Here is a 1075896-nt window from a genome sequence, read left to right on the forward strand (position 1 = left end):
CAATGCTATCGATCCACAATAATTTGGGCGAAACGGGGTCGCGGAGATACGGTAGGGCTTCCGCAAGGTTTTTGGTAATATCGATGCTTTGATCGCTAGACGACGAAACTCGAAGCCGGCGGGGTGATCCGGTCGGACCCCATGTGTATGAGAGCGCTTCATACGGTGGCACATCTTCCTTTGTGAGCCGAACGATGTTGAGGTCGCAGATCACTTCGCTCTCGCGATCCGCCGCGGGTAGTAGAGTTATCAGCCGAATCTCATCGTTGCTTTCGTCCAGTGGCTGGTAGACATATTGGGCCATTTCTGCTACCGCTGCAACAGCTATTGAGCTGCCGTGTTCGAGTGCAACGAGTGGCGAGCGGGTATCGCGAGGAGAAGGATGGAAGTATACGACGAGCGAAACAACGTATACTGTACTTCATTTGATGATCGGCAGTTGGGGGACCAGACGCAAATCTGCACGAAGAGGATACTCAACCTACTTATACAGTTATTCATGATCTTATCTGCACAATAGTACATGACTCGGTACATCACAGCTAGTAATGTCAGTATGCAGCCTTGCGCATGGTACCTAGGTACCCAACATATTGGATTGGCTACTGCCCCAGTGATTCGCGGGAGAAGGGTGCGGCACAGCACGTCGGACCTGGATCCTTCCTCTATTGCCAGCAGCAGCAGCAGCACGCCATGCGCGGAGCAAAGAAGACCACATCCATCAAACAGATGTGTTCATTGCGACAACGGAAAGCGCAATAGAAGTGAATAACGATCTCGATGAAAAGGGAAGATCGTGAATGCCCGCGCACGTGGCGAAGAAGCCCCGAATCGCGGCTTCCATTTTCCACGTTCTGGCCCTTGCCCCAATTGGCCAGCGGAAACAAACAACGCGCTATTTTTATCAGAACTTCCGCCGCGCTGACTACCCAAACCTCTAATTCCTCGACGCGCCCTCAAGAAATATCCTAATCCGCAACAGCCTGCACGCCGGCACAGAAAGCCACCAAGACTGCCTTGGACAATTTCTGGTCGATATACTAGTACGAAGACAACGAAATGGCGCGTGGCAACCAGCGCGACAAGGCTAGGGAGAAGAACCTCAAGGAGCAGGCTGGAAAGGTATGTTTGAGCCCCGTTTCTGGCACCACGGACAACGGTTATACCAGTCGTTGATCTCTCAAAGAAATATCGCGCTAACTTAATAAACAGAAAGGCAAGAACACTGTATGCGTATCCAAGAGAGACTGGCGATAAAGGCCTCGAGGGGTGTTGGCTAACCACAGGCTGCAGCAATCCGGTACCGAATTCGCGCGCACCAAAGAGAACGTAGCAGAGATCATGCGCGCTAAACAAGCTGCTGGTACGTCGTATTTCTCTTATCTTGGTCACCCAGACTTCAGAAAGGCCATGCGATACTCTCGAGACGGCGACGCTGACTGCCTGTGTAGCTGAGGCAAAGAGGGCCGCTGAGGGCGCTAAGAAATGAGCGGTCAGACAAGATGCGCAACGCGACAAACGACAACATCTTGACGCCACCACCGCCGTCACAGTCGAGCTGTTTAGAAGCCTATCATCATGAAGCGGAGTTTCCTGGGTTTGGATTAGAAGGCGAAGGAGTGTGCTTGGATTGGATTGATTTTGGATACACCGAATACACCGATTTCTGATTTTGAACGCCGTGAGGAGCCCATCGCGCCCTTTTCCCATGCCACACACTCAAGTCTTCATCACGATTCAAACCAAAACACCAAGCACTAATGGCAGTTTTGAAGATAGCAAAGATTGTGAAAGTGCGATCTCTTGGATCTAGCTCTAATACTAAAGTTTTTTTACAACGTTACAATCAAGTCTTTAACTCAAACAGCACCACCGCGCGGCTACCATCGCAGCATGTGGATTACGGTATAATGCGAAACGCCCCAGCAAATGATAAAAATGGTATAAGGATCCGGGGGGAACAAATGCTAAACCAGAAGCTTTCTTGCCCGAACCCGTCGTAAGAATGTTTGTTTCTCGACCAACCACCTCTCCTCCAAGACCAACCAAGCGCATACACCTAGTTGATCCATTCCCCAGCTCCTTCTCATTACACCGTTTCTCCCAAGTTTCTATTCGTGAAGGCGTCTATGCGATCATGCCGGGGAAACCGCCGAAGTTGTTGATGGCGGCGGTCTCGGGGAAGGAGGCCATGCCGCAGAGGCATTGGCAGGAGCAGGTCTGGCCGGCACCGTCGGTTCCTTGTCCAGCGACGACGGTGGCGGAGGCGAGAGCACCCGTGCCAGTACCGGTGCCAGTTGCGGCGGCACCTCCAGCCTCGACGGTGACGGTGGTAGGGGCGGCCGCGGCGCCGGGGTCGACGGACTGGAGGTCGCCGGCAACGAGACCTGTGCCGTTGGTCTTGATGGCTAGGCCCTTGAAGTCGGCCATGGTCTTGTCGCCAGTCTCGGCGGCGTTGATGCTGAAGACCATGCCCTTTCCGCAGTGGATGCCGTTTTGTTGCTTGCAGTAGAACCCTTGATGATGTTAGCTGTCGTTCGTGTTATCACCAAATGTAGAAAACTTACAGAGCGGCTCTGTCGTCTCGACGGTCATGTTCCATGTGACACCCGCCTTGCCCTCGGGGTTGGGCATGAAGCCAGAGTCCATGCCTCCCTCCATCTTTTTGCAGGGCTCGGCGAAAGTTGATTGAGTGGCAGTGTGGTTCTTCTGCATGAATTCGAAGACGACCATGTCGCCGACGGCGGCCTTGATGGACTCGGGGTTGTATCCTAGTACGGGTGCCATACCAGTCTCGACGGGCTTGACTCCACCAACAACGACCTGCTGTATGTTAGATAGAGTTCAATAGTAAGTAGTATGAGTGAACTTACAGTGTGCGTCATCGCGCCCATTGCGACCTCGGGGGCAAGGCTCATAACCTGCATCTCGGCGGAGGCAAGTACGGCCGCTAGGGGTAGTGCTGTGAAGTACTTCATTATGACTAGATTGCGTATCGTGTAAAAGTGTCGTAAAAGTGAACGTAAGCCTGCGCTGCAAGCACTAGAATGTACGATAGAAGGTTTGAAGGATTGAAAGGGCACTACGAGGGCCGGCTCGGACAGTAAGAAGCAGATGAAGTAAGAGAAAGAGACAGTGAAGCACTGGTATTATGAGGCAAGAGCGATGAGATGAGGAGAAAGTTTATGCCTGGGGATTGTCTATTCCTTAAATCCACGCATGAAATTGTTGGATTTGGAAGGCGTGCAGGCCGTTGCGCACATGGCGAAACACCAGCCCCTTGCGCTCGGCATGGCATGGGGGAAACGTTGATCGGCTGCAAGAATGGCGAGATTTTGGTGATGCGCACTTGCTTGGGCGCAACGGCGGGGGGTGTTTGGGACTTGAACCGTTGGAGGTGGGTTCGAGACTGTCGCGGTGGTGTCGCAGATCCGTCTCGCTTCTCGCCAGACAAGCCCAATGCGGTAATCTAAGAACCACCAAGGCTATAGGCGCAGGGACAGAACTAATCAGGATGCCTGGACTATGGGGCTGGGAACTCGTGAGCCGCATGGAAAACTGCAGAGCTTTCATCTCGCAGCCTGCGTTCCCGAGGAGTTGAGGCACGAACTGTGTAGGTCGTCAGTCGCGTGCAGGGACTAGACCATGGCATTCCTCACCCCATTGGTTCAAAACAACAACTTTCAAGCCTCAATATGTCTGCTTCGTCTTCTAAACTCGCTCGGCAGCCACAGTGTGATGCGCACTGCCTCCAAAATGCGTCATTCTCTGGATCCGCTACTGAGTCGCTGGGGGCTCTTTGCGAGCCTGCTGCTGGCCAGCATGCAAACCAGTGTAGTAACCGGCATAGTACCAGGACATCATAATGTTCTTCATATTCTCATCTTGCACTATTGAGAGTTAGCAGCATGTCACCAACTGTCAAACTTCCACACCATCCGGAAGTAACGGCTGTCAAAATCACGACTTACCGGTTCCAAGGATGGCCTGCGGCATGGCATCTGCAAGAGTGCCGGCAGCATGTGGCACCGGAGGAGCCTCAGCACTTGGCGATTGGATCTGCGGTTCTTGCTTCCCGGAGAGATCTGGTTCCTGGTTCTCGTAAGACAGGGTTCGGTACTGGGCTGTTTCATATGTACACGTACCTGCTGCGGCGACGGACCGCTTTGAGCAATGCCATTGGTTTCTGACAGCGGCGTGTCTACATCTTCATGATCCGCGACACCGCTGGTCTCTGCTGTTGCCGATACAGCCTCCGCTTCATCCATCAGGTCCCCATATTCCCTAGAAACGTTAGTATCGTGATGTAAAGGCTTGGAGAGCTGCTTACCCCCGTGCTTCCTTTAGCTCTTCCTCCGTCAGGACGTCTTCAAGTTTCTTGCCTGATTGGTGGATACTGTGGTATTTCTGTTCTGTTTAGTCGATATTCTCGCGGAAACTACGAAAACGACGCGTGTAGAAACGTACTTTGTACTCATTCACCGCCTCATCCCAGGAATCGATCAGCAGAGAATCATCCCACGCGTTCTTGTCGCTCATGTCTACAACGGGTGCCATGTTGAACTTTGGATCTTCGGCGGTGTACAGAGCAAGTTGAGTTGCTAGCCTGGTAAAATGCTGTGAGAGCGCTCACTTTTTTCTTTTCGGTTTCAAGTATTTCGCTTGGTGTGAGGTGAGTATCTGGAGTTGTAGGTTAATGGTGAGGGCTGGGGACTATCTTGGCAAGTGTCCATTAGCGCGACTGCCACGAAAAAAGTTCCCGCGTCTGAGCTCTCCTCCGAACTTTTGCGCGTAACAACATTCGCGACCACACAGACCCCACGCCATTACACCAAATCACAATGGCTGCCCAAGACACCACAGGAAAGAAGCGCAAGGGTGAGCAATTGAGATATTAATAATTCCCGATCGCGGTCGCTAACTTGTCTCAGGCGCATCAGAGGCGGCGCCCAAAGCGAAGAAGCCGAGAAAGTCGGACGATGTCGCGCCCGTCGAAGCCAAGCCAACGCGGAAATCTGCGCGCAAGCAAGCCGCCGACTTCATGGACATTGAAGAGGAAGCTGCGCCCGTCGCCGTTGCCGAGCCTGTCAAGCCGAAGAAGGGCAAGAAGAGCAAGGCCGCTGCCGACGTCGATACCGAGATGGCCGAGCCCGTCGCGGAGGTAGTCGAGGTTGCTGAAGTACAGGAGAAGCCTAAGAAGCAAGCAAAGAAGGGCAAGACCGCCGCCAAGGCCAACACAGAGGTCACTGAGCCTGTCGCTTCCGTCGTAGAGGTCACTGAAGTGCAAGAAAAGCCCAAGAAGGGTGGCAAGAAGGGCAAGACTGTAGTCGCAGAGGAGACTGTCGTAGCAGAGGCCCCTAAGGAGAAGGCCAAGAAGTCCAAGAAGAGCAAAGCTGCTGAGGCCGAGCCAGTTGAGGACGCTGTCGCCGTAGTAGAGGAGACTACTGCAGTCGCAAAGCCAGCGAAGGCAAAGGGAGGAAAGAAGCAGAAGGCGACTGAACCCGAGGTTGAGGTCACCGAGGTCACAGCGGTGGAAGACGACGCGGACGATGCCGCCGAGGACGACCAGACGGCAGCTCTCCTCGCTGGCTTCAGCGACTCAGACTCAGACGACGCCGATGAGGACGTCAACTTTGACGAAGAAGCAAAGGTTCCCAAGCTCAGCGCCAAACAGCGGAAAGCGATCAAGCAGGCGGAGGCCGCACCCAAGTCCAACCAGCCTGGTGTCCTCTACGTTGGGTATGTGAACCAGTCCATTATATACTACATATTGCTAACAATGCGTTTAGTCGTGTGCCCCGCGGTTTCTTCGAGCCCCAGATGAAGCAGTACTTCTCGCAATTCGGCAAGGTCAACCGGTTACGCTTGTCGCGCAACAAGAAGACTGGTGCTTCCAAGCACTTCGCTTTCGTCGAGTTCCAATCCGAAGAAGTCGCTGACATCGTCGCACGAACAATGAACAACTACCTACTGTTCGGTCACATTCTCAAGGTCCACCTTATTCCTGCTGAGCAGGTACACCCCGACCTCTTCAAGGGTGCCAATGAGCGGTTCAAGGTCGACCCTCGCAACAAGAAAGCCGGTCTCGAGATGGAGCGCGGTGTTGAGCGTGCGCAATGGGAGAAACGCGTGGAGAACGAGAACAAGAGGAGGACAAGCAAGGCTAAGCAGCTCAAGGAAGTCTTTGATTACGAGTTCGAAGCACCGGCGCTCAAGACTGTCGACAGCGTCCCTAAGCACACCAGCATCACTACGCTCGAGGCCGCGAAGCCCCAAGAGCTTCTTACTCAGGCGGCTACTGAGGAGACCACAGCTGCTGAGCTCCCCAAGGCAAAGAAGGGCAAGAAGGGCGCCAAGGCTCAAGCAGCACCACCACCTGCAGAGGTCGCTGAGGTCACAGAGGTAGTCGAGGCTGTCTCACCTGCACCAGCAAAGAAGGGCAAGAAGGGTGCAAAGGCCAAGCCTGTTGAGGCAGCTAAGGTCGTGGTGGAGGAGGTCGCCGCGCCTGCCCCAGAGAAGAAGACCAGGAAGCGCAAGTCGGATGTCACGGTCGAGACTACTACCGTCACCGAGGAGGCCGTCCCAGAAGTAACGCCCAGGAGCAAGCGAACCAAGAAGGAGAAGGTCGTCGTCGAGCCCATCGTCGAGGAGGTCGAGGAGAAGAAGACCGCTGCCAAGCCGAAGAAGGCCAAGAAGGCGAAGGCCTAAACGCGCTGATATCAGCTTTGACAGCTGTCAGCTTCGTTGTACATGTTTAATGGCCGTGGCAGTTTACGACTTTCTGCATTCGACCACCTGCACCATTCTTCATCGATGAGCCGGCGTTACGTAGACAAAACGTGGTTTTAGCGTATCCATACCAATGCAGCATTCAACCATCCAGTTTCGTTTCCCACTGCGCGTTATGCGTGTTTTTCACATGCCATCCACCTGATTTGACGTGGGACTTCTCAAGTGGGCACTTCCCCCCTGGTCTTTTACTCCACATTTAAACCTCATGCAGAAGGAGCACAAAATATATTCGCGCTTACACGAGCTACCTGTCCAGACGTGGAAATGTTCCGTAGAGTGGATCTTGCCTCGAGTAGGCACGGGAGATGGTTCTCGTATAAGATGACAGTGCTTCCTACGCCAAGATCTCCATTACCTCTACATTGCTGATACTCTGTCTATAACATCTGTGCATTTACCGCTCATCGTTTCCATCTTCACATATTCATTCATATTCGTTACTTCGGAATGGCGGAGAACGACGCACGCCTCTCGGCATCGCAAATGTACGAGTCCGTTACATCCTTACCCCCAGCAAAACGCCACATCATCACACACAACGCAGAGGGCAAAAGCACTGTCCATTCGAGCCCAACGTTACAGTACTACGGATACCCAGGTATCGGTGGAACATCTCGATCATGTACGTCTTAGCCATACCACCCACCCACTGGAGAAAGTAAAACAACACTACACACCACCAACATGTCCATCAAGTAGACAGACATACTAACCCCACCCCCTCCTCCAACTAGACGCCACATCCTCCATCCCAGCCTCCCTCCAAAACGACCAGGACATCTCTGTCTACACCTCCCCAGAAGGTGAATCTAGCTACACAGGCCGCAGCATCGTAGCCAATGGCTCTGGCTCCCACCTCATCGTCTGCGATCTCGCCCCTGGTCAAGCTAGTCAGATGCATCGTACTGTATCTATTGACTACGTAATCTGCACCCATGGCGATGTTCGTATGGAGACTGCGACTGGGGAGATGGTAGATTTGAAACCTGGTGTACGTATTCCCTTTCTTCCTCCTTGGTTTCCCCGTTCCCGGTTTGTTTTGGGAGTAGATAAAAAGGACGCGTGATTTTGTTGTAAAATTGCTGATGGAGTGGGAATAGGATCATGTTATCCAGCGAGGCACGATGCACAAGTGGCATAACGCATCCGAGACTGAGCCCGCGAGGTTTATTGCTATCACGTTGCCTGCGGAGCCGTTTCAGGTTCCGGGTACGGGGGAGATGTTAGCGGAGGAACATGTACAGGGGAGTGAGGCTAAAGACTGGGATGTCAGTAAGATGTGAATGAGTCGATCGGAGATTTGGGGAAGGATGGAGCGTAGTTAGATCATAGAAGAGGGTATAGGAGCGGCACGAGGTGTTGAAGCATACGGCTATAAACCTGAAGAGATCACCACAAGTCACAACCAAAGTTATATAGACGTTCAAGGATTTCATTTCGCTAATGATGTAACACAAAGACCACACATACAACCCTTATTTTGCCTCGCCGCTGCATTATCGATGACAACTAAGCTTACAAGGTACAACGAATCTAGCCTGTGCCCGATACTGCGAGCTTCATAAGATGGTCCATGAAAGTCTGCAGACTGACGTCGTCGGTGAAGATGGTCTGAGCTGTCGCAGCACCGCCATAGCTGTTAGTTTGATGTGTGGTCGAAGGGTTGAGCTTGCTGAGCAGGAAACGAGCTTGTGAACCGCCGGCATCACAGACGATGAATCGAGGCAATGGGAAACGGTCCTGGATGAGCTCCTTGGCATCCTCCTTCGGTGCCTCCAGAAGCTCCCTGAAGTTCTCATAACCTTCTTGCTCTTGGTATCCAGCCTTCCGCCATTCGGCCATTGTTTCGCCGTGGAAGATGAGAATGTGGAAGAATGTGTCGAGCAATAGCACCGTCTCGTTCTGGATGGAGCTAGAGTCAAGCAGGACAGGCTGGCCACCTTCGTGGTCGAAACCGTAGCTGTCTAGTGTTGGCTGAATCATGATGAGGGAGTTGCTAACGTCCTCGTGATTCAAGACGTGACGGTAGAAGGCGGTTTCGTCAGGCGAGTTGTTGAAGACTTGCAAGAACTGCGATCGACGAAGATGGAACATGAATTGCGGGTATAGTGTGAAGTTCTTCTCAAGCCTGGTCTAGTAGTTAGTATCTGGTATCGAAGCGAGAACTATATGTCCCAGAGTGATGAAGGCCTTACCTGAACGACGACGGGTCATCTTTCCTGTACTCGGCGAAGCGAGCGCATAGTCGGATAAGCATACGATCGACCCATCGAAGAACGTCAGGGCCATCGTCAACCTCAGCCTTGAAGACTGCTATCCTCGACATGAGGACAGCAGCAGCTTCTTGATCGAAGGACTGGGCGATGGCAGGGTCGCCAGATGGACCGCTCATGGGTCGGGCCACGGTGGTAACTGTGAATGTTTAGCATGCGTGCTTAGCTTAAACACATTCCAGAGAACTCATACCTCTCAAATGATACTGGCCAGCGGAGTGTTGATAGTATGTGAGGAACTGAATGAGAGCCTGTTGCTGCGAAGAGGTCACGTTGGACCCGCCTTGGTTGGCAATCTCGAAATAGATCGAGTATGAGGCTTCGGGGTCAATACCGCACATTTTCCAGGCGCATGTGTTTCCGATACCGCATTCCGTCTCACCAACAGAGACGGACTTCTTGTTCTGCGACACAGCGTGTCCAATAAGACCAGTGATCTTCAACTCTCTGGTTGTCAGCACCTCAAACTCGGCATTGAATCCCATAAGGAGGTTGTCGTCCGCATCCTTGTTGAAAACGCGCACGAAGGATTGCTTGTACATGGACGAGGTGAAGCTATCCGTCAGAATCATGTGTCCACCAGTGTTGTTTGCAAGACCCCTCATCTCAAGAAGACCGACCTGATCCAGACATCCGGCAAAGATGTCAACAATATGGCCGTTGTGGGAAATGCGCTTCGCAAGGCCCTCGTAGAACTTCAGTGCCTTCTTGTAGTACTTGATGTTGTCGCGGTCGATGTCGTGGTGCGATCGGATGGGCTCGCGCAGCTCCGGGCCAACAACCATACCAGGTCCCTCGGTGGCTGGACCACCGCTAAACAACATGATGCGGGCGGCACTGTTCATGAAGCTCGTCTCCAGGAGTCCAGCAGCGACGCTGAGCGCTACACCGGTGCACCTCAAGGGACGCTTATCGTTCGCGACTGGCCAGGGGTCCCGTTGGATTGATTCGAGAGCGTTGGTCAACTGCAATTCGCACTGCGATACGGGTAGGATGAAGCGCGTGCCAACGCCACCTGGAGCGCCCATAGGTGGACGTCCAGGCTGCTGTGGGACACCAGGTCGAGGAGCCATCTGGCTGAGGCCTAGCATCTCGTGCACTTGCTTGGTGGAGTAGTCCTTGCTTCCGCGGAAGACGTACGACTTGGCGCATTCGGTGTAGCCCAGTTCGTGTACTTGTGTCTATGGCTGTCAGCTTATAACACTCATTCTAGCTTCCTGTACCTACCATTGTACCGTATGTGACCAAACCAACCAGCGCGTATGCTGGGAGCAGGCTCAAAGCCATGATGATCGAGTCCTTCAGCGCCTTCAAGCTGTCTTCCTCTTGGCATGTGTCTACAACAAAAATGAAAATAGGTGGGCTCGGTATGGGTCGGGGAAGGCGGTATTCGATCGTGGTACTGTTCGGGTGCATCTCTGGGGGCATCTGCTGGTTGGAGATGTCCTTGTAGTGCGGGGGCAGGTGATTGCGGTTCAAGCAGAAGGGGCATATCCACTGGTTGGCGCGCATATCAATTTGGCTGTCTCAATGTCAGCTTGAGATATGTTACAAGAAACTATGCCAGGCATACCAGTAGGGGTTGAGGATAGCTTTGCATGGCGCCCTGCAGCTGACAGGCTCATACTGGAGGAGCGGAGTGTCCGTCTTCTCCTTGAGAGGCGTGTAGTGTGCACCAATGGGAACGACTAGGCGGGAAGCTTCCTGTATACCGCATCAGTACGTTGCGTCCCTCGCGCCGACGTTGTCTATCGTACCATGCGCGTGCTGGGAAACGTGTTCCAGCTGAGACGGACGCCATCCCTGTCTTCAATGTCGCTCCACTGGTCCTTGAGCGCCTCGAAATCGGCCATGCTGGGCGGTTGCAGCTATCTGGGCTGCGCGAGGAGGTCTGGGGTGGGTGAGGGTTGTCGAAGGTTGGTGGTGGAGGGACCGAGGACGCCCACGATGGGAGATTTGGCGGGGCGGTGTGAATGTAGCAGGCGCGAGACGGGGAGCTGTAGTTATATGCAGCAAAATGTACCGAGACGTGTCAAGTGTTCCTCCCTCAAGGCAACAACTGCACAGGATAATGCAACGTCGTAGGAAGCTCACGCACTTGAACTTGCGTGGATACCTCAGTTGGCGATGCGGCCAGATGTTCTTGCCCTAGCGCTCCCAATCCGGCCTAGCACCACCGAAGCTCCGCTCCGCCCCAGCCTCAAAACCGCGATTTTCCTCGCCGTCGCTCTTTTTCTCTTCATCACCGCCAGCAACAAATACACTACGTAACGGCAGGCTCCCATTTCTTTGATGAATGAGCCTGTTTTCGCGCTGCGCGAAGAAGAGATTTAGACCCATGGCTGGGCGCCCGATCTGGAAAACTCATTCTGAGTATACTGATAGGTTGGGAATCAGCAGAGGTCACATTCCATCATCGTGCAGTCTTCGTCATTAGAATCTCGTGGACCTTTCATCTGAACTAGAAGGAAGCCTTCAAGGCAGGCATTTTCAATCCGCATCGTCAAGCAACGTGTTCTTCGTACCGTACTCATTGTTGACCATGGTTCATAGTCTTGCTGAAGATAACGTCCACCTCCTCGATCATTGTAGCCTTTAGGCAATCGTACACGTCACTTCTGATGTTCAGACCTATCCCGCTCTTTGGAGAGCCTACGCTTGTCAGCAGCTACAAGATGTGATGACATCCAAAGGCTTCCCCTCTTGACGACGCGTTTGTACAACGAATTCACGTCCTTACGTGGGGGCAAAAGCCCCAATCATTACATTCCTGTTCAAGCGGTTCGTTGCGAGGCGAGCGTGGCCGTCTTGATCGTGTCAGAAGCGTCTGATGAATATGGAGCATTTGGACTTCATGTAACTTATACAACAACACCCACGTCGGCCGCCATCATCCAACGCCTTCTACGGCACCAATTACACATTGACGGAGACACGTCCGATGTTCCCGCTGGAGCCTCCAGATCTGCAGCTGTGTTTGGACGTTACCAAACTCCTGATATATTAACAATCTGAATCCGATCGGGTAAATGCATCGTAATACACTAGCCTCATCACCTGCCAGCGTACTGTGCGATGCATCAGAACTTGGGTATATATGTATTTATGATGTGTGTAGTATCTCTTGTTGCGTTCTGTATTCTCCAAGTCTAGTCAATCTTACAGTCCATGATCATGGCTCGCACCTCTGCACTTCTTATCTCGCTTCTTGCAGGTCAGGCCTGCGCCCACACTTTCATCTGGGTATTCTCAGCCATTCCCAACTCCCCAGTCTCTATACTAACACCCCCAGGGCGTCTTCGTCAACGGCATAGACCAAGGAACCTTCAAAGGCGTCCGCATCCCCGCCTACAACGGCCAAAACGGCAAAGGCGGCTACAACAACTCGCCCGTCAAAGACCTCGACTCCATCGACATGCGCTGCAACGTCATGGGCGACATCCAAGCCCACGACACCATCAAAGTACAGCCTGGCGACAACCTGACCTTCGACTGGCACCACGAGAACCGCAACAACAAAGACGAAGTCATCGCCAACTCGCACCATGGCCCCTCGCTCATCTACATCTCACCTGACCCACCGACGGAGAACTCTTTCGTTAAGATATGGCATGAGGGCAAGTTCGAAAGTAATCCGTTTCCGCAGGCGGGCAAGTGGAGTACCACCGGGGATATCGCGATGAACTTTGGGCATATGAATGTTAGGGTGCCGGAGGGGCTGAAGGCAGGACATTACATCATTCGTGCGGAGATGGTTGGTCTGCATGAGGGCGATGTGAGCTATCTCGCGAACCCGAAGAGAGGCGCACAGTTTTACCCCGATTGTGTTCAGATCGAGGTTGAAGGCGATGGCGAGGTGGAATTGCCTGAAGGTGTGAGCTTCCCTGGAGCGTACTCTTATGAGGATCCGGGTGTTGTGCACAATGTGAGTCTCCTCTACCCAAGTCATAACCCATGGTTCGTTCGCTGACGTGAGACAGGTATACTGCTCCACTGAAACAAGGAAACCGAAGACTTCCACCACCCCCTGCGTCACCGACTACATTATCCCAGGTCCTACCGTATGGTCTGGTGCCTGGGCTGAGACTACCGCAGTTCCAGTCGGACCTGTCGATGGTGTTACAACTGCGACGGCATGGAGCACATGGATTGGTACCGATAGTGTTGTTACGAGCGCGACGTTTGCGGATGTGAAGAGTCAGACGATCGTGGGGAGCTCAAAGTATACTGCGAGTTGGAGCGACACGTATGCTACGCCTACTGCGACGGCTGCGCGTTGGTAGAAAGTGGTCGAGAGGACGTGTGCAATAGTTCGACGCAAATCAGAACGCATTCATTTCTCTGACAGTCATTCGCAATCCATTTTCTGGAAGCTTTTCATCGCATGGGCCTCCGGAGGAGACGTTGGGCCCATTCCCTTCCAAATGCTTTTCCAATACCACGTCGTTTTCAAAAGCCAGATCGCAAAGCAAAACATTTTCACTGCATTAACCACGGAGAATCATACCCTCAGCTTCCTCGTCTAGTCGCCGTCCATGCTACTCAGTCATCCAGGACTATAACTTCAGCCTTGCGCTTCTTTCCCTGTCCGCGCGCGGCGCCATCATCAGCGTGCTCGCGCTTGATCTGCGCCTGCGATTCATTCGAGATGGGCTCTTGCTTGATTTGTACGCTATCGGCGTCTTCTCCCTGCATAATGGTTAGTGGCTTCGAGGTCCCGAATTTGTAAATCCTTACCTCGTAATGCTTGAGCAGTAGCAGTAGACGCTTCCGGCTTTGACCCGCCAGTCCCTTGGTGTCGCCGCGGTAGTGCTTGATGAGAGCAATGATTTCTGAATCTCTGAGTCCGTCGTGTTCGGTGGAAGTAGGTTGGCCAGAACCCTGTTGGAACGGAGTGGGTGTGCTGCTGACGATATTTGGTTGTAGAGTGGCAGCAGTTGACATGACGTTTGGGACAATGATTGGTGTGGGCTCAGGTAACTCTTCCTTCTTGACCAGCTCTAGTTTAGGAGCTGGAGGTGGACTTGGTGAGCGGGGTATCATGCCGAGAGCTTTCAGTGCGGCTGTTGCTTGTGAGTATTTTGATCATGCGCTTACACGAACGACTTACCGCTAGAGCGATACTTGAACTGGAATGCTACCAGAGGTTCTTTCGCCTTTTTAGATATGTATTTAGTAGCTGGCTCTATGACATGTGCTGGTGCCAACCTATTCATCGTTTAGCATCTTCTGAACGGCATCTACAATACGGACATACCTTATCATGTGAGAGCGCACATCGCCCTTAACAGATTCTTCAGAGACTTCTCCAACCTCTCTTAACTCTGTCTTTTTGCCTTTTGGATGTATCCTTTTCCGATAGCTTAGGATTGGTGTAAGTTTGACAGATATAGTGCCCACAGAGCTCAGAGCCTCTAGGGTTTCTCTAAAGGTCGTTGCACTCTTCTCTTCGACTAGAATGTCTCAGTATGTACGCGATCGTATTTTCGGCTCCATTTGGAGCTTACATACCCACACTGAGGTCTGAGAAGAGAAAATTAGATGCCCTCCACGTCCCGTTATCGTTCCAGCGCGTGTTCGATTGATCGTAAGGTCTCATGAACATTTCCGTTTTGAGCACGATGAACTTGCTCATGATTACTCCGTCTAGACGAACGCACAAGTCTGTATCCATCGGGGTAAAAGGTGCCTTGAAGTTCGTATGTATCGCGAATTCCGCACCCGACCGGCATTCAACGTATCGCGTGGTTGTCTTAGGCACATCTTCCTCTTCCGAGTCCTCGTATTCCTCAAGTGGTTTGCCGTCGACGTATATCTCCACTGTCAGGCCAGGATAGTCGGTATGGATCGCCATGCTGATGTCGTAAACCGATTTGGGTGACGGTGAGAAAAGTGGAAGGTAGATGGAACGAGAGGAAGATGGTGTATATAGGTATGGATCCAATTGTACGCTAGCGTGTGACGACAGCCAGGTAAAGGCAGTATGGCATGCTGGTTGGGTTTGATGTGAGTGCGTATCCCGAGAGTAAGAGGTATTACGCATGAATTGTGACTAAAGGTACACCAAGTTGGATTTAGGGACAAGTGATGACAGGAGATTGATATAATGCTCTTACCATCTACAGTAGAGAGTCGCTATTGCGAAGGACATAGCGCTCAATCAGTTTTGAAGGTGAGTATAAGCGCATCTGTATCCTTCACCAGGTCTCGTCATATCCCTATCCCGTCAGCTTCCACTCAAGGAAACCATAATAGAAAAACTTTTGCACGACCAACACACAGTTCTAGTCTAGTACGATGAACTTGTCATCCGCACCACGGTGACGCTTCCGGTTTTCAGTCCAAAGAACCATTACCCCCTCTTCATCGCTCACCTCGATAGCTTCATCGACTCGCTTGCGCTTGACACCGGCTTCTTTCTTGATCTTGACCGAAGCTGCGTTGCGATCCTGCCATAGTGAGTACGTGATAGTATAATACTTTGCTGACAATGTACCTTGAGCTGCTTGACGAGTTGGCGTAGTTCATGCGGAGTGAGCTCATCTTCGGGTCGCTCTTCCAGAGGCGGAGGGGTCGGCTCGTGTGGGACAAGACCCAGGATGCGGAGAGCATCTACACAGATCAGCTGGTGGCACGACGTCGCAAAACTATTTTGACTTACTCAAGGAACGGTATTTGAAATTAAAGGTAGCAAACGGAGACTTCGTGACGCGATCGTAGTCCCACCAAGTTTGGTATGTGCGGGCGACAGGTTTAGATACACTGTGAAATTAGCATTGTCTTCATAAAGTGTGATTAAACGTACCCAGCTCGATGTGTGTGAGTGTAGCCTTTCATCGCCTTCTCGGAAATTTGAATCGATGCTGGGGTACTCTCGACGATGTGATTCGGCACGCTGCACCGGAGATTCCGTATATACCTCAAGCTGACAGATATGGCACCAGTCGAAGTCAAGTCAGAGAATGGTGTATTTCCTTCAACTTCCGATCGTCAGCTCAGCTTTCACATATTCAACATCTGTTTGCGCATCGTAAACTTCCCATCCACTGTGAACTTACCAATTTCCAGCTCTGCGAAGAAGAACTTCTGTGTCTTTGCGTATTGACCAACTTGAGAGTGACGTCCCTCCATCAAATGGTCGTTGAAGAATTGATCTTCTCTGATAAGCTCACACATGAACACTCGCCCATCGAGACTGATCTCGGCTTCTAGATGACCCTTTGGGAAAGGAAACTCCTCCATGAGCAAGACTTCGATCGTAAAGTTAGCCCCAGAGGTCGCCTCGACATATTTGGTGACCATCGTCGGCGAAGCGGGAGTGTCGCTATTGTCATCGTACTCAGGCAGTGAAGCGCCGTTGACGACGATCTCGACGGCAAGACCGGGCAGGAAGGGAAGAACAGCCATGGTGCAAGAGGACCTTTGGAAGCAAGCCGTGTTACTGGTGGGAAAAAAGAAGGAAGCGAGGTCTCAAGATTAGAATGCTGGAAATCGTTAGATACCGCCCACTAACTAGGCGTAGTGATAGAAGCGAACTAGGCGTGAATGAAGTTAGTATATGGTGTTGAAGGAGGTGAAGGCAGCTATTCTATTAACAGGTCCTAGCGTGTTGTGAACATATGAGCTGCGACTAAACTTCCCGAGTGGCTATCTCTAACTATTACTAGACGTGTGGAAAGACATGTTCTCTCATGGCTAATTGTACATACATGCCTCTAAAGGTGGTTACATGCATCAACACTTCGGCAGTATACTTCCATGCGTAAACTTGGAGTTGGCCCAGGGTTTGAAGTTCGCTCCCACTTCGGTGTAGACGATCTTTCGGCGTTTTGACACCATCTCAGGCTCAGCGCCGTCAAGACCGAATAGATATCCTCTCAGTCTATCACAATAATTTCTTGCTCCACATGCGGACGTTTGCGTTGGCGCGTCTCGACATAGGTCACCTCATCACCGTCGTTGGTGGTCCTCTCGCGCTTGACTCTGATAGTAGCTTCGGGTTCTTGCTTGATAGAAGCGCTTTCTGATTCTCGCTGCAGATATTTGTAAGTTTCAACATCAGTGAGTTAACGCGCATGCATACTCTCCGTACGCGCCGTAGCAGCTCTCTCAGCTCGGCAGGTGTAAGGTCTTCTTCGGGCCTTTCTTCCAGAGGAACAGGGGCAGGGTCGTTGACTGTAACAAGCCGAAGTGCTCTTAAGCTCGCTGGAAAGACCTTCGTATCAGTGATTGTCACAGCGTGAACGTAGTTTTCGACTCACCAAGTGATCGGTATTTGAAGTGGAACGTTGCGAATGGCTCTTTGTCTAGGTAATCGTAGTCTCCGTAGCGAGGTGTTGAGTACCTCGAGCACTTTTCAGGTTTTGACAGACTTCAAATGGGTTAGTTCTTTCCTTTCTGACAGTTCCACTCGCTCTTGACGTACACTATCTGGTGCGATAGCGCGTCACCCTTGAGCGCCTTCTCGGGGATTTCCTCCAGAGCTGCAAGCTGGACCTGCGCAGAGAAAGATTTCTCTTCAATTTCTCGGTAACTCTTGATGAGCTGGAAGGATAAAGTGATACACCCTGTAGTACTGAGGCTTTGCTTCAGCGCAGCAACATCAGGGACAGATCCACGAGCCTCTTCGACTATGTGAATGCATCAGCTCACGACAGGACACGACGTTCATAGTACTTACCAATGTTCAGCTTAGCAAAAGAGAACTTTTGCTTGACCGGTTGTCCACCTTCTTGCCAACGAATAGAGGTCCTCTCGAACGGTTTTCTAAGAAGGTCCTCTCGTAGCCAGAACCATGAGGCCATCTTGACTCCGTCAATCGATAGCCGCCCCCTAACATGGTACTGAGTCGAAAAAGAGGCACTGAATCTAGTTACGATCGAGAAGTTGCTATCTGAGCGCGCCTCGATGTACTTTGTGGTCGCCTTCGGTGCCGGATCCTCATCGTCGTCGTCATACTCATGCAACGGCTGACCATCAACGTTGATCGTGACTTCCAAGCCGGGATACCCAGGAGCGATGGCCATTTTACTCCGCTTTTGGGTAGGTTAGCTAGATGCGGTGTCGGACCCGCGGCGACCTAGAGCGCCAGAACGAAGGTGCGCTAAGCGTAGAGCATGCGAGGAAGCGTCGCTTTGAGATGTAAGACCACCACCTCGCCTTCGAGTGTAGTGGGTGAATGCGATTGATCTGCAACAGCGGGGTTGTAGTAGGGTGGAAGGAGGTGCCCAAGGCTCGATGCTCAATGTTTGCTCTATGCCAAATATGGCAAGGCGCTCATGCTAGCGCGCCCTTGCGGAACTGATGATGCACAACAGCAGGAGCAGGAGCGTCCGCTTAAGCACCCTTTTCTATACTCAAAAGACGTAATTTACTTACAGACACTAGAGTGTTGTGAGAGGTACTGAATTTACTGCCCATTCAGGCGCCATCCTGCGCATTCGCTGAGGCGGACGCCCGAACTCACCGCGCGTCCAGGATGCCATTGATGCAAGTCCAGAGAAGCCAAATGCGAAGAGGCACTACTTGCAAAGCTGTCGGGATCAAACCACTTAGCTCTCATCCCACACGACGCGTCGCATCTCCTCTGTGATGAAGATGGCGAAAACATCAACCAAGAATGACGCATCGTGGCACAGATCGCACACAGAGAGAGCCGCCTCGAACAACAAGCATGCGATTCGTAAACTGGGGATCTACCTTGAGTCAGCTGCTTAATCATATTAGATTTGGAATGCATCAAGCTCATAGGTGTAGCTAGCAAAGCGGTGACTGACCACGTAGCATTTGGGTTTTGGAATACCTACCTAGGCTGGTAACAGACTGCGTGAAGCACCAGGAAATGATGTTGCTAGAGACGAAGCGAATGCGTACGATGGTCAGCTCATAGGTAAGGCTACTGGTAAAGACCCCGCTCTCTATGTATTTGGTAGATTCGAGTAACTACTGAGGTAGATCCTCAGCGCGAAGCTAGTCGTTTACAATCAGTGCTGATATCCACCGAAAAATTTGTAGCTTTGCAAGAGATACGTCTGCTTCCCACTCGCAGAAAAAGGTGTTCATGTGGCCTTGGAAGATCCAGGTCGTACCTATAGAGTTGGCAATATGTTTGATCAGGGAGAAGGAGTATAGAGTGCGGGGTCATTAAAGCAGCCGCACTAGAAGAATGATATGCACCATAGACCATTCGACTCTAAACATCACATGTATACAAAAGCTCTCTATACCTCACAACTCTCCACATGCTTGCGAAGACCAAGATCGCTGCTAAGGCATCAACAACATTAACGCTAATGCCCATGTACACGTGGAATCCAGTTCCACGGTACATTTTCGCCGACAGACGTCCAGCATACCTAGGCAACCTTACATACAGCCCAAAAGCTTACACCTACATCAAGGATCAAGGCTTGCGAGGCTGACATGCAGGTGGCCAAAGCCTACGCGGCCCCAAACGAGCAGCGCTGACAGTGTCGCCATGTGGAGACACACTACTGATCGCAGATTAGCGAGAGAACAAGATCTGAGAAAGCGCAACCCACAGACAGAGGGCTTAGCGCACGAACACCCGCAGCCCGTATTGAGACCCGCGTTGAGCGTACCGTTGCCTGAACCATCGTAAGCTAGCTTGCTTACCATCATCAGCCTCGCAAGAGGCTCGTAACGTGGACTAGCTGCCTGCACCCGGTTATTCTGCGCCGATGGTGTATAGGATTCTCGTATGCAGTGCGTATGGGTTTACTTCGGAGCAACGACGGACCTTCAACCGACTGCGACAAAGATTCATGATCTGTCAGCGCTGAGTAACGCATGAATAATTTGCAAAGGGTCGCGTGGAATCCGGAGATAACGCAACTCCGCGCGTATTCGCGCTTAAAGTGTGTCTCGGCGTAAAGTCGCTCTATGGTGCGGCCGAGGTGATGCCACCGGTTAACGAAAGAGGAAGCAGGAATGCTTTTGCAGTGTTGAGGGCCAACAGATTGCGGAGAATGCAGTCAGCGTAGAGGGTGTGGTGAGATTTGACTCGGCAGATCTCCGAACTCGACCGACCGAACGACCGGATGAACTCCGCATCGCGGTATTGGTGTCGCAGGATCCGCTAGTTCAGGTCGCATCTCCAGTGACAAAGAAGCAATTATCTTGGTGATGCATCAGTCAGGAGAGCGGTTGTGACTGAGCGCATGACGGATGACGTTGCGAACCAGGTCCCGAATGCCATGAGGCACAAAACCGGAAACGGTCGACGCCCTGTTACATTTCCAAGCCTCACGAACCCCAAAAGAACCGTTGGGTGGAAGAACGTCGGAAGGCGCTTGCCCTGCATATGCGAGCAGGACTTGTAAAAATCTTATCGCGGCAGATGGAGAACAGATAAAAGCGTAGGAATAGAAATCCTTGGGCGAGCATTGCCATGCTATCCATACATACTTGAAGATGTATAGTGACCGGTGCATCGAATATGTCACAGCTGCGTTGTGAGTGGAGAAGTCACAAACACGCGACTATCAGGCCTCAGGCGTCATGATCGGCAGTCATGCTTCCTGTCATAGCAGGTGGACCGGCAGAAACTTTGTCGAAAACAAGCAGACGCAGGGTCTCATCATCCCGCGCTCGCGGATTGGCGGGCACAAGGGCTAGGGATGATGCCCGCTCAGCCGTTGGCGATCGATGACCACATCGGGCGAGCTTCGAGAAGTGATGGGCAGTTTCAATGACCAGCAGGTTGTCGACTAAGACGTCAGGGAAAGGATATTCATTGGGGACATATTGCTTCGCAAAAATAGAAGCGCAAAGCAGGAGTTCTGCACGGCAGTCGTTTGGGATGGATGGTGAGGGAAGGGATGGTGAGGAGACTTCGGAGAGATGATGTCATGGACCCTCATAAGCGATGAGATAGCATTCGTTCGGTCCGACGGAGATGGACGCAATACGAATGCGACTGCAAGGACACAGTATTCCCCATGGCATGAGAATGCAAAATATGAAAGAAGAACTCGGGTTGTGGCATCGAAGGATACAGAAGGCTCGGGTGGCAGGGCGCCGGCTTAGAAATGTGGCTAGTAACTTCGACGCGCGAATGAACGGTCCAGATCACCTCGCGGCCGCCGGAACAGTTACATTGTCCGTGCATACGATAGGGCTGCACTGCCACATGGTGATGCGATGGACCCTGCATTTGTGTCCTTCTCCACCGATCTTACCCGTTCGAGGCCGTCGATGCGATGCCACGTTGGTTTTAGGGCTGCATTGCAACTCCACAGGATGCTTGCAGCACGTTGCATATGCCGTTTATTCAGCAGGGAGAGTCTCAGTGAAGAGTTTTCCTTGTGCAACCTTGGCTGTACTCGACCTGTGGCTGTCGGGATGTTGCACGGCAGTGCCGTTGTTGAGTAGAGGATGCTGCCAGTGCCGAAGCGGAAGTGGAGGTTCCACCTGCAGGATAGACGGTATCTGAGCTGACCTCGGATGCATATGCTAGTAGTATCGCAGCTGGTAGGTGCACATCCCAGTTTATTGGTTCATGGATCGATCTCCAGTTTCAGCATCTCTTGAAGAGATGTGCATTGTGCTAGCCAGCAGAGTGGTCCTCGGGAGCCGTTTGGCCACCAGATCCAGCTATCAATAGTACAGAGTATGGGGTAGGCTATTGACGGTTATCTCCAAACGATACCGCGTGGCCTCGCGTCCAATACACGCGAGCTGAAAGCAGTATCATATCACGGTCTTGGGCCCAGTAACTCAAATGCCACAGGGCAGCTGTGAGTCACGCGTGAGGACATGTGACCACTGTAGACGCTGGCCGAGGTGTGGCTGGTGCCCGTCGCGTACTCCATCTGGTATTCGTAATGCACATGCGCTGTCGAGTAGGTTGTGCATGGAACGATGCTGCTCAGCCCGTCTTGGAGCATCGTAGTCCCAGCGAGCCTAAACGGCCATCTGTTAGACCAGATACGGGCGTGTCACCATGGACAGACCTTTGGAATTGGTCCGTCGCACGATGCCCTACAAGCTACATGCCGACTGCACACTAGAGCGACTGGCACAGCGATGAGTAACGGTTCGGTTCGTAGGGCTCCGTTTCACGTGGAGAGCATGCCTGCAGAGATCGCCTAGATGGGCACAAGCGATTGCACAGTATTTTGGGAGCAAGTCATGGACGCTGGGGGAAGGCCTCTCGGCTGGTATCCGAAGGCATGTGGAAAATTCTGTATGGTAGACAGTCGTCTGCCGGGTTCTGCACAGCCTTCGGTCGGACAGGGCCCGCGGCGGCCGTATGCAGGGTGCGTGAGGGTGGTGTCGATCGCGCCGCTTTTGCGCGTTGGCGTAATGTTAGCGTAGACACCCCTGCAACGCCCAACATGGGTTGCGTCATAGGATGAGGTATGAAAGGAAACCGATTCCGCGTACTCAGCAGCCCAAGCCGTTTAAACTGTCGCTCAGCAATTTGCAATCTCTTACGACACACACACACACCTTAATCCCGACACTCCGAGCACAGCCGACGCAGACTCTGAATTCTTCCAACGTCTTCGACCGCGTGCTGCCCAGATCACCTCATCAAGTGGTCTTTCACTCAAATCGGCGAAGACTAACCGAGTCATCGGCCGGTAGCCCACTAGTATAAAGCAACTTGCCACCCGCGCTGGTCCCTTACTTTTCCTCCCGACCATTATGTTAGCGCTACCCACACAACGTCACCACCTTTCAACCATACCGTCACCACCGTCTTCACACTCCTCCTATCAACACCTGCCCCAGCAGTTTGCCGCACAACATCTCTACGACCAGAAGCTCCTCAACGACTACCTCGAGTCCCAGCAGCAGTCTTACGGCACTTCATCCAGCAGTGCACCCAACTCGTACATGACGAGCGCATACACCGATTTCGCGAACCCGGCCATCCGAATCCAGCAGTCGACACCCACACCGCAGCTTCCCCAGGGCTTCGCACAACCGCCTATGCTCTCGACCAGCAACACCAGCACGGGACTTGAGTCCTGGAACTATGGTAACGTGCAGGGCCAATCGCTCCAGACACCACACCAGAACCAGAACCGCGGCCACCAGCGCACATCATCATCGTCTTCCGTAGGCTCAAGCGCCTCGCAATATCAGGCCGTTGGACCTTCCGCGGGCTACCAGTACGTCTCTCCCCCCGAATCCCCGCCTTCGCACGAAGCTGCGTTGGCTTACTCATCGAACGTGGCTGACATATATCCAAGGTCGTTCCAGAACCATCTCCCTACACCCACACATACACCTACCCAGGACTCGTTCATGAGCGGAAACAACTTCAGCAGCAACTACACACCAAACTCGGTCAACATGGACCACACCATGTCCGCACACATGTCGATGAAGCAAGCGCTCATGGAGCAGAGTGATGACGTACCAGACTACGCACACTCGGCCGGTCAATCAGTATCAAGCTACGGCCACGACTCTCCTGCCACGCCACACACTGCACAGGACGACATCGACTTCAAGATGCCTGCCAATGGTGAGAACCTCTGCAGGATAGACTCCTGGCTTTTCAATCAGTTCTGTACTTACGATGACCCAGACGCCCGCCCTATCCCCAAGTTCGAAAGGACCTACACCGACATTGCTGCCGACACTGGCTTCTATGAACCCAGTGCCTCCGCCCAGGCGGTGTCTTCCAAGCCAGCTCAGTCGTCGCTGCTCTCGCCATACCGCAGCAGCGCCAACGAGAACGTACAGCGTGCGCTCCAGGCAGCACAGTACGCTCGCTCACAGTCGCCAAGCAGCACTGCCTCAAGAAGTGATTCACCCTTCCGCAAGAGCTCACCCTACCGTCAGCCTAGCAACACGTTCAACTCGGCTATGAACACTGCTGTTGCGGCACGTGAGCAGAACCGCCAGGCTGATGCGGCTTATGCAATGAAGTCTCAGATGCAGCCCAGCGACGATGACCCAAAGACCATCTCGCCCAAGGACGCTCTGTTAGACTACCGGGAATCCGATGAAGAATCCAAAGTTCCATTGTTTCCGGACAGTGGCGCTAGCGAGTACGACAGCCAATACACCGGTGGCGACCAATATAGGACTGCCACCCAATCCAGCTTCGACACTCCATCATCACAGTCTTACCGTCGCGACAGCTGGGTACCGCAACAGTTCTCACCAAATTTCACCACTGCCTCCGCGCCATCATTACCACAGTCATCGAGCTTCACCTTCGCCACTCCATCAATACAGAACATGCACAGCATGCCTATGAACGCGCCATCTCAATATCGATCAACACCCAACACTATGTCGTCGGGCGTCGACCAGACACCTGAGTTCCCTGCCCACCTGACTTCAATGGAGTCAAGTGCGAGCGAAGCTGAGCCACCGAGCGGCAGCCAGAACAGCGTCCTTTCAGACCGCTACATTACGAAGCCAACATCGACGGGCGCCGAGTCTGGCACCTACTCATGCACGTATCATGGCTGCTCCCAGCGTTTCGAGACCCCACAAAAGCTTCAGAAGCATAAGCGTGAGGGTCATCGAAGTGCCAATCTCAGCCAGGCTATGACGTCGGCGGCTATTTTGGAGCGCAATTCGCAGGCGGGACCCCACAAGTGTGAGCGCATCAACCCCACGACCGGCAAGCCTTGCAACACCGTATTTTCGCGTCCCTATGACCTCACCCGTCACGAGGACACGATACACAATGCGCGCAAGCAAAAGGTACGCTGCGCACTCTGTGTCGAGGAGAAAACTTTTTCGCGCAACGACGCATTGACACGCCACATGCGTGTCGTGCATCCTGAGGTCGACTTCCCCGGAAAGCACCGCAGGCGCGGAGGTAACCACGACTGAGCATGACCCGATGGCATGCGCGGTCGTCTTCCGCGGAGGCCGTGCCTCTGCCGCGCTGTCGCGCACATTCCAGAACAGCCGCGACCGTTCCATGACATGCACCTGATCATCTCACGGATCAAATGCGACGCACCAAGGCTCTGTCTGAGACCGGGCGATGTTGATACCCATGCCTCTTGCATTCGCGGTCACACGGTCACATTGCATTCAGTTGTCGCTGGTCCGAACTGAATCACCCGGCGTTCTGGTCACTTTTCTTCGACTGTATAGTATTCTGCTTTGATTTTCCAGCACATTCCTACGGATATGACTTTGAGCGACGAACCAGCGGGCGCATGGTACGATGATTTGACGAAAGAGATGGCTTCTGTATGTGCAACAAAAAAGCGATGATTTCCATAGACGACATCGCTGGCTCCAGTGGGCTTTGGTTTCGCCTGCGATTAGATTTCCTTGCCTATTTTTCGATACACCCGGCTCCATTGGGAGCATTATTAATTTGTACAACACTTCACTATTCCTCAAATTGCGAAAGCCAGTTCTTCGTCCTTCCATCGTACTTAGCAAAGTTTTGACCGCAAGAGGATGGAAAACACAAGCGGATGTACTATATGCATTGTAGCTAGCAATGATACCCTAGAGTAATATCAGCATCAAGCAATGTTCTATCTCAGCACCCAATATCTCTCTAGTGAACCCTCGTTCCTCCGTGACAGTTCTCCAGTGGTCGCCACGGCGTGCATGTCCAGCTACCACCTGTTCGACATGCTCTACCCAGCAACGGCGACGCCGGTCTCAACCAGAATGCCTCCCTGTACCATCGCCCTACTGCAAGCATCGTACGTCTCCTCACACCACAGCATGGACAACACAAGCTGACACCACATCAAGGTCTCACACTCTAGATTCAGCCTCTCAACCCATGTGCAACCTCATCGGCTCTGCATACCATAAACAAAAGCACAAACGTCTGCACGGGCAGCAAGTAGTTCCCACACCCAGCACCTGTCAGCACCTTAATCCCCTGCCACCACCACCACTTCAACCAAGCATACATCCGACTTTGTTCCCGCGGAGACGACTCTCCGACGCATAAATGCGGGCTGAAAAGCACATAAGCGGCAGAAAGGGAGCGCCGTGAGATCTGGACCCAGCAGATGCCGGTGCCGCCCGCGTCGGCCACGCTAGCAATGTGCAGCAACACAGCCCTCAGCCTCTTCTTTTTTTTTGCTTTCCGCAGTATGCATCTCCTATCAAACCCCGAGGAAGAATTTTCGGGGCATTCTAGAAGCCATTTTTTTTCCCTTAGGAGATGCGTTACACAGGGTTTGGCATTTCAAAGCAAAAGAACAGTGGGAAATCGGACCGAGGCTCGGGGATAGCGATGAATGCGTCTGTCTATAATGTATTATGTGCGCGTGCCCAGAAAGAACATCTGGTATGGTGTAGAAAATACTGCAGCAAATGCATCTATGATTCCATGGTTGCGTGACATACACCACCTGGCACTGTCGAAAGAAGAAACGAATGTGGATAGAGCAAGTATCACAATGGTATCATAGCCCACAACCAACCATTTTACCCCCCGGGACCAGATTCATCAGCTTGCATATACAGACCACATGGTTTGTGTTGTTTTGACAAGCTGTTTTACTGTCAAACCTCATAACAAAGAGAAGTAGGAGGGTTATAAGGAGTACTTCCTACATCGTTACAACATCATCTTAATATAACAAGTTTTCAACAGTTTGACATGAATGGCGTGGTTCCCATTCCGCTCGGTACACTTTCACCGAGCAGACGTGACCCAACGCATGTGGGCTCCACCGAAAAACGTCGGATCTGGGCCTTGCCTACCACGAACGACGCGGTGCAGTGCGTCCGGGCCCTGGCTTGTGGGTGCGTGTGTACCACAGTAATTTGACCTATCGGAATTGCGCTGGAGAGTAATGTGGGACGCACGTTAGGTGGGTTTTTGGCGTGCTGGGGGAACCGGCCGATGCGGTTGGACTGCAGGACGTCATGTAGGGCTGAGAAGAGCGCTGGGGATCGCGCGAAGCGATTTGGTAGTAGTATCGATAGTAACGGCTTTGACGGCAGGAACGACTTCACACATTTCGCTGGTGCGGCTGTAGAGTTCGCATGGCTTGTTTCAGAAAACCAAGGTCGCGTCGTTGTTGGCGCTGGCGTTGGCGCTGGCTGGTCCTGACAAGATCACGGCTGTTGACGTCGTTTGTGGGTGTTAGAGTTCTGGGGAAATCCGGTTCGGGACCTGTCGACGTCAGAGTGTCAGATAGCGAGGAACATCTTTGACGGAAATGGTTCATGCGTCCAAGACGTGTGCCGCGGAAGGTTTTACTCGCCCTGGAAAGAAGGTGTCATTGTTCTTACGCTAGAAGATCGTCATGTCCATGGGTTAAGCGGTGACCCTTTCAAGGTTTGTCGGCTCCACGCGCATGACGCCCGTTATCCACTGTTTGAGTTCGACTACATCCGATGTTCCGCGGAGCGTGCTGCATGTTGTTTTGGGTAAATATCTCGTTGCGAGTTTATGCGCGAGGGTTATATTATGTGAAGTCATCAGAAGGGCATTGTCGCGTCAGTGTTTACTGATCATGATGCGCTGCTTGTTCATGGTCGTGAAACGATTGGTTCGAGTTGTTACTATGGATGCGCGCGTGCATGATTATTCCGCGGTGCAAATATATTGCGCGCATGTATTTTGATGAAAGATGTTCGGATATCTGGGATGCAGAGTGATCGGTCGCGATAGTGCGTCTTCTCAGCTATGGTTGATTTGAGCGCTGTTCGACAGCACGTATGTCTTTGATACTGACGGAGACATCGACAATTCAGACCATACAGAAAGAACACAGCATACGGTTAGTTTCTGTCAGGCATATTGATATGTTACGGTTTGAATATGATCATTGCTATAGCATTACGCAGTTCAGTCTCTCTTTCCGACATTGGTGTCCATACACCACATACAATATGGTTCAATCAAGACTATGCATCGCCAACATATGCAAAGGCTGAATACCTGTGAAAGACAATCCCTTGCCGGGCAATTGTCTGTGATTTATACATCGGGACCTTGTTTTCAGTAACAGTGGTATATATATTTTCTATGGATGGTATCATACCCAGATATGTCGAAACTCCATGGTAGTCGTCACCATCATAGTCGCATGAGGTATTCTATCTCTGCCTTCACTATATATGAGGCAACAGGTCCGACCATTCCACACTACGGAAGCTACTCGCAGGAAGGGCTCTAAGACCAGCGAAACCTTCTACAATGATAAAAGTCCGCGCGATACCATATGACCCCATATGCGTCACGTTGAGAGCGTACTGGAAGAACGGATGTATCTCATCGATGAATTCTGTAACGGTATTGACTTGCGCAATACCTGCCAATCGACAAAGATTGGGGAGTTGCCAGTTCATCAAGATCCAAAGGTTACCGAAAGAGAATCCACATCCGATAAGTAGTAGGCAGGCGCCTCGCGAGAGATCTCGTTCTAACTGCGTTGGATAGTTGAAGTCCCACGCAACAAAGTGAATTAAGATGAAAGTGAGTGATATGATCGTAGAAACCCCAATCTCGGATGGGGTCACCTTCCCCGGATTTGCACGCGAGGTGTCTTTAAATCGAGTTATCGGGACATTTTTTGAATGGTTACCAACTGGAATTAAATGCTCGAAGCCCCACATTATAGGATCGAGGATTTGGTAAGGATCTGGAGGCGGATTGATGAAGTCGAGTGGAGTGAGATTGGAAGGCTGCTTGGCTGCGTCCCCTGCTAAAGCCAGTACATCTCTTAGTCGGAGTGATCCTACGAGATGTAATGTCTCCGTCGTGTCAACGTCGAGGGGCTTATGGAACCAGAAGTAGAATGTCGGAAAGGTACACAGTACGATGGCTACGACATCGAGCTCGAGCATCGAGACAGCCAAGTGCTGAATAGCACGACCGATGCATTGAAGTGCATACCAGAAGATCTGAACGGATGTAAGGATACGTACGAAAGCGTCTGCTTTGTTCTTGTCCTGGAGAGTTTCGCGTTTGATCGTGGGGAAGTCGAGGAAGCCATTCTTTACAAGGTAGTGAACCTGGTGGGCGTTGATGGGAAAGCGTGGATAGTCTGGGGCATCAAGCACAAAGCCACCCATGTCGGCGAAGAAGGCGTGCGTCATGGACCATTCGGGATACCCGAGTTTACGAAACGCGGCCACAGAGTGTCGGGCAGAGAGGTATTGGACCTGGGCGAACGATGCAAGGATCTCTGGAAAGAAGATGGTGAAGGCGACCCATGACAGCTTCGTCGACAGATACGATCGGAAGTCGTGCTTTTCGGGTATATTCAGGAAAACGACAGACCAACTGCACAAAAAGACAGTGACGACGCAGCTCCAGATGATATCGATTGTGCCGCGTTCATTTGGCGAGGCAACCCAGCCATGTACCAGGGTGGTGTTCATCCAGTTGAATTGTGCTCGTAAATATCTAGACTTGTGTTGTGATATATTGAGTCATTTCTCGCGCGGTAAGCCGCTTTATGGGACCTCACCGTTCATGAACATTAGGCCAAGTTGTAAAGATGGCGCTTTCTTGAGCCGCATTTCAGGTTGAGGGGCGTCTTATTGTTGCACACATCGGTCAGATAGCAGTAAGTTTGCATCATGAACCATCTGATATGGGTAAGTGAACTGATGTGAGCCTGGGATTGACAGCCACACGATAAGTACCATGTTGTTCCATTGGTTTGGACGAGGCTGACCCAAGGCTGGGCTGCGCGAGGCTGCGTGGGGGCGGAAACAGCGGGAACTTGCAGCGGACGAAGAGCGGGAACATGAGCTAGGGAACGGTCGCTCTACCCGTGCCTTGGAGGCTAGATCGCTGGCAGTGGTTGTCTTTAGTATTGGCGATGAGATGGGGTTAAATCAGATGATCCGTATGCTAATACCTCACCGCGGAGGATATGCCAGTGCTGGATCTGGGGATAGTTTAAACATATCTGTCTTGTGTATGTTGGTACTGAACAATTTGCAGTGCGTGAATCATATGCCGGTGCTGAATGGGTTGCCGATATGGTAAACATGCCGGTGGTGGAAAGTGACGGAGCTGATACATTTGACGGGCGTGGATGTTTGACGGAGCTGAATGGTCTGCCGCGCGTGAATGGTCTACCGGGGTTGAATAGTTTGACGTGGTTGAATAGTTTGCCGGTATGATAAACATGCCGGTGCTGAATCATGTGTCGGTATGATAAACATGCCGCGCGTGAATATGTCGGTATAATAAGTTGCCGCGCGTGATCAGTCTGCCGGTGCTGAATGGTTTGCCGGTCTGGTAAAGATGCCGGGCGTGAATCACTTATCGATATGGGAAGATCTGTCGGTATGGTAAACTGCCGTGCGTGATTCCTTTGCCGATATGGTAAACATGCCGGTGCTGGATACTTTGCCGGGCGTGAAGTTTGTCGGGCGTGAGTGGTCTGCCGCGCGTGAATCACTATCGATAGCGAGCAATTTTGTCGGTATGGAAAGAACTGTCGGGCGTGAATCATTCGCCGGTATGGTAATCTCTCAGTGCTAAATCAACTTAGCACTTCCAACTGCAAATGCTTGTATCAAGCATCCGCTCAGATACACGACCAGAATACAGGACGCAATGAATCGCACATCCCTGGAGACACTCTCAGCGTGATGCCATGCTTCATTCAAATACACAAACGCTAACCCCACCATCCGTTATTGCAACGCCATATCCTACAGCTCACATACAAGAGCGTTTCGCCGAACCAGGTAAAGTATGCCTTTTGTTCCCTATCTCCTGTCATATCATCGCGCCCGCCGGAAACGAAACAAGTTGTGTGTAATCGACGGCGATTCTAGGTAAGCTTCTGCTTGATGAAGAAAGCTCGCAAGTGCGATAGTTGCCAGACGCATGTCACGCCCAGAATAACGAGTTGGATGAGGGTCCAACGGACGACGCGGGAGTTGGTGTGTTCGGACTGGTCGCGGAATTCGGCCTCGCGTTCCTAGAATAGATGTTAGCCGGTGTCTTCCTGTTATCTTCCCCAAGCGATGGGTGGACGCCAAACATACTCTCTGGAAGACCTGTTCCCTCCTCACGTCCTGCAACCTCGAGTTCAGGTCCTTGACTTTCTGCACCAGCGTCTGGACCTTGTCCTTGTCCGTGCTCTCGATCCTGCTTGTCTCGCCAATCGCCATGTCCAGCGTGAACTTGACGGTGCCGTGTACGCCTGAGCTCAACCAGCCACCGCCGCTGCTCGGTACGTTCTGGGGTGTCACGCAGATCCTATGTTGACCGCTGTCGGCAGCGCTGAAGGTGAAGCGTCCGTTCGAGCTACCCCGTTGGGCAACGATACGGTGGTTGTTGTCGAATGTCTCCTCTACTGTAACGAAGACGCCGACGTCGGGCTTGGTTTGGTAGGTCTTGGTTGCGTCGTCCCATGCTTCGGCGTGGTAGTGGCCTGGAATTTGTTAGCCGTAGGTTCTCCCGCTGACTCTGCGACATCTCCAGGCCAGGAGAATCATAAGTAAGAAATTGTCGTACCAACTACCAGCGTGTCCTTTGGCAATTCCTCGTAGAAGCACTTCTGGACCGCTCCGTCCATGAAGAAGTGCAGCGCTTGTGACGGCACCGCCAGCGCGGCTGCGAGCAGTAGTGTTGGTCTCCACATGTCTGCGATTCTGGTTCCCCGCGGAGGACTGACTGTAGCGCGGAGTTTGAGTGTTGGGTGAGCTGGTCACTTGGGAATCTTGAAGCTCGTATGCTCGAGATCGCGAAACTCCAGGTGTACGTTCCGAAAGCGGTTAGACCTCCGACACGTGCGCCGCTCCCTCTTTCGCGCCGGGGCGTGTTGAGCCTACACCACCGCAACTTTCCTCGTAGGTATCTCCTATCTTCCCTTTCGATTATCAATTTTTCAAGAGAGACCTCAAGTTATGATGGTACCTACAATCCGAAAATTTCACACAACAACTGTCAAGGGCTGTTGCAGTCGCTGATGGCAAACCAAAAGTACTAGAGTCGTAGCGTGAAGGCAATATAGTACACTACTACATACAGCTGGATAGATGCGAGCTCACGTAAGACTATCTTCATTCATCCAGTCGAGTCAGCGGCGACTCTACCAGGAGTCGACTCAATCCAGACACCTCCGAGGCCAACCCCGCAACTACAACATATAACCTAGGTAAACAGATTGTGTGCATATTTCCAGCCGCATCGACCAAACTCTTCTCTTTTCATAGTCTTTCAGTCTCCCTTAATTCAAAGATACATAATCTGATCGCCTTGAGACTGCTATCTTCACAAACTTGCATCCATCATCAAGCACACCAACAACCCTCTATCAAGCCGTGGACCAGCCAAACCCACATCAACCCGACAATGACACTCTTCACGCCCTCCCCATCCGACCTAAAAACCCTCTCCAGCACCCCCAAAACCATCCTCATAACCGGCGGCTCCTCCGGCATCGGCCTCGCAACAGCAACCCTCCTCTCATCTCTAAACCCGTCCCACAACCTCATCCTGCTCGATCTCCAACCCCCACCTCCAACCTTCACCCACTCGCCATCCAACCTGCTCACCCACACCTGCGACATAACCTCCTGGCCCTTCCAACGCGCTGGATTCGCAGCAGGCCACGCGCGCTTCGGCCGTATAGACTGTGTATTCGTCAACGCAGGAATAGCCGAACACGGCGACCAATTCTTCAACGATGCATTGGATAGCGAGGGAGAACTAGCGGAACCAGATCACCGAACGCTGACGCTGGATATGAATGCCGCGGCTTCGACAACCAAACTCGCCATCTACTACCTGCGGAAAAACGGGCCAGAGGGCGGTTCTATTGTGTTGACGGCGAGTTTAGCGGGGTATCTGGCTTCAGCGGGTGCGCCGTTGTATTCTGCGGCGAAACATGGGGTGGTGGGCTTGATGAGGGCGTTGAAGCAGGAATGTGCGAAACTGGGGATTAGTATTTCGGTTGTTGCGCCTGCGATTACGGTTACGCCTATTCTGACGGCGAATAACACTAAGTTGGCTATGCAGCCTGATGCGTATGCGAAGCAGATGGCGGAGGCGGGTGTGCCGATCAATCGACCTGAAGCCGTGGCGCTGGCGGTGTGTTGGTTGTTCAATGAGGGCAGCAAGGCGAATGGTGCGGGCATATTCATCCAAGCGGATCGATTTGCGGATTTGGAGACAGGTTTGGCGAAGAGCAGGCAGGCGTGGATGGGTAAGGAGATGTTGGATCTGTTTCGTGGGGGAAGAAACGCGCCGTTGTTTGCAAGGCTGGAACAGGATGAGGTCAAGGCGAAAATATAAGTAGTTGCATGAGGTAGGATGATGTTGTACATTCCTGCGTTATGCAGTGGATAGTGATGCATCGTATAACAATACCAATAGGGCTATTCCAGTCCCCTATCCATATCCATATCCATATCCGTATCATTTTCCCAATGACGAATATTTTCCCTTCTTGCCAATCCAATCCCAACGCCATCGCTATGCTATCAAAAGCAGAAGTCCAAAGTAGAAACCACGCTCCCAGTCAAAGCCAAACCCGTCATTTCCTCGCCCGTTTGCTACTGACTTCACTGCCTTGGGAGAACACACTGGCGCTCCTCTTATGGCTTTGTCCCGTCGCGCCTTGACTGGTCGCTCGAGACTGCTGTTTACTACTCTCATCTTCGCCTTCTGCATCCACGTCGCCATCGTCGTCTTCGCCGTTGAATCCACCCTCGTCTTCTTCGCCTTCGGCGTCATCATCGGGGTTGTCAGCGTCGTTGTTATCTTCGCGGTCGTCTCTATCGGCTTCGGCATCATCGCCGTAGTTTTTGTTGACGTCGTCTTCGTCTTCCTCGTCGTCGTTCTCCCCGTCGGCGTCGTCGTCCCCACCGGGTGTTTGTTGTTGTGATTCAGGGACTTCTTGTTTTGGTTGTCCTTCGCCTCCTTCACCGCCGCCGTCTCGTCGAGCCTTCATGGCTAGCAAGACCTTGCACTCTCCCTCCTCCTTCTCTCGGACCTTACGTACGTCGAGTAGTTTGCTGACTTTCGAGACGAGATTCTCAAAGACTTCGCCGACCTTGCTCGTTGGTATGCTGACAATGTCACTAACGCCCAACGCCGCGAGCATTTGGCCGATCTTTTGAGTCTGGACGTTGCTCTTTGCTTGTCGCATCTTAAGCAGCTTGTCCGAGCCAAATGTGACACCCGAGGTAAGTCTCTCGTGTGTTGAGACGTTGAAGCGGTGTTCTTGGTGTGGAGAGAGGTGCTTGACAGGCGTCTGGGCGGTAGGTTGTTGGTTCTGTGCCATGCTTTGCCGCCGATTTGCTGCCGAGAGCTGTTGTTGTGCTGAACCAGGAGTGTGTACCATGTCGTTGGCGGAGAGGCTGAGTCTACCAGGTCCTGTTCCACCGCCAGATGCGCGTTTCTTACTACGATCCTGCTGGAACAGCTGCTGGAAGAGGGCCTGGAGGGCTTGTGATGATGTAAAGGCTTGTAGTCCTGCGGAAACGGCCTGGTTCTGCGGCGGTGCGTCCAGTCGTGCCCGGAGTTCTTCGCGCTCGGCATCGAGCCGGTTGGCTGCCATGTTGATGCGCTGGAGCTCGGTGAGCAAGAACTCCTCCTCTTTGACCTCGTCCATTGTGCGGTTGATGAGCGCCGTGGCCAACATCTTTCGATTCCGCTCCATAACCGGGTCGAACTTCGTGAGCATCTCGTACAGGCTGTACTGGTCGGCGTCCATGGAGACTTCTGGTATGCGCTGCTTCATGAGCTTGGCTGAGATATCGTAGAAGCGTGCTTTCAGGTCCTCTAGGGACCGCTTCTTCGACGGCGCAAAGGGCATGGTGGCTAGCGCTTGGTCCTCACTGTTTGCTGGCTCTGACGGGCGTGGTTGCGTCGGCTTGTAGTCGTAGCGATCCCATATCACAGGCCAGCGATACGAGTAGTCTTTTACTACTTCGAATAGGTAGTCTGTCTCCTCGCGACTCCAGTCATCGCTCCGCAGGTACTGGTTGTATTCCTCGTCTGTGAAGCCTGGCATGTCTACTTTGATGTCGTATTTGGCGTAGTCGGCGCACGTCTCGATGTAGTTGTCGGCGGTGTCGCTTTCCTGCATCGGCGCGTCGTCGGCTTCCTGCACGGGTGGTGCGGTCGTGGGCTTGCGCCGCCAGTGCTTGAGGACGAGGCCATCGTTGCGCGCCGGGTTCATAAACGGCTGTTGTACCCTAGAAGCGCGAATTAGCCAATCCTCCGCAGTGCGTCGCGCGTACATACCATCTCTTTGCAGGGCCAGTGCTCTGTCTCTTCGCCCGGTACGCCTTCTTCTCCTCGTAGACGGCGACAGGCGGCGGCCGTTCGCCATATAGCGCAGCAACCTCGCGCGCAACGCCCTCTGGTCGAATGAGAGTCAGTCTCGACCTTTTGACGATTTCCCAAGGAAAGACGTAAGGACTGCCAAACGTACGTATCTTCCTGCTCCCTCCTGCAGGCTTTGAGCGCTTCTGAGTCTGCGCTGCCACGGCTGCTGGACCTACTGCCTTTGGCGCATCACCGCCGGCAGCAGGCAGCCCGAGCATATCGCGCACATCGCGTCCCGACGCCATCGCAACTTTCGCAAGGCGCCGCTGATCGATGAGCCGGTAGTAGGAGAGGGTGCGGGTGATGGAATCGCAGGGCCCCGGGGTGGACGAGCTTAATTTCGTTGTTGGGAAGTCGCGTTGGACCCTGCGCGGGTACCTCACGTGTGGGAATATTGGAATGGCGAAGGAAAAAGTCAAAATGGGCGGATACCTAAATCCAAAAGAATGCGCAAGGGTTTTCGAAGAGATTCAAGTGCAAATCAAGCTACAGGTCAAGTTCTTGCGCTATAGGCACGCACAGCTATGGAGTCATGGATTGCCGCTGTTACGGCACCTTCCAATCGCATACGCAAAGAGGCCATAGCTCCCTGGTGCCCTCCCATGACCGACCCCTCAGATCGCCGCTACCAAGAATGCCAGACAGACATCCATGGATCATCAATGATGTTGACCATGGCAAACGTCACTACTGGACAAAGATGAAATTTGGTGTAGTAAGTGCGTCTATTCGCCCGACTACTCTACCTGAACTAGAACGAGATCCGTCTGTCGCCCTGTACACGCGATGGGCCGTCAGAAGAGACTCCTTTACATGCTATATTTTCCTCGTGCCAAAATGAATAATGAAAATGAGATGCCACAAGTGCGAGCCTCCCCAAGCACACCGCAACGCCGCAAGCGCCCAATGGAAAATCGCTCCCACACTACTGCCAGCTGATGTAGTCTCGCAACGCGGGAGCGCAGAGGTGAAGGAGAGGGTGGTGATGATGTTTTTCGGCGCTGATGAGGAATCCAGGCTGGTGTGGGAGGCGGTTCGGTCGCTCGGTCGTAACTATTACCGTGGAAGGAGATTTTCGATCCCGTCTATCAATCATTACAAGATACCTATACAGGAAGAAAACGTGACCGGGAACACTATCGCTCAAAGAACGGACTCCAGGATGCAACGCAAAGGGAAGGAAACCAAGCTTGGCGACCGCGATTACTACTTGCTGGCGCCGCAGCACAGGGCATTCGCCAGTTTTTGCATGAAGCTAGGCTTCTCGGCACTCTGTCGCGTCGGTTGCGGGTTCGGACTGCTGGCAGGCGCAGCACGGTTGTTTTGTGCCAGGTTGGGCTGGCTGTGTTGGAATTGGGCCTGCGTCGAGGCACCCTCGGGCGGCGCAAGCTCGCCCATGCTCTTCCGCTTGATTTGCGAATCACGGTTCATAGTCTCGCGTGGGCTCCTTCCGGGCTGGGCGCGGGTCGCGCCAGGCTTTGGCAGAGGCTCGTTGAGACGGTGGTGGTCGATAGGCAGATGCGTCTTTTGTTGCCTGTGTTGCTGGCCTTGCATGTTCACAGCCATGGATGAGTTGGGGTTGGCGTTGGAGTGGTGCATCGCCTGGGCAGCCGATGGGTGCGACTTGAGGACCTCCCAGCCCTTGCCGTTGTTCAGCTTCATCCAGTCGTACTCGCCGTCCTCGACCTCTCCGGTGCTCTTGAGAGCCTGAGTGAACAGCTCCCGTAGGTAGTCGTAGTCGGGTGTGTCCTCGAAGCCGAGGTTGCGCACGTAGCTGAGGTACTTGTTGAATTCCTCTGCGCATTGTTAGTAGTGATAGAATTAGTGGATGCAGCCAACGTACCAGGGAAGCCATCACACAGATCCTTGATGGGGGTGGTCTGCTTCTTCTCGCCAATCTTCTCGTACTTCTGCTTGTTGGTGGCAGCCTTGAGACCTTGCCATGGCAATCCACCGCGCAGGAAGTACATGAAGACGTGACCGAGCGCCTCGAGGTCGTCGCGACGGGATTGTTCGCGCCCGAGATGGGTGTTGATGCTCATGTATCGAGCGGTACCGGAGAGAGACTTGCGTTCCCTGTACGGGATGTGCTGCTTCGTCTTGGGGTCACGGTACTGCTTCGCCATACCGAAGTCGACGACGTGGATGACATTGGCGCTCTTTGAGCCAGGGCGGCCGATGAGGAAGTTGTCGGGCTTGATGTCGCGGTAGATGAGGTTCTTCTCGTGGATGGTCTGAACCCGTGACAGCTAGATGAGGTGTGAGCAGAGGAGAGTGCAATGATGCTGTCGGAACGTACCATCTGCTTGGCTACCATGACGACCGTCTTGATGGAGAACTTCCTGTTGCAGTGGTCGAACAGGTCCTCCAAGCTCGGGCCGAGGAGGTCGATGACCAGAATGTTGTGTAGGCCCTCCTGGCCGAAATAATAGACATTAGGGATCCCGGCTGCAGATGGTTAGCCACATAATCGAGGTGCATACATGCGTTGATATACAGGGTGGTGTTGATCACGAGCATCAAAACAAGCGGTAAAGGGGAAGCGAGGTCGGTACTTACGGCAGCCCACGAGGATCTTGTATGTGCGGTACTCGTCGCGCAATTGAGGAGCGTCGCTCTTGCGCGGCTCGAATTTGATGGCGACCTGCTGCTGGTTGAGCAGGTTGGTGCCCTCGAAGATGACGCCGAAGCTGCCCTCGCCAATCTTCTTGCCGACGCGGTAGTGCACGCCGACGACGTTGGAGCTCGTGCTGCCGCTCGCCATGGTGTCGATGGAGCCCGGATAACGGAGGGGAGGAGGAAGGGAGGTGGACGGGAGTGGCAGAGAGGTGCGTGGCTTGGTGGTTGTGACAGCAGCGAGACAGGGCCGCAGCCGTAGGCCGGGAACGAGGCTATGCAACCGGCGAACGCGACTCGGCGTTGCTGAGACGGCGGGTCGAGGGCGAGGCGGGAGCGACCTGTGGTGCTGCAACGAGCAGCGTGCGAGGGGACGGGGAGGTCAGAGGAAGGCACGTAGGACAGGCACGTATAGTGAAGAAAGAGCGACCGACTCTCGACGCGGAAAAGACGTGGAGAAGGGGAAGGAGCGACTGGGCATGGGGCGTGCACTAGCAACCTATCAACCGACCCTTCGCTAGACTCTTAGTAGCACCCAATTCACTGAGAGCACGGGACTGCCACCGTGAGCTATTTACACCCGCCTGCATAGAGACGGAAGTGCACGCTGGCCGTCGTCGTGGGCGCAGGCGTGGGCAGCCCGATGCAGCGGCTCAATTCTGGCTTTCATGCATTCCGCAGCCCATCCCAGGTCGCTCGCGGCGCAGCCGTCCTTTCCCCACTGAGCTGTCACTTTGTTGTTGTACCTGCAGCACAGTCCACACCAGAACTAGCATCCTCCGAGCAAAAGCAGCCCTGGGACGCCCTCGGAAATTCGACGCATCCTTTCCCAGCCAACAAGCGCGCCCGCGCGAAGGGAAGCCTGGTCAGCGGATTCGCGACGGCAATCAGCAGGGTGAAGACTCTGTCCTCCGTCATCGCCATCGACATCGACATCTCCATCGCCATCGCCGTCGCAGCTCGACGATCTTTCCTGCTGTAGAGCCGCAACAGTACCGGCACGGCTAGCACGTATTGGCCGGTCGTGTGTCCTGTCCAGCCTCACCGCTGCTGTGCCTCATGCTGTTCATGCATGCCGCCTACGTCAAGTCGGTGGCTTCGCCTCACGGCATGGCCAACGGTTTTGGTGCGACAAGAAAGAAGCAAAGGTAGTCCTCTTGACATGTACTCCATCGACATCTTCCGCCTCTCATCTCAACGCGCAGCACCACTTTTTCACAACCCGGCCTCAAGTCACCCAACGGCCGTTGCCGAGTCAGGTCATTGGTGCGCGTCGGCTTCCGCGCCCTCTCGCTCGCGCCACACTCGGTTCCCTGACACGGCTGGGTACCCACCGCGCAAATGAACGCTTGTCGTCGCTTGACTCCACAGAACAGAGTCGAGACCCTTGCCGATAGGCGGTTATGCATGTCACTATTCATGGCTCTCCCCTAGCACTTCATGCATTACCCAGATAGTCACTTTTATACATTGGGTTCCAACTCTAATCATCCTCTTTCTCGTCTCTAGTCAGGTACTGACATGGGACGAGATAGGACGCCTGTCGTCTGCAAAACCATCGCTAGAAATACACTTGATGACAAAAAAGAAAATGAACGCTGTCCGCGTCTGCAGAGTACACGTTTCAAACGCCGTGCCCAATGCTTGATACGCGCCTGTCCTGAATGCACTGCGCCCGATGAAACCCCGAATACGGTCACGACTTCTCATGAATCCTGCATCACCACGTCTTCCTGCTGTGCGCTCTCGTCGTCTCCGTCAAACGTCTCCGACCCAGCAGCGTCCTGCTCCGCCTCGTCCTCTACTTCTTCCTCCGCCATTTGAGGGGCTGCTGGCATAGACTGAGGAGGAACCTTGCCCTGCAGTGCCAGCTCGCGGGCGTACATGGTCTTGCCCGTGTTCCAGGCTGCCTTGAACCAATCGGTGAGCCTGTTTTTGCTGACCTGCTCGCGAAGGATATCGTCATCTAAGAGGTTGTCCTTGATGATCGGGTTGCGAAGGTCTTCGGCAGCAAAGCGAACACAAAGCTCTCCATGCGTTCCTCCAGCACCTAGAAGGTCCCGAAGGTTCTTAGGCCATAGGGTCCGGATGAAAGAATTGCCGACTGCAACTTGTTAGTGGTGAACAAACATATGGTACTAGACATCAACTTACTGCACATGGCGGACAAGGCGCGGAATGTCCATGCCATCACTGTGCCTTGCAACACGTCGTGGATTTTGGCATCAGGCACCTCCTTTTCATTATTGATCAAAGCCCAATTGTCCTTGATGCACAATCGCTTCCAGAAAAGCTTTAGCAAGCCATCGCGAGTTGTCCGGTGGATATTGTTCCAGTTGACTGTCAAGACTTTGAAAGCGTAGATGAACTCGTCATTCCCAAGCAAAGTAACACCTTCCTCGCTGTCGTCTGCATTCATGAGCGTGAGAATGTCAACCATGAGCGCAGGGTCGATAACCCTGTGGTGAACCAGAGCCTCGAAACCCTCTTTGAGGATGGTCTGGTGTGCTGGTCGATCCTTCAAACGACCTTGCCCAAACTCGGCCATAAGGAGTTCAACAGCAGAGTCTTCATCCAGAGCTCCGGTGATGATGGGTAGCAAGCGCTCATAAACCTCCTCTTGGATCTTGGTGTACTCCAGTTGTTGCTCGATGCTTTGGTACATGGCTGCGCGGACCTTCAGCGCCTTAGGGTTTTCCCTGCGTGGGTCGACTACTGCTTGGTTGTCGCCATGCTTTGCCTCCTTCTTGCAGAGCAGGGCAAGCTTGGCCATGGAGAGCTCAACGCGCTGGCACCACGCGTTTGTCTCCTGCTTCGAGCCAGCCTCAAAGAGAACTTCAGCAGCAGTTTCGTAGTCTTTCTCGCCGCAGACTTCATTGATCCATGCTAGCCTGGCGCGCGACGGCTCGGCTCGCAGGAACTTTGTGAGTGCCGGCTGGTTGAGATACTCCTTCATGAAGAGTTGTCCAGCTTGGTTTTCGTTGATGTACTTGGAGTAGAATGCTCCAGCCCAGTCATCACCATAGACCTCGAAGTAGCGCGCAATGCGCTCTTTTATCCGGTTGAGCTTGACTGTGCTCTCCGCCTGCTCCATCTTGCTGCGGGTGTTCGCCTTCTCCGTCTCGAGCCAGTTGGACTCTTCCCAGATCAAGTTGACGAGAGTCGACATATCGTGATACTGCTCGGCCAGTTCCATTCCTTCTGTAGGGAGTCCAATCTCCATCAAGCCCATGATGTGCGATGGTCGGACGTTGTTGTTCCACTCATCCTTGAGGCTGCGGCCCATGGCTCGTGTCTTCTCATCGCTCTGGGCGAGAGCCCACTCAAATCGTTCAATGTGAGTCTGACATCCAAGCTTCACCAAGCGAGGGTTGTCCTTGCCGATCTTTTGTGCCAGGAGTTCTTGGTAGCCTTCCTCGTAGTTGTCCACTGCTAGGTTGCGGCCAACGTCAATGAGGCTTCGAATTGAGCTGACGATGTTGTGAGACGACGTCCAGAACGGAGGTAGCATATCGTAGCCATAGTCCGGTTTGAGGATGCTGTCGTCCAGGCAATCAGGGTCGAGACCGTATACTTCTACGTTTGCTTGACGGAACTCGAAAGCTGTTTCCAAAGCGACAAGCATGACATCGGTACCTTCACTAAGCCTCTGCATGATGGACGGTGTTTGCTTTAGTCCCTCTTTCATATAGAAGGTCCTCAGGTAGAACCAGCCCCAAGGTATCAGCGTGTGAAGGCTGTCAACGTCCTTAACGAAGAATTGTCGAATAGTGTCGTTCTCGCCTAGCTCAGAATCGAGGCCGCTCTTGTAGCGCTCATTCAAGGCTCTGATAATGTCGCTCATCAGAATCTTCTCTGGGTAGGTATCCGGGTGTGCTTGTTGGTCCTGCAGCTTGTCTTGGTACCAGAGCCAGAGCTTGTGTGCAGCCGCGAGCTTCTCGGCATGCCACAATAGCCGCCACCTTGTCTGGAAAGATACGGGGGGATAATCGGTTTGTAGTTGAGTGATCAGGGTACGGAGGGCGAAGGAGCGCTGCTGGAATTGGTCGTCCAAGTTCGAAACTCCCTTCTCCAAGTAGTCGTACGAGGAGCTCAAGATGCCGGCACTGATAGCAAGTGCAGCTTCCGCAGTCTCCTCCTCTGCGAACGAAAAGCGTGATTTGACAGAGAAGTCTATGATGTTGGAGGGAATGGTACTGAAGAAGGTGGCCTGCTCGAGTTTGCTGCGTGCGGTCACTTTCACGCGCTCTCTATCCTGATCGTCTGTGGTAGGAGGCAACGCGCTGATCTGTAAAAGGCCGAATTGCTGGACGAAGACGAGAGCAGTCGATTTCTTGTCCTTCCGTATCGCGGTCTCCAGGGCAGTGCCTGCAAGAGTCACTTCTGGGCGGAAATATACGGTGTCCTGGAAGGGTAAATTAGAACGGCCTGAGTCTGCGAGCAGTTGTGCCTCTGGGCTCTCCTCTGGTTGAGCGAGGGATGCGACGAAGACTGCTCCTGGAAACTGGACGTAGGCTGTGTGTCCAGGCTGTGGCAGGAGAAGCGTTCCGGTCGGCTCCTTGGTAAGCTGCGGCTGATGAAAGTTGCGGACTGGTATCGCCCTGCTAATGGTACCGGCTGTCCTCGACAGATCCACCTCCACGAGGAAGTAGTCCATTGAGTCCCGGCCAGACAGTGCCACCAAAACCAGAAGATTGACAGCATCCTGACCCTGTTGTTGTTCCATAATGGCAAAATCCAGCACGTGGACATCCTGCTGGTTGCGTACTTCTGGAACGGTGTCTGTTTGAACTGCCGACAGGATCGCATCGTATACGTCTACGTCTCGTTGGTGGCTGTTTTGTCCTGACCAGCTCAAGTCCCAGGTCTGAAAGAGGCCGTTTCGCGTCGCCGAGATGACTTCCATGTGGCCCTTGGATTGCGATGTCCGGGCCTTGACGGAGGCGATGGTCTTCCGGATGGATCCTCCGAGAAGGCCTTTGAAGCTGAAGAAGCTACCTCCCGAGCCGTTTGGTGCGCTCAAGACTGTTGTCGCAACGCTTGGTCGACCCTGAGAATCGCGCAGAGTCAGCTGAGCGAGTCTGCCGCTGCTGAAGACCAGGACGTAGCCCGCGTGCTCGACATCGACCAGGCCGGTTATGGTTTCCCCAGAGTACAGCTTCACAAAGCCATCCACCTCTTGCTGGCGCTGGGGGTATAGGCTTCGAGTGTCTGCGCTGTCGATGTTCTCCCAGAAGCTGATCTTGCCTGTCGAAGGCGCGAGCGCGACGATGCCGTAGTCGTTGGTGGGGCCGTTGCGGACGATGGCGCCGAGCGGTAGAGGTTCAGTTGGTCTTAGGCCGAAGTTCAGGTTTAGAGAGACGACCTTTGAAGGGCCGTTCGGGGCGCTGTAGTCCCAGACGAGGGCTCGATCTGATGTCAGGGCAAGCGCGAGGCCGGCGGAGGGAAGGGCGGTGGCATATATCGGAGCTAGAGATGAGTGTCAGCAGGCGCGCATTGCGGTGGGTGACGATGTGTAGGCCGTACTCGATGGGCGGAGGAGCGCTGACGGGAAGCCAGGCAGTTTCTTGACACTGTAGTTTGCGTTCTTGGTCTTCAGTCTCATGTTAGCAGTGCCGTCTCGCGTAGATGCGCATCTACTCACAAGATACGTGCCCGTGTCCTCCTTGGGCGCGCGCTTCGGTGCCGTCTTCTTCTCCCGAATGCTCAAGGGCATGTCAACCACAACAACTGAGTGGTCGACACTCTGTACCGCGTGACCATTTGTCGAGGCACTTCCGTTTCCGTTGATGTGAGCGTCGGCAGGGTCCTTGAAGGTCGCGTCGTTGAGTTTACTGCGCTTTCTGCTTCGTAGGCTCTCAGATTCCGGCCGCGGTCTGCGTCGGGGGTTGCGCAAAGAGCTGCGCGCGCTCGCGATGGACGCCTCGGGCGAAAACATGATGCGAGAGTTTGGAGATGGCGGTTGAAAACGCGAAGGAGCGCGCCGGTGATGATGTTGCTCGCTGAGTTGTTCTGTTTTGGCAGGGATCCAACCAACGCTAGCGCCCGGAGTTTGGAGCCAGCTCCAGGGCTGCTAGTGAGTCGCCAGGCACGCACCATCATCTAACAATTCACTACACTACGCCCGTACTTCACTAACAACAGACCTGATGTATACGAGGGAATTAGTGCAACCGCTTGGTCGTTCATTGAATCTGCTATTCATTACACGATTCTGCTCGCAATCTACCATGCTGTCTATTCAGATGAGAGCGCCATCTTTCTCGAGTCACATATAGCAAAAGAGTCAAGTGCGTTGTGTTTGTGTTTCATTTATCATTTATCATACTCGTTACAGTTGTCAGAAAACGCCATTGTGGTCAACTTCCGACCATGCATGCCCGTGTGAACTTGCATGGCCGTACTAGAGAACGTAATACTTCCTCCCAGAGAAACATGGTACATGTGTGAGCATATCAGCCTGGAAAGACGACGATATCTGCTCGGTCAAATTGTTCGCGGCAAGCGATGGCTTCCCACATGCCGACTAGCCAGTCGACACGCAGCCATGCCATTATCCGTAGGCTCCACACTCAGCCTTTACATCTTCTTGTCGTGTTCCTCCTCAGCGATACTGTTCTCCGTCGAGGTGGTGCTCTGTTTCTCGAGTTCTTCGCCAAGAGGGCCGTGAATCTCTTCTTCGAAGACGGGCTCGGTCTCGATGGTCTCGAACTTGGTCTTGAAGTCCTTCATGTTGTGGGTGGACGAATTGCTTCGACGGCGGGCGTAAGCCATATTGGGCCTGATATCTTCGACCTCGTCACCAGCGGCGCCCCTGGAACGATATTGTCAGTCATGGGTTCTATGATACAACCACTCATGAAGGAAGAGCTGTCTCGCGAGTTGCGACTGTCTCTCGAGCGGATAGTAAGGAAGCAGATAGACTGTACTCACCAATTGCCCTTGCCGCTGCCACCCTTCTTTGTCTTGGTCGGGTCGGTGTCGGCATGGCCGGATTTGGCGAAGTATTTGGGAAGTCGCGTCTCACGCTCGGCAGTGCCATCAGCAATGCCGGCGTGGTCGCGATCAGTGAACTTGTGAGAGCGAGTCACTTCAGATGTCAGTACGATGTATGAACAACCTTGGTTTTCTCCAGAGCCTCCTGCCGTCTTACGCCGATGAGCCATTGAGGTCATATCGACCTCAGAGACTCAATGCGAAGAAGGCAAGAGCGCCGGTAGACAAGATGAAAGGCAACACTTACTGTTTGATGTCTTGAGTCGATGGATTGACTAGAGGTTGTCTGTGATGTGATGGAAGAAAGTCAGAATGGATTGAAGTATCCTGCAACGGCGGGCTCGGAGCTACTGTGACTGTAAGAAGCTCAAGCGGGTCAGTACATGGTCTCGTGATGGGAGCTTTGACCCGATGGCGTCGTCTTGCGTGAAGCAACGCGGCCAGATGCGTACCTTGCAGATCTGTGGACAAGTGGCAGCAATGTGTTAGTGAAGACGAGGTTAGCAGAGACGATGGTGGCTGGTTTGATAAAGGAAGGCGCAATGCATCTCACGCGACTGGCGTTGGAAGGCGGGGAAGCTGGGAGGAGCTCCTGCCTTTATATCGCGACCAAGATGGGCCCTGGAACGACGCGCCTCTAGAAGATTCGCCCTCAGCTGCCCAGCTCCGGCTACTGCAGTTGTGCTCATAGCTTCCACCTGTATACAGTAACTGGACACACATTGTTGTCGGTCGGATCTCGGTGACCCTGAGCTTTTGAGGAAGCAACGAGGGGAAGGGTACGTCACTGGTACCTGAATCCCCCCGGCGGTGTCGCGTGGGCGACGATTCATTGAGACACAGCACCACAGCCATGCGCAAACTTGGTCTATGAGTCAATTGCAGGTCAACGATGCTATCGAGGAAGAACAATCTCCAAGATTTGTCTACAATGGCCTCCTGCGTGCCATGGCTTCAGCGCAACGGTGATTACCCCAGATTCTAGATGTTTGTTCCTCGCACGCTAATGCGCTGGATCCACTCGCACACACATGCCGCCATCCCACTTGATCCGGAATCACGTGTTCCGGTGAGCTCGTAATCAGCCCAGGGTGGTATGACCAATCGCCGCGGATTTCTCAGTGATTGCATCAGCAGCGCTTTCTCCGCCTCCGAGGCCGCAGACCAGAAAAGTTTCCCGGGACGCGCCTTTCGTTGAAACACGCCTTTCTTCTCTCACGCTTCTGCACACTGTTCGCAGAGTTCATACCTCGACACACTTTGGTTTTGCAACACCCATCTACCCCTCCATCGACACACAGCGCCACGATACCCCACCATGGCCCCGCGATGCCTTCTGATCGGCACGCCGTCGATTGCGGCGCACCCAGAGCGACTTGACCAAGTTTACGAGATCCACGATCGCAATTCGACCGACTTGCAGATGCTTGACCGTATCGCCGCTGGTCTGGTCAATCTCCCCACGTCCACATACGATGTTGTTCTCCTCCTCGCCGACGCCGACGGTACCACGCGCGAAAGTCACAAGTTGCTGGCACGCGATGTCATGAACAAGGTAGTCAGCGCATTGAAGGTTGGGGGTGTTCTTAAGAGCCAGGCAGGCCCCTTCCAAGGCGCAGAGAAGACAGAGGCTATCCTGGCAGGACTGACGGAGACGGCCGATGGCATGACCAAGCCCGAACAAGAGGAGCCGGTGTCGATACCGCTGAAGTTCGGCAAGAAGGCAAATGGCGCGAATGGAACGAACGGAACAAATGGCGCAAATGGCACTGTCAACCCGGATGGTTCAGTCCCGCTCAACCTTCGCAAGCGCAACCAGCCTGAGCCAGTCAAGCCAGCAGCAGGCGTGGGCTTCGTCGATTTCAGTGATGATCTCGACGATCCAATCATCACAGGCGAAGATGACGATCTAATTGACGAGGACGACCTCATAACAGAGGCAGATATGGCTCGTCCAGTTCTTCAACGTACGTCTACTCTTCTTGTTACCACGAATGACTATGCTAACATGATTCAGCACTCGAATGCCAACCCAAGCCCGGCAAGCGACGACGCGCATGTAAAGACTGCACCTGCGGTATGAAGGAGAAACTCGAAGCCGAAGACGCCGCCAAACGCACCTCCGCCGATAAAGCATTGAACTCGCTCAAGTTGGATGCCGACGACCTCGACGAGGTAGACTTTACAGTACAAGGAAAGGTCGGCAGCTGCGGAAACTGCGCACTGGGCGATGCGTTCAGATGTGACGGATGCCCGTACATTGGCCTGCCGGCGTTCAAGCCCGGTGAGGAAGTACGGTTGCTGAACAACGATATTCAGTTGTAGGAGCCGGCGACAGAACGATTATTGCATGGTATGGCGTATGGTGTAGGGGCTTCAACAGTCTGGGATAGATAACGTTGCTACATAGCTTTTTGTGGAGTTTTGGATGATACATGACGAAATAGATGAAAGGACCGTGATGTCCTACTCTCGAATGAATATCCAGTTACACATCCCACCCTGATACCAGTATTCACCTTCGCTGGAACTGAACTACGGAAAGCCTCTTCAACTCCACTTCCAGGTTTTTTGATTGTGTTCAGTCGTCGAGTGACAACTCAAGCTTCAAGGCCGTTCGTCCAGGTCCATAGTAATCAGGACGGCATTCCGCCTGCTGAAAGCCACACGACGCATACAGTGCTCTAGCAGGAGAACGGCTCTCGTCTACCAATAGAAAGATTGTACTACAGCCCCCTTTCTCCATTTGATGACGAAAGCAATGTATCAGAGCTCTACCAAGCCCTCTCCCTCTTTCTTGCTCGATGACACAGAGTTTATGTAGCCAAGCCAATCTCTTCATTCGCTGGTAGACGAGGTATCCGATCAGCTTGTCTGCATCGTCTTCTTTGAAAACCAGGAGTAGTCCCGTGTTCTTTTTCTTGAGTTCTACATCGTAGTTGAAATGCTCGATTGCTGGGAAGACTTTTCTTTCGAGCTTGGCTACTTTGTCGGCGATGGAGAGGCGCGTCTTTGGTGGGAAGGTTGAGTAGTCTTTGATTACGAAACCAGGTGGAAGTTGCGCTTGTGAGTTTGGCTCAGACATGATGCTGCCGGTGAGAGCATTGGGATGTGGGGAGGAGGGTTTGCGACGCGCCAGTGGTGGCCGGGTTATACAGACATCTTGTCCATTTCGCGAAACGGCTACCTTGGCATTCGCAGCAAGAGGTTCTACAGATGAAAAATGGTGGAGGAGGTAGTCGCTGGAGTCAATGGAATCTTTCTGTGCCCAGGTGGGGCCTCACGTGCTAGCGCGATTGACCACGTGCGCGACCTCGCGTCGCTCTTGCAGCCCGTAGACTTAGCACGACTTCTTAGGTTTCTTATACTCTGATCTGGCCGAACCAACATGGGCCTTCGCCTTCCCGTAAAGCCACTGCTACAACCACACGGGCGGTGAAAAGTCTGGATCTAATCCTTCGACCCTTCCATCCGTTTATTTCACCGTTCTTCACATCGCGAGTCATGCCTGCCAAAAGGAAACGACCGTACTCGAATCTCGATTTTACGCTGAGGAAGGTGTTCAAGAAAGCAAGCTTCCGGTATGCCATTCTCCTCGTTATGTTTTGCATCTACTGATGTCCTTCACAGGCCACTACAACGAGAGGTCGTCACAGCTACGTTGGAGGGTGAAGATGTCTTCCTACAGGCAGCAACCTCTTTTGGAAAGAGTCTGTGCTATCAGCTTCCCGCGGTGGTCGATTTCGGCAGTATGTTCAAGTCAACATAGAGCCGCCATCGCCGCTAATCTTGCTAGTCACTATTGTGATATCTCCCTTGCTGGCACTGATGGTACGTCTTCACGCTATCTCTCCAGAATCAGTGCTCATTAGTCACCAGAACAACCAAGTTGCCTCTCTGCGCAATGCCAACATCAGAGTCGAGACGATCAACAGTACTACGCCACAGGTAGACAAAAAGAGGATCATAGCTGACCTTCAATGCGGTCATCCCCTAACTCGCCTGCTTTACGTAACACCAGAGTTCTGTCAGGGCGACAACTTTCGCAAGATCCTTCGAGTCATCCACTCTCAAGGAGAACTGGCTCGCATCGCTGTCGATGAAGCCCATTGTGTCAGCGAATGGGGACACGACTTCCGCCCTTCATTCCAGCAACTGTCATTCTTCAAGAAGGAGTTTCCTGACGTACCGGTCATATGTCTGACAGCCACTGCAACAGCGCGTGTAAGAGACGACATCATCACCACGCTCGCCTTGGACCCGAAGAAGCTGAAGATGTTCCGCATGAGCACCAGCAGACCCAACCTCCACTACGAAGTGCGTTTTAAATCGGACGCAGAAGACCACTACGACGACTTCATCAAGTTTCTCAAATCCATCCACGCCCGCCGTGCCGCAAATCCCGAGCGCGCCTCTCAACTAGCATCCCAGAACCAGCGCTCAGACAACGTCCCAGGTATCATCTACACGCTGTTCCGCAAAGACTGTGAGTCCCTCGCCGCACGCCTCCGCTCAGACGGCATAGGTGCAAAACCCTACCACGCAGGCCTCTCCGTCTCAGACCGTGCAGACGCGCTATCAGGCTGGGTAGCCAACAAAGCCGGGTACGACGTCGTTGTCGCAACAACAGCCTTCGGCATGGGCATCGACAAAGAAAACGTACGTTTTGTAGTACATTGGCAGATCCCCAAATCCTTCGAAGGGTTCTACCAAGAAGCCGGCCGCGCAGGTCGAGACGGCAAAGCATCGATTTGCATCTTATACTACGGCCGCGAAGACCGCGATCGAGCTGCGCATTCACTGTCGAGGGATATTGCTCGTCAGCCTAAAGCAGGAGCGGGATTACAGGCTCAACAGCAGCAGATGACGCATCGAGCGAAGAGTTTAGAGGCACTAGTGGGTTACTGTGAGACCACGAGTAAATGTCGGCATAGGCTCATTGCTAAATATTTTGCGGATGAGGAAACGCCAGAGTGTGACTTTGCGTGTGATTGGTGTAAGGATGCGGAGGCGTTGGTGAGGAGGAAGGAGGGTGGGTTGGCGAGTGAGGAGTGGTGTAGTACGCAGAGGGAGGCGGGGAGGTATGATATTGATGAATATGATTGAGCTGTTGTATACACGGGTAACGAGTATGGGGTTTGGACGAGCATTAGTAGGCGTTGGAACATATCAATATATTTGCATCTGTAGTTCGTATATCTCATGGTTCATTCATCGTGACTTCGTCTACGGTCTGGCTTACTGCCGCCGACATACATCAACGCTACCATATGCATCCCTCTGTGGGTATCTACCACGTGCACCACCTCAACGCCGCCCTATGCATCCTCAGAAGCATCTACACAATACGTCTTCGAAGCCTCGTCTTCTATCCGACAATCAAAGCCGCGCTGGGCACCATACCCGCCTCCTTGAGCGTCATGCCAAAGTCACTCCGATCGTATATCTTCTTGGGGAAGTTGGTCGTGAAAGTCGACACAGTCATGCCATCCTGCTCCAACGCATGCGCAACCTCGAACAGCGTAGTCTCAACTGGGAAGTTCTTCATGACTCTTCCACTGGGTGTCTGCAGCGCCAGACGCGCCTCGGTGTAAGCGCTCGCAGGCTTGCTGGTAGTAGGACCGGAGGACGTAGCGAGGGGCGCCTGTACAGGGGCCGGAGGAGGAGCCTGACCGGCGCGCTTCGCCTTCTCGATCTCAGCTTTACGCTTGCGCTCCTGCTTGTCGGCTTCGAGCTTGGCTAGGACGCGTTTCCTTGCGTCTTCGTCTGCCTTCTTCTCAGCGCGCTTGGCGGCGGCTTCCTTTAAGCGCTCCTTCTTTTGTAGCTCTTCGCGGAGATCTTGCGACTCCTTTGTTGCCTTCATGCGGATCTGCTCGTTCCTCTTGTGGTCTTCTTTATCTTGTTCGGACTGCGTTGCGCGCTTGGCGGCGAGCTTCTCGCGTAGTTCTTGGAGACGCTGTGCCTTCTGTTCCTCTGTGAGGGGCGCGATCTCCTCGGTGGACTCTGAGAACTGTTCGTGGCCGGTCTTCTCGCCGTGGAACTGGGCTTGGTTGACGGAGCGGAATCTCTTGCCGCACTCATCGCAGACGAGTGACTTGGCCTCTTCGCCGGGCTGGAGGGCAGGTGGCTCGTCTGAGGCGTTGGCGGCGGCGGTGGCTTGCTCTTGCTTGATCTCGTCGACAGACTTGTCCTGGTTGGTCTCGAGCCAATCGATGGCAGACTGGAGGCCGCCGGTGGCTTTGACGGCGAGCTCTGCGCGTTCGCGGGGGAAGCCCATGTCGATGAGGGTATCTAGATCTCCGGCCATGGTGAATGTGGCGGTGGTGACGGTTGTGTATGTGGGAAGTTGTGGGTTATTTGGTGATGGATCTGGGCGTTTGGATCGCGCAGGTTGTAGTTTAGTAGTGGATCAAAGTGATAAGTGAGTGTAGTGGAGGAGTCTAGCTTTATACGTGGGATGTGGGTGTAAGGCGGTAGCGGTGGAACCACAGAGAAGGTGGACCGTGGATGAGGCGCGTGAGATCCTCGGATGGTTGTCTTGGTACAGTGATCTTCACTATGAATATGTTTGTGGAATACGTCTGTCACTGCAGCCTATTTCAGCGAGAGGAGTGATGGTTGTCGTCGCCTTGGAGTGTCTACGTGGGTGGGCACTAGAGGCAGCTCGCGATCGAGAATCAAGAGGCGTCGCTGCACGTCATAGCAACTTGTCCTTAGCATCTGCCTTCCTCTCCCTACTATCCGCACCCACCCCAATCCACACCCGCTGCGATACCCACACCGTTTGCGCACCCCATCTCCGGATTACTCAGCTTCTCAATACATTATACGCGCCCGTCTCTCTTCCCCTGGTTCCCGAGGTTCGTCGCGACCCTGCCTAGGTACCCCGTAACCGCGGATCCGATTACCAACCCTGGAAGACACGACCACCACCCCATACCCGCAACCCACACGCGCCCGCCATGTCCGTCGAGCTCGACCCCGTAGAGCTTGGTTTCAAGCGTAAGCTTCGTTCACGGCATTGAGCCCGCAAACATACTGAGATGGCTAGGACCCTTCCAGCACGAGGTGTCGCAGACCCTCCGCTTGAAGAACCCGCACTCTGACCCCATTGCTTTCAAGGTAAGCACGCTTCTCTGGGAGTCCTGTGAGGTCCCGTGGAATTTGGACATGCAGCTGACACGATCAAGGTGAAAACAACGGCTCCCAAGCAGTACGACGCCCGCGATACCTCTCCCCACAACCACTGATGACGGGTTTAGATACTGTGTGAGGCCGAACAGCGGACGCATCGAGCCTGGGAAAGATGTCGAAGTTCAGAGTATGCATGCCCTCTATGCGCCTCACGGAAGTCTGCAGCAAACTAACGTATGCGCCCAGTTCTCCTCCAAGCCATGAAGGAAGACCCACCGCCAGATGCGAAGTGCCGCGACAAGTTCCTCGTGCAATCTGTCCTCGTCACCGCTGACAAGGAGTTCACCAACGTCGGGTCTTTGGTACGTCATGGCATTGGCGAATACATCCGAATGCGTGCTAATAGTTACTTGTAGTGGTCGCACATCGAGCAGACCGCCAAGTCTTCCATCCAAGAGAAGAAGATCAGAGTCCTCTTCCTCGCACCCGACGATGCCTCCAGCGCAACTCCTGCGAGAACCAACGGTGTTAGCCGCGATTCGATGCTTTCCTCTCCATCCCCCGAGGCCGTGACTCCTCAGCGCGGCGTATCGGACGCTTCTGGGCCTGTCTCCGTTCCCTCGGAGCGCCCATCGGGAAGCAAAGACTTGGGCGAGATCAGGAATGAGACCTACAACCCCGCATCAAGTGGTAATATGGGGTCGAGCTTCAGCTCTGCTGCTGGAACTGTCGCTAGTGCCATGCCATCTTCAAGCGACGTCGAGGCCCAGCTTGCTGAAGCCAAGGCCCAGATTGCGCGATTGACACAGCAGGTCAGCGAGGCCACTGGTCTTCGCCAGCGAAAGACAGGATCCGCCCAGGACTCGAAGCAGGGAGTTTCGACCTCCATGGACACACGGCAAGCTCCCGCAGGCGGCGTATCTGTCCAGATCACCGCCCTTCTATGCCTCATCAGCTTCCTGATTGCTTATTTCCTCTTCTGAGCGTCCTCCCACCATACCTGGCACCGGAAGGCCAGTGAAGCACCGTGCGCCAACCGCGACCCCGGATCTACATTGTGCGGAGACGGCGCGAAGTTGGGCGACATCTTTCAACACACGGAGATGAGGAGACAGGGCGGTGGTATGGCGCTAGACGACAGGTTGGACAGGTGCTTTTCTCTTTCATGTGGGTATTTCTTACTTGGATGGAACTGGAGCTGTTTGTTGGTTACACATACGAAGTGGCAGCTGCTAGGGAGGCATGACCACATTTGTGTGCAAGCGTCCATGTATCAACAGCTACATAATTCGGAGTTGCAAAGTTGCGAAATTGTTTAGCAAAAATAATGTCTACGTATATCTATATTAGCTTGTGCCTTGACCGTGTCGCGTGAGAGGTGGGTGTCTAGTCGCGGCGATGTTCGCAAGCGCACGAGCCAATAGCAAGATGCGACATCTCCGTCATCGCAGTTGTGGGGTTGGGATTTGAGCAGCACAAAGTGCGAGCAAACTTGTGGAGTGACGGTTCCCAACGTCACATGCCTGCAGTTGCGAGACGGTAGATAGTGCCAATCCCGTGGTCAGAACGCACAGTCAAAAGCGGGTCGGAGCATGCCCGAAGTCGCCGCGGGCGAGCGATAGCTGCGAGTGATGACTGGTAAATTTCAAGGCCAAGACAAGATAAAACACGCGCCTTCTCTTTGACTCCGACAAAGCCCTATAATCTCACCCCAAATCACCTCCAGCAGACAAGATGTGTGGCATATTCGCGTGCCATAAGTAAGTCACACCTCTTGCGCGCTCGATAATGTCGAATTGGCTCTCGTTCAGACGTGTTGCGATTATGTTGATTAAATACTGACCCTCCAAAAAGGCACCCCGATGTGCAGACCTTTAAACCAACAGCCCTGAAGGTAAGTTTCGACTGTATCCACTGCGTATGAGCATACACTAACGAATTGTAGATGGGAAAGGCCGTTCGGTGCGTGATTCCTCGAAACCCCTCCATTCAGCGACTACACCACGAGAACCTCCATACTGACTAATAGATCAGCCATAGAGGTCCAGATTGGTGTAAGCATATTTTATGACGCTTTATGCGCCAACAGTTACGATAATTGACACTGTCCAGCTGGTAACCATGTTGCGAACAACACCAGTGAGTAACTCTGAGAGCACTCAGTCTCACACAGTACTAAAGACAGACAGTCCTGGTTCACGAGCGCTTGAGTATTGTCGGTGTCGGTAAGAAATCACAAGCCATATATTACTTTTGGCGGAAGCTTACGTGTGTCAGAGTCTGGCGCTCAGCCGCTCGTCAACGATGAGGGAACCGTATCCCTGGCCGTCAACGGCGAGATCTACAACCACCGAATCCTCCGCAAGTCCCTCAAGAACCCGTACAACTTCAAGACACACTCAGATTGCGAGGTTATCATTCCTCTGGTAACATTGGGCACACTTCTTGTATGGGATAGAGGCTGACGCATGGCAGTATCTCGAACATGACATCGATGCTCCCCGGAAACTCGACGGCATGTTCTCTTGGGTCCTTCACGATAAGGCTCAAGATCGTGTCATCGCAGCACGCGACCCGATCGGTATCACCACCTTCTACATGGGCCGATCCAGCACAGCACCAGGCGCGGTATTCTTCGCCTCTGAGCTGAAGTGCTTACATCCCGTCTGCGACAACATCATCTCCTTCCCCCCCGGGCACGTCTACGACTCGAAGACGGATTCGCTCACGCGATACTACGACCCCAAGTGGCTGGTCGAGCCCGAGAACATCCCTACACAACCCGTAAACTACAAGGAATTGAGGGCATCGTTTGAGCGATCAGTGCGGAAACGCATGATGGCGGAGGTTCCTTTTGGTGTACTTCTCTCTGGTGGTCTTGACTCGAGTCTGGTCGCTTCAATTGCGCAGCGGGAAACTTTGCGCTTGAACGAGCTCACAAGGAAGAAGGCTGCAGCGTCTTCGGGCAACGCCAGCGAGCAGCAGAACCAACTTGTTGGTATCGACGACTCCAACGAGCTTCAGACAGATCTCCTTCTGGGACAGCTCAACTCCTTCTCAATTGGTCTGCCCAACGCACCCGATGCCATCGCTGCGCAGGAGGTAGCCAACTTCCTCGGAACCAAGCACCACACCTTTACCTTCACCATTGAGGACGGCCTCAACGCACTCACAGATGTCATCTTCCACCTCGAGACCTTCGACGTAACGACCATCCGCGCCTCAACACCCATGTTCTTGTTGAGCAGAAAGATCAAGGCTATGGGAGTCAAGATGGTGCTTTCAGGAGAAGGAAGTGACGAGATCTTCGGCGGATACCTCTACTTCCACAACGCGCCTGACAAGGCCGCTTTCCACCAAGAATGCATTCGCCGTGTTAAGAACCTCCACCTTGCCGACTGCCTCCGCGCCAACAAGTCAACATCCGCATGGGGTGTCGAGGCACGTGTGCCTTTCCTAGACAAGGACTTCCTCAACACCGCCATGAACATCGATCCTGCCGACAAGCTCATCGACCGTGAAGCCGGCCGCATCGAGAAGTACATTCTGCGCAAGGCTTTCGATACCACCGACGAGCCAGAGACCCAACCCTACCTTCCCGAGAAGATTCTCTGGAGACAGAAGGAGCAATTCTCTGACGGTGTAGGCTACGGGTGGATTGACGCGCTCAAGGACACCGCTGAGCTACACGTTACCGATGAGATGATGAAGAACCCAAAACCGGAGTGGGGTAATGACATCCCGGATACCAAGGAGGCGTACTGGTACAGGTGTATGTTCGACGAGCACTTCCCCAGCTACTGCGCCGACACCGTCATGCGATGGACGCCTACTTGGAGCAACCAGACGGATCCTTCTGGACGGTAAGTCTTCCCTTTTGAGTTATCATTCAGACAAAAAGCTAATTCTGTATAGTGCCATCGGCGTTCACGAGCAGAAGTACGCTCATGCTAAGTAGACTGTTCTTTCGGTATGAGTGGGCAAGGCTGGTACGGTAGAAACTACGGATCTCATTCTCAGGTCTCTTATGGCGCTTATAGACTGCTTAAGGGGAGATATACCCCACGGGAAATCTGTCAAAGGGTTCGGTCTTTAGCACACTAATGCACCATGTTGCGTGAAATTGATGATCTCAGAGCACGATGCATATGTTGACGTTAAGAAGAAGTAGCTATGTCTCACGGTGTAGAACAAGTAGACGCCAAACAGGTGGGTTATCAATACTTCTGTCATGCATGCAACTCTTTCTATCGAGCCATGGGTTTCAATAGAGGCTGCGCCAGCATTACTTCGGCCATCTCAAGGTATTGAGTGAGTCCTGCGACATCCTTATTCGGGTCTATTCGAAGAGTTTCCTTGGACATCTCATCGTAAAGATCCCGCGCGCGCTGCGCATGTTCAACGTAACCTTGAATCAAGTTAGAACAAAGTGTAATCAAGGTAAAGGTGTGTACATACAATCGTCTGAGTTGCCAAGGAGAAGATGGAAGCCATCTTGGTGCCATTTGCCAACGGCTGGGTCAGCAAGAAGATCCCTACAATGATGTAGGCCTCGTCGCGAGAGCTAGACTTCCAGATGTTGACTGCCCGCAAATACTCGTTCCTGTACATTTGGCCGATAGGGCTGAGGGAACGATTGGACTCAGATGGGGACATGGCGCTTGCGATTTGGCTGCGTAGATAATTTCTGCGAATCTTTGAGTCGTATCGTACTGCGCTTCTTACGCAAATGAGTTGTAGGCTGATCATAAGTAAACGACGTGTATCTCCAGGTGCTTCACAGATACAAGTCGCTTTCGAGGACCACGAACAGGGTGGGTGCGCACTAGGGCAGCTTGATGTCAAGTTTCAAGATTGATATGCCAAATCTATTCTCATAATACAACATTACCTCGCCGCCGGCGCCCAAACATAGGTTCATCTTTTTTTCGACTGGGTATCGTAGACCAGTGATACAAATACATACACACAAACTTTTGGAGCAGATCATACCGTCGCTCTGCGGTAGATATCAAAACGCCAGACGTATCCAATACAGATCATTTTTATAAACACAGCTGAGCGCATCACGCCTCGAGGGCAGAAGATGCCTCGCCGTTGCCGAACACGCGGAATTGGATGAAGATGGTTATGTCTTCGACCATTGTGCCGAGGGAGCCGATGAGCCAGGGGAGGTTGGTGAGTATGTACTCCTTCTCCTGGGAGTGGAAGATGATCTAGCAGATGTTAGACCCGCGATTCCATTTAGGATGTTGACAAAGATCTTAGACTTACTCCTGCGCCATACGTAGCATTGCCCAAAAGACTCAACATGAAGAAGAGCAGCGACAAGCCTTCGCAGGACTTCTCCCTCTGATTCTTAATGATCTGAGGAATGCGCGCTCCAAGATAAGCCACCGCGCTTGCATATCCCAAGATCATGGCACCAACAGGGTTATCCGTGGTGTCCTCCGTATTATGCTGAGGCTGCGGAACCCATACACCAGTCTTCCACGCGATAGCCCAGCCCGCGGCACCAACAACACAGACACCCACGATGCTCAGCGCATTCTTAACCCACTCGCTCGCGCCATCGCCCACATCCGGAATCGTAGGCAGCGAACTCGCGCGCCGTCTGCGACTAGCCGCAGAATCACGCCTGTGGCTTCCCGGAAGACCGACGTTGCTGCTATCGCGTCTGCCCAGCAGGGGCGCCTCAACGCTGTTTGTAGACTGCACGGAGGTCTTGCGCTCGCCGCGGCGCGAGTTCTTCATGTTGTAGTATACGCATTGCGAGATGAGGACGAGGTCGGCGAAGCAGAAGTAGATTGCGAGGGCGATGACGGTGGGGACGAGACCTGCCCAGAGGGCGCCGGCAAGGTTGGTTATGTCGCCGACGAACCAGACGACGAGGAAGGCGAGGGAGATGCCATCAGCGGAGGATGATTTGTAGTTTTCGATTAGTTGCGGGACCTGCGCGGTGTGTTAGGATGCGATTTGGTGATGTATGCCCAGGTGATGTCGCGTGCTGCAGCTCCAGTCGCGGTTCTATGAATAGCGCAGGTGGTATCAGAGATACATGAACATTGCAGGACGACGTGTCAAGGTCCCTGTACGTCCGCGAAAGCATAGGAAATGAAGAACAACAACGTCGTCGTATCAAGTTGTTTACTCACCAACAGAAAGATCCACGAAGCCAGCGAGATTGAGCCGAAGACACCGGAAAGCGCCTCGTGAGTTGTCAGCGACACGCTGTGCGACATGACAGCTGCGAGCATGGTTGCGTTGCGTGATGACGGACAACGGGGGTTGGACGGGTAAGGGTGCAGCCCACACAGCGCGTGCGCGGCTACAGGTAATAATGATTTCTTGCTTCTGGTACTCCGTACAAGGGCATGCAAAGAAATCGCAGGGCTTGATGACGCACGTCCAAGACGGAGAGAATGCCGTAACTAGCCTGTCCAGCCGAGGGGGCCGCGAAATGGGGCCGCTGCAGAAACGGATTTAGAAGCAGCAAAAGTTGTAAAGATTGGCGGGTTGGACGAATGGGAAGGGAGGTTTTGCTAAGGTACGATGCGCGTCGAGCAATGCAGCGGGATGTCGGACTAAAAAAGCAGAGGTGGGCTAGTAGGGCAGTAAAAGACTACTAGTCTCTCGGGTCATCTGTGTGCAAATCTCCCTGGTGTTTCTGTTGAGGGACAGAATTTTTGTTCGAGCTGTCAAGCCTTTGGGGCGCATATGCAGGGCAGTGAAAGGTCCCGGGCGCTTTTTATAAACAACGTCTGTACTTCAACAACTGATGCAGTGCGTTTGGGGGCGCGTTGAAGTACCGTGGTACAGTATACGATGGCCAGATACGGAACGAGGACAGAAAACCTTCGTTATCCGTACCTAGGTACAGCCACGCGACACACCACAATAGAACGAATGCTGTTGGTTGGTTATGCAAAACCTTCGAAGCAAGATTGACTCAATGACTGTGACTGACCACCGTTTTGTATGGCCAGTGCTGGTGAGCCCCTGTGGATGGGTCTGGACTGCCCTGGCGGCTGATGTGTAAAATTAGGTATCACGTGACCATGTGTCGCAGCCTTGGAAGAGTGAAGCCGACCCTAAACTCTCCTGGGCTTTCTCCTCTTGATCACCTGTCATTCAACTCGGCACCTTCACTGGCTTCCGGCTAACATTCGCTACACTATTCTCTTGCCTCTACCCGTTCACTCGTTTGATCCATCCACATAGCTCATAGGCGACGAGATTCACCTCTATCGCCCTTAATATAACCTTGGCTGTTCGTGAAACGCGCGTCAGTCAGCTCCATCGTAAAAACGCTACCAGTCCTCCTGCTACCAACAACAACCGCCCACCATGTTGCCCAAGGCCTGGCTCTCCGTTTTTGTCTTGACTGTCGCATCGTCGGCCTTTACCCTCGAGGATCTACACATGGACGGTATCAACCAGTACCTCCATCAGGGCAAGAGGCAAGACGCCGAAGGCACTGGCGGCTCATCACCATCCGCCACGCCCGCGCCATCCTCAGCAGCACCACCAGCGTCCTCCGCCGCACCACCTGCCACATCGTCGGCCGCACCTCCAGCAACATCCGCGACTCCCGACCCAGAACCCTCAACCACCAACAACCCACCGCCGTCGGACAATCCCACATCCGACGCTCCCGCACCTTCGACTACCGCTGCCGCACCCACTTCTGATGGCGGCAACAATAACAATAATAACAACAGCAACAACAACAACGACGCTTCAACAACCGCGGCGGGCACGAGTCGCACTGGTGGAGGTGGTGGCGGCGCCGCTAACTCACCAACGGCCACCGAAGATGGCAGCTCTTCCGTAAGAACGACCGCGATTGTCAGGACTTCCGCTCTCTTCGCCACCTCGGTGTTCGAGTATACCACGACTCTCGACACAACCCTGAGCGATGGCAGAGTAACCAAAGCGACTTCGACAGGCACCAGCACTTCCGTCTCCTCCACCGGTGAAGCCGTCGTCACCGACCCGCCCACCGCACAAGCAGGTGACAGCGACAACGGCGGTGGCATTAGTGACTCCAACAAGAAAGTTATCGGAGGTGTAGTTGGTGGCGTTGGTGGAGCCCTACTCCTCGGTGGCATCGCCCTCGTCTTCTGGCGCATGAAGAAGCGCCAAGCACGTGTCCACGAAGACGACGACGACCTCATGGCCGGCACTGGCTCAGCCCTCGGCGACAAGCCTCAGAACGGCACCGGTTCATCGCCCTTCCAGTCGAACCTGGAGCAGTACCACAACCCAGGAGGACGCCCCAACGCAGCTGCCAACTTCTAGGCGAAGCGCAGCCCGACCAAAGTACATAGGCCCATGAGGGCCCATTACGATACCAACGACTATCTGCGGAATTTGTCTGAGTTAGAAGCGATTTTGAGAGACGACAGCACGGCGGAGGATGTATATATTTGCAATCGCGGCTATAATGCACGAATGGCCTCTCTGTGAGTTTGCATTCCAGGCGCTGATTCCGCGATGTTAGATTCGTGTATACCGTCACCATCGTGGTCAGTCAGTCCCACAAGGACTGCGCACAATGTAGATTTAGACGTATACCATCACGTTGAAGAAGAGGCACCACAACCACTTTCGTCCGATCACTCCCCATCATCCTGTCTGTGTACGTTGCGCTTTGCATCGTTACACCTGTTTTACGTCAGTTGTAATAGAGCGTCATTGCCTTTCTTGTTTGTTTTAGCATAGTCATACCCCAATCCATAGCGCGAAATATCGAAATCAGCATAGCCAAAAAGTGTCTACTGTCCGATTCCTTCTATTACATCACCATCTTCATGCTCTCCTTTTCTCCCTCACACTCGAACAAGGCCGTTCTTCTGCCCGCCTCGTCCTTCTTACGTGTGCAGCGTGCACATGTTTATGCGTTGCCAGGGGTCGAGTCAAGGATCGTGTTTCAGCACCGTCGCAAGCAACCAACGTGTCGACTTGCCCAAACAAGCTTTGTGACCGCTGGGCCCCAAACTCGTTTGGCGTGAGATAATGCATGTTCGGCGCTTCCACGCCATGTGGAGGCGTTTGGCGTTGGGGCAGTAGGTTATACTTAGATGCGGTTGGCCCCGGGTGGGTGTTTGGAACGGGGATTTGCGTCTTTTGCTCTCTGGAGAGATTGCGATATTTACATTCGTTTGGTACGATTGAATCGTTTATTTTCAAAGGCTGTGCCTACATACGTTCGGAGGATATTGGCGATTGAGGTGTTGAGGTTTTACGCACGAGGTTGATTCACGCACGGCACTTTTCGTCTTTCACGCACGGCATATATTCAGCACCGGCAACGATTCACGCCCGTCAGATCTTACTACACCGGCATCTTTCACGCACGGCAAAATCTTACTATACCGGCATCTTTCAGCACGGGCAAGATTCACGCCCGGCATCGTCTTCCACGCACGGCAGGAGCTTTCACGCACGGCAATAGCTTTCACGCACGACAGTAACTTTCACGCGCGGCAAATCTTTACATACCGGCACTTTTCACGCCTGACACATCTTTCTATATCGGCACCTTTCACGCGCGGCAAAGTCATTTCATACCGGTATCGATTCACGCCCGGCATCCCTCAGCACCGGCAAACGTCTCTGTCTACCTCACTCACACGTGCCAACAACTACCAAAAACTACCAGCCACTCAATAGCCATGTTCCTTCCCACAGCCCTCCTAGCTCTAATCCATCTTGCCCTCCCCGCCCTATCACATGCCTCTCCACAACCCGCCCTAGTCTCCTCGGATTGGGAGATGTCACTAGTGCCTCGCCACACACTCTTCCTACGGCAAGTATCCGATCTGCAGACCTTTGACGGCAACCTCGGCGGAACACGTGCATCACCCATTACAAACTCAGGCGACAAAGAGCGACCGTTCCAGGTCGATGGGGACACATTCACCAGTTTCGATTCTGCGGCGCAGAGGAGTTGCGATAATCAGTTTCAAGGGTGCAGCAACACTGCGAATAGTAATGGAGGAGGTGGAGGTAGGGGGAAGAAGGGGAAGAAGAGGCAGGATGGGGGTTTGAGTGTTAATGACTGTGATGAGCAGAAGAGTAAGTCATCCTTCTTCCCTTACTTTCTACAATTTGGGATGGATCGCTAACAGACTTGATAGATAAGTGCAACGATGCGCAGAAGAACGCACAGGTCAAGGACTTCAATAGTGCGGTTGCGAGTACGAACATTGGCCCTGATCCCGATTTTCCTGATTTCGATCTTATTTGTGAAGGGTAGTCGAGGGAGAGAAGTATATGGTGACTTCCAAGTTTGGTATGGACGTGAAGAGACGTCGAGAGGCCTTGGGATGGAGATTAACGCAGCGTCTATAGCATGCGTGCAAAGAACATGATAATGATACATTACTTAAGTACGTCTGAGATTTCATCTTTTGACATGAATCATCTATTTGAACTCGAGGGTTGTGATGTCAATGACCGCATCACGTGCGTGCTCCACGCTAAGTCGGGACGTGTCTACCTTGACTTTTCGTCAACTCTCAACCCCAAAAACTTTATCCGCCACCACGTCTTCGCACACCAAAGCTGAGGTTTGATAAGATGACTACAATCCATTGAGTTGCCACTGCTCTTCTTACATGGTCCCTTCAACGTGCCGCGATTCACAATGCCTCCGGCGCTTCTCTCCGCTCGGGCTAGGTCAATAGCACTTCTTTTCGTCGATCAATCTGCATCTTAGACTACTATAAACCCGACAAAACAGCGCCGATAGCTTCAATGGCACCCAAACCTCGCGCCGTGACAGCCAAGGCGTTGCAAACTCTACTTGTACACATCGGCGCACCATCCTCAGGAACAAAAGCAGTACTACAGGAACGGTTCCGACGTGATATCGGAATATCTCATCTTTCCAAGAGTCAACCGACATGGCCAAAATCTGGAGCTGCAAACAAGAAGCTCCGCATTATGAGCATCGACATGGGAATCAAGAACCTGGCGTTTTGCGAGGCGGAGGTATCTTACCCATTGAAAGATAGCCTAGATGCGGACATGAAGGTTTTGAGATGGGAGAAGATTAACCTTACGGAAGCCCCAGGGGACGAGATACAGAGCGAAAAGAAATCTCCACGAAAGGGCAAGACCACAAAGCAACGTACTGAGGGTGCTGACGAAGCATCGGACATGTATTCTGCGGATGCTTTGTCCAAGACAGCGTATGGCTTGATCAAGAACACGATTCTAGCCGGCTCGCCAGACATCATCTTGATCGAAAAGCAAAGGTGGAGATCTGGCGGTGGAAGCGCGGTGCAACAGTGGACTTTGCGGGTCAACACTCTAGAAGGCATGCTATGGGCTGTACTTCAAACCATATACGCACAACGACTGGAAAAGGGAGCGTCAGCATCGACTACAGCAAAGCTCTACGTAGTCTTCAGTGCAGATCCCAAACGCGTGGGTCAATATTGGCTCACCCGAGCTGCCGGACGCCTCGCAGAAGGCGACGAAGAAGTCGTCAAACTAAACGAGGGCGACGAAGCCGAAGTGGCCACTCCGAAAAAGACGCTCAGTCGATCCAAAGCAGAAAAGAAGGTCAAAATCGCTCTCCTCCGCTCTTGGCTCACCGCAACACCCGCGTCCACGGCGTCGGTAACACAAGACACGGTACCGGGCATAACCTTCAATTTCGCGCCAGATGCAGAGAGTACCCGTCAAGCGCTCCTATCGCAGTCAACATCCAAACGGCGTAAGAAAGCCAAGGAGGAAACAGACGACGTGCTTCCAGCTGCAGCAGTCGCAGGCTCTGCGCTCAAGAAGCTGGACGACGTCACAGATTGCTTCCTCCAGGCTGCTGCGTGGGTTAGTTGGGAGTCGAATCGTCTGCAGCTGCGGCAAGTGTGTGAGCGGAATAAGAGCGGTGATGGAATAGTGGCTGAACTGACGGATGAGGTTATGTTGGAGATGATTGAGAAGATCGAGGGGATTTGATGTGGACTTTCCCGCTCGTAGCTCTAGCCGTGGACGTATGATGAATGGGGTGAATACAACAGTATATCTAACGCGCGCGCGACCTTGGCTGCTGATGAGTCGTTAGCATGGGCACGCCTCGTTGAGGTAGCACAGCTTCGTACGACCGCATATGGAGCAGTACCCTTTGAGATTTAGGCACAAAATCTCGCCATAACTCATCCAAACAATAACATCGGTGTCCTCCTTGTTCACCCCAGTCTGGTGTTGCTCAGCCCACCACACCCCGTGTCAAACAAAGGAGCGAACCATGTCTGCACACCCCCACTTCGCGCCCGTGACGTGGCACCCTTCAAGTTTTCACATGCAAACCTCAATCAGTCATTCCCTCATGTAGCAAACATCCTCCCCGACCATCACGTCCACAAAAAATTTAGGGTATATTAACGTATGGTTTCTGAAAATTGCCAGAAGTCTCTATTTCCGCTTGACGGTCTCGGTGGCGCAATGGTAGCGCGTTGGACTTCTACTAACTGTATCCATGGTTAATCCAAAGGCTGCGGGTTCGAGCCCCGCCCGAGATGCTTTTTGCTTCCCTTTTGCTGCTATATATTCACTCATCTGTGTTGTGCATGTTGAGATGACGTTGTGCGGATGATGTTTGCCAGGCAGCATTTTTTTGGGGCTTTGGTGGGGGAGGGCCGAACATCAAAATCACGCTGTCACTCTTTACATCGGTTTGGTTATAGGTAATTCATTGCGTATTCGTTTGACTGGAAATAGTCTATTGCTAGGATACTTTATGCGCCGTGACACCAATAGCGCCGTAGATGCTCACTTTTGCCTACTTATACAAAATTGACTCAATCACTCAGCTCCGCACTCCGGGTAACCTCCTCCTTCATCTCCCTGCCTTTCGCAGCTAGAAGGTTGAGCGCACTGCCAGCCATCACAAATCCACATTGATCGTGCGAGAGTGTGTGTTTGGTCTTGACGACCTTCTCGCTACCGTCCTTCTTCTTGAGGACAAGTTCGACTTCACCCTTGCCGCCGCTCTTTAGCACGTCCAACAGTCCCCGTGTAGCAACCTGGTCGCAAGCTTCGAAGGCGTCGTAGTCGGCTTCGTTGGCGAAGGTGAGAGGGACGATACCTTGCTTCTTGAGGTTGGTCTCGTGAATGCGGGCGAATGACTTGGCTAGGATGATGCGGCCACCGAGGTATCGGGGTTGTAGGGCGGCGTGTTCACGGGCAGAACCCTCGCCGTAGTTGTGCTCTGCTACAACTAGCCACTCGATGCCCTGGTCGCGCCACCTCTTTGCTAGTTCTGGGATACCGGACGTCTTACCGTCGAAGTCGTAGGCAACGTTGACTTCATCGGTCTGTGCGTTGACTGCACCGATGAGTGTGTTCTCAGAGATGTTGGGGAGATGGCCCTTGTACTTGAGCCATGGACCGGCAGCCGAGATGGTGTCTGTTGTGCATTGTCCCTTGACCTTGTAGAGTACTCGCAGGCCTGTAAATTCCGAGCCAGGGAATGCTGGGAAAGGATCAAGGAGTGCCAGACGGGTGGATGTAGGCGAGACAATGACATCCACGCTGGCGTCGGGGACACCTGGCGTAGGCATGAAGTCTGGGTTACCGTCTGCGAAACCAGCGGTAGGGAGGTCAGAGCCCTTTGGCGGCGCGAACTTGAAAGGCTTGCCGTCGGGTGTCGGGATGCTGTCGGTCATTGGGTTGAAGGTCGTAGAGCCAGAGTATGACATGGCGGTGATGAGTTCGGGAGAAGCGAGGAAGTTCATGGTAGCTCGGTTACCATCGTTGCGGCCGGGGAAGTTGCGGTTGTAGGACGTGAGGATAGCGTTGGATTCACCCTTCTTTACGTCGTCGGTACGCTTCCATTGCCCAATGCAGGGACGTCGAGGTTGTCAGTACTTGGAATCAATCAGGATAATTTGAAAACTCACCCGCAAGCGTTTGCCAGTACAGTGCCACCAGCAGCAGTAAACGTTTGAAGGGTTTCATCCCGTTCTAACGTTGCTCGGATCTGTTCACTTCCTGGGGTAATGAAGAAGTCCGCCTTGGGCTTGAGACCCGCTGCTAGTGCCTGCTTCACAATCTCTTCTGACCGAGTCATGTCCTGGTATGAGCTGTTTGTGCAGCTACCAATTAGGCCCGCACCGAATGTTTGTGGCCATCCCTTCTCTTCAACTACAGACTTGAACTTGGATAGAGGTGTTGACAGGTCAGGGGTGAATGGTCCGTTGATGTGAGGCTCGAGTTCCGAAAGGTTGATCTCGATGACTTTATCATAGGCGGCATCCGGGTCAGGTCGTAGCAGGTTCTGCTGCATTGGTGAACCGGCGATCTTGGCAGCGGCTTCAGCGATCGGTCCGCGATGTGTGGCTTGGAGGTAGGGGATATGCGCAGGAGAGAAGGGGAAGAGCGAGGTAGTTGCGCCGACTTCAGCGCCCATGTTGCTATATCGTATTAGTACTTGTCCACGAGTTGAACTATGTAAGGGTCTCACCAGATAGTCGCCATGCCTGTGCAGCTTAGAGATTGCACACCAGGGCCAAAGTACTCAATGATGAAGCCAGTGCCACCCTGCACATGCGTTAGCCAGGAGTACTTCGCCATGTTCACAATGACATACCCGGACGGTCAGCTCGCCAGCCAATTTCAGGATCACATCCTTTGGCGATGCCCATCCGCTGAGTTCTCCGGTAAGCTTCACACCCAAGATCTTGGGTGCCTTCAACTCCCATGGCGCATCCACAAGAGCGTCGACCGCATCGGCACCACCAACACCAATTGTAATCGATCCCAGACCTCCAGCATTCGGTGAGTGACTGTCGGTGCCCAAGATCATGAGCCCAGGAGCACTGTAGTTTTCCAGGACAGACTGATGGATGATGCCAGCACCCGGTGGCCAGAACTCGATTCCGTACTTCTTCGCCGCCGACTCGAGGAAATCGAAAACCTCCTTGTTACCCGCTATCGATTGTGGAAGGTCGGTGTCGGCGCCTTTTTCTCCCTAGACGTTCAAATCAGCGAAATCCTCACAGTGGGACCAGGACGGCCTCCAGGGTACTACTGACTACTATCATGTGGTCGCCTTAAGGTTGTAGTCAGCACATGCCTTGATCGCAGTTCATCCATGACTGTCACTCACAGTGAATACTAGCAGGCACAGCCGTACTCGGCAACCCACAGCTCATAAACTGCAACAGCGCCATCTGCGCACTCGCATCCTGCATCGCCACGCGATCCGGCTTCAACTTGAGATTCGCCTGGCCCCGAATATCCCTTCCTCCATTGGTGTTGCTCAACAAAGACTCCTCAGGACTCTCAAGATGCGAATAGAGGATCTTCTCTGCCAAAGTCAATTGGCGAGACGAGCCCAGTACGCGCCGGACTTGTTCGAGCCGCGAGAGGAGTTTGGCGTACGGTGGGGTGCGCGAGCCGAGGTCGACGTTGCGCGCGGAGGGCGGCGAGTGCGATGTGGCTAGGCATCTGAGCGGTTGGCGGAGGGAGGAGAGATGAGGCTGTAGAAGGGGTGTCAGCGTCTTTGTGCCACTTAGAGGTGTAGTAGAGAAGCGCGATGACGATGACTATTGCGGAAGTCGCATGGGGTTTGGAGAGATGTTGGGCGGCCAATGGTATGTGTAGACTCACCCTGCAGTTGGCTGCTTGACCAGCACGAAGTATTTGCGACCGCATCTTTTCGTAGGTTGTCCGTGGCGGCGACGCGGTGCGAGCACGTCAAAAATGGTGCCTTCAGAATATACCGAGCCGACTGCGGAGATGCACGCGAGTCATATGTACCGCGGAGAAGGAAACTCTCTGACCCAATCACAGCACGCGTCAAAGTAATCTGAGAGATGACGCGATGGGCAATACCATTCTTAAATTTAAGCTATAGCAATGGCACTGGTATCCTAACTAAAATGACAACTCCAGATTGGCAGACTATTACCGTGACTGAGACGATGCTCCGTACCTGTAACTAAACGTGCCGAAGCGTAGAGAAACCCTCAAACCAATCCACCACACCCGCCGTCAGTCAATATGCAAAGGCAAATCGGACTAGTTTCGATCAATCAAGTCAAGTTGAATGGCTGTCGTAAGCGCGAAATCATAGTCGTTGCTTCGGACTTACAAACCGGGAGGTGGAGGGACGGCGCCATAGTTGGAAGGCGATGCAGCCGGTGGAGGCGGCGGTGGAGCAGCGTAGCCGGATGGCTCTGAAGGCGGCGGCGGTGGTGGTGCAGCCGCGCCAGCGCCGGGAGCAGGCGACTGCGTCTGGCCATAACCGTTCTGAGCATAGTACGCCGCGTACTGCTGTTGCTGGAGTGCGAGATACGCTGCATACCCACCGTAGGCCGCATAAGGATCAGCCTCTGGGTTCTGCTGGTAGTAGGCAATCCATGCTTGTGCCGCATTCGCATCGTAGGCTTGGTTGTTAGCATCAGCAGTCGGCGTTGCAGCAGCAGGAGACATGATTGTGTCCTGGCCGCCGTAACCGTTCTGACCCTGAGCGCCGTAGCCACCGTAGCCGCCGCCTCCTCCGTTTCCTCCACCGTATCCGTAGCTCTGGCTGCGATCACGGTCACCGCGATCTCCACGGTCGCCACGATCGCCGTATCCCGGTCGTCCACCGCCATAGCCATCTCGGTCGCCGTAACGGTTCGGTGGAGGGCGTTCCTTGTAAGCGTGGTAATCCGACTTTACCTTGTCGAGGAGCTCGTCGCAGAGTTGCTTGGCTTGGGCTACACCTTCGGGACGGGGTCCACTACGATCTGTCAGTAATTGGAGGGTAGGAATGGCGGGGTATACGAACGCGATGTGGAGGTACATGGGCTCGTCGCTCTCTTGTCCGCTGTTTGGCTCCATGAAGCCGGAACCGCGGCCTTTGATCTGGACTTTGCAGCCTGTCTCCTGTTGAATGAACTTGACGTTGTCGCCACCGCGACCGACAACCTGTGCGCGCAAGTTAAAGCCGCTGATAGGCTCGAGACCTACGGAAATCTTCTCTTCGGGCCACTTGCGCTGGGAAGAGTTAGCAACATGTTGGATGACAGAGAGGGCGACATACTCTGCCAAATTCGTCGCGCTCGAAGTTCTCTGGCTCTCTACGGCGGAAACGACGTTCGTCTACAAGGTTAGGAAGGTCCTCCTTCATCATCTCTTCGATCATCTCGACAGCCTTGTCCAGGCCTTCTTTGGAGGTGCTAGTGATGCGGAGGTACAGCGGCGGGTTCTGTTCCCGTTAGCTCTGTCGACGAGACTCTGCGTGTTCACCTACAGTAGCAGTTGCCATGTTCTTGTCTGGGTAGTATTCTCCGCGAGTAGTGACATCTTGCATGTATAAGCAGGTATTCTAAAGGTTAATAGTTGTAATCGGGGATGCGTACCGGCGCCAGTCTCGTCTTTGATCTAGATGGCACATGGAGGTTAGCATTTGATAAATGGGGTGGGGTGCTAGATCAAGTAAGCTCTGACTCTCATAGAGAGATGCGCAAACAGAGACCAACTCCAGCCCCGCAGCACACGCACCAGGTGCAGCGCAGCAGAGCATGGAGAAGGCATGATCCTACATGATCAGTGGACAGCAAAAACAGTTATTTACCCTCTTTTGTGTAGCTCCTTTAGTCAGTGTATAGCGATTACGGAGATCATTGATCTCAATGTCTTTGATGTAGTCACCATCCTGCTGGTACGTCTCGTTGTTTATGGCCGCGGCGGAGTTTGAGGCGGGCGACTTGGCGACTGGAGGAGTAGCGGCCTGGGCTGTTAGTCTTGTCATGCTCGAAAAGATATGGATGAACTTACAGAGCGAATCGGAGGCACGTCGACATGCTGGATGCCCTTCTTCGCCTGAATCTGCGCGTTGATCCTCGCAGCCGCAGCCGCCGCCTTTGCTGCCGCCTCGTTCTTGAAGTTGGACGATGCAGGGCTGTCTGTGCCTTCACGGGCGACAGGGCTACGGGCGCGATGCGACTCGGATTCCCTCCGCGACGGCGACCTGGAGCGACGATCTGAGTCGAAGCGCGAGCGGACAGGGCGCTCGGCATCGTCGCTGTCAAAGCGCGATCGGGGGCGGCGTTCCTCAGACATGATGCGGGTGGCCGTAGCGATAGTTGTCGTGGTGTTGCGGGTGAGGCTCGGGTTGGTTGGTGTTTGTCGATGAATCTTAGGCTCTGGCAGGAGCGACTCGCTTATTAGCGTGCCGCGGCTGAACCTGCCTGTTCGTGGCCTGGTGGCTCCTCCGACAATCGGCCGGGGATTCTATTTCACTTTCTGGGGCAGTTTGACGTGAAGCCCATCCACATCCGCAGTCACTCCCCGCCTACTCGCCTTCACCGCGACCACTGCCCGCCATGGCTTCCCGGAGAGCAATTCTGCCGCTGCGCAGTCTGCTCAACAGGCAATGCGCCGCCTCCCTCCGCCAGCAGCAAAGAGCATCCAGCTCCTCGTCGACTCAGGCGCTGGCTTACAAGGCCCTTCACCGTCGCATTGCGCCCCTCCCCACCGAAGACCGTCCTCCGGCGTGGTCGGCGCCCGCTGCCGTCAGCAACATCCTCTACGAAACACCGCTCCCATCCCAAGCTCCGCCCAAGAGCCACATCCTCAACTGTTTGGTACAGAACGAGCCCGGTGTGCTGTCCCGCGTATCCGGTATCCTGGCTGCCCGCGGCTTCAACATCGACAGTCTAGTCGTCTGCAACACCGAGGTAGACGACCTCTCCCGCATGACAATTGTGCTGCAAGGGCAGGATGGTGTCATAGAACAAGCCCGCCGCCAGCTCGAGGACCTGGTCCCAGTATGGGCTGTGCTTGACTACACCCAGTCGCCCCTCGTCCAGCGCGAACTGCTCCTCGCCAAGGTCTCGATTCTCGGCCCGGAGTACTTTGAGGAGCTGCTTGCGCACCACCGAGAGATGGCCCAAACGCCGGAGATGGAGGAGCAATACGAACCAGACATGACCGACGAAGAGCGCAACGCAATGGCACAGGAGGCTGCTCGCGAGTCGTTGCGGAAAGACTACCACCCGACAAACCTACCCGTCAGCCAGGCGCTCCGACACAAGCACGAACATCTTCGCGCGATTACCTTCATGACTCATCAATTCGGTGGAAAGGTGCTCGACATCAGCACCAACAACTGCATAGTAGAGGTTTCCGCGAAGCCTACCAGGATTGACTCCTTCATGAAGCTAATTGCTCCATTCGGTATCCTGGAGTCCGCAAGAACTGGTAAGCACCGTGGGTTGTTCAGGCATGGCCGATTTGCTAACACTACACAGGCCTCATGGCTCTACCGCGCTCCCCGCTACACAACAGTGCCGACGTGGAGGAAATGGAGGCGCAGGATGTTGTCGACAACAGTCTGCTCCCTCCAGGTTAAACGTCTTGAAATGCGGGCGGTACCAAGTTTGTTCAGTGTCAACATATGCGGGCGTTTAATCTACGTGTATAGTATGGCGTTCAATCAAGGCAGAAGACGACATTCCAAGTCGGAGCGCTTCATTGATTTGAGACCAAACACCTCTTCTTCGACACAACGTGAGACGTACTACGCGTGATGTATACATGTCATGCACGGCCTACCCCAGGTCCTGCCCCACAACAGAATCCAGTCGTTCAAGTATGTTACAGCGTATGGCAGGTGAACAGGTACCGCTGCGGGGCCCGCGGAAGCCTCGTACGAGCGAGCAACCGGTCGGATGAAGCTAGCGACGTCTAATACCTACCGTAATACACGTTGCCCAGCCGGCTCATAATGTAGAGAACTTCGGACCGGAGCATTGAAAATTCGGACCGACCCCATCAACTACTAGTATACTGCCAAAAGTCCATGTACCTCCATTTGCATCAACACCCACAATCTTTTCCTGAAGCCTACTTTCAACTCCTGATAATTCCTCAGTAACAGCATCATGTCGCAAATCCCCGTCCCCGCTGGTCTCATAGAAGACACGCTAGACCACACGATCGAAATTCTCGCCAAGCAATTCGAACCCGATGCTTTTCAACGCTATATCCTCCTGGATGAAATGCAGGGTTCTGGAAAGACGGATATCGGAGAGGAGATGAACAAGGAGGTTTTTGCGTTCATCGTGCCGGATTTTATCAAGGCGGGAGCCAGGTGTATGACGGTTCCTGGGAGTGGGGTGGCTAGTGTTTGGTAAGTACATGACCTATCATCATGAGATATTTATCCTTCAAGAAATGTAGCATTTGAGTAGAATGCTATTGGCAGGGGTTTGAGGTTGGAACATACTAACGATGTGTTATGCAGGACACTAGAAGAAGTAACAGAAAACTACACCGAAGAACCACACAACCCACCCGCCGTAACAGAACTAAACTCCCTCGCTCATCACGTGCGGAAACGCTTTATCCCTCCCCAGACAACTCACATGCTACATCTGGTCCTTTTAGCAAACGACCGCACTCACCCTTCTACTTCCAACCCGGCTAAAGTTAGTGACCTCATTCGCCCTGTTCTTGATATGGCGAGGGAGAAGGGGTGGCCTGTGGTTTTGGAATCTACGTCTCCGAGGAGTAGGGATGTGTATACACATTTGGGGTTCCAGATGCTGGAGGAGATTATTGTGGGAAAGGGGAAGGTTGATGGTGAAGGGAGGGGCCAAGAGGGGGGTGAAGGTGTGAAGCTTTGGGCGATGATGAAGTGCTGAGATTCTTCAGTGTGCATGTCGTTCCACGAAGTGCGCTGGAATGATATTGTGCGTACATTGCGTACTGTTTGGAGACAGCTCACGTGTTCTGACAAGTACGTAGGGACCGTTGCACCAAGGATATTCTCCAACGCAATGAACCATCGCGTTCATGTCTGTTGACGCATAGACTATTATATCATCATTGGCAGTTTCAGCGATCGCCAAGTTATCTACCTGTGATCCACCATCAAGGCCAATCGTACATGTAACCGATATCTAAGCAACTCGTCCTTCACATGAAGCTACAAGAAGCAAGTAAGCAAGCGAAGCGCCCCACAAACCTCAATTCTGAGTCGATTTCGACCCCTACCACCGGCAGTATTACACCTCGAATCCTCACAATTACTCGAACCGACATACCACGTTGAAGCCATGAGAACCACACCGATCACCCACGTGGGCAACACACGCGTCGCAAGTGGCAGAAACGTTCCAAACGTCTGGGTCTGGATCATGCAAGCGCGATGTCATATACGGCGTTCTAGCGATCCTACATATGCAGCACCCCTGTCCGTCATAGCGGAGCCGGTATAGGCAGGTGAGCACGCGACCTTTCAAGACGCAGGACTAACAGCATGAAATGGAGACGCGCAGACGTGCATGCAGATGTTGATACAAGCATCGCCAATGTGGCGGACAAGTGCCGTAGCTCCGTGGAACTCGGGTATGCATATCGATCCTTGGAGAGAATATGTATTGGTTTGGCGGATTTCTTTGCAGAAACCTCCTCTCGATGGTCAAATTCGTGTACTTGGGTATGTGGGATTGCCACTCGTTTCCTTCAGTACTTGTGATTTGAAAAAAGGTAGACTTAGTGGCGAAACTAACGGCTGCCTTCATCCTTCGTTCTCGTATATCAAGTTCACAATGTTTGGTCTGACTCACTTCGTCTCCATCGTCTAGCACGACGAGAGTCGTGTAGCTCCTCGGAGGCGCTCAATTCAGCCAGCACTACCGCGGCTCCACGGGATGGGCATGATGAAGCTCCACTTCGGCAATGGGTCCAGGTCCCTGCGACGGGTGGCCGGCGGCCGCAAGTACTATCGTGTGGGGACGGTTGATGAGTATTCATCACTGTTGTCTCTCATTGACCAGATAGATGCGGGGACATGTTGTTATCGTACTGAAGAGAAGGTTGTGTGCAAGGAATAATCATGCGACAAATTTCTTCCGCGGCTCCAATTATGTAGACATGTCTTGTGTGGTGTAGAGAAGATCCCTGGTTCGTCTCGCAACAGGCAAGTGGAGGTTCGTTAAGCTGCACGTCTATCCTTGTCTAGATGCAAGCTTTTCTTCTCCAATTTTCTCCAGATACTTGCATTGGCCAATCGCATTGGTGTAGTGACATTCTGTCGTCTTTCCTGGCAATACCTCCTGCTGCTTGACGATCTAGATTGACTGTGATGGCAGCCACAGCTGAGGCTTCGTCTCGATGTTCAACGTGCCGGCATTGCGCGGTACATGCCGATTGCCGCCCTGAACTGTGGATCGTGATGCTTCTCTGCAACACGGCAGACGGCTAATGTCGTTTGCTCAATTCGAATCGATTATGGCGTGCGGGAAGCAACAAGCTCTCTAACGGAGACATCGACCTTGAAGATGCTAGGTTATCAGGAGTGGTTGGTCACACGTTGAGGCTGTACTGTAGACACTCTGGGCTGACCCTTGAAGAATGATAAGCTTACCTCACCAACCGAGGTTGAACACCAGGGAACACGTTCAGCAGTTCCCTCCCCGTCATACGATAACATTGGGTGTTGAGTGGAGATGATATCCCGGCTGCATGGGATGTGGGCCCTTGCGCACGTACAAGGATGCCTGCGTAGCACCGGAGAAGGGTTCCAAGGTTCCATCATAGCGTGGATCGAAGCTATCGAGGAACACCTGCGCTCGATCGATAAGTACATACACCCTTCACAGCGCCATGTTGCTCTGGCACTTTCTCTCTAGGTTTCCGCACTCGTCTCACATTTAAAATTCACATACTCGGCTAGCAGCGCGTCATAAGCCGGATATCTTGGCATGACGACGGCGGAGGTGTTATCTTGATTCACCCAGTTGAAACCAACGGTACGTAGTCCGGCTGGCGCCCTGTCTCGGCGGTTCAACGGTCCAACGGCTCAATTGCTGTCTGACTGTGTGAACGTGCAACGCTCGCACGTATATTGCACGACCGTGCAATCATGAACCCTCGAGGGCTTATCTGACGGTGCCAGTTTATCGCTTTCATAATTCATAACAAACCCGTGCGACGCAACCAATTGGGCCCATTTCCACCACCCCACTTATCAATCTGTTGGTATGAAGTACGGCGACACTCTCAGACAGAGGTCCATACCAGAATGGGGCCATTGTGAGTACCACGCCCGTACGCTACGGCGCGACACGGAGAGCGTTCCGCTGACAGACACGCGCCTACAGATAACATCGACTACGACTATCTCAAAGACCTTATCAAGCACCAGACGACGCCCGGCACGAACAAGGCCGTATCCATCCCAGGCCAGGGCGAGAGCACCGAGCGCGCATTCGGCGACACCTTCTTCAATGTTTTGGCACAACAACATGACCGCATCAACCTCTTCGTGCGCAGCAAGAGCGGCGAGATCGAGCGTAGGCTGGAGCATATCAGCAAGACGCTAGACCAGCTGCGCGCGCGACGCAATCCGGCGAGCGGGCGTCTCCCCGCGCGGATCGTGGAGAGATATGCGAAGATAGATGCAGACGTCGCAAGGTACGCGGGATGCGCCGGAACACGCGTAGAGAGAACGCCCGCTGACACAACCGCAGAACCGGAGAGGAGATCAGGTCGCTCTCGCGCTTCCAAGTCACGCAACGGACGGGCTTCATCAAGATCCTCAAGAAGTACAAGCGCTGGACAAAGGACAGGGAACTCAGTCATGTGTTTAAGCAGGAGATCAGTAGCCGGCCGGATAGCCTGTTCCAGCTGGATCTGGGCTATCTTCTGGACCAATACATCGACGTGCTCGACGCGCTCCGCTCCGCTTTTGATGCCGATGGCACGTCTACGTCGCATGCCGAGAACACCAACGGCCAGTCGTCCGCGGCACACATTTCTAGAAGCATTGAGAAGGGCGGGGATCTCGACTTTGACTTGGTGATGAACACGGTGCCTTTGGGGTCCAAGGGCAACAAAGCGACGTACTGGATACATCCAGACCATATCGTCGAGGCACAGGTCCTGCTGCTCCAACATACGCGCCTGTACGTCAGCAAGGCCAGACGGCACGCATCGGGCAAAGGAACGCCTCTCCGCCGCCATTCCTCCACAACCAACCTCGACCCGTACCTTGGCAGCGAAGACACCACTGGGGTAGTTGTCTTGGACCACCCTGAAGCTTTCGCCTTCAAGCAAAACGCAAGTACGATTGGAGCTACTGAAGAACTACAGGGAAGCATCGGCATAAAGGCCACTGGTCAAGTGCGGTGTTGCGCATCTGGCGAAGCCGCGGTTGTTGTATGCACAGAGGCGGATGCGCAGGGGCAGTCGCCGGTAGCCGTCAAGACAGTCAAGATGGAGCGCAAGCGTCTGCAAAGCTTTCTCGACATTTCCGTAAGAGAGGACAACATGAAGCATTCTGAGAACGGATCGGCTAAAGACAATGCACCGGCGGTCCGACAGTGGCTTGCTGAGCACCAATCTACCAAGCCTATCGCTGGTGCGGTTTCCAAACGCACACGATTCACTGGACTCCACAATAACTCAACAGGAGGCATATGGGCGACACTGGATAAAGACATCTGTCTGAAAGATACACTGTACAAAGATTTAGCAGATGACGACTGGGCTTCGGCTGCTCGAGCAGAATCAGCAAAGAAGTTCCCTCATGCTGTTCTAGAGATTCGGCGTGAAGGCAACCAAGCAATGGCGCTCATCCAGACCCTTGACCGCAGTCATTTGGTACGTCGATGTCCAAAGTTATACACAATCAGTATACTAACAATTGCAGGTTGAACGCGTTCGAGGTTTCTCATTAGAAGCACATGCTGTCTGGACTTGCTGCAAACCCAGCGCCATGTCCGCCCCCTTCTGGATCTCCCTCCTCGAGAAGGATATCCGCAAACTACCAGAACCGGTGACAAAACGGAGTCGCAGAGCTCGAGAGAGCGCAACTGGCTCACAAGTTCAACTATCGCCTCCAGCAACTTCGACATCCAACACCTCATATGATGGACAATCCAGCCCACTGGCCTCTCGTTATGAGGAGTCCTCTGCAACATCAGTACACGAATTTGTCGACCCGCCACCACTACAAGCTTTCCGGAAGAAGAGCCGGAAGCCCTACTCAGATTATCCTCCACCAATGAGCCGGACCGAGCCAGAGCCGGAAGTGCAGCAGAGATACTGGAACGAGTACGATCACCCCGAAGACGAGGAGACTGGCTACTACATCTACGTCGACCCTGACGCGCCCATCAAATACCCCGGCCAAGATTTCGTCGAAGCACTAGCAAGAAAGACAAAGAAACTCTTTGGCAGGAACGACAAGGCTGATGAGGCGTCACTCTCCGCTGCCGAAGACTCAGATGACGATACGATCGACTCATCCCCCATACTACACGCCGCAAACTACGGAACAACAGATAACCACGCGCAGTCATCGAACCGCGATGGCTACTTCAGCACGCTCTTCCGCTCTCTCCGCGACCCACGCCACGATGCCGACCTCTTCAATGAGCGTCGCGCACTGCTCGGCCAGGTAGAAACGCATCAACATAAGATCGAAATGACTAAACTGCGCTTCTACTCTACCGCACTGGGTGCAGCTGTTGTCATGGACCTCATCTTGGGTCTCATGACGATGACGAGTCGGAAGAAGGAAAGAGGTGTTGTTGATGCGGCTGTCCTGTTAGGCACTATTAGTACATTGGTGCTTTGCGTTGTCGCGGTCATCAGCATGCGGACAAGGCAGGAGCGTCTGGGTGCGGTGCATCAGGGTGCTGTGCTGAGTATTGCTGCTGCGGTTGTGGCGTTGGATGTTTTGTTGTTGTTGTGGGTGTTGAGGATATGATGTGATGGGGTGGAGTAATGGTTTGGATGCGTCTTTGCATTAAGGGTGTTTTGTTTGGGTAGCTAGGCGTTTTGGTGTTTGAGATGGGGCGCTGCCGTCTACCGCGGTGCTGTGGGCTTTCAAGTGTAGGTGATGGAGCTGCTGGCGCTTAATCAGTTGTACGTAGGTTCGAGATATACCCTGTTGTTACACATTGGTGTTGCTGTGCTGTGGTATGGTGATGTGTCTCGTTCTGGTGTCTGGGCTCGCGCTCCAGTAATCGATAAGCTGGCCCTAAACGACAACGCCCGGCATGCCCAACATGGTCTACCGTTTCCAACGGCCCACAACACGCCCGACTCTCGAACAATCAGCCAAGTATACCCGCGCCAGGTCATTGGATGGATTACTCGGAATTCCAACCTGCGTATTCCGCCGGAAGCAATGCATGCGGCCTCTCCAAGCGGAATCCGCCATGGCGGTGGGATGATGCTGCCCGAATACAATGCTTCTGATGAGCCGGTTCTCCTTCGGTCTCTCTTCCTTGATGATTGTCGAGCGACCTTCGGGGTATCACAGATCGCTCCAGGGATCATGCGGACGTTGGGTATGGATCTCGACCAGGCGGTCACCTTTCGAGAAGCGCACTCTTCACGTCAACGATCTGGTACCTTATAAAAGCTCGAGGATAATTTTGGAACTCAGGAGCAATACTCTGGTGCCAATCTTGCGTTAGAGGACTTGGAGCTGCGTCTCAGACGACCGCCATTATTTGATGGAAATGCGTCGCGAGTCTACCTGAAGCGGATAGCACCGCAACACAGGACACACCGACAAGTTCATAGGGCTGTCATACCTCGTGTAGCCATACCTGAGTGTACGGTGAAAGGGGTGAGGCGTCCAAGAGAAGACGGGATCGTCGCCAACATGCTCAACAAAAGTCAATGCTTCCGACACATGTCAAGCTTGTCCCCACATGGCATGAGATCATCATGAGGCTCTGCTCTTGGCAAACCGGGGGCTGGGGCGTTGGGGGTGTGCCGCACCCGCCGAATCTGTGATGGGAGCGGAAGCCCTCTTCCTAGTGGCAGCTAGCTGCATGTCGACTCTGTGCATTTATCTTGTCTACATGAGCGGCCTTGAGGTTTGGAAGATGCGCGGCCGCGAGGAAAAGTTGTCATGCCACGCGCTGCTTTGGTAGGACATCAAGGCACGACCCCGCCGCATTATCTCGGCGTGATGATGCACAGACGCGTGGAAATCGGCTGGAGATGAGCCGCCAGAGTTTATGGAGGAGAAAGTGGACCGCAGTCGCCGCGAACTCCACCTGTCGTCATCCGAAGCGTATGATAATCAGATTTTGCAGCTCCCAATTGCCCATTTGTCCTACATCCTAAACCTACGGAATAATTTATACACAGCGCCATGGTCGCCATGCCATTGTAAACCATTTTTGAGGTGAGTTGAACTCCTGTGCCTATACCTCGTGTTATCTCCGATGCGCGGGCGCGCTGACAGTCGATGAAGCCTCCCAGGCTCAGCAGATCTTTATAGCATTTTCCATCGACGCATTTGTACATTAGACCAACACCGCCTGGAGCGACTGCATCTCCAGATCTTATACCCCACCCATAAAGCATCATGGCTGCCCGACGAGGAAGCCGCTTCATCAAGCCGCTGCTTTACACAGCTGGTGCTGGAGCAGTCGGTGCATCCGCCCTCTACGTTACCCTACGACCTCGCGATATCCCCGGCTCAGAAGCCGCCGCAGTCCCACCACCCACATATGGCGAGGGAGGTGTCTTCCGACCACCGTCATTCCCCTCTGCCAAGAGCCGCGATGAGCAGATTGCGCAATTGAAGCGCAGCGCAGGTGTCGTCTCGCAGGTCGCCGAGAAGGCAAAGAAGTGGCTTGGTGGAAGTGGCTCTACAGCGGCAGCAGCTGAGAAGGCTGAGGAAGAGCCATATGACCTGTTGGTCATTGGTGGTGGCGCGACCGGAGCCGGTATTGCGCTTGACGCTGTTACAAGAGGTCTGAAGGTTGCGCTCGTCGAGCGCGACGACTTCAGCAGTGGTACTAGCAGTAAGAGTACAAAGCTGGTACACGGTGGTGTACGATACCTAGAGAAGGCTGTCTGGAACCTCGACTACAACCAGTAAGTTGCCCCAGAATGTTATCCATGCGATTTCTGACTTCGTTTAGATATGCTCTCGTCGTTGAAGCTCTCCGTGAGCGCCGTTACTTCTTGGACACCGCGCCTCATCTTTCACAATGGCTCCCGATCATGATTCCGATCCAGAAGTGGTGGCAAGCTCCCTACTTCTGGGCTGGTACCAAGTTCTACGATTTCCTCGCTGGTTCAGAGAACATTGAGAGCTCGTACTACATGACAAAGAGCAAGGCTCTGGATGCGTTCCCCATGTTGAAGAAGGAAGGCCTTGTCGGAGCCCTTGTTTACTACGGTACGTTCAACGGTCACTCCTTTTGCAGCAGGAACTGACGTCACCAGATGGTGCCCACAACGACTCCCGCATGAACGTTTCGATCGCCATGACCGCTGCGCTGTACGGCGCAACTGTTGTCAACCATCTCGAAGTCACTGAGCTTGAGAAGGATGCTAATGGTCGTCTGTGCGGAGCAAAGGCCAAGGACTGCATTGCTGAGCGCGATGGCAAGAAGGCTGAACAGTTCTCCATCAAGGCCAAGGGTATCATCAACGCTACCGGTCCCTTCACCGACTCCATCCGTAAGATGGACGACCAAGAGGTTCAGGAAATCGTCGCCCCTAGTTCCGGTGTTCACGTCATTCTCCCTGGTTACTACAGCCCTTCAAACATGGGTCTTATTGACCCTAACACTTCCGACGGCCGTGTCATCTTCTTCTTGCCATGGCAGGGCAACACCATCGCTGGTACAACGGACACTGCTTGTGATATCAAGCAAGATCCTGTCGCTGGCGAGGAAGAGATCGACTGGATTCTCAAGGAGGTTAAGCGCTATCTGCAGCCTGAGATCAACGTTCGCCGCGGCGACGTCCTCGCTGCCTGGTCCGGTATCCGTCCTCTCGTCCGTGACCCCAACGCGAGCGCGACTGAGGGTCTTGTCCGCAACCACTTGGTGACCACCTCTCCTTCCGGCCTGATGACTTGCTCCGGTGGCAAGTGGACTACCTACCGCCAGATGGCCGAAGAGACTGTCGACGAGGCGATCAAGGAGTACGGCCTGAAGACTCAGCCGCTTGTGAACCCCACTCTCGTTAGCGGAACTGAGGTCAAGGACGAGGCTCCTCTTGACGGCACCTGCCAGACCCACCGTGTTCGACTTGTTGGTGCTCACGGCTTCTCCAAGACCCTGTTCATCAACCTCATCCAGCATTACGGCATTGAGACTGACGTAGCCAAATACCTCTGCCAGGCTTACGGTGACCGTGCATGGACCGTCGCAGCTCTTGCGTCGCCCACGGAGCAGCGATTCCCTGTCCGCGGCGTCAAGATGGCTGAGCTCTACCCATACATCGATGGTGAGGTCCGCTACTGCGTCCGTCACGAGTACGCTCAGACGGCCACCGACGTAATCGCGCGCCGCATGCGCCTGGCTTTCTTGAACGCCCAGGCTGCTCTGGAAGCTCTCCCCAAGGTTATTGACATCATGGCCGAGGAGCTAAAGTGGGACAACAAGCGTAAGGACGTTGAGTGGAAGAACTCAGTCACTTACCTCGGCTCCATGGGTCTGCCCAAGAACAAGCTCTCACTCACCCGAAAGGATGTCGAGAGCGGCCACGTCGGCAAGTACACAGATGAGGACTACCACCTCTACGCTCGTCACGGTACGTCAAACTCCGACGAGGAAGCTTGTGCAAACCTCTTTGCATTTGGAATTCGGCTAAATGAAGTATTTGCAGATAAACCCGACGAGCTGCTTCAGTCCGACAGCAAGTTCGCAAGCGGTCAGAACCCCGTTATCGGCCGCGAGTCCAAGGTCAACAAATAAGCGTACAGCTACGCACTCACAAATCTGACATTAGGGCGGAGGACCTGTCACATCCTCTCCCCCCATACACATCACTCGCATACTGTACCATCCTACTCGGCGCGGAGGCGTATTCGAGTCGACTTGCATCACGTTGGCGCTCGATACCATCCGCATGACTGGCGTCCTTGTCTCCATATCGCGATATGTATATAATCGTCTACTCTTAGCGTTACCTGAAAGAATTGAGTTGACTTTGTTGCGCTCTCGATATGCTACAGTTCTGTCGTCGCTATCTGTCTTTTTGCCGAGGCTTGCTGCCCTCACCGCTCGCTAGTTTCTTCTGTCTCCACTGATACCCACATTCTGCTGCTCTACTACAATATCTTCCAAGATCAGAGTGGACTATCTTTACAAACAATCTTGAGTGGGGTTGATTGTCTGTGTTCTTATAGGTTTCAATTTTGAGGTTTGCCATCACTGGTATCAGCGATACCAACTCTTCTTCAGTAGTATAGTGGTCAGTATTTCCGCTTGTCACCAGTATTGGCAACTCGCGGGAGACCGGGGTTCAATTCCCCGCTGGAGAGTACTGTCGCTCGTTTTTTTTTTGGCCTTCTTTTGACCAGTGGTGGTGATGATGATGGTGTGATGTAGGGCTCCAATTTGGTTGAGTCTTTTTTGTCTGCTATTGCCAACCCATTTTGGTCAGGCAAAGCGCGCGTTTTACGGTCTGGAAGCGCCTTGTTCTTTCTTGATTTTTCAGTACTGTTAGTGGAAGAGTAAGTTGCCTGCTGGGAAGGCCGCTTAGCAGGTGCGCCTTCGACTCGGACTGCGGCTTGTTCTTGGTTGGAACTGACCATCGAGATGACTGATCAGTGAAGCCCGATGTGCTTCTTCCAACCTACTGTTGCTCATTACCCAGCTATCCTAGGCTCTCCATTCCAAGTCTGGAAGGTGCAAATGTTTTCTTAGTTGTTGTTGACGGGGCTAGAGGTAAGTGAGCAATTCTTACTCGAGCGATACTCAGCCTGGACTAATAGCATGTAAGCTACATCGAAGACCAGGGGTCATACCTGACGCCTCGCCATGATCTGGTGAAGAACTTGGAACCTACTTCGTGCCTGGTATCACAGGTATGCGGAACAGGCATCAGGACACAAGTAAAAATGTGTGTATGCCTTTTGCCTGACTCAATCTCGTCTGGATCTCTAGGATGATGTCTCGTTCAAGGATCTTCGCCCACGTGGTGTCAGCCCCAGGTTTCCCGTTTTACGTAGCGTCAGACTCGACGCGAGTCAGATTATGCTTTACTGGGAAGAGAAGAATTCTGGCAGTCTGCACGGTGAAATTCCGCGTTCCCGTCGTGGCCTGCGGCTCCTCATGGTTACCCTGGTAGAGCCGTAGTATTCTCTACATGGCCATGACAGGGCTGTGCATGGATTATCATACTCTGGATCGCTCAGTCTACTCCAAATCGTAAAGTGGACTGAGTATGACGACGGACTTGCACGCCGAGCAAGTAGCATGCACCATCAAGCAGAACTCCATCGAGATCTCAAGGTTCATGCGTTGTAGTGCGACACCATGGTCTTGTAGCCCATGCTGCACTCGTTCATTCCATCGAGCCGGTTCTTGACGGCGTCGACCTACGCAACTGTTCAGCATGACCTGATACGCTCTTCGTCACGCTCTCTCCAGCGTGGGGGCAACTCTCGCAAACAGCTGGAACTTACCTCGGCAGGCTTCAAGTTCTAAGACAGGTCGTCATTTCAAGCGTGCAGCAGACGGAATGGACCGTGATGAGAGTTTGGTGATCGGTTGGAAAGGCTTGGAATTTCTTGGATCCGGGATCAATTCCACAGCATTGAGTTGAGGGAAATTGCAGCCTGTGAGTTGATCGATATTCCTCTTCGGAGATTTATGAACACTGCGGGAGCAGGCATTCCAAAAAAGGAATCTATCGGTGTCTTTCGCTGCGCAACAGAACTTACCAGGTTTTGGGCTATTATCCTACCACTCAATCCTCGAACCAGGTCTGAATACCCCTTGGTCAGATCTTGGGCCTCAAAGCATCGTCACGCATGGCTTCTCGGCGACTTGATTCGCACTTGCCGGCAACCTCCACGTACCGACGCACACGAGAAGCGACGTTGAGCCAATGTAGCCTCTGATATGACAACGCCCGCCAGTTCCCACGTCAATTACGTCTTTGCAACTTCTACTTCAGCCTATAGATCTTGCGGCATTGAGACAGCTGCCTCGGTATTATTTCAATCATAGTAGTTCTTGTCGATCTTTTCTTGAACGTATGCAACATGACCACAGTCTGGCGGAAATAGGCCATGCGTCATTGGATACTTGCTTTCCCCGCAATCCATCCGCATGGGACCTTGTGAGCGCAAACAGCTTCTTTGGGGAAATGATCGACGCACCAAGCTAGTTCGGGCAAGAGACGTGAACTAGTCCGTGCGGAGCGTAAACCTTCCGTCCAGGTGCAACGCCACTGCCATATGAAGAGCTACCAAGCAGGTACGCATCAATAGTCCCGTAGCAAATGCGAACTCGCTTTCGGACATGGCTCCTAACTACCTATCTTGCCCCGCCTAGACCTCAGAACATCGCCGCCGATCGACTCCGGGGTATGTCGATCATCGACTACACACTGCGAAGTCAGGGGTGGAAGCAATGTCTCAGCCAATCGAGGTGCGCGGATATCGAAGACTTGCTGGCGGAGGTGTAGGGTTTTGACAGCGTGTAAGGAAGTTGCCTCGGTCCCGATCTACGTCTCTCGATCTAGGAACAGAAGTTGGATAGGAGATGATGGCAAAAGATTATAAGTAGAAGACTCAGACGACAGAAAGAAGATCATCCTCTCAGGTCATCTCGAGTAAACCACAACAGTACACTTCGGGATTACTATTCATCATGCATACTCTTTCTCTTCTCCTCCTCCAGGCCTCAGGTGCCATGAGCTACGGCTGGGTCGCTGGCCAACCTGGTGTCAACTCCAGGTTGTTCGCACGCAACGCCGAAGTCAAGCGCCAGGCCAACTGCCCTTTCAACCCTGTTCACAAGGGCGCTGCTCCATACGTTGCTCCTTACACTTACTCTGGAGCTAAGAACGGTGTTCCCGGTAGCCAGAAGGGTGGTATCAAGGTGCCAGCAGACGGCGACAAGGCTCACGCCTACACTGCTCCTGGATCCAACGACATCCGTGGACCCTGCCCAGGATTGAACGCCGCAGCCAACGTAAGTAGCATCCACTGCGAGTACTATACATTTGCTAATTGAAGGCAGCACAACTTCCTTTCACACGATGGTATTACCAACTTCCAGGAGTTGGTCGACGCCCAGCAGAATGTCTACAACGTAGGATACGACCTTTCCGTCCTCCTCGCTGTCCTCGGTATTGAAGCTGGTGGTGATGTGCTCTCCGGACGTCTCAGTATCGGATGCGATGCTACGTCTCGCACTGCCACACTCCCTCTTCTGGGCAGCCAGCCCGGTCTTGATGGCCACAACAAGTTCGAGGCCGATTCTTCGCTCACACGCAACGACTTCTTCCTTGCCAACGGAGACAACTACAGCTTCAACGGCACTTTGTTCGCGCAGATGAAAGCGGTCGCCGACACCACTTCCGGTGGAAAGTTCGATCGTGAGGCCCTCGCCAAGTACCGCAGCAACCGGTACGACGACTCTGTCGCAGAGAACCCCAACTTCTACTTCGGTCCCCTCTCGCTTCTCCTTTACGGAGCTGCGTCCTTCCTTTACGAGCTCTTCCCCAGCTACGGCGACAAGGGTGTCCCAGATCTCGCAACCATGAAGTCCTTCTTCGGTGCCGTTGAGGACTCTTCTGCCCCAGGTGGCTGGCGTCACGTCCCCGAGCGCATTCCCGAGAACTGGTTCTCGCGTGTCGAGCCCTACAAGAACATGGATGTCACCAACGAGATTCTTGCTCAGTACGTCAAGTACCCCAAGCTATTCGGTGGCAACGTTGGCAAGGGCAACTTCGACGCTCTCTCTACTCCATTCGATATCATCGTCGACGGAAAGCTGCCCAGCGATGCTACCGCTGCTCAGCTTACTTGCCTGCTTTACCAGCTGGCTGTCAACCTCATTCCCAGCACCGTCAGCAGCGTTACCGACCTCACAGATGCGTTGATCGACTTCTCCGCCGGAAAGTTGAACCCCATCTTCAAGGATGCTGGATGCCCCTTGATGGTCAGCAAGTAAATCACGGTTCACTGTTGAGCATGCCAGCAGCTGTTACAGCGCAGGCTGAGCTCCAGTTGAGGAACAGTTCTTAGTGAAACATGATGTTTGAGAGCGAGGCTTAACCTCATGCCACTAAGGACATGAAGTCCTTGGGTGTAGTAAATAGTAAAACTAATTGCAATCCATCACATCTCATCAATTATCTAAAATGACCCGAGTGATGCAGCATCGATGTAAACTAACCCCTAAAGTTTACGAATTCCAAATGAAAAGTGTCTCGGGTTTACTTCCGTGGTCAAGCGCGTAAAATAACGGACTACCTATCTAGGTAGGTAGCTTAGCGGTCTTGACGTCATGGACCTTCAAAGACCAGCCTCAAATCTCGAGTCTATGCATCATGCTTCGCAATACAATTCCTATCGGGTGCGTACAGCAATTTGCTCGCATACAACGCGTGCGATGTGATGAGCGCGGTGATCTATTGTTGTGAGTTTTGCTGAGCTTTCCATGGATACACTTGAGAACATAGCTTTCGGATCCAGAGAATGGGTACATCGAAAGAGCAACTTTGCAGTAATTCCACGGAGCACCTTTTTACCCATCGCGCATGTAACCCCGGTTCCAAATAGTGAAAGAACATATTGGTAGTGCACTTTGATCAAAAGATGAAGTGTGGGAGTCTGATAATTTACACGAAGGCGGAAAGACGTACTGGATTAATACCGAGGGTGCTTTGGCAGTCACCAGAAAGAATAAGAATAAAGTGCGCCTTTGGCTCAGACTGCGGTATGGTTCTAGATTGGGCTTGGTCTTTGAGATTGTACTTTGGTATACGGTATGATTGCAATAGCTTTGATGTTAGAATGCTTCACGAAAAACCAATCCTGTACCTATAGCCCGAAAACAAATCACCGCTGCATATTAATATGGTCTTTCAATTCTGCTTCCCCGTCTTACACGCCTCGCCCCGTCGTCATTGCATGTTTGGTAATAATTTCGCCGTCCATATAGAGGATGAGAAGGTTACACGGAGCAAACTGTCGAGACCAGTTAGAAGATTGACACAAAAGATGCAAGATACTGGAATCCTGCTCGGCTACGTGATCAAGACACTGGAATCCTGCTCGGCTACGTGATCAAGACATCCACGTGGGCACTGCATCAGACCAAACGACAAAGCGCCACATCAAGTATAAGAGACAGTCACTGATCTCATCTCATTCTGTCATCCTTCATACGTACACCAGAAGCATGGCCCTTCAACTGTTGCCCACAGATACGCACGAGCAACAGCTCGCAAAGTATGTCCACGCCATTGACAATCTCACGCGAAGATGCACATTCGACGGTGTAGAGTTATCCTACCTCCCACACAGCGCTGTGGACACCCTCACAAGTCGTCAAGACATCACCGTATTCATAACCAAGAGCACTTACCCACGGGAAGAAGTGTCCTCTGTTCATGATGCTATCGCTCTTATAGATCTAATCGAATGGAAGAGTAAGAAACTCTTCCTCCTCGCCATCAAGCTAGGACTCAGTCTGGAATTCCTCTCTACACTCTTAGATGAGATGGATGATGATGATCTTCCTGTTGCGCAGGAAAAACACTACAAGATAAGTGAAAATTATCGGATCAGCATGTTCAAATTTCTTCGAAACCAAGCACTGGTATGTGCGCCAGTGCTTGATACAGAGAAATTTGATCAAGTGGTTCCATACCTATCTTGCATCCCGTTTTCAGCGGTGCACGTCGTCCGGGAACGAAGTGTTTATGATGTGTCATTCGATCTGCAGCATCTCAGGCAGGGGGATGAGAAAGTGTGGAGAATGGAAGTCTTTGGGAGTACAGAAGAGCCAGATGTGCAGAAGCCTCGATTCCAGTGGGGCTTTATATGTGAGGGAAGGTGGTATTTCTTTCGTGAAAAGCCGAACGGAGATGTTGATGAAGATTACGAAGATGATCGTGAAGTGGGCGAGGGCGACATACCCGAGGTTATGGATGTGCCGGACGTAAAGAATTTGCCAGGATATGTTTCTCACTGGCAGTAAATAAGCACGCAAATCTGCTGACGGCTTGAGCGTGATCAGTTTGTGTAATAACAATCATGAGCTCTAATTACCTAATCTTCTCACCGGAGTTTAAATAACTCTGGACGGCACCAGTCTAGTCACTCAAGCTCTCATCCGCCAATCTCACGAGAGCAATGGCATCATCAATAAACACACCTACAACCATACCTTATACCTCTAAATACATCCTCATCCAGCACTTCATACAGCAAAATACCATAAAGTGCACCATCTTTAGCGTAGAAAACTTCTTCCTTCCCCCAGCCGCCATAAATGCTCTTGCCACGCACGAAAACATCAGAGAAGTAGTGGATTGCGATTCCGATCTTAGAAAGATACACTTCCCCGATCACAGCCGCTCATTTCTCGCCCATCGAATTTATAAGCATGCACAGAAGCTATTTGTAGTCGCCGTCGCAGAGGACTTAGTCATGCTTTTCCTTCGCGATCTACTACGAGGAAAGCGTGCAGTAGACGAGTATTTACCTCTCAAAATGAAAACTCGTGTCCGAGACGAAAACGACGTTTCCTGGCCCGACGTTGATACGCGGGGATTTCTAAATAGGCAGAAACTCGTTTGCGCACCAATCTTTAATATGGGCTCGTACAAGCAGATGGTTGGTCGTCAGTTCGGTCTACCAATAGTAGAGGCGAGAAGGGTAGCTGGGAGGGAGGACGAGGAGAGAGAGATATACGAGGTGAAGTTCCATGACGAGTATTTGAAGCCTTCGGAATCTGCAGAGCCCGGTGAAGAATTGTTGCTGGGGAGGATGTTCTTGATGAGACGTTTTGCGAACAGAGGTGAGGCGACGAGAGACAATAGCTTTGACAATGCTGTGTTTGGATTCAGCTACAAGGGAATGTACCATTTAGTAGGCAACCCTTAATCTTCACCGTCATAGGAGCGAAAGAACCAAACCGCGCTGATCAAGGGGTACACTGGCTTGGTAATGATGACACATGCACGCGAGCTGACTTGGTATTGTGTAACCATAAGCTAACATGCGTAAGAGATACGAAATATACCAACTTTCAGTACGACCTCGTGTGACATGAAGCTGAACGCCTTAGCTCCTGTTTCAAACTCTTACAAATCTATTGCCAATAATTTTGTGGCCAGCAGAAAGAGAAAGATTCCCTGCTTGAATGGCCTTTAGATATAGCGCATTTGTAGCCAACAATCGGGAATGATGCAGTACGAAGACGAGCAAGACGCTACGGGAAGCCAACGACAAATAGCCATCTTGTCAGATAGACTCGTGAAAGCAATACTACATGGGTCTGGGAAGATAAGACCAAGACGAAAGCCGCAACAGAGACGTTCATGCGTCCCTAGACTGCGATTATGATCGAAGACCCACACGTACAGTGCTCAATACACAGTCTAGAGTCAGCTACCAGCCGATGACGTATTCATCATCGGTACATCTTCTGTTTCGCACACCTGCACGCTGCACAGATTTCTGCCGTTACTCAACGCCTACAATCTCTTCTCATCATCGGTAAGCTGGAGAAGTTTTCTCGGCTAGTTGTCCAGATGCTAATGTCGCACAACCACACCTCAGCTAGCGTAGTCTGTTAGCATACAGCGTCTATCCGAGTAGTCCGATGTGTGTGTAGGAGCAATGCAAAATTGATCGAGATCGCGTGCATACAAGCAACGAAGATCACTTGTTGAATTGTCGATCGGACCAAGATCGGCCGGGGCAACGTTGTGATCTGTTGCCGGGGGTTTGATCCTTCACACATACGTTCTTGGTACGCATACCGTTGGCGAGAAACTTGCCGCTGCCTTTGAACGATGACGATGTGTTGCAGACTGGGCGGACGGCAAAAGCATCTCGACGTCTTCTAGTGTACCATAAGCAAGCTTGACATCGGATACGCACAGAGGTCAACGCATGAGCCTTCTACCGAGCATGTAATCCCAGATGCCGATACAGGTCTGTTGGCACGTAAGAGCGAAGGATTCTGCAATCTAGAACAATGCGGTAACCCTCGGTCCTGGGCGATCCACCATGTTTGGTAGACTTGCTCAAGCCAAACCCGGCGAACCATAGGAACTGAAAGAGCAGTGCATCAGAAGTGCCGTAGCGCCAACTCCTGTTCTGCGGCTTTCCCCGTTGAACCGGAATCTCTCTCCAAGTGATCATGAGAAGCAAGCCATTTAGTGGTGACGAAATCAAGGTTCTCATATTGCGCACGAGAAACACCCCAGACCTTGTGTGAAGACGCGCGGTCGGGCAGGACGGGTGAACGTCAGTCGTTCGATGAGCGTGCTGCCGAGAAGCGAACGATGAAAACTCTTTTGCTACCCAAGAGCGAGACTGAGTTACTCACCACACACATGTGATAGGCCGCGATGGGATGGGTGTGGAGATGGATAGGTATCGCAATCGATAAGTGGATAAGGTAGGGCGCAAATTCTCGCACATGGCTGCCGCGCGGAACCAGTGCCGCCCAGTAGGACAACGCCGAAGGTGCAGCAGCCCCACAATTCATTTCCAGCGCATGCTGACGGCTTGTGAATGCCATCATCACAAAGTCCAGAAGCTGTGGAGTTGGCAGCGTGCAGAACAAAGCGAGCGAACGACAGCTTTCGTTGAGACGGTCCGGCAGAAGAACCGCAGGAGGATATGTCACCTTGACGCTGTGACGGCTCGCCAACCGGTCCCACGTTGCGAATCGGCGCACAGCAAGTTGGAGCTGGCTGGCAGGCAGTGGAGCGTACGCAGCCAATGGTGAGTACGGAGAGGCAAAGTCTGAATAACGAGAGCGTGTCCACATAGCCACGCGCCGTCGTCGCCATACCGCTTCTGCGTTCTAGCCCATCTGCTGTTAGTCCAGGGAGACATGGCGCGACTCCTTGCGATACACGTGTGTAGCATTTCCCCAAGACAGGTTCAGTCAAAGCGGTCGGTGCCTCATCTGCGATGATGACATGTGCCCGAACGAGGCGCAGACACGCTGTGCCTGGGATGTTTCGTTTACCGGCTTCAGCTCCAGCCATGCCCCTGGCGGAAGAGGGCGCGAAGAGCTCCGCGATGCAGTGATCGTCAGGCACGGCGTTGTGATTGGCTGACTGTGTCCGTCGCCATGCCACTTGCGGAAGCATGAAACCCGTCAGCTTGCGATATTTTGAGCTTGGCCATATTTAGCTGGAAACCAGCGCACTGTCAGTGTAAGGAAAAAGAAGGCAATCGATAGAGGTGGGAGGGCCCTTGGCAAGCGCATGCACATGAACACAAGGAAAAGGAAGTCTGGAGTTCGTTGCGGTGGAGATGAGCGCCGACAATTTCGAACGAGCGACGGCCATGGGCGAATGAGCGTGGTAGTGGGTCGACGACTCGAGCTTGTTTGCGGTGTTGTTGAGGCCGCCATGGCACGCCGTTCCACCAGCAGCCGGCCCGGAGTGGCAGGCCCCCCGATGACAGAAGCAGGCTAGATGCGTCGTGGTGAGCGGAGGATGCGATGCACAAGCGATGGCACCAGGCACGTTGCCAGGGGCCGGCCTAGTGCCGGCCCTAGCGTAAAAGCTGATGGGAATCCACTCTGCCCACCTTTCCTTCACTCACTAACCCACACCATCACCCACACACTCTTTCTATATTTCAACCTGCTCCCTCCCTCCTGTAACACTCATTCTACAGGCTCGAGGTCTTCTTGTTCATTCATTCACTCCCTAAAGACATTCTGTCTTCAACACTGTCATTCCTGACACAATACATTGTCAACGCGACAACTCACAATACCACTCATTCGAACTGCTAGTCGGTTCTGTCACTCCTGCAAATCCCCAACAAACACCTATAGCACCATTCCTTCAGCTATCCAACACTACCAACCGTCAAAATGAAGACATCCGCTGTCCTCGCTTCTATCCTTTTCGGCTCCTACGCCGTGGCTGCGCCTTTCGACAGACGCGCCCTTGTCTACAAGACCGAGGTCGTCACTGAGACCGTCGTTGTCTACACCACTATCTGGGACGACGAGACGACCGCTCAGCCCACTACCACCAGCGCTGGCGAATTCTACGAGCAGCCCAGCAAGCCTTCCACCACCAGCACTGTAGTCGTTCCCTCGTCTTCTGCTGTGGTCACTCCCCAGGCTGCTCCTACCAAGGCCGCCCCCACCTCCTCCAAGGCTGCCCCCCCAGCCTACACTCCAGTTGTTCCCGAGAAGCCCTCCAGCGTCTACACCCCTCCTGTGGAGACCCCTACTTCCGTCTACACTCCTCCTGCTCCCACCACTCCTGCTCCTGCCCCAGTCTCCTCGTACGTCGCGCCTCCTCCTGCGCCTGAGCCAACCACTACCGCAGCCCCCGAGCCAGTCTACTCTCAAGCTCCTGCTCCTGCTCCCTCAAGCGCTGCCCCTAGCTACGGCTCTGGTGGCGTAACTTCTGGTGAATCTTTCGACGATGTCGAGATTACCGTCTACGACATGAACGTTGGCGACCTTGGTGCTTGCGGTGAGCTCCAGACCGATGATTCCAAGGTCGTCGCCATCAGCATCGGTGCCTGGAACGCCATGGGCGGAAGCATCCACGATGTCATGACCGGCGAGTCTTCCAACCCATGGTGCGGAAAGCAAATCGAGATTGAGTACCAAGGCAAGACTGCCACAGCCAAGATCATGGACATGTGCCCTGGCTGCGTCAACAAGTACGACATCGATCTCTCCCGCTCTGTCTGGTCTGAGCTTGGCCTGTCTGAGACTACCCGCTACCACGGCGTCAACTGGAAGATCATCTAAACGTCTTCCTCAGCCACGCCACGATCCATATACCCAAGATTCTGATATCTCGCTAGCGCAGGCAGGGTCAGCGCTTTGCACGACCAAGTTACGACTCATTCTTTCACGCATCAGTCAGGGACCGGTGACCGGAGTACACGGAAAGGGAACCGTCAGATACCGCGGTTCTTGTTCAGCTTTGCTCTTCTAGATTTCGCCTTGCCATCTTGTTGCATAGCAGATCCCATGATGTATATGGGGATACTTTGCGCATTGGAGGGCTCATTCTCACATTTCTTGTCGCTCTTTGACTACAGCGGGCTTGCCCTGCTTTTCTTCACTTCCTTGTATAAGACTTTAGGGCTGGTGTATGGGAGAACATCTTAGATACCCATACAAGTTGGACATCGGAGGTTCACATCTACCAAAAGAAAATACATGACGCATTGCGCAACTTCAAAATCATCCTCTTACTGCATTAACGTGAATGATTATGATAGTCGCATTGTCTGTGCTAACCTCCTTCTACGGCATCGGCAAAACGCTTCACAGTGGCTAATACGACATCCCCTGATAATACGAGCTGAGCTATTAACGAACGCGCAAGCACTCGACTCATGCCGATGCGACGATGTGGCTGCGCCTCACGCCTAGCCACCGTGCGTACTTTGCCAAAAGGAAGCGCCGATGCCTCCGAAAATACAACGCTGGGCCGCAATGCATGCTACCTTCATCCCTCCATCACACTCTCCTAAGCAAGGCTATTCAGCCACAGATCCCAGATGCAGACCGACCTTGTGAAATTTCGATCCGCAAAAGAAATGAGACTTCTGGCCATTTGCGAAGACTATGTCGCGACAAGCACACAAAGAAAACACTGAACGCCTGACGTCTAAACAACGCTTGCGGCTCGTTTCAGAAGGAACCAAGTTGCGATGTGCGAGGTGTTTGCCCCTTGATAATTTCATAATGCGCCGGGGAAGGGTCTAGCACGGAGTGTTGGTGCTTTGCTGGGCTCCACATGTTGGCTGTTTCAATCGTGAACACTAGTTTGGTTTTTTCAGTCGGGAGTTTTGTGCGTGTTGAAGTTTGTTGTAGACCGACGTTATTCCGGCTGGGAATATGACTAAAGGACAAACGCTGTGTTGATCATGTTTTGTTCGCGGTTGATGGACAACGCAACTGCCCCCTTGAGAGTGCCAGCAAGGATGACGTCATCGTGACCGTGGACCAACACAACAATAACCAACAGTAAGGAATGAACGGAGAGATGTTTGTAATGCGCATTCAACACAAGTCAATTACGTACCAACTTTTCTGAAAGCTGAACCTACAACCGCAACAATTTATCCAGAATGGCGAACCGCCTCTCTCACTCTCTCGATGAGATTGAAGCGCACACTCCTGCGATCAAGTCCCAAGATGCGGACACCAATGTCACCTCCAAGAACGGCGAGCAGGTAAAAGAAGGCGATCATGTACACACGCGGATAAGAGGTGGAAGGCACGAGGGCGATGTACGCTATCCACGTCTGCATCTGCAGCACGTAAGCCTTCCAGGCTAGAGCTGACACAACGAGAAGGTAGACAAGATGGTGGCCAACCAAGAAGAAGCTGATGCAGAGGGCGTAAAGCACCCACCAAAGGTACGTCTCCAGAGAATCTGCTAAAGGAGAAGTAGCGACAACAAGACACTGATTTGATTGACTAGGTGTTATTCACAGACCAGAAGGGGAAAGCTGTAGCGCACAATCCAGGTACACTCGATGTGACGGATAAAGCCTAACGAAACGGTTCTTTTCAAAGTCCCAGACTATATCCGCAGGCAATATAGGACAAAGGTCTTGTCTCCAGATGTTCCTCACCGCAGCGAAACTTGGGATCAGAAAGAGAAGCGACTCTATAGTAAAGCAGAGCGCAGCGATTTCCATATATGATACCTACATTCCATATCCTAAATCTCCAGCATCCGTCTCCAATCCATACCCCCAAAATACCTCCCTGTCCATCTGCACAACGTTTACCCGCCTCCCCAAACCTAACCCTCAGCGCACCCACGCAAAACACCCATCTTTTAACCGCCGGGAGACGCAGCATTCCACAGCTCGCTTCTTTCCTACCGAAACCGGTAGCTGAGCTGATGCACCCGGGTGTGAGTTTTACCAGCACTCATCCGGTGGTCAAAAGAAAGTTTCTTTGTGCGCGCGCTGGTTCGCGTGGGAAAAAGCGAGGCGCGTGGTGCCATGCGTTGTCTTATCGAGCGCTATCTCACGTGCGCGCCTTGTGCCAACGTTGTTAGGCACGTGGAGGGCTGCTGTTGGCGAGCCGAGGCTGTGGGTTGCCAGCTGTCGAAGGCGTGGTGGGCTGCGCCCCGAGATTCCTCCGTTGGAGCCCGCGTTGGCAGCGAGGAATAAGCAAATATCTTCCACGCTGAATACGAGAATTTTTGGTAGTGTTAGAGGAAGTAGCTGGGTTGTGACGTATTGGCGGGGTGTTGGTGGGTTTGTTGAGCATGCAGGGTAAGTAGTAATGGACGGCTGCGATGCCAAAAGTAAAGTAAAAGCTGAAAGACTACTGCATGTTGTTCGTTGAACACGTCTTGGAGTGATGAAGGTAATCGCTTCAAGAAGCTCCAGACACTTGAATGCGTTCGTGAAGAGCGTCTATTTTGAAGGGTTTGCAGGCTTCAGCCACGCCTGCATTGAACTGCGCGTCATGGACACTTGCTTTGCGGCAGGATAATGTAGTTGTCCCTCAGAATATAGCTGTGTTATCAATTGTTTGTGAATTTTTCTCGAATTACAAACGTAGTAGTCCGTATCGCCATACAGTAACTTCATACAGTGCCAGCCGATGGCAGTCTCCCAAATCTTCATCTCGTCCCGAGCATCGATCTTGATGGGTATAAAATGAAAGTAATACCAGTACTTGTCGCTTTTGTCCCCAAACCTAGTAGTGTCTCAATCTCATAAAGCAAATCATCGCAGTCCGCATGCAATGCGCCTCCCGGCGCGTGTGGGTATATATGTACACCAGCTCATCCGGCGTATCCGGGTCCGAGCCTTCTTTTATCGTCGCTTCATCGTGCCTGCTTGATCTATGCGAATGCGCTGGCACCACCAGACTCGAGCAGTTCGATCTCGGCCATGGTCATGGACGGGCTCTGGAAGCGTGCAGGCAGCTCGGAGCGGTCGAAGTATAGGCCCTTGCCTGCCTCAATGGGGCCCAGGTTCCTGCCGGCTGCGCCGCCAATGTGACCACCAACAAAGGCGCTGGGGATGTGGTTGAGTGGGCCGTGCTGCTGCGCCTTCTTGCGGTAGGACGCGAAGGATGAGGGAAGCTCGCTCATGGGAGAGGCAGGGTGGACGTGCGGGGTGTGGTCAACCTCTGAAACGCAACGTTAGCTATCTATCATGACGCCGTGTGATGGTAATGCGTACTCTGAGGAGTGCTGCGCTTGCCCAGGAAGCGGATCATGGGCTGGCGAGCGAGGGCGCGTGTAGCGTTCATTGTGAAAGAGATGAGGTGGGGTTGTTGGTGGTGGTGTGATGTGCAGGTTGCGATTGGTGTTGGAATTGCTGAAAAGCTTGCGCAGAAGACTTCAGATGATGTTTTGTATTAGAGAAGCGAAGTAAGGCGATCTCGGGACAGATGCTGGCGGACGGACGATTTGTTGAGTTATTGAGGAGCAGTTAGGTTGAGGGGAGCCGCATAAATGTTGTTCGCGTTCGCGGAAGGAAGACTAGGTTGCGCCGAAGGCCGCTCCATGATTGCAAACCAACAACCCTCCCACTCACACGTGAGCGGCATCTCCCCACACTCGAATGAGCAAATGTCAGAGCAATGGGTATTTCTAAGCCAATTCCAGCGCAAGCCTCGGCGTTTGTGGGCTTACGCGCAACACTTGGAGTCGTTCTTGAACGTTCGCGGTCATAGCTCCCATGCCGCCCCGGTTGTCTTTTCCAAACTTTTACAAGTGCATCGCTCGCCGCCAATGACAACGCTGCACACGCCCGCTCGCCTTATCACCCCGCCGCCTTCTCCAGATCCTGACCAGCGGGAATTGCATATTGATATTCGCTTCTCCGACTGCGGTGCGGACGTGCGGACCCGACCTGCTCACCATGCACGAGTTGAGCCTCTACGGCCAGGTCACCTTTGCGCGCTATGAGCAGGTGCTGAACATCCTGGCGGGGGTTGCCATGATGCAGCCCCAGCGCGTCTTTGAGCGCCATGTCGTCTACAAGCCCACGCGCGAGCCTGAAGAGCCGGGCTCCAATCTTGGCCGTCGCGGCGGGACCCAGACTGTCGCGCAGAAGCAGGCCAAACAAGCTGCTCCCGTCGTCCTCTACCACACCCGGCTGGTCCAGAAGCTGTCGGAAGACGACTTTGCTGCTGAAGATGGCGTGCCGGAAGAGAGCGCAAAGGTCCTGTCCGCTGATGTAGACGATGGGGAAGAGCCAACATGGTCCTTCGTGTTCAGGGATGTACCGGATACTGGTGATAGAGGTGTCTCCATCCGCTTCACCAACACCACTGATTTGCTGTCTGGCGATCCACATGCCTTCATGATCGCCTCGGGACCCAACCAGTGAGATCTTCTCCCCGTCACTGCCTTCACCCCTAACCCCAGCGCAGGTTTGTGACCGAGTTCTACGTCGAGGGCTACCGTTTCGTGCTCGGCAACGTCGTCATATTCCTCCACCGCATCCTCCACGAGCCCGGCATCCGCAACGTGCAGAAGAGCCCCAAGGCCACACTACCGACATGGAAAGGCCTAAAGCTTCTCGATCCAAGTGGTGTATACACACTTCAAGCTACGGTCCGTATTGAAGACTTCAACAACGCAGCCGTACTCGAGGAGGGGGTGAACGAGTTGAAGAAGTTCCAGGCGCAAATGAAGGGTTGCGTGAACTTGGACTTGCCAGATCGGCTCGCACTAGACCCCCGTGTCAAGTACAAGGCTCCTGCAGCTCCTGCCACTCAGGTACGGCCTAGATAATAGACCTTCTCTTGCTGAGAGAGCAAATGGATATGGACTGGATGTTATCAGGGTAGTAGTCACCATACTAATACTGAGGGTACTTTACATGCAATGTGTCTGGTCCCGCACCATGGAATGATTGGCGAAAAACATCAACGCCGGGGCTTCACACCAGCCTAGTGCCAAAGGCATCGCGATGAGATTGCGCGTCGGATCAGAAAGCTGTGCAGGTTCGATCTTCTGCTGTGTATCTGGTCTCAGACGAGTAAGTATGTTTGTAGATACAAATCTCCAGTCTTGGCTCGGCGGAGGTAGCTCCTGTATAAACATGCATGGTATATTGTAATAGACGGAGCATTGTAATGTTTGTGGCGCGATCGCTCCGGAAGAAGCGTGTATGCTACTGTCGTGACAGCGAGTTCAGTCCAGGCACGTGCTCGCGCGATTTCGTGTTTCGCGCCGAAGGAAAGCGCAAGCGAGCAACCTCACCGACGTTGCTTTGTCAACAGAGATCAACCTTCATCGCCATGCACCCACCTTGGCAATAACATAAACTGCAAAATGTCCACTCGACCTGGTCTCAGCAAGCGACCGAGCTCTACCGGAAAAGACGTGTCGCCACCTCCATCGAAGCGGCGGCAACAGTCGACTACAACAAGTTCGTCAGTCATCGCTCGATGTGCGTCTTTGCTGACATGACACAGGCAAGGCAGTCGCCAATTTCTTTACACCTGCCTCGAAGAAAGAGCCAGAAAAGATGACTTGGCGGATAGTCAAAGACAGCTTGCTAGTCGGACGTTTTGGCGTGACGGCGCAGTCGGCAACGAAGGGCAGGCGCAGAATAGCAGCCTTTGACTTTGACTCCACACTTGTCACATCTGCATCAGGGAAAACATTCGCTCGTGATGCAAATGACTGGAAGTGGTGGGATAGTAGCGTTCCAGGACGGCTGAAAGAGCTGCACGCAGAAGGCTTCCTTGTCGCTATCGTCAGCAATCAAGGTGGAATCAGTCTAAAGCCGGATCCCAAGACCGTGAAGTCAGATCAGAAGCGACTAGCGGACTTCAAGACCAAGGTGACAGCAGTCTTCAACCATCTCGACTTCCCGATATCGATATACGCTGCGACGAGTCGTGACCGGTACAGGAAGCCCAGGACCGGGATGTGGGACGAGCTACTGGAGGACTATGATCTTGAGAATGCAGATTCAATCGATCTAGAGAACTCTGTATTCGTTGGGGATGCTGGTGGTCGCGAGGCGGTGGCTGGCGGTGTAAAGGACCACTCGTGTGTCGACAGGTTCGTGAAGATCCCGAAACGTGCATTCATGATTACCAGGATACTAACTCTGTGTAGAGACTTTGCTGCTAATGTCGGTATACCATTTCATACCCCAGAAGAGTACTTCCACCATGAAGATCCCCGACCATTCGTCAGGGCTTTTGACCCGACCGCTTACACGGGAGTGCGTGCTGAAGGCTCAACACCTGCACGTAAGTCTGATACGCAACTTCTCAGCCGTCTCCCCGTCGTCCGTGTGCTAACTCTATCTGCAGCAAACGCTTTTACACAAGCGGAAAGCCCCGAGATCGTCATGTTCTGCGGCAGTCCGGGCTCAGGTAAATCATCGTTCTATTGGAAACATCTGCAGCCACTCGGATACGGGCGTGTCAATCAAGACATTCTGAAGACTGTACGTTGCTGACTGAGTCATCCTGCCGCACGTGTCGTGCGACCCTTCTATACTGCGAGTAACACTCTGAAACAGCGCGAGAAGTGCGTAAAGGCTGCTACTGCACTCATCGAAGAAGGCACGAGCGCGGTTATCGGTATGTTCATGTTGATCTGGGGCCCCAATACATTCCGCATACTGAGCTAACCTGTTCAGACAATACCAATGCCGATCCAGAAACACGCGCTGTGTGGGTTATGTTGGCGCAGAAGCTGAAAGTTCCCATACGCTGCGTACTTTTTACTGCGACACCAAAGCTGTGCGAGCACAACGATACGTTCCGCGCATTGAACCTTGGTCCAGAAGTAAGTTTAGCTACTGAGCCTCTTCCCGTGCGTGAGTGCCGGAAGATAGACTTTGCGGTCGCTTCAAACCTACAATCACACTATCCGATGTGGAAATTGGTTGTGCGGAACATCCGGAATCCTCGAAATCCCATTACCACACGGAGAAACTCCCATGCTAACATCGGATCTCCACCCACAGACGAACCGCGAATCTCGTACTATCCTGCCGCACGTTGCGTTCAGTGGCTTCGCTTCCAGATACCGTGAGCCTAAGCTTTCGGAAGGTTTCGCAGACATAATCAAGAATGATTTCGAGGTACGCGTAACCCAAGACTTTCCACGCAGGCTGGGCTGCAGGAATGTAACATGGACTAACCAAAGTATGCATTGCGTAGTTTGAAGGCTCCGAGGAGCAGAAAGTACTATGGAGCAGATACTGGATCTGACATCATAATCGAGAACGCGAATGCGAGCGAAAGCGAATCATGTGACTAAGAAATGTCCCCAATCGCAACAATTATTGGCAGCTAAGTAGCCTCGAACGCGTCTTCATCGACCACTGCTGTGTGGACAGAAAGTCCGAAATGCTGTGATTGGGTGAAAAGAGAATGTTGCTGAGGGGCCGTCCCCCGAGCGCAGGTTCGCAGCTCTAGTCTACGCCTTCTTCCTTTTCTACGCCGTTGAGCGCGTGGCTCCCGTGCTAATCGAAAAACGGCAGTTCACACGCACAGATTCTTGATTTCCAGTGCGAAATTGCTTACTTTTCTTCCAAGTTTCTGCAGGTATACCACGATTGTACATGGACATCGCTGTAATGATACTCCGTACTGCCGACAAGAAGAAAAGCGCGCAACAGCATTGACATGGAGGATTATTACATCATCGTTTCCACAAAGTCGTGTGCTGATTCATCTCGTGCGTCTAGCTAAAAATGATCCCCGTAGATGGACTTCCACGTTCGTCGTTACCCCCATGTCCCATGTCCAGGCCGCGGCATTGTACTGTCGGTGGAGTGCCACGTTAGTCTAGGGAATCATCCGGTGAAATTGAGAGATCAGCAACACCAGACCGGTCTCGCCCAAATCCTGCGACGAACCGTCGGAATGATTGCGCGCACCTCGATAGCAAAGCATTTCAATATGGGAAAATGCAGTCTTTGGATGCGAGCAAAGTGCGCGCGCGCATGTCAATATGAGCCCGCCACGTGTTTGTCCAGAACACGCAAAATTTTCAGGTACAGGAATTTCTTCTTCCGTGTGCAGTCAGCTTTAAGACTGAACTGGCTGTTCTTTCATGCACGTTGAGCGTTGCCGGCCGGTGTGGATGGGTGGACTGGCAACGGTATTCTCCCGCTTCTGCATGTCCGTGCCGTCCGGTCGTCTGGTCAAGGAGAGAGACGAGCGAAGAAGGCGGGGCGCCTGCCGACCTGAGACCGGAACCAGCTGCTTTTTCTCCCTGTCGTCATGCTGCGAGGTCCCGAGAGCCTGGAACAGAATAGTCCTGCTCCGGATTTTCTTCTGCTGGGCTCGATCGTGAGGTACAGCACGGCGATCAAACCGCGCGATTCTCTTCGAATTGAAACACCCTGATTACATAGCATCGTGAGTCGCGAAGTACATGTCGGCAAGGTTGCCGGCCGCTACGAGAAACGCCATACGGGCGGACGTTCAGCTAGACAATGCGCTGGCGGTGTGAGGCTTGCTCAGCGTGCGAACAGGGAGTCGAGCCAAGCGACAGCAAGGCACCGGGGAGAAGGAATGGAAGATAGTGCGTCAGGGGCTTGAACGCCAATGAGCAACGGCCCAACGGTCTAGCGCTTCCATCATGTTCCCCGATTTGTCTGGAGGATTTTCATTGGGCTGAGAGGCTGTCCCAACCTCCTCTGGGAAAGTTCCGGGAATCCTGTCAGGTACCGCCCACACCAAGTTGTGTTGTCGCGCCTTGTTTTGTCGCAGAACGTTGTGATCGACCGCTTGACTCGTCAATGTGGCATCGTGTTTGAGACACGGACTGAGTTGGATCAGTCAGTGTTTTGAAGATCGTGAGGCTTTGTTTGTTTGTTTTCACGGTTACATGCCACAGCCTCCTTGGCCCATTTTGACGATTCAGAGTGGGCCAATCGGTGGATGGGCGTGACACGGGATAGAGGCGGGAGAAACGACATGGAATGGACTCTACTAGAAGATGCCTGTCGATGTCACTGCTGCAAGACGGCAAAGGGCCAGAAGAACGGCGCAAGAAGAACGGCGGGAGAGCAGAAGGGCCTGGCGAACCACGCCGGTTCCTTTGCACCGCCCGATAAACGAGTCTGTCAAGTGGCAGCCACGGTTGCGCTCAGAGTAGTTGAGTGGTAGACAGCGGATGACAACCACAGCGCTGGTGGTACGGCACTTTGCAATACAGACGAGGCACCGTTCAACACCACGAGTCGTCGATCGGTCAAGGCTGGAGAGGACGATGTGACTGAGCGTTTGTTCCTGCATAGTTTGCTCAGAGGCTTTTCCCACGACGACAAAGTTTAAAGTGCGTGAGTGGGAACGGCCAGGGATGATTTGTTGCGCCTCCACCAACGACATATCGCATAATTAGGTTGGGCAGGTGAAAATTCAACACCGAGGCAGGCCCCGTACTGTTGAGTAGGGTTTGATTCAAGCCACCTGCTGTGGTCAGGCTGTAGCGACACGGACGCGGTGGTCTAAACGGCGGATTGAAGGCTGGGGGACCTTGAAGCGACGGCGCCCTGGCGTGCTGGCTGCGCGGAGACAGTCCAGGGCTGGTGTGAGTGTCACGGCCTCGTGTACCGGGCTATCTGAGTCGCGCGGAAGCAGTCGACATGCCGGGCGGCCAGGCCCAATCGAGACAGGCGCAAGGTCAGGCATGAGTTGCACCGTAGCAGTGGAACCCGTGCGGTCGCTGTCCACACAGAAATGCTCGACTATCCCACACCCCGTCCACCGCCCGTTTCTCTTGCTTGCCCACGTCACACTCTCTCGCCATTCAAGTCGACGCCTTATCGCTGCGCTGTCTCTCGCTTGCACTCGCAAATCCGGTTGCAGTCTGATCATCTCGCGCGCCTCGGTGAGTTGTGCCAATCCGAGCCCACCGCGCTCACGTGCCGTCCGCATTAGGCGCTGACTTTGCATCCAGCCCCAGAGACGTCTCTGCTGCAGCATAAACAGGCCGAAGAGTACATAGCGACATACGTGGTCGGCTATCGTGGCATCCTCTCAAACATTGCCCGACCGCCTCTCCGTCCCAAAGCAGCGCGCCGCGACTCCGACGTGCTGGCGTACTGTCGCGCCCGCGCATAGCTGCTTGAGAAAGCTGGTGATGTGATCCTGGTCGCTCGCGCCCATTCACGTCACGTCCCGACCGCCAAAAGAACCAACAACCACCATGCACGACCTTAAACCTCTCCAGCTTCCCCAGCTTATCGCTGCCCGCAAGTCTTCCAAAAGCTCACTCAACATGTACGACGACCCGACTGCGTCCATCTACTCCAATGCCGACTCTGGTTTCTACTCGGCATCGGAGTGCTCGACACCGCCCACGCCAAGTCAGTACACCCGGGGCCACTTTCGCTTTCCCAGCTCGGCTTCGTCATTGTCGTCGAGCCCGCCAACCTACGAGCCCACCGAAGCCCCCAACAGCTCAGGCAAGCTGCCCAAGCTCACCGAGGAGCCTCTTGAGCGTGAATACGACTATGGCAGTGAGGATCCGTACCGCTGCTCTTGTAAGTACTACGCGCGATTCGTCCGTGTTCGCCATACTAATCCACGTCTAGGTGACGTCGGAGGCACCTACAGCCACGCGCAAGACTGCAGGATATCCCAAGCCTACGAGCCCCAGGACGAGTACTTCACCACTTGCGACTCGGAACTGCGACTGGCCAAGCGCCGACGATCCTTGGAGGCTTCCGCGCACAGCATCGCCGGCAAGCTCGAGAGGCGCTTTCCCTCGTTGTCGCGCAGAGTACGCGACCGCAGCTCGACCCTCAGCAGAGTCTCACGCAGCGCAACCCCCTCAAGGGTTCCCTCTACGCGATCCTCGTCGCTCGCTGGTTCTATCCACCATGTCTCGACCGTTGATCTTCCAGAAGACTACGCGTCGCCAACTTCTACGCCTGCGCTGGCAAGCAAGGAACAACTGAGCGATGATGCGCCTACGCCAATGGCCATCGACGTCAACAAGGCCAATGCCATGGAAATCGACCCTGAGGAGGTGGAACGGGAGCGCTATGCCACGACGCCACTATTACCGCCGCTGCTTGTGAACTGCCGGAACGATGACCTACCAGCGTCGTCGCCACTGCAGTCGCCAGCAGTCGCAGACGCAGCCCAATCTGTGGGCCCTACCCCGGCCGGCACCCCGCCAATGCGCACTTACCCTACGCCCCCTCTGTCCTCAAAGACATCCTTTGCCTCAATCCGAGGACCGAATGCCGGGTACATGGTTCCCTCGTCCGACATACCCCGTCTCATGCTCGCCGACCCAAAGGACAAGTGGGCCATCGAATTGGGTCATGCGAACTTCACCATCCTACCCGAGCCCTACGTCCCTGAGGTGTGCACTGCCGCGTCCATCGAAGAGCACCTTGCCGAATGGGCGCAAGCACGGCGCAACTACGCGAAGCACCAAGTGCGCACCGCGGAACACTATGGAGTGACATCCAGGCACTACCTTCTTACCGAGCAAAAGTGGGCTGAAATCGACGCCGAATGGAAGAAGAACCACGATCTGGCCAAGTCGCATGCGGCTGCCACCGGCCAGGAGCTCGCTCCATATTCGCCCACGGAGCCAGGGCCTCTAAGCAAGATGCCAACGCTACACGACCCCAAGAGCGAGGGAAAATTCCCCCAACTCGGCGATGAAGACATTGTCGGTCCCATGCAACAGGCGGCCGCATTACTCCCGAAAACGCCTTCGCGCAAGCGTGCCTTTTTCAAATTCCTTAGCGACCTACGGTTCCCTGGTACCCTTCTCGGTCGTTCGTCGGGTGGCGTCCGGGGCCACTAAACCCCAACCTCCAACAAAACGGGCAACCCTTTTCCTTTCTCCCCCTGTCGATAATTGCGTGCGGGTAATGTCTTTCTATCCTGCGCACAAACCTGTACCCTTACTATCCCTCCCCTTGCGCTTGTCGGGCCCAAGGGGCATGTTCTACGAAAGTGTACGACTGTATGACAACCAGATCTCGGCCCTTCATTGGAGCCACGACCACTACGACTCTCATCACAGAGTCACGAATTTCCTATGTTGATACAATAATTATTAGAGAGGCTTTTCTTGTCTTGCGCAGTACAGTGGTCTGTCTGTACTGCGCTTTCCCTTCACTGGGATTACTTGTTTGGTGTTTGGGCGGTTCCAAAAAAGGTCTGCGGCGATAAAAGCGAGCGTCATCATCACATCATGATTCACGCAGCGGTGGCTCTTCAGCCAAATCTCTTTTCACAATCTCTGCACTCTTTTCCTTGCGTTCAAAACCAACTCTTTGGTTTCGGCGGCTATACCTTTACTCGTCCTTGTCTGGGACTCGAGGGGGCAAGCGCAGTCGTGGGTCTTTGTTACCCTTTTGGTAGTAGTATTAGAAGGAAGGATTAAGCTTCTTCGGACATGTTTCAGTATTGATACTTTGTAATTGGTCTACGGAGGTGGTACGGATGGGGGGTTAATGGTGTGTTGTACCAACAGCCTTAGTTTAGCGTGTCCTCGAGAGAAGATGCAACAAGCGCTCAACATCAATTCAAACACCTAGCCAAGCACACATACTTTGTTCAAACTTGATTGCAGTGTCCTCTTTCTTCTTCGTCGTCGTCTGTGATAGTAGCCACCGCGCGCCTGCCGGCGGGAAGCAACCCGCAGCAAACTGCGCGCAAACAACCTCTCCTCCCGGTCAAGCCATTACACCGCCCAGCCCGGCACATGACGACGCCTTTTCCTTCCTGCAAAGTCCCCGACGCACAATGATGCACAGCTCTGCACCTCATACCCCGTTCCAGCACGCCATTGCATCTGCACAAACAAGCCTCTTTCACTCAACGCGCAACATCCTCTTTCCCAAGTTTCCCTCACTGTCTCATTACTAACCCATCCCACACATCGACCACAAAACAGCATCTAGTACCCCACCATGTTCCGCATTCCTAGCGCGGCAGATGACCCTCGAGGCCGTACCTAATGGCGGTGGCTGGCTGTACCAGGCGGCCGTCTGTACAACATCTGCATGGTGCGGGCAACGTAGGGCTATCCGTCTTTCGCTGCGCAGCCCGCGCTTACTCGTATCCGGCTTCTGGAACGGCAGGACGTTGTGTCACCACGGGAGCTTTTGCAAGCGAAAGATGGGCGGGACCGGTTGTACCACACACACACTTTCTCTCCTTTGCGTCACAGTGGGGATCTTTGCTGGCTGCGGTTGTGCGATGGGGGGAAGCGAGTGTTACTCAGATTGGGGGAAGCGAAATGCTAGAGATGGTGGGACGGGGGAGGGTGTGCAAGGTTACTGGCGAGTCTAAAGTGTCATCTGTCAGTCAGTGTTGGAATGCGGTTTGGTGTGGTATGGCATTTGGGAGGGCTGTGCATTTGGGCGTTTCCACATGTTAGATGCTAGTCATCGCCCATACTTCCCCTCCCTCTCGTTATGCGCCTATGTCAGCTGTAGGCTGCGTGACTGTACATGCACGTTAGAAGGCATATGTTGCGGAAGAATCTCCCTTCGGTTCAGGCAGTTCCGAGGACGATCTTCCCATCGGAGAATGCGCAACGCAGGTCTGATGACGAACAGTGATTGTTTACATGAGACATTGCATATGCGGCGAAGATGAATCTCGGAAGATCGTGCATACGAGAGGGCAGGCGTGTATGTAGGTCATTCTATCTTGGGTGCATGACGGCTCTCCCGGCCGGCAGCTGATACGTGGCGTCCGCGGAGGGCGGTGATGGATGTTGGTGTTTCGAGTTGACGACGGTTTCTGTCACTTGACACCTTCGCTTGAAGTTCTAGATCGTTTTCGAGAAGAGATGTTGGTATGATGATGTCTGTCTTTCCCCACACACAATCTGACATCTTCCCAAGCTCATAGCATGGTGCCGCAACGCCATGACTACTGCAGTGCCAACAAGCTACGGCTCGTGCCGCATCGCATTACAACCCACGACATTCCTCACCGCAGTAGTTCTACCTCTGACAACAGCGGCAGCAGTGTGAGTTCTCTAGTCACATCCCCAAACTCTATTCATCTGACACGTCGCCAAACACATGCCTTTCCGACCCTCCTTCACCACTCGCTCTCAATATTCAATACCTGCACATGCTGCATCGCCTTCGTGATAGCGGTTAGGAATACGATCATGTGTCAGCACCGTCTTTTCATCGCCCCCACTGAATGTCGTGGTACGGCATATGGCTCGGCCTTCCTCCACCACATGTCGAGACACGGCGGTTGTGTAAAACGCCAGCGATGTCGGTTCCGAGACCCCGGATTCAGTGGAATTTGGTCGTTGATTCAGGCGTAGGCGAAGCAGCGTGGCTCTGCAGGTGCTCTTAATCGATCGATCCTGGTGCTTATCTCACGCTTCCCCGCTCGCCGCTCGACGCCTGGTCATGTTGGGGGATATGTTGTGTGACAGGGCTGAAACTTGTTGATGTCTTGGGCGCGGGGTTGGAATGGCTGGGTGGACTTGGAGTGAAGGATGTGTATTGTATGTATGTAGCCCTCGTAGGCACTGAATCGATGTATATCCCGACGAAGCGTTCCCTACTGCGGAACAGTTAAGGTTCGCTCATGTACCAGATCTGGACTTCGCGGTATTATCGCTCTTCATACAAAATACGACCCCTGCACCTCATGATTCTCTAATTCTGTGTGGAGGCTACGTGCTCTTTCCAGCTCTTCAAGTGCTTTATCTGCTACTTCGTATTCAGCAGACAAGAGGTTTACTACGTCTTGACTTTTATTCTCTCTTGCATAGTACAATGCAGTCCTGCCCACGCAGTCCTTGGCTTGAATGTCAAATCTCGTCTTATGCGCCAGTAATTGCTCGCAGATGTTGATCGAGCCCTTCGCAGCTGCGTAGTGTAAGGGAAGGCTGCCATATATGTTCGTGAGCCCAGGGTCTGCTTCCTCGTCCAGCAACCATTCGACTGTATATCTCCATTCTTTTTGACATGCTATAAGCAAAGCCGTTCTTCCGAGGATGTCCTGTCTATCTTTCAAGATGGAGACATCAAGACTGGATCCGAAAAAGCCTCCAGGGTCCCGATGATCCACATCGTCCATACGCATATGTAACCAAGATCTCTCTAGGCAATCGAAGAAAATCTCAGTAGGACCAATTAGATCTTAATGAAGTTGATCGGGATGATAGACGCCGAGGCTCTTTGCCTGCTTCGCGCTGCCGTAAAATCCGTGGGACTCGAACAACTCACTTGCCCGCTTTTGTACTTCATGTGATATACGTACATGTGCGTCCCAATATCCACTGGAGTGATCTTCGTGACGGATGACGCGATGTTGAAGTAACAACAGTTCACCACATGTATCTTGAGGACTTCCCAATCCACTAGGGCTTGATCGTGCAAGTTCAGTGGAGCACTCGGAGCAGGCGAAAATGTCGTCTTCTAAAAGGGAATATTGATCGAGATGAGCGATGAGAAACCAGCCTGGAAAATCCTGTGACGTTGATTTCTGAGTGAGGAGCTTATTCGAATGCCAGTAGAAGATTTTGGCAAGGTCATACTTTGCAAACCGCAAAAACTCACAATACGAGCTTGATCCAGTATCTTGGGTAGTAAGGCTTAGTGACGGGAAGAGAGAAGTCATATCATACTCCAGCTCTTGAAGCCGATCCTTAGCCGCCAGCATCATCTTGCGATAACTCAAGAGAAAGCTCCTGCGGAAAGCAAATTAACTTTTTGTTCTCTCAATCTTAAGTTATATTTCCTACCCAAAGATAAACTTACCATTCCTTGAGATGCTCCTCAAAAGAACTGGAAGTGATTGATGGAGCTGTGTTCATTGGTGATGGTGTTGTGGCGGGTGCATGCTTAGTCAAGCGAACTACTCTCTTGCTTTCTGAACAAGAAAAGCCCTTCTTGATGCAGAGATCACACTTTGTCGGCCAGACTCGATCCACGGGAAGACACTGTTTGTCAGTCGTTAGTATTTGTTTGGAGATATTTAGGTGAGATATAGTAAGAGCTGTACGTCTTTGTTGTCTTCAAAAGCTGCATTGGTGTACATTGTGATAAGGATAGGAAGACAACACACCTTCTTCTTATCCAACCTACATCGCTCACATTTGTTCATGTTCAAACCGCGCTTGCTCTGTACGCCTGTTTCCACTTGTCGTTGCTTCCCGGTCGGCTGTGGTCGTGGTTGTAACTGTAGCTCTTGCTGATGCTCCTCCTCCTCGGCGTTGTGGCTCATCTCATGTTCTTGATCTCTCCCGAATGTGGCTAGCACCATTCCCAGATTCCCATTCCCATCCTCTCTGTTCATGTCTTCATATCGCTGTTGGATAAGCCCCGGGTGAGGAAACAGAAGGAGCGGATCGTCTACAGGGCATCTTGTACATATAGTGTGGTCGCACTCAGTGCAAGAGAGCAAGGTGTGGGGTGTCGAGTATATCTTAGCACAATTGCAGCAACGTTGGACACGAATTTGATGGTGATCATTTGGGCTTCGCGCTCGAGCTTGAAGTCTGTTCCCAACTAATTCCTGGGCCCTTCGTTTCACGTATGTAACCTCAGAGGGGCTAGCTTGTCGTTTACGGTGGGAAGCCGACATCTCAGTACCTGACGTGGATATAGGCGTGCGAGAGATATTGTGAGAGGCAAGTTGCAGGCGAGAGTGGAGAGATTATCGTACGTACTGAATCGCTTTCGCCTGGTCAAAAGACCATGCTTCAGTAAGAGTCTCTGCCGAATCGATAGTTTAGAAAGCGCGATAAAGTGCGAACAGGCCAACGTAAATGTTCTGCGACGAAGTGCGACGGCGGGAGCGACTCGTAGCCATGCTGCGCTGGTGGTGCGAGCTTATGCAGCTCGCTTCGTGGCTGACGATTTGGTGGAACAGCGGCATAAGCAGCTATTGGCTATCGCACTTTGTCGCACGTCTGATGACGGGCTGTGTAGCAGAAATGTGTATTCAGGCGCGGTTTGCAGCGCGCCCGGCCCCACTTGGCTCAGAAAGCAATTCACTTCTTGCTGCCTGCCGCTAACGTTCACACTTCCCATTGGTAATCGCACTTTGTCGCAGTTGCGGAGCCTCGCAAGGTGTGAGCCGAGTACCTCCATCCCTGGCGGATTCCGTGGCTTCCGACTCTATCTGGCTGTAAACGTCAAAAATGTCGGTGCTCTTGGGGGGTACATCGCACTTGGTCGCAGTTCTCACACGCGCGAAAACATCTGCGCCTGCGCCGTACTGACAAGGCTGATCGTGGTGCCATCTTGTCATTCGCAGTCGCAGTTCATCGCACACCGTGTCTTGTTAAATTGACGTCTACAACCAGGGGAAGCCACACCGGTTGACAGCTGTCGCACCTTTCCGCACGGCTTTTGTGCGGGTATGAGTGCTTTCTGGCAATATGATCGCACTTGATCGCATCTTCAAGGGTGTAATACCCAAGGTGGCGTACGCGACGTCCTTCTCGCCATGAGTATAAGAGAACATGGAGTCCACTCACACTTCACGTCCCCCATACTCAAGCCCTCTTGCTCCCTACATCCAGTCATATACACCCACCAGATAAATCTTCACTGCGACGTATCCTCCCGGACCCACTCAAGATCATCCGGTTACTGTTCCGATAGCAGTAGTCGTCGGCAGATATGTTCATCGTAAACACGACTTCCCCAGGTTCGACGTTGTCGGCGCCAACACTACCCGCCTTCGAACTTTCCAATACGAGACCTTCAGCAGGCGCAGTTTCTCATACCGAGGAGGACTCGCTCAGTCTGACAATAGTCTTCGGCGTACTTGGGCTACTGGTCGCAGGCGTTGGCATATCGATCGCCGTTCTTCAACTTCGGCATATGCTACGTCGGACGAAGACGGTGGAGATATATGAGCTCCCTTGTAAGACCAAGGCGTGCCCCGTCGTAGAGCAATAGACTGACCCGTCCACAGAACGATTGAGATCGAAACGGAACGTCTCGAGAAGCGCCCTAAGGCAAGGCCGACAGGACAAATTGTCTGGATGACGGATCCACGAACGATTTACGGCGCGCGGGGCTCTGGGTAGGAGAGAATTCAGATTCCTCGAAGCGTTCAAGCGACAGGCATCGCGGAGAGGTATACACGAGTACCTACCTAGGCAGGTACCGATGGATCAATATCACGTGACGTTCGATATGGAGGTCGCAGTGATGCATAGGACCTCGCAGTATTTCTGAAATATAGTGTTAGTATAGCGCGTGTACCATTTTCCAGCCTGCCTTTTCTTTTCAGAGTTTTCCAAAGGTCAGCGACCAAGCAAGACGCGAGTTTAGACATCACCTAGGTAGTATTTCGAGGTCTGATGTGACGTGGACATCCTGCCAATGGGTATACAGGCTGGAGAGAACCGCAGACGATGGTCTCTAGCGCAGAAAAAGGCCGACTGGACGACGAACGAGGCGGACACTGTCGGTAAGGCTGAGAGTGGAGACGTGGATTGCATCGAGGATCTTCGCGGTTCGATTAACTTCGGCAGCTCAGCCGCTACCAGGTCTTGGCAGCATGCGGCCTCACTTCGTCATATGCTGTATTCCGGTCAGGCAGGTGATTCATGGACCCTTCCCCAGCCACCAAACTCACCTTCTTCTGCATGCGACAGAGGCCGTTGCGCGCAACTACTCTGCTACAATAACGACCGTGTATACATTGCAGTGCGCACGGTGCCCACCTTCAGGCGTTCTCGGGGCACTACAGCTTATCAATCATCCATCAATACAACTCGTCCGGTGACCACGCTCCCCACGGACATCTGCACCTTTCGTTCCCGTTCCCATCTTTGACTCTTGCGCGAAGATACTCGCTATTACTTACTGCGTCCGCCTGTGGCTTGTTACACTAAAAAGCATCACCGAGACCGTGCTTTGTTTCACATCTTAGGGAACACCCTCCACGGCACACTGCCCAAGAGACCCGACACACTCGCGCGACTCCTGAGCTAGAGAGGGCCGTCGCATTCATACACCATGTCCCTCACCGACTCCGAACTGGAGCTGGTCAGCTCGCAGCTGCAGCGGGAGAACGACGACATCCCCGAGGAGCCCGACATGATCCTCTCATCAGACGCCGAGAACGGCCAGTCGTTTGCTCCACCACCACGCATCGCCGCCCGCTTCTATCGCCATGCTAGCAATCGTCGCAAGTCATCGGCCACCTCGTCCCGCCGAAACTCGCTGTCGTCGACACACTCGCACACGTCCAATCGATCGTTTCGCAACAGCTGCCAGAGCCACCATGTTGCCCAGCACCTCCGCCGTGCTTCTATACTCGAGGATCGCAAAGCGCGACTAGCAGACCGCGCCGCGCATGCTGAGCAGGTCAGGCTGCGCGCGGCGTTGGCCAAGGCGACCCCACGTGGCTCGAACAGTGAAGAGAGGGCGTTGGCAGCGCAGCAGGCCCGCGAGAAGCACCTGGCACAGGTCGCGGCTTCCTGTGCTGAGGAAGTGAGGAGAGCCAAGAAGATTGCGGAAGATATGAAGGAGCGCAAGGCCGCTGAGGAGCGACGATACCGCACCGAGATGGAGGAGAAGCTTGCAGAGGCCGAGAAACGCAGGCTGGAGTACAAGCGCAACCCCAGACGGCCACGGACTGCTAGTTCACCCCCAGCCGACGTCAAGATACGAACCGAGCGCCCTATCGTGTCGACGGAAGATGCTGCGAAGAGGATCCAGGCTGCCTGGAGGGGTAAAGTTAGGCACAACATCGTCGCAGCATGGCTACAACTTGGCTTGTCAATTGAGATGGTCCAGGAGACCAGCTTCGAAGTCATCACCGGCATGCTCGCAGACGAGAAGTTACTCAAGACCACAGATAGAATCATGACACTGTTTGTGCTCCTCCCCGACGCAGACCCAGCCTCCCGCAGCGCAGCCGTCCGAACCTTCCTCTCCTCATACCTCATCCTGGGACACCCCACACACGTCTTTAGTCGAGATGGAGACCAGGAACAGGATCTCATCACCAAAGCCAAGGACCTTGTCATCAGCTTCGAGTCTGCTTTGGCCAAGCTGACGAAGCTCAACTCATACACTCCCTCTCCCACGCGTACCGAGACCGTACTTCTAGCCCATAGCGCATTCGTTACCGCTTTCAACGACTGGAAAGCTCGCGACTCCTCTGCGCTCGTCGAGACAATGGTGGCTTCATTCGTCAGCCTGGACGAGATCTGGCAGAGCGTCAAGGATGCGACGGTGGATGAGGTCGCAAATGAGTACAGGAATGGTATCAGGGACAACCAGGCTATTCTACTTAGTAGAATTAAGAAGTTGGCGGGGCCTGACAAGGCTCTTACCTTGATCAGGAAGGCCATACGCGAGAGTCGGAGATCAAGGCCGAAGAAGAGGCTCGCTGGAGACACTGTTCGACCGCGCGTTGCGAGCGAGTCAACACCGGAGTCCCCACTCTCAGTTGACAGTGCGGCCAAGCAGGCTGAGGCTGCTTCAGAGCTTGCAGCTTCTGGACAAGCTGAGATTCAAGACTCTACCGCTCAGGGTCATCAGGCACAGTCGCTCTCCAAGGTCTTTACCGTCGTGCCCGATAACCGCATTCTCGTCCACGAGCTTTCCATCGACAAGGACTACCGTATCGATCCTTCGCCAACGGCTGACCTCCGCGATGCTCTCAACCGTGAGCTTTGCGACGCGATGAGACGCGGATTCGAAGAGGGCGACAGTACAAACTGGACCGCCGCCATGGCAGAGAACATCCGGGGCAAGCTGCTGCGACTTCTCAAACCTGGCAACTCGATGCATACACTCATTTCCGAGACCTTAGACCCTGAGCATGTCGGCAGGCAGTGCAGTCAAGGTGTTTTCTCTTACGGGAAATTTTTCGACTTCATTGCTAGCATTCTTCCCAAGCTTTGCGCTCCCTTCCGAGACACTGAGGTTCAATTGCTTGCTGAGGAGCTACAAGAAGAGGGTGAGCTTTCAAGCATGATCGAGAAGCTCTTCAAGATCCTGCACGTCATCGACCTCTTGTCGTTAGACTACTCCAACTTCCTATTAATGAACGCCGCCCCGACCCTCATCAAGGAGGCTGTTGGTTACGAACAGCGCATGTTCACCCAGGATCTAGAAGAGCATAACCTTACTCTCGACCGCACACGCCGATGGTGGCGCAGCGCAGCAGTGAACATGCACACCGAAGCCGACCGCCGCGATCCCTGGAGTCAGGCCAACCCCATCAACCGCCCTACAGCGCACAAGATCTACGCTCGTGGTCTCGTGGACCTCGCAATCGCTACACCACCACTACGAAAGTCCGAGCTACCAGAGACTCTCGAACTAGACCGCGCACGCATCTCGCGCATCCGCGAAGACGCACTCCGCATCACAACAATCGGCGGTATCCTGCTCACAGCAAAGAACCTCCTCAAGCGTGACGTACGCGCACAATGGAAGTCCGAAGCCAACAAGATGTGGCTCGTACTGAAGGAGAACGGCTACATGTCCGACCCCACTACCCCCTCCAAGATCTCCTCTCTCCTCGAGTCATCTCGCAACATGCCGCCTTCCACACGCTCCCAGCTCTCCTCCACTATCACCCGTCTCCTCACCCAAGCCGAAGCGGGCAAGCTCTCCGACCCCGTAATGAAAGTCCTCTTCCAGCGTCTGAAGACCCACATCTTCAACCGCGTCAGCGCTAGCAGTTCTGGTGAGCGCGTTAAAGCTGCCAGTACGGCTACGGAGGGCCTTGCTACTACGGGTCTACCTGAGTTCGTTTCCCAGGTTGCGGATATCTGTGAGCAGCTTAGCAAGGTTGGTGAGGTTGACCGCAAATGCCACGGCAAGTGGTATGAAGAGATTGCCGAAGAGATGGAGAGGCTGGGTCTCGAGGGCGGCGAGGGCGGCGAAGAGCTTACAAGGAGTTCTAGTGCGGAGAGTGAGGCTGTTGCTTCGACGAGCTCCGAGGGCTCTGTGTAAGATAAGAAGATGAAAGACTGCGCAGTTATTCTTGTGTTTACATGGGAGTGATAACCGGCGTTATCCTTCCTTTGTATTCTTTTGGGCGCGGATACCAGTCTGTTCATATTTCTTCTTTTCCTATTTGGTGTTCATGTTGTTCTACTGTCGTTTACTGCATGGCGCTGGGGTGTTTTATAATTTTTTGGTGTTGGGTCTGGTACAAGCCTACGGGTTATGAGCACATACGAAGCAGAAAGCTTCTTCATTATTTGGGGCTGGGGGGATTATATCAGGCGTTTTGATCAATACACTTCACTTCTTCTATACTTGCCTTGGTTCTACTCGTTGCCCATTTCAAAGACACTTGTGCTGTGACGTATGCCGTGTAGTGTTGTCGCGAAAGTCACGTATAGGTCTTGCACGCTACACTACTGCTGGATGACTGTGGTCTCAATAACGCAACAGTGCGATATCGATTCGATTATCCCTTAGTGGTAGTTTAGTTGTCTATCTTGTATGCTGCGAGCTACCATGATAGTGAGCCTATACAGAACGAATGATATAGGAGTCGAACGAGCACGTGTCCCTGAAGCAGCACTCAAGCACAGTCTTCATGCTTGAGATGAGTATCATTCGGGCCGGCCTTTGTCACAAGAGGGGTCTGCCAAGCAAGAGATTGTTTATGGGGACGTTATTACTTTGGGGGCGTGTCATGCCATCAAGAATGATTATTCAGGTGTCACAGTGACGGAGTTTGAAAACACTGATAGGCGAAATGATCCGGGTACAAGCACCTTTGGCTCATAGCTATCAGGAGATGTGGAGTGAAGGACATTGATGACATAGTATCACTAATTCATTCGCTATGAATCATAGCACTTTGATACCCTTCGGGCTGCGGACCCGTGCTCTGGTCGTGGGTTTCGTGACGGCGGAAGAGGGTTGAATCGATTGGTAGCGATCCACCGATCAATCATGCTTACTGCTCGTTGCCTGTCGCTGCCCGACTTGTGTTATTTCCGATCGGATGAGCCCTTCACCATCGACGTCGTGGTGGTGAGTGGATCGGAGGTGTATCCATCTTGAGTATATGATCAAGGCACAGGCCGCCGGTGAAGACGCTAAGTACGAGCCGCATTCTCATCTCGCCGAACAGAACGTGGCAACCTCGTCCAACCAGCTCATAGGTTCTCCTTTGCCTGACCTGCCCCCAGCGGAGGCGCACCTGATGCTCCCGGTGGCCGACGGATGCCAAAGTTTGCTTTCCGTGCTTCGTCGATTCGACCCTTCGCCAGGCTGATACCGGGGACGACCCACTCTGAACAACTACATTGCATGCCCTGCCATGCGTACTTGCCTACGTTGGTGTGACACTTTGGGCACTCGAGTCGGCCTTCCAACTTGCCTTGTTCGAGCTCGGGGCGCATCCAGGACAGGGGATCTAGGAAGTAGTGGGAGCAATTTTGCGAAGAGGCTTTCTTAGCTTCTGGTGTCTCATCGCTGACGGAGGAAGCTGACCCATGCGATAGTAGATACGTTGACGTTGCTAATGCTCGTCTGAAATTTTGTAAGCGCTGAGCAAGACGGGCGGCAACAGGCAGTAGGGTGACATTAGTTTGCTCTCGCACAGCTCCACTTACCTGCATTTACGACATCTCAATTCGAAGCCGGAAGTTTCATCGGTGACATGTTCGTCTTCGAAGCGGATCTTGTCCGCCTCTGGAGCTTGGCCACACGCGCGGCTCAGCTCGATCTCGCGTTGGTAGACCCAGCGCTGATAGGCCGGGGTGTCTTCGACGTTCTCTGGTGTCTGCATCTCACCGTATAGCTCGAGCTGTTTCATGAAGCCCTCGTTTGGTTCGCAGATGGATCGCGCTTGCCGAACGTGCGACAGAGCTTCCGATGGGCTGATGTTGTGCTCTTGCATCAAATACGCAATGACGACGGTAGCCGATCGTGACTTGCCCATAGCACTAGAACAGAGGTTGTGGTTGGCATATTGATACGAGTGGCTGAGGGCAAATAGAGTGGCGACAGGGCGGTGTAGTTCGGAGAAAAAAACGCGGAAAACGGAAGGCGAGAAAAGATGAAAAAGAGGATGCAGGACGCGCGGAAAGCAAAATCAGGCTGCATGACTTGCATGCTGGTGACGACGCCTTGGGGCAGTCGTTTTTTGTGAAGATGGCAAAATTGCCAAGCAGGGCAGTCGTCGGCGGCGATCCAGAGTTGTTGGAATATGCAAGTGCAAGGCTTCATTCAGCTCGACCAGGATGTTGACTTACCAATGCACCAAGACTCCGCCACCTCCCTGGAGCCCCTCCCGGATGAAGCGGTTTGTAGCAGGGAAATGCTCCAATAGATTCTCGTCGTCGACATCGTCGACCTCGACAATCATGTGCTTGAAGGGGCCAAACAAGTCTTGATCTAGTGGTGTACGCAACACCGACAAGACGTGCGTGATATTGGCTTGCTGGAGGGCTTCGCGCCGTCGCAGCGTGAACATGCTACGCAACACTGGTTAGACAGTAGTCTGGTGACCCCAGACCTGGGCCATGGGGTAGATGCGAAACGATGGTCGACCGTCGACATTACGTACCCACCAATGTACAGGTTCAGGTCCCCGGGCACTCTGTCGATGAGCGCCATGATAGGCAAAGGAAGGGCTCCGAGAACAATCGGACGCCGGAGATGAGGGTATGACGATCAATAAACTTGGAAGAGGCGCGAGTTGTTGGAGGTGTGCGAGAAGAGGGTCTAATTTTGGCCGAGGGTCCTGGGTTTCTGATCGCGCGTGCCCGCCAAAATTGCGGACCACCCGTAATTGCATCAGATAAGTGGTTTGTTAAATTTGGAGATGCTGCAACACGCTCGATTGACTGCTACATAGTGTGCTCACTTTCAAAATCCTTGCATCGACGTATGAGTTTCCAAAGTTGCATGCCAGAGGGCACGGCCAAGCATCGCAGTGAAGACACCACCAGCTTCAATTACGTTGCCGAGCTAGTAGTTCGTAGCCTTATAGGTGCATGGACTATGTTCCACGCCTTGCCCGTACTGACCCGTAGTTCATAGTCTTTAGTGAAGCCCTTTGCAATAATAACTGTCATGGAGAGAGTCATGCGTCGTTGCAGTCAGCGGTATTTTCCGCAAGACCGCGGGGCTACACACAGTGGATCAGGGACTGCATACCATTAACATGGATGAGGCTATAGCTCGAATCGAGAAATTCCAGTTCTATGATGGGCTAAGACCGTTGTTGCTGCGCCCCCAGCGCATTTGAGTTGCCCGAGCAGCCGGAATCCTGGACAGCGGTCAATGAATGCCATGTTTTGTCTTGTGTCGGTGGTGTGGTGTTGCTGGCATCGTGAGACAGGCAATATTGCAGCCGCTACCGAGAGACAGAAATAGCGAATTGCTTGTACTCCCCGGCTGCTCGCAAGGCTGGCGGTGCCGCCTCGTCCCGCATCTCGGCGAATCGCATCAGACTCCTCTGGCAAACGGGTAGAGGAGCGGTAGTTGCGAATTTGATATTCCATGTCGCCGACGAGGGTTGCAAAGTCGCTGACATCACGCACGCGTTGCTGGTTCGCGCTGTCTCAAAGCAGCTGGAGCGCCGCTTACCTGACCACAGGGCAGTACCCACTCGCCGGTGAATGCTACGAGGTACCACTGTGGCCCTCCGACTGCAATAGTAGGTTCGGCTTGGGGCCGATACCCCGGAGTAATACGCGTGACAGCACGAGGTACCCTGGATGCATCGAGATAGGGCCCCAGATAGAGGGTGCCGTTCTCGGCCTGTATGTACGACGAGTGCAGGTACCAAAAATACCATGGTGCACCAGACAGAGTGCATAGTGTGTACGCCCCGCAGTGATGAAGGAGACGGATCAGCAGATCAGCGTGCGGTGGGTGACAGCCGTCTCAGCCTGACTGATGCCCAGAGGGTCGAGTGTAAGGCTGCTCTGGGCTTACGCTGTTGGAACTGCTCAGCATCCGTGCACTGGCCTCCCGCTACCCGCCGTCGAGTCTAACCCACACGGTTGAATCTGACGCTGTGCCGTCTGCACCGCAGTCCCCCATGCCCATCGAGGCGAAGCGCAACGTCTGCATGTTGGACAGTCTGGTCAGATTCGAGGCATGCAGCCCTCGTCAGCCAGCGGGCCTGCGCCGTCGGCAGCCTCTGCGCCTGCCCTACCAGCCCTCTCACCGTTGCACCGGCCTGACTGACGTCTACGCACGGCGGCTCTACTTGGTCTGCGTAATGATGCTGGACGAGCGGGCGCCAATCCTCGATTGAAGGTTCCGCCCGCCCACGCTGCTGGGAGTCGTCGCCCGTCACTGCAATCTACGAGGCGACGTCGAGGCGCTAAGGGCAAGCCCTATGCACGAGACGAGCGTCGCGGCGTGGACCTTGAAGCTTCTCGAAAGCGAGAGCCCTCCTCCGACCGCCTAAGGGTTGCATCTCACCCCTGCTGGAGCTCCACTGCGCTCCGTGCCAGGAGCAACCAGACAGGGCCAATCACCGACATTCGAGCGTATGCTTTATGCTAACCGCACTCCCCGGTGGAGGGCGTTTCTTCTGCTCCGTCTGCCAACTGCTGCTGTTGCTGTCCAGCGGCGCCTCTGTTCTGCACAACCATCGACGCGACGGAACAGACGACGCCGGCGGCCGAGCACGCTTCCTTTTCCATTCTACTCCACTCGCCTCGACGCTAGGGACCCTACCGCATTCCCGCGCCATCTTGTTCGCTGCCGTGTAGCAGGAACTGTGCGCTTCCGGGGCCCTGACGACTCTTTGCTGCATTGCTCGCACCAGACTGGTCATATGACGACTGCTTTCGGGTGAAAAGAAGCAATATCACTGTGTGGCGGCGCTGGCCAGAACCCTCCCGTTCAGCTGAAGGACCCTCCTCCCTCGTAGGGCTGAACTTTCAACAGCCGCAAGCGCTAGCGCCCCCGCTTTCGCTTTTGTAAGCCTCGCCGTCGAGAAGCCATCCCAACGACGCGTACGTCCCCTCGACCGACCGCACAGGTACGTTGCATCTTAGTACGCAATCGCGCGACCTCAGCTGCCTCTGCCCGCCCTCCTGCTCCCATTCCCTGCCTGTTTCGGCCAGTCCGTGTACTTTCCGGCTAACCATTCTACTCCAGGGTCCGTGCTTGCATACACTATCCAGTAGCGAGCATACTCACTCTTGCTCGTCGCGCTCGCCACATTTGCGCTGCTCGCGTGCTGCGTCAGTACGCTTCAGCTGCACCTTAGTGGCGGGCTCCCGGCGACCTCATCTTCCACGCGAGCCATGTCCTCCACACCGAGTATTCGCGTATATGATTCTCAGCGTGAATCCCACCACTACCAACTACCACACCACCGCCGACCGTCGATACCAACCCCGGCTGTCGCAATGGCCATCCCGAGAGTATGTCAGCGTGTGCTCCAGCTATTGGATACAACGGAGAGGTCTAGAGCACTTTGTGGCTTCATCACGCCAGAAATAGCTCCTGGTTGAGTCGCAAAGCACTTCAGCCTCATCCGAGACACAATACGTCATATGAATCCCTCACTGACTGTACCGTTTTTACAGGCACGCGAACAGCCACCACCTCCCTTGCCTCCTCCACGTCACATCGAAGTCAGAGGTGGTCAAGACCCTGGTTGGCAATGGGGTAACACAAACAGCCCAAGGGATACCGGCTTTGGCGGAAATCGGCTCGCGACAGTTAAACCTGGCTCGAGCTTATACGGTGGAGCCACAGGCGGCCACCCGCGGGAGCCTTCGCTCGATATGTTTAACCACGGCCGCGAACCGTCCCTCTCAAGATCCATCGACGGTATGAGCGAACACAGCACCAGCGAAGACGACCGTAGTAGCAAAGCTCGGCCCTCTCTCGGGAACCACAGGTACGGAACACGCTATTACATCTCCCCTCATATCATAGAGCAAGTACTATCAGGGCTCTTGCAAGGCCCTGCAGCACTTGAGTGTCTTTGGTTAAGATGCGGTGTTGTCATTTCTCTGGCAGATCCCGGTCTTTTGGAGGATTCACACGCTTTTCGATTGGTCCAGAACTTTTCAAGGGTTGCTTGTATCCCTTGTGCATACAAATGGCTGGCTTTCTCATTTCAGTCGTCTTGCGTGCCCGTTGAGTAACTAACAATGAGCGACAGATTTACGAGTGAGCGACAACTCGGTCAGAAAGCCCTCCAGAACTCATCGCAAGCCTACGACAAACAACTGCTTTCGAAAATTGGCGGCCCGAATACACCCACACGGACGACTGCACCACCACTCCCCTCTGGCAACTCCCAAGACCCCGCCGCCGATACACACGCTTCTTCACATAAGCTCAACGGCCAACTGAAGCCACTGACTGTACCGGCTACATCACCTGGCTACAGCGGCTGGCGAAGTCCCGGCTTCGACTCAGCGGATTCATACATATCACGTTACGGCAGCATCTCAACGCCAGGTCCTTTGGACGAAACTTCTTCACAACATCGTGGTAGCTACGATCATAGCATATTCTCGGACCCTGAGTTTGTTGGCATGGAAGAGAATGGAATGCGCGATTTGAACATCAACGAGCGCAGCCCTGCCGAGTCAGAGGACTATCAGTTAGGCCCAAAGGGTGGCCTGAAACGGCGGGCCTCGTCCCCGCCCTCTGAAGCCGCGCGCGATGACCGTCCCATTCCGACTGGCCATAACGACCTCTACCACCGTCGCTCCCAGCAAATGCTCGTCAATCGGAACTGCACAGCTTCGCGTTTTCAGTCAACCCAAAACTCACTGTCCTCCGCCGGGTCCGCAAGTCAACGTAGTGGCTCGATTGGCTCCTCATTTGGCTTTTCAACCGCTCCAAGTAGCATGGCAAGTTATTGCGGAGATCAGCGCCTATCGCCCAGTGCGTTGTCGCCTTTGGGCGAAACAGAGTTAGGCGCAGTCTCGCCATATGCAGCTAATAGGTCGTTGGACCCTAGTCCCCGCGGGTCGTTGTCGCGACCTCCGCATCAACGGGGTTTCTCAGAGGCCGAGCATCCGCAGATACGAAGAATGTCTACGGAGAGCATGCTACACTCGCGTCAGAATTCAATCGCAAGCCGCATACCGGGGGCTTATATTTGCGAATGCTGCCCTAAGAAACCCAAGAAATTCGACAGTGAAGATGAGTTACGGTAAGTGCATGGATCCTCGCTTGCCCACCGCCATTTGGTCTGCCCACCCTTGAATAACCACGCTGACCCTGGCAATAGAGCACACGAACTAGAGAAGCAGTACACTTGCCTGTATTGTCCCAATCGCTTCAAGAATAAGAACGAGGCGGAGCGCCATCAGAATTCCCTTCATCTACGCCGTCATTCTTGGTCGTGCGCCACTCTCACCAAGATCGAGGCAGCTTTCCATCCCTCACCTACTCGTCCAGCCGTGGCAGATATCTGTGGGTATTGCGGTGAAGAGTTTTCCAACCCCGCCGACTGGGAAGCGCGAACTGAGCATCTTAATCACGTGCACAAGTTTGGTGAATGCAACCAAGCCAAGAAATTCTTCCGCGCAGACCATTTCAGACAGCACTTGAAGCATAGCCATGCTGGAACTAGTGGAAAATGGACCAACATGCTAGAGAACGCCTGCATGAGAGACGAGCCCCCACCACAAGAGCGTGTTGGCTCGATGGGCTCTATATCCGGCCCCTCGAGCCTGGCATCCAAGCCAGGTGTTATTAACGAAGCACACGACGAGGCATGATTTCGAAAAACTTGATACTACTGGCCTGGAGCCATGTACAGCGCTGCCGGATGTTGGATATTATTCAAGATCCGTAGCAACGAACCCTGTGGCTTATCCGAGCAGCTTTTACCTGTCGAACCGGACCCTTCAGCAACACCCCCCGGTCGAGCCGACACTAGCACTATCTTCACATTAGTATTCGTGCCATAGAGCGGCACCCAGACATTGCCTCATTTTTACGAAAAGTTTTCACGCCCGCAGACTGCTTCGCAATTTCTTTTGCCTCGGCGGCGAAACCGGGGCACTTTGGTATAACGACACTGATGACGGCATTCGGTCTTACACATTAGAGATATATCTACGCGGCCCATGACATCTCTGGTGCCACTCAGAGCGGCAAATCTGTTGCATTTCAAGGATGTTTTATCGATTCAGCGGGCGTTGATAGGACAGGAAGTCCAGGATTATTGTTTCAAGCGAAGACGTCCAAACAGTCTTTTTACCTACTATACAGCATGTGTGTCAAGCCAATGCATGAAGAAAATCTTTCCGACGTCTCATTGACCTGAAGCCTCGCCGGCGAGGCCGAATGCAACACTAGAACCATAGTCTTGGCAAGCGGGATCGTTATTCCCGGCTTTTGATACCCACTTGAGCCGCGAGTCCGTACCAGTACAGCGGACTCAGTTCATCTGACATCATCAATAATTCAAAAGAATTTTCCTGCTGGCGCATAGCCAAGGCGCAAAGCAAGTTCAGCTGTCTGTCGGCGTTCAGCACTTGGCCTTGGCACGCCACCACCATCAGCCAACACTCGTTGCCCCCTTTTCACAGTACATCAGCTACGCCGACACTGACTCCTTTTGTCGACAGGATTTTACATGATTTCATATCAGTTGTATGTGGCGGATCGATACTTGCCAAGATCTGAAGCACGTACACAAAAATCAGAATATGTGGGTAGAGGAGTGCGCGTCCTGTCAGCGAGGAGATGCTCGCGTGATACCACATTGAGAGAGCGAGTATGCCTCCTAGATAATGGCACCCCATCGCCAATGTAAAGGGAGTGTACAGCAAGCTGAACATATGCTATCATCTGCTCGCGTATGCATGCTCGTCCAAGGAGCTTGTGCATAGCAACTTGGAAGAGCAAATGACCCTGCATTTGCGTTTTAAAAGATGCTCTCTCTCTAATTGTACGCTGAAATCGAAGGCCAAGATAGCGAAGAAATATCCGTGGTAGCTTCATGAACTCCGCCCAAGCGATTACCCGAGTTATCTTGCTTCGATCCATGCCATCATCAAGAGCAAGAACTCCTCAGTTTCTTCACATAAATCTCCTGAACCACCACAATACCTTTCAACGCCTACCACACTCTCACCCAACCCATCACAAAAACCCATCATCGACCCAAACACGCGTATTTCTCCCTCTACAGAGTCTACACGGACCAAAACACACGCGTTCAGACGGAACCTGACACGTGCGGCTCGTTAGTGCTTACGCTGTCCCCATCTGTGGCTCGGTTCCCCTCTCGCATCATCCCACGCTTCGTTGTTAATTTCTCCGAAAAGGAGCACGGATCATGGCTTGTTTCGGATGTCGGTTTTCTCTGACAGGACGGGATTGAGCGGGACGGGTTATGCAGAGGGTGGGGGGAGGGTGTTTCGGGGGAGATGAGGTTAAGTGTTGGGTGGTTTGGAGGAGGAAGTGCTAGGGGAGTGAGGGAGTAAGGGAAGGAGTGCTGGGGTGGTGTGGGTGGTGGGTGAAGATGAATAGCAAACGTTGTAGAGGATTTGCTGTCTCAGAGGGGTTGCTTTTATTTTTGCGAGGTGCGGATTAGCAAATTCGACGTCGCTTCTTACTTCTTACTTGCTCTTACAATATAGGTTCCAAGGGGATGGATTGTGCATGTAAGGTATAACATTAGTAGCATTAACTCAAGGAATGGCTACATCTTGATTGAGGTTTCCGTCAGGTTGTTAAGTCATGATGCTTGTGTAAGTTTCGATGTGTCCTACATCTAGGTCTAACATTCGCCATAGCTACTTTGGAGACGGACTCACCTTGTGGGCAAGGTATGAGTTTCGGAATTTTGAGTGGCTCGTCTTTGTGTCATCGCTGTATCAAGGGATAGAGTGGGCTTGACTAAGGTATCACATCACGCTTGAACTATGAACCAGAGGGGAGGACGAATATGAAAGGGTCGCATCGCTGTGCTTTTCGTGTGTCCTCTCCCTACTACATTTCTTCAGGTAATGAAAAGCCTTAATAATCTATTAGCAACTAAATCTTATTGATGACACTCTACAGTGCTCACCACACATAGTCGCGTCGACAGCTATAACTGGGTCTTAAAGTCAAGACACCAACCACCTGGGCAAGTACAAGCAGCGACCTCAGAATCTCAGCCTTAACGACAGTCAGCGCCAACCACCGCCCCTCGGAGCCGGAATATCGCTTAAAGACGGATCACTACCTCGGGATATTCTGATCTACGCATATATTCAAGTTGAGTTCCTGGGCTCTCGAATAGGGCTTGTGGAAAGGTGTATGGCACAGTTTGAGGATAGTGTGAAGAAGGACAACGGGAAGATGAGTAATCCGTTTCAGTGTCTTCGTCCGCCAGATGAGATGTGCTTTTTCTGGTCTCCAATCAGCGCTACAGCTTTACTGTATAGTATGCCAGATGAGACGCCCTGATTCGAGTCCTTGTTGCCAGTGCTACTGCTGTTGAAAGGCATACTGTTAAGTTTCGTCCATTGCGAATCCGTAGTTGCGTGACGTGCGACGCTAACACCAGCATTCTTTAAGTGTTATCTCACACGTAACTGTCCATTTTCACTCGTCACCGAAATTCACATCTCGGTCTCGCATGCACGTCTTGATCTCCGATGCTAGACCTCACAAGATATGCAACCGCATAACACGGCGACCTACGTACTTCAATATCAATCAAGACCAGCAGGGAAATGTTTTAACATCACCGGGAACTGATTTCGCGAAACACTGCACTCAGTCAAGTGCTTACGCTGGCATTGATCCCATGTCGCAGGATCGGTCCACTCTCGCAAAAGCTTTTCCCTTGGACGCCTGAACAGACTAAAGCAGCGGAGACACCATGAGCTAGCAGCATTGTGGCTGCAGGATCGTGAGATTGCCCTATTGCAAGGCTAGAGGTGAACAGGTGTCACAAGATGCGTGTCGACATTACGCCCTACGCACCCAACAGACTATGCTGCAAAGGGCTTCTGCGCCGTCATGGACTCCACCTTATGGGAAGATATAAGCGATTTCAATAAACAAAGGAAAAGACAAATCGAACGGAAAATTAAGCTGCTAGCATGCATGTGATGCAGTACGTGATGTGTCGCTGAGTAGATGCGCGGGACGATGCTGACGCGCGCAGATCGGAAGCGAGGCTTACTGTTACCGTTTAGTCCGCTGCTTGAGGCAGGGTTCGAGATTTGTTCGCGTGATTACCCGTTCGTGCTCACTCATTGGCATCTTAAAGAAGAGGCTGGCTGGAGGGCGCGTTTAGTGGCGGCAGTTGGACGGCCTGTACCGTAGTATTAGCGGATATCTGAATATGCAGTAAAAAGCTAAGACATGAACGGGTGAGCGTTTGAGGAGATAATGTAGGGCTGGGATAGACTGCATTGCGAAACGGCGGAGCGTAGATGGCATGCAGTGCCAAGCGGTGGATAGCATCAGCGCTTCCGGGAGTTGGAGAAGTTGGAGACAACGTATCAATCTTGACTGCTGTATAGTATCATACGCGAAACGGCGTACTAATGAGCAATGTTCCTCATTGCATATACACCCAAGTGCCCAAGCCGTTGCGATGCTTGGCACAGCGGGTGTCGTTGAGAAGGGCATCCTTCCTGAGATAGCACATCGCCAAGACTCCTATCGTGTCACCACCCGCGCAGATATGAGATGAGTCAGTAGACACGATGTGGTGACACATGGTATAAGCGAAAGGGTGAACAGGCGGGGTGCGCCATTGCGTGGTAACAACGAGCTGTGTGCCCTTGTCACTTCCTCTCTGCCCCATAGAGATCGGTCACAGTGCCATTACTGTCAGATTGCCTGCAAATCGTTCGATCACAGTATAGCTTGTCCTTGTTTAGGCTTGCGTAGCGAGGATTTGTACCTGTCACGACGCGTGCCGGTCTCGGAAGTGATTGGATACACAGCGTTGGTTGTTATACCAAGATCTCGGGGTACCACGACTTGCTGAACATACTGATAAGCAACTTTGGCGTAGATGAAGGGTCATGACACAGCATGTGGGTTGGTGTACGGCTGAAATGGGCCAACTGAGTGAGTTGATCATTGCCTCTTCATCATGGGCGCACCAAATTCGAGAGCCATGAGTTATTATCTGGCCCCGAACCTTTGACGATGGATGCAGCGAACTAGAACCCCACTTCAATTGGGAGTAGCCAAGACCAGATATACAAACTTGCATGAAGACAGCTTAGATCGGTATAGGAGTTACTGCCGTCTTACAAGCTCCAAGCCACTTCCGCACGATGTCTGCACAAGCGAAGTGTGACTGGCTGAATCCTGCGAGTACATCTGCAGTGTGTGAGCGTTGTTGACTGAAAGTAGCATCTGTCGAACGGATGAATGTATCCGACTATCCCCGTCACACTGGTAGCGATTAACGTCCCTAGGCGAAAGACCCGAAGGGCGAAAGATCTGGTTTGACCGTAACTATAAACAGATGATATGCGTGACACGTATGACATTCGGTAAGCATGGCCTTTGAACCGGCCGCTAAAAGCTGACTGCATCGTCTTCGAAGGATCTAAGGCCGGCGGCCGTGGGGTCCGTCGCTGTTCGCATAAGCCGATCCTGCCTGCTGCCGGGCGAAATGCGGGTATGAGTTTCTCCAAGGTGACGGGAGCAACGACTGGTCTGTGACATTGACCATTGTCGATATTAGGACGCGCTCTGCGTCTAAGGATTTCCGCTAGGCACGGACGGAAAGTTTGCAGGGTTGTTCAGTCTTTCGCGATTCCGTTTGGCAATCTCAGCATTCCGCAGCTTGTCTAGACGCATTTGATAGAAGTTCCTGTGCAGGGTCAGTATGTAGCTGGAGCAAGGAGTCTGTAAATGCGGCCCCACTTGTTGAGTTGGTATATGCGCGGGCCAAGTTCAGCCTGGGCTTGGTCCTTGGTTTTGGAGAGCTCCTTGATCTGCATAAGGAGTTAGTACAGTGATGAAGTGAAGGTGCATATCACATGCTTTGTCGTCTTTGACTTGCTCATCCTGCTTGTCCTCTTCTGCTTCTTTGCCTTTGGCCTCCTTCTCTTTCTCCTTGTCTTTTTCCTTATCTTTCCCCTTCCGCTTTTCCCGCTTAAGCTTCTGCTTCTCCTCGTACTCTTTCTTCACAGCTTCGATCTCACGATCCAGCTCTTCTTGCTTCTTCTGGTCTGCGACTCGTTTGGCTTCATCCGCTTCCGGTTGACAGAATCCACGGTCGACCAAGTGTCCAGGACATGTATAAAAGAAGTCCTTCAGATAAGTTAGCATGGTTGAAGTACAGCCTACCATTCGTCGTTTCGCACCTTGTTGGTAGGAGTAATCAAAACACTGGTAGATGGCTTGTAGCAGATCCAGCAAGCCTTCGCGGCGTTGTCCGCCACACGGCGAAGATGCCACAGGTTCTCCATCGAGAAGCCAACTTGTGTTCGCGTTTGTTGTGCACGTCGGTAACAGAAGCGCGCGAGTGCGCAAAGTACCTAGTTATCTAAGATGACGCAGAACGCAGTAAAACAGCAACAGACTAGTCTCCTGGTTACTCTAAGGTCTATGCTACTCCCAAAATCAACCAAGTGATATGAATGCTTGATGCAGTCTGGGTTTGTAGTGACGAAAAAGGGCGTAGAGGTCAGTAGTTGTGATGAAGGGTGGCTGTGCGAGAGATGCCAGCATTGAAACTAGGCTCGAAGCGGCTTAGTCAGAGTCACTTTGAGGCAACCACGATCAATCCAACGAATAGATTCCCACCATCAGTGTCATCGATGTTTCTGAGGTCCGCTCGAACTCTGAGGCTCTGCAATTCCAGCCCCAAAATCTATCCGGCTCTTAATCTGCGCCCTTTCAGCCCCATCGGAGCTCTGTCTAGCAATTTTGCAAGTGCGTCATCACATTTTCCGTCTTGAAAGAGAACATCTCGACTTATGTAGTCCGTACTAATACACGTCCTAGCCATAAGATCGTTCAGCGAGAATCCAAAATTAAGTATCTCCAACATGGCCGCAGAAACACCCCAGCTCAAATACATCGATGTCGGTCCGCATCCCACCACCTTACCCCATCCACCACTAATCATTCCAGATCGGCATCAACTTCACAGACCCCATCTACCGAGGAGAATACCACGGCACCAAACGGCACGAAGATGACTTTGAAGACGTGATCCAACGTGCCGTGGACGCCGGCTGCAAGAAATTCATGGTAACAGGCTCCGACCTCTCAGAATCCAAACACGCCGTTGAAATCGCCAAAGCGCACCCAGGACAATGCTACGCAACCGTCGGTGTACATCCCTGCTCAGCAAAACACTTCGATACGCATCCTGGAGGCCCATTGGAACTGCTATCTGCGTTGAAGAGTCTGGCGCTTGAGGCTAAAGAAGCGGGTCATGCGGTGGCGTTTGGCGAGATAGGACTGGATTATGATCGACTGTTCTTGACGGCGAAGGAGCCGCAGTTGAAGTACTTTGAGGCACAGTTGGACATCGCGATTGATGTACAGCTACCACTCTTCCTCCATTCGCGGGCTGCGAGCGAGGACTTTGAGAAGATTCTCACGGCGAAATTGAAGCAGTTGCCGAAACGGGGGCTGGTGCATAGTTTTACTGGAACGGCAGAGGAGATGAAACGGCTTGTTGATCTAGGATTCGATATCGGGGTTAACGGGTGTAGCATGAAGAGTGAGTCTTTTCGAGCCTGTCGCGACTGCTTATTCGGCTGACTTGGTTTTCTAGCCGATGAGAACATCGAAGTCGTCAAGCAAATACCACTTGAGCGTCTGCAGATCGAGACGGACGGCCCGTGGTGCGAGATGCGACCTAGTCATGCATCAGCCAAGTATCTGCAAGACGCACCGCCACTACCCAAGGCGGTCAAGAAGGAAAAGTTCGCCAAGGGTATGATGGTCAAGGGTCGGAATGAGCCAGCCACGATACCACATGTGGCACATGCGATTGCAAAGATCAAGGAGATCACTGTAGAGGAGGTTTGCGACGCGTAAGTTTATCCTATCCCTTCTGATATGTACAACAGGAAGATGCTAATCATTACCTAGAGCATGGAGGAACTCGATCAAGATGTTTGGACTTGGTGAGACAGCGTAACCCCATCACACCTTACTTGGTATAGACTATGCATATAGAAGATCGATTTGTACAAGAGGAATCTGCTCCCTCAAAACTCGCAGATAAAACGACCAATGACTAGACCGCACATCCCAAAACACACTCTACTTCCTGTACCACATCCTGGTGATCTTGGTATGCCTCATCTTCTTCTGCAGTTGGAAGATTCCGTACATGAGCGCCTCGGCAGTAGGCGGGCAGCCCGGTACGTAGATGTCTACTGGCACGATTCTGTCGCAACCTCTTGTGACCGAGTAGCTGTAGTGGTAGTATCCTCCTCCGTTAGCGCAGCTGCCCATGGAAATAACCCATCGTGGGTCGGGCATCTGGTCGTAGACCTGTCGCAGCGCTGGCGCCATCTTGTTTGTGAGGGTTCCGGCTACGATCATGACGTCGGATTGTCGGGGCGAGGCACGGAAAATAATACCGAGACGATCCTGATCGTATCGTGGGGTGGACAAGTGCATCATCTCGACGGCGCAGCATGCGAGACCGAAAGTCATGGGCCATAGGGAGCTCTGGCGGGCCCAGTTGGCTACTTGGTCGAGTGTGGTCCTGTTGCCGCATGTTAGCCTGTGCCTTTGTACATCCCATCCTGTCGCCCTGTCCCATGCTCCGGGGCCTTTTCAAGGTATCACATACAATGCGTATTGCATAGCACCCTTCTTTCCCTCCTGACTCGGCAATGGCACCTCAACTCGCGCGGACTTCATCGGTGGTGGCGCTCCTGGGTTGCCGGGGATGGTCGCGGGCGTCTTCATGGTCGTGGCCCTATCCGAAGAGCTCGAGGAGAGGAAAGCAGCGCTTCCGGCGCGGAAGGGCATGAGCGCCGTCGCGGGTTTGGCTGTCCACACTGTCAGTCCCGGTCGGCGGCGAGCTTTCGGGGTGGCGGGAACAAACCTCGCAGAGCCATTGAGGCCGCAGACCGTGTTGTCGAGAACATGATTGCGACAGACACAAGGGAAGGTCGGGAGGGAAGGAGTGGAGAGGCGAGATGTGGGGTGGCGGTCGAGGAGTCGCGAAGTTGTGTCGATGAGGTAGGTGCAGCAAAGTGCTTGGCGGAAATCGATTAGTCGTCGATTTTGGTGGCGTCTGATAGGTTAGCCGGCGATCGCTCCTCCCTCCATCACCCTTTCGGTCTACGTCGGCCAGCCTACTCCGCATACTCCCAGATCCACCAAACCCATCCAAGCTTGTGATATCGTTTCAACATGTCAGGCCGGGTAAGAGTGAAAGTTCCAAGGACTTGGGGTCTGCGCTGATGACTGTCCCAGGTCCCGTCCATTGCGTGCATCGGCGTAATTGGGAAACATGTTAGTACACGTGGTATACATCTCCAACCTAGATAGAATTAACCCTTTTGATAGAACAACCCCCTCCATATATCACTTTTCCCAGCAGAAGAGAGGGCGCCACTGGAATTCCAGTTCCTCCTTTCGTCATGTCTAGACATCTTCGAAGCCCGCCTACCACACAAAACAGCAGATCAAGACTTTGGTCTTCTCCAGGCCGTCGATGAGAGGTTAGCAATGTATGGATGGCTCACCAATACCGGGGTCAAGTTTGTCATCGTCGTCGACATGGAAGGAAGGCCAGCTACTGCGCTTGATAGCAAGACTTCGACTGCCGTTGGGCTGCGAGATGCAGATATGAAACCCGTAAGCTTGAAGCTGTCAAGATAAGCGTCATTTTCTAACATCCATTAGGCGTTTAGGGCGTTGCAGACAGCTTACATCAAGCTGTTAAGAAACCCGTAAGACTCCAGGACGATGCTCCGTTGAGACGCATACTGACTTCGGTGCCATTATGTAGGTTCTACGACCCAGATGAGCACTCTCCCGTCACAGCAAATGCCGAGCAAAGGATCGGCTCGACTCAAATCACAAGTCGCAAGTTCATCCAAGAAGTCAAGAAGATAGCCGACGCATGGTCTCCAGGCGTTACCAGCATTTGATTCAACCATATACCAAGCACGATACCATGTCGCATCAGGCCGGCGTTTATAGCAAATATTCGATTTCCACGTTCTGATTGCCAACCTCCCTTCGTTCGATGCCGCGTACCACGTCGATAAAATATCGGGACTTCCCAAAAGCGCTAGCGCCGATTGCAGTCTAGTCCAATGTCATGGCAGATCACCTCGGCCATATCGAACACTCAAACATCATGCCACATAGACTTTGACTCTTGCAACCAATGACTACCAATGCCTTCCACCGGTGTTACCATCACCAACCCCTTGGTGCTCTATCGCAGTCTCATTGCTACACAGAAGATCCGACCTGATCCTGCGCAGCATCGCCTGGGTATGACGTCTACCATTTAGACGAAACTAGTGTGAGGATGTACTAACATGAATTACAGCGTTACATTTACAGAAGCTCTACGATCGTTTGATTGACTATGAACCGAGTGTAGAGTATTCCAAGAGACTCCAACAACTCACCAGAGCTGTCGATGCGGGTCAAGATGCATCATCTTCAACGGATACCCATGTCAACCGCTTCGGTAGAAGGGGCGTGTGGACTTCTCTCCTTGCGCAAAAAGACAAAAGAGACTCCGTAGCACTGACGCGCGTCCTAACCAGCCACGATGAAGCCATGCAATTGCAAAGTCCAAAGGGCCTCATGCTCCACGGCGAGGTCGGAACGGGAAAATCCATGCTCATAGACTTGTTCCAAGACTGTCTACCAAACCGCAAGAAGCGACGCTGGCACTTTAACACCTTCATGCTCGACACCATCTCGCGTCTCGAGCAACTCCGTATGTCAAGATCGCTAGTCGCCGGCCCGGGAGCTACTCACGACGAATATTCCCTACTCCTCGTGGCACGCGACCTCATCGAGAAGTCTCCCATCCTCTTCCTGGACGAATTCCAACTCCCAGATCGTGCGGCTAGTAAGATATTGTCTAATCTTATGACGTCTTTCTTCCAGCTTGGAGGCGTCCTTATTGCGACTAGCAACCGTATGCCGGAGGAGCTAGCCAAAGCCGCGGGGATGGAGTTCTCGCGCCCAGTAAACCGACTCAGTCGCCTGGGATGGAGCATGAGTAAGAGTACTTATACGCGCAGAGACGATGGAGCGGGCCAGATGGGAGAGTTCGCCGCGTTCTTGGAGGTACTCAGGGCTCGGTGTGAGGTTTGGGAGATGGAAGGAAAGAAGGATTACAGAAAGATCGAGAGGGAGGAAGAAGAGGAGAGGAGGGATAGTGTTCAGATGCCTGCAACCGATGTTCTCACCAACGCTACCTCGACGTCAACTCCAGCAGATGGGGCGACTGGTACTCCAGAAGTTTCCGACGCACCAACAGACTCCAACCCATCAACCTACCTCCCGAAGAACTACCTCATCCAACCCACCACGGCCGAAAACATGATCGAATTCGGAGAATCTTTCAACACAGTTGTCGAGTCCGCAACCAACCACTCCTACCCCATCCCCTGGGAACCCGCAACACTAACCGTGTACAACCGGCCCTTAGAGATCCCCGCGCAATACAACGGCGTAGCATTCTTCACCTTCGCGGAACTATGCGGCGCAGTTCTCGGCCCCGCAGACTACATCACACTGGCATCAACATACCACACATTCATCGTAACCGACGTACCCATCATGGGCCTCTTAATGAAGAGCGAAGCACGACGCTTCATCACCCTCCTCGACGCCATGTACGAAGCCCGCTGCAGACTAATAATCACCGCAGCCGCCGGCCCAGACGGAATCTTCTTCCCCGCCAAAATCCCCTCCGCATCCAGCGAACCAGGCCAAGAAACCCTAGACTCCGACGCCGTGTACCCAGAAACCTATTCGGAAATCTACCAAGACCTCAACTCGCCCTTCCGACCAAATATTTCTTCTTACTCTTCCGACACGCTGGCTGAAGACGCACTCGAAGACGACCCGCCGAACCGGTCTCGCCAGGCGGGCACGTCCTTCACGGACGAACGCAAGTTTGGGCCTGGCAGCCCTGACTTTGCGAATATAGGGGGCTTGACGGGTGAGGATGAGAAGTTTGCGGTTAAGAGGGCCGAGAGTCGGATTTGGGAAATGTGTTCGAGGAAGTGGTGGGAGAGGTTTGCTGCTGCTGCTTCGTCTGCATCGGCGACGGGTATGGAAAGTGGAGACGGGACCGGTTGGTGGAGGCCGTTGCCGGTGGAGTCGAGACATTGGGAGAAACCTTTTTCTGCTATTACATCTCGTCCTGCTCCTGCTGCTACTCCTGCGCCGGCCCCAGATTCGCTACCGCCGAATACGAAGATCCTGTCTAGAGAGGAGTTGGAAAAAGATCGACAGAGGGAAATGGAGGATATGTTCAAGCATGGGGCGAGTCCGTTCCGGACGCATCCTGATGCGCCGCCGAAGTTTAGCTGGACGCATGCTTGGGGTATGATGACGTGGGGGAAGAAGGCTGGGGCTTGGGGAAAGGGTGTTGAGGGATTGAAGGAGAGGAAGGATGGAGATGAAGTGGATAGTGAAGGAGGGAAAGAGGCTGGCGAGGTAGAGGAGAAGAAGAGGGAGTGAGGTGGACATGTAGTTGAATAGTCGTTTGGGTAGCTTGGTATATATTCATCGTAGATGTGAAGATCAAAGTTCGTATAATTTTCTCTCATTCGAACCACGGATCTAGTCACTGGATATCTCCCTTGTTTACTACAAACGCTTCCAGCGCGGAGATGGCAGCCCATAACCTGTTCTCCGCCTCCTTGAACACAACACTCCTGGGTCCGTAAAAGACCTCATCGGCAACCTCCTCAGGATGTCTAGGCAAGCAGTGCATGAAGCTCCAGTTGTCCTTGGCACCGCCCCGTTTCGCCAGCTCAGATGTGATCTGGAAGCCTGAGAAGGCTTTTAGGCGTTTGGCGGTTTCCTCTTCCTGGCCCATGGACACCCAGGTATCTGTTACGAGGATATCAGCGTTCTTGATGGCTTCTTCGGGTGTGTTTGTCTCGAGCAGTTTTCCCGGGTGGGGAGAGGTTTGCGCAGCGTGGGAGATGACTTCGCGCATTGCTTGGGGGATCTCGTAGCCAGCGGGGGTTGCGACGGCGATGTCGATGCCGAGTTTTGTTGCGCCGATGGCTAGGTCGAAGAGGACGTTGTTGGCGTCTCCTATCCATGCAATCTTCAGGCCTTCGAGACCGAGAGAGGTGGAGGATGTGGAGGGGTAGATCTCGGCCATGGTGAGCAGGTCGGCGATGATCTGGAGGGGGTGGTACAGGTCAGATAGGGCGTTTATGACGGGCACGCTCGAGTGCTTTGCGAGGTCGGCTACGTCGGAGTGAGGGCCTACGCGGGCTACGATGGCGGCGGTCATGCTGGAGAGGACGAGCGAGGTGTCGTAGAGAGACTCGTTGACCTGGGATGCCATGTCAGCGGGCAGTCGGGATGTGAAAGGAACGACCGTACACCAAGTTGAATATCGTCCTTGCCGAGAAACATGGGAGAGCCACCAAATGCCGCGATGGCGCCTTCTGTCGATACCCTCGTGCGCGTGCTCCGCTTGCTGAAGGTCATTGCGACGGTCCTGCCTGCCAATGCCCCGCGCATCGAATGCGGCACCTCGCCTGTCTGCTTGATGGTCGTCTTATGTTGGTGTGCATTTTGGACGAGCGTGGTCAGCTCCGCAGGCGTGAGGTCTGCTATGGAGAGGAGATGTCGAGGTGCGAATGGCGATGTCTGCGGTGTCGCTGGTGAAGTAGAGTAGCAGCGGCGCAAGCTCCGCAGAGCAGCGGGCGAGGGTCGGAAAGCGGGCATGTTGCTTCAATGGCGTATCTGAAGCTAGACTGAGTGAACCCAAAATATTTATGTCGTCCCAACAGCAGGCAATTGAGTCACACACACCAACCTGTCAGCAGTGAATTATTGTGAAAGCGCACTAAGGTGACGCATGTTTGTGGAGACGCTGGGGTCGGGGCTAGCGGCCGCGGCAGGCACGAGCACACGTCGCTCCTGGGCGTCTTATCCGGCCCAGGCAGTGGCTGAGTTCATGACGAGACGATGAACAAGACCCTCCACCACCCGTCAACCGCCCTGTTTCCTTTCTTCCCTTCACCTCGACCCCTCCATCTCTCCGCATGTCATGTCCCTCGCCTGGACGCCCCTCCGTCTGAAGATGGACAACCCCGAAGAGGAGCAGTGGGGCTCCGCCGCCAACACCCGCAACTCTAGTTCGCGCCCGGCCTCGCACAAGTCCGCCCGCTCGTCGCGCTCAGCACACTCGCAGCAGTCGAGTCGCACCACCGAACAGACGCCGCTCCTGTCGCAGGAAGACCGCGATGAGCACCACAGACCAGACGACGCCGAAGCCACGCCCGCGACACGCTCCTTGCTGCGCTCGCTCAGTGGCTCCTCAGATAAGAGCGGCAGTGGCAAAGTCCCGCTGTGGAAGAAGCGATGGCCGAGCATACTGGCTCTCATCCTGCTATGTCTGCTCGTCGTCTTCATCATGCTCGGCTTCCTCGCCAAGGAGAGCATCGAGGAGTACTCGATGCAGGCCGCCGACTTCAAGCCCACCAAGCTTTCCATGGACGGCCTGACGGACCACGGCGCGAAGGTGCACATAGAAGGCGACTTTACAATGGACGCGAACAAAGTGAAGAAGCAGAGCGTGCGCAACCTCGGCCGCTTCGGCACCTGGATTGCGCACGAGGCTGAGACGGGGCCCTTCGATGCCGACGTCTACCTGCCCGAGTACGGCAACGTCTTGATTGGCACGGCCAAGATACCTGGCCTGAAGGTAAACATCAGGAATGGCCACACGACTCATGTCTCGTTTACTGCAACCGTCCAGCCTGGTTCGCCCGACGGTATCCGCAGCGTCGCCAACGACTGGATCGATGGTCGACTGGGGCAGATAAGGCTCAAGGGCAAGGCTTCCGTCCCTCTCAAGTCTGGACTGATCAACATTGGCGAGCAGCTCGTCGAGCAGTCCATGGTCTTCCAGAGCGGCGACATTCCTACTCTTCCCCACTACAACATCACGAAACTCAACCTCGGCGAGGCCAAGCATGGGCAAAAGGGACTCGGTGCCGACGCCTCTATCGTCGTGCAGAACGACTTCCCTGTCCAGATCACGCTGCCTCCAGTAGCTGTCGACGTGGGCATTGAGGGCTGCTCGGCGTCCGACAAGCACATCATGCTTGGAACCGCTCAGACTGGGCAACTCGAAATAAAGCCCAACTCAGACGTCAAGGTCGATGTCACTGGCAACGTCGACAAGCTCTCAGATCGCATGACTGAAGTCTGCCCCAACTCGGCCAAGTCTCCACTCGACGCCTTCTTAGGCGACTACATGAAGGGCCAAGACGCGACCATCTACATCAACTGCTGCAAGTTCCCTGACCCAGCTACACCCGATTGGGCCCGTGAGCTGCTCAAGGACATTACCGTCCCGGTTCCATTTGCCGGAAAGTCAATGGGAAGTCTTATCAAGAACTTCTCTCTTGCCGACATGCATTTCAGTCTGCCCAATCCTTTCGCTGAGCCTGGCACACCTGAAGCTCGTCCCAAGATCTCTGGTATCGTCAATGTCGATATCGGACTGCCCCACGAGATGAACTTTCCCGTTGATGTCACCCAAGTCAAAGCTGATGCAGATATCTACTACCACAAGAAGAAGCTCGGAAAGATGAACCTTGAAAAGTGGCAAAAGGCAAACTCCACCCGCATTGAAGGCCATGGCTCCGAAGGACCTTCCCTCCTTGTTCAATCTGTTATCAAGAACGCACCCATCGAGATTCTCGACGATGACCTCTTCAGTGAGGTTGTGCAAGCTCTGCTCTTCGGCGGCAAATCAATCCTGATGGACCTCAAGGCTGCGGTCAGCGTTGGCGTGGATACGCCCATGGGCAAACTCGCAGTGCGAGGCATTCCGGCGCAAGGTGTCGTACCAGTCAAACGTTCGTAACCAGTTCGTGATCCAAGTTTGGCCGCAATTCCTGCAATTAGCTAACTTTTGGCGTTCAGCGATTCGTGGCGGCAAAGACGCTCAGCCCGGTGACGGCAAAGACGAGGCGAGCAAGATCAACGTACAGGTTGGTAATCTAGCTATTGTGGAAACTTCGCCCACTTCCCTTACCATCACGGCCCTCGTCAACTTTACGAATCCTTCGAAATACTCTGCTACGGTCCCTTACTTTAACATCAACATTCTAGCCAATGGCTCTCACATTGGCAGTGCGACGGTTAAGGATATGGAGGTTTCTCCTGGTAACAACACGAACAAGCTTGCCTCTGTCCTCTGGGATCCCTACACATACGGTGGCGACGAGGGCAAGAAGATTGGAGCAGAACTACTCTCCCAGTACATCTCAGGTACGTCCATAACTGCCAACACCACTCATCCATTCACTAACGTAGCTACCAGGCTACAACACCACGATAACCGTGCAAGCTCACGAAAAGTCCGTCCCAGCCGTTCCCTTCATCGGCCGTTTCCTCTCGCAATTCCCCATCGAACGCCCCATGCCGCACATGTCCACCCCCAAGAAACCCGACGACGGCTCCAACCCCGACCCAGACGATGATGGCAGATCTCACTTTATCCGCGGCACCACCATGCACCTCATAACCAGCACCGCCGTCTTCACCCTCGCCTCCCCCTTCCGCTCCACCACCATGTACATCACCAGCATGGACGCAACCGCCTACTACGAAGGCCACACTGCGGGCAAAATCGTCTACGACTCGCCTTTTGCTGTTCCGCCTGGCCTGTCGGAATCCCCTCGTCTGCCCGTGGACTGGTCGTTTGGTAGTCTTGGTTACGAAGCTATCAAGAGGGCGCTGGGTGGGCAGTTGAAACTCAGTGCTTTTGCGTATGTGGGTGTGAGGATTGGAGAGTGGAGGGAAGATATTTGGTTCAAGGGTGGGAAGATTGGTGCGAATGTTAGGCTCTGAGTGGTTGTTGAGAATGTTGTATTCGTGTGTATACTTGGATGGGTTGGACTGTACACGCCTGGTCGCGTTGGTTGGGTTACATCTACAAAGGCAGGAACGGCGTTGAGGTTCTCGAAATTGGCTACTATAACGCTCTTGACGTATCAATAAGACATATTTCCATTTTATGAATATCCGTGTTCCGGTTTCTGGGTGTTCTTCACTCCACGAGTACACCTCGTGATGTCTTTCGCATTGGGCACGTTGTCTGCATGAACAATCGCTTCTCATTCTCAGCGTCATGGCAGTTAGCGCCATATATTTCGTTACGCCTTCTGCCAGCGAACTGGAAACCTATCTCTTGCCACGGACCAGGCAGCCAGCCCTCATTGTAGACATTAAGACTCGTGTCGTATGTGCGCCGTATCATTCCGACCTAACCAGAGGTTCGACCAATCCATCATCCAGCCGACCATTCGATCAAGCAACCTTCCATCCAGCTCCAATCAAGACCAAAGACAAGAAAACGCCCAGTATGCAATAGCAAAAAAGATTGATCCCGACCTATCTCAAACACCATGTCCGATATGCAAGCCCGAATATGCCCGTCCGTTGCCAAAGGAAAAAAGAGTGAAATCCGGACAAACGCCGTCGCTAATAGTATGCAATACAAAACAGAAAGATCATTCTGGCAAGTACAAGTATAGAAAGCGGTAGAGGTAAAGGGGAGAATACGTACTTACGTTGCTGTGCATCAGCATGACTTGTATAGGCGAAGTCAGAGGTACGTTACGGTCGATGCGTCGTGGGTAAATTACACACGTCGACTGGTCTGGCTGAGCAAGCGATCAGCCCGCTCGAAGACGTTGAGCGTGTTGGAAGGCTGAGAGACGCGAGGCGTGTTTGGGACAGTCGCTTGAGCAGCTGCTCCTAAGGCGGCGCTGAGGGGTGTCGCCGGAACGGGTGTGCCGTACCCACCCGAGCCTTGCGACCCGAAGCTTGCATTAGAGTATGGCTGCGCGGAGAAGACCGAAGCCATCGCCGGAATAGACGTGTTGATGGGGCCCGGGAACGAAGGTCCGCCGCTCGAAGACATAGTCCCATTGGGCTGTTTCATGAACCTAGGTGGTTGGACGCGTGATGTGATGGACGACAAGCTCGGTGGACCCATCAACCCAGTATTGCTGCTAGTGAGATGCGACCACGGGCTGTCGTTAATGGCCAGAGTGGCTTCTTTGACCATCTTGTGCAATGGCCGCATGAGCTGTTTGATCTCACCAGAGAGCAGCTTGTGCTCTCTGCCCTGCTGGGTATACGCCGCGGCAAGTTCTTGCCAAGCCTGAAACGAACGTAAGTCAACATCCAGTTCGCGAAACTTCGATTCGAAACAAAACATGGATCAACGTACCCTGATGAAACCCATGCATTGCTGCCAGAACTCGGGTTGGTTCCTAGTGTAGCTGTCTTTGAGCTGCATCTGTGACAAGCGGGCGGCAAGAGGATTTGTCATCTGCTGGACATCATTGCTCTTATCAATGAGGTTCGCTAGCGCCTTTATTCGGGGATCCTCGTTGTCAAGATCGCGTCGCAGACCGTCGAACTGTTCTCGCATCATACGTGTAATCTGTGGCATGGATTGCCTGCAGCTGTCGGATGCATTCCTGAGTTTCGAATAGACTCGGTCGAATTGAGCGTCTTCATCTGCTTCGTCGAAACTGCTGGTCAGTGTGTTCGATCGGGTCATGGACGGCGCTAGTGTTGAGAACGACTCTCCGGAACGCGGCGTGGCGGCGCTGATGCTCGTCAAAGTATTTGATCGACTGTTGTCATTGCTGTGCAGTATAACTGGCGGAGGCATCTGATAGCCGCCGTTGCGCTGGGGCGGTGATGCCTGGAATCGACGATTCACCCTCGATGGGCGTGCGCGCACTGTAGCTACTGGGTCAGGATTGCTGGGCTTGCGCAAAGTTACCGAAGTGTCCTTGAATTGGGCACCCAGGATCGAACAGGCGTTCCTCATCTCGATCATGCTTGCTTGCTGGAGAAACAAGAAAGTCCGCATAATGTGCACGTTGGCATTCTGGGTGATCTCGACGCGGTTCTCGGCGATTGAGAGGCTGATGGACATGAAAGATTCGAGGCACCTTAGCGCATACATGTACACGCTTCGGGAGAGCTTCTGGGCATCTTCTTCGTCCTCTTCGACTAGCCTGTCAAACTTGTGCAGAACCTCGTTGAGCGCTCGGATGTTCAGGTATGTAGTAGAGTACCTGCGGTAAAAGTCTTCCTTGCGACGCAGGCTTTCTTTCGTCTTGGCCGTCAGCTTGATTGAGCGTACCATGTGTGAGACGCAATCGTGCAGCTGGGAAATAGCATAGAGAAAGTTCTTGGCAGCTTCGACGACAATGTCCGGCGCACGCGAGTTCCGCCTGTGTTCTCGTACGTCGGATAGTGGACGGTTCGCGAGGGATCTGACGGTACCGGTATCTCCATAAACACCAGCGGTCGCAGGACCTGACAGACCATTCGCTGCGGAGTGTGCAGGAACAACAATTCCCTGGCTGAAGCCGCGGAAGTGACTTGTCCGCCGCAGCTCGTCGACGGAACCCAGCTCAGACGTCTTGTTGGTGTATATGCCCATTCGCTTCTGGCGGTGCGACGAAGGCCCCGAACCCTCACTCTGGCTTCGATTGCGCTCGTTATTCCCGTTTGTCAAGACCAGCGGCGAAACCGGAGGCTTCTTCGAAACGACGATGCCCGCGCCATTGCCGTTGCTCGTTGTAGAACCGACGCGGTAATGAGATCGAACCGGAATAGGCGGGACAGGCAGGCCGGGAGAGTCTGCCTTGGCGTCGGAGAAGCCATCGATGTTGCCTACACTGGGCCTGACTGGGAAGCGCCCCCCGTTGGCTCGCTTCGACGGACGCGGTGTCTCCGGATTGCTTTCGGTCCAGCTCTCGTCCCCAGAAGACTCGACACGCAGTCTTTCCAGATCGGACCGCTGACGCTCCTTTGCAATGTGTTGTCGCATGAAGCGTTTGACTTGTGTGGCTATGACGGCATCGCGCTCGTTCTCGTTTGCGGGTGAGGGGGCGTTGTCCTTGATGGTGCACACGTCGGGCGGGGGGAAGACCAGCTGGTTGCCGTCTAGCTTAAGGACCTGCAAGCTGTTGATCTCGCCCAGACACACGGGCAGTTCCTCAATCTTGTTCTTTGCGATTGCCAGCACCTTCAAAGACGTCAAGTTTGCAATTTTGGGCGGGATGATCCTGATCTTGTTCCTGCTCACGTCGAGGATTTCCAGCGAGGTCATCTCGAGGATCTGGGGCGGTGTCAGCGGGTCTTGCCGGCGGAGGGTACTGCGGGGGCCAACATACGGCATTGGGAATCTCGCGCATGGCATTGTAGCGCACGTTGAGGTAGCGGAGGCGCCTGCATTCGATGAGGCGCGAGGGGAGGGTCGAGAGGAGGTTGTGGGAAAGAGCGAGCCTAACAGGTCAACAAGTCTTCTCTACCGCCAACTACAGGCATAGCAGGCGCGGGCAGCAAGGCCGTGTACCTTTCAATCTCGGCCCGGATGACATCGATGACCTCGTCAGGCAGGCGGGCGATGTTCTTGTGGCCCAGGTCAATCGTAATGCCGGGCTGCTGCTGCTGCAGTTCCCGGGGCGTCTCGGCGGCGGCGCGGTGGTTGATGTCCTGGCGGGAGTGCTCAAAGGCCGCCTTGGTCAGGGCCACAACCTCGTCGTCCGAGATGGGCGTGGGCGCGTCGTTGCTCATGGCGAGCGGGCACTTGTCGTGCGCGGCGGGGGTGCTAGAGTCGTGGTGGTGGCATACATGCTGTTCGCGTGCACAGCGACAGTGAAGCTCAAGTAAGTAAGGAGCCACCTGCGGTTGGTTGGTCGTCGCCTAGCCCCTTTCGGCCGTAGCGGCCTGGGCCTGTCAGGTCCCGCTCAAGTCGAAACATCACTGATCAGCTCGGAGCCAGCACAGCGCCCCATCCATGTCCCAGCCCGCTGCTGACACGTCTTGGGCGCTTGAAACGCGTTTTGACTTTGCGCCTGCTTCGAGTGACGCCGAACACCTTCCCCAGCAGAGGCAGGAACGCCGCCTGCCCACGTGACTGGCGAGACCGTTGGCACGGCTGGCCAGTCTCCAACGGCCAAAACGGCCGAAAACCTTAGCCACCCGCGTAATCGACAGGATTCCTGCCGTCCGTCTCCGCATCCCATTCGGCCTTTCTGAGAGTGAGAAGACTGTCTACACATTCCTAGACACTCGTATATAGAAGCTGACGAGCTGCAATCAGCGTGCGTCTCTACATCTGCGCTAATGCTCAACACCAGATCTGATCTGACATGTCGACGGATCCCATCGTGAACGCTATGCAAGGTACAGGCATCCTCCGATCACGCTAACCCACGCCATGGGATTCTGGCAGCCCGTTCTGCGTCATGATTGAACCTTTGGCTGGTTGGGCGGGGACGTGAAGGCTGGGTATCGGGGCATTTTCACATCTGATTTTCCTTTTTCCAGATGCCATGATCCAACTTCACACAACCTGCCATGGACGTTGACGACGCCCTACCGCCTGCCATCCGTCGTTCGCCGAGAGCTGCCCTCGAGGCGCAGAAGCAGTACAGGGACCACCGAACTTTTGATTTTGACGAGTCCGACGAAGACCTGGACGAAGCAGCCCCACCCCCAATAGCGCGCAGTCGATCTACTTCAATTGACGGCCAAGCGACTTCTCGTCCTGCCTCAGCAGGTCTCAATCCACTCCGAGCGCATCCAGTCGATGCGCCGCCGCCAAAGAATCCAGCCCGCCAGTTTTCTCGTCCGTTTCGAAATGAAGAACCTCAACATGTGCGGTCAGCCGAACCGGATCCCCAACTTGAGCCGCAATCCACGCGACGACATCCACGCGGGCTCATATCGTATCGCAACAACAAGAGGGAAATTAGTAACATCAAGCGCTTTCCTCCCCATCTGCGACGCCAGACCTCGCTCGAAACTATCAACTCGGTAAACACGACAGCATCTGATGATCAGAGCATCTATGGCCATGATCCGCCTGAGGTTGAGGCTCCTTCGCCGGATTGGTTTACCTTGGAAGATGATCCGCCGACCAACCCTCCACCCAGTATCATGTCTAAACCGTCTTCAATGAATTCATCAAGCGGAAGCTCGAGGCGAACGTCGACACCCGTAGAAACACCCCTAGAGTACGGGAGTCTTGATCACCACACACCGCAGTCACTATTCCGGAAAATGATGCCTCGGCGGTTGACAGACAAGTCGCAAGATCCTCCTCCTAGCCCTACTCGCCTGGTCATAGCAAAATCAACTTCGGTTGATCGGACGTCCGCCCACATCTCCAGCTTTTCAAGATCAACGACATCCATATCAGAAGAGCAACGGTCTATACCCGAGGAACGTTCCCTTCAGTCTATACTAGACAACGTGGAGCGAAGTCGATCTGGCTCAAAGTCAAGTGGAAGCAGTAAATGGAGTGCTAGCGACTTCGACACAAGTACTCTGTCCGAAGCTGAACTCAAGAGGTGTAAGAAGAAAGGCATCAACCCAGCCCTGTACGCTGAGATGCGGGCGGCGAAGAAGGGAAAGTGGACTAGTCCCATTGCTGGCAATACCTTCCTTTAGTGTTCATGGCTCGGAGTTACGATACACCTCCGCTGATGCGCCCGACCCTCTGGGAGGTAGGATCCCCCTTACGTACCGGCAACCGACACGACTTTCATACACTTGCTGCTTTTACGAGTTCCGAGACCATGGCGCGTGGCTTGAGCCCAGCAGCGAGTACACCGTACAAGTCCTCCTTCGGTTGGAAACCTTATCCTCGTGTCAATGCTTGGCGATCCAATCCCAGACATGTGACGTCCTTCATTCCACCGCCCACGCCTCCCTCAGACACCAACCGCGCGCATCGTGCCGTTCCACGGACCTTCTCGGACGGCGACTATCGGTGAAAGGGGTGGCATCTCGCCGTCCTCGGGTATAGCCCTCCACATCGGCGAGAAGGTGTACGGCGAGGTGGTGTACGCAAATTGCTACCAATGCATTTTGATATTTGGGTGCATCGTCAACGTGTTGGTTTACGGGTTATCGTGTTCTAGACACGTTGACCTGGATATTGTGTGCAAGCTCATACAGATGTCCTTGCTCTTTTTCTGTCGCCGCTGCATTGTGAGCGCATCGTCTGAGTTCCGTCCTTCTCATATGTCATCGGATGGTTTTGAGCGTATGGTGTATTATATATCTCTTTCATATGTCCAAGGGGCGTATAACGGAAACTGGTAATGGTATTAAGCGATGGAGTCTCGGTTCGTTTCACCATCTACAGATACCAATAGTAATACATCTTATCAAGATCGACTATCGCGAGGTCTACCCTGAACGTGAGAGACATTCCATCAACATCTGCTCACTCGAGCAGAAGTAGCCATGTGGATGTACATAACTTGGACTACATTAACACTTAACTAATATCTACCTCGATTGCTTAAGAAATGTTCCGTGCCCGTCAAGTCCATGACAACTCGCATTCTCCTTCTCATTTGTTGCGACTATTATAGTCACAAGCCACAAACAGGATATGATCGAGAACGCAACTCTGATCGCCGAGGAGATGGTCAGCAACAGCTTAGACGAAAGTAAAGATGAAGGGGTGCTGACAATGACAACGGGAGTGACAGCGAGAGCGCAATCGAATACGAAGTAAGGGCGACACCAAGCGGAGACTTCGAGCACCTACACTGGTTAATCCTCAAAGACACATCTCGTATCCAAGTACACTCCGATGCATCCACAAGGCCTACCTCTATACACACACACCCTTCCCAAAATGACGGTGCACGAAGTCAGTGTATGTCTCACACGCAGTTCGTACATGGGAGATTTTACCCCAGACCAGACCATCACCAAACAGTCCGCTAGTCCACTACCCTGCCGCAAGATCGCCTTCGACCTCCCTGTGGTGGTCTACATCGAAACGACCAGCTGCAAGCGACTGCGTCGCTTAATCATAACCATACCCGATGCTCGCGTGACAACCATTGCCGATGTAGTTTATAAGCTCTCATCTCAAATCAAGGACAATAGGAACGACATATTGCAAGCCGTAGGGTTCAGCATGGAATTTTATCCTCTCGTCACTGACATAGACGACACATCGGTGAACACCAAACTCTTCTTCGTAGAGGCCTCGTACAGTGTTATTGACGAGACATATTACGCTATAGGCGTAGAGATAAATGATAGGATTGGTGTAAACACTGAATACCAAAGAATGACAATCCCCAACGGTCTGTTCAAGACCAGGGGAAGCGACATAGGGCACTCCCGCATCATGCAAGAACCATATCACTCTAATGGAAACCACACCCAGACGTACTCTCACCTTCTAGAACCCGCGACATAGATTGCGCGAGCGTGTGTTGAGCTCAGCCAAATCTGACACATCGTCGTTGTCGTCTGTTGACGTCCATGTGGTTTGCCGGGGAACAAGGGAAAGTAGTAAGCAAAATAGATTAAAGCCCTACTATATGGAAATAACTCGACACACGCGCCCAGACGGCACCATGGCAGTCCACGGCCGGCCCGGATCGGTCAGTCAGTGGAGTTTTGGCTCTAACCTTCTGCGATAAACCGAACTCTGACAGGGACGTGGATGTCGAATAACTTTCTGCCATGGACGCGGCGAGCAAGGCGCGAGTGCGGATTAAATGACGTGCTTTCACGTGCCTCTTCATGCTGATGTTATGTAAAGTGCATGTGGTATCGTGAGAAACCTACAGGACCGATAGCCCATGGTGTTGGTATTTTGTTCATCAATTTTCGTCAGCCTCATCGTCGATCGCAGGGAAGAATGTATCGTGGGAACCTTCCTATTGCAGAGAGCCGTGAGAGCAGGCCCGAAGGTGGAGGGCGCGGCGCAACTTGATTAATCTGCTCGGTTTGGAAGGTCTAGAATATTGTTGGGGGTAGGAAGTAGGGGTGATGCCTCATCTGTATGATGTTGTGCTGGTGCTCCACGCGAAAAGCGCGATCACGATCCACGATCACTGCTGCTCGATCACGATGCGGCATGGGGGTGACGCGGTGTAACGTGCCGCCTTGTCTAGGCTTTTGACATGGTATACACAGATTGTACATGTTTGAATGCACTAGCGACCCGTGTGTGCAGTAGTACGGGCGGAACTTCGAGTTTACATCATGCCGTTTTTGCTGAACATGGTGAGGTTAGTGCAGACACACTTCCCCTACCGATCGTGAGTTTAAGCGGGGCTGAAAAGTGTAAGCAGAGGCATAAGCTATCCGGAATACATCCCATATACATACTCCCACACCGATATACGTACCGAGTAAGAGAGACCCAAAGTATTGGCCAAGCACCGACCAGAGCGAATCGCTTAGTCGGTTATTGTGATGCTATTCATACCAATATCGCCATCATCGATTACTTGCAAGCATGCAAGGCACCATCACAACCTGTTCCTTCTCCATTCCGACATGTGCTCCGATGAATCCCACCACACGCACACCAAGATCAACAAACTGCAGTGGCTGTGAGAGCCCACTATCCTAACGGCAGTTACTGCTTAGCGCCGCTCGTCACACACGATCATGTCTCATGGCGCATGCGATCAGCGGCGTGCTGCTTTTGGCCCTGCTTCCTGCCCCTCACTAGTGTCTTGATCCGCTGACACAGCTGTCTATCTTGACCTCAACGGGAAGGCGACGATCAGTATGCGCTGCTTTTGCTACGTCCTTCGCGCTAACGGGATAAGGAGAGCTGGCGGGAAAGGTAGAATGCTGCACGCGGGTTGGACGACCACTTTGCATGCTTGGGCCATATTGCGTCGATTGGTTTGCTTGAAGATTTGTGTCATTACAAACTCGCGATTTCGATGTTCGACATGCAATGGCGTCGGCGGTTCAGCTGCGCCCCCTTTAACGTTCGTGCGGGGTCGGGAATGCTAAGACAAACTCCTTTGCCTTCCGCCAGTTCCCCATCTTCCTATTCGCGAGGACGCGCAGGGAGATTGGACATGCTCCGACCATGTCTTACGTGAAAATAGATGGGTAGCATCTCCACTGGGTAACGAGCGAAAGATCAGCGGGCTTTTGGTACTCCACAACGCTGCTGTTGTATCTCTAGGTGATCGTCGAGACTAGGTGACGATTAAACCTTCGACGTCACATCGTGTGGCTTATCTCCAGCGAACAAGATATGCTTTCTAGAAGGCTTCGAGAAGTTTTGCCACTCTCGTGTTTGCTTTTGTGCGAAACCCCTCTCTTGGCCCAGGTCCATGTGTTCCACGCTGGTGGGTGCGATGATGGAAGAGAGATGAGGGGTAAATCGCACAAAGCGGCCAGGGTAAACAGGTCTATTACGTTGCGCAGACTTCGTCATCGTGCCTGCGCGAATTTCGACGTCGTTGGTAATAGCTATGCAATTGAGAGACTGGTTGTACGTTTAGCTGGTAAGATCCAGTTAGCCCGGTGGAGTGATTTTTCGCAGTTTACAAGTCCGTCGATAACGATGTTACCTGCACATTGACGAATCACGGCTTTACCTCCCCTTTCTGCTCCGCGGAGGGCATCTTGCATCGGCGAACGGGTGTTGCCGTCAAGTGGTTAGTCGGTCGGTCTTGGTATTTTGTAGTCCGGCTTGGAACGTAATGATTACTGGTAGGTTTGGACGGCGTGCTGCGCTGCTGGCAAGTCTGTCTGCAATGCAATGGCCGCGCGGGAGGCTGTGCGCTGGGTACAAGTGCCGGGCAGGCTTGGGTGGATGGGGAAGGAGACAGGACAATCTCAGTGTGCGCGCGGGAATAAAGCGATAGAGTTGCGGGAATGGGAGATTGCGATACTGTGAATAGATTCTTAAATTGATTGAGGCTGAAGAACTGCAGACGAATACTTGCAGCGCTCATTTTCTTGGTTGGTGTGTGCGCGATACCTGACGAGAGGGCAGCCGTTGAAAGCGATAAAATCTAGTCATGTAGCGTACCTCATACCTAGGTATCTTTCCATTGTGACCTGATGAACCTTCAACTCGGATATACATATACGCAGCGACGTCGCTAGCTTGTACAGTTGATCAGCAACGCGAAAAGCTCCATGACTCTGCGCTGTCGAGATCTTCCGCCCCAAGCGTCAAGGTCCTGAAGTTGAGGTCGTGCTTCAGCACAAGCCATCACAATATCAAATACCTCCACGAACAACACCTTTCAACAAGACAAGGCATCCCAGAGGCCGTCGAGTCATATCTTCCACCAGTGTCCAAGTGAAACATGTCACGCCTGAACATCGATTCAACGTCCCATCTTTGAAACGAGTTTACCCGCATGGTACCTCGAGCCGCCGTAAGCGCTGAACGACAACAATATCAAGGAAGTTATGGTATAGCACATTACGGATATCGTTGATGCCGTAGATACTACCTGGCCCGGGCACATTGTATAGGAGATTTGTAGATGCTGGCCGTATACCGTATACATTCAGCAATGTAACTCCCCTTAGACATCACATCGTCGTCCCAGGAGAGCGATTACCTCATCCACCCCAGCACAACGGGGTCCCGAAACCACGTTCGCGGCAATGCAAATGCACGCCAACTCCACGTGCTGCCTCGCTCAAGGGCCCACCTAAAAAGAGAATAGAACAAAACCAAACGTTCGTGCACGAGGGAGGAACCAGGAATTGTGCATAGCGTTTTGTGATGTACACTTTCCCTTTACGCCACCACCAACATTACTCGCTCTCGCATCCTTTGGCGTGCGGCACAGTTGCAGGAAAGGAGGACTTCGGGCTTGGCAACGACATGTGAACGGCGTTCTGGACACGAAGGGCGGATTCCGCGAGCATGGGATTGGTAATGTGCCATGTTCCTGAAGTTTGGGGTCGGCGAGCGGGCTGGCGCGCTCGGTTACACGTCGTTGGTGCTGCGTGGTTGAGCTGGAGCGCGAGGCTGATCGGTGTGCCCATGTATGTGATATAGGGATAGAGTTTGGGTTCATTGGGATGATGTGAGAAAGAGATCCGCGGAGGCGGCCTATCGTTACGCCTTGGTTGGTGTGCTCGTATGGTGTGTGGTTCGGATCCGAATAGGAAGGGGAGAGGCGTGTGAGAAAATAGCAATAGCCATCTGAATAGTATCGTGCACGCCTGAAATGTGACAACTATCGACCGACTCACAGCACGTGGCCTAAGACGCCACCCCGTGATGGGACAACTGCCATGACAAAGTCTCCGCCTACTCATCCTTCCACCCCAACTTCAAGTTCACCACCCAACACATTGGTCTACGCTTCACAAGTCACGCATCTTCCTTCGGCGATTGCCCTCGCACCGGGCACCTCGGGCACCGCATCCCTTACCCAACCCGTGGCCATGGGTAGCACATCAATGGCGTAGCTGAATGTACACGATGGAAAGAAGGGCTTTCCCAATCCAGCAGCTCATTCGCCCGGGTCCTCGGCGACCGTCTCCAGCCCAGCGGAGAGAAGTAGGGGCGGAAAGGATCCAAGGGATACCGCGGAGTCGGTGTTCAAGGAGTGGAAAGGAGACTGCTATTATCGGTCTGTCCCATATGACCACCGATGGGCGTCCCGGTTATACGGCGAAAGGGATTGATTGAGGATATCCCTTTGCTTTGCGTTCGGCGATTCCTTGCGTAGCCTATGCGCACGAGAAGATCTACATGCTGTCCCGGACGAAAGAGCGCCCGATGCAAGGTATCAGGTTGGTGGGCGCTGTGTAAGATGCGATTTGTTGATGTGGAGGCAGTGGAGTTCCGACATGTTGGCACAGAAAGGGAGTCGGAGTTACCACGGCGATGGCGTAGACGACGACCTGTATCCGACATTGCCTAATTGAGTAAGAACGTCACAGCAAGGGAACGGCATTGAAACAGTTTTTGTGTGTGGTTGACCAACAATGGTAAACAGTCGTGATTCTAGCGCTTCATGCGCTTTGGTATCTACTCCAATCCGAACCCCATCCATGCCTATGAACAGTCAATGCGCCTCGGAAACAAATCCGAAGCACGCCCGCTTGGGGCAAAGTGAAAAGTAGCCGTAATGATACAGAAAAAAATGTTCAAAACCGTCCGCCCAGTAGGTCATTCGTGATATGCTCTTGATAGATGGAAACGTCAAATGTAACGCCTGGGCCTAGCCACTACAAGTGGATATAGGAAGTGTGGCCGCCAAGTTTCGCAACGCCGTTTCGCAAAATGTCTAGTAGTTTGAAGTTGAGAAGGAAGTGGAAATGCCGAAAACAACCTCGCCGGGTCGTGTGAGCCAGTTGCGCCTTCGCATGCCCGTGGACTCGGGGTGGGGAAATCAGTTACGCCGGTGTTTATGCAACCCAGTATGCAAGGTCAAGGTGATGCAAATCGCTCTGATTGCATCTTCGTAATCGTGTCGCTTTTGAATGACGGAATGTCGGTGTGATGGTGAAAAATGTAAGAGGTGAGTGGTAGCTTAGAACAGACCACCCTCGACAACGCCTGGTTCGTCGTCTCGGAGCTGGCCGCCACTCTTCTTCTTGGGCCAGAGCTTGCTGCTGACTCGCTTCCAGCTATCCCGGGTAGCGCTGGCGAGGCCATTGTGCTCTCCTCGGCTGTTGCGAGGGCTGGGTGTGCCGCTATTTGAGCCAGTGTCGTAGTAGGCTTGGTGGAAGTCGGCCATGGGGTAATCGCTCATGGGCGGTGTGCCGGGGGGTGTAAGCGGATCGCTCATGCCCGATGGGCTACTGGCGCTGCCAGAGTCATCGGTCAATGCATCGCTGCCACTAGTGTAGCCAGATGTAACACGGGTGTGTGCTTGACCGGAAGAGGTGGGCTGGGAATGGAACCGAGAGTGTGAGAAGGGTCTCGAGGCCATGAAGCCAGACGTCAGTGACGACGGTGCCGATGCTCGTTGGTGGGCAGGCACGGGCGGCTGTGACGAGCGGGAGAGCATACTCCGCTCCTCGTAGCTGCGGGTCGATGAGCGCGAGATGTTGCTACCGGCGTAGCTCTCGTGGCTGGCGGGGTGAGCGCTCTGTGGGCTGACTGAGTTGAGGAACGAGACCAGTACGCTCTCCTCCATGAGCTCGTTGATCTTGGCCACGGCACTGTCTAATGCCGATGGGTGGGGTGGGACGTATGAGTCGGAGAGGCCTAGTAGAGTGTCGCGGACTTCGGCGGGAAGGTTGACCTGCGGCTGTTAGTGGAGGTTGGGTGGATAGGATTGAACGAACGTACTTCTCGTGGGCCGGACTCGCGGATGTAGGCGTCAATCAACCGACGCCAGAGCATCAGCACGTAGCCGCACTCTTCAGACAATGGCGAGATGGGGCTCCCCGGATGGCGGTTGACCATCTTGGAGTAGTGCTTGCGGTAGCGAGAGGCGTCCATGGTGAATTCGAGGTTCTCGAGGCAGTGATTCTGTGACAGGAAGGCCATGAAGGAAGTGAGGGTGTAGGGCGGCGGGGCGGTGTTGCTCAGGATCTCCTGCAGGTTTGGTTTCCGGCATTGCGGGCTGGGGATGTTCTTGGGTATCGAGACGGTCAGCGGGGCGGGCTGGCAGTCGGACAGGGCCATCTTGACGTCGCGGGCATCAAAGTCGGCCAGCGAGGGCGTGGGCGAGGACGAGGCGGTCGAGTCGGTGCGGATGGATAGGGCGTGGCTTCCGGACTTGCGTGTGACCATGACGCTGCGCCAGAACTGCTTGTAAACACGGCGGGCGTCCTTCCTGCTCTGCTCGTCGAAGCCTTCACAGGAACAGAGTTGCAGTTGTTGCGCCAGCTTGGCGTTGGCGGCACGAGGTTCGGGCGAACCTAGTGTCTTGGGCGGTGGTGGGAAGTTATCGCTCCGGCGGCGGCAGCATCGGGGGGTGGGTGGGTATATACGTTGGTGTGGGTAGGCGTGTGGTGAGACCGAAGTGCGTCAGGACGTGGCTATGGACAGCAGGCTATGGACAGGTGCGGCTCAGCGTGGTTTTGAGCAAGCGGCAGTGGAGAGTCAGGGAGTCTTGGGTCAATGCTTGGGCGGAAAGCTCAGTCAGGACGCACACGCCAGGGCCCACCAGCGGTTTGGCCATCATGAAGGATCGAGGGCCCATGGCTGAGGGCTCGCTGCCGTAAAAGCGGCGGCACGCGCTACCTGGGCATTGGCCGCCCATGTCTTCTGGAAGACGCACGCCCGCATCATCATCCTGGCCGAAACCGCCCCCTGCCGCTCAGTGTTGCCACGCCGATGGGTGCTGATGGGCGCGCTGCCCTGCCCGACCTGGCCGCCTGCTGTGACAGACTGCGACACTGCACACTGCGACATCAGCGCCGCCGACGAACGACGCGTCGCTTTCCGAGGGCGTGGGAGGTCGCACCGCAGACAGCCAGCACGGTCGCTCGATATCTCACCAGCCATGCCCGTCTGGTTGCGACGCCCGGCACTAGCTGCGTGCATAGATTACCTTGGCCCCCCAGCCTTGTGCGTCGCCGCAGCCCTCTCTAGCAGCCGACTGGGCGTAGCCTGCCCCAAACGGCCCTTTTAGACGATAAAGACCACCCTTCTCCAGTTTCCGTCGCCTTTCCTTACCAGTCCGTACGAGTTGCGAGACGGATGGCAATCGAGTGCACAGTGGAGGTCCCAGGGACGTGGAATGCGCAGCCTGAGCACCTCCCAGCACGCCGCAAACGACGCCGGAGCCCACTAATCCACCCTATGACTCTGCCTACACAACAAAGGAAAGTAGATCGATCGCACCAAAGCCCATGTCTCTTGCTTGCTTTGTCACAGCATGTACAGCCCACATTGAACTACACCATGCCCAGTGTCACCTGCTGCCGCGTGATGTGCACGCGCAACGGTACTTGATCAAGTCGTCCTCGCCAATCACGCTCCTCATGTCTTACACCACGCCCGCCCGCACGGCCACACGCTTGGCCCTCGCCCTACGCCTGGGGTCAGACTCGTCCTCCAAGTGCTCCCCAATCTCGCCCATTACTGACGCAAACCCGCCCTCAGCCAACCGCCCTCCACTTGGGATGCGCCGGCGCCTCTCTAGCCTGACAGCACCCTTCTCTAGCAAACACTCCCACACCGTGCATGAGTACACCGTGCCAACGACTGTAGGTGTATACTCACGCATGCTCTTTCTTTTGTGCCCGCTGCTCTATCCACCCGGCTACACAATCCTGCCCTGCTATCCCGCCAGCTATCCCGCCAGCGTCTCGCTGTCTCAAACGAGGGAATGCTGACGTTCCACCAGCGCTACCATCAGGCCACCCACCCCCAATCCCTGCCCCATCGCACTTTCTTTCACCGTGCCACCGAAGAAATCTTCTAGAACGATTTCATCCTTCTAGAAATTTACCCGAACCTGCCTAGTGCTTCCACACCTGCCCTGCGCGTCGATCCAGGATCTCCGTCAACCTCCTGCATGTCCAGCGAAACGCCTGTAACACTCCGCCCTCGAAGCCTTCACCTCGGAAATCGCTCACCCATTCGATGTAGCGCTGCCACCTGTTGAGGGCGCCTTCGGGCTTTCTCCAAGCGCCGACCCTGCCGTGCTTCGTGAAGATGCAAATGTGGCGCTTCTAGAAGGACTGCTGTGTCGTTGCAGCACCGCCAGTAGCCGGCTAACGACTCAGCTCGCGCCGACGCGCACCCAAATTCATTCCGCACCGAAAATTTTGAGCCGCCAACAAAAAAAGCTCGGAGCCTCAGGAACACAGCATGACGCAGCCAGTGGGCCATTTTCCTTCGCGTAGTCGTGATTCACCCGCTTCACCGCTTCGTGGGGTTTCGTTTTTTAGCCGCATCCCACGCTCCGTCGGAGCACCGCGATCGCTGAAACCACACGCTGACCTTGGCGGAGTCTCTGCTGTTCGAGCCTCAGTCATGTCGGAACGACATGTCCTCTCCTTGCATGGTGGCGTCCATAATGTGCGCCTTTTTGCTTGTTAGAGCCCCAACGACCACGCCCTCGGTACCAGCTTCCCGACGTTGAGTTGAAGAAATCCTCACTACCAAGGCCATGTTGGCCCTGTGTCATGATTTGGAGCAATCACGAGATTCATGGCATTTAGCCTTAGTTTCCATTCTTTGCACAGCATTGCCTGTCCACACTCCACATTGTGGTGTTGAGCTTGGACTCAAGCATTGATTGCTTCGGAACCGGCGACCGCCCGCCGAAGAGACGCCAGGTGTACATGAAACCGGACCGATGTGGACCGTAACCACTGTTTGAGCGATGCACTGATGCGTCTGCGCTGGCACACACAGTGAGCAGAAAAAGGAAAGAGGTAAAAGACATGCTGGTGGTTATCAAACTGCTTCAAACATAGGGCCAGCCGTACATGCTGGTGCCGATCCTATGCCGTTGCCGATGAGTCAATCGGCTGACGTCGTTACCAAGCGACGTTGGTTACGTTTGCCCTGGATCCCACGACAGCCTGCAACACGCGAGTGCTTCGATCGGGTTACCTGTCTCCCCAACAAGACGCCCGTCTAGGTATCTCCTTGGTGTTTTTCACGTCGTTCGTTTCACGGCTCTTGACAAGGCAGTTGAGGTCCATGCTACCTCGTCATCCCACTTTCTGTATGTCCATCTGCAACCGTGTCCCGGCTTGCGTCTCAAGCGCAGCGACATTTAGATCCCATCCCTTCCCCCTCATCTCGTCCCCATATTTTCCAAACGTCGCCCGGACGTCCTCCAACGTCTGCCTCAACTCAGCCTTCAGGCGATCCTTGGTCGGAGGTAGTGCTTCATTGGGCTGATCACCCGAGTGCCCATTCCCATCTCGGGCCCTCTTCGCAAGCAACAGTGCGTGAGCCCATGCTTTGAGATGATCCGTCGGTCCACACTCTGCTTTCAGTGCAATGGAGATATAAGATGCGGATGCAGCGGGACACATGATGTATGCCTCGCTGGCGAAGACGGTTAGTAGTTCGGAGATTTGTATAGTCCGCAAAGCGAGCGAGCCCGTTTGCCTATTTTCTTTCCCAATTCGACCTAGCATATCCTGGAGAGATACGCCAATCTTACACTGGCCGAGCACTTCGTCGTCGGACCAGCGCAATACGTCACCTCTGTGGAAGATGCGCTCGCGCTTAGACACTTCGGTCGGACTCAGCACGACGCCGTGCGAGAATATGTTGCTGAACAGGATGTTGGCGCGCTGCCTATTGAGGGATGCGATGCTGACGGCCCTCACAGCGACATAGTTGGTTGCTAAATGTATTCCTAGCAGGAAGATGAGTGTGCTCCATGTCGCAAATGGTGAGGTGATGTAGGATACTACCAGGCTGCCTGCCTAGCCGGCGTATTAGTCATCACATCCGCAGTGTGTAAGCTCGGCGGTACTTACGAGCATACCCATGAGAGAGATGACTGTCTCTTGGCTCGAGTCTTTCTAAGCATTAGTCAGTAACGGTCATGTGTACCCAACCTACACTGTGCCCCACAGCATAAGTCGTAAGCTATCTATGCAGATCTGTGTATTGGGCATGATAGCACATGGTCTTAACACCCATTGTAAGACACGTGCTTGTAGACATCCGATTGTTTTTCTGCTCACTGTTTCACAGTGAAGAAGAAAAGAAAACAGCAAACTCACAGCGTTCACCTCCCCCAAATTCCCCTTCTTCGCAAAATGCGCACTCAAACTCGCTTTCGCACTTCCCGCACAAACCCCACATAAGGCCCTCAGACAGCTCGAGAAGCTCAACACAGCCACGCGAATGGGTTTGGGGAATGCAGGCGATAAGCAATCAAGCACCATCGCTGTGTCGTTGAAGACATCGGCGGCTAGTCGGTACATCTTGCATTCAGGCTCGAGGGCTGTGCCGAGACGGTGCGCGAAGAGGATCGTAGCGATGCGGCCGGTAGACTCTTGGAGTACGGAGAGGAGGAGGGCGGAGGTGGGGGAGGCGGTTGAGTCGCCGACGCCGACGCCTGGGTGGGTGGTTAGATGGGTGGTGGTGGGATTTGCTGTTGAGTGTAATCGTGATGGAGTGTCTCCATGCTAGGTGCTTGTGATGTACAGTCCTTTCTCTTGAGAGCCTTGTTGACGATGCAGAATCTCTGGTTTACCCAAGGACGGGGGAAACACGCTGAGTATACTCCATGCCGCACATGGAAACATACCTTCCAGAACAGCTCTCGAAGCCAACATCCCCGCAATTGATGATGAGAATGCTTGAAGCGAGTCCTACATCAACACATCTCCATCAGCTTTCCTTTGTTTCTGATATTCCAACCATCGTGCATCAGAAGAGGAAGGGTCTCACTGAAACATACATAGATCTGATAATGGATATAATCCTCCGTCACACTCTGCGGATATCCCGCTGGCAGGAAAACGTCAAGAAGGCGTTGCGCATAGCTCTTTGCTTCTTTGGGGTACTAAAATGGTGGAGATGTTATGTCAGTGACCGTACACACATCTTCCACCAACGCGTCTCTGTAGTCAGACTTGCAGTACAAACACCGAGATATCAAACGCAAGTAAACCAAATAACTCATATCGAAGTAAGACGAGACGTGCATACAACGTACAATCACATCAACCCTCTTGCCTTCCGCAGAAGTAACATACTGCGCCACCAAGTTCCCCGCCTCGTCTCTCTCGGCTATCTCCAGCGCCATCGATACGCATGCAGACAGTCGAGTGATGTGAGAATGGTATGACTGGTGCCGAGTAAAAAGGCCCAAGGTCGGAGCAGGTGGCTTCGAAATATCGCGCTAGTGTCTAGTCTCCGTAAACGGTTTGGTGGATTGGTGGAGTGGAAGTACGCGGGGAGGGGGAGGATCGATGGGGGAAGAGGGGCTGGAACGAACGGAACCCGTGTGTAGATCCATCCGCTTACCTACCTTCTATGGTCGTCCATTTTGTACATCAAACACATTTCTCCACGATTTGACGGACATCTCACTCCACTTTCTGTAGTATACTTTCCACGACGCTCGTTCTTTTGCGACGGTGTGGAAGGTGATGCGCCGCTTTACCATTTCCCTCCTGTCGGCCATGGAAGCGTGGGACTGTGATCTGTGCACCCCAGCTGTATGGAGCTAGCTTCAGCTCTTCATCTATCGCGGAGTATCCTCGTTTGATTGCCTTGTATAGCTATCCCAACAAAACCCCTTTGCTGCACTGTATTTCACGTTCCCACAAACGGCTTCCCTGCAATGAGGTGAGCCGTCCGTGTTGGGTCTTGTTGTTGAGACCGGAGAGTGCTATACGGATACGACACAAGATGGCTGCGTGAGCCGCTGTCTACATGCACTATAAAATGATGTGAGATTTCGGAGGTATTGTTCTGGGCATGCGTGTCTTGGGGTGGGTGCTGTGTGTTGGAGGGATCTTGGAGGCTTTTAGGGAAGGAGACCGATTGGTACACGTACTGGCGCAGGGAGGAATGGGTGAAGCGGGATGAGGCGGAGGAGATGTATGTGTTATCTTTGCTTATGTGCATGGTGACTGATCGGTCAGCCGTATTATCGTTAGTCTCTCTCAAGGTTGTAGCTAACGTATTTTCCCTCAAACACTTACTCATCGCACTGGAAGGTTTAGTGTTTCGTGGTGTGTGAATACCAGAAGACATGCTCATCTCACGGCAAGTACGATCAGAACGCGGCCTGTGTTTTTGTATCTAGCAGTACACGATGAGTTCTCAAGGCATATTTGGTGTGGAATACAATAGTCGTCGTGACAAAGATGCACTACATACATTCCAACGGACCTACTACCTAGGTAATATCACGTGTTGCGACATTCCCCCTGCAGGATAGCGGACCTCGTCCATCTTCATATCAGCGCAAGCAAGTAGCCTTTTGGAGAGACTGTGCGTGATATAGCCTACCATGGGCGATCATCTCCAGAGTCGTGAGAAGTGTGATGATGGCTAAAAGTAAATATCCAGGCCTCAGCATTCTCGACTTCTGTGACTTGTTTCGGCGAATTCTGGTAGACAGATATTGTTATTCAATCAGATACAGCAGGTTGCTCTCTTTGCTTTACACTTACGATTGATGCTGCGACAGAGGAGATATACACTGCATGCTAGCAGTATCTATCGTCCAACACTACGTAAACTCTACGGCTTGTGGTTAGAGTAACATGGGATTGAGTGCCTGCCGTCTGAATCCGTCTCTTTGCACCCATGAGCATACATGTTTGCAGCTAGAGAATAAACAATTGAAGTATACATTACATTGAACTGTCTTCTGGCAGTGTATCACTGCCGTCTACCCGCAACCCTGCGCAATAAGAGCGCAACCCCCTAGACTAACAATGACCTGGGTATCTAATCGTGTATCCGAATATTAAGTGGCGGTACGCATTTCCGCTGCATCGTGCCCAAGATATTGTGTACCATGCAGCGTGTACCAGCCACGCTCTGCAACCCTCCCTCCACACCTTGTAAAATACCGTGAACTCCAAAAATTATGTATATCCAAAGTATGAGACTGAGCTCATATGCAAAGGCCGTAATCCGAAGAAAGACGTGAGAAGCCAGAGTCGACCTTTGAGAGTCATGGTCGCCCATCGTGCGATCCCCAGTGCCTGTCATGACGCCGTTATGACCACCCGGCGTTACTACAACAATATCACGCCACCGCTCAAGCATCCCCATCCTCCCTTTTCCTAACCCCCGCCCTTCCAAACCTCATCTTGCCTCCTAGTCGCTCTACCTCTTCGACGGCTGCATCTCGTTGCCTCTCCAACTCTTTAATGTAGTCGATGGCCACTGCCAGCACCATGCTCTTACTAGGCTTCACTGCGCCCGTATCCGTGGCATCACTTTGCGGTAACATGGGCACAGCCCGACGTAGTCGCTCTAGCTCTGCATTGAGCTTTTCGCGGTACTTGCGCTCGACTTCTGTGTGGGGCATGCATTGTGTCCGGGCGATTTTGGCGGTAGTAGTCGCGGTCGGCTCAGAGGCGGGGCGGTGGATGCGAGGTCGGCCTCGTTTGCGTGGAGCAGGTGGCTTGAGTGAGGTGTCCTCGGGAGAGATGCCGTGGAGTGCGGTGGGCGATAGGGATATTGGGCTGCCGTGGCCAGTGGACGGCGTCGGTAAGGGAGAGGGGTTGGACGGATAGCCGTTGGGGAAGTCGGTTGCAGTGTAGGTGTGTTGGAAATCGGCTGGGCAGCTCAAGGGCGTTGAGCTGTAATTCGGCCATGCGTTCAGAGGAGCTTCACCGCCTGCGCTCGTTGCACTGACAAGTGATGGTGTGCTGACGTAGCTGTTGGGTACCGGTGCACTCCAATTAACATCTCGGGCCCCTGGCGTGATGGATCGGTTGAAGCACTGGCCGCTCCTGCTATCGTAGGTATTGAAACCATAGTCGGAAAGTGCGGGATATGACTCCGTGAGGTAAGCGTCGATTTCGTCCGGTGATGGGAAGGCATCGCTGTTGGGAGAGTACATTGGGTTATTCGCGGCCACCGGGAAGGCAGGCAGATTGGAAAAGTCCATCTTGGTGTCTGGCTGCCGCGGAGTTGTGTGGGAGGGCGGTTATTCCTAGTCACTCAGGTTCGGCGAAGTCTCATGGCAGTATATATTCAAGGGCTATTCGTCCTGTCGTCACTCTGTCATCAGCCCTACCTTGGTATCCTGGCTAGTGATGGTGCCGGTGATCGGGTTGAAGCAGAATATCGAACGATCAACAGGAAACACACCGGCTTTTGCCAGCTCCCAGAGACTGCGGTAGGCTTGATTGCGCTGCGCCTAGAAGATTCCGAGCTCGGGCGCGCAGCGAAGACGGCGGAGAAGCAACCCGCTGGACCACTTGTCACACCAAAACTCAGCTCCAACCAGATCCCGGTGACAAGACTTTTTCATGGCCTTCTTGCAGCCATGATAACCGCCACTTGAATGGCCAAACTGCTGGTAATCTCGCAGCGCCCAGTTTTATCATACGATCTGCGCCAGGGTTGCGAGTCTAGAATGGTCTATCCAGTACAGTTGTAGTACGCGATGCCCGCCTCCTCACGGTGTGAGACGCAGCTGTCGTTCCCATGTTGCAGAGTGCCGTGACGTCGATGCAGGTGCTCTGCGAAGTTCGACGCGGGGAAGAAATTCTAGCCGGACAACCCTCCCACATCGAATCACAGCCAGCGAGCTGATACATTATACCCAATCAATTCCAGGCGGTGACATCCGGTAATACTTCCCTCAGCACCTGGATCTATTCAGCATATGGTCATCGCCGTCTGCTTTGTCCTTCCAGCAGCTTCCACTTCGCTTACCATGGGCATGCGACTTGGCAACGAGCGGGCTCGGTATGTTCCGGTTAGTAACCCTGGAGGACGTTCACGTGGCTCGATTCAGATCGAGATCAAACTGGCAGTGAATTCCAGAACAGTCGACTCTCGGGAGGGGGCGTATGTTGGTCCTCTGGACCACTTCTGAACATCTGCAGCAGTGATGCCGTTATTATGTTCTACGGTGAACATCATGTCATCTCGAAACACCTGAGGCCCAAGTCACGACCAACAGGTACAGGTGCATCACCAACGCTCCTGCATTCCTATCACTTATCAGCTGGCGCATCATACGATGGATGCTTTGAGGGTTTTACGACCTCAGCTCGTCTTGGAGTGAGCAGATATATCTTAGATCCTTGGCCCCTGTGCCAGGTCATACTAAACCGCTAGCGCATTTTCGAGATGTTGAAGAGCAGTTAGCTGAACACCCCCTTGATCATTTGCACTGCGGAATTCATGACTGCGCAAAGCTTGATTTCTTGGCTTTTGGTTGAAACAATGTACTCCCAAACAATTTGCAGGATTCTGTTACGGCGTGACAAACAGATGCGACACGGCGCCTTCCTGCGTATTGTCTGATTCGAATCATGCAAAACCACAAACTTTTCTGTACATAGGCCATCCCCCACTTAGGGTGGTCGCAGAGTTCTAGGTGATCACTATACGCACAACCCCTCAATCTAGCGTACAATCATGCCCCAGTATGCCGAAGTATGCCGATATGCTCAATATCGTACTCACATCAAATGAACTCACGTAGATGCCGAGACCAAGACTGGCGAATTTGTTGTTGAGTAGAAACCGGGGGTTGAGACTTGTTCAGATACAGCCTGGGTGTTTGTTCTGGCGTTCATAGATCGGTTGGTTTGTGTTTTGTCGTGTCTCCGAGTTAGGTAGGAAAAGCTGTGTTCCATCTCGACAACTATGATGCTGACCTTCCATTTCTCAGAGGCAGTAAGCTGTCGGTCAAAGACCGGGACCTACAGGCAGTCTACTCCGTAAAGAGGATACTGCGAGCATCTGTGGTGAGAAGCCGTATACCCGGACCTGCTGATAGTGACCACAGCCTCCAAGACACACTGAAAAGGTCGAGGCAACAAGATGCGAGTGGCTCCATTGTAAGCTACTACTTCAGACGTTTCCTGCGCCGCCTGTCTTCTCACGCAGATGCTCTCTCAAGATTCACCTGTGGCAGTGAAGTGTTTCGATGGTAGTTCAAGGCTCATGGCAGTGTACAACACTGGTGAGACCTCACACTTTCCGCCCTTTCGAAACAGGTGGTGGTGGCATGATAAGCGGCCTCTTACACGCCGTGAATCCTCGTGGCGCTGGGTACTTTCTGTCCAGCCAGAGATTCCATAGCATGACAGAGGCTGTACTCGACGACCAGTACAGCATCAGTGCGGCAGGCAGATGCTGACACATGGGGCCGATCAACAGAGCCACCCAGAGTAAAGTCCTTCGAAGTATACCGGGCCACCTCCGGTTTTTACTGCTTTCGACACTATTCTTCGAGGTGTAGATGTTTGCGAACATGATGGCTGATGCAATGAATGGGAGGGCACCTGTAGGATCTGGAACAAGTAGATCCTGGAACCAGAGTATCCCCTCTGTTGCCAGCGAAGGCTCAAAATATGCAGAAGGTGTTACACGCGCAACGGTTTCCCCAAGTTCGTTCGTCATCGTTGTGCCTTCGCCTTTGACGGCTGCGATCACCATGCCTACCAGACCATCATGAGCGCCGCATTTCTGTCGTATGACCTCGGCCATGGCGATGAATATAGGTAGTTGCCCAACCGTCCACATGATTTGGCCACTCAAACTGACGTTCCATCTCTTATCAATCGCCGACGTGACTTCCTTTATCTCTCTACTCGCAGTTACGACGCCCTGTTTTACTGTTCTGAAACCGCCGCGCTTCAATACCTCGTCACGTTTCTTGTAAGCAAGTGCTTCTCGGAGCGGTTGGAGACCAATGTATCGGGCCGCAAGAGCGCGCGACCGAGTTCCGAATGTCGTGACAAGAAGACCGCGAGTGATGAAGGCGGTGATTGGTATGGCGGCATACCATGGTACGGCGGTGTGGACGAGCGACATCAGCTCGTGGGGAAGGTACAGGATGGCATCGACGAGGGGATCCTGTCGCGGGGTCGAAGCGTGGAAGGCGCGAGCCGATGGGCGGCATATCGAAGATGTAGACGTGGTGGAGATTCTCGGAAGCAATTGGCATGCTGGCTGCCGCAGGAGGTGCGACAACAGCATCTTGCCGTAATTTTGGTGTTGCAGCTGGATATCAAAATGTCCGATTCCCGGGAGGAAGAGGCTCCCACTAGCGCGTCAGGGTCCCACGCTCTCGGGCCGGCGCCAGGAACGAACCGATGTCATCCCACCTGAACAGCTGTCGCTTTGCCCAAACATTTGCCCATGGCTGAGTGAGTCTTCGCTGTCTGCCTCCTCCACTGTGTCCCCGCCCGGCGTTGTTCCACGATGGGTCTCTTACCCATCTTCCTCTCGCTACTGCTACCCGCACTCTTGGCTACCATCTTTCTTCCCAAGACCCTGCGCTTCGCTGCGGAAATAGTGGGACAACATCTCCGACGATCCTCCCGTACACGACGAGAGTTACTACTGGCTAGGGTAGCAAGCGAGACCAAGACATTCGAGGCGCAGCAAAAGAACAAGAAGAAAGAGGACGATGACTGGGAACAGGTCGGGAATACACCTCCTGGCAGTGCAGTGAAGGATGGACCGGCGGATAGCGAATGGGACGGCATAGTGGGCTTCTTCCACCCTTTCTGGTATGGACGGCATGCTCTGGAGGATTGGGATATCTTCGCTGACAGGTTGTTCTCATAGCAATGCAGGAGGCGGCGGCGAACGAGTCCTTTGGGCTGCGATCCGAGCAAACCAGAAGCGCTGGCCAAAAGCTACTTGCATAGTTTACACGGGCGACCACGACGTCGACAAAGCCGCCATATTGAGGCGTGTCAAAGACCGCTTCAACATCCAGCTATATCCCCCGACCGTCCACTTCCTCTACCTCACAACCCGCGACTGGGTACTCGCGAGCACATGGCCGCGATTCACACTACTGGGCCAATCTCTCGGCTCTCTCATTCTCGCCTATGATGCCTTCAGTCTTCTCGTGCCCGACATATTCATCGACACCATGGGTTACGCCTTCGCCCTCGGCCTATCGTCCTTCCTCTTCCCGACCGTGCCGACCGGCGCATACGTACACTATCCGACTATTTCCACCGACATGCTAGATTCGCTACAGGTTGGAGGCCAGGGCATAAATGCAGGAACAGGCGCAGGATATCGAGGCATAGCAAAGAAGAAGTACTGGCAACTCTTTGCGAAGTTATACAGCAAAGTCGGCAGCACCATTGACGTAGTAATGACCAACTCTACATGGACGCAAAGTCACATCAAGTCTCTCTGGGAACCATACCGTATCAAACGAAGCAAGGCAATCGACATCGACGTCGTCTTCCCGCCCGTCGCAGTCGAAGAAGTCATAGAAGCCGTTCCAGTCTCCGAGTCTAGCGAGAAGGACCGCGGCCCTTACCTGCTCTACATCGCGCAGTTCCGACCAGAAAAGAACCACCGACTGATCCTCGAGGCCTTTGCATCCTTCCTGCACTCCAAACCCGACCTCCCAGCGTACCCCAACGATACCCCGAAGCTCGTTCTGATAGGTTCAGTACGAAACTCGCACGACGATGCAAAGCGCGTCTACGAACTGAGGCTTCTAGCACACGAGCTGCACATCAAGGACAACGTCGAGTTTATTTGCGACGCGCCGTGGCCGCAGATGCTCGAGTGGATGCGCAAAGCCAGTGTGGGAGTGAACGCCATGTGGAACGAGCATTTCGGAATTGGTGTGGTGGAATACCAGGCCGCTGGCATGATCTCTGTAGTCAACAACTCCGGTGGACCCAAGCTAGATATTGTGATTGAGGTCGACGGAAAACCTACTGGTAAGTCTAAGCACTTCGCAATACCACATCTAGAACGCTACTAACCTTTCACCAGGCTTCCATGCTACAACCGCAGAACAGTACGCCGACGGTTTCCGCAAAGCCCTCACACTCTCTCCCGAAGACACGCTGGACATGCGACAGCGGGCTCGCCGGTCAGCGGAGCGCTTTACCGATCAAGTATTCGCAGAAAGGTGGCTGAAGAACACCGAAAAGCTCGTTGCCCTGCAAATCGAGCGCACAGCAAAATAGGGAGCGATTCACAAGACTGGGAGCATGGCGTTATACTGGGAATTTTCGATACCACACGTGAGCGTTGGGACGGTTGCATACCACTTAGGAGTCTAGCATCCGATATGAATTCAACTTCTTGCAATATGTACATCACGGAGCACGTGGGTAGAAGTGATGAGTGATTTGCGTATGTGCTGGCTGAGCTTTTTTGTATTCTGTCCCTTCTTCGGGGGATGTTAACTAGCTATGTAAAGATACAAATATCTCTATCCAGGAGTCGTTGACGTAAGCTCGATCTAATCGATCTAAACAGGTCGTCGTCCTTACTACCATAACTTTTCGTAAGACGAGCATTAAGCGGCTAAAAGCCAATCGGTGAATGAATACAGCGCAAACAGCATGATAGCAGCAGAAGAGAAACAACCAAAGTGGCGGGACCAGCCAAGCCAACCTAAGGATAAAGAAGCAACAAGCCAGATCAAAATCGCTCAAGTTCCTGGAAGCGCTCGACGGGGTCAGCAAAAGATCGCGTCAAGCCAACCGATGCCCAAAAGTCGTCACTGACATCTTCCCTGCGCGCGAGACGCTCCAGCAACGACCGCGCATCACGGAGCTCCTGATCGAGTGGTGGCGGTTGCGGCGACTCCGCGGGTATGAGTGGAGGCATACCCTCGTAGTCATTGGCGCTCACGGATTCCTCTGCTGGTCCATCGAGCTGGGGGATTTGCGGTCTCTGCGGCGCTTCCGTCTCGGCGTCCCGCCAGATGCCGGAGTTGTAGAAGCTGTGAACGACCTCGCTGGCGTCGCGGGATCGGTCGATTACGCGGAGTCCGTAGCGTTCGGTATCGCGCGCAGGAGGTTCGCTGGAGAAGTACGATGGGCGCATTCTTCGGCGAGGGGCGGTCGAGTCTGAAATGTTCAAGCGGTTCCTGCGGGCCTCTGTGCCGGTACGACGGCGTATGCTGCCGCGTACGTCCATCTCTTCTTCTTCGGTGTCGGAGGCTGAGTCGTCCTCCGAGGTATCGCATGCCCGCATGAATTGCTCGTTTTGTGGAGGGGAAGGACGTCGTGATGGCACTGTAAGGTGGGTATGCGACGATGCGGCCGAGTTGGCACTTCCTGCTCGTGAGCTGGGATGCGAATTTGTGAATGAGGCTGCGGCTGCGGCTGATGCGAATGATGACCCCGCACTTGGTGCGACGGGGTCGTCCACGACGGTGGTGAGGAAGCTGTCCCATTGCAACTGATCTTCAAAGGGACTGACGCTGCGATTCCGGTCGCCTAAGCCATCCAGCGCACCAGCTGGACTCCAGGACTCGCGCAGAGAGCTGGCAGGTAGCGGTCCGTCAGCAATGGTGCGGCGACCCATTCTACGCAGCGGAGGAAATGCTACAGCGTGATTCTCGCCTGTCTCGTGGCTCTCCTCGGGCGCATTCACACTATCGCCTCGCGTCGATCGGTCAGCACGGGGGCTCTGAGAACGCGTTGATCGTCTGGTAGTGCGACGGTATGATCTGTATTCGCGCAGGCGTGAAAATGGGTCTTGCGCATCGCGTTGTGCTTCCGTTTCGGGCGTTCGCGACGCTGCCGCTGGCGCAAATCCCGGGGTGAAAGCGGGCAAGGGGCGGTCATGGTCGGGAGTCGCGCGCGTCTCATACGCGCGCATGTAGCCATCGAGGCGATTGCGCGATCGGCGCACGCTGCTCTCGTCGCGTTGTAGAGTAGGTGGGTGTCTCGAAGGCTCGTTGCTGCGGTATTCGGTCCTCGACACTTCGGGGACGGGTGGCGGTGCCAGACGCGCGCGATGCGACGAGCGAGGAATCCATTCAATATGCGGACCGGAGATGAGGAAATCCGTGTCGAGGGCGCTGTGAGGGCGCGGTGACCTGTTGGGCCTGACGCGGCGGCGGATGGGTGAGCGTGAGCCGGCAATGTCAGCCCTCAGTGCATCTTTCTTCGCGTCTTCTTCGCGATTTATGTTCCATCCGATCGGGATACCCATTGCGCCAAATGTGTGATCTGCTTCGTTCCAAAAAAGATGGGTGAGGTGCGGTGTTGATGGTGACGCGCCGGATGATGCTAATGTGATGGGTCGGAGAAGGAACTAGGGCGGCAGAGCGGCGCACGTCGCAGCCGCCTAAACCAGGACAGTGAGGCTGAAGGGTCCGGGGGAGGCGCAGAACTTCAAGTGGGATGACAGCGCTGACACTTGTCTCCCAACGTTCATATAGCAAACATCTTTAGTCTAGATTATCACCTCTGGCTAGCTTGTCTTAGCCTCACTTTACTGTGTATCGCAGTTCGATGTTCCCACAGCAAACGACCCTTCGTCTTCGCCAGGCGCGACCGTGACCGCCAAGCCTTAGTTACCCAATGCAGCAAGGTCGCACCTGTCCGCAGCTTTTGGTCCACTCGCCCCAATGAGTCAACTTAACCTGCAGGTACATCGTTTCAGAACATTCCGCGTCTGCCTGGACCCATAGTTGCCTATGCTACTGTAAGCTACTCGTCTCGTGGTCATGATCCAGCCTGGCTTGGAACGGATCAGTCTGCTTCTGAAGAATGTCCACTTTCCGTGGAAATCGATACATGTCGCTGGCACCAACGGCAAAGGATCCATTTGCCACTATGCCTCGAGGCTCCTTTCCAAGCGACTCACAATTGGCAAATTCACATCTCCACATCTCATAGACAGGTACGCACGCTGTCACGTGAGCTAGTTCTCATCTAACTTTTCCAGATGGGACTGTATAAGCATCAACCATAAGCCCGTGGAAGAGGCCCTCTTTCGCAAGATCGAGAAGCACTACCTGGACCTGAGTATAAGAGATGGCATCAGTGCTTCAAATTTCGAAATATTGACCGCCACTGCTTTCCACATCTTCAACGAAGCCAAAATAGACATTGGCATCGTTGAAGTGGGCATGGGCGGAAAGCTCGACGCTACCAATATATTGAACAACCAAGCGGTTTCAGTCATTGCAAAGATAGCGCGAGACCACGAAGGCTTTTTAGGTGATACCCTAGAAGAGATCGCACTCCACAAAGCTGGCATCCTCAGGCCGGATGTGCCCTACCTTGTCAATCCTAAAAATGAGGGAAACGTCAAAGAGGTCATTGAGGAACATGCTCGCAGCATTGGGGCAGGACCTTGTTTGGAATATGACCCCCCGGGCTTTTCGAAGATGCTGTTTGCGAACGAAGACCGGCCACCAAAACCGACCGATCAAAGAGAAAATATTGTCCTCGCAGCGAGGGCCACGATGGCAGCAATGGAGAGTCTCGGCAAAGAGATGAAACCGTTTGTGATGCAACAAACCTTGCACGGCGCAAGGAACATTCCATACCCAGGACGACTAGAGCCGGTTCGAGTACCGCCTATCTTTGGTGTGCCAAGCCCGGATGGCGCGACTGGAGTTAGTCAAAAAGGAGAGTTCATCCTGGTAGATGGAGCTCATAACGCCGACGCTGCCACACTGCTGAGTGGCCACGTCGGACGGAATTTGCGGGTAAGGAAGAAGGTTCCTGGTGTTCAAAGGCCACGCAGGGGATGGCCTATCACATGGGTACTTGCAATGACCGATGGGAAAGATGCACATAAATTCCTGCGAAACATACTACACCGAGGAGACAATGTCGTCACGACATCCTTTGGTCCGGTGGATGGTATGCCTTGGGTGAAACCAATGCATCCAAAACGACTCCTCGCCATAGCAAAATCGATCGAGCCCACCATCACAGGGCTAGCTGTGGAAGAAGGCGGGCCGCTCCGAGCGCTTTGTACAGCAAAATACCTTCGAGAACCCGAAGGACCGATCGTCCTGACAGGCAGTCTGTACCTTGTGGGTGACCTTCATCGCGATTTGCGGGCAAATTATGGAAAGGACTACTGGAACAGACCACATTTTGAGGAGACCAGGAAGAAGTTTGCAGCGATGCTAGAGGAGGAGAAGCACAGAGCCAACCGGCTGCTCGGCGGACCCATCGACCCCTTTGATCAACCTCTCGATTTCAATGTCAGAAAAGGCGAAGAAAGCGACGAGTGGAAAAGACAGCAAGCAAACCGCGAAAAGCGGAGGGCCATGCAAGAAGAGATCGAGGCTCTTGACCGAGAGATGGAGCTTCTCACCGCCGAAGAGCAGCGTCTCACAAAAGGGCGCACGCCGGCTACAGATAAGGGATCAAATCCACCCCGTATCCACAACCCAGCGATCACTTTGTTAGAGGAAGGCGCACCCCTCCCCAGCAAATACAAGACGAAGAGCCTTGAAAGCGGGGCGAAGATCAGATATCACAAAACAGTGTCGTCGTCACTGGATGAGGAAAAACGGGTGGAGCCTTCTCCTCCTATATATAGGGCACCCCTCAAGGCCGACTCATACAGCCCAACTACCTTGGATAATGGCGGAAAGATAAGATTTCACAAAGTAGAGTAAGTGGCTCAGCCGACAGTAGCGAATGGCGTACCGAAACTGACCAGTGAATAGGAGCAGGAGTGGCACGCTGGTGGTCAACTTGGGTCACCGTCGGGAGTAGACATTTGATCGGCGCTTGGAGGTCGAAATCCTAACCTGTACGATATGCTTGTGTATGAATGTTCCGGTAGCAGTGGATTGCAGTCTGATTGTGACGTGGGATGTACAGAAAGACACCACTGTGCAAATGTCATTGTATCTTCTAGATTCTTCGTGTGTAAATCATTACCGAACTTATCCTAGGGGTGTATAGTACATTACACAAGTGAAGGCGCTTCAGTCCCTATCGTACGCTCTTGACTCCGAGCCCTGTCCCAAAGAGCACAAGAGCGCACGTGCAGAAGCAAGCAGCCGCTCTCCGGCGATACAGCATCTAGCGGTCACAGATCTAATCAGCTCCCAAAACCCACTTTTTACTAGTGAAACTACCGCATGCGGTATCTTTGGGAGCAAAGCCGTGGATTATGGCGATCTCTTGGCACAGCGAAACGTCGCGATCAGTTCTGAGGGCTGCCCCCGCGGCGGTGGCACCGGCAAGGCTAGCGGGCAGCACAGACCACCCCACACAATATTCGATTTCGACGGTCGAGCATCGTGACCCCGACAAGCCTACGCACGCCCGATTCAACACCGCCGACAACAAGTCAATACTGTCAGTAGCCCTTTTTGAAGCCGTCGCAGAGGCTTTCGTAAATGTACAATTTCAACTGACTTGGAAATAGCAAGCGACAATCCCCCGTCCAAAACCCTCCAACCACACATCATGTCTCACGAGTCGGTCTGGTATTCGCGCCCTAGGACTTACGGCAAGGGCTCCCGCGAGTGGTACGTTTGAATCCAAAATGTCGATACCCTAGATGGAGGAGGGGGAAGAGGCGCCGATTATATATGCGGCTGGGGCCAGGGCGAGCGCACCGTGTTGGTCTGCGCGAGGGGAGGGATTGGATGCACCTGATGCAACGGGCCAGGATACCAGTACGCGATGGCTAACACAGTACTCACAGCCGCGTCTGCACCCACCCCGCTGGTCTGATCCGCAAGTACGGCCTCAACATCTGCCGTCAGTGCTTCCGCGAGAAGAGCTCCGACATTGGCTTCGTCAAGGTACGTCTTCTGTACCTTACTTCTACAATGTACGCAAACTCACATTGCAACAGCACCGATAGATTTTTTCTCTACCGTACGCTTCGAGGGCTGGAGTAGAAGGCGCATGTGACGACGATGATTACCTGACGATACGATACAACAATGTTACCTCGACCCGACCGCCCCACACGATCAAGCAAGAGGACGGATATGGGTCTGAGATAAAAGGAAAAGCAAGCTGAGAGAGTGGGCTTTGTAGTCGGGTGGGGAATGGTTCTGCATGGCGTATTTCCTCATACTGTGTTTACGGGCAATGGGGGATACCCGACCTTGCATGCAATGAGAAATCAATCCTGAATTCACAATACGGCTCTCACCTGTGTGAAGACATGGATTATTGGTGCACTGATGTCACAGAGCGGCGTCTTTCGAGGTCAGGACACATGATGCAGGCTATCATCGACAACTGAGACCTGGTGCACGTTACACGATATCTCATCATCGACAGCCTGGTCTTCTTAGTCCTACTATACTACAGTCATGTGTAGGGCGAGCGCTCATCTTCCTCGTCATCTCACAGAACTCGTCAAGCGGGGGATGATACAGTATCGACAGGACAAGCAAACAGCAGATATACATCGAGGACAAGGCAGAAGCATCCAATCTCATTCATACACAGGTATATACGTCGACCTCTTGATATCAAATGCGCGCAAACGAAAGCAACAAAACAAGACGTAAGAGACATGTACAAATTACAACCTTGGCTCATGACGAACCCGACGACCAACTGTTCGAAAAGACGAGAGCACGAGCATCCGTCATCCACCCATCCATCACCGCCATGCCATTTCATTCATCGCCCTTGAATGCCATGAACGAACGGGCAAGGAGACATTATCATCCCTTCTCTTAATTCCACAAACACACGTGTTGCTTACTCCGCCTGGGGCATACTCTCCACCTCTTCACTCAACGCCCGCCAGTTATCCGCCTGCAGCTCCGCATACTTGACACGCTCTTGTGCCCACTCCTGGTGCAGTCTACTAACGTGGTATTGCGACTTTTGGAAGAAGAGCAGTTCGTCGCGGATGCATTCCTGGATGAAGACGCCGCGGGCGTGTTGTTGGACGATGGATTCCTTGTCCTAGCATCACGCGTTAGAAGATGATCTCATTGAATAACGGGGATTGAAAACTAACCTTGAAAATGGCATCCTCCACCTTCTCCGCCTCACCGGGCTTAATCTGCTCGGCGGGTTTCTGGCGGATGTTGTGGAGTTTGGTTTCGTTGTTTGCGATGCGCTTTTCCAGTTGGGGGATGTTGTCGCGGGCGTACTTGTCTCGGCGGTCGAACATGTCGCGTACGCTGACTAGAGTGTCTCTCTGTCTCTTCAGGTCTTCGAGAACACCTTCTTCCCATCCTCTTGATTCGTCTTCTAGCAATTGTCTGCTGGAGTCGAGGTGTCGCGCTGTAGCATTCATGCCCTCGTTCAACAATGGCACGTCGTTTGTGTCGACGGCGTATGTTTCTTGACTTGACTCTGTGAGTCCGCTGAGAGCAGAGGAGAAACGTGCGTATTCCGCTGCCATTCCTTCGTTTCGGCGGGAGAGGCGCTCCATCATGCTGCAGAGGGTGATGTAGGTTTCTGCGCTGCGTCGGACGCCAGATCGGACGGTATCAAAGAGCTCAGGGAGGGTCTTCGGGAGGGAGTCTTCGAGATCCGGTGGTAGGGGTTTGCCGGTAAATTCTTCCTGAACGGATAGGTTGGCTTGTTTGCGCCATACTGCGAGTTCCTGTTCCCATTAGTACATGCTAGGCAGTCTCCAAACATATTAAACCCACCGTAGGTACTGTCAGGAACATGACTACCAGCTGCTCCTGGTTCAGAACTGGATGCCGTACGAGCGCGTTGGTGAAGCGCGCAAGACCCTTTCTTCGCTTCTCGAGGAAAGTGGCATCCGCAGCTATTGGGTTGCCGTTGACTAAGAAATCTCAATACGTATCAAGGCCACAGCAGGATGAGTACTTACTACCGACCCTCTTCGGGGGCAACAATGGCAATTGTCTGAAGGGATACCGCTTGTGCAGACAGTCCAGCAGCCAGACGAAATCACTGTATCGGCGCACGACCTTTGTGGTGCGTTTCGAGCTGGCAACTTCGTAGTTGCGGTGCTGGAACATGAACATGCCCTCTTTCTCTGAGAGCGCAGTAATGGTAATGACCTCTTCGTTTCCACTGCCGCCTGGATTCAGTCGCCCAATGGATCTGCCCAACTCTGGTGTCGCATTGGAGCCACCCTCTCCTCCTGCGGGTGCGCCAAAGTCTTCTTCACCCAAGCCAGGGGCAGCGAATGGCTGGCTCGCTCCGCCATTGTATCCGCCCCAGCCACCTTCACTGCTCAAGGAACTTGGCTGGACGGGCTGCGGGATGTTGGAGGAAGCGGCGGTCGATTGTGTTGTAAATTGACTCGTCGTTCGTGCGGTTGGGGGTAAGCTCGAGCCGTTGGTGTGCGGTTGCGAGCTTGTGTAGCTCGCGTGGCTGTGGCCTCTGTGCAGGTCGGGGCTGCCCCAAGGATCCGCCTCTGGGTCACCGAAGGATTGCTTGCGCATAGGCGCGCTCGACTTGCTTGCAGGAGACGGTTGCTGCGCAGACGGCTGGCGTTGCGGCGCGGGAGGGGTCGGAGGCTGGGCTTGTTGGGGAGGAGGTGATGGTTCGCGGGCCTTGGTGGACTGCGGCAGCGTCACCGTTGGGACGGGAAGATCTGGCGGGGCGTCAATGTCGTTCTTTCGCGGCACGCGCGACAATGCTAACACTCACTCCTTTTCCTCTCGTCGACGCTGTCTAGGGTGATGTCCTCATGCTCTTGCGCCAACCCAATCAGGGCGAAGACAACATTGAACTCGTTCCTGCCCAGTTCGGCGCTGCCACCAGACGGTAGCACAATCTCGAGGATCTTGGACTGCGCGTGGCCGGGGATGTCGCTCTCGGCCAGCAGCTTCTTGACACCCTCGACGCTGACCCCATTGCCTTCGCGGTCGCCAGCATCTAACAGTGCGTCGAAAGCGTCAATGTACGAGTCGGGCACGTCCGAGGCAGGCAGCAGCGACTTGACGAGAGCTTCGCGTCCGGCTTTCTTGGGCGTGGGGAAGCCCCAGGGCGAGTCGTTGGCGTCGAGGTCGTCTGCGAACAAGCTGTTGCCCGTCTTGCCCGCGGGCTTGGGATCGTCATCGAAGAGCGACGACGACTGCTTCGCGTGCTGCGGCGGGTCATCGTCACCGAATAAAGACATTGTCGCCTGGAGAAGATGCGCAGCCGACTAATTATTTCTAAGCTGCACGTCGTCGATGGACAGAATGCAGGGCCACAGCTTAGACTGGAGGTGCTACACGCGATGATAACATGGAGCTATGATGCGGCGGTGCAAGGAACCGGGCTCCACTAACGCCCGTCCCATGCCCTACCAGATCGTCACAGCCTTATCAATGCCTTGGCACACTTGATTGACTTTTGACAACTGTAAACGTAGGAGTTACTGACAAGTGCAAACGTAAGATTTACTGATTTATTGATATTTTGCTGTACATGCTATAGCGCTTAATAGATCGCAGTATCCACTGCTCCCCCTGTCGTTGCAGGCTTGCGCCATTCCACCTAAATCAAAGAGCCTGACCGTGTGGCCGGCGGGTATCCATCCCTCATACAAACACCAAAGATTTTTTAAGTTCCAATTGCGCCATTCCATGCCGATGCAGTGTGGAGTTTCCACTGTCCTCAATCCATGCCATCAATGCGCCGTTCAATGTGGGGGTATATACGTGCTATCAACGTTCGAAATATAAACAGAAACATGCGAGAGAAGATGGTGCGTCGACAAGCTACCTGTCGTGATCTGTCCGAGTGTGGTTTTCGGGCCTGCTAAAGTCGATGGTTGATGTCGACTCGTCTTGTGGCAACGGTGAAGTCGGTGCAGACGGCGGTTGTCGCATCTCTGTCCCAAGACCACCAGTGTTGTGTTGGCGACCAAGCGGGGCTGCCGGCGAGAACCGGATACGGGGAGTGCGTGTGGAGTTTGGCGAGGCCGACAGGTTGACGACCTCGCTTGAATTAGTCCCTCCATGAGATTGATCTTGTTCGCTCGGAGTTGGCGCACTCGCTTGCTGCGTACCCGCACTGGCAGAGGACTCGTCCTGTTGCGCTTGTTGCTGTTGGCGGATGATGTCTGGAGACCAGGTTTGGCCCCGAGGTTGAGCTGGAATGATCGTGACAGGCAGAGTCGTTTCGTGCTGTGACCCAGGCTTCTTCTTCGACCTGAGCTTCTCGCCTTGCTGTGCAGCAAAGGTGCCCAGCCGATCGGCTAGAGCTAGCCCGTTGTAGTTGCGAGGGGGTATGTTGGCTGCGACGTCGTCTACTGCGAGTGGTTCGATGACCTGCCCCCTCTGGAGTTCCTTTGGCGGGGTCCGTCCTTTTCGTCGGAATGGGTTTCCTAAAGCTTGCCATTGGAATCTACTCCGGCTGGTGACAGGTTCCAGTTCTCCTCCCTTTTCAGGATCCTCAGGATCAGCTGGTTGAGCTTGAGGTTCCTGTGATGAATCTTGTGTTTGTGGTTGTGCTTCACGATTTCCTGGTCGATCGTCTGCCGGTGCGTGCCGGGGATTCACAGGTGTATCGCTGATGGGATGATAGCGGACTGTGTATACAGTCGAGTCAGCACTGGTGGTGTCTGTCCTGCTGACCGGTGATGCGATGACTGGTACCGGAGGCGGGGTCTGCACTCGTACATAGGCCCGCGAGTTGCGGTCTCCACGTGCAGCAGATGCGGACCTTCGCACAACCGGGGGTGGTGCAGGAATGTGGATGGTGCGCTTCTTTCGTGCTTCTGCTCTTGGCGATTCGGTCATCTTGCGTCCAAACCTCTGAGCAAGGTCGTTGAAGCGGCCGGCATGTGCTGATGTGAATGCGCCGACGCCGAAGCCGCCTGAGCTTCCCCCACTCTTCTTCTCATCTTTTTCTGATAGCTGGCCCTTGCGTTTCGAAGGCCATTTGGAGTCGGACGGGGTGTTGTCGAGCATATCATCTCCATCGTATATTTCTCTCCCCAAGATTCCGTCTTTTCTCTCTTCTCTTTCCAGCGCTTCAATGCGCTCCACCCACTCCCAAACGATGACACTGGCAGCGGCAGCCCCTACCCAGCGGAAGTAGTCTCCCCATCCGGCAATGGTGTAGTTGGCGATATCGGTAATGAAAAATACGACGGGCGTGAGGATAGCGATGATAGATAGCAGGGCAACGACGCTCATGTTCCACATCATGGAGTGGTAGAAGGCGTATCGTCTCTTGGTGATAGCGTAGTACATAACCCAGGCGGCGTAGAGCATGCTGAGTGATAGTTGGAACAGGTAGCTAAGGGCGGGGATCGCGGTGTCGAAGTGTGCGGGGCGGCGTTGGTTCTCATAGGGACCGAAGCTGTTCAGACAGCTGAATGCAATGTCGAGCAGGATGAGAGCGAATCCGACCCATTTGATAATGACCTTCTCTTTGTGGCGCGGGAATAGGCGTATCAGGGTCTGTACTTGTGCGAGCCATAGGAAGATGTCGGAAACAACGCGCGAAACCTTGATTTCCATGCCAGCCACGACCTGGTCGCGCAGCTCCATGGCGTCGATGAAGCCCTCCTCGTACTGGCGTTCGGCGATCTTGAACGTGTCGGCGGTGGCAAGCGTCAGGGAAATGGCGACGGTCAGGGCCGCGGCCTTCTGCAGCCATGGACGGCTTCCAACTCCAATGATGGATCCGCTCCCGGTTGCGCCGCTGATCATGCCGCGTCGTCCCATGAGCCCTGAGCGTCCCGAAGCGTTGCCGACGAAGAAAGTGCGTGGTGTGATGATGAGCATGATGACGAGCATCCAGGCGATGACGGTCGCGGCGCCTGTCGCGTAGGCCTGGGGCGTGATGGAGGCGTGGAAGGGGTCGCGCATGTCGGCGACGCTGGTGATGCCCCCCGTGCCGTCGTCGATGTTGCCCTGCTGGGTGGCCGTGTTGGTGCAGAGCGGGCGGAAGACGGCATTCTGGTCGAGCGTGATGGTGTTGCCGGGCGAAATTTCGATGGTACCGTGGGCAGGCAGCTTGTACGAGGGACAGTGCTGGTAGCGGTCGTCAGTCGCGTGCGTGGAGGGCGTCGCGGTCGTGATACTCACGTAGGGTCGGGTGGCATCGGGCGCGCGACGGTCCAGGAGAGGCGCTCCATGCCGCCAGGACTCGGCCTCCCACATGCTCGGTCGGCGGTTATACTGGTCCAGCAGCAGTTCGTGTCCGGTAGAAGAAGCCCATGGAGATTCAGACGAGCGTCATGGCCTGTGTGTGGTGTTGAGGTCGAGGGTCGCCGTCGTGGGTTAAGCGTCAAGGCCAAGTGGGAGGTGTCTGGGCGAAGCTTGAGGGAATGCAGGCGGTCCCGGTGGCACCTGCCGTTCCAGACTGCCACTGCCCGCCGCTGATTGGCGCGTCTTTCGGCCCTTCCAAACAGAAAGTCAGAAACTACCACCAGCCGCGGAGCCCCCAGTCACTCCGCAGCCCGAAACGTCGCAGACTGAAGCCAGCAGAGTGGGCCGCGTGTGCAACTCCAAACTGCTTCACGCGCGCTCTGGGCTTTCTCGCCCGTATCAATCGCGAACACTGTGCAGCCTCCTCAGGGTGAGTGAGTCTCGTCCGCGCATGAACCAATCTCGTCTGCACAGGGTGGCAGGGCGCGCGCAGCCTCGGATCATATCGGGGAGACATGGGGGACCCTCTTTTCGCGACTGGGGAAGCTGGATGCCTTCCCCAGCACTGACAGCAAAATCTAACCACCTGGCCGCTACTGCACCCACCAGATCAATGTGTTCATGCGACGATGAACTGCAGAAAATATGGTTTGGCCGTTCCCTGCTCACGCTTCAAACGACAGCTCGGGGCTAAGATTCACTACTGCTACTGCGTCTATCCCAGCCCAGGCCTGAGGCTCACAGATGGCGTGATCTCGGTGACAGCTGCACCATGACTGAAGCCCAGTCCGCACAACAACATCGATATTCTTAGTTCAACGTCGACTTCATCCCAAAACCGGATTCTGCGTCCTCGTAATGCACCAGCGAACACATCATCGCGAGTGGTCTGTATACCAGCCGTTGTAGCCGGGCATCGTCCGAAAAACACTTCGAGTCGACCACGTGCATGCGCTTCGCTTAATTGAAGAGAGCGCATTCAGTTCATTCGACACACGAATCGAGCTGTCTCGATCTGTTCAACCTTGAGAACACCAACCTCAAGAGGCAATCGGGACAAGCTGCTTCGTGCGGGCGAACATCCGGGAAAGCTTGAACACGCCCACGTTCTGGCCATGCGCATCTAGAACCACCAACATAGTTCAGCCTGGTCTGACGCGCTTGATCCTTCCGTGAACACTTCTGCAGCTGTTCGCCAAGGGACACTACATGCTGCCGACTTCCGATCCTGACGCCTGCAGTCAGTGTCGCGCAACATGACGAACCTGTGGAACGTGCTGTCAGCCGAACTCTGTTGACAGCTCTCACCGCTTGCGATAACTTGGGGCTATGTATACAGCGAACAGGTATCACCAAAACCATCACCTCCACCTTTGTCCGCTGGAGTTCGACACAAAGATACTCGCGTCTCAAGTCGAGCGTAGACTTCCGAACACCGCATGCAACTAATTTGTATGTCTGCGTGACATGTCGGTCCAAACTGCCCTTCCAACACGCGCGCTCTTCTATTTTACAATTCCCTTCCAGTATCTTACACTTTGCTCTCTGTACATCGGCGCAGCGTAGCTTTTCTAAGGATTAGAAATGCTCATATGTAAGTGTGGGATCTAAAACCTTCTAGGTGCACAGAGGTATCAAATTCGGGTAGCTTGGTGCCCTGAAGCTCGTCGAACGAGGGTATCGTCGCCTTTGAGGATATCAAGCGGGTTTGTAGCATTGACTTATGAGATGTCTTATGGAAACCCGGGAACGTGAGTCCGTACGTACAGGTTAGAACTGTTTGTCATGCACACTCCATTACCGGACATGTATGTGAAGCCACATTCAATGTAACGAACATGTTTTCACATAGGAGCATGTGAACATAGTTGATGTGCTAGGTATAAGTCTCCCTCGACATAGCCATCCTTGCGTTGCCTCTTTAGAACACGCATCATACTATCGACAACTACATATACCTTCCAACTTACTCATCACTTCAATCAGTATTCGCCTGGAGCGAACATCAGAATATCAACCAACCACGTTTACTGCAGTCGCACACAACTGCAAAAAGACTATTTCAACGTCACCTAGCTATATTACGCCCGATATCCCATCGATAACCCCACTTCTTGAAACAGCATCCGTCCGTCCACACAGGAAGTGATATCTTCAAGCTCTTTAGAACACGATGAAAGACCTAGTATTAGCACCAAAGAGTAAGATCGAGATAAATACATACCGCCAAGATCTCAAAGCTTTGGAAGCGCTGCGGGCCGGGAAACCAGAACCTAATTTCAACAAAAAGAAGCGCCTTCCGCCCCCAGATGAGGGAAAGGGCCTGTATGACCCAGTGTTGGCACCAAAGAGCAAGATCGAAATGAAGAACTATCGCCAACAGGTCAAAGCCTTGGAAGCTCTGCGTGCCAGAGAGCCAGAACCCAAATTCAAGAAGAAGTGGGTTCCACCCCCAGACGATGGAAAGGGCCTACCACCTGCAGTTATAAGAAAGGGTACCGTGGAGAAGAGAAAAAATAGCTACTGGGGGAACGGCTGGGACGAGCAGATAAAAGCTGAGCGTCTTGAACACAAACAAACGCAGGCGGAAAAGTTTCACTCCAAGAATAAGGAGAAACAGTTGAAATCTAATATGATTCAGAACAAAAGGAGGAAAGATATACTTGATGAGAGCAGAAACAGGCATCATGAAATGTTCATGCTCACCCCGCATGTGGACCATAAGGAGGTATACAAACGGAGCGAACAAGAGGAATACGATCAGGCCCGTGACCTCAAAACGTTCAAAGTACCAGAAAGGAAGACGGTATCAAAATGGGGTGCAGAGTACGACAAGATGGAGGGCCCCCTAGTTTCAAATCACACGCAGCAGAGTGCGATAGCTATTCCTCTAGCCGCTGGCGCACGAGCTCGTAGATTGAGCTTCCACGACAAGACCGAGCTGGGCAAAGCAGTGCAAAAGAGACCGATCGACGACAAGAAGCACTTGGTTATTGACAAGAAACCAGTAAACCAGCACCCACACAGCAAGATCTCACCGGCCCCTTCGGCTCAGCCTTTAGCTCGTAGGGGTAGTTGGCACGGACGTGTAGAAGATGATGGATCCGGGGTACTGCAACGAACGCGAGATCCCGCAAAGAAGAAGGATGACAGCGCATATTACGAACGGTTGATTCACGGACTTGCAATTGATTTGAATTATGGATCTTTCGATGAAGCTTACCTTGATATAGAGAGATCGATGAAAACTGGGGAAACGATCGATGTCAAACAGCGATCTGATGACATGTGGGCGAAGCGCTGGCGGGATCTCGATCGAGATATGATCAGAGAGGGCGTCGACCCTGCATATTTCAAGTCAAGTTTCTAACTAGAGAGATTCGCTATGTAGCATTGAAAGAATATGGAGTTTTGAGACGAGTAGGATTTACGTAGGAGAGCTTCAAGAACATGTGTACCATGGGATGTATCGCCTTAGAATATAATCGACCGTGACACCGCTAGCGGCGCTGTGTCTATATCTTCCCTTGAATAGAGTGAAGTGCATCTTTAACTCAAATCAGGGCATGGCCTTGGTTTGGCCCGGTCATTGAGATGGTACTTTGGTATATAGTCAGACTCCCGAGGTTATCCATTGGTAGTATCAAAAGAGTCTGAAGACCAAGCTTTTACAACGGAAAGAAAACGTAGAGTGACAACCTGTGAAAAGGACTGATATGTGTAAACGTTGTTTGAAGATCTGGATTATGCATTCGGTATGTGCAGTTGCCACCTGGGCAGTTGGAGCTCGCGTAGACGCATGACGCTAGCACACGTGCTCGCGCGCCTGCCTGAATCGCCGGGTCCTTGCAGATGCGCACTCTTTCTGCCGCCCCACCGTCATCGAAAGGAAGACGCATTGTTGCCGTCTTGGAGCACTCTCTACAAACTTTTGAATAATATCATAGTCGCGCATTCATCCTCGGGAGTTTGCGACACTCGCACATCTACAGCGACGTTTTCGCAACGCGATTGTCCGACGCGACGGCGCTGCGCAAGATAGAATCTGGGCCGACACTTCAGTGAGAGACATCCATAGTGAAGCAGACTCCAAGACTGGACACGCCAAGATGGCACCCAAGAAGGCGCGCGATCGCAAACGGCAGACCAAAATCAACTTTTCACCTGCCTCCCAATCCTCACCTGCGACTAAATCGACTGCCGCCACAACCATGGGAACCTCGCCGTCGCGGCCGAACCTCACGGCTACGACGCCGACAAGACGAGCGCCTAGCAGAGTTTCCAACAAGAGCAACAACAACAACAAGCATGATTCTTCGAGCGAGGCCGAGTTGGTAGTGGGAACAAACAAGGCGATGCGGTTAGGGATGCCAGTCGGGGGCACAGCGCGTGGTATGTTCGATGGATCCAACAATGGCTCTGCGAGCTCCAATACGTCAGAAGAGGAGGACGAAGTACAAGTGGAGCAACCGAAGTCGCGAAAGCGGAGACGCGCAGCGACACCCAGCGAATCTGAAGACGAGGAACCGACAGTCACAGTCATCCCGCGCAAACGACAACGCCGTGTTATCGAGATCGGATCTGATACATCGGAGAAACCGAAGAGCAAGAATAAGGAAGAGAAAAGGAAGACTAAGTCTTCGAAGGCCAGCAAACGGCGAGAGAGGAAGGAGAGTACACCAGAGGAGGAAGAGTTGCGGCCTGCGCCTCGCAGCAGCCGAAGAAAGACTGCGGAGAAGGCCCCGACACCAGACGAAGACGAGGATGAGGACGAACCCCTTACCCCAGCACCGAGCTCGAGGCGGAAGATCGTCCGCAGGCGTTCTCCATCCGCTGAAGAAGAAGAGCAGAGCCCACCTCGAAGCACGAGGCGCAGACTGAAAAGACGAAAGTCGCTATCAGAAGATGAGGAAGAGCCGTCAGCCACGCCTCAACTTACAAATCGTGGGGATTCTGCGTCTGGCAATGAAGATGAGGAAGAGGGCGAGGGAAGCGCAAACAATGACGAGAACGACGAGGAGCAAGACGAACTGAAAGAGGAACTTGCGTTTCTGCGATCCTCACCATTACCGGATCGCGGTAGACTGAGAAGCACGCAAGGCAAGCCCAAAAACAGACGCCAGGAAGCTCTAGAGGCATTGAAAAGGCGACGTGCCGGTACCAATGAACCGCCCTCTTCTGCGACACCTGGGCGCAAAAGAGCGCTTGTGGTGGAAACAGACTCCGAGTCTGAACTCGAGGTTATTAAGGAAGAACCAGACAGTGATCTTGAGATCTTGGAACAAGATGACATTGAAGACGACGAACAAGAGTCAGACCGCGATGCCAACGCCCTTGACATGTTCCAAGAAGATCAAGAAGATGAGCATTTCATTGACGACGATCCGGATAATGTGATCGGAGAACCGTCTGTCAATGACGATCTCGATGAAATGCGTCTGGCGTTCAGTCTGTCGCGTGCGAAAACACGGGATTTGTTCAAGCACGCTGTTGAGTGGATGGTCATGAAGAAGATTCATCCAGCGTTCGATGCGGAGAAGAACGTCTACGTGCTGACTTTCCGCAAACTGGACGATGAAGTGAAGGGTCTCGCAGGTTCCAAGTACACATCCTCAGCCTGGACAGCAGACTTTACTAGAGCCATTCGCGCAAGACCGTTGCTATTGATGAACGAACTCAGCGCTGCCGAAAGGGCGGTGATGTCACCACATTGCGAAGCATGCAACCGAACCAACCACACAGCTAGCTTCGAGGTCCTCTTCCAAGGCCAGCCCTACCACCCGGAGACACTGGAACCTCTTGCCAATGCCTCAGATGACAGCGATAGCGACAGTGACTCCGCCTTATCCGCCGACTCTGAAACCCACCTCAACGGCGAAAAGCCAACCTTCAACTACCAAGGGGACCGAATACCACCAGAGTCCCACCGCTTCCCACTGGGTTCGACTTGCAAAGCTAATGCCCAAGTTGCGCATACATTGTATCACTGGCGCTACAATCTCTACCAGTGGGTCAAAGACTACCTCAAAGACGAGGGATATCTCACGGCGGAGAAGTTAGTCAAGCGAGATGGACGAAGCGATCGCAAGAGGGAAAAAGAGGCACGAAAGATTGTGGATACTATGGAGGAGAACGGGCGCATCAGGCAGCTCTACCACTCGTACAAGGATCAGCTTAGGGCAGCGGTGGAGGCAGATAATGACTATGCGAACGGGTGGGGAAGGAGAGGTTGATGAGTTGTGCGTCTGCTTCGAGGGACAGAGCGGCACTGGTAGCCTGGGTTACTTTGTTATTGACGACGGAGCTGGCTTGTATATCAGCACATCATCTCGATCGATAACGAGCGTGGACGTTGAAATGACGATGAAGAGAAGTCCAACGTATCAATTCGTAACTTTTGGGTATCATATGCTTCGTGACTATGGTGTTCGAACCCTTCTTTCTTGCCTATTCCAACTCAAAGCATCTCGTCTTCTTCCACAGGCGCCGGAGCGCTCTGCGCAATCTCCACATCTACCTCCTTGCCGTCGCCCTTGACCTCGCCATCTTTGACCTCAGCACCTTCCTCGTCCATATCCTCATCACTAACCCACTCCCTCTCCTTCCGCTTCTCCTCCGCCTCCAACTGCTCAAGCGCAACTTGCTTCTTCGTCTTCTTCGTGCCATCGCCATTGACGTCCTCCCATTGCTTGGCCCTATCCTTGATCTTCTGTTCTTTGCCCACACTCTTCATCCGCTTCTTCTCGAGCTTCTCCATGTTTTCCTCCGCACGGTCGAGGCCCTTTTCGTAGCGTAACCGTTGTGCGCGGGTCATGTTTGTGCCTTTCTTACGCTTCTTCTGGATGCCGGCATCTTTTGCGGCGAGGGCGTGGGGGTTTACTTTGGAGGGCCGCGATGGCGAGGCGGAGTCGCGGGTTGTGTGGGCGGGTTTTTGGGCGGCTTTGTCGAGGTTGAGGGAGGGGGAGACGGCGCGACGGGCGGTGCGGGAGTGAATGCTCACCGCTGTGTGGTTGTTAGGAGTTGTTCATGAGGATGGTGTATTCGTGGTACATACGGCGCTTCTTGACCTTTGCTGTCTTTGCCATTGTGTTGGCTTATGGCTGTCGCTACAGAGTTCCGGTGGTGTGAAGGGATTGAGCAAAGACGCGCGATTCAGTATTCGAATCGCGGTACGTGGTATAGTCTCTAGTGAAATCTCGTATGCAGTCGAAAGAAGTCTCAACTGGAGCCAAAATCATCTCCAAAAGTCCCCACTAGCTCGTGCCCGGGGGATCCACTTGAGCCGCTAGCGCGCTCCCGCACCTTCCCCGATGACCCTTCAGAATCGCGTGCCTCGCCCTTGGCCTAGATATTCACGCCGTTCCGCCACCACCGCCGTCTCGCCCCGACTGTCGCACTCAGTCTCTCGCCCATGTCGCAGACAAACACACCGCCGCGTTTGCTCTGTCTGACTACATCCATGCGCTGGCCCGAAGGTTGAAAGACCCACCATTTGCGCCTGCAACCGCTACCCATACTCCTAGTTCAACCTGGAAAAGCCTTTCGCTACCGCCGCTCCCACAGCCTGCCTGTAGCAGCCTAGCGTTTCAAATTTATTCCTACCTTGCACCCAGCTATGAGCTACGCAGAGTACCCCGAATTCGAGGCCTATCAACAACGCTGGAACACAACCCAGTCGCATACCACCATCACGTCCGCTCTGCTCGGCGCTATCATCGGCCTATACGTCCTCTTCAAAGCCTTGGACGTACTCGGATTTCCCGTCTGGGATTTTACACAGCGCTTTCTCGAGATGGCGACCGACGTCCTGCGTATGCGCAGCGCCTCCTTCAGCTCAACAACCTCCAACACCAGCGACGACGACACCATACAACAGGGCGGCATGTTCGGTAGCCTCTTTGGCATGAGTCCGGGAAATCTACTACAGAAAGGGGTACGAGGGTAAAGTAGCCGCCACGAATAGCTGTCAAGATATTTTGCTAACTTATTACTAGTATGTAGCCCCCTTGCTATACTTTGCTAACGCGGTTCTAAGACATCTTACTATTCGTGCTGACAGCTTGATAGGTGTCGCGAACGCCTTCTCGCATGGCCCCAGCGACGTGCCACCAGGCCTGGGCAATATCAGCAATTCTTGTTACCAGAACAGCGTTATCCAAGGCCTCGCCTCCCTTCCATCGCTACGCGACCACCTTTCCAAGACGACCTCCGCACACCCCACGCTTACCTCGGAGAGCACAAATGGCGCGCTATTCGATATCATCACTAAGCTCAACGACCCTGCGAATACGGGTCAGCATTTCTGGATCCGTGGCAAGTTGAAGTCGATGAGCACTTTCGAGCAGCAGGATGCGCAGGAATATTATAGCAAGATATTGGATGCGCTCGACGAGGAGGTCAAGAAGACTGCGAGCAGTAAGAGGCGATCGTCAGTCTCGTGGCTTGAAGTCACAAAGAGCCTCAGTGACTCTAAGGACCTGGATGAGAAAGCGCACGACGGAACAGAAAAAGGATCGGACGCGACGGAAACATCACCTCAGATTCCATCGAACCCGCTCGAGGGACGCCTCGCCCAGCGCGTTGGCTGCACATCTTGCGGCTACTCTGAAGGCCTCACGCTCATTCCGTTCAACTGCATCACCGTATCCCTTGGCAGGAACTACAATTACGACGTCCGTGAATGTTTAGATGAGTATACCACCCTAGAATTCATCGATGGCGTCGAATGCGCAAAGTGCACGCTGCTTAAGCTGGAGAAAACACTCGCGCCCCTAGTTGCTGGCAAGCCGGAATCGCCGCTGAAGGCAAGACTAGACGCTGTACAGGAAGCACTCGAAAAGGAGGATTTCGAAGACAAGACTCTGCTGAAGACTCTGAACGTGCCAAAGAAGAACTGGGTGCAGAGCACAAAGTCGAAACAGGCAGTCGTTGCGCGAGCGCCCCAATCGTTAGTCCTTCACGTCAACCGAAGCAGCTTTAACGAGTATACCGGTATGCCGTTCAAGAACACCGCAGGCGTCGCATATCCCTCAGTGTTGGATCTTGGGAACTGGTGCTTGGGTGGCATTCCTCATGGTTCACAAAAGCCCGCTGCATCGGAAGAAGAGTGGCCAAAGGATCCCAGACAGTCGATGCTAGCAAGGGATGAGCCCATGACAGACTCGCCCTTCCAATACCGACTGCGCGCCGCTGTCACGCACTATGGTTCGCATGGTAACGGTCACTACGTCTGCTACCGCTCGCACCCTAAACCTGCGCCTAAGCCCAAGAGCGATGAAGATGCTGAAGGGTCATCAACCAAAGAAGGGGAGGGCGAAGACGTTGCGATGGAAGACTCACAAGAAGACTCATCGGCACCACAGCAAGAACAATGGTGGCGCTTCAGCGATGACAGCGTATATCCCGTATCCGAGGAAGAAGCGCACCAAGGCAATGTCTTCATGCTCTTCTATGAGCGCATCGACGAAAGCACTCCTTTATCGCCAGACGCCAGAGTAGAGTCTACGTCCGCAGCAGAAGAGGCGCCTTTGCCACCAGCTGATCTTCCCGTCGACGCATCAATGGTTGTGGACGATGAAGCCGTCAAGGTCGCCCTGCCTGAAGACTCCGACGACGACCTCCTCGACACCCTCCCCACCCCAACACAACCACCTCCCACTCTCGACCCAGCATCACCAGCACCTCCAGCCCCAGAACCCGCCTCCCCCTCCCTCACAATCAGCACCCCCACCGAGCCCACCCACCCGATCATCCAACACGACCCCGAAACCGAAGCCAGCGACGCAGAATCCGAAGACGCGCCTTCTACCCAACTCACCTCGGATTACGAGTCTGAAACCGATGTTTCGACGCCGCCGAAATCTACGCCTACTTTGCCAAAGGTCAGTCCGCATCTTATGCGCACGGCGGGGAATGCGTCGAGTAGAGGGGATAGTGGGAGGCAGAGTTTGCCGTTGGTGTCGGCTACGTAGTTTGGCAGCGGCGCGAAACGGATTAAGCTGGAGGGTGCGTGGTGTGGTGTTTTGTAGACCAGGGAGGATAGTGGAGAGTTGAGGATAGTGCTGGCGCGTGGATGAAAATGAGGGTGTTGAATGTTTTACATGGGACTTGGCGTTGAGGTTACCTGTTTGCCCGACAGGGTCAGGTTGGCGTTTTTGACTCATCTTTTCCGTGTGGGTATCGTATAGCTAGTTTTCTGAGGTCATTGCTATTCTTGACTGCTATGCTATCAATTCTTCAAACACAGTACTTTTAGTCTTCTTCAAACGTATTGTGAGGTAGTCATATTCTTAGTCGGGCTTTCTATGTACTCATCTATGCTAATATCCCGTACTTCGCTCCCAAAAATGCAATGCCAAACGCTCCTATACATCATGCATCTATATACATTATACATCAACCAGATCTTGATCTCACGCCTGAGAACCCTGCATCACAACATCCCCATCCCCATCATCAACTCCCTCCTGCGTCCCCGCCAGACTCGCCGTGCCCTCCTCCCCACTCTCCTCAGTCCAATTCTCGCCTCTCCAGCCTAGGCCCGCCCACTCCCTACCCGCGGTGCGCATGACAGCGTCGAAATCTACATCGGCATCGAACCACCTATCCTTCCTCTTGGTTTCCCTGACACCACCTTCGAGTGCTACACGGCTTGCGCGCGTGGTTCTACCTCTTTTGCCTCCTATTCCACCAGCACTAGTCAGTAAGCTTGACATGCGGACGCGTTGTTCTTCGAGGATCTGCTCGTGCGCTACGATGCTGCGGACGTAAGGTGCTAGGTCGAGCGTGATGATGCTGAATGTGCGGTCGAATGAGGATGGTGTGAGAGTGAATGAAGTGCGCTCGGGGAGGAGTTGGTCTGGTGGCGCGGCGAGAGGGTCGAGGGCTCCTGCAAAGTCAAGACGTGTGAGGGTGGTGTCTGCGTTTCGGTTTCTGCGATGCTGGAGTATAGCCTTTGCGTAGTCGGTTTCTGTGCGTAGATAGGAGGTTGCTGATAGGCTGTGGCTTTGGGAGAGGTCCGGGTATGTACGCTGGATGAGAAGATGTGTTTGTGTGGAGAAGGCGGTGTCGAGGTTCAAGAAGTCTGAGCTATGATCGACTTGGAGTAGAGGTGCGGCAAGCGTATAGCTAAGGCGTGCTTTGTCGGTAATTAGTGGCTGGGTGGAGTCGGTAGGCTGGTCAGAGCTGGACTCATATGTGGGCAGGTCGACGCGACAGAACACGTCGGCGGCACTGAGCGAGTCGGTGTAATCCTCCAGACGCGCGAGCTCTTTCAGTTGGTCAGCCCGGTCCCTGTTGGGTGTTCCGGATGACTGTGCACCGATTGCTTCAGAGACTCCCCACGCCGACGGGCTGATACCCCAATCAGCCCAGACTTCCTGCAAAAGCTCTTCTTCCTTATCAAATGCCGGATTGCCCTGCGTTTCGAAGACGTTGTGTGATAGCCAACCCATGCCAGATGTGTATGTGCCTCCACTGGCAACTCTCAATGTTTGACCGTGTTCGTCCAAGTCTTTACCAGGTGGCCAACGCTGGTACATCCACTCGAGGCCTCCCTTCCTATCGCCTACAGACATCTGGCACCAGAAGTCAAGTTCCATGATACTAGCTCGTAGGTCGTGGTCCTTCGATTCATACATTTCTTTCACAGTCTGCCGCTCCAAGATGTGGCCTTCCCTGCCAGCAAGAACAAGCAAGTAATCTGTAGCCAAGTCCACGGGAGGGGGTGCTAGCCGAAGGACAGCTGCAAGGGGCAAGTCCTGCATGGGTATCTGCCGCTCATCGTTGCAAGTGATGACGATGGGACGCTTGGACAAAGAGGCAATTTTTGTAATCTGCGCCCAGAACTGCTGGTCTTCCTCGAAGAGTATATCAGCCTCTTCGATGAGGATCAGCGATTGCTTCTGCGAGTTGCGCGAGGCTTGTGCCATGGGCAGTGTAGCCTGGGCTACGGGTGCTGGGCCTTTTCCGACTTCTGGTATCTTCGTCTTGACTTTCGGTTTGACCGTTCCGGCTCCGGGCTTGACTTGGAAAAAGGAGGTCATTGTCCCTTGTCGGCCACTGCTGATGTCCTCTTCTAGAGCAGTGTCTCTGTCGGCACCATTCGCGTCGTCGGCAGCTTGAGCGGTCTCTTGCACAGACGGTGCGTTGCGTTTGTGATTTACGAGGTGGTTCCCGGTCATATCACCGACCTTGTCTTGTATGTCCTTCCCTGAACGGCGCATACCGGCGTGAATCTCGAATACTTCGAATCCCATTTCCTTTGCGACGGCATGCACAGTTGCGCTTTTTCCGCAGCCGTGAGGACCGCTGATAAGTACGACGTTCTTATTACGCGTCCACTGCGGTTGCCTGTAAGATCTCGGCTGTGTGAAGCTGGTCCCTTCCGCAGCTGGGAGCATGACCATGTCCTCCTCATCCTCTTCATCGTCTGCTACAATGAAATCGTCTAGAGCTTTCTTCCGCTTCTTCCGCGGCGGCTGCTTGACATCCAGCGTTGTAGCGACTTTGGCTGCGCCGCTTACAGCCATGACGGTCAGACTCTGTAGCCAGTCTTTGAGAACCACTGCGTCCATGCCAGTTTGCAAAACGTGCGATGTACTCTTCGGGCAGTACTTTAGAGTCCATGGTTGGGACTCGCATTTGGCCTCGTCAAATGGCGTGAGACAATGCTCGATTTCTCGGAACAGATCTTTGACAGCGGGGTGAGACGGCTTCTCTGGGAGCTCTGAAGAAGGTAACTGGGCCAGTAGTTGTCCACGTACCAGGCGCTGGATCTCCGACCCAGTGGTAAGTAGCCTTTTGGGCAGACGAACATCTTCAGGAGGCTCAAACTCGGAAACTGATCGAGTCTCGCTCCTACTGCAACCCTGAAGGCCTCGCGCCAGCCTCGCGACCACGTTCTCGTGTTCCGGTAGTATCACCACAGCTTGCTTCAGCTTGCGAGGTCTGAGTGGCAATTGCATACATGTGGCATTGTCTAGACGCGGCGATGGGGATTCCAGGTTGCGGACATGCGCGTTCTCACGAGTGGGCCAGCAGACTTCGTTGAGACCAGATTGTTTTCCCGTATTACTTGTCTGCAATCCTCGCCTAAAAACCGGTGGGCCCTCAGGCGATGGATCTCGTCGAGTCTCGGCGCGCAGCTTTCCCGGAGTCACAGCGCTCTTCCTTGGGGTTGGAGGTGGCAGTTGTGCGACGACTTTCGCTGGGAGAGCGTCATCCGGGGCTTTGCCGAGAAAGAAGGGATGTGTGCTCTTGGCCGGCCCAGCTGGTTTCGATGTCGCCTTCTTTTGGGCCGCTGGACGCGCTGCCAGCTTCTTCTTTGCGTTCAGAATCTCCTCAATTTTCTGGCCCAAAGCAGATCGGCTTGCTGCATCAGTTCCGTATCGTATGACTGTCACGGTGGGAAGTATCTTTGGCTTCGCGCGCGGGCGACCTCTTCTTTTCTTCGGTGACGCTACGGTATCGAAAGCTGGTTTCGGTGGGCTGGACACTAGTCTGCCGCTCTTGGTAACTCTTATCTGCTTCTTCGGGGTTGTTTGCTGAGGTTCGTCTGCGACAGGACCGGATGGAAAGGCGGCTGCATCCAAGTCTGGCAGAGGCTGTGTGCTAGGCGTAACAGCTTCTTCCGGTATCGCATCCACCACCATGTCGCCTATATGAGGAGCTGGTTCTTGTAGCCCTTGTACCTCAAGGGGCCTCGCAGCTTCCACCTGCAGTTGTTGGTGCCAATTGTAAGCATTGGGTTCCGATTGCGCTGAAGTCGGTGGAATGGAAGGCTCTGGCGACGCGGTCTTCTGCCTCTTCCTCCGCTCGTGGTTTGGGTCGACCTCTAGTGAAGCCTCTACGGGTATGTTCGCGTTGCCTGAGTTGGCTCGATCGTTGTTTTGTATCGTCGGAGGGCGAGTGAATTGGTCTAGAGAGGCTTGGTTCTTCGCGTGAGAAGCTACCTTTTTGCTCTTTGAGGGATCGGCCTTTCGTGGCCTCTTCTTCTGTCCTTGGGTGGAATTGGCATCGGCCTCAAGGGTTTCTGGATCGTCGAGTGCATGATCGATGGGGGTTGCGTTTGCGTTTGCGATTGGCGCTGGGTCTGGTACGTGACCGTCTAGGGATTAGGTAAGCGCGGGATTTGCGAGTTGTGTGGTGGCATACTGGAAGTTTTGGTAAAGAATGGATGCACGTTCTTGCCCTCTAGATTCATTGCAGATTGTACTGCTGTGAGGGCCATTTACAGATTGTGAGATTATGCGAGTGGTCCAGACATGAGTGAGAAGCAGATGTAGTAGTGACAGGGTGTGGCAGGTGATTGCAATAGCCGGAGTCGCAGGGTGAAGGCGTGTGGTCGCCGTCGCCGTCAACGATGATCGAAGACACTTCCGGGGACACGCGACGTGACGCGCCGACGCGCTAAGGGCGCCACTAAGAGCCACACTTTAGCCTCCGCCAAGATTTCGCACCGCCTGCCTTTCTGCCGGAGCTCCAATCTTTTTTTCGACAGAGACTCGACCGCGCAACCACAGCACGCGCCTCACCCTACGGTTCACGCAGACCTCAGCTTATCCGACACCCGGGTCTGGCAAACATCATGCCGTTCGACCAACCGATTGGCGCTCCATTCACATTGGCCTCGCTGTCCAGGCCCATCGGCTCCACCAACGGCCATGTTCACGCTGCTGGAGTATGCAGCATTAGCGGCATAAAGAAGAGGAAGCGCACCGAGATCGCAGTCGGCGTCGATGGAGAGGGTGTGTCCATATACAGCGTAGGTACTTTTTTTATTGCGACATGGGATATGCGCTCAACTCTTTCCCAGCTCCAAAATCCTCAACTCGTCACTTCCTATGCGCTACCGCCGAGCGCAACCTTCGCGGCCGCCCCGTACTCGATCTATCGCAAAGGCTCTTCGAAGACTTCGACACAGCGCTTTACCTACGTTTCCCTAGCCGCGTCGTCACCGGCCGAGAAGCCCTCACTCGTGTGCTTCCACGATAAATCGTCTGGCGACCACACCGAGACCACCAAGACGTTGTATACGCCCCCCGATGTTGCGCGCGTCTCGACACTTGAATCGCTCCCTGTCGCACCTGGCGGCTCAGCTAATGATGCGACGCACGATATACTGGCGACTTTCGACAACGGAGATGTCATGTCTCTGTCAGCCGATCTCCAGGATGTCAAGTGGGCCGTAAACTTGAAGGTCCTCCTACCGTCCAGAGGCACCGACGTGGATATCGAGCACGTTACCCTCGCCAGTGCCAGGTCGGTTATACGAGGGCTCCTGCGCAGCCGACAAGACATCGCTACCATCTTGGATCCCACTCCAGACGAAACCTCGGATCTTCTCGACCTTGTTCAGGTTCTCTGCATCGTCGAACGTAAAGCAGAAAAAACGAGGACACTCACCCTTGTTCAAGTACAGCCAAGATCCGTCGATCTTACTACGGACCAGCTCTCGCCGCTGAAACACCTAGTATCGTTGGACCTACCGCAATCAAAGGCCTCAACCGCACGGGCTCCTACATCTCAGATCGCTCTATACCCTTCCAGTGGTGCCCTTCACATCTTCGCAGGCGGGAACCTGCTATCTTACGACTTGTCTGGAACTGTACCAAAGCTCCAGTCGGAATTTGCGCTTCCCGGGTCGGCTGTCGACTCTTTCCTCAGAACTTCACAAGATGTCATCTTCACCACGTCGCAAAATACATGCCGAGTGTTCGATGTCAAGTACAACTCTTTGCAAGCTGTGCAATCCATGAACCCTAGTCCGTCCACATCCGAGTCTCTTAGCCCATCGAAGAAGAGGAAGCATACGCAGCCCGAGAGCGACGAGCAGAAGGTTTCACCATGCAGCCTCGTGGCGTACTACGCCGACACCGGACTGATTGTTGCTGCTCGAGAGGACGAGATATTTGGTATGCAGTTTGGTGGAGCAGGATCGCGCAAACGGACCAAGACCGAAGGTACTCTTCTTATCGACGCTCTTGGCAAGGGAATCGCACCAGAATCGACTCTCAGCACAGGCGACGCTCAGAAATGGCAGGAGCGAAAATGGAAGCTCAACAAGTACGCCACAAGGGGCAAGATTGCAAAATTCGAGCGATCCTTTGCGACAGACCTGGGCATCGAAGTTGAGTCTGCCGATGCAGCTCAGAAGCACGAGAATGAGATAGATGGCGGACCCTTGACGAACGGAGGGGGTCCAAGTCTTCCTGACGATGATGCCATGGTCGTTGACAAACTCGACGATGAAACTTCCAAGGACGACCTGCCCAGATGGACAATTCCCAAAACCATTCCTGGCCACCAACGACAGCAATACCGTCAGTATGCACTATACGCATTGAGTAAGATTTTCTATCTGGTAGATGCCACCGAAGAGGAATCACAGGGACAGTTGAGGGTCGGCTTCTTCCCACCCAACGTTTTCCAGTGGCTCCTACAGATTGGACATCTTACCAAGGAGTCCATCCGCAGATCCCTCTTTGATGGAACAAACGAGCAAATGCAGTCAGCTTCCGCTATCGTGGATGGGGATATCGTCAAGGCTTTGGTCGAATACGATCCCGATCTGCACATCCTCTCGGCAGTACTCAATCACACTCAGTTCCTCCCAGTGGGCGAGGTCGTTCAAGCTATCAAGCTTCTTATCCAAAGTATAGATGACGAGCCAAAGGATAATGAAGCAACAAAGCTTTTGACGAATGGCACCAATCCATCAGACGACGACATGGACCTGGACTTTGCTACCGAGCTCGAAGCAGCCTCGCACGAAATCGATCATGCCTTGTCAGTGCTTGACCATGGTCTGTTGACGCGCAGCCACACACTGCGACCCGCTCTGATTCGGCTCCATACCTTCTCAGCACCAATAGTCAGTGCAACTCTTCGCTCAATGTTGCCGCGGCGAGACCTCGAATCGCTGATTCGCCTTTTGCATCTGGAGTTGAAGAACGGTGGGTGGTCTTCGCCACTGGGCTTTGTAGAGACAGAGTTGCCTCATGCTGAGAACTCAGGCGATGACCCTGACGACCATGCAGTCGCCATCATTGCTTCTCTTCTCTCTACCACTCTCGACGCCATTGGCGCAGGAGCTTGGTTGGCTTCTGTCGGCACAGTCTCCGCCTCAGAAACCGGAGAAGACATGCTCAAATCGTTGAACCGGGATGCATCTGTAGCACTGAGTGGTTTCTTCGAAGCTCACTTCATACGTGGTCTACTTTCAGAGTTCCTACGCTACGCTTCCACTGTACCGACATCGAAGAAGCCCTCTAACAAGACTTTGGAGGTACAAGGCAAACCATTCGGTGTCGCGAGCAAGCTTAGTGGAGAGGAAGATTTGCCTATGCTGCCGCTTGGAGCCAAGGCAGACCAGGGCGTGGAGAAGATGAAGAGCGGCAAGGGAGGAAAGAAGGAGCCGCGAAGCAAAAGAGAGATGGGTATGCTGATCAGCAAACGCGTGCCGAAGTACAGCTTCGAGCGCATTGTTGTATAGGGCATTGCTTTTGAAGTTTGTATATAGCAGCATATACCACAGATCGTACGAACTACCAAGCATCTTCTTTTCGGCGTTACCAATACAGATAGCCCGGACGAATCTGATGAACCTTCGCGTGCCCATGCCGTATGCCGACTTTGCGACATTGCGACATTGCAATTACAAGCGGATGATAACCCAGACCGAAGGCCCGAATGGCTGGGAAGTCCCTGTGACTAACCTTTAGATCTGTCTTAGCGCGCGGCTTGGCCACTCACATCACGGACCATGACGTCGACCGCGCGCGTGAAAAATGCCGAACGCGGCGCGACTCTCGGGTGCGGAGGATCGGTGGCCCCTATGGGGATTCGTTGGGCGATCTAGCCTTGAAGGACTCTCAATAATGTCTTAACTGTTGCTGGATTCATCTCTCGCTACCTGCTCATCTACCTGGGTAGTCGATTGAACTCACAGCGCCACAATGGCGTCTACCGCGACGGGCCGGAATGTTGCGGATAAGGAAGAGGTGGATTCCACGAACACAGCAGGGGAATCACCACGCGGCGAGCAGGGGCAGTCGGACGATTACCACCAAGATGCGACACTCACGGAGGACAGAGCAGATGGAGAGAAGAAAGAGAAGAAGCTGTCAAAACTCAAAGCAGCGTGGACTAAACTCGGTCTCGATCCGGGCACGCTCATGATGATGGGCAAGGCGGCACTGCCTCCGACAATTTGCCTTGCGATGTATCAGGCGACGCCCGTTGCGCAATACTTCACTACGTTGGGCTACCTGACTGCTATTATCAGTATCCTAGGGTTCTGCATCATGCCGCGCGCAAAGTTCATTCAGACGATGACGATGAACATATTGGCGACGTGTGTTGGTTCGGCTCTCGCTATGCTCATGGTTTGGTCGGGAGTCAAAGCCCGACAACATACGACTGTACCTGGAGCACCACCACAACGTTACAACTCTTCGCAGTCGGCAGTCCTTGGAGTGTGGCTTTTCTTCCAAATCTATGTTATCAATGCTATGAAGGCGAAGTTTCCCCAACTGGCTTTTCCGGCAATCATTTACGCAATTCAGGTCAATGTTGCAGCGACTAATGGCTTCTTGTTTCAAACAGTACCGCAATGCGAGTCCTTCATCAGAAGACTGCTAGTGGCATTCTTGACTGGTTTCGCGATCGCAACCGGAGTGGCCCTATTCATCTTCCCTGTTACATCGCGCAAGGTGGTGATGAAGGAAGCAGCAGGATACATTGGCTTGTTGCGAGGGACTCTGGGCGCGCACAAGAACTACATCCACAGCCTGGAAACAAGCGACATGTTCGGCGAGAAGTACGTGCCAGAGGACGGAGATGGGAAGAAGAAGGCGAAACCCAGGCCGGAAGTAGCGGCTATCAAGAAGATGACTGGTTCACTGCAGGCGTTGCACGGCAAGCTTACTGCGGACTTACCGTTTGCAAAGCGCGAGATCGCATATGGAAAATTAACGCCAGACGACCTCGAGGGCATGTTCAAGAACCTGAGGGCGATCATGCTGCCAATCTTGGGTCTCGGCTCGGTTATGGATCTTTTTGAGCGGGCGGCTGAAATCAACCACTGGGATGGACAAGAAGACGAACATGACGAGGAGATCAGAAGGCAAACCGTTCAGGAATGGAACAACATGTTTCAATTTGTTCATGAGCCGTTCAACAACATCTTCCAGGCTCTCGATGATGGACTTGCACACGTTATGTTTAAGTTGCAGCTGGCCAAGCCGCCGAAAAAGAAGAAGGGCCAGAACCAGGACGACGCTGAGGCGAAGGGTGACGCTATCAAACCAGGAGAACCGGGCTTCGCAGAGTACATGCAGAAGCAAGCCGACGCTTTCTTCAGCAGGAAGGAACCTACTTTGCGCCATTGGGTCGAAACCAAGGGCATCAAGCTTCGCGACGATTACTTCTCGTCTCCGTCAGCACTTGACGAAGAAACCCTGAAGCTCATGCCCAGCATCACCACACGAAACCGGGATCAACGACAGCTCTTCATGGTACTCTATGTCATGTTCCTACTCAACTCCATAAGTCGGTCCGTGATCGAATTCGTCAAATTCGCAGATGAGCGCGATCAAGCGACTTTGAAAAGCAAGTTCATCTGGCCTGGTGGACGGCGTTTCAAGAAATGGGCGAAGAGCATCTTCGCGAGCCAGGACTCCACCTCCGACGACGAGACGACAGTTGCCGGTTTCGACAGGAGCAACACGACAGTTTATATGGGTGAAGCGTACAAAGAAAAGAAAGACCCCGAGCATCTACCGCCTACAAACGCGTGGCAGAAGTTTGGCAATGGTGTACGTGGCATCTCACGTTTCCTGCGGAGTGATGAGTCGGCTTTTGGTTTCCGTGCTGCGTGTGCGACGATGAGTATAGCCGTCGTCGCTTTCCTCCGTCCAACGCAACAGTTCTTCGTCGAACAACGCTTGGTCTGGGCTCTGATCATGGTGGCCATCTCTATGACCCCGACAGCTGGCCAATCAATTTTCCAGTTCATACTCAGGATCGCAGGTACAGCCGTCGCAATGATAGTAGCCTGGCTCATTTGGTACATCCCTGGGCAACAGACTGCGGGTATCCTGGTTTTCCTTTGGTTCTTCGTCGCAATCGGCTTCTACATCCCATTAAAACGCATGGATCTCGTCATCGTCGGAATGATCAGTGTGGTCACTGCTACTATGATCGTCGGTTATGAACTCCAAGTTCGTAAGATCGGAGAGCAGGCCGCAACAGCAACGACGGGTCAACCGGCATATCCTATCTACACACTCGGCCCCTACCGTCTTGCCACTGTGGTCGGTGGTCTAGCTGTCGCCTTCTTCTGGACAATATTTCCCTACCCCATCACCGAGCACTCTGCGCTCCGACAGAAACTTGGCGGCGCGCTATACCTTTCGGCAAATATGTACAGCATCATGCACGAACAGGTCATGGGCCGCATCCGCGGTGAGCTAGGCGGCGACGAAGAGACTGACAAAGAGAGTCCAGGCTACCAGCTCGTCAAGGCTCGGAATAAGGTCTTCGCCAAACAGATGCTCACCCTGCAAGGACTGAAGATGCATGCCGGATTTGTCAAGTGGGAGTTCCCACTTGGAGGCAAGTTTCCCAAAGAAGAGTACGAGAAAATCATTGGTTACGTCGAGAAGTACGTATTACCCGCAACAATGCAGCACGGTAATGGATTGAGCATGACTAACAACACACATCAGCATCGTAAACTACACGGCCCTCCTAGGCTACGCCTCCCAAGCCTTCACCCACCCCTCCCTTAACCACCAATCCGCCGACCCCACATCCCCCGAAACAGAAGAAGCCGCCTTCCCCGACCACCATTCCGCGCAATGGTTCAATGACTTCCGCCGCGTCATCCTCTCCGCAAAAGTAACTTCGCATGAGATCACATCGCTACTCGCAATGCTCTCTTCCAGCGTCACAAACGCACAGCCCTTGCCTCCTTATCTACACGCCCCACCAGGTGGGCAGCTCAGCCGGAAACTAGAAATGGTGGACCCCGAGATCTTGAGCTTGAGACACATCGCCGAGCCAGGATACGCCGCGTTCGCGGTCATGAGTATAAGTACGAGGTGCATACACATGGATATTGAACGGTTGTTGAAGGCCGTCAAGGGGCTGGTGGGAGAGTTGGACTTCTCGTTCCACGTCGTTAGTACGAAGGATGCTGCTAGTTCGGATGAGACGCTTGTCAAGAGGAGTTCGAGGAAGCAGGATTAGACATGTTATGGATTGTACAGCTTTTGTAATGTTTGGTAATGGGAAAGAGATTCACACGGTTGTGTATAAGGTTGGGCAACGTTGGTTATGACAAAAGTGTAATAGTAAGAGGGGGCGTCCCCATCCATACGAAGAATCTAGCTAACGAGTGACGAGAAGATTTCATCGCCAACCGTGTTACACCACATCACCTCTCTCTCTCGTCAGCGCGCGCTGGAGTGTTGGACCCGGCGCCGCTGACTCAAGATATCCGAACATCCATCAGAGCGCACTAAACCATTCTCGCAGAAACGCTTGCCATATCATCCTCAAGTTTGAGCAAGAATTTACTGGCAAGTACCAACAGCCCTCGCGGAGAAGATGGGCTTGTTAGGACCGAAAGTACCGCAACGACCAGTGACGTCGTAGACGATGCTGTTGACGCTCGAGCAAGTGTTGTCAGAGTAGGCAACGACTAACACGATCAGATTAGTTCTCATCATCCCGAAACCAATTGCTTCATTCAAGGTAACTCACGAGTGCAACCAGCGGGCAGCGCCGGCAAGTCGGTAGGGAGGATCAACGCGGAGTCTGTGTTTCCGCTGAAGATGGGCGAGGTGGGGAAGCAGCTGCCATCGGCGGGGATGTAAGCGGTCGTGACGGCGATGCCGCTGTTGCAGCCTGGGCCAGAGTAGAACTTGAGAGGGATGGTGTTGAGGCGCTTGCTCATCTCCGTTGGGGCAGCGTTGATGCTGACGGCAGCGATGAGGAGGGCGATGGTGGTTGTGAACTGCATTTTGAAGGGTTTGTGGGGTTGGTCTGCTTGAGCGAAGTGTAGTGGAAGGTGTTAATGATATTGCTGTGATGGAGACTATATGATGGGTGATGCTGTAATATTTATACTTTGTCGTGAGGCTCATTTCCTGGGCAAGGTATGCCTAGCTGTTCACAAAGTTTCGTTAGCCTACCTCTGCTGACACGAAGGATGCCTCTTCGCACGGACGTCTCAACGAAGTTTGCATGGCCTATGGATCTCTTGAAGATGTTGGTGTGAATAGATACGAGGGCTGACGTCTGGACGATGTCGGCCTACGGCGCAGGTATAATGGTGCATCAAGCTCCCATATCCGACCCTGCGAGAGATCATTGGTCGTCCACTGGATAGGATTCTGGGAGGTCTGGCTCCAGGCCAAAAGAGGCGTTATTTCCAACACCTATGAGACTAGGCTGATGCTTTCGCGATGCTGTTGAGAGCTTGGGATGCACACTATCGCCTCACCGCCAGTAGTCGATAGTGTTGGTGGTGAGCCGAACTTGTCCATCCTTCTCTTCTAGAAGGCTGATTCACCCTCGTGGGTAGGCCATATCCTTCTTAGCGCATCTTACTGTGCAATAGTTGTGTGACCTATAGGTACATGCTACTGCTCGGCTCACTCAGAAAGCGCAACACCGATTGCGAACACGTAACAGCATCCGGGATAAGGCCGCGATGAGTCGAACGGATCGTCGGGTCGACTGGTACCTGTTGGAGGTAATACAACAGTATGCAGATGGGAGCCGCCAAGGTTGAGGAGGATGAAAGGGTATGCATCGTCTGCATGATCCTGCTGCACCGCATCGTCGGATATGTGGACCTTGTATTCCTTGATGCCATTACAGTCTTCGCAGCGAGATGCTTTGTGAGCAACGTATGAGTACGTAGATAAGGTGACAGACGCTGGTTTTGCGGAAACCGACGTTCTCATTGCTAAGAAAAGGCTGTGAGCTCTCCGATCCGATGTGTTGCTCGATCTCCCGTAAGCATAACCCAACCTGTCACTGGATGTGGCGCATTCCGAGTGAAGCTGACATGCAAGTGATGTGACCAACCTGCATTTCCAAGCAGAAGTTCTGACGTTCGTTTGCCTGACACCAGCTATCGAATCGATGATATGTTTCTTTTCTCGTATGAACCTGGTCTGCTACCCTGGTAGGCGATCCTGCGAGGCTGGACGTCCCGTGCCGCTGACAAGGTCTAGGCTTTCCGAAGGGGCCGCATGGTAGCGGAAGCGCTAGGTTCCTTGGTGAGCCATACGGAAGCGATGTTGGTGAGATGGGCTAAGCGCGAACGATGGCCTGCAGGAGGTGGTGCAGGTAGGTGTAGATGAACTGTACTAGGGAGGCCACGATGCGGATTGAGACTGATCATTGAGACACGATCTCATCTGCACCTCTTTCGTAAATCAACATGGTCGCTTTAATGGCGTGCGTTCGTATCCGAGCACCAGGCGTAGCAAGTGCCATTGTAGTATTTCACCACTCAGATCAGATGTTGCCACCCCGTAACTATAGGCTAAATGCGATGCGATGCAGGACTGGCCCACGGACTTCCTCGCTTCGAAACTGCAGCTCGGAGATGCTAACGCGAACCGATGACTTCGTACCACGTACTTTTGTTGGTCGAGAGGTGAGCATCATGCCCGGTGACGCCAGAAGAACAGATGGTGGCTTCAAACCATCTTTCCATTGGCAGTTTCTATCCACATTGCTCCAGGGTCGAGCGAGGTGGAAAGCAACAGCAGAAGGCTTGCGAGACGCCAACACCCTACTGTCTGGTTGATTTGAAAACAAGGTTGACTTTGCGCGATGAAGTGGGAGATGAAGGTCCAAGTGGCAGATGTGGAAACGAGGCAATCTCGCTGCTTAGTCATGTTTCAGCGGCGGGGCTGCGCCTGCCGTTAAGGTTCGCTTTCGACTACGCACCTGACTCCTAACACCAGCCTGTAACATCGTCATAACGAGATACTTGACACCTTTCTAGCACTTCTATTTGCTCCCAATCTGCATGAACACCATAAGCACCGCCGCGTACGCCGCAGTCGCTGCCACCACCTCGAAAGGTTTATTGATGGTCGCGCCTGTCCCTAGTAAAGTGAAAAGGATCACGAACCCCGTAATAATCCCCAGCCGATCGTTGTTATCAGAAACATTCTGCATCCACCATAAAGGCGCAAGTAGCATAGAAAGTCCTAAGGCTATTATACTGAGTGTGGTGAAGCTCTCGAAGGCATGGTCGCTAGAGTAGGATGTAGCGTCCGATTGGACATGCAGGTCCTCTACAAACTTCGCCTTGAAGATTCGCCATGTGTGTAGGGAACGACACGCCTCTAGCCAGCGGCCTAGTGGTGGACGAACTCTCTCATTGATCGATATCAAATCGCTCTTGTGTTTGACGAAACGTGTTTCTGACGCGGTGATGGCACCACGCTTCAGCCAGTTTTCGGCATAGTCCACTTGACGGGATTCTGTTCGTGGGCGTTTACGTATCTTGGAGAATGCGTCGATAAATTGATCTGTCGCGGTTAGTATTGTCGCGTTGTAGAACCTTTCGGTACTTACTGTAATGTAGGAGTAGACATGAGAGTTCGTTCATGATTTGGAAGCGGTCCGGTTGATATTTCTCATCCCATTTGAAGCTGGAGTTTTTCCCCTTTTCGTCCTTCTCATTCGCCTCATGAATCTCCTCCAATGTTCGTTCGAGCTCAGAGATCCGGTACTGCAAATACGCTATTGTTGTCGCATTTAGACTCTCAAAGCGCCGAAACACGAAAAAGTCGTCGTCTGAAGCCATCCACTTTCCAAACTCTTTGTAGCCCTCATACTTCCAGGCTTTCACAAACTTTTCCTTATCGGTTACCGATGCGTTACTAAGGGTACTTGCCGCTGGAGCGAGGTTCTGCATAGGAACCTGAGTAAACGTAGTGGGTATGCGTGCACCAGGACCTGGCAGTATAGGATCGCGAGTGCGAAATATATTTGCCATGGTGCCCGTCTGTCGCTGTGATCGAATGCCCGGGCCAGCACATTACTTATTTGTTTGATGACGGTGACACAAGGCCGGGCTGAGCTGCACACCCCGCCCGTCCAGGCAGTGCCATGTTACATACTACAGTTCTCATTGGCCGCCATCTAAGTCAAAATATGCACAGCCGCAAACGGAAAGCTGAAGAGGAGCCCACATCAAATATGCAGCGCATGCATACACTGTTCGTGTCATTCGTCTTATGCTTGACCGGAACACAACGCCACTGGTTCGCGCGTGCCGTCTCTGCGCCACATGTCTCCAGCACCGGGAAAGCTCACTTTCCAGAGCCTCACTGGAAGCGACCTCTTAATTTAATATGCATCTGACTTGCTGCCTCGCGGGGCAGATAAGAGTCCTCCTCCAGCATCGCTCAGCCCTGCTTGAAACACTTCGTCACGATTTACCTGACCGGAAATTATCACGATCGCATCGACTCAGACTTTATTGATCGCCCTGATAAGCTCAGCTGGTCTCAATCACATAGCCCGCTCACACGGCCCGCTCCGTGGGCAAATAACAAGTCATGAACCCGTGGAAGTCTAGCAAGGCCAAACTCGAAGCTGTCCAGGCATTTCGGCATGCCGACCAGAGGCATGATAGTAGATACGCCCCACAAGCGGAACCAGAAGATCCACTCGACCGAGCTTTTGCTCCTGTTCGACCTGGTGAAGGGCAGAACTCGTCTTATTACGGTGGCTGGCAACCTCAACCACCGATGTCAGCACAGGGCTATTACGCAAACCCTACGCCAGCCCTTCCATATCCAGGCTACCATCAATCACCACAGGCCCCAACACAGAGTCTTGGTACACAACAGCAGTATGGGTCACCGCAGCAGGGTTATGAAAGCCAACAGCAAGGCTACAGCAGCCCTCAGCAGCCATCCTCACCCCCACAAGGTCAGGCCTCCTTCGCGCCCTTAAATGCAGACGGGGGTTCGTACCAGAGCAACCAAAGCTATCATCATAACAGTAATTACGGGCCGCCGCCTGCACTGAACGCCTCACCGGAGGCAGGTTTTCAATCGTCGCCACCAACGCACAGTAGTCCAGAGCCACCCCAACAAGCTCACACTCGCCTACCACAACGTAGCTTAACATACGACAACCGCTACGAGCAGCCATTCGCACCGCCCCAGCGCATACAGACTGAGCCTCCTCAAATAGCCCCACATGACTGTAATGACTATGGTCTCGCGTGAGTAGAGAGTTCACTATGCTGATCCTCAGTGCTAATATGCGGCATGCAGGATCCTTGGAAAGTGTACACGTTGTGGATATAGGCTATAGCAATTTACTGTGTTGTTACGAGAGAAAAGACCTGTACTACAACCATACCACATGCTAAATGTTATGCTTAATTGTCAGCGAGATCACTTAAGGGATTATCAACGGTTTCGAGGGTCTCCGAGCAGGCCGTGTGCTATATTGAAATTTTCGGAGGGAAGATTTCCATCGGCATGAACAATTCATGAAGGGCAAGCCCAAGAAATGTGTTACGAGAGCGGGAATTCATTGTTGCTAAGACGCGTCCCAGAACAGGCACCAAACTGCAGCCGCCCGATGTGTGACCATAGCAAAGTATGCTCCCGTCTGATCACGGAACTTCGGCAATCGTGCTTGCGACATCAGCCTGAGTTTGCAAAACCATCAAGCGATCGATGCGCCAGCTGTCGTATGTGCTGATCCGTTGATTGCTGAGTGTTGGGTGTATACTTCTCTGAATTCCCCGATAATGGAAGGCGAGACAATGCGCAAGTTCTTCTCGAACCGCAAATCAGCTACAGGCCGTGTAGATCTCCGCGGCGGTAAGCGAAACATTTCGGCGGTGTCAGCACCCACTGAGCAAGCATTGGTGTTATCGTCAGCAATAGAGACAAGGTGAGTGACACTGATGTTCATTCGACCTAACTCTGACAATACAGTATGCCAACCGAAGCAGCCAAAGCCTACGGGCCACTGGTACTGAACGACCCCGATAAGGCTGCAGTGGAGTAAGTGCTGAAGGCGTCGCTACTGCCAGAAACCCTGCTGATCTCTAGCAGTATCGTCCTTATTCACGGCCTTGGTGGAGATCGAACAGGAACCTGGACAGAGCGTACGGCGGATGCCGAACGAATACCCTGCTTCTGGCCCAAGGACCTGCTTCCCATCGATCTGCCCGACGCGCGCATCATCACATGGGGCTATGCCGCAGCAACGATCAAGGCGCTGAATGTTGTATCGATTGCAAACCCAACGCAACACGCGGAGAAACTCTGCTCAGAGCTAGCAAGCCTCCGAGTTGGTGTCGTTGATCGCCCGATCCTCTTTGTCGCTCACAGTATGGGAGGTATAGTAGTCAAGAAAGCTCTTCTCAACTCGCAAGACTCCAACATCGACAGCATCGCGCCATTGGTAGACGATACACGTGGTATCGTTTTCATGGGTACGCCTCATTGTGGCTCGAAGTCGGCTGATATAGCCTCTTTCCTCGCCAAAATCGTTCGCGCCTGCATCTTTCAACAAGCCAACACTTCGATGATCAACGAGTTGCAGAGCCAGAACCCGCAGCTCAATGAACTTCAGGACCACTTCCATCGGTTGCTTGTCAAGCGCATGAAAGAAGATAGCGCCATAGAGGTGCGCTGCTTTTACGAGACACTACCTTTGGCCAGACTCGGAGATGTCGTCGTTCCAGGTTACTCGGCTGCTCCGCCCGTTTTCGAGGGTTCAGTGGCGGTGGATGCGAACCATATCGACATGACCAAGTTCTCGAAAGAGGGAGATCAGACGTACAAGAATGTACTGGCGGAGCTGCGGCGAATGATCGAGTTGACGAAGGACAAGCGTAGAGACGAGAATGACCTCAGCATGCAAAAAGGCGAAGTTACCCACGTCGGCAACAACGATCGAGGTGCCTTGGCCAACTACGGAAGTCAGACCATCGGTACGGGTAATGGAGGCTCAACCCATTACGGTAAGTGATTCTTGTGCCATGATTGGTTGTTGTGCTGATGATACCAGGAAATATTAACGACTTCCGGGGTTCCTGAGCCGGGTTTTGGTTTCCGTTGGTGGGAAGTAAAGCATGTGTTTCGGCGTGTCGTAAGGCGTTGGTGTGTAGTCGTATAGCGCATTCGAAATGATCACACCAGCTCGATATCCACAAGCTGATCTTTGACATCTTTCCACACCTCTCCTTGCATAGCCCCATGTACATATGCATCGCCCATTACCTCCCATACTCTTCTCGCATCTCCATCGGAAATGTGCCGGTTTGATTCCCGTAAGACATAAGGAACATTGGCACCCTGCAGTAGCCACACTGCGTCCCCGGCTTCACAGCTAGTCGGCACCAGACCTAATAAGCCATTTCTAGTCCTAGCCAAGCGGCGAAATTGACCATTTCTGTTGATTGCACCACCAAATTTGTGGTCTTGCCAGTCACGCTCAATTTCTGCCTCGCTAGCTGTGGGCCCGAGGCGGGCTATGCGATCGCTGATGGAAGATAGAGAGGTATCTGGGCGATGGAAATCGGCGATGTAAGGACATTTGGGATTGAATGGAGGACGACGCAGATATGTGCGGCTGGTGTCCATTTGTGTTAGGTTCGCTCCGCAAGTGCAGCTTTGCTGCTCCGTATGTCGGACATCAGCCCGAGCTATTGCGAAGCCAGAACTATCGCCTTCGGAGAGCATGTCTATGTCGCGGAGGATTGGAGAAGCTATACTTTCGTAACCCGTTGTCGTCTCTTCATTATTAGGGTAGTAGAGCAAGCGATGGAGATAGCGTACAACCGAAGCGCACGTTAGTCGCTTCACCACGTGTTTGAAACGGTCCATGTCGGGTTGGTGGTCAAGAGGCAGATGACCAATGTCGTTGGCGACCAGTGTGGTGGTTAATGCCTCGCATCGTGTTTGTCCTGTAGACCGATAAAATTTCGGAAGGTTTAGTGTAAGCGCGCTCCACCGAGGATCGAATTGCAAGCGCTTTCCGTGCCATGCCCATGATCCGGCAAGCTCCACAATACAGTCAATTTTGAACCCACGAACTCCGAGCACGCGGTTATCCGTAGGCACAATCGTCAAGGCGTCCAATTTCGACCCTGAAGTGGCATTGTAGCCCACGCTTGCGGAGGCGAGCTCTGATTGATAGGCCTTGTCTTCAAACTCTCCGACCCAAGTTGGAAATCCTGGAAACTTGCGTACCGATAGGTCAGTAACCCAACTCAGGCAGTTGAGGTTCTTCGTCTCATCAATGAGACAACGCAGCGCTTCGATATAGACCTGCTCTGGGCTCTTACCGTAATCGGCAGTTAGCCCAAAAGCCCCGCGAGGTACTATGCCTAACAATGCAAAGACCTTGTCTTGGGGATTTTCGCACCCGGTCATGCGGGCCAAAGCCAGGAGTTGCGCAAAAGTAAAAGGCAATGTCTTCTCTTGCGTTGTAGGCGGGTTTAGCAATCGCCACCGATTGTGGAATAGCTCCAGAATGGCCTTTTCATGGTGGTAGTGACGATTGTTTTTGATGGGGAGAGTCAGTGCTTGCCCAACTGTTTCGTGAAACCGATGCTCCTTGATCCATGCAACCAATAGCGCGACTCTTCGAAGTTCTGAAAAGTCCAAGATGTCCGTACCGCACAACATACGGATGTGTCGAGCAAGCATGACTTCCTGAAGTACCCAGCAGCGAAAGAAATACTTTCTTGCGAGAAAACGCGTCAAGCTTTCAAAGTCTTTGGCAGAGATCGAGTCGACTTTTGCTTTGTCGTCATCTTCCAACGCCTTCTTCATGAAGTCTGTGTAAATTGAGCATTGCTGATCCTCTTCCATATCGTCGAAACATTGCAGTTTGTTGAGGCGCCGCATGATTGGTATAGCTTGCTCACTATCCTCATCCGCAGGGCCCAGCCACGATATGACCAATGAAGCTTGGCTATAGATCTGAGCCATCAAGCCAACCTGCGTATTTCGCTCTTGAACATCGTCTTGATTGACACATAATTTGTCCTAGCGATCAGCGTCTACAGTTAGTCGGGATACCATATTTGCTTCGCACGGGGGGTTACGAACAATCCAGAGGAATTGCCCTTGGCAGTCGACTTCCTGACACTTTACGCTCACCTTGCAGATAGCCCTGAGCGCGCACTCCAAGTTGGCCGTAACATTGACGCGCAGTCCATTGCAGATGATGATCACTTCCTGCACCCATGTTATGGACTTTCCTTCGTCGAACCAGTACCGATACAGTGGGTCGCCCCAAGTGTAAGACAACGCGTGGAACTTCGGGGTATTGTGCTCAAGATCAGTCAGGTGGAGTGTGCATGTGATAGGTTGGTCGTCGTTCTGTACTGGGTGAAGCTCGATGACGCGGATCGATGTCGCTGTCGGCAAGGGAGTGTACAGGTCTGGATGTCGCGACAGTGGCGCGTCCATGGTGCACATGTGGGGCTGCGAACTAGCTCTAGTTTCGCTGGAGCACAATCGGCCCGACAGCACTATATAGCATCAGTAGTAACCTTGGCACAAAACAGCAGTAGAATACCTTGAAGAGGACTTATGGATCTCGTTCCATCGTTGTCGTGTCATTTGGAGCAAAGTTGAATTTGTAATTGAACCTTGGAAAGATCCAAAGTGAGGCAACGCATTATCGTGCTGACCAAGACGCTAACCACATTGGATCGGTTGGGCAGCCGTGGAAACGAAGAACTGCACTCTGCGAGAAGCACCGCGACATGGCACGACTGAGTGAATATCAACGAAGAAATAGATTATATCGTCCAACGTAATGCTACAGACATTTCATCAGACTGCGCCAGAAACACCCATCGATGCAATGCGAGTTTTTCCCTCTTATCTACGCACCTACGCATCATCACCCTTCTCCGCCTTCTTCTCCCTCCACTGCTCCTCAAGTGCCTTGACCTTCTCTACACCCTTCTTGTTACCAACACTGCTCTCCCACTCAGCCCACTTCTTGAACACACTCCGTATCCTCGAGGCCTTTCCGACCTTGGTCATACGCTCGAACAGATCCCGGACGTTCTCTGCGCTGCCGTGGCTCTGCTCCAACATGAGGTACATGTCCCAGACATCGCCCTTCTTGGAGAAGGTGTCGACAAGGCCCTCAAAGATGGTGCGGCCGCGTTCGGCGTCGCCGTTGGGGCTCTTGAACTCGAGAGCGGCAAACTTTTGTGTCAGGTAGCGGTGCTGCGTTGATGCAACGGATTGGGTGGCGCGTTGAAGGAGAGCGCGAGCTCGTGTGGGGGAGGGTGGCTGTACGACGTCCATCAGGAAGGCTGCGTATGAGAGCCAGAATTGAGGGTCGGGTGTGAAAGACTTGTTCTTCATCATGGATTGGTAGAGGTTGTCCGCTTTCTGTTCTGGTATTAGCACACTTCGCAAGGGTATGGGGACACAGCGGTACTTACGTCAATCTTGCCTGATGAGATGTAGATCTTGATCATGCGCTCATGCACTTCGCGGGCATCGTTATTCTGGCACGCCTCTTTGAAGACTGTGTCCATAGCATCGTCGCTAGCGAAGTCGTTCTCAAGATGGAGAAGAGCGGTCCACACGTCAAGCTTCTCTTTCTCTTCCCTGGGGTTGATGGTCGCCAGTGCGCGACGGGCGACCTGGCGTGCCTTCTCGATCTCGTTGAGTTCGCGTTGGAAAACCATGTATCTAACCCACATTTCCGCGCTGTTGGGCTGTCCCAGGAGCAAGCGCTCGTAGTCGGCAATGGATTGCGGTCCATAGGCATCGAGATCACCAGTGCGGTCCTCTTTGATGGTAGCCTTCTTGCTCTTCTTCTTCTTCTTGGGGGCCTCGTCGTCGGAATCAGGCTCTGCGCCACCCTTTTGCTCATCGAAGTCAAGAGTAGCACCTGTCCAGTCGAAGCCAGAAGTGCTAAGTCCTTGTGTTGCCGCTTTTGGCGCATCATCGTCAGACTCGTCGTCTGATACTCCTGCGTCTGCAAGCTCGATATCATCGTCGCTATCAGCACTCTTGACGCTCCTCATGTCTACGCCATCGAGCTCGATACCGCCATCTGAGTCACTTCCTTCTAAAGCCTCAACATCCGAGGCATCCTCCATGTCTTCATCCTCGTCTTCGTCGTCACCCTTGACTTCAGAGTATTTCAAGCTGAAGCTGATCTTTCGTGTCTTTGGATCGACCTTCAAAACCTTGGCTTTCACGGCGTCGTCTTTCTTGTACATTTCCTTGACCTTGTCCTTGTCGACAGTAGTGTCGGCTAATTGAGAGATGTGGCAAAGACCGCTGACGTTGTTCGAGTCGTCAACCACCAGGAAGACACCGAAGTCTTCTACATGCCGGACCTTAGCAGCAACAACCTGACCAGCCTTCAGATCGCTGAACTCGACCGGCTCGGTGTAGGTGCCTTGTACGTGAGAGGCCTTCAAGCTCAGCTGTGGATTGCGTTGGTCCTGCTTGTTCGAAATGACCTTGCCAGTGACGAGTTGGTCGACATGGAAAGCAGACTTCCAATCCTTGATGTACTCGTCTGAGAGGTGGCTGACACGAACGTAGGCTTCGACATGCGGCCCTAGACGGACGTAGATACCATTGTTGGCAACGTGCTTGATGAATCCACGGACAACCTGATGCACTTTGAGCTGATCCCTGTCCTTAATCTCGGGGTCTTTGATCGGTAGTGAAGAGCTCAATACCCTAGAAGGCCGAATAGACAATCCCAGCTTCTTGTTTGGAAGGTCGATGTCGATTACACACACGCGCAAGACGTCGCCGACTTTGAACTCGCTAGGCTTGGCCTTGTCGTAGTCGTCTGCCAACTGCTCTTGGAATATGGGTGCAGCAATGTTGTCGTTTATCTGGACGACGATGGATGTGTCGTGTAGCTTCGTGACACGGGCAGGCAAGATGTGACCTATCTTCAAGTCTTGAAGGGTCAATGACTTACCAGTCACATTGGTCGCAGCTGTTAGATCCAGCTTTCCGGCTGCAACGTCGACCGCCTTGACGCGAACCTTGAGAGCAGAGCCAACGGGGAAATTCTCTGCAACGTCAGAAAGCTTCTCCAGGTCGTCAGTCAGATCAAAGTAATCGATGCGACCGCGAACGTTGGCGGAAATGTTCACCCAGACGTAACGCTCGGCAATGTTGTTGATGAAGGCGACGTGAGATGATCCGGGGGTGATTTTGTCAAGGCTCAACACGTCGGCTTCAGTCTTAACTTTATCGGTGTTTGCGGTCATCTCGAAAGTGGGCGTTTTGTTGTTTGATCGGGAAGTGATGGGGAGGAAACGGAAGTTGCGGGCATCGTGCCTTCCGAGAACCCTGGCTTGGATCTTGTCGTTCATCTTGAAATGTGCTGTTGGGTGCTTCTTGTCTGGGATGCTATCCCAACCATCGAACAATTCCGAAACCGAAATACGTCCTGGAACATTTGCCGCAAGCTCAACGTTGAGCTGTGTGTCTTTGACTGATCGAATGCGAACTGTTGCTAGAGCGCCAAATTTGATGTCGTCGGTAGATGTGATCTTGGGGTCGACAGGTTCCACTAAGGCCTCCCCTTTCGAAGCTGGAGCATCAATGACGTTGGCCGCTTCCGGATCAGATTCACTCTTCATCGACAGCCAAAAGAATCCTTTCCCAGCGTCCACGTGTGTGACACGAGCAGTGACAGACTGATCCTTACGAAGTCCAAAGTTTGGCGCTGAAAGCATGTCTTCCGGTAATTGCGACTTGAACAGAACACCACTTATGCCGTTGCCAAGCTCGATGAAGATCTTGTCGGGAAGAATGCCGCGCACAAAGCCGTGTACCGTCTCGCCAGCTTGGAGATCTTCAATGCTGATTGCCAGCTTTGAAGCCTGAGCGTCCTTTCGAAGACTAGGCTTGTTCGAGACTGTTGCTGTCCTAGACTTGCCATGCTTTGTCAAGACCACAAGGTCCTCGAGAGTTCCACCTACCCGAATCTTCTTCATGGTGGAAATGTCTTTCTTCTCCGATCCATCGGTTAGGTGACCTATGCGGAGGGTAGCCTTGACACCATGGCCAATGTCCAGAGTAGCGGTTTCATCGGACTTCTCGATGACAGTACCCTTGACAATGCCACCAGGGTTCAGTGCGTTGAAAGCAGCCTCTTTGTTGATATCAACGGCAGCGGGATCCTTGCAGGATACCAAGAGCTGGTTCTCCTTTGCGTCTACAGAGACAATACGGACGTTGACGACCTGACCGGCGGAGAAGTGTCGCGTGGCATCCTCGATGTATGCTTCGCTCATCTCCGCAGCTGGAAGCCATGCCTTGACGTCGCCGTAGAAGCGTACGGTGGCACCATTCTTGCGAACGCTGACCAAGATACCAGGGCCAGTAGCACCTTTGGAAAGCATGGAGTAATTTGTCCATGGCTTAACATCTGAGTTGACGAGAGACTTCTTTAAGGTGAGTTGGATCTGATGCCTGGCGGGTTCGGTGTAAAGCACACGGGCTGTGACAGGCAAACCTTCCCTAAACTTGCGCTCCGGATGTTGTAGACGGACGTCGGCCAGATGCATCTCTGGAACTAAACCGGTGATGCCCTCGGCAAGGTGAACAAGAACGGCGGTAGCTCCCTTCTTGTCAGCAATGAGCTTGTGCACCTTACCCTTGACAACTTCACCAGCCTTAATATCCTCAATACGAAGGAAGGGCTGGTCAAGGATCTTCTGCTCGAGCGAAAGCTGGAAGAGTCCGTCCAAAGCATTGTAGCCTACGATACGTGCTTTGTGCTTTGAGTCAAGCTTGTATGCGCCAGCCTCTTCGGAGAGAACGTCGACCTTGTCGTCAGAAAGTCTCGAAACGTGCGCGAAACCGACAACATCTTTGATCCCGAGGTCAAAGAAAGCACCGTGGCTTGGCGCTACTTTGATAACTTTCGCGCTGTCGACGATGGTGGATATGGGGAGGAGGTCGATCGGAGGCTTGCGCTCCTTGGGTTTGCCAGACATGCGGGTGGACAGACTAACCACATGGTCTAGCAATGACACACCGACTTTCCTGGGCTCGGAGTCTGGACATGTGAACAGGACACGAGCCTTGACTTTGGAGCCGATCTTGTGCTTGGTGGAGATGTCGGCAGCCTTCTCAGTCGCTCCAGAATGGTATGCGTCGGCGGTTGCGTCTATGAGACCGAGGATCTTGCCGGTCAGCGTGCTGGCTGTGGTGTCGGTAACAAGTACATCGATGGCAGTGCCTGGGAGGAAAATGTCGACAGTGGGCGCTTCAGTCAGCGTGTTGCCCTTGGTCAAATTGCCTGCTTTGGTGTGGTCTGCGGAGAGCTTGACAATGCGCCCATCCGAGTTAAGGCCGGTAACCAGGCACATGAAGACAGCGCCCTCTTGTACCTTGGCATGCTGCACCTTGGGACCTAATTCGCCCTTTGGCAGGAAGCCCTTCAGGCTGCTATCGTCGAGGCCGAGGTCCATGACCAAGCCGTGGTCCTCATTGCTGACTACGGAAGCCTGCACCATGCTGTTTACGGGTATCTTGCGCTTGCTGAGGCCCTTGTTGACCAGCTTGGGATCGATGGACAGCTCCAGCCTCTTTCGTGCTCTTGCACTGGCGTCGCTTGTCGCTGTGATGCATGCGCGGACATACTGTCCTACCGAGAACATGTCCTCTAGGTGCACATCTTCGAAGTCTTCATCGTCGCTTCCTTCTTGCTTATCCGCCTCTTCCTCTTTGAGAAGTTTCTCTAGCCTCTCGTTGAGCTTGTCGGACACGGCGGTGAGCGGGACGTAACCAACGAGGTTGTTCGGGAGCGCGAGGACGATGTCTTGGTGAGAAATGTCGGTGATTTGGCCGAGAATGATGGTTCCAGGCGACAATTTCTGCGATCGTTAGCATGACACTCGCATTGCGCAGAGACTGGCGTACCTTGTAGCTCAGACCCTCTGCCCTCACAGTGTCGTCCTTCTCTCCACTGTCATGCGACTTCTTGCTCTTCTTGAGCAGCGGCTTCTTCTTAGACTTGGCGGCGGATCTCTCCTCGTCCTCAGATCCCATGTCGCTGAATCCATCGTCGCCGCCGCTGGGTCGCTTCTCGCCAGACTGCTCAAAAAGAACATCCTGGTTCGCCTTGATCGAAATCTGCTTGTGCTCAAGCGGCGTCAAGACACTGGCGCCTCCTCTGGGAAACGACTTCTCCTCGTCTTTGAAGACACTGGGTTTGGGTGCGGCGCTCTCAGGCTTCGACTTGGCGGGTGATGGCTGCTCGGCATCGGATTTCCGTCGCTTCGCTGATCGGTCGGTGGATGCGCCCTTTGCCTTTTTCGATGGCGCGGCGCCCTGCTCTGCTTTTCGTTTGATTGCGCCCATGGTGCGCAAGTTCTCCGGTTGTGGAGAGGGTGGTGGTACTCAGGTTTGCGCCAAGAGTTCGAGAGTCGCATATGCTCTTCGACTTTTTTGGTGGGTCCATGCGCGCAGATTCTCCGACCCCCGACACAGGGAAGCCGCGGCTGGCACGTGAGCTAGAGTGGCAGGGCAACGCGCGCGAAAGAGAGCGACTCCTCAATGCAACAGCTTTCACGAGTTGTAGGAAATCTTTAGATCACAAAATGAAGTGACATTTGCATCCACGGTGTTTTCTGTGGCAATTCCGGAATTTTTAGCTATGTTGTACGGCGAACGGAAGGATATCTCGAGGGAAGGCCATGGCCATTAACGCCCAAAACGGCATAGTGCAGCACGTCGGTCGCGCCAGGTCTTCGCGACGTGCTTTGGCCGTGCGCCTTCCTCTCCAACCTCGCCGTCATTTATGGGCATTCGTCTTCTATTCCTATCGACATCTTCAATTGCTCGCGTGTCTTCGCTTGATCGTTTATTGGTGTTGCTCGTGTATGTGTACTGCTAAAAAGGAACATGTCTTCTCCATGCGCCCCTCGAAGTCTGCTGCTCCAAGAGCCCACGCCTGAGCTCTTTTCATCACCACCTCCACCCTCCTCCGCGACTGTTTGCTCTCGCAAACCCAAACGGCCACCGCCCATCACGCCCAAGCGCTTTACACGCTTCTTCACCCCGCGAAACTCCAAAGATGTCTCATCACGCACCACCCTCACGAGGTCGGGTCGCCAACTACAAGACATCACACGATCTGCTCTCAATCGCAGCCGGGAGACGCGGAGCACCCCACGCAAGACAGTCAACTTCGTCGACATCGAGAACCCAATGCGAACCCCCCAGAGCAGCGCGCGGAAGCGGAAGATACCCTACCTGTCGCCCGCTAGCTCCCCAGCCCAGTCGTCACCGTCGAAGCGATCGCGTTACGTCACTCCGCCCGAAATCGATATACTTCAAGACGAGCTTGACTTGGATGAAGAGGAGCCTGCCCTGTACCCTGCGCCCATCCGGAGGTTAACAACATTGGGTCGGCCGTCAAGAACACTGCAGCGGTCGTTCGGTGGAATACTGGGTGTAGGAAGAGGGTTTCGACGAGACCATGGCGCCTCATGGCAAGACCAGGCAGCCAATTTCTACAGTGGCGCAGACGACCTACATCAGTTGTCGCAGGGCGCGCCGCCCTTCTGCACGGCCAGTTGCAACAGTATGTCATTCACTCATTACCCTACGTCATCACGATACTGACAACCCCTAGCCAACTCTATGCTCGCAATAGGCGATGAAGACGGATACATCCACCTACAAGACTCCGAAGGTGACTTCTCCAAACCCCATGTGTCATGGAAAGCCCACTCCAACGCCATCATGGACGTGCAGTTCTCCTCAGACGACCTACACCTCGCCGCCGGTTCTGGAGATCAGACTGCACAGATTGTCGATGTTCGCACGCAACAGACTCTTGCTGTGCTGGCGAAACATAAGTCATCAGTAAAGCAAGTTCGCTTCCAGCCCGGCGACGACAAGATGGTAGCGACTTCAAGTCGAGACGGTGCGGTACAGATTTGGGATCTCCGGTGCAAGGGCAACCAAGGCTCAATACACTCAGCTTGGGGCTCCGATGCGCCGTATGCAAGTGTTGTACGCACGCTGGCCTCAGCGCACGCGGATATTACTCTCCCGACATCCACATCGTCGGCCACCCGATCACTCTCCAACAGCAAAACCGAAAACATTAGCCGACGGAACGACATTTCGGTGACAGCGCTCTCGTTCATGCCCGCAGGCCGCGAACACCTACTCCTGACCGCGTCAGACGCATCGACATGCGTTAAACTCTGGGACATCAGAGGCCGATACTCCCTGCGAGGGCCAGCCATCCCCATCGCAACCACCCGCCATCCCGAATCCCACAACCGCCACCGACACTTTGCTATCAACTCCTTGACTCTTAGCGGCGATGCATCACGACTATACGCCCTCAGCAAAGACAACACTGTCTACGCCTACTCGACAAGCCACCTCATCCTCGGCGTAGCACCAGAGCTATCCACAACTTCCTCCTCAAAACAAAAATACTGCGGTGTGGGCCAAGAAGGCCTAGGACCCATCTACGGTTTCCGGCACCAGAACTTCCATGCCGGCTCCTTCTACGTCAAGGCATCCTTACGCAAAGCATGCGAAGACCGCACCGAGATGCTCGCAGTAGGCAGCACAGACGGCTGCCCCGTGTTGTTCCCCACCGACGAAAACTTCCTCAAACGCGAAACAAGACACGACGACGACGCAGACGACCTACCTGATATTACTGGCATTGCCGCGAAATCCGCACGACCCACGCTTTCCCGCACATCAACAAACAGCCGTTGCCCAGACACCATCCCCATCTACGAACACGGCACAGCTCTCATACGAGGACACGATGCGGAAGTCACGAGCGTATCATGGGCGCGTAACGGCAGCTTGATCAGTGTGAGCGACGACTTCCGCGTCCGACGATGGAAAGAAGGGAGCCAAGCTAGAGACCTCCGTATGGGTGGTGAAAGTGAGGGAAGGAGATGGCAGTGCGGATGGGCCGCTGTAGGAGATGGATACGACGATGACGAGTAGGATCGTCCGCGAGTTTTTGTACGACGTTGTTTATTATACCCCAGCTATTGATTGTGTAGGAATATGAAAGAAGAGAGGATGATGATCGTGGAATTCGACTTGCTTGCCGGTGCCTATCATATGTCTCTTCAACCCATTTGACTATGTATCTTGCTGCTGTGGAACGACAACACAAGGCCTGTGACACAACACTTGGAGCCAGCCACTCTTGTACCTTTCCCGTCTTGCCTATCACACTAGACATCGACCCACCTACCCCTTCCTCAGCCAAGGTCTTCCTTCCACTTTGTCATGCTTCGCATCTCGATCTTCTTCTCCATCATCGACATTCTGCTTCTCGCCAGCCTCACAGAAGCTTCCTGGTAACAGCCTATACCTCCGCTCATCAAATCGGTCCGCCTGTGTACTTTCGAAATTACCAAAAGACCCTGATATCACCCTGCGAGCCCCGCCTAGCATGCTGCCGAGAAAGCTTGTTGGCGTAGAGGGCGGAGGAGTGACGGGTTGTACCTGGGAGTTTGATAGATCTGACCGCGGTGATGTGGACGTATTGTCCGTCGTCTGAACCGTCTCCATCTGGTGTACACGTGCTGGTAACGGCTTGATGGGCCGATCGAAGCTGCCAGGCATACTTGCACCCGTACCTCTAGGCCCTGACATCGTCTTCGACAGAGACTTATACTCCAAGGGTGCAGCAGGGAAATCCGCTTCTTGAGACGGCCGCACCTGAAAGTTCTCCCATTGCGACGCTGTAGGTGTAGATGGAAGTGAGGTATCGTATCTGGCTGGCAGTGAAGGGTATGAAATCGTACTGTCGGAGTACGTACTCTGCGGTAGGTCTCGTGTTGGCGTAGAAGCAGCAGTAGAGGTAGAACTAGAAGAAGACGTCGAGTTCCGCAGGGAATCAAATCGCTGTTCCAACACTTTCCCCTGCCCGTCCGCGCCACCACGCTTCCTCTTCTTACCCCACACCTCTTCGTCTCGCTGTTTCCTCTTGACCTTGTCGTTTACATCGGCGTAGATAGTGCCGTTAAACGATTTCCATACTTCGACGCCTTTGCCGAATACGGTTTCGACTTCTCGATTTGTGTCGTCGGTCATCTTGTTGAGATACTCTTGTGCTTCGTCCTCGTTGTCTTCTTCGTCGGTTTCAGAGCCGTGCGTTGTGTCCATTATGCCGGTGTTGGAAGTGGTTATGAAGGAGGTGTAACTTCCACCATTTCGCCCGCGGAAGGTGTCGAAGAGTGACATTTTCCGTCGCTTTTGCGCTAGGGCGGAGGGTGGAGAGTTGGGTACATTGTTCATGTTGTTCGATGGTGTGTTTGTGGCGCAATTCAGGGAATAATGGACGGGGTGGAATGCACTCGTGACAAGCGGGCTGTGCTATTGAGTTGGTAGATGCGTTCGTGAGTTAAGAATTGGTCGGTTTAGTGGATGTTCACACGAAGTTGGAGCCTAGATCTGGGTTTTTTGTGAGCTATGATGATTGCTTTCACTTTGGTATCGAGTCGAATTCAGAGACATTGATCAGATGACACCTCCAGGGCTGTATCGCTTACCATAATGTCTTATGTGTCCTGCAATGTTCACAGATCGTGCCTATGCGCCCTAATGTCGCCATTTTGGCGTGTTCATCTAATGTCTTTGCCCAAATTAAACGCCATTTGATACCTACGACGTTCCGAAGTCGTCTTCGACAGAGACTTGTACTCCAATGGTGTAGCAGGGAAATCGGCTTCTCAAGACGGCCGCACGGGAAAGATCTCCCATTTGTAGAACACGAAGAGAGATATATGTAACTGTTCTGTATAAGAGGGAGGAAGCTCTGTACATAGAGTAGAGCAAAGTCCTAACAATAATACAATAGATGCTATTTCTAGCTATTGGCTTAAAAGCATCTGTCCACCATCTACAGCTATTTCAGTGCCTGTCACAAAGCGATCCTTCATAATCCAGCCATACGCTTCAGCAATGTCCTCTGGCTGACCAAAAGTACCTAGTAGATTGAGTTGCTTCTTCATGCCTTCCTTTGCCTCTATCGGCATCGGGGCTAACAATCCTTGCAGCATTTCTGTCTCGATTGCGCCAGGTTTAACGATGTTCACCCGAAGCGGCGCAAGATCGACTGCAAGCCCACGCGATAATCCTTCTGCAGATGCTCCCCAGACTGCCAGAATTAGCCATCCAGGCAGAGGTTTTGTAGTTCCGATTCCTCCCGTAAGCGTGAAGGATGAATTTGATGTAAGATGCATGTACGCTCCAGTGCTGATGAGTTTAGCGATAAACAAGGGCGCGATAAGTCGGATTTTAGAACCAAGCATGGCTTGCTCAAGGGTGATGTCTGAGAGCTTGGGTATCGAATGGTGGTCTCCTGCCGTGAATGCGATATGATCCAACTTTTTGCTGCCGTTCAATGTAACTGTCTCAAACATCGTTCCTAGATTTGAATCGAGGTTTTCGGAATCTTTTAAGTCGATCGCGTAGCTAATGACATTTTCTGAAGGAAGAGATGGATACAGAGATCGAAGAAGATGGACCTTGTCTTCGATCTTTGCTTGCTAGGATCTAGAGATGATAACAGTAGCTCTGTTTAACAGTGCCATGCTGGCAATTGCAAACCTAATGCTAGAAGATCCGCCGAATACGAGGACGTGTGTGCCAGAGAGACGATTCATATGGGGCACAGCTCTCTGCGATAAAGGAGCATGATCTTGGACAGACATTTTGGCAGTGTTGATGTCAAATCATGAAATGAATTCCGCCACAATTGCTGCTTCGGTGCTCCTTATAATCTCGTAGCTTGTTGGTGTCGGCGTTACTGTGCCGGACGGTCATGTGCCTCGAACGGCTACCGGTACATGGCCGATCCGCCCCGCCAACCACTGACACTACAAACAGCAGGTTACTTGGCGGTTGCAGCGTAGTTTCTGTTCAAGAAAGGCCGAGCTGGACGAGCTAGTACTCGGGACGGCAAAATGACATTCCCGACGGGCTGACAGGCTTGTGCCCTGCGTAACTTCAAGACGCGTCCCATCAGGTGTCGCAATATTTCGAGAGACTCTTGGCATTTTGTCACGTGTATGCTATCCCTATTAAAGTAGGAGCTTTACTTAACATGGCAACTTTTGTCATAATAGAAAATGCCAAGAGTCTCTCGAAATATTGCGACACCTGATGGTCCTAATAACGTGTTGAATAAGCGAACGGCGACCAAGCCGTCAGGAAGCGGTCCTGACGCGCGCGCCAGAATGATGGCACCCTTGCCTGGATAATTCCTTCGATCGATCCGATGTATGCGAGTGGCACAGTCGATCGCAGCTTACTCGCCATCACTCATCCTGCAGCGCAAGCACCATCCTCTTACCCCAAGTAGGCTCGGCATGCACTGATCGCCACTAAAAAAGCCTTCGGGACGGAGCCGTCACACGTCAATCCTTTTAGTGGCTGTCAGAACATCCAACGAGGATGCTTTCAATCGCGAACGGCAACTTGCCCTTACAGATCTTCTGCAAGCCATCATTGCGACAATGCATAAGGCTATAGCATCGCCGACTTGCACCCGCTTAAGATGTCTGCAGATCATGGGACTGTGTCATACCTAGTGAAGTACGGTCTTACAGTATAAAAGATGGATGGCGATATATGCTTTCGCAATGTTAGAGGTACCTCGTTAAGCACCACATCCCGACGAGATGCGCGTATCCGCAACGACAGTCAGTCTGCTGGCCTCTTTGGCCTCAGCCGACCTTGACAGCCCCAGCTTACTACAGCAATTCTATGCTCCTAGGCGGTTACTTGGTAACTCCTTTGGAAACCCTGGCGTTAACGCGACGTACGACTATGTCGTCGTTGGAGCTGGCTTGGCCGGCGCTCTCACAGCATCCCGAATCGCAGACGCGTTGCCAAACATGACCGTCGCAGTCATCGAAGCAGGCTCTTTTTACGAGATATCGAATGGTAACTACAGTCAGATGTCAGTTGAATTCGAAATGGTATAGCGAGCGCACATGCTGATCGTGGAGACAGTCCGTACTATTCGACAAAGTATGTTGGTCCAAATCCTGAAGATTACCAGCCCTTGATCGATTGGGGTATCTTCACCGAGCCTATCCCTGGTGCCAACGGAAGACGCTTTCACTATGCGCAGGGGAAGACACTTGGGGTATGTGCCAATCTTGAACAAGTGAAGCTGTTCAAGAAACTGACTTTGGGCAAATGTGTAGGGTAGTTCGGCACGAAACCAAGAGATTTATCACAGGTAAATATCTCCCATACGTACTTGTACTGCACGGTCTGACTGAGCTCCACAGAGCGACTAAAGGCTGGTATGAGTCGTTCGCAAACCTCACTGGAGATCCCGCCTACCTGTGGGAAAACATATTTCCCTTCATGAAGAAAAGCTTCTCGTTCACACCTCCAGATGCTCGTTTCCGCGCGAAGAACGCAAGCAACGTCAACTACACGCTTTCTGCTTTCGACGTCCCGGGAGGCCCTGTTCATTTAAGTTTGCCCAAGTACGCGCAGCCCATATCTTCGTACGGTGCAGAAGGATACGCAGCCGCTGGAATGAATGCGGCGAATGGCTTCCTAGATGGGAATCTCTTAGGGTATGGCTACTGGCCGTTTACCCTGAGGCCCGAGGACAGTACGAGAAGTAGTACCGAGTCTGCTTTCCTTTCTCCGACAGCTGCAAAGACATCCTTGAAGATCTACCAGTCCTGCATGGTGCGTAAGCTCCTCTTCGATGAGTCCAAGCGCGCCATAGGCGTGAACGTCACCGTCGCTGGGATGAAGCCGTTCATCGTCCATGCCCGGAAAGAGGTCATCGTCTCGAGTGGTTTTATCCATACTCCCCAACTACTCATGGTTTCTGGAATCGGGCCGCGCGAGGTGCTCGAGCGATACAACATAAACGTTCTGTCAGAACTCAGCGGCGTGGGCCAGAATCTCCGAGACACACCCGCTATTGATGGCGTCGTCCATCGCACGAACGTTCCTGGGAGAAGTGCCTGGGAGCGCCAGTCATCATCTTTCGAAGCTGTTGTTGAGCAATACTTGACGAACGGATCTGGCCCGCTCAGTAGTCCTGCGAGCGATTTCGCCGCCTGGGAAAGGTTCCCCGAGCGCTTTACGACGAATATGAGCCAATCAACTCTCGACTTTTTGCGGAATCTACCAAGCGATTGGCCGAACGTGGAATACGTTTTGCAAGCTTCAGAACGCATTCTGTCATCGGCCCAGACTGCTAGCGACACGGGTGTCATAGGCACAATCTTAACTTCCACCACGAGCCAGGGAAATGTTACTATCCAGTCCGCTGACAATGACGTTGCACCCGTCGTATACGTAGGCTGGCTCGATTCGCTCGAAGACCAAGAACTTGCTGTAGCGGCATACAGACGCGCGCGCACGATTGCAGCCAGCATATCCGCGTTTGGAGAAGAGATAGCGCCGGGGGCGAACATCACGACCGATGCGCAGATCTTACAGTATATCAGGACGAAGGGCATGGGCGCTATTCATCACGGCGCGGCGACGTGTGCAATGGGGAAAGATGCGTCGAGCGGGGCGGTCGTAGACTCGAAAGCTAGGGTGTTTGGCGTGAGTGGCCTGAGGGTTGTGGATGCGAGTTCTTTGCCGTTCTCGGCACCAGGACACACGCAAGGTGTCACTTATGCGCATGCGGAGAAGCTCGCGCAGGATATCATTGATGCAGTCAATGATATCTAGACTAACATAACGTGAGAAACAACACCAACGCACTCGCAGCATGCGATCACACACGAGTCTGCGATAACATCAGCGTCATGAAATCTTGCGTTGTAGAGTATCTTACAATGAATATGACGGTCCAGAATAGCGTCAAATAGAAAAAGTACCACTCCAGACAGTGACGAAGGTGGCCACACCATGACATGGGTTCGCGCTTGCCCGACAGTTTGTCGAGCAGGGGCATTGTGAAGAAGGCGTGTAGCGGGGCAACAATAAACATGAAAGCCTGCAGGTGGAGTTCGTACGGCTCTGCTCCAGCCGTGAAGAAACGTAGGAGCGGCGGAACGCGGAGGGTCTCAGCTTCAAAGCGTGACAGTACAACTGCCAGGTGGTACATCGTAAGTTGGAACCTGGCCACGGCCACTTCAAAACACGACATTTGAGATGACGGCTGGTGGTATCAAGAAAGTAAGAACGAGAATAGTGCAGAGCGATGGTCAGGAATCGCGGACTAAAGTTTGCATGTTGAAATACCGTCTCGCAGCGTTAGCGACACGCCATTTAGTGGTTACCATCCACTGGGTCTCGGAACCTAGGTAGCGAGCTGCGAGCCACTCATATTATCGGCCATACCGATGATGGCCATAGTAAAGAATGTTGCACGAGTTGTGTCGCGAAAAGAACGCTTGCCTAATTTAGCACGGAGGGGATTACTGGTGAGGTTTTATGCACAACGTGGAAGATATATAGCTCATATGCCTCCATATCGCGTTCACATTGGACCGGTGAGGATCTAGGTGTATGTGACGATAATAGATACTTTTGATGTTGAGACTTACATACTCTTCAAGTAGTAGTCCGAGGTAATGCCGGCGGGTTCCTTGCGCCCTGAACAGTCTGAACTCTTCACATCGTAATCCTTCGTAACCGTGATAGCGCCAATGTCGCCCTCTTGTGCCAAGTGCCCTGTCTGTGATGTCGCTCCGCCCTTCCGACACAGCTCTTCTTCCGACTCAGTAGCTGTGACGCCTTGTTCCAACCGTGTGATGCTCCCTCTGCGAGCCTTCTTCCCCCATCTCGATCCCCGCGGTCCTTTTGCTTCAGAACCGATAGTCACGATCTGGCCAAGCGATGAGAGCTTGTAGCCTTTTTGGGTTGAGCTGCCTCCGCCAGGCCCCGATCCAGATGAACTTCCACCCCCGAATTTTGTCCACAGTGCCTTGAGGCTCGGCAGGTTGACCGCGATGATCGCAAATTGTATTTCGAGTGCCGCGACAATGACCATCTTTCCCAGCACCCATGACGTGTCCGGTGAGTCGTTGAGCTCGAGGAGGGGCATAAGTCGGAAACATGCGATGATGACGGAACTGCTGCCAAAGACCATGACGCCCAATACTGCAGCTTTGCGTCGAAGCGACATTTGGAGATTCATGACGGTATATATAGGGAGGATGAGGATGTAAAAGTCTTCCAAGATGTTCTGCAACATGATCAGTAGTTCCTTCTTTAAAAAGGCAGCCCTGGGCTTACGAGGATGGAAGGCCCTATGAGGAGGACGAGTTTGCTGATGCAGACAGCATCTGGATGCGTGCCTGGGTGGAGGATCTCGTCAAAGGGAACGCATTGGAAGCATGCCAATAGACTGCGGTGAGGGTCAGAACGGACTGCGCAGCGGTATTCAGAACAGCTTTTCGTGCTGATGGTGGAGGTATTACACACATGTTGATAATTAGGATGGCACCGTTCAAAGCGCCGCCAATGTATACCGCTAGTCGAAAAGTAGGGCTTGGCGAGAGACGCAGGTAGAAAAGGAGGAAAGCTGATTTGATCACCCAGTGAACTGAGTAGTAAACCACTTCTTCAATGAACAGCCACTTGATACTAGTCAGAACGGTCCGGAGGGAGTGTCAAGCTTGGGTCATACTTTGAGGATCTCCAGCTGCTGAACACCGCTGAGGGTATCCATGTGTCTGCGCCAATGGTAAGTGAAAGATTGTTAGGAAGTGATCGAAGCGGTCGTACAGTCCGCATCCCCAATATATGAACATGTGCAGGACGACTTGTTGTCCAACACTGAAGAGCTACAAGCTTGTTAGTCATACGAATATGGATGTATCGAGATCTGGGACACCTACGAGAATCAAGACCGCGAAATTGTCATCCCATCCTCTAGTGCGCAGCACAAAGTGCCGGCAGTAAAAACGAAGGAATATCGAAACCGTTCCAAAGAAGAAAGAAACGTATGCCACAGCATAAGCCAGTGGCTGGAGAGTCGTCAGTCCCATGGCCACGACAGTATTCTCTCGAATACGTCAACTCTCAACCTGAGCGGAAGCTCGACGATTCAAGAAGTACCTGTAGGAGATGAACGCTCACAAAAAGAAGTCCTCGTTACGCCCCGTTTACGAACGGTTTCAAGGCCTGGCACCAACACCCTGCCCTTCCCACCCCCACGGGCTCGAGATGAATATCCCCGATGCATCAAACCGAATGCGATGCATGCATTGCTACGATCGGTAAGTGATGTCCATATTTGAGCTTTGTTTTTAAAGCATTCCTGTCGGATCCTCCGCATCCTCCAGGATAAGTTGTGCTTCCAGGCCGCTATGCATGACTAGAATTGTGCTTCATAGCGTCAAGCCGGCGCCTAGGGAGCGGGCAGGTTGGCCGCGTGGGTTCGCGGCTCGACCCTCAACCTAACCTAGCGCGAGGGCTGCCCCGAGCCGGCAACAAGCACAAGTTAGGGATGCGTTTAGAGCAAGTGAACATAAAGAGCTGCTTGAAATCTCTACGAAGATACCAGCATGCTTCCGCAAAGCCATGCGCACAAGATACGAAAGGCAGAGCACGACAGGATCTCCAACCCGGAGACTCTCCCTGGGCAGCTGAAGGAGGCCCGATTGTTGGGAGAGATGTGCGTATATGGGTGGCCTGGCATGAATCGCGAAAGGCGAAGGATCCTTCGTGCTGCGCATTTGCCGCAACAAGACGTGGTTCCCGTTGGTCGAGTCGCCCGGCGTCAACGCGTGGTCCCCAGGGGAGCGGGTGAAGACAACAGCCGTGGCTGCAGGCGAGCCGCTTCCGCGCCCCGCTAGCAGAGCCGTGCTGCCAGGTGGCACGTCCACGACAACAGCCGTTAGCTTCACTGCAACATGAGCCCAAGTGGGACACCCGACACTCCTGAATAGTACTCCGGAGTATGTAGACGTATACAAGCACCCACTGAAAGACCATATTGGCCGCTCCAGTCCATGTGCTGTTCAGCTGCGTTATCGTTGCGAGAATCGAGCCCCAGGGTCAACACGCAGACGATGCAGTCACTGGCAAAGAGACGAAAATTTCGAGACGTGGGCTGTACAGGGCATGCTGCAGCTAGCAAGGCTCGCCTGGAGTATCTTGGGCCTATCAGAGGTCGCTCAATGGCGTTGAACCGTTCGGAGTTTAGGTAAATCAAACCCCCTCGAAGGATGCGCGCTACTCCTGCATCTTCATCATGGGGATTTTCGGACCGTGGAGAAGATACCTGCCGTCTTCAAAAATCGCGGAGGTTTACTGGAAACGATCAAGTGGACGAATAGCGCGTGTTGGCTGGGACGCCTATATTCGAAGCCATGCGCCTTGGATTCTGTCTCCGAGCCGAAGCCCTGCCCGTTTCCTCGACATCTTGAATCCCACTGGAGAGCTCTGCTAAACTATCGGAGCTTCCACGATGACGATGGAACTCTTTCGAGATGCCGCTCAGCGCAGCGTGTCGCAAGGTGTCGCAGCTGCTGTTCTGTGTGGCATCGTTTTCCACTTCTCAATTCGACCATTCGAGTTTGAGCTGGTCATGTTCCACTTCATGGCAGCTTTCATTTTGAGCTTCTTCGGGATGTTCTACGTCTTTGGGTTGGGCAAAGCTTTACTCTTTGCGACCAGTTTCAGTACCGGACTGCTCGCCAGCATTGCCATGTACCGAGTATTCTTCCACCGGTGTCGAAAATTCCCAGGGCCGTTCGCAGCAAAAGTCTCCAAGTTCCACGCTGCAAGTCTCGCGGCGAAGGATGTCAAATACTTCAGAGAGCTGGAAAAGATGCACGACCAGTACGGTGACTTCGTGCGCACAGGTGAGCGAACACCCAACTGAGGCTTTGCACGAGCAGATGTTAATAGTCTTCAAAGGTCCCCGAGAGATCAGTGTTCTACGCAAGTCAGCTGTTCCGATTCTTTATGGGCCCAACTCGGAATGTTTGAAGTCAACATGGTACGGCCAAACCGGGAACGACCCAAAGAAATGTTCCATCCACATGACGCGTGACTTCAACGGCCACCGCCTTCGTCGCCGTGCATGGGATCGCGGGTTTTCCATCAAAGGTGTGTATAGGCTCACGAGCTACACGAGTACCTCTAACTTTACAAAGCGCTCAACACCTACGAACCACGCATCAAGGCAAAGGCGGACTTGTTCAAGTCCCAACTGGCAACCAAAGGAGCAACGTCAATGGATGTGTCCACCTGGTCAATGTTCTTCAGCTTCGACGTCATGGGTGAGGTCGGCTTCGGCAAAGACTTTAACAATCTTACGAGCGGTGTCGAGCACCCTGCTATCAAGGGAGTGCATGCCCACATGACCATGCTGGGAATTATGAGCACGGTTCCGTGGCTCTTGAACGTTCTGGGCTCTATTCCTGGAGCGGCGGCGGGCTATTCGGACTTCTTCTCCTTCTGCGCAGGCCAGATTCGCGAAAAGCACAAGGTATGTGTTGTGATCGTACTACCGGTGACAGATAATTAACGAAATATAGACCTGGGACGGCGAGAAGTATCCGCAAGACGTCGTATCCTGGTTACTCAAGGCTGTCAAAGAGAACGACGTCTCCGCCTCGCCAAGCCCAGAAGCCTTGGAGGACGATTCGAGAGTGATGATCATTGCCGGAAGGTAGGCAATTCTGATGTAGCAACCCAAAGACACTACTGACGGGATGTAGTGAAACTACAGCCACCACGCTCGCAGGAGCCCTTTACTACCTCGCCAAATGCCCCGACAAGCAGAAAAGGCTCCAGCAATTCCTCGACCAAGCAATGCCGGACGGATACAGCCAGTGGTCGTACGAAAAGGTCAAGTCGATCTCTTATCTGGATGATTTCCTCAGCGAGACACTGCGACTTCGTCCCGCCCTCTTGACCGGTGGAGCGCGCGAAACACCAGCAAAGGGCATCCAAATCGACGACACGTACATTCCCGGCAACACGAACGTCGTGATTCCAGTCTCGCTCATCCAAAGAGACCCTCGATGGTGGCAGCAGGCTGAAGACTTCGTCCCAGAGCGCTTTGGTGAAAAGAGGCTAGAGATGGAGACTGATCAGGCTCCATACCTGCCTTTCTCTCTGGGTAAGTCCTTCATACGGTCGTCGTTCTAGACTCGCAGTCAGCAGCTAACATTCCCGTAGGCGCATACAGCTGCCCCGGCAAGAACCTGGCCCAAATGAGCTTACGTATCTCGCTTTCGATGATCGCGCAGAATTTCGACGTCTCCTTCGCGCCTGGAGAGAATGGAGAGGCATTTGAGAAGGAGATAATGGACACATTCACCGTAACGCTTCCGGCTCTTCAGCTACGATTCACCCCGCGCAATAGTGCTTGAGTATCGGGTGAAGGGTGCTGTTGAGCATGCATCTTGAACGTGCCTCAAGTTGGGCCTGTGATGGATGAAAGTTTGCGCATATCCGTATTCCAACGATGGGAGTTGGCAGCAAGAGGCTGAGGGTGTGTGGTAGTACCGAATTTAATGGGAGGGATTGTGAATCCTCCAGCTGTCCTACGCAGCTATCCAAACTGGTTTCCTAATCGCTAGTGGGGGTGTTCCATGATGATGGTGCGCACAGACGTCGTACTAGTAGGTCTTTCGCGCAACCCGTTTTCCAAGCGGCCCCGGGGCTTGGTGTTGTCTAGATCTCAAAAGTATTCTGGTAACGCGACGCGCGAAGCATTGGGGAGAGGGCAGAACAACAGCCCGCTCCTCAGCACAAGATGAAATTCGGGGAAAAGGCTCTACAGGCATACAACGTTGTTGGCCCGGTTTTGATGTTCCGTGCGTGCACTTCTTCGGAAAGATCTCGTCATGGTCGACCACGACATTTTGTATCGGAGTAGAATGTTCGCCAAAGCCTATGCTCAAGGAAGCATCGCATCGCTCTGCCAAGTCAGCGTTCATGAGATCACAAGGTACAGATGCGTACATCGTCATCAAGCCTCCAATACTTAAAACAAAAACTCGGCTAAAGTTCCAGCTCAAACGTCCATTAGCGCTCAGGCCCAGAGACCAAAAGACGGCACGGATTCTATAGCGCACGCAGGCGGTACTTAAATTCGGCTCCAAACGGCTGTCTCCAGGGATAGGGGCTCGATACGCACTCACACCCAAGTAATCATAGGGAAGCTTGCCAATTTGGCCTCGGCTCTTCGGGACATCTGAAGCCTCCAAATAAAGTATAATTTGTGGCTTCGAGCTTCGACCACCTGAAAAGCATCTCACGCTCGCTGAGTGTCCGTATAATAGAAGCCAATGTTTCGTAGGCAGACGCAGCCGAGCGAGCAGCCTGGGTTAAAAAGCTTGTCGGGTGATCTTCCGTTCAAAGTAGCTAGGTACCCTTACTCTAGACCTAATTGAGCTCAGCCTTTTATCGTGCCATGCTCTCCAGACCAGGTCTGGGGGTGTTGTAGTTTGCGACTGCTCCAACTTAACGTGGTTTCCAAGATCGCGGAAAAGTCATAGTTTGTGGTTCAGTCCTACATTCGGACCTCACTAGCATTGCCCAGGACTTGGAAGGAGCGAAAGCGCGTATATAGTAAAGATGATCGCCAGGTTTAATATGGTATCATCAGGACACTGCGTCTTCTTGATCTTCCAGCCCCCGTCATCATGCGCACTTCATTTTCACTCGTTACTTTGTTAATTTCTCTGGTCTCTGCTGTACCAGTTGCAGACCACGAGAAGAGACAGAATGCTGAATTCGATTATGTTATTATCGGTGTAAGTTGTGGCTATTCCAGCTTGCGCCAGCCTGTAAAGAATTGGTTGCGCTAACACGTAGTAAAGGGTGGTACCGCGGGCCTTACACTTGCGAATCGGTTGTCTGAAGACAGCACCATGAAGGTCGCTGTCATTGAGGCCGGTGCTCTCTATCAGATCGCGAATCCGCTTTTGTCGTCGACTCCAGCTGGAGATGTTCTGTGGTCGGGCTCCAGCCCATTAGATCAGAACCTTCTCGTGGACTGGAACTTCATTACCGCCCCTCAAGCCGGCGCGAATGGTAGACGAATCAAGTACGCGCGAGGAAAGTGCCTGGGTGGAAGCTCGGCTCGAAACTTCATGATCTACCAGCGGGGCGATCGCGGCTCGTACCAACGCTGGGCAGACGAAGTCGGAGACGACTCGTACACTTTCGACAACCTGATGCCGTATTTCAAGAAGTCCGTCAAGTTTACACCACCCAACACCAAGCTTCGTGCAAGCAATGGCTCGGCCGAATACGTCGCGAGTGCCTTCGATGCCAGCGGCGGGCCTCTGGATGTCTCCTACGCGAACTACGCTGGACCTTTCTCAAGCTACATGGAAGGAGGTATGAACGGCATTGGAATCCAGACTAGGCCTGACTTCAACTCTGGAGAACTCATGGGAGCTCAGTACTGTAGCTCGACGATCACGCCCGGCACCCAGAAGCGCGCGTCGAGCCAAACAACCTTTCTCGAGGCTGCGAAGAGTCGTCCTAACCTCAAAGTGTACACACTGACTCGCGCCGAGAAGATCATCTTCAATAGCGAGAAGCGTGCCACTGGTGTCCAGTTACCCCTTGGAATCGTCCTTACCGCAAAGCGTGAAGTGATCCTTTCGGCCGGTGCTTTCCATTCTCCTCAGCTGCTTATGGTCTCTGGAGTTGGGCCTGCTGCACAGCTCAAGAAGTTCAACATTCCCGTCCTTGCTGACCGCCGGGGTGTTGGTCAGAATATGCAAGATCACATTTTCTTCGGTCCAACCTACCGCTATAAAGTCCAGACGCTCACGAAACTCGCCAATGATCTTCTTTATGTCGGCGCTCAATTTGCATTCGATTATGGCCTGCTCAAGAAGGGTCCCCTCACCAACCCCGTCTGCGACTTCCTAGCCTGGGAAAAGGCTCCTCGAAACCTTGTCTCTTCAGAAGCTGCCGCAGCACTGGACCAGTTCCCTGCTTCCTGGCCCGAGATCGAATACCTCTCTGCACCCGGCTATATTGGTGATTTCTCCAATCTCTTCGCAAGTCAGCCCAAGGACGGCTACCAATACGCGTCCATTCTCGGCGCTCTTGTTGCGCCCCTCTCCCGTGGTTCAGTGACTATCACAAGCTCTAGCACAGCTCAGCTTCCTTCGATCGACCCGGGCTGGTTGACTGACCCCACTGATCAAGCCCTCGCAGTTGCAGCCTACAAGCGCATGCGTCAAGCCTTTGCTACAGACGCCATGAAGGCTGGTCTTGCGGATACGAAAGAATACTTCCCTGGACCTAAGGTGGAGACCGATGAGCAAATCCTCAACACCGTTCGCGACACTGTAAGTCTGCCAAGTCTACCGAACCTGCAGGTACTAACGATAGCAGTTGATGACTGTGTGGCACGCTTCTTGCACGTGCAAGATGGGAAAGATTGACGATCCAGATGCAGTCGTGGATAGCAAGGCGAAGGTTATTGGTGTGACCGGTTTGAGGGTTGTCGATGCTAGTTCATTCGCACTATTGCCTCCCGGGCACCCACAGGTATGTCATCTTATTCCACCTCATTCGTGCATCACTGACTTTCCACCAGAGTACGATATACGCGTTGGCAGAGAAGATTGCCGACGACATCAAGCGTGGCCGGTAGGTCGCGCGCGCAGAAGCCGCACTAGACAGCTCCATCGTGTTAATTGAGAGATTCATACACAAATGCAACATATCGTCGGCTATCATTACTTCTTACTGTGAAGTCACCTTTTCTGCAAGTTCGGGCAAAGTTGCAGCAACAACGTCCATCTTGCCAAACACATCGTCTAATGCCTCCTTTTCCAACACAAGGCAATACGCTGTCTTGAACCCTGCCCTGCCCGCTGCGCTTACATCCCAACCGTGTGCAGCCGCAAACCAAAGATCACCAGCTTTGCTGTCAACACCAATCTTTTCTTTCAGCTTCTCATACGCCTTGAGATCCGGTTTTCCCGCACCAACGTCGTCACACGTCACAATATGCTCGTTGTTGATGTCAATGTTGCCTCTTTCGAAGTAGCCCATAACTCTTGGACGATCTCCACTAGTGAACGCCCAGACTGTCCAGCCAGCCTTCTTCATTATGTCCACACATTCCTTTGCGCCCGGTCGGACTTCACACTTCCTATACTTTTGTATGAAATACTTTACATCTTCCTCGGTCGCTACGCTGCGCGGCTCTGCTACGCCAGCAAAATGCAGGATGCGGAAGAAGATGGATTCGAAGACCTTCGCGAAAGGTACGTAGGAGCCCGAAATCGAGAGGTAGGTGTACTCACGCTCCGCACTTTCTAACCAAGCGAAACCAAGGAGACGTGCGGAGATGTTGTTGGCCTGAAGTTTGGGGCCCAGGCGTTCGTCAATGACGGCATAGAAATGCTCGTGCGACACAAGCGTGCCAACTATATCGAAAACGATGTGCTTCGCTCCGGACATGGTACCAGACTTGGCTGATGCGGATACTTCGATCGTGGTGCTTCGCTGAGATGTCAAGTCTTCGTCGTGATAAGGCTCTACATACATGCAAGCCACGTCAAGCACGCCCCCGCGCCATCAGGGTGTGTTTTGCTCACTGATTACGTCATCGCATAACGTGACTTTCGCCATGCTTGCGATCGCACACATGGCATTTAGCGTAATACGACCAAGACGATGGTGATATCTCATCATTTCTCCATAATGACCACATGTAATTGTGTGACGCCGGGAAGAGCTCCACAGAGATGGGTGCATCGTAGTGGTTGACTCCGTCCCGTGAAATGGAGCTCTCGTCATAGAATATCGGTGCCTTCATCTTTAGTCAAAGAACCGTCACCATACTAATCACTCAACTTCCTCATGCGCCATCATCATCTCATCTGAACCATCATTGTTATCGCATTGTTCGCAGCCCAAGCGGCTATCTCATGTAGCACCAATGCATCCGATTGGTCGACGCACAATCTTTCCCAAATAGGACCGAAACACCGTGCGATATCAAACGTCCGTTAACGGCGATGCAGATCTGGTATGCGACGCGCGAGTGCGTTCATGTGGGGAAGAGGATGGATAGAGATACTGATACGTCATGCTAAAGGAAGAGGCAGACAGGGTCAAAGCCATACCCGCAAATGCGTGTCACCAAAAAGAGCCAAAGACGGTGTGTTGCAAAGGCATAAAGATGGATTCTGTATAGAGAAAGGGAGGGAATAAATGCGCTATGAAAATCATCGCTAAGAGACATTACAAAGAATGCTGTCAAACAACAAACCCCAAAGTACGAGTTCAAAGCCTCAAGTACTCATAACACCCAAACACCAAGGCCATGCATCGTGAATCGTGATAGTCAAGACTTTGCTTACCAAGCAAGGTCGCTCTTCTCGTTGTCGTTGCCGCAAGCAAGACCCTCGCAGAAGTCCTCCATCTCTTTGCTGATGGCCGAGGCACCAGTGGGCTCGAGTTGCTGCTTAGCAGGCCAGATCTTCTGACCGGCCTTCTTCTCCTTCGCGCCGTGCTCCATGACGATCTCGCGACATCGCTTCTGGAAGAAGAGGGGGCCCTTCTCCATGTGTGGGTGCAGCTCACCGTTGACAAAGATGCCAGCCTCGATGTTCTTCTGCGCACGCTCACATAGAACCTTGTCCTCGCCCATGACGCGCTTGTAGGTGTCGCTAATAAGGTTGAAGTCCTCGTCGTTCGAGTGCTTGTTGCGCCAGACCTCGTAGTACATGACTGACTCGGTAGGTGACTTGGGCATGAACTTCTGCATGAAGAGGAAGTGTTTTGTGACGGTGAAGGAGGCGTTGGGGAAGCAGTACGTGGAGCAGATTTCTTGGCCGAGGTCCTTGCGGTCTTGAGGGGTCTTGGGGTCGTGCTGGATGTGGTCGGCCGAGCAGTAGACGTCGTAGCTCTCGAGGTCGATCAAACCTGTTGTGAGATCGGGGTGTGTGCTCTTGCAGTGGTAGCACTCGTTGAAGTTGTCGGCGAGAATCTTCCAGTTGAATGGACCGTCGAGGTTCCAGGTGTGGTCAAACTCGTAGTCGTCAAAGTTGAACTGACCGAAGCGCGCCTGTTCGTCGACGTGGTCGAACTGTGACTCCCATGATACCTCGGGCTCCTTCTTCGCATCCATGTTGATCCAGACAAAGCCGTTGCGGTCGATGCGTGTGTGAATGGGGAAGAGACCGTTCTTGGCCTTCTCGAAGTTCTGGAGCTCTTGGTATCCCGGCGCCTTCGCAAGCTTGCCGTTGAGGCCATACGACCAGCCGTGGTACTTGCAGGAGAAGATCTTGGCATTGCCACCATCCTTCTCGACTACGGGATACGCGCGGTGTCTGCATACGTTGTGGAAAGCGTTGATCTCGCCGGACCGGTCCTTGGAGACGACGATGTCGTAGTTGGCGACGTTGTAGCGAAGGAAGTCGCCAGGGTTGGCGAGTCGCGACTTGTGGGTAAGAATGAGCCACCTTCGGGTGAAGATAGCGCGTCGCTCGAGTTGGTACATCTCTTCAGAGGTATACCAGTTGGCGGGGAGGGCCCGTACGGGCTGGTTCTCTGGTGGAGCCTGGGCGGCGGCTGAGCCGCCAAAGCCAAGGTAGCTCAGGAGTGACCCGACCATTGTGAAGAATGTGTGTTGAAATGTGATGTTATGCTTGTTGTAGGATAGTGGCGTGCTAAAGGTAATTGGAAGCGACCACGATTGTGTGTTGGGAAGGTCTGATAGAGATGATGGACGTCAGGTTGAGGATGTCGCAGGCGTTATTATACCCTCTTCTCGAGGTTCTTAACTCCTCACTCTTATCAAGTAAGACAAACAACTAAGTCCCCATGGGGTTATGGCTTCCATTCGCGCCCGAGGAGCGATAACCAGTGGGACGTGGGAACGTAATTCGGCTGCAGGTGACCGTCAAGCGCCACACAACCTGACTATTTTTGACGTCTCTCCGTTACCGCACGTTCTGCCATCGTGATCATTTCAACATTCTAGAATGCTGTGCTAGAGCTCAACGGCGTCATATGACTGGGCAGCGTCGTATTACCCCAGAGTAGTTTCATTGACTGTGCATACAATGCAGGAGAAAATCATGGTGACTGAACGTATAGACCGTTCTCGTCATTGCCCCTCATGTTGGCACGGACTTGAATGGATCTGATTTCCAAATGCGGACAACGGACGCCAGCCCAAGGCGCGATCAGACTGCGACCACCAAGTTCTGGCGGGACTATTACGGTCGCATTATCCAAGTGCTATCGCGCTCTTATCGAAAATCTTCACTGAAGATGTTGATCGCAGCTGTTATCGTCGAGATATCGAGATAGCGATGCTATCTTGATGAGCTGTCGGGCTTGGATGTAGTACCGCAGCTGATAACGTCTGCTGGACTATAGCCCATGATACTCTGATCGAGGGTATAGAGCGAACGTCGGAGCACACGCACCGTTGAGCGCGTTGTCATTGAGTGCGAATGACGCCACACGAGTCGCGCAACGCATACGACAGCAAAGCGTCACTGGTCTCGATGGAAACGCCCTTGTTCGTGGATGGTTGCCGCAGCAGCTCGCGTGTCACTACCCCTCCTGACGATATGGAGAGTAATCGGGAGGGTTTGGGTGCTTTTGGCAATCGCAGTCGTGAATTTGCCGGCTGGTGCTGACAGCGCAGCAAGGTGTTACGTTGGGCCTGCCCTAACACTGTAGGCGTCTGGGGTAATTTGGCGATATAAGCTGTCGTTTGTCTCGCAGCATCGACTCATCGATGAACGCAACCAGAGACAACTTCAAGGTGAGTCCATTGCGAAGACTGCTCAGGGCGCGACTCAGTGATCGAGGGCATGCGATGTGGGTGACACCACACGGGTCGGCATCATGGTCCAGATGGGTCAGCCTTTCTGCACGTGGTGCTGTGCAGTTGCCGATTAAAAGGGGTTTGTGCTCTGCAGAAGCCCCGTGGGATCGAGGCTGGGTCCGGGAGGGTTGTTGTCGCATGGCTTTTGTTGCCACGCTTTCAAGGCCTAGTGTCTTTCACACCGGCTTTGTGGGTCGCGATGGGTTGGCGCAAGGTTTGATGGCGGAAAGTCACCCTCAATGTTGAAGCAACGCTTATCCTTGTTACAATGATATATTGTAGCGAGCAAGATCGGTGAATCTTTGCGGCACGACAGCCGCATTAGGTTCGATTGACGGGAAAAGCATGCTAAGCTCTCCATACTATGCATACTTACCTGGAATCCAGGTCTGATATCAGACGAGACGAATTTTGAGTTGGAGTAAAGATCGTGAGAAAGACGGGATGGTGTTGCGCACACGCGAGGCGGGGTTGTTGCAGGCTATTGTAGTCCCGAGACGATTCGCCTCCATGCGTCCGCACCATAATCACTAATCCCAAAATGGACATCAGGACCCTACATCCACGACTGGCATCTTCCCCACCAATGTCGTAAGTATCGCATGCGGGGCGGTGGGCTGCTTCCGTGCATCACGCTGCCGTTGGCCACTCCATGGGAATTATTTTGCCAATTGAAGTTTGCGCTGCGCTTAGTTTCGGCTCCTATGATGGCAGAGCGTGGTGAAATGGTCCGTTATCGCGAGTGCAAGCAGCTTTAAGAGGAGTTCGTCCTACAGCCTTGGAAACCATCTGTCCAATTCCATACTTTTCAACTCTTTTGCAATGGCGACCTCCCAGCGCGTTGTCATTATCGGCGCCGGCGTTGTCGGCACTAACCTCGCGGACGAGCTGGTTTCTCGAGGATGGAACAACATCACCGTCGTTGAGCAGGGTCCATTGAGCATGCCCGGTGGCTCAACATCGCATGCGCCCGGTCTAGTCTTCCAGACCAATCCCTCCAAAACGATGACCTTACTCGCGAAGTACACAGTCGAGAAGCTGCAAGCGCTCGAGAAAGACGGACAAAACTGCTTCAACCAATTGGGTGGCTTGGAAGTTGCGACGACTCCAGAACGACTGGAGGAGCTCAAGCGCAAACACGGATATGCGCAATCATGGGGTATCGAGGCAAACTTGATCAGTCCCGATGAATGTCTCGAGAGGTACCCTCTCCTTAACAAGGACATGGTGCTAGGTGGTCTTCACATTCCAAGCGATGGCCTAGCGCTAGCAGCTCGTGCGACACAGATCCTCATCGAAAACACGCGCAACGCCGGCGTCAAGTACCTCGAGCACACCGTCGTTACCGGAATCGAACAAGCGGACGGCCGTGTCACCGGTGTGACGACCAACAACGGTTCTGTACCCGCGGATATAGTTGTATCGTGTGCTGGCTTCTGGGGCGTAGAGATTGGAGCTATGATTGGGCTGAAGGTTCCTCTCCTTCCTCTAGGGCACCAGTACGCGAAGACTACAGCTGTCCCCGGTCTCGAGAACCGCGAAGTCAACAAGAAGATCAACGCCATGAACGCCGAGCTGCCGATCCTACGACACCAGGACCAAGACCTATACTACCGAGAACATGGCGAACAGTTTGGTATTGGGTACTATGGCCACCGTCCGATGCCCGTCAAGGCTTCAGACTTGGGCGTGACACCCAAACATGTCGATGAGAAGCACATGCCTTCTCGTTTGGACTTCACACCCGAAGACTTTGAGCCTGCCTGGAAGGCCACCAAAGAGCTGCTTCCGGTACTGCGCAACACTGAGATCGTAGACGGTTTCAACGGTATCTTCTCTTTCACGCCAGACGGTGGATCCGTCGTTGGACAAGCTCCCAATCTCGACAACTTCTGGGTCGCCGAAGCCGTGTGGGTGACACACTCGGCCGGTGTGGCTCGGGCTGTAGCAGAGACCCTTACAGAGGGCCGTTCAACTATCGACATTGCTGAGTGTGAGTTGACACGATTCGAGGAAGTCCAGCTGAGCCCGGAATACGTCAGCGAAACCTCGCAACAGAACTTCGTTGAAATTTACGACATCATCCATCCTCTCGCGCCGAAAGAGAACCCTCGCAACCTTCGTGTCAGCCCATTCTACGCACGACAACAGGAACAAGGCGCCTTCTTCTTGGAGGTAGGAGGCTGGGAGCGTCCACACTGGTACGAAGCGAACGCAGGCTTGGTCGACACCCTCCCGGAAGAGTGGAAGCCTGTTGATCGGGACGCCTGGTCGTCCAAGTTCTACTCACCGATTGCCGCGGCGGAGGCCTGGAAGACACGGAATGCAGTAGCGTTGTACGACATGACAACCTTCCACAGGTTCGAGGTGTCAGGTCCTGGTGCCGTCCACTTGCTCCAGAGGTTGACGACCAGTGACGTTTCTAAGCAACCCGGCGCCATCACCCATACACTACTCGTCAACGGCCATGGTGGCGTACTGAGCGACATTTTCGTTTCGAGAATCGAGAAGGACCTCTTCCAAGTAGGTGCGAACACAGCGACCGATCTTGCCTACCTCACGCGCGAAGCTCGCCGTCAACACAAGCACACGTCTGGTCAGTGGGCTCAGGTGCGAGACATCACTGGAAGCACATGTTGCCTTGGTCTTTGGGGTCCCCGCGCACGCGACGTCATTCGCACGGTGAGCTCCGATGACTACAGCAACAAAGGCTTGCCGTACATGGGTGTGAAGAAGACAAGCATAGCTGGAGTTCCCGTCACCATGTTCCGAAAGTCGTTCGTCGGAGAGTTTGGTTGGGAGATTCAGACCACACCTGAGTATGGCCAGCGACTTTGGGACATATTGTGGGAGTCCGGCAAGCCCCACGGTCTAGTCGCTGCTGGCCGCGCTGCCTTCAACGGACTGCGAATCGAGAAGGGCATCCGAGCCTCGGGTTCCGACATGACCTCCGAGCACAACCCTTGGGAGGCCGGCGTGACGTACGCGATCCAGATGGACAAGAAGGCGGACTACGTTGGCAAGGCTGCGCTGGAGCAGCTTTCGAGGAAGGCAGCGTCTAAGCGACTTCGATGCTTGACGGTCGACGACGGTCGTTCGGTGGTTCTGGGCAAGGAGCCTGTCTTCGTGGAAGGTCAAAGAGCCGGCTATGTTACCAGCGCCGCTTTCGGCTACACGGTACGCAAGCCTGTCGCGTACGCATGGCTACCCAGCACTGTGAGTGAAGGGAAGACCGTGGAGATTGAGTACTTTGGCAAGAAGATCAAGGCCACCGTGACTCGCGATCCATTGCACGATCCCCAGGAGCAGCGCTTGAGGGGTGAAGGATCACCGGATAAGCCGGAGCTGCAGAAGAGGTTGAAGGCGCTGCTGTAGTTGGGACGTTGTGATGTTGGACGATTGTTACGACTGTACATGAGCATCGAAATGGCGTGGCTGGGTTTGATTTAGGTGTTTGTCAGGCGTATGGGTACCATTAGTTCCATGGTAGATACTGTAGAAAAAGATCTCCTCGTTAAAACGCGTCGTGCCTGATCCCTTGTTGTGATAAAGAAGATGTGCCGCATGCCGCGCCATTTAGGATGCATCGCGTCTTTGAGGCGAACGCGTCCGGCACAGCTCGACGCGTTTGGAAGTGGGCCGCTTCTCACGTGACGGTGTCTTATCGATAACGAGCGATAACGTCATCATCACCTCGGCCTTCACGGAGCTCCATGGCCTCCTCAACTCTCCGCCAATTTCTGTTCGGTGTCTTCCTCATGAGCGTGTTTACTGCAACCGTCAAACGATACTCGCTAGCATCAATCTCTCGCACTTTTACCAAGGTAAGCGCGAGCAATTGCTACCACAATCTCGAATCGGAAGTTGACGCCAAGCAGCCATCGTCTCCATCAGCACGCGCCATGCATATCCAATCAATCCCCATGTGTACGAGCACCCTGATGGAGCATCTCAAGCCATCAGACACACTCTAACTAACTAATCAGGGGAGGGTTCGGGCAACAACTATGCCTACCTAGTCTCAGACGACAAGACTAAAGAAGCCGTTATCATTGACCCTGCCAACCCTCCAGAGTACGTCGGAGACATATGGAAGGAGGTGCCTAGCTGACTCGACTGTAGAGTTCTACCCGTGTTGCGGGAACAGACTACCACCGGAGGTCTCAAGCTGACCAAGATCATAAACACTCACCAGTAGGGCAACCGCGCTACACAATGCGACTTCGCTGACGTATCGGATAGCCATGGAGACCATGCAGGAGGCAACGTGGATACAGTAAGTTTAGGAAGAAGCAAGCAGGATGAAAGTTCATCAGCTAACCGTCCACTCAGATCAAGGCATTCGGCTTGCCTGTAATTGGCGGTCGTGATTGCGACAAGGTCTCCGAAACCCCCGGCCACAACAGTACCTTCAAGATCGGTTCCATCAACGTCAAAGCGCTCCACACACCATGCCATACACAGGACAGCATATGCTTCTACTTCGAAGACGGCAACGATCGCGCCGTTTTTACCGGAGACACACTGTTCATCGGCGGTTGCGGGCGATTCTTCGAAGGTACTCCAGAACAGATGCACAAGGCTCTGAATGAGACCCTAGCGGCTCTTCCAGATGATACAAAGGTCTACCCTGGACATGAGTACACGAAGGGCAATGTCAAGTTTGCCAAGAGTGTGCTGAACAACGATGCCATCAAGAAGCTCGACACATTTTCACAAGAGAACAAGCAGACGCAGGGTAAGTTTACGATTGGGGACGAGAAGAAGCACAACGTCTTCATGCGCGTCGACGATCCCGAACTCCAGAAGGTTACTGGCAAGACTCAGCCAATCGATGTCATGGGAGCGCTGCGAGCCATGAAGGACAAGTCGTAAGACGGAAATACTGCACGAATGATATGACATCAGAGCATTACATTACCTTGACGGAGCTATAGTCCTCTTTTGCACAATACCTCGGTGAATGATACACGTAGCTAATCTTCGCTCGTTCTGGTGAGAAGCTAACAGCACCAGTAGCCAAAGAAGTATAACTGCGGGGAAATCATGTTAACAAAGTGTGCGTGCATGTTCAACCCCGTATCCTGAGGGTTGATGCGGCCATTGATAGGGTGTCTGAAGGTGGACATTCTCGAAGGATGTAATATCTGACTCACAGGCGATGACTGGACTCGCGGTTCGTAACATTTAAGAACATCGTCACGTCCGAAAGCACGAGACAACTTCAAATCATCTTCTTCGGCCATTAACCATACTTTCTTTTCGTCCTACGAACAATCAATTTCTGAGGACATAGACATTTGTCGTCATGGCTGCCAACGACGTCACCACGAAGGCGCTCAAGCAACGTACGAGATCGAACCAGCAGGAGACGCTACCACCGCACAAGTACTACAAGAACCGCTATACGTTAGTACAGAGTCTGCGCCAGAACCCATGTGAGAATGGCATTTACTCTTCCTTCGTCCCCAATCTCCTGGACCTTGGCGCTTTCCGCGCTCGACACGAATCTATCGCGACTAGCCATCAGCTCGAAGACGTAGAGTACACCATACGTGGCCGCATCGTCACTATTCGTAGTGCAGGAGAGCGTCTGCGCTTCTATGAAGTTCAGGTGGGCGAAGACAAGATACAGGTCGTGTGTCAGGTGACTGAACGAGATGACATCGAAGCATACAAGCAGCAACACGAACACCTCGCGAGAGGCGACCAAATCGGTGTGATCGGTCGCCCAGGGCGAACAGCACCACGAAACCGACCCGTAGGCGAGCTCTCGCTCTTCGCGCACAAGGTCATCTTGCTGGCACCCAGCCTGCACATGCTGCCCAAGACGCTCACTGACGCCGAAACGCGACACCGCGACCGACCCCTCGATTTCATTACGAATCGACGCAGTCGCGACATGTTGCGTACCTGGGACGCAATGGAAGCCTATATCACCACGTTCTTGCGCAGCCGCGGATACATCTCAGTCGTAACACCAATCCTCTGCCAGCAAGCCGGCGGTGCAGCAGCCAAGCCCTTCATCACCCACCACAACGATCTCAAGCGAGACATGTACCTCCGGACGGCTACTGAACTCCATCTCAAGCCCTTAGTCGTTGGTGGCATTGATCGCGTGTTCGAAATCGGACGTGTGTTTCGCAATGAAGATATGGATCTGACTCACAATCCTGAGTTTACAAGCTGCGAGTTCTATCAGGCTGATGCTGATTATGAGGTGATGATGCAGTTGACGCAGGAGATGATTTCTGGTTTGGTGAAGAATGTGACTGGGTCTTATGTGACCAGGTTCAAGAGTCAGACTGGTGACGAGTACGAGATCAACTGGGAGGGGCCATGGGAGCGCATCGATATGATTCCAGCTCTTGAAGCTGCCTGTGCTGTCAGCTTTCCTCCTCTATCTGAACTTCACACTGAAGAAAGTCGGCAATTTCTACTCGGCATCTTGAGCGATCGCGACATAGCTTGCTCGCCCCCGCATACGAATGCCCGACTGCTCGACAAGCTCGTCGTCGTCTACATCGAATCGCGCATCACAAACCCCACATACATCATCCACCATCCGAAGCTCATGTCTCCACTAGCAAAGACGCATCGCGCAATCCCTGGCCTCACAGAACGCGCTGAAGCCTTTGTCTGCGGCCAGGAAATCTGCAACCTGTATTCCGAACTCAACGATCCGTTCGAGCAGCGCGAGCGCTTCTTAGAGCAAGCGCGGCAGAAGGCTCAAGGTGACGACGAAGCGCAGGGCATTGATGAGGGATTCATCAAGGCGTTGGAGTATGGGATGCCGCCCACGGCTGGGTGCGGGCCTGGACTTGATCGCATCATGATGTTCTTGACGAACAATTACTCAATCAAGGAAGTTTTGGCGTTTCCCATGATGAGGGAGGAGATGAAGAGGAGTGGAGGTGGGCCTGCGAACACTCAGATTGATCAGGCGGTTGAGAAGGCCGAGCGGGTGAGGGCGCTGAGGGCGCAAATGGCAGCGCTTGAAGCTGAGATCGCGGGCTGTCCATCAAGAGTTTAGAATGAAGCTGTGTGGTTAGGTAGTAAGGTTTAACATTCCCTCCTTTGGGGTCGATTAGATATGGCTGAAAATGCGCAAAATTATTGGCGTAAGATGTTGATTCCTTCGTAATACCACACCTCGTATGCTATCTTACTCGTAGAGATTCCAAGAGTACCGGCACTGTGAATACCTCCGAAATCGCGAATCCCCTGACACCCATCTCAATGAAATCCTACCAGCCCGAAGCTTGACGAACGCCCCTCTTAGTAGGCATCGTCTCCTGCTCTTCAGTTCCTGAAAGTCCAATGTTAGCACTTGCTATAGGACGTACTCTGAATACAAAAAGAAAACGCTGGACAGGATTATATGTTCGTACTCAGTCGGTGGACCACGGGGACCGAGCTTGGTGGCAAGCTGCCGTATTCGGTGATGACCATGTTGATGTACTGCGCTGGCGTGACGTCGTAGAGCACTTGGAGATGATGCAGGTTCTTTGCGTCGTCGATCCATTTCAGAACATCTGTGGTGTCGGCAGGCGCCTCTTCCGATGACGACTTGTCGTCGCTCTTCGAAGCCGTAAATCGTGACTTGAGAGGAAGAAGCTCGCGGCGCTCAGCTTCGGAGAGGATTTCCTCGGCAGGGGCGACTTCATTTCCGACGATGGAGTCCAGCGCTACCTTCTCGGTGAACTTCACTGATTGGCAGAGTACGATAACGGGCAATGAGTGGGAGTAGGCAAGCATGGAAACCAGAGCTGTGCCAACGCGCGAGTAGAGGCGACCGTTCGACATCATCGCGTGGGCACCCAGGAAGACCTTCGTCGCGTCCTTAACAGCATGCGAAGCTCCTGTGATGAGATAGTAGCGTACTGAGATGCCGTGGTTTGCGAGTTTCCGAGCTAGCTGCTTGCCCTCGAATAATGGCTTTGAGTCCACGACGATGACTGAGAAGGGTTTACCAGACTGGTGAGCATGTATGATGGTCTGTTCGACTATCGAAGATGCCGCGTAGATCAGAATGACATCGCCAGCTTGGATCTTGGTAGCTGCCAGGTCACGGATGAGTCGGTCAGCAGCCGTAACACGTTCGCGGATAAATATGTCGATTTCCTCGATGAGGTCTCGCTTCGCCTCATTCTCCGGAGTTGAAGGATCTATCTTGATGATGACTGGAAGATGTCAGCATCTCTTCAGACGTTCTCTAGAAACCACGTTGATCAATCAAGTCATGTCCGCTCTATCAGGTCAATGTGAAACTCCAACTTACTGTCCTTGAGCCATCGGATGGCGTTTCCCATACTGATGCTGAGCGGTCGACAGCTCTTCAGGAATTCGATCTGAGGACCAAGGTGATGGCTGGTCAAATGTCGGGCCAAACTGTTTCCTGGGGGTGTTTGATAGGCCTCGATCACTGTCTTGAACACCAAGAGCATGGCCACCATGCGTGCCGTACTACCACAGATGGCGTAGCTGCTATACTGTAGGCCCAGCGCAAGAACCGCAGGATGTACATCTTTGGACGCGCCGACAAGAGATTGTTGCTTTGGCTGGCTGTAAAGATGACCAAAGAACAGACCAGTCTGTTTTGGTTCTTTCCCCTTCTTCGTCTTTCTCTCTGAGTCTTTCACGACTGGTGCGTTGGCTTGCGATGATTGCCGCCATGGTGGCTGTGGTCTTGACTTGTCGTCTTTTGGTGTCTGCTTCGATTCTTTTTGCTGTTTCTGGCTGTCCTTTGGAGGTCCTTGCTGTTGGTTTGGTGCGCCAGACGCAGCCTTGGCTTGGGCTCGCTTTGCTTGCTTCTCGGCCGCCTTTTGCTTTTTCAACTCCGCTGGTGAGAGCTTTTTGGGCCCGTCTGTGGCATCGCCGTTTGGTGTTGCAGGTGCGCCTTCTTGAGGTGGTACTACTGCCGCAGCGGATGCAGGCGTAGCATCTGCAGCGGGTGTCTCAGACATGGTGGTGCGACTCTTCTGTTCTTGTCGTCCCTTTAGAATTGGAATGTGGCCAGTCAGGTGTGGAACGATCAGGCGTGGTGGGGCAAAATCAAGTGTCGTGACGTGAACTTGGTCCCAAATCCAGTATCTCCAAGCCTGCAGATTTTCTTGGGTCGGTTTTATTAGGTGGAGTAGTGCTGTGCGTGTATGGTCCAGTGTCGCTGGGCAGGCGGAAATTTGATAGAGACGCGTGAATTGAGTCAGAAGTTTGGTCGCCGCTTCTGGTTAGCGCAAAAACGGAAATGTCCCGCAATGATCCCCGCGCTCCCTGCGTCATTGGGCAGGCATCCATCGCGCCTTCTCCAACAGCACAAACATCTTGTTTACTCACACGTCGTCATCGCCACATGGAGCAGGCTCCATTCCATTACTTTAACCTTGAACAGCGACACCACCTTCAAGATACTCCTACTTCATATTCGACCCGCCGAAAAAGGGGTCCAGACGCAACGCCAAAATGGCCGATACCATCAGCTCCATCACGGACCTCCCCCTCGACATCCTCGTACTCGTATTCCCATACCTCGATGCCAAGAGCTTCCTCGCCCTCTGCAGCACGTGCAAAGCCTTCCAGCAACCGTCGATTCGATTAGACCCAGCGTACTGGAGTTATCTCGCTCGAACGACCTTCCGCGTACCGAACCAGCCAGTCGTACAACATGACGGCGACCGCTGGCAGAAGATGTATCGCCGCATGCTCACCCAGAGCCGCGTATACACATGGGGTCATAACTCGCACAACCGCTTGGGGCATGCTTCAGACCCGGAGGACCACGCACATGGTCGGACGCCTCGAATGAGAGGAATGAGAGCTGGGATGATGCGGCCAGGCAGGCGCATGTACAACGCCCATCAAGCCTTCCCGACGGAGATGGACAAGACACGAGAACTAGGAGTCATTGCCGACATGCAATGTGGTGGCTGGTCCACGACTTTGCTCACCTCCAAAGGTACCCTCTACACTGCTGGCGCCCTTGATGGCCAGAGGATACTCATTGCTAGCGGGCCTCTGCAACCACTCCGCTTCCCAGAAGGCTATCCCCCAAATACCTCCGAGGCCCAATACGAAGAGCCGTCTGTCGCCATCCGGCAGTTCTCCTCCGGCCGTGCACACATACTTGGACTCTCCGACAGCGGCCGAATCTGGTCGTGGTACGATGTCAAGAAGCCTGCGCTCCAAGTCAAGTTCGCTACTCTGCAGCTGAACGAACTCTCCTTGAACGACAAGTCGAACGCGACCTCCAACTTCGGACAAGTAAAACAAGTGGTAGCAGGATGGAGCCGCAGCTCGGCCTATGTTCATGGCGTTGGCATTGTCGTCTGGGACCCTGTTGAGCGAGATCATGGCGATGAAGGCACAGACACTATGCTTGTCCTGGAACATGCCGAAGTTCCCAAGACCGGCTACCAGCATGTCAAGGGCAACCGCGATTCAGATGAGCAGAGAGTTCTGCGTCAAGAGGTTGGAGCAGTACTGAACTACGTTATACTGGAGCACTTTGTGCTGTTCAGCACAGATCTGGGTAAGGTCTTCTGTGGCAGATTCGAGGAAAAGAACCGTGTCGAGGATATTGTTGAGCTCCAAACTCTGCGTCACGAGCAGGGAGCTTCTCTTGACGTTCAGGGCTCTTTCCGCAACTTTGCCATCTTCAGGGACAATGAAGTAATCACCGGCGACCAGAACTACCTCGAATCATGTTGGAGCAATCGTCATAGTCCAGGGGATGTGCAGGGACTGAAGAAAATTCCAGCCTTGCAGAACAGTAACGTCATCTCGATTGCTTTCGGTGACTATCACTACCTGGCACTCCACTCGGATGGCAAGATAACTTCATACGGTACCGAGAACTCCGCCTGTGGCGCACTGGGGTTAGGCTCGAACGGTGACAACCTAGTCGGGAACGCACGAGGTATCGTGTATGACCGGTTCAATGGCAACGGACAGCTTGTCCCTCACGCCTACACACGCGGTCGTCAGATCTGGTTCGATGCGAGGAAAAACGAATGGCTCAAGCAAGCGGTTCATGACGAAGCACACGCAGAAGAGAGCCAAGAGCGCAGGGAGATGTTCAGGACCGACCCCAACGTCCAAGGCGAGGTCAGTGAGTGGTTCGAGCAGGAAGGAAGAGCCTGGGATCAGGACCGTGGTGAAGACGGCCTTGGTGCCTATTTTGCTCTTCGGGTGAGTGCTGCAGGATGGCACTCGGGCGCTTTGGTTCTGGTCAACGAAGAGTTGGCCCAGAAGGAGCCTACATACAACCGCGAGGATGTACATTTTCCCAGACTCAAGCTCTCTGATGGCAGAGAGATGCCCGGTCAGAAGGACTTTGACGAGTGGAGAGAGGGCCGGCCCACGCCAACCTAGAAAAAAACTGGACAGCCTGGAGCCTACGTTGACGTTAGGTCACCTACTTTGCAAGGTTTTAGCTTAATGTAGCCTGCAGACCTATTCGATTTTTTTTCTTATGGCTACTTGCCCATTGTGGAAATTTAAGTGTAGCACTTAGTCACGTGCTCACGTGGCGACGGCATCGCCGTGATGAGTAGTCTAGGGCAGCTGGACGTTGCGTAAGATCGACGGGACCATCAACATGCCACTACCATCGATGCATCCCCATCGTTACATTCAGGGGTTTGCGCACGCTTTCGCGCGTTTGATGATGACCCGGTCATGCCAGTGTTCCTGCTTCGCAGCCGCTGGAGTTAATTTCGGATTCGCTAGACGTAGATCTTCTCGCATCAACGGCGTCTCCGAAATCGAGGCAACTGTTCGCGAGAGGCGTGCTCGATCTACGCAAGGATTACAAGATCACTAGAATGTGGATACTGGTGCAGCTGCTGGAAACTTGCATTCGTCAGGACAGTCGAGGCCTGGGGGAGGTAATATTGCACGCGGCCAGTCAAAGCCACCGATCTGTCGATAGAGAATTGGCTTCTGTGTATCAGGTTCAAGCTCATGGATGCAAGTGCGTCTCGGTAGTTCCTGCGCCGTACTTCATACATTCGGTATCTTCCAGGTTCTTTCCACAACCTCCAGCTGAGAGATAGCCAACCTCGCCGTTGTTCGATGCGCGCTCGCTACCGAGAACCTGTTTTCGAGGTTTGCCCAGCTTCTACAATATCGCGTGGTGTTGTGGGGATCGCACGAGGTACTCCAGATCGTGGACATTCCACGAATGGCGGTCGGAGACGCGACGGATTGACTCATGTTCCGACAGCCACATACAACGGTTGAGTTTGGTAAAGATCGAGACGTGTTAACAGCCCACTGCGCCAGCATCGCGTACCAGCCGCCTCTCACGCGATGTGGTTCTTTGGGGTTGAAAAAGGGTACCGCCCCGCAAAAAAGCACATGTGTGGCGGTTGTTTCCCTGCTATCCTGCTTCAACTGCGAGTCTTTGTTTAGCCGCCTCTCTTACATATTGCTTAAGTTGTTTCCCGACGTATCATGAGCGCCTGCCCTTCGGTTGGCGTTCCTGCAGAAGCTGAAACCGATCCGTCACGGGACGCCTTACTCACCCACCACACCTCGCTCTAACGCCCGTAATGGCGCAACTGCATCGTTCCAACTGGCGGCCCCTACATCCGCGCAAAGGTCTCGCCAGACGTGTCAAGCCAGCTCGCCGTTGTTCTTGCGCGCAGGATCAGATCTCGGGTCACCCCTGCCGATTAGGCCAGTGAACCAGTGGCGTTAGCCACAACAAACGCCACCATCGCGAACTCAGCTGAGATACCACCAGCCAAGACACGAGGACACTGGTCGTCCTGCTGAGGCCACGCACCAAACCATGCCTACCCCAGCAGCATCCGTGATGTATGCCTTCCACGGGCGCTATTCGTCACAGCTGAACACGATCAGTCTGTTGCCTTTTGCTTGATTTGCGCATCGTGGGCTTACGCTTCACTTTGCCCACCAGCTTTCGTCACCAGGACTACGCCGCGCTAGCTCGCCGATATCTCGATGTTTCAACCACATCTGGGCGCGCTGATGTCGCCGTCGAAGCATATACGTAGACCAGGATGGCGCGTTCCGCAGAGATTGATGCCCCAGGAACAAACCTGACTCTCACATGCGATATCCTTATTTATACGTCGACCCCGGTGCCAATCCTACAGGAACGAGACAATAACCGTACCCGAGTATTATTAGCTGTCTACTATACAACGGAGGATTCCGATCCTAGTGCTTATGCTAACAGTCATTCCCGTTCTTACTCGAAGTAAGTTGTATGAAAGCGGTTGCTTCCCCGTCTTCTTGACTGACGCAGCGGCTAGTTCATCTAGGACCTGCATCATCCCACGCTTCTCATAGTCTGAGTGGATCCCACCAAGCCTCGCCTGTCTTCCGTCGGCGTCATTTTGTACCTATGCCTCCACTTCTAAACCCAACGAATTCGCTCCGTACAGAAAGGCAGCTCCCGCTCGTCAGTCTACGGCATCTTTTTGAAGTGTTCTTATTATTGGCGCTCTTGTCCACAGCTTTGAGATCGGCTTTCCTTGCACGGAGACGAAGAACGATGACTAGTTCGGGTACGGGTCAAGGTGACTTGCCCATCAACCAAGAAAAGAAGTTGGCCATTCACCAAAGAAAAGATTCGTATCAAGAGGAAGTGCATCTTAAAGGAGAAAATGTAGATACTTTCGGCACTACTTTAAAAAAGAAGTCAAGCACCGAACGACAGAACGATGTCTTTCTTCGTCGGCCATCGCTCGACCGGGAACCGAACCAGTACCTCCATTCGCTCCAACAAGAGACACTCCAGCCAGTACTGTCTCCGATCTATCCCTGGATATCACCGCCGCAGAACCTACCAGGACCATACGACGCGCCCTACTACCCGGTGCCATTACCGACCATTAAGACCGAAGAGTCACTTCACGACAGAACTCAGTCGACTATTATCAAGGCTGAGCCACCCTCGGAAGACGTACCCGAAGAACTATCAACTATCTCATACACCCGCCGCGTCTCGCCAAACAGTATTCCAGACCAACAGTCACTCCTCGAGGGTACAGTCACGGTCTCTACCAAAGGCTGGCGACGCACTCAATGGACCGTCACCGCAGGTTGAGCCTCCTCTGCCACCTCTTCACCGCATGATCAAACCAAGCTAGGAGAATGTCGGAAAGAAAGTGCGATCGCACGCTCGCACAACATGCCTTCTTCCGTACAGCGACACCTTACCTCCCACGACAACGCACACTGCCTGGACACAAGCCACCATCGCTCGATCGTGGTCGCATGACCTCAGCAGAAGTGGATACTGAGGCTCAATGTTAAAGTGCTGAAGCGGACCAGTTTGAGCATGGAGTGTTGTGGCTTGCGTAGTTTCCACGCTTACTAGCTGAGGAAAGTGGAGTGAAAGTGGGGCGGGTAGACGAAACTTGTCGACACGATGTATTGTTACTGTTTGTGAGGCTTAAGCCACAGCCGGCATGGGTATATCCGGCTGCGTATCATGTTTTTCTTGCTTTTGTTGGTTCCGTGGTGGGTATTTGTTATGTTGGTATTTTGAGTTGAAGGGCTCGGGGGATGTACCCGATCTTCTTCATGTTTCGGTGTACTTTAGCATTTGTTTTGTAATCCAGACAACCGTAATTTCCTGGACTTTCTTCGAGTAATCGATCTGAATCAAGCTGCAACCTACGCTCCAAGTATGAATCGGTACTGCTTCTACTTCACATGCCGAGCGCATACCGAAGTCCCCGAGCGCCTAGACGACGCATTATTAGTTCCCGCTACCCAAACTTAGTAGCCGTACTTTCGTATCGGAAGTCCCTGGGGATCGAATGACGTGATCTCGACAGCTTTACCACGGTCCGTTCTAAGCGCCAGACAAACGTGTCCATCTGAGTTTTGCTTAACAACTCATAAGCTAAGCGCCAAAAGCACTTTCTACACATCTCACTGCAGGTCTCGTAACGACGATCTTTTGAACTGCGTAAAGAGTACGTACCGCATGCAACACAGTCAGCAGGAAGTCGCATGGAGAGGTCAAGTTAGCGGTCGATCCAGGTCGCTTGTGTGAACTGTACTCGGACAAGAGGGAACATCGTCGATCTTTCTCGTTTATGACTGCTCAGTCTGAGATGCTGCATTGACGATCAGTGGAGTGCGTAATCGAGAAGTGTTGTGGGGAGCTGAAGTTGAAACACAGCCGTGGACCCACGTGCGTGTGGCGGGCTGTGTCGGGCTTGCTGACGTTGTCGGTAACTATATCGATCTTGGACAGTCAAGTTGGAGAGGTTTAGATGATGTGTCGGTAGTGTACTCCATTGCGAATACATGATGCGTTCGCGCTCTCCAATGCAGGTATCTCGTCCCAAATCAAACCAAACGCCCGGATAGACCCTCCGACATTTCCTTCTTACGCCAATGTACAACAAGCCACATCTGTTCCAACCCAAATCACGCTATACAGTCTATCTCTTCCCCTTCCAATCATACTTCTCGCTAACAGTATAAAACCTGATCAAACTCCTGGCCCCAACATCGTCGTTTGTCCTGAACAGCTGCGCAACATCCACATTCAGCGGACTGTCTGGCTCAGCGCTAGTGAGCAATTGGTGTATACTCGTCAGAGTCGACGATATAGTATACGCGGGTGTCCAAGCAGTCTTGAGTAGGTCGAGGCAGATCTCGCCAGTCTTGAAATCAACGTTGGGGTGGCAGATAGGCGTTACGAAGCGGATGGTGGGTGGGGTGAGAGGGTAGGTTGAAGGGATCGCGATGGAGAGGAGCCAGCAGCCGTCTGTGAGGTGTTAGTAGGTGAACGTGGTGATGCTGAAGGCGGTGTAGGGAAGTATGCGCCGGGTTCTGTGTACCTTCATATGCCGTTCCCTCTACACCCTTCATAACCGCTCTCCATTGCATCACATCGTCGTCTGTAGGTCCGAGTTCGTACAGCGCGTCGTTGGAGTCGTGTTGGTATGTTTGCAGTTCGGTCATGAGGCGCTTGATGGGCGATGCGTTGCGCGACGAGCCTGCCATGGTGTCTATATATGTCTGAGATGGGTCTTGATATCGACAGTGAAGTTATAATGGGTGGAGACGATGCGCTGTATGTCTATGGCGGTGAAAGTGCGAGTGGAGGCTGGCAGACAGCTCAATTGTCGCATTGGCAAGGATATCGGATGGCTGAGCTGGCCGCGGTGATGCGCCGAGGTCTGAAGCTTGAGCCACAGGCTGGGCTGAGCGCCATCCCTACCAAAACTTTTGGAGATGGCATATCGTCACTGAGGTGCAGAGGCGCACCTTAGAACACGCACCCCTTCGTCCAATTTCTGCGCATTAAAGGTCTTTAACTCGACGTATCTACTGGCTTACTCAGCATCCTGATCCTATCGCACACCTCCTCCCACCACCCACACAGTTGACAGTACGGAGAGTCGAACTCTTCATTCACGACGCGCGCATACGAATCGGGTCACAAAATCATGGTCGCACCCGCAGTTACCCTCACGCATTTGAACCGCGCCGACGGTTCTGCGACATATACCCACAATGGCTACTCCATCATTGGCGCCGTTAATGGTCCAATCGAAGTACAGCGACGCGATGAACTACCCGAGGAAGCAGCGATCGAGGTGAACGTCAGACCCGCTATGGGAGTTGGCAGTATGGTCTTCTTCATAATGGGTTGATTATTGGTGTACTGACGGAGTTGCAGGCCCAAGAGAACGACATCTCGAAACACTGGTACACAACACACTGCGCAATATAATTCTGACCCGAGCGATACCACGAACACTTGTACAAATCACGCTCCAAGTCAGGAGTTTACCGGAGGAAGATAGCACAGCAGGCGTCAACACTGTATGTCCAGTTGCGATACCGTCTCCGTGAACATCAATCGCTGACAGCCCTAGTCTCTGACCCTCCTCCCACACCTTCTTCACACTGCGCTCCTCGCGCTCCTTTCCGCATCGATACCCCTCCGCACAGTCCTCACTTCCGTAATGATCGCACAACCCGCCTCGCCGTCTACGAACTCCTTCCCACCCCTACTCTCGCCCACCGCAAACGAATTACTACGCGCAAAGCCCATACGATCGGTACACGTCTTCGCATTCTCTGGCGACAGGAAGATGCTGCTGAGCGAAAGCGAGGGAAACTTCAGCTACGAGGAGTGGAACGAGGCATGCCAGATGGCAGAAGATGCATGCTGTGGAGACGAAGACGAAGAAGAGGAGGGTGGTGTGAGACTGGAGGCGGAAGGCGATGCCATGGACGTCGATGCGCAGGTCGAGGGAGAGAATCTGGAGAAATGGTTGAGAAGTGTAGTCAGAAGGAAGGTGGAATATGAGCAGCGGTGGAAGAGCGCTACCTGAAGTCTGGTCGCGCATATACAATTATGACTGCAAGACACAGGCTGAGGCTCTCGCTGTTGGATTCTTCGTCAGCCAGGAGGGGTGACACATAACCAGTGACTCGAGAGGATGGTCTTAGATCGGGGAGAGCCCATTACTGGGATCGTCGGTCTCCCCGGCTCTGTACTCGTCGTTCCCATTCCACGAGGTTACTCGGAGTTGCCAAGCCGCTGTGAGTCTGGAGCTGAGCACGGTGTGTCCAGGTGTCATACCACGAACATGAGTCTGCGTTATTTAGACGCAGCGTTGCGCCGGCTATATATGACTGCGTAGAATTCAAGGCTATTCAACGCCGGAAACACCGATTTTGACAAGCATTGATCGCGTTGTGGTGATGTCTGCGTGATGAGACAGATATGACGAGTTGCGTTGGTGAGAAGTGGTGATTGGTGCAAATGGCGAGCTTTGTATAAATACTGCTGTGTGTATTTTTCTGCTATGTCAAAAATGCTATAGATACAAGAACGCTCAAAGCGCTAACGATGCGAGACGTATAAATGAAAGCTCAATGTAGGTTTCCAGTGTTGTAGGATGGTACAAGATGATTGCAACGATGGCGTCGCGGTGAAGCCGTCGTTCTCAGTCGTAAATCGTAAGTCGTTAAATGATCGATCGTCCTAGAAGTAGTTTTGTTGTATAATAATTCGTTCGTTGTATGAGGATCCGAAAGGTCGTGTCCCAGCGCTATGCATAACCCCCAAATGAATGTTCATGAAGCCCAATGAAACTGGTCAAACTGACTCGACCTTCTGTCTGATGAGTTTTTTCTGGCGTCCCGCGTGCTCAGCCAGCAGTCTCCCCAGAGAACCCTGTGCGTCCCATTCGGGGACCTCCCACATTGTTTTGCCTCTCGACTTCGCCTGGTCTTCAACCGTTTGGAAGTCTTCACTACATGCCTTTGCCTCTAGGAGCCATTCGTGCCAGGCCTCGGTATCAGGACAAGCATCGCTCATTTTAACCCATGCAATGCCTTTGCTGACACAAATGGCCCTCCAGAGAGCTTGTGTGAACGTCTCGTTTTCCGAAGGGTATCCTTTCTTGTCCATATCGGAGTCAGAGAGGCACTCGTTTTCAACTTCATAACACGAGGTGTCCCAGTGCAACTTGCTGTGCAAGGCAGCGACAACCCAGTACGAAGCGCCCAGTAGCATGTAGGAACCGGCCCAGGCGATCTGAACCTGAATCTGAGCATTGGCGAGACAGATGACGCCTCCCATAAGCATCATAGTGCCCACCAAACTCAGAATTCGGTATGCCGGACCGTGCGTCAAGAGGTAGTTGATGTTCTCTGGTGCGAAGTAGAGTTCTCGGGCCACGTCCTCCTCACAACGCACGATCAGGAAAGACCCCTTTGGATATCGAATGACAACATCTCCCCCCGGTACGGGTGTCTTTTTGTATTTCCGCGAGGGTAGTTCCAGCTCCCACTTGTTACCCAGTCCGATCAGACTGGAAAGAAGCGAGAGGAGTACCGTCGCTACCACCGACATGCCATCGTCCTGCCATATCGATAGCGCAAGGAGGAGAGCAGAGAGGGCGAAGCCGATGAAGTTTACGATTGTGAGTGGGCCAAAGGTCTTGGCCTTGAGCGGTCGGTCGTGGACGCGTTTGATTTTGACAACCCGTACGGAGAAGGGGTTTAGGTTATTCGCGTCACTGATACTTTGTTAGTATGGCAGGGTTATGCTATGGTTGTAGATTGGTACGTGTGATGGCTAGTGCATTGTTGACTCCGGTCCACGGTAGACGTGTGGGGAAGTACCTCGTGGCAGCTGGCGACTACCGAGTTTGACCGAGAAGATGCACTTACCAGACGATGTTTCCAATATGATTGATGTGATCCCTGTGGTTCCCCGAGACGATGCCGGTTACGTGACCCCGGGATGGCTCTAGTTGAAAGGGTCTCGTCGGCCTCATCAGGGCTTGAGGTGCCGGGATCAACCGTGGTAGAAATATCCATTTCGAAAGCGTCGAAACCTGAGCATTGGCGAGCACGGAACCCTCGCCCAAGATGGCGAGGAAACCAACGATATCTAGTTGTAGTTCATTGAGTGATATCTTCCCGTTCTCATCTGCGGGCAGCCAATACATGTCGCTAAGATACAGGCGATCTTCAAAACTCAGTGCAAACTGATGGCCGAAGCTGAATGTGATGGGAACGATGCATAAATCCGAATCGACGCGCTATGATGCAGTGACAAAAGGGCCGCAAGCGTATATACAACAGAGCCAGGATTGAGGCGAAAAAAAAAAGGCATGTATGATGAAGACGAAGCCCCAGCGTGGAGCAGGAAAAGGCGCGCGTACAGCGTAGACGCTGGGGGCCAAAACATGCGTGCAGCGCCCACCGGATCTGCGTGTGGCACCTCATTCCACTCCGGTCAGGGAGGCACAGTCGCTGTCTCGAGGACACGGGAGTTTGTGCAATCCCACAGCCCCCATGGATTGGGGCTTGTGCAGCTATTGGGTGCCTCAGGCTGAAGAAGTGAGGGGCAACATGGCTGACAGGGCCAGTGGCTAGGCTCCAGGGTTATCCGGCGTATGGCAGAATGCATGAGGCTTTTGCATAGCCTCCTTCATCGTGTGAGCGATGGGCTGTCCTGCCCAGCTTCAGCTTGACTTCCAACTTCTTTCTAGTAACTGATCCGCTTGTCGCAACGACATCGCGAAAGTTTGGATCGCTGCGCCCCGACTGCGAGTGGAGCTTGAACTCGTCTGTGATCGCCATCTTCGCCTGCTGCTCGCAACACCAGAACAGGCGCACGCACCAGGCTGACATCCCCGTGACACAATCCGATAGCGACAACTGTACGAAACGTCGAGGTTTGCGCTGAAAAGACGTTAAAAGTGGTGTCGCATTCACTCGAGCTGTCAAGAGAAGGAAGAATTGAACGCAAAAAAGCGTGCGCTGATGTATGTGGTTGCTCCTTCCTTCTGTCTTGCGTGTCCTCAGGCACGCGATAGTGCTGGTGGCATCGCTCCTTCCCAGTCATCAGAATTTATGAGCGCAAGAAACGTCATCGTCTAGTTAGGGCAAACGTCGCCGTTTTCTTCTTCTCCTCACGCTTTCTTTCGATCCTGCCGCTACGACACATGTACTTGGTCGTGGCCATCGCTCCAGGCATCACTCGTCTCCCAGCCTCGCGCATTTCCTTAGCCGCGGGGTATGAGGCGCAGCGAACAAACCACAGCCGCGACTACCTTGTGATTTCCAATACTAACCCAGTTCGCTACGTGCAATAGGCCGACAAGCGGGACAGCGGTACTTGAAATTGGTACACCATATCAATCGCCTGGTTAGAGCACTATCTAGTCACGGGGTGTGCCTTGAACCAACCTCGTTTCACGGGATCTAAGGATTGTGTTGGATATCCCGAATCATACACAGCCCAAACCGGTCAATCGAGAAAGGTCACCGAGAGCGGCGTGAACCAGTCGTGTCGCTTCATATCATTGTACCTGCAGTCTTATCGCAGGTGGCATGAGCAGCCGGTGATAGACGCTTCTTCATTCCATCGTCATCGGCATGCCCACTGACGCCGAACCCAAAACTTCGAGTGAGTCCCACAGAACCCGTCCGGGGTTGTTGGCAACGTGTGGTATTGTCATCCCCACATTGTGAGTCTCCAAGTGAAGGCTCATGTTTATCGCGGCTGTGTTGACTTTTGGATGCAGCTTTGTACGTGACAGGCACAACTCTCCAGGAGACTCAAACCGACCAGTTATGACTGTAGCTGACTCACCAAAGAAGAGAAAGAGGGCCCTCAGCCCGCAACCTACCAGGAAGATACCACTACATTCAGGAGAACCAAAGACCGTCGAGATGTCTTCCCCAAACGCTGAGGACCTGACCGAGTTTCAGAAGAGGGCGGAGATCCAGTTCAAAGCCGTTCTGGAAGGTATTGATCAAGTAGCCACTGCTCACGAGAAAAAGACACAGAATCTCGTGAAAGCAGAGAACGACAGTGCTTGGGATCGACCAGCGAGACCCAAGGATAAATCCAGATCCAAAGACGACAAAGTTGAGGAAAGGGCTGCTGCCATCATCCGAGCGATTCGGGAGTATGAGCGGGTTGTTACTTTCGGTAACCGACCGTCAGAAGCGCTGCCTTTAGAAAATGATCGCGACATGGGCGGTCAATATCTTACCAACAAGGACCGCATAGACAACGAAAGCAAGCTATACCAAATCGCCAGGAATGTTCCAAAGGGCGCTTTGTTACATCTTCACTTCAATGCCGAACTGCATCCTGAGATACTTCTTGTACGAGCGCGCAAGATGAAGAACATGTACATCCGCAGTATCATACCAATCACAAAGAAGGAGCATCTGGGGGAGACTGAGATGATTTTCAATATCTGCGACCCAACAACCGTCGACCCTGGTGTCAACATCTTCTCGGACTCTTACCCCAAACTAATGGATCAGGAAAACCCGAAGGCTGAAAGCTATCTGAAGACTACCTGGATGCCATGGTCAGACTTCCAGGAGGAATTTGAAAGAAAGTTCCCAGGTGAATACCAAGACGAAGAACCTGAGACTTTTCAAGCTGGACAGCCACAACACTGTGGACAGACAAAGCCTACCAAGCTTCGTCCCGCTGAGAACTGGTTAAGATCGAAGATGGTTCTTAGCCTTGACGAAGCCTATGGGCCTACACAGACTGTGAATGGGTATGTGTTGCTCCTGCATCATCGCAGTACTCACTAACGTATACACAGAGTATGGGCTCGCTTCAACCAAGCTACCAGGGCTTTCAAAGGCTTACTAAACTATGAGAGCGTCTACAAAGAATACATAGGCGATGCTATTGACCGCATGATCGAGGAGAACGTCATGTACGCCGAATTACGACCAATGCTTTTGGACAAGTTCATTCCTGCCGACAGCGGCATTCACGAGAAGCGTATCAAGAACCACGAACAGATGCGACTCATTGTAGATGGAATGAAGGAAAAGAGGAAAATGCTTGCAGAGCAGCATGGCAACGATGACAAGTTCCCGTTTGGACTCAAGATCATATATTGCACACCACGGTCTATTCCCATACCGCTTATGCAAAAGGAGATGAGAGATTGCATAGCGCTCAAGATGGAATTCCCGGATCTTATTTGTGGTAAGCAGCACCTGACACTCAAAGCGCAACCGTTTCTAACACCCCTAGGTTTCGATCTCGTGGGCGCGGAGGACCGGCCCAACCACATTGGGTTTTATAGGAAAGAGCTCGTTACATTCCAGGAAACGTGTAAGAAACTCAAATTGGACATACCTTTCATGTTCCACGCCGGTGAGACACTGCTCGACACCGGGGGCTCCTCCGATCCGGAGAACTCCAACCTCTACGACGCAGTGGCGCTGGAATCGAAGCGCATTGGCCACGGATACGCGCTCATGAAGCATACCCATCTCATTGAGAAATTCAAGAAGACGAAGACCAGCAAAGGTATCTGCATTGAGCTTTGTCCTATCTCGAATGAGCTTTTGCATCTTTGCAGAAACGTCAAAGAACACCCATACCCAGAACTGCTGGCTGCGGGCATACCTTGCACAGTCAACTCAGACAACCCATCACTCTTCAGGTAAGAGATACCGCCCATGCAAACCTTTTGCGTACCGAACGAGTTCGGTACTAACAATGCGCACAGCAACTCAATGTCACACGAATTCTACCAAATCATGGTCGGCGACCCCACCATGTCCCTTTGGAGCTGGAAGCAACTGGCAAAATGGAGTATTGAATACAGCTGCCTCAACACCAAGGAACAGGAACGGGGGCTAGAAATCTTGAATAGAGGTTGGAAGGAGTTCTGCCAGACCGTGGTTCGAGACTATGGTCCTCTCATGGAAGACGAAGCTTCAGTCAACATCAATCCCTATAGGGCAGAGGCATCATATTCGGTGCGCGACGACAAGACTCATCCCGTTATCGAGAAGGCCATATCGGACAAGAAGATGGCAGAGAAGAAGTCTTCAGGGCAGGAGCATCCAGACGTGATCAAGATAGAGAGGGAGAAAGCAAGGCTGTGGATGGAGTCTTTGGCTAGCAGCAACGTCCTCAAGCGAAAACCTTGATATTGCGACACACGAACCGTCAAGGGGCAATCTTCTCTCATCTAACGCGACAGGGGAGGAGAGTCGAATTCCAACATGGGGCTGGCTGACTGGCTCGCGTCTGCTTTCGGGATACAACTGCAATATGCAACGCAACCATTACATGATGACTTATTTGGACTAGATTACGGCCGTCACGTAGATTCCCAAGGCTACGGCCAACCCAATACAATATTTCTGACTCTCAATGCTCTTCACTAAGTCGCGTCCCCGACAGCACCTAGCACCCTCTTATCACTACCTGTGACCGTCTGCCCTTTCGCCTGCGCGAAATTCGCGCTTCGCTCATGCGCCGGGTTGGGACTGTAAAACTCATCGACGATGGGATGAATCATGACCGTCTGCTTCGATATAGTAAGCGTACTATTCGTGGGGACCGTAACCCAGTTATCTGTTCTTGTTAGCACACGATGCACCAGAAGGGACGTGAAGAATAACATACCCCTCTCAAACGTCAACGGCTCACTAGCCACAAGCACGATATCACTCCCCTTGTCCCTACGTTCCATAACGTAATCCCTCTCCCTCTCCTCGTCATCGACAGAAACACCAGCATCAGAGTCCTGAGACTGAGCGTTGAGTTCGCGCCAGCTCGTTCCACTGCTGAAGAAGAGGCTGGCTGCTTCATCCGTCTTACTACTCACGTACCGCGAGCAAACCACGCTAACACCATCCGTAACAGCGAAGTTGAGCAAACTCCTGCTATCCTCCTCGCCGACACCTTGTTCGCCCACGACGTCTTTGATGAAGCCATTGAGCCGCTCAATCGTCTTCAGTATCGCTTTACGCAGTACCGTATGTCCGAAGCCTACACCTGGCTCAACATCCTTATCGGGTGAAATACCAGCTTTATCGAGACAATCGAGAAAGGTAGCGAACGCCCACTCGCTATCCGTACTCCCACCTACAACGTTGAACCATTTCTCGTCCAGACTCATAGCCAGTCTCCGCTTGATCTGTTTCCAGCATCCTATGCCGCCGTTGTGCATGAACATGAGGCTCTTGTAGCTGAAGGGGTGGCAGTTGCTGTCGCTGAGGTTACCCTCGGTTGTAGCGCGGACGTGGGCGAAGATGAGGCTCGATGTGGTTTTGGACGCGATGCGCGAGAGGTTTATGCAGTTCCATGCTGGGATCGTCGAGGTGAAGACGCAGGGCGTGGGACCGAGGGATGGGCAGGTGTAGTAGCCGATGCCGAAACCGTCGCCGTTGTGTGGGCGCCGTCTGTCCTGGTGGTGGTTAGTGGAAGGGGTGATGTGGGTGGTGGATGGTAACGTACTAGGCGGAGGCGCGAGTCGAAGGATTGTGTAAGGATAGAATGCGAAGGGTTTAGAATGAGCTCGGAGAGGAGTATCTCATCCTTGCCTTTGTAGACCTGTGGGTGTTAGCTGCGTACTGCGCGGGTCTGTGGTGCTCTGCTTACCATAAACCTACACATGTTGGGTATCTGTTGTTGTGTAGTCAAACTTCAGCGTCTCAAATCACGCAGAAGTAGTGACCCTGGTGCTGAATGTGTGGAATGGCAGTTGTGTCAAGATGGTGGTGCGCTGGCTGCGAGTTCGGGGCGGCGGTGTGTTCGCGATGATTGCGCCATCGGTCCAGGGCGTTGCTTGGGATATCATTGGATTCTGCACAGATTGCAGAGACGTCGCGTAGGCGCGCACGCGATATTACGGATTTCATCCTGAGACACGCGACATGCTATCACGAAGCGAGCCAGCAAAGACAGCTAACCCCACGCGTGGTTCGCGGAGGCATGCCGGGGCGGGGTGATCAGGGTTCCGCGGATGACGCACGTGTTACTTTCCCAGCTAGCGGCACTGTTAGTTCAACAATCACATGCAACTTCATTCATGTCGACCAGGCTATGTTGTAAGCCGATTACTCGGCGATTTATTCAGCTATCTGGCTGGCGCGGCTGGACTGCGAGCGCATGTTGCCCTTGCACCCAATTGTGTAGAGCGCCATTCCAGAGCAGACCGCCCAGTCCAACCATTCCGATCTTCAGACAAGCTAGACAAACACGCAACGCCGGGGATATGATGCGGTTATTGAACATGGGTGGGGTACAAGACGGTGTATCTTTAAGGCTTCATTGAAATCATGGCGAAGTGATAGCTGGAAAGGATGGGGGTATTGCTAAGGAAACACAAAGGTCCTCGCAATCATAGCACTTCCGTGGATCATGTATCATATCGTGTATGATCTCCGTGTTCGTCCAGGATACTGCAAACACTACTAGTCGTGCTCTCGTGGCTGGCTAGCGTGGTGGAAGGGCTGCACTGAAATGCAACGTTTCAACTTCGGACTCGTCGCGGACCTAGACCCGCTTACATGTCCATGGAGTCACCTCCGTTGGCGAAGTTGAAGTTTTGTTGTTGCTGCTGACCAGCGGCGCCGAAGCCGAACTGACCGTCCTGGTTGACCTGGGGTCCGGCCTCGCCCATGTTCTCCGCCTCACCCTCCTCGTCGGCGAAGTACTTCTCGATGATGTTGTAGGCCTTCATGTAGATCTCCTCGTTGGCGTTGTTCTGGCACTCGTGGATCTTCTCCATGCCGCCGACCTCTTCGATGAAGAGAGCGTAGCGGTTGATGGGCTCGCCGCCAGCACCACCCTCGCTGGCCTCCTTGTCCATCTCTCCGACCTTGAGAATGTTCTCAAGACCATCGAGGGCAACCTGGATGATCTTGTTGTCGGGGCAGGCGAGGAGATCGCAGAGGGGCTTGATGCAGCCGCTCTGCACGAGGTAGCGGATCTGAGCAGGCTTCTGCAGACCACCGCTGGTGGCGTTGGAGATGGCCCAGCAGGCCTCCTTGCGCGTCTTGAAGTCGCCGTTCTGGAGGAGGTGGATCAGAGGGGGGATGATGTTAGCATCGATGACGGCCTGGATCTGGGTCGAGTTGCCGGCGGTGATGTTGGAGATGGTCCAGCAGGCCTCCTTGCGGATTCCGTCCTTGGTGGAGCTGAGGAGGGACAGCAGCGCGGGGAGCGAGCCGCAGTTGATGATGACCTGGGTCTGGACGTCGTCGCCAGTCACGATGTTGCCGACGGAGCGCAGGGCGGGGGTCTGGACGGAGGTCGAGGCGTGCATGAGCAGCTCCACGAGGCGGCGGGGGATGCCGGCCTCGATGACGGCCTGGATCTTGTCGTTGGAGCCATCGGAGAGGTACGAGATGGCCCAGCAGGCGTCGATGAGGACCTCGTCGTCGAGCGAGTATACGAGCTTGGCGAGCACGGGCAGGGCAGGCTGGATCTGCTGGACAATTAGTACCTCGAGTTAAGTGGGGCAGCGAGCAGAACTCACAGTTTGCCAGTCGGGCTGAGGGGTCTTGCCGCGGCAGAAGTTGCTCAGGGTCCAGGTGGCATTGCGCAGCATGCTGAGCTTGCGGCTGTCGCCCAGCAGGGCCAGCAGCGGGCGGAGAGCACCGGCCTGCAGGACAAAGTCGCGGCAGGCGGGGCTGTCACCGGCGATGTTGCCCAGGGCCCAGACGGCCTGCTCGCGCACGTCTGGCTCGTGGCTGCTGAGCAGCTCGACGAAGATGGGCACGGCGCCCGCCTCGATGACGACCTGTGTCTGTTGCGCCGAGCCCGACGCGATGTTGGTGAGGGCCCAGGCGGCCTCGAACTGCACCAGCGTGTGCGGGGAGCGCAGGAACTCGACGAAGCGGCTCACGACGCCGGTCTCGATAACGCGCTCGATCGGGGGGTTGCGCTCCTTGGACAGCAGCTTGCGGAACTTGGTCGTCGCCTGGATCTGCTCGTCGATCTGTTCCGAGAAGACGCCCTTTACCATCTGGGGGAGCTCCTCGTTGAGCTACATCGCGTTATGTCAGCCTGCTGCTCTCTCACTCTCTGTGCTCGCTGAGGCACGGGATGGTGGGGTATACACGCACCTGGCTCTCGATGTTGCCGCCCTCATCGTCGCTGTCGGGGGCAGCGCCGAGCGAGGCGCCCGGCTGGTCCCGTCCAGCGATACCGCGGCGCTTTGCGAGGTTCTCCTCACGCTTCGCCCGGCGGATCTCGACCTGTTGCTCTTCACGGCGGCGGCGGAGTTCGTCTGGCTTGAAGGCGCTCTTCGCCTTGAACGTCGTGCGACGGTGCTCGGGGATGTACTTGTCGGCCATGCTAGCGACTCTGGTGGGCGTGCAGTGTGGGAGTCGGACAAGATTTGGGTGCGGCTGTTTGTTTGTAAAGGGGAGTAAACTTTCCTACCAGAGGGGTGATTTTGAAAGCGGAAGCGGCGAAGCGGGTATTGGCGCTAGTAGCTTGGCTCGAGCGCTCTACCCAAGCAACCACCACGACGCGTCGCGACTGTCGCAGTGATATGCCCCCGCCACCCTGCAGCTGTTTGTCACACCTGCACGCCCGTATTGCGAGACCACTACGACAGACAAAGGCCTAGTCTCAGCCACTTCGCCTCTCCTGCAATTGCTTCTCCTTTGACGGCCTCGCAGTCCACGCTAACCGCTTTCGGCCATCTCCAGCTGCAATGCCGCTGCAGCTGCCCAACGGCTTCACGGCTATCAAAGATGCCACCGAGGCGAAGTCCACGGTCAGTCTAATCGGCGTGCTGGTCAGTCTTGATCTTCCCAAAACAACGCGAAGACAGGACATGGCCCTAAACTTCACTATTCAAGATGACTTCACGTCTGGTGAGGTTGGAGGTGAATCAAGCATCACCTGCCGATTGTTCAGACCAACCGAAGACAAGTTTCCCAAGACCGTTGGCGATGTCGTCATACTCCGAAGGTGGCAGCTGCAAGAGTACCAGTTTCGCATGGACGCCATTGGTTCTAGGACCTGCCACATCGTCGTCTTCCCAAGCCACAGGATTCCCGTTCCGGGGCTGAGCGAGGCGTTTCAGGCCGGCAGTCAAAAGCTGCCTCACGAAAGGACTGGGGGCCCTCCCCCGACGATTTCAGAGCAGATGGCTGTCATACATCTAAAGCATGCATCCAAGGGCGCAGCACCACAAGTGAAGCAGCATGCGGCCATTAGTGCTTCCAAAGCCAAGACAGCAAGGAAGAAGTCTTTAATCAAGGATCTGCAACTTGATACCTTCTACGATGTTTGTGCACAGGTTGTCGACTTCTACTATACTCAGTTAGGTGACCGAGTCGACTTGAAAGTGACCGACTATACTCCGAATGAACAAATGCTCTACTACCCAGATCCAGACTCGGAAAAAGATTTCCCGGTCAGAGAAAGGCGCTGGAGTAGTCCATTTGGTCACATGGTCCTCAACATCACCGTGTATGGAGCAAATGCGGCTTGGATACAGGAAAACCTTGGCCAGGGTGACTTCGTCTTTGTAAGAAACATGCGAGCCAAGCTGGCTACCAATGGCAAGTTGGAGGGTGCTCTACATGAGGACAAAATGAACGATTCAAAAGTCGATATTATGCTCCTGAAGAGCGAGGGCGAGATCGAAGCAATTAACAAACGGCGGGAAGAGTACGAAAAGGAACGCGAGACCAAAACAGCTTTTCAGGCGTTGCAGAATGAACCGAAGCAGCATTCTGCCAAATCTGCAAAAGAGAAAAGAGAGGCCAAGAAACTGAAGGCGCGAGCAGACAAGGAGGCCGAACTGGAAGAGCTCCAGCGAGCAGAACGAGAATGGGAAAAAGGTCGTGGTGGCATTAACACAAACGGTAAGACTGCCCGGCCTCTTTCTTCTCCACACTGACTCTCCTCAGTCACCGCCGCTTTTCCCCACATGAAACTATCCACAATTTCCGAAATCATACACAACCCTCACCGGACGGTGACGACAACAGAAAAGTACACCACATTTGAACTTCCATTCATCAACTGCAGACATCGATCTCGCGTGCGGATAGTAGATGTTTATCCTCCTGAAATCAAGCTCTTCGCGCATAGTACAAGAGACAGGAAGTGGAACAAGCATCCCAAGCGCCAGAGCTCGAGTGGTGCCCATGCGAACGAGAAGTGGGAATGGGGATTCGTTCTCCTACTCGAAGATGCCAACGTTCCTCGCGATACAGTGGCCGAGAAACTGCGCGTGGTCGTCAACAACGAAGCTGCGCAGTTTCTGCTAAAGATGAACGCTGTTGAGTGAGCAAGCCTGTTCCTTCACGATTACTACCTTACTAATACTTTCGCAGTCTCACGAATCAGCCCAAGGTTCTCAAGAAACTCGAGGAGAAGCTCTTCATCTTGTGGGGTAACCTGATGGAGCTCAAGACCGAGTTGCGAGATCGAGGAAACGATCTGCCGCTACCGCCGGGAGACAACCGCTTACAGAACAAGCCCTTTGACGCTTGCATTGAAGAGTATGGCTGCGAGGTACCCCCAACAAAAGACCAGCATGAATTTGGCTATCAACGCATGTATAGGCTCGCGCAGACGGCGATTGTGGAATAAGCCCTTTCTTTACGACAGTCAGGTTGACCTGCATACCTTGTATGCCTCTCATTTTACTTGATACCCTCTGTGTAATTGTACTCAGTCTCTCTGTTAGCAAGGCGTAAGGGATGCGCAAGGATTGGATATCCACGTAGCGATTACAAAGGATGACCGAGACGGGAAACCTAGCAGGCGAGACACGTCCACTTTCCTCGGTCTTCCGCAACGTGCGATAATCGATATGGAAAGACGGAAAGCCTGACTTTCAAAATTTGGACCTGGCTTTCATCTGCGCTCTTTTCCGAATGTCGCTAAGATCATGGCTCACTGCAGATGCAGCCAGGGTATACATGGAATTGTACGTAACCGGCCAACGAACCAATCAGCCCCATCTTTCTCCACGTGTTAGAGCGTACAGTCGCTCCTACCCTTCAACAGATCGACCTTGTTGCGTGTGCTGATCTTGGAGGGCCTAGTATCGTATTCGTCAGATTGCGTGATCAAACGTGCTTGTAGCGAAAGGTCACTCATCAGTCACCGCGCCTTCATAGCGCCGAGCTCGGCCTCCTACTACTGCCTATTCGAATCCGCGACACAACTACATCCGTCTTGTATTCCACCAATTAATGTCAAATTTTAGGCTGTCATCGTTACAGTACTCACCAAGATCGATGCTGTGCAAGAGCTAGGAGTAGTACGCAGTGGAAGATACTTCGTGCAACATCTCGGTACCGGACATCTACATACAACAGATCCCCCAAATCGTGCCCACAAGTGCAATTTGCATTATGGCTCTGGAGGTCACTTCGATGATGATACAGACTCCTGGCGCCAACATCGCTGTCACAACTCCCTTGTCACCACACGAGGTTTCCATGAAGCTACCAGCGGTACTGCCCATTCTGGACGCCACGCAAATCCATGGCCTGCTCGACCCAACATCTATATCCACCGACTTCGATAAACTGCGTTTCGAGGCCGCGGCACATGAGCAACTCACACTTTGCAACGAGCAGTCCAACAAGACCGCCTTACGAGCTGAACAGCCACCCTCCACTCTCCTGATCTCCTCCCCGTACAACATCCCAGGCCATTACCTTGATCTTTCCTCTCCGCACCTGACCACCTCTTCCAGGCTGCTCGCACTAGCTCTTACAGTCTTGAAACCAGCAACACCCACATACACAACCGCCTCCTACACCCAGGCCCTGAACTTCGACTCTGTCCTGACCGCTCTGCGCGATCTGATCGCAAGGGAAAACTTCACCTGGAGAGAAACCAGTTTCTACGTTGTGGTCTTCCGCTCACAGCTCAAGGAAGGAATCGACGAGGAGTATCTGTATCGACTCGACGCAGAATCTCATCGGGAGGCGTGTGATAGTGGGGGGCTGTTGAAGTATTGGTTCGGAAAGGCAGATGGAGAGAGGAGAAATCTTGCTACTTGTACGTTGTTGTTCCCTTCTTCCCCATACCCAAAGTGAAGTGGTTTAGGATGGGCTCCGCTGACCATGGTGGTAGGCTTCTGGCACAGCAGGGAAGATGCGTACAAAGGAGGGCTGGGGCCGTGGCATAGAAAGGCGAGGGCTGCTGGACGCGAGCTGTATGAGAGTATCGTGTTCAGTACCTACAGGTTCACAGTGGCGGATGGAGCGGAGGAGTACAAGTTTGAGGAGTGGGTCAAGTGAGGTGGGGGTGGACATGGGCAAGATTTGCCATAACCTTAAGATACGCAAGAAGGAGAAGAAATGGTAGGACCTGAGAAGATGACGAAGGCAGTATCAATAGCAGGGAGGGAGTATATGATATGATAGAGAAAGTGTAGGTGGGTGTAGCTGGAAGAAATCATGCAGCGGTTGTGGAAAAGTACAGCGTTCAATTGCTCAAAATGATCTATACCATGCCCTACTGTACAGCGCATCGTCCGCATGCAAAGTTCGAATTACATAGAATAGTTCCGATCCATCTCGTTCGTGGAGAATAGTTGGCTTATGGTCGGATAATGCGGAGGCCGTCTTTCGGGGGTGATGCTGCGCGCTTGAAGGACTGTTCCTCTGTCAGTATTCGGTCTCTTATGCCAGTTCCAAGACTAATTGTATCTTACGTTGTCGCACTCTTCCCAGGCCCTTCCGGCACCGAAACCGAGACCGGTGAATGCGGGCCATGCGCGGCGCTTGAAGAGAAGTACGGAGAAGACGACGCCGAATGACAGGCCGAGGCCGGAGCGGATGAGCATTGAAGAGAGGCAGCGGTCCCACTGGGATCATGTTAGCATGACTGTCCGATAGCGTTCCAACATTCTTGTCTCGGCGTATGATCGAACGGAAGTTGGCAGTAGTCGCGTGAGGCGGGCCAAGACTGCCATTATTTGACTACCCCGCTTCTGGTATATTTTGATACCTCTTTCAAAGATGTGCAGATGTTTTTGCCATGCCTCAGAGGCCTCTTTCCCGGGGATTGTACCTTTTCGTTGAGGAGAGCTTCGCTCATGGGACGTGTGGTGCGCGAGATGGGAGCGACGGGCTGGGGGGTGTTGTCGGCCATGGCGGGCGTGTTTGCGAGTGCAATTGGGCGGTTCAAGGGCGCACTCGGTGTGCTGGGGGTGATGGACAGCGGTTCGACGTGGTGTTGATGGGCGCTGGGCGGAGCTCCAAGCGGAACTTTGACGTCGCCGGCACTTGGCAGGCACGACTAGGATGGCTGGTCCGTGCCCAAACTTTTTCCGCATACCAGGCCTTTGCGATCTTCCCCAGTTCTTGCAATCACAACGGGTACCGAGGTGACAAGATGGCACCAATCAAGCCAGTAGGATTTCTTCATACTCATAGGTATATACATAGCTGACAACATAGCAGGCCTCCAAGAACGACCCTGCGTCGACCCGACCGCGGCTGCAAGCCATCAACCAAGACTTCTCCGACCTCGACGAACAGATCCGCCAAGCTGCGCATATTATAGGCCTTCCCGAAGACTGGAGTACCATACAGGACCACGACACAAGATCAGAAATCATACGACGACTTGTGCGCGCAAGAGCGGAATGGGTTCTGCGATGGATCCTCGACAAGTTGAAAGACGAGACGGAAACCGGGCGGACAGCGCGAACAAATGCCAGCGCGTGGCAGCTTCTCGACTGGATGATACATGTCTTGCCCGTCTCAAGAAGCGCACCGCATCTACGCGATGCCGCCTTCCCCAGTATCTTGGAGAGAACCCTCATTGAGAACTTCAACACAGACGCAGTCCTACAGTCGACGGCCACTTCAGAAGACGTTCACATGAAAGATGACTCCGAGTCGAGCGCGACCGTCCGCGAAGGAACCAAACCATCCAAGAAGCGCAAACGAGGAACCGCTGAGGCATCATCGGCAGCATCGACAGCAGCCGGCCCTGTAAACCTGGACCGTCTTTTCGGCGTGGTCAGGACTGTAGTAAACTCTATCGCTCACCTGGCCGGAAGCGACCAAAGCGACGATACTACCCAGGCTGAGCTGATGAAGATGGTTTTGAGGACAGACAGCGCAGAAGCCTCGCGCATTCTAAGGTTCTGGCTTACTGCTGTCCGGATACTGTGCGCGACGCCTTCTTCCACTTCCGAGGTTACTACTTTGGAAGACTACCTGAACCTGTCGCTTGCGCTTGAAATGTGGGACCTGCGAGCCGCTGAAGTCAAAGACGAGACTGGGGCATCCGCTGAGGAGTTCAACACCGAGTGCCTCGTGCCTATTTTGACATTGCTGGAAGTTCTCAAAAAGATGCGTAACGATGGTACACCAAGATCCTCTCAGAGAACCCTTGATCGCGCAATCGCAGCGCTCGACAAGCTTTTGGCCAGACACCTGCTCGCACCATCAAGAGCAGCTTTCTTTGCAGATGTCAGTGTCGCTACAGGCTCAAACGATGTTGGCCCGAACGCCCGAGATACCACAGTCCTTGCAAGTAATCTGGAACCGCTTCGCGCAAAGCTCCTCCAGGCTGCGCAGATCGAGGATGGTGGCGACGCGCTACCTACAGAGCTCGCATCTCTTTTCAACACAGTCCCTCATGTGCTCGATCTAGCAATCCGCGCCTCTCCATCACGGACGCCCAGGAGCAGAGCCATGGAGAAGCCTTGGATACAGGCTGTCTTTTCGGCGCTTGCTGAGTGTGCTGGGTGCTCGCTAACCACACCTCCGAAGTTCATCACACGGCCGACGGCCGTTACTGCGCTTAGCGGTGCTATTCACGTTCTGCAAGCGCATGAAGTAAGCCTTTCTGCAGACCTTGTAAAAAAAACCTTCTGGTATCACTGTGGTGTAAAGTACCCCGAACGTCAGGAGAAGCAGGTGCATTGGTCCCTCATCGCATCTCTCATTCAACTCGACTCATCAGTCTTTGTGGAGTCGAAGTTGGGAGCCAAAGTTATGCAAGAGCGCCAGACTGACCTTACTGAGTTCTTGTTTGAGAAGATAACGGCTTCAGAGTTGGAGGGTACAGGCTTTATCCAAGAGCAGACAGCCATCGGCTCTAAACTGCAACATTCTGCGTCCAACAACGAGGCCGGTGCTCCCTTAGGACGCGCTGAAATTCTGGAGAGGATCATCAAGCCACTGATGCTGGCGTTTGTGCGCCACAGGAATCTACTTGGCTTCATCCGGAGATGGGATGAGCAGTTGGTCAAGAGCTACAGGCACGGCAAGCGCAATTCTCTCAAGGACGGACAGGAAATCATTTGGGAAGATCGCGCCCTGCACAGTGCTCTGGCAGAGTCTCTCGAACCATCCCTGACCCAAAACCAGATAACAACACTGATTCAGGAGCATGCGGAGCGCCTGGCGCAACTTGCTGTGGCAATCGAGACCTCCGCCGAAGAGAACGTCAAGGTTAGGAAACTCGCCGCTTACAAGAATGCAGCAAGCAGCGCTGTCCTAATGCCGGCTCTTCTTCAATCAATCCAGTCCGAGAACACGATCGAAGCACTTAAATCTGAGCTTCATGCTTTGTTCCTCACATACAAGGCATGGGTTCAGGAACTCAAGTACAGCCGTTACACCTATGCCCATCTCTCCTGGTTCACACTGTGCCAACTACTAGAGAAGTTATGGCCCATCGAGCTTCACGCGTCATCTCCGCTGCAACATGAGCTACTCTATCCGCTGCTCGAACAAGCTTTGAAAGTCAAGTCAGCAGGGCGCCGAGACGCCGGCGAAGGCGCAGATGCATCTGCAAGAGCTGCTGCAACATTGTTCTGGCTTAATACCTGTGATCGTCTCCAGACCCTGTCCAGTTCGGAGGAGATCATTCGCAGTGGTTTAGGCAAGGCAATCAGCTCATTAACTTCCAGTGAGCTAGAACCCGACGCACAGCAGAATATGATCCAGGTTTTCTGCGCATACTCTATCAGTCTCCTCGAGCACGCAGATAAGGATACATGCCGCCAATCTCTGCATGCCTTACTATCGAAGCTACCTCAATTCGATGGCGTTACCAGGGATCTCATCTGTCAATCTCTTTCTCAGTCCATCCTCGAGCATGGAAACTCCGTCATACAAGACGCATACTGTGCAGCTCTTGTGGAGGCTCTCGGTCAGGGAGCCGGAAACAAGATGCCTGCTGTGGTCGGCGAAGCAATACTTCATATTCAACCTTCGGCTTTGTCCCGCGAGCAAAGACAAGCCATACTGGACCGCACGACCGAACTCCTCGACCTCGGACAGAGCGACACAGTAGTACCCTTAAGCGTCATGGCACATCTCCAATATGTTCCAAATGCAAAAGCCAAAATTTCTACCGACGCAGACGTCATATTCGACATCGCGGAACAGCTGCATCGCCAAAATCTCGAAACAGATGCAGCATTGCAGCTCCTGCGAGAGCTCGTCCAAAGAACCCTTGGCCATATCATTCCGAATCAGGCTCAAGCCCAAAACAAAGAGTTCTTCATCGCCTACGCAGGACGGCTGCTATCCATTGCAAAAGCCACCAATAAGTGCACGCTAGCAAGGCTCTCGGTCTTGCGAGCGACGTCGGTTTCCCAAAAGCAAAACTCATTGCTTCACATCGAGCGCTATGTCGACCTGCTCAAGCAATGTCTTGGTAGTGAGGATATTGCACTGCTTCAAGGGTCGTTGGACGCTTTCAACGAGCTGTCTATAGACGCCTTGAAAGAAGTGAAACAGCTTGGCCGTGTCCAGGCATGGCTCCGCACATGGCTCAAGGACGCCATTGATCTCGAGCAATATATCGATCCATCGGTTCTCATCCCGAGCGAAGTTGTAGATTACTTCGCACGAGTCTACACATTGATCGCCAAATATGAGCTCTACCCAGACGTCAAGTGGCTGGTCAGCCTGGCGCTTACCGTCCTCAGAAGTAGCCCAGTTCGCATACAAGATAACGTGTATACGACACTGCGCAATACGCTCGGCCCGCTTGTCTTTCACGAAAAGCTAGACTTGGTCACAACACTGACTGTTGATCAAAAGCAGCCAAACCTTGCCGCGTCCTACCGCATTCTCGACGATCTTATTAAGACCGTGGACGACCAGCTGGAATCCAACGCCGAGCTCAAGCAGAGGCAGCTTGCACTGCTACCAAGGATATGCGTTCTGCTTGCCGAGAGTCCCGACTATGATTCTTTCAACGCTCTGCTCGGCTGCATTGACACAATTCTGAACGACAAACCCTCGCTTGCTTCACAACACAGTATTGAATGCGTATTCAGCGTACTCGTAAAGCTCACATCCCGAAGCAGCCCCGTACTGTCATCTCAGTATGCTCCTGAGATCTTTTCAAGGCTCTGCCATACGAGTCGCCTCACCCTACTCGTACACCGTGGCCGCCTAGGCGGACGCTTCCATCTCCTCTTACCGCTTCTGCAAGGCCTGCTGTTCTGCCTGTTCATTCCGAATGCTAGTCGCAGTGGCGCTCTACCTTCGTGGCTACGTACCGTCACAGCTACGGAGCCAGTGCGTCTCACACCCGCAAATGCAGCGCAATTCACGCGTCTTCTCTCGACTCTGTGCAACCCACCGCAATCTTCTATAACCAAGGCACACCAGCATCATCAGTCACGTAACTCCAAAGACCTCAACGACCCCATCAAGGCAGCCCGCGACAAGGCTAGCAAATTCCTGTACCCTCTCCTCGCATCGTTCTGCCGCTTCCAGCTCAACGGACGATTAGATCAGGAGGTGAGGGAGAAGTTGATGCCAGGCATCTGGGAAGTTATCGGCACGGCGAGCTTGCACAGGGATGGACTAGACGCTATGTTCGCTGGTCTAGGCAGGAGTGAGAGAGACATTTGGAAGGGGCTTTGGGAGCAGTGGGAGGGTGTACATGGGAGGAGGCAGATCGTTGGTCACGGAGAGTAGGATAATATGTACTGTGAGAGCGCAGGAAGGATTGTTTGCGACTATTGCAAATGCTCCGCCTATTGTTCGTTACATGTAGTTTGCGATTTCGTCTCTCACATCAGTGCCAAGAATTCCACCTTCACTTCACTCTCATTGCCGCGCTATTGTCGTCGCAGTATTCTCACCTCGCTATTGTTATCACAGGAACAATAGACCAGCATTGCAGTACGGCCCTGGGCATCCTTATATCAAGTAGTTCTGGCCTCTCCTACTTTCTCCCAGCAACCTCTACTCCCATCTCCACTTACCAGTCCCAATTTCAAGCCACTTCTTTATACCATCTTCAAATCACTCCTCACAACAGCCATCATGACTTCTACCATCACCGAGCAAGCCACTTCTGGAAGCGCTGGCGCTTCCCCTCCAATTTCCGGCATCTGCACCTGCAACACCCCAAACACCTACCTCACACCCATAATTGGGTGCGTCAACCGCCGGTGCCGCCCCCGGTACTACCATCTCAGCTGTGTAGGGCTGCAAGATCGCCCTGTACATTGGTCTTGTCCGTCCTGCGCGCCTCCCTCCAACAAGCGCAAGTCAGATGACTCTGACGACGACATGCCGCGCAAGAGGCGCAAGATGGCTGAGCTCGTAGCCTTTGCCGCCGACGTTCCCCTCGCTGTTGTCGAGCAGCTGCTCGCTGAGGAGCCTGGCGCCGACAACGACACAGAGAGTGAGGAGATTGAGGACGGTGGTGACGATGTAGTCGCCGGGCTTCCTGCTGTTGGTGCCAGTGGAGACACACCAATCCTGTTTGCCGACGACGATGATGATTCTGCCTTTGCTTCTGAGCACGGTTTCGAGGATGGCGGCGACGATGAGCCGGAGCCGGAGTCAAGCCACTACTGCTTCCGAGCATGTCGGCGTGAAACTGGTGATATGGTGGCGTGTGATGGAGAGAATTGCGCGGGCGAGTGGTTCCACTTTGCATGCATTGGGATGACGTCGAAGACAGTTCCGGAGGGAGAGTGGTTTTGCGATGATTGTGCTGGGGAGTAAGAAGGGGTGTTAAATTGCATCACTAGAAAGTAACAAAGTTGTTTTACGGGTTGTTATCATTAGCTAGTTATGTCTACAGCGCAAGCAGTCAAGACACCATCAGCCCGCACAGTCAAAATCCAATTCTCTTGTTAACGCCAGACTCCGCGCTAAGTCCAGCGAATTTCCAAAGCACAAGAAAGTCAGATGCACCCCTACTACTCACTCTAGTGGTCTGGGTAGATAGTATAGGTCTTCATAGGCACATCCGTAGGACCAGTGTACACGTAGTTCTCGTCAATCGTGATGGTGAGCATTGGCTCAGCCGTGACAGCAGGGCCCAGGCTGCGCTTGTCAGCGTAGGTAGGTGTCTCAGCGTCATCAACGGTGATGGTCGTGGTCTCTGCGGATAGGGTGTTGGGGATAGTGGTAGTTACGGTCACTACGCCAGACGTGTTGATGATGGTCGTGGTCGTAGTGTCAACGTATGTAGGTTCTCCTTCCACAGTGACGGTGACGTATTCGGCAGGCGCAGTGTACGGCTCGGCGCGCTTGTCGTAGTAGGATGTGACGGTTGTGTAGATGACAGACTGGAACGGGGAGGGCGTTGCGCCTGCGCTCTGGGACCTGGTCCGAGTAACAGTTGTAGTACCAGCATATGCAGTGGGGTTTGCCGAACGGGTAACAGTGACCGTACCAACGTGGGACGCAGGGTTTGCCGACCGAGTGACAGTGACAACACCAGCCGGGGTTCCAGCAGCCACAGACTTGGACTTTGCAGAACGAGTGTGTGTGACAGTAGTAGTCATGTTGATTGTTCGATCACCATTGTCAATAGTAGTGGCGATGTCTCTCCGTGAGATATCACTCCTTGAGACAAGCCTGGTGAAGGTCGTGTGCATGTGGTGGGTAGTGGTGACAGTCACGGTGACTTCCTTGACAGCGATCTTGTTGTATGCTGCGTACACTGATTAGTTTTGAGCTGGTACGTAGATGTATAGGAGAAGAACGTACCATTGGAGCTACGCATAGCCGTTTTGAAGGCCTCACCGTTGGCATCGGCGGGGCCAATGTGCTGACCGAAGTTTGTGCAAGAAGATGCGTCCTCCGGCAGGGAGTAGAGGGCACATTGGGCGACGGCAATGGGATTAGGGTTGGGGCAAGCAGGTCCGGGAATCTGGGACGGACTGCGCTGGATGTAGATGTTGACTACATAGAGGAAGATGATTAGCTTTGCTGTATGATAATATCATGCCAAAGGGTACAACTTACAGGAGTCGCAGCCTTCATGGTTGTTGCAGAGTTCGGCGCAAGCCTCCGGGTCGTATGAGTCCAGTTGAACGTACAGCATGTACCTGTTGGACGAGAAGGCACAGTTTGCGTTTTTCATGGTGGCAGTGTAGCCGGCAGGGATCGGGGCCGTCAAGGCCAACTCGTCGTACTTCTCGTCATCTGTGAAAGCTGAGAGAGCGTTGGAGGATGGCTCCGGGGCAGTGCTGTCACCGAGAGGCGCACAGAGAGGTTCGGAACGGGGGCCAGGTGTGGCAAAGATTTCGGATGCGGCAGAGGTGACGAAAGGGGGGACGACAGCGGCGAAGACCGCACCGAAGGAGAAGAAGAACATGGTGATGATGGAAGAGGACTTCATCATCTTGTATGTTGCTTGACCCTTAGGTCAGAATGAAGGATGAGAAAAAGATGTTAGAGAAGAAACTCTGAATCTTGAGGATGTAAAGATGTTGGTTGCTGCTATGTTAGAATGGGGAAGTCACCTTCTTATACTGACGGATGAGCTCTCACATCAAGCAGGAAGCATTGATGATATCGCATGAAGGGAACATAGTGCCACAGACTACGTCTTGATCATGATGAGATATATTCGATGTATTGAGCCCAGAATGAGGGTTTGCATTACATGGTGATACTTTACCCGCTCGATACATCCACTAAGATGCTTTGAAGCTCTGTTGTCGACCGCATTCTTCTCTCGACATGCGGAACTGGTGGTTCGTATGGTTTACCATTGTCATCGCGGGCGATGATCGACGCCCATAACGGGCTAGACCGGAGCATATAACATGGGTATACGGGCAAGAATGCGCAATTGAACCCTTTGACTCTGTTGAGAAGGGCCTCGCGAACTTATGAATGGCGCGGATGGTCGAATAACACACGATTATCGAAGGGCTGTATGAAGAAGGGTCGATGTGTGTTGAGGCGTACGCGTCCAGAGCCGCCGGCTGTCCGGCGTCGGAGAGCGCTAGCGTGCCGAATGGGCAGGAGCCGCCCTTCCACGTGAGGGACCCTTTCACACTCAGGCACGCTTTCTGAATCGTTATCCCATAGGTTTCCTTGCACTCCCTTAGCTCAAAGGGGCTGTGTACCCCGCTTCTCAACGAAACAACCTCAGCTCAGCTCGGCTCAGCTCACTTGGTATAAGGCCGCGACCAACAGCATCCACAATCATCGCTCCTACATCACTCTGGCCTGCCTTGTAGCTGTGATGGTCACCATGATGCCTGCGCTAAATCTACCTCCCGAATCCAAGGTTCCGCCACGTCTAGGCTCTGATCCCTTGCCGCAAGATGGACAATTCCGCGTCCCTACTTTGCGACCATGGGACCGCGGGTCTCACCACCCCACCTACACCATGGACCTTGCCATCCGATCCATGAACATCACTACCCTAGCCGATCTTCATGGTCTGACTGTCATCCCGCAAATATACCAAATGCTCTTCTATCGTACTCGCGAATTTGCCGCGACCGTGCACAAGCTGGTGGACGTCGCGCCAGCATCGTGGGCAGAGGCGGCATGTTTACTGGTGGATTGGGGTGTTAATGTTCTGCGACACAACGACGTTGGACTGGAGCGGTTCCTACACAGTCAACGCGAGAGTCTGTATTGGATTCTGGATGATGCGCTGTTGACGATTTGTGTGGATCAGTGGGATCCACCATCCTCGCATTCTACCCAACCGCGCACATCTTCATCATCAACCCCCAAACTCATTGCTTGGGACAAAGCTACGGCACCGGTAACGCTAGCGTTGTCAAGGGCCAGTGATCTACTCCCCATATGGGCCGCGCAAGATCTGCAAGATTGGGAGAGGTGGGGATTTGCCCGCTCGTACACTGTGGCTCAGCACATGACCGCTGGCTGGTTCCGTCGATCCACAAAGTTCCTGCACGAAAGCAGCAGGATATACGAGATTTGGAGGACTATGAGGCGATGGGGCGTTGGCCAGCTTCCTACTGAGCTGGCGACTGTCATTATGGAAGATGTAGCAAAGTCTGAGAAGCTTCCGATGGGTGACTTGCGGTTGCATTATTTCCCCAAGGGCAAGTCGAGAGCGCAGCTGGTATAAGCGAGTATTACGATTGTTCTACTTAGATCGTGTTCTACATCGGTGCGCCTCCTTCCAGCCCTCCATCCTCGGTGCCTTGGGCTTTTGCTGAAGCCAAGATAGCCAGCACATCCTCCTTCCCGCCGATACCTTCCATCGCTCCGAACACGTCAGTCATGGTGCGCTCCGCTACTTTCTCAATGTCCTCTTGCTCCGTAACACCCACTTCATTCAGCGTACTCGGCAAGACGTGACGCCGTGCACAACGTCGCATACGCTTCCCAGCTGATGTCCAATGGCGTGCGAAAGTCCCATCGGAATGCTCCACAGGATGAGACCCATCATCGCGTTCCTGGACCCTATCTGACAATTTCCGATTCCATCGAGCAGCTCGGATCGGATGCTGTCACTTTCGCCGGTTTTGTAGTTTCTCAGCCCTTTCAGTAGGACTGCAAGCGCATCTTCCATATAGTGGAAAACTTCTCTGGTGCACTCATCCCATCCCATCCCATGGTACCGCGATGACCCATCAACGACGAGCCACTCACGACTCCCGCAACACACACGAGATACACGATGACTGAATCCGCCCATTAAATATGGAAGGGATGAGAAAGAGGTCTCTGGTGCACTCATCGTTGAGCATCTGTTGATGACACAGTGTCAATACAGTCTCTACCTAGCGAAACTCCAAGGGTAGTACATACCGTTTCGACGCAATTATCTATCGCGCGCATCCCGCTCGACACCCACAACTTCCGAGGCGATGTGGACGCTACTTCAGGATCCAGAAGGATGAGGTCTGGTGCTGCACGCTCACTTGCGAAATGCTGCTTCTTTTTTGTTTTGGGGTTCGTTGCAGATGAGTTGTTGTTCCACTCGCTTGCGGATAGACTCGTCGGTACGAGGATGAGTTTTGTCGTTGGGTCCTTCAGATCAACTGCACTTCCCTTCTCTTGGTCTACCAAGGATTCCATGGCCTCTACCGTGAGGTAATCTGGAGCGAGATTCGCAAGCATCAAGCGAGCGATCTTGCTTGCATCCGAGTAGCTGCTACTTCCTATACTGATCAGACAGTCCGCGTTCTTTTCGTGGAATAGTCTTGCGATCTCCAGTACGTCTTCGTATGGAGAGTGATCACCCACCCCCGACTTTGTCCCTACAACAAACGAGCCCAATTTTTCTTTCAGCATCTCGACGATATCCGTGTTCTCATGAAGCGCCTTCGAGTGCACTATGAGAATGCGCTGGCAGCTCCAAGTACCAATCGCATCAACGATATCGTCTAGGTAGTTGGAGTTGAGTATGGCATTGTGACCCCTCCGAGCGGGGACTGGGAGTTGTTGAATCGTTCGCCTTTTGCAACAATAATCGCTGTAGTCGGACATGTTGTTAAAAATGATGAGAACGCCGTTTCTTCTGTTGTATCAAGCAGTTCAAGCAGCGAATAGATGTCGTTCGAGCTGAAAGCCCTTGAGGCGTCGCACGTTCTTCCCTGACAAGCGTCTTACCTCATACCTGCTCAACCCCGCCGTCATAATGTGCAACCCCACTTGTTACTACGATGCTCACGAAGCATGTATACTGCATTGGATGCAGATTGCGTGCTTCAATGCCTCTATCTTTCTGGATTGGTCGGTGGCCTTCAATCGAGATTCATTGCTTGCTAGGCCTGCGGCGTATTGCTCCGCCAATGGTACCCAGGTGGACTGACCTTCCGGTATGAGGAGACTCGCTTTCAGGAACCATTTGCAGAGCAAATGAGAAATACCTTTAAGCTGTATACGGAGCGAAACAGCGAATGCTCATGGTACCTGGGGTTGCTCGTACTCGCAGGACCCCGTTGTGGTGGTCATAGCTCCATCCGGCGATGAAGGTTCGCGACAGGGGGCAGTGCCGCTGTCGGGATCGCAAATCCATCGGTGGAGGGGCGTATCGCATCGCATTGGCATCATTGAGATCAAGCAAGTTGCGAGCGGCACAACCTTGATAGATGCTCTGACAGAGGTCACCACAGAGCGTTGGTGATAATGTCCTGGTTGGGGATCAGAGGTGTCGAGGAGGGAAGCCGCGACCACGACACGCTAAGGCGAGGTGGGTTTTACGCGCATCAGTTGCAACGCCACGTCGGTCTCGACAATGAACATGAACAGTCTTTATATCCTTCTTCATAAGATCCTCAAATCTTGCATCATCAGCGCGAGACGTACATGTCGAACCGGGCTCCGCGGATCGGGCTTGTACAGCTCGCGCGATTTGAAATCCCTCCAGTCGTCGCAAGTCGCGAGTCGGAAACAACATTACGCTCTGCTTTTCTAGTCTCACCAACCTCTTATTGACCTACAGCATTGGATATCGAGTCATATTTGAGTAGCACAAATCTAGCATCACATGTTTGTCGCTGCTGTAAGTCCTCTAGAAGGCACTAATGAGGCGAAGAGCCCTTTTGAGCAGGTTATGATGTACACACATCTGTACTACGACTATAAGATGTTTCTGGCCCCTCGCGTCGCCAAACAGGCAACCTAGAACACAAAGCTCATCAAGCCCGGCTCACGAGCTCTGGAGTCTTTGTGCGTCTGAGATAGTTGCTCATTGCCGCTGACAATCGTGCTCCAAGAGGGCCGCATTCCCAACGAACTCCACGATCATCTCTATTCGTCACTAACTTTCATAACCAGTTTCGGATTGCTTGCAGTATACTTCGTCTGAAGTATTGCTCCATTCTGCTCCCAGAATGATGAGGTAGCAGGTTATCGTTAATGAATCTCCAGGAAGGCGCGATCGTGTTATCCCAGAAGTGTCGTGTCCAATCAGCCGGATATCATCGAACAAGCCACCGACAGCTTGCATTTCTCCTCAAATACACGGTATACACTCGAAGTAAGGTACCCGTTGCGCCGCTTCTCCATGCTAAGTCGCAGGCCGCACGCCCTGACATGCCGCTGCGACACGGCCAACAAACCAAGGAAGCAGGCACACCTCATCTCGCCAAAACGTCTAATTGCCCTTTCTTCTACATCTACGCGTCACCTCCATTCTAGTCACCGCGGAGCGACAGTATTGACTCCTAGCGCGCGGCGTTGTCATACTTCGCTTAGCACCCCGCATCCATCGAGTCTTGACATCACGCTCGACGACCCGCCATCTCGGACCAAGACGACCATCTCTGCCAGTCTCTCCACATGCTGATGTCAGGCACGGTCCTGCAATGCACCCCAGACAGCGCTAATGCGGACCGGGCGAATTTCCGAACGTTCGCTGGCCTGTAAAAGGCTTGTTTGCAAGGTTTCGCTGCAGACTCCGCTGCGTTTCAAGCTTTCGCCAATCTCATGACTGGCAATAGCTGCGTATTCCCGCGAGGCAAGCGACGAGCAGCTAACGGCACGATTTATCCGTTGGCACAGCACAGATGGGGCTTGTTGGATGCATCGAGGCGGCTGGAATGCGCACGCGAGGGCATGATGGCTCTGTTGTTGCGGCGGAGGAATGAGCCGTGTTAGCTCGGCTGGAGGCGTCCATGAGATGGGTGTTGTTGGTGGAGGAAGCGAAGGATATGACAGTTACTGATGTCACCTTGGTGACAAGCTCAGGGGCGTCTATTGGGAGGAGGGCTAACGTATTGTTTGCATGCCTGACGAGGCGTGTGTTGATCATTGAATTGGTATAAGAGACGAAAGGGTAGTCTCTGTCACCTGCAGTCAAGCACCTGCATCTTCAACACCTTCGCTCCTCAGACACCAATCGCCAAACTACAAGATGCTGTCCAAGTCTTTCTCCCTTCTCGCCTTTGGCGCTCTGGCATACGCCCAGGAGCAGGTCCAAGAGGGTGCTCCTGCACCTGTCGTCCTCGCAACCGCAAAGTCTGGTGTCATTCCCGCCACTCCAACCGCCACTCCATTCACTGGCGTCGACACAATCCAGGGAGCCATCGTCTCTCCCCTCCCGCCTGCGCCTGGCTACCTCCCAGGAGAGACCGGTGGTCTCGAGGGTACTGCGACAGCGTCTTCCAACCAACCTTCTGCGACCTACCGCGCCACCATGCCAGAGGTGCAATACAACCCCTTCGTTGGCAGCACTATCTCTGGTTCCATTCAAGCTGTGGGTGGTGCAGGTGGTGTCAACTTCACCGTGGACCTGACCAACCTGCCCGACCAAGCGCAATTCGGCCCATTTGCATGGCACATCCACGCCATGCCCGTCCCCTCCGACGGAAACTGCACAGCAACTATGGGTCATTTGGACCCCACGAATCGCGGTGAGCTCGTCATGTGCGACTCCGCGCAGCCTGAGACGTGCCAGGTTGGTGACTTGGCTGGCAAGCACGGCGGCAAGATCATGACGGAAGGAAGCTTCTCTACTAGCTTTGTCGACCCGTACCTCAGTGTTGAGCAGGGCAGTGCTGGATTCTTCGGTGGATTGGCGTTTGTCTTGCACACTGGCAACACCACGAGGATTACTTGCGCGAACTTTGAGATTGTTGGTGGCAACGGTACTTCTCCCAATGGCACCATGGGCATGCCCAGCCCCACTAGCAGCGACCCAGCTGAGTACACTGGTGCTGCTATCAAGCTTGGTAGAGGTGCTGCTGCTCTTGCAGCCGGTGTCTTTGCCGCGATGATGCTGTAGATAGTGGTACTATTTGATTGTCCAGTCATAGAACTATACCAATAATGTAATACATGTCCCACACAAATGAATGCCTAGTATTGTGACATGTATCCTGTTTTGAACGAGGTTAGAGAGCATTGCGCCATGTTGTACAAAAACTTCGACAGATAATTGACGGAAGTATATAGTGATGCATAACCGTAGGTATATCCATTAGGCAATGGCCTCTCCAGTAACGCCGGCATCTGTCTTGCTGCCCCATGCTGGGTGAATAGTACTTTTGCACTCTTTGCCGCAATTGTAGTGCTTACATACCCAGTATCTGGGACCACTCCCAAGGCTTCTACCACATCCCAAGACTGCGCACGTTTTCCACCTTCCTCCATCGCTTTTCAATCCCTTCTTCAGCAACCTCATCGCGCTTTCTGCCTTGCGCACGGCGAGCTCTGTACTGTCCAACTGACTGCAAATACGACAGAGTCGCGTAGTAGTCTGAGATAGACTCATCTCCGTGTAGTACGCGTGTCTGTTGAAAACTCTCCAAAACGCTCTTGGTTGTCGAATAGAATTGCGCTTTACGCAGTCGCAGGTCGGGTTTCCGTATGCTCGACTTCTACGATTGCGAGAATTGCGAACGATGTGTGTATGGTAGCACGATGCGCAGTATGGGACGCAATTCTCGAGATGGTGAAGTGCAGGCGCATGTGGCATAAAAGAATACTCTTCACACCCGTCACATATCTGATTCGTGCAGGTCCAACAAGTGTTCTTCTCGCCAGGGCCGCACGTGTAGCGCCTGAAGATACCAATTCGGCTTGAGACATCGTTCGAAGGTAGGACTGATTCGCGGACTGATTTTGAGACGGATGATAGGCTGGCGATATCGGTGTAGTGCAGATCTTTGGCGACCATGATCAACATGTCGTAGACAGCCAGAAATCGCGAAAGCTCGTTTTGAGTACCACCACTACCTTGACACGGTAGAACAGTATCACCGCTGTTACTCGCGTGCTTTATGCGCTCCGTCAACATCATTTCGATCTTTTGCTCCGCCCCTATCGTAGCCTTCGTGACGTACCGACGGACTGATCGCACCGGGGCTTTGAAGTCCATCGGTAGATAACGGAAGAACAAAATCGGGGTGTAGACCAAAACGCCATAGACCAAGAGCGCTGGCCACTTGAACATGCAAGCGAAGCAGCCCCGGTGCATTTTAAGGATTTCTTTTACCATGTCGAGAATGGAATCGTCGTTCTTTCTAATCTCTAAAATAGCACCGGGGAACGCAAGGACACCGATGAACGACACGAGGGCGTAGAAAAAGCTGTGGTAGTCAGCAAGACCCATCTATCCACGAATATACGGCTTACGTTAGCGCAACACCATATTGTGCCTCTTTCACAAATTCCAAGCACATGGCAGTCGAACTCGCCGTTGTCTCGTTGAGTCTTCCGGCAGCAGCAAAAAAGCTCTCATTCGTGCCAGCGGGTCGCTGCAATTCGAGGCCCGCTTTGTCATGACAAGCTTTCAGATTAAGAGGTATGTATCCAACCTGGTAGTTTGTAGCCATCGCCAGAAAGACGGTGATCGTAGTGTCGACAATCGTGAAAGGTAAGTTCAGTGGAGGGAAGCATACCAGCGCAGGCCACCAACAGGCCAGGTTCCAGATCCATAAGATTATGCCCCATTTGTCCGCAAGCCTTTCGCCAGCTAGCATGGACGTGCCGTAGATACCGTCGTGAAGTTCGGGATTAATCCTGATCAACTCGTGGTGGTCTGCCGCGGCGACCCAGTAAATTATCGCGGGTGAGAACAGGGCAAAACGAATAACGGCAATGAACATGTTCGCGTTTGTCCAAAAGTATGAGTTTACTGCCATAATGGGGAAACGAAAAGTTGATGTTAAGGGTGGCTTGGTGGGTGTAATCGCGAATCCGTAGTCGGAAGTTCACCACAATTCAATCATTGGAGCCATCGCGAGTTATAAGGTAGATGGTGCCTGGCGCACAAGGCTGAGCGGCTGAGTCTCTGACAGACTTCGGGACGCAAGCCACCACGGCAGTTTCTTGCGGAGGTGTGCATGAAACTGCGGGAAAGAGTTTTGGCGTCGGAGGCTTGTACTGCGAAGCTCTGATCTTCGCGATGAAGTGGCCGCGGTCAGCCATAAGGGCATAGTTGGGGTGCTGCCAAGATCCGGTGAACAGAAACATCGTGACAAGCAAGGCTGTGATTCGGTCATTTCACGCATGCTCGTATTCGTCACCCCTTGCGAGCGACATGGCAACAGCCTTACTCTCATTCAGATGTGCGAGGCATTCCACGCATGGCGAGTAGTGGCCTTGGGAATGCGAGTCGCGAATGACGTAGTTGCACCTGCGGGACCAAGCCGGTGCAGAGTTCTCAGTGGCTTTGACCGCACGTTGCCCGTCACGATGCCGCTGTCATTTTGCTAGCAGAAACTATGGGCATATTCAAGGGTGTAGTAAACGGTTGTCGACAAGGTAAGGGTGTCGCGCAAGATGAGGTGTTGAGTTGTGGTAGTGCTTCCCTGGCCAGGCTAGTAGTGCACGGCTCGAACCGCCGCCGGTGGGTCGCGATTTCCATGGCAACGGCGGGTGTTTATCGATGCCACCAGGCTCTCCCACGCCAACTGTCGGCCAGCTCAAGAAGGTCCAAGCCTGAATCTTGCGGCCCACACAGGCGTAGAATATTGCTTACTCCGCACTTTAGACCTCTTAGCTGCATGTATGTAACCCCCCCTCCCGCCTTCCCCTACCGCCTTCTGCACCTCCAACGCTTGATCTCAACAACATCTGGACTGCATCCTTAGTCGCAGCATATATTAACTCTGGTTGATAGAGCCGTCGCTACTGTTTTTGCACCGGTAAATTCAGATCAATTTCACAATGGAGGCTCTACTCTCCCTCGCATTCGACAACATAGCGTCCAAGGATACGCAGAAGATTCGCAAAGGGTTGCGCCAGATCGAGGGCATGTTGGCGCAAATATGTCTTTCAAGCGGCAAGCCACGAAACTCACCACCGGGTCACCGACGGAACGCCTCTGCGCTCAATTTGGGAGATCAACAACAACCAACGCCGAAGAAGCTGGGGCAGTTATCAGACGATCTTGCCTTTCGCGAGTTCTTTCGGCTGCAAGAGGGATTCGAGTGGAATGGTGAGTTGGGTACTTCCAACAATGCGAGTATATACTAACAATTATAGTTGTAACACGGGTAGCCGACTGTCTGGATCGACTGCTGGGCATGGGAAGCAGTAAGGGTAAGAGGCCCGACTAGAAAATGCCGAACACCAGCTAACCAACTACCGATAGATGGCCAAAACGACATCCTCATCCTCTCCTCGTTATCGAACATCCAGGGTCTTCTCCTGCTGCACCCGCCATCGCGCATCATCTTCGGTCGCGAAGTTTACATGAACGTTCTGCTCGACCTGCTCGACCCCTACAACTGCCCCGCCATCCAATCCCAAGCCCTCCTCGTCCTAGTCACCGCGCTTCTTGCGACACCACAGAACACCCGAGTGTTTGAGCATATGGACGGCCTGCTCACCGTGACCAGCCTGTTCAAGGACGAAGAGACTACACAAAACGTCAAAGTCAAGCTGCTGGAATTCCTATACTTCTACCTCATGCCCGAGATCCCAGGTTCTGGCCCGCATCGGAGTCCTAGCAAGCTGACCAATGCTTTCGAGCGGCGGGGAAGCACTGCGACTGGCGACGATGGCGGAGGTGCGACCAGAAAGCACTATCGGTCGCAAGAGGAGAAGCAGAACATGCTGGGACGTTACCTCCCCAACGTGGATGACCTTGTCGAGGACCTCCAAGAGACCGCACCGTTCAACAGCGTCGCGTGCTGAGAGTCCCATCAGCGCCACCAGTTATCACCGTTGATGACTACACACATTTCCTTTGTCCGCCAATTTGGCCTGTCCATATACTGTTACCACTATACCTTCCCTTACTATTTTGTTCTGTTCAGCGAGGCGTCAAGGAAACTCGGGATTATTGTAACCATGCGTCTCCTACCCACAGCTAACGCTGGTCTCTTTTTGTGTTTGGCATTTTTGCAAATTGGAAAGACTCGTCGCTTCATTGCGTATCGCAGCCGATACATTCGCTGTACATCATGTTCGCCATGCATTGCATGGTACTCGGGCGTCTCTGGTGGGCCAGCGTTCGTCTCAGAGTGGTGGTCAAGACGGACTACACCCTAGTCCGGCTCTCATTAAATTAAATAATATCAGAATGTCACATCTGACACCGTATGTTCGACGTTGAGCGCTGTGTTGAGCCATTGCGGGTTGAGATCAGCGAGGCGAGCGAAGGCGATGGGACGCGCCGCTCGCTTACGTGCAGTTCAATACGATATGCTAACGTAGAATGTTTCCTATCTTGCGCACTGTGTGCAACATGAAGACAGGAGCAGTAAATGCTAATGTCATGCTTAATATACAGGTCTACGCCTGATTGGTGTATCTACACGCAACGTTGACCGCGAATGACTAACTACGTCAACCAGTAAGCCTGCTACGACGAGCTAGGAAGCTGACCAAGAAAGCAGTTTTTATCAGTTCCTGCAGTTCATTACCTGTACACCCCATTTCCCCCAAACGAGGTATCCAGCAACAAGCAACCGATACCATCATCCTCAAACAGGAAGACCTACGTCTGGATAGAGCTGACCTAAGGAGAGCATCCGTATTCAGATCGCTGCTATGAGTAAGTTGTACGACGCGAAACAGATTACTTTGACGACTTTAGAAAGTTACACCGCATCGGTCCTTGAAGATGCACAATGTCCTCAGCTTCCAGCTACCACGAACAAGGTAATCATCAGATGGTGTCGTATTGCTAACGCATGCTGCTGCACTGTGAGAAGAACCATGAAGATCCCGACTTGGATCTGAAAACAGCACTCAGGTATAAAACCTCATCTTCCTCCCCTCCAACACCAAGCATCAAGCTACCCAGCCTCAACACAACCACCCTTCACACCAGCACCAATAAGTAGAATGCAGTTCCTCTACGCCCTTCTTCCCCTCCTTCCCCTCGCAGCCGCCAATGGCCGAATCCGCTTCAACTCCTTCGACCATCCCGGCTGCCAAGGTTTCGAAGAGAACTACGACCTCAACCCCGCTGTGGTGAAGGGAAACTTCCCAGGTAAGCTCCGGACATCATTGACGTGGCATCATGCTCTAACAATGCGCAAAGGACCCCGCGGGTCCATCCAGATGTTGGTCACGTCTCCTGGGTGCCATCTTACGCTTTACACCGGCCCCAACCAGTCGCAGACCAACGGCGGCAACCTTAGGATCGACACTGGCGTGGCGGCTTGCTTCTCGAACCCCAATGGATTTGAGGATTATCTCAGCTTCGGCTACTACTGCGATTAGATGATGGTGGAACGGAGAGATCAGGAGACCGATGAGTGGACGTTGCCCGATTGCTGAGCCGCTCTTTTCTTAGTAGATCGGGCCGTGGAAAAGGAAGAGTAAAGAGTAGTGGAAGCTGAGAGTGAGACAATGAAATTCTGTCAGCACTTGAACTGATTTGCTTTTGACTTGAGAACCCACATTGACTGTTCAAAAGTACTCCCCCGTGGCCTGATCAAACTGGGCTGGGAGTGTACCTAGGCCTCTCTAGTAGGCCGGTGTTGTTGCTGAAATGTCGAGGGGCTAGTAGACACTATTCTCCGGTTCTCGTTGATATGTAAGGATGGTACATTTTACGAAGGGTGTTGGGTGCCTATGTTCTCTGTGCGGGTCTTTTCATGCGCTCATGTTTTCCAATATGGTTTCCGCAAACTCCTGGTCAATGCTGACGCAAGGTGAGTCGCAAGGAGACCTGGGTGATGCCCAGGTCTAATTCACTGCTATAGTTTGGGAGAACCCTATAAGAACGATGCAGGTGTGCTGAGCGAGGCCGTGCAGCATGATGGCGGTAGAGTTCTATACGTGAACGCTATACAAAGAAACTGTTTCAACAGTGTACGGAGCATCCGGGGGCAGATGGAGGCGGCAGGATGCTTAGGTGTGGATGATTCGTCGAGACCGTGGACTATACACCACGCAGCTGCGGTGAAGATTGTGCAGTTTAGAAACGATGAGTGCCAATGCATTCTCGTACCTCGTACTCGCGCGTAAGCGTATCGGCACCGGCAAGACGCGAGACTCCGTACCCACTACGGGAGATTATCTTGATCGAAATCGAAGATTATGCGCATCTACCAAAGCGGCTTAGTGCCGGTACTGGGCGGAAGCTAAGCCTATGGACGACAGTCGCGTGTTCATGTGAGACCGACCACGATATTTCGCAACCAACAGGACTCCGCCGCGCGAAGGCGTCAATCCTCACCCATGATGCGCGCATTACCACTGGGACGGAATCTTGCTGTTGGACGCATTCTTGACGTCCGCGGGCGCGATAAGTACTTGGGACCGAGCATTGCTGTCAAAACTCTGAAATGTCAATGACGCAACATGTAGCAAATGATGTGCGAGCACGCGACACTAAGCAAGCAGTCACATCGGAAGGCCGGCTCCTTCTGCACCCAGCAGGGCCACGCCGCACCAAATGCCATGGCAGCGCAGCTTCGTCCGAACGTCCGCTGCCCTGTCCGTGGCTGCTGTGGCTGTTTAGTCACTCTGCGCATGCCGTGCGTTCCGCTGACTTCACTACGCGCCATGCGCCCTGCCTCTAGTGTAGGATGTAGTCCTCGGCATCGGCCAGTCTTCTTGCCTGTTCCTTGATGCGAAGACTTCTGGGCTTGTCATAGCTAACATTTTTGTTCTTGAAACACCCACGAGTTCCTCACCTCTACCTTTCGCAAGCCAAAGCAGAAGGTACGATACAGTGCTGCGTCAGGACCTCCGCGCATAGATTCCCGGATCGACCGGCTAGCCAAACACTACCGCCATCCCTACAAATATACCCAGTTCCTCTGGGTTATCGTATTGGAGTTGAACCCCCGGGAAGCATACTATTGCTCAAACATCGCCCGACCGCCTATACCACCTATATACCGCCGCCTCGCGCGTAGTCCCCCACCATGGGCGCAGGAGCCTTCATAGAACCACTCGTGGTAGTCACCCTGCTCTTCGGAGGTACCTGGGTAAATCGAAACACCGAATACCGCCTTATTGGTCGGCGGAGAGTATACCAAAACTCGCCACGGTCAAGTTCCCCAGATTCCGGTCGATCTAGTCCGTCGTCGAGCGCGTCGCTTCTCGCCAATGTCGACGAGGAACCCAAATGGAGGAAACGAGAGGTGGTAGTCCTGGGTATGAAGAAGGAGGTCATGAGCCCGAATACCAAGAGGTTCCAGGATTACTTCCTCAGTCGCTTGCTGAAGAAGTTTCCCTTCCTTGTGGAGGCCTGGTATTGGGCGCTTATCTACTGGGTAAGCGAACGCGCGAGTACTATACATCTTCTCTGCAGAGATGCTGACTCTCTTCAGGTGTACCAACTAGGTCGCGCATTCTCCGCAGTAACCATGGTCGAAGGCACTGTTAACGTCGCTCGCCGCCACGCCCTCCAAATCATCCACCTCGAACAGAAACTGCACATCTTCCTTGAACTCGACGTTCAAGCGTGGTTCCTGAAGCACCCCTTCCTCCTCCACTGGACGAACCGTACATACTCCTTCATCCATATTCCAGGCACAATCCTGTTCCTGGTATGGCTCTTCTACTACACCACAACGCGCAACCGAATCGATCTTCCCCTCCACAACAAGCCGATGGGCGAGGCAGATGGCAGCCCTGCAGGACCAATGCTGTATGCTGCCAGGCGCAGAACGATGGCCACTTGCAATCTGATTGCATTCATCGTTTTCACCCTCTGGCCATGCATGCCGCCGCGTCTGCTCTCAGACCCCGAGGTTCCCGGCTCCGTAGGCAAGGAGGCGCGTAGCTTCGGTTTCGTCGATACTGTTCACGGCGCCGAGGGCGAAAGCAGCGTGTGGACGCAAAACAAATTCTGCAACCAATACGCTGCCATGCCTTCCCTCCATTTCGGGTACTCGCTTCTCATCGGCCTGACCATCATGTCGATTCCTCTTGCTCCTCAGCACAACCGATCCCGCACCGTTGCTCTCACCATGGGTCTGCGTATGCGTCTTCCATCGGCCCGCCGCATGCTCTGCATCTTCTTGGGTGTCGCATACCCTGCTATCATCCTGGTCGCCATTGTTGCTACCGCGAACCACTTCATTCTCGATGCCGTAGCTGGCGCCATGGTCTGTGGACTTGCATGGACTGGCAACAGGGTGCTCTTGAATTTGCTACCGCTAGAGGACTACTTCCTGTGGTGCGTGCGCATTCACAAACCTGCGCGCAAGGCCGTCCACTGGGACGGTGACGAAGATGAGAATGACTACGGCCATAAGAGGTTTGGCGCTAAGGGCGTTATCGTCGATTAAAGGCTGCGGACGTGAGAGTGTGGAGGCAATGCATCAGTAATGTCAAGCATTGGGCATCGGCGTCTGACCTGGGTCGGGTACTTGGGTAATGAGGGCGGCATGTCCATTACGACTCTCCATTTTTTGGGTAAACAGAATAGTTTGATACCCTTGGCTAATAAATATGTTGTAATTCGATATCTGTTTGTTGGAAACCAGTGTCATGAACGAAGCGTGATTCCTCATGTCACTGATTGTTTTTGGTCCTTTCCGCCACCTTCGTACCGTCACATGTGACGAAGTGCTCTAGCAAACCTCTGCCGCGTCCCTTCCTGCAATCTCCAGAACCCAGCTGTCATGCTCTCTGCCCGGTTCGAAAGAACGATAAACTCAGGCCGCCCCCTCAGGAGGAGTGATGGGATGTCCCGTGAGCTTACTTCTCCACCCCATGATGAACGAGCAATTCATAATCTTCTTCTACAATCACGCCACAATTAGCAAAACCAAGTTCCAAGACGCGGCACATCCAAGAAAAAGGGACCACTTACCCTAGTCTTCTCTCCGCCTCCATTACAATCAAGCTTCGGTGCACTCCACAAACCCGTCCTGCACTCGCCACAACGCTTCCACGACTCGCTGTCGTTCCAATCGCAGTGGAAATCATCGCCGTTGTCGTACGTGAAGTGTAGGATACTATTTTTGTAATCGAACGGTTCGATCAGGAACGTAAAAGGGTATCCCCCGATGCCGTGGTCAACCTGGACAGTACGGCCCTTGGCTAGAGTGTAGGCCCACACGTAATCCATGTTCTTGTATACACCGCGGGCCTGGATGCTGTTGTCCGGGAGGCAGTTCTCAATGACTTGGAAGTAAAAGGGGAGGATGACGATGGGTTCGGGATCGCCGGGGCGCGAGGTTCTGTGAGAAAAGGGGCGGAGTTAGCAAATGTCTTACATTAGTTTGTACGTGGATGTGACGTGCTCGGTTACTAAGGGGATTTTGTCGCGGGCGTTTTGGTAGTTGTCTTCAGTAGTTGCAGTTGATTCTGAGATAGTGACAGTGGGTACTGGATCGGCGTCTGAGTAGAGGGGTATGTCGGAATTGTCAATGCCGAGGGCGACGATATGGGATGGCGATGTGGGCTGCCGAGGTGCAACGACGGCGGCGGCTATGGCGCTGAGGGCGAGCGACAAGACGATGAAGAGCTTCATAATGGGAAGAGAGGCCGCTATGCCGAGATAATTTGAGGGCTCTGAAGCACTTGCAGTAGGTATACTGCAACTGTTGCTGGGAGTTGAAAGCGAGCGCAGATGAGCATGTAAATTGAGTGAAAATCACTAGAATTTATATGGCGAGCATATGCCAGACACTCACGCGAGGAGTTTGTGTGAAAACGGATAGAAGGAAGCACACGGACCTTGGACGAGCAAGCAGTCGTGGTCGTGGATTAGGTAGTATAATTGCGGGTGCAACATGGAGGAAGAATTCCATTGGTGCCCATCAGATCCAGGCACACGCTGTTGCAGGGACGAAGCGTCCTGGGTCCACACGTGAACGTGATAGAGCCTAATAAACAAACGAAAAGAGGATTGGAATCCGGGTCTTACATCAGAGATATTACAAAGAGTACATAATATTGTTGTGTACATGCAACAGCACTTAGGGTATAGTTTTAAAGAGAGTACGAGCGACCACCAACGCCAAATGCGCAATGCACAATGCATGAAATGCAGCAGTGGTCTAGCAACAGGACTGGCATGCTGTAATAGGAAAGGACGCTATGAAAAGAGACATAAGGAAATACTAATCAACGTCTGCTGCTCCTAGTGTTGTTGCGACTAGGCCTGTCGTCCCGGCGCGATCTTTGGGGTTGATTGTCGTACCGTCCACCCATTTCTTCGTCGTGAACACGCCCTCCACCGTAGGAACGTTGAGGGTGGCGAACATCGTCATGGTCATCCTCAAAGGTGTTGCGTCGCTCATCAATCTCATCGTCAAAGTCGACGTAGACAGAAGCAGGGCGCGGTCGTCGTTCTCTGGGGAGCTTGGAATCTCTGTCTGCGAGCTCCTTGGGCTTATAGAGCTTGTCGAGATGCTCTTCGAGAAGGCGCACGTTCTTGCCGTTGGCTTTGACAGCCGCGTCGGCAAGATCGCCGATGAAGGGAACAAGACCGATGAGGAAGTCAAAGGCGACATTGAACAGCATCATGATAAGAACGCTGGCTGGCAGTCCGCCTTCCACTTTGCACATGTTGCGAACCAGGTTCAAGGCCAAGGCGGAACCTGCGGCGTCACCCACTGCTGGGGCGAGGCCAATGACAGAAGACCAGCCAAATCGGATTCCCATAAAGGTAAAGAGAGCGTAGTCGAGCCTGTATGCGGACTTGCGGGCTTTGGCTAGGACAACGCAATCATTCTCGGGAATGTAGCTGGGAATGTCCTTTTTGACTTTCTTCATCTTGTGGGGCCTCTTTGGGTCTGGCTGCAATGCGTAGTAGGGGTCCTGGGGTACAATGAGTTTGCGCACGTCGAAATGATAGAAGGTTCGCTTACGTAGGGTCCAGATACGTCTTTGGACTTGTACTTTTCCATCTCCTTGCCCAACGCCTTCTTCATGGCGTACTTAGCGACCATGCCTGCCATGTTGGGTGGTGTTGCTGAGGTTGTTCGTGATGTAAGGGGAGTTGTATGAATACAGGTATATGAGACCGTCCAAGAGGCCTTATAAGTTTGTGTTGTTCGAACGGTGTCGCTTTACAGTGCGCGGTGGTGCGGCTGTCTCAAAGCGCGCGTGTTGTGTGGTTGGCCAACGGCGCTTCTCCTGGGAAAATGTGAAACGGGCGCGTCGCTGCCCTATGTATAGCTGGCGGGCGACTGGCAACGAACAGAGTATGATTGAGCTGTGAAGAACAAGAAGGAGCGGCAGGGCGAAGACGACGGGCCTACTTATCGCATCGAGGTGCGCTGGCGGTGAGTCGCTGTAGCTGCCCAGGTCCAGGTGCCCTGATTCTGTGACGCGATCCCAGACAGGAACGTCATGGCCTGGGTCGGCCGCTCCTTCTTTCGCCTGCGCGCACAGCCACAGCCGCCACACCTGTGTCGATCGCTCCTGCCGACAGCCACAGCCCAACTCTCCGATAGGCCTTTGACAACACATCAACAACACGTCCACCCGCTCCCCCCACATTCTTCGCCATTCTTTGCGGCTGTGCAGCCTCGCAGCAAACAACCTCTCCCTCATCTAGACCCTCTCGCTACTGCCCGCCGCCCGCGACGCGCGATAGCTGGCTGACTGGCGCCCGAGCGCTCCCCACCACTCTCTGCGACGCAAGCTCAACGCGGCATGCTCGACACGGGCCAGACACACACCCACCATGACAAACACAAACAGATCACTAGTTGACTGGCTGGACGACCTCTGCGTGCGCTTCATCGTCAACCTGCCCAATGAAGAACTCCAGTCGGTGGAGCGAATATGCTTCCAGATCGAGGAAGCCCAGTGGTTCTACGAAGACTTCATCCGTCCGCTCGACCCCAACAACCTGCCCTCGATGCACCTGCGCAAGTTCTCCCAGCTCATGTTCCAGCACTGCCCGCTCTTCTCCGCCTACTCGGAGGAGCTGCACCAGCAGGCCTACGAGCAGTTCCTCGCCTACAAGACCCGCGTCCCGGTGCGCGGCGCCATCATGCTCAACGAGGACATGACCCACGCCGTGCTGGTCAAGGGATGGAAGAAGGGCGCCAAATGGAGTTTCCCGCGCGGAAAGATCAACAAGGAAGAGACGGATCTCGACTGCGCCGTGCGCGAAGTCTGGGAAGAGACCGGCTACGATCTGCGCGAGGCTGATTTGGTCGAGCCCGACGAGCACATGAAGAAGATTACCGTCACGATGCGCGAACAGAGTATGATGCTGTACGTCTTCCGCGGCGTGCCCATGGACACATACTTCGAGCCACGGACCAGGAAGGAAATCTCCAAGATCGACTGGTACAAGCTCACCGATCTGCCTACTCTGAGGCGGAAAAACCAGGTGCAGCAACAACAGGGAAACGGGAATGACCTGATCAAGGAGAGCAACTTCTACATGGTCGCGCCGTTCTTGGGGCCTCTGAGGCAATGGATAAAGCAACAGCACAGGCTTGGGAGGCAGAGGCAACGGAACAGCGCGCACGTTGCTCCGGCACCTGTGGCAGTAACTGATGACGAAGACATTCAGAACACGCTCTACGAGGCTACGGTCAATCAGGCAGCGCCCGTCGCCGATGCCCAGGTGGCCGACAACTTTGCGGAGATGGTGGCCCGGTTAGGTCGCGGACACCGCCCGAGCGACTCGTTACCAGAGTTATCAAACGAGCATCAGGCACCACAACAGAGTCAAGACCCAGCGGAGGCACTCAAGCGTCTCCTTAGTGTGGGCATGCAGTCACCGCCGGTGGAGGCCCCCAGCCAACCACCACCCCAAGGAAACCCGCTCCTGGCTCTATTCAAGCAGGGCAACGACCAGCATGCAGGAAACCAACAACCTCGGACGCCCTTTGAACAGATGATGCCCCCGCCCATGCAGCCGTCAAGTCCCCATGGCCAGCATGGACCACGACCACCGCAGATGGGCAACATGGGGCCTCCGCCTCCTTTCTTCTCACCACACCAAGGTATGCCTTTCCGAGGGCATCCAGGTCACATGAACGGAATGCAGCCACCACCGCCACATATGTCGCCTCATTTCATGCACCAACAGCCGCAGCCGCAGCAGCAGCAGCAGTCCATGTTTCCACCTCAGCCTCCAAACATGCAGCAAGCGTTTGATCAGCACAATCTGCGGCCCCAATTCCAGGAGATGGGGGATTCACAGTTCGCAGGCGGAAACGGAAGACCAGCGATACCATCGGCGTCCAATTTGCCCGCACCAAATCTGAATGCGCATGCACTCGGATTGCTGAATTCATTCAAGAACGAGAATCAGCAACCCACTTTCCCACCGTCGCCTCAGACCACAATCGCCGCTCCATTGCACCGAAGCTCGCAAACAACGCCCAGGATACAGCACCCGCTACCGCAACACAGGCCGCATGGTCTCGTATCGCCACAAGCACAATTCGCTCCGAGTCCGCCGCAGTTTCAGTCACCTCCCATCAGCTCGAACTTCGAACCTGAACAGCCAAAGCCGAGGAACGCTCATCAAGATTCATTACTGAATTTGTTTCGACCTACCCCGCCGCTGGCAAGTCCGGATCCCGCACCTGCAGAGCTGTCTGCGCTCCCCACAACACCAGGCTATGTGTCTGCGCAACCTGTCGCAGACCCGTCTAGACAGCCCAATGCTGCTCTTCTTGCCGTCTTCAATGCTCCGCCTAGTAAGGCCAATATGACTTCCGCTACTGTGAGCGGGCCAGTGAACGCGCCAGACTTCGACACCATGAAGAAAAACAGGCAGCCGACGAACAGCAGTTCACGCGGACCCTCGCCAGCAACGAATATGCCTTTCATGCCTCAGCAGATACTCAAACGTGCGCCGCAAGCTTCGCCTCAACCTGCACCACCGGCCGAGGTCTCTGGATCACCGCGAATTGCTTTCCAGCCTCAGATTTTGAAGAGGCCTCAACAACAGTCAAAAGCGCCAGGACCAGCAAGTACGTCTATCCCTTCGCGCTTGCTTATTTCTGGCCTCATAGCCGAACCTGTAGATGAGACTAACGATTGCTCAGGTACAGGAGAGAAGACGACACCGCATGCACAGGGCTTGCTGGACATGTTCAAGGGGTCCTCACCGAAGCCTCCGCCAACCCTACCAGCAGTTTTGCCGTCTCGCTCACCCGTCCCTCCGCCCATTTCAGGCATGGACCGTCGAGACTCCGTTCCCTCGGAGCAGAAGAACGCATTGCTCTCGCTCTTCGGCAATAAACCATCTCCATCTCCGAAACCCCAAACGCAGAGCCCAATACCACCGGCCCGATCACCTCTCCCGCCGACTCCAAAGACGTCCATGTCCGGCCTCGTCAGCCCTGTCAGTCCACTACCAGCGAACGGCAGTGTGAGTGCAACCAGTCCAGAAGGAATGGCGAACAGAAGTCGCATCAGCAGCATCGGAGACGGAAAGGCGCCTAGCATTGTAATACCGCCAATTAGTCACCCAGCCGATGCAGGCATCAGTCTAGAGCAGAACGATGGTGTCAGTCTAGCCGGGCTGGGTGCCGGTCAAGCCAGAGCGGGAAGCGCAAGCGGAGGCAAGAGTCCCGTTGATAAGAGTTTCTTGCTGGGCTTCTTGGAAGATGTGGCTAGACGTGGGCGCTAAACGGTGTCCTCTGTCTCATTATTGCATTGTTCTGGGCGTTTTTGCATTTCGAGGCGGATTATGAGTTATTCAGGGTTAGCTGACCGGACAGCAATTGGGATTATGCGTCAAGATCAATCGGGTTATGATCTTTTGAGATGGCTTGGACATTATTTGCTTAGTAAAAGTATGTATGGCTAGCAAAACACAAGTACGAATCCTAAGGACGCTCTCAAAACTGTCGGAATAATGTCCGAACAGATCTATCCCTTGTTCCCAGTCTCGTGGTTTCCGTCAAATGCATCTGCCACCCGCACTTCTCCTCACACCCCCAACGCAACCGCCCAACCTTCCCGTCCGCGGCCTTGTCGTCCGCACAGTAGTAACAGCCCGCGGACTCCATTTCCGCTTTCCACGGCAATGATCTTATGAACCCCAGACACACCTGAAACGCGTCCCGCTTTGTCAACCTACCGACTGGATGTCATGCTATTCCATGCTAACGCCCTCCATGTCAGCACAAAGCGTCTCAGCTAGTCAAATACCCTCGGCATATCGGTAAACCGGTTATCTGATCGGCGTGACGTCCCTACCACTACCCTGGTCGTCGGCTTGGTAAATGCGAGATCGTGCCAAGTCGGAGGTTATGAGCTTATTTTTCGGGAGGTGGAGGTGGGAGTGAAAGGGCACGGGTGTCTTCTTGACCTGGTACAGTGATATACGAGCCTGGTATGCTGTCAGCGTGCTATTTGTGACGATGGTGAGGATTTAGTTGGGATGGGCTACGTCACGCATACACGAATGCACTCGAGCACAGACACGGGAACGAAACATGGCAATGGGTTCTTCAGATGAAGAAGAAACCCGGAATTTGTTGGTTATTACTAAGTAGATGGCGAGAGGAAGATGACTCTACGGGATATTTCGATAGCTCAAGCTAAAAAGGCGGACAAAGTTGCAATGTACAAAAGGATAGACAGATGGGTGAATAGCGCAGAAGACCTTGGCTGGGAACAAAGTTGAGTGGAAACAAGAAGTCTGTTATAGTTGGATGGTTCCTGGTTTCCGGTGGTGAACTGCTTGTTTGTTTGTTTTCCATCCCGTTTTTGTCCCGAACCCCCAAGTCCCCATGATGCCGCGCTCGGAAATGCAAGAAAACATGCTGATGCTGGAGAAGTGACGACGCTGACGGGGTACTGGTAAGGAGATATGACTTGATTGTACAGGTTAGACACGAAGTGGTTGACAACAGTGGCTCAGTGGTGCTCATAGGGCGACATTATCCCGTCCCCTATCCAAGATCTCAGAAGGAACAGCGCTGCGTGTGCTGAAGCGCACTTCCGTGCCTGGGTGTGCCTTGAAGATTGGGGCCGTCGTCTGGGTATCGTGTCTCTGGTGCTTGATGTCTCTTCCTACTAGACCGCTCTTGCTGCCATTGCGGCTTAGACCCGCAGCACTCGGTTGCCTGGTTATGCCGCTTGCGTTCTTGGGAACGGAGGACGGTAGAGCTGGCATCTCGGGAACCTCGTCTTCAGAGTATGTGGTAGACTGTGTCATGCGGAACTGTTGCTTGAGCTTTTGTTCCTCGACGCGGTTGGATTGCTGGTTCACCCAGGAGTCGACAGTGCGGAAACGAGGAACGGAAGATCGCGTTGTCATGAAGCTATCACGGCCAAGAGGCTGGGTAGCAGTGTCGCGAGAGGGGTCATGCGGGGTTTGAGGAGCTTGGGAGTTTGTCCAGCTGAATCTGCTGGCCATGCCACCACCGGCGGCTGCGGCTGCTGCGGATGCACCGCCGAAACCGGGTCGTTGAGAGATTGAAGGACGGTTCGACAAGAACTGACGGAAAGATGGAGGAGGAGGCAGGTTTCTAGTCTGCTCCTGAGGTTCAGGGTATCGCAGCGACTCTTCGTCACCATCCAAAGATCTGGTGTTGCGAGTCGAGTTACTCTGCCGTCGCCCCTCTATGGGCAAAAGCGGTGATGAGGGTGTTGCACTGTCATTTCGACGATGCGAGTTTGCACGCGACGGTGTGTCATCGTAGAAGCTCATGTTTCCATCCCGAGTCGGAGGCTGGTTGAAGCTGTCGCTTCGCTCGAGGTCTCGCAATCGTTTCTGCGAAGACAGCGAACTAGATCGTACAGGTGCGACTGTCGGTTGAGGCGCGCGGAAAGAGTCGTTCATGCCATACGCGTATCCATCATCGAACTGCTTCTTATCCTGACCGTATCTCGATGGTGGTGGAGGTGGGGGTCCGCGACGGAGCTGCTGCTTGCCTTGCTGAATTACGTCCTTGAATGTAAGACCTCGTTTCTTCATGGTGTACATGGCGAGAACGACCATGACAATGATGATAGTCGCACCTGGAGTATGTCAGTATACATTTCAAGAAGCACCATGACTTCAACGTACCGATTGAACCAGCAGCTATGAGCAGGTGCTCAGTCGTCTGGGAGATGGGACGGTCATGATGGGGTCTGGGCGGTGGCATGGCAATCACGATGGTCTCCGTGGGGTCGCTCTCAGCCAAGGCAGGTGTCGTAGCCTCTGGCTCCAGACCACTGAGAGTCATTGTGACCAACATCTGCGCTTGTTAGCCAAGTCCATATTTTGGCGCGACGCTGCTTACTGCTGCACTTCCGGACGGTATCATAAGCGAAGGTGTTGTCATAGGCGTCATGGTCGGGTTCTCGGGGTAGTCATCGTCGTCAGAGTCGCTGTCGTAGTCTCCATCTGTAGGGCTTGGCTCCTGACGTCTTGCTCGTGATAGTCGGTTCAGCGTGGGCGTAGGCTCGTCTTCCACCAACTCAATCTCGTTCTCAACACCGTCTCTTTCCACTACAACATAATCCACCTTGTCGTAAACTCCACGGCGCCATGGAGCGGGCATTGCGTTCGGTATGCGATGGCGTCAAATAGGGAAAGCCCCTCTCAATCTTCCAGCGTCTCGATTTCTCCACCAGACATAATCCGCAAACTCGTCCAGCGATGTAAGGTTGTCGTGATCGAAGGTAGTGTTTGAGTCGAAAGCCTGTAGGACCGCGACCAGCGTAGTCGATAGGAAAGGGTGTTGAGCGAATGTATGTAAGTGATTAGCAACAAGCCGGCCTGCGGAACGAAGGACAGAAGGGAAAGCAAAGTCAGCAAAGGTGCAACGAAAGGCTGGGCGAACGCTCAAGACGAGACACGTTCATGCGAATAGCGGGAGGGGTGGGATATGAGCGCGCATGAATGACACTAGCAGTGAGTCGCTGCTGGTCCCATGTCAGTTTGGGGAGACGCGAAGATGTGGATGCGCCGCTATGATCATTACGGAGCGTTTAGCAGCAATTGCGATGCCGGCAGTGATCCAAATGGCGAGATTCCATAGCCCTGAATGCGCTTAATTACCCTCAATGGGGTAAGATGTGCCATGATCGAGAACAAAATGCTCGTGCAAGGTTTGGGGGGCTGTCTTAAAGTCGTCTCAGGGCGCCATGGTCAGGTTTCAGCTCCCGTTTCCGGGGACGATCAAACGCCACAGGGGTTGAGTCGTGAGACCGACGACCGACGTACAGATATTGGATGTCGAAAGCCCAATGTGAGGTTTAGTAGAGCTTAATCCCTTTGATAATTCCCCGCATATTACAAGATGCTCTGGGATTCGGCGAAATGCGCGATGTCGTACAGCCTGCATACGACGACGCCACACTTAGTCCGCGGACTGCAGAGACTGCTGCGCCTCGGATGGCGTGGATTGCTCTTGGGCTCCACAATGTGCCTTTTCCGGTAGCGCGATGCGGCGGTGCTGGGGACCAGGCTCTCGCGAGAATCCGGCCGAGGCCAATTTCTTGGGTGGACAAGAGGCACACAGTGTTTCGCAAGAAGGTTTGGTGGGCTTGCGGAAGAGAGTGTTTCCTGAGGCTGGCCAAGCCTGCCTTGCCGCGATCGCTCTCTAGGATGGTCAGTACATCTCGATTGGAAACAATAAAAGGCAAGTCGCATTACGTCAACATGCGCAGCGCTCGAATTGCGCACCGCTAGGAATTGCACGACGGATGATGCGGCGTTGAGTCGTGGGCGGTTCGCTCGCGCCGAACTGGCCGTGGCTGCCGGACGAGCTTGACCTCTGGGTGGCTGAGGCTGAGTGCAGCCCGAGTTCGCTGCGTGTGCGGTGCTCCGCCCCCAAAGACGCGATGAATTGTTCAGTCATCGGATCTGGTAGTCAGCAGATCTTGTTGGGTGCTGCGGCAATAGGCCTGGTGGGCAGTATAAGACTCTGATGTTCCTGTTGTGACGCTCTTGCCTCATTCACACATCAACCCGTATCCCGTATTCCGTACTCGCCCCCAATCTTACGTCAACCACCCCTCAATCGACCCCTCATCAGCGCAACACCAGCTTCTACTCACCTTTCCTGTCCTACAAACACATACACAAGCAACATGTCTGGCCCTTACGATCAATACAACCAGGGCTACCAGCAATACCCGCCCCAAGGCCAATACCCTCCCCAACAACAAGGCTACGGACAGCAGGGTGGCTACCAGCAACAAGGCTACCCACCTCAGCAAGGCCAGGGCTACTACGACCAACAACAGCAGGGCTACCAACAGCAAGGCTATAACCAGCAGTATGGTGCGCCTGCTCACGGCGGCTTCCAGCATGGCCAGCAAGTAGCGCCGTACGACCAGCAACAGCAAGGGTAAGAGAGGATGCTTTACAATGCAGCCGTCTGTGTACTAATTCGATCATAGATACGGCCAGCAACAACAATACCCTCCACAAGGTCAATACCCTGGTCAAGCACCATCAGGACAGTTCCCGCAGCAGGGCGCATACGCTGCAGACCAGTACCCACAGGGCCACAATGCGTACGGCCAGCCGCAGCAAGGACAGCAATACGGCGCCACAGACCCCAATATGCAGGCTGAAGGCGACCGAGGCCTCATGGGTGCTCTAGGTGGCGGTGCAGCTGGCTACTTCGGAGGTAACAAGATGGGCGGTCACGGCATTATTGGAGCCATAGCGGGCTCCATCCTTGGTTCAAAGCTCGAGGACAAGCACAAGAAGCCGAAGCACGGCAACGGCTACCACTAGAAGGGGAAGACAAGAACGAAGTCTTTGGGTTAATGCCTTTTGTTTTGGTTCCGCAATGGGTGGGTTGCTCTTTCACGGCGTTTTGGATGACCGTCACGACTTTGGGTATTGGGTATGATAATCATCTCTAGAATGAACGGTAGTCACGAATCAATACGTTTCTAATAGACGCCACGATGTCTCCACTTGCACATTAAAGCGAAACAATCTTGGACGCTCCAGTGAACGTCATGTCTAGAACTGTGATCTTGTGGACGGGAAATTACATCGAGCGGGCGTTGAAACACGCCAACGTGCGAAACAACCTCACTCAGCCAGGCTGCATATTTGGGGCATTTTCCAACGGCCCGATAGACAAACAGCCCTAGCCGGCGTATAATGTTTGATGGACGCGCAACAATCTCGACATGGTGTATCGACTTCAGCCATTGTTCGGTGGATGTTTCCGATCTGCGCGTTCATCGTGAGATGGTGGTTGTAAACACGCAAGGCATAGAACATCTTGGCCTCTGTTCGGGATTGGAAACAGCGGAGATTTCGATGGGATCTGAGATGCTGGATGTCCGAATGTCCGAGGGGGTTGAAGGGTACCTAGGTAGGATCGTGTTGTTCTTCAGCCACGTGATGGTCTTTGGGAAAACCTCGGGACTCGACACGCCTAGGAAGGTGCTATGGGTTATCAACTTCCAAGGTTGGTAGCGACTGCCACTTGACCACGTGCCTTCTATTAACGAAAGTCGGCTCTTTTGACGCATTGCTTGAGCATATACCTCAGTATCGGTTAGTGCATCCTACTGCTACTGCACGCTACTCCAAGTGCACGCGATCAGTCCGTAGCTTGTGCCATACGAAAGTCCTAAGCATGTAGAACGATATTGACGTGGGCAAAATGTACTACCATGCGACTCCCATACTCATCACGGCGTCGCCGAAACCGCCTAGGCTGATGCGAGCCATCGAAAAGCTCGAAGAGGTATACGAGTCCGGAAAAAAATCGAGGCTGGCGAAGTCGGCTGGCGCGATGCCTTCAGCGCGCAAGAGGCATGTACAAGCGCATGACCATGCAAGTCGTTGCCAACGGTAGTGGGATTGGCAAGCCGAAGCTCACAGCTGAGCTTTGAGGCAGGGAAGCTGGCGGTTGAGGTATGTTATAAGCAGCCCGACGGTTTACTCGATGACATCGAGTAAACTGGACATGGCGGCCAGTCAGCGGCCGGGGCGGCGCCCCGTTATACCCCACATTGCCTTTATCTCCCTACCGCAGAACCGCTATCCCTTCCCTGCCATAGCACCCCAGCTAACCATCCCAAGCGAACGCAGAGACGCAACCTCGAACCATCATGGCGTCGGGTGCTGCGAGATAGAGAGTTTCTCCGGGCCCAGGGACGTGGTGACATGTTTCTATCGAGTCAAAGAGTAGCGAAATTTCTGTCTGCAGGGCTCCTATCGCGGAGATAGCTGTGCAGATGTGCATGGTCCCCAAGACATCGTACACACCCTGGATGGGCACGCGATACCGTTGTTACGATGGCGCTGCGTCATCCGCGGAAATCCACCCACTTGTCTTGCCATCCTTCACACGCCCAGAACCCAAATTCTGCAAAGTCTGCATCTTCATCCTCGGAGACTATGCAGGGTGCAGATGCGAATCACACGGGGCTGGTCGTCGGGACTTTTCGTGGCGCAATTGCAGCGAGCATCTTGGTGGAGCTCACCGCGTGGGCTATCGCAACTCGAAGATAAGGCTACCGGAACGGGCCTACCAGTCAACCACCACAACCATGAAGCGTTCCGATGCGGAGGCACTTTAGCACCTAGGCGTGGAGTGGACCCAGGGTAGATCTTGAGGTGCGCGAAGTCGTTCCTGATATTTAAGATGGGGCGTGCCCCAGATGGGAGCCTCAGCATCGTCAACATTCGCTCATGCAGTAGTGCGCCTATCTAAATACCTCTTTCATAATTCACAACTACTCTCAGACGCCACCCATCGTGGATCCTGAACGTCAGCCACTCCTCCACCAACAACCTTCACCAAGACTAGGCGTACCAAGACCTTCACTCGCTTCTGAGAGCACCCCACGTCATCCGAGCGGGGATCTTGAATCCTACCAAGCAGCGGCTTCGAGCAGCCGAAGCTTTCGCTTCATAAGGCCTGTTGCAACCTCGACTCTTCACCATTCCAGCGACGAAGGTTTCTTCTCCTATAGCCTGATCATGGAGAAAGTCAAGAACTCAAAGGTTGCATACTGGGCCGACAAGCTCGCCGTGGAGAGCGAACCCAACCTCACCACTGCGCAGCTTATGCTCTTCAACCACGATTTGAAGCCTGTCGAGCCGGAGCGTCGTCAATGGGGTGCTTGGAATTTCGTAGGCTTTTGGGTTGGTACGTCGAACATTTTCCCAAGCAACGACAGACTTAGGCTAATACTGTGCAGCCGACTCCTTCAACATCAACACCTGGATGATCTCGTCCGCGAACATTGTTGACGGTCTTTCATGGTGGCAATCTTGGATATGTGTCTGGGTATGGCAATCGATATTAATTAGACCGACACTCGCTGATTTGACTGATAGCTTGGCTACTCCATCGCTGCCTGCTTTGTCTGCATGACTGGCCGTATCGGCGCAACATACCACATCTCTTTCCCCGTTGTCAACCGTTCATCTTTCGGTATCTGGGGAGCATTATGGCCCGTTTTCAACCGTGCAGCCATGGCCAGTATCTGGTACGGCGTACAAGCATGGATTGGCGGTACTTGTGTTCGCCTCATGATTCGCGCCATCTGGAACAACTGGAGAGACTCTGAGGGCCCCGGTACAGGTGGCATCACCAACGGCATCCCCAGCTCCGGCACGACCACCGTCGCCTTTGTGTCCTTTTTCCTCTTCTGGGCTGGATCGCTACCCTTCATCTACCCACCAGTACACAAGATTCGCCACCTGTTTACCGTAAAGGCCTATGTTGTTCCGACTGCTGGCGTCGCCTTCTTCATCTGGGCCGTCGTTCGTGCGAAGGGATTGGGCCCGATTGTTCACCAACAAGGTACACTCAGCGGATCTGCGCTTGGCTGGATGATGGTCCGCGGAATCATGAGTGCCATTGCGAACTTCGCTACCTTGATCGTCAATGACCCAGATTTCGCCCGTTTTGCGAAGAAGCCATCGAACGCCTTCCTTCCGCAACTGCTCACTATCCCCATTGGATTTGCCATCACCTCGTTCATCGGTATCATCGTCTCATCGTCGTCCACTGTGATTTTCGGCGAGGCTATCTGGGATCCTTTGAAGTTGCTCGAGTCTTTCCTGGATGAGGGGGGCTCAGCGCAACGTTTCGGTGTCTTCTGCATCGCCGCAGCCTTCGCGCTCGCCCAACTCGGAACCAACATCGCAGCGAACTCCATCAGTGCCGGAACTGACATGACAGCACTTGCACCCCGATGGATCAGTATCAGACGTGGTGGATACATCTGTGCGCTCGTCGGCCTCGTCATGTGCCCATGGAACCTCCTCTCCGACACCAACAATTTCACAACCTACCTCTCTGCCTACTCCGTCTTCCTTTCCTCCATTGCGGGTGTCATGATCTGCGACTACTACATCGTCCGAAAAGGCTACCTCCAGATCAAGGACCTATACTCTGGAAAGAAGACTGGTCCTTACTACTACACCCTTGGATTCCACTGGCGCGGCTACGCAGCTTACATTGCTGGTATCCTCATCAACGTCGTCGGGTTTGCAGGAGCTATCGGTCGCGACGTACCCATTGGTGCGAAGCGCATCTATGACCTCAACTTCTTTGCTGGCTTCTTGGTCGCAAGCATTACATACTGGGCGCTGTGCAAGATCAGCCCTATCCCGGCGACCAGCGACGTCTGGATGGAAGTCGGCGACGAGATCACGGACATCAGTGTCGCCTACACCGATAGCGATGCTGATCGTTACGATGAAGAAATCATGCACGGAGCAGACGGAAAGGGGCTTGAAGCGTCGAAGAACTTTTAGATCATCTGTTGTTAGTACGCTGGAGGCGCTTATGTTTTTCCTTGCAAAATTTGGACAGGGTGAGAGATACCAGACCACGCCTTGGGTCACAGTCGTTTTCGCAATGAATTCCCACTTTATGATCTTGCTCTTTGCACTCTCTGTGTCATGTGGAGTTGATGAAACTCGCGTAGTGCTAAGAAAGGCCCAGTGGCAGGTGCGCCCAGCTAGCGTGAAGGCTAGCGCCTCCGCCTGGTGCTTGTGCTGACACCTGCAGTGCTCTTTCATGACTTCCATCACTTTTAACATCGCTTCCATGATGTCATCGGGGGTCCTTGCTAGGTACTCCACAGATGGCAGGTCGCATTCAACCACGCCTCGCTGTTACGAAGTGCACCCAGACGCATCCTGCACGTGGCATTCACACCTCAGGCAGGTGCCGGTCCTTAGCACGATTGCGCAGCCAACATCAACCTCGCCATCTAAGGTGACTAGGAAGATGCTTCTCATCTTATAGTGTGAGGCTCACCCGACAAAAATTTCTTACAAACAAAGCCAATACGCCATTGTACGAGTACTGGCTGGGTGCTTAGATCATTCGTCGCTGCACTCATTCGCAGCGAGCACCTGAAGCGACATCCCTATTAAAACTTCTCTACACTGCCACTGACGCCTCTTCCGCTTCTCATGTGGCTTGCTTCTGCATATTCCAGAACATCGTCGCTTACACGACAAAACATTCGCCATTCACCTTGTGCCTCATCACGCCGTACATCCCCACCTTCGCGTGCAAATTAAACATCCGGGGTACCGCTCGCGGTCCCATCATCTTCCCGATCTGGCTCGGGACCCAAGAGCCGACATGGAGGCTCGCTCGCTAGCGAAGCACGTATAGTGTTGTGCAGCCAATGGTGTTTAACCGGTCCGGGCACAGCATCTTTGTATATTACGTGGATATTGAGGTAGTACTATCGCGTTTATGTGAAGTGGGCGCGACAAGGCTTGTCAGGAAGAGGTGAGTGGTGGGCTGTGGTAATGTGATCATGAGGGATATTGGAGAGTAGTGGTGGGCGTTGAGGCAGGGCAATGCTGCAACGATGCGAGTATATAAGGCTGGGGTGCAGACGGGATGGAGATCATATCACACCTCAAAGCATACATTTATTCGCCTTCAATATGCTGTTCTCAAACGTCTTCTTACCCACAGCGCTCCTCGCAGCCCAAGCCGCAGCCCACGGCGCTGTCACCAGCTATGTCATCGACGGAGTGACATACCCCGGGTAAGCCATCCCTCAACTTCAGCAGTACCATCAAGACAAGGTTCTAACTTCCATCTCAGCTACGAAGGCTTCTCACCTTCCTCCTCACCCAAGACCATTCAACGCCAATGGCCCGACTACAACCCCACCCTGAGCGTCAACGACAAGAAAGTCATGTGCAATGGCGGCACCTCAGCCGACCTCTCCGCCAAGGTAGCAGCCGGCGGGAAGATACGCGCAAACTGGAAGCAATGGACACACGAGCAAGGGCCTGTTATGGTCTGGATGTACAAGTGCTCTGGCGACTTCAAAAGCTGCGACGGTTCTGGAAAGAAGTGGTTCAAGGTACACACATCATCAAGTCTGACACATTCAAATCTCCTACTAACGACGCTGGCTAGATCGACCAAGAAGGCATGACCGCACCTCCCCTCTCGGGCCGCAGCTGGGGCACCGCCAAGGTCCTCAAGAACTTGTACTGGGAGTCAAAGGTCCCCGCGTCCCTCGCACCGGGCAACTATCTCGTTCGTCACGAGCTTCTTGCTCTTCATCAGGCCAACTCACCTCAGTTCTATGCTGAATGCGCACAAATTGAAGTCACGGGTTCTGGCAGTGCTTCCCCGAGTGGTGACTACTTGGCAAACATTCCCGGATACGCGGCGCAGAGTGACCCAGGAATCATGGTTGATACGTATGGTAGCAAGGCTACTACGTATACTTGCCCTGGACCCAATGTGTGGACTGGATAGATTTTTGGTAGAACGTGTGAGGTGTAAGGAAGGGAAATGTGGACGGCGGAGGATGAAATCCAACTGGTGGTTTGGTATGTATATAGCTATAAGTCTTCAATGCACACTATATCCAACACCAACATCTCAGTCCTCTCTACAAACCCCCTTGTTCTCTCACGGGCCGACCCATCTCTCGCCCATCTCTTTCCTCTCCTTAATAACCCTCCCAACTTCCATCGCAATGGACTTGAACAAGCCCTTGGCCATTTTCCCATGTTCGCCAGCTTGTCCTTCGACCAACACCTTATTCTCGTGCACTAGGAGCATGGCATACTGATCATGACCCCGCAGAGAGGTCAACACGTCGATCTTTGCATAGTCCTTCAGCGAAAGGCTGGGAGGGAAGCGATTGTTTACGGCGAGAAAAGATAGGTTCTCTGGCTTTCGTGTTAGCTGGTCGTGTTGAGGGAAGTACACAGTGCCACGGCATAGCGGGATGTGAGTCGGAATGGGGCGGGAGTTTGCGCACCTATGCTCTTTTCCAGCCACACATCACCATCATCTTCGTCATCATCATCGTCGTCGTCGTAGATGATAAAATAACGTGAGAATGCCGATTTGAGTTCGACTGCGACTTGCGATTGTGCGAAAGTGGGCTTCGGGCGGGAATCTATCACTCCCAGCAGCACTCTCAATTCTGATACCAAGGACCTTGGAGATGATGGTCGATTGGGATCTGCAGTTGGGCCTGTAGTGAGGGCGCTTTCGCCGGGTGTTATGGCTTTGCCGTTCGTCATGTTGGAGTTTTGATGAGATTTCGGGATCAGCTTTGAGCCTCAGGAACGTGTGCGGCGGTGCGGCTTGCAGATCTTTAGCTGGATTATCGAGGTGTTGGTGCGGGCGGGTGTTTTTAGATGCTTTTTTCGAAGGGTTAGAAGCGTAATGTGACTGAGGTACGTGAACCTTGGGACACTGGGAAGAAGTTTGTAGAGTTCCCATACTTATCATTCGAGACCATATAATTGTTCATGGGTCGTATGAATTGCGGAAGGTGTGGTTGGCCCGTCGTCTCTGGGGCGTGGAAGACATAACCTGGCTACTCTCGCTTCCTGAACATCTCTCCCAAGGTTCGCATAGCGACAGCCAGACATCAAGCGCTGGATGTTATATATAAGCGAAGTGTGCACTCACCATCAGCCCTCGCTTTTTCGAAACCAACAAGCCTTCTGGTGCATCAATCTACAACACCAAGCTATGATTTTAACTACGATATGCGTCTTGTGTATGCTCCCTCCCACGACCATGCTGGGATACGTCGCCCTCTCCATGGGTATTGGAAAAGAAGAGAAACCCTCGGAATCCATGAAAAGCCCACTGAAGTCGCCATCTGCTTCAACCGAGTCAGCGGAGGAAGTCGCAGAGCGCGAAGATACTAGGCTATGGCATGCCAACGGTACGTTGGTTCCAACTCCACTTTAATGAGAGCGAAATCAACTAACAAGATACAGATCGCAAATATCTGTCGCTACAAGACATCTCCATTGGATTCAACGAGCTCTTGCTTCGGGTCTCCAAGTCCGATGTTAGCTTGACCAGTGAGTATTTCCCTCCTTACCATGACCCGCGCATTCAATTCCCTCGCTTTTCGCTTGATCGGCCGTATTCAAATATTGTGTATGTTTACTGACCTCTTGAGGAGCGAATATGGCCTGGCTATATAAGCAAGGCTACTTCCCTCAGCTGGATATCAGATCGGACGTGTATTTTCGTGTGCGGAAGATGGGTAGTCGCCCTGCGCGCGACAGCACATACGTCATGTATCTTGTCGTTGATGATAAGATCATACTTGAGGGCAGGGGTAGAGGGAAGGAGGAAGCTTTTCGTGATCTGTATTTGGAGGTTTCGGAGATGGTGACTGAAGCTGTGGACAGGATTGGGGAGTCGGAAACAGCATGGGAAGAGGAGGATCGTTTGGAGTAGAAATATACGAAATTCCTGGGATGTTAATGCGATCCTATTTGCTGTCAATTCTCTGCAGTCATCATCGCAAGTACGACGATCTCGATGGCCGGTACGCGCAGAGTGAAGTTCTGACTGAAGTTTCGCATTTCATGTTGAAGTATGCGCCTAGGTGCCTGTATCCCATGCATCCTTCCTTCCCTCAAACTCCTTCCCGCACGTTTACTCTTCAGTAAACTCGGCGTACTCCTCCTTGGTCATGGTCTTGCCGCTTGGCTCTCCAGACACGGTGATCTTGGCGATCCACGCCTCGCCCTCGGGGTCCTTGTTGACATTGCCTGGAGTCTGCTCCAGCGCTGAGTTGACTTCCGCGACGGTACCAGAGATAGGTGTGAGGATGTCTGAGGCAGACTTGACGGACTCGACAGCACCGATGGCGTCGCCTTCGCTAACGTCCATTTCGATCTGGGGTAGCTCGATGTAGACGACGTCGCCGAGGGCCTTAGCCGCGTATTCGGAGATACCTAGGGTGCCTGCGCGATGTGTCAGTCACAGAGCGCTTGGACAGTAAGGGCGTATGGGGATGTGGGGATGTGGGGGAGGGTGCGCATACATGTCTTGCCGTCTGCAGACATCTCAATCCACTCATGGTCCTCGGTGTACTTCTTCTCCTTCACTGCGCTCAGTCAGGACTCATGCTCGCTTCTCAATTGCTTCTCAGAGCTTCAGATGTGCGTACGTGCGGCAGATACCGAGAATAACCGTGGCTTCTGAGTCGCCTGCTGCCACCTCTGGCAGACGAATGGTGATGGCCTCTTCGCGGCGGCGGAGGTGAATTGGCGCGCAGCGCGTGCGATTGAAGTCCGGGCAACCATTGTAGCAGAATGTGTGTGGGTGTGAAGCTTCAAGTTGCGGGCGCTGGAGAGGTGATAACACGCGCCAAGACATTGGTGGAGCTCCTCCGCGATTACGGAAAGGTTGGCCGCATTCGAACACTTTTCGCGACGGAAGGCACGACGGCAGCAACACCACGGCGCAAACGAGGCAAGATGCTGTACGAGATGATCGGAGTGGTAGGAGGAGCGTCGCATTGATCACAAGAGTACATGCTAACAGGTGCAGGTACGGCCCGGCCGCCTCTCTGAAGTTAAAGAGTAAATTCGCCCTCCAACACCCCCAGCCAAACGCTGACCCGATATGTTCCAGAATCGCCAAAACCGCCGGAAAGATTGTCCTCGACCAACAAGGCGTAGTCCGTGGCGTCTCCAACTGGGGCACCTTCCTCCTCCCCAAGCCAGCGAAGAAGCTGCAAACCACACACCACTACGGCCACCACTTCATCATGCGCTTCGATGCGAGCGCCCGCGCACAGCACGCTTTACGGCGAACCATGAGCTTGGACCCGCGGTTGATAAGATACAGCGTCGTGAAGATGGGCACCAAGTTTGAGGAGATCAAGGACGTGCCAGGAACCGCCAACTTCAGGTGATGGCATCATGAGCGGGTTAACAGAAGAGACGGATGGGTTACAATGACGGAATGTATCATATGGTGTACATGGGTCTCTATCCTTATACAGGCTGCATTGTTACGGCGTTTGGGCTATCTACGATACACTAGAGACGTCATGCCGGTTGAGGTGTGTTGGCACGCGAATCAATTCTTCAACCGACACTGTCTCGGTCAATCTTCGTGCATTTTGCACTTGCACGCATTGCCACAGAGACAACGCAGTGCTCTCCAGGGCTATGCATCGGTCTTGTTTGGCACAGCGATGTCGCTAGTCTCACTTCGTTCAGCGCAGCTCATGGTTGAGCGCTCTCGCTACCGCTTCCTCTTGGCGACATGTGTGGGGTCCATGGCTCGCTCCTTCGTTAGTTGTCCATCATCACTCACCCATTTCATCAGAACACTCAACCTATCCCGCAACCCGTCACCACTTACAACATTGCCATGCTGGGGTTTTTCGATCTGCCTCGAGAGTTACGGGATGAGATTTATACCTACTATGCCGCCCAGGATGGCGGCTATCTCTATAATCAGCGCACGCGCAGGCTACGCACAGCCAACGGCGACCCGATCGATCTCTCATTCATGCAAACCTGCAGTCAAGTAGCCCACGAGTTAAGACCCGTCATCTTTGAAAAGAATACCGTCACTTTTCGGACGGGCTGGGTCGACCGTGAGACGAGCGATAGAGCCGCGTCCTTTGCAATCGCTCTCAAATGGATTCATATAAAGACCGCCTACCAACTCTACAAGGTTCGTAAAGCCATCACCGAAGATATGATTGAGCATGCCGGAGTCGACTTTCCCCAATGTCTCTCGCTGCTTCACCGCCTTCGCGGAGGTCATGAAACGATTGCACCGACCCCCCTGCAAATGGTGGTTGACTGGAGACTTTGGCGTCATCCACCTTCCACTCATCGTGGATTCGTCAAGTTCATGCTGTCCCGGGGAAAGGGGACAAGAAGGTGGTGGGAGTTTTGGAAAGATGACGAAGTCCTTGGGCAGCGGCCTGAACAGCCAAATGTAGCATCACTGCTCGCTGGGACCCCTGACCCTTGGATGATACCCAACCCAGCAGAAATCGCCTCGCTGAAAGAACAATGCATCTCCTGGAGTTCATCAAAGAGTGATAGCCCCATATATGAGGACGGTCCCATTAAGCGCTACTTCTCCGCAGCTGCGCTTGCCATACAATTTCTCAACGGTCTAGACCCGAGCGTTCTATCCGCTGTTCGCAAGATTGTACTCGATGAAGCCCACGCCAGCATAGCATATTCGGAGTGCCATGGCCTGGGTCTGGTCAGCATTTTGCAACAGTATCCCCGCATCAGTATTCGTCGCCAAGTGGATACAAAGACTATGGCCATCACGAGTAAGATCGGTCAGCCCTATTTCGAGCAACTCGTAGATCAATACCACGATGGTCAAGTCTGGGACATCGACGGAGAGATAGAACGAGTGCGCGTATCTCAGGCCTTCATGCGGTGGTTTGAGGAAGCCGTGGCTCTTTCATCGAGATTGTCTCCCGATCGCTTGTCTTTGATCTTCCACTCCAGAAACACTGCAAGCACGCTCGCTCTCCTTGAGCAAATGCTCGAAGATGCCAGGTGGCAAAGAACACTCGAATCGCTCGCTCCACGTCCCATAAGCCCGCTTAGCCTCCTGGACAGTTGCTGTTTCTTTTCTGAATCGTTCACACGCGTTATGCGAGGGATACAACAAGGCGAGGGAAATGTTCGTTTCGACATAGGCGACTTGAGCGTCTGTGATAGCAACACGGCAATCCCAGTCGACCGGGAAAGCACGCCGGCGCGAGTAGGAGAGAATTGGATGGCACATTTCCAGGGCACGTATGTCGAGCCGTCGCCGTACGCCGGCCGCAAGGACCTGCTGCAGGAGTACATGGAGGACGAGGTGCAGGACTGACCATTGCACATCACCTGCCAGTTCACTGGCTACTTGGGCTTACCCGGACAGCTGTACGGGACGTGTATATATCACTGCTACCTTTACCTGGGTACCTTGCTACCCACCGAGACGACTCTCTTATCAAGAGTACAACCACTACGCTAGCGCCAGACTAGAGCAGTATATCTAGCACGGCAACTACTGTACTCCTCTTCCAACTTTCTCTTCATCCTCATTTCCCCGACTTGTTCACTGAGGCGATCTTAACGCGGGGATATCACCATGAAGCGCGCAAAAGCAAGTATACAGACTACAAAGGTACCACAGCGGCCTTAATCTCTTATAAGAAGCTAACGTCAGCACCTCGCAGGCTAGAAGCACCAAAGATTTATCGTCGATACCGTCTGCTACAATGCCGCTCTTAGATTTCCCACCGGAAGTGTTTGAGAATGTCGCCCACGAGCTGGTTTCTATCGCTGGTGTCGGCAAAGCCTGGAAGCTCCGTGGGGTCTGTCGTGAGTACAACGGTGGTGAGGTCTCATATTCCGAGCGCAAGCTGACCGAGTAAAGGCACATTCAAGGCAGCTATAACGTTCGACATCTTCGCAAAACAGTCCATCGAAGCCTTCCGTCCTTGGCGTTCACTACACACGATCTTTTCTCGGAATCTTGGTCTCTATCTCTACTACCGCAGCAAGGATCCTCTGGAGGCCCAGCCTTATCTACCCGACAGAATCAATGACATGGTCGATTACCTTGCAGAAGAGCTAGAAATCACCAAGAAGAGTGAGAAAGAAGTATTAAGGCGGGATCTCTGCGATAAACTAGGTCACCCCACCTCGGCTAGCACGGTCTTTTGTGCTCTGATTGATGAACATGCATACTACGGGGATTTCCTCTCTCACATACCATTTGGAGAAATGGACAAGCTTATAGCTGCGTCAAGCCTTGGACATCATGATCTTGTTGGAACTGTGATGAAATCACTCAGCAACTACGACCCTCATCCTGTTTTCGGAAGTCCACTTGAGCGAGCGAGCACAGATCGACAGATTCCCGTTCTCAAAGCTATGCTACATCATCTTGGCACTGCTCTGAAGGACCCAAAACGAACGGAAGAAGTGCAAGAGCTTCTGAAGGCACATCCGTTTCGTTGGCGGTATAAGAAGAAGAACGGATTTCGTCTCATGGAGGTGATATTTCGTGTTCTCGAATGTTCCGACTTGGAGATACTTACCATTCTTGTTACCTGGTATAAAGAAGAAGGGCTCACTTTCTCAAAGGCTATGTACAACCTTTTGCTCGAGCAAGCCATCCGCGAGTCGACTCTGATCGTCTTTCAGTACGTGTTGGACACAGCATACACATCATGCGATAGGAACCGGTCCGCAGCCCGCATCACCTTCGCTCAGTACTCTATCGCATGTACGCATGGACGTGAGGACATCGTCGAGTTGTTCTTCGATAGAGGCTACATCGATCCCTTGCAGACGAAAACAACAGCTTCTGCTATGATTGAGGGCGTTCGCTCGGACTGTATCGAGATCGTCGAGTTACTTTTGAAAGCTGGAGCCAGCGTGAACACTAAGTCGAAGTTCAACCGTCAAGACATGCTTCTAATTAAACTCGCGATATTTAAGAAGAATCTAGACTTTATATTTAATATACTAGCACTAGATAACCTAAATAATCTAAATAATTAACTAAATAACCTATTACTTATAATAGCTACTTAGCTATTACTATAATACTTTTTTTATTAGTAAACTAATAATTCTATAGTAGAAGCTAGTCTAAAAAAAGTAAGGTTTATTACTAGTATATAAAAAAACGTATTTTAAAAAAGTTAAAATCTTATATTTAAAGGTGTAGGCGTTAGATAAGCTAAAGCTTAAGTTCTTAGCACTACTACTTTTAGCGTAGTTAAAGCTTTTAAAATTTAGAGTAGTAAAGTAACTATTTTATAAATACTAATATCTACTTATATTATAGTAAAAAGAATTATAATATAATTATATATTTTTAATAGCTTATAACTAACTAAGCTATAAATTATAAAGTAATAAAATACTAAAATTTTAGCTTATAAAATTCTTATCTTTATTCTTATCTTTATTTTATAGCTTATAGTAAAATTAGAGATTTAAAGACTTATTAAAGATATAAATAGTAGCTTAAATTTAATACTAAAAGCTACACTAGTATAAGAGTTATATTAAGTTTAGATAATTAAGTTAATATTAAATTATAATATTATTATAGTGTAGAGAAGAAGATCTACTCTATAGAGTCTAAATACTTTATAAAGTAGGCGTATAGGCTACCTATAAGGCTCTAAACTATAATATGTTTTCTCTCTAAAATACTTAAAGTTCTAACTAAGCGTATACTACTTAGTAGCTCTAAGTTTAATACTTAGAGGCTCTAGGCTCTTTATAGTAAGAGCTAGTAGTGTAGAAGAAAAAAAATTAATTAATTAAGTAGAGACTTTCTTTATAAGAAGTTCTTGTAGTAGCGTATATAGAATAACTAGAGCTTCTTAATAAAGATATCTATTACGTACTTTTTAAGCTAAGTAGAGTGCTATTAAAGAAACACTAACTATATAAGAGTAATAGGTAGTAAGATATAATACTACTATTATCTATAGAGGTTAAAGTTAGGTAGAAATATATATTAGAATTAGTAATCTAGTAGGCTTTAGAAGCTTTATAGCTAAGGTAATTATTAAATAACTAGCTAGTTCTTTCTAAGTATATAAGGTCTAATAAATAGAGTAGAGTAACTATAAACTTTTTATTATTATTATAATTATAGAAAGTAGCGTAAAGTTCTAGATAGCTAAGATTATAATTATAGTAGTTTTAGACTAACTTCTTACTCTCTTATAAATTATAGTATAGTTACTAGTTATTTAACTAGTTATTACCTACTTATTCTACCTTATATTATAAATAGCTATACTCTCTAGTGTAGAGATTAATTATATAGTAGATATAGAAGTTAAGTACCTAGGTAATAGTGTATTTAGTATTACTATTATTATTTAGATATACCTCTAGTAGAGTAATATTACTAGCGTAAGACTAGCTAGAGAGTATATTATTTTTATATAGCTATAGAAGCTAAGAGTAGAATACTAAGAATAGGCTCTTTAGACTAGTAGAGAGATCTAATTTATAAGCTATATTATCTATTATATAAGTAACTTAGTATAGCTTTATATTCTTATAATTTAGTAACTTTACTAGTTACTTAGTCTTAATATAATAAGTATTAAGAAGAATCTAATTACTAATATTAAATTAAGAAGTAAAGTACTAGTTAGTATTAGTAAAGTTATATATTTTCTTTTATAACTATATAAGCTTATTATATAGAAACTATTATATTATATTAATATAAGTTATAAAGAAGTTAGCGCTATATTATTATACTTAAGTTATAGAAGAAGCGTTAGTAATATATAAAGACTCTAAGCTACTATAAAGTTAATAACTTTTTATAGCCTAGAATAGAGAAACTCTAGTTACTAAGCTTATAGCTAAGTTAGCCTTAAATTCTACTAAGAGTAATAGCTATACTTAGTTATTCTATAAGTAATTAACGTAGAAATAAAAATATTACTTAAGATTAGTATTAGTATTTTTAGTTTATCTATCTATTTTAGAGTAGTAAAAAGTAAATAGCTTTAGCCTTATACTAACTCTATTATAAAGGTAGCGCTAGAAGTATAAGATAAACTAGCGTCTATAGTTACTAATAAGAGTTTTAGAATAATCTTTCTCTTTCTATATATATTTAAGAAACTTATTAATAACTATAGATACTTCTAGGTTCTCTATAGTAATAAACTTTTTCTTTTTAAATAGTTAGTTAATAATAACTATAATATAGTAGTATAATTATCTACACTATTTAGATATAGAGAGTAGTATAATAAAGTTAATAGAAATGTTCTTCTAGTAGCGCGTAAATACTAGAAGAGAATATAATAAGCTATATTTAGCTTCTTAATTAGTCTTAGATTACTAGTAGATAGTGTAATAGTTTATAAAATAGACTACTATATTAGTTATACTCTACTAGTAATACTATTAGCTTACCTACTAGTATATTATAGTTCTTCTACTATATTCTCTAGGTAAGAAGTTATATATATTCTTAATAACTTAAGTATAAAGCTTCTTACTAAAAAGTACTATTAGATAGTTATCTTTTATAAAAAGCTTACTATTATTACTAGACTAAATATTTTCTAGCTTTAGCCTAACTTCTTCTATTATAAGATAATATAGAATACGTTAGTCTCTATTAAGAAGAGCTTTATAGATAGTAGTAAGATATATATCTCTAGAGTAAAGCTAATTAATTAGATTTTGTGTAGAAACGTTATTAGCGTTAACTATATTATTATAAGAATTATATTTATTATAAAGAGATAGTTACGTAAGTCTAACTAAGCCTATATAAAAGAGTAAAGTCTTTTTACTAGTCTCTTATATAAAAGATAGAATAGAGAGAATATTATACTTATTATTAGATAAGCAAATCTTTATAAGTTAAACTACTTTATAGCTACTACTATTCTACTAGTAATTTCTAAGTAGAGTCTAGTACTAGTATTAAATATAATTATTAGAAATATATTTAGAGAAATTACTAGTTTAGTAGATAAGACTATTAGGCTTTATACTCTGCTTTCTAGATTAATACTTAACTTAGAAGTTAAATTCTTTAAGAAATTCTACTTATTAGGCTTATCTATAGTTTAGGTATCTCTTTAAGTAGAAGTACTCTAAACTTCTATAATTAGTAAGAACTTCTACTAAGTTAGAGACTTTAGTAAGCTCTAGGCGCTATTTCTTAAAAGCTTATATAATAGTAAGAAGTTTCTTATTATAGATTTTATAGTTATACTCTATTAGTATTATCTTCTTAGAGAGATAGGTAATAGAGTAAATACTTTTATTAGGTTAGATCTAAAAGAGTATAGTAGTATAGACGTAGTTAGACGTATCTATCTTAAGAATACTTTTTAGGTCTAAGTTAAAATAGACTAGAACAACATTACTATAGAAAGCTACCTTTAGAGTATTAAATGCCTTAGCTACTTTAGATATTATTTAGAATATCTTAGAGTTACCTCTTATTAAGTAAGTAAAAGGTTTAGTAAGGTTAGAAAACTTATAAATAAACTATTAGTAAAAGTTTACAAAGTCTAAGAATACTTATATATTTTTTAATATTTATAGAAGCTACTAGTCTTATATAGCTTTAATTTTATTAGAATCTATCTTAATACTATTAGTAGTAATAATAAGCCTAAGAAACTTAACTTTCTAAGTTATAAATTTAGATTTTAGAATATTTATAGGTAGACTAGTATCTAATAAGTAAGTAATAACTCTAAGAAGATAGTTCTTATAGTTCTTAAGAGTTTTACTAAAGATAATAATATTATTTAGATACGCTATATAGAACTTATCTAAGTACTTATATAGAACGTTATTAATATATATCTAGAATATTTCTAGACTATTATATATTCTAAAAAGTATTACTATATATTAATATAGTTTATAAGGCGTAATAAAGGCTAAGAGGTATTTATACTTATTCTTAATTTAAATCTTATTAAATACTATAATAACGTCTACTTTAAAAAAGTAATAGGCTTTAGATAGCTTTATAAGTATATCTTATATAAGTAGAGATATATTCTAGTTCTTAATAGTATAGGTATTAAGTCTACAATAGTTAATATATATATAGATACCTCTACTAGATTTTCTAACTATAAGAAGTAGTGTAGTCTATTTAGAGGTGCTTCTCTTAATATATTTCTTACGTAGTATATTATTAATATATAGCTTTACTACTCTTACTTTATTATAGAAAAGTAGGTAGAGGTATTAGAATAATAGTTTTAGTATTCTTTCTATATTAGAGTCTAGCTAGATCTTAATATAATAATTAAGCTTATTACGCTAGAGTAGTACTTTATTAGCTTTACGTAGGTTAAAACTATAGTATAATAGGTAAAGAACTTTAGGTAGTTTAGCTAGAATAGTCTCTCTACTTATTAGTAGCTTCTCTATATAGTTTTTAAACTTTTTAAAGTTCTTAAAGAGAATCTTAGTACTAGCTATATAAAGAGAGATAGTGTCTATCTATTCTTAATCTATTATATTATATAGATAGTTAACCTTCTCTATAGTTATAAGATAGACTTTATTACTTTATATAATAGAAATAGTAGTAACTCTACTTAAGATTATAGTAATATTAATTAAAGAAAGCGCCTTAGAATAATAAGTCTTCTTAAGCTTATATAAAGATAGAAAAGAATATTTATAGTAGTAACTACTCTAAGTAGTATAAGGTTTATAATTATATATATAGTTCTAGATATACTAATCTAAGTTAAATACTAAAGTTATAGTTTTCTAATTAATCTATAGGTTATAGGTCTAGAACTAGAGCGTATCTAGTATTATTTAGACTCTACTAAGCTTTATAATATATACTAAAACTTACTCTTTATAGAAGTTTATAGAAACGTTAATATAAATTATATAAGTAACTCTAGTAATAGTAGAGCTATCTACTAGCTTAAGAGATATAGGTATTATACTAGTGTATAAGGTGTTCTTATATAAATTAGATCTTTAACAACCTAAGAATTACCTAGAGAGAGAACGTCTTTTAATAAGAGCTCTTTAGAATTAGATTATTATCTACTATCTTATCTTTTACTTATACTTTTTAGTATTAGACTCTTATATAATACTTTAGATAATAGAATCTTTCTATAATAAAACTCTTTCCTACTAAAACTATTACTTATATACTTTCTTACCTGTACTAATTACCTTACGTTCTTATAGTAATATATCTTTATACTCTCTAATATCTATATAAATAGTAAAGTCTATAAAGATGTATTCTACTACGTAGTATAAGAAGTAGTTAGTATACGCTAATACAACGTATACAGTAATAACAACTACTATAAATATAATAAGTATAGACTTAGCTCTTTTCTTTAAGTTAGCTAGAACTATAATAGTAGTTATGTTTAGGCTAACTACGTTCTTACTACTAAGTAACATTAGATAAGATAATTACGCAGATAAGATAGCTACTTAGAAATACTAGAAAATAATAATTTAACTAATATCTAAAACAGTAATATTAGAAGTATAATAAAATGCTAGGCTAACTAGGTTAATATAACACTATAATAGTATATTTAGAATATACACTAGTACAGAACTATAGTTTAATAGAACTAATAACCTAATAAAGTATTATAGTAAGTAAAACGCTAAGCTATACTAACTATAAAGGTATTTAGAAAGTATTCTCTACTATTAGGTAGAGAGCATTAAACACTATTAAGTATTAAGAACTTATCTTTTAATTACATAATCTCTATAGTATAATATTTAGTATTTAAGCTATTAAGTAAAGAGGTATTAGCTTCTTTATAAGTTATTTAAAACTATAATAACTACTAAAGAAATAGAAGAAGCGTAAGGTGTTAAGAGATCTAGCAATCTCTTCTTCTAAGCATTTATCTACTACTTCTTTAACTACTTTAATACTAAAAACACTAACTTCTAGAACTATCTCTAAAGTAGAGAGCATATTATTATTTATAATAGTAACTAATAGTATAGTTTCTATAGTTTACTCTAGATACACTGCTCTAGTCTTTACTAGTAATAACGTTACTAAGTTTCTTAAAGACTATAACTAATAAGCTAATAATAAAGGCTTCTCTAATAAGATAAGAGTCTCTATTCTTCTAGATTATATTAGTAATAAGAATTACTCTATTACTTATATTATTAAGCTCTTTACTAGTTATAAAAAGAAGAACTAAGCTAAGCTTAAAGTAAATATAAAGAAATACTAGGTAGATAAGAACACTACTATTAAGATAGGTAAGTACTTATACTTATAAGCTTTTATCTATAAGTATATAAATAATCTACTTAGTCTTACTAAGTATTATACTTACTTCTATGTAATAGTAGAAGCCTATGTTGCTAATAAGTAAGTTCTATAAAAGAAACTTAGCTTTCTCTTCTACTATAAACTTCTAAAGTATAATAAGTAGATAGTTACTTTTATAATACCTAACGCTTCTAAAGGTAATAATTAAGCTAAGTACTATATAGATAAGATCTATACCTTTTTTAAGAAACACTATAGAAAGAATAACACTATTAATAATATATATACCTAGAAATAAGGTAGTATAGATACTAAGATAAGACGTATTATACTTACTAATAAGCGCGCTACCTTTAACCTAGAGAAGGTAAAGAGTATTATTACTAATCTTAAGAAGTAATAGAAGAAGTAAGAATCTCTACTTTCTTCTAATATAGATTCTAAGATAGAATAACTTATAATATTACTAAATAGACTAAGACTTAACGTAGACATAGTTTATTTCTTTATAGCCTACTTATTAGTTACTCTAATCTTTAAGAACCTCTATAATACTCTATACTTTATAGGCTATATAACTAAGAAAGAGCTCTCTATTAAGAGAAATAATAGTTCTTTTATTACTAAAGTACCTAGAAATATAGCTTCTAAGAGAAGAACTATTTAGTATAAAAAGGCTAAGTATACTAACACTTACTATATATATAATAAGAAAAGTTATAAGATTACTAATTATAAACTCTATAATAACTTCTATAACTTAGGTTAGATTAGTTACTATTAGAATAGTAAGTGTAAGTAAGAAATATACTATTTTAGCCTACTCTACAATTATCTTAACTAAATCTCTAGTACTTCTCTATTAATCTATAAGCTTAAATAGCTTAGGTCTAAGATTAAGAAGTATTTTAACGTTACTAATAATATAATAGAATAGCCTACGTCTAGTGTTCTTTCTAAGAAGTTTAAGAGAGACTCTTACTCTAAGCGTATTCTTAAGTAATTAAACTTAGCTAATATAATTACTTACTTAGACTATTATATTAGTTATAAAAACGCTTAATAGTAGTTTATCTAGTTTTAGAAAGGTGTTAAGTACTCTAAGAAGGCCTAGCTACTTAATAATATTAATTCTAATAGTATTATTATTAGTAGTAAGAATACTACTTTTCTTTATAGCGCTAAAGGTAATGCTATTAGACGCCTAAATAAGAGTATTCTTAGCAACTCTAATTAAGTTTATAATAGCTATATTAAGAAGAGAAGTAGACTCTCTAAGTAATTATAAAGCTCTTAGCTATTACTTAAGAAGAATATAATTAGATAGATTTCTAACTTATAGGTATTAGACACTACTATAATGCTAGAGAATAGTTAGTTAGAGTAGCTATTTCTTCTATAAGCTTTTAATACACTATTTATAGTTATATAACTACCTACTAATGTCTATATTAATAATAGTATATTAGCTAATTCTAGATATTTATTATAAGGCTGTAAGAAGAAGGTAGTTAAGTTCTTAGACGCTCTTTCTAATCTAAAACTTAAGAAGCTTATTAAAGAGTAACCTAATTATATTATAATAGCGCTTCTAAGTTAGAAAGTATAAGAAGTAATAGTTTCTAACCTAATTAGTTAGAATAATATTACTAATTAATTGCGCAATCTTCTAAAAAAGAATAGTATTAGTGTAGATAGTATTAGAATAGTAAATAGCTTTAAGGCTAGCTGTAGTATAGATTTTAGGTAGGCTCTGTTTTTACCTAAAATCTATACACTCTTCTATACTTTCTTACTTTACTATTATAACTTCTATAAATACCTATTATAACCTCTACTAACTATATAGTTATATTAATATAATACTAATATCTTCTATAATACTATTAATATATACTACTTAAATACGTAAACTTAATATAAAGTTACTAGTTATAGTAACTTATAGAGTAATACTCTTAACTATATATTTACTAAGGTAGTACGTAGAGTATAGAGACGCGCTAGACGCGCGTTTATCTAGATAGATCTACTAGAGGCCTAGGTTTATATTTATAGTAATTCTATTAAATACCTTATTAATATAAGCGCGTAAATAAATATTCTTTGCTTTAGTGCAGCGCGCGCGCTAAAAATACTATATAAATACTAGATATAGAAGCTTAGCAACCTACTATAAAAAGTAACCTCTACTAATAGTAGCTATAAGCTATTTATTAGTACTACGTTTAACGTCTTTATACGTATTAGTACTATAGTTATTTACACTACCTTCTATATTATTATAAACCTTATACGCTTAGCTATACTTAGAGAACTATAGTGTGCAGTATTATATATTAGAATATAATATAATATATTTAGTAGAGTATAATATTATATTTAATCTAAGAATAGAACTAAGTTAGTTTTTTTTATTACCTTAGACTCTAAGCCTATACACCTATTCTCTACTATAGATTATAAGTAAGAGAATAAGAATAATAACGCTACAAAATACATATAAGTTAGCACTATAACTAACTCTACTTTAGAGCTACCTTAAGATTTTTTTATAGTTTAGTATCTATACTAGAAAGCGTAGTGCAATTTAATATATAGTTTTAGGTAATACAACATACTATTTCTAGTAAGTATCTAATAGATATAGAAAAAGTAGATACGCTCTCTCTTTAATAATAGCGTAGAGGTACCTTAAGTAAATAAGAATACTAAGCTAATTATTTAGTATAAATAAAAGCTTACTAAGTACACTATTATATATAAGATTAACTATAAGAAGATGCTTAATTACGCGCGTAGAACTTATTAGTAACTAAAGGTTACTACCTTATACAAGACTATAGACAAGAAGGTTTAACCTATTAATATTTCTTAAGTAGATAAGCTAATAGAGTTTAGACAGAAAAACTAAAAGAAATAAGCTATTTAGCGTTAATAACTTTACCTATCTATTTATAAACTAGACCTAGAATCTTATAATAATATCTTTAAACTATAATATGCTATATTTCTATAAGAAACTTATCTTATACCTAAGAAACTAGCTAACTTTTATATTAGATTATAAGTTACGTAAGAGAAAAAAGATCTTTTTATCTAGATACTCTATAATAGAGAAGTAGCTTTATTATAGAAATTTACTAAATCTAGTAGAATACACTCTAATATATACCTACTATATAAGATCTATATAGTTAAACACAAAGCTTAGTAAGCGTAAGACTTTGCTATTTCTAAGAAGCTTAAGTAGATTATAGTTAATATAGCTAATACTTGCCTTAATAGAGGTACTTAGAAACGCTATAATAGTTAGTATTATAATCTATAGTACCTAGTCTCTAAGAAGAATAGAAGAGCTTAATAGATCTCTAATATATAAAAGATTAATACTATTAGTATATATAATACAAATCTACTACTAATAGTAGATAAGTTCTCTAAACGCTTTACTAGATATCTTATTAACTCTCTTATAGATCTCTATTCTAGTTATAATTAGATTACTCTTTACACTATAAGCTAGAATATAATAGTCTTTTAGATACTAGTTAGTCTTCTTTATTTATATACTATAGTTATAGAGGTAACTAACTTAGTTATAGTATTCTAGCGCGTTATAATAAAAATTCTTAAGAACTATTAGCTAAACACTATAGTATTTATTAATAATATTACTTATAGAGGTTCTAAAGCAGACTATAGTAGAGAAATAGCTAGATCTAGTGTTTATCGCTACGTCTATAAATACATTCTCTAACTTAACTACGTTCTTATAGACGTTAAACGCGTAAATAAAATAGTCTTTAGTAAGAAGTGCTACTTTCTTATAGAGCGTCTAGAGATTATTAGCTATAAAATTAGCTCTAAAGAACGCTATTCTAATAGTAAGAAAGTTTAGAAGCTTTTAGACTAGCTACCTTACTATAATATATATAATGTTTACTCTTTTCTTAGACTATATATCTACTACTATATCTAGATAAAAGAATTTACTACTATTACTAAGCCTCTCTTCTATCTTCTTTGTAGAGATATAAAGTATAAGTAGAGTCTAGATTAGAATTAAGTAATATATATACTTAAACATGCTATATATTTAGCGCTAGCGCTAGTAAGCTTTAACTACTTAGATATATTAAAGTATAAGGTTTTTCTTATAACTAATACTAGTTAAAATAGAGAAGAAGCTTATCTTAAACAGCTATAGGCTAATAGTAAACACTACTCTATTTAATTTAAAAGTACACTCTAGTTAGTAAGAGAACGTCTCTAGTATTCTACTAAGTTAGAATATAAAGTAGTGCTATAGGCTTTAAAGAAGTTTTATATATACTTGTATAGTATACACTTTACTATTAAAACTAATATAGTAATACTTATTATCTAGCTTAATTACTCTTCTACTAATAACCTAGAATTAGTTATAAATTAGTAGATCTCTACTATTCTTCTTTAGAACTTTAACATTATCTACGTCTCTAGAAAAAAGAACATTATTACAGATACTCTCTCTTACTACTCTAAACCTAATAATTAGGTTCTACTAGAAGAATCTAAGAATAATCTTAAAGAGTTTATTAACTATATAATTAGAAGTATAGAAGAAGAGCTACTATCTATTAGAGCGTCTTAAGTACTTAAGTATAAGTATACTAAATAATCTAAATAGATTATCTAGTTTCTTATTAACCTTAAGATTTCTAAAAGTATAATACTAAAAAAGCTTTGCGTATAAAAGAAGAGAGCTTTAAACTTCTTTATACGTAATTACGCGCTCTTCTATAAGACTTTAAGAAATATTACTATACACTACGTTATAAATAATACTAATATCTACTTATAAACTATATAGTTAATATATAAGACTATTAGCTATTGCGGAACTAACACTATATATTCTATACTCTTCTAACGTTACTAGTAGCCTAATATATATAAAGATGTTTAAGAAAGAATTTAGTGTTATTCTAAATACTAGCTTTACTTCTCTAAGAAAAGAGTTAATATATTAACTAATATATATAGCTTTGTAATTTAGAAGTTAGTTATAATTAATATAGTTTATATGCCTTACTACTAAGGTAAGAAGTATCTTATTATTACTAGAGAATACTTAAGTAGATAGCTAGAGGCTAGAGCGCTTTCTAATAATAAGTCTAGTACTATTACTAAGTTTATTTATAAAGATATTATCTATTAATAGAGTATAATACGTAAGCTCTTAGTTAATAGTAGACTAAACTTTACTAAGATAGTAAAGTATCTTATAGCTAACTATAAGATTAAACGTATTTAGTTATTCTTATACAACCTATAGGCTATAAGTAAAATTAAGAGTAGATATAAGCTTATTATTAATGCTCTTGCTAAGCTATTAGGCCTATAGGTAAATAACTTACCTACTATTCTTCTTACTAACTATATTTCTACTTAGTCTTAGATAGGCTATTTACTATACTAGTTAATTACTAGTTAAAACCTAGTTCTACTATTAGAATTAGAGCTTCTAATATAGCAGACTCTTCTATTCTAAGAAGTAAAGAATTACGCATAACTTCTAGTAATACGCGTAATATAACTAGACCTCTAGAACTAGTTTACTAAGAATACTATTACCTATACTAATTAACTACGTTAAGCTAAGAAGAATTATTAAGATAATACTAAGAAGATACGCTGCAAGAAGCTTTAACTTAGTAACTTAGTTCTTCTATAAAACTCTATATAGAAGATTAATATATCTAGAGATAAGAAGCTTAACGCTAGATAGATAGGTTTATATTATATCTAACGCCTATAGCTAGAGCAAGGTACTTACTAGATTAAGAATCTTAATAGAATGCTACTTCTATATACTATTCTAAGTAAGAGGCTAAAGCTCTTTTACTAATAAATACTAGAAGATATTACTAAGTAATATTATAGCTAGATAAAGCTCTATAATCTAGATAACTAGAAGAATACTAACGTCTTTGCTAACGTACTAGCTAGCTCTATTAATAATAATAAGAAAGATAGCTAGAATACCTCTTTCTAACTATAACTTAAGAAAGAAAAGGTAAGTAATACTCTAAGACTTATTAGCTAGCTAAGTATTCTTCTAAGGCTTATTAGTTAGCTAAGTATAGTTATTACTAAGCGCCTTACAGAAGAAGAATAGAGAGTATTTAGACTAAACTTTATTTCTTTCTCTAATTCTAATATATTATTAGCATTAGATAGAGAAAGAACTTAGGCTATAGAATAGCCTTTACTTAAGAAAAAGAAGAAAAAGTCTACTATAGACTCTCTTATCTAAAAGCCTCTTTAAGAATATATAGTCTACTATTACTAAGTATTTAAAGTATACTTCTTTATTCTTTTTTTATTTCTTTCTCTTCTATTACGTTAACTATACTATAAAGAATCTTAATATTGTAAATATATATAAACTACATTAGTCTTATAGAGAAGTATTCTATAAGTTCTACTAAAACTAAAGAAATAGCGCTCTTCTTACTTTTAACCTTAATTTATTCTAGCTTCTTTTTTACTACACTTATACCTTAATAGCAATAATAAGTTTCTACTTATTATACTTTCTTTCTAGCTTCTATTAACTCTTACTACTACTAGTAAAGAAAGCGTCTAACTTCTCTATAGTCTTAAACTATACTAGATAAACGTATTATAGACTATAAGATAAGTAGTAATAAAAGTAGCGTAGCGCTTATAGCAGCGTTTAGCTAAAAGCTACTACTAGAGTTTAAGGTAAACGCTACTCTAAGTACTTTCTACTACCTCTAACTTCTCTACTATAATATTAATACTAGATAATATAGATAAAAAGTTTACTATATATAGTAATATCTTTTCTTATAAGCGCTAGATAGTATACGTTTAGATACTCTTAGTAAAGTATAAGTACTATAAATCTTAAGATAAAGTAAAGAAGATAGCTACTACTATTCTTACTACTTTACTATATTCTATCTTATATTAGATTTTCTACTACTAGTCTACTAGACTATAGAGTTATACAACTACTAAGGCGTCGCCTTTACCTAGTAATAACTACCTAGACTTAGTTAATTTACTATTCTAAGCTTCTTAAGCTACTTAAATTAGAGCTTAGAATAGTAATTTCTAGTTATATTAGTCTACTTATAGTTAGGTCTCTAGAAAGTAACTACTACTAGATAGATAAGAACGTATCTATTCTACTACTATCTTAACATACTTAGAACGCCTAGAGAATATAGTAGCTATAATTCTACGTGTAATAACTAGCTACAACTCTACGCGTAACTACCTAGAAACTACTATAATAACTATAACTACCTTATCTCTAGTAACTAATACTCTATTACCTCTATACGCTCTTAAAGGTAATAAGAAAGAGAGCTATAAGTATTATAGCTTTCTTATAACTTTAATATTAGAAATACTAGAGCTAATTATAATAAGTATTACTCTTTTAACTATTCTGTCTAGCTTTAAACTCTCTTTAAACTATATTTATATAGTTATTATAGTCTTTTAGCTATAATTCTAATAATTATAGGCTAAAATAGTTCTAATATATAGATTTTAGGTAGATTAGAATTTTATCTAAAATCTAGTTATTACTACTATAATAATACAACGCTATCTATTTACTAATACTATTATACACGCAAGAACACTACTAAGTATAATAGCTAATTATATAATTAATTACCTTACTTTTACTATAATTTTACCTCTTAACTTTACCTATTAATATTATAATATTGCAATACTATAATAGATAGAGGTCTCTTAATTATGTATATATATATACCTCTTCTTAGCTATTACTTCTTCTTTTCTTTTCTAACCTTCTTAATCTTTTCTTTTTACCTCTATATACTATAGTTACCTCTTAGAAGTAGACTGTGTCTTCTTTCTCTCTTTATTAACTTAACCTTTCTTATTTTCTATCTTAGTAATTATAACTATAACTATAACTACTACGCCTAGCGTAAAGAACTATAATAAGCCTATAGGCTACCTAAACCTTCTTTATAACTTCTAGTTACTATTAACTCTATATATAAGAGCGCGCGCTTAGCCTACTATACTTATAACTAATTCTATAAATAAGCGTATAAGCGTAACTATATATATATATATAAGCTTAGTACTATTAGTTCTATACTATAAGCTAGTTTAGTAAGAGTTTCTTTATAAAAGCTAGACTTAGATTACTAAAGAAAAACACCTACGCTACTAGAGGCTTAGTAGAAGATAGCTAGTAATAAAAATAAGAGTAAAAGTAAAGCTATAGATACTAGAAAGTTAACTTTTTCTTATAGCTAAGGCTTCTCTTTATAAGAGACTTCTTCTTAGAAAAGTCTATCTTTTAAGCTCTGCACACTTAGTCTAACTAAGAATTTTACTACTTTAGGTATTTATAGTTAAGCCTCTAGAAGTAATACTAGCTCTCTCTTTACTACTTCTTCTAGTTTATAACTAAAGAAAGACACTCTTGTAATTATTTAGGCTCTATACACTAAAGCTAAGAACTAAGTTCTTACTTTAGCCTAGAACTAGAATCTCTAGAATCTAAATATTAATAGTAAGGTAATAGAGTTTATTACTAGTTTTAAATAGTAGTCTTCTAAGTAATAGAAGGTTATTCTTAATACGTTTATAACTAACGTAACCTTTCTATTTAACTAGATTACTAACTTTATTCTTAAAGTATCTAATATAGTTAAAGCGCTACTAGAGCTTATAGATAAGTATAGTAGTGTTAAAGTATTTAATAGCTAGTATTAAGTCTTAAGCTAAGCTAAGAATACTAAAGATAAGCGTATTATAAAGCTAACTACTACTACTAAGAGCGTTAACGTATTAGAGCCTAGTCTTATAAGCTATATCTTTTACTTTTTAAGTAAGGTTCTATATAACTACTAGACTATATCTAATATATAGTTCTACCTTAGGCGTCTAGATATTAGTAATGTAGCTCTTTTTTTAGTCTAAGTAGTAGCTATTTATATCTATACTCTACGCAAAAGTACTAAGACTAATATTATTATGTAAGACTAGGCTATCTTAAGAGATTCTATTAAGATAACTATTTAGTTTACTAAGAAGAACTTACTTTCTAAAATACTATCTCTTTTAAAGTATTCTGTTAAAGTATTAAAAAAGAACTATAAGAAGTGTAGTATAACACTAAGTATACTTAGTCTTACTACTAGAAATATTATAGTTTCTTTTACTTATAAGTATAAGAAAGATAGTACTTATAATAGTTAATATAAGTTTTAGTAATATATCTTTTTATATATAGCTAATAGATATTCTAATAAGAACTACTAGATTGCGTACACTTTTTATAGTAGTAATAACGTAATAATTACTAATACTATAGCTAAATACTAGATAAAGCTTTACTCTACTTATTAATTAGCTGTCTCTATTATAATAGAACTTAGATTATCTCTATATAAGTTAAGAGTAATTAATAAAAGTAGTAATTATATTAAAGTAGAGCTAAAGAAGATTAGAGTAAAGTAACTAGATAGAGCTAGATTAGTTACTTCTTCTATAAACCTAGAGAAGTAAGTACACTAAGAGTGCTAGGCTAGTCTTAAGGTAGTTAAGAAGAGAGTAGTAGTAGCTAAGTTATAGAAATTAAGGCTTTATAGTATATAAACTAGCCTTCTACTACTACTACTACTACCTAGCGCTAGTACTCTAAAATCTACTCTAGCTTACTAATCTTTATCTAAGAAGATAGATACTACACTTAATAAAGATAATTTAGAAGATAAAGACTAGAATTCTAATAAGCTTAAGGCTTTAACTATAGCTAAGAACTATAAATATCTAGATAGAACTTCTAATTTTCTTTAACTAATTCTTAATAGCTACTCTAAGTATACTAAACTTAATAACTATAAACGTATTAAAGTTATCTAAGCGTAGTATTAAGAAGTCTATATTAGTTACTACTCTAATAGCTTATTAATTAATAGTACTTATATCTATTAGACTTATATATAAGTAACAGCTACCTATATAGGTCTCTTTAAGTAAGCTATAAATATAAAAGCTATAAATAATATTCTTCTTCTTTTATATCTTTTCTAAGATAAGTAGTATAAACTCTAAACCTATCTAGTTATATCTATTCTCTTTATTAAGCAGTATAAGCTTAGTAAACAAAACTCTAATCTTCTTAGCTATTACTTTTATTCTTAGATAGCTTATAATTTATACTTAATTTCTTTCTAGAAAGAGGTTAGTAAAAAGATAGATTAGAGTAAGCTAGTAGAAGACTTTAAGTAGAAGAGTAATATTACTATAGAGAACTTTAAGTAGCTATTCTTTAATAATAAGAAACTTAAGAAGATTATTAAAAAATTCTTTAAGATATACTATTACTACCTCTAACGCATTAATAGTAATAAGAACCTTAGCTAGCTTTATATTATATACTATTCTCTTATTTAATAAGCTATCTATACTAACTTTTATTACTAGATACTCTACTTAGTACTTTGTAAAGAATATACTATAGTTTTCTACTCTTACTACGCTAAGTACACTATACTAGGTAATAAGATGTTCTTCTACTATATTAATCTTAATCTATTATTTACTTACACTTAAGATTAAAGTATAGATATAATCTAAGAATTAGTCTTAATTAATAATAAGAACTCTTAGAACTATATAGAGGTCTTAGAAGGCTTTTATTAATATATAGAGCTGTACTTATAATAGCGTAAAACTACTAAGAAGAATTCTACTAGCCTTATTAAAGAATAGTATAATAATATTAATTAGACGTAAGAAGTATAAGTAATAGCGCTAGGCGTAAAGTAGAAGAAGTCTATTTATAGAGAAGAAGACGTTTACATTATCTACTCTATAACGCCTTATAGCTCTATAGAACTAGTAACTAAGATCTATTAAATAATTCTTCTATAGTATATTATAGTACGCTAGAGTATTATAGAAATTCTAGCTATAGAAATGTATAATAAGATCTTAAAGGCTTATTACAATCTTATAGTACCTTCTATAACACTATCTAGATATTATAATAAGTATAGTAGTATTAAGTAGGTATTCTTAGTAAATATATATATTAACTTCTTTTTCTAGATCTAGAAAGCTATTCTTGCGCAAGTCTTCTAGAATAACTCTCTTATATATAAGAAGATCTATAAACTTCTTAGTAAGAATAAAAATAGTATTCTAGAGTATATCTAAAAAGAGCGTAAGTACATTATTAGAGAGATTAAGATACTATAGCTAATAGTTAAGAAGCTTAAAAAGGCTACCTTTGCTAAGAGCACTAATAGTAAATATCTAGACGTTTTTTTTTTTACTAATAAGAGTATACCTTTTTCTTATAAGAGATAGTAGTATATTTAAAATTATAATTATAGTATAGAAGATACTATTAAACGTTTTATTAATAAAATTAATATAGAACTAGATATTTATTACTACTTCTACAACGCTGCTAACCTTAATACTATATCTACTTCTTTCTCTCTGTTTAAGACTTCTTAGGCTTACACTAGTAGTCTAGCGTCTAGTCTATTATTACTTTCTAGCATCTTACACTCTCTAATAATATTACTACTACTAGTTCTACTACTTTCTTCTTAGTTTAAAATACTAACACTAGCTCTATTAGCTTCTACTACTAGCCTATCTAAACTACGTTATAGTAGATAAAACGTAAAGTAGACTAAATATACTAGTAACATTACTAGTACTTAGATTTTAGGTAAGCTTTTTATTTTACCTAAAATCTACCTACTACCTACACTATAGTAGTATATTACTAATATCTCTACTTAATTATTTATTTTACTTTTTACTTTCTTTTCTATATTTTTTCTTTATCTTTTCTTTATACTATAAGTAATTAACACGTTCTAGATAGTATAATAGAACTATACTACTAGAAAGAGAAGGTTTATGCTAGTATACAAGGTGTTCTTATATAAATTAGATCTTTAATAACTTAAGAATTACCTAAAGAGAGAACGTCTTTTAATAAGAGCTCTTTAGAATTAGATTATTATCTACTATCTTATCTTTTACTTATACTTTTTAGTATTAAACTCTTATATAATACTTTAGATAATAGAATCTCTCTATAATAGAACTCTTTTCTACTAAAACTATTGCCTATATACTTTCTTACCTATACTAATTACCTTACGTTCTTATAGTAATATATCTTTATACTCTCTAACACCTATATAGTATATATAAAGAAATAAGATTATAGTAATTTACGTAAGTATAGATTTTATTAATAAAGATAGAAGTATAATCTAAGTTACCTATAATTTTAATATATATAAAAGGTTGTAATAGAGAAGATATAATTTCTTTAAAAACTAACTATTATTTTATAAAAAAGAGATATATATTACTATGTATAGTAGTAGCTATAATAGTAGATATATAAACTATTAGATAAGAAGGCTACTTTAAAATCTTAATTTAATTTAGAATAGCTTTTAAAGTAGAGTCTAGTTTATTATTATCTTTATTATAGTCTTAAATAGTAGAAGATAGTATAGAAGATATTAAGAATGTATAAGAGAGCTTCTTTATTTTATTAGATAACTTATACTAGATAGGTCTCTAGAAGTAACTATTACTAGAGACTACTAGTTTTCTAAATAGTTAGTAGAGCTATTAGTAGTAGCTAGAAGTATAGAACTCTATATTAAGTTAACGTAAATAGACACCTATAGAATAAATTCTCTATTCTTCTTATAGGCCTTATTAAGTGCTTATAGAACTTCTAAGAAGTAACCTATAAAAGTAAGCTTAGTCTTATTCTTATAGAGAGCGCTATTAGACCTAGAAGTATATTCTTTATAGTAGTACTTATAGTAGTAATCTATATTACTAAGAACCTAGGTCTCTATAAGTGTCTAGCTAGCGTAGATATTTATAACTACGCGATAAGTGTAGGTACCTATAGTAGCGTTAGTATTAGAAATAGTAACACTAGTAGAAGTGTAGGTATTACTACTAGTGTTAGAGCTCTAACTAGTGTTAGTAGTTAGGTAAAGAGTAGTATAGAGCTACTCTATGTAATATAACTTCTTAGAGAAAGCTTACTAATTATTATTATATTAGTTATTATTAAGAAGAGTTTCTACTTAGGTTTTCTATATAGTAGAAAGCTTCTTAGCTAACTAAAAGAGCTTCTTTTTATTACTCTACTTTAAAGGCGTAACTTTAGCCTTAAAGTAGATAAAGTAAGAGTTAATAAGCTCTCTAGGTTTTATACTAGCCTTATAGTTATAGAAGATCTAGGCGTTAATATAGGTATTTATACTACTATAGCACTTATCTAGAATATTCTATATCTACTAAGAGAAAGTCTATTTCTCTTCTAGAATAATCTATTTATTACTAATATTATTCTAAGTAAGATTAGTAACCTTATTATAGAAGTAGTCTAGTTACTCTATATTATTATCTTTAAACGTATATAGGTAAGCGCAGAACTATTCTATAATATCTAACTTCTACTTAGTATACGCGCTAGGCTTAGTGCTAATTAGTTCTATAAAAGTAAAAAGCTTAGGTTATTTTATATATTAGTAGTTAGAATTATAAGCTACTATAGTAGTAGAGAACTTAGAAGTGTTCTAGCGTGCAAGAGAAATAAAACTATAATTAGTTTAGTTAGAGTTACCTTATTAATAGGCTTTCTTATAGAGAAAATAAAGTAAGCTATTAGATTCTAAGTTATTAGAGTTAGAGCCTAAGTTATTAGAATTAGTAAGCTAACTTATAAGCTATCTACGCAGAACGTACGCTTCTTTATAGACCTTAGCGTACTTAGTATACTTTTAGAAGTATAGCTTCTTATACTCTTTTTTATAGGTAGTAGCCTTAGTAAGCTTATAAGTAGCTTTCTAAAAGTGTTACTTATTCTACTAGTAATTACTATAGGCTTTACCTTATAAGGTACAGAGTTATTTCTATAAGTTAATAAAGTAACTATTAGACTATTTAAAGTTACTCTTAAAGATACCTAGTTTATAAATAAGGTTATTTACTTCTTATTTATACTCTTAGTAAGTAGTTTTTTTATCTATAAGATTCTCTTTAAGCTTAGTAATATAGATTTAGTAAGCGCTTATATTATTATAAAGAGCGTAAATAGTATTAAAGGTAAAGTTAAGAAAATAGATAGCTTTCTAATTAGAGTAGTTCTTAAAGATAGTCTTATTAAAGTTACTAACGTAAGTCTCTTCTTCTAGAGAGCTATACTTATAGGTAGACAGAATATAATAATTAGTGTTTACTTTAGGTATTACGTAACTATTATATAGGCGTATTATTAGATTTTAGTTAGTAGAGGTATCTATAGTTAGCTTAGTAGTAGAGAAAGGTAAGTAAGATAACTACTAGACACTCTAGAGAAACTTATTAATATTAGTATTCTTTATATAAGTAAACTAGCTAGTGTTATATATAGCGCTATTATAGCTAATATAAGCTAATAGTGTAGAGAAGAATACGTAGTAGACATTATTACTATAGAGATAGCGTATAGTAATCTTAGAGTTAAATAAAACCTTCTTATAGTAGAGTACTATAGTATCTCTACTATTAGAGAGTTTATTCTTAGAGAAATTAATAGAGAATTACTAAGCTTAAGGTTATAAGTTCTCTTAGTATAGAGAGTTTAACGCGTTACTAGAGTTATTTATATTATTATTATTATTATTATAGAAGCTTTCTAGAATTTATAAATTACTAGTATTATAGAGATTAGTATTACTATAAGAGTAAGGTAGTAGTAGAGATAAAAGAGGTAGAAAGAAGTTACTACTAAAGATAGTACCTAATATCTAAGTAGGTTAAGTTATCTATATAGATAAGAGAAAGAATCTAAAGCTAGACTTAGCTTTTAAACCTAGAAAGCTACTACTACTACTAATAGCGCGCGCTAAGAAAGCTATAGTTAAAGTAGTATATAAGAGAACTTTAGCAACGCTACTACTACCTATAACTAGTAAAGAGAATAGCGTACTAGTAGGCTTAGACGTAGACTCTAGAGTTATTTTCTAACTAGTCTTCTTACTAACCTAGTTAGGTAGAGTTCTGCTAGAGTTCTAGAACGCTATATTATTTAGTGTTATAGCTAATACATTAGGTAGAATATAAGTATTATAATTATTATTTAATTGCGCGTTTTTAATAGAGTTACTAGAAACTAACTTAGCTTATTACGCTAGAGTTACTAATATAATTTAAAGACTATAATAATATATAAAAGTTATATTAAGTTTAGATAATTAAGTTAATATTAAATTATAATATTATTATAGTGTAGAGAAGAAGATCTACTCTATAGAGTCTAAATACTCTATAGAGTAGACGTATAGGCTACTTATAAGGCTCTAAACTATAACACTAGTATATTAAATAAGCTCTTAACTATATTCTTACTCTTTTTTATAAGTTTTTTTAGCGTTAGTAAGTCTAAAGCTAATCTTATTACTAGTTATATTACTTTACTTACTAAAGCTTAATTAAGCTTTTTATTATTACTATATTAATTATTTTTCTCTTAAACGCGTTACTATTACTTTATAAGTTCTTTTAAGATTATTATTTTAGAAGCTATTATAAAGGCTATTATAAACTACTATATTTATACTATACTAAAAGCTATTATAAGTACTCTAAAGAGCTACTTTACTAGTATAAAGCTATATACTAAGCTTATTAATATTTTTATTACTTTTATTTTTAATATTACTATTTTTATTATTTTTATTATTTTTATTATATATATAGCTAGCGTAAAACTTTTTATTATTTTCTTTTTTACTTTTACTTTTAAAAAGCTTATTAGTAAAATATATAAGCTTTTTAGTAGTTATAGTTTTTTACTTATAAAGAATAAAAACTAAAAAAACTATTTTATTAAAGACTATTTTATTAATAATTTTACTAATAAGATACTACTAATTATTTACTATATTATTATTTATAACTAAGTATATAAAGTAAAAAGAATAATAAATCTACTTCTTTTTTTAGCTTTATAAAAAGCTATACTTTAGTAAAGAAATACTTTAGCTAAAATACTTTATAAAAGTAATAAAAGCTAAAATAGTAAAAATATAGTATTTATAAGTTACTTTATATAGTAAAATACTATTTATTAAATAGTAGCTATAATAAACTACTATAACTTTTATTAAGACTTAGAGAAATAGTTATTATATTATAGTTATTAAAAAATAGATACTATAAGGCCTAGTATAGTATTTCTATTACTACTATATTATATAGTTTTTAACTACTATATAAACTTAGAAGTATATAAATATATATAGTTATAGTTTATATAAGTATTAGTGCTAATAGTAATATATACTAAATATCTTAAAATCTTAAAATCTTCTAGCTATTCTAAGATAGCCTAGAAGCTAGGCGTTTTTTAATATCTTTTTACTAAATAGAGTCTACAAAATTAGGTATAAGACACTATAATACTTTTTTTTATATATTTTTATTTTTATTTTTTATAATAATTTTATAACTTACTAAAATAGCTAATATTTATACTTTTTAGTTTATATTTATAAACTAACTATTTAAAATATTTTACTTTACTTAAGTAAGCTAAATACTAAGTAGTTAAAGTTACTAAATAAAATTTAATACTACTACTTTTTTAATAATTAAGAAGTTTTTAGCTATTTAGTTTATACTTATAAATATTAGCTATATTTATATTTATATTAGTATTTTTAGTATATATATTTATATACTTTAATACTTATTAAGAATAAAACTATACTTTTAAGTATTATATAACTATTTAGTATATAGCTAAACTTTAAAAAAAGTACTACTTTTAAAAATAATAATAAGTTAGTAATAAGTAGCTTATAATTTTACTACTTTTTTTATTATAATAGTAAACTTTAAAAAAGCTAAAAGTTATAAAAAAATACTAAGTAGTAGTAATTTACTATTAAAAGTAAGCTAAGTATTTATATAAAAAATAGTAATTATATTAATAGCTATAGTATATATATTATATTTTTAAGAAGTAATACTTACTATAGTTACTTTTTATATTTTTTTTTTTTAACTTATATTTATATATAGTAATTTTATTTTATAGTTACTATTTACTTTACTTTATAATACTATAATAATATAAAGTAAAATAAGCTACTTATAACTTTTATAATATTAATAACTTTAATAAAAAAATACTTTTATTTATTAGTAAACTAATAATTCTATAGTAGAAGCTAGTTTAAAAAGAGTAAGATCTATTACTAGTATATAAAAAGACGTATTTTAAAAAGATTAAAATCTTATATTTAGAGGTATAAGCGTTAGGTAGACTAAGACTTAAGTTTTTAGTACTACTACTTCTAGTATAGTTAAAGCTTTTAAAATTTAAAGTAGTAAGGTAACTATTTTATAAATACTAACGTCTACTTATATTATAGTAGAGAGAATTATAATATAATTATATATTCTTAATAGCTTATAACTAACTAAGCTATAAATTATAAAGTAATAAAATACTAAAATTTTAGCTTATAAAATTCTTATTTTTATTTTTATTTTTATTTTATAGCTTATAGTAAAATTAGAGATCTAAAGACTTATTAAAGATATAAATAGTAGCTTAAATCTAATACTAAAAGCTATACTAATTAAATAAGCTCTTAACTATATTCTTAATACTTCTTTTATAAGTTCTTCTAGTGTTAGTAAGTCTAAAGCTAATCTTATTACTAGTTATATTACTTTACTTACTAAAGCTTAATTAAGCTCTTTATTATTACTATATTAATTATTTTTCTTTTAAATATATTACTATTACTTTATAAGTTCTCTTAAAGTTATTATTTTAGAAGCTATTATAAAAGCTATTATAAACTACTATATTTATACTATACTAAAAGCTATTATAAGCGCTTTAAAAAGCTACTTTACTAGTATAAAGCTATACACTAGACTTATTAATATTTCTATTACCTTTATTTTTAATATTACTATTTTTATTATCTCTATTATCTTTATTATATATATAGCTAGCGCAAAACTTTTTATTATTTTTTTTTTTACTTTTACTTTTAAGAAGCTTATTAGTAAAATATATAAGCTTTTTAGTAGTTATAGTTTCTTACTTATAAAAGATAGAAACTAGAAAAACTATTTTATTAAAGACTATTTTATTAATAATCTTACTAATAAGATACTACTAATTATTTACTATATTATTATTTATAACTAAGTATATAAAGTAAAAAAAATAATAAATTTACTTCTCTTTTTAGCTTTATAAAAAGCTATACTTTAGTAAAAAAATACTTTAGCTAAAATACTTTATAAAAGTAATAAAAGCTAAAATAGTAAAGATATAGTATTTATAAGTTACTTTATATAGTAAAATACTATTTATTAGATAGTAGCTATAATAAACTACTATAACTTTTATTAAAACTTAAAAAAATAGTTATTATATTATAGTTATTAGAGAATAGATACTATAAGGCCTAGTATAGTATTTCTATTACTACTATATTATCTTACTAAGTAATTAGTATAGTGTATAGTTTTTAACTACTACGTAAACTTAGAAGTATATAAATATATATAGTTATAGTTTGTATAAGTATTAGTACTAATAGTAATATATACTAAATATCTTAAAATCTTAAAATCTTCTAGCTGTTCTAAGATAGTAGCTAGGCGTCTTTTAACGTCTTTTTACTAAACAGAGTCTACAAAATTAGGCACAAGGCACTAAAGATACTCTTATAAATAAGAGAAATTATAAGTATAATACACTGTTAAGAAGAATCTGATTATAACTTAGCGTCTGATCAATGCAGGCGCACGTCTGCCCAACATGAAGGGCTGGCCAATGCATGAGGCTACGTACGAGGTGCTGCGACAAGCAAAGATCAGCCAAGATGGAGGCAAACATGTCCTAAAGTATAAGCGCTTCAAGAGAATGAGCGAGGAAGATATCGAGAAATATCAGGCGCAGCACAAGGTTGGAGCCATCATCTAGCCCATACGATTGGACGACCATACTAGATCATTTGCGATGACGGCGGGCAGCTCCCTTTGGACACGTTCTTTTACTATTTTACTTATGGGATCTGCGGGCGCTGGGGTTCGTACTGTACCTATCTTAGAAGTCATTATTTTCTGCTCAAAATCATGGCTGCCTGGTACCTATGACGGCCTATTTCGTCATCAAAGTCGCGCTCGCCTCGAATTGCAGTTGCCAGGGCTATACATAAGTCGAGGTGATCGACGGTTGCGACTACCTTTACCTCTGCCTGGACCAGGAAAGCTTGGCACACAGGCCCTTTCCCTGTTGAGGCAGCCCACTCTGCTTCCTTCCTTCCTCCACCACACTGTGTCGCGATTGCAAGGACTGAAAGCCCTACGTAAATAATCACCGTCGGCCTGATTGCGATATGTACTAACATGAGCCAGATTCGAGAAGTGACGAGCTTCGAGCAACGACTTCAGTCACTGCGATGGACTTGCTCGACTTTCCGCCTGAGATCTTCAAGCGCATCGTCCACTGCCTCGTCAGCGACGCTGGTGTGGCCGGGTCTTGGAAGATGCGTCACGTGTGCCGTAAGTTCCCCATCGCCTTGGTTGCATGTGCAGTCAATGCTGATCATTGTATAGGCACATTCGATCAAGAGATCAGCGAGAACGTTCTAGCTGTACAACCTGCAGAGGCATTCCTTAATTCGCCCGATCTCCGCGTACTCAAGAACAAAGAGAACTTGAAGTACTACCTCGCCTATCACGTTAAGACTCCGCGAGATGTTCTACCGGAGCTTCCCGCCAAGATACAGAAGATGGTCGAATATGCTACGAAGGCACTGGAGGATACGGACAAGCTCCATGACCGAAACATACTTTTGGAAGTCTGTGCCGCGGTTGCGCACACTTGTCGAGATCCATTCACCTTCATCTGGAGGTTTAACCACACTTCGGTCAGGTGGCGCGACTTCCCCTCCCACTGGCAAAAGGAACGGTACGAGCGTTCGCGCAAAGAACTGAGCCGAGATATCACCATTCGCGACCAGCTCATAGCTGCGATAAGTGTAGGTGCCCATGACACAGTCGCAAAATTACTACTCCAGGTCCCTGCGTCACTCCCGCTGGGAGGCCTTGGCGACCCGATGGTAGCTTGTGTTCCGCAGGATGACCAGAATATGATCATGATAATGATGAAGTGTCTGGATCAGGATGAGTCTCGGAGGTTCAAGAGGGATGAGGTAACCAAGCAAGATTCTCCATACAGCGTTCTCGACGCTATGAAGCTAGCTATCATGCATGGCCGCCTCGACATGGTAAACCTGCTACTTAGCTATCTCCATCGTTACCTGGTCCCTTGTGACAACACACATTTCCATTCATGGATTCTTCGTGCTGTTCTCTCACAACACACCGAGGTTCTCAAAGCTCTTCTCCAAGCCGCACCAGGCGCGAAGCCCTTACGAGTCAACTCTGATATCTTCGAACAAGGTCTCAAAATCGGTAACCCTGCTATCGTTAGCACCATGATCAAGTACGGAAGCATGAATCTAGACTCAAGGAGCTCCCAGTTGTCAGCACTGTCAGTTTCCATAAGAGTCGGTAGCGTCGCCACCATTCGCGCAGTGGCCGAAGCTGGTGCAGACATTGGCTTTGTCATGGACAGACATCGTCTTAGGAATCGCGGTGCCATTACACCCCTGGAGTACGCCATTCATTTCAAGAAATACGGCGCAGTAGTCTGCTTGATCGAATGCGGAGCGAAGGTTCCTCCTATCAGCACTTGGCCGACATCGAAAAAGATGCGTAACGTCCTGCAGAACGCTGTCACCAAACAGAAGATAACTACCAAGTAAAAGCACAGCCACGCTCTTACGGTATTGCAACCTCTGGTACATCCTTGGGTTAATACGCAGCTGATGGAAATCTGCAGCATGGAAAGCAAGAGATACCTTATCACTGGTGCACGTCAAACATGGCAATTATATGCGGTGGGTCAAGGGCGCAGGGGTATACTTTGGTACTATGAGTTGCAGATGGGCAGACTATGCGAGTACACATGGTGCAAGCGTATCTAGTTGGTAAGGCTTCAAGTAGCGAGGGTCACACACCCACCATCATCGCTGAAGGCCTAGCACAGAATTACCCCAAGAACTATTTCATTCCATTTCTACCACGGTACAGACCATCGTTCCCATATCCTGCCGCCTGAAATGCCTAGTAGAAGGATACATTATCTTGGAAGCTGTTTACTTGTTAAGATCTGATATTATGTATGCAGCAAACCCTACTTATGTGGCACGAATTCGAGCCACTTCTCGTAATGGTGGCAGTGAATGTGACCAAACTCTTCAGCGCTTGGGCCTACCGTAGGTAGGGCGAAGGCCTTTCACACGGACACCTTGATATAGCACTAGCGCGCTGTTTAGCGTCTTTGACAAAGTGTAACCCCCAGCCACTAGCTCTTCCACATATAACTCTCTATCTTCCAACGACCCAGTCGCCGTATACGACATCAACCGAGCGCAAGAACAACTCAACATGGCGCAACTTCTGGATCTACCCACGGAGATATTCCAAAACATCATCCACTCGCTCAACTCGGATAGCCCCAGGGCCACTTGGAAACTTCGAAGCGTTTGTCACACTTTCGCTGGCGAAATCAAGCATGACCTGCTCAGCAATCAGCCCAAGCATATCGTTGGATTGATCCCGGGAGTCATCACTGCCAACATCACAACGTATATACTTGCCCATCTGAACAAGCCCGCCGATGTCGACAACCGGCTACTCAATACGATCCACCGAATGATTGACTATTTGGTTTCGGAACTCTCAATCCCAGAAGGGCAGCGGAAGAAGACTGAGACCCGCATGGTTGAAGGTCTTGTCCGAGTCACTGGTCCTGACGAAGTAATGTATATGATGATGAATTGGAGGCGTTCCTACCGCCACCCAGCCATTCAGTTGAGGAACAATCCAGAAAACGGCGCGGACATTCACCACTGGGAGAAGATCGTAGCGGCTATGTCGACTCAGGCAATTGACTTGATTCGCCCTCTGCTAGCGCAAATGCCTCCCGCGATTTGGTCTCCTTACACGACCTTCGGCGAAGGCCCTCTGGTAATGGCTGTGACTTCGAAACACGACGAGCTTTTCGATGCAGTCTTACACCACCTGAATAACCTCAAGAAGTCGGTCAAACGTGATACTCTAGGTCCTTACGACTACAACTTTGCAGAAGCGATTTGCTCCGCTATCCGGGCTGGCAATACACGCTTCGTGGATGAGCTTGTCAAGTTCCGCCAGACAATATTCCGCAGGGTTGAGAAGCGCACGTACAACGGGTGGCTCGAGATCGGTATCGAGAATGGAAACACAGACGTAGTAGAGTCTATTCTACGCCTGAACCCATCAGGCAGCCTGGTCAATAATCGCCTCTTCACAATTGCATGTCGTACTGGTAATGTTGACATGGTCAACTTGCTTCTGGACGACGAAGAATTGGACATCAACGACGGAACCCTTTTCACCAACTTCCTCTGCTGCGCCATCAAGGTCAGCGACATCCCGGTCGTCGCCGCGGTCCTGGATGCAGGTGCAGATGTCAATGGCGCCTTTCCTAGGTACCAGCGGTCCACAGAGACGGTTTCGCCGATGGAAGTTGCTCTCAACCGAAACAGCAAGGAGTTACTGGAATTGCTCATGAGCAGGGGAGCCACAATGCCGCCTCGGGCGCGCTGGCCCAAGACCAAGATGCTATACACCATGATCCGCGAGGTCGCGATCGCGAACGGGGCAACAGACATTCCCGCATACAGTATTTCACTGAGGCGAGGTCTCGATGAGATTTGATGGAGCTGTTCATGAGATGCTAGCGGTAGATCTGTTGTGAGGTGGGTGGTATGGGACGCAGCTCAGAGACGATCGAATGGGAAGTTTGCTGGTCTCGTAATGTTATCGTGCGATGGATGGCGTGTAACAAGATGAAATTGATGCGAAAATTATCCACAATATTGACGAAGCTAATGCCGCCGTGTCCTAAACGCCTGTACCAAAGGGTTTGCCGTATACGTCGCGTGTAAAATTCAGTGGATGCGCATCTCATACAGGCAGAGATGTGAAGGATAGGTACCGCATGGCGTCGTTGCTGCTTGTGGTGTGCGCGTGGCGGAGCCGCGAAATGGAGGAGGTGCGATGCGTCGAGAAGGCCCGGGGCGATGTGCCTCGGTAGTTCATCGAATCATACGATACATTGACCCCTGCAGTAGCGAGCGGCAGGAAGCTGCCGGTTGTAACCTCAGTTCCTCTGTTGCAGCTCTGTAGTTGAATATTCGTGACTGCAATGCTGCGACAGCTGGGCTCACTCACCGCGCGATGGATCGAGCCGGGCCTAGTGGTACCCGTCGATGCAAGGCACGAAACGTGCGTGGTTGGAACGGCGCCGGCGCGGACGGGTCTGACGTCACAAGGGGACGAAACGCCGGCAAAACGGCAGCGATCATCGCAAACCCTCTGACGCCGCAGAAGGAACGTTAAGGATGCGGAGCAGCACGTCCGTGATAGGCTGAAGATAAAGCGATGGAACATGCTGGACAATGCCCAGCGATGAAGGCTGTTAGCAGGGATAGCTTCGACGGTCTGCGCGCACCCCGCTTCTGTCCATCTCGTCTACTGTGACCCGTAACCTCTTTATCCACTTCATCCAACGTTCCACTCATTGCTCTATTGAGCTACCATATCTTAAAACTCTCTTCTTCATACTACATGTGCTGGAAGGGTTGCAACACATAGTATCTCCTACTGACGTACTGCAATTGGCAACGTGGAACGCTCGATTCTCGTCAAGAAGCGACTGCAGTCCAGCCATCCACCATGTCGTTCAAGAAGGAGCGCGAGGAGACTCCGGACCTCCTTTCAAGACAAGATTCCTTGTCGCCGGATAACAAGCGCGTGAAAGTTGAGGTCTATCAGCTCGATTTCGGAGAACACAAAGGCCGCACCCTTGAGGACCTCTCCGACGAAGAGTTAGCAAGAATAGCAGACGACGATGCCGTGGTGAACTCAAAACCTGGTCTACGTGAGGCTCTCATTCATTGGGCGAATAACATCTACAAAATCGATAGTGAATTTGGCGGCTACTACAACGGTTGCAAACTTGGTGAAGCACCAATTTCATGGATCAATTCCTGGATCTACGCCACCGGTGGGCACAAACACACTTACACCCGGATAGCTCTCAAATTTCACTTCCTCGATAGAGAGCCAGAAATGCCGGGCTCAAAGTGGGTCTTCACCTATGGAAAGCACGTTGGAAAAAGCTTCGACGAGATCGATGACGACTACCTACCTGTACCATACGCCCAATGGACCAAGGACCAAGGGATAGGAACCAAGCAAAATCCCAAAGACTTCGATCCCAGAAATCCCTACAAGGAAGACGGTACAAGGATTTTTGACAACCGCGGCAAAGACGATGTAGCCGACGCGCTGGTGTATAATGAGCGCATGAAACTGAGAAAGCTCCTTCGAGATCATCCCAATGCTCCGAATTATCGCATGCCATGGTATCAGAACTACTGCAGAGGCCAACACATCAAAGACGTTGATCTCGACGAGGTTCTGCGCATCCATGACAAGCTCGACAACAAGCGAGCCTGGGGTGACGAATACGACAAAGATCTCTGGGCTGCAGTGAAATGGCGCGTCATTAAGCACCACCTTGTTCGATGGAACTGGAGAGGACATTGCGAGAGGGTAAACGGGAAATGCGTCTGGATTCCAGAAGATCTAGGTCCATACTTGTACCCGTCTACTGAGATTGAAGTCTCAGACGAGCCCTATATACCCCGGTTCTAGGTACGTAGGTACAATGGGAAGAAAACGGCCAAGTCATTTCAGATTGGACGCGACATCAAAAGACGAGCATAGAATACGTTGCGCTATCACCTCATACGAGGGAAAAACTAAACAGGTCTGCAGACTACACTAACATGTGTACATGCAAAGTGGGTGTGTTAACATCGATGTAGACCCCAGAGTGTTCACTTTTTCCCTAGGTTGACGTGCTACAAGCGGACGTGGGCGGTGTGTCGCCGCCGGATCACGTGCCTGACACCGGCGTTTGCAGCACACTCATTGGTTGCCTAGGTGGTCAATGAATACACCAACTTGATAAAGCTGAAAAGTTTACCGCGAACCTTCCAACTGTCGTCACAAGCCTTTGTTACCCGCCATCCTGGCGTAACTTCGAAAGAGAAGTAAGTCACCCCATGCACGTCAGTTCATCGTACGCCTTGGCTAACTGCTTTAGCAATTTGACATCGCCAACGGAACCCGCCCGGGACTTTTGTCGCGATGGATCTTCCGCCGACAGTGATCGAAGAGAAGCGGAGAAACGCGGTCACCGAGCTGTCCTTGGATATTCTTCGACCCGACCTCCGCTCGATCAACGACCTACCCGACGAGCTGCTGCTTGAGATAGCCAAACACCTTGAGGGCGACAACCCGACGCTTGGCAATCTGATTCGGACATCGCGTCGCTTCAAAGCCATCGGTGATGAGCTCCTATATCGGACGATCAGCTTGCCTCGTAACCGAGGTGACAGCGTCATCTACCTCGTGCGCACCATCGTTGAAAGACCGGAACTGAGAAGCAAGATCCGTCAACTAACGTTTTCCACGACCAGCTGGCGTATCGACAGCAATGGTGACACTGTGGTAGTCGGAAGCATATTCACCAGAACACGTCCAACGACATCTCGCGACGAGCTTGGAGCTTTGGTGCTACAAATATCTAAAAGTCTCGATAGTCTGAGCATTCTCGGAGCCGGGAACCCATTTCAGAGCATGGAAGAGATTGATTGGCGGTGCACTCTGTTACTCGGTCGGCTGAGTTCGCTAGCTGGACTGCTTCTTGCTCTTTGCGACAATCTTGACATGCTTTGTATGGGCAATTATCACAGGGACGACATAGATATACCCGCTTTCGACGTCGTTCGCTCGCTTTATGGCATCTACAGCGACTTGATGCAGCTACCACCAAGCCGCTGGTCGGACTTCAAGCAATTCCACAACGTTAAGCGCCTGAGAGTCTCCGGTTTGAGCATCGACATACTGAGATTCCCATTCATCTCCCTCCAAGTCCTCGAGATCGACTTCTCGTGGGAGTACTTTAGTGAGGATCTGCCCACTCCGGAGCATGTCTTCTTCGGCAACAAATCAACTCGGTGCTTTTTACCCCGCTGTGCCAGCCTCCATTCACTCATCATACGAAGCGACTGGAATGAGCTAAACGATAACGCCCATATGAGTCATGGCTACCAGCTTCCTATCCTGCTACAAGACTTCGCTGGATCTACCATCACCCGTCTGGAGATACTGTTTGTGAGGAGCCCGACTGTTGTCAAGCAGTGGCTGGGTACTTTCGAGCATATCGCGCGTGCTCTGAGTGAGGACACAAACGTATCTGCAAGCTTACAATTCATCAAAATCGACTACGAGGAGTCTGATCACTTCGATCCCAGGCGTTGTTTCGGTGGTTGTACGAACCTGCACAGCTTCAGCTCATTCCGCAAGTTGACGAAGATGGAGGTTCTGCAAGGTGTACTTGTATTCGAGGCCCGCAATACGTTCGGTGAGTTGCACTACTTTAGCGGTGTTATACCTCCTCCAAGCCTCGAGTCACTCACCGTAATATGTCCTACCAAGGCTATTCTTACATGGCTCAACATGATAGTCGAGCGCAAGACGGAGGTGCCAGCCCTGAATAAGATCGTGCTTTTGTGCAGATGTGGCTACGGTGCTGGACTTAAGGAGTTCGAAGGCGACGTCTCCACATACGTTTTCGCGCAGCTAAACGACCTTGGTATCGATGTGCGTGTGGTTGAAGAGACACCAGGAGCATTCGCGGCTCTAGCTCGGAAGGAAGGCTCAGTGTGGGAGGCGGACTGGGCCGAAGATGGATGGGTGGATGGGTTGTTCGGTCAGGATCAGGGTTGAAGAACTAGCCTTCGACACTCTGGTTTGTGATATTGGTGTCGCATCGCGCACACTTGTTTCTTATCCGGGTAAACACGGAGCAGACCTGAATTCTCTTTTTAAAATGTCTGAAATCTCACGATACCTTTACGAGCTCGATCGTCGCTCCCGCGCTCCGCACTGTAGGTGTCAAGCATGTTTTACTGAGGCGTGCGGCTAGTAAATTTGCAAGTGTAGTGATCATACGTTGGGTAATCACCGGTGTTTATAGTCGTCTAGATGTATTGTAACCCCATGACGTTGTATTGCGACCACCTGCCCATCTTCTTCACGGTCAGTCATCCCCAAAAGTAACGCAGAAAAACTTACATTCACTACTTCAATACTTGCTGCATCAGCCTGACTAAATCGTGTTGACAATCGTATAGTTCATTAAAATGAGTATATAAGAGCAAGTGGGTATCGTGAAGAAATCGTCTAAGTCTAGTGTAGCCCTCTACCAGTATCAAAAAGGTCGTAAAACAAAATGAAAGCAGTATATCCTCTCCAGTACGGGGAAGCTCGGACCAAGCCTCGCGGCTCGGCACCCGAGGGTTGTGTAGTGTATTGGCGTCAATGGTCGTCAAGTAATGGCCTTTTGCCCTCGGCCCGTCCGCATGTGTTCAACACATCGCCCCGCTATCCCTCCCGTATAGCACCTTTGCACTTCTCTCGCTCAGAGTATCCGGCTCGACGCTGATCTGGATATCCGTCTTCTTCATTACATTCCCCATCGGTAGCGCTGTTGTTCCATCGTTGTCCATACGGAGATGCACCGAGTGACCGAATCGAGAATCCCGTGTAAGATCTCCTGTGTCGTCCTTCAAGGCCGCGCTTCCGGATATATCGTGCGATTCAGCATGCGCATCGAAGCCCCTCGTTGCGAATGCGATAAGTTGATTGAGGACCTCGAATTCGAGCTTGAGCTTGATGGCGTATGCGAGTGTCTTCCAGCTGGTTTGGATTTCGTACAGGCCTATGTACTGTAGAACCAGGATCGTGACGTCGAGCAAGATAACCACCGTGTTGACGATGATAAGATGGTTGAAGACCCGCTTGGCGTGTGGGCCCCGGAAGGCGGCCGAGCTGCGCATGAGAGCGAAGGTGCGATAGATATAGAGGCCGCTTATGAGGCACTCTTGGAAGACGAACCAGGTGACCTGGAAGATCTCCCACTTCTCGTAAATCTGTAGCCACCTCTTGGGATTCGGTGAATTCGAGCCAGCGAAAAGCGCAGTCGCCCCTCCTTGCACGATTATACAGGCTGCTATGATCATGCAGAGCAACCACCAATCTCTCTTTCCAGAACTGATGAGGTGCAGTCGTGACCAGAGTACGATGGATTGGCCAGTGATCATGAGCATACCCCCGCCACACGCCAAGGCGATCTCCAGCGGGGCCGAGTCGGATATCCCATAGTTGCGGATGAAGTACCCAAAGGCATGTATGGCGATACCGACCGAGGCTGCGATGAGCGTGTAAAAGTACACGCCGTGATAGGTGCGAAAGAGGCGGAAGATCTTGACGAAGACCTCGAGGGTATGGGAGACGGCGAGGGCGAGGAAGACAATGACGATAAGAGAGGTCTTGTGAGACAGCGTATGGTTCGTGGTCATACCTTCCACCCGATCGGATATTTGGGAAGCCATTGTCGGTGTTGGGTGCGATATTGTCCTGTGGTGTGGTTGGCTTCAGTTACGAGGTGGCCGAACGCCAGTCACGAACAGGGAACGGCGCGCAGTCTCCTCTTCAAGGGACGTAAGATCACTCTTCCTGGGGCTGACGCCACAAGTAGTCTGCCTCATTTTACAGTCAACCAGCCGCCAAGAAACTCTGCACCTCTCGATTCACTACCCTGCATCCCGGTTCCTGGTTAGGCAATAATCCTCACTGGTCGCAAACGCGATCTACGTCAACTCGGCAGGGCACAGACATCCAGAAACGTGTCCTCGTGATCCAAATGAAGAGACTAAAACGCAGCCTTGTTTCCGAAACGCGGTAGAGAACGTGGCGGGCTGCAAGAATTCTCGGGGCTGGCCCCGCGGGGGAGATGTCACCCTGCTAAAGGAAATGAGACAGAGGCCTAAAACTGCGTATATCCTTGTAGCCATAGAGCAACGGCAACGTTATACCGCTCGCGTCAGGTGAACGTTGCTTGACATCGCGCGCAATCGGATGGTGTTGTTGTTAAGGTTGAATGAGCTCGGAGACACAGACCTCGAATGCGTTCTCCGGCAAACGGTTTCTATGATGTTGTTCACGTCGCGTTAGGTGACAAGCCTGGCGAGCAGCGCTCTGATCAGGCCGTGCGGGTTGAGAGTGCGATGTGAACGACTATGAGCCCAGGTTTACCGCGTGATGCAGGATTGCGAGTCAAAAATACGCTCGCACGACGTGAATGGAAGGATTGGTAGTGAAAGAGTGCCGCTCGGTAGGTGGGCGGAAAGTGGCCGCCGCGTTTTCGTGAGGGCCGAGAAGTCAAGCTAGGCACGTCATCGAAGGCACGTGCGCACGCGTTTCCCCCGGGCGAGGTCACATACTGGGCCCCGCTTAAACACCACTGGGCATCTCATCTCCTCCATCCTTAATTGTCATCAAGCGCACTTTCTTGAGAACTTTCGTTACCCGTACCATCAGCCACGCATCGATATATGGCTTTCGATCGGTTCCATCTGAAAACTTCCGATCTTCACGCGTAAGTCTTTTGCTGGGCACATAGACCGACGAGTTTCATCCGGCTCATTCATGAGACAGCTCATAATCTCTAGTTAAGAATGGTCCACGCGTGTGGCCAGAACAGAAGACCGTGCCGCGGTGTTAATCGCATTTGCGAGCGAAGCTGAGTACCTCTAGATGCGACGGCCGTCGCGCATCGTAGCCGCGGTAGCTTCCATGAACACCAATCTCGTCCACGCAGGCATCATCTCCATGTCGAGTGATGAGGTACACAACAGTGAAAGCTGGAATGCAGATTTTCGTCTCCATGGTAACGAGTCTACTACGCAAATGAGACCGCCCAGCGCCATCGAGGACCAGATCGTTGGTCTCTACATCATCATTCACCATCAGAGCCCAGACTTCTTATGCGCATAGTGATCTGGGTTGATTCACCCCGCTCTACCTACTGATGATCTCTGCTAAAGTACTAGATTTTATTCACTCACATCCGATAGTTTCACGCTCTTTTCAGGCACGAGTCACTGGCAGCGATAGGACGCTGTTGTAGGTTTACAAGTGGTCTAGACGATTATTTAACCCTTCTCGCTTGCTCTCTTTCGTATTAACACGACTTGCAACTCCAGCAACATCAAGCTTCGACATCCGATTTGACAAGAGCTCATTCGATACAGGTCACCGCGATGTCTACTACTTCAGAACAGTCCAAGGGCGGCCGCCCTACGAAGGGCAATAACTTCCGTCGCCGTAACGGTCCCAACACAAAGGCCTACGTCAACACCCTCTCGCCCGCCGGCCAAGTCAACAAAGTCTTAACAGACATGGCAAACCTAAACGGCGGCTACCACCTCCGCAACTGGTCAGCTTCCGCGCGCAAGGAGCTAGCCCCTAACATCACCATCAAAGTGGAGGTTTTAGACCCCAACGGCAACAAAGTGAACGTCAACATGCCCAAGCTAGCCTTCTTCTCTGCTTCATCGGCTTTCCGCCAGCACTTAGAGGCTAACCCAGATGATACCTGGGTCAAATTCTGCCACAAGGACGTCTCTCTCAAGTCCATGCGGACGATCGCGAAGTGGCTGCGGACAATCTGTACTGACCAGCAGTACACTGATATCCCCGTACCCAAGGACGTCAAGAAGAGTCTAGAGTTGCGTCTTGCTGCGCAGGTGCTGGGTATGACACAATATACGTCTCAGATCATCAAAGGTTACATATGCGGCCTCATCTACCGTCCCGTGGAAGCAGAGGAATTGGTCCTGGTGGCTGAGCTAACGCGCAAGGAAACGGTAGAAGATCCTCTCGTGGACGCTTTAGCCAACTACGTCGCTTATCTGTGTCGGTACCATCTGGTCAGCAGGGACATAGAAGACCAATATCTGGCCGCGCTTGCCGGGGGCAAATGTGCGAAGCTGTTGGACGCCGTGAAAGACCACAGGATTAGAGCTATCGCGCAGAACGGATGGAAGGCTATATGCCCTCAGCCACTGGCGCAGTCTTAGACTCATAATTAGTTTCATCGAAGTAGCCTTAGATTAGTTTGATAAAGCTTCTGTTTTCGTTACCATTGACTATACATTCGTAACCAAGACATGGCAGCCAACGTGATAACGCCAGGCGATAGCAAGTGTGAGCAATGACCAGTATTGCGTAAAATCGAACAAGCACCCATATTCTTCGCAGTGTACCGCGTTGCCGCAATCAGGATAGTAATTCGATTAAAGTACTATTAGACTAACGTACTTAGACCTTGTTCAGCCAAATGAGCTTACTCTGGTAGTCGCCCATTGGCCACGCGATGTTAAGCCCGCCGTTCATGTACGTAGCCCCGCTATAGGTGGCATTGTCCAGGTCGTTGCTATATCTCGCCTTAGGATCCAAGCCCTGTAGTCTAAGCGGGGGTGCTGCCGGCTTGATCATGTACTGTTGCTGGAACGCAAAGACTATGCTCTGGTTTCCTTCTGCACTGACGAATTGCACACCAGGCCAGTTGCTGCTGTCGGGATGCGCCAGGCGGTAGAAATCACCGGAGATGACAACGGGGTTCACCGCCTTGGCTTGGGCCATGATGGAAGGCACGGCGGAAGCTTCCTCTGGGGAGAGTTCGGATGGGTTGAGTTCGAGACCGAAGGAGCCGCACATCATGGCGACGTGACCGCGGTATTCGATGCTGATATTGCGATGGGTGAGACCGTTGGGAACCGCAGATATGTGGCAACCCATTGCGGAGGGCGGGTAGACCAGGGATGTGCCCATTTGGATCGTGAGACGGTTTGAAGCATCGGTGTTATCACTGGTCCAGTGCTGGGGCCAGTAGTGTAGAAGACCAGGGTCAAATCGGCCTCCACCTGATGCACAGCCCTCCCAGAGTACATCAGGATAGCTGGTCGTGAGATTGTCGATAACGCGGTATAGACCGAGGATATAAGTGTAGTCATCAGATGGGCGGGCAAGCTCATGCATGCCACGGTTGTTGTCCCATTTGACGTATTGGACGTTGGCGGAATCGAGTACACGAGAAATCGAGCTGATGATGTAGTCCTGGACTTCCGGTAACCCTACGTTCAAAACCAACTGGTTTCGTGTCAAAGTCCTTTGGTGCTTTCCAGCATGCAGGACCCAGTCGGGATGCTCATGGTACAAAGTCGAATTGGGGTTGACCATCTCTGGTTCTACCCAGATACCAAATTGTAAAGCCGTGGACGACGCGTTCAACACCGTGAAGTTATTGACTTGCTCCACGTACGGGCCTAGACCATCGGGGAACTTTGCTGGGTTGGGTGTCCAGTCTCCAAGACCCATAGTATCATTGTTGCGTGGGTAGTCGACACCAAACCAGCCATCGTCCATCACGAACAGTTCAATTCCAAGCTCTTCCGCCTCGCCGGCCAGGCTGACCAGGGACGTTTCGTTGATGTCGAAACTCAGCCCCTCCCACGAGTTGAGCAGAATGGGGCGGGTTTGGTCCGTGAACTTGTGTCGAGAGAGGTGATTACGATAGAGATCATGGAACGAGCGCGACACGCCACCAACACCCTGAGAAGAGTACACACCGACAGCTTCGGGAGACTGGAACATCTCCCCTGGTGCCACGCGAATGCTGGAATGAAGCGGGTTAAGGCCCATGAGAACGCGCACATAGCCGTTGGAGAAACGCTGTGCTGTAGCTTCAAAGCTACCAGTCCACACTAAACTGATGCCCCAAGCCTCTCCGCTAGATTCGGTGGTGGTTGGCGAAACCAACGCGAAGAAAGGGTTGTGAAGATGAGATGCATATCCTGCGGTACTTCGGAATCTGATAGATGTCAGTGTTTATCCAGCAACGCCTAGGCATATCAACTCACGAAGTCTCGCCATAATCGATCTTCCTCCTCACGGTCTGGAACTCATGCGACCAATCACCGTGGGGCTCAATCATCTCGAGGTCGAGATTGGGGAAGTCAGTGCTAAAGCTCGACGCTCTCTCGATGACGATATCAGCAGTACCGTTGTTCGCAATGCTGAAGCTACGTGCAATAGCGTTGTACTTGGGGAAGATTGAGTACATCAATGCAGCGGAAACATCCGACACGTTGTCGTACATGTGCACGGTTACCGTCGTGACATCGCCAGCTTCTCCATAAGTCGCAGGTAGTCCTGGCAGAGAAGGCTTTCCCTGCACAATGTCGTGGGATTGGTAGCGGAAAGCGGATATCGTGTCGCCATCCGTGTGTTCGATGTGGATAGCTGGTAAACGGAAGTCACCACGGCCAATATCGGGAAACTCGCGACGCTCGTTGCCTATCTCGCCAGCTACCCATCCGGATGGTAGGATGTAGGCTGGCGGTGTGAAGTCGTCGGTTGGTCCTCCAAAGTGATCTGAGATGAGGTCGCCAGACTCGGTATCAACGTGGAACAGGTATGACATGCCGTCAGCGGTAAGTGTGAAGTTTGTGCCAGATGCCTGAATAGCTGCCTCGAATTAGCGACTGCCTCTATTGTAACGTATAGCCATATCCTACCATCTTGCGCCACGACAGCGCTGGCCAAAAGGCTCAACGCGAGACCCTTGATACCAATCATTGCTAGATCTTGCAGGTGAGCAATGCATCACGAAAATTCGTCAAGGTACCTTCTTAAGTACACTCCCAACCACCCTGGTCGCATGCCTAGCTTACATCGGGGATGCAGTGGACTGATCATCGTGAGGGGAAGTGGGGAGGGTCCGGGGTCGACAGACAAGCTCTTCTGCCATGGAACTCTGCGTAAATTGCAGTGATTGGGCCTGGTGCGGAAGTTGGCGGATAGGATGCCGGATGGAGAAGGGACGGTGCTACTCTGGGTCGGTGCGACGTTTAGCCGCGGTTGATGTCGTCAACGGTCCCATAGAAGGCTGCAGCTGCCATCGCTCATCAGGTACACTAGCACAACGTTGAGCGGAAAACTACAGGAAAACGACATGGCTGCCGCAGAAAAGCCGTTCAAGTAGCGCCAGCACCTCGTTCAAGGAAACAACTGGGCACCCTAGAGCCTACATAAACATGGAAAGCTGCAAAGTATACGGCCCAACGTCAACGTAGGCTCCAGGGTATCCAATTCTTCCTTGAATGAGGTGCCAGCTGCTAGAAAACATGGCACGGGTGCAAATCTCGGGATGTATGCTCGAGGCTAGAGCGCCCAGCTATCAGTGCTACTGTACAAGGGCCAAAGTCGTGATGCATGCTATTAAACTATACTGACGCTGAATAAGCTTTTGCTCAAACGCTTGACTCGTCAACCCATAAACCCGTCTTGCGGTCTGTGGCATCTCCACTCTCAGCTTGGGATCTGTCGCTGCTATGCCTTCCGCAAGACGAGAGCCCCATCACCCATAGCTCGATTCGTAGCTACGGTTCTCATACACCAGGCATGCCCAACCACGCTCTGACTTGTGGGACGCCTCTTGGAAGGAAGTAAACAGTCCACAGCGCTGCAAAGGCGACCAAAAGGCCCGTGAACTTCTCAAACCAAGTGTGAAAGTAGGCGGCCGTCATGAGGAGCATCCACCACATCAGCGCGGCGACACCAAGCGCGAACTTGACGCCACGCGCAGTAGCCTCGCCCTCAGACTTGACGAGGTCTTTCTCCACTGCAACGCTCGCAACTTTGCCATCGGGCAAGGTGATGAGCCTTCCATCCCTCAGTCCCTCTACACGCGTCAACGCAGGCAGGAACTCTAGCCACAGGAGTGACGAGCCAAGTATGAGCAAGAAGACGTGTCCAGAGATATCGTGTCCGCCCTTCCATGTTCCACCAACTGCCTTGCACGTCGCCGCGGTAATGTACTCTCTCGTGGTGCTCATTTCCTCTCTCGCCTCCGGGTCCCTGATGATTTCGCATTGACCTCCCGTGAACCTGAACCCGCGATCAATCAGAGGCGGCCCAAAGCACCACTGCGTCATGAAGCACCACCATGTTGTCACGACGCCATATCGCATCACCGCTCGGATGCGTCTCGCGCTGGCACCCTGACCGAATCCAGGGTGAAAGGTGACGAAGACGGCGAACGCGAGTGTCGTCCAGAACCAGCCTTGCTTGACAAAGTATACGTTGAAGATGTTCTTCTTCTGCGCAAAGTACGAGGGCGCGAATTCGGCGGGGTGGGACTGGAGGACGGCGGAGTAGGGCGCACTGCGGTTTGAGGGCGATATTATGCTGAAAACGCTACCCATGAGGAGCGTCAATGGGTAGATGGCGATGAGCTGCGCCTCGAGGCGGGTGGGGAGGAAGGGCGAGCGGCGCGCGGACGGAGAGCGAACGGTACCGCTGGGCATGCCGGCTGTGATGGGAGCCCCATTGCTGGTGTCGGTGTCGGCTTTTCGACGCGTTGCCATGGTTGTTGTGGACGGGGGATGGGCTCTGTTGAGCTGGAGGGTAAGGGCGTGGCAGTTCCCACCTGGGCACGAAGCGAAACTCGCGAACAATGACGTTATTTGGTTTTGGCGGCTGAGCCAGGCGCGACACCCTAGCCCTATTCGGCCTGCCACCGCCAGCCTCCACAATGACAGCACTCATGCAAGAAAAAAAACCTGCATAGGTCTGCAGACTACATTAAGATGAAAACATGCAAAGTAGCTGAGCTCACCCCAATGTAGGCTCCAGGGTGTTTAGGTTTTACATTGGCTGACGTGGGTATCTTGCCTATACCTAGGGCTTCCCAGGCTCGGTTAAAAGACGTCAGCACAGCAAGAGCTCACTATCGGGAGACGACATAGCACAGACTCAAGTTCGTGTCTTTCAGGTGGCATCCGAGCTGGACAGGGAGCCATCAACTCTCAATAAATCTCGGTGGATCGGTGACAGGGGCGTGCAGTAATCAACTACTGGCGAACCGAGTAACATGCTCAATTAGAATACACCGAGCCCTGGCAATCTGATAGTAAGTCACGGAGGCGATACTGTTGATTGCATGATTTTCAGTCAAGTCGTCGAAATGTTGAACTACGTAGGTAAACTAGACGAGGCGAAATTCACCGTGAAATACCTCCACAATCACATTTCACTGTAGTTGCCTAGTTTCGCTCGCCGCATGTCCCTTATGGCTCTCTCGAAGGTCAGTCCATTCTCCCCACTTCCTTCAAGTCGCCCACATGGAGTCAGTAGTCGCCGTCCACACGAACGAGGGCAGCCCAGCAGCGCAATCTGCTCTGGCCGCGCTCGCAGCCACTCTGAACATCAACGAGCACGCGCTGAAGACGGCTCTCAATGGCGCGTTCGATCTACTGCCCGCGGCCGCAGGTAATACAATGCTTGCGCTGCAAATGAGCTTTCAACGGCTGTCGTACCACATTGACAGCAAGGCTTTGGTCGAGATTATCATGACATTTCGACGAGAATTCGGCGGCGCTCTGAGTATGGAACGAGGTCAGTGTTACAGAAAGTCCAATATAGTTCCTCGCTGACAGAATTTCTCAGTCAAATATGCGACACCCGCCCGGGCAACTTACAGTCAAGTCCATGGGCCGTATTCAGATCAAAACGTACATATCGGTCCTCCACGGTACTTTGCCCCAGGTTTTCGATCATCCGGTGAGCCTGTTGGCCAACACTATAACTTCCCGGTAGCAGCACACTACCAAACTCAGAACTATCCACTGCCGTGGGGCTCAGGCTATAATGATAACGCCCTAAGGAACGCGTCACAGCTAGGTGTGACGTCGACGAACGACATATCTCCTGTCTCTCCAGGCCACCAAGGTCCTATAATGGCTAGTCAGAGGAACGAGGCGCCCTCGGTACTTCCAGGCGGTCCATATTTCGGTCGGTATCAGTGAGTGATACGAGAGTTTGGCCCACTCGTGAAAGACGTAGCGGAAGGCTGGTTTTGATGACACATTTGTGGTATTCTGTACAAACAAGCTAGTCGGGTTGCAATGTTTCATGAATTCTTCGCCTTTGGTCGGTAGGCTGCCTAGCTCTTGATTCCTTAGCCATGATATCGACCTTGAATGTGACTTCATTCCAAGGTTAAGCGTTTAGCATAGCCTACACAATAGTAAGCTTGCTCAAAGGACAAGTGATCAGCTTCCATCTACGTGCGGAACAAGCAAACGTACTCGTATTGTTGCATAAAGAAGGAGTATACACGCGTGAGTCGAGGAACAATAAGGTCATGTCGTCTTTGAATAGCTCAGGGATGTTTGACTCAACTTCTCCTGCCTTCACCTGGTATATACACACAGAAGAGTGTCGTGCTCACGGTCGATTCTGCCTTGCTTCCCATACCTTCAGTGTTTATAAGTTCCCCTTTTTGCCATCGTCTTCCCTCTGCAACGTCAAACCTATAACAAATAATCATCATATACAGTATCATGGCCAATAACTCGAACTCCGACAGCCCCAATCACGAAGAACCTTCTGGTGGTGCTGGATATCGCCCCCTGAAATACCTGGACGAGTCTCTGTTCCCCAACAACGACGGGGACTTTGCACCTTCATTCATGCAGCCACATGGACCAGCCAGTCGCCTACACACTCGACGTAAGCCATTTTAACGATACTGTAGTCTTCAATCTAATTTTCATGCGTAGCCCCAGCGGCAAATCCACCCCCATGGGAAGACCCGGCTCAGGCTTGGCGGTACGTGGATGACGACAGGGTATGGACCGGCGAGGTCTTCGTGGTTTCTCGTCGTACTCGGCCGGATACAAGGACAGTCAGGGCCAATCCGCAGGCCTCTGGATCTTCAACTGCAGCTGCAGCTCCACAAAACCCTAGGCAAAGCCAAGTACCGAGGGGCCTACATGGTCCTGTTGTCTTTAACTCCATTGGACAGCCGCAAGCTCCAGTAGATCTTCAGCAGCGTGAGCCAGGCAGTAAGATGACTCAAAACACCTTGGTAGTCTTCCCGCTAAATCATTATTCCGCAGCCTTTTCAACTCCAGTTCCTGGTAGCCGTGATGGTGCCTTGCGAGGTACACCTGTAGCTCCTCGAAAGACCGTGAAAGCCCCATCACCTAGCAACAATGGTGAATTCGTGTTCACCGGCTGGAACGACGAAGCCAAGCGAGAGCTCTTCATGTGGAAAGTAAAGCGCAAGAAGGGCTACCCTTTCTTTTTGCATCTCTTTCCCGGTGAGACTGCGGATTCACTACACGAGGCGTTCAAGTTGTACAAAAATGAAGGAGAGCGTTTGTTGAACGGATAAGGGTGCGCAGGACTGGTGGTGTTTCGATTGAAGGAATGACTGTCGGACACGTGTCTAAAGAAATGCAGTATGGACATGAGAAGCATGTATCTAGGTAGACTTATAGCCTTGCGTCAGTGAAAAACATTCAATATGTGCAAAGATATTGGTGCGCGTCTTTCCAACAATTGACTTCAGTAGAAAATTGGGTTACGCCACCTACTTAGGTAGGCAGTCAGCGAGAGACAATCGCAAACTCATGTGGACTATTGGAGCTTCGCTTCCCTTGACACCATGAACGTGTGTCCATGATCAGATAAGTAATGCACAGCCTCACAACGATAAGATATTAAACAATCGGTATGGGTTCCCGATACCTGCATACCTAGCCCCTAATTGTGCTGAACCATCTGTACGGTTGAGCCCTCACCTTACCTATCAGGCTTCGCAACTAATTTATCTTCATTAAATCATGACTTGAGATATATTTTCACGTGCGCGTGAGATAAGTTGCGAAAGTGGTGAACGGCTCATGGCGCAGGGTGATCGCAGTACCACGGGTTGCAGTGGATCATAACCACTCAGATACCCATCTAGTCAGGTCGAAAGACTGCACTCATCATGAACGTATTACCACTGCTCATCCACATCATGGCAACCCTAGAATTTGTCGTAATCTTTTGGTTACCTAGGTAAGCCCCGCTCATCATTTCCGAGTTCCAAGTGCGCAGGGTAGATTCCTCTTATAAAAGCTTGCCTCAGCCCGATATCTTTTCTGCATCGTACAATATCTCGCAATCTTCTTCTCACATCATCCGTGCGCATCTTCCTACCAAAAATGCGGATTCCAACCTGGCTTTCTCTCGTAGTACTACTACTTCCTTGCTCACTAGCATGGACACGTTGTGGAGTAAGTCAGTGACAATCGCAGGATGAACACTTATTCTAATGACCGCAGAACGACGCTGGCGTAACCTGCGAGCAAGAGATCAGTCGCCAATATCCCATATCATGCATCCACCCGGATTATGACTTCGGCGATGCCCAGCTGCCATCGAAAACGAACTGTTTTTGCTATAGACACGATATTGCTGAGAAATTCTGGGATTGCTATTACCGTCACGTTCTACCGTGTGCGACGTCAAAATCTGTCTATGACGACATCTTCAGTTCGTAACTTTTAGTATTTTGATAGAATTATGCTAATTCGAGCAGAGGAAGAATGGTCTTGGAGGGGTTCACGACGACTCTTTTGCTTGGACGACTGGAAACCAAACTTACCATGGGATGCTCCTGGGGCACAGGCACTGTCTACCAAATACCGTTACGACCGCCCAAACCAGTATATGTGGGATTGGCCGTAGCGAGCTCTACGTAAAGATCGTCCAAGTTACGGGCACACATAGAATCATGAATGCCATGTCACATCCACAGGTAGTTCTTGGGAAGTCATGAGGCTATCTATGTGCCTAGGTACCTAGGTAGTTGTCCAGATAGGAGCTATGTGCCGTTAGATAATGTGGGACACTTAATGCCGAGGCCTACGTTATATTTGATCTCGATTTTGCAGCATAACGTGTGCGCGTAGATTTCTTTAGGGTAATCTCATAGGTTTTACGAATATCCGCCCGACGGTACAAGTCTACCCAGGCACATTGAACCGAAATACGTCAGCTTAGTCATCGTAGCTAGCGCGTCGATTCCGCGAAGTCCGCGATGCAGATATATACTGAAAATTGAATGATTGGTCGGAATGAATCAACTGAAAAGAATGACGAGCCACCGTGACGTGAGGCGCATGGGAGAGCCCAGGTTGGGATGATTGTTGCGTGGGATTAGTCATCGACACTAGCGCGTCAATCTCGCGTGGCCGCCATCGCCATTGTCCTCTCACCAAACGCATCTCATCCCATCTCCTTCCGGACCCATTCTTCTCACTTCTTATCATGCTTTTCGCAAACGACATGCGTCTATCTGTGTATTAGAGGTAGTCACAAGATGGGCGTCTGGAACTTCTGATCATGTCCATTCACGCGCGACCTTGCTTCGCTAGACAGATCCCGCGATGCACGCAGCAATACTGCGAGGCTCTCTGATAATCGAGAAAATCGTACGACAACCATGTTCTGTTCCGATTCGGAACCCGTCCGTCAACGCACCGTACACAAATGTCAGGATCCCATTCAAATCTTGTCTTGGCTTTCACGACACTACACACAAGACAGCACTTGGAATGCTTAAGCATGGGGCTGGCTCTTATCTGGGTTTTCGAAGACGGCCTCATCTGAGGCCGAAAATTCCGAAGAGTCGAAGATCATGGCCCTGACGGGAGCTGCGACGCTTGTGCGACATGAAGAACCCCAGCATCCTAGCGAGCGGTCGGCCCCGCCGCGCACTGGCGTTTGACACACTGTTCCGACCACTCTGGATCGCCAAGCTGGCCTGTAAACGTTGTGAAAGCGTTCCATCATGTAATTCCGGCAATGCCAGCGACGGGTGGCTGAGGGAAGCAGATGTCACTGAGACTCATGGGCTTGAGAAGCATTTATTCGCAGTAGGCCTCAGGAGGTGCACCTGATGAGTTCACTAGTACCATCGCTTTACTTCACAGTCATCTGTTCATCTGGCTGCCGGACAGCTGTTTCTCGTCTACGTCTTCTTTCGATCCGCTAATTAACAAACTCTCTCGATATGAAGCTCTCTCTGGAATTGACTCTCGGTCTACTGGCCGTATCATGCGTCGATGCATTCGTCGTTCCCCCTCGCACGCTATGGGCAGTATGTTGATCCGATGCACCGTCTTGGCTACTCAACACGTTATCTCTCTTGTTAAAGCCTGTCACTCATTGCGTATGCTGACACTCATGCTAGACTAAAGCAAACCTTGCCTCTCGCTCGTATCGCGCACACCCTGTCAGACGTGACGCAGACTTTCAGAGCTTGGACTCGTTGACCCATGGAGGAAGTCGCCGCCGCGAGGCTCAAAAGCAAGGTGGCGGAGGAAGTGGTCTCACGATCGGAGGCCTCACTCTAGGCGGCTCAGGCGGTGGTATCACTGGCAACGGTCTCAAGCTCGGCGGAAATCAGCAGGGCAATGGTACTGCGGCAGCCGCGGCGGAGCCCAAGTCTTCAGCAGCAGAGGGCGAGAAGTCAGCCGCCGCCGGTCAAAAGCCTGCTGTCGCCGCCGAGCAAGAGTCAGAAGAAGGTGCAGCTAGTGCTGGCGCTGGTACGGAGAACCAGCCCGGACGCGCCGAAGGAGAAGCAGCAAGGAAAGAAGCTGAGCAGGAAGCTCAAGAGGCCGAGGGTGAGAAGTCAAACGGTGTCAAGGCTACTGAAGAGTCTGAAAAGTTCTCTGAGGAATCTGGTATCACCCTCGGTGAGGACGGTGCTGCGGCGAACCTCGGTGGAAACCTGGGCATCACGCAGGGCTCCGATGGCAGTAAGTCAATCGGCGGGTCAAACGGTATCAACATCGCCGCCAGTGGTGAAGTGACTCTGTCAGGTAACAAGTAAGAGCGGAGCGCCTGACTATCAGCCCTCTCGGTGCATTTCATATTTCATTTGTATCTCTCACTAGTTTGTGGCTACCCATGGACCTGTATAAGCATCACACATCTGCAACTCTCACTTCAAGCATTACCCTGATTGCTTGCGTAGAGAGTCTGGGTTCTCTCACCAACGGTAAAAGACGGTGTGAGCAAACGGCCGTCATCATGTCGCGTGGCATACAAAGCGTCAAAGCTCGTCGCCACACTTCATAGCTTGCCTCCTATAAAGGCTAACCGCTGTCATTGTTATCTTCCGTTTTCTCTTTCGTACTTCACTATTTATCGCTCATGTTTGCGTCTGACGTGCCTCTCTCCCTGGTAAGGACGCTCCGCTAATCTTCGAAGTATAGACCCTGATGTGCCTTAGATAGGGACCACCTAAGGTGCTCGCCCATTATCGCTACGGCATGCACACGCAGTGCAGAAATCGGTCATTGTATTCGGGAGAACATGCCTTCCGCCGCTTTCGAGAACGATGATTCCGGCGGTCATCCAGCACGGTAGCAGCAGCCCACAACGCTCTCCAGCAGCTCGGTTGCCTCAGTGTACAACGGCTCAGACAGCGACGATGAGAAAGATCTCTTCAAATTGAGCCTACAGTTGGCTGTTGCAGACCGCAAGAACAGCGATCTGGAGCGCGAGCTTCAGCGCTCACATCATGCAGTCGCCATGGTCAGAGCGTCAAACAGGAATCTGCAGCAGAAGAATACGCTCAACGTCGCCGTGGCCTCCGAAGCAGAGGCACTTCGCGCGAAAGTTGAAGCACTCGAGACTTCTGCCGCAGAGAAAGATTCGGGGTTGGAAGCCACGCGACACGATGTGACCGTTGTGGTACACGATGCGGATAACACTCACGCCCGGCTGCATTCGTCCCAGGACTACAACAGTCGACTTGAGCGCAACGTGCGGCCTCTTGAGAGCGAATTTTCGGAAGCCAATATTCGCACAAACGAGGCCGCCATGAGTCAAGCGGAGGTCGACGATCTGCGAACGCAGCTTGCCCAGCACTCAAGTCAGAATCGACAATATGCTCAGAGGGTGCAAATGAGCACAACCGATGCAGAGCGCCTGAAGACACAGGTCGACGGTCAGAAGAGAGAGCTAGACGGCCCTCAAGAAAAGCTAGTCGCGGCTGAGTCATCTCGAGATTGGTACGTCTTCCACTTTCGTCCCTTCCGATTTTTCGATAAGCGCAGGAGGCCTTCAGTGTATCACCAACGCTCTTATGAATCATGAGAGTGCTGCGATCCCCTCCATGCCTCTCAAAGAGCTACCAATCGGGGTTCCCTCTACCGAATATGTCACTAACATGTCTACAGGTACCGTGATGAGCACACTCAGATCTTGGCAGTCCGTAACACAATCAATGCCGGACGTGCGCCAAGCATAGACCCCTTCTGTAAGAAGTAACTACGACCCAGAGAAGTCACTCACCATCACGACGACTAACACAAGCGCACACAGGCCAAACTCCCTACAACAAATCACTACCGGCAATCAGTCAGCGAGAGTAAGATTAACTTCAAGCTAAACAGATCAATGTTACTAACATATCTACAGATGGCGACCATCCCTGAGCGACCGCGAGAAGAACCAGGCGCGACCGAGTTCCTCCAGAAGGAGCAATGGAAGTTGTCACAAGACGCATATAACCTTCAGAGATGGTCTACCTACATCGTCGTCATCAGCGCGCTAGTCACCATCGCACGGGCGGTTGTAGACATCGTTGTCGCCGCCAGGAAAAAAAACAGCCTCATCAGGACCATATGGTGGTGCCTCGTATTCTGCTGGGTATGCTTGGTCAGGTTTCTGCGCGATTTGTGCGACAATGTCGCCCTCAACTGGGGAAATTTCACCTGGGGTGTCAACTCAAAAAAGCCCAGGCGACCGGAGGGCTCCCAAGACTAGCGAACAGTTCATGCGGGGGTATACAAATCGCCGACAGAAGCTGATCAGGCATCATAAGGCTCACGGACGCATTCAGGAAGGGAACGGTGTTCGGTTCTGGCTTCTGCGGGACGAGTTTAACAATCTTGACGGTCAACGTGGGGTCAACGTCATCTACAACTGATGTTATGACGGGATGGACGGTGAGGATATACGGGTCGATGATGACTACATTACGATTACTGCTCGCGGAAGGCATGATGATGATGATGAAGGCGGGAGTTGTACGGTGTGATGTGCGTGGTCTGTATGAAAGACGCTGATATCGCGAGGATAACGATGCGCTACTCTAACCAGACGTGCATGTACATAGAAAAATTTCCAAATGAGCTTGGCTATTGTCTCATGGTCTGGAGTGTGGTACATAAGCATTGCTACATAATGTGACGGGAGCGAGCGAATGACGTAATGCGCACTAAAATGCTGTGCAAACCGGCCTAACACCAAAATCCTACAACATCCTCATCCCGTTTAAGATCTCAACATCAACATTTTATTTTGCAGGGATAATAGTTATCCCGACAAATGCCGGCTTCTACGCCAACTCTTCTTCCTGTATCAGATCAGCTCTGTGCCAATTTAAGCTACGATCATTTTCACCAGCACTTGATATTAAGTCGTCTTTTGCGATTCTGGGAAGACGGATACAACAACTGTCCGAACACGTCCTGAGAAAGAGATTGAAAAGTTCATTGGAGGAACAAAGGGCTCGCTAAGACGGCTTTTAAACGCTGCTTTTCTTTCTGCGCCAGCATCCCCGAGCCGGCAAACAAACCCAACCTATACACATTATGCAACAACCGCCCTCCAGACGCGGCCGTCCAAACCGGCAACCGCCTTCTTCAGAATCATCAAGAGGTACCCACACGGGCCGCGGTCGCGGCCGCGGCGACTCCAACCCCATCTCAGACCGAGGACGAGGACGAGGAGCATCTAGGGGAAGAGGACAAGGCCGCGGTCGCGGCAGACCCAACTTCAGACCGGACCCCGACGAACCTTCTGTCCCCTCATTCGCATATATCCACCCTGGAACAAGCGTCTCAATAGTTCTCAAACAGGATCAACCCACCGGACACCAGGTCCGCGGTATCGTCGCCGATCTGCTAACACGGGGTGATCATCCGCGCGGTGTGAAAGTGAGGTTACGAGATGGAAGGGTGGGGAGGGTGCAGAAGCTTGTTAGTGAGAGCGAGGGACAGCAGGGTGAGGCTGTTGTTGGGGGCGCTGGGGCGGGGCTGGGTAGGGATGGTGAGGGTGAGGGTGAGGGTGAGGGTGGCGGAGGTATGAGAAGAGCAGGTGGGAGGATGGTTGGAGGCAGGGTAGAGAGAGATATTAGGGATGAGGACGAGTATCTTTATGATGAAGGCAGGACTCGGAGACAGCCGGCTGACGTGGGGCTTTTTGCGGCGTTGGAAGAGGCGGATCGGAGACATCAGGGTGGGGATGCAGATGTGAGGGGGGTGGAGGTGGAGATGGCAACGTGCCCAGTTTGCGGGGAATTCGAGGGGGACGAGGCGGCGGTTGCGCATCATGTCGAGGAGCATTTTGGGGGATGAGGTACGTGAGAATGGAGGTCTTTATATGCTCGGCATACAAGTATGCTCTCGTGACACAATCACAATATTCGAAGACCAGCCACGAAAATAGATCACATCAAGGACGCTCTCTTCTTGATCGTCAACTTTTGAAATTTCGTTCTACACTACTTCTTCCAATAAGTCACAAACGGCATTCATTTCCTCAAGCAGATTTCATGCGCAAGATAATAATGAGAGACGCCAGGCAATGCTCAAATCCCTCGAAAGCCAATGTGAAAATCAATGCTTCGCACCCAAATACAGGAGAGCGATCCAAACGACCGTCTATGCATCTACTGCTCGCGCATCTCCTGTATCCAACGCCATGAATGAAATCTGTCGGAAATGTTCTGCCAAGGGTATACACACGAATCAAAGGTCGGATGATGTGTTTGAAACGGAGCGTGGTGGTTGTCGTTACGTGGGTATGATGGGGGCGTTTAGAAGGGGAAGCCACCGGGCGGTCCTCCTCTTCGGCCACCGCTGGGCATGCCGCCCATACCGCCAAACGGACTTCCACCGCCGCCGGAGCTGAAGTGGAAACCACCTCCGCCGCCACGGCCGCCTCCCATACCTCCGCCCATGCCGCCGAACATTTGCATGACTGTGAATCGCGTTAGTCGTAACCTTTCTTTCATACATATGAGAATACTTACGGATCTCTGGGTCAATGCCGCCACCCATGCCACCCATACCTCCTCCCATGCCTCCGCCGCCAAACATGTCGTTGGGATCGACAAGATCAGCACCGGAGTCGTATCTCTCACGCTTTTGTGGGTCGCTCAGAGTCTCATGTGCTTCCTGAATCTCCTTGAACCTGTCCGCAGCATCGGCATCGTCTGGGTTCTTGTCGGGGTGGTGGACAATGGCCAGCTTTCGGTATGCCTTCTTGATCTGTGTCTCTGTGGCGTCCTTCTCAATACCGAGAATCTTGTAGTAGTCCTTCCTCTTGCTCTTCTTAAGCTCCATCTCGGCATCGCGGATTTCTTTGGCAATGCCAGGCTCCGATGGGTTCTCTTCCTGGATAGCCTTGAGATCACGTACTGCCTCCTCCCAGTTGCCGTTCTCTCCCAGGGCCTTCGCCCGGGTCTTCCGTGCCTTAGTGTAGCTGGGGTCGAGCTCGAGAGCCTTCTCGCAGTCTGCGATGGCTTGTTTCCAGCTCTTTTGCCGGCTGTGGCACAGGGCTCGGTTCTGTAGGATCTTGGAGTTTGTGCCCTTGTTCGAGGGGTCGACTGCGAGTGCCTGCGTGTAGGTGTCGATGGCTTCTTGGTACCTGCCGGACTTAAAGGCAGCGTTGCCCTCTTGCTTCATGCGGTCCAGCTTTTGCACCATTCGCAGGTACTTGACAGCGGCCTTGAAGTCGGGGTCGCATGCCAGTGCTTGTCTAAAGTGCTGTACAGCCTTGTCGTTCTCGCCCTGGGCGTATAGGATGCGGCCGCGCAGTACGAGGGCGTCAGGATCCTGGTTGTTGTACCGTAGTAGCGACATGGCTACGTTTTGTGCCTCTCCAAGAGCATTGGCATTGCCCATGCGCAGATGTGCCTCTCCCCGCATGAGCTGCCACTTCCGGGGCTTATCTACACCAACACCGAGACCCTTCTCAGCCTCGTTGAGGGCGTATATGACCATGGAACCTGAACCCTCGTTCCGTGATGTGTCTTCGGCCATGCGGAGGTGCTTCTGCATTGTCAACGCAGGCTGCTTGTCTTTGGCCGTGGCATTGATGGAGTCGTACACCTGCACAGCCTCGTCCGGTCGTCCCAGGCTGGTGTATACTCTGCCTAACCGCAGGAGGATCTTCATGTTGTTGGGATCCAGCTCGTCGGCCATCTTGCAGTCCTCCATGGCCTCGTAGAACTTGTTGGCGGAGATGTAGGCGGCGGCCCGGTTCGAGTAGTAGGTGGCATTTTTGGGGTCGGCTTCGATCGCTGCGGATTGGTTAGCCAGAAGCTCTCCCGGTGTACTGTAGTGCAAAGCTTCGGCTAGAGCATGGGCAGTGTCACTACGCACCTTTTGAGTATTCCTCGATGGCCCGCGGGTAGTCTTTGATCTTGAAGAACTTGTTGCCGGCCGCCTTGTACTCCTCGGCGTCTATCGTCGGGGGCTCAGCGGGCGGGGTGGCAGCCTCGGGGGTCGCGGCGTAGTTTGCAGTGGGCGGCGGCGGGCTCTTTGTGTAGCGGTGTGGTGGAGGAGCAGGCCCGTCGGGGGCGCCGTTGGCGCCATTCGTCTTGGGCGTGTCGGCGACGGGGCTCGAAGGGGCGGGCGAGGACGAGTGGTCCCGGTCCACGTCCATTGGCTGGGGCGTGGGCTGGTCCATGGCGGACATCTGCGAGGACAGGCGCTGGCGCTCCTCGGGCGGGAGGTTTAGCGGGTGGGAGTCGCGGTCGTACTTGGACGAGCGCTTGGACGAGTAGGAGCTCGAGCGGCGGCTGGAGGAGCGTTCCCGGTCCTTGACCTTGGAGTGGGTGTGCTTGTCAGGCGAGGCAGGAGGGGTGCCTGAGTTAGCCTGGGGGGAGGGTCGGGGGGCAAGGTTGGGGATATCTCTGGTCTTGGACGACTTCTTTGAGGATGCGAAGAAGGAGGGAAGAACCATGGGGGCGAGCTGCGGAAGGATAGCGGCCTGGACGGTGTCACTAGAAAATTAGTCTGGCTGCAGCGACTGTTGGTTGAGATCCAGGGCGGATAAAAATTAAGCTGGGATTTTGGTCCTAAAAACGTTGCTAGAATGTTCCATATCAGCGAGGTTAAGCCCGCTAGCACTTCTGCCACAGAGTCAAGCCGCAGCGGACGTGCATCGGAAGGCTGGGCTGATAGTCGCCTACCACGCCAATCGCCCTGCATGCGGCACCGACTTACTGCCCGTTGTCACGTCGCGGAAGCGGTAAACGCTCTGCAATTACCTTTCTCTCACTCTCGACACGCGACTATACGCTGTGGGACTCCAGGACTACCTCGAGTGGGGCATCCGACTCGCCCAATCCGCGGAGAGAGGCTGGGGCGCGCAGTATCAACAGACGACAACAATACCTTGCATAGAGGATGCGACAGTCTGTCCACTACCAACGCTCATCGTCCTTTTTATCGTCGATGCGCTGGCCTCTCAACCACCAGCCTGCTTCTTTGTGTGCCAATGTAAAACGCTCTCTGTTTGCAGGTGCATGCACACACTCGGCCATGGCAACAACAACACCGAGAAGATGACTTGAGGTAGACAAGCGCTTATACGATGACTCGCCGTTGCGGAGAGACATTCAAAGGCAGCAAGACCGACAATGATCTCCCGAACAGGAAATTGGCGTGGCTGTGGTTTGTCACAGGGTGTCTGTCAATGATCTGATGCAGAAGATGCTTTCCATTTAGTCGACTGTTCATGTTCTCGGATCTCATTGACACGACTGTGCCCGGACTACCTAGGTATTCCAGCTCAGCGTGCCCTCACGTGCGTCACCAGCTGACTACACACCATCTCACCATGCACTAGCTCTGTAGCTGTCAGGCTCCCATGGAACTCGTTACCTGGTTCCACAAAGTCACAGCACATGCCACATAGATATCCGTAGAGCATCCGATCTCCTCCCATATAGCAACCCTGCCCAAGTGTTTACCCGGCTGTGCCCCTCGCCTTCGTCATCCCGCCCACCTGACGCGCACGTGCCGCGCCGTCACCTCCAGGTCCAAAGCTTCACTCCACATCCCAAGATAGCAATCGCGCTTGGGCGCAGCAGCGGGAGCCACAACCATCGGCCCCTCAAACGCTTCACCGCTAGCTCCCCGCCACCTTTCTCCCCTTGCACCCGCGCCAACAGCACGTATGACCGGCGGCGACCAACAACGAGTGGCCACCTCTGACTATCGCTCTGATTACCGCCACGGTCTCGACACAACTCCCACGCCGCAGCAGCCCTCGGTTCACGCGTCGGATCGCCTGTCCATCACTATGGGCCTCACGTACAACATCTACCTCAACTCGACCACGTCGCGCATCTACGGCTGCAAGAACTGCAAGACGCATCTCTCCAACCACGACGACATACTCAGCAGGGTGAGCGCATATTGAACTCCCACACGTAGCCATATCGCTAACCGTCATGAGAACTTCCGCGGTCAACACGGCAAGGCGTACCTCTTCGATACCGTCGTCAACATCACCGAGTCGGACCCCAACGAGCGCAATATGACCACGGGACGTCACATAGTACGCGACATCCACTGCCGCCAATGCAAGGAGACTGTCGGCTGGAAATACGATAAGGCGTATGAAGCCAGTGAAAAGTACAAGGAGGGCAAGTTCATCTTGGAGGAAGAGCTTCTGTGCACCGTCACCTGAAGACGGAACTCTACTACGCAGCATCGACGTCATGTTGAAAGGGCATTTGCTAGGAGTTTTGGATTGGATACTGCGATACGGCTTGTTTACCCGGATGGTGTTTACACGCTTGGATTTTGGTGAGCTTTGGACAAGGCGTTCATGTGGATTCACATGGTATGTTGCACTCTATAGCGTTGTTGCAATTTCCTATCGATATACTGAAGTACTGGTGCGGAAGGAGGCGGAGAGCTACGTCGAGCTTCAAGCTTGTCGGAGTCCGTCGCGAACCGGGGCACCCGACAGCAACCCAAGACGCGGGTCGAAACATTCCTTGGTCTTCCTCTCAGGATTCGCGTACTATCTTAGCGATTTTTATCTAGGCTACTATACACGCCTGCAGCCAATGTGCTCTCACTGCCCATCCTCTCTACCCCGCAGTCGAACCTCGGCGGGGTAGGAGCTACCACACCACATCATCACCGAGGAGCATTTCGCGCCTCCGATGTCGTCAGGGCGTGCGCCCTGTACTTAGTCCACAAGCTCCACTTGGTTGCAGGCAGTTTCTTGAAATACATCTGCTTTTCTCCTGAATCTCCTGATCACAATCTTTTCTTTTGACTTTCCATAACGATAATAACTCCTAACAACATACCAAGAGGCACGGCATGAAAGCAGTCGTATTCAAGGGACCGGGGAAGGTGGTGATTGAAGACAGACCAATTCCGAAGATTCAAGATGCAGGAGATATTATCGTGAAAGTTGAAAAGGCACGTATGCTAATCAATACCATCACCTCCTACTAATTATTATTCTTCAGACGGCGTTATGCGGCAGGTACTGAAAGTCACCACCTATAACAACAGCATCTCTGACATTTACTCCAAGCGAATTACACGTATTCCGCGGTCATCAGCCATCTGCTACCGACTTTGTGATGGGCCATGAGTTTACCGGCCACGTTCACGAAATAGGCTCATCGGTAAAGAGCTTGAAAGTTGGCGACCATGTTGTCTCTCCTTTCACAACGTGCTGTGGCGAGTGTTTCTACTGCACCCACGGCTTCTCCTCGCGATGCGTCAAATGTCAGCTTTTTGGATGTCCTGCCCTAGACGGTGGCCAGGCAGAATACGTCCGAATTCCCCTCGCAGACTCCACAGCCGTCAAAGCACCACCTGGCATCAAAGACGAGGCACTGGTTCTTATGGCAGACATCTTCCCAACAGGCATGTTTGCAGCTAAGAACGGCTTCCAATATTCCACTCTCGAGGAGATCAAAGACAGTGTTGTTGTGCTTATTGGCTGCGGTCCTGTAGCTCTCTGCGCGCTGTGCAACATCACCGACTACAAGCCAAAGCACATTCTCGCTGTTGACTCAGTACCTTCGCGCCTCGAACTTGCCAAGTCACTGGGTGCGGAACCCTGGAACTTCCAGACTGATCGCGAGGGTCTCGATAAGCGCGTCAAGGAGCTCACAGACGGCCGTGGAGCAGACATTGTCATCGAAGTGGTCGGTCTGTCTCCTGCGCTTCGAATGGGATACGAATTGATCCGACCCTGGGGCGTCATCAGCTCGGTCGGAGTCCACAACGGCGAGATACCCTGGTCTGGAAATGAGGCCTACGGAAAGAACGTCAGAGTTCAGATGGGAAGGTGCCCTGTGAGAAGCGTGTTTGAAGAAGCACTCGACAGCTTAAAGAGGCATCAGGATAAGCTTGGGTGAGTTTGATGATAATACAGGAGTGTAACTCGCTGACTAATATGTGACAGCTTTATGGCTGATAAAGTCATGCCGTTGAGCGACGCCATTGAGGGCTACGAGTTGTTCGACAAGATGAAGGTGCAGAAGGTCGTTTTCGAGGCGCAAAAGTAGGGCGCATGCAGGTTGACTGCATTGAGTGGTGTTGAGGCGGTGTGAGGCTATGATACGGCGTTTGAGAGAGTGGATAAAGCACGAGCTGGCGTTGTTGATGTGTGAGCGCGCATTGGGTGGTGTTGGGAGGCCGCTGCATACGCAGGCGTGGTGAAGGCCTAGTCTCAATCGAACAATGGAAGGCAGAAATCCCGCGCATCTCGGCCAATCATCGAATTCAGCGGCACGATACATTCACATTCTAGTCGTGGCTAGCCAGTACCCTGAAAATGCTGGATTTAGCTGCATCTTCGCGGGGCCTTGGCCGTTTTCGGGGCTCGTGCACGCGGGGTCTATTCTGTTCTGTGTTCGGTGATGGGGCGCGCGAGAGTTGCGAACAGCTTGATGCATTCACGCCGGCATGCAGGCCATGCATGGTGATTGCTCCCGTAGATTCAGTGCCGCCTGCTGCACGAGGACAGCGATTGCGCCGAATCCCCTGCAGTGTCTCCCAGCACCTGCAATGTTTGTGAATAGGGCAAGGCTCGTCCGTCTCGCTAAGGAAAGCTACATCCTGCCGCCCTAATATTGCGCAGACCCAGGGCTTCGTCTCCCCTCCGTCACCTTACCTCCACTCTATCTGCACGCTCAAAGAGGTTCCGCCAACACGCCTCTTCTCTTCTCCCACGCGTCCCCCAATCCTCCTCTCCGCTCCCTCCCACCTACCCTTGCGCCCTCCCCCTCTTACCTATCTGTCCGCTATCCCGCACCGACCACCTCCCCCGCCACTTCCGTAGTCGCCAGTGAGTAGCTTCCATGCACACTCCCAAACACGAGCCTTTGACACAATTGCTGATACGTAGCACGATAGCCTCGACACTTTCGACTCGTCCTCTCCTACCCCTCCGCCGCAGCACACCCAGCTCTCTTCTCTGTCTCCGCGACCCACCTTCTTCTCTTGTAAGTATCGCGATAGTGCGCGCGTCGCAAAACTACGTCACTGACCGCAGCTGCAGCCCGTCCCTAGGCCATCCCCACAACATGTCCTCAGAAGAGCCCCAACCCGGCCCCGGTCAGGATGCTAGCCGCGTCGCCGACCAGCTGGACCGCCTCAACATGGACGGCGAGGGCGAAGTAGTCCCGCGCACCGAAGAGGAATACGCTGAGTCGCAGCTTACCCTCCGAGCCATTGTTTCGTCCAAGGAGGCCGGAGTCATCATAGGCAAGGCGGGCAAGAACGTCGCTGACCTGCGCGACGAGACTGGTGTGCGCGCCGGTGTCAGCAAGGTCGTCCAAGGTGTCCATGACCGCGTCCTCTCCGTCACCGGTAGCCTCTCTGGCATCTCCAAGGCTTATGGCCTAGTCGCCAAAGGTCTGCTCGAGGGCGCCCCTGCTATGGGCATGGGCGGCGTTATCCGCACCGACGGCACTCATCGTACGTACAATTGCGACACCCCGGCGCTTCCCAGCGACATGGCTGCGTTCAAGCGCTGATACCAAGCTAACTTCTGTAGCCATCCGCCTGCTCATCTCGCACAACCAAATGGGCACCATCATTGGTCGCCAGGGCCTGAAGATCAAGCAGATCCAGGATGCCTCCGGCGTGCGCATGGTCGCACAGAAGGAGATGCTCCCCCAGTCCACCGAGCGCATCGTCGAAGTCCAGGGCTCGCCCGGTGGTATCGAGAAGGCTATCTGGGAGATTGGCAAGTGCCTCATCGACGACCACGAGCGCGGCTACGGCACTGTCCTCTACAACCCCGCCGTCAGGGTTCAGCCTGGTGCTGGTCCGGTCCCTCTGTCCAACGGTGGTGGCGCACCCGCAGGTGGTATGGGCGGACGCTCGTACAACCGCACTGGTCACGGCGCTGACTTCAGTGACGCGCCTCCTGCCTTTTCTCGACGATCTGGCTCCGATGCCGCCAGCAGGCCCCCGCCCCCAACGCACACCGAGGATGGCGAAGAGATGCAGACCCAGAACATCAGCATCCCGTCTGACATGGTCGGCTGTATCATCGGACGCGGCGGTAGCAAGATCAGCGAGATCCGCAAGACGTCCAACGCCCGCATCTCCATCGCCAAGGCACCTCACGATGACACCGGCGAGCGCATGTTCACCATCACTGGTAGTGCCAGTGCCAATGAGAAGGCGCTCTATCTGCTGTACGAGAACTTGGAAGCCGAGAAGATGCGCCGCAGCCAGGCCCAGGAGTAGACCGCTCTCTAGCGCATCTGCTACCCAACGTCGGCGCCGTTGGGTATTGCCAACCCTCTTGGGAGGTGCAAGATAGCTTGAGGCCGTGCAGGCCTCGCTGTCAGTCGCCAGCTCTTCACATCCGTCGCCATCTGCATTCATGTCTCCCGAAACGGAGACCACGAAAACCGACAACAAAAGCATGGAATTGCTGAATTTCTTACTTGCTGTTACTGATGGATACCACGGATTGTCTGGAGCATTATTTACTTTTCTTACTATTGTCGAGAGAGAACTGAGTGCACGCTGAGCGGCTCACGAATGTCATGACGTTATGGCCTTTGATATCCGGATAGTACATCTGCTCAAGGGTAGCAGCTCTGACATCCATCTTTGGGTTTTCTTGGCGAAGAAGAGTTGGGAAGAAGTGAGAAGCTTCTCACCACGTCCCGAGCTCTACTCCGACACTCCGATGTACCTTCCTAATCACTCCCTCACTCCTTACCCGAAACCCTTCCCTCTCCCTTGCTCCCCTACCGACACTCCGATACAAACAAACAACATCTACTACCAATATTTAGAATTCTATGATGATAGTGTCTAGACTGCGAACTACTCGTAACGTGATGTGGTACTTGCGAACGTTTGATGATGGTGCTGCCCAAGGGGAAATGAGTGCAGTATTGCACGTGCAGAACGAGGCTGCCCAGATGTTCCGAACCGTTGGACCCTCCAATCGGGAATACGTCATTAGTGTCACGCTCGGACGCTGAGCACCTGAGCACGATGTCTTCGCCACAACAACTGAGCTTTCCACAGAGTGTTCAGCAGTGAAAGGAAGGTGTTCCGTCCAAGAAGTCCTTGGGGCAGCACAAGCTCGAACGACAAACGCTGCAGGCGCGGGATGCTCGCCCACGGTGAGGTTCGGCAGGCAGGCTTCGTGTGCCTCGCTAATCCTTCCAGGATCGCCCAGACGCCAGACGCGGGCAGGCGGTAGACTAGGGCAGAGACAGATTTGGCACCCCGACTGATTTCCGAAGGCTGGGTAGTAGCTGTTTCTTTTCAGGAGCTAGCTCTTCTAGGAAGGGGTGCATGATGGTTAAAGATGATTTCTTGACCGCATGTTCCCTCTCTGCCTCGCTTCTGCTCCTCCACAATATTCCTTACTCCATCCGCAACTCCCCTACCAGACGACACCATACGGATTCACGGTTTGAAGCCTAAGAGACTTGACACCGCCTACAAAGCACACGCCACTCTCAACTGAGCACCACGACTATCATGGCGCCCATCCAAACGCAGACGATTACCCCTCACCAATTCAGCAACCCAGTCACTGTCATTCGAGCATCAGGACGCATATCGAAGCCACCAGCGCGATCAACGCGTACGCAGACCAAAGCACTGTTGTCTCATTCGCCACAAATACCTACCGCCCACCCAGACATCGACATCAGTCTGCTCCGTAACAAGTTGCTTCTTCAGTGCCGCCAGTACATCCCTTCAGAGCTTCTCCACGAAGCACTGGCAGACGGCATCTACTCACGCGCAACACACTGGATCACGCCCTCCTCCAACGCTGCGTCAAAGTTCGGCAAGCGGAAGCGCTACTACGTCTTGCATAGCGCAAACTTTACGTTTCAATCCATGGGCAGCGCGTGGGAAGCGCGGATTCTATCTAGAGGCAGCCAGCCTATCGATGCAGGAAACGGAGTAGTCGTCTTCGTCAAGGAGAGGAAAGAATGGGACGCATTCATGGCGGGGTACAGAAGGCAAGGAAAGCGAGCGGGGCAGCTGATGAGGCTCAAGCAAAAGGATACGGAGCGAGGGTGGAGAGATGCGTGGAAGAGGAAATGCGGGATGGAGGAGGGCGGCGGCAAGGAAGTCAACGCTGGGCCAATGTGGGTGCTGGTCAAGAGCGCTGTTTCGAAGATTGTCAGAGGTGAGGCGTGAGCTTGCATTCTGGGCCCCGGAACAGAGTGGGGGCTGCATCTGCTGGCGTTTGGCCTTGGATCTTCTTTTTTAGCGAGCATATTTTCACGACCTTATGAACGGCTGGAGCGGTAAGCGCGGAGAAGGCTTTGATGCCTTTTCCAGACTATGCGTAGATACCTTCTCCCACAATAAATGACACAATCTCATGAGAACTCAGTCGGCAGATTCGCGCCCTTTGCATCGTGTGTGTGCTCCTCCAGCTCGCAGTGAAGCGGCGCTCCACACACTAGCGAGTGGGTGGCGCGCCCCGGTCGAGTCGATCCCTGAGGCTCAAACACGGCCCGTGCTCGCTTCTAACTCCGTCTTAGCCCCGGCCCGGCCACTGATGCCACGGTTGAAGCTTAGGAACTGCCTATGGCGCAGGTGTAATCTAAACCTGAAGCCAGGTGTACACTTTCCACTGACCCACAGTCGCCCAAGAAACATTGTTTCTTTGTATCCTTCGCGCATCATCATCGCGCAATCCACTTCTTTACACACAGCGCGACACGCTACAACACGAACGCGGCGCGCGCCTTCCTCAATCAACACCCACGACGTCACTAGCGATACCCACGATACAGCACATACAATGGCGGAAGCTTCTCGTCGCAAGGCCAACGAGACGAATGGAAACGCGAAGGGAGATGTGCACCAACTGGGTGGCGCCCACCAATTGGACGGCGCGGGCCGCGCGGCGCATTCGATCGAGCAGAAGCTGGAAGAGCAAGCAGAGCTCCATGCGCGGAACCCTCAGGAGCAAAAGGAAGCAGGGCTCTTCCAGCTGGTAATCTGTGTCGCTGGTATATATGGAAGTTTGTAAGTCACCCTGGAGCCTACGTTGATGTCATGTCGCCTACTTTGTACGTTTTTATGTCCATGTAGGCTGCAGACCTGTTCAGCTTTTTTCGTGTATGAGGCGGTCACAATGTACAACAGTACATTGGGAACATAGCTAACACAGGATAGTATGACCTGGGCATGGATCCAAGAGCGATTGACAACCACCACCCACGGCCCCAGCAACCAGCGCTTCACGTACTCCATCTTCCTCAACACCGTCCAATCCGCCTTCGCTGCCATCACCGGCCTCCTCTACCTCAACCTGTCCGCGAAGAAAGACCCCAAGACCGGCGTGCGCAAGGTGCTACCCATCTTCCCCTCGAAGGACATACTCATGCCGCTCCTTGGAATCGCCGTCACATCGTCGCTTGCGTCCCCCTTCGGATACGCAAGTCTCAAGCACATTGACTACGTCACCTTCATCCTAGCCAAGAGCTGCAAACTGCTCCCGGTCATGTTCCTCCACATCTCACTCTTCCAGAAGCGATACCCCATGTACAAGTACGCCGTCGTCGGTTTCGTAACCCTCGGTGTCGCGGTCTTTACACTACACAGCCCGTCCACAGCGAAGAAGGCCGCGAAGAAGGGTGTAAGCGCAGACGCCTCGCAAACTATTGGTCTAATACTGCTCGGCGTGAATCTCCTCTTCGACGGTCTTACGAACACGGTTCAAGATCACATCTTCAGCAGTTTTAAAGGTTTCACCGGACCCCAGATGATGTGCGCCCAGAACATCATGTCAACAGCACTGACAGTATCCTACCTCCTCATCACACCTCTTCTTGCCTCCACTCCCCTCGCTGGCTGGATCGGCCTTGACCCACGCTCCTCATCCGGTGAACTCTCCGACGCGCTCTCGTTTATAACCACATACCCCGCTGTCGGCTGGGACGTCCTCATGTTCTCCGCCTGTGGCGCTATAGGTCAGGTCTTCATTTTCCACACCCTGGCCCACTTTAGCTCGTTGCTGCTTGTTACAGTGACGGTTACGAGGAAGATGCTGACCATGGTTTGGAGTGTGTGGTGGTTCGGTCATGAGATTACTGGCATGCAGTGGCTAGGTGTTGGACTGGTGTTTGGTGGTATTGGTGCGGAGGCAGCAGTTGGGAGGAGGGAGAAGGCGAAGAAGGCTGCGGCTAAGAAGTTGGAGGAGGAGAAGAGGAAACGATAGATTTCGTGAGTTGGGGCACATATTTTTGAGAGTACTAGAGGATAATTTGACTTCATAAAGCGATAGACGATCCTTGTGCAGTTGATAGAGAATACCGTTTTTCTTAGACGAGCTTCAATTCATGAGCTCGGACAGCAGTCAAGCTGAGCCTTACTCATCTGTACCACCACGCCCCATTTACCCCACTTCCTCTTTGAGAGCTCCAACACAAACCGCGCACTCTCTCTATTAGCAGCAAGTATCAAGACATACGCAGTACACACTCCAAACCATGTCACAAGAACCTCTCCTGCCTTCCTACGGCGCAGCCACCCAGCGCCCCCGCTCAAGCGAATACCGTCTTGTTGCAAAGCACACCAATGCCGCTCGCGCGCTGATGAATACTCTCTTCGTGTTTGTCTCCTGTGTCAGCGCCATCTTTGCGACTATCTGGGCAAGTCGAAGCAGTGGTACAAAAGCGGATCCTGTAAGTAATCAAACCGATTGAATAGTCCTCTATTGACGTCTCACGCAGCCTCACACCCCACACATCGGCACTGCGCCCCTCCTTCCGTATTTCGCATCCATTTCTCTCGTAGTATCAACATGCTTCTGGATCGCCTATCTCGTGTTCATCGCGCATGACAAAGAAAGCGGCTCGGCTCTCAAGCGCAAGATCACTATCGGTGTTGCGATTGCTGGGAAGGCGGTGCTCGCAGCGGCTCATGTGGCGATCTGGCAGGCATACAAGATGTGGTGTGGAGGGCTTGAGACACCGAATTGGGCAGTAGTGTTCATGGCGGCGCAGGCTTGGTTCGATGTGGTGTTCGTGGGGATTCACGGGTGGGTGATGTGAACGCTTGTGGTGACAAGAAGGGTCATGTTGCGATGAAGGCGTCGATGCAACAGCTTGGTGTGATTCAGCTCAGTTGTCTGGAGATCAACGCCCTTCCAAGCTTATGGGAATTTACGGAAGTCACACGTCCAGTTGGGTCAGCAGCTCGCGCTAAAATCTTAGCGATCGTGGAATTGGAAGCTACGTGCCAGTATCCATCTCTCACACTCCCGCCGACATCACCTCCCGATAACAAGAGGCTACCTCGAACATGTATCTCTGCTGACTATAGCTCCGTGTAATCTTTCAATCAGGACGGCAACACAGGATTGTTCTCCCCTGGCGTCCTAGTCTCCGTCACCAGCACTATTACCTGCGTCATCGTCGGATTCTTTCACTTCCCTTTTCTTCGCAATCAGATACGCGATCTCGATCTGCATATCCGGTTCCGAAAAGCTCCTCACGGCTTCTCGAAACTCTGCGAAGTTCTCTCGAGCAATATCCTTGAAAGTCTTGTTGACGCCCTCGTACAGCTGTATCAGGTCCTTGTCATCTGCTTCGTTCCAATGTTTGCTGCATGTTCGTTGCATGTTGCTCCACTTATTGGCAAACCTTTTGCTGTTCTGATTCTCAAAGAAGAGACGCAAGTCGCCGGTCACAACATCGCTGTGCCGCATCATCATGTGCCGTATGATACAGAGTAGCGCATAGAGGTCGCGGACATCGAACGACTCATTCTTCGGCCTCGCTGTCTGTGAGCCACCTTTGCAAAGAGATACCGGCCAACCTATCTCACTCAAATCCGTATGTAACCCATCTCTCTCGAGTTGATCAAGGTCTAACGAGTCGAGCGCTCGGTTGCGTCGTGCGACCAGATCCCGGATTTCCTCGATGTCGTTCAGCGCTTGGTTATCAGTTAGTCGCGGTGTAGGCGTCATACTTGGGTCTGGCGCGGGAACATCTGCATTAGATGGTGCGGAAGCCATGGTTGGTGCCATTAGGAATGACACAGGATTTGACTTGCAATTGTTATATAACACTTTCTGTTTGCTAGCAAGCCGATTAGATGCGATATAGGTCTGTGGGACGGGGTCACTCTTGTCACTAGCTACCATTGTGGCCCTTGATTGGCATCGACGCAGGACGTAACTTGTCGTCTACCCTTTCGTTTGACAGAGCACGCGACATCGTAGGCGATATTTCCGACAATCCTCAACATAGCCTCCGATATTCAGTAAATTCTGATCACTTCAGTCTCTTGCTATTTCAGAACTTATGGCGATGCTACAAACACAGTTAGTAAGCGCCAGCGGCCAAAACTTCAGGTCACATCATCCTATTGTTATGGAATTTATTGAATCGAGATGAACTGATCCATTGCCCTACATTGGAGCGTCCCAGATAGAAATCATGCGGACTCTATGTGCGCTATTCCTGAATCTCACCCTCGAGCTCGCCTCCATCCCGCCCCCTTGGCCGAGCTTTATCCAGAGCTTTATACTGCGCAAGACACTGACTAGCCCTCATACCAATGAAGATGCACTCAGCCAAATCCTCAATCTTCAGCAATTCCCTCCTCCTCAGCGTCAAGAGTAGCTGATCATCCACGGCCTGCCACCCCCAGTTCAGCCCGCCTTCGCAGCCCTTGATTGAGTCAAGAGACTGCCAGACTGTTGGCCAACCGTACTTTTGAAACAGCCCGCGTATCTGGCTCTGAACTTCCTCTGATACAGGCAGCTTGGAGAGGACAAAACCTTTGTACTGTTCCAGTAGCTGTGTTGCAGATGCATCAGAATCGTTCAATGCGTCAGCTGATCAGCATTAAGCAGAATAGCGAGGGATATTTACCTGCATCCTCATCTCCCCGTCCGGCTCTAGCATTAGCTTCAGCTCGTGAAATAGCCGCGCGCAGTTGCTTGGGAACTTCTGAATCGGCATATGCTTTAGCTGCTGCGAATCGAGGATCGCCTTTAAACTTTCCCACACGTCCGTCAGCAACATTCTTAGCGGCAACCTGGTCCTGAACTCTGTTGTGGATGGCTTGAGCCTCGGCATCGCTGAGTATCTCGCTCGTGTTGATGAAAGCTCCGTCAGGTGAAAACATGATGGATTGATTAAGAGCAGTTGACTTCTGAGTCAGAACCCCAGGCTCATTGAGTTCCTTTTCAATGGAGAAGCAGCATCGATTGCTTCCCTTACCACGCTGCTTCACCATGTGCTCAGACTTCACGCGTGGTGCAGACACATGACTCCGCATCTGTGTTTGTGACTGAGAGGCCCCATGGAGGAGGTATGATACGTTTTCCATGAGCACAGCTACTCTACACTGCCCTTCCTCGCCCACTCCCTAAGGACATTCTTCTGTATTTTCCCTGTGCTCGTCTTAGGCAACTCCTTGACAACCACAACCTCCCTGGGCACCATGAAGCGACTGATGTTGCTGTTCTCTTTGGCCCACTGAATCACCTCTCCACCCAATGTGTCGCTGTTTGTGCCGTCCTTTGTGGTAACAAAAGCCTTGGGCCGCTCGCCCCAGTGTGAGTCCGGCACGGCGCAGACGCCGACTTCGAGGATGGAGGGGTGCGTGGAAAGCATAGCTTCGAGCGCTACGCTGGAGATGTTCTCGCCGCCTGTGAGCCATTCGGTTAGCAAGTCGCTTCAAAAGAGTGAGGTTCGGAAAGTCAACAACATACCACTGATGATGATATCCTTCGCACGATCCAAAATCTGGATTGCTCCATCTGGATGCCAAACAGCTAGGTCGCCTGTATGCAACCAGCCGCCCTCCCACAACTTGCGCGTCGCTTCGGCATCTTTGTAGTAGCCCTTTGCGCAGATGTTGCCTTCGAAGATGACTTCCCCAATCTCTTTGCCGTTTCTTTCCACGTCAGTGAGGACACCTTCCGGCTGCTCAGTCTTGATGACTCGCGTCGCTTTGCCCATGATAAAGCCGTGGCCTTGTCGTGCCATACGATCGTATTTCGTCTTCTCGGGGAGCGTTTCCCATTCGGGCATGTGGTAGCCTTTCGTGATCGGACCGTACGTTTCCGTAAGACCGTAGACGTGGACGGGGTGTAGGTTCAAGTTGGACATCTGTTCGAAGAGCCATGCGCTCGGTGGGCTTGCGGCTACGGTGACTCTGACTGGCTGGGGTAGGCGCTCTGCTTCCTTCGCTGCGCAGAGTAAGGTGTTGACGGTTGGTGCGGCGTTGAAATGCGTGATGCCTTCCTCCTTGAGCAGGCGCCAGATCTCTGCGTAGTCGATCTTGCGGAGGCAATAGTGCGTTCCTCGGACGGCGGTAACTGACCACGGGAATGTCCAGCCCGTCGCGTGGAACATTGGCAGAGTCCAGAGATACTTTGCGCGGCCTGTATGATAGTTCAGCCCAGACTCGATGACATTGCCCATGGCAGCAAGGTAGACGCCGCGATGTGTGTATTCGACCCCCTTCGGCCGTGCTGTTGTTCCGCTGGTGTATGCGAGTGCCATGACGTCTTCTTCGTCCTTCGCCTGCGACTCCAGATCTGCCCAGCCCTTGCCTCCTTGCTCAATATCGTACTTCAATCCCTCGAGTACTGCATCGTCGAAAGGGCCCGAGAGTTCACCTTCTGTCGCATCCGTGTCTGTGTCAATCAGTATGGGTACGTTTGGTCTTTCCTTCTTGTATTCGTCCAATAAGCCCACAAACTCGGCATCCGCAATGATCATGTCCACGTCCGAGTGCTGGAAGATGTAACTGATGTCATCATGCTTCAACCGGTAGTTGATAGCGACATTCACACCTCCAGCCGCCGCGATACCGAATGTGCTCTCCAGGAATGCTGGTGTGTTCGTCGCCAATATGCCGACTTTCTTATACCCGTGTTTCCTCAGGTAGTATGCCAGCCCTCGTGCGCGGTCCGCAGCTTCAGCGTAAGAGCGCCGTAGGATCTTGCCGTTCGCCGTCTTGTGGTATATTGCCATGGCGTCTGGCTCGATTTGCGCCGCGCGCCAGAGGAACCATGTTGGGCTGAGGGTGTGGAAGTTGTGTCGATGATGGTATTCGTGGCTGTCGCCGGGATGGATGGGCGGTGGCCCAGGGACAGGGTTGGCGGACGTGAAATGCGACGCGAGTTGCTTGAGACGATCTTTAGCACCTTCCATTGTATCTGCACAAGGATCTGGTGAATCAACGTTCTAACAGCAACTTATATGTACGCGACGGAAATATTGATCTACAGTTTGGCCCAGCTGAGCTGAAGCTACAGACGCCAGAGTGCGGAGTAGCTCCGCTGTGGGACGAGATGCGAGAGATGTCCGAGGTCTTGAGCGATGAGAGGGCTGCAGGACGCGATTTTTGACAGGGGTGTGCGACAGCGGAAAGAAGAATGTCGCGATACTCTGAACAACGTGTTCTAATACGTTTCTTACAGGGCGCAATGACTGACAGCCGACCCTGAAGCTCCCAGCCATGGGGAAATCTGGGGAAGGGTACCGGTTCCGGTGCGGCACGACGTCACAGCCGAGGTTAAGCGCCAGTAGGCATACCCTATCCTCCCGACCGCGTCGGATAGCAGACACATTGGACTACGAGGCTGTTATGCAAGGTACCTGTCCATTTCGTCACGGCAGGGTGGATGCAAAGCATAAAGGGAATCGTGAGTGAATTAACATAACCACAAGTCTATTGCTGAATGCTCAACGCCGTCACCATGCTTTACATCAGCTGGGATTTTTCATTTCGTATTGCTTCTAGCCGGAAGAGTACCTGAAGACACAGCAGACCGACCGCGAAGAGACCCATGAACACGTAAGCACCCTGGTATTGATGTGCTCTTTTAGCCTGGACACCCTTTCGAATGGTCGGAGTATAGTAGAGGAAATAAACATCCCATGAGCCCAATGCAATCCACGCCGAACCACGTCACCGAAACTGAAACCGACACTGTTCATCGACTGCCGATTTCTAGTATGCGAGGGATGTGAGCTCTTGCTGGACCTTGGAGTCGACGGAGGCCGTCTTCTTGGCCTCAGCCATCTGCCGGCGGATAGCCTTCTTGCGCTCGTAGTATGCGGCACCCTTGACCTTCCTGCGCTCCTCAAGACTGCGTATGGATTAGCATTTCTGATCTCGCATGCAGGAATTGGAGCAACATACCGGGCAACGACGTCCTGGTACTTCCAGCCGAACTCGTGTCCGAGACGGCCGACAGTGCAGTACTTGCGTCCGGGCTTGAGCCTCAGCACCCTCAGGGCCTGGGGAACGACGACGCGCTTCTTCTTGTCGTAGGGAGCGGGGACACCCTCGAAGGTCTTCAAGCGCTCCATGGCGGCCTTACCGCGGGGAGTCTTGTGAGGAATCATACCGCGGACGGTTCGCCAGAACATCTTGGAGGGAGCGCGGAAGTGGAAGGGACCTGGCAGATGGGTCAGCACATGTCGGCTAGTAACGCGCACATTCGACGTTGGACCGTGAATGCGCCGTGTATGGACGGGGAGACGTACCACCACGAGTGGGGTTGTAACGGGTCTGCTTGCGCAGGAAAGCAGAGTACTTCACTGTAGGGTCATGTCAGTTGTTGTCTTGCCAGAAAATTGTCCCTAGAGCGCTCCGCTAAAAAGTAGCTAAAGTGCACATCGCCGACCACATCATCCTCTTGTAGCCCCGTGTACCAATTGCACTCCATGGCTTGCTCCTGATCTCGCTCGCTCGGTCGGTGGGTGTACGTACACTTGGCGCGGAAGAACTCGCCGGAGATGTTGAGGGCCTCGCATCGCACAACAACGATCTTCTGGCCGTTGAGGAGCTGCTTGGCGACGGTGCTGGCGAGGCGACCGAGCAAGTGGCCCTTGCCGTCGATGACCTGCGTGCGCTGTCAGCGAGACGTCCAAGGAAGATGCGTAGTGTTGACGGGATTGCAGGCTGGCATCGCGGCGGCATGCGAAGGCCAGTGCCTGGGATATCGGGCTGCGTCTATCGGGGCGTACGTACAATGACGGGTTCGAATGTCGACATTTTGCTCGACTCCGGTGTGCTGTGAGGTTAGTTGTCGTGATGGAGAGCTCGATGGATGCGAATTCCAGGTGGCTCGACTAAGCGAACTGAATATTCGAGTTTGTGGTGCACGGACCCATTAGCGTGACTTCATCTCCAACGAGGTGAGCTTGCCCATCACCAATGTCTGCGTGACAGCCAACGCCAACAACCAACGCACGTCTTGTCGCTCGCCTGTGAGTTAGCAGTCCGGATACAATGCACGCATGTCGCTGCGGCGAACTGTCGCAGCATTTGGCGGACCGCCTGCTCGTCCCGTCATATCAGACGCGCGCGTTCCAGGGTCGTTGAGGTTAATTGAACGGCTTCGACTGCGAAAGAAATGACAGTTCAGATTTGGCCTGTGTGATCTTGTGAGGGATGGATTGCTGAACGATCTCTGCGGCGTGGTTAGGCTACACGTTGAACGCACGACTCCACGTGCTTCTTTGCGACAGTCCTTTACGCCAGTCTGAGCTGCTGATGCTGCTACCGCTGCGACCATGTCAATCCAAACTGACCTCAATATCTGGATAAACTGCCGACCTGCAAGCTGCGAGTACTCTAAGTCCAAACCAAGGACCAGCACTCACCGTCGTTCTGATCCGATACTCTACTCAGATGCGTATGTCTCTATCGATATTCAGCATGTGTCTGTCTTCAATATATCGAACAGCAACGATGTAAGCGCTTTTGCGATGACCAGCTCTGGTTAAAGATAGGCCAGGGTGAGCGAGAGCCAGAGCGCGACGATGTTGTGTATCTGATGCCTTTGAACATCGCGGCTCACAAATGTATTCGTCTCTGTCTTTGAACCGTACTAAGGTATACATCGCAATACTTGTCGGGCTGGAGGGAACGGCCTGTAGGTAATACTGTTAATCGAAGAAGGTCACGATAGCGTACGCTCTCGCTCCTGCCAGACTGAGCTGCAAAATGAATTTTGCGCCCCATCTGGCTCATGCTAGGCAGGCACGCCTCCCAGCTCTGCCACGCGCATCATCAGTCCTGGTAAGCAGAAGCGTCTGCAAGAACAACCACGACCCACGTTGTCGTAACGCGTTTATCCATCTCGCCAGCCATCATCATCTCGCCCGGCAATTTCTTTGGGACGATAGCTGCACCCTGCCTCGTCGCTTGTGCTGATGATGCTCGAAGCGCATATCCCAACTTGCAAGCGGATGCATTCGTCGTTGGCACCATTGTATTGCACACGCAATGGTCATACGCATTGGGTAGCCTCGGCCCGTAGGTCTAGATTCTCTATCACGGCTCTTGAACGGATGCTAACGGCTCTTAGTTGACGCAGACTGCTTGTACCAAAGTCGGTACATCCCGGTCTTCTTAAGGTTTGTGGAATCGACGGCTACTATGTCTTTCGCCTCTCGCGTCCGTAGTATACTTGCTCGATTTACAACACAGAGATCTTGGCAATGTATAGTTGCCTGACGCTAATGGCTGGTAGTATCGGGCTATCCAACTAATCCGGTAACCCATTCACTACTTTCGGCATCCTCCATTAGTTTCAACATCTGTCACAATCTCGTCATTCGCTCCGACTGTGCATCGGACGGAGGACAGGCAAGACACCGCTATCCTCAGCCATGCATTTCGACGAACCTACGCTTATGTGAAGCCGTCGATACACTTTCCAGTAGGGATACAGACAGAGCTAGCCATGCTGTTGCGGGTGCTCCAAAGAACGCCAATCTTGACAATCATACTCATTTCGTCATGAGGATGCTCACCCTTCGACCAAGAACATCAAAGCCCAGAATTCCGGAGGCTAATCCGTTAGCCTGTGCTACCAAGCCGTAGTTTTGATCTCGACCTTTTTACCGGAGCCAGATCGCCCACTACGTCACGGCATGGGGAAAACGTTTCGATGATGGATCTCATGGCTGTCTCGATGCCGAAGTCGGATTCACGACCAGGATGAAGCTAATGCAGGTGAATCTGAAGCTGGTACCAGTGACGGGTGTGTTCAGCCCGAAGCTTGTTGCTGGTAGACATGACAAGAACACAGAATTTTCTTTCGCGATTACCAACACATTGCAGGGTGCGCTGATCGTGGTTCACTAAACGCATCTCGATTGCGGTCCTACTGCGGGTGTGATGCTTAAATTGTCGATCACACAGGCTGCATGGATCTGCAGTGAACGTCACATTAGAGAGCCAAGGAGCCTCAGGTAAATCCATATTCTGATAGTCCATCACGCTACGCCTCGATTCGAGATGTTACCTGACAGCCCCAACGGACGAGTCACCGGTGATCGGCCCCTCGCCCTGGAGGTTGCATTGGCTTTTACGTACAGGCGCAAGCAGCAAGCTAAGCACATGGACAGCATCCTTGCAAGGTTTCTCGCAACGACATATGCATCGTCATGCGCCACACCTCGAAGCGATCGCGAGACTGGCTTCGCTTGGCGTCATGCACACATTCTCCTGTTCAGCCACGTTTCACCAAGACGGAGTCCTGACTTGGCCCATCTCCCAGACAATTTTGCGCCACTCCTGACGTAGCTTGGCCCATTGGCAGGTGACCATCAGCAGGAAATATCGTGCGTTTTCCTCTTGGCTGTGTGGCTAGTGTTGTGGCTAGAGCAGGAATACGATCAGCCCAATGCCAATGCCAACGGCATTCGAATTAAACGCTGACCGTGACCTGCCAGTGCACCCGCCGAGTCAGCGCGCGACCACCCGGCGGGCGAAAGTGGATGCAACAAGCGATCCGCTGAGTCATCCGGAAGTCGGCACACATAGCTCAAGACAAGCACCACTAAAACCTCGTAGGGTGTTCCAATAACCACCGTGTGGGCTTCCATAACCGCAAGCGTGGCAGTGCCAAGGGACCTCGGTATGACATGAGTCTATCATCGGTACCTCCGACAGGACTACTCGTGGGAATCCATATATGCATGTTTGCAGTTGTGGCGAGAGATCGGTTGACAGGCATCGCAAACGGTCGTGGAGCATTAGGCGACATGCGCCAGGCAGAACACGCATAAACGAGCCTGCTTGAGCAGAGTTTGCGTTCAAGATATCTCATATCTCAAAGGATTTCCCGCTTGGCGAGTCGATACGCTCTACAATATTGGCAGATTGTATTCACGGGGAAACTAAAGCGGTAGTTGGCCCCACTGAACGTTTTAAGCACATTTCAAGGTCGTCACCCGAAAACGAACAGATACGGAGAACAAGTGAATTGACTGACATTGTCCGAATGCGCACGACAGATGGGATGCGGATGTGAATCTTTCGCTTGTTGTGCATTTCCTATTTGTGGGAGAAGCCCAGGCATGGCAGAGCCGTGTGCGACGTCTGTCTGCCGGTGTACTGCAGACCACGGCCAGGGTCACCAGCCGCAGTCAAGCCACGCTGTCACCATCATGGCGACTTTATCCGGCGCTAAGATCTGTCGCGCAAGGCTGCATGCTGGTTGGTGCTGGTGGGGAGACAGGCCTTCGGAAGCTCGCCCTGGATGAGAGACCGAAGAGCCCACATCTGGGGTGAATATTTGTCTTCGCTTGGGCGTATGACAGATGGCTGGCAGGAGAATACGGTGCCACTCGACACCTCAGCCGTAAGCGAGTCTATCGGTGGCTGATCATTGCTTGAAGTAGTGGCTTTAGAGCGCACGAGGAATATCGGGGAACGACTGAACTGCAACGGAATGGCGGATCAGACCACTAATGCGGCTTGAGTTGCTCCAAAAAGCCATGGAGAAGGCTCGGCTTCGCTTGGACGCAGGGCTCCACGACTTGTTGGGTGGCGTCGCAGCAGGACCCCTCACCTCTGTCTCAACCCATGGGCGTCCCCAGGACACATGCCAGCAGCAGTATGACGCCACAGGGCACAGGTGAGCATGGCTGTGCTTGACGACTTGGCAAGGTGCAAGAGTGGTGTATCACTGAGGAGGGTTATCGGAAAGTGGGGCCCGCAGGAGCGGTGTGTATGCTGTGCAGAGGCAGCGGGCAGTTGGCAGCGTGCGGTGCGGCCGTGGGCAATTACAGAAAGCGTCGAGGGAGCTCGCCGAGATGAATGCACCAGTTCCAGGCTTGGCTGCCAGGTGAGGAGTGAAAAGCGGACGACTCGGCGGAGAGCAACGATTCGATTCCGGCGTCCAAAGGGCGGGACGGTGCCATGCGCTGGCGCTAACCCGACTCTAATCCCTGACCCACAAGCTTCTCCGCCGTCTTCACACACCCCTGCCGCGCGCATCCACCACTTTGCTCTTAGGCGCAGCGTTCCCCCCAGCCACAGCTGGCTACACTCTCCTCCCGACACCCATGACTTCTCCGGCCCTCACGACAACTGAGAGCCTTCCAGCAGACGCGGGCCGCTCGGGCCCCTTCGACAACCCGCAGGAAGACGCCTCTGAGTTTGGCGAGGAAAACTCAGAAACCAATGACGTCGGCGACGATCACGCACCGAAACAGCAACCCCAGAAGCGACGACGAGTGACGCGTGCCTGCGACGAATGCCGGCGCAAGAAGATCAAGTGCGACGGCAAGCAGCCGTGCACCCATTGCACTGTCTACAGCTATGGTATGTCCTGTGTGTACACTGAATTGCGTGGGAGAATGCAAGCTAACAGCCTACAGAATGGTAAATACCCTCTCCTAACGGGTTCGCTACTGCTCACAGAACTGACCCCCTCTAGCACTTATGACCAGCCCTCAAACCGCCGCCGCAATGCGACGCCCCAGTACATTGAGGCTCTCGAAAGCCAGCTCAAGCGCGCAAAGGCGCTACTGCACGTGGTGCTGCCAACCGTGGATTTGAATGACCCCGCCATAGACGCCCACCTCCAGAACGGCCTGTTACCACAGCTGCCCCAAGCAGCTGCGCGGCCTCCCGTGATGCCTGTAGACCCCCGGATCGCGCAACACCAGGCACCGGCCCACAACGAAGACCAGCCCGATTCGCACCTGGAAGCCATGGTGAAAGCGACGGGCCAGCTTGATCTCGACGAAGAGGGCAAATGGGACTACCAGGGCCACTCTTCAGGACTCAGCTTTATGAGGGGCCTGCGGCAGTTCGATGACATGTTCCAAATCCCTTCGGACGAGTCGCCGTCCCTCCGGCACCAATCCATGTCCTACGAACCGCCGTCTCCTTCCCTTTCAATCGCTGGATCCACTACAGCTCCGTCAAACGTGCCCCTGCCCAGCCAGGAAAATGCACGCATTCTCTGTGACAGTGCCATTATCCAGTATAGCGCCATGCTGCGGGTCGTCCACCTCCCCACTTTCTACAAGCAAATGAGCCGTCTCTACGAAGTCGCCCCCGAGAATTACAGTAGTGCCGAGACTAGCTTTCTACCTCTATTCTACTCCGTTCTAGCTTTGGGCAAACTCTATTCCGAAAATGACACCGGGGTCGATGTAGCAAGCTACGACATCCTTACCGACGAGGGGTACGCAGCAAAGTCTCCCTGTGCGAGCTTCGTCCATGCTAATGCGGTCCAGACTCAAGTACTTCAAAGCTTCGCGCCAGCTCTTGGACATTACTGACTGCAGGGATCTGACTTCACTTCAAGCCATCATTTTCATGATCCAATTCTTGCAATCGTCAGCCAAGCTTAGCACTTGCTATGCTTACATCGGAGTTGCTCTGCGCTCTGCGCTACGCATGGGCTTGCACCGTTCATTCAACGTCAAGTTCAATCCCATCGAAGCGGAAACACGTAAACGCATATTTTGGGTGATTCGAAGGATGGACACATACGTCGGGGCCATGCTCGGTTTACCGCGATTTCTGGACGATGAGGACATTGATCAAGAGTGGCCAGTTGAGGTCGATGACGAGTATATTACGGAGACGGAGATTCTGCCCATGCCCAATGGAAGCATTTCTGTCATGGCGGCCTTCAATGCCCACACGCGTCTCGTCCAAATCTTGAACAAGATCTGCAAGTACGTGTACCCTATCAAAGGCACACAATCAGGCGCCAAGAACTCTGTGACCTATTCTGTGGGCTACTCCAAGATTCGCGAAATCGAACAGGATCTAGCAAGATGGCTCGATGAGCTGCCTATCGCGCTCAGGCCGGGCGGTGACGCCCCTCCAATCATCAGGAGGTAAGCTGACTATCTAACATCATTTTTGCAGCTGCTGACATATACGCAGGGTGCAACAACTTCTCCGTATGGCGTTCGGACATGCGCAGCTTTTACTCTATCGGCCATTCCTACACTACGTTTCGCAATCGTACAACGTGAACACCGTGGACCAGAGAGCCTTTGCCTGCGCTTCTGCCTGCGTTAACGTCTCGCGCAATATTATCCACATTTCCACGGAGATGAGAAATCGCGGCCAATTGGCTGGAGCATACTGGTTTTCCATGTATACGACCTTCTTCGCTATTGTATCAATTTTGTATTTCGTCTTGGAGAACCCACAGAGTCCCACCAGTTTTGAATTGCTACGGGATGCAGTGGAAGGGAAGGACGTATTGGCGTACTTCGCGAAGAGGAGCCTGGCCGCTGATAGGTGCAGCACAGCACTAAAGGTAGGCACAGCACTAGTTTCTTCTGACTGACAACACTAATAATGTTTCCCAGGGCATGTTTGAACGTCTCCCGGAATCAATCAGACATGGTGGAGAGATCATTGCATCGAGGAAGCGCCGACAAGGAAGCTCGCCGCACTCTCTTGGCACCCGCCCTACCTTTGGTCAGAGCGACTCTGCCGCACCCCGCCGTGCGAGTACCTATCCCGATAGCATTCCTAATGTCAAGACTGCTGGCCAAGCCCAGTCATTTGAGTCTGGCGGCCCTGACTTTGGTAGCATTGGCTTGGGTTCTTCTTATCCCGCACACTCGATCTCCAACCCAAATCTATTCGATGGTGTGCCTGGCCTTACACCTACATCATCCAACGATAGCCTACCGAGCTTTGGCTTGGCTCCTATTCATGACTCGCAGCAGACATCATCTGCCTTTGGGCCAACAAGCCTAGGCAACCCTTTGGCAGACCCGTCCGGTCTTAATGTCCCCATCGCAGACATCTCAACAATGATGTTTCCGTCTGCCGACCCGCTCGCCTACCCCAACCAGCCCATGACTGCTTTTGAAAACAAACATCCACAAACTTTCGACCGCAGTACTGGCACCCCGGTGAGCGGACACCCTCCTCAACTTTCGACCAGCATGGAGATGAAAGGACACCCGGCCATGTTTGCTCCCACGAGCACGCCCAATTCGCAAGCTCGACCCATGGACAGTGAGGCGCAGATCTTTACTTCCATGCCCATGTATTTCATGCAGGGTAACCAGCAATACCGCGGATATCCACCTCAGCAGGGTATGCCGATGCAAACATCCAGCAACATGCCTTTTGATGAGCTGATGCATCAAGAAGACTGGTCGCAATCTTTTATGGACCCTGCAATGAACATAAATGATGGGAGGTCATCGCTGAACAATGCCCAATTTGGCCAAAATGGATGGCGTTAGTTCGTCGACTCACACAACGCGGACCACTGGACGGGGCTATCAACGCTTTAACGTTTGTTTTCTGCTTTGTTGTGAAGCATGCTGAGTCCCATCTATCGATGTGCATCAGTTTCGACTATGAGCGGTGCCCTCGCCCGCGCCCTCCTTCCCACACAACGATTACGGCCGATATTTCCTTAGTACACTGAGCGTTTTATTCCGGCGTTTGCGAGTCTACCAAAAGCATTATACCCCATTGTCAACCGGCTGGCACCGATGAGCTAAGCGTTTTCCAACGGTATGCGTAGGGTGAGGACAGAGCCTCACTGACGTAGTTGTGACTTTTCAGTCCACTACGATCGCGACCTGTCCAATGCATTTCAGCACTGATTTTTTTTTGCTTTGAAGACTTCGATTTGGATTTGGCGTTCGAAAAGCTAGACTTTTTGAGCGTGACGGACCTCGCGGCTGCGAGTGTAGATTGAGCATCTCATGAAGATACTCATGAAGGTTGGAAGAAGTGCGTTGAAGGACCACACTCATTTTGTCCGAGCCAGTAACGGGTAACGCCGTAGATTAGCAAATTGACTGAAGGCGATACCTAGGTATCGCGCGTAGCTTACAAAGACTAAAGTACAACGCACATTGTTGAAAAAGCTCTGGCATAAACACCAGAAGCTGGCTGAAATCCATGTTGACCTAGCTTAGTGAACGGTAAGCCCACGTCAGAGTTAGGCTAGCCATAGACGCACGAAAATTGAAAGAGAAGCCATGGTCTTAAAACGAAGCCTCAGTGGAGCCTAGCACAGACACCCAGCCACCATAGTAGGCCGGCGGAGCGGGGTAAATCCCATGCCGACTTCCAAGGCCGTGCCTAGACCTCCACCTTCGGCGCCGAAGCCGCCAAGTGTAGCTCAACGTGGGCCAAGCGCTAGCACCCACCATTGAGAAAACGGCAAGTAGTGTGGGTTAGTGTTTACCGACAATTGGGGTCTTGGTTACCAAGCGGTTTCCAAGCAGTCTTCTGTGTCCCAAGAGATGGTATCTAGCGACCTTCTTAACCAGGTCATCGGGGCTGACGGACTAGATCTTTTGTACCTTAGCGAGCAGTTGGCTAAGAGATTAACAGGTTTTGGAGGGTATCGTAGTGAGGACTGTTGCAGGACCAAGGAGGATATCGGCTCGTGGTTTACCGGAAGGAACATGGAAAAGTGTATATCTAGGCGCGGTGACGCTGGATATGTGAGGTACCAGGAACATCTCGCACCATTGGGCTGACGGAGAATCGCTATCGTCATGGTTCACGTATCTTCGTTGTCGGTTCTTGGCTCTGCCTTGGTCGGGCTGAGTAATGCGGCCGCCTTGGGTACTGCGGAGGAGTATGCTGATGGTACTGTGCATGCAAGGATCATGGGGATGAAGATCGTAAGGCTTCCTTGTCGGTGCACGCTGGTACATGCTTATACTGACCCCAACAGGCACAATGGGATGCTGAGATTGCCTCGGGAGAGATGGATAGCACCCGCTACCCTGAACTAGGTCACACGCCATGTGAGAACGGCTTCGCTGCTGCAATCCCTGGTGACTTCAACAATACGTTCAGGTGCCATAATGTCAGTTGGCTCGAGGTTCAAAGCTCATCAGCTCGCTAATGTGTATAGATCGACCTCTACCATTTCCTCCCACATTCCCTCCTTGGCAGCTCTGATGGACAAGGCTCCTCTTCTTGGGGCTGGACGTCAGAGGATGGACGCGAGTTTGTAGCAATCGGCCAGTTCGACGGTACCGCCTTTGCAGAGATCAGCAGCGAAGGAAAGCTGATCTATCTGGGCCGCCTGCCTCCTTTCGACCCTATCGGATCCCGCTGGCGCGAGATTCGCGTGATGAGGGACTATGCCGTCATTGGTAGCGAGGCCATCAACCACGGTGTTCAAATCTTCGACATGAAGAAGTTGTTGGACCTTGACGGAAGCGAGCCGATGAACTTTACCCAAGACGATCTGACTGGCCACTGGGGTCTGACTGATGACTGGAATGCTCTCCCGGTTGGCCGAACCCACAACATCGTTGTCAACGAAGAACTCAACTACGCCGTAGCAGTTGGATCAGTTGGCGGTAACGAGACTATCCGTGTCCGTGGCGATTTGCCATGCCGCGGAGGCCTCATCTTCATCGACATGAGCGACCCTGAAAACCCGACCAGCCCAGGTTGTGCTTCTGCTGATGGCTATGTCCACGATGCTGAATGCATCGTTTACCGCGGACCAGACACTAAGTACTACGGCCGCGACATCTGCTACGGTTACAACGAAGACACTCTGACCATCTACGACGTAACCGACAAAGCCGGCAACACCACCAACATCATCTCTCGCACCACATACCCTGGAGCAGAGTACGTCCATCAAGGTGTCGTCAACAACGCAACCTGGCAGGAATACATCTTCCTCGACGATGAGTTCGACGAGCGTGACGCCAAAGTCGGTCCCATGACACAGGGTCTGCCTACCACCCACATCTTCGACATCCGCGACCTGGAGAACCCCTTCTACTCTGGCAACTACGAGGGAAAGCGCCGCAGTATCGACCACAACCAATACGTCGTTGGCGACTACCTCTACCAATCGAACTACGGAAACGGTCTCAATGTCCTGGACATCCACACCATTACGCAAGATCCCAGCGGCGACAGTATCTGCGAAGCCGGATTCTTCGACATCTACCCCGAAGACGATGAGAACGAAGGTGGCGGCACAGTAGCCTTCCTCGGCTCCTGGTCCAGCTACGCGAACTTCAAGAGCGGTTTCATCTTCGTGCACACTATCGAGCGTGGCAGTTTCGTCGTCAAGATGTCTAGTAAGGAGTGTGCGAAGCCAGCCGTTTGCGAAGTAGACTCTTGTCTTACGTCGATGCGCACAGCAAACGTGGAGGGTAGACTTCAGGCTTCGCAAGAGTTCTGCGGTAACTTCACTCAGAGGCTGATTGATGATGTGCGTGCCGTGCCGGAGTTTGCGCAGGAGGCTTGTGCGGGTGAGCAAGTGGTTGCGCAGGTTAGCAGTGCGTGTGCTTGCTTGCCTACGCTTGCTGTTCCTGAGTTGCCAAGGACGACAACTAGGGGGCCAGTGCCTACGGTGCTGCCGCCGAGGGTCTAGATGGGACAGGCATGATAAGGGCCTGATGTATTATGACAGTGACGGGCTTGGATAAAGTCCCTTTAAGAACAGAGAATTCGAGATCCGCTTGTCAAACAAACATCGAGATGTACTCGCCGCGCGTGAATGCATTGGTGATTTAGTGCCAGTCACGGTTGAACTCGAAAATACGGATTTATACAACAATAGATTGAGATGTCTATTGCTGAGCAGCGTAACTGCTACGAGGACTAAATATTTACTGAAAGAGGAAGATGTACAAGAGAAAATAGAAAAGGCCACAGGCCGCTCAAAAGCTACTTCACGGTGCTACAAGGTATAGCACTCGTCTCATTCTGGAACTTAGCAAGAAGCGCCGGTAGGGATGTTGAGGCAGCTAGTGCTCTTCTTTCCGCCAGTGACGCTGTTACCGGTCCAGGTCCAGTTGGAGCAGCTGCCCTTACCGCAAAGGATGTAGACATCAGTACCCTTGGCAGCAACGGTACCCTTGACATTCTGGATGGTAAGGCCAGTGATCGGGACACCGGTGGTGGGCTTGCCAGTGGGAGAGCCGTTCTGGTAGTCTTGCTGGATAACGATGCCGTACTTCGCAATGTTCTTGAGGGTGATGTTCTTGTATGTGACACCAGAGACAGCACCAGTGGCACCAGACACGGTCTTGATACGGACACCGTTGTCAGAGTTGGTGATGGTGGAGTCAGAGATGATGACGTTCTTGACGGTGTTGTCGCTGCGGCCACCTACAGAGCCGATGGAGATACCGTGTCCGCCAGAGCAGGTACCGCCGGTGAAGTGAATGTCGGTACCGGAGTTGACAGCCAGGCAGTCGTCCTGGTTCTTGATGTTGGCATTGGTGATGTAAACACCAGTGGAGCTGCCAACGTCGAAAGCATCGGTGTTGTGACCGCCGTTAGTGACGTCACCAGCAGTGTTGTCGATGGTGATCTTGTCGAGGGTGAGATCCTGCGCGCCGTTGATGGAGAATCCCTGTACAGGGGTGTTCTTGACGTTGAGTCCAGTGATAGAAGACGAGATCATGGAATGGGCGTAGAAGAACTTGCCAAGTCAGTTGTAGCTCAGCAAAACATCAGTATCAACATACCTTGGGCTTGGTCTTGCCGCCATTGCTTCCCTTGCCATCCCACCACTTAGCACCATTTGCGTCAATGACATGGCCAGCGGCGCCAATGACTTTGATGTTGGTTCCAGAGACAGAGATGAGAGGGCCCTCCCACTCCTTGTAGCCGAAGGTGGTCGTGCCCTGGAAGGTGACGGTGGTGCCTGACTTGAGCTTGGTCAAGTCAAGGGTCGTTCCTGCTGGAACAGTCATACCCTGAATGACAATAGCAGAGCAAGAGGCCTTGTTCTTGATGGCTGTAGCAGCATCGGAGAAAGTGCAGCTTGCACGGGTGTCAAGACTGGAAGGAGCAGCCGAGACGAGCGCACCAGCGCCGAGAAGGAGAGAGGTAAGGGTGAAAGCAACCATGATGAATGTAGCTTGAAAATGGGGATGATTGAAGTGAATGTGAGGCTGTTGTGTAGAAAATGAATGAATGAGTGAGTTGATGGGTGCTGTAGAGACGTGCCGCCATGCCCTTTATACCAGGACTTCATCGACAGTCGTACGTATTGATAGGTGGAGCCATCGGAGGATTCACACGAGTCGTCGACAAGCTCAAATCCCTTGAGCTTGTCATTGCTGGGCAAGGCTTGTCATCGCAGAAGGTCTAGGGTCCGCGAGAAATGAGGGCACAAAGCGGATGGCGCCTGCGCCGGTGTTCTCGCAGCATGTAACAGGTGGATCCTCGGTTGGGGCTACTCCGCTTTGTATAAATGAAACGAGATCTGGATGTGACCGAATCGCAGATGGTGGTGGGCGATCTCTGTGACAATTCTCCGTCAAATCGATTGCCAGCCTCGTAGCGCTGAGCAGAATCTCACTGCAACTAAGCATACAGCTTACCCAGAGTTGAATATTCTACAGCACGCGGGCAATCTGGACTACTATCAGGTGTTCGTGTCTTGCCGTGTTAGATCAATGGTGAAACGAAACAACTGGTCCAGACGCGTGGCGCCGCTGTCGCGTGGCGCAAAAGGTCAGACGCCATTGCGGATACAGAAAGCACGTTCACGCCGCCGGCCGCCGATTGATGGAATGTCACCAGCCACACCGTGAGACCTTCGTAGGATTGGAGCGATGCGCAGGATTGACGGAGAATTGTTTGAGTGAAAGGACAGCTGCATGACTTCCGGAGGGGTTTCTGGAAGCGAATCCGGATTAGCGCCCGACTAGCGTCCCGTCACCGAAAGTAACGGCAGCGACATCCCGCACCTGCATGAACCCTTTTCCATCTCATCGCCATCTCTCTAGTCGCGCACTGAGAGACTGTTACATCACTTGTATTGCATCTGCATCAACATAGTCGTGAACTCGCAGAACATTCATTGCAGCACGACTCCGGCTCCCAGGCACACGGTCCGCGAACCAGTCGGACACGGGAAGTAATTAGGTATAGCCTCAAATCTCGGATCTACCCCTAGATTTTTCACCGCCACGCCGCTCTGGACACTATGAGTAATCATCGTCGCAGCTATGCTCACGATTTTCGGACGAAGAAACCACCTTGTGGCAAGCCCTCTACTAAAAGACTCCAGGCTACCCAGTTGCGCAACAGCATAGTCGCTATCCGACGCACCGCTCGTCCCATACCTTGCGCACCTGCTATGGCCGTCTTTTCATCAATGATCATGAACGGTCCTGGTTCTGGTTTCACCAGGTAGCGTACTAACCAGTCGGCGCACCAAAAGAGATACAAACAGCGCGTCCGAAAGACCTGCAGATCCATCTCTTCGATCCATGGTTCCGCCACAATCTGCACTTCCTTGAGCCCATCGATAGCGTTACCGAAAGCACAAGCTAAGGCAGCCATCGACGGAAGCGAGCATGCGTCGTCTGTGAAACCAATGCCGATGAGTTCCAGATAGTGCCGCTCCAGCATCTTCGCATAATTGCGCAAATTCGCGGTCGAAATCAGATCTCTGGTTGCATACGCAGAATCTACGAGAGCTGTTGCGTAGTGTGCAACGCGACTCGACACCAGGTCTTCGCTTAGGTCTCGAATGGACTTCCGTGCCCACTCCATGTTCTCTTCCATAGGGGACTGTGGAAAAAGGCTGGCCCCAACAGGCAGATGAACGTCGCGGCGTGCTTTCAGAACGACCTTATCTAGGAAGCTGGCTGCATTGGGATAGCTGCCTTCTAGATACACGTCGCCCGCCAGTCTCTTGATGTCAATTGGCAAATGAGCCAAGTTTTCCTTCTTGTATGCGTCAAATCGCTTGTCCTGCAGATGCTGCCGGTCTGGGGGAAGAGCTGGCGCTGGCGGTACGTCGAACATATCAAGTTTGGTGAAGATGGCGTTGATTGAGACACTGTCGAAAAGGATATCGTGAAAGTGGTTGGCATAATTTTCGATGGGAAAGCTGGTCACCAATTCTGTTAGTGATGGCTTCCCACGAGACTCGTCGCCTGTTGCTGCATTCAGGAGGCGAACGTCTTTGTCCGAGATGGTATTCAGATGGACATCCAAGCTCTTGCTCTCACGCATCGCGTCTGGATCATCGCAGACGTAATATAACGCCGCGTGTCCGCAGTCGTAGAGTATAGTAACTGGTGAGCTGGCTTCAGTCCGCTTTTGTACTGTCAGCGCTTCCAGCGGTCGGGGCGTGGCATCGCCTGTCAGGAAGACACTGTGTTTCCCCGAAGGACCGGTCGCTTTATCATCGCGCATTTCCCACACTACCGTTATTCGAATATCATCGAAGAAGTCACCTACATCGCCCTCAGAGTAGAAGCTTGGTGTATCGCGCGCAGTGTCGATTGGGGGTCTCCATTCATGTTGGTGTCCAGTAAAGGCTGCGTTGATGGGACCGCCTAGTTTGAAGGCAAGGAGCGCGACCAAGAGAGGGTGTAACGCGTCTTCCCCGGCAGGCATTGAGGTAGAAAGCTCAAGCGGACTAGATTGTGGCTCGGGCGACGAATCCCCACTCGCAGCAACTTGCTCCTCGATCGGCAAAGCTACAATCTCCTCGTCTTCTTCGACACCAAAGGTGAATGCGACAGCCTTGGACCTATCCAGTGTCTGCGCCAGAGTCCTGAACTTCTCGACTAGCTTGAAAGCAACATCGCGCTGAGCAAAGCTTTCTGTCTGCGCACACGCTGCAACGAGCGCATTCAGCATATTGCGCCGATATTCAGTTTTCCTCGCACACGCTCGGGCATCTTGAGGTCTCTCTTGCAGTACTTCGGTATGTTGGCGGCATGCAACTCTATCTGTCACCTAAAGATGGATGTACGAAGTCAGTGTTCATCTCACATGCAGTTCGTACATCGGAAATTACTCACGAGCCGACCCATGAGTTTGGTAGGTACCTGGAGAGCGACATTGAAGCGTTGCGGTCGGTTCATGTCGAGCTCTGGATCCACTAGTAGGATGGAGTATATTGTGAAAGTACCCAGCGAAAGAGCTGTTGAATTACTGGCGGTTGTCGCGGTTGTCGCAGTGATATCGAAATAAGCTCGTCGGAAGAGTGCGATTGCCGTGAAACCGCAATGTAAGTGTAGCGCCAAGCTACAGATACAGGTAGTTCTCAGGGTACAGGTAATGTTTCCTTGTCCAGCTCTTTCACCTGTTTAGCCTCACTTACTGGAAGCCAACAAGCGGTTTGAGACTGTCAAGCACATCGCCAATGTCTCACCCCACAATCAAACGCCTCTCAGGTCTTGGTACCACGTGCATCCGCTACTCGCAACATCCCGTTTGCAGTCTATCAGCTTTGCGGTAAGCTTCGTCGCCTCGCGATGCGGAGGAATTGCGCTGATTCAGACTCTGTTCATTCTATCCTTGGTCGTCAAGGCTGCAGTAGGTGTCCTCCAGACAGACAACATTCGGATGTGAAACCTGGTTGTCATAGGGAGTCAGATGCTCACCTTCCCATTCAGTGGTATGAGAAGCTGGTTCGTTGCACCGTTTCAGGCTGAACGAGATGTCAACAAGACGACTGCACCATCTTTTCAACGATAGCGCCACGCAGTAACCACTCGATCAGTATGACCTTGCCTGAGCAAGACGCTGAGGCGATACTAAAACAGCAGGAAAAAGGTATTGAGCGTGAGATTTTCGTCAAATTGACCTTTTTGACGTCAATTTACGACACACTCGATCTTCTTCAATCGCGTATTGGCATGAGCTCAGCATGGCCAGAATTTTCGAATATTGCGCCCGTGAGAAGTCTGCGAAGAGCATTCGTTTATGCGTCTTCTTCGTAGGCCCGATGACAGGACGTTGTGGGTGTGTATAGAGAGAGCCAAAATGACCCGGCCGTTGTTCTGGCGCTCTCGAAATGGCATTGTCTGCTAGTACGTCGTGGCCGCTCATGCACATTTGGAAACATCGACGCTAACGATTAGGTTTGCTGGGGCTCGAGCGCGAAGATGAGCAATCGAAGTAAGCACAAATGACTCGTGACAGATTGGGCATGCGCTCATGTTAAAGATCTAATCGCGCGATGTAGGAGATCATTGTACTGCAAAGAGACAGTACGTAGTTGAGTATGTCAACATCGCGCCACAAGAGAAGTCTGAGATGCTTCATACGAACTGACAAGGCATCTTGGTAGAACTTGGGCAGGAATCGGTGTGCGCGCAGCTTCGCGGCGACGCCAGCGCCCGCACTCGCGCAGTCTATTTGAACGAACCGGGCCGTGGATCTGACAGCATTCTAGTGCCGACATTTCCTCCGCGACAGTTGAACGAGAACGTTTCGACGTTCGACATCGTCGCGACCAAGGTGGGGTGGAATAATCGATATTGTCAGCATCGAAATGAAGCCGGAAGATCGACCGCGAGTTGAGACCAGTGTGAATTCGCATCAAAGCCAAGCGATCGGGCTACATTACACCGCCGACAAGGCGAACCCGATTGGAATACTACCAAATCTCTCAGCAAGTCAAACGTCAAGTAAGTCGATGGGTAGGCCTAACGGCGACGAGAATTGAGTTGTCAAGCTAAGCTAGAGCGACCAAGATCCCAACTTAGATTGCGCGGTCACATCTGACGTCCGTCGCCAACGTCAGCCCTATTATGTTCATGCGCCATGACGGTAACCTCCGGTCCAAGTATCATCTTGGATCAGGGGAGCAATCGGATGAGGCGGGCGCCTTGTCAAAGATCAAGGGACACTCTAGACGAAACGAAGAAGCCCAAGAAGGCCCGACTCTGGCAGACTAGCGAATAAACTCAGCGCTTGGACTGGGTTAAATTACCCACACCCCATGAACATGATCGCTTCGGTCCGTATACTCTGGAGAGCACTGCGAAACCTGGCTTGGAGAGCGTTGGCATGAACAGCGAAAGAGAGTTGTTCGCCGTTTCGAGTCCACGCCACGGCCAAATGTTAAGCTTTGGGGCTTGGACACCGACGTAGACCGACGAAAGACCACTAAGTAGGGCAGTGGCCAATATGAGAGGTATGTAAGGACTGCATCCTCGTGAGTGTTGCGGCATCCATCACTCGCACATCCTGCAAGCTTCCCTTCAACCTCTTTTTTGACATTTTTGGCTACTCGCCGTCCTCTCTTTCAACATGCGTTTCTCCAACGCCGCCGCTCTCTTCTCTCTAGCCTCTGTAGGCTCGGCTGCTCCAGCCGTCCATGGCCACAAGCACGCACACGCACGTGATCTCGGTTACGGTGGTGGCTACGGTGGTGGTCAGTACCAGGCTGGTATCTTCTACGTCAACTGGGCCATCTACGCGCGCAAGCACATGGTCACCGACCTCCCCGCCGACAAATTGACCAAGGTCAACTACGGTTTCGCCAACGTCAACAACCAGACTGGTGAAGTCATCCTTACCGACGAGTGGGCTGATCTTCAGTTCCCCTACCCCGGAGATGTTGCCACCAACGGTACCCAGTTGCTTGGTAACTTCAACCAGCTTTACAAGCTCAAGCAGCAGAACCGCAACCTGAAGGTCATCCTCTCAGTCGGAGGCTGGAGCTTCAGGGCCAACTTCAAGCCTGCTCTTGCCACTGCTGAGGGCAGACAGAAGTTCTGCGACAGTTCCATCCAGCTGATCGCTGACTTGGGTATCGATGGCCTTGACATCGACTGGGAGTACCCAGAGGATGAGACCGATGGCGACAACTTTGTCGACACCCTCATGCGCTGCCGCCAGGTATGAATCATGTTATTACGATTCGAATAATCGCAGGACTAACACCACAACAGACATTCGATGCCTACTCCGCAGTGAACGCCGCCGGCTACCACTTCGACCTTGGCATTTCCGCCCCAGCTGGTCCCGAACGTTTCGTCGTTATGCCCATTGCCAAGATGGACCCCTACGTTGACAACTGGAACCTGATGGCCTTCGACTACCAGGGCCCAGGTTTCTCCAACTACACTGGACACCTCAGCAACGTCTACCCCAGCTCCACCAACCCCAAGTCCACCAACGGCTGGAACAGCAAGTCAAAGTCTTTCGTCCCTTTCAACACCAAGCAGGCCATCGATTACTACAAGATGAACATCGCTTCCCCCGCCAAGATCCAGCTCGGTATGCCCCTCTACGGTCGCGGATTCGCCAACGTCGTCGACATGAGCAAGGACCAACGCGGCCTCGGCCAGAAGTTCAACGGATCTACTGCAGGAACCTGGGAGCCTGGTACCCTTGACTACAAGGTCCTTCCCGTGAACGGTAGCAAGGTCTACACCGACAAGGAGACTCTCGCCAGCTGGAGCTGGGACCCTATTGCTAAGGAGCTCGTCACTTTCGACACACCCAAGGTCGCCTCCTGGAAGACCGACTACTTGATGGATGAGGGTCTCGGTGGTGCTTGGTGGTGGGAGTCATCTGGTGACTTCCCGGCCACCAGCGACAAGAGCATCGTCTCTACCGTTGTCAAGAAGCTTGGTGGTCCCGAGAACTTTGTCCAGAACATGAACAACCTGTACTACCCCAAGTCCAAGTACTACAACATTCGCCCATCAGCCAACTCTACCTTGAGCTTGTTCTAGATAGTTGGTTGTAAGCGTCTCTGGCGCAGTAATGCGATCAGCTAGTTGATCACCAGTTTGGCACTTCCTTTCTTGAGAACCTTATTTTAGAAACCTTTTCACTTGCACTGTTGCTGCAAGACCTTAATGCAAGATACGCACGTGATGCAAATTCACGAGAAGCTCGCTCATCGAGTTAATAGACGTTTGACTTGACCACATTTGCCTTCCCTGCACTTTCTTGACCTCGTAGTACTGTTGATACATGCCTTACATAGGAGCAGCCTCCAGGCTGGAGCACGTCATCGTCGTGTAACCAACTTCATAGTCTGATGCACAAGTAAGTGGTCTCTTCGATGCCGGAGCGCGCAGTCAAAGTCTGGTATGAAGACAGAAGGGAGTCGTGGTGATGCGTCATCCCCGCCAAACTAGCCCAGGAGGCCACGCGCAAAGGCTGCGGCTGCAAACGGACCCACTTCCAGGATGAGACCGGCTTGTACAACCCCACCAACATGAATGCCATCATATCACGATATTCCAACCAGCTTAGGGGCCTCTGCAAGCCATCTGGAGCTAACAACATCCGGATCTGCTTGCGTGCGACACGATCGGTGAACAGCATGTCGCAGCCCGTGCGACCGCGGCGGTTTGCACCACTGGATCCCGCGAAAAAGAAGGAAGGGGACACTAGACCACTGCTAAAGGGCATTGTGTTTGATGTCGACGGCACGTTATGTATGTTTTCTGATATCGTGCACCTGTGTTCATGTACTGAATGACTTAGGTCTGCCTCAAAACTACATGTTCGCAGAGATGCGATCAGCCCTGGGGATCGAAAAACCGACGGACATCCTGGACCACATCTACTCGCTACCTGAGGGCGAGCAAGAAAAAGCACAAGAGAAGATCCGGGACATTGAGCGCACCGCAATGAAGTCGCAACAGCCGCAGGCTGGGCTCGTAGAGCTCATGGAATATCTGGACTCTCGTGGCATCAAGAAGGGCATCTGCACACGCAACTTCGACGCACCCGTCACTCATCTTCTCACTACTTTTCTGCCAACATCAAAATTTAGCCCTGTCGTGACGCGAGAGTTCAGGCCACCCAAGCCCGACCCGGCAGGCATTCTGCACATTGCGAAGGACTGGATGCACGAAGACGGAGGAAAGAGTCTGATCATGGTTGGCGATTCGATTGACGACATGACGGCTGGTCATCGTGCGGGAGCTGCGACTGTGCTGCTAGTCAACGACGTCAACAAGCATCTTGCGGAGCACCAGCACACGGATCTCGTCGTTCAGCGGCTCGATGATCTCATCGGCATCCTTGAGAGTGGGTTCGAGGGACGCGTAGAATCTAGCGAAGAGAAGTAGATGCTGGATGGCAATAGAGGAAGCTGTCTGTAAGAGCTGATGTGCAATACGCATTAACGAAGTCCGTCATTATGCGTCTTGAGACATCGTGCCCGTACTCTTCGTTGCTTGATGGTCGCTGGAGCAACTTCGCCGCGATGGTTGGGCCAGGCTGCGTGTAGGCCGACATGCAGCACGGGCCGCCCGCTCGAGCCCCGCGCCACTAGTCGTCACATCAGGGCCGCCAATGCCATGAAGCTCTCACAAGCATTCACGCGCTGCACACTATCCGGGACAAGAGCACTGAGACCATGAACAAGCCCACGTTTCTTTTCGCCAATCTCCAGATCCTGTGAGCATGGAGCCAGCCTGGAGATCAGCGCACTGCATGCATGAGCCGGCTATTGGTATGAGGATAAAGGGATGCATGCTGCGCAGATCTGTGCTCCTTCTAGCAGAACGGAACGGAGTTAGACAAGATTGGGCCGTTCCGCACCCGTGGACCATGGAGCCCTGCAATGAACAGCGATACCCATCCCCAAAGCTGTGATGAGCGGTACGGCCTACTTTCTATATTCGAGACAACCGCGAGAGGCAAAGGGGAAGGTGCTTCAGAACGTTGTTACCTAAATACGGTGATCAGCCATCACTCCAATCAAGAGCCGATCACGCTGATCCCTGAGGCTACCTGCATCATGTACTTGAAACATCTGGATACGATAGGTCACCTAGGTGACTACGTTGGGTGTCTAAATCTCCACGGCTTGGCAGCCCAGTATATGTCCTCTCTCGCCGTGGTTACCATCGCAGTTTCCAACCCATCCGTCGCTTTCTTTTGCTGCCAAGCAACCAGGGTCGAGCATACATCTCCTTCTGTCCTGCCACTTCTGGTTCCACACGATCATCGTCGCCGGCTAGCATGAGGTACACCACCGCCGCCTTCACAGGCCTACTGGCCATTTCTGGTGTCAGCGCTGGATCTACCTCCCGTACTTCACACATCGAGGGCAATGAAGTTGTCGAACGTCTGAACACTGTACCTGAGGGATGGAGCGAGATTGGTGTTCCAGCGCCCGAGCGCAAGCTCCATTTCCGCATTGCAGTACGCTCGGTAAGTCATCGCGAAGCAGATCAGGAAGGCCTTCATGGTTGAGATATTGAAAGTCGAATACTGATCATCGCAGGCAAACCCAGACCTGTTTGAGAGGACGCTCATGGAGGTCTCAACTCCCAGCCACCCCCGCTACGGCCAGCACCTTAAGCGAGACGAACTGAAGGATCTCATCAAGCCAAGAGCCGACTCAACTGCAAATGTGCTCAACTGGCTCGAGCAATCCGGCGTCGAACCTCGAGACATCCAGAATGACGGCGAATGGATCAACTTTCTCGCTCCTGTGAAGCGCGCAGAACAGATGATGGGCACCACGTTCAAGACCTACCAGAGCCAGGCACGCCCCGGAGTCAAGAGGACTCGTTCGTTGGGCTACTCTGTCCCCGTGGAGGTTCGCAGCCACATTGACATGATCCAACCTACTACTCGCTTCGGTCAAATGCGCGCCGAAGATAGCCAAGTCCTCACACAGGAAATTGCGCCTTTCTCCAAGCTTGCTGCTGTTAATGCCACATGTAACACAAGGATCACGCCTGATTGCCTCGCAGACCTTTACAACTTCCAGGACTATGACGTTAGCGACCAGGCCAACGTAACGATCGGAGTAAGCGGGTTCCTTGAGCAATACGCTCGTTTCAACGATCTCGACCTGTTCACACAAAGGTTTTCTCAACGTCTCGCTGGTAAAAGCTTTGGAGTACAGTCTGTCAACGATGGACCATTTCCCCAGAACTCATCAGCCAACAGCGTCGAGGCCAATCTCGACATCCAGTACACAGCCGGCCTGGTGAACATATCAACCACGTTTTACACCGTTCCAGGACGAGGACTGTTGGTTCCTGATCTTGATCAGCCCGATGAGGACGACAACAACAATGAGCCCTACTTGGATTTCTTCACTTACCTTGTGGGTCTGGAGGACGAAGAGCTACCCCAAGTACTAACCACCTCGTACGGTGAGACGGAACAAAGTGTCCCTGCCGAGTACGCCAAGAAGGTCTGCGATATGATCGGTCAGCTGGGTACTCGTGGCGTCTCAGTCATCTTCTGTAAGTCTTTGTTCGAGCTTGGAGGCGAAAATGCCCCCAGTCGTCATCAGCCGCGATGTCTGGGGTAGTGTCGTCTCTAAACTCAATTCTCACCCAAACTTTCCATCGATATAAACATGAGTGCTAACAATACTCAGCCAGCGGTGATACTGGTCCAGGCTCTGCTTGCCAGACCAATGACGGCAAGAACACGACCCGTCTCCAGCCAATCTTCCCCGCCTCATGCCCCTACGTCACCTCCGTAGGTGGCACTCGCGGAGTAGAACCTGAGCGTGCTGTTGATTTCTCTTCTGGCGGATTCTCTGATCTGTGGTCCCGCCCAGCGTACCAAGAGAAGGCTGTCTCCGACTATCTCGGCAAGCTCGGGTCTCAATGGGAAGGCCTCTACAATCCCAACGGCCGTGGATTTCCTGACGTCGCCGCTCAAGGACTAGGTTTCCAGGTAAGTCTTACTCCCTGTACGAACTGTATGTGAGGCAAATACTGACTCTCCTTCTCTAGGTTGTTGATAAGGGTCGATTGTCATCTGTCGGAGGAACTAGTGCCTCAGCGCCCGTCTTCGCATCGGTCGTTGCGCTCCTCAACAACGCTCGCATGGCGGCTGGCATGCCTTCACTCGGTTTCCTGAACCCTTGGATCTACGAGCAGGGCTACAAGGGTCTAAACGACATTGTCGATGGAGGCTCTCGTGGTTGCACTGGTCGTTCCATCTACTCCGGACTTCCAACCGCACTTGTGCCTTACGCTTCCTGGAATGCGACGGAGGGATGGGATCCTGTGACTGGTTATGGTACACCCGATTTCGAGCAACTGGTTCGCCTCGTAACTGCGCCGCAGTACGGTCAGCGCCGCGTTCGTCGTGGAGGCCTACGTGGAGAGGCATAGTGCAAGCAAAGACTTGTGACTTTATTTACCTAGATAACCCTCCATCAATAGAGCAATTCCTATCGTGGCTTTGACACCCTGGAGCCTATCTTGACACGAAAATTTACAGTCTACTTGCTTTCTTTCAATGTTGTCTTCAATGTCAAAATGCGCCCCTCAGTGACGATGGCGGCTTCTCCGGGTGCGCGACCAATCAGCCACTTGACGCGCGGAAGCCACAGCCGATTGTTGCTGACATGCTGACACTCTCACCAACCTTGAACGCACCTCAAGCCATAGTCCTGCAGACATCATTTCAACAGTCGTTGCTTCAGACCCTTTAGAAGAGAAGAGAAAGACCATGTGTTTGACTGACCACATTGTTTTCGTCACAGCGACCCGCCGCAGCATTGGTTTTCGCGAGCTTCCCCATGCGGTTAAAGCGCACAAGACTTATCTGCGCCGAAGCATGACAAGCATCCGCCATGGTGCTTGATCCTTCGACACCTGTATGGGAGCGATTTTCTCGAAGGCCGACTTCAGCCAATCGCGCAGCTCGACCATCCTTTGCCCCAGTACCTGACGACGCGCACTGAGCCTACCGTGGCCCCGGATCGCGGCCAGAGATAAGAGTTGGTGTCCAACAAGCCCGAAGAGATAGTTCCCCGTCCACTATCAAGAAATACGAAGTGGACCTGCCAGTGCTTGAAGGCTGTGGCGGCGTCTTTGGCGGGCCTTGGAGAAGCTTTGCGCCGTTAGCTTCGGTCCACCAGTGTGGTCGTGTGTCTAGTCGCATGCATTCCCCGCCTCTATCGCGGTCGTACCTGGAAAACAGTACCAGCATCATGAGCAATCGCAGCAATGTCGACTACCATCGCGCCATGTTCAAACCTCAACTACACAACTTCGCGATCGTGCGCATACAACTATACTAGAGTGTAACGGAGCTCATGCGCAGGGTCAAGCGTTTGAATGATTCCGGTGTGCTTCGGGGGTAAGCAACAATATGCGACGGAACTTCACGCCTGCCTAATCAGGTAAAGAGCTGGAGCTATGTTCGCCATGAGCTATCTGTGTTTGTGCAGGTACAGGAAGATGTAGGCCGCGTCGCGTGCGTGGTAGACCCGAAGTGACGTCGGTCTGGCGCTCCACGCTTTTACTTCAAGAAGGCTGGGCTGCCCGCTCGGTTCCCTCTTCTTCACGGCCATTGATAGTCACAGCACGAGCTTGACTAACGAACAACCCCGGCACTGCGATCGCGAAGCACGTCAAGATGCAGCTTCTTTCACTCCTCGCCGTTGGTGGCCTCACAGCAAGCGTTTCCGCACGAAGCGCTCGCTCTGTCGGCAAGAAGACGGAACTTCCTCGTCCTCGTCTGACTGTCCCCGAGACCAGTCTTCGCCCTCACAAGCGTCAGACCACTCAGATCATCACCACTGAGGCGTCCAAGGGTATGGTAAACGTCTAATCCTACGCACCACTAGCTAACAGCTCGCAGCATTCGCTGTCAACGGAACTGCGGGAGCGATCCCCGACGTCGACTTCGACATTGGCGAGTCCTACGCTGGTCTTTTGCCCATCAGCGATGCCGCCAACGAGACCTCTGAACTGTACTTCTGGTTCTTCCCATCCGAGAACCCAGACGCGGATGACGAGATCACCATCTGGCTGAACGGTATGAGCAGTCACAAGTACATGATCGACAACCTTTAACATATTTTATAGGTGGCCCAGGTTGCTCTTCTCTAGAGGGATTCCTCCAAGAGAATGGTCCCATCTCCTGGCAATACGGCAGCGGCCCAGCAGCTGTATACAACCCCTGGAACTGGGCCAACCTTACCAACATGGTCTGGGTCGAACAGCCCGTAGGAACCGGATTCACCCAAGGAAACGCTACCGCTACCTCTCAGGAGGAGACCGCTGAGGAGTTCCTCGGCTTCTTCAAGAACTTTGTCGACACATTCGGTCTGCAGAACCGCAAGGTGTACATCACTGGCGAGTCGTACGCCGGACGCTACGTCCCTTATATCGCCGATGCCATGTTGAGCAAGAACGACTCCTGCTACTACGACGTCAAGGGCATCATGTTCTACGACCCCAGTGTAGCCGAGGACGTCCTGCTAGAGGACATCCCAGCTGTCCCCTTCGTCGACCAATGGGCCGGTCTCTTCAACTTCAACCAGACCTTCATGGACGACATCCACAACCGCTCCGAGGCCTGCGGCTACACCGAGTACATGGAGAAGTACCTTACTTTCCCTCCTCCCAGCAAGCTCCCGTACCCCGAGAAGGACGCCAAGACTGAAGGCTGCGGGCTGTGGGAAGACATCTACAACGCCGTCTTCTACACCAACCCTTGCTTCGACGTCTACGCCATCGCCACCACCTGCCCTCTCCTCTGGGACGTTCTCGGTTTCCCCGGTTCTTTCGACTACCTCCCTCCCAACACCGAGATCTACTTCAACCGCACCGAAGTCCAAAAGGCCATCAACGCGCCCATCCAGCCATGGGCTGAGTGCTCCAACGGCGTTCTCGACACCGACTCGTCTCCCCAGTCGTCCTGGGAAGTTATCCCCCGCGTTATCGACGCACTAGACCGCACCGTCATCGCACACGGCGAGCTCGACTACATCCTGCTCTACAATGGTACTCTCATGGCTATCCAGAACATGACTTGGGGCGGCATGCAAGGTTTCCAGAACCCACCTGTCGATGACTTCTACGTTCCTTACCACGACGACTTGAGCCTCACCAGTTTGAGCGCCAAGGGCCTCATGGGCAAGACCATCACCGAGAGGAAGCTCACATATGTTCAGCAAGCTCTGAGTGGACACATGGTACCCCAGTACCAGCCTAGCAGCGCGTACCGCCAGCTTGAGTTCTTGCTTGGACGTATTGAGAGCCTGACCAGCCGGGAGCCTTTCACCACGCTGCCCAAGATCCCGCAGAGCAACGACACCAGCATCGTTTCTCGGGATCTAGGGACCATGGGTGGAGAGTTCAAGAAGTGGTTCTAGACTATTAGTATGCCCGTTTAATGGTATAACGCAATGAATGCGACTACGTAATGTAAATCATGAAGCATGCGTGATGTCTGCGTAGATTGATTGTTCTACTGTGATATCGAAACAACACTAACCGGCAACGTTCTCAGCCACCCTCCGCCCATCTTTACCCAACACACCTTCTTGTCTCTGCGCCCTCTCCTCCGGCACCTCAGCAAAGATCTTGGTGATAGCCTCAATCGTGGTATTCCCCCCACTGAAGACGACGCCAATGTTCCAGCCCTTATCCCCAGCCTCCCTCTCAACCATCTTCCTAAAGTCCTCGTTGTACAGTATAGTCGCCAGACCCACGACCGCGCTCGGCTCGACAAAACACTTCATCCTCTCCAACACCAGTTTCATCGCATCTTTGATGTTCTGCTCTGTGACGGCGTAGAGACTATGCACGTATTCCTTGTTCGAAATAACACCCCATGTATGGTCACCGAGGGGCGTACGCAGGCCATCGGCGATGGTCAGGGTCTTGACGCTGGTAACGCGTTCGCCCGCTTCGACGCCCCTCCTCGCATCGTCGCCACCCTGGAAACTAGGTTCTGCGCCGAAGACGCGTACCCCAGTGCCGTGGAGAGCGACTGCGATGCCGCTCAGCATGCCGCCGCCACCACAGGGCGCGATGACAGCGTCGAGCTTCTCGCCGCTTCCCAGAAGCTTGCTGACTTGATCCTGTATCTCCAGCGCCATGGTGCCCTGGCCGAGTATGATGTGGGGATGGTCGTAGGGAGGGATCAGGGTAGCGCCTGTGTCCTTGATTACGTCTGCGACGACGGCTTCGCGTTCGGTGCTCGTGGAGCCGGAGAAGTGGATGTTGGCGTCTTGTGACCGCGTGCCGGCTATCTTCGAGGGCGTGGATATGGAGGGCATGACGATGTGTGCGGGTATTGAGAAGGTTCTTGCGGCAAGCGCGAGGGCCTGCGCATGGTTTCCTGTTGATGTCAGTCCTGCCTGCCCGGTATGGTTATAAGTAGACGCACCGCTACTGTGTGTGACTACTCCCTTGCTCTGCACTGCTTCCAGTCCATCCTGCTCGATCAATCGGGTGACGGCATGGAAAGCACCGCGTACTTTGAAGGCGCCGATGCGCTGGAAGTTTTCGCACTTGAAGAAGAGGTTCACCTTGGGCTTAGCGGGCTCTTGGCCTTCCCGTTGTGTTCCCTGAAGTGCTTCTGGAGCTTGAGGCTTGTTGGCGAGAGTGTTCAGGGTGGTGTTGGTCAAGACGGGCGTGTCGTGGATGTGCGGCTTGATGAGGGCGTGGGCGGCTTCGACCGAGGCGCGCGTCAGGGAGGCATGCGGAGTTGAGGAGGACATGGCTGCCACTGAAGAGAGCGGCGATGGGCTGGATGCATCCTGATTAAGACTGTCCAGGATGTGACTCAATGGGGGACCCGGGTACGATGGTGGGGAAGATAGCGCGGAGAGGAAGGTAAGGCAGACCGCGGGGACGCTCCGCGCGGGTCGCGCCTTCTGGCCCAACACGCGACGGATACTTTTCCGAGTCTCTCCTCCACTCCTCTCTAATACCTTGACGCGCCTTTCGACACAGCGACAGCCCGCCCATGTACAGTAGATATGCGAACATGCCTTTACCCCAAATCCGCTGTCTCAAGCTGAGACCCCAGACGAGCGCTCACCAAGTCGCTGTTTACCACCCACGCGCCTGCAATGTCTGCCATTGCCATTGCCAATGTTTCCATCCAAGAAGAACTATCCTGTTCTTCAAGCGACCTGTCTCTTCCTTCAGACTAAACTGTCCAAGGTCACCTTTGATGTATACCTTATTCGACACCATGATGGGACCCACTTGCAAACCACGGTTCCATTCCTCCATCTCCCATAGTTACGTGACTTTGAATTATGCGATGCTGATAAAAGGAAGACCCTGTTCCTTAACATCGGTCTCTCATATCATACCCGAACAGTTCGGCAATACCTACATCGCACTAAAGGTGAGTGGAACTGGAAGTCCTTGCAATCGGGTCAAGATCACGTCGGTACGCAGCAACCACACACCCAGAAGAGATGAACAGCCAAGTCGACTCCCCACTCGGACAGCTGGTTGAACTGTTCGGAGGACTGACCATGGCAGAGATCGGTTCCCACTCGACTCACACCACCCTGAGTGCACTGGACTCACTACCCTCGACTTTACCAACGGATAGCGCGCCATCATTAGCTTCAAAAGGCTTGTCAAGCCGAACCATCTCCTCAACCCAGTCAGAAGAGATGGCGTCTCCACCGAATACCAATCCGCATCTCCCTAACGAGCTGATTATCCAAATCCTCCATCACGCTCTTCATCTCCGCCCCGGCTGCTCCGTACCACTACCCGTGACCGCCGATCGATTTCAGAGCCATATATCTCGCAACGGTCGCTTGGCCAGGTATCTGGTTATATCCAAGTCACTCTATCCCCTCGTTCTAGAGGCTTTTTACCGCGAGAACGAGTTTCGATGCGCCTCACGCGGGATAACTCTGAAGGTGTTGATGGAAGATAAGCCTCGGGAAAGTCCTATCTTGCTGCCCCCGCCACATGCCAGACAGCATATTCGGCGACTGGAGTTGGTGATCTCTTTGGAACACTTTAGTCGGGATTTTACCACTTCATACCAGTGGCAGACACTCGTCAAGCTTTGTTCTGGAAGGGCCAGACTTACTAGAGTCGAATTCTTGCGCTTGGTGATAAAAGAAGCCCCGGGAATGTATTGCGGAAGAAAAACTGCTTTCAACCAACTGAGAGTTGAGGGTCTTGTGATTAGGGCGAAGAAAGAGGTGGTCATTGAAGGCTGGAGAGCGGCAAAGCCATTTATCAAGGTGGAGGCTGAGGTCGTGAAATGGATATAACAGTACGTCAGGAGTAGAAGTCTCCCTCACATTATTAGCAGTCATAGGGAACTTCAAAAGTAAGCCAAGAGTCCTTCAACGTACTATCAGCGATCGATCATGCACCTAATGCTTGAGCCTGAAGACATACGTAGCAGTGTAAATCATCATATTGAAATATGTCACAATAGCCAAGAGGTACTCACAGTAATCACAAGCGACATTCACGATGCACAAAAGCATGTTGGAGAAGACAAAGAATCTCATTCTGCACTACACTATGGCAATGACCAAGCCAGGAGACGACAAACCCCACCAACCACCACAAACAATTCACAAAGCTGCCCAGAGTCCGCTCAGCATGGCGCTCCTCAAGTCGGAGAGGCCAGCCTCGACGGTGATGTTGAACTCATCACGAGCGCCGATCATGAAGCGAGCCTGATGGTAGATAGCGACCGCCGCCTCGGAGTCGGGGTTGCTGAAGATGGGAGTGATGTGAAGCTGAATCGTCCTCAGATTCTGCATGGTCATCAGATCAGAGAGCTTCCGCAAGGTGTGGGCACTGCGACAGTGCTTGAAGAGGTCGACAGTGTTGCGGAAGTATATCCTGTTGTCGAGGATGCGGTCGGGCAGTACAGTCGGCTCTCCTGCGTAGCTGTCGGTGAGGACAAGCTGCACCCGGATATGGCGGAGGGAGGGGAGGAGGTGGACAGAGGGCATGAGTGGCGCGCGGTGTGATGTCTTTGAGATGAACTCGAAATAGTTTTCTTCGTAGAAAACTTGGAGAGCGACCGCCTGGAACTGGCGAGAGACGACGCAGAGCTTGTGCAGTATGCACTTGTGGAGCATGGCGAAGCGGGACGCGTTGATTGGCCTGCCCCGAGGCGAGACCGTGGAGAAGATGAGTATGTTCATGAGAATCATCTTGAGGATTTCGTTGGGGAGGACAACGCTCTGACGAGGCGCGGGCGTCACCATTGTGATGGTGTTTGGAGAAGACATCGTGCTTGTAGCCGATGTGAGTGGAGGTGATGAGGAAGCGTGTTGTGTTTCGAGGTGTGTGAGGAGGTTTGAAAGTGCTCGGAAAAAGAAGTTTGAAGGCGACTTTGTACTGGAGAAGTGAGGAACTTTCAGGCTGAGGGAACTGAAGGGAGGCAGGGGGAGGCCATCTTATATAGACAGAGGGAGACCCTCTAGCGTCTCCTCCAGAAGAACGGTACGCCGCTGAAGAAGAGCGAGGAAGTCTGAAGCTTCCTAATTCTGCAGAATGGAAGCATGAAGTCTGCGATGAAACCGGGCCCCTGTCCTGTTATATGGCCTCTGATTCGTTCTGGGGCTGTCCATTCTGTGTCCTTCACCGTACTAGTAGCCTTCATATTTGACTAGACGTCTTCTCTGGGCTCCGATTGGCGGCAGAAAGGCTACCGGAGACCTTCTGGCAGTATGAATGCTGCCTTGGCAGTGAATCAATCACTAGTGATGCTTCTTTCAGCGACGATGGAAGAAGAACGAATCGAGTATGTCCAGGACTAGATCTAAAAGGGGTAGGTGGCTTCCTTGGATATCCGTACGAGTCCGGCGAATCAAGACACTTAGACGACGGCGTGGCTCTGTTGGTACCAAGTGAAAGGGTGAGGGCTACGATGGTGGAAGGCCGAAGCAATCGCTGAGGTAGAGGAGCCTTCCAAAGATTGGGAAACTGACTTCCAGGAGGCTGCGCACGTCGATAAAGCTGTGCCATCCTGCAAGAAGAGCCCGAGTAGCGTCTGATGCCTTCAGTCTTGCTTTGCTTGCTGTGGAAGTGCCATGAAGCTGGCTGGAGACAGCTATGGCGTTCGTTTGTCAGGTTGTTCTTTGCGTTGCACAGCTGGCTGCGTCCGCGGGGAAGCTGTTACCAAACACCGACCACCAATATCGACACCGATATTTTGGAGCACCAGCTGCACCCCCAGTTGACGAAGCGACAGCACAGGAAGTGGGCCGTACCCATCGCATACTTCTCACGAGACGAACCAGACCTTGCCCACAGTCGTTGCCGATGCAAGCTGCCGCGCCTGCTCCTCTCGAACCCCGACGACCCTCCCCCATCTTCTCCGCAACGGCGGCGACAACGAGTCGAAGGAACTTGGACGAGATGACAAGAAGAAGACTGTCCGAACAACTGCACTGTGCAAGATAGGCCAGGTTACGAGACAAGAATGGTGACTCCGTGGCAAGAAAACTCTTCAGCTTCGGCGCAGGAAGGTATCGCAACAAGCCAACGAGGAGGAACATGCAAATTGGCTGCAGAAGACAGCGCGACGGCAGCATGAAGGCGCCACTTCAATGCTCATCGAAAAGAGATCCAGAGAGCAGGCCGGGCACGGGCGATACCAGGACATCATGTAGGCAAACCTCGGCGGAGAAGAGCCATGTGGACCTGGAGATACATTAGTCGTTGGTCACAGAGGACGGAATTTGGCAAATCACGTTAGAATCATGGCAATAGTATCAGAGACAACAGGTCGCAGTCGCCACGCTGCGCGGCAGGACACACATCAGCGGACGCGAAAGTCGAGGTCCAGGACTAATGGGTGCATGGGCGCATGGCACGCATACGAACAAGCTCGTGGTCTGCGAACCGTACCTCGAACGTACCCCAGGATATACACTGCTACATCGCCCGTAGAGCGCATTACCTTAGGGTAAGTTTCGGTATCAGGATCGCGATACGTCGAGAACGAGCTTGGTCGTACTGTCGTGTCGCAATACCGTGCGAGAGATCTGTAATTGTATCAGTTGAGGTCAATGAGTGCAAATTTCACAGGTCAATAGCAAGGCAGTGAGGCAAGGTGTTGGTGTAGGAAAGATGGAGGCCGTAGGCAGCTGGGCAAGATTGAACTTCCGCCTTGGTCTGTGCACGCTAGCATGGTCATCTCCGTCGCCGGCCATGATCGCTCCCAGTCATCTCCTACAACCTTGGCAATTACACACCGCTTCCCATGCGCGAAATCGACAATACATCGTGATATGCTATGACCAAGAGGTCCCATGCCAACATATCCTCCTCGCAAGCAGAACCTCCAGAGCGGCAGACGTCCTACGATGGGGAGCGTAGCGGAAGCCACGAGGACGGGGATGGCTCGTCGCTGAAGAAGCCGCGATCGTTCATGGCGACCTTGGTATGTGGTCAAGAAATGACATGCACTGCTCTGCTGACTAGAGAAGGCTTGCGACATCTGCAGATCGAGGAAGACGCGCTGTGATGAAGATCGGCCAAGATGCGGCTACTGTAGGAACATGAACTTGGAGTGCACGTATCAGGCACCACGCAGTACGAAAAAAGACCAGTCATTGACTTTGGCAATCAATGCTATCCGAAGACTGGAAGCAAAGATCGAAGACCTGACAACAGCGATCAATACACCAAAGCCGTCGTCTACATTACCACTTTCACCGGCAGGGCCTATCAACGACCATCAGTCACCTCACACCATCTTCTCACAACCAAGTCCAGGATATCACGTCTCAGCGATGACCTCTCACCACTCTCATAATGGCAGGCTAAGCATACACGAGTTAGCAATGTCGCCACAAGTCGTGGGATCTCCCGCCAAAAGTCCTTTCCCGGTGATGGAAGTCCAAGGCGCAGTAAATCTTTCCTTCAGCCAACATCGTGTCGCGCTCTGGCCGGCCATACAGCAAATACTTCCTAGCGGTTTCGTCACTGTCCGAGCAGAGCTTCCAGAGGACTACATAGTCGATATTGAGAACCGGCGAGCGCAGCTGCCGATACATATCGATCGTCCCTACGGCACTGTCCCTGAGAGCTGGCTGATGAGCCTCCCGCAATCGGCAGTCAAAGGCCTTGCAGATGCCTATTTTGCCGTCTTCCACCGTAACACGCCGATCCTTGACAAGTATCATTTCTTCTCAAGCACACTAGGCACAGCTATGGAGAACGAGTTCGGGTACGACGTGGAGTCTGCGCTGGTACTCAACGTGCTTGCCTTAGGTTGCTTAGCTGTCAAGGCTCACGAGGAAGGCGACTTTGCTCTTCCCTTGCGCCACTCTCCAGCCAGACGTGGCTTCGTGCACCCGGATTGGTACGAACTCGTTGCAGATGATCCACCGGGGCTCAAATTCTTCAATGAAGCAAGGCATCGCTTCGGCTTCCTCATGTGCGATAACGATGTTCAAGCAGGTCAATTTTACATGCTTTCGACCCTGTATTATGCTCAGATTCTCCGGCCTCTCGATTCTTGGACCACCGTGAACAGGGCGGCCCTCTGTTGCGCTAGCATTCTCACCCGCACGGGAGCGATTGACTATGACACATGGGAGGGCGATATGTTATCACGACTGTTTTGGTGTACTTTGATGTACGAAACAGTCATCACACAGGAACTGGACCTACTTCCGCATAGCGGCCTATTAGACTACGAGCCAGATACGCCTCTACCGAAGTTTACCCAATGCCCACGGCCAAAGACGTCCATATCGGGACTGCTTACCGATGAAGAGGACTCTTTCTTCAACTTCCACTTTCTCGCTCAAGCGGCCCATCGCATCATCCTGACACGCGTAAAGCAGAGCCTGTATACCTTTGCGGAGAAAGACGGTTACCCCAGCGCCAGTTTGACAGCAGAAATGCATCACCAACTAGAGCAGTGGCGCGCAAACCTCCCACCGTCGCTTCAGTTCTCCGACACCGACAACGCCAGTGACTCACCCAGCCCTGCACACGTCATCGCGAAGGCCATGCTGCGAAGCCGCTACCTCGTCGCAAAGTTCCACATTGGCCGTCCGTTCCTCTACAAAGCGCTGCATGCACCAGCGTTCACCAGTGATGCAGAGTACAACGAGGTGCGCGAGGGTCTGCGCGGTGGCATGTACTGGCCAACTACCATGGGTCTTTGCACGCAAATGTTGTCGGCTCTACCAATCAAGTTTGGGTGGTGTTGTCAGTGCTTTGGACAGGTGCTATTGTTTCACGCCGTAGCGCAGTCGCCAGACCCAAGATTACGAGAAACGCTGCCGGAAGGATGGCGCGAGTGGGTAGGTATCATGATGACCTTGATCGAGAGTTGTGCGAGAAGCAGTCCTGGTATTGCAAAGGACTACGAGCTATTGCGCTTGTTGGACGCCTAGCTCCAGACGTGTAGTATGGACACGCTCGCGAAACTCTACAGATTGCTGCTGCAACGTCAGTGTAGTCCGTAGGTATACAGCCAACATGATTAAATCCATAACAAGTTCGCGTGAGACCCTGCGTCACGCTGCCAGACGTAACACGGTACCACAGATACTCGAGCCAGGCTTTTGTCAGCCGTCGTCGTCGCATTTGGGCACTCAACGTACGACTAATTCTGCGTTTCAGCAAAAGTCAATTGCGAGAAGGTCGAGACGAGGGAAGACACGATGAGCCTTGTTTGCGGTTTCTAGGATGGTCATGTCTTATGCTCCGACTGATGGTGATGTTTCAGCACCGCCGCACCCGTGTCGATCCTGCCATCTACAGCCGAGTACGAGAGGCTTGCGTGTACAAAGTGGCTACTAAGCTGACTATCGTAAAGGCGCATGCGGCACCGGCTCGTTGGGCTAACCCAGTGCACGACACATTGCGCACAAGAACCAAGTTGTGAATACATAACAGGCCCATGTTTGCATCTCGAATACCCTCACCGCAGTCCCACAGGCGTCGACGCGGAGCATAGCACAGCCACAGGGCGCGCATCCCAGATCTCGGCGTTTCAGCCTTCCAGCCCTCTCCCGGCGCGGCAGCTAAGCCCAATCAGACGGTAGTGGCCCCTGCATTGCTTAGGGATGGAAGCAAGGATCTACCGACTGACACAACTGCCACTAAACTGGGGGCGTGTCGGCCGCCTCCTTTGAGGCAGAGGGACACTTTGCTTGTCATCCTGCCTTTCTTACCACTCCTTTTTGGCTCCCGGCGCAGCGCTTCTCCGGTATCCGCACACATTGCCATTTTTTGCGCACACCACCGTCTTTCCGTGGTGTCCACTACGCGACGCACGCTTCATTGCTGAGATTCGGCATCTTTGGGAAATTATTGGATTGGACTGGACCAACTGGATCTGGATGCAAAAGAGCGAGGGCGTAATACTCGATTCCCACGCGCAGGCGAACCGGATCGCATCCTAGGCCTCTGAACCCCAGAGGACGAGCCGCGACGATGGCCGACTACTCATACCAATCGCTGGCCAACATGGGTCCACAGGGGAGATGGCGGCGTGTGCTGTTGATTGCCATAATACCCATGGCATTGGCTCTGCTTTACTTCAGCTCTCCGTCATACGTGCCGAGCAGTCTTCGGGCACAGTACGTGTCGCGATCCCTGATCACTAGCAACCACTGACGAGGCGCAGATTCCCGCATACGCAAAATATTTCTCTCCCCAAAGACGACATCTCCATGGCGACGATAATAAAAGCACTCTACGGCCCGATATTACATCCGATCGATGCTGCCAACTTTACTGACGAGGACGGAGATATATACAGACTAGCAGGGGAACCGAAGTTCAAGAGCAAGTTGGGCAAGAAGGTGCTCATACTGGATATCGACAGTCGGCCGTTGACGGAAAAGGGCCAGCTCATGGACCCGCAATTGAAGTGGAAGGGCATGCGCTCGTTGAGTGCGGGCATGCTCGGGCATTACATGTTTGGTACGTTGTCGACCATACAGGAGGAGACATCCAGGGCCGTTCGGCACGTGGAGTGGACAACGAGCGACTCGGCTAACATCTGACAGCGCAAATACACGGCTACGATTACAAGTTCATCCGCGCACCCGATTACGCCGACCGGTGGGGCACCTGGGTCAAGGTTCCCATGATGAAGGAGGCGCTCAAGACCCACGAGTACATCGTCTTCATGGACTCCGATGTCATGTTCCACTACCCACATCTACCTCTCGAATGGCTGCTCAACTACTGGAACATGACCGACGATACCCTTGCGATGATGTCCATTGACCCGAACGAACCGCAAAACTACGATGCGAAGGGCAACCGATACTTGAACACTGGTTTCGTGATCGCACGACAGAGCAAGAGGACACAAGAGATGTACAAGGCCTGGGCGGAATGCCCTTCTGAGACCAAGTACAAGGGCTGCGCGCACTGGAAGACCGACTGGGCACACGAACAAGCTGCTTTCGGAAACTACCTGCGCTACGACTACGACCGACCGGACGACATTCGCGTTCTCCCCTGCGTCGAAGCCAACGGTGCACCCGAGGCTGCGAACCGAGGCGGTTGCAAGGGCGTCTTTGTACGACATTTCTGGGTTGACAAGGGCCTGGTGGCCAAGAACCTGGCGGACAGCGTCATGCAGTACTTCCTACCACGACTACACGAGGCGTACCTGGGCTCAGCGAGCGAGCACATTGTCGACGCAAAGGGCTTCAAGCTCGAGGGCGCGGAGCTCATCGAGATGACCGAAGAAGAGAAGGCAGCGGCCAAGAAAGGACAGGGCAAGAACCAGAAAGATGAAGGGTGGTAGGACGACTCTGAACTTCGCAACGGCCTTTGACCCTCACCTCGCGCTCGCGCATTGCATTTTATTTCACCAATCTTGCGCCATCTACCGCACGATCTTTATATAACCACCATATATGCCGCTGCTATTTCATGGCAGTACTTTTCTGTCGGCGTCTACAGGCGTCCCATGTCTTATCGTCATGTCTTTGTACAGCGATTTTTCAAGCATGTTACATCATTATATTAGACTTGGGTGGGACGGGCATCAAAGACGGCTTTCCTTGATCATGTATGAGAATTGTTAGGCAAGAATAGCCACTTGGAATACCACCTCTTTTCACGTTGTCGATTGCGTCGAGCAAATACGTTGGTGATGCACAGGTACGTCAACGTCTTTTGTTTACTGATCTGTATCGCAGATATCGTGTGCCGGCCGGGTACCTCCTTCCCTCTCGGCACCATGACGCACGCAACAACCCCGGGAACATCCATGGATGACGACGATCGACTTATCTCCACGAGCGTTACAAAAGCCTGGCAAGAACCACCAGCCTCGCGCAATACGCCACTGCACGCGCCTTCTGCTATCGCGATGCAGTGTCGCAAACGATGTGCAGTCGCATTGGTGCACTGCACCTCCCCCGCTCTTGTGCGACGCCAACGATAACGACTATATTGCGGCGTGGCACTTCGAGTGGAACGACTGGTTCGGGTTTAGATGGACGAATCTGCTCTGCAGCAGCCGACGTGAGGGCCGACGACATGGATGCATTCCATCTAGTCACGCTTGCCAGATCTCGTTCAGTCCGCAAGACCGGGTACTTTCCTCTGCACTTCACTTGGATGTCCCGTCGATGCAGACGTCATGAAGCATTCTATCGGCAGAAGATTGTTTGCAAGAAACAAAAGTTCCGGACACGTCGACAGCGGGCAGAAGCGGTCTGCTACCAGCTCCTCTCGTTCGGAGTCTGAATCATTGATCCCTCTTACAACCAAACCCGAGCCTCGAGCGATATCACAGAGCCTGTTACCCTATACTTTCGACCAGCCGGTTCAGAATCTATCGCGTCCGACGACCATAATATGACCACAATGTCAAGGACCACGCATTGAGAAACCAGATCTTTGGCTGCTGGCCCTTGAGCGCTCTGGACTAAGCAATGAGCAGTCACTAGTACTCCTCAGTCCGCCTACCGGAGGTGAGACCGAGCCATGGTCTCCAGTTCAGTTCGTGCAGGAAGTCAAAGATGTCACTCGCGACCGGTACGTTGAGTGCGAAAAGAGAGTATGGTTTGCCAAAACTGGAGGATACAAGGCCGTCATCAAACAACGGGCCGAGACGGTACTCATCGCCGTATTCGAGCTCACAGATTTCGTTAGCGAAGGACTAAAGTACGATGTCACTAGATACGGTGCGACAGCATGATCTATCATCACCTTTGGCCTGGGGGTAAGAACTGGTACTGGAATTGACTGCTCGTGATATTGACAATGGACATTAGCTTGTGCAGAACGATCTCGACAGAACACAATCCATATTCGAAGCTTCCGCTTTCCTGGCGGATCTCCTTGCACGCTACGCTAGTATCCTCCTGTCCAGCAAAACCAGCCAGCAATCCTTTCCAGGAACCGAATAGCAATGTCTATATGGCCGCTCTTATTGTTGACCCACGCCACCAATCTGCTGAAACACAAACCATTCCAAGTTCTTCATACCTCCACCACCTTTCTTCTGGTATTCAGGTTAAATTCTGAGCTTGACCATCTTGTGAATGGCGCCATGCATCGGGTCACTGGACCTGATCTCCGCGCTTGATTCATTCTCGAGCTTCAAAAACTTTGGCTGCAGCACAACAGTTGCTTTGTTTGGCAGATCAAGTAGTGCTCGTCGGTACTCATCGCTGTCACTGTTGATTTGTAAATGCAAGTGCAGAGAAGTGCTCAGTCGCACCGTCAATTCGGTGAGCTTGGGGAATCGAGTCTGCCAATCCTGCCCTCCTGCCTGCTGTGGCGCGTTGGGAGTAGCAGCTTTGTGGACAGAACGGGGACGGAGAAGCACCAGCCAATCGTTCTCAAACGACGGCTCCAGGCACTGTGTCGCGTTGTCAATGCGACGGTACAACTCCAGCTGTATCACCAGTTTGCGAACGTGACTACCGAACACAAACGGAGGGAAACGCCACTTGTCGTCAGCGCCCGGGGTAACGTGCCCCCAAGACACGCCAGAGCGCCGAACGACAAAGGTGTTGCCACTGTAGTACACTTGTGCGGCAAGGGCATGCATGCGCTTGTTGACGAGTAGCAAAGTTGGTAGGTTCAAACCTTCCTCGATGGCCTTGTGGTTCCTTGCCATGATGAACTTGTTGGTGCTGAGGGCGTACGTGAGGATTTGGACCTTGAGCTCATCGGGAAGGGCGTCGAAGCCGACGCGAGTGCCGCCGGAGGGTATGTTCTGAGTCATTGTTAGCGTTGAAAGAGGGAGTTAAGCAGATGAGGTAGCCGTGAGGTTCGGCGTCTGGTGTATTGTGGCAGAGAGAGAAGGAGCTGGCGATATGAGTTGTTGACGTGCCAACTAGTGCGCGCGTCATGACCGCGCACGCGACAGGTGAGAGTCAAAAGCTACGGTGACCAGGGATTAGGCAGCAACCTCTGCGTTTGCTCTACATGCTCAGCTCGCAAGATAACGTCACCGTCGATAAGAAAAGCGGTGTCAGAGCGGGTCAGTATAGTGGTAGACTTTGGTTCACCTCTCTTTTTGCCTGTTCGTATCAATCTAGACTTGGACTTAGTACGAACTAGAGCGATTAGTATGCTATCCATCACTCTTCGTCGTTGCCAGCAGCTTCCAGTGTTCAATGATATCGGTGTGCTTATTGCAATAGACACGCGCAATGCTATTGTGGCATTCCAGCGTCAGGTCAAGTTCCACCTCCTTTGCCTTGAACAACGTCTTTGTGTCAGCTAAGCACGCTCTCGTTTCCTCTATCAATTCAGGCGACATACAACAGTCTTCATCGCCTTCTGTGAGATTGTCATCATCAAAGAAGTGGAAGCTGAGCTTCAGAGTATGCAGGTTCGTGAATCCAGTTTGCCAGGCATTGTCGTGGGGTGCCGTCATGAGCCATCTCGATCTCACGATTGGTAAAGGCAGGCCTAGTTCGTTCGATTGTAATACGGGCCTTGTTGCCTGCAGCATAAAGGCCAAAGGTTGCGAATTGCACAGTAGTATATGTTCCAGTCGTGAAACATCCATGGTGTAAGTCTTAACGGTAACGCGTAAGTGCCGAATGATGCTTGCTATTTCTGCAGGAGGGTAACGAAAGGTGACTCGTTGGGACGAAGGAGACGGTTTCTCCTCGATACAGATTTCGAAGACATTGTTGTTGTAGTATGCGGTCCGGGCCAGCCGGTACAGTTCCTTGTTCCGCACCTCATAGATAGGTTCCATATGTTTGCGGAAGATGACTGTATAGTTACTGTCTGGCACGGGGCTTTCAGGAATGTCACCAACGATAAAGCATAAGACATAAATTTTCAGCTCCTCGGGAAGGTCTGCCCATTTCCTGAGCGATGGAGACAGTGTTGCTGTTGTGATGCCGTCTTGATCTTGCTGGGTCATTGTCGGTATATGACAACTTTGGATCTGGTTGTGACTCAAGGTCAATGAGCATTTCTTATACCATAGCTAGAAGTTTGCTCCTGTATGTCAGCAGGGCATATAATCTGCGGAATGACTGTGACCAATCCGCTCAGACTTCATGCTCAATGTCAGCGACCCTTGGCACCCTATGTAACCGCAAGCCACAGAAGCTGGCGACAAGCTCGATCTATGCCTGGTCAGTGCACGTTACGAGACGGAGGTTGACTGCTGTCTTACACATTGCTGGACTGTCTCCACGTCCTCCTTACAGACGCCGATGCGCCTTGTCCCGCGCAAATGCCAGGCTGTTTCTCTCGGCAGATTTTGTATCATGATGCCGCTGAGTACGGTGAGCTCGGTCTCGACATCGTTGAGGATGCTGTGATCGGATAGATAGAGGCCGTAGGTGATTTGCTTGCTCGTCCAATCTATACTGCGTTAGCTCAGGATCAGGAAGCGGCCAGGGTCTACATACCGAAATCCTTCTGTGATGCCAACACGTTGTCGATGCCCTCCTGGTTGTGCTGGTACAAGCGACCTTGCCATGCTGCACCACGTTTTGAGTTGGCTTCGTCACACTGCCATCCCTCTCTGTTTGTTGTCAGCTTCCGCAATCGCCTGCTGACGACGCATGACTTCATACCTAGAGAATGTATAATCCTTGTCCTCTGGCCTCGTAATGGCATCGATATCGAAGATGGCTTCCAGCGGCTTGCACACGCCTACGATGACGATGAGCTTGAACAGTGTTTCTCGTATCCTCCGCATCAACGCCTGACGCTGTTCGGGTGTTTGGTATTCGGGTCGCTTGATGAGTTCCTTGTAGAGCAGAGGTGCGAAGCCCGGTTGCCCGCCGCCTACCATCGCCGCGAGCTATAATGGCTTAGTCAATGCTCTCATCTGTGTATACAAGACATACCATACCAGAAGAACATACCACTTGTCATCTCCAAGTGACTGCGATGGGAACTTCTCCTCTATGGCCTTGAACAGGGCTAGAGCTTCGTCATCGGTTGGGTCGCGAGGTATCGGACTAGTACTGGTCGACATGGTGTTATTCGTGCGATCAAGGCGGAGTTCGAAGTAGGATGTTGCGCCTTGCGGGATGGTTGCTGGCTGTCGTCATTGCGTGTTCCGATGGTCGGGATGGACAAGTAGGACCGATCGCGACTGCGACGCGTCTTCGGAGGGGCGCGTCGCGCTAAAGCGGGGTAAACCTCCGCCCATCACCACGCCCCACGGAGAAACGCGTCTTTCCCCGGGGGCAGCTGTTTCTCTCAAACCACCCACATGCACTCGAGAACAAGGCTGTGATATCTGAAAACTAAACTGGGGTGGTAGGCTCATTTTGAATCAAACATGAATACAAGCGCTTCGTGCTATCACCTTCCCAATGACAAGCCAAAGACTGTCATCATCACAGGTGGCGCAAACGGCATCGGCGCCAAAACAGCCCGTACCTACCATGACCATGGCTGCAATATCGTCATAGCTGATCTCCCTTCCTCCAATGACGCTGCCAATGCCCTCATCGCATCTTTCACAGAGCCATCACGGGCCCGGTATCACCCCACCAACGTCACTAGTTGGCACGACATACAAGCTCTCTTTCGAGAGACGAAAAAGACGTTCGGTCAAATCGATATCGTTGTCGCGAATGCAGGGACAATGGAGAGTAAGGGGTTCTTTGACTTCGAAGAGGACGAACATGGGGAGTTGATGGAGGCGACTGAAGCTGGCAGGGTCATCGACATCAATTTGAAGGGCACCATGAACAGTGAGCTACATTGTCTCACTAGTACTCTCCTGGTCTATCTCTAACATTAGATAGCTCTCCGAATGGCTATGCATTCCATGAAATCAAACCCACCGGACGCGGACGGTGCACGAGGCTCTATTGTACTTATCGCCTCAACGTCCGGATACTTTGGCGGGACTGGAGTAGTTTCATACATTTCTTCTAAGCATGGCGTAGTGGGCTTATCACGAGCTTCACAGTCCGTTGCCCGCCAGCTAGGCGTCCGCGTCAATGTTGTTGCACCCTTCTTTACCCCTACGCACATCACCTCGGGTTACTCAGAGAAGTGGAAAGAGAGTGGTCTACCTGCGAACACAACCGAGGATGTCGCTGATACCATCGTGTCTACAAGCGTAGATCCTGCAAGACAGGGTCATAGTATGATGGTGAGTTGCAATGACTCGATATGTGGCGAAGAAGTAGTGCTGATCGAGTCACAGGTTGCAGGCAACTTGGTCAGAGAGATCGAAGAGCCAAGAACTACGTCAACGAAAGATTGGTTAGGAGAAGAGATTTCTGACATCATGACGAGAGGTGGCAAGTTTTTCAATGATTTGGGCGGTTACACGCTGCCCCAAGCACGATCTTGAGAGCTTTTGCGGGCTTATCTCACGGCCCACCTCACACAAGGCAAAGCTGAACAGGTCTACAGGCTACATGTAACCAAAATCTTGCAAAGTAGGTGACCTAACGTCAGCCTAGGCTCTAGGGTGTTCAGCTTCTCCTAGGTTGGCGTGGGCCTGTGATTTAGTGAAAGCTCGAGCAACATGCTGGCTGCCACCGCAAGTCTGCACTCATGTTATACCACTCACTCCTGCAGGCTTACTCTTAATCCCAAGCAATTTTCCCCTAAAAGCTGTTTCCACTCCACCACTATCGACTCAACCAACCCGGCCTCTCCGCATTATGGAACTAAAATTGGTCGTTCAACCCAAACGCTCTATCAAGCGCTTTCTCGCTCGCTTCAGTCTTCCCGGCATCAACAGATTGAAGAAGTCGATTCGGTCCAAGCGCTCCATCGATTATTTCCTAGCTCTTCCAGATGAGCTTAAGTTACAAATTCTGCGCCTAGCTCTACCCAATCGACAAAAGTTTCGGAGGTCGTGTCACTGTCGAATCCGCGAGTCCTATACGCACGATGGACTCGCCTGTTACAAAGACTGCTGGCTAAATCTTGTGCGTGCAATCCCTGGGATGGCCGGAATGATCTATGAAGTTTTCTACGGTCAAAACACCATGGTCGTTTGCAATCCTTTTGCGATGGAGAATCGCGCTTTTCCGCCGCACTCAATCAATAAGTTTGTTCGGCATCTCCATATTAACATCACACTCACACTCAAGAGTCTGAACTACATATCTCGGCTAGCTAATGGCGATATGGGGTTTCCAGATCTACGCTCCGTGGAGATAGACATCGATGGTCGTGTTTTGCCGTACCTCCGATCGTCGGTAGAGGCAACCGAAACACTGGACCTCACGGACGACGAAAATGAGTTCCCGCCCGCAATCGAGGAAATGCGACACTCTCTCAAAGCTATGGCACCAATGCTTTTCCACACGCAGAAACTAAAGATCACATACAAACATGCCTGGCTTACTGTCACGGACCCTGTATTGATATGGATACGTACCCAAGTCTGCGATCCTGTGGAAGAGCTGCTATTGCAAAAGATTGCGATAGCTGAAGCTCAGAACAGCGATGCGAAGTTATGTCGATACTACCGCTCCGGGGAATCGCCTGAATCAGAGAAAGAATACGTGGATACGTGGCCCGAGAGAGAAGCGGTGGGTATACCTTTGTCTGACCGTGGCTTCGGGCGCACTTCAATCAAGCTTCTGATCAAGTAGATGAGAAGCTGAGTATAGATTTTGAACCGAAGTCGGCAGTGAGGCAATACCCCTGTTCGTTCTAGTATACCTACACACCGCCTTCGGTAGATAACTGCTGAGCTTGAATAAGTGTATATAACAACTCATTGGGTTCGTGATAAGAGTCACTGAATTGCCTCGTACGGGAACGGTCAAATAGTCTGTGACGACTTTGAATACCTCTAATTGGATTTTGACACCTCATATCTGGTTTCATGCTCCATAGCCCTACAGTCATGACATCGAAGTATCGTCGCCCGCGTCTCTCCACGAATCGCCTCATTCAATAGCAACGATGAGCTATCTGACTTGGAGATGTGCTCGCCCTACTTAATCGTTATCTGTAACACGTGGGTGTACTCGAACAACTCGCAGACCGGCCCATAAGGCCACACCGCGTCTTCGTCACCTTTCAGTATGGAGCCATCTTTGTTCCTATAGCAGCTATACCTCTCCGAAACATCCTCGTTTGTTCTTCCCTCGCTTAGGCTGATCTTGCTCAGTATTTTGTTTGCGAATGCACCTAGTATGCTTGCTCGACCCGACAAATCTCTCCAGCTGTCTCTGTAGCCTACGTTATCAGCATATGCGCAAGATACTGAGATGGTCTTGAAAGGGAATACGATAGACTCCATATTCTTTAAGACCACTGCGACATGCGGTACTAGAGGCTCGCTGGACCGACGTGTTAGGAGTGTAGGTTCTGTCGAGATGACTTTCATCCTTGCGGCCGTAAGTCTGATATCGATTTCGACGAGCTTCTCGAACCCAAGCTTCCCCGTCGCTAGCTGGCGGAGAAATTGTATACCCTCCTCAGTCATGTGTATGCGCACGCATAGTCGCGGAATTAGCGCGTTTATCCACCCCGGAGGGTATGGTATGCCGCCACGAGGAGAGGTCGTTATTAGGATCTTATTCTGTTTCAACAACACGTCGTATACCAAATACTTCAGTTCTGGAATGGCCATCAAGAGTGGCAAGACTTGTTTCGCGAAATCGAAGGTATGGAGCTGATTTCTCTCGAAATCCGGGCGAACAAAGAATTTGTTGGAAGGTAGGTACTCAGACAGTACCATCAACTTGATCTCGCCCGGTAGAGCGAGGAGAGGGGGGCGTGAAGTGGTAGTTTTGGGCATTGCCTCGACCGGTAATGTGACGAGACTGGAGCACCGATTCTGCTGGGCTTTGATGTCTGCTTGCTCCGTAGTATCGTCGTTTTGCTTATTCTTGTTCAGGAACTTGAGATTAGAGTTGATAGTTGGGTTGGTCATTTGTGAAGAGAACAAGCAACGCAATGGTGACCAGTCTTATACTAAGGGCGGTTGAGGAGCGTACGAATTGCAGTAATACTGAGGAGTACATTGACGAATCTATTTGGCGGGTCGTAGCTGCACGGTTGTTTAGGCTCCCGCGTTGGCAACTACGTACTGGCTCATAGCACCTAAGCAGGGACTCAAAGAGACACTGAGGCAGACGCTCATCCAAAGCGGTTCTAGCGTAATAGTGAATGCGATGCGCGGCCAATACCGCCTACACCGTTGTTGCGAATGTCCATGACCCGTGATGGTGCGATAATTTTACGGACGTGTGGTCGCCTTTGATCGTATCGGTTATGTCGGGGGATTTGCGCATTGAATGACCGATGCTATTGGGCGATGTGTAGGAGTAATAGACTTCACGAGGCGATCACAGGGTTCATTTTCGTCTTAGTAATCCTCGAGCGAGCTTTGGCCCGGTGACGTTTTCTACAACCCTCGGCAATACCCACCTTCTATAATCTGTCCAAACGCCAATTGAAGCCTCACGACAGAGTATCTACACCATGGCGTCCTCAAGACTAGTTGCTCGCTCATCGCGCGCTCTCCTCTCCCTCCCGCGCACCCAATGCCGCACATTCAGCATCTCCACCCTCCGTAGCAATGAGTTTGAAGCTCTCAACAAGCGCACAAACGACACCTCCGAGACGTACCGCAAATATCAGATCGAGAGACCTCTGAACCCTCACCTGACCAACACCACATCTACCATTGCCAATGAGATGCCTTCAATTGGCAACGACGCAGCCCCGCCCGAGTTGATCACCAACGCCGACGCCAAATTCGCACCCAAGGATTCTGTGCCCGAGAACACCGAGCGCATGACCGGCGGGACACAGGGCAGCAAGGATCAGGACGTCAGCGGAGCGAACAGCGAACTGGGTGTTGGCGAGATGGAGGGCGCCAAGTTCAAGGTCGAACCTATCCGCAGGACTGGCGAGGACGCGAACACCATGCGTGCGAGGTTATTATGTCCGTTCATACACTGCCCATTCCCTATTCCCCATGAAATACGCGATTTGGTGACCAGGACGAAACATGGCTAACGCACAATCAGATCAGAGCCGCAAGAGGGGAACCCTAGAAAGTGATCTCCTCCTCAGCACCTTCGCCGACGCCCACCTGAGTACCATGTCTCCCTCCCTGATGCAGCAATACGACACCTTCCTCGACGAGAACGACTGGGATATCTACTACTGGGCGACTCAAGAACCCACACCTACGTCTCACGAGACAGCTGAGGGTGGTGGCGCTGCTATGTCCAACCCCAATGCACAGGGCATGGACGCGACGGCACAGACAAAGCTGCCCGAGAAGGACGAGCGCAAGAGACAACCCGGCGAGGGCGAGTGGGCGCAGACTGTTGGAACTTTCAAGCCCGCATACAGGCCTGTGCCTAGCAGGTGGAAGGGCAGCGAGATCCTCAGCTTGCTCCGGAAGCACGTCAACGAGCGCAAAGCGGGAGGTGTCATCGAAGGCGAAGGCACCACAAAACAGGAAGGAAAGGGTCTCGGCATGATGCCTGAGATCAAGAACTTCGACCAGTAAAGCAGAAATCGCGCCTTTGTCACCATATCCTGCAGGTTTGCTGTATAAATAATGCCCACAACTGCCCCCATGCTTTCTCTCCTGCACGTCTTCGGTCTGTTTCACTCACAGACCATTTGCGCACTTCTTCCAGGATCCTTGTCACAATCGTGCCACTTTCAATATGAACAAACTCACCCAGACAAAACATCATCCCCAAAACCTCTTCCCATCACTACGAGGCTAGCAAGGCGCTCATAAGCTACTTGTTCCGGAACTCGTTCCTCCGCCCGCTCCCACGTGTTCCGCGGCATCCTAGGCTAGATTTCCTCCGGAGCTTTTCCAAGGTTATGTCATTACCCCGGCCAACTTCCCCACACGGCAAAGCTCGCTTCGGTAGTTCATATGTTTCGAAACTGCGCTTTGTATAGTGGCACCGGGTGTTATTGGAGGAAGTACTATTGTTCATGCATTTTGTTTAGTGTTCTGGTGTCACGTTCAGATGCATACAGCTAACGGTGCAAATTGGAGGAGGGGATGCGTTGCCACATGTAGAGGTTTGTCCGTACTTCTAAAACGCCGTTGATCAGTAACAGGTTACGGGATGTTCTCTGGTATATAGCTGCTGTATCCTTGGAAAGGTAAGGGGCATCTATCTCAGTATCGATCACTCTCCCTCACGATGCGGTTCACGTCCCTTCTGCTCCTCGCCAGCACGGCACTCGCAGCGCTCCCCTACAAAGGCGTAGACTGGTCCTCCCTTCTGATCGAAGAAGCAGCCGGTAAAAAATACAAAAATGCTGCCGGCACCGTCCAGCCCCTCGAAACCATCCTCAAGAACAGCGGCGTAAACACCGTGCGCCAACGGATCTGGGTGAACCCATCCGACGGAAACTACAACCTCGACTACAACATCAAACTCGCGAAGCGCGCCAAAGCAGCCGGTCTAGGCATCTACCTTGACTTCCACTACAGCGACAACTGGGCGGACCCAGGCAAACAAGTCGTGCCTGCAGCGTGGAAGTCGCTGAACCGCGAAGCTCTCATCAAGCAAGTCTACGACTACACAAAGAACGTACTCAACACGTTCGTTACCAACGGCATCGCCCTCAACCTCGTCAGTATTGGCAATGAAATCACACCCGGACTCCTGTTTCCCATTGGCCAGCTCTCCGGTACCGATGGACCGAAGAACGTAGCTGCCCTGCTCAAATCTGCATCCAAAGCTATCAAAGAATCGACGATGAGCCCCAAACCCAAGATCATGATTCATCTGGACAATGGCTGGAAATGGGATACGCAGCAGTGGTGGTACGACGCCGTGTTGGGATCGGGTGGCGGGCTATCGGCTGCAGACTACGATGTCCAGGGCGTGTCTTACTATCCGTTCTACAACAGCGCTGCTACACTGTCTGCACTCAGTACGAGTTTGAACAATATGGCGAAGAAGTACGGTAAGGAGGTTATGGTTGTGGAGACCAACTGGCCAAGTTACTGCCCTAACCCGTCGAATGCATTCCCCGCGGACGTGAAGAGTATTCCGATTAGTGTGGATGGACAGACGCAATGGATGAAAGAAGTTGCGAAGCGTGTGGCTGCTGTGCCTAATGGCAAGGGTACTGGGCTATTCTACTGGGAGCCGGCTTGGATCGCGAACCCTGGGCTGGGCAGCAGCTGTGGGTGGAATCTGATGGTTGGTGACGATGGTAAGGTCATGAGTAGTTTGGCCGTGTTCGGCAGCATATGAGCGACATCGCCATTCTCCCGAACACTATGGGGCCTACATTAAGATAAAAACATGCAAAGTAGGTGACCTAAAGTTAATGTAGGCTCTAGACTTATTCAGCTTTTTTCTTGCATGAGGTGCGAAGCTGTAAATGTTGCGTACGTTAGAAGTTCAAAGACACCACGTGTTGGACATTGTGACAGCCCCCACCTGCACGTTCTGTGACATCAGCCCACCTTTGAATCAATATGAATGGGCAATACGTAAAGTCAAAAGATGTAGTGGAGACAGCAGTGACGTCGATCAGAACATACTCATGGTCAGAGCCATCTTTGATGTTTGGGTGGTTTCATTTGAGTACATAGCAGTAAAGCAGTGCGGACTCCTTTCCCTCCCGTGTCAAAAAAGCAGCCCAGTCCATTCCGAATGTGCAAAGGAAGATGTGTCAGGGTTCGTCATGGCATCATATCCTTCCGCTAAATGCCTTTTCGTAACCTCATTGCGCCCGCAGCAAAGTATCAACCTACTGCTCCTCAGAGTAGCCCTCACCACCAGCTGGCTGGGCCTCGCCCTCGCCCTGCTCGGCCTGCCTGGCCTGCTCCGCGGCTTGCTGAGCAGCGATGGCCTTGGCACCGTAGTCTTGCGACATGGGCTGGACAACGGGCTGCTCCTCCTTGGGCTCGATGATGGTAACGGAGTCGGGAAGAGTCTTGGATGGACCGGCCTTGCCCTCGGGGTCGGAGCCGCGCATGATCTTAACCTTGATACCGAGCACACCCTGGCGGAGCAGGACGTGGCGGGTGGCGTGGTCGATAAAGTCCTTGGCAGGCTGACCGGAGTGGATCATGAAACCGTCCTAGATAACGTCAGTATGTCATTGCGATGCGTCCAACGTGTGTGTACGTACGGTGAACTTCATGCTCTTGGCACGGGCGGCCCTGAGCTTTCCGGAAACGACGACCTCGCAACCCTTGGCGCCAGACTCCATGATGAACCTCAGCACACCGTAGCAAGCCCTTCGGACGGCCAAACCATTGAGAAGCTTGTATCGGAGGGACTCGCACTGGGCGACGGCGGAGAGACCACGGTTCTGGACCTTGGCGGCGTAGAGGGAGACAGAGTTCTCGGGGAACTTGAAGCGCTTCTGGATGAGCGAGGTGAGCTCACGGATGCGGCGACCCTGCTCTCCGAGAACCTCCTGGGTGTGTGTGGCGCGGATGATGATGTCGGTGACGGTGGGGGTGACGCGGACCTCGACGCCGGAGTAGCCCTCCTCGGCCAGCTCGCGCTGGAAGAACTCGTTCAGCTCGGCGTAGAAAACACCGTCTGTGAGGGGTCATGTTAGCGACCGTTCTGTGCGCAATGTCCCGCGATCCTCGCATTCGACGTCCTAGGCTTCGCAGGCTCTTTGCCATGCAGCAACACCAATGATCGCCGTGTCCTTCTATTCTCCGTCTACTGCGTGTGGGAAGGGCATATCGTACCAGCTACGAACTTTCTCCTCTTGGAGCTGCAGGCCGTCAGTACTCATTCCCGATTGCGCGTCATGGAGGCGTCCGGATAAACTCACATGGTGGTTTGAGTGGTGGCCATTTTGTCGAACTTTGGAAGGGCGTATCTGAACTCCGGGCGTGGGTGTTCAGAAAGGTCGAGCCGTTGTTGAAGTCGTAGTTGATGGACTTGGGAATCACAATATTAAGCGAGTGGTGTGGACTGACGCTCGGACCACCTCCACCACCGACCACGATTAGACAGCCCCTCCCTACCAAGAACAGCAGAAGTAGAGACCTTAGGAGTCTACAGTATCTTTTCTTTCACATTTGTTATCAGATCAAGTGAAAAGTATTCTCCATTGTCTCCCTCGCACGAAGAGGCGCTTTCGGGGTCTCACGATTAATGAATGTCAACGCACGTAGTTCATGTAGGCCTGATGCAAAAGATAATATTCGATGCCCGCGTAGAAGAGCTTACCCTGCGCCCACCAACGCCAATCTCATGCACAGTATATACAGTATTCCTCGACCTCCTTGCTTCCATTTGTCTCCGCAGACTAAAGGTGCTCGATCGGACCTTCAGGTAGCAGAGGCTCAGCCTTCCTCTCAACACACGCCTTTAGCGGTGGGCGAATGAGGTCGTTGAACAAGAACGTGCCGTACACCAACAAAGCGAAACCTGCAACCTGGAGCCACTTGAAGGTCTCCCAGCCAAGGCCAAGCGACACAATCCAGATGAAAAGGGTGCGGCAAGTATCGATGGTCGAGCGCGAAGTGGCAGAGACGGTGCGAGTCACGGATAGACCGAAGAAGTTGAAGCCACTGTGGCGGGTCAGTAAGAGATAGAGTGAGGGAGGAGGTTGGAAGACATACCCAATGCTGATCATAATCAGCACCGACGATACTGCGATAGCGCGGTAGTGCGTCATCTGGTACAGTCCTTCTCTCGCGTTGAAGTATCCAGTTCCAATTGCGAAGTGTAGGATGACCATGCCAATGAGCGTAACCAAAAAGCCAAATACACCTTCCCAGCCGACAACCTTGATCGGCTCCATGGCGTACTTCTCCATGATCCTCTCTTCGAGCACAAACTGCGTCGCGGTGAAGATCTGCGCACCAGCAATGAGCAGCACACCGATGATGGTCATGGCAGCTTGAGTAGTAGCAGCTTGCGCACCAACGGAGCCAGTGGTATCATCGTGGATGGATTCGTGTCCGGGTGATGCTTTGTCGTCTTTGGTGATTGCGCCTGCGAGTCCGACGACCGCTACACCAGTCACGACAACAAAGAGCGAGAACCACTTGTAGAGCCCAAGATGGCGCTTGAGGAACCAGACACTGAATAGACCGACGAAAAGCACCAGAGCGCCTCTAGTCATCTGGTAAATACTGGCTGCGACAAACAGCAGTCCGACGTTCATGAGCGTTGTTCCGGCGATATCGCAGCACGCTGGGAGCGCCAACAAGAAGATGCTTCGTCCCTCGAGTGGTATCCTGCCCTCATCATCGGGATGCGCAGGCTTCAGCGGGTTGGCAACAGCGCCGGTCTCGCTATCATCTGAACCTGGTGTAGCAGCGCCATCGTTGTCCGGGATGGCCTCGTAGCCTGCCTTCGCGCTCGCGTACCGCTGGTAGAGGGTGAATAGGCCGATGACGAGCCAGCAGCCCATTTCACCCACAAACATCTGTAGGGTCTGAAGGACGGGCTGTTCGAAGTGCTGGCGGTATTTCGGCGAGGGAGAGTCGCAGTTGTCGACGCATTGCATGTCCTGGTCGCGCGCAGTCAGCACCAGACTTTGAGCGTGTCGGCTGTGTGGGAGGGTTTACATACTTGGTACTTGGTTAACAGTGTATTACACACACCTGTCAGCAGCATCATGGCCACCAGGAATGGCACTGCAGCTTTGACCGCCATGGTAGTGATGAGTCGAGCTCCCGGAGTTCAGCGACGCTTATCGGACGCGGTGTCGCAAGTGATGGGGTATGGACAAAGAAGTGTCCAGTGTCCAGATGAACCTCAGAAGAGATGAAGGCAGAATAGAGTATAGATAGATGCAGCGACAGCAAGGTACTAGGCAGCTCTGAGCTGCGACCCGTGATGACTGTCGAGTGAGGCGCGTGAGGCTATGTGACGGGTGATGTAGCAGCTGCCTCGGCGATAAGAGATGGCGCTAACGCCTGGGCCGCGTTCTCGACGATCCCTGGACGGAAACACCCTTGCAGCTGCGTCTTGTGCTGCAACTCGCCTTCCTTCTCGCATCCACCTCATTCAGGGAAAATTTCGAATACCATGGAGCCTACATCAAGATGTAGACATGCAAATTAGCTGAACTAACGTCAATGTAGGCTCCAGACTGGTTCGAGTCCGCGTTGATCCTCCCAACCTGTCTCACACTGGTTTGGATGATGGTGACGCGTGACCATGTCGGTCACGCCCGTGCTGGAGGAGCTTTCCCGCTATCGGATCAATGCGCGGCTCGCGTGTATTCCTTTTTGAAGACGCAAACATGGATTCAAAGGGTATCTAGATCTATCCAAAGGTACGCGCTTGTTGCAAAAATGATAAAGTCGACGTGTTCAATCCAAAAGAAAGACACTTTTTGAGCAGCCTCAACTTCATGCCCACCCTACAAGAACCACCTGAACTCTGGGTTCTTAGGTCCATCCCTGAGCTTCTCAGTCGATACATCCCTAGCAGTGTGGTTGACGCCCTGCTTCGCGTTCCTCCTCTTGTTGTCTACGACCATATAAGCACCCAGCAGTGCGGCACACACACATCCAGTCGCGCCAAAAGCCGCAGTGGTGGCCAGCGCGGGAATGTACTCGGGCGCATCCTGCGGCCTGAAGATGTTGGAGCTGACCACACCCATCAAGTTCGCCAGTGGCACACCAACGGAAGTAAGGGTAACACGTCGGTTTTCGTCGGCGACGTTGTTGTTGTACCATGTTGAGAGGAGGACAGAAGGTGCGGATGTTCCCCAAGTCATCATGAAGCAGGCGAAGTATGCAACGGTAAGGGAGTGCTCCACGTCGATGGTGGCGTAGATGATGAAGCCGATGAACGTGAGCAAGAAGCCGAGGGCGATGAAAGGGAAGCGGAGACGTGTGTGGTCGGAGGCAAAGGCCAGGATGAGAAGCACGACAGCTCCGACAATGTTGGGCGCAACGGTGTAGAGGTTCGTCTTGATCTTGTCGTAGCCAAGTCGCGCTACAATCTGCGGCAGGAATAGTGACACGGACTGAAGTGGTACACCCAGGCAGACCTCAATAGCGAGGAAACCGTAGGTCGAGGTCTCCTTGAAGATCCCAAGCGCGTCCTTCAGATCAAACTTCTGGTCAACAACTGATGAGGAGTCAATCTGGATACGGGTAAACGCGAGCTGCTTTTCCGATTCGTTGAGGAACTTGGCTTCGAATGCGTTCTTGGGGAGGTACCAGTAGGCGAAGAATGAGAAGCAAACTGTAAGCGCTCCCTCAATGATGAACAGATAGCGCCACGAGTCGAGCTTCGATTCGATTTGGAATACGCCAAAGGCGAGAAGGCCTGAGAATGCGTTCGCGATGTTGGACGCAGCGTAGAACAGGGCTAGTCGCCTTGCAAGCTCGCCTCGGCGGTAGAAGGTAGTCAAGTAGTAGATGACGAGCGGGAAGAAGGCGGACTCAGCCATACCTGTATACTGTCAGTCGTGTAACCTTTCGAGGTCTCAATTCATGTACTCACCCAAGAACCATCTCAAAGCCATCATTCCACTCCAATTCTGCACACTTGAAGCAAGCAGAGTTGCGCTACCGAAGCAGAACATCATGATCGGCAGCACGCGATGCGGTCCGTACTTCTTTCCCAGCATACCAATCGGCGGCGCAAAGATAACGTATGGCACGTAGAAGATGCTCAGCATGATGTTGTACTGATTTCCAACGAAGCCAAGGTCCTTGTCCATGTTGTCCGTCTTTGCGTTGCCCAAGTTACCCTTGTCGAGCGCGTTGAAGAGGTACATGACTGCCAGCATGGGCAGTATCCGGAGGTCGAACTTCCATGTTAAAGCCTTCTCGTGCTCGTATGTGGGTAGGTGTTCGGTCGTGCCTTCGACTGGGACGGGCGCATTGGCATCTTTGGAGGAGGAGAGGGATGCTGTGACTTCAAGGCCGTCCTTCGCAAGTTCGGGATCTTTGTTCGTCGACATACTGACAGGCCGAGAGTCGAGAAAGCGTTGTGATATCGTTGATGCTTGACCAAGTCCTAGCTTGGAGCGACGTGATCGGGCTGCGCTTCTTAGGCTGTCGTGAAAGAAGGTGCAATGCGACTCAACGTCGAACGAACCAACTGCGTCCACAAGCTTAAGTACGATCACCGCAAGCTAGCCTCTCCGATTATAAAATCTGCAAGAATTGCACCCATCCCGTGGAGTTACATGCAGCCTGAGGCCAAGCGCTGACACAGCCGTTTATCCAGGCGTCGCACGGTGGTAGCGAGTGCAAGGTAACATTTCTCCGCTGTCTATCTCACGTCGCGCATGGTCCTCTTGATAAACTCCCTGCTCTTTCTGACCAATACCCATTATTTCGCCTCGTGTCGGGGCATACGCCCGGGGTTTGAGTGGTTCGGCAGCGATGCCTGTATGGAGGGATCGGCATGGAGGAGTGGAGGGGTTCATCCGAGATACCAGATACGGCATGATAAGAAAAGGCCCGTCACCATGCGGTATCGGAAGGATTCGCGAACATTGCAACTGACATCAAACCTGCGATAATATATCGGTGCGCCCCTCGTACTCAGCTTTGCCATACATGTACGATTATCGCGACGTCGAGTAATCGTTTCGTCGTGTTGTCGTTTGCTGTTAGCGGAAGTGGAGTGGAATTTGGGGCTGTTCCCCGCAATTAGTTGCGGCCTGTCCTCCCCACTGCTATACAAGTGAAAGGGAACGTATTCCTATGATGTGAGTCTTTCTGTAACGTACTCAAAAGCCACTCGTTACTCCAAGTAAGAGACAACGGATATTGTATGCAGTATGCATATGTTTCTTTACCCTTGACAGCCGGCCCAGAACATTCCGACATACGAAACCCTAGCCAACAAAGACAAAAGAAGGTGATGATGTTTTTTACTTAAAATTGTCCACTACCAGTTCGAGAAGCTCCACTTCCATCGCTCGGCCAAGCGTAATATCGATGTCGAACGACCAATTTGAAGGAGTATAACTCGGACTCGTGCCATCATCTTGTAATATACTGCTCGTAACAACTAGAGAAGGCTTCTCATCCTTGAATCCTAGGTGAGCTGTTTTACACGTCTACCAGATATCATTACGGATCCAGCGTGAACTTCCTTAGTCGGATCCGGGCCCTTTGGTGTGACGGGGACAGCCGCAACATGCGCGTGTCTTCCACGTTTCCCTCGATGCCTGTACCAGGCAACAAATCCATCACTTTTACGCGAAGCCCAAGACCAGCTAGACGGTTGATAAAAGGGTGTGTTTGATGTATCCAGTCTTGTGTATTACCATAGTAGATCATCCACTAGAGTATCCTCACACAACTCAACATAGTATGAGCAGTTCCGTACGAGTTGCATGGCCTTAGCGAGCCCTTGCAGTACAAGCAAAGTATCGATTTGGAAAGTGAGGTGGAGCGTCGTGTAATAGCACACGAGGTTGCGCCAGTCCCTTGCCATTGACTCGATCTTCTCGCTTGGGATAGGGGCGCCCGATGCGTTCATCGAAAGAAATCCAGATCTACTTCTCCTCCTGAAGTCATACCACAGGGGAGAATTGATCGTTTTGCATTCGCAGGTCCCTTTATCTGTGTATTACAAAAAAATAATCTTCATCAGCAAAATGTACGACTCATGGTGGTAGTAGACGCTCCTGCAAAGCCCGGGCTCGAGTCAATAGCGGCAACTCTGAGAGGCCAAATCCTTTATGCAGCAATGACCTACTGATGTGAATTGTATGCAATTCTCCACACTTGACGCGTACTCTGTGAACATCAATACTTCTGTGGGTTTCTGCCGTCGTGTATAAGCCTCCGTTGCAGTTGGCGGACTGAGTCGCAGCCAGCGTAGATTGAGTTCGAACCAAATTATCAATTTGGAGACTTTGAGTTGGAGTAATCCGGGTCCTGTCAGGCTGGATGGTGGATGTTCAATCATCACATCGTACAAGATGGTGGGGTTAGTCGCTCCCAACATCTCAGCGGCACAATTCGCGACCCGGCAAATCGCACGTGACATCTAGCTCTGATGTTCCAAGGCTGCTCTCTATGCCAATCACTCCAAGGTGTCTTGATATGGGAAATATGACATCGGATTCAGAAGGGGTCCTTCGCCGTTAGCATCAAACCCCTTCAATCCGATACTGCACAGTACCAAGGTATGATGGCTGGGCAAATCACTGACCAAGGCCTATTGCTTCACATCAATTCCGCTGCGCCGCCTTGGCAGTTGAATGCGGAATGGGGTTATGCGGGCGGTTATCAGAGCAGGGTAGCACGATACGTTATCGGAGGACCCACAACCAAGCCTCTTCCAACATGAGCGCACGACAGCTTCCTGGATGCGGCAGCTTGACACGGGCCGTGTCTTGTTCGTAGATCATCCTGATAGCGCAAGAACGTCTGTAGTTAGATCACTGATTGGGTCGAGACTTTCCAAGGGTTCGCACGGTGAGTGTACCAGAATATCGTCATCTTCATCGCGCGAGCTATGAGTACATTGCAGGCTCTTGGTTAAAGCGGACATATTGTCTTCCGAGTCGTCTATAGTCGAGAAAGGAAATGTGTCTGCTGAAGCTCCGGAATACGTCTCGTGCATGATGCCTGCCTAAGACGCAACGACAGATCTGAGGAGAACAGAGAAGAAACGCAATCGGAATGGTACATCCAACCATAACATACAACGCCAGTGGGTATCCTGTAAACAAAGTGAGGCTTTTACTCGTGAACGCCTCTACCGAGTGCAGATAAGAAACTTTGTACATAAGGAAAAGAGAGACAAGACGTTGTTGTCTTACGGGTTATGGGCTACTTCCTTTCCCTTCGAGGAGCGAGGGTGCAGGAAGTTAAGCCCGCCCTTGGCGACACCAGCGACATTGAAATGTAGAGGCTCCTTGGGTCCCTTCTCTCTGACCGGCATCTTACGCTTGGAGCGACCCGAGACGTACATTGGCTGCTGCGCATGTCCGTTGCCATTGACGTTGGGCATGCTCTGCTTCGATCGCAGCTTGGGCTTCTTGTCGCGATGCTCGTCATCTGTGGTCTCCGTGTCGAAGCTGCGAAGGCTACTGCGCTCGGAGGAGAAACGCGGATGACTGGAATGGCTTGACGACTGGGTTGGCGCGCGCTGCAGAGGGCTCAGAGGGCTCAGCCTAGAAGAACGGACTGATGATGCTGTCTGAGCGCGCTCGATCGGACTCAGCATGGCAGCGGAGTTGGCGAGGACGTCCAGCCCCGAAGGCGCCCTAGTCGCCATCGAGTGAGTTCGAGATGAATAAGTAGGAGGAGGATCCTGGTAGTCGTACATAATCTCAGAGTCCAAGCTCTTGTATTTGGCAGTGCCGTCAAGCTCCTCGTCGTGTTCCCAACAGGTCTCGTCGATGCCGGTCACGGGAGGCAAGAATCGAATTTCGTTCCAGGTGACATCTTCATACTGCAGGGTGATGTACAGGAGATCTCCCTGCATTTTGTCGTGCGCGATGCAGTGGTCCTCGAGGAAAGGATAATCCCATACACCACGGTGAACGAGATCAGGTGGTAAGAGCGTCAGCGCCATGCGGCCATAGGGTTCGTCGGCTGGGCGATGACCGGTCATTGGCATCCATGGTCTGCCACGGAACACGCCCTTGAAGGCAGTCTCGATGCCATTCGCGAAACAGGAGCTGTCCGGACTGGGGAACTCGAGGGTTTGTAGTAGCTTGCGCGAAGCACATCGTCGGTAGCCATTGCTGTCCGGATCGTACGCGAACCTCTGCGATTTGCGTGGGACGAAGACGACACGGACGCTCCACGAAAGGGGGTACTTCTTATCAGTTCGAATCGGAAGTTGACCAAGGGTGTGATTTGACTGCATCAACAGTGGCATTGGCGGCGCAGGCGAGGCCTTTGGTGTTGACAGACGCGTTTTTGGCGTCGAGGCAGCAGGCGTGACGTCTCGCGACATGCCACTGAATTGCTCCACCCGGTCGACTCTGTTCTCCAAATCCATGCTGAACTCGTCTACCATAGTGAGCCTCTCGCCCTGCACCTTGATCTGATCACTGAGCTCTGTTGTCCTATCCACCACGGCCTCGACTCGGTCGTCAATAGACAACTTGAGAAGTTGCATGTTCTCGTACATGCGTGCCTGTACTGCATGGTTGGTCCGCACCAGCTCTTCTCTAGCAAGCCGCTCCCTGAACAGCTCCTGCTTCAAGTCTTGCTCCAGCGTCTCGAAGCGCTTGACCTCCTGCTTCAGCCGCTTCATCTGCTCTACTGCCTGTATGTATGCCTCGGTTGACACAGTCGAGATGGGCTGGGCCTCATGGTTCCACGCCTGGTGTCCGCACCCACAGCGGGAGCGTATAATGGAGTCGGGATAGAAGCTACGGCAGGGGCAGCGCTGGCGGGCGCCCCGCCCCTCAGACGGTGGAAGGATGAAGCCGCATTCTCCGCGGGGGAGCTGAGGTTCGTCGCCAGGCGCGGGGTTTCCAGTCGGATGGACGGGGGCCTGGATGTTGCTATGGAACATCAGGAGTCGACCTGAGGTGGTGGTCGTAGCGTGGTTGCTGTATGGGTAATGGGCGGCTCATGGAAGGCCGGCAGAGAGGGTCTCTGGGTGTAGGGAAGGAGCGACTGTGTCTACGGTATGGCACGCAGGGGAGACGAAGCCAAGAGCCTGAGGCACAACGGTTAGCTGGGGCGAGGCTCGTAATATACAGGCACAGGCATGTCGCTCGGACATGTATGGGGCTGGCGCACAAGATAAGCAATCATGGACTACGCACATTCAGAGCCGGACAGGCGGTGCACGCGGGAGCATCCGAGTGGAAGGTGGCACAATCAAAAGGACGGCAGACCTGTGCACCCGTGGGTGAGGGTGAGGGTTGGAGCAGCGGTAGAGAGCGTAGGAGCGCAGTGGGTGCGGGTCAGGTTTTGGGGCGCTGGGATGTGCAGGTACTCTTTGTTTTTGGCATTGGAACTAGCTCCCGCGCCGGGGATGGCCAGCCCTGTGCTGGGCGGGGACAGTGCTGGGCTGGTTGTGGGTGCGGTTGGAAGCTGGAGTTTGGGGTGTGTGGTGGCCGCCGAGCCAGGAGTAAGAGATAAGACTCACGCCCTCTGCCAGAAAACGCGCCAATGACACGGCGGGCGTGGGAGCCCCGAGACCGCCTGGAGTCGCCGCAGGCCCCATGTGCCCTCTCATTGCGTGCCTGCGCTGCTGCAGCCGCAATGCCCTGCAGCACACCGGGTGGCTTCTCGACGCCGCGCCCCTGTGCGACGCTTTATCGCGGCCACGGCATTCATCTGATATGCGCCTGTCTCCACCGCCCACAAGACGTGCCATGCCCTGCCTCTGGACGGTGAGCCAAACCCCACACGAGCCGAGCCTGACGGCCTGAGGCCATTTGTAACACTTCTTCGTCATCGCAGACGCGGAGCAGCGCCCCGATTCCGCAGTGAGGATGCTGGTTCTGGTAGACGCCGGTCCACGTGCAGCGTCGTCAAAGGTTTGGATGGACATGGTCGTCACCCGTACCAGACGCTTCGCAGGCGCCCGTGAGCGAGGGAAGGATCCATGGTGGTCTGTCCCTTATCGCGACTTCCTGATACACCCCACGCAGCCTGGGGTTCGCTTATCTGATTGGCTTCCCGTCGCATCAACGCAGAACAACTTTGGAACCGCCTTCTTTTTGCCAGCGCGCTGAGGACAGAGATAGTGGCCCGATTGTGGCAAAATCACTCAATGCCACACAGCCCAAGAAGCCTGTACGTCCGCCGTCTTCTCTGCTGCTTCTACACCGCCGACGGCCTTCTGTTGCTGCAGCAAACGATCGCCATTTCACATGCATGCCCGTCACCTACCCGGCACTCAGGCTTCACGGCATGCATCAACATTCGCACCCGACCCAATGCCGGTCGCTCCTTCTGCACGGGGTCTTCGATGTGGCAAGGCGCGCCTGCTCCATTGGTACTCGAGCACCAGCCTCATCCGCATCCTCTGAATGTCCATTGATGCATGTAGGCAGCGGCGTAGTAATGAAGGAGCCCGTTTGGTCGAGTCAGGGGTCTGACAGTGTTGTGTCGATATCTCCTCAACCCAATTCTGAGGTCGACGCTGACCAAAACACGCCACACACGCCACCCCTTGTTCGTGAGACAGACCCTCTCTCGCGCCAACGTAGGCGGCACAGTCAATCGTCTCAAGCGGCGCAGCGCCTGAAGAGTTGGTGAGTTCAGGATCGTCGTTCTGAACGCGCTCTGTCAAACGCGCTGTCACATGAGACGGTGTGTTAATCCGTCGCACGCTCCTCCAAGTAGCGCGCTGCAGGACCGCGCACCAGCTCAACCACCGAATCCCACGTCACGTAAAGACGTTACACACGCAGGGCCTCGGCGAAACGTGGACGATGCTTGCCACGATGACTGATTCGTCCCACACAGCGCGGCATGTTCATCAAATTCCATGACTTCGCTTCCATCGCGGTGGAACCGATGGGGTAATGGATACCAGTTCCTTCCAAACACTGCAGACTTTGACTGCACGTTTGCTCCTTCGAGAACTCCTGCTACCGGATACTTGGTAAGTATGACATCTGTACGACCACGGAAATATATCTTTTCACGTCGCGAAACGTCGGTATCCCACGTCCTCTTAGCGACATGCCATACCACTTTCCTTCTTCGGCACCGTCACGGCGTGTTCGCTTGATGACATTGCATCGCTCAATCGCGTCTTACTTACGCCCTCAACTCCCCATCCAACCAAATACCCTTCACTTCCAACCAGAAAGGCTAGCCTCGCGGGAGTAGCCGTGGGGCAGCCAGCAATGTGTATCGCGTCCTTCCTGAAACGGCTGTGAAATTCTGCGCATATTTTATTTGCTTTTCTGTGATCCTGCCACGCGTGCAATCGCTGCAAGTCATCGCACCTTTGGAGGATTCCCACGTGCTGAAAATAAGATGGGAACGGTTGTCGCATCATAAAACCGGCTCTCATCGGGCCTGTGCCTCCGACTCTGCTTTCGCGACGACGCGACATGCAACGCTCGAGCACGCGCGGCCCAGGAGATATGAGTACTCACTCGTATATTCCTGACGCGATCACTTGGTCAGAACGGCAGCTGCTGTCAGCGGGGAGCGGTCCTTTTCATTTCATGACCGCCATTGCGGTCGCACAACGTACGGGTAGGGGTGCAGAATCATATTTGGACCTTCGTCTCAACAACCGTGCAGCAAGGTTTGGGCTTGCTGACGATGTCTCACTGCCCTCGGAGTTTGCCATGGACAAGGCAGTCCCGGGCACGTCGGGCAGATGACGTCGGAGCTTCGGACGGATCATTCCCCGTCTGAATCTGCCAAGATATCCGAGCATCAAGCCGGTCCTCCTCCAGCAGCGAGCCTAGAGTCGGGGACTACTTACTTTGTCGCGTTCTCCACTACTCTCAGGATTACAAAATGCCGGAAGAGAATTGGATTGCTCATGGAGGCGTCCCCGCGTGCGACTTATGCCATTCCCGGAAGGTGAGTCGCCGACCCAATCGGGCCACTACCTGCATTGCGACTGAAGCGTTGACAGCTCGCAGGTGAAATGTGATCGCAAAGAGCCATGTGCAAACTGTGTGGCAGCCAAGACGGAGTGCTTGCGCAACAGACACAAGCGCGTTCCTAAGCCTAAAGTTCGGACGTAAGCAACTGCCCATCTCTCGTGCTTGTGACAGATGCAGAACAGGAGTTCTTTTTCTCGATTGGCACCTTTCGTTCCAGCTCTGATGATGATGCAGGGACGAAAAAATAAAAGCTCTCGTGGAGCGGCTGTCGAGTCTAGAGCACTCGGTCCAGAGTGTTCACCGAAGCCCAAGCCTAGCGCAGGAGCAGGAGTGTACAACCGGTTTCGCTGTACCGACCATTGAAGCATCGTCAGACCGACCGACAAAGAGACAGAGAACAACAAGCTCGCTAGACGTGCCGGCCCCGGTGGCAGCTTCGGATGTTGATAACAGTCCCCAGACAGCACATGAAGCTCGTGTACATATTAGCAAAGAGCTCTCTACCAATGGACTGCTGTCCGGTCATCAGCGTTCGGTCCTCGAGACCGCCATGTCGTTCGTTGACCAGCTATCAAATACCCCAACGCCGACCATGACTGATCGGAGTACCTTTGACGAGTCGATGCATGTCTCTACTGAAATATCCAAGCGCGAGATCTTTAACATTATCCTTGGCAGTAAGTCGATATGTTTGGAGAATCTTGACACAGAACTGATGAGACTGCTAGCTGAATCCAAAGACCGAGGCAACGCTGCCGTTCGCTACCACACTGTCGATCATGTACCACCAAAGGCGTTTGAGAAGATCGCGCTCGCTTTGATGGAAGGAAACGCGGACGAGAAGACCCTTAATCTGTACAAGGTCATTGTGCACTTCCAAGGCGCTGTTGTACTATACGCAAATCAGCTACAAGGCCCCAAAAGCGCAGCCGTCCAAACGCACATCCAGCAAATGGAGTTCAATCATCTGACAGCAGCGCTTACTGCTCTGGACCGCATTAGTTTCCTAACCGCGCCATCCCTACTACTTGCTCAGGCCTTGATCACTGGGGTACGTCTATGGTAGCTGTGTTACTCCGAGATGATTTACTAATAGATGCAGGCCATCATGATGCAAATTATGGGTAACCCAGTGAGTTGTTGGGAACTCACGGCACATGCATCTCGCACTATTGTAGCTCTGGGATATCACCATATTGATAAGCCAATGCCTGAAAGTGATTCCGAAAGCGAGATCTATGCACTTGTCGGCCAATGCGCATTTCTTGACAGTATCATGAGCCTTTTGCTGCTGCGACCAAGATCTCTTCCTCAACTTCCGGTCAAAGCCTCGTACTTGTTACGAGCCGATCCAGCCAGCCCTATGAGCATTCTAGAGATGCTTCCCGTACTCGACAAGATCCTGGATCTGACATTGGACACGAAGCCATCGCCTACTATACTCAACGATGAGGTTGCGCAACTACGGACAAAGATGAAGGACATCTACGAGCTCATGGAGAAGGAACGGCAACTGCATCTCTTGGATAGCAGAACGGATGCTCTCATACACTGGAAAAGCATGGAGTTCAGATACTTTTCTACCCTGACGTCGGTCCACCGCCTGAGTCCCACCGTTACGACAAATCCCTTGGAACGAGAAGAGTGCCTCCAAAGCGCCCGGAAAGCACTCGAGTGCGCAAAGTACATAGAGGAGCTCGGAAGATCTTTAGACCATTTCATTGAAGGCTATGATCCTTATCTCGCTTGGTAGGTGCAAGAAAAATTGGCGAAAACACTGTTACTGACAACGACCAGGAGCATGCTTTCTTACCCACTCTGTCCCTTCTTCGTCGTCTTTTGCAACGTCGTCGGTACATCCAGCGCCCAAGATTTCCAGCTCCTCCAAGATGTCACCGATGGTCTTTCTGCACTCGTTACAGAGAACAAGTATGTACATCGACTACATCGGCTGTGTGCCACGCTGCTGGGCCTCTGTAGGCCCCTGGTGCAGGGCTCTGGTACCCATGGACAGACACAGCACCCAACTGGAGACTCGACTGGACCGTTGACCACCTATCCCATGTCGGCAGCTTTCGGGAACGGTCCTGGCATCTTGAACAATAGCGGGAGTGACAACACTGCTGGTATCATGCCATCTTCATGGAACGACGACATGATGTGGCAGCTGTTTCAGTCGCAACCTTCTCTGGACTGGTTCAACGCTGATATATTGGATCCCTCTTGGGGTCTTGGACAAACACAGTAACTGCGAATCTGAGATACCTATTACTTCATTAATTGCACCCACACGATGACTGTGTTCACATGGCTCGGCATCCTGTTCCCGTATTCGAAGGATATGCGACGTGTGCTTTCTACTAGCGACTGTGGTCCGCGCCGCGATCGTGCGTCGGCATCGGCATCCCGCTTCGGAAGGTACTTATCGCGTGCCGCATATTGTGGGTACGGCACAAGACGCGAACAGATTCCCCGCAGTCGCGTTATGTTACAGATACCAAAACTACTGTACAACGAGTACTATACTCCCCAAGTAACGACTTGCAATTGGACCATACTCCGTATATCGGTTACCAGGACAATGGCTGACCAACCAGACTACGATGCGATAACTTGGCCTGTCCAACTCACAAGCAAAGTCCATCGTAAAAACAATCCTTACCTGGATCCTAGCAACCCCGCTCTTTCGGCTGCGGGCAAGACCGTCCTAATCACTGGGGCGACTGGTGGCATTGGTCGAGCGATTGCTGAAGCATGGGTAACCGCTGGTGCCAAGGCCGTCGTCATAACCGGAAGAAACGAAGAGAAACTACGAGAGGTTGTTGGGAAGTTGGATGCCATAGGCCAAGATGAGACGATTGTGCATTCGTCTGGGTCCATCGATATCACGAAGGAAGAAGATGTTGCGACGTTGTGGAGGAGGGCAGGAGAAGCGGTCGGCCGAATCGATGTCCTCGTCAATAACGCCGGATCCTTGACGCAAGCCATGATTGGCAAGTGCGAGCCAGGAAAATGGTGGCAGGATTTTGTGAGACCCCTCTCTTTCCTAGAAGTCCCTCCATAGTTACTGACACCTGCCTAGGAAGTCAACGTCAAAGCCGTACATTTGAACGTGCACCACTTCCTCACCCAAGCGCCGGACGGCAAGGGCACCGTGATTTCGGTCTCGACCGGAACGTTGGGCGACATGTATCCCGACTTCTCCTCCTACATCCCCAGTAAACTCGCGCAAACCAAATTCATGGAGTTCCTTCATCACGAACAGCCTGGCATCCGCACATTCAGCCTCTTTCCCGGCCTCGTCGCAACAGACATGCCGCCGAAGCAATATCTGGACTTCGCCCTTGACGACCCAATGCTAACAGGAGGCTTGACACTTTTCCTATCTACAAAGAGAGCAGAGTGGTTGCGAGGCAGCATGGTGAGTGTGAACTGGGACTACGAGGAGATGGAGATGCACAAGGAAGAGATCTTGGAAAAGAGGTTGACGAAGTTGGCTTTTTGTGATGCAAAGTTTGGGAAAGGAGGTCATCCTTGGGCGACGTGAAACTGAATAGCGCTGACATCCAGAGATTTCAGGTTGCATTACAGAATAATATACGGAATGAGAACTGCGCCTGTGCGACTTCTTGTATTTCCCTTGCACGCCCACTCGACAATCGTCTCTGGCATAACACATGACCCTTGCCGACCACAATCCACCTACACCACCACACCAGCCACTTTACATCTCTGATGACCTGCTTTCAATCACCGACATATGCATCTTCCGAACATGTGCATTCAGCTTATCCTTCCTTGGAAACGGCCGAACGGCACGTTCGCAGCCAGGTACTTGGCACCAGAACCTGTCGCCCGCATCTTCCGCGACATGAGCTCCGTTGTAATGACGAGTAAAATCCTGCCAGCGATTGTAGGTTCTGCCGATGCAGCCGGGTGCGCTACATCTAAAGACGAGCATGCCGAGGTTATCCGTACCCTCTATCGTTCCGAGTGTATTGATGGTCGGTGCGCTCGGCGGGAATAGTGGTGCGGGTTGGTTGTATGGGCAGAAGGAATGCGGCGAAGCTGAGAAATCGTGAGACAAAACCGACATGGGAGTCTGCGGTGTAGCGCGGAAGAGTTGATGCAACGGGTTCTGAGATTCCGGCACATAGAGCGAACCGCGCCTGTCATATACGGAAGTGAACGGGAAAGGGTTGACACTGAGAGGAGTCAGTCAAGGGCTCAGTAGAGTCAAGGCCATAACGTTTACTTCTCAATGCTTCCCATACTCATGCGCTGAGCTTGCAGCTCCGTAAACGAACGTATCGTTTTGAGTTCATCATGTTCGTACACCATACTTTGCACGACGTTGTGCGTATCCGGCATTAGAGGCTGATCCTCTCCATCATGAATACTCCAGTGCGCCCTGTCTTCCTCAAGGTCACCACTCTCAACCCCAGTGCCTACAGGCAAATCGAAGTCAGAGTAGGGCCGACTCATGCTATCATGGTCTGCCATGGGAACATCGATCGAAGAAGTTACTAGAGCATCGTTACTTGTGTACAAATACGAGAGATTGTTGGACTGACACTGAGAGGTATAGCGAGAATGGTCTGGTGACTGGAACGCGCAGTACCCACATGGAGGACCGCAGATTCTGTCAACGTGGTACATCCGTTCGAAGTTGTCTTGCTCGTTGTTAGCCATCCTGATTTGGTAGACGAGACCTTTGTAGATAGGGACGAGTTTTAAAGGATTCGCGACTTGTACATATACGTACAGTCTCGCGGGAATATAGCCCTCTTTTATGATGTACGCAGATGGCGACCACGTCAGCTAGTCGATGAACCACAGCAAGACTTCTTCGAACTCGCTTTGCCCTTCATTAGATGCAGCATGGTAGGCCGCGAATGAAGTACTGAGCATATGGCAATATGAACCCCGAGTAGGTCTAGCTGCGTGTTCATGGCACCGGCTATGCATGAAGGTGCAGAAAAAAAGAACCCCAGATATTCTCGGCACCCAATGCCATTGGAGGATACTTCGCCACAGCGTTACAGGGGCGCATGCATTGGTTGTGCGCAACTGACAACAAACGGTGGGTGGCCGTTGCCTACTTATGCTCGTTCCGTCTGCGGCTCTGCTGCTTGCTTTCGCCATCACTATGATGGGGGCCACATGAGCCCCACATTCTCGTCTGCTCCATCGAGTTTAGCGTTCCACTCGAGCTCCACATTTTCGTCTTCTCCATCGAGGTTAGCGTTCGACATGCAATGAAGACAGTTGAGACGCGTCCTTTCACGAAGTACTAGAAAGCCGCATACATCATACGAGGCATCGACATCTTGTTTCCTCGGAGGATCGTTAGTCGGCACACTGGACTCTGGTACGACGCTTCCAGAAACGCCGTTGCATACAACATCGTTGATCATTGGTTTGCTTACCATATAACTCGGGATAACAACCTTTCCAGATGCAATGTTGTTTCATGAGCACGAAGCCGTCATACACAGATGGATGCTTGGTGGGATGTTTCGCTGAAGCGGACCTTGGAGGATCACCGACACCCTCGGGCCTGACAGGTGGCTTCGTTGTCAGCACGGCTGAAATGACGGTCAGCCTGCATCGAGAAGCGCATGACTAAGGAATACGATTGGCATAGTAGGCGACATGCGCCTGCGGTCGCTGCGAAGCTGCTCCTTATGTTCAGAATCGGACAGAACGTTGCGCATCGCTCCGCCGAGTCCACGTTATCAGGAGACCCGAATGCGTCTATTCATTTCTGCTCCGTCTGTGAGGACTTCCCAGCCTTGCTGATCCAAGAAGAGAAGAAGTAAGGTGATTTGGGGTATCATTCGTTGCATTCATCGTAACTGTGCATTACCATATCTCATCCACCCTCTACCGTGATCCCAGACTTTGTAGGGATAGTCAGCTTACTGACCATCCAACACCACAAATCATCATTGCATCTCCATCTCAACCTCTTTCTTCGCCGCCACCGCCTGGCTAGGCTTTTGTCGACTTCTACTCCTGTTCTCTGCTTTCTTTTCTACAATGTCTGCTCCCAGCCCCAAATCGACAGCCTGGTGTGACGCGGACTCAGTGGGCTGTTCGATGTTCACTTCGGAGCTCGTCTTCTCGTTGTCTTGTATAGGCTCTTCCCGCTTCTCGTAGACCGTGTCCTGAGTGACATCTTGCGCTGGTCGATCCGTGTCCATATCGGCACTCAGGTCTGAGCTTGGCTTCACAATGTCACGTGTGACGTCTTCGCTTGGTCTACTGCTTGCTGCAGCTGGGCTCGCTGCTCTGTTCCCGTTGCCAGTGAACCCTAGCTTCTCGAAGCTCGCCATAACTCCTTGCCTGAGATCCTGTCCCAGTGCAGCTGCGGCATCGAGAGGTTTTGGTGTATTCGATGCCATCGGAGAACGGTCACCGACGGCGTGTGTGGGTGGAGGATGAACGGTCGTACCTGCTCCAGTCGCTCCCTCCGCGGTCTCTGTACCCGTCACAATAGGTTCTTGAACTATTGGCGTACTTGTGCCACTCCTGCCAGTACTGGCATTGCTGGTCTGTGGTGTGAGGGTCGGCGGCAATTGAGAACCAAAGCTATTCATTTCCTCATCCGTACGACCGAAACACTCAGCCCACCATCTTGCCTCTCCCTTCCGAGGGAAGATCATGCGCTCCTTGCCGCGAACAGCATCATCGATCTCAGGTTCGTACTTTGGATTCATGAACTCTTGCTTCCGGCACAGGAAGTAGTCCCACACACTCCTTGTTCGCTCCTTAGCCCTGGTATCTATGCGTTCCTTCTCGTTGTCAAAGAGGAACGTTCCGTACTGACAAGAATAAAGATGGTAAAGTAAGCGCCTCAAGAAGCGCTCGCTGAATTCGAATCGGGTTGGGTGTTGGTAGTGCAGTTGGTATACGCAGTCGAGGAATTGGTGGAAGACTGGTGACAGCTCGTTCACCTTGGTGATGCGATGCTCTTCCGCAGCTCCAATCTGGGTCGGCTTTGCTGAAGTAGGTTCTGCAACATCTGTGCCGTTTTCCGGTACGTTCGTCTCTGGCAGCTGATTGAGAGACTCGTTCGACTCGTTGTGTCGGTTGAAGAGACCCCGCGCGCCACGGAGAGCATTCTCAAAGGGATTGCTGCCTCCAGTGCCGTCGCTCTTGCGCTCAATCTTCTCGTTCTCTATAGTGAACCATTTCTCGTGACTCAAGAAACCCGATCGGTGTCGGAACATGTGTCCAAACGATAACCAGTCTTTCTCGACAAGGACAATGAAGCCTTCTAACGTCCGGTAGTATGGATCTAGCAGGATCTGACTGAGTGCACTGAGCTGGCTCGTACGATCCCAGCCATCAGAACAGTGGATAAGGACGTGGGAGTGCATGATCCCGACCGTTCTGGCTATCAGCGCAGTCCCGTCCAGTATGTTGGCAATATGCTTGATCCAGTTGCTCTTTGCCAGAAGCTGTCGATTGGGAGGGAAAGGCACTAGATCGGACTCTTTTAGCGCCTCGATGACTGTATCAAGCGACTTCCGCATGACGTGGATGTTGTCGATTCCGAGGTAGGCTTTTTCCGCACCAGGGTAATAGTCCATCTTCTCCGAGCCAAGTCCAACAGCTTGCATCGCATAGGCATTGACTGTAGGTCTGGCATCGACAATAAGGTTACGCTGCTGGGCTCCGTATACCTTTGGTGCGTCCGGGTCTGTCTCCGAAGACGCCGTCAGATCGTCTGCGGTGGTCCTGCCGGTGTTCGTATTCTCGTCCACTGTCCCAAAAAAAGAGCTATTAGCACTGGAATCATTCAGGTTCACAACGCTGGTGTCGGGAGTGAGTTCTGTAGAGTTTGAAGAAGAGGCATTCGCAGGTTTCCACCCACGGTTAGTAGCCCAGATGGCTGCGACAAGCCGCTCGTCTTGAGGATTCCGATTCCCGCGCAGACCCGGTGTGGGCTGTGAGCTTCTAGTTATAGAGCAGTTGTTGATGGGATGTCGGTAGACGAGGGCTGGTATGCGTTGTCGCGAGCGGTATTCACCGGCGTATCTGAGAACGCTGTCTGAGACGTTGGTGGGAACGACGAGGAGGGCGGGATATGTCGGCGCGTACTGTTCCACTCGTCAAGACCTGTGTTTGACTTCACATGTCACATCTGATGTACCTTATATTCCACGTTGACTTCAGAGATCCGCCAGCCCTTCTCCGTGTCCTTAGGGCTGATACCCAGCCGCTTCCATTCGCGGCGGGCGTCGTAAATCTCCCAACCATTCTGTTGGTCTTCCGGCGGTTTTGGCTGGTAGCTAAATGCGAGTAGCTTGTCCAGTCTGCCAATCTTGCACGAGAGTGCCCGTATGCTATCGTACACGTCACGCGCCTTCTTCTCATTGGGGAAGAAAAAGGCAAAGAAGGTAAAGTCGCGACATCGTATGCGGATCGAGGGCTCCTGGCGCAGGATGGGTGGGCACGGTTTGAGGGAACAATAGTTGATCATAGGATACGTTATCCATACTTCTTTCTGTCGCGGTGGTTTCGCGTCGGCAGGAGCGTCGGCAGGCGGGCTGGGGAGGTAGCTGAAGACGAGATGGTGGGGCATAAGATGCAGCGTGCCGTCGAAGCGCGTGCCTCTACGGAGGAGGTAGACGCCTTCCACCTAGGAGTAGTATCAGCATGGCTTCGAGGAACCTGTAGAGCTCGCAGCGACTCGTACCTTGCTCACGCGTATCCGCTCCATAACGACTGTAGGGTGGGTGAGAGTGAGGGCGGGCGGCCCAGAGCGGGGTCGCAAGTCGCTAAGAAAATGGAGAAGCACGCAAGGCAAGCATCTAGAGAGAAGGATACAGGCAAATGAGAGGGTCGAGTAGTCAAGCGCGCATCGTCAACATGAGCTTGTCTGCATGTGCCCGCCCTGTCACGCTCACCTGGGCATGCCTGGTCCCGCCGCTTGTCCTAGCACCGCCTTGGCGAACAACGTCATCTACATCGCCAAAGTCACTTCTACGTTCACTTGGAATTCATAAACTGCTAGAGAGAAATCACTGAATGCCTTTCACACATGAAGCATCGGTGTCGTCAGAGTATCGAAGAGGAATGCATTCAGCAAGATGCTAAGTAGGACTTTGCTTTTTCATGTACAGAGTATATCTAGCACCTAGGTATCCAAGCACAAAGTGCGAGAAGCTACATACTTACTAGACCTCGCCCGTGAGCTTACCTGTGCCATATACCCGCAACTCTCTGCTCGAATTAGATGTACATGACTCCCAAAGACCATCATCTGCGCTTTCAAGACAAAAATATTGCTACAGCTGTTAATAGCTAGATACCAGTGGGCATAGACACGAAAACTGGCTATGCACAATCCGGAATCTGCGCGATCGCTGCATCATCTGTCCATCTAAGCCGGAGGTGGTGGCGGTGGTGGGGGAGCGTCGCTAGGTGGGGGGGGAGGAGGCGCCTCGCCCGGTGGAGGAGGGGGAGGCACAGATCCAGACGGCGGTGGGGGAGGTGGAGGAGGGCTGCCAGCACCACCATAGCTCTGGAAGAGAGGACCCAGTCCAGGAGGAGGACCGGAGGGAGGAGGAGGAGCGCCATAGCCAGGGGCACCGTAGGCACCAGGAGCGCCCATGCCAGCGTTCTGGTCGTAACCATAACCACCGTATCCGTAACCAGCACCTGCCGCAGGCGCAGTGGGAGTAGCAGAAGCCCAAGGAGCCGCACCGTTGCCAGCACCGTAGCCTTGGTCGTAAGACTGACCGCCACGGCCGCCGCCACCAGCCCAGGGGGGAGGAGCAGCAGAGTTGCTGTCACCGCGACCACGGTCATCGCCATCGTTGCGCGCCCAGGGTGCAGAGCCACCAGTAGGACCACGCTCCCAGGGCTTGACGGCACGCTCGCCTCCACCGTAACTGTCTCCACCAGCAGCACCGTTGCCGTTGTACTCGATCGCCGCACGAGGCTGTCCAGGAGCACCGCCCATCTCGGCCATGAAAGCATCAAGCTCGTTCTCCGGAGCAGCGATACGAGCTGGCTGACCGCGGTCGGGGAAACGGTTGTCGTTGCGCCAGGGTTGTCCAACCTTGCGGTCGGGACAATCGCGAGCCATGTGACCAGCTTGACCACAGACGCGGCAGATGATGCTGGCCGTGAAGTTCTGTTTCTGCGGGCAGTCGTACTTGCGATGACCGATCTCACCGCAGTTCTGGCAGGCTTGGTTCTCGTCGTCGCGAAGGGTACCGTTGAGGGCAGCAAGCTCACGAAGTTGGTTGCGCTTGAGTTCGTTCTGACCTTCAGGGATGGAAGCAGCCTACAAGTGTTAGTACATGCACATAATTGGGAAGAGAGTGGTGACTTACAGTCTCGATAACGTTGTGGATAAGCTTCTTCGCCTTGTTGACCTTCTCCTCGGTGTCGGCCATGATCAAGCAGTGGAGATCCTCCTCCTGGTTGCTGGTATGAGCTGCATCAGAACGTCCTTTACCCTCCTTGACGGAGCCTTTGCCACGGATCGCAATCTTTGCCTGAGATTCGGTCTCCATCTTCTTGAGGGTGTTTCCACGGGGGCCAATGAGTAGACCAACTGTTAGTGCAAAAAGCTGTGGTTAGTGTATGATCAAAAATTTGTGAGCAAAAGGGTTAGGGTTAGTGACATAGCTGTACTGCAGGTGCCACTAGATGCACGTGAACATCCAGCAGTCTGAGCAGGCTGGTCAAGACAAAGGCTGGGGTAAAGCAAAACAGGGAGAGGGGAGTTAGAGGGGTTAGTTCCGTACTGAAGTTAATCTCCGGGTAGTCATTGACCGGAACGTAGACTTTCTCCTGTGTCTTAGTAGGCCGCCTGTAATCGGCAGGTGGGTGGTAGTTAGGAAGCGTCTTCATCGCCTTCTCAACGAGCTTGTGGCGCTCGTCTTCGAGGCGCTTGCGGTAGCGGAACTCGCGAGTGTTGACACGCCGACCGAAGTTGTCGTACTGGGGAGGCGGCGATGGGGACCTGTTCATGTTAGCATCTCCAACGTTTGAGGAGGGAAGCCACGTACCTGTCACCATCGGCTGGGACCACGTCGTTGATCTTGAGCTTCTGGGTAATCTCCTCAATGCGCAGATGCAGAGTATACGCGTCAAGTTGCTCAGTCGTCATGGCGGCATAGATGGCAGTCGGTAAGCCCATCAAGCCAGCAGCCTTGTTCTCGCTCGCGTCACCCCATCGGTTGCGCTTCTTGCGCTGTCGCGGACCGTCGGCAGAGTCTGCAGCTTGGTTGTTAGCAGATGAATGGAAGTGCGTGGGAAGACTCGACTTACTGCGCTCAGGACTGCGGCCACGCTTCAACTCAGACAAGCCTTCGGCGGGCGCTGATGGGTTGTAGCCGCCATCATCGTCGCCTCCACCGAAACGACGGCGAGTACCTAGAGGGATGTTGTTAGAGCCCGTGATGCCCTGGTTGCGCCACGACATATTTGCTGTTGACAAGAGGTTGTGGTTGCGATGGAGGTGTAGTTGGTGAGAAAGTGGAGGCTGTCGCGACGAGGCAAAGGTTCAGGCTAGTAGGGAGCGCGCTTGGCCGCTTTAGGCTGCGGTTTGCTGCCCTGCAGATCACGTGCACGCCGCTGCGCGAATCTCACGATTACATTCACATATTCGCGTAGTTCGTAGCCTGATATCACTATGTAAGCTTGTCACGACGCGCCTGTCTCTAGTCATCATATTAGCATGTCCGAGACCCCGCGTTGAGTGCGATCTTGGCCCATTCCAGAGCCTGCGGTTATCTCAACATCAACCTTATGCGCGTGCAGTACAACCAGACTGTACAGCGCTTCGTCAGCGATACTAGGGAAGCTACCGCCGTAAGAGTTTATCGACAAGTTTCCATTTTGCTGTGTCGAAGACTCACTTGCCGAAACCTTTGGGGCTGCTTCCGTTCTCCGCTTTGCTTAACAACCTTGGAATCGTTCCTTTTGTACCTAATGTTTCCAGCTGCTACCACATTTGAATCTATGGTTTATTCGACGAAATGCTGGCCTCTACATAGTCCTCACCAACTTCCGTAGCTGTACAAGGGACACGTTTGATGGCCGAGTTACGAGTGCTGGGGCTGTCGTTGCTCTTGGATGATGCAGGCTTTGGCAGTCGCTTCTAAGCAATGAGCTTGCTGAACTAGCTGTTCCTTGACACCAAGGCTCTTGACAACAGTAGCTAAAGCATAAGATTCGGATTCTTGAATCGCTTACGAATCGCCGCAGGTTTCGCCGTCGGCACTATTAACAAAGCATGAAGGCTGGTTCCGCCCGAAGCTGCCCCTCATTACACCCCACTTTCATCATCGCAGCTGTCTGATCACAAAGCTCCACTACGTCAGTTCTCAAGCTATATAGCTACAAACTACAGCGATTCTTTGCTTGTTTCTGTGTCGACTTACAGCTACCGATCCATCGCAAAAATGTCTCAGCAATCGGACATCAACCTGTACACCACCCAGACGCCTAATGGCATCAAGGTCTCCATCACTCTGGAGGAATTAGGGTACGTATCTTTCTGACCATGTAAGACGTATCCTGCAATCTCGGGGATGTTCCTTGGGGAAACCTAGCAGTACATGTTTCTATTTCCATCTCTTCCGCTGTCAAGGCTCTTGTCATTGCACGAGTGCGAAAGAAATGGACAGCAACCTCGGTATTTCCGAGAAGCTTGAAGTAAACGAAAAACAAGCCAAGAGATGAATTTGACCTACATGAAGTACCTTGGGGTATGGTCAGCAGCATCTGCACATCGGAAAGTGCCTGTTGCGATGGTTCACTTTTGTGCCAGACCTCCGAATGCCTCTGGATACTGCCCTTGGCTAGCCATGGCGGAATAACGTACATTTCCAAAGCGCTACATCCTTTTACTCATAATTCACAGTGGTTATGGAAAAACGATATCATGCATTCAAGGTTAGCTCAGCTTACTGATATCCGCAGTCTCCCTTACAAAGTCCACAAGATCGACATCTCCAAGAACACACAAAAGGAAGAATGGGTCAGCCTTATGTTCCCCTTTCGCATCAATACCATGCTAACGGCAGATAGTTCCTGAAGATGAACCCCAATGGACGAATCCCCACACTGACCGACACCTTCACCGACGGCGAGACTATCAACCTCTTCGAATCCGGAAGCATCATGGAGTACCTTGTCGATCGCTACGACTCAGATCACAAGATCAGCTTTCCCAAGGGAACACGAGACTGGTATGCCATGAAAAATTGGCTTTACTTTCAGAACGCCGGCGTTGGTCCGATGCAGGGTCAAGCTAGTAAGTATGACTTTCCCTATGCTTTTTCTTTCTGGTTTTTGCTTTTTCACGGCAGTCCCGAGATCATGTGGACTTGTCACCCGCTGCAGCAACGGTTCGTTACCGCTCTCAAGGTGGTGTCGTCATTCAATACCATACATGGAGCGGCAATGAGATGTTGTTATGTATAGTAAGATGGGCGCAGCATGGCTTGATCGCCGAGTCCATCGTCTTGGCTTTGGTACTCAGGTTCCATCGACCCAGATGACCGTATCGAATCAGTCTTCCCATAGTAAGCGAGGAAAGCCTCACGAGACAGCATTACCGCTCGAGCGGCTGTGCTGTAGATCTTGGTTCCGATGTGGGGGTCGGTTCCGATGTGGAGGTATTTCCAGAAGCCATCGGAGGCACAGTCACCCTGGTGGCGCAGATTACTGCCTCTTTGGCGTCAGACTGCTTCACAATACTGCAATGGAGCCGAGACGTACCATGTCAGCTGGGATATCAGGTTGACGTGGACCGCAGACCATTTCACACGATATGCCCCTGAGCACATTGAGTACGGTGTCAACCGATACCAGAACGAGACACGTCGTCTGTACTCAGTGCTTGACAAGCATCTTGCTTCAGATAACAGGCCGTATCTATGTGGCGAGAAATGTACAATTGCCGGTAAGCACTCCCCTCGAATGTACTGAGCGGTGAGCTCTACATCTACATCCGCAGATGATGGCACCATCTATGGAAGCATCTATGATCTATCTGAAACTCGATCCAAATCGACATATCCTACCCAACATTCACAAGCAGCTGGATACTCCAGCATACCCATGATGATATGTGCTGATACATGCTAGATATCTCGCACTATGGCTGGGTGGCGTCCGCAGGCTGGGCTGGGGTTGATATTGATGAATTCCCTTCCCTCAAGGCCTGGGAAGAGCGCATGACATCCCGACCTGGTGTTGAAAAGGGTCGTCATGTCCCGGACCCTCACACGATCAAAGAGCTCCTTGCAGACAAGAACAAGATGGAGGAGTACGCTGCCAAGAGCCGCAAATGGATTCAGGGCGGCATGAAGCAGGATGCCGAGAAGCAAAAGTAAGTTATTTTTGCATATTCCAAATGACGACAGACGACGTCTCGTCATAGGGAAGGTCCTTGGGCATGAGGGTGCTTCATGTGAGAGGGGAGCGGACAAGCAACCTTGAAACCCTTGATCTGTAGCCAATCGCATCCGAGGATTCTGGGTGCTTGACCAATCGGATCAAGTCAAATTAGAGTCTACCTAGTAGCGCACCAGAACCCGAATCCGAACTTTGTTACAATCGTCCTAGACGGCGCACACTTTCACGCCAACTAACACCCTCAAGTTCCAGACTATAAACAACATTGCGCCACCATCGCATCACTGCAGGTACCATCTACGAAACGCCAAACAAGTCAGGGTTGACCTGCACCATTTCCACTGCTCGTTCGTGAATATGACCCACTTGGAACTTTTACATCTTGGCATTTTCTCGCGTGAGCTCGGGTGAGTTTCAAGACCATTCATCATTTTACTTAGTCACAGAACGACACCATAACTCTAAGCCTAAAAGGTAAAGTCTATGCGGCCTGCCAAGAATGTCAACAAAGTAGGGAATATCCAGGTTTACAAGCTTGGTTGCGTAATACTCAGTCATCAGGGGTGTAACTTAACAAATGATGGATGGAAAGTGGCGGGCTCATCACGGTTGACGGGACATTACACTAGTACAATACTAGTGTCTGTTCGCGAGGTCAGGCCCGTTGATCCCGTATAACACCGCGAACGCTCCGATTGCTGTCAAGTTGCACATTTGTTTGTCTGAAACGTTCGAGAAGGGTGTCCCAAGACTTTGTTGGAGCCCGGGAAACTGCCCGTACGGTGTCGGAGCTGAGGAACGCTTGCTTGCTCGCGATCGCAGAGCTGGGTAGCCTAGTGTCAAGCCGGCTGTCCCCAGAGTACGCTACCACCAAGTGCCGATGCAGCTGCACTCAGATACTTGAAAAACAAAAGGACCTAATGGCAGCTTGTGTGCTAACGCTCACCGTCAGTCTGGGCCCAACAGACAGATCTAGTGTCTGTTAATTGCCAGAGGGACCAAGCGTTTGTGACAGTGTCTGCCACGCGCATGGGCTGGTGCCTACCGCTCAGGTGGCTGGCAAGATCCGGACGGCATCGCCTGTTGCCGTGACGGTGGCCATGCGGTGACACCCGCTCGAAACTTGGAAACTCAGCCATGGACTCAGCCATCAAGCGAGGGATCAGAAATTGCCTCAGAAAGAACGCGCGCCTAGGCATGGTTGAATCTTACTCGTCTCAAAGACATCAGAGCTTCCTGTGTGCCGGGAGCATCAGCTCACCCGGCCTATCCGCGAATGGAAGGACATAACCACGGGTACGGAACACGTCGCCTCCCGGTATCATTCCACAAGGGCTCGAAGAAGGATCAGTCGTGTTCCCAGAGCAAGTGCGAGGGCTGCTGACTGGTTTGATGAAGGGCGAACACGCAGTGTTTATCACTTCAGGGGAGCATGTATATCGCCCCGGGTTTGTGCAGAGCACCTGCATCTCACCCATAGTGGTGCCTGCACCTGTATCAGCAGGACGGACTATTTTGAGCCACCAACAGGCGTCGCCCCTTTCATCAGTTATTCCTCCATGCAGCATGCGTCAGACTTGCGTCCCGCAACACCATTAGTCCCTTCCCCAGTCTGATACTCTCCCCGCATTATTGCTCGATCAGCTGCAGGCTGCATGATCGCACGCTGCTCTGCGACGGCGGCAACGACGGTTAGGCTCGCTAGAATGAGCCGGTTAAGCCTCAAGGGTCTGAGGAAGCCTGATGCCCCAGCTGTGAGGTTTCGAGCCGTAGCTGTTATACTACGGCTATTTCGCCTCTGCCATAGCCGACGCGGTAGGCGGCGCCCCCGCAGAGCTGTCACGGATCGATCTCAACGGTGAACATCGCACCTCCTAGAGTATAGTCGAGCGAAGCGGGTCATAAGATTTACAGGGCAGACAAGCATCGTCTTTGCGAAGCGGGTGGACCGTCCGTTCAGCCGACGCTGTCAGTTCCCCAGGTTTGGTGTAGGCCACGTTCCCGGCTTCACTGGTTGGAAAATCTGGGGTACATGACAGAGGCAGGTCCTGCTGCATGCCATAGTACCTAACTAGCGAGTCTGAGTTCCAGCTCATATTGCTCAGGAGTATATAGTCTGGGGATGGTCATAGTGAACTCAACTGCGCTTGATCACGAGTGTCCTGGTGTTGAATCCTTGATCTAGCAGTAAGTACAGTATGCACTGAACACGCCTCCCGCTCATATTGAACAACCTCTGTGTGTGGCTGGAATAATGTCGTTCCATATTACAGGAAAGGAGCAAAAATCCAGCAAAGACGTGCGGGGATCCGGTCTGTGAGTGGTGAATAAGCCAGGGCGAGTGAAGCGTCGCAAGCTGGCAACAAGCCTTGAGGCCTCGAACTGTCGAACTGCATGAGCAGACGCAGTCGCCAAACTGCAATCCAAACCCATCTTTTGTGGGGAAACATGGCTTTCAATAGATTATGATCCGGACAATTGCGTTCATGAGTATAATGTGAGTGGGATCCTGCATCAGCTTGACTCTTACAGAGATAGGAAGGCCAAAGCTGTATGGTCACACGTCTCGGGGCTTGACACAAAGAGGATGAGCTTTGGCGCCTGTCTGCAGGCGAGAGGACCCAGAAGGCACAGATTGGTCATCTTGTCGAAGCCAGAGTGAAGGGGTCCTGCCCTTATGCATGTTCATTGTGCGGGTCCTCGCACTGGAACTTGCAGATGTATTGCGGGCCCCCCTCGTGGTCGCAACGCGCAGCCTCTCAGAATGAAGCAATCTTACTGTCTACCTGTAGGGCCGGAGAAGTCAACACTTCAGTGGTGGTGCAGCATCTAGTATTCTGCGAGGCTGCAAGCTAGTTCAACGGCCCGGCAGGCGCTGCCCTCGTCTTGGTGTGGATCAAACTCTCAGTATGTGACGACAAAATTGGACAGAATTATGAAGATCGTTGGCACGGAGCCAGGGAGCAGTGCCATCCCTTTCCATCGGCCAACAGTTTCAGCTGAGGAGAGTTTTGTTCAACGGATGGCGCCCACGTGGGTCTGAAGACCCAGCTGCAAGATTCTGACGAACTGGTCAAGACACCCGAGGAGGCTTCCAAGTTTGAGTCTTCGAGAACTTGCCGTGTAGCGCGTACCTGAGATAAGCGCAGGATGCCTGGATAGTCTCCGTTCGATGAAGTTATAAGCGGATCCAATGTTGGACTTTTGGTTCCAGATCTATTACGGCCAGTTCGTTAGTCGTTGGACCGTTCGCGTTGTTGGTGTGCTGGCAGAAGGATTATACGGCCAGTTCGCGGTGTTCCGCATATAGACGAAAAACGGTGACGTTGGGCCGACCACATATCGGAGGTGGATTTGCAGGCACTACAACGTCGCTTAGAGGCCCTAGGACTGCTCGGCTTCTCCTGCATGGCGGGGACCGCGAAGCCACATAACAAAGTTTGGCCAAAATCCACCGACACACCTAGCTCACGCTTCAACCAACGTAGCTGTCGCGGTGTGCGCTCGAATACTCGTGTTAGCAGCCCGGCGACGCTCAGTACTAATGACTCCTTTGTGGATACTGAAATATAAGCTTGTCCGCGGGTCGAGACTCACGCACGCTCCTTCAAGGGAGTGGGACCGGGTGTGGATATCATTGGGCGTAGCGCAAAGGTCGTGCCATGCCTTCACGAGAAGATCGTTGTCGGTATCAGGTATCGGGTCTCAGATGCCATGGCAGCGTGCATATTTTTGACGTTCTGACGTCTGGTCCTTGACGGGCAAGGGCACGCCAATGATGTCCAGGTACCATGAAACGGGACGGAAGCCGTTTCAGCAGATGAGGGCATTCCAAACCAGCAGCGCTCCCAATGTGGCGCGCCAAATATCGGCGAAGGGGGGCTATAGCGGGCGCGTTAAGATGATACCTCCGACACGCATGTTGCGCAAGAGCTTCGGGGTCTTATTCATGGTCAGGCGCTACAAGCCACAACCTGGAGAAAGTGCCAGGAGGTATTGGTAGTGGGCGCAGGCAAGGATTGGCGGGAAGCTGACGTGCGGTGTGAACTTCGAAGAAGCGGGGCTCTCTGCGGTTCGCTCCTAGCGCCGACGCTGCGCAGCACATCTCCCACCGGCTAATTTGTATTTAGCCATGCTCGAATCATGCGGTAGGATTTTCTGACCCTTGCTACGGTCCCCTGCTACGGTGTTCCTGACCCTTGCCACGTCTTGCCCCAGAGCCTGGTTGCCGTAGCCAATGGGTCGTAGCTTTCATACATCCATGAATGCTCGAATTAAACATTGCATCTTCTGATATTGCTCTCCAGTTGATCTCGCTTCTCGAAGCCCGCGTGGACGCATGGAATCTTCAAGCCACAGATCGTCACACTGACCCTTGGAATCGTCTTTGCAGCTTAGGACATTTCACAGTCGGGGTGTACCCTCGGCACCCAAAGCTTTGTCGGAGGCCCACATATGCTCCCCAAGTATCGCATGACCCGTGGTCGTCCCCAGATTTCCGGCAACCGACTCCTTCGTCCTCAAGTACTCCCGCGACGTCACCCGCGTGCACAAACTGCCGTTCCCTCGCAAATCGCTGCTCTCGAATTGAGTCGCCACATTGGAACAAAGTAGTACGTCGGCCGTGTTTGGTGGGGGCCGTCTGATGCTGATCTTATGTAGGGACAACGGCGGCCGGTTGAAGTCATAGTCGTCATCCCAACTTACAGACGCAACCATGGAGACCACAACAGCAGAGACACCCAAGCTTGAACGTCGTGGCTCGGCACCCGTGAAGCGAAGAGTGAGCCGAGCATGCGATCATTGCCATCGAATGAGAACAAGATGCAACGGCCAAGCTCCGTGTTCGCGCTGCATAGAGCTTGAGTACGTCTGCCAGTACAACCGCGAAAAGAAACGACGCGGAAAAGTAAGCACCTCCAACGATCAACAGCCTTGTCCCTCAACGTGAAGCATTCGGTATCGCGTGTACATCGCGCATTTGAAGTGCATCGAGTAGCTAACGAGTCGCAGGTCCCGAGGCACATCCAGAAGCAGCGAGAAGAGGCAGCTGCCAGTGGTAGTCCGCAAACCCCCAATGGAATTTCGAGCTATTACGAGAGGCCCGGCGTAATGGCAGAGATGGACGAAGATGTTTGGTCGCAGTCTGAAGCAACACCAGTTGTACAACATTTCCCAGCCGGCAAAGGTGGTCTGCCTGCAGGTGACTGGCAAGCTCTGAACCCTGGCACGACATTCGATCCACCTGTCAACCACATGATGATCGACCCATTGCTTCTTGGTTCTGGTGCTGCGTACCCGGCAATGCATGCCGAGATGCCTCGCGAAGAGCTGATGTACGCCATGAACGGTACGTACGATGGCCGAGCTCGGAGTGCTTCACAAAACTCCCAGTCTGTGTACATGTCTCGTTTGTCTCGTATGTTACTCGAAACCCTCCCAGCGTATCTGCGATACGTGGTATATTAGCAGCGCCGCTGACAGTCACAGGCATGCACCTTATTCCTGGTCCTAATGGTACACCGGTTTCGATCCCTCCTGAGTACGCCAACATGACGTATCCAATGCAGTACCAAGCAACAGGAAGACAATCGTCTCCACACAGCTATGGTTCTGTAGACACCGGATCACCGCAGTCTGGAGTGAGCGCGAACTCCTCCCAGAACGGCGCCGCCATCGCCGCTTGCAGATACCCTGTTTTGGGGCCACTACTACCCCACCTTGGACCGATACTCAATGTCACCACCGCATGCGATCTCCTCGAATTTTACTTTCAAAGTTCATCGTCGGTATTCATGGAACCGGTCTCGCCGTACATTCTCGGATCCGTTTTCAGGAAGCGAAGTTTCCTCCGACAACACAAGCCCAGGAAATGCAGCCCCGCTCTGTTATCAAGCATGCTATGGGTCGCTGCCCAGACGAGTGAGGCGAGCTATCTGACATCTTCGCCGTCAGCCAGAGCTATCATCAGCCAAAAGCTGTGGAAGCTCACAGTAGATCTGCTCAAGCCTCTTGTCCACTCTCCATCTTCTCACGGTTTCGCTCCTGGACCTGGCTTGACATCTGCCGCACACGACGCTTTCGGAGTTGACCGAGCTATAGGACGATACGATGGAAGACCCGACGGAGCAATGCCACCCACCAGCACCCTGGATGACGTCGCTACGTACATCAACCTCGGAGTCGTGACGTCCGCGAGCGAATACAAAGCGGCTTCTTTGCGGTGGTGGAACGCGGCATGGTCGCTGGCTCGAGAACTAAAATTAGGGCGAGAACTGCCACAAGGACCCGTGAAAGAGCGAGAGACAGCTGCAACAGAGAAGGAGATTGAGGCGGGTATGCCAGAAGGCGCCAGCGCGCAGGCACCCGTGGGCACACCATCCGCAGCAATCGTGGAAGAGATGAAGGAAGAAAGGCGCCGACTGTGGTGGTTGCTTTACATGGTTGACCGGCACCTTGGCCTCTGCTACAACCGACCATTGGCGATGCTCGACAACGAATGCGAGGACTTGTTCCAGCCGGTTCCTGACACCCTCTGGCAGGCGGGCGAGTTCTACACTGGCCACCCTGGGTCACGGAAACGGGGACTCAATTTTGAGTGCACATCGTACGTATGCACCGCGGCCGAAAGATGCTCTAGCCGGAGTTTCTTTGGCACACGACGATGAGTCTGAACACGAGGCTAACTTTTACAGGCATGACATTTTCGGTTTCTTCCTGCCCTTAATGACGATTCTCGGAGACATTGTAGATCTGAATGCACAGAAGAACCATCCAAGATTTGGTCAACGGACATCCTGGGAGCTCCACGAGGCAGAAATCACCCGCCAGTTAGAACGGTACGCGTACAGCATCGAGGACTTCAAGGCACAACATGGCTGCGGCTCGAATGAGGAAGCGCAGGCCAACAGCACCCCAGACCCGGTTCGGAGTGAGTGGATGCATCAGACGAGGAAAGTCGCGGCATATGCCACCCACATCATGCACGTGTTGCATATCCTGTTACACGGCAAATGGGATCCGGTGGCACTATTAGAGGACGACAACATGTGGATTTGCTCACAGTCCTTCCTTGCGGCGACTTCCAACGCGATATCCGCTGCACATGCGGTAGAAGTCATACTGGACGTTGATCCAGATCTGTCGTTTATGCCCTACTTGTTCGGCATGTATCTCCTGCAAGGAAGTCTGATCCTGCTCCTTCTAGCGGACAAGCTATCGACCGAGACCAATGACGGAGTTATTCGAGCGTGCGAAACCATTGTCCGGGCACACGAGGCGGCAGTTGTGACTCTCAACACCGAGTATCAGGTAAGCCGCATCACTCTGGTCTCTGGATGTGACAGCGCTAACGAGACACAGAGAAACTTCCGCAAAGTGATGATCTCGACATTAGCGCAAATAAAAGGCCACGGCCACGCCAGAGAGATGACGCCTGCGAAGCGGCGGGAAGTCCTATCCTTGTATCGCTGGACAAGTTTAGGAAATGGATTGGCCATATAAGTGAGCCGCAAATCATTCGAAGCAAGTTTGTGGGATTCGGCGTCTGGAGCGACTCGGACAAGCCTGCGGGCTGGATACCTGGCTGGAGCGTTGTACAACTATAATCTCTTTTTCGCCGCGTGGTTATGAAGACACATAAGCAGGCGCATGCGATCAGCTGCATGCAGCTGTGGATGGCGCTTTTTGAGCGATTAGCTGTGCTGCCATCAGGCCAGCGAACTGTAGATATTTTCCAAAGTGCCAATGTACACTTTACAGCTGTTAAGCTGGGGACGCACGTATGTGCCGTGTCACATTCACATGGCCAGAATCTTCGGCGTCGGCCGAGGCTGAGCTCAACATGCGAGACAAAACGCCGGCTGTGATAGGTACCGCGACTACCGCTCGGGCAGAAAACCTTGGAATGGCAAAGGCGGCGAAACGTTGGTGTGCGATCTAGTTTTTGCGTCCGATATTTCGATCGCCATGGCAAGGATGCTGCGTCGCTAGTCGCTAGGGCAGCTAGGTTCCAGACGCGACCGGGTATTGGAATGGCAGCAGGCAGCCGACCGGTGAGGCTGAGAGATGGTGACTGAAGGCAGGCAAAGGTGGCGCGAGGGAGTGTGTTGCTGTTCTACGATGGTGCATTGGGACTGCAAGGCAGGTGCGATATTCTCACGCTAGCACGTGACGACGCAGCTAGGAAGGCGCGATCTTGGAACCTCCAGGTGCAGTCAGCTATGTTGGATTGCCCCACTCAAAAACGAGTTCCACGACGAGAACAACCAAAAAGGATATCTATTGTGGTACGGCTGTACATGATAACGGAAGCATCGTAAATGCAGACAGACGCTTTTGCCCCCCAATGTCAACAAGTATGGGCGGAGAAAAGGCAGTGCAACTAACCATGAACGCAAGGAAACACAACTGAAAGCAACTATAACTTCTTCTCCACCTCCATGACTTCCTTGATACCCTCTGCAACTGCATCGACTTTCTCTTGCGGAAGCCTCTTGAGTGGCCGGCGGGGGTATCCGCCGTAGCCGTAATACGACTGGAGTGCTGACTTGGTTCCAGGAATAGCTGCTTTTGTGAGAACCCAATCGCCTTTGCTGAGTACCTTCTGAAGTTCAATGGCTTCGTCGTATTTGCCTTCCGCCCATAGGTTCCAGACCTTGACGCATGTCTTCGGCAGAACGTTCGCACCACCAGCGATGATTCCCGATCCGCCACTAGCAGCAGTCTGAGCTGTGAAGTCGGCCATGCCACCAAAGGCCATGTAGCCACTGCCTTCGCTCTTCATTGTGCAGGCGTTGGTAGCAAGGGCGACACGGGTGAGTTTGCCAGTGTTACCGCATGTGAACTTGGTACCAACAATGTTTGGGTGCTTTCCAAGCTTGATGATGAGGTCGCTGTCCATATCGATGCCGGCAACAGCTCCCGGGTAGTTGTATAGAATGATTGGGAGTGGTGAGCCGTCTGCGACTTTGGTAAAGTACTCGTAAATGGCGTCTTCGTCGATGGCATAGCGGTAATAGCTGGGAGGGACAGTAAGAACGTACTCGCCACCTGCCGCCTCTGCTTCTTTGCAGAGCTCAATGGTAAGCTTGATGCCGTGTTCAGAAGCTCCGACAATGACCGGGACGTTTTGGTAGCCAGCCTCATCGAGGGCCTCACGGGTTGCTCGCGTGACAGCGGTCTTCTCAGCCCGTGACAGATGGACAGCCTCTCCGTTGGATCCCATGGTGACGAGACCAACAAGGCCAGCCTCGGCAAGTCGTACTGCGTGCTTCTTGATGGTAGGGATATCTAGCTCCTCGGTCTCGGGGTCAAAGAAGGTCATGGTGGGCGAGTAAATGCCTGGCCGAAGAGGAGTACGCTCTTTGGAGTGGCCATTGGCCCCGTTTCCGTTTGATGTCATCTTTGCGGTATGTATGATCAAGAAGAGTTGAGACTGGAAAAGAACAAGGTGAGTAATATACGAGTACGGAAGTTTCGGGGGAGAGGAAGGGGCGAACAATAAAGATGATGCACACACGGGTTCGGTCAGCTTTAATATAGCAGCGAGATGGAGGTAATCGGCGCAAAGTAAGTCAGAGGAGCTAAGTTCGGCAGAGCTCACTTCTCATCCCACATGGACTGGCGTGTCTCAGTGGCTCTACCGTTCAAGATCTCGTCAAATGGTCGAGTTTGATTCGCCAAGGACCGCAACGGCGAGGGCTAGACTGGAGGTTGGGTGCAGGGCTGTGGGCCATCTGGCGAGTTCGGGACACCACTGGGCGAAATGCGGGACATTCTGCGGCCTTTTCTATGAGAGTGACTAAAGTCGGCGGTTGTCTGATGGGATAGAGCTGCACCTGGGGCAGGGTTAGCTGTCGAACATAGTGGCACAGCACGGCTGTCGTGGACGGGGTGGCATTCTTCCACCAATAGCAGGTGGGCACGCGCGTGGGGGAAGCCAGTGTCGCTCTTTCCTTGGCCTCTGGGGAAGCTCGTTACCCCTCGGAGCGCAATAAACGCCAACCACCACGCGTGCCCCAAGGAATTATTCCAAGACAATTCCGCCATGTCGAGACGAGCCTCGCTGCTTCCTCGACGGCCTGGAGACGCCATGGCCATCGGAAACAGATGCAAACCGCCGCGCTGAGCAAGACACAGCCCCCACCATGACCAAGGCCTCGAATGATGCAACGTCATCCGGCCGCGGCTGCCGGCAGCACGCGTGAGGCCTCGTGCCCCTCATCGCGTTGCTGGGTCATATATCTTCCGTCGCTATCGATAAGTAGTCAAAGGCCGACGAAGCTGTGTCGGGTATTGAAGCAGCGCATCCCCTTCAATTCCAACTCTTGTCTCGTCTCATCTTACTCGAGATCAGGACAGTAGCTGCCAATTCTCTCTATCATCTGGGCCTTTTCTCAACCCTGCAAGACTACAGTCAACATGGCGCCAGTAGAAGTACTCATGGTACGTTGCCCCTCACCACAGTCTAGCCGCAGCTCTGTGGCTCACTCACATCTGCGGCGCGTCGCATGTCAATGCTAATTGCACGCCAGGTCGGTACTGGAGAGTACACGACAGGATTCGTCGGAGGGGGCGCCTCCAAGTCGGACAAGAAGGTCGGTGTCGTAGGCCTGACGCTGTTCGACCTCCGAAGACGCGGCAAAGTAGGCAAGCTGTCCATGGTGGGCACATCGGGCGGCAAATTCCCCGCAATCCGTGAGTCGCACAGCATCTGGACGGTTTCACCATGTCCGGCATGCTGATATTTTGCCAGGCGAGCATCTCCAGAAGAACATTTCCGAGGCATACAACAGCTTGGACGTGTCATTTGAGGAGTTCCCAAAGGAAGGCAAAACCGATCCGAATGCGTACAAGACAGCGATTGACGCGCTTCCAAAGGGCAGTGCCAGTGAGTTGCAATATATACCCGCTCAATTGCCTCCTCCCATTGACGTTGCATAGTCACTATCTTCACACCTGACACCACTCACTACCCGATCGCTCTGTACGCCATCGAACGCGGAATCCACGTCCTTATCACGAAGCCCGCGGTGAAGCTTCTGGAACATCACCAGGCGCTTTTGGCAGCTGCGAAGAAACACAATGTCTTCGTTTACATTGAGCACCACAAGCGATATGATCCTGCGTATGCTGATGCGCGTTTCCGGGCGCAGAAGCTGGGCGATTTCAACTACTTCTACTCCTACATGAGCCAGCCAAAGTACATTCAACCCCTACTGAATCGAAGACTCTAATTGCTAATACTTCGATCAGGAGCCAACTGGAGACGTTCAAGGCCTGGGCGGGTATCGATTCTGATATCTCCTACTACCTCAATTCTCACCACATCGACATCAACGAGTCCATGATCCCCGATTGGAAGCCAGTACGCGTCATGGCTAGTGCTGCAAAGGGCATTGCAACAGGACTGGGCTGCGACCCTGCTACCGAGGATACCATCACACTGCTCACCAACTGGGTGAAGAAGGATGACCCTAGCAAGGTCGGAACAGGTGTTTACACAGCTGGCTGGGCAGCGCCTCAGAAAGCCGGTGTGCACTCGAATCAGTACTTCCACTACATGGCATCTACAGGAGAAATCCGCGTCAATCAGGCCAAGCGCGGTTACGACGTTACTGACGACGAGGGTGGTCTCCTCTGGTACAACCCGTGAGTTCAAATATCGCAAAGTCATCCCTTTGCGTACTAACCACTTTCAGATTTTACATGAAGTACGCTCCCGATGAGGAGGGCAACTTCGCAGGCCAGATCGGCTACGGATACATATCTTTTGAGAAGTTCGTTGATGCCGTCAACAAGCTCAACGCAGGTGAGGTCACACTCGAACAGCTAGACGCGCGGCCACTCCCAACCCTGAAAAACACTATCGCGACGACAGCAATTCTCGAGGCAGGTAGGAGATCGCTCGATGAAAACCGGCCGATTGACATCATTGAGGAAAATGGTGTCTGGTCTTTGAAGTAGTCAAGTCGAGCAATCAAAAGCGAACGTGACACCGCTCAGTGGGGCGCGCCTACCATGTACCTTTTCGTCAGAGTCTCGCTCTAACAAGCGTTGTATACCTTTAGCCTAAGTCGCACAAGTACTGTTTACTCATCATCCATTGATCCTAGCATGACCTGATCGTCGCCTCCGCTATGGCGCGGTCCCACGTGGTACTGACACGCCGTCAACAGGCTCCACCCCCATAACGCGAGGACAGACCCGTAGACAAGGTAAAACAGTCTCCACAAGGTGGCGTATGCACAAAACAAGGGCATTTTGAAAAGCGGGAGATGCTCGGGTACTCTAGTCAGTTTCTGTGACGGGCTCGGGCGAACGTCCACCGAACGAAAAAGGCTAGGGTGATCCCGAGACCGAGACCGACACACCCACTCCGACTCCGACACTTTGTCTCCTGGGAACTGACTCCCCTTCCTTAGTGTAGCACAGGCCGACGGCTGGTAATCCTAGCTCAGATCCACGGAGGGCTTTTCATAGCTGTTTCGAACTTTAATCCAACGTCGAAAATGTGATCCTTAATCCAACGTCGTGGGTGCCAGGTGCCTTAGATTTCATGGCTGTCTTTTCCACATATACTGGCTACGCAAAGACCACGTAGCAGAACCATTTGATTACTTCATCGCCATGTATCATCACTAGGATTGTACACACTCAGTCACTCATTGACGTTTTGTCACTCACCCATTCTTTGTTTAGTGATCAAGGGGTCGTACAGCCACAAAGCTGATGACATCACAACAATACCAACAAAAGCCGTTTAGACAAAGGCTATATGCTCTCCAACACACTCAAAGGCTTCTGATGTATACCTCACGATCGTGGCTTTGGCCTTGTGCCTCAAGCTTACCACTGTCGTCGAAGAGGGAAAGAAAGACTTTGCGATGGTGGACCGACGCACACACCTTTTTCAAAAGATTCAGAGCGCGTCTGAATCGCTTGTAACAAGCGAAAAAGACATACTAAATGATTTCTTGAGTACGAAGGCCTTCTCCCAGATCGATCTGGACGAGTCTATATCGACCGAGCGCATTCGCACACGACATACACACACCACTCGGTCCGGCGCTCTTTTAACGGAGGATCGCGACGATAAAATAGATGAGGCATGTGGAAGTGCCCGCACAGTTCCTTATTTACGCCGGCGATGGTCTGTCGACTTGTACCAAACGCCGGATCAGCGATACCCTCACTTGAGCAACGACGATGGCGGAGCGGTAGAAGACGCCGTGGAAAGAGATCTTGTGCTTCAAAGGCACCAGCTTAGTACCAGTGAGCTAGAACGCGACAAGCACATGGTATATCTCGAGACGGAAAGGGCTCAGCTTCACAACGAACACTTCGGCGAAATTGATCACATCGGAGTCTGGTTCTATGATGAAGTTCTGGACATTGGCCTCGATGCAATCTACCGTATACTTGGTTGCGAATATCACGACATCGCCATTCTCGGTACGCCTTTCGCTGCGGAGTTGTACACGGTTGGCCGCGACGAGACCGCGACTTTAGAAGCCGGAGGAGCGCTGCAGAAGACGATAGGAACAAACAAGTTCATCATAATTCCCGTGAGTAATGGCTGGAAAAGGATACACGCTGGAGACCGTAGCGGCCATTTGCTCGGTACACATTGGACCTTGGTAATCATCGACTGTCACCAGCCGATCATCCATGCACGACACTATGACTCCGATGGTATGTCCACCAATTTTGAAGCGGCCATGGTACTACTTCGTGGCTTCAGCAGAATCTATGCGGAAACGCGACCAGACTACAAGATTGATCAAAAGACGCTTGGCACTAATCTCCACCGAGAAATGCACTGCCCAAACCAAAAGCTCCACAACCGGTGCTACGCTGATGGCGGCGGCGCCTGTGGGCCTTTTGTATGGGCTTTCGCGAAAGATATGGTACAATATATCATCGAATGTCATGAAGACGCTCACCGTCTGGGCCGACATGTTGACATTGACATCACCTTGCCCGCTGGCTTTGCGCAACGTTGGTGTTGGGATTCGGGGGCGACGCGGAAAAGGATAAAGAACCTGCTTGAACTAGAACGAAGGTCGAGGGTTTGGCTCAATGGTACGCATGACTGGTGGGAAACAGATGGGCAGCCCGGGTGGAAAGACTGGCTGGCGGCCAGGAGGGAAAGGATAACTGCGGATTATTTCTGGGATCCGTGGCATGGCCTTCAAAGTTAAGATCCTAAGCAATCGTCATAGTTTGACAGCTTATCAAGATTCTAAAGTTCACATCATACTGTTCTCAACTTCCCCAATCACCAAGTAGTGGCTAGGTCAGGACAGGTATCTTGAAAGATTTCGATATGTTTTGTGAGCATCCTTCTTTACATTATACATTCGAGAGATATCGAAAAGGTGACAAGGTTATGAGCCTACTATAACCGGCCGCCTAAATTGAGGCGCCAGCTCACTCTCCAGCCCCCATGGATCCCAAAAGGTCATCTCGTTCAATCCCTTTCCTTTCAGCCAAGATCTCCAACCTGCCACACCGTCCCCCGGCGTGGAAATCCTCTGTCCCACACTATCCATCCATTCCGAAGTACGATTCAGCCACTCCCGGGTTCTCAGCTCTCTCAACACAAGATTCCATATCGCCCTACGCGTCTTCGCTGAGTCCCAGTTCCTACGGCGCTGGTAACCGTCTGGTAAACAAGGGTCGACTTGACCAACATCGGGAAAGTTGGGGTCTTCACGACAGTCGGCAATGTATTGCGTGATTTCCTTACTCATTTCCCATACGAAAGGGCCACAGGCACCCAGGCCGTCTTCTTCGCCGCTGGCATTCTCATGGCCTTGGTTAGGGCAGTGTGTGTCAATGTCAAACACAAATTCTTCCTCGTTGAAACGTCCCGGCTGGACATGGTTGAGCATCGTTCGTACGCCAGTCAAGATCATCAGGGCTGCTTTGCAAATGTTCGAGTCTTCCATTGCGTAGTGATGTAAAAGGCCAGCGGATTCGTGGTAGCTGGAGTCAAAGTAGCGGCCTTTGATGGTCGAAGAGCGACAGTCGACGAGCAGAAGAGACCAGTGGTTGCCTGCGGTCTGTTCAGGAAGCGTAGATTCTGTGTTAAGGTTCGTCTTGGCCGCTTCATACTGTCGTTCACGTTCCATGCCTGTCTCGTAAACGTCTTCGTACGCGTTGCTGATCGGTACCAAGATGAAGTCTTTGTCCCTGCATTTCTCAATCAGCAGTCTATCGAACCATACTGCCTCCTGATCTTGAAGTTCCTGCGCTTTCCTCATACTGGTGTAGAGCTCGGATCCCTGACTAATACGACAGATTGCGATCCCGTGTTTTTGGCAGTTGGCAGCTCGCTCCAGTATATCCAGAGATGTGTCTATGTGGCTGTCGTGAAACCAACCGTCGTCAGGGCCGAGAGTGAGAAAATGGAGGAACTGAGATTCATCGATCGATGCGTTTGCCGTTTCGAGGACAGTATGATTGGGCTTTGCGGAGAGAGTGTAGTCGCGATCAAAGACGTCTAGCCGCTGAATACTCGTGTAGGTATCCCAACTAAATGCTTCTGCTTCCCTGAACGCATCAGTGTCTTCGAAGACACTATCATACTTGCGCGCTTCGTGATGCCCATCACTCTTGGTTGACGACTGTTCTCCTCCCCCGGAATAGGCCGAGCAATCAACCGACCAGCGGCGAGGATAGTTTGATCTGATCTCAGATTTGCGGAGTGTCCGGTTATTGGTAACAGCTTCAAGAATTCGAGCGCAGTTGTCGATTGGGATGGCATGAGAGATAAGATTGTCGGTACCTCTGCTGCTGACACGATCAACCCCGGTAGTAATGTAAGATGCTGCCTTGAAACGAGGAACACTTGTAAGGTCAAGAGCGTCGATGGATGTCGTCGACAATATTTGGGAGGATCCTATAGGCGGGAGACCATTCCGGGCAAGTGCTTCGTGGACACCTTTTAGCGATTGGTGGCTAGCTTCCGTACTCATGGTGCGTGGTCTTGCGAGTCGTGAATGGCCAACGAGCGATATGAGTTCCAGTGCATTCGAACTTGAGGTTGGCTTCTCATGTGCAAGATGCATACGAAAAGTCATCAGATGATGTAGCTTGCCCTTGGCATTTCGAATGCAGGCAGGAGCTAGAGAGACATGAACACAATGGGGCACTGACAAAGCGTGAGATAAAGGATGCAGGTCGTGAAAGACAGGCAGACGGGACCAAGAGAGTGATACAAAGAACAATGATGCAGGCATCAGACACCTCACACAAGCAGAAAATAGAGGAAGAGCTTCGTTAATGTTGATACGCAAATCGATCGCTAGACGCTCATCAGCATCGCTCACTAGATGCTCCTTGATAACTATCACCAATGCAGACCCGAGAAGAAAGTAGAGCGACAGCAAGGAGAGCATGCACGTGCAATCTCCATTAACGAAATTAGTTCCCCGCCTCACAGCACCATGTAACGATGCTTAAGCTTAATTCCTCTCGTCTGCGATCACATCTTAACCGGCCTTTCCGGCCTCATCCAGCCTTGTCAGCATGCCCTGGACCTCCTTGACGAGAGCCTTGCGCTTGAGCCTAGCTTCTGGATCACCTTCCGTCTCGACACCGTCTAGCTTGAAGATGATCTGGGTCAAGATAGTCTCACTCAGCTTCTTGTATTCGAATGTCCTCTTCGCCTTATCTTCTGGCGGGCTGGCCATGAATTGCACGCACATGGGTACGAATTCGGTGTGGAACTTGCTGGCGATGGCATCGAGTTTGCCGATTGGGGTTTGGGGCTCGGCGGGCTTGGCGGGGGGAGGAGTGGGACTTGGGCGCGGTGCCGCGCTGATATGCGAGGGGATAGGGAGGTATTCTGCGCCGGCGCCGCCAGTTGTGTAGCCGGGTGTTGAGGTGCCAGAGGCGTTTGCCGAAGAAGGACCCTTCTTCTTGCTCTTCCTGCCGCCGCGCTTGCGCGACTTCTTCTTGCCTGTGGTATTCGCGCCAGAGTCGACGTCATCTTCGTCGTCATCGTCGTCCTCTCCCTCGCTGTATGCGTGCTGTGGTGCGTCTTCTGATCCAGGTGCTAGGCCACTGACTGGGGTTTCGCCTACGGTGACCAGAATCTCACTACCGGTTCCGTCACCACGGAGGCCTTCCTCCCGTCCAGTCCGCTCGTCGTGCTTCAGATTCCTGCCCTTGTAGAACATGCGTATCCGCCTGTGGTCATCGACGCCCAGCTTCTTTGCTGCCGCTTGTCGAACTGTACCAATCTTCAGATCTCCATCGCGTATGCTGTGCGCGGGGAAGTGTGTAGGGTAATGTGTGCGCCCGTTCTTGAAGATGAGAACGTCTGTCTCCCGTTCTGGGTTCTTGTCATCCCAGTCGACGATTTCGGGCGCTTGCGCTTGACCATTTCGTCGTAGGTCTTCGTTGGTGATGTATGAAAAGTCAGAGTCGTTGACGACGCCGGCGTTGGGCGAGTTGCCTGGACGGCCAAATGGCGAGAAGCGTCCTCCCCAGTTTCCGCCGGTGCGCGAGAACCAGGACATGGTGACGATGACAGAGGCTAGTGCGATAGCAAGGATGGTAAGGTAGGTAGGGTCGTCGAGGCGAGGGTTCGTGAGGAACTCGGCGACGTCGTGGAAGCTGCGGTGCTGTAGGGCGCGCAACAGTTTCGATAGCGCGTTCGTGTGTTGGTTTTCAGTGTCGCCTGACGAAGAAGTTGTCGTGGAGCTTAGTAGAGATCGAGAGTCGCGGAAGTTGAAGGATTTCTTCAATTCGTCGACCAGGTTACTTAGCGACGCCACGGTGGTGGTGTGAGACTCGCCCTGCCAGTGTAGCAGGCCGTAAGCAGTCCGCGTATGCGAATGACGTAGTAAGCTGCCAGAAAAAGCCCTTGGTTGTGTAGTGGGGGGCGGCTGTAGGCGGTGTGAATCAATGTTGATCGGCCAAAAGTATGAGCGACTGGTACGGAAGCTCCGACCGCCCAGTGCCGCATCGACCCACTTGACTGCACATGTCTCCCACCTACGAATAGTCACTGAACAGTAGGCTTCGCTGCATCCACACTATCATATCTTAGTAAGTCAATAATATCTAAGATCACGTATACTTTTAGCTTGATGGAATACTTAACATTTCTTTACAACACGACACATATTGTTGGAGCCCCTGCTGACGCAGTACACAACTCACTCATCACTCGTTGGAAATTTGGTGGTCATGCAATCGTTGATTCAGTATAATACACAAGCTAAGCTTGGTCATGTGTACCGTTCTCGTAATGATCAGTGTCCATCGGACATGTAAGATCCAGAAACAAAAGGAAAGATTTTGAGGGTTATGCCTGGAGAACCGTTACGCCCCGATGCCAATTATGACGTGAGAAAGAACAAAGATTTGACAAGAAGGAAGTATCGTAAGTCATGAGGCGATGCACAAGCATCGTGACAAGTACGCCAGCAAATGACTGGAGAGTAAACTGGGACAAATGCCCGTCGAATCATGGATGATGCATGTTCGCTACAGCTTGTGACGAACACACCTCAACAGCATCACAGTCTCCGACGAAAACGAGCAAGCTTACGCCCTGCTTCGTTTAGGCGTAGCAAGGAAGGCGAGCCTTGACTTGCTGATAGCACCCGCACGTCCTGGGGTGTGGCGAGCTGTCTTGCTTGCGCTGGCAGGGGCCTTTGGAGCGGGTGCAGGTGTCCGCTTCATCTTCTTGTTGGAGCGCGTGTCGTCGTCATTAGGACCATCGTTCTCCTTGTCGGATGTCTCCTGGAGGGTCTCCAGCTTGCGCTTGGTGCCGTCGACAAGAGAAGATGCATCGCTCGGACGTACCATGCGGATCGTGCCAGTCGATACAGGGCCTGAAAAAGTTAATGAGTTTTCAGTAATGAGAGGCAAGACAACGTACCAAAGTTGACAGTGTTGCCGGACTCGAAGGAAAAGGAACGTGGATGATTAGGAGCCTCGCCACCGAATGTGAGGCGACGAGATGGAGAAGCGGTCAGAGTTTCAATCTCTTGAGAAAGATCTGGGCCATTGTGTGCTCCTGAGCCGAGACTAGGATAGATCACAGCACCAGCAGGCACTTCACTGCCTGCCCTGAACTTCATCGGGGACGGTGATTTGCCCAGCTCGTCGTGCGACGCGCGCTCCAAAGTACTACTGCTGAAGTTGACTTGCTTCTTCACAGGAGCTGTAGCAGGAACCAGGGACGGTGCTTTGTCGAGGCTCATGGTCGGAGGTGACATGTGAGTGCCTGCCGCGACTTTGCTAGGATCGTCCGAGAATTTGCGGTTTGGCGTGCGAAGAATTGACCGGACGCGCTGCAAGTTGCTGCTTGCCTGCTGATGTTAGTGGATACTTGGAAAAGCACCCATAGATAGACATACCTTGCGCATGCTCTCGCGTGCATTGTCCCTCAAAGTCTGCAGATGGCCAATGTTGCTAGGAGGAGAGAAGGTATTACGGGCAGAGGACGACTCGAAGCTACGATTGACAGATGGCGAAGCTCCCAGGTTGTTCGTGGAAGGCGACTTTCCTAGAGTTGGAATCATCGACGTCGTCTTCAGAGTCTTGACGCTCTGGGAACGCGCGATAGACGACTTCGTAGGCGTCATCAATCGCGCAGCTAGACGAGGAAGTGCAGTTTGAGATGTCTTCTTGCGGGCCGGAGTAGCAGCTGCGCGGGCTGGGACATCGGGCACCTTTTCGCGAGAAGCAGGGCGGGTGGTGGCAGCATCGTCAGATTCGGTGCGCTTGACACGCTTAGCTACCGCGTTACGGTCGCCGTCGCCGTCGCGGGAGGCCGGTCGTCCATCGCGTGCAGGAGGAGCCATGCGAGCTGATGGCTGGGAGCGTGGCAGAGCACATCCGGTGAGGTCCATCTTGGATTGAGTGCGCTTCAACGGGGTTGGGGGAATCTTGCTTCCAGATCCTGCGAGGTCCATCTTCGACTGTGTGCGCTTTAGACCACCAGCGGCACTCGAGCTCGGCTCCGCCAGATCCGCTTTCGACTGTGTACGCTTGAGTTTGTTTGTCTCCGGGTTCGCGAGCTCTGGTTTCGAGGGCGACTTCTTGAGCGACTGGCCTACGACGGGCTTGAATCGTGTCGGGTCGGCGCGGAAAGCTGACGGATGGTTCGCGATGGAGTCCATATTCTTGAACTGCTTCATATGTACGTCGCTGAAGCGAGCCATCTTGCCCTTGGCTTCGGCCATCTTGCGCTGGGGAGACACGTCGACCTTGGAGGACCACTCGCTCGTGCCTATATGAAAATAGAGATTAGAAAAAGCAAAACAGGTTGAGTTGACTATCACTTTAACGTACCGAACAGAGCACGGCTACCACCACCCGGAGTGCCTGCGATCCCAGCGTCTTTCAGGATGTTGCGCGAGCTTGGGCTCAGCGTGGCTTCGTCTTGTTTCGAGAAAGGCGACTTGAAGCGGAAGCGGAAGTCAGGCGATGACCCAACATTGGCCATCGAAGAGGCAGCTACAGGAGTCTTCGAGGGCGTTGCCTGACCCGCCAGGCCGGTCGCTTTGGAAGGCGCGGTACCCAGTGACTGGAAACCGAGCCAGCGCGCCTCATCTAGGATCTTGGCTGTGCTCGCGTGGTGATGCGCTGGATGCATCTCCTGTCCTGCCGGCTTGATCGGAGTGCGATCTTTGGGTGTTTGGCTCTTGGCGTCATCAATGAGCGACTTGGTTGATTTGCTCTTATGAGGTGTGGGTGTCGCGGCCGCTTGCGGTAACTTGGACTGGGCCTTGGGACCTGCAGAGGCGTTCGAGGGCGTCTTCCGCGCCATACCAGGCTCTGGCAATTCTGGAAGGTCTGGAAGGCCCAAGTTGGGCGACGAGGCAGTGTGCCAACTATCTTCGGAGGGCGTAGTCTCGCGCTACAACAGACGCATCAGTAAATGTAAACAAACGTTAGAAAAGCAAAGTGCGCGTACCTTGAGCAGACGAGCTGATCGACGCGCCATCTTGTCAAGAAATGTTCAAGAAGGATCAGCTACTAGGTTGCAACACGAAGGGAGCGGAGATTGGGACTGGCCTGTGGGTGGGGAGGGACGGGGAAGATATCGGCTAGAGCATGGATAAACAAAGCGCACGGGCCTTAACGTCCCGAACAGGAAACGACGTCATGAGGAACCACGAGATGTGAGGGCACGTGGGAGACTGCAGACTACATTGAGATATAAATATGGGAAGTGGGTAAGCTAGCCTTAATGTAGGCTATAGGATGTTCAGGTTTCTTCAGGGCTCCTAGGTTGACGTGCTGCAGTGAGGCGCAACTGGCGCACAGCGCACAAGACAGAGCTTCGTTGTTTCGCGATGGAATGTTTTCCATGTTAATGTCAAAATCACCCTGCACTGACTTCGCGCATGTTCTACCGGATACTAGTCCATAGCTCACCAGCCCTTCTGCGTTTCCTTCCCAAGCAGTGCGCCAGGGGGTTTCGCCAAGCCAGCCTCAACACTTCTCTCCACTTCGTTCCTCAACCCCTCAATTCTCTTCTCTTCATCTTGGCTCTGTGCCCTGGTTGCTTCCTCGCTTTTCCATACAAAGTTACCAGCGCCACCTCTTCCACTCCTCGCAACAGGAAGTTCCTGGCCTTCTGGATGCCATGGCTTGCTAATCTGTGGCTTCGATGATGTGGGAATAGCAGTTGCGTCAGCAGCCTGTGTGAAGGTGCCCTCTTTCTGAAGTTCAGTGGGCTGGTACCAATTGCCGGCACCACCACGGCCCATGTGTGCGTAGTCTTGCGACGCATTGGAGGGTTGCACTTGTGGAGGGTCGCGTGAAGGTTGCGCAGCGGCAGTGGTGGAAGAGCGGTTGGCTTCGACGTCCTGTGTTGACGGTCAGCATACCCAAGAACATAGAGGATTAAGAATGCGTGATCATTATAGACTCACTTCGGCAACCTTCTTACTTTGCTCCTGCGCCGCGTAGTAATTGCCTGCACCGCCGCGTCCGTACGCCATCGTGATCGGATGCTCACAGTATTGGCTTATAGCCTCGATTTGGAGTTTGCTGTATTGAGCGTAGGTGCACAGGAGCTATCAATGTTAAACCAGAGAGATGATAAACCCGGAAGATGGATGGAGAGGTTGGGCGTTGCTACATGCACATGTGGTACGCGGCTCCGAGTGGGTCATGCGAACCCATATCAATCCGCGCCCAATGTTCTGGATTGATAGGAACGTGGGGAACGGCTTGTCTAAACGACGATCTACTAGATTCAGTGTGGGGTCGGAATTGGTCATAAGCTTGGCAAATTGATAACGCGGGCTGCCAAGCAGATGCCACCGTCTTGAAAGACGACTTGGGTATGATGATCTTCTACACATGCTTCATGGTCTGCATATTAGTTGCGCGACGACTGCTCAAATGTCAGTCAATCACATAAATGTCATGTAATCCTCGAGTTGAAACTTTGAATAATCGTGATATTCGCACACTGCTACTAACAAGTGGAAAGCTGAACATGCTACCGGAGGGCCTATTCCCTAACGGCAGCCGTGAAAGAACATAACAAGACATCGCTATACCGATTGAAACAGTTATTGGCCATCGTCCCTGATGATGCCACCAAGCCTGGTTAACTCCTTGACGCCATCATTCCCTTCTGAACTCCATAAAGCATCTTGAACCCGCCCAAGAAGAGAAACACTACTCTCGGCCCTCTTGTACAGCGCGCAGTACGGGGTAGAGGTTGTGTGCATCGTCGTCGCTCATGCGGCGCTCGAGATCGTGCTTGACGTCTTCCTCATCGTCAGAGAAGTCATGCGACTCGAGTCTGTCTTTGAGGTACGCCCTGAGCCTCTCGATAACTCGGATGTTCTCAACCCAGGATTGCTGAGACTGGTCGCCTTGTTCTGTGTTGTTTGACGACGCAATGCTTGGTGAGCGAAGAGCAGGGTCAACCTTGGGCGAGTGGATAGCCAACTGGTTAACGTCATGGTGAAGACTGTTTTGCTCAGAATCCCGGCGATCCTTGGGCGATGCACCGTCGCTTGACATATCCATGGAGTCGTGCTCTGATCGGTCCGGAGCGGCTTTCTGGAGGAGGTTACCAGAGAAGCGGCGACGGCCATCAGAATCAAACGCTGGTGCAAGTCCAGAAGATGGTGCAGCAGCTGACATGTCTGACATCGCGCTGACAGATGGTAGAGTAGGGTACATGCTACCAATCGAACTCCTTGATGTGGGAGAAACACCGTTGTTAGAGTGCTGCGCACCGGGAGAGTGCTGAGATCCGTATGATAGCACGCTGGATGCTGGTGTCAGAGCAGGGGTCTCAGCGCTGGTGGATCCGATGGCAGTGGCGTGAGACGACTGAGAGTGGCTAGACGAAAGGCCAGGTGGCGAGTTGCTGGAGCGGTAGCCAACGCCGGTAGGAACGTAGTGTCCGGGGTGGGCCACACCAGCAGCCGCAGCGTGGTTGGGGTTCTCATAGACGGTGCTTTGCAGTTGCTCCAAGAACTGGTCAATGTTCAAGAGATCGCTCTTGGTCCTAAGGTTGGGAAGCGGCAGAGAGTAGGGGTGGTGCATGGGTGGGTGCTGTGCTTGAGCAACCATTGAGCCGCCGTGGCCATACTCAGACATGCCCTGGCCCTGGTAGCCGCCTCCACCGCCACCAAGGACGGGAAGCTGAACACCTTGGAGACCCATGAGCCGTTGGCCGACATCATAGTAGGTGGTTGGGTCAATGGCGCGACGCTTGGCGTCTCCGAAGAACTCGTTGAGCGCATCATACGCGGCGCGCTTCCTGATTTCGTAGTCGTTGTTGAGCTGTTGCGATTGGTTCACAGCATAGTAGACAGGGCCATAGGCGGAGTTCTGGGGTGGGCCTCCGTAGAATCCGGCTGGGGCACCACCTGGGTGTTGCTGGCCGTAACCTCCGTTGGGGCCGAGGGCACCATCAGGATATTGGTATCCACTCGCTGTGGCAGCAAGCGCCTGCAAGTCAGCGACAACTGCATGTTCTGTTAGAGGATGATCGAAGTTGGGTAGCAGACATGGATCGAAGTTGAGATCGACCAAGTCATGTGAGGAGTACTTACGCTTGCCGTTTTGGCCCGGGTAGCCTTGGGCGCCGTGGGGACCGCCTCGGTTGGGCTCTGGGGAGCGGAGTAGCACGGAATCGTCGGCGTGCGTCTTTACGTGCTTCTTCAGATCCTGAGGACGCTTGAACGCCTTACCACAGAAATCGCACTTATGCGGCTTCAGCGGCACGTGCACGCGAATGTGGGAAGTAATGTGGTCGCGCTTGACCGTGGTGGTGCGGCAGTTACCCCACTGGCAGGTCAAATTCAGGTTGTTGGTGCTCTTGCGACCAACATGGCGCTCACAGACGTGGTCCTGCACGCAAGTCAGCGAGCTGCAAAGACGAGTAATGGCAGTGTTCTACGCGTCGCGGCGCGGTATGCAGCCGTCGCTAAGCACACTTGGCGAAGAACTTACATAGAGCTGCTCAGCAGAGGGAAGACGGTCGCCGCAGTTCTGCCACTGGCAGGTAAGCTGGTCGCCCGAGCCTGCAGAGACTGAGGCGGGCGTTGGAGCATTCTGCTGGATGGGGGTGCCCTGGGGCTGCTGTTGAGGAGTCGTGGCCGCTGCGGGCACTGTATTCTGAACCTCGCTCATCGTCTTGGCGAAGGTGCTGGCAGTTACCAACAATGGTGAGGGTGAAATGTGGGTGAGAGAGTCAAAACCGCGCAGAGCGATGACAGTTATCGCAAAGTTAAGCTACGGTAAGGAAGGGGCAGTCTGGGGTCGTGGAGCAAAGTCAGAGGAGAGGGCGCCCAGAGGTTCTCGGGGGCAGTTGGCAGCTTTTACCAGCGGAACGGAGCGGGCGAAGATTCGCCCAGAGAAAGAGAAACTGGCGCGGCCCATGAGCGAGGCACTGCCGGGCTAGGCCAGGGCAGGCATGGTCCGTGTAGGGTGGGCGCAGACGTCCTGTGATTCGGCCTTGCCTGCTCAGCCGCCCCACTCTCGTGCTCACTGGCGCCTTGGCCCTCATCTTGGCCGGACGCGATGGCTTCGCCGACATCCGTCACTCGCAAATGACCACATGCGACCCAGATTCACGTACGCGCTCCCTGTTTTCGCGGGGTATCTGGTTGGCGCATCCAGAGACACCACGCACACGCAGAGCCATGGGCGTTGTTGTGCGCGCCGGTGGGTGCCCTGCCGCACGCTCGACCCCTCACACAGAAGCGACACAACCGAAACAGCAATCAAAATGCGGAATTCTTGGTGCCCTTGGCTTATGAGCAGCAGCGGGAAGTATTGGCATCCAATCTACTCCAGTTTTCGCTGCGATCCCATGCTCCTGTCACGCCATCCCATCATCACTGGTGGCGACAGCTGTGGCTGGTTGGCTGGCTATACCACATACCTTGAATTACTTGGATTACAGAGCCGCCCGACTGCCCATCGGATGCCTTGCTGACTTCCCGGCTCGGGCGAATGGCCTGTCGCACTCGCATTCTATGCAGTGGGCCATCGATGCTTGCCAAATGCCCCTCATCTCAACGAGATGTTTACGGCACACCAGATCATGTACACGCCTGTAGAGTCATTCAACATGATCTCGATCTTCGGCGCAAATGTCAATATACCAGCCTGTCAACCTTGGAGTCGCGCCGGCCGTATGTAGATGAACTCTGTCGCAACCACCTCCCCTTGACATTCCCTGAGCATATAGTACACTTCCAACACGTTGAGGCCCTCGAAAAGGTCCCCTGAATGGCTCCGGGTTTCCATGTCTCAAACGGTCGCCAGCTTTGGGCGGGATGTCCACGCATCCACGTTTCCACTCTTGGCTCTTCGCCAAGTGCCCAGCAAGTAGGCCAAGAATTGAGCGATTATCACATTGAGGCTATGCACGCTTACGAGGCAGGAGGTATGGCCTTGCGGAGCAATCACACCTACCGCGTGCGTAGTTCGCTCATAGTAAGTCGCACCGGTCCCAGGAGGCTGACCAGAGCAGCCTTGCGGTATTTTACGTTCTATTAGCGGCTCATACATTTCTTCTTTCCAAACATAGCCGGATTTCGATCTCCGTACTTCAGGGGCATGACAGCCATCGCGCGAACTGCGAACGCCTGCATGGCTTGTATCATGTCTTAGCATACCAATTCTAAGTTCGGCAGATCTTGCATGAGACGTTGCTGCATCGAACTCACGAGGTGCATCTGGAACGAAACGGGAACTGCATACGTCTACGTTCTTCGACGTAGCTTTTACTTGATTGAATCCGAACCAGGAAAGCTGGGTTCTTCGTGCATGTCAGTACTCTCGGTGGTACGTCGAGACCGGGCCTTCTTCGTTTCTAATGAACCAGCGCATCTAACCACATACACATCACCGCCTCGAATGACTTAGTTCCGATCTCTCTGTAACATCTTGCATCTACCAAGCAGGAGACGCGTGTACACACATCAAGTATGATGCATGCAATCAGTTGCCTGCAACACCCTACCTGAGCAGCCAGAATGCGCGTCGCAGTTGACGAACCAGCAAGCCACTGCACCGCCACACGTGTCTCCTATCTGCACCATGACGGACGCCACGCCTCTGCGCCGTCATCCAAGATCAGCGGAGGGCCTTGGAAGATAGGAGACAGGTCTTAGCACCCATCAGGCACTGTGCCTGTCTGCCGATGCATCCGCGTTCTCGTCCCGCACGAACACCAAGAGTACGGCAGAGCGGAATTCTTGATTCTCAGTCGCCAAGCCCCAACAGGTACCTTCTCCTCCACGACTATCTTCGTTACCAGCAGTTCATCGATGATCGCGTTGAGACTAGGTTTTCAGATTGTTTTAACGCTGTCCTACAACCCGCCAAACCAATGCAGATGACATCCAAATGCAATGAGAACTCAATGAAAATACATGGCTATTTCCTAGCTTTTACCATATTGCAAGGCTCATTTTTTTTTTGCGTCAGCTCAAGCTACACAAGCATGGAATTTGCCTCACTCTATATTCAATGAGTTCACCATACTGATATGCAAGGGTTGATAGAGGTATATTTGTTGAGAATCCACGTGGCATGCTGCGCATTCCTTGCAGCGCCCAGGCAAAATCCTACTTGTCAAAGAAGCCCATGGACATGTAAGGATGCGGCATGTAAAATAGAACCCGCAACATTCCGCAAGACAGAACACTGCTGTGATGATGAGTCTAGAATGCACACCTTCTCAAACTCTATGCCCGATGTCTCCCAGCTCATGCCCTCTTCGCCGCCGCCTCCTTCAACATATCAGCAATAGCATAATACGCCGGCTTCCTCTCCAGGTTCTCATCCCACAAGCAAGCATTCCCATTACCCGGGAAAGACTCCGGCACCCAACTAACCGGATCCCAAAAGTCCCAAACGGTGACTCCAACACAGCTCTCCTCATCAACACACGCACGCACGGAGTCCGCATAGATGGCCGCCTGCGCAGCCGTCTTGTTCGCATTGTCGGGCAGCCCGATCCGAACATCCAACTCCGTCAACGCCGTCTCCAGACCCAACGCGGAGAATAGCTGCTGCGAAGCCCGAACATCATCATAAGTCGGCGCTCTGCCTACGGTGAAATGCGCCTGTAGTCCTACACCATCAATCGGCACATCAGCCCGTTGATACTCGCTGATCATGCGTGCAACAGCCAGACTCTTGTTGTTCACCCTCTCAATGCCGTAGTCGTTGTAGTATAGTTTCGTGCCTGGACTTGTGTACTTTCTGGCAAGACGGAACGTATGTTCAATGTACTCTGGGCCGATGATATCGAGCCAGATGGACTTGCGCAGCGTGCCATCGTCTTCGAATGCTTCGTTTACAACATCCCAGGCGTAGCAGTCGTTCCAGTAGTAGTCTGCGACCGTTTTTATGTGTGTTTCTAGGACGGAGAGAAGACTATTTTTGGTCCAGTTGCCGTTGTTCACCCAGTCGGGGAGTTGCTGGTGCCAGAGGAAGGTATGGCAGCGCCGCATTTGGTGCGCATCTTTGCTCGGGTCAACGATCTCGTCGCCGAGCGTCCAGTTGAAGACGTTGCGTTGGGGCTCTGTGTGTATCCATTTTTGGCCGTTGGATGGGGTGACTTGGTTGAATTCGGAGCGGTTGAAGGCTATCGAGGTGTACTCGTCATTATCGAGGACGACGTTGTCGATGGCGGTGCCAAAGTACTTTAGTCCAGCTTTCTTTGCGAGATCGCCGAGACCTGGAGCAGGTTTGGGATGGGAACCCTGTTTGGGGTGTGCATATATGGGGGCCGGTGTTGGAGAGGCGAGCACAAGCGGAAGGAGCAGCTGGAAAACGGAGGACTTCATCTTCGCGGTGATAGTGAGCCTACAGGTGGGAGGCGTAGCATATGTTATACGGAAGTGAAGTGCACATCACATCTTCTTCGGGTGTTCCCCGCATTCGAGATTGCCATATTGCTCTATACAGCTCAGCATGCGGTCCGATTCCGAGACGGTCTGTCAAGACCCGGGCTTGGTATCTTCACTGCTCGTATACCATCATACCCATTGAAGATTTCTACTGGCGCTGTTGTAGCCAGACTTCTTCTGCAGAACTCGACGTAACGTCGGAAGTTAATTTTGTACTGCGATATGATGTGGCTTTCACGAACATAAGAGTATTAACACTGCGAAAGGCGACCTGGCTGTCTGGATCATGATGCGATTAACCGCGGGATTTCATGGTGTTCATTACGAGCTTGGTATGCCATTGGGTTGGATCCTGACACGGCCTGTGCGCATCTGGGGAAGAACCAGTCGACGCCAATTGGTGGAGTCATATCAGTACAGGCCGTCGTAAAAAGGTGTGGTCTTCGATTAGCAAGCTCGGCGCTGCAAGGTACGCGGAATGTTGAGATCAGGCTAAATGGAAGTCCGTTGGTTACGGCTGAATTATCCGGCGAACTCCCGCAGTGTCTGGAGTTGAATGTTCATATTGTCTCGTTCTATACTTTCCCTGTACTACCATAATCTTACGCGGCGGTGCGCTTAGGCGCTCATCGTTGTAGTTTTCCAACTCCATTGAAAACACCGGCCTCCTCTAATTCTTTCTCAGAAATCTTTGGCATGGGGCTGACGGCATCTGCACGTTTGAGTGCACTTTCGATGCTGCCCCAGAAGTCATCGAGATTAACGCCTCTAGGTATACGACAGCCACCTTGCCCGGTCGGTAGCTTGGTGACCTTTGTTCTACCAAGTTCACCAACTTTTGACTTGTCTGTCGAGTGAAGGCCTTCCGTGACTATATCCACTTGGAAGCGTTCGCCACCTTTGTCGTCGAATATGCTAGGATTGTAGGCTGCCGCTACAGCAAGAGGATCGTGTAACGGCGGTCCTTCGGTTATGGAGAACACTTCGGCGTACGTGCCAGCGAAGAAGGACATGATCTGGGTGAACAAGGCCCGCATAGCTGAGGGTGTGTAGTCACTCTTCGAGACTGACTGATCCCATATCTCTTCTCCATATAGCTGTGTTTGGCGGACTTTCTTCGTACCGAGGACTTGATGCGTCAGGTCGAGAGGGATCAGCGTCGTCTTTGATTTGAGAACGGGGTGCGAGAAGATGAAGTGAGATGCTTCGGGGTCACACTGTTGTTGTCAGCATTTTCTAGGCATGCGAAGGATCGATATCTTTACGTATATCTGTGCGAGTTGTTAGCCTTGTCGAACCACACCATGCACGTAGATGGCAGCATACGTTGAACTCAGCATAAGGCGTCCAATTGCCAAATCGTTCACCTTCTCCTTCAACTGTACCCATTGGCGCATCCGTGAAGCCGCCACCGACCGCACCTCCCATTATACTGAGGCCTCTGAGATGAGCCGCTAGATCTGTGTACTTCTGGAATAGCAGACCAATGTTGGTCAATGTGCCCGTAGAGACCAGCCAAGCTGTATTCGGGGGTGTAGCGATGAGCGCTCGGTACATGGCTTCGAGGTGGTCGACATCGGTAGCTGCTGGTTCGACGGGTTTGGGGAGCAGCGTCACGCCGTCTAGGCCAGACTCGCCTGTTCGTGTCAGCGCGTACTCATGAGGAGTGGATGGGGTCGCGTTACCATGAATATCAGCGGCGTGTACAGCATCGCGTATGATTGGCTTCGCAGCGCCCGAGTAGACCTTCACGTCGCGCCTTCCGATTGCCTCGAGGATTGCCCTGGTGTTGTACGTGGTTTGGTCGAGCGCAGCATTGCCATGGACTGTGCTCACACCAAGCAGCTCGACTTTGGGGTCGTGTGCGCAGAGAAGGAGGGCGTAGGCATCCTGGGGTGGTGATGAGCAGCGTGTGGGGGAGAGCTTATCCGAGACTCACATCATGCCCAGTATCCTTCCTTGGTCAGCACTACAAATAAGGAAAGCGCGAACGGATACACACGCAGTCGAGCCAGATCGGGGTCTTGGAAGAAGGGTTGCTCATAGTTCTATATGAGTCTACCAGTTGTGTGTCTATTTAGATGCAGCTTCAACTGCAGATACGTACCACATGCACTGCATGCACATGCAGGGTTGCAGGCGGGATGCTTGGTGGGGTTGCTGCACCGCTACTGGCTGAGGACCCAGGAACGCGCATCTCTATTTACGCCCATTCTCGTCGATGCTCGACTCTCATTCTACAAGACTGTGTTCACCGACGCGTCGAACAAGCGAGCGACGGCAGAAGGAACGTGTTCAGCTCGTGCTTTGAGCACGTTTCGATTGGCTGGCATCACTGGCGCCGTCAGCCCTGCATCAGCAAAGTCCGAATCCAAGTCTTGCACCGTTACAAGCACACGTATACAACACAACTCCTCAACATCACCGTCCAACACTTGGCCTTGTTTCCTTCGGTCGCTACGCATTCGTTCTATAATCTGCGCTGCAGGCAAACCTTTTCGATCCTCTTGATGAGGACTTGTACGCTGAGAAGCTTAGCTACTGCAAGGGTTATTCTTATCCGCGATACGCAGCATTGATAGTCCAGAAGGGGCTTTGAAATGGACCTCTTTCGGCGTCATAAAGGCCACCATGAGGTCAAGACAGATCAATACTGGGCACTTGGGTACTACTTTGAAAGCCTGAACGACGAGCAGAAACATCAACGCCGGGAATATCTGGAATGGTATGGATTCGTCGCACAATGGTCCGTCCTGGTCATATTTGCGCTCTTTCAGATTGGCTTCGCCTTTTCGTGGGTGATGAAAACCGGGTTGAAGATTGATCAGCCCAAATCACCGTCATTCACCAAACGGCCAAAGGACAGGCTCGGATGGCTGCGAAGCATACAGACCGGATGTAGCAGGATGAGCTGGTGGATGCGAAAGGATGTCATTCGGGGCTGGAACTGGGGCACAAGAGGAGAATGGATCGGAGCCAGCGTCTGGACAGTGTGGTTGCTGTATCTTTGCATTGCTCACACCGGGAACGGTATGGACTGAAGATCTCCGACGTTCGCGTCTACTACTGACAATATGTAGACTACCTCCATCTCACCAAGCGTTTCGGACAAGTTGGCGCGTCGCAGCTACCAATTCACTACTTACTGGCAGTGCGAGCACCATGGAGTCCTGTGCAATGGCTGACACGGCTTTCCCACGAGCAAATCAAGGCCTCGCATCAGATCCTGGGACGCATCACATTCCTGCTTTTCCTAATGCATACGGCCCTGTATTTGAACTTCTTTGTTCTATCAGGGTTTCTAGCAAAGCGCATTAAGGACTGGGACGTCATTTGGGGCCTTGTGAGCATCATCCTCTTCACCACCATCTCCACGACTGCCCTCGGATTCATACGCCGCAAGAACTATCGAGTGTTCTACATCTCTCATATCGCTATTGCAAATTTCATCGTCGTGCCCCTGTATCTGCACGTATCTCATATCCGCATCTACGTGTATGAGATTCTTGCGGTAGAGGCATTACATGTCATTTCCCGAGCTGTATGTCTGAAGATGTACCAAGGTACTCTCAGACTTCTGCCAGGCACCAATCTCGTCCAGGTCCGCATCCCGCTGCCGGCAGAAAGCGCCGCGCTTACTTGGAAGCCTGGCCAGCATGTGTACCTCAGCAGACCGCATATCAGGGGGAAAGCTCCTACGTGGTACGACCAATGGCTTATGACGAATAAGACGAACCCCTTCACGGTTGCTTCCCTCCCGTCAAAAGACAAGGAACTACTTCTCATTGCAAGAACGCTCAACGGCAACACCAAGTATCTGGGAGAACTGGCGCGCTCTTTGTCACAGGGGGGAAGCAATGTGCCCATGCTACCTACAGCTGGTGGTGACATTCCCATCCTGCCTTTCTCCCTCGAAGGACCATACGGAGCCTCCAACCGACTACCTGATTTATCAGACTTTGACAAAATACTTTTGGTAGCTGGCGGGGTTGGTGCAACGTTCATCATGCCCATCTATCGCAGCATCATCGACTTGCACGACCCCACACCTGCAGGTACCCAGATCCGGTGCATTTGGGCGGTTCAGAAGCTGGCTGAAACGCAGTGGGCATTCCCTGCAAGTTCCGCACCCAATGACGAGCACGAAGATGACGCAGCGGCCGATGCGAACGAGGGTGGTTTATTGCAAGGGCCGCAGATTGTCGAGGTCTACGTTACACGACCTTCGGGACCCAACCTGCAAGTCGACGCGAGCGCGGCTGGCGTGTTCGCTATTGACGACGACGAGGACGGGGAGGGGATTGAGATGCAAGAGAACGAGCAGCTGCTGAGCATGGAGGAGCAGATGGAGAAGCCGCGAAAGGGGATGCTTGTCAGAAGCGGAAGGCCGGATCTAAGTAACGTTGTCGATGAGGTGTTTAGCAAGGGTATGAAAACGGCGGTAATCTGCTGCGGGCCGAAGAGGCTGACGGACGATCTCAAGAGAAGCGTTGAGATTTGGGTTAAGAAGGGACACGACGTGTTTTGGTACGACGAGACGTTCGGCTGGTGATGGACAAGTTCATAGCAGGCGCATTTATGAGATCTGAGCTGCTCATCAGCCTTGCTCCTGCCGTCAACCCGGCAGTTGGGTATTGACAGTGGGTCGCATCGATCAAGCCTCTTCCCGCAAACCGGGATCTCCAACTTACACCACAATCTTCTCGTGCGAAGGTTTGGACATTCGATGAATACCTCGGGCTAGCCGTTAGATCGAATTCTAAACCGCTGACCGCCTCTGGACCACGCCCGATCTCCATGACGGCGGACTGTGGGCCGTTGCCGGAGGCTATCTTGTCAGGAACGGGAAAGGCGCAGGGAGACGGAAGCTTGTCAAGACAGTTGTGCACTGTTCAGGCTGTGTGCATAACAGGGAAACAATCAAACTGGGTTCATGGGTGCCTGCGAGTGTTTACCCGGCGCGTGGTGTCCGCTGTAGGTGTTTGGGAGTCGGCGATGGAGACGTCGTCAAACAGCAAAAAGACTCTGCATGTCTAGAATCGCGAACTACATGCAGGTACTCAGTGCTTTTTGCATGCGCGTGTAGCAAGGCCATCTGCGTTTAAGGAGTTGGACCCATGATGTAGCCATTCCTCTTTGGCCGCGGCGCAGATTAGACGAGGCCCGAGCGGGCTGCAGCCAAGGGCGAATCACCATCTTCCCCAGCAAGGCGAGCAACGCTCCCAAATCCTCCTCTCAAGGGCTCCTGCATCCCGTCGCGACTCTCTCACGAATCATTGTCACTGCCGTGGCTGGACTCATCGTGCGCGGCGGCGTTTCCGATCGCTAATATTTGCTTGTCTCTCGTTGTAATTCTCCTTCACTTCCCTTCTGATCGCACGCGCCAGCACCACACCCTCACCAGACAGGGAAGTTGCTTGCACGCGCATGCAAACCACCCCTCACAACTTCCGACCAGAGTCCCCACACCGACGTCTTGCCTCCTTCTCGCCCATGGCATTGTTTTTATAGCTACAGCGTTATAATAGGGACCTTGCTACCGTGAGGCTACTTGTACACCGCAGTCTGCCAGCGGCCGCGGTCTCTGCCCGGCATCGCCCCTTCTCCGCCCTCGACACTCCTGGTTGCGTCGTCACCCGACGTCGACTGTCTCGTACGCCTACGCCGCCGTTGTCTACCGCCTCATAGTCTCCGGCACGTCATCGGTTGGTCCCCAGCCACCTCGCAGCCCCGTCCATGGCTACTTTCGCGTCATCCCGCCATACGCCAGCTTCACTCCAGCAACTCACGCCCCCCAGTAGTTCCCACGGCGCAGGAGGATCGTGGGACTTTGCCGTGCCTGTGAACGATTCGGTACGTACCAAGTTTAGTCTCTGTAAAGCTGCGTCATCTGGGTCCGGCACGACTCCGCTGGGACACTAGGTGCACTACTGCGGCCCTCCCCATGGCGCATCTGACCGCCAAGTTCGCCCACTCACAGTGCAATTTCAAGGCCTGCCTACAGTGATGTCAATGTGCGAGTAGTAGCGTGCTGACCATTGTGCAGAGACAGTCATACGACCAGGAGCCCTACATGTCTGAATACGGTGCTCCCGCCCACGGTTCTCGACAGCCCCTCACTTCGCAAGCCAACGGATTCGTCAAGCCCGTACGCTCGCCCACGTGGGACTCACAGGACCAGAACCGCCCACAGTTGGTCCCTGACCGCATGAACGAACTGCATAAGAAGAAAAGTGGAGACATGATTGCCAGCAATGTCGACCAGGACAGTGTGTTGGAGTACTACAAGAGCCACACCACCAACAAAAAGGGCCCCGTTTCCGTCAAGGGAAAGCCCAAGAAGAAGACGACCAAGCCCGGTGCAACAGAGCCCGAGTATGACGCAAACCACTGGATACACCGAGACAAGCTTAAGGAGATTGAGACTCGGGAACTAGAGGAGGCAGGCTTCAGGGTGGGACGGTCGAGCAGGTCGAACAGTCGCTCGCAAAGCGCCACGCGACGTGCGCGAGACCGGACAAACTCTGCATCCACGGACCACACGCAGAACGGCGAAGAGCGAACCGAGCCCCGCAAACGCATATCCACGATACCAGCTGAAGATGAGGATGCGACGGAGGAATATCATGCTTGGAGCCCGGGGGCCGACGGCACAACCGAGTTCCAGCCATCTTCTCAGCGAACAAACCACACTGTGAGGCCTAGTACGTCTCGCATTCCTCTGCCCAAGACGAGCGGTATACCTGTGCCTGCTTCAATGGCAGAACGTGATGCGCCGCTGCCAAGGTCTAGAGGCAACAGTGGAAACTGGAACGGCGACGCGATCGCTACCATGGGTGCACGCGTACGGAGCGGCAGTGTAGGCAGCCAAGCATTGCTCGATGATGTCGACGACGGTCGGCAGACGACGCCTCCATATGGCAGCCACAGGCGCAATACCTCTACTGGCAGCTGGAGTCCGCCTAAATCGCCCCAGAAGTCACCTATGAAAGCCAAGACGCCTGGCAAAACGAACGCTACTGGAGCACGCAAAGCCAGTGCCCAGAAGACACAGCCTCGGTCCCGGGTAACCTCCAACAACTCGCCTCCAAACCGTCCCCGTACCAGTGGCGGGTCTACCAATACTAGGCCTACCACTAGCCACCGACCAGAAGGTGAGGCTCCATGGATAGCGTCCATGTATAAGCCCGATCCGCGTCTGCCTCCAGACCAGCAGATTATCCCAACCCATGCCAAGCGGATGCAGCAAGAACAATGGGAGAACCAAGGGAGGGTTGGTTCCATGTATGACAAAGACTTCCGGTTGTTGAACGACGACGACATGGGGGATAAGCGACTCTCACAGCTCGCCAACCTTGACCCCATCGCCATCGAGAAAGCCCGAGAGGCTGAGACCTGGCCACTTCCCAGCCCGACAAAGCCGGACTCACCCGCATCGCTTGAGAAGGTTGACACAAACACCGCCAAATCCCCGGTCAACGAAGGCGGCTACAGCCTGACACCGAAAATACCTCAAGGTGCCGAGCGTGCTCCTTCGCCAAAGCTGGCTCCTCCTATCGCCCCGGCCGAGCCAAAGCCTGAGGTGACTCGCCTGCCGGAGCCGAAGGAGGAGCTCAAGGAGAAGAAGGGCTGCTGCTGCATCGTCATGTAGCTTTCATTGCTTTATATACCCATTTCATTCCTTACTTACACCAACTGCGTTCAAAGACAGGTTTCCTTCATTGTACGGCGTTACTGGAGCACAGTCTTTGGCTTGGTGGCTACATTCCTCTCTACATTCAACTCGTTACACGCCTGGGCTGATAGCGTTCAGCGATCATTCTCGTGTTACCACTTGCTATCTTTCTAAACCCTCCGTACAGTCTGTGCGTCTGGCGTTTGTATTCATTTATCTGACTTGGGATACTTTTACATCCATGAGCATATCCGATCGGCCGACCGCCCGTATTTCCTTAGTTTATCGTATACAGAGATGGGACATACATGTCCATGGCTAGCAATGGCCTCAGTAGGAGGATGAGAAATGTTTGGAGGAGACATGGCTACGGCAGGTCCAAGCAGCAGCGATGGAACTGTGTCGTGGTAGTAGAATGTACAGACATACAATGATATCAATTGTTCGAAACTGTGAATGTGCTCAACCTCTTTTCGTGAATTATCATCTCGGCAGGAGAGTGACGTAGCCTCGCTTCTGATCTGGATGAGGGAACGCTTTGTGGTAAGTTGAACTCCTACAAGGCCATTTGCTCATTAGCCTTCACTGTACCTAAGTGAAGTGAGTGCACCTTCTGTAATATACAACCTAATTCTGATAATCACTCCTTTGTAGACTGGAAGCAACATGACTTTCACCATCTTCTGGTGCTGGTTACCTAGGTAGCTTGTCCGTGCGCTAGCATCTCTTCAGGCTAGCGTCTCCACAGAGTGCGAAATTCGAGCCGCCGCAGAACTTCGAACTTCCTTATCACCACAACCAACTCTCTTCGAGGAAAGTCGACAGATAGAAATCATCAATCATGGTATGTGGAATTTTGTCCCAGCTGCGATCTGAGCTGTCCGTGGCGCAACGAGAATGGCACAGCGCTCAGCACCGCAACCCCGCGCTTTACACTCCCAGAATATCACTGACGTCGCCAACAGTCGGACGGAGAAGACGATACCAAATCCCAAGTCAGCGCGGCCGCCGAGGTCGAGGTCTCTGCCGATGCATCCGGTGGCAAGGGCCAGATGAGCGTCCTTGAGGCTCTCAAGGGTGTCCTCAAGCTCTCCCTCATCCACGACGGACTTGCCCGCGGTCTGCGCGAGGCCTCCAAGGCCCTCGACCGTCGTGAGGCGCACATGTGCGTTCTCAACGAGGCCTGCGAGGAGGAGGCATACAAGAAGCTCGTCGTTGCCCTGTGCTCCGAGCACAAGATCCCCCTCATCAAGGTTCCCGATGGCAAGCAGCTCGGCGAGTGGGCCGGTCTCTGTACGTTTTATCCCGTGGTGGAGTGCTGAAGATTGAAAAACTTTGCGCGCGATACCATCCACTGTCAAGATTGAACAACGACTAACAACATCTACAGGCCAGATCGACCGTGAGGGTAACCCCCGCAAGGTCGTCAACTGCTCTTGCGTCGTCGTCAAGGACTGGGGCGAGGAGTCCCAGGAGCGCAGCATCCTCCTCAACTACTTCCAGACCGAGCAGTAAACGTGCCTCACTCGCGAGCACGATGCCCATCAACACACGACTTGTCTCGCACAATCCACCTTCCGCTGCATCGATTCGGTCGCACGTCGGCATGACACGGAGTTTGGGAGGGATGGAAGGGCGGATATAGGGTTCACGATGTGATGGGTTGCATGGATTTAGACAGGTCATCAGGCCATGATACCAAATGAGAAAGGATTGAATGAACGTCAAACTTGCATTAGCCTGTCCAGATGCTACGTGAACATGCTGCTGTCGATGTGAGATTCCAAGGTCAGTTAGGCCTGGATCGATCACGCAGAAAACCACCCCTTACGTTTTGATCAGCGAGGCTTCCCCGAAACTTTTTTTCAACATCGCCGAATGCAGCTACCCAAATCATGATGCTGCCAAACACTTCTCACCACCTTTTTACGCCGTCGTCTTCATAGCTTACGTTACCTTTCACTTAGGTGAGCAACTAGACTCCACCATAGACACCTCTCACATATCTTTCTTTATTGGGTACAGACCCTGGTTTCACAACACCTCCCTCGCGAACGGACTCATCTAACATCACGCTTCAATTGCATAAAATTTCATTCCAAAATCTCAAAAGGTCAGACAGAGGTGAGGAAACATCACAACTCAAAAGGCGGTTTCATCCCAATAATTCTATATTCTTGCCAACACGCCCTCACTCTACATATATATTGCGATCTGTCTGATAATGCTGATCCCTTGCCACATGCTATGCAAACGCTTCAAAAAAAAAGGTACAGGAGATAGATGGATCTAAACCTTCACACACTAAGCAAACTCAAACAGACGCTGCTTAGACGTCGCGAACGGTACGGCGAGGAATCTCCGTCTCTACCATTTCCAAGCCGCTCAAACTGGGGTACCGCTTGCTGAAGGTGTCGACGTCGAAGTCGTCACCGCCGTCGCGGGCGATGGGTGGGAGTGGCTTCTCTTTAGTTCCTGGGGTTAATTTCACCGGTGATCCTTGGCCGGAGGCTACTGAGCCGCCGGTCTGCAGATTTTTGGGCTTGGGAGCGCGAGGAGGGGGGCCGGAGGGGTTGCGCACGTTGATTGTGGGCGGTGCGGAGGCGGAGGGTGTTGGTGGAGGCATGTTTGGCCGAATCGAAGACGGCTTCGCGTACGAGAGGTCTTGAGGCTGTTGTGAAGAGACGCTTATGGGCTTACGAGCAATGGCAGGTGGCTGCCTTGCTCCGCTTTGGTCTTGGGGCCGCATGGGCAGTGGTTTTCCAGTATCGGTGTACTTGCCGTATCCCTCAGCTGTGCGGTTGGAAGCTGCTGGCTTGCTGCTTTCATCGAGCAGATTCTTGACGCGGTTTTGGATGGACGAAGCTTTGGATGGGCCACCTTTGGGCTTTCCTTGCCCTTGCGAAGCGACGCGTTGCTTATACTCTGCTGCTGCTGCCTCAACACGGCGCTCTTCTTCAGCCAACTGTCTCTTCTCAAGTTCTCTTCGAACTTCTGGTGATAGATCCTGCGTTTCGTCGATCTGGCTGCGGTCGTCGTCACTCAAACCACCAGTAGCTTCGGAGCCGGCAATGGGTGTCAAACCGCCCTTGGAATCGATGAGCTGGTCGGTTGGCGTCATGGGCGGCTGATCGCGTTCGTGCTCAGGCGTCTTCGTGGACTCGAAGCGACGGAAGGCATCACCAAATCTTCCCTTGACGATGTTCGTGATGCTACCGCGTTTTCCGTGTTTGCCTTGTTGGCTACTTCGGGAGCTACTACGGCGGTGTTTGTGACCGTGCTCATCCTGTTCGATGGAGCGGAGGAAATCAACGCTTGACCTGACGTTCTTCTCTTCAGGTTCAGAGTCATCGATTGCGTTTGCAGTGACGCGGCGTTGTAGTGATGGTGCGTCAAAGTTACGACCAGGTGTCATTTCTCGATCACGTAGATAGTCAAGGTTCGACTCTACATGCATGCTAGCCGGGCGTGCATTTGAGTTTGCAGATCTCGACCGATCAATGGCGGAGCCTAGGTCCATGTTGGAGGGACGCTGGCTTTCTAAGGAGGGTCTAGATGAAGCCGGGGATTGAGGGATGCTGAGTTGAGATTTGGATCTCGACTCAAAAGAGGGCCGTGCAGGCAAAGCGAATTCGGGCCTCAATGACGGACTGCTCAAGGGACTCCTCGGGCGAGGTTCTGACGCCTGTTGACTCAAAGCACGGTTGTGGTGCGATGACAGAGGTACCTTCCAGATGGGCCGGTTGTTGACATCGGGGAGTTTCTGCTGGGCTGGAACGGGAGATGCTCGTGGGGATGTCTGTACGCCAGTAGAGACCATGCCGACCCGCTGTGGGATAGGCGACTGTATGCTTGCGTTGTCATTGCGCGGACTGTCTTTGGCTTCGTAGGGCTGCGGTTTTCTTAGAGAGGTGGTCCTGGACACACCTGTGGAGGACACTGCGGTCGAGGGCTTTACCCCAGGTGTTGAGTCGACCTTGGAGAGCGGCGGTGACGCAAAAGCCTCATCTGCAAGCGCATCTGTCACCCGCTTGGTAAGTGCCGGGTCGGAAGTCGTTGGCGCTTCACCAAACTCAAACTTCTGGCCTCGATCATGCAGCAAAGAAAATTCGTCCAGAGATGGGAAGCGCGAGGCCAGCTCATCAGCCGCAGCTCGTCTGACCTGGACGTCCTGCGAGTCTAGTGCAGCGAATGGGTCGGATGTTGTCCCTCTCATAGGCGACGGACTTGGTCTTGCTGCCGCTGGAGGGGGCTGGGCTGGACCTGTGGGCCTGCCTCTTCTCATCGGTGTAATGTCTGGTACTTGCTGTACCTGCACTGTAGGTGCCACTCTTTGCAGACCCACGACAGGAGGCGGCGAAGAGACCTGAGGCTCGGTAGGGGGAAGTTCCTGGTTCCGACGGGCTTCTGACTGTGTTCTGCCAGAGTAGATCTGGCTGGTCTTAGCATGGGGCCGTGAAGCCAATATGTCAAACATACGTCTTTGATAGGAATGGGACGGTGTCGCATCGAACAGACTTCGGCGACCACCTGGTAGATGTTGGGTCTGTGTTGTGGGTTCTCTCGCAGCATCGAGCCTGTTCACAATCAGTATTCGTCCATGGCCTAGTCTTGTTGCGCATACCTATAAGCTTCTTTATCCTGTCCGAGAACTGGGGGTACGCTGGGTACTTGAACGTAGCGTTCAGAATAGCCATCTGTCCGACCTCTTCAAATGGTGTAGTATAGTAGCATAGCTTGTATAAAAGTACACCCAGCGCCCAGATGTCGCTCTTCTCGTCTATTGGCTGCTTGCGGTATACGTCGATCATTTCCGGACTGCGATACTGTAGTGTAGTGTGCCGTTGCACATCGTCCTCGATCAGCCTCCCTTCGGCGGCAGTTGTGGCGGCGGGTCTCGGGGGTGCGGTGGATCCGAAGTCGCAGAGTTTGTATATCTTGTTGCCTCCCACGGTGGTAATGAGGACGTTTTCGACCTTGAGATCGCGATGGAGGAGCGGCGGCTTGAGGTAGTGCATGGTAGCAACGCCCTCGACGACGTCCGAGAAGATGTGCAGAATCTCAGGCTCCGTCAATCTATGCTGGAGCCTGGTGTTCATGAAGTCGATCAAGCCGCCTCCTGAGCAAAACTCCATGAGAAGGAAGACTTCATAGCCTCCTGTCTTCAGTTGTGAAGCATGCGAGTCCATGTAGGTGACGATCTTGCTGTGGCCTTTGAGCTTCTTCATGGTCTCGACCTCGGTCCTCATGTTCGCCAGTGCATCTTTGTCCGCACAAGCTACCCTCTTCAAGACGGCAGTCTCGGGGGTTCCATTATCGGACTTGGGCACGCGGACGAGGTAGACGTGCGCGAAACCACCCTCGGAGAGGTACTTCTCGATGGTGACACGGTGATTGCCGACCTGGACCTTGGTGCCGGGCGCAAAGGTGCCTGGGGGAGCATTGGAGACGGCGATAGGCGCGGGAGCGCGGTATGCGGCCTGCTGGGCCATGGGATGGGCGGCCGAGGGCGCATAGCGAGCGGTGGACATGTTGGGCGGTGAGGGAGCCTGCTGCGGTGCAGGACAACGACGAGGCTATATTTTGCGCATCGAAAAGACGACAGACAGGGCGGGGGTGGCTCTCGGACGCGAGACGGGGGGACGGGTGGTGAGGTGGAGTGAAGGTGGCATGCCTGGAGATGCTTGTGATCGTACCGTAGGAAACGGACCCTTGCATCCACGAGCGCATGGACGAAGCCACACCAACGTCACAATGTATCTTTAGACCGCGACGCCTCGGGCATGCACGTCGGGCGCGGACATGTCTATTTACTCTCTCTCTGCTCCTCAGACGACTATTTCAGTATCACCGACTTGAGGAAGCTGTAGTCCGGGCATGTAGCGCCAAGCTGGGGCACTTTATTCGGTAGAGTACGTGGTTTCTCTCCCGACGTGTTCATTGGGCACAGCTTGATGTTCGCAGCCAGGTCAACCTACCACCAAGACGTTTCGTGCAACATTACAACTTCTGAACGCATGCGAGCTGGTTGGTTACTTTGGTCAATATATTCGTCCACAGACTGGCTTAGTGTAACATGCTCCAGAAGGTAGCAGATGTTGACTACGCTGCGTAGTTTGACATGGGTGTGCAGCACGAGGTACAGCAAAGGTAGACTATCAGATATCGCAGCCCCATGATTCCTTCTTCGACGACCTCACAGATCGAGCAGTTAGTAGAGAGGGCGATGTGAACAGCCCAAGACAACGGCCCTGTCGATCTTTAGATCTCCAGATGGGTGTACCATGGATGCAACAACTCGAACAAGTACCGAGAGATCTAGATGCACATGCAGACGCAGACGGCAGGTTCCTGACTGACGCGGCCCATGTCATTGCGAAGTTACTTTTGTTGTAAACCCCGGATGAGGGGTCCTTGTGTTCAAACACGCAAGTGAGCAGGCAGAGTCAAGACGGTCAGTGACGGTGAAGGAGCACCAACTCGATCATGGCAGGCATAGGCGCGGGGTCGCGGCTTCCACAACAGTCTGCCGTACGACCTGCAGTCATGGCAACATTGGACTTATTGCACACGACGCGACTTGGACGCGGCTGTGTCATATGACGATGGCGGGGGAAGAAGACTTAGGCGTGGACGGTGCTAGAGCACATGACGCCGTGGTAGGGTGCAGGTCGGGGGTGAGGGCGGCCGTGATGCCGACAGCAAACATGGCAAAGCGTTGACCCTGCAGTGTAAGCGCGGTGGAGGAGGAACAGAGGGATCGTCGTGTGGGAGAGCACTGAGGCAGACGAGGACGTCGTGTTTGGACGGGCGGCGAGCTGAGTTGCAGGGAAGGACCTTGGCGGGATGCGACGATGGGCAGCGACCCACCCATGACTGCCCAGACGACTTGACCCTTCCCTCTCGACCTCCGCACTGTCGTGTCGTGTGTTGTCGTCTCGCCTGTGCCTATTTAGGAGCGTCAAGACAGTCGCCGCCTCCGCTCTCGTTTCCAGACCGCACTGTTGTTGTTGTATTTGTAGAGTAAGCGGGCTGCCCCATACACCCGCCAGCCGCCGCGTATACCAGCACACCGATTGTGCCCTTTAGACGCTGTTCCACGCCCACCGCAATCACACCTGCCCGTCTATATAAACTGAAGCCCCCGCGACTCCTGACACACCCGGTACCATGGCCGAAAACCCACGACTCGCCCGCGTCCGACAAGGCACCACGGCGCGCTCACGACGGCCCCAGAGAGACGCCAGCACCTCGCGCTCCGACTCTTCCGCCTCGACCTCGCCCGAGCGCGGCTACGACGATGAAGACAAGGACTCCATCATGCTGCAGTCCAACGACTCGCTCTCGTCGCTCGCGCCGTCAGTATCGCCCGACTCGGACGAGGAGGCTCGCCGGCGGGCCATCGAAGAGCAGAACCGCATCTCGCCCGTCTCCCGCCTACCCGCCGAGCTCATGATCGCCGTCTTCGCGAAACTCTCCTCGCCCGCCGACCTCAAGAACTGCATGCTCGTGTCCAAGACATGGGCTGGAAACAGCGTCGGCTTGCTCTGGCACCGCCCCTCAACGAACAAATGGTCAAACGTCAAGAGCGTCATAAAGACGGTCCAGACGGTCAACAGCTTCTTCGACTACAGCAGTCTGATCAAGCGTCTGAATCTGTCCGCTCTGGGTGGTGAAGTCAGTGACGGGACGCTGAAACCGCTTTCAAGTTGCAAGCGTGTTGAGCGCTTAACGCTGACCAACTGCTCACGACTGTCCGACTTTAGTCTGGAGGCCATGCTCGAGGAAAACCGCTACATTCTCGCCCTGGATGTCACCAACGTCGAGTCCATCACCGACAAGTCAATGCTCGCTCTGGCCAAACACGCAGTCCGCCTGCAGGGCCTCAACATCACAAACTGCAAGAAAATCACAGACGATTCGCTCGAGGAAGTTGCCAAGAACTGCAGACATCTGAAGCGCCTCAAGCTGAACGGATGCTCGCAACTCAGCGACCGGAGCATCATCGCCTTTGCTAGGAACTGCCGCTACATCCTCGAGATAGATCTTCACGACTGCAAGAACCTCGACGATGCCTCCATCACTACGCTCATCACAGAAGGCCCCAACCTCCGCGAGCTACGATTAGCCCACTGCGTCAAGATCACCGACCAGGCCTTCCTCCGTCTCCCAGCCGAGGCTACCTACGACTGCCTGCGTATCCTAGATCTGACTGGTTGCGAAGAGCTACAAGATTCTGGCGTCCAGAAGATAGTCCACGCAGCTCCGCGACTGCGCAACCTTGTCCTCGCCAAATGTCGCAACATTACCGACAGAGCCGTCATGGCCATTACTCGTCTGGGCAAGAACCTCCACTACATACATCTGGGACATTGCGCCAACATCACAGATGTCGGTGTCGCGCAGCTGGTCAAGCTATGCAACCGCATACGGTACATTGATCTCGCGTGTTGCATTGCTCTCACCGACGCCTCGGTCATGCAGCTCGCCGCTCTACCCAAGCTCAAACGCATTGGCCTGGTCAAGTGTGCGGCCATAACGGACCGCAGCATACTCGCACTCGCCAAACCGAAGCAGATTGGCTCCAGCGGGCCCATCGCACCCAGCGTGCTCGAGAGGGTGCACCTTAGCTACTGTACCAACCTCTCCCTAGCCGTAAGTGCCCCACCCAAGACAAATCCCGTGCCGTTACTGACATGAACAGGGCATCCATGCGCTCCTCAACAACTGCCCCCGCCTGACCCACCTCTCTCTCACTGGCGTCCAAGCTTTCCTTCGCGACGATCTTCTCGCCTTTTGCCGCGAGGCACCCCCCGAATTCAACGATCACCAGCGTGAAGTGTTCTGCGTCTTCAGCGGCGTTGGTGTACAACGTCTGCGCGTCTTCATGAACACTAACGGTGGAGACGACGTTGACAACGAGGACAACGCTTTCGACCTCAACGACGGCACCATGTACCACGAGGAAGAGGATGGTGACAACATGGTCGTGGTCACCGCACAAGCGAACATAATGGCCATTGACGAAGAAGACGACTTCGGCAACGACGACAGTGAGATGGCAGGGCAAGATTAGGAAATTTGCGCATCGCGCGAGCATCGAAGGCGGTCAACTGGACAGCCGTCGAACGTTTTCCTGATTCTTTAGTGTCTGCATCGCACATTTTAAATGTTCGCAGTCGCTTTTTCAGCATTTATAGAGGTGTTTGGACGTGTCAGTCTTTTTGGCATCATTAGCGGCGCTATAGGATATTATCGTTTCTGTAAGGGTACAGAAACGAACAGTTGGTCTTGACAGGCCACACCTCGGTGGCGATTATACCCTTTTTGCGTTTCTTTAGCTTTTTCTTGGTACAATAGCGCGTATAGGGAAGACTTTGAGATCTCCAGACCAGGAGCATCACGGACAGATGGCCGCACAGCTTCTTAAAACTACATCTGTTTACTCCTCACTACTTTGGTACACTCCGTATCTTGATCTGTGCTACTCTGTCACTAAAATATGGATCCTAAGCGAATATGCAAATACGAATCTTCTCTCACTTCATTAACCCACACATGCACCCACAGTCCGGCACAGGACACATGGCATGTCTAGCAAACCAATCCCTCGCATGATGACCATGAAATCCATGCGTACAATTCATGCAAAACACCATCATCCTGCCCTCCTTGTCCTCTCCTTTGAGCGTCTCATACGCCCCCTGTTTACTCGGATCAGGCGAGCCCAACCACAACATACACAGCGCACATCTCGGCATCTGCGCCGCACAGTTCGGACAATGGAGTCCAGGTGTGCTAGCCGCAGATTTCTGTTGCAGTGGTGCAGCAGGTTTCCCAGCACCGCCACCAAACGACAACGAAGCCGTTGCGCGATGTGTCGTCGTCGCTGTAGACGGCGCGTTGTTCATGCCACCCGCCTGATGTGCAGTGGGAAGCAGCCTCTTCGTACTGCTCCTCGGATCCTTCCTCAACGCGAGATTCTGCTGGCAGTTCAGACACCTGAGCGTCAAGCTCGGCTGACTGGGTTTATTCACACTCCTGCCCTCGCGCGTTACGCTGAGTAGATTGTGTTCTTTGACGTAGCGTGTGCGCTCGAGGAAGGTGCGCCAGATCTGCTGTTGCTCGAGGTACATGTCTTTCCAGAGAGTCCAGCGCGGGTCTTGGATGTAGAGGGGACAGGCGCGGGAGAGGATGAGGACGGCGTTCTGGAGGCCGGTGGTAGGGTGGTGCGAGATGTGTGTTTGGAGGAGGGAGAGGGAGCGCGTGGTGAGACCTGTGAGGAGGAGGGCGGAGATGTCGCCTTGGGCTGTTGCGGTTGTTGTTGTGGTGGTGAGGAAGGTGGTCAAGGAGGGGTCTGGTAGGTATTTCAGGGCGACGGCTACGCGGTCGGAGAGGGTGAGTTGGGGCATCGAGACGACGCTTGACCAGTCGCCTGTGATGAAGTAGGTGAGGAGTGATTTTAGGTAGGCGTCGCTGGTCATGTCGGCCATCCAGGCACAGGCTTCTCTTTGCTCTGCTGAGACGCCGGAGGAGGGCGAGGCGCAGGCTATGACGGCTGCGAGGCCAATGTCATCTTGTGGGAGTCTCTTGCTCGTGAGACTGGCTCGGAGGAGGGTCAGTGCGATGTCCTTGTGCCCCTGGAAGACGGCGAGAACGATCGCTTTGTATATCTCGCCTTCATCTATAAGCCGTTGACAGTTTTGCTCTACACCGGCTTTCTCGAGGGGCCAGCCGCAGAGACTGAGACATAACTGCCTATTCTCTGGATATTCTGTGTTCACGCCTTCGAAAATGGGGAATTCCATGGCCTCGACTATCTCTTTAACTGCATCGCTGAACATCTCTTGGCTTGTCTTTGTATCCGGATCGATGAGTCGCTCGTCGTACATTGTCAGCTCGTTTGCCCATATCGAGCTGACTCCCAGGTATTTGAGATCGAGGCCGTTGCCCACCATGCCATCTCCTGCGGCATGTGCATCCATGCGATCGATCAGTGTCCACACATCGACCAGCCAGGGATCGTTGTGAACTATAGCCTTGTTCTTAGCACAATCAAGCGAGTAGCCTTCTTGGACACGTCGCTTGGGTGCTTGGAGGACGGCTAGATAATCAGAGAGAGGAATCTTGAACTCAGGGAACGCAAGATCGAGAAGGTCCTCATGCATGTGATGGCTGGGGTGTTCTGTCGACAAAAGAGGTAAGCTCCGTTGGCTGTTGCTGAGGCTCAGTCTATCGATACTAGCGGAGAGATTGGGTTTATGATCATGTTCGATATCGTACTTGTCGCCTAGTGCTCTGTTTTGTACCTGTATTAGATCCTCTGCTACCGTTCCATATGGCGAAGTCGGTCTAGCGATGCAGGTGCGATCTTTGTAAATCTCCTCCAGCGCGCTTACGTTGATCCGGGGTGGTATTGGCGGTACTCTGAGAACTTCGACTTCTCGATTTGAATGTAGAGCTAAAGCACATTGTCCACCGAGCGGGTTTCCTGTAGTCATAAAGTCGTATGCCACGACGCGTTCTTTTTCGTCGTGCCGATGCTGTTTGTCGTGTGAGGCGTAGCGCAGATGATGCGTGGCTTTGGTGTAGTATGGAGATGCCCATGCTCGAGCGAAAGGGGTATCTGCTGTCTCGGAAGGTTGATGAGAGTGCTGTGCTAATTCGATGATTTTGAATTCCCCAGTATTCGCAAGTACTCCGAATGTTCCTCGCTTAGTGCCAGAGTACCTAAGACTCCATATAGAAGCCGACTGTGAATTGTCCACGACTGGCTTGAACTCCAGGACGGCGCCCCCGTTCGCATTATCGTTGGACGCGACTCGTTGCTTGACGAAGCGCGTGTCCCAAACAGTCACAGTCGGATCTCCTGCCGTCCCCGCTGATAGAAAGTAGTTCTCGTCCAACGGGTCTATGGAGATGTTATGCACCTGGCGTGTTTGGAATTGCGCAATGCCCGCCGTGCTAGAGTCTATAAAGAATGAGCAGGTAAATTCACTGCTTCATGTGTGACCCACCTCTGAGATCGTAAATGCGCACATATTGCCTCGAGACACCCGCGACCAGCATATCAGGCTGTCCATTAAAGAACTTTATGCTAGAGATGGCTTCTGAGCTCGCCAACTTCTTGTACGGTTCATCCTTGGCTGTGACTCGCGAGTCATTCATATCGTAGATGTTGAGACATACATCATTCCTAACTCTATCCAGCCCCGTAGCAAGTAGATTCTTAGCGCTGAAAGCGATGGAGTTGCATTTCCTCTGGTGTCGTATCGAAAACGAGTGGATGTAGTCGTGATCGGGCTTGTCCGGATCCAATGTAACGATGGTAGCCTCTCCAGAAGCAGAACCGACAGCAACCACACTCGGGTCCTTCTTGGACCAGTCGAAGGCCGTGTAGTTTGGAAGCTTATCTCGGATGCATATCTGCTTATAATTGACCTTGCTCTTACTAAACTCTTCGATTTGACACAGACGTAACCTATTACCCGCGACATCGATAATCAAGAAGCGAGGGTTGTCTCGCGTCGAGTGCGGCGACCATCTGATCGCAGCTTCCATCTCACTGGCTGACTATCGCGATCCCGCGATGATGGAAGTTCAAGGTCCGAAAGCAGGATAAGGAAGCCTCATAAATCAGTGGGAAATAGTCTGAAGGATCCCGGAGCGAGTGATGTCGTGTGCATATTGCAGTACACTCGACTTTGCTAAGTTACCGTGTAAGTGGAAGACATCGGGAGCATGCAGGTGGGTGAACGCCAGACGCGTGATCTCACTTGGCGCGCATCAGGCGGTCTAGCAACCTTAATTCTGCCGCCCCACTAAAACTTCCCTTCGTTCGATCCCAAGATTTCCGCAGCCAGCCAACAACTCTCGAATCCCAAATCTCAGCCAGCCACCATGTCGCAAAAGCGCAAGCATGCCGAAGCGACTGAGTCGTCGTCTTCTGCCCCCAAACCGTTCAAGAAGCACCGCACCTTCAAGCCCGGCCAGAGCCACACCAAGTCGAAGAAGCGGCCGCACGTCTCGAGCGACATCGACAAGAGCACCAGCACCAACGCGCTCAAGAGCCGGATACGAGATCTGAAGCGACTACTTGCGCACGTTGACAACGTAGGCGACCATAAGATGTCAGCGGGCAACAGGGTAGAGAGGGAGAGGGAGCTCGAAGCCTGTCAGCACGAGCTGCAAGAGAAGCTGGAGAGCAGCAGAGAGGCCGAATACAGGAAGAAGATGATTGGAAAGTATCATCACATAAGATTCTTCGGTATGTTATGGATTGCGCAGGGCGCATGGGAGTCAACACGAAGCGATTGCTAACGCGCCTCAGATCGTCAAAAGGGCACACGGATACTGAAGAAGCTGAAGAAAGAACACGAGTCCGAGGAAGAAGAGGCGAAGAAGCAAGACCTAGCGCAAAAAGTGCACAACGCTCAAGTCGATGTCAACTACGCCATTTACTACCCGCTCATGAAGCCCTACGCATCTCTATACCCAAAGTCGAAGAAGGACAAGGCCTCAGATTCCGACGAAGCAGCGGACGAGGATTCCGATGACAAAGCGAATCGCGAGGTCGACGGGCCAAAAGGCGACTTGGATATGTGGAAAGCTGTGGAGGAGGCGATGGCAGAAGGCACATTGGACGCGCTTAGGAATAGCAAGGAGGCTATGCCCGCTGCTGTGCCCAAGAAGGAACCGAAAAAGAAGGCACAGCCGCAAGTGCAACAAGCAGTCAAGGTCAAAGAGAAGAAGGTGGATGAGAAGTTAGCAGCAGCCAAGAACCGTCGCGAGAGGAGAGCGCTCGGCGTACAGGCCCAGGAAGAGGCGGAGGAGAGCGATGGTGGTTTCTTCGAGTAGTTTCACGGCACGGAAATACGTCCATCTGCATCATATACCCGGCGTCCAGACGCCAATAAGATTGTTCTGCAGCAGAATTCGATTACTACAGATTACCTCTCTACCTCTTCACAGACCGCGTTCTTTACAGCCCTCTCGTCGCATTCCCACCCCCATAGACCTTGACTGGATGCGCCTCAGTATTGTAAACCCACTCATTGACTCCATCTTTGCCAACCTGCCACTCCGCCTCGCCTGCCTGAATCGCATAGCTGTACTTCAACACCTCGGCGAACCAGAAGCTCTCCTGGAAATCCGTGAAATTACCTCCCCCAACCACATTCACGTCCTCGATGGAACTATACCCGCTGCCAACCCTCGTCGTCGCGTTAATCGCAACAAAAGCATCCCACGCCCAGTCCTGGTACTTTGAATCTGAAGTCGCGCGGTAGGCGTAGTAGTAAGATTCGATGACCTCGGGACGGAGTTGGTAGCCTGCGTTTTCGATCCAGAAACCAGTTTGGTTGAAGAAGGATGTTTGGTTCGCTGGTACGGCGGACGTGTTCCAGGAGAAAACTTCAGGCCCGATGCGTGTTGCGGTTTGAATGTACGTCTCGTGGCAACCGTTGACAAGTTCGAGACCAAAGTCGATGTAGTCTTGTCGGTCAAGGACTTGGCCGCCTAGGATGAAGTTTCCGCCGTCAAAACAGGCGAGATGCTGGGACTCTAGGTCGAGCGTTGTGTTTTCAAAGGCTGCGAGGAAGGTTATGTCCGGTCGCGGTGCTGGGTGCGAGGCTAGATTCGCAATGGAACTGTCTACGGCTTTGATCCAGCGTTCTTTGAGGAAGCTGTAGCGTGGGTCGTAGATGTACATCTTGATCAGGTACTCGTAGAAGGAGTCGGCGCCGCCTACCCAGCCTCCGACTGCGTCGTTGAATTGCCCTGTCGTTACGTTGATTCCCATGCCCAAGAGTCCAGGGAACGGTTCGGCGAAGTCGGGAGATGGAAAGAGAAGGTATTGTTCTGCTTTCTCGGCCAGATCCGCATATGTTTGGTTCCCGGTGAGATCGGCGAGGCGGACCCATTCGAGGATGAGTGTGCCGACAGTTGCGAGCCCGTTCTCTTGATCGACGTTGCTTCGGTTGTTGAAGGTAAGGATATTCCAGGGTATTCCTGTGGGTGTCTCGAATGCGTAGGAGAGGTTGTTGGCCAGATTGACGGATTGCGTGAGAAGGGCTTCTACATTTGCTGGATCATCTGCGAGGTGCGCCAAAGGACCAGAGAGTAAGTCATAGCCGGACAGCATGCCGCCAAGGTATCGGATCGTGGTCTCGAACAGAGAGACGGGATCCTCAGTATACGCGAAGTTGATGCTGGGGATATATTCTATGATTTCGTTCACGATGTCTTTCTGGCCCATGATGAGTGCTGTGCTGAGAGCGTCTACCGCAGAGGCACCCCATCCATTCCTGGGACCACATTAGCAAGACTTCCTGAAACATGGACATTGGGTACGTACCTCGAATTACTTCCGTTGTTGCTCACAGGCCTCAGCTCATCCATCGGGAATGCATACTGGCGGTATCCCTCCCAGCTTATTCTGAAGGTGTCGATCACGGCTTGTGCTCTCTGATCAGGCGACACAGGATCGTATGATGGCGGGGTGGTCTCATACTGCCTCCTCGGTAGGTCTACCGGTGTGTTCGATGGTAGAGCCGACACCAGCGACAAAAAGCCACTTCCGAGCGTGAGAGACGTGAGATGCATTGCGTTCAAGCGTGTGATCTTCCACAGACGCTTGTGGTCCTCAAAGTCTCTTGTATAAATATGTTGAATGTCAGGGATACCGTTCGGGCCGGTTGCTACTCAGTTTAATGAGAGACCAACAAAGTTCGGGTATGGATACCTTCACCGTCTCCAATGAAGACGAAAGTTGAAACAAGTGATAGAAGGGTGTGTCTAAGTAAAGGAAGCAGATCTGGGAGGTTAAGCACCTGTTCATAGTGGATAATGACCAAGACCCGTCTATTGGCAATTGCATCACGTTCCCTCTCTACTGCAAGTTGTGCAGCCAGATCCAGGACTTCGGGAATATCGGGACACCATTATAACGTCCCATGTAACGCTGAATAAGGAAGGTAGTAGCTCTATGCGGGCATTAACAGATACTGGCAGCAGGCATTGTGAGGCTGGGTACCCGCGATCCCCTCGTGCTAATGCGAACCGAACTTCTTGGGGCGCATGACGAGACAGGGTGACCGCTGTAGTGACAAAAGTGAGTGGCTGGCAAGGTTTATAGTATGCAGGCGCTGGTGCGTGCTATCATGTCGATCCCAGAATCTGTGTTAATCCCTGGTTGTGCATCACCTGCTGCAGTCGTAGCGATATGTGACACAATGACGTTTTCTCGACACAAATCGTTCCTGGATGGGCAGAAGTCCCGCTTTGGAATGGTTGGTGCAGTGGAGAAACAGTTGTACAGAAGAGAGAAGCGACCCAACAGGTCGCGTTCCTGGCAATGGCGGGGGGATCTACCGGAAAGGCGGGCGCGGATGGCTTGAGGCGCTAATCCCGCATCTTATTTCCACCTCTGTCGGGTTATTGCGACAGGTGCAGAAGGCGGCTTCTGCATTTTAAACATGAAGATTAGGCGTCCCCCGAAGCAATCTTGCGATCCAGTTTGAGGATACACCAACACTGAAGAACCCGCTTTACGCTCAGCACTTGATATATGCGCCAAAGATGCGCGCACGAAAGTCTTGCACTGGATCTAGTCTGTCGTGCATGTCATCATCGCTCGGGTATGTCATTTGCTCTATACTGCTCGCTACTTGAAGATTTTACTACCAAAAGTGTGCTTTGCGATCATGTCGGCTCGGCCCAGTCAACCTGCTCTGTCACTGGAGCACCACCTGCCGAGTAACTGATCTTGAGTCGGAGCTTTAGCCTTGCGGGTGGAGGCTAGGTCTGTTAGCACGGTAAACATACAAAACGTATCTGACAATGACTTACCCCATTGACAGCCGTGACCCTCATTTGCTGGGTCGCGTCTTGGCCTCCCTCCAGCTCGCTGGTACTGATAGGTTGCAGCTGCAGCTTTTGACTCTTTGGTACCGCAGCTTGTAGATTCACACCCGACAGCTGGCCAAAGCTTCCAGTATTGCGGAAACGTGCGAGAAGTTGCACGGCGTTTGCATCACGCTTGAGCTGGAAGGTGATCTGTAGGTCGTTCTTGTTGTATGCTGGATGCGCGGGTGGGCCTGAGGCCACCGACGGTGTTGAAGCTTGTGGTGGTGGCGAGGACATGCCGCCGAGCCCGCCCAGAAGATCCATGGAGTTACCTGCTGGCGGTGCCTGAGACTGCGCTGGGGCTGGAGAACTGCTGGCTCCAGAGTTGAAGAGATCCATGATGTTGGCCACGTTTGATTGTGGCGCCGGGGAGGATGTTTGAGGCGGTGATGAAGACCCGCCCATAATGTCTGCAAGTAAGTCCTGGCTCTGTTGAGTTCCATTGGCCGCCCCATTCATGCTAGTCGACGGGCCTGCATCGCCCATAAGGTCCAGTAGCAGGTCTTCTGTTGCTGCTTGCGCAGGCTTCTTCTTCGCAATCTTCGACTGTCGCTTCTTGGTCGCTTCGCCCAGAACTCGTGACTCTTCGCGGATTTCAGGCGGAGGCATCTTCTCAAGAACGCCCCTCCTAATCTGGTCGTGACCGAACAAGTTTCCGTATTCAGCTGCACGCTGTTGAATCTCAACGTCAAGGTTTGCCGCATATCGTTGTAATAACCGTCGTAAACGCTCAATCTGAGCAGGATCGCTCAAACGTGTTGTCAGTTTCATAGAGGCTGTGACGATGTACTGTTGAACGATGAGGCCGGCGTAACTGCTACCGAGAATGGTTTCGAAAAGATCGACGACGTCGCTTTCTTTGACTTCCTTGACAAGCTCTTCCTCTTCGTACTGACCACCTCTAAGTAGTGCATCACCGTACTCTCCGATGACCCAGGAACCGGCTAGTGTGAGGCCCTCCTGTGTGATGTCTTCCTTCAAGGCCGCATAGAGTTTCTGTACGGAATAGGTTTGGAGGTCGGGTGTGGTAGCGATCAGTCGTACAAAGGAGGATAGAATCTGCTCTTTGACGTAGTTTCCGGCCTGATGCGTATATTAGGTACATGCAGCTCACAGGAACATGACTGACTTACAAGTTTCAGCACGCGCAACATGGTATCAACGTGCCACCTCTTGTTTGGTGCGAAGCGGTCTGCTGCGACACCGATCTGGGAGGTCATGACAGGTTTGAATTCGTTGTCAGCAACTTCCAAGAAAGCAAGGAGCTCCCTTATCAGTACTCGCACATTGCTCTCGTTGATCAAGGTAAAGCTGAGGTCAAGCGCTCGCCGTCTAATACTAATATCAGGATCCCGTAGACAATCCAGGATGGTGTTACGGTGTCTCTGCACGGCGTTTGGTTCGACTGCGACAACCTTGATCAGTGTGTTGAGCGCAACATATCTGATGTTGTTGTCACGGTTTGACAAGAACTTTCCTAGGATGTTGACACCAAGCACCCGAAGTCCGGAATCTGCTTCAATATCGAGGATTGTGAGCACTGCCTCGTACAAGATGGAGTTGCCGACGTTTTTCGAGGAGTCTGTGTTGGTTGCGACCTGGGCTAGGATATCGTTGATCTGTTCGCTGACCTGAGCATCGCCACGGGCCAGAACCCGCAGAAGCTGGAGTAGTTTGCACTGCAGGAAAGGGTCCGTAATGCCAGTCACGTCGTGCTCGGGCGCATAACCAGACGAGGAGAGCCCCTTCAATATCTTGACTAGGCTGGGCACCATGGGTCTGAAGATCTCCCTTACGCCGTTCTCGTCGTCCTCGACCTCGTCCGCCTCGCAGAGGTTCTCTACTAGAGTGACGCCACACAGCAAGACGCCGTGGTTTCGGTCTTGTAGTAGCAACTTGGCCTTTTCCAAGAAATGTTCCTGGAGGTCGGGCACTTTCCGACATATCCTCATGGCGCAGATTGCGGCTTTGCGACGTATGTATGGGTTCGCGCTCGATATTATCGTTTCGACTTCCGGGAACAGGTCTCGAGCCATTTCGACGGAGGCGATATTGCCGAGCGTGCAGAGGGCGAGGCCGACGATGTACTGGTTGGGGTGGTTGAGGTCGCTACACACTGTTTAGCAAGTGAATCTGTGTTCAAGAGAGCATCATTGCCTACTTCTTCAGCGAGTTCGTCACCAGAGTCAGGACTTCCTGGTTCTCGTCCAGTAGCAGCATAGTACCCAGATATCCCAACCGCTTGTCGGCGAAGCGCGGAGAGGCCAGCAACTTCAGACATTCGATCTGACCGAAATGTGTCCTCTCACCCAGAGTGAAGAGATAGAGTAGCTTTGCGACATTGTTCCTCCTCACGTTGGAGTCGTGGCTCTCCTCCCTGAAGCTGGCGCGGATGGCGGCACTCTCTTTCTGCACGACTGCACGCTCGTCGGCAATTGTCTTTGCAGCGCGCACATTGCGAATGAACTGCTTCACTGTATATCCTTAGCTTAAGTCCTCAGCTGCTGGGGGTCGCGGTGCTTGGCGTACAGGAAGCCATTGCGGTGGCCTCTTGGACCCCACCCGGACAGCGAAAGAGGGTTCGATGGAAAAGAGGCTGGAGATGACGAGGAGGGTATTCGGTCGTCGATGGGGTTTATGGATTGGTCACGGGCGACTATGTGAAATGTCCTGGCTGCGCGTTGGTAGGCGGAACGTTTGGGCATGGCCTACAGCTGGCCGGGCCGTCATTTGTTCCAGAGTCCAGAGGTCGGACGCACCTGCCACCACCAACGGGTACGGATGCCTAGGCTCTACGCCACCCTGAACTGTGGCTATCTCTAATGCGCATAGATTCTGGCGTAATTTCTAAGCAAACCCTGAGATATAACTACTTACACGTTGCTCTACGTACCAAGAAACACGACAGTTCCTGGCACTGCTCCCAAGACGCCCGCACTGACTCGCGCGGCCGCTGATGTAACCGACCCTTCGACCCTCAGTGCCAACTCTCCGAGTCGCTAGGCCACCACTACATCAGCAGACCGCATGTACTTGCATATTCCTTGTAGCATATATACGTATCAAATGCAGGCCTATTACCTCTCCGTTACCTGTTTGTGTCGAGCGGTTGTCCGGAAGCCTCGTCTGCCACTCACTGCCCCATCTGACACAGCCAGTGACCCTGTTAGTTGCGGATCATAGTCTGGCCTGTCCACACTTGAATCCTCCTTCCCACTCCTCCTCCGTGACATGCGCATACACGTCTCCTCATAATGGCCGAGTCTACGTCTTTTGACGCGAATGCTCACAACGGCAACACCGATTTCCACTCGCCGCGACCGCGCAAACCCACGAGAATCGACTTGCTCAAGCCCCAACTCAGCGACGAGGCGTTTAACAAGAATGGCACGCTCCGGGAGCCCGGCTCAGGCATCTCTAGGTACATGGGCACCTCTCTCAACGCGATACATGGCTGACCTCAGCAGTGGAAGAAGCACGCCCATACCCGACGATGCCCCGCCTTCCGTCCAGGCCTCCTCGTCCGCACGCAGGCAGATACGCGCCCAGCACAAGCAGCGCATATTCCCTACCATAGACTACGTGGATCGCGTCTCCCACTTCGACCCAAACAGCGACTACCATGACTTCCGCGGCTTCTTCGTCCTGTTCTGGATCGGACTTGCCATCATGGTCATTACATCGATGCTACGCAACATGACCGAGACCGGATACCCCTTTCAGATGAGACAGTGGGCGCTGTTCAAGGAGAAGGTTGTTGAGCTTGGTCTGGTTGATGGGGCCATGGTGTTCAGCACCGCCCTGTCGCTGCCACTCCAGAGGCTGTTTCTCAAACAGGGGTCTCTACGCTGGAACACGTCTGGCATAGCTATACAGAGCATCTTTCAGGCAATCTGGCTTGCTTTCTGGACTACGTACGCTGGCCCTGGTTATACATTGTACTGTAGACTGACCAATGCAAAGATACCCTTTCATTCGCGACTGGAGCTGGACCGCGCAGGTCTTCTTCACTCTGCATCTGCTTGCGATTTTCATGAAGATGCACTCTTACGCGTATGGCACCAATCAACTAGAGCTTCGATTGCATAGCTGACCTTGTGAAGTTTCTACAACGGTCATCTCAGCGAAACTCTACGTCGCTTGAACGATCTTGATACACCCGACAAGGCCAGCAAGGTAGCTGCAGTGCGCTATCCAAGCTCAAGCACTCATTTGCACGAGATCCCGCAATCGCCCTCGCAGGAGGAGCCTGACCCGAAGAAGGCAAATGCAGAGTATCTTGGCCAGCTGAGAGATGATCTCGCATTGGAGCTTGCTTCGCCTCTCGGAAACGTCTCCTACCCCAACAACCTCACCCTGTATAACTTTGTCGACTTTATCTTCTGTCCGACCTTGTGTTACGAGCTGGAGTACCCGAGGAACACCAGCATCCGCTGGTTAGAGGTCTTCTACAAGACTCTTGCCGTCTTCGGATGCATCTTCTTGATGGTCATTACTGCGGAGGAGTTCATCCTCCCAGTGCTAGACGTATCGGCTGTGCGACTCCAAAATTCCAAGGGTGCTACGGATTTTACGTTGATACTCAGCGAGACTATCGGTCGTCTGCTATTTCCATTCATGATTACTTTCCTGCTAGTCTTTCTCGTCATCTTTGAGTACATCCTGGGTGCTTTTGCAGAAATAACTCGTGAGTTTCCACGTCCAAGCCCAGCGTCCGCTGCTAACATGAGATGCAGGCTTCGCCGACCGTCAATTCTATGCAGACTGGTGGAACAGCTGCGACTGGTTAGAATTCTCGCGCGAATGGAACAAGCCTGTGTAAGTTACGTCCTCATACGAGTCGCATGTGAGAAATATACTGACTGGATGCGTTGTGGTTTAGTCACCATTTCTTCCGACGACACGTCTACTCTGCATCAAAGAACCACATGTCCCGTCCTCTGGCCACCACAATCACCTTTCTCATCTCCGCATTGGCGCACGAGCTTGTCATGGGCTGCATTACACGAAAGTTCAGAGGCTACGGTTTCGTTGCGATGATGCTCCAGATGCCGATTGTGATGTTGCAACGGAGCAAGTGGGTTAGAGGCCGCACTCTGCTGAACAACGTCCTCTTTTGGTGCAGCATGATCTTGGGGCTTAGCATGGTAAGTTATGAACCTCCGGCGTATATCCATGAAGACTAACGTTTCGGCAGATGTGTGCTTTATACGTACTTGTGTAGGTCTTGGAGGATGTTGCTTCGGAATAACTTGATTTGTCGCATTGACTAGACTTGCGAAATACCCCTCTCTACGTGTCCAGCACGTCTTAGGTAGATAGAATATTTCTCTCCCATTATATCCGCATGGTGCGTTTCATCGAGTGCTGTGTCGGCCAGCATGCTAGCAAAAGCGACGGTCGCAATTTCGCAAGCTTTGCCATATGTGACGTAGTGGCTGCCATCGTATTCGTATGCAGGGCGGCCAGGGATTGATACGTCGGTGGCGCGGCGGGCGACCCCGCGTCACGCGTCGCGGATTGGGAAGAGCGAGCGGCGTGCAGGGATGACGTTGCATCAACTATACCTGCACATGCAAACAACTGCCATATCGACTGGAGGCCTCGCCATTCAGCATAGAAAAATAGCTACCCTAGTTTGTTACTCGTTATTAGTTCTTTCTCAAGCTCCATCTTGATTGCAAATCGAATCGATAATCGCAGGTAATGATTTCATCGTCCGTCACCGGACCCTGCTAGCTAGCACCACGGGTACCTCGGAACATTCACAGCACACAAATAGCTTGGGAGCAGCCACAAAGGGTCTAGGTATCCTGTGGCTTTGAATCCCTCGTTACTACCTCCCCCAGATCTTTCCAAGTCCCATCTTTCCGTCAGACATTATCATGTCGGAGCTACACGAAGCGCTCGCGTGCCTCCGGCCGAAGGAGTTCAGCGACGTCCCTACCGACAACCTCCAGACATTCCTATCCGAAATACTGGCCAAAGCAGAAGTGATTGCGAACTCTGTGCCTCCACCACCCAATGGAACACCTTACGAGTCGTCACAACGCACCCGAACCGAGCAAGAACCTGCAACGGGCTCCAAGGACCTCACAATTTCCCAAGTCCGCCGGCCACCACCTGCGCCAGAGCATGAAGAGCTGCAGAAGTCATGGGGCAAGCCCGTGAAGCTAGGAAACAATGACGCCGCCACAGGCATGAGCGTCTACAAGATGGCCGGAAAGGACAGACATGGAGCTTGGTTTTCGCGCTCGAGCGTACACGAGGGCCTCGGGTTCGAGAAGTGGAAGCGCGCCATGAAGAGGGAGTTCCCGGAGAGTCTGGAAGTCCAGGGCGGCCCCGGCGAGGGCAACATTAGAGGCATTGGAGGCGACCAACGGCTAGAGGACATGACAGTCGACGGCGTTGGTCAACTGCAAGGTATGAGAGGGCGAATATTTCCAGTTGCCTGTAGCGACTAACAGATGCGCAGTCTACCAGCTATCCGCGCAGTTCCCTGGTCCAACCTCACCGCGAGAGTTCATCACCCTACTCATCACCTCGGATACATGCCTTACCGATGCTTCCAAAGTCGTCAACTCAACACCGCGACACTTCATGGTTGTTTCCATACCCTGTTCACACCCCGATGCGCCGCCCCGAAGCAACATGGTGCGAGGCTTCTACGAGTCGATCGAGATGATCAGGGAGATACCCATGGGCGACGGCGACGCAGAGACCAACCCTATCGAGTGGATAATGGTCACCCGCAGTGATCCTGGTGGTGGTATTCCTCGATTCATGGTCGAGCGAAATGTGCCTAGCAGCATAGTCCAGGACGCGGTCAAATTCCTCGACTGGGCGTGTGCCAAAGACGACGACGTCGAGGAAGATGGTATGGCAGGCAAAGACGACTCTGCGGAGACGCCCAAAGCGCACGACACTAAGCGCACATTCTCCGCAACTGACGCGAACGGTATGGGCGCCGGAGTAGGAACCAGCATAGTGGACAAAACTGGGGAGGCTGGCAGCCAATACAGCTTACAGCGCACAAGATCCGATAGCTCCTCAAGCTCGTCGTCTTCCGGCGATTCTTTCGCATCTGCAGAACAATTCACTACTGCCCGCGAAGGACTCCCAATCGACCGAGAGATCCCGACACCATCAACTTCGTCGCAACAGTCCCTACCGTTGACAGAAGATAGCCCACACCACAAGGGCTTACAAAAGATTGAAGAAAAGAAGGAGCAGCTGAAGGCGAAACTCGACCAAGCGCGCGAAAAGCAGGAGTCGGGACTACAAGCTGAAAGCCAGAAGGCGAATGCGGACATGCAAAAAGCAAATGAGAAGCACGAGAGGGAGAAGAAGAAACAGAAAGAGAAGTATGAGAAAGAGATGCGCAAACTCGAAGAGCGCCGCGAGAAGGAGACAAAGAAACTGCTCCTCCGCCAACAGAAGGAAGCAGATAAGAATCAACTTGCCAAAGCGCAACGCGAGCGGGACGAGTTCAAACAGCGCGTGGAGATACTGGAGCAGGAGAACAAGTTGATTAAGGAGCAGATTGGTGATCTGCAACATGAAAACACGACGCTCGTATCTCGGTTGGGAAAGACTCCCGAAGGCATTGAGATCCTGAGGTCGATCAAGGAGGGGGATAAGGGTAGAATAAGGGCAAGCTCAAGAACGAGTGTGAGCTCCGGGATGAGTGGAACGAGGAGCAAAGCTTCGAGTGGTTCGTCGAACACGCTACCTAGGGCTGGTACAACAAACTTCTGAGCCTGAGTACGGGTAAATGGCGTTACTGTCTTTTCTCTTCTTCCCTTTATCCTTCCTATGAGGTACTATTAGCGAGTGAGCAAGGCGTAGTTCAAATGCGGGCTATGAAATTCCAGAGTACCGAAATCGAGACAAACGATTGCCAAATAGCAAACTCGAATGAGAAACCAAACAAGGAGTTGACGCATCTTGAATGGGTGCTCTCAATTTATGAACCATGCGATGAGCGAACGCGTGCGTAATCTATGGGCGCATCTCGCCTCTGACTAGACCCCACTTGGGTAGGCATCCTCGGTCTTGACCTTACATCCCGCATGTAGACATGTACCTTAGCATACACGTTCCTGTTCGTCAACGATACTTCTCGGCGCCTCAGTTCTAATGCGACGGTCATAGATACCTATTCTTCATACAAGCAATACGTCCTTGGCGAATGACGACTTTTACGGCCCGATAAGCAGCCACTTGTCCACGTCTACCAAGCACATGCCTTTCGACCCATGTACAGGAATCATCTAACGAAACCTACAACTTTGATTGTTTGGCCAAGTTTAGAAAGAGCAGAAGAAGGAAGGAGTCAAAGTGTCGAGCTGAAACAAACGAAAAGAAGCAAACACCCTCCCCCGCCATCTGGAAAAACAGCACCGGACCCTGCATTCTTCTTTTCTACAGCCAGGGAGCCAGGGGAACTTCGAAGAGATATAGGTAGCCTCACGGTGACTATTTCACGGTGTTTTCGAACCACAGCCTGAACCACACCTTGCCAAGATGGCAGCACAAGCAGAGAACAGCACATACATGACACCCAGCACAGCGCCCAAACTCGCAGGAATGGGTGGTTCCGTGAAGCCCACACTGCTAGCCTTCCATGGCTCAGGAAGTAACGCGACCGTACACACAATCCAATTAGCAAGACTAATGAGGGTGATCAAAGACCATTTCGAAGTCGAGAGTCTGGAAGGTATGCATACCCCATCTCTACCCAGCTTCCCACCCTTCGACACGCGCTCGCATGCTAACAAAGATCCCAAGCGCCATTCCCCTCCCAACCCGGCCCAGGCATCCTCCCCTTCTTCGAAGGCTGCGGGCCCTTCAAACGCTGGATGCAATCCAGCGTCACCATCTCCGACATGAAAGCCGGCAACTCCACCACCGCCATGCCCTCCGAAGTCGAAGACCTCGTCCGCAGCACCGTTGAGCGCATCACCACCAGCGGCGGCAAAGTCGTCGGTCTCATCGGCTTCTCCCAGGGTACCAAAGTCGTAGCCGGGCTCCTCAAAGGCTGCGAGATTCGACGCGCACTCGCTGAGAAAGGGAATGATGTATCGCGGCTTGCGTATCTGGATTTCGAGTTTGGTCTCAGTGTTTGTGGCTCGTATCCGCCGCCGCTGATTCCGCCTTCTGCGTCTGCGGCGCTTGATGCAGCGGTTTCGTCTTTTGGGATGAGCGTCGAGGAGCGCAAGGAGTTGATGGAGGGGAAGATTAAGTTGCCGGCTTTCCATGTTCAGGGTCTGCAGGATGAGTGGAATTGGGCGGGTCAGGGACTGATTGATGGGTGGTATGAGGTGGGCGAGGGAAAGAGTGTGGTGAGGCATTGGGAACAGGGTCATCTTTATCCTGTGCAGCCGGAGGAGAGCCAGGAGATTGGGGAGTGGATGTTTGGGGTGCTGGGCCGTGGAGATGGGAAGTTGGGTAGTGAGGCGCGATGATAGTAGCTGAGGGTGCGAGGAGTAGCACCTCATACAAGGGAAAAACTAAACACCCTAGGGCCTATATTAAAATGAAAAAATGTGAAGTAGGTGGCCCAACGTCAACGTCGGCTCTAGGGTGTTCAGCTTTTCTCTTGTATAAGGTGGTAGTGTGAGGATAGTGGGCGCTGTAGATCATTGCGTGGAACAAGAGGCAATGATGCTAAGTAAAAACGGAAAGTTAGAAGAGAAGACAAGTCACAAGCAGAGAAGATAGAGTTGCAGTTAACATATTGATTTGATGAAGTGCTGCGAAGATTCCAACCACAACCAAAACCCCTTGAAGATATCCTTGAAGAACCAACACACTGAAGTAAACCAGGCCAGAAGCCATTCCTTGCACCCAAAGACCAACAAGATTCCTTGCTCAAACCACCAAGACCATGAAAGATCGAAAAGCCCATGAAGAACCACCACTACCACCACCAAGTCCAAACCTCCTACCACCATTCCAAGTCCAAACTGACCAGCCGAGTGTGCGCCAATCCAACAACCGGCAGAGGATCTCATCCAAAGCTCTTACACACCGGATGCTTCTGCGAACAGTGACCACGTTGATATCAGCCGAAGCCAACCAGAACCCCATCGAGGCACGCCAGTGGTATGTAAGCAGGGAGTGCAAGACCGCAGTAGTGGTTGTAGGCCAGGTATAACAACCAAGTTGTCATTGACCTTCTGTCCTCCTGACACAACCACAAGCCGTCAAGCGCTCCAAAAGCACAACACAATCTTGTAAGGGTCTCTCACCCGTCGCAACCACTCGATCTGGTCATTGTCGCGCGCCGCGGTCGGTAGGGAGAGTCGAAGCAATCTGTCGTAGTCGCAGGTTGGTTCAGTCGATGATGGGTGGACTCGTCCGATCGGTTCTTGAGCTTTGTCGTATGCGAAGGAGCATGCTGGAAGTCCAGAGTGATGATGAGGTTGATGTTGGTGTGGAATGAAGTGAGGTGAGGTGGAAGTCCAGCATGTCCAAGATGGATGTCAATGAAGAAGGAGTTGATTGAAGTTGTTGATGTTGTTCTGGTGAAGGTCAGTAAAGGATGATCAAAGAAGGAAGAACATACTTTTTGTGTGTTCTGAACGAGTCAGAAGACATGTTAGTGAACAAAGAAGAGGGGATAGAGGCAAACCTTGAAAGCTTCTAGGCTATAGCAGCTGGCACTTGGTGGAAGTGAAGTCGACATGAACGTCCAGTGAAGTGTTGATGGATACCAACATGTTGATGGCTGAAGTTGGAAGATGTGATGGTGTAGCCTGAAGGTATCCGAAGATCAAAGTAAAGGCTTCACATGATGTGATCGTGTAGAACTGGAGAAGGTCGAAGGTATTGAAGAAGTGTTCAAGTATACCAAGTGCCAAGGTAGAATGAGTGAATGTATGTTGCCATGATGAACCTAATGAAGGTCAAGGCTGAAGAAGGATGAGGGAGGAAGAGCTTGAAACTTGGTAAAAGGTACCTGAGCTCCAAATTGTTGTGTTGGCCATTGGGCGTTATGATAGTGGACGTGGAGGTAGCCAAACTAAGTAGGCCCTCAGGGCTTGGCGGCGCTAGCGTCACGTGATACCCTACTAGCGCCTGGCCGGCAGATCATCGGGCTGCCTGCGTCGGCTGGAGTTGCTCAGGTGAAGGGGGAGTGTGGTGGTTGAGTGACCGTTTGTTGTGGTTGAGCCCAGGCAACCACTTACCACGGCAACGCTAGCCGGGGACAGCACGCCCGTGAACGAAAATCGAAGTGCCAATATGAACATTCGGGGTATGAGAGTATCCGTACCAGCATACACATTGCGGCATTGTCGCTGCTAGTCTCGCCAGGGCGTCCCGTGGCTCACCTTGCTTGTAGCCAGCGATCCATTGATGACATTTGATTGTCAGCCAGAGTCGAAGCTACTCTTTTGCAAGAATGAGAGACTGTAAGAGCAAAAAACGTGAGCTCCTTTGTAAGTGAAGTCTTCCCTAAGAACGTAAGGTGTTCTGACGAGGTAGCCATGATAGAGCTGAGCGTCTCGACAGCAAGGTGACCGCGCAAATAGAAGCAGCTTCAGGGTAGCATGAAGTCTCTGGCTATCTATACCTAGCTATGTATCTTCTCTATTGCTGCTGCGTCACTGAGGTGGTTCAACGGCTTATCTAGGTAGGTAGTGACTGGGGCTGCGATGAGCGACGAGGCGGCGCTCCAAGCTGGGTCAAAGGTACATTCAGCGAGCGATCGCCGACTCAATGCTAACGAGGTCGCCTGCTTCTTGTTCAAGTGCTCGGGCTGCCGTCCGTTCTCATTGCTCCCAGAGGCACTCACCAACCGACGGTGAGACCTAACTCATGGCGGACGATCGCCCCAACAGCAGCTGCCGTTCAATTCGATCGCCAGTCCGCCCAAGCATGCGCAACTCGCATTACCCTCGCATAAGACATAAGGAAGATCACGCAGAGCGTCCCTACTACAGCGGCCCGGTGAGTGACAGTCTGGAGGCTGCGCCGCGGCTATTGACTACGGCAACGGATTGCCATGCGCAACCCAGCCAGCAGGGCGGTAGCAACTCCGAAGACGAGATGGCAGATATCTACTACCGTAGAAGAGCCTTCGGCAATAAGGGCAACCTACAGAGCTAGGAAAGAAATCGGTTGCGATACAAAGCTAGAAGCAGGCTCTGCATGGCTAGCTCTTGCAGCTATTCATGGATGTGACGGACGCAAGAGCAAAAGAGACATGAGAACGCAAAATATATCTAGCCTTGCAGTGAAGTGGAGTCCTCACAAGCTCGGAGTATGTGTCATGGAGACCGTTAAGCTAGAGATGCCGAGAATTCTCGCGAGCTTGGAAACGATGATGATGATGTTCAGGCAGTGCTAGGATACTGGTCAGGCTCATAGTCTAGCTAGTGTAGCGGTACATCTGTCGGTCCTATCTTCAAGCCGGCATCTTCGAAGGTTTGTACAAGTGTTCTGGTGATCGCCGGTTGCCGGTGTATGCCATGAGCGGCGCTCGTCCTTCAAATGCCGTCGTAGAATCATGGCGTTTGAGTTCCGCAATGCCAATAGCACCGCCTGTTTCAACATCCTAGTTTGAAATCATGCTGATATCCGATTGACCTGTGTGTTCTCACACCGTACATAAGCTAGCTCAAAAGACAGATACAGGGTCAATGAGTTACAAAGTGCTCGTAGCAAAGCATGACTTTGGCGGCATCAAAGGCCGAAGAGTGATTTTTGTTGAATCCCGGGACGGTACAAAGAGCAGTAATGTAGGCATTGTCCGATAAACATACTGTCCATCCAGTTGGTACCATCGTCGGCCAAATCTCGTCACTATAGCAAAGTCAAAATGTAATCAACCCGCAAGCACCTCGGTTCAACAATTTGTGCGCCTGCAAAGGGTCTGAGCATGGATCGTATAAAGATACTAACCGTGGTTAGCTCGTGGGTACAGAGTACCTAGGATCCTGAGTAAGCTTGACATGACGGCAAGGTCCTTACCTCAGCACCCCACGTTTGTCCCACGTAGCACGTGCGCCGCTTACCAATACCTAGGTAATGAGAGCCAACGGGTGCACCGAGGTAATGCTGCGCGGAATTCTTCTAGGCTTTCTCCACTGATCCATGGCGTCGTTCCCCAGCATTAGCGGCCCGTCTCGGTGTTGAGCGACTGTATCCCTAGCTAGTCTCGCGACGGAAGGCGTGTCCTAGCGTACCTAGGGAACATCCCCGACCGGGCCTTCTTCCTACTTTGAGCATCGCGTACGAGGCGACATGACGGTACACATAGCGACATCATATTCAACCGGTGGTACCGTAAGGACGTACCAGACGCATTGCACGTGTGCTTACATCGTGCAGTGGTATGTCGGAAGCTGCACCAGTCCGCCTGGGAAACTCCGACGACACTGTGGGGCGATGTGGGGCACAATACACATCATGCCGAGGCGCAATTTTGAGTGCTCGAGATCGTGAAGGAATATCAGCAAGGAGATGCTAGAAAAAATCGTTGATGATAACGAGATATGGGAATGAAAGGAGGACATGATGTACAAGTGCAACAACGCTAATTTGGGTATTCAAGACGACATGGTGAGATGAGAAAAACCTATGTCGCAACAATGGCTGGGCCTCTTCAAGTCCGTAGTAAGGCTTCATCAATCTCCCAATCTTCCCAAGTAGGCTTATCGAACCCGTTGGGACGAGAGCTGCGTAGGAAGCCGTTCCAGTAACCTTCAACGCTGACCACGGGTCGGATAGTCCTGACATTGGCGTTGAATCCCTTGCTGTAACACTCCTGCATGTGTCGGTCTTCAAAGAGCTCTGGATGCGTTCGTCTCATCGTCTTCAATGCTCTCTTTCCCACTTCATCTACCGAATCGTGATGTCGCAACTGAAAGAACTCCTGGTCATGTTCTTTGCGTAGCTCCGCCATCATACGGTCGTCGTAGAGTCCAAGTTGGAGTAGGTAGATATCGTACTGAACCAACGACGTGGTACCTAGGTAACTTCCACCAACCTTTGCTCGTCTGTGGAGTCCAACTAGTGCAGCGATGGTGCCCATGCATCCTGTTCCATAATCACTCATAGGGAAAGGTGGTACAACAGGCTCACTCAATCCCATTGCTTGACCCTGCGCCCATGCCACACCCGTCACGCAGTCTGCAATTTGCTGCCAGCCTGGACGTGAGGACCATGGCCCAGTGTGACCGAAACAATTCTCGGCAACGTAGACAAAGCCTTTGCCGCGCTTTCTGGCAAGACGAAGGAGCTGCTCGGGCCCATATCCGAGACGATTTAGACTTCCGGGCCGATAGCCATCCAAAATTACATCTGCCGATTGCAAAAGCTCCTCAAAGGTCTGACGGTCTCTTGGGTCCTTCAAATTCAGGTCGGTGGTATGCTTGCCGATGTTTGCATCCACTTGGAAGAAAGGTACGTCGGAGAGGTTCGGCGATGTGACCTTGATGACCTCAGCACCGTATTCGGCGAGCCCCCGACCCATAGCGGGCCCGGCAATGATCCGGCACAGTTCAAGAACGCGGATACCGGCAAGAATCTGTGGTTTGGGCGTGTTTGATGACTTGAACGGAAAAGGAGCCGCGGGAGTTTCGCTTTCGAGAGTTTCCACCTTCCAAGGCGGTTGCTGAAGAAGTGTACGTCCGTGTGGGGTCCTTTGGAAATCTTCCCACTTCAGGCATGTCACACCAGCTTGCCCAATCTCTTTATTCATCTCTTCGAGTTGATCGACAGTGTATCGGCTGACGTGATCCTCGATGACCTTGATGCATTCATGGTAGTCTGTCAGATCAGGCCGAGATCCTTCGAGGCCGATCATGTTCAGCGCTTTGGTTGCCTCAAGAGATCCATGAAGATGAAAGTATTCCCCTGGGTTCTTGGTCTGGTAGAGGTTTGCGGATAGTCTGCGGTACAGGATAGATTGTGCTTGAAGCAAATCGGTGTCTGTCTGGGTCAGTATTAATCGTCGGCTACGCTGAGGCAGTGAGTTCAACCTTTAAGTAACTTCTTAGCCCTTGGGTCCGATTTATCGAACCCGCCCACTGTGGCTAGATAGGTAGAGAATAAGAATGCTGTGGCTCTTTCAAGATCGACAGCGATACCCCGTGGCTTCTGAGCATCTTGTAGATCGGCGATGGCAGATGCAACTCCTGCTTCAACCGCCTTGAGGGCAGAGATGGCCTCTGTTTGCTTCAGTGGGCTGGGAAAGTATGGGCTTCCGGTGTTTGCCGTCGAGAACTTGATATTAGCGATGTGTGGCAGCGACTCTTTGGGCAGGTTGTCTTTCGCCTTGGTGAGTAATTGTTCTAATGCTGCCGTGGTTCCCGCCAGCAATGTGTTGGCGTGCGTGGCGATTTGATGGTGACTATTGTCAGATCCTAGATATGGCGCCATTTCGAGGAATGTAAAGACAAAACAGAACGGTACAAGATTGTAGCAAAGGGGATCTCAGGGTAAATACTCGTAGCCCTTCCAAAGACGGCCCGAGGTAAGGTTGCGTGGTAACGGCTTTGCCGTTGAAAAGCTGATTAGCGGCATATCGAGCTTGTTGACCGTATGCGGTCATGACCATTGCTATCAGCATCGGCTAAGAGCGTCCTGCATACCAACGGGTTGAGTCTAGAGGCGGGCTGGGCTGGGGTCTGTAGGCCGATTTCATGACGATCGGCAGACGTCCAACGCTACTCGATTTTCGGAACAGTGGGAAGCCCAAGCTTCGCAGCTTCGCGACAACCACGAGGGACTCGTCACCCAATTTCATCAGCAAGGCCATCAGGATCTTACTGTGATCGTCTCCATCTCATCAATACAGACGGCGAAGGTTGCAGGGCCTTTTTCCGCGTCATTTTCGCGTCGCGTTATGGGACTTCCGTGACTCGCTTCCATCATTACCACGAGTGCATCTTCCGACCAGCTCATCCATCCGTCGCGTCGGCAATGTACTCCCAGGCATTGACCATCCGGATTCGCACGTGATAACGACTGCGACTACCCGCGGACTCGATACCGTAATGACGCGACCCAAGGTCCCACCAGGTTCGTCTGCGCCCGTACTGGCGACTTCACGGCTAATTTGACGCGTCGCAGACCAACGACAGCGCACCGCTCAGGCATGCGAGAGTTGCAAGAGGAGAAAACAAAAGGTAGGTTCAGTTCCTCAACTGTTGCGTCACGACGTTTTTTGCACTCGGCTACAGATGCACTTGGCACATACCCCTGTCAACGTTCACGACTTGCAACTTAGTTCTTGCATGCCATTACGCTAGCATCTTGACGTTGCTATGCTCACCGGTCGCCGTGTGGAGGCATTGCGGGAGGCCATCGGCTAGCTGCGCGGCTTCATCACGTTGTTCAACAGGAAACTGTCCGGCTGGGCGATGCTTCACCCGAACGCTTTGTAATCATGGACAACATCTGCATCGGCTTCTTCGCAGGATGACTCGCGGACACGTGCAACTAGGCTCTCTAGTTGGCATACGAGACTGACAGATCACAGTGCAACGGCTTGTGTCCCTGCAACACATGTGATAAGGTTAGGTCCCCATCCCAATTACATACTGCAGTGTATTGATCAAAGATAGCGCAAGTTTACTTGCATATACGCGGATCGAGATCCGAATTCTCCAGGCGAGGACCGACCACCCGCAAAGCGACGTACAATTGAAAGTGGCAATGACAGCGACGGTTCTATGTACGTATCTCGCATCTTGTCACTCTGCCAATTACATGGGACTCTGCACTCCTCTAAAGCATTATTCACCGCTACATGCCTAGACACTTTCCAAGCATAGCTTTGCTCACTGCTCGCATTATAGTCCAACTGACAACTCGGCTGCAAACATACCGGCTGTTGAGCACGCCCAGACAACGCCACTGTCATTACATAACCGCACGTCTTCCGGTAACCATCCAAATCTGTTGACACGCACACTCAGTGTCAAGCAAGAAGTACCGTTCAAGTCTCCAGGCCCAAGAACCAGTATAGAGCATGCAAACAGCTCAATCGATCGTCTGGCTGTCAATCATGATAACACCCGTGACCGGCTTACTCCGACACACGCTTCCACCCCAAATGATGGCACAGATGAAGTGGCGGAGTTTCCAAGCCAGAGCCGCATGTTACAAGATCCAACGGGTCGAGTGATATACATTGGCGATGCAGCTACCCTATCATTTCTTCAGCTCCTCCGGATGATGGTCGAAACGGTAGCCGGCCCGTCACCGTTTACGACTGACCCTCGTCGTCACAAGATAGTCGAAGGCCAATATTCACTTCCATTGGGATATCGACAGTCGAGTCTACTCCCAGACGAGCGAACGGCACGCGTGCTGGTGGATGCCTTTTTCGTCAATACCCACGGCTTGTTGCAGGTCTTCCGACGTGACTCCTTTCTTGAGAAACTAGAGCGTTGCTACTCCGATCCGCTATCTGTCGATACGTCTTGGTCATGCTTGCTCAACCTTGTTTTCGCCATCGGCCTCACCATGGCGACACCACTCTCAGGAAGCCCTGAGGCGCTGATAATCGACAAGCTTCGCAGTGAACACCTAGACAGAGCCGAAGCTTTCTATCTAAATGCTAGGAACATGAACGATCCGATGACAGGTTTGGAGGATCAGGATTTCTGGTCTGTCCAAGCGCTGCTTCTTATGTCATATTACATGTTGGCCAAAAGCAAGCGAAACACTGCTTTTGCCTTGCTTGGGATGGCAGTACGGTCTGCGCTTGCGCTGGGCCTCCACAGAGAAGAGACCATGGTCATCTTCAGCCCCGAAGAACAAACACAGCGAAAGGATCTATGGCGGTCGATCTTCGTGATGGATCGCTTGTTATCTTGCTCTCTTGGCCGTCCAACCGCCATATCGGAAGACGACTGCTCGGGAGATACACTCCGCCCGCCTGACAGTAGTGTTCGCAACCAGTCATGGAGCTTCAGCGCAAAGACTGTTTACGACTTCAACGAGACTGGCCCACCTGCTCTGGAAGCCACTGTTCGAAGCTGCAGAGTCATCGGCGTCATTTTGCGGAGGGTGTACCAGCAACGCAAAATCAGCACTCGTCTCGCCCAAGAGATATCGGACATATGCAAGACATGGCCCCGGTTGCTGACGCCCATCTTGCAATGGCGACAAGCAGCAACTGCCTCGCCCAGTCAAGGCGTGGCCATCTTGCACGTCAACTTATTCTACTGCCATTCCGTCATCCTTCTTACTCGACCCTTCTTACTGTACATACTTAACAAAGAGACTCAACGGCATGTCGAACAACCTGGGTCGAGAGGACCACGTCCTTTCCACCGCATGGAGCGATTCAGCGAGGCGTGTGTCATCGCTTCTGTGCATACCATTCTGCTCATACAGAACGCCTACGAGGCTGGTTATCTGTCCCGACGCAATCCAGCTGTCATCTATTTCCTCTTCGCAGCAACTCTTGTCATCCTTGCCAGCGACTTCGCCGGCTTATACCAGATTGAGCTAACGGACAACTGCGTTGTCAATGCTATTAACGTCATGAACTACTGCGCTGAGAGCGATCAACAAGCAAGCCGTCTAGTATACATCCTGAGCTCTTTCCGAGACGTCGTCGCACAACAACGACTACGCAGGCGACAGGATTCAACAAGTAATGCGACACTACCCAGCATCGCATCACAACTCTACGGCAGGCAGATGCCGCAGCAACAACGTAACTCTGCGCCTCAGGCACCCGATCTAGCGCGCGCATCAAACCCGATGGATGCGACTCCACGACTCCACCAAGTGCCCGTACACATCTATCCTGGCATGCAGACAGCGCCAATCAACGAACTGGTATTGACGTATCAAGCCTCTGAGCAACACCATGTTCTCGGTCAGAACCAACACCATGGCAACCTTCAGCACAGCCCAGCTCCCACAGGAGAAGACTTTAGTGTCCATCTGTCCCCTATCCAAGAGCCCCCGCCGGTAGACATGGCCACGCCATCGTATACATCGGCCTCGAGAGCGCCCTCACTATCAGCCATGCTCGATCTATCTGCTTTGGAAGCAACGCGTGTGCCCAGTCTGCATTCCGAGGAAAGCGGACAGGATGAGCAGATTGACTTTGACGCGCTGTGGGCCTGGCCTAGTAACACACCTGCAATGGGCAGTCCACGAGCTATGGAGGCAAGCGGGGTGAGCGAGCGGGTGCAGGGTATTAGTGATAGTGCTGTACCCATGTTTGGGGTTAGTAGACAGGGCACAGATGGCCTTTGAAAGGGTGGACATGGGTGGGATTTTTGTATTATTTTCGATTCTTTGTGCATACTAGCATGTGCATTTGGCTATTTGTCAATCTATGTATTCCGATCCCAGGCTTGTGGTACAGGGCGAAATGCGATGACAGCTGACGTTGATGAGGGCGTCTCTCATCTTCTCAAGCATCTTTAGTGGTGTCTGACATGAACGCGTTGTTGTCAGCTATCTCCTTCTCACTTGTCCGACTTTGTCGCCATTCGTGCAAGCAATTGGGCTAGACGAGTGAGACAAGGACAGGTCGAGGCGAAAACAACGGTCGTCTTCGCGGCCTGTAACGCGATGTGCAACCCTTGTACCGCAGTGAGGACCTTCTCGACGTGAATAGGAGCGAGCCCGCAGTGGTCGCATTCGCCAGGGCGTTTAAACAGAGCAATCTCTTTTTGCATCGGATATTCGAATCTGAATGCCAGTGATTGTAGATGCATGAAGTTTGCTTGCCAGACGGTCGAGACGATGTAATCGTGCGGCAACAGGGCGAACAAATCGAAGGCGTCATCTCCTCCGAGCGGCGACTTTGGACTGCGGCTGAGAATGTAACGCATTGCCGAACTTCCAGTGACTAAAAGCCTTGGAAGCATCCAACACAAGTAGTGGGTACACGCCAGTACTTCCATCTTCCTAATGAAGTGTCCATAGGCTGCCGGAGGATGTTGCACATGTGCACATTTCTTTTCTATGTCTTCGTCGATAGTAACCTGGAACACGTTTCGCGTATAATACGTCTCTAAAGCTAGCGTAGTGAATTCGCGGTCCCGAGTGCCGATGATGGACGTAAGCTGTTCTGCGAAAACACTAGAGTGTGCAATCGAATCAATCCCGTTGGTTTGATCAAGGTTATGAGCCAAAATCTCCACCTTCAACTCATCTGGAAGCCGCGACCAGCCGTGGAAGGTAGTAGGCGGTTTGGTGGCGGGATCGTCCATGTTGCTTCAGTTGCGCTGAAGAGGAATCTATAGGCCGTGTCAGCTTTTGAATAGAATAGAATGATCAATGAGCTATCGCACCGACGATGTAGACGAGCACTCACCTTGAGATTGTGTTAACGCGCAGACTGTCTGCACTCAAGGATTCGCGCTCACTAATGTGATTGTGAGCCTCGTAGATCCGTATGATGTGGTCTCCTAACCAAGATTCTGGGGCGCTCAGAATCAAGGCAAAGGGTGTGAGAAACTGGCGAAGAGGTGGGTGGTGTTATTTACTGTAGTTGCCAAGCCTAGCTAACCCAGGACTGTGCGCTTCAGGTTGGGAAAGAGCAAACGCTGTACTAGAGTCACTGAAATTTTGGAGGGCACTGTGAGGAATCTTGAAGAGCACTGTGAAATTCTTTTGGTACCTAATCGTACATCTCACTCGTGCTGTCTCTTACAACGCCTCCAGAATGCGCACATCGCTCATCGCTTCAAAGGGTATCGTCTCGCTTCCTGCACCTTGCAAGGCCCACTGCAGGGTCTTCTCTACCGCACGTCTACCTGTGTGCTCAAGAGGTAGCCTATATAATGTTAGCAGATGCACCCTCAATATTGGTGTTCGGGTTAGCTCACCAATGGCCTGCTCCTTTGATAACCACGACCTGACTTCCCTTGACCAGATAGTCGCGAGCGTTATCAAATGAGAGCCGTTGATTGAATGCAGGATCAAATTGCCCCATCATGAGTGTCGAAGGGGCCTTCAGCGCGCCCTGTGGTGCCATACTGGACAGGGTGCCTGATGCAGACAAGGTCTGCGAAGAAGCAGCTTCAGAGGAAATGTTGTACAGCGCGGCAGTAACCTCGAGCGACTTTTCCCACTTGCCGAAAGCCAGGCTGTCGCGATAGATGTGGATCTTCTCGGACATGCCGCGGTCGCCTACTCTGCTCTTGACAGAATCGCCGTATCGTTCACCCTTGTCGTTCGCCTTGTTTAGCTGGGCACTTCCGGGTCCAGTAGAGATTGCCATTGCTTCAGCAGCTTCCGTAGGTTCCAACACAGTAGCAGCCTTGCCCTTCTTCGGTGTGCCTTTGCCGAACTGGTGGAGAACACGCAGGAAGAAGTAGTTGCCAAAAGTCGCAAAGACGTTGTGAAGAGGCCAGGGTAGATGGAATACGAAGATGTAGAAAGAGCTTCGGAATTGTCCAGCCACAGGGCCGAGTGCGTGTAATCCATTCTTCAGCAGACGGAAGTTGAACGGAGAGTGTATCCATGTCCTCAGCATTTGCTTCGCCAACAGAATCCTGTTCATCGCGTTCGAGTGTAGTAGAGCTGTGACGGCGCCGCCTGTGATGATCCAGTGGTCAGCCAGGACATGTGCCTCGGAAGCCAGCCGGCCAGCAATGACCGCACCCCAGTCGTGCGACACTACCACTACCTTCTTGCCTTCCGACAGGAACTGCTCTCGTATGCCGACAATGAACTCGCTCAACACCTCGAGCATTTCGTTCGGGCCGTATGCGGACAGACTGTCGGAGCCGCCATAGCCAGGGAGATCGACGGCTATCAGGATGGAGTCCTTTTGTAGGGAAGCGGATTGGAGGAGGTGGCGCCAGATGAGGTAAGAATCGGGGAATCCTGGTCTTTGTTAGTTGCGTAGTCCATTAAAGTTTGGTACCTGCATGACTTTGCTAAGAGAACACATACCATGTAGAAAGATGGTAACGTTCTTCGGCGGTGATGATCCAGTGTCCTGGTTAACGACATAGTGCAGGCGGGTACCGTTGGTGGTTTTGTAGAAGGCATGCTTGAAACCTGGTAGAGGCTCTCGGTCAAGACTCCAGAAACTCTCTTGCGCAGCAGCCAACGCGCGCTTCTCCTCGTCGCTATCTTTCGCCCAGAGCGCCCCGTTCTTGATGACTGCCATGGTCCATACTCCGGCAAGGCTGAACAGTCCAAATCCAAGTTTGAAACCGCTCCAAGCCAGACTCCCGAGTTTGTCTGCCATGTTGGCGTTTTGGCTGGAGGTGTGTCGCAGTACAGCTCTGCTCAGCTGTCTGTAGATTAGGCACTCAATAAAAGTTCGTGCACATGTGTTGGTGGTGGTTGTAGTGGAGCGACGGTCCTGTCACATGTAGCGCGAAAGTAGAGTTGAGAAAGTGCGATCAAAAATCAAGGTTGGCTGGTATCCACCCCCGCATGCTGGAAGCAAGAACATAGTCCTGACTGTAGCGGTAGCCCCAGGGGCAGATCGCGATAGCGAAGCAGATGACCCGCGAAACCACGCGGCAGAGACGATCAAGGGTCCTGTGTGTCCATGGAAGCTGCAGTGATGATCGTTGAGGTATGACGCTATTGGCCATAGCTTCTGCTATGCCGCGGACTGACGCAGTCTGATCGGTCGGGTAGCTTCGTCCCCCGGTTCAGGGTGCAGTCGCTGGTCGCCTGGGCACCGGGTTAGGGCGATGCGCGTGCTCTGCGCATCATTTAATTTATGCTTGAGTTGTCACCACTGAGAGCTGGGATATCGTGGGTCTACTCGTCTATCTACGAGATTGTACGCGCAATGCTCGTACGTCTTTAATGGCAATCATGGCATGTGCTCTTATCTTGGATGGGAACAGCAGCCATAGTAACATCTGACGTGTGCGCATAGCGATATCCAATATCGAGGTCCTGCCCTATTGTGCACAATAGCTCGCTCACCTGGGACTCAACGCAGCGCCCCCAAAAACTTTGACATTCCAATGTCGGGTATCATAAGAACTCCATCGCAACCTAGCACAGCGACTCCAACATGCACAGGCACAGTGACTCTCAGTTCTCATCTCCTCTTCCCCTTGACCCTCTCCATGACCCTCAACTCGGCACTCCTCTGCAGCCTGAGATCTTCCAACTCCCTCTCAATCCCTCTGTTCTTCTCTACAAGCTCTTTCCTCTTCTCCATCCTCTGCTTAGCCTCCTCCAGCTTGTGCCTCACAACATCTTCCACCACCCTCTCCAGCTGCCCCGCATCCTCGATGCCATGCTCTCTAATGAAGCGGTCCGCGAATTCTTCGATAGTGTGAGGTGATGGCCCTGGACCACCTGTATGATATCCGTTTTGGTGCGTCATGTAAAGCCCAGGCACGGCGGAAGGATGTGTACGTAGGTGGGAGGAGAGCGAGATGGGCAGTTGCGACGCGGAGATTGTGGGAATCTCGTCTGACGGCTTTCGCGGCGAGGGCTGGGGTGGTGGGTTGAGTATGATTTCCATAAGACTGTTCTCAAATGCCTCGTCGTATTGTACTGTGGATGGCGAGAAGTCGACCATGGGGGATGTGAGTTCGGGCTCGTCGCGTGGTGTGAGGGGCGCGTTGCCCATTATCGTGTCGTGGTTGCTCATGTTGTCGTCTTCGCGGTTGTAATTAGCCATGCGACGCGTGATGGAGAGAAGCAAGGTGTTGCGATCCGAAGTTTGTTGAATTGAGGGGATCCGTCTCGAGGCTGTCGCGATGATGGGGCTGATGCCGCATGACTAAGCCCAAGTTCCGCAGCACCTCCGCGGTCGCGACTCGCCCAACTTTTGCCTACCAAGCCCAACACCAACCCAGTCGCACATCTCCAAACAACCGACCGAACTCCGTACATCATGGCCGACAAACTGCGCGCGCAGCAACAACTCGAGGCTCTCCAGGCCCGCTACATCGGTATCGGAAGCGCAGACACTACCAAGCACGAATGGACATCCAACATCGCGCGCGACTCGCTCTCGAGCTACGTTGGCCACCCGCCTCTTCTACAGTACATGAGCATCGGACTGGGACAGCCGCGCGAAAAGACCCGACTACAGTTACTAGAGCGCATGGTTAGGCCTGTCGGGCCTCCGCCTGAGGTGAGTAATGGAAATGTTGAGTTTTAGAAGTAATGAGCTAACAGGAAGTAGCAACAAGATTGATCGGGACACTCTAGAACGACAGACTTGATTATGGAGACATGCGGAGAAGGAAGATCCAAAGCGAAAGCCGCTTTCCATCCCCAGCACGAATGCGCGCGAGGCCGGCTCGTGGATGAAGAGGAACAGATGGGTACATGCAGCAGTGCTTGTCTATGGCTATCAAAGCCGATACTATGAAGTCGTTCAGTAGCGTAGCGCACGCTGAGTGCCGGTAGTGAGGTGTACACACCTCGGCCCCTCTCAAGAAACCCCAATTGCCACCATAGCCGGGGCCCAAAGTCTTTCTCCAACTCGTGCTTTCCCATGAGTGACTTCTCAATCGCTATCGCTAGCGCTTCCTGTTGGGCCATCATCGTCGTCGTCTTCCACCACGTCACCGCCCATTAGCATCGAGACTTCACCCTTTTGCAGCATGCTCTTCAGCTCGGTGTTCCTCGGGTCCACCAACTCAATGGGCTTGAGCTTCGCCTTGTTCCTTATTCTCGGATCGCATCCTGCGTCTAGAAGCATGGCCACGATGGAGTGTCCGTGGGGCCAGACGGACTTTTCGAGCGAGTTGACGTAGCGTACGGCTTTGTGAAGGGGAGTATCCTGCTCCATGCGGTCGATCTCGTCGATCTCAAGACCGTCTTGGTCGAGAAGCATGTCGATAACTTCGACTGTGGCAGAGTTAGTCAAATCATGCCCCGTGTGGCGTGCGACAAAGACGTCCTGGTGCTGCGCCGCTGGGATAGATACTTACAGCTTCCGTATGTTGCCGCGACGTGAAGGCAGCCGTTACCCACGCCGTCGCGTGTGTTGTTCAATGTCTCAGCGACATGATCCTCTGGCTTCTTCCCTGATTTTGAGGCAGCAGCGGCAAGGTCTTTCAGAGTTTCCTCAAGCAGCTCGGTGTTGTTGCGTCGGCACGCTTCGAGGACGAGTTCACGGGGGGAAGCACCCTACATGTTGGTCAGCAGTGGTAGGCGCTGGGTATGCATGTGTATGCACCTCTTCGTCCGCCATGGTGTGTGGTGTTGAGGATGCGGAGGGTGACTGGGCAGGGACGGCGGTCCAGTCAGGTACGCGTGAATGTTTCGAGCTGTGGTTTGGCGGGGTACTCGGAGGTGCTAACGGAAAGCGAACAGGGCAGGGCGGTGTGAGGAAGTGAAGTATCTCTCTAATACGGCGATAAGGATGCAGGCGACGTCGACAGGCCAGCGTGCATAAGCCCCAATCTGAGACAGTCCGCTCCCAAGTGCGCGTCGCCGGTGGCTTTTCGCTGCTACACACTCGCCCCGCACTTTGCCGTTCCCAGCCCTAGCGGGTCAGGGTCCGTCATAACTTTTGATCTTCTTCGCGCTCGGCTTCACGCGTCCAACTTCTCTTTTGCTTACTGCCATCCACCATGTTGCTTTGTAAGTCCCATACTCACATATCCGGATGTTCCGCATGTGCCTGTTACATGGCCACCCCCACAGCTCCACGTCCCAGTCCAGCCACAGCTAACCACCACAGTTTGCCCAACATGCAGCAATATGCTGCGCGTCTCCAAAGTACCTCCCGGCGATCCCACCACCGAAGACGCTGTCGGCCAAAACCGTTTCGAATGCCTTACCTGCCCCTACCACTTCGTAATCAACAAACGCTACTACGAGCGGAAATACCTAAAGAAGAAGGAAGTCGAAGACATCCTGGGTGGAAAGGGCGCCTGGGATAATGTGGACAAGACGGAAGGTGCGCTCCGATATTTCAGCTGCAACCAGGGCCCCAAGATTGCGCCATCTTGGGCGCACCTGCTACACCTGTTGGCATCGCTGACAAGTACACAGTACAATGCCCGAACGAGAAGTGCCGGAACCACGAAGCATACTGGTACCAGCTGCAGATTCGAAGTGCCGACGAGCCCATGACTGCTTTCTACAAGGTACGTCACATACCCGACTTCCTCAAAACCCCCACTGACCTGTTCCAGTGCACCCAATGCGCGAAAGAGTGGCGAGAATGATCTGAGAGTCCTGTTCAAATATCCAAGGAGTTTGGAAGCGGAGTTCTTGTCTTAGTATACCCCGGGTGCATTTGGTGAATGAAGTTCATGTTCTCTTTTGACTTGCAGGTGCCAGTCGCTGTGAAAGGCTCAGGATGATTCAGATTCCCGACCCCGAATCGGTTCATACTCGTGGTGATCATCTCACGACAACGTCGATGCATCTCCATCATCGACCCGTGCGAACCAAAACTATGCCCCAGTTTGAGTCACAGGCGCATCCTGCACTGGCTGGCCCGTGCCGCAGGGTGGACGACCTCGCAAGATGGCGCGGATTCCTACCTATTCCTCTCTCTCCCATCGTTGCTTTCGGGCCTCTTGCAAAAGCATGCAACTATCTCCCGGCTCTGCTGATAGACCTTGCCTCATCAACCTTCATCACACCTGCAAGCCCTACCTACCACCGAGGTCGGGAACCTATGCCAGGATGATGGCTCAAGGTACCGACACCGAACAACCAGTCATACCAGTTTCTCGGTCATTCCACGCCTGGGCGCGACTTCCTGATGAGCTCAAGTGCGAAGTTCTCTCGCACAATCTAACCCTGAATGGAAGAATCGACAAGAGGAAACACGCCCAGTGTCTACAGTCGGACCTGTTCCCACTCTTGGCCACGCGCAACCGTCATCTAGCCAACATCGCACAAGAAGTATATTACAACAAAAATGTCTTCGAGCTGTGCATCGGGTGCCGCATGCAAACAGGCGACGTCGAACTTGGCAAGGGCTATTCGTTTTCCCCTGAGGACCGCATCAGCGGTCTCTGGTGTCCCAAGCCACATACGGCTGCCATGATACGTCATCTGCATATTGTGGCGATGAACTGCAAGGTCGGTGTAGAGAAGGGACTTATATGTGCCTCGCACTCGACGAGTTGGATGTACCTTATAGATCTACCTCCCCGAGACTATTGGATGAACGGTACCAAAGATGATGCACCTCGCGCCAATATAAACCCTGGATGGCAAGAACGCTTCGTCAACCTACATACCCTTGGGATCGAGTGGCGTCTTGAACGCGATATCATGCCCGGATGCTTTCTCGAGGATGGCATAGGAGACATGTTGAGAGCTTGTATAGAAAAATCTGGGATACGTCTCCGGGCACCGAAGGTGGAGTTTACGGTCCGTGATACTTACAATGGCCGCCGGTTCTTGTGGCACTATCATCCTTGCGAGCAGGATCATACCGAAGTCTTTCAACATCTAAAAGACATGATTATGGGCAAGGAGCCTTGAGTCATGCTACCAATCATCTGGAATTGCAAGACATGCGCCGGGTGGTGTTGAATATGCAGGATGAACGGGAAGGCTACAAGGTCTGGACGTGCAAGATCCTCGTCTCAAGTTTCCAATAGCTGCTTTTTACTATCCATAATGCTAATGAATACATCCTCATTGACCAAACCCAGGCATGGCTGAGACTCACGTCCAATCAAGAAGCTGATCATCTTCCTCTGTCGGGACGACCAAGACCCTCGCCACATGCGGCCATAACACAAAATCCCACAACCAATAGCCCCCCTCATTCAGATGCACATGGTCGTCAAGCATGTTCTTGATGAACATGTGCCTCGTATCAACCCACTTCACCTTGTCCTCGCGATCCCGTTCAGTCTGATCCTCATATGTCTGCAGCTCGTGCTCCTTCTCAACCCGAAGAACCCCGTTGATCTCTCCAACAACCTCCCTTAGCATCTCATTACTCTGATCCACAATCTCATCAGATATATCCAGTCTATACGACATGTCGCACGCCAACACCGTACTCTTTGGCGCAATCCTCAGACAAGCCTCCACCAATACTCTCCAGCTCTCCACATCCTGCTTCCGGAACGCACGCTTCTTCTGCAGATTGTTCGTCCCGGAAGCCACGATCCAGAGTTTGATGTCGCATACGTCTTTCTTCGCCGTCTTGAGCATGTCGTAGAGACCTTCTGTGAGTCGGTATGCGACGTTTTGGTTGCTGTCGCCGCCTACACCGGCGTTCCATGCGACTCCAGTGTCTCCGAGTTTGCCGATGTCGGTGGTGATACCGCTGGTTTTGAAGCGCTCGAGCATGGAGTTGCCGAGGTAGACGACACTGATGGGAGATGTGTTTGAGAGGTTTGGTACGGGCGCGTCTGGTGCGGGGGGAGAAGCATCTTCGCTAGGTGTAGGTAACGGGGTATCGAGTTGAAGTCGCGCGATGAGTTCTGGTACGTGTACTTGGTGGTGCGTTTGGTGCGAGCGTTCCTTGAACTTGGCGAAAGACTGAAGCTTTTCTAGGAACTCGGCATCGGACAGGTGCAGGAAGTTTGTCTTCGCGTCTTTAGGTATGCTGGACGCTGCATTGCTCTGTTGGGCGCTGGAAGACATTTTCGGATTGACTTGAGTGTTAAGGTTTTGCGAGGTTCAACGGCGCGATGTTTCGTTGGTGTAATTTGTCGAAGTAGAAGTTGCAATGAGAGCAGGATGTATGCGAATCGCTCGATTGGGGTGAGCGTGGGATGCGACTGCTAATCTGTGGTTAAGGGTAGAGAAGGCGACGAATCAGCGCGTAGATATCAACAATCGTTCCTGCTTGCAGCTAGATTGCGGCAGCAGGAAAGGGCGTCACAGTTTTAAGGGCTGATGCGTTAGAGGATCAATGAGAATACCTTCGCGACCATGCATCTGAGTAGCTAACTTTATACACCTAGAAGCTCGCTCACTCGCTTGTCAAACATGCATCTCGTCCAGATCTTTTTGGGTGAGACGATACTTCCCCACGTCCAATAGCTTACCGCTCCATCTCTCAAGTTCATAAGAAGGAGCGCATCGTATGTCCACCGCCACGTTGCTACTTCCGAACTGGATAATCTGCCCACCTATGGTGCCCATATGGCGAGTCCTTCGGCCGAGTCGACACGGTCTTGATCGTCACACGATGCTGGTCTTGATAAACGCCCACATGGGCAATACCAGTGAACTTCGACCTCTCTGTAACGTATTCAGTCCTCTCTTCTATGTCTTTATCGTCAAATATATAGAAGCGTTGCCATCGTTCTTCTCGAGTTCCGTTGGATTTCGGGTCAAGCTGCTTGAAATAGAGTGATTCCACTGCATCGATATCGACGTCGCTTCCTCCGAGTATGACTGGTGTGATTGATATGATTGATATGATTGATATGATTGATATGATGGTCAGATGGCGCGTGGGAAAGTGAATTGGGCCGAGCCGCTGAAAATACGCCTCGAAATACGACCTCGGTCCGTCGTCCTCCTCGTTGTTGTAGAACAGACACTCCGGGTCGAGGTTGACGGTCAAGTAGTGTAAGTTAGGAAATTTTGACCCATCCCCGATTTCCCTCAATAATTTTAGATGATGAGGCTTGTTGTAATCGAGGTTAATCTCGAGACGGCGAACAAAAGGCCTTACAACAGGTGGGGGACAGTAGCAAATATTCCTCTTCGAAGAGGGGGTGTCATTGGACAGTATCACCGTTCGATTGACCCCATAGAAAGCTTCCAGAACAAGGGGCTTGATTTCGGGAACAGAGAGGAGGGGCATCACTGTCTCTTTCAGAAACCGCCTTGTCTCAAGCGTGCGGTACTGGAAAAGATTGATTTCGAAACAGTCTTGGGGATAACAGAGAAAATGGAGGTTGCATTCATCGAGCCAAGTGCAGGATGTCACGGCCGTTGGAGTGTGGACGGCGTAGCGTAAGATGAGCAGCTTCAGCTCTCCAGGGAGGCTGCGGAACCCTCGGAGGAATAAGTCGGATCCGGTTGTCATGTTGGTAGTCGTCGTTCTTGGTTGAGTGATAAGGCTCGTATGGTGTGAAGGCGTTGATGGTATGAGCGGGATTATAGTATAGAGTAGTGGCCTGAGAGCGGGACGCAAGGCAGGTACCACCTGACGTAAAGTCCGTGCACCGCGACTCACTAGGCAGGTGCACTTATCGTTCCGCGCGTTCGTTATATGAATCATATGCGATTGCTAATCGTTTTTTTAGTGTTGAAATTGGTAGTTTAGTGCTGCAATGTTGCTTCTCAGATAGGTGGGCGGTGCCTAGTACTATGGGATGGTAGGAAAATTCAGTCGACAACTACAGTACAGTGGTGACTCTAGGCAGGTGCAGAACTGACAGTGTGCAGTGAAACGCTTCCAAAGTTCTAAAATGGCAGTGAGACTTCAGTGGGTTGATACCAGGTAGGCGTTACCAGGCCTGATGTGTTTTAACAATGGCTTTTCACAAATACCTCGGCGATACGCATTTCTTGGAGATGTGATATTGCGCTCACAAGCTGCGCAATAACGACTACAATGTGGAAAGCTCCTGGGAAAGACGTTCCTTATCGAGGTTGAAAATTATTGTATACATGACAGTCAAGACACCACCGCCCATGTCCAGAACATGCTCTCTGACGACTTGATGGGAATTATGCGCCGTGACACCAGCCCGTATAAACTCTGGAGTTTGTCCTCATAGCACCTTCACATGTTCCATGCTTCGGTCACTATGCCACGTCAATACGGCGCAACGCCGACAAAGATCCCTCGTTCAAGCAGTCGAAATGCGCCTCGGAGGAGAAACGCCCCAGAATAGTGGTTCGAGGCCTGATAGTCCTGGAGACAACTCTCATGTTGTATAGTGACTCGGAATTGGCGGTCCTGTCATGCCGATAATACCACGTTCGATCGTGCGCTCGCAATGACCGTCACAGCGAGTGCGCTCATGAGCATGCTCGACTTCGACCTGGATGTTTTTGGCCTGCAACAATAGGCGCGCCTGCTCTGGCAGTCGCTCGAAGAATACATTCGATTCTTCCGGAAGACAGTAAGGCAAGTGGATCACAATGCGGAGTTCTTTCAACGAGGTGAAGTATCTTCCCCAGCCAGCCTTGGCCTCATTGTCATTTGCCCACGAATGCGGCTCCAGAATAAAGCAGGTATACCCTCTTATGAAGGACGCGCGGCGAGGATGAGCTAGGACAGCTAGTTGCGAGCCCTGACAGCCGCCGCAGTAGAATAGTCCTAAGGGGTACCTGAAATCCTGTATTTCCATATGTATCTCGAGCTTCGTAACAAGATGTGCGATGGCCTTGGATGGATAACGGAAAGACAAATGGGTTCGACGTGACCCGCGCACAACTAACCAGGCCAACTTGAAAGTGTTTTCGTGGTAATAGATCTGGTATGCGATACTACACAGCTCTTTATTGGCAAGCGCGGTGTTCAGAAAGCGGGGTCCGTAGATAAAGTCATGGCTACGGCTAGTGACGCTCCAGGGAAAGCGGAGATGGCGTCGAAAGATCTCGAGCTTGAGCTCCTCCGGAAGCTCATTGAAGCGATCGAATTTGACATCAGTGTCGGAAGAGGTAGTGGAGAGGAGTAAGTCCTCAGGTGAGTCCTTGGGAACGTCGATGGCGAGTGGGAGATGGACGACCGAATCTTCGGCCATGTTGTCTTGGGCGATTTCAAATCTTGGGTTCGGATTCGAACTGACGGGGTTGGAGATTGATCGAGTGCGTACTTCGCAGCTAGGTAGCTTGCATATGTTGCCAGTAGAGCTGCTGGATGCCCACCAGTATTGAAGTGGATAAGGAGCTCAGTCTGTGCGCCCTCCACAGTCTAATCCACTTCAAAACAACGCTGCTTGACCAATCGGATGGGCAGTACCACGACGTCAGCCGTCGGACAGTTTCTCGGGCAACGCAGTGACGCTTTTGCCGAGGAAGGGGACAGTGCCAAAGGTCTCGTGCGATCTACAGTAATCCCGATCCCCACTCGGCAGCGGCTAAGTTCGCTCAATCTACATCTGCTTCATTATCAATGGTAAGCTCTACCATACCATTGACCGAACATGTGTCTGGCCGAATGAACAAGCGAGCGGCGGCCATGCTGACTGTGCCTGCACTCATCGCCAGTGTCGCAATGTGCGGCTTCGGTAGCTCTTCTAGCACAGCCTGGTTGTCTCTCGGAAAGTCCGCTGCCTTTGCAGACCGCGAGTAGAAGATACGAGATGACAGAAAGGGTACATAAGTACTGAGTCGGAAGAATCGCGGGTGATGACTCTCGGCCTTGGAGGTTGATGTGTCAGATCGTTGTCTTGATACCTTCTTGACATTGACGTCCTGAGTCTGCACAATGTCACGAGCTTTCTTTGGAATGACGAGCGACTTCCGGGTCTGGTTTTGACTCCTTCTCTGGTCGACAGGTAGGGTTGAAACAGTGTTGTCGGCAACAAATGGACTGACAGAGGCTACGTCTAGATCCATAACGCAAGGCTGCCAGCTCTCATTGAACTCCACGGGCTCGAACGATGCGCCTTTATTGCGCATATAGCTCTGCTCGATGACACCAGAGCCTCGCAATAATGTTGGCTGTGAAGCGCCATGAAAGTTGTGCAAATGCTGGAGGAAAGCGTCTTCAGATGTGTAAAACTCTTGATTGCACGAGCGATACCGATGGTAGTTCTGCGCATGTTCGACGTGGAACGTTCGATAGCCGGAGCCGCAAAGGTGACAATGGTGAGCTTTGGCCGAAGGAAAGTCTGGACACAGGGGCGGACCTGCATTGTCTGCAGCAACGTCGTCGAAGCTCCGGAGAAATCGACAGCTCCACACACGACAGTGAGAGTGTTCGTTCATATCTTTGACATCCGTAAAGACCTTTTGGCAGTATCGGCATCGGAAGGATTCGTATGGTGTAGTCGAGTAGAGGTTCTCCAAATGGTTTTCCTTGCGCTCGCTCCACCACACAGCACGGTCAAGCTCACGCGCGACGAGGTGCTCAGCAACATGCTCACATCGTTCGGACCAGTCTTTTGACTTCTTTCCGCAGAAGCCACAATGAAGCATAGGATCGTCAAGCTTCATTGGAGCACCGAAGCGACGCCACTTCATGGCGAGGTCCTTGCAACCAAAGTTGTGGCCTTCAGCGGCTAATAATCGAGCTTGACAGCCGGTACGTACGGACGGATGTTTGGTGTTGGCGAAGTGAACATGGTGCAGATGCTGGATGAAGTGATCGCGGCGATAGAAAGTTCGTTGGGATTCGGGCTTGCTTCGGCATTGTTGGTACTTGTGGCCAGCCAGGTGAGCATCGTCGGGATGGGCCTGGCCGCAGAATGGACATGCTTCAAGATTTTCGGATGACTTTGTGTCACAGCAAATCCAAGTGGTTCGAAGCGCGTGGACAGAGTCTTCGTGGCGTATCCATTCATACTTCGTCTTGAATGCCCGCGGACAGAAAGTACAGAAAAAAGGCAGATCTTTCTGGGGTTCACCTGCACTGTTCACACCGTTAATGGCTTGGCGAGGAGACTCTTTCCATGCCATCCGACGTCTGCCTCGACGGCGATCACGACCAAAGGACGAGGTTTTACTGCGGCTACCGCTGGAAGACACCGTGTATGTTGTAGGTGCAGTGCCTTCAGAAGAAGCAATCGAGGTGATGACGGAACCTCTTCTGCCTTGTCTGGACTCAGACCATCCACTATTTGGGATGCTTTCGTTGAGAGACTCAACATCAACGGCAGCCTGCACTGCAGACAGTTCAACAGCTTCCTCTTGGTACGACTGTGCAAGGTATACCGCCAGAGGCGGCTGCGGCAGTTGATTGGCGTCGTCTGCTTGCTTTTGGAGGCTTTCCAGACTATCCTTTGACAGCTTCGTCTTCAGAGTGCGATTGCTCTGGCCTGAACCATCCTTTACAGCGGGGTGGGAATCTGAATAGGTAAGTCAAAGCATGATCTCATGGAATGGGATACGACTCACCTCCACACTTCTTCCTGGCTCGGGTGTTATTGAACCAGTTACGGACTTTCTTCACGTCGAGATTGGCTTGATGTGCGATGATGTCTAATTCCCACGCGCAGGGGTATGGATTGGCCGCAAATTCGTCCTCCAACACCTGCCTTGCCTCAAGTGGAATACGGCACTGAGGACCTTTACGTTTGGCTGATGCTGGTTTCCAAGTGGCAATTGAAGGTTGTTGCTGGGATGCGGCCGATCTGACTGGTAGCTGCTCCTGTCCAAGGGAGGCATCGGCCGGAATCATTGAATGATCGAGAACTGAAGGACGTAGCCCAAGCTGAGAGTGCGGGGCATCGATTAAACTGCCTTCATCATCGCATTGCATTAGCGCAAGTGATGACAAGGAAGGCGGGAGAGCGAGATCCGTCGCATCGCGGAGCCTGTGGTCCTTCGCATGTTCCATATCAACCGTTTGCCAATCGACGTCTGCTCCTGAGTCTACACTCGTTTCAATCATGAACGTCGCAGCATATGTTGTTGGGTGAGACGTTGGCCATTGCTGGTTTATATCGCCAGAGGAGGGATCGTGTGACACGTCGTACATGGGCACGTCGTACAATTGGAGGGTATTTTGGGCCACTGGTTCCAAAGCGAAGTCAATAGCCGTGACATTGTCTGGTTGAAAGTATGACACCGTTTGCCCACTTGAGGCATGAGTGTGTTCGACTACGTCGTTCTGTTCAAGAGCGGCGAAATCGAAGAAATCGTTCATCCTGTCGAGCGCGTCGGGATCCATCGTGACGCGTCTAGTGCGGCCCTGGTGGACGCGCTGAGAGTGGTTTATCCTGGAGCCAGGCAATGTATCATTGGCAGGTCAATAGGTCCGAATCGAAAAGAGAGACATCTGATGTTTGGGGGTCGCATGACAGAACGTGGAAGCCGGCTTGACGCTGATGAGGTGGAAGGTGCTGCGCCGTCCGTCGTCTATTGATGAACTGGGTGCGCCCGGGCGATCCTCCAGGCAGCCAACACTAGTCAGCTCATGCTGTGTGACGAAGAGACCGGCATTTTCCTAGCATGATAGCAATTCATCAAGGCGATCTTGACAAGTAAACCTCACGGCACGGATTATCAGGATCTGCTCACTCGCGAGTTTGATGCTGATATTAATCACGGTCGGCATCTGTCCGCGTTCAGGCCGGGAAGGCGCCACCATCCGATGTCGTTAGCGTGACTTGTTGACCCACCGAAAAGTTCCTCCACCCGAAAAGCTCACGACATTCGCAACTCCACGCGCATTGATCGCATCCAACTTTCACAATGGCGGCCGAAGTACAACTCCTGCAGCCCTTGAAGCTGCCAAAGGGCCCTTCCACCCTTACGTCTGAGCAAAAGTACTGGAACTCATTCGCCTCGGAGCTCAAACTCGACCCTTCGCAACATTCCTCGCCCGTAACTCACATCTCGATACCGCCCCCTCAGCCCGCCAATACGCTTTCGGCCACCCAAGACCTGTTCGCAGTCACCACGGGATCGCGCGTCCAGATTTTCTCCTCCAAGAGCCGAAAGGTCGTCAAGACGATATCGCGCTTCGGCGTCGACGACGTTGCGCATTCCGGAAACATACGACGCGATGGCAGGATTCTGGTCGCAGGAGGAGATACTGGTGTCATACAAGCGTTCGATGTCAAGAGCAGGGCCATATTGAAGACATGGAAGGAACACAAGCAGCCCGTCTGGGTCACACAGTGGAATCCCACAGATCTTACTGGCCTGATGAGTTGTTCCGACGACAGAACCGTGCGATTATGGGACCTGCCGAGTGAAAAGAGCGTCATGAAGTTTGACGGGCATCAAGACTACGTGCGCAGCGGCACCTTCATGCCTGCGCAAAGTGGGCTGCTCGTATCTGGAAGTTACGATCAGACGGTGCGACTCTGGGATTCGCGAGTAGGCGGAAAGGCGGTCATGGTGTTCAAACACGCTGCGCCCGTCGAGACTGTCCTCCCTATGCCGTCTGGAACGGCCGTCCTCGCAGCAGCCGACAACGTCATCAGCGTTCTCGACATTGTAGCCGCAAAGCCGATCCACATGCTGCGCAACCACCAGAAAACTGTGACCGCGCTCTCACTAGCGAACAATGGCGAACGCCTCCTCTCCGGTGCTCTCGACGGCCACGTCAAGGTCTTTGAAACAACAGGCTGGAACGTCGTAGGTGGGATGAAGTACCCTTCGCCCATCTTGTCACTCAGCGTCATCCCGAACCAAAAGGAGGACAGACACATTGCGGTCGGTATGCAATCTGGTCTTCTCTCGATCAAGACCCATCTTTCCGGCGAGCAGAAGGTTCAGGCTCGTGAGCGAGAGAAGGAGATGAAAGCGCTCATGGAAGGCAAGATCGAAGAGTACGACAGGAGCAAGAAGCGGAAGCGCGGAAAGGGCTGGGAAAAGCGCATCCGAGGCAAAGACTTCACCGGCGAGAGCGCAGACATCGTGATCGAGGGCAATGCGCGGGGAAAGATCACGGCCGGACAGCCGTGGGCGCATGCGCTGCGAAAGGGCATGTACGCGCAGGCGCTGGACATGGTGCTCGAATCAAAGGTATGTTTTCCATTCTCCTGCACACCCCTGAGACTAAGACTGATATCTCTCAAGGACGCAAATGCCCGCAGCCAGTCCCTTACCCTCCTGACCGCTCTACGCCACCGCTCTGCTCTCCGAACCGCTCTCAGCAACCGCGACTCCGTAACACTCCAACCCATCCTCCGCTGGTGCATAAAGAATGTTTCCGACTACCGCATCACACGTCTGACCACCGACGTCGCGCTCGTGGTTCTGGATCTATACGCCGATCAACTGGGCAGAAGCGAGGAGGTCGACGATCTAATCATGGCGCTGATGCAGCGAGTCAAGGTGACCGTCGAAGCAAGCCAAGACGCATGGAAGGTACGTGGCATGCTAGATATGCTCGTCAGCAGCGTCGGCGCAGCAGACGGCGTGGAAGTATGAGAATGGTAAAGGGATCTTTTGTTTGCATAGCGAAGGCGTTTAGGATCTTGTCACATGTTCAAAAAGTTGAAAAGGCAGCAGCAGCCATGTACGTTATGCACCTTGGATGGGTGATAGAGAGATACCCGGATAAAGCGATTGGTATTGCTTTGGATGATGGGGAACGGTTGATCTTGAATGGTATATTGTACAAGCCAGTTTTCTTCCACCGGCAATATATGCTATACACTGAATTCGTACAATCGTTTACCACAGGCAGTATTGCCGTTGTGATGTGACGGGTCGGTCGGGAAGTGCGGTCCACAGCTTGCGGTTGTCGCGCTTCTTCTGAATCTCGTCTGAGATGCGCAAGCGCGTCTTCTCTTCCTTGAGAAGAACGGAGAAACCTGTCGTGCACTGTTAGCGCCCGATCCTCCGAAATAAAGTGTGTGACAAGCTCACTCGTCGTCCGGTGCTTCAGCATGTTGATAGCACCCCGCGCCCTGAACTCAGGGGTCTTCCAGCTCTGCCCGGGTCCCACCCACGCCTGGTCAATGTATATCTCGCTGGGATCGCGGACCACCTTCTTACTCCCATCCTTCAACTGGATCGTCGTGTCCTTGAAGAAAGGCACCTTGACCGGCTTCGCCTCCAGACTGCCATTCGTTTTCGACGTCTTGTAGTCCCAAGTATCCTTCGGTCTCCCCGCATCCGTAGCTGCTCTTTGCTTTTTCCAACGCGACACCGCAGCGTCTTCGCCAGCGAGACCCATGCCGCGGGCCGCAATGGCTTCGTTCTGCGCAATTTCGAGGCCCTTGATGACGTCGCGGGCCACACGTTTCGGGGAAAAGCGGAGTTGGACGAGGGCTTCCGAGACAGTCTTTCCGGCGATCTGGTTTACGACCTTCTGCAGCTTCTTGGTAGACGTAGGAAGGAGTTGTGACCTGTAGAGTGACTGGCGTTCGGTACGGAGTAACTTCTGCGCCTTTGTCATGCGGCCGTGACGCTTCACGCCGGAAATGACGAGTTTGCGCTCGAGACGCCTGCGGGCTTTCTGGTCGGGATCGAGTGACATATCCATGAGCTCCTTGTCCTCCTTAAGCGCCTCTTGTTGCTCTCGCTTGCGGTAATTCGCCTTGAGTTCGAGTTTCTCCTGCGGGCTCAGGTCTGGCCGCCAGCCGGGGATGTCGCTTTCGGGTGGGAAGAGGGAAGTTGGGGTTACGGCGAAGTCTCCTTCACGAGGGGTGGGGCGTGAGGGCGCTGCCGACGCGTCTGTTCCCTTCGCACCTGTTCGTTTTGCCCTCTTCGATAGGTAGTCTTCGAGGATCGGGTTGGTGAGGTCATCGTTGTTATTCTTGACCACTCTGAACTCGGCAGTGCGATGAGCGACTGAAGAGAAGGTATCGGAGAGGTCATCGTTGTCTTTCTTGCGCCCGAACGAGATATTGCGCTGTGAGATTGAAAGGATCGAGGTTAAGGGTATCCATTGGGTGTGTGGGCGCGCGGCGAGGGCTATTCAATGTTAGTCGTCATGGTGTTGTACCGCCCGGAAGAACGACTAGCGCTCCGATAGGTGCGGAGAAAATGGTGCAGGGAATCAATGTTCCCAGTAATAGCTTACCTGACTGCCCCAGCCGCCGTGAGGGTATCCGGGCGCTCATAGCGATGCTCGACACCACAGCGCTGCGGCGTTGATGATGCCAATGCTCTGAAGTGTCGCGGGAAATTCTGTGGCACGGCGAAAGGCTCCGCGCTGGCGCAGGGCGCTTGCAGGGGGCTGGCTTGGCAGCGGGATCATCATTGAACCAGAGCGATCAGAACGCAGAAGAAATGTGCAGGAGTCGTGTCGTCCCGCTCCTGTCCAGACCACCGTCGACTCTAGACTCTTGACCCCGTTGCCTGACGCGCATTCCGTGACGCGCCAAACATCGTGCTGTACCGTCGCCAACTCACTCCGGGAGTCCGCATCCTGCTGCTCCGAGTCGCGACGTGCTCGCTCCATCATTACTCGATTAGTCGCAGGCCCAAGCTTGCCTGGTGCACCTAACCACCTTTTCTTCTAGACCGGGTGTAGGCCTTCTCACCCACGACGCCGACGAGGTCATCTCCCATCACACTCGCTATCCCCATCGCCTCGCGCCTCCGACGGTCCTTTTCGCGCCAAACGCCCGCCGTCGTCCCATGCCGCTCGTTACGAGGGACCCGATGCCTAGTAGTTTCTGCAGCTCGCGACCATAGGAAGAGAGAGCATCGACAGACGCCTGGCGCGCGTGTAGCATTCAAGACAGCTGCTGGATCGCAGTGCGTGCCAAACGAGGGCAAAAGGTCGTGAACGCTGTACACCATGGATATCAACTCGCTATTATCGCCGTCGGACTCGCCTGCGGGCACCCCAACACCACAAGCCGCCCCTACCATCCCGTCGCCGTCACTACTCCGATCCCCGGGCAAGCGCACAAGACGCCAGATGCCATCGCGAACACCTTCGGGCCTAAGCCAACAGATCAGGTCCTCCCCGCAGCCGCCCCAGACGCTCCAACAGCGTGTGCCGTCCCCGGGATACGCCAACATCGCGAACGGCGCAAGAGGAGTACACAGCACAATGGGAACGCCACAACAAATAGCATCGCCGCATGACGCGCGCATGACGACCCCGAACCCCATGTACCGTCAAACATCCACACCGGGCATGGACACTCTTGCAGGTACGTGCCCGCTTTCTTTGGGGTAGTGGCACAGTGCTGTAGACGGCCCCCATATGAGGGAGCCGCAGCTCAGATGCAGGGAGGAAAGAGCTACGACAAACGACGATGGGTCGCTAGCTCCCAGGGAATCTGCTAACAACTTTCAGACCTTGCCAGCATGCAGCAACAACAAGCTGCGCGCCAGAACTCTGTAGTCCACCAACGGCCTGTCACGTAAGTTCTTCATCTTTGCTGATTTTTCTCGTCCGCCCCATTTCTGAGCCGACGACTGCACCTGCATGTCCACAAGTAGCGCGCTTTGTGTTTTGTGGGGCAGGCAGTGACGTCCGGGTGTCGCGCTTGCCCGTGATCACGGGTTGCTGTAGCCCGTTCCGGCAGCCTAGTTTTGTCGCGCAAACTCCACCACCAAACACTGACCACTTGCCAGACTGCAACACCTCGGACAAAACCTCTCCGGCGAGTCCGTAGCTAGCATCATGTCCGAGGCCTCACCGCGACCGCGCAATTTCATCACTCGCTCTCTCGACCAACAGCACATCGACTGGCTCAACCAACTCGATAAAACGCTGCTGGAAAACCCATTCGACTACTACAGCCATGTTTCGCTCGTCACCATTCTACACCAAGGGCTCCAAAAACACCTCGCTTCGTTCGACTCCGACCCAAACGCGTACGACCCAAATGCGTACGAGTTGGTCCAGACTCTGCGCGATGCCTACAAAACCATGTCAGACAAGTATCCGCTTGGCGAGCTCTTGTGGCATTACCGGCTGAACGACGAGAAGACTCTGGCCAAGGATGTGGAGCAGCGCATGGGTGTGCTCGAACTGCACAAGCAGGCAACACAAGAGGAACCTTACAGCGCAAAGCTTTGGGCAGCATACGGCGAGTATGTGAGCTACCTGGTCGCCTGCTCTTGGGAGCAAGTACCCCCAGAGGAGTGGTCTGAAGAGGAGAGGCTTATTGGTCGAGAGCTCTTCCAACCCCAACTGCTACTGGACGCGCTGCAAGAAGGTGCTGAGAGAGTCAAGTACAACCTCCAAGAGAGCAATCTCGTCTGGGACCGCTACCTGCAGGTTTTGGAAGAAGACCTCGAGCGAGGAGGCTTCAGCCAAGAGAAGGCGAAGAGGGTAGCCGCCATCTACAACGACCGCCTCGGCCAACCACATGCAACATGGGCGAACACCCTTAGCAGATACTCTTCTTTCAATTCTCGCTACAATCAAAGCCACTACGAGCAGGTTATGGATGAAGTGGTGCAAAAGAATACACACATCAAGCAGCAATACGCCAACCGCGAAGAGTACGAGTTCAAACTCCTGCAGGCTATCCAAGCAGGCGACCAGGCTGCAGAGTACACCGCCATGACACGCTACTTGAAATGGGAGAAGAGGACTATGGGTGTCTACAGCTTCCATCTCGTCAACGCACTTTATGAGCGAGCCACGCTCCGATTTCCCGTTGATCCTTCCATATGGGAAGACCACGTTGAGTTTCTCGTTTGGCAAGATAACCGGTCGGTAGATTTACTCAACGTTCTCGAGCGCGCGACACGCCATTGCCCATGGTCCGGGTCACTCTGGTCCCACCGGTTATTGACACTCGAAGCGGAAAACAAGCCATTCGAGGACCTTGAACTTGTCAAGCACACAGCCACTGGGTCTGGACTTCTGGAGCACACTGACTTGGATGAACTCATCAAGGTTCAGCTCGCCTGGTGTGGATATCTTCGGCGAAGGGCTTTCGATGACCCCAGAGCAACGGAGGATGATGTTGATGTTGCCGAGGTCGGAATTCGATCGGCTTTGGAGTTTGTCCGAGAGGTCGGCATGAAGAAGCATGGCAGAGAATGGACGGACCGGAAGTACCGTCTTGAGCGCGCCCACATCAAGTTCTGGCTCCAACGCGGTGACATCGATCAAGCCCGGCAGATTCAGGACTCTATCACCAAGTACCAGGAGGACTCTTACGACTTCTGGTATCGCTGCTACATATTCGAGATGCTCCTGTGGGCGCCACACGCAACGAGGGGCAAGCAAAATGCAGGTCAACCGTTATTGCCGCCTACCCAGGCCACTGCCATTTTGGAACGTGGTATGAAGCGCTTACAAACAATTGATCAACCAGAGCTGCTCATCGACATGTACATTAGCCATTGCGAGCAGCACGAATCGGCGTTAAAGGTACGCAGCGCGACGATTGAGCGACGACGAGCTGAGCGCATCGTGTCCGTCCGGAGGGAGAAAGAGCGAGCACTTGCGGCCGCTGCAGCTCCGCCACAAGACACGCCAGATAGCCAAGTCGGAGACAGCTCGACGAAGCGGAAACGAGAGGACGGTGACGAGGATGCAGTATTGAAGAAGAGCAAGCACGTAGAGATCTCAGAGGCTCTTGACGGGGTCAACGGTCAAGCCAGAGTCGCGAGCGAAGCACCCTCGGAAGCTCGCTCTACAGGACCGAAACGAGATCGCGAGCACACTACAGTCATCGTGAAGAAGCTACCACTCAACACTACACAGACTCGAATACGCCAGTTCTTTACCGACGCAGGCACAGTCCGCAATCTAGTACTGAAAGAGGAGAAGGATAGTCTCACGGCTGTGGTGGAGTTTGAGTCACCCGAAGAAGCCCAATATGCTCTGAGCAAAGAGGCGAAAGGATTCGAAGGTCACAACATATCGATCGAGCGAGGCCAAGGCACGACACTATACGTCGCAAACTACCCTGCGCATGCCGACGAAGCCTGGATCCGGAACCTCTATAGCCCATTCGGAGAAATTATCGGCATTCGCTTCCCTTCACTCAAGTACGATGCGCATCGCCGATTCTGCTACGTTCAGTTTGCTTCAGCTGAACAAGCGGTCGCTGCGACACAGCTGAACGACACTGACATTGAAGGGTTGAAGCTAATCTCAAAGATCTCCGACCCCAAGGCCAAGAAGAAACGCGATGGCGCTACCTCCGAGGGTCGCGAAGTCTACATCTGGCATCTCAACTTCAAGCTTAAAGAACGAGAAGTTAGGGACGTCTTCTCCAAGTTCGGCAAGATTGAGAGCACCAAGTGCCCAACTATCAGGTCGACTGGCAACAACCGCGGTTACTGTTATGTCGTTTACGATAACAAGGATAGCGCTGAAGCTGCAGTGGCAGAAATGCATGACAAAGAGTTTGCCGGCATGAAGATTAATGTCGAGATTGCAAAAGAGCGACCTGACACGAAGCCAAAGGTGCAATCAACCCTCGATAACACGGATAACGCAGCCGTTCGCGAAGGTACTCCTGGACAGAGCAACGCTGCCCCTGAAACCGCTATCAAGCCCGCATCCTTTATGGACCGATCCATTGCAATCCTCAACCTGCCTGACACTGTGCCTGACGTGCGCATCAAACCGCTTGTCGAACAGTACGGCTTCAAGAGGATCAAGCTCGAACCCCATCATGGTGGTGCGATCATTGAGTTCACAACCGTGGAAGGTGCTGGCAAGGCTCAGTTTGCGCTTGAGGGCAAAGATTTCGAGGGAAGGAAACTGCGCATCGGTACAGTCCAGGACCTCAACAAGCAGAAGGGAGAGTGGAAGGCGAGCAACAGCTTCATCCAGCCAAACCGTGTCAACCGACCTACTACTGCTCGCGGTGGACGAGGACGAGGAAAGCCCGGTCTTGGTCGCCCAGCTATACCGAAAGGTGCTACAACAACAAACGGCGAGCCGAAGAGCAACGCGGATTTCCGCGCGCAGTTCTTGAAGGAGCCTGCGAAGGAGGCAAACAAGGACAACGACAAAATGGAAGAGTAATGGCAGAGGATGGGAGTACGGTCGCATGTCAAGGCCCTACACGGGCCTGACTGGTGTTTATCAAGGCGCGGGAATCAACGGCCGCTTACGGTTTAACTGCATACTTTGGCGTTTGAGGATTGGTTTTCCATGGATCGGAGCCGGTATGGTTGGCTTTCGATGTCCTCTTTCCTCTTGGTCTGGTGCTGAGCACTGTGTATGTAGTATAATATAATGAGTGTAAACTATGTCCCAGTCTGATCGGTTTCACTATGACGATGTCATTCATGCAAAATCGCTATGCCCTTAGACTGGACTTTTTAATCCTGTTCACATCAACGCACGAAGACTAATCGGTGGCTCATACCCCGACAGCTAATCAATCCGGCTTAGCCAATATGCTGTCGGGCAAGATGTGTGACAACAACGGACAAGGTGCACGAATGCGTAGCGTAGGGATCGATACGCGGGGAACGCGGTCGCTTTGGCTGTGATTAAGCATAGTAGTTAGGCATATCTGTTGCGTCCAAGAAGTCAAGCGGAGTCTCTTGGAATCGAGAGCAAACCACAATGGAGAAGAAGCTGTGTCATCGCCGCGTCAAGCTGACATCAAATTGACTATATTCTCCAAAAAGCTTCATGGTGAGTCTGGTAAAGACTTGATGATAAGTAGAAAAATATGACACGCTTTTCCTGCCTCCCTTACTATGCAAGTTCCGTTGACGTCCTGTTGGACCCTACCTTAGTATGAATGCAAGATAGATCATCGTCGCCAAGAGCGTGCCGTGGCCTCATGTTCCGTTTGTCCTGTTGCCCTCAAGCACCGGCTGCAAGTTCTTTCGCTCTCATCTCAAAATATGCTGTCACCTTTTCGATGCCCGCGATCATGTCAGCGGGCATGGGGTCCAGGAGCCTTAGTCGAAAGCCGCTCGGGATATCGGCAAAGGAATCGGCAATGGACACTAGATCCATGGGCTCCCTTGCCTCATCTTCTTCCTTGTTCGTTGCCTTGGCATCAACAGCAGCTGGCTCGGGAAGCTCTTGTCGCGTATCCTCCAACCACTGACCCCAGGAAGGCGCATAGCAAACACTGTATCCGGTGAGTCTCGCAAAGTCCCTCATCTCTGAGAGCACACGTGTTGGAGGTGCGGTCTTGAGGCTGAGTGTGTTGGCCATCTCGGCTCCGATGAGCTTGTACTCGCCTGCGGACAAGTTCTTTTCGAAGGCGAAGAACGTCCCTTGCAGGTCGATGGTCTTGACGTTGGGCTGTTGCTCGTTGACGGTTTTGCCCTCGGTGTGCTTGATGCTCTTGGTGCTCTTAATGCTCTTGGTGCTCTTAATGCTCTTGGTGCTCTTAATGCTCTTGATGCTCTTGAACTGCGGTTTGTTGATCCTGACTGGCTTGGCTCGCTTGCTCTTCAGTTTGTTCTGCTCTCTTACGAGCTCTTCCGAAAGGTAGTCTCGGTATTTATGCTTATAGATCGCGAGCGCGGTCTGAATTCACCATTTGTTTCTCGGCAGTCCGTCGAACAAATGGTCCTTGTTGATTTCCTTTGCCTCGACTACGTTGGGCTGCTTGTCCTTGTTCGGAGAGTTGTAATAGGATGGCTTCAATTTGAACTTATGCTTTGTTGGCATCTTGTTGATGTGAACAGCCATCCAGACCTCGTTGCCTGTGTTAGAGTCTTCGGCGACAAGCATGCGTTTAGAGGCATCAGAAAAGACGTAGTCCTTGAGGTCCTCCTCCAGCTGTTCGCATTAGTGTTGATCCCAAGCGTAACGTGTTGAATGAATCTTACGTAGTAGTCCTTCGTATCTGTGTAGGAAGCGGCCATCTCCTTTTCGATGTTCGGAATCTTGTTGGCTTTTCTCGTTGGCTTTTCTCGTTGGCTTTTCTTGTTGGCTTTTCTTGTTGGCTGTTCCGTGTTGCGTTGGAATTGTGTTAGTAGATAGTAATGATGGAGACAAGTAGGAATCGACGAAAGATGTTGTTGCAATGGTTTAGGAAGGATGGAGCTGAAAAGACGACGAGGTTTCATTCATCACGATCCAAGTGTTTCAAGTGAGAGAAATGAGGTATATTGTACTAGCTTCCTACGTAGATAGGTAATAGAGGCCTTTGTCTAGAGTAAACGTCTAGATAACTAGAAAAATCTCCTATTACTTATAGTTACTAGTAGGGTGTAGGTTGTAATAGACGCGAGCTTATTTAAATCTGCGATAGTAGTACCTGCTTTAGCGATGCTTGCGCCTAGGAAGAGATGCGAGACGCATTTAGAAATTTAGTAGCTGTGATATGTTGTGAGCGTAAAGCCACTGGGTGGCGACTGAACGTGAGACGACCTTGGGAAGCTTACCGCGCAATCGAGAATGGCGCGTGATTGTGACTGCGCACTCGTGAGCAAGAGCCCCCGGAGCCGTTCCTGCCCGACTTCTGAAAAACATATTCCAACTCGCACATCGACGTAGTCTTTGCAATTCTCTGCGTACTTTACACCCGACATATGCGGATCATATGGCGTGATTGTGAACGGCTCGGGCCTGTGCATGGCCATTCACTTATCTCACCAGTGGCGGGAGATGGGCGTCTGGCCGCTGATTAAGTCAGAAACCCTCTGGTTGTGATGAGCATGAGCCCTGGTAAATGACGTAGGCTGTTCGTCACTAGCATCACAGAAGCTACGCACAATGGGCAGTAAAGAGATCTTTGAGCGAGTGACAATTTCATTGTTCATTTCGAGATTATGCTAGCAATAGAACAGCAGCCCAAAGATCTCCGACGCGTTAAGATGGAGCTAATGATTGCATCTCCAAATACAAGTGCCCGGGGACGAATCAAACGGCGGGGGCAGCAGCGCCAACAACGGTCTTGCCAGACATGGTTTCGAGACGCTTGAATCCTCCATGCTGCTTCACACCCTCCTGCAGTTCGACCATCCTCTTCTGATCGCCAGTAGGGTCGTCAGCTTCCTCCTCCAGACCCCAAGCCAAGTACTCGTTCGTGTAGTTGGGCTTGAAACTGTCGTCCAACACACCGAGCCTCTTGCCGTAGCGGGTAACCTTCTCCCAATCGCGCTGAACATTCTGAAGGTCGGGACTGAAGTACGCAAAGCTACGCTCAAAGATCTTGCGGTTGGTAGGCGTGTTCATGGCCGACTTGAAGTTGCAGAACTCCTTCCAGGCTTGATCAGGAGATGCGAGGACGAAGTCGGTCGCGCGCTTGCATGCGCGAAGAAAGGCGCGGACTTTCTCAGGGTTTTCCTCTATGAAAGTGTTGTTACCGATGTAGAGGATGCTGCAGAAGCAGCAGCAGCCGAGTTGAGCGAGCTCATCGATGCGCAGCATCTTCACTTCGTCACGCGAGCGGTTCTGGCTCACGAGCCACTCTTCAAGCTCGACCATCTGGACGTTTTCGAGACCGACGCCGGCGTCGATTTCGCCGGTGATGATGGAACGGGTCACGTTCATGCCAACACGGACGGCCTGGTAGTCGTCAGGCGACATGCCGTAGTGTGCCGTGAGCTCGTCGAGCTGGATCTTGCCAAACTCGCCGACGTAGCCGATCTTCTTGCCCTTGAGGGTGGTGAAGTCGGGAGTGATACCGGAAGACGTCAGGTACACGACGCCAGTGAACGGCTCGTTGAGCAGAGAGCCGACTGACTGAACCGGGAAGCCACGGGCAGCAGCAGCAAGAGTATGGATCATGGCCTTGAAGCCGAGATCGACCTTTCCAGATCCAATGATCTCGGTGACGTCCTATTATGGTAAGCTCATGTGGTCAAACGGCTACTATCGACCATACACTGGGGTCATTGGGCTCAAGGAGAGCGACTTTGATGCCTTCATCCTTGAAGTATCCCTTGCTCTGAGCAAGATAGAGAGGAGCGTGGTATGGCGTAGCGTGCCTGTTCACGATCAGTATACACCCCGTTTGATCAAGATGCAAAGCGCACCAGTTGGTCAAGAAGGTGATCTTATCAGTCGACATCTTGACTTGGGTGCAGAAGCTGAGCTAGTCAGTACGCCAACATAGCGGGGAAGGGGTCATAATGAAGCAGCAATAGTCCTTCGCGCTGGAATTATCCAGATCAAGTTTGAACGGTATGATCTCAGAACAAGCCATCAGCGATCAGATCCTGTAAAGGGATTTGAGTCGCTGATGACTTGAACACCCGCCATGCTTTGCTTCTGATGGTTGAGATGGGTACCTGATGATGCCATGCTGGGCACCTGTTACTTGACCGAGATGCAATTCTGGTGTGCGAAGAGCGAGGCCGAATAGGCTTCGCTTTGCTGGTTCGATGATAGCATCGTACCAAAGTGGGTTGTATTGGGTTGGTGAAAGTTGAGTGTGTGTGATAGGGAACAGTTGAGGAACGATTGAGGACTCAGTGCGAGACTACGGCTAGAGCCGGCTACTTATACCTTACTTCTCATACTGTCGACTGAGGTCATGTATGGATAAATTGCTCACTGTAGGTGCATGTGTTGGGACATGGTGGGGCAATGAGGGGTACACTTCCCGCGTGGGTCAAAACACATCACTGAACCACAACACGCGTCTCACCATGCAGACGGGATGTCTTGGAGCAATCTTCATTCGTTCAGATTCAAGTACGGATTATCCGTAAGCCGTGGCTCTAACTTGGGTGGTCGGTCTAGGTTTGCTGAACCACGTCCTCGGGAACTCACACGACGATCTTTTCTTTCTCCAGCGAACGGAATACTCCATAGAGATAGCTGCGTCGCGCCAAAACCAAACGAGTAAGAAGAAACATTTGTGTACTGCTTCAATTCCTTGAGCCGATGTTTTACGTGTCATTGAGGCGACAGCCAATGACACGTACTATGACCAAGACCTCCGCTCCGAAAATCGGGAGTATGATGAATCGTGAGTATCTTGCAGATGTACGGAGTTGTGGATTGGAACAAATTGGTTGGGACGCATTGGGATGCCATCGGAATTATAACGCTACCATTCTTTCTTGCAACCACCCGTTTAAGCCCTGCCACATCGAGCTATCCATGTCTTTATCTTCTAATTTCTGGCAGAAGTGCCTCAAAGCCTCGCACCTCTGCTTAATCCATTCTATCTTCTCCTCTTCGCGACCACCCTTCATCTTTCCAGCAATAGCGTGTGCTACCTTTGCTTCGCATACTGGGCACAGATATGGCGGTTGTCTTACATCTTCCTTCATGCTACCTGTACCCTGCATATTACACGCATAGTATACACAATGGTCCAGCGCGAAACAATGTCCTAGCTCATGTGACACGGTACGCGCGAGACGTGAGAACCAAAGCGCCTGGACTTCTTGCACCGATGATGTAGGCTTATATGTTGTCGCGGCCTGGGTAGCCGCTTTCATCGCCCCACTCTTGCTTAGTTCTTTCTGTTTCTTCGTCGCAGGTTTTGCCTTTACATCCTCTACAGCACATAATTCATCGACAAAGGTTTTGCAATGACTCCACGGCCATATGTGGTTTCGGTCGATCTCCTCTCCTTTTCGTGCATCCAGTATTGGATTATATCGCGCAGTCTGCACGACAGCCACTCTACTGCCTCCATACGCCCTGCCACAGCAGAAGTCGTCATCTTCGGACTCGTAAATGTCGTGGTCGACTAGAAGTACCATTGCATAAGCGTCGTCGGGAAGGATTGAAATGGCTGCATCGAGGATGTCGTCTAGATTCAGTTGAGCAGGGAAAGCGGTGTCTGGCGCAGGGCGGACGCGGATTCTGGTACAACGATCTCCATGTGATAGACCGATGTACTTCAGCAGAGCGGCACTTCGACAGCCCTTGGCGGACTTGGTATTGGAGCCCCATGATGTCCAGGTCAATGGCGTGGGGAAGAGGCGAACAGGCACATCGTGATAAAATGCGGTGAGATAGTCGACGAAGTGATCCGCAGATGGAGGAGATGGTCTGGCGCTACCCTCGCCTTTGACTTCATCACAACCAGTGGGTACTACCCAGTGCCTCATAAAGTCCGCCTTAAGACTGATCCCAGGCACTTGCGCCGCATACAACTTATCCCTTTTTGGCGCCGTTGAAAGTTTATTCCTACACTCCTCGTCCAGCCATTCCTTCGTACTCTGCGGTAAAGAATCTGGATCATAGTTGAGCTCGTCGTGAGGTAGGACTAGAGGAGCGGGAAATGTTCCAATGGGATGATCCTTGACACCCTTCGGCGCTCTTCCAGTTGTCGTTTCTGCTCCTGCGCGTGCTGCGGCATCCGGCTGTTCATATCCAGCTAACTCTGCGAAGGGCGATGGATTTAGTTGTAGAACGGTGTGCTTGCATGCCATAGCGGGTGTCAGTACGAAACGGAATGAAAAGAATGAAAGAAGAAGGAATAAGGATAGGGACTGCTGCCTGGATGGCGGCTGTTTGTCTTGGACGCTAGGCAAACCCCCGCGATTCATGTCTACACCCTCGCTTCATGCCGCCGGGCCATCGTGCCTCGTTCTCTCCTTCCAGCCCCTGTGCACCTTCGACCGAACTTTCACCACAGTGGGTCGTTCCTTCCCCAGTATAACAAACTTCCCCCAATCGCCAAGCTGTTGAAGATGCCAACGTAGTGACCCGCGATCTTGTCCTTTGCTCCATACGCGCTGACAATCACCGTGTCCGCGACGGTTGCGACTAAGCCCGCCATGACCGCAACTCCCAAGCTCCTCCTGTCTCGCAGTACCAGACCAAAGACTGCCAATAGGACGCCGTTCTGCACGTTGCGCGCTGCTATTGCTGCAACCAGGGCTTTCTTGGTATTCTGATCCTCGTCGTAGGTGCTTTCGGTATTGCTGGAGCGTTTTGCGGATGCGGGCGATGTGTCGGACTCGGCCGAGATGGGCAGACCGTAGCCATCAGCGAAGAAGGAAGGGTTTCGTAGACCTGTTATTCCGAAAGGGACGATCTCGAGGGTTGCGATGAAGAGCGCGAGGCATTCCGCTGGCGGAGGTAGGTGGTGGAAGAGGTTGCGGGCTTGAGTCGTCATGGTGGCGGACTGGTTTGACCGTCAGGATGGTCTCGGAAAGGGTTGCAGCGCTGCAAGGCTTGAGAAACGGGACGAGACATGATGTAGTCTTATAGAAAGAGATGCCATCGATGCAGGAGAGATGTAGGTGTATGTAGACTTCCTTGAACTCCCATTGGCTGACGAGTTCGGACTTCGGATGCGGGGATCGCAGGGCTGTCGCGTCGACGCGTCTTCCGCCCCATCGCTTCGCGCCTCATAGCTTCCACAACGAGTGAACACCACTGTAAAGATGAATTAAGATTACTACTTCGATTCCCCTGACAACATCTCGCAGTGAAGACATCCAGGCACGCGTTGCAGTGAACCACGCCCCGGGCGATACCGGCTTCTCCTCCTCACCTAGCGAGCGCGCTGTAATGTCGAATGAAGGGGAAAGATGCTTTCACGAGAAAGAAAGCGTGAATGAACACATAGGCGCCCTGAAAAGAGATGGAGAGTGAAGATTGACTTCCATCAAATCTGGACTTGGAGTGCATAGGGAAACAGTGTCGTTGAGGCATCATGGCTGAGTGCATACCGGGAGGCGTATATGTGCTATCACTCCTTCACTCGGAGGGGATGAGTGGGTATATTGGCTCGCAGTAGTGATTATCTTGGGATTGGACGAGGGCTACTTCCTTGGAGCGGATAGGCACATGGCAAACTCGTCTATCCGCGGTTTCGTCCTATCAGAGGTTCGTCATCTCAAATATCAGCGCACGTAAACGCATCGCTACCATGATTTGCCTGGAATTGTGAAAGGCTTTGGAAGCGGTACAATGCTTGTCTGCATGTGCGGTGAAACTCGGTTTAACTTTTGACAGCTCAACTGCGCCTGCTCTCTGTCGAAATTTCCCTCGTGTGGCGCTCTTTCCTTCCAAGGTTGTCTTCACTCGACCCTCAACACCACGGAAAGCTTGGACTCGCCTCGCACACTTCCGCCTTCACACGCACCTCTCAATTTTGCTAGCCGCTCCCTCCCCAGTACATAATCCGCCCTCCCTCACCTTTCTTCTTCCTCTCTCCACACTCGCTCCTCAACTGCGCAGCTACAGCTCTTGCGTTCCGAAGCCCCGACCGCCAAAATCTTCTGTCGACCTTGCGCAATTTGAGCCTTCCCTAGGCGATCTGTGTCTATCAAGCGAGCTTCGCCCTCACCTCCGCCTCCCACACCTCACGAGCCGCGACCCAACCCCCAACTCCTACCCTTTCGTCAAGCGATCACACAAAATGGCGACGGCTCCTTCCTTCTGGGCTGCTGGCGGCAGTAAGATCAAGTCCGCCGAGTCTCCAAACCCCAAGATTGCAGAGGCGCCGCCCAAGTCGAAACCGGACCCTCAACAGAAGAAGGGCCTGGTACTGAAGGGTATGACTAACGGCCAGACCACCAACGGCGCATCGAACGGTCTTTACCCAAAGGCCGCCACTGGCAAGAAGACCAACTGGGCCGACGAGGACGATGACGATAACACATTCATCGCCGAGTTCATGAGCCAAGATCCCAAGATCGCCACTCTCGAGACCACTGTTGCTCTCAAAGAGGAGCGTGTCAAGGAGTTGGACGCGCTGGTCGAGACCAAGACGCTTCGCATCGCGGAGCTGGAAGGCGCAGTCCAAGACAAGGACGCCCACATTGGCGATCTCGAGACGGAGATCCAAAAGAAAGATGTCGAAATCGAGAAGCTCAAGAAGGTGAATGGTGACCAGCTCGCTCACAACCAGGAGCTTCTGCGCGAGGCTGGAGATAAAGACAGCCAGATGAAACATATGAAGGCCGAGCTTGAAGAGAAGGCTTCGGCCATCGACGACCATGAGCAAGCAAAGAAGGCTGCCACCATCAGCAGCCTCGAGCAAGAGTCGGCCGCACTCGTCCCCGTCCCCACAAACGACGAGGTGACCACCGAGGATGCACCCAAGGACGGAGTCTCAGAGAGCACAAAGTCCAATGGTACTGGTGTCGTTACCGCGACGGAGACCAAGACTAAGAAGGCCGCATCTGTGGCTTCTGATTCTGATAGCTTCGAGATCGTCGATGCTTCTATGACTGAGGAGGTCAAAGACGAGAACCCTGCACCCGCGGTCACTAAGCAGTCCGAGGAGACCAAAACGGCTAAGAACACCAGCGGCCCATCGCTCGTCACATCCGCATTCCCCAATTTCGTGACGAAGGAGACACTGAAGGTTGTCCCTCCGGCCCCGAAGCCCAAGACCCTGACATTTGGCATTGATATGTCCAAATACGGGAAGAAGCCAGTCGCGTCGGCTGCTGCGAAGATTCCACCTGTATCGTCGCCCGTTGCCGAGCTCACCGGCCATACCACACCCTGGGGCCACTCGTCTAGACATGCGCGTGACAAGACCGGTGCTATGCCTGAACTCAACCCTTCGGCTGACATCCGTCACATGTCACACGGACAGCGCGTAGTATTTGGTAACGGTCCTGAGGTTATTGTCAAGCTTGGAGAGGCGAAGCTGGCTAGTATTCCTAAGTACGTTCTGATGCAGTGCTCGAACAAAGCTTACAAGCACTTCACTGCCAACCCCGATGCGACCTCTTGGGTCCTTCCCGCTGGTTCCATGGACGCCGATGCTGCGACGGCGCATCTCAAGTGGATGGACGAGATGACGTACCAGAGCAGGGTCTACTCTGTCCGACTCCAGACTGAGACGGTGTACGATAAGAAGAACCTCCACATCTGCCGCGCTGCCCGCGTCCTAGGTCTCAACAATACGTACGTGGCCCAGTTTACCAAGCAGTTCTGCGACCGCATCCGCGCCCAGGATGTGTCGTTCGAGTTCATGGACCTTCTTTGCCAGTTGGCGTACCCGGAAAACGACCCGGTCTTCGACTGCATGGTCCACAACCTTGTCAACCAGAAGAAGGTTGGCAACGCCAAGGGCGCGGCCGATTTGGAGAAGCTGATGGCCAAGCATCAGTCCCTGAAGGAGAAGGTGGAGAAGATTGAGAAGCGGATTGGAGGTCGTCCACGCAAGACCTGGAATTCGCCTGAGGGTAGTGCTCGTGGTGGGAGCAACGACCGCAGCGGCGGCAAGGGTGGAAACCGTGGCAAGTCAGCACCGCGCAATCCGCCTGTTGCACCAGCGCCTGGCAACAAGCCGGTTACTCTTGCGCCGGGTGACGCATTGTTCACCACTCTCCACTAGGTCAGCCTAGTGACATGACGCGGTGTACGGGAGGGAGGGATGGAGTACACCGTGGAAAAAAAGACCGATGATTGACGACTTCGGCGACGCGAGCGCATTCCAATGCGTTCAAGCGAGCGAGAGTACTGTCTGCTGTTTAGTTCTTTGCATCTACAGCGGGAAAAAATGGGTATATAGAGCGAAAGCTTGATTCATTGATAACGCAGTATAGGATGTCTGGGCGTATCTTCAACGCCATCAACGAATGTCAGGTAGTTATAGTTGGTAATATCATCGATGGACACAAACACCTTGCATTCGTGACCCGTATTGTGCAGCAAACGCATGAACATGTCTCGTTGGAAGTTGTTTGTCTCTTTGATTCCATCGTCATAGCCGAGTGTATGTTCTAACATCTACATTCTACACCCTTCCGACTCACACAAAGATACTTGACGCCCTTGTACGGCGTGACACCACTGCCCAGACCTTTACTCTTCTTCTGGTCTACATTCAGACTCTCCACCTTGATCCCACTCGGCAACCAGCCTTTAACGGAGAAGCTGATGGTTGCGCAGCTCGGCATGAGGACTTTGTTTACCTGTTTGATCTTCGCATCACTGTCCGGCTTGGCTACGCTCAACGAAGAATGCGCAGGTAAAGTGACCTGTGTGCCCTGATCATCATCGTAATCGTATGTCGACGTCGCGAACGATACAGGCCCTCCGGCGTCCAAGGCATCCTCCGCAGACGGGTCATCCTGCCCAATTACAGTTCCGCGCAATGTAGCCGTCGCACCGACCCCTCCTCCGCGGTCTTGCGACATGAGATTGCTTATCTCGCGACTGCTAATGCGCCATTCTATTGCCCTGTCTCCAGGCGCGTAGCCTGCATCTCCTGTTCCGCGCGCGACGCGCAGATCCGCGACGTTCCTGACGGAGGCTGGAAGCGGGATGTGGATGGTCATTTCTTCGATCGCAGGGGCGGACGTGGTTCCTGTCGAGGAGGATACGCGTCCCAGGCTAGCTTTCGCAGCGCTGGGTTGGGAGGGCTTGTTTCCGCTGAAGCGTGGGTTGAGTTGGAGTTTAACTTCGAAGTCTGTGCCGGTCGGGCCGAGGGAGGGGTGGACGGATACTGTAGCTGGTATGTTTAGTTTTGGACTTGAGGTTTTCGCGTTCTTCTCTGTGGAGAAGGCATCTAGTGCTGCAGAGCCCAGCAGATCCACTTCGTACCCAGCGAGCACGAAGCGACCATCTGGCGGTACGAAGGAAAGTTCACCTGGTCTCGCTTTCCACTGGTTGAGTCTGACACAGGGATGGAAGACAGGGAGTGAGACTGCGTTCTGTATGCCGCCCGCGCATCCCAAATGTAGTATGAGATCAGGTATTCCGGAGACCTTTGCCGTGAAAGCGATCGTACCGTTGGCCATCGCGGCTAGAGGGCGACCAGATGGTGACAAGGTGACCTCTAGTGTTTCCACAATATCCACATACATCTCATTGCTCGTATGCCTGACGTTCGCTCTTCTCCATGGCACCGGTGAGCCTGTCTGACTTGAGGTTGGTGATGGTCCCAATCGTGGGCTTGCTCTTCCACCGCCTAGACCAAATGCTCCGGTAGCAGAGGGTGCGAGCGAGCTCGGTGTCGAAGAAGGCAGTCCCACTCCTCCCAGCAGACTCTTGAGTAGATTCGGCGCCTCCACGACATCTCTCAGCGCGTTCGGTTCTGTATTCGCGATGATCCCGCCATCCACCATCTCGCTGAGTAGTTGTGCGACGACATCGTAGTTTCCCTCGATCTTGCTCGCCAGCAGTGGTGACCCCAGGAAGTCCTCGAGGACGTCGGTCAGGCGGTGGAGGAAGGTGAGGACGGCGAGGGGATCGGTGTCTGCTGATGCCGGGCACAGGAACAGAAGCTGATCTTGTATTATGCTGTATAGTAGCGTCGGTGGGTTGGTGTTGGGCAGATATATCAGCGGTGGCCGGGGGGCGGGATGCGCGAGATAGAGAGGTAGCAGGACGGAGGATGGAGGCGGGCGGTTGAGGTATGTGTGTTCGAGGAGTGGAGTGCTGAAGATGTTAGAGAGGGATGACGTAATCGCCAGAACAGTCAAGTCTTACTTGTGCTCATCAAAGATGTAGAGAGCTTCGATGGCGCTCATGGTGGAAAATGTCAGCTGCGAGCCATGCGCGTGGGAAGACGTGAGGTCCGCGCCGTGGGGCAGTTTGGGCGGGGAGCTTCCGGAGCTAGAAAGATCCCTGCATGGCTAGCATGTCATCCATAATTCTGGTTACAAGATCTTTACACGATACCTAGATAGAGCCAGAGTTTTGCATCTGAGTTAGTCGCTGGGCTGTCTGTCTAGCGTCGCGATAATGGCACTGCCACCTCCTTCCGCGCCGACCTTCAAAGAGGCTCTCAAGAATGACAGAGCGGAATTTGAAGATTGCACTCCATGTCGCGTAGTCGGTATTGTACTCTAGAACACACTGTATCTACCTCAGTACTGACATGGTTGTTAGGGAGCGCTACATTTCTGGGCCTCGGCGCCTTCACGTACGTCTCGGGCCATTCACAGATCAAAGCCAACGAAGCCGCGATACGAGCCAGCAAAAGCATGTTCGGAATGCGGAGTAGGGGAATGGCAATAACAGGAACAAGCGCCGTCATGGTGGGCCTGGGGTTATATCGGTGGTTTGCATAATGGGAGGGATACAAGGAGACGCTTGAAGGTCACAAGCCTGGAACGTATACCTAGGTATTGTAGGTGGAAAGACTCGAGTACAAACTCGGGCATGCATCGGCGTTTAGGGGTCACATCTTCACGAACGAGATGAGTCACCGCATATGGCATACAACATTTGAGGACATGTAATGATGGTATTAACACCCTCCAAAAAAACGCTATCTACTTCCACCCCCGAATGATGTCCCACCCCGTAGAAAATGCGAAAAGGTATATAGCCTCCGAAATCAATAACACCACAGAATGCGTCTAGTAAGCCTCCCCCAATGCGTATGAAAAATGATCCACTAGCCCTGTGCGCCGTCTGGGTATGATGCAAGTAGTCGTGATTCGTCGAACAGTCGTTCGTGTCATTGCCTGGAGTTCGATGACAGGTCCTCAGGCTTCGAGCTGCAGTGCTATGACATGCGTCCGCGCTTGGATCCTCCACCTGATGAGCCGTCTCGCCGGTCGTTGAAGCCATCGACGTTGAAGAAGTCGTTCATGAGTCGTCTCTTTTGCCCTGCACCGTTTCCTAGTTGGAAGAGGTTCTGAGCGGCGGATCGTTGGAGGTTTCGGGTAGACGAGCGGTTCGTGGGGCGGCGAGAAGCAGGGAAAGCGCGGCGGGCGGCAGCTGACATGTCGGCGGCAGCAGTTTCGTTTGGTGAATCAGAGGGTAGAGCTTGTGCGGCAGAGAACTCGAAGATGTGGTGTAGCGGCGACATGTCGGCCTCGGTCGTAGAAGCTTCCATCTGGAGGGGCGGCGCAGAGTCAGAGCGTGTCTCCGTGACCGTCGTGGGTGCCAGCGTGCGTGAGTCGTCCATGCCGTGGGTTCGGTCCATGATGGGTGATGAGCTTCTGGCGCGGTTGTTGTCGAGGTATTCGTCGTCGCTGTCGCTGCTCGTCTGCTTGGGCAAGCTCCCGTCTAGTCGTTCCGTGGCCCACTGCCGTATTCGCCAGCCCTCGCCGTCGCCCACACCAATATTCTCCTTGTCGAGGAAGGTGAGCAGCTCATCGAGAGCCTCCTGGTAGCCGTCGGTACGGGCCCTGTCGATGTCGGCAAGCGCGGACTTGTACAGGTGCGTCACGTTGAGGGCAGCGGTGCGGAAGGACTGGTGCACATCGTGCTGCCCTCTTGTCTTGGGCAGCGACTTGTTGAGGCTGCGCATCGAGTCCATGGTGGTTGTTTGAGCTGTCGGCGGCAGGTGCGATGGTGTCAAATCTTTGTCGGGCTCCACTGCGTTGTGGCCGGTGTTCGGCACCCGCGGGCGATGCAACCGTGATGGGGAGCGTGATGGAAGAAAAAGAGTAGATGAAGCCGATAAGGTGAACGAGAGTGCTGTTCACTCGGAAGGAGCGTGGCTTCTCGTCGCTCGCTGGGTTGAGGTCGTGCGCTGCTCCTGGACTCGCGGGGTTGACGCTATCACGGGCTCTTAGCTCCGGGCTAGGCCCTGACAGCATGTGCCACCCTTCACCCGTCCCCGTCAACATCCTTGATTCACAGCCCCAGCTTCCAGTCAGCATGCCATCATGACTTCGCACCTAGAACGCCTTTCTGTCGAGCTTTTCGAGCTCGTTGCAGCCTCTCTCGATATCTCGTCTCACAAAAGCCTTCGTCTTGCATCCAAAAGATGTCGCTTCCTCACCCATTCTGTATTTGTAGAACGCGCTTTCTCCCGGCTAAAGACTACTCTTGGACCACCCTCTCTCAACCGTCTCGTCAACCTGGCGCAGTCGCCTCATTTCCGTGGTTCTGTCAAAGTCCTACAGATCCAGCTCCTGACATCAGCGGAGTATAGTGTCCTCGCTGCTATTAGCCGTGTCGGCAGGTTTCCGCCACCCAAACGATTCCCCAGGGTACCTGGCATCCAAGACAAAGATATCAAAGACGAAGCACCCACATTCACATATGTCGTGGAATGCGAGTATCCAACCCGCTTGTACGATGGCCTTGTTCGAGCATTGCGAGGCTTCACCAACTTGACGGCCATTCACTTCCATCCGAGGGGATCCCAGCTCGCGGAATCCAGCAGTCTGCTTTCCGCAACCGATTGCCTATTTCGTAGTAGATGCTTTCAGGTCGTCATGGACGCCATCGTTAACAGCGAGGTCCGTCTGAGCGAGTTTCGTATGGCCAAGTGCAAGCGTGGGACTGCGTTACATAAAGAGGCCATCCTACCATTCTCAGCACTCCAAATACCTACGCAATCTCTGAGGACACTACACTATCGCTTTGCGCACCTCAAGGTTCTCACTCTCTCTGCTTTGTCTATAAACGATGACCTCTCTCGCACACCTGGTTGGCAGAATGGGGTCGGAAATATCGTTGCCACTGCACCAAAGTTGAAAAGCTTCACGATGAGTCTAGATCGGACTAACTATGCCGCAGCCATCGTTCACCACATGGTTGCTTCTTGCACTTGCCTTAAGCTAGAAGTACTCCAGCTCATGTTCTGCGCATTGCATGGAAACGACCTAGTCGCTATTATTAGGAGTCAGTCTACGACATTGCGACGAGCTGTATTCTCCGACCTTCGCCTTGTGACTGGCACTTGGTCGTCAGTATTACACGCTCTAAAGGAGTGTGGGAATCTCGAACATCTGCGCTTCAGCTCGCACTCCGGGGCAGAGCATCCAGTTCGACGTCTGGACGTGGCCCGAGGACAACGTACAATGACCGATATGGTGGATGAGTTCATCGCCGTTCTCGATACTACAGCAGGTGCTTCTAACTCACAAGAAAGTGGCTTCGTTGACCCTCATCATCACGCTGGTCTGTCATTGGCCAGGACCAGTACCACAGTACCAAGTGAATGAGAGACTTACCCACGGTTACCAAACTACACCACTCTGCTCTTGCGTTGTCGTTAATCAACGCCCATTCGGCTCACTACTATCACAATCCATCTGACTGAAATTCTGGTTTCCACCCACCTCGACGCAACACGACTTGATACACTCCTCAACCGTATCGGTCACGCTGAAAATGGCACCCATGTCCCAACTCTCGAAGGCGGACGTCCGCCTATTTTTGCGACAGCTCCAGGTCAATTCTGCCGACGTGACCAAGTGGGAACCCATGATGCGCCTTTCCCTGCTGCGCGGTGGGCTCATCGATTTTACAATTTATGGCCGCCGTGTAGCATCAGCGCCTCGTCTTGCTTTGATGGCTGTATCTCAGAGCGCTCTTGCCTTCCTCGCCAAGCATCCTTGCGCACCAGCAATCAACTTCACCTTCGACGTACCCGCTGTACAGCTGCGAGGTGGAAATGGCCAGGCAAAACTCGTCTCCGGGAAGTGCAAGATGCGCGAAGCTCAGATCAAGATCCATGAAGCTGCTCTTGTTGCGATCTCACAGTGGCTTACCGCCCTGTGCACACCCGCACTGATGCCTCTTGCCGGAGCAAACTTCTCGATCGAGACGTGCATCCGCTTCATCTGCGTTCACACTCTACACGCGCCAGAGTATGTCCAGCACCTGACCGACAAGTTCATTACGGACGCTGGTAGGCTTGCACTGAGCTCGCAGCAAGTGACAGAGCTTGTCAGGTCGTGCCGCGGTGACAACGACCAATTGCTCATGGGGCTCGCGGAGAAGTTGATTGGGAAAAAGCTCGACGGCCAGCTCGCTCCTAAGCAACTGAGCATGTTCTTGTGCAAGGCAGGCAACGAATTACTGAAGAAGAAGGTCGAGACCCTAGAGAAAGAGATGGGCTTCACGAGTAAAAGGACGGGCCCGAAGGCGGCATTGCAGTCCTGGACTGAGGGATTTCCTTCCTCGTTCCCCACAGCTGCAATCCGTTCCGCGGGGCGGATTCATGAGATCAAAGACCATGAGATAATCGAGATCGACAAAGACGTAATGAAAGTGGATGCAAACGGGTGGCAAGTACCTCGTGCGAAAGAGGAAGCGGCAGCGTCGAAGAGGCAAAAATTGACGCACAACAAGAATGGTAAGAAGTAAGAAATGGTCAAGCTGGAGAGGGCTTGACCGGTTCGAGCTGAAGGCGCTGTGGGTTGTGACCTGGACATCCGAGTCGATCTTTGATCGTCGACCAGGAGTAGTATACAGGTCTAGCACGATGCGTTGATGTCAGTCTCTAACGATGGGCTGCCTGTAAAGATCCTACGTGTACGAAAGAAATTCTCCTCTTCAAACTGAAATGGAAAGAATACCACTGTCTGCTGATGTGCTTACGGGGCTAGACTATTGTGCATCGCCTGGGAAGCTTATACAGGTGATAACTAATGCATCCTAACTCATTTCGCCTCCGCTCGTTCGTGAACGACCTAGATACCGGTCAGTCCCCACCGACTAAGATGATGGCTTTGACTCGGCACACATCACCGAGCGAGATGTCTACACGAACATGCAGTTGCTCCACAACGCTACCGCCACCACAAAAGCTTGATCGCACATCGATCTGCATCGCTTCAACCATTCCGACATCTAGCGAGAACCTGCATGCATCGGAGCTCTAATGAGTGGGTAGTGGGGTAGCGCTGACCGGAACACCAAGGTTTTGCCGGCAGGACGCCTCGCATTCGCCTGCGTCTGCGCAGGTAGGACAGTACCGAATACTTGGGAATAGATCACTCTACTCCAGGGTCTGGCTGAATCTGTGTATGAAGGAGCAGGGCCTGCATGAGATGGAATCGGGATGGAATCGCTGGTAGAACCCAATCTAATTATGGAACCGTGTAGTAGCGCGCTGCGGGCGAGCCCTGACGTCTTGTCAAACTATCGCGAAATGCCTCGCCGTGTCAGCAACGACCTTCTGACCTGACGGTACTAGATACGCACTCAGAATCTCATCGTGCCCAAACGAGACGACGAAAAAAACCAATTCGGCTCTCCATGCTGAGGTCCGAGCAGACTGTGCGACGAATGCACTGCTTCTGGAAACATTCTGTGGATCACCCTTGTGCCGATGCTGTCGATCTCACGTCGGGGATTTTGAGCACCGACAACAACACAGCGAAAGCGCCAAGATCAACATTCCACGACCGCGAAAACCTTGAAGCCACTTGTCAGCGCCGGCGCTGAAGATACGTCTATCACACCTGTCAGGGTCCGGGCCTTGCTGTAGCTCGACATTAGTAACTGGGAACGTGTTCCGGTGCGCGATACTAGGCAGGAAGTCGCATGTAGCGCGAGGCCGCCAACGGCTTACACGACCCCCATCCACCAATGCCATGGACCGGAATCGTCAGATCTTAGAAGTGGGTACGGCTCGAATCGGTCAGAATGGATACAAGAGATGCAGAGGGTGAGGAACTGTAGATTGCCGGTGGGTAAGATCGCTGTTTAGTGTTTATCGAATTTCCTACAGTTTTGCGCGGATGCGTCGGTACGGCTGTCATCACCATCGGTCTAATTTTGATCGCGACCCATCTCACGGTCAGCCGTTGAGAGCGGCGAACGTTGGTGTTTGGGTATATATTTCTTTGGAGTTTCTCGAGTTTGGTTTCGTCAGGCTCAACAGTTCAGCACGGTTTCGTCTTTCTTTCTTCTTCCAAATTTCCATATACTGGTATCATTGCGATCGTTGAAGTCGAATCTTTGAGCAACACAACCTATCGCCAAGGACCTTCGCTACTTTTCCAACATGCGTTACTCCGCCATCACCCTCGTTGCTCTTACGGCGACATCAACTTCGGCCTTCTCCCTATGGCCTCGCCAAAGCTCTAGCTGTCCTTCCGTCTGGTCTGATGTCGCCACCGAGCTCCAAGCCGACTTTGCTGGCTGTGGCGCAGATGCTCACCAAGCCCTCCGTGCCCCCTTCCACGACTGCATCAACAATGGCTGTGACGGCAGTCTCGTTCTCACAGACGAGTGTGGAAGATCAGAGAACGCCGGTCTCTCCGCTATCTGCACGAAGCTCAAGGACTGGAGCGACAAGTACCAAGTCAGCGCAGCAGACATGATCCAATTCGCCGGCGCACAAGCAATCGCAGCGTGCCCGCTCGGCCCCAGAGTACAAGCACTGGTTGGCCGCAAGGACAGCTCAAACGCCGCGCCTGTCGGAAGTGTACCCAGCAGCCGTGGCACCCTCGAGAGCATCTTGGGAGCCTTCGCGGCGAAGGGATTCTCATCCGATGATGTCGTTGCCCTCATGGGTGCGCACAGTGTGGCGGTCCAGTTCCACGACGACCCAGCGCAAGCCGGAAAGGGTCTTGACTCGACGCCTTTCCGATACGACAACACCTTCTACCAAGAGACCAAGGACCGCAAGGCACCATACAGTCTCCAAAGCGATCTTCTCATGTCAAACTCTTCAGAGGTATGTGTTCACTGTCTTGATATCTTCACCTGGTCCGCACTAACAGTCTTTGCAGACAGCAACCACCTGGTCTAACTTTGCTGAAGACGCTAACAGCTGGTCTACCGCTTTCACGAGCGCATGGGATCGATTCGCTGTTATCGGCAGCGACGCCAGCAAGCTCCAAGATTGCTCGAGCTTGGTCCCCAATGGCTTTGTGACCACGAAGAGGCAAGCGTTCAACATGGCGTTTACCAAGAAGATGAGCGCCAAGTTCAGGTTGTAGGAGAGATGGTCTAGTTGTAGCTTAGCTCCGATACTTATAGCGATGGCATGGCGTTTGGGGATTAGACCATGGTGGTTCTGGGGTGGCTTTACTGTGCTTTCATGATACTCCGCAATACGTTGCACGTTAATGTTTACTTTCATTAATGTATTAGATTTATCTCATCTTACTCTTGCAGCTATCACCCTCGGCATGTGCGCGCTGATGTCGTTGCGCAGTTAACATGACCTCTACAAGAGAAAACGCGATACAGCCAGATGAGACAAGCTTTCCTGAACACGTGGGTGGGGATAGACGGTGTGGCAATGCGCTGCTCTTGGACGAAGCTACCTCACTCTCAAAGACGGATCCTTGAAGAGACGTCTGGAACCTTTTCACCAGACGAAGACTAGCGAATACGACCCTACAGCATGAGATCTGAACGTGGAGACTTCGATGGCAACTCTCAGGTTATTTCCCGATTGCATCAGGTTACGCGCGCATCTTCACCATCATCCTTGTGCAGTTTCTCACCATCACCACTCACTTTCATCGTATTACGCAGGCGACGGGTCCAAGCATCTTGGAGCTTAAGGCATTAGTTCTGCCAGATCCTAACTTACTCCACTACACCACTACACCACTACACCATCGACCCCCGCGAGTGGCCCATTTCGACGCGACTGAACATGGCGTAAGTACTGAGGAACCCTAGTATCGCTCTTGCGCTGACCTTTCAGTGGAACGAAGCGGGCGCTCGAGGCTGCCGTTGATGCCGGACGTCCTGCTGCGACAATCACCCACCGCAAGCGCGCTCAAAAAGAGGTGATCAACGATAAGTCCCTGCTCTTGAAGCTTCCCGGAGGTAGGCGACATCATCAAAAGAGCTTCATGAGTCTAGCTAACCGGATGGTCAGAATTGAGAAACCGGATCTACGAGTACATCATGGAAGATGTGAAGGAGAACAAGAAAGGCACAACTACGAAAGAACCGAAAAGTCGTGGAGAGTTGTATATCACGTTCGACAACGATGCGCCAATCCACCTCAAGTACACGTCCATCAAATCTCGCAAGCGCTGCAAGAGCGTAAAGCAATGGGCAGCCGCACACGAACGTCGTCCTTACTTCGGTTTGACTCAAGCCTGCCGTATGCTGCGCGAAGAGTTCCGACCTCTCTACATGAGCGAACTCGGGTTCTGTATCGATCTTTACGTTGGCCAGTACCTTTTGGCGCTTGGATCCAACGAGGAAGAACAGAGCATCGGTCAGGCTGTTACGAACATCATGCAAACTCCACTTTCAGACGATGGAGCGGACTTGCTTCCTTTCTTGGAGAGGCTCGGTGAACTGAAACAGCCGCGACTGGACAAATTTCGGCTAATGTACGGTGGACAGCGGTACTGGGACCGAGACACTCTGCTGGCTGTACTTTGTTGCGAGTTCCAAAAGGATGCAGGTGGTCTTACCAAAGCCAAAACTGGGATCTCCAATATTACTATCGTTAAGAGCCGGGAGGCAGAACGTTACAGCCGACCAAACGAGGATCTGATGTTGGTTATGGATTTGGATGCAAATTTCTTCGTGTCGCCGACCCAACAGATCATAGAAGCTCATATGAGGAAGTTGCTCTATCGATTCGAGCTGGGAGAGCTCGACACGCTGGTCACGCAGTTCCGTTGGAGGGGTAAGAGGTTCACGTTCTGCTCTCATGCGGCTGCTTTGCACGGATACTCACCCACGGTCGCGCTACTTCGTAGCGAAGATTTGTGACGCATCTGCAAAATAAGGAGGGCAAGTGTCAAAATGCGAAGGTTATCTGTGGTGGCCAAAGATTTGGATTAGCAACGTGTAGTCGTAGAAGCCGCAATCCTTGATTGGCGCGGGTTTCACAGCGTAGCAATGCACGTATGACTCTCGAGACGTACACTATCGTGAGAATCAATGCACAGAAATGGATAGTATAGTGAATACCCCCACGGTATGTTATGTCGGTTGCAGCATTATACTTCGAGGGACCTGCGGCATATCATCATAGTATGGTGATCTCCGCGACGCATGTTGGAAGTCGCTTCCTTACTGGCGCCGTTGACGTCACGCGCGCAAACATGGGCGAAAGGGTCTTCAGCTGCCAACGTCAGAGGGAAGCTGCGAGCTTCGCCCACTCGTGTGACAACAGTACCACGCCTACCCTTTAACAAGCCTTGCCTACACAACAACAACATGATCACACTCCCGTCCTTAACTTCTCCGCCCAACACTCGCAGACTGCGCGAAAGCGACACCACTGACGACATCGGCGTGTTGCTATCAATTATCGCGTTCTTGCCTACAAACTCTCCTCTGGTATTTCCAAGAATTGCAAAGATCACTGCTGGAGACGACAACAGCGTTCCAGTTTACGTCCGCACTTATCACGTACATGGTTTGTGTAAAGGCTTGTCGGGCTGGAGGTATTAAGACTTAACTACATCACTGGGAGTTCCGCACGCCTACCGCCCAAAAGATGTGCCCGGTTTCGTATCAGGTAATCGGTTCATCACACCGGTTTGTGATATCAGCAGTACCATACTAATCTTCTCTCACCTTTACCTTCACCTTTACCTTCTTTCCGACTATGCGCACGTGCCACACCAACTAGTAACAAGCATATAAGCGAGGAGAAGTTGATTAATACAAGCTGCTATCGCTGCAACCTCCACCACGATACGTTCAACCATTCCAAATTTCTGAACGAGACGTCGCAACCCAAGAGCCATGGCGTAGGCGTCCACTGCCGATTCAACAGCTTCAAGACTAACCGCTTGACAGATCAAAGCGCCAAGGCAACGCACTCCTTGATCTCAAGGGCTCCCCTCCTAAGCGGGCTCGTAAAGACGTTGTCAACAACAAGTCTCCACTTCTCAACCTACCTGGAGGTATGAAGTTCTTGATTTCAAGAGATGGTGGTACTAACCATCCGAATAGAGATTAGAAATCGTATCTACGAATTCGCCCTAGCGGACACAATGCAACAACTTGATGGTGGCCGAATCTATCTAAGATACAACAAGTTGAATAAGGCCGCTCGCCTTCAGTGGCGGCTACATCTCTTCATGGACGAACTCAAGAGCTGGCAGTCCCAGTTCGATACATACTGGAAAGCAGCGCATGGGCAGCGCAAATACTGGGGTCTTGCCCAGGCTTGTCAGATATTGCGTCAGGAGTTCCGCCTTCTACAACAGAGAACTCTACCCCTCACCATCTCAGCGCAGCATCTTGGCCAATACCTTTACGCTTTCGGCACAACAGAAAACGCGTTGGCTCTTGGAAAATCGCTCACAGACATCGTAAACCAACCCATCCTTCCAGACGTGAGGTTGGACATTCTGCCGGTTCTAAGAAAGCTTTCCAAGCAACGGAAGTCGCTTCCTTGGCTTACCGAGCATTTGCGTAGGGGCGAAAGCCGTTGGAAGACTAGCGACCTGCTTGCTGCTTTGTTTTACCATTGGGCCCAACCGCCAAAGGGTCTCGAGGTTGTTGAGCGTGACATCGCCTCTGTCACTCTGACCATGGGCAAGGTTCACGGCACTCACGGCGCTCATGAGCAGCCATCGATGATCATTGGATTACGCTGCGCCTGTTTCACAGATCTCACATCTGATGAGAAAGGCGCAACCATGTTGGACTTTATCAAGGCAACCGGGCTGGAGAAATTGCGTTACTTCATCACGGAGTTCCGTTGTTGTGAAAGGCGTTACACGTGGCAAATGCCTGGGCGTCAGTCTGGGGCAACTGAATCCCCGATGCAGATCTCTGAAGTTCAAGACGAGGATTAGCGCGCTTGTTATTGAGGAATCGAAGGGGCTTCATGAATGGGTTGGGGTTCTGGTCGACTGACCAAGAAAAGTTTGACTTTCACGGTTTTTGAGGGCGATATAGCGTCATAGAATCAAAAGCAATGGTTTCTGTTCCAACAGCTCCAACGTCTTCTGGGTTAGGACGCTTGTGATTAATGAAAATACAGGAGAGATAAGACTGAGCACATGCAAAACGCGGTATGTCCACGGCAACACCAACACGAGAACGACTGGCGTTGTGGTGATCAAGCAGCTCTCAGGCATACATTGTCGCATGACTTGTCACTCATCAATGTTTGATGGAACAGAAACCTCTACGGGATGCTGCGGAACTCGTATCGCATTCTACAAATAATTCGGGTTGGGAGGATACATAATCTTGTACACTGCCCAGTTATCAGTATTTAATATCATGTATACTGCAAACTGCAAGCTGCGACAGGAGGAGCTGCGTCCGCACCTAGTGGCATTAATCTCTTGAAAGCGACTAGCCCCGAGTGGGCGCGTTATCAGGACGTGAGTCAGCTTCGAATTGGCCGCAGCAACTTGCAGATGAGAGTATACAGCACAAGAGCATCAATAGATTGCATCGGTATGTACCCGGTCCAATAGATAGACAGGAAGGCACGCAATAGACATGATAGAAAAGTCTACAAAGCAGGGTGATGATCATGAAGAAGTAGAAGTATCATTCCAAAAACATCGCTACAAGAATCGAAGTCACCCATCTAGGGTAAGTATATATACAAGATGAACATCGCAAAAGATGCGAAGTTGTCTACTGAAGGGCCTCAATCATGCGGCGGATCTTGGCAGCAGACTCGCTACCAGCCTCCTGCTCAAGGAAAGCAATGAAGGTCTCGAGGGTGTAGGTCTTCTCACCAGCACCGGCTGAGGGTGCGGGTGCGGATGAAGCAGCAGGCTTGGTGGGCTCAACGGCCTCGGGTGCGACGGAGGTGGGCTCAGCCTCGATCGGGGCGGCAGGGGTGGGCTTAGCAGCAGAGGGCTTGGGAGCCTCGGGGGTAGGCTTGGGGGCAGCGCCGGTGGGCTTAGGGGCAACGGCAGTGGGCTTAGGGGCAGGAGCGGAGGGCATAGGACCCTTGGAAGGACCGGGCTTGTTGGCCTCAGGCTTGACGCACTGGGAGTAGTATGGGTTCCACTCCTTGCACTCAAGACCCTCAGCGCACTGGTTGTCACCCTTGAAGCCCTGGCCACCACACTGGTAGTACTCCTTGATGGGACCAGATGGCTCAGCGGTAGGAGTGGGGCGGACAGCGGTGAGCATGGTGGTAGGAGCAACGATAGCGCTAGAGACGGTGCCAGGAAGCATCGAAGAGGTGCTGTTGGCTACGGGGTAGGGGGCGACAACGCTGGAGACCTCAGGAGCAGCGGCAGAAGAAGCGGCGGCAGAGGTGGCAGCGGCAGAGGTTGCGGCAGCGGAGCTCTCAACAGCAGAGGAGACCTCAACTGGGGCAACCGAAGTAGGCTCAGCCTCGGCAGCGGCGCTGGTGGAAGCGGGAGCAGCAGTGGAAGAGGCGACAGCGGAGGCCGGGGTGGAGGCAGCAGGAGTCTCAGCACCGCCGGTAGCGGTAGCAGCAGGGGCACCAGCGAGCTCGCCGAATGTGAGAAGCTCGGGGGTAGCCTCAGTACCACCAGCGATGAGAGCAGGGCCAGGGGCGGGGTATGAGTCGAGATCGGCGTGGATGGAGAAACCAAGACCAGGACCAGTCTTGGAGTAGGCCTCTGGGAAAGTGACACCCTTGGGCTCGAGGGTTCCGCTACCGGTGACGGTAAGCTGGTAGCAGGTCATGTAATGCTGAGCGCCACCAGCGGGGCCTGCAGCGTGAAGGGCGATAGCCTCAGCACGGAGGAGGTAGTCACCAGGAGCGATGTTCTTGGGGATGGTGAAGTCAAGCTTTCCGCCTATTGGATTGTTAGCAGTAGTTTCCAGAGGACATGATGCCGTACGTACAGTTGTAGTTGAGGTCCTTGGTGCCCCAGAAGTCGTTGTCGCCCTGGGTGGCATCTGGGTTCTTCGCCCAGGTGTTCTGGTAAACCTTGAAGAACTCGCTGGAACCATCGGCAGTGGCAGCATCCTCAACCTTGGACATGTATGCGAGGACGGGACCCCAGTGAGCACCACCAAGACCCTCCTCCTTGCAGTCACGGGTGTTGTGCTGGTGCATCTCGATAGTGACTGTGTCACCAGCCTCAAAGTCGCACTTTCCCTCAGCGGGAGCAGGGCTAACGTTGCCTAGATTCATGTCAGCACAGATCCAAAGGGGGAGCTCGAGGGGTACTCACATTGCAGCGCAGTGCTTGTGTAGTCCTCAACGGGGCTGTTGGAAGGTGGCAGCCTGGCACAGGTGCTCTCAAGATCCTTTCCGTTCTTCCAGAGTTGTTGGAAAGTGGCGTGGGCGTTGGCCAGCGCCAGGATGGCGGGGAGGACAGCTACGGACTTCATATTGTATATATTGATGCGAGTAGTGATGTTTGGAATGAGTGACAAGTCAAAAGTTGACAAAAGAGTGACTGAAAAGGCGAAAGAACGAATGAATGACGAAGTCCTGTAGTGAAAGAATGTCCAGCGCAGCTGCGTTACTGTTCCAAGTCTGGCGGACCCGAAGACTTATATCCTCCAGCGCAGGAGATGAGTCCAGCCGTGAAGCCGAGGAATATGTGGCACGCTGCATAGCTAGCCGTTTCGTTTACCACCGGTCCAATCTCGAACCTGACGCCGGGGCGCTATGTGTCTGCAGCCACACTCGGATAGATGAACGAAGGATGGATACCTAGGCCAAGAACAGAACTCTTGGGAACCAGAACCAGGTCCATGGGTCAAACGACGACTGACAGGTTTGACATGTGGAGCGCTGATTGGTGGAGATGCACTGTGCCTGGAGTTCGAGCCGAGTAGAGCTTAGTGCTGTTTTGACATTGGACGAGGCGAGAATCCTTCACATTGCAGGGGCTCCGAGGCATCCTCTGTAAAGTGTTGGCGTTACTGTCCCGCGCAGCAAACTGCACATTGGTGTGGCTGTTAACGCATTGCAACTGCTTATTGCGATGGCTGGAGCAGAGCTTGCAGAAGATGGATCGCAACAACTTCTTGATCGTACTTGCTTTGGCACCTGCCTTCCCTCGGAGATGATGGTGCGATAGGGTATGGCTGCAGAATCTAATGATGGCATCCTCTGCAATCTCAAGAATCTGCAGTTTAAGATACAATGCGGGTCTGCCAACCCAGGGTCGAGGTAACAACACCGGCTCGAGTGTGGATATGAACATGTTCGTCGGAGAATGACAAGACGGCTAAATAGCCACAGGATAATACCCTGAGTCGACTTTTACGCCGTATGCGGATGGAGCCATGGAGAAATGCGCGCTCATGCTCATGTGCTTTGCGCGCGGCATGTTGAAACGTTGGGGTGGGGCGAGACGAAACACCAACTGCATGATCGCTGCTGGGGTTGCGGTCTACGCCGTTAAGGATCGCGGTAAAGTGACTGAGTCTGAAGGATGAAATATCCAACGTTGAGGAGATGAAGGCGCGTAGGTAAAGGCGGTGTTGGATCATGGTTGCCAGGAGAGAGAGGCCGCCAGGCTGGTACGCACCTAAGGATGGTGATGATGTCATCGCCAGCGCGCCGCATCGGCCAAAACTCACAATGCAACTCGTTCTTCGCCGTCTCATGTCACGAAAATTTGTCGCATAATACTCGCAGTCAGGGATCAAGCCTACAACAAGCATTGGTCTCAACAGATGATCAGCATGATTATTGTTCCCAGTACCTAGGTAGCGACGCTCCGAGAGACCTTCGATCAGCAAATATGGTTATCACCGTATTCACAAGACACTGCATGTCCCCTCACTCAGAGCTTGAGCGTATCTAGCTCATGTTATCAAACTCACCACTACCTCCCACATCTAGGATGAGATACGGGCTTGTGCACACAGCCGCCCAAGGCGTTATCCAAGGATGAGAAGGTCTACTACAGCGACCCTGTTGGGGCGTTCTCCTTGTAATGCTAAATATATTTGTAGTCATATCGACTTCTTTTTCGCGATGCAGCAGCCTGATTGTAGCCTACAGAGGTTGGAGCCCTTAGCCGAAGATGCTGTGGCAGCGCTATTACACCGGTGACGGAGGAATCACTGGTTTCCCAATCTGGAAGACAAACGCAGTAGCGTTCCAAGGTTGTTATTATCACCAACCCGACTCAGCGCCCACAAAGTTTTCTGGAAATTCCAGCGACGCGACACACACATCCTCCAATTACCCCAACACTCGGCATACTCCTCGACCCGGATGCGATGGCGCGCGAGCTCTCCGAAACTGAGCGTGAGAATGACGCAGAATTCGAAAGACTTCTCGAAGAAGAAAGGCAGGCCATTGCCGACCACCAGCTCGCTTTGACTCTGTCCGGCTTGAGCACCGATGACCCAGAGTACGTACTCAGCTCGACTTACGCTACAAACCTGGCGAACGATCGCTGCCTCGGTACCAATGAGCAGTGGGCTCGTGCGAAGGAGCTCTACGCAGAGATACACGCATACGAAATCGCTTCGCAAGCGTCAATCGATCCTGATGAGACAAGCGATACCGAAGAAGAAGTAACCGAAGACGACTCAGAACCAGACCCGGAAGAGCCCCTCACCCTGTGTGAGGCGTGTCTCGACAACATACCGACCGTAGACACTCTGACGCTTGAGTGTGAGCCCGTGGCTCATAGCTATTGCCGAAACTGCCTCCTCGATCATTTCACCATGGCTCTCGACGACGTTTCGATATTTCCCCCCAAATGCTGCAAGATCCCAATACCTCTTGAGGTCTGTCGTACCATGCTTCCTCAAGGATATGTCAAAAAGTTTGACCTCAAAGTAGAGGAGCTCGCTACACCGAACCCCACGTACTGCGCCAACTCCGATTGCGCCGCCTTCATTCGAATCAAGGACATAGGCGCCGATGTAGGCACCTGCGTCGACTGCAACGAAACGACCTGTGTGCAGTGCAAACACCGCGCACACGACGGATTGTGTCCGAGTGACCCACATGTACAGCTTCTCATGGATGCAGCGAAGCGGGCAAAGTGGCAGCAATGTGCCCAATGCAGGAATATGGTTGAGCTTTCCCAGGGTTGTTTCCACATGAGCTGCCGTTGCGGTCACGAGTTCTGCTACCTTTGCGGCCTACCGTGGAAGACGTGCAGATGTCCACAGTGGGATGAAAATTTTCTTACTCGCCCTGCTCCTGTCGCTCAGCCAGCCCCCGCTCCCGAGGCGGAGCCCGCTGAGCATTTGCACATTTGGCAACGTATGAATGGGGGAAACTGTGAGGATTGCAGCGCTCATTGGCTACATTTCGTCATGCACTGCGTCGGGTGCGGTGTCACTAGTTGCTGGCGATGCATCGACAATCTCCATTAGAGGCGTTCGACGACTCTGGACAAGTTCAAGGGTACTATTTTGGATCATCTGAAGAGAAAGATCCGGGGACCTGGCCAGAAGATGATGGGCGCAGGGCATGTGTCGTAAACGGGTGTCAAGACCTGAAATCTGCACGCAAGATTGACGAACGATACTAAACAGACCGCGAAACTAGCTGCGCATGTCGGATTAGCTTTTCAAACCTTATCAGCAATTTTTGTACCCTTCTGAGTTCGGTAGGATGTACCCGAGGACTGCTGACGATGTGGCGGTAGAAGCCTTGAGCCTGGCCCATGAGGTTTCTTTTGCCAAACAACATATCACTCAATGACTCGTGCCATGTGCTGCATTATCGATGAACGGCCTGTAGCGCGTCAGGTATAAGTTCTTCTTTGCCGTATTCCCATCTTGAGAGCAATGTGGTAGTCGCGATGTGGGTACTGACAGACAGCATGGTATGGTCGTGATCCGACGGGTAGGAAAGACACGCATTCGACATCTAGCTGCATAGCTTCCTTATGTCGCCACAACACCGCCAGTAACGACTGTCAGCCCTCAGTTGGAATTATTCTGGAGTAGAAGTGGTCTTTAGCGATCGGCGCCAGGCCCCTTTTTAGCCGGATGCCATGCCCAAGTGTGCGGGAGGTGTCAGCGCTAACCAGTGCTTATCCCGACGCCTCAACACCACTTTGCCAATGACCTCAGGTTCCACAGCGCAGCCTTCTCTTCATCATCTCCACACGGCCAGGAGAACATGCAGTCGCCTGCTTCGTCTAAGCCACTATTGCGAACGGTTCTACGCGATCTTGGGAGCTTAGCATGTCTCTGGGCTACCTAGGCACACGGCACTCACGGCAGCAAAATACGAATCTTCACAACAACAAAAGACTAGGCTATGAGTCCCGCATTTCGAGGTATCGAAATATGGTAGCTGATTCAGAATAAGGCTACACAGATACCACATGTGGTCCCACATTTCTTGAAGCCGATTCGCAAACAAGTATGGCAATGCCACCATCACACTGGATACGTTAATGATGTACAATCGTGTCGCTTGGCATGTTCCGGCACGTACCTGTATATCTTCGGGAAAACCTTAAACGCGAAAACGGCGACGGCATGTATGCCGCAGATGCTGCGTCTGCAGATCTTTTCGCAACGTCGATGATGCCGAACATTGTGTGGCTTAGTTCATCTCCTTCTCCCGCCTCGGTGCCCGAACGACGCCAAGGGGAACACGGGTTGGGCTCAAAAGTAACGCTGAGCTCTCATGATCTACTCGCTATACTGCTTGCCTGATCCACAAATGGAAGCCTTACAGCGCATTGCTTCTTGCGCCTCGCCTCGCCTCGGGTGTCTCGACCATATTCAGATTCACGGCCCATACTTTTTCCCGCCACATAGCTCGCTTCATCGTATTCTCAAGCCCCACGGCCAAACATAGAACGTTGGGTATTTGGCATACTGTCATAGGATCCCATATAACATGGCCTTCAGCATATCTTCAAATGCAGTGTCTTGCTTCTCAACACAGTCGTTCCTTCTTTGCGCAGTCAAGCCTGTTGTGGTCGCTCGTGAATAATCATACGGCCAACTTTTGTTGCTACAACCATGGTAGCCTACGCTCCTTACTTCGCCGCTACGGCTTCATTGTCGTCTGTCCTCCACGCAGTCACCCCTTCTGAGTTCAGCACCGCGTCCATCTGCCAGGTCATCACAGCTACAGTCACCGAATACGCCACAGCGCGACCCACGACCAACTCTCATGGACATGGTGGGCCATACTACAATCCCTACAACGACGTACCTCTCCCTTTCGAGTGGCCGGGTAAGCCATCACATGGAGAAGCGTACGCTCCTCCTCAGCCTTCGACACCTTACGAATACGGCGGGCCCGCCAAACATGACTACAAAGAACCGTGCTGGGTTCCCAAGGGCATCGACCATCTGAAGAGCTCACTTTCAAATGTCGAACAGTGTGGTAACTCACAATGGGGTTTGATCGACTCTCCCTATCTCCCGGTAAATGGTCTCCCAGGCAACAATCCCGATGGCGCATATACATCTGAACCAACGAGGCTTCCATCAACACATTCTCTCCAACCTACAGTATCTGGTTATCCATACGGTTATGCAAACGCCACAGGGTCTACCACTTTCGGACCGACTGCTACCGGGACGCTCGAGCCTATCGCTTCTGCGGCCTCCAAACCAAAGGCTGATCTTCTTTGTCCGTCGATGCCTGACACTGGCGTGACAAGAACATACGATCTTCACGTGGCTTATCAAACGATTGCTCCGGATGGTATTACCAGAAACGGACTCACGGTCAATGGTCAATTCCCCGGTCCTCTAATCGAAGCCAACTGGTATGAATGGTTTTACAACATTGTAATGCTTCAACTGACCGCATCAGGGGTGATTGGATCCTGTGGAGAGTTACGAATGATTTGACTGATGAGGGTACTACCCTTCATGCTCATGGCCTTTTCCAGACAGAAAGTACCTGGTATGACGGTGTACCTGCGGTCAGTCAATGCCCGATCACTCCAAACGGCGGTTACTATGAGATGCTTTTCCGGGCCGACCGCTACGGGACGTCTTGGTACCACAGTAAGTTTTTCAGTACTACACTGAGATACGCGAAAGCTAATTCCCTTAGGCCATTACAGTGCCCAATACTCCGGTGGCGCTCACGGCCCCATGGTCATACATGGGCCGAAACACGAGGATTACGACATCGACATCGGCCCCATCATTCTCGAGGATTGGTTCCACGCTGACTACTATACCCTTGTTGAAGGCACTATGAACGGTCAATTCCCGCCCTCCAACAACAACCTCATCAATGGAAGAATGAATTACCCATGTGCCAATACGACCTTGCCTTGCACGCCTAATGCAGGCATCTCCAAGTTCAAATTCCAGTCCGGAAAGAAGCATCTACTACGCCTCATCAACACAGGCGCTGAAGGCAACCAGAAGTTCAGCATCGACGGACACAGACTAAAAGTCATCGCCGTAGACTACATCCCGGTCAAGCCGTACACGACCAACGTCGTCACACTTGCCGTCGGTCAGCGCACTGATGTTGTGGTCGAAGCTATCGGCAAGCCTAGCGATACCTTCTGGATGCGCTCTCAACTTGCTCAAGGCTTTCGCTGCACACTCACCGACGGCATCTCACCCAACGCTCTTGCGGCAGTATACTACGAGGATGCCAGTACCGACGCTATCCCCAAGTCTACCTCTGATGTCACGAAGGAACAACTTGAGCAATGCAAGAACGACCCCATCACCCAGGGTATCCCGCTGTGTAAGGTACCATTGGAAGAGCCTGACCATGTCGAACGTGTGGACTTTGACTTCCGCTCCAATGGCACCAACTTTATCTGGTACCTCAACAACAGCACCTACCACGGCAACTACAACAAGCCAACGCTCCTGAAAGCAAAGCGTAATGAGTCGGACTTCGACCCCGAATGGAACGTGTACCAATTCCCCGGTGCGAAGCATGTCCGCATCCACATGGTCAACCACGGTCTCATTGGCGGCCATCCCATGCATTTGCACGGCCATGACTACCACATCCTGGCTGAAGGCTTCGGCGAGTGGGACGGTGTTGTGACAAACCCGGAGAACACGCTGCGCCGCGATGTCCATCAGATGCAGAATGCACGAAACACCACCGGCACTGTTGAGCCTTCGTACCTGGTGCTGCAATTCGTGCAGGACAATCCAGGTGCATGGCCTCTGCATTGCCATCTCGCTTGGCACGTTAGTGGAGGGCTTTTCATGCAGATCCTGGAGAGACCAGAGGAAATCCAGAAGCAGACATTCGGAGATGAGCAGTTCCAACTTTGCGACACTTGGGATGCTTACACTTCCCAAGTGGTACTGAATCAGATCGATTCGGGGTTGTAAGTAAACTTTCATGTACATAGGGCTTTAGAGTGCGAGCATAGTACATACCCATGACTTTCCCCAATGGTTGTATCACGTGATTTCACACCTCGCAGTTTGATGAATGCCGCGTGACAGGGTCTTCGTTGCCTAGCTGGTAGGGTGGTTCGCATCTCTTTCGCATTTGCGCAGGTCAAGTATCTCGACAGGACGCATCCGTGGACCTGGGCAGTCACTGGAGAAGACGCGTTCAAAGGCGGCCCAGCGTCCATTCTTCTTAGAAAACCGATATGCTGAACTCCACAATATCGCCGAAGTTACAATCCTGCTTCCCACCGGGCTTCTCGAGAATACCCCATTCTTCCTCTCTTGCCGATCGTTAATTTCCGAGGATAAATTCGCAATAGCAACGGGCTGTAGGCGCCAGAAGAGATGAGCGCGGAATTTTCGCGCGGGAAGATTTGGTCATGACGTCATGGCTCCGCGAACCTACGGTAGCCCATTAATGAAAGTAAATTAAAGACACCGACCATTAGCAGAACTTCCGTGCTCACGACATCTACCCTTCATCCTAGTCTGCTAGTACTGGCCAATGACAATGAGCGCAGCTCCGCAGCATCTCAAAGTCCTCCTGACAGGTGGTGCCAGGGGTATCGGGCGCGGGTTGTTCAGACAGCTGCTGACATCTGGACATGACGTCGTCATCCTGGATTCCAATAAGGAAGAGCTAGAGCATGTCAGAACTCGAGCTGAAGAATGGTCAAACGGGCGAAAGCAAAGCTGGTCTGCGCTTGAGTGTGACCTCAGCAAGCGAACGGAGTTGAAGACTGCTGTCGAAGAAGTCAAGCGGAAATTTGATGGCAAGCTCGACATTTTGATCAACAATGCTTTCCCGACAGACCTATCAATATCGGACGATCGCAGCATGGAAGCTGAAGGAGAAGACATGGAAAAAGAGTGGGACTTGAAGGTTGCGATCGGTCTCACTGCACCGTTCATGCTCAGCCGGCTATGCGTTCCGCTTCTCGCAGCAGGAAGTTCTACTCCGAATTCTCCTGGTACCATCATCAACATGTCATCAACGCGCGCATACCAATCAGAAAATGATCACGAAGCCTACTCATCAGTCAAAGCTGGACTGTTGGGGTTGACGCAGTCCATGTCAGTATCGCTAGGCCATCGTCACAAGATCAGGGTGAATGCGATCATTCCCGGATGGATTCACGTCGCCAATGAAAGTAAAGCTGGTGATGAAGGTCAAACCAAGTGGGAAGAGGGTCTTTCAAAGGCCGACGTCGACTGGCATCCTGCTGGCAGAGTAGGTAAAGTGGAGGATATTGCGAAAGCGGTGGAGTACCTCATAGGCAACGAGTTTGTCACTGGTCAGGAGGTTGTTGTAGACGGCGGTGTCGGGAGAAAGATGGTTTACCCTGAGTAGGCACATGAGACCGATACATGACCAAGTTTCTCATTAGCTGAGCAAGTCACGCCGTGCATATGGTTTGCGCATTACTGTTAAAGTCCAGACCGCCCAGCCATGCATATACAGACGCACCGTCTAGTGGTAGATTTTACGCTGAATACATAGACGAAGCACGCATACCAGCTACTCAGCCACGCATCAAGGACAGTCCTTCTAACTTTTCATCTGGGGCAACAACGATGTCTCTCACTGCTCTCTCGACAGAGCTTGATACTATGATAGCCAATCATCTCTCCGACGGCAAATCTCGAAAGGCTCTCTGCGCTCTATCGCGCGTGTCTCGATACTACCATCACGTAGTGGAACCTATCCTGTACCGTGACATCGGCTTTTGCGACAAAGCTGAAATTCGTGCGAAGCGCCTGATGATCACTCTGCTCGACCGGCCGGAGCTCGCACGCCACATCTCGCGCATCACATTGCTTGCGAAAGATACCAAAGAGTACACCAAACCTTGCCACGCTTGCACATCAATCGTATCAGAACATACCGAGCTCAGCCATACTACGCATATGCTGCAACAATACATTTCGAGTGTCACAAAGACGATCGACAGCCTTGGTCTAAAGAGCGATAGACTGGCCAAAGTGTGGTTGGCGGACGTCTTCAAGCGAACAGACGATGCCGATCCTGAAGATCCCAGCTTGGATGGAGTTTTAGCTCTAATATTCGCCCTCAGTCCAAATGTACAGGAGGCGCATCTGGGATCTATCGCACCAGGATCTCTCGATATCACACTACAGGTTATTTCCCTACACGATTGGGACCATTATAGACAACCACCTATATGTCCGAAGCTTGCGGAGCTTGATGTCTATGGTTTCGAGGCGAGAGGGGACACCTTCAGTTTCGGGCTACCCAGCGCAGTCCAAAAGCTGAGCATGTGGGCCTGCGACGTGCTCAATATCAGGATGATATCCACTCCGCAGATGGCCCTTCGAAAATTGGAGCTGCTCAATGTTCACATCACGCCCAGTGCCTTTGAGTCGTTACTTTCGCACCCTTGTGCCTCAAGACTGGAATATCTCAGCCTCGACCACATATGCGATGTAATACAGCCAGGGCAAGCAATCCCAGTCATGTCAAATCTCTTACGGAAACACCTACCATGTCTAAAAACCTTTCGCTGCGTTCGTCCCGACGACGATTCAATGCCAACGAACTGCATCCTCGATTCGCTCTACGCTCTTCAAGAGCTGCATACCCTGCACATCGACTTCACCTTACTTTCCCGATACCTACGCCAAATGACACAAGACAGCCGTGTATCCTTCTTGCCCCCTAGCATCAGACACTTAGAAGTAACCGATGCCATGACAGTGCCACTCGAAGACCTTCGTTTGCGATCAGAGGACACAGGGCCACTGGACTCCCCATCCAGGTCTAGTTTATGGCGGCTCATAGTAAGTCCGGCGACAGTGCTTACTCTTGAAAGCTTCAATCTGGCCGTAACGCCAACTTCTGGATGGGTAAGCGAAGGTGAACCTGCATCACTCCGTGACTTACGATCGGAAATGATCGAACGCCTACACGATGCGGTGGTTGCAGCATCTCAACGTGGTATCAAATTCTGTGTATACGGCGACAGCAGGGGCTGGGAGTTGAAGCGGCAGTTATTGATGAGTGTTGATACCCCATTCGCAGCACCGGTGTCAACCAATGAAGCTTCTGAGAGTTCAAATGAAGGTCACGGCTCTTGAGTGGCCTCGGTGGCATAGAATAGGTTAGCTCGCCTGGTACCGGATTGGAGTCCTTCTTTCGAAGGTGTTGGGTCTTGGAACTTAGCAATACAGTATCCTCGCAAAGAACGAAGTCCGTTCATCGCTTGTTCAGATTACGCAAGAATCGAAACATCGTCAATCACTACTGAACTTAACCATACATTATATGCCCGTTAACCAGGCCCAGCAGTCGCTCATGATAGTTCTGAAAGCTCTACTCCAGTAACTTTGAGTCTCGTCGTTTGATCTTGTCCGGTTCCATGTCGTCTTCGGCCTCTTCCTCAACACAAACCCCATCTACATCCTCGCCCCACAGACGTAGCACAGCGTCCTTCCTCCAGTCGCACTTTCTCCGAGTGATTGCTTGCCTTGTCATCTTGTGTACTTTGTCGCATGCCGCCATGGTCTTTTTCAGTCCTTCTTGGCTTTCCTTGTTCAGCCAGTTTTTGAATTCAGCAATGTTGGGTATCTGCTTCTTGAACCTTCTGCGGCAGAGGTCTTTGGCAGTATGCTTCATTAAAGGGTTTGTGGGAGGGAAGCGACGTACCAACATCTCGAGCTCGCTAATACTGAGAAGTCGAGATGATACGAGCGCGCAAAGGGTGCCGAGGAGAGGTGCAGAGTGAGTGTAGTGGATGCCGAGAACTAAACACGCTTGGTATGTTAGTATATCGTTACGAAGATTACCGGACACAAGGTCAACGCGATCAAGGCCAAGAAGCTTGGATGTAGTGAATACGTCAAGCAAGCGTTTGATACTTCTTTCATCGGCGTGACCATGTATGTGGAATCGTGTGATTTGGGGCGTGATCTGAACGGCATCATTGGCCTTTTGGCATGAAGCTATCAATGCACGAAGAGCTACGTCTTTCCGGATGACGATACCACGGGCAATGAGATCCACGGTTGGTCCCTCGAGGAGTACCTTGCGGTCTTTGGTATCCAAATCAAGGACGTTTACCGAGTGTTCAGCGATGCGCTTTAAAGATCCACGTTCAGGGAGGCCAATCGCTTCCGTGATAATACGATTGCGCTCTTGCTCTTGGCCAATGATTGAGTTAGCGCGGACATTTGGTGCGTCGCGCCGTATCACAGGCGACCAAGTTGGCGTAGTTGGGAGAGTGATCAGTACAGGGTCCGGCATGATGGCGATCGATAAGCTACGATAATGTCGCTCTACTCAAGTGCACTTGTTGTACAGTCTTCCAGCCAGAATATAGGGCGAGTGTATTAGCGAGTGGAGTCGAGCAAGCGAAAGGGCCATTGTGATATCCTGATACATCGCACAACGCACAACCCACGACGTGACATCACAGCCATTCGAAAACCCTTGTAAAGATCTAACAGAACAATGGGTGGGCATTGTCGGGGGATGAGGTAGCGGCGAGGCTATCAAGTGTCCGTCTGTGCGATACTGGTGGTGGGCTACGGCTATGTTCCTCAGTCACAGACGACACCGTATCCTCGAGGATTACGATGTGTTGTGTGGCCGGCAGCCAAGCGAGCTTGAGACTATGCTCCCTTCAATTGCATGTAAATCTCTGTGACCGGCTGGACCCTTTTGTCTACCTCGACAACAGCCGTACTTCTACAGTAGTGTTGGTATGCGCGAGTGTTCGGTGGTAGCCGCAGTGTGCATGTTGGTGTTCTAGAGGTTCTTGTCGGTACCAGCTTGTGGCTCTTGGGAGGATGCGAGGCTGTCTGAAGAGACGATCGGGCTGCGGCGTAGAGCGAAGATGGCGGTTGTACCGGTTGCTGAAACGTGGCAACTTTGAAAAGGGTTCCTATATTCTGTTTAGGCGCATGAGTTGAGGCTGGTGAGGGCTCAGTGAATGTGGTCGTCAGTCTCCGTGGGCGACTGTTGGCGAGCGGCCAGACGCCATTCTGATGTCTGACGCGTCGGATGCGCTGAGAGGAAGCGAAGTACTTGGAAGCATAAGCTGAGATAGATCGCTTGAGCCTTCTGCACGTAATGGTGTCGGCTAGGGCCTGTTGCGACTATGACGGCGGTGCTGATGGTGGAGAGCAAACAGTCCACGGGTGTTGCTCAGGAATCGCGTCATCCGGAGCAAGTTCGGCTGGCGCTGCTGTGCCGAGCGGGCACGCGTCCGACACGCGCGACAGCTCTTCCACTTCAACACTCTGTTGCGAACTCCAGTCGTCATTGAATAGTCAGTCGTTCATCGTGTGCACATACTCATTGTTCTCATACGCGTTCCACAAGAGTCTTCCGCCGTCTGATTGAACATGACGTTTGGCTACGAGCCGCATATTGCCACAAATATATTTACTTTCAATCAAGTGACGAGTCCTTTAGATCATTGACAAGGTGCAATCCAGAAAGAGTTATAGCGGTTTAGGCACATGGTTCAGCAGTCGCGATGGCCTTCTCCAAATGCGTAAGAAAGCTGCGATGAGATGCTACATCAGCATAACTAGAAAGAGCCAGGAGTATGAAAACGGGCACGAGTAGTCCGATGAGGGCGATATTCATGATTTTCTAGAGCCCCGATTAGGACCACCCCACATTGCTCTTTCCTCATTTAATCCGGCTTCCTCGCGTTGTGCGACCGTTCTGCGCTCGGGTCCCTGCCTACCTAGGTAGTCACGTGCACTGGGTCCCGTCCGTTTGCATGTAAATAAACCGCGCCTCGAGCTCGCTGCCTAAAAGTACTGGACTCTGTCCCAAATCTACTCCTTCGTAAGAACAAGTCTTTCCTCTTCTCCCACCAACAGACGCGGTTCCACGTCAAATCGCTCTGTCTGCGCCGCATCATCATCGTATTTGCGATGGCGACCACGGACATTGCAAGCAGTCACTTAGCTGCAGAACTATCGTACGTCTCAATCACCAATGAAATAACTCCATGTACTGACTCCACATGTAGTGAGCCATCTCCAGCTGTTCAAGGCCAATCCATGTCCAAGTCTGCGCGCACTCGTCGCAACAGGGCTGCTAAGAAGGCGGCACTCCTCAAGGACGTAAACACCACCGCCTCCTCTACTGAGCAGGCTGGTTCCCCCGAGTCTGCTGATACTACCAAGAAAGTCATACCTGATGAAGATGAAGACTTGACCGTCAAGGCAGTCAGCATCGCCGACACTGACGGCTCTGCGACTGCCTCTTTGCCCAAAGAGCCACTTCCTACCAAGATCAACCTTCAGCCCGCTACCAATCCTGGATCCGACCACAAGCCGACTACTCCGTCGTTCTCTCCCGTCTCCGAGGTTGCCGATGTCCCGCCCCAGCCAAAGACTGCAGTAAAGCAGTCAGCTCAGTCGCCTTCTTCACCCGTCATAGACCAGTCTATCGACAACCTGCTCGAGATGATACGAGCGCAGCGCCAAGCTCTTCTCCAAGGTCCTCGCATCACCATTCATATTGGAGATACATCCGTTGAGGGCATCTCCAAGCGCGCAGCAATGGCTGCTTCTACTGTCCTCCACAAACACTTTGCCGCTAATCCCCACTCACATGAGTATGTATTCTCACGTGGTCAGATACACCCTGGCGCAGTGCGCCTTCTACTCATCGGCTGGATGCAGGAGACTTGCAACGAGTTCGAGGCCTACGCTGTCCCGGCTCAGAAGACCTTCGGTGAAGACGTGTCCCTCCTTCGCGCTGCTCGCCTGTTAGGTATGGAGCGCTACTGTAGCCACATCCACGCCGGCTATGTCGAGTACCTCAAGACCCAGCTTCCGAGCTATGAAGAGATCATTGCCGTCGAACAGAACGCCACGTCTGACAAAGACCCACTCTGGACCGCGATGGTCAACCACCTTTGCCACGACCGCTACAAACGCCTTATACCCGACCCTGAAGACTTTGCGGCATTCTTGGAGAAGCACACTCGGTTGAGGAAAGCTATGGAGTCCGCTGATATATTCTTTGCTGGAATGGCAAAGAGGCAGGTTGAGGGCCGAGAGCAAGAGCGAGAGAAAGAGCGCCGTCAGCGTTGGGAGTATAATCAGGCTGAGAAGCACGCGCGCATTGCTAAAGAGCGACTTGCTGCTGAGTCTCTGAAGAAGAAAATGGATGAGAAGGGCTCAGGTCTCATGACCGTCACTGCGGAGGAGGCTGAGCTGCTTCGAGGGCGCACCCGCACCCGCTAGAAGATCGCTGAATGCAGCCTTTGCCTTCACCTCGGATTTACAGACACGATCTTTTCACTGGCTGTATAATGGCGCGTAAAAGAGACTAACAGCATCTTATTAGGCGACCACGACATGTAAGCGGTGAAGAGAAGCCTGCGCAGGTACTCAGGTGTTTTAGCACGTTCCTTCTTCCTGCTCTTCCTCAGGGTATCAATTACCGGGCAGATAGAGGTCAAAATAAAGTGACTTTGGAATACATGGTAGATACAGATGTGTATTAATCCAATCCAACCTCTAAGCCCCCATATCTCTACTGATTGCATCGAATATCTTTTTTGAGACGTCGTGCGGCTGCCTCTACCATCGTCCCAGCCATCGTTCTCTCTCGTCCTCTCAGAACTCATCGACCCAATCACCTAGTTCCTCATTCCAATCATCACTGCCTTCCTCGCTCTTTTCGTATCCTTCCCACCAACTCGCTACAGTCACTGGCGGCTCACACTCCTTGCACCTAGCCTTGATATATATCGCACTGTCCTTACTGGCCGGCCCAGCGTGGTGTCCATGTGGTACGACATCGACCTTGTTTTTGCAGTCGTCCTCCGCGCAGATGATCGTGTGAACGTCCATCGGAGAATATGAGCGTGAGTGAGGTGATAAAGCGCCGAGCTCGCTCGCGGTCCTGATGCCATGTTGGGGTTTGCGACTAACGATCTCGGGGCTGTTTGGTGGGTAAGACATCGCGTTGTTAACTCTCGAAGTGCTTGTAGCGGTTGGAGAAGCTGGCTGGTAGTGTTGTGATAAGTGACGACAAGATCTCGGGAAGGGAAGTATTTATGACGCTGTTGATTGCCTGGTAAAGACAATTGTGATTGTGTGGAGGAGGCGAGCAAGCCCGGAGGGCGCTTTGTGTTGAGTGAAGTAAGCTATGGTACATTCAAAGTGTTATACATCCATCATGACCCCGTTGGCGTATTACATCCAAAATGCGAACGCCACTGCCGTCCACGGTATGCCATCAGCCCCGCCTCATTCGTCTTCCCACCATTCATCTTCCAACAAGTCTCCCGCACTCGGTCTATCCCTCCAGTCCATCTTCATTATCCTACGGACAAACTCGTTATCCTTCTTTGACAGCTCTGTCTCTGGGATAGTTTTGAACATTCCCTGCTGCGCTGGTAAATTGTTTCTCTTTAGAGCCGCTAGGGTCTTAGTAATCTCTTCATCAGCTATTTCGACGGTCTTGTCTGGAAACGGCCCGAACCAGTATAACTGTCGCATAAGAACATGCAAGGGGAGGTTTTCTCTGTCCTCCTCGGCTTTTGAGCCTTGAGGTACGCATAGGTTGAAGTGAGAGCCGTAGTGCATGTGCACAAACTAATCACGGGAGTCGTTAGCCCAGCAACGTCGGATCTATTGGAGATGAGACCGAAACGTATCATATGGAGTGTCTTACCAGTAGTCCAAACGCCCAGATATCTGCAGCTGTATTCCACGGTAGTTGCAGAATAATTTCTGGGCTTACCCATGTTGGTGCGCCACAAGGAGTCCCAGAAGTGGCAGCCGCACTGGTGACATGAGAGCAATTACCCATATCGCCAAGTTTGACCTCGCTGAATCGATTGTCGCCTACCTGCATGTTGACGTAGACGTTGTCCGGTTTGAGATCTTCGAGTATAATCAGCTCCAATATTAGGTTACTAGCGGCAGACAATGAATACCCGCGTGTACATAGCCGTCATCATGGAGGTTTCGTAGGGCCTCTAGGACGCTGCGCGAAACGTGCTTCAACTCCTTCCGATTCAAGGCCTTTTCCGCGGACGCCTCTGAAATGGTGGTGTCAAGATACTCCAAAGCGATTGTGACGGGGAGATCTGGGCCCTGGATCTCTTCGATCATTGGTCTAATGTAGGGGCTGCGATGTTGAAGTTTCTTGAGAACGTTTCGCTCGTTCGTAACCCCATGGTGACCCTGCTGGGCCTTGATCACCGCCAGCTTTTGCGCTTGAGTTCTGGGGGCCGTTAGAGGTGTATATGTTTCTATTGTCACCATAGCACAGACTTGGCGAGCCAGACAACTTCTTTGAGCTCTTGGGTGATTGTATACATCCCGATGCTACCCTTGAGAACTTGCCCGACCCGGAAGAGAGACGACATGGTGTATTCGACGCGAGAACCCTTGGTTATCGGTACTAGTCTGTATATAGGTACAGCTTTATCGTCTCATCTTGGGTTGTATTTTCGCGGATGAAGAACACATGGCACACAAGATTATGTGCGGCGCAGTCCTTGGACTCCTGCGGTCATGTCGATCGCCAAGGCACTAACGACAAGTTGGGCAACTTGCAGGAACAACCGTAACGAAAGCAACAATAAGATTATTCGTGTGTACATTTACTCGCGTATTTCAAGTTTCTGATCTCGGTGAAGAGGGTCGGGAAATAGAAGATGACCCAGGTATTTAGCATCAATGACGCAGACCGCCACCCGGGCATGTATGGATTGATCAGCCCTGAGCCCTTACATTTCCGCCGTGCTATCGAGCCAGGAATAAACCAAAACCGCTCTAATCATATCAACTCTGCATCCACTGTAAGAACAGTTTCCTCCATTCTGAAATGAGATCCAGACCGTTATCTGTTGTTCACGCAACGACTACACTGCTCAAGGAGGCAGCGAGTGCATTGCATGACGGACAAGAGATCGGTACGTTCACATCGCGCACATGCGGTACCGTCATGTTGTTTCCAAACGTGCTGGCAGACGGTCGGTGCCATGTCTAGACCATCGGTAGGAGTCGGCCTCAGAAGATGACCCTCGTCGAACTGCGGACACATACATGTCTTCCATGTGGCGCCGCACATGTAGCAGAACTGATGACTGCAGCGACAACTAGAGAAGTTAGCAAGTTTAACTGTGAGTATTTCGCGCGCTGCACTTACATGATATGGAAACAGCCAGTGTCTAGCTCGACCAGATTCTTGCACTTGGTGCACTGTTGCCACATGACCTTTCCAGCTGTCGCCATCAATAGCTTAGTGTCATCATCCTCAGCACACAATCCTTCATGCGCTTCGTTCTTGCATACCGTACACGTCTTGGTGTCGCAAAGATCGCATGTCGCAACACCGCCACTGATGTTTTCTTTCGGGATAACATGATCGCAATCCGCACCAGAACATGGAGTTTCTTGAGCCTTCTCCTGCTCCGCCTTCTTCTCATTGACCTCGATCAATAGCTCTGCAGGCAGTAGAATACTGCAGCCCTTTACCCCGTTTTCGTTCGTGTCGAGTGGGATGGTGGCTTTGCAGCATCGAGGCGGGAAGAGTGAGGTATCTTTGTGGACAGCGAAGTGGAACAGATCTATAATACAGTCTTTGCAGTAGAGATGGGAGCATTGAAGCTTGGTGGTGTCCTTCTCGGGCTTTGTATCACCGCAAGCACCGCAATCGGCAGTAGCCTCTGGTACCAGCTCAGGTTCTGACTCTGACTCCGGTTCTGACTCCGGCGCCTCAATGAGTTCTGGTGTGGGACTCGCTTCCTCCGCTACGACGCCTTCATCATCGGAGTTGTTCGCGGAGGTGTCGCTGCTTGATCTCGATGGCGTACGTCTTGCTTCGTCGCCGTTGTCGCTTTCGTCGTCAGTATCCTGCTGATATGTTAGTATTTTAATGCATCCAACCTAGTGGGATATTATCGCAAACTCGCGAAGTATCCGGCTAATCGTAGGCGAACAGCATACCTGCCCATAGATGATGGATAGTTGATCTTGAAGCGTGTGACGAATAGCGCGATAGCTGGCAGTACCGTTGTCGTCCAGTTGGATGCCTTCGAGCGCCTCTGTAATCTCGTCTAGTCTGATCTGGATGACCAGTCTACCGGTAGCGCGATCGAGCCCAGTGATGTCCATGGTTGATGGCGATAGGTAGAGACGTGAATGGAACGCCAAATTTACCTGTAGCGATGCAATGGTCTTGATGTATCGATGGAGCTAAGCAGAGCGCTAGCAAGCGAGGTGGTGCTTTTCTGTAGCCCTCTTTCACGAAATCGGAGTCTTGAGGGTGAAACCTGAGTGGGGTCGCAATCGTTGAGTGGAAATATCTAGTATTTCTACCATCAGTATAGTGTATAGTACACCACATAATACACATCGTACAGATGGTGATACCAGTGCGCTTTAAACCAAAGCTATCTCAGTCGTCTTGCCACCACTCATCCTCCAAAAGTTCTTTGGCCGTAGGTCGATCTCTCCAGTCAAGCTGCATGATCTTCGACATGAAATTCCTGTCCTTCTTCGCCACTTGTCCTTCCGTGACAGACGCGAACGGAGTTAGTTCATCATACGGGATCGTTTCCATCAAATACTGTATGACTTGGGCGATCCCTCCGTCACCCATTTCTATAAATGGTGGAAGAAAGGGTCCAAAATAGCGGAACTGTCGCTCGAGGACACCTAACAGGTACCCTTGTTCGCCGCGCTTTACATCTTGCGGCTGGAACAAATTCCTATCTCCGCCGTAGATGAGACTGATGACCTAGTGAGCGGACAGTCAAAGTGTGCTCTATGACTATTTCCAGCCGAATCTCAAGACATACCACGGTACCAAACGACCATATATCTGTTGCGGTGTTCCAAGGCATCTCTAGGATAACCTCTGGACTAGACCACACAGGCGCACCCACAAGCTTTCCAGATCGAGCCCGCTCTGAGTCCACCGTGCAGCAGTCGCCCAAATCACCGAGCTGAACATCAGCGAAGCGATTGGGTCCCTCTTGAGAATTGAAGAAGATGTTGTTGGTTTTGACGTCTTGTCGTCCTGTCAGGCCAGTCCACTTGCTTCAACGAATGGATTGCGCATACGTACCCGAGTGCACATAGCCTTTCTCGTGCAGAGTATTCAGAGCTAGCAGCAGCCTCCGAGTAACATATTTGAGCTCCTCTCGGCTCAACTTCCTTACAATCGACGCAGTCAGGACATCACTGTCGAGATACCGCAAGGCAATAAGCGGAGGCATGGCAGGTGGCCCATCCATCTCGTCGACCATTGGTCTGATATGAGGGCAATGCTGGAACACTTTGAGCGCATCACGTTCTACTCGCACCGTTGGAGGTCCGCCTTTGATCACCACTCTTCTTTGTCCTTGGTCCCTTGCATAGTTGTCAGTGGCCAAGGCATAGAAGGCGATATTCGGGCCTCACTTCGCAAACCAAAGTGTCGGTGAGACTTGCTTGGTGATCGTGTAACTGCCTATGCGGCCCTTGAGAACCTCGCCCGCGCGGAGGAGAAACGACATCAAAGCCGTGGTTCCGTCGTCGCGCTGTTGAGCTGCAACGACGCACCAGAAGGCGATATAAATTGCACACAATGACTTGACGCGATGAGCATGAGTGTAAACGCCAGTCGAGGCAGCGTGTGAATGGATCCGAGAAAGCCCTGGAGTTGGATCCATGGATGCGGCGCAGCCTCGCCAAGGCGCTACATACCCAAGTAGGTAAGGCCTCAGGAGGTTGGTCGGCGTGTCGGCGTAAAGCCTTGAGAGCTCCTACACCAGCACCATGATTACCAGGAATTATAGACTTGCGTCGACCGCGCTACGCGCGCAACTATTCTCACAGACTCGCACTCTCGTATACCGAAGGCCTGGTTCAAGCGGTTAGCGGCGAGGCTTTTTGGACATGCCGGAGCCTAGGCCCGTCTGTGCCAAGCCGATATACAGTCCTGGCCCGAGAATATGCATGTGAGTCAGATTCCATCCTATGTACCTGGAAGCACGACAGAGATTTCATCTTCTCAACGAGTAATAGTGGTGTGTAGATCTGAGTGCATGAACACTGGGCTGTTCGAATGGCAAGCTGGACTAAGGGTGGTCCCGTACTGCGCCCCATAGGCTCCCCGTCATTGTGAACTCATTGCGTCGCCTAAAGTTGGTGGTCAGGCATGCTTTGGGATAGGCAGCTGAAAGTTGCAGCAGCATGTCAGAGCTGAAGTCGTAACAGGGTCTGGCATGATGTCAGACTTCAAACATGATTTCAGATACTCGACACATCACATCTCTCGATACCTGGCTATCACAAGACTATATGGAGAGAAATCTCGAGATCCGAAGCGTCTAACAAAGAACGAGAGGCGAGAGGGGAGGATGGCCTCGGGAAGCTCCCCTGTTCTGGTACAACTCGGATGAGCTCCGGGTCGCCCACTTCCCCTTCACGCCGGACCGCGGCATGCGCGACATGCCCAAAGTGATTATATGATCCCCTCTCTGCGCCAGTATTACGCGCATGCTAGATACGAGGGCAGGGACGCTGTCATCGCTGCCTTCTTCTGAGGTTAAAATCGGATTTGAAGTCCGTCACCATTCACCGTTTCAAGCCCCCTGAAATGGTTCCGTCACCGATTAGACTTATCACGATGAGAACAGTGTAACGCGAAGCTATGAAAGCAGACATCATGATAGGCTCTGACATCATGTCATTGATATTGCAACACCGATCCCGAATACTCTCAAACGTAGTTCAGTCAGAGTCACTGCCTAAAAGCCACCCTACCGCCTAGAAGAAGACGACCTTGTAAGCACTGATGTGCTGACCTGCGTAGAAACGATAAATTCCTGCACAGATATGAAGCTTACTTCAACTTCCGCGCAGACACGGGGCACTCCTGGAGGTCGACCACCAACTGTCTAGCATCTAGACCATTGGCAGAGTGCAGCGTGAGATCGGAAAGCCTACCTGCAACGAAGATTCGGGCCTGTATTGCGTCTTCAAAGACAGAGTCCCTTGCTCATGTTGTTCTATATAAGACGTTGCCAGCTCTAGAGAAATCTCGCACCAACATCAACAGCATCATCAAGCACTTGAAACTCGACAGTTACCAATCCTCACTATTCAACATGATCTCCTCCAAACTCTTCAGTCTTTCCACCTTGGCCTTACTTCCTCTGGCCTTTGCGGCTCCAGCTCCAGCTCCGGAGCCCCTTTCTGCCGCTAATGCCGCGATTCAATGGGTACCGATCGACTTCAATGGCAAGACCCTCTATCTCAACAGTGCAGCAGTAGCTATGTCTGTCAACCCCGGTGAGGTGGCGACGCGAGCTCTGCTCAGTGACTCCCCTGACTCTGATACCTGCGATGGCACCACTCTCGACCCCCATCCTGCTCCTTTCGCCAACACCGCAGACTGTGCAGTGATCCGTGACTGTAAGCCATCAAGACTCGGAACTCATCACTCTAGAGTAGTTGTGTCCGATTGAGCAATGAACTGACCATTATCCAGACACCCGCTCTCAGAACACCTGGTGGGGCGTTTGGAACAACACTCCCGACACGCATGGCGTCTTGTACTACGGTACCTGTGTCTTCGAAGCGGGTACCCGGAACATCTATGAAACCTGGATTGGGTCTTCTAACATCGCGGACATCACCGAGCTTGCTCTCAACAGGTGGCAGGTACGTTCTAGCTCTCCTGATCGAGCGCCAGGTTCTCTGCTGACAGACAAAGTCTGGTGGCGTCGTTGCCTCTCAGGGGCAGACGGAGTGCGACAACATTGGCATCGGACAGTCAACCGTTAGGTGGACTATCAAGCATTCTTGAGCAGCCTCTACCTAGGTAGTGAAGGATAAAGCGTTGCTTTCTGGCTGATTGGGGTGATTCCACAAGCCTAGCTTCGTCGAAGGGGAATGCCTAGGTAAGTAGTGATTAGAGGATGTGTTGTTTTAGCTTGGAGTATGTAGTCGGTCCCTACCTATTAAAGCAGAGCGCTATAAAAATTTCTAGTTTGTCTATGAGTGTGTTGTCATCGTGCTACAGCCTGTGCATGCCAGGGCGAGATGCACTATACTCTGTTTGTCGAGCCTTCCCGTCTCAGGTACAGCCCCGCCCGGCTAAAGCAGAAGCCGTTCTCCACTAGTTCCCTAGCATCCTTTGCATCATTGCGACACGTTACATTCTCCCCTCCGTTGCGCTCCTCGCAGTTGCTGCTGAACCCCAGATTCTTCACGCCGTCTTGATCTCTCTTCATCGCCATGGTGTCTACGCGCTCGCATCCGCAAGGCGACTTCCCTGCCACGGAGCCATCACCCGTCAAGAAGACGCCAAGATCACGAACATCGACCGCGTCCCCAGCGCCCACCTCCCCAGACCTCAATACCTCACCGCCACCAAAGTCGCTTGCGAGGCGCGCAATCTCCAATGCCAAAGCCGAAATCAGCCCTCCCTCTCCATCCGAAATCGACGAGCCGACGTGGTGCCACACGGCATCCAATCTTACGATAGTTTGGCTTGCCATTTCGATCCCGCTTGTGCTATGGGACACGCTATATGTTCTTCTGCGCCCACATACCATGGCTGGTGGCGCGCTTCAGTGGCCCATCTGGAAGCCGTATGAGATTTACGCTTCGATCGATCACGTATACGGATGGCCCGGATGGGAAAACCATGATGGGTTTGGCGGCGCGCAAGCCATGCTGAACGCTGTGGAGCTTGTGCTATATGGCCTCTACGCTATGATCATATACAACCACAGTGTCCCTACATCTGGAGGTACTGGCCTGCAGCTCAGCGAGGGCGTGGGCAAGTTCCTCTCTGGCGGCAGGAAGGTACGCGGCAAGACTGGCAACCGCGCGCTCATCATCGGGTTCGCTGCAGCAGTCATGACAGTTAGCAAGACAGTACTCTACTGTTCGTACACATGCGACACATGGGCAATACACAGGCTAACGATGGTAGACTTTAATGAGTATTTCTCTGGCTTCGCAAACGTTCGCCATAACGACTGGGCAACGCTTTTGGTCTTCTACCTTGTCATGAAGTAAGCTAATATTCTGCATCTGTTTGCACCTCGTACTACAAGGGACGAAAAGCTAACTGATTCCGCAGTGGTCTCTGGGTCATCTTCCCCGCATACATGACTGTCGTCTTCGGTACGGATATCCTACAGGCACTCGACATCGCAGCCGATTCTTCATCTAAGAAGCGCTATTAGCTCGACTTTCGAAAACGCATTCTACACATACCAATGTCTTATTCTTTGATCGCTAGGAGTGTTCAACATCCACCGGCCCTTTCGTTAGGAGCCTTTCGCATTCTTGTGGCGTTTGCGGAAGCGACGACAAGCGGTGCGGATTAATCGCCGGAGCCATGCGAAAAGTCCACCGCGCGCAGGCCCAGCATCGTTGGCATCGCCCGGCGCAGCTATTGACGGCTTCACGGAGCCTTTGGTTAGCGGATGATACACACAAGTTGCCCGTCTAGGGCTGGTTGTTCTTACCACGACCGAAACTCCACTGACGTCACGCCTTAAGCCAATGAGGGAGGAACTTGAATCCCAACCGTCCGGTGGCAGGCTCGCTGATATTCGCTGTGCGTCGGCGGTCAAGCTGTCGAGCATGTACGGCGCTTGCACTCGATCGGGCGCGGCATCCATTGCGTGATGTTTTGCTGCTAATGTGTCGCGATTCTTAAAGTGGGTTGTACGAGTGAAGAGTTAGACGTCGAAGAAGCAAACGAAAGTGTATTGCGGTTGCGCTCGCTAGTGGTCGCATTCACTGTCTGTTCGCGATATACTTCTGTCACATGCGCCAGAGAAGTTTCAGTTTCATTGTTACTTTACAAAATTATCAGCCTCCAGTTATGCTAAGCATCAAACTAGTAGCCTCATCGTTACTCATTTCTGTCGTTCATATTACGGTTCAGAACCATCCTCCATCGCATCGATGCAAAGTCTAAACAAACACCTCCGAGCTTTTTGACAATCTCTACATCACATTGCATCCAATCCCCATTCCACAAGTCCTACCCTCCTTCTTTTTCTTCTGCATGCTCTCTGCTTCCAAATCCTCGTTTCTTCGAACACCTTGTACTCCCTCCTCACTGACCACCCTACGTCTCTCATTCAGATCTGCCATGCTCACTGCTTTAGCAAATGGTCCATCGTCAGTCTCCACAATCGCCTTCTTCCTCTCAAGCTCGTCTCTGCCAGGCGTGCTAAAGACAGAGCGTTTGCTAGTGACTGTTCCGCCGGAGACATATGAGCCCTCGGATGGCGAGACGTGTCGCGCTACGTTGCCAGCCGCATCTGACATAGACTTCCGAGGCGGTGATTCCGTGGTCTGTTGTGGAGGGGCGAGATGCATGCGCGCACGAATATCCTCCTCTCGCAGTGGCTGCTGCATGACCAAGGCGTCGTTTGCTGGGTGATCTGACGTTGTCGCGTAGCCCGTCTGGGTACCAAGCACCGTCCTCTCCGGTTGCGCAGTCTTTGCGAGTGCCCGTTCGCGCATCTTCCGACGTTCAGTCTGGGTGTAGAACGCCATGAGCTTGTCTTCTGGCCCAACGTACATCTGAGGATGGTCCGTGTTGAAAAGCCCAGAGCCATAGGATGGTTGCTCGTCGAAGGACTCAAAGAATTCGAGCTTTGGCGTCGGTGCTGTGGGCGTAGTAGTAGGGGTGGCACGAGGAAGGCTTGATCTGGATTTGGGCTTGGAAGAACGCGTGGACTTTGGGAAAGGCGTCGGAGTTCCGAGCGGGAGATAGGCTGAGCGTTTTTGGGAGTTTGTCATCGGGGTGGGTGTGTCTGGGCAGTCGGTGTATGCGTCGCTGTCGATGTAGTCACCAGCTTGGATCTCTGCATCTCGCGGGTTGGTGGCTGACAAGTCGTCTTGGTCATGCGATGTCGACTCGCGATGCGAAGACAACTCTGTTGGCGTACTGTACGGGCGTTTCTTCGGACTTGTTGACCTCGAACCGCGCTTTACCGGCGACCGCCTTGTCATCATTCCGCCGCCTCTCTTGATGGTGACATTGGCAGTGATGTTTGCGGGAGAGCTTCCGAAGTTACTGTTCCCTGGTGTTGTGGTGTAATTGGCAAAGTCCGTCTCTTCATGACCAGAACCATGCACGTACGCTCGCGGATAGCCATCGCTCTTTGGCCGTACCTTCGCACTCTCTGATGCACTGTGGAGATCAACAGTCGGTGACCCAGTAGTCGCAGAATCTTGTCGCGAAGCCTCATCCAAACTCGGTGGCGGCGAGGGCGAGATAGCGCGAATCGTGGAGCGCGCCGTTGATGGACGTGTAGGGCTCGGCGGGCCAGGCGTAGTCGCGCGCGGGCGAAAGTGTGTTGACATTTTCGCAATTGACAGTCGTGGTGTTGACTGCGAGGATGCGGGCGTTGCTAGGAGGATGTGGGTGGGACCGAACTGAGCGAACAATGCAGGGCAAAGCCGATCAACGACTTTCGGGCTAGGGCGCACGTGGGATGAAAACACAAACGTAAAACTCGCCCAAGGAGTGCAGGTGAGGTAGAGGAGATGAGTGACGCGCTGTGGAGTGTTTGCGAAGCGCCGTTGACAGCAGCCAGGTAGCCTAACTTCACTTCCTTCCTGTCGTCGGACTACTGTACTGGTTGCCTTCACTGCCACTCTGCTAATACTTTTTGGTTGGTCTACCAAGGGATGATCAAAGATCCCACGAACGCAAGCTGTTTGGCAGTTTTCGCGATGGCTTTTTGTTGCAGTTACACAGGTACGTCATTGTGTAAACCTTACGGCATATGTGCCGAACCAATGCTGCCTGACGTGCAGTTCACCTCGGCCTTTCGGAATAATTCAACCACATAGCCAAACATAATCGTTCGACTCTATTTCAAACATCTAAGCTAGTATGTATCCCTCCGTTTGACCTCTCCTACTTCAGTGCTGGAGGTTAGTGGAGCCCTGGAGTACTAGGAGGTCGCAATTTTCGCAGAATAAGTACAGCCATGCGTTGACACTTCATGTATAGGTAGATCTATGCTATTGCTGCCAATATCCGCTCAATCCGTTTGTCTAGGTCAAATCCGTCCCTTACGGCCCTCAAGGCCACATCATCCAATAACCGTCCTCTTCATAACCAAAATACCTCAACCACTTCTATCCCGTGTACTACGTCTCCTTACTTCTTGATACCCACAATGGTCGGATGCTTCGCCTTCAATTCCTCCTCGTCGGAAGACTCAGCATCATCAGAGCTATCATGCGCCTCGCTATCCGAGTCGTCATCGCTTTCTTCGTCGCTTTCCTTCTCGTTGTCGCTGTCATCCTCCTTCACATCATCGCTAGAATCGTCTGAAGTATCTTCCTCATCGGTGTCTTCATCTGCGTCAACGTCTGTGGAGCTGTTGAGACCGATCTGCCTAGAGGTATTGCCTTCGTCTTCGTCATCACTACTTTCGTCATAGTACTCCTCAACGGAAGCCAAGACATGCGCATGATGAGTCTGAATGAGAGGTACTTCGACAGCGCTGGCCACAATGTGACTTTCTCCTTGGCTGGCAGGTGCTGGTGCTCTGTACACTCTTGGCTGTTCGTGTGCTTCGATCCCCCTAGCACTATCAACCTGGGCAGGTACCGGGTATACCACGGTCTCTCTCCATACCCCAGTATCTTGGACTTGCTTTCCGTACCCTTTACTGCCGTCTTCTGCGAACAAGCGCGCCTGGCGATCTTGGCAGTGCTTCGACGCTTCTTGGCCCTCGAGCTTCTCGAGCGTCAGTGCAGCTTTATCGGTCCATTTGCTGACAGTACGGAGGGCGACGATGCCAATCTTGATGTTGCGCTTGTCTTTGATGTTGATACTGCTAGCTGGCTTCGTTGGTGCTGAAGCTTCAGGGGTCTTGGAAGTGGAATTCTTGCTTGAGTGTTGTAGAACAGCGGTAAGTTTAGGGCGGAGCTGGAGTTTCTGTGATGGGAGATGCATCTTGATCGAGTTTGTGTTACCAGGATTTGGATGAATATGATAGGCTGTAAGTCGCAAGCGCCAGGCTTAGAAAGTAGAATGGTAATGATTGTTGTTAGTGTTGTCGAGGCTGTCTCTTATGCTGAGTCTTGACGATGTGCGAGGACTGCTAGCTATATATACCTTGCTGCGTGACAGATCTGGAACACCCATTGGGCATTCATGTCGTTGTCATTGAAGCTGCCCTACTGTGATACTTGATTGCCTTCAATATTTGGCTTGGAATGTAGGAGCCGCACATTCACTGTTTGGCAACCACCTGTCGCTTTCGAACAATTGACGGCACACAATATCACCCATTTTTTCTAGCTTGATTGGCAGATGCGCTGCATACTACGTATGGTAGCAGTTCAAAATAGCCAACTTGGCCTATGACTTCGTCTCGCCAGCATACGAACGACTTTTAGTGCTTTCTCTCCACTCGGGTTTGACGCGAGCTGACTATTGTGAGTGATTGAACAGTCTAGCTTTTACATTACAACGATTCAGACAGTTCAATTCAAGGATATATCTCATTTGTACTATAACATGAACGCATAGACAAGCGACAGTTGCGCAAGCCTGCACAACCGACCTAAAGCCTTGCAAGATACGCCTGTGAAAAGTCAACCACTTGCACCAGGCAAGTAAACCAAACCAGCACTGAATCCATCGATAACCGAAACAAAATTCTGGCCGCCCTCGCCATGACTGGCTCAACAACCAACACGTCACACCTTCAAAACCTCACTTCTTGGTAGTATGACCATGCTGCAGATGAGCAGGTTTCCCTGTAGCCTTCTCCATCTTGTACTTCTCTGCTGCGACCCTTTGCTTCTCTGCATTTTGTAGCCTTTCCTCGTCTCTCTTCTTTTTTTCATCCTTCGTAAGCTTTTGGTAGTCCGGGTTCATCAGTCCTGTTTCAACTTGCCGTCGAGTACCGGCTGGCAAAACTTTGTTTCTGTTCTGCCTAATCCATTCGTGGCTCATCAGCCTATAAGGCATTTTTGATGATAAACCTCGTATTGGGTATGATGAGGCTAGTGATACGTGAAGACTGGAGTGTATGGCCACGGAAGATCGGGGTAGAATAGTGTTGTTTGATTTCAAGTTGATGAGTTAGACTTGTTGAGAGAAACCTGAAACTGCGTTCTTTGGAATCGTGTGCAGTGTGGTATTGTTGGTGGATGATGATGAGCGCTGTTTAAATAGAAAGTACTAGATTCGAGGTATATATAGTCGGCGGATTTGCAGCTTTGGCGATGTGTTGGATTGATCGGCGTGATTCTGTGCGTCTGTCATTGACGTCTGTCATTCCAGGGATGGCGCAGCTGGTTCGACAGCATGAACTGCAGTCTTCTGCCCACGACCACTTCAAGACCGGAATCAGCGCACCTCTACTGGGTGCTATTGTCATCGAGCACGATCGTGAATCGAATACCTATCACATTAACACACAGCAGCACCATCCCCGATCACCTCTCCCGGCTTCCCCATTGAACTCCATATCCGGATACACACCGAGTATCTGCTCTCTGTACTCTTCTACCTCCCTTGAAGGATCTTTACCCAGGCTGTCCGTCGACATTGACTTCTGATACACTGAAGAGCTGTCTGCCGTCAAACGGCTACCTCTAACTTTTGCGCGCTCTCTAGCGTCACCGCGCTGTCGACGTTGTGTCTCGAGATCTTCGTATGAACCCCATGGAGGAGGTCTGGGACCATTTTGGATGTCGGTCGACGAATGGAAAGAAGGCGCGGCGTTTGTGAAGTTGCCGACTGAGTGCGGGTAATTGCCGCGGAGTGGCGAGATCAATGGCGGTGAAGCCGAACTGAAAGATGGTAGCTGTCCAAACTGGTATTTTAGATTTGCATCTTTGGGTTGAGTTCTCCGCAGTGCTCGCATGTCATCGTCAATGTCATCCCAGTGGCCGCGAGGTTCGTATGGGTCAGTAGCAGTGGGCTCTTGTGTATTGCTGCCCGAGACACGATGCTCTCGCGCACTAATGCTCGACTCAAAGAGGGCATCATATGAGATTCCATCTGCCACGTGTGATGAGGACGCGCTCTGCGCTGCAGTTCTTTGACTCGAATGATCTGGGCTGATGTCTATCGGTAAATCTGGCAACGGCCGACGTGGAACGAGGTAGCACTCCCTCTTGGACAGCGGTCCCGCCTGAATATCGAGGGTATTGAGCTCGTTTGCTCCTTCAAAGTATTCTGGATGAACCGGCTCGTCCGAACTTCGGCAAACGTCTGCGCTCCGCGCGCCGATTTCTTGTTGTTCGCCTGTCACTGAAGCCGTCCCGAGCGGTAGTGGTGGTAGCGGACGCTGATACGTACCCAAAAGGTCACCGCATTGCTCAATTGGCTTGTGTGAGCCGGTCCGACCAGATTCGTTGTTGGAAGGAGTCGATTGTTGCATCCGTGGATGTGATGATGGCAGGTCGCACACCGTCACCTCAGATGGAGCTAACGAGTGGCTTCCGCGTGGAGTGACAGCCCGTGTAATGTGATTTGGTGTATTTCCCGATCTTGTACGCTCTGGCAACGGCTTTCGATTGGGAAGGAATGTTTGTCTTTTGCTATACTGTCCCGTTCTGCGTAATGTTGCTGATTCGACATACTGCGCAGGACTGCCTGCCGCAGTCTGGGTAAGATTGTTGTTTTGATCGCAGTCTTCAGTCTCATCAGACTCTGCGTCAATGAACACCTGCAATACAGGTGTCTTTGATGTTCGAAGAGGTTTTGGAATAAGGTCGTCCGGGCTGGACGGTCGTGAAGAGGCTTCTGTGACGCAGTAAGCTTGATAAGGCCGCCTGGCGAGTATGTCATGTAGTGAAAGCAACGCCTCGCCACGCCTTTCTTCAGGTGTTCCAAGGGGTATAAATTGGGTGTGATCCATGGGTTTGATGTGTTCTAGAGATTGAGGGATTGCGCGAGATCAAGTTAGGGGGATGGAAGAGGGGAGGTGGTAAATTCATTGAGAAAGTGATACTGTACGCCCAACATACACTGCTTGAATGTTTGTCTCTGTCGGTTTTCTAGACGTTCCACCGACGAAGGTCGCGAGTCCGACTGTTGACCGTAACGTCATCACCCCGAGCACGTACCTCGTGACTGAGGCAGCAACAGCAAACGGTCGTGACCGAGAGTCATATCGTCCGTGCACAAACCCTTAAATTCCGAGCGCAGAGTAACAGTCGTGCGCACCTTTCCTCAGGCCTTGCTCGAAAAGCCAAGTGAAGCCACCTCTGTATCCACTCTCTCTAATTCGCTTGAGGACCCACAATTCGAACATGCCAATCTTGTCGCCTTTTGTTTCTCCGCACCCAAAGAAGGCGAGAGCGTCTTGGTATCCGACTTGCCAACCATGTTCGTACTTTTCGTGCTCATAGTGACCGTTGGGATCCACTCCGCTCCAGTAAGACACGTGCTGTTTGACAGCCTCATGCATCTGCCCGTCTTTTTCGTGTCTGGCTTTCTCGACCACCCCCCGCCTATCATCAGCGGACAATGTTGTATACTGAGGTGGCACAATGCTCCCGTCTTCCGTTTTAGCTTTGAAACCCCACTCACCACCAGGCATCCAATCCATTTTCCAGGTCCAGAAGAAACTGCCGCCGGCTCGCTGCTGGTACCGCCTACTCTGCGCTTGACCAAACTGTTGCACGAGCTCTTCCTTGGGGACTCCGCCGCCCTTAGCCCAAGAGTCTTCGGTCATGACGCAGGAGTACTCGCCAACAATGACTTGTACTGCACCACGGTCATGGACGGAGCCTTCTTTACCGTCAAGCTGTCCAAGCTTGGTACCGGCCTCTTCGGTGATTTGCTGTGGTGTCTTAGCTTTATCTGCGTCTGTGAAAGCCCAGTAGTAGTGCGTATCGATCAATACTGGGCACTGCGGGTGCGAGTAGATGGAGTTCTTCTGCAAAGTCCAGTCGACTGCTTTCTCTAGGTGCCAACCGTCGGAGATGATGATTGGAATGCTGGGATCGATAGCAGAGACAGCAGCTATGCACTCATCGTACCACTCATACATGCGTTCTGATTCCCACTCAGCCTCGTTGACGAGTTGGAGACCGGCAATCTCAGCTCCAGCCTTTGTGTCCTCAGCAATGAATTGGCAGCAGTGAACGCCCAGCGCGCGGTTGGTATGGCTGGTCCAGAGTTCAGCACGCCCACTGTTGGTACCGGAGTGTTCCTGCGCGTTTCCACCTCCTGGCAATGCGTGTAGATCGATGAGAACACCAATAGAGCGTGCACGCAGGCGTTGGATCAGGGTACGGATACTGTTCCATGCTCCAGTGTATATTTCTGCGTACGGCTCGAAAGGTGTGCCCTGAGTGAAAACAGCCCCGGGAAGGTCGTAGTAACCGATGGGCAGGCGGACGGTAGTGCATTTGGCTACATTAGCAAGCCATCCGATGGCGTTATCGGTTACGATGTTGGCCCAATGCTCTTCGAACTTTTGTTTCGTTTCAGCCATGCCAATCTTGTCGACCCAGGCCTGGACTGCTGCAAGCTCGCTTGATCCCTCAGAACCGTCAGGAAATCGAGAGCCTTGAAGCCAACGTTCAATGACGTAGACCGAGCCGAGGTTAGTGCCGTGATGATAACGGTAGCGAAGTATATCTAGAGTTGTCGGGTCGCTGATTGCATGTTGCTGCCCTTGCTGATGAGCTGGAGGAAAGTGGTGTTGATGTTGTGCCTCAGCGGCTCCGTCAAATTTTGAGTTGCAAGGCTCGTCGCGTTGAGTGAAGCCTTTGAGTTCGGCTTTGGCTTTTTGAAGGAAGCCCTTCATCGTGGATATGCTGATCGGGTTAGTACACTAGTGAGCGGATGCCTCAGTTGGGTAACGAACAGATTGTTGATAGATGCTCAGATCGAGTTTCAAGGTGCAGGTGAGTCTCTGGACTTAAACAAGTTCTGTTGTAGGGATTTTGAGGATTGAAAGTCGAGTGTATATAGGGTTGGCTGTGCTGGTGAGTAGGTGTGGCTGAGCCATCATGGTGGAGCAATGGAGCCGCGTAGCCGTGCATTTGCTTCTATTTTGATGACGTAAGACAAGGAATGGAGACCCGTAGCAAGTGCGGCCGGCATGCACGTAGGTTCGTGCACAGAAACTGTGGCTGCATCTTATCGTGCTATCTTATCTGTGCAAGTGCCTCGGAACTTTGACGAACGCGTGGGTTCTCTAGCTTGAGACGCGCCGTACTAGAGTCGTGGTGGTCTACTCACTGCAAAGCGACGGGACCATTGCTAAGAAGATGTGGATCAATCATCATCCACGTGTCCTAGTCGTAGCTTACTCGTGAAGGTGACTCTGCTGGCAGCAACAGCAACGGGGAAAGTGCAGAGAGAATGTCCTCCGCGCCACGCGTTCTTCGAGGGCCCCAACAGGTGTCGTTCGACGCGTAATTCAATGCAAATGTGTAACGATAGTAGATAGAGGATCGAGGAACAGAATTGGAACACCTCCCAGTCATGCCAACTTTGTGCTGCGCTAGTTCAGGCGCCATCCCGCCTTCTCGCCAAGCTGGACCCTGACATGCCACCCAATCGCGTCGCCTAGCGCCTCTGCTGCGACTTCCCCAACCGCGACGCGACTGCTCCCACACCATCACCCTCATTCCAATTCTGTTTTGATTTGTCTTTCCCAACGTTGAACACGACACAGAAAGACTCATTACTATTTTGTGGCTACACTTCCGTTCCACATCACAAGAGCGCATCCACGCGCGTCATTCGTCCCGTCTCAACGCGTCGCAATATCCCTCAAGTCGCAAAGACAACATGAGCGCCACAACACCGCAGCGGCCAAACATGGCCACTCAGTATACCCCCTCCAAGACACCCTCGCGACGCGTGCTTGGGGATCTCACCCCAAAGGCCATAAATACGCCCTCCACCCCTCATGGACCGTCTGAGGTCGCTCGAGCCCAAAGCCCGCTGAAGCAGGTTACTACGCACACCCCGACCAACCCTGTCGGCAAGGAAAACCTCATGACTCCCCAGACCAACTCAAACAGCAAGAAGAGGGGCATAGAAGACGTCGACGGCGCTGAGGCCGTTGAGAGTGTGAAGATGCTTGCCCACGCCCGCAACGAGAGTCTTCCTACCGCCGGCGTGCGCCTAACCACTGATGCGGTGCAGAAGCATACGGTAGGCCACACGCGATACTGACGCGTCTTGACACCACTGACATATCGAAGGAGAACAACCCTATTGGCCTCGCAGATCCTGGATCTCCCACCGAGCGCGCTACACCAACACCCTCGCCCGAACCAGAGCCGTTACAAGCCTCCCAGAAGAGCAACCAGTCCTTCTCCGACCTTCTCAACTACGAGCTGTGTGCCAGCCAGAAGAGCGAACATGGAGAACGTGTAGCTATGCCAGCGGCTCCCCCCGCACCAGCACCCGTGGAAGGAAAGAGGAAATCGCGTGCCGAACAGTTGCGCACGCGTCTCAAGTTTGGACTGTATAAGCTCAAGACAAACCAAGTCACGAAACGCGACGCGGATATCATTGGACCCTATGAAGCTCGCGCCTCTTACTCGTCGGACGCGCTCAACGCGTCAAGATCAACAGCCATGACAACTTCACGCGAATCTCTAGGCGATCCCCGCGTACCCAACATCACCGTATCTTCTCCACGACGCGATCAAGGGCCAGTCTTCGTGAGGGCCAATCTAGATCCCTTCCACCCGATCTCCAAACTCGGTCCCGCACCCGTTCAATTCGCCATACCCCAAGGCAACATGCCCGCATCATCGCGCATGGTGCCCGGCTATGCATTCACGTCTTCACCACCCGGGCCTCAACTGCCCCACTCAGTAGCCCCCGATCAACTCTCGTCGCCTGTGCGACCCAGGAATTACTACCCTCCGCACTCTGACTCAAGAACACGAATGGGTGAGCACGATGCAGAGCGCATCAACGTGCAGGAAGAGAACCCGCACTACAGGCTTCAAAGAATGAAGCAACAACACTACAGTCTGGCTAGCAGTGTCGGCGGTGTTAAGAGCGACGCCGCAGAAGGCCTGCTACAACTCATGCAAGATACACGGTAGATACCCCATGTAGAAGCATGGACACATTATTACTCGTTGCATCTGTGGTTTCTTAGGATCGCCATACTGTGGCCTAATCAATTCTTACGAACTGATGATTTGCTCGAAGAGAATATCTCACTGTGATGTTCTTGACGTGACGCTCCATGAGATGAGTGCTAACAAGTTAGGAACATGGCCAGATTTTTGGTGAGAGTTGCTTTGAAGAGTTGAATTTGGTGACTACAAAGTGCGAACGTTGTCTTCGCTTTCGGTAACCAAGTCGTCAGATCGTGACTCCATGTTTCCATCAACTGGCTGCTCTTCCACCACATCCTCAACAGCTACCGCGTTCTCTTTCGCCTCAACATCGTCCTTCACATCCGGGTATTCCCCAACGCGTTCGACAAGATCGTTCGGCGGCTCCATGCTCTGCTCATCCACAGCCTGAGCTCGATCGCCCGATAATCCCATTCTTTTCGCCTTCCGTCCACTGTTCATATCGCGAGGGCGGACTACGCGAGACGGAGGAAGTGTCTGCTTACTCGCATCAGTGATCAAGTCTGCCATCTTGAAACACCTCTCCACGAAGGCTTTCATCGCACTTTCGTCGCGCAACTCTGTATCGCCATGGCCACTGTAATGCGCAGTGAGCGCGCCGCCCTTGGCACCGAGCTTGCCAGACTGCACAGTGTTGTACGAAACACCTACACCGAATAGGTTTCCAATCACCGGTTGCCGGAACTGGATACCAGAGAAGTGATACGTGACGGTACGCATGCCCGTTTCTTCACTCGGGAATCCGGGTATAGTCCACTTGGGGATCTGGATGCGGAGAGGTGGCGCAGTGAGGCGGCCACCGCTCTCAATGTTGTCTGTTACGGCATCAACCCATGCCTGTACATTCTCGTCATTGTGGTCCCTGTTGTTGAAGCTGAGGTTTGCTCGGCGTTGAAATCGTACATCTACGGCCTTGTCTGGGAGCAGAACATCGTGGATACGATGATCGAAGCTCAGTGCGAGTTTGCGGAAAGTGGCTTTGGCACCACTGCGACCAGTACGCATTTGGATCCTGAGTTTGGGAAATATTTGTCCTGGCTCGTGCTCCAGGTCAGGTCTGAATTCGTAGTGCAAAGATGGTGTTTGCAAGCGCGAAACGACAGAATAGTTGGGCGATGTGAAGACACTATTCAGTCCCGGGAATGTTGACAGAAAAGGTGCCTTGGACGGTTCGGAAAGAGCAGCTTCCACTACTCGGCTGGGGTCCACATCTTCGAGAGGGAATAGAGCCTGGCCAAATTCGGCGGAGACCTCGTATGTTGGGTTCGGTATCCAATTGCTCAACTCGTGTTTAGGCAATGACACAGCAGAAGCGGGTCGTAGAATGGTCCCTAGAGTCCGGTTCACGAGACCGTGGAGTGTTGTTTTTGGGGCTTTTGCGGGTTTCGCAGCCTGAGCTTCCGCAGTGTCAGGCTCAGTGAGCCGCATGATAGGCATTGACAGACGTCCCAACTCTCGTTTGCGATACTTGTATTTCAAAGAATCGTGTTCGGTAAGAACCGGCAACAAGAACGCTGCACTCTCGGCACTTCCCAGTTTCTGAGTGTCGAAGGTACGCTCAGCTGCATCCTTGAAAGGCAAAAACCTGACCAGTGTCCGTTTTGCTTCTTCTATAGAGCTCACATCGAAGCCTCTGATTACCAACTAAAAGAATCAGCTAGGTTATGAACAATTTACAGAGTTCATGCATACCATAGACTTGCCGACAGCCTCAATACTTGTGCGAGTTAGAGCCGAGACGACATCAAAGTCTTTCTGTGTATAAAACAGGGTTACCAGGTTGGACTTTGAATCCAACGCAACAGGGCCATTTGCTAGCTGGTGTAAATAGTTGTTCAGGTTCATCCGCTTCATTTCAGTGTGTTGGAAGGCTTCCTCGATATCATTGGCGGCGTACTCTGCTGTCGTCTTATCGGATGTGATACGGAGGGCGTGATCCGGTTTGTACATGTCGAGTCTGACTCGTCGGGTCCGTCGAATCTTGTCAAACAGGGTGTCTTTGTCTACAGCCAAGTCAGCGTGATCCGCGATTAAGGATGCCTTAGTACGTACCACCAGCCTTAAGCAACATCGCCTGCCACGGTTGCAGAGAAAGCTCCAACTCTCCGGGGGATTCGATTTCTTCCAAGAGTACAAGATTCCAAACATCCCTCATTATGCGATCAACAAGCAGCTGCTTGCTGACGTTCTTGCGGTAGCCCATGATCTTGACAATGCGATCAACGCCAGGCAGGCGTTGAGTTATCGGCGTAGTACCTGGCTGCCATTCTGATCGCTCCACAGGTTGCTTCTGGTTTCCTAGTTGGTCCTTCCGTTTGATGCTGTCGATCACTCCCTGATTGACCTTCTCTTGCCGTATATTCTTTGCGACCGAGTAGAAGATTATCAATTGCTGTTGCGTGAAGCCTTTCATGAGCGTCTTTCTCAGCTTGACAAATGTAGTCTGCTTGATGTGATGCGGCTCATTGGGGTCGCCATCGTTATTCGGTCGCAAGGTCTCGATTTGCTTGTATATTTCTTCGGGCGCGAGCGCTTTCCCTTCTTCTTCGATTGAGGCAAGAATGTCTGGGACCTCGAGAGGTTCGGAGATTTCGATTACTTCGGCATCTTCGGAGGCTTCGGTGGTTGTGGTGGCTTCTCTTCGTGCTGGTTCCCCGACTTCCCTCAGGACCAAGATATCGGCATCGTCGCCCAATCGCTTGACGCCCAGATCTTGCGAAGTTTCTCGTAGGATCTTTTCTCCCTTCCTCTTCCTCAAGCGATTGATCGGCGTCACTTGTTTTGTGATCTTCAGAGGCGGTTGTTGCTCGTCTTCAGCATCACCGCGGCGGCGTGCAGACGCAGAAAACCTGGCTCGGGATGGTGGGCGAGGAAAAGCGGGCAGTCGCCGTCGGGCAATTTGCGCTTCACATCGGAGGCATACAAATGCACTCGAGGTCCGGGGCGCAAGCATGAAGGAGGACGAAGCGGGGAAAAAGTGCAATGAGGATGGCAGCGACGGGCTCGGAAAGTGCGATGCGTGCTCCAACTTTCGTGACCGCCCTAATTCTGCCATCGCGCTTTCACGTGTGAGGCGCGTCATAGTGCGACGCCCGCGAGCATTACTTCAGAGTTCAATATTAAATGTAGGAATTTGCATTTCAGTGGCACCTTTTGACCTTTAAGTTGGACGACGCCAGCTGCAAAGATCTTCGCGCAGGTCAAACTCATCTACCTCATGGTGTGGACGATGTCGCTTGCGCGCCGCCTCTGCCTTCATCTGCGATGCCTGCTGCTCCAAACTTCCCCGGCCCCGCACGTTAGGCGAGTGATTCGATTTCATATCTCCAGGGCGCAGCGTCTCATGCGACTTGCGATGAGCGCTGCTGCCGCCGCGCATGTGACCGTGTTCGCTCTCACTCACAGAGCTGCTGCTATCGCCTGCTGCGAATCGCAAGGGCTGAGCTCGTGGCTGCTGGGAGTATGGTTTCTCGCGGTCGCCCCATCCGTCTCCGCCAGCGAATATGTCTTCGATGCATTCGTCTGCCTTGAGCTCGCCAGGTTGTGCGGACCAGTATGCGGCGAGGGTGCGTCTGTACATGTCTTGGAGCTCGCCGGCTTCGCGGGATTTGCTCGTCAGGGAGGGCGCAGCTGTGGGCGTTAGCACGAGTCCCGTGTATAGTTCAGAGTTTCCCACCTCCATGATCCTCAAGTTCGGCCTGCTCTCCCGCCATGATACCAGCGATGCCACTGAAGACCTGCGCCGTCTTCAAGGCTGGCGCAACAAAGTTCTTGTCGCCTTCCGTCTGCTTCATGTAGATTCCGACCTTGAGCGTGCTGTTGATCTTGCTGTCTTGCATAAGGTACCTCCTCGTGACGCCTGGCTCTTCGCCCGCGATGGTAGCCATCTCGCTCTGCTCCACGTACTCGGCCAGGTTGAGCTTGACAGTTCCTAACGTGATGCGCTCGCCTCTTCCTGAGCCTCGGCCGTATTCTTGCACAACCTCCAACTCGACATAACACTCCTGCAGCATGCCATTCTTGTCGACGGTGAGGCGGACGGGGAGGGTGATGTCGTAGTTGTAGGCGACTTTATGGTCTTTGACTTGGCAGCTGTCTGTGCGACCGCGGTGCTCGGCGGCCGTCGAGTGGGAGAGGTGCCATTTTATGAATGAGGTGCCCGAAACGAGTGGTACGTTGTTGAGGTCGATTATCTGCTGTCGTCAGAGTGTGGTCGTAGGCCTGTGTATGGATAGCTCACTCGTAGGTGTAGATCAAATTTTGGCTGCGCAAATGTCAGCCCGTGTAACTTTGAGGTGCTGGCTCAGTCTTACTCGTCGGTTCTTGGGTACTGTGATTGTGAGTGTCTGAGTCGCGAATGCGACGGTGCGGCGCACGGCCATTGCTCACCAAACGCTTGCATGTTGAGAAGAGAAGAGGAGGAACAAGGCGATACGGGGAGGTGAAGGAGTCTGGGTCTCACTCGCGCTGAGCGTGTGACAGGGTTCTTTGTGACTGAGTAGCAGGAGCGATGCTCTGCGACTGCGAAGGTAACAATGGACCCTGACGTGCCTGGCTCCCCGGATGCTCCGAGCCCCAACCGCGCCCTCGCTCCTTCACCCACCACCTCGCTTCACTGCCATGGCTGCAGACGCCGCCGCAGATGCCATCGCAGACTGCGTGCTCCGGGCCTTTGCTCAGCTACCTGAAAAGCGGAAGCCGAGACCCCGCCACGATGGCGCAAGGGAATGGGTACCCCTCGCCGGAATCGTCTTATCTAAAGGTAATCGCTCACTTGCTTCCGGAAGGAGCTATGCTTGCTTATGCTCATGACCTAGTCAAGGTGGCGCTCTATCATGCGTATCGTTAGGGTGAGCCATTTCCATCAGCCGACCTCCGAAGACTGTCTCTTCAACGGGTATCGTGTAGTCCAGTTATCTACCGGGTGTGACACCACACATACACTTCAGACAGCAGGGGCAAAACGCCCCACTGAGGAACCGGAGCTCCTGGATTGCTCTGAACTCAGCATGCTCGAACATCCTACGATACGACCTGTGAATAAGTCATGACACCAGCTGAACTTCTCTTAGAACTGGCATGAAATGTCTCCCCTCCAACAAATTACCCCTCGCACACGGCAACATCCTCCACGACTGGCACGCCGAAGTCATAGCACTCCGAGCCTTCAACCGATACCTTCTAGATGAATGCATGCTCATCTCGACGCCGCCTTATCCAACATCCGACTTCCTTCGGAGGCTGTCGCCTGACGAACATTCCGAAAGTCTACGCCAGCCGTTCACCATCCGAGAAGATGTGTCCATTCACATGTATTGCTCTGAAGCTCCCTGTGGAGATGCCAGTATGGAGCTCACCATGGCTGCGCAGGAAGATGCAACGCCGTGGACTAGTGCACCACCAACTCTATCTACCGCATCTGATGCAGTTGACCAAGTAGACACTTTGGCTCTTCGAGGTCGGTCGAACTTCTCTCTTCTAGGCATTGTCCGTGCAAAGCCTTCGCGACCTGATGCCCCGCCTACGCTGAGCAAATCTTGCACCGACAAATTGGCAGTCAAACAAGCTACCTCCTTGCTGTCATCTACATCATCTCTACTAATCAGCCCTCGGAATGCTTACTTGGATACTCTGGTTCTGCCAGACTCCCAATACGTACCACAAGCATGCGAGCGGGCCTTTTCCTCCTCAGGTCGACTCAAGAGTCTCGACCCTAAGCATACCACAGAGTGGAAAGGCGGCTATCGTTTCCAACCGTTCAATATCCTTCCAACCACCCGCGAGTTCACGTGGTCGCGCCGCGCATTATCTACTGCCGAGAAAGCGGTGCCTAGTAATCTCTCCGCTGTGTGGACGCCAGGCTGGCAGGAGACTTTGATCGGCGGTGTCCTGCAGGGTCGGAAACAATTAGACCCCCGGGGAGCAAGTAAAATATGTCGGAAGGGACTATGTATGGAAGCTCTTCGTTTAGCAGGAGTATTGGGTGGAGCGGTGGCGGCTAGTGAGGCGCTTCGCATGAAGACGTATGCGGACCTGAAAAAGTCTGAAGGGCTGGAAGAGAGGATCAAAGTCAAAGATGACATACGCAAAGCACTGAAGGGATGGGTAAGAAATACTGGTGACGACCACTTCTCCCTAAAAGCCTCTGCGTCAGCAACCTAGATTCATATTTTGAAATTGAACACACTTCAAATATCTTTGATGCCATCTTTGCTCTCACGAAAAGTACCCCACGCACCAGTCCTACCTCCCCACCGATCACTCACTACCTCCAGCACGCTCACCGTCTCAACACCTCGCTTTGTCCCTTTCCCGCCGGGATCACTGTAGTACACTTTCGCATCCATCTTCCGTCTCGGTAACCGACTCACCAACACCTCCATATCCATGTACCGTCCTAGTAAATGCACCAAATTCGGTACAACATCGTTACTCGCGAAGATGGAAGGTGGAAGAGGGAGCTCTCGCCGCTGTTGCGGAGGCAGAGGACCTAGCTGATTTTGTGGTACAGGGCGTTTAGGTGAAGAAGCGCGTGGAGGAAGAGCTGGGTTTATGAGAAGAGTGTGGAGTGCGTGGGCTTGTGTGAGATTTGAGAGCGTTGTGAGAAAGTTGGTTGCTACTGCATTTGCTGGGAGTGGTCAGTAAGTGTTGGGGCTGAGACGTGATAGTAGATACCTTGTATGTAGTCCTTCTTCAACAAAGGGTTGAGGACTTGAGCAAGGTTGTCGATCAGTACAATCTTGATCGGACCCGGCTCAACTCCTGCATCTGTGTTTTGTGATGCTTCGATCCGGATTGACTCTGGGTCCTGTACAGGCTGTGCTGTTGTGGTGCCGGTAAGGTCTAAATCGAATAACATTTCCTCGTCCTCTTCTTCGTCTTCGCTATCCGCGACATAAGTTCGCTTCACTGGCACCTTCTCCACGGGCGGCTCCCTCCGTGCAGGCTCCTCGGTGGGTGAGGTCGCTTCCTTCTTTTCAGTACTTGAAGCACGTTCACCATCCTTCTTCTTTTCGATCCCATCCCGGATCTCACCAATGGCCTCTCTTACACCGACGAAATCGAAAACACGCATAATCTTGACACGGTCAAGTACCTTTGCTGCTAGATCCTCAGTCGGAGTTTCAGGTCCCTGGTTTAGTGATGAACGCAAGGATGTTTGGATATCTGGTCGTCGTGACAGTTGAGCGACGATCATAGTGTAAAGTCGTAGTACATCGAAGTTGCCAGTGGTGTCAACTACAGCAGCCGTCGAGTTTTCGTGTTGAAGGAGAGAGCTCGCAAGTAGCGTGCAGCAGATCTAAAAGTGTTAGCCTATAGCACTTTCATTTTTGAACTTCTTCGCAATATGTTGTTGCTTGACATCCACAGTCGGGATACTCACCTCACTCCCACCCGCCCCAGCTTCCCCACTGACTCCTACAACTCTTCCGCTCTGTAAGCCACCACCGAAAGCGTCGTCCAAGCTCTTGACTCCAGTTTGTAATACGTTCCCTCCAACGCCATTTCGGTGCTGAAGATTGACACTGCACACGCTCTCGAGCAGCTCATCAAGGTCTTGGTCGCCAATCAATTGGGATGCGAGCAACGGCTCTGCGGATCTTGCTGATATACTCAACGTATCAAGAGCTAGTTGAGCGGCAGCCATATCGCTATTGGGTGTATGATGGTGAGGCACGGAACTGTGAGTGTAAGGGTGCTGGTATGTCGGAACCGCGTTCGGAAAGAGAAGCGCTAGCGCGAGATGGAATAGAGGAAGGTGCAACCTTTGTTGAAAACGTACAATTCTACTGTTCATCCACTTGGACACAAATCGACAGACAACGAAAAAAATTGTGGCTACCAGAATCACGTGCATGCAGGAATCTCTTCGACATTGCCTGATACTAGACCCATCGCTGTCTCGACGCGCCAGGCCTTGATCAAAGAAGAGCAGCACCTGCACTTCCATCCTTCTTCACGTACCAAAGAACTAAGTGATGCATCCACGTCATTTACTATCTCTACAAAATCCTGAGCCTATGTATGCACCACATGCTCAACCCAATCCTGAGGCATCAATCAACGCCTATCAGCCCGCAGATACGTATCGCAGCTAACCTCTTCCACAGCAACGCACCCTCTTGCAGGAACGCGAAAGTAGGAAATAAGCTGAAGGAGGGTAGGCATTACAACACAACAATAACGCACATTAAAAAGATTCTAAATAGGCAGAAATCTTTGCAGCCTTATCTTGTATAGCTTAAGTTCTTATTATTATTTAATATTGCTGTTGTAGTGCATGGCAGAGGTAGGAAGGGTTAATGTTCTAATTCTTACTTCCAACTTTCGCGTTCCTGCAAGAGGCACCCCATCGACTAGCCGACACTAGGCAAATATCTCGCCGAAACGTGGCACCGAAGATCTGACTGGAGAAATACGGTGGTGGCTTGCGATCCAAACTTCCGCGCCGCCGATCTTAGTGCTGGCGTCGTGGCGTGCGGCTGAGAGCATTGATGTCGGCGATACATCCTCAGGTCATGTGCCAGGGGCAACGCAGCTGCGGCGTCGAGGTCCGCCCCTCAAGGATTGGGCAGTAAGCTCGAGTGGGGGTTTCTTGGGCGACAGGAACGCGTCAAGGACGATCCTAGCGGGTGCCAGGAACAGTCGAATTCCCCTGAACATCGAGCGGGTCTAGATGGCGATCAACGGAGGGAAATAAACGGCATCACATGTGTAGAGTTCCAGTGGTATGGTATCTTGATGATTGCAAATTTTGATTCTTAGCTACAGATTCTACGCCTCGCATCCCCAAAGTATCGCAAACTTGATGTGTTATAAGAGCTATGCAAGTAGCCCAATTTCTGCGCATTGAAAGGAAAAAGTGACTCGATTGAAAAAATTGAAGCTGGTGGTTTGAAGAAGGGAGAGCCTTCTTGATCTTGTTGAAGCGTGCCTGAGTTCTGTTACACATGAGTGGTATCCAGACCTCGTGCTTTCAAGCCCCAACGACTCCAGCGCCAGACGGAAGGAAAGTGTATGTCCCGAAGGGAGGTGTGTGACGATAGGAGAAATAAGCTGGCTGCAGTCGTCGCCGTGGCGCGATATACATCGTGTCTTTATGTCCTTCGAGAGGGACTTAAGCCGCTCAGAGAGAGATGAGTGAAGTGGTCGAATCATTTCAACCATGCCTGTGACTTCTCAAGCGGGACGTCGACGTCCGCCCTTGAGAGACTTGACGCGGTTGAGGAACCCATTGCTGGGCTTGGCCTCGCCTGTGGGGGATCCTACGCTGTCGGTGGTGATGGATCGTTGTAGCGCAGCGCCCCGAGGTGGTGAAGCTCCGCCCTCGTTGGTCTTGATGGCTGCGCCCTTGGCGTCGTAGGCCTTATCGTAGTCGTCGCTGAAAAAAGGGTTCTGCTCCGCGGCCTTGGTCTGCGAGATGGCTCCGGCGCTGTAAGGGCCGCTTGGGCTGGTGGCAGCTCCGTAGCGTGCCTCGGGCGAAGTGATGCGTGGGCCGTCACCGTAACGACGGGGCTGAGAGATACCGCGGAATCGCTGGGCGATGGACTTCTTGCGACCGAGACCGCCATCAGCTAGTTGCTTCTGCCTCTGAGCATCGGACTCTTCTTGGATCGCTTTGCGGGAAGCCGGGGCGCCCTCAAGGAAGGTGGATGTTCCAAGACCATGGGTCTGCTCGCCGTGTACAATGTCTTCTCGGCCCTTTGCGCTGAACTCTGCGGCCACTGGGGCTGGCTTCTTCCACTCGGTCTCGGCACCGGCAAAGTCGGTGAAGCCCTCGGCACCCCTGCCATGGATCCTGTCCAGATCGATCTTTGTGTTCAGAGGTCCAGAACCACCCAGAGTGTTGTTGGCTGAACCGACGGGGAAAGCATGCATGGGTGCGCGCTGGTCCTTCTTACGGTTGCGGTGGGGTTGCACAGCGTCGTACGGTCCATCGTGGTGGATCATGCTAGGTCCGTAGATGCCAGTCACATCGAGTTTGTCGATGAGATCAAGACCCTGCGGCCTGCGGACCTTCTTGCCGCCAGATTTGCTGTCCTTGCCGTCTCTAGCACGCTCTTCGCGCTCCTTGCGGCGCTCCCTGCGTCTGCGCTCTTCACGCGGGTCGAGCGAGCCTCGGTCGATAATGGAGGATTCGGAGTTGCGTCGGGGACGGCGGTTCTCGCGGCGTTCAGGGCTGTTGAGCTGGGGAGGGCGAGACGAGCTGGGAGGTCCACGTGGTCGAGAGCCTCCCCGAGAAGCTTCTCGCATGCGCTGTCTCTCCTCTTCAGAGCGCGAGGGGCGGTGACCTGCACGGGGATCGGTGCCGCTGCGAGCAGGGGCAGGTCGTGGCGGGGGGGCTCGCTTCTTATCGGTGTCGTCGATGGTGAGGTTGGCCTGGGTGAGGGCAGGATAGTCAGCGAACTGCATCACAAAGCGCCTGAAGCGGTCCATGTTGATGGCTCAATGGCGGTGGTGTAGCTAGAGACTGCACCGCGTTTTACTACAGCGTGCAGCGTGCGCGGCTTGCACGACGTGACGGCGTTGGCAGCCGTCACGGCACGGGCGATTGGCCTGCAAGGGGGAGGAACGTACAAAGAGCTCTTCGGCGGCGAAGCCAAAGTTTGATTTCTTGGGAGAGTCCTTCATGGTGGCCGACATGTCAACGAGGTCTCTGGATGCCTCCTTGTTAAACTCGGCCTCGAAGGTAGATATAAAGGGATTGCGCGACATTGGTCTGCTGCCCGAGCTCGAGCGGTTGGCACTGGCGGGCGAGGGGAAACCGGGAGAGGCAGCGCGGCGGAAGGGGTTGTTGGAGGAGAGGTTGAGCTGCAGGCCTGGCGAGGGTCGCCTTTCTGTAGATAAGCAATATGATCAGCGGCGCGTCCTATTTCGTCACAGCCCAAGTCTCGGTGAAACAGGCAAATTCAGGAGCAGCCTTACCTGGCATTGACGGCTCTGCAAACATGATGCCGTCTGCTGCTCACAACCCTGCTGGGCGGCCCAATCAAACACTGGCGCCGCGGGAGACGACAGGCGTGCTTTGTGCAACTGCTGGCTGGTGACGCACGGCGGGCAATCCTGTTCCTGCGCGCCTCGCCTACGGCAGAAGCAGCAATAGGGGCGCGGATTTGCTAAGACTGGCGGTACCGATGCTGCTGTGTTTCGCGCTGAGGATAGACGGGCCCCGTTGGCGGGCAGGCGACAGGCGGGCGGGGCGCGTGTTTGATGGGCTGGTGTTTGAGGCCCGTTAGTAGTCTATGCAACGCCTATGGAATACAGGACAGCAATGCGCGGGGGCTGGGCGTGGGTGAGGGTGGTGAGAGGTGGGAAAGCAAAAGCAGGTGATGGCAATGGCAATGGCAGTGATTAATGCACAGGAGGCAGGAGGCGGGAGCAGAGGGAGCAGTAGGCCGTCGAGAGCAAGCGCGGCCTAGCTAGGCTTTTAGAGGGCGCTGGGCTGGGCCTCGTGTTTACCGCAACCGCAAAACCGTGGGTGCGTGGTTCCGTGGCGCCGTCTGTCTGTGATTCGAGCGCCCGATCACGAGCTTCCCAGAACGCTCCTGGGCAGCCACTTTGGCCCGGAAAAGACTGTCTAGACGGCAACTCAGGGTGCCAATCCGCTACGCTGTGGGGTCAAGGCCCGAGCTGCACGTGCACGGCAGCGCAGGGGCATTGGACATCGATGTACATCGCTTTTGGCTGCGCTGGACGCCCTCTGTTTGTGTCGGCCGCCTGCAGAGTGCGCGCGCAGAGCATGATACACGTCTGGTAGAGGCCGCCTCAACGAATCCCAAAACACCGCCTCTCCGTAGTCAGCGCCAACAACTATCTCCATCACTGCGTACATCCCACCGCCATCGTCGACGACAAGCTCATCAACCCTGCCGTCCTTGCACCTGTTTGTGCAAGTGCGTGATCCTTAGCCCGCCTCATCTACCCAACTGGATTAGCTGCCGACTCTGCGCAACCTGGCAATTGCGGGGAAGACCCTGAACTGCTTTTCTTCAGCCTCAGCGTGACCTGCAAGCGCCGCTCCCATCGCGACTCTGCACCGTCAGCTGTCAAACGTCCGAGACTCCAGCCATGGCTCACGAGACGGCGCAACATGTGCCGGGCGTGGGAGGCTACTCGCGCTTTGAGCTCGAGCTCGAGGTCCGCAATTCCCCTATACTGCGTCGTCATTAGCCCCTGTTTGACCTTCATTAACACGCGCCTAGTTTGTCCAGTGCCTTGCCAATCCCGTCTATCTCAACTACCTGGCCCAGCAAAAGACGCTCGACAAGCCCGAGTTCGTCGCATACCTCGGCTACCTGCAGTACTTCAAAGACCCAAAGTACACAAGATTCTTGCAGTATGTTCGCCGCCCCTCACACCGCCTGCTTACTGACCCCGTCGGCGCAGTCACCCCGGCCCCACGCTGCGTGCACTGGAGTTGCTGCAGCAGGAGCGCTTCCGCCAGGACATTCTAGCCCCAGGCCTCATGGACAGGCTCGTCATTGAGGGCCAGCGGAACGCTGTACCCCCAGCGAAGAAAGAGTGAACCGTGCCAAGTCAAAACATTGTCGATCATCGCGAGTTCGCTTGGTCGCTGCCAAGGTCTCCGTCGATGCCGACATTCCCAGCCCCGGAGGCAGCTGAGAACAACGAGCCAAGTTTGGTTCGATAGGCCAGAGCTCGTTCTCGTTCCTGTTGCATCCCTCGTACGAGTAGTCTACGCCACACGGCGTATGCGACTTCCCGCGCCGCCATTGGCATTCAGCCGAAGATGCTGCATCGTAAACTAAATCGTTCTCTTATCCACATGCGATCCCGTTCTTAGCGAACGTAGCGTGCGATGCATTTAGAAATCCAGAAACTTACCACGAACGAAGCTATTCACTGTGTTAGACGCTATCGTCCGATGCTACACTGTACCGTTATCGTATCCGTATCATGGTTTTACTGTGACGTCGTGATCTATTCTTGTTTCCTCTGGCAACCGACCAAACTCGCAGCAGACCCTGACACTGACCATAGACGCGACCTAGCAACGCGTTTGCAAGCAGCACCCTAGCTGACGCGCTTGGGACGTTCCATCCGAGTTTCCCATGGTTGCAACCAATGTTGGAAGTGCCCAGGTGATGTCTCATGTGCCACGTGACGTCGTCGGCTCGAGTTGCCCCGCCGCGCGCGATTGCATCACGGCGCCGAGCTACCAACAGGGTGCTTGGGTTGCCGACACAGTACTCACACCCCTCTTTGTAATATTCCACCATGCGATCCGTATCTGAAGCCGAGTGCGTCATGCCTGTCCTTGCCCATGGTCCCAATGCTGACATCGCATAGAAAGCACTGGCGGCAGCTCGACGACTTCCACTCCCTGACTGACCTCAAGATCCACGTATCTGCGCACAAGGAACCCCAGATCACCGCAGGACTCCGCTCCGTCTGCTGGAAGGTGCGGTCCGACCTACCCCTCTTCCCCTCCATCGCTCACAGTAAAGTCAGATATTCCTCGTCTTCAAGACGCTCGACCGCTCGTCATGGCCTACCCATCTCAGCCATGCGCGCAAGACATACGAGTCTCTGCGGTCGCACTACCTCCGCGCCATACATAACCCCGACGAATTCGAGTCTTCCGTAGACCCATTGAGCGAACTATCAGAGGTGTGTGCACCCACGACCGGCCGCCGCCATCGAGACATGTCGCTTATTGACAAATACTAAGCGTTAAAAGTCACCATGGGTAGCCCTCCGCGCCGACGAAGAACTTCGCGCCGAGATATTCCAGGATATCGAACGATGTATGCCCGACAATGTATACTTTCGTCAGCCCGCAACGCAGACCATGATGTTGGACATACTGTTCGTGTGGTGCAAGATGCATCCTGACATAGGATATCGCCAAGGCATGCACGAAATACTTGCGCCGCTGCTGTGGGTCGTTGAGAGAGATGCCATAGATGTGGCCGGCCAGCAGACTGGCGCAATGGACCACACTCTGGCCGAGATGCTCGACGCTGGATACATTGAGCACGACACGCATATGCTTTTCTCCATCATCATGCAGACAGCCAAGTCTTTCTACGCGCCGGCCGAGACTGGATCTATAACCAAAGACACACCAATGCTTGCGCGAAGCTCAAGGATCTTTGAGGGCAATCTACCCAAGGTGGACCCAGAACTCTACACCCATCTTGTCAAGCTTGAGATTGTGCCCCAGATTTTCCTCCTGTAAGTCACTATGCGCACTCGAGCCAAGCTTCCCTAATGTGTACCAGACGCTGGATACGCCTTCTTTTCGGACGGGAATTCTCACTCGACGCCGTCTTCGACGTGTGGGATGCCCTGTTCGCCATAGACTCCACGCTAGAGCTTGTCGATATGATCTCATTAGCCATGCTGCTGCGCATACGGTGGGAGCTGATGGCAGCTGATACGAATGAAGCCTTTGCACTCCTTTTGCGATACCCTGAACCCGCCGCACCGCCGTACACATTCATCAAAGACGCGCTATATCTCCGTGATCACCTTACTCCACTCGGCGGGGCAGAGATTATTACACGATATGGGAAGCAAGCGCCCATTATCGAGCCTGTATCAAAACCGCCTGTCCGCGAACCATCGCCGTCTCCGTCATTCGTCTCGAGCCGAACGCGACAGAGCATCGGATCGCCAAGAAGCTTTGTGACACAACAGGGCGCTGGTTTCGAGGCCTTGATACAGGGTGCGGCGAAGAATGTACTGGATCGCGGATCGCAGTGGGGTGTGGGGAGGGCTCTGCGAGATGCAGTGGGTGAAGTAAGGAAGAACGTTGAGGCTTATCAGTCAGGAGCAACCTCTGGCCAGTCGACACCGCGTTCCGGAGGGAGGGAGTTTCGGAAGCCTGGCCAACTAGGCACCTCTGGCGCCAATGGACGACCAAGTCTCGAAAGGGTACACTCGGTGAACACATTCAAGAAGATGGAAGAGCTGGATCGCAGGAACAAGAGTCTCGCTAAAATGTTGGAAGTTGCCGTCGGTGACCTGTGGGAGTACCACAGAGAGCGCGACGAAGCACAAAAGGCGAGAGAAGGCGACGAGAAAGGAAAACAAGCTATGGAGGCACTCAGCCTTGCTATCGCGAAAGTGCAATTCGTGCAAGTTTATCTTGAAGACTCTTCTCTACCGCTTCCTATCGACGAAGCAACCGAACAGGCATCTACTGCACAGGCTGCGATCAGCTTATCTTCTCCACCTCCTCAATCCCCAGTGTCACCGAAACAGGCACCAGTCGTACCACCCATCTCTTTGAGCACGACGTCTCAGTCGAACAACCCGTCGACAACAGCTTCGAAGAACCCTTCTCCTGCCGTTTCCCGTCCGACCTCACCACCCGTGCGTACATTATCACCTCCGTCCAAGCTTGCTTCGACCCTCTCCCCACCGTCGCGGCCACATCTTACATCCTCCAATTTCTCTTGGATGCTTGGTGAAGATTCAGCGTCTTCCAACTTCGCCTCCGGTGCCGCCCATTCTACCTTCTCATCTGACGAGAAGAGACGCATGAAGGGCAAAGGCTTCCTATTCGGAGATGATACGGATGATGAGGGTAGCATCAAGGACGGGAAGAAAGGGAACTCTAACAGCAAAGGTGGAACGAAGAACAACAAGAACGCCAAAGGAAAACATGCTGCCGAGAGCGAAGTAGAAGAGGAGGTGATCGATCTTGCCAACATAGGGAAAAGAGGGGTGATCTGAACATCGACAAAGGTCTCAGTCTGTCTGCTACACTCGTGTAGGCAGACCTGAAGGCTGTGTATTCAGTCATCAATGATCTTGCTGGCTGCTTACGTTGGATCCTCACAGTACGGCTATCCCATCATTGCAGATCTCCGGTGAACCGAAGACTGAACTCAGCATCCGCGCCGGGACAAGAGCTCTGTCATAAAAGCAACAACAGCGTAACGACATTCCTCTGCTTCATGACCCTCCTACGTCACATCATCCATCCCTGGGTGTCTACAGCGTGCTCGCATCCGGTGGCACAAGTGCTCGCTCACGCCCCACCCGGCAAGCTCACACTAGCTCCCCACGTAACTTGCTCAAATGAGGTTACGTGCTGCGCCAATACCTCATCCAACCGCTCGAGTCGCCACCACAGTCACTACCTACAGCACTTTCTACCCATGATTCGCCAAGTAACGTGCCTGCCCCGCCTAAATAGCGAACTTGGAAAAGAGCCCGAACCGTAGCGCATGATCTATTGGAAAGTGCGGCTATCGGTGTCGCATCTTACCCTTCCGGAAATGGTATGTCACCGAACCTTGGAAGTCAGGGACATAAAAGGCGTGCCCCGCTTCTGCCCCTCCACCTGCTTCCTCTCCCACCAGCAAACGATCAAAGTAACAGAACGACACCACTCTTTCAACTACACAACCAACACTTTCAACCTCTCCAAACAATCATCATTATGAAGGGCGGCTGCGGAAACTCTGGATGCACTTGCGCCGACTGCGGCTGCGCTCCCGGAGCTTGCAACTGCAACTGTACGTCACCTTGCCCTCGCCCCTCAGCCAGTCCGCGTGGCGCGACTGCTCTATCTCCCACGTTGGATCGCTTTACTAACATATGATAGAAACTCACCCTCTCTACCACCAGCACCATCGACATGTGGCACGGCAATCTTCGATTCGACACCTGTCCTTAACACGTAACGATTTCATATTCACATACGACAAGCGACTGAAACACCATCGACCCACACCATCATTTGAACAGCACAATACATGGACTGGAATATGGGATGCAGGAATGAGTAATAAACAAATACATATGGCTTAGGCACATCAACTGGGACCACGTGTGCGTGCATGTCTATCGTGATACATTGTTCGACATGCAAGCCATCTTGCGAGTGTCTATTCATCTCCATTGATCAGAAGGACTCGCTTTGATAAAGCAAAGCTCTAACAGCCCTGCGCATGCATGACTCGAAACCTTCATGTATTGCTGCCCTTTTCATCCTTTCAGTCTTACCCATCCTATACTGTTCGACCCTCGCCATTCTTCACGTATGAAACATGCATGTCGCCAGAGTGAGAAAGTTTGAGCGCATTCTTGTGCATAACTTCGCCCCACTATTCACTGCCAACGTGCACAGTAGAGAAAGAGATATAGTTGTGTAAAGTATGCTGAGCCTCGGTGGAGAAGCTGAGTACAGGATAGTAGCAGCAGTGTATTTCTGTTCTACTTTTCTTGTAATCGACGAGCAGAGGAAGGAAGCATGCATGGTCAATCAGGCTGTGTACTGTTGAGTCGTTGGTACATGTCGTAACATGCCATTTTCCGTAGCCGTAAGTCTAGCAAAAAGGCTTGTTGCAGCCCTACGGGATGGTCATAGATCTCAGTTGTGTGCTCATCGCATGTGCGTCACAGTCTCCTGCATTCGTCGATATGTGAGTACTTCAAACGCGCCTTTTCATACATTCAAAGGGAAGCGCAATGATGGCATGTATACATGTTTCTTACTATCCAAACAACGCAACATGAAGAAATTGGGGTATCGATACAAAAACAAGAGGTAATTCAACACCGACTAAGCAAAAGGTCATGAAAAGCGCCGTCTGAACGCACACATGCGTCTGAGCTGTGCAACGAGTACATAATCTGTGCCTAACAGAAACTCAACTCGTCTTGACTGTCATCATCGCTGTCTGCTACTATGCTTTTGCGTGAGTTCATCCACTGCGTGCGTGGTTGAATGGACTGGCGAGCGCTTGTTCGTTTGCGGAGTGGGAGACGAGGACGAGCGGGTGTCCTGCCGAGTTCGTCGCGCTCAGATGTGTCATCGTCGTCGTTGACAATTAGAACGGTCGGAAGGGAACGGCGTGTGAGAGCGCGCTCCGACGAACGAGAGCTTGTTTGGATGGTCTTTGTGCGCGCACTCTCCACCGACACTGACGAGTCCTCTGAGTCGTCCTGCGAGGAACTGGACGCCTGGGTGTCGCTGTCGCTGACCTCAAGTGCTGGCTCCGCATAGACGGGTCTTTTAAGATTGCGCAGTCCGCTTTCAAAGGACGTTCTGGAACGTTGGGTGCGCAGTCGAGCAGCAGATGCATGGGACTCCTGTTTCGGACGCCGAGACCGCCTGGGGCCAACGTGCTTCTCTTCAGGAAGCTCAGAGTAGTACCTGAATGGTGGGGTATCCGGGGGTGTTATATGCATTCGCTTCATGGCTATGACGACCTTGGGCGATGGTGCGCGAGTTCGTTTTCCGAGTGAAGATGTGGAAACCCGCGGTCTCTTCTTGATGGGCGACGATTGTGGTATTTGGTTGTCGTCGTAGTCGAGAGCCGTGACTTCCCACACTGGTGTGTCTGGTATGCCACTCGGAAGGCCATCCTCGAAATCAGATGCTTCTGTCTTCTCATCTTCGGACTGTGCTGGAGTTGGCAAGAGCTCCAATGCTCGAATCGGCTCTTTTGTCTGGCGCTTGATGTTCTGCTTTGCGAATGGTGTACAAGTAACCCATTCGCCAATGCCCTCCTCCCATCTAAAGCCACCACCGACCGTGGGCGACTCGTTCTTCTGTGGTGATTGCATAATGACTAGGCGGCCTTGCGTGTGCATCATCTTCTCGATGTTGCGTACGTAGGCCATGTGCTCAGCATCGCCAGTGCCATGGGCAAAGTCTCTGGCTGATTCCAGTGCGAGCCGCTTCAGTGTCCATAGTTTATGGGGCAGTCGGCAACCAGAGCTCGATGTCAGGCCTGTGACGAGCCGTTGTAGTTGATCGAAACCATCGTCTTTCCAGATGCGCCCCGTACCGCGTGCGGTTGAAGAGATTAAGGCTGGAATAGTTGCGAATATGGATGCAAGGTTGACGATGTTTGATGAATATTGGTTGATCACCCAATTGACAAGTCCAATAGAGGTGGAGGAATCGAGTGAAGCTTTGCCCGGATTCTCAGAGCCTCCAAGATGCACCAGGAACGATGCGAAGATGATCCAGAGAGCGCGCTGAGCCATGAGCTGAACATCATCCGACTCCGGCGCAAGAAGCTTCAGCTCATCGCTGATGTCTTCACGGGTAGATAAAGCGAAGACAACCGAATCTAACACCGATTCGACTCTCCGTACAATCTCTTTCCCTGCGGAATCGTCGCGACTATTGTTGACCAAAGCAATGCTGCACAAGACAGTGAGTAGGCTCGAGAAGGTAGTGTCTAGCGCGCGTCGAAGCTCCTCTCGAGACGACGGCACGAATCGTCTCGATACAGATCCAGTGACCTCATCTTCTAGAAGTCGTGCATCCGGCAATCCCATACTTGCAAGGGTGACCGTTTCGAAAAACCGGGAAGCACTTGCAATCGTCCGACGGTCGTTCTCGGTGATCGTTCGAACTAGTCGGTCCCACACCGGGCGCATGGAGTCTGTCGCGAGCCATTCGAGAGGTAGAAGTTCGAACGCCACCATGTGTTCTAGCAGATCGTAGAGCAAGCGATAGCGTCCTGTGTGGTGGACAAAGCTCTTCACGGAATACAGGTAGGGCGACTTTTGAGGGTCAAACAGGTCCGCTCGCGTGTTGATGGGTATAGACACAGACTCCAGGAGTGGCGCATATGCTAACAGCAACCGCTCAGCTTCATCCCAAGCGGAGGAGTTCAGACAATGTGTAACGAGAACCAGCACGTTGTCCAAGCCAAGTACCTCATCTGTTACAGCATCGCACACCAATGTCGTGGCATGCGCCCGGACAACGCATTTGAAAGGCCGCCAACCGTGGCCATGCTCTTGCTCGAACTGTGTTTCGAGGTGTTCGTAGATCTCATTCGCAATGTCCCTCTCCTCCTCCCCGTCTTCTTCCAGCTTGTCCAGTTTGGCGAAATGCTCTTCGAGTTCGATGTAGGCCGGGAGCCTTCTCAAGCAAGCGCCCATGAGCGACCTTGTGCCCTTCCATTTGGCTTCACCGCCCGTTGTAGTCGATTGCAGGATGTTCGCGTAGGCTTCGGATAGTCCCTGGGTGAGCTTGCGGATCTCGCCAGGTACATGTGTCGCGGGCGGATTCATCGGAGCCAGAAGGGGGCCCTTGATCTTGGAGTATTTGCGCAGCGGCGAGATTGGTATCTGTGGGCTGCTGTGCAACTGTCCGCCCATCCTCGAGATCAGAGGCGTAAACGCGATCTCGCCCGGCCGAGAGACATTGTCCCTGCCCGTGCCAGGTCCATTTCTCTGCAACGCCGGCGCTCTTCCTCGACCACGGCCACCATACGTTGTCTTCTTGCCCGTCCCTACCTTCGCGCCTGGCCGCCAGTCTGGATCTCTAGCCTTCTCGAAGCCTCGGGGCTTGTTCGCTGGGCGGGTGAAGTTGGTCGTCTTCTGTGGGGAGCCTTTGACCGCAAAGGCAGAGGAGGCATTGCGCGATTCGGCGCTGACAGTGCGTGGTCGCTCAAGCTCTTTGCGCAGCTTCGCGAGTTTGGACGAGAGCGGGCGTAGCAGGCGGTTGCATCGTGAAGTCGTCCATGGCAGCGTGTCGTCGGTCGACATCACAGTAAATATGTCGTCTAATGCATATAGAAGCAATACGCGCAAGTAAATAATCGTGATACGCTATGCCAATGCTATGTTGTCGTGTCGATGTTTGTTTGTTTGACCAACATCGGCAGTCGGCGTTAAGGGTCCAGACGCGCTGCTGTCTCCGCGTCCAAACACTGCTTTCACTCGCGCAGCACCAATTCCGCACACATGTTCAACAGTCATGCAACTGGTCGTCTACCACAATGCAATCGCGCGCGCTGTGCACTCCAGATGAAATTCCATTGGAAAACGGATGTTCGGACTCGATGTACTCCTATGCTCACTCTATCCCATTGATACGCGCACCTAGTAAGCCAACCTTGCACAGTGGCGATCGTGGATCACACATACTTATCATAGTACAATTCGCTGCACAGCTGGCTGGAGGAAGTATGATGTCACAATGAGCGGACGTAGCCACCCGTGCAGAGCTCCGGTGAGTCGAAAACATAATTGAAGATATGCTTTGTCTCCGAGCCTTGGGGCTGCGTGCAAGACATGTCTCCCGCATGTAGATTGTCTTTCGTCGGGGCGTGAGGCATCCGAGCTTCATTCTCCTGACTGTATGCTAATCACAGGTCGGAGTATACTACTTATATCTTCGTGTCATCCTGTTGGGTCTCCGGGGCCTCATATATAGAGGCCCAGGAATGTAGTACGCGCCGGAAGCAGATGTGCAGTCAGACTCGCGTTCTGAGACAGCTGGCCCCCGACGCGATAAGCCTGCCCCTACAACGTGGCGGATGCCTCTGTCTCTGTAAACACCACACCAGACGCTCGCTGGAGCCACACCTGCCCACACCCGCATAAGCGTTATCCGAGTATTCTAGCGGCAATGTTTGCTTCTGACGTCGAAAGATGCGGCGCGGTTCCTGTCAGTCAGATTCGCGTGCTCGTCGATCCAGGAACCGATCCGCATCGGAAGGATTTCGTGCATACTAGGGCAGGTCATCCTACTGGCCGGTAAGCGAAATGGTGAGCAGCGAGCAAAACGAATGCGGAAATTAAGAACTGCGCATTGAGTCTTAGGGTGGTCAAAACGCTGCTCAACATTGCATTAGCAGTGGTAAGAAATAACTCATCAAGCTGGTTGCTAGGCTGTGCTCATTCATCAACGACTGGCAGATCGCGATGAGGGGTGCGGAAGTCCAAACACACAGCGCCTGCTCCGAATCGCGTGACTATCGATAGCTGCGAACGTTTACGCTAGGTCCACCTCAGCGCTTGCGTAGTCGTGTCGCATGTCAGACGCTGCGAAGTGATTGTAACGTTGGGAAGTGATTGCCTTTCAGTGAAGGAAGATGAAAGGTGCCTGTCCTTGAAACGTCGTCCTGGGGATCGTTGACGACGTTTCGACATCGTGGGGCCTAGATGGACCTCGTCATCTGTTTGAAACAACGGCAATCTGACAGTTTCTCAGCGGTCGCTGTGACAAGCCTGGGTCTGCCTGGCGGTGACAGCGGCGAGAGGGAACGTAAAGCTGTCACATGTGATCTGTCCCGCGACTCGAGCGGAGTATGGATGCACGTCTGTCTTTGACTCGTATTTTACAGCGGCTGTACTATAGAGTGTTCCGAACCAAGGCATCCTCGAAGCCATCAAACGCAAAGGAATTGCTTTTGCCATCTTGGGTGATGTACGAAGACGTACGACGGGTACAGGCTAAAGTGTCAGGACGAACGTCCGTAGGTCCCCGCCGTTCGTGTTGAGGACTCTGAACGCATTGTGGCGTCGTCGGTGAATTTGCCGTGGAGCATAGCAGCCTCTCTAAGATGGGGGCGTTGAGCATGCGTAATTTGTAGAAGTAGACAACAGCAGGTTGCGATAACAGCTGATATGACTGGTGCTACCGCATGCGCACTCATTCTCAACAGCCAGGTAGCACACGGCGGTGATTGTGTGAAGGATCTAGAATCGCATCCGTAGTACGAACAGTCCCAGCACCTGTGGATCGTGGTGCTGCCCCAAACCATGTGGAGAAACAATTACATTCCCGAACCCGAGGCTCGCGTCAAGTTGCCTGCGAATCTAGAGTCCTTCAGCATGTGTAGGGTTGCTGAGACAGGGCGGCCCGATATGGAGTGACAGCTCCCAAGGACTGGGCTAACGGGCAGAGGTCAAAACAGACGGTTGGAGCGTCCGCAAGACGGGACAAATGAAACAACCAGTCATGCATTGCATGGGGCGCCACGGCATGATGCCAGCGGGCATGAATTGTTTGAGGTGATGCTCACTCAAGCGCCCCAGTGAGCCTCGGTTCCAGTGGTAGTCAGCGGTCGATTCTGCACGCTGGCTGACTGCAGTGTGTTTAGTCGGCATGTACTTGGTGTGTAGTGAGACGGAGGCCGATCATGGCAGTCTTCTCCACTGGAATGGCATAAGTCAGGGCACTTGATAGAACTACAGTATCGGCGAGCCAGCGGGGAGGTGTGCCGCGCGACGAAGTGGGCCAAGACGAGGCGTTGCGGAGACGGTCTTCGTCGTCGCGGACAGATAATGAAGGGCCGTTGCAGGCTGGGGCGCACGCAGCGGGGTGAATGGATGCCAAGGGAGTGTTGCAGGAGCAGCGGGTGGTAGATCCCTGTTTGGCGTGCCGCTTGTCGTTCAGCAAACCAAGCCCGCGGCCATGTGTTGTTTTGAAGCGTCCAGGCCTCGATGACGCAAGGTGTGGTGAAAGTCGCGGTGGGTGCGTGGATTTGTTCGGAGCGATGAAACGCCCTGTCGCCTAGGGCCTCGCGTGTGGCGTGGGACCCCCCGTTTCATCGCCCGGTCCCCGAATAGCAGGCTGCGCTGCGGCGGCCAGGCGGAGCGCGACAGGCACCCCCCCTGCTACTGGCGTCAGGCACTCCCTCCAATCCTGCATCAGAGGCCGCGATAATCAAACTCACGCATTGCTCCCCTTCTACCCACACGCCCGCTCTTGCGTAGCCTTCTTCTTTCCTCTACCTCCACACTCGCTCACCACACGTCACTCACTCTTTTATCGCCTCGGTCCCCCTTGGCACTTACTTTCTCTTCGTCGCTCCGCGTGCTAGTCGTCGCCTCCCCGCCGGCTCTTTGCAATATATCCCCTGGTTGGCGATTTTCCCTCGAGGCCCTATCACCGCAGCCCATTCCGCCTGCATAACGGCTACATACCATCAGCTGCCTTGTTTGCTTTATCCCTGTTGATTAACTCGCCCAATCTGGATTATCTGGATTCTGTCAATACCGCCGGCGACGTCAACTGAGCCTGCATTGCGCCTGCCGTTCACCCTGGCCTCCTGCGCCTGTACCCAGCCCGCCCAATCTACTATAGTGAAGCCGGTCACGACGCACGACCACATCATCGCCACGATCGGAGTGAATCTCTAGCCTACTCTCGCATCACCGATTTGGAACAAGTGCCGTTGTGCTTCTTCCCACCTACCCCCGTCTGTCGTTTGCTGGCCAAGACAGAGTCCACTCTCTCAACCCTACCGTCCTGGATCCTTAAAGCACACCTTCTAGACCGCGTCCCCCTCCCCTAGGACTCCTACCCGCTACCTACCGCTCCATCAACGACAATGTCTCTCCTCCAAACTATGGGTGGTTTCTCCAAGCGTGCGGGTCATGAAGAGGAAGACCCGACTGCTGGTCTTGAGAACCTCGACGTCCAGCACTACCTCGGATACATCTGGTGGATCATTGTTGTCGTCTTCTTCATGTACCAAGTCATCCTCTTCTTCGTCCGTTACATCCGCACCGTCACGTGCTTGAACAACGAAACCCAACGATACTTCGCCATCCCCAACAGGACCTACGCAGCTTTCAAGAAGCACTGCCTCGATGCGCCTCTGTTCCGCACCCGTCACCACCGCGAATTCAAGCTCTCTTCCGCCATTGGTGTTGGAACCCTGCCCAGCCGTCTGCAAAGCTTCTTCCTAGTTGGCTACTTTGCCGTCAACGTAGGCTTCTGTGTATGGAAGATCGACTACAGCAGCTTCTCAGCCGGAGCCGGTGAACTTCTCAGCCGCTCCGGTATCATGGCTGTCATCAACATGATCCCGTTGTTCCTACTTGCTGGTCGCAACAACCCCATCATCAAGCTCACCGGTATCTCATTCGACACCATGAACCTCATCCACCGTTGGTTCGGACGGATCGTCATCCTTGAGGCCATTGCCCACACCGTATGCTGGATCGCCAACAAGGTCCACACCAGTAAGTTTGCTCAGATGAGGAATCTGATTAATGCAATGCTAACAATTATGCAGAGGGCTGGGGTGCCGTACAAGCCTCCATCACTGGAAGCGAGTTCATCATGACAGGTTTCATCGTAAGTTGTGTACGAAGCCAGTACCAACAATGTCTAACATCCACAGGGAACTGTCGCATTCGTGTTCCTCCTGATCCAGTCTCCGTCCCCAGTGCGTCACTCCTTCTACGAGGTTTTCCTGCACGGCCACATTGTCGGTGCTGCTATCGCGCTCGGCGCTGTATGGGTCCACCTCAAGGAGCGCCCGCAACAGTTCATGCTCTACGGAGTACTCGCGCTCTGGGTCATGGAGCGAACCTGGAGATTCGTCCGCCTCGTCACGCGCAACGTTGGAAACGGTGGTACCGGTTGCGATGTTGAGGTTCTCCCCGGAGACGCCCTTCGTGTGACCGTCCGCATGGCTCGCCCATGGAGGTTCCGCCCCGGCCAGCACGCCTACTTGTACATTCCTTCCGTCGGACTCTGGACCAACCATCCCTTCTCTGTCGCTTGGAGTGAGGAAGAGGAAGATCTCACCATTGCCTCGTCTGTCGCCGATGAGAAGGGTCTTCCCATGAACCGCCAAGACATCCTCGAGCACCACAAGACTAGCATGTCTTTCATTATTCGCCGACGAACTGGTTTTACCGACAAGCTGTTCAAGAAAGCCGATCTCTCTGCTTCCGGCAGATTCTCCACTTCGGCATATGTCGAAGGCCCATATGGTAAGTACCGAAGCTTGTTTTCCCCGGACTTTTCACTATCGCTTATATTAATCCAATCTATACAACCCATGCTAACATCATATGACAGGCGGTGAAGACCTAAGCTCTTATGGAACTGTCATGCTGTGGGCTGCTGGTATCGGTATCACTCACCAAGTCCCCCACGTTCGTGATATCGTCGCTGGTTACGCCAACGGAACTGTCGCCACCCGCCGACTTACACTCGTCTGGATCATCCAATCGCCCGAGCACTTGGAATGGATCCGTACATGGATGACACAAATCTTGTCCATGCCACGCCGCCGCGAGATCCTGAAGATTCTGCTCTTCGTCACTCGCCCTCGCAGCACCAAGGAGATCCACTCGCCCTCTTCCAGTGTCCAAATGTTCCCTGGACGTCCCAACGTCCAAGCCTTGGTCGACCAGGAGATGCAAGAGGGTATTGGTGCTGCCTGTGTCAGCACCTGCGGTACTGGTGGATTGGCGGATGAGCTCCGTCGCTCCGTCCGCAATCGCGAGTCCCAGTGGAACGTCGACTTCCGCGAGGAGTCTTTCTCGTGGTAAACGTATCCTCCCTATTCATCTCTGGTCTCGTCACATGGGTATACCCTTCGTCCATTGATCACTAGCCTTGCAATCTATCATGTTTGGAAGGACCAATGTTGGATCTAATGAGTACATGCTTGCATCTACTACTTCGCTGTATACATTACATTTCTTTTCTTTACCGCATCGTCGCTTGATCTGGTCTCTTTTTACACTCCTTGTATCTTATCCTGTGGAGCAGGCACGAAGACAAAATATTCATGTGGTCGGGCGCGCCTTCGGGCTAACTATCAATGTTATCACGTCACCACAACGGTTCTTTCACGAGCACGGCGATGCTTTTTTGGTGTTCAAGGCGTCTATTTTGACTGATGGTGTACATATCTCTACCACCTCAGAATTCATGACAAGTTAACAATGATTCGATCTTCATCGCTCTTCCCTGACATGACATACCCTGGTCCTGGTAGTCAGCTTACATTAGCGTTCTAGTCAAAACGTGAATCTCATGCCCCTGCTGCGATCCGGACACCTGTCGCACACCCTTACATACAACATGCGTATATCGACGGGACGATACTGCATCAGCAACATCTCCCTTCCGCCTTCGCTCGACGGCTGGCTGTGAGTAGCCTGATCCCGCGGAAGCCCAACGACTACGACGCGCGTCCGCCGAGCGAACAAACCTCCCCATCACGAACGCTTATCTGAAACCCTCGTATAGGATCGATTCTGCACACTCTTATTCGGTATCTTCTTATGACACAGCGAACGTAGGCCTCCGGCGCTTGCGACCCGCGCGCTGTGCATTTCTAGTGCGCCTTCCCGTGTACGGGAGCACTGGGAGATACAACGGCCCGGTTGTTTCAAAACGCCTCATCCACACTCAACAAGTCGCTGTAGTTCATCCATAGGCATCGATGCTGGCGCACCTTCATGCTGCACTGCACAGCGCTCCTCCAGTCGCTGTAGCTCTACTGCAATTCGGACGATGTGAGGAGATCCGAACGTGCGCGAACACCAGATCGCGGCTGAATACCGTGCATGAAAAGAACGGAAGGCTTGCAGTTGAGCGAACGGATATGTCGATCGTCATTCAAGTCTGGACAAGACTTCCGCGTCGCAATGCTTGTAGATGTACATCGTGCTGACGGGGTACGTATGTTTGTCTGCACTGCTTACGTATGGGCACTGTCAACTCCGTTGACTGGATCTCAACAAACGCCATTGTCGTAGGAATACGTAGTTCATGATGCCAGAGAGGTATCCGAGCAAGTCCAGCTTGCAGCTGGCAAGGGTGACAGATCCCGATCTTGAGCTGGTATAGCTGCAGCCACCTGCAACCGGGTACTTCACCAAAACCTACTACCAACGCACATCACCACGGTATCGGGCAGTTACGTACCTTTGCATCTTCCTCAGAAGGATTCGGAGCAACGCATCGAACCTGTAGATATTTGCGCAATTACTCCCGCCTCATGCTGTCATCTCGCATTGACCTCATAGGCATGCATCCAAATTCACCACATTCCATTCGTAATCACAGTCTTCAAATAATTCAGATCTCGAACAGTGGATTCCTCGCTCCTAGACTTCCAACGATCGCGAACAATTCCTGTACGCGTCCGGAATTCGTTGTACCGTACTAGAACCGAATGTCATATCTTGTACACAAAAGAGCTGGTAGAAGTATGATTGGAAGAACCGACTTACCCGTCTTGGAAAAATATCATAACAGACCTTCTATCACTACACCTCCTCAGCAACCGGCTCTTCATCAAACCCCGCCTCTAGACCTCCATCGACTCACACAGCTCCTCCAGGATCCAGACCTCACCTTCAACACGAGCCGTCCTGCATGTCCAACGTCCGCATTCCCCATCCGTGCACCTCCCGAGCCTTTACATGTGCGGATAACGCTTCCACCCAACCACAACCATACTGCTGCGCCTCGGAAAATTTATCACGTCTTTGTCAGATGCTCGTGATGATTGACGTTCGTATGACGCTTGGCTAATATTGAAGGAGTGCCCACGAGGATGAAAGAACAGAGCAGGGGCCTGCATCGCTTAACCAGTCAACCCGCAACGGATGTTGTCGAGGCCCAGAGCTTCTGCCTACCCTATTTACACACCGCACATCACACAAACCGTCCGTTACCGTCCTTAGACACCCCAACCATGAACGTTATTCATGTGCGACACACGGCAAATGAAGAAAACACCCCGTCGCCATCTGTGCGTCCCCGCCGCATGCGAATATACGCCGTGCTCGCGCACGGATGGGGAAATGCAATATAAGAAGAGCCGGCGCGAGCAGGTTTTTGCTACCTGGCTCAAGAAAATGCTCCGTCGCTACCACGCTTTGAGAAAACGGTTATCGCGTGCGCGGGGCGGGGTTGCTTCATTTAATGCTGATAACACGCGCATGACGTTGTGGGGTAGAGGTATATTGCTCTGCTGAAGCGAGGTTTGTTCGACGGGGGAGGTGTTGCGGTAGCGAAGGCACGTGGTGAGTGTGGCTGTTGGATGGGGTTGATGTGATAGGGAGTGATTTTATGATTCTGAAGGGACTGAGACTGCGTAATTCGTAGTGTTGGACATTTCACTTGATAAGCAACAGCTTGCAGGCGGAAGGTGAACGAGTAAGTGGCCTTAGCTATGCTCTATCCGAATGCGGACGAAGACCGTCGAGACGAGTGACACCGTCGCTATAGCAGCTTTCCAACCCAAAGAATCTTCCTGGAATCATTCCTTCGTCGCGTCTTTTCGCGCGCATCAAACTGCCTCCGGGCTCTCATGAGTTGCAGCATCCTCCATCTCGAACCTCCTTTGTATTCCCTCCCAGCCTTTCCTCACCACTTCCGCCATAACTCGACCCATACTGCCTTCCTTCCCCAGCGTTTCCATTGCCTCCTCCACGCTCACGAGATGACTCTCATACGTGACTTCCAGCTCATCTACCCCCGTGTTCTCATGATGTTTTGGCCCGTATCCCTCAGGTTCTTGTTTTATCCTTTCTCTTAAAGATAGGTTATGAGGGTATGGCGGTGGCGGTTTGTACACCGCGCCTGCTTCAGTCTCAAGCAGGATCTCGAGGTTTGGAGGAAGCGTCTCGGCGATGTACCAGTAGATTATGTATTGTCGCGTGCCGAGAGGCATGAGTTGCATAGAGACTGGCTCAGCGGTCTGTGGAGATGCGTGGATGCGCGGGTGGGCTTGCGGTTGCCGGTGTACGGTGGGTAGAGGGAGAAGACGGTTACGGTAGCCCGACTGGTCGCGCGATTAGTAGGTATCCTGCTGCAAGCATCTGTTCATGTCGCGTACCTCTTCATATCCTTCTCTTTCTGCGCCCGTGCCGCTCTCCTCGCCGGCGTCGCGTCGTCCCTTGGGTAAAAAGTAGAACTTTCGTCCTCGGTGAACGCAGCTGCATATCACCACACGACTCGTTGCCAGGTGAAAGATCGCGACGCCGCCTCCGACCACAAACTGGTTGCTGTCGTAATGCGCAGTGTATATCTCAGTCTTGCTTGTAGACATTGTTGGTCTTGGTGGTTGAGGCTGAGGAGTGTATGTCTTGGATGAAAGGAAGCCACACATGGGGATTGCGGAAGTAGCTCCTGCTTGAAGGGCGGCTTTCAGGTTATAGCGCTGTTACCTTGCGCCAGCGAGCGGCCTCTTTGGTGTGTGACGGCCATGATGGATGCTGTCATGGTAGGTGCCTAAGATACGTGCGTCGAATTGAAGGAGAGGTATGGTGGGGCTAGTGACGTTTGGCTGTACATGGAGAGTAGCCCCACGCTTTAGCGCTACCGCACAACTATTTTGTTTTTGTGTATATAGGTGTGAAATTTGACTCGCTCTCCATCAACAGTACAACTGGCCTAATGGCCCAATGGCAAGGCGCTTGACTACGATTCGTTCGATATCAAGAGATTCCAGGTTGTAAGTAGCTCCCAGAGCCCCCGTTCGAACACCGTCGCTAACGCCAAGAAAAGCGACCCCTGGTTAGGTCACACAGCAGCTCGCAAGAGTATTCTTTTTTTGCGGTTCCATGACACACATAGGCAGCTTCTTTTTACCTGCCCGCGTGTTGCTTCTACGAAGAAACGTGGTGGGCGGATGCTCTTTTTGCTTAGCTCTGCTGCTACCTCACCCAGGAACGCGCATCTTAAAGAATCCCTCAACTCAATTAATATCAAAGCAGCTACAACGTCACAAAGCCCAGAAGTGCTCCTTCTATTTTTTCTAGCCTCCTCGTAAGGCTAGTTTGTCAAGGCACAACATAAGTCTACTCTCGGTATCTACTTAATTGTGTACCATCGCAGCGTCCCGCAAACTCAGGAACCACGCGTATTATGGTTTGTAATGTGATCAGTATACCCGGAATGAGGGGAAGGCGGGTACGTACCATGTCGTACTTCTTGGCGGCGAGACCAGATCAGGAAGCTGGTGATATCCAAGGGATCTCAACGTCTCGGCGTCTTCTTGGCTGCCGTTGAACGACACTCCGCATACTCGTTATGAACCAAGCGCCGGATGTCATGGCGATATCTCTGTGCGAGACTGCGAGATCAACTCGAGCCGTTGCATCATCATTCGCTTGGCCTTCATCGCACGATAAGGTTCCGACAGCATCCATGGATGTGTATATAATGTCTTCGGACTGACCGCGGAGGCTTCTTGTCAGCCCTGTATCCGAATCTTGTACATCATGAAGTGGACGAAAGTGTTGCTCGCCGCTCAATTGGCTGCAGCGACTCCCTTCCAGCCTCGCGACAGCTCTGTGACGCGCAGTGTTAAAGCCAGCTACGATGGCTACCACGTCTATTCAGTCACACCGTCTTCTGCTGACGAGGCCCGTGATCTCGGGAAGCGCTTCTCCCAATACCACACTCATCCTATTCGCGACACCCTTTCCATCGCTATTCCACCCGAAGAGGTCGACTCTTTCGCCGCTCTGAGTCTGAAGGCTCGCCTTGTCAATTCCGACTTGGGCCAATACATACGCGCGACTAACAAGGAAGCCGTATACAAGAGGGGTCTACACAAGCGTGGCGAGTTGCCAGACCTCTCTTGGTTTGACACCTATCATCCGTATGCCGACCATCTCCAATACTGGGACGATCTAGTCAAGGCGTTTCCCAAGAACTCTAAGAAGTTTCCAATCGGACAAAGCTACGAGAATCGGACCATCTGGGCATTTCATCTTCATGGAGACGAGAAGAAAGGGTACGGAAAGCAAGAAGAGAAGCCAGTCATCCTTTGGCATGCGACAGTCCATGCTCGAGAGTGGATATCGACCATGGGTAAGAAGGCATATCGCGATTCATGTGGAACATAGCTAACTGTCATAGTGATTGAATACCTGGCCTACCAACTCATTGATGGTTACAAGAAGGGCGATGCCAATGTGACCACATTCCTGGACTACTACGACTTCTACCTGGTTCCCTTCCACAACCCCGATGGCTTCTTGTACACGCAAACCAACGACCGTCTCTGGCGCAAGAACCGCCAGCCACGCCCAAACATCAACACTACCTGCCTTGGTACTGACGGTAACCGCAACTGGAAGTACGAGTGGGATGCTGAGCCGCCTGAGGGTGGATCGACACCTGACCCTTGCGGCCAGACATACCGCGGTGAAGCACCGGGTGACACGCCCGAGAACCAAGCCATGGACAGTCTTTCAGCCCAGCTGTCGCAAACAGGCGCTGGCATTCGGTCATTTATCGACTTCCACTCGTACGGCCAGCTCATCCTCACTCCTTATGGCTTCTCGTGCGACCCGCTCCCCGAGACTCTTCCTCGCATGCTTGAGGTTGCTGGTGGTACGGCGAATGCTATCATGGCTGCTAGCACAAAGAACAGCACGTACGAGTTTGGTCCTGGGTGTCAGATCCTTTACTTTTCAACGGGTAACTCGAGAGACCACCACTATGCTGTGCATGGCGCAAACCACTCATGGACGATGGAGCTGAGTCCTCAAGACCAGGCGGGTGGCGGGTTTGTCCTCCCACCAGATCTGATCTGGCCGGTCGTGAAAGAGCAATGGGCTGGACAGCAGTGGCTTTTGAACGACGTGTGGGTGGACTAGTTGTAGGTGCCGGAGTGTCCCACTTAGCCACAGTGATAAGATGACTATTGGGACCTAAATGATGTACCCAATTTACTTAGGATGCGAAGACCGCGATATTCTCACAACATCCAACAACATCATGAAATGAAGTCTACCACATATCTCACGAGGCCATACGCTTCAATGAAACTTGATCACTAGCCTGCAACACCACAAGACGCGGCAGCTACATGCCATTCACGATAAGCCTGTGTTAGAAAGCCAAATCGAAGTAGTAAAAATGTAACCGAACTCTCTCGACGTTGAGTCCAGCCTCACTACTAGCTGCCTCGGTAAATCTTCGACTGGATCATTCAAGTCTTTTGACGAATGGATCGCTTTTCCAAATCCGCCAACGTATGTCTAACCAAACATTGTTCTTTCGAAGACTCTCGCAATGACCGCTTCGCAAATGCTACCGCTGTTCGATACTGTTTGTCCGACGCATGAATGACAAGAGAACAAACGACCATTGTACAAGGTACGATTGGTCCCATAAACCTCAATCCCCGCGTTTCCGAACGTAGTATAGTCGTTAACGCGGTTTGAGCAGATTCAAGTGTTGCTATCACGCTGGTATCGAGACAGCGGAGTTGTAAGTCTTCACTGTGACCTCTGCGGACTCTGAAGTTGTTGCTACCAATCCAGTGACTGGTTATACCTGTCGATGAGTGTGTAGTAGCCCTTCATGGGAATGCCTTTCGGGAGAAAGCGGCGCAATAGATCGCATAAGACAGCAGACATCCTTTCCATATTATGCCACTCACAGTCGCGAAGATTCATGACGGGGGTAGCGTAAGGATGAAAAAAGTGCTTGAGTTCTGTACTATAAGCTCATCAGGTAGTGGCTCCATGACTATACAGTTCTAGAGCTCAGAAGATGACAGAATAACTATATGTGTAGAGAGAGAAAGTCTTCTTATTTTGGTGTGAAGAGAATTGGATGTAGAAGCATAAGTTATACATTGGTTTATAAGCTGCGGAGACTTGGTACTGCCTAAAAATCGCCGAACAGGTCCCTACATGGGAATCCGTCTAGTGTGTTGCGTGGCATCCAAGCCTTGGGGGTGTGGGCCTTGCTCCGAGAATACTTCCAAGGAGTATGCGACGATTGCCCTGGCCCTCTGTCTTCCCACCCTGGAGCCGATCCAGCACCCTGATACTCGCGGAGTATGACCAGTGGACGCAGCGAATAAGCATGACGGATATCCACAGCGCTTCCCACACCTACTATGCATGTAGGATGATAGCGTTTCCAGCAAAGTCTACTCACCTCGATAAAGAGAAACCCTAGACACCGTGAAGCCTACAATAACGCTACATCCGCTCATTTGCGTATTGTAGTCCTAATGTAGGCCTCAAGCTGGTTCGCATCTTCCTTGTACGAAGTGTCCTCCCCATCCAGATCAAGGAGTGCTTCTCTCTTGTCTCGTTGTATTGTATGGGTACGCGCGATCGTAGTAAGGGGGGAGGGTCGTAGGGTCGGCACGTTCCCTTTCGGATGCGTGGTGGGAAGTCGCCGTTCGGTGTCGTCAATGTGGGTGCGTGAGCCTAAAGACCGACGCAGCGTCAGTTCTTCGACAGCTTCGAAGCCTGGGTATTAGCTGTCATCAATTGCGTATTGTACCATACAAGATCCTATTGATAGCTTGGAAGTGAACAACCCAGAGTGGCGAATATGTCGAATACGGCGAGGGTTAGATCCTACTTCGTGCGTCCAGCTTCTTCTGATGCACATGGTCTCGCTTCATAGAAGGAGAAATCTGAACAGGTCTGCAGCCTACATTGGGGTAAAACCTTGCAAAGTAGGTGAGCCAACATCAACGTAGGCTCCAGGCTGTTCAGATTTGCTCCCTCCTTGAATAAGGCGGCCCGTGCAAACAAGCTGAACGTCATGTCTTTGGTGGCCAGCAGGATTGTCGGTAAAGCTCTGGGAGTCTACCATTCCTCGAAATCAGACTGAAACGCTTGTACAGTGTCGGGATGCCGATAGACCCCCTCGTAGCGGGGTTCCTTTGAGCAAGACCACTGAGTGATGTAAGGGGCAGTGGAATTTCCAACTGCGGTACGTCCGGCAAGGGGCGGCATTGAACAGCTCAAAGGAAGATTCCACGATAGTTGGGTCCTCTGATACTGGGCGTCTGCGATAGCGCGTGTGAGTCAAACCAGACCCATTGTTCTGGCTCCATAAGCATCAATGCCCAAGGTAGCGGTAAAAGCAATGGAGGGAGTGGCTAGCAGCGGAGAAAGGAAATTGAACACGGTGGTGTGCATGATCTGGGCGGTACCATCGACAAGGCCACAATAGACTCCGCTTGTAGTGGGGCTGGATACACAGTATGATGGCAATCTCAGTACCCCGCCAAAAGTTTTGCAGTGCGGCAAAAGTGACACCGAGGTGGTTTCAGCGCGAAAGCTGCATGCTGGATTATTTTCCAGGTAAAGTGAATCGGGAATGAAGGTAACAATCGAGCCTTGTGCAAAAGCAAAAGCTGTAGCGCGTAGGTGACGCGGGTCAACTGGTACGAAAAGGGCTGATGGACAGCAATGACGATGCACCAAAAGACTCGCGTGAGGCAACTGCGGCTGTGGCGAGCTCACAGTAGGCGGTCAGGGCGGTTGGAAGGGCTCCATGGCATGTGGGCCAATGAACAGGACCCATTTTGCCTCTTTCACAGTCGAATTCGTTGCAAGTGAAGGAGTTTTCGTAGCCCAACGGGGGGCTAGCGCCTAAAACTAGCACGGACCCACTCAGCCCTCCAAGTATATTAGCAACACCCAGCCCCTCCATCGCTCACTTTTTCTTCTTCGTCCAACTCATACCTTACACCGCGCGCTGTAAATCTGAGTATCAAACAACTTCCCCTCACCACCACCAAAGCAAACTACACAACACCGCCAACATGGGGTAAGTTATCTCCCCCGCCTTCTGCCCAAGTCGCTGGAGCCTCTACATCGCCCACTTCAGCAGCCTTGGCCGCCACCTCCACCCTCAGTACAGCTCACTAACAATGTCTGCAGTAAGGAGAAGATGCACATTAACGTGGTCGTTATCGGCCACGTCGACTCCGGAAAGTCCACCACCACCGGCCGTAAGCCCTCCCTCTCCGAACACCTGCGGGGTCACACAACTTACAATGGGATACAGACTTGATCTACAAGTGCGGTGGTATCGACAAGCGTACTATCGAGAAGTTCGAGAAGGTACGGCATCACTCTCCTTTCACATGGGCATCCGCGATCGTCCAGTGCACCTTTGAGCGCTCAGCCATTTCTGGCTTATCGCGATGAGGGGCATTTTTGGGTGGTGGGGTTGTGCGAACTTTTACGCGCTAGCGCTAGTCCGCATGCGGCTTTCGCGAATCCCAACACCATGACGCACATCCAATTTCCCCAATTCGGCTTCAGTATGCTAACAATCCTCACAGGAAGCCGCCGAACTCGGTAAGGGTTCCTTCAAGTACGCATGGGTCCTCGACAAATTGAAGGCCGAGCGTGAGCGTGGTATCACCATCGATATCGCTCTCTGGAAGTTCGAGACTCCCAAGTAAGTTACTATCGACGAAGTGCATCCTGGACGTTCACTGACTTCATACGTAAAGATACTACGTCACTGTAATCGACGCCCCCGGTCACCGTGACTTCATCAAGAACATGATCACTGGTACCTCCCAGGCCGACTGCGCTATTCTCATCATTGCCGCCGGTACTGGTGAGTTCGAGGCTGGTATCTCCAAGGATGGCCAGACTCGTGAGCACGCCCTTCTCGCCTACACTCTCGGTGTCAAGCAGCTCATCGTCGCCATCAACAAGATGGACACCACCAAGTGGTCCGAGGAGCGTTACCAGGAGATCATCAAGGAGACCTCCAACTTCATCAAGAAGGTCGGCTACAACCCCAAGCACGTTCCCTTCGTCCCCATCTCCGGCTTCAACGGTGACAACATGATTGAGGCTTCCTCCAACTGCCCCTGGTACAAGGGTTGGGAGAAGGAGACCAAGGCCAAGGCCACTGGTAAGACCCTCCTCGAGGCCATTGACGCCATCGACCCTCCCAGCCGTCCCACCGACAAGCCCCTCCGTCTTCCCCTCCAGGATGTCTACAAGATTGGAGGTATTGGCACGGTGCCCGTCGGTCGTGTCGAGACCGGTATCATCAAGGCCGGTATGGTCGTCACCTTCGCCCCCGCTGGTGTCACCACTGAGGTCAAGTCCGTCGAGATGCACCACGAGCAGCTTGTCGAGGGTGTCCCCGGTGACAACGTCGGCTTCAACGTCAAGAACGTCTCCGTCAAGGAGATCCGTCGTGGCAACGTTGCCGGTGACTCCAAGAACGACCCCCCCAAGGGTGCCGAGTCCTTCAACGCCCAGGTCATCGTCCTCAACCACCCTGGTCAGGTCGGTGCCGGTTACGCACCAGTCCTCGACTGCCACACCGCCCACATTGCTTGCAAGTTCTCTGAGCTCCTCGAGAAGATTGACCGCCGTACCGGAAAGTCTGTTGAGAACTCTCCCAAGTTCATCAAGTCCGGTGACGCCGCCATCGTCAAGATGGTTCCCTCCAAGCCCATGTGCGTTGAGGCTTTCACTGACTACCCTCCCCTCGGTCGTTTCGCTGTCCGTGACATGCGTCAGACCGTTGCCGTCGGTGTCATCAAGTCCGTCGCCAAGGCCGACAAGGCTGGCAAGGTCACCAAGGCCGCCCAGAAGGCTTCCAAGAAATAAGCGCTCTCTTCTTGGGCTGCTTGTTTCTCTTCTTTCGTCTCTAGATACCTGGTTCTGGGGATGTGGTTGCTTCGGAAAAGCTGTGATGACTTTTGAAACGTGTCATGCATAACGGTCTGGGGTCCTGGCGTCGTCCTTCCATAGTTTCCATAATGATCTGAATGAAAACATGGGTGGGATATGAACAATAACACTTCTTCTGCCTTCGTGAGTGACTTGCTGGTGTCTTGACTTTCCACTCTTGGCTGTTCTTCTTCCCTCGCATGACCTGGTTCACCCGTGTCATCCATCTTTGTTGAGATTCCTACCTGGCGTGGCTACAATTCGTGTCGATTCTACAAAATTATTGTTCAGCTAGACGGCTACATCAACTTAGGGACTGTCTAGTTGTCAGAATATAATACCATGTATGCGACACGCTTCGTAGCCACCTCTAGTGCTCCAAGGACCAAGGCAGGTTTCGCCGCGGACTGGTGAGCTTTGTTCACCGTGTACTTCTCATCTTAGGCTTGGAAGAAGCACCTCACTCATGGAAAATATGGACAGCCTGGAGCCTACATTGACGTTGGATCATCTGCTTTGTATATGTTCACATTCATGTAGGCTGCAAACCTGTTCAGGATTTTTCGTTGTGGAAAGACATGCCTGCCACGCTGGTGCTTGAGCCAACACCGTGGCTGGTTGATGGCTTCAAGGAACGACCCACTGTTTTGGATTTAGCGCTGGCCATCACTTCCAAGGTTACTAACCGCATGCAAGTCGCCATCGTTCTACGCTCTCACATTACAATCTCTCTAGAGGAACAATGTCGGCAGATCTTTTTGCGGAGTTCGGAGCAGACCCCCCTCCTACTCAACAGCAATCGCAGCCTGCACCCAACGCCATAACAAGTGCACCTGCTGCATCTGACTTCAACTTCTTCAACGGCCTGGGTAACACCCCGGGTTTAGCAACACCGTCGCAGCAACCTCCGTCAACGAGCAACACTCAGAATCTTGGGTCGAATTACGAAAATTCATCTGCTATCGAAGACAATGACGACTGGGGCGATTTTGAGGGCGGCTCGTCTCTCGAACCCGTTCCTGCCGCCAAACAAGATCCGTTCGCATTTGCATCGCCTCCGGCCGTCCAACCGCAATCAAATGCATGGAACATCACCTCAAAAACCCACGATCCCTTTGCATTCGCATCGCAAGCATCTTCGCAGCCGCTAGAGCAGACATGGAACCGAGCGCCAATCGTGAAGGCCAAGAAATCAGCCGACCCAAGCGTTTTGTTCGACGCGGAGGATGATCTTGATGATGACGACGACTTTGGCGATTTCGAAGGCGAACAGGAGAGTAAGACGCAGCCTACGGTACCCGTGGCATCGTCTTCGGCGATTGTGGACTTACTCGGCGACATGAGCATAGCACAGGCTCAACCACCTAGCACCAGTAGTAGAGATACTGCAAACGCAAGTCGGGGTCCAAAGCTCCAAGCGACGACGAACAAGAAACCTGGCACAGGCTTTGGTGCTGTGACCAAACCAAAGCAACCCGCGCCGACACCTGCAGTAGCTCAAGAAGATGACGGATGGGATGAATTTGACGACTGGGAGGCGTCTATTCCTAGTAAAGCAACAAGCAAACCCGAAGCCGTGAAGTCGACTAGCAATGCCGGAATGAGTATTGCACCAGCTCCGATACTATCTCCTACAACAACAGATCCGCAGGCTGGCGAGCTACCTCCTACAAACGTGCCACCACCCGGCGTGTTGCTATCACTTTTTCCTTCTCTCTTCGCCGAAGCACAGGAGAAGTTGTTCAAGCCCATGGCAGCCCAACCTTTGCCCATGCGAAACAAGCTACTAGCGGAGCCCGCGACGATTGCCTACCTCCAGGGCTATCTTATACTCGGAAACGTCGCGGCGCACATCATAGCAGGAAGGAAATTGCGCTGGAAGCGAGACCAACATCTGTCTCAAGGCATGCGAATTGGCCCAGCGTCATCACGAGCGACTTCTGGAATGAAGTTGACGGGCATTGATAAGGGCGAGAACATGAAAGAAGAGCGAGAGGTTTCCGACGTGGTCAGAAGCTGGAAAGAACAGGTTGGGCGACTACGCCATGTCGTATCTGGCGCAAATCAAATCAAGGCGGGCACTCTAGACCGTGGACCGGATTTGCAAGAGACGATGCCAGTGAAGACACTCAAGCAGTCCGAGGGCGGTATTCCCGCACGGCAGCCCTGCATGCTGTGTGGACTAAAACGAGAGGAGAGAGTAACTGCAGCGGATATGGCCACGGACGATAGCTTTGGCGAGTGGTGGATTGACCAGGTCAACATGCATCGAGGTGTGTCTATGAAATGGCTGTGATGAAGACGATTGCTGACTCTAGACTAGGCTGTAGGAACTTCTGGAACCAGCACAAAGACACTCTTCGACAACACTGATGGCTTGAAGTTCGCATCTCCAGGATGAATGCATGGGTACAGCACACGGCATGCATGCGAGCGATGTTCAGCCAATGGTGTCCTCCGGGGTATGCGGAGCTAATCACGGGTGGTCGCAACCTGCACGACTTTCTGCATGATGAGCAGAGAATTCAGAGGCCTCCATTGAACAAGTGACATCTGTTACTTTCCACATTCGCTGTGCATATTGTTGCTAGGTGCCGGTAGTGTACATGGTGTTGTTCAGGGCATGCTATGACGACACCTGGGCATGAATGTCGGCTAGATTGGCGGAACGTTTGCTCTTTGCGCAAAGCGATGGAAGAGGCGGCAGAGCAGCACATGTCAGAAGGAAGGCTAGCGGAGGCTTGTCGGACGGATGATGACAGGTCCGGCTGGGGAAGCTTGTGGGACAAGTGGGATGCGCCGCAAGAAGCATTGTACATGGCCAGCATGGTAGAGACTAGGTTTCAGCTGGGCAAAGCAGATTTGGAGTCTTGTGCAACCTTGACGTCTAGCGTGTGGTGAGGCAGGCGTGGAGTATGATGATGGTGTCCCGCCCCGGTCTATGGTAGATCAGATCTCTGGTAGCGTCGAGGGCGGGTGCATCGTCTGTGCACTTCGCGGGGCCAGCGTAGGCGCAATGCAAATAACGCCGTTGCCGTCTCAAGTCGCATCCATAGTGCGGGCGACGTAACTACATGCCATTCACTGTACACGCCCACTGATCATCCTTGACTCTAGTCCGCTCCACGCGTCGCATTTCTTACTGAACAGCCGCTTCCGTCGCAGGTGATATCCGACTCAAGCCCCATCAGCCCTGCATTCCCCGCCAAAGCCTTTGCACCACCGCCCGCCCGCGCATCTTGCACCCGTACCCCAGAAGCGATACCGCCGCCGCCCCCAACGCGACACCGGGTCAGTACACATTGACTTGTGTGCCTGTAGACCAAGACTGGCCCTCTCGTCGTCATTCGCTGCGCGTAGTCCTACCGAGCCGAGACTTGTGCCCAGGCCTGGGAACAGGCGCTCGTACGCCTCAGGGAATGAGCAGGCCAAATGATCATGGTACGTCAAGTGACCCTCCGTCCCGAGTCGTGATGCCCGCGACTGCCTCCACGGCGTCTGCCTCTGCCACCGGCGAGAAATGGCCCGCTTTGTAAGCTTCACCGCTCAATGCACCCGTGGACTGCGAGAGGAACGGCACCGGGCTGCTGCAGTAGATAATAGACACCCGCCTTGCCTGCCACCTGGACCACCTCCTGCTCTTCTGCATGGATCTGCTTGCTGACGCCCTCACCCCGCCAGGCTCTCTACCAGAAGAAGCACCCTTCGACTCGTTTGCACAGTCGCCGCACCTCTCCGAATATGCCCCGCTGGTCAAGACGAAAAGCACATCCAGCCTGCTGAGCTGGCGGACGGGGCCGCCGCCACCCATCGACACGGCCAAGCGCCTGAGCATCGATGCAGGGCAGCTGGACCGCATGGCCAGGTGAGTGCAACGTGCGAGAGGCTGGACAGGCAGGAGCTTCCTCCGGTTCGCGGGTAACGGCTGACACATGCTCCAGGTCGCCCATTGTGTCTGAGCATGAACACGGCCTAGGCTCTTCAGGCCTGCGTCGCATTCGCCAACAGCCAGGCCCACGGCAGCTGCAGACGACCCAGCGAGCCGCTTCGTTGAACATCGCTACTCCGCCAGTGTCGAGGCACCCCTCAGAGTCCACGCCCACAGCGCCCGCATCACCGACCTTCGCCTTTGGCGAGGACCTCACTCGTTTCCCCTCCGAGTCCCTGCACTCGTTCTCCTTCGCGACCCAATCCGAAGAGTTTATACACAACCGCCAGAATGTGCTGAAGCGCTCCATTGAGTTCATGCGAGACAGGCTCGGCTGGGCTGCGACCAATCCCGGCATAGCCAACGCTCAAGCCAAACTCAGCGGCGATCAAGAAGTGCAGAGCATGATGGAGCTCCTGACCCGGGCAAACCTCATAGGTCAAGACGGCACAGGAGCCCATGGGCTGGGTGCTTTGGGCCCAGTGACAGGACCTGCCGACATGTCTGGCGAGAACCCATTCGAGAAGGGATTCACAGTCGATCGATCAGCCAGCCCAGAGAGCATGCTCGAAGCAGCGAGACCCCCAGTACACAGGGCGACTACAATCGACTTAGCCGATAACAGCAGCACGTCAGACTCTCGAGAAGGACGAAGCTCATCGAGTACCGATTTGACCTCCGACGCGTCGAGCACACGCGTAGCGGCCGCCTCTCCACCTCCACCCTCCTCGCAGCCTGCACGACCCCAACGGGCCGCACTAAAACGTACCCTCACCGACGTCGCGCCTCTCACGATACAAAGTCAGCTCCACGATGCCCTTGCACAGCCATACCGGGTCGGAGACCAGGAGAAGATCGGAGACCTCGTTTCTCCTGCGAGCATACCGACTCTGCCACCAAGTTTCAGCAATGCACCAGGGCCTCACTCTGCGGGCTCAGCGCCGCATGGACACGGAAGTCGACACGCTCCAGCAGCACAGGCCATCTTTACGACCGAGACAGACACGCCGTGGACTATCACATCCGCAAACGACTTGGCATGCTTGGTATTTGGAGTAACAAGGGCGGAGGTCCGTAAGCTGGGCATCCTCGAGGTCGTGCGTGAGGACCGCAGGAAATGGCTCGAGAGCAAGCTGAAGGATCCTGAAAGTGGCTCGAAGAACGCGCCGGCTGGAGTATCGGCTGCCAACAACAATCTCAAGGTCGGCAGCGGTGTCACAGCGCGGTTACTGAGCAAGGCTCCATCACGAGTGACAGCCGCGAGGAAAGCACAAACGGACGACGGCAGTGGATCCTCCTACTACAACGCGAAGAAGACCGGCAAGCTGAACCACGAACACAAGGGCTCAAGGGGCGTCCTACTCTGTGGAGACGTTATTCCGATACAGAAACGCGATGGCTCGACCGGGTCTGCCAGCCTGTGGGTCAAAGAGAAGCGGGGCAGTCTCATATGGGTGCTTGAAGAGATCGCCGAAGACGTCGTGTACATCACGGTCGACGAAACAGGCTGCGTATCCAAGGGCTGGGGCGCAACGGAAGCTGTCTTCGGGAGCGATCGGTTACGGAGGGGCATGGATCTCAAGCGTCTCATACCAGGTATACCACGACTCCGAGGAACAAACACTGGAGTACTAGACTACGACTCCATTGACGAGTTCCGCAGCTACACAGCTCGCACGTCGAACAGCATCAATATACCCGTGACTGTGGAAGCCTTGCCTGGCGAACCTACCTTCCGCATATCTAGCTTCCCTCACATCGCCGGCATCATTGTCCTATCGTCCGACGACCTCAAAATTACGAGTTCCAATTCCGTGTTCTCCGCGGCTCTGTTTGGGCAGCCGCGACCTGAAGGTATCCACGTCAGCAAGCTCATACCCGCGTTCGACAGAATTCTGCACGTCATGACAGACGAGGACAAGATAGAGCTGGTTGACGGGATCGTTATTCCCGAACACAGCTTTCGTCGCGCACGAGCCCTGCTCGCAATGCGGGAAGGTAGTGCAGATGCCGCAGCCATCTTCCTGCGACCAAGTGGTCTGCCAGCCTTACATCGCGACGGATCAGAAATAATGGTTGACGTGCAAATGCGAGTTGTGAAGAGCGAAAAGTCGCCCCGATTTGATGAGAATGTCATTGAAGAGGAAGATGGGTCATCGAAACCAAACAAGGGTCCAGAGCTGGTCTACGCTTTGTGGATAACATACTCCAGGCAACTGCACGCTGCGAACCACGGTATCGGTCCAGTGACTCCCCTTATGTCACGGCCACCCTCACCCCGCCAACCGGAGCCAGGCCAGTCCAGTTTCTCCGTGCCACAAGAACCCGAATCACATCAATCGCAAGGAACACCGCCTACAGTTTCACTCCTCACACAGCAGATTCAAGAAGCCATGCGGCCTAATACTCCGCAACAATCTCAGAAAGGAGCCATGGCACCGCCGCCAGCACCTGCACAGGATGAGCCATCCCAGAAGAAGACTATCAACGATTTTGTAGTGTTGGAGGATATGGGCCAAGGCGCCTATGGGCAAGTCAAGCTATGTCGATACAAGAAGAACAGCAACAAGAAGGTTGTGATCAAGTATGTTACGAAGCGGCGCATCTTGGTCGACACATGGACACGAGACCGAAGGCTTGGAACTGTGCCGCTCGAGATTCACGTCCTGGACTATCTCCGCCGCGACGGCTTTAAACACCCTAACATTGTGGAAATGGCCGATTTCTTCGAGGATGACATCAACTACTACATCGAGATGATACCACACGGTCTACCGGGCATGGACCTCTTCGACTATATTGAGCTACGTGTCAACATGGAAGAGAAGGAGTGCCGTAAGATCTTTGTTCAGGTCGCAGAAGCGGTACATCATCTGCACACTAAAGCGAAGGTCGTACATCGAGACATCAAGGATGAGAACGTTGTCCTCGACGGTGAAGGCAACATCAAGCTCATCGACTTTGGAAGCGCAGCGTACATCAAAAGCGGACCCTTTGACGTCTTTGTAGGCACAATTGGTATGTTCCCCGTCACTCTCGAATCCTTATGGTCATACTAACGCTCCTCAGACTACGCTGCCCCAGAAGTCTTAGCTGGAAAAGCCTACCGCGGTAAAGAACAAGACGTCTGGGCCCTTGGCATCCTCCTTTACACCATCATATACAAAGAAAACCCCTTCTATTCCATCGATGAGATCATGGATCATGATCTCCGCGTACCGTGGGTCATGTCGGAAGAGAGCATCGATCTTGTGCGACTGATGCTAGATCGAAATGTGGAGAAAAGGATTACCATCAGCATGGTGCTTGAGCACCCTTGGTGCAAGGGCGCTGGTGCTGGCAGTGGGGTGGTTGGAGAAGCCGCTTGAGGGCCAAAATACATGGGAACGAATATATGGAACGACTTTACGATCTTTTGCATGCGGCTGGACTAGGACTGGTTATGGGATGGATAAGGTTAGGCGCACTGCTATAGAGCGCTTCTCCTTCTACTTCGAGTTACACACATTGTTCGCAAAATTGCGCCATAGCATTACGGCATTGTTTGGTAGGGCGAGAGATGGAAAAAATGAATACCCAAGATCTTTGTTTTCGTATATGATTGTCTGACAGGGGTTGTGTCATGGAACACGGTGACGCGATAGTTCACCGGCGCCGATCTGCGGGAGGATGGTTCCTTCCCCGTGATGACGTCTGGTACTCGCGACGGGCGACTCCTAACCACGACCTCGACGAGTGCCGATCTCAACCTCGTGTGTTCTCGCGCAAATAGCATTTCCATGCCCCCGTCTGTGTGTATGCTTCCTGATGCGTACCGCCATTCCATGTCAGCGCCACGCTCAGTATAGCGTGGCAAGCAAACAGCAGTACAACCCTCCATGTACTCAGCCTCAGGCGAGGCTGAGGTACCTATCCTCCCTGTTCCGACAAAGACGGGCCTGGGGCCAATAGCAAGGCAACGCCACAGTCGTGCCACACGTTAGGCGTCCAGCCCGAGCCACGAACACCCTGTATCTCAGAATAGATCGAGTGGTTGTCCTCGCGCGTCGTCGCGGAACGTGTCTCGTTATTTGTACTCGCGGTCCAGTCTCCACGTACTATTGATGGTATTGCGACAGATTTTAGGCGTCTATGCGTTGGTTCGACACACCCTAACGATAGTGTAGCGCTTTGACACGATGTTATCCCCGCCGCCTAAGAGTAAGGCTGCTAGTATATGGTCCTTTGATTCGGGGTACGGCTCAGGCACTTTGGAGGATGAGGAGGGGTTCCAGGTACGATCTCATTCACGGAATGTTGTGTGTCGCGCAACTTCTAATGCCGAGCAGTTTGACCAGGCCGGAAGCTCCACGATCTATGGAACGTTGCCTACGTCCCGCAACCAGTCCGATCAGTCAAATCTTGGCGGACCTGTGAGCCTTGAACTGGGAGACGAAATTCGCGCGAGAGCAATCACCAACTCGACTGAGCCTCAGGCTACGGGAATCGACGTGTTCACGGCGAAAGTTCGCACTAGCGACGATTCATTGGTGCCGACGCAGAGTGATGGTATCGACTGCCTCCGATGTCAGCTTTGGAACATCATCAACCCCGACGGGAACATTCAATGCGACGACTGCACGAGTGAAAGATTCGAGACGCTTGAGGTTGTACTAGGTACTGCTGCAATACCAAAGACGACGAATCTGGCACCTCGACATACCGCTTTAAAGGTGACTCCGTCGGAAGACTTCTCCCAACCCAAGAGTACCGGGCGATGCTCTGCATGCGAGATCTCGGCACTCATTCACCCAGGCCAGCCCGTCAATTGTGCTTCTTGCACTCTGAACACGGGCTTGCTATCTCCAACTCCGTCAGACCAGCCATCAAAGGTCAAACGTTCTTGCGCCCGACGGCCACCCACCAAGCTCGAGTCGCATGCGACGCGATGTCTGCAAGGATGGCTGAAAGAACACCGAAACGATCCGTATCCAGACACCGAGACCAAGCGTTCACTAGCCGAAACATGTGGTATCACTGAGAAGCAGGTTACTACCTGGTTTACTAATGCGCGAGCGCGAAGAAGGGTCCTGGATGCGAAATCGTCTAACCCGGCCTCGGAAGATGAAGGAGCTCGGAATACTCGACTTTCTAGCGTAATATCCACAGTGCTGCCGCACCGAGAAACCTCATCAGGCTTCGAGGCACCATCCGATCGTCGGTATTCGGTCACGTCTCATTACACAGGTGACGACTCCAGCCATACGAACACAACTACATCTAGGCGAGGCAAGAAGAAGGATTATGGCCAGTCTGTCAACGTACCTACTTCGGTCTCCAAAGCGCATTCGTTCGCATCCAAATCACAACTTCCATCTACCGATGATGTCGATAGCGAATCGCAGACGTGGCAGTGCACCTTTTGCTACCAACATATCGCGCGTAAATCCTGGCGCCGCCATGAGGAAACCCAGCATCGACCTAAACGAAAGTGGACATGCTTGCTCACTGGCCCTAGTCTCACCATATCGTCTCGTTCAGATGCGTCTACGTCGTGTGTGTTCTGCATGGCAGCGAACCCCAGCGACAAGCACTTCGCCGAATGCCACCGCGTAGCTGAGTGCATGGCCAAGGACGAAAGCGAAAGAACGTTTCTGCGACCCGATCACCTGCGTCAGCACGTCAAGAACTTCCACAAAGCGAAATTAGATGAGACCACCCGCGATCTCTGGAGACGAGAGGGCCTAGGTAATCATGCCGTGGAGAACTGGGTTTGCGGTTTCTGTGCGAAGGTGCTGAAGACATGGGATGATCGTGAGACGCACGTCGCGAACCATTTCAAGGATGGCCTGACGATGGCGCACTGGAAAAGGAATGCGCAGCCAAATGCTGGGATTGAGGCGAGCAGGAAGAGGCCGACTTCGAGCGAAGGACGGCCGAATGTGCTCTCGAAGTTGGCACGGACGCTTACTTTCCGATCATCGCGTGAGCAGCATCACTACGAGTCGCAGAGTCAGGCCACTGATGCTTTCGATACTGCACTGCCATTCACCCACGCGCCTGAGTTGGATGCACCTCTTTTGCCGGAACTTGTCTTCGACGACTTCATGGCGGGCGTTGGTGACGGCGATCTCAATTACAGCGACACGATTCTTGCTGGCGCGTATGGGCACGACTTTGCTTCTACTGGACGGCATGATTCCGCATTTCCAGACGAAGAAAATGCGGGGTTTGACTTTGGCGATCTGACGGATGGGTTCGTCAACCAAGAGTTTGGGAATGGGGATGCCTTTGGGCTTTGGTATCAATAGGCGGTACCTTGGCTTGCGATGCTCAGAGCGCGAGAACGTCTGGGCAGTGTCGAAGCTCGCTGGGTGTATGTTCTGCTTACCTAGAGCGCAACAAAGCCAGTTAATATTCCACAAGGACGAAGGAACTCGTTTCGCGAGATGCACATAGATGGAAATGAGGCCTGTGAAGCGTGGAGGCACTGCAGCCACCTTTCCAGATTCAACCATGACGTAGCTTCGAGCTTTTTCGGCCTAGCCGGATCCTGCAAAGCTCAGCCTGCCCGCACGCGTATCATCCGCAACGCCCAGGACATTTCCCGTCTTTGCCTTCCAGCACGTATCATCGTGTCGCGTTCGACCGAAACACAACTATTGCGACGTGACTGTTCGCGTGTGGGTCGTGATTGCCTTCACACGCAGCTCCAGCCGTACACCAAAGCTGTGCTAGACTCGTTGACTCACCTCCAATCAGCAACTTCACCTTGCAAGCTATTCGGGAGATTCATATGATCGTACCAACGGCTACTTTCGTGTTACTTGCTGAGCGACGATGATATCGATGAGTCAGTCCCTGAAGAACATGGTTTGGGGTCTATTAGCGCGCTGACCCCTCGCACAATGTTGCTGTGGTTCGTTCCCATACTTGAACCGATGAGTCTTCCTAGCATACGAAATGAGGGAATAGCGTGACCTAAACGTAGGTGCAGATAACGTAAGGGAGTACTTATAACAGCAGTATCTCGTTCTAGGTACAGCCTCCATGGCTTCTACAACACCGACCCCGATGCCGACCTCCAGTATCGTGCCAAAGCACTATTGCACACAGCTCCAATCACCACTCTATCGCCTGCCTCGCGAACTTCGGGATCAAATCTATGAGTACTATCTGTCTGAGGAAGATGGATATCACTACGATAGTTCGGTTAAGAAGTTCCTTTATCAGAGTCCTTCCACAACGCCCAAACCACTGGTGATACGACTCGGTCTCCGTATCACGTGTCGCATCGCCAGTGAGGAGATGAGGAGCGTTGCTTTTCCTCAGCTCAACTTCCATGGAGCGCAGTCAATGGAAGACGAAACCGGATACCAAGGACTCCATTCGCGGGCGGGCCGCTTCGAGTGCTGTAGGTACCACAGTAACTGATTTCCCATTTTGAGCGCTTACATTGCCTTAGTATTGACTTACGTCGAGCGCCAGAGATGTCGCATGCTCGTACGTGTCGCGCCACTTTTGAAACATGGAGACTTTCAGGAGTTATGCACTCGCTATCCAACTGTCAAGACGTGGTTCAACGAACCTTTGCAGAGAGCAATCGCGAATCAAACCGACGAATTGGGCGGCGAAGACATCCTTGATCAGAACTTTAGCGACGCTCTTCACCGTGCGTTGGTTCTTGCAAAAACTCAATCCCCCTCAGAATTCGTGGACTTGGCCTGTGCCACGTTCGGCGCAGGTGCTTGCCCCGTTCGTCACACCGCAATGTTTCTGAAACGCCACAATCTTTTCGTGGAGAGTGCTCTCCCCGAAATAGTCCATTGGCAGCCCAGACCATGGTGCATCCCGGAGCACGGCGAGCTATCTAACATTGAGGCTCTGATCTGTCAACCCAGAGACTCGGATGTTGACCTGCACATAACCAAGGATGGAGATCGCTGCTTTCGGGATATCGCAGCTCACTCATGGGCCACGCGTCAGCGGTGGTATTTCACGGCTGCGGCTGTAGCAATCGACTTCTGTAAGCCGGTCTGAACCTTTATACAAGCACAAGCTGCTAACATAGGCAGTACAACGTTCGTCGAAACAACAGAGAGAGAATATGCGCACCGTGGTCCTTAGAGAAGATTTCAAAGCTGTATCCCGCCCAGAGTCTCATGGTCGCGGTTTTATCCCCTTCTGTCTCGAATGTCCGAAGCTTCGCATCGTCAGACGAATCGGCCTTATGAACAACTTACTGCCAGCTTCCTTCTCTCAACCAGCAGCTCATCAACGCGATATCATTCTGGCCAGCCATTGCCTTACTGTGCTGGTCTCTTGGATTGAAGAAGCCACTTCGTTAGCTTCACAAGGGATGCCAGCACATTCCTTGGAGCTGGTCATCGACGGACATTGCGAAGAATCAATGGAGGCCTGGAAGTTACTAAAACACGCAGCAGCTACCCAAGAGGCTCTACTCAGGCAGTGTCGAGCAAACGGGAAACAGCCGAGAGCAAGACCGGCACCACTAGATTACGACTCTCCTTTCACCGGATCATGGAGCCTTCCTGCAGGGTTTGCACAAATGATTCGAGACATTGTCGAAGGTAAGTCTCCTGTCCGATATGACGGGGATGTTGGCGAGCTCTGGGATTCGGAAGAATTCTACATGGAGCGGGAAGCCTGGACAGAAGATGATTGGGCAGATGAATGGGAAGGACAAATGTCACGAGTAATCTCAACACAAGGGTGGCCGTCAATATCCAGGAAGTACTGCCATGAGCCTCAAAACTGAGTAAACTTGCATACGCTGCAGTCAGGCTCCACGTCATTAGTTTTTGGGGTTCCTTACGTAGCTTGAGAAAAACACTATGCCGATTGTCTTTTTGGCGTCTGGACTTTTCCCAGTAGGGTTTGCACGAATGATTCGAGACATCGCAGAACGTAAATCTATGGTTTACTACGATGGGGAAGTTGGTGAGCTCTGGGATGAGGAAGAGTTCTTCCAGCAGCGAAAAGATTGGACAGATGATGACTGGGAAGAGGATTGGAAAGTGAAGGTTACATTTACGGAGGCTATCGCCACGGACTGCTGGCCTTCTATTTTCGACAAGTACAGTAACCGGTCTGAGGTTTGAGCAAAAACGGTCATCGCGCGCAACCATTAGCTGCCGCGGTGTCTTTTATAAAGTAGCTCTTGAACTCATTGTATCCAAAATACTCGTCAGCCCACTTCACACGCATCGTGTATGTTAGAAGTCTTGTACACATCATCTCCGTATTGTGGGGCGGCCACTACCGCTTCTGCAGTCATATCATGGATAGGTTGAATCGAACCTTTTTTTCGGTCAACGTCGATCATCTGCTGATAAGAAATGATTCAATCATATCAGGCCTCTAATCATAGAACGTTGTGGCTCTCTGGACCTATCCTCAAGCATGAGTCATGGCGCCATCCTAAACTTTGGTAGGGGTTCGCCGCGATCTTGTGCGAGCCACGGTTTTGATAACCTTACCAGACAATATCAAGAGGAGTCATGGCCACGTCACAATACTCCCCTCGTTTATGTGTGCTAAGAATGTTCCTTTCCTACGCTTCGCAAATCTATCACCATGGCTTTTACACCCGTTGCCAGGCCGTCTGGCAAGTTTGCGCATTGGAATACGTTCCCTTTCATGACCGCCCCGAAAACTAAATATTACTCCGCTCAACTCCAGTCGACACTCTTTCGTCTTCCTCGAGAGGTTCGAGATGTTATTTACGAATACTACCTTCTCGAGAATGACGGTTACCACTACGACAGCGAGATCGATAAACTGCTGTACCACAAGCCGTCAATATCGCCTAAGCAAGTCGTTCGGCTAGGTCTACGGATCACATGTCGAATCGCTGCAGAAGAGATGAAAGACAGTGCCTTCGGAATAATCCACTTTTACCCCAAGCGTTCTTCAGATGACGGCGGGAAATACATGAACGTTCGTTCGAGGGCAGGGCGCTTTAGGTGCTGTTAGTGATATTCCTATCTACCCTATCCATAACGAAACTCTAACTGAGGCACAGTATTGAAGTATGTCGAGCGACAAAAGTGTCGCATGCTAGTATGCGCTGCCGAATTACTACAACCTGACGACCTGATCGACATAGACCGCCGATTTCCCACCGTTAAGCACTGGTTCCACGCACCTCTGAACCACGCAGTTACACATCGAACGGACGAGCTTGGTACATCAGATGACAGTTGCAAAGAAGTCCTTAGCCAGTCATTCAGCGATGCTCTCCAATATGCACTGGTGCTAGCGAAAAACCGACATCCGTCAAGATTTGCAGAGCTTGCACGTGAGACTTTCGGCATCGGTGACTGTCCCATCAGATCGACTACGTTAGGTTCCGTGCAGAACAACCTATTCGCACAGGGAGCTCTATCTGACATATATCACTGGCATCCTGCGCCATGGTCCATCCCGGGAGATGAAGAGTTGTCAAAGCTCGAAAGACTCATTTGTGAGCCTGGCGAGTCGGACACTCTGCTCCCAACTACAGACGAAGGCGTCTTCTACTTCCCCGATATCACAGAGCATTTCCATGCTGCGCGTTACCGTTGGTACTTTTCTGCTGCCGCTGTGGCGATTGAGTTTTGTGAGTTCAATCCAGCATCTATTTTTGAGTCACCTGATCCATTGGGGCTACAGTGGACGGTTGCGAGACGCTATTTACTAACTTGATGATAGTTCAGGGCATATCCAAACAACGCAGGGCCAAATTCCGATCAGTCGTACTGAACGAAGACGTCAAAGCCGTGTCCAGACCAGAATGCCACGCGCGCGGCCTTATCCCATTCTGTCATGAGAATCATCGACTTCGTATTGAGAGACGAATCAGCTTGCTTACAAATCTCCTTCCACCAGGCTCTGATTATGTGTCTGGCTACGAAGACGAGTTCATTTACAGTGAAGACTGTTTCCAAGTGCTGCTTCCGTGGATTGAGGAAGCACTTCTGCTACCTTCCTTCGGGATGCCTCTGCCGTCATTTCAACTTGTTGTAGATGGCGATGCAAGGGAATCTTCAGAATTCTGGCACATGCTTAAATATGCTGCCGCTACGCAGCAGGCCCGACACAAGCAGTTGCAACTCAGCGGTACAGACCTGCCCACAGGTGAGTTGCGCCCGATGTATGATGGTGATTATGCAGTTTGGGACTTCCCTCCAGGATTCGCAAGCATGGTCCGCGATATCTGTCAGGGTAACTCAATCGTAAGGTATAATGGAGACGTGGGCGAGCTTTGGGACGAAGACACATTCTTCTCCGAAAGGAAGGATTGGACAGAATTGCAATGGGAGACGGACTGGAATGAGACCATCGACCAGGGCATCGTCTCGAACTTCTGGCCGAAGGTTTCAGAGCGTTATCTCAAGGGACGCTCCCCATACTAGCGCATGATTTTTCCATAGCAAGCCAGGTTGCTCGAATTCCAGCGGTGACCGGTAAAATGCGGTTGTGAGATTTGACCGAGTTCTCTTTATTCAGACGACTGGCCGCGTTGCCCCCATAATGTGTTTTGGAGTGCAACGCATAGAAAAGCATATCTGTAGTGCGCGTGGTATGCGAATACTAGGTATGGCATAGTCCATACCCATTCGCTTGTAGTTCTTCCCTGTTCCATTGTACCCAGGTAGGATAGGAACCTGTCGCCGTGCGCGCGGACTGACAGCGTACGAAAACGAGTCATTGTATACGATATCCTGTCCAGCGCATCTAGAGCTGGCCGTGGAACTGGCAAAAGCGGGACGTAAAAGTGTACAGAGTCCGTCGCGTATGGGAAAAGTCCTCTTCTCGATGGAGTCCAAGTCAGGACCAGGCGGCGACGGCCATCCTGGGACATTCGTCGTCCAACAGGCGCTTGAGGTCTTGTCGTTGCGCAATATTCCTAGGTAGTCTGAGTCATATCGTACCGTCCAAACCAGTAGATTCTCTAGTCATCTTAGACGAACCATAAACCACTCAAGTCACGTGTTACCCTGACTCCGATCCAAATTAACGGCGTGCTTGCGACTCATCCCAATCAAGCCTGTGTGAGTCAAGGTATCAAGATAGGCAAACCGAGAGTCATCGTCTCGACTTTTAAAGTATATATGAAGCAGCATCTGTAGCATCTTCCATTCATCAACCATGTCGGACAAAACGCCGACTACGCGTTTCGCGCACTGGAACAAATGGCCGTTCATCAACGTGAGATCGAACCAACTCCAATCGCCCTTCTTCCGATTATCACGCGAGATCCGAGACAAAATCTACGAATACTACGTCGTCGCCGAGAATGGCTACTTCTACAACCCGGAAACCCGGAAAATGATGGATGGTCACCCCTCATCCACATCGCCAAAACCACAGGTTATCAACATCAACTTGATAAGGACTTGTAAGATTGCGGCCGCAGAGATGAAGGGGTTGGCATTCGAGCGCAATGTGGTCATATTCCACGCTATGTGCTCCGTGGACGACGGACATGGGTACATGAATCTCAACTCACGGGCTGGACGCTTCAAAACTCGTACGTAAACTCCGAGTGTGAAAAGTGTCTTGCCAACTGTGACTTTTTAGACTGACTTTCCGGTGGTAGTTCTCAAATGTCGCCAAATCCAGAGAGTCCGTATGCTTGTTTGCACCGCCTCATTACTGACGAGGGCCGACTACGCGACACTTGCTCAAGAGTACCAAGACTTTGCGTTTTGGTTTGATGGTCCCTTGCACTGGTCTGTCAGAGGATGTACAGATGGGTTGAATATGAAAGAGATGGACAATCATATCGACTCTTTGTTTGTCAATGGAGACTTCGATAAAGCTCTCCAACTTGCACTTGAACTCGCCAAGGCTCGCAATCCTTTTGCTTTCGCAAGACATGCTGTGCAGACCTTTGGAGATGAGTGTCCTCAGCTTCTTCGTGCCTCACATGAACCAAAACGGGGAAATCTCTTTTCCGAGGGATCTTTGTGTGAGATTCTCGGATGGAAGCCTGAGCCATGGCATATACCGTGCCATGAGGAACTTGCGTCTATCGAAGCGCTATTATCAATCAGAGCCGTGGGAGGCATGCATACCTTCTATTGCGCACGGAATACTAAGTGGTACTTCTCCGCTACAGCAGTAGCTATCCAGTACTGTAAGTTTTTCATATCAAATGCTGCCAAACGTCTCTGACACTGCTGCACAGTGGAAACGATGAATCCAAGAGTACGCATGTCACTACGCAAGATCGTGATAAGAGAAGACTTCAAAAGCGTTTCCAATCCAGAACTCCACGCCCAAGGTCTCATTCCCTTCTGTCGCGAGAATATGAACCTCCGGATTACTCGACACATCAGTCTTTTCAAATCTATGCTTCCAGTGCATTCCGGCGGGCAAGACGACCGACGAAGCGAATACTACGACTGTGATGTTATCCAGGGCGCGGAATGTCTGGAAGCGATGAAACACTGGATACAAGCAGTATCTTCAGTCCACACACTTGGAATGCCGAAAGAGAGCTTCTCACTGTTCTTCGACAACAGTGTGGCGGAAGGCGACTGGGTCTAGAATGCGGTCGTCATGCGCGCAAGAGCCCTGCAAGAAGTCTCTAAAAAATGGCTTCGCGCATCCCATAATCATCCCAGGCCCTACAATGGTACAGGTTTGAGTCCCTATCAAACCTTGTTAAACCTCCCATCAACATTTGAGGCCAATGTTCGGAACATCGCAGAAGGAAACTCAATCATGCGGCTGACGTCGGGCATGAGCTCAGTCGAGATTGAAGCCACAGCTCTGAACTTGGAGTACTATAAGCACTTCACCGCTGAAACCTGGGAGCATCAATGGCAAGTGACAGTGCTGTGTCTGAGCTTGAACACGGACTTCTGGAGACGTTTACATCCGAAGTACAGCATCGAGCCGGCGGGCTTCAAGAGAGTAGTAACAACGGTCAGGAGGATGTGTGGACGGGCGCTGAGCAACGGTATGTCGACGTAATCGGTTGGACGGTAGGAATTGTTTCTGGCAGCATATCGGTGGATTGATGGAGAACGGGAAGTACGGCCGTCATGGCACGTCATTGGGGAGGCGGGTCGTCGTATTAGCTGCGCTGCGGCCATCATGGATTTGAAATATGGTATCGATAGGGACCTGGTGCCTTCAGATCACAAACCCCTCTACGGGAGGCAAGAGAACTATAGCGCGAGCCATATTCCTGAGAGCTATACTATAAGCCGCTTTGCCCCATTGTCATGATATATAGGTCTGCCTCCCTCTCCGGAAAGGGCGCGTCGTGCCGTCAGCCCGGGTTGATGGTATGCTATAAATGCCTGGGTAGGCCGTAATCGGGTTGCGCGTCTTCGACCGGGTGTGCGTAGGCCGTATGTCGAAGGGTGAGGGATGTGGATGGCGTGCGGAGCTCATTATGCGTGGACAGCGTTCTCGTCTTCGTCGCGGTTCAAGGGTGAGTTCGGGCGAAAGCCATCGCTGAGATTGCGAGCGGTCTGCAAGAGCGCTTGCAACGTGAGTACCTAAGGACGTTTGCAAGATCAGACTCAACGAGCGAGTGAGGTCATGGTCTGAGGAGGAGAGTGAGCCGCGATGTTTGCCTGGGTGGTGGAGCTCCGTGCTCCTGAAGAGGCTGGGCACCACCTGGGCAGGCTCGCGCCAACCGGTCCGCACCAGACCGACCATCCATCTGTTCGTTCGCGCCGCGCAGAATCATCATCACCCAACAAATACAGCTTTGCTGTTGATGGGCATGTCGCTCACACTCAGACATCAATTCTACAGCCACCGATAAGCCATTGCACTGAAGCTGAATGGTGCCCAGGCGATCAGCCAATGGGCACACACTTCAACCCGATGAATCCGCTTACGACCAGCAAGCCATAGTTTGGTACCACGGTGCATCCGTCTTGGGAGTCATCGGCAAAAACCAGAAAAGATATGAAGGCGCAGTATAAGATGCCGGGCAGTCGCAATCACCATCTGCATGGCACCTGATACACCCAAGATGGCTTTCAATAAGAGAGGCCCCAATAACTTTGCGCACTGGAATATGTTCCCCTTTATGACGACACCGAAGACGAAGTACATTCTCGGGCAAAAACAATCACCGCTTTTCCGGCTCCCACGAGAGATACGGGATACTATCTACGATTATTATGCTCAGGGCCGACCACAGTATGTGTATGATAAGAGAACGGGAAAGCTAGGTCACTTCGATTCGTCAGCCCAGAAAGAAGGTCTCGGACTCATGATAACCTGCAAGATTGCTGCAGACGAGATGCAGCACGTCGCTTTCCAGAATGTTGAGTTTAGCACGCTTTGCTCTGTGGACGATGGCGCAGAATTCCAGCAACTCCGGTCAAGAGCCGCTCGATTTTGCCAGAGTAAGCGTCGAACGTCGATGGATGAGCTTGAAATTATACTGACGTACTTGCTAGTATTTGATATGGTTCAAGTTCAAAGACAATACATGCTGATCTGTGTCGCGGAACTGCTCGAGGCGTCAGATCTTACTGAAATAAGAGCTCGTTATCCAGTCATCGAAGACTGTCTTGAAGGACCTCTGAAGCAAGCAGTTACGCGAAATATCAATATACTATCGCAATATATGGATATGAGTTTGGACAATCATGAGTCTCAAGAGTTTGTAGAAGCTCTTGTGCTCGCGCTCGACATGGCGAAGAATCGAGATTCAACCAAGTTTGCGCAGCTCACACGAGGAATCTTTGGAAACATTATCTGCCCGGTGGGCAACCTTCGAGGTATGGGCCAGTACAATATCTTCGTGGAAGGGGCGTTACACGATGTACTGTATTGGAGGCCAACCCCTTGGTCCATTCCCACGGACAGCGAGCTTGCCAGGATGGAAGGGCTCGTTTGCCGGCCAGAAGAAGACAAGACCTTGATTTACAACTGGTGCCATGTGGAGGATCCTCGCCAACTTTGCAACAGTAGATACTACTTCTCAGCTGCTGCAGTAGCGATCGACGTTTGTAAGTGCTATCCCAACTCATTGATCTCCCAAGTCCCTCACCACAGCACTTTTTATTGTAAAACTGGAATCCTCACACGGAATGAGCTTTCTGACGCATGTCGCAGTGCATCAAATCCCCCCCGAAAGGCTGCGCAATCTGGGTAAACTCGTCCTCCACGAAGACTTCAAGTCGATGCCGCGCTCCGTATGCCATGTACGAGGTCTCATTCCTCTGTGCCAGGCGAATCCAAAGCTTCGGATCGAAAGACACATCGATCTACTGGCCAACCTCCTGCCTTTGGGCCATCCAGACAGCCACTATGCCGGATATGACTCCATTGCTGGATCTGATGTTTTAGATGCTATTATTCCATGGCTAACGGAGGTCTACCTACTTCATACCCATGGGATGCCAGCAGGCTCTTTTCGGCTCGTCATCGATGGTCACTCGCGCGAATCTCTCGAGGCTTGGAACATTCTCAAATATGCGGCAGCCATGCAAGAAGCCATGCTGGAACAATGCCGAGTCAAGAATACGTGTCCAACGTCCAGATTGTTCGACCGTCGCTTTCTATGCCGCATTGGCTTGCCATGGCATCTACCGGATGGGTTTTCTGACACTATTCGCGCGGTGATTGACGGTACAATCAACATCACCTTCACTGGAGACGTGGGTGAGATGTGGGATCAGGACACTTTCTTCTTTGAGAGACGAGACTGGACAGTAAACGAATGGGAAGAAGAGTGGAAAGATGAGGTTTGGATCAAAGAGATTTCAACCGATTATTGGAAGCGGATCAATGCTCGATATCAAATAGACCCTCAAGGTTTCGGCCATATCTATCGGACAGTCTACAAGGGTGAGGTCATTCGCAGCAGCGACCGACCGTTGTAAGGGTACTCGCAGACCTGCTTGTAGACTGCGAGAGCAGCTCGATGTAAGTCGCATAGGCAACTGCAAGGATGACTTCACACTTCGGATAGCAAATCAATCAATTGCACTAATCTATGCGTATCTCCCTTCAACGACCTCCATGTGCATATGATAATTGACATGCTTTGTCATTCCAAAGGCGGCCCGCCTCGCTTGCAGCGCATTGCGCGATGCGTCTAGCCAGGAACCAACTCTCTGCCCCTCCAAAAACATTACCAACCTTATTCTCTGCCACAGCGTCGCATCACCCACGTCTCCTACACCCACTGCAGTCGCTCTTTCCTCCTCGAACCTCCACTCAATGACCGCACCCACGCACCTCGATCCCAGCGAACTGGGCACGAAATCCTACTGGGACGCCGCCTACGACACCGAACGCCAGAACTTTGCCGCAAACGCCGACGACGAAGGAACAATATGGTTCAGCGACGCGGGTGCCGAGGAGCGCATGTTGTCTTTCCTTGAAGACTTCAGCGACGAGGGCCACATATACAAGGAGGACGATGGGGACGACCAGAACGCGGCGCGGTTCCTAGACCTGGGAACAGGCAATGGGCATTTGCTGTTTGCGCTGCGCGAGGACGAGTGGAACGGCGAGATGGTCGGTGTCGATTACTCTGCGCAGAGTGTCACGCTTGCCACGTCGATTCGCGATGCGAAGGATGAATCTTACAAGGACATCGCGTTCCATGAGTGGGATATTCTGTCGCAAGCACCGGGCACGTGGCTAGGTGCTGGCTTCGATGTCGTACTGGATAAGGGCACATTTGACGCCATCTGCTTATCACAAGAAGAGGATGCGCAAGGTCGCAGGATATGCGAAGGATACAGGGAGAAGGTCGAGCCTCTCATGAAGAAAGGCGGCAGGTTCCTCATCACAAGCTGCAATTGGACAGAAGAAGAGCTCAAGGGCTGGTTTGGAGGCGGAGAGCTGGAGTTTGAGGGCAAGGTCAAATATCCCAGCTTCACGTTTGGAGGCAAGACGGGCAGCAGTGTGGTTACACTGTGCTTCAAGAGGGTGTGATTCAGCGCACTATCTGCTGACAGGAAGAACTACTACCATTACTACTGCCGAACAGCCCGCCGTATCCGCGCGAGAACGAGCCACTTCTTCCGCTCGCCCATGTTCTCCGTACCACCGTCGCGCTCTTTCGCCCACGGCCGCCGCTGCCCGTTAACGTCCATCTCGTACATCTCCTCGATCTCGAGCCCTTGCTCCGGCACCACCTCCTCGAAGAAGGGTGCGACTTTGGCACGTCCTGTATGGAAGCCTGCGATACAATATATACGTGCGGATGGATCGTCGGATAGGAAGTGCAGCATCGACTTGGCCAGGCTCTCGTGCTCCCACGGCATCCAGAGACAATCTGCAGCGAGAATGCGCGTGTAGCGGTTCGCGTGCGAGGTCTCGAAGGGTGTGCTTGTGGAGCCCCATTGATGACCTTCGACGGTCACATTGGGCTTGAGATGCGCTGGGACGTTTTTCGCGACGTTCGTTCTGAGGGTATCGAGGATAGGAGCGGCAGGATAGTCGGTGATGGCGACCTAGCGGATTGTCAGTGAGCTCCATGCAGATTCTGAGTCTGAGCATGGACGTACCTCTTTTGCTCCCGCCAATGTACTCAGAATCCCGCCCAATCCTACGCCTGCGAGCATATATTCCATCAGTACTCTCTTCTGCACCTCTCTTTACTCAGCCCGACCCACCTGCACCCAACTCCAACACCGTCTCGCCCTCGACACTCCACTTCTTCTCCTCTTCCTTGTCTGTCCACCATGCGCCATCTCTCCAGCCCTCCTCATCCTCGTGCAGCCCCTTGCCACTTGCACCCAGGTCGCCGCCCTCCACTCGCCCGCTGACTAGTTCTGCCATCATGACGCCGGCATTCCATAAGTAGTGCGCAAACTTTCTTCGTTCTTCTTCGCCATTCACATCTGCGACCCTGATCTCCTGCTCTCCGAACTTGGCATTGCGATACAGAATTACCGTGCTCGGATCGTCGCCATGCTGGTTCTGTGTATCGTCGGTGAAGATGCCGCCGAGGGAGGACCCAAAGATATCTTCAGGCTCGAGTGGCGTGTTGGCTGGGCGGCGGAGGTTGATCAGCGAAGGAAGCAGCATTGCGAGGGTTGGCGTACGGAGGTCTGGTCGGGCGCGGGCTGGGATCCTTTCTTAGGCGGGCTGAAGGATTGTCGCACGACGCCATGATGCGCAATGGAGGGGCTCGCGAAATCTTTAGCGGGGCAGACACGCCAGGCTGTAGATGGGATAGTGCACGGGTAGCATGCAGGGTCACCGCATGGCTCCGACATGTCGTGAGATCATCATTTGCCGAGGCTGCTGCTCGTGGCGCTCTGAAACGCCGAGTTTCCTGCTCACTCCTACTCTCCTCTTCATTGACAACACGATTGACTGACTGACAAGCCACAATCACCAACATGTCATTCTCCTCATTCAAGAATCCGGCGACATACCATCTGCTCAGGTACCAAGCTACATTACCAGCACTCGACGCCCAAGATCCTCTAACACAAGCACAGCTATGGCACCCTTCTGGGTTCAACGCTCTTCCAGTCCTTCGTCTCAGGCATCGTAGCCTTCCGCGTCCTCCCTCGTCCTCAATTCTCCACGCTCCAGAAGCACACATTCCCCGTCTACTTCACACTACAAACCCTCACTCCCGTCGTCATGCTGCTCACGTACCCACGCGGCGGAGCATCGTCCTTGCTACCATTCCTCTCTTCCTCGCCCATCCCGCCGACGGCAACCGATAACCTGAGTTCCTGGCTGCACACCACAATGTTTCTCACGGCGCTGGTCAACTGGGTATACGTTGGACCCAAGACAACGGAGGTCATGGGGCTAAGGAAGCATCAGGAGACGAGGGATGGGAAGAAGAGCTATGATGCCGGGCCGCATAGTAAGGAGATGCAGGCCCTGAACAAGCAGTTCGGCATTCTGCACGGCGTCAGCAGTCTGGTCAACATGGTGGGATTGGGAGCTATGATCTGGTACGGTGCAGTGCTGGCTGATGGGTTGAGCTTGTAGGATCTTGAGGATGCTGTAAATACTGGACGGAAAGGTCTTTGAACGAGAAAAAGATGTAAATACGAAGCATGTGCTGCCTATACGTGAAGAGGAGGATGGTGAAGAAACTGAGAAAGTACTAGCTACCCGGATACTCATGCATACGATGGTGCAATCGCATCATTGAATAATGAGCACACGGCGCGTCTACTTCATCATACCACAAACGCCAATGTTTTGACACCAGCAGCTATATACTGACCCTCTCTCTGTACGACCCCATGTCCTTACTTTACAGTCGTCTATTCCAGACGCTGCGTCATGGCGATCGCACCTCTAGAACTGAGCTCAGCCAAACCCTCAAACTTCAACACCGACGCACATCCGCAGGCTCAGAAAGACGCAACAAATGATGGTCGAGAAGCAGTACAATACCGACAACTCATCTCTCGAGCTGTAACACAGCGTCTGCATTCGCCATCCCTCGAGGACCTCACGATGACCAAGGCGGGCGACGCACCCGTACGTTCCCTAGAAGAATGGGAGCTGCAAGAGCGCTGTATCGCACGGAGTAAAGCCCGGATTGAGGCCGAAGAGCTGGGTATCCCATGGAGTAAGACCGCCCATGTTCTCGCATGCACCCGTTCGCCTCATCCGATGTGCATTACAAGATCTGACAGCTAATAGAACAATTCATCCACGAAGTCGAAAGCGCCACTCTGCAAGTCCACGTCCTCACCCCAACTCGGTACGAAGTGCCGCCGAAAAACATAGACTCGAACCAAGAGGCGATTACACAGAACGAGGAGATGACATACAGATTTGGCGACTCCAAAGATGAAGCGCGTGATCAAGAGTGGAAGACAAAAGACGCTGCTGTGTACAACATGTTGAAAGCTTTTCGGGGCGCGCGTTCGGGTCGCTGAGTAGGACCGCCCAGCTTCGCTTGATCGGGGTGTTGTCGTAAGTGTGGAAACGCGACACTGTCCTTTAGCCACCCTGATGGCACTCTAATGTTGATAGTATTTGTTAGGTTGCTGTTTTTCGTCAAGATGCGCGGTGTGTCCATTCGCCAAGTGGAGGTGCATGGTGGTTGGCCATCATGGTTCGCGGGTAAATGGTGTCTTATATTAAGCTTAAACAATCAAGCTGTTCCAAACACGGCTTGCTCATCCTTCAGTTTCAAGCTTTTCAAGCCGAAAGTCTTAACAAACATGGTGTATCCAGCGGCGAGGATGTTGAGGTCACTAACCATTGCATTAGCCTCTGCAGGGCTGGTGCTCAGCAACCCCATTTCGAGTCCCAGAACATCTTCAGAGACTAGGGACGTCAGCCGCACCAAACCGTTGCTACAAGACTTCGACGCTCTTGGAGCATGGTTCGACGGTGTCGCGGCGATCAACACAACCACCTCTGCCTCCTCATCCAAGAAGAATGCGACCATCGCGATAGTCGGCGCCGGAATCTCTGGTCTCGCTACGGCACTGATGCTTGACAGCGTTGGTGTGCACAACTGGGAGATCATCGAGGCAAGCGACCGGGTCGGAGGACGGTTCCGGACCAAGTACGTTGCTGGAACGCAAGAATGGGCAGAGATGGGTCCTATGCGGCTTCCTCACTCGATTACATACAAGGATGGAGAGACCATCGAATACAGCGACCATCAAATGGTATTCCAATTGGCCGAGATGCTCAACGAGATGAACGCAAACAATCCGCATTACAAAGTCGACTTCATCCCATGGGTTCAGCATCATCCCAATGAGATCCTCGGCCTTGGAACTGGCAGACTTCCAAACGGACAACTTCCGACGCGAGCTGAGATTCAAGCAAACTTGTCTCTTGGGCGACCAGCACCATTGGACACGCAGGAGTACACCGAAACCAAGCAGCGCATGAACGAGCTTCTGAAGTCAAAGGACAGACTCAAGGCCGTGCAACGCGACGTGTGGCGCGAACACAAGAAGGCCATGAATCAAGGTCTCGACGACTGGAGCGAGCAGGCCATGATGCGCCACGTCTTTGGCGCAAGCGAAAACGTCACAGACGCCATCTGGACAGCGAGCGACTACGACGTCTTCTGGGATGAGTTAGTGCACAACTCGAACCTTGCGCAAGATGGCGGACCGGATGCATTGGGCACGACTGAGTGGAAGTGTGTAGACGGCGGCTTTAACAGACTGTCTGATGCATTCCTTCAACATGTCAGCGACCGTCTCACCCTCAACCGTAAGATCAGAAAACTGGAGGCTGTTGAAAATGCCGAAGGTCGCACACGCACGAAACTGTCGTGGTATCCCAGCGTCAGTAACCGAACATATGAGTCGAAAGAGTACGAATACACAATCATGGCAGTGCCATTCACCATGACACGCTTCATGTCGCTTCCGAAGTTCTCCTCCGTACTCAGTCGCGCGATTAGCGAAGCTGGCCTCCGCTTCAAATCCGCTTGCAAAGTAGCGCTGCTCTTCAAAGAACGTTTCTGGGAGAAGGGCGATCGTCCCATCTTCGGTGGATACTCCACGCCGCCCAGTGCAGCCGTCGGCGCTCTCTACTACCCCGTCTACGGCCTCAACGAGTCTCGCCCAGGCTTGATCCTGCATTACCGGGGTGGCCACTGGAGCGACGAGTTCACGAGCTTCTCAGACAAGGAGTATGTGCAGACTGTGTTGGATGCTGTTGTCAGTGTGCATGGCGAGCAAGCGAGAGAGCTGTATACGGGCGACTATGAGAAGCTGTGTTGGCTGCAGGACGAGCATACGGGAACTGCTTGGTGCCGTCCGGATGTGATGCAGCATAAATTATATATCCCGGCATATCATCAGACGGAGCACAACACTATCTTCGTTGGAGAGCATACGGCTCCAACGCATGCTTGGGTTAGTTCGTCGCTGCATTCGGCTGTTAGGGGTTCTGTGCAGCTGTTGCTTGAGTTGGGTTTGGTGGATGAGGCGAAGCGAGTCAATGAGGAGTGGATGGGCAGATGGATTCGGCGTACAACCACGTAGGAAGTCAATAATCTGAGCATTAATTACTACGTAGTGGATACAGATATACATGAGAGAATGTGTGTGTGTGTGCGTGAGAGAGAGCTGCCAAACACCTGCTCTATCTACCTAGGTAATCTCTGCTCTGCGACACTATTTCTCTAGATAGTCAGCCAATAGCTAGCTGTATCCGGATCCAGCGTAGTCCAACAGTAAGGCATGTCTCCGCAGAGGCCGTCCTCCCCAAACCTCCTGTCTCTGATCACCGCACTATAATTCTTCATCGCCAGTCGAAAATCCTGCTCCGCTTTCTCAACTTCCTTACCCATCCTAGCCAGTATGGTTGTATTGTCGAACATGTGCGAAATCGTTTCCCCGCTGTTGACGAATGTAGGCCGGTTGAAATCGACAACTAAACTGATTTGGCCAATAGCAGCTTCAACTTGTGGCATGAAGGGCATAATGTCGGTAACACCTTTCGCAGTTGGCAATGGCGAGTAGAAGGCGAGTGGGTGGAAAGGAAGAACACCAGTTGAGGCGGCGAGAGCGTTTGTGTTGAGCGTGCCGTGAACTACTGATACGAGGTGGGCCATATGGGTCAGGATGTCAATGAGAGTTTGCTTGTCCTTTAGAGCAGATGGGAAGTCTACTATCTGAGCTGGTATCGCCTCATGGATCCACGCCTGGAGCTCAGTGTCGTTTACGATTGCGCTTGTATCCTTGTAATACGATTCCACGAAGGTGGTCATGAACCGGCGTATGGCAGCATGGATAACGGATGCATCCCGGTAGAAAGGAAACGCTTTGATCTCGGGACCGAAGCTAGAGTCAATCAGACCTCGCTTTTTCAGATTGGCTTCGAAGTAGTTCGCCTGGAAAGAGCTGGATTCTCCGGAATGATACAGTGAGTCGGTGTAGTTACCGGCTTGACTGCCGGCCCATGGGAAGAGTTGATCGATGGGGCCACCGGGGTTTATCAGGTTGTCGCGGCCGATGACTCGGAACGCCCAAGCATCCTTCATTACTACATTACCGCTATAAGTACAGTGACACAATTGTGGAAGAGTGGTTAAACTTACATCGATGTAGTATGGCCATGACAGGATGTTCCTCACTCAGAGTGCGGATAGCGCTCAGGTACACAATCTCACTAACCGCGTGCGTGGCCCCGAGATGATACCATTGCGCGTACCAAAAACTGTTCAGATTGAACATCATCTTGGCCAGCAACCAATCGTTAGTTGAGTCGCGGGGGGTATAGACGAGGTCAGAGCCTTCTACATTCGGTTTGATGGCGAGCGGCAGGAAGTTCTGAGACTTGGGGTCGATGTAAAAGTACGCTTGGCAGGCAGCGCCGTATTTTCCAGCGGACTGTGGTTGATACTTTTGATCCAGATAATCGGCAAGAAAGAGACGGCCAGAGGATCGGAGCGCTTCCAGTGTCTGTCCCGAAATCGCGTCGGCGTTGGAGACGGAAAAGGGAAGCTTTGCGTCTTTTGACACCCGCACGATCTTGTACGGGTTGTCTGAGAGCTGAGCCATTGAAAAGAGCAGGTCGTCTGTGTAATTCGTCAATAGTCCTGGATACGGACCTTTGGGCGCGCTTTCTTTCCACAGGCCGTTATACAGCTTCGCATAGTCATCCAAAGTGTTCAAGCCGCCAGCCTGAGGTATGTTAAGCATAGATCTCCGCGATCAGTCCGACAAATGTACTTACTGCCACAATGGATGCTTGAGCAGCTTTAGCATCCTCATCATTCTTGGCGCTCAATTTGTCAGAGAAAGCTTCGAAGCTGTCCCCTTGCGCCTTCGCAACTGGTCCACCAATACTGCCAGCTGGATAAAATGCAGTGTTGCCGGCGATTGAGGGACCATATTCCCAACCTGCTCGCTTCTCTGCAAGCGCAGATGCACGCGTACTGGAACTGGAGCTGGTGCCAATCGAGAAGTGCGACATGTCCCGGCGCCAGGGTGAGAGGACTGCTCCGTGAGCAGAACTACTGGCGCAGAGCAAGAAACAAAGTTGATAACGCATCTTTGGCATAGAAAATAGATCAAGAGGAGTGTAAATCTGAGATGTATAGATGTGTTGATTCTCGTTCCAAATGGCTGAGCCGATGGTTTTATGCTGATCGAATAGGTCCGGAACTCAACGCATCGCAGTTATCAGAACCGCGAGAACCGAATTGAACACAGAAGCCGAGACCTCCGTCTCGTACAACCTGTCTGGGAAGTCTATGCATTGTGTTAGTGAGGTCACAAAGCTGAGGTGAGCACAATCTAGCCAGCCTTGCGCGATTCCGACCTGAACCGCCGTCTGACAACCGAAAGCAATACCGCCCGCAAGCGCACAGCATAGTGACTAAATTCCGTTTGACTCTGGTTACAAGCTCTGCTAAGGCAGCTGCTAAGGCAGGCTCATATGAGGATGATGCTGGTGTTAAGTTAAGTTAGTGCCGAGACGTCAACGAGATGCCCAGGTGGCATTAAACCACCATAGGACACTTCATCGGCTGATATCGGTTTTGGTTCATTCGGAGCCCAAGAAGTCAGATTAAAAGTCTCTCTGCCCAATGTGTGATTGATCATCGCAGAGCAATTTTGGAATTGTATGGGCTTCGTACGAGCCAACAAATTTGTGACATCGCGACATCGATTGCCGAAGTAAACGGATTGCCAAGCGAGCCGACGGATTAGTTCGGTCCCGGGGCAAAAAGCGCTAATACAAAAGGAGCGTAGATCCGGAGCTCAGGTGTCATCTCCCGAATTTGTGCCGAGCTCTAAACAGCACTCGGTAACAAACAAGCATACGTTATGAAGATCCATGTATATCAAACGTGATCGATTCTATCTTCTTTCAACCTCAAATTTATCAATCTGGGATGGAATGCTCGCAGCGTAACGAAGCTGGTCTCGCCATACGACTAAGATCCGTTGGCACCCTGAACGTACGGTTTCTTGTAATTGTAAGGAGGAGCCATGTTCGAGTACCAGGGATCATAAGTCAACAGTACAAAGCCAGGATCAGCAGCTGCAATGTTTGAAGGCCAACAGCTGTTCTGGTCCAAACCTTCGTTGGGTGGGGCAGCAGCATGGCCCCATGCAGCAATCGTAAACTCAGGGCGCTGAGTGACGGTCACGTGTACTTCAGTGTACTGATACCCCTTCTTCATCGCGTATACCTTGTTGGGGGCAGCGTTGGCTTTTGCCGCGAAGTCGGAGTTCGTCAGATCTTCAAGCGGAGGCTTGAAGCATGCACCCTTCCACATCCTGCCAGCGCGTCTGTTCTCATCGGCTGGCAAAACGCGTACCATTTGGCCTTGAGCATCGACGCCGGCTTTCAAAAAGGCGGGATGGTTTCTGTGCAATAGGTAGGCGGGTGGGTACTCATCTCGATCGCAATCGTCCGGCTTTACCCATCCCCGACCATTATGCTGGTAGGTCCAGACATCGGTGGCTTTCGCGTCGAGCCGGTGCTTGATAGTAGCGTTTTCCTCATCGCAGGTCAGAGTCGACCATGACGGATGATTTCGAATGACTGAGCTGTAATGGTAACAAGCTTGTGAATTCTCTTGCGAACAAGTCGCTTTGAATTGCACTGGCACCGCATTTGGCGCAAAAGCGAGCGAGGTAATGACCATGTTCTCTTTTCTTGTTAAACCGTTGACGCAGGACTGCTTGCGAAGTGTGTTGGAGGCCTCGCCGAGACGGAGTGTTGATTTCCCTGCGGGTACTCTGCATTTCTTTGCTGGCTTAGTAACGCCATTACCGCTGCCACCTCCACCTGGTCGACGGGGCCTTGAGCTATCGATTGGGTTACCGTCGTCACCCTTTTTGCGACTGTGACGTTTCATGCGCTTTGGCGGCTTGAAGCTCGATACACCGTTGGCTACGGTGCTCAAGATTTCGAAAGCTTTCTTGATATCTTGCGGCACCAGGTCCGTACCCCCGCATGGACTCAGCCACCATGAGAATGCGCCCTCGGGGTCTTCTTCTTCGGGATACAGATACGCAGCCATCTGTGCGGCTGTTGTAGCCATATCTGTGAGATTGAGTTAGTATAGGTGTGACGTGTGAGACGCAGTAAGACGCTAAGCAAATGAGCCGACTTACCCAGACCAATATCCAGAATCTTGCCCACTACGGGTATGAATTGAACTCCGACGTCGATTACGAGTTTGATACTTGACATGAGCACATAGCAACTAATCTAGATAATCGTCAGATGGCAAAACGTTTCCTAACCGCGATTAACGGGTATTGGATAGCATACCTGAGCGATCAAGGGCATTGCTTCCAGAACAGTGTCTGCCAGTTCGTTGAGGAGGAAGTTGTCGCACAAACATTTCCCAGGCGCAATCAACTGACTACCCGCTCCCGGTCCTCTCTCCCAAGGAATACTGGTTTCCATAGGGTAGAATCCGATACACCCGTAATTAGATGTTCTCCCCTCCTCTGCCGCCTCATCTAGTGCGTCCTGACAAATGGGTTTGCACTGAGTCTTGCTCACTTCGTTGTATGCTGGGTCCCTGTATATGATGCATGTCTGATCATTGGCGAGTTTCGCTGCGGTTTTGTTGTAATAGTTGGGATCTTCGCCGTTGCCAAAGTCCTCCCCAAATCCGTGTGGTCCACTTTCATCGGGCCCATCGATAGGAGTGGTACATATCTCCTCGGGACAATAGTTGTATTTGCAAGCAAACATGCAAAGTCGGTTTAGTTCCACATTGAACTCGTCCCAAGCTACGATGTTGAGTCCAGTCTTCTCGGTTGGCAGATCTAGAAGCTTTCCAGTTGTGTAGCATATGCATACACGCTCAGGACAAAATCCATAGAGACAGGTGAAGTCGCAAAGGTCCCCTGACTCTAAAGTGATACCTTCCCCGGAGGTACAGCCTTGACCACTCTCGGGTCGTGGAGGTAGAATGCTCATTTCCTGCGCAGTGAACTCCTGGAGATCAACGGCCCAGTCAACAGTCCCAGCAAAGTTGAATGACTTCCATTCGGCACGTCGGGCGTCCTTGGTTTCAGGAGTCATATAACTGATGTAGTCACCTGAAAAGCGAATTCATATTAGCAAAGGCCAAGTGCAAGCTCCGACGATGGCTGTAGCGCAAGACCAAGAAGGCTCACCAGCAGCGTGACTCACCATTGTACACCATGACATCAGTACGCGACTGCTTATCGAAAAAGGTTCGAGACGAGTTCTCACCAGGGCTGGTGATAAGCTCAGTGATCTCGGCGTAAGCGAGGTAGCCTGGAGTTCTAGTGCATCGGCCCGGAGTAGCGTCGGAGCTGTCTCTCGATCCTGTAAATTCACATTTCGGGCCCCAACAGCCATCCTGGGCCATATGAAAAGATCTGCCGTAACTTGCTTCTCCCACAAAAATCTTGTTATGTGGGACGCCTGCTTTCGAGACTGCTTTCGTCGTTAATCAAAGTGCATACAGCGCGGCATTCCTTCACGGATCGAACATACTCATAGCTAGAGAATTTCGCGTCTCCGTGTAGTTGACTGTCATTTGAATCAGCATGACCGTTCGATCTCGTCTGAGTCGTTATAGCACCCACCATGGCTCCGGATACATCGACCGGAAGGACATGAGTCATATGCATTGGGATTACCAGCATCCCATTGCCCATGCAGATCGTACGTCATGTAAACAATGTAGTCAACGACTACCGCAATCCTGTCGATAGGAAAAGCTTTAAGATACCAGTACGAGGCCGGTGCGGCGATGGACACAGAGACGCCAGGTTCCAATTCTTTCTTCAAGACCGTAAGGAACTTGAGATAGTTCAGGCCATCGCTTGGTCGGCCAATAGGTCGGCCATCGACTAGTATATCAGGAGCCTATGAGCTGGTAATTAATGTATGCTAGAAGCAGGCAACGATAGCAAAACTTACACCCGGGTATTCCCAATCGATGTCTATGCCATCAATGCCTTCCACTTTGGCGAATTGGGCCAGATTCCTAGCGAACTCATCCCGGTGGTCTATGATAGCTCCGCGAATAATGTTGTACGTTGCCGGTTCTGTCGAAGCCGCCCAGCCGCCAAATGAAACAATGCGCTTGACATTTCTCAGTTCCTTGAAGTCTTTCCAGTGGTCAGAGCCGTCTCGAATAGCGGGCTTCCAGTTATCGGGGTTGATGTCGGCAAACGCCCAGTGGATGTGCGTGTAGGATTCGCCGACGTTTGCATGTCGAGCGTTGAGCCGCAGACAAGGACGTTTGTGATTATATGCTTCATAGTAGCCGATTCGCATAAATTCGTTCGGGGCTGGAGAATTGTCCATCAGTTGATTGCCGCAATTAGAGACGCAGGTGTTCTGGAAATTCTTGTCTTTGCTGCCTGGCGCACCATCCTTGGGCGCATGGATGTCGCAATGGGCTGGAAATACACCGCAAAAGCCCCAATTGCTACAGCATGCCTTCAAAGGGCACGGATTCAGATCAGCTAGTGATGCTTTATTCGTCGGTCGTTGCGTGCCAGGAACCAGCGGCCCACACTGGGTACCTTGCTGTGGCGGTGGCATGGGGGGCAAGCCGTCACTGACGCACATGCTGTAGCCGATCAGCATATCCTTGCACTCAGTCCATGCCCAAGTCTTTCCTCTGTTCCACTTCTCAAGGTTGCCGATAGTCACGCCATACTGTCCGGACAATCGATCGCAAGTATCTCCATTCTGGATAAGGTGTGTTGCGCAGACGCCATCGGATCCCGCTTGCGGCACGGCGCGTTTGCGAACATGGGTAGCGTTGTTGTTGGCGACATTGCTGGTACTGTTGGCATTGATCGTATTGTTGACGCCATGAAGATCCACTACTCGCACATCTGGGAGATGACCGACGACGCTCTGCCCGTCCGGTAGTGTGCAGTTTCCATTGCTCCACCCTAATACTGCTTTCTGGACCTGAATAAGATCACCCGTGCTGTCGATAATAAGGCCGAACGCGTTTCGTGCCTGGCGTCCGCCACCGCAGAGCTCGACGACGATCTGGTTCGGCGTCCGAGCTCCGTTGGATCGCACGTGATCTGCCAGCAAGCTAAGGGCGGACTCCGCCGTTAGCTTTGCCAGGTCGTCTCCTACATGAACGCCGACAGCCAAATCCTTGTGACGCGCAAACAGGAACTTCTCGTCACAATTATCGCGCGCAGCAAAATACATCCCCATGCCCATGAGCAACCCCACAATATCGCCCGACCGTTCCTGCCCGTCGCCGCGAGTTGTCATCTGCATGTCGTGCGAAGTCTCTATGCCATCCAGAACGCATGCTGGCGCAGACTGGAGGCTCGCTCGAAAAAGATCTCCTGCCTTCTTTGGATTTTCGACAGGGACTTCTGCGATCATGGATTCATCGTCTCCGCCACCCAACGTGCAGCTGCGGATCAGCGGTGTCGTCTGAGGATCGTCAAGTGCCGTTGAAATTGAGAATTCGAGCAGCATTGCCTCCTTACACCGCTGGATGCGCTCCATTGAAAAGTACGTGATCCAGCTGTGCGTATTTGCGTAGTCTACACATGCTAGCGGGCAGTCGTACTGGTCGGGGTAGTAGGTATTCGGGCTGTCAATCGGCGAGGCGTCGTCTTCAGTAAGGGGTTCGCTAACCCAAGTACCGTTGGGGTGCATAGCGGATTGTACCCGTGCGCAGCCCCAGAAAAGGAGAATGGAGAGGTATCTTGCCATCGCGAGACTGGTGCTATTCTGAAAATGACTTCACGATGCACTGCTGTAAGGACGATGCAGAAAAAACTCGACTTCCGCACCCGGTGAAGCACCACATACACTCTTCGAAACAACCGCTATGCATCTTGCCTACTCGTTCAATCCCAGTATTAACGTGGCACAGCCGCGAACCGCTTGATTGCATCAATGTACGGTCGTCAGGTGTCTCGCCCCGACAGATCGGTAAATGAATACCTCAAGGTCATGTACGCCGAGCCGGGTAAACAAGCGATTATATGAACCACACATCTCGTCAACACAAGTTCTCAGCAGTATTCTCCTTACACAATTACGAGAATATGCCTACACTTGAAGATATCATCTACTCACGCGAGGCGTGCATCGCTGCAGTCCGCGATTACTACCAGTTTCTTACCCGGATGTACATGGATGAAAGCGTCATTATCGAACCACCCAAAGAAGGCTGGCCCTCTGTCACTCCCGACTCCATGCGAGGTCTCAACAAGACGGACGAAGTAATTTCCCTTCTCCAACATCTTCCATACATCCGTGGGTCTGGCAGCAGCTTCGAAAATCCTCAAGCAGCCCCATGGTGTGCCTTTTCCGACTGGCAGAGGGACCTGGGACGCGTGCTTCAAGGTGGTGTTAAGGGTGAAACACTTAAGCTTTGCTCAGAAGGCGCCAGCTTTACTGATGAAGTACCGGCCCACGTCATCGGTTTAACTACTGGCGGACGAGACAATGCAGACTTTCTGCTCGACACGGAGTTGGGCGTTGTCTACTGGATCGAATGCCCCTACGAGATTAGGCACAATTCGTCACGCGAACCAATCGAAGACGACCCGTACGATTACGCGCCAGACAACGAGGCTCAATGGCGGGCCGAATCGGAATGCTGGGCTATTGCTGACTTCTTCGGCATGCTCAAAGATCAATTTCGGCAACTCTCTTTCATTCCCATTGGCCCAAAGTCAGTCATCGATATTTATGCGACTCTAGGGCCCGAGGATAACGGACTTGTAACCATGCTACAAAAGGTCTATCGTGAGCATGGATGGCCGGATGTGACGCGCTATCGAAAGACTGAATGTCTCGCCGCGGTACAAGCCGCCCTGCAGGAGCACTATCCCCACTTTGTTCAGTAGGAAGTGAGTCACTGCTATCAAGAGGGTTGTGTGAAGGTTTCGTATCTCTTAACAAGGACGTCGAGCTCTGTAGTAGATAGCAAGCTTCAAGCAAGAACGAATCAATCCAGACTACCAACATTTCCCAAAGCCGTCGAGAGCAGGGACCGACATATCACCCTAGAACAACACGAGGCTTCCTTTTAGCCGAGTCGAAATGCGTGCAAGGGATGCAGTTGGTCATGGCGTGAAGCCCCTTATCGATCAATATGGTTCTTAGTCATTGATGATATAATGGAGGCATATGCCACAGATTTCTGCGCTGTCAAATCACTTCATAGATAACCTCACTTTGGCATATCGACCCTCGGCGACATCTTGCTTACAATGGCTCTTTCCACAGGCGCCCCTCCATTCAAAACTGCTGTTACGGCGTCTGCAGCCCAGCTGACGCTCATGCCTATCGCAGAGCCAACTATTACCCGAGATCCTTGGTACTGCGCGACGGAAAACATAGCACAATATTTCGATGTACCGAAGCCCACTGGAGCCCTTCTGGATGAGCTCCTTATCTACGGAGACAAGCTGATCGAGGACTGCACACTTACTATCACGCCTTCGGCTACGGTTGTACCAACGTGTCCCTTTCCAGAATGGACTAGTTGGTGTGGTTTCACTACCGCTGCGCCTCGAGAAGTTCTTCCAGCCTATTCCTCCCATGGCAGCGTAGCATCTTCCTGGTGGGCTGCACATAGCTCGCGAGCCGTGGAAGTCGTTCAACGCTGCCCCAATACTTGGATCAGAGAAATGCGCGAGGCTCTTTGGGGCGAAGTCTGGCTGAATGACACCATTGCGTTTGCCGCATGCTACGCCGAGGAGCATGAGATCGACAAACCTTCGACCACCACGCAATCAAAAAGCGGCTCTCTAGAAACGACTTCTACCATCTCGACTATTGTTCCGACCCAAGATCAGGTCACGGCTAAGACTGCGTTGCCGAACAGTGTCATCGGCCGAGTGGAGAGTGTCAAAGTGATAGTAGTTGCAGGCGCGGGGATAGCTGCAGCCGCCGTCAATTCTGTGCTGTAAATAAAACTGAATAATATGGATATATCATCGGGAAGCTTTGTTTTGTGTGCGCATGTGCTCCGGACCTGGAGAGGCCGAGCCGCATTCCTTCATTTTAGCAAGATACAGGCCGTAGACGACCTCGGGAGGCAAGACACCCCACCTTTAATTGAAAGCGCATATGCGCCTACTGTCACACTCCAAGATCTGCAGGTCTCGGTGCGGCCCGAGAAAGGAGGCAATATAAAGCCGCAGAAAACTGCATAGCCGATTGCCGTAGGACATTGCGGCGTAGTCAGGTTGATTCGGCTGTACATGACAACACTCACAAAGATGCAGGCCACGATACTAGCATTACGATCTATGACGACCTGCACCACTTCCAAATTTAGGCTACTATCATTGAGATTCTATGCAACATCGGGGTGTCGGTCCGTAGTCCAGAACTCTCATTGTAATTCTGTGCAAAGCAGCCGGTTAGCACAACGCGTTCATCATCAAGCACAGTTTAAATCGTTGCAAATCCAAGAGCTGTTTCCCTCAAGATAATTAGTCCAAGTTCATATTACACGCGAAGCATTAAGACCCTGATAATGCTTGCCCTTCAGTATACCCTTTACATTCTCCTTGCTTATCTTGGTGCATCCTGCATCAACGCACGCGTTCTTCGTCCAAGGGATTGCTCGTTCACCTGGCCTGCCAAGCAAGGTGACACCTGCAGATCCCTAGCGGAAGAATGGAGCATCACTGAAGCTGAATTCATCAGCTTCAACCCTGGAGCACCATGCAGCTCGCTCGTAGCTAATACCGAATACTGCGTGGAGTGGCAGGGCGATCTACCCGTTACTTCCCAACCAACGCCAACAAAAACGACACAATCATCGTCTTCATCCTCTCGCTTCACATTGCTGCCACCAGTAATCACATGGGAGTTTCCCGCTAGTGAGTGGCACGCTTCGACTACTACGACGAAGCCGCCTAGCGGCCCAGCGACCCCGACTCCTGTTCAACCAGGTGCATCGACGAAATGTTAGTATTGAGCAACACGGTGGGGAATGAATGGGAATAAAGGCTGACAAATCGCTTGGCATAGGTAACAGATGGCACCTTGTGAGCTCAGGCGACGTTTGCCAGAAGATAGCCGATCAATACAGAATCACCCTCGCCGATTTGTAAGTCCACACCATCTTACCAATCAACATGCTCCAGCAGCTAAGCATGCATCTGTAGTTACAAATGGAATCCTGCTGTAGGAAACAGCTGCGCTAGTCTATGGCTAGGCTACTATGTGTGTGTGGGCTCTTCGTGAGCGCAATCATGGAGCAGGGTGGAACAACTGTATACCTCCGTCAGGAAGCATGAGCAAGCCAACTATCCAACTTGCCCCAGTCTATAAACTCAAGTGATGAATCGTCCATGATGTAGTCGGTAGCCAAAAAATCATTCGCGCAGCTCAAATCCATGCTGTCGAAGAATGCGCCGTCGACCTCGTTAGAGTAGGTGAAAGGGTCAGTGCTGTCGAACCCAGTGGCTTGCGTAGGTCCAAATGGCGCCTGAAAAGGGTTCTGATTTAGATCCATTAACCCATCGAATTCATCAGGTATAGCATTGCCGTCGGGTCGGTGTATATCAGTCCCGGCTTGATCGGTAGAGGCAGCCGCATGAACGCCGTTTGTAGTGCGTTTCTGGCGCCGCAACCTTGCGCTATCGCGTTGATGTCGTAGACGTGCTATGAATGCAGGTTGCGGACGAAAAAGGCCATCTTTCGAGCGCATCAATGCTTCATGATCGTCATAGGCCTTCAAACATAGGTTGCCAACAGCTGCATGGATGGGCCTTCTCATGTCCTCGAGCATCTCCGGATTATTGTCGTACGTTTCGCCGATGAGTCGCCAAGCTCGATCAGTGTCGATCAGGTTGGGATGAGCGCGAAGAGTATCTAGCAAATGAATTAAGGCGTGCCACTGCCGAAAGTAGGACGCGCTCCACGCAAAGCGTTTGATGACGGGGTTGGTCTGCAACATGATTTGTTGTTCAAGAAGCTTGAGACAGACTTCCCAGATCTTCTTGCGCTCTTTGAGGGGTGTTTTCTCTAATGTGCCCCAGTTCCGTGGATGATGTATCAGAAAGCGGGCTACATTGAGACCATACCGGGCCACAACCATTGCAACAAGATGCAAGGGCTGAGACGGGTCACAGTAGCGAAGATGTTTCGTTTCGATGGTATCCTCGAGCTCTTGAATCAAGCTTTCACGGGCGTTCTTGCTCTTTGCCGAATGGTCAAGGTTCATCTGCCTGGGGTCCATTCCTTCTTGGCGCAATGCCGCAATGCGTGGCGCAGCGAACTTTCCCATTTCACATCTTGTTACAATGAAGATAACATCCGTCAGTCCATTAGAGTCTGAGGGTAGCTCAGACATGCCAGGATACAGCTGATCGTCGTTGACACTGATAGGCCATTCGGCTCGCTCAGGGCCGATGTCAGGATCTCGGTATTTCGCGAGACCGCACAACTCCGCAGCCCGGGAGTCATGAGCTTTCAACTGAAACCAGATACGGCGGCGTATCTCGGTCTCGAAGGGAGATATTCCTAGATATTTACCATCGCGCTCAAGACCCATGCTTTGAGCGACGCGAACAGCTACGCCGGTAAGCGTCCAGGTCGCGCGTGGCGCATAGATCTCGCGGATGGTGATCAGATGTATTACCAAAGCCTGAAGAACAACAAGATTGGAAGTCTCCATCACTCTTGCTCTAGACAATGCCGCTTCTGTCCCCGAGATGTACTGAGAAAGTAGATGGTTGCGCGACTTGGCGAAACGTTGCTCACACTCTTCTTGGCCCAATGACATGATAGCGGAGCCATATATAGCAAACATGAGAGCTTCGAGCGGTCGCGGTATGAGCCCAAGATTTTTGGCAGCTTTTTCAATCATAGGCCGTAGACTAGGTACATGCACCACCTTAGTCAACGGATCCACGTTACTGACGAAGATCTCCCAAAGCTGAATAAGGCGCTCGAGCGGTGGATGACGAGGCTTGCCGCTGCGATGGGAGGATCTGATAACAGCAAAACCGGAGTTACCCGTCGTGGACTCCTCCTCGCTAATATCGCTTGAGTCTTCCAAGTCGTTGTCAGGGTCGAGAGACTAAATACTCATTAGCGTCGGCGCGATGATGAGATTGCCGTAACAGCACATGGCATAGGTCTTCCACTCACTTCTTCGACCACTCTATTCCATAGGCTGTTCTCCACAAAACGAAAGGGTGCCTGGCCACGAACAGTCGAATTTTGAAGGCCATACGGAGACGAGTCAGACTCAAGAGACGAAGGCGTCTGCAATTGAACGACATGCTGCTCTTGTTGATTGGGCATGTTGTGCATCAAGGGTTGCGACTGTGGTCTGCTGTTCGCCTGATTTGGAAGGTTTCCGGGGTCAATTCCCTTTTCCTGAAGGAGAGCCTCATATTGTTTCAGCCGATCAGTCAGTACCTTGACTTTGACGCGTCTGTTCCTCTGTTTCGGTGGTTGAACCGGGTTGAAAACGCATTCGACGCTGCTCTTGACGCAACCAGCACATGGCCTCTGTCTATCACACTTGACCTTCCGTTCAGCGCATCGGATGCAGGAGAAAGTGGGTCTTTTGTGGCCGCTTGTGGGTAGGCTTGTGGTTGCCATTGGGGAAGTCAGCTGCGCTGAATAAAAGTAACGGCAGGTGTTGCTATTGTCTCGTTACATGCCATTGGAGTAAGCACAAGATGCGAAAGAAGATGACAGGAGTTTAGGAAGTGGCGATGCGGGATGATGGTAAATGCGTGAAACTGTATCGGGAATAGTGCGCAGCTCATTCCAAGGTTATCCCCGAGCCGTTGCCCGAATGCTCGAGACCCGAAGTACCCCAACCCCGAAACCTCAGCACGTGCTTCAATGCGCCCGATCCCGCGCGTTTAACCATAACGATTGCTTTGGTCTTATCCTATATATAACGATGATCGATCTCACAACCATGGCACGATATCAAATTCCGAGCTTATTCGGACAGCCTCCAAATTTCAGCTCAACTGAACAACCCCATTGTCTACCATGAATATCTTAATCGTCGGCTCAGGCATCGCTGGCCCAGCCCTAGCCTACTGGCTCTCCCTCAACCCCAAGCACACCATCACCATCCTAGAGAAATCCGCCTCCCTCCGACCCCACGGCCAGAATGTCGACATCCAAGGCAGCGCCGTGACTTGCATAAAAAAGATGGGCCTCATGCCACAAGTCCAGCAATACAACACTAAAGAACTCGGCACGCGGTTCATCAACTCGCAAGGAACCCCCTTCGCCCCCTTCCCTATCAAAGAAGGCGGCTCAGCAAGTCCGACATCAGAATACGAAATCCTGCGCGGCGACCTCGCAAAGCTACTCCACCAAGCAACAAGCTCTCAATGCAACGTAACCTACCTTTTCAATACAACCGTTGTCCAAATCCTCCAAAACGACTCTTCATGCGTCAAAGTCCGCCTCAGCGATGGCACAACACGCACCTATGACCTACTCATCGCAGCAGACGGCCAATGGTCCAAAACACGCAGTCTGGTCTTCGCAGCCCAAGACGTGGCCATCGAGCACAAAGGCATGTACGCCGCCTACTTCACCATACCACGCCTCCCTTCCGACGCACCCTGGTGGGACATCTTTGTCGCAAAAGGTTCACGTACCGTTGCCACGCGTCCAGACCCTCACGGTACAACCCGCGCGATGTTTACTTTCATGCCGTCAACCCCTGCTCAGAAGCTCGCTTGGGAGCAGGCAAGTAGAGCTGGGAGGAAGGCTCAGGAAAAGCTTGTTCGCGAGGAATTTGCAGATGCAGGGTGGGTTAGCAAGAGACTTGTTGATGCCATGGTTACGGCGCCAGACTTCTATTTCCGCGCTATCAACCAGGTCAAGATGAAACGGTGGAGTCACAATCGTGTGATCTGTCTGGGTGATGCGGCGTTTTGTCCTAGTCCGTGTACGGGCATGGGGACGTCGCTGGCGGTGCTGGGGGCGTATGTTTTGGCGGGTGAGCTGAGCTGCGTTGACGACCCTGCTTCTTCTATGACTTTCGACGGTCTTACTGCTGCGCTGACACGCTACGAGGAGAGGTTCCGACCTTTTGTGGTGCAGAGTCAGGTCATGTCGCGTTTTGTACCGGGTTTTATGCATCCGGGCTCGGCTTGGAAGAGGACAGTCTTGCACGGTTTCGTGAGGCTGGTGTCGATGGTTCTGAGGTGGGAGTGGGTCGGTCCGTGGCTTGGAGATACGGAGACCAGGGATGATGGCTTCAAGCTACCTGAGTATGCGGCTTTTGCAAGGGTAGAAGAGAAATCGCTGTGAGTTTCATGTGATCAGGCTTCTAGTGTACAAGTGTGGGTATCTCAGTTATTAGAACCTTTAATGTAAAACTATCTAATGGAATGGAAAGGAAAAATATGGGTGATGGACCATTACTGAAAGACGACATCGATCAACAACGCCACGCTATGTGTGAGATGATGCGAAGCCGCCAGGTCTCTACACACCAACCACCCTAGGCGGCTCATCACCCAGTGGCACATCAGTCTTCTGCCTTACAGCAGCCCAATCGGTGAGATCGCTATCGACCCTCGTCTCATCGGAGCCATCTGCGGAAGGACGATCCGCAACATCCAATCCACCCTTCGGATCTGTAGTTCCCATGTTGTTAGCCTCAGTGATAGGGCTAGCAAGCTCAGGATCAGACTTGTTCTTTGCGTCATCACCTAGATGTGCTGCACCAAGCGAATTTGTGTCGTGTTCCTTCAACGCAGCATCACCAGTCGCCTGATATCTTGGAGGAAGCTGCAGCTCTTCTCTTTCGAGGTGTTCGCCATGCTCCAAAGTAGTGGTCGGAGCGGTGCTCATCCGGTGCATTCCTCCACCTCTTGCGTTACCGTCAACGCTTCTTCGCGCTTTTCCAGGATCCATCACTTTGGACTGATCTTCTGGAAGGACTCTGCCGGGCTTGTCGTTGGGTGCATGGGTGTTTGGCCTTCCTTTGGACTGCGATCGCCTGACATCCTTCTTGGCGACCTCAGTGGACTTGCGTCCGACGCGTTGGCCTTCCTTATGGTCCCCTCGACCGGTGAGAGAGCCCACAATTCCGTTCTTGTGTTGTTTCTTCTCGTCGGCGATCGTTTTTTGTAGAGCCTTCCACCGGATAACCACATTCTCTTCTACGGATTCCTTCTTCTCGGAAGGTCGCTTGGCTCCATTTTGAGCCTCCTTGATAGCCGTAATGTGAGCTTTTGACTCCAGCATCTTCAGCTCCTTTTGCCCTTCAGCAATGCGTGCACGGCGGAGGTAGTTCGTAGGCTGGTACCGCTTCATGTATTCCGCATCAAGCCCCTTCATCGTATACGCCAAAGGGCCAAGAAGAGCTGCGATGTCTTTGAGCACAAAGCCGCCAATACCGAAGCCTACGCCTCGGACTGCACCTATAACACCGTTCTGTTTTGCGCCATTGTAGGGCTGGGTGACAAGGCCCGAAACGCCATCCTTTACGCCGTAAAGAAACTCATCGCGGCCGGCGCGCGTGCCTGAGTGGAAACCAGTGACTCGGGGTGGTCTGCGTACAGTTTCATCTCCGTAGAGACGTGGAGCGTTGTGGAAACCTTGAGTAATAGCGAGTGTCAAGTCCATGGGGAATCGAGCGATAGCGTGACCTGTCTTTCTGAACCCAAAAGCAGCTTCGCGGCCGAGCTCCTCAGCCAGCTCTTCGTCCGGTTCCGTGATCTTCGAAATGGATGATTCGTTGCGATTTGCTTGTGGCCTGGCTCCGTCTTGTTCGCTCTTGTTGTGCGTCGTGTTTCCAGCTCCATTTGCACTGTCGGCGTTTGCTTTCGCTAGTGTTGCCTTCTTGTGCTCGTGGCGTTCATGGTGCTTGCGCTTCTTTTCCTTAATTTGCTCCCGTTTCCTAATGCTCTTCCCCATCTCGACAGGCATGCCTCCTACACCGGCAGCCGCATCAGAGAATGACGACATCAGGCTGCCCCAGACACCAGTAATTGGCTCGCCTGGGCCACCAAAGTCGTTCCACTCGTAGTGTCGTATGAGTCGCAACTCGCTCCACTTGAGCTTCTTCTTCTCTACCAGGATCTCGGCAGCGAGTGCGGACAGCTTGACCTCGGTATTCTTGATCTTCCATACTGCCGCACGGTTGTCGAGGAAATCGCAACGCATGCTGCCTGCGCCGGTAAGGGGTAATGACCTGTGGAAGGAGCGCACGGCGTTGAGCGCTCCATCGCCTTCCTTCGCAATGCTGTCTGCGATCTTCTTCACGTTCTCTTTGGCTTCTTCAGTCAGACATTGCTTGATGCCCTCCGCTAGTCTTTCTGCGTTGAGTTTCTTGTAGGGTATACAATCGTGCGCTCCAGCCTTTGCCTTACTAACCATCGCACCCCAGAATGGCTGATCGCCAAAGAAGGGTACAATCATTGTCGGTATGGCGCACTTGAGGCCAATAGCGGTTGTACCAGCGCCTCCGTGATGGATAACCGCACTGCACTTGGGAAACAACCAATCGTGCGGTGTGTTCTCAAGCATGAAGACATTTTCCGGGCAATCTGCGTTGGAGCCAAAGCCACCCCAACCCTTCGAAACAAGGGCACGGCAGCCAACGGACTTGACCGCTTCGAAGATCAGACTAGTGAATTGGTCTGGGTCATCTACAACAATGGAGCCAAACCCGATGTAGATTGGGGGAGGCCCATCGTCCAGGAATTTCTTCAACTCATCCGGTGGCGTAAATGAGGAAGCAAGATCCAGAAAGACGAAACCGGAAATATCGATCTCTGGGCCCCAATCCTTTGGCTTTGGGATGAGACCGGGTGACCACATGTAGGTATAAGGTACCTTGAGCCGATAGAGTTGGCCTGGCGCCCATATTCTGCTAACTTCCTCAAGATGCAAGACCTGGGTACGGAATCGATTTATAAGGTCGCCGAGACCCTGCCACATCATCATCTCGACGAGCGGATACGACATGAAATTGCTGTAGGTGGCTTCGACGTTACTGGCCTTGATGTTGGCAAGTGGATGAGGAAACTGGCTCGTAGGCGTGTAAGGGAAGCTGTCGAGTGTTAGTACTGACTCGCAAGTCTACATTTCAAGTACTTACGTGAACATCATGTGTAGCGGAATGCCGAGCTTCTCAGCAATATGAGTGGGTGCAAAACTTGGCGGATTGGAAATGATAGCATCTGCAACGAAAGGTGCCTTATCACCCACTACTTGATATTAGTCATGTGTAACACGAATGCATCCGAGGAACTTACTCATTTTCACGTTCGTCTTATCCGTCTCGTCGTCGGTTGCGTTGATGCAAGCACGCCACATGCCCTGGAACATTTCGTACATCTGGCTCCTTCGCCTGCCGATTTCACCCTCCTTGATAGTGTCGATGTTCGGTATTAGCCCAGGATTCTTGACCATGAACGCCATCAGCTCTGCCGGGTTGCCGCCAACAGAGAAAAACTCCAAGCCGGAGTCCTTTTCCACAAAGTCCTTGAAAGCCGGGTGTGTGGCCATGCGAACGCGATGTCCGTAGTCTTCTTTCAGAATCTTGCCAATCCGGATGAAGGGCTGAATATCTCCGCGCGAACCAATGATGATGATAACAATGTTGAGCTTGATTCTTCGTGAAGGATCATGTTCCATTTCGTCGTCTTCAGGGCTAATCTTGGTAGCTCCGACATCGTCGTAACTCGTAGGGCCTTGCTCGTCGTCATTGCCATTCTTCTTGAAAGCTGTGCCCAGAGCCTTTGCGATGTATCCACTGCCAAGGTTCTCTTCCAGTATACTAAGCTTCAGACGTCCGTCCGCCTTGGATACCCTGCCCTTTGTATTGAAATGCTCATTGGCGATCTTGAGACGAGAAAAGGGCCCCGATCGACGTCCGCGAGGCTGGCGCGTTGCTTGCTTGGTGAGGTCGTCTGCATGGCCGAGGCTCTTGCGGGGGAGTTCTCTCTCATCGTCTGAGGAGTCTGAGGATTCGGATTCGGGGTCGAAGGTGATTGTTGCTGCTCTCTCGGGTGCGGCTGGTCTTGCCTGGCGGGGCTTCTGCATCCTTTCTAGCAGAGAGTGTCGCACAGAGGGCTTCGGCCGTTCTGTTGCCCATCTCTGCTGTGTGGGACGCGTCGTCGACGCGAAGTAGTCCTGATCATCGGGGGTAGACTCCGCGGTGTCTCGTGGGGCATCGATGGGCTGGTCTGGCGACGATACGCCTGCTGGTTGAGCCATGTGTGCGGTCGAAGTGTTCTGGACGGGCGTGGGCGTGGTGGGCTCTTGGCCAGGGATATTCGGAAAGGTCGGCTCTTCGATGACCATACCAATGGGCGAGACGAGACCCTCGCGCTTGGGACTAGGCGTAGGGTTCGCCATAGTGAGTTGTGCGAAGAGCTTTGGCGTCTTGGTGGGTCGGAAGATCTGGGTCAGTGACGGTTCCGCGTTGCCGGTAGTGACGGCGCGATGATGGTGACAGCGCAGAAAGAGCGAAGTCTAAGCCTGAAGGACGCGCGACACCCGGCTTCACCTGCATGCGCCAACAAAGCTTTTCGTATAGTCGCCTGGATCCGGACAACGGGCGCGCAAAAAGGTGAATAAACACACGTGCGGATGGCGTGGGATGGTCGTAGCGGCCGATCAAGGCCACTCGGTGGACAGCAGCACCAGCAGGAACAGGCGGCATGACATCACGTCCAAACATTTGCAGTGTGGATCTAACGGAAGGCGCCAACGCGGGAGTTAACTTGGTCGGGTTAATTCGACGGTCTTGAAATTGTGCCTGGGCGTTCTTGGGCGACTCTTTTTCTGCCGAGGTTGCGCGACAGGGATCACAATCCCATGCCTTGAAACATGGCAATCTCCCCCGCCAATGTGCGTGCCGCTCGTACACCACTGGACACGAGATGCTAACAAGAAACGTGGTACATTACAGACGTGGCGCCACTGCTGAGATGGTATGGATGATTCGGCATGTTTTCAAGTGCGATGCATGAAGCCAATACAGCACAGCGATCGTGACCCTATGATGCAGCCCTAAGCGTGTAGCGTCCCGACCTATCCGGGCTGCTCTGCATACTCTCCGGATGCGCTATGGTCGGCCTCTAGCAGCAGCCGGCTGTCGATCCGCAGATGCTTTTGGAAGAGTTCGAGCAAATTTAGCTAGGTCGTTGCCGCTTCTAGTGCATGATGGTGACCGCGTTGTTGTAGGGTCAGATGATGCTTGTACCTAGGTAAGAACCACCGGAGTAGGCCAGCGCATCGAGGTGCATTTCGCGCAGAAGAATGTGGTCATGGCAGCACGGGCAAGAAAAAGTCGATTATCTATGTGGAAGCTTTATTGGAAGATCCCGAGCTTCTAGCTCAATCGCAGTTCGCACCGTGCTCGAGGGAAGAGCCCTGCCAAGCTTCGCGATGATGCGAATCATCGCCCGAACCCCAGACTGTACAAGGATGCTTTGACAACGTCCTGCGCCCAGCCCGCCCAGCCCCGTCCAGCCTGGACCATGTTCAAGATCTTGATGAAGGTGCGGTTCCACTGATCTTGGTCCTCCCAATCGTCGGCATAGGGCTCGAAAATCGCCGTTTCGATACTGCCAGGTGCGCCGGGCGTAACCAGATCCCAGTCGCCATTGTCCTTTTGACGCACATGCATCTTGGGTCCTATAACCAGCGCCCGACCAAGTATGCGAGAATCGGCTACGAAGCGCGTACCTGCGTCAACGACATCTTCCACCTTGCCCACGCCGCCTCCCGCGAGTATGAAGCGCGCACTGGCGGGCACGATTGGTGTATCGATGAAGTATGGACAAAGCAGGTTCACGCGGATGCCTTGAAGGCCGCTTGTCACCCTCAAACTCCTGAAAAGACCAAGCACCGCGTGCTTTGCGGCACAATATTGGGGTTGTATGGCAATGGGGCCGAGAGAGGCGATGGAGCCAAGCAGAAGGATATGGCGATCGCGTGGGGAGGTAGTGGAGGGCTTCGAGCTCAAGCTGCAGTCTCTGGAGCCGGGGTTCTTGGGCAGCCAGAAGCAGGCCAGGTGAGTGGTGTATAGCACACCAGTGAGGTTTACGTCCATGATCTTGAAGACGGGTGGGGGTGGTGCAGCCGCATCGAGGTTTGCAGGTTCTTGGAGGACGTCGCGACCTGCTATGCCTGCATTTGCGACGACCGTGTCGATACCCCCGTGCGGGCTCAGCTCGACTGCCCTCTTGAAGAGGTCGACCTGCGACTGCCAGTCCGTCACGTCGCAGTGCACGAAGTGTGCTTTGCCGCCGTTCTTGCTGTCTTTGTTGATATCACGGCAGAGCGCGTCTCCCTTCTGAACACTGATATCTCCCACAACGACTGTAGCGCCATCAGCTACCCATTTCCGCACGAAACCCGCACCAAAGCCACTCGCTCCTCCCGTGATGAGTACGACCTTGCCCTTGACCCAGGCTGCATCGTAGGGGACGGTGATGTCGATAGGCGGCGACTGAAGGACGTTCGGTTTCTGTGGTTTGTAGTCGTCCATTGCAGTGGTTGTCGCTGAGTGAAGGTGTTTGAACAAGTACTATGGGGAACTATGAGGGTGAGGCTGTGTATGGCTCTTATATCGTGAGGTACCCGCATGTACGCCCGTGGAGGTGCAGCAACTCTCACCTGGCGCACTAAGGAGAGCAGCCTCGGCTCGCGAGCATACGGTCGCCCATCCACCTAGTCGAGTGGGAGCCCGCGGCCATGATAGGCTGCCCCAGTGTTGAGCTTGTCGCATTATCCATAGTCTGCAACTAAGGGGAGAAATACGACCGAGAAGTGCACACGCGAATGCGAGGTCGATCAGCCGCCAGACATGGTCGTGGTAAGATGACATGGGCGACGTCCTGAGTGTCCACACACGAGCTGGTGGGGTTGTCAGGCTAGCGCTGCTGTGCCTGAACCCCTGCCGAAATTTCCAGTCGCATGCATCCCCGCCTTGCAGACAAGTCATACATTCGCTGCTCCTCATCCACGTCCTCTCCTCTGGGCCACCTGGGTACTAAAGGTCCGAAAGTATCACGACCAAGCTATTCCCGATCCATCGCACCATGGCGGCAAAACCTCCCGCCCTCGACGTGTCGGCCACGCACATCGTCGCGACGCTCTTCTACAAGGCCGACACGCCCAACTTCTTCCAGCACGCCGATCTGTCGCCCCGAAGTCCCGGCGACCCAATTCCCTCCGCCTCGCTCGAGTCGCTGAAGGACGGCGCCGTCCCCACCGAGAACCTCGCAGACTACCCCCTCGAACCGCCCACACCTGGGCCCAACGCCCGCGATAATCTCTACGGAAGCTATGTCAGCCAAAGCTGCCTCACCGAGTTCTTCGTCACCCTCACCAGCATTATAGCCGGCTTGGAGCAGAACACCATAACGAGCAAGAGGCTGGAGGCAAGCAAGCTCTGTAGGGTAGTCGAAGTCACGTTCCCCTTGCCAAGCGCCTCGCCCGTCGCGCTTGAGACGTTGCGCAGGCATGAAGCCGTGTCGCGCTTCGAGCGCGAGTGGAACGTTGAGTGCGTTTTCCAGGCAGACACCATACATCGGCGCTACAAGAGGCTTGCCGTCTTCGACATGGACAGCACCCTCATACAGCAAGAGGTCATTGACGAGATCGCTTCGCTGATTGGCGTGGAGAAGGAGGTATCCGCCATCACCGCTGCTGCCATGAACGGTGAACTCGACTTTGAGGCTAGCCTACGCGCGCGATGCAAACTGCTCAAGGGCGTGCCAAGCAGTGTTTTCGAGACACTGAAGCCAAGGATAACATTGAATGAGGGTGTGAAGGATCTCATCACTGCCCTGAAGCGATTGGGCTTCAAGACAGCAGTACTTAGCGGAGGTTTCACTCCCCTAACAGGATGGATGGGACAGCAACTTGGTCTCGACTACGCCTTTGCTAACCACCTGGCCGTTTCCGAAGACGGAGCCACACTCACAGGCGAACTGACCGGTGAGATTGTGCACGCCCAGAAGAAACGCCAACACGTCCTAGAAATCGCCGAGAAGGAGAATATACTCCTCGACCAGGTAATATGCGTCGGCGACGGCGCGAACGATCTTCCTATGATGGGCGTAGCCGGTCTGGGTGTCGCTTTCCACGCAAAGCCAAAGGTACAAATGCAAGCTCCGGCTCGTCTCAACTCGAAGAGCATGCTGGATGTGCTATACCTCTTCGGTATTTCAAAGGAAGAGCAGGAAACACTATTGCAATAGCACAATCACTCGCCGTACAAAAGGTAACCATCGAATACTGTCCCGCTCGCATCATGCATAGTAATCCTGTTATTACGTGAACCAACTAGCTATCTCGATTCCTCGGTTGCGTTGCTGCGACAAGGCGCGTGTGGTCGTCTGATGCATGTCCGGGACTCAGGCACACAGCGTGGCGCAGCTTGCCCCTCCGTGTCTGCCTGCGACCCCAGCCACGGCGCCACAATATGCGATGCGATCACAGCCTCGCGGCATTATCATAATGAAGACGAAAGGCATGCACATAAGCTCGTTCAGTGTACTTTGAATTATTTGCGCATCTTCTCTGCACGTCGCTACCAAGTATCGCGTATCCTACTCGCCTTTCTACGTTCCGACTCGCCAGTAATCAACAAACGAAAGATGAAGCTACCCAATTTACCGACAGACATATATCGCCTTCTTCTTGATCAAGTGCGCCTCACCAGTGCAAAACACTTTGAATCACGTTAACATTCGTCTAGCTCTCACTGTCAGACCAGATCTCGCTTAGTCTCGTTTCGCATACATGTCGCAATCAATGCGAGCCAATTATCTTCCGCACTATCACCGTGGGTGCTTGCAAAGAGCGAGGCTCAACTATGACTGCACGCATCACCAATGGCCTGGGATGGCCTTTTCGTACTATCCCCTCGGGCAGATCCAAGAAAAGCGGACACGGTTCCCCCGCAAGCATCGTGAGCAGTCTAAAACGGAACGGTGGTAGATTGGCAAAAACAGTGCGTCACTTGGTCATCCCATCTTATCCCGGCCATAGCTACATCTCCCCCGCGACGATTCTACACATTATAGAATGCACACAAAACCTTGCATCGTTTAGTTGGAACGCCAACTACGCTATCCCCTTGCCTGTTCTCGAGACGCTGCACCGCAATCATCCTTCAGCTCAGTTAAAAGTCACGAACCACAACCGCAAGGATTTTGCTCTAGATGAAGCTCTCCTGTCATCACCTCAGCTCCACACACTCGACATTACAGTCTGGTGCTTCCATCGGGGGGCAACACGTCTGCAGGACGAAAACAGCGATCTCTCTAAACTCAAGACACTACTCATGCGGGGCCGCAACCTCAAGGTCCTACGGTTGCGTCTCAGTAAACAGCAACACTTTACCATGGCTGCGAGAAGTCAACGTAACAGCTACACGGCTATGGCCGTTGGCGGATCTCATTTCCGATTCCAGGAAACGGATACATTCCCCACGCTCGAAGAGTTGGTCATCTCCAGAGCTGATGACCTTGCGCACGCCTACGAGTTTAGCCCCAAGCACTGCAGCGATTGGGCCTACGCCATGGACTGGAGTGAGATGCGCATCTTGGACGTGGCCTCCACTTATTCTGAACACCTGCTACGAGAGATCGCTGGTCTAGTACCCAAGCTACACACGCTGAGCTTGAACCCGACCTCTATCGACCACGCTACTCTCCAAAGTTTCCTGGGAACTGTGCCACTGTTGTCAGATCTGAAGCTGGTTGCTGGAAGCACGTCGAACGTGTATGTTGGTAGCTTTGACAAAGCAGTCACGAGGGTTTGTGAAGCCATTGGACCTCAACTCCACTCTCTCCAGATCGAATCTAGATCTGGTGTGGTCATGCCGTGGCAGGATCAGAGGATTCAGGGGGTACTGGAGTTATGCCCGCAGCTGAGGTACTTCGAAAGTGTCATCGAGGGACTGGGTTCGACCGGTAAATGGGATGGAGATGTTGTTGGCAAGCCGGCTTCGTACAAGCGTGCATTGATGTCATCGACTGGCACTAGGAAATCAGGTATGTAATACATTTCTCCTCTCAAATGACGGGAGACGATACACTGCTAACGTACCTGTGTAGTCGATCCGTATGCGTCATGCTGTGGCACTGGTATAAATGTACCACCTGAATGCGTCCCCCGGTACACAGCTCTGCCCCCAACATAGCGGACATCCAAACCACACGCTTTGGCCATCTCCTACATAATCCATCGCGCTTTGCAAATTCCTAGTCTTTTCCAAACACCTTAGCCAGACCTTCTTCCAACTCATGCTCACACGTGCATGGCGGTGCTGATATCTGATGCTCTGTGACTCGAGCCGGCTGAGTTTGAGACAGTCCGACGTTTCTGCAGCCCTCGCAATACACCCGTACTACGACCTCTTTAGCCTGCATTCGATGCTCACAAGGCCGCAAAGCGTCAAGCACAGCGTCTTTGAAGACCTGAATGCACCGGAAGGTAGGCGGCGATGGTTTTCCACGTGACAAGTAATATCTCACAAGGTCTGTGGGATCGGTGCGAATCTTGACCTTGAGATGGAATGTTTTTAGATTGGGGAAACGCGTCTGCCAGTTGGTAGAGCGTCGAATTGCTTGTAAAACAGCACCTTCACGCGTGGCATCTCGGCCTGGTGTTATTTGAGTGGACGCAACCAGAACTCTCCAAGCTGTATCCATATCGAGGTTTTGATCATTAGGTCGCGATGTATACAGATTGAAAGTGACTTCGAATCTCCGGATCCACTTACACGCATAAAGTGGCGGGAATTTAGGAAAGAACGGCGAGAAAAAAGGAACCCGGGTGGCGAATCTGTTGCTTTTATAGTCTGCCTCTGTCAGTTGTTCATTTAGATATGCAGAGCCTAGTTGATCAGATCCCCGTTTCACTTACAACTTTCACGGGCGATCGCGGCCAGCTCTGTGTTGCCACAGCGCAAAACTGGTATCAACAAGCTCACCGCTTGGTGACTGGTGTTCTTATCGATAGGCTCGGGAAAGGTAAGGGCGTGACCGAGGACTTCTAGTTGGAGTTCAGTAGGTAAGTCTGACCATGGATGGAAAGACGCTGTCTCTTGAGGTGCGGTAGCGGTCGCCATACATGTGACGGTGGTGAGTGGTTTCAGGGCGAGAAAGTCATTGTGAATCTGGGTGAATGGATATTCGTTTGTTAATCTCAAGAGCATTTGCTATTCACAAACACCTTCGAATAGTCTGGAAGCGAGTCATATCGCGGCAAGGATCGTGTGGCGCGCGTGCAAATCCCACGTAACAAGTGATGTGAGGTTGCTTTCACCTCCACCTACAATGCGGTTCACTACTACCAGCTCGGCCAGCGACTATGTGAAAACACCCTCCATGTAGCCGTATAGACCATGTCATCCATCAGCATATCAATCGTTCCTTTCCCCAACTCACCAAGCTTACCTCACCGATTCTACTCCACAACAAAAATGCCCGATCAAGTCATTACAACCACGGGTTCCGCAAACTCACTAGTGCAGGCCGAGTCGGAAGACTCAATCTTCGTCCAATACTGGAATAAGCTTCCAGCAGAGCTAAGAATAATGGTTCTGGAGCAGCACCTAACCTTCCCAACTCCAATCACTTACACAAAACACTGGGCCCTAATGAAGTTACGCCTCCTTCCCCTACTCCGTACAGATTTCGCGACCATAGCAAAAACCGCATATTACAATAACAACGTCTTCCAGGTCACAGATTATACGCTACATTACGGACATCGACCATCGCTACGTGTCGGGAGCGAAATCCGCCACTTGGAATTCCGGTTTCAGTCAGTTTCTCGTCATGATTACGGAGGCTTAGGTCTCCTCTGGCAGCCGGCAAACCAGATACCAAGGAGTTGGCAGCAGAACATCCCCAAGCTGAAGACTTTACGCATCGTCCTTGATGCGCGTGGGTATTGGCGTACCACAATGGATGGATCCCGAGTCTGGGTGGACGCACGGATTACGGGGGAGATGCTGGTATGGTGGGAGAGAATTCTGACGGAGAACGTGCTGAGTCTTACGCCTGAAGATATTTCCTTTGAGATCGAGGCGGAGGGATGTCCGATGGCTAGACCTGAGAATGTGTATCATGATGAAAGCAGCTGCACTTGTAAAGAGGATCTGGAAACGAAGATTAAAGGGTGGATGGTAAAGAAGTGATATGGCAACAAGAGGGAGAAGATGCTCTACTGGCCTGGATGTCATGTACTTCCATACTTCTAGCTCTTAATGATAACCCTGAAACGACTGCTATGGTGTCGATGCTGATACGTGACTAATGTTGGTGATAGCTGCCTAGGAGTTGCCGGAGTGGTAAGCGATTTTGGAAGATACTCTTTTCGGGGGTTTCGCTGTTTCTTGCCGTCCGATATCATGGCCATAGGAGGTCAGAGGAGCGATTGCTTGGGTGATGTTGGGTGCTCCAACGAATATGACCGGATTCCCGAGCTCTAGTGCGGATGAGTCAGCAGCAAGCCCGCACGCGTCATGTCGCGTCGCGTCACTTCCAAGGTTCGTTCATAACGAACACCTGCGTCATCGGCATGTTTCGGTGGATCTCGCAATGACACCTAGAAGCTGACAAGACAACACATTGAAATATTTGTATGTATGTAATTACGCAATTCACTTCACTGACCGCGCGAGACCAAGCCCCAGTCTAAGTTAAGCCGCATCCCCATCTTCGATATGACACTCTACTCTTTCACTTCCTCCTTGACGAACTTACTCTTTCCCGCAACCTTGACAGCCAACAGCCAGATACTAATATCGCTCATGATATCCACAGTCCCAACGTCCGCTCCGATAGCCTTCGAAAACCAGTTCCGCATCTCCACCGCGACCAACGAGTCCACGCCGTACCGATAGATCGCCTTCTGAGGATCGATGTCGTCCTTGCTGACAACCAAGAGACTGGAAAGCTGGTTCTGGATCGCGTCGACAACGATATCGGTGGCTTGAGCGAGGTTCGTGGCCTCTGAGAGCTTGTACGAAGGGCGATTCTTGGCTTCGGCGGTCGCGGTGTCGGAAGAGAAGCGCGAAGGGAGCGTGTCGAGATGGTGGTATAGCGGCCGCGTACTACCGAGAGGTGCCACGATACCCATGGCACGGAGATCAGCCGGCAGGGTCAAGGGTGTGATAATCTGGGACCCGACGGTGCTTGCATCGACGCGTTCAGGGTCACAGCAGAAGCGTAGCAGCTTGTAGATGTCGCTCATGGGCACCTCCTCCAGCATACCCCGCACGCGGAGCAAAGCTTGTACTTGCTCGTTCTGAGCGACGTAGCCGACACCGGTGACCATGCTCAGAGCGAGGGTGTGAGCACGTTGGCCGTGACGCATACGATGGGCCGCTAGTTCGTCCTGGTATGTGTTGCCAACGGTGTAATTTGATTGACCGAACGAGCCCATGATACCGGTAGAAGATGACAACATGACGAAGAAGTCGAGATCGGCAGGTAGAAGCTGGTGTAGATTCCAGGAGCCGTCTACCTTGGGCGCGAGTGACTCGTGCCACTTCTCGCTCGACATCTTTGCGAAGGAAGAGTCGCGCATTACCATTGCTGCTTGGACACACCCCTTGATTTGTGGAAGAGCTTGGAATGATGCAAGGGTCGCCTTAAGCTGGTCATAGTCGGCGACGTCGCATACTGGAGCATACACCGCGGCGCCTTGTGCCATCAGTCCTTGCATGAAGTAATCGCGCTCAGATCCAGTACCCTCGACTGCTGATCGTGACGGCAAGATTAGATGCTTGGCTCCATTGTGTACCATCCACGTCGCAATGCTCTGGCCGATACCGCCGAATGCGCCAGCGATAAGATAGCTAGCATCCGAGTGGAATAAGGGCTTGTCAGAATCTGGCGAAAGTTCCACCTCGACAACGTCGTCGCCGTCCATCTCAATGACTACTTTTCCAAGCGTCTCTCCATCTTTGAGCGACTGGAAAGCCTCCTGAACCCTGCTCTGGTTGAACACGGTCGGAGGTAGAGGCATGGTGATCTTACCACCTTCCATCAGTGATAGCACATCTGTGAAGATGCCAGCAAACAAATGGCTCTGTGCTAGGTCCTGGAAGTTGACGCTGATGAAAGTAATGTTCTTCGTTGTAGGAGGTACCACAATCTCGTTTGAGCCATTCGCGGTCGAGTTGAAGACGTCCTTTTCTCCAACGCCAACAAAGCGTCCGAACGAAGCGATACATGGCCAAGAATCTTGCAAGAGTTCTTCAGAGCCTATCACAACATCGACACCTCGTCCTCCTGTCAAACGGAGGATACCATGCTGGAAGTCGAGATTGCCAGTGAGGAACACGTTCGACGTCGGAACGTTGAAGTTCTTCTCCAGGAAAGCCGCTTCTTCAGGTGTACCTACAGTCGCAAAGACTTTCGTATATCCGTGGAGAACGGCGATTTGGATGATCGCTCGGCCGAGCGTGCTAGCAGCCTCGTGGACCAAGATGGACTCGCCACCCTGTATACCGACACACTGCTTCAAGCCGTAGTAGGCCGTACAGAATGCCACTGGATAAACAGCAGCATCGCAGAAGCTCATACCGTCCGGCATCTTGTGCAGTTGTGAGAACTTGCAGCGGGCAATTTGCGCAATGCCATCTCGTGTGACACCGAAAACGCGATCACCAATCTGGAAGCCCCCGCCGTCTGACGAGCCAATGCGTACCACGACTCCAGCGATCTCGCTTCCAAAGGTCTCATCATGGACCTGGCCAAGTGCTACCGAGACATCCCGCATATTGAGTCCAACAGCCTTGATTTCAACGACAACATCATCCAGCTCAAGCTCTCCAATGTTGTCGGAAGCCTGCTCGTAATGCAGTGTACTTAGGATGCCTGCCGCGCCGATGGTCAACTTTGGGCTGTCAAGCTCGCTCCAAGGTTTGGTGACAGTAACTAAAGTATGTTCGGTAAGCAGTGCTTGAGCAGTGAGTTCCGGGTCGTCGACCACACGTGGAATGCAGAGCTGGCCGTCAATCTCGCAGTACTCGTCCTCCGGGTCGGGTTGTGGATCTAACAGTGTCTTGGTAATCGTCGTAATATTGGCAGCGGCTACGTCAAGTCCGTTATCCGAATTGAGGCTGATGCTTACGAGCCGATAGTCTTCGGATTCCGTCGCTAGCGTGCGCACAAGTCCTGAAACCAGGCCTTCGGTAGGGCTCTGGTCAAGAGCCCGATGCTGGAACGTGACCCACAGCAAGGCATTGACTTTCGACACCAAGGTCTTGATCTTCTCGAGTTCGTCATCTTGCATGTGTCGAAGTAAATTGCCGTCCAAACCAGGAAGAAACACGCATGTAGCCTTCTCAAGGTCATGTTCTGGTACAGAGCTCCATGCTACCAAGGCAACACCAAGCTCGTCTTGCGCTGACATTGTTCGGCGAAGATTCTGCATAAAGTCCACCTGTGATAAATCCGCTTCATCGTAGATGATGTGAATGCAGGATTTAGAAGAGGCTGATGAAGTAGACGAAGTTGTTGGGTGATCGAAGCTAGCTGGCTTCCAGTCGATGCGATATAGGCTGCGCGGCACGTCCTTCTTCTCTATGGATGGGTCGCTGCGACCAATAGTCGTAGTCTCTAGATCGCCGTAGAAGCAGAGTTCTTGCGTATCGGCAAATGCTGCAGTGACGGAGAAGAGCTTGTTGCGAAATCCACGTCCTGAGACTTTCGCATGTACCCTAACATCTTGCGCATCGGAAGGCTTACGCAGCAAGTTTGCAGAGAACCAAGCGTTGCTGAATCCAGTCGGTACAGTGGTGGCTGAAGAGTCCTTGGCGTAAATGGAATACGCTGGAAATGTCATCTGAAGTATGGTATCCAGCGCAGCGGGATGAATGAGGTGCGCATCACTGTAACCAAACTTTGCGTGCGTCTGCCAGTCTCGAAGGCCAATTGTGCCAGCCGCCTGATTGTTTCGATCCCACTTGACATTGCGCATGCCCCGGAAAGTTGGGCCATAGGTGAGGCCGGCCTCATCGAATGCACCGTAGATGTCAGCGCTGTTGATATCGACGCGGCATTCGTCCAGAGCCGAATGAAAGGCGAGCTTCTTCTGATCCAGCGCCTTTACATGTTCACTGTAACCCCCTAGGTTCTCATGGCATTCGTCGTACTCAATCGAAACAGAACCGGCACAGCAAAGGTGCCATCCGCCGTCCTCGTAGACGAAGAGGGAGAATTGGTGCCACATGCAACCAGGCTGCACATCACGTGATTCCAGCATTCCAGGTCGGAGTGTTAGCTGTATTTCTGTACCGCGGGGATCAGCCGAAAGTGTCATAGCCTTCGTAAATTTGACTTCTTCGAGCTTGTAACCCGATGCGCTCTCAGCTCGCTGACCATAGTACTGGCGCATAGCTTCAATGACCATAGCAAGCATGCCCGCCGCAGGCATGAGGCAAAGACCATTGATTTGATGATCCTTGAGATATGGTGACTGATCTAAGAGAATGCGGTTCGTCCAGCGTGCTTCAAGTTCGTTCCAGTCAGGGGTGCGCGAGCCAAGTAGCTCGTGATGCACGAACTGTGTCTGACGATATTGAATGCTCGTCCTGCCTTCAAGCCAGTACTTCTTCTTATCTTCGAATTGATAACGTGGAAGTGACGGCAGGAAGTTGGGGCTGTGACCGCTGTCCATATTCACTGCAGCTATGTCGACAGTGCTACCCATGGTGTGTAGCTTTCCTGCACATTCCATAGCGGTGATGTCGGCGGCCCGATCCCGACGCAAGACAGAACTGTAATCGGTTGTAATATCCCTTCCATATCGTTTGAGAATATCGCCTAGCGGCGAGCGCAGAACGGAATGCGGACCGATCTCGAGGAAGAGATAGCTTGAGGCATCTTGCCGTGCGCATACACCCTGTAGCGCAGCGGAGAATTGTACTGACCCAGTGAGATTCCGCTGCCAATAGCTGGAGGATCGCAGCTCATCTAAACATTGGAGATCTTGCCCAGTGACGCTCGAGACAAACGATGGCTGACTCTCTAGCGGCTCTCCAACCTCAATGTTCCGGAGTAGCTTCCCATAGATGTCGGCGACTGAATTCATGTGGTGTGGCGAGTGATACGCAACGTTGACCTTGAGAACATGTACTTCGATCTGCGCTTCCTTGAGAGCTGCAGCCAGCTGATGAACGATAGCATGTGAACCGGAAAGTGTGAAGCTGGTCGCGCTGTTATAGCAGGCAATAGCGATTGGATCATGGGGATTGTCGACATTCGTCTTGTCCATCACATGTTTCCAAGCATCGAGAGGAGCCTGAACTGCGATCATGGCGCCATGAGATGGGTTGAGAGTTTGGGTAATTGCAACGGCCAGCCCTCGGAAATAAGCTACCATCCAGGCAGACTCTCGTGAGATCGCACGGCTAGCATAGGCGGCGGCGATCTCGCCCGAAGAGTGACCTACCGAGATGGAAGCGTGAACATTCCACGAGGTCAGCAGGTCGAGAATAGCCACCTGTAGCGCGGTGCAAATAGGCTGACTGAGCTCCGGCTGATGGATGACAGATTCCTCTTTCGACTTGTGGTATAGTTCGTCGATGAGGGACCAGGAACTACCGAGTGACTTGAAGTGTCGATCGGCTTCAAGCATAGCGCTTCGAAAGGGTTCGTACGCCAAGAGCTCGCGACCCATTCCATGCCATTGCGCACCTTGACCAGTGAAGACGAAACACACTTTTACGTGTTGTTTGACTCGTGTAGGAACAGGAAAGGTGAGTTGCGACCGCAAATCTGGTGAGGCAACGCAGGCCGTCTTCCACGGAAATGGTGTCCTCTTCTCAGCCAACGTGTATGCAAGATCACTGAGAAGTTGAGTACGGTCCTCGTTATCTGCGTGGTTACTCATCCATGTTCCAAGGGCGGAGACAGATCGCTGAGCCGCACGCTCATCGAACGCAGATAGTATCAACAGTTTTGGGACATTCCTGCCGACCTCACCAAGGAGCGTGCTGGAATCGTCTGTGGTAGTGAATGGGGTGAGATCAGCGAGAGGCTCCGATGACACATTAGTACCCGTGCTACGATCGTCGTCATCTCCCTCCTTCTCCATGGTGCCGGAGATATCCGATCGACACGCAGATTGACTGTCCTCGATGAGTTCAGTGCAGTGTCGGCCATTCAGTCCGCGGCTGCTGAGAAAGCTCATCGCATCGTCTATAACGACGTGAGCGTTGGTACCTCCGTAGCCGAAAGAGTTTACGCTCGCGCGCCGGACGCCGCTTGTAGGCCAGGCTACCGGTACGCGTGGGAACTTGAGGTTAGGGCCAGCCGCTGCGACAGCAGGGTTGATACGCTCGGGATAAACGTTGGGTGGAATGATGCCCTTCTCAAGTACAAGAAGCGACTTGATGACGCCCGCGATACCGCTGGCTCCTTCAGGATGTCCCATGTTGCCTTTTAGCGCACCGACGAAGATGGGGTCTTCAGGTGTTCGAGAGGAGAAGACGTTGTTGATAGCCGCAGCTTCACAAGGATCTCCCACGGGTGTACCGGTGCCATGCGCCTCGAAATAGCGAGTGTCACCGAGATCAAGACCTGCGCGCGCATACGTCTCGCGAATGAGGCGCTCTTGAGCGGATTGGCTAGGCGACGTTATGCTCGGGGTATTACCATCCTGGCCACATCCAGTTGATCGTATGACGCCGCGAATAGTGTCTCCATCTGCAATGGCCTTGTCCAGACGCTTGAGAATGAGTACGCCGAAGCCTTCACCTCGGGCGTAGCCCGATGCGCGCTCATCGAACGAGTAGCAAACACTATCTTTTGACATCATGTTCAAGCTGCTCAAGAGAGCGGTTGAGTCTGGGAGTAGGCACAAGTTGTTACCGCCCACGAGTGACTATAATCGTGTTATTTATAATTTCAACCTAAAAAAGAAGGCTGAACAGGCCTGCAGCCTGAGTCGACATGATAACATGCAAAGTGAGTGGCCTAACGTCGATGTAGACTCCAGGATTTGATGTGGCAGATGAGACGAAAAGTCAACTTACCATATCGACGCTACCAGCCAACAATTCTTGACACGCCAAGTGGAGCGCAACGAGGCCACCCGAGCAAGCTGTATCGACAGTCATACTGGGCCCACTGAAGTCATAAAACCAGCTCAGACGATTGGCAAGCATGGCCAGACCGCTGGATCCTACCTAAAGATGGGTATACCAGGTCAGTGTTTGAGACATGCAGTTCGTTCGGTAATTACTTACGATGCGGTAGTCTCCTGGCATCTGGGCGTCTCGCTGGGAGATTTGGCTGTACTCTTGAAGTAGACAACCAACGTGAACAGATGTCCTAGTGCCTACGGCTGCTTGCATAGGGATACCGGCTGCGTGTAGACGTCAGTGCGGGTAGAGTTAGTTTTCGAGATATGACGTACCGTTCTCGAGAGCATGATAACTTGTCTCAAGCAACAGGCGCTGCTGGGGGTCCATGCACTCCGCTTCCGCGGGTTGAATGGAGAAGAAAGGAGCATCAAAGCGAGCGGGATCGTCTGCGAGGAAGTGACCGCCTCTATTCTTCACAGTACCGGGTCGGTGGCCATGCTCCTTGTAAAAACCATCGATGTTCCAGCGATTCTTGGGGATCTCGGTCATAGTTGATCGGCGCTCCATGAGCAGCTTCCACAAGCTCTGGGCGTCGGTGATATCCTGTGGAAACTTGAAGCCAAAGCCTACAATGGCAATGGGCTCCACGCCAGAGGGTTGGCTCGGGGGCGCCATGGATGGCTGCTCACTATCTGCAGAGGTGCTCATATCGTGGAGTGTCGTTGGTTCAGGTGTTGAGGAAGTGGGGATCAATTGTGAGTCGCTGGTGTTGGCAAGTGCGACTTTAAGGTACCGGGTAGAAGGTCAAGCACTGCAGTGAGTTATAGTGAGGTGTTGGGGAATGCGGGGCGACAACTTCACTGTACAGGTGAGCGAGCGGCTGCCTGAGCAAGTTAACACAGCGTCTGCTGAGGCAATTGCGTGCTGGAAGTGCCTGCCTGATCTCGAAACCGCATCAGGCGGGCGGTATGCAAACGCGCTCGCTCACCCCTAGAGTTCAACTGGAAGGTGCAATACATCATGGCTTCCCAACCAGTAGTGAGTGCGCTCGAACTCTAGAGATTGTACTGTGCATGTGGGGGCGCCCTTTCCCAGGCCGCTCCGCATTACCAGGCTGCCGGCGCCATGAAAGAAATGACTGCCCGCAAACAGTAGTGATTTGATACTCCAGACTGAGAAACCCACGCTCGAGAGTCGAAAGAGGAAGACCTAGGCGTAGTCTGCCACATGAGGCTAGACTGGTGTAGACGGCACCTGGGTGTCTGACCCGCGCCCGGGCGTATGTCTCGAACCTCACGAAGTTCCGGGCGCGTGCATTGTAATACGGTGACTGAGTTCTCTCGCCTCTTCTCAATTGACGACGACTGCCCATCGCAATAAGGGATATGTTCCTGAACCCCGTCTGAGCCAGATTAAATTGCAAGATCGGAGTGAGGTGTAAGCTGCCCTCGCATGATCGACCGTGTAACAGAAAGGCAAGCCGGTGGCTACGGGTAGCCGTTCCCATGGCTATGCAGTAACGGCACGCGCCGTGATCGATTGTGGTGATACGAAGTAGATTTGCACGACTTGGCGCACTCGCTAACGCCACCAGGGGCAATGATAGGCTCCTCGGTGATCGAAATCCTGCACTTTCAAGTACATAGCAGCAATTCTGTTACACAGACATGTCACAGAGCGTATACTTTGCATGCCGACTTACTTAGGCTGACGCACTGTTTAGCCACGTAGACTTCTTGATTAGCGTACCTCGTGCCGACCGACCGTTCAGTCGTCTCGTATATGCCAACAACAGGTTGCCCTAATCTATTCGTAGGTTGGGTAACCGGCTGCTCGTATAATATGACTAGGCTCCGGTACGCCTGACTTGGCTCTTCACGCCATTTGACTGTCTCGTCGCATAGGCTGACAAATGGCCGAAGAGCCTCCGAGGTATCCACACTCCGTCAGCAGTAGAACTCAGGCCGCAACCTCTGAAGCGCCTCTCAGCGATGTTGCAGAAACATGTCGAGTTCATTCGCTCTCTTTGGCAAAGCGTTAAGTTGCTGAACGCTCGAAACGACGAGGGTGATGATATGCAGTATAGTGCCAAGATCGGACAGTGCATGTCAGAGCATGCGTCTATGAAGGGAACAAGGCAACAGCTCTCCAGCCCAGAACGCCGTGAATCTTCATCATGTATGCTCGTTGACCGTTTTGGAGAGGTGCTCGATGCTTCTGCTCATCAAGCCATCCGCAAAAGTCGTTATGACATCCGTCCCTCGCAATGTTTAGTACTGCATCATCCGGGGTATTGAGGTACAGTGTAAGCAAACAGATGGGAACTTGATGACAGGCGGTGTTCTTGTCGGGCAACTTTCTGGAGGCGTGGATTGCGGACGGTATGATCATATAGATGGAGCAATGAAGCCCTTCCCTTGTACCTGAGCTCTCAAAAGACGCCGTGTGATAAGCAGCCCTGCCATGACGCTATACATATGACGCACGAAAGCTGCCGTGCCGTCTGATGGACAGGATCCAATATTATGGAGTGCTGATCTCGATCGTGGTCCTGTAGGTCGGAGACATGGACGTCATTGATCTGACAAAGACTGGCTAATGTATCCTCAGTTGGCAGGTCCTAATCCTTTTGGAGACGAAACATAGCTCCTAACAGGCAGCACGATTATTCCTTTCATGGTTTCGAGGTGACTGTTGTAGGAGAGTCTGGCGTGCTACTCGCGCGAGTCAAGGTTCTTTGTTGCGTTTATAGCAACAACAAGGGTTGGTCAGGTGCACTAGCCAATCAACGTTACTGAAGGAGCTACCTTTATTCGCAAGTCGATTTGAGCGGTATTTCCCATTTTGCCATCAGCCGCGATAGCCTTGACCAATCTTGAATATAGACGTCCAGGCTGTCGTGTAAACGTGACTGAGGAAGCAACCCTTGGATGTCTGGACACCCGATTTACGGAAGAGACATGATTCCGCATGGCACGTGGAGGAGAAAGTAGCGTATTCCAGCAGGCCCTTGTTCATCGCATCCCTCAAGTTGTCTTCGGCAACATTAGTAGAGACGGTGAGCCCTCGGAGCCATGGCTTCCATATACCCGAGACCCTGTTGTTTCATGCCGCCAGGTACATGCAGTCGGGATACGATGAGGTTGTTTGTCTCCGGGCCTGAGGGCGTTCCCCGCTACACATCAGCCCTATGTCATGCATGGCTAGGTGAAGGGCCAGCTACGGGCGGAGGGATGCGAGCCCGCTGAGCCTCCACGTGTTGTTTCAGCCAGCAGTCGTCTCCTCGGTGTGGGAAGTGTGCACGTGCAGAGTCGTAAGAGCCGCAAACGCAAGGGTGACAGCCTTCGTGGGTCGAGGTCATGGCGTCGTTGCTGCCTGGGTGAGCTATTCTGGAGTTACACGACCCGACATTTCATCTCCCTGCATCTCGGTGTGCTCGTCTCCTGTCCTTCGGGATTGCGATGTGACCACAGTTGTCGTTAGCGTGGGTATAAGTCGCGTAGTATTGAAGCCAGGGCCTGGTCGTGCCTCTTTATTGCTGGGGATGAGCCAGCAGGACGAGCTATCGTTTCGTGGCACTGCGGGTTGGAGGACCTGTGACCAGATGCTCGGATCTTTGATGGCTAGTGGTGGGTATCGTTGATGGGGCCGTGGATGGGGGCGATGGATGGGTCGAGGACTGCTCACATCGCGACGCGTTTAGGATGAGGCTGGCTGGGTTGGTTCTGAGCGGAATTAAGCCCGACAACGCGGGACGATAGCGGGGCAGCACATGGCATCGCGCCAGGCTACGGCCAACTCCGACGCTTACCCACGGCCTGCACGCGATAGCTGGGGAACAGTCACTTGTACATAGCTGTCGTTGCAGAATCCTTCATACTACAGTGTATACGTATTCCCATTTCTTCAACCGGCCATGACTGCGCAAACCGCCGAAGGGCTCACGCCCGAGCAGCTCGCTTTCTTCAATGAGAACGGCTACCTACTGATACCGGATGCTCTGTCGCAAGAAACGGTCAAGCAGTTGGTGGAAGACACGAATAAGATGCTCAACGACTTCTCACTCGACGACCATCCCATGACCAAGTTCTCAACTGGTGGCGACGACGGCGCCGATCACGTTGGAGACAGCTACTTCTTAGAATCCGGCGATAAGGTGCGGTTCTTCTTTGAAGAGGGTACGTGGCGCGTTCGGAAACTCAGGGCCATGCACTGACATCTGAGCAGACGCCTTCGACAAGTCTGGCTCGCTGACAAAACCCAAACACCGCGCCATCAACAAGATCGGGCACTACCTCCACGAGCTTTCACCCTCCTTCCGCAGCATGTCCCTGTCGGCCCGCAATGCCGCCATCGCTTCCTCCCTCGGCTTCCGCGACCCTCGTGTCCTGCAATCCATGGTCATCTGCAAACAGCCAGAGATAGGCGGCGCAGTGCCACCACACCAAGATAGCACCTTTTTGTACACGGATCCGCCAAGCGCGGTTGGATGGTGGTATGCGCTCGAGGATGCGACACAGGAGAATGGATGTCTGAGCTTCGCTGCTGGGAGTCATAAGCGTGCTGCCATTGAGAAGAGGTTTGTAAGAACAGGCAACGGCACGGGCTTCATCGACAACGAGGGCGCCAGATTTCCAAAAAGCTTGAAGCAGGAAACAAACGGCGAGAAGGAGTACGAGATGGTCGAGAAGGAGGAAAGATACGACATGGGTGAGGTCAAGGCCGGGACTCTAGTGCTCATCCATGGCAACATACTCCACAAGTCGGAAAAGAATACTAGCAGCAAGAGCCGCAACATCTACACTTTCCACGTCATTGAGGGCGAGGAGAAGTACGACGAGAGGAACTGGTTGCAGCCACCAGAACAAGGGTTTTCGAGATTGTCCAAGGGAGTAACAGCAGCGAACGGGACGGATACGAATAACAGGCTTGCGAGGGACTGGTAACGACCATGTAGAATTCTAGGTAGATGGATCAAGATTTGCTCTGAACGCATAATCCGATCCCGCCGAGTACAAAGGCCATGCCTATCCAGGTGTCTGTTTGGTGTTAGCCCATATTCCTCGTGCATACACGGCCATACAACGTACCTCGACTGATGACCTTCTTCTCTGCCCACCACTCTCCCAACACGGTGAATAGGAACGCAAGACTGTTGGTGATCGGCACCGTGAGACTCAATTCCGCCTTGCCTATCAATATGAAGAACCACACACTGCCGGTGACGTTCAGCAATAGCGGTATCGCATACGCCGGCCTGCTCAAGACGCCAATTACGGCATATAGTACGCCCAAGACTTTCTTCTTCAGCCAGGAGTTGTTTGGATCGGTGAGGGCGGGACGTTGGGGCGGCGTGTAGTTCCTAGCATGCGAATTAGCTCTGAACGCGTTCTGAACCGGCCGAAATAGACTGTAGAGAGTCCATAACGGAGCTTGGGACTCACATGGCAGCTTTGCGCATGAAGGGTGTTGTAAGCCCCCAGCATGCGCCGACCAGAAGGAAGCCCATGATCCAACGGAAGACTCCTGGCTGCGGCTCACTCGCCATGGGCGCGTCGGGATCCATGGCACTGGTGTAGGGTGCGAAATTAGGCAAGAGAATTGCGACAGCAAACACGACGATAGGAGCGTCGATCTCGTTGGTGCTGTGCTAGTACAGTCGTCACTCCAGAGACTCGCGAGCTGCCCATGTCCGGGGCTGACCCACAGCTGTTCGTACAACGCGCTAACCGCCCGTGCGCGCCTGGGCAAGCCTCAACACCACGCTGCCATCGTGTACGCGTACTTTCTGGCATCACCTCCACCATCGGATTTGTGTCAACCGACGCCGGCCAGTCACTCAAAAAAGCGCAATCTGTTTCGAAATAGGATGACGAGCCTCTGCATTGGCCACATGCCCAGAATCAAACCACACACACATGAGACTGAAGACAATGCCGTCACAATTTGGTAGGAACAAAAGCGAGGCCTGGCGGTCTTGTCGCACCTCGAAACACTATCATCCCGATCCTATGATACAGTTTCAAATTCTTTCTAAACCTCGTCAAGTTGGAGGTCCACCCATACTGAGTCCTTGCGGCTCCCCCAATGTGCACGCCCCGGAGTGCACATCACCTGGGCAGATTGACCGCGCTGCAGATCTCACGTTGTTACGCTCAACTGCCTTTGATCCACGGCCCTGGCTCCTGCACTAGCGACATCCTGGCCGATTGGAAATCCCCGTTCCTGCATCTGTTTTTGGCCATCGATCCACTTCTCAGAATCTGCAGACCTAATTCGAAATCGACGATTCGAAACTGTCTGCGGCATCTGTCTTTGCCGGATGCCAGGCTTTCGGTAACTGAACAGGCGAGACCGTCTTGTCGCATTGAAGATTTCGTAATCCACGTGGTCTACTCAATAATCTGAGCTGTGGCCCTCATGAAGTTGCTCAGGCACCCCTCCGACTTCTACCTCTGAAACAACCCTCAGGTCGCTATCTCTCACTCATATGCAGGTCGAGCTTCGGTATACACAAAGACACTACAACAAAGAACGTCATCTACAACCCGATTGTCGTATTACGGGTACCTGCGGCATGGGCAACGTACCTAGGGAGAATACCCAACGGCTGGTATGTGGCTGCATGGGCACGCACCTACCATCATTACGACATGTTCAATTACCCTAGTCGCGGGCTCGAGAGGTTGTGAGGCACGGGCGGTGCGAACGCCTCAAAGCTACCTGAAACCAAAGGGTTGGGGCTTGGTCCCCCCATGCCAACCCCGGGTCAACCCAATTTGACCTACTACGCTAAGTATAGCTGGAATGTACACCGAGTAGGAAATGGCTGGTAAGGTATTTTGCCATATTTGGATGCAAAATTAAGTCTCTCTAGTCTAGGTTTGTCTAGCATGTTTGTTACGGTGCATCATTGGCACGTTACAGAAGTAGTTCGTGCAGGCCTGTAACCACCACAGCGTATCCATCAGTCAGGTACAAGTACCGTGTTACTTATCGCCTTTACTCGCCACCAGTCCTGCTACAAACTTCAACGTCACTCGCTCGCCTATCCATTGTCGGCCAACATAACCAAATACGCTGCAAGCCTACTTCCTTCCATCACTATAACATCAACACTCTACCGACACTATGCCAATACGGCCGACCAGCGACAAAGAGGTCGAAGCAGTCGACCTGGACCGCTTATTCGAACAATATGTCGAGACAGATTTACTCAATCATTTCAATGACCGCACGCCTAAGCAATCCACTTCGGATAACACGACGCATCATTTCGAATCGTCTTTGTCAAATGGAAGCGAATGCTTTGGTCCTGAGCCTATACTCGATCGGGAAACACAGGCTGCTTGGCACAAGGCTCTCGAAAAGTACGCACAAAACGCAACCTCGTTTCGATCTGATGATCCTGCCTCCTCTTTCTATGTTACATCATCTTCCGGCATTGATTCTCGTAGCGACTCCGAGTTGTTAAGCTTCGAAGATCTCTTTGAGCTGGAGAGAAATCACTCGAGGTCCACCTCTCAGCCTCCTACATCTCGACCCCACCCTTCTGGACGATCTGTCAAAAAGACTCTTTCTTCTCACCGTCAACCGAAGTATCGTGGCATTACCAAGTCTACGAAGAGACCACATCCTTCAGTATCGGCCAAGATGATGCAATCATCTCATTTCCAATCGACCATCGCGAATGCGTGGACTCGCAAGACGGACAGCCCGACAGAATCTTTCGCGAGAGCCTCGTCACATGGTATCGCTTCGCCCCCGCTTTCTTCCAATCTGGATCAGCAAGAGCGCAACGATGGCGGTATTGCCCATAATCACCACCAGGCTTACACTAATGACTATTCGAGCCTGCCCAACGACAGGTCGAACTATACGAACTACCAATTGACTCCATCTGCATCGCCAGCAATGGGAAATTCCAGCAACTCCGACGGCGGCTTCAACGCTAACATGGGACTCGCCTATTGCTCTTCTAGCACTTCAAGTGCGGCTCTCTCAGCCTTGCAGACCCCGCCTTCCTCTCTCCACTTACCCGTGACAACATGGGGCTCTGACACCTCGCCAGCTTTGGATCTTAGTTTCTCAGCCTCGTGCGACACTAGCAACAGCCTTGAGACAGCAGGTTGGTGGAATGAGAACGACCCCACCGTTCAGCCGCCATACTCTACTAGCTTTGGTCAAAGCAATCTGCGATCTACGAGCCAGAATGTGAGATTAGAAGGACTAGGGATTTCTTACGACTCAGCCGCATTCGACTTCGGCGCTATGAACGATAGCTATTCGGCCCCCAGAGCCTCAGCCTCGTTCGATATGGCTAGCTATGGTGCCATGTACAACAGACCATCACACCATTACGCGCAACCACAAGTGCCATCCACCAGTCAACCAGTCTCGCGCTCTCCCTCACCACGCGTCGAGCCCCGCTTCCACCGCTCCAAGTCAAGTCAACATCGCTCTAGCCAATCGTCAAGACGCAAATCCAGCCATTCTTCCCAACAGTCCTCGCGGCAGACGAGCGCAAGCAGTGGCGGTGTCGGCTTCGTCAACTTCACGCCAGACGATAGCCGCAAAATCCTCACAGGTGTCGCACCCAGCGGTTCCAGCAAGACCAAGGCACGACGAGAGAAGGAAGCCGCCGATAAGCGCAGGAAGCTTAGTCGAGCGGCTATGAAGGCTGTTATAGAGGCCGGTGGTGATATCGACAGTCTGAGGAGGTTAGAGAGGGAGGGTCTGCTGGTCATGGAAGGGTGATTGGCAGTGTGCCTACCGAATTTCGGAGTTTTGTTCATGTCGAGACTTTTTTTCTCCGCTCGCTTTATACAGGGCCGATGTTTTACATATACGATTTTAGATGGGATATTATGTGTTCACTGCACAATGAGTAATGTATGATTGATTATCTTTGCAATTCTGTTCGGCGTGCGCGATCTGTGTGCGCTCCGTGAGTGCTGTTGCTAGAACACTTCTGGCAAGTGACTACATGTTACAGCGTAATGATTGCTGCAGCTGCTCGTTGACGACTCGGCGGGTACAACCCGTCAGGACGCATAGATCTGATGCTTGAGCGGCATGACATGCCCATGTCTTTTACTTCTGAATATTCTTGGATGCCTCGAACTTCGTCTGTCCTCAGCCGGCGGCCTCCACCTCCATACGTCCAAGCACGGCTTCTACGACACCTTTGGCGCCAATGCCCCTCTCTACACCACCTAGACTTTGCTCTTCTGCCTCGAGCTCAACCGCGCCGTCATATACCTTGACGATCATGTCCTCATCCACCTTCGCGCCACACGCTACTAATCCCCTGATTAATGTGCTGACCCTGGTAATCTCGCGCATAACAGCTGGCTCGATCTCGTCGTTCTGGCTGGAGTACAGCGTCTCGGTTACGCTTTCGTCCAGCCGGTTGATACCCACTTCTTTCGGGTCCGCGTTCGTCGCGATGTGTTTGCTGATGAAGATGTACCCGTTGACACCGAGCACGATGTCGATCTCGCCTGCCGCGGTGTTCAGCGTGAACACCTGCCGCCTACTCCTCACCACACCACCCTTGCGACTCAGTATACCACCTCCTGCGCCACTTAGACTAGTGAACAAGCCATTCCGCAGTTTTCCGTATTTGAGCGATCGCGTGTGGAGGGATGCCGTGCCGTCTTGGTGCAGACTCTGCACTTCGGCGACGAGCAAATCGCCTTCTTGAAAGAACGTCCGAATGTTCAGTTCGTCTACTGTCGTTCTGCGTCGCAACACTCCACCGGGCAAGTTTATACTTGACAAAGGCAGGTTTGCGTGCATTGGCGCTGCGATGTCCACATTCCACTTCTTCGTTCCCACAGTCATTATGCGTCCCACGACCAAGTCGCCAATCTCGGGTTGGTATCGAGCGCGCAGCGGTTGTACGGAAAGCAGTTTGTTGGTCTTGTGCAGGGTACCGGCGACGGTCGATATTATCGTGGTGGAGGACGGAGGGAGGCTTGGGATGTAAGTGCCGTGGCCGCGCATCCATTGAGGATCTGAGGTTATTTGTTCGCCGGGCGTGACTATCGATTTTGAGCCGGAAGTCGCGAAGTTATCGTCTTCCATTTCCACATCAGAGTCGTCGTATTCGTCTTGCACATCGCGCCGTGGTGGGAGAGGTGCGCTGGGTGGGAGGATGGAGATTGGCATGGTGAATATGCGCCTGTGTGGACGGCGCGTTCTGTTGTGAGAGTGTGAGGTATATGATCGATCGATTCGGTTACAACCAATGGTTTTAAGCTAGTCGAGGCTGCGTTCGTGCGATATCGCGGGGGTGTTGGTGATGTTGTCTACTGCGAAGAGCTTCCGAAATTTTGGCGGGGATTGAAGCTTCCCCGATGATCCCTGCCGAGCTTTCCGGATGAGGCCTAGTCTTAACGCGTCTACCTCATGGCAGTCGCGACAGGTCCGACCCGACGTCATCCATCAACAGTCGAATCTCGCTACCACTCCCTCTCCATCACTGCTGCATCGCCGCTCTGAACGGGAATCTCGATACAAGGACTATGGCACCGACAACACCATCCCCTGTCGTGTCCAGCTTCAACGAGCCCTTCATCTCAGCCCTGGATGCTGCGGCGCCGGCCAATGCGACCGATGACCCAAGCTACTATGCCCGCTATCCGCGGTCCCTGATCACCACCTCTAATCTCGACACTTTCATGACTGGAACTGGATCTGCAATCTACGACTCATTAGTGCCTCTCCTCGAGTCTACTAGCCGCGAGCTTATCCTGGTCACTTGCTTCTGGGCTAGATCGACAACTCTTGAAACACTGAACGAGGTTCTGAGAAGACTCTCCGACAAGGCTGTCAGGAGAGGGACGGACAAGATCAGAGTTCGACTTTGCTTTTCCTCCAGCTCGGTCTTTCAGAAGCTATTTCACAAGCAGGCCACTTCAGGACAGACGTATCCGCCTTCAGCATGGGTGAAGAAGCTGGGCTTGCCTGACCCGTCTGAGCTCAATGGACTGGACCTCGAGATCAAGTCTATATTCATATTACCATTCAGTGTCATGCATCCCAAATTCATCATCGTCGATCGGAAGACGGCAGTGTTACCAAGTTGCAACATCAGCTGGGAAGAATGGTTCGAGGGTGCCGTCACCCTTACTGGACCTGTTGTCGAACAGTTCCTCAAATTCTATCGTACTTTCTGGGAGCGGCGAGAGGATGTTCCGACTAGTCTCGACGTTCCCGACAGCGCTGCGGTAAAGCTTCACGGTGCGCTGAAATCGTCTGCACTACTGTCGGCTCGCAGTATACATACCGTCTTCCTTCCCAGCCCACACCGTCGTAATCCGCGCTTTAGTTTCGTTGGAGCTCAAGACACCCTTCGAGCTCCGCCAACGCCTCTGAACGTTTTCATACTCACACTATTTGCAAAGGCTGAAAGAAGCATCCGTATTCAGACGCCAAATGTCACTGCGCCACCTGTTCTGTCCGCCATACTCAGAGCGCTTGCACGCGGCATCGACGTACGCATTCTGACCTCCGAACGTCTCATGATACTCGAGCAGTTGGTCACAGCAGGAACCACAACATCACGCTGCATCAAGAAGCTCATCAAACGCTATCAACAGCTGACCCACGACGGTGGCAATTCGAACGATGAGGAAGCAGCTATGGCGACTCCTAAGCCCGGTCGCCTACATGTCTCATACTTCGAACCGATCGGTGGACCCAAGAAGAGGGGCAACGAAGCAGGAGAGCCCCAACAGTCGCATCTCAAGATGACTATTGTAGATGACGAAGTCCTCGTCCTAGGCTCCGGGAATCTAGACCGGGCGAGTTGGTTCACAAGTCAAGAGCTAGGTGTTGCCTTTTTCGACAAAGAAGTGGTCAGAAAGGTTGGAAGTGCGGTTGATGAAGGTGCACAGGGAAGAAGCAAAGTGGTATTTGACAGTGAGGGCTAGCATGTATCGTGTAAGACCGGCGCTGCCTAGTGCACTAAGCTAAGAGTGCAGCAGTGGCATGAACGTACTGTTCTGTTAACCGTCTAAACTTCTTCTCATGAACCAAGTCGGCCGTGGAAACATCTAGCCAACTATCCTATTCCCCTCACGAGCTCTGAGCTTACTAAGTCGACACACTCTTTCCAAGACTACCGTTTCATACCAACGTCCGCAAAGGACCTCATCATCGTCCTCGTCCACACGGTCAATTTAATCCTTGATTTCGACGAGAGCCGCAAAGCATGTCGCAATCTTCTCAGCGCACCCGTTGGGACAGGCTTTGGTATTGGGACCGGCATCTCCGTCGGTTGAATAGTCTCCGCATCTGAGACCACGGACCTTGACTGTAAGCTCGCAGGTGCTGAGATATGTACGACAGCCTTCGAAGTGCTCTTCGATTTTTTCTTTGTCCATGCACCAGTGAATCCTACCGATCTTGTTCCTGTGGTTGTGGTAGTCATCTAGATTCCCAGCGAGTATAATCTCGACTGTGAGCTCCTTCAGGGCAGGAAACTCTGACTGCCAGGCGACGGCCGGATTCTCGCTCCCTCTAAGCTTCTTCAGTGTTGGTTGACGCAGTCTGGAGCTCTTTCCGGTGTCGAGGAGGACATCCCATGAGTACGGGAATTTGGCGTCTTCATTCATCCTTTTCCAACCTAATCGGCCATCCACGAAGATCTCGATGGTTAAGTTCCGAACCTGTTCTGCGAGAGACGTGGGCGGTCGTGGGTATTGTAGGCCAGCGCTCGGCCAACAGAGAAGGAATTGGTTTTCTCCCCACGAAATCTTGGCTAGTCTATTCAACCCTTTACTGGTGAGGAGTAAAGCCTCATAACTAGCCATTTTTGCACGGATGGGATGAGTTATGGCCGTGAGAGGGCCATTAATGTGGAGTCGGTGGCCAAGGGTCGCCAGTTTCAGCTCCTCTGGTAGACTATTCCAAGATGCAGGAGCGGAGGAGGCCTCGTCGCACATGCTCGCTAAACTCTTTAGCGTGCGAGATGGAGGGTCATGAAACAGGAAGACTTACTATCCTTGATAGACCCTGCGTTGGTTTCTTTGTCGGCGTTCATGCTGTGGTGTTCTGCTTGGTGGTAGATAAGAGTAGTTGTTCGGAGAGACTGGGGAAGATTGAGGGAGCAAATTCAGCACATATTTATCTGAATGGCCACAGTTGAGCCCGGTACGGTGAAGTCAAGGCAAGCAGACACGTTGCTGAAAGGCGTCAGATTGACTTGGGGTCTACCCATGTATTCTACGCAGTTGTTCATTGCGTACGAGTGAAACGAAGTCAACCCTGCGGACGCTGAACGAGCTTTCACATTGGACGTCCGTCTAGGCTTTGGGTGAATGCACACAGTGCACAAAGGGCGTGCCCATCCCTCTACTACATATAAACCTCTTTCCCACGGGTGTAGTTCTTTCACCGTGCGAGCCGAGAAGCAACCCACCAGCAATCTCAATCAAACACCGTTTTGTTTCATTCATTCGACATCTCGACCTTCACAGCATAGCACATCAGAAATAATCACAGAGCCTATACGAGCCCTTCAAGGCGTCTTTCCTTCCAAGTCTCACGAAATGTCAGCGGAAATGACGCAAACCAATATCGTCCCGTCGCAATTTCTAGCCTTATCCAATGAGCTGTTGATGCAAATTCTTGGATATTGTCTTGTATTTGACAAACCCATCACGGCTCAGATGCACTCAGTGTACAAGGCTCGTCTCATCCGACTTGCTAGCATCAACAAACGGCTATACGACCTAGCTATGGATGTCTACTGGAAGGAGAACGAATTTGTCATTGGACTTTCGAAAACCAACACGCCACTCTTCAATCCTCGTAGAGCGATGTATAGCTTCATGTATCCAAGTCCGCCAGTCGCCTCACTGGTGCGTAACTTGACTCTAGATCTGCGATTTCAGCCGGAGCGCTACAACGGCGACCCTCGGTACCTTCAAGATATCTTCAAGCTAGATGGCGACTGGCTGTTCCTAGTCCCCAATAGATGGAAGCCATCCCCGATCCCGTTTACTTTGGGTAAACCCACGGCTGATGACTCCAGTATCCCCGAGGGTACCCCTGCCTCAGATCCCGTGCGCTGGCAGCAGTACTTCCACCCCCAGTTGCTCAAGATCATCGTCACTCTTGAAAATGATGGTAAAGACGAGACTTGCTTCATGGCTAGGGGTCGTTATTCATCAGGGCGTTGGTGTGGACTTACACTCCAACAGCGCCGCAAAGATGCTAAAAAGGGGCTCCGGGGTACATGCTGCAACGTCGATGCGAAAAAGATTGTAGTTGAGGTCCGAGGTATGGAATGCTCGGGTGGCGACGGATCGGGTATTTGTGGTGGTTCTTGCGCGAAGATTATCCAAGAGACGTTGCAGCGCATGGTCCGGAAATATTAGAGTTGTCACTTGGTATGGTTAGCACATAGTACGATTGAAGAGCGCGAAGTGCACGAATCTTAACTTGCTCTTATACCAGATGTATCATCATTGCGACCTGCACTTCGTTTACTGCAAGATGTATCCATCAAATGTGTAAGTTTTACTCAGATCAGCATTCTACCTTTGGTATTAACTCCTAGCCAAGGCCAGTTATTACCGATGTGTGATGTGCTTAGGTACCAAGCACGATTTTGAGTGCTGTTTCTCGCGATGCTGCTTGATCGCTTGACCAATTGTCGACAAAGTGGTCTGAAATTTTGTGATATCTAGAGCTTGGATTGAATTTGGGTTCAGCTAGTCCTTCGCCAGCAGTAGCGCGGGTGTGAAGGGGGCTGGCGATTAGATAATCGAATGATGACGTCATACATCGTCACTTCCACCGTCAGGCATCGCCGGAACCGCAGTCATCTAACTCAATACAGGTGTCGTGCACGATTGTCATGAATCAATCCAATTTCAGTAGTCTACACTATATTTCACGCTTGCTATTTAGTGAAGGTAATATCCCTCGTCACAAACCCTTCGACGCGACGCGTCAATTCCCATTGCGCTTCATCCTCCTCAGGATTTCTTCGCCCCACAAAGCCCGATCGATCAAACGTGACTACGCCGTCAAACGGCAGATGCACGGGTTCTCCTCGGCGCGCTAAATAGCACTCGTCGAAAGACATGGGCCCCCGTATCACACAGGTATTCTTAGCAATTTCGAGGATTGCTGCATCCTCACCTGACAAATATCTCACTTTGAGATGAACTAGTCCCGTGAAGCCAGCACGATCTTCTCCGGAAAATGTTCGCAGTAATTGCCAGTCAAATTCGCATAGACGAGTCTGGAAAGTGATATGACGGAGCTGAGGCCGTATACCCATGGGAGGCTTAGCCAATATCGAGTTTGGAAATACTAGAGAGTTGGTGAACTGCATGGTGAACTTGTTCTCTTGATAGAATACAGCTTTGGCCATCTCAGCGATGTCCGGCGTCATTCTGAGGTACGGAAACAGCTCCCTTCGTATTACGGTGTTGATGTTTGCTGGCCATAGTGGAGAGGGATACAGGAGGTTATAACGAAGTATCTCGAGTTTCAGTTCAGTCGGTAACTTGCTCCAGCCCCTTGCGAATCCTGGTGTTGCGGGGCCAGCCGGAGAAATCGTAAGTTTGTTGTCGCATCGAATTCGGATCGGTGTGTACGCGTGTATTTGCATTGAGCAGGGTGCTGATATCTTCAACGGCTGGGACGAGTAAACTGCGAAAGTAGCTTGTCTGGGTATATCCATGGGCCAATGGATCTCTATCGCTTCTTCAAACTCCTCATCTTGCCCTGACGCCCTCCCCTGTGCGCTCATCGAAGTTGTCTCAGGGGTTGTAGCGGACATGGCTCTTGCGATATGTCTACCTCGTTCTCAAGGAATACTGCGGAGATATGACTGCTTTGAGAATGTCTCTGAAAGGCGTAATAAGCCTGAGGGACAAAGGCTGAGGTTAGTGCTAAAACTCCTTCTTGGTATAGAACTCGGACTTATCTAGTATCTACTCGCTGTGAAGTTGATCACGCACAATGGATGTACCACAATTCACAGCGCAAGTGTACGTTGTTCGAATTCAATTGTAGTTTAGACAGCTCTTGACATACAGCTTGTGGATTCTATGCGCTGGAATTACATCCGTTCGAGGCCTCGCGCCTCAAAATCGTAACGAGCGAAGGCTTCAATGCTAGTCTCTATTCTTGTTCGAAAAAAGGCTTTCACCTACACGATGGGCTCAACAACTTCCCTGATGGTGGCTTGGCAAAAGTCTTTCGCGATTCTGTAGGCTTCGGGGTTCAGACTTGTGTGGGCGCTGTACCAAGCTGTGCAATTGAAGCCCGAGTTGCATTTCACTCTCTACGCTGCTGCCTGATCACTCCTAAGACCCCAAGCTTTTGATCTACTACTTCTTCGCTGTCAGCCGGTTGAAGTACCTAGGTACCTCGATCTCTCACAGCCCAAGCAACACAAAACATGCTCCGCCAAACTATAACTATCCCGTTAGCTTCCCTTCCCCACTCGCAAACACAGCCCATGGATGCGCTTTATTCTCATACCTGGTCGAAGCCGTCACGCGCACACGCTTTCGGAACTACAGAGCCGCCGGATTGCTCACCCCCGTCTGCCTCATGTACAACTACACTCGGTCTGTCCCAAGATTCGCCTCTATTTATTCGTACACCGCTTGAGATGCCTGCGGGATCATGGCTTTGGATCACCGCACCCTCGGCGTTGAAGGTAGTCGATACTTTTACCAGGAGCGTCACACAATTAGCCTGCAGCCATGCAGTATACTTCCGACCTCACCACGATACCTGGCTCGTACCCTCGCTGCCTCTAGACGCGTCTTTCGCTACTGGCTGGAATAAGCTTCCCACAGAACTAAAGGTTCAAATGCTGAGCTACAACTTGTCCTTTCCCGAAACAGTCGACCTGTACGAAAAGAATGTACTGCCAGCTCTCGACCATCATCTCCGCATGTCCCCCGAGATTGCCAGCCTCGCTAAGGAGATATTCTACTGCCAAAATACCTTCCGCATACGGCGCGATATCCCAAGACCTTCGGGCCGCCCTAGATTTCCAATCGCCAACGAGTTGATCCGGAAGATCGTGATAGATGTCTACATGGGTTGCCACACCGCCTGGAAAGAGCTGTCCATGATCTCCAAGGGGAACCCCGAGCTTTCGAACTTGCGATACGTCAACGTTGTAATTAACTGTCGCGCGTCCAGGTGGTGTTTTATGCACGATGATACGATCGCACAGCTTCTTGAGTGGATACATGACAGCTGTGACGAGCCGATCGTGTTCAAATGCAAAGGCGAAGTTACATTCACCGGTAGGCTGTGGCAGAGCGGCAATATGCCCTCGCTTACCGATGGCATTCGGACGGTGGAAGCGCTCATGAGAAGTAAGGTGGCGTTTGAAGAGGATTCCAGGGACGAAGAGTAGAGTTGAAAAGAGTACATGCTGAAGTTGTGGACTGGCTGGGCAAGGACTCTGTAGCTTCCTCTTGCAAGGAGACTATCACGTTCTATGGGCCAGCGCACCACAGGTGTGAAGCAACTATGGGTTGTTTGGAGGAGGTGAAGAGTCGGATTAGTAGTAGCATCACGGTTACTTATCTTGTACAATATGGCATCACGACGACCTTCTCCTAGCAAGTTGAGTCTCCGGCTCGAGGATGGGAAATGGCGTGACGCAAAATGTGAAAGAAATGAGACATCTGGTAGAACACACCCAACCTTCAAACCCTCAAGAGAGATGAAGTGTTGAGCGTGGATTGTATTGCAGTCAACCATTACCGCCGAAGCGCATAATCGGCATCATGGAAGCTCACTAGCATCTCAGCCAGTTGATGAGCGGAGTAGGGTGTCTGTCTTTACAAAAGACTATATACAAGCTGTGTGTGATCCACGTCCATCGTATCATCTATCATCAACCATACGCCATAACGCCAGACAAGCGCCAGACCCATGGGTAAAGATACTGCGTATACCGTGGAAGAGTGTGGTGTGAGTTGAGCAAAATGGTAGATGTCGGCATAGCCCAATTATCTCTTGTTAAAAATAAAGCGGTGAAAGTAAACAAAAAGTCCAAAATATGATCCACATCAGCACTTGACGGATCGTCCCAATTGCATACCAGAACCATGCAGATCGAGAACCTGGGGGCATGCCAACGTAATCCAATCAGACCCAAAACCATTTCCAGCCCTTGCTGCGTGTGTAAATAAATGCGCAGTCATAATCTAATGTTGAATGTGAGGGGTATGTGATGTGTAACAGTCGTGTCTCGTACGGCTTTGTGCGTTTTCGCAACGTTCGCCAGCTCTATACAGCGCGATGCTGTAGAGGGAAAGGGTCTACATGGAGCCCATAGCAATGAGTGCCTCGATGGCGTCGCGCTCAGCGCCAGAGCCGGCTACACCAGCTGGTGCATTAAAAACGGAAGAAGTCAAAGGAGAGCCCGCGTTCACGACGTGATTACCGTGGGATGCATGTGGAACAGTAAGGAAAGGTTTGTACGTGGGCGTCGCAGTGCGTCCGTGGTGAGGTTGAGGCTGAGGCAGAGAGTGGGCCTGGGCGGATATGCTCCGGTAGCGCGGGTTGCTCGTCTGAGTTCGGCTTAGATAGTTGTAATCGCGGTGTTCTCGGCGCGGACCGCGGCGGGTCTCGCGAAGAGCTTCAGGCCCCATCGTCGCCCAGTCTTCTTGATCCGTGTCGTCGTTAAGTTCTTCCTCCAAATCCATGTCGGAAGCCGAGTCGGATTCGGTGCTGCCCTCAGAGTCGTCCAGCGACATCTGGTCAGCCATCTCTTCGTCCTCGCCCTGGCGGTGCGGCGACCACGAGCCAGCATTCCAGCTGCCCGAGTAGACGTCGCGCTCTTGTCGCAACTTGGGTATTTGGAGGCTGCCCCCGATGCTATCGACACTCGCCGGCGTTGCGCGCCCGTTTCCAGAGCGCTTACCACCGATGGGCATTCCTGCCGCCTGGGAGCCGGAGCCAGCTACACTCCAACGCCCCCAGCCAACCTTCTCGAACTTGACCTCTCCGTGCAGACCGCCACCGGCGCGATGTTCCAGCGCCGCAACGACTAGCCTACGGGCCTTCGCAGGGGGTAGCCCAGAGAAGCCAGGCACAGCATGTGTCAGATGCGCCATCATCTCGCGGATAGGCATCGCGCCGTGGCCTTCGATGATGTCTGGCAGGTGGTGCTTGGCCAGCATCAGCGCCGTAATCTGGCGCGTCGCATCCAAACCCGCCAGCGCCTCCTTGGAGAGCGCAGAAGGCTGGTCCTGCGCGGCCGCATGTTCCACCGCATCCTGAAGATCTATCTCCATAGACTCCTCTTCTGGTGTGTGCAGGCGCCCGACGACGGGCATGGGGCGTCGCTTGTGCGCAGGGAGCGTCGGGGAGATGGAGCTCGGGGGCGTAGGGAGGGTGCCGGTCGAAGCAGCATGGCCGCTGTCCTGGCGTCCAAAGGCCATGGCGATGTTGGACATCGGCTTCTGGGCGGAAGCAGCCATGTTTACTGTTGGGAGGCAGGGGCTGACGGGTGAGTCAAAGCGCGAGTTGGTCGGGAGTCGCGCTGGATGGAAAGGAGGTCTGGAGAGCGGAAGAGTCAGCAACCAGGATCTCTGATATCGTAGGATTCAGAAGGTGAGTTTGCAGGGCGATGCAACTCGTCTTGCGGCAAACGCACCAGGAGCTTCGGCTTGCACTGTCGGGTATCGACGGTACGGTGTTCGGGCTGCAGCAGGAGTTTGGGTGTAAAATTGAAGACAGAGGTCGAACTGCTTTGTGCGACAAGCGAAATGCAGTTATGGGGCGGATATGCGTTGGCGTTGGGTTGTTATAGCAAGCTGCAGCAACGTAGCTTGTGCCTTCACCGTTCCGAGAGGTTTAGCGATCGGCGATGGATCAGCGAGTCGGTAACGGGAGGATGCAGGTAGCGTGTCGGGGCAGCAGAGGCGAACGGTAGTAGAGGCAGAGACGGGCAAACAGCGTACAAACGAGCTATCAGAAGAGGTTCAATATTCGGGTGTGGGCTATGTTATGAGTCTACGTACGAGCAAGGCAGGGTCGCTATGATAAGGGCTCCTTGGTTCCGAAGGCAGCTGGTTCCAAGGAAGGCACGCGCATCTGACGGGAAGCTACGACTCGTGCCCCTGTCAGCCTTGTGATTGGCTCGGAAGCAGCTGACTGAGTCCTTGACAGCCACACACCTCGCACAAGCGTCATGAAACCTCGCCCCTCGCAGCAGCAGGGACTCGAAGCTTAGAAGAAGCAGGGCAACGCTAGAGTAGTACAAAGTGTATCGTGTCTTCGCGATGCGGTGAAGCCGTGTTTTTGTCTGAAATGCTGCGAAATGCTGCGAGAACGATGTCGCGATGTTCGCAGCTGCTGCATTCAGCCATCTCGATCGTGGCTTCCGTTCGCAGCCGATGCCCCATATCGCCATGCTGTGTGTATCGGCTTCTTACGTTGGCCATCCGTCTCTCCATGCCTCGCTCCCACACCGGCGATTGGCGCTATCATTATCGCGCTGCGGGGTCCATCCCACCATCCAAAGGTCCGATTTCGCCATGCGCCTACTAATGAGAGGCTCAGGCACATGGTGAGGGGGCCTGCTTTCGCGGCCAGCAACCACCGTCTGACACACGTGTTTGCCCGACAGGCCTCACTGCAAGACATCCCGTCGCAGAAGATCGCCAAACTCTACAGAGAGCTTGCGCAACCCATCGGAGCTTTTTGCCGTCAACCGAGGGACGTGAGCGTTACGACCAGACAACGTGATAATGCCTCAACCATGATTTGCGTTGACAACATACTTCGTGATAGCCTAGTGGGTGGGGATTCCGTTAGCGATGCGACTACACACACAAAAGTTCGAGTCAAAATCGACGTACCGATTTGAGGACGTTGATCTGCTGCACCGTGCGAGTGAAAACGGCCCGGTACTGCTCGAGGTTCTGATGCACCACTTCGTTGCGCGTAGTGCGGCCTTCGCAGATGGCTTTCATCTGGACCTCCATCTACCCAACGTGTTAGCGAGCATGCCGGGTCATCAAAGCCCAACATCCCACTTACTTCTTTCCGGAGGAATGGTTTGCTGAGGCTTGTCTCAAACCCCACGTTGTCGTATCCTTCGATAAGCGCGATACCCAGCGTCGTTGGGATGAACTCTTGTATTCCGCCCGTTCCTCCTCCGTTGTTCTGGCCTACGGCTGCGCCGCCTCGCCCACCACGTCCTCCTCGTGCCCCTCCTCTGCCTCTGCCGCGGCCTCTACCTGCACCTGCGCCATCTGCGGCTGCTGCTGCGCCGCCCGCTTTGAGTCTTGCAATGACGTATTCGCGCTCCTTGATCTTAGCGATATGCTCGGCCATGGTTGCATCCGTGCCAATACCGTTTGTATCCATGAGGGCGATGAGTTCGGGCTCGGTGAGGTAGCTAGGTGCCGACGTTTGTCCGTCCAGCATATTCGCTTCTGTAGGCTCGAAAGTCTCACCTACCGTGTACTGGGGGAGCACTTGACTGCTCTCCCACTTGTCGTATGGATAGACCTCGAGATAGTTCCTGGCAATCACGGTAAGGCCATGTGCATGAAATATCTCGCCTCCATACTCGATCTCGATGTCTGTGGCTTCGCCGACAGCGTCTTCAGAACAACAGGCGAGAAAGCGGCGGACAACAAATTCATAGACGGTGCGCTCTCTGTCGTTGAGTTGATTGGAAGCGACGTAGTTAACGGGATGGATGGGCGGGTGTGCTTTGTCGTTGTTGCGGCCCTCGCGAGGTTGATGAAAGCCACCGTTCATGAGGTTCTGTGCGAATGGACCCCAGCGACCGTCTTGTGTTTGCCTTCCGACAAGCGCTCGCAGGTCCATACCACGATCAAATTGGTCAGTCTCAGTACGCGGGTAACTGATCCATCCTTTCGTATACAAGTCTTCGGCCACTTTCATGACGTCTTGCGAGGTCATGCGAAGAAATCTACTTCCATTCTTTTGTAGTTCGACTGTCGTCAGAGGTAATGGTTTCCACTTCTTTGTGGGTTTCTTAGCCATCTTGATCACCTTCGCTGTCTTTGAGAGCAGACATCTCTCGAAGATGAGGACGACCGCCATACGATCGAAAAGATGACCTCGTCGCCAGTTAAACTTGACTTCAATGTCGTCTTTCTTGTGTGCGAGCTTGATGTACCAAAATGGCTCAGGAACAAAATTTCGCACTCGCAGATAGCGATCGACAACGAATCCTAACGTTGGAAATTGACAAGAGCCGTAGCTGATCAACTTGAATCGCTCTTCGCCCTGCTGAGGAATCATATTTTGTAGCGCCAGTGTCTGCATGCGTGTGAAGGCTGCACCGAGCCGCAGATCTAGCTCAATACGAGCCGAAACAGCTTGAGCCTGCTTCTCGTCTAGGCGGATCGGGTTCTGTGAGGCTTGTATAACGTGCCTGGGCCACGTTAGTTGATGCTCATGAAGATCTTGCAGTGTCACAGACGCTCTCTCGATGTTGCTAAATCGCGCTCTCCAAACCTGCATGTTTGGGTTCGCCTTCAGCGCAATATCACGAATCTCAGTGCCGATATGCTCGCCTTCGCGATCACAATCAGTCCAGATGAACAAGATGTTCGCCCACTTGGCTTGCGCTTCGATATTGCTCGCGACAACCTTTTTGTCCTATATGTGGATTAGCCAGCTTCGTCAGATTGAACCAAATCACCCACTTCTGCTATGCTCGACACTATGGGTGCCTCGAACAGTGCTGCGGGTTGACATGAGTGCCATTTCTTGAATCGATCGTTGAAGTCCTGCGCAACGATATGTCCGGCAACGCATGTGAACGTTACAGAGCATTGCCCCCAGTTTTGGAAGCGGAAATCAAACTTGTAATTCTTGACCCACTGGATACCGCGGACACTTTCCTATCTGAAGTCAGCCTGCGTCCGATCTTCACGTCAGGCCATGAAGGCGCCCGTATCCTTGCACCGGATACTAAGACATGAGCTGAACGCATCTGTCATCCTCACCGGCTATCGGAATATCAATCAAACACAAGTGTGAACTTTCAAGGTACATGTTGAAGGTCAATGCGACATGCTGAACTTACTGCTCGGGCTTGGCCGCCCAGATGATTTGCGACTGCTTTTGCGATCGAAGGCTTTTCCGCCACGCACAGTACCCGAGTCATACCTCTGGAGTGCCGTTGAAACCGCGAAAGAGGCTCAACGTGGGTCTGGATATGATGGTGGGGAAAGATCCTCACGGTCATGTGAAGACGCGTCAGATCAGCCTTGGCGCGTACTAGCGCGTTTATCAGCCGCACGGACGCCATCGCAGCTCGCTAAGCCGGGGCCGCCAGGGAAAACAGGTCTTCATGAGGTCATTGTCCGCTTCACACAACAAACGCTAACGCCAGCTTGCGAGGGGCGCATCGCAACATCCCCATCTTCACCAACCCTCATCGCAACGATGCCTGACCCCCGTACATACATCGACATGGCGCTGCCACTTGTCAAGACGCTGCCCGACTGCGTCGACTACTTCAAGACCGTCGAGCCGTTCCTGCCACAATTCTATGACCTTCCGTACAAGGTTGCAGCGCACATCACCGATGTGCAGGCACTGAAAGACCTCTATGTCAACACCAACCCGCTCATGTCATCGCTGGCATTTGCCACGATGTTCGTCACGCCGATCGTGCTTGCCGTCTCCGAGATCAACCGGAACTACTCGCAGGTTGACAGGATCTGGAGTATATTGCCTGCCCTCTACAACGTGCATTACGCACTATGGGCTCATCTCAACGGCCTGCCCACCATGAAGCTGGACCATATCATGGCTGTCTCAATCATTTGGGGTGCTCGCTTGACTTTCAACTATTGGCGGAAGGGCGGATATCAGGTCGGCAGCGAAGACTACCGATGGGAAATTGTCAAGGACTACGTCGGCGGACCCGGCATGTTCATTTTCAATGTCACATTCATCTCGCTAGGGCAGAATGTAAGTATATTCCTACTATTTACTATCAGTGTACGAGATACTGATCATGGTAGATTCTTCTTTGGCTCATCACCACGCCCACGTATATCCTACTCCTCGTCAACCGCATCAAGGGCAACGACATCACAACCTACGATACCCTATTCGGCCGCTCCATGCTCGCTATCGTCGTATTCGAGTTCTTTGCCGACCAAGCGCAATGGAACTTCTACAAAGCGAGGAATGCATACCAGAAGACTGCCAAGGTACCAACCGACCAGAAATACACTCGTGAACAGCTAGACCGTGGCTTCAACACTACTGGTCTTTTCAGCTGGTCGCGTCACCCCAACTTCGCAGCCGAACAGTCCTTCTGGGTATGCTTGTACCAGTGGTGCTGCTTGGAGACCGAGACCTACGTCAACTGGGCGTTTGCCGGTGCATTCGGATACCTGATCTTGTTCCAGGCTAGCACTTGGTTGACTGAGCTGCTCAGCGCGGGCAAGTACCCTGAATACAAGGTCTACCAAGAGCGGGTCGGCAAGTTCCTTCCAAAGTTCGGCACTAAGAGCATGGACTTGCCGCAGACGGAGAAGGAGAAGCAGAAGGTCAAGGACGCGAAGGCTGGCAAGGGCTCCATGAAGACTAAATAAGTCCACATGGAATGGCTATTGCACAAGCGCAAAATCTCCATCAAATGAAGGGGCCATATACTCGAAGACAGATAATGTGTGGCCAGCCAGGATGAGTGGGCAATATGAGCAGACGGGTGCTCAAGTTATGATGACGATCTCAACACCATATACGTGAATAACTCCCCTAAGCATAATATACAAGAAAGTACCTGACTACCCTGCTGGGTTACGTCACAGAAGCTGTCTTAACATTACTACTCTCACATCCTTCTATTATGAATGTTTTGACTTCTTCATTCCCTCCTTTCACAATTCACCAATCTCTCACTGAACTCGAAACCATGCTCTGCTCCCACGATACCGTCAGCCGTTGTGGCTCCTACTAGACGCAACGACAGTCTCTTTAACCTTCCGCCTTAGTCTCCTCGACCGCGAACCTGATCTTGCCGTTGAACATCTTCTTCACATCCTCGAACGAAACCTCTGGTGCCCTGCCCTTGGCTTTCTGTGGAGCAAGGAACTTCAAATTGCCAGCGCAGTGAAAATCGATTCCATCGCCGATCGTGTTAGCGAGAAAGTCGTCAAATTTTCTCGCACTGGTCAAGTGCACAATCCGCATGTCCAACTCGACAACGATGTTGCGAAGCGCAGCGAAACCGTAGTCACCGTTCGCAAACTTAGCAAGTTTCAGCCATTCAATCCTCATCGGGCGGATGCGCACAGCGAGCCGTCGAATGAGATGGTGAGATGCTTGTGGGGGATAGGCGAAGTAGAGGCGGGTGTCCAACCTTCCATTTCCGATAACGACAGACTCATATGACGGCTCTAGATGGAACTCGTTCTTGGTCCAAAAAATCTCTCGCGCTATTGCGGCGATTTCGCGTGTCATGGTCAGGTGGGGAAGCAGCCGGCAATGGACGATTGGGAGGTAGAGTGCCTTGTTGCGTGCGCCGACGCGATTCTCGGCTTTCACATTAAACTCAAGAATTAGGACCTTCAGCTCGGCTGGCAGCCTGTTCCATCCCTCTTCGAATGCGGACTTGAGCGGCGCTGACGACGCGATGATGAGCGGCCTGAAGGACGTGATCTTGGTGATGGACTGGGGGCCAGCGTCGACGTCGACACTGTTGCCCTTTATGAGAGTGACCCGATATGGTGAGTCGCTCTTGATGTAGATGGATACAGGTGGTTGGAGTTGGAGTGGTGTCGTTAATTGGATGACATCTTCGTACATGTCCACGTCTGGGACCTTGCTGAGTGTTTTGATCGTCAAGGAGGAATGTCGGGCGGCCATCATTGCCGTGGCTGCGAATGCCATGAGCCGTGTAGGTAGGTGGCAGCGTGTCTTGAAAGCGCTTGCGCGCTGGCAGGGAGGTCAGATATGAGAGTGAGATGCAGGAAAAATTGCAAACGGGGGACGGCGTCAGTGCGGAGGTGAGACAAACGCTGTGATAGTACTAGCGTACAGCAAATGTAGACTGTAGTCAACGCTTGGAGTGAAAGACAAAGAATCTTTTCTTGCTTCTATTCAACAAAGCCTCCAGGCTATCTTTTGACGTGTGTCTAGATCGACAGTGCAGTTACGTCGAAACAACTACTGCATTCTTGATCTTAACCATCAATGGTGTCTTTTCCCACAACGAGTATATCTTCTGATCTGCGATCCAGTCCTGACTACCTAGGTACCCATGTTACAACATTCTATAGATGTTAGAACATCCGGATATTCGAAAACGACGTAGTACAAACAAACAAATGCAATTTCTAGAGATAGAAAACTCGCTACGGAGAGATTCCCAACGACGACAGAAAGCTGAGAAAACGCACTTCGTTTCGTGAGGATAGTCATCATGAGAAGTGGCGGTTAAAAGTCGGAGGCAGCGGAACAAGTCAGGGCGATGAATGCCTTTTATTTGTGTCCCCCTCGTATCTTTTTCGGTGTGTATTGAGGCAGCTTGCAATGCATCAGCTTATACTTCAGTGGCGTAGTGAAGGCAATTGCCCCATTGCCTTGACCCGTCACCGGGGCCATGTCGCTCGTTACTCGTATATTCAGGTGTTTTCCATGACGCCGACCTTTATCCGGACTGTGCCACGCGGGGTTATCGGACCGTCAGAGTGGAACATGTTGTATAAACGTAACTAATGCTCGTGCACTCGGCCGGCAGTAAGCCTAGGAAGATAATATGCACAGAAATGGGAATCTGGCTGTAATTCGCTAGGGATACATCTAGTTGATAGAAATAACTACGACTATACAGATCCCTTTGTCGCATTACCACCTCCAAAGGTGCTCACGTCGGGTGCGCCTACGAGAGCCAGGTTCTCAATACCAGCAACGCCATATAGCGCTGCGGCATTCGTGCTGACCCATGTGGCTTCATCGACAGCAGTAAGTGCATCACTCCCATGGACTCTCACCCTCGCCCAAGGAGCACCCGGTGCAAGCCCATCCTTACTACCATCGCCCAGGAACTCTGACCAGACTCTTGGAACGAGTGTCGCGTTGTTGCGATGATTGGCGACATATGCAGTAAAGCGCGAGTGGCCCTGCATCAAACTTAAAGTACCAAAGTCCCTACCATAACGAGCCCTCTGTTCAGCTTTTCCGGCGCCATAATAGTAACAATAGTCCAAGAAAGCATCGAAGAAAGGTTGAGTGAGATTCTTTTGCTCTGCACCGAAGTGATCCATAAGCTGATCGATAGTCTCAAGGACGCCGAAGACACCAGACAGATGCGAAACCGTGACGTTGCCGGTGTTGTTCGGGTCTGTCGGCGGCGGTGCCCACGCACCAGTGAGGCTGTTGTAGAAAGCTTCGCCAGTGGCGAATCCGTTCTTGAGCTTTGGATATGTCATGATGGACTCGACGAGCTTTTTGCGAGATTCTTCCCAGCGAGGCCCGCGGCGCTCCCACTCGATAAGATACGCTTGGGCAATACCAGCCCAGTCGGTGCCAAAGTTGAGGAACAGCGCTTCGGGATCAGGGTTGTAGACAATACCAGGTTCTCGCACCTTGCGTCTCGCATCTACGCGAAGGAAGGCTTTATCAGCATCCATGACCTCACTTACTAGGTCGCCTGTCCGCTCATCGCCGCCGGAGATGTAGTAAAACGTCTTGCGATAGACAGGAGTTGAGATTCTAGCCTGTTTGGCGCTGTCACTCCAGTGTTGGACGCCATGTCTCGTCCCGAGCCCAGTAAAGTTGCCCAGATGATACGAGTCAACCTCGCCTCCGTGGCGCACTTGATCGTGAGCAATTTTGTAAGCATCCGCACGACCGGTGCGGAGGAAAAAGTCCCAGAAGAAGAGATCAGGCGACAGCTCCGAATTATCCCAAGCATAGCCACCGACGTCATATCTCCACTGGTGACGATCATTATCATAGGTATGCATGATGTCTCCATGATCCCAGAATCCGTACCAACGGCGCTGCTCAATTTGGTCTTCGTAGTACTTGATGAGGAAGTCCATGTTGTTCTCGATAGTTTGTGCTTGCGCAGAGTCCACAGCACCAGGGACGTCCCAGTAAGACCCAATCGCTTTGGTGTCGCGCATGTACTCTGGCTCAGGAATGAGAACGGGTGGGTTGTTGGTAAAGTTGGTAAGCGTTGCAAGGTGTTCGGCGGATGGAGTCTTGTCAAACGCGTAGATGTAAAGCTCGTTTGTGCGGCCAAGGCCGTAGGGAGTGTCGTAGCCTCCTTCCCAGTCTTCGTATGTGATATCCAGAGCGTCTAGTTGCTGTTTGTAGGTGTCTTGTCCAAGTCCGTCGTGGTATGGACGAATATCCATGGGCCCTGCCTGAGGGCTGTACAGCCACATGGTGATTGATCCAGTATCCGTTGCGGCATTAGAAATATCCAAACTGGTAGGATACTTCTTCCAGAAGTCTCGAAGGCCCACGGCAAGGCCGCCAACCGTAGCGCCGCCGAGATATGCTAGGCCACCTGAGCGTGTGCCTCCAGGGATCTTGACCCAGCTTTGGCCAGCCTTCGTGCGCTTCTTGAGATTGAAACCGTCCGGGGAAAGTTGTGTTAGGCGATAGTCGCTCCACGTTGGGATCCACTGTAGACGAGTGGTCACCCTCTGATCCCATGTAGAGTTCGGTGGCAAGACCGTGCCGTTGAACTGACCGGATCGAATGTCGACACCCGGGTCTCGACGTAGACCGGTAATGCCCTTGACGGCTTCATGCAGCATTCCGCCATCGACACCCGCGATCCGTACATGACGATCGTAGAACTCCTCTTCAGCTAGGGGAACATCGAAGCGGATGCCGATACCCGACATGAAGTCTTTATGCATATCTCCATCATAGATGATGGTGTGAATGACCCGAATTACTTCGGAGTTGGCATAAAGGTAAAACCGAACGGTGAAGGGTATCCAGTCGTCATGAACGCCATCTCCATCGATAGTATGGATGCCGTTGACTGTGACTAATGATCGAACGCTGTTCTCCTCCGATACAGTGACGTTCGAGATCTTGCTGGTGAAGCTGAAGTAGTCGATGCCGGTTGGCTTGCCATCTTCGTCGTCATCGGGAGTACCGTTTTGAGAGCGTAGGACGAGGTGGCCGTTGCTTCCGACCGTCTTTCCGCCGGCTTCAATGGTGGAAACCAGAATGTTGCCCGACTTGGAAAAGGTTGCTGAGACTTTGCCGGTATTGACCACGATGGTGTTGTCAGAGTCGGTGACTTGGATGCCATTGGCTTGACGCTTGTATAACGAAGCAGAAGCATTGCCTGCACCAGAAGCCGTGATTGTGTATTCGCTGGCCGGCGCTTCGCTAGCTCCTAGAGCATGCCCGGTCCACTTCAAAGAGCCGTCCGGCCAATAGGCCGTCACCCACGACTGCAGTTCCGCATCTCCGGAGATGGCGAAGGTTGTTTTGTTCGCAACGTGCTGCCCACGAGGCCACGGTAGGCCGAATGTCACACCGGCGAGGTATTCTGGTGTATCTTCGAGCCACTTGACTTTGACAGAGTCGCTTTGGGCCGTGGCATAACCGATAAGGGCAGCAAGCCCAATGAAAGCCTTCAACATCATGAGATGGAGCAAAGAGTGAAAGATGCCGCACCCAGATAGCAGGGTTGACCTTACTTAACACTCCAAAGGGCGAACATTTTGTACTTGTACAGTACGTTTCGCCCAAGTACCTGCCTACGTCTTGACCGCAACGGGCTGTGGCCAATCCAATATCCGGCTCGCCATGTCGCTTTCGGTAGTACATCCGTGTGCTAGCCTGCACGCAAGCAGGTGTATAAAGAACGTCATGTGGATTGTCCTGAACGAGGTTGGTTCGTGCTTGGCGAGTCTTGTAAGTGATGGGTACGGGTAAAGGCACTGCGGAGGTGGCGTAGATCTACAAGTTTCCGGGAAGGTGTAGACCTCTCCGGAATTAAACCTCGGGGTAGAAACAGCCGAACTGATGTTTTTTCAGGTCACATATAAGTCGACAGTATAGGTGGGCCGGCAAAAATAAGTGCAATGCCCGCGGGTTGCTGTGCAGCACGAGGGATTGCCACATGTCCTCGGCCTCGGCAAAAAGAAATCAAAAATAGAAGTCGCCATTCTAGACCAGGAGCAAAAAGAAACAAAACATACAACAGCGGGGATTCGCTAGTGGTCACCCACCTAACTACTAATCCGCCGGTATCATGCTTGTATATGGCTGAGCGGACGGGAAGCCTAATTTTCATGATCCTATGGTCGTATGTGTAGGAACGAGCGTTCAATGCCAGTATAAAGCTATTGTTGCGGCTCCCACGATGCGGGGTTGGCAGACGGTGGTGCGGAACGAACATCGAGGTCGCGCGCGCCAAATTGGCAGGGGACAGAACACTTCAATCGGTTTGCGCATTAACGATAGAATGCGAAATCAACTAGCTTCCCTGTGCTGACTGAAATTCCACCAGACAAGGCGGGAGTGCTGATGTCATTTACGCTATTAGGATAGCTACTGCTCAAAAGAACACAGACCTCCTCGCCATAATCAGTGCCACCCAAGCCTCGTGTCTTCCCCTTCAACCGCACACAGCTGCGAGCGCTCCGGGCTACGCTTTTTCCATGTTTCTAAACCAAGCTGAGTTGGTGTCCATATCTGATCCATTTCATCCTCCCTCAACACCTCCGAGAGCGGTGATACCCCTTCTTGCTGCCAGTCTTTCAGGCTCGGCAGCTTCAATCTGTCCCAGATCTCCACCAATGCACTCACTAGGTGATCCTGCTGCTTGGACGTATGGGCTGGCGTTGGTGCTATTCTCAACCTTTCCTGTCCTCTGGGTACGCTTGGGGCGTTGATCGGCTGTACGTATATGTTGTACTCGTCAAACAGAATATCTGCAACCTTCTTACAGACTACCGAGTCTCCAACCAACAGAGGCACTATATGGGATTGATTCGGCAGGACCGGGAGACCGTGCTCGCTTAGCGCCATCTTGAGACTACGAGCGTTGCGCTGAAGCTGCTTGCGTGAGTCGTCATGCGAGTAGAGATGTTCAACCGCAGCTCTCGCCCCTGCCATAACGGCTGGTGGTTGTGCTGTTGTGAATATGAAGCTCCGGGCTTGCGAGCGAATCATGTCGACGAGAGATGCGGACCCGGCGACGTAACCACCCATGGTGCCGAACGCTTTGCCAAGCGCTCCGCTGACCAGGGTAATTCGATCCATAAGCGTGCTCTGTCCATCTCGACCAACTCCTTGGTGGATATCGTGATCGAGATGTTCGGCCACGCCCGCCCCATGCGGCCCGTAGAGGCCGACTGCGTGGACTTCATCCAGGAAAGTAATGGCTCCGTATTTCTCGGACAAATCAACAATCTCACGTATCGGAGCAACGGTACCTGATCGGAATTAGAATGTTGATGATGTGGACGATGGCTACAGGGCGATTGATTTGCTTACCACACATGGAATATACGGACTCGAACACGACAACCTTCGGCGTTTCCAAAGGAATGGAAGCAAGCTTCCTCTCCAGGTCTCTAACATCGTTGTGTCGCCAGACTAGCTTGGCAGCTCTAGACATCTTGATGCCTTCGATCAAGGATGAGTGATTTGATTCATCGGAAAGGAAGACACAGCCGGGGAGATGTGCACCCAATACTGCCAGTGCGGACTCATTTGCAACGTATCCGGATGTGAAGGATAGCGCTGCTTCTTTTCGATGCAACTTTGCGAGCGACGTCTCTAAAGCTTTAGCCCATTGGTTGTGCCCGGAAATGTTTCGTGAACCGCCGGAACACGCGCCGTATTTGTCAAGCACGGTGCGCATTGCACGTAAGACACTGGGATGACCACCCATCCCAAGCTTTCCGTCGTTCTCGTCAATGGGTACTCTCATGTTGTGGGGCTGGTTACTTACATAGTCGTTCGTGCACCAAACGTCCACACGCTGCTCTTCAACGTCGGAGTGTGCAAAGGGAAACTCTTGGGCCAGACGGTTGATGTTGCGGAATTGGCGATATGAGCCATCTCGATGCTTCTGATCAATATTGAATTTGAAGAAAGCTTCATACGGAAAACGCTGGGGCGCCTCCGTTGTAGCCGTCTCGGGCTCGGCCACCGCTACAGCTGCTACTCATGGTTTAGCACCAACTTCAATGAAATCCCAGACAAAATAGGGAGAGGTCAACGCACCCGATGCAAACGAACGAGCATGCAAAAGCACTCTGGGTTTGACACCCCGCACTAAGAACTGGTTGTGTCCTATAGGACGAGACCAAGTTGCAATCGATCTCATATCGGCTGGAGAGAGGTACCCGAGACGGAACAATGAAGACGTTAAGTCGACTCCTGAACTACGCTCCAGTTTAGATACATTATATACTCGTTGGGTTGTATTGCTTTGACCTCAGCACGTAATTCTGACTTGTCACTCATCTCACGGACGCCTGAATCAGAACTCACAAACCAAAGCCAGGAAAACTCCACACGGTAGACGCCTGACCGCGGTGTAAGTCTAGATACCATCAGCAAGGAGACCAACCCCATGGATGCCTATGATTGTACGACCTGCATCAAGAGGGCTTACGTTCAACATCGCGTACAGCATTTGCTGCATCCGGATGGCCATGTAGGACAATGCTTAGCAAAAGAGCGGCCCCGACTCCATTTTAGGAAATTTGTTCAGGCGTTTGCCGTTCATGCGTCAATTTCCAGAAACAATCTCTTCCGCTGCGTGATATCAGGCCAGCGAATCGTACCGTGCCTGTGCGCGTAATGGCCGGAGTCGTGTAACCACCCAGCAACACCAAACTTACTACTGCAAAAGTCAGGCCGTAGAGCGACCACCACAATTCTAGTGCTTAGTACGTGACGGAGGCCTGATGGAGCTTTGCGCTCCCTATTCTGGGTGATATGAGGCGCTCTTTTGTTGGTTTTGGCTTCAACTCGGGCTACTCGAGCTGCTGCTTTTTCCGCTCTACCTATCCTTCTCCCTCACTACCTTGGCTGCCTTTCCCACTGAAACGTTACACAAAGGCCTTTGAGGCGCAACGAAAATCAACTCCGTGGGAAGGAATAGGTATACTAAGGCGCCGCGTGGGGTGTGACATCGGAGCGCATGGAAAGTTACCTACCTATTCTATCGTCTCATCCAAAATGCAGGATGACAGCAGAAATACCCGGTCCTGATGTAACCCCGACCCCCACTTGGTTCTGTATGACATCTTCTAATCTTCGCAAAACAGTGCAAGATACGGTCTATGAATGCGGCATTTAATTCGACCATTAACTCCAAACATACTACGCTGTTCAGGTGGCGTGGTGGCGTCAATTCCAAGCCATACGGCGTGGCCGTGACACGCACTCGCCTTCCGTTTGTGATCTGGTTTCTAGCACAAGTAGTCAACCTTTGCCCGACGGTATGAGTCGTCAAAAGGTACGACACGCTTTTGACGCGGCTTCATATCAAGCTTCTTCTCTGCGTGTGCTTCAATAGATTCTCAAGCGGAGCTGTGATTCTGCAGACTTTTGCTGCCCTCACATGTCGACCATCAATAAGGACAACGAAATACGTCAGGATGCCGAAAGGTACCCTAATACACATACCCAAGATCTGGGTACTAGATTATGCAACACGTCGGCGAACAACGAAAACGTCCATCCCCAGCAAGAGTGCAATCATGAAACCCGTATGGATGGCGGCGTAGTAGCCTGGCTGCAGGTATTCGGAAGCTGGATTCTCTTCTGGAACACCTGGTAAGTCTCGACCATATCCTAACCCTCCTTTCTACAACAACTGACCTCAAACACCGCCAGGGGCTTAACAAACTCCTACGGAGTATTCCAAACATACTACGTCAACTTCCTACTCCCAACACACAGCGCTTCAGCGATATCCTGGATAGGATCTATTCAGCTCTTTCTCACCATGGTGGTTGGCATACCCGCTGGGATAATGCTCGATCGCGGACACCTTCGACTTCTCATCGCACTCGGGACGCTTTTCGAAGTAGGAGGCCTCTTTGCGACAGCACAGTGCTCAAAGTATTGGCAGATCTTCCTGGCGCAAGGCGTCTGTGTAGGTCTAGGTAGTGGCTTGCTTGGCTTGACGAGTGTTGCGGTTATCCCGTTGTACTGGAAAAGGAAAAAGATGATTGCAACGGGTATTGCGGCGACAGGAAGTAGTCTTGGTAAGCCGCTGTCGCTAATCCTGCTTCAACGACATATTCTAACTTGGTAAATCCCGGCTCAGCTGGTATACTCTATCCACTCATGATGCGCCGCCTCTTTGTCACAATAGGTTTTCCTTGGGCTGTGCGTGCCCTCGCATTCCTGATCCTCGGATGCATGGCTGTGTGCTTCGCGGTTATGCGGCTGAGACCTCGAGCGCCAAGGAAAGGGTCAATATTAAACATTCGAATGCTCAAGGATAGAAGCTACACTGCATTTGTCCTTGGTTAGTTACCTTCTTTTCCCTCATGAATCCACTCATGCTTGCAAAGTCCTTTCGAGAGCGGAAAGAGCTAACGACACCCAGCATTCACACTCATGATGGCCACCGCATATATCCCCTTCTTCTACATCCAAGACTATGCGCTCAAGCTCTCTCTCGATACCGAATCTGCCTTCTCCCTTCTCAGCATCATGAACGCTTCCTCCCTTCTTGGTCGTCTAGCGCCTAACTACCTCGCCGACCGCTTCGGTGGCGTGAACATCATGCTGCCTTGTTGTCTTCTCTCATCCTTGGTCATCTTCATCTTCCCACTCGCCGTAGAAAAACCTAGTCTTATCGCTATTTCGGTCGTGTATGGTTTCATTTCCGGTGGGATGGTCAGTCTTCCTGCGCCCATTATTGCGGCGTTGACGAGCGACGTGGGGGAGCTGGGGGCGCGGATGGGAATGGCCTATTCGATTGCGGCGTTTGGGGGGTTGGTTGGGAGTCCGGTTGCGGGGGCAGCGAAGAGAGATGCACCTGCTGGTGTTTCAGGTAGAGCGGTTGAGGATGTCCGGAGGGAATTTTGGGGCGTTTGGTTTGTGGGCGGTGGAGGGATGTTGTTAGCTACAGGGTTTTTGGTGCTGACGAGGTGGTTGAAAGTGTCGCGGTGGTCGTGGACACTGCGCATATAGGAAGTTTAATGCCGATCTGCTCCTGTCATTGTTCTAGCTATACAACTAAGTCTCTGCTACATCCCCGTACCGCTTGACAATCTTCTCAAACACCTCGTCCAGAGTTGCCTTGCCCACGCTGTAAAACTCCACATTCAGCTCGTCCTTCGCGCCCTCCAATGTCCTAATCAAGCCCGCAAACTCATTACCGTCAGCCGGAATCTCAAACCTGACCTGACCGCCCTGCGTCTCGCGACTAACGTTCGCCAAGGGAAAGGTCACAGCAATCCATTCCTTCATCTTCTGCAGTTCCTGCGTTGTGGTGCAAGGTGCTGAGCGCGACACGAGATGAATGTGATATTCGCTGCCCGCACGCTGCTTCAGGTCTTCGCGGTCGCCAAGAGCGAGCATGCGCGACGAGACAATGCCAATGCGGTCGGCCAGGGCGTCGGCCTCCTCCATCGAGTGCGTCGTGAGTACAACGGCGCGTCGCTTTGCAATGGTTTGCAGGCAGCGCCACATGACGCGCTTTGCATTCGCGTCGAGCGCCGAAGAAGGTTCGTCGAGGACCAGGACACGGGGGTTTCCGACTAGTGCGACAGCCAGAGAAAGTTTGCGCTTCGTACCGCCAGAAAGCTTCTGTGCCAATTGATCAGTCCAGTCACTGAGACCGCAGGCTGCAATCACGGTCGACACGTTATGTTCCACGTCCCTGACTCCTCTTATTTTGGCAAAGAAGCGCAGCGTCTCGCGGACAGTGAGGACGTCGGCAGAGTCAAACTGTGGGCACACACCAAGACTGGAGCGTGCTGCAAGGGGACTAGTCAGGATTGGGTTGCCGGCGATGTCGATTATAGATCCTGGTGTTGAGGGTTTGATGTCGCCACGAATCATCGAGATGATGGTCGATTTGCCAGCACCGTTGGGTCCAAGTAAAGCAAAAATCTCCGATGTCTTGACACCAAACGTGACATCGTCGACTGCGAGGTTCTTGCCAAAAGACCTAGTCACAGACTCAACCCGGAGGTCAATGTCAGGTGATGCCAATCGTCTACGTTCGGTAAGAAGATCAGCCGTGTACATGTCTGTCGCCTCTGTATCGCTGACCAGACTTTCGCGGCGCAATGAAGGCAGAGCGAAGCCACTATCCCACCAAATGAGAAGCGCAAACAAGAGAGCAATTTGCACAACCAAGAACAAGACGGGCCCGCCGTACAGATAGAGGGAGCCGTCGCTGTGGCCGTTGCACTTCAACCCAAGCTGCTGAAGACCGATAAATAGCGTCCTTTCCAAGCTCACTACTGGCGATATGATGGCGAGACCAAAGTACAGGGCGTTCATCGTGGATTCCAGGTTTGCGTATGGTGTGGTGGCCTGGATCTCCATCACGCCAGCGAAGTAGGCAAAATAGACAATGACCTGCATCAAGGCCATCAAGAACCAAGCCGTAACTGGCTTCTTTGTAAACATGGAGAAGACATAGCTGAGTAGCGCGCACGCAATGCCATACAGAAGGAAGATGACGAAGACCAGGCCGAGTCCATGCCAGACGGGCGTCGACATGGAAAGAAGACCTGTAGCAACGGCACTGATTATGACGACGAAGGTACCGTCGAAAGCCAGATGGGAAAGCCAAAGTGGCATTGGACGGATCCCGTTGGAGTATTGCATCGAGCGGACGTTTGACAGGCGCTCATCCGTCGGGTATAAGACGAAAAACACTGGATAGCTATTGTGCATGTCAGCTTTGTTGTGCGACTTGTGCGACTTGCGCGACTTGCGCGACTGGTTAAAACGTACCAGGCCATGATCAGTCCATAATAAATGATGAACATCGTAGCATCGGGAGCCATGAGGCTCGGAATGACAGTACTGGCGAATTCGTTGTAAGAGCTCGAGATGCCAACGCCACCAGCCATGACGTTGTAGAAGTTCAGCATCTGTTGCATGGCGGCGCCTCCGCTGATGTCGCCCATGATAGTGGGGTTGGTTGAGCTATCACCCATCCAGATTCCGCCTCTGAGTTCTGTGGTGGGAAAACCACCATCAGAGATGTATCTGGGATGGGCAACTAGTTCTTTCCAGTCGTTCTGAACTGCTCGCGCGAATTCTTCGTACGTATCGACGATCAATAGCTGGTTCTCAAGCTGTGAAGAATTCGTGTACCCGGATTGATAGGTGTCAGAGTAACTCAAAGTGTGGTTGGTAGAGTAGACGTCTGCCATCAAACTAGTCCTTGTTGAGTTGAGTCGATCGGAAGGCCCAGCAACGTACGACTTTCGAAGTTCGTCCGTGCCAGAATAATAGGCATTACTCTCTGTATAGAAAACACCAATGTCGTTCCGATATGCGTTATCGTCAACAAGGTCTGCTTGCACTGGGCATCCCAGCGGAGCATCGAACTTCTTGATCAGTAGAGGCGCAACACCTGCACCAACAAGAGCGAAAGCAACGGCGACAAAGTAAGGTAGCCATCGACGTTTGAGAACCTTGACTCTCTTGAGCACCAGAATCCACCACTGCTTGAGAAGAGAAACGGGCTGCCCTTCGGACAGTTCATAGTCCAATTCGGTTGCATCAACAATGATGTTTTCAGTCTTCGCTTTCACAGAATCGTCTTGTTCGGTCTTCTCCTCCAAAGGTTGGATTGAATCACCGGTGATTTTGATAAATAGTTCCTCCATGGTCGGTCCGGAAAGCTGGTAGCCACCGAGGTTGTGATTGTCGAGCTCGGCCGCAACCTCTGCAGCATGAGCGGCTGTCGCGACATGGTACGTCGTCATGTGCCGCGATTGTTCCGTTCGGAGTTGCCCCGAGATGCTGATATCGACGTCTGTCTTGTAAGGCAGTTTGACAGTATAGCCATCACCAAAGCCATGTTTCAAGGACGCCGAAGTGCCTGCAGCACGAAGAGTACCTTGATACATGATGGCAATATCATCAGCAAGGTAATCGACCTCGTCGAGGAAGTGAGTCGTCATGATGATGGTGCGATTTCGCCGCTCAGTGAGTAAGATCTCCCAGATTCTTCGCCGGGAAATTGGATCTAGGCCTGTGGAGACTTCATCCACACAGCAGACTGCACTTCCACCCGCGAACATCATCGCCATCTGGAGCTTCCGCTTCTGGCCACCAGAGAGTGTCTTAGCTCTAGCTGAAAGCTTCTTGAGAAGATCGACACCTTTAGCGAGATCGTTGACGACCTCGTGGTTCGCTGCTGATAGGCATTTCAGATCGCTGAAGATGCGGATGTGCTCTTGGACCGTCAATTCAGGCCAGATGACATTGTTCTGTGGAGCGTACCCGAGTCTGCCTGTTGGGTCGATGATGATGTTTCCAGACGTAACCCTCTGTTCACCCGTGATGCAGTTCAACGTTGTTGACTTGCCACTTCCATTAGGTCCAAGCAAGCAAAAGATTTGTCCGGGATATGCGTTGAAATCGACACCTTTGACCGCATCAACATTCTTACGGCGTCGAAACACTCGAGCAAAGAAGCCAGGCTTGTATGTTTTGCAGAAGTCAGAGACCCTGACGGTCGGATCGCCTGCGCTTGCTGGCCGATCGAAACGTCTGTGTGGAGATGCTGTTGAGAAGAGGAGATGCTCTACTAGTAAACCTAGGATCGGAAACACGAATACGTGTAAGACCAATATGAGCCAGTGGATGTACAGCGGAAAACGCCAATGTTCGGACTCGCTCGCCTCATCGGCCCGATGCATCATGCTGACCGGTTTGCCGGCTGCTTCGAATGTTGCCATGCCAGTAATAAAGTACGTCAAGTTTGCTGAAGGGAACAAGACGCTCAGTATGGCGCAAACAGTACTCGTCTGGTTGAAAAGCACTGCTGGAAGGATGGCGGCGACTAGTGTGACGACCACCATGATGGGGCCACTCAACTGGGCTTTCTTGAAGAAAGAGGCCCCGAAGAGAGAGAATCCAGTCACTGCGAGCCCGTAAAGTAGAACGAATCCCACGGGTAGATAGTTAGAAGTGACGGGCAAGATGGCGGCGGAGATGACGATGGCCACTGCCAGCCAGCCGGGAAAGTAGACCAGCGCAAACGATGCGTAAGCCGCGATTTGTCGAACGGCTATGCCCCGGAACTTGGACCCTCCCATTATCATGGTGTCAATCAAACTAGACATTCCTGGCTAACGTCAGTCCGTGTTCTGGGAATAAATGCTGCCACGTACCAATTTCGCGCTCGCGAGCAACAAATGAAGTCAGATGATCGACCACACCAATGAGTGTAAGAGTGAAGATGGGTGGAAAGGCCCACGTCACAAGGTTTAGGTACGATGCGGTTCGATCGGCTTCCAGTGCTCCCTGATCCTGACGAGTGAATGCGATGATATCTAGCTCGGGAGGAATCTGCGATGTATTGTCTGGTTGGGACCGTGCGATAATCTCGAGCTCGAGAGCGCGCTGCAAAGGGGATGTGGCTACCTCGATGGCGTTGCTGGTGCTCGTAATGTCGATGGGACCATACGGCGTGGTCAACCCTTGGATTGTGTAGTTCCAGTATCCGGCTGACGACTCGTTGGCTCCCTCGGTTGGACTGGAGAAGAATACAATGGCGCTGTAGCATGGTGAGTTGCCTTCGTTGTCGGTTCGGCAAACTACAGCAAGGCTTCTGGTATCGTCGTATAGCTCTGGCGTTTTCCCAGCAGCGCTGATCCGTCGTGAGAGTGTATCAATGACAGCTGAGACCTCTCCTCCTTTCATACCGTTGTCGACGAAGCCTACAATGTCGTGGCCAGAACTAGCTCGTAGTCCTTCCTCAAGGGAGGGTAGCTATTCGAGTGTTAGTATTGGTTCGATTCTGTGTTGGCCCCTCAAAGCGTTGGAGGCCACTAACCTGGCGAGCCGAAGACACACCCCAATGCCCCCCGGAAGCAAACCACGTCTTGCTGAAAGCGATAATAAGAATGACAACAAGCGGAATAGCGAGTGCACGGATGAAAGTGGTGATTGGTCTTCTCAAGCAGACAAGCAAGAGAGTTTTGCGCATGAGCGCCCAAATTTGGCGGAACAGCAAATCCATGGTTGCGATCAGGAACGAGTGAAGAAAGATTCAAGAAGGCATTCAGCGAAGGCTCGGATGGAAGACACCCGCTTTGTTGAGGTATACGAAAGGTGTTGAAGTCGAGCCTGAGGGGTATGGATTGTTCATAGTCAAACTGCCGTAGAGCTAGTTTGCACATGCCTAGTGATACAAGCATTAGCCCAGAGTGAAGGGGCTGTGCTAAGGCAGGTGCGGGTAAGCTAGTATGCCTGTGCGTAGACAGGGACCGTTTTTGTCGCGCATCTTTTGCGAATCATAGATGCTGTCCCTGCTACTCGGGTCCGCGGGTGTCTCCGCTATCAATCTCGTACAGACGACAGAGAAATGCCGGACAGCTGAACACGTTATCTTGCTTGACGCTCTCTATGTTCGTGAAACTAGCTTACCACCGGAGTCACCTTAGCTATGTCCTTAGCTATGTTGTCCTGGGTTACTTCCGTGTTGTGCCATGATGATAGGAGAAACAGCCGACTAAATGTGCGCTTGGGTCTCAGTGCGAAGTGCAGCCGTACGGGACTCCAGGGGCGGCCAATGCGCAAGGCGGAGTTCGTGCTCGGGCCATCTGCGCCGTGATTGGAGCGGTCGGGTTCTCTGTATGATGATTGGACGGCTATACGCTAGGCGAGGCTGAGTGGAGAATCTTAATACCCGAAGCTTTGCACCACACCAACACCAACGATTATAAGGACGTATTTTAATTTCATCGAGTTGGTGTTGCAAGCAACGGTATATATACATATGGATAAGTATGAGGTGCAGGACAGCCTGCTCGCGATTGGGTGGGTGAAATGATCTTGGGGCTCGGCGCGCCGAGCTACCGGCCGATGCGATTGTAAGGACGGGGATTTCGTGTCATCACACCAATACTGTTGTTGATGCCCCCTTCCGGCGTGTGGTCAAGCAGCAGGGCGTTGCGCGACCACGGCCGTCGCGCGCACAAGTACCTAGGTACGTCAGACTACCGCTCCAGTCTTCTTGAACAGTGCCAATCTCCATGCGCGTATCGCACCGCGTTCGTCGTAAGAACGATAGCGACTCCCGTAGGCATCACCGCGTCAACGTGGAAGCAAGAGGATGTCGGAACTCTTTTTGCGATCGGTGCAGGTGGGCAACAGGATACCTTTCTACAACCGCCATTGTGGTCGCCCCAAGTCCCTTGCAGAAGATGGACTTCCCTACGCGCAGCTACACAGAGCGCGTAATCACGAAGTATTAGAAATGACTTGACGCCGGGTATCATTAATTGGTTCTCGCGACGATAATGAACAGCCACTTCACTCGTTAGATGGCTCTCCCTCCATAATCGTGGGTGAGCCTTTTCAGGATACGGCGATCTGTAGATGATGGGCAGTCGCCCCGCGTCAGTTTCAGCCTTGCGCGTTGATTTGGCCCCCACACTTATTCTACATAGCCTCCACCGTCTCACAAGATGGCGGAGCTAAGGCAGTGGCTATTTAGGTCTTTCAAACATAACGATCTAACAGTCCCCAGCTTCCTATCTTCGTCCTCCCGGTTTTCGCACTCCCATTAATGTTTGTACAATCATGGGCAGGCTAAACCGTTGCTTCCCGAAGCTCCTCCCCACGCTAACCGGATGGAGGAGATTAGCCATCCTGAACATCGGCGCGATGACCCTTCTGACGCTATTACTTTGCGGCTTCACCGTGGCTTCGATGCTCAAAACAGACCTCTCACGAATAAACAAACCGAATTACGGTGGGCCTGAGACAAACCGAGCGGCCGTGGTGCGCAACACCTTCCTGTTCCACAGATCGCAGTGCAGTGTATCGAGATCGGGTTACTCGACATCGGATGTCATCAACACGATCCTCCACCTACTCGTCAACGGTATATCGAGTGCGGTCCTGGCGTCGTCCAGTTTCTTCTCGCAGGTACTCAGCTCGCCAACTCGTGCAGAAGTGGATGTGTCGCACGCGCGGGGAAGGTCAGTCGATATCGGAGTGCTATCATGGCGAAACGCGATACGTTTGTCTCCTTTTAAGAGGGTGGCTTGGATCATACTGTTGATCACGTCGCTGCCTCTGCATCTGCTCTTCAACAGTGCCATACTGCAGTCAAAATCCGGTTCAGCCTGTGAAGTGGGCATATCGAACCCTCTTCTCTTGGCCGTTACACTGGCTTGTTTGGTCAAAGTGGTTATCTGTGTGATAACTGTCTTGGTCCTAGGTTTTCAGGAACCCCTGGTCACGCCCGGAGACGCATTGTCTTCGTTCATCTCGAATCCCGACCCATTTACCGCTGGCAGACTGGACATGCTGGTGAAACAGTCGACGCACGGGGCTAGTGATGGTGGCTCGATACTGTGGCGGTATACGTATCTAAGACGGGCATCCTCCATTTCACGAAGAACATGGGCATGTACATACGCCTTTTTTATTGCCTTCATCGTGGCTGCAGCTGGAGTTCTGATCAAAGAATGTCAAATGTTGACGATAAGGAAGAATAACTCGACGTGAGTTCCCACTCCGAGCCATCACGCGCATTATCTGATCCGTACTGTAGGGACTATACTACCACTAATCCTACGATCCGACCACCCAATTCCTCCGTTCCCTTCATCACGACAGTGCTTCTAGCCAACATTCCACAGCTCTTGCTCTCAGTCTGGTACTTCGCGTACAACGCCATATTGACTCGCCTGCAACTCAGCCAGGAATGGGCTCTGTTCTCCACGTCATTCCGACCTCTTCGGGTCTCTCAGCCCAGGTATTTTCCCGGTCTTTCCTGACACACTCATGGGGATGCAATGCCATCTACATTGACGAAGAACATGAAGAATAGCTTGCTAACGAAAGCTTCAAAAAGAGGTCAGCAGGTTGGGACCTATAGACTCCAGCTCCCGTATAAATACAGCATCCTCCTGATCATCCTCAGTGCGATTCTGCACTTCCTCCTTTCAGAGAGCTCATCTGTAGCTCTTTACACCGATAGTATGTACCAAGACAAAGACGCAACGAATATATGCAACACGCAGACACTGATACTACACATTAGCCGATACGACCAACGGTTGGGACAGCTGGAAAGACTACCAATCTCTACCAGACGACTTCTATGTCTCTTGGAGTCTATCTCCAACATACTTAGCCGGACTGCTGGCCCTGGCCACCGCCGCCATCCAGATCCCCTGGCTTCTGGGCTTATTGCGACTGCCCGGGCACATGCCACCCATTGGATCAGACTCGCGGGCCATAGCGGCTGCTTGCCATGTATCGCCGTTAGCCAAAGCCCCGCTTACTGATCAAACCAATGGGAAAGAGGAAGGTTATGAGCCCGTGTCCATGGCCGAGGAAGAAGGGCACAGTGGTTTGCTCGCCGTTTCCAGGAGTCTTCTCTCGTGGGGCGTGGTGAAGATGCCTCAAGATTGGTATGATGCTCAGGTAGACCAGCGAAGTGGTCCAGAAACTCGCCGGCCGGTGGAGCATCTCAGTTTCGGTACGGCATTGGACGGTGTTAAAAAGCCTATTAGGGGACGTTTCTACGCATGAACACGCGCTCAGCAGCTTGATAGTGGTGATACATAGCTGAATTCTTTACCGTGGACCCTTTCTGATCTCTACGCCCCTAGCACAGCTCTGCTTGTTGTAGTTGCACTAGACAAGGTCTAGTCAAAGGCATCGTTGAGCCTACGATCCAGTCGCGACAAGAAAACATATAGCTGATTGGGACGGTTTAGGTAATTATGCATGTGTTGTCGTGTAAGGCTGTGCGGGGCTGTGTAGGCACATAATAAAGATGGTGGCGTTTCAGGCCTTCGATGATGACTGCAGACACACGCCACTGGGTGGTGCGACTTTGATCGTGGAACGCGATGTCAGATTAGTAGAAGGAACAAACCAATAATTCGGTGACATTATCATAAAACCGCTAAGGCATCAACGTAATAGGATCAAGTACAGAAGTTGCACCTTGAGAAGAGGAGGTTCTCTGGAGATGAGTGGAAGCGCCACAACACATCCTCGCATGCGGGGCGTAGTACTATTAAAGCCACCGACGCTTCGGCGTCCTTCTTCCGCTTACGATTGGTCTAAGATCGCTTTCGCCCCTAATGAACTGATAGCTGTGTAGCCATGTAAATAGCTTGGTTTCGCATTAATGTCTGCCGCTTATGAGCCTGTTCAGCCTACTTCGAGGCTTCCAGTACTTTCTGTACAAAACACAACCATGACTGCAACACCAACAGCAACGTTTATAACCGACCAGAACGTTATTAAAGAATTTAATCGCGGTTCAATTACTACAGTTTTCACGCCTCCACCCTCATGTACTGAAACTATTACGTCCGCCACCGGTGCTTTATTCGTTGGACACTACAGACTCGACTTTGACCAGGAGTGTTATCCTAGAGCGTCCAATCCATCTGAAGCACCAGCACCATCTTCTGGATGGGATGCATATTACTGTGCGCGAGTCGTAACCGAATCGGATATACCGACTAATGCTGCGTAGATAGCCCGGCCATATGCCCTGCCGGTTGGACCGCTGCGACTACATTCACGAGCGCCATTCCCATACACCCAACACCATCGGCATATTTCCTCGGGTCTGCCACTACAGCGGCTTTATGCTGTCCTCTGTAAGTACTCATCGTTGGCGTCATCAAACTACAAACTCTTCAGCGCTGACTTCCCCTTAGTGGATACTCGTTGTTTCTAGATGGCCACCAATGCTCATCCATAGTAACAGCAAACCAAGTTCTCACAGTGCGCATCTACGATGGTCCATTTAGCTCGAGCAATTTGAGCATAAGTACACAAGCCTCCGATTGGTGGGTGTTTGGTGACGGTGTGCCTATCATGTGGCAATCAACAGACTCGGCGGTACTTGCGCACGCTTCTCTCACAACATCGAGCCAAACAATCACTGGGCCAACGCAGAACCCACCAAACACATCTGCTACAGATGACAGCTCGCCTACCGAGACCCTGTCCTCATCGTCTGGCGGCCTGTCCACGGGCGCGAAGGCCGGATTGGGAATTGGCATAACAGCGGCTGTGCTCATACTACTAGCGATTGGTTTTCTTCTTGGGAAGAGAAGGCGACGGCGTTATGGGCACACGCCAGCCACTAAGGAAAGCTCCATGCCAGGCCAAGATGCTCAACAGTATGGAGAAAGTGACCACGGACATTTGGGATATCAGGAGATGCCGGCGGATCATGCGAGGACGGAGATGCAAGCAAATTCGGTGAGGGTAGTGAACCAGCACGAGCTACCTAATGTATCGCATTAGCGAGATGTTGTTCATGTGGAGAAATGAAACAGAATAATGCGTAATGTAAGGTCTGAAATTCTGACTAGCGTGTACAAGTCTGCTACGTCATGGGGGACTTGGTAAAGACGGTGAGTGGCGAGACTGTAAAGGTGTGCGTCGGAAGGACAGTGTTGTAAAAGAATGGGGGTACTGTTGGCCGGTAAGACATTTTCATCGTGAAGGCTTCGTGGTGATGGTGAGTCCGGAGGAGAATTTTGTCATTCGTTCTGTTAACCATGATGTGATGCTCAGGCTCACAAGTATCGCGAACCATCACACCCCGACTGCTTTTGACTGAACTTCTTCCAGCGTGTACTAGTCGCGCGCAGTAAAGCCGTCCTGTCTGGCCTGCTTTGGCATGTACTTTTCCAATTGTTCCTGGAAGCGGCTATCAGGCAGGTCCATGTGGGCATTTCCCCAGTTCGTGTTCAAGAGTTTTTGAGCGAGACCGTTGTCCATGACGCCGATCTGTTGAAGATGGCATGCCTGCCATATCTCTAAGTCATTCTCGATGTCGTCATCCGCCGCCTTCGCGAGACGTAGTGACGCCGTGTTCGCCCCGCCACGATGCGCGACCAATTTTGGGTGGTAACCCTCCCAGCGAATATCCCGTGGGTCGGCATCGTCATCTGAATTGAGAAGTCAGTCCTAATCTTAGACGGATGAGACGTGATTTATGTCGTACAGTTACCGTGAGCAGACCACATGACGGACCATGCAGCCCCGCCACGCGTCCAGACCATGGCATGCTCCCAATCGTGACGGTGTCCGGTAGTGTCAGCCACAGCCCTGTCCATCTCGCTGTAGTAAGCGTACATGTAGACGCACCATCCGTGGTTGCATCGTTCACGTGCATACGTGTTGCAGTTCCACTGGCGCGACGAATCGCGACACTCTCCTACGGAAAACTTTGCATCCAGACCAGGATTGGTGTTGCCGTTGGAGTCTATGGCCGAAGTTTGATAACATACGTCCTTGTCCCAGTCAAGGACTGGCTGCCACTTCAACGCCCCTTCCGTCCCGCTGATGAGTGGATTCAGTATCACTCCGGTCAAACTCGCGGTGGCCACACTGATGAGAGCGAAGAGCAGAGCTGCTTTGGCGGCCGGGAAGCGAGACATGACGTGTCTAAATTTGGTATGGATTGGTGTGAGAGAATGAGGCGTGAATTGGAGATGAGACAAACGAGGATTTGGTGACCGGTTTCCTGCTCTTGATGATTGCTTGATGTTCTGAGCTTGCAGTTCCATCGCCATAGAGGAGCAGACGACCCGACTTTATATCAGACATACTCTCAGCTGGCTTATACTCGTAAGTAGATTTGGTCGCTTACTCTAGACGTCTCGGACGTCCGGCAACGGTGATGTTCAGCTAGTCCGGCGTGTACTACCCGAGTAACATCTTCAGCTATCACTACGATCGTGGCGTCGTAGGATCCTCCATAAACGTGATGCACAGTGCTGTAGAGGTCATACAGACGTCAGGCCAGTACAGTCAGTACGACGTGTTGTACCAGCGGAGATCTCTTTTTGTTCCTGCGTTTACATGGCACCAAGCTGGGGTATGCTGCAACTGGCCTAGGCTAAACCGCAAATAGCTCAGCCCAAGCAATTCCAACGTCGGAACACTTCTTATCGCTCTCGCTGAACCATCTGATGGTCGCTCGGATGAGATGCGTGGAACTCTGTAGCTCTATGCTAGTGGCCAATATGTCAGCATTACTGTAACGTTCTCAAAGGATCAGTGTAAGCTAGTTCTTTCCACAAAGAGATTGATGAAATGTGAGTGAATGCATTACAGTCTAGGTATCGATGCTACATGAATACGGGTATGAAGGCATGAGCCTGAAAAGAGAAGAAAGAATGACGCGCGGAACGACAGCGCAAACTAAGCCTTGAGCTCAGTGGTGCCAGCCTCGTCGCTGCTGCGGTTCTCCGCCTTGCGCGCGTACTCCGTACCAGTGATGGACTCATCACCCATATCCCAGTCTTGCGCAAGGTCCTCGAGCGTCCTGCGCTTGGTCTCCGGGATCAACAAGGTAGTGAAGATACCACAGAACATGAAAGCTGAGAAAATTTGCATGACGTGGTTCAACCATGGGTTCTTGTTCGTCGCTGTAGCGCCCCGAGTTCGAAGAGGAGAGATAGCTCCCTGAGCGATGATGGAGCCGATCTTTCCTGAGCCAGCAGAGATTCCGTGGGATGTGGATCGGTAGCGAGTTGGGAAGCACTCTCCAGGCACGATGAAGGTGGTCGTGTTGGGACCCCAGTTGAAGAAGAGCTGGATGAGGACGTAGATGGCCAACATGGCGTGGTGGCTGAGGTGACTGTAGGCGAATCCCTAATTGAAAGTTAGTGTGTGTCTTTGATGCATCAAATTGGAACATATACATACCCAGACAATGAAGAGGATGGTGAGAATGGTAAAACCAGCGAGCTGGAGTGTTTTGCGTCCAACAGTATCGATAGTCGCTACCGCAAGCCAGTATCCGGGGATAGCTCCAGCGCACACCAAGATAGCGTTACCGGCAGCAAGGTTGTGTAGATTAAGATATAGATTGTCACCGTTGGCGTAGCCGATAGCTTGGAGAACAGTCGAGGAATTCAGGCCGAGTCCATAGAATGCGACATCGAGAAGGAGCCATGACATTGCGGTACCGAAAAGAATCTTGCCGTTGCGGAGCTTGCCGTAGAACCTAAAGAAGTCGCCAAAAGAAGCCTTGGGAACTTCAAGTTGAGCAGTGGCCTGGGTCTGGGCAACTTGGGCGATTGCATCAGGGTCGCCGTTGCCATGCTTACCAGAGAGGTACTGGTTGGTGTCTGCGTTTGCCTTCTCGACGTCACGGGCGACATCGAACGTGTAGCGAGGAGTCTCGGGAATGGTAAGACGGTAGTAGAGCGCGATGCAGGCTGGGACGATGCCAATTCCGATAAGGGCACGCCACATCTTGTCAACCGCGATAGAGCACTGACCATCACAGTCTGCGTAGCCCTTAGCGCCTGAGAGCGTGTCCTTGAAACCGGCAACGAGGCAAAGCATGACCAGAGCACCACCGAGCTGACCAAAACCTTGCATGGCGAAGACGGCACCCATCATAGCACCACGCCATTTGGTCGTGGCAAACTCAGAAGTGATGATGGACGACAGTGGGTAGTCACCACCGATACCTGATAGCTATTAGCAAGGCGACAATTTATAACTCGACAATAAACTCACCAATTCCCATCAATACACGCCAGAAGATGATCAAACCGACAACCGAAGTGCCGGGACCGGGGCCAGTGAGAGACTGAGCGAGTGTGGCGACGATGATGAGGATCAACTCAAGACCGTACATCTTCTTTCGTCCAACGATATCGGCCAGTGTACCGAATCCGACTTGCCCAAGAACAGTACCAGCTGATGTTGCAAGCTTGATGGCTGTGTCTTGTTGGGTGAGAAGCACACCCTTATTGTCGTGCTTGTAAACGATACCCAACATGATCGTCAAGAGAGACACGCAGAAGATGTCGTACGAATCCGTGAAGAAACCGGTACCTGCGACCAAGATGGCGCGCACATGGTACCAGCCAAAGGGCGCTTTGTCGATCTCAGCGAGCGCAAGCCGGCGTCGCTCATTGGGGTCTTCAATATGCTAAGAACAGTCAGCAAGGCTGCTACTTAAGACGTCGACTGTGTTACCATACCGCGAAGTCATTGTTGAAGTTGTGGAACGCGGCGTTGCCGCCAGCTGTCTTGTGAGCCATTGTGAAGCTTTGCCGAGACTTGTCAAGAGATTAGACGAGGCTTGAGTCCGGAAAAGACGGCTGTAGGAGCTGGAGATCAGTGGTAGAGGGTGCAGGGCCAAGCTATATATCTGCACTCAAGCTTACGCCGAGTGCTGAGCATCATGCTTGTATGCCAAACCTACGGTACCCACGGACCAGTAAGATCATTCCGTTCTGGCACGCCCGCAGATTTGCAATCTTTCCTTCGGCCTTTCCGCTGTAAGCAGCATACTCACTCGTGAAAATGCGCCTTTGCGAGCCCAGGCCGCCACAAGGCTTGACGCGTCTTGAGGGTTATCCTTGCCGCGCATCTGGTGTGGTGAAGGGAACGCGAGGAGAGGACGTTCGGTCCAATCATGTACCCCACGTGCTGCGCCAAGACGCTAAAAGGGGCACGGCCAGAACGCCTTCTCCCAACATCGCCCCGATTGACCTTTGAAGGATTGGAGCTTCTTCGCACTCAAGACTCTCTTGGAAAGCTTGGGTGCATCCTTATGATTTTGTGGCTTGCCTTTAGACGCTTGATCAACACTCACGATGACATCCAACGCGTATGCCGCCGACCTACCTGATCAGTCTTGTCTCGTCTTCTCCAAAGGAATGGCTCGAACTGAACCTGGTCCCGTACCCCATGCCTCGACCGACTAGTACCGGGCCCGTCAGATGGGGTTGCATGCATCAAGCAACTGTCTCCGCTAGCCTGTAATGCGAGACCCGTCTTCTGGACTGTCGGTTGGTCCCGATACCAAACTACTTACCAGCACACTGGCGAATCATCTTGCTCACTAACACCCAACTGGTTATCAGGGAGCAAAATTCTGACACTTTGAGGTGCAGGTCATCGGAGGCAACCCCGTCTAGGGATGCTGCAATGACCGACCCGTGGTTTCATTGGAACCCCCACTGCCATCGATGTTCGACTGCCGCATGATTTTTACCCAATCTCATCGTTGCACGTGGGATGGCACTGCAGCGATCGAATTTATTGGTGCTATGAGCGTTTCGGTCGCTGGACCTGAGCGGCAATCGTACCACCAACCCAACAACAGATGGACAAGCCTACATCGCAAGCGATGCCTTGTTCCAGCGTCCCAAACGTTGAGCCTTTTACAAGATGTATGGCCTTTCGTCGCGTTCTCACATGCGATTTTATCCACACCATCGGCCGTGTTCAATTCGGACTCACCCAAGACAGCGGTTCCAGGAGTGGGTCACTGCAAGACATGCAGGGGAGATGCAGTCGGGTGCTGCGGCCAGGTTGTTCAATCCCGCAATGCAGAATCAGAATCCTCTACTGGGCACCCTCGTCTCTGATGACAATGCGTCGCGGCCTCGCCGAGATCGAGAGGCTTTGCTTCCTACCGAATACCTCGCCTCTCACAACATCTTGATGCGAAGTTTGATTCCTACCGGTCGCTGCATCTACCAGCATATAGTCCGCGGATCTCGCACGATCGGCTTTCCACAAGTTGCACCATTCGGCGCCTCGACCACTACATGTTAGATTCACATGATCTGGCCCCACGTGCCATCAACCAGGCCAGACACGCGGCAAGTAGATCCAATTCGACGTAGAGCACTGGTTTTGAGAACCAGTCATCGCCGTTCTGGACGACGATCTTTCCGCGGATATACCATATCAGGAGAGGGTCGTTCGCCATTGCACGAATGAACTCAAACGCGATCATCATCAATTGGTCATCTATATTCTCATTCCAACTGGTCGTATGGTCTGTTCTCTTCCGTTGGTATTCCTTCAATCGGCGCTTGATGCTCTCATCACGATCTTCTCTTCTTTCCTCCCGCTCGGCTCCTACAGTCATTGGGGCTGCCTGCTCTTTGGGTGGAGACGCCATCTGTTGTCGCTTGACGATCTACTCCGTCAGATACTGAGATTTTCACAGCGGAAGAAGTCGTCTCGGAACCGTTCTATCGTGCGTCCATACTCGTCTTCCAACACTTCCCTCAACAACCTTCGTTTCGGTGCTGGCTGTCTCACCCAAGGCCACGGTCGCTTGAACGTGTGTGTGGTTCTAGTCGCTTGGTTGCGTTGTCGTGGTTGCCTCGGGTTATCTTTCTCCGCTTTCTTCCTCCTCGGATGGGGCACCGGGTAGCGCAAGCCGCGCATCATACAGTGCGTTTTTCTAGGCTTGGAAGCGTCGTCATCCCCTCCTGGACGCTCCTTCCCTGATTGAGGCAGGCCGTGAGCAGTACTTCCTCCTGGCTCGCGATCCCGTGGAACATCTTGAGACGATCGTTCCTCGTTCGGCACACCACACTGTGACTTCATAATCGACGGCGGTGACAGATCTTCATGAGAATGATGCAACTCCGGTTGCTTTCTTTGCTTCGTTGCGCAATCCAAAGGCCAAGCTCCCGGCGGCGAAGGCCTCCATCGCGGAAAGAGGAGACCTTCAGGCCATCCCGTCCATGGAGTCTTCTTCGTCCGCCTCCACCTTTGTCTACTTGGGTTGAAACGCTGAGCATCATGCGTTAGTATGGATTGATAACGATCATCATACTGCGTCCGCAAGTTTGGGTTGACCAATATCTCGTATGCGCGATTGATCTCTTCCATGCGCTGTTGGTCGGTCATGTCTCGAGTGAAAGTTAGAAGGGTATATCTCGTCTTCTACCACAAATACGTCACTTGGACGTCCTAAAGAGAAGATCGGACTGCGCTCAGAATGCGGAAGCCGTACCGAGACATTGCGGAGGCCTTCCTGGTCCTCATATTGTGCAGGGTGGTCTCAATGCTTGGCCTTTGTGCTCGAATGGAAACCCTTTCAACAAAGAATCTTGTATTCCATCCGTCAACGCGACAATCTGCTTTGTCGCATTATCGCTCTTGTGTCAAGCACCAAGTTTCGATAAGCATCGTCGCACCATCATGGAGGAATACCGGATCCCAGGCTGTCAAAGTGCTGACAGTGTAGACTTCGCGTGTGAAGGATGGACGATTACCTCGCCAGCTTCACTTCCTATAAGCTTGCAGCCTGTGGCATCGCAAAACAGCGGTGTCGCACAGTCGTTGTTCGAGACCCCTGGAACAACCTCGGTCTTGCCACAGCGTTAGTACACGATAAGGAAGCCAAGGCGGTTGAAATGCACCGCTCATTCGACAGATGATCTCTTTCTATCGAATGGCGAAACAGCCAATTTGACTTGCCCGTATGTTGTCTTCCCCGATTCACATGCGATGTCTGCCTGGGCGGCAAGGTAACAATCTTGGTGGCTGCAACAAGCGAGTCAAGCGCACGCAGACATTGCAATGCTGAGAGAGTTTTGACAGCTTCGATGGCTCATCTCGCTTCTAGAAACCAGTTTCGAAATACGCTTCGGCGACAGAACGTTAAGATGCAACGAAATAAGCAAGCAGGGAACCGCGGTCCGTACTGGTGGAATTGCGCGCCAAGCCGATTCCCCCGTATTTTCCCCGCCGTCCGAAGAGGCGATCGAGCCTTCCAGCCACGGGAAAATCTGGGGATGCCTCTTTCCACCACTCAACACCACAACCTGCAGCCACCAGTCTAACGTTGCGCAATACCTGCTGCCGTTCCTGGGGCGGAATGCACGTTCGCCAAGATAGGCCAAGACGAAGTACAGCATCACGGTGATAGACGCAGCATGCACTTGCGCGAGTGGGAGTTTTTCGAGCCTGTACGACAATGCGCCATCAGCCATTTTACCGGAAGAATTGCAATGATGCACGCCTCAAAGCCTGGATGCCGACTACATGGCCATCTACTGGCTCTTTGGTTGCCGACGCTCGAAAAGGCTGGATATAAAATGTGAGTGCTATCGCTGGTTGATCGGCATCAGATCACGCAAACCCGTCTGCATCTTCTACCTCAAGATGAAGCTCTCAATTCTATCACTCCTTTCCCTCACACTATGTGCGACTGCAGCTCCTGCAGGGGCTGACTTTAGCCTCGTCGGTTTCGCCAAGGACAACCCAATTGGACCAACCACTGGTGGTGCTGGCAAAAATGGCAAGAGCGTTACTGTTCGGACGGTCGCCGAGTTCATCAAAGCTGTGAACGGCAGCGAGCCAACAGTCATTTACGCCAAGGGCAACTTCAACCTCACATCAAGAGTTCAAGTAGGGTCGAACAAGTCTCTCATTGGAATGGGCAAGGGAGCACAAATCACTGGCTCGGGTCTCAACATCTTCAACAAGACCAATGTCATCATTCGCAACTTCGGGTTCACAGCGATAGACGACGACTGCGTGACGATTCGCAACAGCACCCGCGTATGGATCGACCATAACGAGTTCACCACTGGCAACTTTCCTGCTCTAGGCCCTGATGCGTACGACGGCCAAGTAGACATCATCCGCGCCGCAGATTGGATCACAGTCTCATGGAACTACTTCCACGACCACTGGAAGAGCTCTCTCGTTGGAAACAGCGATGCGCTCAGGGATGTGGACCAAGGTCACCTCCACGTCACCTACCACCACAACTACTGGCGTAATGAGGGCACCCGTGGCCCTGCCGGTCGTTTCGGCCACCAACACATCTACAACAATCTCTACGTCGACTTCCTGTACCAAGCCATCCACTCCCGCAGCGACAACCAGGTTCTTGTTGAAGGCAACGTCTTTAAGGGCAAGACACGCGAGGCTCTCAGCACATACGGATTGGTCATCCCGGAGGACAGCCCTAACACCAGCCCCGATGGCGACTTCGAGATTGACGGCTTCGCGAACCTTGGTGCGAAGAACGACTTTGGAAAGGCGACTGTCAATATCACTCAAGTTGGCAACTTTACCAAGGCTCCGTACAAGTACAAGCTTACTAAGCTCAAGGAAGTCGAGAAGATCGTGAAGAAGGGCGCTGGTCTTGGCAAGATCTGAGCGACATCGCGACAGCGAGAGAAAACTATAAAGTAGTTGTGCTAATAGTAATGTTATTGTTTAGTCCCCATCCCCCGCCTCTTCGCCTCCGTTCAAATGCTAATCCCACTGACTGAACACAACATCCCACCCCTCTGGAAACTTCCCCCTCTCCTCCTCTCGTATCCCCTTTAACTCCAGCCGCGACTTTCCAACGTCTTCTCCTTCACCCCCTCTCCCCAGAAACTCAACAAAGCAATCCCTCAACTCATCCGGCATAGGCAGCACAGAAAGCACCCTATCAGGCTCACACCCAATCATCACCGCCTCCACCTTGAACCTTCTTACCCCCGTCAACCCACTCCCCCCCAAAACCTCCATCCAATGCTCAGGCACACTATCATACTCCCCCAGCCCCAATTCCCCCGCATCAAACACAACCTCATCCGGACCCGGATACCGAACCCAAATCTCCACACTCTTCACTCGCTTACAGTTCTCCGCCCCGATTTGCCGTTCGAACGCAGGGAGTTGGCCTGGATGTGGGAAGTTGAAGGTGTTGGAGCCGTAGAGCGTGGAGGCTGCTTCGGCGTGTATTTGTCGGTTTGCAAGCAGGAGGAATGGGGTGGGTGGTTTTGGGGGGTGGGGAGAAGGGTCGTGCCAGTAGCCGGGGGAGGGGAGGATGGAGCCGATGTCAATGGGGGTGGGGATGGAGAGGGCGGAAGTGTAGATTTTGTCGCGGAGTTCGCGGGGGAGGTGGAGGAAGGGTGGTGGGGGGTTGGTGGTGGGCGTGTGTGGCATGTTCGTGAGGTGGGAGTGGTGTCGTAGAGGGTTGTTGCTGGGGATGAAGGGATGGTGCTGGATCGGAAGGGTGGTAGGTGATCATTTCCAGTATGAAGCTGTTTGGAATCGCTCTGACGTCAGGCGCTCTTTCAGGCCAACCGCGGGACCGGCGTACATCCTGCGCTAATCATCATCAGATGCCATTGGTTGACGCATAAGTTTCAGTGCAGCATCCATCCAAAGCTTTGTCCCGACACTCCACGGCGTTTTCGGCGCTGACGCAAAAACACGACAGTGAGACACCATGTATACGACTCATACGCGAGGAGATAATCTACGAAAGAGAGCAGCATCGCATCTCCAAGAACCTCTGCATCGATGAGACAATAGGAACCATGAAGTGGCCGAAGAGACTTTTCGCGAACACTGGAATTGCGACCGCTCGCTCAAAAAGGCGAGAAAGTAAGCAATGTCTACCTTAGAAGCCAACAGAGTGTCGTCGTGCTTCAATGCATCCCGCGACCCGGGAATGTAGTGCTAGCGTCTGGGCACGCGTATAAAGGCCTCTTTCTCCTCAACATACTCTCTTTCTTCCATCCACATCTTACCGCACTTTACTCCAAATATAATGACGTCGACTTCCATGATCTTCCGGTCTGGGGAGCTCCAAAACAATACGGATACTTCGCATGTGTCACAGCTTCAAAAACTTACGAACGTTACCTCGATGTGTTCGCGGGGACGCAACTACAAAGATATTCACAATGATGACATGCAATCTCCGGCATGCGATCTTCAGCTACGCACTACGAAGATCTTGTCGCATATAAAGACCTCGCTTATCAGCACCCTCTCTTCTTGTACCTGCACCTTCCAATTCTACGTTCCAAAAGAAGTAGCGACACAGGCTATGGTGTTCTGGCTGGGACAATTCCAAAAACACGACATCCACAAGTGATGCTTTCCAAAAATACCTTGGTTAACGCATTATGTGTCCGCGGTTCGAGACCCTTCCTAAAGATCATGGCGCGCTCGCTCATGATCTCCGCCTCGCGACCTTCAGCAATTTACTACGAGAATCTTAATCGTTTTCAACACTTGGACGGCTTCACCACTCCTTTCCACAAGTGTAGATGTTTGTGGAACATGGCAGCAGGCTCTGTGCGCCTCCCTCGGTGTATATAAATCGAACAACTCACGATCACTTCTCCCCTCTTCACCAAATGTTTCCACGTTGGAATACTCAAAAATGTCAACCGGGGCTCCCATGTCTGAGTCTCGTTCCCCTTTCCAAAAGGTCGTACAACACGTACATGGAAGCTGCCCTTGGCGTGTACCAGGAAATTCGAAGTTCAAAACAAAGACATCAGGATGTCATGAGAGCCTGTCCGAAGTGAGATCATTGTCCATCTCCAAAAGCCAACGCGATCGCAACCGATGCTTCTGTGGAAAAATACGGTCGATAGACACCAGAAGAGTGGCTCTACCATGGACGCGATATAACGCCTCATTATTGAAGTATAAAAGACCTTTCTTGCGGCTCTGCTTCTTGTCTTCTACCTACCACCTTCAAAGACTTCACCTTTTCAAAACATACGAGAAGTTGTTGTTATGTGCTGCCTGGCGCCAACTTGAAAATACACCACAGTAACTGAATGTTTCTCTGTGCGGGCAGATAGCTCGTACAAGTTTCCACTAGACTCTTTGGCTCAAAGCGGGAACAGCATCGTCGCATGGAGTCTGCCGGTTGCTTCGAAACAAAAACAAATATGAAGAAGCACCATGAGCGTCCTGGTTCCAGTATTTTGCGTCAAAACACTAAGTGCCTCGCTACATGAGTTCCAAAAAAACAATGACCTGAGTCGCATGCTGGGTTTGCTGGCATATAAATAACACGAGCGCTCCATTGCTTCTCTTCTCTACAACTTCCCTCGCTTGGGCGAGATTTTCCAAGAGCAGAGCAGCGTATTGTGATGTCTTTTTCCTCCGGGCTTTCGAAAAGTACACACATTAATCTTGGATGGCTGCGAGCTACCAAAGAGTTCGAGGATCTATTCGGATGTGGAAGAGACGACCGCGAAGATTTCTACTGAAGAAGATCTGATGTCGAAAAATATACAAACCGGCGATACATGTTCGGACAGTTTGGTTGCAGGACCTAGCGTACCTTTGAGTATGAAGGTCATTGTGTCGCTGTGGAGCACCGAAGGCTTGAAATGCTTAAAGAAGCGGTCCATGTCTTTGAAAATCAGTGGACAAAGTGTACATGTTCCGCTCCGCCGAGCCTGATCGTAACGGGTATAAATATCATGCAAGTTTGGGCTTTACTCCTTCATTACACACTTCCTTTACAAAAACCAAAACTTTAATACCTATCTTTTCATGGTGTTGTGCGCCTCTTCCTCCAAAACCAGGCTATCAATTGCAAATGTTTGAGCCAAACCAAACATCCTTATCAGCACAAAAGCCATTCTTCGTGGCAAGACCGTCTAAAAAAATATCTCCAATATTCGATGTCTCGTTACGGTCTCGCCTTCGATGTAAACTCTCTAAACGACCGTTCCAGCAAACAATGACAAGCAAGCTGATGGCTGCGCGAACGATGCCCAGTTCGGTGTGTGATATCAAAAACGGACTGGCCGTGTTTGATGTCTGTTCCCGCCTAGGGCTTTGGGGTATAAAAGACTCGTTTCTGCCCTTCGGAGTCTGCCCTTCCTGTATCCCACTCGACAGAGTGCATTCTCCAAAACTCGACACCTTTTGTCCCCATGTCCGTCTCTTCGGAGTGACCAAAATGTGAAACAATACTGATGATGGTTGTTGCGGCTCCTCAAAATTCAACGAAACATATATAATGAGATCCGGGCTGGCAGCTGGAACAATGGATAGACGAAAAATGTCTGGCGGCTCGCTTTCGCTGTTGAGATATAAAACTCCTTCTTTCCATTACTTCTTTGTAGTTGAAAAGCAGCAGCCAACTTGTAATGTTCAAAATCATTCGTCCAACAGCTCATGCTGTCTCCTGGGGTTCGTCCAAAAAGAAGATGGGCACGAACGCATGACTCCTCCGCCTGGGATTCGCCAAAATACACTATGAAAAGAAAGGATGACATGAAAAGAATTTGCCTCTTAAACATGCCTTGGGAGAATTGAGATCATTGATTCAGAAAGCCTGTATGCTACTACGTTCATCAGTACCCTGATGATGATCAGCATCATCGCGATGCCGTCCATACCCTCCTCATACCCACATATTCCCATCGTCCAGATAGAGCTTATCTCATATCCATTGAATTGAACCGACCATAATCGTAATCTACACAAAATGTACAGTATCCCACGCCCACCCCACTACGCATGCGCCGCCACACCCCCCATAGGCCTCATCCCCTGCGGATTATTCGGCGCACTGGGCTGAATCTCCTGCACCGCCTCATCGTACTCCGCGGTACTCATTTCCGCGGCATCCCCCAGCCCCTCATCCTGCTGCCCACTAAACATCTGCGCGCGCATACTCTGCTCGTCCTCGATCTGCTGGGCAGCCCACGCCTTCCAGTTCTCCCACGTGCGGTCTTCGAGCTCCATTCCGATTTCAAGCGGCCCTTTGCCGAAGTAGGCGCCGACGTGCAGGGCTTCTTCTTTGGCGATGCGGGAACGGATTTCGGAGAGGTGGCGGTGTTGGTAGAATTCTCGGCGGGCGAGGTCGTAGGCGGTGGCTTTTGAGAGGGAGGCGTGCTTCATTAGCCACATTTGGCGTTGGACGACGCTGGGCGGGTGTTAGTATGGGGTTGGTGTGGTGTGGTGGATGTGGGTTGGAGGTACCTTTCACCATCTAATTGCTTCCCCGGCTGGACAATCTTGCTCCAGTCGTATTTCTTGGAGTCGTTCCCGCTATCTTCTACGACTAGCCGCGGCCGTGCCAGTTCCCATGGATGGTCGCCGAAGAACTCTGAACGCAGCTTGTCTTCTGGGTATGCGATGGGTAGGGGTTGGAATAGTTTGCTGGCTTTCCGTGCCTTTCGCATCTTGGGTATGCGCAGGACGGGGCGGGCGAGCGTCTCGCCGGGCGGTATGTTGCCGACGACGTCGTACCATTGCGGTAGGTTGGGTTCTCGTTTCGAGTCGAAGAGGGCTTTCGCGGTCTGGCGCACCCGCATCGGGCGGAAGTCGTAGCGGCCCATGGCGGGCGGTGATTGATTTTATATAATCAGATATGTTATCGCATCGGCGGGGGTTCCGGGGGGAGACGGAGGGTGTAGCAGCAGGTCGGGCGGCGCAATTGGTCGTGTCGTGGTGTCGTGGATATTGGGGTTCTTGCCCGCAAAGTCCGCAACTCCGCCAAGACTTCGCGACGCCGAAATCTTTGGAGAGTATGACCGCGACACTCGGCACCCGCCACAATTATCCTCCCACCCAGGCAGCTCTTCGCTGAGCTCCCCGTATTCAATTGCACCCGAAACCCCCCAAATGGACACCGTCTGAACTGGCTCCCTCTGACACAATGCTCGACCTCTCATGTCCCTCTTCCGCACCCTCGACCGGACCTCTGCAGTCTCCAATACCGCCCATGCTCGCCCCTTCCTCACCTTCCTGTACCCGAATTCCGAGAAGAATACACCAAAGAGGAGGTTCAGCAAGAAGGCGGTAGACAATGCCCCGTTATCCGATAGGCCGTCTGCTCGCATGGACACTTTCTTCATCCAGGCATTGGTGCGGGCCGGGTCGTGCCCAAAGCATGCGAAACATATACATACCCCGCGCGACGTAGCATCGCCGACACCGATACACCAGACATCACGCAGGAAGAGCACGTGGTCGAAGTCGGAGAAGAAGTTGGATATTTTCCCCGAGCGCAAAGGGCCGCTCAAGAAAGTCAAAAACTTCGCCGAGAAGGAACTGCAGGCCTTGGTGGATTACTATGGCATGGAAATTGATACCCGGCCTGAAGCAGATGTTCCTGACGAAGGGAAGCTGGTTTGGAATGTTGGCGATGACCACGAGCCCTGGCCTCTACGCGAGCCAGCAGATGCGTTGCATATCAAGAAGTTGGAGGATCTGCTGAAGGATGATGAGTCGCCGCACGATGAGGTCTTTGATACTTATAAGAAGCTGCAGTCGCCAGGAGTTGTGTACCTTACTACCATGACTATTCGAGCGCTACTGCACCATCTCGCCATAGTCGAACGCCCCACACCCATCGCAGCGCAACGGTTCCTCTCGGTCCTAGACGATATGAAGACGGCGCATATACACATAGTCCGCTCAGAGTGGACATCAGCCATACATCTGACTGGACGCGCCATGGGAACAGTGTCCGACGATGACCTACAAAACACCCTCCGCATCTGGCAGGACATGGAGCACCGGGCCGGTCTAAAAGGTGGATATGTCACATTCAACGTGCTCTTCAACATTGCTGTCAAGGCGGGCAAGTACACACTAGCCGAGACCTTCATGAAAGAGATGCAAGCCCGAAAGCTGCCCATGCACCGACACTACCGTGTAGCACTCCTCTACTACTACGGCGTTCTACAAAACGGAGATGCCGTGCGAAAAGCATATCTCGACCTCGTCTCAGCCGGCGACATCGTAGACACCGTCGTCATGAACGCCGTGATAGCATCCCTAATGCGCGCCGGCGAGCCCTCAGCCGCCGAACACGTCTTCGAGCGCATGAAGCGCCTGCACGCCCAACGCAGCGCCACAGCCCGCGGCCACGTCTTCTTCAACCGCACCTGGCGCGACCGCCGCGTGCTCGGCATGAAGTTCCGCGACGAAGCGCGGCGCCTAAAGAAAGAAGGCGGAGACGAAGAGCTAAAGCAGCTACAAGACCTCGCGCCCATCGGCCCCGATTCACGCACTTATGGGATCTTGATACGCCATCATGCAGCTGTAGCCGGTAACATCGACCGCGTCAACGAGCTTTTGCAGGAAATGAAATACAACTCCGTGTCTCTCGACGGCACAATCTTCATCGTCATATTCCACGGTTTCAACTCTTTCGGCGGCGTTAGATACTCCTCCTGGACACTTTCCCGCCTCGAGAAGATTTGGAACCAGTATCTCAATGCGCTAAACAGCGATAATATGGAGCGTACCTGGCTGTCTAGTCTGGCTGTCATAGCGGCGCTCCGTGCATTTGGGCGATGCGCATCCCCCGAACGCATACTCAAGGCGTGGGAAGAGATTCGCGCGTTGTGGCACCCCGATGAACGGGAACTGGAGGCTGCGTTGGCGGTGCTGAGGAAACTTGTGCCGAGTCGGTTGGAGGGGGGGTTGGATGACGTGGCTAGACCGGGGTTCTTTGACGGGAGGAGGCCGTCTTGAGACTTATTTGTTCTGTATCAACAGTTGTGTCGTTAATGTAAGACGCGTTCTGTATCACTGTTCTCTTTTTGGCCTGTAAATATATCCGCTGCTATCCAGACTACGAGGCACGTGTATGTGCATTTGGAATATGTCTCCGTATACCACGCTGGATTTGCGGCGGCATAAACGGAGATGGCTGTTTAGTGTATCATCATTATTGTACCATACCATCCCGTACCCTACTTCTTACTCCAACACCTCAATCATCCAAACAATCTACCCAGCCCAAAGGTAACCCAGCATCACCCTGCCAACCTAACCCTACTTTTCCCTCACCACGTTCGCGCAATCTCAGATCAAAGGAAATGTGACAGGGATATATCATGAAGAAAATGCACAAGGATCTGCCTGTGTGGTCGGGCATGTCATCTCCGGTCCTTTGGAGCGTATATCGGGTTACCTACTCCAGCCTATTTAGATCTACTTCGGTGGACTTGGGGCTTGGCACGGGTAGATTGGTTAATTTGAGGATACTGCGTGGGATGATTTGGGAGGGGTTGGGGATAATTTCGGGGGAAGGGATCGGTGGGTATGGGAATTTGGAAATGCGATTTTGGGGGGCATGGGGGATGGGGGATGGAGGATGAGGGATGGGGGTTTTTTGGTGTTGGTTTCGTTGGACGAGGGTCATTCGGCTGGGTCAAAAAGGTTATCTAGCTGGGCAACAAGAACGCAAGGTATTAAGAATTACAAAAAAGGCAGATTTGTAGAGAAGGTTCTTTTCTATAATTTGGGTCTTTAGGAATTTTAAAATCCTTGCTTTGTTGTTGCGCAAAATAGCTTTAAAAAGGTAGAGTGTCACCCAGCTAGATAGCTTTTCGACCTAGCCGAATAACCCTCGTTGTTTTGGTGATGGTGGTGGGTTTGCGATTTCGATTGCTGCTGTTTGGAGTGGTCGTTCTGCTAGCGTCGGTGTTGAATAGTGCTTGGTGGTTGGTTTGAGGCTGTTCAGGTAGTTGTGTTGCTTCGTCTCGGGGCGTAGATGAGAGTTGGGGTTTGTCAATTTGCGCTGGCATTGGTGTTAGTTGGTAGTTGAACTGTGAGGCTGTATCGATTGTTGCGCTGCTTCGTCTCGAGGACGTAGATAAGATCGCACGGTGGAAGAAATGCGCCTTTGGCTTCGTCTAGGGCATGATTAGGGTTTGGACTTTCTATTGAGGTTTTCCTTTGATCTATGGCGTGGATATTTGAGGGCTGGCATGTTGAGTTGGCCTGAGTCTTTGTCGCTGTAGCGAGTCGTTTACGGCCAATCACGATTTAGTTGGTATTGCTCTCGAATTGAAAACTCCTGACGCAGCTCTTCCTCCGTTAACAAGCTCCACCACGAAAAAGAGTAAGAATAATTCCGACCATAAGAACTTTTCGTTGGGTGCCGCATGCCTAGATCAGCCATGCGCTTCTCATCCCATATGGCAAATCCATATTTGCGCCAGCACTTAAACGGGTACACAAGCGTAAGCGGACCCCCATCTTCGTATCCTTCGAGTGAGGACATTCTGCACCAAAACATGTACCCCCATGGCCCTAAGTACTCGCAACTTGGATCCTGATGGAATATGTCCTTCTTACTATCGACGAAGAAGACCGGGTCGGCACAGTAACACCTAGACACTGCCCCTTCTTCCCAACGTATCGTTGGCAAACCAAAAGCGTTGTTCTTGACAGCTTCCACCGAAGCAATGGTCCCAGAGGTGACTGCGTCGAAAAAGTCGCTGGCGGTCAAAATCTGCTCCCGGTAGGACTTGTGCACGTCGTAAAAGCCATCCGCGCTGCTCTCGAACAACGCATCAATTTCCTCTCTCGGCCATATGGCGTCCAGGCGGCCCTTACGACCGGCGTCCTGGAGCTCCAGGAGAAACTGCAGTCGCCAAAACGATTCCATCATCCGCTTCTCCTCCACGTACGAAGGTGGGCCGGTCTCCTGTGGAATGTAGTCCTTTCGGCTCTCGGCGTTTCCGAAACGATCCTGGTTTCTCCAGCCAGCCCCCGTTTTGATGAGCGTGGAAGGCCTTAACTGCATAGATTTTCGTATCAAATGCTCAAGGCAGGCATGGGACCAGGCATGCACATTCGCGGCGCTGGCGAGCAAGCAACGTACTGCCGCGGCAGCTTGGTCTCGTCCAGACGAATGTATGTTTTCGGTGGCGAAAACCCAGTCAGCTTCAGCAATAGTTTGAGCCTCGGGCATGGATGCGAAGAAGTCTGAAAAGCGAGCTTTGAGGACCGCGTCCATCAGGCGACGCGTCTGCACGGGAACGGTAACCGTCATAACCTCCTCCACAATTTCGAGCGGATATCTGTCGAGCACTCTGCCCATAGCGGGCGACGCATGGGCCAGGTTTCGTAGTGAGAAAGGGTTCGGAGAGAGTTTGATTATCTGGAGCCTGAGCTCCTCGGGAAGTCGACCAAATGGGTCTTGTTGAGTGTTCTCTGTCATGGTTGTTTCCAGCACTCTCGGTATTGCTTTCAAGGGGAGGGTCTGGAGAGACGAAGGAGCCGTGGACTCGACAGAAATTATGTGCGCCTGCTCACTCTACTTCCTTCGCCTCGCGTACTAGCCTCATTCGGTCTCACGTGCACACGACTGTGCCGCTCAACCGCATACCTGAACAACACTTCGAAACATCCGTCTCGACGATGCCCAAGCCCCGCCCATTAGCACTGCCAGGTCGCCGGCTTCAGTCGGTCTTCGCGCCGGGGCTTCTTCGCAGCCATGCCTCTCTCCACGATTGTTCGTTTCTCCATTTCGAGACCTGCGCCTAGAATTATCAGCTTTCCTACTACGAGCATCGCCACGGGATTGAACGCTCATCGCAGTTTCCATGGGCGATTTGGCGCTACAGAGTTGCAGTCAAGTGCCTTGCGCAGACTTCGGTACGACTGCGATGTAAGATTATACCTTCGACAGCCCAGCCGACGACGAAGTCTCCATGTCTTTGTACCGGCCCCAGCTCCCGTGGTTCGGTCGCTCAACTTCTTTTCGTACTGGTATTACTACTTGCGCCTTCGGTAAGTCAGCCCATAGACCCGAGTTCGCCCACTCGAGCTGATCTTGCAGAGTTCTGCACCTATTATATGTCAGACAGGGCGATTTTCTCACCTCTGAACTACAACTCCATTACCCGAACCCAACACCAGCGGAACAGGAATGTTTGGAGTGTGCTTATACCGCTCTGCAGATACCTAGATCGTTCAGTATCCTGGCTTATTTCAATGGCTTGTCTTACACTATCTCACGTGCAGATATCATCCGAATCTCGGATGCATGTTTTGCCCTGCGACACGTCAAGTCCAGCATGCGGTCGTACCCATCGGATATCCTAACGCGGATCCACCCAACCGTTAGGGTAGTTCTGAGCAGCCTCGAGAGTGTACTGAGAATATTCCAAGACAACCTTGCGGTAAGAGGCGAACTCGCCGATGTTGCGCCTGAGGAGCTTCCCAGTCTGACCAAACAAACCCTGGAGATCGTGGTCGATTTTTCCGAGTTCTATATGGGAAGTAAAACGTGGCTGGCTGCGGAACTACCAGTTCATGATGCTACGAAGATAACTACAGCTCTGCATCGACATCTCAAAACGTGCGTTTGTTGGTTCAAATGGATGGAAGACATTGGAGCTCGAAGAGGCGGAATTCCGACACAAGAACGAAGAAGTTCCATATATGGAACCATCCGGGATGCTAGGGGGTGGCAGACGCGCTCTATAAAGGAGGGCCAGCAGGTACTCCGTCTCCTCGATAGATGTTCTTGTACGCCAGGAGTTGAACACGTTCGGGCTGAGGTCACTAAAATCGTGGATATGCACAAAAGACTCCTCGAGAATTATTGACAACCCCTGCATTCTTGCGCGAGAGCATAGAAACGCGATATACCTGAACGATTGCTGGGCTCGCGAGATATAGTACTTCAGTGGGGTTTCCGCAAAGTCGTCGGGCCGCTGAGGGTTGGAACCAGCGTATCTGAATAAATGTAGCAATGGGGAAGGGTCAAGTGGGCTGTTATCCTAGTGGGCGGGCGCGTCCTGGGTCTATGCTGGTATTGCATCGACAACAATGATGGAAACGATTGAGAGCCGATGCTTGCCGGCCGCATCTTATTTCTCATGGACCGAACGAGTCCGATATTGCAATGAAACGACTGTTAGTATAGACTGGTAGCGCCATCAATTGGATGAGCATCATGTCCTTACCTTTACGGTGTTCTTGAAACTTCTGAAGAAAAGTAGTGTAATGGCACGTGACGCTAGGAGGTGGAAAATCGGCACGAAATCGGTGCCTCCACATCCCGCGTCTCCGATGCCAATGCCGATTTTGATCCTTTCCATCTCTTCAGCCTCAATATTTGCATGGCAGTCATACATCTGGTATGCATGTGATAGTCATCTCGCCATTCTTCCTCCTTCAAGCGACCTCGGGATGCAGGATCTCGTCGCGTATCGTGGTAACGCATAGACACACGAGATTCGGCGTTGTTTCCCGCCAATCTCGTCACGGTTGCACCTGAACAACGGGGACGCCGCGTCGGAGGATCCATCGAAGGAACACGATGGCAAGTGTGTCATGTCGCGAATCCGAGGATCCTGCACCGATACATATACATAGCATTGTTGTTGACCTTGCCGATTAGTCGGGATCCCAGCACAAGAGATGAGACAGAATCCTGCGCCGATCGATTGCGATTAGCGCGACACCCAAAGAAGAACGACGAGATGAATCAGCGAGTCATCTGGCGTCGGAGGCTAACGATTGGCCCGGAAATTTCACCCTGGCCGTGTTTGAAGATCTGTGGCGGCCGTCCCTGTGTGCAGGATTAAACTGGTGATGATATCAATGGCCAGTGCTCTTTGCGAAGGATTCCGCAGGGGGATGCGCATTCAGCCAATCTTTGCGTTTGCTTCAGAACCTTACGATTATTGCGGCTGGCTACTTGCGAGTACCTCAGCCTCGAACCTGCGTTCGTCGTGCTCGGCAGACGGCAGATATTGACATGTCACTCCTGGTACCCTTGTACATATACTGGAGTCAGGGGCGATGAGGCGTAACAACCCGAAAAGTCCACACTGCCACGGGACGCGGGATGGAAGCGTCGAAGCAAAGAAGGGCCTCACCTTCCATCCTTTTGGAAGAACAAGTACAGCAAGAGGTAACGGGGTGGTGTATGGAAGCCGGGTACCGCACACATGGACGGTCTAAAAGCAACACCAGCGCTCACCGCCGTGGAACCTTCTCTCGCGCGCCGTACGCGCAGCCCGTGGCGCGATCCCTCAGGCCAGAAATCCGGCGTCCAGAAAGCGTTTCTCCCAGCGGTACCCCTGCGTAAAGTTTGGGCGAGGACCTGTCAAATGCAAGCATCCGCAAATCGCAGTTCGCTTATCAGCTAGCGTTGAGCCTCCAACACGTCTCCACCTGCGTTAGTCTTGCGTGGACGGCATGAACCCAGCTTGGCAACGGCCCTGAATCGTCAACCGTAGCCTCGTGGGAGAAGGCGGCAGACGGTATCCTGTCAGTCATTAGGGCTTGCGTTCCCGCCCTGCGGCGTGGGTCGTTCGCCAACCTTATAGTTTCTGCATCTTCCAAAGCAGCGCCGGCGCTGGCGTTCCACTTTACTCAGGTACGACGTTCTTCACGATGTCGACATGGGAGCAAATGTACACCGATATGGTGCTGCATGCACCGGATCCAGATGAGGAGCTGCCCTTGTCGAATCGCAGGGCGACGATGTTCGGCACTACGCTCACTTTCTTGGTACGATGTCGTGATATATCTCGATGTATCATCCGCTAACCTCACAGATAGATCATAGCATGGTTTGCGGTTTTCTTTCGTCTGTATGTCCGCATCAGAGTCGTCAAGGAATTGGGCTGGGATGATGCGTTTGTGTTCCTTGCTCAGGTACGTTCATTGTTGACAGATTATACGCGTTTGACATGAAGCTAACTTAATCTAGTCGTTGAACACGGCAGCCACCGTCGTAATGTGTCTTTGTAGGTGGTCTACCATGCTTGCGGTATGATCTCGACTAATCTGAGTAGCTGTCAAGCAGGGACTGGGTGAGCACATGTTGTACATTGGCTACAACCGTCTAGTAGAATATCTGAGGGTATGCTTGTTCCTCAACTGGATGGTGCCACTTGCTAACCAAACCAGTTGTACTACTTCGAAATGGCCATATACGTCACCAACTGCGGCGTCATCAAGATTGCTCTCTTGCTCCAGTACCTCCGCATTTTCAAGGCTGGACTCATGCGATGGATTTGCATTGGCCTCCTCGTCGCTGTGACTCTTTGGGGTATCGCCTTTTCGATCACCGCATGGTTTCCTTGCTTTCCAGTGCGAGGGTACTGGGACCGCACAGTATCTGCGAATTGCTACGGCTTCGGACTCGGAGACCTTGATAGCTTCATCGCTACGTACAAAGCACAAGCGGCCACCAACATGTTGTTCGATATCTCCATTTTCATTGCGCCAATGGTGTTGTTCAGAACACCAAACCTGCGATCCAAGAACGTGTTCGCAATGGCTGGCGTGTTCACCTTTGGAGCTATGTAAGTCGCTCATGCCACCCGGCCCAAGCATTCCATACTAACATGATCATAGCGTTGTCGGGACATCAGTCTGGCGACTCCACGGCATCGTCGAAACCAAAGGCGCAACCTATCCCTACGTCGACTACACCTGGTGGTCGCCAACTCTCATCATCCTCACCTGCCTCGAAATCGACCTCGCCATCATCTGCGCCTCCATGCCCATTTTCTGGCCCATCATCGAGAAGTCGCTCAGCGCCATCTTCGTCAGCTACGAAGTCCAGGTTGTGGAGGAGCGCGTCGACGACTACGGTCTTACCTACGAGCTGGAGCACATGAAGGGGGATGACAGGCCATGCAGCATAAAGAGCAGCGGGACGAGCACACAAGAGTTGACGAATGACGATGAAGAGTCACATCCGAGGAGACCACAATTCACGGTGGGCTTTGATCCGCTGAGTGAGGAACAAAGAAACAACGGGTTGAGTACGAATGTTCAGTCGACAGCTCAGTCGAAATGGCAGCTCTAGATGGTCATGCATATACATCTCAAACCCAATAAAAACACATGCAAACAATCACGTAGTCGCAACACGCATACTGATCGTAATAGCAATGGAACTGACACTATCTTCTCAGGAAAACCTCCCTCTACTCACACCAATACCCACGCATCACAACCCTACGTCATCCCAACTCCCCTTCGGCCCGCCATCCACTTCACCTCACCTCCCGCACACCTATGCACTTGCCTCAAGGAACCTCCCTGCGACTACCACCTCACCCCACAGCCTTGAAACACAAAACCACCGAAGACATCTCTTCGGCCTCATGTGTACGTACAGTATTACCACCCTGTCCACCCCACGCAGCTGTTACGGCCGAACAAAGGTAACACTACTGTCATTGAATCGCAAAGCGCGATGTCAATGTCACAAAGGTACCACCGGGCACAGCGACACTAGTCGCGCGTCTAGATCCGTCTGTGTCGCACGCTACATCCCGGTGTAACTAATCTGGGCAGTCCATCTCCGTGGGGGCGCTGCTGTGATAGCTGCGCCAGCCTGCCAGGCACAGTGCAGTCAAAAAATTCTCCGGGCCTTTAGTGGAGAGTTGCTTGATTGCGCGCAGTTGTGCATGAGTAGAACGTGGTCATGTGGGTGATGGGGATTACGGGGGCTGGGGGCTGGATTGCCGGGGATGTGATGCGTGTTGCATGTGAGGTTGAAGGTCCGAAAAGATGGCCATGGATAAGAGTAGTGCGTTGCGTGAGACGGGAGGGGAAGGGTGGAAGGTGGGAAAGTATGGCGGTAAGCTGGGAATTGCGCTTCGGGGAGGTGAAGTCGGTCCGATCGGAGGTTTATCGATAATGAGATGTTGATTGATGGATGGGCGATCTGGTGTGACGCGCAGAGCTTCAGCTGAGATGGAGAGGTGGGTGGGGAGAAGGTGTGGCGAGATTTTTTGGGTGTTGGAGAGAGTGGTGTCGGGAATAGTGAGAGGGTGCATAGGTGGATGGTGATGGTGTGCAAGATTTGCCGAACTATACTTCTTTTTATGTTGTTGACCTCGCCATCGTCTACGGGTATTGGCCCTTCGCTATTTGTAGTCTTCAGTGTCGCAGCCTTCAAGTCCAAAAATCTCTGGATCTTGAATCATCTGTTTCTCGTCTCATTTCCCGGAAGGTCTGCCCACACGTTCGAAAACTCTCCACAACATGAGCGTGTACTTCGAAGATCTCTACAGCTCCATTATCCTCAAAGATATTGGCTGAACATTCCCCTGGACCTACGCTGATCTTCACATGAAGAACTCAACCACTTCCCAAAATCACCACCACACATTACCCCGAAACCCAAACGTCGACGTTAGAGCAGGCTGCCTTAGGCGAGCACTTTCCGGTGCGATATTCATATCCAGGACCAGTCAAACGTTAGTGCATTGCGCCGTTGAGAAGCTAGTGGTTAAATGGGTGTGTAGTGGTTTGAAGAGACGATGGTTTTAGCTTTCGTTGCTTTTACCACGTGCAGCCCTGAACTTGCTTTTTGCTGATCTTGATGTGCATCACCCGCACTCCCGGCAAATGTGAAATGGCGAAGCTTATTTGCCGCATGGCGCGTTGTGGCGTGCACACCTCAGGTAGCTCTAGTCTCTAGGCCAGCTGGCGTGTTCCCGTGGAGAGGGATGCGCGCGGGGGTGTCGGGTAGTAGTGGCATGCGTACTGCATCATGAGGCGTCCTGTCGCGTTCTCGCGCCAATCAGTTAATGAGTTATCAAAACGACATCGAGGTGAGGCGAGTGTGTTAGTATAGTAGTGCTTGCTGTTATGGCCGACGCGTCCACAGAGGCACGTCAGCCTAGGCAAACACAGAACACCCAAGAGCCTACATCAGCTTTAAGTTAACTACCTTGCAGGTTTTTCTCTTGATGTAGTCTGCAGACCTGTTCAGTCTTTTGCTTTGTATGAGGTGGCGCTGAAGATTAGCTGTTTTGACGAAACACGTGAGAGACGCGTCTTAGCGCGAGCGGATTGGAAGCGGGGATCACCACTCCTGACGTCTTCTTTCCACATCGCGACGCGTCGCCAATGTCATGACGCCACCCGCGAACGCGAACGAACGAGTCGTCATAGCCGAATCTGGGGATGTATTGCTCACCCTACGCAACCCGGGTGCGCCCTTCGCTGTTTGGGAACGTGAAGCCGAAGATGGCGATGCAGCCAATAAGTCTGTCATCAAAGAAGAGGGCAAGGAAGATGAGGATGCAGACCAGGATTTGAAGGCAGAAGGCCCGCCACAGAAGAAGAGAAGGATGGCAGAAAGATCGAGGCAGGGAGCAGAAATTCAAGACGATTTAGGGGACGATCCAGAACGCCCTTGCTTTGTGTATCAGGTCTCGTCTCAACACCTAATCACAGCTTCGCCAAAGTTCAAAAGCGAGATTATGTCTTGGAGCGAAAACAACAAAGCAGACGATGGGTTTTACTACATGGAAACCGCAGACTGGGACTCAGAAGCATTTGCTATACTTTTGAACATGCTTCATCTCCGCTTCCGCCAAGTGCCCAAAGAGCTGAGTCTGGAGTTGCTCGCCAAAGTCGCCATGCTAGTGGACTACTACCAATGCTGGGAAGCGTTCGATCTGATCGCTAATTTATGGGTCACGAACGCTCAGAGGAAGCACCGAGTACCATACACATATGGTCGCGAGCTCATGATGTGGATGCTCGTCTCCTGGGTCTTCAAGTTGGACACGGTATTTGACAGTACCACCAACGTAGCGCTGCGGAAAAACAACCGGCCGAAGATCCAACATATGGAATTGAGCATTCCACCAGCTGTTCTTCGTATGTTGTGCGTCGTAGTTCTTTGCAGCCTATCGACTAACTCGAGTAGAAGCCTTAGAATCTCGACGTACAGAGGCGATTGCGGAGATGATAGAAGTTTGTCACAAGTGGATTGACAAGTATTGCGATGCAGACTCATGTACTCCTGCACATGGGGCTCGTCAGCCCTTTGAGTGTAGCTCTATGCTGCTTGGTGCGCTTATGAAGCAACTGAAGCCCATCGGTATCATCTCTCCACGACCGACGGCCCCATTCGACGGCTTAAGCATCGCCAGCTTGCGCGAGCAGTTGGTGGGGATGAGGTCACCGACTTGGTATACACGGGACACTCGCACTTCCCATATATGTACGCTTGCTTTGACGGTGGCCGAAGATATACTTGATGTTTCAATCAAATTCAATAAGGGGCTCAAGCGAAGTGACTTCGTGGATCGCGATGAGGTTGAGACGGAGTAGACGCTCGATCACAACAACGATCAAAACATCTGGGCTTACTCACTACATTTACAAGCGACCTGTTATCGATACCAGTGGTAGCTACAGCCTATGTCGCATTCTTCGAAAAATATATTAGGGCAGGAGCCTACATCATCTTCTAATCTGTGTGTTTGTTAAGTTATGGTACTATGTATACCGCAGGCTGTGGCACCACTATCAGCCCCAGAACTTGAGCTGTAGTCAACCAAGCTAGTGTAGTCAATATAGCAATCGATACTTTCACAAGTACACCGTTCGAATCCCCGAGTTATTCTCACCCGTCGTTAGGCCGCGCACCGTATCGGCTTGAGTGTATACCGCGAGCATCTCAAAAAACGTGCATGATTCTCTCTCTCGAAGGATATGTTATGGCGCACTGTCGGTACTCCATCAGAATGTGGCTGTTAGGACTGCGCGTTGTTCACCCGCGCCCGAAGTTATTTTAATGAACCTACCTGGAGAGTCAAGACAAGCTTCTGCATCCTATAATTGACTCCGAACGCCCTCGTGGTAGTTGTGATCGTACCTATTATTTTTTTTTTATTATTATTCAGAGTCCTAAGCTTTCACTCTTACGAGTATGCTGCTATCCTGTTTTCATCCCGTGTGTTTACAGCCGTAATTAGTACTTTACCGTGTACTTTTGATCAATGAATATGCAGTAAGAAGTGATCGTACCTATATCGACACGAGATGCGCGGTCGGCGCTTACCTCGGTGTGGGTAGAGACTAATTGACCCTTCCAAGGTTGGGATCGGTATCATGAACAATGTCGCTATGAATAGCCCTAGGGACTCTCGCGGGCTGGTATTGCCTTTGAGCTGTGAAGTCGTCAGAGAAGTTCAAGGTTGAGTCTAAAAGCCTAAAACGGCAAGACGAATACGGCCTGTCTTCACCTTCACTTTCACTTGCGCGTCGTAACGGAGCGAGACGCGCCGAGCTCCGCCTAAGCGATATATCGAACAAACTCCTCCTCTTCTTGTCCCGAGGTCTTTTCCGAACGACGCAAACCGTCGCCGGACACTACAAAAACATGGCGACCGAAGAGATTACATCTTCAAACGCGGTGCTTCTGCCCAGGTATGTCCTTCTTGGTATAGAACGACACATCACTAACTTCTGCACAGCACCGCGGTGATCTCGCCCACTGTCATCGTCAAGATCGGTACGGAGGGCAAAGAGTACATCCTCCACACCGAACTCCTCAAGCACCACTCTGGTTACTTCCGTGGAGCACTTTCCGGCGCATTCAAAGAAACCGACGACGGCGTTATACCCATTACCGATATCGAAACCGACGCATTCGACACCTTCGTCGATTGGATCTACCGCGGCACCGTAAACACAGAGCCGCAATCACCTTCCAACGTTCTAAGTCGCAGCTACATCTTAGCAGATCGACTAATCATGCCCGGTTTGAAGTCTGCGCTTATGGATCATTATTACCATCGGTACACTGGACGTAAGCGAATCAGACCATCTTGCGGTATGATTATCAGACTTTGCAATAACTTGCCCAAGGAAGATCCATTACTCCGACTCTGTCTCGATATATGGTCCGCGCAAAAGGCAATCTATAAGTTGGAAGAAGGAGAAAAGGCTGAACTGTCGAACCTGCCACATGAGTTTCTCGTTCGTTTAATGTTACGAATGCAGGAACTAGGCGAGAAGCCAACTGCAGTACAAACTTTTATGCGGGAAGATTACAACGAGCGTGTAAGGACTGATGGATAGAAGAATGGCTCATGTTTTATTTTGGAGGGCCAATGGACAGAGTTCTGGCGGGCGTGCTTCTACCGACTGTGGTTCTGCACGTCCGAGCTCTATCACGTCATAACGCTCGTTGCTTCAAAGGGCCAGCATGTACTGTCTCACCCTTCAATTCTCACTTACTCGGTGGTCTCCAAATGATAAGTCTGGCTGAGCTCCTCGACTGTGCTTTGCGATCGATGACCGTGTAGGTGAAGTTGAACAGTAAGAAGAAGCCTTGACAGGAAGGATCCCAAGTGAGAGCAGGATGTCTCTCACCTGTCACAATCCGCTGGCGATCTTGATATAAGTAGTAGGAAGTCCTATAGATCTGCTTCAAACCTCTTCCCCCCACACCACGTCCTCATTGTCTCATCCAACTTGTGTGCGCTGAATTACATCAACATCAGAACAATAGACGTCACATCAAGACCATTACCATGGAGAAGACCGAAGCACCTCGCGCAAGGTAAGTCACTGGCTGCGAACTTTGCAAATACAAAGTATGTTACTCATTCTACATAGCGCCGCTGCAGCATCAAAGACTGTCATCGTCATGGTCGGACCCGAAGAGAAGTATTACACCCTACACAAGCAGCTCTTGACGTACTATTCTGGATACTTTCGTCGCGCATTCGTCAAAGAACGCAGTAACTGGCACCTGGACACCGTGTCAGTTGAGGGGTTCAACGTCTTCGTTGATTGGATATACGAGACGAGGCTGCGCCCGTCGGTCAACACGGATGAAGATGAGACGTCATGCATGCTCAGTGCCTACCTGGTAGCAACAGAACTGTCAGTTGGATCGCTAAAGACGGCAATCTTGGACTGGATGTTCCTTGATCTCTCGGACAGCTATCTCAGTGTGTCAGCTGTTCAACGGTGCTTCGACGTATTGCCAAACAACGATCCTCTACTCCAGCTCATTGTCGACGCATTCTGCATCAACGATGGCGTGGGCACCATGGGCGTCGAGGATTTCGCAACGATCGATGACCTGCCAAAGCAGTATCTGGCTCGTGTCCTCCGAAAGCTGCACCAGCTGACAGAGCTGCCCGATGAGGACCGAGTTCTTGCGCGCGAAGACTACAGCATGGTGGTATCGCTGAACTACAAGGTTGCGGAAGAAGTGTCACAGTCTAAAGTCTGGGGAGAAGCACCACAGTACAAAGGTTGGGGAGAAGTGGCACAGTCCAAAGGCTGGGACGAAGTACCAGATTCCAAGGATTGGGGCGGAGTGTCGGACTCCAAAGGCTGGGATCTGACTGAAGAGGAAGTATGACACTAAGACGGGCTTGTACTTAATCCCAACTCTAGGACATGAGAAAGGGCAGCTCGAGAGCTACCTGAGTACACGACTTTGAGTGGCCCCTTTGGCGAAACAAAAGACCAGGTAGACTATGGGAAAAGACGTGGTTTCTTTAAGAACAATGAAAGCCAAATTTCAAAACCTTTGTGGTGAAAGGCGTTGACAATGCCGTGAATGAGTGGAACAAAGGTGTCGGTCGTGAGTCTGACGCAACTTCGCAGCTGGCCCGTGCTTACATAAGTGAGGCTCCGCTGCCTTGTTAGCGTCGCGCTACGAGCTTCCCCAGCGCCATTCGTCATTTCGTATGAGCAACATTACCTTCACCTCCGCCAGCTGCCTTTCAGCCTACACACCCTCCACCAGTCATTTACACGTCGTCGCAATCTGTGATTGATCTTATCGCAACAAAACGGAAATTGAACCGCCCAACGGTCGCAATCTAATTACCATTCACGCCCCCGGAACATTCACGTTAGCCCGGTAAGTCATGGACGGCCCGTTAAATGCTCTCATTTACTGACGTGGCTCCTAGACTTTCAACTACACCCAAATCACCATGTCCGACGCCGAGGTTATCGAACAGAAGCGCGAGGAGGATGAGCGCCTCGATACCGCCGAAGACCCCAACGAAGAGGTACGATACCATCCACCACAGCGCGCGCGTTAGACTTGTCGAGGATAGCGGGCGGCTGTCGCGCATACAAGTCGCGATATAGAAGAGCATGCTGACAGTGCAATGCAGGAAGAGATCTCAGCAATGAGGCGACGCGTACAAGAGATGGAGGAAGAAGCCCAGAAGCTGCGCCAAATGCAGAGCGAGACGGACCTAGAACGCCACGAGATGCGCGAGAGCAAAGAAGACGTCGACGCGCGCAGTGTCTTTGTCGGTAACGTCGACTACGGCGCTTCCCCCGAAGAAATCCAGGCACACTTCCAGAGCATCGGAAGCATTAACCGTGTGACCATATTGCTCGACAAGTTCACAGGTCATCCCAAAGGGTCAGTACTAAGAGGAGGTTTTCCTTGAACGATTTGCGCATTTCCAAATTTTTTATTTGCTTTCATGCATCAACAACTATGCGCGCGTACAGTCGCGTGAATGTTGTTGGGGCTACAGTTGGGCGAAAGTATATTTCGCTACCTGGCAAGAGTTTGGCAGAAAGATCGGAACGCTAATGAGCGTATGCAGGTATGCGTATGTGGAGTTCACAGAACCGCATCTGGTCAATGAGGCCTTGGTCCTTGACAACAGCCAGTTCCGCAGCCGGAATCTAAAGGTATGAGATACAGAACATGCACCATCGAATGCGCGAACGCAAGCTGACATACGTATAGGTCGTCCCCAAGCGAACGAACCTTCCCGGTATGACACGAGGCGGACGCGGCGGCCGAGGCGGTCCTCGAGGCGGATACGGCGGACGCGGCTCACCATACGGCGGCCGTGGTGGCTACGGTGGCGGCTACGGCGGCGGCGGCGGCGCTCCACGAGGAGGCGGTTACCGTGGTGGATACCGTGGCGGGCGAGGCGGATCGGCATACCGCCCATACTAAGCCTGTGACACGACAACACCGGCACGCGCTATACCACCAGACCTAGGTCGCCGTTTCTGTATTGCTATATTGGGGTTCTCGAGGCAAGGGTGAAACAAAGGAAACAAAGGACACAAAATTGGATTGGGGAGTCGCGGTGACTATCTGTAAGATCCGAGGCTTGTACTATTAGGATGATTTGTTGGACACATGTCGTGAGGATGCGGCGGAAGGGCTGCTGGACTTCTTATCAACCGGGTTTTCTGAGGGACCGGGATGGGTTTAATATATGTTTTCTTTGCTTCGTTGCGTGCAGCCCTTCATCTCGTGTGTTTGTTGCTTCGGCGGGATCAACGCATCATACTGAGTATGTTCACAGCTACTATTATGGCTTCGTGTAGCCGATCACATGAATATCAAACTGGGATACAACAAAGATGAATCAATCGTGTATATTACTCCATGCGCAAAATGCCAGGAGACGGAGAAGAAAAGTCAGGTATCATAGCCACATGCGGCTTTTCTCCCACCATCTAAGCACCCATACAATGCTTGGGACCTCGCCCAAACGCCAGGATCCGTATCTCATCAAAAGGACGTTTCCATACTAAGCGCGCCTCAGCCAAGAAGTCAAGGCAAAGAAAGAAAGAAAATGCAAGAGCACATCGACCTCGTCTGGCCAGTATCCGCCGCAGCTGAGTGAAATCAGCTTGACCGCTGCGTAACACCTCATGAAGGCCTGACCACACCATCCCGTACCCAACCCCCATAACGGCCCTCACGAACCGTTCGTCACATATAACCAAAAGGCATCCTCACCCCACGGTACACCACCTCTCCCCCCCTCTCATCCCCGACAATATGTAGCCCTTCCCCTGGCGCACTGACAACGTACTACGGCGCCGGGTTCTCCTTGACAATCTGCTTGACCTTGCGCTCGTACGCCGCCTTGTCCTTTTTGAACAGGTTGAACGCGTCGGCTTGCGCTGGGCTCTCTGGGTTGGGTTCGTCGAGAAGCGATTGGATGCCTAACAGGATCTCTTTGATGTTGATGGCGGGCTTCCAGCCTTCTTCTTCGTTGAGGATGGAGAGGCAGACGGTGCCCGAGGGGTAGACGTTTGGGTGGAAGAGGGGTGGGACGAATTTGCCTGTGAGCGGAGTTAGCGGATGTTGGGTAGATAGGTTTGGGAGTTTAGCGGAGGAGGATCGGGCGTGGGCTGAGAGGATGTGGTGGGGACGTACACTTTGGTGGCTTTGTTGGGTATTCATCTGGGAATGCGACTTCGAGCTTGAACAGACCGCCTTCCCATATCGTTTTTTCTTTGCCTGGTATGCCGCATTCCCATCGCTTCAGGTCCATCATGCCGTTGGAGCCGCGCATGGGCTTTGCGAAGAAACCGAAGGGGTGGTCTCGTCGCCATGACTTTCTGGCTGCTGCGTTAGCGGAGATCATGTGCGCTGGGGAAGAAGAGCGCGTACCTCTCTTCCGAGAGCCTGTTGACGCAAAGAGACATGGTGTCGGTGTAGGTATAAGGCTGGCCGTTGCGCCTCTAGCTCGTCCTCTGGATTTCCGTACTGAGATACCGGCAGCGCGTGCGGTAAAGATAGCGAGAAAACTGCAAAGACGGCGTCTTATATATCGCGAGCTTGAGCGTGTGGCGTCGCGCTTGTCGACGTGCTACGATTGGGGTAAAGGTGAGGATTGCAGACGGTAAGAGGACCAGGTGAAGTCGAGTTACGGTTGCACGTGACCTGAACAACAATTATCGGGCGCCGCAGCGTTGGGATTCGGGGCTAGATCCCGTCGCGCGAAGGTGGAAGGTGCGATGCGCGATCTGCCCCGCGCTAGGGCTTGGCGCCGGTGCCTGCCCCGCTTATGTGATCCAATGCCTATGTGCGGGCCGAGGCTGACATGGCATGTGTCTGGTCTAGGTAGCTGCGATCTTCTTTACCTGTTCCTGTCTCTGTTTCTTGGACCCTTATACAGCCTTACCTATATCTCACAGTGAGATCACACTAAGATGGCGGACACAGTCGTAAAGAAGGAAGAGCAGCAGCCCGTCAAACCCACCACCACCACCACTGCCCCTCCCCCCGCCGAAGTAGCCTCCGACCCCGAAGAAGACGATCTCTCCGACCTCGACGATGTCCTCGACGAATTCGCAAACACGAAGCTCGACGCCAAAGCTCCCACCGCCTCGTCAATAGAAGCAGCCTACCCCAAGTCCAGCGATGCGCCGTCGTCATCCGGGCCCGGCAGGCCAGCCTCAGACATCTCTCCTGCTGAACTCATGATGGAAGACCAAGATGCGTTCCAAGCACAGCTGCAGAAGGAGATGGAGCAGCTCCTCGGTCAGGGCGACTTCCAGAAGCAGTTCGACGAGATTATGAAGGAGATGAGTGCGGAGATGGGGGGCGCGAATCCGTTGGAAGATCCTGCGCATGGTCATGAACATGCACATGCGCATGCAGGTGAGGGTGCGGGCGAGGCGAAGGAGAAAGCCGTGCCGGGCCAGTCTGAGAAGGCGACTGCTGCAAAGGCAGAGAAAACTTTCCAGGAAACTATCAAGAAGACTATGGAGCGCATGCAATCCTCCTCTGATACCGCAACCTCCGCCGCAGCATCTTCCTCCCAAGACGACATCCTCGCGCAGATGCTTGCATCTATGGAATCTGGTGGTTTCGGTGGTGCGGGTGAGGGTGGGGACGAAGACTTTAGCAAAGTGCTCATGGGCATGATGGAGCAACTTACCAATAAGGACATCCTGTACGAGCCCATGAAGGAGCTAGACGACAAGTTCCCAGCGTGGATGGACAAGAACAAGGAGAAGTGTGAGAAGGATGATTTGAAGAGGTATGAGGAGCAGCAGACGCTGGTCAGGGAGATTGTAGGCAGGTTCGAGAGGAAAGGATACAGTGACGACAACGCGCAGGACAGGGAGTACATTGTGGAGAGGATGCAGAAGGTATGTGATTGCTTTCTCATGTGTGATGCGATAAGCGCTAATATTAATGTAGATGCAAGCCGCTGGCTCTCCGCCCCCCGATCTCGTGGGTGACATGAATGCTGCGCAGGAGGCGCTTCAGGATATGGATCAGGGCTGCCCGACTCAGTGATCTCCTTGTGCGATAACTCGTCTGCTTCATTCTTCCCAGATACCCAATGTACATATGATGCCTTCCCCCAAACAATGTGTTATACTGAGATGCCAAGTTCCCGGCTTACAACATGTGTAGAGTCCCTATGATGTCACCACCAAGTCGCCTTCTTTGGGGCGATCTCTTGCTAATCTCGAGTCTCCGATTTCGAATGATTTTTCAGCAATCCATCATGTCCATATCCATCGCGTCCCCTTCGAACGCGTCTTGCGCGCGTTGCGGTTGCTGTTGATACTGGTCATGCCCCGCCGTCGCGCACTCCATGAATATCGAGTCATAGTCGTCATCATCGCTACCATAGTGCTGTGACCGCGCATCCGATTCTTGCTCCATTGACGCGATCAATTGTTGAAGCTCGTACTCTTCTTGTGCGGCGACGTAGTCGGCTTCGGTCATCTCGGGATCCGATTGGGGCGCGTAAGTTGGGAGTACAGGTAGCGGCGCGTCGTCCATGGTCTCTTCATCGATGTCGTCATTCTCTTGGGGTGCTTGACGCGCTTTTTCGGCTTCCCAGCGCTTCCGCTCAGATACGAAGTCGAGTTGTTGGATCTGCGTCATCAGTTAGCATCGTCAATCGCGTCTGTATGCAATCCTATCACGTACCTGTTCGCCTCGCGACTCCCACTTCTTGTCATCCCGGTTGTTCTGCACGCGCTTGAAGAACATATCTCTTCTGCGCTTCGTAGTAGCGTCGCGCGTCTGCATCACCGGATTGGCCTTGAACGCGCGTTGTGGCATCGCCGACTTCTCCTTAAGAGGTGACGACATAGTGAAGTCGAAGGTTCGTGGGGTTGCATTTGCGGAGCGCTCGGATAGTGGTGATGATCGCGGTGGCGTGTATGCGGAGTAGTGCGGCATTTGGTGTGAGAAGAAGGATGTCGTGAGCATCATTGTGTGGTGACGTAGTTCAGTGGTGATGGTATGAAGATAGATCGCGTGAGTGTGCGGGGTGGAGATCGAGATGTGATGGATTTTGGGTGGATGAAGTTGGGAGGGAAGGTGATGGTGCGGGCGCGAAATGATGGGCAGTCGCGCTCGCGCGATGGTAGGTGCGTATCGATAAGTCACGTGCCTTCCTTGAATGCAGACAGCCCTTCCTGGAGGGTCTGTCCCTTCCTCCATGCCGTTAATCACACTGCAATTTCTTCATGCTGACTGAGTGACTATCACCTCCGACTATACTCGCCCTTTTGGCCTTTGCATCTTCCAACCTTTAGCTACTAAACAAGATCGGCGCGCTACATGCCGCAGATGTGGAGGTACCGGATTTGGCGGCTGCAATGTCGCGACACGGACGTTCTTCGAGTTTGAAGCAGCCGCGCCGCTTCGATGATTGTTTCCATATAAGACGAGGAGTACTTTCAGCTCGCACCCTGCTTCTGAACATCGATCAGTGATAAGATCAAGATACTCGCAAAGTCGTTTGCTCCAGTCAGGATCGTGTCGGTAGGACTTCTGAAGCGCTTCGGTCTCGATTATTACGAAGGCTGTCGGTATCTTGGAAAAGAGGAGGCAGACAAGTTCGACCCATTCGCGCTCCGTATGAGTAGCGCGAATCTTTGAGAGGTTCAACTGCTCGGCACAGCCGTTGTACAGATCACCCGAGTGGTGAAGTATCTGGAAGATGATGCCTCTGAACAGCTCCTCGATGGTTTGCGCTTCTGAAGACGTGCGGCCCGAAGGTAAGTTCCAGAAAACGCGCTGACTTCCGGACCTCATATTCTGGATCACATTGGTTGCCAGTTCTTTCGCTTGCTTTTGCGCACGAACGCCGACATGAACGACGAGAAGTGACGACCCCTTCCCAAAAGCCCAATTCAGGATGGTTCTGCGCACTCTCTGTTCGTTAGGGCTAGGCAAGCCTGGCGTCGTGTCCCGACGCACGAGTGATCGCACTTTGAGCAGGGCCGTCTCGGGCAATACCTTGGGTTCGAAGAATTGCATCACTCCGCTGAACTCGAGACGATACACTGTCTTGCTTATGCTACAGACGTCGACACCTATCCGCTCCGTAATGCTTTTGTGCGAAGTTGCGACCTGTAGAAGTTGGGTAATATGGGCTGCAAACTTCTTCTGCCCTTCCATCACGCCCGCCAGCTTCGCATCAAGCTCTCGAATCTGCGCATGTTGCAGCATTGCTATGTTATGGACGTCGCGGATTTCGGCTCGAGCGCCAGCGCTGGCAAGGTCGTCAACTGCTTTCGAACACTCCTGGATATGGTTCACCAGCTCTTGGTAACCAAGCTCGAACGGTGTCTTGATGGCAGAACAGATCCGACCCAGAGGGCTCTTCTTGTACCAACGGACGCACAGGCGGAGAAATAGGATGATGTATGTGAACAGCCGTGAAAGTGCAGCCTCCATGTACTGAGTCTGGTACAACTCTGCACTCAGATCCATCCGTGGCAGCACGTCACCGATAGCGATAAGAGCTTGCGATAGCTTTTCGAAGAGGGTGGCTCGGTTGATCACTCCCTTTGGAGCGATATGTCAGTACACCACAAGTGGTAGGGCAAGCTTCAACAAGGCATAACGTACGGTGAGAACAAATTTCATGGCACCCCATACCAGAGCCACGTACTCAGGATGATGCTGCGCCAGAGTATCCATGACTTTTCCATAGTACATGATGCGCGCAGACAGTCTCTCGAGCGACTGCCTCGTCTCAGCATGCTTCTCCTGCCTGCTCTTGTCTTCGTAATCCCTCTTGGCAGTCTCCACCACTCTGAGGACATCCTTTATGGATGCTTGGAACTTGTAAGGGACTGAATTATCGAGATCAATGTCCAGTTCGTTCTTGAGGTGTTCGATGGCAGCCCGATACGCTTCCGCCGCGATGTTTCGGTTCCTACGACATTTAGCCTTCTCTGCGCATCTTGTGATTGGTTGTCGTACATACTCCTGGCCCGGCGCTGGTTTGTACCAGGATGAATGCGGATCGCGTACTACTATCGCGGACATGTTGAATCCAAAATACTACTAAAGACGGGGAGGAGCCGCTGCTGAATAATTGCGATTCTTATCATGTGAGCCATTGCTAGCCTTCCCTTATCCAGCTCCCGAAAAGTGGGCTGTGCAGGAAGGCTGCGGCTGTGCCGAGGAGACGCTGCAGGCTGCGCACACGTCGCGACATGCACACCGATACATCCCTTTGAACGGCGACGCTCCCATTCAAATACGTCGCCTCCATATCATATGATCGGATGATACAGCTCCCTATTACTTTCGTACCCACCCTCCGTTATCTTCCCAAGTCGCGCCTATACGCCATCGGCCACTCGATCGTATACGACTAGCGTTAATGCCTACACAACCGCTTAGCCGCACTTCTCTGGAGCAAGAACCCAAACATTCCATAATTGGCCAGTCCACCACGGCAACTAACAACGTTCCTCGGTTTAAACTATCCTCTGAGTTGTTGTGCTGGTCTTGATAAATCGAAAATCAATGCGCGGCGCGTATCACTTCCAGGGAGAACAACGGCCAACGCAACAGTGGAGAACTCGTGCGACGACGGATTCGTCGGGAACTCATTTTCGACGTGTCACAGCTCAAGACCGTTCCAGCGTCGAAACAAGTCACAACAAGCAACCTGGCCGAACAACATGGACAGATTTGTCTTTCCTAGCAAGACAAGGTTCACGTGACGACGACATCAATCACTCAATCGTGGAGCTAGGTCTGGCAAAGTCTCGGTCCAAAGACGGCGGGCAGTCAACGAAACCTCAGATGTCGAGGCCGAGTTTGGCACACGCATTTGGACGGTCTGCCCCCACGGGAAGGCCTCTTAAGCGGGATTATGCAACGTTTGATACAGATCAAGGACCAAAACGAGGACGAGGCGCAGAATCCAACATACGCCCTGACTCTCGACCAGAGTCTGACCAACCCAGTCAGATGTTTATGTCGCCCGCGATGCAAAACACCCTCCTTCCCAGCCTATCAACCCAGGATTCCCCTAACATCAAGGACGGACGCTCGCTGAACTCCCACCTTGCTGGTGGCATGCCTGGCCTGCACCGCCAGGGCTCTGACTACAACCCCATGCGGCCTATGAAGGACCCTGCTCACATACGTCACGAGATGTCCCAGTCCACATCATTGATAGACCAAGTTCGCCAACTCTCAACAAGCTCAAGCTCAACAGCAGGCGGCGATGATCGAGATGAGCACATGCGGGGAGAAGCTGCACCAGACATAAAGAAATCTGAGATACGAGGAAGGCAAGACACCAATCGCCCAACACCACCTAGAAGAACACCAATCAGAGACTCAAGAGATCAAAGGGATCAAAGGGATTACGTGGATAGATTGATGCAACAGAGAATGGACGCGCACGCATTGAGCTCGAACACATTTCCAAACGTCAATTTTGACCCGAGTTTGGCGCCCCCAGGAACGGCGGATCAATTCTTACCCAAGAATTATCATATATCCAGCCTTAAGATGCGGCAGCGATCATGGCAGCCTCCACTTCAACCAGTAGTACCTGCAGAATTGACGATTAATCCATTGGTGGCTCTTTCATCTACGCCTCAACCATTAACGCCTCAATCATTAACGTCTGCGCAGAAAGAGGCTATGCGCAACCTCCGCAGTCAGCAAACGATACCTGCCTATGCATCCTCAGCAAGTGCCCGGATACAATCTATTGACGAGCTTGATGATCGGTCTCCAGCAATCACGAGAGACCCAACTGCGTACTCAGGATACAGGTTCTCTCGTGGGGAATTGAAGCATACAATATCAGAAGACCGTACGACAGGTGCTTCCAAGCGCCGTAGAAATCTTTTCATGGCTTTGGAGCAGCCTCTCAGCCGAGCCGCTAAGAGTGAGCCTCTCCCCAGTCGTGGAGCGCAAATTACAGCTCGGGAACAGCGCGAGGATGGGTTCGAAAACATTGAGGAGACCCACAACCGATCCGATGAGTTTGTTCCGTCAGACAACAATCTTCGGCAGCAGCAGAACATTGAAGTCTACGCCGAAAGTCTAGCTCGGCAACACAGGATAGCAGCAAACGACGCTTATATAACCCATGGCATGGACTCTGGCGTCTCAACTAACAACTCTGAACACCCCCTTCGGTCTTTGTATAATCAGCAGAAAGCCGGAGAAAATCAATCACGAAATCGCGCGAGTGACCGGGACACTAGCCGTGAACTATCACAAAGGGCGGATTATTTACGTGAACAATTACCCAATTCAAATTTGAGAGCAACTGGCCCGCCAGGCCATTCTCATGATCATAGGTATAATTCTGTGGGACATCTGCACAGACTAACGGACGCAATACCAATGCAGCCCACTCCTCATATTCGCTCCGGGCTTCAAGACAGTACTCCCGAGAACCCAATGCCACGCAAGATGCTTGGAAGAGAACAGGATGCGCAGTATAGATAAAGCATAATTTGAAGAAGAGCGAGTGTGAAATCGTCATCACGTGTCAATTAGGATTATCAATGGTATACAATGTACAGTCATCCGCAAGATCCATAGAATAGACGAGCGCTGTACGACATCTACAGAAGTGTCTACAAGACTATGATTTCTAGCAGCGATAAAGTGGTGTGACAGGTATATCTAGGTGGCATACGAGGCCTCAAATTTCGCAACAGGGTTTCTCAGGGGCTTGCATGCAGCATGCAGCACGCGGCTTGATGACGCTGTACCTAGATGAGCTTAGCCTTCGTACAAGCCCCCTTTGACCGGTGAAGACCGATGTTTACATTAACTGAGCTGCACTCATTCTTTCGCCATCATCGAACAACTTTCTCATCGTATATTTAATACCGAGCCAATATTACATGGAGGTCCATGCCAAGAGGAAACGCTTGCAGAGCCCCGACGGAGCTCTAGCAGCCAGTATGCGCAGTTCCACGCAGCAACCGCCTGAGGCTGATATCTCCAAGCGAGCACGTCTATCAGTGGAGGAACCTGTCACACGACAAGTTACCATACATTGTGTGACCTGCTCCGGTAAACGAAAATATCATGAGAGCCACCCCTCAAGATCGTACTATCTCGACACTCCGGTTATGATCACATCCGACCATCAGGCCAGAGCTTTACACGGTCAAACCCGCCTGCGAGATGTTGAATACTACTTGGACGAACGCCTCGGGTTCGGTATTGCGATCTTCATCAATTACGATTGCGAAGCTTACCATGACAATATCAAAGATACATTCATACCTACTCGCGTTCCTTCGATGCCTGAGGATGTGGGTATCGACATGAAGCCATACTTTCGAGTTCTTCAACATGATGGGCCAATAGCAAATGCGACGTCTGAGCGGCTACAATTATCGGAAAACCTTGAGGACGCTCTGCACACGCTGCAAGACCAGAACGCAGACATAATGGACGAGTGGGATTTCCACGAAGATCTTCATCATCCGTATCCGAAATTAGATCAATTCAAACATGTCTTCATCGGACCTCGGGCACAAGCACTGGAGCCGCAACAACAGAAGGATCTCAAGGTGTTGTCTGATTACATAACTGAGCGTTTGGCTTTGGATTACAAGGAGCTGGAACAGCTATCAGCTGTGGGATTGGTAAGCCGAAAGCATTGGCTGATGCTTTTCCGACCAGATGATATAGTGGTCACGATGCGTGAGAGCCAATACCGCGCGTTCAGTGTAAAGTCCTGCCGTCTACTCGAACTAGACACATTGGAACTGGAATGCTGGTCTTGGGAGTATGATGGAAAGTTTTCGCGGAAACATACCACAATGCACATTGATTGGCCATCTAGCTCAGAGCAGGTGGAGATTAAGGGCCTTTCAGTGTATCCAATTCGTCACGCGGAAGACGGGGTTGAATCTAGCTTGCGCCTACGCGGTAATACTTTCTGGAGTTGCAGACGGCAGAGATACGTGAATTACCATACGCCTGTGCAGGGCCTCGGATCGCAGCCTGTAAGACCCAAATCTTAGTGGGAAGAGCTCTGCTTACACAGCCAGGCTAATTTGCGGTATATGGTCGACGCGGAAGTTTACAAGCTGATGCATGGTCGCGATGATGACCCGACATCTCAAAGCGAACTCAGGAGTGAGGACTTGGAGAATGATGAACCCCCGGGTGGCGCATTCACATTGATGCTGCCGGCGACTATCAAGGGGTACGGCTTTCACAACAAGAAGTGGAGTACGTTCACCAAATCTCTTAGCTATACGAGTGCTGATCATCAACACAGATACACTACTCGTGGAACATATCCAAGATATCAAATGGAACAGCGGTGTCTTCGAAAATCGACTGGTCCTCGAGGAAGGCAAGAAAGAGCTGGTGAAAGCATTGGTTACAGTTCATATTGAGAAAAGCAATGACATCAAGACCGATTTTATGGACGGAAAGGGTGAAGGGCTCATCATGTTGCTCCACGGTGGCCCAGGTACTGGCAAGACTCTCACAGCAGAAAGCATCGCAGAGCTCGTTCATCGTCCTTTGTATAGGGTGACTTGCGGCGACATCGGGACAGATGCCGAAAGCGTGGAGAAGTACCTCGAATCGGCCTTGTTCATCGGGAATACTTGGGACTGTGTGGTCCTACTGGATGAAGCAGATGTGTTTCTTGAAGAAAGAACAAAGATGGATCTGCAACGCAATGCACTGGTCTCCGTTTTCTTGCGCGTCTTGGAGTATTACGACGGTATCTTGATCTTGACGACAAACCGCATCGGAACTTTCGATGAAGCGTTCAAGTCTCGCATACAGCTCGCGCTCCACTATCCGCCGCTGAATAGAGATGGCCGTTGGGAAGTCTGGAGGAACTTTGTTCAGTCATTGTCGGAGGCCGGAGGGAATATCAACACCGAAGAGATAAGCAGAAAGCTCGACATCCTCGCCCGGCATAAACTCAATGGCCGCCAGATTAGGAATACGATCAATACAGCTCGCCATCTCGCGCGATACAAAAAGGAATCTTTGCGGTACGCCCATGTAGACCAGGCAGTCCGGGTTGTCAACGAGTTTGAAAAGTACGTGACCGATGTACACGGTCATGATGATGAGGAGTACGCGCGAGATCAAGGCTTGAGAAACGATGAGGTCTCGCGCGAGATGGAATGATTGATGTTTTCCTTCCAATGGTCGTTCCTTCTTGGGTTCTTCCGGTGTATCTCGGGCTTTATTTACCTAGGTAGCATACTTAGCACCTCTCGCACAACAGCTGCTACCATATCTTAAATCCAATGCTTTCGGTCACTAAACGCATAGCTGGAAACATACCGGACATAAGCTTTACAGTTTCGAGGCGTAGCAGCAGTGTTGGCACGAAACAAGGAGTTGTTTTCGGTGCCTGGCTGCTCCGCGGAGCATCTTCCGGATGCTGACGTCATGATGTCAAAATAAATTCAACTTTCCGCTTCGCAACGCTTGTAGTCATGCACACCTGCAGCCTGCGGCTTCAAGATATCACTCCGTCGAATGATACAACGTATCAGCACGTGTCTTCACACCAATTCGGTTGCATTGCTTAGATCAGTGAGTCCACCTGGGCAATGTCAGTTCGCCGCATTTCTGGCCGAGAGAAACTAAGTGAAGCACTAGACCCATTTTGTACTTCATGCCCAGCGCCTTGAGAGATCGAGATCCAAAAATGCCTTCACGCAGTTCGAGGTGCTCTAGTACGATTCTAGATGCCATCGGATTGTGGAACATCGCACTCAACCAGTCACAAGGCGTATTAGCTTGGCACCGCCCAGGTAGCAAAACCACGCTAATTGACTTGCCGACCTGCGAGACCTAATGCCAGTTGCCGCCTATGTTGAGTCGGCTGGTCTGGTGTGGCAATGCGCAAACTTTCACCTCATCCCCCACCGATGTCTTGATGTTCAGTAGATGCAAACAGTGGCGATTCCTCTCTCCTAGGCCTAATGGCGAAGCACACCTAGGTACCTACGGTCTGAGGGAGCTTGTGGATGCCACTGGCCTTCCGTGGTTTTATCGCCAGTACTGCGCATCATGAGTCAACATTCCAACATCACCAGAGAGACCAAAACAGACCGCTATGGGATGAGAAGAGAGCGCGATGTGCTGCTCCTCTACGGCGCGGCGTTTCGCAATATTCCTCATGTCGACAATCTGGAAAACCATGTACCCCGCTTATCCCCAGATTCGACTCTGACAGCCTTGTGTCAACTTACAGCTATCCGGATGGGGGCCCAGCGGTCCATGATTTCGCTCCTCGACGATGAACGACAACACATACTTGCGGAGGCGACTTGTGACTTACCGTTGCGGCCAGAAGCACCAGGGGACGCTCCAAACAGCTGTTGGCTTGGGAACGTAAGCATCCCGCGGAGCTGGGGCATATGTGAAAAGGTTTTGGAACTGAACCGAAATGAGAACCCAGTCTTTATCATCAACGACCTCACGAAGAATAAGGGCACATGCTTTCGAGACGATGTCCGAGGGAATTCTGATATGCGGTTCTACGCCAGCGTCGCGTTGATGTCTCCCAACGGCGCAATAGTCGGATCGCTATGCATCTTCGACAACAAGGTTCGAGACGGTCTTTCCGAAGAAGAACTTTCTTTGTTAAGGGACCTGGGTTCTACGGTCATGAGCTATCTGAACACATATACGATCAGAGATCAGTACAGGCGAGGAGAAAGGTTCACTCGGGGGCTTGTCTCCTTTGCAGAAGGCGCATCTGTTCTGTCTCCTTTCGACGGAGACGTTCGGCACGATTTGACAGCAGTCGTTCAGACACCGTCAGATTACTCTTCCGCGGCGTCCAAAACGGATATGGACGGAGCGAAGGATACGCGAGATAAAGTCGAAACGAAGCAGACTACTTCTGTTCAATCGCCATCAGCAATGGCCAAGACGAGTCGTGCCAGATCCAATAGACATCGGTCGATCGGTACACTTCGTAAGGACTATCTCTCCAAGCTTCACATGAGATACGCACTGACTCGATGCCATAAATCTAGAGGACTCTATTCTACCCACTGACTCGAAGTCGATGTTCTCGCGTGCTGCAAATGTGTTGATGAGCTCAAGCGATCTTGACGGAGTGCTGATTCTAGATGCGAGCGTTGCGGCAAGCGCGGGGCAGCGGCGCGGCAACAGCGCCTCAAGAAGCGATACTGATGCCCCCTCCGAGTCGTATCGATCTAGATCTTCAAGCGATGAGGCAAGCTCCAACAGTACCGAAGGTTATGCCCGCGGCACTTCTTCGTCAAGTTCCAAAATGTGTCAGCTACTCGGAGTAGCAACGCCGAGCGACAAGGAGTCGGAATACGGGACTTTGCTGGAGCCTGACCTTTCCCGCTTATTTCACGAATATCCACATGGCAAGATCTTTACCTTCAACGCTGAAGGCTGCTCCTTATCCTCGAGCGAGGAATCGATTTCGAGCCCCAAGGTTGCTGAACATCTGACACCTGCCCCGCCATCGAAACGCAAGACCAACGACCGACCGCAGCGGGGCTCGGCTGCTATCCAGGCGATGTTTCCCAAAGCACGCAGTATCGCTTTTATTCCCTTTTGGGACTTTGAAAGGGCTAGATGGTTTGCCGGCTGTCTGTGCTGGAGTAATGATCCATACAGGCTACTGTCCGCATCTGTGGACATGGCATATTTCAAGATTTTCAGTCACTCGATCATGAGAGAGCTCTCACGACTAGATGCCGCGGCCTTGGATCAGGTGAGTAAGCGCTTAAGCTAACGATTTTGCAAAAGCTGAGAGATTATCACAGGCCAAATCGACATTCATCTCGTCCATTTCACATGAGTTACGTTCGCCCTTGCACGGAATACTTGGTACACTAGAGTTCATCAAAGACACGCCGTTGGACTCATTCCAGACGAGTATGATGAACTCTTTGCACGCTTGCGGTACGACGCTCCTTGATACCATCAACCACGTCATGGACTACGCCAAAATCAGCGAAGAAATGAAGGTAGTTTCCTCGAAGAAACTGAAAAACGAGAATACAATACGGCTATCATCCAAGCCAGTGAAGAGCCGGCGAAGAAAGGTTTCCGCATTCGATCTTGGAATCGCAACCGAAGAGGTCGTAGAAGCAGTGTTCTCTGGGTCATCATACATTCCAGCCACCTCCAAGCTCATGGAAGCACCTATATCGCCTACAGATGAACACGCAATCTCGTTTCCTCCGCGCAGAGCACGTTTTGTCGTTTTCGATTTGGCTTACGATGATGATTGGGTCTTTTCATTTCCAATTGGATCGTGGAGAAGAATCGTGATGAATTTGTTTGGTAACGCTGTCAAGTATACTGAAACGGGGTACATTCATGTTTCCTTGAGATCCAACAAGCTAGCTGAAAATGCCGATGCGCCAGCAGCGATCACACTCACCATTACGGACACTGGCTCGGGCATGAGTTCTAGTTTTCTCGCGAACCGCCTCTTCCAGCCATTCTCCCAGGAGAATCCTCACGCACCGGGTACAGGCCTGGGCATGAGTATCGTGCGTCAGATAATCGACACGAACGGCGGCAAGGTTGAAGTTAGCAGTGACCCAAAAACCGGCACTAAACTCATTGTCAAACTGGCCCTTAACAAACCAGAAATACCCGGTGCGATAACGACTGAACGAGCGCAGTTTCTGTCTTATCTACCAAGGTTAGAAGGTCGGAGGATATGCATCCTTCGCAAGAAGATAGAAAAGCCAACCGAAGACACCACGGTCTCCAAAACGGACGAAGGTCTGTTACGCTTCACCAACGCACTGGTTTATACCTTGGAGACACATCTTAAGATGGAAGTGGTGAAGACGCACGAGTGGGAAGGTCATGACGCTGACATGGTCATCTGCCCGGAGTTGTCCTTTGACTACCTCGCCACGATCCGGAAACGGAGGCCCAACGGCCAGCGCGCCCCAGTGACCATCTTTGTGGGGATGGATGCACTGGAAGCAGCGACTTTGCGCTCCGATGTCCGCGTTACCAATCGTGAGTCGGTAGTTGAGATCATCACGCAACCGTGTGGACCTTACAAGCTCGCATGGGTTCTCAACCGATGCCTGGATCGTTTTGAACATCCCGCCGAAAACCTACAACCTGCCGGAGTCTCTAGTCCACTGCCACAGCCTCGACAACAATCACACCCCTCTACACCAACCAAGTCTATGCAGAATTCCATGGAGTCTCTCAGCTTGACGTCACCTGAAGCAGTCGCTCCTTCTACCGCTGGATCCACAAGTGTGCAGCATTCGGTTACGTCACCTCAGGAAGAGGATCCTGTGATATCGCACACCCTGATCGTCGACGACAACATGCTGAACCGACGACTGCTCGTCGCGTTCATGAAGAAACACGGCCTTCCATTCGAACAAGCGTCGAATGGACAAGAAGCACTGCATAAATACCAGGAAGGTGCGCGCAAATATGACGTGATATTGATGGATATGTCTATGCCGGTCATGGACGGCATGAGCGCTACACGTGCGATTCGCGAGTACGAGCGGAGTAACAATCTGCCACGATGTTCCATCGTCGCACTTACTGGCTTAGCGTCTTCGAGTGCCAAGTTGGAAGCATGGAGTTCGGGGATTGATCACTTCATGACGAAGCCGGTTAACTTCAAGGCGCTTGGAGAGCTTCTCAGGAGCGATGAGGCGCGGAGAAACGCAAGAGCGGGTAATGAGGAAAACGCACGGGCAGATTGATGGGCCTTCTGATGACGGGCCTAAGATTTGACCATAGCACTATAGCTCAAAAGCGACAGCCGTTTCCGAGAAGATGCCGACAGACTAGAAGTCTCTTTGGACGTTAGGTCAACCGCCAGCATCCGCAGATCGCAAAGATCCAGTACATAGTGCAAAATGCACAAAGACACACAAACAGCCACCTATCCTTCTTCCTCCACCGTCACAGTGAACTCCGGCTCCTCCAGCCCATACAGCACCTTTCCATCCAAAACCCAATTGAACAAACAAGCTCCACATCCGGACAGCGCGCCAAAAGGATTGATCTCCACCAACTGCACACTCCCATCTTGCTGCAGTGCAACATCATAACTGAAGCCATACCTCAACAGCAACCCCATGATCTCCTTACTCAACTCTTCCTCCGCATACGTCACAATATCCCCCAACACCTTCTTCGCACCCACATCAACCAGCTCAACAGTCCGCTCCAAGTCAAACCCCCACGGCGCTTCAAACCCCATCGGCCACCTGTACTGGCTGATTGCGCTAACCGAGAACTCCGCTACAACCGCCTCCCTCCCCATCTTCGCAGCCGGCGGCGGAACGAACACACGAAACTCCTTTCCGGCATCCATACCCTCGTCCCACGGATTCAACACGAGTTTAATCTCCATCTCCCTCTCTTCCTTCCTCGCATCTTCAAACTCGCGCGTTAGACAGCCGTACGCGCGCATGCTGGAACATATCTTCGTGATGACGTCTCCAGCCGTGGAACTAGGTAGTTTGCCTCCCATGGGCGAGTCTTTGGGCGACATCTGATCGAGACGGATGAACCATTGCCGCGTTCCATCGAGGAGGCCAGCGAGTTTCTTGCCGGATTTAGTGCAGAGGAGTGTTTCGACGACGTCGTTGAGGAGGGAGGTGTGGATGCGGGATGTGGATACCCAGGCGCTGTGGCAGCGTAGTAGGTCTTCATAGAGGAAACTAGGGAGGAGGATCTCGTGGTATTCGGTTAGGTTTTGGGAGGATGCGATGAGCGGATGCCAGAGTGTGTAGCCATAGGGTGTCCAGGGGGGTGTTTCGTGCGTGAAGTACGGGTTGCATGGGACGATGGGGGTTATTTCTGAGAGGTGGTGGTGGGCGGTGCTGAAGCGTTGGGAGCGGGATGATGGGTTGGAGGAATCGGTGTTGGCGGCTATGGCCGCTGTGTCGGTTGCGACGAGGGAGTAGGGGATCTTGCGGAGGTGCATTTTGGGTGTTACTGGTTGGTTTCTGGGAAGCGGAGTGTGATGTGGAAGGGAAACTGTAGATGATTTGATGGATTGAGCGCGCCGTATCGACGAGTCTTATACGGCAGGTGTGAATTGCTGATGTTGGGCGTGGAAGTTGCGTACCGTGGTTACGATGGAGTCACGACATCCGCGTTTGGAATATGAAGGGCGTAACCACAATATGATCATGCCGCATCTTGCATTCTGCCCTTCCAAGGAAGAAACGAAGCTCGATTCGGGTATTCTTCATTATCAATCTATCTTGGAAGCACACACCGCAAATTACTATCCCGAGATATCGTCTACGCAGCTTTCCACTCCCTATTTCATACTGGACTGCCCCATCCTATGCCCAATTCCGGCTACGCGTTCTGTTCACTGTCAAGATTCTCACGTTCCAAAGCGACAAAACTCACCTCAATCCGAGCCTTTCCAGGGCTCTTTCCAGCCAAGGCCAAATATGTCAATCTTCCATCCCACACAACCACCTACTCACCCACCCATCCCCACAAGAAAAAAACGAGAAAAATCACTTACCTCCTCCGCACATCCCGTCCCCCACATCCCTAAAGGAAATAGTGTAAAGGATACAGGTGAACACACCCTTACACACGAATACCCCTCTAACAAATTCCCCTCTCTGAGGGCTAGGTCAGCGTTTCCTTGTGCATACGGGTGCGGTTGTCTACCCCTCATCTAACTGAGATGAGGAACAGACGAGTGGAGTCCTTCCGCGCGGAAGCAGGGTGTCAGAGGACTCGCTAGATCCCCCTGACCTGAGATGGGGTATTCATTGTTCAGTTTATTCAGTTTGAAGCCGGTACTGGAAAAGACATTGTGGTGATGATAGAGTGCATCTGCGTACCGGTGAACCGGGCTGGGAGGAGCAGAGAGGCGTGATAACTTAGAACGCGAAAATGGTGATGGACGAGGGATGCGTGGGGCGAGTGTTGGAGGAGCAGCGTGCTCGCGAACGGATGGTTGGTGGGATGGACTGGTCGGACCGTGGGCTGGTTGACTGGGTGGTTGTTAGCGTGGCGGTGGGAATGTGGGAAAATGGGAGGGAAGGGGAAGGGGTGAGTGAGTGGGTGGTGAACTAGTTGGAGAAGAGGATGTAGGGAAGATCGTGGGTCTTATATCTATCTCCAAAGACCGGGTTTGCTGTCAAGCAGTTCGTGTGATCGATCGTGCGTGCTGAGTCCAGATGATCATCGTTTCTGCTCGCAAACTTGATGTTTTACCCACATGGTCAATACAGCTGCGCTCCAGACGACGACACTAGCACAACACGCTCATGTACCCCACAGTCACAGTCAACGAAAAGGCCTTACAGAAACAAGATTACATTTTCCAGCCTATCCTACTCTGGAGCCTCCACAGCCCATGATACTATATCTCTCTATACGCCAGTCCCTTGAACGCTAATGCAGGAAACCAAGAAAAAACATCAAACACCGTGATATCGTGCGATTGCAGAGTGAGTCAACGGGCATGCGCTGAGCAATGTCGATCTGTAAAGACCAAGTACGGACGCACCGTTCTTATAGACCTCGTAATCGACGACTTGGCCTTCCGGGCGGCATACTCGCAGCCAACAAAGCTTCGATGCCTGCCGCTTTCGCCTTCTCTCTCGTCTCCGCTGTCGTCTCCGGTCTCATCTCCGCTTCTTCAGACACGCTTTGTCAGCAAAAGCGCCAACAAGTCAAACAAGGAAGAAAAAAGGAAATCCCCGAGTTACTCAGGGATTACCTCTTCTTACTTCCAGGCCTAGGCTTGCACTCGTCTCCCAAAATGGGGTGAAGTTTGATCTTGATGGGGTAGTTTTGCGTGTTGCCACCGTAGCCCTTGCTCCAGTCGTAGCTGACGGCGTAGGCGAAGATGTTTCCGTCCTTGCTGAAGCCCGTCGCGACGATGCTGCCGCCGACTTCGGGGTAGCCCTTGAGACGGTGCTTGGCGTCCTTGTCCCAGAAGTGGAAGGTGCCGTCGGATCCCGCGGTGGAGAAGGTGCCGTGTTGGGGGTGGAAGGAGATGGCGTTTACGGAGTGGACCTTTGCGATGTCGCGGTTGGCGGGGTCTTGTTGGCGGTGGCACTTGAAGGAGAAGTTGAGGCTAGGTATGAGTTAGATGGTGTGGTGAGATATGTAGACGTGGGAGTGCTTACCTGGTGTCCTTGTCTTCGACATATTGAATGGCGCATCGTCCTTCGATGGAGCCCACGGCGAAGCCAGTCGCATCTGTGAAGCAGCTCACGGCCCTTGTCTGCCACTTGAGGGGACTGGTGATGGTCTTGTAGATGGTTGTGGGGTTCGAGAGGTTGACCATGTGGATGTGGCGCTCGGCGGTTGCAATGACGAGCAATTGATCCTTGATGTCCATGCTGTAGACGCGCTCCTGGCACGTCAGAGTACCGACGGGCTCGGCACCCTGGAGATCCCAGAACTTGACGGTCTTGTCCCAGGAACCGGTCGCGACGTAGTCCTTGCCGCCGGTCTGGAACCAGCGGACGCACTTGATGCCGTTCTCGTGGGCCTTGGCTTGTTGTGCAGGGACGGTGCCGCTGGCGGGGGCAGTGCGGAAGTCGACGATGTTGAGCATGCCTGTTGAGTCGCCGGCTGCTATACGAGTGCCATCCTGATTATGTTAGTATTCGGACATGACTGCCAAACATGTTGCTCAACGTACCTTTGACCATCCGAGACCCAGAACATGACCCTGGCATTCGAATATCCACTTTCCTTGCGCGCCATTGCCGTTGACCTCGTAGATGTAGACCTTCTTGTCCCAGCTGCCCACGGCGAGGAAGTCGTTCGTCGGCGAGAATTGGAGGTCAGATATGCTGTCGCTGGGCAGTTGGCCGGCCGGGACTTCGACGTCTTTGCTGGTGTCGCCGGTGGTGGAGCTAGCAGATGCGGCCGGTGCGGCCTGACCGAAAAGAGCCATCTCTTGTGATTACGTCCCTGTATCTGGGCGCGTTCGAAGTGCGGGTGTTGGTTGTTGCGAAGCTTTGCGCGAGGTTGCGGTGTTGATCCCAAGCTTTGACGAGAAAGTAATTCGTACGCGCTCGTATGGAAGTTTCCCGTCACGTGGAGGTGTTTCGAGACTGGTAGCAGTGAATAGGGTTGCTACGCGCGCAGCAGACCAGATGACTTTATGTTCTTCACCGACGACGCGCTCAGCAAAGAAACAGGCGACGCACCAAAGCTCTCCAGGCACCCTTGCAGGCGCCAGTCCGCTTCTGCCTAGCGCGCCTAGCTCGGCCCCCGGCCTCCGCCCCATGTTAAAAAGTTTCCGTCACCCACCTCTTCCTTCTTCCAACGTTCCTCGCTCGAAGAATCGCAACGAAGCTTACGCACAGAGCGCCCGCAAGGGTGTCTCGTCTCGCGCTTTGGGAGAAAGTCCCCGGACAACGATCTTTCGCGATCGCACTTTCAGCAACGAACCGCCATAGAAGCCGCGGCTTCCACTACCGACTACAACTCTTTCCGCGTCTCTTTACCCGTTCGCACTCCCTTTTGGTTGGCTTTCTGAGGTCGCGGGTGGAGGGGCTGACACCTGGATGATGATACGAGTCCGTTGGCTACCTTGCTCACGTGCTGAGGTTCGCTGCAATACTGGGAGGAGGAGGGAGACACCGGGAAGCGTCAGGTATGGAGGGTCTTCTCGTCCAGTTTATGGTTATGCGATTGCCTTCCTGCTCTTTGGTCAAACAAGGTGTCACGGATGGTAACTCAATGGGGCTTATTCTTGAGGCGAGGAACGTTCATTCACCCACACACTTTTCGGATCTGAGGGTAGACGCTCTCTGACAACGGTCGGAGTTGATGGGCTACTACGCGCTTGGTCGAACAAGCCAGATTCATCCAGCCATACACGGTTCATATGATGAGACAAATGGAAATAGAGTCAAGCTCTGAGGCTGTGTAATCCCAAAGTGGTATCACGGCCTTTGCTGAATTTTCTACGACGGTATCTGATGAACCTTATGGCTTAGATAGTCATGAATTGTGAAAAGAATTTATCACATCACTTTTGCATCTCTTCTCATGTTTGACTCGTTCCTGTGGTATCATCTCTGAAGCTTTTCATCCTCTTGCTGGTCTTCATGCCTCGCTACCAACAACAAACTCCTTGACCTCCTTGTACGCCTTGTCCAAATCGTCGTTGATCACAATCTTGTCGTGCGGAGCCTGGCCACTGTGCGCAAACTCCATCTCGACCTTGGCCTGGTTGAGTCTCTTCAAGATAGCCTCCTCCTTATCTGTCGCGCGACTCCTCAACCGCTTCTCCAGAATCTCCATGGACGGCGGCTGCAAGAACAAGAACCGCGGGCGAGGGAACGTAGGGTGGTTTGCGACTTGCTTGACACCCTAGATTCAACGTGGTCAGCAAGGATACGCTTCATACCAAACAGCGACTAATGACTTACCTCCATCTCAATATCCAAAATACAAATCTGTCCCTTCTCGGCAATGTCGTTCACAGCCTTGACACTCGTACCATAGTGATTTCCACCAAACTGCGCATGCTCCACAAATCCCTTCTTCTCTACCAAATCCAAAAACTCTTCTTTGGTTACGAAGTAGTATTCCTTGCCATCTTGCTCCTCTCCTCTGGGTCCGCGCGTAGTGTGCGATATGCTGAAGCCGAATTTGCCGGGGAACTCGTCAAAGAGGCGCTTTAGAATGGTGGATTTGCCTGCGCCAGAGGGCCCGGAGATGACGATGGGTTGGTTGGCGGACAGGGCGTCTTTGGAGGCGGGGACGGGGTCGGTGGGCGCCATGTTGGAGGGGTGGGTGGTGAAGGTGCGGATGTATGTGTTGTATCTGGGTTTTGTAGGGAGGGATGGCAGCGGAGGGTGAGTCAGGCGTCGATGGGTGGGTAGCTGTAGGCTGCCGCTTCGTGACTCTTTCAACAAGATTCTGGGGAATCGCGAGAGAGTCAATGGCATGCCTATTCGTGCATGGGGAGCTGTCGGGCGCAGCGGGGTGTGATTGGCGGTCAAGCTAGGGGTCCTCGTTGGTGTTTGGTGGGGCTCAAGTGGGATGGCGGCGCGTTTTCGTGTTGCCCGTACTGACGACATCGAGCTGGAATTTAGCTCTCAGCTCCAAACTCCGCGCATGTCACGATAATCGCGCCCGGAAAACAGTTCTTCAGAGCTGCAGATAAGTCACAATGGTATGCACCTTCTGTATTACCCCGAACACCATTTCTAACAACCCCCAGTCGAAACAATACCTCACCCTCCACACAGTCGACTCGGCGCATCCCAAAGCAAGCGACATCTTCGCCGTAGCACCAACCAGCACCCAACTCCTCTCCGCCTCAGGCTCAAGCAGAATCAACGTCTACGACACCACACAAGCCGAATTCCCCGTAATACAAACACTCGACAAGGCGCATCCACTCGGCATACACCACCTAGTAACCGCACGGGAAGAGAAGGCACGACGGGCCGCAAGCGCAGGCTTCGAAGGCAAAGTCAAGATATGGAGTCAAGATGAGGATGGATCATGGAGTGAGGATGGAGAGATTGTTGGTGGGTACGCCTCCGTGCTTTCTTTGGGATCGCAGGAAGTGGTGTTGTTGAAGGAGGAAGGAGCTGACAAGTACTGCAGACCAGAACAAGCCCGGTGAGATATGGGCCATTGCGCTGAGTGCAGATGGCCAGTACCTAGCCAGTACCAGCATCAACGGCAAGATCAACGTCTGGAGCCTCAACAAAGACGAGGGTATGCCCCGGATACGCGAGTACGAAACAAAAGGCAGCTTCGGTCTATCTGTAGATTTGGTACGTCTCCCTCCCTTCTCCCATCCCACTCCATCAATTGTCAAATCCTACTAACCTACCCACTCACAGTCCCGCAACGGCACATACACAGCCTCCGGCCACGAAAACGGCTCCATCTACGTCTTCAACAACGAAACCGGGCGCCTCGCACACTCCCTCTCCGGCCTCGTCCACCCCGTGCGCGCCGTATCCTTCTCTCCCGCCTCAAAACTACTAGCAGCAGGCGGCGACGCACGCATCATCGCTCTCTACGACGTCACATCTGGGGAGCAAGTCGCAAACTTCACTGGCCACGGCGGGTGGGTGTTGAGTCTGGACTGGAGTGATACGGGCGAGTATCTGTTGAGTGGGCAAGTCATCCCTATACCCATCCCAACAACCGAACACCATCCTACCAATGCGGATTCGAAGGTTTGGAAGATTCTTGCTAACATGGCTCCGTGAATAGATCCCACGACTCCAAAGCAAAAGTCTGGCGCATAGAAACACGGTCCTGTGTAGCCACGCATTCCCACGGCGACAAACCGCTCTGGAGCGCAAAGTGGTTGCCGAAAGCGCCGGGCAAGAGTGAGATGTTCGCGTTGGCGGGCGGGAATAACTCGATTAGCTTTTACCGTGAAGCTGCTGGTTGAGCGGAAAGGCTCGATACCGACAGGCGATGAAGAGAGGGGATATGGGTGCTTTGCCACCCGAGTCTGAGGGACGACGAAATGCAGATAAAGCGTGTTTCATGCAAGGGCGTCGACAAAGACCGTCCAGGATAGCTGGCAGCTAAGCATGAAGAAGTGTGTGATGTAGTACCATCGAGCTTAATGAAGTCAATGACTCTCATATTCTTTCCCTGGATGCGTTCATTTTACGCAGAGTCAGATCATATCTACATTGGTGCATTCCCAACGAAGCCCGAGAAGCAGCAGCTTTAAACTACGATGTTCTGACAATGGTTGGTATCAATGTATCGGATTCTTTTACTCTTTTCACGACAGAAACGCTCATTTACACTATCCACTTCGAAAGAAATGATAACCCCGAAAGACATGTCCCCGCTAAAACAGTACCGTGTCACCACCCTTTTCATAACGCCAAAACACCCTTCCTTTGCCACCAGAATAACGCCCTGCCCACTGACACAGGAGTATAAAATCTGCCCGTGGAAAGCACACGAATACCTCACGTACTAGCAGCACCGCCATTCTCCACCCCCGGCGGCGCATCAACCCTCTGTTTCTTCGCCTCCGGCCCTTCACTCCCCACGCCCCCATTCCCATTAACACCCACATTGCTAACATCCTGCAACGCGGCTCGTTCTCTCTTAACGCCTCCAGGACCACCAGCTCCAGCAGCAGGATTTCCATTGCCATTACCAGGCCCCGCGCCGTTGAAAGTAGGCGGCTTGTACTGACCACGATTCGCACTAGGGCTCATGGCGTAGTTTGGCGCGCCGGGCATGCCAATGCGGCGATCAGCTTGCATGTGTGGGTTTACAACATTGGGGCGGTTGAAGGAACCGTTTGATGTGACGCCTGGTCGCTGGGGTGGTGGTTGAGGGGCGGGCGGTGCGCCGACGGCGTCGCGTTTGATAGGTTTGCTGGCCCCGTGATCGACACCTGGGGTGCGTTTTTCTTTCGGTATGGGAGAGTCGGCGTTGGGGTTGAAGGATGGGAGGTTGGTTAGGGAGGCGGAGTCTGAGGCTTGAAGGAGCTCGGCGGCGCGGGAGGTTACGAAGCCTACGGGGGGTCGGTGGTTGGGCGGAGGTGCGTTTTGAGCGGGTGTGGTCGTATCTTGGGCTTGTGGTACTGGTCGTGCTTGGTTCGGTGGTTGTTGTGCTTGGGGTGGGGTTGGTCGGAGAGGTTGGTTGTTAGGAGCGGCTTGTTGGTTCTGGGGCTGCTGTGCTACAGGTCTCGAGGCAGCACCGTTGTCTATTGCTGGTGGGGCCATGCGACCGCCATTCTGCACAGGTCGAGGCTGCTGTTGAACAGGAGTTTGTGGCTGTCTTCCGTTCTGCATGTGAGGGGCAGGTCTACCGGGTGCCTGGTTTGGCTGCTGTTGTTGCACACCGGGTTGGCCACGTCCGGCTTGTGGAGGTCTGCCGTTGGGCTGGCGAGGGGGTCCTGTGTTGCGAACTGGTGAGGTGCGACCAGACGATACACCATTTGGTTTCGCTGGCTGGATAGCGCGCGGCGCTGCCGTCTCCGGAGCGGACAATGTCTCTGACAACGAGAATTCGTCGCCATGGCCCTCTGAGACATCAACTCCATCGAACAAGTTCTCGTCCGCATCGTCGTCAAAATCAGCCCCGAACGACTCGTTGTTCAGGTGATCTGTACGCGTGCGAAGGACCTGGTTGGGTCGAACCGGTGTCTTGTGTGGCTCCTGCTTGACCACAGCTTGCTCCTCAGGTTGGGGTGGCGGTTTGAAATCGTTATGTCGGTAGAGGTTGTCCTCCTGGAATTTGATGGGTTTGACCTTCATAACCTGGACCTTCTTGAGATACTCCTTGTCGTATAAGCAATTACCGAGGACATTGCCGAACGTGCGTAACGAGCGCTTCAAGCCGTCTGTTGCCGCCTCTTTCTTGGCCTTTTCGAATGATGCTGCTTTGCCTTTGCCGTTCTCTATTGAGCCGTAGCCAATGTCCTGACGCGGTATTAGCAAGGGTGAGATGTAAAGAGCGACCTCATTACCTCGTGATATGTGCCATCCTTCAGCGTAATCCTCACTACTATTGAGAGACCCAAGCTGACCTTGCCGTTTTGATGCTCGTCGACCTGTCTTTGTCAGTATGCATTTGCTTCTCAGAGAGACCAAAACATACGTAATCGATCTGCACCTGCCCCAGCGAGCTGGACCATCCATTGAACCCAAAGACTTCATTCGCAAGCGCTATCGCCTTGTTCCCCTCCAGGTACGCCACCTTACCACCGCCATTACCCGGCCGTTGCGATATGTATTCCGGACCGAGTTGTTTATTCAGTCGACTCTGTAGTGTCGCGATTTCCTTTGCCGTGAAGCCGTTTACGACGCGTTCTTCGAAAGGGTTCTTGACGTTGCCGCCGTTGTATTGGTCGCCTGGCCTGCATCGTTGTTAGCGGACTTTGTTGATGTCGGAAAACGGTGCGTGAGGAACGCGTAGAAATTCTGAACGTACGCAGGCATTGTTGTTGCTACGATGTGGTGCGCATGGGTCGCCGCTTTGCTGAAGTCGAGGCGTCGTGGCTGAAGATGACGCGCCTTGGGACGGCAGGAACGCGGTCGCGCTAGTCCCGCACTCACGTGCTCTCAAGGCAGCATCGACCAGACCCACACTCGAGTGCAGCACTAGCAAACCTCAACCAGGCTTCAGCTGTCTGAAGTCTCCATATACTCAGTATATGGAGGCCCACGTGTGAAGGGGCAATAGCTAGGTATGCGCGTCACCATTAGACAGCCACCGTATACCAAGTAAATGCTGGCAAGACAAAGTGATATAATTTGGCACCCTAATACGCCTGCAATGCTATAATCCTGTCCTAGTATATTTGTGAAGCGCCGTTACAAACATCCCAATCTATCACGAAGCTTCCTTTCTCCTGCCCCGATCGCTCGAGCTAGCTTCCTCATCGTCACTATCAACGCCCAAAGAGAACGTAGAGTCATTGTGCGACTCTCGCCCCTTCTCCGTGCCCACGCTCGCATAGCCATTGCCCGGCTTCTTTGGCACATCATCGAGATCATCGAGCTCCCTCTCATCAAAGTCCGCGGCCTCAAGATCCTGCCTGCGTTCTTTTCTGCGGAAGTTGTCGAGGCCCATACCGGTGAGAAGAGACTCGCGTCCTTCGTCATTGTCGGTGCCCTTGTATTCGCTGGTTGTGCGCCTGCTGCGCCACCACAAGAAGCCGCAGAGGCAGGCGACGATAACGACAACGACGAGCGCGACCTGGCCGGAGCGAGCGTAGGCCTTCCACTCTGCGGCCTTGAGCTCCTTGGTCTTGTCTTCTTCGGCTTGCGTCGAGTTGGGGTGGTCGCCAACGCTGGTCAGCGGGCCCTTCTCGCCATCGATGAGGCTGTCGGCAGGAGCACCACCGATAGCCTCAATGTTCACGCCCATGAAGCGATCGAGCATGTCCCGAGTGCGTCTGGGGTAATCGAAAGGAACCATGTGGCTGGAGTTGTAGAAGACAACATATGTGAGGTTACGCGCCTCCTGCCATGTTCCAGCGGCTTCGCCTTCGAACATCCAGTCCTGCTTGGCGTTCTGTACACCAGGGGATGCTTCGAACCCCTTTCCGCCGTTCCACTTCATGTTGCCAATCATGGCCTCTGTGCCAACGTGGTTGCAAATGAAGTCCTTGTCACCAGAGAAAAGGAGAGTTGGAACCTGCTCGATGAGTTCGGGTAGAAACTTGACAGCAGGCTCGCTCTTCCTGGCACGGAAATGGCCAGAAACAGCCCCGTTGCACTCCTGCCAGCCGGTCTTCTTGTCGGGGTTGATGTGGAGAGCCTGAATGACATCTGGGCGGCGGAGGTAGGGAGTGACCTGCGCAAGATCCGGGGGCCAGTTCATTCCACAAGACGAGTCGTCACGGAGACGGATGTCGTACATGTTGAGACACTGGTTCATCGTGTCGGCTTTCTTGTTCTTGGTCTCTTCCAGAATCCTGACCATGATTTGCTCACACTCGCTCGTGTCGACGGTGTTCATGCCGCCTTCTTCGAGCTTTTTGACACATGTCCTCTGTTGCTCTTCGACGCGTCTCGCCGAATCGGTGTCGGCCCGCATGAGTCCATTCTGGTAGGCAAAGGGTATGTAGGCGAGATACTGATCGACTGGTGATATCCATCCGTTTCCGATCATGAGACCCTTGAGCGCCCATGGTGTTTTGGAGAGGTTTTCTTTGTTTCGTTTGAGAATAGCGCGAGCGATGTAGGGAATGTGTTGTCCTGCGTAAGATTCACCGGCAATGTAGAACTACCATATGTCAGTATCCCGCGGGTCCACTTAGTCAAGCCACTCACATCGTCATGCTCGTATTCGGGAAATAGGGCAAACCACTTCTCCAAGAAGATAATCATGTGGTCGGCCATTTGGTCCAGTTCCGTGAGGTAGCTGTTTGTGTTGACATAGCTGAAGCCAGTGCCGACGGGCTGGTCCACGAAGAGCAGGTTTGCGAACTCGTCCCATGAACCGTTGTTGTATTCGAGATTGCCGCCTTCGCGCACTCTATATGGGCCGACTTCCATCATGGCGCCGTCCATCGAGGAGCAGCCTGGCCCGCCGTTCAGCCATAGTACAGTGCGCTGTTTGTCTGCGATGTGGCGGTTCTCGTAGTGCCAGAAGAAGAGGTTGCCGTTGTTCTCTGCATCGACTTCGATGTGTCTGTTTGATGAAGTTAGTACTGTCATATGTGCGCGCATGCCTCTCCCAGTCTGCTTACCCTGCGTGCATCTTAAGCAACGGCTTCGGCGCACCGGGCAGGTCTTGTATGAAGTAGTCGGCCTGCGTCTTCTCCTGCGCCATTATGCTCGGTAGCCATGATACCGTCGCCAGGAGGCCACCCAGGAGCGCTGTCCGCCATCGCAGCGGAAAATGTGAGGAGGCCATGGTGAGGCCGCGTTTCGGAGTTGAGGCCGCGGAGGTTGCGGTGCGCAGTCGCTATATCATGGGAAGTGAAGGGAAATAGGGCACAGCGAGTGCAGACAGAGTAGTGATAGGTGAATGCGCAGCCTGGCACAGTGTAGGGTATAGGCGCTGAGATGCGAGAAGATCGGACTCCAGAGTACAGCTTAGGTGGCTACTGCGGCGGCGGCTGACGAGTCCGAGTTGGGATCCAGAACAGGGGCCTGTCAATGTAGATCGTGAGACGCAAGACACGCGAGCGATCCACAAGGGGGATTGCAATTTCAACGAATGGTCTTGTTCATTCAACAGTCGAGAACGAGCGAAGAAAGTTAACTGATGTCAATATTATAGCGAGATGCCTGTTGAGGTACATCTTTGGGGTACCGTCCAAGCTTCGTCCCACGGCCAATCACACGCCACAGCGCCCATTCCGGCTACTGCCATCTCCGCGTCTCGAGAACGCGCATCGCGCCCCAGCATCTGACACGATGCAGCGTTCACTCATGCTTCACACATGTGTCAGCTCCGTCCTCAGGCCGCAAATCTTCCGAATGCGAACCCCAAATAAAACGTACACGCGTCCCTAGCCGCCGATGTTCGCATGCAGTTGTCAATCTCACATCCCAAGGTTCGCCGGGCTGACAATAACTCTTTGGACTACGTAGACTACTATCCCTCTAGCACCGACTCGTTATGCCGTCATTCCACGCCAACGTGAAAGACGTTCTAGAGCACCACAGCATCCGATTCGGTCCGTCTGGTCGATGCCCCGACAGAGAGCTAGAGTCCCGCCTAGTACTACACCGCGGACCCCTTTCTAATCCTCGAAATGCTTTTTTGGAATTCCCGCAAGCGGTACATGTCAATCATCGTTGATGACTGTGTGCCACAGTGGCGCATGCTCATCTTCCGTGCTGTTGGTACGCGAAGATGCGCGCCTGAGATGCAAAGCCGCCCTTGTTCAGAAGAGATCGTTCAGGCTCTTGGCTGAGTCTTTGACGATCAGCTCACGCATTCCCTGTGCATCCAATTAATATCGCGTACTGAGGCATGGCGACGGGAGACGCTTACCTTGGGCATGATAGGTTCCCCATTGTCGTCCTTGACGTAGCGGAACGGCATTTGCGTGCTCTCGTTCTTGTTGATCTTGAGATCAGGATGGTCGATGTACGGGATCTTGTCGACGGGTACTGCGCCTCGTCAGCAACATGCATCAGCGTCTGAATTGTTTGGCATACCCTTGTCTTGCACGCAAATCCTCGTGACACGTACTGCTGTGTCAGTCGTCATCTGTACTGGTCCCAGGCGACGTCCTTGATATCCTTTCTTGCGCAGCTCCGAAGTACGGTCTACAGGTACGTCAGTCAACTGTGCACATTTGGAACAATGGTGACAGATTACACACCTCGTGGCGGGTCGTCTCCTAATTAAGAATCAGCTCTTCCATCACATCTCTTCTCTGGATGAGTGCGGATGCTTACCAAGTATACCGCCGAACAAGAAAATGTCAAAAGTCTCGCCATCTTCCGGGCTCAAGTCTTTGGCTGCGGCAGGATCCAGCAGGCACACCTTGTCTTTCTTGTCGGCATAGATTTCTTCAATACCTCTTGTCTCGACATTGAGTCCCTTCGCGCCCTGTAGGTTGGCTGGTAGCTTCAACGAAGCCGGCACTGAAGACAGCAAGAACTGTGCGCCGGATGCGTGTGACTCCGCCGCGATACTGGAGTACTCAAGAGATGACCATTCCTCGAGCTCAGGGTCCAGATGCTCCACCACAAAGGTCTTGCCAGTGCCAGCCATTTTCGGGATCTCTGTGATTGGAGGTGGGATGCGCTCCCGGTCTTGTGTATTTTTTTGGCGTGATAGTTTACTGCAGTGGTTAAGCGAATTACTCAACAGGCGGGGCTCTGTGAGATGTTCTCAGGTTCGATGTCGTGTCTTGCTTCCTGTGTTCTGGATCGATGGTGAGAACCTTGAAGCACTGCAGTAGTATCTCGCTAATCAAAGTAGGTGGTGGTGGGGAGCATGGCTGACCTTCAGGGTTTGATAAAGTCTAGAACTAGCGCATCGAAGCAGCCTATTAAACGCCTATCGTGGTAAGCGGGGAAGCATCCTTTCGTAGTTGCAAGATAAAAAAAAGTGCATCGTGATTCAGTCTAAGCAGTGTTCCATGTGACGTCGCCGCGCCCAAACTCCAATGGCACAAAATACCGACACGGCAAGCTCTATCGAGCTGGGCCCTGGCGATCATGGTGGGTTCAGAGGCCAATGGTGTGCACGCGTGACGTTGTGAAGGTGCCGCGTCTGGTAAGGTCTACGGCAATCCAGCGTGCAGCGTGCATCCGACCAACGCGCGTAAGGGCCGGTTGGTTACACTTTCGCGGAAACGGCTGCTTTGCCTTGGTGTCTTTGTGCGAGTTGCGTCAATTCATCCGTTAAGTAAGCCACGTTCTGGGGATTGTTCACGTCGGCCCACTCGTCGCCTACATATGTGCTGCATCTGCCCCTCTCTGAGTGACAACCTCGAGCGAAGCAATTGAAGAGACAGCAACGCCCAAGTCTATTACATCACCGCAACTGTTCTATACATCCTGTTCCTACTAAGTGCACTCGACCTTCTGCAACTCTCAGCATCACCACTTTTGTTTTTTGTCTTGTTGCTCGATTGACCTCGTGCAGCATTCCGAGCAGCTGGAACCTCGGGCGATCCAGGCTTATCGCATAGTCGAGCTGGATAGAGGGGCACTCCTCCCACTCCCACCCAAACATCATCGCTTCAACAGCACCAGAACCACACGCCAAGCGAGTCATAACACGTCGACGTTGTTGTGTTGTCAGGCAGCAGCAAAGACACACGCCCGAGCTTTGTCGGCACCCAATCGTCAGCGCTGGAAGCCGGATCAATCACATCTATTCACCCTGTCCCTGTCATATAACGGGTAACGGTACTCGCCCAAAGTGGTCAGCGCGAGCCAACGACAGCAACTTTTAAACAAATTGCGACCCTTGACCCTTTTCTGTGTCGACATTACAACAAAGAATCCACACGCCAGACACTCTGCACCTTTCGCGAGCAGCTGCCCCTCTGACGAACGTCACTTGCGATCCGCAACACCACAATCACCACCACCGCAACCATGAACCCGCACCAGCAGAACAAGGTCGATGTCAGCGTACGTCATAGCCGCACAGAAGCCATGCGCACCCTTTAGGAATATGTCTAGCTAACCGCGATTTAGAAAATGTCGGAGCAGGAGGCCAAGCTCTTCCGTCTCTACGGCAAGCTGCCCAACAAGAAGGACTTGCTCCAGAACAAGCTGAAGGTACGAGAGCCTGCGAAACATTCAGAGCCCTGCTAACAACGGCCACAGGAGCGCAAGTACTTCGACAGCGGCGACTACGCCCTCTCCAAGGCCGGCAAAGCTGGTGACGTCGGCGTCACCCAAGTCGGCCGCGAGCACCCCAACCCCGAAAAGATCCCACACATCGCCCCGCCCACGCCCACCGGCCAGAACGGCAACGGCAATGGCAACGGCCACAGAGACAGCGTCACCGCCAACGGTCAAGGCGAGTTGGCAGGCAGCCCCGTCAAGGAACACACCTTCCTGCACCGCGAGACAAGCCTGAACCGCGAGACCTCCGCGTCAGACTTTGAGAACAACGAGAACGTCGAGGAGGGCGGCGCAGTCAAGGCATAGACGGCATGCACCCGTTTGTCGCTAGCACTTCTGCGCGCTCCCCCTTTGCCTTCCTTTCGCTGCACTCACTTGGCGCAACCTTGGATGACGGGTGCCCAAAATGTATACATACGCACCCACCCTTTTTCGAACGGCCTGAACCCGGTTCTCATCGTCATTTACGGAGTCGGATGCGGCGTTCCCGGATGAAGCGAGCTTTTCCATCACATGGCCGGCCGAGCACCTTTTTGCATCGGCACCCACAAACGCCTTATGGCTAAACATTTTTTCTCTTTGCATATGAAGTCGGGGAGCACAGGCACGTTCTTCACTTCTTTGTGTAGTATGTTTGATAGGGGATGGGCGGGTTTTGCAGAGACCGGAGCATGTTCCGGGTGCTTCTTGCAAAGTTGCCAGACTCGGATCTTTCACGGCCGCGAGCGTGTATGCTTGTTTGAGTAGAAGATTATCGTAGCAATATGATTACTGGAAAACTCTGTTTTGGCTGTTTAATTGCATGGTGATGACTTGCGCGTGTCTGAAAGAAGGATACGCTAGTGGATATTGGAGCACGTGACTCGCTGATGCCTGCCTCATCAAGATATCTCAGTAAGCGCACCCACAACGAAAGCTTCTCAGCATCTCACAAGCTTCTTGTCCAAAGCCCCGACGTACTGTTTCTACTTAAACCTCCTTGCTTCCAAGATTAATCACAAGCCGCTGTCCCACAGCAGCCGCGTCCTTCAGCAGCCAAACTACTACCAGATCGCGCCTATCCTGGCCCGCATTGAGGACAATTCCTGAGCATGCTAAACAAAACTACAAACACGGCACTACATACTGCCCACACCTCTTCAAGCACCTCACCAACACCATGTCTCTTCTTCAACCTGCCCGCCGAACTACGCAACTTCATCTACACCTTCTCATATAACTCGCTCACAATCGAAGCCTCACTCAAAAATAGCCTTCGCATCACATCCTTCTTCGCGATCCCCAAGACAATCGTGCACAAAAACAACGCGATATCACAACCCCGAAAAAAGGGTCTGCCGATCTGGTTGATGACGTGCACACAAATTTTGAAAGAAGGCATGAACGTACTGTCAAGACAGTACGCATTCACCTCATACCACCCCGGCCTCGGCCTCGTCCGGAGAACAGATCTCAGGGATCTAGCCGCGGATGACGTGTTGAACAGGCTCGTCTTTGCGGCTGTCAAGACAGTAGTGTTCAACATGAGGGCGTTAAGCTATATCTCAGCAGCGCACCCGGACGAGCTAGCACAAGATTCTGATACCGAAGTCACGACTGAATTAGAGCTTGCGCGGTGGCATGTAGACCCTACACTGGGCGGACAGATGGCTATATCGGGAGCGCGCAGGGGGCAACGGCAGAGGACGGTGGTGGTTAAACTTGGGTCTAGTGATGAGGAGATGTTGAACATCCTGCACGAGGGTGGTGCAATTGTTAAAGGGTTGTGCATGCACTGGACCCTCAACGTTTTTAACGTGTTGCCGGGTGATGAAGTCGTTCTTAGGAATGTGGCATTGGAGCGCTGGATGGGCAGGTTGGAACGTGTGCAGATCAGAGTGGATAGTAGGGTGAATGAGTTGATGGCGAAGGAGATAGTGGCGGGATTGGGGGAACGGGCGGCGAAAAGACTCGTTGCTAGGGGAGGCGGGGGATGTGATGGAGACGGAGAGACGGTGGAGTATGCGTCGAGCGTGAGATGGAGGGAAGAGGTGAGGAATCGTCACGATAAACCGTTTGGTTATGGCCGCATCAAGAGGTATGTCACGGTTGAAAGGTCAGCTGGATGAGGGAGATTGTTCACGAAATATACATACTTTGGAGTAAGTTCTCGTGCCAGCCACCAAAGCCCCCCGACTACACATCTTGCGCAGTCAAGCCAGCATCTCAAATCTTCCGCTCGATCACCAACGTCGACTCCCAATCGCTGAGGTGGATAGGACTAACCGCCGGTCTCACCTCCTTCCTAGTCCAACGCACGCCTACATCCTCTCCTGCAGTGATACCCACGAGTCGCCGTGAGCATTTCCTAGCAGTCTTCATCATCTTTTGCGCGAAGGTCCACTCCGCTCCTCCATACCTAACATGGACGCAAACCTTACGGAACCGCCCACTCCACCTCTCATCAAAACAATCCATCATCTCTTCTTCGCCCTCCAGCCACTCCGCACCGTAATAGTGGCTTCGACACCACATACGATCCCAGTATAAGTCCAAACACGCGTTCTCTCCAAGTCCATGATAAACACAATCGAGAAACTCGGTGTCGTCCTCTTTCGCTTTCTCGAGAAAACGTGCAATTTCGCCTCGCGTGTACTTGGGACGAACAGGCCAGTGCAGTTTAAACCGCACAGTACGGCCAGGCTGGAACACAATGCTACCAATGTTGGCGCTGCCACCGTAGGTCAGACTGTTGAAAGCAGGTAGTGCCCGCGGTTCGTCCAACAAAGTTAAATCTTCCATCACAGGTATCGGGTCATCGAACACGAACGTACGCCATCGACGAAATACGTCCATCGCTTCGGCGTGGACCTGTTTATTGGCTAGCAACCATTTGGGTAGACCAATGATTGCATATCCGGGATAGTAGCGGGAAGGAGTCGCGAAGTCGCGAACTACAGCCCGGACGCAGGTCTGTTTGCTGGCGGTGGATGCGCGGGGGGAAGGGCCGAAGACGTAGGCGTATATCTTTTCTCGAAGCTCGGCTGGGAGGTCGAGAAGGAGGCTATGTGACGAGATAGGGGCTGATGTAGCCGACGCGGTGGACTTGGATGTTTCGAGGTGGTCGAGGTTTGAGGTGTCTTCGATGCTGGAGCGGTTTGTGCATGTTGAGTCCATCGCGGCTTCCAGGTTAGCAATGAGTTGACCTGAGGAAGTTAGAGGCATTGATGTAATGTGCACTGTTCTCGACTTTTTAATCGGGTCACGAAGAGGGTAGCCCAGGCAGCATTCGTCGCGCCTTCCTTCACTACCAGAAGAGGTCCGTGCCCGCGATCACGAGAATATCTAGCGCCGAATCACAAACCCTCTCGCATATAATTACCAGTGTTCCTTTAGGACTGTCTCTTCTTCCCGAGTCAAGCAATTCACAGACGACACTCAAGCAATCACCTTCCGCCCACCACCCTGGCTGCTACAACCAGTCCTCATCAGTCAAGCTCATAGCTCAAATACCACCGAGACGACGACATGGCTCCTACCAAGAAACGCGCCTCGTCGCCGGCAAAAGGTATTCGCTCCTCGAAGCGCTTGAAGGTCCAGACACCAAAGGCTCGGCCTACGATCTCGACTATTCCCACTCAGGACGGATGCGCATTTCTAAACCTTCCGCGAGAGATCAGAAACCAAGTCTACATGGAATCGCTCAAGGGGCTGGACCTTACATTCCGCGTGAATAAGCTCATCATTGCTGCGACACCAAACTCCGAAGGCTACATCAGACACCCGGGACTAACTAAACGTGGCCTCCCGCTATGGTCACTGTCAAGTCAACAGATTTGTTACGAAGTCCTGGACTTGATCGCACGTAACTACACGTTCCAACCTTATGGGCGCCCAAGAATTGCAGAAATTCAAATGGACGAAGGAGTCCCGAACACGCTAGTTTTCAGTGAAGGTGGCGTAGGAAACATCAAGTTATGGCCTTCCTTTGACCGTACCGCTAGAAGCACTGGTGTCGTTGGCGACCAGTCTGTACCTTTCCTCAAGTTAATGGACAGCCTCTCCCTGAAGGATGCGTATCTGGGGATAGTTTGGCAATATGCTCACGAGCGGGGAGACCCAAAGGATAACGATCCCACGGATCTGACTGAAGAATGGGGAAAAGATTGGCAAGGGATGTTTCGCAAAGTCAAGGTCAATGTTATGATCAGAGGTCTCAAGAAGGATACTACACCATTGTGGATTATGGATGAGGCGGAGAAGTTTGCACTGAGACTAGTCGGTACTGGTGGAGCTGTGGTGTGGGAGGATCCAACTGATATGGTTCGGGTGTTCTGGAGGTTTATGTCAGGGTGGTACAAGCAAAAGGCGTGGGTAGGACGTCTCACCGTCGAGCGGAAGGTGTGAGCAAACGCATTCGAGAAGAACACATAATCATTCCTGGTATCTCATGGCCCCACCGTTCAAGGCAGTCATCAGAACGGTTTCAATAGTCGAGGGCTGTTCGCTGCAGTTCCAGCCAATATAGTCGTCCATACCTAGGTATCGAGGCCTCGGTCTTCGTCAGAGACACGACGCTAGCCACATCCAGTTAGCTCTATGTCAATACGACAGCTACTTAGACTTCGATCCCACTCGTGAGGCCATGTTTTCTTATCTCTACAGCATCGCCTTCGTAGCGGCGTACTTTCATCTCGCCCCTTCCTGTCAGGCTCTCGCCAGATAGTAACACCTCCCAACATGCATCTCCGCAACGCAAAACGCTACTCACCCGACGACGGACCCTACGTCCCCCGTAAGCGCCGCCAACGCAGCACAAAAGAGGATCTTGAACGATCAAGACTCATCACCACTCAGAATGAGCAGTCACCAATCTTCACTCGCCTGCCCCGCGAATTGCGCGACATGATCTGGGAGCACGCATTCGGCTCCGATGAAACTACCTTTCATTACCGTAACCTCGCCATCGATGCCAAAAACCGAAAGTACCCCTCGAGCTGTCTCGATGACCACTATATGGGCCTTCCCGAATGGCTACTTTCGTGCAAAACGATTCTTGGGGAAGCGCTTGAACTCTTCTACAGGACGCAGACATATGTCCCAACCACACAATATGGAAGAACAAAACGAAGAGTAAGCCTAACACCAAAAGTTCGCCGCAGAGTTTTCAGTGCGAAATCATGTTATCGTGCACCGCCAAACCCGGTGGACCGCAGCGAGTATAAAAACACACTTCTCTTCAACAACAGCATCAAGAACGTCGAAATGACATGGAAAGTCACGTTGAATTGGCAAGGGGCTACAGGCGCCGCGAAAGATCTGTGGTTTGCGCCGGACGAGGTCGACACCATGTTTGTGCGATACCTGCAGCGACTCCGACCAGATCTCAAAGACGTTAAATTCGTCTGTGAAGTGGCATTCTTCTGCCAGGTGTGCAGTTATGTGCGTACGGAAGCGGACCCACACGACAGGGAGAGAAGGAAAAAGCGGAGAAAGAGCCTAGATGGCAAGATAGAAGGACTTCGTGGGCGTTGCAGAGGCCTGACTGTTGGACTTCAGAGTAACGTGTGCGAGCACTGCGAATTGGACAGTTCGGATCAACTTTTCGAGGAAAAAGCGACGGTGGAAGTGTGGGCGAAGGGTATCGTTGGTAGTGATGCGGAGGTGCACGAATGCGATGATACGAGAGACACGTCCTACTATGAGAAGGGAACAGTCTTGAGGACTATCAGGGTCTCCACGCAGAGACTATGAATGCGCGGTAGTGCAGCGTCTATACTTGGGGGCCGAAAACAGCGAAGAAAGTCAGGTAATCCACTGCCAATACTAAATATCAGCAAACAAATCATCATACCCTCCCCGCCATCCCCCCTTTACTCCCCTCATCCGCCCCATCCCCAACCCCCTGCTGTTCAGGCGCCCACGTCCCATCCTCCACACTCCTAACCAACTCATGCACATCAAGTCTCAAATCCACAATCTCCCTCCCATTAACAAGATCATTCTCATCCGCCCTCTTCCCCGCCTCCTCCTCGTCCCTCGCAATCCCCGCCTTAACATGCCGATGCACCAACCTCTTCCTCGCAACATCAAAGTCCACATCCACGAACCAAAGCTCATCCATGAGCTTCGCAGCTTCGTTCCAAGGCGCCTTGTTCAGAGAACAGTAGTTACCCTCGAAAATGACGATGCGGACGGATGGCGCGATGGCGATGTCGTTTTCAACGGGGTCTTTGAGCGCGTGGTCGAAACTGGGGGCGTAGAGTGTGGAGCTCTCTGGACATATCGGGTCTCGTAGCTTCTTCACCAGGCTGTGGAAGGAGTCGCCGTCGAATGTGAATGCCGCGCCTCGTCTCGCGTGGGCGCTGTCTGGATCGGGCATTGCGTCCAGCTGTTGCCGCGAGAGGTGGAAGCCGTCCATTGGTATGAAGGCTGAGAGTGGGTTGCTATTAGCGGTACCAGGCGATTGCTGTGCATGTTTCTCGTTGAGTTTGGTTGAGACGATGGCTGCTAGTGTTGTTTTGCCTAGGCGTGGTCAGCGGGTTGGAGGGTTGAGGTTCGTGCGTGTACTGTACCGGATCCTGGGATACCCGATACGGCGATTAGCAAGCGCTTTGATGCAGGGACATCTTGATATTGGTCTGCGGTCTCGTCAACACGTGTCTCTTGTTTCCAACCCGTAATATCACATACCCCAGACCTTGTTTACTAGGCGCTCTACTTGTTCTTCCATGTTGATGTAGTCTGTCTTGAAATGACTCCAAAAAAACTGTCCTGTGTCAAAAGTCGCGTAAAAGTCTTTATATCTTGCTATCCTGGAGTCGATCGGGATCGCCAGCATCCAAGGCGGGATGGCTGGCTTTTAGTTCGCTCATCCGCATTTGCAGATTGTGGGGGCTCGGCGGCGTGAGTGGACCGCTGACGTCGCGCGGGAGGTTGGCGGGTTGGAATAGCTGGCATCCTTGTTATCCTTTCAGCCCTGTATCATGTTTTGGCGTCAGGAGTAGGTGTTATTCTGTGTAATGTGTACTACCTAGTTATGCTTCGAAATGCATCCTGGAAAGGTTGAAGTTTCTGTGGCATGATAGGTACCGAATGAATGCATTCGTAGTAACATCCGGACGACCAGTCGCTGTAACTGACCCGAAACCCATCGCAGGCGAATACAGCTGTAGATCTTTCGGACGATGAGTAAAGCGAATTGTGATTCTTATCGCGTGCGACTGATTGAAGATGGAAGTAGAGTTCTTTTGGCCATGGCGTAGCGCGTCATCCAATCACAACGCAGCAGGAACCAAGGCCGCTCTGTCTGGGCAAATAAGTCCGATATAGCCGGCGCATTGCTGTCGCTGTCAGCTAAGAGCTAAGTCAACGTAGCAGAGATATGCCCCGAAGCCTCGCGCCACCGCAGTCGTCCCGAAGAGCTTGAGAGCAATTGGTCAAACGCGTCGTGAAACGCGTCGTACCCGTTCGACGTCATTATGCTCCCGCCAGCCCTCCTCGCGCTCCTCTTCACGCTTCTCCCACACGCGTCCGCCGCCGACCACAAGGTGCCGACTAGCAACGAGTCGCTACTATGGGGTCCTTATCGTCCGAATCTGTATCTAGGCTTGCGCGCCCGCATGCCCAAAAGTCTCATTGCGGGCGTCATGTGGGGGAAGCTGGAAGATGTAGAGACGAGTAAGTAGACACTTTGAGGATATGCGTACAGCGCTGACTAGTTCTATAGCACTCCGACATGACGTGAACCAGAGCGACGGCATGGCCAAGTACGGTTGGATCTCATACGATACACGAGAAGGCGGCCGACAAATGATAGAAGACGTCGGAAACAAGATAAACCTCGTAACCGAGTTCATAAAGCACTCTGAAGACCAGAGCCAGGGGAATTGGGGTTTGCGCATCAAGGGCATGCCTAGGCCTGATGCGCCCAAAGACCTCAAGACTGCCGTGGTCTTCTACATTGGCATGGAGGCCATGGAAGTCTGTGCCAACTGCAAGCTCGAGGCGCGTCAACAGTTTGAGGCCGATGGAAAGACGGTCCAAGCTGTGAATATGAATATTGCGCATCCGAAGTTGGGTAATGCGGGTATTCATATCCCTGTACCCATCAATGCAGATGAGAAACGTGAAATAGCGTATATCAAGACGCTGAACGTTACGGAAGATAGGCTGTGGCAAGGCAAATGTAAGTACAATGAATGTCATGATATCTTCAATCCCATCTACCTGTGCTTCGAACCTCCCCATCGTGTCATGAACAACCAGCTGATGAGCATGTGCAAGAAGCCACCTTCTTGGAGTCGCTGAAGGACCAAACGAAAGACCGCACCGAGCCAGGACCAAATGATATCGTACTGCGCGACGCTCCGGGCAACGGCAATTTACAGTTAGTGCAGATGGTGTGCCATGGGGAGTTCGAGGTCAGCACCACGATCATATGTTAAACTGCGACTAACCTCAAGCAGTTCGACATCCTGTACTCGAGTGATACTGCGAAGCGAGCCATGACCTGTGAGTACTCACCTCCGCCATTCTATACGAAGAAGCGCGTCCATGAACCAGATATGCTAATGCCTTCCAGCCGCCGGTCTTACCACCAGTCTAGAGGAAACCCTCGCATCCTTCGCCAAGAACTTCGACGCAGTGTTCACCCCAAAAACGCCCTTCACCACCGTCATGCACCGCGCCTTCTCTCGGAATACTTTCTCCAACCTGCTAGGTGGACTAGGCTACTTCACCGGCACTGCCAAGGTCGACACGTCGAAGAAGGCCATATACGCTGAGACCACTGCAAACTTCTGGCAGAAGTCGGTCGACGCGAAGAAGCATACAACACCGGAGACGAAAGGCCCGTATGAGCTTCTCACTCACACACCATCTCGTGCAGCCTTTCCAAGGGGCTTCCTATGGGATGAAGGGTTTCATCTCCTTCTTGTCATCGAGTGGGATGCTGATCTCGCTCTCGAGGTGATACGCGACTGGCTCTTAAACCTCATGGACGATGATGGCTGGATAGCAAGAGAGCAGATCCTAGGCGCGGAAGCCGAGGGTGCCACGCCTGCTGAATTCATCACCCAATTTCCACACATTGCGAATCCGCCAACGATGTTTCTGGTCATCTCAAAGTTCATCGATATGCTGAAAGGGACGACAAAATATCATGGTCACGACTCCTTGTACCTCGCCAAAGCAGAGACTGGGAAAGCTTTGGTGACGAAGATGTATCCGTACCTCAAGAAGCACTACGACTGGTTCCGGAAGTCGCAATCTGGAGATGTGGAGGCCCATTCCATTCCATCGGCCAACTTGAATGAGGGCTACCGATGGCGTGGCCGGACACCAGGAACGAACTTCGCCAGCGGACTGGATGATTACCCTCGAGCGGAGCCTCCCGACATCACCGAGTTGCATCTGGACGCCTTGTGCTGGGTGGGCGTAATGGCACGAACACTAGAACGCATTGCGTTCTTCACCGAAAACGCCCACGACGCGCTCACATACCAGAACCACATCCGCGGCGTCAAAACTAACATCGACACGATACACTGGTCCAAAGAACCAAACACCTACTGCGACGCCGTAGTCCGCAACGACCTACACACCCACGCCTGCCACAAAGGCTACATCTCCATCTTCCCCCTACTCACCGGCTTCACCGACCCCTCCCACCCACATCTCCCCGCCATGCTAACCCTCCTCCGCGACCCCAACCACCTCTGGACCGACTTCGGCGTCCGCAGTCTAAGCCCCGAAGACGACGCCTACGGCAAAGACGACAACTACTGGCGCTCGCCCATGTGGATAAACATCAACTACCTCCTCCTCACCAACCTCCTCGACCTCGCCCAAATCCCCGGCCCCTCACAACAACGCTGCCGCGAAATCTACATCGAACTCCGCAGCAACATCGTCCACACCGTGTTCAACTCGTACCTCCAAACAGGCTATATCTGGGAACAATACGACCCTGTCAAAGGTGATGGACAACGTACCCAGCACTTCACGGGCTGGTCGGCGTTGGTGGTCAAGATCATGGCTATGCCTGATTTGGAGAGGGATGATGGCGTCACGGAGAAGGTGAAGGGGTATTATGAGGAGGCGAAGAAGCAGGCGGGGATGAATCAGAGGACGGGGGCGGGGAGTGTGGTGTTTGCGGTGGTGTTTATGGGGTTTGTGTACGTGACTAGGAGGAGGTTTGCGGGGACTTTGAGGGGGTTGCGGAGGGGGAAGTGAGGGTAGTTATGGAAGAGGAGGTGTTGTTACGCTTTCTGTGGACAGTGATGGTGGTAGAGGGGGGTCACAGGACTCGGCTGCTCGTATTATACCTATACATTCTTAGCTCTACGGTCCTTCCAAGGAGACCACCGATGAGAACTACGCGGTGCATGTAGGTTGTTCAATTTGGAGCCAGGGCTTAAATTCTTCCAAAGCTAGGAATATCTGGTAAGAGACACCACAGGAGAGATGCGGCCGTACGCGCGTATGTCTGTAATGGTATGAAGTGGAAAAGACTGAGACTATTAGAAGGAGCTCAAATTTACTGTATTGATGTTGATGACTATTGCAAGGCCAGTACCAATTGCCAATGTTGTTCAGTGCTCCTATGCGACATGTTTAGCCGAGTCTTTGCGCCTCGCATATGGCCCTAAAGTACTTTCCCGGAGGAGTTCCATTCTTCCAATTGCTCCTTCCGTCATTCTCGTTCTTCAGTAAGAAGCGCGTGCTTCCGCCAACCAATTCCCTCGCCCATGCCTCAATCGACTGACATAAGTCGGCGAAATATTGTCTCTTGTGCTCGAGCTTAGGCTCAGCCCAAGCTCGTGCGTTATCCAAAAGCTTTCCGTTCTCCTGAAAACCGTGAGGGACTTTGATTTCCACTGACATGCTTCTGCACCGTCCGCGAAGCTGTTTGAACCGATCACGTACATCGGGGTTCCGCACAGGGACCTTACTGTGCCACTTTGGTACCTGGCTTGGATCCATGCGAGGTCCTTCCGGATTATTAGAGAATACCTCACAGCGTACGTCCAGTTCCGGCGGATTCCATAACGCAAGACACTTCAGAAACGTATCGTTATATCCGGGATGCCAGGAACTTGGTAATGGAAAGGAATTTCCGACCACTTCGAGTGGCTCGTTGAGTTTTACGTGACGTATATTTTGGTTGAGTACCAGGGGGTTCCTCCGGGTGGGCGAAAGTTTCCATTGGGCGTATGGCGCAAGGTCGATGTGCTCAAAGCACTGCGTTCGGTGGAAGACTTCGAGTGCTTCAGACAGAATCGTCTGGCTAGATAGCATCCACATCGGAAGACCGTCTTCCTGATCACAGTACACGCGACCCGGCGCGTAGATTGGAAGCATTATGAGCTTCGTCTCGCCGAAACTCAATATGCGCATCATGTCGGCACCCAGGGCATACTCGTAGATCTGGTCGCGCAATTCGCGTGGTAGACGAGCGAGCGGGGAGGGGTTGCCGGAATACTGCTTGGTAGATGCCGTAGTCGTTAGACTCTGGAGCGGGTCGGATATGCCGTTGTAGGACTTGTCATTGCGGAGAAGCATGGAGAAAGGTTCGAAAATAGGAGAAGATGAGGAATGGGTAAGTGTGATCTCCAGCGGATGCTCAAACTCACTTCTGCGAGTCTATTCAGCAACAGAGATCTGTGTCTGTCTATCTGATTTATGCCGTCACAATTATCAGGGCAGGTCAGGTGCTTCCACCGTTGTCTCAGCAGCAATGCCAAGCTTTGACGCAGGAGACTTCATTTTGCGATAGCACCGAGCAACGCGTAGGAAAAGGGCAATGATCGACAAAGAACCATGACCGACAAGAGACCGTGCTTCCTCATCTGGTGCTTCCGAAACCACAAGGAATGCGAGAATGTTCGATGATGGGGGCGCATTCTGGAGAGGCCATGGCTCTCGGTAGGACCTCGGGACCCATCCCACACGGCACCTCGATGGCACTTGCGTGGGAATATACCTACCTAGGTAGGTACACACTCACACGCCGTCGTCTATCCAACTCATCGTAAGTGGTTGCTCGTCGCTGGCAGATTCATATGTGATACCAGCGTATCGCATCTTCGTTTGATCAAGTAAGAGGCGTGTATGCTATGCAGTTTACGACCCCACACGAGTTGTCGTGAATACTGATGTACGTTGGTTTTGTTCATCGCTGCTCACATGGCCCCAGGGGTATGCTGCATTACACAATGTCGCAGTTTCGGCTACACCTTGAATGAGAATCTCAGAACTTGCCACTTCACGACTGTACATTGGTAGTACCAGGCGATTCTAAGGTTGGTGTTACCCTGAACCAAAGTTGGGTTGTCACGTGATCCGCTGATGCCTGTCGATCCATAGATGTCCCGACTGCACTTAAACCATCGATTCCCATCAGTTTTCCATCATCATTTCCATATCCACCATCAATCTACTATTACCTGGAATTACCGCTGTCATACTTCTCACAATGTTGGACCAACTGCAGTCACCTCTATTCCGCCTCCCCCGGGAATTGCGCGACAATATTTACGAACATTATGCGCACGATGAAAATGGCGTTTTCTACGACTATGCCTCGGACAAGCTTCGGTACGAAACCCAAGAAAAACATCAGGAGATGACTGCGCTGACACGCTGCTGCAAGCAAGCAGCTGAGGAGATGAAGGATGCGGCCATGCGAGCCAACACCTTAACTTTCTTCCCTGTGCGTTCTGATCAAGACTGCATCAGCGTAAAGGATCTTGACTCCAAAGCTGGACGACTTGAGCGACTGACACAAAGCGCGAGGCGTATGAAGATGCACATGCTGCACTTCGTGGCCAAGGGCGAATGCGTCACCCCCGAGATGGTGGATCAGGTGGCTACCCGCTTTCCCGGCATTTCCCGCTGCTATCGAAAAGCATACAGTGCAATAAAGGAAGGGAATGAGCTATACACCACGTTTGGAGTCAATCAAACCGACTATAGTTGGCGGTGGCAGACGTCGGCAACTTTCTGCGACGCTTTGCAATACACATTAGAGCTCGCATCCTCGCATCCCAAATTCGATCACTTCATAGCCGAGTCCATCGTTAGCCCGTATACCAGTCGCGGCATGATGCCTCCATTCACACCTGGATGCCAGAACGCCCTTCTCACGTGGAAGCCGGACCTGGCGCTGATTCCGACCGAGACTGATCTTGCTCTCGAGTCTTTTCTAGCCGACCCCCTCCCCCGAGATACTGATCGCCGTGTGACATGGGACGAGCCTATCGTACCTTTAGCTTGGTACTTCTCTGCTACAACTGTTGCAGTCGATTACCTCAAAAGGTTGCCCCAGAGTACTCGATTGCGCATACGACTTCCTTTCATCATCCGGGAGAACAAATTGGCCGTAGCTTACCCCGAGTCACACGCAAGATCTCTTGAACCCTACCTCTGCGAGAATAAAAACCTCCGGATTGACTTGCACGTGGGGTGTTGGACAAACCTTACACACCCATTCTGGCTACATTCGCCTTTCGACGACCAAAACCCGAACGAAGGTATAATATCGAAGGTAGAATTGCTACGCCCGTTTGCAGACTTCTTGGACGAGGTTCTTTCTACCTTCGATCGCATCCCGCACCCCGAGGCTCTCAGCATTCATATCGAGGGTCATCAAGACGAAAGCCTCATCGCATGGGAGACGTTTAAGCATGCAGCTAGCCTTCAAGAGGCCATGCTCAAGTCTGACTATATGCAAGGACATGACGATGTACAACTCAGTGAGCTGTACGATCCACTGTACTGGGGTATATCTTTGGGCGAAACGGCACTGAAGGATAGATTCCAATTGCCTCATCATCTACCGGACTCATTCTACGCGGTAGTCCGACAGATCACCGAAGGTTCTGGCTCCATCCACTTCGATGGAGACGCTGGTACTCCTTGGGATGCTAGAAGCATGATAGAAGCCCGGAAGCACTGGACACCGCAGCAATTCCTCGACGAGTGGGACGCCGAAATTTTCAGCAGATCCGTGTCACGACCGCCAGGAGGCGTAGCAGCTTTCAAGCAAATGTATAGGCTGTAAGAGCATCGACATCTTGCTTTATCGTGAATATGGCACTCTTGACATCAGATGACACCGCTTCGTTCTTTCCCACTATTGGTACCACGAAAGTGGGTTTCCCAGGTGACCAATGTGCGTTTTGTGGACTATCAGTAGTTATTATGCGTGTCAAATTTCATCCAATACAAAATACAAATAGCTTCACGGTGTTTAAAACTTGACGTACCGCTTGTTTATGCATGACACCTTATAGATCTAACGCAATAGACATAGAGTGAAAGTCTAACGAAGCAATATCCTACCCAGCTGGGTAAATCGATGCTAGCAAAAGAGTAGCGAGAATGTAACGCCGCTGACTAACGTAACGCGTGATGCAAACATGATGAACCAAAAATCGTTGCGACGACCACACTCAATATATTTATGTATATACACGCTCCGCCACTCTTTGATTCGTCCAGATTGTCGCTCATGACACGAGTGATCTACCATCATTCCCACTTGCAAGCACCCTTGTACCCATCCGCTTGAGCAGCGGAGAGATAACGGCACACATTGTACGTATCAGTCTCCTTGTAGTAAACCACCGCCAGCGCACCACCATTACCAGCAGGCCACTTGCTTCCCTGCGACCACTGCGGGATCGAGACCTAGAACGCAAAAACAAGACTAGTCAGATACCATTTTATCAAGCCAAGCTGTATGATCATAGTACTCACCCATTTGTACGTATCATCCGAGTTAGAAGGGCAGAGCTTCTTGTCATCAGGCGCAGTGAAGGAGCGCGATGCTTCGGGGATTTCTTGCGTAGTCGCCCAGGACTTGACGACGATATCTTGGAGTTGGGTTGCTGTCATGGGGATGTAGGTGCCGTCGTACTGCTGGCAGGCAACATTGGAGAAGCCGTTGAACTTTGCGGCCATGGTTGCGGCGGCAAAGAACGCGGCGGGGAGGAGGTACTGGAGTTGCATCTTGGGATATCTGTTGAGGTTGGAGAATGAAGTTTGAAGTGGTGATGTGCGACTGTAGATCTAGAGTGATGAAGCAAAAAACGGAGGATGTGAAGATCTTTATGTATTCATCATTGTACCTGCGTATTGTAGGGCCGAGATATTTAATATTTGCTCATGCGCTGAATTGCTAAGAGATGCGCATACGTCAGATGCACTGTGCTATGCTGCGCTGCGCTGGAAACGCGGTCAGTCATTTTACCAGGTAAGCCTAGATGCGAGAAACACCGAATACGCAGATATCGCATCAATCATCGTAAGATTTGGCACATGGGAGAGCTCAAACAACCACTCGATTAGCGCACGAGATTTCGACACGGAGAAATTCAATGCGATGATGCGGTGAACTTGGCTGACAGAACGCTTACAGAAGAGCGGATTGTGTGCGTATGTACATGATACCCAGCCGGAGGTTTGGCGTCGGACCGAAAATATAGTGATGTTCATTCATTGTGCTTCATAAACATCCGTAGTACGTCGCAAAGGAGATGTCCAGACCGCTAGAAAGGTGGCTGAGCCGGCTAATCAAGCGTGGCTGGAAAGACAGAAACGCGCCGAATTGAGGCCGGTCGCACACTACGCGATCACACCAATCCTGTCAACATCCGGCGCGTACGCACTTCCAACACCAGAGATGGTGATGGTATTGGTACCCGTGGTGCTGAAACCCGACAACTCGACGCCGTAGTTCTTATATACATCTTTGTCCCAGTTGTATCCGCTCAGAGGGAAGCTGACGGTCTTTGCCGCACCTCCGTTCACGCTAATCGCTGCGACGCGCTCGTTGCTGCCGCCCATGTAGTCGACCTGGCCGTTGATGTAGTCAAAGTACACTGTCTGTGTCGCTTTGGAGGTGCGGATGTTGGAGAGCGTTACGCGACCGTTTGACGAGCCGCCCAGGTTGCCGACTTTGTTGGACGAGGTGCAGCCGGAGCAGGACTGGGTGGATGCTCCCGAGGAGAGGGAGCCTGTCGATGCAGAGACGTACTTGTAAGTAGGTTTGGCAGCTGTCGAGCGGCGAATGTTCGAGAGGCGGATGGCGAGAGATCCGTGCGCTTTGACCTGCTTGGAGAGGGAAGCCTCGCTGACAGTCTTACCCGTCCAGAGATCTTTGATAGATGCCGATGCGATGTCGAGTTCGGAAAGCTGCAGGCTCAGCGTACGCGCAGTGTTGCTGAGGTCTACGACCAAGACGGCCATGTCTCCATTGGCGAGGTCGCCAGCCCAAAGGTCGCGATCTCCGCTCCAACGCTGACGGAGAGTGACCGGCTTGACGGCGGAGTCCTGGTTGATCGCAATCAGGTCTTTGTTTTGCAGAACAGCGACGAGTTCATTTGACAGAGCCGCTACGTCGGTCGAGACCATGAGCGCCGACTTCAGCATAGCCCACGCAGCGAAATGCGTAGCTTGCTCGTCGAATGTCATACCAGAGTTGCCGACCATGAGCAGATCAGCATCGGCGATGTGTCCTGGAGCGACCAGACCGGACTTGGCGATGTGCACAGCTTGGTTGTAGATGCGGAACATGGACGCCCAACCTGATGTAATATCGTCCGATAGTCGGAAGGATGTCGAGATGGGCTTCGTCCACTGAGCAGGTCCCTGGAGGCCAGTAGAGGTTGTGAATGGCACGCCCCATTGACAGATTAACATCCCTGGGATGCCAACTCGTTGCAGTTCCTTCCACATGACACCGAAGCGGGTGACAAAATCGGTTCTGGCGTTCTTGGGAGCATTCTGGCTAGCTGCAGGCCCGTCGGCATAGCAGTTGTCATCTGGAAGGCTGTCAGCTTGATGATCACAGTGCGCGACCACGTTCCTTCGGACATACACTTGACGTATTCAGTGTTCAGCGTCTTGAAGAAATCCGCGTCCGCAGCTTCATGACCTAATGAGCCCAAGACAGGGCTCGGCGCCTCTGGGTCGCACATTCTCACACCGGCATCCGAGTACATTGTCCATTTCATGCCCTTTGATCTTGCAAGGTCGCTCAAAGGCTTCAACCCACCCGGAAAGGCTTTCAGATCCACCTTCAGTGCACCGCTAGTAGCGTTCCGTTGTCCATCTCTTGAAGCCCATCCGCAATCGATCTGGAAGAACTTGTAGCCAGCATCGACGAAACCGCGACTCGCAAGCGAGTTAATGGTGGTGGTGATCTTCTGGGTGTTTGGGCTACATGACATCTGGTTGTAGGAGTTCCAACCCATAACAGGCGTCTGCTGGAACGACTGCGACGCGACATGGGTCGCTCCAGCGAGGGTCAGAAGAACAGAGTTGGTTAAGATCATGGTGTGTATGTCCTGGTCGATGTGCTTCCTACCCGTCTATACGAACATCCCGTCTCTTTATACTTTCGCATTTTGAGTTCATCATCAACACGAAGAAGCCGCGAGCGACCTTTTACCGGTGGAAGGAATGAGTTCGTGCGTATACCTCTCGTATGCCGGAAGTACTCCTCGAAGTGGAAGACCTTGCGCTCGACATGTTTGGATATGATGCGCAGATCAGGGGACTATGATGCGCGACTTCAAGTTTAGTCTATTTCTTCCGTGGAATATATTGGAGGAGAGGAGTACTGCGGGGAGTTCCCGAGGCTACCTCCCTCATTCGGCACTCGCGTGGTTGAATGCCCGGGAAGAGCCTGGGCATGATATACCGGCTGTATTGCCAGCTTTGTTTCAGAGGCTCGTACAAGAATGTTAAGGTTTTTGCAGCTTTCGTGTTGTGGCGTTGAACCTCAGCATCAGGCATCGATTTTCCCCACACTCGGCGCACCTTCCTCGCTACCCCGCGCTCGCTTCACCTTCCGTGCTCATCAGCCGACGCATCTTTCCGCCTTCCCTGAATAAGTATTCCGCGATGCATCATGTCCCTACTTGCAACCTCAACATCGCTGCATTCGCCTTACCACCCTTGCGCTTTGATCACTCATTGTCTCCTTGCTCGGCTAAAACGCCGCCATCGCCAATCACAGAGCTCAAGCGTGGACTGAGTGGGCCTTCGGCCTATGGGGTATGGGGTAGGTGATCAGAGTCTGGGGAAGCTCAGTGGATCTGGAGACGACCAGAGGCTTGTGAGGCTTGACAAGCTTCGCATAACGAGGATAATGATAAGCGGAGAAAATCCCGAGCCAGGGCTCATGCCCGGTATAAAGAGCTGATCGACGCTGCGACCCCGTTGCAGATGACAAAGTTTGGTACAGGCCCAGTGCATTGGACCGGCTATTGACATCTCTCGATTTGGGGTACCTCCTTCCACGACATCTCCTACTCCGCATCCACGATCACAAACTTCGTGACATCCGTAGCTGGGCAGGGAGTACGCGACCATGGCACGCAAATATCTTGGAGGCTCTGGTGAGCGGCTGACAGTATGGATTTCCATCGCTGCCAGTACGGTACTCGTGTAAGCTACGATCAAGACATCTTGCAACGCGGTTGTCTGACACTCATTAGCTTCTACGGTTACGATCAAGGTGTCTTCGGCAATGTCATCATCTCAGAGAACTTCCTCCATACCTTTGGCTACCCGTCTGCCAACATGCAAGGTGTGATGACGTCCATCTACAACATCGGCTGCTTCATCGGAGCAATGAGTACCATATGGACTGGCGACATTCTCGGACGCCCAAGGCAGATTCTCCTCGGTTCGACAATCATTGGCATCGGTGCAATCATTCAGACATGTAGTTGGACTGTAGCGAGCATGATGGTTGGGCGCATCGTGGCGGGGCTTGGTACTGGCATGAACACGGCAACGGCTGGAGTTTGGCAGGCTGAGACCAGTAAGATGAACAGTCGAGGAAAGCTCGTTATCATCCAGATGGGTACGGCATTTGCAACATACAGTGTGACATTTTGGCTAATTCGTCAACAGCGAACTGCATCACCGGCTTCAGCATCTCGAATTGGCTTACTCTCGGCTTTTCGTTCGCACCGCGCGATATCGCATGGCGTTTCCCGCTCGCGTTTCAGCTCTTCTTCACCCTATGCATCTACGCCATGTGCCCATTCCTACCAGACTCCCCTCGGTTGCTGATCCGCAAAGGCAAGATCGATGAAGCTTTGGAAGTTCTTGCTGCGCTCGAAGGCCATGGAGCGACCCCAGAATCACCCTCGGTTATCACGCAGTACAACATCATCAAGGACATCCTCGACCGCGAGCAAATGAACACGTACACATGGACGCAGCTCCTTACAGGCAAGGGCCCAAGCGGTGTGCTGCGACGCATGCTTCTGGGCGCATGGATGCAGGCCATGAACCAGATCTCCGGAATCAACGTTACGAGTTACTACATGTCTTATATCTTTATCAACGCCTTGGGGATATCCGAGCTACTATCGCGCATCCTCGCTGCTGCTGGGTCTGTCGACTATCTCATCTTTGCTTGCTTGGCATACTTCGTCATTGAGCGATATGGACGTCGCAAGGTCATGATGGTCTCGGCTGCGGCATGCTCCATTTGTTGGATCGTCATCGCAGCATCGCAGGGTCAGACCGAGAAAGGTGGCGACTCGTACAAGCTCGGCATCGTCGCTGTTGCGTTCTTCTTCGTATTCTTCGCCAGCTTTGGCATGGGCGTGCTAGGGGTGCCTTGGCTGTACCCGACCGAGATCAACGCGCTTGAGATGAGGACGAAAGGCGCTTCACTCGCGATGGCGACCAACTGGATCTGCAATTATGGTGTTGTACAAGCAACCCTTCCCGGTATTCAGAACCTAGGCTACAAGTTCTGGATCATCTGGGCAGTCATCTGCTTCTCCTTCATCCCGATCACGTACTTCCTCTACCCAGAGACGGCGAACCGGACGCTTGAAGATATCGATCGCTTCTTTGAAACGCAACCCGGTATCTTGATCCATCGGAACAAGCTCGCTATACAGCTACATCGCCCAGCCGAATTCATCGAAGCTGATGCCAGGATTGCTGCGCATGAAGAGGAGAAGTTTGAGAAGGGGCTCAGCACGGAGCATGTTGAGACAAAAGAGACAGTGTGATCGGAAGCGTAGATTCCACATATACGCGCCGAGTGACGCCCACTCTGCATATAGCAACCTACTTGCAAACAATCAGATAATGTCATGATAAAGATTGATCCATTACCTCGGGCGAACTGCCCATTCCATCGCTCAATCCCGAAACTTCGCCGCGATAATACGCGGCCTCATGTCTGTACAGCCGCTTGATCTTTCATCCGCGTGAAAACTTCGCTGCAAGCATTGCACAGCAAAAGCCTTCGAAAGCGTGTGCAGCGAGGCTTGTCTGGAAGAAGGCTCTTCCAAGCTTGGGCCACCTCCACGCTAACCGAGAACGCGTCTTCAGCTCACGTCTACGACCAGCAAGCAGCCTGCGAGTGACGCGGCGCAACGATTGATACAGCCGGCGCACTATGGTTCTTCATTTTTTGCATCACTAAACACGTATTGCAATGCTGCGCAAGGCGGAAGTTGCCGTCATTACAGTGCCAGACATCGCCGGACAGACCTCTGGTAGGGCACGCATGGACAAGAATGGTTCCACAGATCTGATGACGGTCAACTAAGAGATTGTCAGGGGGCCATTGTGAGTATGGAAAAAGTCTACGGCCACAGATTGGGTTTCCTTACTGCGACTGCGATGGCGGAGTCAAAAGCCCGAGTCAGGACTGGAAAGGAGTATATAATGCTGGAGATACCGCGACAGATATCTCGGACACCACCCCGCTAATATAGCTTCTCTATCTTCTACCTTCGCTTTGTTCCTACGTTCTTCTCGGTTATACATTCATCATGCGACACTCGTCCTGCGCAACTGCTGCCGCCATGGCAGTGACCGCCAATGCAGCCTCGTTAGCTGAACTTTGCACAGTATCGAACGTGCAAGCCTCTCTTCCTTCTAACGGCACTCTGCTTGGAATCGAATTGCTACCTGGCACCGTGACTGCCAGTGCGCTCTACAATGCTACCCTTGAAAGCAGCGGCATGGGAGCGTCGACAACGGATGGTGCTACCTACTCCTACTGCAACGTCACTGTCAGCTACACCCATACTGGAAAGGGAGACGTGATTCCCCTCAGATTCGCCTTCCCTGATCCTTCGAGCTTCGCGAATCGCTTCTACCTTGCTGGTGGCGGAGGTTTCTCTCTCCAGAGCGTTGCCACCGGAGGTTTGCCATACGACGCAGCTTCTGGAGCCACATCGGCAGGCTACGACGCTTTCAATCAGAGCTATGATGAGGCAGTGCTGTATGGTAACGGAACCATCAACTGGGATGCTACCTACGCCTTTGCTTACACCGCGCTCGGGGAGTTGACGAAGATTGGCAAGCCGCTCACACAGGCTTTCTACGGTCTGAACGACACCAAGGTATACACCTATTTCGAGGGCTGCTCTGATGGTGGCCGCGAGGCTATGAGCCAGGTCCAGCGCTGGGGCGAGGAGTACGACGGCGTCGTAGCTGGTGCGCCTGCTTTCCGCTTTGCGCAGCAGCAGGTGCTTCATGTCTACCCTGCTACCATCAACGTTATCAACGACTACTATCCTCCACCATGCGCTTTAGCTAAGATAGTCAACGCCACTATCGCTGCCTGTGATCCTCTGGATGGACGTACTGATGGTAAGTACAATCTCTTCGGCAATGTGGTAATGCACTAACATAAGTCACTCTAGGTGTCATTTCTCGCACCGACCTTTGCAAACTCAACTTCAACCTCAGCTCCTTGATCGGCGAAAGCTACTACTGCGCCGCCCAGACCAGCACATCCCTCGGCTTCGGCTTCAGCAAGCGCAGCCTCAACAAGCGCCAAATGCCGGGCGGCCAAACTAGCGCTCAGCCCGAACAGAACGGCACCATCACTGCCGACGATATCGCGGTAGCCCAGGGCGTCTATGACGGTCTACATAACTCCAAGGGTGAGCGCGCATACCTCTCCTGGCAAATTGGCTCCGAGCTCAGCGATGCCGATCCAACATACAACAACGCGACTGGGAAGTGGGAGCTCAGTATTCCTTCCACTGGTGGCGAGTACGTGACCAAGTTCGTCCAACTACTCGACCTGGACAACCTCGCCAACCTCGACAACGTCACCTACGACACGCTTGTAGAATGGATGAACATAGGCATGGTCCGCTACCTCGACAGCCTGCAAACCACTCTACCCGATCTCACTCCGTTCCAATCTTCTGGCGCAAAGATGATCCATTACCACGGCGAATCCGACCCCTCCATTCCCGCTGCATCTTCCGTCCACTACTGGCAGTCCGTCCGTTCAATCATGTACCCCAACATGACCGATGCCGAAGCCCAGGAAGCCATGGCTGACTGGTACCAATTCTACCTCGTGCCCGGCGCGGCGCACTGCGGTGCCAATAAGCTCCAGCCTGGTCCGTATCCCCAGGACAACATGGCTACGATCATTGATTGGGTTGAGAATGGGAGTAAGCCCAGTCGCCTCAATGCGACTGTGTCAGCGGGTGATAACGCTGGTGAAGTGCAGCAACTTTGCCAGTGGCCTGCACGACCGCTTTGGTCTGGGAACAGCTCTGACTTTGAGTGTGTTCAGGATGAGGCGTCCATTGAGAGCTGGACGCACACTTTTGATGCGTTCAAGATGCCCGTGTACTAGGTGTATCCCACAGGGGCCTTGGTTTTCGTCGCCTACATGTCGCGAAAAGGGAAGAGTGATTCAGGAGGACGATTTGAGTGGAGGGGAGGAAAGGTGGAGGATTGTATATTGAATTTGTTCTGTTCTTGAGTATTTGCCTTTTATCTTGTAATATGCCGACTCTTCACCCCCTAGAATATACATTGGCTTCCATTTCCCATCATCATGGCTCGTTGCAGTATCCATCGATAAAGTTCACTGTCAGCCTATTCCTGTTCTCCTTCAGTAGTGTTTCTCGTCCGATGTCCAACAGCTTCGTCACATCTTGCCGGCAGTCTGCATGTCGTCAGTCCCAAGGCTTCGATACACGGATCGTGTGCTTCTTACCCAGAAACAACCCTCTCAACTCCTTCCCCTTTCCACTAGCTAGCCAAGCACACGTCTGACCGCAAAGTGACGGTCCATCCTTGAACAGGTCTTTGAAGAACTCTTCATCCGTAAGGTCGCCGTACTTCTGCTTCACATCATCTGGCGCGCCAGCTACATTACGTTAGCATGATTGTCGGCGTCGTGTACCAACGGTCATATCTTACCTCCGCCCATGTTGCCCCTCACACCACCTGGATGCAGCGCGTACATATGAATTGCTGGGTCCAGCCCATCGAGTTCCATCTCCAGCTGCAATGTGTGTGTAGCACGCATCAGGGCCGCTTTTGACGTCACGTATCCCAAAGTCATGGGTACGTCGACAGTACCGGAGCGAGAGGCGATGTTGATGATGCAGCCGTGGCCGCGGTCGCGCATTTGTGGAAGGACGGCGTGGATGAGCATCAGAGGCTGGACATACATTAGTAAAGACACACTAATGTACGGAAAGACAGACTTACAGCCTTGAAATTGACCTCGATCTGTTTCCAAAACGTGTCAAAGCTACCCATGATGAACGGTCGCTGAGTAAATATGCCTGCGTTGTTCACCAGTATATCAATCGGTCCCAAGTCTTTCTCCACTTGCGCGAAAACCTCCTTCACGCGCTCCGTATCTGTGACATCGCAGCCATATGCCTCAACCTTTCCTCCGAAAGCTGAACATGTCTTCTTGGTTTGTGTGAGGTTGTCGGTGTTTAGGTCGAGGATGGCTATGTGGGCCCCTGATTTCGCTAGCGATTCTGCGATGGCGGCACCGATGCCTTGTCCAGCTCCTGTTACCAGTGCTACCTTTTCGGCATTGGATCCTTCTAGAGCGGATGAAACGATGGGGCCATATGGCGCGTGGTTGAGGGGGATGGTGCTGTAGCCGAATTGCGCTGGATCCATGGTCGCGGTGAATTAATAGTAGATCTTAGGGTATCAGTGGCTTCTTCTCTCAGACTAGAGATTGTCGCAAAGATATGAAGTTTGCCATGCTGTACATGCGGGCGGCATAGTTCCGACCGGTACGTGACCGATGCGGGGCGGTCTCGGGGTAGCTGTTGCCCCACACGAGGTATGTGGGGTAATTCAAGAGCCGAATCGGTATTTCGTTGTAGGCTTGGTGAGAAAGACAAACGTGTCTATCAACTCAAAGGTGTGATCGCTGACGGAAGTTGAGGACGGTTTGTGATACTTCGCGAAACTGACGCGTGGTGACGTCTTCGGGTGTTCCAGAATAGGCATAGTGCTGCCGCACACATGGCCGACCTTGCGTCGCTGGTCGCACAATCACCCATGCTCCATCAACCGCGATACGCGACGACCATACGAAGACAGTGTCCGATGCTCGCGACCTGAAGCCACACGAACTCGGTTCATGGGATCTGTGCGACGGAAAGCGGTGTGCCGCGCTCAAAGGGTACAGAGACCTCAACCATCAACGGTCGTCATCCACTACCACTTCATCTACGGGTCTTAACAAAAGCAACATCTGGAGCAAGAAGAGATGATCCAAAGCGGCACAGCATATTGAACAATGCAAGACATCACATTAACAAAATGGCCTCAAAACCACTCAAACCGCCACAACAGGGGTTTAGATTAAACGCCCTTTGTTTCAAAAGCTTGAGGCGCGGCTCAAGTCATGAATACATGACTCAGCCATTGTCCACCAATTTGCATACTTCAATCGAGAGACACGCTAGAATCGATCATTGTCACGATTGGATGGCATTAGAGCGCCTGGTGGCAGCTGATACTCCTTTCATATTGGCATGGCCGCAGCCTTTGTCGCAAACTGACCAACGTAGGTATCCCTATGGGTATTCAGTTGAATCCTTCGGTTCAGGATGAATATGCAAATGAGTCCAGTATGCGCTTGCTATAAGTAAAGGAAGCAATGTATGCAGTGTAAGTAACTCTTGACGAGTAGCTTTCTCAGTCTTTCCTGCGACTACGATGCAGCACACAACTCCGTGGAAGAGACGAAGTCTCATTTCCTCCATTTCTATATTGGGTTTCTTGACATGCCCAGCCTTCGGAGAATCAGTGTGCGAAGCTTCTTCCTTCCAAAACCTGGAGCTGCCAGGCGGCGAGATTCTCGACATTGCTACAAAAACACACACGAACTTATCATTCGAAGTTCCCGCGGAGCAAAACCATTACGCCACTGCGGTGACCGATCTGAACGCTTGTGAAGTGATCATCACGTACACGCATCCCGGCTCTAATGACACTATCCACACGGTCGTTTGGCTACCCTCGCCTGAGAAGTGGACAGGAAGACTCTTGGGCGCCGGTGGTGGAGGATGGGCTGCGGGACCCGAAACCAACACCACACTCCCATGGGCGGCCAGCGAGGGTTTCGTTACAGTCGCGACAGACGGAGGTCACATCGGGCAGGATATCAGCTGGTCGCTTACTAACTCTGGCAAAGTCGACTGGGTGTTGCTAGAAGACCTTGCCTCGATCTCTTTAGATGATGCCGCGACGCTGGGCAAGGCGGTCATTCATTCTTACTATGGCAAAGCACCGAGCTATAGCTATTGGAATGGATGTTCGCAGGGCGGAAGACAAGGTTACATGATGGCGCAGAAGTACCCCAATCAGTATGATGGTATCTTGGCGGTTGCACCGGCTATCTACTGGAACGAGTTAATGATGCAACTTTTCTGGCCGCAGGTTGTCATGAACGAGAATGGTCAGGACTCAAACAACTGCTAGAGATGAATGACTAACAGACAACAGGGTTTCCGACTCCGCAGGAATTTGAGGCTATCAACGTTGCTGTTGCCGAAGCCTGCGACGGTCTCGATGGTCTGGAGGACGGCATCATATTGGCACCTCAAGACTGCACCTTTGACCCAATGACCGTCGTTGGCAAACAATACCTCTGTCCCTCTACCAACCAAAGCATGACCATCACGAATACCCTAGCCAAGGTAGCAAAGTTGATATGGCAAGGCGCAACAACTCCCGAAGGCGATTTTCTGTGGTACCCCGGCAACATCGGGGCTTCATTCGTTGGCCTCGCATCAACAACATGCAGCAAGAACAATTCATGCGTCGGCGTACCGTTTGCCGTACCTCAAACCTGGATTACCGACTTTGTCATCCGCGACCGCGAATACGACACCGCACGAATGAACATCACATACTTCGAGCAACTTTTCCACGATGCTGTAGCCCGCTATGACTCTGTTATCGGAACCGCAAACACAGATCTTGACGGGTTTCGAAAAGCGGGTGGCAAGCTCCTTTCGTGGCATGGGCTGGCGGATATGGCTATCGCGCCTGATGCGACTGCGCACTATGCGCAGCAGGTGCATGAGCGTGATCCGAATTCCAGTGATTACTATCGCTACTTTGAGGCGCCTGGGGTGGATCACTGCGGGGGTGGGCTGGGTTGGTATCCTGGCGATAGTCTCAAGACCCTCATCGATTGGGTAGAGAAGGGTGCGGCACCTGAGGTGCTGGAAGCGGAGACTACGCAGGGTAGGAAGGCGCAGCTTTGCTTATGGCCCAAGCACATGGTATATGTTGGAGAAAATCCTGACGAGGCTGCCTCATTCGAGTGTCGATAAGCTGCATTTGTGGTCGCTACCAATGCTAGACCATTATTCGTATGTTCGTACACATTCTTGTGAGATCGCTTTCAATACACTTTCAATTTATCCAGAGTAATGTAAGCTTCAGCTGACGGCGGGTCGACCAATCGGGCTTTCGTCTGACTGACTTCAGTGGGCGTAGCGTGGGGGCTGGATACTGGAACTGGTGTTCTGCGCCTCAAACCATCTAAAGCCTCGCCGAAACTTTTGCACTTGACAACTCGATGGTATCTCCATTCTCGATTGTTTTTCTCCTGTATCTGCAACTCATACAACCGCGGGTATTCCTCCCATTCGGCATTGACAGCACTTGGCTAACAGGAAGGCTTTCAGACATGCCACGAGATTGAGATAAGCTACAAAGATGGCAGAAGTCTGCGCAATTCTCGGCGGAGTGGGTTCGATATTCAGCATCGTGAACGGTATCAGTAAAGTCGTCGGTACCATCAGCGACCTTCAGACGAAGTGGGGCGAGGCTGATCTTACTTTGTTGAGTCTTGCGTCCCAGCTCATTGCTCTACGGGCTGCCTCGACAAAGATACAAGAATGGATAGATCAAGATCTCCAAGACACCCATCACCAACTTGTCATGGACCTGGACGTATCGGTATCCTGTTGCAAGTTACTGATGACCGAGATCGAGAGCTTCTTCTCCGACCTTGCGCAACTAACGGAGAAACCACTCGATCTTCGCGACAAGTTCAAAGTTGTATTCGGAAGTTACGGGCCGGAAAGTGTACAGAAGCTCATCGAGCACCAAACGAGCTCACTGACTCTTTTGCTGACAGCTTGTAACTGGTGAGTATTACGCCGAATAGCAGCGTGACAATGTTGACTTAGATGTGTAGCAAAACTCTCTCTGAGCAGCAACGTATTCTCGGTACAAACAAGACTAGGAAAGTCCTGGATCGAGCAAAAGCAGACTCGATATCTCTCTATGTTCATCGTGACTCTGCATCTCTCACCAGCAAGATGACCGACAACATGTCAAAGATATCGCGTGTCTTCGAATTCGACTCGAACATCTTCTCTACGGGAGTCTACGAGCGGGCATTCCGGGGGTCAGTCAGAGATCTGCTAAGGCGACGGCAGCAAACCCTCAGATCTCACCCAATAGCTTCGTCGGCAGTAGAACCAACACCAACGCCCGGAAGCTTGCAGAGTATATGCTTCCTAGGACCTGACCAGATCGGCATGGATTTGTTGATTGACACCATTCAAACTGATCAACATCACCTTCACGACGAGTGGGCCTTACACCAGTGGGAGCTACGAAAGCTCTTCCTGAGCCTTGTAATCACTATCGTCAGGACTCGTTCAGACCACTGCGATGAAGAAGACGCCGGAATTGTCATGCGATTCATGCGAACTGAAGAGTACCTAGAGCGATACTCTGAGCTGCACTCGGTATCTCATAAGGCGCTAGGAGCTTGTACGCGGATTTGGAATGATGCAGTGCAATTGGCTCAAGACCCGCACGTCCGTAACGCTTATAGAGAGAGGGTTGAGTTCGGCAAGATGGTCTTTTGGGTTCAGATTATACCTGATCGTGGGTTGAGCGTTACCAGTGGCAACTATGCAGCTAGGTCGTACGTGATATTATACGCGCATGTGCAAGACCTCGGCTGACTATTTCTTAGCTTTGTTCACCGCATAGAAAGTGTCCTGCCAGTAAACTCTTCCAATCCGTTTCAGGGCACAGCCCGGCTTGCGGATCTTCTCAGAGGGACAAGAATGGCTTTCGAGGACGTTGCTTTCCAGCTTCCAATTGGCTATGCTAGTTCAGTAAGAATAGTCGATCCGAATACACTCCGCCCGGGAGATGGAACTGCATACGTCTTCTTCGTGGACCTCCAAGACTACAACCTCGGCTTCGATCTTGAGAAAAGGGCCGCCGAACGTGTGCTCGCGTCGGCAAGCTTACTGACAGCCCATCAGCAGCCGGTGATTGGTCTTGTGTTAAGACATTCTGGCAGGGCTATACAACAAATGGTGACTTCAGACTCCTTGGCTCAAGTCGGGAGAACGACAAACGCTGCTGCTAAAGCGATATCGCACATCACAATGGTCTTCAAAAGCCATCTCAGAATGGAAGATTGGGACTTTTCATTCATCTTCAATGAAACTAAAGACGTGCATTCGGCCGACACACTTGCTCGTCTGGAGAGTATCATAAGAGGCATGACGATGCGTACAAGAACCTCTCACGTGTAGCGGACTTAATTACTCGCATAGAAACTGAGGGAAGATGCGTTGAGCATATCTGATAATCCCAATCCTTGACTTTGAAGACTTGTTCGTGAAGAGCAGACATGTGTCAATCTTAGTTGTTACGAGATTCTCTCAGACTTCCCCAAGTGGTAGCCCAACAAAGCTATCTGCAGTGGACGGTAATCTTCGAAAATTGACCTTTCCAGTATTCGAAACAGGCCTGTGATAGTGACACATTTCTTCCATTTCGGAATACAGTCTACGTACGACCCTAACATAAGGAGATCTAGGTATCTACATCAGCTTCGTCATGCGGCATAAACCTACGAACGCCCCCGCCATTAATTTGTAATATGATTTTCGTGTCCTCTCCTTCAACAGGTTTCAGGTCTGCAACATACTTGCGGAACAAAGTTGGTAGCGTTTCCCATCGATTCCCGTCAGCATCCTCCGCACGGCCAAAGTTGCGCATGCTGATTGTCAAGTCAGTGAAAACCTTCATCCCCATGATACGAGTAATTCCAGCAGCGCTGTGCAGCAGAGGATTTGGGAGACGGAGCTTTCTGCAGGCGAGGTGTTAGGTTTGTTACAGGGGTGGGGACTCCGAAATCATGGGCTTACTTTGCATAGTGATCGAGAACCGTTTTGCATTCCGCATTCTCACGCTTTCTGCGTAGCTCGTCCAGGTAATCGGTTATGATTTCGGCGGCTTCGTGAATGGGAAGACTATGCACTCCAGTCACATCTTTGGGGATCGGCCCAGGAGCCTGACTCTGCTTGTGGTAACCACGTTCGTAGAACAGTAAGTTGACAGGTATTGTTCCTTTCTTTTGCCAGTTCATCCATAGCTTTGAGCGAACATTTGGCTGCGCCATTGTCGAATCCAGAGCTGCAAATATCTTCTTGTTGATCTCAGAGCAGTGAGATTGTACGGTGTCGAGAGGAAAGAGGAGCGCTGGCAACTCGCGCTGTAGAAGCACGCGGAACATGATAAGAGGCCCGGCTGCCCAAGCCCCCTTGATGATTTTGGGATCTAATGTGTCGCTAGCATACGTCTCAGCTTCCTGCATTAGAAGCTCCGAGATGGCTTGATTTGTAATATTGAGAAACGTAGTTTTGCTAGGCCCGCCGTCCGAGAAGATGAGGTTGGTGAGTGGAGTGCTGATGGCGCTTATTTGACCACTGTCGTAGGCCCTTGTTCCCTTCTTGACACGACCAGCGTCACGTGCAAGATCGCTCGCCTTCATTCCATGTGCACGAAGCAGGCGTTGAATACACATGTCAAGTGCAATCGGTCTGTTGCCCTTAAAGAAATTGGACTCGCCAAGTAAATCAATCGCTGCCTCCATGTCTTCCCACTCTCTCGTGAGTAGTTTTTCAGACGAGTCTGCATTATTCGCACTATGTGCTTGCCGAAGGAAGTTGAAGAGATGCGCATATCCAAGTACTAGTCCATCCGTGTTCTGCGTAAGAAGCGAGAGATCACAAGTGGCATGCACAGCCACGAATAGAATGAGTCCAGCAAGGAAGGGATTCATGGTGATGAAATCGTAGCAATTGCGATTGTAGAGTGAATGCGGCATCACTTCCCAATGTTCTTCTTTCTTCGCACTCTCTGCGCGAGCGACCCAAATTGGATCAGAACTCAACCAGCTGAGTCTTCTCTCCGCAACAAGAGGATCGCGGAAGAAGGATGTCAGCATTGCGCGCTCCCTTTTACCTTGAATAAAGGGCGCTTTCAGCAATCTGTGTACGCGTCCTTCTCTGCGGACGTACTTCCACAGGTCATGGTAATCTTTTCGGACTTGTGCTGGCGTCTCCTCTGCTGGCGTCTCCTCTGCCGGTGTCTCTTGCGATAGTGTCTCTTGCGATGGTGACTCCTGCGATGGTGACTCTTGCGATGGCGACTCTAATGGAGTAAGAATATCCTGTACAGCAAGGTAGAGATCGGTGTACAGCATCATCTCGATGGAGATGTCTTTTGCATACCGATGGTGTGGAACATCCTTGCCATCATCGGAGATGCCTCGCTTCAGGTGCGTATACCATGCTTTCGTAAAGTTATCCATGGCTGGCGGTTCTATATGAACTCCTATGATCATCCATACGATGTCATCGAGAGCGTTTGTGAGAACTTGCAACCTGGGGTTAGTGACACAATCAAAATCAAATTCCCCCGTCTCGACACGGGGTAATATCCAGACATGTCGTTGCCGAAAAATGGTGGCTTTATAGTAGACTTGAAGTAGTCTCCACATATCAACGAAAGTTTTTAGACACCCATAGTTGAGTAAGCGATTTGGGAGCCTGGCATGGCAGAGGAACTCGTCTACTTCCTCACCGGAAGTTTGTAATATCGCGCGATTTTCGTCCGTTTCTCTGCTAATGTTGTTGCGGATCTTGGGGTCATCAAGAAACTTATGCCAGAAGTCCTCAGCGTCCACTATCTCGGGGAACGAGTTCGAGAAGTCATTTACCAAGCTCTTTGTCATCTGCATAGCCGCTTGGGTTGTTGCCGCCGCCGAAACTAGGTCGACATCGTCATTCTGGCGGTAATGATCCCAGGTTGCTGTGACAATAGTCTTGATCTGATTGTAGTCCCTTATCAACATGCTCATGGCGATGAAACGATCTTCCTTTTGGTTATCGACAGTATATGTCGTCTTCGAAGTTGGCGCTGGTCTGGCAGTGGTGGTCGTCTGTCCACCACTTTCAGGCTCTTGTTCTGCCAATTCCTCGATGTCGAGATTGCTGAATCTTGTGCTGAGGCCGTCAATGGGGGTCTGCGTAGTAGGTTCACCAGGCTTAGGCGTCGCTTTGCCAGTAGTGATGAAAGGCTTCAGCAGATCAAGCACATATCCCAAAGCTCCCGTAAAAGTAGCGTGCGCCTCATTACTCGCAGCGAAAGCAGGCTTTAGATCTTCATCAACATTTTGAGTCTGAGTTTCGTGCCACAGTGTCGACTTGGTACGGTGGCGGATCGCTCGAGCTGCTGCTCTGCTGGCGTAGAGTGGCACCACGAACTTCTTAGGAGGTTTCTCTGCTATGGCACTGGCGCATGTTTTCAAATCATTAATGGTAATTCTGCGCGCTTGCGAAGACTTGGCTTTGGGGGCTTTGGGTTCAGCCGCGCGCGCTTTCCCCTTGAGTCGGCCACCAGCTGTAGCGGGAGCTGGCGCAGTGGTAGAAGGGATGAAGCCACAGCGACTAGCCGTTTCAACAAGCCACGTAACGAAGATCTCGGTATCAGCTTTATATTCTCGGTAGCTGTTGGCGATGTTGTCCGGAAGCATTTTCGGCGCGTCTGTCGGTGTATCGACGCAGTGTAATGTCGCGTCGCCCTCGCGAGCACTCGTGAACACCTGGGCAGGTGTCTTATCGTTATCGTCACGTGCGCTAACGCCGCGCTACCCGTGAACCCCCTGCAAACATCGTCATAACTCCTCTCATGATCTTCGATCCGACATTCAGCCACATCACACAACTGCTATGACAAGCTTGCTATTACTTCCCAACGAGCTCACACAGCATATCGCATCTTTTCTGCCCTGCTCCTCAGCCCTCAATCTTTCAAGAGCCAATCGACAATTGCGAGCCGTCTGCAATGACAAAATAGTATTCCGCAACATTGCAAAGTACAACTTAGGACAGCCCCTGCTCTCCGAAAATGGCATAGAACTATCGGAAACCCATTGGGCGGAAGCCGACTCCGTCCTAGCCAAAGCGACTCTCCAAGAGACGATCCGCATAGCATACGCAGCCGAGAGATGCATCTGGGCTCTGCTCGAGAGCGGCGACACATGGACCTTGCGCAAAGCCAAAGGAATCAATTCATATGAACTGAGTAGATGGCTACCGCATATCATGGCTTTGCACCACCCTGTAGCTGCACAGCTTAAGCCCGAGACTTTCCTGGAGCTTCAAGGCCGCTTACAGGTTCACTTCCAATCAGATGAATTCTCACCCAATTTCCTCGATGTCAACTTCATCCTCAGCTACACTATCTTGACGGAACTGCGAAGGACGCAAAACGGGAAGCAAGTCAAGGCACCCTTCGACCGCTTCTTCTCCGTGAACCACATAAAAGATCCACCAATAGTGGCGAGTAACGGCGTGAGATTGGATGGAGATGCGATCAAGAGCCTTCGGCAGCGAGTGCGAGACTATGGTGCCTTCCGCAAGAGACATTGCGAGGGATTCGGACTGGATCAAGCTACGACTCTGCTCCCCACTTTAATCCTGGAACTGGCTGTACATGGATCAAGTTCATTGCACAAGACTGCACTCCCGTCACCTACCAAAATACCCTTTAACACATTCATGCACTTTTTGCCGACCATCTTCGCCAAGAATCCAGCACCCGCTTACGAAGATGAGGATGACGACGTACCGTTTGGCGAGAGCCACACTCAAATGCTCTCACCCGACTTCCTTTCCTCCGGGCGGTGGACGGGTTACTACTCGGACCAGCGAAGGGCGTTGGGAAGAAGACGCTTCGATCCACGTATGCACAGTATCCAACTTGTTGCACGGGACACCGATACACCAAAGTGGGATGTCGGCGGCTACACCACATATACGATTATCGATTCGCAGAGTCGAGGGGCTGACTCTGTCGGAGAGTTCTCCCTGGAAGGCCGCGTGCGACACAACGATGGAGATATTTCTTTGACGAAACGATATCTCTCAAAAGACGTGTCATGTGAGTGGGAAGCTCGCATGACACCGTTTGGCATGGTGGGTGCTTGGGGCACTGGAAGAGGTCTTGATACGAGATTTGGGGGGTATTTTTGGATCTGGAAGGAGGAATGGCAAGAATTGTAATAAACATGTTAGCTCCATAACAGATACAGTAACTTCGCGGCCGAACACACTATTGTGCTATGACGACCGATACTACTACTGCTGCGTCTCTTCCAGCCTACACACTCATGCATTGCTCAAATGACCCAGCTTAGTCAGAGGAAATGTATCTCGCATCTACGTGACGTACTTCCCACAATCACCGCTACAAGAACAACCTCGGATTCACGAGAACGACGCCCATACATGCTATAGCATTCAAACAAACCAATGGAACTCATTGCAACAAACAACATAGAACACGTCCGACCACTACCACCCCCCCATGACAAAGAGTCCCAATTCGGAAAACTCAGCCTCTCAATTTCCTTGCCTCTCCCATCATCGGCACTTCTCAAACACGCTAGACATTACCCGACGAGCCGCTCACGACTCCAACATGCATACTACACTCATACAATAAGATCCTAGTGAGATTACTGTGCGGCTCCAGTCGATCACATCTCATACTGATCACAAAAAGACAGCTCATACCCCAAGTTCTCACAAGTCACTCTAGGCAACACTAAAACGGAACGCAACCTGCTCTGAAAACTGATCAGCTGCAAGGCTGGAGCCTTGCGCTTAATCTTTTAACCCAACATGATGTCCGCCCACCAAGCCACAAGAAGGCTGAACGAAGCAAGACGACTCCGCCGCAAAAGTCAATCACGACGACAAGACCAGCATGATTACCCGAAACAAAACAAATGGCCAAAATGTTAGCATCCAACAAACCCACACCACAAAGCGGAGCAGCAAACAAGCTTTGACAATGTCATTCCATTGATCAGGAAAAGTACCTTGATCTCCCAGAACGCTACGACACGCGTACGTGTCTATCAGACCTCCATAATAAGGCGTGACACTGTACCGCATCGATCCCAGTATACCTCGTGAACATCATCGTCAACTCTACCCTAGACATCCATACCCGTGCATACCCTCCCTCCCCATGATTCCCTAAAACACTCGACCAAAAACGCCGTTACCACGCTTCCAATACTGTCTCACCATCTACGACATATCCATAGCCTCGCCCGCCCCCGCCCCAGCCTCCGCCGCAGCCTTACTCCTCTCCGCCATCTTCTCCGCCAACAGATTAGCCTTCCAACTCTGAATCTCCTCCCTGAGCTCATCATTCGGAATCACATCCTCAATCTTAAGCGGCGTCCGATTAAACGGGTCATGCGGGTCACTCAGCAGATGTGCCTGGATCGTGCCTCTATCAACAATCTGTTTGCTGACAGGAAGCGTGACTGGGTCTTCCATGAGCGACGCCAAGATAGGATCGAGGTACTGATCAGGAATTTCTCCGAGGTCAGCTTCGACCATATCAGCTTGCTCTTTAGCGGTTTTGATACGCTCGGACATGTTTTCCCACTGTGTCATTTGCTCGGGGGTTTTAAGCTTGAAGCGTTGGAGGATCTTGTAGGCTTCGTCCATGTATTCGGGCCGGTAGGAGCGGCCGTCTGTGGCGACGGCATCGATGAAGGATTGCTTGGACTCGAGGTTGAGGTAGACGTCTGTGACTTCTGCGAGCATGTTGCGTGGGTTCCAGCCGTATTCTTCGGGGTTTTCGACTTTGAGTTGGGACTTCTTGGGGCCGACGAGGGCTTCGAGGTTGTAGTCTAGCATGTGGGCAAGGCGCACGACGACTTCCTTTTTGGTGAAGGAGTCGGCGAGGGCTTCGGTGAAGAGCTTCAACATGGCGACGGTTTCGTTGGTGAGTTGCATGTAGCTCTTGGCTTTACCCTGGGCTGACGACAGCTTTTCTTCCCTCTCTTGACGCTCGGTCTGCTCCATGTTTGCCGGGGCATTCTTGAGCTCTCGGGATAGATCGTGGATCTCCTTGAAAGCGGTGAATGACTCGTCCAGGACGAATGTTACATCGTTGAGGAGCAAGTTGACGAATTGAACGAAGAAGTCCAAGTTGACGCGCGCTTCAGTCGCAAGGTGCTCGCGATACACTGGGTTCGGCCAGATGCACTTGATGACCTGGAAGATCTCGTATCGAATGTTGAACTTGTCAAAGAACTGCGTATGTGTTCCGGTGCTCTCACATTCGATGTAGAACTTCATCAGTGCGTGGAGCAAGTGCTTCATGGCGAAGTCGTGTGCAAATAGCGTGTCACCAAGCACGCCCTTTGGCTTACCGTGAATCTCCCATACTCCGTGGAACAGAATGGTGACAAGACCAGACTTTAAGTATGGGTTCTTGATGTACTCTGAGCTTCTCAGGAAGGTAATGCAGATCTTGACAATTTCCTCGCACTGAGTAGTTGTGATAATATGCGGCATGTAGCGAGTGATGAACTTGAAGTTTCCAACAATGTCTTCAACGAAATACTCAGGTAGACACCTGAACTGCAGTGGTTGCTCTTCGGGTAGAGGCAACTGAAGCTCTGATTTAGGAAAGTTGGTACCGGGCGAAGCAAGCCGTAGAAGCCACACAATGACGTATCGCATCAATTGCATAGACCGAGCTTGTGTAGTCTCATCAAGCAAGACACCTTGAATGGCCAAGATACTACACTTGGCCTTTTCGATCTGGTCTTTCATCTTCTTGATGTGGTTGTCAAAGACGGCCAGCTGCGCCTGACTAGTCATGTACTTGGGTCGCTCGGGCTCGAGCTTAGCAAGCTCCTTCTCAAGGTACTTTACGTCCTTTTGAAGGGTACCCAATTTGGTATTGGCTGCCTCCAGACCATAGTGATGAGCAGCCACTGTCAAGAAGAAGACCTCGCTGATGAAGTTGTTGGTACCTGAGGCTTTGGTACTGTAGAACTCGTCCGATGCATTCTGGTCGGCATTGATCTTTGTTTCATCTTGGATATCAACGCGGGGTGATCGGCGAAGGTAGTCAATGTCGATGCGATCGATCTTGGAAAAGGTAGCGTCCATGAAAGGCTCACAGAGACGATCTAAAATCACTGTGACATTGACCATGAAGCCATCTGATGATACCGTTTTCCTGTCCACTTGCATCGCACGCCTCTTGTGGTTCTTATTGACCGTAAGCGCTAACCAGTCCAGCATCTTCTCGCGAGACTCCTTGTTCTTGATGAAAGTGTTCGTAATGTCCAGCAATTCTTCTTGGTGGGTTTGAAGCGTCATGCGGACAGCTCGTTGTGCGTTGACGATGAGTCCCTTGTCGACAGCCGCGGAGCCAGAGAAGTAGTTCATGGCTACGTCAGCCTGCATAGGAGATAGACGGAAGAAGGGCCCTAGAAAGCTATGTGTTTCGATATGTTGAGCCTCGATGTTAGCAGGCAGAAACGTCTCAGACTGTGCTAGGGCAGCTACGAGCGGCGGAAATCGGACGAATACCCGCAGGATCAACATGTGTGCCTTGTAGTCTCCATTCATAGAGACCTTGGAGAGGCGCCGGCTGACATCCACCATAGCTTCCACAAGTGTGTCCTTGATGATATCGTCTTCGCCTATCCGCTGGCTCGCTTCTGTAAGGAACTCGTAGCAGATGCCGCGCTCGTCGTCAGGTCCGAGAAGTAAGCGATCAGCCAGTGCGTTCTCCGCGGGTGGGTCTTCCTGGAACATTTCTGGCATGCTAGCTGCAAACATGCAATAGCTGAAGCACACTCGCCGGGCCTCTTTGACAACTTCGAACCGTGGACCAGTCTTATTGGCGAGGTTCTTGAGCGCTTTGGAAACGCGTTTCCAGCAACTCATCGTATATTCCAACGCATAGCCCTGGTGCTTTTCTGACGCTGCTTCCATTATGATGGAATCCAGTTGATCTGTAGTGAAGCGGATTGGCCTGCCCTGTTCCTCAAGATCGCGCCTGGGGCCTTTGGCAAAGTGTAGCTTATGTCCGTGTGCATCGTGCGTATGGCTCTCGTCCAGAGTTACCCTGAAGATGCTGCTGATTGTCCGATCCTCCCACGCTTCTATGCTCAATTCCGGCGCCTTCTGAGCGGGCTGCGGTGTGGGGCCATTGCTCGACGACTGTGCGGGTTTGATCGTAATGCGCTTCTTGGGCGGCTCGTCGGTGTTGACGCCTAATCGGGAGAAGGGATTCGCGGTCGGAGTGGGCTTCGGTGGTGGCGCCGGTGATTCAGCGGGCTTTGGGGATGAAGTGCCCGATGATGCGGCTTCGGGTGCGGTCGAGGGCGGCCGTGAAGGACCATTTGGAGTCGCAGGGCCGCCCAGCTTTGCAAGGCGCTTTGCACGGATCTGGAAGATATCCTCGTCAGCGTGTCTCTTTGACAGGCGGTCGGAAGGTGAGCTCACCTTGTCGGCGTCAGACATGGCGTCCGGCGCAGCAGCGGGTGCAGGTGCAGGTGCAGCATCAGGCATTGCGCTGTCTTGCTGCTCAGATGTCGCGTTGTCTGGTTGGTCGGCCATAGCCTTGTCTTGGTGTTCTGGTTGCTCGGGCGGTTGGTCGGCCATGATGGCGATGTACTGGCTTCAGGCTGCAGCGAGCTTCGGTGATGAGCAGCTGAGAGAGGAGTGCGAGCAGTAGAGAGGCGGTGGAGTAGATTAACGTATAAAGAGAAAGAAAGAAATAGGCCGTGGCCGTTTTGGTACAAGGACGTGGAATGAAAGAGGCGCGAACCGTGGAGCAGTACTGCGTCAGTGCCTGTGGTTAGGTACGGGTCCCGGAGCTTCTAGTCTGCCCCGCCACTCTAGCCTGCACCCTCGCTCGCCAACTCACGTGTACCAAAGAAGCTCGACGAAGCGCGACGAAATAGTGCATAGTCATATACTGTATTTCCGCTCTTATCTCCGGCTTATCTAGATCTGACAGATAGCTCCAGATGTGATCGCTGCCCTGAGCCCTGCCCAATGTGACAGCGACTATTACTACAAGTTTGGTCCATGTCACCCACTTCTCTCCGCGCCCTGTCTTCATGAACCGCTCAGTTTCATAATTTCTTTCTCTAGATACACGCTCAAGTCTTGATAAGTATATAATTTCTAAGATCATGTATGCCTACCTTGGAATACTCTTTTTAGAATGCGACCCGGAACATAGCCACCCTTGGTGTTATATCCAAAAGGAAATCCAGAAACTATGACTTACCAGTTGGCCTGCGTTGTACTGGTACCTCTCTATGATCACTCCTGGCCGAGCCGAACATTGGCATGTCTGTATTGGAAGGCCCCTTGATGGATACACGATCTCCAAGTCGACAAAGCAACCCGTGCGACATACTTACCTACATACATAGCTTAAAAGCAACTCCAATCCGTCATGTAATCCTCGGCCTTATCTTCCGTATCCGCTTGTTGCCATACATCTTCCCCACCTGCGACGCCGTTTTCATCAACGTGCCAGTTCCCCTTCTCAATCAGGTCACACCAATTTACCAGAACAGCGGCCAACGGTGTGCCATGTGCGTACATAAAGGGGCCACACGAATGATGCCCATACAAAGCATCTTGGCCTTGATCCTCCGGCTTCATGATAGCTCCATCATTCATGCGCACGTGACCATTAGATCCGATTGAAAAAGGAAGTAGTAGAGAGATAGAGTGTGTGTGTACCCCATCAGGGGTCAGATACAGACCGGCGCGATTGTCAAGAGTGTGGGCATCGCCTCGGAAGCCCACCCATCGGTCACGATCAGACTGGGAAACGAATTGGAGGCCTGGTGTCCGCCACGGGAAGAAAATAAATCTGGGTATCCGGCGCATTTCGTGTTCCGGCGTGGTGATGGTAATGTCGGGGTGTAATTCCTGTAGTATGGCACCTATCCGCTTTACAAAGTCTTCGGTCGGAACGTCTAGTTGCGGAGCGATGGAAGTAAAGGTCGGTTTTCTCGCTCGAGAAAGGAATGCGCGTGCGAAAGGAGAGATAGCGGGATATTGGTCCAGGGTCTCAGATGATACCAAAACAGCGTCCATTTCTTCTTGCTTCTCCTCCTGGTGTGCTCCTAGGTCGTCATCTTTCCCTTGTCCCGGTAGGCGTTTAGTGATCGCATCCACCAAACTATGCCATGCCTCCAGCGTGATCTTCAATTCTATGTCCGTCCACTCCTGTAGCCTCCATCCCTGCGCAGCAAGTTCATCTCCTAGGTCTTCTGTATCGATAACGAATTTCTCCGACTCAACACAGTCCCAGTATATTTCTAGCGCAACCTGAAGTTCGTCGAAATACATCTCATCGGGTTCGAAAAATATGTTGTCCATGAAGCATACTTGCCCAGTCGACCACTTGTAGAAAAGACCTCCCGGATCATATCCAGTCCCTATGTATAGCAAGATGTAGTCTTCGCGCTCCGGTAACATGCCAAGCCATGTGTCGGGAATCATGCGGCCTGGCGGTGGGACACCGATAAGGAAGGGGTTAAAGGGCTAGGTGTTGATGCTCTTCGGGCATGACGATGTCGATGCCCGATAGGAAGGCTATGAGGTCATCGTCGAATTCTACCTCGAGGTCTGAATCTGGGTCGTCGGATTCATCCTCCATACGCTGGGCCAAGGAAACGGATGAGGAAGGATCCAGAGAGTGCGCGGTGAACCAGTTGCGTTGAATCTTGGGTTGGCGGTCGGGCGGAAGGCGCGAGCAAGCATGGGCGACGATGCGGTTGTGCAGATCTATGCACTTTTCAACGTCCATGGTGAATGCTGAGTCGCAGAGAGTAGGCGGGGTTTGCGTTGGTGTACGCGTGTTGGTGAGTTGAGGTAGCCGGAAGGCACGGTTAGACGCGCCCCATTCAAGGGAAGGACTGACTCGACACCCACCTAAAGCTGTTAATCCAGAGGTCTACATTGCTTTCGGATCTTAGAAACATCCTGTTCTACAGCAATGTAGTCTGCAGCGCGCCTGTCTAGTGTCTTCCTTGTGTGAAGTAGACGGGTCTTAAACATATTGAGGAACACAGAAACAGCAGGAGCAGGAACAAGAACAAGATGATGGCCTAGAACGCAGACGAAGAAGGCGTATGGATCCACGCACTAGGTCGACCCTGCCGTTCGACAGTGGTTCCTGCCTGTGGGAGACTGGTCGCGCTTGCCAGAGCACGCGCACGCAGAACAAGCTGGGGAAAGGGCAGGCGAGCTGTCAGGTCCAATCTGAAACCCTTGTCACGACCAAGACCTTGCCGGGGCAACCAGCAACACACGACCGTAACAACTGGTGCAAGGCGATTGCAGTCGCAGAACAGCCGTCTTGTGCATGAGAACAGGGCCTCCGTGTTATTGGCCGTGCTGGACATGTCAAACCGCACCGGGGGACAAGCTGCTGCCATGTGACGGCTCCGGGGCGTGTGCATGGGTAGTTTACCTTGTCGGTTAGGGCAAGGCGCTTGATGCAGATAGCTAATCGCCTTCTCCTCTTCTCTCGGCCAACCTACAGTACACGCCATCGCGACGACGCTTCACAAACCTTGTACGTGATAATCAACTGAGCAGCTGTCCAGGTACGTCACGCTCGCTCTCATTTCGCTCCCGCTAGGCCGCAATCGCCGAAGCGCTGCGTGGCGCAAGCAGCACTCAGCCGCAGTTGTTGCAGCACGACCCCCGTTGCGGCCATGGTGCCTAGAGCCATAACACCCTGAAGCCGCTGTTCTCCAACTTCAATCACCGCCAGTCCAGCTCTCCATCCACATACTCACCACCTCCCTCACAGATCTTGCTGCCCCCACCGCCGCCTCAATAACCCATCCCCCACGACACCATGGCCGAGATTCGACGAAAGCTCGTTATTGTCGGTGACGGCGCCTGTGGAAAGACCTGTCTGCTCATGTACGTCCTCGCCCTCGCCATCACTCTTAACACTGCTGCAAACCAGCTGCTAACGGTGCCGTCTGCAGCGTCTTCTCCAAGGGCACCTTCCCCGAGGTCAGTACTCGCCGTCCGCCTCGCCTGCATCCCTGAGCCGCGTCAGCCTAGCTGTTCCGCCTGCACTCGCAGCCATCTGTGCCTGCACTCCCTCCCAACACACCCACTAACGTGCCCACCTGCAGGTCTACGTCCCCACCGTTTTCGAGAACTACGTCGCCGATGTCGAGGTCGACGGCAAGCACGTCGAGCTCGCCCTCTGGGATACCGCCGGCCAGGAAGATTACGACCGTCTGCGCCCTCTCTCCTACCCCGACTCGCACGTTATCCTGATTTGCTTCGCCATCGATTCGCCCGATTCGCTTGACAACGTCCAGGAGAAGGTACCGCAAATGCCTCACACGCGTACAAGCAGCCGCTGACACACAACAGTGGATCTCCGAGGTTCTGCACTTCTGCCAGGGCCTTCCCATCATCCTCGTCGGATGTAAGAAGGATCTGCGCTTCGACCAGAAGACGATTGAGGAGCTACACAAGACCTCGCAGAAGCCCGTGACACCCGAGCAGGTTAGTAGCCTCACTCCACCCACCCATCACCCACTAACACCCCCAGGCCGAGGATGTGCGCAAGAAGATCGGTGCCCAGAAGTACCTCGAGTGCTCAGCCAAGACGAACGAGGGTGTCCGAGAAGTATTCGAGCACGCCACCCGGGCTGCCCTGTTGACCCGGAAAGAGAAGAAGACCAAGAAGTGCTTGATCTTGTAAGCCTGGACAAGACTTTGCGACGATATAGGTCGAGAGCCGCCGCAACCGCGCGATGTTGAGCCTGGACAAGAGCAACACGGTGGCGGCTATCGGGTGTCTAATTAGTGGTCTATTTGAGAAGGAGGGCAACATGTCATGGGCCGGTAGGGGTAGCAGACAAGCCGACTCCTCCCAGTCTGCTTGCAGTCTCATCTCTGACGGCACCTATACGAGGCGTTACTGTGCTGGATCTTTTGTGTGTTTGGACCGTACATCATCTTGGGGTAGTTCATGATGGGGTTATCTTCTCAGAAAGCGTGTGGATCGAGATTGAGCAAATGGTAGGATCTTTCTAATAACCGGTGCTTTGTTTTGCTCTTATCGTGTCTACCCATATCAATCGTTGAAGCCTGTGAACTATATACATGATTATCTTCTTGGTGACTACTACATTGTGACCCAACTTTCCATTGAGCAAAAGCTGTTAACGTGATGGCTCAACAGCATTTACGTCCACACATAGATGATGTGCCAATCTGAAACACGCCTCCCCATCATCCATCACATCGTGCATCCACCCTTATCTCGCACCAAACACCGCATATCTCTCGCATTATCTCCCTTCCCTGACTCGTTCGTCACATCTCTCTCCACATACCTAGCCCATACTTATGCAATGCATGTACCAAGACTGTTCCTAAAGCATCCAATCCTCTTGACCCGGATGTGAGGTTCCGATGTACCGCCCCGCCTTTAATGCAGGCAGTGCGAGGCGAGAGGCGAGGCGAGGAGAGTCTGAGAGCCTTGCTTAAGATGTGCTGGTGCTGGTGCTGGGCCGGTGGGTAAGCTTGGTGGGTACTCAGTAATGTGCAGTGGATAGGTGGATAGAGCGGAAAGTGGAGATGCTTGGGGGATCAGGCCACCAAGGTCGTGCTGGTGGTCGGTGTCTGCACTGTCTGCTGTACGGTAGATGTGAGAGGGGTTGTGATGTTGGGCAAAGTATACAATGTATGTACTGTTGTTGCCTTGGGATCTTGGGTGTTGGGTAGATGTGAAATCATGATGATATATGTATTTATGTATGTATGTACATATCTACAATGTGTCCGCGTAGCGTCACTCCCCAAGACCAGATTGCTGGTAGTATGTGCAACTCCGATGATGCTGTGTCCCTGAACGCCCGTGCTAGTAATGCTTATCCGTACCCAAATCCCATATGCTACATGAAAATCGAAAGCGCAACAAGCGCTCCAACCAGCGCGAAGAAGGACGTCGAAGTCGAGGACCTCGCAGCAGCAGCGCCCTCCTGATCTTGAGGTTGTCCGGCACCCGCTGTATTCGAGCTCGCTCCTCCAGTCCCAGTTGCTGTCCTCGATGCCGAAGGAGATATGGTACCTATCAATTTCAAGTCAGTCAATGTTACTTCGATGTTACTTCGAAAAAGGTCCAAACATACCAGTAGAACTCTCACTCTCAGCAATAACATCCTGCTCCTGTCCCAACACACCCAATCCCACTCTACTGCCCTCGAAATCAAATACACTGTACACGTTCTTGAGAAAGACATCGCCCACCAACCACTGATTATCGCCAAATGTCTTCCTGCCTACAATATTGCTCCTGCACAGCTCCGACCCGTCATCTTTAGCCCCCACCCAATCCGCAAAGGAAATGTTGTATACACGATCGTTGAAGGAGAATTGTATGGCAGCGCTCGTATCGCAGGGCACGAAGAACGTCTCGCCATCCTGTTCGAAGCCCTGAACTTGGGAATGTAGAGCCAGCGCATCTGGTTCAGGGATGAGGATGAAGGATGTGCCTGTGTCCATGATCGCCGTTCGGTCGACTCCAGTGGGAAGGTTAGCAGACTTTCCGTCTACACCAGCATCTTGCAACGGTATCTCCCAGAACCCTGACTCGTTGTCTACGCAATCGATATAGTTCAACTCGCCGGTAAACCTTTCTTTGTTCACTTCTCCCAAGTTCAGTTCACCGTCCATCTTCCCATCCTCGCCCCGACTCAAATGTATACCGTACATCTTTGCGCCGATGAGGTCCTGGCTGGAAAGCAAGTCCATGATTTGTGGTGCAGCGATTTCATCGTCGCCTGTGCCTTGGACGCCGCGGCCGATGCCGAGTATGCCGTCCATGGGGTATGCGCGGAACTCGTCGGATACGTTCGTTGCGAGGCCGAAAGTGAGGGTAGGAGAGAGGGAGGGGCCGAGGTGGAGGACGTCAGTTGCGAGATGGCCGGAGGAGGAACCTGTGCCGTAGGTTACGCTGAAGTGGGTTGTTGCGTCGGTCTGGGTGTTGTGTTAGTACTTGTCTTCATGTCTAATCTGACGAAAGAGTTCCAGGTGGAAGAGAGATAAAGATAGGAAGCACAACGTACTTTCAGCGTACTCGAATCCGCCGTCCCGAAAGTCGCATGCGTCTTACACGCTTCGCTTTCGCACTCCTCGCTCATAACCCAGGTATTGCTCGCCGCTGAATCGAGCAGCAGATGGTATTCATCCGTGCTGTCGCCGAACGTTACCGCGACCATGTAGCTGAGATCACTGCCATCTTGGTCTATGGCTACGCTGTTTTCTTGGCTGGGGTTGTTCGAATTGACGATGTTGTAGACGTTTTGGCGGGAGCGTAATGAGGGTGTGCGTATGCGACGGAGCGGGAGCGTTATGGAGCGCGTGGTTCCTGCTTGAGGGGACGCTGGTTGTGGGGAGGTTCGATGCGAGCGGGTTGATGTGGAGGCTGTCTTGCCGGAGGTATAGTGGTAAGGGTAGAATGCTGTCGCTGTGGGTAGGATTGCTGCCGCTGAGAGCGCGAGCCAGGTTGGCAGGTAGGTGTGCATGGTGTTGTGACGTCGGTGTCTAGAGTCTGGGCTCTCCAGTCGTTTCGCCTTTCCAATTCCTTCGTAACGTCTTCTCGAGGATTCGTGGTATCAAAGTCGCTTTCCAGATTCCAAGTGCGATGTTGTCAACGCGTCCCGTTCGCCTTCAGCCGGCACGAATCCAATCCAATCCAATCGCAAGGAACGAATGTAAATAACAAGGCGCAGTAAACGTATACACAAGAAGAAGAAAAAATAACGAGTACGCAATACCCGCCTGAACGAATGGCACCTAGGTAGGACGTGCGGCTGAAAAGAAGGACAATGCGGGTATGATCATCCAAAAGGTACCAGTAAGTAAACAGTCCCTCAAGCTTTCCAAACGCCACAGAAAACCCAAGTTATCGTGAACAGAAAGAAGACGAAGAGAAACGTAGAGCAGTCGAGACGAAAGAGAGCACCAACGCCATCGCGCCATGCACCACGCAAGCCTCACCCAACATGACGTCCTTGGCTTCTCTCTCCTTCCCTATCACGATATGGATCCATCGGACGCGCAACCCGGCGAGTTGAGCTATGTGGGGCGCTAGCGCGCCCATCGTGTTTACCCCTGGAACCGACGTTCGTTTGAAACAGCGAGGTCATGTCTGACAGGACCAATGACAGCTGCATGATGTAGCAATCTGGATCGGTTGTCTGGCATCTGGCATCTTCCTCGTTGGGGGCGATGATGGGTTCAAGGCTTTGATTTGCTGGTTGGCAGAGCTGATGTAGACGATCTTAGGAAGGGGAGGTGGGCTTGGCGTAATGCGATGGGCGACGGGGAGGCCGATGGGGGACGGTCGGTTTGGGACTGTCGTAAACTGATTATGCGATGGTCTTGGACGATGGAGGAGTCTGGGTAGCACCGCGATTGACAGGACTTGCGAAGGTGTCTATGACTGGTTCATTCAAATGGTTCTACGAGATCTGGCTGCGAAAGTTTTGACATCTACTATTTCGCCCCCGCCTGAATCATCTCTGGTGCCTTCTTGACACCCACCACCTTCTTTGCCTCCATAATCTCCAGCCTGCTGAGACCCATACCGCTCAGGTATTCGTTGAAGCTGCCAAGGACCTTCTCAAGACCTTGTCTGAGACATTCTCTGGCTTCATCTACTTCAGGCACCTTCCTCCTCTGCGCTTCTGGCTTGCCATTCGTCTCCTTGTCACTCCAATGGATCGGAGCTGTGTCCATGTACTCATCGATCTTCTTCAGTGCGATAGTAAATATACGCACTATGCTCGGGATTCCTTGGTGAAAGCGTCCTAAGCTGTCTTCGGCAAGAGAAAATACCGCAAGATTTGCTAGTGCAGTCGCGGCATTGCAAACTTGAGAAAGTTGAGAGTAAGGTGCACCGAGAACGACAATGTTCGACGTCCGTTGGAAGGAATGTTGGAACAGTAAGCCGACCGGGGAAGAAACAAGCTTGTTGTAATAAGTCGTGAAGAACGACTCAGCTTCCCTGGCACCTTCTTGGGCCTTCTTCATTCCTTTGTTGATGGCCTCCCGACTATATGCTTGTTGTGCGTTCCCTGGAGCGCTATGCGACTTTGCAATACTGGCGGTTGCTGCTTCGACATGTTCCCACCTGGTATTTGGTTGTGGTGGCGCAGCAGCAATCGGCTTGTCGTCCTTCAGCGGTTGTGCAATACGAGGAACCAGATTGATAGGCCCGGTTGGCTTGTCTTGACCTGATGCGTCGCTGGGCTGGTAGGCTGGATCGAGACCAGCACTGACGCGCTCGATAAGCCACTTGAGCTGTCCCAGACACATATCCGTAACTTGCTGATGTGTCGGTGCCTTTTTACGATCCACCTCGCTGTAGATAGTCTTGCGCCGCTCGGGAAAGGCGTCGGTGATGAGGGCTAGCTCCCAGAAAGCAATGGCCTGAATTAGTTAGCAGTGAACGTAGTAATAGTATCACTTCGTCTTACCTTGACAGTATCCTTCTTCGACTTGAGTCCATTCAAAAGGGATCCATTAGGGTCGGTAGAGTCGTTCGTGATGGGCACATCGTTCTTCAAGGGCTCCTGTGCGAGGTACACATCGAAGGTCTTGTTGACAAACTCCCAGAGCACAACGAGAAGCGTTCCTTCTGTGACGAACATGAAGCACAGAGGCAGGAACGGGGCAAGTCCTGTGGGCGTAGAAGTCTTGGACAAGCTCCAGAGGTACCGACTGAAGCTGTAGTAGTAGCTCCAGATCAGGTTGCGGGTTCCGAGGTAGTAAAGACAGAAACCGGCAGCTGCAATGACCGAGGCCAAGAAGGTCGACTGTGTTGCAATGCCCTTGAGCGATCTCGTAAGGACATGCCTGGGCTTGGGGCCCCGTCGTGCTGGTGTGGAAGTGGTCGCGTCACCCCGCTCCTTCTTGGGCTTCATTGCCTGCAACTCAATCTTGTCGTAGTCCCTCCACAAATGTACTCCAGATTGTGCTGCTGATAGCAGGTAGAAGAGATAGCGCAGGTAGAGCGGCCTCTCGTTCAGCCGGAATCGCTCGTGCATGCGGCCGGCCTCGATGAAGTTGAGCCTGGCTTGGGTGCCCCGCGACCAGATATAAGTTTCGACAAACAGCATCGCGGAGAAAGCGTATGCGACAAGCGTGATCAGCGTCGCAGGACGGAAGAAGTATCTTGTGAACGTCTCGACTCGGGTCTCTGTTTGGCGGCGGCCAACATGCCACTGGGCGACGCGAAGGACGTAGATGGAAAGGGCGGAGAGGAAGATGAGCAGGGTCCGAATGCCAGTGAGGCCTAGAGGAAACCACAGCCACAGCACTGCTTCTGTTAGTAGGTGTGTCTGGATTTCATTCAGAGACTCTCACTGTTATCCCATTCTCCCATCCAACACGCGATCGCATAGCATAGCAACAGCGTGCACCGACTGGCCTTGTTGAATCTTCGGTGCAGAGCTGGCGTCAGGTAGTCTCTGTATGGGCGCACTTGCGTTCCCAGCGGTGCGAGCGCCATGTTTGCGACAGTTCGGACGGAGAGAGCGTATGAGTGAGTAACGGGCTATATCATAGCAAAGAAGCAGAAGGATGGCGTCGCGCCAAGAGTAATTCGAACGCGCTTGTGCGGCAGTCTGGTGTACTGCAGCAGTGAAAGCTGCCCGACTTTGTCAAACAAACATTGTTGATCGGCGCAGCTACCACTTGGTCGCCGACAGCTGCACGCTTACCTAAGGGATCCGCTTGTGCCTTGAGCCATGTGCCCTAGCCGCGGTCCTTCGTCATCGCCGCAGGAACCACCGAGCACCAACCTCCAGGTAGCCACGATTGGACTTGGGTACTAGGCTGCAACAACCCCACACACGATCGCATAGCTTCAGACATCGTCCAGACACTCTTGTAGAAGCTCTTCGAATACCGCTTCTCTTATCCGGCACCATGTCGTTCCAACGCTCCAGCGCCCTCGAATCGCAACCCACGACATGGCGAAGGGACGACGATCCGTCATACGCCGATGACCCAGAGTTCCGCGACTTCGCTGACAAGCTTTCCGACGACCTCTTCGCCCTGACCCGCAACGTCGCCCGCCTGTCGCAAGAGACGGGCAAGCTAGGGACCAAGCACGAGACCGCCCGTGTGCGCGAGCGCGTGAAGACCACCGTCGAAGAGACATCGGAGAAGTTCAAAGAGCTTGGAGAGGGATTAAAGAAGATCACCACCTGGCCTGATGTCGGGGTATGGATACCTTGTTCTTGAGATGGAAGCCGGTAGCTAACAGACCACAGCCCTCGCAGAAGTTCACGCAATCGAAGCTCCAACGCGAATTCAAAGCAACACTCACTGAGTTCCAACACCTCCAGAAGCAAGCGCTAGAGAAAGAGAAGCAGTCGGCACAGGCGGCACGCACAGCCCTGCAAGACGTATCATCGCCAAGCGAAGAGCGGGGAGGAGACTTTGGGCAACAACAAGAGCAGGAGCAGCTGCGCTTGGCAAACCAGGATGAGGTCGACTTCCAGGAATCGATGATCATCGAGCGTGAATCCGAGATCCGCAACATCGAGCAGTCGGTTGGGGAACTCAACGAGCTGTTCCGTGATGTTGCGCATATGGTGCATGAGCAGGGTGCTCAACTCGACATCATCGAGGAGAACGTCGAGGTCACGCATGACGCGTCGCGAGGTGCACATGTGAATCTAAAGCAGGCCAGCAACTACCAGAAGAGCGCGAGGAGTAAGGCGTGTATCCTGCTGCTCATCCTCGCCATTGTTTTGGTCATAATTATTCTTGCCGTCGTTCTGGATTAGATAATGCGTGGATTATCTCTGTAATGTTTGGTTTTGCTTGTTTTCAGCGTTGCATTGTACATTTGGGGGGATCTTATACCATGGTGCATTTCATTGCAAATTTCTGTCGTTTTCGAAATGTGTGTTTTGTCAACTATGTCTTTTGGCTCTCCATCGTATGCTTTGCAGTGGCTTTTGTGTTAAGTCAAGTCATATCTAATCAATGTTCGACATTTCCTCACTCTCTCGTGTGTCATTTCTGCGTTGGTCGCTCGCTCCTTCCTCCAGGCGCTTCCCAGGACCCGGCTCGGCTCACTGAGAAGGCGCGCTATAGAAACTTTCTCTCACCTCGTGTCATGCCACATCACTGACTGTCACTTTACGTCTCTGCTTCGACGCCGCTTGCATGTTCCCGAACGCTTCCAACGGCATTCGGGCTGCAGCTGCATCTTCGGATCCGCTGGACTTTACCGACAGTAGCGACATTGATGACATCGGCGTCCTGACACCCGAAGAGTTACGACAACTGTTAGCATTCACATCTTCACCGCCAGCGTTCTTATCTTCGCCACCACTCATGTCTCGTCACATCCCTGTACAGGCCGATCCCATGAGTGCCAGAACCTATTCCAAGCACAAGGTTGCCCCGCCACTGCACAGGTACATCTTCCCTATTGACATGCACGGCTTAGCTTACATACTGTCAGTGTTGCGGCACAAGGAGGCATACCAGTCCATGTCGTCGTCGAAGTTGGCCCCGAACGCAAGGCATACCATGTTCAGAAGGCATTCTTGACACACCACTCCGACTACTTCCGCAAGGCACTCAGTGGTACCTGGACGGAAGCCAAGGACGGAGTCGTAAGTCTGGACGACATTGAGCCAGGTGTCTTCAACCTATTCCTGGAGTGGATGTACACCCAACAGGTTCCCGTTAGTTGGGCCGACTACTCTCGGATCATGGACCGATCGACCACGCCCTTAGACATGTGCCAAATCAAGTTGTATGTGTTCGCCGACCGGTTTGCAGTGCCTGTATTACGGACAGCTATGAATCGGCAGATAGTCCAGGACTCTGACGCTGGTCCTCCAGTGGAGTTGGGCTACAAATCGATCATATACGCCTTTGAGAATCTTCCACCATCGGACCCACTCCTGGACCTCTTCGTGGACCGACATTACGTGGAATGGGCTGGGTACAAGAATTTGAGGGATCAACTACCGCATGATTTCTTACTACGTTTCTTTGAGAGGGTAGGTAGCGAGCGGGTCAAAGGCCATACCGTGAAGCCGGGCGTCTATCAATTGGACCTTTGGAGTTACCATGAGCATGCGACGGATGTGGAGAAGAGCTCTTGTTCTGGCAAGTCAAAGTTGCGCATCGGAAAACTTGCATTGGAGAGGCCACTCAGGAGCGAAGACTACAAAGGGGCTTGCTAAATTACGGGCGGCCAAACCTTCTTCTGCGTCGCTTCTGGCTGGAGAGTATCTGACATTCTGTACGGGTATCTACACAAAATTCTGCAATCAAGCTAGCCATACGCTTTATGCGCTGTTGATGGGTTCGCCCTTCTCATCAATCAAACTCTCTTCAGTCTTGACTGGACCTTCACCAACACCTGTCAAGATGACTCTGCTAACACCCTCCTCCAAGAATGTGATAGCGGGACCGGCGTCAAATTTGACCTTCTCGAGCGCGTCGGCGTTGGCCTGAACAGCCTGTCCTCTCTCACCTTGCCATCCGTCCTTCTCGTTCAGGATCTGCTTGAACAGACCGGCAACCTCCTTCTCGTTCTCCTCAAGGTAGTACACAACAGCATTTGGGCCTGCATCGAAAGTGTACGCAGCGATGATCTTACCCGCCGCAGCGTTGATGCTCTCGACGACCTTGATAGCCGCACGAGAAACGTCGTTGAGGTAGAAGATTGGAGGGAAAGTGTCGAGGCAAGTAGCGTGGAAAGAGTTGCTGTCCATCATGGTAAGCTTGCCAAAAGCCTCGAAGTCCTTGTCCTGGATCGCCTTCTGCATCTCCTTCATGCGCTTTGGGACCGTCTCTGTGGCTCTCGACTGGAAGAGGCTAGATGTAGCAACAGTGATTTGCATGCCACTGGTACTTGACACACCCTTCTTGGCTGCGCTAACAACCAGGATAACAGCGCGCATGTTGGGCCAGTGGCTCGCAGGCGCAACCTGGAAAGCAACACTATCACTGCCGTCCGAAGCGGAGCCTTGTTCCCAGCCTACATATCCACCGAAAAGCGAGCGGCACGCGGAGCCAGAGCCTTGCCTCGCGATACGGGAGAGGTCGGTTGGCGAAGACGGGAGCTCGTAGAGGTTTGCAATTGCGCGGACAAGAGCAGCGAAGCCGGCAGCCGAACTAGCCAGTCCAGCAGCGGTGGGGAAGTTGTTCTCAGATACGATGCGCAGAGGCAGGTCGGCGAGTTTAGCGAGGCTAGAGTCCTTCTCCTCAAGTTGCTTCCTCAGTGCCCTCAGCTCCCTGAAGCACGCTTGTGTCCTAGCACCAGAAACATCCTGCGATTGGCCGTTGAGGAGAAGAGTGTCTTCTTTCGGGTAGGCAGACGAGCACGACGCGGTGGTGTGGGTGCGGAGGTCGGACTGCGCGAGGGTGACGCTGAGGGAGGAGTTGGTGGGGAGGTTGAGCTTGGGGTCGCGCTTTCCCCAGTATTTGATAACCGCGATGTTGACCGGGGCGGTGGTGCTGGCACGGTGGATGTCGGACATTTTGACGTTTGCTATAGGAGAAGAAAGGGAGGAAAAGAAGCAAAACACTGAGGGTAGCGGTGAAAGTCAAGGGGGCTTGGTGGGGTTTAATGTTTATATGCAGGGTCTAGTTGGATGCGGTCTAGAAAGCGCGGATCCAGGACAGTGACTCGAGACAACGGAAATGTTTGCGCAATGACAGTTTAGACAGGCTCAATCTTGGAAATTGGCCGTCCACCACAGAGTATTCTCCGGTGGTAGAGAGACATGCACCTTGACGCTGTCCAAAGCGGTGGAGTGCGGTAGTTGAAAGCCAGCCAATCAGACGCACCTGATTCCCGCAAAGGCCCGTGCCCAACATTTCTCGATGGCTTCCGTCACCATCCCGAGTTTCTCGGAACCCGACAAAACCAACCTCACACATCTCGACCACCATGTCCTCGCAAGACGACCCAGCAGCCGCCTGCCCCGTCGACCACAAGACGCGCGAAGCATGGCTCGCCCAAGCCCGCGCCCAAAACGGCACCACACCACCAAATCCCCATAGCACACCCATCCCAACACCCGCAGCCGCCGCCGCGCCAGCACCCTCCCAATCCGCCGTCCAGCAATCCTGCGACTCCTCCACGCTCGACCAAAGCACCACCTCCCCACCCCCAAGCAGCACAAGCATCCTCTCGCAAATACGCCTCGGCACCGACCGCGAAGTAAGCACAATACCACGCGCGCTCCCCGACCAAATCGCAGCACAACCCGCACCCAATGCACGACCGGCAAACAACGAGCGCGACACGGGCTCAGACAAGAAAACCGGAAACTGGATCTACCCATCCGAGCAAATGTTCTTCGACGCCATGCGCCGCAAGTCGTACGACCCGTCCGCCCCAGACATGCGCACCATAGTGCCCATCCACAACGCCGTCAACGAACGCGCGTGGCACGAGATCAAGAGCTGGGAAAGCGGGCGCGGGAGCGAGAAATGCGGAGGACCTAAATTGGCGAGTTTCTCTGGGTTGAGCACGAGTTTGACGCCGCGGGCGCGGTGGAAGAGTCTGATGGGGTACCAGCCGCCGTTTGATCGGCATGATTGGGTCGTGGATCGGTGTGGGACGAAGGTTGAGTATGTGATTGACTTTTATGCGGGGAGGGATGAGGGCAAGGTGGGGAAGGCGTTGAATTTTTATTTGGATGTTAGGCCCAAGTTGAATAGTTGGGAGGGGGTTAAGATGAGGATAGCAAGGTTTTGGGGTTTTTAGGGACGAAAGATGGAGGAGAGATGTGGGTTGTAGGATAGATTTGTATATATGTATGATTAGTTGACTTGGATTGGGGTATAGACAGGATCTTGATGAGTATGGATAGATGTATATATGAACGCGAACGGGAATAGAGTAACTTCGCTCAAGAAGGGAATCCTGCGCCTGAACGCGCAGTCGACGCTACCGTACGCCTCTATGCGCCATGCGTCCATCTGAGAGTTAATTATATCCCCGGAACAACTCCCTCTAAGAACCTCTCCTCCCACCCTCCAACATCAAGATACGTACAGCCAAACGTACGACAAAGTTTATCCCTCGTCAAAAACAGAACGCGTTCATCCCAACCACCTCCTGACCTAGTAAACATCCACACCCAACTTCCTCAGCTTATTACAATTCTTCAACTCCATATTCCGCGCCTTGTTCATAGCCTCCTGATCAACACTAAACCACCCCTGCGCCTCTTCCATCGCCCTCCGCTGCCTAACCCTCTCATTCTGACACCGCGTATTCGTGATATGCACATATTGGTTCTCAGCTATATCATCCAGCTTGCGCCATTTCTTCGGCGTGTAATCATGCACTTCCTTGGGGTCGACGTAGTAATCTATCTTTATCCGCGTGGACACGCGCTTGAGTGTGTTGGGAGAGCGCGGTGTTTCGAAGACGAGGTTGGGGCTTGCGGAGGTGGAGGTTGAGCCGGAGAAGAGGGAGGAGAGGAGGGGGAGGACGAAGAGGAAGAGTAGGGGGAGCAGGTTGGCGAAGGCGGAGGAGAGGTTTTGTTGGCCTTCGCTGCCGGGGGGGACGGCGGTGCCGGGGCGTCTGCGGGGACGGCCGCCGCCGAATTGGTGCACGCGAACACCGGGGCCGCCGCCGAGGTTGAAGACGAATCCTGGGCCTGTGTCCATGCCGCCTGTGGTGTGTTAGTTTGTTGTCGTCTTCTTGTTGTGTAGTATAGACCGCGACCTCAAGACCGAGGTTTCTGGACAGAGGAACACGTACCAAAAGGCCCCCCAAACGCACCCCCAAAGAACTGTCTAAACAACTCTTCAGGCGTCATCTCCTCCTCAAACCCACCCCCTCTTCTCGCAAACCCATTCCCAAACGGACTCGCACCACCCCCTCCATTCGCACTCGCATGCGCCCTCGGATCAAACCGCGCATCTGGATCCCCGCCAAACTGATCGTACTTCTTCTTCTTATCCGGATCACTCAACACCTGGAACGCCTTGCTGACCAGCTTGAACGCATCGTCCGCACCGTCGTACCCGTTCTTGTCCGGATGCGTGAGCAGGGAGAGCTTGCGGTACGCTTTTTTGATGTCCGAGTCTGAACAGCTGGCTTTTACTTCTTCCAGGCCGAGGATCTTGTAGTAAGCGGTTGGCGCGCATGATTTGATGCGTATTACGGCGGCTTTTTGCTCGACCGTGAAGGCTCGGCCGGCGCTGCCGTCGTGGTGGTCTCGCGATTTGGCGTCCGAGCCGGAGGTTTTGCCCGACATTGTGTGGTGTGCGAGAGGTGGTTTATGGGGTATCGGTGTGTTGTGGTGGGAGATTGTGCTGCCGGGGCAGGCAGCGGTGGGGGTGGGAGGCCGATGCGCAAGTGTGGACGGCTGGTGATAATGCGGCGGTGATGGCGATGGGTGTGCGTGAATCAAATATCGTCCCGTGACGGGGTTGTGGTTGTATTAGTCGTTAAGGCGTTATCTGTTGTCTGTCGAAGTTCGCGAGTCCCGGAGGCCAGTTTCCATGTGCTGGGTTGGCACGGGCGGGCGGTCCACTTGCCGGACCAACGTCATGGTCTTCACCCAATCTCAATCCATGTACCCTTCTGCGCGCATTTGTTCCTGAGCACTGGACGTATTCACTCATCAGTCAATTCTTTTACGCACTTCTACAGTACACACGACCTCCACAATGCCCGAACAACCAAAGGCCTCCATGCTGCAATCGCTGAGGAATTGGGGAGGTACGTGTATCACATCACTTCCTGATTCACCTCGTCGCACGTGCCTCACATTGTCTTGTACAAATGTCGAGTCAAGGTCACTAACTCGATCATCTTTGTACAGAGAACTCCGTACCGCCAACACTCCTCGCCACCCTAATCACAGCCCAACATGCTCGTCCATTCCAGTTCTTCCCCATGACGTTTACACCCGTCTTGCTCTTCTCCTCCTACCTGAACTTGAGCAACTACAAGACAGATGCTGCCGGTATCACGGCTGCATGGAGTGGGTTGTATGCATTGCTTGCTATGCGGAGAAGTCAGGTATGTTTGAACTATTCCTTCACGTCGAAGAATTCTTTCATTGGACTACATTGAGAGTGGCAAAATCTAACCAAAAACAGGGCATCAAGAACAAGCTCAGCGCTCGCGGCATAGTAAGAGGAGGCTCACTCGCTCTCTGCGCGATCAACGTAGCAGGCTGCGGTCTAGCCTACACATTCGGCAAGCGGGAAAAGGAAGAGAAGAAAGCATAGAGTTCAACAGACGCCGTCATTTGTAACATTATGTATCCCTAAGATTGTAATATCTAAAACTAGTCATACGATCTTGCAATGAGATCTATCAGGTGCAGCCCATCTCAAAGACGCCGTCGCTATGCTGAACAATCGACATCATTTGCGAGATACCTTATCAATCCCAGGCATCACCCCAGCCTTCCTCTTCTTCATCCGCCTTCGGCTCTTCTTTCTTGACTTCTTTCTTGGGCGGTACGATGACTTTTCTTGTCGTTCCTGTCGTGCTCGACCTGCTTCCTACTGCCGGTCTAGCGGCCTTTGCTGCTGGTGTAGCTGATTTAGTGAGACCCTTTGGAAGAGCGTTCTTCGTGGGCTTCTTTGCGTTCGATTGAGCTGCCAACCATCCCGCGAAGTCTGGCTCGCCCTTGTCATCATATGACGTCGTGGATGCTGGCTTCGACACGGCTGGTGTACCCCACGGGTCCTCCTCGTCTTGTGGTTTGTCCTCTTCGTCAGCGAAGCCGCCCCAGTCATTGTTGAAGTCTTCTGCCTCGTCATCAAACGCCGCTGCGGGATCTGGTGATTTGATGGTAGGAATTGAGGCGGTACTCTTTGCGCTATGGAGAGTCATTCCGGGTTTTGATGCTACGGGAACTGGTGGTTTGCTGGTTGTTGTGGCAGCTGGTGGTACAGAGGATGATCTTTGATCCGCTGCTCCATTGGTTACAGAGTTGGCCTGCATCTCGCCGCTTGTAGATGCTAACTTGTTTGTGAAGCTTGAAATGGCCCAGCCGGCCCACGAGGTATCGTTTGCAGGTGTCCCAATCCGTGGGGTAGGTCCCCCGCCAGCGGCGAGACCTGGTGATGGTAGCACGGTATCCGGCATTGTGGCCGCGAACTTGCGGATCCGTGCAATGTAGATGTCAACACTCTTCTGTGCTTGGTCGCGAATGAGCTTCTCCTTGTCTACCAATGAAGGACACATGATAGGAAGGAGTTTGGTCGCACAGTCATCTTCCGTGAAGAGATCAGCTGTTGCGGCCAGTGCAAGCAGCGCAGCGTTTCGAGCGTGCACGAACGGGTCACGTAGCGAGCGAGAGAAAGCTGCTGCGAGGACTTTGGCTCGGCTCTGTCAATATGTTAGTGTCTGTTGTACGTCGAATGTATCAAGACGTACGCTAGCTCCCAAGTTCCGCGCAATCTTTCCTAGACAGATTGTAGTGTTGGTCCGAATACCGGGTTGTTCATCGTTTGCAGTCTTTGCTAGATGGCGAAGAAGCTCGCCATTCACTGTTCTGTCCGATAACTTGGGTACCACGGTGAGAATGGCTTTCACTGTCTGTTCTCTCACTACCGGTGCGATGTCCGAGAAGCCAGTTACCTGGTGATGTTAGTATTTCGTTCAAGGAATTGAAGTGGCGCTTACCATCTGAGGAAAGATCTTATCGTTCACAAGCTTCTGAGGTAGATGGTCGATCATGAGCGGCAGGTTGTCCAATAAGCAGACCCTTATCCCTCGATCTGGGTTTGCAAAAAGCCGTACAACAACCGGTGTGATTTGAGTTTCGTACTCGTCGTCGGAAAGCTTCTGTCCTATTTGCATGACAGTACTGAATACCTTGGCACCTCCCCCTCCAAACTCGACAGACTTCAGTAGTTCAGGAAGTACCTTCATCTTGAAGAAATCCGCTGGGAAGTCGTCCGCGACCGCATCGAGCTTCCTATGATCGGTCAGCATACTGGTTAGGAATGGAATCTGGAATCACCTACCCAAGTAGCTCATTCCGCTCGTCCTCGGCTTTCAATCCCAGATTCTCAATGTCGTCCGTCACTTGAATCAATGGTGTTTGGAAGAAGCCTCCGATCCGCTTTCCCTGATCCAAAAACTGGCCCACGCTCATACGCGACTTTGGGTTTGGGTTGAGGAGGCGTTTGTATGATTGGTGCATGGTTGGTGGAATGCTCTTCATTTGCCCTAGCTGGTCGCTGCTGTTGTAGCTGCCGTTGAAGACCTCGAAGATGAGGATTCCATAGTTGTATGCATCTACGGCGTGCGTCGGGTTCTGTTTGACGACCTCCCACCCTCCTTTCGAAACTTCAGGAGCCATGTACCGTCCCGCATCTGGTATGAGACCGCCATACGTCGGTATTATTGAATCGTCCTCTTTCACAGAGCTCAGCGCATCGAAGCCGCCAAGTTTCCACTCCCCGCTTTCGCTGAAGAATATGGACGCCGGGCGGATGCAGCCGTGTATCGACGCAGCATCGGCATTCACGAACTTGAGCGTCTTCGCGATGTTGTGTAGCCCCCATTTCGTGGTCTCCTCTGTCAGACTCTTCCTCTTAACATGCCAGCTGAGTGGGCTTAGTCGTTCGGTCGCGATGTAGATATACGTCTCCGTCTCTACCGTGTCCAAGACCTTCACGACTCCTGGATGACGCAGGGTGCGTAGTTTGCGGAGCGCATTGCGAGCGAGGGGCAGTCGCGACTTGTTGGCGGTTATGTCGAAGGAGAAGATGCTACATTTGGAGCCGTCTTCCTAGCAGGCGTATGTTAGCAAGTGTTCGCGCACAGGCAGACCTCCGGGCCATACTCGCTTTGTGCCGTTGTGCAGTGTCCAGATGGAGTCGTTCAAATCGACCCGATCCCCAAATGTGTAACCAAAGGCCGGGCCTTGCGATATCGCAGATGCGACCGCTGATTTGAGAAAATTCATAGCGCTGCTGTAACTTTGGTGAATCTGTACCGCAAGCACATGCAAGTGCACGTAGAGGCCAGATGCGCCTGCCCCACCGGATCATCGGCACGTGATAGCGCGCTCCACGCTCAACGCACAGCCCTGGAGCCCTTGATTCTTTCCGTCCTCAACACCGGACGACACAACAACGGCGCACTCTCACTTTTACCTGCCGCCTCGCATCCTTCTCTCACCCATACGCATGAGAAATCAAAAACTCCGTATGGCCGCTCGCAGGCTGTTCTCACATCGTCATCTCCCGTATGTCGCGCGGAAGCGGCACCTTGTCCTAGACGCGTCTCTCCGGACTAAGCCCTTTCTATTCCGAGTCGGGTCAGCGGATTGAACCATACAGACAGTAAGTACCCATGTACTGACACCTGACACGGATCCTTTCTCCCATGATGACCATTGGTAAAAGGTTAGATCGCTGAGAACACTGAGATGGTTTGCCTTTGCGCCTGCTGCGTGGCCTTGTATGTCGCGGCCTTCACTGTTTGCGCGTGCTTGCCCGTTGAAGAAACAAAGCGGAAGCCTCCAGTGCAGCGAAATGCTGCCATGCAACAAACAAACTGAACAGAACGGATCCACCTCGTTCATTGTCACTTGACTCTCTCGATGATAACCTAAAAGTACAGGCTAACATACATGTGCTATTGCAGGTACTAGCTTCTACCTCCGTCCAACATTCCAAATGGAACATCATGAGAGCGAACAACAGGCGCCTTCTGAACCTCGTCTCAAGCTACCACACCATGATCGGCCTGGCCTTGTCGATAAGGAAGCCTCAGAGAAGCCTCCCACCTTGAGCCAAAGTCACGCACAACCGCGCCGAAAGAGTGTGATATCACCGCCTCCACTGAAGCGTCAACGTACAACATCCGGCAAGCCCAACTCAACGATTCGAAAGGCAGGTCTTTCGACTGACCCTAGCGCAATCACACACAGGTATGGAGGATGTTGAGGAATACTTAGCTATACTAACGAGTACCATAGCTTCAATGAACACGTTGTAGCCACCTCTACTGCGCAAAGTAACCGGAACGCGGGTATAATACCGGTCTCCAAATCGTTCCCAGCACCAACTGCTCCTCAACCACATGTAAACCGGAACGCCCGCGATATCTCAGGAAGGCGCCATGTATCTCAATCAAGAAAGCCCTCGAAGTCCGGTTCATTTCCTAAAGCTACCTGTCTCATCTGTGATGAATCCAGTGCCACGAGCTATAACCCGATAGTCGCATGCTCGGGATGCTCTAGGTCATACCATGATAGCTGTCGAAAGCCTCCGCTCGTCCCGGGCACTAATTCGTAAGGTGCTCACACCTTCATGATAAATAAAGGCTAAAGAAGACAGGCTACAGTGGCGATGCTCAGCATGCTTGAGTGATATCGGAACACGTAAACCTTCCAGCGTGTCCTCGGCACCGGCCCCCGCTAGTCACTCTGTCGTGAGAGAATTGTTGAAACCGAGATTCGCCCACCGAGTTCCAAATGCCGTGCCACCAGATCGTGTCCCAGAGGTCGTTCCTGAAAAGCATGTGGAGCCTGAGATCGCCCTAACCACTCCGAGTGCTGCCACGTCTGTCAATCTCAATAAACCCAAGGATGTTTTGGGCCCATCTCAGCCACTTGAACCAAAGCTGCTCGAGCGCACAGAGATTCCGAACACACCATCACAACGGTCGAGCCAGTTTGACAGTTCTATACCCGAGCATTTATCAGAAAAATTCCCTAACGCCCGTGTCTCCCAACAAAACACCTTTACGCAAGATGATGAGGATGCATTGGCCCTCGATGATCCAAGCCACACCCAAAACCAGGTCCCCTTCACAGCTCTTTGCTCGGGATGTCGAAAACAGACCGCATTAGTCATGGCCGGAGAGAAAGATGCTCAGTGGTACGTGCGTGCATGTTTTATTCCAGACAAGTCTGATCGATGTATAGTCCCGGCTGTCGCACAAAATCACGTATTGCAGAAATGGGCCAACAAGAGATACCGGAGACTCCGGATGTCGACACCGCTCGTCGTCATGCGTCACTCCCACCAACGAGCTCGGCAAATTCGATCAGTCATCCATCAGCTGCAAGATTAGGTAATCATGAAGTGCAAATTGTTTCCTCAACACATGTTCCGCCCATGTCAGAGGACAAGTCTGGTTCAACAACGGCCAAGACCAGCCCCTTGTCCTGGTTCGACCCAGATCGGGCAAAGATCCTGCCGGATATAGGGAAGGTTCGTGATAATGCTCTGCATGGCTTATCCTCCGCAGACACCCCAGCTCCAGATGCCTTGATCATGTCACTAGAAACCTCACTTGAGCAGAGTGCGCCGATAGAAGTAACGTCGATTGCTGAGACTCTTGGCCAGAAGACTATGTCAAGACCCAACGAGATAAAACCGGAAAGTTCATCGGCCAACAGCGCCTCAGTACCACAGGTCAATGAGCCGCGAGAGCGCTCTGTCCAACCCGCTGAGACGTCAGATCTCGACGACTTAGCAGGAACGTCCGGTCCGCATGTTCTTCGTTCCGGCTCAACACATAGTTCAGATCTGCTAGGAGAAGACGAATCTCGGAATCCGGCATCCACTGTTCCTGAACCTACCGAAGTGGGTACGCACATCTCGCCTACGCATCCTTCTACCAATGGTTTGCCGGATCGAGCTGCCCCTGCAGCGGCCGAGGAACAAGAGTCAGCGGTTTCAAAGTTGAATGAGACGGTTGAAAGAGATTCCAATATCTCTGAACGCCCAACCGAAGCACACTCAGGTCCGTCTATACCAACGAAGCGTCACACAAACCGCGATCTAGCTAGGATAGCCTTGGTGTGTGCACAAGGCACAGGTATGACCGCGTTGGAGATAATCGACTGGCTGGCTTTGAGATTCTCCTACTTGAAAAAAGGCCAAGGCGCCTGGGAGAAGAGTCTTAAGTCAGTTCTCTCCCATCAACCTGAGTTCTACGGCGTGAAGCCTTCAGGACGGCCATATGAACGGGTTGTGTACAACTTCACTAGCACAGCCAATAGGGCGAAATGCGAGGAAGAGTACCACGAGTATCTTCCTTTGCCTTCAGTACTGGGACCCCAGGACGGTCACGGGGAGGTCAGGAAGAGTACACCACAGCGTGCTGTAGCGGAAAATGTCATGCAGCACGAGGAAATCCAGGATGAACAACCAACTCAGACCAAGAGAAGAATTACCAGAGCTATCAAGAGTGCACCAAGCCGCCGGAATGCTATAACTCACGATTCCCTACCGGCACCAATGACGGAGGAGGTTACTACAGATGCTGAACCAGGGTTCAACCCATTCGAGCGTGCTACTGTCTCACGTCTGACAAGGGCGCCTGTCGACAATCTCGAAGCCCAACGCGGAACGAACTTCCGGAGTGCATATTCGCCCGACATAGCGCCCTCAATTGAGACCATGACCTCGGAAGAGAAGGCTGCAAAGATTGAAGAGATCAAGGCCAGGCCATCACGGAAGCAATTTTTTGGAGCGAACTGGCGTTTGGCACACGTGCGAAAATACGGGCGGGAGGATATTCATGATGAAAGCGATGGTGCATGGAAGACTCATCACACAACGGAGAGATCGATGGCGGATCGCAACTCTGCTCCGAACGATCGCGATGAGAACCAGTCTTTGTTACAGGTCTTCCATCTTCCGACCAATACTCGCCCTTTCAGTGACGGCAACGAGCTGGTTTTTCGGAATGTCACAATGGTAAGTAACTACACCCGGTGTTTAGGGTAATAGAGCAGTGAACTGACAATCTTGATAGGTTAATGGTCGACTGCCCCGGTCGCGGCAGGCATATCGAGTGGGCAAAGTGTTTGGGGGAGAGCTCACTATCAACTGAACCATCGGTTCTCGGCGCACTGTATGATCTTTTACCGCATTATACCCTATCGTTCTTGGACTGCAATATGATGATCTTTCTTTACTCATCGATTGGGCATGTGTGACGCATACATCCGCTGTGGTGACTAAACATCATGTCTCCGGCCCTTTGCAAGACTCTACGAGCCGATCATGGTTTGATCAAGGACGAGCATGTGGAGCGCACTTCGAACAAACTTCCGTTGCTGACAGACCCTCGCTTGGCGCCCTATGTACCCGCCAGTCTCGCGCCTTCCATCTCCACTGCGAGCACCCCAAAACAACGACTCCCAGACTGTGGCGCCTCACATTGGACGGACGGGCTACCAACGATTGAAGGCCCGCTTATGTCTTGCCGCCCGCGGTGGTGCAGCCCATGGCGTGCGGATGTTTCTAGCTCTGAAACACGGCCCTTGCGGCTACGCGAGCGCGTTTCAAGGCGTCAACACCAATCATTACGCGACTGCCACACCTCGACCAAACCGCGCCTCATCGGCTGGATGCCAAAACCCCACGTTGACCCTGTACAATGCCTTGCAACAATTTCGCAGCCGAGTCTGCTCGCTGCGAGATGATTGACTGGGCCGCCCTCTCGCAGTGCCGTTCCCGCCGAGTCTAGCGGGGAGCGTTTCACATGGGCCGGTAGTACGGGCGCGACTACGGTCGCTGGAGTCGTTTGGGCCACTCGAAGGTGAGGCGACGAGCCTTCCCAGCGCGATGGTCGATATTGGATTCTATTGTAAGGTTCGCGACTATGGGCAGGTCAGGCTAGCGGCGAATTATGTCCTGAGGCTCCCCTCCTCCTTCACCTTGGGTTCTTGCTTCTCCATTTTACTTCAGTCTTCACGTCTCTATTGTTCGCTATTGTTACTATTGTTGAAGGCGTGCTGCCTTGACGGCGTGGGACACTCCCTTCTACCTTTATCTTCGTAAACTTAACTTGTTCAATTTATACGCTCTCTCTCCCTTCTTTACCCCTACGCTCGACGCGACTGCTGGACAGACCAATTGTATCTCTCTGCGAACTTGGACGATTCAGTATCCTACGACTTTCTCTACACGAACGAAATGGCGCTTCTTTCAGCCGAACACCTGGCTGGTCCAGGCTACATCATCCTCAACGTTTTGCGCGGTCTGAACATCATTGCTCTCGCTTCCGTGGTCGCCAGCAGCGTGGTCATGCTGGTGAAGACCTTTATCATCTCCAAGGTACGTCTAGAAATCTACTCTTGAGACTCGCAAAAGCTCACATATGCAGTTCTTCTTCTTCGATGCCACAAGCCATGTGATCACCGCAATTGCCGGACTCTTCTTCATCGTCTCAGAATGCTCGCTATTCCGCAACTTCTACGCCCGCAACTGGCCACTCCTGAGCCCCTCGCATGGCTTCGTCACCCTGGGTTGCGCGATGATGATAGTCGGGCTCAACATGCTCGGTAACATGAACAAGGAAGCCACAAGCCAAGAGTCGCTTACTCTCCCTTTCTGGCGCCTACTCGTTGCCTCTGGCATCCTAGCCATCGTCATCGGCTTCTTCAACATCGTCGCGAGCTTCGTCTTCCGCGACAAGTCTCGGCGAATCACCGCCCGCATGGTCCGCTCCCGAGGAGCCATGACACTCCACGAGGACGCCGAGACGCAATCCCAATACGACCCCAAGCACAAAGCCTTCACCATCACCACGCACCACACAGGCAGCACCTCCTCGCGCAGCAACTTCAACAACAGCCCACCCCCCATGCGCACAGGCACCCCACCCGTCGACTGCGGCTCCCCTCAAGTCCCCTCTCCCACCAAGGAAGATCCAAACCGCCTCTCGCAATTCGACTTCAGCCCCCTCCGCGCCTTCCGCAACGCCCGCCAGTCCTTCCTCCCTTCCTACCACAGCCAGTCACCAGCTAAACCCAGCTTCTTCTCGCACCGCCCCTCCAGCTCCATCTACTCACGCACCACGTCGGGCGAGCCCGCACGGAAGAAGTTCTGGCAGCGCCAGCGCGAGGAACAGGAGGAGGAGACTGCGCGCATGCCTGAGATTAGCTATCCGTTGAATGTCAACCCGCAGTTTGCTCATCTTGTTAAGCCGAATCTGGCCCATCATCCTAGTGTTAGGAGGCCCGAGGCGGATTACGAGAAGTTCTAGATGGGTTTGGACGGGTGCGGGTGAGGTGAAGGGAGCGGTTGGCGGAGATGGAGTACGATTACTATGATACCACTTTCTTTTTCTTCTTTTTCTTAAGTTGTTACATCAGCATACTGCTACACACGGCATTGGCGTTTGGCACATTGAGACTACTATCATTGTCGCTCCAGAGGATCTTCTCATCTGTTGAGCGAGCTGTCCTTCGCTGGAAGCGGTACTTTCTTTTCTGGTGTTCTTACTAGCATATACTCCTCTCTTAGCAATATTCAGTATTGCTATTCAATGACTTGGTTCTCATTGCATCTCAGTGATATGTGATGCGCATATATATTTACATATGGTACACAGCGGGAGGGTCCGCTGGTCTTCCCTGACTTGGTGCTTTGCGAAAGTGCTTGCCGACAGCCGGAACGTGTCGAGCTGTTAGTCTTCGCACCCAGCACTTCCCAATAATCCACACACTCCGGACATCAGAGTTGCTCCTCTCTCCACAGCAGCCACGGCATCCCCACAATCCACCTCTCCCTCTACTCCTCCACAGCAATCGCCTGGAACGGATCAATAGCATTCCCCTGTGGATCATAAAGTTCCAACCTCGTCCCATCCTCCAACGTCAAACTATACTCCTTGGTATAATACAGCCCACCCCTTCCCCTCCTCCTGCACGTCAGCCTAACCTCTCCCGCCCTCTTCGTCCCCTTGACCCAAAAGCTGATCTCAATGCGCCCATGCAACTGGTTGATCTCACCCTTGATCCAAGGGTATTTACTCGCAAAGTAGATTTCGTCGCCGAGCTGCTCGCGCACGAGCGGGTTTGTGCGCAGCGCGTAGAGGGTTGCGGTTACGACGGAGGATTCTTGCTTTTGGTAGTTGAAGAAGGCGAAGAGGCAGGCGGTCATGGCGAGGATGAAGAGGGGCATGGTTTTGAGGATTTGCGGGGATATTAGGGGTGGCACCCTGTGAGCATATGTCAGTGGGTTGTTGCGACGACGGAGTGTAGATGGAGGGTCAGTGGGCTGAAGATGGGTGTTGTGCTAAGGTGGACATACGGTGGTAATGCGCGGTTTGGCCGGCGCTCAAGCAGTATCTCGCCATCTTTGGGCGGGGGTATGAGGTTCTCGGGTGACCAGACGCTGGTTGGTGTTTTCCAGGGTACGACGGGCTTTATGTCGCTTTGCGGTGGTGTGGTTGATGCGCGGCGGAAGGGTGCGATGCGGCGGAGACATTGGTAATTCGCTTGCGGTCGCGCGCGAAGTAGCGCTGGGGAAAGCCGTGGAGGAGGCATTGTGTTGTGGTGGAATCCCAATTCGGTGGATTTGGAGATGGGTGGATGAGATCAGTGGATTCGGTGGTGATGATGTTTGCATGGTTTGCATCATTGCGCTAGTGGGGCATGGCCTGGCTGGACTTGCTCCTCGTCGGCTTCATCATCAGTTTCATCAATACCAAGATAAATCATACACCCTACGCGCAGCGTATTTATGAGATAACATCTCTGATGTGATACTACTCGAGAAGACTGCGAAAACACCTGAGCGCCAGCAATGGACCGTCCTTTGCCCAGTTGGATTGGCTCCAGAGTACTACACAATAGGCGTCTTTCCGGAATGGATCTAGTATATCTTGACATTACATGGTACGATACACGGCGTCTTGCTTCATTGGCCGCCTCTCGCCATTCTACTCGAACATGGCCGTGAGGCACAGGCCTATCAAGTCGATACGAAGTGCAAGCCTCTATGTCTTATCTTTTCCTTCTACAATCGCAATGTCAAAGGTCTCCTCAAATATTTCATCTACTATCTCATCAAGTCATCAATTTACTCTATCTGTGACTTCACTATACAAGCCCGTCCTCGAGTTCTACGCAATAAGGTAAAGTCCCTACAGATATTTGCGGCGTTCAAGTCATGCTTGTACCAGTGTCAAACATAGCGGATGCCTTCAGCGCACTTAATAGCCAGTCGTAAATTCGGAAGAACAAGGTTCATCGGAGCTTCTAGTCAACTGTGCTCGGTGGTGTGGGCTTTGCTGCCCTTTGTTGTAGCCAGTCACATGAGAGCGTGTTGTTAGCGGCAACGCCAAGCGTTGCTCTTTCTATCTACGGTGTTTACACACGTTCCAATTTTCACTCTGTCAGATACAATCGTCGCCTCGTCAAATCGCCCACGATGCCAGGACTCACTGCTCGCAAAGGACCGGCGGTGTCTTTGGTCCAAGACCAGGACATTGTGCTCACGACCGAAGCTGGCTTGGTGAGCCACCTGTACCTAGGTACCTACATGCGATGTCTAGCTGACGTTTGGTACAGTCTGACCTGTGTATCACCATCATCGGCTCGGTTGATGACGATGGCGTCAAACACGTCACAGACCTGCTCGTCAGTCTAGATACCTGCACCAAGTCACCTTACCTGAAGGCTCTCCTCGAAGCTAGCAAGGACAAGACAGAGCTTACATTCGGTGGTGACGCCAAATCCGACTACGACGGTGAGAACAAGGAGGGTACCCTCATCTGGCTCGCCCATCTCCATGAGCTTCCCGAACAGCGACTGGAAGAGTTAGGTCTCTTCAAGGTCTCGCTCGTGGGAGTCTGGCATGCGATATCGTTGTGGGATACCCGTCAAGAAGGCAACATCAAAGAGACTTTGGGGCCTTGGTTCAACAAGTGGTACGAGAAGAACATGGCCAAGATCGACCTGACTGTCCCAACTGCTCGAGCCCTCGCATACCCTTGCTATATCTTCGACCATGCTGTCGGCTATGCGCGCGTCACCAAGTACCTCGCTTATGAGCATGTTGGACACGTCAAGGAGCGTCCGCCGAAGGGTTTCAAGGGTCCCAAGCACCTCCACATTAACGAGCGCATGTTTGTCGGTAAGTCTCTTCCTGTCTTTTCTAACCATCTACACGCACGTACCAGAGAACTCCTAATGCCAATATTGATTAACAGGTCCTCTAAACCACGCCCGCGGAGGCCTCCGTAACTCTCTTCACAAGTCACTCTATTCGCGCGTCGGCAGAATCCTTCGTTCCGAAACTTCGCTGTGCTCCTGCTGGGATGCCACTATCGGTCGTTACCAGCTAGCCCTCACCAAGTGCGATGCTTGGCCAGTCGACGATGTCCTCAACTACTCCAGTATCGCCCAGGTCGTACGTCGCCTTAAGGCTTTCGATTACGCGTACACTGCGAAGTGCAATCGCTGCCGTAGCATCGACTGGGAGAGCACCGTCCTCAAGGCGATGTCCAACACGCTCGGATACTTCAACGGAATGTGTCTAGACTGCATGGATCGTAGCAAGCCTCGCGGAGATAACTTGGATGACGAGTACGAGAAACACAACCAGTCTGTTGGAGGTCGCTGGGACACAAAGTGCCGCATCAAGCATGGTCAACCTACCTGGTACATATCCTGGCTCGGTCGACCGGACCTCCGTGAGAAGATTCTCCGAGGCCCTGACGGCTACCGTGCGCCTGAAGAGGATTGAAGGACTCGAGATGGACGGATGCAGTTGACAGCGTGTTCGTACATCATGCGTTCATACAACATCTTGTGGATACTGCATATGGACGCTTAGTGGGGACATGCGAGCCGGTGGGAGGGGGACTAAGCAGAGATGACCCGAGAAAGGCTGAGCTCATTGAGTAGTCACATATAGCTGTTCATCACGATCGAAATATACAGCGTTCAACTCATGGATTGAACTGAAAGTAATGAAGTTGGAACTTTATGAGATTCATTAATTGCTAAACGCTCGAACATCGGGTATCTCCATGCCTATCGTACACTCATCGTCATGCTAACAATAAAGGGAATTCTCTCGTAGCTTTCGTCAGAGAAGCTTAGTGGACACGGCGGGCGTTGCGACCGTCAGTACCGTGCATGCGGCGAGTGCCAGCAGCCTACATACCGTTAGTCAAGTACATCTCATCAAGACCAGCGACTGCTTACCTTGAGACCTGGCCTGCGAGTCAAAGAACCCCTCAACTTCATCATCATTCCGCTGACCTTGTCACCCATGGTAGCATGGCGCTTGTGGTGGTGGACTGGGGCTGCAGTAGTAGCGTGACCGTGGCGACCACCAGTTGTGCGAGTGGTCCTGGTAGTCGTGGTAGTGGTGACGGTAGTCGCGGGTGCGCGCTTGGTGGTGCGTGTCTTGCGTCCACCCAGCAGGCGGGTCTTCAGGGACGGGCGAGCACGTGTAGTGGTGCGAGGAGCGGCGCGGCGGGCAAGAGGCATGATTGCTGAAAGTTGCGTTGATAGGTTTGGTTCGGTTGAAGTAGAGATAGGGTTGTGCTGTAGAGTTGGGAGCTCTTAGAATCGATAGCTTATGGTAGATTGAATAGTGTAGTGATGTGAATACATAAAGTCGTGCTATAACCCCCATCTTATACCACAGCCTCCAAAAGAACCCAAACCCAGTCCACGCAATCTCATTCCCTCCAAGTCCCTGAAATCAAGTTCTACCGTGCCCAGCGCCCTGCATCTGGCTGCGATCGTCTATCTCACGTCATGCAGGGACCCGGACAAGCTTGTGCCCTGGCACATGAGTCGTGGCGCATGACGTGCCCTAACAGCTTTCTATCTTGTCAAAACGGCCTTGGTGTGGCTTGTTCCATGCAAGAGCGAGTTACGATGGCCGTTGGTGCTAGGGGTCTTGGAATCGGAGTGGTCGGGCGAGGCTGGATGCGGTCATAGCGCAGCGCGGCTGGACCCTGATTTTAGGGCGGGAAGTACGTCATACCTCTGAATAGCTTCATCAGCGTCATCGCTGGGTTGTGAAGATTGCGAATACGGCGCCGAGGGTTTGGTCAAGATAGCAGTCGGTCGTAATACGGTACTGAACTCGTCAACACAAGGTTACGAGCACAACGCAGTCCGAGAAAGAGTTACAGGTCTGGTCGACTCGATGACGTCGTGACCGATGAGCTTGGTGGGGTTGCTTCAGAAGGTGCCCCGACTGCGTTTCACGTAAGTAATCCGAGCTGCAGTCTCAATCCTCTTCTCAGCTGGAGGTTCTTGTATCCTTCAAAGAATACAGCTGTCGATCATAAGGCCGTGCGAAAGAGCGCGTTGAAGCTACGGGTAAGGCTGAGGCGACGTTAGCCGTTCCCACCAGTTCGTGCCAGCGTTGACACATCGGCCGATGGCATTCTATCGTCGATGGGCATTTCAATAGTCCCATCCTTCGGTGATGTTCCGCCTAACTCTTACCATACCAGGCTCCACTCTTGCACATGAGCGTGCCGTGACAGCCTTGTGATGTCACAAGAAATCATGAACGTCAATAAAAGTGCCACTTTGAACGGCGCTTGCTTCGAAAATTACACCAACTTCACACTGAATCAAACACCTGCAACCAGTTTCTCTTCTTTAGATTCTCTTTACTGATCCAGAGATACCCACAAACAACCACACAACATGTCGTCCAACAAGGGACAATTCGAGCAGGGTAAGCACCCATGATAGCGTCCGAATAATTTTCTTGTACTGACTTGGTATCACAGGCTTCCAGCCCGATGTTCAGCACCAACAGGCCCCCGGTCTCGAGTCCAAGTTGGACCCCCTGCCCAAGGTCGACGAGCTCCCAACACCAGAGGGAGGTGCTGAGAAGTACAAGGCGGCCGGCAAGCTCAAGGGCAAGCGCGCCATTATCACCGGTGGAGACTCCGGCATTGGCCGCTCAATCGCCGTTCTCTTCGCCATGGAAGGAGCCGACAGCTTCATCGCCTACCTCCCCGAGGAAGAGAAGGACGCACAAGACACCAAGAAGATGGTAGAGGAGAAGGGACAGAAGTGCTACACTCTGGCCGTCAACCTGAAGGAGAGGGCAAACTGCCAGAAGGTTATCGACGAGGCTGTTAAGCAGATGGGAGGCATTGATATCCTTGTCAACAACCACGCTTACCAGATGATGATCAACGACATCCACGACCTTTCTGAGTACGTATCACTTCCTCTTCTTGCTGAGGTCGCATACTAACAGTATACAGGGAACAATGGCTCAACACCTTCGACACAAACATCCACCCCTTCTTCTACCTCTCCAAGTACGCCCTCCCCCACATGAAGCGCGGCGCAACCATCATCAACAACGCCTCCATCAACGCCTACGTCGGCCGCCCCGACCTCCTCGACTACACCTCCACCAAGGGCGCCATCGTCGCTTTCACCCGCGGTCTGTCAAACCAGTACGTCGGACGGGGTATCCGCGTCAACGCCGTTGCACCTGGTCCCGTCTGGACTCCTCTCATCCCTGCTACCATGAACGACGAGGCTATCAAGCAGTTCACTGCGCCGATTGGCAGGCCGAGCCAGCCTAGCGAGATTGCTACTTGCTTTGTCTTCTTGGCTAGCAATGACAGCAGCTCGATTAGTGGGCAGACTATCCACGCCAACGGTGGTACTATCGTCAACGGTTAAGTGGGGTCATGTTCTAGGACCGCTGCTCTGACGCCGATGTGGACGATGCATCTTACGAGTTTACGAACATGTAATATAGTCAAATGAACGAACCATAATATCAATGGCCTATTTCTCATGCTGTGATACATGTAATGATGGTTGCGGTCCTTCGATTACAATGGCATGCATGCTACATCGTAGGTTATTTATCCCCATTGCTCAACTCACTTCCGTCCAAAGTAAAATAGAGTCATTGCAATCATCGTATTGAAACATCCACTATGGTATCTGGCCCTGCACAAACTCATCGCATCGCATCACAATCCCATGTCAAACCACATCCTCAAGGATGATTGGCAGCCCCATCCTGCCTCGGAGTAGGCCCCTCCTTCATCTTCTTCATAATATTACTCAGTTTCCCACCTCCACCACTCCTCCCTTCAATCTGAGACCCAGACACCGGTGGCCCTTGATACGCCGTCTTGCCCGGTACCGCTGACTGCCCTACACCCGGCTGAGAAGGAGGGGGCGGTGCAGCTCCAATCGTAGGTCCTTGTGGCTGCGGGTGCGACACCGATGTATGATTCCCCACGTGTGGTTGTTGTTGCTGCTGCTGCTGTTGAGCGGCGTATTGGCGGGCGCGTGCGGCTTCGATTTCCGATCGGCCTTTGTCGATGACGGCTTGGTTTTTGGCGTGCGCGGCGGGGTTGCGGCGGTCGAATGTGTCGTTGAAAGTTCCGCGGAGGGTTTCTCCTGCGCCCTGCGAAACAGTGTTAGTATGTGTACGCATGTCGAGTGGTAGTGTGTGAGGTGCTTACGTGGATACCCGCTGCTGCTGCCTTGAGATTTGCCATGGTGCTCTGCTTGTTCAGATCATGACCAGCGCGGTATGGAACCGGGCGGTCTGAATCATTGACGTTGTTGGTGTTGATGCCAGACTGTAGGCTAGGGGGTATGCTAGATGGTTGTTGGTTCGGCATGGGCGGCATACCGGACTGCTGCTGTTGGTATGCGGGCATTTGAGGAATGCTCGAGCGCCGTGGTGGTTGCTGTTGTCCTGGAACTGGAGGTACGGGTGGAATGCCATCCTGGTGTTGCTGAGAGTCCATCCGCTGGTGGTCTGGGTGGATGCCATTCCCAGGCACCTGGCGTGGAACTCCTTGAGGCGGTGCTCTCGCAGGGTACGAGAAGTTCGCACGGTTCGGGCTGCTGGGAGTGACTGGGCTGACAACTTCCTCCATCGGGTTCGGCCTCTGAACTCCAGGCGATACTGAGTCCAGCTCTACTCTATGCCGTATGTTGTTCTTCGCTGGTATGGGTGGAGACGAAGGGCCGTCGTTGTTGGAGACTTGTGGAGATAGTCTGTTGCCTGGCTGGTTGTTGCTCATAGGCACTGGTGGAGTGATGTTTTGAGGTATAGCGGATTGCGCTGAAAGACCGGGGCCTTGATGGTAGTGGTTGTCCGGCTGAGGAGGAGCCGGCTGTGGTGGGCTGGGTCCAGAAGTGTGTACGCTTTGCTCAGACGGAGCAACGCTGTCGCGGGGCTGCTCTACAGTGGTGGAGCCACCCGGGCCGGTTGTAGTGGTCGTCGTCGTTGTGGTGGTTGTTGTGACGGTGACGATGTTCCCCGAGCCGGCATCGCGATATGTCTCTCTGCCCACATCCTCATGGCTCGAACGACTTTGGAGTGTCTGTTGCGTTTGCGTGGGAGGCGCAAGGGTATTCTGATGTTGCCCATTCGGCGGCGTAGTGTGAGCGGGGGGTGCTTGGTTGTTTGTAGGCGGATGGTTGTACTGTTCACCGGAGATGGGGCGAGCTTGGTTCTTGAAGCTCGGATCTGCGCTGCTGCGCTCGCTACTGTAATACGCCGAGTCGGCATCCCTGCGCGCCTTTTCCTTTTCTTCCTCTCTGTGAGTAGGGTTAAGACTATCTTTCGATGCCTTCTCTTTGGAAGAGAATGGATTGGACATGCGCCATTTCGATCGCTTCTCCTTCTCAGCCGACGTCATGTTGTCGGAGCCAGACATGGGTTGCGAAGAATTGGCTGCGGGTTGACCACTCAAGCCACCGGTCATCTGCTCAAGTTCCTGTCGTTCGCGACTCTTTCGCTTTTGAAGTTTGGCAGGTTGTCGGAAACCGTCATCCATTGCCAGCAGTACACCCAATTTCGGTTGACAGGTGGGACCCGATTACGATGAGCACGTGGAGAGCAGGTCTAGGGAACGGTGGTCGAAGCTCTTGACCCTGGAATAAGAAAATACTGTATGTATAACAAACAGTATGTGAGTATGTGCAAGGTGCGTCAATGTCAGTAACGGGGAAGCCTTTGTATCGAGGACGAAACCCGAAGCAAGGCCTCTCTGCCCGCTGGAGACCCCATGATATCATACCGTGGTTCTGTGGCGCAGGAGAAGTGTGGCACCCAATTGGGAGAGCCAGCGCGTGGCGATCAGTGGAAAGACGGCTGACAGGCAGGGATCTTGACGCTCGATGATGCTTAAGGGAACCTTGCGAACGAACTATCCAAGTTTGCGGTCTAAACTATGCTTCGCGCGGTTAGCCCATTCGGAGTCCCATTCGCGTCGTGGAATGTTCGCAGTGATCTCGAGATGAAGCGCTTAATTGATGACTGCTTGCGAAACGAGATGCAAGGCTGGTTCATCATGGGCAATGTTCGTGCAGCGCAGCTGGGCGTGCTACCCCGCCCACTCAGCCGCAACTCAGCCCGCTTAGCTCGAGGCATCAACAGACGAAAGCTGCTACAATCACATTGTTGTCACCATGTTCTTGCACATTTCATAACTTCTTTCGAAGCCATCGTTTTTTTTTCATTATGCTTAACAACCACATCTTGCCGTAGCTGCACGTAATTCTATCATGGCGGAGGTGCTAGGCTTGGTCGCCAGCGTCGTTCAGCTGGCTGGCGCAGGCTTGAAGCTGTCAGAAACGTTGTACCACTATGTTGATGGCGTGACTACTGCCGATGATAGGATCAAGGGTATCGCGAATGAAGTCAAGCTCACAAGCTCGGTCATCCAAGAGCTAGGGACCATCTTCGAGAAAAACAACACAGCAAACCTTATTTCCGAGAATGCGGTCAAAGCGGCGAACGAGACATTCAAGGAGTGCTTTGCAGTCTTCAAGGAGCTTGACTTGAAGATCAATAGGGGCAAGCCAGGCAAGACAGACAAGCCAGGCAAGACAGACAAGATAGGAAAAATGAGTCGGCTGATGTTACCGTTCAAAGAAAACAAGATCGAACTTTTGCGAAGCCAAATTGAAAAGCTCAAGAGTACGCTGCAGCTACTGATGCAGGTTCTCATACACGCCCACCAAGTCTCTTCAGAAAAGTACAGCCGCGAGGCTGAAGCGAAACACCGGGAAGAGATCAAGCAGTTGCTCGAGAACAAGAAGCAGGCCACGAAGAAGTACGAGGAGTCGCTAAGGAATTTCAGTATCAGCGACGGCAGCACTGCTGTGGATGATGGCGATCGATCAGTACAGGATGAAGACGACGTTGGTTCGTCGTCTAACCTCTTCAACGCTGCGGGAGCCATGGGCTCAACAATCAACCCCGATACAATTGCCACATGTGTCGACCATGTACGAAGCCTACTCGCAGATATTGAGACATTGCAGCTTGCTTTGTCCAAACAAGTAGATGGAGACGACCACTCAGATCACCATCAGAAGGCTATCGGATCTTACTTTCTCGCTCGCTCTCATCTCGACAGTGTCCTGCTTGGCAAGTCCCAAGCCAATTTCACTGATGCGAAAATGCGGCGATATATCAGTGGAGCGAGCGGAGGGAACATAGCATCTGCTGTGGCGAACGTAACGCCGCCCGATAGCCACGCCCTCGCCGCTTTGCGTGACGAAAGGGCACGAAAAGAAATGAAGATGGAAATGGAAATGGAAATGGAGCGAGCACGTATCGTTGCTGGAGCGAGAACGAAGTCAGCCGACGTAAGCATAAATGACAAGGAGAGAGAGGCAGCTTTGATGATAGAACGGGAAGTGCGCCTTGAGCGCGAAGCCAGAGATCAAGTGAGGGCCAAAACGGAGCGTGCACGCAAGGCGCACGGGTCAGTCCATCGCCTTGGATTGCTCCCGGATAGCATCGAAGATGTTCCGCTCGATTTCCCTCCAGTCGCTGAATATAGGCGAACCAAGTATCGCGAGGAGTATGCATCGTCCCGTCGCACCAGTTCCGAGGACCGTGAACTACGCGAACCTAGAGAAGAGCGTGCAGCCTTGGATCAAAAGCCTCAATTTCACTCCGAAAGCCTCCACACAGGCGGTACTCTGCATCGATCCATAAGCCCCGCGAAGGCCGCGAAAAAAGAAGCCCTCGCTCGAGGTGAGAGACTTTGGCAAGAAGAGCTACGGAGAAGAGAGGGAATCAGTAGCTTCGCAAGAGACGACGTTTCTCCCGAGCGCGGTTTACGTGCACCTGCAATATTGCAGTCATCAAAGCCAGCTCACTATGCATCTCGCTCATCTTCAGCTTCATACCAATTAGAGGAGCGTCGCCCATCTACATCTATCATTGGCATTGATGCAACCACTTCATCCCCTGAGAAAGAGCACGATGTTATAAACGTAGTAGATGCGCCGAAACTCAGGTACTCTAATCAGCGTTACAGGCCCACAAGTAGAGAGAGCTACCCCGACAGTAGTGAGTCCTCATCGCGCCTTAACGACCCAAACAACAGCAACAGCTGTTTATTCACGGAATTTGCGAGCAAGTCGAGGGAAAACCTCATTGAAGCTCCAAGCACATCCTCGAAACCCAGGGACAACGACGATCGAGAACGCAAACATCGTCGACGGAAGCATCGGTCGGATCGCGGTTCTACGTACGGCGGCTCAGACAATGAAGACATGCGCTCTACGATATCAAGCAGTAGCCGACGTGAAAAGAAGAGCATGTACCGTGACTCAGAGCCAGCCTGGCGAAAGCCACGTCCTTACAGCTTAGAACGTGGCTCTCGTCCCATCAGCTTGATCTCAGAACGTCCTAGGCCGTTGCGCCGCAAGTCTATTGACGGAGTCAAGGACTTCGGCGGGTCAGCAGGCCAAGGGGGAATCATCGGCGGAGTCACCATCAACTGTTACCAATCACGCTCCCGCTCCCCTCGAGGTCGCTCGAACAAAGATGCTGGTATCGTCAGACCGTCCAGACGTGTACAAGACAAGGACAGGACCAAGAAACGAGAAGAGAAGATGCTTGACGAGTGGGGTCTGAAACCGAGGAGGGAAGGGCTAGAGAAAGCACGACGCGATCTGAAAGAGAAGAGTCCAAAGAGTAGGTCTAGTCCTGTTTTTGGGACTTGTGGTGTTCAAGTCTACATAACACTTAAGTACCACAACATCGAGAGTACACCGCTAACGATACCATCAACAGAACCCACGGGTATGAATGAGAAGAAACAAGGAAGAACAAGTTTACAAAACCCCGCTGCAGCTATGTGTAAGTTAGACTCATTCACTTGTTACAGCATGTCACTGACATAGGGTAGCCAGCTACCAGTTGCCTGAGATGAAATTCAACGATATGCCGAGCGCGGTAGTAGTCGACGAGGTAGATGAGTTATTGAGAGACTGGACAACCGTACTTGGATAGTAGATTCATCATCGCAAAATCGTACACACAACGCGATACTTTCTCAAGATTTCGTTAATACACATCCGTTATGACTTGTCGTAGCATACTTGCCCCCAGTCCTCTACTCCTACATCTGCAAAATCATTGTCGCAATATCTTAGTGCTCACGAAATCTTGTAATACAAATGCAGCACCAATGATTTTTAAATTCATCAACAAACCATCCCGTTCTCGCACCTCCCATCAATCTCCCATCCCATCCTGTTCCATCCGGCCCTCGCAAACCCAACCCAACATCCCCCGACATCGCCCCTCGCCCTCCGATATCGAACCACACCAAACGCGGTAACCCATCCCACCTCACATCCGTGGACTTTTCCGTCCCGTGCCTATCCAACGCCGACAACTTTTCCGCGCATCGGCACCCACGGTGCGACGCGACACTTACGCGCCGGCATCTCATCACGGTTCGCCGTGACAATTTTTCAAGACATGCCCGTACCACCCACACACCCACCCCCATCCCGGCGCACCCTGACAAAACGCATAACATAACCCACACGCCGCGGGCTTGACTTGACTTACCCTAACCAAAACCAGTAATAAGCTATCGCGCCCAACTCGCATTTGGCGTGTGGGCTTTTTTGCTTCTTCGACGTGGACGAGAGCAGTGGGGTCGGGATCTTGCTTTGCTTTTTTGGCGGGGCAGGGGCGCGTGGAGGGGCGCCACGCGACTGCCGCCTGCTTGAGCCCTGACTAGGAAAGTTTGGGCATTGCTTTTGTGGTGAGTACTTTCTTGGTGGCTTGGTGACGTGATGGCGTGATGAATATTGTGAGTCGTGAATGCTGAAGATTGGGTTAGGATCGTGTCTATTTTGGATAGCTGTGTCTTATTGGGAGTTTTTGCGTGCGGGTTTCTCCGGTATTCAGTTGCAAAGTGACATGCGTGTGTGAATGACTTGCTTGGTGGTCTGATTCAAGTAGGAGTGATGCGAAAGAATGTGGTGAAATATTTCATGATTCTATTCATGTAAGGTATCTATATACAAGTGGAAGCTTCCAGCTTCCGAACGCCAAAGACAAGGAAGGTATCGTAAGGTATCATATACAAAAGACAATCCGCTCAGCAGCGAACTGTTCACCACCAGTCACCCTGGTCGTGCATGGCAGCAGCGACCTTGCGGAAACCGGCGACGTTGGCACCACCGACGAGAGATGGGAACTCGCCCTCGGCAGGAGTGAAGTACTCCTTGGCGGTACCCAGGCAGTTCTCGAAGCAGTCCTTCATGATGCCCTTGAGCTTCTCGTCGACCTCCTCGGCGGTCCATGACAGACGCTGGGAGTTCTGGGCCATCTCGAGACCAGAGACGGCGACACCACCGGCGTTGGCAGCCTTTCCGGGGGCGTACCAGATAGCCTCGCCCTTCTTCTCGCGACGGTGAGCCTCGAAGACCTCGATAGCCTCCTGTGTGCAGCCCATATTGGAACCCTCAGCGATGAACTTGGCACCAGACTCGATGAGAGCCTTGGCCTCGTCCTCGGAGACTTCGTTCTGGGTCGCTGAAGGAAGAGCAACGTCGACCTTCTTGACCTCCTTCCATGGGCGGGCACCCTCAATGTACTTGAAGCTGTGGTTCTCCAGAGCAGTAAGAGCCTTGCGCTCCAACTTGAGGGCGGCGATCTGGTTGATGATCTCGGGGGTGAAACCCTTGTCGTCTTCGGCGATCAAAGCGCCCTTGCTGTCGCTGAGGGAGATGACGGTGCCGCCGAGCTCGATGATCTTGAGCGCAGCGTACTGAGCGACGTTTCCGGAACCAGAGAGGGCGACGCGCTTGCCCTTGAACGACTCCTTTCCGCCTGAGGCGTAGTTGATCATGTGGTCAACGTAGTATACGAGACCGTAGCCGGTGGCCTCGGGACGGATCAAGCTGCCTCCCCATGAGCCACCCTTGCCAGTGAGGACGCCCTCCCAGCGGTTGCGCTCTGCTCGGTATGCGCCGAAGAGGTAACCGATCTCGCGACCACCGACGCCGATGTCGCCCGCAGGTACGTCTGTGTCAGCACCTGTGATTTACGTAAGTGAAATGTTCCTAGTGGAGAACCAAGAAAGCAGCGCGAACGTCGCCGACGGGGCAGTGCCAGACAGACGGGAAGATAAGGCAAGATAGACCCGCCAGATCTCGTTGGTCTGCTGTCGGAAGAGCATGCGAACCCGTCAAGGTGCATGCCCCACTGAGGCTGAAGTGAAGGGACGCGCTAGGGTTAAGACATACCGATGTGCTTGTTGAGCTCCCTCATGAAGGCAACGCAGAACTTGCGGATCTCGTTGTCAGACTTGCCCTTGGGGTCGAAGTCGCATCCTCCCTTACCACCGCCCATGTTGACTGTAGTGTATTAGCTTGTTGTTTGTATTCGATCGAGTCTGGTATGACGTACGGCCGGTGAGCGCATTCTTGAAGATCTGCTCGAAACCCAAGAACTTGAGAATGGATAGGTTGACGGTAGGGTGGAAGCGGAGGCCGCCCTTGTAGGGACCGAGGGCGGAGTTGAATTGCACGCGGTATCCCTTCTGGACCTGGCACTCGCCCTTGTCGTTCTCCCAGACAACGCGGAACTGGATGATACGCTCGGGGACGGAGACGACCTCGAGGGCCTTCTTGTATTCGGGGTTCTTGGAGAAGAGGGAGGAGGCCTCGAGGGTGGAGACGAGCTCTGTGAGGTGTTAGATATGTGCAGATGGGGAGGAAGGGTTGAGTTATGGTAATAACTCAACGGTTTAGTGGTGAGGCGCAAACGTACCCTTCCTGGCTTGCTCAAACTCGGGCTCAGACATTGTGATGTTGGGTATCTTGGGGACTGAAAGAAGATGTGAGGTGATGGGAATTGACACAGTCGAAGAGTCACAAGTTGATGGAGAGAAGAGGCAGGAGAGAGTGTCTGGTATATATAATTGCAGTCGGCGCAAGCTAGATAGTTCGCTGGGCCTGCGGTGACGGTGCGGAACAAAGTCGCACTCGATTTGAGTACGTCAGAGGCCGGGAGATTGGGGTGCTGGACCCGTCTCAGTGGTCAATGGGGTCTACTGCACGCCATGTTGATGCAAACCATGGTGTGCACTTTTTCTACTGATAAGGATCTGGCCAATGGGCGGGCGAGGACAAGTATCGCGGGGTGGTTGCACGTGAAGTAGCGGGGGCTCCGGCCACTCGAGGCTCGTGGCGGGCGGTAATAGTCGAGAGTCAAACCATGGGAGGCGACGCGATGCCGACGTCGGCGGGCGCGCGACTGAGTCTTGTTACGTTGGGCTTTCGCCTAGTGGCGTGTCAGGGTAAAGAGAACAGGCAGGGAGAGTGGGAGAAGCCGGAATGTGGGCGTGTGCTTGGGCCACGCAACATTGTCTTGGCGAAGCGGCCGCTGGTGACCTCCTGCTGCGGAGATGCCGGACATCCTCACCTTTGTCTGCGACGTCAACCCACAAGCTTAAAACCTAAACGATATAAACATAGCCTGTCTGCGACATTGCACTGCCTCAATCTCTACCGTCGCGTCCTCCGTCATGCGCATATGCGCGCATTGCAGTCATTGAGCTGCAAGATCATAACTTGAGACTCGATGGCGGCGTCACAATATCGACATGGTCATGCATCGGAAATAGGCACAGATGAGCATGCTCCATTTCTACATTTGGTGGCATGTGAAAGAGATCGATTTCCCACCCTCCACGCGCTGACCCCCACGCCCGACATCTCTGCCTCCACACTGAGCACACTCACGGGCAATCGGTAGGGTCCCAATCTGGAGAAAAGTTGCACGTCAGTAAAAGCAGCGGGATGAGAGTATTGACATGGCTGCGTATGCCAGGCACCCAAAGGAACTCACCGGTCACCAGGTATTCGTCCAACCCGTCCATCGTCTCCATGTCGCCATCCTCGATTACGAAGCCTCCAATCTCCGAGTTCTCGACGATTCGCTCCTTCTTCACACTTTTGGGTAGTGGCACATAGCCGTGTTGCAGACTCCAGCGGACCAAAAGCTGGCCCGGAGTGCACGAGTACTTCTTAGACAGGGCCACGATCTTCGGATGCTTCATGCGCAAGGCTCGGACCAGCGGCGCGTATGCCTCTACGACAATGTTGTGCTGCTGGCAAAAGGAAGTGATGTCCTTCCGCCTAGTGTACAAAGTTAGCACTGTTGCGCATGCAATGCAGTCCCTTCGGGGAACTCACGTATTGAACGGGTGAACTTCGATCTGGTTAACCGCTGGAGGAATCCGGGGGTTGGAGTCCAGTAGCTCTTGCAACTAGCATATTGTCAGTGATTGACCTCGGCGACGTTGAATGTTCGGTGACGCTCATGACTATACTGAAGAGTCCAATGAGGGCGACTACAACGACTTTCCTATCCTGGGTGTATGTTCGTTCGCACTAGAGACTGAATACGGGCCTTCCCGAGACAACTAAAGCAAAAAGACGGGAACCAGGGTCTACTTACATGTTTGACACCATAATTGGAGACGCCTCCAATCTTGACTTCGCCGTCGTTGATTGCGTCTTCCACCGCTCGCCAGCTGTCGAGACGCGCCTGCTTGCCGCCATATGGGGAGTGCAACAGAAATAGGTCAATGTAGCCAAGACCCGCCTCCTTGACAGATCTCTTGATGGCTTTGCGGGCCGTTTCGTATGCGGAGTTGGACGCTAGCTTGGAAGTGTAGTGGATATCTTCGCGCCTGAGCGACTCGGTATTGGCATCACTTGCGAGAAAGTCAGAGATGGCTTTGCCAGACTCCTTCTCGTTATGGTACATCTGAGCTGAATCGACTCTGTGCACGCGTCATCCGTCAGCCGTGTGAAAGCTTGGTCTCGTGATGCTACTCACGCTCGATAGCCAGCCTGCCGTGGTGAGCATTGTGTTTACTGATCATCAGGAACGGCAAAAGCACACCTCGAGCGCCCACCGGACGGCTTGATAAGTCTCCTTCCCGGACGTCAGATAGACGCCGAGATGAATCGTTGGCATGGACAGGCCATTGGAAAGCTGCCACTGTCAGACACGGGCGGCGTCTAGTACGGTCTCGTCGACGCACCTTGGTCCGCGACGCCAATGAGAAGGAAGATTGTGCCATGTTCACTGCTGGGGGCTATGTTGTGCATATACGAAAGTAGATGTGCGATGCTGCAAGAGGCAAGCCACGATGGCAGCAGAGTTAAATGGAGTTCCTCGGCGAACTGGTTACATCATGGCCCGTCACGACCGGGGTGTGAAGTTTATTGTGGAGGCCTCATCGTGACGACTCTGTCACGACTCTGACATGTCATGGCTGCGCAGCGTCCCTGGTCTGTTGCAGTTGGAGTAAGAATGCGTTGCACGCACAAAAGCAAAACGGGCCATATGCGCCCGCAGGCTACAGGCTTCACCAACCCGTGGACTGCATCGTGCGGACGGTGCCTGCCGATTGGGGCGCCTGCCCCCACCTCCCGAGGTCCTCGACTAGCCCTCGCTGCAGCAGACCCGACCATCCAGTGCCCTGTCGTACAGTGTCTCGTTCGCCACGTAGGACAGCCTCACCGAGGGCGTGCGGGCTTGGATGATCGGCGAGGAACTATTCTTCTTCGGCGGGATGCGCTCGTGAAGTTGGAGGGAACAGGCAGCGCATTGGTGGGCGCCCTGGTATTGTGGCTCTCCGGACACACGAACATCCGTTTTACATGCCATGGCAGTGGATCCCCTACCGCGATTGACGAGATCTATCGCCCGGGCGTTTGGAGGCGCCTGTCACTCTAGTCATTCTAGCCAGACTCAAGCATGACAAAAACAACCCGGCACGCTCAGAAGGGCTCAGTCGCAAAGCCGGCTCGATGCGCCTGCATCTCGGCCGCTCCGTCGGTCTCTGCCACTGTCTTGGGTGACCAAACGGCCATCATCGCGCAGCAGCATGTACAAGGAACCGCAAAAAGGGGGGCAGCGGTCGGCTGAAGCGCACCCAAGCAGCCAACGGCAGCGCAGGTAGCGCAGTCTTGACGACACTTGGTCTACTACAGAGTTTTTGAATAGACCGCCTCGGGAGCCGTCGACCTGGCCGCCGACCCGCGAACTGCGCAGCCACCATCGCCGGCTCCACCAGGCCCTGTGCTGCTGCTCATTGGCCCGACGCGCTGAACTTACTGGTTAATGATCAAGGGAGCCGGAGTGGCTCGACTTGATCATCGCCAGGATTATTCCAAAATCGCAGCCATCTCACGGAGGCTTCAATAATTCCTCGCAAGGTTAGCAGGGCGGCGTCGACCGAAGCCACACCATATAAGCAACTTCTCAAGCCTCAGCATCCGTATACTCAACCTCCCCATGTATAAAGCATCTTATCGCGCCCGCTATCGATGCTACCAGAACACCAAGCAACAGACACTGCAGCAGCCTTGAACTAGCCGCCCACTCGGTCGTTTCGTCATTGATCCTGTTCCTCGTCTCATCCTGCCTAAGCCCTGAGACCCTGGCTCCCTTGGGCTGCTGTTAGCCAGACCCGACATTCTGCACCGGCACGTTTATTTGACAGTGGTTGCACCCAGCTCGGTAAGTTGCGAGCTGCGAGTACACAAACTGGTGTTCTCCTCCAGCCAACCAACCAGCTGTGCTGACTTTTGCCGTTCCTGCAGTAGCTTGCGCTGCCCTCATCATGACAAGTTTACCCGGCTTCACCACAAACTTCCCCGCGGGATACCCGACCTTTCAGACTCGCGGTGGAACTTTTGCGCGCGGCAGCACCTCCTCAGGAGGCTCGCCATCTGTGCCAACCGCCTCTTCTGAGCCGCACTTCGACATCTTCGACTGGCACCCTGCATACCAAAGCTGCCAACGCTATTTCCTCGACCATGCGCAGCACGACAACGGTGTGCAGGCAGTGTGCGCCCTCATCAACATCTGCCTGCCTTTCCAATGGACCCAGACTCCCCTCATGAACGCCTCAGGACCGCTGCCTCACTCGTCGGGCGCTGCTGCATACAACATGCCCTGGCCCCGCCAAGGACCCGTCACCAATTCGCGAGGCCAGCCGGCGCCGGCATGGGTCTCCCTTGTGCCCTTCATTCGACGTCTTGTAATCACAGGAATGGACAGTCCAGGCATCATGCACGGCTTCTTTGGCGAGGACTGGAGGAAAGGTGTCGGCCCAATGCACGAGTGCGAGCGTCGCAACTACCTTTTCGCAGCCAAGAGCGTGGGTTGGGCAAAGGTCAAGTGCCAGTACGACATGTCGCCGCACGAGTCAGTGCCTTTCCTGAAGCCATTGCAGGAGGTTCAGCTGGCCGAGATCGAGGGGGCCGAAAAGACGTGGAGTCAGTGGCTCGCCATGGAGGACTGGATGGTGGGCCCACGGGCACCGGATGCGGACGAACAGCTACAGGATGCCCGTCGCCGTCCATCTTGAAGCTTGGCGTGGAGTATGGCGTTGTCTAGTGCACGGTGGTCGTCAGCATCACGACCGTAATTTGCGTCGCACCAAGACGTGTGTGGATTTATTTGGGTTGGCGAGGGCTGGGGTTAGCGGTCGGTCTTCAGCGATCAGCACTTCGCGCCATCGCTGCGCAATGGTTGTACATGTCCCACGACATGGGCGAGAACGCTTCTATCATCCGGTAGTAATGTAACTATTCCAATACCATCAATGTTACGCATCAGAGTTGACGGATTGTGCTCCCCGCATCATCATCTCTTTACCTTTGATTTTAGACACGAAATATCGGCCATAGATTATAATTTGGAGGGCTTGGCGTGTTATTCCTTTTGCTGACCGGACGCGTTGGAAGGTTCGCGGGTTCTGTGCGCTGTCCGCATCCATGGATCGTGCCTGCCAAGGAACATCGGCCAACCTCAGCTAAGCACGACCACCTTTGTTCCTCGCCGGACCACATCCCATATTCTTTTTCTTGCCAACCACCAGCCCAACATCCAGGGTGCATTCTTAAACTACATGGGCTATGGAGTCCATGGTCAAGGAATGGACGACTTTCTTGGACAGGTGCCTCGAGCGCCGCGTCCAGCCTGACCTGTTCGCTGCAGCCGTCGCGCAGCTGCACGCGAAGTCTCCACTGCCTGGCCGGAAGCTTGCTGCCCTTGTACTTCGACCACGCGTTGCAGGATCCAGCAATGTCGACCCGCGCTCCATTGTCTTCCTCGAGCAGCTACTAGCGCTGAAGAAGGTCGATGCTTCTGATGTTCTAACGCTGACGTTCTTGTACTCCAAGGACCGGCTTCCGGTCAAGACAGGCGACGAGAAACCGACCAAGGAGCCGCAATGGGACAATCCACCAGAACTCGAGGAAATTGTCTTCCACCGCTTGCACAAGGCTTTTGCTGCTGAAGAACGGCCTATCAACAATACGGAAGGCTTGCGCACGCTTATTGTTGTAACAAGATGGATGCAGGCGATGGTCACTTCACATACCAGCGATACCATGATCCAGGCAATGGCTGGTATCCAACAACCACAACAACACTCTATCAATGTCCGGGAAGGGCTTGCTATGCTTGTGATTGGCATAATAGAAAATCCAAGAATTCTGCGGATACTGAATAATCCCAAGGGGAAAGGTAAGCGCACCTCTAATTGTTCTGATGTTTGTACGATGTTTTCGAACGGGTTTGCTCAAGACTTGAGATGTACATTACTCACATGCATTAGATATACGCAAACATTTTATCCAGTCATTCTCTTCGTTTATCCCATTTCTCTCCAACAACTCGGGCGGATCGCATCAGTCGTTGCAACTAGCTGAAAGACTTGAGCTCTCGCAAAAACGACACGACTTTTATGAGAAGCTTCCCAACATGAACGGAGAGGGAAACAGGAGCGCCGGTCTCGAAGTCGCTGCACTCCAGCTCGGTGCCGTGATGGAGCTTCCACAGGTGAACACACGAGCCGGTCTCTACGTATTTTTGAACGCCTTGGTACGTCTTTCAGCTAACGATGTGGCACATTGCTAACATTCCAAGCTTGTCGCGCGGCCTCTTACTGATGATTTCATCATTATCAATTATCTCCATTCGCGATACAAGGTAGGCCTGAACCATTTGATCGCGAAGAAATGCTGATCTCCGTCAGTTGGAAGCACAAAACATGGCCACGGACTTGATCACCGCCGCTTTCGATGTCCTTGCCAACGCCATGTATCGCAGTGAACCAACGCAGACAATGTTTCCCCTGAAATCATTCCTGATTAACAAAGTACCCTTACTCCTCGTGCAAATCTCCGGGTCGATATTTCCGATGACACCGGAAATGTGCATCACACAAGCACTCAGCCACGTAGATCCCCATGCCTTTCCGTCTTTCTCGCAGGGGTTCGACGATATCATGGGAAGTAACAACTCTCTCTCTGATGTCAAGCAAGACTTCCTTAATGCCTGCGCGCTCCATGGGCTCATTCCGGCTGGTGCTGTAGAGCGGTTGCTTGGCGAAGCTCCTATGCAAGGTCCTCCATCGAAGAGATACGAGAGGAAGGAGTTGCTAAGCCAGTGCAAGTCGAACTTCGACAAAGTCAGCACATACATTGACGAGCTTGAGAGTCTGGATGGAAATGCCGGGGCCATCGTCGCTGCTGTTACAGATGTAAGACATGATACAAGATTTGCGAGAGGTACCTGCTCATGTGATGACAGTTCATAGCACATCTCTGCGAAACGCAAACAACCATGTACTTGAAGCAACTGTCCTCGTTGATATTCAGGAAACCGCAGGCAATGGATGTCATGCTTCAATTCACTTCGCCGGCAAGCATCCTGCGGCCACTATGCCAATTCCTCGATGAGTGGCACTATGACAGCGATCAAGGTTAGCTTCATTAAATGTTGCAAAGATTTGTGACTGACGAATGTAGGTGAATACCAACCGGTCTACGACGAGTTTGGCGCAATACTTGTCCTCGTTATGGCCTTCGTATATCGCTATGATCTTACATATCACGACATTGGCATCCGACATGATACATTTATCGCCAAGCTTATGAAACGTGGCCACCATAGCATGCTCCCCGATGAGTTGAGCGAAGAACAGGGCAAGCATCTCGGCAACTGGCTCAAAGGGCTCTATGATGCCGACAAGGAAGGGCTGAGCAATGAGGTGTTTGCATCCTGTCGGCCACAGGACTTTTATCTTATAGTCCCGACACTTTTCAGGCAGACTGTCGTGGCATGCTCGACAGGCGTACTGTCGTTTGAGTCGGTCAAAGGTGGCTTGGAATGTAAGCTTACCCCAATGTTCTCGTCCAATTAAACACCACTGACTCGATTTCAGATCTCGGAGAGACTTTCCTATTACCATCTTTGATTGAAGGTCTCACGTGGATGGCATCCTACGCGCTTCTCCAAACACACAAGGACCTCGACTCAATGATACGCATTTTCAATGAAATCATACTGACAACTCCTTCTTCTGGCGATGCACAAGCTATGCACTCGACTATAATAGCGATGGTGGCTAGTCGCCTGGAGAAATGCTTCCGTACACTACAGCGGCGCGAGCCAAATCGCACGACACTTGAGCCTTTCATCCAGGCAATCAAGGTGCATGCACACTACGAACGATCTATATACGCTAGCTTGAAGGAAGTGGACCAGTGGACGAATGCGCCGAACAGCACTTTGAACACGTCTCTACGGCATACAATACAACAACTATGTCAATGGGCTTCGACTTCTTCGTTACAGCCGAACCCACCTGGCTATACACACCGCCAAATCTACGCATCCCTGAAGATGCTTGGTGCCACCAGGACGCTACGCGCAATCATAGATGAGGTAAAAGCGCAGACAGATGCTGGCAACGGAGCCGCTGCGCTCGACATTGGCGTGTCTATCATCTGCGCCCCGACCGTTGAAGACAGTCCGATCACGATAGACTGGATGGGAAGCTCGATACCAGCGCCGCCTCAACAACGGACCCGCATGAATCTCCGCGAGATGCTCAAGCAGGAATTCGAGAGCGCAGCCAATCTGGTCGCGACAGATCCTCTGACTGCAGAGACGATAGTGCGTCTGCACCGCCGAGTAGAAGCGCACTTTGCCTCCCTCAGCGAAGCTTCACTCCAAGCACCACCCATCAACATACCGAGCGTCAACATCGGGGACATGCAATCGCAAACTATATCCGACGATCTAAACCGAGCTATCGACGACGCAGCAGCCGCAACGGTGGTAGACGACATTTCCAACATGGATAACAAAGCGCTGCAACGCAGTATGGACGAACTGACTGGTGCCGAAGGCTTGGACCTGTCAAACATCGGCATGGGCAATGGCGATGCAGGCGCAGGCGATATGAGCACAGACCTGGGCAGCTTGCCCGGTATGGATCTGGGTGACATGGGTAGTATGGGCATGGATATGGATATGGACATGAACATGGATATGGGTGGTGGCGGAGGAGATGACGACTGGGGTTTGGATTTCGATAACATGTAGAGTGTGTTTATGGAGGCTTCTTCTTCATGGAATACATACCTAGGCACGTAGATTATTCTTCCAAAGGCAATGCTTGGGATAAGCGCTTAGGATGGATTGGATCGGAATGGTTGGTTATGGAATTATTACTATCGCATCTTACGGCGTCCTGCAATCGAGTACAATACAAGCGGAGCAACCATCATGTAAATGTATGTATGACTGTACCGAGGTAACCCTACTAACCCCAAACCGGCAAGAAGTACGATAGAACCGGGGGGCGGGGGTGGTCCTCACCTGCATAAACTCCGGAAGCCATTGCCCCACCATGTTTCCCGACGGTGACGACGGTTCCGACAGTCAGCTTGTAAACAACACACGAATGAACTCTCAATACCCTATCCCAAGCATTTCCTGCTGAAAGCTTATCTTCTCTCCTCCTCCAGATCTACAACAGGAACCACATTAATCGCATTCTACATCTCCACCAGGCCTACCCAACGCACACAGAGCCGGCAGCAAAGCAGCAAACATGCCGTACGACCTCAAAGGCAGGAATGTACTTATCACCGGCGGATCAGCGTACGTACATCGTATCTTCCTGAATGCCTTCCTCCATACATTTCACTCTATACCCACTATTTCGTCTTTCAAATGTCATCTCTTACTAACACCTCCCATTCAGCGGCCTCGGCGAACTCCTCAGCACGACGTTTGCGAGTGAAGGCGCCAATGTGGCGATTAACTACTTCAACCGTATCGAGCCCGCGCAGAAGGTGCAGAAAGCATGTCAAGAGCATGGGGTCAAGACTGTTGTTATCAAAGCGGTGAGTTGTAGTTGGTTTGGTTTTTGTCAGTTGGGGAGAAGAGATACTAATACGTGCGACAGGATATGACATCCACGGATGAGGCGAGGAGAGCAATTAGGGAGACGATTGAACATTTGGGAGGGCTAGATGTCATCATCGCGAACGCAGGCTGGACGCGCTTCTCCGAGTGGAAAGACCTTGACTCCATGAGCGACGAAGAGTGGGATAAGTGCTGGAATGCAAATGTCAAAGTACCCAAGGCATTATTGTCTGAGGCAAGGAGCACGTTTGACGCGAATCCCGAGGGTGGATTGATGATTACTACGGGCAGTATTGCGGTATGTTCTCAATTCCTTCCATCTTGACACAACTACGAACTATGGATCTATTGACGACCTGCTAATCACCATGGAATAGGCTATCAGCCAAGGCGGCTCCAGCATGCCCTACGCCGTCACCAAAGCAGCCCAACTCCAACTCGTCAAATGCCTTGCCGCCACCGTCGGACCCAAGATTCGCGTCAACACTGTCCTTCCTGGCTTACTGTTGACGGAATGGGTAAGGTCTCAGAAGCTTTTCTATCGTCTCATATTGACAATAGTCCAGGGCCTCAAGTACTCTCAAGAAATGCAGGACCATATCAAGGGCAAGGCAGCGCTTCAGCATGAGACTTTCCTGGACGATTGCGTTGCAGCGTTTGTCATGTTGGCGAAGAATACTAGCATGACTGGTATGCGCATTCAGGTTGACGCTGGACTCAACATCCAGGGCGCGTGAGAGGATGCTGTGGAAGAGTCATGACTGTCAAAGGTATCCATCAGTCTAGCATTGAATTTGATAATCGTATACCCTCGTAAAGACATCAGTCAATGCCTCGGTGACGATTGGTCGCGGAAAAGCAAGACCTCGGCCGTGGGTGTTGGGTGACCCCACGGCGCTAGTTCAAGCTGCAGGGCACCTCACGTCAATTCCCCGCGCCCGAACCTCCGCATCTCCGCAGAGCTGCTGGAAATCAACACCATGACTCTCCAAACTTCATAGCCAGAAACACGCCATGTCTTCTTCTTGTAGTACCGTATCCAGAGCAGCCCCGCGTTTGTCGCGACGGTGTATGCGATGCGGCGAGCGGAGCGCCAACTGTCAGCCTTCACGGCGGCGCTGGATGAGCAGCGTGCGAGATGCGCCCGCCACAAGACCCAAGACTGCCATCTTCTTCCCTGGTATTTCTTTCTAGCTTTCAGATACTCAGATAGTACAGTGTGCTAAGCAATACCAGGCCAGGGCGTACAACGCGTGGGCATGTGCACACCATGGCTGCAAGCCTTCCCCCAGACCGCGAAACCCATCCTCGAGGAGATTGACGAAACCCTTCAACTCCCCCTTACCAAGACAATCGAGTCTGGCACGAATGCCGAGCTAACACGAACCGAGAACGCGCAACCGGCCATTATGGCAACCTCGATCCTGATACTGCGGATACTGGAGAAGGAGTTTGGCTTCAAGACCAGCGAGCGCGTCGACATCACACTGGGCCACTCGCTAGGCGAATTCGCAGCCCTCGTAGCAGGCGGCTACCTCACCTTCCACGACGCCCTAAAGATGGTGCGGCGACGAGCCGAAGTAATGAGCAAATGCAGTCAAGAAGCCGTCGCAGAAGAAGGCGGCGAGTTCGGCATGGTGGCCCTCGTCTGCGAATCCGAAGAGCACATGCAATCCCTCATCAACGGCATCCACGAGTTCCTCGCCCTAGGCTCCAAAGCCGATTCCCACGACCACCTCCCCGCCGTCCAGCAAGTCGCCATCGCAAACCTCAACTCGAAGAACCAGATTGTCTTGAGTGGTAGTATAACACGCATCAGCACCCTCCTGACCAACCTGCGCCAATTCGGCGGCCACGACCCCCGCCATGTACGACTTAAATCTGACGCCCCCTTCCACAGCCTCCTCATGAAGCCTGCGGCCGAAACAATGAAACGTATCCTGCACAAGCCTACAGAAGACGGCCGCGACATTATAACATGGCCCGGCATCATGCCCTGTATATCGAATGTTTCCGGCAAGCCCTTCCAAGATAAAGAGCAGTTGAAAGACTTGCTAGCACGCAGTTGCGTGGAGACGGTGCAGTGGTGGAAGAGCGTCAAGTATCTACACGAGCAAGAGAAGATTATGCGGTATGTGGGTATTGGGCCAGGGAAAGTGGGCAGGAATCTTGTGGGGAAGGAGGTGGGCATGAAGGGGGCTGTTAAGGGCGGTGGGGTTTGGGGGATCACGAGTCCGAAGGAGATGGAGGAGGTGGTTAGGGCGTTGGATGATACGGAGGATGTGGATGGGATTGAGGTGGAGTGATTAGTGGAGGTAGGATGGAGATGATCATACGATGAAGAAGGGAATTCTCGAGGTTAAAGGCATACAGATATACCCCAGTGTAGCGACTTTAGTGTTAATGGAAAGTGTTCGTCAAGGTGCGTTTCCCGTTCAGTCCTGATCTGCCAAGCCATGTCTTCCTGGGTATATCCTTCGTCGCGCCTTCCTCCACTGATCACTCACGATCTGAACAGTGTCTTCCACTCACAACACTGCAACTTCTTAGCACACACACGCACGTATTACCTTTGCATACTTTATGCAATCACAAAACTATCGCAAACATCGTATACCAAAGTACGATCTCGATGACCAGCCCTGGCCCCAGTTTGAGTCAGAGGCATACTCTATTCGCGTTGGTTACTTCCGCAAGATCAGTCAACCTACGTCAACGAACTTCCCGATCACGGATTTTTATACAAATACTATAGCTAATCGGAGCCACGCAATATCAACAACAGAAGCAATGCCCAGCATCCTCTATCACATGATGGCGAAGTTGATGGTCAAGAGGTGTTTTAGCTAATCGGGCCGCTCAGCATTGCCGATTTACGCGTTGTGTCAGATCCGGAGATCCCTGGTCGTTCATCAACACCTCCTCCTCTGCGACCTCAGAGTTTAGCGCGACGCTAGTTGGTGTGATTAGGACTGTATCAGCTCCGGTATCTGCCCGACCGTCTCTCTACTTGAAAGCTGAAGCGCCCCAAACATATCACCCCGCCAATTTCTCTCAAGACGGTACCCGACAACATCTACAACAGCTATCTCGAATACAAAAAGGATACCAATACCTACATTACCTGGCTTTGTGGCACTGCATCAAGCATTGGATTTACGCCGCCCTACAAGTCATCCTCGGGATCCACGGCGTCGCAATCACGGTCCCAAAAGAAGAAGTCAGAAGAGCGAGAAGTCAGCATCAGCGGACTCGTTGCATGTGCAGAGGCAATCATCAAGAAACCACCAAAGCAGTTCGTCGTCCCAGTTTATGCCGCTCAGTGTGCGGCACGGGCTATCCGACAACGAAAGAAGTCGTCGCAATGGCATGAAAGTCAAGTCGATGGGTTGGATGGGACTGAGAGGGTGGCGAAAGAGGAAGGTATTGCTGGTCATGCTTTCTTCACGGAGACACTGGAGCAAACACTGAATATCTTACGACCGTTTATACCGAAAACGCGACATTCCGTTAGTGCTGATGGCAAGACTATCCGGCATGATTCTATGGAAGACATTACCAATCGATTTACCAAGCTTGAAATCGAGGAATTGGCGGATGAGGAAGTCGAGAGCGCTATCCCTGTGGCAACGGAGAAGACCTCGCCAAACCCACGGATTACTTATGTTGTTGATAACAGCAAAGATGAGGGCAACGCCGCTATGGACTTCCTTATGTACGATTACACTCGCATAAAGGAGCTTATTCACTTGACTTGGCAAAGTTACCTCATAATCAGAAATCTGGACCTCATCACGGCAGCGGCTACTACCCAGGCCGCTTTCCAAATGCTTCGAAGTCTTGTGGACAGTTTCACGGCTCATTTTCCGCAACTCGGCTCGATGGAGGCAATTTGTTTGAACTATCTTCATCGAGTCAAAGCCTACATGCGCTCTACTGCTAATAAAACCGCATCGAACACTAGCAGGGTGTACTTTCAAGTTCCTAGGAACCTCGCGGATTTCAGTTGCTTAGGGACCTTCGCCGACACCTGGGTCGTGGTGGACTCTTTCTTCCATGAAAACGATGGTTTCGGACGATACCGATCAATGGAAGACATGGTTGCAAACGGGTATTTCAAGGATCAGAAGCGGGGTGGCCCTCTTTTAGAGTCGCTGTTCAACGCGCTCGAAGATATCGCGATCATCCAAGAAGTAAGCAAAACGGATACTTGGCAGGATCCACCCATCATGGACAACTTCACCCAACTCTGGCGCGATTACTTCCGAGACCTATACGCACATACTCGTGGGAAGAGTAAAAAGTCGAATGGCAAGGCTCCCGACTTGAGTGTGGAGATAATCCTCTGCACAGATATCTATCTGGACGTACAGAAGATCATCACACTGGCTGATTCGAACATCATACCACATGATTACCGGAAGAACTGGTCAAGCAAAAACTACGGCGCAAGTTCAGACGAAAGTAATGCCGGTCAGGTATTGAATCAGGTAAAGGAGTGGCCGTTCACTTCGAAGCGTGTCCGTCAAGGACTCAAGTCTTTCCTGCGAAAAGATTCGGAGACGGTAAGAATTGTAAAAGACTGGCTAGTAGGCGACATGTTCTGGACTCGACGTGCCACCATCAAGATGATTACGACTCGTGGGAGGTTTCCTGCCGATAAAGAGGTGGTCAATGGTGTCTCCCTTGGAAGCTGGCCACGCCACAACCCTTTTCTTGCTGGCATGATTGCTTTTGTTACTGCACAAGCCGTCAATGAGGTCTACATGGTATTGCATAGCCACGTTGGCTATCCGGTAGCATACGCACACCTCTACAACTACCTCCGACAAGCCCACAGTGTGTCTTCTTCAAGCCTGCACACGCCCGTACTCGAAACAGAGTGGCCCGATATGGAGAGTTTCCTGAAAGTCATTGGAGACAAAAGCATATTCGGTGGAGATCGACCCAAATCTCTACAGCAATGTTACCTACGTACGTTACTGTCACATGGTATTCCCCTTTCTGCATTCGCCCGAGGGAACCGACCCGGCAAACTTCATTATAACACTCAACCGAAGCTCAAGGCTGTCAACACCCCCATTATCGACGCACTCTTCAAAGATGGAACAAATCGACGGGACTTCTTGAACATTGTCAACAAGGACCTCCAAGACCTCATTCGACGCGAAGCGCTTCGTATTGTCGGCCACGACCCCGAAGACCGTAAGGCTTTTGGAATACATACTCTGGTTGGATATCTGATGATCTTTCGTCGTACTATTCAATACGAGATTCCCAAATTGCACTTCAACCACATCTTGCTCTTCAAGCAGACGGCGCGTATCAGCGCCAGGATACACGAAGCGCTGAAAGACGATATGGAGAACCAGGAGTTCCCTTTCCTAGGTACTCGAGGATGGAATGGGGACCCAACCGTCCCACTCAACATCATGTTCCACGAGAAGTGCCACCAGGAGCTAACCACTGGCATCGATACTGATGCGACGAAAGTCTTCTCAGCGCCAGTACATAAGGCCGCTAGCATTCTGAAAGAAGAACTAGAGAAAGAGCCTAATATGTGTACAAAGTTTATGGAGAGACTGGCAAAGTACACGACCCCGCTACAGCCCACGCACTTCAATCTCGCTGACAAATATCTCCAGTCAACTCCACTTCACAAACCCCCTCTCTGAGGCAGAACGGGAACATCACGCCAACAATTGGGCAATATGGGTCAACGCCGACGACAGAGTCATACAAGCCGCTCTAAATAAGGTCCTCACCCAAAAGGGCTCAAGATTGCTAGAAGTCCCACCCTCATTCCGCGAATTGTGCACCCCTGCATCTTTACCAGAAGGACCTTTTTCCTCTTCCACCGCGGAAGACCACAAAAGAATCAGTCGCCACGCCAAGCAGGCAGGCATAACAGAAGAGAACAACGCAGAATTCGAAAGAGTGACCACACTAATTTACCAAGCCATGGCGCCTACTTACGCGGAGAAGAATCGTATTCCAGGCCGGCCTGTATTTGAGGGAAAGAGCTCAGAAGAGAGGGCTGAGATAATACGCCAAGGGCTTGTTGACTTGAAGAAGCTTGAGAAGTTCAACATGATACCCGAGGATTGTTTCAAGGGCATGGTTAGGAATATTGAGGCTTTCCTGGGGCACTTGGAGCGAGGAGAGTACGAGATTGTTGAATCGAGATTATCATCAGCCTGAGACGAAAACGATGGCTCCAGTCTGAATCAAAGGCGCATATACTTTCTTGATCGTCAATGGGTGGGAAGAGTGGAGGCGAGGGCAAGACGGTAAAAATGATTGAAGCGGGCCTTGTAGACAGGACAGATCGCGTGTGCCTAATCCGGTCATTGTATTCCGCGCTCTCAACTTCCCACGACCTAATATCTACCTATTCAAACTCAACAACTCCTCAACATACCTCCTCGCATCAATCCCAATCCCCTCCGCCAACCCCTTGGGTCCCCACCCAGCGGCACTCCCACCCATCCTCTCATTCCTCGACGTACTCCCGCCTCCCATACCAAGCCCACTCCACATGCCACTCGCAAAGCTACTCGAGCTCTTCGCACTATGCGCCGTCGTATCTCTCGCCCTCCTCACCAGAAACGCTTCACGCAGCTCGTTGGAATTGAACTGGCCGGAGCCGTGCCCCGAACCAGCGTTTTCATTCGAAGCATTGTTCTGCGCAGTATCTTCGTTGGAGACTTGCGAGGGTGGGAGACGCATCCAGACAACCCACCAGCCGCGAGATGTTTTGCACGTGCGTTCGATTTCAGAGAGGTTGCGGCGTGTACCCGCTACCGTAGCGAGGATCTGGGAATGTACGTTCAGGGCTTCGATCCTGCTCCAGCCGAGGGAGCTCGTGCTGTTGCTGCCCAGGCCTTCGGCGAGCAGGGTGCCCGGATCGGGGATATTGGGCAGGCTAGAGTGCAGGGTGTAGGTGCGGGGGTCGTAGACGAGATCGTAGATGGTTTGTGTGTTGGGGCCGGAGGAGGGGCCTGAGCCGCCGGATGAAGCTTCGGTCGTGTAGTGGTTTGAGACGGCGTGGAGGCGGGCGGCGACGAGGCTGGGGGATGTGCTCTTGTCGAGGGAGCGGTGGAGGGGCGAGAAGAAGTTGTGGATGTCGCGGTAGAAGGATGCGACGCCGAGGGAGTGGGTGCGGTGTTCGAAGAGGAAGGTGTAGACGAAGGGACGGTGCTGTGGTGGGTGTTAGTAGGGTAGACGAGTCTGGAGTTGATGTGTAGACTTACCACGTAGACAACAGGTCGTAACCGTGATAGCTTGTTCTCTGTTGTCGGCTCCACCCTCATGTCTTTCTCGTACTGTGGAGTCGAGTCCGAGTCACCATCTTCTGTTTTCAGTGAAGCTTCTCGCCTGTCGACCTCCACGTGTATAGTCCGTAGCGGTATGCGGATGTTCCAGTCGCCCTCTCCGTTCTCGTCATCGATGTCTAAGTCCTGTAGATCGCCTTTGAGTCCTACAAGGAAATACCCGTCGTTCTCTAGACGTATCTGTTGCTTCATCTTCTCTTCCGCTGGGTCCACATCGGGAGTTGGATCTACGTAGCGCATCGCTGCTGGTGAAGGGGTGCGTTCGCGTGCCGGTGGTAGCGGTGCTGGCATTGGAGCAGCAGATTCCGAGGTTTCGGCACTCTTCTTTCCACCCCATGCTGTCCCATAGCCAAGTGTCATGTACTTCATCCAGGTCTCGGTGTCACCCAGAGACGCGAGCATTGGCTTGGACTCAGGTGCAGTAGAGTCGGGCTGGGATTTGTTGTTTTGGACGGCGGCGGAGGCCTTGTCAAGAGAGTTCTCGGCTGCTTTGACAATAGGCGGAGGGATACCCGGTGGTAGGGAGCCGTTGCTCGACGGAGGGAAGCGCGGCCTTTCTTCTTGTATTGGAGGCGATGGCTCTTCTGGTTCGGGTTCGGGCTTCAGATTTCTCCTCCGTCGTTTCCTACGATCTGATGTTGGGTTATCTCGTACGCCGTAAGCATACTCGCCGTGGGCGTAGATAGTCTCTACCCAGTGAGACAAGTCTCGTAACGACTTCCTGCTCACAGCTCCCAGACCCGAAAAGACAACGCCATCTGCGGCATGGACGTTCTTTCCGACTCCTATCCAGGGTTCCAGCTCTGACACTTCGAGTGTCTTCGGGTCTGTGGATGTCTTGGCTTGTTGTAGAGGTGATGCTTCTCCAAAGCGAGACACCATGACATCGACGAGACCTGAGGTTCGGCGTGCGAAGTCTTCCAGCACGTCTCGCTCGCTGCTTCCCCATTCCTCCTCACCAACGCCCATACCGAGCTCACCGCCTGCTGCCAGCTTCATGCCACCGTATATGTCCACCGCAGGGCTTCCATGTAGTAGCACATCCCAGCTGCTCGCAAATCGCGACCAGTATTTGTCGAGTATGCTGCAAAACTTGGCACGGCCGTGCTTGGAGAACATGGTCTCGAGTGTTGAGCCATGGTGTAGCAGGAAGACGGACTGGGCGCGTACGAATTGCTGGATCAGAAGAGCAGGCGGGCTGACTTCGCGTGACGAGTATTCGATTATGGGCTCGGTCGTATCGGTGCTCGAGTCGGTTCGTGTGAGGCCGCCGGTAGGGGGGAGTTGGGTGAGATCAATGGACTATGGTGGTGTTAGTCGTAGTTTCTGAGCACGTGGGCATGCATACTGCCAATATCCACCATTCATTCTCCAGTTCGCGTAGAACAATACGCGACTTTTGTGTTTCCACAGAGTCAACTGCTTCGCCATTGGAGAAACTCCTGCACGGTATTAGCCATATACACGAAAGAGCTCGCCTGCATGCGTCCTACTTCGCAAAGCCTACCATGCCCTGAGCTAGCCCGACCTGGCGAAGCTTCTCGTTCTCCTGCTCGCGCAACTCTTCCTCCCTCTCTGTATCGCCATCCTTCAGCCTGGAGCGCGTCTTGGCGGCCTTGGAGTAGTAGAAGACAATCTGCTGGTGGAAAGTCTCATCCGATGTTCCGAGCGAGGGATTGTAAATGGCTAGAAAGGAGAGCTGCGCCGGGACGACCTTGGGAACCGCCGTGGAAGACATGTGTGCATTCTGCGAAGGGCCTGGTCGCGCGGCGCTTCTGGTGGATTTGGGTGATGGATGACTACGTCACGCGTGCGGAAGAGACGCGGAGGAGAGGACAGCCAGCGAACGTGCCAACGCGCAACCCCAACAACGAGCGGTCGTCGTGGCCTATTTGTATTCCATAGTAAGGCACTGCAGTCCATCGCGATGCGGCGGCCGGGCGGCAGGGATCCCTCCGATTGTCGTGGTCGAGATGCCCCACGGGATCACGATCGCAACGTCCAGACCCTGCGGCGCGGCTTTTGTCGCCGAGCTTCCTCACCTCTGAACCATGATCTGGAGGCTGCGCAGCCCCGTCCGCTCCTTGATCGCCACTCCTCCCTGCCGATGCAGCTCTACCTCTGCTCCCGCTCGGACGTCGGAGCCATTGCGGATTCTCTTCTGTGGCTCTGACGCCTTCAGCATCGCGTCACTGCGCGCCGTAGCAGACGCGAAGCGGCATGTGCCGGGCCTCATTGAGAGCATTGATGTCATCCATCGCCCAGCAAAACCCACCGGACGGGGTCTGAAGACGCTGAGAGAGGGTAGGAGCGTCTGGTAGCTACAACACAACATCAATTGACACGTTACAGTACCCATCAAACACGTAGCTACCGAAGAGCTCAACCTTCCCACCCATGTGATCGATACCTTCACCGGCTGGACTCCACCCACCCCCATACATGTCGTCATCGCCGTATCCTTCGGTCTCCTCGTCCCACCGCGAATCCTCAACTATGCGCAATACGGCGGTCTCAACGTGCATCCCTCGCTGCTCCCCGATCTGCGTGGCCCAGCACCCGTCTCACATGCCATACTGAAGCGGCGGCAGTACACCGGTGTCTCTGTGCAAACACTGCATCCAAGGCATTTCGACCAGGGTACTATCCTTGCCCAAACCCCCATGCCTGGCTACGAGATTGCCCTTCCTACCGAACCGAGTCCTGAGACGGCTCAGATATTGGAGCAACGGCTTGCCGCGGCTGGAGCAGAAATGCTCGTGGATGTCTTGAAGAAATGGAGATTCGTACCTCCGCATGAGGATGTCGGATGGTATGCCCACTCCGACGGTCCTATCGACCATGCACCGAAAATCACCAAGCAAGATCGCTTTGTCGACTTTCGAAAACACTCCCTGGCAGACGTCATAGCTAAGCACAACGCACTTGGCGACCTGTGGTGTCTGCTACCCACCGGTGATCGTCTGATAATCCACGAAATCGCACATGGCATTCCACACAGCTTTCAATCCTTTGAGACGGAACCTGGCCTCTTCGTCGGTGCGGAGACCAGGGCTATGCTCCCGTACCGCGTAAAGGGCCCCTTACGCCCTATAGTCCAGTTCAAAGGAGCATGCGGCGGAATAGGATATGTCCACGAGAGTACATTGCAAGGGTACAAGACAGGGTCGGGAAATGCGAAGTTGCTGTCGTTGTTCGGTCCTTCAACCAATACCAGTGTAGGAACTGATGCTATTTGGGGCGATATATACAGAGTCATCTGACAGTCTGCTCTTCGACTTGTTTCAGGCAGACGTTATGTGTCATCGTTTCTCGATACATGCTGTTGCACAAGAATACGTCGAGCAGAGGCAAGATGTCTTGGACCCGCAATTGAAGGGATACAGAGATCAAAGAAGCGCTGAAAGGCAATCGCTGAGTTAGTGTTGTCCAAGGAAGCAGCCTTTCTCCCCACTAAGAGGCTTCCATGCAGCCATCTTGGGTCATACGGCCCAATACTAAACCACAATGCTGATAGATCAGGCCGTTCAGTTCAACGACTTCGTCTACGCTCCTCCCGTTCTTCTTTGACATCCTGGAACTCTTCAGCCTCTTTCATCACTCTCACGCTCTTCGACACAGTTTCTATCCGGCCTAACACAGCGGTGAAGCCCGCCGAGTCCGAAGTCTCATAGAACAGTTGTCGCATCTTTCCACTGCTGCTGTCTATTGCCTCGTTCAGCGCTCCCAACAACGTCAAGACATTTTCGTCTCTGGAATTTTGCGTTGCATTCCCGTCGTCGACGAAGCGTGAGAACTCATGCGTCCAACGAGTCATCTCGTTTTTCAGCTCTTGCGTCTGCTGTTTACCCTCTGCTGTCGATTGGAAGATATGCGGTATGGAGTTCTGCAGCTCCTGGTTTGTAGGCGCCACACTCGTCAGGAAAGACGGCTTCAAATCCTTCTTCGGCTGTGTGTGTCGCTGTTTGAACGCCTCGTACTCTCTTGCTCCGAAAGCACGGCGTTCATTGTTGAGCGCGACAGTGGCCGCTGGTAGCTCGACATGGCGTCTCAGACCCCTACGATGAGGTGCGCTCTCCGCACTAGATTGGTGTTCCCAAGACGTTACACCGCCAACTCCTCGCACTGATACTCTTGTTGAGACAGGTCTGATATACGCATCTGCTGTGGGCGTTCTATATGGCAAAGCAGACATGGCGTACATGCTCACTGACGGCAAACCTCTTCCGTGGACCTCCATGGGACCAGAGGATTCGCCAATTGACGAGCCGCTCAATGAATATGCAGCGACGTCGGGTTGATCATAAAGCGGTTCTGTGCCCTGCACCGTGGCCATCTGCAGTTCTTCTGCAATCGGGCTCGGTGGTTCGTCCAACATCGAGCCGCTCAGTGAGTCTGCAGTCACACCGACCTCGTTGTGAGACGATCCAGCTCTTCTTATCGCTTCCATTTGGCCTTCGTGCGTCCTGGCAGGCGATTTGGTAAGCATAGCGTGCATTTCCTCCACCATGCTTCGGATTTCAGGATCTGCAACTGGATTGCGCAACACTTTGTCTAACAAAGAGTGCGTTTTGTCGTGGTTTCTTTTGCTATCAGCACCCGCGAACGTAGTGTTTGCCCTGCAGAGTGATTAGCCTTTGTTCACCTGCGATCAAAGGCATGACCGTTACCAGATTATCGAGGTCAACATCAGATTTATCGCATCAGTATGCGACTTCAATTTCTCCCGATACTGCTGCAACGACAGCTTTTCGCGGTCCCATCGCACTCTCTGCCAGTTGACATGAATACTCTTCTTCACATCATCCAGCGTGCGCAACTTTGTCTTTCCCTTGTTTGCATGGATCTCAACGTCACGGTGCTTCTTCGTCACTTTATCCAGCTCCTGCAGTGTTGAAGCGCATGATCCGATCATTACATCCAGCTTCTCTTTGAGCTCCGATCCTCCATGTTGAAAGCCTGGTCTTGCGAGTATATCCCTGGAGGCCTCTTTAAGATGGTCTAGTGCGCATTTTAAACTAAACAGCACTTCCTCAAGCTCTTTCAAATCTCGCGTTGCCGCCTGTCGCCCAGAGCTAAGGCTCGAATACAGGTCGTACGATAATTGGCTAAGGAGGACTAGACGCAATCAGCACTCGTGCATAAGATAAATGTTTGACACACATACTAATATCCCCTATTGAGAAGCCAAAAGACATTTTCCACGAGGCTTATCGCAGTGTGAGAAAAGCATACGCTTCAGCCTGATCGAATGCGATGGAAGTGGGAGCGTGCATGCAGCTGACACGACCCCACCTGGTGAGGCTGAGGCTGTCATCGAGCTAACTTACACATCAGCCTGATCGCCGCACCATCTCTCTTTCTTGATATCCAACATATTGCCCGTTGTACTCAATTCGCCGACGTCTCGCCTTCGATGGCCTCTACAACAACCTCCGTCGTCCGAACGGACTCTCGTAAAATAGTAATCAGGGGCCTAGAGAAAGTCCAGGATACCGGAAAGACCGACCAGAGAGGAAGCGGGGATGAACACCTCGAGTTATCAACATTCTCCATGACGATGCAGGAAGAAGAGCCGTTGTGTGAGCTTTGGGATCGGATCGAAAGTTAGACATGTACTTCCTTCATATCCAAGCATTAAATTAACATTCAACAGATTGTGGCTTCCATAAGCCTACTTTTCTGAACATAGGCGGCACGACTCATAGCGAAGACGACCCCAAACGCGTTGTGAGCGCGCACGAAGAAGTCGTCGTAGTCGCAGACGACCATGTTTCCACCAAGAACACAATCAGAATGACGGAGTCACTAATCTCACACGCCAACAATCATTACGGCCAAGATATCGACTTCAACATCGCTCCGCTCCCTGCATCCAAGCGTGCAGTCGAAGCTAGCTGTGGGTTCCACATGTCTTTAGAGCGGACTCCGAGGATGCCAGACGATAACAAATTGCATCAACTCCCAGGCTCGCTAGGGAGCTACGATCTGTTCAGTGTAGAAGCCTATGCAGATCGTCTACCAGATAACATTACAGAATCTGGTGGTGTGCTCTTCCCCATGTGGCAGCGTGAGGCCATGTGGCTCAACTTTGGGCCGACAAATCAGCAGTGTGCTGTCCGCGTCTTCATGGGCCACGTCAACACCATTTCTGGTCTCACGATGGAAGAGACCGCCGACGAAAAGTCCGACGAGCTCGAGCAGGACTACATAGTCCTACCAGGTCAGGAGTGGCTAGATGGCATCTGTGTAGGACCTGGTGTTGTTCGTCAGTTCGTTGCTATGCCACGTACGTCCTCCACTCAGTCCTCAAGATTATCAACTAATCCAACAAAGTCGGCTCCGGCTACACTGTCGAAGGCCAGAAGACATCGAAAGAGCAGCACGGAGGACTTCAACTCGAGATCACTCCAGAATTCTTGCCCGACCTGCGTTTGTGGTCGGACAGCCAACACGACTATATCCTCAGGCGGGGCCCTGGTCCTCGTGATAATCTTTCGGAAAAGGAGACGCCTGAAGGGCTGGGTTGCAAGGTAGGTGATGTGTTGAGACGCTATCCGGCTGATAGTGCTTGTGAGGAGCGATTCAAAGCGAAGCATTTTGCAAAGCCGGGAGGGACTATTGAGTGTGTTGTAAGTTTTTGGAATCAAGAATTGGTCCAGCGTCCTACTGATATTCAAATGCGAGGCGGTCAACCCACAGCGCAGTTCGCAGAACACGTCTGAAATCGAACAGAAAATACTGCGAGAGGTATATCTCAAGAAGTGGGAAGAACAGATGAGGATGATGCAGAACACGTCACCAGTTAACCCATTACCAATCATCTTTAACCAGCCCGGACAACATGCAGATTTGCAGGGTAACACCGATATACCAGCGCCAACAATGCAGGCATCAATGCATGGTTACACTTTCATCGATGAGTCCAATCTCGTCAGCAATGGCATTGGTGGTTGGAATATAGAACGACATGACTTAGCCGTAGACATGGACAGGGAGGATGTCGGACGCGATGACAGGGAAGACATCGGGGGCGAGGATGGTATAGATAACCTGGACCTCCAAGTCATCGAAACCAAAAACATCAAAGCCATGGGTCTAGCCGCAGGCGGAAAGCTGAGTACGTCTATTCCGTTCTTACCTCCCGACCCGTTTCCCTAACCTACCGTACAGTTCAAGACATATACAAAGACCCCTACCCACCCACAATGTGGAATCACGCCGCAGCGCGCATCCTCCACGTTCATATCCTCGACCCAGGAAGCTGCGAGAAAGTGACGCATATTGTTCCAACACCCCCGTCCATCGACGTGAAAGCTTACACAGAGGCTGGCGGTCAGTATTTCGTTGTCGAGGAAAAGGTAGATGAGCGACTTGACGGAGGTGATTTCGACAATGTCAAGAGTGTTAGTCAGATGGACCAACACATCGGCATTAGCACAGAACCAGAATTCGACCCCACCAAGCCGAAGATGTGCACGACTTGTGAGCTGCGCTTGTGTGATTGCATGTAAGTACCTCTCTTCTACTCCTCTCAGCCTATCCTATACTTCCCATTCACTCACACACGCCCAGTATTCGTCCCTGCGACCACCAATTCTGCAACATCTGCATCAAGCGCATCGAGCAGAACGGCAACGACGAAGATGTGGACTCAGCACACAGGAACTGGAAATGTCCGACTTGCGACAGCGCTGTTTCGCACGTAGCAGGCTTTTCTGCGCCGATGAATCTACCTGGAGAAGAGCCTTTGCGCGTGAAAGTGCCAGTCAATGTACTCAAGATTGAAGATGGCAGGATGAGGTTTACGAGTGTGCAGAGGAGTAGGGTTTAGCCTACGGCTGTTAGGAGGTGAATGTGAGCTGTCAGTGGGATCATGAGATCGTTCACTTTGGATGCAATAGAGTCATTTCCTTCTATGAGCAAAAATGCAGCGCCCTTATCGATTCTGCCATGATATTTCGAGGCGTTGCAGTCTCGATACAAATGTCACAGCGACATGGTGGGTGCAAAAGGATGCCTGCGAGGCAAAAAGATAATCCTCCTCCGGGAAGGCTCGAACTTCCAACCTCCTGATAACTAGCTACTGTTGTAACAGTCAGACGCGCTAGCCAATTGCGCCACAGAGGATTTGTTGATGAAGTGCTGGCTGAATTATTGCAAGATAATGCACAACGTTGTGTGAGATGGTGAGGTAAGGCTGCCTGCTTGCTGCCTTCGGGTGAGCTTGAGATCGCAGATTGCGCGTGGAGCGCAGGTGGGGTAGCTAAATATCACTTCCGAGACCTCCGCCATCACGTTACCTATTGTTCCATGAGAGTACTAACAACGAATCAAAAATTCATGATGGCAATAGCGACAAGAAGGGCGCACATTGTTCGAGGTCTGATAATGTGCAATAGTTTTAGACAACTACAAGAGATGGTCTCGCGAAGCGTCTATGTTCTGGATTCCTGTTTATACTCGTGCAAAGCAGTCTAGCAGTCTATTCCTCATGCGCGTGAGGCTTTACAGTAAATCCACAAGGGAACGCTGAAGCATCATCTCAGCGGTCGCATCTGTATATCGGCGTCATCATCATCCCTTCGTTCAACGTCAAAAACGGGCGACATCAACCCCCTTTCTTCCTCGCTGTCTCCTCGACCTACTGGCTCAACGTTCTTCTTCGGTTGCTCCTTGTTCATCGCGACGTATATGGCCGAACCCAGGATGAGCGACGATCCAACAATGGACAAAGCACTCGGCGTAGTGCCCCAGATCAATTTGTCGAAACCAAGCGCGAAGAACATCTGCATGTAGAGCATGTTGGTCGCACGAGAAGATTTCTCGTATTGGAGGCCCGCGGCTAGGAGGAATTGCTACGTCACATTAATCGATGCGCGACGCGAGAATGTAGGCCAGACTTACCATGACGAAACCACAAATACCCAGAAAGAGCAGGTAAGACCAATCTTTCACACCTTTGGGGAGTAAAAAGCCGACGCCTGGCATGACGGCCATTGCCACCACACTAACAATCGTGCACCATGTTGCGAAGTAGGTGACAGATATGAGTGGGTGTGCGCGCTTGCCGATCCATCGAATCGTGGTATATGCTCCTGTTGACCCTATCACACCCAACATTGCCACTCCTACTGCTGCTGCTCGTTGCGTGGGTGTCACATCATCGTAGTCCGCAGCGAGGCGATCGGGTGAAGTCGCAGTGGTGTTTGACGGAATGACGTCTAAGCCGCCGGAGGCAGGAGGGACCGAGTCGCCGGAATGCGATAGTGCCGAGAATAACGAGACGGGTCTTGCGATCAAGACGACGCCGAATAGCGAGATGTACGCAGCTATCTGCTCCATCCTGGTGAACGGTTCGTTGATGAAGTATGAGCACGCCCAGCAAGCGAGCGATGGTGAGAGGAATGTGATGACGGTAGCATCGGCCAGAGGCAGGTACATCAAAGAATCTAGTTAAGTTAGCACTATGTCAAGTACGTAAGACCCATATGATGTACTGTGGATTCCATCACAGCGATGCAGTAGCAATAACCTTCAGACGTGATCCAATATCATACGAGCTGAGACAAGTTACTGCAAACGCATGGTCCTAAGAAGGGGGGTAAGTGACTTACAGTACATGCCAAAGACTCCGAAGAAGCCAAATAATCCTCTGGCAACTAGCAACGACCGAACTTCCTTCATCCCGAAGGGAAAGTACTCTATCTTCCGATACCACATGTAGAACAAAGCGCATGCCGTGGTGATACTCATCCTAGCGAATAAGATCTGGAATGGGTGATAGCCATTACCTACGACCTTGGGTCAGCGCATGTGTGTCTTCTCACGAAAGCATCTGCATACCGCTATTTCCTTCCATCTCCAATATCCTCGTGGTAACGTTCATCAAGTTTCCGAAGAACTGAGCGAGCAAGACGTACGCTAAACCCTTGTTCGTCGTCCAAAAAGAGTCGATCTTCTCTTTGAGAGTCCGCGGAGGGGCGGATGAGCGTAAAGCATATTCTTCATGGTATATAGGAGCATAGTCTGGATTCCGACCAAGTCGTACAACATTCGCATCGTCTATTGATATAAGCGATGGATTCGGAGAAGGTACACGAATTGCCCCGCGATGAACGCTTAGCGCCTCATCGGTTTTATCGCCGGGTTTAAGTGAGGATTCAGCCTCGATTTGGTGCTCGCTGAGACGCTGCGCGGGTTTATCATCGTCTTGAGGGAACGCGGGAAAGAGCGGCTGGACCATTGTGCTTCATGAGAGGTTCATGGAGGTTTGTGAGTCGGTGACGATGACATGAAGATACGATGGAAAGCGCTCGAAAGCCCAGCCATAGGCGCCACTGGTCAATGAGGAAGGCGCATCTATCTCGACGAGTCACAGGCACGCGACACTGCCCCGGATCCACACATTCGCCCCTCCTTCGCGTCGCTTCTCCCCAGACCCCGCTGGTTCATGGAAAAGTATCCATCTTGGATGCGACCACGCCTTACACGCAGCTTGAAAGACTTCCGTGAATTGTGTTGGGACGTCGGATGTGGTTTTCTCATGATGACGTTGGGGCATAATCGTTCACGGAACTACCTCGGTTCTATCTTCAACGATCGTTCGATAGGTACCTAGTCCGGAAAAACGACCGTAATCACAAAGTCGGTCTAGACATAGGATGGGGTTATCCGGGCCTTTTCCAGCCCACATCTATGCGCGACCCAGACTCTGCCTCAGACAACCACGAACATCGGTTACAGGCAAGTTTGGTGGCAGCCACCCTCGGGAACGCGGAGAACGAGCTCAATGTTGACCTGATCGCCATCTAGTCACATTGATCCACTTGATGAAGGAACCATCAGCCCACTGTTGTCATGCATGGGTCGTCGAGACAAAGTTAGAGGCGTTCACATCGGCGCGTCGCGCCCACCGAAGGTTTACCACACCGATGAACGGCAGCAGACGTCAAATGTCGTACAGCACTAGCCATGCTTGCGCGCGTGGGTGTGTGGCTCAAACAAACTTCGAATACGAAGTTCAACGGGCGAACGGCTCGCAGCCACAAGATGGCGGCCTGAGGACGTTGCCGCAGGTCTGGTGATAGGCTACCATGAGGGACGTTGGAGTGTTGCAGTGGGTTTCTCGGATCAAGGCGTCCCACACTATCTTCCATTGAGGTGTGACAACATATCACAACACCAAACCGGTGAATCCAGGCAGGGCTCCATCTTCGAGAGAATTTGTCAATATTCAATACTTCACAGCACACCACTACCGGCATCAGTAGCGCTAGTCCACGGCCCATGAAAGCGAATTGCGGCATCTCCCAGCCCGCGAAACGGCGTCCACTGCTCTAGTGCACAACATCACCGTCTGCCATCCATGGATATCGCTTGACCATCACCAACGCTACCACTCGTCACACATTGGAATTGATGCAAGCGAAGCGCTCACCCCGGCCTGTCAGTCACACGTCCGCACACGGGGATCGCGCCAGGCTACCAAAACTGGGATACCATTGTGTTACAGATAGATGAGAACCACAGCACCACGGCTGTCAGCGATAATCTCTGAACTTACTTTACGACCTTCGGGAAAGAAGTGTGCACCATCCTTGCGTCATGTGTGGACCCATAACAGCACCAGTAAGCTGGAACGAAAAAGGAAAATGAGTGGTGGAGCGTTTCATAACGACCACCATGACTCGCAGCTATGGATGGGTACTATGGGGCGGATAAGGCTGGAACACACGGCAGCACGCGCTACACTCGACGTGATATTGGTGTGATGGATGTCTTTCTCATTGTAGCGCTCATTCCCAGCAACCAATCGCTAACGGTTCCCAGGAAAGGGAACGTAATTTTCCAACACAGTGGATCTGCCTAGGTACCTCCAGGGGTCGGAAAGACTCTCTTCGCAAGACTGTGTCCGCGGCAGACAGCCTCAAACCCCCGACCTGCAAAGGGCATTCCTTTTACAAACCCTAAATGCGCATCCGAGACGAACTGCTCGCATTCGCTTCTTCTTTAATTAGTGATGCACCATTAGCCGTAGTGTGCTGTGTTGGTTTAGCGATATTCCTTTCCTCCCTTACGAACCTTGGAATGAGGCATCGCGCGAGATACCTCTTGCACCAAGTAGACAATCCCCAGGCGAAAACCACAGTTCACGGTGCATTACCGACGTTTCAGGCTTGCCACGAGGAGACGCAGCGTACGCACAGATCGACTGCAAATCTCCCGCTCCAAGGCGCCCCGCGGGAGCGCGCGTTAACGAAAGCCCGTCGGCTAAAAGGGATTGGATTCTCCAACCAACGTGACCTAAGCGCGCTGTATCACCAACAACCTTTTGCAGGATAGCCTTGACAACATGAAGGCATTGCGAATATTGCCTATTTCAAAAGGGCAAAAACGAAAATTCGCTGTTGTCATATACGCAAGGGACCTTGATATCCTGCTTCGGACAGCTGTACCGACCGCTTTGCCTGCCCACTCAACGTTACGATTAAGTTTGAGGCCGCCGTTAAGACAAGCTAGGGCATATAAGATCGAGACTATGATGGCGCGCCTCGAGCGGAACAGACGATATCCGGTCACTGGTGTGCTTTCACCGTCTCTTTTCCCCCTCCCCACATCACGACGGCACCGCAAACCGCTTCGGAGATGGCGACATTAGCGCGCTCAAGGAAGACCCATGATGTGAAAAGCCGCAAGAACCAAGGGTGATGGAAATACAAATCCTGGCTCCTGGTCGACGTTCTATGTGGATCGGCGTGGGGTACTGGATGATACATTCGGGTAAGGGAAGCTAGGCGGGAAGTGATAGCAGCGAAGGCGATATAGGATAGGGTGAGGCGGGGCGGAAGCGGCATGAAAGCGAACTATCGAGTAGTTAGCCAAGAGGGATAGCTGCAAGCGAAATTTTTCGCTTTTAGCTGGGAAGCCTGTACTGAGGGTATCATAGGACGATCAGTATTTCTTCGCCCTCATGACTATTTGCAAACTTTATGCTGTGGGACTTGGTGGCTGGGTAGCCAAGACGTTGATGGCGAGATGAGGTGCAGGTGTGTTATACCACGCGACTCGTATTGCGACTACCGTTGCGCTGGGAAGAAGGCCGTTGTTCCCTGGCGCCTAAGCTGGATTGGACGGCTCATTACATGCTATGGGTATGAGAACACCGCGTTCGCGTTGTTGGAAGAGAATGCGAGTGCAGTGCAGTGCATTGAGATTTGATCATGCTGTCTCGCCAAACGATACCGAAAGAAGACTGACAGCGCATATGTCGTGAGAGCCAACATCAACGTCGAGAGACCATGCAGTGCGATAACGGAGAATAAATGCAGTGCAACGAATATAGTCAACCTCCACAAAGGCCACCCACCACATCCCTCCACTTCGCTTGCTTTATCCCAAAAGCGAACTTGACAGCTAGTACGCACCACTGAAATTCCCACAGACTGTTAAGATGCCCATGCCTGTAGTGCCCCATCCATCCATCCATCGCGTTGCTCGACACATGTCGTGCAGATACCGGTAAACCTTCCTTTCGTCCCAATGCAGATCCACCTCCACCACCACCACCTCATCATGCTTCGCAGTCGCCTACGCTGGCCCCCTTCCTAGCATCGCTCTAACGCCTGCAGCCGCATACTCATGCGCGACGTCTGGCGCACCCGGCAGACTGGGAGCGGCATACCTGCTCTGGCCTCGCAGTTGACGCCCGAAGCTTTCGTCGTCATACACGACCGAGTCGTTGGTGGCGGCAATATGCCTTTGGTAGAGTTGCTGGGATGCTGCGTCTTGTGATGCGGTGCCTACACCGCTGAGTGTGAGGCGCTGCTCTGTGCTGCCTGATCCGAAGGACTTTTTCAGTGCGGGGACTGACAGGTAGGATGCTGTGCCATTTTGCCAGTTATCCACGTCAGAACCTATGAAGGTCTGGTTGCTGTAGGGCGTCGAGCGTAGACGCGTGTAGTCGAATATCTTCCAGTCGTTTGGGAAGGCTAGGTCTCCTTGTTGCTGCACGTTTTTGCTTCGTTCCATGCTTGCGTTGATGCTGACGTTGCCGCCTGATGGTGCGCTGTAGGACGATTGCACCCATAGAGGGTATTCGAAGCTCTTGGAATAATCGGTGGATGCTGTATGTGTGCCTGTTGTCGACTGACGTACGATCTGGTCGTTACCGCCGTTGCTGAGAGTTCCAACGTTGGAGTAGGTGAGCTTCTGGGTCCAGGTAACCGCTTTTGAACCTGCGGGCGTGTCGAACGTGGATTGGATTTCTAGATTGCGAGTGACTTGAATAGAGTAGTCCAGAACGATGCATGCGCTGCTGTTCGAGTATTCGCGTTTTGACGAGTGTAGTACGATACTAGAAGTCGTAACAGTGGTAGGCGCGGGTCCTGTGATGGCGTTGTTGCCAGTGTCAAGCCAAACAAAGATCTTCCCAGTAACGACCCAGTTCGATTCGATGGCTGTCGTAAAGTTCCCATTCCCACGACCATCATCATCGACGCCGACAACCTGAATCTCGAAGCTATGGGGCTGGCCGTCGCTGAGCAATGGTATGAACGGAGTGATATCGATTTCGTCTTCTCGCAGATCGAATGCATCGATGCCTACAATGGGCCTCCAAAAGCCTGGAACAACGCCACCGGTGAAGATGACGGGAAAGGGCCAGGCGACTCCAGCCAATGATCCGTCGATGAGAAGACGAAGTTCTCGGAAGGCCGAGTGACCGTATAGCGTGGTGTCGTTGCCGAATGCGTTGGTGTCTGATGACAAGACGTTGCTCCACCAGAACTCCTCAGCAGCCTGGCCACACGCGGAGATGGAAAAGGCCGCCTTCTTCGCGTTCTGCGGAAGCACAACGCTGTTGACTGCTCTTGTCTCCGGTACGACGAATACGCTGGATGCATCTTGACCCGACTTCCGTGCCGAGATTGGGATGATAACATCTGCGGGCTCGATAGCATCGTCGGCAGTGAAGAAGGTGGCGGTCAGCGTGGTATACCAGGAGCCGGTGTATGTATCGTCGACGATATTACCGAGATCGAAGATTATCTTTTGTGGCGTATTGAAAAGAGATTGGTAGCTGCTCATGTCCTTGACATATGTCCATATTATGCCGGCTTGTGTTGGCTCGGCGGTGGAAGTACGGAAAACTTCGGTATCATCAAGGAACATCACACCGAGCCGGTCAAACTGCCGGCCGGCAGAGGTAACGGTAAAGTTGAAGGTAACCCTGTTGAAGCTGCACTCCGGCGGGTTGAATTGTCCCACGAATGGCTGTCCGTACGAGGAGGCAAATGTATGGGCCATCAAGGTCTGCTGGCATGCATCAACTGGACTCAGGACTGGTGGCGCAACCTGTAGGCATTCTAGCAGAGATGATTCGTTCGTAGCACGGTTTCTCAAGGACACGGTCTGGGGGTAGGGTTGCGCAAGCGGGGTAGTCGTGAGTAAAGCGGAAGTAGATTGAGATAGCGTCATTAGTATTAAGAGCAGAGTTACGAGACACAGTCGTCCGTTGTTGGGTACCGCTCCCATAGGTGATGCCAATTCTAATAGTTCGCCGTTACGCCTTGCATGAATTCCATCGCTCTTGCGCTTCCAATCGCACACGCTAAACGCCATTTTAGCAACCGGTCAGTAGCGGTTTGCTGTGAAAAACGCCGTTACTCCGTTGGAGAGGTATCTTGCGGAAGTCCAGGTATCTTGGTACACAGATGAACGCCAAATAAGAAAGTCGATGACGATGCGATTGCCAGCTGATTGGAGTCAGTACTTGATGTAAATTGTGACAAGTAGGCGAAACTCACATCGTCAATTCAAAAATGCAGCTGTTGCCTCATTCAAAATGCGGCGGAAGGTTGCGGAAAGTAGGTGTTGTGGGCGAAGGCTTGAATGGGTGGTTGCGAGGTAGATCGTTGTTGCTTTGCCGTTCCGTTGTTTGCTAATTCCGTGGGTCCCCGCCGTATGAGAACGAGAGCAGTTGTTTCCGGCAAGCTCTTATTGGCCGCCTTTGTGATTGTCCCAGAATCTCTTAGTAGCGTTGCGAACTATTTCGTTATCTCCGAATCGTGTGCGATAGTAGTTCATGAGCGCAAATTCGTCTGGCGGGAGGATGTAGGATTGTGGTTGAGCGTTGAGTTTTGACCAGACCACGGCAAGGCGTTTCTCAAGGAATTGGGCGAGTTGCTGGTCAACGCCTCCGTCACTGTTTTGAGCAACGTGAACAGCCTGGCCAAGAGAGAGGTAGCCGTGGCCTGCTATATATTCCGTGTTACCACCCATGGTTGCTGTGTAATGCAGGATATATTGGTTGGTGATGAGGCTAAACGAGAGAGGAAGGAGCGACGGCTGATAGTAGTATAGTAGTAGTGTTGACAAGATAAGGAGCGTGGGAGTCGAAGATAATGTCAAGAGAGCGGTGACGGGTAGTGAGACACTGTGCAGAATAGGTGAGGAAGTAGTGCGGACAGGTAGTCTATATACGAAGGCATATTAATAGGCAAGTTGAGAATGAGACGAACCCACGTGGAGAAACAGGCAGATCCTGAACAACAACTCATGCAGCAGCGCAGGGTAAGAGCTTAGTCGAAGCCTCAAACAGTTGGCTCCGGGAGCGTGCCGTTTTGGGCGCTGTCAAGTTGTGAAGCGAAGGAATGGGTGTAACACGAAAGCACAGTACCATCCCGCCGAATAATGTGAGAGACCAGGGCCCTGGTCCGCCAGGAAGTCACAAACGGCGCCGAGCTTTTGCAAGGGCATGGCGATCAACTCCAGAGTCCAGCCGAGCTAGCAGGGGGGACAGACGACGCTGGCGCCGTTCGAAGAGGAGCCCTTGTCCGGTGCTTTGGGACGTCAGAGGGCAGAGGAACGCTCGTGATCACGGGCCAATCAAGGGGCTAATGCGGCGGCAAGAGAGCGATGTTAAGGCCAGGTAGATGAATAGTGGTCTCCATCACTCGTCAGCTCAGTACCCAAAGCTCAAAGTTTGAGACTGGTGCGGTTGCAGGGTTGTGGGAACGCCGAAAACTTTAAAGGATCAACTTGCAAACCTTCCCAGGCCCTCGCAGCCAGGCGCCGAGCCGTGCTGCAGGAATGTCGGCTAGAGAGTTGGACGAAAAGGAAGGGCGAGCCAGTTAATGACAGGTGAAGGCCAACTAAAGCAGATGAGCATACTATACGGTCGGCGCAGGTTGACGATGTCGTGATGCAGTTCGGCAGTGGGAGTGGCGCCGGGAATTGCAAACGCGTCGCCAGGCATCAGGACGAGTCGGCGACTGCAGCGCAGCGGAACCATGTGTGGAACCTTGTCAGATCGAATCAGGCTAATGTAAAACGTTGGAGACTGTTAGAGGCCGGATGCGTCCGCGAGATGCCAACGCCCTTGAGCACACGCTCGACCATGTAGATGCTGCAGGCAGTTGTCATACCCAGGATGATCAGCCCCACCCACCGCCCACCCAGAGTCACCCCATGCGAGGCGAGGCGACGGGATAATGGCATGCGATTGCGAGGAGAGTGGGTTGTGAAACGATTGTATTGACTGGACTTCTGTAACGGAGGGCACTCCTGTTCCACTACTCCTGCGCTTTCGGTACCAGCGAACAGGTTCGCATACAGCGAGAGCAGGACCCGCACGGTCGATAATAAAGCTACGCGTGGTGACCCCGCAATTTAGAATTCAAGATGGACAGTAAATACGACGCGTGAAATGCATTCCGGTAGGCCATGGAGGTCCATGCTGGCGCGATGCATCTCGAGTGTGATACCGGCTGGCAGGCGGCCACCTAGTAACGCCACACTTCGGGCGTGCTCGACGGGCTTTTGGCACTGCAAATGACCGGCGCGCTTGCGAGACATCACACTGATGTTGCTGGCCAAGCGACGGCGAAGGAGTCGGGCGTGCGTCGCTGCAAGTGCTGCCCATGTTCCGCCCGCAAGGGGGCTTCTCGCTATGCCCTTCTGGTCATGGACTGCAACAGATGTTTGCAGGAAACACGCTTCGAGACTCCCCGAGGAAGCTCTTGGCCACGGTTGGGCTAATGCAGGCTGACGCTTCTGTCAGGCAACTCTGAGATTGTGCGCACGACACGACCCCGGGGTGCTGGCTTTGGACGAACGGCAGGGTCAGTTCGCCACGTAGAAACTGAAGGCGTTCAGGAAATGAGACAGTTCTGGCAGAGATGGGCGAAACTGTTGAGCGGCTGCTCCACCAGGGCTGCTTCACGCCATCAGTGCGGCGTGACATATCATCGGTAGGATCCGACATGCGACATGGCCACGACAATGACACGAGGGTTGAGGCAGCGACATTTCGGTCAGTGACTCGGTAAACTCTGGCTTCTTCTTTCTAGCGCGTCCACGGCGGGATGTTGTGCGTCGTCCTTCTGCTTCGAGACGAGAACCACGAGGTGTATGGATGATGCCCGTCGCCGACGGTATGCTCCGGGCAGCAACTACAACGACTGCGTGTGGTGTCTACGGGTAAAGCAGAGTCGGCAATCGCGTTAGGAAGAGTGCATGCGCGCGCGGTGCATCCACGGATGGCGCCATGGGCCCTCGTGCGGCGACGGTGAATTTGTCGGGGGGCGGGATTACCATGATCCGATGGACGGACCCTGACTAAATTATATGGCAATGGTGACGATGCACCAACGGCGGTAGCTTTGGCGAGGTTTTGAGAGTGCGACAACGAGCCTGAGTCGACCACACCGCCCCACGTGAAAGCCGATTCACCTGCCCTGCCCATCTCCGATCGTCCATGCCATGAAGCCACGAGTCGCCCGCCTGTGGCCTGCCACGCTGCCGTTTGGCGGTGCCGCCAGCGGTGCCGCCTCACGCCCATCGGCGCCCTTCCTCCGCAACTTCTTCACCTCTGCCCAACCCGCCGCCCGGCCCAGCCTAGGACGCAAGTCGCTGCACCACGGCGCCCTGCTGCTGTTCCGCTACCAACGATCTGCCCTCGGCCGCCGCTTCCGCTCGCTGCGCTTCAAGAGCGACAAACCGCCCGTCCAGTCGCACAACCCCACGCCACACCTTGGCAGTCCCGAACCTGCGCCCTCGGTATCGCAGCGCCTGAAGAAGCTTTCTCGCGAATATGGCTGGACGGCAGTGGGCGTCTACCTGGGCCTGTCCCTCATCGACTTCCCCCTCTGCTTCATGGCAGTGCGGCTACTGGGCACGGACCGGATAGGCCACTACGAGCATGTGCTGAAAAATGCGCTCTGGAGTGTCGTCCGCCTCGTTATTCCCGACGCTGGCAAGAAGCCAGCAGAGGCCGAAGCCGACGAGACCACGGCCGAGGCCACCGCGAGGGAAGGCTACGTAGAGGCTGGAAAGGCGGTTGGACACGACGGAGGGTCAAACGCATGTACGCAAGACCTCTGCCTCTGGTGCTATATACACTGCTAACAACAACCACAGCCATCTGGTCACAGCTCGGCCTAGCCTACCTCGTCCACAAATCCCTGATCTTCTTCCGCGTGCCACTTACCGCAGCCGTCCTCCCCAAGGTGGTCAAAACTCTAAGAAGCTGGGGCTACAACATCGGCAAGAGAAAGCCCAAGACGCCGCCAGTCTAATTGCCAACAGACTTTCACCCATCCGCCCACGGGCCATCGAAACCACTCCTTGTACATTCATGCATTACGACTTTGTAACAACACACACCTGTAGGATACGCATGTCAGACGAGCACCTCTGTTACATTCTACTAGTAGCGCACCAGCACATCTAGCGTCTCTTGACGTTGACCGCAATGTATATTCTCGGTCTTGCAGCGGCATGTCTTGACAATAGACAGCAATTACCGATACACCCAGATTCCCCTTTCAATATACCTAATTGTACAGCTAATCCCTGTGCCGGTTCTCTTGACCTTGACACCTTCCATCCATTCCCGCGCGTCTACATTCCAATGCCGAGGACGGCATCTCAGGACAAGGAGCGTTTCAGGCCTCCCCCACGATCGCTCGCCAAACCTTGTCGGTCCAGACGAGCCGCGGAGTGCTCTCCGCAGATTGTGCTCAAACCTAGCGCCATGACCCCGCGGCTGGGAATGTTGCTAGAAGAACTTCAATCGTTGGCAAAACCGCGCTTACACAAGGAGCACCCTGTGCCCACGAGGGTACCAGCCGTGCGAACAGCAGCCGTAATGTTATGCACAACATACAAGGCATGCAGGGGAGCGCGGCCTAATCCTCGACCGTACCCATCACGTTGTTGTTGCCGGCCCTGAACGTTGGGAACAGTAGTAGCAATACCAAGCCAAACTACCATCGACTTCGGACCTTCGTCGTATATCGGACTTCTTTTTTTGAGCTTTCCCGGAACGCGGTATCAAGACTGCAAATCTTCGCCCAAGTTGCAGAGTTTTGCCGCATGCGACATGGTGTTCTCATCCGAGCTTTACCCAGTCACCAAGTTCCACCTCGTTGGACTATCCCTTTTGCGCATCGGGCCTTCTTGTGTGGAAAGTTTCCCTACCTTCGGGATTTCCCCTACACTCTAAATCTACTCGCTTACCCAATTCGTACCCTGAAGCCGTTCACACCGATGTATCTTTTAGTCTCGGGGGCATCTTTTCGAAACCTTGCAGACTCCTAATCGATAAACCATGTGAACCATGTGCTGCTCTGGCAGCGATTAGTCTTCTCCATACTTGGCATCCATCATAATCGTACGATGGGCCTCGAGGCTTATATGTACATCAGTCTTATGTGTTGCTCTCGATTCTTCTGAAGCCCAAACTATTGACTTTTTGGACCGAAGGTTGATCAAGATGACCAAATATATGCTCCGGAGCAAAGGCTGCACGCGCGTCGACGCTCATCACATCAAAGTCTTGGATCACGATGTGATGCCAATACGCACACTACGGTAACTTGTTTCCGATGAAACGCGTTACAGGCATCCACTCTGCTTTTTGACAACGATGGCAGCCTCGCTTCCTGCCGCCGACAAGGCATCAGCCGCGAACCTGCAATTGTGACCAACTGCCGAATTGAGGCGTCGCGGAGATGATGTGTCTCAACGGTACAGCAGCATTGACGGGAGCTAAAAGCTTAAAGATGTAGCTAAGCCGTCACATCGCAAGTACGCGGAGAAAGTCCCAAACGGGTAAGCAATGATTCACCTATCGATGATCACTTCGTGGTCGCCGTATACGGGTCAAGACAATGCCGTCGACTATCTACCAGATTGGTAATATACGGAGATGAGATCAGTCATCCAGAGTCAATATGGAATTGCTAAGATAACGTGAGGCGCTCTTGCACGTCCCAGGGTACCCTTTCGAGAAACGCATAAGGCTGATTTCAAGTGCGGCTATGCCTATGATATTCCCCGCGGTCGTCCGTAAATACCGCCAAGGCTTCCCCGTTGTTACAAGGGCAGAGGGTACGCGGTGTCCGTATCATCATGTCGACGGGTAGGGGCACCGGTAGACCCATATAACAACCCGCTCAACACGTCTCGACAGCCGTAGTGCTGCCGGAATCCGACATTCCAGACGCTTCCAAATAGCACAGCATCCTCGTAAAACCAGGCAAGGCAACGTGGTTTAACAAAGACTGTATGAACGCAATGAGACCCGAGTAGCCACATAGTAAGGCAGCCAGGTCAATTAAACGCTCACGGGGTCGTTCTTGGAACATTCTTAGAGGGCTTGTATCGAAGTTGTAGCTGTTCGAGCAAGCGTGACAAATTGGTTCCTGATTCTACAAAGTTGAAGATCGTGAAGTACGGACGAGTACGGGTGAGGTTCGCGGGCGCGTATATCCTGGTGGACCTCAGTCGTTTCAAACTCTGGAAACGACATAAGCACCTAGTTGTAGGCAATGATGCGCGCCATGCCCAGCATACACGACGTACACGCGTCAATCCTGTGCGACGTGCTGCCGAAGAAACTGCGCATCGTGCGCGAGCGTAGCTGTAGAGGAGAGAGAAAAATTCACGGACCGCGATTTTCTTCAAAACCACGCCTGCACGTGTCTGCGCTAAACCCGATGGAACAACCCTGCATGTGCCCCTAACCCCTTTGATCCACAACCAACACGAGCAAGCCTCACCCACGCAACGCAACCACCAACGCGCATCCCCAACACCCACCCTAAATACCTACCCCACATGACTTCCTCCAATCTCGCGCCGCATTCCCTACGATGAAAGATCGCGATCCTCAAATCCCATTGTACACCGGCATACCATGCCCCGCCTTCCGCTGCGCCTCTTCCGCCTGCCGACAACGCGAGCGAAGCGCCGTCGACGCATGTACACCATGTTCTTCCTCGTGTTTGTCGTAGTGGCTTTTGTGCTGCCTTTTTACGTCATCTACAAGCCGCCGAATGCGTTGATACGGTATTTTCAACGGAGGTGGCCGGATGTGCTTTGGCACGTGCCTTTAGCAAAAACAACTGGAGTAGAGAAAACCATTGCTTTGACGATCGACGATGCGCCGTCGGAGTACACGAAAGAGATTCTGCAGGTACTAGAGGAATTCGATGCGCACGCTACGTTCTTTGTCATTGGAGGCCAGGTCCCAGGAAGAGAAGATGCGCTCCAGCGCCTTGTGAAAAGCGGCATGGAACTTGGAAACCACGCCATGCACGACGAGCCATCTCGTTCTCTCAGCCCTGAAACCCTCACCGCAGAAGTAACCCAAGTAGAAGGCTACATCAACGGCACCTACGACGCAGTGGGGAAACCGCATCCGCCACGCTACTTCCGACCTGGCTCTGGTTTCTTCAGCACGAGGATGAGGGCGCAGATTAAGGAGATGGGGTATCAGATGGTGCTGGGTAGTGTGTATCCTCATGATCCGCAGATTGCGTACCCGGGCGTGAATGCGCGGCATGTGCTGAGTATGGTGAGGGAGGGCAGTGTTGTTATTTGTCATGATCGGAGGGGGTGGACGGCGCCAATGTTGAGGAAGGTGTTGCCGGTGTTGAAGAGGAGGGGGTATAGGGTTACGACTGTGTCGGGGTTGTTGGAGGCGGCGGGGAGGGGCTGACGTGTGGAAAAGCAATGAGATTGCAAGATGAGGAAAGGCTGCGGAGGAACATGAGCGGTCGACATCGAGGAGATGGCGATTGTGTGGATCTTGCATTCGTCGTTCAAAACGATAACGCAGCATCGCGGCCGCATCTGGGAGTCTCCTCAGACCTCAGATGATGAGTTCTGGTCGATCGCGTGTCTCCAGAGCTGCTTCACGCTGAAACCATAGCGCAGACTGCCACAAAACATCGCTCTTCTCAGTGTTACAAGCAGGATCAATTCCGAAGACCTCATTACCGGCTATCCACGCACCAGGAGAACACCCAGCCATTGCAATATTGGCACAACGGATCCTACGTTAAAAGAATCGGTAGTCACACGGGTAGCAAGTCGACAGAAGCAGTACATCATCCCTAGGGAATGATCATCATCTACAAAAGCTTTGTTCCATCTCTGTGATCTTGTATTGACCAAGAGTTTTTGAAGTAGATACCAACTTTTCGTAATATAACACAGCCCTTTCTTCGTTCGTGTTCAGCAAGCAGAGTTTATTCTAGAACTAGAGTAAAACATTTAGTCACCCGTCAGACTCGTGAAACTACCGCAGACATCGGAACCCTCTTACTAGCCGTGTTTACATTCCACCCATCTTAGCTACAATCCTTTTCTTAGTACTGGTAGAGGCATTCATCAAACTCCGCTCACAATATGCCGATACCCACGCATACATACACATTCTCCTATGTGCAATCTACAGCTGCGGTCTTAAAAAACAATCCTAGGTCGTCTTTGCAGCTGTAGGCAGCGAAACATATCTAGGTGAGGTATTCGGGAAGACTTCCAGGTAACTTATGGCACGAAGTTGTTCAACGTCATAGTTGTCATGCTTCGACATCACCATCACCATCACGATTTCGCAGCAAGACAAAAGTCAATGTCGTCAATGTCATGTAAAGCAAATTGGGATAGAGTGTTTGCATAACAGCTCCTCTTTGGTCACTAAGACTTTTGATTCTGTCCTCATGTGATGCGAGAATATGGGAATGACGAAGGTTGTGCTAGAATGTATCAAAATCTCCATGCACACTGCGAGTTGAAAAGAAAGACACATGGCACCTCCAAGAATGAGACCGAGCAATATTCGCATGTCAGGAAAGGCGTCTTATATTGCTAAGAGTCAATGACATTATTTCATGGATTTATGACGTTAAGCACCTTGATGAAAACACGAACAAGACAACATCACAATTGCACGATGAAGACAAATGCATGAATTATTTCCTTCATTGAGGTATATTACATCGTAAGAAGCAAGCCCTTTATCAAGCTTTTTGCTAGCTCATATCATCTGCATCATTCGCTGACTGTAGCATCAATCTAAACCGCCAAAGATGAGAATCCCTAAACTCCTCTGCCGTTATGGGGCGAGACGCTTAGTCGAAGGGGTTGGTGCGGGTTCCCCAGTAGGTGAGGAACATGCTGAGACCAACGGTCTCGAGGACGCGGGCAAGAGCACCAATGGCGATGGTGTCCATGGGGCGCTTCTCGGTGACGACCTGGGAGACAATCTGTGCACGTGTTAGAGTATGTTCATGTAATTTGGTTGACACGTGGGATGACGTACGGAGGGAGCGGCGGAGGCGAAGAAGATCAGGGAGCCGAGGTAAGCAGCACCCTTGTAGGTGAGAGTTCCGGTAGCGTTGATCAGAGCACCGACACCGTAGGCCTGGATACCAGAGCCGAGGACGGAGCTACCCCATGATGCGGCGGCGGTAGCGGCCTCCTTGCTGTGGAAGTACTCCTCCTTGGAGTTGGCCTGCTGTGCGCGGCGGTATGCGTCACCGAAGACGGGACCGAGGACAGCGAGGGAGACGGCGTGGTTGAAGGCCGTGCCGAGAGCAATGGCAGAGGGCTTGACGGGAGGGAGGTCTGAGATGAATTGTTAGTCAGATTCTTCAATTGCGATGCGGAAGCTGCAATCTATCGCGCAATTGCTCGTGCAAGTGCGGGCAGCAGCTACAACATGGAGTGAGTGTTTGCTTACAGTGGAGGGAGGCCATTGTGATGGTAGTGTGTGGTTTGGGATGAGGTTAAGGGGGAGAGTAAAGTGAGTTTGCTTGTGGTGATGGTTTGCAGGAGACCAGGAAGACGAGCTCTTTTGTAGTCGCAGCCGCAGCGAGGGCCTGCACCTGACATTCGTATGACGTAGATGCCAAGGCCCCACTCAATCGTGGACAATCGAGCCAGAACCTGGCTCAGCCCGTCCCAATTGATGCAAGTCCCATCCACTTGCCCTCGTGCGGGCCTGGACTGTACGCCATAGCAACTTTAGCATGGCGACAGCACGGCCAAAGACTGGCTTTTCGACTTTCGACGTGCTTCCTTCGCGCGTCTCTCACTCAGGTACGTCACTTGGGAAGTGGAGTGAGCAGGGAGCTCGGACCCACTACCCCATCTGCCAGCAATTTGCGGCTGCGGGTTGTGTGCTTCCAGGATTTAGCGCTCGCATCCCCCTCGGTACGTCGACAGGTACACCTTGCCTTTGCGTCGGGGAGGGGGATGATTTTCCCTCTATCCTTGTCGCACCTCTGCCAATGCGCTTCCGCTGCAGTCTTGCAGCAAAGTGCGCGCATAGATTTGCTTTTGAATTGAACCACTGCCAACTTCACGCGCTCCACGGAGCTATCTCCTAGCGGCATGATGATACCCAAGAAGGCCTTCGGGCTCGTTGTTTGCCTGCTTCTCGCTACAGGCCTCATACTTTTCTCGCGGACGGTGGGACATTCGCTCGCCGAGTACTTCTTCGGGCCGTATGGGCCAGTCATACCCTACACCACGCATATCGTGTTGTTCCAGTTCAAAGATGGCACCAGCAAGTTCGCTGTCAAGGAGGTTAGGCGCGCGCAAGACCCACGCTGATGAGCGACGCTGAGACCACTTCTTAGGTGATTGCGCAATTCTTTGGGCTGAAGAAAACATGCATACATCCGACTACGCTCAGGCCGTACATTGTTTCGATCTCGGGAGGGAAGGATATCTCGACTGAGAATCTGCAGGTATTCAGCGCCGATCGAAGTTTAGAGATAGTCAACCATCTGACCTTCTCAAACAGAACGGCATCAGCCACGCTTTTGTCCTGCAGTTCCACTCCATCGAAGACCGTGATTACTATGTTAATGACGATCCAGTCCACAAGACGTTCAAGGAGGCAGCAGTATCGGCACTCGAGAAGGCAATTGTCGTCGACTATCAAAATGGGGTTTTTACAAGTGTATAATTATAAGAAAAGCAGTCTATTGCATTCGAAAGCGCAACGCGCCCGAATACCCTCGCCAAAGAAGCCTTTCCTTCGTCGCTGTTCCATTACCCGCCAGTCAGAAATACAGAATAGCCAATCAACTCCGATACTCCAAGTTATTACTCTCGCCGATTAGACCCCCACGCCATAAAACACCTTGCAACTCCAGCTCATTCGATCGTCGTTTCCAGGAACACACCAAAGCTTCTCTAGATCCTCAATCCTCCATCATCTCTCTCGCCTGTTCCTCCCTCTCCCGCCTGTTCTCGCATATTTGCCTCTCTTCTCTCGTTGCATGACCATGATAGTGGCACAACTCAGGTTCTCTCATGTCTTCGAGACCACCATCGCGAAACTCGGACATATGTCTCATAAGCCGTGCTATGAAAGGAAGCGGCAAATTCTGGATCTGGTCATCCTTCCAACATTCACTGTTACCGTGGTAGCAGAAGCCGTCGACAATCATGTGAAGAAGCGGATCCTCGTCGTTCAAGTTCTTGACCGCGTAGGCAACGTCGTTTAGATCCGGCAGTTTATACGCAGTTGCATCGCCGAGATGCTCGAAGAGCGCATCCAGGCAATCTCGCTTCAGCTTAGGGACGTTGTACTTGTCGGAGAACACGTAGAGTTTCATCAGCCTAGCGGATTGGAAGTATGGGTAGTCGTCTTGGGTGCCCAGGTAGAGCGCGAGTAGTCGGGGAGAGTCCGCCTGCGTAGGAAAGCGTTGATGATACAGCCAGTGTACGAAGAGCTCGAAGATATTCGCTCCAGTGTCGGGCAGTGTGACAACTTTGTCTTTGGCTTCTTTGAAGGGACCATTCAGGGCAGCGAGGAAGAAGGGCGAGTAGTAGACGATACGGTTCAGCTGCACAGTAAAGCGTTTTGCCTTGGGTCCAACAACGATCTCAGCCATGGCGGTGTTAGGTGTTCTATCGAGGTTAGTATCTTGGGTAGTACTGGGACTCGGGTATAATGACTTACGATATTCGGGGTTGAGTCTGCGCTCGCTGTTGCTGGTTGGTGGACGACATTTCGCTACTGAGCAGATGGTATATAGAGGATAAAGGAGGGAGGGAGGCAGACAAGCGCGCGAAAGTCGACTTTATATACACCTAGGCAGCCTCATCTTGGGGTCGATATCGTGGTCACTGCGGCGTTAAACCCAGTGAGGGGATCCTTCACTACGACATATCAGACTTCGCGATCTGGGTCACCTCGACATCTCGAGCGCGTATACGAGCAAATTACAAACGGGGTGAGGCAGTTGCACTGAGTTTTCTAAGGGACTCTGATCACCCGCCCTAGTTTAAAGACGTACGTTGCGTCACAAAGCTTGCTCGAAAGTCGCTTGATCAATCCGCGTGGACGTGGTATTGAACATCTGTTTGTTGTACATTTACACATTTGCTACAGAGGCTTCGCGGGGCGGCGCCCTCGCTTTCAAAGTGACATCTCACGCCTTGACCTTCTTCATCTTCTCCATCTTCTCCTTATGCGCCCTTGTGCGCTCCTCCTTCTCTTGCTGTAACCTTCGGCTCCTTTCTACCATGTACTTCTGCTTTGCTGGTCCAACGACCTTGTTCGGGGCCTTGCCCATATCCACCTCCTCAGGGTAATGCATGGTCCTCTTCATCTCAATCTCTGGGTACACCTTCTTAGGCGCGGGTAATGTCCTCTTGTCCAGACCTGTGGAGTGTAGTATCCGTAACCTCTCAACCATATCCCGCAAGCCATCTACACCGTCCTTGCGGAATTGTGTAACCTTCTTGACGTGCGTTGTGATTCCTGGTGTCAGACCTAGGTTTGCTGGTCTCCTTGCTAGTGTCTTTGCGGTCATGGCGAAGCGCATGTCTCGTGGTCCGTCTACGAGTTCGAGGATGGCGGATTCGGCTTGGTCTTCTTTCATGGGCTCGACGCGGAGTACTCGGGTGTAGCCGCCGGGTCTGGATTCGTAGCGCTCTCTTATGGGGCCGAATAGCTTGGGTACCATTTCATTTGGTTCCTGATATTATCAGTGCGCGCTCTGGACATGCCATTGGGGCTCGTACATAGAAGATCTGTGTCGCTCTCCGCCGTGTCGCCTCAGTGTTCTTCTTTCCGAGGGTAATCAGCTTCTCCGCTAACCGCTGTGCCTCCTTCGCCTTGTGCCATGTTGTCGCTATGGTTTCGTGCTTGAAGAGCGATGTGACGAGGTTCCGCAGGAGCGCTTGACGATGCGACGACGACCGGCTGAGGTGGCGATATTTCATGTGACCGCCTGCCATGACGGGCAATTGGTTCTGTATAGGCCGGAAGGGGCGTGGAGGGTCTTGAAGTTGCTGCACTACCTCAACCTCTTGCACGCCGCGATACTGTCGCCCGCGAAAAGTTCGGGCATCGGCGGTCGCTTCCCCGACTCCACATCCCTGCCACGCCTGCTCTGCTTATGCAAGCAGCCACTTTAGCACTAAACGGATCCGTGACCCAAGCAACGCGACGGGACGCGTTTCTTCTCTTTACGCGTTATAAGTGTCCCTGCGTCCACCCACCCCTCACTCCTGCACTCTCCTCAGTACACCCTCTTCACGATACCCACACAGATACCCCCACTACTTTTCTAATTCAACATGTTCGTCCTCAAGCGTGGTATGTACTGCTTTGCCTTCACCGCCTCAAATCTTCACCACTAACGATTGACTCCAGATGGACGCAAGGAACGCGTGCAGTTCGACAAGATCACAGCACGAGTCTCAAGGCTGTGTTACGGCCTCGACCCAGACCATGTTGACCCCGCCGCCATCACCATGAAGGTCATTTCTGGTGTCTACCAGGGTGTCAACACCGTCCAACTAGACGACTTGGTACGGCTCTCGATGAGTTCAATGTCTTTCCAGTGGCTAACAGACGACAGGCCGCCGAGACTGCCGCATACATGACCACCACACATCCCGACTACGCCATCCTCGCTGCGCGTATTGCCGTATCAAATCTTCACAAACAGACACAGAAGCAATTCTCTGTAGTTGTAGAAGAGCTGTACAACTATGTCAACCCCAAGAACAACACCCGCCAACCCATGATCTCTGATTACATCTACAAGATCATCATGGACAACGCCGACGAGCTCAACTCGGCTATAGTCTACGACCGCGACTTCAACTACCAGTTCTTCGGCTTCAAGACGCTTGAGCGCTCATATCTCCTCCGCATCAACGGCAAGGTCGCCGAGCGCCCACAACACATGCTTATGCGTGTCGCTGTCGGTATTCACGGAGCCGACATTGAGAAGGCCATCGAGACCTACGACTACATGTCTCAAAAGTACTTCACACACGCCTCGCCGACACTGTTCAACGCGGGTACACCATCGCCACAAATGTCGTCATGCTTCCTCATCGACATGAAGGAGGACAGCATTGACGGTATCTACGACACACTCAAGACATGTGCGTTGATCTCCAAGACTGCCGGCGGTATTGGTCTCAACGTCCACCGCATTCGTGCTACTGGCTCATACATTGGTGGCACCAACGGAACATCCAACGGTCTCATCCCTATGCTCCGTGTGTACAACAACACTGCTCGCTATGTCGACCAAGGTGGCAACAAGCGTCCCGGTGCTTTCGCCATCTACCTCGAGCCGTGGCACGCCGACGTCTTCGGCTTCCTCGACCTGCGCAAGAACCACGGCAAAGAGGAGGTCCGTGCTCGTGACCTTTTCTACGCTCTATGGATTCCCGACCTGTTCATGAAGCGTGTCCAAGACAATGGAAACTGGACACTCATGTGCCCCAACGAGTGCCCCGGTCTTGCCGATGTCTATGGTGATGAGTTTGAGGCTCTGTACGAGAGCTACGAGAAGCAGAACAAGGGTCGTGAGACTGTCCGCGCCCAGAAGCTCTGGTACGCCATCCTTGAGGCTCAGACCGAGACTGGTAATCCCTTCATGCTTTACAAGGATGCTTGCAACCGCAAGAGCAACCAGAAGAACCTCGGTACCATCCGCAGCTCCAACCTGTGCACCGAAATCGTCGAGTACACTGCTCCTGATGAGGTTGCCGTCTGCAACTTGGCTTCTCTTGCCCTGCCTTCCTTCGTCGACTACAAGCGTGGCGAGTTTGACTTCAAGAAGCTCCACGAAGTCACACAAGTCGTCACCCGCAACCTGAACAAGATCATCGAGGTCAACCACTACCCAGTCGAAGAGGCACGCCGCAGCAACTTCCGCCACCGACCCATCGGTATGGGTGTTCAGGGTCTCGCTGATGCCTTCCTTGCCCTCCGCATGCCTTTCGAGTCTAATGAAGCGAGAAAGCTCAATATTCAGATCTTCGAGACCATCTACCACGCTGCTCTCACTTCCTCATGCGATATTGCAAAGGAACTTGGTCCCTACGAGACCTACCCGGGATCTCCCGTCTCTCAGGGTCAACTGCAGTATGACATGTGGGGTGTCGAACCTACGGACCTTTGGGACTGGGCTGCCTTGAAGGCAAAGATCGCTGAGCACGGTGTACGCAACTCCTTGCTCATTGCGCCTATGCCAACTGCGTCTACATCACAGATTCTGGGCAATAACGAGTGCTTCGAGCCATACACATCCAACATCTACTCTCGCCGTGTGCTTGCGGGTGAGTTCCAGGTCGTCAACCCATGGTTGCTCAAGGATCTCGTCGACATGGGCCTCTGGTCTGAGAACATGAAGAACCGTATCATCGCTGATGGCGGTTCCATTGCCAGGATTCCAAACATCCCCGAGGAGACCAAGACGCTCTACAAGACCGTGTGGGAGATCTCGCAGAAGAGGATCATTGAGATGGCCGCTGACCGTGGTGCATTCATTGACCAGTCCCAATCTCTCAACATCCACATGAAGGAGCCTACCATGGGTAAGATCACTTCCATGCACTTCGCTGGCTGGAAGGCTGGTCTCAAGACTGGCATGTACTACCTCCGCACCATGGCTGCTTCAGCACCTATCCAGTTCACTGTCGACCAAGAAGCCCTCAACGTCGTAGACACCAACGTTGCTCGTGCTCTGCCCAAGGTACGAAAGCAACCGGGCTTCCAGCCTGAGGCTATCCGACACTCACCTGTCACTGCTTCGCAAACCCCATCTTCGGCACCTCGTCCAATGTATGCCACCAAGCCCACCAACGGCGAGGAGAAGAAGGAGGAGGAAAACGGTGTTCCCACCCCAGATGCTACCCCAGATGCTACTCCAACGCCTGTCACGGAGACCCGCAACGCTCTCGCAAGCAAGCCTTTCAAGGCCGATGTGGAGGAGGGCGCGAGCCCAAAGATGGTAGCTGCTGATGCAGCCGTCAAGCCGGACGAGGAGATCACCAGGAAGGACAAACAAGACGAGGACTCCAAGGATGACAGCGAGGACCGGGATGGTGACATCTATGCTGAAGCCGCCCTTGCTTGCTCGATAGAGAACCCCGAGTCCTGCGTCATGTGCAGTGGTTAAGCACTGCAATGCACATTTGTAGGATGGGTTTAGGTAAGAGCAGCGCTCTGACGCATATGGTCTTTTCGATTGTTTTCGGCGTTGGTGGTCTTTCCGCGTAGGCACGCTTGGATTAACGCAAGGAGGTATGAGCTCATGAGTTGGATGTGTTTATTGTCAAACCATAATGTATGTAGCGAACACAACGTTCTTTGGAACACGATTTTTCCATACATGCACATGTGTCTGTCCACCGTGATGTCCTCGATCTCCCCACGCTCCAACACTAGCGTGACACGTTCCGAAAGCCGCGGCTTAATTCCGAACAGGAAGCTACATCTTCCCCACATTGCGCCCTACAACAGTACAACCAACACGCGCCCTTGGAAGTACATACTACTCGGCGTACTTCTATAGACACATTTGAAGTACTGCATACCGTACGTATCTTTCTCCACTCAATTCCCTCTACCAAGAAGCTAACACGCGCACCTTCTCGTAGCTCTCCCAAGCTCAAGCTCTCACAGCCGCAGCCCCACACGCCCGCCTACTTGCTACGACACATACATATGTTTGCCCTCCGCACCTTCCGTCCCGTCATCGCATCTTCCCTCGCAACATCATCGAGATACGCACCGCTGTTCCAACACCGCACAATGGCATCGTCTACCAACGCTCCACTACAAGAATGGCTCATCATCGTGCCTGACCACAAGGACGCGTTGCAGAAACGTATTGCGAGTCGTCCGAAACATCTCGAGGGGTTGAAGGCGGATAGGGAGGATATGTGGCTGTGGGGTGGTATGTTTAGACCCGTTCTTGTCTTTGTAGAAGTGGCAGGTCAATGTGGCATGACAAGTTTACTTGCCTCGCGTTGGATACCCCACACTCATGTGGCAGTATTGCGTAGAACAAGAGGATAAGGCTAATGAGACATTTCTACAGGAGCCATGCTCGAAGAGCCCATCAAAGAAGGCGACACGGGCCCACCCAAGATGAAGGGCTCGGCGTGCCTTATTGGTGCTAAGACGAGGGAGGAGGTTGTGGAGCGGTTGAAGCAGGATGTTTATGTCAAGGAGGGTGTGTGGAATTTGGAGGATGTGCAGATTATTCCGTTTAAGAGTGCGGTTAGGAAGGCGTTGTAGGAGTGTGTTAGAGACGAGAGTGCAGGAAGGAGGTCATGGTCATGACCTCTGCCAATCGCAGTTGCGCATTCCACCGCTAGCCGCCAAGCTGATCTTTCTCTATGCACTTCTCAAGACTCTCAAGTCACGACACTACGACTATGCCAGTTGCGCGTTCGCAGTGCCATGTGATCTCATCCAATCATTCCTCGCACCGTATTCCGTCCTTTGCATACACGTCTCATCCCACATGTATTGGCCATGCAGCTCGGTGGCGTTGTGTAACACGAGCCTCCAATGATACATCTCTTCTGTTCGTTTGGCGCTGAACAGCAAACACATCGCTGCACGACTCCGCACTGATAGCCGGTCCTGCATGTGTCATTGGACATCATGCGCGGGTTAATGTAATGGATGCGCAGTGTGTGGAAGCGACATGGAGGTGTCAGCCTACTTCAATTCTCGACCCAAGGCATAGGATCTCCTTTCTCAACTACCTCACTTCGACGCCCACCTTTCCAATCAACTTGCTTGTTAAACATATTTTCATTCCTCTCGCTACACATTTTCAAGACCAGTCATGGTACCCATTGTTCATATCATCGATCCGGATCCGGATACAGTCATTGTGCTCAAGAATCCGTGTACGATCTTCGCGCGCTGGAAGCCGGAACTAGGACAGCAGCCAAACGATGCCGACGACTGGGGTTCAACTGCAAGGAGGATTATCAAGAAAACGAAGAAGAAGGGGAAGAAGGGTTCGACACCTGCTCCATCCCTACCTCCTGAACTTCTGTCCGCCGAGATCCCTGAAGACAGCAGTATGCTTCCTTTGGATAACGGGTCTACCGCGCCTGCGGAGGCTTCATCTGCCACGCAGCACACGCCGCCATCAACTGCACCGGAAGAGCCTGGAGAGCTTGAAGAGCAGTCCATACACTACCATGTGTCCTCGCGTCACTTGATGCTCGCATCCTCCACATTCAAGCGGATGTTGGCACAAGACGGCTTCGCCGAATCCGTACGCAACGAAGCCGATGGCCTTTACCACATAGCGGCTAGCGATTGGGACCCCGAAGCATTCCTCATTGTCTTGCGGATTATCCATGGACGCAACAAACAGGTTCCACGTGACATATCGCTCGAAATGATGGCTAAAATCGCTGTTCTGGAGGACTACTACAACTTCGGAGAATCTCTCTGCCTGTTCACTGAAGTATGGGTCGAAAATCTCAGACAGACTCCTATACCTGCGACATATCGCAGAAACCTGGTGTTATGGGTTTGGGTCGCATGGGTTTTCAATCTTGAAGAACAATTTACTCAGGCCACCACCGTTGTTATCAGGGAGAGTACCGGATCTGTGCAAACCTTGAATCTTCCTATTCCTACGATAGTATCAGGTACGTGTGTTCGACTGTCAACGACAATATGATGTCTTATGCAGTACAGATGAACTCGACTGTAAGCGATATCAAGCAATTGAATCTGTCGTCGCAGAGCTCTACCAGCACCTTGACAAGTATCGTCGGACCGACTATGCTTGTCCGTCCAATTCTGTTTTGTCATTCGAGTGCGGATCATTCTTTCTCGGAAGCATGATGAAGGAAATGAGTCGTCTAGGTTTATATGAGACTCGACCCGAGGTGCCATTCCCCGATCTCAGCTTTTCTGCACTTTGTGGGCAGGTGCAAGGCATGCAATCCCCTTCTTGGATCCACGAAGCATTTCACGGCCATGATTGTTCCCTCGGGATGGTAACGGAGACCCTCATAAAAGATGTGTCAAAAACAGTTGTAGGGTTGAGCTTGAGCGAACTCAAACATAGATAGAACGACTATGTAGTGCAGCGCAAAGCCGAGAAGATGTACAAAGATGATGTTGTATTGCTCAGCCAAATCCACCCCACAATTCTCGCCGGAAGTGACGATGGGCACTAGGCCATATACGACCTAGTGGCGAAACAGGGGTCCAATGTCCGATGTCAGAAGTCGGGAATGACATGTCGACGATCATTCAAGCTGCAAACCTCCCTGAACTTCGACAATGCCACGATGAGCGAAAGCCAGAAGCTCCTGCATGAGCATCCTTCCGACAGCGACTCAGAACCCGAACACGAGCGCAAACCAAGTCCGCGACACCTGTCTCCATCGCCCTCGTCATCGCGAACCACCTCCGTGTCTCCAGCACCACCCGGGTCACGCCCGAATGGCAACATTAAGCGGCAGTCGTCGTTCGCACAAGCCCGGCCCGATGGCGCACCGAGAACGCCCAATCGGGTGCGCTTCGAGGAACCCAGGAGGAGCATGAATGGAGACAACAATGGCGGCGACTGGCTCGAGCTGGATGGGGACGACTACTTGGATGGCGGCGATGGGCGAGAAAGAACGCAGCGACTTCCTCTGCTTACTGGAATCGAGGCGCCAAGCGTCACAGTTGCCGAAGAATCCTTCAATCCGGAAGACCATCTCGAGAATGCGCGACCACGGAGCGGCATGCGGAGCGCGTTCATGAATATGGCAAACAGTATAATGTATGTCAAACAACACGAATACACTGAGGGGAGCTGACGTAAGACAGAGGAGCTGGTATCATCGGCCAACCGTACGCTGTTCGCAACGCAGGCCTCGTAACAGGCACCGCCCTCCTCATCGGCCTTACCATCGTAGTAGACTGGACCATACGACTCATCGTCATAAACTCTAAGCTCAGCGGCACCGACTCGTTTCAAGCCACGGTGCAACACTGCTTCGGCAAATCGGGGTTGATAGCGATATCTCTCGCGCAATGGCTCTTGTATGTTCACCCTACGACTTGTGGCAGCAAGGGTATTGACAGCATACAGCGCTTTTGGTGGCATGGTCGCGTTCTGCGTCGTAGTCGGAGATACAATACCAAGGGTCTTGGATTCGATGTTCCCTTCTTTAGCAGATATGCCGTTTCTCTGGCTATTAACTAACAGACGGGCCATCATGATCTTGCTTATTCTTGGCATATCATTTCCGCTGTCGCTCTATAGGGATATATCCAAGGTAAGGAATCCGCGGTTCCGCCTCATATCTGCGCTGACAATTCGTAGCTGGCGAAAGCAAGTGGTCTAGCACTGGTCAGCATGACCATCATCATAGTGACCGTAGTCACGCAAGCCTTCCGCGTACCCGCCGAATTGAAGGGCCAACTCCGTGGCAACCTCATTATCCGCCCTGGCATCTTCGAAGCAATCGGCGTGATCGCTTTCGCCTTCGTCTGCCACCACAACAGCCTCCTCATCTACGGCTCCCTCCGCAAACCCACCATCGATCGATTTACACGCGTTACACACTACAGCACCAGTATATCTCTGGTCGCATGTCTTGTCATGGCTCTAACAGGCTACTTGACCTTCGGAGACAAAACCCTCGGCAACGTGCTGAATAACTTTCCGAATGATAACCTCATGGTCAATATTGCGCGACTGTGTTTCGGCCTCAACATGCTTACTACGCTTCCTCTCGAAGCCTTTGTATGTCGAGAAGTCATGACCAACTATTGGTTTCCAGACGAGCCGTACCACCCGAACCGCCATCTTATCTTCACGACCTCGCTCGTCGTCTCCGCCCTCACACTGTCCCTCCTCACCTGCGATCTCGGTATAGTGTTCGAGTTGTTCGGCGCAACATCTGCGTGCGCATTAGCCTTCATCCTGCCGCCTCTTTGCTACATGAAGCTGAGCCAAAGAAGCTGGAAGACGTACTTGGCTGGGGCTGTCGCGGCATTTGGAGGTATCGTTATGGTCATCAGCATCATTAAGACGACGAGCAAAACGATGATGGGTAACAGTGAAGGGGCCAAATGTAGTTGATCTATATTGTATCATATATATAGCGAGCATTGGGTGGCGTTTTGGTATACACGTTGCATGTGCATGGCGTAGAAGGCCGGTGGGGTTCACCGACCTTGTTAGACAGAATCTTGGAATACATTGTGATCACTTGCTGCCAACGAGCACATGGATTGTCGTATCGCCGAAATAAGGCTTGACGAAGACTATTCTCGTCTTCCTCGGTTCAATCGGCACCAGATTTCTTGAAGTTGGAGTCTCTTTAAGCTCACTAGCTTTCCTCAAGTCCGGTACACCAAGTGCCTCCGGCACCAGATCCGGCGCAGGACGCGTACTCACAGACCCACAACAAACTTCAACACCACGCTAAGCATCAATTCACAATATCGCGATGAACGTTTCGCGATGACCGTTTTTTCTGGTCCCCAATTCATCCCGTAGATTAGCGATGACGATGCGGCTGCTTTCTGTGATGTTGGAGGCGCAGATCACCCCCTGCTTTGGGGCATTGACGTCACGCAATGCAGGTTCCCGAACCCTGCTTTCGCGACGTTGACGGACAGCTGGGAAGACACGACGAAGGAGCGCTATGACAGGGAGGACTTCACATATAAGACCCGGCATGTGCGTTCCGAATCTTCAACTCTAAATCTCCAAACTTTATCATCTCCACCGTCTAGCCAAGCACGCATCTCGCAGTCCAAATCTCCTGTCGATTATCTTGAAGCTTCTCAAAGCTCCTAAACAAGACCACGAAACATGCCTCTCTTCGGATCCAAGCGGGAGCCCAGCCCCCCTCCTGCTCCTCCTCAGAAACACTCCATGTTCTCTAGGCGTCGCTCTTCTTCCCCTTCATACAGGGATTCGCGCCATAGCAGCTCCACCAGCCGCACCACCACGACATACACCTCGTCCCCGAAGCGTACATCTGGCATGTTCAGCCGTGGCTCCGGAGACCCTAGCATTGCGACTGCTAAGCAGAGTTTGATGACTGCTGAGGCTGCGGAGAGGGACGCTGACCGTGCGCTCTTTGTCGCTAAGAACGCTGTGAGGGAGGCGCGGGAGCATGTTCATCGTTTGGAGCGTGAGGCTGCTGAGGAGTAAGTACTACCGTGGGCAATGGACATGATGTTGAGTGATGCCTAATGAGTATACAGGGCGAGACTTGCGAAGATCAAGCAGGGCGAGGCCAAGGCTCTCGGCAAGAAGGGCAAGCTGCTCGGAAGACACGACCATGTCTAGATCGACCCAATGCGCCACTTTTTGAAACACCCGCCGATACGGCGGGTTGGGCTGGTTCTCATTTCCTTTTATCACGATGTTGAATGATGTGAAGCGCGGAGTTGTTGGATTTCTTATGTCGCCATGAGCGCTTGTATAATACCCCTGATGTCTCTATGCATATCCAATTCTGTTTGTCTACCGTCTATCTCACCTTATGCGTCAATTGAGTGATCACGTCAGCCTGGCAAACGTCATTCCATTGTCTGGGCTCACATGCTCTACCACGCCTGATAGAAGATGGCAAACGGACCGGCGGTCTCGTGGATGCGAGCAGGTCGTACAAACACTGTCTCTCTACTATTAATACCGTAGGGAGGCCTTCCTACACGGACCAAAGCAGGAAACTCATGAACTGCTCCATCAACAGTAAGTCTTCACATATCCTCGTCGCCGTTGTGCAGCAGCACACTAATCTGATAGCAGAGACTGAGCGCGACCGCTCGACGCGAAAGCCCATACGTTGAAGCTCCTGCCGGCGGAGTTCGTGTGAAAGCCAAAGCAAAACACCAGATGACGGAAGAACTAGGCGGCGTTGTGGTCGCCAAACTGAAAGAGTTTCTCGACAAACGCACAAACTCCCTCATCGCCCACACACCACCGATATTCCCACCCCACCAACACAACTTCACTTCAATTATCTATACCCCTCCCTCGTACACGTATAATCCCTTTTTTACACTCTCTCCATTCATTCAAAATGGCTCGCACCAAGCGCGAAGCCCGCCGAGCGCCCAACTCCATCGGCGAAGCCCACCGCGACATCGCGGCCTACTACGCGGGGCTTGTCCAGGACAAGAACACGCCCGCCCGTCGCCATGCACTCGCGTACTCCTCGCTGCCTGAGGAGACGCCCATTCCCGTCGGTTTTGTAAGTTACCATTACCCCAATTCAAGGATAAGCAAGCGCTGACTTCAACCCCTCTTCAGACTAGCCAGATCATTGAGGAAGCGCAGAAGCCACAGTGGAAGCGCGACCTAGGAAAGGCCAACCGTATCATCGCGGCGTACCTTGACAAGAAGAAGCCCACACGGGATGACCAGGATGACCTGGACTGGGCGAAGGCCATCTGCGCCAAGAGAGAGCAAGAACAGCTCGCCCAGGCGCAGGCAACTGAGGCAAAGAAGCAGCAGTGGGTCTTAGACGGACAACGTCGTCACCAGGGCATCTTGTCCGCTGGCGGCGACCCTGTCTGGACTAGACGTCATCTGCAAAGGGCATTCTTGGGCTACGGCGACAAGTCGGATTCCGACTCTGACAGCAGCTTGAGTGACCTTGAGCGTGACCCCGCCACCATCAACCCGGATCGTATTCCGGAAGAGGGTCCTGTCGCGGGCAAACAGCCTGCTGCCGGTGCTACGTCGACTCCCCCTCCTGAGGTGGTCGAAGAAGAGGTAAGCCCGTCCATCCGATCACACATACCATCAGTACTAACATGAGCCAGGCCAAGGCCAAGATCACCGACGCCATCTCGTCCCTCACGTTCGAGAAGGGATCAGACTGCCCCCTGTGGATCGGCCACCTCGAAAAGCCGCTCCCACACCCCTCTCTGACCCCCCTTCAGAACGAACACGTTCTGAAGCGTCTCTACGACGACGAGATTGCTCGCCTGAGCGCTCTCCGTGATACCCGTGGCCCTCCCGCCGGACACCCTCCGGGTGGAGAATGGATGTATACATCCTTGTATGGTGAGACGAAGCAGGTGAAGGAGGAGTCGGCTGGAGCACACCGGGCTGCTGCGAGAGGCTGGTGGACGTACAGTGTAGATGGCGAGGATTTGGAGGAGGTTTGGGAGAAGTGGCCGGTTGGCCTTGATGGAAAGCCGGTGGGCTGGAGGAAGGTGAACTGGAAGGATGGGACGGTGGGGTCTTCTCTGGTGAGGAACTGGTTGGAGAGGGAGTTGTGGGCGTTGCCCGAGGAGGATGCGATGGAAGGAGTTGAGTTTGAGTAGGCGGGTGGCTGGCTCGCATGTCTTCCTGACCATGTACGGATGATGCGAGGATATGTAGTTGTGTTAAGATACCATAATGAATGCATCTGAAAGACGATGACCTCACCCAGTAGATGATACCACATTGGTTCATGTCAAGTCTCTTGCACCGACCATGGGGGAGCCTGTCGTAGACAAAGGATTTCAGTAACAGCGACCATGACATCCCCAAGGTCATGTCGCCTCTATTAGACATATCGGCCTTGCCTGCCACTTCCAGTATCCCCATGTATAACCCTGGCGGTAATGGCGTCTATATCTTGATCTCCAGACTCGGATTGTAGACTCCTTGCTGCCCTCGTCAACAGCCTTGTAAGGAATGCATTCGCCGACTCGGTACTCGATCTTTGTAAAATTATGTGTAGCCCTGCAGTACCCTTAACGCATACATTGCAACTCTCTGATCTTATTTGTGACTGTGTGAATCCATGTAGACATTGTGGCCGATCCACATATAATATACGTTGAAGCCTCTACGGTGCGTCTTCGTGAACCACAGCTTGAGAAAGCCGTATGACATCTCAGCTCTACGTTGTAGTACCCTGGCCATCCTGGTATTCTCCTCTTCGTAAACCCAAAGCCGTTCGCCGTCCTCATGTCTGTCTGTACAGGACCCTGGACCCTCAGCCGCTGACATATATCCCACAAGATGAGGTGACATTGACATGCTGCAAGGCCTCGACCATGCATCCCAGAATGTCTCTGATATGGTGCTCTACTGTCGATCGCGGGTTCGGACTGTATGGTGGGATGAATTTGCGGTGAATCGTCGAGGGTCGTTCGCGTTCTCGAGGCAGTAGCTCTACAGTAGCATAAGTAATCTGGCCCAGGGAAGACGGAGGGTATAGATATTGGTGTAGGCAAGCCCGGGGGCGTTCGATGTTCGGTAGCTGCTCATGGGCGTGACGCTGCAGGCCGGCGCTGTGGTCTTGGTGTTGCACCGTCCGCCACCTCCGCGGCCAACTCGATGTTCTCAAAGCCGCAAGGCAGTGATTTGCCCCCAAGTTTCGAGGGTTCCTCCGTGTCCGAGCTGCGGTTCCACAACCACTTTGTCAATTCTGTCCAAAAAAGTGTCAGGAGGAAGGTACAGTTCAGGGCTTCGCTCTCGTGCTTTGTCGACCCTTATAGACATCTGCTGCCGTGTTGCATGAGCCTGCCAGCTCCCCCATGTGAAGCCCTCAGCGAAAAGTTTGGTGTTCCTCTGCTCCCTCAGCTGGTTTTTGCGGAGGACTCTCGGGCAACCCACCCCCTCCACGCTGAATCTTCACCACCACCAGACCAAAAAATATCTGGGGAGTGCCAAAAGCAGCGCAGAGCTCACGATATCCTCCTCCAACTTTCCTGGTGTTTCTTTCTCGACGTGGTGGAGTTGCACTCCCAGATTTACACCCTTGGGGTGAGCCTCCGCCACCGCGCACGGTCGCAACTGCTTCTCTGCTTCACCCCTAGTGCTATCTGAAAGCTCAGGGTCCAGGTTATTGAGTCTCCCATCAAGCCTGTCTATACCTTAATACCCCTCCTCCCCAGAGCCCGAAGGGCAGTACGGCAAGCACCGTGAAGCCCGTCGCAAGCTCCTCCAACTTTCCCGGTGTCGATACGACGTCAGGGGCATCTGGAACATCCATTGATGCCAAGTGATGGTGAGCGTGAGGCCGCGAGCCTTAGCTGCGAGCCTGGCGGCCTGGCCAGGGCTGCCATATAAGCTCGTCCACCGACCTCCCCCTCCAACTCTTCAACCACCCACCACCACAGCTATATGCAAACTTTTGAGCTCGACAGCGCCCTTGGGGCTTCCTGTCGGAGCGCAGCAAAGTGCTTCACATGAGCGGCCTGCCCCACGATACGTAAGTCAATCCTTTACTCCGCTCTAAGTCTCTTCGTGCACTCTCTGACAACCTCATCAGAGCCGGCGGGCGAACGCAAGGCTTTTTCGAGCCTGATACGTGCACTCATGCACGCTTGTGCGCCACCTCCTCGATGGCGACGTACCTGGTAAGTCATACTCACACTCCTTGCCTGCTTGAACACTGTACTCTCTTCGCGCTCTGTACTGTGGATCGCGCGGTATACCCATCCTGCCCCAAGTCGCTGCGAGGCGCCTTCAACCCCGCCTTTGGCAACGTCTTGCTCTCTCCCCTCCAGTACTCTTTTGACTCTTCTTTTATAACCTTGTTCCATCTCTTGCATACTAACATACTATTCAGTCTCGGCTTTGGTCATTACTAAAACGCCGCCCGCACTCCTGACCAGCACAAGCCCACCGGAACTGGGTTTGCCATCTTCTCGTCCCAAGAAGAGGTATGTACCGCATTAGCAATATACCCGCTTTTACTAATATTGAATAGGCTGCGGAATCGCTCTGCATGAACGGGCGGCTCATCAACGCCACACGCTTCGCTATGAGGTGGAGTCGGAGTAGTTCGTCTCTCGCCAATTCCAGGCAGTCGCTCTCCAAGTTTTCTACGAAGAGAACTACTTCGACTTCACCTCCAAGACATCATGTCGGGCGCCGCTCAAGGTATGTGCTCTGTTAGCAATCTCCGCACTAGAACTTACTAACCCAGCTCAAGGAGAAGCATGCCCGCATCGTGGACCTCAGCAAGAACGGTGAACGTCTTCGGGGTGCGGTGCATGTGGTCCCGCGCCTGAGCAAGAACGAAGGGCACCCGCAGCCTACCTTCAAGATATCATGGCTAACATGCATGGCCCGAATCTCTCAACCTCCAGGGCGTGAGCGACTTCGACCCCAATGATCCCCTCTACTGGGCCATGGAGCACTGCCAGTCAGAACGACCCAAACCAGCAACTACATGGAAAACGGCCGCTGGTATCATGGCTTCCGGAGAGGCCTCTACATGTACCCGTGCGACGAGCACGAGAACGACCGCATGGACATCTACCACCAATTCTTTGCCGTCGCACGGAGAGGGCAGCTGCACCAGGCGCCGCACGCAAATGTCAAGCTCCCTGAGGCCGTTCGAAAGTGTTGAGTGCGACAATATGGCGCTATTTCGATATATACGCACTCTTGTGCACCGCCAGAGCCGCAAGCTGGCAAGAAGCGAAAAGCCGAGAAGGAGCCCGAGGTTAGTACCGTCTCAAGCGTTTAGATCACTCGCTAACATGATGCAGCCGAACAAGAAAGCCATGCCGAACCTCTTTGTGATGTTCCTGAGAACAGGACTTGCCCTCCTCAGCCTCGAATCAACATGTACAAAGACGAGGAGGGCAAGTTCAACGGCAAAGTCGTGCGAAGAGGTACGTCTGTCCGATCCAATGCCGATCTCAAGCGCTGACTCAACAACAGCTGCATCGCGAGTCGGCCCTCGTGAAGCCCGTCAACACGAGAACACCCCATCAAGAAGTTCGATACCAGAAGAGAACTCGTGTTGGCGGGTCGTCACACCGGAAGCGACCACGGCATGGGTGGCGGACACATGCGTGGAGGCGCCGGCGCTGTACCCTTTAGGGCTGGGCCCCCCTCAACACCACATGGGTCATGGCCACGGCCACGGAATGGGTGGTGGACATATGCGCGGTGGCACCGGCGCTGTGCCCTTTAGGGCTGGAGACTGGAAGTGCGGAGAGAACGGCTGTGGATACCACAAGGCCACCTCGACGTCTTGACCAAGCCGATGGACGCCCGCGCCGACGTTCGCGCTTTCTTGTCAGAGCGAAGCAAGGTTCTGCACACGAGCGGCCTCCCCCACGACACTACCCAATCAGAACTAGAGAGCTGGTTTACTCAATTCGGCGGACGTCCAGTTGCGTTCTGGACCTGCAAGCAGTAAGTCGCCTTCCCCTAATGGGGTTGGCGCACCGACAACACGCCATGCAGCTGCCCTGATGACCTCCGCGAAAGCTTCCTGCATCATGTAGGACGCAGAGAAGTTTGTGGCCTGGAAATTCGGCGGCCAGAGATACGACGGACGCGATCAAGTGCTTCTGCTTGCCGAGGACAAGCCGCGCTTCAAGAAGTCTGGCCGTGGCGATATTCCTGACAGCGATTCAGAGTAACCACCTGTCAAAGCCAAGGATCGACGTATAGCTTTGGACACGAGTAGGATACGGGATGGAGGTTGACACGCAGGCTTAGATGCTTGAACGGGGAATGATACCATCGCCCTGGTCATGCAAAGAGAGAGACGGCAGCTACCACGACTTCGCGAAGAACACCGCCTGTCTCCGCTGCGGTGCGAGCCGCGCAGGTGCAGCTGTTGATGCCGACTTGGAAGATCAGAGTCCCTCCGGCAAGAAGAAGCGCAAGGCGCGGAAGAAGCCACTCGTGAGTACTTTTCGCATACTATCGTCCAGCTACTGACAAGCATAGTCTGATGAAGAGTGCAAAGTTACGAACGCCGAGTATCATCAAGGACGTCCCAAGTCATTCGGTTGGGGGCGACTGGGTATGGGCGAGGTCGGGGCCCTATCCACCATCGGCATTAAACTCGTTGCGCAGAGTTGTTCGTTCGTAAAAGCTTCTAGCCTTGGTCTTCGTGGGAAATCGTAAGACGCTGACATCATTCGGCGCGGTGACGGAGACCGTGGCAACCCTCACATGGGACCAAGTCCGCAACGCCGGTTCCATCCGTGGGTGTCGTAGAGCGCTTGAGCAACTTCTACAACGAGCACATTGGTCCCAAGAACCTCGAGTTCGCCTTTGTAGACTCGTGGGACGAATATGTTCGTTGTAGAGGGATCGCTCGCGCCTATGCCATCCACGGAACATTTTAGCATGGCACCGCAGCGGTACGTCCAAACAACATCCTATCCAAACCGCAGATAAGACATGAGCTAACTTTGCTAGGCTTCGGCCGGTGTAAGCCGCCTTCACACCCATCGGGTCCCCCGATGGGTGGTTGGCGCCTCAGGTCGCCTGCGACCTGATGCAGAATACTGCCGTCGGGCTCGGTACTGAGCGCCGTATGGAGTGTTCTGTGTTGGGTTCGCATGGCACCTCTGCGGCGCCGCTCCCAACGCTGTGTCGAAAAGAAACGAAAAGGCCAGCCTCACAATGCAGCAAACAAACGTCAGCGCAAGTAGTTGTATGTTGTGAGGCTGGCCGGCCGTGGAAGAAAGAAGGATCCGACGAGGACGAGGACCGGGTTTCGCCACCCATTACGCCACTATGGACGACCTCGCGCGCTCCATGGCCAAGGACATCCGCGATATCCAACCGTACGAAGGCCAGATGTTCTTGTCAATGTTCATCGACGCGAACCCCGAGCACGCTATGTGGGAGTTCACCAACGACGACTATGAGGACATCAAGAACCAGGTCGACCTCATCTCTAGGGGGTTGGATCGGTGAACCCTGCAACGTCGTCCATGTCGACACCATCCAGGAAAAGGACAAAGACCTCGGCTTCCTGGCCGACAGGACATCGTCACCGCCCTCGCACAAGAGAAGTGCATCTGCGAGAACGTCATGTGCTCGGCGTGGCAGATCCGCATGTTCGTCAACGCACCTAAGGCGTATTCCAAGCGGAAGGATATTCCAGACGTAAGGATTAGAACCGGGAGATCCTGCCACTGACCCAACTATCGAGCTGGTTCGAACGCGATCGCAACCGCAACGTAGAGCGCATCTACAACGCGATCGCAACCGAAACGCAGAGCGCATCTACAACGCGATGGTCAGCGGCGATCATGCTAGAGACAACCCCAAATCAACCGCGCGGAAGAGATGGATCGAAGAGCCACATTACCAGTCCGACTTGTGGGAAATAGCAAGAGGCCGAACGCGAAAGGTCACAGTGTATGAATGGTAAAGGGTGGGAGATGTCGTCGGATCCCCCGGCGCGGTGTGTTGGAAGTTTGTGGCGGCTTGTGGAAACGGATTTGGCGATGGGATATGAGCGACGTCTTGGTTTCGAGTTGAGGTTCAAATGCGCATTAAGTTCTCCAATCTATCTCCAATAAACCGCATGTCTTCGTTAGCCCGCGGGCCTCATGCATCGCGTCGTGAGCGAATGAGTGTTGCGTCCCTCGCAGCGGTATGTAACCCCCCTCTTCATCATCGGATGTTTGCTGACGTTTGCCTGCTCTGGCCCATACCAGAACATACTCATTGTCGATAGCGATAGTGGCGAAGCATTCTGGAGATGCCAGATCGCCCGTGAAGATGGCAAGGGATGGTCTGCGGCTGCACGTCGACGGTGGCTGGGCGGAAGATGGCGACCCACACTCGCTTCCGCGCGTCGTCCTTCCCGGACTTCCGACCGCACATCTTCGCCCCTTTTCCGCAAACTTCATCGAGAAGCTCGCCAACTCATCTTCCATCGTTCCGTAATACCGGTGTATCATCGTTCATCTCGCTGGCGATAGAAAGAGCTAGGAAAATACTGTCGCAGCATGCAGCGTGGAAAGCCGTACGCCATGGTCTTCAGAATTCCGTCGTGAGGGCGTCGAATGCCGTGGAAGACGTCCTGTGAACAGCATAATGCTGCGCAAACTATTCGTATCTCATCGCGCCGTGCTCATATGTATCGAAGCCATGGATATGCGCAACCCCGATCCTGTGCACATCGCCGCTCCGAGCTCATGAGGACATGGAGCCCCAAGACATCGCTTCCGAAAGCCAGATCTTGACCACCTGACAAGAGTACGACCGGCTTCGCTATGCCTGTCGTCGAACCTGCCTGTCTGGGCTGGCTCGTCTTACGATGAACACGTTCGAGGCTATCCATCGTTCCAGATGTCGCGTCGATTCTGCGGCTCATTGGCCTCTTGCCGAAGGCTCTCAGCACGGACGGCTTGATGCTTGGCCACTGAGGATGGGTAGAGAGGATCGCCTTGTTTCGCCGTGTGAGCTTTACGAGGGACAAATCGCGCTGTCTTGTGCGCGTTCTCGTATCCCAACGTCCTGAGGCTCGTGCCTTCGTTGTGTGCTGCTGGGCGTCTCAAGCTTGAGGCTGTCCGTTGTCGATGGTGTGCCACGCGCCATTCGAGCAAACCGGTCGCGATTCGTTGATCGCAATCCCCGGTTATAGTGTGCATGCGGGAGTAGCAGATATGCCGCTCGAATGTCGCTGTGGCTCATCGCCGGTATCCGTCGCGTATGGAGCCTTCGCCGCCGTTTCGTCGAGCTGCCCTTCATCCAAGGGGTGCCTCTTCTATCTCGCTGTTGTCTGGCCCGTTGCCGCTCTCGCATTCGGTATGCAGCTCATTCAAGCCTTTCTTTTGGCCTGTGATCAAGGCACATCGGCGGTATCGGTCGGAGCGGAGGCGCTCTGCGGCTTCGTGGGATGTCGTGCGCGAGGAGGACGGCGGTTCGAAATGGTCGTAAGGGGTGCCCGAAGTTTGTCCTAGATTACTATATCCTTTGTCAGTCGCTCTTGGATCTCCAGCATGGGCTTCAAACCTGCTGTGTCAAGTCGCTGTCTCGGGACAGCGAAAGTTTGCAAGCTCATTCTCAACGCCGCGGAGGAGCCCGCCACCCCGGAAGTGAGCAAGCCGCACATGGGCGTATCGTATCGCTACTGCTCGTTGTCAGGAAACCGTTTGTCTGTCGAGAATCAGTAAAGGTCGCGCGGTAGCTTGCCGTTCCGTCGGCGGCCTTCGCCCTGGGGTGAGTGAGCTTTCCGTCAGGGGTGAGGGGATCTTAGCCACGCCTTCGAAGAGACGTCGCGCGATTCTGCCTATCATCGACGATGCCCTAATGCCGGAGATGCTCGTACTAAGCCTCTCTCGTTGGCCTGGGGGTCGAGGGGCTCGTGGCGCAAATTCGTGGGTTGTTGCCGTGAAAGAATCTTGGACGAGCCTGCTGTCGCGGGGCATGATGCCTTTCGATAAGGCCATTGCAGTAGAGCTTTTCGCGCTTGACAGGGCTATGGTCAAGGTTTGGCGAGTAGCCGCACTCCTATGATGGCGTTGTGGTCGTGTGTGTGGTGAAGCTGAGGCGGCGGTCGGCGGAGCGAGACGAAGCACGATATCAGCCCCACCACGATGCAGCCCGCCCTTCCTCAAAGTTGAGGAGACGCGTCAAGCATAGGATAGCGGAAGACTCGTCGAGCACGAGGAGGCCAAGTTCCAGCATGCACCCAAGCACAGCTGGGTGTCGCGCCTTGCACTGCCAAAGAAAGCCTTCAATCTAGACCATACTGTCCTTCGGCGGAGCGGCTAGAGGAAGACTTCTACGATCCGGCTACGTCTAAACAGCGCCCATCGTGATAGCATGCCTTCGTCCAGCTCTCGAACACTGCCAAATTGTATGCAACGCGCTCCTGAGTAGCTTGCACTATAGACATCAGGGATCGTCTCATACGATTTTAAGCACGGAGGTCAAGCATGGTGATCAAGCAACAAGTGTACAAGGCATGCGATCAATTGCTCTGATCGCCTGCAACTGCTACATGCTAGATACATGCTGCTCATTGTCTCAAGAGCCTCCTACATGGGCCCATGATATCCCCTTGGCTCATCGTCCTGCCGCTGCTGCGCTACTTCCATGCTTGCTCAAGGCGTCCTCGCCTTTCCTGCGGCCTCCATCTACGTATGTCAGGAATCGCGTATCCCCCTGGCCTCCCTCCTGCTCGCCTATCGCCTTGCCTTGTACCCATCGTGGCTTTCTTGTGCTGGCTTCGGTACGATGTAGGCCGTAGGTCGCCGTCGGAGGTTCATAAGACTGCTGTCAGTGAAAGATATCCCGGACAGGACAAATCAGTATACGTTCTTGGGATGCTATGTCAACAATACCAATGACCTTCGGTGGTCTCTCGTCATACCCCGCCTACCCTCGCCGTCAATAGGAGTCTCAGAACCCTAGCAGGTTCCCGGCGCTAGTGGGTCACCCAAATGGTCAACAGTACTTCACGCAGACAATAGAGGTGCTGCACGCCCCGGAAAAGCTTGCAATTGCCTGAGCTGGTTGCTGCATGGCTATTGAACAACAGTATCCCCTTACTGGGTCTCAACACGGGGTCGTCGTCGAGTACAGGTCACCGTCGCTCTCGTCTTGGCGCGGGAGCTGGGGCCTCAGGGCGCCGACTATATAAACAAGCGACTTTTGGGATCCCTCTTCTGCTCTTTGGCAACCACATCAATCTGCCCAGATCAAGAATTGTTTACAATTCTAAAAAGTCTCTTCCCTCCTCCCTCAACACCAACAACAACAACACCAACAAGACCTTTCGGCAACCCCCCACCATTCTCCACCACCAAAGTCCGGAACACCACCGGCAACAACAAGATGTGGCGGTGCTTTGCACAAGTTGGGCCTGAGGCCGATGGAGAGGAGGTGTCTCCCCCCGCGAACGCCGGGTTCGCCCTCGAGGGACGGCGGATCCCGCCTTGGATCGAGCCACCGGCGCCGCCTCGCCCAGCAGGTGGCTTCCCTCCTCCGCCGCCTCCGCCTCCGCCACCGCCTCCCCCGCCCCCTCCACCCCCTCGGGTCTTTACCCAGTGGGAGTTGCACGGGATCCGGGGCATGGCGCTCCACAACTTCTTCGCCTCCCTCTCGCTGGCCGACCAGTACCGCTGGCGAGCCCTCCAACACAACTGAGGACGACGTGGCGGCGGACGATGACGACGACGACATGACTGGCGCGTTGTGGCCTCCTGGGTGGACTTTTGGGTTGGGTTTGGGGAGTTTGGGCTGGGGTTGTGGTCTCTTGGGTGTCTTGTCGGCACACACTGGCCGCGTATATAGTTGAATGAAGCTTCCCCGCTGCCTGCTCGTTTGCCGGTGGCGTCTTCCCGCTCACATTGTATTCTGCAAACCTATTCTGTGATATGTGTATTTGACATGATATACCTGTACTAAAATCGACTATGTCCACTTTATCCCTTTCACTCAAGCACCCCCCTCCCTCTTAGCATATTCATCCTGCATCCTCTCCTCATACTCCCTCTCCTTGCTCTTAGCGTCTTCCTCCTCCGTCACATCCTGGATCCGCTTCGCATCTGCATGTCTGTGATCTTCCAGCTGTTTTCCCGAAGAATCCGTTTCGAAGCGCTCAACGCGCGGCGCTTCACCTGGAGCTTGATGGGTACGCTCGACACGGGTGCCGCTGGGGTCTGTGAAGGTGTGTTCAGACTTTGAGGTTGTTTGGCCGTTGATGGTAGTGCTGGATGAGGATGTGGAGAAGGATTGGAAGGTTGAACTGGACATTGTGGCGGTGGTTGGTGGGTTGTGTAGTTTGATGAGTTGATGAATTTGTGACGGGGGATAGTTTGGAGTTGTTGGTGTGTGTGTGTTTGAGTTGTGAGGTTGTTGGGTTGTTAAACCTATTCATGGACCGAGGTCGTGTGTTACGCGTTGTGATCTCATGAGTGACGTCATAGGGTCTAGCAACACGAAACGACAACCAACCACTTCACGACTCGACGCGACTGATCTGTCGCGTGCGCCTTTCGCATCAAGGAATTTCGCCCACAGTTCCGTCATCTCGACTAACATGGCGTAGCCAACCGTCTGGGCCGCCAGCTCTACAGGAATCCCAGGAACAACGCCGATAACTACACGAGCGACGCCGGTACGGACCGCAATCTTGAAAGGCAGCAGGGTCGAGAACGCAAAATACGGAGACGAAGGAGTGGCTGAGATCTAATGCGTGAATTCGCGATCGCCACGCAGAAGTCGTAACGCACTTTGCAGGTTGTGTGGAAAGATTTTAGGCTACTCGAGTGATGCGACATTACCAACTCACATCAGATATTCACATGCGAGACAAGCGCCTTTCGTCAATTTCCAGCCTCCAGCCTCTAGCGTTTGCCATGACGATTCGACCACTTCGATCGTGCTCCTCGTTATATCAGAAGATTGTAACATGCACCCCTCAAGAGATCTCGAGGGGTCGCGGTACTCTACGAAACGGTACCAAAGGTTTTGTCGATGCTGGTTCGGGGTCGAATTTCACGAGAACGCCATCTATTCCATGCAACCTCTCTTCTTCTTTGTCAGTCTCTTCAAATCTGGGCGCACCAAATAGGTCGCAGGCTGCTTTGGAATTGAGCAGGTGAACGTTGAAGACAGTTGTGCGATGTGGCTCCCATCCGATAGATGGATAAGTGTCTAGTTTGAGCAGGCGAGAGCGTATGTGTCCGCCGCGGTGATCCGGTACTACTGTGTAATTCTAGGAATGACATTTAGCGTGATCTTCGTCGTGAAGAGACGTTAAGACTTACAGAAAGATTCTCGCAATCAGCAAATAACAAAGTGTCTACGATCAAGTCAGCTTGTGTTACATCACATGATCGCTCTTCATACCGTCGACCTGTTCCTCTTGACTGGTAAGTCTAGCCGAGATAACAGTACCGTCTTCGAATTGAAGCTCGTACTTCCTCGTGAAGTCCCTGACAGTCATGCTGGGTAACGTCACCACAGCTTGGCAAAGTTCTTCACCCTCAACACCCACATCGATTACTGTTAGTACGTTAGTGTTCGTAGATGGCGTTACCTCGAAGCGTATGGTCTGGGCGTCTTGCTGTGTATAATTGGCCGCATACCGTGGACGGCGAAACTGTGTTGTTAACGCATTGATGTTGGATTTGTATCCATTGAGGAAGGCCTGATCGGGCACGATGACATAGTCTTGCTGGCCTTGTACTTGCGAGGTTTGGCCTGTCACCACGTTCACATTGTCGACGTAGATACGGATCACGTACAGTCTGTCTGCGTCAAACTTGATCCACATGGCTTCACTCTCTGCAGTTGCCCCATGGTTAGCTCAGCGGGTAAAGTTGCTGATATATGACTCACGCTGCATATGTAGATAAAGCCCCCTACATTTCGCCTCATCAAACTGCTGCCGATTGCTATCTCTTTGCAGAAAATGCAGAGGAAATATACCGTCGTCAGGAAGCAGATCGGCCAGATTTCGGTTGGGATCGATAGATGTCCGGTGGAATTCAATCTCCAGGTGATCGTCGACTCTAATGATGTTCCCACTACGTCGCTCACAGGAAAGCTGCGCCATGATCGCGGTGGAAGAAGAAGGGAGTAGCAGAGAGGATACCATTGAGTAGACATATGTTCGACATGGTTTGATAGCAAATAGAAAGGAACCGCCGCGAAGAAGACAGCGCTTATAGCAACCACGCTTGATGTGAGCAGAAGATAGCAACTGCTGGACATAGAGGAAGGATTCGTTCTACAGAGGTGGGATGTCAATGGCTCGCTCGAGTAGGCTTCCTGTGGCAGGGCATAGTCGCGTTAGCAACAAACCTCAGTGGTATTAGTACACTCCATGGGACATGGGAACATAATGATGGCATCGGCGTCAACATCAATATCCTCCGGCGCTCCATGTCGGAGGTGGCAGAGAAGTTTGGCGGGGAACCAGCGTTCGTGCCTCATGATCGCCGGCTAATCGCGCGACACCCCTGCAAGGCTCCGCCACGCTACGCCCCTGACAGCGGCGGCAGCGACGAGCGCCAGGCACCTGCCCTCGATCATTCCACCACCAGCCCACCATGCTGCTGTCCGGTATCGCGCTGCTGGCCGGCCTTCTGTCCTCGGCCTATGCCGCAGATATTCCCGAAGTACTCGACTGCGACCTGGATGGAAGAGGAAAAGTGCCTGAAGGGTGCGAGGCGCCCATTGCACCGGTCGCAGCCGTGGTACCCGGATCGTCCTACATCGCGAAGATAGAATGCAAGGACTGCCCTTATGAGGACCCTGAAGATCACGAGGTCATAACTGGTGATAATGTGCTTGTATGTATAAGTGTCCAGCCTAAGTCCAGCATGTGCCTAGAGAGCGGTGCTAACCAGCCTGAGCACTATAGCTTCTCAACGTAACCCTCACGCACGATAATCGCACAGTCCTCCTCAACGATCGCCCGCTATATCCCTTACCGACCATACCCACACCCTCCACCTTCCTCGTTACACGATATCGCCAAAATCTCTCCCATGCGGAACTGTACTGGGGCCTAACCTCCGAAGACCCGTATTGTCGAGAAAGCTGGAGTGACAGAGGACGATGGTGCCACGAAGTACCTTTGACACATGCCCCGCGAATGTATATCGATTATCTATACATCACAAACCCGAGCGATAATCAAGAAGGCGATGACGCGGAGGCGCAATACTGGAGCGTTGCGCTGGACGTGATTGGAAAGTCGCGGTACCCTGACGACCCTCTCTGGAAGTTCAATAGTCCCGAGCAGAAGATGCTGTGGATGCGCGTCAAAGGAACACCTCTGAGAAGAGGAGACAAAGGAGGCCCAGCCAAAGTCGCCGACCCGTTCGGTCAATCTACCACGGACGACCAGATCTACGAGTACCAAATCGTCGACATGCGCCTAGTAGCTCGAGCCTACACCTTTCCTCTCAAGAAGTCTTTGACGATTTGGGGCACAATAGGCCACTTCCTTGGCAGCGATGTCTGGGAACTAGAGGGGAGTCGCTTTCTCTACCGCAAAGAAGAATGGGGATACTACGGCAAGAAAGGAACGCTTCGCGACATGTTTGGCGAATTCGTACACTGGGAATGGTGGGGCTTGTTCTGGGTCATCTTCAGCAGCGTCGTTGGCGGCCTATTCACCATCTTTCTCTTATGGAAGATGTACTGGTGGATCGTTGCGCAGCGCGAGCTCATGAAGTGGGACGGCATGGAAGATGTCTGGGAGAATATGAGAAGGGATAGGGTGGCTGAAGAGGAGGGCGCACTGCTAAATGCCCACGGCGCGTACCGCGATGATCCGGATGAAGGCAGCTCCTCGAGACCACCAGCATATGAGGATGCATTGAAGCCGCTGCCGAGTAAACCGCTGCCTGAGAAACCTTTACCGGCGGTACCGTTGATCGATGCTTGAGCATTTCGATGTTTCGCTGCCATTTATTTGACATTTACTTACGGATATCCATCTATTCACCATTCACGGTCTTTGTCACTTCTCCCGTTCTTCCAAACTTATCTACATTCTCATTCTCAAACCTGGAGGGCCAATCCATCGTCTCGCAGTACTTCACAAAGGCGTTTCGATTCGCCGCACTGTGCATTTTGAAGTCAACCAAGATCAACAGTCAACGTTTACCAAGCAACACAATAATACGTTGGGTCGTGCAGCATCGCGCTCTGGTGGCAGCTCGCATGAGATCGCACCAACGTTGGCAAAGAGCGCTCAGCCCAGTCACAACTTCTCATGCAATCGGTATGCGTCGAGCATCACAAAAAATACTCAAACATCAATGATATCGCGATTGCCGAGATCGTAGCCTCAGAACTTGGGGTTTTGGTGACACGAGTCAGAACCATGCCGTCATCCGCCGAAGACACGCCTTCGCAGCGAAAAATTGCGGGGGCTCAGAGCGGAGCGATAGATAGCGGCCGTTGGAGATACAAAAGCAGGGAGCATGTAATCCGTAGCGCTTACAGTTGAATCCTTCGACATCAAGAGAGCGATATAATATCACGTGCAATCATGGTCAAGATCGCAGTCGCAGGCGGCACCGGAAGTATGCTTCCCCTTCTACATATGCTTACCCCGCCTCTATCGAGACACCAGATGACACTCCTCTATTGCTAGAAGTATGAGCATACCGTACCTTGCTGACGCTGTCCAAAGACGTCGCAACCAACTTGCTCAAAGCCACAATAGCCTCTGGCAAGCACGAAATCACCATCTTCACGCGATCTGCGCCAACTAAATCCCACCCATCCCCCAAAGTCACCAACAAGCAAGTCGACTACACGGACCTCAATGGCCTCACCACGGCTCTCCAGGGCTTCCACACCCTCCTATCCTTCTTCGTCGTCCACCTCGACACCGACAACATCGCCCAGAAGAACCTAATCCATGCCGCCATCGCCGCAGGCGTCTCCCGCTTCGCACCCAGCGAATGGGGCATCGCAAACTACGCCGGCGTCCCCAGCTACGATAACAAAGACTTCATCCGGAAGTACCTCGAAGACCTGGATGCCAAAGGTGAACTAGGATCGATGCAGTACTGTCTCTTCCAACCGTCCATCTTCATGGACTACTTCGCCCATCCATACCCGCTCGAACGCGACCTCTACACCTGGCCTTTCTTCCTCGACTTCGAAAACCGACGTGCCATGGTTCTAGATGATGGAAACCAACCCATCGTCATCACCGCCATCCAAGACGACTGTGAGATACTCGCTCGCGCGCTAGACGACACGCGCCCGTGGCCGAAGATCGGTGGTATCAGAGGTTGCCGCACTTCCATCAACGAACTGCTCGCTCTAGGCAAGAAGATCAGAGGCGGAGACTGGCTCGTCGAGTATGTCAAGAGCGAGGACCTGGAAAAGGGAGAGCTGAAAGCGAGTTGGTTGCCGCTGATCAGTCATCCCACTGTTACGGACGATGTGAGGGAGAGCTTCAGCAAGGCCTTTGTCATCATGTTCTTTGAGGCAATTAAGAGGGGGGCTTGGGATGTTAGTGATGAGTTCAACCAGCGGTTCCCGGAGTACAAGTTCATGAGTGCGGAGGAGTATTTAAGCAGGGCTTGGGAGGGGAAGCCTTAAATGGAGATTATTGGATACATGACGAGGTGCATCAAGGTGAACAGGGACGGTAGCGAATGAAGGCATCTTCATATAAATATCTACAAGAAGAAAATAGCAAAGTATATACAACCACCCTCCACCTCACCTCACGAGCCCTCCCCATCTACAAAAAGTAACTCTTGATCTTGGGCAAGATTCCCGTCCAAGCAACTCCCGTCGTAGGCTCCATGTTGTAGATGTAATCGGCCCACCACGGTCCCGCTGCCCACCAGATCCCTCCCAGCCAGACATCGCTGTTCTCGCCCATGTACTTTAGTCCATCTTGCAACGCAGAGATACACTGCGCATTATTGCCACCCGCAAACTCACCAATAACACCCTGCTTCTTGTTATCCTTGAGCCACTTGGTCGCAGCCTGAAGTCTCTCTTTGAAAATCGTGGCGCTAACACACGTGGCCGAAGTACCAGAGCCGTCAGTGTCGAGGTACTGGTGCATTTGGTACACAAGTTTGTTCTCTGGATCCTTCAGGTTAACCATGCTGGCACCGTTGCCGGAGGAAATCCATGTCCATGCGCCGGTCCAGCTGTTGCCCTCGGGGGTGATGTATTGTTTTGTGGCGCCTGCGGCGCGGACGCCGTCGATGGCGGCTTGGTTTAGGTCGAAGACGAGCTGTTGGTCCATGTCGTGGTATTCGTTGTTTGTGTCGAAGACTACCATGTCGTTGTCTTTGTACTCGGCGGCGACGTTGGTCCACCAGGTTTTGAACGCAGAGGTGTCGGTGATGATGTTGCCTAGGAACCTCCCGTAGTTATGGGGCTGAATCATGGCGTAGGAGCCTTTGGAGGTTATGTGGTTTACTTGCTCGGTGAGGTTGCCAAGGTAGAGGGGGTCGAAGGCGCCGGTGAGGGAGTTGGGGGTTAGGCGCTCCATTACTGGGTAATGTTAGGTCGGGGTTTTGAGGAGTTGTGGGTTACGGAGGTATGACTTACGGAAGTTCAAACGGAACATGTTCATTCCCTCGTCCATGAACTTGTCGATGGTGTTGAGATCGTACCAGGTGTATTCTTTTCCGTAGACACCTGTGAAGTTCTTCTCGCCAAATTCGGCACCAGACTCGTTGATTCCGAACCACTTCATCTTGCGAGAAGTTTGGCGTTTCTCAGCAGGAGCCGCGAAAGCGGTGCTGGCCAGAGCGGCCGCCGCCAAAAGAGTCTTGAATAACATGGTGTAGAGATGCGAAGAATACTTCCACAGTCCTATGTTTCACCTGCTGGGCAAACATTACTCTTATACCGCGAATAATTCGCATGCCAATGATTCAATGCCCCACAAATGGACGGGCTTTGCCTTCCGTTTCTTCCATGGCAATGAGTGGGCCTTCATCTGATGCCAATATGAAAGTGATGGATGTGGCATCATAGTTCTGAAGCTTTGAAGCCGCGGTGCCTGATAGATTGCTTGGCCATATTAAGGGAAGCTTCAATAACCGGGATCGTGGGTCATGCGCGGTGGCTTTGCGGGGACGCAGGGGTTACGATTCGTGGTGAGGTTACAACGGCCTGTCGGCAAAGAAAAACGCTAAGATGAAACCATCGCGCCAACTGTCGAAGTTCTGCAACATGGAGAATAAGTAATCAGGTGCGTATGTGACACAATAAGTTGCGCATGATACTCCGCCAATGAATGTCATCGAAAACCGGCATTGGCCCTTGCATGCCGAGGAAGCTTCGTTGCATAGTCCTCGCATATTAAACCTCCTTGATCCTTACCGCATTCGTCTTAGCTTCCCATCTGCCGGCTGTCTACCCACATGTGAGTTGAATTGACAGACTCCGTGTTGAGAGAGGGAAGGCGTGGGCGTGCTAAGCATCATGGGGCAAACTCTTGATTGAACGTGATGCGAGACAGCAAATCTGCTCACTGCGAGGGTTTTTTGATCGTCGCATCGAACGGTCTGCGGAACGCGGTGCGCATCTCCGCCTTGCACGCTGCAGTCGTAGTCATGAATGGGTGTTTAACACTCGGGCATATAGACGAGGTTGACGCTGATCGTACCTAGAATTTAGTCTTGCAGGAGTAGCTCACAGATGAAACCCGGCGATGGCAGAACTGGGTATCTAATCATTTCTTTGCCCGGTCATACATACGCCGATGCCCATGCGAACATGGCCATTCATAAAGCCAAGTACTTCAATTCGCTATTCGATAGGAAAAGAAACGCATAGGTTGCCTTTACCGTCTAACATTGCGCCGACCAGCGCTAGGGAAGACATTCCTCGAAGGCGCAGTATAATTGTTCCCAGCAACGCTACTGAAAACATTACGGCTACTCCTGACGCCCGCACGCTGCAGGTTCTCCCATTGAGGCTGGACCCGGGCAGGTGGACGGCTTGGAACAATGGAAGGCATGATAGAGGGCACCTGACCGATGCGGGAACGACTTGGGCGATATGCAGGCGGTACATCAACCGCTGCTTGGGAATAATTGGGCGCGTCTCTATTGTAAAGTTCTCGGTTTTGGGAAGAGCCATAGGCACTGTCGCTGGTATATGGTGAGCGTCCCTCTTCCGGGCGTATGATGAAGCCACGTGAATTAAGATGACGTCTTTGATGCTGATGTGAGTGTGGCGTTGGTGCTAGCTCTACCAATCTGCGGCGGTGGTCCACCTCGATAGGCTCGTTCCTAGAATCGACGGGTGAATCGAAGAATGAGAGGCCATTTAGACTGCGAGCCTCAACCCAGCCGGCCCGAGGTTGGTTCGTCCTTGACCTTCGTGACCGATAATCGCCGGAATGATCGGAACTATCCTGAAGTTCAGCGCGGCCGGGCGATGGATAGACTCGGGCCTGGTTATGACCGGTTCGGAAATAGGGACTTACTACACTCTCGATCTGATGGCCGGGATTTTGTTGGCGTCTCGGTACTGGCGTAGTGGGGCCAAGATCCGGCATGCCGTGAGCTCTGTTTGTGTATTCGTTAGTCTGGTGGTCGCTAGAAGGATATTGACGCGCATCGACAGAGGCCGGAGATCTGTGTGGCGACTGGTGCATGAACGGATGTCCAAGATCCAAAGGCCTCCGGTAATCAACTGGTTCGGCGTTGTGCTCATGCCGATAAGCAGGTAGTACTTGCCTATTCCTGCTATCGTTACGATGAATCGTGCTCGTCTGCTCGCGAGGGTCTTTCAGACCTAGCTCCATCCCATTGTCGCGCGACAAGCCATCCATAAGACGAATGTACGAGGGCTCAGTAGGCAAATGAACCGGGCGATGGCCACTGCTTTGCTTGTCCATCTTGACTGGAGACGACGCTCGGAATGTGAAGCCTGACCGGTTGTCTTTGAGGCCTATACTAGCAAGTAGCTGCGATCCTCGAACGTCAGAGGCTTGATGGGGCTGTTCTACGGGCAGCGCTCCCGACATGTACGGTGTCTCGTCGCGGAAGTCGTCGCGTCCTGGCTGACGACCGACTTCAACATCTTGCCAGTGCCCGTTATCATACATTTGCACGTCTGCATCGTCCTCAAAGGACCCATCTGCTGCGGACCTGGAGCGGTCACTGGAGAACTTCTTTCGCAGGCTCGGAAACATCTTGCGCATGGATTGCATCCTGGACATCGGCTTTGGCGGAGGTGGCATGGCATCTCGGCTCGAGGGATGGCCGGCTTGGGTGTTGGTGGGAAGGGGTGACTCGAGGCGTTGCCGCTTCATGGGTCGCGGGGCAAAAGATCCGGAAGATGCTGTTCCTAATCGCCCCGTTGTATGAGCTGATCTACCGGCGGTATGGCTTGAGGCAGTTGTTCGTAATTTACCGTCCGATCGTCCGCTGCGCTCAGGCGATGCTTCGTCGCTATCGAATGCGTGGGGGTCAATGCCTTTGAAGTTAGGTACAGGTTCTAGTGCCATCGCAAAGCCGAGTTGGGCAAGTCGCTTCTGCATCCTCTCGTTTTGACTGGAGCGGTTAGCAAATGCCTCGTAGCATGGTGTATTCAGCCTACTCGACTAGCATGGGGACAAGCTTCAAGTAATGGCGAATTGCTGACTTGTTCGCCAGGAATGTTGCGAGGTCCTTTGGGTTGACATCGCGAAAATGCGCAACCTCTTCATCAAGACCTTGGAGTCGCTGAACCTCGGCTTTCATGGCTTGAAACTGATCCTTCTGCAGTCGTAGGCGATCGTTCTCTTGTTGGAGTGTAACGACTTTCGCGTGTTCCTTGGAAGCAAGATCCTGCACACTACCCAGTTTCTTCTCCATATCGGTCAAGGCTTCTTGAAGGGGCTTGCGGGTCGCATGGGTATTCTGGCAGTATCGAATAAGCGCAATATACTGGAACTGATTATTGTTAGCTGGTGTCATGACCTGTGGGTGATATGACGTACGCGCAGTGCCTCCATCTCTTTTCCGCTACCATCGAGGCGGATGGGAGGCGCGGTGAACCATGCGAGCGGAATGTTAGGATCGTATTCATCTTTCTTGAAGCCGCGTATCGAAAAGAGATCGCGCGGCTCACTGTCGCCTTTCTCCTTCATACAGACGGGGCAGGGTGATTTGGGTCGCTTTCCGGCTGTATGGAAAGGCGGTCCTGTCGTGGCTGTCAGCAGCTGCCTGATGTTCGGTCGCGCTTCACTTACCGCCGCCCTCCAAATGACTGCTGCAGAAGACATGACAGCAACTGGCGAGGAACAGGCGCGTCACAAGGCGCTCTTTCGGGTTGATACCATCTGACAGGCCACGGACTGTCTCGTTGTGGCCTTCGTAGACATCGGCGAAGGAGGCGCAACACACCGAGCAGGCGTAGATGAAGTTGAGGGGATCAGCACCCAGCTCTGTTGGTCCCTTCTCCGACACGGCGCTCATGACTGCGGTTGCGACGATGTGGAAAGAAGGACAGGAGTGACGCGCGGGTGGGAGGTGGGTGCAGTTGGGATATGGAAGTGACGACGAGGCAGTCGCTGTCAACAGCGCCAAGACATCAACACACGTCGTGCTTTCCTTTCTCGACGCGGTGACGGACGGTAAGGAACAACAAAGGATGCGAGGTGAAGAATTGACACAAACGCACGGTGAGACACAAGCATACATGAATCAGACATTCGGACACGTGCGCTCCTCCTACAACACTCCCACGCGCTCATGACAAGGGGTGGTATAGAGGTTCACTGATGGCTACACGGAAAGCATGGAAAAAAAGTCTCCATATATACAGAAAACCGATCGTCTTTCTCTACCTACCCAGTTCCTCTTGTACTCTAAGCAAACGTCCGGCATGGGTATCTGTGTCACATTAGTGTCGTTCCTGAAAGATCAGATAAAAAGGCCTACGCTGTGCCATATGACTGCTCGCTCTCTAGCTCGTATCGCTTGTGTCCGCCAGCAAGGGTGTTGTGCAGCCCACTCGGTAGCGGAGGCATACCACCAGGACCCAGCACATCCTTTGCAAGTCCAGTGTTCTTCTCAAACGCGACCGCCAGTCCCTTGGCGCCTTCCTCTTTCGCCGCGACCAGCGACTTTGTGCCTGCCTCGCCAATCAGCTCCTGCTTGGGTGCTGCCGCGCTTCCTACTTCGAGCAGCGCAACCGCGTCGGACTGGGTGACTGTCGAGAGCCTGGGGTATCGTCGTCGCACGTCGCGCTTCCAGTATGGGTTCTCGGCGATATCAGCGGCAGGGAGAGTGACGGGGTCGTCGTAAGAGTTGGGGTCGAGACCGCCTGGGGGTGGGTTGCGGAATTGCGGGTTCATGGGGATACCCGTGGAGCGCTTGGGGTCGAGCGCGAAGAGCCTGTTAATCGCGGCATAGATTCCGGTAGGCTGGACGGTGTATTTCTACAGATCTACAGTCAGTACCCGTGTTCGCAATCGTTAATGGCCGAAGAGGGGCGGCGAGGTAAAGGCATTCGAGATCGGTTCGGGCTGCGTACCGAAAAGACAGTAGTCTTCACATTCTTGGCGACGGACATCTTGAGGGACTGGCCTTCCAGACAGGCTGCAAGGGTATCAATGGGTCAATGGGCGGGTGCCGTGCTGTCGCGCGTTTAGGTCGACTATCGTGACGCTTGGTGATGTTCGCGAAGCTCGATGGATGCCAAGACGGCACTATCCGCTTTGATACTCGCGCCTTTTCATTCGTCAGGTCTGTCGCGAACATGAACCGCGACTACACTCGCGATCTTTCGCCTTGGCTCTGATTTCAATCATATACCAGTCTGCAGTCATTGTCTCCAGCCGAACTCTCGTCCCACGAGGTACTGGTGCTTCACGGTCAACGTGACAGGCGATGAGAGCGTTAGCGATCCCTCTCGATTACTCGCCTCTGAATGCTGAGTCTATAATCTTTCCCGGATCTAAGAAAGCATTCAATTGGAAGCGCTGATAGGAGATGGCTTGCAGCTCGAGCTTGCACCACTGCCCAGATGCTTTCTACCACCCTCTTAGCCGCAGTGAACTTATTGTGTGCCTGCTAGTTCAAAATGATATGAGCCCGCGTCTGTGCATGCGTTGTTGACTACCTACCCAGTAGGTATGCATGAAGCCAAATCGTCCCTACCCCACTGCCGTTGCAACTGTGATTGTTGCCAGGCTTACGCGCACGATATCCGCGCCCTTCCAACCCCGAAAAAGGTGGGATGGCACGGGTATCCGCTCTAGCGTCCTCGCCAGCTGAGATATCCGTTGCACGTGATTGCGACACGGCGTTCTGCATCGATATCCGACATTAGCCGTGACACGCCGCTACGTACACCCAAGACACCCGCTCGCCGATTCTGCGATGAGAAGGGCACGAGACTACTCCACAACGCTGTTAATCTTTGTCATCGCGATGGAGCTGGGATCAGGGAGGGTATTGCGGGAGCTGCGGATGGTGGTGGAGGGTGAATGAGTACTTATGTACCTTTATCTGCACAGGATCTCGTTGGTGAAACGATTTTGGTACTCTCCTTCGTGCACACGAATTGTACAACTGCACGCGTGTTTGTGGCAATGATCTTTGTTCGATACCAATAACACAACACACATTCAACTCGCCTTGAGCTGTCGCAAATATGACAATTCTATTCCTACTGGCCTCCATCTTCGGAGCGCTGGTTCTCTACGTACGTTGCTCCCCGTTCTCATGCCATTAAAAGCTAACACCATGCTCAGATCTTCGGAGTGATCGTTTACCGCCTAACTTTCCATCCTCTTGCATCATACCCAGGCCCTTTCCTCGCAAAGATCACAGATATCTATCTGGCGTACTACGCCTACAAGGGCTCTCGGCATCTCGCTTTCCACCGCGCGCACGAGCAATATGGACCGTACGTCCGTCTTGGACCGAATCTACTTTCTGTCAATACCGCCACTGGTCTAAAGACCATCTATGGATTCCGATCAAACGTCAAGAAGGCTTCGTTCTACGAAGCGTTTCCCAGTACACCCAAAGCGGTCAGCGTCCATAGTTCTATCGACAAGATGCAGCATGCACGTAAGAGACGTGTGATGAGCCACGCTTTCAGCGACTCGGCCATCAAGAGTCTTGAGAAGTATATCCTGGCTAATGTACGTGTCGGCTGCGAACTGCTCGGACGCAAGAGCAACCACTGGTCTGCTGAGAAGAGCCTCGCCGATGAGAAAGATGGTGGCTGGAACGACGCTTGGAACGCTGCGCATTGGTGCGAGTGGCTCGTTTTCGACATCATGGGCGATCTAGTATTCGGCAAGGCTTTTGGCATGTTGGAAAGCCCTACCAATCGCTTCGCAACTCAGCTGGTTGGCAACGCGGCACACCGACATCTCATCTGCGGAACGCACCTTACCATCCACAACTGGCACCTGGACAAGCTCTTCTTCCGCAAGATTGCAGGCCAGCGAGCGCAGTACATGCAGTACAGTAAGGGCCAAGCCATGGAGCGAACAAAGTTGGGCGTCGACGTCGACCGTAAAGACTTCTTCTACTACCTGCTTAACGCGAAGGACCCAGAAACCGGCAAGGGCTTCAGCATGGATGAGCTGTGGGGCGAGTCGAATCTGTTGATCATCGCTGGTTCCGATACAACTTCAACGGCCATGGCTGGTACCTTCTTCTACCTCGCACACAACCCCGCAGCGATGCAGAAAGTCTGCAAAGAGATCCGGGAAACATTCAATGATGTTGAGGAAATCGTAACCGGACCCAAGCTCAGCGGCTGCTCATTCCTACGCGCTTGCATCGACGAGACCATGCGCATGACACCCCCAGTCGCCGGTGCTCTTCCCCGGGAAGTCCTTGCCGGTGGTCTGGATATCGATGGTCGCCACATTCCTGCCGGATGCGACGTGGGCGTCCCAATCTACGCCATTCACCACAACGCCGACTACTTCCCTCAACCGTTCGACTACATTCCTGAGCGATGGATATCTGATCCATCCGCGAACCCGCTTCATAGCAGTCTCCAGGCAGCGCAGTCGGCGTACAACCCCTTCAGCATCGGTCCTCGTGGATGCATTGGCAAGGGTCTCGCGTATGTTGAGCTGTCGGTAACGATTGCCAGGGTACTCTATCTGTATGATCTGAGACTGGCACCAGGCACGACATTGGGTGCTGGAAGCAAGGACTTGGAAGTCGGTAGGACAAGGGCGTCTGAATATCAGATTCAGGACGTCTTTGCGAGCAAGAAAGACGGGCCGGTCTTACAGTTTAGGGCTAGATGATACCTAAGTAGCTTGATTAATGAACTATCTTGTTACAATTCTCGCAGACATATGACAAGATCTTTTTCTGCCATGCCAATATATCCAGTGGGCGAAAGCTTGGTCGAGCTATTCGTTGCAAAGGACTGAACGGTGTGACGGCCGCAGTTTCGCTGCTTTCGTGACAGTGTTATCGATAAGCCAGGTCTTGGCAAGCCAAGGAACGTTCTCTGTTTAGCGCGATAATGGCTGGCGTCTTTTCGAGCAGACGCGATCATTCGCCATCACCTGGGCATCGATTGCGAATGCACATACCATCACCTTCGGACTAACACAATTGACTATGGCTGTACCCAGGATACTCTCTCGTGGGCGCTGTCTCTTTGCTCGGACAACGCCTTCCGTACGCGTTGCTCAATCAGCTGTTCCGTTGATCAGAACATCAATTACGAAGCGAGAGTTCGCTGCCAGCCAACTGAGGCGGGAAGATATCATCGAGACACCGTCGAGAGGACCAGAGATTGCACTCACTGATGCGCGCGCTCCGACATCAAGCGCATCATCAGGGGTTGCTTTATTGGGTATACCAAAGCGACTGACGAGAGGAGAGGTCGAGGATCTACTACGATCAAAAGGATGCACCGTGTACGTCTTATAACATTTCTTTGGAGATTTCGCAAACAGGGTTTCGAACTAATTTTCACCCAGCAAGAGATTGCAGATGCGTCTTGATCGCTACACTTTCCAGAACGACACCAGGTGTTTCGCGGAACTTGGAAGCGAAGCAGAGGCTGCCAAGGTCATTGCAGAGCTTAATGACGCAGAGCTACAGCGCAAGAAGCTTATCGTCAGGCCTCTCAAAGACGACTTCATTTGGGGCCCTGTGCAGGACAAGCGAGACCACAAGTACGCTACTCGCTACTTCTTTGACGAGGGCCCCGCCGCTGCACTCGAAGCTGTACACCCATTGCTCGAAGGTCGTCGCTTGATGGTTAGAGTTCAGACACCCGGTTGGACGTCCAATACCAGCATCGGCAAACAGAAACAGAACGCGCTGCGGATACTTGACGAGCAGTTCGCCAAACATGGTACCATCGAACGCATCAGTGACTTCGCGCCATTCTACGGCGATAAGAAAAAAGAACCGCGCATTCTTTGCTTCATCGATTTCGCAACCAAAGAGGGTGCAGACAAAGCGATCGAGAACATTCACGATACGGAAATCGAGGGTCGTTTGACGTGGCTGACGCGTTCTGAGACCAATCAATACAGGAGCCACCAAATTGGGAAGGTAGCCCCAGAGGCGCTCAAACAACTACAAGAACGTGGTGTGGCGCCTAAAGACGAAGAGCTTCACGAGGACAAGTTTGTCAATCCGCTACCGAAGAAGGAATAGTCAAAGCAACGATGGTGGGACGTGTGTGTTAAATGAGCTAAGACTTTACTCGACTTACACCACAGTTTGTTGTCAGCACTGTGTTCTAAACGCAGGCATTTGTCGACCTTTGTACATTAAAGAAAATTTCTACATTTATACGAAGAGGCCAAAATAAAAAGTACAGGCTGGCTTGCATCTTGTCTCACACCCACCACAAGTCTTCAATTCTTCCATAGTACCTAAAGTTATAGTACAAACGTTACACAAACCCCTTCGCTCACAACGTGCAGGTAGCAAAGAAGCTTTACGCAACACGCATGTATTTGGGCGGGCGCTTGCCCTTAAGTTACCAGCTTATATTTTCCAGCTCTTTAGCGTCACTCTCTTCCCAAGGAAACAATTGCTCTGAAGCCTTGATCAACCGCTCATGATCCTCCGATCGCGGTTCGATCGAACAACGGTATGGCACAGGGTGACTGATCGCTCCCGGCTCGAACTTCACCTCCGGCTCCACAACGCGACCATCTCCATCAACGAACTTGGTGATGTCAAACACCGCGAGAGTCTGGGCGATGGTAATGAAGAGCGCGTTATCCGCCACGTATCGGCCCGGGCAGATGCGGCGACCATATCCGAAGATGAAGTTTCTAGGGTCAGGCTCACTCTTATGAGTGGGTGTTTCGAGGAAACGCTCTGGTCTGAACACCATTGGGTCGGGGTAGACTTCAGGGTCGTGCGTGAAGTGCCAATTATTGGGTAGAAGGATGGAGCCTTTCGGAATGCGATACCCGCGACAGGTGTCTTCTTCCGTGCTGCAGTGTGGAAGGCACATTGGTGCGACGAGGTGCCAGCGGTGGGTCTCTTTCATGATTGCTTCGATGTAAGGAAGACTTTCGCGGTCTTTACTGACGGGTAGCCGGCCTCCGCCAATAACGCGATCTAGCTCTTCTTGGGCCTTCTTTTGAACTTCCGGGAAGACAGTCATAGCAAGGAAGAAGGTCATGATCGAGGACACGGTCTATGGATTGAGTCAGTAAAGTAATAGAGGCGCCGATGTCTGCATACAAGCTTACCGTATCAGCACCGCCCAGGTAGAGCGCCAATGCAGTCCACTTATGAACAAACTCCATCTCAGCATCCGAACCGAGACCTTCAATGCATTGCGACAAGAAAGACGGCGAATGCCTCTTCTCTCTCATTTGCTTCTTCACGAACTCATACGGTTGATTCGTGCATTGGCTGAGCTGCGCCGCCATTTGTCTCGCCGTGTCTTTGAACCCCGTACCTGGCAGCCATGCTGGCAAGTACCGCACTAGCCGACGTCAGAGGCCATATTAATCATCAAGAAGCGATACTCACAGAATGGGAAGATGTCTACCGACCACTTCCCAGGAACTGTAGCATCGGCGAACTGCTCCATAGTCTTGGCGGCCATATCAACGAAGGGGTCGTTGCCATTGGCGACAGCAGTGTAGCCGTAGGTGATCTTGAGAATGACACTGCCAGCCTCCTTTCGTATATGATCAAAGAGCTTGTCGGGTGACTCTAGAAGGTTGAGCAGGAAGTGCGCGGCTTCCGTCTCTTGCGCTTTATCAAACACGGACACGGAAACCTTCGTGCTCGCTATCTTGGTGATATTCTTACGCTGAATTTTCCATTCTGCGGAATACGGGGTCATCGCAATTGCATGACGCCATCCTACCCTGTCCGCATGGTCAGCGAGCACTTCCCTCACCTTACTATGGAGCTCTCCACATACATGTCACCACTAAAGGTCTGGCTGGGTCTCGAAGAATGAATCGCTGAGCGATCGCGCAACAGCTCGAATGCGATCTCAGGGTCGTTAATGATGATGAAAGTTTGCCCTAGCACTGTGACGGAACTAAGAGGGCCATAGACATCCTTGTGTCGTAGCCAGTGGTGGCACTCAAGCATGCCGGATTTGGGCATATCGTTGACATTTCCAATAATCGGGAGGCCCTTTGGGCCCGGGGGAAGAGGTCTCGCATTCTTTCTCTCCAGATGCCAACGGGTGGCGTAAAGTATGGCAAATGCAGCGAAAGCAATAGCGATCGTGGCTGATAATACGATAGACATGGTGATGACAGTGATGAGGAAAGGCAGTTGCCGGGATTGTAAAATGATCGAGATATACCTGTCCTGCCAAGCCAGATCCTTCGCCATATCAGTATCTTCCTGCGTGATGACGGTTCGCTTAGAACGGCTGCGCCGCATCAATGCAAATACAAAGTGCTCGAGAACATTTCCGCCAGTAGAATAAAGCGTAGCAATCCCGCAGGATTTGGGCCGTGTCGAAAGGGTAAAATTATCAAATCCTGGACGTCAATGTTATCGGTTGCGGCACAGACCTGTCAAGGAATGGCAAGCCCTGGAGTCTACCAGTGATCATCTTCCATTGCGCGCGGATCTTTTCGAGGCATGGTAATTCGACGGGGCGACTAAAATAACGGCTATGATCCATCGGATCCTGCAAGCTGTCAGACGCTCAAGAAGGTAACCCCCTTAACGCATCGTCGCTGAACTGAGCCATGAATCATGCGTCGTGTTGAACATATACTCCCAGCGCTTTGTTGGTAACAAATCTTGCGCTGCTGCGCATCTTCCCACTCCATCATCGTCGCGATGAAGTTCGTCCAGTACTTTGCGACATTCGCCATCTTAGTGCTACATATACTCGCACAAGACGATGTTTTGCGAAAACTACCAACTTGTGCAGTCAGTCGATGACCGAACTTTCGTGGCACCAGCGGCTAAGAACTACAGGCAAAGTGTTTCCAAGCTCTTATACCCTCGAGCAATTGCAAGCCCGACAACTTCGACTGTCTGTGTGCCGACACCACCTTCCAGACAGCATTCGCGAATTGCAATGCTGAAAACTGTACTGTTACCGCATCACTCAGTGCGACCAACGAAACCTACGCGGCTTGCGGCATACCGATCAGGGACGAGAGCGAGACAATGATCGCTGTCACGACATCTATCGGCGCTCTTGCTGTAACAATGGTTATCTTGCGACTGACAGATCGGTTCTTTTCAGCCAACGCAAAGCTTGGGCTGGACGACCTACTCATCGGGCTGGCTGGGGTAAATCATGAGCGTTGAGCGTGCAGGGCGCTAGAGCTGACGAGGGGTAGTTGGCCTCGTTGTTTCAGAACGTCCCTGTCATTGTCGGTAAATCCCTCCCAACACTCCATCTATAGATGAAATGGTCGACTGATGGGCCTCCTAGCGGCTCGTCTCGGATTCGGAAGAGACATGTGGGGGATATCGCCACCGGCGATAACAAATAGCTTCAAGGTAAGCCTCGCCTTTAGCGTCCGCTATGAAGCTAAATTCCGCTGCAGTGGTTGTACGTTAGCTATTTCATGTACCAAATCGCAGAAGCCTTCTGTCAACTGTCCATCTTGGCTTTTTACCTGCGGATCGCAACCTCGCCAAAACTACGCACGACCACGTTTGTCCTGATGGGGATTGTTACCTGCTTCGGTATCGGCAATACAGGAGCCATGATTTTTCAATGTCAACCTATTTCATTCTTCTGGGACGGGTGGAAAGGCGAAACAAATGGCCGATGCACCGTCGACGTTCGGCTATTTGGATTCATTCGCGGCGCCATTGAGATCATGCTCGACGTGGCAATCCTATCGTTGCCTTTGCCCATGCTAGCGAGACTACAGATGTCCTGGAAGAAGAAGGTCCAGATTATCTCTATGTTCGCTGTGGGCTTCATCATTTTCATCGTCAGTTGCCTTCGCTTGTGGGCTCTCGTCCGATTTGATCAGAGCTCAAATCCGACTTGTGAGTACTGCTCCTCCTTTTGGCTGCACAATGACTGACCGCGCAATCATAGACGACAACGTATCCGGTCTTTACTGGTGTGCAACCGAAGCCAACCTCTTTATCGTAGTCGCATGCATGCCGGCCATGCATGCGATGTACCAGCATACGATTCCAAGGATATATAGAACATCCTCAGGCTCCGGGAAGAGCAGCTACGTCTCGAGTGACGATCGCTATCGTATGCGAAGATCAAATCATCGACTGTCTCTGGGTGGTATCTCGAAGGCTATCGATATCCAAGTCAAGCGCGAGGATTTTTCGGAGTCGGATGTCGAACTCGTAGGCCGGACAAACTATCAATGATGCTTTGGGAGGTGGAAGGCCGCGCGTGGGGTTGCGAGCGACGCATCAGGTGTGTAGCGAAGACTGGCGACATCTGTGTTCTCGATGACATGTAGACAGCATGACTAATCGCCGCGAACTTCGTTCTGGCAATGCCAAAGCTTCCGCGCTGCACATGTCTGCTTAGTTGTGAGATGGTAGAAGCTGCATTATCTAGAGGTAGCAGCCAATGACGTCATTACCTACCTACGAATCACCTAGCCTGTTCGGGCAGACCATGAAGACTGAAGGGCAACACTTCTGTCCGTTTTCGTTCCTCTATTGTCTGGCGCCCACTTCGCGAACATAACAACTAAGCTTTGCTACAGTGACCACTGCATCATGGCGCTCAACCCCGAGTCGACTGGTCTGACGATTACAACAGGCGACCAGATGTAAGCTCGCATCTCCACCTTGAAGGCTAACGCGTACAATACTGTTCAAGGCACGGGGACATAATTGCTAACTGGAATAGTGCGCGGGTTGACGAACTCATATCGCCTTTTCTACGACTTCCTGCAGAACTTCGCAACCTCATCTATCTATTCACGTTTACAGGCTCTATGATACGTATGCATCCGCGGAAAGGCGAACAAAGCGCGACCAACCCTATCGGTCTCATTTGCTGCTGTCGGCAGCTCCGCCACGAAGCCAACTCACTCTTCTATTCTACAGCGACCTTCGAAATGGAACTGGCCATGCCTTATAGCCACGAAGCCGCTATCGTCGCCATTAGAGCTGAGCGGTGTGCGCGGATCACCTCGATTCAAACCTCTATGTTGTCGGTAGAATTCCAATATGTACACTGGGCTTACCCGGCGAAATGGTTCCAGGAAGAGGTTGAACCTCAAGGGAGGGCTAACGCAAACGCGTTCCCGGCTTTGAACACGGTTCACGTCAAAGGTTCGAGGCTACAATTGTCAGCCCTCAGTTCCGATACTAGGGCTCACCTTGTGCGCGCATTGCGCCTTGTATATGGAAAGCCCGCCATCGAGGTTGTATTTGAGGCAGGACTGGAGGGTGCCCTGAGAGCTGCCGATGATGGACAACCGTGAAGGCGAGCCGATTCTGGTCATTGTCAGTTGCTAGTGACTTACTCCGTTTTCACGACGTATGTATCGGGTCGATTGCAGGTCGTCAAGGCACGGGGGGTGAATGGAAAATCGTATGCTCCTGGAAAGCTTGAGCTGAGGCACTGCCATTAAACCCCCACGCGCCCTTGATACCGCAGTTGCATCTAAACACCTACACTCTCTCATAATTCTTTTCAAGTGTCCAACTCCAACCACCAATATGTCCTCAACACTCACATCAGAGATGCAGGATTGGATTATGGCTCCCAGTAGAATACAAGCCATGTAAGCGGCCTTGCATGTTCGTTGATCAATCACTAATAGGCATAGTACAAAGAGAAATCAGCTTACCTCGGCTCTTCTTCGGCTTCCTGGTGAGCTGCGTAATAAAATCTGGGAATACAGCTGTCTAGGCAGAACGATCAAGTCGGTTTCGTCCACATACGAAGGTGCGCCAATCTCTAACCGCGAGCCTGTTGGCCTCCTCTTCGCATGTAAGCAAATGCGCTGTGAAGCGACTCCACTCTTCTACCGCTTGTCCACCTTCGATATCGGAGACTTCAAGAGGTGGGAAGACCTAACGTCCATTCTGTCCACGCCGCAAAACCGGACGATTACCACGATTTGGCTCAAACCTGTGTGTCGCCTCGTTCCACATTCTCAACGCGCGCCCCAGCATGCCATTAAGCGTATCGGCCTCCGGAATGTCAAATCCGAATCGTGGCGCCTGTTTTGGGGCACTGCTTTACAGGCATACTTCCATGGACATGAACTGGATGTCATACCTCTAGGATGGATGAAGACTTCGAAAAGGTACCTTCGCCCAACCCAGAAAAATAAGATAGGTCGTAACTGTAATCGCTTGATGGATGGGCACATGATAGTCTGTAGTGATGCCGAAAGTTAGGAGCGACAGCCGGATTCCTTGGATAAAAAAAGTCTATTGACTGCCACCGGAAGCTGAGTCGGGGATCGCGTGATCGGAACTGTGCCCGTGTGGAGCACAGGCAATGACCAGGCGGAGCAGGAACTGGATAGATGGCGGCTTTAGCATGTGTGCCAGCGATTTAGATGGTCGGACAACGAGAAGGATGATTAGAATGCAACCTTGGAACGGTCTTTAGGATAATCTCCACCGGTGCAGTCGCGAACTAGGAGCATTATGATTGCTGACAGTGACGTAAGCTGAGATGGAATGCGGGGGGTGTTCGGCCGAAGCGGTTAGCCTCGGCATCGGGGATGATGGCCGCCCCGAAGGCATCTTCGTAACAACGCGAGTTGTGCCCTTACGCCTTGTTTTGACCCACTGTGATACTACCACTCGAAATGAGCGCTGATGGTCAGACGCCGAGAGTGGTACCTCCAAGTCGACGAAGAGACAAGCCCATCTTGAGTTGCACCCTTTGTCGACGACGCAAGTAAAGAATCAGCTCACCTGACCGGAAGAATTGCATGCTAATTGTCTGGAGGTTGAAATGTGATCGACAACAGCCATGCAAAACATGTGTCGATCGCGGACTCTCGCTGTCGTGCGTCTATGTTCGCAACCCACCAGTGCAAAAGGAACCCAAAATCCCGAACAGCGTCCATGACAGGATTGACCAACTCGAAAAGCTCGTCACCAACCTCATCGGTGGAAATCCTGTTGATACAGCTAACCCCGCGCTATCCAGCCCATCACAAGCGCGGCAACATCATAACGGAGGAAACAATGGGGACTTGCCTGGCACGCCGGATCGCGTAAATCTCAGCTGCGATGCAACAAGCTATACGAACAGTGGACATTGGACAAGCATACTTGATAGCGTACGTGAAACCTCTCACAGAGACTCTTACCTCTCTAATTCCAGCCCAGATATCGGAGCTGCGCGAACATCTCGACCAGGTGCCCGTATCGCCCGATCCGGATGATGAAGTGGTGAATGAAGTACCCGGTCCAGAGCTGCTGTTTGGACGTAATGCCCATGCGACTAGAGAAGAGCTCCTCGCTGCTCTTCCTCCACGGTCAGAAGCGGATCGACTCATTGATACATTCTTCATATCAATGGAATCACACCCGAGTATGTTCACTACCTCGATTGAAGAGTGCCCACTGATGTCTCCAGCCCTCATTCACAAGCCGACCTTTCTCAAACAGGTGAGACCATATGGTCATCTCCACCTCTGGTAGCTGATAGCCATACAGTACGATGAGCTGTGGAAACAACCATTCGAAACTTCAACGATGTGGTTGGGTGTACTTTACGCTGCACTGGCTCTCGGCTTTCGCTTCCAAGTCGCGGTGAACACTCATCAGCTTGGCGATACTGAACTCGCCGACCTGGTGCGGATCAACTTCTATCGCGAGAAGGCTGCGCAATGTAAGCAGAAGCTGAGTACAAACTACATGTGACGCAATTGCTGAGTCCGCACGTCGATATCTAGGTATGATTCTTGCAAACTATACCAAAACACCGCCATACACGATCGAAGCGTTCTTGTTGTATTTTGGTACCGAATTTCTACGCTCAACCGACAGCCAGTTCAGCATATACATGCTTGTTGGCATGCTTGTACGTCTTTGTTTCCGAATGGGATACCACAGGGACCCGTCGAGATTTCCGAACATCTCGCCTCACGAAGGTGAGCTGAGGCGTCGTAAATGGCTCGTAGTCATGTCGCTAGATTTAACCACCTCTTCTCAAGCCGGACTGCCACGGACGATCATGCCGCAAATGTACGATACTCAAGAGCCCCGCAACTTGGGTGAAGACGACCTTCACGAAGACATGCTAGAACTACCACCCTCAAGGCCCGAAACTGAGTTGACGCAACTGCTTTACTCCATCGTTCTTACGAGGTTGCGAAGTGTGCAGGCCAGGATTGTAGATCTCGTCAATGCTACCTCGCTGCCACCGTACGGAGAGATCACGGAGATGGACGCCACACTAAGAGATGTCTTCGAAAAGATACCACAATCGCCAGCATCGAACACCTTCGACGATCTTAGTACCGATTTATCACCAGACTTCATGCGCTACACGTATTTGAACGTGGCCTTCTTGAAGGCCGAGCTTATGTTGCATCGACCCTACTTCGTACTCGGTCGAACCGATAGCAGATATACATACTCCCGCAGGGTCTGCTTGAACGCTGCTATAGAGATGCTCCGCCTCCAGAGCAAGCTTGACGCTGAGGTCCAACCAGGAGGTCGACTAACTTCACCAGGGTGGCGTCTCTCTACCTTGAGCTGGTACATGTCTTCCATTATTGCGCAAGACTTCTTACTCGCGACTACCGTCTTGGTAGTCGAGCTTGATGAGGAACTCATTGCTCCCATCCCACTGGGTTTTGAGCTTATGGAAAGCGGGGCGCAACTGGACCAAGCGTCCCCGACGCAAGAGGAAATCGTCGCGTCGTTGCGCTCCGCTTATCACATCTGGATCAGGGCTAGCAAGAGATCGCAGGAGGCACGGAAGGTTGCTACAGCCGTGAAGCTTGTTCTCTCTAAAGTTCACGGCAGTGGGGTACAGGCTACCGATTCGGCGCACGGTGAGCCGCATCTTATTCACTACCCGCTTACATCTACTAACGTCATCGAAAGCGGCTCACATAGGTGCCCAACTTGATTTGACTTCCCCATCCCAGATTTTCGACACCAACGATCTTGGATTCGCTGTTCCCGACTCGGATGCATTTGACATGGGCAATAGTGCTTTTGGTCACCCATTCGATTTTGGCTTCATGCCGATGGATCTGGACCAGTATACCTTACCTCTCGATTGGGTACGTTTAGCTCGGCTCATCAGGTGCTGTTGGACTAACCCATGATTAGGGCGATGCGTTTCCCAACCTCCAGCCGCATCCTCTTGGACAATATCCCCCAGGATCGTTCTTCTAGCAGTAGAAAAACTGCGCGTTCGAGTATCTTACCAACTCTCAGTCACTCTCCGACAACCAAAAGGCTTTGGCAAATGTACTTGAGCGACGTGGTATCGCTCAAGCATTATGTGGAGAGGCCACGATCGTCGCTCCTAAAGTTCGGCGTTTCAGTCGCACTAGTGAAGCGCTCCCCGTTTCTGCGGAAGCTACCACCTCGCATTCGCGAACTTCACGACCGCTGTCAGTCCGGCACGACACATACTCCCGATGCGTGGGCCCGGCCATGCGCAAGTTGTTTGGATGTCGACGAAACATCTCAGACCCCATCCATCTGAAGCTGGTTGTTGCTCAATGCCACGCTTTGGCCACGTCCTGCGACGCCGAAACAGGAACGCTGATCGCCAAATTCGCACAACCATCGCGATCTGGCGACTAGCAGGCTGTTTGAAACCACCGGTCTATCCCCGCGCAAGGCTACATGTGCCGTATCCGCGACGGTATATAGCAGGTCCATCATGCAACACTATGATCATGCGACAAGCCTACCACGTACATCCATGCTTCCCAGACATCGAGATTGAAGATTCCCGATAACCAGGAACAGTTGCGTCATGCTGCACATATATTGAAGCGCCTTACTTATCATCTCTCTGCGACAGTGCATATGTCTTCTGCTATGGACATCATACACCCGTCCTTATGTATTGACATCCGTCAGCACTGTCAGTCTCGCCGCTAGCGCCTTTCAACCACACGGTGTGTCGATGAGCAAGATGGATCACATAGAGGAGACCTTCTACACGGGGAAAGAGATCGCAATCGAGCCCGATCTTGGAGACTTGCGGAAGTCTACCGACAAGGCCCTGCCGGCGCCGCCCAAGACACCGAAGAGGGTGTTGATGAAGTACCGGTTCTCTGCGATCCTTTCGATCGCATTCGCGGTCGCAAGCTTCGTCTTCACGCTGGTACTGGTACTGGCGGGGAGCGATGAACATATGTTTGGTGGACAGTACATCGTGGCAGTACGTATACCGACCTCGGTGAAATGAAGACAGATGTTGACGAACTGCAGCTGAATACAACTACGATCGCCCGAGAGAGCTCGCAGTTAGATGCAACATCGCAACGATCGGAAAGCGTGGACGGCGAGACACTAGCAGACGTCTACTATCTCTACCTCAGGACAGTTTGTTCGGGCTCTATTTCCGATGCTCAAGATGATGCTTCCGATACTATTGTCGTAGAACTATGCGAAAGCTATCGCGAAGCCAGCGACAGTAAGTAACACAACTACGAAGGTGTTTGAGGCTCGACTGACCATACTTCTGTAGGGCTAATAACACTGACAACGCCAACTAACGGGTCTCAAGACCCACTCTCCCCAATCATCCTAGTCTCGACACTCCTGAGGACTATGGCTACCGTGTTGGCCGGCGTACGATACACCGTCTTCGCTTCCTTACTCGTCTCGCTCGTCGGTGCTGGCTTCTCCGCCGTCTCCGCCATTCCAGCCATCATCTTTCCACACTCAAAACTTCTCGCCTACTTCAACATCTTTTGGCCATTCCTTGCGAGCGCATTCGCCTTTGTCGCCGCCGTCTTGCTCACGGTGTTGATATCTGGGGTTTTCTCGGTGGCTGGTGACATCATCGATGTTGCTGGGGGGAAGCTGAATCAAGGTACATCCGTGCTTCTGATCGCATGGCTGGCATATGTACTAGTGTCGTTGTCGGTCGCTTACTGGGGCGTGGTATGGCTCGTGGAAGTCAGGCGATCAGGCCTCACCAGGAGAAAGAGAAGTGATGAAGAGGTCGGGAACTGGAAGAATATTGGGAAAGAAATATGGAGTGACGTGAAAGGAACGAAAAGATTATGATACCCCGCTCATATGTCGTACGCGGCACACCGTAGCAAAAGCATCCAGGTTGACTGTGCGTTACATTCCTGAGTATCTCGTGCTATGGTGAACGTGCACACACCCGACTCGTGCCGGTGCTGATCGGTACTTGCTCGCATGTTTTCCAGCATACCCAGTCAGACCAGAGTCATATGTCGAGAGTGTGCATCTTGGGGCGGGATTCAGTGCTCGTGCGGCGTAGAGAGTCACTTTCTGAGTCGTGTCAAAGCTCTGAGTTTCTTTGTGTCGAGTTGGCCCTCAACGGTACGCGCCAACGATTGGTTATCACGGATATTCGCTTCTGTTAGAGTCATATCGATTCCTGTATCGTAGCACAAAAAGGTTCAGTAACAGTAACACCACGAGCCGCTGCTGGGTACACTAAAGGTGACTCGCCAGCCGTATCTGACACCACGGGCCACTCAGCCAGACTCACTCCTTCTTCCGCCATGATGCTCGTTCTGAGTTGAGTCATTTGGATAGCACTATAAAAGGCCTTCTCTGGTCACCAGTCTCTTAACTTAACGCTACCGAACCAGCATTCAAGAATCCAACGATTAATCCAGCAAGCCATACGTATCAACGGCAAGCCGATCAGCATCAACTATACCAACGGAATCCTTGATTAATTACCTTCGAGTCTATCCACGAGCCAATATGTCTAAATCTTCCGTTATGCTCCAGCCGGAAGAGTTGACTAAGGTCAAAAATTACGAACACAACCCTTGGTCTTTTGAGGATGGCAGTCTCATACACCCTGGTGCTTATCCTGGTCGTTACGCAAGCACAAAAGAGATCGAGGAACAGGAGGTCCCAAAGGGATTCTGGCGTGCTCTCGACAGAACTAACGAAGATATCAACAAAGCACAACGTAGTAAGAACGAGGTTTATGAGAGGTTTGAAGAACTCGATGCGCGAGTCGAAGCGCACGGCTTTAAGGGGATGCCCGAATTCAAAGATTACAATGGCGATCAGATCGTGGATTTTCTTAAGGAGGCGGGAGGAAATATCCGCAACCTTGTTGGAATGGGTCTAGGTAGTCTCGCTGACTGCGAAGAACAAGACTTTGAGGACAACGTGCGAGCACACTTCTTTCTACGCACGCTCTTTTACACGCTCAGTAAACGGGAGCATAAAAAGGCGAGAAGGAATAACCTAGTGAGTTTGAATCCCCTAATCAGTTGCGTGGCACAAAACTAATGACATCGTTCCTTACTTTAGGCTGATCCTCAAGGCTTCAAAATCTATTATGAGGATTCCAGATACGTCGACAAAGATAGGGAATATATCAAAGGCTGGACCCTGCATCAAATCTATACGGATAACAAACGCATCGAGATTATCCCCAATTGTAACGGGCGTTCATTCCGTGGCACCCACGGAAGTAATGGGGACTATATCTTCATCACCTTCAAGCCCGATGATCCATTCCGCCAGATTCTGGCCGCCTACACATACAACAAGGGGTCTAATGAGAAGCTATGGACGGAAGAAGCAGATCCCATTATGCCACGTGCAATCATCTGCCGACGCGCGTTCGAGGAATTCGGTGAAGACAAAACCGACCAGCGTGTTGCAGATTGGTTCAGCAGATACTCAGTTGTACATCAGTTTACAGAGGAGGACAACAAGATGTTTGGCGGAGCAATGTGGCTTCACATCTTGAAACCTGAAAGTCAAGACAATAGTCCCGAAGCTCTGGGTTTACAAGGCTCAGCTTAGGTATGATTGGGAAATGTGGACAGATGTAACGATATATACAAGGATATTGGCGGTATACTACAGGGTGGGACGGTCGAGGCATGGCTCTCAAGGTTGTGTAATTAGATGCTGGCAGTCCATAGAATGACACTGTGGTAACATGTTTGGTTCTACAAATTTCATGTTAAACCTCTAGGCATGGACGCGAATATTGAGGCACGATACTTGACTGGGACGTGAGTTCGACCAGGTGTGAAAGTATACTTATGGCTGTTGAGATCATGGTGAAATACTGCTAGAGAAATCTCATATACCATGCATTTGACCCACTGTGTATAGCGTACTGTAGGTTTCGAAAGTTTCGAAAGTTTCGAAAGAAGACTTCTAAACAGATATATCTTGTGCAAGCGCTCTGTGGCTATGCTGACGCACATTTCATGCATAATGAACGTGGAGTGTGATGAGATCATGTGTACAATGACATGCGACCGCTGCCTTGGAAAGATATTTTCACAAAAAGAGCTGATAGGTAGTGATGCATGTCAATTCGGAAATTGGTTGTACAGGATCTGAGCATCTGCTATGGCTACATTCCACGCATGTTACGCCCAGAGGTTGCATCATTGTGCAACGTTCTTCGAGTCGTTGCGAACTACGCAACCACCTCAGATACCCGAAAATGGCACTTGCACGGTTGCCTGCAAGCGATCTTCCTGTTACCAGAGCTGAACAGATCGCTTTGAGTGACCAGGACTAGAGCAAAAATCACCTTGTATGAGTCAAGGTATTACTGCACTCATGGACAGTGGCACCAGATGGTTCGTGGGCCGTTTTAGCCGTCTTAGTCTCTCGCGGAGGTGAGTTCTACGTTTCACTGAACAGTCATAAACGTATAGATAGAACTGTAGTATTGAGCAATTCGATATTAGAGTCATAGACTGAGGAGTATAAAAGGCAGCTCTGGTACGTTTCTTCTTTTGCCCACCGAATTCATACATACATTCCCACGACACAAGCTCAACAATCCACGAAGACAAGTCCATCGTCATGCAGGCACCACAGCAAGCCCAATCGTCAGCAACAACCAACTGTATACCTGACGCACAAAAGGCTATGATTAGGGCTGCCATCACACAGGTGCCTGACAACGAAAGCGGACCATGGAGAGATTACGACAAAGTCGCTCACGTCGGACACACGGGTATAGGAAGGCACGCTACCACTCAAGAGCTCGCCGAAGGGAGTCCGCCTTGGATCAAAGAAACGCGTTCTGAATTCGCTCTATTTTGGTATGCGCCAGACATCAGACCATATTGGTACCATAACCTTGGCGCTCCGGTAGCATCCCTGATGTTGCCGAAGATCGGCTACACTGGTCTAAAGCGTCCCGACTCCACCATAGACCGACCCAAGCCAGAACGATTTGGATACGATGATGAGTTGGGAAACATATTGTATACACGAACAACCATTCGAAGAGTGCTAGTAATGGGCCTGGGCACAATGAACAGAGCTGTAATGGGAGAGGACGAGTCCGATGAGTTCGTTCAAGCCCTCAGAGCCCATCTTTTGGCGCGCGTGGTAATCTGCGCTCTGCTCCACAAAGCAAGATTGGCCAATTCGTAAGTCTGAACCATCGCTATGAATATAAACTAACGTAGTTTTCCAAGTCCTGACGCTCTTCCTTTGGAGATCATCTTCGAGGATCCATACTACACGGAATGGGATATCAAATTTTTACGAGAGGAATTCATCGTCAACCCTCCCGAACCTCACAGCCCACTCGTGAATGTCCGCGCGAGTAATAACGGAAGTGGATGGAACGGAATAAGGCAAGACGAGAATGCGTACGCGTTCATTACGTTGAATCTGACCACTCCGCTTCGACAAGTCCTCGCTGGACACACCTGGGGCGAGGAGACACCTCACGCTGGATCCGCAAACACCCCACGATCGAAGAAACCCAGTCTCATCATTTGCCGACCCCCAAACCAACAATTCAGCAAGGACCAGAGTGATACTCGTTTTATGGATTGGCTAGAGAAGTATTCTCCCGGGATGAAACTATTCGCGGGCAATATAGAGGGCGTGGGAAGTCAATGGGCTTTTTACTTGGAGTCGGACGACTGAAGACTGGTGAAAGTAGTCCATTGTGGCGAGTGGTACAGTGAGGCTAGCAATCTATAGATGCAGATGAATTGAAGATGAAAATGCCCATCTGACATATCTTCTACACGTAAAATGGTGACCTCAGCATGGCCTAAATTGGTGTTCTAGAAGGCAAGCTCAACGTTCCTGCGCTAGCGGGGTGGCGAACGGAACGTGATTGTCAGCCAATCATGGCGTGAGATCGCCCCACCGCCTCCACTAGCGCCAAGCTCAGGGTCAAGTACTCCACAAACCTCGAGAGCTGGACCCCTCCGCCCTTCACACACTCTGCAATTGTTCTTTACGACTGCCCAATATGCGGTCTTCAGTCTCTACCGCGACAGTGCCGTCAAAGGAGCCTGTTCCCCGAAGCTTTACTGTCAAAGGGGAGAACCAGCAGGAGCCAAAAGCCCCGAACGAACACGACCACTTTTTCTGGACATACACCGAAGAGCCCCATAGGACCCGGCGAATGGCCATTATCAAGGCACACCCTGAGGTATGATTACTATCAAAATGTTTCCATTGAGCATCACCTAACCGAATACAGGTAACGAAGCTCTGTGGCCCTGAGCCTCTCACTAAATACGTCGTCCTACTCGTCGTCTCGATTCAAATCCTCTGCGCATACCTCCTTCGCAATACCCCCGTCATATCATGGACATTCTTTCTTACCGCATACGTAATCGGCGCCACGGCCAACCAGAATCTTTTTCTCGCCATTCACGAGATATCGCACAACTTGGCTTTCCGATCGCCCCAGGCAAACAGGATCTTTGCTGTGTTTGCGAACCTACCAATTGGCATTCCATACAGCGCCTCCTTCAGGCCATACCACCTGACACATCACAAGTCGCTGGGCGTCAATGGCCTCGACACGGATCTGCCCACTGCCTTTGAGGCAATCTTCCTCGACTCAGTCGCTGGCAAGGCCTTCTTCGCGACCTTCCAGATCCTCTTCTACGCCCTCCGACCTATGTTCGTCTACGCCCTGCCAATGACCAAGATCCACCTTTTCAACGTCGTTGTACAGCTAGCCTTCGACTTCGCACTTGTCAGCTTCGCAGGAGGAAGGGCATTGGGCTACCTGATCATGAGCAGCTTTCTCGCCGGATCTCTCCATCCGTGCGCAGGCCACTTCATCGCCGAACACTACGTTTTCGAGAAGCCCAAGAAGGACCCGTCGAACCCCGCCAACAAGATCCCACTTCCCGAGACCTACTCGTACTACGGACCTCTCAACTTCTTCACCTACAACGTCGGTCTGCACAACGAGCACCACGACTTCCCTGCGATCCCCTGGACGCGCCTCCACGCGTTGAACCGTATCGCGCACGACTTCTACAAAGATTTGCCGCAACACAAGAGCTGGGTGTACGTTATTTGGCAGTTCATCTGGGACAAGGACATCAGTCTCTGGTGCAGGATCAAGCGAGAGGAGGGCGGCCGCAAGGTTGGCGCCGGAAGTGGATGGAACGAGGAAGAGCTGGGCTCCAACGAGAAGAAAGGACCCATCCCTGGTGTCCTATAGATTATTTTTAGATGATTTGCATATTTGGCGTCCTGAGCGGTCTGGTTTCATAAGAGCATAGAATCAAGAGTATTATTGTTTATCAACAAATTCGCTATTCAATGTAGTCCATCCTTGCAGTAGCAGCGACCTCTTTCATTACCTCACATGCTGACAACATATAGCATGATCAACATACCTCCAACCCGGCATCGCACTTCTGCCATATAGCTCAAACATGCCCAACAGCAGCAAGCTGCCAAAACGTCTTCCCCTCCATCTTCACCTCCTGACAATAGAACTGCCTCGTCATACCCACAAATACCATCCCCTCAAACAATCTCACCAACTCCGCCGCCGGCGACCCCATCGGAAAAGGTTCCTTGGTCGGCACCACCCCATCTCCGTCAACAGCATGCGCCGGATAGTGCGGATAAAACATCAAGTGTGTCGCTCTCAACGTCTTATAGAACGGAACCAGGAAGCCCAAGTCTACATCCCACGTCCACATCCAAGACTGCTTTACCTGCAACGGTATAGTAGGAGTAGGCGCCGCACCGACCCCTGCAAGCGTGATCCGAAGATTTATACCGTCTTTCCTCTCGGCGAAGATGGAACTAACCGCCACACTCCGGTTGTCAGGCGTGGACTCAACGGTTAAAACGACGTCTCTGATGAAGACGGTGGCAGGGGAGGTGGATGTTCGGCGCAGGCGGAATTCTATCGCAATCCATTCCCTGGTTTCTCCCCCCAGGAATGGGAGTTTGGGAGTCAGGGTCCATTCGTACTTCTTTGATATGTCGATGCTGAAGGCCCATTTGTCGTTGTTGGAGAAGGTGAGGGTTGTGCGTTGGGGCGTTTCTGTTACGGGGGCGTAGAAGTAGGGGGTTGGCGGGGGAAAGGTTGCTGGACTTCCGGCGGTGAAAAAGTGGGTGTTTCGGGGTGGTGGAGGGGGAGGAGAAGGTGGTGTTTGCGTTGCCCTGCTTTGCGGAGGTTCTCTTGGGCTACCAGGGTAGTGGAACCTTGGTGGCTGGAACGGGTCGCGATGCCTCGGTGCGGATCTTGGAGGTGGCGGTCGTTGGAAGCCTGGTGCATCTGAGGCTGGGGCCGGAGGAGGTCTCGCTGGGGGAGGTGGCGCAGTTGGTGCATTGGATGGTCTCACTGCCCACGCTAGGGTTCTGTCGTGAGCCTTTCGTTTCGCCGGGTCAAGCAAGACTTCGTGCGCATTTGTCGCTAGTTTGAAAATCTGTGTTCGTTGCTCAATCTCTGCTGTTGACAAGTGCAGGGTCTTGTCGGGGTGGTTCGCAAGCGCCGCTCGCTTATATGCCTTTTTGATCACGGCGTCATCAGCTTGGATATCAATACCAAGGACCTCATAGTGGTTCGCGTTAGCCATGATCAAATGCAGAAAAAAAAATACAAAAGTCCAAGAGGTGGCGTTGGCGGTGGGGTGTTCGTTAGTAAATACAGTTGTCCTAGAACGACAGAGAACTAAGCGTGGCGATGGTGAAAGCGAGTATGTTGGATAAAGCGCATGCTGCGAAGAGATATCAAGCGGATGTCCCCATCTCATGATCACCAGTTCAGCATCCCAGTTCTGCTGTCCATTATCTGCTTTCGTCCTCTACTATAGTCGCCCAAGAGTGGTTGCATATCGGTAGGTAAACACCTACTCTTTCACAGCTCGTGAATCCTCTCAACCCGTCTTTCTTTGTCCAACACCACCCTAACCATCCTACCCTTATCATCAAATAGTCCTTCGCGCAGGCGCTCTAGATATATCTCATAGCTCGGCATATACCCATCAATGAACGCGCGAACCTGCTCGTCCGACATCCCCGACCCCTTGACCTCAATCATCTTGTGCTCTTGCTGCAGCCGCCACGTGTACACGTTCCTCAGATCATCCGTGTCGATGTGAATGAAGAAGTCAAAGTGCTGAGGTCCCATGATAGCATCACAGTAGCGCTTGAGGTTTTCGTTCACTTCGAACAAGTGGGGAAGCTGATGGTTCGCAGGGGTGTTGACCGTGAGCTTCCCGGCTTTTGCCAGCGAATGTCGTTCTTCGATGAAAGTCTGTGCAACGGGCTGGAAGCCGACGCACCAGCCTTCGAAGACGACAACGTCGGGCTTCTGTGAAATGGTTGGCCATTCTGATTCAGGTGCTCGGTCGCCTTCGCCGTTGTACTTGCTCTTGTCGAAGCTGGGTATCTTGAGGTCGCCTTTTCCGGTGTACTCTTTCAGACTACCGAAGAACTTCCGAGCTAGCTGCTCATCATGTGTACCAGGCTGTCCACGAGTACGGTAGAGCTTGTTGTTTGGATCACGATCCCGCTGGGCCACTAGCTCATCATGCGTCTTGTAGAAATCGTCCAGTGAAACGGTTATCGTATGGAGGCCATGATCTTTCGACAAAATCTTGACCAGCTCCGATGCCCATGTCGATTTGCCTGAGCCTTGCAGACCGGTGATACCAAGTATGATAGGTTTTGACGACTCCTCATGTTGCGACTTGATCTTGGGGAGTAGAACTTCGAGCGTCCTACGGATGTTGTCTGGTAGGCTAGACATGACGTAAACTTTCCAGTATGTGTAGTCCTACAATCTTGAGGTACGACCAGTGTTAGCTCTCGTCTAGTCCTGGCTGTCATCCGAAGTATATATTAGCGGACATGTATAGTCCGGAGTGAAGTCATTCGTACCCGCCGCATCGATGTCGGCCCGAGCGCACCCCGCACTTTCCACGAGCTGTCAGAGAACCATCTGTCACGACCCCAAAGACAAGGCTGCAAACCGAGAATCTGAAGATGTAACCTCCCATGCAAAGCCATGCGCTTACGGTCGTACAAACCGTTATCGCCCCTGCCGTTATATTGCCTATTTCCTCGCTACCGGCAACAACCACCTAGCACGACACCGCCGTGTCAAATTTCCACAACACCCAAACCAATAAGCTACGCAGCGGCACAACACCAAGCAAATTACCGCTGCGGCCTCGCTACCACGATCTAATGCCAGGGCGAGCAGAAGACGAGTTACAAAGTTACTGCGTTAGGAAAGAAAAGAGGAAAAGTGTGGATTGTGGCATGCGATTTCACGGTTCCGACTGTGACAGTTCACCGCCTCTTACGCTCGTTAACCACTGCAGGTGATGGGGTCGAAATTGCGGTCGCGCAAGCGTCCCAGACATGGTTACGGAAAGTTGTGCGCTGTTCGTGTTTTCTTGTGGTTCTGCGTGCTATTTTTGGTAGCTAAGAGAAAGGAAAGGGACGGTTCAAGTGCGCGAGTCATGCAAGTACCAACTCCTTTCCTCATATAACCGCGATGGCAGGTGCGGGTTCCATACTCGCCAGTTTCTCGAGTCTTTCGGCTGTCATTTGGTATACCTCCGGCAATCCCGTCGCGCTCCAGGCTTCTCCCTTTATGAGCTTCACCAAGCCAGGCGCTGCTGTGAAAATTCGCCCCATCCCACTGTCCCGATGTTAGCCTCGCACCTCTTCGTGGACTATTGAACTTACTGTCCATGATGGCCGGCACAGATATATTGACCAGACTTTCCGGGTAGCTCTCCGATGAAAGGCACACCATCCGCACTCAGCCCGATGATGCCACTCCAACTATACTCAAAGCCTTCCCCGGGACCTGTAGGGGCGGCTTTCCAACCGTCGAACTCAGATTCTGCAAAGTTCCTGACGTGCTTTGTCACACTCTCCAGGTTCGGGATTCCATCATTGATGCAGTTTTCTGGGTTCTTCTCAACCCACGCATCCAGTTCCTTTTGGCCTGGATTGGAACCACCGAACATGATGTTGCCATCGGAAGACGAACGCGGGTTGATACTGAAGAACGCACCATTCGGTAGCAGGATTCCATAGGAGTTGCTAATAGCTTTGGAGCCGCTGAAGGCTTGCGGTGGAACTACTCTGTTGCACATATGCGGCTTGGGCGTGATGATACCGCGAAGTGATGGCTCGAGTGCTGCACTGTATGCATTCGTAGCATGCACCACGGTGTCACATGCGATGTCTCCTCGCTCCGTATGGACCGTCCATCTCCGAGATCCTGTCCCGTCTGAGATTGAATTCGCAGTAGTGCGAGTTTGTAGATTGGCGCCCTTGCTGATATTGTTGCGCATGATATGTGCAGTCAACTTCCACGGCTGGAGGGTCGATGCCTGCCATGCATAGCAAGCTTTCGCACTCTTGATTCGAGTCTTTTGCGCTGCTTCGATAGGATCGTGGGTAACTTGAATGCGGTCCACTTTTCCACCTGCTTCTGCGTACCTCTCGAATATTTCTTGAGCTATCTTCGCAACTTCTTCGTCCAGGGGAACGTCCAGGGTCTCTCCAACCCAGAGATCGCATTCCACGTTGTTCTCTTTGACGTATGCTACCAACGCTTCCCACGTAGCTTGCTCGTTGTCCAAGATCTTGACCGCCTGCTCATGGCCGTACGCTTTGGCGTGTTTCCCGTAACCCCGCCATTGATCAGGTTTGCAGTGGCCCGCGTTGCGACCTGTTGCGCCGGAGCAGAACTCTCGCGCTTCGAGAATGACCACTTGCTTTCCGGGAAACGTCTCGAGATGATGCTTCGCGACAAGTGTCCCTGTGATACCAGATCCAATCATGACCGTATCGGCTTCTTGTGGTAACTCATCGGTAGTGCGATGGTCTAGAAGTGGATCGCATCGAACTTGCTGCAACCAATACGAAAGTGACTGTCCACCTTGTTTGGGGAAACCTGTGCGACCGTGACTTTGTGGTTGCGATGCGTACTCTTCTACGTTGAGGGCGGCTGATGTTCCTGGGAGAGTGACGCTGGGTGCACCACCCAATCTGGGGTCATCTGAGTCCACTTGCTTCATGTTGGAGTGGCAGGTGTGTGTGTGTGTACAAGATGAGGCTTTAGGAAGGCTGAACACGTTAACAAAAGTCATGCTTCAGGCCCACTTTGATGGTATCACGCCGACCTCGCACATTTCTACATCACCCGCTTACTTACTCTTCGCTGTATTCGACTGTTGTCGCTGCATGTGAATCAGGCGTTGAGTGTTGGGCGCGTAGCCCGGAGATAAGCTGTCAGTCGCACCTTGCCCCACATGCTCGTCACTTGCTGCAGCATCATCGTTTCTATCAGACATGCGGTATTCCAGCCACCTCAACAGACTCTCTAAATGCGTCCGCCCATCTTCGTCGTATGATCGTCATTACACAGTCGAAGCAGTCGCAGTCTCTACCTTCCAAGTGTCGGCAGGTTGCGACTGAAGAAGTAGCTGCACTAAAAGCCACCATCGTCATCACACGAGTTACCGCCTGAGTCGCTGCACCATACCCCTGGCTAGTCGATATCTCCTTCGGCAGGCAGGCGCCAAGATTGTCTCTCTGAAGCTGGTCAGAAAACACTTCGTGAAGATGCCAGATACGCGTAGAGCAAGGGAATCGAGCCAGGCGACAATGTCGACCGTCACATGATTTTGGTGTTCCTTTAACCAGGATTAATAACTTTCGCTAGCGCCAAAAGTGACCAGGATAGAGAACTAATTAACCAGGACAAATAACTTTTTGACCCGGATCAATAACTTCTTAACCCGGATCATTATACTCATTTCCCGGAGACGGAGACACGGCAAAAAATAAAAACGCGTCCCTCTAGTCGCTCCGAGACAGCTCCCGCTTCTCATGTGTGTGTCCCAACGTATCTCCGCGCAACGCGCGTGTTTATCTTAGACATCCTGACGCGACGCGTAACAACTGCATCTTCAGAAATCACGATACAACCTCCATTACGTCCACGCCCTACGAAATCGCTAGCAGCAATGGAATTGCCACATAAACGACAACGCGTCAACACCAACGGTGATTCGATCGCGCAGCGATTTCTCACCGAGGCTGCTGTCATGGCCGACTTTTTTGCCAGAACCGATCTCACAGAATGCATCGACGAACTGCATGCAGCCGACGGTGGTAGGCTCATCAAGGAAATACTCCTTAACGCAGCTCTAGCTACACCAGAGATTGCTGCAACCCTGCGCAGCCGCAAACAGGAACACATTGAGCGAGTTGAGCGAGAGCGTTGCAAGGTCATCGATTTCAGCAGTTACGCCCAGAAGGTTGACTATTGGATCAACGAGCGGTTCATCAACTCCAGCTGTGCGAAGCAATACAATGTCTCTTTCGACGTCATACGACAAATAGAAGAAATCTTCACAACCATCGTTGAACAAGCCGCTCAAAAGCGTGCCCCCTTCGGCACGAAGCAGTCTGCGCTCGATGCGCTGTACCTTATTGGATGGGCGATCTGTGAAAGCCAGGAAGAGATCGGTAAACAAATCCGTATGCATTTCCAGGTCGACAACTCTTTGGAAGACTCGATGAACGCCGTCATTGACGAGATGAGCGTGGAGGAGTGTGAGAGGATGTGTGCTCTGGATTACTCGGGTACAACGTTTTTGGAAGCGATGGAGCAGCTTAAGAAGACTGCTGACGATTACTGCGTTTGCACGGGTCTCCAAGACGTGATCACAAATCTTACTTGTGAGGATGAGACGGACGAGGATGGGGAAGGCGAAGAAGAAGCGTAAGAAGACAGCGAGGGGTGAGACCTACTTCAGATATTACGAAGTGCGATATCTGTGGCATAAAGCCCATGGGTTAGATGTCGAAGAAGGAAGGAGAGTAGTTGGACTGTTAGACTTCATACGGCGCCCCCCAAACGACGCGATGAGCCGATGAATCTTGGCCAAACACGAAGGAAAGATAGCGAAAAGAGGATGATCTGTGATCCGTCTTCGGGCTGAGTGCTTATTTGGTAATTTTGCCCGAGTTCTTGCAATTTAGGTCACGGCTTTCTACCGCCGGCAGCTCGCATAGTCCTACCTAGGTACTTAGGTAGTCTTATAGTCTCATGTCATGCACGCGGGCAGCACCTGCGCAGTCGCAAGCCTGGCACCATTTTCAGCACACAAACTGTAAACACGATCAGCACGGCGTCCCCTGTTGGGGTGGGTCTTCTGGATTACGTAATTCTGGACCGCGTCAACACGTCGCGCTATCTCGCGACGCGTCAGCGCGAATCCTTACTCTCCCTTCCGGAACTCGCAACTTACATCAACTCTATCATTGGCTCACGACGAACCGTAACAGAATGGAGCGACCACGCAAGCGACAACGTGCTGAGAGTGAAAATGATTCACCTTACATTCCACCTTACATAAGATCGTTCCCAACAACGAGCCAGAACATACCAGACTACGATCTCAGATCCGCCATTGCTACCCTCGACATAACAGGCGGCAATTGGAGATGTAGTTTTAGCCAGAGGCTTTTGCTCAACCGAGCTGTCGCCGACCCCGCAATCGCAGCTACAATCCGGCACGTTTTCCACGGCTACATGGAAGCCCAACAAGGGACAACCATTGACTTCTCAGACTGCGTCCTTCTACTGAATGCCGTCATAAAAGCAAGAGTCGCCATGCTCAATTCTTCGAACCTCAATCTCATGTGCATAGAAATCAAAGACAGCTTCTCCGCAAGCACGCGCTATGTTCTTGGTCAAACACACGACTGCTCGACACTTTCCACAAAGAAGTCTGCGCTAGATACCCTGCGACTGCTGGGTGTCGCGCTAGTTAGCACACCAAATGGTCGCTTGCTAAAGGCCTTCCGTTCCCATTTTCACACAAGGGACACCAACGCCTACGTTCTTGGCATGATCGATATCGTCAGAACCATGTCCGAGCGGGAACGCATGGACGTAGCTCGGATGCCTGTTGACGGCGCAACAGTTGCGATGATAGGACCTGCACGAATAGGAGGGAATAGATTCATGGACAAGATGCTGGAGTTGTGCGCAGAGCTTGATGACGCGCGATTATTGCCAGGCTTGTACGCTGTTTACAGGGAGCTGATGAGGTGGCCTGAGGATCGTAGTGATGAGGATGACCAGGACCATGAGTATGGCCATGAGTTGGGCTATGAGTGTATGGCGCCGCCCAGGTTAGAAGGTACTACTCAATAGCAGCGTAGAAGTATAGCGCATATCTGGAATGGCTGTACGTGCGAAAGTCTTGGTATGGGAACAGAAAGAGGAGGTTAGCCTCCTGGTTGATGGGTGTGTCTCTAATCAGAGCGTCGGTGTTTGTTTGCTTCTTGCTTGGACTGCGAATCACGTCTACTTCTGCAAAATGACATTAGGTGGCAAAAGACGAAGGCGGAGCAATCAACAGCGTTTTGTTAAACATGAAATGATGCGAGAACGCATATGAGATACTACTAACTTATTTAGAACCACCAATGCCAGCGCATTCTGTTGTGCTCCTGTTCTGCCATTATACACGACTCTACAGCTCGCACCCTGCATCTCACTCAGACTCCACTCGCCATGAAGCCCTCACTCTCGCAGCCCGTTCTTCCAAAGATACTCTAGGCCATGCTGGATCCTCCGCCTCCCTATCCGCACGCTCTTCATCAGCAAGAAGTTGTTCATCATTCATCAGTTCCGAAAGATCGGGGTCCAGAGATATCCTCACATGCTCCACAACGCGACCCAAACCCGTGATGAACCCAGCAGCGTTCAGCCTCTCGCCCAGCTGATCCATTTTCTGGAGCAGCGTAAGTTTTCCCCACATGATTCTACACATCTCCCTCCGCTCTGCTCGGTTCATAGTGAAGAAGATCCTTCTGACAGCTTTTCGGAATCCGCTTTTGTTGCAGGCGAGATAACTCGGCGCGTATTCCTGTAGTGTCTCGTCTTTGATGTTCAACAAAGCTTGGGCGAGCTTGATCAACGTCCGTAGGGCAGATTCTTTGGTCGCGAAAGAGGAGGTGTATCTGCCTGCCTCATTGACGATCTCTTTAATGATCCCGAATGTGCCGCAGTATAAGCTACTGCAGGCCCAGTCTTCGTTTTCGTAAAAGATGTTATTTGCAGCTCTGCGGATGCTGCCATTGATGCCGTTGACGCCGGTGATATATGGCTGGAAGCTGATGTCTACGCCCTTATGCTTATGTAGGGATCGTCGGATCTTGGTCGCGATGGCTGGATCTTCCTCAGCGAGCTGAAGGAGTAGACGCTGGCTGTAGCTACGTTTCAGGGTGTTTCCGGGCTTGTTGTCGAGCATGTGGATGGCTTCAACGAGGTCATACTGGGGTAGCGTATCTTCTGGCGACGGGCTTCGACAAAAAAAGAGGTCGTCTGAAGGACAGGAATCGCTGTCGGGAAGTAGACGTCGTCGCTTAAGTGTGCGCCCCATGCTTGCTGCAGTATTTGAAAGCGCTATCGAAAGGATTCTGATGTTAGAACGTTCATTAAGGGTGTTCGCAAGTCATCACAAGTAGTGCTGATGGCATCCGCACCAAGATTGAGGGGTCGACCCAAATAAACTTCACGAGTGAGGGGGTGAGCTAGCAACAAAAGTATCAGAACAACAAGGCTGTTCAGCAAGGTTCGTAGGAATAGTTCTTGCATTTAGCTTGATAGGTTATCCTTGTTTAATCGCATTTTCCGCCATGCATCCTCTCACTCCGAGTAATCATCAGGCTCAGGAGTTCCGTTATCTTCGACACCGTTGTCTATGTCATCTTGAATGGTCTGTGGCGTTACGTCCAACTCCTGGTGAACAATACTGAAACGAATAGGAAACCCCGCATTGTTCAGCTCCTTCTGCAGCTCTTCCAACTTCTCTTGAAATTGCCCTGTAGGTTCTACAGACTCTTCATCTCTCAATCGGGCTAAGAAATCCATTGATTCGTTCACCGGCATCATACACACCTCTTCACGCTGGTCCACATTTATGTGGCGCGCGATTTGGTACATGCCGTTGACGTATTCTTGGCTCTCGACATCTTTGATACGATCTGCGACTGCAGCGCGCAGTTTCTTGTCCGGGGTGTTGACTAGCATGACGCCCAGTTTCCTCAGCGCATCCAACGCGTTCTTCTTAGTGCCGAGGGACGAATAGTCGTGCGTTCGCCCGCAAATCTCGGCCACGCTTCTGTAGAATGCACCCTTTATTTGGGAAGATAAGACGGGGATCTCTTCGGGCGGTACGGCATCGTCCGCACATCCACGCACGCCAGGGATAGTCCACTTGAAGTCATCGAGAACTTTTCTGAAGTCGGCGCTTGTGTTTCTCTCCTTCGCCATGTAGGCGTCGTAGGCTTCTTGGATTGTGGCTGCGATTGTGGCGTCACTCTTCGCGATCTTGAGGAGGGTACGATGGCTGAAGCTCGTCGTGGCGAATGGCACGTCCATGGCGCCCTCATCAAGAGTGTGTATCATGGTTCTGATAAATTCTGTGTCGATTGGTGCAGGCGGTACTGCTGTTGGGAGCGAATTTGCATTTGATGCCGTAGTAGGCGGATGGGAGGGTACGGTGTCGGCACTGTCAGCACGTTGCCGCTTGAGAGGTGGTTCCATAGTCATTAAGCCTTTCGGACTGATGATAAAGACGAAGAGAGTCGCAATCTGCTAAATGAGAAGGAAATGTACGATCTTTCGCGCGGTAAGAGGGAGACTTTACGTGTTGTGAGCTGGTGCGAAATGACGTAGTCTGGGCTTGGACGCGGCAGGGAGGACTATTGCTTTTTCGGAGTATCTGCCGTCTGGATCGTAACCCTTGTCGAGACATGAAATTAGTGTTTCAAGGCTTTTTGTAAGTATTGCAAGCTGTGCCATAAAGAAGGTTTTCGTGTGATGCAGGTACAGATCCTGCCTTCCTGTTACGCGTTGATCAACGCACAGACCCTTTCATAACATCCCTTAAACATCTCTACTGCTAAATGGCTCCTTCCGCACGTAGCTCTATCTCGCAACAAAGTAAAGTTAACAAGAGTCTTTCATTCGAAAGAACTTGGTGCGAAAAATTTCCCGTCGTCACTCGGGCAAATCCCTAACAATCTCGCGTTGCGATGCATCCATCCCAAACACTTCAGTTACCTCCATTCTCGGTGCATGCCGTACATGTTACACCCGCTGAAAAGCTCACTCCCCTCCTTATCCACGACGAGTAAGAATCCTCGTCTTCTTTCTCCCCATCACTATCTCCATCTCCATCTTCATCACCACCCTCCTCTCTACCACTCTCCTCATGCTCATCTTTCTCTTCCAAAGATTCACTTGAATCCTCACCAAAAGGGGTGTCAACATCGCCGTACGCAACCTCTTTGGTAACATCTCCACTATCCCCTGCACCATCCTCCCCATCATCCTCTTCCATCTCCTCATCCCCATCACCAAACTCATAACCCTCTTCCATCATCCTCGACATCATCTCCACATGATCAATAATCAAAGCAGCCCGCACTCGTTCCTCCACAGACAACCAGGTAGCATCGTTGAGTGCGCATCTGACTTCTTCGGCCGTCCGTTGAAGTTGCTTAAATACCGACGCTAACAGTTTTTGGCGTTTCCGGCATGGATCGTTGTGGTCGTTGATGCTGGAGGTGCTGCGGCGGCGCTTGAGGGGGCGGTGTTCCATAGTCGTGGAGGATGTGAGATTGTGGTATGGGGTATAGGGGGGTTGGGTGGGAGACGATGGTGCTGAAGTTAATGGAGGGGGTGTATGCGCGTTGAAGGGGGGTTTGTGACTCCTGAGGAGGGAGCCGGCGGATTACAAGTAGATGCCATCACCTACCCTTCGACCACAGTAGTGACGGCATCCTCACTTTTGGTTGAACGGTCGACCCAAACCCATCACAATCTCAGTTCCAAACTTCCGAGAAGACAGTCTGATAATAATCTTTCATTTGATTACTCAAAATATCTAATAATGCTTCTTTGTATATGGGTTCGTCTCTATCGTGTATATAATGCATAATGGCGTCTAATATGCAGTGAAAAGGGTATCTGCGCCTCTCCCATGCTTTTGATAACGCCGTTGAAGTGCACTTTTTGCAGTGAAAAAAAGGAAGGATCCCACCCAGGTATGAAGAATGCTTGAATGGTGTTGAATTGTAAGAGTCGAGATGGATGGGAAAAGATCGAGCGGAGTGGACCGAAGGACCGTGTGGTGATGTTGGACGGAAAATTCGCAGCGCTTGCGAATCGAGTTGTCGACGCAAGGAGACTGGAAGCTGTTGTTCTTCATCCTTATATCTTGGCCTGGCGAAGGATCCGGCTGTCCTGCTGCGCTTGTTGCAGCGCGAGAATCTCTCTTTGCTCCTGGAATACCTGGCGCGCGCGCTCAAGCACCATCTCGAAGCCCTCCTTGCCCTTAGCAGCGTTTTGCTGGAAGCGCTCAACAGTGAACTGCTCGATGCTGTTCTTGATTTTCTGCCAGCCACCGCACAGCGCGGTGATCTCGGCGCGCTGGGTGAAGGCGGTCTTATCGGGTGATGAGGCGACGGGGTGGTAGATGCAGGTCTCGCGCACGTTGAGCAGGTCGGACCATGTCATGTTCATGGAGCAGAGGGTGAGCTTCTTGGCGACGGGGTCGACGTAGGAGGTCTCGTAGACCATGGAGGTGTCCTGGCCGCCGAGTATGGTTTGTATCCATTTGGGTGTCGACTGTTGGCATGTGATGAGACGTTCGGTGCGGAGCTGAGGTGTGTTAGTTTTCTGCTCGGTGAGGCTGGTGGGGCGCGCCAAATTGACATGTGAAAGAAGGAGTCACTTACAATTCCTGTGGCTGGGTCGACGGAGCGGCTTAATGTGTCGACGGCGATGACATGGGGTGTCTTCTCGTTCCAGGGACCGTATTTGCGCCAGTTGCTCGTCGAGACCTCCTCCCATGTGTAGTCGAAGTCGACTGTCTGCTGGAAGTACTTCATCGTGTGGTCGTGTGCGCTGTCGTGTGGGTCGGGAATGTTCGTTGTCGCTTCGATGTGACGTGTTCGCAGTGATTCGGACCCGAGAATCCGATGGTATGTATTGATGAGCTGTGATAGCTGTGGTGTGGAGTTTAGGTGGATTGTGAACTGTGAAGGGTGCAAAAGGTTTGGAGACGGGTGGGCAAAGGCCGAAAAGCAGGCCGTGCGCTGGCGATAAACGATCGTCGGGGAAAGCGGGAAGTGCTCAACGCTTTTCACCGCTCGTGCCCTGTATCTTTGTTTCTTGTTTCTCCGCAAAGTCGTGCCGATTAAAGTGCGGTGTAAGGACTTAGACACAGATGCGTTGTCAAACAATCAAAAAGCAAGAAAGTCGCGATGTTCTGGTTCGTTGGTAAGAAAGCAATGTGAAACGAGTGTACGAGAGCCTTCTATCCGACCTCACGTCTTGCGGATCTACAAAATCTTCGCCACGGACAGCCGCCTTTCCACTTTTCCGGCCAATCACAGCCGAGACGCTGACAGCCGCGGGTACGAGTCGTGTGCCACTCTCAGCGGCGTCTGGCCCAGTCATCCCGACTCTCCCCGTATGACGTCTCGAGCCGAATTGGCCAGGTCTCGTTGGTGGGCTTCTTCTAGACTTGACGCAGGGCGTGGAGTACCTGAAGCTTGCACTGAAGATCTAGCCGCGCATTTGGCTCGCGCAACAAGCTAAGAATCAGGGTCTTCCGGCTGTCGTGTGCGCAAGGCGGTCATTGGCTTGGGAGTGTGATCCACGACGTGTAGTGGGATGGAAGTTCTCGGTTATGCGTGTCTCCAGTGCGTTGACGATGGTATCACACATCAATGACGAATAGAATCCATGATGATTACTTCAATTTCCTACGTTTGCTGCAATGAGCAAGCATTGTGATAACCCCAATACAAACGAGTGAAGGCCCTAAGGCTGCGATGCAGACAAATACAAATTCATCGCAAGAAGAGAGCAAGTTATTGTCGTCTTTCGACGGCTAATCATGTATTTTCATGATTCATCTAACCAATTGTATCGTTGGTATCATAACTTTTGTATGAAAGCGCCAGAACGCCAACCATGCATATGCAAAGTGTAAGCAACTTTCGTTGCTTCATGTGATACACTCAACTGAGTGTCCATGTCGTTCCATCGTAAATATCTACAACTCCAATGCCTTCTTCGCCATTGCGAGCGCACCGTCGAACGTCTTGTTTCCTCCGATGAAACCAGCGGCGTGTACAAACACACAGCCTGGGATACCAGAGACCTGGTCGAGCTGCTCGTCGCGCACACCCTTCCACGCATCGGGCAGGTCCTTGCGGTTCTCGAAACCACCGTTCTCCTTGCTGACGGCACGGATGCGCCACTTGCCCTCGGGCTTGTCTTCGGGGAAGAGGACGTAGAGAACCTGAGGGGCAACGCCTTGTGGCTGCTGTGCCTCCTTCTCGAAGTTGTAGAGGTGGTCGGCCCACGGCATGCCTTCGGGGAGGACTAGGATGCGTCCCTGGGGATCGTACTGAAGACGCGCGTCGTAGGCCTGCTTGACCTGGTGACGAGCGGGGAGCCACGACCGGGCGCGGTCGAGGAGTTCCCAGCGGAACTGCTCGCCTACGAAGCGAGATGCATTGGTGAAGCGGAAGTCCTCATCAGCCTGCTTGGCCTCTGGGGTCTTGGTCTCGTCTGTAGTTGGCGACTTGTTGCCATAGTTGTAGCGGTTCACTACGCTGGCGATGCTGAAGCCGCGGTCCTCAAACTTCTTCTCCAGCCCCGCCTTCTCTAGGTCCTTGGGCGCAAGAACGTTGATGCCGTTGTCGTTGGCGTCAAAGGCCTCGATGAAGTCCGTGTAAATCTTCTCGTACAGGAGGTCACGGTCGGCGCCTTCCAGACCAGTCACAGCGGTGATGATGTCCTTTCCGTAGTGCATGTAGACAAGACCGGCGGAGGAGAGCTTGGTGGTGTGGCCGGGGAAGACGACCTCGAAGCCGCGCTGGTGGTGATCATAGCGCTTCTTGTCGTCCTCGTACTCGCCGCCTACGTCGACGACGGTGTGGCATTCGGCGAGAACGGCGGGGTCGCGGGTGCGGATGAGCTGAGCGTCGCGGTAGGTGGGTAACTCCTTCAGCATGGAGACGGCAAGGGCCTCGTCGGCGTGGAAGTGGCCATTGTGCGTACCAATGACAGGCACGTCAGTCTTGAGCTTCTTGGTGGGGCTTTCGGCCATGGTGCGGGCGTAGTTTGCAGAGAAGTTGGCAAAGTAGTTTGGCGTGGGTGGCTTGTATGTGTTCCAGGCGATTCGCGAGGGTCTGGCAAACAAAGGTCGTAGTCTGAACATGCAATTGCTGCTAGTAGAAGTTTCGCATAAGAAGACGGTCCCGCGGCGGGCACCTGGGCTTGGCAAGACCCGCGGGCGCTAGTAGGTGGGATACGCAAAAGCAAGCACGGCAAGCTCGTCACAGTCGGAGGCAGCAAGAGCAGGGCAGGAGGATTCAAGACACTGTCTGACGGCAGACGCAGGACGGCCAGGCCTAGACTCGTGCCGTCGCCATCATCATCGTGCGCTGTTCCCCGAGTGCGCACGCGAGCACGCATCCATCCGTAGCCCCAAGTCGTGCCTACTCGCACAGAGCAGCTTCGATATCGTATCGATAGCAATACCAAAGTCTGCCCTGCACCGCTCCTCGCCCTGCAGCCTGCTCCCCGCCGAGCGACCTCACCCCCAGCCGCCGGCCAGCCCAAGCCCAGTGCAGCCCGCTCCGCGACGCTCGAGCATTGCACTTAGCGAGATTGACACGTGAAGATAATCGATAGCCAGGCCGCTGCTCGCGAATCTTCAACCACGTCTCCCGCACGCCCACTCCCCCTCGAGTGACTCCCACCAGCTTCTCCCGCGCTGCCTGCGCGTCCATCGCGCCTCAATCCCCTCGCACCTCCCCCGCCGCCCCGCTCAGACGCCACGCTCGTCGCTGCACGAGCTTGGCGACGCCGGCGTCCGCATGTGGGCTACAGCATCGCGGGTAGTCTCGTCGACAACCTTCCTCGGCGCCATCATCTTCACCATACCCCTCGCCTTCGACATTGGCGGCCGCACCTGTGGCCTCGCCTTCTCCCTCTCCCTCAGCGCCTACTACTTCGTCTACTCGATACTGCGCCTGGCCACGCCAGACTCTTCGCGCTTCAGATGGTTTCTGTGTAATGTAATAGCTTGGGCGCAGTGGCTGGCCATACCCACCCTCTTGATCTGGAGTCTCAACAAGTTCTCCATCGATGCCGACGCCAATTCGGGCTGGGTCGAACGCACCTTTGGCGGCAAGCGAGCCGACTTCGAGAGTGTTCAGGAATGGATCTTTGGGAGTGAAGGACTGCTGCAGAGTGCATCGATAGGCGCCTGGGACAAGACTCTGCGATACAGCACACCCGTCTTCCAGATCGCCGAGGGCTTCTGCAGTCTTCTGGTCATTCAAGCCGCAGGCCAGATCACCAAATGGGTTGTAAACAAGGAACGTGGCGACAGCTGGATGGTACGACGTTTCTCTCTGTGTTTGGAACAATATACTGACATCCCCAGATCGGCCTTCTCATCACCTCCGCGTCCATTATCTCGACCTCTGTATACTTCCTCTGGCGCATTACTACCTTTCCCGAGATCAGCAATGTCGACGCCATCCTGATTGGTGTCGCTATCACAACGGCAATTTTCCTCGGCGGATGGGGTATCGTCAGTGCTAGGGGCAACCCGGTCGAATCTTCGCTTTTGGTGAGTCTGGCCTTCTGCAACTACGTTCTTTGCTAATGCTTGCAGTTCGCCTATGTTACTCTCTGCATCTACCAGATCTTCACCGACTACCAGCCATCGCCAGGCTCGCTCGCCGAGTCGAGCGCTCCTTCAGATCCCGCTCTTCCACCGTTACCACCTATTATCATGGCTTCGTACACTACACTTCTCCATGCGCTAGGCTCTCTGCCTACCATTGCCCATACCGGCTTCAACCTCATGGTCGGTGCCGTTATGACCATCACGCCTTCCGTAATCATCTCTCTCGCCTACCGCGTCTTCGTCATGTACGCCGCGGCACGCATCATCCCCGCCATCAGAGAAAGCGGCGCTCGCGCACTATCGCAAGAACCAAGTCTAGACGATGACGACGAGACCTCCAAGATCCTAGGCTTCCTAACCTGGTTCAGCCCCAGCATCATCATCGCCGTCTACACCAGTCTGCTGATGCAGCACTTTGCCAGCGGAAACGGCGGCGACGGAAGCGCTGTTACAGGCGAGTGGTGGACGAACCAAGGTGGTGATGCCGGCGGCAACTTCTGGAGATGGATTAATCTGGGTATCACAATGGGTCTCTACGCCATCGAACTGAAGATCTCGAACGCAGATGACGACGGCCGGTTAACAAGCCACTGGAAGACGGACTAGAGTTTGCATATAGATGGTGGAACCAACAAATCGCCCAGTCTGGGTACGTATGAGTGAAGAAGGGGGGAGAGCAGAAACGAGGAGAGCAGCAGCAGACACCAAAGCTGCAACATCAAGGAACGAGGTCAACCATGCCAAAGAGCATGTATACCCACGATCCAATACAGACACGGATGGCAAGTGTGCAAGTAGAGAGAAAGAGAGACTGTTAGGATTGGAGGGCTTTCACTTCTCTTTTTGTTCTTTTAACCCCCCGAAGCAAGCAAACAAGAGCGCGCATTTTTCTGATACCCCCCAAATTTGGATCTTTGTGGGAAACCCTTTTTGTAAGACGGTGTGTATATTATGTGGGTTGGCGGAGCAGAGGGAAGGAATCAATCGGGAGGCGAGAGAGTGGAGTAAATAGCATCGAATGGCATATTGACTAAGAGTTTTCTGACGGCGAGTTGATTTGTGTTGTTGTGATTTGGAGTTTTATGATGAGAGGTTGAGAAGTACGCGGAGATGCTGCCGTGTCCTGTCTGAGTTGAGACTTGTTGCTTGGCTGATCTGGCATGCATGATAAGAGCTACAGGAGTAAGACGATACAAGAAGCTACCGATGTTCGTCTGTATTGAAAATTAAAGCTGGGTGAAAAGCAGATGGTATAGTAATGGAGGGGTACCTATGGGAGAAGAAAGTACGATCATAACTTGATCGGTGGTGGAACAGCATGAAGTGTTTGACCAACTTCTCCGTTATGAAATTAAAGCGACGGTCATTGTGGAGGTAGCGAGCGTCTGAGCCTTACCGCTAGGAATTGTCCAAGACTACTATTGGGAGTAGAGCATAGCCATGTCCAAAAGACCAAGATTCTAGTTTGATGGCGGTAAATTTGTTTGGTAATCAAGTCGAGTGTCACTCCTTCATAGACGGCGAGGAAGTGCCATAGGGCGACAAGATGATGTACACCTAGCATATGAGTAATAGAAATCAGAGAGCTTCGGGTGCCAGACTAAAGCAGTTGGCGATTCAAAGTACGTTGTTAATGCGACATGAAGAGCCTGATCACAGGGTGTCCATGGTAAACTTGCGCATGCCCTTTTTAAGAGAATTCTTCGAACCATCTGACTAATGGTATGGTGTTCCCGACAATCAGTCGGCCTTGACATTGGGGAACGGACTACTTGGCTTCCGAATATCGTTGCGTTCTATATTAAGCTACGCCGTTAGTGTTGTCTAGGATGTACACAGTTAGCTGCAACACGGCATATACTAATTGCCTACCTGATGATCGTCTCCACACCTCCCAAGTCTCCGGTGACAATACTCTGTCTCTGGCGGTGTGACGAGTAATGGCGTGTCATATTTGGGTACCAACAGATGTTGGGAACCTGCATCGCGTCTGTATCGTACGTCTATCGCATCTGTAATCAGATTTCGGACCGACTCACTTATGTTAGGATATCCCTTGAAGTCAGCATATGCTAAACAGTGAACACGCAGCTTTGAACCCTTCGCTGAGGACAGAATCCCGATCCCAAGAATTCCAACCCTAAGTGACAGTTCGGATGCTCGGTATGACGGCGGCACCAACGATCAATACCCGGAACGTAGAATGGTAGAATCGGACGTCCTTCCTGTTTGATTGGACGATCGATACGCGGGTGAGATCTCACATTATGCGGATCCGTCACACCGCGTGTCGCCAGAATGAGGATGTCGGTTCAAAGCGGCCGGCAATTGTCTACGCATCTTGTGAAACCTTAAGCGCTTCGGTAAGCGCTGACTCGCCCACATCAAGCAGCGCATAGAGACTATGACGTTTTACCGTAGTCGGAGCTGGTCGTGTTATTGATGTTTCAATAATCTTCCTTCTTGGTGTCAGAATGGCATTGTCCAAATCGAGTAGGCAAGGTGAATGCTAATGTATGCTCGTCTCCAAAGTGCATCACCGCATGACCCGACAGCTTGGTAAATGCGGCACGGACAGGGCGTAAATAACCCCTTACATATCTCGATAGGCTTTGCTTATCCGGGAGCCTGGCGTGCTGTTCACCTGCCGGGCGTAAACATTGGAAGGGCTCGTTTGGCTGCAACAGGGCGGACTTCGGAGTAATCGTCGTGTACTAGCGCGCGATCCTGCAATCAGCATCCAGTACGTTACACCAGTTTGCTCCGAATCTGTTCGCTAGAAACGCAGTTCTCAGTAGTCGTTGTCTGATGCGAAAGTTGCGGAATCGGTTGAAGCGAACAGTCGGTACCATATTGTCGGGAAACGATGAGTTCACCAGTAGTTCCCTCGCCAGTACATCGAAATTCTTGATCGATCCCAACAACTCACGCCGGGGAGGTGCGTTGGTAATCCGTCTGGTCTATGCATCCTGCCAACGCCGCATACGTAATCGGAATTGCTGGCGAACTGTGCCGCAGCCCGGCATACTCGCATCCCGAGCAGCAATGGCCAAATGGGTAGATTGCGCGAAGCAACGTTGCTGGACTACATGTCCGACATGGCAATAGAGTATCGTTTTGTGATTTGGAAACCTTAGTACAGAAAGGTTGCTGGTGTCGTGAAGCTATCAAGCTTGAGTGTAGCACACTACACAAAAATCTGGACCACGTCCGACTCAGGCCGCAACACTTTACCGAAGAGGAATCCTTCGGATCCTGTCGGTGAGGCCGTGTCTGGAGAACTGCCGGATCTCTTCGGCGAAAAGAGCGCGAGTACCGCGGTGAGCAGTCTTGAGCTGTTGCATGTTGGTCATGCTCGCGATGGGTTAGTGCGACCGTGGGTATTTGTTTTGGGACCCAGCGACGACATCAACAGCAGGCGTGATCATCTGATTTTGCATAACAGGTCCAGATAATTGCATAATTCGGTGCGGCATCATCGCAGTCAGGTTGGTCACGGAAGGTGGCGCTCCACAATCAATATGAATGGAGAATCGAGATTTGGCACGGAGGTGGGCGGCGTATGTAGACGTTGGTGACAAGCGCGCTGTTCCGCGCTTCCCGTCGCTACTCGAGTCATATAGCGGAAGGATGAGGCGAGGCTGAGAGAGAGCAGACGTCAGCTCCGTGAGCACCATGGCAAGGGCTGAGCCGTTCTTGGAAACCAGCGGATTGGAAATCCAGCGGGCGGCACAGCTGTGAGGACAATGCCGTACGGCCTGCGGCGCAGGTCCAGGTCTTTGTCTGATCGCTAGCGGGAACGGAACGCGCCGCGAGAACCAGCGAGACGGACTGATGGAATTGTGAACAGGCTGCGCACACATAACACGAACCACATTTGCAGTGAGTTACAACGACAAGTCGCAGCCGACAAACGGCCGCGCTTAACGAGGCGTTATTTCGTGTGCAATGCGTGGCGAAACTGATGAGGTGCTATTGGCTGACGCACCGGGGTTGCTCAGACGCATGACCGATCGTCGAGCAACGCGTGAGAGTCAGACAGTGCTCCGTACAGCATACAACGGGTAAGTTGCGCACCTGCCAATTAGCCGAGGACAGACATCGCGGCTCTTGACGTATGTAGTGGTGGAGGTTTGACCATATTGAGCGGGCGGGTTCCTGGCGAGCAAAGTTTGCACGCGAAGCGCCCATAGATGAAGGTGTACGAGACGGGCCGGGCAGCCAACCATGGAGGGTATCACGCAGCAGACAGTGGCACTCGCGACTTGGATATGGAGCGCAGCACAAGCATTAGGCCTATGGCAGTGCCGCAGCCGAGCATATTGATGATGCTAAGGGCATAGGACGGGTGGGCGTGGTGGGAAGGTGTGCGGCGTGGATCTGATAAATGAAACACGGCGAGACCCATGAGCGCCTTCTTGTTTGGTGCTGGCCTTGAAACCGGCGGAGGCAGGCACCCAGCAGGCCTCTGAGCAGGCGGTTAGGAGGAGGCAGTGCCGATGGGCCATGACGGCACCCCTTGATGGAAGCGCGCGGGAGGCCGGGCGATACGCAGCGCGTGGTGGTGAGTCGGAGTGATTCGCAGGCGTCATCGCAGGCGTCGCGGGCGCCGTCAGGCGGGGGCTGCCATTGTTTTGTGTGCTCGCTATGTGTCGGGCAGGCTGCGGTGCCGCGGTCTGGTGAAGAGTTTGGTGGTGCGCGGGCGTGCAGCGCGGCTACTGCGTTTGGCGATGGAGCAGGTGGATAAGCTAAGGTTTGGGCAGCGCCAATAACAACGACACAGCACTTTAATGTGAGGTTTCCGCGTTGGCTTGCATCCTTCTAACGATTCCTGGTGGATCAACCTCGCATGCCAGCACGCCGGGAGCGCTGGTCGCACGCAGCCGTCTGTGCCATCCTGGAGGCCTCTCCGCCCACTCTACCCTCCTTCACACCCAGAAAACGGCTGTAGGGCTGTAGACGCGACTTTTCCGCCAAAAAAACGTGGCAGCGGCCAAAATGCAGGGTCTATTATGTAGATAGTCGAAGGAACCGCGTCTGTGGTCCTTCTACGAGGTGTTCGGTGATGGTTCTGTGCCAGCCCGGGTGGGACAGATAAACGCGGGGGGCAGGGGCCACCTGCAGCTCGGGCCAATGAGGAAGGGACGACATGGGTGGCCGCCCGGGATGTGTAGAGCCCATGTGTGCGCCAGCAGAAGGAGCGAACAGCCGCCCTCCGTTGAATCCTGTTGCTCATCCGTGGCCAGCGTCTGGCGTCGGGTCGCCCCTCCCACATTCGTCGCGCCATATACTGTCTTCCCGCCATATACAGCCCCCGCCGTGGAGAGGCGGCTTCGCTGGCATCGCATCGCCCGAACGACACCACGCCCGCGCTGCCAACCCCGGGATCCTCCCTCTACGCACACACTGACTCTGAAGAGCACAGACGACTCCCGGGCCACCAGTCGTCGAGTCCCGCACGGTGCCTGACCTGACCGTTGAACTCATCTTACTCCGAGTACGCTACAGTGTAACCACGACACTGTCCCCGGCATCACTCAAGATCGTCACTGCAAAGACTCTCACGACCCCAACGAGACACCAAGATTATGGTCGCTGGACACCCTCCCCATAGCCCGCCGTAGATTCGACTTGACTCCGTAGACTATCCAGCCTTGACCCCCAGCTCTGATATCCCGCCTTGGACATGTCGACCATACTGCATATGCCCGCCTTTAATTCCGCTCCCCATGGCCCTGCGTTTACTTCCGTCAATGGTCGATTGTCTCTGAGCCCGCCCGACGAGAAGAAGCCAGCCGTTGCCGCCAAACCTTCTGCCTGGAGTCCCGTCTCCCCAGATCTTGAGCCCAAACATCACTCCCGCTCCCCAGAGAGCGACACGAGTTCGTCCACTGTTGGCAGTGGAGATCGATCTCCTGATAGCTCAGACAAGACAAGGTCTTCTCCTGAACACCCAAATAAGAGAAGACGCTCCGGCTCCGAAGAAGACGCCTACGGCCAACACAGCCCTGATCAGAGGACCGCTGGCCCCAGGCAACTTCCACTTCCATACCAGCCCTTGAACCGCAACACAACCATGAGCATGGAAGCCCCTCCACTACCGACTCTGCCTCCACTAGGTCGTCCAGACGCTGAACGACGCTGGCAAACCGAGCCCCGTGAATTGCCTCACGCAGCCCATCAGCATTTTCAACGCCATGAATCGCGTCCTATCGAGCACACCCGCACCAATGACATGTCTCCTGATTCGCAGTCTCTTAGCCGTGACATGATCGAAGAGACTGAGTTCACGCGGGCTGGTGTACAGGTCGAGCTCAAGAAGCGAAAACGGGTATGTACCCTGAGCCTAACCCCTGACCAATACTAACCTCCACAGCAATTTGCCAACCGCACCAAGACTGGCTGTGGAACATGCCGTAGGAGGAAGAAGAAGTGCGACGAGGCCAAACCAGAATGTACGTTTGAAAATGGCTTCCTGTTCTGACCAAGTCTGACCTCTATCAGGCAACAACTGCACACGCGGTGGCTTTGTCTGTGAAGGCTATGCCAACAAGGTACCTTGGCCGAAGAATGGACCCGCCAAACCACCTGCACTGATAGCCAAGGACAAGCTCGCTGCCTACCCTACGTGCCCAACTTGTCAAGAAACGCACACACCTCACTGCAGACCACCTCATAGCACTGAAGTGTCATACACACACTCTGAGATGCATTCAACCAATGGTATCGATCGCAAGTCATGGAAACCTTGGAGTGACTCTGCGCCTGCACCGCCACCAGTTCGAGCTGCCTACCAGCCAGAACCGCCGCCACCACCACCATCAGTACAGTACATGCAACCTGCGGTCAACCACTATGAAAGGCCTTCAAGCCTGGACCATAGACCTGTGCATCAACAGCAACAGCAGCCTCACCACAGTTCTCGTGGTTATCACCATGCTCCGCCAAGCACGACCCACCTCGCTATCAACACTGCTGTCCCTACCACTATGTGAGTATTTTCTTCTGATTGGGAACCGACCGAATTGTCAACAACTTTTCGACATCAGATCATGTCTATTTCATGTGTTTAATCTTTGACTTGAATTTGGACACACTCGGACTTCATCAGCTAACACATTTCTAGGGCCGCCAAGCCTATCCAGCAGCTGCATGTGGCACCGCAGCATCAGCCTCCTCCACCACCACCAACATCCTTGCCACCTACGCGTTCACCGACACGCTACTCCTCGACGTCTACATCGACCATGTACAGGTCTGAAAAAGACAAGATGCTTGCTGGAGAGCCATTCAACCCCTTTGACAAGGCCTTGATGCAAGAGCGTCATTTGAGCGCGCAAGCACAATCTTATTTCAACGGCAAAGTCAACCCCTCCAACGTTCTATCGAGTCACACGGTCGACCACTTTTTCAAACAAATCCTGAACGCGGGTAAGAGAGGCGAGGAAGGGAGACGAATCGAAACTCATATGGCTGAGACCTGTCATGTTGCTGCGCCCTTTGCTTGCGACTACGGCTACCATCTGAGTTTGGGTGAGAATGTCGTCATCGGCGCTGATTGTCGTTTTCATGACTCGGCGAGGATTGCCATCGGAAGGAACTGCAAGATTGGGGTTCGAGTCACTATACAGACTCTGAAGACGCCGACCGATACAAAATCCCCAAAAGGCAGCAACGGCGGCACAGAGGTTGCGCAGGAGGTCCTTATCGGGGAGAACGTGTACATTGGTGATCACTGCATGATCGCGGCTGGAGTCCAGATCGGTCCTAACACCATAGTGCGTCCGGGTTCTGTGGTTTTAAGCGTAAGTTCATCACCACATTTTTTCAAGCACTTTTATACTGACCTCGCGTAGTCTTTCCCCGCCAATTGCATCGTGCAAGGGAACCCCGCCACCAATATACTCTAAGTTGTTCAACGTGACAACGTCTTGCGCTTCTACTGTCTTTTAGACGTTTTGTTGCGCTGAGGAGATGCCGGGGTCGAGTTAACCTATTTGATATGGGTCATGTATGTCATATTAAGCGCCACTGTGTGGTGCAGGAGTTTCGGTGTTTCTACAACTGGAGGATACCCATTGCTAAAATTTCTTGCTATTTATGGAAGGGAGAGAGGAACCAGTATATAGTGGTACGTTGAGCACGGGTGGTATCTGACTTGTATAGTCTCCTTGTATCTTGGTACCTTGTGCCTGCTGGACATGGCTCTAAAAGCTCAAAAACATAACATCTCCTACACGCGGTCGCTTCAATCAGTAACTGCGCTTTGTTGAACAGACATGCTGGATTTGCCTGCTCGCGGGTAGACATGCATGTTCCATGACTGCGATTACCTACCCCGCCATGACCTACTAGTGTGCATTGAGCCTAGCTCAGATCTTGGCCGTGAACAGAACTACACGTGCGCAGCATGGCCCGTGCACTGAATCTGAGCTTCAGGCCGGGAATCTCAAAATATCCGCGGCGAACAAGCCAGCGCCGCATCTCCAACGCAACAACACCACGACTACAATGCCGCCCAAAGCGCCCCTCAATTGGGGCTTACTACCGCCGTCCTTCCTCCTCCCCTCATCAGCGCGCTGCCTCCTCCAGCAAAATGCGCAACAAATCTCCTCAAGACCCGCCATCGCATACACATCGATCCGAACCATAAAATCTACCTTCGGTCCCAAACCCGACCGTTTCGCACATCACCCCGCGCGAGAAGCCCTCACCAGCACATCGACGGCAGCGCTCGAGCGAAAAGCACACAGCACGCCCCTGCGCACCGGACTGCTCGCCCTGAAGAAGGGCATGACATCTATCTACGAGCCCGAAACAGGGAAGCGCACAGCATGCACAGTTTTGCAACTCGACCGCAATGAAGTCGTGGCGCATAAGCGGAGAGATATAAACGGGTACTGGGCTGTTCAAATCGGGGCTGGGCAGAAGGAAGCGCGGAATGTGACGAGGCCTATGTTGGGTCATTTTGCGGGTGCGGGCGTGAGTCCCAAGAGATGGGTTGTTGAGTTCAAGGTCAAGGATGAGGAGGGACTGGGCGTTAGTGTCGGGGAGATGGTGGGTGCGGGGTGGTTTACAAAAGGACAATGGGTGGATGTCAAGGCGATAAGTAGGGGTATGGGATTCGCTGGTGTAAGTTCTGGGTCTCTATCTGTTCATGAGGACGGGCGATGCTAGTTGGGATGGAATGCTAACGGGTAATTTGTGCAGGGCATGAAACGACACGGCTTCGGTGGTCAACCAGCGTCTCACGGTCAATCGCTCATGCATCGTGGTATGGGTTCTGCGGGAGGTTCCCAGGGTTCGGGTTCTCGCGTGTTGCCTGGAAAGCGCATGGCGGGTAACATGGGAAACGAGAGTGTGACGGTCAAGAACTTGAGGGTGTTGCAGGTTGACGAGCCGAATGGTATCGTGGTTGTTCAAGGTATGTTGCGAAGTACGATTTTGTGTGAATCGATACTAATTGGGTATTTGCAGGTTGTGTTCCTGGACCGAAGAACCAGATCATCCGTGTTCAGGATGCGAGGGGCAAGCCATGGCCGAAGGGACCCATGTCGACGGCTGAGCTTAAGCCAGAGCAAGTCTTGGCCGAGGCGGGTGTACCTGATGCTACGGAGGCAACGACAGTCAGTGCTTAGAGACATAGACTCGAGACGAGAGCGGAGGCATTGTATCATATGATAGGTTGAGGTGCTTTGACTTGGATGTTGAGCAGCATGTACTTGGCGAAGCAGCACGAGTGTACAAATATGTATACGTTATGTTTGCGATGGATGAAGCCTTGCCATGATGGTAGTGGTGTCATTCCAGCAATCAGGCGAATGAAATAGGAAAGAACCATCATATTACCAAGTCATTACACATTTACATCATTTCGTCAAGCTTCATCTCATCATCTTCACGCGCACCCTTCCCATCGTTATCACCACATCTTCCCATATGCCCTCCCACCAGCACCTGCTCTCTCAACACCAGCAACCCTAGCACCCCAAGGATCCTTCTCACAAACATCACTCCGCCCATCATCGCTAGAAGCATAGTCACTCCCCTCCACCACGCCATTCCCACCCCCACTAATCCGCTCATCATCCTCGCTATCACTAGGAAGATAGTCGCTCCCTTCCGCTACACCATTATCATCACTGTCACTCCTATACCTCCCAATCCCCCTCCCTTTTCTAACAGGTGTACTACGAACAGGAGATGACATGTAAGGACTCCTGTTTCTTCCTCCCCTTACTGGCGCATAGGGACTTGGACTCCTACTCACGCTTCGGAAGGCGCCGGGCATGGGGGCGTAGTCGCTTCCGCTATCTCGATGCCGTCGGAATAGAGGTGGTGGTGAAGGTACTGCAGGGGGTGGCGAATGGTAGTCTTCTGAGTCTACGGCTGTGGGGACGCGGGAGAGGCGGTCGGAGTGTGAGGAGCTGGGTCGAGATGCTATGTCTGACAATGCGGCTGTGTGGGCGCCAGGTCTATGGTCGGAGTACGTTGCATGGTCGTCATCGCTTGAGTATGTTGAACCGCGTCGGTGACGGGGGTGGTCTACATGTCTTGGAGGAGGAGGAGGAGGAGGGGGAGCTGAGAAGCTGCTGGCCTGATGGAAGGAGCTGCCCGGGCGGTGTAGACTGGGCCGGACAGATCGGGGATCTGGATTCCTTGTACGAGGCTCACGATGGTTGCGGCGGCTATCCTCCTCGAATCGGTGGTAAGACTCTTCTCCATTCCTCCAACGAGTACGTTCACTGTGGTGTCTTTCTCGGTAATTGTGTGGACTTGGCGCGTAGTCATCTTCATCATCTCGCTCAGGGTCTGGGTGTCGCCCGGAGAATCTGTCTTGGCGATTCACTGGGTTGCGATTCGCTGGGCTGCCATCGCTGTAGGATTCGGTGTCGGACCGATCCGTTGTATGAGTGTGGAGCTGTTGGAAGCGGTCTAGAAATTGCTTTGCTTCGCGGTAGTTCTCGTGTTCCCTGGGGTTCAGGCGGGGCGGTTGGCTGAAGGAATCACTATTGCCCCAGCCTGCTTTTACCCTCCGATCTTCGGACTTGGATTTAGGATGAGGAGCGTAGTCTGAGGGGGGACTATCACTGTAGTTCTCTCGAGGAGGGTGGCGGATCGGTGAGCCATTACCCAGGGAGTCGTCCGTGGAACGGTCATCGTAGCGAGACCCACGATTTTTCCAAGCATCTCTCTTTACTTCAGGCGTGGCTATGTAATCTTCGTCAGACTGAGAATCTTGTGCGATGCAGTCTGGATCTGAAGACTGAGCCCGATACTGTGGCCGCCCAGACGGTCGTGGTTGATGCCTTGGGTGAGGCTGTGATACACCGTACACGTCCCTTGGTTCTCTTGTCTGCGTAGCGTACTCGGATGCCATAGCCCGATTCACATATCGCCTATGATTGGGGGGTAAATCTTCGTAGTATCCACGGCGTGGGGTGTCGTAGTCCGAGCTCGAATCCGTGGGCGACGAGACGTAGTTTTCTGAATGCTGGGTATCCCGGTAACTACGCGGGACTTGGCCACTATATCTCGGTGCTGCACGGTGTGAGCTGCTCTGCTTCTGACGGCTTCGGCTGCTCTTGTGTGGTTGGTCCCACATGCTGCTGGGAAACGCGTGGAAGCACTACGACCTAGTGATTAGTTGACGTTAAGCGGCGTAATTGGGTTATGCAGTCTCGCAGAGGAGAGGTTCAGGCTGCGAGTCGCTTCATTTCGTTGTCGTGGCTAGCTACTGGAGAGTAGGGAAAGGCGTCATGCAGAACCACGTGGTGGGCGTCTAACCGCAAGTAAAACGCGCTAGTGTCGCAATTGGACCAAGCCTCACCAGTCCGCCATCTTCGATGCTTCAACACCATCACCATCACAACCCGTCCGTGCGATGTTGTCTCCCACCACCCGTTCTATAGCCGGGAAGTAAACTTAAAGATGGAAAGTTTGCGCGTCCAGCAACCCGGGCATCTGTGGTGATGGCGCGCTTGCTAACCGTGACAGCTGACAGCGCTAACTGATCGCGTCACAACTGCAACCAACGACATTCGCAATGATGAAGAACGATTCAGGGCAATGCTTGATTAGTCTTGTGTTCTCCTCTTGTTCATCACACTTCATCTCTCGTCAGCCTTGCGCTCTCGGACAAACCTGGTTGCTTGCTTGCAGATTCCACCTATCGGAACAATCACTCCTACAGAACCCTGGGATTTTGCGAAGCTCAGCCTCATGAGCCACAGACCAGGTCTTCTACCCTCCCGCAAGGGGCAGTCCTGTCATCTTATGTCGGATAAGCTTAATCAATATGTTTCCGTCGAGTCTGGCCCGGGCACGGTTTTGTGGAGCTAGTGGCTGCCCTGTTATGTTCATGAAACGACAACAGCGGGACTGCCGGGACTAGACTCGTTACGAAGCGACTTCCGCAACGCCATTCTGTTTGTAAACGCCCGTCAAGCAACCTATCCATGGATGCATGAGCACCAAACTACGCACTGTCGACATGTTCATGACTCTTTGGTGGTGGAAGTATCTTTCCGCCCGCTCCAGGCACTGGTATGCGCGTCCTGGCTTCTAGTAGCGATTCGAATTGTCCGATACCCACTGCCGTCGGTGATGAACGGCGTCAAAGGGTCCAGGTGCATGCTCGAAAGGAACATACCCCCGTAGGTAGAGTGAGTGGGGCGTGCTTCAAACACCAGCCAAGAATCCTACGAGATATAAAGGAACGGGTCAGCCACCGGGTATCGTATCATCCAGTTCTTAGCATCATTCTCTCATTCTCTCATTCATCACCTGTCATTCTTTTCAGCAAACTGTGTTTGCTATCCATTCTTTATCTTCGACTCGATAACTTTCCACTATGAAGTACCAACTCTTCGCCGCCGTTGTCGCGGCTTTCGCTTCCAGCGTCAACGCTGCTGATGCCGTCAAGGGCGCTGCTGAGGGTTTCGCAAAGGGTAAGCATTTGGTGCCATATCCATCACAGCTCTATGCTAACACATTCCAGGTGTAACTGGTGGTGGCAACGCCGCACCTGTCTACCCGACCAGCACCGCTCAGCTCATCAGCTACCTCGGCGACGACACCCCTCGCACCATTGTCCTCACCAAGACCTTCGACTTCACTGGTACCGAGGGCAAGGCTACCTCCTCCGGTTGCCGCCCATGGGGTACCGGCTCCGGCTGCCAGATCGCCATCAACCAGAACGGATGGTGCGACAACTACCAGGCCAGCGCTCCCAAGGTTGGCAGCATCACCTACGACAAGGCCGGTGTACTAGGAATCACCGTCAAGAGCAACAAGTCTATCATCGGCCAAGGCACCAAGGGTGTTATGAAGGGCAAGGGTCTCCGCATGACTGGCGGCGTCAAGAACATCATCATCCAGAACATCCGCATTACTGAGATCAACCCTCAATACGTCTGGGGTGGTGATGCCATCACCGTCGACGGCGCCGACATGATCTGGATTGACCACGTCACCACCGACTTGATCGCCCGTCAGCACATTGTCCTCGGCAACACTGCTTCCGGCAAGGTCTCCATCACCAACAACGAGATCAACGGTGCCACCGCCTGGTCTGCTACCTGCGACAGCCACCACTACTGGGGCATGTACTTCACCGGTGCCAACGACATGGTCACCCTCAAGGGCAACTACATCCACCACACCTCCGGCCGCTCGCCCAAGGTTGCTGGTAACACCCTCCTCCACGCCGTCAACAACTACTTCTACGCCAACTCCCAGCACGCTTTCGAGGCCGACTCTGGCGCCAAGATCATCGCTGAGGGCAACGTCTTCCAGAATGTCAAGGAGGCTGCTCAGTCTGGCCTTCCCGGCAAGGTCTTCGCTGTCGGCAACAACGGCGCTGCCTGCAAGTCTGCCATGGGTCGCAACTGCGAGCCCAACGTTTACGGCAGCTCTGGTACTCTTTCTGGCTCTGACACCAGCATCCTTGCTGGCATGAAGGGCAAGAACATTGCCGCTGCCGGCACTGCTGCCAGCGCTAAGAACGTCCAGCAGTCTGCTGGTTACGGAAAGATCTAAGCGATTCTGATAGAGTCAGCTGTTGCTTAGGGGAGTGTGGATTCATCTGTTCTTGTAAATATCTTCTATTACTTCGTATATATCCTTTTGAATTGGAGATTTGTTTTCTCTCCAACGTTGAATTTGTCTTTGTGCCTTCTTTGTGACAACTTTCTCGTTGGTCAGTGTTGTGTGGCGGGAAACCTTTCTGCGACGTTGCGCTGTTAAGCGTTTTTTACACGCGCAGGTGAAGGTCAGAGTGAAGGCCAAATTCATCTTCACAATTGGCGTGAAATGTCATTGTGAGGCGCGTCAGCTGTGTCTCTCAATGTTCTGATGTGAATGTTTTACTAGAACTCTTTGCTCCCTCTACCACACAATAACTCTACTTGAGAATTAGACTTCATACAACGAACCTAGCGACACCGACCCGACATCATGTCGTTTCCAGACCAACATACCCATTCTGCACCTCTTCTGCGCAACGGTGAAGATTGCAACACCATGTAAGAAATGTTCCAGTCATACTCATCGAAGTGCTCATTGCTAACAACACACAAGTACTAGACGCAACCAGTTGATGTCCCCGCTCCTGAAACTTCCAGTCGAGCTCCGAGTCAAGATTTACGAGTACACATTCACCGACTCCACCGTCCACGTCTCGCTATACGAACCCAGTGGCACTCCTCGGCGACCCCCACCTAAATCTGCAGCTCTACTCTACGTTTCACGCCAAATCAAGTACGAAGCCTTTTCTGTGTTCATTAGTACCTGCACCTTCGATATCACCTCTTGTTGGTTCTGGGATAGGCTTGTAAAGATTGTGGGAGCTCACAACCTCAAGCTCATGACCTCGCTGTTGGCCATGCCAGGTTGTATGCTCAGTCTCATAGAGCACATAGACAAAGCTGATTGGGAGTTGCTCCAATCGCTACGGCATGTGCGTGTGCTTGTTGACCCGCAATATGAAAAGAGTTCGCAGATCTTACTCCGGGGAATACGTTGTCATTTTTCGAGGGAGATGCCGTGTGTCACTATTCAGGTGGTCGAATCAAGTGCGAATTGACATCGTTGTGAAGAACGCACGTCTTCGAAATCCGGCTCGTGGAAGAGGGTTGAGATGAAAGAGCATATTCGAGGGTGGAAGTAATCGGTTCGTCAAGGAGCCTAGACCGAGATTTTGTGGTTGCTTGGTCATAATCCTGCTAGCGGAGGAAAGCTCGAGTGGTAAGGGGTGGCTGTGTTGTGTGTCAAGTCCGGCGAGATTGATTGTTCGGGGCAAGTGGGTTCCAGGACCCGTGGGTCGACGATACCGACCTCAGGATGTAAAAGGTACTCAATATGTGCGATCAATGTCATGTTCACTGTAATGTGAGACACCTGTCACTTAACACGCATTCTGTGGAAGTAATGAAATGATGCAAGTGCAAAAGATGGTGTTGGCGCGTGGATGTAGCGCCGTCTAGACCATGAAGCACGTGCACTCACTGCGTCATCAACTATGCAAATATCTCGAGGCTGGTCGTGCCAACCTCCCAACCCCAGTTTCCCCGCTGCGTACCTGCATTTAACGTTGAGCCAAAAGTGGTGATGTATGTGCGCAATGGGCCATGGTGTCGGATAGGCCGGCAAATCAGCAAGTACGTGAGTCTTGGCAATACCATCCACGGAACTCGGCTCGCTCCCTCACGGGGCTATGATGACGTTGTTCAACTCCAACTAGAGCTGCGTCCATGGGAACATTGCCAATCATAGTCGGATCTTCTTTACGCCCAGCCAGGCGACCAGCGGCGCGGACATGGAGCGCGTCTTTTCAGTTGTCAGAGGTTTCGGAGTCACTGCCGATTATGCGGTGAGTCCCGTGGCGCGAGTGGCTGGGACGCTATACAGACACGGCAGATACATCAGGCACTCTTCACGGCGCAGGCGGCGAGGGCCTTTGAAAGACGATCGTGCGACAGTAAGGCTCTCATAATATCTAGTCGTTCTAAGTATTGCTATTGTCACGTCGATCACGCATAGCGCAGCCTAATACTGTCTGACATGGCGGTGCCAGCGGCGGGTCATGATGAGCGCCGAGCCCCGGACAAGCTTTTAGACATCCGCGCTGGTAGTTGGAACGGCGCAGCAGGGAACGGACGAGCGTCGCGCCTTATTTTAGGTAGGGCCATGCCCATGTCTTTACGGGCTGCGATTCCGCTTTCTGGAATCCGGCGATCACTTTCAGCGTCCTTCCCCGGCGTAGGACCGACTCCCAAACGACAACATGCTTCGATATGACAATATCCTCAAATTCGCCCTCGTTCCATCGATCGTCTTCCTCCTTCTCTCGGTAGTCTCGGTGGCGTTGACAACGCATTACTGGATTCTTACAGACTGGGTTATTCCTCGAGGTCTCAAAGTAGTAACGAGCGAGTTCAATGATCGGCTGCAACAATATGTCGTCGATGACACGATTGTCTATTTCAGAGAGGCGCCGACAGATGCCACTATTGTATCCGGATGCTTGAACCTGACGGCAGCCGTGGTGGCTCTTATTGCTTGGAGTACTCTGCGCAAACCAGACATGGACTCGCAATACAATAGCGTATGTATTAACGACCTCAAGCCGAAGCACTCACATTGATTTCCAGTAGAGCACGCGTCGCTTCTGGATGCTCAGCATTGTTGTCACCACTATTGCTGGTTCTGCCACGGCTATCGCAGCTGTCGTGCTTCATTACACCGAGCGAGGCGACGATAAGTGGGGCTGCACTTCCGAAAGGCTCATGATGAGTGGTCAAATGAACACCAACGTGTACTGCACGCGCGAGATGGCAACCTGCAATTACCAACCGGGCTTTATCCCGAGGGGAGACCGTGAAAATGCCAGCGTAGCATGTGCCGAGTCGGTCAGTTACAAACAAGTACGTTGCGACACGACTCACTAACATCATCACAGGTTACCGTCAAGTGGTTGCAGATCGTAATGACCGTTAACGCGCTGATATTGCTGGTGATGTTCTCTCTGCAAGCATTCTTACGAAGAAAGTCACGACAAGCACGATTGAATGAACCAGTACCGGAGGAAAAGATGGAGGAAAGCAGCTAGCATCCTATTACCCGTTCGACACTTACGATATGATTACGAGACTTCATGACACGTTCTTTTACTATTCATTCTCACTCAAGCGTTGCATCATTGGAGTTTTGGCTACGGCCTGGGAACATTCTTTTGTAGCGGACAACAGCATCTAGGACGGGAGAGGCGGCTACATGACGTCAGCGTCTCGCGCAGTCTCCTGTCAGAATGGCTGTTGAGATATACATACGCTTATACACTGTGGGTTCCGTATGTCATAATATACCCTGGTCATACACAGACGCTTATACGATTTGGTTTATGCATATCAAAAGTGTACCCTGGAGGTATACGCTACGCTACAAATGTTCCTGTAAGAGATGGAAAGGCACTGTATACCTTCAGAGTGAACTTTGGTGTGACGTTCAGTGAAAGGGAAGCGGCGCTTGTAAGCTACACGTTAACCGGATGAATGGTCAAACAGATAGATGAGGTGAGCGGTGAAGATGGTGAGGCCAGTGTCGCGTCGTGCCTTCCTCTTGGGCATGAAGCACGTGGCTGCTTACGTACTCACTGCTCCTTCCCCAGCAACACCGTTTGTTTGGACGCAGAGCGCGACTTAGGTAGAGTTTTTCCTCTGACTCTTCTTCACCACAGCCGAACCTCTCGTCATGGCCCCCCATCCCCTCTTCCCCAAACTCGAGGCGGCCGTCCTCGTGGACGGTCGCCCCGTCAAAGAACATGCTGACCGAGAAGATGCTAATTCCGAGTCCAAGGTAGTCTACATCGAGGCTGAAGCGGGCGAGCAGTTTGGCGTCCGATTCTTCATCCCCGGCTACGTCTTCGACCGCCACTCCATCAAGGTCATTGTCAACATCGACGGTGTTGACATGCGCAAGTTCATCTTCGAGCGGCACAAGTACAACCTCTACGGCATCACAAGACAGGTCAACGACAGCAGCGCGCTCATCGGTCACAAGTACCTCGGCCAGCGCTTCCGCTTCGCTGATCTTAACACCCGTAAGTTTAGCCAGTGAGCATTGGTGCCATACCGCTAACAGATCCAGATGATGACAACTACGAGATTGACCACGCGCTTTGGAAGCAGCTGAAATGGACTGGCAACATCTCGATCACCTTTCACCGGGTCACTAACGTACGCTTCGCCCGCGCGTGGAAGGACGTGCCGTCCATGCGAGAGTACGACGAGGTCCCTGAGAAGGCACTGAAAGGCTCGTCTGTATCGCACAAGACGACGTATGTACAGCAAAACCTCCTCTCTGTGAAGCGCTAACAGTTTTGGAAGCCTCGACCCGCTGCACCGCATTGCACCCGTTACATTCATGGACGCAGACTATGTCGACAGCCCTTCACGCCCTCTTGCTGAGATCGAGTTCCGTTACCGGTCCAAGGAAGCTCTCAAGTACCTGTCCATAATCCCCCGCACACCTAGCCCAGAGCCCTTCAAGGAGGATCTGTCGGAGGAGAAGGTGCAGAAGATCTACGTAAGTGTTCTTCATGACATCTTGTCAACACGCAAGCTTACAGAACACCGCAGCTCAAGCACGAAGAGACCCAGTCTCGTAAGCGCGGTCACCCCGATGACGACCATGACTACGAAGACGTGGAGATGGTAGAGGAGCGACCCGCGAAGCGACGCTGCTTCCCCACCAGCACCGACGAAGTCATCTCGCTCGACTGAGGACACTTCAAAGGCACATCATGGCATCGTACAGCAGGCAGCGCGCATGGAATGCTGAATACGGAGCGTTAACTGGATACAAGGTTTTCACTGGAACAGTACCGTGAACTACAAGCAGGCTCATCTACCGCCCGGGTTTATGTTCACTAGCATAGCATCGGATACTGAGAGTCTCATCTTGAATTGATTCTCCAATTTAGCATAGCTGATATTCTCCTTGGTGTCGTTCTATGCCCCTATTATACCGTGTCATCCCTCTACAGTCTCAATGCCTCTTCTTTAACAGCCAGAGCTCAAGGAGCCGCAGCAACCCCAGCCCCAGCCTCCATATCTACATACGGCACCAGCGTTTCCCTAACATTCGTCAACCCCTCTAGCACACGCCCCACTCTAACCACATCCTCATCCTTCGTCGCTCGCCCAAAGATATACGCCGAAAACGGTATCCCAGGCGCCACATTAACCAACCCATTCCTCGCGTCCTCCTCCACAGGCGTATCTCGCGGAAAAACACCCATAGACACACTCATAACCGGACTTCCCGCTTTCGCAGCAAAGCTCTGCATGGTAACACTCAACGTAGGCACGAGCATGACATCGCAACACTTCCTACACAACGCAGCGTCGATACCGCCTTCGCCCGTGTAATACTCGTCTCTCGCCAGCATGTTCTCGTAGAGCAGATTATTCGGATCAGAAGCCTGCGCCCTCTCCAGACCCTCGACATTCCGCTGTGGGTACTGCTCGGCCGGGTGTCCTTTTGTGAACGCGATGAGATCTTCGAGGTTACGCACGTTATGCGGGTTTGTGGCGAGGGAGGAGAGGTAGTCGTTCATTGCGACCTTCATATCGGTGTTTAGGACGATGTCTTTGGCTTCTTGCGGAAGGGCGTCCCAGCTTATAGCCCCCGTGACTTGGACGTTGCGGACGATGGTTGCGCCGGCGCTTTCTAACAGTTTGAGCGTTCTTTCGAATGCTGTCTTCTTGCAAGTAGGTAGATTTTGCATGTCGGACAGGGAGCTAGGGATGCCGACTCGTATGCCATGGAGGTGGGGAATTGAATTTGCGGTGCTGAGGTCTTGCACTATCTTCTTTTTCATTTGGGCGGGGAGGTGATCGCTGTGTTGAACCATACCGATGAGGAGGAGCGCAGCGTCCGAGACTGTTCGCGTGAGCACACCAACGGTATCTAATCTCTTAGACGCATGAATAAGACCTTCGGAGGTGAGCAGATTACGCGTCGACTTGAAACCTACGATACCTGATTTCTCTGCCGGAGAGACAATGGAGTAGCACGTCTCCGTTCCCAGCGCTGCAAAACATATCCCCAGTGCAACAGCCACCGCACAACCCCCCGAACTTCCACTTGCTTTCATACCAGGATAGTATATACCCGTTGTCTGGCCTCCCCTTCCACTCCAGCCCGAACACCCGCTCGTGGAGCGGAATCCAGCCCACTCGGCCATGTTTCCTTTGCCCAAGATTACCATTCCTGCTTTTCGCACTGCGCTTACTACTTCGGCTTCGTGCGAAGGTTTGGCGCCGACTAATGCCATGCTGCCGCATGTTGTTGATGTAGCGTCGAGAGTGGGTATGTTGTCTTTTACCAGAATGGGTATGCCGTGGAGGGGGCCTCGGGGGCCTTTAGTGAGTCGCTCGGCATCGAGGTGTTGGGCGAGTGATGTAGCGTCGGGGTTTATCTCTGCTACGGCGTGGAACGTGGGATTTGTTTCACGAATCCTAGTCAGACAGGCTGAAGTTAGGTCGACGGCTGTGAAGAGGCGGTTTTGATAGCCGTTCTGGATTGTGGGGAGCGTGAGGTGGGCTAGACATGGGGTGCTTGGTTGTGTGTTGGTGGGTGTGCTGGCAGACTCGCTGGCCGGTATGTCGATGTACGGGGTTGCCATTTGTGCGGTTGTTCTAGACCTGCTACTGTATAAAGTCTTTTCGTATCGTTGACGTGGTGGGAACTTTATGTGTTCAGAACATTCGCTGTGCACTCTGCTGCTTTCTTACTGGGCCTTGGAGGGCGGTCGTGGCCTCTTTGTCGGATTTATACTGTGTAATGCTACAGCGTTATTGAATCTGGCTGGACATTGACACTCATCATTCACGACCAATGCGAATGTTCTGAGTGACATGAAGACGCCTACATTGATATCTAGACCCGTGAATTTAGCATAAATTGCAGCTTGATCTCGCGAAAACTTCCTAAATGACTGCCATGTCGGCCTCCGCGCTGTCCATTCTCCGGTCTCAGTCCAACACAATGACTTCAGTTTCATCGCTTGGCATCTGTCTGACACGTTCAAGCTTTCTCTTTTTGCGCAGATCAACCGAACGTATCTCGATGAAGTCGTCGTCGCAAGCTATAATTCGACTATCGACGTTGTGGTCGTCGCCTGCCACGGTGGAGGTATCGGAAAGCTCGCGCTTCATGCGTACACGGGTCTCTTCTTGGTCCTAGTAGGTGTCAATGAGGTTATTGATATGCTGTGAGAAGTTTCGTACTCTGAAGCGGCGGACGATAGACTCTAGTTGTTCCCTGTTCAACTGCCCGAGCACCATATCATCGCTGTCGAGAACGTCGACTGGATCAGGCGTACGCTCGATTATGTGAAGGTCTTTGAGTGCAGCTACGACGTGATAATCAGTGTCTGCTCGATAAATTTAAATGTTGGGAAGCTTACCGAGTGAGCGATAGTAGAAGTGGAATGTCGCAAACGGTTCTCCGCCATCAGCATAGTCCGCATCGTAGTACTGGATCTCTTCCGTAGGCTCTGTATCACCGAGCCTGCGATTACGTTAGCTCGTCGCAATGTCGGTGTCGAATCATACGTACACTGCCTGATGCGACAGCGACTCGCCCTTGATAGCCTTCTCGTTGACCGTATCCAGCTTCTCCAACTCTTTCTGTACGAAGGCGATCTTCGGATTGCGTCTTGCATTGTCAAGGAAGTAGAACTCGCAGGTAATGATACCTATAGGCTGTAGTTTGCTCTGTAGGTCTTCTGGGATGCGTCCCTCGCTGTACTCTCCTGCATCACTCTCAGCATGTGCTTATTCTGTAGGGATGAAGATGACTTACTGATATCAAGCGGCGAGAAGCAATAGTGCTGTGTAAACCAATCCTTACCATCGTTCGATATCGGTCCAGAACTGACATGGCCATTTGCGTCGTACAGCTCGTCGGGGCGAATAAGCGGCTCATCAACATCCTTGCCATCGATGGTGACGATCATAGACACAGGGCGGTCGACGGGGAATGGGGCCTTGAATGAGTAGTGAATTTCGAATGTTGAATCTGACTTTGCTTCGATGTAGCTTTCGGAGATAGCTTCCGATACGGTGGTGTGGCGGTCGGTGTACTCGCGAAGCGGGTTGCCATCAGCTTGGACATGAACTTCGAGCCCAGGAGCCTCATCGACGACTGCCATTGCGGAAGCTACGACGGTATTGGAGTATGAGAGAGGCAATGATGGTACGAGGAAGCCGCGATAGGTCTACGATGCGTAGAATATGTTGAAGGTGTATTCTAGTAAGAAGACTTCACCTCGACTGAAGATGTCAGTGCTAGAGCGCAGAAGCCGAGGTGAAGGCGAGTATTGGAAGGTGAGAGAAGTTGGCCCAAGAGTTCTCGGCTCCGACGCGTCACGAAAATCGCGCGCTTCAGTACGAGAGGTGAACGTGGCTGCCGCGTTGGTGGCTCCTTCCCTCCAAGTAACCTCAGAGTTGGCGCAGATTTTAGCGCCCCAGACGAACGAAGGGTGTAGAATGACAAAACCGAATGTTAAACTACGCATGAATAGATGGATACGAAATAAAAGATCGTCCGATAATGCTACCAGCATTGCCGCGAAGGATGACGATCAAGCGATCGTGCCCAGGTGTTTACGCCAGAAGCACGCGAGTTCCTCAAACTTGCTTAACGTACCAGCCCTTCGACTTGCATGAAGGATGCGCTCAATCATCCAGAGCCACGACCTCATCATCAGGACCAGGCATGCGACGTATTCTCTTCACAATCGGATGTGCCGGCTGGCTGCCGATCCACTCGACCTCATCACCAACTAGAGTATCCTCACTGCCTTCTCGCTCTTCCTCGCGTTCGCGCTTGATCGTGATTGCTTTCTGTTTCTTCTCCTGTTTGATGGTCAGTAAAGACTCCTGAATCGCATGCCTTCGACCTGTGATGCGACTTACGCGCATGCTTCTAACCACAGCTCTCAACTCTTCCTCGGTCATATCTTCTGGATCCCTGTCTTCAGCCTCTAATTCAGGCTCCGGAGATGGGCTTGGGGTACGCGGGATGACGCCGATGGACTTGAGCGCATCTGAGTGACTGTCAGCTATCATCACGAATTAACTATGTATGCGTGCGACTAACCTGTCGACCTATAGTAGAAGGTGAACGTTGCGAAAGGCTCGTTTTCAGTCGTCTTGACCTCGTTGTAAGTGATGGTATCACGTTGCTCGGGTGCTGTTAGACTGGCGGCCATGTCAGCGATCATCCTTCCTCGTACTGCGCGGGAAGAACGTACCTAGTCTGATGAGACAGTTGATCGCCCTGCATCGCAGCCGCCTTGTGTAATGCCTTCTCGCTGAGAACATCAAACTTGTTACTAGGAAGCTGAGGTACTTCTGCCGGTCTCACTGCTTCCAGATGCTCAATGAAGTAGAAGTAAAGCACAATGCGGCCGATGGGTGACAGTCGATCCGCGAGGTCCTTGGTCATGGGAATGTTGGTCTCATCTAAGCTTTGTCAGCGGCCATTAGGACGAATATTGAGACACCAGGACTCACCGGTCCTCAGCTCAGCAAAGTGGAAGCCCTGAGTAAAGCTGTGTCCGCCAGTCGATGAAGTGGATCGTGAGCAAAGGTATCCCTCGCACTCTTCCTTCCCACCCCATTCGACGAACGGAGCTTGCACATAGTTACCGTCTAGCAGCACATCCATCTGTACTGCCGAGGGTGGGGTGAAAGGTGGACGAAACAAATAGCGGATGGAGAAGTTGGCGGCTGATGGCGCTTCAATATACCTAGATGTAGAGGTTGCAACCTCATCGTCGTCGATGATCCCATGTTGGTGTTCCGGTAGTGCTGCCGCGTCGACCTCGATAGTGACTTCAAAACCAGGGATACCCGTTGCGATGGCCATTGCGATGGAACGAAGAGAGAAGAGAAGAAGCCGCGAGAGACTGAGTAGACAATGTCGCTAGGGAACGATTAGAGGGACCAGCCACAAGGATCGCGCTCACTTGAGGCTCACAGTTGCTCAGGTGAGAGAGGCGACCAATATATAAGCCCACAAAATAACTGAGAAAGACGCTGGAATGAGGAAATTCGTACTAAGCCTTGCTTGTACTCGAGGTGACTACGATAAGACCACTCCGCGGTGTCTTGCGCTAGAGTCAATCCTTTACGCCTCATCTATACGCCAGAAACTAGAACAGCGCCGCAGAAAGCTAGAGAGCCTTCGAAAAGAACGAAGAGAAAAGCCAAAACTCTGCCAGGACCATGGTATAGGCACCGATCCATCCCTATGTCAAATCGATAATCTCGGCACCATTCTCATCGAGCGTAATGGGAAGACGTCTACGCTTGGCGGACACGAAAGTAACGTCGTCATCGTCGTTATCCTCGTTGATGATGGTGCTGCTTCGTTCCCGCTTGATACCCTCTCGCTTGATGACTGGAGCGGCGTCCATTTGCCCACGCTGGAGACGAAGGAGCTCACGAGATTCTTCCAAGGTAAGAGTGTTGATGTCGCGTTCTTCGAGCGGTACCGGGCTAGGAGTTCGTGGGATGATGAGGAGGGATTTGAGAGCAGCTAAATGGAATCGGCATTAGTAAGAATACAGCGACCACGGAGAGCTCACACACCTCTCGAGCGATACTTGAAGGTGAACTCTGCGAACGGCGTTTCGTCGATTTTCGTGGTTCTACACGTGCTGTACGCCTGACTGACTTCTCGGGCGCCGTAGCTAATCATAGTATAAGTATTTGTGAGCATTGGGAAAGAAGCTCGCTGACCTAGCCTGATGAGATAGCGCGCTACCCTTGAGGGCCTTCTCTGGTACAACACCGAGAGTCTCGTTCTTCTGCGCTTTAGCTTTGGGAGTTGATGATCCGCTAGCTGTCACCCAGTAACAGCGCAAAGATATGACACCCACGCTATGGAGCTTCTTCTTCAGTGAGTCCTCAAATTTGCGTGTATCACCGTCATCTGAAGCAGAAGTCAGCGACCCGGTGACTCAAGAGACAGGGAAAGACGTAACCATCAATTTCGAGCTGCGAGAAACAGAACTTCCTCACAAAGTATCCGCCATCTTCGAATTCCCGCGATCCCTTGAAGACATACGTGCTGTTCCAGCGAATAGAACTGCCAGGGTTGAAGACAGCAGAGTCGGCATACTCGCCATCAATCTCCAACTCAACCAACATGGCGTGACGAATGCTGAACCCAGGAGAGAAGCAGTATTTGACTTCGAAGTTGTCACCAGACGAGGCTTCGATGAATTTAGTGACCTCGTTATCCGAAGTTTGATCATCGTCGTCGACGTGCTCTTCAAGCGGAGCGTTCTTGACGAACACTTCGACTTTGAGTTTAGGAAGCGCTTTGGCGATCGCCATCTTGGAGACGGCCGCGGGCTGAAGACAGAAACGAGCGGGTAGAACAGCAGATGTCGGGTGTGCTGGGACAAGGTCCAGCAGCGTCTGTGGCTGCGAGAGACCCGCAGCGATGAAGGTGAGGATGAGACGTGATGAGCGCGGCGCAGGTGCGGCCTCAGCCCCGGGGTCGTGATTACCGCCGTGGATTCGCGCCGCAGCGCTAGCGCGCGTTGCCACGTGAAAGTGCCAAACAATGCGTTCAGGTGGAAAGAACATCCCAACACACCATAGTCAGCAACATCCAAGCAATGCGAAGATTGCATCAAAGAAACAGTCAGTATATACACAAAAAAGTCTATTCATCTCCATACTCCAGTCCAGTCCAGCTTTCCACCCACCTATATACCATCCATCCATTCCCATCCGCTCTCTCAGTACCGAGCATGGTATCATTCCTCCCTCCCCCAAGTAACAAAGTAAAGAAAAGAGTGCAATCCGTCGCCGCACAGTAACCCCTAAGCCGGGTACATGACTTGTAATAATGACAAAACATTACGCCCCCAAAACAGGCGAGGACAGGAATGCACAAAAGATCAGAGGTTCGGGGTCTTCTTTGTGGTGGATGTCGCAACCGGTACGCCAGTGCAATGATGGAACGGCCCTGCCATATGCTGTTGTACGTGAATAAAGACTGAAAGGAAACGCTATGCAGTCGTTATCATGGGAATATGCCTCCATGCAATGGTATCTTTCGCGGGTATGGATTAGGCCGTAATTGTTGGGAGATCGCCATGGTAGTAATGCTGTGATGAATGGGGACTGTAGTGAGGCGAAATGGTGATGACGGTCGATGGTCAAAGGGCGTTGCTGTCGATCTACCAAGCGCCTATGCTTGCGGGAGAGCCAGTTCCGTAGTTTCCGCTCAGTAGCTGCTGGCGGATGGACATGGCATCGTTGGACCCGCCGGTGGCGGGATTGGGTGTCTCTGCGCCCATCCAGCCGAGTCCTCCGCGTAGCTCATTGACTGCCTCCTGCATCTTTCCGCCCGAGATCTCATTGTGTTTCGCAATCTTCTCGTCCCATCCGCCGTATTGGAGCTGTATTCCGCCCGCCTTCTTTGCTGCCTCCTGGATGACCATCGCCCACGCCTTGGCCATCTCCTCGTATGCCTCTTGCTTGTGACGGTTGTGTTGGTACGTATCCCAGTTGGGTAGTCGATGGATGATATCGGTGGCACCATCGAGGAAGGCGAGCGATGTGGCGGGCTGGTGTTCGTGCGGCGGGAGGAAGTGAGGTGTGAAGTCTTTGAGGGAGTCGAGCAGTTCATCAAGTTGTTGCCGCACCCTATTGTATGCATAGTCTGATGACGCACGGCCGCCAAAGGGGAAGGCTGCCTGGAACGCCGCCTCGTACTTTGACAGGACCTCCAACGTTGACTGTATGCTTGGCCGGGGCGCGGTTGTGACGACTTCGTTGCCGATGTCCGGGTGGCGCTGGCAGATGGACTGCAGCAGGTTGCGCATCTCGTCGGGGCTGAGCGTCTCGAGGAGGCGAGGGAGCGGGAGCGGGCGGCCGGAGATGTTGGTTCGCATGCGCTTCATGCCTCGCGGCGCTGGTCGTGGGAGTACGGCGGAAGATGTGGTTGGCGATGCACTCATGCGGTCGTCGTCACCGCCGCTGCCATCGTCCTCGGCTTTCCGCTTGCGGCCAGTCATCGCGGCGGAAGGGGGGAAGACTGCGTGAGGGTGAAAGTTAGTGGCTGACATGGAGTTGAGGTGTTGAGAGCAGCGGGTAGACGTACGGTTGCGGGAGGGAGAGCAGCGGTTGTTGTTCAAGAGATGAGGGGGCGTGAATGTCTGCTGGTACTGCACACTCATGACGAGGAAAGGGCCCGCAAACGCAGTGATTTCGCACGCCTGCTTTGTTGGGAGCCGGATAGCGATGTCTGGGTGGTGATGCAATGGGCGGGCTCTCGTTGCGTGGGCCGTGGGCGGTGTCGGGTGTTGTGTTGTTGCTGTGGTGGAGACAGCAGAGCCATACGAAGGCCCAAGAATATGCTAACAACCGGCAAGTCCGTGCACGCAACCAATCACGTCACATGTCACACATGTCAACCACGGTAATTGTCCTTTCATCTGGGGTTGAGGTTGAATTCTCTCGCCAGTTTTGCTTTGTCCTAAAAGTCGCCCCTTCATTGCACTAACTTCGGGAGGTCCCTTATCAAAAAGAAAACCTCAGCGGCTAAAGCGGCACCCTAAACAATCCCATGGTATCTCCCTATAACTCCGTACGCGATACAAATACAAGCCACCTCAAGCAGAGCCTTCACCTACTACTCGCAGAGCTTGATGAACTCGGTGTACGAGTCTGCACGGGCTCGATGGCTAGGCTATCGCTCCGCGGCGCCAGGCCTTCAGGCCAACTGCGCCTCTCGCGATGTTCAACCGAAGGTAATCTCTCATCCTCTTTATTTACACTCAGCCTCTTCTTGACTTTACTCCACCTTCTGAGCTTTTCGCTCATCGACCCTCGCCGCCTACCCTCGGCTTCTGATTCTCTCCTGGTCTTTTCGTCGCGTACGGGATCGGATAACTGCCGAGACGCGGCAAGTGAGTTGAGGTATATCGGATACAATGCGCCAGCAGCGTAAGCCGCTGCAATGACGCAGAAAGCGTATTGTGCGTTTTTGATCTTAAGCGCGGCATACATTATCGGTGGGATAACGGCCCCTCCACCGATAGCTGCCGTCAGAAGTACGGAAGCGTCTTTGGTGTGCTTGCCCATACCCCGTATCCCTTGTGCAAAAATCTGCGGGAAAAGCGGGCCTTCAAAGAACATGATGATGACAATGATGGCTGCACCGCCACTGCCAGAAGCATGCATTGCTGCGGCAGCGGTTGCAATTGCGCCTAGGTAGAAAACCAGAAGACTAAAGCGTGGCTTTACCCAAATGTCGATGAAGGCTGCCAGGAACCGAGACACCGCGAAAGCAGTGTGTCCATAGGCTTGCTGTGACACATAATCCACGGAGGGCGCGACGCGGTTGAGGTACTCCTTGTACGAAGTGGAGGTGGATTCTTGGCCGCCAACGTAACAGAATTGAGATAAGACCGCCATACTCAGACCAATCCAAAGAACTTTGACTGGCTTGGACCCAATCTTGATGGTGGCCTCGCGGGCAAATGGCACAGTGCGTTGACTGGCTAGTTCTAGCTCTTCGTCGGTAGCTTCAGGAAGCGGGACGTAGAAGTATATGATTGCAAGAGCGATGTTGAAGAGAGATATGCCGAGATATGTCCACTGCACATCAATGAGGCTGGCAGCGTTGGCGGGGAAGAGTACTTTCTTCGCCAAAAGTGGGGAAACAATGGTGCCGACAGCCTGAACAGCCTGTGAGAGATTCAATCGCACTTCCGCATACTCAGGCGGTCCGCATAGTGCTATGAATGGGTTTGCGCCGAGTTCCAATGTCGATAGTCCCGCGCCGGTAATGAAGTTTGAGATCAGGAACGCTGGGAAGGAATTGAGCACAGCTGAAGGCCAGAAGACGAGGGTTCCGCAAGCATAGACTGAAAGACCGACCATGTAGCATGCCTTGAACCCCCAGGCCTTGAAGACGATCCGTCCAAAAGTCAAAGGTCCCACAATGTAGCCAACATAATAGGCACTATGTTGTCCAACTGTCTCCCACTCGCTCGTGCGAGCTACTTCTTGAAAGCGCGAATTGAGTACGTCCAGGAAACCATAGGCAAACCCCCAGATGAAGAACAGTATGGTTACCATGATCACGGGATATACACTTTCTCGGTTGCTCCGGAGGGTGATATTCTTTTTCTGCCCAGTGTTGACGAAGTCGAAAAATGTTGGTGGGCGTTGGGTGCGGGTGGTGGTGGCGTAGGTAACAGTGGTGTTGGACGGTCTCAGTTGAGGCAATTCGGTCATGTCAGGCGTAGTCAAAAAGTCCATCATACCCATCGGCTCATCACCACCGCTTCTACGAGCGAGAGGAGGTTTGCTGAGTGGGGAAGCGGGAGGCGTTAAGGGGTCTGAGCGCCGCCGAGAATCGAGTATGTCGGGATGAAGTACAGCTTCGTCGCTTGTATGGGTAGTGTTGTCGCGCATAGTATGGTCGATGACCCAGCTAGGTAGGAATCTCTTGACTAGGGGTTTCAGGGCGGGAACGCATCCACACATGATACCCAAATTGATCTCAATGGTGCTCCACATGAATGATAGAGATGAGAACCACGCAAAATCGCCAGTGTTCCTCTGTTCGTTGCCAGATTCGGAAGACTGCTGTTGTGCGGCTTCAAGAGTATCGCGCTGAGCATCTTGCAGGTATGCGATACGAATGACATCGACGACTGCGACAAAGATACCGAAACCAAAGGTAATAACGAGGATCACCTTCTGTTTCCTCGGCAGCCGCATACTAGTGAGTATTGGCATCGGCAGGAATAATATGGCTATGTCGGTGATGATGTTGAGCGGTGCCGAGGAAAGGTATATCGTGACGATGTTGGTGCAGTGAGCAGTGTCGGGAACGGGAGAAGCCCAAGCGGCGCCAATAGGACGACACTGACATAGATTCAGGATTGTCAGAGCGAGCCCGCCGACATTGACGACGACAAGGGTGGCAATGGTGGCCCATCGGAATACTTTGTGTGTCTTGGACAGCGTGAGGTAGAAGAGGAGGATCGAGGTTTTGGTGGCCATCAAAGCTGGATTCTGTGGGGATTTAGTGCTGGCGGCTTATGGATACAAAGTCCTGTACGTACGTAGAGTACCGAGAAGACAAAGGAGGACTTCTTCATGGGCTCTTGCCATTGCGCGGGTATGTTCTCTTGCTTCCGCCCCAGGCCTTTGGTAGTGCCGTAGCATATCGAGAAGGATGCGCCAAACGCGAGGACCCAGGCCAGGATCATTGTGTAGTCGTCCCATCCCGGCTTTCTAACCACCAGAAATCGGGAGATGAGACGAAAGCCAACGAAAACGGAGCATATGGCAAGCGTCGCAGCCGACACTCCCAGTACCACAGGTCCTCGCGTAGGGAAGTCGCCATTGGTGAAGTCAAGATCCGTCATGTCGTGCGCCGCGCTATAACGTGTATATCGATGCCATAGAGGAGGACGGGCTATTGTTTACGGAGAGCGTTGGTTCTATCGCGGGCGCGGTCGTCTCGGGATCTGATATTCAGGCCACGGCATTCTCTGGCGCCAGCCTCGTCGACGGGTCGTATACGGGCGATGGGTGTGGTCTGGGAAGGAGCGATGGACAGGGTGCCGACAACGGGTGGTGTAGGAGACGGCTGCGTCGAGTCGAGCAGTGTGCAGGGCCACGCGGGTCGATGCGGTGAAGGGACTATCGACCCCAGGAAAGGCGGACGGTTGAGCAGCGGCGAGCAAAGTGGAGTGCGCATCGCTAAGTGCGCGACTTGTAAACGCATTAGACGGCCTTGGGCCGGCGTCTGAATCCTCGAAACGTCATTGGGAGGAGCATTTGTCCACCGTGTGGGGAGAGAAACGCCATTTCGTCACAGCGCCTGTCCCGGTACAATCTCACCGAAATGCCGGCGCTGCCACTGGGCGCCGTTAGGCCGGTCACGGAGCCAGTCCTCGTCCGTGGGCCATGGCTCTCGAGCGCTCAAGTCTCGAAGTTTCTCGGCTTTCGCCTTGTGTGAGCAGCTTTAGATGCAGCGGGTGAGGGCATTGGGCGCGACAGGTGGCACATGCAACAGCGGCCGCCATCATGTCGACGAAGTTTGTTCGCGGCCGCAGCATGAAACCAGCGAGGTTAGGGGGACGCCAGCACGCACTTGACTCGAGAAACCAGCCGCGATCATGCTTCCCCAGACGCCGTCTACGCCTCTGCAAACCCTACTCAAGCCCTGTGCACGTAAGCAGAACGAGGTGCGCAACCTTTGAGCGATCACTGCACCTAGCAATCTCATCCCACATTGCGGGGAACTCTCATCCACACATGACAGCCAGATTTGGATCGGCCTGGAACCGGCGAGCGCTGAACCATTCATGCGGATATGGGGAAGATGCGCACAGACCCACAAGGACGCGGTAGAGCCTCATTATTGGACTTTGGCGGCTCCCCTCGCTTGGCCTTGTCAAAGCGCATTGAAACGCGACGACAATGAGTCGGAGGCTGACTCACTTCGTTTTCGGCAGACTTTCTACCTGGTGCGGTTAGGCAAGCAGCACACGACACGAGGTGACACCCATCTCCGTCCCGTGTTGCATTCCAAGCGACTACACTGTAGCTGACAGAGCTAAACCAGGATGTATGCTATTGAATGGTGGTGATCAACGGCCAGAATAGTCGATCATGTTCATGTAAGGCACGATCGACGACACGCGAGACACGGCAGATGTACACTGCGATATTTTCAAGCCGGTCAGCCCTGGACCTCGGGCACGGTCTAAACGCACGTGACATAATCCGAGGGAGCGAGTGGGAGAACCAGCTATAGACAAATATTCCGTTGAACTTCTAGCTAGCAACCTTTGACTTTCAGACGCAGAATTTCTCGTTCCTTAAGTTCATGGAGCTCTTCACATTGTCTATACGTGCCAATGAGACGCGATAGTCCAAATATGGTAAGCGCTCTTCGGGGGCACTGTCGGGCCGCGAGCTGTTAGCGCGGAATTTTCACTTTTCTCCCTCTCAAGCTTCCAGTGCGACCATTCCACACCAAACAAAACCCTTCGCTTCCAACGAGATTATACGCATGCGGTTGGACGATGCAGTTCCATGCCAGCTGCCGTGCACCGCGTCGTTCTTTTTAGGATGTTAGTCAAGGAATCTAGATTAGTAGATGGATGGCTCTTTCGAAGACTCGGTGATACGCTACTCTCCACGATCACGAGTTCAATTTGTAGCCTAGAAGAAGCCAAAGGATCTGCCAAGATCATCCCACTCGTGTTGCAGTGTCTGAGCGAAAGCCACGACGACTTTGCGTCTTTTGTTGGGAGACATATTGAATTTTTACTTGATTTGAAGTTGTATGAAATATACACGCGGAATCGGACACGTAGCGCGCTCACAATTCTTTCTTCTCTGCAGGCTTCTGGTCTGCGCTGAAGGCCATAGCCTCGTGCTTCTCGCGCTGCTTCTCTGCCGCCACAGGTGTTGGTTTGCGCATGACCAGTACCCAAACCGCAGCTACTGCCTCTGCTGCCAGCGCGATCATACTTGCGCACGCGATACCCCATATGTTTATGCTCACGCTTCCCAGAGGTGCGCGCGGGAAACTCAGCACCCATTCGACGTAGTATGGCACCCACCCAGCAGGTACCCAGAACATAGGCGACTTGGAGAACCAGAACTGTAGAACAAATCGAAGGCCTTGGGTGCCAAGCCAGCGCAGGGTCGAGACGGCGGAAGTGAAGGTGGACTGGTGCGAGCGCAGGGAACCATCTGGAGAGAAGAGCATTAGCAAGTGCACTTGACGTGTCCGGTGGGAGCGTCTCCGCGCAGGAGCGCTTACCTAGCTTCTGGAACTCAGCCATAGCCTTGTTGTGCTGCCTGTCGAGCTTGGCCCATTTTGAGAAGTTGTCCTGAGGCGACGTGTTGCCCAGCTCGCGCTTCAAGCGCACAATATCCTTTTTGAGGGCCTGGCATCTCTGCGCAGACCCAGATGTTGGCGTCGGCAGCTTATTGTACAGGATCCATAGCTGCCATGTGTCAGTCCCAGGTTCCTGCGTGTTTGTTTTCGGATGCGGGGCTTACCAGGTCGTTGACCGTGGATGCGCCCACGGTGTTGATGATGTGGAGCAACAGCTGCAGGGTGAAGACAACCAGGAGGAGAGACGGCATGTTGAGGGATGGGGACCAGTATCGCGGTGCAGCGTGTTCTCACTGCATCGTGTTGAAGTCAAGGGTTATGTCATAATGGTGCCCAGGCGGTTTTGGGAGCTGCAAGCTAACGCGGTGGGGTCGTGCGCAAGGGTCCTCCTTCTGCGACAGCTGGGCAGCTTTCACTTTGAACCCACGAAATCAGATCTTCCGCCATGACGACCAAATGCAGGCAGCAAGAGGAATTCCAGAGGCTGGCTTTTGCTTCATTGAGCGAGTACTTCCAGGAGCATGCAGACGAAGTCATCGAGATCGAGATTCTACCTCCTGCTATACAGCCACCGGATGGCATCACAATGCAAGACGGAATGAGTCTGGGAGTGCCGAAGAAGATACTTGCGTTAGCCTACCTGGAAGCCCGCCAACATTTCTTCGTGCATAGCAAGGCACATGATCCTATCACGGCTGCACAGACATTGCAAGCGACAAAGGTCATGCTTCTATTCGACCCAGAGCATCTCACTGCAGCAAATTATCGAAAACGCACCTTGTTCCAGCTAAAAGAAGCTCACGGTCTTCATGTTGGCACTCCATACCATAGGGCATTACGACAAGAGCTGTGCTTTCTGAACAGCATACTTACCTCTCCACTTCATCGTCAGTCCAAGTCGCCGACCTTGTGGTACCACCGCTTCAGCATCGTGGACTCTTTGAGACTCATAGAACTGGGAGATGCATCGCAAGAACAAATAGCAACGTTTTGGGAGAGCGAATTCGCCGCTATTTACAAGTCTGGAGAGCAGCATCCGAAGAACTACCACGCTTGGCAGTATGCTCGTAGGCTGGTATCTAAGCTTGATAGCAGCGACATGGTTGACCATGTCGCCCACGGCGTCAAGGATTGGTGCTGCAGACACCCAAGCGATATCTCTGGTTGGTCGTTCCTGCTGTATCTGATGCCTATCGTAGCTACATCGCTACAGCGGGAGCTGGTAAGCGATATACTGATCTATGCAACAAGTCTCGACCTCGAACAAGAGTCACTTTGGATATTTATACGTACAGTATTGGCGCTGCGTAACGGGGAGCTTTCGGCGTCCTACCAGTTACTCGAATCCTATAGGGAAGACCTAAAGGATACCAACAGGCGACCAATAGCACTAGACCGTGTGTGTAACGCCATTGCTTGGATTCAAGCTCACCAAGAGTCCAGCGTGTGAACAAGACACTTCATCATTAAGCAGCAACTCCGATTTTCTACATCGACGCAATAGCTACAGCCATCACACCTTTTGCATCAACCCAGAATCGGGACAACGGACGCCTCACAACAGTCTTTCTAGGCGTCGTTTTCCCCTCAAATACTGCCGCGACGTGCTTTATCATATGGTCGAACGACAACCATACATCGCCGATGAAAGAGTTGCGCGCTGTGGTATCTGCTGTGGTATCTGGCGAAGATATCTCGGGTCGGCTAGTACATTCTCTCACGCCTGCCACCTCGAGATCCGGCTGAGGAGACTGGAGAACTCTGGAATGTTCATACGACTTCTTCGAGGCTCTTTTTGGAGCGGCGTCCCTCCCAACATCATCGCTCCGCGCGGCCTGTGTCGACGTGATTATGCGCTCAAGGCTCAGGTCTCCAGTAATACGTTTTGGCTCGTCCAGATTTTGACCTTTTGCCGAAATTGGTATTGTCAGACGTTGGGCAAGCCGGAAAGAGCGTGTGCTCGAGGTGTCCGGATTTGGGTAAACCAGGTTGTTCTCCTCCGCTCGTCTCGAGATTGCAACCACCGGGTGTCCGTTAGGTCCTTCAACGATGCCCTTCCGACGAACTGTTTTCATTTTTCGCACGCATGACCCTTCTTCTGCAGGCGACCAGAACATGCGTCCTTGAGCACGGCCTTCATGTGTCGGGCCGATTCGGACGTTTGGCATTGTGAGTGGAGATCCAAGGATTCAAGATTTGCTGGAAAGCTTGGTATATGTCGTACAAGAGGAAGGAAAGATTGCTATCACAAAAGACTGTACTACAAGGTTGGTGTCGATAGTGCTGGCGTTCCTACTTATAGCTGGTGCAACATATCTACTTCCCAAGCTAAGCCTCCGCTCACCCCGCAATGTCAGCCATATCGCCCCGACCCGTCGTACGTCGGGCAAATACTGGAGACTTTTTTCGGTCACCCAGCGACTATGCCCGCTATACGCGGTGGACTTGACACGTAGATGCTCGTGTCGTCCACTCAGCCGGTTGTCAATTATAGATGCAGACGTGGCGTTTGTGGCGGTGCACGCCAACGTGCAATGTGATAGGCTGAGCCGGGTTTAACATGGCTTTTTGAGCGAATTGCAGACATCGGATCCATTCATGTACCAATAAACGCCAGCTGATAAAAAGATATGGAAAGTCTAGTTACATCGCCAAATACCACTCGAGGAATAAGAGACTCAGCAAAATCGTTGTAATGTCGCGGCCTTCCACCAAACCAATCTCGATCTTCTTGCATGTCTTCCTTTCCCAGCCTCTACCACGCTGCTTCCTTGTACCAGTCATAGATCTCATCGATAGAGTAATGATAAGGATAACCTTCGTCATCAGGTTCAAGGACTTCTTCATCTGTCCGATCTGCCCTCCTGACAAGACCGCTGGAAGGGGTCTCAACCGGATTGGCTGCCTCGGGGGTGGGAGTGGGGGTTGATTGCGGGCTCGGCGTCGATTGCGGACTTTGTTCGTTGCGAAAGCTTTGCAAATGCTTGTTGCCAACTCCATTAGGCCAATACTCCCCCCTCGCCTCAATCTTGGGGGGCTTGCTTCTCTCTTCTGCAGTTAGCGTTCCAAGGTCCCTAAAAGGTACTTGAAGATAACTGATCTAGAGGGACTGTTAACCTAAACATCCATGAATTGGTATCTATGGGGTGGCTCTGGACTGACTTTTGTGATTTTCTTGTCTGCGGGTCGAGCATCATCGATCAGTGTCGGAAATTCAACCTGCCACCAAATTCCATCCACTGGAACTTTTTCTTTTTTTCCTTCGGGGCGAGTACCGCTCAGATCTGAATTGGTCATCAAGAAGACCTCGCCTTTGCACTCCATTGCCATGGCCTTCGACATTGACTTGAAGTATAGCCGTTGGCAACCATCGAAGTTCGCGTCGTAGTCCTGATCCCTCTGGTCCTGGTAGATGCACTTGGCCTCGGGAGTCTTGTCCAGGTCATTCTTGTTTGGATAGAACTTTGGCGGATGTAGCTCCTGTGAGTAGTTAGCATTCTCGCGTGGTTGTACTCTACCTAGCGAGACGTACCCAGATAGTTTGGTACTTGCGCGGTCCTTCCGCAGCCCCCGTCAAAAGTACCTCCTTCAGAACAAAATTGGCCAGCCTTTCTGCCGCTCCCGTGAGTTTCGAGGTGTAGAAAAGGCAGGGCACCTCGCATTCGTTGGCCTCGGGCTTTCGGTTTGCGATGAATTTCTAGGTAGCTTAGTCATTGGATTAAAAAGATTCAGAGGGTAAAACTACTCACATCAACTGTGACATCTGCCATCTTCCAGCAACTACCGGTGTTGGGGCCCTCCAGCGTGCCACGACACGTCTCATCAGGTACTCCAAATTGGGGTCCCAGAGGATTGGAGAAGATAGCTGCTTCGATCTCTCTTTTCGCCAGATCCCATGGTGTAAATGCGGGCCTGTCATCGACAGGGAAAGATGTGGACAGCCGGATGTAAGTCCAGCACAGGATAGTGAGCCATGTGGTCTTCATGTCGTGGTAGCGATGGCAGGATGAAAATATACGCAGTAACGTAAGGATTGACGCAGTCCAGGCGACAAGTGTTGATTCAGTGTACGTTTACCCAATGCTGATAGGAGTTGAGAGAAGATATACCTAGTTCTCAGCAAGGATTTCAGCGAGACTTGTGTCGATATCTTTGGCCACGGTATCTTGATAGTACAGGAACTCCAGTTTGACTATCTGCCTTGCAATCGCGCGTTGAAACAAAGGCAGGCATGTGTCCCGTGGCACATGGCCACATCTCAAGAAGATTCAACACATCCTACCTACCTAGGGAGGTATCGCAAAGCCCTACAGCCCCCAATGCTCACCAAGAGACGCGACCTTGAGGCGTCACACACATAATTCTTGAAATATCGGGATTCGGGGTTGAAACAGCCCTCCCGAGGTCTTCTGTCTCCCTAAATCCTTGCGCGCGCGACGCCTTCTCCGTGCATCGGGTAGTAACATAGATAGAACGTCAATGCCCTGAGTCCGCCTGGGCTAATTAGGTACCTCCAAGGTTGGAATGCGCCACCCTTGGCATGTTAGGCAACATCAAGCCGATGTCAAATAAGCGCTTGTAGGTGTACACCGCTAGCTATGAATCCACTAGCGTCACTGTGCCACCCTCAGGTTAATATCCGCCCGCACACCTCTCAAAATCATCAACTGTAGAAGCCCGGAGTACACGTCTGCGCTCAAAGTACACAGATCTTCGTCGCTCTCTTTCCCGCCCTCTTTCCCACCTTCTGGATCCGACCAGCCTTGAATTTGTTTCACTTCCAAGGTTTGCGTTTCTCACATACCTAGGCATCATAGTGAGCCTTATCGCTGATAACGATCGCAATGTCAACGACTCTCTCCAGCTTTGGCGAAGCGCGCGATGCGAGATTGAGTGGCGAGAGAACGTTGGAAGAATGTTTGCGGCACATTGTGGCCTACTACAAGCTTCCCAAATCTACGGTAGAGTCTGCCGACAAAAAGGCATGGAATCTGAGGGGCTTCGAGAGAGAAGTACGAGATCTACTGCTCAGCGAGAACTATGAGCCGCCCACAGACGATGGTAAGTGTGATCAAAATGCAGAATGACCGGCTGTGGGTCTCACTGCTTACACGAGTTCGTAGATACAACCATCATCCTTTCGATCTTCCTGAGTGCATTTCAAGGCGACATTCCTGCCATCAGAGAACTTCTTGAATCTTCTGGCATAGACCCAATATACTATTCCCGTCCTCTCATGAAAATCTCATCAGAAATACGCGACACCCAGCTACTCCGTTTCTGCTTCGAGATCGGCTTTTCGCCCAACTACTTCGACTCCTACACCTTTTGCGGCTGGTATGGGAAAAACGGTGTGGAATGGCTCGATATCTTGTTCGACCTGGACTTTTGCCAATGGCGCACAGACCCACAGCAGTTAAACTACAATTCAACTACGCATAATTCAACCTGGTGTGGTATGGTTCGCATGGGACCTGACGCCACTCGCTGGTGGATAGACCATGGAGGAAGTGTGAGCAGGTTCCGAGGAATGTTTTTTGCACCCTTTGAAAAGCCATGGCCGAAGGCTGCGTCAATTCGAGTCCTGTTGGACAGATTCGGAATCGACTGGTTCAAGGACTCGGGGACGCTGCAGCTAGCAGTCAAGAAGCACGACATGGAAACTGTGAAGATGTTGCTAGAAGCGGGTGCAGATGTCAACGAAGATGTCACTGACTGGAACACGGACATCCGTGAGCATCGAGCCGCCCCATTACGAGCACTAGCGACGGCTATGTACGATAAATCTGATGACATGATCCGATACCTTGCAGAGCATGGGGCAAAAGTCCCGCGACATTATGTCGAAGACCTACACAGCTGGATGCCAGAGGAGTTCAAGCCCTTCATGAGGTTAGTGGTAGAGCTGGGTGCTGTGGAAGAGTAGGCATTTTTCTTTTCCTACGCGTTTGCAAATTACATGGTAGTTACACTGTACCTAGTCATTGATTTCAAACCAGCTATTGATTTGGTTACTTGTTCCTGTCATTGAACTTCGGAGCGGTCAAGTAGTTGGCCAATTCCCGCTTTCGATTCCGCTTCTCCATTCTGGCGAATAAGAGATATGCTAGGTAGCACAACACCCTGGGGCCGTATTGGTATACGCTTGTCTCATCGACCAAATTGGCAGCATGTATTCTGCAGACGCTCAAACGTCCTGTTCCGAATGTATCGGATGCATTATGAGGCACTGTCGTCGAAAGGCGATTGCTCAGTATTGAATAAAGGCCAAAATTGGTCAGCATATATGAGGAGCCGCCGACACTCGGTCTTCAGTAAGACCAAGAAGAGGTCAGCCTTACGTTTCGGATGATGATACGAAACTTCCCACTGCATGCATGAAGATGTCATAAGAAGCTGAGGCATAGGCTTCCAGGATCCCCGACAAAAGCACAGAATGGGGGCGATAGAGTGGCACGGAGTCATTCCACGATCCTAGGACTATACGTAGTACCTCCCGGGGTCAAGATTTGTAATTGCTGATATAAATGCGGCACAGGCTATCTGCGTAGAATGTTTCCAATGCATGTATGGAGATCTCGTAAGAAGCCAAGACGTGAAGTTTCGAAACACTCTGACGCAAGAGTAAGACGGCGGCCGTGCCGCTGCGGGAGAGCCACGGGGCCAGCCCCCGGTTATGAAAAGTGCCCCCACGGGCCAAATGCTTGAGCTGAAGGCGGTGCGGTATCTTCGGATACTCATTTCCGATCCAAACCCCACATTACTTGCATACTGAGGAGTTACAGGGATGCTCTCAAATAGATGCCATGTCCAACTACTTGCCAAATTTAACCACATGAGCGCTACGAGCCACGCGATGTTACCCATGCCTTTTGTCCTGGGGCTACAAACGTACCTTGAGATCCTTCAAGAATCTTCACAGCCCAGATCTACTCCTGAGCAGGCATCAAACGCAATCCACCGCTCATCCTCACTGTAAAGATCGTTGCAATCAAAGACGACTCTTACACCTCTTTCACATACACAGTCTCTATGAACATGAAGGCATTCTTCCTCCTCCAGCACTTGGTCTGCATAGCCAACGCTTATCGCCTCCATCACTAGCAAGTCATCGCCTTCCATAATCCATATGTGTGACAACTACTGACTTTTGGCGTTGGCGTATAGTCAATCTGCGGGCTGCCGCGGTGCCAACCTTGGCTGGCGAGATGTCGATGCCAGCACTGGCTGCAACCGCGACAACGCTGGGGTAGCTGCAGCCATCATTATCGAACACAATGAAACTGAACAAGCCGGAGGTGAAGGTGACAAAGATTTTGGCTCCGTTGTCGTCCTCTTCAATGGCGACGACTGCAAGCCCTCGGATATCTTGGCGTATGGCGACGATGGCTGCCTCGTGGGGAACTATGGAAGTTATGAAGTCTGGGACTTGTGGTCGGTCGATGGCATGGAAGCTCCGGAGCTGAAGTGAATGAAATCGCGATTGTTTGCTTAGATTGAGTTTGAAGGGTGTTTGTTTAGTTCAGCTGGCAATCCACATGTATCAGTTTCTGCGCGATATGATTTCCGCAAGCTTGATCATGAAGTCTAAACGCCAGATGGTTATAGCCGCAAATGTAGCGATATGATTAGACGCTTTGCTTCGTGTAATGATCTTTCGCTTCAATGTAACGCTCCATATCAAACTATACGCTGATGAACTCTTAGTGACCGAGAGCTCCTTGTTCATGTATTTAGTCTAGCAAGACTTCCCCACCGTGATTAGACGGTGAATCTAATGTCTTTCGCATCGGCAACCAAACAAGCAAAGAAGTCCTCCTTGATCGACTGTACGTAGGTAAGCATATGGCGCTCGATATAGCAAGTTCGAAATTCCGAGACTGCCCAGGTGTCAGACTGCACCTTTTGGTTTCGAAAATATGTATGTAAGATAGGGCCTGAAGCAGGCCGAGAAGTTTAGTTGCACAGCGGGGCTATAGAGGTCCTAGTTAGGTTACGTAGGTTAGAGACGCTCTAAACGCTTTATCCACAATATAAATATTTATATATTCTATTATTTATTATCTATCTAATATTTTATATCTTCTTTAGTATTATTATTTAAGTAGCCTATATATCTATTTATAGTAGTACCTTTACGTTATATAAAGTAAGTATAGTATTTATTTTATTAAAGTATTCTTTATTACTACTAAGATAGTTTTAATATATAAGTAGCTACTTTCTATAAGTAGGCTAGTATACTAAGTATTTTATTTAAGTTAATAGCTTATATACTATTACTTACTTATTTTAAATAAAAGTTTAAGCTATTAGTATAAAGTCTAAAATATTAGTATAACTTATAAAAGATATAGTAGTATTACTTACTTAATAAAGTATCTAAGTAATAGCTATATATTTTTAAGCTATATAACTTTTTAGTATATATATTTATATAAAAGAAATACTAAAAGGCTTATAAAATTACTAAAAGCTTAAGAGCTTATTCTTTAGTTAAAAAAACTATAGTAATAATATTAAAAAAAATAAAAGTAGTAATAGTAATAATAAAGTTATTTAGATTTTATATAAAAGTAATAATAAACTAGAGTAAGAAGTATACTATATTATATATAAAAGAGAAAGAAGTATTATAAAAATAAAGCTTTTATACTTTTCTTTAACTTATATATATATAAAAATCTTAAACTTTAGTTTTATTTTATTTTATTTTATAGTACTATAATAACTTATTAATAATAAGCTACTTATAACTCTTATAATATACATAAGATATATAATAACTAAATCTACCTATTAAATATAGAAGGGATGCGAAAGAGGTACGTGGGTTAGGGGCTATAGGCAGCTTCCACCCCACAGGTTCTTACACAGGGCAGAATCCGTGCCTCGTGAAGGCAGTGTTCGTTGTGTTGGGCTCACCCGCCCCAGCGTCGCTTTCGTGGCAGTGTGCATCATGTGGCAGGATGTCTGAGTAGAGAGTAGAGTGGCCTCGCCAACGGTTGAGGCAACGTATCGCGTGCGAAGAATTGAGCCGTCCGATGCAGTCCCATACCTCTCATATGATCAATTGTAGGATACGCCACGTATCTTAACTGTTTCGTCACTCAAATTAGATTAGCCCTGCGCAAGCAGTCACCGAATCAGAAATGTTGGCAGCTTACCTAGGTACATTGATAAGAAAGCCATCGACGTGAGTCCTTCTCAGTTCACATCAAAATCTACCTTTACACTACTGCTAGCTTCTTGCCAATCCCTCATCATGCATGTTGCAAAGACCATCAAAGCACTGTTCCTCTTAACGAATCATTTGATCGCCGCGTATACCCCCAGCGAAACCACTTTACCTTCGCAACGTGTCCACAGGGGTACGGCATCCGATCTCGATATCTCACAGCCAGAATCCGTGCTCGGCCGCGAAGCTCGATTTCCCTTAGTTGACAGACAAGCGGGAGATGGAGAGAGCTGTGAAAGAAAGGCTCGATGCAAGAAGAACAGGATTCGAGACCCGTCCGACCCGACCAAATGCATCAAGTGCCCACCGCTCATGAAGTCGGATCCCACGAAGACAGTATGTATCAGAGACAAAGATGTGAGTGAGGAGGACAAGAAGAAAACCTACAAAGACAAGATCAAGGAGAAGATCAAGGAGAAGTTTGAGAAGTTCAAGGACATGATCAAAGAGCGCCTGGAGAAAAAGAAAGAAGAAAAGAACACGGAGTGGGACGAAAAAGACAAACAGAGACGATCTGAAAGAAACCAGAAGAAGTTTCGCCGTATGGCTGTATGTCTTCCTCTTACTGCCGCTGCCATTGGTACGGAGGCCATGCTTGAGATGGCTGACGGCGGCTTCTCATTGGACTTGCTGGACAGCATCAACGGGGATATGCTTGAAGTATGGCCTGGTTCTGATATCGACGACGATTGGCTGGACAACGCATTGCCTGACGATGAGAGCGATATCGTTCAAGAAGACTTTGCGAAAGGATTTCTGGAGGTTGGCGACGCGGCTGCTGAGAATGCAAAGCGATCTATGGAGAAAAGAGACGGCACCACCGACATCAACTCCACCGACATCAACTCCACCAACATCAACTCCACCAACATCAACTCCACCAACATCAACTTCACCAACATCAACTCCACTTCACCGCAAGAAAGCCCATCTACTGAAAAACGAAACTTTATCAACGCCATTGCCAACCTGTTCAGGTCGGCTGTCGATGCTGTTATATCCGTGGCTAAGGCAATTTCCAGAACGGTCGGAGCAGCTGCCCGTGCTACGAAATTCTTCTCCAATGGTCGAAAACCAAATTTGAAGCAGCCAGGTGAGTCGAAGTGGTCTCGTGCACAGCAGTTAGACAAGGCCAAAGAAATATCAAAGAACAAGAATTGGACAAGATGCCTTCGAGGTGAGAAGGCTGAGAAGTAAAGACAGCACGCTTCGATTCTCAGTTCCCAGTGGCACCACACCGATTGGATGATACAGCGCATTCCTTTGTCTTAGTTCACTAGCTGTAAAACATTTTCGTTATCTGTATTTAGAGTCATGAGACGTTGACTAGAGAGAAGAGAAGTATATGTTAAAGATATCGCTGCCTCCACGATCTTTCCGGTACTATCATATGGTCCAAGAATAACAACCACGACCTTCTTGCGGTTGAGGACCTCTGACGTACATAGGCAAGAGCATTGGCTTGTTTCCATTGTCGGAAGAGTATCATGGTACAGAAGGCAAAGCCCAGACTGGAAATAGCTGAAATAAGAGCGTACGAAAGCATGCACCACAATTCACTCTACTGCCGCGAAAGACGACCTTGAAGTCCTGAGAACCCGCGTATTTCTTCGTCATATATGGGCCGCTTCAGCTCTTAGTAAGCCTTTACCGCAGCTAGTTGCAGAATCCTATCCGTAACAATCGGCTTCTCTAGTGGTTCCGTTCTATTCTGCGGATCAGGCTTGCCATCTCTCTCTGGCGGGCCCTGTTTGCGGATATTGCAGTGCGGCCAGTGTGTCGTACCCTGCCACGTCTTGAAGAGCTCGGCTTTGAGTTCGAGATCCTCTTTCTTCGCGAACTTGGCGGGCGTCATGCAGACATACTGGACATGACGGATGCGGTTGCCTTGAGGAAAGCAGGCGTAGTGCATGGTGCGAGAATCCCTGCGCGATATTAACTCAGGTACCAAATAGGGGAGGAAAGATAGTAAGAACATACCACAGTACCAGATCACCAGCTTCAAGGTTCACCTTCTCGAGTGTGCATCCGCGGTCTTTGAACCACTGGACATCCTCGTCCTTGAAGATGAAAAGATCCTTGAAGTCCTCCTCCTCCGGGGGCTTATCCTCATGGTTGTCCTGTTCCCTCTTCTCGCGGAAGAACTCATCATACAGCTTGCTGCTACCCTTCATCAAGATCAGACCACCATCATCAGAGCCGTTGGGTTGGTAGTTCAACAGGCCTTGGACACACTGCATGCCCTTGCGGTGAGGCGACTGATCGCAGTGCGGCCAGGGGCTCCACTTGAGATCTTTCTGGCGCGGCAGTGTGATGTTCATGCCGTCGAATGAGCAGAGGAGCTCCTCGGTGCCCCAAAGTTTGGAGAAGGTTTCGATGACCTTGGGCTCGGTGCGAGCTTCCCTGAGTCTGCATCAGTATGTTGCAAACATCGCATTCCATTGACAACTTACCAAACGAATTTCTCGTGTGTGCTAGAGTAGGCAAAGTACATCCCGCCCTTGAAGCTCACAGGAAGGTGCTCTTGTGTCCATGTTGACTCATCGTTGGGATCGAAGCCACGACCGAAGGATTGAAGCCACTCAATCTGCTTTTGCTTGTAGTACTCTGCGCGCTCGGGTGAGATGGCGCCTTTAATGATTGCTGTGCCGTTCTTGTGGAAATCGTCGCGCCAATCGCAATATACGGTACCGTCGTACGAGATTAGATCAACACCGCTATCTGGCTTTGGCTCTTCGGCGTGAGGCGCCATCTTCTTAAGACGAGGGCTTGAATGCGTATTGTTAGTGACGAGATCAGAAATGCTCAAATGCAGGAGATGGCGAAACTTATTGGAATGAAGCTGTGGTGGAATAGCCTTTGACTGCACTTAGTTGATGTTATATGTTGGATGTTGAAGAGAAGCTTGTATGATGTTGTGCTCGGGACAATAGTCATCGTTTGGGGATGTCGGGGCAGCGTTGCCGACCGTCTCGGCACATGTGGGCGCCATACCCCGCGATATGTAGCTATGCCGCAGGATTTGTGGGACTCGGGACGTGTGGGGGACGGTCAACCCTTCGGGCTAGAACGCTTGCCGAGGTGGACGGCACGACGTCGCAAAGTGCACTCGACGCGTCGCGTTCCGGGTAGATGTGTTTGTTGTTCAAGTAGCTGTCACGGAGCTTGGTATCTTTACCGATTGCGCTCACTGTTCTCCTCCTCTTTCTCGTCCACACGTTTCACCATTGCCAACGTCAAACATGCCAGTCGCTATGCAAGTGGCCTATAAGCCCATCTCAAAGCCTGAGCCGGGTGTGAACAACTACCAAGGCTTCACACCCGGTAAAACCGAAGTTCTTCGCAAAGGCGCGAAACCGTACAACGCCCGCCCTCTCGAATCTGACATACGAATTGATCACGATGTCGAGATCGTGGTCAGAGATGGATGTCGCCTTTATGTCGACATTTACCGGCCCGCCGACGTTCCCGAAGACGAAAAGCTACCAGCAGTGATAAGCTGGTCATGCTACGGCAAGAAGTACTCCGCTCTACACATGCTTCCAATCTGCGTTTGGAATTGCTGCGTGCCGAATGAAGCGCTCAGCGGGTTGGAGAAGTTCGAGGGACTTGATCCAGTTGTATGGTGCCCACGTGGTTATGCGATCATCTCGGTAGATTCTCGCGGCACGGGCAACAGCGACGGTTCCATACCAGTATGCTCAGTATTGCAAACTCTACTATTTAGCTAATCATGGCAGATCATGGGCTCTCAAGATGCAGAAGATTGCTACGATGTCATCGAAGCTGTGGCAGACATGCCATGGAGTAATGGCAAAGTAGGCATGGCCGGCAATAGTGCGCTGGCCATCATCCAGTGGCATGTTGCCTCTCTACGACCTCCACACCTTGCCGCTATTGCACCCTGGGAAGGGTCTGGTGATATCTACCGCGAGCAATTCTGTCGAGGTGGCGTCTTCAGCATGTCAAATTTCGATCTCATCACACACTTCATCATCAAGACGAACAATCCGGGCGGCGGCATCGAGGACTTCGCTGAGATGCATCGGAGGTCACCTGTCGCAAACGCGTATTGGAGCGACAAGCGCCCTGATATGACAAAGATCGAAGTTCCTGTCTTCATCAGCGGAAGCGACTTTTCCAGCATCCATACAATGGGCTCCGTACGTGGATGGCTCGAAGTACCTCATGACAAGAAGTGGATTCGATGGAGCTCACACCAAGAATGGTTCGAGTTATACTGTGATCCTCACGCGGATAAGGAACTGCATACCTACTTCGATAAGTATCTGCGGGGCATTGACAACGACTGGGAGAAGATGGCTAGGGTGCGATGGTCAGCACTCCAATTTGGCGACCGTGAAGCTATTGATGGCATCGAGTTCTCCGATTTCCCTGTTCCAGGGACCCAATACAAGGACTTTTACCTGTCCGGCTCCGGCTTGACCGAACAACCCCCATCCAAGACCGAGATGGTCAGCTACGACTCGCAAGACTCGAAATCGATCGCCGAATTCACCTACAAGTTCACGCAAAAGTCACGGCTCATTGGCCTGCCCAAAGCCGTTTTGTACATGTCAGCTCCTTCACACGACGACATGAATGTCTTTGTCATCCTGCGCAAGAAAGATAAGGACGGAAAGCTGCTTATGCATCTCTGCTTCCCGTTCTCGGCGATACCCTCAGCTTACAAAAGTATCGATGATATTCCAGAGAAGGAACGCGCGAGCCTGAATCTGCACCTCGGCAGCGTTGGCGTATTGCGTGCCAGCCACCGGGCATTCGACCCGGCGCGAAGCATCCATGAGCAGTTCCCCTTCCACCCCCACGAGAAGGAAGAGAAGATCACACCAGGTGAGATCGTGAAACTAGAAATCGGTATTTGGTCCATGGGTGTCGATTTTGACGAAGGAGAATCGATCAGCGTTCAGGTCTCCGGTGAGTTTCCTAGTATTGCAGAGTACACGGCCTTCTCGAAACCGCGACCGGAACATGAGAAGAACAAGGGCGAGCACAGGATACACGTCGGAGCAGACACGCCGAGCAAGATCATACTGCCTTTTCTGCCTGTTGCAATTGTATAGAGCGTTGAATGAGCCCAATATATCGCACAACTTCATCTAAGTTACGTCACTCGGTGTTTGTTCGTGAATATGCTTGCTGTGACACACTCTGCGCATGCAAAGTTCGCGTCCGTGGACGCAGAACCGTACGATGAAATGATAGTAGTGACTTCGACCGTGCATTGGCATAGCGATAGGACTGCCGCGCATCGTCTGCAGGGTATGTTCTCCGCTTGTGACATTGCAAAGGCTCCCTGAGACAACTGCAAACACTCGTAAAGAAGCTCGGCAGTTGCGCCGCGCAGGAGCTGAAGCCAAGAATGGTTGCGAATTGCACGATACTGATTGGTTGAACATGGCCCTCCTTCCGCGAGCTAGCCCACTCTCCGACGCACGCGCTACCCCGGATTACCTACCCCACAGTCATGCCAGAAACCCCAGATAGACATTCGTGCGACACTGCCGCGTAATGCTCGTGAAGTGGAGTTCTGCTCAGCCGGGATGTGAATGTGGCATTGATTTCCAGACCAAGGCTTGGAAACGCCAACGAAATCGTCGGCCGTGGCACGAGTCTGGACGCGGGCTAGACGACAAGAAGAAGTGCCACGTACCAATAGGTGAACGTTGAAGAAGAGGAGCCGAAGCGCATATTTAGATATAACCACCTCTCTGCGCGCATAGTACACTCTCATCGAACTTAACAGCCATTTGTGCTCTTCCGTTTTGGACGAGCGGGTTTATATTTCCGTTGACTTCACCTTCATCTCGCTATAGCGCGAGAACATCGTTTACTTCGCAAAGATGCTCGACGACATCAAAACCCCGAAGACCATGAAGACCGAAGTCGAACGATATGAGGTTGTTTCAGATGCTGAGACAGGCATCGTGAAGCCCATCCAGGAGCCTGCGGCGATGGGAACTGTGACCATCACCGACCTCGACGAGATCTTCTTGATTCCAGCCCCTAGCGCTGATCCTCAAGGTTTGTGTACTCTGTAGCACGTAGCTCGCCGCCTCACGTACTGAGTCTTCTCATTAGACCCGTTGAATCTATCGAAGTTTCGCAAGATTCTCTTCATCGTGTTGGTCTCGATCTTCTCCAGTCTGGGTCTCGCACTCGTGTCCGGATTTGGAGGTCTTCTTACCTGGTATATCCCTATCTATGCCGCAGCTGGAGCTACATATGGTCAGTGATCTCAGCTCCTCACATGCTCTGACTGCGCTGACCGGGTGTGCAGCCGACATAACCGCGCTGATGACGTACCCTTCAATGTTCATGGGGGTAGGCAACTTAGTTTGCATGCCACTCGCTCTTGCGATCGGAAGGCGCCCTGTCTACCTTCTGTCGCTGTTGCTCTTGATAGCATCAGCCGTCTGGGCCGCAAATGCCAAAGACTACAACGAGCACCTTGGCGCTAGGATGCTCCTCGGGTTTGCTGCAGGTCAGAGCGAGGCACTGGTCCCCATGATGATCCAGGTAACGATAGCAAGACAAAGGCGCGAGAAACGTTCTCTAATTAGGGTGTAGGAAATCCACTTCGTTCACGAGCGTAGTACTTTCCTGATGTGGCAATCTGCTACGCAGACAGTTCTGTCAGCCGTGTACATCATCTGCGCATCACCAATCGCTGGAGCGGTTGGCCCATCCAACTGGTATTACCTAGGCGCCGGTCTTTGCGCAGCCACGTTCATTGCTTCCATTTTCTGGGTTCCCGAGTCAAAGTACGATCGCCCTCTGACCGCTTATGGTCAATTCTCAGCCGAAGAGGGAGGTGAGCTAGAAGGATGTAGGGCGACTGCACCACAGCCGGCTAAGCTCTCCGAAAGACCGCCTCTGGATAACACAAAATTTCTTCCCCGCACAGTCTGGTCAGATATGCGCATCTTCGTCAACAAACCGGAATGGATGGAAGGTTTCTACGGCTTCGTCAACACCTTCCAGGTCATGTTGTTCCCCAATGTGCTTTGGGCCTTCTGCCTAAACGGTCTTACTATTGGCGTCAACATCGCCATTGGAACAACGTACGGCACAATAGTACACGCGCCTCCGTACAACTGGTCGGACAGTTCCGTATCATACGTCAACGCTGGGCAGATCGTTGTCGCCTTTGTGGCACTCCCACTCCTTGGTAACGGCAGCGATGTCATAATCAAGTGGCGAGCAAGACGCAATGGTGGAGTTCACGAACCTGAGAATCGCCTGTTGCTGCTCTGGATTCCCCTGCTATGTGGGTGCCTTGCCGCCACGTTGTACGGCCTGGCAGCGGAAAACCCAGGAGATTACCACTGGTTCGTCTTCGTCTTCGCCAATGCAGCGTATTACTTCGCGTTCGTTGGCGCCAACATCGCTGCAATCACGTACCTTCTTGACTCCTGTAAGTGTTTCCGGATGGACGGCATGTGAGACATACACTGACTTTACATATTTACATTTAGATCCAGCACGCGCTGGCCCTATTCTTGTTGTCATCACGGCTCTTCGAGGCTTCGTGTCTTTCGGCACCAGCTATGGTGTCGCCAGATTCATCGAGACCGATGGCTACGACGGAACGTTCGGAACGTACGCCGGACTCACGGCACTCTTCGGTCTTTTTGGCATACCCGTCTTCCTGTATGGTAAGAAGATCAGGGCCTATACCGGCAAGTGGGCGATGAAGAAGGTGTCAGGCCACCCTTCGATGTCGCACTGAGAAGACAGTCTGTCGTATGCTCGTGTCACGTCGGCGGGGAATCTACGGAAATACCAGGCAGATGAGTGGAGCTGTGTTGTATTGGCGTTGCAGCGAGACTGTTGTGTTGCTGTTTTGGCGTAGCTGGGGAAGCGCGTGCGTCCTAGTCTAATTCAGATCTGTTGAAAGTAGATATCGCTTGTAAACCCCTTGATTGGCCTTCGAGCCGTATCGTATCATGTTATGTGACTGCTTCGCCTGATCAGTGACGCTTGTGGCAGAGGTGGGCTAGCAACATACACGGGCAGTCATGTCAACAACGTAGCATTAGCTTCAATGTGCTGTATGTCCTTGGAAGGGCCCTTCAACGGCGGCCTGAGAAAGCCGGTACGTTACGGTCGTATGAATGGGTACCATGGCCTCGCATAGCAATGTCAGTGTCGGTGTTGGCTAGGTCTTCGTTGGTGATGGGTGCGTTAACGCGTCATAGGCATTGTCGGCATCAAGTCGAGTCATTTGGACAGCAGCGCACTGTGATCAGAACGCTGGATATAGTCTGGTGATCCTCTTCAGCGCCGTTATCTGGTTGTTGAGCCATGCCGTGATAGATGGGTGTCAGACGGGCACGTTGGGTAAGCTTCGTTGATGTCATAGTTTTTTATTTCAGCTAGCGAGAGAAAGCGGCCTAATCTGGACTAACGCGTCACGCTAGGCACGCGTACCAGATCAGGCGCGTTGGATGCTACTCATCCACCACCTCCCCTACCACCTTGGGCGCGCTCCAAAATCAAGCCACCCTCACACTTAGACTTCCGCCTTGATATACGGAATGCCAGTCAGCTTGAATGTCCTCTCATCCATGATCGGCTTGTTCACCGGCTCGAACCGATTGTGCGGGTCGTCCACTCCGTCTCTTTTCGCAACGTTTGAGCCTGTGTGCCTCGCGTTTGGCCAGTGGGTCGTTCCCACCCAGCGCTCGTACGCATCCTTCTTCCTGCGCAAGTCCTCTTGAGTGGCATCTTCCACAGGCATGTAGCATGTGTAGATTGCAAAACGAGGCTGCTTCGTCTTGGAGCTCAGGTTGTAGTGAGGGGTGCGGGAGTCCCACACCAGCAGATCGCCGGGCTCTGCACACACCTTCACCCACTTCAGGCCTTTCTTCTCGAGCCACTTCATGCCATTCTCAGTGAAGCCATACCACTCTGGTGTCCACGCTGGAATGCGTTCCTCGTCCGCCATATCTTTATGGAACTCGTCGGACAACAGATGTCCGCCCGGACACACGATCAATCCGCCGTCCTCTGGACCATTGGGAAGCAGATTCACCAAGCCTTGCAGACATCGGAATCCAGGTTTCAATGGGTCTTGGTCTTGGTGAGGCCACGGCTTGTTTGGTGCCAGGTCTGAGCGACTAGAGCGACTGTCAGCTTGTTCGAGACACAGATGCGCCCAACATACGGCAATGTGAAGTTGATCGCATCAAACGACACGATCAAGTCCTCGGTATTGTAAACCTTCTCAAAGGCTCCAACAACGCCAGGCTCTCCTCGGATGGCCCAAGCAAAGTCTTCGTGGGTAACAGCATATTGAAGGCACATGCCCTTTTCAGTTATCAACGGGAGCTTGTCTTTGTGGACCGTGGACAAGTCATTGCGGTCGTAGCCGAGGTTGCTGGAGAATGTGAGTGCTTTGCGATATCATGTCGGTGTCTGTACTTACAATCCTTCCAACCAGCTATACATCTTGTCTGCGTACTTGTCGGCCCTCTCCTTCGGAATAGCACCCTTGATGACTGCATAGCCATCTCTAGCCAGGTCGTCCCTCCAGTCTCCGAACGTCGTATCCGTGCCGTCCACTCTCATGCGCTGATCTTCGACGGCCTTCAGCGCAACCGACGCTGTCTTCGTTGCGGTGGAGATCATGTCGATGCGTATATTGGTCTTGGGGCTGTTTGCCGAATTGGATGAAACTTGATTGCTGTGTTAGGAAGACTGGCTTGGAGGTCATATTCAACATTCTTCTCATACAATATCTGAGCGCCTGTGCGATGTGCAGCCTTTGGCGTTGCCCACACGGGCCGAACGTGTGTGGGCCCACCTCTCCGAACCCCGATTACGACGACGGCGCGTGCGAAATGCACGAGCCTGAATACACATTGCGGGGATGTTGAGAGAAGATCTCGTAAAGTGGAGGGTAGGGATCAATTCCAGCAGGTTTCCCGTGCTAGGACGGCAAGAGGTTATCGATTATCAGGTAACCGCTTTCCCGGAATACCACCAGCATGTTTGATAAACCTCCGGCACGGCATCGTGATACCCCATCAACTTCTCTTCCTACACACCCACGACTGCGCTCACAATGTCATCGTCAACACCATTTCGGATCATCATTGTGGGCGGTGGCATCGCAGGACTGGCAGCAGCTATAGCTCTTCGGAAGGACAACCGACAGATTACGATCCTCGAACAATCTCGTCTCAGCGCAGAGATCGGCGCTACGATCTCACTACAACCCAACGCCACAAGGATTCTAGAACAGTCGTGGGGGTTGACAGATCTGCTCAACGGCTCGAACGGCACGGTCGACCACGGATTCAGGATCTACAATGCTGACGGCAAGATGGTGAATGAAATACCTCTACGGAGCAAGACGCAGTATGGCGCAGACCGCATCATGTGGCACCGCGAAGATCTCCACGCCTATCTCAAGAAGACAGTTACATCCATCGAACTGGACGGCCAGCCTGCAATACTGCGTACTTCGGCACGAGTATCTCGGTGTGACTGTGAAGAAGGCAAGGTCATACTTGAGAGTGGTGAGCATTTAGAAGCAGACCTTGTCATTGGCGCGGACGGCATTCACAGTGCTCTACGTACTTCTATACTCGGTCAAGAGGCCCATCCCAAACCCACAGGTTCCTCGGCATACCGGCTTATGCTGCCAACTGCGATTCTGAATGAGCGCGCGCCACAATTCTCCGCAAACATCAACCCAGAAGAGCCCTATACTTCTATGATCATGGCACACTCCTGTCGACTCATCATGGGTCCTGCACGCGGCGGATCACTTTACAGTATCGTTGGACTGGTACCGGACGAGCAGATGAACGAGAATTCCGACGAAGCGCAGTCGTGGGTGACGAAAGGACACCCTGAAAAGATGTTGGAAACATTCAAGGATTTCCCCAGCTGGACCAAAGATGCACTCCGGAATGCCGAAAGCATCGGTCTCTGGCAGCTACGCGATTTGGATCCACTAGATAAATGGCACTCTGGACGCGCGATTATCATTGGGGATGCCGCGCACGCTATGCTACCGACTCAAGGCCAAGGTGCAAGCCAAACCATTGAGGACGCCGAGGCTTTAGGAACGCTCTTCAGTCACATCATTGACAGGCCATCCAAGGACGAAGTGTCTTCGATCCTAGAAGACGTCTTCAAAAGTAGACACGAACGTGCAAGCTTGATACAGCGATTCAGCCGGGAAGCCGCGAAGCCTGCAACGGAACGAGGCAGCAATGTGATCAAAATGTGAGTGCAAGTCGCGCAGGTTTTTGACATGATCTAACCGGAACAGGCACCCTGATGAATTCATGGATTACAACTGCACCTATCGGGGAGTGCATGATTGGGAGCAAAGGCGTTCTATGTCAGCAATAACGGTTGGTCTCAAAACAACAGCAGTGGCTTAGACCAGGTCCCACACTTCGGTCGACACGGGTATTGGCGACACCTGAGCCGCACCCTCTGAATCGATGTTTCTGCTGCAATTGTAGACATAGGCGACATGGCTCGATGAGTGAGGCTTGCAATGTGAAACGTGACTAGTCCCGAGGATGTTGAAGGTTCGGCAATTGATATGCCGTCGGCTCGATTGATGTGACGGTTCAGACACACCCCGCATCTGAACAAGGGTAGGGGCGCCCACTTTCCGATGGCCGGAAGCCTTGATGCGCTTTGAACTACCTGCTCGTTTTTCCCACATTTCCGTTCCTCAGTTCTTGAATTATGTCAGTCGAGATAGCGGTGACCCCAACGAATGCGCGACCCTCGAAACGTAAGCGGACTTCCGATGCGTCAATTGGTGGGCTTCAGTGTCAAGTCTGCCACCGATCATACGAACGTGCCGACCACTTGAACCGACATCTAGACTCACGTGAGTTTCGCTCACCGTTGGCTATCACCCAGCGAAATCCTAACGATGCACAGACCGCAACGAGAGGTCATTTCATTGTGAGGAGTGCCCTGCAGCGTTCAACCGAAGGGACCTGCTACTCAGGCATCAAGCAACTCACACGAAGAATGCTAAAGATGGGCTCGTAGGTCCATATCGCGTAGCAGAACGTGCCACGAAGGCCTGTAACTCCTGCGTCGTATCAAAAGTCAAATGCGACAATGGAAGGCCATGCAAACGGTGCCAAAAGAAAAGCCTACCATGCCTGACAAAGTCGCCCGATCCGTCACCGCTCGCTCAAGCAGGTGTAGAAGAACAGTCAGCGCAAGTGTTTGCAGCATCTGTTGAAGAGCAAAGCAACCCATACCAATTCGACGATGACATACAACTGAACAGTGTCTACCTCAACGAGACCAATACTGAGGCGCAAGCTCTACTCGATCTGTACAATACCACTGGTTATACCCAGCATACCATCCCGGCCTTTTTCGAACAGATCATGGTTCCCGCACCAGACTTTTTGGGTAGTGACTACATGCAACCGCCTCCAGATCTGACGGCATGGATGCCGGAGACTGACTGGCTTGGTCAGGTTGACATCTTTGGCAATGATTTCACTCCAACTGTTAGTCAGATGCTAGAAGCGCAGACATCGCAGGTGACTGCCTTGCCTTCTGCAACGCCGCCTCTTAATACAGATGTTTCTCACGAGAAGATTGATAGCAACTCCGCGAAGAGGCGCCATGCAGTCTTCAAACAGTCTGCCTGGTAAGCCACACTGACCGATAGACCAATCAGCGCTGACCTGCTTTAGGTTCTGGACCCCCGAGCGTAACCAGCACGCTTTCAGCGAGCACGAAAACATCGCTTTGGACGAGCGTAACGTAGATCTTGCCTCGTCACCACACATGCCATATTCTTCCAACGTTGTGATCCCAGATAAGCTATCGCCGGCAGCCCGTGACCGCATCTTCCAATTGGTGTCGAAGACTGCACAGAGCCATATCACCATTCCTTCTTTCCCTTCGGCAGAGTGCGTCGACAAGCTGATCAAAGTTGGGATTGCAAAACGAACTGAGACTGATGCATGGATCCATCCGTATACCTTCGAAAGCGAGACTGCCCGGCCAGAATATCTCACTGCCTTGGTGGCAGCTGGGTGCGTATGTTTCGGCGTACTCTCGGTGAGCAGGACAGGCTTGGCGCTACAAGAGATAGTCCGAGTCGCGTTGAACAGGCTGGTAAGTCTTTTGCAAATACCAGGCTTGACACCAAGTCGAAGGATGTCTAATACGTCTCCAGTCCGAGAATGATAACAGTGTGATACGCGACCTTGAATACCTCCAAGCTTCAATGCTTTGGCTTGACATCGGGGCCTTCTGTGGGTACAGGAGGAAGATGGAAATCGCGGAGAGTAGCTTGCAATCTCTTGTCACGGTAAGAAGCTCTAGTACGATAGTGCAACACACGTTGACTCTATAGGCACTACGGCGCGCCGGTAGATTCGATCACATCCGGTATCCTGCAGTTACACCGTCTGCCGAGGATGGCGACGAGGAACTACATGCAAAGTGGAAGCAGTGGGTGGAGCAAGAATCTTACAAGAGGTATGGCAGACACAGTGGACTCTCTTTACCCAGCATCTAATACAGACAGGTTGGTATATCACTTGTTCGAGCACGACATTCACATGACTATGGCGAAGCATCGCCCGCCACTGATCAGTTACGCTGAACTTACGCTCATGTTGCCTGCCTCAAAGACGCTGTGGTTGGCACCTTCAGCAGAGACATGGCGAACGCGCTATCTTGACATGGACGTCGTCGCCAGCGCTCCCTCACTGCAAACACTTCTGAAAGACGAAGCTGCCATACACTGTCTTCCTGACAACATCGACATACAAGTCGCTCACTCCTCCTATCTACACGGTATTGCAGCTCAGATTTGGGAGTATACACAGCAATCTGCGCTGATGAACGAGAGCAGCGACGCCGCTTCACAGCTCTGGGCTCGATCTCGTCAGGAAAAACTGTTGGTGTATCTTCTCTCATACTCGATGAAGCTGACACTCTCCCGCAGATACCAATACCTTCAACGCGAAGACCTTCTACCTAGCAAACATCCAGCCGTGACCTGTCTTTTCCACCAGTTCTTGCAGATGTACCTCCACGTCAACCTCGACCTAATCACGCGCTTCGCCGGCAAATGCGGTGAGAGCGCTGCCAACAGCGCCTACACTCACCTCTCACCGTGGAGCCAAACCAAAGAAGCTAGAGTCGCAATCTGGCATGCTGGACAGGTAGTCCGAGCTGCGCGACAAATCCCACCATATCAGATCCGCGGCCCAGATTCCTTCATGTTATACCATGCCATCATGGTCCTCTGGACATACAGCATGATGATGCGCGACCTGGCTAAGAAGACCGGTACTACGACGCCGATGCGCACACGGCCGAGTTCGCTTCCGGGCAAGGTTATCTACCTTGATGATGCCGCCTCTGATAACCAGGCTAGTGTTGTTAATTCCTTCATTGCTACGAATAGCGGTATACCGTGCCTTCGCATCATCTCTACGCACCAGCCAGTGCCATCGGAGTCTGGGGCGATCACTCGGCCCGAAATCTGTAACCTCAAGTTTCCTTCGCAGGTTATGAAGGTGGGCGTTATGCTTCTTGAATCCACACACCCGGATGTGGATCGTGAGACTGGGCCGCCTCTTGTAAGGGCGCTTTGTGGACTGATGGAAGAACTGGGAGGTCTGAGATGAGAGGATTTGGTATATTCCATTGCCATGGCAGAACCCAACGCTTACAATCTTGATGGCTGTCATTCCACATTTCCTTATCAATCAGCACCGTGCTCGCGCACACCTTAATCAAAGGTCGGGGGTCAGGTAGTGTAGTCAAACCAGCGCATTGCAACGAAGAAACAAAGACACTGGTCAAAGAGCGATTAAAATGTATTTCGTGATCTCATAAGCCCGAGCACTTCGCGCTAGACCCTTCCATTCCACAGTACCAAGAAAGCAAAAACATGCTTCGACTCAACATCCCCAGACCCACCCGATAGCCATCGGAAGTCCAGTACAGTCTGAAGCCCACGTAACCATCAGAACCGCCGTTCGCCGACGGCAGTCATGACAGTGTATGTACACCCCACTTAAGCCTTGTTAGAGCCGCGCTTTGAGCCACTCGCAAGATCGGCAAGATCCTCCATGAGATCGTTCCAGATCTGCTTTACCATACCCTCACCCTCCTCACGGGTCGAGGTGAATTTGTTGGCGACAGCCTCAGCGATGCCCTGGTAGCCAGACTGGTTTGTGTCGGACACTTCGGTCATTGCGGAAGGGGAGTGGATGTGGGTACCGTCGGCGGAGACAGTGTAGATTGTGGGCTGCATGGGGATCTAGGAAGCATATCATTAGCACTCTTGCGCGATAAACAAAAAGACAGAGAGTGGGACAAGACTTACGGAATCCTCGCTCTCAGCACCGCGGCTGGCAACGTTGGCCCATGGGATGATAGGGACTCTAATGCCCATGGGCGCGCTTCGGCTCTCCAGGTCAAACTCCGGAAAGTGCATAAAGTCCAGGGTACTGGAATCGCCAACGGACTTTAAACTCCTCGATGTGTTAAAGCGGCGGACTTTGTTGCCGGTCTCGGTAGCCTCGGGGACTGGGATGGTTTGCTCGCCATGAAGGCGGATGGGTCCAGCTGAACGATTTGAGGCATAGGGCTTGTCGGTTGTGAGGAGCGATGAAGAGGCAGTCGAACCTGTCATTGACAGCTGGCGGACTGTGAGACGAGGGCCCAGAAGGCGGGGGCCGGCGAGGGCGCTGATGATGCGAACGCTAGGTTTTGAGGCGGCCATTGCGAAGATGTGTGTAGTGTTGAGGTATGAGGAGATTGTTTGAACAAAACGCAAGTGCGCGCGGAGAGGAAGAAGTAGTAGTACTTGAAAGAAGCAAGACGAGCAATTAGTGGTAGATTATAAGACGATAAGGTTTCAGTGACGCAAAGATGCGGACGTCAGTAAGCTTCGGAAGGCGGCGGGCAATGGGAAGCGCTATCAGGCGAACCGGTAGACAGGAACAGATGTTGAGAGGACAGGAACTGACAGCTGAGCTCGCGACACAGTGAGGGGAAGCTCTCCCTTTTCTAAGCCCTCGAGCCTCACAACACAGCAGCGGCGACCACCTTTCGGATTCCTTGGCCTTCGTTCTGGAATCGCTACAGAGAGCGGTCAGTGAGCTGTGCTGTACAACGACTCAGGACACCCTCGTGGATTGTTCACTTCATAACGAGTGGGCACATCGGGGATGCAGCGTTGGACTCCGTGGTGCTCAGTGGATGGGAGCTTGCTGGGAGGGAGCTTGGGGCACCCACTATACTGCATGTGGCACAAGGGCTGGCCCGAACCAATGGAAGGGACCCACTCTAGCATGCCCAGCACGTCTCCCCCGCACTTTTGATCATGGTCGCAGCGTGCTCAAATAAACCGTCTGATGTCTTGATGATGACTACGGCACTCGATTGAAGTGAAAACATGATAGTCGATGAGCGTCCACGCATAGCATGTTCGTTCGTGATGGCGACCACCTTGAACGCAACGGCGCCAAAATGTCGGTGTAGCAGTTGTTGAGCGCACAGTTGCAGGGGGGATCGCCATAGGTTTAGCGATGTCGGCTCCCTCCCGTCACCATGCACAGGACAT

At 52.3% G+C, this 1075896-nt stretch overlaps 376 protein-coding genes and 3 non-coding genes across 379 annotated transcripts; 197 read left to right on the plus strand and 182 right to left on the minus strand.

Moving 5' to 3' along the window:
- Positions 1 to 1059: 1059 nt before the first annotated feature.
- J4E88_000509 (uncharacterized protein) lies at positions 1060 to 1489 on the plus strand (the record flags this gene model as incomplete). The annotated part of the gene is made up of 3 exons (XM_049394185.1): positions 1060 to 1122; positions 1294 to 1363; positions 1452 to 1489. 3 exons carry the CDS (start codon positions 1060 to 1062, stop codon positions 1487 to 1489), a joined length of 171 nt encoding a protein of 56 aa, XP_049260014.1.
- A 638-nt stretch (positions 1490 to 2127) lies between these two features.
- J4E88_000510 (uncharacterized protein) lies at positions 2128 to 2978 on the minus strand (the record flags this gene model as incomplete). The annotated part of the gene is made up of 3 exons (XM_049394186.1): positions 2128 to 2516; positions 2568 to 2823; positions 2874 to 2978. 3 exons carry the CDS (start codon positions 2976 to 2978, stop codon positions 2128 to 2130), a joined length of 750 nt encoding a protein of 249 aa, XP_049260015.1.
- A 799-nt stretch (positions 2979 to 3777) lies between these two features.
- J4E88_000511 (uncharacterized protein) lies at positions 3778 to 4557 on the minus strand (the record flags this gene model as incomplete). Its single annotated transcript, XM_049394187.1, has 5 exons — positions 3778 to 3890; positions 3972 to 4119; positions 4146 to 4284; positions 4331 to 4407; positions 4468 to 4557. The coding sequence occupies 5 exons, from the start codon at positions 4555 to 4557 to the stop codon at positions 3778 to 3780; spliced, it is 567 nt and encodes a 188-aa protein (XP_049260016.1).
- A 284-nt stretch (positions 4558 to 4841) lies between these two features.
- Positions 4842 to 6708, plus strand: J4E88_000512 (uncharacterized protein; the record flags this gene model as incomplete). Its single annotated transcript, XM_049394188.1, has 3 exons — positions 4842 to 4878; positions 4932 to 5739; positions 5790 to 6708. The coding sequence occupies 3 exons, from the start codon at positions 4842 to 4844 to the stop codon at positions 6706 to 6708; spliced, it is 1764 nt and encodes a 587-aa protein (XP_049260017.1).
- Positions 6709 to 8325: 1617 nt separating this feature from the next.
- On the minus strand, positions 8326 to 10918 carry SEC23 (GTPase-activating protein S23; the record flags this gene model as incomplete). Its single annotated transcript, XM_049394189.1, has 6 exons — positions 8326 to 8920; positions 8988 to 9204; positions 9259 to 10246; positions 10293 to 10587; positions 10639 to 10769; positions 10823 to 10918. The coding sequence occupies 6 exons, from the start codon at positions 10916 to 10918 to the stop codon at positions 8326 to 8328; spliced, it is 2322 nt and encodes a 773-aa protein (XP_049260018.1).
- A 1321-nt stretch (positions 10919 to 12239) lies between these two features.
- J4E88_000514 (uncharacterized protein) lies at positions 12240 to 13348 on the plus strand (the record flags this gene model as incomplete). Its single annotated transcript, XM_049394190.1, has 3 exons — positions 12240 to 12308; positions 12358 to 12990; positions 13046 to 13348. The coding sequence occupies 3 exons, from the start codon at positions 12240 to 12242 to the stop codon at positions 13346 to 13348; spliced, it is 1005 nt and encodes a 334-aa protein (XP_049260019.1).
- A 259-nt stretch (positions 13349 to 13607) lies between these two features.
- Positions 13608 to 14919, minus strand: J4E88_000515 (uncharacterized protein; the record flags this gene model as incomplete). Its single annotated transcript, XM_049394191.1, has 5 exons — positions 13608 to 13754; positions 13803 to 14128; positions 14176 to 14273; positions 14323 to 14518; positions 14577 to 14919. 5 exons carry the CDS (start codon positions 14917 to 14919, stop codon positions 13608 to 13610), a joined length of 1110 nt encoding a protein of 369 aa, XP_049260020.1.
- A 430-nt stretch (positions 14920 to 15349) lies between these two features.
- J4E88_000516 (uncharacterized protein) lies at positions 15350 to 18091 on the minus strand (the record flags this gene model as incomplete). Its single annotated transcript, XM_049394192.1, has 9 exons — positions 15350 to 15514; positions 15562 to 15677; positions 16124 to 16485; positions 16834 to 16939; positions 16981 to 17098; positions 17149 to 17270; positions 17327 to 17436; positions 17491 to 17695; positions 17746 to 18091. The coding sequence occupies 9 exons, from the start codon at positions 18089 to 18091 to the stop codon at positions 15350 to 15352; spliced, it is 1650 nt and encodes a 549-aa protein (XP_049260021.1).
- Positions 18092 to 22736: 4645 nt separating this feature from the next.
- On the plus strand, positions 22737 to 24893 carry J4E88_000517 (uncharacterized protein; the record flags this gene model as incomplete). The annotated part of the gene is made up of 1 exon (XM_049394193.1): positions 22737 to 24893. The coding sequence occupies one exon, from the start codon at positions 22737 to 22739 to the stop codon at positions 24891 to 24893; it is 2157 nt and encodes a 718-aa protein (XP_049260022.1).
- A 3216-nt stretch (positions 24894 to 28109) lies between these two features.
- Positions 28110 to 29381, minus strand: J4E88_000518 (uncharacterized protein; the record flags this gene model as incomplete). The annotated part of the gene is made up of 1 exon (XM_049394194.1): positions 28110 to 29381. The coding sequence occupies one exon, from the start codon at positions 29379 to 29381 to the stop codon at positions 28110 to 28112; it is 1272 nt and encodes a 423-aa protein (XP_049260023.1).
- A 1412-nt stretch (positions 29382 to 30793) lies between these two features.
- J4E88_000519 (uncharacterized protein) lies at positions 30794 to 31609 on the minus strand (the record flags this gene model as incomplete). The annotated part of the gene is made up of 3 exons (XM_049394195.1): positions 30794 to 30943; positions 31011 to 31399; positions 31483 to 31609. The coding sequence occupies 3 exons, from the start codon at positions 31607 to 31609 to the stop codon at positions 30794 to 30796; spliced, it is 666 nt and encodes a 221-aa protein (XP_049260024.1).
- Positions 31610 to 32322: 713 nt separating this feature from the next.
- Positions 32323 to 33264, plus strand: J4E88_000520 (uncharacterized protein; the record flags this gene model as incomplete). Its single annotated transcript, XM_049394196.1, has 1 exon — positions 32323 to 33264. One exon carries the CDS (start codon positions 32323 to 32325, stop codon positions 33262 to 33264), a length of 942 nt encoding a protein of 313 aa, XP_049260025.1.
- Positions 33265 to 33505: 241 nt separating this feature from the next.
- On the minus strand, positions 33506 to 35549 carry J4E88_000521 (uncharacterized protein; the record flags this gene model as incomplete). Its single annotated transcript, XM_049394197.1, has 2 exons — positions 33506 to 35171; positions 35221 to 35549. The coding sequence occupies 2 exons, from the start codon at positions 35547 to 35549 to the stop codon at positions 33506 to 33508; spliced, it is 1995 nt and encodes a 664-aa protein (XP_049260026.1).
- A 961-nt stretch (positions 35550 to 36510) lies between these two features.
- CKI1 (bifunctional choline kinase/ethanolamine kinase cki1) lies at positions 36511 to 38068 on the minus strand (the record flags this gene model as incomplete). Its single annotated transcript, XM_049394198.1, has 4 exons — positions 36511 to 37100; positions 37148 to 37553; positions 37604 to 37752; positions 37864 to 38068. 4 exons carry the CDS (start codon positions 38066 to 38068, stop codon positions 36511 to 36513), a joined length of 1350 nt encoding a protein of 449 aa, XP_049260027.1.
- A 1558-nt stretch (positions 38069 to 39626) lies between these two features.
- J4E88_000523 (uncharacterized protein) lies at positions 39627 to 43858 on the minus strand (the record flags this gene model as incomplete). Its single annotated transcript, XM_049394199.1, has 4 exons — positions 39627 to 40024; positions 40075 to 43389; positions 43447 to 43513; positions 43565 to 43858. 4 exons carry the CDS (start codon positions 43856 to 43858, stop codon positions 39627 to 39629), a joined length of 4074 nt encoding a protein of 1357 aa, XP_049260028.1.
- A 641-nt stretch (positions 43859 to 44499) lies between these two features.
- On the minus strand, positions 44500 to 45086 carry J4E88_000524 (uncharacterized protein; the record flags this gene model as incomplete). Its single annotated transcript, XM_049394200.1, has 2 exons — positions 44500 to 44734; positions 44854 to 45086. 2 exons carry the CDS (start codon positions 45084 to 45086, stop codon positions 44500 to 44502), a joined length of 468 nt encoding a protein of 155 aa, XP_049260029.1.
- A 1148-nt stretch (positions 45087 to 46234) lies between these two features.
- DRE2 (electron carrier) lies at positions 46235 to 47241 on the plus strand (the record flags this gene model as incomplete). The annotated part of the gene is made up of 2 exons (XM_049394201.1): positions 46235 to 46883; positions 46934 to 47241. 2 exons carry the CDS (start codon positions 46235 to 46237, stop codon positions 47239 to 47241), a joined length of 957 nt encoding a protein of 318 aa, XP_049260030.1.
- A 3043-nt stretch (positions 47242 to 50284) lies between these two features.
- J4E88_000526 (uncharacterized protein) lies at positions 50285 to 51223 on the minus strand (the record flags this gene model as incomplete). Its single annotated transcript, XM_049394202.1, has 1 exon — positions 50285 to 51223. One exon carries the CDS (start codon positions 51221 to 51223, stop codon positions 50285 to 50287), a length of 939 nt encoding a protein of 312 aa, XP_049260031.1.
- Positions 51224 to 51878: 655 nt separating this feature from the next.
- J4E88_000527 (uncharacterized protein) lies at positions 51879 to 53033 on the plus strand (the record flags this gene model as incomplete). The annotated part of the gene is made up of 4 exons (XM_049394203.1): positions 51879 to 51918; positions 51968 to 52038; positions 52317 to 52412; positions 52467 to 53033. The coding sequence occupies 4 exons, from the start codon at positions 51879 to 51881 to the stop codon at positions 53031 to 53033; spliced, it is 774 nt and encodes a 257-aa protein (XP_049260032.1).
- Positions 53034 to 53784: 751 nt separating this feature from the next.
- ASN2 (Asparagine synthetase) lies at positions 53785 to 56008 on the plus strand (the record flags this gene model as incomplete). The annotated part of the gene is made up of 9 exons (XM_049394204.1): positions 53785 to 53810; positions 53905 to 53944; positions 53996 to 54012; positions 54085 to 54104; positions 54163 to 54189; positions 54240 to 54275; positions 54328 to 54476; positions 54526 to 55913; positions 55966 to 56008. 9 exons carry the CDS (start codon positions 53785 to 53787, stop codon positions 56006 to 56008), a joined length of 1746 nt encoding a protein of 581 aa, XP_049260033.1.
- Positions 56009 to 57116: 1108 nt separating this feature from the next.
- Positions 57117 to 58307, minus strand: J4E88_000529 (uncharacterized protein; the record flags this gene model as incomplete). Its single annotated transcript, XM_049394205.1, has 3 exons — positions 57117 to 57266; positions 57325 to 58002; positions 58206 to 58307. 3 exons carry the CDS (start codon positions 58305 to 58307, stop codon positions 57117 to 57119), a joined length of 930 nt encoding a protein of 309 aa, XP_049260034.1.
- Positions 58308 to 59397: 1090 nt separating this feature from the next.
- On the plus strand, positions 59398 to 60351 carry J4E88_000530 (uncharacterized protein; the record flags this gene model as incomplete). The annotated part of the gene is made up of 1 exon (XM_049394206.1): positions 59398 to 60351. The coding sequence occupies one exon, from the start codon at positions 59398 to 59400 to the stop codon at positions 60349 to 60351; it is 954 nt and encodes a 317-aa protein (XP_049260035.1).
- A 1376-nt stretch (positions 60352 to 61727) lies between these two features.
- On the plus strand, positions 61728 to 62311 carry J4E88_000531 (uncharacterized protein; the record flags this gene model as incomplete). The annotated part of the gene is made up of 2 exons (XM_049394207.1): positions 61728 to 62130; positions 62193 to 62311. 2 exons carry the CDS (start codon positions 61728 to 61730, stop codon positions 62309 to 62311), a joined length of 522 nt encoding a protein of 173 aa, XP_049260036.1.
- Positions 62312 to 62811: 500 nt separating this feature from the next.
- On the plus strand, positions 62812 to 64020 carry J4E88_000532 (uncharacterized protein; the record flags this gene model as incomplete). Its single annotated transcript, XM_049394208.1, has 1 exon — positions 62812 to 64020. One exon carries the CDS (start codon positions 62812 to 62814, stop codon positions 64018 to 64020), a length of 1209 nt encoding a protein of 402 aa, XP_049260037.1.
- Positions 64021 to 64492: 472 nt separating this feature from the next.
- Positions 64493 to 64583, plus strand: J4E88_000533. The gene has a single exon. It is a non-coding gene; the product is annotated as a tRNA-Arg (tRNA).
- A 279-nt stretch (positions 64584 to 64862) lies between these two features.
- Positions 64863 to 67719, minus strand: J4E88_000534 (uncharacterized protein; the record flags this gene model as incomplete). The annotated part of the gene is made up of 7 exons (XM_049394209.1): positions 64863 to 65891; positions 65984 to 66476; positions 66527 to 66603; positions 66653 to 67033; positions 67098 to 67114; positions 67172 to 67544; positions 67675 to 67719. The coding sequence occupies 7 exons, from the start codon at positions 67717 to 67719 to the stop codon at positions 64863 to 64865; spliced, it is 2415 nt and encodes an 804-aa protein (XP_049260038.1).
- Positions 67720 to 68154: 435 nt separating this feature from the next.
- J4E88_000535 (uncharacterized protein) lies at positions 68155 to 70116 on the minus strand (the record flags this gene model as incomplete). Its single annotated transcript, XM_049394210.1, has 6 exons — positions 68155 to 69048; positions 69095 to 69259; positions 69305 to 69357; positions 69414 to 69435; positions 69629 to 69784; positions 69832 to 70116. 6 exons carry the CDS (start codon positions 70114 to 70116, stop codon positions 68155 to 68157), a joined length of 1575 nt encoding a protein of 524 aa, XP_049260039.1.
- Positions 70117 to 70379: 263 nt separating this feature from the next.
- Positions 70380 to 71407, plus strand: ILV6 (acetolactate synthase, regulatory subunit; the record flags this gene model as incomplete). Its single annotated transcript, XM_049394211.1, has 2 exons — positions 70380 to 71256; positions 71307 to 71407. 2 exons carry the CDS (start codon positions 70380 to 70382, stop codon positions 71405 to 71407), a joined length of 978 nt encoding a protein of 325 aa, XP_049260040.1.
- A 3637-nt stretch (positions 71408 to 75044) lies between these two features.
- J4E88_000537 (uncharacterized protein) lies at positions 75045 to 77776 on the plus strand (the record flags this gene model as incomplete). The annotated part of the gene is made up of 4 exons (XM_049394212.1): positions 75045 to 75096; positions 75165 to 75477; positions 75534 to 76665; positions 76715 to 77776. 4 exons carry the CDS (start codon positions 75045 to 75047, stop codon positions 77774 to 77776), a joined length of 2559 nt encoding a protein of 852 aa, XP_049260041.1.
- A 1620-nt stretch (positions 77777 to 79396) lies between these two features.
- J4E88_000538 (uncharacterized protein) lies at positions 79397 to 81746 on the plus strand (the record flags this gene model as incomplete). The annotated part of the gene is made up of 4 exons (XM_049394213.1): positions 79397 to 79911; positions 79959 to 80218; positions 80266 to 81582; positions 81658 to 81746. 4 exons carry the CDS (start codon positions 79397 to 79399, stop codon positions 81744 to 81746), a joined length of 2181 nt encoding a protein of 726 aa, XP_049260042.1.
- A 482-nt stretch (positions 81747 to 82228) lies between these two features.
- On the plus strand, positions 82229 to 82315 carry J4E88_000539. The gene has a single exon. It is a non-coding gene; the product is annotated as a tRNA-Asp (tRNA).
- Positions 82316 to 84238: 1923 nt separating this feature from the next.
- Positions 84239 to 85961, plus strand: J4E88_000540 (uncharacterized protein; the record flags this gene model as incomplete). The annotated part of the gene is made up of 4 exons (XM_049394214.1): positions 84239 to 84257; positions 84336 to 84367; positions 84684 to 84977; positions 85026 to 85961. The coding sequence occupies 4 exons, from the start codon at positions 84239 to 84241 to the stop codon at positions 85959 to 85961; spliced, it is 1281 nt and encodes a 426-aa protein (XP_049260043.1).
- Positions 85962 to 91868: 5907 nt separating this feature from the next.
- Positions 91869 to 92768, plus strand: J4E88_000541 (uncharacterized protein; the record flags this gene model as incomplete). Its single annotated transcript, XM_049394215.1, has 1 exon — positions 91869 to 92768. The coding sequence occupies one exon, from the start codon at positions 91869 to 91871 to the stop codon at positions 92766 to 92768; it is 900 nt and encodes a 299-aa protein (XP_049260044.1).
- Positions 92769 to 95844: 3076 nt separating this feature from the next.
- Positions 95845 to 96257, minus strand: J4E88_000542 (uncharacterized protein; the record flags this gene model as incomplete). Its single annotated transcript, XM_049394216.1, has 2 exons — positions 95845 to 96134; positions 96188 to 96257. The coding sequence occupies 2 exons, from the start codon at positions 96255 to 96257 to the stop codon at positions 95845 to 95847; spliced, it is 360 nt and encodes a 119-aa protein (XP_049260045.1).
- A 614-nt stretch (positions 96258 to 96871) lies between these two features.
- J4E88_000543 (uncharacterized protein) lies at positions 96872 to 97749 on the plus strand (the record flags this gene model as incomplete). The annotated part of the gene is made up of 2 exons (XM_049394217.1): positions 96872 to 97338; positions 97386 to 97749. 2 exons carry the CDS (start codon positions 96872 to 96874, stop codon positions 97747 to 97749), a joined length of 831 nt encoding a protein of 276 aa, XP_049260046.1.
- A 543-nt stretch (positions 97750 to 98292) lies between these two features.
- On the plus strand, positions 98293 to 100196 carry J4E88_000544 (uncharacterized protein; the record flags this gene model as incomplete). Its single annotated transcript, XM_049394218.1, has 8 exons — positions 98293 to 98389; positions 98436 to 99030; positions 99088 to 99224; positions 99288 to 99424; positions 99500 to 99560; positions 99620 to 99768; positions 99950 to 100066; positions 100146 to 100196. 8 exons carry the CDS (start codon positions 98293 to 98295, stop codon positions 100194 to 100196), a joined length of 1344 nt encoding a protein of 447 aa, XP_049260047.1.
- Positions 100197 to 103146: 2950 nt separating this feature from the next.
- On the plus strand, positions 103147 to 104766 carry J4E88_000545 (uncharacterized protein; the record flags this gene model as incomplete). Its single annotated transcript, XM_049394219.1, has 2 exons — positions 103147 to 103483; positions 103535 to 104766. 2 exons carry the CDS (start codon positions 103147 to 103149, stop codon positions 104764 to 104766), a joined length of 1569 nt encoding a protein of 522 aa, XP_049260048.1.
- Positions 104767 to 111928: 7162 nt separating this feature from the next.
- Positions 111929 to 114886, plus strand: J4E88_000546 (uncharacterized protein; the record flags this gene model as incomplete). Its single annotated transcript, XM_049394220.1, has 1 exon — positions 111929 to 114886. The coding sequence occupies one exon, from the start codon at positions 111929 to 111931 to the stop codon at positions 114884 to 114886; it is 2958 nt and encodes a 985-aa protein (XP_049260049.1).
- Positions 114887 to 116049: 1163 nt separating this feature from the next.
- Positions 116050 to 117514, minus strand: J4E88_000547 (uncharacterized protein; the record flags this gene model as incomplete). The annotated part of the gene is made up of 4 exons (XM_049394221.1): positions 116050 to 116425; positions 116509 to 116841; positions 117151 to 117372; positions 117465 to 117514. 4 exons carry the CDS (start codon positions 117512 to 117514, stop codon positions 116050 to 116052), a joined length of 981 nt encoding a protein of 326 aa, XP_049260050.1.
- Positions 117515 to 120273: 2759 nt separating this feature from the next.
- Positions 120274 to 122613, plus strand: J4E88_000548 (uncharacterized protein; the record flags this gene model as incomplete). Its single annotated transcript, XM_049394222.1, has 5 exons — positions 120274 to 120288; positions 120454 to 120770; positions 121038 to 121771; positions 121826 to 122042; positions 122121 to 122613. 5 exons carry the CDS (start codon positions 120274 to 120276, stop codon positions 122611 to 122613), a joined length of 1776 nt encoding a protein of 591 aa, XP_049260051.1.
- Positions 122614 to 127564: 4951 nt separating this feature from the next.
- Positions 127565 to 128280, minus strand: J4E88_000549 (uncharacterized protein; the record flags this gene model as incomplete). Its single annotated transcript, XM_049394223.1, has 4 exons — positions 127565 to 127679; positions 127733 to 127803; positions 127853 to 128122; positions 128176 to 128280. The coding sequence occupies 4 exons, from the start codon at positions 128278 to 128280 to the stop codon at positions 127565 to 127567; spliced, it is 561 nt and encodes a 186-aa protein (XP_049260052.1).
- A 582-nt stretch (positions 128281 to 128862) lies between these two features.
- J4E88_000550 (uncharacterized protein) lies at positions 128863 to 129968 on the plus strand (the record flags this gene model as incomplete). Its single annotated transcript, XM_049394224.1, has 4 exons — positions 128863 to 128898; positions 128948 to 129545; positions 129600 to 129861; positions 129920 to 129968. 4 exons carry the CDS (start codon positions 128863 to 128865, stop codon positions 129966 to 129968), a joined length of 945 nt encoding a protein of 314 aa, XP_049260053.1.
- A 125-nt stretch (positions 129969 to 130093) lies between these two features.
- Positions 130094 to 130932, minus strand: J4E88_000551 (uncharacterized protein; the record flags this gene model as incomplete). Its single annotated transcript, XM_049394225.1, has 3 exons — positions 130094 to 130544; positions 130632 to 130833; positions 130890 to 130932. 3 exons carry the CDS (start codon positions 130930 to 130932, stop codon positions 130094 to 130096), a joined length of 696 nt encoding a protein of 231 aa, XP_049260054.1.
- A 268-nt stretch (positions 130933 to 131200) lies between these two features.
- Positions 131201 to 131943, plus strand: J4E88_000552 (uncharacterized protein; the record flags this gene model as incomplete). The annotated part of the gene is made up of 5 exons (XM_049394226.1): positions 131201 to 131212; positions 131264 to 131302; positions 131357 to 131647; positions 131696 to 131742; positions 131802 to 131943. The coding sequence occupies 5 exons, from the start codon at positions 131201 to 131203 to the stop codon at positions 131941 to 131943; spliced, it is 531 nt and encodes a 176-aa protein (XP_049260055.1).
- A 252-nt stretch (positions 131944 to 132195) lies between these two features.
- J4E88_000553 (uncharacterized protein) lies at positions 132196 to 134512 on the plus strand (the record flags this gene model as incomplete). Its single annotated transcript, XM_049394227.1, has 2 exons — positions 132196 to 132295; positions 132354 to 134512. The coding sequence occupies 2 exons, from the start codon at positions 132196 to 132198 to the stop codon at positions 134510 to 134512; spliced, it is 2259 nt and encodes a 752-aa protein (XP_049260056.1).
- Positions 134513 to 134618: 106 nt separating this feature from the next.
- On the minus strand, positions 134619 to 135742 carry J4E88_000554 (uncharacterized protein; the record flags this gene model as incomplete). The annotated part of the gene is made up of 2 exons (XM_049394228.1): positions 134619 to 135344; positions 135395 to 135742. 2 exons carry the CDS (start codon positions 135740 to 135742, stop codon positions 134619 to 134621), a joined length of 1074 nt encoding a protein of 357 aa, XP_049260057.1.
- Positions 135743 to 136067: 325 nt separating this feature from the next.
- Positions 136068 to 138883, plus strand: J4E88_000555 (uncharacterized protein; the record flags this gene model as incomplete). The annotated part of the gene is made up of 3 exons (XM_049394229.1): positions 136068 to 137886; positions 137954 to 138301; positions 138354 to 138883. 3 exons carry the CDS (start codon positions 136068 to 136070, stop codon positions 138881 to 138883), a joined length of 2697 nt encoding a protein of 898 aa, XP_049260058.1.
- A 793-nt stretch (positions 138884 to 139676) lies between these two features.
- J4E88_000556 (uncharacterized protein) lies at positions 139677 to 142642 on the minus strand (the record flags this gene model as incomplete). The annotated part of the gene is made up of 4 exons (XM_049394230.1): positions 139677 to 140201; positions 140271 to 142184; positions 142240 to 142351; positions 142422 to 142642. The coding sequence occupies 4 exons, from the start codon at positions 142640 to 142642 to the stop codon at positions 139677 to 139679; spliced, it is 2772 nt and encodes a 923-aa protein (XP_049260059.1).
- Positions 142643 to 143428: 786 nt separating this feature from the next.
- J4E88_000557 (uncharacterized protein) lies at positions 143429 to 144523 on the plus strand (the record flags this gene model as incomplete). The annotated part of the gene is made up of 1 exon (XM_049394231.1): positions 143429 to 144523. One exon carries the CDS (start codon positions 143429 to 143431, stop codon positions 144521 to 144523), a length of 1095 nt encoding a protein of 364 aa, XP_049260060.1.
- Positions 144524 to 151371: 6848 nt separating this feature from the next.
- On the minus strand, positions 151372 to 152582 carry J4E88_000558 (uncharacterized protein; the record flags this gene model as incomplete). The annotated part of the gene is made up of 2 exons (XM_049394232.1): positions 151372 to 152088; positions 152136 to 152582. 2 exons carry the CDS (start codon positions 152580 to 152582, stop codon positions 151372 to 151374), a joined length of 1164 nt encoding a protein of 387 aa, XP_049260061.1.
- Positions 152583 to 155461: 2879 nt separating this feature from the next.
- Positions 155462 to 157051, minus strand: J4E88_000559 (uncharacterized protein; the record flags this gene model as incomplete). The annotated part of the gene is made up of 4 exons (XM_049394233.1): positions 155462 to 156190; positions 156245 to 156289; positions 156494 to 156831; positions 157024 to 157051. 4 exons carry the CDS (start codon positions 157049 to 157051, stop codon positions 155462 to 155464), a joined length of 1140 nt encoding a protein of 379 aa, XP_049260062.1.
- Positions 157052 to 159498: 2447 nt separating this feature from the next.
- On the minus strand, positions 159499 to 160356 carry J4E88_000560 (uncharacterized protein; the record flags this gene model as incomplete). Its single annotated transcript, XM_049394234.1, has 1 exon — positions 159499 to 160356. One exon carries the CDS (start codon positions 160354 to 160356, stop codon positions 159499 to 159501), a length of 858 nt encoding a protein of 285 aa, XP_049260063.1.
- A 3278-nt stretch (positions 160357 to 163634) lies between these two features.
- Positions 163635 to 165382, plus strand: ALG11 (asparagine-linked glycosylation protein; the record flags this gene model as incomplete). The annotated part of the gene is made up of 3 exons (XM_049394235.1): positions 163635 to 163945; positions 164004 to 165130; positions 165186 to 165382. The coding sequence occupies 3 exons, from the start codon at positions 163635 to 163637 to the stop codon at positions 165380 to 165382; spliced, it is 1635 nt and encodes a 544-aa protein (XP_049260064.1).
- A 460-nt stretch (positions 165383 to 165842) lies between these two features.
- On the minus strand, positions 165843 to 167366 carry J4E88_000562 (uncharacterized protein; the record flags this gene model as incomplete). Its single annotated transcript, XM_049394236.1, has 1 exon — positions 165843 to 167366. The coding sequence occupies one exon, from the start codon at positions 167364 to 167366 to the stop codon at positions 165843 to 165845; it is 1524 nt and encodes a 507-aa protein (XP_049260065.1).
- A 418-nt stretch (positions 167367 to 167784) lies between these two features.
- On the plus strand, positions 167785 to 169800 carry J4E88_000563 (uncharacterized protein; the record flags this gene model as incomplete). Its single annotated transcript, XM_049394237.1, has 3 exons — positions 167785 to 167788; positions 167867 to 168059; positions 168105 to 169800. The coding sequence occupies 3 exons, from the start codon at positions 167785 to 167787 to the stop codon at positions 169798 to 169800; spliced, it is 1893 nt and encodes a 630-aa protein (XP_049260066.1).
- Positions 169801 to 171862: 2062 nt separating this feature from the next.
- J4E88_000564 (uncharacterized protein) lies at positions 171863 to 174218 on the minus strand (the record flags this gene model as incomplete). The annotated part of the gene is made up of 5 exons (XM_049394238.1): positions 171863 to 172072; positions 172128 to 172721; positions 172771 to 172910; positions 172959 to 173690; positions 173747 to 174218. The coding sequence occupies 5 exons, from the start codon at positions 174216 to 174218 to the stop codon at positions 171863 to 171865; spliced, it is 2148 nt and encodes a 715-aa protein (XP_049260067.1).
- A 586-nt stretch (positions 174219 to 174804) lies between these two features.
- Positions 174805 to 177198, minus strand: J4E88_000565 (uncharacterized protein; the record flags this gene model as incomplete). The annotated part of the gene is made up of 1 exon (XM_049394239.1): positions 174805 to 177198. The coding sequence occupies one exon, from the start codon at positions 177196 to 177198 to the stop codon at positions 174805 to 174807; it is 2394 nt and encodes a 797-aa protein (XP_049260068.1).
- A 2161-nt stretch (positions 177199 to 179359) lies between these two features.
- On the plus strand, positions 179360 to 180556 carry J4E88_000566 (uncharacterized protein; the record flags this gene model as incomplete). The annotated part of the gene is made up of 1 exon (XM_049394240.1): positions 179360 to 180556. One exon carries the CDS (start codon positions 179360 to 179362, stop codon positions 180554 to 180556), a length of 1197 nt encoding a protein of 398 aa, XP_049260069.1.
- Positions 180557 to 181295: 739 nt separating this feature from the next.
- Positions 181296 to 183419, plus strand: J4E88_000567 (uncharacterized protein; the record flags this gene model as incomplete). The annotated part of the gene is made up of 1 exon (XM_049394241.1): positions 181296 to 183419. The coding sequence occupies one exon, from the start codon at positions 181296 to 181298 to the stop codon at positions 183417 to 183419; it is 2124 nt and encodes a 707-aa protein (XP_049260070.1).
- A 224-nt stretch (positions 183420 to 183643) lies between these two features.
- J4E88_000568 (uncharacterized protein) lies at positions 183644 to 184271 on the minus strand (the record flags this gene model as incomplete). The annotated part of the gene is made up of 2 exons (XM_049394242.1): positions 183644 to 184188; positions 184241 to 184271. 2 exons carry the CDS (start codon positions 184269 to 184271, stop codon positions 183644 to 183646), a joined length of 576 nt encoding a protein of 191 aa, XP_049260071.1.
- Positions 184272 to 184801: 530 nt separating this feature from the next.
- On the plus strand, positions 184802 to 187157 carry J4E88_000569 (uncharacterized protein; the record flags this gene model as incomplete). The annotated part of the gene is made up of 2 exons (XM_049394243.1): positions 184802 to 185075; positions 185254 to 187157. 2 exons carry the CDS (start codon positions 184802 to 184804, stop codon positions 187155 to 187157), a joined length of 2178 nt encoding a protein of 725 aa, XP_049260072.1.
- Positions 187158 to 187598: 441 nt separating this feature from the next.
- J4E88_000570 (uncharacterized protein) lies at positions 187599 to 191389 on the minus strand (the record flags this gene model as incomplete). The annotated part of the gene is made up of 2 exons (XM_049394244.1): positions 187599 to 191293; positions 191341 to 191389. 2 exons carry the CDS (start codon positions 191387 to 191389, stop codon positions 187599 to 187601), a joined length of 3744 nt encoding a protein of 1247 aa, XP_049260073.1.
- A 384-nt stretch (positions 191390 to 191773) lies between these two features.
- Positions 191774 to 194680, plus strand: J4E88_000571 (uncharacterized protein; the record flags this gene model as incomplete). The annotated part of the gene is made up of 2 exons (XM_049394245.1): positions 191774 to 191950; positions 192002 to 194680. The coding sequence occupies 2 exons, from the start codon at positions 191774 to 191776 to the stop codon at positions 194678 to 194680; spliced, it is 2856 nt and encodes a 951-aa protein (XP_049260074.1).
- Positions 194681 to 195143: 463 nt separating this feature from the next.
- On the plus strand, positions 195144 to 198438 carry J4E88_000572 (uncharacterized protein; the record flags this gene model as incomplete). The annotated part of the gene is made up of 2 exons (XM_049394246.1): positions 195144 to 197851; positions 197916 to 198438. The coding sequence occupies 2 exons, from the start codon at positions 195144 to 195146 to the stop codon at positions 198436 to 198438; spliced, it is 3231 nt and encodes a 1076-aa protein (XP_049260075.1).
- A 326-nt stretch (positions 198439 to 198764) lies between these two features.
- On the minus strand, positions 198765 to 199213 carry J4E88_000573 (uncharacterized protein; the record flags this gene model as incomplete). The annotated part of the gene is made up of 2 exons (XM_049394247.1): positions 198765 to 198892; positions 198955 to 199213. 2 exons carry the CDS (start codon positions 199211 to 199213, stop codon positions 198765 to 198767), a joined length of 387 nt encoding a protein of 128 aa, XP_049260076.1.
- A 2502-nt stretch (positions 199214 to 201715) lies between these two features.
- Positions 201716 to 202219, minus strand: J4E88_000574 (uncharacterized protein; the record flags this gene model as incomplete). Its single annotated transcript, XM_049394248.1, has 1 exon — positions 201716 to 202219. The coding sequence occupies one exon, from the start codon at positions 202217 to 202219 to the stop codon at positions 201716 to 201718; it is 504 nt and encodes a 167-aa protein (XP_049260077.1).
- A 1791-nt stretch (positions 202220 to 204010) lies between these two features.
- J4E88_000575 (uncharacterized protein) lies at positions 204011 to 205227 on the plus strand (the record flags this gene model as incomplete). The annotated part of the gene is made up of 3 exons (XM_049394249.1): positions 204011 to 204018; positions 204186 to 204254; positions 204306 to 205227. The coding sequence occupies 3 exons, from the start codon at positions 204011 to 204013 to the stop codon at positions 205225 to 205227; spliced, it is 999 nt and encodes a 332-aa protein (XP_049260078.1).
- Positions 205228 to 208106: 2879 nt separating this feature from the next.
- J4E88_000576 (uncharacterized protein) lies at positions 208107 to 213584 on the minus strand (the record flags this gene model as incomplete). Its single annotated transcript, XM_049394250.1, has 3 exons — positions 208107 to 208619; positions 208673 to 213097; positions 213144 to 213584. The coding sequence occupies 3 exons, from the start codon at positions 213582 to 213584 to the stop codon at positions 208107 to 208109; spliced, it is 5379 nt and encodes a 1792-aa protein (XP_049260079.1).
- Positions 213585 to 214433: 849 nt separating this feature from the next.
- Positions 214434 to 216212, plus strand: J4E88_000577 (uncharacterized protein; the record flags this gene model as incomplete). Its single annotated transcript, XM_049394251.1, has 2 exons — positions 214434 to 214809; positions 214861 to 216212. The coding sequence occupies 2 exons, from the start codon at positions 214434 to 214436 to the stop codon at positions 216210 to 216212; spliced, it is 1728 nt and encodes a 575-aa protein (XP_049260080.1).
- A 252-nt stretch (positions 216213 to 216464) lies between these two features.
- Positions 216465 to 217517, minus strand: J4E88_000578 (uncharacterized protein; the record flags this gene model as incomplete). Its single annotated transcript, XM_049394252.1, has 1 exon — positions 216465 to 217517. The coding sequence occupies one exon, from the start codon at positions 217515 to 217517 to the stop codon at positions 216465 to 216467; it is 1053 nt and encodes a 350-aa protein (XP_049260081.1).
- Positions 217518 to 219904: 2387 nt separating this feature from the next.
- Positions 219905 to 221942, plus strand: J4E88_000579 (uncharacterized protein; the record flags this gene model as incomplete). The annotated part of the gene is made up of 4 exons (XM_049394253.1): positions 219905 to 220185; positions 220239 to 220374; positions 220436 to 220470; positions 220523 to 221942. The coding sequence occupies 4 exons, from the start codon at positions 219905 to 219907 to the stop codon at positions 221940 to 221942; spliced, it is 1872 nt and encodes a 623-aa protein (XP_049260082.1).
- Positions 221943 to 222759: 817 nt separating this feature from the next.
- Positions 222760 to 223504, minus strand: J4E88_000580 (uncharacterized protein; the record flags this gene model as incomplete). Its single annotated transcript, XM_049394254.1, has 2 exons — positions 222760 to 223444; positions 223500 to 223504. The coding sequence occupies 2 exons, from the start codon at positions 223502 to 223504 to the stop codon at positions 222760 to 222762; spliced, it is 690 nt and encodes a 229-aa protein (XP_049260083.1).
- Positions 223505 to 225639: 2135 nt separating this feature from the next.
- On the plus strand, positions 225640 to 227548 carry J4E88_000581 (uncharacterized protein; the record flags this gene model as incomplete). The annotated part of the gene is made up of 6 exons (XM_049394255.1): positions 225640 to 226030; positions 226086 to 226277; positions 226325 to 226659; positions 226709 to 226842; positions 226892 to 227295; positions 227355 to 227548. The coding sequence occupies 6 exons, from the start codon at positions 225640 to 225642 to the stop codon at positions 227546 to 227548; spliced, it is 1650 nt and encodes a 549-aa protein (XP_049260084.1).
- A 1278-nt stretch (positions 227549 to 228826) lies between these two features.
- Positions 228827 to 230802, plus strand: J4E88_000582 (uncharacterized protein; the record flags this gene model as incomplete). The annotated part of the gene is made up of 4 exons (XM_049394256.1): positions 228827 to 228937; positions 229004 to 230494; positions 230577 to 230696; positions 230746 to 230802. The coding sequence occupies 4 exons, from the start codon at positions 228827 to 228829 to the stop codon at positions 230800 to 230802; spliced, it is 1779 nt and encodes a 592-aa protein (XP_049260085.1).
- Positions 230803 to 230894: 92 nt separating this feature from the next.
- Positions 230895 to 231617, minus strand: J4E88_000583 (uncharacterized protein; the record flags this gene model as incomplete). Its single annotated transcript, XM_049394257.1, has 1 exon — positions 230895 to 231617. One exon carries the CDS (start codon positions 231615 to 231617, stop codon positions 230895 to 230897), a length of 723 nt encoding a protein of 240 aa, XP_049260086.1.
- A 901-nt stretch (positions 231618 to 232518) lies between these two features.
- On the minus strand, positions 232519 to 233778 carry J4E88_000584 (uncharacterized protein; the record flags this gene model as incomplete). Its single annotated transcript, XM_049394258.1, has 1 exon — positions 232519 to 233778. One exon carries the CDS (start codon positions 233776 to 233778, stop codon positions 232519 to 232521), a length of 1260 nt encoding a protein of 419 aa, XP_049260087.1.
- Positions 233779 to 235827: 2049 nt separating this feature from the next.
- Positions 235828 to 238380, plus strand: J4E88_000585 (uncharacterized protein; the record flags this gene model as incomplete). The annotated part of the gene is made up of 1 exon (XM_049394259.1): positions 235828 to 238380. The coding sequence occupies one exon, from the start codon at positions 235828 to 235830 to the stop codon at positions 238378 to 238380; it is 2553 nt and encodes an 850-aa protein (XP_049260088.1).
- Positions 238381 to 238907: 527 nt separating this feature from the next.
- J4E88_000586 (uncharacterized protein) lies at positions 238908 to 239880 on the plus strand (the record flags this gene model as incomplete). The annotated part of the gene is made up of 5 exons (XM_049394260.1): positions 238908 to 238932; positions 238992 to 239079; positions 239128 to 239199; positions 239248 to 239281; positions 239338 to 239880. 5 exons carry the CDS (start codon positions 238908 to 238910, stop codon positions 239878 to 239880), a joined length of 762 nt encoding a protein of 253 aa, XP_049260089.1.
- A 433-nt stretch (positions 239881 to 240313) lies between these two features.
- Positions 240314 to 242038, plus strand: J4E88_000587 (uncharacterized protein; the record flags this gene model as incomplete). Its single annotated transcript, XM_049394261.1, has 1 exon — positions 240314 to 242038. The coding sequence occupies one exon, from the start codon at positions 240314 to 240316 to the stop codon at positions 242036 to 242038; it is 1725 nt and encodes a 574-aa protein (XP_049260090.1).
- Positions 242039 to 242252: 214 nt separating this feature from the next.
- On the minus strand, positions 242253 to 243971 carry J4E88_000588 (uncharacterized protein; the record flags this gene model as incomplete). The annotated part of the gene is made up of 3 exons (XM_049394262.1): positions 242253 to 242314; positions 242397 to 243188; positions 243287 to 243971. The coding sequence occupies 3 exons, from the start codon at positions 243969 to 243971 to the stop codon at positions 242253 to 242255; spliced, it is 1539 nt and encodes a 512-aa protein (XP_049260091.1).
- A 496-nt stretch (positions 243972 to 244467) lies between these two features.
- J4E88_000589 (uncharacterized protein) lies at positions 244468 to 246375 on the plus strand (the record flags this gene model as incomplete). The annotated part of the gene is made up of 1 exon (XM_049394263.1): positions 244468 to 246375. One exon carries the CDS (start codon positions 244468 to 244470, stop codon positions 246373 to 246375), a length of 1908 nt encoding a protein of 635 aa, XP_049260092.1.
- Positions 246376 to 250433: 4058 nt separating this feature from the next.
- J4E88_000590 (uncharacterized protein) lies at positions 250434 to 251001 on the minus strand (the record flags this gene model as incomplete). The annotated part of the gene is made up of 2 exons (XM_049394264.1): positions 250434 to 250762; positions 250836 to 251001. The coding sequence occupies 2 exons, from the start codon at positions 250999 to 251001 to the stop codon at positions 250434 to 250436; spliced, it is 495 nt and encodes a 164-aa protein (XP_049260093.1).
- Positions 251002 to 251447: 446 nt separating this feature from the next.
- On the plus strand, positions 251448 to 252341 carry J4E88_000591 (uncharacterized protein; the record flags this gene model as incomplete). Its single annotated transcript, XM_049394265.1, has 3 exons — positions 251448 to 251628; positions 251681 to 251826; positions 251880 to 252341. 3 exons carry the CDS (start codon positions 251448 to 251450, stop codon positions 252339 to 252341), a joined length of 789 nt encoding a protein of 262 aa, XP_049260094.1.
- Positions 252342 to 253111: 770 nt separating this feature from the next.
- On the minus strand, positions 253112 to 254471 carry J4E88_000592 (uncharacterized protein; the record flags this gene model as incomplete). The annotated part of the gene is made up of 2 exons (XM_049394266.1): positions 253112 to 254036; positions 254191 to 254471. 2 exons carry the CDS (start codon positions 254469 to 254471, stop codon positions 253112 to 253114), a joined length of 1206 nt encoding a protein of 401 aa, XP_049260095.1.
- A 1633-nt stretch (positions 254472 to 256104) lies between these two features.
- Positions 256105 to 258453, plus strand: J4E88_000593 (uncharacterized protein; the record flags this gene model as incomplete). The annotated part of the gene is made up of 5 exons (XM_049394267.1): positions 256105 to 256110; positions 256132 to 257054; positions 257103 to 257497; positions 257546 to 257960; positions 258027 to 258453. 5 exons carry the CDS (start codon positions 256105 to 256107, stop codon positions 258451 to 258453), a joined length of 2166 nt encoding a protein of 721 aa, XP_049260096.1.
- Positions 258454 to 258689: 236 nt separating this feature from the next.
- J4E88_000594 (uncharacterized protein) lies at positions 258690 to 260111 on the minus strand (the record flags this gene model as incomplete). The annotated part of the gene is made up of 5 exons (XM_049394268.1): positions 258690 to 258883; positions 258935 to 259718; positions 259769 to 259864; positions 259913 to 259936; positions 259989 to 260111. The coding sequence occupies 5 exons, from the start codon at positions 260109 to 260111 to the stop codon at positions 258690 to 258692; spliced, it is 1221 nt and encodes a 406-aa protein (XP_049260097.1).
- A 708-nt stretch (positions 260112 to 260819) lies between these two features.
- J4E88_000595 (uncharacterized protein) lies at positions 260820 to 262614 on the minus strand (the record flags this gene model as incomplete). Its single annotated transcript, XM_049394269.1, has 3 exons — positions 260820 to 261743; positions 261795 to 262304; positions 262384 to 262614. 3 exons carry the CDS (start codon positions 262612 to 262614, stop codon positions 260820 to 260822), a joined length of 1665 nt encoding a protein of 554 aa, XP_049260098.1.
- Positions 262615 to 262979: 365 nt separating this feature from the next.
- Positions 262980 to 264874, plus strand: J4E88_000596 (uncharacterized protein; the record flags this gene model as incomplete). The annotated part of the gene is made up of 3 exons (XM_049394270.1): positions 262980 to 264141; positions 264187 to 264565; positions 264616 to 264874. The coding sequence occupies 3 exons, from the start codon at positions 262980 to 262982 to the stop codon at positions 264872 to 264874; spliced, it is 1800 nt and encodes a 599-aa protein (XP_049260099.1).
- Positions 264875 to 265644: 770 nt separating this feature from the next.
- J4E88_000597 (uncharacterized protein) lies at positions 265645 to 266541 on the plus strand (the record flags this gene model as incomplete). Its single annotated transcript, XM_049394271.1, has 2 exons — positions 265645 to 266299; positions 266375 to 266541. 2 exons carry the CDS (start codon positions 265645 to 265647, stop codon positions 266539 to 266541), a joined length of 822 nt encoding a protein of 273 aa, XP_049260100.1.
- Positions 266542 to 266842: 301 nt separating this feature from the next.
- MIC10 (Mitochondrial inner membrane organizing system component) lies at positions 266843 to 267397 on the minus strand (the record flags this gene model as incomplete). The annotated part of the gene is made up of 3 exons (XM_049394272.1): positions 266843 to 266899; positions 266958 to 267110; positions 267317 to 267397. 3 exons carry the CDS (start codon positions 267395 to 267397, stop codon positions 266843 to 266845), a joined length of 291 nt encoding a protein of 96 aa, XP_049260101.1.
- A 243-nt stretch (positions 267398 to 267640) lies between these two features.
- On the plus strand, positions 267641 to 272205 carry J4E88_000599 (uncharacterized protein; the record flags this gene model as incomplete). Its single annotated transcript, XM_049394273.1, has 2 exons — positions 267641 to 267658; positions 267709 to 272205. The coding sequence occupies 2 exons, from the start codon at positions 267641 to 267643 to the stop codon at positions 272203 to 272205; spliced, it is 4515 nt and encodes a 1504-aa protein (XP_049260102.1).
- A 351-nt stretch (positions 272206 to 272556) lies between these two features.
- J4E88_000600 (uncharacterized protein) lies at positions 272557 to 273246 on the plus strand (the record flags this gene model as incomplete). The annotated part of the gene is made up of 1 exon (XM_049394274.1): positions 272557 to 273246. One exon carries the CDS (start codon positions 272557 to 272559, stop codon positions 273244 to 273246), a length of 690 nt encoding a protein of 229 aa, XP_049260103.1.
- A 206-nt stretch (positions 273247 to 273452) lies between these two features.
- Positions 273453 to 274849, minus strand: J4E88_000601 (uncharacterized protein; the record flags this gene model as incomplete). The annotated part of the gene is made up of 3 exons (XM_049394275.1): positions 273453 to 274192; positions 274240 to 274434; positions 274498 to 274849. The coding sequence occupies 3 exons, from the start codon at positions 274847 to 274849 to the stop codon at positions 273453 to 273455; spliced, it is 1287 nt and encodes a 428-aa protein (XP_049260104.1).
- Positions 274850 to 275875: 1026 nt separating this feature from the next.
- Positions 275876 to 276592, plus strand: J4E88_000602 (uncharacterized protein; the record flags this gene model as incomplete). Its single annotated transcript, XM_049394276.1, has 1 exon — positions 275876 to 276592. The coding sequence occupies one exon, from the start codon at positions 275876 to 275878 to the stop codon at positions 276590 to 276592; it is 717 nt and encodes a 238-aa protein (XP_049260105.1).
- A 3738-nt stretch (positions 276593 to 280330) lies between these two features.
- On the plus strand, positions 280331 to 281200 carry J4E88_000603 (uncharacterized protein; the record flags this gene model as incomplete). Its single annotated transcript, XM_049394277.1, has 1 exon — positions 280331 to 281200. The coding sequence occupies one exon, from the start codon at positions 280331 to 280333 to the stop codon at positions 281198 to 281200; it is 870 nt and encodes a 289-aa protein (XP_049260106.1).
- A 195-nt stretch (positions 281201 to 281395) lies between these two features.
- On the minus strand, positions 281396 to 283025 carry J4E88_000604 (uncharacterized protein; the record flags this gene model as incomplete). The annotated part of the gene is made up of 5 exons (XM_049394278.1): positions 281396 to 281445; positions 281498 to 281504; positions 281550 to 281795; positions 282035 to 282506; positions 282553 to 283025. The coding sequence occupies 5 exons, from the start codon at positions 283023 to 283025 to the stop codon at positions 281396 to 281398; spliced, it is 1248 nt and encodes a 415-aa protein (XP_049260107.1).
- Positions 283026 to 284088: 1063 nt separating this feature from the next.
- On the plus strand, positions 284089 to 285060 carry J4E88_000605 (uncharacterized protein; the record flags this gene model as incomplete). Its single annotated transcript, XM_049394279.1, has 3 exons — positions 284089 to 284359; positions 284407 to 284463; positions 284516 to 285060. 3 exons carry the CDS (start codon positions 284089 to 284091, stop codon positions 285058 to 285060), a joined length of 873 nt encoding a protein of 290 aa, XP_049260108.1.
- A 1155-nt stretch (positions 285061 to 286215) lies between these two features.
- J4E88_000606 (uncharacterized protein) lies at positions 286216 to 286596 on the plus strand (the record flags this gene model as incomplete). Its single annotated transcript, XM_049394280.1, has 2 exons — positions 286216 to 286363; positions 286415 to 286596. 2 exons carry the CDS (start codon positions 286216 to 286218, stop codon positions 286594 to 286596), a joined length of 330 nt encoding a protein of 109 aa, XP_049260109.1.
- Positions 286597 to 288251: 1655 nt separating this feature from the next.
- J4E88_000607 (uncharacterized protein) lies at positions 288252 to 289622 on the plus strand (the record flags this gene model as incomplete). The annotated part of the gene is made up of 2 exons (XM_049394281.1): positions 288252 to 288602; positions 288660 to 289622. 2 exons carry the CDS (start codon positions 288252 to 288254, stop codon positions 289620 to 289622), a joined length of 1314 nt encoding a protein of 437 aa, XP_049260110.1.
- Positions 289623 to 289991: 369 nt separating this feature from the next.
- On the minus strand, positions 289992 to 290812 carry J4E88_000608 (uncharacterized protein; the record flags this gene model as incomplete). The annotated part of the gene is made up of 3 exons (XM_049394282.1): positions 289992 to 290078; positions 290150 to 290519; positions 290568 to 290812. 3 exons carry the CDS (start codon positions 290810 to 290812, stop codon positions 289992 to 289994), a joined length of 702 nt encoding a protein of 233 aa, XP_049260111.1.
- A 596-nt stretch (positions 290813 to 291408) lies between these two features.
- J4E88_000609 (uncharacterized protein) lies at positions 291409 to 292244 on the minus strand (the record flags this gene model as incomplete). Its single annotated transcript, XM_049394283.1, has 2 exons — positions 291409 to 292104; positions 292155 to 292244. 2 exons carry the CDS (start codon positions 292242 to 292244, stop codon positions 291409 to 291411), a joined length of 786 nt encoding a protein of 261 aa, XP_049260112.1.
- Positions 292245 to 292975: 731 nt separating this feature from the next.
- Positions 292976 to 295894, plus strand: J4E88_000610 (uncharacterized protein; the record flags this gene model as incomplete). The annotated part of the gene is made up of 2 exons (XM_049394284.1): positions 292976 to 295232; positions 295314 to 295894. 2 exons carry the CDS (start codon positions 292976 to 292978, stop codon positions 295892 to 295894), a joined length of 2838 nt encoding a protein of 945 aa, XP_049260113.1.
- Positions 295895 to 297139: 1245 nt separating this feature from the next.
- J4E88_000611 (uncharacterized protein) lies at positions 297140 to 298763 on the minus strand (the record flags this gene model as incomplete). Its single annotated transcript, XM_049394285.1, has 3 exons — positions 297140 to 298236; positions 298286 to 298457; positions 298503 to 298763. The coding sequence occupies 3 exons, from the start codon at positions 298761 to 298763 to the stop codon at positions 297140 to 297142; spliced, it is 1530 nt and encodes a 509-aa protein (XP_049260114.1).
- A 1534-nt stretch (positions 298764 to 300297) lies between these two features.
- J4E88_000612 (uncharacterized protein) lies at positions 300298 to 300952 on the plus strand (the record flags this gene model as incomplete). The annotated part of the gene is made up of 2 exons (XM_049394286.1): positions 300298 to 300557; positions 300610 to 300952. 2 exons carry the CDS (start codon positions 300298 to 300300, stop codon positions 300950 to 300952), a joined length of 603 nt encoding a protein of 200 aa, XP_049260115.1.
- Positions 300953 to 303166: 2214 nt separating this feature from the next.
- Positions 303167 to 304954, plus strand: J4E88_000613 (uncharacterized protein; the record flags this gene model as incomplete). Its single annotated transcript, XM_049394287.1, has 3 exons — positions 303167 to 303335; positions 303388 to 303476; positions 303527 to 304954. 3 exons carry the CDS (start codon positions 303167 to 303169, stop codon positions 304952 to 304954), a joined length of 1686 nt encoding a protein of 561 aa, XP_049260116.1.
- A 1155-nt stretch (positions 304955 to 306109) lies between these two features.
- J4E88_000614 (uncharacterized protein) lies at positions 306110 to 306941 on the plus strand (the record flags this gene model as incomplete). The annotated part of the gene is made up of 3 exons (XM_049394288.1): positions 306110 to 306213; positions 306273 to 306537; positions 306594 to 306941. 3 exons carry the CDS (start codon positions 306110 to 306112, stop codon positions 306939 to 306941), a joined length of 717 nt encoding a protein of 238 aa, XP_049260117.1.
- Positions 306942 to 308225: 1284 nt separating this feature from the next.
- J4E88_000615 (uncharacterized protein) lies at positions 308226 to 308903 on the plus strand (the record flags this gene model as incomplete). The annotated part of the gene is made up of 3 exons (XM_049394289.1): positions 308226 to 308376; positions 308432 to 308518; positions 308650 to 308903. 3 exons carry the CDS (start codon positions 308226 to 308228, stop codon positions 308901 to 308903), a joined length of 492 nt encoding a protein of 163 aa, XP_049260118.1.
- A 201-nt stretch (positions 308904 to 309104) lies between these two features.
- J4E88_000616 (uncharacterized protein) lies at positions 309105 to 309757 on the minus strand (the record flags this gene model as incomplete). The annotated part of the gene is made up of 3 exons (XM_049394290.1): positions 309105 to 309415; positions 309496 to 309558; positions 309622 to 309757. 3 exons carry the CDS (start codon positions 309755 to 309757, stop codon positions 309105 to 309107), a joined length of 510 nt encoding a protein of 169 aa, XP_049260119.1.
- Positions 309758 to 309931: 174 nt separating this feature from the next.
- On the plus strand, positions 309932 to 310371 carry J4E88_000617 (uncharacterized protein; the record flags this gene model as incomplete). Its single annotated transcript, XM_049394291.1, has 3 exons — positions 309932 to 309955; positions 310005 to 310036; positions 310089 to 310371. The coding sequence occupies 3 exons, from the start codon at positions 309932 to 309934 to the stop codon at positions 310369 to 310371; spliced, it is 339 nt and encodes a 112-aa protein (XP_049260120.1).
- A 1079-nt stretch (positions 310372 to 311450) lies between these two features.
- Positions 311451 to 312317, plus strand: J4E88_000618 (uncharacterized protein; the record flags this gene model as incomplete). Its single annotated transcript, XM_049394292.1, has 1 exon — positions 311451 to 312317. One exon carries the CDS (start codon positions 311451 to 311453, stop codon positions 312315 to 312317), a length of 867 nt encoding a protein of 288 aa, XP_049260121.1.
- Positions 312318 to 339817: 27500 nt separating this feature from the next.
- J4E88_000619 (uncharacterized protein) lies at positions 339818 to 341188 on the plus strand (the record flags this gene model as incomplete). The annotated part of the gene is made up of 2 exons (XM_049394293.1): positions 339818 to 339920; positions 339975 to 341188. 2 exons carry the CDS (start codon positions 339818 to 339820, stop codon positions 341186 to 341188), a joined length of 1317 nt encoding a protein of 438 aa, XP_049260122.1.
- A 685-nt stretch (positions 341189 to 341873) lies between these two features.
- On the plus strand, positions 341874 to 343187 carry J4E88_000620 (uncharacterized protein; the record flags this gene model as incomplete). Its single annotated transcript, XM_049394294.1, has 1 exon — positions 341874 to 343187. The coding sequence occupies one exon, from the start codon at positions 341874 to 341876 to the stop codon at positions 343185 to 343187; it is 1314 nt and encodes a 437-aa protein (XP_049260123.1).
- Positions 343188 to 344207: 1020 nt separating this feature from the next.
- J4E88_000621 (uncharacterized protein) lies at positions 344208 to 345191 on the plus strand (the record flags this gene model as incomplete). Its single annotated transcript, XM_049394295.1, has 1 exon — positions 344208 to 345191. One exon carries the CDS (start codon positions 344208 to 344210, stop codon positions 345189 to 345191), a length of 984 nt encoding a protein of 327 aa, XP_049260124.1.
- A 498-nt stretch (positions 345192 to 345689) lies between these two features.
- On the plus strand, positions 345690 to 347333 carry J4E88_000622 (uncharacterized protein; the record flags this gene model as incomplete). The annotated part of the gene is made up of 1 exon (XM_049394296.1): positions 345690 to 347333. One exon carries the CDS (start codon positions 345690 to 345692, stop codon positions 347331 to 347333), a length of 1644 nt encoding a protein of 547 aa, XP_049260125.1.
- A 641-nt stretch (positions 347334 to 347974) lies between these two features.
- Positions 347975 to 349000, minus strand: J4E88_000623 (uncharacterized protein; the record flags this gene model as incomplete). Its single annotated transcript, XM_049394297.1, has 1 exon — positions 347975 to 349000. One exon carries the CDS (start codon positions 348998 to 349000, stop codon positions 347975 to 347977), a length of 1026 nt encoding a protein of 341 aa, XP_049260126.1.
- Positions 349001 to 350710: 1710 nt separating this feature from the next.
- J4E88_000624 (uncharacterized protein) lies at positions 350711 to 351529 on the plus strand (the record flags this gene model as incomplete). The annotated part of the gene is made up of 1 exon (XM_049394298.1): positions 350711 to 351529. The coding sequence occupies one exon, from the start codon at positions 350711 to 350713 to the stop codon at positions 351527 to 351529; it is 819 nt and encodes a 272-aa protein (XP_049260127.1).
- A 241-nt stretch (positions 351530 to 351770) lies between these two features.
- J4E88_000625 (uncharacterized protein) lies at positions 351771 to 354089 on the minus strand (the record flags this gene model as incomplete). Its single annotated transcript, XM_049394299.1, has 3 exons — positions 351771 to 353322; positions 353372 to 353978; positions 354029 to 354089. 3 exons carry the CDS (start codon positions 354087 to 354089, stop codon positions 351771 to 351773), a joined length of 2220 nt encoding a protein of 739 aa, XP_049260128.1.
- Positions 354090 to 354901: 812 nt separating this feature from the next.
- Positions 354902 to 355879, minus strand: J4E88_000626 (uncharacterized protein; the record flags this gene model as incomplete). Its single annotated transcript, XM_049394300.1, has 1 exon — positions 354902 to 355879. The coding sequence occupies one exon, from the start codon at positions 355877 to 355879 to the stop codon at positions 354902 to 354904; it is 978 nt and encodes a 325-aa protein (XP_049260129.1).
- Positions 355880 to 356635: 756 nt separating this feature from the next.
- J4E88_000627 (uncharacterized protein) lies at positions 356636 to 358692 on the plus strand (the record flags this gene model as incomplete). The annotated part of the gene is made up of 5 exons (XM_049394301.1): positions 356636 to 356909; positions 357234 to 357315; positions 357853 to 358025; positions 358076 to 358124; positions 358506 to 358692. The coding sequence occupies 5 exons, from the start codon at positions 356636 to 356638 to the stop codon at positions 358690 to 358692; spliced, it is 765 nt and encodes a 254-aa protein (XP_049260130.1).
- A 2670-nt stretch (positions 358693 to 361362) lies between these two features.
- J4E88_000628 (uncharacterized protein) lies at positions 361363 to 364127 on the plus strand (the record flags this gene model as incomplete). The annotated part of the gene is made up of 6 exons (XM_049394302.1): positions 361363 to 361449; positions 361543 to 362180; positions 362747 to 363370; positions 363539 to 363625; positions 363684 to 363729; positions 363780 to 364127. 6 exons carry the CDS (start codon positions 361363 to 361365, stop codon positions 364125 to 364127), a joined length of 1830 nt encoding a protein of 609 aa, XP_049260131.1.
- A 2056-nt stretch (positions 364128 to 366183) lies between these two features.
- On the minus strand, positions 366184 to 368336 carry J4E88_000629 (uncharacterized protein; the record flags this gene model as incomplete). Its single annotated transcript, XM_049394303.1, has 3 exons — positions 366184 to 366347; positions 366400 to 367671; positions 367754 to 368336. 3 exons carry the CDS (start codon positions 368334 to 368336, stop codon positions 366184 to 366186), a joined length of 2019 nt encoding a protein of 672 aa, XP_049260132.1.
- A 1218-nt stretch (positions 368337 to 369554) lies between these two features.
- J4E88_000630 (uncharacterized protein) lies at positions 369555 to 370070 on the plus strand (the record flags this gene model as incomplete). The annotated part of the gene is made up of 2 exons (XM_049394304.1): positions 369555 to 369785; positions 369837 to 370070. 2 exons carry the CDS (start codon positions 369555 to 369557, stop codon positions 370068 to 370070), a joined length of 465 nt encoding a protein of 154 aa, XP_049260133.1.
- A 916-nt stretch (positions 370071 to 370986) lies between these two features.
- Positions 370987 to 371922, plus strand: J4E88_000631 (uncharacterized protein; the record flags this gene model as incomplete). The annotated part of the gene is made up of 2 exons (XM_049394305.1): positions 370987 to 371768; positions 371820 to 371922. The coding sequence occupies 2 exons, from the start codon at positions 370987 to 370989 to the stop codon at positions 371920 to 371922; spliced, it is 885 nt and encodes a 294-aa protein (XP_049260134.1).
- Positions 371923 to 372942: 1020 nt separating this feature from the next.
- Positions 372943 to 374116, plus strand: J4E88_000632 (uncharacterized protein; the record flags this gene model as incomplete). The annotated part of the gene is made up of 2 exons (XM_049394306.1): positions 372943 to 373336; positions 373416 to 374116. The coding sequence occupies 2 exons, from the start codon at positions 372943 to 372945 to the stop codon at positions 374114 to 374116; spliced, it is 1095 nt and encodes a 364-aa protein (XP_049260135.1).
- Positions 374117 to 375376: 1260 nt separating this feature from the next.
- Positions 375377 to 376048, plus strand: J4E88_000633 (uncharacterized protein; the record flags this gene model as incomplete). The annotated part of the gene is made up of 1 exon (XM_049394307.1): positions 375377 to 376048. The coding sequence occupies one exon, from the start codon at positions 375377 to 375379 to the stop codon at positions 376046 to 376048; it is 672 nt and encodes a 223-aa protein (XP_049260136.1).
- Positions 376049 to 376661: 613 nt separating this feature from the next.
- Positions 376662 to 378083, plus strand: J4E88_000634 (uncharacterized protein; the record flags this gene model as incomplete). Its single annotated transcript, XM_049394308.1, has 2 exons — positions 376662 to 376888; positions 377039 to 378083. 2 exons carry the CDS (start codon positions 376662 to 376664, stop codon positions 378081 to 378083), a joined length of 1272 nt encoding a protein of 423 aa, XP_049260137.1.
- A 1161-nt stretch (positions 378084 to 379244) lies between these two features.
- J4E88_000635 (uncharacterized protein) lies at positions 379245 to 379883 on the minus strand (the record flags this gene model as incomplete). Its single annotated transcript, XM_049394309.1, has 1 exon — positions 379245 to 379883. The coding sequence occupies one exon, from the start codon at positions 379881 to 379883 to the stop codon at positions 379245 to 379247; it is 639 nt and encodes a 212-aa protein (XP_049260138.1).
- A 442-nt stretch (positions 379884 to 380325) lies between these two features.
- J4E88_000636 (uncharacterized protein) lies at positions 380326 to 381001 on the minus strand (the record flags this gene model as incomplete). Its single annotated transcript, XM_049394310.1, has 2 exons — positions 380326 to 380708; positions 380746 to 381001. The coding sequence occupies 2 exons, from the start codon at positions 380999 to 381001 to the stop codon at positions 380326 to 380328; spliced, it is 639 nt and encodes a 212-aa protein (XP_049260139.1).
- Positions 381002 to 381213: 212 nt separating this feature from the next.
- Positions 381214 to 383040, minus strand: J4E88_000637 (uncharacterized protein; the record flags this gene model as incomplete). Its single annotated transcript, XM_049394311.1, has 2 exons — positions 381214 to 381527; positions 381591 to 383040. 2 exons carry the CDS (start codon positions 383038 to 383040, stop codon positions 381214 to 381216), a joined length of 1764 nt encoding a protein of 587 aa, XP_049260140.1.
- Positions 383041 to 383842: 802 nt separating this feature from the next.
- On the minus strand, positions 383843 to 384892 carry CRP46 (60S ribosomal protein L16; the record flags this gene model as incomplete). Its single annotated transcript, XM_049394312.1, has 5 exons — positions 383843 to 383981; positions 384035 to 384293; positions 384382 to 384435; positions 384608 to 384740; positions 384869 to 384892. The coding sequence occupies 5 exons, from the start codon at positions 384890 to 384892 to the stop codon at positions 383843 to 383845; spliced, it is 609 nt and encodes a 202-aa protein (XP_049260141.1).
- Positions 384893 to 389199: 4307 nt separating this feature from the next.
- Positions 389200 to 392370, plus strand: J4E88_000639 (uncharacterized protein; the record flags this gene model as incomplete). Its single annotated transcript, XM_049394313.1, has 5 exons — positions 389200 to 389429; positions 389574 to 390329; positions 390382 to 390993; positions 391043 to 391424; positions 391477 to 392370. 5 exons carry the CDS (start codon positions 389200 to 389202, stop codon positions 392368 to 392370), a joined length of 2874 nt encoding a protein of 957 aa, XP_049260142.1.
- Positions 392371 to 393645: 1275 nt separating this feature from the next.
- On the plus strand, positions 393646 to 395501 carry J4E88_000640 (uncharacterized protein; the record flags this gene model as incomplete). The annotated part of the gene is made up of 3 exons (XM_049394314.1): positions 393646 to 393774; positions 393828 to 393962; positions 394011 to 395501. 3 exons carry the CDS (start codon positions 393646 to 393648, stop codon positions 395499 to 395501), a joined length of 1755 nt encoding a protein of 584 aa, XP_049260143.1.
- Positions 395502 to 395843: 342 nt separating this feature from the next.
- On the minus strand, positions 395844 to 396987 carry PGN1 (glycoside hydrolase 28 protein; the record flags this gene model as incomplete). The annotated part of the gene is made up of 2 exons (XM_049394315.1): positions 395844 to 396557; positions 396604 to 396987. The coding sequence occupies 2 exons, from the start codon at positions 396985 to 396987 to the stop codon at positions 395844 to 395846; spliced, it is 1098 nt and encodes a 365-aa protein (XP_049260144.1).
- A 1111-nt stretch (positions 396988 to 398098) lies between these two features.
- Positions 398099 to 399742, minus strand: J4E88_000642 (uncharacterized protein; the record flags this gene model as incomplete). The annotated part of the gene is made up of 1 exon (XM_049394316.1): positions 398099 to 399742. The coding sequence occupies one exon, from the start codon at positions 399740 to 399742 to the stop codon at positions 398099 to 398101; it is 1644 nt and encodes a 547-aa protein (XP_049260145.1).
- A 2403-nt stretch (positions 399743 to 402145) lies between these two features.
- On the plus strand, positions 402146 to 403578 carry J4E88_000643 (uncharacterized protein; the record flags this gene model as incomplete). The annotated part of the gene is made up of 2 exons (XM_049394317.1): positions 402146 to 402736; positions 402790 to 403578. 2 exons carry the CDS (start codon positions 402146 to 402148, stop codon positions 403576 to 403578), a joined length of 1380 nt encoding a protein of 459 aa, XP_049260146.1.
- A 491-nt stretch (positions 403579 to 404069) lies between these two features.
- J4E88_000644 (uncharacterized protein) lies at positions 404070 to 404931 on the plus strand (the record flags this gene model as incomplete). Its single annotated transcript, XM_049394318.1, has 2 exons — positions 404070 to 404292; positions 404342 to 404931. 2 exons carry the CDS (start codon positions 404070 to 404072, stop codon positions 404929 to 404931), a joined length of 813 nt encoding a protein of 270 aa, XP_049260147.1.
- An 898-nt stretch (positions 404932 to 405829) lies between these two features.
- On the plus strand, positions 405830 to 407955 carry J4E88_000645 (uncharacterized protein; the record flags this gene model as incomplete). Its single annotated transcript, XM_049394319.1, has 4 exons — positions 405830 to 406021; positions 406095 to 407070; positions 407208 to 407512; positions 407572 to 407955. 4 exons carry the CDS (start codon positions 405830 to 405832, stop codon positions 407953 to 407955), a joined length of 1857 nt encoding a protein of 618 aa, XP_049260148.1.
- Positions 407956 to 409207: 1252 nt separating this feature from the next.
- On the plus strand, positions 409208 to 410951 carry J4E88_000646 (uncharacterized protein; the record flags this gene model as incomplete). The annotated part of the gene is made up of 3 exons (XM_049394320.1): positions 409208 to 409385; positions 409433 to 409609; positions 409660 to 410951. The coding sequence occupies 3 exons, from the start codon at positions 409208 to 409210 to the stop codon at positions 410949 to 410951; spliced, it is 1647 nt and encodes a 548-aa protein (XP_049260149.1).
- A 117-nt stretch (positions 410952 to 411068) lies between these two features.
- On the minus strand, positions 411069 to 412304 carry J4E88_000647 (uncharacterized protein; the record flags this gene model as incomplete). Its single annotated transcript, XM_049394321.1, has 1 exon — positions 411069 to 412304. The coding sequence occupies one exon, from the start codon at positions 412302 to 412304 to the stop codon at positions 411069 to 411071; it is 1236 nt and encodes a 411-aa protein (XP_049260150.1).
- Positions 412305 to 414149: 1845 nt separating this feature from the next.
- J4E88_000648 (uncharacterized protein) lies at positions 414150 to 414794 on the minus strand (the record flags this gene model as incomplete). Its single annotated transcript, XM_049394322.1, has 1 exon — positions 414150 to 414794. One exon carries the CDS (start codon positions 414792 to 414794, stop codon positions 414150 to 414152), a length of 645 nt encoding a protein of 214 aa, XP_049260151.1.
- A 2586-nt stretch (positions 414795 to 417380) lies between these two features.
- Positions 417381 to 418946, plus strand: J4E88_000649 (uncharacterized protein; the record flags this gene model as incomplete). Its single annotated transcript, XM_049394323.1, has 1 exon — positions 417381 to 418946. One exon carries the CDS (start codon positions 417381 to 417383, stop codon positions 418944 to 418946), a length of 1566 nt encoding a protein of 521 aa, XP_049260152.1.
- Positions 418947 to 419991: 1045 nt separating this feature from the next.
- J4E88_000650 (uncharacterized protein) lies at positions 419992 to 421321 on the plus strand (the record flags this gene model as incomplete). Its single annotated transcript, XM_049394324.1, has 3 exons — positions 419992 to 420137; positions 420185 to 420483; positions 420570 to 421321. The coding sequence occupies 3 exons, from the start codon at positions 419992 to 419994 to the stop codon at positions 421319 to 421321; spliced, it is 1197 nt and encodes a 398-aa protein (XP_049260153.1).
- Positions 421322 to 423043: 1722 nt separating this feature from the next.
- Positions 423044 to 425989, minus strand: J4E88_000651 (uncharacterized protein; the record flags this gene model as incomplete). Its single annotated transcript, XM_049394325.1, has 6 exons — positions 423044 to 423751; positions 424184 to 424909; positions 425177 to 425367; positions 425415 to 425530; positions 425583 to 425812; positions 425864 to 425989. The coding sequence occupies 6 exons, from the start codon at positions 425987 to 425989 to the stop codon at positions 423044 to 423046; spliced, it is 2097 nt and encodes a 698-aa protein (XP_049260154.1).
- Positions 425990 to 426298: 309 nt separating this feature from the next.
- Positions 426299 to 427327, plus strand: J4E88_000652 (uncharacterized protein; the record flags this gene model as incomplete). The annotated part of the gene is made up of 3 exons (XM_049394326.1): positions 426299 to 426716; positions 426771 to 427123; positions 427178 to 427327. 3 exons carry the CDS (start codon positions 426299 to 426301, stop codon positions 427325 to 427327), a joined length of 921 nt encoding a protein of 306 aa, XP_049260155.1.
- Positions 427328 to 427973: 646 nt separating this feature from the next.
- On the plus strand, positions 427974 to 428585 carry J4E88_000653 (uncharacterized protein; the record flags this gene model as incomplete). Its single annotated transcript, XM_049394327.1, has 2 exons — positions 427974 to 427979; positions 428079 to 428585. The coding sequence occupies 2 exons, from the start codon at positions 427974 to 427976 to the stop codon at positions 428583 to 428585; spliced, it is 513 nt and encodes a 170-aa protein (XP_049260156.1).
- A 347-nt stretch (positions 428586 to 428932) lies between these two features.
- J4E88_000654 (uncharacterized protein) lies at positions 428933 to 429877 on the minus strand (the record flags this gene model as incomplete). Its single annotated transcript, XM_049394328.1, has 1 exon — positions 428933 to 429877. The coding sequence occupies one exon, from the start codon at positions 429875 to 429877 to the stop codon at positions 428933 to 428935; it is 945 nt and encodes a 314-aa protein (XP_049260157.1).
- Positions 429878 to 430428: 551 nt separating this feature from the next.
- On the plus strand, positions 430429 to 431470 carry J4E88_000655 (uncharacterized protein; the record flags this gene model as incomplete). Its single annotated transcript, XM_049394329.1, has 2 exons — positions 430429 to 430894; positions 430980 to 431470. 2 exons carry the CDS (start codon positions 430429 to 430431, stop codon positions 431468 to 431470), a joined length of 957 nt encoding a protein of 318 aa, XP_049260158.1.
- A 661-nt stretch (positions 431471 to 432131) lies between these two features.
- J4E88_000656 (uncharacterized protein) lies at positions 432132 to 433196 on the plus strand (the record flags this gene model as incomplete). Its single annotated transcript, XM_049394330.1, has 1 exon — positions 432132 to 433196. The coding sequence occupies one exon, from the start codon at positions 432132 to 432134 to the stop codon at positions 433194 to 433196; it is 1065 nt and encodes a 354-aa protein (XP_049260159.1).
- Positions 433197 to 433698: 502 nt separating this feature from the next.
- RPS3 (40S ribosomal protein S3) lies at positions 433699 to 434768 on the minus strand (the record flags this gene model as incomplete). The annotated part of the gene is made up of 4 exons (XM_049394331.1): positions 433699 to 434031; positions 434083 to 434501; positions 434660 to 434685; positions 434746 to 434768. The coding sequence occupies 4 exons, from the start codon at positions 434766 to 434768 to the stop codon at positions 433699 to 433701; spliced, it is 801 nt and encodes a 266-aa protein (XP_049260160.1).
- A 457-nt stretch (positions 434769 to 435225) lies between these two features.
- On the minus strand, positions 435226 to 436583 carry J4E88_000658 (uncharacterized protein; the record flags this gene model as incomplete). Its single annotated transcript, XM_049394332.1, has 3 exons — positions 435226 to 435490; positions 435542 to 436437; positions 436500 to 436583. 3 exons carry the CDS (start codon positions 436581 to 436583, stop codon positions 435226 to 435228), a joined length of 1245 nt encoding a protein of 414 aa, XP_049260161.1.
- Positions 436584 to 437295: 712 nt separating this feature from the next.
- J4E88_000659 (uncharacterized protein) lies at positions 437296 to 438852 on the minus strand (the record flags this gene model as incomplete). Its single annotated transcript, XM_049394333.1, has 2 exons — positions 437296 to 438338; positions 438390 to 438852. 2 exons carry the CDS (start codon positions 438850 to 438852, stop codon positions 437296 to 437298), a joined length of 1506 nt encoding a protein of 501 aa, XP_049260162.1.
- Positions 438853 to 441674: 2822 nt separating this feature from the next.
- J4E88_000660 (uncharacterized protein) lies at positions 441675 to 443390 on the minus strand (the record flags this gene model as incomplete). The annotated part of the gene is made up of 2 exons (XM_049394334.1): positions 441675 to 442125; positions 442186 to 443390. The coding sequence occupies 2 exons, from the start codon at positions 443388 to 443390 to the stop codon at positions 441675 to 441677; spliced, it is 1656 nt and encodes a 551-aa protein (XP_049260163.1).
- Positions 443391 to 446998: 3608 nt separating this feature from the next.
- J4E88_000661 (uncharacterized protein) lies at positions 446999 to 449953 on the plus strand (the record flags this gene model as incomplete). The annotated part of the gene is made up of 7 exons (XM_049394335.1): positions 446999 to 447083; positions 447135 to 447457; positions 447509 to 448155; positions 448204 to 448335; positions 448387 to 448581; positions 448984 to 449434; positions 449489 to 449953. 7 exons carry the CDS (start codon positions 446999 to 447001, stop codon positions 449951 to 449953), a joined length of 2298 nt encoding a protein of 765 aa, XP_049260164.1.
- Positions 449954 to 452354: 2401 nt separating this feature from the next.
- Positions 452355 to 455137, minus strand: J4E88_000662 (uncharacterized protein; the record flags this gene model as incomplete). Its single annotated transcript, XM_049394336.1, has 3 exons — positions 452355 to 454514; positions 454568 to 455056; positions 455114 to 455137. 3 exons carry the CDS (start codon positions 455135 to 455137, stop codon positions 452355 to 452357), a joined length of 2673 nt encoding a protein of 890 aa, XP_049260165.1.
- Positions 455138 to 455800: 663 nt separating this feature from the next.
- Positions 455801 to 457855, minus strand: BBP1 (Branchpoint-bridging protein; the record flags this gene model as incomplete). Its single annotated transcript, XM_049394337.1, has 5 exons — positions 455801 to 456709; positions 456759 to 456982; positions 457176 to 457393; positions 457440 to 457647; positions 457702 to 457855. The coding sequence occupies 5 exons, from the start codon at positions 457853 to 457855 to the stop codon at positions 455801 to 455803; spliced, it is 1713 nt and encodes a 570-aa protein (XP_049260166.1).
- A 982-nt stretch (positions 457856 to 458837) lies between these two features.
- On the plus strand, positions 458838 to 460775 carry J4E88_000664 (uncharacterized protein; the record flags this gene model as incomplete). Its single annotated transcript, XM_049394338.1, has 5 exons — positions 458838 to 458920; positions 459358 to 459415; positions 459466 to 459691; positions 460196 to 460342; positions 460528 to 460775. The coding sequence occupies 5 exons, from the start codon at positions 458838 to 458840 to the stop codon at positions 460773 to 460775; spliced, it is 762 nt and encodes a 253-aa protein (XP_049260167.1).
- A 5134-nt stretch (positions 460776 to 465909) lies between these two features.
- On the plus strand, positions 465910 to 468300 carry J4E88_000665 (uncharacterized protein; the record flags this gene model as incomplete). The annotated part of the gene is made up of 4 exons (XM_049394339.1): positions 465910 to 466147; positions 466288 to 467404; positions 467493 to 468108; positions 468160 to 468300. The coding sequence occupies 4 exons, from the start codon at positions 465910 to 465912 to the stop codon at positions 468298 to 468300; spliced, it is 2112 nt and encodes a 703-aa protein (XP_049260168.1).
- A 916-nt stretch (positions 468301 to 469216) lies between these two features.
- On the minus strand, positions 469217 to 470200 carry J4E88_000666 (uncharacterized protein; the record flags this gene model as incomplete). The annotated part of the gene is made up of 1 exon (XM_049394340.1): positions 469217 to 470200. The coding sequence occupies one exon, from the start codon at positions 470198 to 470200 to the stop codon at positions 469217 to 469219; it is 984 nt and encodes a 327-aa protein (XP_049260169.1).
- Positions 470201 to 471219: 1019 nt separating this feature from the next.
- On the plus strand, positions 471220 to 472764 carry J4E88_000667 (uncharacterized protein; the record flags this gene model as incomplete). Its single annotated transcript, XM_049394341.1, has 6 exons — positions 471220 to 471243; positions 471333 to 471495; positions 471554 to 471688; positions 471742 to 472000; positions 472054 to 472449; positions 472500 to 472764. 6 exons carry the CDS (start codon positions 471220 to 471222, stop codon positions 472762 to 472764), a joined length of 1242 nt encoding a protein of 413 aa, XP_049260170.1.
- Positions 472765 to 475187: 2423 nt separating this feature from the next.
- Positions 475188 to 476780, minus strand: J4E88_000668 (uncharacterized protein; the record flags this gene model as incomplete). The annotated part of the gene is made up of 1 exon (XM_049394342.1): positions 475188 to 476780. The coding sequence occupies one exon, from the start codon at positions 476778 to 476780 to the stop codon at positions 475188 to 475190; it is 1593 nt and encodes a 530-aa protein (XP_049260171.1).
- Positions 476781 to 477296: 516 nt separating this feature from the next.
- On the minus strand, positions 477297 to 478854 carry J4E88_000669 (uncharacterized protein; the record flags this gene model as incomplete). The annotated part of the gene is made up of 2 exons (XM_049394343.1): positions 477297 to 478697; positions 478849 to 478854. The coding sequence occupies 2 exons, from the start codon at positions 478852 to 478854 to the stop codon at positions 477297 to 477299; spliced, it is 1407 nt and encodes a 468-aa protein (XP_049260172.1).
- A 507-nt stretch (positions 478855 to 479361) lies between these two features.
- Positions 479362 to 481771, minus strand: J4E88_000670 (uncharacterized protein; the record flags this gene model as incomplete). The annotated part of the gene is made up of 5 exons (XM_049394344.1): positions 479362 to 479651; positions 479699 to 480131; positions 480180 to 481054; positions 481117 to 481684; positions 481742 to 481771. 5 exons carry the CDS (start codon positions 481769 to 481771, stop codon positions 479362 to 479364), a joined length of 2196 nt encoding a protein of 731 aa, XP_049260173.1.
- Positions 481772 to 482201: 430 nt separating this feature from the next.
- On the minus strand, positions 482202 to 482774 carry J4E88_000671 (uncharacterized protein; the record flags this gene model as incomplete). Its single annotated transcript, XM_049394345.1, has 2 exons — positions 482202 to 482639; positions 482706 to 482774. 2 exons carry the CDS (start codon positions 482772 to 482774, stop codon positions 482202 to 482204), a joined length of 507 nt encoding a protein of 168 aa, XP_049260174.1.
- Positions 482775 to 483462: 688 nt separating this feature from the next.
- On the minus strand, positions 483463 to 485436 carry J4E88_000672 (uncharacterized protein; the record flags this gene model as incomplete). Its single annotated transcript, XM_049394346.1, has 3 exons — positions 483463 to 484769; positions 484857 to 485154; positions 485257 to 485436. The coding sequence occupies 3 exons, from the start codon at positions 485434 to 485436 to the stop codon at positions 483463 to 483465; spliced, it is 1785 nt and encodes a 594-aa protein (XP_049260175.1).
- A 2588-nt stretch (positions 485437 to 488024) lies between these two features.
- On the minus strand, positions 488025 to 489110 carry J4E88_000673 (uncharacterized protein; the record flags this gene model as incomplete). The annotated part of the gene is made up of 1 exon (XM_049394347.1): positions 488025 to 489110. The coding sequence occupies one exon, from the start codon at positions 489108 to 489110 to the stop codon at positions 488025 to 488027; it is 1086 nt and encodes a 361-aa protein (XP_049260176.1).
- A 689-nt stretch (positions 489111 to 489799) lies between these two features.
- Positions 489800 to 491217, minus strand: J4E88_000674 (uncharacterized protein; the record flags this gene model as incomplete). Its single annotated transcript, XM_049394348.1, has 4 exons — positions 489800 to 490390; positions 490500 to 490810; positions 490859 to 491063; positions 491176 to 491217. 4 exons carry the CDS (start codon positions 491215 to 491217, stop codon positions 489800 to 489802), a joined length of 1149 nt encoding a protein of 382 aa, XP_049260177.1.
- A 556-nt stretch (positions 491218 to 491773) lies between these two features.
- J4E88_000675 (uncharacterized protein) lies at positions 491774 to 493725 on the plus strand (the record flags this gene model as incomplete). Its single annotated transcript, XM_049394349.1, has 2 exons — positions 491774 to 492203; positions 492254 to 493725. The coding sequence occupies 2 exons, from the start codon at positions 491774 to 491776 to the stop codon at positions 493723 to 493725; spliced, it is 1902 nt and encodes a 633-aa protein (XP_049260178.1).
- A 1184-nt stretch (positions 493726 to 494909) lies between these two features.
- J4E88_000676 (uncharacterized protein) lies at positions 494910 to 496824 on the plus strand (the record flags this gene model as incomplete). Its single annotated transcript, XM_049394350.1, has 2 exons — positions 494910 to 495026; positions 495220 to 496824. The coding sequence occupies 2 exons, from the start codon at positions 494910 to 494912 to the stop codon at positions 496822 to 496824; spliced, it is 1722 nt and encodes a 573-aa protein (XP_049260179.1).
- An 865-nt stretch (positions 496825 to 497689) lies between these two features.
- On the plus strand, positions 497690 to 498363 carry RPS12 (40S ribosomal protein S12; the record flags this gene model as incomplete). The annotated part of the gene is made up of 3 exons (XM_049394351.1): positions 497690 to 497692; positions 497814 to 498141; positions 498239 to 498363. The coding sequence occupies 3 exons, from the start codon at positions 497690 to 497692 to the stop codon at positions 498361 to 498363; spliced, it is 456 nt and encodes a 151-aa protein (XP_049260180.1).
- Positions 498364 to 499177: 814 nt separating this feature from the next.
- Positions 499178 to 502379, minus strand: J4E88_000678 (uncharacterized protein; the record flags this gene model as incomplete). The annotated part of the gene is made up of 3 exons (XM_049394352.1): positions 499178 to 501280; positions 501328 to 501425; positions 501473 to 502379. 3 exons carry the CDS (start codon positions 502377 to 502379, stop codon positions 499178 to 499180), a joined length of 3108 nt encoding a protein of 1035 aa, XP_049260181.1.
- Positions 502380 to 504018: 1639 nt separating this feature from the next.
- Positions 504019 to 505924, plus strand: J4E88_000679 (uncharacterized protein; the record flags this gene model as incomplete). The annotated part of the gene is made up of 2 exons (XM_049394353.1): positions 504019 to 505503; positions 505553 to 505924. The coding sequence occupies 2 exons, from the start codon at positions 504019 to 504021 to the stop codon at positions 505922 to 505924; spliced, it is 1857 nt and encodes a 618-aa protein (XP_049260182.1).
- Positions 505925 to 506646: 722 nt separating this feature from the next.
- Positions 506647 to 509409, minus strand: J4E88_000680 (uncharacterized protein; the record flags this gene model as incomplete). The annotated part of the gene is given in 3 exon segments (XM_049394354.1): positions 506647 to 506871; positions 506886 to 508759; positions 508866 to 509409. 3 exon segments carry the CDS (start codon positions 509407 to 509409, stop codon positions 506647 to 506649), a joined length of 2643 nt encoding a protein of 880 aa, XP_049260183.1.
- Positions 509410 to 509748: 339 nt separating this feature from the next.
- Positions 509749 to 510705, plus strand: EFG1 (18S rRNA maturation protein; the record flags this gene model as incomplete). The annotated part of the gene is made up of 2 exons (XM_049394355.1): positions 509749 to 510115; positions 510179 to 510705. The coding sequence occupies 2 exons, from the start codon at positions 509749 to 509751 to the stop codon at positions 510703 to 510705; spliced, it is 894 nt and encodes a 297-aa protein (XP_049260184.1).
- Positions 510706 to 510829: 124 nt separating this feature from the next.
- Positions 510830 to 512451, minus strand: J4E88_000682 (uncharacterized protein; the record flags this gene model as incomplete). The annotated part of the gene is made up of 2 exons (XM_049394356.1): positions 510830 to 512153; positions 512204 to 512451. The coding sequence occupies 2 exons, from the start codon at positions 512449 to 512451 to the stop codon at positions 510830 to 510832; spliced, it is 1572 nt and encodes a 523-aa protein (XP_049260185.1).
- A 1098-nt stretch (positions 512452 to 513549) lies between these two features.
- Positions 513550 to 516292, minus strand: J4E88_000683 (uncharacterized protein; the record flags this gene model as incomplete). The annotated part of the gene is made up of 5 exons (XM_049394357.1): positions 513550 to 513645; positions 513697 to 514836; positions 514887 to 515862; positions 515915 to 516227; positions 516283 to 516292. 5 exons carry the CDS (start codon positions 516290 to 516292, stop codon positions 513550 to 513552), a joined length of 2535 nt encoding a protein of 844 aa, XP_049260186.1.
- Positions 516293 to 517007: 715 nt separating this feature from the next.
- Positions 517008 to 521511, plus strand: J4E88_000684 (uncharacterized protein; the record flags this gene model as incomplete). The annotated part of the gene is made up of 9 exons (XM_049394358.1): positions 517008 to 517174; positions 517221 to 517667; positions 517717 to 517806; positions 517857 to 518440; positions 518490 to 518571; positions 518636 to 518900; positions 518951 to 518973; positions 519614 to 520176; positions 520229 to 521511. 9 exons carry the CDS (start codon positions 517008 to 517010, stop codon positions 521509 to 521511), a joined length of 3504 nt encoding a protein of 1167 aa, XP_049260187.1.
- Positions 521512 to 522279: 768 nt separating this feature from the next.
- J4E88_000685 (uncharacterized protein) lies at positions 522280 to 523220 on the plus strand (the record flags this gene model as incomplete). Its single annotated transcript, XM_049394359.1, has 3 exons — positions 522280 to 522391; positions 522446 to 522472; positions 522544 to 523220. 3 exons carry the CDS (start codon positions 522280 to 522282, stop codon positions 523218 to 523220), a joined length of 816 nt encoding a protein of 271 aa, XP_049260188.1.
- A 4145-nt stretch (positions 523221 to 527365) lies between these two features.
- On the minus strand, positions 527366 to 529143 carry J4E88_000686 (uncharacterized protein; the record flags this gene model as incomplete). Its single annotated transcript, XM_049394360.1, has 2 exons — positions 527366 to 528693; positions 528744 to 529143. The coding sequence occupies 2 exons, from the start codon at positions 529141 to 529143 to the stop codon at positions 527366 to 527368; spliced, it is 1728 nt and encodes a 575-aa protein (XP_049260189.1).
- Positions 529144 to 530940: 1797 nt separating this feature from the next.
- Positions 530941 to 532986, plus strand: J4E88_000687 (uncharacterized protein; the record flags this gene model as incomplete). The annotated part of the gene is made up of 3 exons (XM_049394361.1): positions 530941 to 530946; positions 531043 to 531289; positions 531356 to 532986. The coding sequence occupies 3 exons, from the start codon at positions 530941 to 530943 to the stop codon at positions 532984 to 532986; spliced, it is 1884 nt and encodes a 627-aa protein (XP_049260190.1).
- Positions 532987 to 534390: 1404 nt separating this feature from the next.
- On the minus strand, positions 534391 to 535942 carry J4E88_000688 (uncharacterized protein; the record flags this gene model as incomplete). Its single annotated transcript, XM_049394362.1, has 3 exons — positions 534391 to 534517; positions 534570 to 535572; positions 535642 to 535942. The coding sequence occupies 3 exons, from the start codon at positions 535940 to 535942 to the stop codon at positions 534391 to 534393; spliced, it is 1431 nt and encodes a 476-aa protein (XP_049260191.1).
- Positions 535943 to 536758: 816 nt separating this feature from the next.
- J4E88_000689 (uncharacterized protein) lies at positions 536759 to 537349 on the minus strand (the record flags this gene model as incomplete). The annotated part of the gene is made up of 1 exon (XM_049394363.1): positions 536759 to 537349. The coding sequence occupies one exon, from the start codon at positions 537347 to 537349 to the stop codon at positions 536759 to 536761; it is 591 nt and encodes a 196-aa protein (XP_049260192.1).
- A 216-nt stretch (positions 537350 to 537565) lies between these two features.
- J4E88_000690 (uncharacterized protein) lies at positions 537566 to 537841 on the plus strand (the record flags this gene model as incomplete). The annotated part of the gene is made up of 2 exons (XM_049394364.1): positions 537566 to 537808; positions 537836 to 537841. The coding sequence occupies 2 exons, from the start codon at positions 537566 to 537568 to the stop codon at positions 537839 to 537841; spliced, it is 249 nt and encodes an 82-aa protein (XP_049260193.1).
- A 345-nt stretch (positions 537842 to 538186) lies between these two features.
- J4E88_000691 (uncharacterized protein) lies at positions 538187 to 538876 on the minus strand (the record flags this gene model as incomplete). The annotated part of the gene is made up of 3 exons (XM_049394365.1): positions 538187 to 538530; positions 538614 to 538812; positions 538862 to 538876. The coding sequence occupies 3 exons, from the start codon at positions 538874 to 538876 to the stop codon at positions 538187 to 538189; spliced, it is 558 nt and encodes a 185-aa protein (XP_049260194.1).
- Positions 538877 to 539388: 512 nt separating this feature from the next.
- J4E88_000692 (uncharacterized protein) lies at positions 539389 to 539858 on the plus strand (the record flags this gene model as incomplete). The annotated part of the gene is made up of 3 exons (XM_049394366.1): positions 539389 to 539587; positions 539683 to 539777; positions 539826 to 539858. 3 exons carry the CDS (start codon positions 539389 to 539391, stop codon positions 539856 to 539858), a joined length of 327 nt encoding a protein of 108 aa, XP_049260195.1.
- Positions 539859 to 541320: 1462 nt separating this feature from the next.
- Positions 541321 to 542253, minus strand: J4E88_000693 (uncharacterized protein; the record flags this gene model as incomplete). The annotated part of the gene is made up of 1 exon (XM_049394367.1): positions 541321 to 542253. One exon carries the CDS (start codon positions 542251 to 542253, stop codon positions 541321 to 541323), a length of 933 nt encoding a protein of 310 aa, XP_049260196.1.
- A 3414-nt stretch (positions 542254 to 545667) lies between these two features.
- J4E88_000694 (uncharacterized protein) lies at positions 545668 to 548413 on the minus strand (the record flags this gene model as incomplete). Its single annotated transcript, XM_049394368.1, has 2 exons — positions 545668 to 547589; positions 547639 to 548413. 2 exons carry the CDS (start codon positions 548411 to 548413, stop codon positions 545668 to 545670), a joined length of 2697 nt encoding a protein of 898 aa, XP_049260197.1.
- Positions 548414 to 548937: 524 nt separating this feature from the next.
- Positions 548938 to 550626, plus strand: J4E88_000695 (uncharacterized protein; the record flags this gene model as incomplete). The annotated part of the gene is made up of 2 exons (XM_049394369.1): positions 548938 to 550218; positions 550273 to 550626. The coding sequence occupies 2 exons, from the start codon at positions 548938 to 548940 to the stop codon at positions 550624 to 550626; spliced, it is 1635 nt and encodes a 544-aa protein (XP_049260198.1).
- Positions 550627 to 550872: 246 nt separating this feature from the next.
- On the minus strand, positions 550873 to 552607 carry J4E88_000696 (uncharacterized protein; the record flags this gene model as incomplete). Its single annotated transcript, XM_049394370.1, has 3 exons — positions 550873 to 551012; positions 551068 to 552117; positions 552559 to 552607. 3 exons carry the CDS (start codon positions 552605 to 552607, stop codon positions 550873 to 550875), a joined length of 1239 nt encoding a protein of 412 aa, XP_049260199.1.
- Positions 552608 to 553267: 660 nt separating this feature from the next.
- J4E88_000697 (uncharacterized protein) lies at positions 553268 to 557104 on the plus strand (the record flags this gene model as incomplete). The annotated part of the gene is made up of 3 exons (XM_049394371.1): positions 553268 to 553310; positions 553457 to 553523; positions 553738 to 557104. The coding sequence occupies 3 exons, from the start codon at positions 553268 to 553270 to the stop codon at positions 557102 to 557104; spliced, it is 3477 nt and encodes a 1158-aa protein (XP_049260200.1).
- A 795-nt stretch (positions 557105 to 557899) lies between these two features.
- J4E88_000698 (uncharacterized protein) lies at positions 557900 to 558918 on the minus strand (the record flags this gene model as incomplete). The annotated part of the gene is made up of 3 exons (XM_049394372.1): positions 557900 to 558476; positions 558588 to 558832; positions 558883 to 558918. 3 exons carry the CDS (start codon positions 558916 to 558918, stop codon positions 557900 to 557902), a joined length of 858 nt encoding a protein of 285 aa, XP_049260201.1.
- A 1000-nt stretch (positions 558919 to 559918) lies between these two features.
- NMT1 (glycylpeptide N-tetradecanoyltransferase) lies at positions 559919 to 561071 on the minus strand (the record flags this gene model as incomplete). The annotated part of the gene is made up of 3 exons (XM_049394373.1): positions 559919 to 560839; positions 560886 to 560988; positions 561037 to 561071. 3 exons carry the CDS (start codon positions 561069 to 561071, stop codon positions 559919 to 559921), a joined length of 1059 nt encoding a protein of 352 aa, XP_049260202.1.
- Positions 561072 to 563591: 2520 nt separating this feature from the next.
- Positions 563592 to 564083, minus strand: J4E88_000700 (uncharacterized protein; the record flags this gene model as incomplete). The annotated part of the gene is made up of 1 exon (XM_049394374.1): positions 563592 to 564083. The coding sequence occupies one exon, from the start codon at positions 564081 to 564083 to the stop codon at positions 563592 to 563594; it is 492 nt and encodes a 163-aa protein (XP_049260203.1).
- A 1251-nt stretch (positions 564084 to 565334) lies between these two features.
- Positions 565335 to 567269, plus strand: J4E88_000701 (uncharacterized protein; the record flags this gene model as incomplete). The annotated part of the gene is made up of 1 exon (XM_049394375.1): positions 565335 to 567269. The coding sequence occupies one exon, from the start codon at positions 565335 to 565337 to the stop codon at positions 567267 to 567269; it is 1935 nt and encodes a 644-aa protein (XP_049260204.1).
- Positions 567270 to 567657: 388 nt separating this feature from the next.
- J4E88_000702 (uncharacterized protein) lies at positions 567658 to 569409 on the minus strand (the record flags this gene model as incomplete). The annotated part of the gene is made up of 2 exons (XM_049394376.1): positions 567658 to 569317; positions 569369 to 569409. 2 exons carry the CDS (start codon positions 569407 to 569409, stop codon positions 567658 to 567660), a joined length of 1701 nt encoding a protein of 566 aa, XP_049260205.1.
- Positions 569410 to 570392: 983 nt separating this feature from the next.
- J4E88_000703 (uncharacterized protein) lies at positions 570393 to 571151 on the minus strand (the record flags this gene model as incomplete). The annotated part of the gene is made up of 1 exon (XM_049394377.1): positions 570393 to 571151. The coding sequence occupies one exon, from the start codon at positions 571149 to 571151 to the stop codon at positions 570393 to 570395; it is 759 nt and encodes a 252-aa protein (XP_049260206.1).
- A 1808-nt stretch (positions 571152 to 572959) lies between these two features.
- Positions 572960 to 573937, plus strand: J4E88_000704 (uncharacterized protein; the record flags this gene model as incomplete). The annotated part of the gene is made up of 1 exon (XM_049394378.1): positions 572960 to 573937. The coding sequence occupies one exon, from the start codon at positions 572960 to 572962 to the stop codon at positions 573935 to 573937; it is 978 nt and encodes a 325-aa protein (XP_049260207.1).
- A 1645-nt stretch (positions 573938 to 575582) lies between these two features.
- On the plus strand, positions 575583 to 576522 carry J4E88_000705 (uncharacterized protein; the record flags this gene model as incomplete). The annotated part of the gene is made up of 2 exons (XM_049394379.1): positions 575583 to 576257; positions 576313 to 576522. The coding sequence occupies 2 exons, from the start codon at positions 575583 to 575585 to the stop codon at positions 576520 to 576522; spliced, it is 885 nt and encodes a 294-aa protein (XP_049260208.1).
- A 668-nt stretch (positions 576523 to 577190) lies between these two features.
- On the plus strand, positions 577191 to 578272 carry J4E88_000706 (uncharacterized protein; the record flags this gene model as incomplete). Its single annotated transcript, XM_049394380.1, has 3 exons — positions 577191 to 577195; positions 577242 to 577366; positions 577419 to 578272. 3 exons carry the CDS (start codon positions 577191 to 577193, stop codon positions 578270 to 578272), a joined length of 984 nt encoding a protein of 327 aa, XP_049260209.1.
- A 984-nt stretch (positions 578273 to 579256) lies between these two features.
- J4E88_000707 (uncharacterized protein) lies at positions 579257 to 580317 on the plus strand (the record flags this gene model as incomplete). Its single annotated transcript, XM_049394381.1, has 3 exons — positions 579257 to 579261; positions 579311 to 579417; positions 579467 to 580317. 3 exons carry the CDS (start codon positions 579257 to 579259, stop codon positions 580315 to 580317), a joined length of 963 nt encoding a protein of 320 aa, XP_049260210.1.
- Positions 580318 to 581116: 799 nt separating this feature from the next.
- On the minus strand, positions 581117 to 582802 carry J4E88_000708 (uncharacterized protein; the record flags this gene model as incomplete). The annotated part of the gene is made up of 3 exons (XM_049394382.1): positions 581117 to 582261; positions 582311 to 582592; positions 582643 to 582802. The coding sequence occupies 3 exons, from the start codon at positions 582800 to 582802 to the stop codon at positions 581117 to 581119; spliced, it is 1587 nt and encodes a 528-aa protein (XP_049260211.1).
- Positions 582803 to 584653: 1851 nt separating this feature from the next.
- On the plus strand, positions 584654 to 585224 carry J4E88_000709 (uncharacterized protein; the record flags this gene model as incomplete). The annotated part of the gene is given in 2 exon segments (XM_049394383.1): positions 584654 to 585053; positions 585073 to 585224. 2 exon segments carry the CDS (start codon positions 584654 to 584656, stop codon positions 585222 to 585224), a joined length of 552 nt encoding a protein of 183 aa, XP_049260212.1.
- A 2153-nt stretch (positions 585225 to 587377) lies between these two features.
- J4E88_000710 (uncharacterized protein) lies at positions 587378 to 589690 on the plus strand (the record flags this gene model as incomplete). The annotated part of the gene is made up of 3 exons (XM_049394384.1): positions 587378 to 588135; positions 588183 to 588379; positions 588429 to 589690. 3 exons carry the CDS (start codon positions 587378 to 587380, stop codon positions 589688 to 589690), a joined length of 2217 nt encoding a protein of 738 aa, XP_049260213.1.
- Positions 589691 to 590261: 571 nt separating this feature from the next.
- Positions 590262 to 591107, plus strand: J4E88_000711 (uncharacterized protein; the record flags this gene model as incomplete). Its single annotated transcript, XM_049394385.1, has 1 exon — positions 590262 to 591107. The coding sequence occupies one exon, from the start codon at positions 590262 to 590264 to the stop codon at positions 591105 to 591107; it is 846 nt and encodes a 281-aa protein (XP_049260214.1).
- Positions 591108 to 593087: 1980 nt separating this feature from the next.
- On the minus strand, positions 593088 to 593944 carry J4E88_000712 (uncharacterized protein; the record flags this gene model as incomplete). Its single annotated transcript, XM_049394386.1, has 2 exons — positions 593088 to 593852; positions 593900 to 593944. The coding sequence occupies 2 exons, from the start codon at positions 593942 to 593944 to the stop codon at positions 593088 to 593090; spliced, it is 810 nt and encodes a 269-aa protein (XP_049260215.1).
- A 1719-nt stretch (positions 593945 to 595663) lies between these two features.
- J4E88_000713 (uncharacterized protein) lies at positions 595664 to 596986 on the plus strand (the record flags this gene model as incomplete). The annotated part of the gene is made up of 2 exons (XM_049394387.1): positions 595664 to 595710; positions 595762 to 596986. 2 exons carry the CDS (start codon positions 595664 to 595666, stop codon positions 596984 to 596986), a joined length of 1272 nt encoding a protein of 423 aa, XP_049260216.1.
- Positions 596987 to 597997: 1011 nt separating this feature from the next.
- Positions 597998 to 598867, minus strand: J4E88_000714 (uncharacterized protein; the record flags this gene model as incomplete). The annotated part of the gene is made up of 3 exons (XM_049394388.1): positions 597998 to 598296; positions 598559 to 598636; positions 598690 to 598867. The coding sequence occupies 3 exons, from the start codon at positions 598865 to 598867 to the stop codon at positions 597998 to 598000; spliced, it is 555 nt and encodes a 184-aa protein (XP_049260217.1).
- Positions 598868 to 599905: 1038 nt separating this feature from the next.
- J4E88_000715 (uncharacterized protein) lies at positions 599906 to 600877 on the minus strand (the record flags this gene model as incomplete). The annotated part of the gene is made up of 2 exons (XM_049394389.1): positions 599906 to 600616; positions 600710 to 600877. The coding sequence occupies 2 exons, from the start codon at positions 600875 to 600877 to the stop codon at positions 599906 to 599908; spliced, it is 879 nt and encodes a 292-aa protein (XP_049260218.1).
- Positions 600878 to 601160: 283 nt separating this feature from the next.
- Positions 601161 to 602013, minus strand: J4E88_000716 (uncharacterized protein; the record flags this gene model as incomplete). The annotated part of the gene is made up of 3 exons (XM_049394390.1): positions 601161 to 601502; positions 601564 to 601784; positions 601833 to 602013. 3 exons carry the CDS (start codon positions 602011 to 602013, stop codon positions 601161 to 601163), a joined length of 744 nt encoding a protein of 247 aa, XP_049260219.1.
- A 2977-nt stretch (positions 602014 to 604990) lies between these two features.
- On the plus strand, positions 604991 to 605949 carry J4E88_000717 (uncharacterized protein; the record flags this gene model as incomplete). Its single annotated transcript, XM_049394391.1, has 3 exons — positions 604991 to 605645; positions 605694 to 605775; positions 605844 to 605949. 3 exons carry the CDS (start codon positions 604991 to 604993, stop codon positions 605947 to 605949), a joined length of 843 nt encoding a protein of 280 aa, XP_049260220.1.
- A 772-nt stretch (positions 605950 to 606721) lies between these two features.
- Positions 606722 to 608092, minus strand: J4E88_000718 (uncharacterized protein; the record flags this gene model as incomplete). Its single annotated transcript, XM_049394392.1, has 1 exon — positions 606722 to 608092. The coding sequence occupies one exon, from the start codon at positions 608090 to 608092 to the stop codon at positions 606722 to 606724; it is 1371 nt and encodes a 456-aa protein (XP_049260221.1).
- Positions 608093 to 608897: 805 nt separating this feature from the next.
- On the minus strand, positions 608898 to 609701 carry J4E88_000719 (uncharacterized protein; the record flags this gene model as incomplete). Its single annotated transcript, XM_049394393.1, has 1 exon — positions 608898 to 609701. The coding sequence occupies one exon, from the start codon at positions 609699 to 609701 to the stop codon at positions 608898 to 608900; it is 804 nt and encodes a 267-aa protein (XP_049260222.1).
- Positions 609702 to 612897: 3196 nt separating this feature from the next.
- On the minus strand, positions 612898 to 614523 carry J4E88_000720 (uncharacterized protein; the record flags this gene model as incomplete). Its single annotated transcript, XM_049394394.1, has 1 exon — positions 612898 to 614523. The coding sequence occupies one exon, from the start codon at positions 614521 to 614523 to the stop codon at positions 612898 to 612900; it is 1626 nt and encodes a 541-aa protein (XP_049260223.1).
- A 1022-nt stretch (positions 614524 to 615545) lies between these two features.
- J4E88_000721 (uncharacterized protein) lies at positions 615546 to 616792 on the plus strand (the record flags this gene model as incomplete). The annotated part of the gene is made up of 2 exons (XM_049394395.1): positions 615546 to 615884; positions 615935 to 616792. The coding sequence occupies 2 exons, from the start codon at positions 615546 to 615548 to the stop codon at positions 616790 to 616792; spliced, it is 1197 nt and encodes a 398-aa protein (XP_049260224.1).
- A 222-nt stretch (positions 616793 to 617014) lies between these two features.
- J4E88_000722 (uncharacterized protein) lies at positions 617015 to 621213 on the minus strand (the record flags this gene model as incomplete). The annotated part of the gene is made up of 7 exons (XM_049394396.1): positions 617015 to 618475; positions 618524 to 618834; positions 618884 to 619680; positions 620038 to 620461; positions 620508 to 621024; positions 621072 to 621095; positions 621145 to 621213. 7 exons carry the CDS (start codon positions 621211 to 621213, stop codon positions 617015 to 617017), a joined length of 3603 nt encoding a protein of 1200 aa, XP_049260225.1.
- Positions 621214 to 623447: 2234 nt separating this feature from the next.
- Positions 623448 to 624479, minus strand: J4E88_000723 (uncharacterized protein; the record flags this gene model as incomplete). Its single annotated transcript, XM_049394397.1, has 2 exons — positions 623448 to 624131; positions 624216 to 624479. The coding sequence occupies 2 exons, from the start codon at positions 624477 to 624479 to the stop codon at positions 623448 to 623450; spliced, it is 948 nt and encodes a 315-aa protein (XP_049260226.1).
- A 1532-nt stretch (positions 624480 to 626011) lies between these two features.
- J4E88_000724 (uncharacterized protein) lies at positions 626012 to 627782 on the minus strand (the record flags this gene model as incomplete). Its single annotated transcript, XM_049394398.1, has 3 exons — positions 626012 to 627238; positions 627410 to 627669; positions 627758 to 627782. 3 exons carry the CDS (start codon positions 627780 to 627782, stop codon positions 626012 to 626014), a joined length of 1512 nt encoding a protein of 503 aa, XP_049260227.1.
- Positions 627783 to 628900: 1118 nt separating this feature from the next.
- Positions 628901 to 629357, plus strand: SOH1 (suppressor of hpr1; the record flags this gene model as incomplete). Its single annotated transcript, XM_049394399.1, has 3 exons — positions 628901 to 628969; positions 629035 to 629168; positions 629219 to 629357. 3 exons carry the CDS (start codon positions 628901 to 628903, stop codon positions 629355 to 629357), a joined length of 342 nt encoding a protein of 113 aa, XP_049260228.1.
- Positions 629358 to 630070: 713 nt separating this feature from the next.
- Positions 630071 to 632536, plus strand: J4E88_000726 (uncharacterized protein; the record flags this gene model as incomplete). The annotated part of the gene is made up of 5 exons (XM_049394400.1): positions 630071 to 630093; positions 630143 to 630254; positions 630305 to 630463; positions 630534 to 631030; positions 631078 to 632536. The coding sequence occupies 5 exons, from the start codon at positions 630071 to 630073 to the stop codon at positions 632534 to 632536; spliced, it is 2250 nt and encodes a 749-aa protein (XP_049260229.1).
- Positions 632537 to 634450: 1914 nt separating this feature from the next.
- J4E88_000727 (uncharacterized protein) lies at positions 634451 to 637324 on the minus strand (the record flags this gene model as incomplete). Its single annotated transcript, XM_049394401.1, has 1 exon — positions 634451 to 637324. One exon carries the CDS (start codon positions 637322 to 637324, stop codon positions 634451 to 634453), a length of 2874 nt encoding a protein of 957 aa, XP_049260230.1.
- A 3575-nt stretch (positions 637325 to 640899) lies between these two features.
- J4E88_000728 (uncharacterized protein) lies at positions 640900 to 642859 on the plus strand (the record flags this gene model as incomplete). The annotated part of the gene is made up of 4 exons (XM_049394402.1): positions 640900 to 641536; positions 641590 to 641651; positions 641698 to 642295; positions 642384 to 642859. The coding sequence occupies 4 exons, from the start codon at positions 640900 to 640902 to the stop codon at positions 642857 to 642859; spliced, it is 1773 nt and encodes a 590-aa protein (XP_049260231.1).
- Positions 642860 to 645618: 2759 nt separating this feature from the next.
- J4E88_000729 (uncharacterized protein) lies at positions 645619 to 646380 on the minus strand (the record flags this gene model as incomplete). The annotated part of the gene is made up of 2 exons (XM_049394403.1): positions 645619 to 646113; positions 646168 to 646380. The coding sequence occupies 2 exons, from the start codon at positions 646378 to 646380 to the stop codon at positions 645619 to 645621; spliced, it is 708 nt and encodes a 235-aa protein (XP_049260232.1).
- Positions 646381 to 647554: 1174 nt separating this feature from the next.
- Positions 647555 to 648940, plus strand: J4E88_000730 (uncharacterized protein; the record flags this gene model as incomplete). The annotated part of the gene is made up of 2 exons (XM_049394404.1): positions 647555 to 648149; positions 648198 to 648940. 2 exons carry the CDS (start codon positions 647555 to 647557, stop codon positions 648938 to 648940), a joined length of 1338 nt encoding a protein of 445 aa, XP_049260233.1.
- Positions 648941 to 651864: 2924 nt separating this feature from the next.
- TEF1 (translation elongation factor EF-1 alpha) lies at positions 651865 to 653686 on the plus strand (the record flags this gene model as incomplete). The annotated part of the gene is made up of 5 exons (XM_049394405.1): positions 651865 to 651869; positions 651983 to 652053; positions 652110 to 652165; positions 652390 to 652508; positions 652564 to 653686. The coding sequence occupies 5 exons, from the start codon at positions 651865 to 651867 to the stop codon at positions 653684 to 653686; spliced, it is 1374 nt and encodes a 457-aa protein (XP_049260234.1).
- Positions 653687 to 654491: 805 nt separating this feature from the next.
- On the plus strand, positions 654492 to 656045 carry J4E88_000732 (uncharacterized protein; the record flags this gene model as incomplete). Its single annotated transcript, XM_049394406.1, has 1 exon — positions 654492 to 656045. The coding sequence occupies one exon, from the start codon at positions 654492 to 654494 to the stop codon at positions 656043 to 656045; it is 1554 nt and encodes a 517-aa protein (XP_049260235.1).
- Positions 656046 to 657396: 1351 nt separating this feature from the next.
- J4E88_000733 (uncharacterized protein) lies at positions 657397 to 661045 on the plus strand (the record flags this gene model as incomplete). Its single annotated transcript, XM_049394407.1, has 3 exons — positions 657397 to 657614; positions 657691 to 660695; positions 660747 to 661045. 3 exons carry the CDS (start codon positions 657397 to 657399, stop codon positions 661043 to 661045), a joined length of 3522 nt encoding a protein of 1173 aa, XP_049260236.1.
- An 810-nt stretch (positions 661046 to 661855) lies between these two features.
- J4E88_000734 (uncharacterized protein) lies at positions 661856 to 663967 on the plus strand (the record flags this gene model as incomplete). Its single annotated transcript, XM_049394408.1, has 1 exon — positions 661856 to 663967. The coding sequence occupies one exon, from the start codon at positions 661856 to 661858 to the stop codon at positions 663965 to 663967; it is 2112 nt and encodes a 703-aa protein (XP_049260237.1).
- Positions 663968 to 667253: 3286 nt separating this feature from the next.
- Positions 667254 to 669073, plus strand: J4E88_000735 (uncharacterized protein; the record flags this gene model as incomplete). The annotated part of the gene is made up of 4 exons (XM_049394409.1): positions 667254 to 667616; positions 667710 to 668277; positions 668370 to 668795; positions 668850 to 669073. The coding sequence occupies 4 exons, from the start codon at positions 667254 to 667256 to the stop codon at positions 669071 to 669073; spliced, it is 1581 nt and encodes a 526-aa protein (XP_049260238.1).
- Positions 669074 to 669809: 736 nt separating this feature from the next.
- On the plus strand, positions 669810 to 671213 carry J4E88_000736 (uncharacterized protein; the record flags this gene model as incomplete). The annotated part of the gene is made up of 3 exons (XM_049394410.1): positions 669810 to 670191; positions 670783 to 670800; positions 670852 to 671213. 3 exons carry the CDS (start codon positions 669810 to 669812, stop codon positions 671211 to 671213), a joined length of 762 nt encoding a protein of 253 aa, XP_049260239.1.
- Positions 671214 to 672660: 1447 nt separating this feature from the next.
- On the plus strand, positions 672661 to 675587 carry J4E88_000737 (uncharacterized protein; the record flags this gene model as incomplete). The annotated part of the gene is made up of 4 exons (XM_049394411.1): positions 672661 to 673417; positions 673755 to 674489; positions 674549 to 674567; positions 674801 to 675587. The coding sequence occupies 4 exons, from the start codon at positions 672661 to 672663 to the stop codon at positions 675585 to 675587; spliced, it is 2298 nt and encodes a 765-aa protein (XP_049260240.1).
- A 41-nt stretch (positions 675588 to 675628) lies between these two features.
- J4E88_000738 (uncharacterized protein) lies at positions 675629 to 676685 on the minus strand (the record flags this gene model as incomplete). The annotated part of the gene is made up of 3 exons (XM_049394412.1): positions 675629 to 676108; positions 676163 to 676209; positions 676271 to 676685. The coding sequence occupies 3 exons, from the start codon at positions 676683 to 676685 to the stop codon at positions 675629 to 675631; spliced, it is 942 nt and encodes a 313-aa protein (XP_049260241.1).
- Positions 676686 to 677002: 317 nt separating this feature from the next.
- Positions 677003 to 680381, plus strand: J4E88_000739 (uncharacterized protein; the record flags this gene model as incomplete). Its single annotated transcript, XM_049394413.1, is given in 6 exon segments — positions 677003 to 677049; positions 677105 to 677608; positions 677903 to 678204; positions 678279 to 678471; positions 678625 to 680328; positions 680342 to 680381. The coding sequence occupies 6 exon segments, from the start codon at positions 677003 to 677005 to the stop codon at positions 680379 to 680381; spliced, it is 2790 nt and encodes a 929-aa protein (XP_049260242.1).
- A 358-nt stretch (positions 680382 to 680739) lies between these two features.
- On the minus strand, positions 680740 to 682622 carry J4E88_000740 (uncharacterized protein; the record flags this gene model as incomplete). The annotated part of the gene is made up of 3 exons (XM_049394414.1): positions 680740 to 681602; positions 681658 to 682243; positions 682296 to 682622. The coding sequence occupies 3 exons, from the start codon at positions 682620 to 682622 to the stop codon at positions 680740 to 680742; spliced, it is 1776 nt and encodes a 591-aa protein (XP_049260243.1).
- Positions 682623 to 683502: 880 nt separating this feature from the next.
- On the minus strand, positions 683503 to 688211 carry J4E88_000741 (uncharacterized protein; the record flags this gene model as incomplete). The annotated part of the gene is made up of 7 exons (XM_049394415.1): positions 683503 to 684620; positions 684692 to 684788; positions 684852 to 685633; positions 685728 to 685835; positions 686150 to 686432; positions 686487 to 686860; positions 687098 to 688211. The coding sequence occupies 7 exons, from the start codon at positions 688209 to 688211 to the stop codon at positions 683503 to 683505; spliced, it is 3876 nt and encodes a 1291-aa protein (XP_049260244.1).
- A 395-nt stretch (positions 688212 to 688606) lies between these two features.
- J4E88_000742 (uncharacterized protein) lies at positions 688607 to 689413 on the plus strand (the record flags this gene model as incomplete). The annotated part of the gene is made up of 1 exon (XM_049394416.1): positions 688607 to 689413. The coding sequence occupies one exon, from the start codon at positions 688607 to 688609 to the stop codon at positions 689411 to 689413; it is 807 nt and encodes a 268-aa protein (XP_049260245.1).
- A 2396-nt stretch (positions 689414 to 691809) lies between these two features.
- On the minus strand, positions 691810 to 693836 carry J4E88_000743 (uncharacterized protein; the record flags this gene model as incomplete). Its single annotated transcript, XM_049394417.1, has 2 exons — positions 691810 to 693609; positions 693681 to 693836. 2 exons carry the CDS (start codon positions 693834 to 693836, stop codon positions 691810 to 691812), a joined length of 1956 nt encoding a protein of 651 aa, XP_049260246.1.
- Positions 693837 to 694544: 708 nt separating this feature from the next.
- J4E88_000744 (uncharacterized protein) lies at positions 694545 to 695825 on the plus strand (the record flags this gene model as incomplete). Its single annotated transcript, XM_049394418.1, has 1 exon — positions 694545 to 695825. The coding sequence occupies one exon, from the start codon at positions 694545 to 694547 to the stop codon at positions 695823 to 695825; it is 1281 nt and encodes a 426-aa protein (XP_049260247.1).
- Positions 695826 to 696002: 177 nt separating this feature from the next.
- Positions 696003 to 699887, minus strand: J4E88_000745 (uncharacterized protein; the record flags this gene model as incomplete). Its single annotated transcript, XM_049394419.1, has 3 exons — positions 696003 to 698577; positions 698626 to 698734; positions 698783 to 699887. The coding sequence occupies 3 exons, from the start codon at positions 699885 to 699887 to the stop codon at positions 696003 to 696005; spliced, it is 3789 nt and encodes a 1262-aa protein (XP_049260248.1).
- A 1045-nt stretch (positions 699888 to 700932) lies between these two features.
- On the minus strand, positions 700933 to 702027 carry J4E88_000746 (uncharacterized protein; the record flags this gene model as incomplete). The annotated part of the gene is made up of 1 exon (XM_049394420.1): positions 700933 to 702027. One exon carries the CDS (start codon positions 702025 to 702027, stop codon positions 700933 to 700935), a length of 1095 nt encoding a protein of 364 aa, XP_049260249.1.
- Positions 702028 to 702580: 553 nt separating this feature from the next.
- Positions 702581 to 703744, plus strand: J4E88_000747 (uncharacterized protein; the record flags this gene model as incomplete). The annotated part of the gene is made up of 1 exon (XM_049394421.1): positions 702581 to 703744. One exon carries the CDS (start codon positions 702581 to 702583, stop codon positions 703742 to 703744), a length of 1164 nt encoding a protein of 387 aa, XP_049260250.1.
- Positions 703745 to 704892: 1148 nt separating this feature from the next.
- On the plus strand, positions 704893 to 705552 carry J4E88_000748 (uncharacterized protein; the record flags this gene model as incomplete). The annotated part of the gene is made up of 1 exon (XM_049394422.1): positions 704893 to 705552. The coding sequence occupies one exon, from the start codon at positions 704893 to 704895 to the stop codon at positions 705550 to 705552; it is 660 nt and encodes a 219-aa protein (XP_049260251.1).
- Positions 705553 to 708233: 2681 nt separating this feature from the next.
- J4E88_000749 (Type I Iterative PKS) lies at positions 708234 to 715308 on the minus strand (the record flags this gene model as incomplete). Its single annotated transcript, XM_049394423.1, has 4 exons — positions 708234 to 714398; positions 714550 to 714702; positions 714763 to 714881; positions 714933 to 715308. 4 exons carry the CDS (start codon positions 715306 to 715308, stop codon positions 708234 to 708236), a joined length of 6813 nt encoding a protein of 2270 aa, XP_049260252.1.
- Positions 715309 to 718516: 3208 nt separating this feature from the next.
- J4E88_000750 (uncharacterized protein) lies at positions 718517 to 719546 on the plus strand (the record flags this gene model as incomplete). Its single annotated transcript, XM_049394424.1, has 2 exons — positions 718517 to 718778; positions 718828 to 719546. 2 exons carry the CDS (start codon positions 718517 to 718519, stop codon positions 719544 to 719546), a joined length of 981 nt encoding a protein of 326 aa, XP_049260253.1.
- Positions 719547 to 719574: 28 nt separating this feature from the next.
- On the minus strand, positions 719575 to 720166 carry J4E88_000751 (uncharacterized protein; the record flags this gene model as incomplete). Its single annotated transcript, XM_049394425.1, has 3 exons — positions 719575 to 719639; positions 719691 to 719962; positions 720045 to 720166. 3 exons carry the CDS (start codon positions 720164 to 720166, stop codon positions 719575 to 719577), a joined length of 459 nt encoding a protein of 152 aa, XP_049260254.1.
- Positions 720167 to 722514: 2348 nt separating this feature from the next.
- J4E88_000752 (uncharacterized protein) lies at positions 722515 to 723357 on the plus strand (the record flags this gene model as incomplete). The annotated part of the gene is made up of 1 exon (XM_049394426.1): positions 722515 to 723357. The coding sequence occupies one exon, from the start codon at positions 722515 to 722517 to the stop codon at positions 723355 to 723357; it is 843 nt and encodes a 280-aa protein (XP_049260255.1).
- A 378-nt stretch (positions 723358 to 723735) lies between these two features.
- Positions 723736 to 724773, minus strand: J4E88_000753 (uncharacterized protein; the record flags this gene model as incomplete). Its single annotated transcript, XM_049394427.1, has 1 exon — positions 723736 to 724773. The coding sequence occupies one exon, from the start codon at positions 724771 to 724773 to the stop codon at positions 723736 to 723738; it is 1038 nt and encodes a 345-aa protein (XP_049260256.1).
- A 356-nt stretch (positions 724774 to 725129) lies between these two features.
- Positions 725130 to 726539, plus strand: J4E88_000754 (uncharacterized protein; the record flags this gene model as incomplete). Its single annotated transcript, XM_049394428.1, has 1 exon — positions 725130 to 726539. One exon carries the CDS (start codon positions 725130 to 725132, stop codon positions 726537 to 726539), a length of 1410 nt encoding a protein of 469 aa, XP_049260257.1.
- Positions 726540 to 726788: 249 nt separating this feature from the next.
- On the minus strand, positions 726789 to 727651 carry J4E88_000755 (uncharacterized protein; the record flags this gene model as incomplete). Its single annotated transcript, XM_049394429.1, has 2 exons — positions 726789 to 727558; positions 727609 to 727651. The coding sequence occupies 2 exons, from the start codon at positions 727649 to 727651 to the stop codon at positions 726789 to 726791; spliced, it is 813 nt and encodes a 270-aa protein (XP_049260258.1).
- A 5269-nt stretch (positions 727652 to 732920) lies between these two features.
- J4E88_000756 (uncharacterized protein) lies at positions 732921 to 734084 on the minus strand (the record flags this gene model as incomplete). Its single annotated transcript, XM_049394430.1, has 1 exon — positions 732921 to 734084. The coding sequence occupies one exon, from the start codon at positions 734082 to 734084 to the stop codon at positions 732921 to 732923; it is 1164 nt and encodes a 387-aa protein (XP_049260259.1).
- A 1277-nt stretch (positions 734085 to 735361) lies between these two features.
- J4E88_000757 (uncharacterized protein) lies at positions 735362 to 737758 on the minus strand (the record flags this gene model as incomplete). Its single annotated transcript, XM_049394431.1, has 6 exons — positions 735362 to 735400; positions 735468 to 735593; positions 735649 to 737020; positions 737069 to 737247; positions 737295 to 737492; positions 737678 to 737758. 6 exons carry the CDS (start codon positions 737756 to 737758, stop codon positions 735362 to 735364), a joined length of 1995 nt encoding a protein of 664 aa, XP_049260260.1.
- Positions 737759 to 738039: 281 nt separating this feature from the next.
- Positions 738040 to 739202, plus strand: J4E88_000758 (uncharacterized protein; the record flags this gene model as incomplete). Its single annotated transcript, XM_049394432.1, has 2 exons — positions 738040 to 738570; positions 738624 to 739202. 2 exons carry the CDS (start codon positions 738040 to 738042, stop codon positions 739200 to 739202), a joined length of 1110 nt encoding a protein of 369 aa, XP_049260261.1.
- A 385-nt stretch (positions 739203 to 739587) lies between these two features.
- On the minus strand, positions 739588 to 740478 carry J4E88_000759 (uncharacterized protein; the record flags this gene model as incomplete). The annotated part of the gene is made up of 1 exon (XM_049394433.1): positions 739588 to 740478. The coding sequence occupies one exon, from the start codon at positions 740476 to 740478 to the stop codon at positions 739588 to 739590; it is 891 nt and encodes a 296-aa protein (XP_049260262.1).
- A 959-nt stretch (positions 740479 to 741437) lies between these two features.
- Positions 741438 to 744230, minus strand: J4E88_000760 (uncharacterized protein; the record flags this gene model as incomplete). Its single annotated transcript, XM_049394434.1, has 1 exon — positions 741438 to 744230. The coding sequence occupies one exon, from the start codon at positions 744228 to 744230 to the stop codon at positions 741438 to 741440; it is 2793 nt and encodes a 930-aa protein (XP_049260263.1).
- A 1067-nt stretch (positions 744231 to 745297) lies between these two features.
- Positions 745298 to 746530, minus strand: J4E88_000761 (uncharacterized protein; the record flags this gene model as incomplete). The annotated part of the gene is made up of 3 exons (XM_049394435.1): positions 745298 to 745491; positions 745542 to 746030; positions 746092 to 746530. The coding sequence occupies 3 exons, from the start codon at positions 746528 to 746530 to the stop codon at positions 745298 to 745300; spliced, it is 1122 nt and encodes a 373-aa protein (XP_049260264.1).
- Positions 746531 to 749805: 3275 nt separating this feature from the next.
- On the minus strand, positions 749806 to 754786 carry J4E88_000762 (uncharacterized protein; the record flags this gene model as incomplete). Its single annotated transcript, XM_049394436.1, has 4 exons — positions 749806 to 751468; positions 751540 to 753889; positions 753936 to 754536; positions 754601 to 754786. The coding sequence occupies 4 exons, from the start codon at positions 754784 to 754786 to the stop codon at positions 749806 to 749808; spliced, it is 4800 nt and encodes a 1599-aa protein (XP_049260265.1).
- Positions 754787 to 760395: 5609 nt separating this feature from the next.
- J4E88_000763 (uncharacterized protein) lies at positions 760396 to 761201 on the minus strand (the record flags this gene model as incomplete). Its single annotated transcript, XM_049394437.1, has 2 exons — positions 760396 to 760709; positions 760931 to 761201. The coding sequence occupies 2 exons, from the start codon at positions 761199 to 761201 to the stop codon at positions 760396 to 760398; spliced, it is 585 nt and encodes a 194-aa protein (XP_049260266.1).
- A 766-nt stretch (positions 761202 to 761967) lies between these two features.
- PHO5 (acid phosphatase pho5) lies at positions 761968 to 763826 on the minus strand (the record flags this gene model as incomplete). The annotated part of the gene is made up of 4 exons (XM_049394438.1): positions 761968 to 762420; positions 762475 to 763247; positions 763297 to 763714; positions 763767 to 763826. 4 exons carry the CDS (start codon positions 763824 to 763826, stop codon positions 761968 to 761970), a joined length of 1704 nt encoding a protein of 567 aa, XP_049260267.1.
- A 3877-nt stretch (positions 763827 to 767703) lies between these two features.
- J4E88_000765 (uncharacterized protein) lies at positions 767704 to 768708 on the plus strand (the record flags this gene model as incomplete). Its single annotated transcript, XM_049394439.1, has 1 exon — positions 767704 to 768708. The coding sequence occupies one exon, from the start codon at positions 767704 to 767706 to the stop codon at positions 768706 to 768708; it is 1005 nt and encodes a 334-aa protein (XP_049260268.1).
- A 4113-nt stretch (positions 768709 to 772821) lies between these two features.
- Positions 772822 to 773651, minus strand: RSM25 (mitochondrial ribosomal small subunit component; the record flags this gene model as incomplete). Its single annotated transcript, XM_049394440.1, has 2 exons — positions 772822 to 773236; positions 773293 to 773651. 2 exons carry the CDS (start codon positions 773649 to 773651, stop codon positions 772822 to 772824), a joined length of 774 nt encoding a protein of 257 aa, XP_049260269.1.
- A 334-nt stretch (positions 773652 to 773985) lies between these two features.
- Positions 773986 to 775797, plus strand: J4E88_000767 (uncharacterized protein; the record flags this gene model as incomplete). Its single annotated transcript, XM_049394441.1, has 1 exon — positions 773986 to 775797. One exon carries the CDS (start codon positions 773986 to 773988, stop codon positions 775795 to 775797), a length of 1812 nt encoding a protein of 603 aa, XP_049260270.1.
- Positions 775798 to 776838: 1041 nt separating this feature from the next.
- On the minus strand, positions 776839 to 778276 carry J4E88_000768 (uncharacterized protein; the record flags this gene model as incomplete). Its single annotated transcript, XM_049394442.1, has 3 exons — positions 776839 to 776963; positions 777199 to 777853; positions 777938 to 778276. The coding sequence occupies 3 exons, from the start codon at positions 778274 to 778276 to the stop codon at positions 776839 to 776841; spliced, it is 1119 nt and encodes a 372-aa protein (XP_049260271.1).
- A 3209-nt stretch (positions 778277 to 781485) lies between these two features.
- On the plus strand, positions 781486 to 782893 carry J4E88_000769 (uncharacterized protein; the record flags this gene model as incomplete). Its single annotated transcript, XM_049394443.1, has 6 exons — positions 781486 to 781584; positions 781636 to 781731; positions 781787 to 781823; positions 781872 to 781939; positions 781987 to 782384; positions 782437 to 782893. The coding sequence occupies 6 exons, from the start codon at positions 781486 to 781488 to the stop codon at positions 782891 to 782893; spliced, it is 1155 nt and encodes a 384-aa protein (XP_049260272.1).
- A 2062-nt stretch (positions 782894 to 784955) lies between these two features.
- On the plus strand, positions 784956 to 786165 carry J4E88_000770 (uncharacterized protein; the record flags this gene model as incomplete). The annotated part of the gene is made up of 2 exons (XM_049394444.1): positions 784956 to 785702; positions 786115 to 786165. 2 exons carry the CDS (start codon positions 784956 to 784958, stop codon positions 786163 to 786165), a joined length of 798 nt encoding a protein of 265 aa, XP_049260273.1.
- Positions 786166 to 787219: 1054 nt separating this feature from the next.
- On the plus strand, positions 787220 to 787678 carry J4E88_000771 (uncharacterized protein; the record flags this gene model as incomplete). The annotated part of the gene is given in 3 exon segments (XM_049394445.1): positions 787220 to 787266; positions 787314 to 787648; positions 787662 to 787678. 3 exon segments carry the CDS (start codon positions 787220 to 787222, stop codon positions 787676 to 787678), a joined length of 399 nt encoding a protein of 132 aa, XP_049260274.1.
- A 457-nt stretch (positions 787679 to 788135) lies between these two features.
- On the plus strand, positions 788136 to 790795 carry J4E88_000772 (uncharacterized protein; the record flags this gene model as incomplete). Its single annotated transcript, XM_049394446.1, has 7 exons — positions 788136 to 788143; positions 788354 to 788404; positions 788461 to 789211; positions 789777 to 789878; positions 789987 to 790243; positions 790434 to 790521; positions 790580 to 790795. 7 exons carry the CDS (start codon positions 788136 to 788138, stop codon positions 790793 to 790795), a joined length of 1473 nt encoding a protein of 490 aa, XP_049260275.1.
- An 873-nt stretch (positions 790796 to 791668) lies between these two features.
- On the minus strand, positions 791669 to 792288 carry HUS5 (SUMO conjugating enzyme Hus5; the record flags this gene model as incomplete). Its single annotated transcript, XM_049394447.1, has 3 exons — positions 791669 to 791922; positions 792017 to 792201; positions 792254 to 792288. 3 exons carry the CDS (start codon positions 792286 to 792288, stop codon positions 791669 to 791671), a joined length of 474 nt encoding a protein of 157 aa, XP_049260276.1.
- A 507-nt stretch (positions 792289 to 792795) lies between these two features.
- On the plus strand, positions 792796 to 793891 carry J4E88_000774 (uncharacterized protein; the record flags this gene model as incomplete). The annotated part of the gene is made up of 2 exons (XM_049394448.1): positions 792796 to 793740; positions 793793 to 793891. The coding sequence occupies 2 exons, from the start codon at positions 792796 to 792798 to the stop codon at positions 793889 to 793891; spliced, it is 1044 nt and encodes a 347-aa protein (XP_049260277.1).
- Positions 793892 to 794092: 201 nt separating this feature from the next.
- On the minus strand, positions 794093 to 794824 carry J4E88_000775 (uncharacterized protein; the record flags this gene model as incomplete). Its single annotated transcript, XM_049394449.1, has 2 exons — positions 794093 to 794482; positions 794537 to 794824. The coding sequence occupies 2 exons, from the start codon at positions 794822 to 794824 to the stop codon at positions 794093 to 794095; spliced, it is 678 nt and encodes a 225-aa protein (XP_049260278.1).
- A 285-nt stretch (positions 794825 to 795109) lies between these two features.
- Positions 795110 to 796894, minus strand: J4E88_000776 (uncharacterized protein; the record flags this gene model as incomplete). Its single annotated transcript, XM_049394450.1, has 2 exons — positions 795110 to 796408; positions 796472 to 796894. The coding sequence occupies 2 exons, from the start codon at positions 796892 to 796894 to the stop codon at positions 795110 to 795112; spliced, it is 1722 nt and encodes a 573-aa protein (XP_049260279.1).
- Positions 796895 to 799737: 2843 nt separating this feature from the next.
- On the plus strand, positions 799738 to 802006 carry J4E88_000777 (uncharacterized protein; the record flags this gene model as incomplete). The annotated part of the gene is made up of 4 exons (XM_049394451.1): positions 799738 to 799743; positions 799771 to 800490; positions 800899 to 801082; positions 801105 to 802006. 4 exons carry the CDS (start codon positions 799738 to 799740, stop codon positions 802004 to 802006), a joined length of 1812 nt encoding a protein of 603 aa, XP_049260280.1.
- A 2128-nt stretch (positions 802007 to 804134) lies between these two features.
- On the plus strand, positions 804135 to 806577 carry J4E88_000778 (uncharacterized protein; the record flags this gene model as incomplete). The annotated part of the gene is given in 3 exon segments (XM_049394452.1): positions 804135 to 804138; positions 804157 to 804590; positions 804643 to 806577. 3 exon segments carry the CDS (start codon positions 804135 to 804137, stop codon positions 806575 to 806577), a joined length of 2373 nt encoding a protein of 790 aa, XP_049260281.1.
- A 2998-nt stretch (positions 806578 to 809575) lies between these two features.
- Positions 809576 to 810770, minus strand: GLE2 (RNA export factor gle2; the record flags this gene model as incomplete). Its single annotated transcript, XM_049394453.1, has 3 exons — positions 809576 to 809939; positions 809992 to 810461; positions 810513 to 810770. 3 exons carry the CDS (start codon positions 810768 to 810770, stop codon positions 809576 to 809578), a joined length of 1092 nt encoding a protein of 363 aa, XP_049260282.1.
- A 1160-nt stretch (positions 810771 to 811930) lies between these two features.
- Positions 811931 to 812610, minus strand: J4E88_000780 (uncharacterized protein; the record flags this gene model as incomplete). Its single annotated transcript, XM_049394454.1, has 2 exons — positions 811931 to 812197; positions 812257 to 812610. The coding sequence occupies 2 exons, from the start codon at positions 812608 to 812610 to the stop codon at positions 811931 to 811933; spliced, it is 621 nt and encodes a 206-aa protein (XP_049260283.1).
- Positions 812611 to 813002: 392 nt separating this feature from the next.
- On the plus strand, positions 813003 to 814062 carry J4E88_000781 (uncharacterized protein; the record flags this gene model as incomplete). The annotated part of the gene is made up of 4 exons (XM_049394455.1): positions 813003 to 813005; positions 813054 to 813366; positions 813446 to 813618; positions 813688 to 814062. The coding sequence occupies 4 exons, from the start codon at positions 813003 to 813005 to the stop codon at positions 814060 to 814062; spliced, it is 864 nt and encodes a 287-aa protein (XP_049260284.1).
- A 726-nt stretch (positions 814063 to 814788) lies between these two features.
- On the minus strand, positions 814789 to 816774 carry J4E88_000782 (uncharacterized protein; the record flags this gene model as incomplete). The annotated part of the gene is made up of 4 exons (XM_049394456.1): positions 814789 to 816255; positions 816303 to 816386; positions 816434 to 816692; positions 816767 to 816774. The coding sequence occupies 4 exons, from the start codon at positions 816772 to 816774 to the stop codon at positions 814789 to 814791; spliced, it is 1818 nt and encodes a 605-aa protein (XP_049260285.1).
- A 394-nt stretch (positions 816775 to 817168) lies between these two features.
- On the minus strand, positions 817169 to 819199 carry KEX1 (Cell death protease; the record flags this gene model as incomplete). The annotated part of the gene is made up of 3 exons (XM_049394457.1): positions 817169 to 818566; positions 818614 to 818974; positions 819033 to 819199. 3 exons carry the CDS (start codon positions 819197 to 819199, stop codon positions 817169 to 817171), a joined length of 1926 nt encoding a protein of 641 aa, XP_049260286.1.
- A 979-nt stretch (positions 819200 to 820178) lies between these two features.
- Positions 820179 to 821017, minus strand: J4E88_000784 (uncharacterized protein; the record flags this gene model as incomplete). Its single annotated transcript, XM_049394458.1, has 5 exons — positions 820179 to 820235; positions 820289 to 820407; positions 820456 to 820566; positions 820623 to 820640; positions 820699 to 821017. 5 exons carry the CDS (start codon positions 821015 to 821017, stop codon positions 820179 to 820181), a joined length of 624 nt encoding a protein of 207 aa, XP_049260287.1.
- Positions 821018 to 822354: 1337 nt separating this feature from the next.
- On the plus strand, positions 822355 to 822915 carry J4E88_000785 (uncharacterized protein; the record flags this gene model as incomplete). The annotated part of the gene is made up of 3 exons (XM_049394459.1): positions 822355 to 822390; positions 822457 to 822540; positions 822589 to 822915. 3 exons carry the CDS (start codon positions 822355 to 822357, stop codon positions 822913 to 822915), a joined length of 447 nt encoding a protein of 148 aa, XP_049260288.1.
- A 3201-nt stretch (positions 822916 to 826116) lies between these two features.
- On the plus strand, positions 826117 to 826995 carry J4E88_000786 (uncharacterized protein; the record flags this gene model as incomplete). The annotated part of the gene is made up of 1 exon (XM_049394460.1): positions 826117 to 826995. One exon carries the CDS (start codon positions 826117 to 826119, stop codon positions 826993 to 826995), a length of 879 nt encoding a protein of 292 aa, XP_049260289.1.
- A 333-nt stretch (positions 826996 to 827328) lies between these two features.
- Positions 827329 to 828342, plus strand: J4E88_000787 (uncharacterized protein; the record flags this gene model as incomplete). Its single annotated transcript, XM_049394461.1, has 1 exon — positions 827329 to 828342. One exon carries the CDS (start codon positions 827329 to 827331, stop codon positions 828340 to 828342), a length of 1014 nt encoding a protein of 337 aa, XP_049260290.1.
- A 94-nt stretch (positions 828343 to 828436) lies between these two features.
- On the minus strand, positions 828437 to 829321 carry J4E88_000788 (uncharacterized protein; the record flags this gene model as incomplete). Its single annotated transcript, XM_049394462.1, has 3 exons — positions 828437 to 829113; positions 829164 to 829229; positions 829282 to 829321. 3 exons carry the CDS (start codon positions 829319 to 829321, stop codon positions 828437 to 828439), a joined length of 783 nt encoding a protein of 260 aa, XP_049260291.1.
- A 748-nt stretch (positions 829322 to 830069) lies between these two features.
- Positions 830070 to 832824, plus strand: J4E88_000789 (uncharacterized protein; the record flags this gene model as incomplete). Its single annotated transcript, XM_049394463.1, has 5 exons — positions 830070 to 830268; positions 830318 to 830776; positions 830857 to 831011; positions 831057 to 831102; positions 831173 to 832824. The coding sequence occupies 5 exons, from the start codon at positions 830070 to 830072 to the stop codon at positions 832822 to 832824; spliced, it is 2511 nt and encodes an 836-aa protein (XP_049260292.1).
- Positions 832825 to 833205: 381 nt separating this feature from the next.
- Positions 833206 to 834153, minus strand: J4E88_000790 (uncharacterized protein; the record flags this gene model as incomplete). The annotated part of the gene is made up of 1 exon (XM_049394464.1): positions 833206 to 834153. One exon carries the CDS (start codon positions 834151 to 834153, stop codon positions 833206 to 833208), a length of 948 nt encoding a protein of 315 aa, XP_049260293.1.
- Positions 834154 to 835066: 913 nt separating this feature from the next.
- On the plus strand, positions 835067 to 836653 carry J4E88_000791 (uncharacterized protein; the record flags this gene model as incomplete). The annotated part of the gene is made up of 1 exon (XM_049394465.1): positions 835067 to 836653. The coding sequence occupies one exon, from the start codon at positions 835067 to 835069 to the stop codon at positions 836651 to 836653; it is 1587 nt and encodes a 528-aa protein (XP_049260294.1).
- Positions 836654 to 837123: 470 nt separating this feature from the next.
- Positions 837124 to 837603, minus strand: J4E88_000792 (uncharacterized protein; the record flags this gene model as incomplete). Its single annotated transcript, XM_049394466.1, has 2 exons — positions 837124 to 837282; positions 837352 to 837603. The coding sequence occupies 2 exons, from the start codon at positions 837601 to 837603 to the stop codon at positions 837124 to 837126; spliced, it is 411 nt and encodes a 136-aa protein (XP_049260295.1).
- Positions 837604 to 838218: 615 nt separating this feature from the next.
- Positions 838219 to 839930, minus strand: J4E88_000793 (uncharacterized protein; the record flags this gene model as incomplete). The annotated part of the gene is made up of 2 exons (XM_049394467.1): positions 838219 to 839417; positions 839474 to 839930. 2 exons carry the CDS (start codon positions 839928 to 839930, stop codon positions 838219 to 838221), a joined length of 1656 nt encoding a protein of 551 aa, XP_049260296.1.
- A 1040-nt stretch (positions 839931 to 840970) lies between these two features.
- J4E88_000794 (uncharacterized protein) lies at positions 840971 to 842639 on the plus strand (the record flags this gene model as incomplete). Its single annotated transcript, XM_049394468.1, has 3 exons — positions 840971 to 841047; positions 841098 to 841468; positions 841519 to 842639. 3 exons carry the CDS (start codon positions 840971 to 840973, stop codon positions 842637 to 842639), a joined length of 1569 nt encoding a protein of 522 aa, XP_049260297.1.
- An 804-nt stretch (positions 842640 to 843443) lies between these two features.
- On the plus strand, positions 843444 to 845245 carry J4E88_000795 (uncharacterized protein; the record flags this gene model as incomplete). The annotated part of the gene is made up of 2 exons (XM_049394469.1): positions 843444 to 844236; positions 844290 to 845245. The coding sequence occupies 2 exons, from the start codon at positions 843444 to 843446 to the stop codon at positions 845243 to 845245; spliced, it is 1749 nt and encodes a 582-aa protein (XP_049260298.1).
- Positions 845246 to 845447: 202 nt separating this feature from the next.
- J4E88_000796 (uncharacterized protein) lies at positions 845448 to 846540 on the minus strand (the record flags this gene model as incomplete). Its single annotated transcript, XM_049394470.1, has 4 exons — positions 845448 to 845560; positions 845612 to 845764; positions 845818 to 846061; positions 846112 to 846540. 4 exons carry the CDS (start codon positions 846538 to 846540, stop codon positions 845448 to 845450), a joined length of 939 nt encoding a protein of 312 aa, XP_049260299.1.
- Positions 846541 to 847593: 1053 nt separating this feature from the next.
- Positions 847594 to 850899, plus strand: J4E88_000797 (uncharacterized protein; the record flags this gene model as incomplete). Its single annotated transcript, XM_049394471.1, has 5 exons — positions 847594 to 848335; positions 848383 to 849129; positions 849614 to 850040; positions 850091 to 850674; positions 850883 to 850899. The coding sequence occupies 5 exons, from the start codon at positions 847594 to 847596 to the stop codon at positions 850897 to 850899; spliced, it is 2517 nt and encodes an 838-aa protein (XP_049260300.1).
- A 1171-nt stretch (positions 850900 to 852070) lies between these two features.
- Positions 852071 to 854746, minus strand: J4E88_000798 (uncharacterized protein; the record flags this gene model as incomplete). The annotated part of the gene is made up of 2 exons (XM_049394472.1): positions 852071 to 853595; positions 853734 to 854746. The coding sequence occupies 2 exons, from the start codon at positions 854744 to 854746 to the stop codon at positions 852071 to 852073; spliced, it is 2538 nt and encodes an 845-aa protein (XP_049260301.1).
- A 196-nt stretch (positions 854747 to 854942) lies between these two features.
- On the plus strand, positions 854943 to 856277 carry J4E88_000799 (uncharacterized protein; the record flags this gene model as incomplete). Its single annotated transcript, XM_049394473.1, has 1 exon — positions 854943 to 856277. The coding sequence occupies one exon, from the start codon at positions 854943 to 854945 to the stop codon at positions 856275 to 856277; it is 1335 nt and encodes a 444-aa protein (XP_049260302.1).
- Positions 856278 to 857312: 1035 nt separating this feature from the next.
- On the minus strand, positions 857313 to 861485 carry J4E88_000800 (uncharacterized protein; the record flags this gene model as incomplete). The annotated part of the gene is made up of 3 exons (XM_049394474.1): positions 857313 to 860717; positions 861340 to 861357; positions 861480 to 861485. The coding sequence occupies 3 exons, from the start codon at positions 861483 to 861485 to the stop codon at positions 857313 to 857315; spliced, it is 3429 nt and encodes a 1142-aa protein (XP_049260303.1).
- Positions 861486 to 861488: 3 nt separating this feature from the next.
- J4E88_000801 (uncharacterized protein) lies at positions 861489 to 862878 on the minus strand (the record flags this gene model as incomplete). Its single annotated transcript, XM_049394475.1, has 2 exons — positions 861489 to 862613; positions 862642 to 862878. The coding sequence occupies 2 exons, from the start codon at positions 862876 to 862878 to the stop codon at positions 861489 to 861491; spliced, it is 1362 nt and encodes a 453-aa protein (XP_049260304.1).
- Positions 862879 to 863937: 1059 nt separating this feature from the next.
- On the plus strand, positions 863938 to 864807 carry J4E88_000802 (uncharacterized protein; the record flags this gene model as incomplete). Its single annotated transcript, XM_049394476.1, has 5 exons — positions 863938 to 864005; positions 864074 to 864101; positions 864227 to 864424; positions 864474 to 864608; positions 864655 to 864807. 5 exons carry the CDS (start codon positions 863938 to 863940, stop codon positions 864805 to 864807), a joined length of 582 nt encoding a protein of 193 aa, XP_049260305.1.
- A 1198-nt stretch (positions 864808 to 866005) lies between these two features.
- J4E88_000803 (uncharacterized protein) lies at positions 866006 to 867331 on the minus strand (the record flags this gene model as incomplete). The annotated part of the gene is made up of 3 exons (XM_049394477.1): positions 866006 to 866181; positions 866243 to 867089; positions 867179 to 867331. 3 exons carry the CDS (start codon positions 867329 to 867331, stop codon positions 866006 to 866008), a joined length of 1176 nt encoding a protein of 391 aa, XP_049260306.1.
- Positions 867332 to 868610: 1279 nt separating this feature from the next.
- Positions 868611 to 870627, minus strand: J4E88_000804 (uncharacterized protein; the record flags this gene model as incomplete). The annotated part of the gene is made up of 3 exons (XM_049394478.1): positions 868611 to 869546; positions 869594 to 870435; positions 870483 to 870627. 3 exons carry the CDS (start codon positions 870625 to 870627, stop codon positions 868611 to 868613), a joined length of 1923 nt encoding a protein of 640 aa, XP_049260307.1.
- A 419-nt stretch (positions 870628 to 871046) lies between these two features.
- J4E88_000805 (uncharacterized protein) lies at positions 871047 to 871912 on the plus strand (the record flags this gene model as incomplete). Its single annotated transcript, XM_049394479.1, has 2 exons — positions 871047 to 871343; positions 871394 to 871912. 2 exons carry the CDS (start codon positions 871047 to 871049, stop codon positions 871910 to 871912), a joined length of 816 nt encoding a protein of 271 aa, XP_049260308.1.
- Positions 871913 to 872297: 385 nt separating this feature from the next.
- J4E88_000806 (uncharacterized protein) lies at positions 872298 to 873331 on the plus strand (the record flags this gene model as incomplete). The annotated part of the gene is made up of 2 exons (XM_049394480.1): positions 872298 to 872551; positions 872599 to 873331. 2 exons carry the CDS (start codon positions 872298 to 872300, stop codon positions 873329 to 873331), a joined length of 987 nt encoding a protein of 328 aa, XP_049260309.1.
- A 105-nt stretch (positions 873332 to 873436) lies between these two features.
- On the minus strand, positions 873437 to 874633 carry J4E88_000807 (uncharacterized protein; the record flags this gene model as incomplete). The annotated part of the gene is made up of 1 exon (XM_049394481.1): positions 873437 to 874633. The coding sequence occupies one exon, from the start codon at positions 874631 to 874633 to the stop codon at positions 873437 to 873439; it is 1197 nt and encodes a 398-aa protein (XP_049260310.1).
- Positions 874634 to 875046: 413 nt separating this feature from the next.
- On the plus strand, positions 875047 to 875868 carry J4E88_000808 (uncharacterized protein; the record flags this gene model as incomplete). Its single annotated transcript, XM_049394482.1, has 1 exon — positions 875047 to 875868. The coding sequence occupies one exon, from the start codon at positions 875047 to 875049 to the stop codon at positions 875866 to 875868; it is 822 nt and encodes a 273-aa protein (XP_049260311.1).
- Positions 875869 to 876227: 359 nt separating this feature from the next.
- On the minus strand, positions 876228 to 877372 carry J4E88_000809 (uncharacterized protein; the record flags this gene model as incomplete). Its single annotated transcript, XM_049394483.1, has 2 exons — positions 876228 to 876784; positions 876874 to 877372. The coding sequence occupies 2 exons, from the start codon at positions 877370 to 877372 to the stop codon at positions 876228 to 876230; spliced, it is 1056 nt and encodes a 351-aa protein (XP_049260312.1).
- Positions 877373 to 877787: 415 nt separating this feature from the next.
- Positions 877788 to 878354, plus strand: J4E88_000810 (uncharacterized protein; the record flags this gene model as incomplete). Its single annotated transcript, XM_049394484.1, has 3 exons — positions 877788 to 877839; positions 877943 to 878142; positions 878223 to 878354. The coding sequence occupies 3 exons, from the start codon at positions 877788 to 877790 to the stop codon at positions 878352 to 878354; spliced, it is 384 nt and encodes a 127-aa protein (XP_049260313.1).
- Positions 878355 to 878511: 157 nt separating this feature from the next.
- Positions 878512 to 881053, minus strand: J4E88_000811 (uncharacterized protein; the record flags this gene model as incomplete). The annotated part of the gene is made up of 5 exons (XM_049394485.1): positions 878512 to 879465; positions 879514 to 879717; positions 879763 to 880057; positions 880107 to 880876; positions 880931 to 881053. The coding sequence occupies 5 exons, from the start codon at positions 881051 to 881053 to the stop codon at positions 878512 to 878514; spliced, it is 2346 nt and encodes a 781-aa protein (XP_049260314.1).
- Positions 881054 to 883214: 2161 nt separating this feature from the next.
- Positions 883215 to 884940, plus strand: J4E88_000812 (uncharacterized protein; the record flags this gene model as incomplete). The annotated part of the gene is made up of 2 exons (XM_049394486.1): positions 883215 to 884804; positions 884863 to 884940. 2 exons carry the CDS (start codon positions 883215 to 883217, stop codon positions 884938 to 884940), a joined length of 1668 nt encoding a protein of 555 aa, XP_049260315.1.
- Positions 884941 to 886028: 1088 nt separating this feature from the next.
- Positions 886029 to 887100, plus strand: J4E88_000813 (uncharacterized protein; the record flags this gene model as incomplete). Its single annotated transcript, XM_049394487.1, has 2 exons — positions 886029 to 886169; positions 886219 to 887100. The coding sequence occupies 2 exons, from the start codon at positions 886029 to 886031 to the stop codon at positions 887098 to 887100; spliced, it is 1023 nt and encodes a 340-aa protein (XP_049260316.1).
- A 527-nt stretch (positions 887101 to 887627) lies between these two features.
- J4E88_000814 (uncharacterized protein) lies at positions 887628 to 888385 on the minus strand (the record flags this gene model as incomplete). The annotated part of the gene is made up of 2 exons (XM_049394488.1): positions 887628 to 888057; positions 888150 to 888385. 2 exons carry the CDS (start codon positions 888383 to 888385, stop codon positions 887628 to 887630), a joined length of 666 nt encoding a protein of 221 aa, XP_049260317.1.
- Positions 888386 to 889271: 886 nt separating this feature from the next.
- On the plus strand, positions 889272 to 890588 carry J4E88_000815 (uncharacterized protein; the record flags this gene model as incomplete). The annotated part of the gene is made up of 3 exons (XM_049394489.1): positions 889272 to 889355; positions 889412 to 889976; positions 890053 to 890588. The coding sequence occupies 3 exons, from the start codon at positions 889272 to 889274 to the stop codon at positions 890586 to 890588; spliced, it is 1185 nt and encodes a 394-aa protein (XP_049260318.1).
- Positions 890589 to 892522: 1934 nt separating this feature from the next.
- Positions 892523 to 893524, plus strand: J4E88_000816 (uncharacterized protein; the record flags this gene model as incomplete). The annotated part of the gene is made up of 3 exons (XM_049394490.1): positions 892523 to 892553; positions 892609 to 893044; positions 893095 to 893524. The coding sequence occupies 3 exons, from the start codon at positions 892523 to 892525 to the stop codon at positions 893522 to 893524; spliced, it is 897 nt and encodes a 298-aa protein (XP_049260319.1).
- A 325-nt stretch (positions 893525 to 893849) lies between these two features.
- On the minus strand, positions 893850 to 895653 carry J4E88_000817 (uncharacterized protein; the record flags this gene model as incomplete). The annotated part of the gene is made up of 2 exons (XM_049394491.1): positions 893850 to 894266; positions 894325 to 895653. The coding sequence occupies 2 exons, from the start codon at positions 895651 to 895653 to the stop codon at positions 893850 to 893852; spliced, it is 1746 nt and encodes a 581-aa protein (XP_049260320.1).
- A 730-nt stretch (positions 895654 to 896383) lies between these two features.
- On the plus strand, positions 896384 to 899132 carry J4E88_000818 (uncharacterized protein; the record flags this gene model as incomplete). Its single annotated transcript, XM_049394492.1, has 2 exons — positions 896384 to 898814; positions 899029 to 899132. 2 exons carry the CDS (start codon positions 896384 to 896386, stop codon positions 899130 to 899132), a joined length of 2535 nt encoding a protein of 844 aa, XP_049260321.1.
- A 1120-nt stretch (positions 899133 to 900252) lies between these two features.
- J4E88_000819 (uncharacterized protein) lies at positions 900253 to 901947 on the minus strand (the record flags this gene model as incomplete). Its single annotated transcript, XM_049394493.1, has 4 exons — positions 900253 to 901178; positions 901388 to 901498; positions 901551 to 901826; positions 901914 to 901947. The coding sequence occupies 4 exons, from the start codon at positions 901945 to 901947 to the stop codon at positions 900253 to 900255; spliced, it is 1347 nt and encodes a 448-aa protein (XP_049260322.1).
- Positions 901948 to 902883: 936 nt separating this feature from the next.
- On the minus strand, positions 902884 to 904035 carry J4E88_000820 (uncharacterized protein; the record flags this gene model as incomplete). The annotated part of the gene is made up of 5 exons (XM_049394494.1): positions 902884 to 902909; positions 902994 to 903283; positions 903341 to 903414; positions 903606 to 903922; positions 904029 to 904035. The coding sequence occupies 5 exons, from the start codon at positions 904033 to 904035 to the stop codon at positions 902884 to 902886; spliced, it is 714 nt and encodes a 237-aa protein (XP_049260323.1).
- A 1749-nt stretch (positions 904036 to 905784) lies between these two features.
- J4E88_000821 (uncharacterized protein) lies at positions 905785 to 906534 on the plus strand (the record flags this gene model as incomplete). The annotated part of the gene is made up of 1 exon (XM_049394495.1): positions 905785 to 906534. One exon carries the CDS (start codon positions 905785 to 905787, stop codon positions 906532 to 906534), a length of 750 nt encoding a protein of 249 aa, XP_049260324.1.
- A 550-nt stretch (positions 906535 to 907084) lies between these two features.
- NUT1 (mediator complex subunit) lies at positions 907085 to 910565 on the plus strand (the record flags this gene model as incomplete). The annotated part of the gene is made up of 7 exons (XM_049394496.1): positions 907085 to 907697; positions 907789 to 908054; positions 908100 to 908162; positions 908209 to 908715; positions 908766 to 908937; positions 908984 to 909346; positions 909400 to 910565. 7 exons carry the CDS (start codon positions 907085 to 907087, stop codon positions 910563 to 910565), a joined length of 3150 nt encoding a protein of 1049 aa, XP_049260325.1.
- Positions 910566 to 911076: 511 nt separating this feature from the next.
- J4E88_000823 (uncharacterized protein) lies at positions 911077 to 913699 on the plus strand (the record flags this gene model as incomplete). Its single annotated transcript, XM_049394497.1, has 6 exons — positions 911077 to 911126; positions 911230 to 911371; positions 911434 to 911691; positions 911771 to 911911; positions 911960 to 912083; positions 912630 to 913699. The coding sequence occupies 6 exons, from the start codon at positions 911077 to 911079 to the stop codon at positions 913697 to 913699; spliced, it is 1785 nt and encodes a 594-aa protein (XP_049260326.1).
- Positions 913700 to 914207: 508 nt separating this feature from the next.
- On the plus strand, positions 914208 to 917594 carry J4E88_000824 (uncharacterized protein; the record flags this gene model as incomplete). Its single annotated transcript, XM_049394498.1, has 3 exons — positions 914208 to 914215; positions 914479 to 916983; positions 917039 to 917594. 3 exons carry the CDS (start codon positions 914208 to 914210, stop codon positions 917592 to 917594), a joined length of 3069 nt encoding a protein of 1022 aa, XP_049260327.1.
- A 186-nt stretch (positions 917595 to 917780) lies between these two features.
- Positions 917781 to 920465, minus strand: J4E88_000825 (uncharacterized protein; the record flags this gene model as incomplete). The annotated part of the gene is made up of 4 exons (XM_049394499.1): positions 917781 to 918593; positions 918647 to 920029; positions 920076 to 920169; positions 920221 to 920465. The coding sequence occupies 4 exons, from the start codon at positions 920463 to 920465 to the stop codon at positions 917781 to 917783; spliced, it is 2535 nt and encodes an 844-aa protein (XP_049260328.1).
- Positions 920466 to 920778: 313 nt separating this feature from the next.
- J4E88_000826 (uncharacterized protein) lies at positions 920779 to 921990 on the plus strand (the record flags this gene model as incomplete). Its single annotated transcript, XM_049394500.1, has 2 exons — positions 920779 to 921031; positions 921080 to 921990. 2 exons carry the CDS (start codon positions 920779 to 920781, stop codon positions 921988 to 921990), a joined length of 1164 nt encoding a protein of 387 aa, XP_049260329.1.
- Positions 921991 to 922259: 269 nt separating this feature from the next.
- Positions 922260 to 923177, minus strand: J4E88_000827 (uncharacterized protein; the record flags this gene model as incomplete). The annotated part of the gene is made up of 1 exon (XM_049394501.1): positions 922260 to 923177. The coding sequence occupies one exon, from the start codon at positions 923175 to 923177 to the stop codon at positions 922260 to 922262; it is 918 nt and encodes a 305-aa protein (XP_049260330.1).
- Positions 923178 to 924281: 1104 nt separating this feature from the next.
- J4E88_000828 (uncharacterized protein) lies at positions 924282 to 926561 on the plus strand (the record flags this gene model as incomplete). Its single annotated transcript, XM_049394502.1, has 6 exons — positions 924282 to 924333; positions 924420 to 925016; positions 925064 to 925260; positions 925415 to 925847; positions 925901 to 926237; positions 926303 to 926561. 6 exons carry the CDS (start codon positions 924282 to 924284, stop codon positions 926559 to 926561), a joined length of 1875 nt encoding a protein of 624 aa, XP_049260331.1.
- Positions 926562 to 926768: 207 nt separating this feature from the next.
- On the minus strand, positions 926769 to 926857 carry J4E88_000829. The gene has a single exon. It is a non-coding gene; the product is annotated as a tRNA-Asn (tRNA).
- Positions 926858 to 927267: 410 nt separating this feature from the next.
- Positions 927268 to 928973, minus strand: J4E88_000830 (uncharacterized protein; the record flags this gene model as incomplete). Its single annotated transcript, XM_049394503.1, has 3 exons — positions 927268 to 927585; positions 927635 to 928179; positions 928574 to 928973. 3 exons carry the CDS (start codon positions 928971 to 928973, stop codon positions 927268 to 927270), a joined length of 1263 nt encoding a protein of 420 aa, XP_049260332.1.
- A 3344-nt stretch (positions 928974 to 932317) lies between these two features.
- Positions 932318 to 934261, minus strand: J4E88_000831 (uncharacterized protein; the record flags this gene model as incomplete). The annotated part of the gene is made up of 2 exons (XM_049394504.1): positions 932318 to 934081; positions 934253 to 934261. The coding sequence occupies 2 exons, from the start codon at positions 934259 to 934261 to the stop codon at positions 932318 to 932320; spliced, it is 1773 nt and encodes a 590-aa protein (XP_049260333.1).
- Positions 934262 to 934723: 462 nt separating this feature from the next.
- On the minus strand, positions 934724 to 935008 carry J4E88_000832 (uncharacterized protein; the record flags this gene model as incomplete). The annotated part of the gene is made up of 2 exons (XM_049394505.1): positions 934724 to 934980; positions 935002 to 935008. The coding sequence occupies 2 exons, from the start codon at positions 935006 to 935008 to the stop codon at positions 934724 to 934726; spliced, it is 264 nt and encodes an 87-aa protein (XP_049260334.1).
- A 2481-nt stretch (positions 935009 to 937489) lies between these two features.
- Positions 937490 to 938304, plus strand: J4E88_000833 (uncharacterized protein; the record flags this gene model as incomplete). The annotated part of the gene is made up of 2 exons (XM_049394506.1): positions 937490 to 938093; positions 938147 to 938304. The coding sequence occupies 2 exons, from the start codon at positions 937490 to 937492 to the stop codon at positions 938302 to 938304; spliced, it is 762 nt and encodes a 253-aa protein (XP_049260335.1).
- Positions 938305 to 943149: 4845 nt separating this feature from the next.
- On the minus strand, positions 943150 to 943776 carry J4E88_000834 (uncharacterized protein; the record flags this gene model as incomplete). The annotated part of the gene is made up of 3 exons (XM_049394507.1): positions 943150 to 943284; positions 943341 to 943645; positions 943761 to 943776. The coding sequence occupies 3 exons, from the start codon at positions 943774 to 943776 to the stop codon at positions 943150 to 943152; spliced, it is 456 nt and encodes a 151-aa protein (XP_049260336.1).
- A 640-nt stretch (positions 943777 to 944416) lies between these two features.
- On the plus strand, positions 944417 to 944993 carry J4E88_000835 (uncharacterized protein; the record flags this gene model as incomplete). The annotated part of the gene is made up of 3 exons (XM_049394508.1): positions 944417 to 944608; positions 944662 to 944772; positions 944829 to 944993. 3 exons carry the CDS (start codon positions 944417 to 944419, stop codon positions 944991 to 944993), a joined length of 468 nt encoding a protein of 155 aa, XP_049260337.1.
- A 238-nt stretch (positions 944994 to 945231) lies between these two features.
- J4E88_000836 (uncharacterized protein) lies at positions 945232 to 946045 on the minus strand (the record flags this gene model as incomplete). The annotated part of the gene is made up of 2 exons (XM_049394509.1): positions 945232 to 945943; positions 945996 to 946045. The coding sequence occupies 2 exons, from the start codon at positions 946043 to 946045 to the stop codon at positions 945232 to 945234; spliced, it is 762 nt and encodes a 253-aa protein (XP_049260338.1).
- A 422-nt stretch (positions 946046 to 946467) lies between these two features.
- J4E88_000837 (uncharacterized protein) lies at positions 946468 to 947278 on the minus strand (the record flags this gene model as incomplete). The annotated part of the gene is made up of 2 exons (XM_049394510.1): positions 946468 to 947016; positions 947063 to 947278. The coding sequence occupies 2 exons, from the start codon at positions 947276 to 947278 to the stop codon at positions 946468 to 946470; spliced, it is 765 nt and encodes a 254-aa protein (XP_049260339.1).
- A 342-nt stretch (positions 947279 to 947620) lies between these two features.
- Positions 947621 to 950466, plus strand: RNR1 (ribonucleotide-diphosphate reductase subunit rnr1; the record flags this gene model as incomplete). The annotated part of the gene is made up of 3 exons (XM_049394511.1): positions 947621 to 947639; positions 947697 to 947854; positions 947905 to 950466. The coding sequence occupies 3 exons, from the start codon at positions 947621 to 947623 to the stop codon at positions 950464 to 950466; spliced, it is 2739 nt and encodes a 912-aa protein (XP_049260340.1).
- Positions 950467 to 951101: 635 nt separating this feature from the next.
- J4E88_000839 (uncharacterized protein) lies at positions 951102 to 951590 on the plus strand (the record flags this gene model as incomplete). Its single annotated transcript, XM_049394512.1, has 2 exons — positions 951102 to 951246; positions 951391 to 951590. 2 exons carry the CDS (start codon positions 951102 to 951104, stop codon positions 951588 to 951590), a joined length of 345 nt encoding a protein of 114 aa, XP_049260341.1.
- A 559-nt stretch (positions 951591 to 952149) lies between these two features.
- Positions 952150 to 952880, plus strand: J4E88_000840 (uncharacterized protein; the record flags this gene model as incomplete). The annotated part of the gene is made up of 2 exons (XM_049394513.1): positions 952150 to 952785; positions 952836 to 952880. 2 exons carry the CDS (start codon positions 952150 to 952152, stop codon positions 952878 to 952880), a joined length of 681 nt encoding a protein of 226 aa, XP_049260342.1.
- A 663-nt stretch (positions 952881 to 953543) lies between these two features.
- Positions 953544 to 955410, plus strand: J4E88_000841 (uncharacterized protein; the record flags this gene model as incomplete). Its single annotated transcript, XM_049394514.1, has 5 exons — positions 953544 to 953552; positions 953591 to 954102; positions 954150 to 954365; positions 954397 to 954601; positions 954649 to 955410. 5 exons carry the CDS (start codon positions 953544 to 953546, stop codon positions 955408 to 955410), a joined length of 1704 nt encoding a protein of 567 aa, XP_049260343.1.
- A 912-nt stretch (positions 955411 to 956322) lies between these two features.
- On the plus strand, positions 956323 to 956631 carry J4E88_000842 (uncharacterized protein; the record flags this gene model as incomplete). The annotated part of the gene is made up of 2 exons (XM_049394515.1): positions 956323 to 956489; positions 956547 to 956631. 2 exons carry the CDS (start codon positions 956323 to 956325, stop codon positions 956629 to 956631), a joined length of 252 nt encoding a protein of 83 aa, XP_049260344.1.
- A 739-nt stretch (positions 956632 to 957370) lies between these two features.
- J4E88_000843 (uncharacterized protein) lies at positions 957371 to 958622 on the plus strand (the record flags this gene model as incomplete). Its single annotated transcript, XM_049394516.1, has 3 exons — positions 957371 to 957541; positions 957601 to 958065; positions 958116 to 958622. 3 exons carry the CDS (start codon positions 957371 to 957373, stop codon positions 958620 to 958622), a joined length of 1143 nt encoding a protein of 380 aa, XP_049260345.1.
- A 2016-nt stretch (positions 958623 to 960638) lies between these two features.
- J4E88_000844 (uncharacterized protein) lies at positions 960639 to 963704 on the plus strand (the record flags this gene model as incomplete). Its single annotated transcript, XM_049394517.1, has 10 exons — positions 960639 to 960646; positions 960912 to 960963; positions 961102 to 961179; positions 961232 to 961283; positions 961704 to 961747; positions 961859 to 961919; positions 962241 to 962448; positions 962814 to 962946; positions 963231 to 963344; positions 963654 to 963704. The coding sequence occupies 10 exons, from the start codon at positions 960639 to 960641 to the stop codon at positions 963702 to 963704; spliced, it is 801 nt and encodes a 266-aa protein (XP_049260346.1).
- A 4750-nt stretch (positions 963705 to 968454) lies between these two features.
- On the minus strand, positions 968455 to 968772 carry J4E88_000845 (uncharacterized protein; the record flags this gene model as incomplete). The annotated part of the gene is made up of 1 exon (XM_049394518.1): positions 968455 to 968772. One exon carries the CDS (start codon positions 968770 to 968772, stop codon positions 968455 to 968457), a length of 318 nt encoding a protein of 105 aa, XP_049260347.1.
- A 1072-nt stretch (positions 968773 to 969844) lies between these two features.
- On the minus strand, positions 969845 to 970369 carry J4E88_000846 (uncharacterized protein; the record flags this gene model as incomplete). Its single annotated transcript, XM_049394519.1, has 3 exons — positions 969845 to 969968; positions 970110 to 970308; positions 970363 to 970369. The coding sequence occupies 3 exons, from the start codon at positions 970367 to 970369 to the stop codon at positions 969845 to 969847; spliced, it is 330 nt and encodes a 109-aa protein (XP_049260348.1).
- Positions 970370 to 971075: 706 nt separating this feature from the next.
- J4E88_000847 (uncharacterized protein) lies at positions 971076 to 972421 on the plus strand (the record flags this gene model as incomplete). The annotated part of the gene is made up of 2 exons (XM_049394520.1): positions 971076 to 971398; positions 971659 to 972421. The coding sequence occupies 2 exons, from the start codon at positions 971076 to 971078 to the stop codon at positions 972419 to 972421; spliced, it is 1086 nt and encodes a 361-aa protein (XP_049260349.1).
- Positions 972422 to 973030: 609 nt separating this feature from the next.
- On the plus strand, positions 973031 to 974097 carry J4E88_000848 (uncharacterized protein; the record flags this gene model as incomplete). The annotated part of the gene is made up of 2 exons (XM_049394521.1): positions 973031 to 973064; positions 973175 to 974097. The coding sequence occupies 2 exons, from the start codon at positions 973031 to 973033 to the stop codon at positions 974095 to 974097; spliced, it is 957 nt and encodes a 318-aa protein (XP_049260350.1).
- A 145-nt stretch (positions 974098 to 974242) lies between these two features.
- On the minus strand, positions 974243 to 975304 carry J4E88_000849 (uncharacterized protein; the record flags this gene model as incomplete). The annotated part of the gene is made up of 2 exons (XM_049394522.1): positions 974243 to 975012; positions 975070 to 975304. 2 exons carry the CDS (start codon positions 975302 to 975304, stop codon positions 974243 to 974245), a joined length of 1005 nt encoding a protein of 334 aa, XP_049260351.1.
- A 1510-nt stretch (positions 975305 to 976814) lies between these two features.
- On the minus strand, positions 976815 to 978938 carry J4E88_000850 (uncharacterized protein; the record flags this gene model as incomplete). Its single annotated transcript, XM_049394523.1, has 5 exons — positions 976815 to 976883; positions 976961 to 978032; positions 978124 to 978413; positions 978461 to 978663; positions 978713 to 978938. The coding sequence occupies 5 exons, from the start codon at positions 978936 to 978938 to the stop codon at positions 976815 to 976817; spliced, it is 1860 nt and encodes a 619-aa protein (XP_049260352.1).
- A 392-nt stretch (positions 978939 to 979330) lies between these two features.
- J4E88_000851 (uncharacterized protein) lies at positions 979331 to 980037 on the minus strand (the record flags this gene model as incomplete). The annotated part of the gene is made up of 3 exons (XM_049394524.1): positions 979331 to 979355; positions 979404 to 979903; positions 979999 to 980037. 3 exons carry the CDS (start codon positions 980035 to 980037, stop codon positions 979331 to 979333), a joined length of 564 nt encoding a protein of 187 aa, XP_049260353.1.
- Positions 980038 to 981120: 1083 nt separating this feature from the next.
- On the plus strand, positions 981121 to 982747 carry J4E88_000852 (uncharacterized protein; the record flags this gene model as incomplete). The annotated part of the gene is made up of 2 exons (XM_049394525.1): positions 981121 to 981171; positions 981221 to 982747. 2 exons carry the CDS (start codon positions 981121 to 981123, stop codon positions 982745 to 982747), a joined length of 1578 nt encoding a protein of 525 aa, XP_049260354.1.
- A 615-nt stretch (positions 982748 to 983362) lies between these two features.
- On the plus strand, positions 983363 to 984122 carry J4E88_000853 (uncharacterized protein; the record flags this gene model as incomplete). Its single annotated transcript, XM_049394526.1, has 2 exons — positions 983363 to 983371; positions 983448 to 984122. 2 exons carry the CDS (start codon positions 983363 to 983365, stop codon positions 984120 to 984122), a joined length of 684 nt encoding a protein of 227 aa, XP_049260355.1.
- Positions 984123 to 984450: 328 nt separating this feature from the next.
- J4E88_000854 (uncharacterized protein) lies at positions 984451 to 986201 on the minus strand (the record flags this gene model as incomplete). Its single annotated transcript, XM_049394527.1, has 4 exons — positions 984451 to 985122; positions 985178 to 985416; positions 985464 to 985807; positions 985864 to 986201. The coding sequence occupies 4 exons, from the start codon at positions 986199 to 986201 to the stop codon at positions 984451 to 984453; spliced, it is 1593 nt and encodes a 530-aa protein (XP_049260356.1).
- A 4660-nt stretch (positions 986202 to 990861) lies between these two features.
- On the plus strand, positions 990862 to 993239 carry J4E88_000855 (uncharacterized protein; the record flags this gene model as incomplete). The annotated part of the gene is made up of 8 exons (XM_049394528.1): positions 990862 to 990865; positions 990915 to 991165; positions 991215 to 991419; positions 991465 to 991496; positions 991545 to 991719; positions 991784 to 992890; positions 992943 to 993124; positions 993174 to 993239. 8 exons carry the CDS (start codon positions 990862 to 990864, stop codon positions 993237 to 993239), a joined length of 2022 nt encoding a protein of 673 aa, XP_049260357.1.
- Positions 993240 to 993984: 745 nt separating this feature from the next.
- J4E88_000856 (uncharacterized protein) lies at positions 993985 to 996839 on the plus strand (the record flags this gene model as incomplete). Its single annotated transcript, XM_049394529.1, has 5 exons — positions 993985 to 994242; positions 994293 to 994497; positions 994615 to 994970; positions 995802 to 996275; positions 996339 to 996839. The coding sequence occupies 5 exons, from the start codon at positions 993985 to 993987 to the stop codon at positions 996837 to 996839; spliced, it is 1794 nt and encodes a 597-aa protein (XP_049260358.1).
- A 2443-nt stretch (positions 996840 to 999282) lies between these two features.
- J4E88_000857 (uncharacterized protein) lies at positions 999283 to 1000497 on the plus strand (the record flags this gene model as incomplete). Its single annotated transcript, XM_049394530.1, has 2 exons — positions 999283 to 999465; positions 999517 to 1000497. The coding sequence occupies 2 exons, from the start codon at positions 999283 to 999285 to the stop codon at positions 1000495 to 1000497; spliced, it is 1164 nt and encodes a 387-aa protein (XP_049260359.1).
- Positions 1000498 to 1002153: 1656 nt separating this feature from the next.
- J4E88_000858 (uncharacterized protein) lies at positions 1002154 to 1003047 on the minus strand (the record flags this gene model as incomplete). The annotated part of the gene is made up of 1 exon (XM_049394531.1): positions 1002154 to 1003047. One exon carries the CDS (start codon positions 1003045 to 1003047, stop codon positions 1002154 to 1002156), a length of 894 nt encoding a protein of 297 aa, XP_049260360.1.
- A 740-nt stretch (positions 1003048 to 1003787) lies between these two features.
- Positions 1003788 to 1005340, minus strand: J4E88_000859 (uncharacterized protein; the record flags this gene model as incomplete). The annotated part of the gene is made up of 2 exons (XM_049394532.1): positions 1003788 to 1003947; positions 1003995 to 1005340. 2 exons carry the CDS (start codon positions 1005338 to 1005340, stop codon positions 1003788 to 1003790), a joined length of 1506 nt encoding a protein of 501 aa, XP_049260361.1.
- Positions 1005341 to 1006291: 951 nt separating this feature from the next.
- On the plus strand, positions 1006292 to 1007056 carry J4E88_000860 (uncharacterized protein; the record flags this gene model as incomplete). The annotated part of the gene is made up of 1 exon (XM_049394533.1): positions 1006292 to 1007056. The coding sequence occupies one exon, from the start codon at positions 1006292 to 1006294 to the stop codon at positions 1007054 to 1007056; it is 765 nt and encodes a 254-aa protein (XP_049260362.1).
- Positions 1007057 to 1008835: 1779 nt separating this feature from the next.
- On the minus strand, positions 1008836 to 1009726 carry J4E88_000861 (uncharacterized protein; the record flags this gene model as incomplete). Its single annotated transcript, XM_049394534.1, has 1 exon — positions 1008836 to 1009726. The coding sequence occupies one exon, from the start codon at positions 1009724 to 1009726 to the stop codon at positions 1008836 to 1008838; it is 891 nt and encodes a 296-aa protein (XP_049260363.1).
- Positions 1009727 to 1009992: 266 nt separating this feature from the next.
- Positions 1009993 to 1010754, minus strand: J4E88_000862 (uncharacterized protein; the record flags this gene model as incomplete). The annotated part of the gene is made up of 1 exon (XM_049394535.1): positions 1009993 to 1010754. One exon carries the CDS (start codon positions 1010752 to 1010754, stop codon positions 1009993 to 1009995), a length of 762 nt encoding a protein of 253 aa, XP_049260364.1.
- A 1809-nt stretch (positions 1010755 to 1012563) lies between these two features.
- Positions 1012564 to 1013243, minus strand: J4E88_000863 (uncharacterized protein; the record flags this gene model as incomplete). The annotated part of the gene is made up of 2 exons (XM_049394536.1): positions 1012564 to 1013013; positions 1013091 to 1013243. The coding sequence occupies 2 exons, from the start codon at positions 1013241 to 1013243 to the stop codon at positions 1012564 to 1012566; spliced, it is 603 nt and encodes a 200-aa protein (XP_049260365.1).
- A 1172-nt stretch (positions 1013244 to 1014415) lies between these two features.
- J4E88_000864 (uncharacterized protein) lies at positions 1014416 to 1015477 on the minus strand (the record flags this gene model as incomplete). Its single annotated transcript, XM_049394537.1, has 1 exon — positions 1014416 to 1015477. The coding sequence occupies one exon, from the start codon at positions 1015475 to 1015477 to the stop codon at positions 1014416 to 1014418; it is 1062 nt and encodes a 353-aa protein (XP_049260366.1).
- Positions 1015478 to 1016249: 772 nt separating this feature from the next.
- Positions 1016250 to 1017676, plus strand: J4E88_000865 (uncharacterized protein; the record flags this gene model as incomplete). The annotated part of the gene is made up of 3 exons (XM_049394538.1): positions 1016250 to 1016774; positions 1016822 to 1017010; positions 1017056 to 1017676. 3 exons carry the CDS (start codon positions 1016250 to 1016252, stop codon positions 1017674 to 1017676), a joined length of 1335 nt encoding a protein of 444 aa, XP_049260367.1.
- A 5098-nt stretch (positions 1017677 to 1022774) lies between these two features.
- J4E88_000866 (uncharacterized protein) lies at positions 1022775 to 1024980 on the plus strand (the record flags this gene model as incomplete). Its single annotated transcript, XM_049394539.1, has 5 exons — positions 1022775 to 1023401; positions 1023447 to 1023525; positions 1023575 to 1023698; positions 1024197 to 1024875; positions 1024927 to 1024980. 5 exons carry the CDS (start codon positions 1022775 to 1022777, stop codon positions 1024978 to 1024980), a joined length of 1563 nt encoding a protein of 520 aa, XP_049260368.1.
- A 601-nt stretch (positions 1024981 to 1025581) lies between these two features.
- Positions 1025582 to 1026708, plus strand: J4E88_000867 (uncharacterized protein; the record flags this gene model as incomplete). The annotated part of the gene is made up of 3 exons (XM_049394540.1): positions 1025582 to 1026202; positions 1026281 to 1026494; positions 1026548 to 1026708. 3 exons carry the CDS (start codon positions 1025582 to 1025584, stop codon positions 1026706 to 1026708), a joined length of 996 nt encoding a protein of 331 aa, XP_049260369.1.
- A 3215-nt stretch (positions 1026709 to 1029923) lies between these two features.
- Positions 1029924 to 1031110, plus strand: J4E88_000868 (uncharacterized protein; the record flags this gene model as incomplete). Its single annotated transcript, XM_049394541.1, has 2 exons — positions 1029924 to 1030020; positions 1030071 to 1031110. 2 exons carry the CDS (start codon positions 1029924 to 1029926, stop codon positions 1031108 to 1031110), a joined length of 1137 nt encoding a protein of 378 aa, XP_049260370.1.
- Positions 1031111 to 1033355: 2245 nt separating this feature from the next.
- On the plus strand, positions 1033356 to 1034180 carry J4E88_000869 (uncharacterized protein; the record flags this gene model as incomplete). The annotated part of the gene is made up of 3 exons (XM_049394542.1): positions 1033356 to 1033676; positions 1033726 to 1033980; positions 1034031 to 1034180. 3 exons carry the CDS (start codon positions 1033356 to 1033358, stop codon positions 1034178 to 1034180), a joined length of 726 nt encoding a protein of 241 aa, XP_049260371.1.
- A 641-nt stretch (positions 1034181 to 1034821) lies between these two features.
- Positions 1034822 to 1035852, plus strand: J4E88_000870 (uncharacterized protein; the record flags this gene model as incomplete). The annotated part of the gene is made up of 4 exons (XM_049394543.1): positions 1034822 to 1035170; positions 1035218 to 1035407; positions 1035457 to 1035655; positions 1035709 to 1035852. 4 exons carry the CDS (start codon positions 1034822 to 1034824, stop codon positions 1035850 to 1035852), a joined length of 882 nt encoding a protein of 293 aa, XP_049260372.1.
- A 293-nt stretch (positions 1035853 to 1036145) lies between these two features.
- J4E88_000871 (uncharacterized protein) lies at positions 1036146 to 1037759 on the minus strand (the record flags this gene model as incomplete). The annotated part of the gene is made up of 1 exon (XM_049394544.1): positions 1036146 to 1037759. One exon carries the CDS (start codon positions 1037757 to 1037759, stop codon positions 1036146 to 1036148), a length of 1614 nt encoding a protein of 537 aa, XP_049260373.1.
- Positions 1037760 to 1038108: 349 nt separating this feature from the next.
- J4E88_000872 (uncharacterized protein) lies at positions 1038109 to 1039703 on the minus strand (the record flags this gene model as incomplete). The annotated part of the gene is made up of 6 exons (XM_049394545.1): positions 1038109 to 1038315; positions 1038364 to 1038488; positions 1038543 to 1038646; positions 1038695 to 1038890; positions 1038941 to 1039355; positions 1039698 to 1039703. The coding sequence occupies 6 exons, from the start codon at positions 1039701 to 1039703 to the stop codon at positions 1038109 to 1038111; spliced, it is 1053 nt and encodes a 350-aa protein (XP_049260374.1).
- Positions 1039704 to 1039815: 112 nt separating this feature from the next.
- J4E88_000873 (uncharacterized protein) lies at positions 1039816 to 1041010 on the minus strand (the record flags this gene model as incomplete). The annotated part of the gene is made up of 5 exons (XM_049394546.1): positions 1039816 to 1039995; positions 1040056 to 1040186; positions 1040240 to 1040340; positions 1040394 to 1040604; positions 1040656 to 1041010. 5 exons carry the CDS (start codon positions 1041008 to 1041010, stop codon positions 1039816 to 1039818), a joined length of 978 nt encoding a protein of 325 aa, XP_049260375.1.
- A 382-nt stretch (positions 1041011 to 1041392) lies between these two features.
- On the minus strand, positions 1041393 to 1042753 carry J4E88_000874 (uncharacterized protein; the record flags this gene model as incomplete). Its single annotated transcript, XM_049394547.1, has 5 exons — positions 1041393 to 1041682; positions 1041736 to 1041794; positions 1041886 to 1042078; positions 1042131 to 1042684; positions 1042749 to 1042753. 5 exons carry the CDS (start codon positions 1042751 to 1042753, stop codon positions 1041393 to 1041395), a joined length of 1101 nt encoding a protein of 366 aa, XP_049260376.1.
- Positions 1042754 to 1043339: 586 nt separating this feature from the next.
- Positions 1043340 to 1044341, minus strand: STS1 (Tethering factor for nuclear proteasome sts1; the record flags this gene model as incomplete). Its single annotated transcript, XM_049394548.1, has 2 exons — positions 1043340 to 1044199; positions 1044338 to 1044341. 2 exons carry the CDS (start codon positions 1044339 to 1044341, stop codon positions 1043340 to 1043342), a joined length of 864 nt encoding a protein of 287 aa, XP_049260377.1.
- A 448-nt stretch (positions 1044342 to 1044789) lies between these two features.
- J4E88_000876 (uncharacterized protein) lies at positions 1044790 to 1047548 on the minus strand (the record flags this gene model as incomplete). Its single annotated transcript, XM_049394549.1, has 2 exons — positions 1044790 to 1047192; positions 1047243 to 1047548. The coding sequence occupies 2 exons, from the start codon at positions 1047546 to 1047548 to the stop codon at positions 1044790 to 1044792; spliced, it is 2709 nt and encodes a 902-aa protein (XP_049260378.1).
- Positions 1047549 to 1049515: 1967 nt separating this feature from the next.
- Positions 1049516 to 1050291, minus strand: GET1 (GET complex subunit get1; the record flags this gene model as incomplete). Its single annotated transcript, XM_049394550.1, has 3 exons — positions 1049516 to 1049892; positions 1049963 to 1050149; positions 1050205 to 1050291. 3 exons carry the CDS (start codon positions 1050289 to 1050291, stop codon positions 1049516 to 1049518), a joined length of 651 nt encoding a protein of 216 aa, XP_049260379.1.
- A 2504-nt stretch (positions 1050292 to 1052795) lies between these two features.
- J4E88_000878 (uncharacterized protein) lies at positions 1052796 to 1054026 on the minus strand (the record flags this gene model as incomplete). Its single annotated transcript, XM_049394551.1, has 4 exons — positions 1052796 to 1053091; positions 1053199 to 1053520; positions 1053573 to 1053737; positions 1053790 to 1054026. 4 exons carry the CDS (start codon positions 1054024 to 1054026, stop codon positions 1052796 to 1052798), a joined length of 1020 nt encoding a protein of 339 aa, XP_049260380.1.
- An 858-nt stretch (positions 1054027 to 1054884) lies between these two features.
- On the plus strand, positions 1054885 to 1055966 carry J4E88_000879 (uncharacterized protein; the record flags this gene model as incomplete). Its single annotated transcript, XM_049394552.1, has 2 exons — positions 1054885 to 1055101; positions 1055164 to 1055966. The coding sequence occupies 2 exons, from the start codon at positions 1054885 to 1054887 to the stop codon at positions 1055964 to 1055966; spliced, it is 1020 nt and encodes a 339-aa protein (XP_049260381.1).
- Positions 1055967 to 1059305: 3339 nt separating this feature from the next.
- On the plus strand, positions 1059306 to 1060475 carry J4E88_000880 (uncharacterized protein; the record flags this gene model as incomplete). The annotated part of the gene is made up of 1 exon (XM_049394553.1): positions 1059306 to 1060475. One exon carries the CDS (start codon positions 1059306 to 1059308, stop codon positions 1060473 to 1060475), a length of 1170 nt encoding a protein of 389 aa, XP_049260382.1.
- A 439-nt stretch (positions 1060476 to 1060914) lies between these two features.
- J4E88_000881 (uncharacterized protein) lies at positions 1060915 to 1062030 on the minus strand (the record flags this gene model as incomplete). Its single annotated transcript, XM_049394554.1, has 3 exons — positions 1060915 to 1061203; positions 1061259 to 1061681; positions 1061732 to 1062030. The coding sequence occupies 3 exons, from the start codon at positions 1062028 to 1062030 to the stop codon at positions 1060915 to 1060917; spliced, it is 1011 nt and encodes a 336-aa protein (XP_049260383.1).
- Positions 1062031 to 1062520: 490 nt separating this feature from the next.
- On the plus strand, positions 1062521 to 1064362 carry J4E88_000882 (uncharacterized protein; the record flags this gene model as incomplete). The annotated part of the gene is made up of 2 exons (XM_049394555.1): positions 1062521 to 1062973; positions 1063019 to 1064362. 2 exons carry the CDS (start codon positions 1062521 to 1062523, stop codon positions 1064360 to 1064362), a joined length of 1797 nt encoding a protein of 598 aa, XP_049260384.1.
- Positions 1064363 to 1065142: 780 nt separating this feature from the next.
- J4E88_000883 (uncharacterized protein) lies at positions 1065143 to 1067031 on the plus strand (the record flags this gene model as incomplete). Its single annotated transcript, XM_049394556.1, has 5 exons — positions 1065143 to 1065323; positions 1065381 to 1065527; positions 1065580 to 1065818; positions 1065870 to 1066716; positions 1066778 to 1067031. 5 exons carry the CDS (start codon positions 1065143 to 1065145, stop codon positions 1067029 to 1067031), a joined length of 1668 nt encoding a protein of 555 aa, XP_049260385.1.
- A 783-nt stretch (positions 1067032 to 1067814) lies between these two features.
- Positions 1067815 to 1068932, minus strand: J4E88_000884 (uncharacterized protein; the record flags this gene model as incomplete). Its single annotated transcript, XM_049394557.1, has 3 exons — positions 1067815 to 1068421; positions 1068469 to 1068681; positions 1068730 to 1068932. 3 exons carry the CDS (start codon positions 1068930 to 1068932, stop codon positions 1067815 to 1067817), a joined length of 1023 nt encoding a protein of 340 aa, XP_049260386.1.
- Positions 1068933 to 1069368: 436 nt separating this feature from the next.
- Positions 1069369 to 1070544, plus strand: J4E88_000885 (uncharacterized protein; the record flags this gene model as incomplete). Its single annotated transcript, XM_049394558.1, has 1 exon — positions 1069369 to 1070544. One exon carries the CDS (start codon positions 1069369 to 1069371, stop codon positions 1070542 to 1070544), a length of 1176 nt encoding a protein of 391 aa, XP_049260387.1.
- A 776-nt stretch (positions 1070545 to 1071320) lies between these two features.
- J4E88_000886 (uncharacterized protein) lies at positions 1071321 to 1073950 on the plus strand (the record flags this gene model as incomplete). Its single annotated transcript, XM_049394559.1, has 6 exons — positions 1071321 to 1071328; positions 1071439 to 1071951; positions 1071998 to 1072424; positions 1072486 to 1072620; positions 1072666 to 1072790; positions 1072840 to 1073950. 6 exons carry the CDS (start codon positions 1071321 to 1071323, stop codon positions 1073948 to 1073950), a joined length of 2319 nt encoding a protein of 772 aa, XP_049260388.1.
- Positions 1073951 to 1074342: 392 nt separating this feature from the next.
- J4E88_000887 (uncharacterized protein) lies at positions 1074343 to 1075053 on the minus strand (the record flags this gene model as incomplete). Its single annotated transcript, XM_049394560.1, has 2 exons — positions 1074343 to 1074588; positions 1074655 to 1075053. 2 exons carry the CDS (start codon positions 1075051 to 1075053, stop codon positions 1074343 to 1074345), a joined length of 645 nt encoding a protein of 214 aa, XP_049260389.1.
- Between the last annotated feature and the right edge of the window lie 843 nt (positions 1075054 to 1075896).

Source organism: Alternaria novae-zelandiae, assembly GCF_023758075.1.
Source record: "Alternaria novae-zelandiae strain BMP 2774 chromosome Unknown scaffold_1, whole genome shotgun sequence".
Taxonomy (NCBI): Eukaryota; Fungi; Ascomycota; class Dothideomycetes; order Pleosporales; family Pleosporaceae; genus Alternaria; species Alternaria novae-zelandiae.